Genomic DNA, 1,153,433 nt, shown 5'->3' with positions numbered 1-1,153,433 from the left:
GTGTCAAACATGAGGCTTGAAGGGACAAATCAGGCCCTCAGAGGGCTTCTCTCAGGCCCCCAAGCAACTGGCTGTCATCTGCTTCCTTCTCCCTCTCTCTTGCTTTCTTCTGCATAACAGCTTGCTTTGCAAGGCTTCCTCAATTGCACAGGAGCTACAGAGCAAAGTCTCTATTTTCTCCATTGGCTGAGGCGCCTCCCTTGGGGAAGAAGTGGGAAGGGAGGGCTTGCTTTGCCAGGTTCTTTCAATTGCACAGCAGGACTACTGAGCCAAGCCTCTCTTCCTTCTATTGGTTGAGGCTTCTTCCCTTCCTGATCCCCTGGGGAAGGAAGGAAAGAGCCAGAGTTTCCTTTGCCCGGTTCCCTGGATCCCATGGGAGAGATACAAGGAAAGCACCTTTAAGACCCAGTGCTAATGTTTTAATCAGGTTTTAAGTTTTTTTAAAAAATCATTAATTGTTTTTGTCTGTATTCTTTATAATGTTTATATCTCTGCTACCTAATCTTATACAGGTACACACAGGGCCTGGCCCAACATGGCCCGGCCCAACAAGGTCTTATTTTTGTCAGATCCCTTTCTCATAACAAATGAGTTCGACACCCCTGGTTTAGACCCCTTTTCCTGGTTTTCTGGATTACTTCAAAATGTTTGAAAAATACATTGGCAGTTCTTTTTGTTACCCTCCTCTAAGAATAAAGCTGAGTCACAGGCGATTTATTCATTTGTGCTACCTCAGGTAGATGGATAAAGGACAGAACGCTTAAGAAACAGAATTTCCGCCACTGTCTTCTTTGGAATATTCGTTCCAGAATTTTATGTGAAGATTCTGGAACACGAGCTGTTGATCACGAGCTGAACATGACTCAGCAGTGTGATGCAGCTGCAAAAATGGCTAATGCAATCTTAGACCGCAAATTAGGATTGCCAGCCTCCAGGTGGGGCCTGGAGATCTCCCACTTTTACAACTGATCTCCAGCTGGTAGAGATTAGCTCTCCTGGAGAAAATGGCTGTTTTGAAGGGTGGAGTCTATGCATTGTACCATGCTGAGGTCTCTTCCCTCCCCAAATCCCACCCTCTGCCAGATCCACCCCCAAAGTTTCCAGGTATTTTCCTGTTATATATTTGCTATGTTCACTGCTAGTAGGCTTGAGCTTCCATTCAGGGCTTTTTTGGTAGAAAAGCCCAGCAGGAGTTTATTTGCATATTAGGCCATACCCTCGATGCCTAGCCGGCTGGAACTGCATTCCTGTGCATTCCTGCTTTTTAAAAAAAGCGCTGCTTCCATTATTCTCCAGGATCCTGATGCCTAGATTCCTATTGGCCTTTCTCTTAGAACTGTTCTCTTAGAACTGGCCAATTGGGATGTGAGACATTTTTTTCAGGAAATGCAAATGAAGGATCCTGGAGAGACCAATAGGAGAGATTCCCGCCAACTAAAGGAGTGTATTTAACTCAGCCACAGTGTATATATTGAGTGGAATGGTCTGTGCTGTTTGTGACTTTCTTCTTGAATAAACTATTGCTGCTCACTTAAGAGCTGACTGAACTCACTTTACAACATTTCCAACGCAGACCTGGCAACCCTAGACTGCATTGAAATTTGTCACAAGAAGTAACTGATCCAGTTTCTTTCCCCTTACAAATATTGGTTTGGATCCTGTGCGAAATTTCCACTTGCAGTAGAGCTCTTGTGCAAGTGGAAATGCAAAAGAAAGACCACATAGCCACTTGGCTAAGTTGAATTTATTGCATCTCTACTTGTACTTCTGCTTACACAACTGTATAACCAGTGCATGCATACTATAATATATAGAGAGGAAAGCACTAGATGTTGAGCAAGAACATGCACCCGTGGAACTCTGTCAAGTCCATTTATATTCCCGCTTGCTCATCACTAGATCCACTGTAAAGAATTTTAATCATTTCTAGCAGTCCGTGCATTTGGATTTCAAGCAGTCTTTTTCTTTGCAGGGGAGGGGGGAGATTGTTCCTAAGTTCCTTTCTATTCCTTGAACTCTAACATGGTGCTAAGTTTATTGACTTGAAAGGGTGTCCTACTGAGATTTGTGGGATTTACTGCCTCAGCACTGAAGTTAGGATTGTAGCCTAATGGTAACATTTCCACAACAGTTAATGAAAACAACCATCTACAGAAACGGAACAACATGAAGCCAAATTGATTTCAAAAGGTGGGTTCAATCCATCGTGGTGGCATAGTGGGACCTCAACTTCTCTGCATCAATCATTCCCCCCTCCCAGTCTCATATGCCGTAGACGATATGGTGAGCTAATAACACCTATGGTGTCCTGCTGTTGATAATGACTCACATCCTGTACTTTTTTTGCACAAGACATTGAGTTCCAGCTATTTCTGGCAAAGACCATTAAAAATTCCTTTTCATGAAGAAAAATGCAATCGATTGTCTTTCAGAAGCTGATGTGGGAAGCCAGCTAGTATGTGGTAGAAATTATCAAGAGAAGAACGCAATAATCACATTAAAAGTCTTCGCTACTGGTGAGCGGCCATTTGTTTTGAGATTCCGAGGAAGCAGGAATGTAACTTTTCTTCAATATTTCACTTCTTAAAAGGTAACGTAACATGAAGAATGATGATAGAACATGAAAACTCATAACAGTGGGTCAACAGACTTCCAGTGAGGTTAAGGGCCTCACTGCACATTTACTATGTCCTTGTGTTGGTGGATGACACAAGGACTTTGTATCAGAACCATGGTGGGAGTTATGTGCTTTCCAAGTGCATGTCAGCCATCTTGTGCTCACAATCAATACTCCCCCTAAGCTGTGGAGTCTTGTGAGCAAAAATTCTACTTTGTGAGCTACTAGCATTAAGGTTGTGAGCTGCTTCATAAATTACTTTGCTCCGGAGTCATTTTTCCTGAGCTAAGACAAAAATGTGTGAGCTGGAGGTTAAAAAACTGTGAACTAGCTCACATTAACTCAGCTTAGAGGGAATACTGCTCACAACCACAGCACATGGGAAGACCCAAGTTTAAGCTGTCTTCCACACACTGTTCTTACATCCCCAAACCACCCTGTGAAGGTGTTTTTGGCACCAGTGCAAGAATTATGTGTAACCATGTAAACAACACGGATTTGTAATGGAATCACTAGTGGCTCCATGGGGCTGAAGATGCAAAAATGGCATGGGGAAAAAAGCCAAAGCTGCTTCTCCTTGCCTGCCATGGTTACAAGCAGCAAAGGACCAACGTGTGTCTTGGAGGCACAAAACTCCCACCTCACATCCAACACAACAACTCCCACCTCACATCCTTGTGTGCACTAACACACACAAGGATTCTGTAACATGTAGCCATAGGAAGCCTCAGCCCTCAGTTTGCAAGACCTGAGCCAGGCTGTTAAAAAAAACGATGTTCTGGAGGTCATTCGTTCATAGGGTCGCCATAAGTTGGACTTGACAGAACTTCACATTCCACAGGGGGTAAAGGATGCCTGGTTTGGCAAGCTCCAACCCACCAGCAGGGAGGAGGCTGTAGGGGGATCCCCACCCCCCTCCCAAAGAGTCCAATTGCTGCACGGTATGTGCGGTGCCCAGAAGTGATGTGTCACGAGCGGAGGCTCCAGGAACTCACAGGAAACTCTTTGGTTTTGCGTGGGAATGCGCTAGCAATTCGGGGAGAAACTCTGCATGCAAAAAAAGTCCCACAGAGTCCCACATCTCACAGAGGTGTGAGAGGAGCAGAGCAGCTCTGATAGCTGAGACAGCTGGAGAAATTGCTGAGAATTTCTGAGTTTTGAAGGACTTCATTCTGAGGTTTGTGGGGCTGCCTAAAATTCTGAGGTGTGATAGCTGGGGAACTGCTCTTTGTTTGGTTGACTGGGCTAAGGGTGAAAGAGATTGAGAGTGATTGCTGCTGATTGCTGAGGAGTGCTTCTGCTCCACCCTCCTTGCATTTTAAGCTGCGCCTTGCCAAAGGGCTCTTGGCCTGTGGCTCTTCGCCTAGGGGCTCTCTAAGGACCAGGAACCCAAATCCCTGATTTCCTTGTTCTCCAAATAAGGTAAGTTCCCAATAAGGAAAGTTAAGGTAAGGTAAGTTGACCCTCCAGAAGGGGAGCCACTTAAACAAACAGCATTTAAAGAGGACTGTATATTTATATAATGAAGATAGAAGGTTGGGGGCTTTCCAGTGTTTTGCACTGAGTGTCACATGTATGACTATCTGCCCAAAGGACAGAAGTCTTGGGTGTGTGCTCGATGCAAGGAGCTCCTGGTCCTCAGGGCACGAGTTCGTACCCTTGAGGCCGAGGTGACTGCCCTGGAGAAGCAGAGACGGTCAGTTAGGCACTTGGGGAAGACTCTCAGGGGTGTATTAGATGAGCCCCGCTCTGAATGTAGCAGCCCCATTGCTGCCAGAGAGCGTGAGGGTCAAGAGGGAACAGGGCACCGTGCTGAGGACAAGGGGAATGCGCCCTCAGAAGGGACCTCTTCTTCGGTTGGTGAGCGGGAATCCTTTCGCGCCAAGAAACCATCCCTGAGCAGGGGGAGAGGGGGGGGTTGGTAGTTGGTGATTCAATCCTTAGGCAAGTAGACAGCTGGGTGGCGAAACCGCGTACTGACCGTATGGTGACTTGCCTGCCTGGTGTGAAGGTAGTGGACATTACGCGTGTAGTAGATGGACTGATAGACAGTGCTGGGGAGGAGCCTGTGGTCATGGTGCATGTTGGCACCAACGATGTGGGGAAATGCAGTCGTGAGGTCCTGGAGGAAAAATTTAGGCTGCTAGGCGGGAGACTTAAGGCCAGGACCTCCAAGGTAGCCTTCTCAGAAGTGCTACCTGTTCCACGTGCAGGGCAGGAGAGACAGGCACAAATTAGAAGTCTCAATGTGTGGATCAGACGATGGTGTAAGGAGGAAGGGTTTAAGTTTGTTAGGCACTGGGATGCTTTCTGGAACAAGCGGGAGCTGTACAAAAGAAACGGTCTCCACTTGTCCCCAGATGGAACCAGGCTGCTGGCGCTTAAAATCAAAAAGGTGGCAGAGCAGTTTTTAAACTAAATCTTGAGGGAAAGCCGACAGGAGATGAAATGTCTCTGCTTCGGGAGGACTCGTCTCAAAGAGATGAAGGGTTAGCTGCTATTTTTCTACCGGGTAACGGACCAGAGTTGTCCACTGTGAAGGTGACAAGCAGTATGGACTGTCTGCCAGAGTCTCGAGGCGGCAGGAGGAAGGTTGCGGGCCTAGCTCGCCTGGGAAATTATAGATGTTTGTATGCAAATGCTAGAAGTGTTCGAAGTAAAATTGGTGAATTCGAATGTTTAGTGTTGGGAGAAGACATAGACATTGTGGGAATTTCAGAAACTTGGTGGAATGAGGAGAATCAGTGGGACATGGTGATTCCTGGATATAAGCTATATCGGAAGGATAGGGAGGGAAGGGTTGGAGGTGGGGTGGCTCTGTATATCAGAGAGGATATACGGTCCAGTAAGACTGAGGGCAGAGAATTAGATTCACTTTTAGAAATGCTTTGGGTTGAAATAGAGGGCCCAGAAGGAAATTTAACTATGGGAGTTTGTTATCACCCACCAAATCAAAAGAGAGAGGACAATAATAATATGATGGAAGGCTTAAAGATAGCGGCTAAACGTAAAACCTGTGTCGTAATAGGTGATTTTAACTACCCACAGATTGATTGGGTCAATATGTGTTCTGGTTGAGAGAAAGAGATTGAGTTTCTTGATGCTCTCAATGACTGTGCTATGGAGCAGATGGTCTCAGAACCTACCAGGGGTGGGGCGATCCTGGATTTGGTCCTAAGTAATGCCCAAGACTTGGTGAGAGATGTAAAAGTGATTGCGCCACTTGGGAGCAGTGACCATAATGTTATTGATTTCACCGTTTGTATAAATAGGGAGTTGTCCAAAAAGACCGCCACAACCACGTTTAACTTTAAAAGGGGTAAATACACTGAGATGAGGAGGCATGTGAGGAGGAAACTGAAAGGAAAGGTACATACGGTCAAAACCCTTGGGGAAGCTTGGACGCTATTTAAAACTATAATCCTAGAAGCTCAGATAAAATACATACCACAACTTAGGAAAGGCACAAACAGGCATAAGAAAAGGCCTGCGTGGTTAACAAACAAAGTAACGGAAGTTGCAAAAGGTAAGAAGGACTCCTTTAAGCGGTGGAAAACCAGTCCAAGTGAGATTAGTAAAAGGGAACACAGGCTGTGGCAAATCAAATGCAAGACTGTGATCAGGCAGGCAAAAAGGGACTATGAGGAGCATATTGCAAAAAACATAAAGACCAACAATAAAACTTTCTTCAAATATATTAGAAGTAGGAAACCAGCCAGGGAGGCAGTGGGGCCCTTGGATGACCATGGGGTAAAAGGATTACTGAAGGAGGATAGGGAAATGGCTGAGAAGCTAAATGAATTTTTTGCCTCCGTCTTCACTGTGGAAGACGAGAACTTTTTGCCCGCCCCAGAACCACGAATTTTGGAAGGGGTGTTGAAAGACCTGAGTCAGATTGTGACAAAAGAGGAGGTCCTACAACTGCTGGACAAATTAAAAACTAATAAGTCACGGGGTCCAGATGGCATACATCCAAGAGTTCTGAAAGAACTCAAAGTTGAACTTGTGGATCTTCTAAAAAAAATATGTAATCTTTCATTGAAATCTGCCTCCGTTCCTGAGGACTGGAAGGTAGCAAATGTCACCCCTATCCTTAAAAAAGGTTCCAGAGGAGATCCGGGAAATTACAGGCCAGTCAGTCTGACTTCAATACCGGGAAAGTTGGTAGAAACCATTATCAAGGATAGAATGAGTAGGCACATTGATGAACACGGGTTATTGAGGAAGACTCAGCATGGGTTCTGCAAGGGAAGATCTTGCCTCACTAACCTGTTACATTTCTTTGAGGGGGTGAACAAACTTGTGGACAAAGGAGACCCGATAGATGTTGATTACCTTGACTTCCAGAAAGCTTTTGATAAAGTTCCTCATCAAAGGCTCCTTAGAAAGCTTGAGAGTCATGGAGTAAAAGGACAGGTCCTCTTGTGGATCAAAAACTGGCTGAGTAATAGGAAGCAGAGAGTGAGTATAAATGGGCAGTCTTCGCAGTGGAGGACGGTAAGCAGTGGGGTGCCGCAGGGCTCGGTACTGGGTCCCATGCTCTTTAACTTGTTCATAAATGATTTAGAGTTGGGAGTGAGCAGTGAAGTGGCCAAGTTTGCGGATGACACTAAATTGTTCAGGGTGGTGAGAACCAGAGAGGATTGTGAGGAACTCCAAAGGGATCTGTTGAGGCTGGGTGAGTGGGCGTCAACGTGGCAGATGCGGTTCAATGTGGCCAAGTGCAAAGTAATGCACATTGGGACCAAGAATCCCAGCTACAAATACAAGTTGATGGGGTGTGAACTGGCAGAGACTGACCAAGAGAGAGATCTTGGGGTTGTGGTAGATAACTCACTGAAAATGTCAAGATAGTGTGCGTTTGCAATAAAAAAGGCCAACGCCATGCTGGGAATTATTAGAAAGGGAATTGAAAACAAATCAGCCAGTATCATAATGCCCCTGTATAAATCGATGGTGCGGTCTCATTTGGAGTACTGTGTGCAGTTCTGGTCGCCGCACCTCAAAAAGGATATTATAGCATTGGAGAAAGTCCAGAGAAGGGCAACTAGAATGATTAAAGGGCTGGAGCACTTTCCCTACGAAGAAAGGTTGAAACGCTTGGGACTCTTTAGCTTGGAGAAACGTCGACTGTGGGGTGACATGATAGAGGTTTACAAGATAATGCATGGGAGGGAGAAAGTAGAGAAAGAAGTACTTTTCTCCCTTTCTCACAATACAAGAACTCGTGGGCATTCGATGAAATTGCTGAGCAGACAGGTTAAAATGGATGAAAGGAAGTACTTCTTCACCCAAAGGGTGATTAACATGTGGAATTCACTGCCACAGGAGGTGGTGGCAGCCACAAGTATAGCCACCTTCAAGAGGGGTTTAGATAAAAATATGGAGCACAGGTCCATCAGTGGCTATTAGCCACAGTGTATGTGTGTATATAAAATTTTTTGCCACTGTGTGACACAGAGTGTTGGACTGGATGGGCCGTTGGCCTGATCCAACATGGCTTCTCTTATGTTCTTATGTTCTTATGTCCCCTGCCAGCAGCCACGGGGGACTTGGCAACCCTAACGGGGGGGGGGGGGTGCTAACAAATATCACTGAATGGGTAGACCATTTCTTATGCCCAGGCTGTGACATTTTACATCTGTTTTGGAGTTTGCTAACTCATCTGGTAGAGCCCCATGGCGCAGCCTTTCATCCTTCCAAGGTCAGTAAAATGCGTACCCAGCTTGCTGTGGGGGGGAAGTGTAGATGACTAGGGAAGGCAATGGCAAACCACCCCGTAAAAAGTCTGCTGTGAAAATGTCATGATGCGACTTCACCCCAGAGTCAGAAATGACTGGTACTTGCACAGGGGACTACCTTTTTAACTCAACTGGTACAGAACTTCTCAGGCAGAAGGATATCAGGGCTCCCCTTGGGGTTCTACTTACCTCATATGACAACTGTCTACTGGTTTGTTTCTGAGTTCAATCCAAACTGCTGCTATTGACCTTTAATTGGTCTTGGACTTAAGGAGGACTGGTTCACTGCACAAGTGACCCAAGCTGTTGCTTGGGGTGCCAAACTACTGCAGAGCAGAAACCTACCACCCCCAGACGGACGGACAGATGGAACATGTAAACAGTCTTCTAGAGCAGTACCTAAGGTGTTATATAAACTACCAGCAGTCCAACTGGGTGGAGCTGCTGCCATTTGCAGAGTACGGCTACAACAATAGCTTGCACAGTTCCACCAAAGCCTCGCAATTCCAGATAGTAAATGGCTATGAAGGCAAACCGTTCCCGTTGCTACCCAGTCCCAAGGGAACAGCACCACCTAGCTCTTGTCAACAATGGTGGGAGAAAGTAAAGAAGGGCTGGACAATCATTCAAGAAAATTTAGAAATGGCAAAAAGGGACTATAAAGCCTATTTTGACAAGAAGCGCTCCCCCGAGTGGGACTTCAAGGAAAAGGAGAGTGTGTTCTTGTCCACTAAAAACCTTCTGTTACCGCAGGCTTGCAAAAATTAGCGTATAAATTCCTAGGTCCATTTAAAATCAAAAGGGTGATAAACAGAGTGACCGTAGAACTGGACCTTCCTAAGATGTTTAGTAAGATTCACCCTGTTTTTCATTGCAGTCTTCTTCGCAAGGATCCTGGAGTTATGTCTTGGCATCCCCGCCCTCTAGAGCCCCCACCTATTCAAGTGAAGGGTCAGAGTCATCATGAAGTGCAGGAGATGCTGGACTCTAGGGTCCAAAGGGGAGTGTTGTACCATTTGGTTCGTTGGAAGTACTTCCCTACTAGTTGTGATGAATGGGTTAAATAAACTGATCTGAGAGCTCCCTCTCTGTTAAAGAAATTTTACCTACTGCACCCAGAGAAACCCTGAGCAAGAGCTTAGGGGGGGCAGTGTGTCAGACATTGGAGAGCATTACTGTGTTATTATGATGAATGTATTCTGTAACTTGTACCTTGACATGACTAACTCCATTTTTGAACTCTTGTTACTAACTATGAAGCAAAAGACTTTGCATATCAAACAGTCTTAGAAATGTTACTAACCCATGCTGTGAATTCCTCTGCATAACACTAACAAAGCAACAGCTCTTTGAAGATAGCAAGCCTCAAGGAGAGCCAAGAGGGCTCCTCCGTGAGAAAGGGAGCTGCAAGCGATAAGAAGTAGGGAAAGTGTTACATGTAGCACTAGAGTGTGAGAATGTAGGATTGTTTGGAAATGCTTAAAGGCCTTAAAACCCATGTATGTTTCAATACTTGCTATCAGTTCCAATAACTGCCTATTCATAACTTTGAGATATCAAATAAACACCACTACTTTTGCAACAAATGATGGTCCGTTTACTTTGAGCTCCAACGTCTGACACCCATCTCCTTGCGTATTGTCCACCTGAACCAGAATGTGATGTCCCTTCCAAATGTTTTTGAACTGCATCAGTGCCAACCTGATAGTACTCAGTTCCATAAAGTTTATGCTTTACTGCAACTCTGGAGGAGACCAGATCTCCTGAGTCATCTGACCTTGGAAATATGCTCCCCAACCCAATGGACTCATATCCATCATCACCACCAACCCCTGTGGACCCTCAGTGATTGTCACTCGAGGAACAACCTGATACCATCTTCCACTGGAGATCCAATCTGAATTTCACCAGAACATGAGATCTCAGCACCTTTTGTGTGAGATCTAGGGATCTATAAGGAAAGGAAGAACTGCTGAGGAGGGCAAGCACAAAAAAATCTGGTCCATTGAAGGCTCTCATATAGGGAACCTTCATGCCTAGGAGATGGGCCAGAAGCATCAGCTGTATGGGACTCATCCTCATTACCTGTGACAACCTGTGATTTTTTTGGTGTCTTTGTTGTGAGAAGACTCCATCCCAAACAATGTCAATCTGAACCCCTAGGTGAACAATCACCTGGGTTGGAATCAGTGCTCCTCTGCATGTTGATGATTAAGCAGTAATCTCTCACGACCTCCATAAGTCATCTGTAAGTACTTGAGAATCTGATCCTGGGAGATCACCTTGAATAGGACGTTGATGGCAAAGGGAAAACAGATCAGCTCCCTGCAGCCAAGGAAAGCTATTGTGGAAAATTAGAACCTTAGTGAAGAAAACCCCTAGAGGACTTCAGACCCAAAGCCAAAGCCCACTATAGAAAGTGAAGTCCATTACATGCAAATTGAAAAAAATCTACAATGGCCCAGATTTATAGGAATGTTGAAATATGCCTCAGGTAGATCAATGGAGGCTATGAAGTCCCCCTGCTGGAAAGCAGCCACAATGGACTTCAGGGTCTTCATTCTGAATTTCCCGGTGATTACCCTTTTTTTAATCCATGTTAAATCCAGGATGACCCTACCATCCCTGTGTCAAGTCCCTTAATTACTGTCTGTTATTTACTACTTGTGCCTGGTGTGTGTACCTGAAAAAATGTGTGGGTAGAATTGAAAGCTAAGCCGCTGTGCCTTCTCCAAGGTCAGGCCTCTGACCTGAGAATGTTCTTATCTATTGCTTGGGCTTCGTAGTAATGGTGAGTGGGAAACATGATTTGTAACCAATAATAGTTTGGATTGTTTGTAATGCTTGCACTCCCAAAATGAGGTGCGTGTTTAACTGCTTGTAGTGGACTATATAACCTTTGCCATTTTGAACCAAGTTAGTTTCAACACTGATCCAGTGTTGTGAGTACCTAGTATGACCCGTTAAAAGCTTATCTGAAACTATGGAGAGCATCTTTTTTTGAAGGAACCTAGGAACTTGACACCCTGTCCTTTTGTGGATTATGAAGAACACTGAATACACACCTTGTGATTGCTCCTGAAAAGATACTCTGAAGCTCCTATGTCCATCTGATATAGAAAGGCCAGCTGGAAAGGACTGTGTTTGTTCAGGAGATCAGTTCTTGGGAACTTCCAGGAAATTGATGGCAAGTACACTATACCCCCAGCAAGTTCATTGTACCAACCTTGAAAGGATGGAAGGCTGAATGAACCTTGAGCTAGCTACCTGAATCCAGCTTCCACTGGGATTGAACTCAGGTCATGAGAAGAGCTTGGACTGTAGTGCTGCAGCTTACCATTCTATGCTATCAAGTTCCTTTGCCAGTGACAGACCTGTGCCACTGGAATGCAAACCTCTGTAAATGACCCTCCAATTCTGATGCCATGTGGGTTTAAGGCATAAGAACATAAGAGAACCCACGTTAGATCAGACCAATGGCCCATCAGTGAGGCTAGGGCACTAGAAGCCCTCCCACTGTCATAATGAATTTGTTTCTTAGTTCCCTAGGAAGCCTGACCGTTTGCCAGAGAAGGAAGATGACCTATTCTCTCTTGATTGTGCTGCCACTTCTCTTTAAAGCATTTGTTGTAGCCTGGCCTGGGATCATGTCTGTCAAAAAAGAAACATCACAAAAAATGGTTAGCACAATTGAAAGAGACTGTTGCCACTTGTTGCTGGGATGGCATCCCAGTATCTGGTGCTGCTCACATTGGCCAGGTCAAAAGCCCAGGAGATGGCTCCTTTAACTGAAGGGAGAACTGAGACTCTACAGGGATTGTCCAAGGTCTCTCAGGGACCCTCTGAAGGACCTGTTCTGTTCTTTGGCATGCCATCTGTGCCCATGGGGGGCACTGAGAAGAATGCAAAACAACTGATAGGGTCATCCACTGCTGGAAGTCTGAATTTCTTGGAAGTTTCTGGTATGAGAGGATAAAACTTAAGCAAAAGGAAGATTTAGCTTTAGGTTTCACGGGGTGTTCCCATTCAACTTCATCACTGAGTAAAACCCCAGCTGATAGAGGAACCCAAGGTGGATTTATTCCCTGACTTCGGCAGTGATTTTATCAGAGCCCTTAGGAAATTCAGCATCCTCATCTATTATCCCATTTGGGGTATAAGGGTTGCTAAGACCTTCAATGAGAGTCTACTATAAAGCTCTTGGGGAAACAGCCTGGCTACTAGGCAGTAGGCAAAATCTCTTCCCCTTATTCATATAATTCAACCTCTTCTTTAACAGAATAGAAGGCTGAGGACTCAGAACCCCTTTTTGATCACTAAACAGGCCTGTGATCCCTGGGGGACCTATAATTTGTTTTGTTCAACTTTCTTTTCTTTTATTTAAATTAAAATGGGTTAAAGAATTTACCCACACCCTCATCTCTGCCCCATTTATTGAGCTTAAAAAAGACTGTCTCTGTCTTGGATAGGCTTCCCAATCCCCAGGTCCCAGCAGGGGATCCCCTGGTTTTACAGGCTTCCCCCCTCCCCCAGCCAGCTGGCCGGCGGGGGAAGCTCCACCCCCATAGCCATTATGCACCTCCAGGAACGATTCCCATAGGGAATGATGGGGAATTGATCCGCGGGTGTCAGGGGCTCTTGGGGGGGCTGTTTTTTGAGGTAGAGGTGCCAAATTTTCAGTATAGCATCTAGTGCCTCTCCCCAAAATACTTCCCAAGTTTCAAAAAGATTGGACCAGGGGGTCCAATTCTATGAGCCCCAAAAGAAGGTGCCCCTATCCTTCATTATTTTCTATGGAAGGAAGGCATTCTAAAAGGTGTGCTGTCCCTTTAAATATGATGGCCAGAACTCCCTTGGAGTTCAATTATGCTTGTCACACCCTTGCTCCTGGCTCCGCCCCCAGTGTCTCCTGGCTCCACCGCCAAAGTCTCCTGGCTCCACCCCCAAAGTCCCCAGATATTTCTTGAATTGGACTTGGCAACCCTAGTCTTGGAGACTTATTTCCAAAGGTCTCTACAATCCTTTCTGATTCAGCCTACAGCCATGAAGGGTTTGGCACCCTCCCCTGAAATATCTGTGGTTTGACTCTCAAACTGAGTGTCATTATTGGATGAAGGGGAATTTGGCAGTTAGAATTCACCTGCTGAGTCCTCCATGTTGAATCCCTGGGCTGCAACTGAAAGTGAAAGCGGTCCCTCAGTCTAAAGTAGTTAATCCCCCCAAGAACCAGGGGCTGATTCAGTATAAGGCAGCTCCTAAAATGGCTGCCTTTTCTGCCCATTTTTCTTCCTGAAAGGTGAACAAAGGGGCCTTATTGTCCAGGGGAAAACAAGCCTCCAGCTCCCAACCACACCAGAAGGAAGGGAGGGGAAAAATTTTCTTAGACGTTTGCCTACCAAGTTCCCTTTACAAATGAGTAAAACTGAGGCCACGGCAGAAGAAAAGGGAAAATGCTGGATCAGTGCCCAAGGAACAACCCTACCTTATTTGCCAACCTGGACCTCCACGGCTCTGAATAAATAGTCTATGCCAGGAGAGATGATGTCTCAGCCTTCTAGGTTAGCTCCTGGCTGATGAAACTCCAGAGACTGCTGCTGACTCTACTGCTCACTTATGTGTCCCCACAAGTGTAGAATCAGCCAGGAGGGATACTGGTGGCAAAAGTAGGAGTCAGTGAAGCTCCAAGATCACTGAGGAATCAGCCTGTGGTTTCAGTGTCAAAGGAACTGTTATGTTATAGTGCTATGCTAGTTCCTGGCGGGCTCCTTGGAGTCTTGAGGCCCGAGCTTGAGACACAGAGACAATGGTAAGCAGGATCCAAGTCCTCACTTCCTTGGACCAACTGCAAGTCCCCCTGCTGGTTCAAATGGTCCAATAGCACAGCAACTGGAACTGTATGTTGTTGGCCCAGATGGCCCAGTTCACATCCCTCTTCAGTCTCATTGTTTCAATGCTGTAATCATGAATAAAGAATACTGATCACTATGCCAAGCGTCTCGTCATGTATCGAACCCCGTATATAACAGGAACCATGCAGTTGGCTGCTGCAGCAAAGAACAGGATACCAGAGATGCTTGGGTGCCTAGGTACCTTCCTGTCTGGTTCCCTAGCTGCCTCAACGTCTTTCTTCTTATCAGGATTTTTGAGCTCAACAGAGCTCAAGCTGACACATCCTGCTTCAAGGGCAGGGCCAGTAAGACTGGAAAACCAGGAGATAAGCCCCTGCCCTCCAGGATCAAGTTTAAGCCAGCCCTGTCCTTGGAGAGGAGGAGCTAAATTCCCAGTAGTAAGGACTTGACCCACTTACCAGGTCCACCAGAGAACCTTCTTTAAAAAGACAAAACCCAAAACTTACCTGAAGATGTCTTCCTCAGACATCCATCAGCAGCAAGGCAGGCCAAGGCATTCAGAGGGAGCAGCAGCAGCTGAAGCCAGAGCCAGCAGCTACATAGGTCTCTCAGCCAAATAGCCAGCCAATGGAGTCCAGCCTAGCCAACAGGACTCTGCTTGTGCACAGAGCAGTTTCAAAAAGGAACATTGCCCTGTGATGGGCAGAGAACATTGCAGCTTGCAATTCTATTGGCAGAATTGGAAGTAAACAATGATGCTTAGCTGGGCTGCTATAGCCCAGCCAGCAGCAACAACTTTGCAAAGCTGCATGTATTTGCAGTTTGCAAATGTACAGCTTTGATTGGCTCCTGGGGCTCTCCACCCCATCCCACCCCATACCAGGGAGGCTTTGGAAAAGGCAAGAAAAGCCAGGAAACTGGGAAAGGTGTTAGGCAAATTGCCCTAAAAATATGGTTTGGGGGAATTTAGAGTGGTGGGCAATCAGCCTTTTAGTGAGATCTAAAAACCTGTTTATACAGAAGGCGTCTGCTTTGAGAGTTACCCTCCCAGTAACGAGGCAAGACGGTCTAATAATCAATGAGGTGTTTTATTTAAGGAATAAGGGCAAACATACAAGGGTATAAAATCATACAACATACATACAGGCCTAAGAAAACAGATATGAAATTGATAGAAGGGTAACACAAGGGTAAAAACATAGACAGGGTATATGACCATATCCTAGTGGCTTAGGGTCCAGTCACAACTAGAAGATATAGACATGCACTGTGATGTGCCATGCCTGATACTCCTTACTTAGAGGAGGGAGGCAGGAAGAATCTGGTTACATATTGCTCAGGCCGAGAGAGAGCATGGCTTTCTCTCTGGTTATATTATTTTTGGAAAGGGGCTGGCTTGTTGGTGGGCAGTATCTAGTCTATTCTGGGTTCCTGATTGGATACCCACCTCCAGCCAATGAGCAGACCTGACTCTGGTCACCTGAATGGATCTCCAGGTAACAATGGGACAAGGGGAGGTTCCAAAGTGGCAGTTTGGGCAAGGCATGGGTGGAGGTATTAAAACAAACTATACAAACTTATCTAAACGTGACAATAGAGGGCCGAATTGGTACCTAAGGTGACACCCGATCTATACAAAGAACTCTCACTCTAGTGAAGCTGGTCTTCCTCTTCTGCTCTTCTGGCTAGCACTGTCCATTGTCTAAAGTTGTTTTACAAAGACTTGGGTGGTGTGGCAGGACCCACGCCTAAGCTGAGCTTGATTGCCTTATGTAGATGTAACAGCTGTTTAAGTGAGCCTCTCGTTTCTCTATCATGGAGTCTGGCACTGCAGGAAGATGGTTGCTGATGATGTTAGCCTACCAACATGGCTTTCATGGTCAAGGCTGGAAACCGCTTGCTCACAAAGGAGGTGAGTAACTTCCCTTTAAAGTTTAACCCCCTGTTCCCACCATTATTCAGGAGCCCTGAATACCATCAAATCATTATTTGGCAGCCATATTTGGCCCTTCAATAACATTAGAGTTTTTGTTTCGGCTGTATTTGGGGCTGAATTACAGCTGAATCAGCAGCTATTCAGGGGTAAGTTCAATTTGGCTAAACCAAATGCACACCCCTACTCACTACACTTTCAGAAATTTCAAGGACTATAGTCCAACTGTGGTAACTCAACAAACAACACACAGACATGAAACCCAGCTGTACTTTGTTGATGAACCAAGTACCTCGGGTGATGCTGAACTGCCCTGGGGGGGGGGGTTGTCATGCACATTTCTAGGGAGGCCACTACTGCTAGGGGATGTGGCACTGTTCCTCAGGTGTGAGATAGGCAGCCAAAGCATCTCAAGGCACGCTTGCTGGAGATCAAGGTTGGCACATCACAGTCTAAAAAGCCTTATTCTCCTAGTGAATGAGGAACCCCACAATATAAGTTGCCTCTCAGCAGAATGAAAGTCATGGTAGGCAGCTGCCACCTTGCCTATGGGGGCACTGCCAGACACCTCCTCCCCTTGAGCACATTGACTTGTGCTCTCCCCAAGCCTGGCTTCCCTTGCAAGGGAAGCTGGTCTCAGAGGAGAATGTGCCCTGTGTGGCTGCTCTGGCCTTGAAGGCGAGAGCAGCTGGGTGGGGTGTTGGCACATTCTCCTCTAAGCCCAGCTTCCCTTGCAAGGGAAGTCAAACTCAGAGGAAAATGCACCCTGCCTGGCTGCTCTCACCTTGAAGGTGAAAGCAGTCAGGCAGGGCACATTCTCCTCCAAGGCCAGCTACCCTTGCAAGAGAAGCCAGGCTCGGAGGAGAATGTGCCCTGCATGGCTGCTCTTGCTTTAAAGGTGAGAGCAGCTGGGTGGGGTGTTGGCGTGGCTCGCCCGCAGCCCCTGCTCAGCCTTTTCAGGTCTCAGTGGTCTTAGAGTGCCTCCAAGAGTGCTCTGCGCAGGCACAGCTCACCCAGAGCCTTCCCAGACCTCTCCTGCCATGCCAACATGCCTGCCCTCCCTGTGGGCGGGGGTGCAGTGGTGGGGCAGCATGGGTGGGGGGCATGGGGCAGATTCTAGCCTGGGGCGCCTGATGCCCTAGTGCCCGGCCTGCTCATAACAAATGAGTTTGACACTCTTGGTCTAGATGTTATGAAATACTTAGTCTTCTTTTATGTATGACAACAAGGATAGCTTCCTTATAAGTGTACAGTGGATACATTAGAGCACTGATAATTTATTTACTTTACATGTATTTATTCACTTTATCCTGCCTTCATCCCTAATGGGGACTACAGTAACTTATGTTATTCTCCTCTCATCCATTTTATCCTCACAAAAAACCCTGTGACGCTGATTAGACTGGGAGTTATGTGACTGGCTCAGGGTCACCCAGCAATCCTTTAGGGCAGACTAGGGATTTCAACCTGCATCTCCCAGATCCTAATCTGTCAGTCTACCTACCAAGCCTAACTGTGGATTTCAGTATAGTGTCAGAATGTTATCATTGAGAATGGCTGGAACAACTTTAGTTTACAAAAATTAAAATCTTGTTACATGAGTTTCAGCAGCAAGCTTTGGATAATATGTATATCCTTAGCCCCTTATTATCAGTGCAGTCCTAAGAAGATGTATGGCTAGCTAAATCCATTGAAACCAGTGGGTTTAAATTGGTATATGTAAGTCTAGGATTGCACTGTGGATTAATGCAGACTACATTTTTGCCTGCTCTGCAAACCATCTCTTTTAATGACCTTAGAATAATGTCAGTCCACCTGCTTGAGATGATACATCTTTTCTTTTGCTATATACGAAACTCATCACTCCCAAATGCCTGTAACACATCCTTTCCCAGCACAGAATATCTACCTATGTTAATAATCTTAACTTGACCTGCTTAGTTAATATTTTAACCAACTCTCATTTCATCACCTCCACAGGAAATAATATAGTCACTCTAAAAGAATCTATCAATTTAGGTGCTTTGATCTCCACAAACCCTGATTATGAACCTGTTGGATTAAGCATTCAATTCAATGGAAGAGGACTCTGTGAAATTTGTTCATCACTGATAGCAAAGTATTGAATTTCACACTGTTATTGTTGGAGGGTGGTGGGTTTTACTTTTTACTTTTTGGCAAATTAACTGTGTGAAATTTCTGGAAAGATCTATGTCTTCAAATTTTCTGCCTTATGCAAAGCTTGTATGCTTGAATGCAGGACTTTTTTTGAGCAGGAATGCACAGGAACGCAGTTCCAGCTGGTTTTCTGTCAGAGTGTGGCCTAATATGCAAATAAGTTCCTACTGGGCTTTTTCTACAAAAAGCCCTATGCGAAACAATGGTGACATCATGGGATGTGGCCTGATATGCAAATGAGTTCCTGCTGGGCTTTTTCTACCAAAAAGGCCCTGCTGTCAGACCCAGAGGCAAGGAAAAGACAAGTAGAGTTCAGGATCTTTATTCCAGCTGTCAAGTGCCGATATTTCCCAATAAGAGAGTCCTTTTGTTTTGAATCAAAAGATAGGTTGATTGTAAGAAACTCAGGAGCTTTGAAAAGGACATAAGCCTTGGGAGTAATGGAGTACCAACAGTTACACAGTTGCTATATAGGCTATCATCAAAGGTTACATTACAGATGCATACTTGAGTCACGGGTTCAAAGGTTACTAAGCAACTATCTATTTTATTACTAAGGAATCTTAGGCTACTGAAAACATCAAAACCATCTCACACTTCTCTGTAAAGAGATAAGGGCTGTCTGTGTGAAACGGGGGGGGGGGCGGCTTTGAGGTACCAACGGCCATCCTATAGCATAAACATCCCAGGGCCAGATGTTTTTGCTACGTGCCCTCTGGGTTGTAAATAAGGGGGGAGAGCTGATGATGTGCTCTCTACATAATAAAATGTGGTCTAGAAATGAGCGTGCTTGACACCAGCATCATGGGCGTATATAAGACTTGTCAGAACTGGCTCTCCCACCAGTTCCCAGTGCTTATAAACCTTTGCCTTGACCGTAACAATTCAAGCTAAGCGCGCCAAGCTAAAGCGGGGGTTTGCGCAGGTTCCCTATTAAGCTCTTATCACCCCAGGTGGTGTTATCAGTTCTTTGGTTACATCTCCTTCAGCTCCCTGACCTTGGTTGCGTAGTAACTAGCCAGTTCCCAGACATGCCACCCTCCCTCTAGATAAGCAGCAAGCAGAAGGATGTGCTTCAAAGTCAGCATATGAAGCACAGAATTATATGAATTGGATACATATGGCAAGAGGAACAAAATGGAGTGACTCTTGACACCTGCTTGAATGATATGCCACACACCAGCCAAAGAAAGCTGTTGCTAATGGGCATCTTGTATTTTGCCTCTTGTTATATTCTGTATTTGAACTTGCATGTCCATCTCAGTAATTATAGTCATTCAGCCTCCACTTCAAAAATCATCTAATAACATTTGCTTTGAAACAGGGTGACAGAAGATGGTGCTCTTTGGCCTACTTCAAAGCAAAAGGCTTCAGCTGTGTCACTTCAGAGGGTCATTTAAAAACAACATACTTCTCATTTGTAATATGTCTGGGACAGAATGTATAACATATTCTACTTCTTGGCTCAGCAGAATGATATTTTATATTGTTGCACTCTAAAGATCATACTAGGTTTTAAGAAACGTGGCTAATTGCATCCTAAGCCATGTTCATCATTGACATAGGCCCCATATCTATTCCCATAACTTCAAATACAGCTCCTGTAGTTTCATAGTCATGTACTATTCACTACTAATCTCATAGTAACCAAGGAGTACAATAGAACAAGAGTCCCCAATGTGGCATCTGTGGGCACCATGGCACCCACCACGAACTTTCCTGGTACCCACCAAATGTTTAAGAAAGTGGGTGAGGCCAGGTGGAGTTTTTGTTCAGCAGAGCTTCAGGTGGGTCTTTGAAGACTGATGTGCTGCAAAGCTTTCAAAAGAGGTTGCTTCAGTAGCTGAACCATTGTCACTGTGTGACTGAGAGCCAAATTAGATGTTGCAGCAGCTATAAATCCAACCTGGGGCTGCTGATGCCATTTTCGTTATTTTAAAATGCTAGGAGAGCCTAATCCTGATCTTGTTTTGGCAATTGGAAAAGCTCGGGGGGGGGGGGATGGACAAGAATGCCCAGTCATGCTGCTATGTGTTCCTGTCACAGCATTTTAAAATGGCAAGATACTTCTCTAAAGTGGTTTTGATGGAAATGTGTAGTTTGGTCTTGAAGGCAAGCTGTTCATATTTAAGAACATTTTTGAACAATATGTTCATTTTAAAAGGCATCTTGTTAAACCAGTTTTCTGCCTGAAATATTGAAGTGTCACTATTAGAGTTAAGCATAACCTCACTCCCTAATGTTTGTAATTGGCTCCACTCCTGGGGCATTCATTTTGTGGCAGACCTCACCACCCTGTGTGACAATTCAAAAGTGGAATGGCCTGTCAAATCTATAATTCACACACACAACACACTTTAGAATTATTAATGCACCTGGCATTGCACAACAGCAGTGCTGAAGGGAGGTGCAAGTCCTAGCCCTCACACCCGCATATCTCAGGATGGGGTGAAGGTTGGAAGGGACCAAGTCTGATTGTATCTCCATCTCCTTGCATTCCTATACCTTCTTCCACCAGCAGTCCTAAACCTCCTTGCCCCAGCCCGCCTGGTCTGGTAAATTCTCTGGACCTCCAGTTAACCAGATAGGTTTTGCTTGGGCTCTGCTGATCCTCTAGACCCTGAAGCCCCTTGATGCATGTTAGAAATGCTCAGCAAAGCTGGAGAAAAGGTGGAGGATGCTGCTGCTGAGCTGGAAGATGCCACTGCTGAGCTAGTTTGAGGGCTTTTTTTATAGCTTATGTACCCACATCAAAGTCTGGAGATGCTGCAGCCGGGATTAAAAGCACTGTGACAAAGGTGGAAAGCACCACAAAGGAGCTGGGAAATGCTGCAGCAGCAAGGCCATTGTTTGGGCTGTTCTTCAGAGTTTATGGGGCAATATCCCACACTTTCTCTTTCAACTTGAAGTTGCATTTAGTCTCCTGGTATCTTACAGGTCTTCCTCCCAACGTCCCTCTGAGTCTCAAATAGTAAGCTTACTTGTTGCTGGCTGGACCAGTGTGTGTGGTTTTTGTTTGTTAATATTCACAGCAGACAGCTCCGCCTTATTGTTCCTTGCTGGCTGCCATCTTTATAGTCAGCAGTCCCCATAGGCTATAATGGAGAATCAAATCTGCCATAGTGACGTAGGGGGCATCATGGATAGCCAAACATGAGCCTTATGTCTGATGGAGTGGCCAAGCCATAAGTTTTATTGACAAGCAGTGTGATGCCCATGTGTGAAACCCAGAATGGGGACCTAGTCCTCCACCCGCTAATGAAAAATTGTGCTTGACGGTGGAGCATACCACCCGAGTACCAAGACTTAAAAGCCGTGTTTGAGGAAAAAGAAGCAGATGAACTGCCTCCCCCCCCCCCACTGGAATACTGACTGCCACTGAACTAATCCTAGGGCAGCCACTCCCTAGAGCTAAAGTGTAATTCATGGAGAGGGAGGAACATAAAGAGTTATGCAAATTCTTAGTCAAGACTCTAACCGGGGGGCGGGGGGTCATTAGGCCAGCTACCTCCCCCCATGCTGCCCTAGTACAATTCCAGAAAATAAAAGACAGGGGGGTTTGAGACTGTGTACTGATTATAGGGGTATCAATGCTGTGTCAATGACTAATGCCTATCCTTTGCCATTGATCAAGGACCTACTAAGCACAGTAGCACAAGGTTTTCACCAAACTGGACTTATGGGGTATGTACTTTAGACTGCACATTTGAGAGGGGGATGAATGGAAAACTGCGTTCAACACCCCCCTGGGACAGTTTGAATATCTAGTCATGCCTTTTGGTCTCCAGGGGGCCTCAGGGGTGTTTATAAATTTGATCAATGAGGTGAGAAAATATTTGTACAAATAGGTAGTGGTTTACCTTGATATTTTACTGTATTCTGATGATCTAGAGTCCCATGTCACATTGGTGCGAGAGGTGTTAAAAACTCTGTATGACCACAAATTGTTTGTGAAATTGTCCAAATGTGAGTTCCACAAAACTGAACTTAATTTCTTGGGGTTCCAAGTGTCAGGGGAAGGGCTAGCAATGGACCCCTCCAAGATATAAGCCGTCTTAGAGTCGGAGGCACCCAGAGCCCATAAACAGTTACAAAACTTCCTCGGATTCGCTAATTTCTACAGAAATTTTATCCCTAACTTTGCTTAGATAGCCCTGCCCTCACTGACCTGCTAAAAATGAAAGTGAAGGGGCCAGAGGTACAGAAACCAGGGGCCTGCCTAAACTGGACATTTGGTTGTCAAAAGGCATTTGATGAGCTAAAACAATTGTTCACCTCTGAGCCCATTTTGCTCCATCCCAATGAAGAAGAAAAAATTGTGGTCCAATGCAACCCCAGAGATGTGGCTATAGGCGGGGTCCTCCTCCAAGAGAATGATGAAGGGAGGTTACGTCTATGTGCTTACATCTCAAAAAAAAATTCACAACTACCAAGTATAATTGGTCAATATGGGACAAAGAGGTAGCAGCCATTAAGTCTGCATTGACCACCTGGCGGCAATGGTTGGAAGCAGCGCGAGTCCTGTTTGAAGTTTGGACAGATCCTGTGCGCTCAATGCAAACTGTCTGTTAAGCAAATCAGGTGGGCAGGATTTTTCTCAAAATTCAACTACATTACATTACATGCAATAGACTAGAATCAAAAGAGAGCCAGTTTGGTGTAGTGGTTAAGTGTGCAGACTCTTATCTGGGAGAACCGGGTTTGATTCCCCACTCCTCCACTTGCACCTGCTGGAATGGCCTTGGGTCAGCCATAGCTCTGGCAAAGGTTGTCCTTGAAAGGGCAGCTGCTGTGAGAACCCTCTCAGCCCCACCCATCTCACAGCATGTCTGTTGTGGGGGAGGAAGGTAAAGGAGATTGTGAGCCACTCTGAGACTCTTCAGAGTGGAGGGCGGGATATAAATCCAATATCTTCTTCTGTAAAAGTTTAACTTTGGCTGGTTCCAGTGTGATCTCTCTTTCCCCCCTTAGAACTGCACAATGCCATCCAACATCACAAAACATCACACACACAAAATGCCATGGAAGTGCTATTTGAAAAACACAAATAGAAAAACAATCATGGACATGTTTGTATAGTTCTTCAGCAACGGCTGTCACTAAATAGCTAAGTGGTTGAAGCATTCCTTGCTTAATGCATGATGCATTAAGCCATTATGCAGCTCTTCTATTGTGGGCTGAAAAAAAGGGGCCAAGAAGAAAACAAAGAGGAGGCTGAATCATCTCATCCATTTGTCTTGATTGTCTAAAATAAGTTGCAATTTTAACTCAAGTCAGCAGGCAGGAGTGCAGATGTAGCCATGAGGGCCCTTGAGGAAACATCCCCTCCTGATTCTTCAATGCCATTCAACAAATCTTCCCTGCCAGTTGTTTTGGGGGCCAACTAAGAGCCAACCACAAGTATTTTTCAAGCTGCATGATTCCAACTGTCCATCTCCCTTTTCCTCATTCTTCCTGTTGAGTGCCCAGGCAAGAGCTGACACTGCTTTGTCCCTGGACAGAGTCACTGCAGACTCCAGAATGCTTCCAGGGGGAAGTCATCTGTCTGTGCTGCTTCTGACATTGTGCCAGCAAAATGTACATGTGCAGCAAAATATACTCTCTTTCCTCATCTCCTCCACTCCCTGCTTGTGTTTTTAACCTGATCTGGAGAGGAGGGATTCCCTGGCAAAAAAATTAAAATGCATTGCACGATCCCTTTTTCCTTCAGTGCCCATGCCAGGGTGGCAGGGGAGGAGTTTGCTTGCTGCTGGTTTCACATGACACATGACATCTGCCTGCTTTCTCCAAGTGCCCATCATCAGGGCACTTCTGGGGGATGTCACAAGTGATGTTACCACATCGGGCACATGCTGCTAACCCAAAGCTTTCTGGCTCTGGGGCTGCAGGGGAGGGGAAGAAATTTACATGGATGTCTTATACTGCCTGATTTTTGGGGGTGAATGCAGAAAAACAAGTCCTTCCCATTAACAGGTTTATTTTCTAGCAACCTCAGCTTTGTAGATAAAATCCTGTTGGCTGTTAGCTACTCCAACTTCCCCTTCTCCATGAAAGAGAGGAGAAAGAGCAAGGACATGGTAGGCCCATTGCGAGGGCAGGAAAGTGAAATTGTAACAGGCAATGAAGAGTGGCCAGAACTGCTCAATTCCTACTTTTCCTCAGTCTTCTCTTCTGAGGGAAACGGTGCTCAACATGGCAAAAACAGAACATATAATGGGGAAATGGGTGGAATGTAAATTAACTAACAACAATAATAATATAATAAAAAAACTTGTTACTATATTTTCATATTCATTTTTTTTTTAGAAAGGAAGACTTGGTATGTTACACTAATAATTTGCTTAGCGTCTGAAAAATTGATTAAGGTCATCCTGTAATATAAATTTTTATAATTTGTTTAATAATTTATATATGCTGTACTGCTGTATGGAATAACATGTAGTTTTTTATTTATTTTTTCATAGCCACTGAAGAAAGATATTGAAACGGAGTAATAAATTACCCATGGTCTCCCTCTGGGACCATTTGGGCAGAACTACTGCAGTGTGGGACTTATTAACTAATAATAACTAGTAATTAATAATTAATTTGCCTAGTGTCCATTTTGTTTGTGTACTGTCTATATTTGGGCCAGGTAATGCAGCACTTTAAGAGGCAGTTTGGTGTAGTGGTTAAGTGTGCGGACTCTGATCTGGGAGAACCGGGTTTGATTCCCCACTCCTCCACTTGCACCTGCTGGAATGGCCTTGGGTCAGCCATAGCTCTGGCAGAGGTTGTCCTTGAAAGGGCAGCTGCTGTGAGAGCCCTCTCCAGCCCCACCCACCTCACAGGGTGTCTGTTGTGGGGGAGGAAGGGAAAGGAGATTGTGAGCCGCTCTGAGACTCTTCGGAGTGGAGGGCGGGATATAAATCCAATATCTTCTTCTTCTTAAGCACTTCCAAGACAAAACCATGTATTTTGGGAGAGCAGCAGAAGTTGTGAATCACTGCATTTCTGCCCTTAAAGAGAGAAGTAATGTAGACATGGACTTTGAATTGTTTTTGGCAAAATGTGTTGACATTTGTAAAGTGACTGGAATTGCTATCGAAAGTGAAGAAACAGAAGAAAACCATGGCAAATGAAAAAGGAGAAACATTTTGAGGGTTATATAGCTGAAGGAAGTGGTGGATCAAGCTACTCTGCCAGTGAGATGTCCCATCAAATGCTCTTAAAACAGGTATTCATCTAAGTCCTCAACTATTCAATTTCAGAAGTTGATGCCCAATTCTCTAAACATAATGTGGAATATTTATCCGCTTTGGACTCACTGACTCCAAGCTCAAAAACATTTTTTGATGTGAAATCAATACAATCTCTTATAGAATCATAGAGTTGGAAGGTACCTCCAGGGTCATCTAGTCCAAGCCCCTGCACAATGCAGAAAACTCACAAATACTTCCCCCTATAAAGTCACAAATAACTCCCCCTATAATTATAAAATTAATGTTAATCAGGATGCCTTTGCACAAGAGAGTCAGTTTGGTGTAGTGGTTAAGTGTGTGGACTCTTATCTGGGAGAATCAAGTTTTATTCCCCACTCCTCCAATTGCAGTTGCTGGAATGGCCTTGGGTCAGCCATAGCTATCACAGAGCTGTCTTTGAAAGGGCAGCTTCTGTGAGAGCTCTCTCAGCCCCACCTACCTCACAGGGTGTCTATTGTGGGGGGGAGGTAAAGGAGATAGTAAGCTGCACTGAGATTCAGAGTATAGAGTGGGGTATCAATCCAATATCATCATCATTTCTGAAAATGGGCCTTTTAACACCAACAAATCCACTTTTGAAACAAGAGGACAGTATCCACAATACTCTTTCAGTGCTGTTTCCACTAATAGGTAGATACTGTAATGTCTACAGAGTCTTTGCTGCTGCTGTAATTTTGGGGGCTTCCACAGCTACATGAGAGGCATCGTTCTCTGCCCTCATTCAAGTTTTGAAATCACAATGGCTGTCAATGTCCCATCAGCAGAAACACAATCTAGTACTGCTAGGTTGAGAAAGCACTCACAAACAACATTGATATGGATGCTTTCATAGAAAAATTTTTTGCCCAGTCACATAGACTTAAACTGTAATGGGCTGAGCTCTAGATAAGTTGTCAGTCTGTGCTGGAAAGCTGGGGTGAAATGCTCTTTCCAAAATTAAAACAAGACTAGATAGAAGTAGCAGACCAAGAACAGTAAGCATTTTGATTGGTTAAGAAATTCCCCACGCATCTCCCCAATGCCATTCTGAATCCACCTGCACCAAAATACCTCTACAGAACCCTAGCGGTAGCAGACAGTGCAGCACAGGGTGATGTTGAAGGTGGTTTGCACACAATATCATTCAACAAGAAGTCACCATGACCATCTCACCCCCAACCAAAATTGCATGCTGAAATTAAACAGCAGCCTCATCTTGATGGATGGGGCAGAGCAGAACAGTGAGATGCCAAACAGAAACCAGCAAAACCCACAAGAGCACCATAAATGATTCCAACTAAAACATTCTTCTTTGCAAGTGTCGGAGGTGGGAAAGGGAGAGCCTGTGAAGGGTAACTGCAGCACCTAGGCTAAGGCTCCTTCACTGAGGCAGTACTGGTTGCTGTGCACTGCTGCTGAGAGCGGAGGATCAGGGTGGACAGACACAACCCCTCCCTCTGACTTTCTGAGGCATTATCTGGGAAATGCAATGGTCTATTTCCAGAGCAGAAAAGGTACAGATTACTATCTTTCATTCCGGGGCTATTTACAGTTAAACAGAATAAATTCAGAAGGTGGGAAATGGAAATCTAGAAAGCTTGGAAGAAGAAGGAAGAGGTGAAATTTGGACTTTGTAAATTTAAAGGACAGAGCTAAAAAGGGAAAAGGAATTTATTGTTTGGTCTACTTGCGGTTTTGAAAAAAGAGCACCATCGTCACAGACCTGCAGCATATACAATCAACACAAAAAGTATGTCAAGTATCATGAGACCTCTTTACCAGTGAAAACGAGATTTGGTGGCAAGAAAGCAGGAAGTAGCTGACAAAAAGCCTTCTCTAGGATTATAATACCATTGAGAAACATCGGCGGCCATTGCAAGGAGGTCAAAATTAAAATAATATTTTTAAAGTGTTCGGGACATTAAAAATTGTTAGAAATAATTGAGATGATGATAAGAGGATAACTACTACTGGACATATTGTTTATAATGGACTTTAGAAACCTTTAAAAGGAAAACTTTTTTAGAGAGAAGCAAAAAGTCGCAACCACCATTTTTAAGGATTTAAAAACTTTAGAAATTAATATCTCGGTCTGGGAAGCTCTGAGGATGGCAAAATTAGGCTTGTTGTAAAAAGCAAGCTCTAATCTTTTGAACTTGATAGTCAAATTTCAAATTGGTGAGATCAAAATTTTCAGTGTTTTTAAAGCAAACCCGTACAAGCAAACCTTGTACAAGCAAACCCGTACAAGGGCTACTTCATTGGAGAAAATGCAGGATCAATTAGAGGCAATGGAGGCCAGAATGATGAAAGGCATGAGAGAAATGATAACTGCATCAAAAAAAGAAATTATAGAAGAGATTGAAAAAGATATGGAAGATCTCAGAAATGAGACAGAGGAAACATCTAAAAAAGTGCAGGAGGTAGAAGGGAGAATGAAAGTACATGACTCACTCAGATACGCCTAAGAGGATTACCTGAAAAGGAAGATGGTGACCTGGAAGAATATATAATAAAAATAATTGCAGAATTTTTGGAGGAAGATCCTGAAGAGACTAAAAATATGTATGATTATATGTATAGAGTGAACTCACTCTATGCCAAGAACAATAATTTACCAAGAGATGTTGTCATAAGATATATGACAAAAGAAATGGCGGGAAAGATTATGAACAAAAACTTTGAAAAGACATTTATAGTGGGAGGCAACAGAGTAAGAATTATGAAGGAGTTGCCAAGGCAAGTGATAAATGATAGAAGAACATATAAAAAACTGACAGAAAAATTACGGGACAATGAAATGAGGTTTAGATGGATAATACCTGAAGGTTTGAGCTTTGAACTTCAGGGGAAAAGAATCACAATTACAAATGTACAGGAACTGCGTAGATTTTATAAAGAACATTAAGAATTTGCACCATGGTGGATTACAAATTATTGTCTTGGAATGTAAACGGACTAAATTCACAACAAAAAGGAAGGGGAGGGACAGTGGCTCAGTGGTAGAGCATCTGCTTGGGAAGCAGAAGGTCCCAGGTTCAATTCCTGGCATCTCCAACTAAAAAAGGGTCCAGGCAAATAGGTGTGGAAAACCTCAGCTTGAGACCCTGGAGAGCCACTGCCAGTCTGAGAAGACAATACTGACTTTGATGGACCAAGGGTCGGATTCAGTATAAGGCAGCTTCATATGTTCATAAGGGCAACGTTTCATTGGATTAAAAAGCAAAATTGTAATATAGTTTGTTTACAATAAGTGCATATTAAACAAAAGGATTATAAATTTTTATGGAATAAACAATTGGGGTTAGAATTTTTTTCATTGGCTGAACAGAAGAAAAGGGGAGTGATTTTTTATATTAAACAAGAATTGCAGGCAAAATTAGTGTTTAAAGATAAAGATGGAAGATTTGTTGCAGTAGAAATAACATTAGAGAGCCGGTTTGGTGTAGTGGTTAAGTGTGTGGACTCTTATCTGGGAGAACCGGGTTTGATTCCCCACTCCTCCACTTGCACCTGCTAGCATGGCCTTGGGTCAGCCATAGCTCTGGCAGAGGTTGTCCTTGACAGGGCAGCTGCTGTGAGAGCCCTCTCCAGCCCCACCCACCTCACAGGGTGACTGTTGTGAGGGAGGAAGGTAAAGGAGATTGTGAGCCGCTCTGAGACTCTTCGGAGTGGAGGGCGGGATATAAATCCAATATCTTATTATTATTATTATTATTATTATTATTATTATTATTATTATTATTATTAAATGCAAAAAAAGTTGTTATTGGGACTGCATGCGCCTAATGGTGCAAAGAATGCTTTTTAAAAAGACATTATACAACAATTTGATGAACTGACTTATGACCAAGTTTTGATAATGGGAGACTTTAATGGAACAATTAAGAATTCACTGGATAGGTCGGGGGGGGGGGGATAATAACAAAGAAGGAAAATTGTCAAAGTCTTTTTTTTGAATTGGTCAAACAAGAAAATTAGGAGGACATATGGAGGAAATTTAACCCTGAAGTGCGGAACTATACCTTTTTTCAGCAAGGAATAAGAAAAAAGCAAAAAAAATGGGAAAAGTTCTGCTTGGAGACAATGAAAAATTAATTTCAAAAATATATAAATTACTTTTAAAATGGTCTACGGGGGATGAAGTAGTGAAATCTCAAATGATTAAATGGGCAATTAATGTAAATAAAGAAATACAGATGGAAACTTGGGAATACTTGTGGAAGAATTCTACGAAGCTTTCAACGTGTCATAGTATTAAAGAGAACTGTTTTAAAATGATGTATAGATGGTATATGACTCCTAAAAAATTGGCAAAGATGAACAATAAGATGCCAGACAGATGTTGGAAATGTAAAAAACATGAAGGTTCTTTCTACCATATGTGGTGGACTTGTGAAACAGCAAAAAAGTATTGGCAGATGATTCAGCAAGAAATTTCTAAGATCTTGGGATATGAATTTATGAAAGTTGCAGAGACTTTTCTGTTGGGATTACAAATGGAAATAATTCCAAAAGAAGATAGAACTGTACTTGCTTTCAGCTGCTAGGACATTATATGCGCAGTTGTGGAAGCAAGAAAAAATACCAGAGAAATGGGATTGGATGATAAAAGTTATGACATGGAGTGAAATGGACAAATTAACAAGAATATTAAGAGACTATGATTTAGAAGTTTTTAAGACGGAGTGGAAAAAGTTTAGAAGATATGTAGAAAAAGAGTGGAAAATAAAAGGACATTGGACAATTTTTGATAATGATTAAGTTTTAGAAAGAAGAATATAATTTTTTGTTTTAATAGTTAAGGGTACCTTTAAATATTAGCATTTTAAGTAAATAACACCGGCGGGGGTCAAGTAACGGGGAGGGGTGGGTAGAAAGTAATATATGGGATAGATAAAAGAAGTTATTAAAGATGTAAGAAATAGATTTATTACCATATGCTACCAATAAAAATTGTTTTAACTAAGAGAGGGTAGGAGGTCCAAGGACCTATGACATGGGGTCAGAAGGGTCATGATGCTGCATCACATGGTACATTACCACAGAAAAGGGGAGTTTGGGTGAGGCATGGGTTGAGGGGATTAAAACTAGCTATACAAACTTATCTAAAGTGACAATAGAGGGCCGAATTGATATCTAAGGTGACACTTAATGTACACAATAGCTCTGGCTCTGGATTAAGACTGATCTTCCTCTTCTTTCTCCTCTGGCTGGCACCGTCCTTTGTCTAATGTTCCATTTGACAAAAGCTTGGGCTGTCCGGCAGGATACACGGATAAGATAAGCTTGATGACCTTATGCAGGTGTTCGAAGCAGCTGTTGGATACGTGTGGCTCTCGCTTCTCTCTCATGGAGTCTGGAACTGCAGGAAGATGGTCGCTGGTGATGTTAGCCTTGGAAAATGGCTTTCATGGAAAAGAGCTGCAAATTGCTTGACTGGACAGCTCATGCCAGCGCGACTTCTTCCACTGCAACGGCTCCGATTGTGCATGCATGGAGAGGATGGGAGATTGTCTTGGTTCTGGCTAGCACTCATTCAGGGATAAAGAGTGCAGTTGTAAAGATGAGGCCTTTAGTATCCACACAAGTCTGTCAGAAAATTGCAGGTAAAACCCACGACTTAGAGCAGATTTGAGTTGCAACTCCAGGCACCCTGGCAACCAAACCAGTGATCATGATATCCGTATATGAGTAAAAATAGGGGGCTCTCGCTCACACCCTCTTGCTTGGGTTTCTTATGAGACTGTTTTGAAATCAGTCCTTGCAGTGCTACAGGCTTCTGCTGGGCATTCTGAACACTGAACAAGTTGTGCTGGACTCAAAAAAACTGCTATCCTTCAGTTTGTACTGCAATGATTCTCTGGTTTGACATTAGTCCTCTTTGCTTGCATAGGAACAGTGGCCTGGGCATTCTGTACACCGAATTGTGTACAGTTGTGCAAACCCCTCTTGCTTAGGTTGTAGTTGTGTGCTTCCAATTAATCCTGTTGAGGCGGCAGTACCATAATGGCACCAGGTTCTGCTGAGCACACTGTGGGGCTTGAAAAATGTCCCCCACCATCATCAGAGATTCCCTGGGACTTTGATTCTGTTCTGTTGGTTTCTATTGTTCTTACCTTTTTTGCTAGCTTTTCCTCTATTGGAAACAATGGAGGATGGAGGCACCTTATTTTGGGGCCCATAGAATTGGACTCCCTGGTCCAATCTTTTTGAAATTTGAGGGTTCTTCTGAGGAGAGGCACCAGCAGCTGTACTACAAATCTGGTGCCTCAACCTCAAAAAACAGCCTTCCTTGACCCTTGGATAACCCTGGATTGATTATCTGTTGAGTATAACCATCCCCTTAAGGTATAATGGAGATGGAAAAAAATTCAGGATTCAGTATTGGGATTCGGGAATATTGGGAAATACCTATTTTTGGGGGGTCTATTTTTTAAGGTCCAATATATACAAATTAGAAAAAATATTTATTTTTGCACACCCCTAGTTTACTCATCAAAGGAAAGACATATATATTTCTCTTAAAAGTAACAATGTAGTCATAAAGAATTATTACTGTTCAAAAAAGACAATTTATTGTAGAAAAGTGTAAAATCAGATTTTATCTCAGAATGTCTATTTATAACATATGCTCTGTAATTCGTACTGTAGCTATTCACATTCAGAAACACTGATGTCATTTAAAAAGGTAGAATTTGCCAGCAATTTCAGTTTTATATTTCATTCACAACTGCTAATAATGGTAAGAAAAGTAATTTCCAATCTCTCATGAAGATGAATTTTCTTACTGGATTTTTTTTTCTCCTGCCAGTGGACAGAACTTAAAGATATGTGCTATAGCAAATCAAACAAGTAATCAAATGAAACAAAGGTTGCCATGTTGTTTATGTGATAGGTGTAATGACTGACAGTTAATGATTTCCTTTTGTGAACTATTCACATGTACAAAGTTGGACAGGTTAATGACTGCCATTCATAACTAAGAATAGATATGATTATACTGATCAATATTTTTTCTGGACATAGAGGGAAAAAAAATCTAGTCAAGGTACTTACTGTATTCATCCAAATGTCACAGAATCATAAGAGTTGGGAGGGACCTCCAGGGTCATCTAGTCCAACCCCCTGCACAATGCAGGAAACTCACAAATACCTTCCCCTAAATTCACAGAATCCTCATTGCTGTCAGATGGCCATCTAGCTTCTGTTTAAAAAACTCCAAAGGAGAGCCCACCACCTCCTGAAGCCAGTTCCACTGAGGAACTGCTCCAACGGTCAGGAAGTTCTTCCTAATGTTGAGCTGGAAACTCTTATTAATTTCAAAATGGGTTGACATTATCTTTTCTCCACTAAGTGGAAGAGAGGAATGTATAAGTTTATATTGCCACTTCATTATGGGAAAGCATGGAAAGCTTGAACCCAAGTGGTTGAGGAATGTGACATTTTAAGAATGATAAATGGTAGGATTTATACATATTCATTCTTGGGTTCTAGCCTTGGAAGGCATGTCACCTTCATGTATTGAAGATTCTTTTACCATTAAGTACTAAATGTAATCTCAAATTCATAGTAGCACCAACATAGAAGTGGCCAACATGTTACACTAATTATACCAATTCAGTTCTACTGATTTCAGTGGGCTTAGACTGGAATAATTGTTCTGTCAGACTTTTCCCTAAGACCTTTGCCTCCTTCCTTACTTGATCTGTACTCTTTGTATGTACTAGTACTCACTGTCAACTGTATTAAAACATTCTGCACAGCATAGTACAGAAGCAACTGACCTTTTAAAAAAACCATACCGATGGTAACTATAGGAATCACGCCCTGAGAAGCTGCTTGGTTCTCAGGTCTCACAAAGACCACAGACAGGAGCGTGGGTGAGACCATGTGTCTGGCACACCAGCCTGGAGCTCCCATATTCCCCATTGTCTCTGAAGAGTCAAAAGGGCACAGGCATCACATCCTGTTCACCCACATTCTCACTCTTTATGCTGACCCTTGCAGTATTGACAAATTGATGACTGTATTGAATCCTGTAAACAGTACAGAAATGGTCTGCTTCCAGCTAACAGATGCATCCTGTTATTTGTTTAAGCACTATGTACTAGGGTAAATTTAGTTTCAAGACAGGATGTATAAATAAAATAAGGGTTGGCTGAAAAGTCAGACCTCTCTGCTTCCTAAAGATACGTGGTCCGATTGCTCATTCCTTCAAGTGGCTCCCAAAGCAGGGACAGCTCACTGAAGCAGGCACAGCTCAGCTCCCGGGACAAGGGAGAGCTCCTGCTTTCAGGTATCGTCTGGCACAGCCTAGCAGCTCAGCTCCTACTTATCAAACACCTGGCATAAGGCCCTGAAGTGCGCACTCTGTCGTTCCAAACAACCCCTTTCATTTGGTAAGTATGGGTGGATGGTTCTCTCAGGCTGAGCAGAAACATTTAGGTGAGTTAAAGTTTTTGATCCAAAAGTCTGGGTCCGTGACTTCTGGCCAACTTAAGACTCTGTTACAAGAGATCAATAAGCAGTGCCCCTGGAACCCAAAGGGAGGTTCTCTTAAACTTTGGGACTGGGAGAAGATAGGGAAGATTTTTCACACAGAGACCCGAGCTTCTATTAAACTGCTGCAAGTCTGGCATAAATGCAGGTATGCAGTAGAGAAATTTATGCCCATTTCTAACCCAAGCCAGCTCTCCAAAGATTGTCCCCTAAAAGTCACTGGTGTCCAACTTGTGCCCCCTGCCCCTCCTCTTCTTCCTCCTCCATCAACAGATCCACCCGTGGGCCCACCATCTAACACCCCGGGATGCATGATCTGTGAAGTTTTGGAGAAGGAACTTGATCAGGCTAAATTGGAAGATGTCCCAGAATTGGCAGAAATTTTGTCTATTTGCCCTGTACATTTGACAGGGGAAGAGTTGCCTGACCTTTTATCAGTATGCCCAATAACATATGCACAGAATGAGAATAGGCAGCAGGTTGTTAACTATACTGTGTGGCCCCACTCTATCTTGAGTGAACCTCAAAAGGCTATCAGAGATATCGGCATAAGGGGAACCGATGTGCAAAGACTTTTAGAAGGAATCTCTAATGGATACACTGTGATTCCTCAAGATTGGAAAAATATGATAAGGATGATGTTAACTCCTGAACAGTATGTGGTATGGGACAGTGAATATTGTAATTTGGCTGATGCTCAAGGGTGTGGCTCCAATGGGTCTTATACTGCTGAACAACTATATGGATCTGGACAGTTCAGCACTATTGAAGCTCAATCTGTGCTCCCTTTTGCAACCTATGCTATTGTGTCTAAATGTGCTTTACAGGCACATTTGTCAAGGTACCTACAGAAGGGAAACCAGCCCATAGTTTTGCAACTGTCTGTCAAAAGCTACAAGAGCCCTATTTAGTCCTTATCAATTGTCTTCAGGCAGCAATCAGAACACAGATTGATAATCCTGAGGCAGCAGGAAAATTGATGATGAAATTGGCCAAGGAAAATGCTAATTTGGATTCAAAAAGAGCCCTGTGGTGCAGAGTTTAAAGCTGCAGTACTGCAGTCTTGAGCTCTGCTTACGGCCTGAGTTTGATCCTGGTGGAAGCTGGATTCAGGTAGCAACCTCAGGGTTACTCAGCCCTCCACTCTTCTGAGGTTGGTCAAATGAGTACTCAATTTGCTGGGGGGGGGGGAATTGTAAAATACACACTTTTACTTTGTAGCAGTGCTCAGTGCAGCAGGCTGAAATTGTTACTATTCACACAGGCTTTCAACTTAATAAGACATCTTATATGCACTTAATTTGATTCATCAACTTCCTAGTGCATGTATCTCTCCAAACTGACCTTGACTTGATTGGCTATATTTTTAATCTTGCAGTTTTTAATTTTTTGTTGTGAGTTACCTATTTTCTGTTACTCATAGTGAAAGCAATTTTAATCTTCCTGGTGTGATTGCTCAGGATAATGCATTTGCTGATAAGATTTTGAAAGATGTTATTTCTCTATGCTGTTAACCTGTGTAGCTTGCAAACTAACATAAGAACATAAGAGAAGCTGTGTTGGATCAGGCCAACAGCCCATCCAGTCCACCACTCTGTGTCATACAGTGACCAATATATGTGTCAGTTTGGTGTAGTGATTAAGTGTGGACTCTTATCTGAAAAAGTCAGGTTTGATTCCCCACTCCTCCACTTACATCTGCTGGAACAGCCTTGGATTAGCCATAGCTCTGGCAAAGGTTGTCCTTGAAAGTGCAGCTGCTGTGAGAATCCTCTCAGCCCCACCCACCTCACATAGTATCTGTTGTGAGGGAGGGCAGAATATAGATCCAATGTCTTCTATGCATACACACATGCACATATATAGGTTTTTATTTACTGTGGCTAATAGCAACTGATGGACCTCTGCTCTATATTTTTATCTAGTCCACTCTTGGGACTGGCTATGCTTGTAGCTGCCACCATCTCCTGTAGCAGTGAATTCCACATGTTAATAACCCTTTGGGTGAAGAAGTACTTCCATTTATGTGTTTTAACCTGACTGCTCAGCAATTGCATTGAATGCTCACAAGTTTTTGTATTGTAAGAAATGGAGAAAAGTACTTCTTTCTCTGCTTTCTCCATCCCATGTATAATCTTGTAAACCTTTATCATGTCACCCTGCAGTCAATGTTTCTCCAAGCCAAAGAGCCTCAAGTGTTTTAATCTTTCCTCATGGGGAAAATGCTCCCTAAACAAATTTTGAAAAATGGATATTAACCATATAGTTTCCCTGAAACCCTGATACTGTGTCCATATTTGCATAGACATGTACTCTAAATATCTTTAGGCTACTGCTCACTGTGGAGCCACAAAACATGTCATGGGTCACCTTATTTCTGCCTTTGTGGTAGTGGGCCACTCCTCAAAGAGGGGAGTCTGCTACTCATGTAACTGCTCACTTAATTGCTGCCATCACTCTCCTGGGCAAACCTCAAAAACTCAGGTCAGACAATGGCCCTGCCTACTATTCTGTTGGTTTCCAAAGAATTTTGTATTCAATGAGACCTCTGTCTCAGTCCTGGTATTCCTTATAATTCCACAGATCAAGCTATTGTGGAACATGCTAATCAGACATTAAAAACCACTCTTCAAAAACAATTAAAAGGAGTGAAAATGGTGGTTCCTACACAAATGCAGGTTCAGGAACAATTGAATTTGGTCTTTGGGCTTATTAACTTGGCATGGTCCAGCTCCCCTTACCTGGGGTGCAGGCATGCTGCTGTGTTTTCTCTTGCAGGTCTTTTGTGGGTTCTGGCACGTTGTATTCACCCAGCTAAAGATGGCATGGCATCAGAGTCTTCCAAATCTGATTCCCAATTTCAATCTCAGCCTCAAACGCGGGAAGAGGCTGGGCAAGAGCCTTCTCCAGAGAATTTTGTGGCTGCTGTTTTTGCAACTCACAATGAAATCCATGACTAATCTCTATTGTTTGTATTTATGTATTTTGTCTCCTGTCAAGGCTATTAGTGTTACGTTTAACAGTTTTCTATATTACTTTGAACTTTCCCAATTTTTCATTCATTTAAATCTGAAAATTCCTTTTGTTGTTGGTACTGAATCCTTTTTTTTCTGAAAAGATCAGTGTTTTAAAATTCTACCTCACAAATTTTGGTTCTAACAAGACCTCTTTTTAGTTGAAATTATAGCATGTGTTATAGAAGAACATTTGTACCCTTCCTTGGATAAAACTACCCTCTGACTGTGCACCTTCTCTCTTAAGTCTTGGAAAACTCTGGGTCTTCATTAGAAATCTGGACTTTAATAATGTTCTGCATTCCTCAAATGTATATTTTCATTTGCTCTCTTAATGTCATTTATAGTTATGTTCCATCTATGAACTGTACATATCAATCTTCCTATTTAGCTATTTGGTAAACCTCTTACCTGTGGAAAGAGGCATCTACATGCTTATCTATTTTATTTTATGAAGTTTCAGCCTCTCCATTATTTCAACCTTCTTCATTAAGGTGCATGTTTTAGCACCCTGCTTTATGCATCAGTTTTGAATTATATCTTTGCACTGCCCCACACATCTCCTTGGCTGTGCAAGCTCCTTACTAGGTTTTCTCCTAAGTTTATATATATATTGCATGCTTATTATAAATAGATTTAAGAATTGTTTTGTGTGTTTGTCAAGGTGTATTAACCAGAATTTGCTTTTAGGATTTTGTTGTTAAAGTTTGTTGAAACCCACTCTCACACCTATGTGAGACCCACAGAACAAATTTTGGATGAACTGGCACAGACTAAAATGGTTTAAATTCTCTGATCCAGTTCCCTAATCATTTTGAGTCTGATTCCTCATATACATGTATGTTAAAGCTGGCAGTGTTCTATTGGGGCCTCAGTTTTGTTTTGTTTGTTTTTGAAATTTTTCTTATTTTTGACAATTTCGTATGTTCCAAAGCTATAGCAAAAGTTTTTCTTCTCTTTTTGTGACCATTTTCATAATACAGGGGTAATTCCAACTCTGGTAATATCTTTTTGGAGCTCCAATCTTGTGCACAATTTCGTGTTTTTTTTTTAAATTCATATCTGTTGCAATAAAGTAAAAAGCTTCTCATGAATCTCTAGGTGCATGCTTTCTATATAGATGTACACTAGCCTGAATCATGAAAAGTGATGCATAGTTTATATTGTGGATTTGTATTCTGCATAATGTATGGTGTATAAAATTTGCCCTTTAACACTGGAAGGATAGAGACCTTGTCAAACTAAGATTCCATATGAGGAGGAAGAAGTCTCTCGTCCAAAACAAGTGTGGTAATTTATCTAATGTGTAACCCTATCTCAACAGGGTTGAGCTCAAGTTATGGCAATTTGTGGACAGCCAAGAAAAGCTTTAAAAGGAAAAAAGCACCTATTATTGTTGTTTTGTTTGTTTCTCCAAGTATGTTTTCCAGGCTCTTCCATATCTACCCAGAGGTCCTGAAATTTGCGTGGTCATGCCTCATTGATGTTGGAAGGAAGGCCTCCCCCAAACCCCCATCCAAACTGAGTTATGGAGAAAACTTATTTCCAGGGAAATTCCTCTGCCTAGCAAAAGGCTGCTTGCCCCGGCTGATCACAATAGCAGCCTCACTGCCACTAAGGGAGGAAGGGAACATGGAATTAGTCAGCAAATGGTTTTTGTATTGTAATAATATAGCCAGTATGGACTGCCCATCTCTGGCCATGCTCTCACCTATGTCTGAATGTGTATATCTTAATCACCTAGGCTACAATAAGTTGCTTGCCATAAAGGCACATGAATTGATTCAGTCTATAGCATGTCACTTGCATATGTCCCTTGCATATCCAATTAGGGCTAGTCCTTTAAAGGGTCTTGAGGTTATAAAACAAATGATGTTATATCATAAATGCTTAGCTATGATCAGGCTGTAAAACGCCTTACTATATTATCACTTATCATCTATGGATAAAGTACTTGAGGTGAACACGAGTGTGCAGATAGCCTGAAAGAAAATAAAAAAGAGTGGCATGTAGGAATCATGCCCTGAGAAGCTGCTTGGTTCTCAGGTCTCACAAAGACCACAGACAGGGATGTGGGTGAGACCATGTGTCTGGCACACCAGCCTGGAGCTCCCATATTCCCCGTTGTGTCTGAAGAGTCAAAAGGGCACAGGCATCTCACATCCTGTTCACCCACATTCTCACTCTTTATGCTGACCCTTGCAGTATTGACAAATTGATGACTTTATTGAATCCTGTAAACAGTACAGAAATGGTCTGCTTCCAGCTAACAGATGCATCCTGTTATTTGTTTAAGCACTATGTACTAGGGTAAATTTAGCTTCAAGACAGGATGTATAAATAAAATAAGGGTTGACTGAAAAGTCAGAGCTCTCTGCTTCCTAAAGATGCATGTGTCGACTGATGATTCCTTCCTTCAGTAGCAATGCATTATTTTCATACAGATGCAATCTTGTTTATTACTGTGATTACACTGCAACACAGACCTTTAAGAATCATGACTATTTTGATTAAATAACATTCTGAGATACTCCACAAAAGCCCCCTTGCACTGCAATCTGCTTAAAAAAATTTCTTATTACAAGATAGCCTGAAAATGTAAAGGGCTTTGTTGGGGGTGAGAAGAGGAAATATGCATCAAAAGCTTTCCTGCACACAATGAACTGCATAAGCAAACCTCTGGGGTCAGAGCCAAAGCTAACACACCATGAAACCTGACTTAAAGTAAAAATCAAATAATGTGCCCATTTCTCCCCTTTGGCAAGCACGGAAACAGTGGATATGAAAGCTGATGGTGGGAATTTGGAACAGATAAATTGCGGACAAGAAATAGGTTAAAAGAACTCTCCTCCTTATTCTTTCACTTCTGATTTCATGTCCCCACAGCCAATTTCTTAAAAAGAATAAAGAGGCCAGAGAAACAATCATGGACCTGCTTCTCTTGTGCAACTTGGCTCACAGACCATACATTCCAGTGTAGAAGGTTTATTTCCTTCTCCAGCATTATCAATTGAACCCAACTAATTAAGTCTTTACAGTTTTGCATATGGAATAATTTGGCTCATTTTAAAAGGGTCTTGGTATCAAATGACTTTGAATTACGTTGAATCTAATGCATGTACCAACTTTGATGTTAACTTTTGTACAACATTTTAACTTTAAATTTAAACATTTTAACTTTATTAGGACCCATACATATTGACGCTCAAGGCACTCAAGCTTCTACAAGGGCACTCATGTTGACAGAAGAGTATATGTAATGTTGGAAAACCTTAATTTCTGTAACGAAGGTAGAGCAAGATATGTTAGTCTGTCTGTAGCAGCAGAAAAGAACTAGAGTCCAGTAGTACCTCAAAGACTAACAGCATCTAACAACATCTAGCAAAAAACAGGGTATGAGCTTTTGTGAGTTACTGCTTACTTCAGTGACTCATGAAAGCTCCCACCCTGCCACACATTTTATTAGTCTTTAAGGTGCCACTGGGCTCTTGCTTTTCTTCTGTAATGAAGGTATTAAAATAAGTAAAATGATTTCCTTCCTTTTCTATTATTCAAGATTATACATCAGAAAATGGTTACTCGTACCTGTTACAGGTTTCTGGTGTATTGTAGGTTCTTCTGTTTGAAAGCTTACAAAGACTATTAAAAGAATCCACAGACTATTAAAATAATCTAAAAAGTATTTCTAAAAATATTGTCCAGCATTTTAATATACAAAAGCGTAAAATAAAATCAACAGCATTCACTATCTTGATTATGTCAAGTAACGCCACTGAGTTTTCTTAAAAGGACTGGAATTCCCTGTACTACAGTCATTCTATAATAAAAATGACTTGAGATTGGAAATTAAGACAAGTTGGGAAGAACTCCTTTCCTTTCCTTTAATCTGATTCAAGAAGAATTGTATTTTTTAAAATTTTCACATGAACAGAAAAATTTAAAGATTCAGAAGAGGCACTGAAACATGATTCCATGGGCACTTTCTGGAAGATTGTCTCTTCACTGAGTTACCATTTCATCCTATACTATGAAAAAACAGACACACACAAAAAAGATTAGCAGTAGTACCAAATTACAATCTGCAGACTTGACTTTCTAACATACACATTCTAATCACATACTGAAGAATAATAAGAAAAGTTTTCAGGGCACGAACACATGGTAGCTTGATTAGAATTTTAATGCATTAAGGAAGAACAAAGAAAGATAACTAGAAAAGCCCCCCCCCCTCCCAGGAAACTCATGCATTAATATCTGAGAAAGCCTACCAGCCATCCAGGAATCACACCTGGAAGCAGTTATTAGCAAATATTTGTCTTTATAACTCAGATTACCACAATTCTTCTTGTTTTCATAATTAATAATGAAACTTTAAAAATGTTAAAAGGGAACTAAGTTGATTGAAGATAAGCCTGAAGTGGCTTTTCCTAAGCGCTGGACTTCAACATCTATAAACTAGATATCAAGTACAGACATTCAAAAGATAGAAATCATTATATTCAGATATCCCATTTTTAAATGTTATGTCTTTTTATGCACAAAAAAATGTCACTATTATACAAACCTGTTGCCTAAGAACAGCCATTGTCTCCATCTTCTTGAGAAATACTGTGCATTGCAATGAGACTTTCACATTGCTCACTTTCTTCTGGTGTTCTATAAAATTATAAAAAGTTGTGAAATTATTTTGTTTAATTTACACAGTAGAGCTACCTCAGGGGTCCCCAAGCTTATTCAGCCCATGGGCAACTTTGGAATTTTGATACAGTGTGGTGGGCATAGTGAATATAAACAAATAACCAGTGTTTGTAGAGAAAGAGTTAGGAAAGCTAAAGCTCAGTATGAGCTTAGGCTAGCGAGAGATACTAAAAACAACAAAAAAGGATTCTTTTCTTATGTACAAAGTAAGAAAAAGAAAAAGGACATGGTAGGTCCCTTTCAGGGACAGAAAACTGAAAATGTAACAGGTGAAAGGGCAGAACTGCTCAATTTCTACCTTTCCTCAGTTTTCTATTGTGACTGAAACAGTGCTCAACATGGCAAAAACATAAAACATGCTGAGGGAAGGGAATTGCAGCCTAGGATCAACCTAGGAATAAGTACATAAACACCTAGTTTCTTTAAATGAAACTAAGTCCTCAGAGCCAGATGAACTGCATCCAAAAAAAGAACTTGCAGACTTAATTTCTGAGTCTCTCTCCATTATTTTTGAGAATTCTTAGAGATAAGGTGAGATGCCAGAAGACTGCAGGACAAATGTCCCCATCTTCAAGAACAGAAAAAAGAAGGATTTGGATAACTACTAATCTGTCAGCTTAATGCCTATACCTGTGAAATTTTTAGAACAAATAATCAGTCAGTCAGTCCTGGAACATTTAAAAGAGATGGCTGTGATTACTAAGAGCCAGTCATGTCAAAGCTTTCCTTTTTTGAGAAAGTTACTACCTTGCTAGAATGATATAGACATAGTTTATCTTGATTTCAGTAAGGCTTTAGATAAGTCTTTGTTGACAAGTCGGTAAAATGTGGTTTGGATCCTGTTGCTATAGGTGGATCTCTTAACTGGTTGACAGACTCTACACAAAGAGTGCTTGTGAATGGTTCCTCATCCTCTTGGAGAGGAGTGACAAGTGGAGTGCCTCAAGGATCTGTCCTGGGACCTGTTTTGTTCAACATCTTCATAAATGATTTGGATGAAGGAATAGAGGGAATGCTTGTGAAATTTGCAGATGATACTAAATTGGGAGGGGTCACAAATACAGTAGAAGACAGAGACAGGATGATCTTGACACGCTGGAAAACTGGTCTAAAACAAATAAAATGAATTTTGACGGGGATAAATGTAAAGTTCTGCATTTAGGTAGGAAAAATGCAACGCCATCATTATAGGATGGGGGAGATTTGTCTTGGCAGCAGTATGTGCAGAAAGAATCTAGGGTATCTTAGTGGACCATACACTGAGTCAGCAGTGTGAAGGCAAATGCGATTTTGGGCGGTCTCAACAGAACGACCCTTGGCACTTACCGTGAGGGGTCCTTCTCCTAAGAGGACAGGAGGACATCTTGGGTGTTTCCCACCATCCAATCAGGGAGGCAGGAATCTAAAATTCTTCCTCTTCCTGTGGCTGTGGGAACCACCCCTCTCTCAGTTCGGGTGACTCCGAGCAGCAGTAAGAAGATAATTGCAACTAGAAAAATTTCTAATGTAAAAAACTAATAGACTGTCGGTAAGATCAGCATTAAACCTGGTAAACTGACAAAAAGGCAAAACCTAAGAAGGGAAAAAGATAACAAGCCAACAGGCAACAGATATCAGTATGAAAAGACTTCAGCTGAAGATTGGTAGACGAAATAGAGAAGTAGCTGCCCAAGGTAGGGCGATAGACAGAAGGGCAAGATGTCCTCCTGTCCTCTTAGGAGAAGGACCCCTCACGGTAAGTGCCAAGGGTCGTTCTCTTTAAGAGGCGGAGGACATCTTGGGTGCTCCCAGAGCAGTAAGTTACTCAGGGTGGGGTCGCCCTACTCAGGCAGAACGTGTTGTAGGATTCGTCTACCAAAGGCCGTGTCCGCCAACGCGTATGCATTCAGTTTGTAGTGTCGAACGAAGGTGGAGATTGATGACCACCTAGCTGCCTTGCACACCTCCTCGACAGAGGCGTTCCTGTTGAAAGCTGCATTGGTGGCCGCACTTCTGGTCAAATGTGCTGTGATCCCTGGTGGAACCTTGAGGTGTAATGCTTTGTATGCCTCTGATATACATTGCTTAATGGCATAACTAATGGCCGACATGGACATCTTCAGACCCATTCTGGGCGCTGTTACGCTGATGAACATGGAATCTGTCTTACGCAGGGGTTCTGTTCTAATCAGGTAAATCTTGATCGCCCAGGGTATGCCACGTGCACTCCTTAGGATGCTTGGGATCCGGGCAAAAGGATGGTAAGTTGATTTCTTGACTTTGGTGGAACCTAGACGATACCTTTGGCTGGAAGGTAGGGTCCGGATAAAGAACGACTTTGTCCTTGTGGAACACGCAAAGCTCATTCTTAACCGACAGGGCTCCGATTTCGGAAACCCTTCTAGCTGATATTATTGCCACCAGAAATATCATCTTCATGCGCATCATCTTTAATGGCACAGACATAAGTGGCTTGAAAGGCGGGCTTGTTAAAGCTGAAAGCATCGGGTTCAGCCTCCAAGTAGGAAAACGATGAGTTTGTGGAGGAGAAATCAAAGAAGCCCCTCTAAGAAACCGACGGATGTGCGGGTGTGATGACAGATTAACGCTGTCCACCTGTTGAAGTACTGAAGATAGTGCTGCGACCTGACGCCTGAGGGTAGCTGGCTTCAGGCCGGATTGAAGACCATCCTGAAGAAATTGAAGAACCCTAGGGACAGTAGGAAGTAATGGATCCACACCCTTCCTCCGGCACCACCTGTTCAAGGCTTTCCAAGACATGTTATAGATCCGCGTAGTGGATTCTTTTCTAGACGCTAGGATGGTATTAGCCACCTCACTAGTGTACCCTAGGTCTAACAACGATCTCCTCTCAACCTCCATGTGGTCAATCTCAGCCATTCTGGATGAGGGTGCCACACCGGCCCCTGCAATAGCATGTCCGGCCAGGTTGGTAGACAAAGTGGTTCCTCCATAGACATCTGTTGGATTGATGAAAACCAGGGATGTCGAGGCCACCAGGGTGCAACCAGGATAACCTCGGCCCCCAGCAGTCTGATCTTCCTGAGTAATCTCGGGATGACCGGGATTGGAGGGAAAGCATACAGAAGGTCTTGCAGCCACGGAGCTGTTAGTGTATCTGTGGCCTCCGCCTGACTGTGGTAGTACCTTGTGAAGAATCGAGGAAGTTGGTGGTTTTGATGAGACGCGAATAGGTCCAACGCTGGTGGTCCAAAATGATCCACTATCTTCAGAAATAGAGACCTGTTGAGAGACCACTCCCCCGCCTGGATGCTTTCCCGACTGAGCCAATCTGCCATGACATTGTATGCCTCCTTGATATGTTCCGCTCTTATTGACTTCAGGTGAAGCTCCGCCAATTTGAACAGCTTCCCGGCCTCCCTGTGGAGGGAGCTGGACCTGGACCCCCCCTTGATTGTTTAGGTAGGCTTTCGCTGCTATATTGTCCGTTCACACAAGAACATGTTGCCCCGAAACCTGGTCCTGGAAGTGAAGTAGAGCTAAGCGAATGGCCCGAAGTTCCAAAAGGTTGATTGGAAGGTTCGACTCCTTGGTCGTCCACTGACCCTGCATGGGAATCTCGTTGAGGGTCGCTCCCCAACCCGAGAGGCTGGCATCCGAAAACAGCTGTAACTCTTCCTTCGCGAAGAAGATTCTCCCCTGATGCAGGTTGGCGGTCTTGGTCCACCACATAAGGCTCTCCTTTACAGTCATGGGCACTGTCAATGAGACGGAACGCCTCACCATGATTTGGAGTTGATAGGGACGCAGGAACATCTGTAGCTGCCTGGTGTGATAACGACCCCACTGCAACGCTTTGAGATCTGAGATCAGAAGGCCTATGAGTCTTGCTAGAGTCTGAAGCATCGACGATGACCCCTGAATCACCTGTTGCACTAGTGTCACGGTCTTTAAAATCTTGTCTTCCGGGAGAAAGATGGAGCTCAAGTTCGTGTCAATTACCATGCCCAGGTGTTCCAGTCTCTGAGTCGGTCATAGGTGACTCTTGGCCAGATTGATAATGAAGCCGTCATTGGAGACAGCTGATGGTGCGCCGGACGTCCCTCTCTGCATTCCTCCTCGACGATGATCCTATCAACAGGTCATCAAAATACGGGTGTACGTGTACTCCCCTCTGTCTGAGATGCGCGATCAAATTCACCAATACCTTGGTGAACACCCGCGGAGCCGTTGCAAGTCGGAATGGGAGGGCTCTGAATTGGTAGTGAGAACCGTTCACACAGAAACGTAGGAATCTGTGATGTGCAGGCAGAATTGGAATATGTAGATAAGCCTCTGTAAGATCCAGCGATGACATGTAATCCATATGATTTAGAGCCTCTGTTATTGACTTGATGGACTCCATTCTGAAGTGACACAGCTTGATATTCCTGTTCAGAAATTTGAAGTCCAAAATTGCCCTCCAGTCCCCGTTCCTTTTGGTAACCATGAAAAAGATGGAATAAATACCTTCATATTTCTGCTTCGGAGGGACTTGTTCTATTGCAGCAATATCCAGTAGATGGTGTATTGCCTTGAGGGTGATGACCCTCCCCCCCGGGTTCGAGCGAAGGGGGGAAATAATGAAGCGATCTGGAGGTGTACGTTTGAACTCTATCGGGTAACCCTGAGATACAATTTCTAGAGTCCAAGAGTCCACCTGCAACTCGACCCAAGCTTGATGAAAATGTAGCAGGCGGCCCCCTACTGGGATGTGATCCCAGTCATGCCTTATTAGCCTTGGAGCCCTTCTCGAACTTGTCCGATCTATCAGGCTGGTTCCTCTGAAATCGGGGGCTGGAGAAGTTTTTCCGGAAATTTGGCTTGGATTGACTCCAGGAGCGTTTTCTATACTCTTGTTTTGGCTTGGAGGTGCTGGTGGAGGCCCGAAAGGAATTAGAACCGAACCCTCGTCTGTCGGAACGTCTCAGAAATTTGGGCATGGCCTTCTTCTTGTCGCGCGTCTCCACTAGGATCTTTTCAAGGGTGTCTCTGAACAGCTTCTCTCCTTGAAAAAGGTAGCCCGAAACAATCGACTTTGAGTGGATATCAGCCGACCAGGCCCTAAGCCACAGACCCCTTCTTGCTACGGTGTTGGATGCCATCGCTCTAGCGGAGAAGGTGAGAGCGTCCAGGGAAGCGTCCGCTGAGAATTCGGCCACCCGCAGGAGTCTGTTGGTGCCTTCCAGGATCCTTTTATCTGCATCTGGTAAAAGTTGTGTTAGACGCCTTATCCACACTATCGCTGCCCTGGACACTATAGAGTTAGTGGCAGTAGCCTTGATGGCCAGGGCCGTGGCTTCATGGCTTCTCTTCAAGGCTAGGTCAATCTTTCTGGCCCAGTTATCATAGACCAAACCTTGACCGTCTTCCGCTAGCAATCCATGGGACTGCAGTGCTGCCACTGGTGCATCCACCAGGGGCACTTGTAGCATGTCATTAGCAAAGGCAGGAAGCTCATACAACTTCCTAATGGAGTTGGGATCCTGTTTGTTGGCACTTGGTTTAGCCCATTCTGATCTTAGCTGACGCTCGAAGAATTCTGGGAAGGGAAAGACCTTGTCAGAGGATCGGTATCTTGGGAAGAACTCCGTGTTCCCCTTGGGTTTATTTTTGGGATTAGTCAGAGGGCTGGAAATCTCCTGCTCCTCAGGAGACACCTGGAGGTCCAGGCCAGGCAGTACCTTAGACAGAAGGGATTGAAACTCTTCTGCCTTGAAAAAACGCGAGGAGGGTTCTGGCACAGGCGTACCTTCTATTTCCTCATCCGATAAGAATTCGCCCTCCTCCCGCTCTCCCTCATACAACTCCTCCGACTGATCCCCATACTGAGATCTCTCACCCTCCAGGAAATCACTGACTAAAGAGTTCTTTGGGGCCCTAGAGTGGTGGCCCTGATCCCTGGATCTCTTGGGTGATGGTGACCTGGATGAAGAGCATGAGCTAGGGGACCTTGGTCTCTTATGGGTAGCTGCTTTAACTGCAGCACCCACAGTTTGTCTTATAGAATCTAAAAATTCTGAAAATAAAGAAGGTCCCATTATGGGTACGTTACCCAAGCTCTTCTGGGGCTGGCAGGTCTGTGCAGCTTCCTGCTGTGGTTGAACTTCGTAGAAATCTAAGTCTCCCGCCTGGATGTTGGCATCAGTGGGTCCCCGCCTCTGGAAGCTGCCAGGCTGCTTATCGTTGTCGTTTCGCACCCTTTTGCGCCTTTCAAGATGGCTGTCGGGTCCGGAATGGAGCCCTGAGGAGGACGCCTCCTCCGCTGCCGACGACGACCAGCGCCGCTTTCGCTCACTCCTCTTTGTCTCGCCCCTACAGGGCACGTTGCCAGCAGCCGTGGCAAGCCCCGTGGTCATGCCGGCTCTGGAAAGCAGCCTTTCGGCCCCGCGCAATGCACTAGGGGCCAAGTCATCTTCCAGGAAGGCGTCCTTCGCTCTCCGCGCCATCTGGCGCCTTTTCGCGCTGCGGCTTGTAATTTCGGCCCGAGGCCGCCACAGCGCTGCTCCTCGTCGGTGTGGGAGGAAAAGGCAGAGGATGGAAGAGTCAGAGCGAAAATTGGAACAGCAGAGAGCTGGAAGGATTAGAATTCAAGCTGAGGTGAAAGGACAGTTAAAGGTAGAAGAAGAAGGAAGATTTTTTTTTTTTTGTTAAAGATAGTAAACCAAAAGGGATAGGAACCTATCCTAAGCACTTGCTCTCCCTGTCGAGGCAGGAAAGAAACTGAGAGAGGGGTGGTTCCCACAGCCACAGGAAGAATTTTAGATTCCTGCCTCCCTGATTGGACGGTGGGAAACACCCAAGATGTCCTCCGCCTCTTAGAGAGAAGTATAGTATCCAGATCACATGAAGTGATGGTATTGCTTTATTCTGCTTTAGTTAGACCTCTCCTAGAATATTATGTTCAGTTTTGGACACTACAATTTACGAAGGATATAGTCAAGCTAGAATGTGTCCAGAAAAGGACAACAAAGATGGTAAGAGGTCTAGAGACTAGGTCCTATGAGGAAAGGCTGAAGGACCTGGGTATATTTAGTTTGGGGGGAAGATGATTGAGAGGTGATATGATCACCATCTTCAAGTCCTTGAAAGACTGTTATAATAGAGGATGATGTAGAATTGTTTTCTGTTGCCCCACAAGGTCAGACCAGAACCAATGAGTTGAAATTAAATCAGAAGAGTTTCCGGCTCAACATTAGGAAGAACTTCCTGACAGAGTGGTTCCTCAGTAGAATAGACTTCCTCGGGAAATGGTGGTTTCCGCTTCCTTGGTGACTAGAGGTGATTTGACAGCAATGCTGATTCTGTGAATTAGGCAGGTTAGGAGAAGGAGGGAAGGAAGAGCTGCATCATTTCTTAGTTCTTGTTGCCCTTTCTTACATGCCCAGTGAAATTTAGATTGACACTTGGGGGTCAGTCAGCAACTTTTCTCCAGGCCAGTTTGGCAAGGGATCCTGGGGTTTTTTTTGCCATCTTCTGAGCATGGAGCAGAGGTCACAGGGGATGTATGTGTGGGGGGAGGTATTTATGAAGCTCCTGCATTGTGCAGGGGGTTGGACTAGATGACCCTGGAGATCTCTTCCGATTCCTTGCTTCTTTGAAAAGACTGAGAAAATAAGAGAGTCAACCTTTTATCTAAGTGGGAAAATAAAGATGCAAGGAATTTTAAGATGTTTCAGACTACATGAAATCCTGTGTAAATCTTGAGCTACTTAAGTTATAAATTAAGATTATTGATTTCAAAGACGAAAATGTGGGGAAGCTGCAATGAGGTTATCCTACCTCTGAATATGATGCTTTCTGCAGAAAAACACAAAAACTTTTCTGATTCCCACCATCACAGGATCCCAGTTGTTGTAGTGACACAAAAGAGTTGCAATGAAAAATGAAAAAAATACAGGGATTGCCCCCACAAAAAATAACCAAGAAAATGTAACCTGAAATTAGAACAAGAATAATGTTTTAGTTAGAAGGAGATCATTGTATTGTTCCACCTGCAGCAAAAGCAGACAAGAGAAAGGGCAAACATATGTAGACTAGACAGAAAACTTACCGCATACCATCCAGGATAATCATCAATACTTTATCGCATCTATATACTAACAGAGAAGTCGGGAAATCTTTGGATACTCAAGTCTGATAAATGGATAACAGGTACGGCAGATCATTCTGCAAACCTTAAAAGGCCCAAGATTTGCAGAAAAATATGAAATCTTAAAACAAAACAAAACTGGAGGGCTTAAAAATGTGAAAATAATACAAGTGCCTGTAGCTTTAAGCAAGGATTTCCTTCAGTGGCTGTTCCTAGGCAAAAACAGTTTTCCAAGCTTGGTTTCAGTAAGTAAAAAGCATAGGGAGGGGTTGGGTCCTATTTTGGCATTTGAAGGACTTCTTGGAGCCACACGTCTAGAGTTGCTAGCTCTAGGTTGGAAAATTCCTGCAGATTTTGTGGTGGAGTCTCTGAGAAGGGTAGGATATGGGGAAGGGAGAAGCTTCAGCCGGATATAATGCCATAGAGTCCACCCTCCAAAGCACCCATTTTCTCCAGAGGGACAGATCTTGCATAATTATAAAATGGGGGAGACTTTATCAAGAATTCACAATCCAGGGGCTCCTTGGTGTGAAAGGCAGAGCTCAAAATTATACAACCAAACTTGGAGTTTGAGACCTCACAAATGAGGGAGGGCAGTCTGACACCACTCCATTAGAGCCTCCCTATGATCAAAAGCTGGTAGGCAAACTCCTGATCTTTCTGGGATTAAACCAGAACATCAAACTTGCAAGGTAGGACACTTGCAGAATGATTTTCTATGAACAAATTACCAGTATGTGGATACTTTGGTCAAAGACTCTGAACTTAATTTGCAACCTCTGAAGTACAGAATACCCAGTATAATCAAAAGATATTTATTAAAGAGTGCAGAATATTTTCAAAGGAACTTAGCAGTGAGACAGAAAATAAAAGAGTTACCAGTTATGTTTCTAACTATGCAGTTATATTCTCAGACACAGTTACCAAGTGATGCTTCTGGAGTAAATGCAGGTAATCATATTAAGTCTTCTTTGTAAGCCAGGCATAGCTTAACCCTTGGAATGGCTAACTCAGGCTTATTGAGAGCTGAATAAAACTGCTCAACTTACAACAGGACAACAAAAATGCTTAGCCCAGGGGTGTCAAATGCATGGTCTGCGGGCCTGATCTGGTACCAACAGAGCTTGTATGTGGCCTGCGAGCAACTCACTGTTGTCTGCTTCCTTCTCCCTCTCTCCTGCTTTCTTCTGCATCATAGCTTGCTTTGTCAGGCTCTCTCAATCGCACAACAGAACTACTGAGACAAGCCTCTCTGCCCTCCGTTAGCTGAGATTCCTTCCCCTCCTCATCCACTGGGGAGGAAAGGGGGTGGAGGGAGGTTTGCCCATTTTCCTCAATCACATGGGGAGAGATACAAAGAAAGTACCTTTAAGACTAACAAAGTTTTATTCAAGGTATAAGCTTTTTACCTTGATACAGAGACAGAATTTTGTTGGGCTATAATGCCAGGACTCTCTGGGGTGCAACTGGGTTCTCTTCCACTTTTTCCACTGTATTCATGCCCTCATGATCCAGTCTTTCTCATCAGGAAAGCAATGTGAACTATTTAATTGAGGAATAATGACAAACCAGTGAGTTGCATTAGGTTGAGAGTGTTTTATTTGTGTCCTTTGCGTTTGTCTGTGTCCTTTATAAAGTTTATATCTCAACTACCTGGGCATTACACTTTATGACATACATGGCCCAGACTGACAAGGTCTCATTTATGTCAGATCCAGCCCTCATAACAAATGAGTTCAACACCCCTGGCTTAGCCTCTTAAAGGTTTCAGATTTGCATCAGCTGGGGGCACTCCAGCTAACACAAAACTCAGACCTTTGAAGTTTTGTTAACCTGACCATGTCATAACAGAAGGCTCAGGGAAAGACTGTTTTATGAGGGATAGAGTGTTATTTAGGATCTCTTTTCCCCATCCCTGTATGTATAAATCACAGCATGAATTACAAGGGTGTTATGAAGAAGGAAGGCACTGGTGCCTCTAGTGCCATCTTGGTAAACAATTGATGTTTTGGTTCCTGAAATGTTTATCCAAGGGTACAAAGGTGACTTGCTAAGTTTCTTACGACAAACACCAGATGTTCCCTCTCCACCCATAATGCAGGCTTAAGCTTTAATAAAAAATTTAGAAGAGAGAAAAAGGGGAAAAGGGGAGAGAGGCTTTCGGGAAAGAGAAAATAGTGGGGGAGGGGGAAATGAGGTCTCCCAGGTCCTTGCAGGTTTCCACTTGTATCTTTCTATAAGCACTAAAAGACAGTTACAAACAGAAACCAAATTAGCACAAAGTTTATGCTCTCTTTTTCTTTAGTAGAGATTTGGAAATATAAATCTAAATTCCAAAGTCAAAAATTCAAGAATATTCTCAAACAATGGAGCAGCAAATAAGGTGTAACAATTCAGGCATTTTAAAAAAGACACACATACAGTCAAGTCACTAATACACTTTTATAGATTACCTACATCTATTGGATATTTTTCTCCAGACATTATATTCCAGATCTTCAGATCAGTGACTGCTAATCAGTGCAGAATTATTATCTGTGGTGTCCTGATAGGACTTGTACTTTCTTCCTTCATCATAATTCAGCTTTCAGATTTAAGTATGTCTCAACTGTATGCAATGTTAGCAGGGCAGTAGTTCCCAGCCTTTTCAAGCGTGAAGACTCCTTTTTAACACCAAAAATTTTGGACTGCCCCAAGCTACATGATGATTGTTGTACTTCAGTAACCATTGATCGAGAAAATACATAATGACAAGGCTCAGTGTGCATATGAACTCACAGGCTCATTACAATAATTCCATTGTCACATGTTAAGAACCACAGTAGCAGGATTTTACAATTTTTTTCTTACTACCCCTTTCCCAGTCTGCACAAAATAAAATTAAAAAATCTTACAGGAACTTTTAAAACCTTGTTAAAAGTTAATTGACAGGGTGGGGGATCACGGCTGCAAGCCTCTGAACAAAACCAGCAGGAGCAGCTGAAAGGGACTGCTGCTCAACATGGCGTGGCCAGACCAGGCAAGTGGTGGCAGCAAGTATGGGCTGATCAGAGGAGCAGTAGGACTGACAAAAGAAGTCCACCACTGGATGAGCCCAGGAGGAGGAGGAAAGGGAGGCAAAGTCAGAAACTGTGGAGAAAAGGGAAAGGACAGAGCTAGCAGGGACAGGCAGGCAAAGAGAAGAGTAGGAGTGGGGAGAGTAGGAGAAGCAAGATAAACAGATGGGTTTCTCCACTCCTGAGTCTCATGGGTCGTTACTTGGAAAAAATTAATTGGGAATAATCACACAACAAAAAACTGGAAGATTAACTAGTTCCTCCTTTTTAAAAAAAGTGATGTTGAGGAGTCAAACAATCTCAGAAAAGACCACTATTAACAAAAAATCAGGAACAATAAAAGGCAGAAGGTTTCATATTAATGAAACACACGTTTATAAAGACTGAATCTATGTAAATTTGTCAGAAACAGCAGCACTGTGGAAGAGTGACACAATTTCTGTCTTGCCATGGTCTTGCTAATGCTCTCTATTCAACAATAATCACCAAAAGTATTTAAAGCTATTTTGGCTTTACTTCATCTTGGCCAGGTATGTGTGACTCTCGCAATGAAACACACCCTTAATACTGCTTGTTTTTTGGTTCTTGGATCTCAAGGCTGGGGGCAGGGTGGATTAAATGCAAAGGGGAAAAAATCACACTATGGATCAGAAGTATTTCAGCCATGGATTCAAAGCAGAAAAGTGTACTACGAATAAGGCCTGCTGTGAAGGAAAGTACAATAGGCTGTAGAAAGAGGCTCTGGGCAAGTCCCCCCCCCCCCGCAGGTGTCTTTCCACCCCCAACTTCCCACCACCACTCCTGGTCCTAACACCAACCACCCCCGCACCCTTGGCACGCCACTACCCCCCACCTATGACATTCAATCACCCGCACCCTTGCTGTCTTCCCAGTTCCCTCTCCCATGACATTAATTCACACCCCCCCCCCCTTGCTGTCTCCCCCCCTCCAGCTGAAACAGATGCTGGCTTCCCCACTCCTGCATGTGGGGAAATAAAATTATTTAATTTTAGGGTCTGAATTGAGTCAGTTCCTTGGACATTAATTCAATGCCATTGTTATTGTTTAGACTGATAGCTGAACTGAATGCTAATTTAACACTATATCTGAAGCATCTCACTTCAGAATGGAAGTATCACAATGAAGACAAATTCCAACTGCATTAAAAATGAATATCAAGAAGTTTCTTTCACTGTGAGAGGTAAGATATATCTTATTGTGCATGGTGTCCTTAATATAATAAAGGCCTTCCTGTGGTGCCAAAATTGAGCTTTCTCATTGGTTGGGACTTTATTTATTTATTTAGGATTTATATCCCGCCCTTCCCACGGGTGGCTCAGGGCGGCTTCCAACAATAGATCCAACATAAAATTAAGTAATATTTAAACATATAAGAGAATAAACATTTAAAACAGCTAAAACAGATAAAACCATAAATATTAATAAATATTCGAAATGTATATAAAAAAACTCTGGCAAGTTGCATTAAATTCTCAAGCTAGGTATAGGCTAGCCGGAAGAGGGTCGTCTTACAGGCCCTGCGGAACTGAACAAGGTCCCGCAGGGCCCTCACCTCTTCCGGCAACTGATTACACCATGTAGGGGCCGTAACAGAGAAAGCCCTTTCTCTGGTGGATTTCAAGCGGGCTTCTTTCGGCCCAGGGACAGTAAGGAGATTTTGTGTTCCCGACTTCAGTACTCTCTGGGGAACATGCGGGGAAAGACGGTCCTTCAGGTAGACAGGCCCCAAGCCATATAGGGCTTTAAAGGTGATAACCAGCACCTTGTACCGGACTCGGTATATCACTGGAAGCCAGTGCAGGGTCCGGAGACCCGGCTGAATGTGTCCCCACTTTGGGAGACCCAGTAACAGCCGGGCCGCGGCATTCTGCACCAGCTGCAATTTCCGAGTTCATGACAGGGGCAGCCCCATGTAGAGGGCATTACAGTAGTCCAACCTCAAGGTGACCGTAGCATGGATCACTATTGCTAGGTCGTCGCGCTCCAGGAAGGGGGCCAACTGCCTTGCCCGCCTAAGGTGAAAAAACGCGGACTTGGCAGTGGCTGCTATCTGAGCCTCCATCTTTAAGGATGGCTCCAATAGCACCCCCAAGCTCCTGACCCTGTCCGCCGCTACCAGCGGCGCACCGTCAAAGGCTAATAGGGGGATTCCCCCTCCCGGGCCGCGGCGGCCCAAGCAAAGGACCTCTGTCTTCGCAGGATTAAGCTTCAGCCCGCTCAGCCTGAGCCACTCAGCCACGGCATGTAATGCCCGATCTAGATTTTCCAGGGCGCAGGTCGGCTGGCCGTCCATCAGTAGGTAGAGCTGGGTGTCATCAGCGTACTGGTGACACCCTAGCCCGTGCCTTCGGGCAATCTGGGCAAGAGGCCGCATATAGATGTTAAATAACATCGGGGAGAGGACCGCTCCCTGGGGTACACCACAATCGAGTGTGCACCTCTGGGACAGCTCCCCCCCCAACTGCGACCCTTTGTCCCCGACCTTCCAGGAAAGAGGAGAGCCACTGTAAGGCCAACCCCTGAATCCCTGCGTCGGCGAGGCGGCCCTTCAGTAGCCGATGGTCGACCGTGTCGAACGCTGCTGACAGGGAAGGACTGTGGGGTATCAGCCTCTGGCCTGTCAAACTATCAATCAAGAGTACCTGAGTGCCAATGGTTCAGTCTGCTCCTCTCTCCTGCCCAAGTGAATGTTGCTAGCCAGCAAAGCTGATTCTTAGTGAAATGCAACCAGCCTTAGTTTTGGCAGTTACTGGCTCTCCCTACTCTCCCACTGGCTGAGCCACCTGTCATACTGATTCACAGCTAGAGACAGAGGAGGAGGGAAACAGCCAGAGAGATACTTTCCTTCTGATTGGCTGAGGACTCCTTCCTATCCTCCTTTGGAAGAGGGGGGGGAATGTTATCAGAAGATAGTCTTGGTCTGAAAAGTATGGTATCATACAGGCCTCTGAGGGAGCACTCATTGGGGCCAGTCCTGACTACGGTTGCCAGTTCCAGGTTGGTGGACATTCTGTGGGGGAATCTGAGGAGGGCATAGGAATCAGGGCTTTAGAATGGGGTCCGCCACACACAAGTTCTTGCTGTGGAACCTGACTGGGTGATTTCAGACCAGTCACAGACTTCCAGCCTAACCCACGGCACAGGGTTGTGAGAGGAGAATGGTGTAAGCTGCTTTGGTTCCCACTCCCACTGGGGAGAAAAACTGTCTTTTTTCTGCATTCAGGCTGCAGGGAAGGGGAAGGCGATGATCAGCTGAAGTCAAAGGGGAAGATAAATGGAAGGAGATAGGGTTGCCAATTCCAGGTTAGGAAATTCCTGGAGATTTAACAGATGGAGCCTGGAGTGGGTGGAGTTTGAGGTGGGGTGGGAACTCAGACAGGTACAATGCCATTTCCTCATGGGGAACTACTGGTGCCAATCTCCAGGTGAGGGCTGAAGATCACTCAGAATTACAACTGCTCTCCAGATGGCAGAGATCAGTTCCCCTGGAGAAAATGGCTGCTTTGCAGGGTGGACTCTGTGTTATTATAACCTGTTGAGGCTGCTTCCCTCCTGCTTTGGTCTCCACTGTGAAGGACTGTCCTTTTCCTATATAAAGGCTGCAGGGAGAGGGGAGGGGATGGAAAGCTGAAGTCAGATCATTTCCCCTACAGAAAACAGCCACCTTGAGGTGCATACTCTATGGTATACCATAACACAACCAAGCCATGCAACCCCCCCCCCCCCAATAATGCCATAAGCTCACACTGATGCTAAACGCCACAAATTCTGAATATGACAAGGTTGCAAAAATTCACTGTAAACAAAAGGAATGCTGAGCTTCAGTGTCTGTGTGACTGTCATCATGTCCCCCCCCCCCCACATCCCATAACTATTCTTATCTCCATACTAGTCCTCTTTCAGGGCTTTGAGCCACCACAGACACAGGGACAAACACACACATGCGGGAGTGGGGAAGCCAGCATCTGTTTCAGCTGGAGAGGGGGAGACAGCAAGGGGGGGTGAATTAATGTCAAGGGTGAGGGAACTGAGAAGACAGCAAGGGTATGGGTGATTGAATGTCATGGGTGGGGGGTAGTGGCGTGCCAAGGGTGTGGGGATGGTTGGTATTAGAACCAGGAGTGGTGGTGGGAAGTTGGGGGTGGAAAGACACCTGGGGGGGCACTTGCCCAGAGCCTCTTTCTACAGCCCATTGTATTTTCCTTCACAGCAGTCCTTATTCCTAGTTCATCATATAATTTCAAAGACCTACACAGTAATTTAATTTACAAGACTACTTACACAGTGCTAGATCTCTGCATCTTTCTTGAAAAGAATGTAGCCTGTTTTATCTCCTATTCTGTTGCCACTTAAAAATAATCAGTATTACACAGCTTTCTACAAAACAGAAAGCCATTTTGGAGATTTTAGGTACTCAATAAACATTTTGGTGTTGTGGTTAAGTGCATGGACTCTGAGAGAACTGGGTTTGATTCCCCACTCCTCCATATAAAGCCATCTGGGTGATCTTGGGTCAGCCATAGTTCTTGCAGAGCTGTTCTCTCAGCCCCACCTACCTCACAGGGTGTCTTGTGCGAAAAGGAAGGGAAGGACATTGTAAATAGGGGTGTGAAGAAAATTGGAAAAAACAAATTTGGGGCAAAGACATTTGACCCCTGGGAGCCATGGATCTCTCATGCCTTTCTCCACTTCCCCCCTTCTTTCTCCTTCAGATTTTATGGTCCATAGGGTAGGCTGAGGGGCTCCCCTGGGCCTTCTACTGTGGGTTCCTACTGGGCCCATACCAGCAGTCCCCTGCCCCCGCTAGAGCCATTTTGGTCTTTTTCCTGCCTCATTGCATCTCTGGCACCACCTATGGCTGTAGCACCCCCTCTTTGGATGCCTGCTGCTCCAGGGGGTCTCCTACCCAGTCATCTCAGCTGTGGCCTTGCAGGGCCCCCCATTCCTCAGATATTACAAGGGGTTGGGGAAGCCTTGTGCACTGGAGTGCTGTTGTTGGGGCTGCTGGCCCTTTAACTCCTGATGTGATCTCTGCACCACCTGCCTAGAGCCGAGCAGTGTTCCCTCTGAGTTAGTGTGAGCTAGCTCAGTTTTTTAGCTTCCGGCTCACACATTTTTGTCTTAGCTCAGGAAAAATGGCCACAGAGCAAACTAATCTATGTAGTAGCCTCACAACCTTAATTCCAGTAGCTCACAAAGTAGAATTTTTGCTCATAAGATCCCACAGCTTAGAGGGAATACTGATGCTGTAGTGTATCAGCAACCAGACGCGACATGCGCAGAGGCGACTGGGCTGTCCCAGACACCTCCAGCGCGGGGCGCGAAATCCCCCGCCAATCACCAGCTGTGGCGGGAAGTTTAACAAGTCAGGATTGGCCTGACCTGTCCAGTAGGCTGTACCGGGGACTGTACATAAGCGGGACCCGGCCCGCGTGTTCTCTCTCTTGCAACGTGCTCCCAATAAAGAATGTTGCCCTACTTGCGTCTCCAGACTGAGTACGTTACACTGGCGACGAAGGTGGGATTCTAGCCTCACCGGCTACGTCAGAGACCAAGGGCACCACCGACCACGACCGCCGCCACAGCCACCATGGCCAACCAGGGCGGAACCACCGGTCATGTTGAGCCGTTCGACCCAGCGAATCCAGAGGCCTGGGAGTCCTACTTGGAAAGGGTCGAATGCTACCTGAGGGCCAACAAGGTCACGGAGGACAGCATGAAGAGGGACGTTCTCCTGAGCGTCTGCGGGGCGGCCACATTCGAGATCGCCAAGGGTCTCTCGGCCCCCGCCCGCCTCACGGAGAAGTCCTTCGCCGAGGTCAGCAGACTCCTCACCGGCCACTTCTTACCTCAGCCTTCACGGGTGGCCCGCCAGTTCCTGTTCCACAGAAGGGACCAGGCTGCCGGAGAATCGGCCGCCGACTACTTGGCGGCCCTCCGCAGGATCGCCGGGAACTGCAACTTCCCCCAGCTGGAAGACACCCTGGCCGATCACTTCACGTGGGGCCTCCGCGACGAGAGGCTCCAGCAGAAGCTCTTCGCCAAGGAAGAGCTCACCCTCCAGAGCGCTTTCAATGAAGCAGTGGCGTTCGAGAGGACCTCCAGGACCTTTCCCAAGGCCCGGACAGATGCCGTCCACCACGAGGAGCTGGACCACGACTGCCCGGAGGAGGGAGAAGCCTACCAGCTGCGCCGCCCTGCCGGGCCACCCAACAGAGCAGCCTAATGCCCCCGAGCGCCCGATCGACCACCAGCGTCGGAGAGGGTTCCCGCCACCAAGTGCGCCAGCTGCGGCGACCCCCACGACCGGAGGGACTGCCAGTACCGGACCTGGGACTGCCGGAGCTGCGGGAAGACCGGCCACATAGCCAGGGCTTGCCGAGCCAAGCCCAACCGCCGGAGGCCGACCACGCATCACAAGTCGGCGGAGTTCCACTCCACAGACTCCACGTCCCTTCAGGTACTGAACTTGCCCCTCGCCACCCCCGACAAAATTAAAATGGCGGTCCTCATCGAAGGGAACCCCTGCCAAATGGAGGTGGACTCAGGTTCCTCCATTTCCATTATAGCGGAGGAAACCCTGAGGAAGCTGTGCCCCCGCCAGTGGCTTCAACTAAGGCCGGCGGACTTCATACTCCGGGACTTTCAGAAGAACCTGGTGCAAATGGCGGGGTGGGCACGGGTGCAAGTCGAGCGGGGGTCCTTCTACGGCCCGCTGGACATCCTGGTGGTAAAGCGCCAGCTTACCACCCTGCTAGGACTGGCGTGGTTCAAACCCTTGGGGATCTGCTTGGAGGGGGTGGGACAAACCCTAACGCCCAGAGGGTTCGGGGAGATATGCCAAGAGTTCCCTGACGTATTCGATGGGTCCCTAGGGAGCTACAAAGGGCCGGCCATCTCCCTACCACTAGACCCCACGGTCAGGCCGATTCGGCTCAAGGCAAAGAGGGTCCCGTTCGCCTTGAAGCCAAAAATAGAGGCCGAATTAGACCACCTCACGGCCCAGGGAGTCCTGGAGCCAGTGGACTACGCCACCTGGGAGACCCCCATCGTAACCCCAATCAAGCCAAATGGGGAGGTGCGGATCTGTGCAGACTATAAATGCACGATAAACAGGGCACTGCAGGATAACCCCTACCCAGTGCCGGTGGTGAGCCACGTCCTGGCTGCCCTCACGGGGTCTAAAATCTTCGGGAAGCTGGATCTGGCACAGGCCTACCAACAGCTCCCGGTAGACAATAAGACAGCTGAGGCCCAGACGATTGTGACACACAGGGGGGCCTTCCGGGTGAGAAGGCTACAGTTCGGGGTAAGCGTCGCTCCGGGGATCTTCCAGAGTATAATGGACGCTCTCCTTAAAGGGATCCCCGGAGTCCAGCCATTCTTCGATGACGTTTTAGTCGCCGCCCCAGACCCCGAAGAGTTCGGCAACCGCTTACGGGAGGTCCTCCGCCGGTTCCAGGCAGCGGGGCTCAAGGTTAAGAGGGAGAAATGCTTGCTGGGGGTCCCACGGGTGGAGTTCCTGGGGTTCGCCGTAGACGCAGCAGGAATCCACTCAATGGAAGAAAAGACCCGAGCCATCGTGCAAGCCCCAGCCCCCACCTGCAAAGCGGAGCTACAAAGCTTCTTGGGGGTGCTTAACTTCTACCATTCATTCCTCCCCCACAAGGCAGCCCTTGCAGAGCCCCTTCACCGGCTGTTGGACAAAAAAGCCCCTTGGGTTTGGGGCAAACAACAAGCCGCCGCGTTTCAGGCGGTCAAGGACGTCCTGGTGTCCAATGCGGTGCTCCACCATTTTGACGAGGGCCTCCCCATTATCCTGGCCTGTGACGCATCGCCGTATGGGGTGGGAGCAGTCCTGGGGCACCAACTCCTGGACGGGAGGGAGGTACCGGTAGCGTACTATTCCCGCACACTAACTCCGGCCGAGCGCAATTCCGCACAGATAGATAAGGAGGCTCTGGCAATCGTGGCGGGGGTCCGCAAGTTCCATGAATACCTGTACGGCCGGAGGTTCACTATTGCTACGGACCACAAGCCCCTCCTAGGTCTGTTGGCCTCCGACCGGCAAACCCCCCAAATTCTATCACAGCGTGTGTTGAGGTGGAACCAATTCCTCAACTCATACACTTACACATTGGTCCACCGAGCCGGCAAAACTATGGGTCACGCGGACGCACTCAGCCAGCTGCCACTGCCGGAAGTAGGTCCAGACCCCGCCCCCGCACACCAGGTAATGCTAATGGAGAGCCTCCCGGAGCCGCCCCTCCACGCAGCGGAGGTAGCCAAGGCCACCCAGAAACACAAGACACTAGCACGGGTGCTCGACTGGGTGATGAGGGGCTGGCCAGAGGGGAACATGGGGGAAGAATTCAAGCCATATAAGGCCAGGAGGGAGGAACTAGCAGCATACAAGGGTTGCCTATTATGGGGAAGTAGGGTGGTGATCCCGCCCCCACTGCAGAAGCGTGTCCTAGAATCCCTACACGAGACCCATCCCGGCATAGTCCGAATGAAGGCCCTGGCCAGAAGCTACGTTTGGTGGCCGGGGATGGACGGGGAGATTGAGAGCTGGGTTCGCAGGTGCCAGACGTGCCAGGAGTCGCGGCCCGAGCTGCCCAGCGCCCCCGTCACAAGGTGGGAGTCCACCCGGAAGCCATGGTCGAGACTCCACCTCGACTTCGCGGGGCCATTCCAGGGGCAGACCTTCATGATAATAGTGGACTCCTACACCAAATGGTTGGAGGTCATTCCCGTAGGATCCACCTCGTCTGCAGCCGCGATCAGAGTGCTGCGCAGGGTCTTATGCACACACGGTATCCCGGACACCCTAGTCTCTGATAACGAGACCGCGTTCACCTCGGCCGACTTCCAGGCGTTCCTCCAGAGATATCTGATTAGACACATAAGGTCTGCCCCCTTCCATCCGGCCACCAACGGCCAGGCAGAGCGGATGGTCCGCACAACAAAGGAGGCCCTGAGCCGAATCGTGCAGGGCGACTGGGACCACAGGTTGGCCGCGTTCCTTTTCGATAATAGGATCACCCCCAACCCGGTCACAGGGGTTAGTCCGGCCGAGCTCCTCATGGGGCGCAAGCTCATAACCCGACTGGACAGACTACACCCCGACAGGGCTTCAGAGACCCGCGGAAGTCCCGAGGTCCGGGACGCGGCCAGGGGTTTCTTTGCGGGCGACCCAGTATACGCCCGGAACTATGCGAGGGGGCCTGAGTGGGTGGCCGGCCGAGTGCTACGAGTAACAGGGTCCCGCCACTACGATATATCAACCGAGGGGGGCCAGATATTACGGCGGCACATAGACCAGCTACGCCGCCGCATGCTACCGGAGGAACCTGCGGACACAGAAGGGGCGAGATCCGGGGAGGAGCCAACTGAGGGCCGACCAGAGGATGCGGCCCCAACACCGGCTACACCGCCGCACGAAGCGCCGGGACCGACAGAGCCCGAGAGACCGACGGAACCAGACCCGCAGCCTCCGGCCACGCCTCGGCCCACTGACGCACCAGCAGCGGAAGCCGCACCGCCTCCACCGGACCTCCCCAGAAGGTCCACCAGGGAGCGCCGACCTCCCGCGTACCTTAAGGACTATGTTCATTGACCAGGGGGGGAGGGGTGTAGTGTATCAGCAGCCAGACGCGACATGCGCAGAGGCGACTGGGCTGTCCCAGACGCCTCCAGCGCGGGGCGCGAAATCCCCCACCAATCACCAGTTGTGGCGGGAAGTTTAACAAGTCAGGATTGGCCTGACCTGTCCAGTAGGCTGTACCGGGGACTGTACATAAGCGGGACCCGGCCCGCGTGTTCTCTCTCTTGAAACGTGCTCCCAATAAAGAATGTTGCCCTACTCGCGTCTCCAGACTGAGTACGTTACAGATGCCAACTCACTGAACTGGCTGGCATAGCTCGGCAGCAACACCAGCCCTTGCAAAAGTGCTGTGATTGGCTCTTGGGGATCCCTCTCCATGTCCCCCTCCCAGCCTGACCCTAGGGAAGTGAAGGAAGAGGCAGGAAAAGCCCAGAAACGGTGGAAAAGGAGGTAAGAGGTAACTTTTAAACCTCCTTTCCTGCTGCTATTCTGGAGCCTTGAATATGGCTGAACACTTATTTGGTGGTATTCAGGCAGCTGTATTCAGCACCCAGATAACATCAGAGATTCTGATTCAGCTGTATTCACTGACAAATGGAGTCAAATCAGCTGGCATTCAGGGTTGTATTTTGTTTGGCTGGACTGAATGCACACCCCAATTGTAAACTGCTCTGAAACCTTGAGTAAAAGGCAGGATAAAAATCCAATCTATTCTTCTTCTCCTCTTCACCATAATTTCTGATATATACTGGCTCAACATCTATCAAATATAATCTTGCTAAATATATAAGTTGTCTTATTCAAGAAGCAACATATCTGTGCACTTGTTACATATATTACAAACACTGTACTCCTTGCCTAAATAGAGAAAGCAGGCTGAATGAGGAGGGGAGGTGCACACAGATCAACTAGGGACGATATGATGTATGTGTCTTTAAGTAGGAGGGTCCCCATCCCATTGTGATGTATTTAATTTTTGAGTGGGATGGTTCAGAAACTCTGGCTACATGGTGTTTGCTGTTGGTTCTCCTTTCCTGGTGTTTCATCTTTGCCAATAAAATTGTCTTCCAAACAACAAATGGGTGTTGTTGTTCGTCACTTCTGAGGTGTCCAGCTGACAAACATTACATGGTGTCAGAAGTGGGATTATTTTTGACCTCAACCTCCGCTTGTTTTGACTGGTAACCATACAGAAAATTGGAAGGTGTAGGAGCAGGCTTTTCATTTTTATTTGGTTCCTAGTGTGAACGGAAGATTGGAAGCTCTTACCGTGAAGCTTCCTTCTCGGTGGTCCTGGAGTGGGACGGTCCGAAACTGTTGGGAGTAGGCTCCTCCTCCGGAAACAGGGTCGTTGATCACTTGATCCGGCCTGGGGGAGGGGCCGCTCCGTTGGAAACTCTCCAGTCCATAGAAAAGCCATGCTCCCCCATCGGCATACATCTATAAAAGAAACTCTGCAGCACGGTAAAAAACCGCACAGAGACCATAAAGATGCAACGCCATTTTAATAACTGCAAACGGCATAAGTAACCGTAACCAAACAGACACTTCTGCTACCAGTGCCCCAGTACCTTCCACAACCAGCTCCCACAGCTATTCGCCTAGAGCAAAGTACAACACCGGGTGGGATGGACCGTCCCACTCCAGGACCACCGAGAAGGAAGCTTCACGGTAAGAGCTTCCAATCTTCCGTTCTCCGGTGGTCCCTGGTAGTGGGACGGTCCAAAACTGTTGGGACATACAAAAGCAATATGTACCCCGGGCGGGAACCACTACATTCAACGTATAACCTGTTGTAGCACCCTGCGGCCAAAAGCCGCTTCAGCAGAGGCCCACCTATCCACCTAATAATGCCTGGTGAAAGAATGAGGGGAACTCCAGGTGGCTGCCCTACAAATGCCTTCCAGGGATGAGAAGGACTTGTACACTGCAGACGTGGCCGCTCCTCGTAAAGAGTGAGCCATAATTCCTCCTGGGGGCTCCAACCCCGACGCTGAGAATTAAAGGAAACAAACAAGGACTCTGACCTTCTAAAGTCCTTGGTTCTATTTATATAAAAACTCAAGGCACGCTTAACATCTAACCGATGCCATTCTTCTCCTTCCTCATGCTTGGGATTAGGACAGAATGAGGGTAAAACCACGTCCTGAGACCGGTGAAAAACTGAATTCACTTTAGGGATAAAGGTCGGATCAGGTCTCAACACTATCCTGTCCTCATGAAAGATACAAAGGTCTTTATCCGTGGACAGGGCCTGCAACTCGGATACCCTGCGGGCAGAGGTAATCCCAACCAAAAACAGTGTCTTAAGGGTAAGAGCCTTCAGGCTACAAGTAGCCATGGGCTCGAAAGGTGCATGACACAACGCCTTCAGCACCACGTTTAACTTCCAGGTAGGAAACCTATGTGCAGTAGGGGGATTCAACAGGGACACCCCCCTCAAAAAACGCTTAACATACGGATGCAATGTCAAAGAGCCCCCTTTTTTAGCTCCCCGAACAGCAGAAATAGCTGCCACCTGCCTACAAAGGGTATTAGTAGCCAACCCCTTATCCAGGCCCTCTTGCAAGAACAGCAGCAGCTTCCGAACTGGTAACTTTAGGGGATCCCAACCCCTTTCTATGCACCACCTGGAAAGACCTGCCAAGTGTTATTATACACCCGCGTGGTAGAACATTTCCTGGATGCCAACCTGGTGTCAATCACAGATTTGTCAAAACCCAACTTAACTAACTGCGAACGCTCAACCTCCACGCAGTTAACTGCAACATGTCCGGCTGAGGATGGCAAACTGTCCCTTGTCTCAGCAATGCCCTGGATACTGGAAGACGCCAAGGCTTCTCTGTCGACAGCCGCATGAGGTCCTGAAACCACCCCCTTCTCGGCCAGAAGGGAGCAACCAGAACCAACTCCGCTGTCTGCTGTAGAATCTTGTGAACCAACCGGGGAATCAGTTGTAGTGGCGGGAAGGCGTACAGGAGATCGTCCGGCCAGTCGCAGTTGAGAGCGTCTACGCCCTCCGCCTGATTGTCTTTTTGTTTGGCAAAAAACCGCCGCACTTGACGATTGTCCGCGGTTGCAAACAGGTCCACAGCCACTCTGCCGTATCTGCGCTGAAGAGACTGGAACACCGCCTTGTCCAGTGACCATTCCGTCTGATCCAGCCGCTGTCTGCTGAGCCAGTCTGCCAGCCCGTTGTCCTTTCCGGTTACATGAACCGCCTTTATGGATAACAGATACTTCTCTGCCCACTCCAGTAAGCTGTTGGCCTCGCTGCACAGTTTCCTGACTCTGTTCCCGCCTTGACGGTTGACATAAGCTTTGGCCGTCACGTTGTCTGTTTTCACCAACACGTGACTCCCCTGCAACGCTGTCTGAAAACGTAACAACCCCAGACGAATCGCCCTCAGCTCCAGCAGGTTGATGCTCTGTTGGGACTCCATCTGGGACCACTGACCTTGAATCATCATCCCTGAGAATGCGCCCCCCAGCCCGAGAGGCTGGAGTCTGTAGTTACCACTATCCTCTGTGGCTCCTTCATAGTCACTCCTTGCTGAAAACGGGATGGTACCAGCCACCACTGAAGTTGCATCCGCAGCTCTGGTGGAAGGAACACTAGCCTGTGCAGCTTGCGAGCTATCACATGCTGATAAGGGATCAGGAAGCATTGTAGGGGCCGTAGATGGAAACGCGCCCAAGCCAGTACATCCTGGCAAGACACCAGAACCCCCAAAAGCTTTGCTAGAGTCATCACAGGAACCCAATTCAGAGACAGAACCTCCTCCAACAAGGATCTGAGGTTCACCTGTCGTGCTTCCGACAAAAACACTCTGTGCCTCCGAGTATCGATCAGAACACCCAGATGCACTATCTCTTGTGTCGGAGTAAGGTTGCTCTTTGTCCTGTTGACCACGAAACCATGGTCCTGCAGTATTTGAATAGTCCGATTGGTGTCCTCCAAGCTCTGCTGGAAGGAAGGGGCCCTGAGCAAGAGGTTGTCCAGATACAGATGAAGAGCCACGCCCCCCATCCGTAAATGAGCAACCAACGCCACCAGGATCTTTGTGAACACTCGTGGGGAAGACTTGAGCCCAAAAGGCCAGGCCCGGTACTGGAAGTGCCTCCCGTCGTACGCGAACCTGGGGAACCGTCTGTGGTTTGGTCGAATGGGGACGTGCAAATACGCCTCGGACAGATCGATGGACGTCAGGTATTCTTGTTCCTGAACCACCAATAGAATGGAACGCAACGTCTCCATCCGAAACTTTTTGGTTTTCACAAATCGATTCACCATTGGTCTGAAACCGTCACGCTCCACTGGTTTGCAAAAAAAAACTGAAGGCGCCCCCCGATAGGAAGTAGCTCCGGCCTTATGGCATAGTCATTGTGACCCTCCCTTTTTGGAGACACTTTAGCTTCCCTTGTCGCCTCGGTTAGAAAAGGGTTTAGCATCCCGACTGCGGGACTGCCACTTCCCTCGGAAAGGCTTAAAGGCTGAAGGCCGGGAGAATTTTTTGGAGTCCCGAAAGGGCTGGAAGGGCTTCTTAGACTTAAAATCCTTCCTCTTAGAAGGCAAGACTTTCTTCTTGTCCTTCCCCTCAATAAGGAGGCGTTCCAGTTCATCCCCAAAGAGGCTAACGCCTTTGAATGGTACAGCTGCCAGTCTAGCCTGTGCAGCTGCATCTGCATCCCAAGTCCGCAGCCAAACGTTCCTGCGCGCTGCCACACTGCAAGCCACTGCCCTTGCGGACAACTGCAGCGAGTCTAAGGTCGCATCTGCAATAAACGCTGTGCCCAAAGCTATTTTCTTGAACTCATCCTTGAACTCCTTTGGCGCATCACTATCTGCTGAGACCAAATTAGATGCCCAGGTATACACTGCGCGTGCAAACAGCGATCCTGCTGAAGACGCCCGAATGGACCAGGCCGAAGCCTCAAAGTTCTTTCGTAATGCCTGCTCTGTCCTCTATCGCAGGCATCCTTTGGTAGCCCAACCGCATACATGGGGAGCACAGATGTGGATAATAAACTAATTACAGGATCATCCACTACAGGCAATTTCAGCCGTTTAGTAGCCTCTGGACTCAACCCATACAGTTTGGAAAACAGATGTGGGTTAGATTTAGGCTTGGCCGGGTGTTCCCACTCCGCCTTAATAAGACTAAAAAAGGGAGCAGGCAAGGGCACCCTGGTCTGAGAAACCCCCACTTTGGGCATCATCTTCCCTGAGCCTGCAGGCAGGTCAGGGTCCAATTCTGCCTTTTCTCCGGGTGTGGCAGTAAAGTCCAGTTCCCTAAGGACCTTAGGAAGGAGTTTAGAATAGTATTCCACTGGAAAAACCCTTGACTGCACAGAAGGAGTAGCATCCTCCTCATCAGAGAGTTCCCCTTCCTCCTTTGCAGAGGAGTCTACTGAAGAGTCAGCCTCCTCTTCCTCCTGAGAACTATCACAAGGAGAGTCCAGGCTCATGCTCAATTTTGCTTTCTTAGGGTCTGTAGGAGCAGTGGCAATGTCTAGAACTGTGTGTCTCTTCCTTTTCTGGGAAGGGGCAGGCGCAGTAGAGCCTCGGGCAGGAGCAAACTCCTTGCTCAGTTCTCTTTTTTAACCAAGCAAGCAAGTTAAACTTGGCATCCTCTCCAGATAAATCCGGTTCAGAATCCTCTCGATCTTTTTCAGAAGCGGATCCAGAGTACTTTGGGATGGAGAAATCACTGGGTGAGCCTGTCTCACTAGTCTGTCCCCGTCCGTCAGCCATCTCAGCTACCACAGAAGGCTGAAACGAAAGTGAAAAGGGGAGAGGGAGAAGCCTCTGTTCCCAGGCTAAATGCCTGAAATGGCGACCCCCTGCTGCGCGGTAAAAAACCCCGCCCCCCAGACCACTAAAAAGCGCACCTGAAATGGAGAGACCTGCTACGACATAAGCCTTCCTGCACCCCATTCAGGGGGGAGGGGGGGGATCTAGGAAACTGCTGTAAGCTACCGGGTGGGCTTCCCACTTCCATCGGAGCCCGTCCCAAGTAAAAAACAGTCCGCGCGTTACAAAGAGCTTCCCGCTCTCTTTCCGGCAGCTTACCACCTCCTCTTGAGTAGACACGTTGTCTGAGGGAGCTGCTCTCAGCCGCGCTGGACCTCGGTCGTCTGCTCTACGCCTGACGGCGCTGTGTGAGACCGCAAGCCTGGACTTGCCGCTCTCCCCCCCCCCGCCTCAACAGGCTTCAGGAGGGGAGCCTCGCTCTCCGCGGCAGTCCCCGGCTGAACCGCCTTTGTTAGGTAAAAACCCAAAGCTGGCGGTAAACAGCTCTGCCCGCCGCCGCTGCAGCTGAAGAACTGAATGGCAGAGACTTTCTCACAAGGAGACCTCGTCTACGGATCAATGTGCTCCGCGCACAGCGAACACGTCCTGTCTCATAACAGGGCCGTTTTGGACTGGAGAGTTTCCAACGGAGCGGCCCCTCCCCCAGGCCGGATCAAGCGATCAACGACCCTGTTTCCGGAGGAGGAGCCTACTCCCAACAGTTTCGGACCGTCCCACTACCAGGGACCACCGGAGAATGATAATTCACCAGACAAGAGACAGATAGCTATAGCTCTTAAGAATGGTTGGCGAAGACACTTTGAGGATATATAACACATTTGTCTTTGAGGACACAGAGCCAAAGACATTAAATGAGGTTCTTGTAGAATTTAAGAAATACTGTACACCCTGAAAAAATGTTATCTTTGAGCGTTATTGCTTTTGAACTTCCTGTTGGGAACAGAGTGTGTCTGTGGAACAATCTGTAATTGAACTTAAATCAAAGGCTCTTAGCTGTGAATATAGCTCAGCCTCTAAGGAACTGATAAGTGATAAATTGGTTTTCAGTGATCCAGAAAGATTAAAAAAAAAAATCTGTTGAACTCTGCCAGGTTACAGAAGTTTAATTTAATTTAATTTTTCAATTTATACCCCACCCTATCCTGCAAGCCGGCTCAGGGTGGCTTACAACAATAAAACAATATTAAAATGAAAACTATATTGAATTAAACCACATGTTAAAACAGGTATTTTCAGATTAAAGACACAACAGTAAGCAATAGTGCAAACATTGGCAACAAACCAGTTCTGGCGTCCCAATAACAAACAACGACAAACTCCTCAAAACAGCTGTGTGAGGCGTCTGTATTAGGCAGGCAATTTAAGGAGATTCCTTTGCAAGCAGTGAGACAACAAAAGGCACATCCTGAAGATGGATATGGTGTCCTCAGAGAAAAAGACTGTTCATACTGGCACAATACACAGGTTTCAAAAACGCCCTTCCTTTGGCAAGATATGTTATAAGTGTGTGTGTGTGGGGGGGAATAATCTTGCTATGTTATGTAAAACATCTAGGGGCAGTGGATATCAAAACTTTCAAAGTTATGGTGTGTATCTCTCAGGAGTCACACACCTGAGAATCCTCTCCACTCTCTGAAAACTATTCCATTCTCCTGACACCTTCTTATCCTGTCCCTGTTGAACTCACCTTCCCTTTCTGTTGAGTGACTATCATGCCATACAGGAAGCTACGAAGCAAGATGAACATCTACAGTTGATAATAAATTTCATAAAGTTAGGTTGGCCACAATATTATAAGGATGTCTCTGCATCTATAAAATCTTTTTGGGCCATCAAGGATACATTGCATAATGAAGATAGGATTTTATATGTGGGTGAGAAATTATTTATTCCTATGTCCTTGAGACACAAAGCATACTAGCTCAACTTCATGAACCACATCAGGGGAATCAGAGAACCAAGGCCTGGGCAATGGGGCTAATGTATCAGCCTGGGAAGAGGCGACAAGAGAGGCATGATAGTCAAGTGACAGAAAGGGAAGGTGAGTTCAACAGGGAACAGGGACAGGTTAAGAAGGTGTCAGGAGAACGGAATAGTTTTCAGAGAGTGGAGAGGATCCCCAGATGTGTGACGTCTTATGGTAGGCGTGTATGCTCTCCTGAGAGATACACACCATAACTTTGAAACTAGTATTTTAATGTCACATTTTTGTACCTACTCACTGTATGTGTTATGTGAAGTTTTACCATAGAACGTTATATAAAGTATATGTTTTAATTGTCAATTGTTTGACTGTCAGTTCAAGTGTTCTTTGTATCTTGGAAGGAGAGATGTGACATATGTATGAGGGTTCCCATCCCATTGTGATGTATTTAATTTATTTGGAGTGGGATGGTTCAGGAACTCTCCAGCTACATGGTATTTGGTGTTGGCTCTCCTTTCCTGGTGTTTTGTCTTTGCTAATAAAACTTCAAACAACAACTAGGTATTATTGTTCACCGCTTCTGAGGTGTCCAGCTGTCAAACATTACAGATGATACTGCCATCATTTTCACTGGATTGTGGGGGAGTGCTCCTGAGAGGAAAAGTCTACATGCAGATATTGAGAAGGACGACTATGGACAGGACATTTTCTCTTCATTTTTTATGGCCCACACTGAGTTTTTCTGTCATGATCTTTCCCTTTTATATCATCATGAGGAATACGCAGTCTTTCACTGATAACAGGGGAAAGAAGCATTCAAGAAAACACCAATTTTCTATAATTAAATACAACTTGCCCTTTATCACAGCTATGATACTTTTTTTTTTCTTGTGATGCTGTCCATAATTATCTGTCAAGACACTAGTGGTGAGCACAATTGTTATCAATAAAGTGTACATTACCTTTTGCTTGCACATGTCAGCTATTATGGACAGAGGTATTGTAAGGCTCAGGGCAAGTGTGCCTATCAATGATGAGGTAAGAAAGCAGCCCCTAAAAATATTAAAATATAAATTTTAAAAGATAAGCATTAAAGCATTGTTAAGGTACATAATGGTATTTTCATGAGTGTCAGCAGTATTTGTGGGCTTGTGGTTTCTAAAGCTAAATAAAGCTATTTCTTAAATCTAAGGCAATTATGAAACTAAGATTTACTTTTTAGTTATTTAAAATATTCCTAGCATTACTTATGACCAAACATGATGTTAGGGATCCACAAATGGTCCATCAAAGTCAGTATTGTCTACTCAGACTGGCAGTGGCTCTCCAAGGTCAAGCTGAGGTTTGCCACGTCTACTTGCCTGGACCCTTTTTAGTTGGAGATGCCGGGGATTGAACCTGGGATCTTCTGCTTCCTAAGCAGATGCTCTACCATTGAGCCACCGTCCCTCCCCAACTGTACATGCAGGCGTGATATTGACAGCAGACATGTACATGCTTTCTGAGCAACAGCCATATGTCATAGCCTTAAGGAAGCATAGTGTTACAGTGGAAGGGGAGATCTCACATTTCACTCTTTGAGCTACAACAGGGGTAGCCAACGGTAGCTCTCCAGATGTTTTTTGCCTACAACTCCCATCAGCATGGCCAATGGCTGGGGCTGATGGGAGTTGTAGGCAAAAAACCTCTGGAGAGCTACCGTTGGCCACCCCTGAACTACAAGAGAGTTCTGGAGGAATAACCCCTCAACAACTGCTAATTTTAAACAAGCAAGGAACAAATAATATGGATGGCTTAATAAACCAACTAATAAATCAGCCCCCTGATAACATTATTCTCTTCAATAATTAAGTCTTGATGATAACAGTGATGAAGATATGCCAAGATAATTTTTGTAATGCTTGGAGCTATATAGTCTTATTTACTTAATCCATTAAATCAGAGGTGATTAAATCCAGGCCTCAGATTCAGTGGGAACTCACAGGAACACAGCTCCTGAACCTTTGAGAGTTCCTCCTCCTCCTTCTGAGAGTTCCACCTCCTTATCCATTGAATAGTAGGTGCAGCTGCATAACAATCCCTGGATGAGCTCCACCACCTATTTTTCTACAAAATGACCCCTGATTAAATCCATTAAATCAGAGGTGATTCTCACCTCTAATAGCTAACCACCTTTAAGAAGTCTAATATGGAAATCAGTTTTTTAAATGTACATACCATAACCAAAGAAATTCAGACAGAACAGTTCCAATAAGGCCATTGATAACAATGCACGTAAGTACAAGTTTGCTGGGAAATTCAAAGGCCTCAAATCCAGTATAATGAAGTAGGAAGAAACCTGGCCAGAGCAGCAGTAAATTAAACAAACCAACAAAACCTGCAGAAATTCATAACAGAAAATGTTACTAGAACAAAAGAGTTTACTGTTTATTTTTCTTAAACTGCACTATTTGATTTGGCATATTTGTAACTGTAAATCTTTGTAGAATTGGAAACTAGTTTCAGAAATGGGTCATAAAATGAATATATAGAGTTGGATCTCACTGACGCTTGCATTTTTATCTATGCCAAGGACCCCCTTCAACTGGCATAACATGCTCTTGTGGTAATGCAGATATGTCCTTCATCTGCAGAAGGGTCCTTCAATGGAACATCCACAGAATGAAATAGTTAATATTCACCCAAGATTTCTATAACCCGTGATTAGATAAAGACAATCTCTAATAATTAATTGAAGACTGACAAAAAAAATTAATGTTTTTCAATTGCGTATTTAAATAGATGCCTTGGCAGGGATTAGCTGTTTACAATGTTGCAATAACTCAAAAGAAAACAATGCAAGTGAATACAAATGATAATTAACATTGTAGCAAAAGCCAGGAAGTCTCTAGTGAATACAGGCATCTTTTTCTTTCGATACTATCATTGTTAATCTAGTCACCTTGTTAAAACAAGGCTTATGTTGTTTATTTACAGCCAAGCCATGTTTTAGCAGCAAGCCTAAACTGAATCTTAGTCTTTTTACAGCTTGTGGCAGAAAGGCACACTTCATATATATTAATTATCTGCAAATCTTCAAGCCTCAGTTGCAGCAACTTGTTCCCAAGACTTTTCCCCCCTTTAAATTTTGCTCTTACCAAAAAACATAGGTATATCAAGTTTGTCTTCTCTGTCTACTTTTCGCTTTATCATAACTATGTAGATTGCATAGAGCACAGCTCCTGTGAGAGACCACAGGGAACCTGTAGAAGGGGGGAAAACCAAGGAACTCTTGTTCCATTAAAGTATCATTGCTTTGTTATGAATAAGATTTTTGTGAACTTAAGTAATATTAAGCCATACTAGCAAAACTTGTAGGGTTCAAAATATTTTTCAGATTAATATTTACACTTGATTACATAAGTCATTATTATGCAAAGAAAGCTGTTTTCATGAAAGGTCAAGCCATTTGTAGCAGTTTCAAAATACTTCAAACTTCCAAAAATGTTACTGTAGTGTGACTATATTTCATTAAAGTTGCAATCTTATGCACACTTATCTGAGAGTAAATCCAACGGAATATAGTAAGACTTCTAAGTAAACAATCATAGCATTATACACTCTAAATATACGAATATAAAATATATATCGGTTTTGTTAGAATTGCTAAAGTTTATACAACATTATCTACCAAATATGTTCACAGTATTGGATTTTTGTAAGATATACCTATTCCAGCAGATTTATCAGATTCCGAAAGATTTACAAGAACAACTCCTCCAATGCTATTTGAGGGAAATAAAATAGGATTAGACAGAATTTCCACAGAGAAATAACTGGAAGCAGTTAATTATATAAAACTACACTCATATTTGGTATATATGTTAATTTGTTAATGAAGTGCCAAAAGGAAAACAAAACAGAAACCCTGTATATGTGCTTATTATCCAAGGCAAAAACAAACAATAATGTAAAGTAAACCAGGATAAATGAAGATGCCCTGAAGAGGCACTTAAATGTTAAACTCAGATGAAGAAAATTGATAATTATGATGCAAACATCAACACCCTATAGAAACATCTTCAAATCAAAAAAGAGGAAAATCTTTATACATTTTTTTTAAAAAAAATCTTTTTTTTGTCATTCAAGTATGCACAAAAGGGGGAGAAATAAAAACTAGCCACTACTGAGTGTATGGGGAGGGAAGAGAATCTTATCCATACAAGGTTGTTTATAAGCAATAAGATGCACAATGCTTGGCCAAGGTACCTTCTTGGTAAATTCTTCTGTATTTATGCCTAACTGAGAAACATATCAGTTCTTTTTGTTAAGAAGTACATATCTCACACACTAGCAGTTCAAGTCTTGCATCTTTAGCTGTGATGTATTAGAAGTGAAGCATACACAGAAAAAATAAGGCAAATATATCCTTTGGTCTCCATAGCTTTGATATATGGAGATTATAACAAGCTGCTTTGGTGCTCAGGTTTCAATATGTAGGGAGTGGAGTAGCTGACAATCCACAATTGCTCGGCTGATTTTTTTCCTTACAATTATAAGCTTCAATAAATTCACCTGGCACATTAACGCGAGTTCTTCAGAGTAGGGTTTTGTCACAAATCTAATCCTGGGGTGTTAGACTAGAGGAACAGTGGGCAGTGAAAGGCACAGCAGCTATCAAAACAGCAGTAACACTTGAACAGACTTCCTACAAATGTATTTTCCCTACAGTTACAAAACCTTCACTAAATTTAGCTACCTAAATTAATAGAAGACAAGCCTTGCCTGTGGTAGAGAAGAAAATTGGAGATTAAGGAGTCTGTATTCTTACCTTAAAATGACAGCTAACAATTTTGAAAGGGTAAACCTGTCCCCACTGTTACTTGGAAACACTGCAGCTAGGATTAATGTAAAAAGTCCTGAGAGAAGAAGAGGGAAAAGAGATTCTATTTTAATCTTGAATATGCAAGCAGAAACATATTAGCACATTATACGATGGGGGGGGGGGGAGTTATTATTCTAATCAACTGTAAGATCTAAAAAAAAGTACTTATTTACCTCTAATAATGAAATATAAAAACTTTAAAATCATTTTAAAAACCCAGGTAATTTAAGCAAGTATTTACATTATACATCTCAAACAGAATGTTCTCTCAACGTATTAGTTTTAAAATGAAGAACTCCTTTGTTTTAACACAGGATTCAATTCAAATCTCATTTGAGTGGAGGCATGGTGAGTGTTAGTTGATTACCCCTTCCCAATGTAGATTCTTCCACTGCACCCAAGTGCTGTTTTGGGGGGTAGTATTTTGACAGCGCAATCCTGAAGGGGGGTGGGCAGAGAGTGCTCCGGAAGCCAACCAACCCCAACGTTGGTGAAAGTCCCAGCTATGCCAGTGTAACTCCAGTTACATCTCACTGAACTAATATAATGAAAATTAGAAGCTTTCCATCTTGGATTTTTAATACGTATGGAAATGTTTTTATATATTTTATTTTTAATATGATGTTTGTAAATTGCTAATGTTTTTAAACTATTGTTAGCTGCCCTGAGCCTGTTGGGGGAGGGTGGGATATAAATCTGATAAATAAATAAAAAAACACACTGCCATAAATGGTATTTAGAATGGCACAGGGCTACCTCAGAGCCCCATCGCTCATGGTCACTGGCAGCAGGATGGAGGGGGTCTGCCCATTTGTGTGACTGAGGCGCAGACTCCCATGTTGGCATAGTTGGGGATGGTGTTGAGGGCATGACCAGAGTTAGCTTCCTGAGCCCTTTCAGCCTGGGAACACCCCCTGCGCGAGGTCTAAAGTTACAACAGCAAAAACATGGTGTGTTCCATTGGCGCCCATGGATCATGAAAATAAAATCTCTCCTCCTTGCTAAACCCCCACCCATTAGCTTCAGACATCTTCAGAGATTCAACTGCAGGCTCAACCCATCTCCTCCTTCCCTCTGCCCAGCACCCAATCATGGCTCCCCCATCCTATACAAACTTCCACTTAAGTCTTGCACAACACTTTAGAGCAGGGTGCACAGCATGGGATTCTGCCTTGGTGCTCCCTGCCACGTGGACTTAGAGTGAGGGGTGAGGTATTTTGGTGATGGGTGATGCACAGAGACAGGGCACTTAGCACAGGGCAAGCACTTTGACACCCAAGGAGGAGAGCGTAGTCTCTACTCTGTGGCTAACTTCTCCCATTTCAGAATCCCAACAGGTAACTGACCTTTGGAGGCTCAATGCACAAGGGCAGCCATGCATGGACAAGTAAGCATGGGCAAGCACCCCAAACTTGCCTCCTCCCTTCCCTCACTTGAGTTTGGGCAGCATGAAAGTGTCTCTAGCACTCAAGACTGCCACTGAGCTCAGGCATGGGGTGGCACAAGCCATGCCACTCATTGCCACAACCTCTACATGCCTTAAGAAACCCTCCCCAGACAGTTTTTTGCGGGATGGTCTATCCTTTAAATCATTCCTTTGCAGAAATACAGCTGTGAGCTGCAGTTGCTGCAGTTTATGGATTGCAAGCAATCCCGGAGCACTTTAATCCAAGTCAGGTGAGTATGAGTTAGCTGGTTTCATCATGTGCCTTGTGGGGGGCGGCAGTTGTGATAACAGCCCCCCCATAGGGCTACCTTTGCCAACCCTGCCAGGACAGGACATCTATGGCTACTGCAGGCAATGAATTCCTCCTTGGGTGTCATGGATCTGTTTCACTGTTTTGCAGGTGGAGATTCAACAGAGAGGTTTGCAGGTGTGATGAGTCACACCGCCCCACACTCTTTACTCAGACAGCCATTGCAGTGTCGGTGCAGACGCTAGCAGAGTGAGCGGTGTGATGAGCCCGACACTGAGCTCCAGGAAAGAAATCAGCCAGACACCTGCAACTAGTGCCAAAGTAGTGTATTTACAGTATATACAGTACGTGCTCTCTAGTGCAGTCCAATATATTGATCACAGGAACAAAACGCTCCGCCAGCAATTCAATTCTCAGAAAGAGACCTGTGCATTGCAGACACAGTTCATTTATAGTCCAGTCAGCCAATCCTGGCAGTGCATTGTCATGCTGACTCAGCAGGTTCCTTCACCTGTCCTCAGCCGGCTCAAACCAGCCTGCTGATAAGGTCACTGTGACCTAGCATGCCGGCTAGATCACCAGCTGTCATTGCAGAGCTGTCAAAGCTGGGTTAAGATAGATTCTTTCTCCAACACACCTCCTAATCTATCGAACCCAGAACACCCAACCACAGTGAATTTTAACATTGGATACAGTTTACATTTATACCTGGTAACTGTACATCACTCACAATGTTTTGCATTGTTATACACACATGCCTTCACATTGGTTCACAGACAGCAACATTACATTATCATACATATTTACAGATTTACAATTCCCAATCCAGGAATTCATTGTCACTGTCCTGGTCAGCCAGTTCCCTCTGGCGTTTGGCTTCAGCCTCCCTGTTCCGTGCCTCGCACTCTGCCACCCAGACCTTCCACGCCTCAGCCTTTTTCCTGAGCGTTTCCTGGAACCCTGGTGGGTCTGGTTTAACTACCAGTGTGACATAAGGCACCTTGTACCTGGCAGGAGGTATACCCTTTGTGGCCCTAGCAGATACTCGTGGCCCTGTGCTCGGACCGGGCTCGTCTCCTTCAAGCTGATCTGTTGCCACCTCCTGGCCTGGTTCCTCCTGTTGACTCAGAGGTTGCACCTCCTGACTTTGCACCTGAGGCTCTGTGCCAACTTTGAGCTCACCTTCCTCTGCTTGTCTGCTTACCAGTTCCCGGTCAGGAGATTGCTGTTCCTGCTTAATTACCCTTGGCAGGACTCCAGCACTGTTATCAGTGCTTGGCAGCAGTACAAGTTCTTTCTCAGTAGAGTGTAACCTCGGCCAGCTGGACTGCTCGTTAAATCCAGCGGATCTACTGAAGGTTAGCCTAGCCCTTTTATCACAAAAGCGATATGACTTGGTTTCTGGCTGGTAGCCCAGAAAAGTTAGGCTCACTGCCCGGCCACCTCCTTTCCTTCTATTTTTCAGTGGAATATTCACCCAGGCCTGTGTCCCAAAGATTCTCAGAAACTTTAAATCTGGACATCTATTGTACAGCCTTCTATAAGGCAAGTCATTCACAGCTTTGGACCAAATACGATTATACACAAAAACTGCAGAATGCATGGCCTCAGCCCAATAAGCAATTGGCAACTTTGCATCTTCTAACATGCAATACATCAAAGTTTGTAGTATGGCTCCGTGCCGCTCTGCTAACCCATTCTCTTGGGGCGTGGCCGGGTTCGTTAATCGATGGGCAATGCCCTTGTTCTCCAGCCAACGTTTTAATTCATTTGATAAGAATTCCCCCCCGCGGTCGGTCTGAATAGACAAGAGGGGTAAACCTAATTGCCTCTCAACCGCTTTGACCCATTTTGTGAATACCTTGTACACCTCGGATTTATGCACCATGGCAAACACCCAAGAGTACCTTGTGTGGTCGTCAGTGGCCACTAAGCAGTATCTCCTCCCCGACAGACTTTTTGGCAATGGGCCTATAACATCTAAATGAATGAATTCTAGGGCATGCTTGCTCTCTCTTTTGCTTTGCTTAGCAACAGCACAAGCCCTGCTCTTGGTCCTTTTGCAGACCTGGCAGTCTAGGTAACACTTACAGGGCTTCACTTTCAGACTTGGCACCAACTGCAGGGTCTTTTTCAACGCTCTAAACCCACAGTGCTCGAGTCTCCTGTGGAGCAGATGTATACACTGGTTGTGCACTGGCACATTTGACACCTGTGCCACCTGGGCACAACGACTCTGAACCACATATATATTTCCCTCTCTTTTCCCAGTTGCAAGCAGCTTCCCCCCACCTCCTAGGATTTTACAACAGGTTTTTTCAAACTTCACCTGATAACCTTGGTCAATTAACATGCTCACACTTAGCAAGTTCGACCTTAATGAGGGTACACACAGAACATGCTGCAAAGTGCAATTTAACACAGGAAATTCAATACTGCCTGAGCATATAACAGCTGCGGAGGTCCCGTCAGCTAATCTGACATGACTGTGCTCAGGAATGTCAACATTACTCAGCAACTCCTTGTCGCAGCAGAGATGGCTCGTTGCACCAGAGTCTAAAATCCAGGCAGACCCTGTGCTCTCTCCTGCAGACGTGACGAGCCAGGCTTCTTCCTCACACGGGCTGGTAGTCCTCTGCCCTCGCTGCCTCCGTCCACGCCACTTCCCCTTCTCTGGGCACATGCGTAGCAGGTGCAGGGACGATCTACAACCATAGCAATGTCGGACAGCCAGTGCAGTCGGCTCCTCTTCAGCCTTTGGTTGCCTGCCAGCAGCAGAAGCCGGCTCGCTCTTGGACACCTTCCCAGACGAGCCAATAGCCACACGCTCCTCAGCCGACACCCCCGGACAGCTCACTGCCGCAATCCTCTCTTGGAAATCAAGCAGGTGGGCACACACGTACTCCATTGTCAGAGTCGCCACATCAACCGTCTCCAGGGATGTTATCAGGGGAGTAAACTCGGGCGGCAACGACGACAGCAAAATATAAACTCTGTCGTCGGGAGCTACAGTTTTGCCCCTGCCCTCAAGCTCAACGAAGCAGTCCGTTAGCTTCTTGATGTGCTGCCTTACACACCCTCCGGCTGGCATTACAGTGCGGAACATCTTCCTGGTCAAGGCCATAAGGGAGCCAGCAGTGGTACTAACATAAACCCCACTGAGCGCGTCCCAGGCAGCCTTGGGAGTGTCCTTCCCACACACATATACTAGTTGGTCATCTCCTACTGCTAGCACGATGTTTGCCAGCGCCTTATCGGCTAACACAGTCTCGGCAGGAGATAACGCGGCAGGGGGATTACTTACAAACAGCCATTGCCCCTCACGCTTAAGGTAGTGTTCCATTCTCAGGCTCCACACCGCGTAGTTGGCTGAGTTAAGCTTCTCGACGGCCACTGCAAGCTGCTGCTGAACCATGATGCCGACTCCTCCACACAGCTGGCTGCCGTCCTCCCTCTGGCTCTCAAAATGAGATAGCTGGTGCTTCTTTGTCCTTCAACCGGCGTTCCTCGCCTCCGGCTCCTTCCGAACTCTCGGTCAGCTCAACTCTCATGGTGCTCCTCCGCGCAGCGGAACCGCTCTGGGCCCATAACCCTGTCGGTGCGGACGCTAGCAAAGTGAGCGGTGTGATGAGCCCGACACTGAGCTCCAGGAAAGAAATCAGCCAGACACCTGCAACTAGTGCCAAAGTAGTGTATTTACAGTATATACAGTACGTGCTCTCTAGTGCAGTCCAATATATTGATCACAGGAACAAAACGCTCCGCCAGCAATTCAATTCTCAGAAAGAGACCTGTGCATTGCAGACACAGTTCATTTATAGTCCAGTCAGCCAATCCTGGCAGTGCATTGTCATGCTGACTCAGCAGGTTCCTTCACCTGTCCTCAGCCGGCTCAAACCAGCCTGCTGATAAGGTCACTGTGACCTAGCATGCCGGCTAGATCACCAGCTGTCATTGCAGAGCTGTCAAAGCTGGGTTAAGATAGATTCTTTCTCCAACATGCAGCCCTCTTCATGGAGTAGAGCCTCACAACCAGCAACCCTGTTCCACCTGGGATGCTTTCCCAATTAGGCTCCCACCATGCCGGCAATCGTCAATCTCCACATTGGAGGCAGACAGCAGTGGCACCCTTTTCCATGGTTTCCAGCACAATAAAGTCTTCATTTTGGCATTTGTCTCTGCTGCTTGGTTTTTACTATGCCAGAGCACCAGACCCCCACGCGCCACTCCCCCGTGGGCTGCCTGAGCGAATGTCTAAGAGGGAGGGCTTGCTTCATAGCCATCTGTGTGTGTGGGGCGGAGGGCCTAGAAGTTGGTCTGGGCAAATGAGGCACCTTATTGGTCTGGCTGTAGTGTGAGACTAGACAGGGGAGTCTGAGGGTCTGTTTTCCATTTGCACTGTGGGAGCTGGGGGGGGGGGTGACTTTTGGCCAGATGCATTTCCTCAGCCTGGCCAACCTCCAGGGGTTGTACTCGCGGAATGGAGAAGAGGGGGATAATGCAACCAGGGGAGTCACTAATGGAATGAGTGCATGGCTGAGACTCTTATATCTGTATCTGTTCCAGGATGAGGCTCCTCTGGCACCCTGGGAGGCAGCACTGAGTCATGGGGGCAGCTGATGGGCCCCACAGCATTAGGGATCCTGGCAATGGCAGCAAAGCCATCCCTGATAGGCTGTAATTTCCCCTCTCCAGTGGGAAAGAATATATGCTCTTGCAGCTTCACAGCATGGCATCCAGGAAGGACACATCAGCCATGACACCCTGAAATGAGCTGGTTGCCAAGAACCTCAGGCCACGGATGGATGGCCGGGCTTTCAGAAATGGTCTCCAAGGCAGCAGCGCATCTGTCCAGTCTAGGTGCCATGGTAAAGGACTCACGGGAGTGGCAGGGTTGAGCAGCACCAACTTACAACCATAGAACAATCGCTTGCAGCTGGCCAGCACCAGGCCATGAACCTCCCCACCCCCAGGAGGTGGGGCAGGTGAAGCCTGTGAGCAGTTGGCACCGTGGATGCCCACCTGGGCAGAGAGAACACTTGAACAGATAGGAGCTGATGCGACCCCTATAAGGCGCTGAACATGGGCCGACATGCCACATCTGCTCTGAGCCAATACAAAGGTATTCCAGGGAGGTGGGAAGGGAACATCCCAATGGGACTCACCTCAGGGCAACTTTTGTTGGGATGCTGCATCATCTGGGCATACATGTTCTGCTGAACAGTGCAGGGGGACCTCAAAGGTGGGACGTGGCCTTAGAATCATAGAGCTGGAAGGGGCTTCCAGGGTCATCTAGTCCAACCCCCTGCACAATGCAGGAAACTCACAAATACCATCCCTCCCTAAATTCACAGGATCCGCATTGCTGTCAGATGGCCATCCAGCCTCTGTTTAAAAACCTCCAAAGAAGGAGAGCCCACCACTTCCCGAGGAGGAAGCCTGTTCCACTGAGGAACCGCTCTGTGGCAGAGACTTTTCTGCTGGGATTACAAATGGAAAAATTCCCAAAAGAAGATAGAACTTTAATATGGTACTTGCTCTCAGCTGCTAGGACATTGTATGCGCAGCTGTGGAAGCAAGAAAAAATGCCAGAGAAATGGGATTGGATTACAAAAGTTGTGTCATGGAGTGAAATGGACAAATTAACAAGAAAACTAAGAGACTATGATTTGGAACTTTTTAAGTTGGAGTGGAAGAAATTCAGAAGATACGTAGAAAAAGAGTGGAAAATAAAAGGACATTGGACAATCTTTGATGAGGATTAAGATTTTTAAAATAAGAATATAACTTTTGGGGGGGGGGGGTTTGTTTTTTCTTAATAGTTAAGGGTACCTTTAATACTTGCTTTTTAAAAGAAAATAACACTGGCGGGGGTCAAGTAACGGAGGGAGGGGTGGGGGAAAAGTAAGATATGGGGTAGAAAGATCTTTCTTTTATCTTAAGCTTTTTATAAGTTGTAGATATAGTTCTGCTACCATGTGTTACTAATAAAATTGTTTATACACTGAGGAACCGCTCTAACTCTCAGGAAGTTCTTCCTAATTTTGAGCTGGAAACTCTTTTGATTTAATTTCAACCCATTGGTTCTGGTCCTACCTTCTCCATCCTACCTTCACCATCCTCTATATGACAGCCCTTTAAGTACTTGAAGATGGTGATCATATCACCTCTCAGCTGCCTCCTCTCCAGGCTAAATATGCCCAGCTCATTCAACCTTTCCTCATAGGACTTGGTCTCCAGACCCCTCACCATCTTTGTTGCCCTTCTCTGCACTCGTTCCAGCATGTCTACCAGAGCAGAGCAAAGTGATACCATCACTTCTTGTGACCTGGACTACTTCTGTTGATACAGCACAAAATTGCATTTGTCTTTTTAGCCACCGCATCACACTGTTGACTCATGTTCAGCGTATGATCCACTAAGAGCCCTAAATCCTTTTCGTGAATACTACTGCCCAGACAAGTCTCCCCTATTCTATAACCATGCATAGGATTTTTCTTATCTAAATGCAGAACTTTACATTTGTCCCTGTTAAAATTTATTTTTTTGTTTCAGCCCTGTCAAGATCCTGGATCCTGTTTCTGTCTTCTACTGTATTTGCAACCCCTCTCAATTTAGTATCATCTGCAAATTTAATAAGCATTCCCTCTATTCCTTCATCCATATCACTCCTCTCCAAGAGGATGAGGAACCATTCACAAGCACTGGGTTGCTATGCCATGGCCCTCCTATTTGACATGCCTACAGGCTACGCCTGATGCCTGTGCTGAGGCATATTCCCAAAAAGCGTGGGCGGAAACACTGTGAGATGTGATTTGTGTTTTTCGCTCACTCATGCCCAAAATGGACTAGCACCACCTACTTGGACAGGTGCGGCGTAACTCAGAACTGCTCTGCCCAGGACACAATGAGCTGCAACAGGATGGGAAGTTTCACAGTACTTTGGATCCAATCTAATCTTTTAATGTTCAAGATGCTTTCTCTAGCAAATATTTTATTCGATATTGGTATTTGTGCAAGCTACATGTGATGTATTATTGCTGTTCTTTATTCTTATTCCTTGGTTACTATGAACAAAGCAGGAGTCAAGGAGGGAGATCCCCTCGTCTGATGAAGTGTGCTTAGAGGGCTCATGAAAGCTGACATTCTGAATAAAACTTGGTTGGTCTTAAAGGTGCACTTGACTCCTGCTTTGTTCAACTGCTTCAGACCAACACGGCTGCCCGCTTGGATCTCTCTCCTTGGTTACTATTATTTCACATTGCAAATTGTGCCAGCGCTGGCTCAGCGAAAAGTTCTGTTGATAGCATAATTAATATTCCATGGTATTTACCATTTTAAACAATAACACTAAGGTGAACTTTCGGAGATGCAGTAAGTATAGGGCATGACTCAATACAGCCTTAACAAGAGGGGGAGAGGGAGCACAATACAGGCAAAGGAGGACACAAATTTAGGTTTGGTATTCAATTTTTAATTTTTCTTAAAAGCAGGGATTTCCTTTACTGGTAACAATCTGCTGGTGATCCCTAGCTGTCCTTGACAAGGTCCAGGGCTTTTTTAGTCCTGGCCACTCTCTGCCAGACGACAGGACCTTTTGCAATTCCGCAGGGCAGAGGTGTTCCGCCAGACTTTTGATTGAGGACAGCGACAGAGGGCACCTTCCTCCTTTCCTTCTCTGTCCGCCCCCCCCCCCCCCGAGTCTTTCTTCTCCTCCCCTAGTTACTTTGTTTCAACCAAAGACTCGTTATTGAATTCAGCTGACTTGACACCCCCCCCCCCCGCACCCAGTATGCTCTGATGGTCTGGAAGAAGAACACAAGCAGCAGGATGCCACCAAGGTTCGATTTGTTTGTTTTGAAATTTATATTGTTTTAAACTAGATTGTTATGCTGTTTTTAACCTGTATGTTGTTTTTATTTGATGTATATTGCCCATAGCCCAGTCTGGGCCAGAATGAGGCGATTAAACAAATTAAAATAATAATGATAATGATAATAATAATAATACTTTCCCCATACAATTGTAGATATTGTCAGTACTTGCAATAGTAATAGATTTACATCACAACAAAACAAGGGTGAAAAAGAGGCTTAAGATGTTACTGCTTGCCCATTATCTGAAACCATTCTGCAGGATAATCTATTTAAGAAATCTCTGCTTAACAATCTTGGGCTGCCTGGACTTCCCCCATTTTAATCTGTTGGGCTTCCAAAGTACATTTATAATTGTTTTGTTAAAAATAATAAATAAGCAATAAAAATAAAATAAGCAACGGAAGAAATCAAAGTGCAGATCCTTGGTTATTAGCAATCTGACATGAACAAATGGTACCAATTCAATAAGAACTTTAAACTCAGTAAATTTAAAAATGCATAAACAAGTGATTAAAGTTCAAGAATATATCTTTGGGACAGAGTTTAAAAAGAAATTAAATGCTGAAACTATACGCTTCTTCCAATTATTCAATAGAATCTCCCCATTCCAAGATTTGGACTAAAAGACGGAGTTCTCACTCAGCAGAAGGAAATCCTGGGATACAATATGTAATTTTGGTGCATTCTGGATTTCTTATCATTTACCGACTGGCAATTGAAAACACGAACTGACTTCATCAACTACTTAAACAAGCAGCACTCGATGATACACAAGTTTCACATATTGTTATGCAACTGTTCCTTTTAAGAATTATGCTTCTTAAACATTAATTAAACAAGTAATTTAATCAACTGCAATAAGAAATTTAATTTTGTCAGTAGTCTGAATACTCCATTTATTCTTACCAGAAGTTGAAGACACGATGTTAACTATAGCCACTCGGGTGTCTGACAGTGCTTCTTGATAAGAGAAATTTGCCAGGAACCACTAGGAGATAGAACAACAACAGCGGGTATTTTTCATCCTGCAACGTTTCGTTTATATACTTTACACAGACACGCACACACAAACACACAGACCATAAAAGCAACATAGTAAAAAAATTCCATTTTCAGTTTATTCTAAGAGACAAGAAAAGAAAACCAGCATATAAAAAGAAAAGTGGGGAAAAACTTAATATACAAACATTTTGCTGCTGCTACCGAAGTTACACTGGAAATAGTAATTTTACATACATCTAGACTGGACAGTAATTTTGTTACTTTCTGAAACACCTTTTTAATGATTGCTGTATTCAAACTGGAAGCCACCAAATTATGAACAAGTTATTTGTACTTAAGTCCCACCAAAATGTACTATTTAGTCCCAAAGAAGTTGTGCCATTGATTTCAGTAAGTTTTATATATGACTAGTTTGCTCGATATAAAAGTCTCTATGATTCAAGATTATTTCTCTTTAGTTTGAAACCTACGATAGATTACTATACCATATAAACTGAGTAATACACTGGAATTGTTGGAAACTTGAGAATAATAGAAATAGGAGGGGGGAAGCAATGTTCTTCGTATCATATGCAATCTTATTGGTCATAGTAACCTTATTGCCACTATATAAGAAAGACTATAATGATTACTATAATTAGTGGATGCTACTAGATAAATTATCTGAATGAAACCTTTATGAATTTAGCAAACACACATGAGAAGAGTTAAGTGAAGGTTATTAGTTAAATCTGCAAACACACTCTCTAATCCTAAATGAAATTCATATACATGCAACATCCATTTAAGAATAACCCATACAAAAGTCCAATACAAGCACTACTCAATATTGGATCAAGACATATATATGTGCTTTCTGCTCCCTCCCTCTTTCCATGTATGTCTTGGTTGTAGTCACTTAACAGCCTTTCCTGTCTCCTTGCTCAGCCCCTGAAATGGTACAGAATGTGATAAAGAAGCTCACAGCAGAGGACTCCCTGAAATGGTACAGAATGTGATAAAGAAGCTCACAGGTTTAAGGATGAACAGAAGGACTTCCAGCCTGCACTAGCCATGGCAGTGTAGATACCAAAGGTAGAATTTTTTTTTAATGTTGTAAGTTGCCCAGAGCCTGCTTGTGGGATAGGGCAGGGTATAAATTGAAAAATTAAATTAAATTAAATTCATTTTGCTACTTTTGTGCTAATAGATAAACTGTACTCTTGTGTCTATGTCTTATGGCACACATAACATTCTAACAAGTTATTAAAAGATTTTTCCTTCGAACTATTATAAAGTGATTTTATTGAAGTGCAAATATGCTCACATCTCATTTATTAGCTCAAAAGACATGCTCATTTATTTAAACTTTAATCAATCTGTGGTCAAAGAACTCATTGGTGAACATCCCTAGAAGTTACCACTTTTTGACATAACTTTTGATCTTTTTAAAGAAAAAATTCACACACATCCCCAAAACATTTTCTGTTTAGACCGGGGTGTCAAACTCATTCGTTATGAGGGCCAGATCTGACATATATGAGATCTTGTCGAGCCAGGCCATGTTTGTCATAAAATGTAATGCCAGGAAGCAGAGATATAAACTCTATAAAGGACACAACCACAATTAAAGATTTTGTATCTCTCCTGTGTGAGAAGGCATTTGTCCCTTTAAATCACTTCTCCAAGCTAAGCCAGCTGGCAGCTTAGAGAATGCATTTAAAGTTGCTTTCTTTCCACCTCTCTCCCTCCTCCCCATCTTCCTTCCTTCCTTGTCTTGCAGCTCTCAAACATCTGTTTTCTTGTGGCTCTCAAACATTTGATGTTTACTCCATGTGGCTCTTACACTGAGCAAGTTTGGCCACCCCTGCACTGGCTCTTTCCTTCCCTCCCTCCCCAGGGGATGAGGAGGCAGAGCCTCAGCCAATAGAAGGAAGAGAGGCTTGGCTCAGTAGCTCTGCTGTGTGATTGAGAGAGCTCTCCCTCCTCCCCTAGGGAGGAGTCTCAGTCAATGGAGAAAATAGAGGCTTTGCTCTGTAGCTCCTGTGTGATTCAGCAAGCCTGGCAAAGCAAGCTGTGATGCAGAAGGAAGCAGAGAGAGGGAGAAGGAAGCAGACTTGCTTGCGTGCCTGACAGGAACCCTCGGGGGGCCTGATGTGGCCCCCAGACCACATGTTTGACACCCAATTTAAGAATGCTGGGCTAATACACTGAATATTTACAAAGAATATGAATAGAAATAAAACTTCAAAATTACTGGGTTTTCAATATTATTTATTAAAAAAAATTCAATAAAATAGGAGACGTACCACAAAGCAAAAGAAAAGGCTGATTTTGGCTACTTGACATGCAGTAAGCTTCCCTACAGCTTTTAATATAGACTCCTGATTCTTAACCGTTGGGTAAGACATACGAGACAGTTTTGCTTCCAATGCATGGCTTGATGGGAGTTGTCGAATCTCCATTATATTACTAAATCTTACACGAGGCTTTTTAGGAGCTTAGGAAGAGAAAAAAAAAGGAGTGATATGTTACATGTATTGAACTGGAAAAGAAGAAAATTTCTAAAGCTAGACTTCCATTGTTCAAATGACATTTTAAAGCATGTACCCATGTTTCACTAGTATACATCAGTATACAAGCATACATTAACATTAGCAAAAGTTTTCTAGTATCAGAAGCAAGGACATATGTTTGTTGCATGTTTCATTTTCTCCTCAAATTGCAATTTAAATATTTCCACAGTGAATTCATCCATTGTATTCAGGAAACACACCATACATCCTGGCCATAAGAGCAGTTGCTTCACTTCAATATATAGAATCATAAAGTTAGAAGGGATCTCCAGGGCCATCTAGTCAAACCTCCTGCACAATGCAGGAAACTCACAAACACCTCCCCTTAAATCCACAGGAACTTTATTGCTGTCAGATGGCCATCTAGCCACTGTTTAAAAACCTCCAAGGAAGGAGAGCCCACCACCTCCTGAGGAGGAAGCCTGTTCCACTGAGGAACCACTCTAGCTCTCAGGAAGTTCTTCCTAACGTTGAGCCGGAAACTCTTTTGATTTAATTACAACCCATTGATTCTGGTCCTACTTTCTGGAGCCACAGAAAACAATAACACACCATCCTCTATATGACAGCCCTTCAAGTACTTGAAGATGGTGATCATATCACCTCTCAGCCGCTTCCTCTCCAGGCTAAACATCCCCAGCTCATTCAACCTTTCCTCATAGGACTTGGTCTCCAGACCCCTCACCATCTTTGTTGCCCTCCTCTGGACTTGTTCCAGCTTGTCTATATCCTTCTTAAAATGTGGTGCCCAAAACTGAACACAATACTCCAAGTGAGGTCTTACCAGAGCAGAGTAAAGCAATACCATCACATCACATGATCTGGACACTATACTTCTGTTGATACAGCCCAAAATGGCATTTGCCTTTTTAGCTACCACATCACACTGTTGACTCATGTTCAGCGTATGATCCACCAAGACCCCTAGATCCTTTTTGCACATACTACTGATAAGACAAGCCTCCCCCATCCTATAACCATGCATTGGATTTTTCCTAACTAAATACAGAACTTTGCATTTATCCCTGTTAAAATTCATTTTATTGATTTTAGTCCAGTTTTCCAGCCTGTCATGGTCACCCTGTATCCTGTTTCTGTCTTCTACTCTATTTGCAACCCCTCCCAATTTAGTATCATCGGCAAATTTAATAAGCATTCCTCCTATTCCTCATCCATATCATTTATAAAGAAGTTGAACAAAATAGGTCCCAGGACAGATCCTTGAGGCACTCCAATTGTCACTCCTCTCCAAGAGGATGAGGAACCATTCACAAGCACACTTTGGGTGCGATCTGTCAACCAGTTACAGATCCACCTAATGGTAACAGGATCCAAACCACATTTTACCAACTTATCAACAAGGACAGTATGTGGAACCTTATCAAAAGCCTTACTGAAATCAAGATAAACGATGTCTGCAGCATTGCCCTGATACAGCAAGGTAGTCACTTTCTCAAAAAAAGAGATCAGGTTAGTCTGACATGACATATCTAGTAAGCTCTACTATAGCTCTGAGCTAACCTAGATATGGATACTACACCATCTTGTGGTTAAATCAACAGAAGGCTTAGGTAAGACAACAGGTAACAGTTTTTCACAGAGGTTTACAATTTGTTAATATTTTTAAGTTCAGGTGTTTGATCCCTAAATAACAGCAGCTAAAGCAATTAGGGCAAGAATGAGGGTGAGTCAAATGAAAATCTTAAAATGTTGATAAAGTTTAGAAACACCACATCATTGTCTATCAGTTGACAGGTTTTTTTTATCAATGACATAAGGAATGTCCTAAAGATGGAAGCAGAGTGCACAGTAGCAGTGTTTAAGGATGATTGCCCCACTTGAGACATGCACAAAAGTCTAGGCTTGACTTTGCAAACGAAGATTTAAGAAGGGTGCAGTAGTCCACGTCTGCTGCAGGCTCACTGGTGGCTGACAAGACCAATGCGGGACAGGCAGATCCGGCCACAGTGGCTGCAGAGAAAAGTCTGATTTGGGGTTGGTGCTGTAGCAGTGCGATTCTTCCTCAATCTCCTTTTGTCCTCAAGACCAGCTATGCGTGCGTTCTCAAAGGAAGAGACAGCCTGGTGGATGGTATGCCTCCATGCTTTGCGATCTGAGGCTAGGTCAGGCCACTGGTGATGGTTGATGCGACAGGTGCCAAGGGATTTCTTCAAGGAGTCCTTGTACCTCTTCTTTGGTGCCCCTCTATTTCGATGGCCGGTGGAAAGTTCGCCATACAGAGCATTCTTGAGAAGACGGTGGTTTCCCATCCTAGAAATATGCCCTGCCCAGCGCAGCTGCGTCTTCAACAGCAGTGCCTCGATGCTTGTAACCTCCGCCCTCTTGAGGACTTCAGTGTTGGTCACAAAGTCACTCCAGTGGATGTTGAGGATGGTGCGAAGGCAGCGCTGATGAAAGCGCTCAAGGAGTCGCAGGTGATGACGGTATAAAACCCACGATTCGGAGCCGTAGATGAGGGTTGTCATCACAACCGATTTGTAAACATTGATCTTTGTGCCTTTTTTCAGATGCTTGTTGCTCCACACTCTTTTGTGCAGTCGGCCAAATGCACGGTTTGCCTTTGCCAGCCTGTTGTCAATCTCCTTGTCGATCTTGGCATCTGAGGAGATGATGCACCCCAGGTAGCTGAACTGCTGGACTGTCTTCAGAACTGATTCACCCACAGTGATGCAGGAAGGGTGATAATCTTCCTGGGGTGCAGGCTGGTGGAGAACTTCTGTCTTCTTCAGACTAACTTCTAGGCCGAATAGCTTGGCAGCCTCTGCAAAGCAGGACGTCATATGCTGCAGAGCTGATACCGAGTGGGAGACGAGTGCAGCATCATCAGCAAACAGTAGCTCTCGGATAAGTTTTTCCATTGTCTTGGAGTGAGCCTTTAGTCGCCTCAGGTTGAGCAGGCTGCCATCGGTGCAATAGCGGATGTAGACACCATCGTCATCATCTAGATCTATTGCGGCTCTTTGAAGCATCATGCTAAAGAAGATCGTAAAGAGAGTTGGCGCGAGAACGCAGCCTTGCTTTACACCTGTGCCTATTGGGAAGGGCTCCGAGAGGTCGCTGCAGTGTCTGACTTGGCCTCGCTGGTCTTCATGTAGCTGGATGATCATGCTGAGGAACCTTGGGGGACATCCTAAACGTTCCAAGATTTGCCACAGGCCTTTCCTGCTAACGATATCGAAAGCTTTGGTAAGGTCGACAAACGTCACATATAGACCCTTGTTCTGTTCCCTGCATTTCTCTTGGAGCTGCCTGAGAACAAATACCATGTCGGTGGTGCTCCTATTAGCTCTGAAGCCGCACTGGCTCTCTGGGAGGAGTTCTTCTGCAATGGTGGGCACCAGTCTGTTCAGGAGTATTCTGGCAAGGATTTTGCCTGCAATGGAGAGCAGGGTTATCCCCCGGTAGTTGGAGCAGTCTGACTTTCCCCCTTTGTTCTTGTGTAGAGTGATGATGATTGCATCGCGAAAGTCCTGTGGTAATTTGCCTTGTTCCCAGCAGGTGACAAGTACTTTGTGAAGTGAGCTATGTAGTACTTTGCCCCCATGCTTCCAGATCTCTGGTGGGATTCCATCAACTCCCGCTGCCTTGCCACTTTTCAGTTGCTTGATGGCTTTAACAGTCTCTTCTAGGGTGGGGATCTCATCCAACTCTGTTTTCACTGATTGAAGTGGGGTGAGGTGGATTGCTGAATCTTGAACTACGCGGTTGGCACTGAAGAGAACCTGAAAATACTCCGACCACCGGTTCAGTATGGATGCCTTGTCTGTGAGGAGCACTTGGCCGTCTGCACTACGCAAGGGACTCTGAGCCTGATATGATGGACCATATACTGCCTTCAGGGCTTCATAGAACCCTCTTAAATCACCAGTGTCTGCACACAGCTGGGTTCTCTCTGCAAGCTTGGTCCACCACTCGTTCTGTGACTTCTGTAAAAAACACTTCCTGACTGGGTCAGGCACAGCAAGTTGTGATGCCAAAAACCACAGTAACAGTTGAAGGCTTAAGTGATGGAAAATCAGCGAGTGATGGTGATTGAAATAGTTGCAATTATGAAGATTAGTTATGGCTCAGACCACCACATAATCTGCTCCGATTTCACAAAGTATCTACAAGGTGGGTGCCATGGCATCTGTCCCCAGAACTGGTGTGCCTGACCCAGTTTTGAGCTTCCTACTCCAATTGTACACTTGCTGCAGTGACAAACATGCATTACCATATTGTGACTTCATTTGTTAATGAACTGCAATAAGTTTCACTCCTTCACTACTCAAAAAACAGATGACTGCTCTTCTTTGGTGCAAGTCTCATGTGGGGGCATCTTTATACACTTCTACTGTGTCCACGTGCTGCTTGTCTGCATTCTGCTTCCACCTGCAGGACATTCCTTATGTCACTGCCAAAAATACTGCAAACTTATAGACAATGGTACTGTGTTTCTAAATTTTATCACCATTTAAAGATTTTTATTTGACTCACCCTCATACACTACGATGTTTAATTTTTACTCCTTGAATGCAAATACTCGTACATAAAAGGAGTTCTACAGAATATACAAACGTTCAAGAATCTATATTGTAAAACACTCAAAAGTTTGTAGCAATAATAAAGCATGTGAGAGCAGCTAGATGAATTTCTGTCACAGAACATGAGTCCCCAACATGGTGCCCATGGGCACCACAGCACCCACTGGCACTTTTCTTGAAGCCCACCAAGTACGCGTATCCATGTGAGGCTACTGGCCATTGGGGATTTGACGAGCTCTGCAGTTTTTTCTTAAATGTTGCTTTGGCAGTAATTGCCACCATAGTCAATTTGTGGCTGGCTCCACCTCTTGAGGCAGCCATTTTGGCTGTGCTCACCATGCTGTGTCAGAATTCCAAAGGTGCCCATGGACTGAGAAATGTTGGGGAACCCTGTCATAGAACATTCACAGGGGAGAAAAACCTTAGAGGAGCAGGAAGAAACTCCTGTCGTATACGACAAAGCGACAAGGCAACTCTCAGTAACCACACACTGCATATGAGTAAAAGATTGTATTTCATTACTATCTTTCCATCATAAAATGTATTTCTGTAGTGTAAGCATTCTAATGATGTAATGTGCTTTATTCCTACAGAAATACACTGAGCTGATACAGATCAAAATAATGTGCTCTTTACTTCAATCGTCCAAAATTGGATGTCATTTTGAACTTTTATATTGGTACTAGAGATAAGGCCTGTTGTGAAGAAAAATAGAATGGGCTCTAGAAAGAGGCTCTGGGTGAGTGCCCCTCCATTCTTGCTGTCTTTCCACCTACCCAAGTGAAGGCATTCACTCCCCCCACCTCAAGGGGAGCTAATCTCTGCTATCTGGAGAGCAGTTGTATTTCTGAGTGATCTCCAGCTCTCACTTGGAGATTATAGCAACCAAAAACAGTAACATGGAAACTGGAGCAGGGGAAAAGTCCAAAGGCATCCACGTCAAGCCAGTCTCCAATATAGAAATGCAATATTTTATGTAGCAATTCATTTGTAAGAAAATACAATGTTATACAAAGTACACCCAAAGAAACGATTCATATACTTATAGTTGACAGTCTATTCTTTAAAACTGAGATCTCAGGAAGTGGTATGGTGAGCCGTGAAAGTAGAGTCCAATGCTCCAAATCTTCTTTTAGTCCATTGCCATTGTCTGTCTGTAGAATGATGGTCTCCCATATGAATTGTTTCAATTTGTTTTGAAGCTCATTGAAGCCTCGTGTGAAACAGGGCATTATGCACATTTCTGTTGCAATCTTGTGCCTTGCTGCTTCCAACCTTTACACTGGCTAAAAGAAGATTTGGAGCACTGGACTCTACTTTCACGGCTCACCATACCACTTCCCGAGATCTCAGTTTTAAAGAATAGACTGTCAACTATAAGTATATAGTTGTTCAGGTGTGGTTTACCTTTGCACTTCGTATAAAATTGTATTTTCTTACAAATGAATTGCTACATAAAATATTGAATTTCTATATTGGAGGCTGGCTTGATGTGGATGCCTTTGGGCTTTTCCCCTGCTCACCTGGAGATTGGCAACAGTGGTTCTCCAGGAGGAAATGGCTGGTTTGGAGGGTGGCATAGTACCTGTCTGAGGTCCCACCCCTCCTCAAACCTACTCTCTCCAGGCTCCACTCCTTAAATCTCCAGGAATTTCCTAACCTGGAGTTGACAACCCTGTCTCCCTTTGTCTGCCCCTCTGACTTCAGGTCTTCATCGCCTTCCCCTCCCTGTAGCCTCTATATAGGAAAAGGACAGTCTTTTTTCACTTTGGGCAGGGGGAAAAAGCTTACATCAATTCCCTCTTCCCCCCCCCCTCGTTGATCTGCACCACAACCCTGCAAGGTAGGTGAGGCTGGAAGCATGTGAAATCACCCACTCAGCTTCCACAGCAAGAACCTGGGTCCACAGCAAGAACCCCACTCTGAAGCCCTAACTCCTATGCCCTCCTCAAACTCCACCACAGAATCTCTAGGGATTTCCCACCAACCTGGAACTGGCAGCCCTAGTCAGGACTGGCCCCAATGAGTTCTCCCTCAGAGGCCTTTAGAGATAACTTTCAGAACTCTCTCTGATAATGTTGACTTCAATCTCTCTCTCTTGCTTTCCCTATCTGTCTCTGTGTCTGGCCTATTGCAACAGGACACCATTTCCCCCTGTCACTGGTTGTTTCCTTCCCAGAGAAAGATAGGGAGGAGTTCTCAGCCAACTGAGGGAGTCATCAGCCAATCGAGAGAAAGCCTTCTCCCTTCCTCCCTCTGTCAATTGTGCAAAGGCTTTCTCTATGGCTCTTTCTCTTCTCCTCCATCCCTCAGCCAGTTAAGGGAAGGCAATGATGTGACAGGCAGCTTAGCCAATGAGAGAGTAGGGAGAGGCAGCAACTACCAGAACCAAGGTTGGTTGCCTTTTGCTGACAGAATCAGTTTGGGTGGCTAGTCACAGCCACTGGGGTGGGAGAGAGAAGTGGAGTAAACCAATTAGTTTTCTCTCAAAGGCCAAAATAGGACTTGAAAAGGCCTCCCCTGCCAGCTTCTACTGAGAAAACCAAGCTTGGTTGCTTTTTACTAAGAGAAGCAAGATCAGTTGCCTAGCAGCAGTCACTGCCTAACAGTTTTCCCAGTGGGCCAATCCATATCTGTTCTGGGGCCACCAGTCGGTGAGGAGAGCAGAGTCAGCCAATGCAACGCAAGAGCAATTGATTGATGGTTTGACTGGCCAAAGGTTGATGCACTACAATCCCACCCAAAGAGGGAGCTCAGATTTGCCAACATGAAAGGGGAATTATATATAAAAGATTTCAGTTCTCTGGCTAGGAGTTATTACTTTATTTAAAACTTAGAATGTTTTACTTTGACATAAGCAGTATCATATTTTCAGACATAAGTAAAGGGACAAGAGTAAGTTATAGAGCACAACGAAAAGCTACCACTAGCGTGCTCTGCCATTTTCAGTATTAAACAAAATTTGTACATTGAAATTTTGAAGAAACTTACGTTTCTCAGTATCATCACTGGTGCTGCTGCTTTTTTCATTTGGCAAGTCATGAAACTTTACAGGAACATACAATGGTTCACTCTGAAAGGCAGCATAAAAAGCTCCCAGTAAAATTTACTAAACTTGCTATTTTATAAAACCATTAAGAAAAAAATTACATCACATAGTAATTAGCAATTGAAGTGATTTATCAGTTTCTTTCTTTTCATAGGAATATCATTCTATTTGAATCAAACATACTATTCTAAAGCTCATCTGCAAGCATGGAAATACATAGCTGTATTCAGCACTAGGATCTCCCAATGACTATATAAAGATCTTCTTGGCTTTCTGTTTCCCCCAGCAGTTATCTCCAGTCACAGGAAAGTCCCTGGGGTCACAGGAGGCATATGGAAGGAGCCAGAATGGGGCCAATTTGCCAGCCCCAGGAGGAGGATGTGACAATGGGTAACGGGGGACATACAGCATCTCTGCATCATGGAATAGGGGCGGAAATGACAGGGGAATTAAGTTCAGCTCTGCCCTCCACAGCATGCTTGGCTGCAAGAGAACCCTGGTTACAGGTGGGTTGGAGTAGGCTGTTTGTATAGGGCTGCAACCTCTGCAGAGCTGCCTCGGGGGGAGTGGTGCGAATGGCCTCCTCAGGTGCTTAGCAGTCGGTGGTTAAGCAGGGGGCAAGTCTAGGGTTGGCGCTACGTAGGAGGCAGAGACAAGTGAGGGATTAAGGCTGGCACCTTCAGGGGCCTTTTTGGCATAGGAAGTCTTGCCTTTCCTCCAAGCTGTTTTCATGACCAAAATAATGCTGTTATTTTCCCATTTCAACGTGAGTGGCAGACATGAGAATTAACTTTTGCCCTTTGCTGTTTTAGTCGAGAGTTCTTATGCTAACAACAATGGCCCTCAGAGGGCGATACTTTGTTTAAGGGATTCCCTGTGATGCTACTTACAATGAAGGACTAATGACAGAAGGTTTTTTCAGGGGGGAGGTTCCCCTCAAGGATATACAAGACTTAGTTCATTGCACAGTGACTGTATTATAGACTCAGAGAGGCTTCTCCCAATTGAGCATTTCCCTTGATGCAAAGGTTTTCCAGATACACTGCCTCTGGCCATGGAGGCTTTTTCAAAATCTATGCATTACATGGCTACTTTTTAAATTTCATAAAAAATTTTCAATACACTTTGGAGGGGAGCTGTCATCCCCCAGTGGGGAAAGAGTTAACTGGAAGCTTAATCAATATCCTGGAAGGGGCATTTTCCATTCAGCACATTTACCATGGGAGTGGAGTTTCGGGAACAAAGAAGACAAGATGGAGTGGATGGGCTAGACAAATGAGTTAGTTAGGCTGGTATTGTTTTTAAACTTTCCCATGCCAACCGTTTCCCCCTAATTTTGTTGAAGAAATGTGTACTTCAGCAGAGAAAAGAGGATTCCAACTGTGTGACACAATAGGGTTGTCGTCGTGTCTCTGCTGGCCACTGGGGAGAGGTGGAGGGGTAGGGTTGCCATATCCAGGCTGGAAGAAGCCTGGAGAAGACAGGGCTTGGGGAGATGACTCAGCAAGGACACGATAACAGGGAGTTCGCCCTCCACAGAAACTGAATTTAGTTGTGAGGCTTTGTTGATCTGAACAATTAGACTGCATACAATTTTATATTTTAAAAAGGTGAAATCTTTATCTCAATCATGCAACTATTATTAAAAGACTATTTCTTGGGTTGCAGCTGCATCGTGCTAGCAATTTATTTCTGTCTTCAGTGCTAGCTCTTTGGCATAAAAGGTTGTTGGAGAAAATGTGTGGCAAAGCAGCACTGTTCATAAATACTGCATTTAACTTTTTTTGAGATATTACAGAACTCCTGGCATGGATAACACTGGAAGGAGGGGAAGAGTGGGAAGCTCCTTCCAAAAGTTGCCTGTGCAGGGGTTTAATGAGTTTGGAATTTGTATAAGTTCATTTCGGAAAAGAATAATAGCAACACTAAGAGGCTGTAGGGTTTAACAGCCTAGGCTGATCCCAGTGGAACTAAGAGGATCTGGAAGGCAAGAATCTAGCAATAGGATGTAGCATCACACTAAGGATTCCAGGAGCGGAGGCAGATCACTTGAGTCAAGCTTCCCACCACAAGAGGCAATGTTGGAGAAAAGGCTGTCTGTCTGTGCCCCATTCCGGGCAACTATAAGGACAGCTTGTTCCCCAGCTTCTTTCACTTTCTCTATTATCTATGGGAGGAGGGATGTGTGCGGAGATAATGGACACTGATCTATAAAGAACAGGGAACAAATAGTTCCTGAAAGGTCCAAAAGAGTGATATAGAATTTGAAGTCACAGCCACCGACGACTGACTTGCACAAACAAGTGTTAATGATTGGGATCATGGGTTGTATCAGTTTTGAATTAGGATGTACTGTGCTGCAGGAAGGTCTGACATAGGCACAGCCCGAATAAAGAAACAACTGTGATATAGATGCTAAAGAATTAATAGCTAACGTTGCGATATATTTTCTAAATAAAATATTCTAAATGTGTATTACAATCATTATTTAAATGCATCAAAGCACAGTCTCAGAACAAAGGTTTAATTCATGAAAAAGTTTAACACTCTATACAATAGAGTTTACTGCAAAGAATTTACTAAGGAGCCCTTCCTGTGAACAATGAGTGGTCCTGATAATGGAGCCACTATAGTAAGAAATCTTCTTTAATCCCAAGGGACTCACTCAGAAATAATAATAAGGCAATGTGACCACTCAAGTCCACTCAATATTCAATGAGCAGTCCCGATAAAGGAATTGCTGTATTGAAAAAGCTTCACTGATCCCAAGAGACTTGTTCACAAGTAATCACAGAACAATCTGGTTTAAGTTCTAGAAGATCTGTTCCATATTATCTTCCATGACGCAGTTTCTGGATCATGCTGATGTTTTGTATTCTTCATTGGATTGTAAAGAACAAACAGCAGAAAACAATACAAGGTAAAACTATTACAACAAGTACATACTGTCAGACATCACCAGCATATACACTTACCCAATTCTCAAAGAGTATCAATTTTGAATAATCAAGGCATCAATCAAAATATTAAATGACTTAAGATAATCTTACAGTGTTGATCATTTTATGTGTTGATCTCTGAAATAAACTACAGTTGTTCACTAAGGTCTCTTCTAAGAGAATAAATTTAAAGGGGACCTCGCACTACCATAAACCAACAACTGCAACCAAACCTAAATCATCTACAAAAATGATTTTGAAAGAACCATTACCAAGAGATATTACTTAGGATGTAAATTCTATTATTTATTTATTATTTAAATTTATATTCCGCCCTCCCTGTGAGCGGGCTCATGGTGGATCGCAATTCTAACAATTGGTTAAGCCCATACGAGGCATAGGATTTTGAGGTGAATATCCAGTATGCCTCTTTTTGTAAAAGTAACTTATGAACATCAATCCTCACATATGGGTATGGTTCAAATTGCTCAAGGACAAGGAATCTAAAATCCTTCAGGGCATGAATGCCGTTTATCAAGAAAGTGTGGGACAAGAGAAGCTTCTCTAATCTTATTCCTTATAAAATTTGTGCTCTATTACACAGGTTCTTGCCGCATGTGTAGATGAACCCACATAGATCACAGAGCAAATACACTGAATTAAATTACTTGTTTGGATTACTATAGGTCCCCAAATCCCCTTCAAAATTAGGAACCACCAACTTGTTTCCCATGTTATTGGGCAGACAGAAAAATAACCATGCTTGTGGTGTCCTGTGATATTTAACATTTTCCTTATGGGCAGCAGAATATCAGCTCTTATCAACATATTTCTAAGACTTTAGTCTTCCTGAACCCTATAAAAGGGGATTCATTGCATCCAAGAAGATCTCAAATCAAAAAACAATACTTGTTCTCCTAATTGGATGTGCCATTGTGGAAAAATCAAAGGCACATTCAATATAGTTTCTCAATCCTCATGGTCTTTCCCTAAATAATTCTTTATAGTCCATCTGTTGGGTGCAATCCATGGCTCCCTCTATCACCCTCTGGGGATAGCCTCAATTGGTAAATTGTGAAGCTAACCTAGATGGCTGTGACTTAAAGTCAGCTTCATATGTAAGATTCCTTCTAATCTGGAGAAACCGACCATATGGCAAGTTAAGCTGAAGGCGTCTCAGATGGTAAAAACTGAAATGTAAGTAAGTACATTTGTTGGTCTCTTTAACAAATGGTTTTACAGTTGTTGAGAAGTTCCCATCTAAATTCCTCCATAATAGTTTACAGTTAACCCTCAGGTGTACCAAATGTCCTCCTATGTGTTGAAACAGGTCAAATAAGAATAGATGCTAGAATAGTGATATCCTCTGCATATCATTGGCTTAAGATCTATGTTAATCAAAAAGGCCTTTTCCCACTAATAATTCAAGATCCTCATTACCCAAGATGGATGCATAAGGTTAAGTTCAACTTAGAAAGAATGGGACTTTCGCCTGAGGATCTTTTGGCACAGAGCAGTGCCCCCCAAAAAGTACCATCAAGCGAAGGGTTCATGACATAGAGCTACTACAAGACCTAATACAAGCTCCCTCTTTCTTGGCTTCTATCGAGTCCAAACATACAATGAATATGGCCAAATATTTTACTTTTTTGGATGTTCCATCTTACAGCAGAGCTTTGGCTTGTTGTGTGGTTATTCCCTCGAGTCCTAGATGGGAAATATAGAAAGATTCCATATGAAGACAGAGATTGTTCATGTTTATTGGAGAAGCGGAATTGATGGTCCATATGTTCTTTCGGTGCCCATTTCATCAAGTTTATAGGGATAAGTTTATTTCCCCATTTCTGCACAGACCAATAATGGATGCAGACAGGACATGCCTGGAGAGACTTCTAATTAATGAAAATCTGACTATCACCAGGGAAGTAGCCAAATTCTGATTCCACTAGATAAAATTTCACAATATGAAGCATGAACATGAGCATGTATAGTTTTTGCTTGTATGACTCGAAATAATTTTATATGTATTAGATCAGGGGTTATGAGGGCCAGATCTGACATAAATGAGACCTTGGAGGGCCGGGCTGTGTGTGTTCCCATTAGGCAGCAGAGATAGAAACTTTATAAAGGATAGAGACAATCACAATTAAAGAAGAGGAGCCTCAGTCCCCCTGTATGTGGAAGAGTGATATTAATAAAAAGTGTGTCCGTCTTGTAAATAAGTTGTCTTTTTAATATAACATTTCAGCATTCTCCTGACATTGAGGGTATTCCATACCCTTTCCTGAGGACGAGTAAGGCATGGATAGAAGGAAGGTACATAAATCTCCTGTGATCTATGAAAAGAAGAGTTGACCTTTGGCTTGAAAGTTGGATCTGTGTGTAAAACTACTTTCTCCTTGTAGAAAATGCAAAGTTAAGCCTTTACTGATAGAGCAACCAACTCAGAGATTCCTTGGGCTGATGTTATGGCTACAAGAAAAAAAGTTTTAATTCTCAGGTGAACTAGAGAAATTTCAGTGATAGGTTCAAAAGGAGGCTTAATGCCAATCAGGTTAGAAATCTGTGGACTTGAGGCTGAGAGAAGGAAGCCCCTCAATGAAAACAAAGAATGTGAGGATGCTTGGCAATGTTCTGGCCCTTGAATAGAGGTAAGACAGATGCCAAGGCCATCACTTGCCCTACTTTCAAAGTAGCCATTTTTAAACCTGACGATAACCTGTCCTATGAAAAGGAAAGGATGGCTTTTACCTTCGACTTCTCGGGGTCCACGTGTTTCCTGCAATATCAATAGACAAAGGCCATCCATGTGATACTACATATTCTGATTGTAGAAGATTGTCTTGAGGCCAGAATAGTTTCAATGAGCTCAACTGAATAACCTAAGAGTAGCAGTTTATCCCTTTCAACTTCCACTCAGACAAATGGTGCCATTCTAGTCAAGAATGAAAGATCGGACAGTGTCTTCTGAAACTGTAAGAGTCAAAAGCTCTTCTACTGACATCTCCTGAAGAGAGGCAAACCAAGGATATCTTGGCCAATAAGGAGCCACACCTAGAAGAAGACGACTGTAGGTTTATATCCCGCTCTTCTCTCTGAATCAGAGTCTCAGAGTGGCTTACAATCTCCTTTATCTTCTTCCCCCACAACAGACACCCTGTGAGGTAGGTGGGGCTGAGAGAGCTCTCACAAAAGCTGCTCTTTCAAGGACAAACTCTTTGAGAGCTATGGCTAATCCAAGGCCATTCCAACAGCTGCAAGTGGAGGAGTGGGGAATCAAACCCGGTTCTCCCAAATAAGAGTCCGTGCACTTAACCACTACCAAACTGGCTCTCTTCCAGAACTTCCACACTGAACTCCCAAATTTGACTAATCAGCCTGGGGAGAAGACTCAACAGCCGAAAGGCGTTCCTTTCGATAAGGGGCAGTTAGAGCAACTGTAGCTTCTGCCTTCCGATAAAGGAACCTGGAAAAGAAGCGGTCCAGTTGATGATTCTCTGGGGAGGCAAACAGACTGTTGGCTGATTATCAGTTGGAAAGTCATTGATTATCATTTGGAATGTCTTGTTGAGGGACCACTCCCCCTTTGAATGGCTTGCCAGTTTAACCTGTCTGCCTAGATGTTCAGCATCCCCTTTATGTGTTCTGCCTTGATAGATGCTAGAAGACTCTTGGCCCATAGCAACAAACAGCATGCTTCCCTGCGAAGGGTGGAAGATCTGGATCCCCCCTGCTTGTTGATGTACACTTTGGCAGAAATACTGTCCATCCCTATGATCTCAGGGGCAAACTGTAAAAGGGCTAGCTTGATTGGTCTAAATTCCAGGACATTGATAGGAAATCTGCAATCCTCTTATGACCACTGTTCTTGGGCTAGCTGATTCTGGCTCCCTAGCCACTGAAGCTGGCATCTATGAAGATCTTGTGATAGTGATGGATCAAAAAATGTTTGCCGTTCAACATGTTGGATAATTTGGTTCACCACTGTTTTCCAGGAAATATGATTCTGATATGGTATAAGAAACGTCTGAAATTGTCTGCAGTAGAACCTCCCCACTAAATGGTGTTGATAGTTGAAATCAGGAGACCCTGAAGCTTGGCAGGCTGTTAAGGAGGATAACTTTTCCATGATGACTTGAGAAGCCAGTTCTCTGATCTTCTTAAGTGTTTTGGCATGACAAAGGTGTTAAAAAATTTTAAATCTAGAACAGCTCTCCAATCTCTTTAACACTGGAAAAAAAATTGAATACACCCCCAGGGGTCTCTCCACCTCCAGAACCACCTCTACGACCTTGATGTAGAAAATGTTGAATGACTGTTAATGTTTTGGCTCTTTTTTTTGTGGGTTCCCAGGAGATGGAGACTTGATTAAATGAGATGGGGAAAACTGGAGAAATTCTATCTTGTACCCATCAGGAATAATTTCTTTTGCCCAGGTGTCTGCTTGCAAGTTGTTCCAAGACGGTCTCCCAATAATCACACTTCGGTGGTTTTGGAGTATCTGGTAAAATGGTCAGACTTGTTACTGGTTGTAACAACTGGTTGTTGAAATCACCTTCCTGAAGCATATACCTTCTGTTGTCTTGGTGAAACCTGGAGAGTGTATGTTACATGTGAAAGAAGGAAGAATAAAAAGATCTCCTGTCAGAACATTGTATGGATTTGGGTAGTGCCTTCTTTTTATCTCTGGTCTCCACCAGAATTTTGTCCAGCAACTCCCTGAAAAGTTGTCCCTCATGGAAGGGATATGCTGTGACAATGGTCTTTCAGTGGTAGTCAGCAGACCAGGCCCTTAACCATAGTGTGCTTCTAGCCGCTACCGTTGTGATTATCCTAGAGGAAAAAACCATAGTGTCTGAGGTGGAAACTGTAAGAAAAGACACAGCTTTTAACACTCTATTTGCACCCTCTAGTAAATGCTGATTGTCATCAGGTAAGAGGCTAACAACCTTGTGCATCCAAACAACAGCAGCATATGCAATCATAGAGAAAACAGCTGATGCTCTTATAACCACAGAAGAGGCCTTGTGAGGGTGAACTCTTTAAAAATCTAAATTGTTCTTAACATTTCCATGGCCATCCTCTGATAGTAACCCATAAGACTGAATTGCTGTAATTGGTGCGTCAAGTAAAGGAACCTGGAGGAATTTCTTAGTAAAGGAGGACAAGGCATAAAATTTTCTAACAAACCCTGAATACTGTTTGTTTGCCAAGGATTTATTCCGCTCTGCCCACATCTGTCTCTCAAAAACTCTTTATTCCCCCATCTTCTATTCTTTGTTTAATTTAATCTCTTCATCCTCCACATCCAGATTCTCCTGCGGGCTCAAGGCAGGCAAGGGTTTTGCCAGCAAATACTGCTAGTCTTGACTTTTGAAGAACCGAAGGGAAGGTTCAGGCACCTCTATGTCAGTCTCTTCCTCATCAGACATAAATTTTCCCTCCTCCTTGTCACTCTGCTTGTCAGACTGACCATCCCCCTTTTGTGAGAAACCACTTATTTCTTGGCAGCTTTTGTGCACCAGTTAGCACTTTCATGAGAAAGAGATCTATGAGGGGAAGGAGAATGGCACTATGCATGTCAGGTTTTCTTTTCACCGCAAACTTTTAAAACCTGCTCCCTGATTGAATGTGCAAGAAAGGGGGGGGGGGGGGGGAGAACAGGAGGAAGAGACTGAAAGCTACAGCCACAATGGGTACTTCTCTGTCCTGAAGAATGCTGCATCTCTTTGAGATGTCTCCTAGCCATGGAGATTCATTCTAGCAGAGGAGAGTCCTTGTTGCTGGACTTCTGTACCTTCTTCATACGCCCAACCAGAGTGGTAAATGCATTGCTGGCTTGTGGTTGCCAGTTGCTGGCACCAGATCGCACTGTCGACTGAGAGAACAACTCCTGCAGTGCCAGGCTGAGTTCTGGCACCCTTTGCAAATTGCTGCCTGCTGGCTGGCTCATCAGGGAATCCGTAACAAGATGCCCTAGGGTCTTGTTGGCTCCACAACAGCAGTCAACAAATGAAGCCTCTTGCTCCCTGGCTGATAGGAATCCGTCATCCCTCAGTGCCATCTAAGTAGCCTCCAAAGGCTCTGGAGCCAAAGCCCCGTCAAAGCCTGAGTACTGATGAGTAAAGAAGATGGCAGCCACAAGGCAGGAAACCTGTGTTGAGGCAGCCAGAAGGAAAAGAGTAGAATCAGAAAGGCTCAGAAGGATTGAAAAAAATAAGATAAGAAATAAAGAACAGAAAAACCAGACAAGGTAGAACACACTCTCTCTCACACTCAGCAGAAAAGACTAAAAAGATAGGTATAAGCAAAGCCTAGCCTAGCCGCTCTCCCTACTGAGGCAAGAAAAGAATTGAAGATGAGGGTGACTCCCACCAGGAAGAGGAGTGGAGATTTTTGTTCTTGCCTCCCTGATCATAGGCTGAGAATCATCCACAAGATGCCTCAGAGGGAGAAACTCCTCTCATTAGCCAGTTCTGATAGGGTCTCATGTTCTTACTTAGTAAGATTAAATTTGGTTCTCCTCATCTCACTTCCGTACATATTAATGTCTCTAAGAACAAGCTTTTCAAAAGTCTGTATGGATGCATCATTACAATTAGGCGCAAATGGCAACTTTAGTTTAAATCTATTGTATTTGACCACTTGTGCATTTAAAAATATTTAATTTTGAAGCTGTGAACAACTTCACAAAGTTGTGAACAAAGCACTATAATGAGAGATGGGGACAAATCCCAAACCCAGACTAAGTAAGCAGTGTTCAGTTGGTGTGAGGGTTCTAGAAGATAAGTTTACAACCAAGTTTTCCTCCTGCCCCTTACTCTCCTCTTTGTTTCCCTCTCAAGAATGGGCTATATGCTGTACTCTCATCACCAGATGTGGTTGTGGAGTCTTCTTTGCTGGTAGTTTCAAAGTTTGAGTCTTTGCAGTAAACTCTGCTGTACAGAGTGTTATTTTTCCACAAAAATTTGTTCAGAGACCGTTCTTTGGTGCATCTGAATAATGACTGTAATGAACATTTTGAATACTTTATTTAGAAAACATATCACATTGTTTGTTATTAATTCTTTAGCATTAATATCACAGGTTTTTTTTTATTCTGATTAACTATTGTGAACTGTGGATCCTCATGTTGGATATTATATACATGTAGGCACAGCCTGGTAATATGTAAATTACAGATTATCTGTCTTCTTGAATCACATCAAATGGGCACTGGCCTTAATATCTGACTCCAAGACCCGAGACTGTCCCACAGGGCAAGCTGCTTTTCAAGGACATCTGCATTAAGAAGGCAGTATGAACACTGGCCTTAATTTCTGATCTTAAAACATGAGAGGGAATGCTGGCTGGTGGCAAGCCAAATGAATGACTCGCTCCAGGGGAAAGGTGGCTTCCCCGATATATGGGCAAGAGGGGGTCTGGAGCAACCCCTGGCCTTGGCCTATTCTGCATTTGAGGTTGTCCTTGCTGCAAAAATGTAAATAGTTATGAAAATGAAAATATTTCACACCCTTCCCAGGGCCGATATCCATTAGGCACAGAGCCTAGGGTCAATGATGCTTTTAGCGGCCCACAAAAATCATTTAATTTCCCTCAAAATCAGAAGGAAAAAATGAACTTTTAGAGTTGAAAAAAATGCTTTAACCTTTTCACATAAAAAAAATGAAATGTTTAGGGCCCACAATTTTTTAAAAAATTAATCTTTGCCTAAAACAGAAAAAAATAAAATGTTGAAGTATTTAAAGTTATATCAAGAACAATTTTAATATTGATATTATTACTGTAGGAGGCAAAAGTGCCTAGAGCCTACAAAAGTCATCAAGTAGCCCTGCCACTTCCTCCTCCCACTGCAGCCTCCTGATTTTTGTATTGGGATCCACATGAAGGAATAAACACAGGACTGGGAGGTCCGGGTGGGAAGTAGGGGTCAGGGATGCTGCTACAGGCTGATCCTGCATTGAGCAGGGGGTTGGACTACATGGCCTGTATGGTTCCTTCCAACTTGTTTTTCTATGAAATTTATGCCTTCTAACCAAAATGCAATGCTACTTTGCACTCAGTGTAACTGAATGTATGATTTCTTATTACTTGATCTTGTTTTAAGGAATGCTAGGTTGCAGGCTTATTTAATTCATATACAGAGTACATCATGCGGAATGCTGGCCTGGATGAAACACAAACCGGAATTAAGACTGCCGGGAAAAACATCAACAACCTCAGACATGCAGATGATACTACTCTAATGGTAGAAAGTGAAGAGGACCTAAAGAACCTCTTGTTGAGGGTGAAAGAGGAAAACGCAAAAGTAGGCTTGAAACTCAACATCAAAAAAACTAAGATCATGTCATCCAGCCCCATCACTCCTTGGCAAATAGAAGGGGAAGACATGGAAGTAGTAACAGACTTCACATTTCTGGGATCCAAGATCACTGCAGATGGTGACTGTAGCCATGAAATTAAAAGATGTTTGCTCTTTGGGAGGACAGCTATGGCGAACCTAGGAAGTATAATAAAAAGTAGAGACATCACCCTGCCAACAAAAGTCTGTATAGTCAAAGCTATGGTATTCCCAGTAGTAATGTATGGCTGTGAGAGTTGGACCATAAAGAAGGCTGAGCGCAGAAGAATAGATGCTTTCACGGTGTGGTGGTGGAGAAGAATCTTAAAGAGTCACTTGGGCTGCAAGAAGATCCAATCAGTCAGTCCTAAGGAAAATCAACCCTGACTGTTCCCTGGAAGGTCAGATGCTGAAGCTGAAGCTCAAATACTTTGGCCACCAAATGAGAAGGGAGCACTCCCTGGAGAAGATCCTGATGCTGGGAAAGACAGAAGGCAAAAGAAGGGGACAGCAAAAGATGAAATAGTTGGACAGCGTTATTGATGTAACTAACACAAATCTGAGCAAACTTCGGAGGATGGTGGAAGACAGGAGTGTCTGGCATGACTTGGTCCATGGGGTCGCATAGAGTCAGACTCGACTGTGAGACTGAACAACAGTAGCCAGAGGGTCTGGCTTCTGACGGAAGAACAACAACAACAAGGTTGCAGGCAGAAGGGAAGACAGCATGGTATGGACCAGGGGTGGCCAACGGTAACTTTCTAGATGTTTTTGGCCTACAACTTTCATCAGCCCCAGCCAGCATGGCCAATGGCTGGGGCTGATGGGAGTTGTAGGCAAAAAACATCTGGAGAGCTACCAATGGCCACCCCTGGTATAGACCAATTTCATCAGATCTTGGAAGCTAAGCAGGGTTGGTATGTGGATGGTAGACCACCAAGATTCTGTAGGGGAAGGCAATGGCAAATCACCTCTACTTCTCAAATGTCTTGAAAGTTCCTTTTCTGGGGTCACCATACATTAGTAGCAACTTGATGGTACTTATGTACATGCAAAGGCTGAAGACATAAATATTTGGGTGACAGAGTAATTGTGTCCACTATGAAGGCCATGAATATGAGTTACAACAAATAGATGAGTCTGCTATATTGTTTGCAATGAGCACAGATCACTAAAGCAGAAGATACTTTTCTGATCTGCAGAGAATTCAAAGGGCCATTTTGTGTATGACTGCTTCTCCCACCTCAGCCCTTCTACACTGGTATCTTGGCTATTGACCTAGGTAACCTCTGACCAAAATCCTGAAGACTTCCTAAGAACAGTCCACACAGAATTCAGAATCTGCTGACCACAACCTGCTCATTAGAGGGAAAGGATGTTTCACCAGGCTGTCCCAAACAGAAGGTGGTTTTCCCAAGAAAGCTGATGTCCAACTTATTTACACTTAAATGATTTCTTCCTCATTCCTAGAAAGGAGGGCACAAACCATGCAGGGCCTAAGACACAATGGAGTAAGAAACCAGGAAAGGGCAAGGAAGGGGCAGAAACTCTTTTATCAAATTGATACAAATTGTGTCCGCTCTGTCTAAAGCCAGCCTAGGTATGCATGGAGGCGTGTCTGAGTATGAGTGTATATGAGTGGAATACAGTGAGGGCAGGCTTGAATTTCCTTGGTACGAGCTTAATAAACATTACTTCTGTATTCACAAACTTATTGTCTGGCTTTTTCTATGTCTTCCACCCTCACATATTGGGAAAGAGTCCAGCTGGGTCAGAGTGGCTTCCAGAAAGCTTTTGATAAAGTTCCTCATCAAAGGCTCCTTAGAAAGCTTGAGAGTCATGGAGTAAAAGGACAGGTCCTCTTGTGGATCAAAAACTGGCTGAGTAATAGGAAGCAGAGAGTGAGTATAAATGGGCAGTCTTCGCAGTGGAGGACGGTAAGAAGTGGGGTGCCGTAGGGCTCGGTACTGGGTCCCATGCTCTTTAACTTGTTCATAAATGATTTAGAGTTGGGAGTGAGCAGTGAAGTGGCCAAGTTTGCAGATGACACTAAATTGTTCAGGGTGATGAGAACCAGAGAGGATTGTGAGGAACTCCAAAGGGATCTGTTGAGGCTGGGTGAGTGGGCGTCAACGTGGCAGATGTGGTTCAATGTGGCCAAGTGCAAAGTAATGCACATTGGGGCCAAGAATCCCAGCTGTTCACGGCTGTTCACAAGTGAGCCTGTGCTAAGTCACCCCAATGAGCTAAAACCTTTCATTGTGCAATGTGATGCCTCCAACGTAGCGGTAGGCGCCCTACTCATGCAAAGGGATGACGAGGGGTGCTTGAGACCCCGTGCCTATATTTCAAAAAAATTTTCTCGTGAGCGAAGAAACTGGTCGGTGTGGAACAAAGAGGCTTTTGCAGTCACCCATGCTCTAAAAACCTGGAGGTCCTGGCTAGAAGGTGCGAAATTGCCATTTGAAATTTGGACCGACCACAAAAATCTAGAGGCTCTCACCGGCCGCCGTAAGCTCACAGAAAAGCAAATTCGGTGGGCGGAATTTTTTTCGAAATTCGATTTCACTTTACGGCATATCCCTGGCATAAAAAAACTTTTTAGCAGCCACCCTATCGTGCTTTCCTCAACACAACAGTCAAAAGGAAGAAGTGGAAGACTCCTTGATATCCCCGACTCAGGTGGTCACCACAGTAACCACCCGCTCTAAATCAAAACAGAAATTTTTTACGGAGGAGGTGGGGGGGAAGCATCTGATCACTGAAACCGAGAACAAGGGGGAAGAGCGCCCAGATGAGGTGCAAAAAGGGGAGGATGGGCTTTGGTATAAGGACAATAAGCTGTGCGTCCCTAAAAACCTCCATGCGGAGGTCTTGCAGTTCTGCCATTCTAACAAATTAGCAGGGCACTTTGGATACGTGAAGACACTACATTTGGTTAATAGACAATTTTGGTGGCCCTCCATGAAAAGGGACATTTCTGAGTTTGTGGCCTCCTGCCCTATCTGTCTGATGGCTGAACTTGCTGCTTACCAGTCTGCTGTCAACTCAATACTAGGGCCGGCGGCGGGACCCAGTCCTCAATCCAAGGAACAGAGGAGGAGGAAAGCATCCGGGTAATCTGCCTTGTAGCATGCCAAAAACGGGGCAAAGGTGTCGGGCATTGCCAACAGTAGCGGCAGGCAAAATGTGCTGCTCTGCTTGCTGCCTGCTGCTGATTGGCACAGTGCACACAAAAAGAAGGACGCCAAGGAGGTGGGGCCAGGCAGCAACTCCTTGCGTGCACATACGGCAGTGCTGCCAGCCTCGCGTGCATTTTTTAGAGTTGCCCTGCACCTGGCTAGCCTGGTCAGAGGGAGGTGGCAGGTGTGGGGGCTGGCTGGTGCTGCAGTACATCTACATCTTGCGATGCCACTAGGGAGTGTTTGCAGTATCTCAGGGTACCATGGAATCCTGGTTAGGAATCACTGCTCTACACTATTACACAGAAGCAGGAGGAAAGAAGCAGGAGGAACTGGAAGCTCTAATGCAGGAAACATACTATGACATAATAGGCCTTACTTGGTGGGATGATGCTTACAATTAGAATATTAGGATTGAAGGGTACAATTTATTTAAAAAGGACAGACAAATAAGGAAGGGTAGAGGCATAGCATTATATGTGAAGGAGGTATATACTTGTGAGGAAATAAATGAATCTGAGCATGGCAGCTCAGTTAAGAGTCTCTGGGTAAAAATAAATGGAGTAAGAAATAACAGTGATATTATGGTGGGGATCTGCTATAGACCACCAAGCCAGGAAGAGGACTTGAATGAGATACTCCAACAAGAGATTGCAAAGTTCTCAAAGAGAAGGGACACAGTGGTTATGGGAGATTTCAAAAACCCATTGGAACCCATTCCAATTATCTGTTGGAAGTCCAACTTTGCTAAAAATGAAAGGTCAAATAAATTCCTGACTTGTCTTGCTGACAACTTCCGTTCCCAAAAAGTGGAGAAGGAAACAAGGGGATCTGGTACCTTAGACTTGATCCTCACCAACAAGAATGAACTGGTTGATGAGGTGGAAATAGTAGGTACCCTGGCAGTAGTGAACATCAGTCAGTCAAAAATGTATTGTATATAGCCACTGGCCATTACAAGACAAAACAGAACTTGAACAATAAAGTTTCAAATTAATACCTTAAAAGTTTCCCAGAAAGGCCAACCTCAAGAAGTTACAGCATTTGAAATTACTCTTGCTCGTATCTTCTTAGCTGCAAGGGCAAAAAGAGACTCTATAGGACACATGAGCATCATTGTCAGATAACAGAAATATAATATTTTCAGTTTCTGAACATGCTTTTAAGGAGGTTAGTACTCCAGACAGAAATTTAATTCTGGGGGCATTGTTGAGTGGACAGGATAGAATATAATGAGAGAGATTCTCTATCACAGATGAACCACAAATGCAAAAACATTGTTCTGTTGGGATGTGGGAATATCAACCAGTTAACAGAGTTGTTTGCATAGTCTGAAAGCGGAGAGCTGTGAAGGATGTTCTGATGTTGAATCTGGAGATATTAACCAGTTATGGGGATCTCAAATGATCAGATTTGATTAATCTGAACCAGGGGGCTACTTTAGATTTTAGGATTAGAGAATGATCTAGCAACGCATCTGAAAAAAAATCCAATCCCTAAATTGAGAATTGTCATTTTGGGCCCCTAGGAGATCAACAGGAATAGAATAACTCTGGATAATGTTGATGAGGTCTCTAGAACGCCTGTGATCTTTTGACACCATACAAAAGATGTGGTAGAACCTTGCTTTTAAATAATTTTAGTGCTGGATCTATCAAGCGTCCACCCTTTGTATGAAAAAAGTGGAGAATTGAACCAACAATCCTCAGTGCTAAGGATTTTACCGATGTCAGATGGACATTTCAATTCAGGGTCTCCTTAAAGGTTACCCCCAGGTATTTAAAGGAGATGCACTGGTTGATTGTATTGCCCGCTATACTCCAGCAGAAGATTTTGGGATTTTTTCTGAAGACCATGACTTTAGTCTTTGCATGGTTGATCTTAAGGGCTTCATCATTACAGTATGTTCCTAGATGTTGTAATAGCCTTCTCAGACCTATTTCGGTCAAGTATATTTTGGCCATATCATCTACGTAAAGCAAGATTGAACCTTTCTGCTGTCCTAAAGTTGGAGGAGTGAATAGACGCTTATCAATGTTGAATTTAGTGAGCTTAGACCATAAGCGGGACCTATCGATGGAATCAAATGCAGCAGCTAGGTCCACAAATGCTACAAATAGTGTCTTTGTGGGCCCATTTATGCCTGAATAGGTCAGCTAGGAGAGAGTTTTGCAGTGGGCGATAGTTCTGAGGCCTTTTCTAAATCTTGCTTGTGCGGGATGAAGGATTTGCTCCTCCGTCACCCAATCCTCCAGTTTTGATAGCAGATGTTTCCTATAAAGCTTTGCTGCAATATCAAGTAAGCTTATAGGTCTGTAATTTTGTGGATCTAGTTTATTGCCTTTTTTGTGAATGGACACCACAATACCCAGTGTCCAGCTAGGAGGAATTGCCCCTGTAGTGTTCATCTGGGAAAAGACTCTGGCCAGAATTGGGGCCCACCAGTTAGGAAAGGCTTTAGGGGGGTAGCATGTCCTCTCCTGGGGATTTTCTGGAGGCCAATGAGGCTATTAGCCCTCTTACCTCTGATTCAGAGACTGGTGGCCAAGTTGTTAAATCCTTATAATCTAAGGAGATCTCCAGTGAAGGATTATTATTGTCTCCCGTGAAGGAGGGATATGGCCCAAAAACCTTGCCAAAATGAGAAGACCAAACATAGCCAGGTATGTACGCATCCATCTGAGAACAGAAATTTCCTCTTTTATTTGAAACCAAGTCCCAAAAACAAGACTCATTTTTCTCTGAAACTGCTCGATCTAACTTGCTCCAAAGAAATTTGACATGCTCAAATTTCTTTTGTTTGAGTAGGTTTTTATACTTTGTCCTGAGTTGTAATAGGTTTGACATCTGCATCTCCTCTCCACGTCTCCTAACTTGTCTCATAGTATAATGCAGTTCTTTTTTAAGGTCTTTGCACTCACGGTCATACCAGCTGTTCTGGGCATGCCAAATCTTATTTGTATGCATGTAGTTAGTTAGTATGGGTTTAAGGAGGGTATTAATCTCATCAAATATTTTAAGTATGTCTGGTCTGTTCTGCAGAAGAGATGTCCTCAAGCTGTTCATATCTGGACTTGCCAAGGTATAAGATAGTGTGTTATGTATCTTCTCTGACCAGTTAAGTCTCTTACTACCAGGTATAACATCCTCTGCAAAGTCTTGGGCTGGTTTTAATAACACATTATCACTAGTGATCAGAAGCAAACGTAAAGGACAGCAGTCACTCAGAGTAAGATCTAAGACGGGTGGGGAACCTTTTTTCTGCCAAGGGCCATATGGATATTTATAACATCATTCATGGGCCATAAAAAAGTATCAACTTAAAAAACAGTGCTCCACCAAGGAAGAATGATTCAGGCCAGCAAAATTAATGCAAATAATTGTTTTTCTATTTGAAGTCTTGTGGAGAGAACCTAATCTGGCACGCACATACACACAAACGGCCCGCCGTCCTAGGCAAATTGTAGAAAAAGCCCAGCAGGAACTCAGTAGCATATTAGGCCACATCCCCTAATATTAGCATATTAGGTCACACACTCATTAGCATATTAGGCCTGGGAACTGTGACAGTAACTTTTCCAGGCCCTGCAGCAACTCGAGGGCCGCATATGGCCCTCAGGACAGAGGTTCCCCACCCCTGATCTAAGACCTCAAACCTAGTCACAAAATTCATTAGAGCTGGAGATACTGCAATATAATCTACAGTGGTAGCCCTACAAGTTGCCACATAGGTAAAGGTACCACCAATTAAATCAAATGTGGTGCCATGCAAAATATACAGGTTGGTCAATTAAAGAAGTTCCAGCAGTTTCAGACCAAACTTATTTACAGTTAGGTCCTTTGAAGAACAATCCAGGAGGTGAGCATGTGATCTATCTGCTTGTTTATACCATCCCTCGCCTCTAAGTTACCTGGCCCTGTTCTTGCATTAAAATCGCCACATAGAACGACACAGGCATTTGGGAAACGTACAATTAATGATTCCAATGTTTCCGTTAGTAAGTCCCATATGCTTCCACCTTGATGGAGGGGTAAGCCCTTGGGGCGAGAGTAATGAACATGTGATTTTGGAATTTAGTCTTGGGGAAGGGAAAAGCTATACATAGTCAGACGTGTAGGTTGGAGAAAGGCAAACTTCGACAAATGTAGAACTATGCTGGGTAAAATCCCATGGTCAGAAATACTTAGGAAGAAGGGGGTTCAAGAGGGGTGGCAGTTTCTTAAAAGCAAAGCATTGAAAGCCCAATTCTAGACAATTCCTATGAGAAGAAAAAATGGAAGAAGCCTAAAGAAGTTAAGGTGGCTCCGTAAACAGCATTTGAAAGACTTGAGAAATAAAAAAAGACTCATTTAGGAAATGGAAGGAGGGCTTTAGAACCAAGGATGAATATAAAGAAATAACCAGTGCTTGTGTAGAAAGAGGAAGCTAAAGCTCAGTATGAGCTCAGGCTAGCAAAAGATGCTAAAAATAACAAAAAAGAGGGGTTTTTTTCTTATGTTCAAAGAAAAAGAGCAAGGATGTGGTAGGTCCACTGCAGGGACAGGAAAGTAAAATTGTAATAAGTGATGAAGAGAGGACAGAACTGCTCAATTCCTACTTTTCCTCAGTTTTCTCTTCTGTGGGAACAGTGCTCAACATGGCAAAAACAGTACAATGAGAGACCTGCAACCTAGAATCAGCATTGGGGTTGTACATAAACACCTAGTTACTTTAAATGAAAAAAGTCCTCAGGGCCAGATGAACTGCATCCAACGGTACCAAAAGAATTTGCGGATGTAATTTCCAAGACTTTGGCCATTGTTTTTGAGAATTCTTGGAGAACAGGTGAGGTGTCGGAAGACTGGAGGAGGGGAAATGTTGTGCCCATCTTCAAGAAGATGAAAAAGGAGGATCTGGGTAACTACCGACCCATTAGCTTTATGTCTATACCTGGAAATGTTTTAGAATAAATCCTCAAACAGTCAGACCTGGAATATTAAGAAAGGCTGGCTGTGATTACTAAGAACTAGCATGGGTTTCTTAAGAACAACTCGTGTCAGACTAACCTTCACCCTTTTTTTGAGAAAGTGACTACACTTTGCTGGATCGAGGGAATTCTCTAGACATATTTTACCATTATTTCAGTAAAGCTTTTGATAAGGTTTCGCATACTATGCTTGTTGACAAGTTGGTAAAATGTGGTTTGCCACCCGTTACTGTTGGGTGGATCTGTAAGTAGCTGACAGATCACACCCAAACAGTGCTTGTGGATGGTTCCTCCATCCTCTTGGAGAGGAGTGACAGGTGGAGTGCCTCAAGGATTTGTCCTGGAGAAGAGGTGGCTGAGAGGTGATATGATCACCATCTTCAAGTACTTGAAGGGCTGTCATATAGAGGATGGTGCAGAATAATTTTCTGTTGCCCCAGAAGGTTGGATCAGAACCTATGGATTGAAATTAAATCAGAAGAGTTTCTGGCTCAACTTTAGGAAGAACTTCCTGATAGAGTGGTTCCTCAGCTGAACAGAAGTATAACATCCATATCACGAGAAGTGGATGGTATTGCTTTACTCTGCTATATTAGATCTTACTAGAGTATTGTGTTCGGTTTTGGGCACCAGAATTTAGGAATGGAGGAGCTGGGTATGTTTAGGCTGGAGAGGAGATGACTGAGAGGTGATATGATCACCATCTTCAAGTCCTTGAAGGGCAGTCATATAGGATGGTGTGGAGTTGTTTTCTGTGGCCCCAAAAGGTTGGACCAGAACCAACAGATTGAAATTAAATCAAAAGAGTTTCCAGGTAAACATTAGGAAGAACTTCCCGACAGTTAGAGTTGTTCCTCAGTGGAACAGGATTACTCAGGAGATGGTGGGCTCTCCTTCCTTGGATATTTTTAAAGAGAGTTGAGATGGCTACTGGATAGCAATCCTGATTCTGTGAACTTAGGGGAGGTGTTTGCGAATTTCTTGCATTGTGCAGGAGGTTGGACTGGATGACCCTGGATGTACCTTTGAACTCTATAATTCTACGAGTCTATCCCTCAGCATGGGTGAGTTGTGCAAATCATGTGACAGGGAGCTGCTTAGTGGCTACTGCCAGGCCTGGCCTTTTTTCATTCTTGTTGGAGTAGGGGGAAAGGCAATAGAGGTGACTTGAAAGTGCAGCAGAGCTCTGAGAAGGGCCCTGCCTCTTCCCCCGTCTTTTACAGACAGAAATCAAGGCTGGAAAGCTGGTAATAATGTTGTGGTTGCCTAGCAACAGCTACTGAGGAAATTCATTCATCATTGCTGTAGGCACTGCCTCCTTTATTGTGGTGGGTTGTAACCCAAAACTTTTTTAAAAACAAGTTTTCAGATTTTTCTGCAAACCTGGACCTTTTCTAAAATTTGTATAAAGTGCTGTCCTGCCTGTCCAAGGCCTTAATTTCTGTCTTTATCTCTCCACAGATGGGGCCATATTGACAATTAGATATATTAATGTTGATTAGATTAACCAACTATCATTTCTTAGCCTTTTATCTTCTTTCTTAATATGCATTCCAGCTAGCTTGTTTCTAGAACACACTTTAATAAAAAGGTGACAAATGTAGCATTTACACTGCTTTGCTATGCAAGTAAGACTACCATAAGAATGCAACACAGATATGCTGTCCAACTGAGCTTCATAGTACCTTCCACTGGTGATTCTAAATGTTTCATGCTACACAGAACACTGAAACCATGTCAAAGTTACCTTACCAAAGTACTATTTACAGCACTGTCAGTTGTACGCGCAGCAAAATAACCATCTGCATCTGCAAACTAATCAGAGATTTAATATTTGAAACTGAGCTATGACAATACAGCCTGCAGGCAGACTAAAAACTGAAAGCTGTTAATACTAGTGGAGATTTGTGAACAACTATCAGTATTCAGACCATGAGCAGTTTTTTGACTCAAGACTTGTATACCAACCTCCAGGACGACTGATATACTGACTAGTATTATACTGATATAATACTAGTCTGACCAAGCAGGGCTCTTCTTGCATTTCCCTGCTCCCATTTCTGACCACAGTTACACTTGATTCCAAAAAGAGGCGGGACAAACATTTAGGTACCTCAATCCACATATGACATGGAGCTTATGAAAGACTGACTGCCAATTATCCTTCTTCCTGGAATAAGCTGTATACCAGCCTTGAGTGAACAGCAGTCTCATGGACATCCAAATACAAATATACTTGTTCACCAAGTCAGGAGAGCCAGTTTGGTGTAGTGGTTAAGTGTGCGGACTCTTATCTGGGAGAACCAGGTTTGATTCCCCACTCCTCCACTTGCACCTGCTAGCATGGCCTTGAATCAGCCATAGCTCTGGCAGAGGTTGTCCTTGAAAGGGCAGCTGCTGTGAGAGCCCTCTCCAACCCCACCACAAGGGTGTCTGTTGTGGGGGAGGAAGGTAAAGGAGATTGTGAGTCGCTCTGAGACTCTTCGGAGTGGAGGGCAGGATATAAATCCAATATCATCTTCTTCTTCTGTAGCTGAATTTACAAACAAAATCCATAATTTCACTAATAAAAAATAACATGGAAGTAAAAGAATCTGTTACTGCCCATATAGGGAACTGTAGTTAGTTATGAACTATCCCAGTTTCATTTCCTAGTTAAAACATGAAAAACACAACACTGGGTTTGAGGAAGAATACAGCACGACTACATTTTAGCAGCAGACATTCTTTTAAACTACTGTAGAGCAGGAGTGGCCAAACTTTCTTAACGCAAGAGCCACATAAAATAAGCATCAGATGTTTGAGCCACAAGACAGGAAGGAAGGAAGGAAGGCAAATAGATGGGGGAGGAAGGAGGGAGGAAGGGAGAGGTAGAAAGAAAGCAACTTTACCTTTAAATGTATTATCCAAGCTGTCAACTGGCTTGGTTTGAGGAAGTGATTTAAAGAGACATATGACTTCTCCAAATTTGCCCACAGGGTGGTGGAGGCTTCGAGAGCCACAGAGTATGTGTGAAAGGGCCACATACGGCTCCCAAGCTGCAGTTTGGCCACCCCTGCTGTAGTGACTGAAGAAAAGCACTTTCAAAGAGACATCTACCAATACATCTTTTTAATAGGCCAATAAAAACATAGGAGGAAGAACGTAACAAAAAAAAAGATAAATCACATGTCCCAGTACTGATTCTAGGCACATTACATTTTACCATTTATTCCATTTCAATTCCACTAAGAATCATTAGCATTGCAATTACTACTTTTGTTTATGCAGTGATTTACTCTGAAATGTTACACTAATGAAAGCATTATTTCACTAACTGAACATACGGGGGTTAGCTTATGTTAGTCCATGCAAGCTTTCTCCCTCCAAACATACGCTTTGATTTTGTGTAATTTGCAGAAGCCATAATGCTGGGGAAATTATTAAACAGAAAAACACTTACAAAAGTTGCATGTCTGCCACGAAACCCACGTCTGCACTGCTGCCTCCATGGTTTCCAAACAATAAATCCCAAGAGGTAAAGAACAAACATGGATGTTTTTGCAAATGTACTGAAAAATGGCTTATTGTAGTTTTTAAAAACATACTGTGAAGAAAGTGGGGGAAGTAAGCATCACTGATGGAATTAAAGCATGTCCTATAACTAGCACGGCTTTGCTATTCGGCTCTTCAATAACAGAAAATGACAGCCAGCAGCTAATCATTCATAAACATACAGAACAAAACACTACAAAGAAGAGAAAGCTATTGATTTTACTGGTTGGGGAAAAGCACGCAGGTCTTGCATGCAATGGCATATTCTTGAATCAATAGCTTGCACCCACTCCAAATCCTTATAGACAAAGAGCAGAACACGACAGCTGCAAGTGAGTCAGAGCATGGTTCTAGTACCATACTTATGTTAGAAGATGTAACAGCTACTGGCCAGTGCAACTGATCCATTATGGATCCAAGAAGTGGGGTGCGGTTAACAGAAGCTGAGAACTTTCTGAGGTGCAGCGGAGCAGAGGTCAAACCCTTTAGTTGGAACACTTTTCTTCCCTGGCATAAGATTTAACCAATAATGTTCTACAGTATTGAGCATTGCTAATATCTACTGTATATAAAAAGGTAAAGGAAGTCCCCTGTACAAGCACCAGTCGTTTCCGACTCTGTGATGACGTTGCATCACGATGTTTTCATGGCAGACTTTTTACAGGGTGGCTTGCCATTGCCTCCCCCAGTCATCTACACTCCCCCCCCCCCCACAAGCTGGTTACTCATTTTACTGACCTCGGAAGGATGGAGGCTGAGTCAACCTTGTCTACCTGAACCCAGCATCTGCCGTGACTGAACTCCGGTTGTGAGCAGAGCTTTGGACTGCAGTACTGCAGCTTTACCACTCTGCACCACGGGGCTCCATAATATCTATATAGGACCACTGAACAAGATTGTCCAACGCTTCAAGCTCACTGATGACACCCAGGTACATATTTCATCACTAAGAACTGAGAAGCATTCACCATGGATCAAAGCTACTGACCTTTTGTTGTAGTTGAGACTGAAACCTAAATTTAAACTTAATCCAGACAGGATGAGGTTATGCCAATTGGCAAGGTTGATTGGAAAGCTGATATTATGCTACTTACCCTTGATAAGTCTATCTTTGTCAGAATTAGTGAAGAGCTCTGGTGTTGCTAAAGCCAGTTTTGCACTTTGAAAAATAGTCCTTCATCTTCACTTAGTATGGACGCTACCTTCTAAATCCTCTCTCAAACATTTAACCCAGCAAAGTCTGCCCAAGCAGAGACATGTTAACTCAAACCCACAATGTATTTATATTGTCAGAATCAAGCATGCTCTTCAACTCTACATAGCTTTCTGCAGTTTCACGCAGAAATCCTTAGAAGTTAATTTCTCTGTCTCCTTCCTCCAAGAAATTCTCCCCTAAAAAATGTAAGCTAACTAAACTGTCAAAATTTACTAGACTTTGCTATTTAAAAATTGTACTTTATTGCTGACATTATGAAACAGAATTGGAAAGACTAATTGTATTTAATTATAATTCACATCAATTCAGGAAACACCCCTAGGTGTCTAAGAAATGCGGGTTGTCATGTACAAACAACTATTTATCCAATATCAGCCCAATAGTTTCCAGCAAACAGGCTAAAGCACAAACATTCATTGATAGAACATCTTGTTACCCATTATCATGCAGTAATGCTATATTAAAGTCATGCTACTACCATATTACAAAATAATACTTACTGCTGTAAGTTCAGAAGATGCAACCCATATCACATCAACAAGAAGAAGAATGACAATTCCAAGAGCCATTCGTCTACGCTGTGTGTGAGAACTGCTTTGAGAGCTCATCTGGTTTAGGATAAAAACCCACACCATTTGTAACCTATTATACAACATCAGCACAATTTAGTTTTAGAATCACACTGTTTCTATAGGGCACAGCAGACATTCAAACATCAGAAAGTCACTAAATTTTAAACAAATAGCTAACCTGCACAACCTGAAAAGATCTTGCATTATTCAATAAAGATATTCAAAACTATGCCCTAACCCTAGCCCTATTTCTACAATATTCAAGTTAGCATTTACATTCATTATGTGTATCTGTGGTGAGTTAGGACAGTGGGCCTTGGTTACAGCATTGTCATTCCAACGGCAGATACCATGAAGAATGGCCATGTGTATAGTAAAATAATTGTCATTTAAAACATTTATTAGAATGATTTACAAAAGATATTAATTTAAATTAAATAAAAAACAAAAATTGATGTAATTGATCAATGAAATGACTAAGTTATTAGCTCACATATACTGGTAATCACTATTCATACAGCCCGTGTTCCTAATCTTTTCACCTTCTACTGCAGACCAAACCACCACCCCTTACTGCTGTTTATAGGGGACGGCTGAAGGCCTGCCATGGGAGGCAGAATATGGGGAAAATGTGTTCCCTCTTCCATTAGCACAATATTCTCTGGATCCAACCCACTGACAATAGTACAGTTTGGTCAGAAGTGTTTTGCATATCATTAAAGCAGAATACCAGTGCTGAAATCCTATACACAAGGCTGCTGAAACGCCATTAATGGGTTTAATTAACTGCAGTTTAATTATAAACAGGTCCACCGTTCAAACCACTTTTTGAGGGACTGCTCTTTCTAACAATGGCTGAACTAGACACCCAGACATTCTTTTTTAAATGCTCACATACAAAGTTTTAATGCAGCTCCAAGAAATCCAAATTATAAACTGAACTATAGGCATACCTGCTCTGTAAACTTTCTGATGTTAAATGTAAAAACTGGAGTTGGGTGAGCTTCATGCCATCATATTAAGGTGAAGACCATCTCCTGAAAAATAAAGAAAAAGGGTGATCAAATCTACATTGTTTCCAACTTTGCTGATAGCTTTAATGAATACATATCCATCCATTTTTAAAGCAAATTATTCACCATTTTCCAGAATTTCCAGCAAAGTTAGCAGCATATACATGAAGATCTAGCATGATAAAGAAATAATTATTGTGAGGCCACAAAGGTGCACAAAGACAGAACACCATAATACCATTAAAAATAAAACATGAGGAGAGGGTTGGACTAGATGGCTTGTATGGCCCCTTCCAACTCTGTGATTCTATAATCAAGATTTTTCAAAGAAATCTATTGAAGTGAATGCTTTTTTTTTTTGCTAAGAGGTACAATGCGGGGGGAATTAAACATGGCAAGACACCACCTCTTCAAAGATACTGAAGAGAGCAAGTTTGGTGTAGAGGTTAAGAGCAGCGGGCTCTAACCTGGAGAACTGGGTTTGATTCCCTACTCCTCCATTGCAGCTGCTGGGTGACCTTGGGTCAGTCAGTTATCTCAGAGCCTTCTTGGCCTCACCTATCCTCAGGGTGTCAAGGTAGCCTTTATTGGCATAAAAATATAGATATATATCTATATCAGAGCAAATTGGTTACAAAAGGTAAAATGGAATGATTGCACACATATACATTAGAGTAAGAATAAACAAAAACTATTTCTATGAGATCCTCTGACGTGCCTTTAAAACAGAGTAAAGAAGCATAGCCACCTTCTGAGTGACACTAGATGAAGAATCGTTCACAAGTCTATAGACTTTAAGTGCATCAGAACAACCAACCATGCTGTCAAGCATTGTAAATTCTCTATTTGCTATAATTGTCAGATCATAGAATTGTTACTAACCATGAATTAAACCCAGGCACATCAAAGTAGAAAACCCCCTCCATTGCTTTTTTCGCTTTTACTAACAAATGCAGGAATGTCCTCTTTGAAGATAAGACCTCCTGTGACTCGTTCCCAGGCCCAGCAAGGCCTGGACCCAGGATGCGCCAACCGCAATAGAGATAAGGAATGTAGTGTGTGAATTTCACTGTGAATGTAGAATTGTTTATAGAACCCTTTGATGTGCCATTTTAAAGCATGTACTCTGTTGTTACTGAGTATCCGTTCCAATACCTAGCTCGGCTGAGCCACATGGATTATCAATAAACCACACTTTGTTTCAAAATTCAAGGACAGGTTATTTTGAAATCTCATGCTTGACACATGCTAACTAAAAGAGGATGTAAATACTTGTGACGGAGATCTGTATACAAATTACAGTAAAAAAGAATGTGAGTAATGGACTCCACACATTTTTGTTTACAGAGGCAGTATCTGACTGAGTAGGCTGTCTTGTAAAATCTGCCATAAAGAATGGCAGAGGGCATGGCGTTGGATCTGGCAAGGGAAAAAGCTCTATGCTGCTGTGGACCTACAAGACGGATAGATATGAGGTCATTTTCCCAGTACTAAGAGGGATCTCAAAGCTCAGTGGGGAACAGGTTTTCTTAGCCAGACTGTATATGTCTTGGCACTCAATATCTAGCAACCTGTTTTTAATTTGTTGGACTGCGGCGGTGAAGGACAGCATGAACAGTAGTTCTAGAGTGGCGTTTCCCATTTACCGGGTCCTGATCCAGTACTGGGCCAAGGATGCTTCTTTGCCGGGCCATGGATGCCTCGCCACGCTGCCCTCCCTCCCATTGCTGCATCCCTCTCCCCCTCGGCCTTTGCCCCACCCCCGGGGCAGCCCTCCCCCTGCTATCCTTTTGTTCTGGCGAGTGCAGGCTGCTGGTGACGTCGGGGCTGCTGCTGCTTCAATCACTCGGCCTGGGTGTTGCTCCTCCCCCCTTTCATCATGGAGACCATTGGGGCTGGCAGCAGCTCTCCCAGCAGCGCCATCATTGGGCGCAGCCAAGCCTGGCCAGGGAGACTGCGCAGAAAGGACGTGTTGGGCGGGACTACTCTCGCAGCTGCTTCTCGTCGGGGCCCCACTGGGCTTGCCGCCAACAGTGAAGGACGGGGATGGTGTGTGCCCAGTGGGGCCCCAATGCCGCAACGAGGAGTAGCAGCAAGGGCAGTCCCGCCCAACATGTCCTTCTGGCGCAGCCTCCCTGGCCGGGCTTGGCTGCGCCTGATGATGGTGCCACTGGAAGAGCTGCTGCCAGTCTTGATGGTCTCCACGATGGTGGGGGGACACCCAGGAGCGACACCCAGGCCGAGCAGCTGAAGCAGTAGCAGCCCCGACGTTGCCAGCAGCCTGCACCCACTGGAGCAAAAGGATAGCAGGAGGAGGGCTGGCCCGGGGGTGGGGCAAAAGCCGAGGGGGAGAGGGATGCAGCAATGGGAGGGAGGGATGAGAGACAGGCAGAGGGGTGAATGGGAAAAGGAGAAGGCACATGGGACGGAGGTGTGGGGCAATAAAGGGGAAAAGATGCTGGCCAGAGGGAAGCTTTATTTCCCACTCCCCCTCTCTCTGTCAGTCAGTCTTTTCCCTTTCTTTCTTTCCTTCTCTTTCTTTCTTTCTCTCTCTCTCTGTCAGTCAGTCAGTCAGTCTTTTCCTGTCTTCTCTATCTGTCTCTCTCTCTCGGTCTGTCTGTCAGTCAGTCCCTTCCTTACCATTGCTGAGTAGACCTGGGGGGGAGGGGAGGAAAAGCTTCTTCCTGCCATTTCATGTTTTTCCAGGCTGAGAACATTATATATTTTGTTTTCTGCATGTGATCCTTGTACTTTTTCTTTATGTTTATTTTTAAGATGGCATTGCAAAATCCCACTATTCTCCTACCTTTCTTAAATAAAATATTGCAAGAGTTTTAAGCATGTTTGTACTTTCCTGTCTCCTGGCTCCAACCCCAAATTTTAGTGGGCCACAAAGAAGGGTAGAAATAACTGGGCCATGGGGTGGGGGGAAGTTTGGGAAATCCTGTTCTAGAGATAAACACATTCTCAATATGTGCTGACCAATTTGACAAGTTAAGTTCAGAGAGCATTTGATAGATATAGCTCCCTGGTTCAGAGTTACAGTGCAAGCGTGGCCAGAATTTGAAGCCATGCGCTAGTAGCCATTAAAGACATACCAGTTTCTAAGCAGATAACTGCATAAGGAACACATTGTGGCATGCCCAGAATTTTACGCAAGAATTTCAATAGCACATTCAAAAGATCCAATCCAGATTGGGATGCCATACAGACGTAAAATCACTTTGGCTTTGAATATTTCTATGGCAGCTGGCACAAATTTAAAAAAGCATACTATGGCAGATATAGCCATATGGCACTGATGTTAGCTGTCTTCACTGCATACTTGTGATGGGTAGACCAAATTGCATTATATTGAAAATAAACACCTAAGCATTTAAAATACTTGACTGACAAGGGAGACACCTTGATCACAGGGTGTCTGCTGTGGGAACAGGAAAGGAAGGAGACTGAAAGTCACTCTGAGATTCCGAGTGAAGGTGGAGTATAAATCTAATCTCTTCTTCCCTTCTTCCGCTAATGAGTGAAATATTAATTACATATTGTGATAAAATATAACATGCTACTGAAACGTAACAAAATAGAGTCATGTGATTATAGAAAGCTATAAACCTGGGAAAAGAGACATGGGAAAATGTGGCAAGAATAGGGTCTTGTCAACCGCTTCAGACCATCCAGTGCCCACAGAGCCAAGAAAAGCCTCTCTGTAGTAGACTGTATACAGTCAAAGGTAGTGAGCGGCATAAACCAGCTCATGAGTCAAAATTAATCATGAATTTGGCCTAATCCGCTGTCCCTAAACGTAAAATCATAGAGTTGGAAGGGACCTCCAGGGTCATCTAGTCCAACACTCTGCACAATGTAGGAAATTCACAATTGCCTCCCAACATACACACACACGGTGACATTCGTTCCATGCCCAGAAGATGGGGCGAGGGGGGGGACCCAACTACATCCAGTGGTCGACAGCACATTTCCCTTTTCTGAAGCCTGCTTGCTCAAGGTGAATAACATAGTTGGAAGCCTCCCAATCCTCCAACTTAAGCAGAAGTCATTTGTTATATAATTTGGCAGCTATGTCCAGCAAACATATTGGATGATAGCTCTGACAGTCCACTTTACTCCCCCTTTTGAACAACAGAACTTCAATACTCAATTTCCACCCCAAGGGGAAACACCTGTTAAATTTACCAGGGTAAATTTACCAACTAAGCTAAAATGGGTGCCCATCAATTGAGAAAGAGTTTGAACAACTCTGGGGGAATCAAATCCACACCAGAGGACTTATCAGAAGCAAGTTATATAACCAATCAATAATATTGCGTGGGCTGTAACAAAAATAATAGTTAAGTAGCTAAAAAATGCTTCATAATCAAGAAGCTCAGTAACCAAGAACACACAAAAATAACTACCACAATCAATCTTATTATGTTAAGGACTTACCAGCAAAAACTTGAAAAATGACAAAGAGACCAAAACACATGCAGTAACAACAGTTTCTCAAAAGATGGTATACTAGTCTGACTAGAGATCTAGTGGCATCTTTACTAAAAATTCTGATAGGCTCCATCAGATTTGAGCACTATGAAGAGGCAGAAAACGTGGAGTGCCATTTGCCAGCTTCTAGGCTCTAGCCTGGTCAATAGTAAATAAGTGAACAACGTGGTGAAAGGAGCTAATCTCATGCACCCCCGACATCTCTTAGCACCCTCGTAGGTAATCCTACTGTCTCAGGGGGTGGTACTGCCCACTTTGGAAACCACAGATTAAGCAATATGCTCTTTATAGACTCTTCTCACTAATTTTATTGTCAAGTTACATTTGTTTTGCTAGAACCTATGTTTCCTCGTATGTTGCTTAAGCAAGACCTACTTTTTAAAGGATGCCTACCTATCTTTTGGCTTACTTGAGTAGCTATAGCATAACTTGGCTCATTACCTATGCTGGCATTATCTTAATTTTTTTCCTGAAGATTACAAAGGTTAGCACCAAATCTGACCTACCTTTACCATGGATTTTAATCAGGATCTGTCTTTCTATACTTTTCCTTTCATCTGATTAATCCCTTCATTTTAGATGTATTTCCTCTGTTCAGTCAACTCTGGTTGTATTGGATTTCTTCGACAAGCTTCCTTTTATATAAAGGTAAATTTCAACAGGTTCCAATGTGAGTGAATAATAAAGTCAAAAAACACTGGAATAACAATAACACTTTTACACAATATAGTGTATATGCAAGCTACATTTATCAAAATACATGCATAGCAATAGTCATCATTAGTAACTTACAAACCAATCCTGATACAGAATTCACAAATGCTCATAATACAAACGCAGTTGGAAAAATAGTCTTTTCACTCCCCCACACTGTCTGCTGTATGAAGATAATAAGGTACAGTTACTCAGAGACAATTGCCTTCCTGCTGTTCTCCCTTATGTTCAGCAACTTGGGTGGAGTCCTCAAATCTCCAGCACAGCTTGTCTCCAAGAGAGCAAGGGACCGCAGCCCGGGATTCCTCACGGTTTTAGACCTTCGTCAGCCTTTTTCTCTCAGTGTTTTATCCTGGAGCCTCAGTACAACATTTAACAACTTGGATCAATGCATGTTAATTGCTTGGATCAGCGCATGTTAACTGCCAGAAACAGAAAGAGCAATCCACAAGATACAAAATATTGATGCTGGGAGAAGGAGTCAGCCTCCTAGTGCGTAAACAGACTTACTCTGTGTCTTGGCCACAGAAACCTGGTAAAGGAGAAGAAATTGCAGGGTGGGGAGAAAGGGACAAGCATGCTAATACTGTGTCTTTGGCAACATTATATAAGCTAATTTCTACATTTTGACAGATTTTTTAAAATAAATCCTTAATAAAGTATTGTACATAAAATACATATGCTTGGGGAAAGTTACGCCATAATACAGATATCTTTGGATTTCACAGATTTATCTAATGTCATAGACTTAACTAATGGAACATCTTTTAAAGTCAGTTTTGGCCATTTTCTGCAAAAAATTCAAAAATATATTGACCCTCAGGAACTGTGTTGCTTATAGGTGATCTCACAATGGTTTCATTTCAAGATTATTTTAGCCAATATACCAGCATTTAAGCAAGAAGCCACTGCTCACTGCACATAGAAGGCCCAGGGTCAATGTTAGGCACCTCCCATTGAAAGGATCAGGCGCTAGATAAAGTGCTAGACATCTGTCCAAGACCCCGGAGAAGCACTTACAAACATGTAGTCATGACTACTTCTATGAACCACACAGCATAAAAGATAGTTTCGTGTGTTCATGCTCAGAAATGTGGGAAAGTTTCAGTTATACAACCACGATTTGCACTTAGTCAAGGCTCCAGTCCAAAGTAGCAACAAGAACGTTTATGAGCTAATTAGGCACACAACTGGTGCTTTGCTCAACATTCATACTAGTGAAAAGACAGGGGGGTATTTTTCTTTCAAGCAGGTTGTCTCTTTGGATTATGGCTCAAATGAGCAAGGTGAATTCCATGCGCATGATGCCACCAACTTCTGTTTGTTTATCAGCCATTATACTGGGCTGGCCCGTCAATGCCTCCTGCAGCAAAGGCGAACGCTTCTTTCTCTGCCCAAAGGCACTCGGACTTCTGTCAAGGGGAAACAGCGGAATGAAACGCGCCCACTTACCGGCCGCCGCCGCAGCTCGCCGATGGTGCAGGGCCTGTTCGCAGCCGCGGCGAGAAGCAGGGAAGGGCGCGAGGCGCCGTGACGCTGGCGAGGGCGGAGCAGGACTTCCGAGAGGCCGGCCCTTTCCCGTGTCAGGCGCGGGCGGGCCCCGCAGGCCTCGGCGTCGCCGCCGCCTCCAGCCCAGTGGGCGAAAAATCCCGTATGCGGAAATCAGGAGGTGCAAGTAGGCTGTTCAGCAGCAGCAGCAATGCAAGGCGAGGGCAGGCAGCAGGGGAGGCGGTCGCGACCTCCTGCATTGCGCCGGTGGCTGGACTAGATGACCCTGCAGGACCCTTCCCAGCCTGGGAGTTTATAAAAAAGTAATCCATTGTCTCTTTCCTTCTCCTCTGCTGCTCCGTTGCCTATTATACATAAATGTCATTTAATTAAAAATATTTTTTATTCTCAGGATATACTAAAACGGAAAAGGGTAAAAGTCGGATCTACACGGATCTTCATGAATTCATATGATTTTTACAGTGAAATGAAATCAAACCACCATCACGCTGGAGATCCTGTATTAGACTATACGCAGCACCAGAAAAATCATGCCTCCACAAATCTGTGGCACCACAGCAGTGGAAAAACATGTTTCCAAACCACGGATCCTCATGATTTTTGCTTCGGATTCCCCCAAATTCACCATCAGTTCTTACATCATGTCCATGGGTACACTTTGCACCAGAGAAATCGTGGATCTATGGCTTAGTGGCAGCGCCAGGGACGAAAAACTTGATTTTGAACCACGAATCCTCAAGGATTCTCATGATTTTTGCTTTGGATACCCCCAAGTCCACCATCCAATCACATATCATATACATGGGCAGAGTTTGCACCACTGATATCATGAATCCATGGCTGTGTGGCAGCACCATGGACCAAAAACTTGGTTTTGAACCACGGATCCTCATGGATCCTCATGATTTTTGCCTTGAATCCCCCCAGCCTTACCATCTATTCTTATATCATGTCCATGGGCAGAGTTTGCACCACAGAAATCGTGGATCCACGGCTTCATGGCAGCACCAGGGACCAAAAACTTGATTTTGAACCTCGGATTCTCAATGATTCTCATGATTTTTGCTTTGGATACCCCCAAGTCCACCATCCAATCACATATCATATCCATGGGCAGAGTTTGCGCCACCTATATCATGAATCCATGGCTGCGTGGCAGCACCATGGACCAAAAACTTGGTTTTGGACCACAGATCCTCATGGATCCACATGATTTTTGCCTTGGATTCTCCCAAGCTCACCATCCAGTCACATATCATGTCCATGGGCAGGGTTTGCACCACAGAAATCGTGGATCCACGGCTTTGTGGCAGCTCCAGGGACCAAAACTTGGTTTTGGACCACAGATCCTCATGGATCCCATGATTTTTGCTTTGAATCCCCCCAGCCTTACCATCTATTCTTATATCATGTCCATGGGCAGAGTTTGCACCACAGAAATCGTGGATCCACGGCTTCATGGCAGCACCAGGGACCAAAATCTTGATTTTGAACCACGGATTCTCAAGGATTCTCATGATTTTTGCTTTGGATACCCCCAAGTCCACCATCCAATCACATATCATATCCATGGGCAGAGTTTGCACCACTGATATCATGAATCCACAGCTGCATGGCAGCACCATGGACCAAAAACTTGGTTTTGGACCACAGATCCTCACGGATCCCATGATTTTTGCTTTGAATCCCCCCAGCCTTACCATCTATTCTTATATCATGTCCATGGGCAGAATTTGCACCACAGATTGTGGATCCACAGCTAAGTGGCAGCGCCAGGGACCAAAAACTTGATTTTGAACCACGGATCCTCAAGGATTCTCATGATTTTTGCATTGGATACCTCCAAGTCCACCATCCAATCACATATCATATCCATGGGCAGAGTTTGCACCACAGATATCATGAATCCATGGCTTAGTGGCAGCGCCAGGGACCAAAAACTTGGTTTTGAACCACGGATCCTCTTGGATCCACATGATTTTTGCCTTGGATTCTCCCAAGCTCACCATCCAGTCACATATCATGTCCATAGGCAGGGTTTGCACCACAGAAATCGTGGATCCACGGCTTTGTGGCAGCTCCAGGGACCAAAACTTGGTTTTGGACCATGGATTCTCATGGATCCCATGATTTTTGCTTTGAATCCCCCCAGCCTTACCATCTATTCTTATATCATGTCCATGGGCAGAGTTTGCACCACAGAAATCGTCGATCCACGGCTTCGTGGCAGCGCCAGAGACCAAAAACTTGGTTTTGGACCACGGATCCTCTTGGATCCACATGATTTTTGCCTTGGATTCTCCCAAGCTCACCATCCAGTCACATATCATGTCCATGGGCAGGGTTTGCACCAAAGAAATCGTGGATCCACGGCTTCGTGGCAGCTCCAGGGACCAAAACTTGGTTTTGGACCACGGATTCTCATGGATCCACATGATTTTTGTTATGTATCCCCCCAGCCTCACCATCAGTTCTTATATCAAGTCCATGGGCAGAGTTTGCACCACAGAAATCATGAATCCACGGCTTCACAGCAGCGACAGGGACCAAAAACTTGGTTTTGGACCACGGATTCTCAAGGATTCTCATGATTTTTGCTTTGGATACCCCCAAGTCCACCATCCAATCACATATATCCATGGGTAGAGTTTGCACCACAGATATCATGAATCCACGGCTTAGTAGCAGCGCCAGGGACCAAAAACTTGGTTTTGAACTACGGATCCTCTTGGATCCACATGATTTTTGCCTTGGATTCTCCCAAGCTCACCATCCAGTCACATATAATGTTCATGGGCAAAGTTTGCACCCCAGAAATTGTGGATCCACGGCTTCGTGGCAGCACCAAGGACCAAAAACTTGGTTTTGAACCACGGATTCTCATGGATCCACATGATTCTTGCCTTGGATTCCCCCAGGTCACCATCCAGTCACATATCATGTTCTTATATCAGCCTCACCATCAGTTCTTATATCAAGTCCATGGGCAGAGTTTGCACCACAGAAATCATGAATCCACGGCTTAGTGGCAGCACCAGGGACCAAAAACTTGGTTTTGGACCACGGATCCTCCACATGATTTTTTGCCTTGGATTACCCCAACATCACCATTCAGTCACATATCATGGCCGTGGGCAGAGTTTGCATCACAGAAATGGTGGCTCCACAGCTTCATGGCAGCGCCAGGGACCAAAAACTTGGTTTTGAACCACGGATCCTCATGCATCCACGTGATTTCTGCTTTGGATCCCCCCAAGCCCTCCATCCAATCACATATAATGTTCCTGGGCAGAGTTTGCACCCCAGAAATCGTGGATCCACGCCTTCGTGGCAGCGCCAAGGACCAAAAACTTGGTTTTGGACCACAGATCATCTTGGATCCACAGGATTTTTGCCTTGGATTCCCACAAGATCACCATCCAGTCACATATCATGTCCATGGGCAGAGTTTGCACCACAGCAATCGTGGATTGCTTCGTGGCAGCGCCAGGGACCAAAAACTTGGTTTTGAACCACGGATCCTCATGGATCCACATGATTCTTGCCTTGGATTCCCCCAGGTCACCATCCAGTCACATATCATGTCCATGGGCAGAGTTTGCACCACATAAATCGCGGATCCATGGCTTTGTGGCAGCATCAGGGACCAAAAACATGGTTTTGGACCACGGATCCACATGATTTTTGCTTTGGATCCCCCCAGCCTCACCATCTATTCTTATATCATGTCCATGGGCAGAGTTTGCACCACAAGAATTGTGGATCCACGACTTCATGGCAGCACCATGGCCCAAAAAAATGGTTCCAGACCATGGATCCTAATGATTTTTGCTTTGAGCCACCACACAGCTTGCAGCACAGAAATCACAGATTGTGGCAATCACAGGCTTTGTGGCAACACCAGTGTGCCAAACCATGGTTTTGAATCATGTTTTCTCACGGATCCTCATGTTTTTTTGCTTTGCATCACCCCAAGCTCACCATCCAGTCACATATCATGTCCATGGGCAGGGTTTGCACCATAGAATTCATGGATCCACTGCTTCTTGTCAACATCATGGAGCCAAAATATGGTTTTGAAACATGGATTCCCATGGATCCTCTGGGGTTTTATTTGGAGTCACCACAGCATCACCATCAATTCTCGTATCATATCCTTGGCACAACTTGCACCACAGAAATCATACATCACACTTTCTTTGAGAAACCGTGCTGTAAAAACATGTTTTACCATGGATTCTCATTGATCTTTGGAGTTTTTGCATTGGATGACCCCAATACCCCCATCATATCACATATCATGATGATGGTCATGGTTTACATCAGAAATGTCTTGGATCCATGAGTTCATGATGACACCATTCTGTAAAAAGATGGTACTGAAGCACAGATCCTCTTGGATTCTCAAAGACTTTGCATTCAGTCACCCAAACATACCATAAAACACACCATAAGATACGATATCCATGGGCATAGCTTGTTCTACGGCTTAGCGACAACACCATGGAACAAATGCATGGTTCCAGACCATGAATCCTCATGGATCCTTATGATGTTTGCACTGGTTCAGAAGAAATACATCACTAAATCACAGAGTGGCCCCCCAAATTGTATTTTAATTCTGTGTAAGAGATAGCGAATTAATTAATTGAATACTATCACGTGCTGGGGCTGGGTCAGGCGAAGTCCAGGAGCAGTCCAAGGTCTGTAGCTGGGGAGCAACGAGGGTCCAATACGCCAAAACCGAATCACAGTCCAGGTATCGCAAGTCAAAGGTCCAGGAGCCGAAGTCAGGGGGGGGGGGGTCCAGAAGCCAAAGTCAGACACCAAAGTGGATGCTAGAACGTCAGGTAAGTGACTAGTTGCTTCCACAAAGCCTTCTCCCAAAGCCCACAGCTATATAGCCCTCTACTGTCTGTTGCCCATTTGGATTAATTGCTGACTCAGAGGGCGGCCAGGATCCTGCAGGGACTCAAGCATCCTCACTCCTAGAGGAGCCAGGATCCTTTTAAAACTCAGGGCTCAGGGAGCGTCTTGCTCGTGAGCGTGCCGCCCTCCTCCGGTCCCTGAGATCCTGACGCAGGCGGTCACGTACACGAGCCACCCGAGAGGGCGAGGCCGGGGAGCTTGGATCTTCTCCAGTAGGCAGCAGGGGCACGGGTGCAGGTGGCAGGGGTACAGTTTCTTCTGCAGGCTCAGCTTCTTCTGCAGGGTCCCCAGCACCCATGACAAATACCTCTTGATTACAGGGGAAAATTGTAATTCTGGTAGTAGTGGATACTTTTTCTAAGCAAGCTCACTTTATTCCTTGCACACAAATCCCCACAACTAAGAAATTAGTACAATTATTTTTCCAATACGTGGTGAAATTACACTCGTTCCCTGATAAGTTAATTAGTGACCGGGGCCCGCAGTTCATTGCCAACTTCTGGAGGGAGTTTTGCAAACTAACTGGAATTGAACAGGGATTGAGCTCCGCGTACCATCCCCAAACGGACAGACAGATGGAGAGAGTAAACGCCTTATTAGAACAAGACTTAAGGTGTTTTGTGAACTATCAACAGTCGAATTGGACAGATCTCCTTCTGTTTGCTGAGTACAGATACAATAATAGCATACATAGCTCCACAAAGGCTTTTCCTTTCCTCATAGTATATGGCTATGAGGGGAAACCTTTCCCTTTATTGCATGGTGGAGCGATTGTCACGGCTCGAGTCTCAGATAAGGAACGACGGCTGCCAACGTCCCGGCAGCTGGCCAGAACTCTTGCAGCCAGCTGAGGAGTAGCGCAGGGGGTATCGTAAACAGTCCAATTAGTCAACACCATAAATCAGTCCGGCCGAAGGATGAAACAGAGAGCGTAGTCACAGGAATGCAGAGGGTCGGAAGCCAGAGAAAGCAAAGCCGAATACAGTCAAAATACCTAAGCCAGTCCACAAAGCAGAGTCAGAGTCCAGAGTTCCAAGTCCAAGGTTCAAGCCGGGTCAGGAGTACACAGGTTCTCTCAGCAAGCAAGAGGGTGCAGAGCGTGGTCACGTCCCAGTAGGATCGTTCGTTGCCAGCACAGTTTGCCCTAGGGCCAAGATTACAGATATACTGTGCTGGCTTGTTAGCTCATTAGTATGCCGGGCTTAGATCTCTTCTCCCCCGCATGCGTGCCCCACTTCTTCTGCTTCGTATCTCCTGTCGTCTCCTTTCACGGAGCCGGCTAACAGGTGGTGGTGATTCCGGAGGGGATGAGCTGGGGCCCGGCGTGGCCTGATCAGTTCCAGGTGGCTCCTGCTGCCGGCTTGCTTCTTCGGGACTTACGTCCAGGGCTGTTAAAGGCGCCTGCTATGAGCTAGCAGGGGCTGGGTCAGGGGCAGGCATGACAGCAATACCGGAGATACTGTTCTCTTTTGAACGGTGGGGAAAACTGGGGAAAGCCTGGAAAAGTATCCAAGAGAGCCTGGAATGGCGAAGGAGACTTATAAAAAACATTATGACAAAAGTCATGCTCCTGCTTGGGATTTTAAAGTAGGAGAAACAGTATTCCTGTCAACCAAGAACTTACAATTACCACAACCTTCTAAAAAGCTGACCTGCAAGTTCTTGGGACCATTCTGTATTAAACATGTAATTAATAAAGTGACAGTAGAACTTGAACTGCCTAAAATGCTTTGTAAGATACACCCCGTCTTTCATTGCAGTTTACTTCAGAGGGACCCTGGAGCTACGCCTTGGCACCCTCAACCCCAAGTTCCACAACCTATTCCAATTGGGGATCAGAATCATCATGAAGTAAAGGACATTCTAGATGCAAAGCTGAAACAGGGTGCATTGTATTTTCTAATTAGATGGAAACATTTTTCTTTAGCACACGATGAGTGGATCGAAAGCTCAAATGTAAAAGCACCAGAATTAATTAAAAGATTCTATGCCAAACATCCTTCAAAACCTCGAAGAAGGGCAACTTCTGGGTTTTGGTCATGGCGAATTGAGCTGCTTCTCAGCCGTGGAGCAGACCAGATTGCAACACCTGCTGCCTACTTCTTCCAGGCAGGGAGAAGGCCAAGATATGCATATTAAGTTCTGAGGGGATTTACTTGGCTGACAAGGGATTCCAGTGGGGTTCCTTTTTGGCTTTGAAGAGTCCCCTGAGAAGGACTGCATTCAATCATCTACAGAGGATTTCTGAGGTCATTAAGTTGACTTAAATTCACCAAGATTCAAAGCTTCTTTGGGACTGGTTAACATCTATTTTCGAAAAGAGCAGTGAGCAGAAGGATATCGGCATTGAAGGTAAACTATCTATATCTACCACTCCACTAATTTAAAATAAAAACAAAGGTCTGGATTCAAATATACCATCTTAAATTAAGGAAGATAAAGGAGGGGGTAATATTGGGACTGGTGATATTGGAGGAATAAGATTAAAAGATGAAAAACAAATATTGTTTTGAATACCTGTGGTCAGGAACAGACAAACCCCCTCCGAGGAGAACTGCTGACTTGGTGAATACAACACAGGAAATGTCATCATAGAAATAACGCGAGACTTCTTAACCACTAAAAATGAGACTTCGTGGCAAGAAAGGAAGGAAGGAGCCATTAAGAGAAGGGTAAATAGTAAGCCTCCCAGCCCTCTCTAGGACCTCAAATCATAGAGAAGTACTGGTGGCCATTATAAGAAGGTCAAAATTTTAAAAATTAATTAAAAGAAAATGGGTCATTAAAAAATAGTGGAGCCGGCAGATATCATCATTAAAAGGTGAAACCTATTGGATTATATGTTTAGAATCAACTTTGGTGCAGTTTAGGAGAAAAAAGGAAAAAAACTTTTTAAAAGGACAGAAAAGCCGCGAATGCCATTTTGAAGGAATAAAATTTTAAAAAAATTAATATCTGGACTTAGGAGCATCAGGGAACGGCAATTTTGGGCTTATATAAAAGGGCATGGTCCAATCTATAAGACTGAGTACTTGAAAAGCGAATCTGAGAGGTCAACTTTAGAGCCTATTTAAGTAATGGGCAAACAGTGATGTCTGTGCAGAAATCAGTAACAAAGCAGATCCGAATGAGGGCTGGGTCACTTGAAGAAGAAAACATGACCAAATGGCAAGATGCAATGGATGCTATGGAAGCAAGATTGGTAAAAATAATAAAGGGATCAAATAAAGATATAAAGAAGGAATTTAAAAAAGGCATTGAGTCCAGTGCAGAAGAAGTTAAAAAAGAAATTAAAAAAGACATTGAAGATCTCAGAAAAGACTCTCAAGCAGCGTTAAAGAAAGTTCAAGAGGTGGAAGAAAAGATGAAAGACCAAGGAATAAGAATGGACACAGTGGATTCCAGTATTCAAAAAATGCAGGAGAAAGCATTGCTACTAGACTGTAAATTAATGGATAATCAGATTCGGTTAAGAATCTATTGAGACAGACTTAAGGACATATATTATAAAAATTATTGCTGAATTTTTAGATGAAGACCCAGATGAAACTAACCATTTCTATGACTACATCTATAGGGTAAATTCGGAATATGTCAGAAGAAACAAACTACCAAGAGATGTGGTAGTAAGATTTGTGACAAGAGATATGGTGGGAAAGATTCTGATTAAACAATCTGAGAGCACACTGGAGGTGGATGGCAGTAAAGTAAGAATCATGAAAGAATTGCCAAGGAAAATCTTCATTGACAGGAGACTTTATAAAAAGTTGACAGAAAAGCTGAGAGAAAAAGAAATGAGATACAGATGTGTACTCCCAGAGGGCTTATGTTTTGAATTTAAAGGACAGAGATTTACCATCACAAATACTCAGGAAATGACAAAGTTTTGGGAGGAGCATAAGGACTTTGGGGGAATAGATCAAGAATAAAAACCATTATGGATTACAAATTAATATCTTGGAATACAAATGGACTAAATTCACCACAAAAAAGAAGGGCAACTTTTCATTGGATTAGGAAACAAAAATGTAACATAATTTGCCTGCAAGAAGTACATATCAAACAAATGGATTATAAATTTTATGGAACAAACAACTTGGCATGGAATTTTGTTCATTGGCCAAGGAGAAAAAAAGGGGTGTAGTTTTTTACATCAAACAAGAATTAGACCCAAAATTAATTTTTAAAGACGATAATGGCAGATATATTGTGGTGGAAATGATGTTGAACTACAAAAGAACTTTGTTGCTGGGAAAATATGCCCCAAATGGAGCAAAAGACTCTTTTTTTAAGGTATTATGCAACAATTAGACCAAGTGGTTTATGAACAAATTATGATAATGGGAGATTTTAACGGAACAGTAAAAAAATACTTTGGACAGGTCTGGGGAAAAAAAGAATGAAGGAAAATTACCAAAGTCATTTTTTAAGCTGGTAAAACAAGAGAGTTTAGAAGACATTCGGAGGGAATTAAACCCCAAAGAACGTGACTATACTTATTTTTCAGCAAGGCATAATACTTTTTTGAGAATTGATATGATATGGACTACAAAAGATCTTGGACTATTAACGAAAAAAATAGAGATACTTCCTAAAATAAGGGCAGACCACAATCCAATAATGTGGTCTGCAAAATAAGGGGAAAAGACTCCAAGATGGCGGATAAATGAAAATTTGCTACAGAAGCAGGAGATAGCGGTATCTCTGGAGAAGGAAACTAAATGCTTCTTCCAAATAAATGAAAATGAGGACACTCAATTTCAAATTGTGTGGAATGCTTATAAAACGGTCATGAGGGGCATTTTAATTACATTGAATAATAAAGATAAAAGAGCCAAAAATAAGCAAATGATGGACATTCAGGAAGAAATTGGAAAAAAGGAGAAGGAGCTTAAAAAGCAACCTGGGAAAAAGAAAATTATAAGAGAGATTACGATATTACAAAGCCAATTTAGACATTTGCTGAATAAAGAGGTGGAATGGAATTTAAAAAGACTCCAACAGAAATCTTTTGAAGTAGCGAATAAACCTGGAAAATATCTGGCTTGGCAAATGAAAAAAAGAAGAGAATAAAGTAATTAACAAAATCGTGTCGGGAGGAAAGGACATTGTTGATCATGAAGGAATCAAAAGGGAATTTTATAAATATTACGCCAAGCTATTCAAAAGTTAAAGCGTGGATAGAAAAAAAATTGATGCGTATCTACAGAAAATTAAGGTAAATCTCTTAACAGAAAACATGGAGGAGGTGTTGAATAAACCAATTGAAAGAGGAGAAATAGAGGAGGCAATTAACTCAATGAAGTTAGGAAAAGCACCTGGCCCAGATGGCTTTATGGCAAAATTTTATAAAGTTCTAGCAGAGGCGCTATTACCAAAACTTCAGAAACTGATGAACATTATAAGAATAGACAGGAAAATTCCTAACACATGGAAAGAAGCAGTAATTTCGTTGATACCAAAAGAAGACAGAGACTCTACGAATGTAAAAAATTATAGACCAATTTCATTACTTAACAATGGCTATAAAATATATGCAAGAATTCTAGCAGAACGCCTTAAACAGCATTTGAAGAATTTTATTAAAGCATTTGAAGAATTTTATTAAATAAGAACAAGCAGGATTTCTTCCCAGGAGACAAATTAGAGATAATATCAGAACAGTTATAGACATTATTGAATATTATGAGAAACATGCTGAAAAAGAAGTAGCATTATTTTTTGCAGACAAAGAGAAAGCATTTGATAATGTGTATTGAGACTTTATGTTTGCAGTAATGGAGAAACTGAGACTGGGAGAAGATTTTATAAGAATGGTAAAGGTGATATATTTTGAACAACAAGCAAGGCTCTGTATTAATGCAGATTTAATGGAAAAAATGATAATAAGTAAAGGAACAAGATAAGGTTGCCCTCTATCTCCACTGATATTTATAATGACTTTAGAGGTTTTGCTAATGCAAATTCAAGAAGATAAAGAGATAGAGGGACTAAAAGTGAAAGGTTTTTTTTATAAGTACAGAGCATTTGCAGATGATGTAATGTTTATAAATGAAAATCCCACTCATGTAGCACCATTGTTGCTTCATAAGAAACAAGAATATGGAGAATTGGCAGGCTTTTACATAAACAAAGAAAAATCGAAAATTTTGTGCAAAAATATGTCAAAGAGCAAACAGGAAGAACTACAGAGGTTAACAGAGTGTGAAGTTACCTCCAACGTAAAATACTTAGGTGTGGAAATAACAAAAATATTGATTTGTACAAAAATAATTATGAGAAACTCTGGTGTAAGATTGATGGAGAATTGAAAAAATGAAATAAATTGAATTTGTCTATGCTGGGCAGAATTTCTGCAATTAAGATGAATGTCTCACCAAGAATTATGTTCCTGTTTCAAACAATTCCAATAGTGAAAGTCAACAAACAATAAATGGCAAAGGAAACTTTCAGAATTTGTATGGGCCGGGGAAAAACCAAGAATTAAAATAAAAATCCTGACAGATGCAAAAGAAAGGGGCGGATTTCAACTGCCTAATTTAAAGGTGTATCATGATGCAGTATGCCTGGTGTGGATTAAGGAATGGATGACATTACTAAATAGAAAATTACTAGCATTAGAAGGTCATGGAAATGTTTTTTGATGGCATGCCTACATGTACTATGGGAAAAATAAGATGGACGACTTCTTCTCACATCACTATATAAGAAGTAATCTATTAAATACTTGGTCTAAATATAAAAGATATGGAGATGAGAGGAAACCACTTTGGATTGTGCCAACTGAAGTAGTAAAATTGTACTCAGATATTAAAGAAGAGGTGGGTATCATATAAACAGCTTTTAAAAATTCAAGGGCAATGTGTCAACAGTGTGATGTGGTGGCTAAAAAGGCAAATGCAATTTTGGGCTGTATCAAGAGAAGTATAGTGTCCAGATCACATAAAGTGATGGTATTGCTTTCCTCTGCTCTGGTAAGACCTCACCTGGAGTATTGTGTTCAGTTTTGAGCACCACATTTTAAGAAGGATATAGACAAGCTGGAACAGGTCCAGAGGAGGGCAACAAAGATGGTGAGGGGTCTGGAGACCAAGTCCTATGAAGAAAGATTGAAGGAGCTGGGCATGTTTAGCCTGAAGCGGAGGCGGCTGAGAGGTGATATGATCACCATCTTCAAGTACTTGAAGGGCTGTCACATAGAGGATGGTGTGGAATTGTTTTCTGTGGCCCCAGAAGGTAGGACCAGAACCAATGGGTTGAAATTAAATCAGAAGAGTTTCTGGCTCAACATCAGGAAGAACTTCCTGACTGTTAAAGCGGTTCCTCCCTCAGTGAAACAGGCTTCCTCAGGAGGTGGTGGGCTCTCCTTCCTTGGAGGTTTTTAAACAGAGGCTAGATGGCCATCTGACAGAAATTAAGATCCTATGAATTTAGGGGGAGGTATTTTTGAGTTTCCTGCATTGTGCAGGAGATTGGACTGGATGACCCTGGAGGTCCCTTCCAACTCTATGATTCTATGATCCTTTCCTTCTTCCACTTTCTCATGCACCTGCCTCCTGTTACGACTATTGCCTGGCTCAGTAATGTGTACAAGAACTGCAACCTTGGGCTGTGACAACTGTCTAAGGAATGCTTGGGAAACTTCTGAGTAAAGGGTGGGGGTAGTTACCATGACTTGTTATGCTTTCCTGAAACCTATATTACCAGTGAATGTTCTGTATGGGGTAGATCTGACTCAGACAGCCTGTCCGGGTGCAGTTGCTTGGGATTCTAATAAATGGAACTTATCAAAGCAACTTAAGCCTATTTATTAAGTACTCAGGGAGGATCCTGACAACGCCAAAGGTTCAGAGGTATTGGAATGTAGTTGTGACTGCAGTTTATCAAGGTCTATTTAAACTTAGTAGTACTTGCCTTTGTTATTGCCTTGAAGTTTGAACAATAATGGCTCCAGGCAAGAGTCCAAGAGATGCAGAGAAGTCGTCTTCTATCCCTGCTAAGAAGCAGTCTAAGATTGGGGAATTTTTTAGCCTCCAATACGAAACAAAAAGCTTCTTCAACCCCTTTTGTTATTGAAACTACAAATAGCTTTTCTCCTTTGGAGTGTGAGAATGAGGAGGAGGCAATTAGCACTTTCACCCAGGAGGATGAGGCTGACTTGAAGCATTTAAAAACACAGCAGGCTCTTTCTGATAATGAGGATATTATTAATTCCTCATTTTGGTAAGCAGTTCTTGAACTTACTGCCAGAACAGTTAAAACCCTCTTTGAAAACATAAAAAGTATCGAATATAAGGTTTCAGACCTGGCATCTTATATAAAACTGTTAATTAATGCAACCAGGGAAATTCATCAATCTCAGACAACACAACTGTCCTCAAAAATTCCAATGCCTCAGGAAAAATTAGTCAAAGTCTAAAGTCTCTTCAGTATTCAACTCTGAGCTAAATGCAGTTGGTAAATATTGTAAAAAAACACATAAAATGATTTTTCAACAAAATAAGATGTTTAACAATCTGCAGAGGCAGGATTCCAAGCTAGAGGAACAGTCACCTAGTTAATCTCATATCTGTGAAGTTCTCCAGATTAATTATCAGATAATAGATTTGTTTAATATGGAATTTTTAAACCATACATTTCAGCCACAGAGAATTTTATTGACTTTTAAAACCCCTAATATTCCTATTGTAATTCAGAAGCAGAAAAAGTTCCTCTGGAGAAAGGGGATCTTTCCAGCTCGCTGTTTTGTAAAAGGAACAATGGCTGAACCACTGACTCCCTCTAAAATAAGGAGGTTTTCCAAGTCCCAAGAAAAGCCAACAATTCCAGAGGTACCACAGCTGGCTACACCCAACAGAAAGACCCTGATGAGTTTCAGTAGAAGAACTTCAAAGATTTCGGTGGACAAGGATGAACAATTGGAACAAAACGTTTTATCTCTCAACTGTGACCCATTGGGAAACTCAATTGATATTGATCTTCTACACTCTTTTGGAAAGCTACCAACTATGGAGCAACGCACAGTTATTGGGAGACTGGAACTTACTTATAAGAACATGAGAAGCCATGTTGGATCAGGCCAACGGCCCATCCAGTCCAACACTCTGTATCACACAGTGGCCAAAATACACACACACACACACTGTGGCCAATAGCCCCTGATGGACCTCTGCTCCATATTTTTATCCTAAAAACTGTTTCAAATCACTTATAGAGACAGCAACTTGCCCATTTATCTCTAAGGATAATCAAAATGAACATGAAAGTTTGATTATAGGAAACTCCCTTACTGAGACAAATTTAACTCGGCCTCCCAGCGAGAAGGCACAGGAACATTCAGAGCAACCAGGTTTTTTAAATGCCAAATCCTCACCCCGACCTTCTGTTTCTGACTTATTCAACATGGACACAATGACAGCCCAGCCTGAGACACAGTCCCTTGGATGCAATGGCTGTATCTTCAAAGATTTGCAGAAGTCATTGGATCAGATAACAAGGATAGAGTGACTAACAAATGAAACAGGGACTGGGAATTTACGATGTGTTTCTTGGAATATAAGAGCCCCATGGTGCAGAGTGTTAAAGCTGCAGTACTGCAGTCCTAAGCTCTGCTCACGACCTGAGTTCGATCCCTGGCAGAAGCTGGGTTTTCAGGTAGCTGGCTCGAGGTTGACCCAGCCTTCCATCCTTCCGAGGTCAGTAAAACGAGTACCCAGCATGCTGGGGGGAAAGTGTAGATGACTGCGGAAAGCAATGGCAAACCACCCCCTAAAAAGTCTGCCGTGAAAACGTTGTGAGAACGTCACCCCAGAGTCGGAAACGACTGGTGCTTGCACAGGGGACCTTTCCTTTCCTTCTTGGCATATAGCAGGCTGGAGAAACAAAATGTCTAATTTAGATTTTGTTAATTTCCTAAAATCTTTTGACTGTATCTTTTTACAGGAAACATGGTCTACAGAAATGTTAAACTTTGCGGATTTTAGAGTATTTAATCTTCCTGCTTACAGAATTCACTCGAAACGCTGATGTAAAGAGGGTCGAGCAATTTTGGTGAAATCCCATTTACAAGTCAAGGTATCTGCTTTTATTCCCTGCTCACCTGTAGCCCATGCATTGTTGTTGTCATTTACTGAACTTATTCTAATCATGGTTCTTAATTTCTTTTTCCACAAATAATAGCCCTGGGGATCAGATTCAGACAGCATAAAGCCTAAAGCATTTGCTAACCCTAACATTTCTCCACACACAGGTCGACCATTATTCTATAATCTTTGAAGATCAAGTCATGCCCTCTACCATTATAGACGCTTCTATATTTTCTGATCTTCCTGGTTGGCCTCCTGTTAAACCTTATGAAATTACTGAGTTAATAAAGGGTTTAAAAGTTGGCAAAGCACCAGGTCCTGATGGTCTTCCTGCTGAGATTTTTTTTAATGAATTAATATTCTATAACATAGCAAAATTATTATTTAATTATACTTGATAAAATCACAACACAAATTGTTGCATGTGAACATGACATATTTTAATCCTAAACTACAACATAAAATATAGGTAGTACCTGTTCATTCTCATGAATGGAGATGAATGTTTATCCACGATTATAAATATCTATGGCTTAAATAGTATTTTCCATGTGGGTTTCCTTCTGTGTGGGCTTCTTTCTGTGTGGGCTTTTTTCTGTGAGCTTTTTTCATGGAACCAAAAATAAAGTAGTACAGTTCCCCTGAATATAATCTTCATTTCCTCATCCTCCAGCAGCTAAACTTCTGCTAGATGAAAGTGAGCACATGCACTCTCACAAAGCAGTCAAAATAAACACAGTTAGCAAGAACACTTTTGTAATCTCATTGGGGCAATTTACTCACATTGTTGAATACAACCAACTTCTTCAGACCAACAAGAAAAGAAAGAGCATCCTAGGGGGTGGAGTTTTCCTCGAAACAAACAGGGGCTGAGAACAAGGTGGCTCTGTTGGCTTGCCCTGTCCCTTGCAGCTTTCCTGATGAGATTTAAAGGCACGCACACATTCAGAAACACACAGTTGCAAGCCCCTTCTAAACCTGCTGAAGAAGAGAAGAAATATGGTGGCTGTTGGGGCAGGGCTTCCCCTCACTGGCTAGCTGGGTGGTGGCAGGGAGGAGCCTGAAAAACCTGTCAGACATTGTAACTCAACCTTATTTCTATGGTAGATAGATATGCTTGCTTGACATGACTAACCCCATTTTGTAGACTGTTATATTCTGTGCCTTCTACTAACCCTGGGAACAGAGATACGCATTTCAAACCAAAGCAATTGCTAACTGCAAGGGAGGAATTTCTCACTTGGTACAAAGAACATCTGGGGCCTTTGAAGCTAGCAGGCCCCAAGGTAACCAGCAGGGTTCCTTCCCTGAGAAAGAGATAAGGGAGTATGGGAAGCGTCAACTGTCTCCAAGAGTGTGAGAATGGTTTTATTGTTATGCCTCTCTGTAAGGTACAAAAGCCCAAGGCTTAGCCTTGGAGAGTATCAAACTCAATCTGCTTCTATACCAGACCGCTTGTTCTCAAATAAATGGATTAATTTTGAAACAAAATGATTCGTTCTTGTTTGAAGTTTCAACGTCTGACAAAACCAGGGGGTCCCCTGCCCATATCTGGGAACTGGTAAACCTAGTTATTCCTGTTTGCATCTGTTAAAACATCTTCATTAATGTTATATGTTAATTTGCTGTTCAATCTCTGCCTCATATGTATGGATTGGTAAATTCCATTTCATTGCAACTGAGGAAGTGTGTGTGCACATGTAAGTTCATACCTTAAATAAAACTTCGCTGGTTTTAAAGGTGACACTGGATGCAGTTCTACTGCATCAGATTGAAATGGCTACCTTGTCAAGACCTCGAGTCAAGGAATAACACACTCCAATATTTCAGCAGTTTATTCCCTAAGCATCATAAGGCAGTACACCATCTTTGCTAAGACTAACGTCTTAGCCCAGTGACTTTCCTTTTAACCCCTCGCCCCTACCGTTACATGTCAAATGCAAGTGCGGCAAAGCAGAGCGGGAACCGGGGCTTTGGTGGGTCCCCCTCCCACCTCAAGTTTTAGAGTCCAGGTGTCTAATCTATGCTTCCTTAGCATCTGACCTTGAGGAGGCCAGTGAAAACAGCTTGACTTATACGTTCTCAGGATAAGCTTGCAGAGAGATGAGCTAGGCAGGAATGCACCCAGGCAAATTGGTTACAGTACAAAAAGCCTAGTAAGAGGAATACAGAGGAGATGACTCTTGACATTCTGCCCCCCACCCCAAGCTCCCCTCCCCCCGTCTTCTCCAGGTATTTCTGGTGAAAGTCTTTGATAAGTTTCAGACAATGAGTATCGGTTGCTCGGACCCATTCTGCTTGGCTGAGGGGAAAGTGGGTCCATTTGATGAGACAGTACAGTTCGTTTGATTTTTTGAGTCAAGGATTTCCTGCACCTCATGATGAATCTGACCACGAACCAGAATCGGAGCTGGAGGCTGTTGCTGGGGGTGCCAAGCCGAGGGTCCAGGATTGCATTTGAGATAGCTAGCATGAAAACAAAGATGAACATATTTTAGGTTCTTTGGTAACTCAAGTTCAACAGTCACATTGTTTAATGGGGAATGGCCCCAGACATTTCATGCCCAATTTTTTGCAGTTCTGGGAATTAGGAAGATGTTTTGTGTAAATGTACAGTGTCCCTCACTCCGAGGTCCCATAGCTTGGAGTGCTTTTTATCATAGTGTTTTTTGTACATTTCCTGAGCTCTAAGTAGCTCCTTCTGTATGGTTCCCTGTTCTTGTGAGATTCGAGTCCACCATTCTGTAAAATCCACTGGGGCAGTGGGGGGCAACGGGAGCTCCGGGAAAGGCTTTCTCTCATAGCCATTCACCACCAAAAAGGGGCTAGCATTAGTTACACTATGAATGCTGTTATTGTATGCATATTCTGTGAAAGGCAGAAGGGGCACCCAATTGTCCTGTTGGAATTAGGTGCAACACCTTAGGAACTGCTCGAGCACCGCACTCGTGCGTTCCGTCTGTCCGTCTGTCTGGGGGTGGTAGGCTGAACTAAGCCCTTGCTCTATCCCTGCCAGGTTGCACAGGTGCACCCAGAAGTTGGCAACGAATTGTGGGCCACGGTCGGAAATTATCTTACTCGGGAAAGCATGTAGCTGAAAGACATGCTGTATAAACAACTGAGCCAGCTTCTTTGCTGTAGGCAATTGTTTGCATGAGATAAAATGGGCTTGCTTTCAAAACGTGTCCACAACCACCCACACCGCCATCTTCTCATGGGAAAGGGGAAGATCAGTTATAAAATCCATGGAAATGCTTTTCCAGGGTCAAGAGGCCAAGGCTAGTGGCTGTAGCTGCCTCGGGGGAAACCACCCTCTTTTCTTTGCCATGATGCAGGTCAGGCAGCTGGTGACATATTGTGCTATGTCTTTTTGGGGTCCCGGCCAACAAAATTGCCTTTGTATTAGGTGCATGGTTTTTACAAACCCAAAATGCCACCCCCCTCAGTTTGGAATCGTGTGCTCGTTGCATTACTCCCTCTCGTAGCAGTCCAGGGACGAACAGTTTATTGTCTTTTTACCATAGCCCCTCAGGGGAGGGGTCGAGCTTTGTTCACCGTCAGGCGGTTCGGCCACCAAGGCTTCCTTAAGAGACGCCAGAAAGGAATCAGGTTGCTCCACCCCTTTACGTTCTTGCACGTGGATGGTAACCAAAGCGTTGATTTGGGGGGGGGGGTGATAACTGAGTCTATCACCGCCTCTCGTTTGCTTTCATGTTGAGGTAGGCGGGACAAGGCGTCGGCTAGAAAGTTCAACCTCCCTGGGATGTGTCCCAATGTGAATTTGAATTTGTGAAAAAAAACCCCACCCATCTTGCTTGGTAGTAAGCTTTCGGGTGGCGATTAATGACACAAGGTTTTTATGATCTGTTCATAGCTCAAATGATTCCCTGGCTCCTTCAAGATAATGCTGCTGTTTTTCTAAGGCCAATTTGATGGTGGAGGCTTCTTTGGCCCACACTGACCAATTATGCTCCATGGGGATGAATTTTTACCACAGGTAAGTGCACAGGTGGAGTTTCCCATTCTCCCCGCCCTTGGAGCAATACGGCTGCTCGGGCCACATTGCTTGCACCACACCGCACAACAAACTTTTTGTTCTCATCAGGGTGGATGAGACAGGGTTCTGAGATAAATTTGTTTTTCAGTTCCTCAGATGCCCGCTGGCACTATGGGGACCAATTCAGGTTGGTGGTTGCTTTCAAAGTGTGAGTGCCTTTGCCTTTGGTCTTTAACAAGTCAGTTAGGGGCAGAGTGACTTCTGCAAAATTGTTTATAAATCCTCTATAAAAATTTGCAAAACCGAGGCAACTCTAGATTTGTTTGTGTGTCCTGGGGACTTCCCACTCAACTACCACTTGCACCTTAGCGGGGTGCATCCCCAATCCTCCCGCTGAGACCCAGAACTTCAATAAGTTGAGTTCTGTCTTGTGAAATTCACATTTCGAAAGTTTGGCAAACAGTTTATTATCATAGAGGGTCTCCAACACTTGGTGCACTAACTGGACGTGTGAGGGGAGGTCTTATGAATAAATTAAAACATCATCCAGGTAACAGACCACGCCCTTGTAGAGGAACTTATGTAATACTTAATTGATTAAGTTCATGAAACCCCCCCGGAACCCCCTTCAAGCCGAAATGCATCACCAGGGACTCTAATTGGCCTAAGGAGGTGTTGAAGGCGGTTTTCCATTTGTCTCCCTCCCGGATGCAGACTCGGAAGTATGCATCTCTAAGATCTAATTTTGTAAAAATCTTTCGCTGTGAGACTTTGCTTAACAGGTCTCTTTTGAGGGGTAGGGGGTACACATTACTCATGGAGATGGCATTCAGGCCTCTAAAATCTGTGCACCGTTTCAAGCTGCCCTCTTTTTTCTTTCAAAAGAGAACCGGGGCTGCGTGTGGAGATTTGGCCAGTCGGATAAATCCCCGTTCTAGATTTATGTCCAAGAATTTCTTTAACTCCTCCCTCTCTGCCCTACTCATCGAATACAGCTTTGACTTGGGCAGGGGTTCCCTCTCCACCAACTCTATGGCACAGTTTGTGGGTCTGTGAGGGGAAAGTTTGCCCACTTCCCGCATGTCAAACACCCCTTGTAAGTCTCTGTATTCGGGGGGGATGGAGAAGACTTTTAAAACCATTAAGCACAGTTTCTTGACTTGGGGGGTGGTGGTTGGGGACCCCAGTCTGCATTCCAAGGGTGGTTATCACATCCCCTCTCCTGGAAATAGATTGCATGGCCGCTCCATTGTACAAAGGGGTCGTGGTCCGCCAGCCATTCCAGACTGAGGACTGCCTGGAACTTGGAAGAAGGTGCTATCACAAAAGTCCGGGGTTCCCAATGTTCCTCCACTCCCAGGGTGCGTATCTCTGTTCCCTCAGTGCATAGTTCCCCCCTCATTGGCTCCCCGTCTAGAGTAAGGGGTTTGGGAGTGGTTTTCTCTCAAGTCCTAATGCATCCACTAAACTTGGGGACAGTAGGTCCTTGGAGCACCTCAAGTCCAGGAAGGCCCGGATGCATGAGAACCTTTAAGTCACTGGGTTCACTAGCATGATGGGCACAAAACATAAAGTTCCTGAGATTCTCACCTGTAGTGTCTTGGCCGTCATGTTGACCTGCTGCTGAGCGCTCTTCACAGCGGGTCGTTGTCCTTTCCTGACAGCTGCTCCTCATTGTTTTCTTCCTCCAAAGCCTCAGTGGTTGGGTCCCAGCAATGCAGCACGGCAGTCTTCCCATTGCTGGGTGGGCCCCCGACAGGGCCTGATTTCTTCTTAGCCTCTCCCTTAGCTGGTGTGGCTGGTCTGGGTTCTCTCAGTTTGCAGTGACATTCACTGGCTATGTGATTTTCTCTGCCACACTTGAAACACAGCCTGGCCCTCGCCCGACGTTCTCTCTCTCCAGGGGTGAGCGAGGTTTCTTGGGGCCGTCTACTCGGGGTGGATTTCTGGACTTTCTCTTTTGAGTCTTGGGGCCCTCCTCCCTCTGCTTGCAGTGGAGGGCTATGATCTTGTGGCGGTCTTCAATCTTGCAAGCTAGCTGGATCCACTCCACCAGTGACTGGGGGTCCCCCATTTAGAGGGCTTCCCCAAAGACGCTGGAATGCAAGCCTCTTTTGAATTGCTCAATTCTGGCCCTATTATCCCAGTGGTGCACCTTTGCATTTAGGAGACGGAACTCACTGATATATTCCCGCACCAATTTCAAGCCCTGCCACAGATCTTGCAGGGCCGATATTGCATTAGTTTTTTGCAGGGGTTCTTCAAAGTGGTGTCAGAGGGCCCTGAGCAGCTCTCTAGCGGAAATCAGGGCAGGGGAACGGCCTTCGAATACGTTCACAAACCAGTCCGCCGCCGCTCCCTCTAAGCAGCCCCTGATGTACATCACCCTTGACTTCTTTGTCAGGAAGTTGCACACCCACACTCTGAGGTGGCCCCTCACCAGCACCATAAAGTATCCCAGCTTTGCTGGATCCCCATCGAATTTTGCTTCGTGGTGGGAACTAGTTACGGTCCCTCCAGTTTTGGTTCCTTCTCTACTGGTTTAGCTGGTTCTTCCTTAGCTTTGTCCTTCTCACCTCCCGACATCCTTGGGGATGGATAGGCAGCTAAGATATTTATTTATTTATTGATTTAATTTATATCCCGCCATCCCCGCTGAAGCAGGCTCAGGGCAGCTCACAACATAAAATCCCACAAACAATTAAATTAATGAGTATTAAAATTACACATTCAATAATAAAATAGATATACAATGATTAAAACAGTTAAAACAGAACTAAAACAGATAGCAGGTGAGTCTTAGCAATATGTCAAAACCTCAAGTCAAGGAATAGCACAGTCCAATATTTCAGCAGTTTATTCCATAAGTATCATAAGGCAGTACACCATCTTTGCTAAGACTGACATCTTAGTCCAGTGACTCTCCTTTTAACCCCTTGCCCCTACCATTACATTTCAAATGCAAGTGCGGCAAAGTAGAGCGGGAACCAGGGCTTTTGCGGGTCCCCCTCCTACCCCAAGTTTAAGAGTCCAAGTGTCTAATCTATGCTTCCTAGCATCTGACCTTGAAGAGGCTGGTGGAAACAGCTTGACTAATACATTCCTAAGATAAGCATGCAGGGAGATGAGCTAAGCAGGAATGCACCCAGGCAAATTGGTTACAGTACAAAAAACATGGCAAGAGGAATATAGAGGAGATGACTCTTGACATACCCACCTGAATCTGCCTTGCAAATTGACACACAAAATCTTTTGTATATCCACTGCAGGTGTACTTTCTCTCTACTTGGATGACCCTAAATAAAGGATGGCTTCCAAAGGGCAACTCACTGAAACATTCACATCCAGTTTTCTATTTTTTAAGAAATATGATGAAAATTTGTGAGCAGATTAGTATAGCATTCCTGTAACGGGGGTCCAGGAATCTCTGAAATCCATAAGGGTAGTCCTTAAACCCTGCAAGGAGAGAGGGTGTGCCCCTTTGTCATTTGGCTAAAGGAAAAACAGAGCCCTCTTAGTTTTCTAGGAATAAGAATAGAATCTGCATCCACCTCTTTGGAAGGATGGGAGCTCATAGAGCTACTACCCTCACAGTATCTAGCTTCCAGATAATCTCAGAACAACAGCAAAGAAAAAAATGGATTAGTCGCTAGGATTCAATAACTCAGTCCTAAAACAGTCATCATGGTTACTGTTTCCTAATAAACAGGATTTTGTACCACAGATACCACCAGGGGTGGAATTCTAGCAGGAGCTCCTTTGCATATTAGGCCGCACACCCCTGATTTAGCCAATCCTCCAAGAGCTTACAAGGGTATTTTTGTAAGCTCTTGGAGGATTGGCTACATCAGGGGTGTGTGGCCTTATATGCAAAGGAGCTCCTGCTAAAATTCCACCCCTGGATACTAAACTTTTGCATCTACAATTAACAACAGCCAATGGTGATATTCACTCAAATACTAGAAGCTCAGCTTTTGTATGACAGTGGTCTTTTCCCATTTTCTATAAGCAGTTCTGAAAGTTTTTTCCAGGTTCCTTCCCATTCTTGTTCAGCTTTTGTTTGAAGTTATTAGCCTCAAAGGAAGAGCAAAATTCAAGTTCAGCAGCACCTAAAAGTCCAGCAAGATTTTCAGGGTGTAAGCTTTTGAGAGTGAAAGCTGATCTGATGAACAGAGCTTTGACTTTGGATAGCTTATACCCTGGAAATCTTGTTGGTTTTTAAGGTATTTTCTCTTCAACATGGCCACTCTCCTGAGAAGAAGAAGAAGAAGAAGAAGAAGAAGAAGAAGAAGAAGAAGAAGAAGAAGAAGAAGAAGAAGAAGAAGAAGAAGTAGTTGTTTCTTGCTGCCTCTGTTGTAGTGTCCCTTGTAACGAAGGGTCAGGTCTTTTGAATTGCAGCCCCATAGAATCAGTTGTCTTTTGAGGTCCAGGCCATAGATCACGCACAGACAACACAAATGTTGTACCTAAACTTGCTTTATAGTGTAGATAATATGCTCACTGTATTGTTCTGAGGACACAAGAGGATGGAGGCCCCCAAGATACATGTCTAGCATGCTACACAATTGAAAGGGGGCTATCCGATGCACAGCATAACAAAATTATGGGAAGAGGGAAAGTTGCAGAGGGGATGCTGCTGTTCAGAAATCCAAATCAGAATGGAGGTGTCTCCAGGTTGTTAAAGTTTGAGAACCACTGAGCTAATGTATTCCATAATTGGTCCTGACACTTTAAGGCCTACTAGATTTTTTTTAGTGGGTCCCTTTGTCCTCATATATATTCTTGCAGGGACCCCCTAGTGCTGTTTTTGTGTCTCTGTGTGTGTGCCAAGCTCTTGTATCTTGACTGTCAGGTCCCTCCTAGCCGCCAGCGGGGGGGATGAAGGGGAGTTAGGATTGCCAAATCCAAATTGGGAAACTCTTGGAAATTTGGGGATGGAGCCTGGGGAGGATAGGGACTTCAGTGGGGTACAGTTAGGGTTGCCAATGCCCAGTTGGGACAAGCCAAACCTGGGAGGGATTGTGATACAGAAGTCAAACACAAAAAGCCAACAGGCTGTCACAATCACTATTCACTAAAACATAAATCTCCTCAAAAAGTATACAATGAAGTCTTTATGTGTCACCTTATTCAGTAACTAACATATGTAACTATTTACAACCTCGAATACGCTTATACAACCAGAGTACATATTGCTATATGTATACATCCAGAGTACCAGTTGCTATATATGCCATATATGGATTGAAGACCTCTATAATGATGTTTAAAGCCCAAAGTCTTTTAATAATAATCCAAGGGAACCAGGCAAGGATGTTCTATAGTCACCGCCAATGAACTCATCGACCCGTAGTCCGTTTCCCCAACGCTTTCCAGACGGGACTTGTTACCAATAGCCAGAGTTCCAGCCCTCACACATCGACTGAATACATTCACATCAAATGTCTTTCATTGTTCCAACAGTTGCTTTTTGCTACCAATAATCAATGATGCAGTCCTCACACACAACTCAAGAAATCTTTAGTGTTCAAACTGCAACATGTACTCTGGTTATATTCATGGTTGTAATAGTTATATATGTTAAACATTGTATAAGGTAACACATAAAGACTTTGTTATATACTTTTTGAGGAGATTTGTTTTAGTGAGTAGCGATTGTGACAGCCTGTTGGCTTTTTGTGTTTAGATATGAAAGATTTTTATTTTCAAATGGAAAAGGGGAAAGGGAAAGTGGGTATAGGAAAGTAATAAAACATCTGTTCAGAAAAACAGAATACATTCTGTATACTGCTGTTGTCAAGTCTGCAGATTCAATAACGAGTCAATGTAGATACAAAGAACTAGTTTATTGATACTGGTTACTTGCGGCCTTGGCCAGAGCTTGAAAAGACTGAAGACCGTATAATAGATACACCGTATAATAGATACACTTCAAAGGGATTCCTGCGGGCTGGGGAATCTAGCAAAGGGAACATTCACACATAGATGTTACTAATACATTCTCATGTTGATTAGAGGCCCACGGCCTTGGTACTCCCAGGCTTCCTGTCTCCCCGGAGCCTGAGCTGAGAAGGTTCAGATAAGACTTTTCACACATCACCATTTCAAAGCAGGGACATTCTCTACGGAAGGGAGGGGGGAACAGGGGAGAGCTAGCTAGCAGCATTTGGTTAAACTTTGGCTCTACCCAGCATGCTCTTTGAGTGAGCCAGAGTTAAAGCCAGACTTGACAGCTGTATCCTCAGATACAAGAAAATTCCATCATATTATTATTATTACACATTTAGCCTCTTATCACATTAGTCATATGAAATTATATTGTAAGTTCCGCTTTAAATTATCAATTTCGTGCACGTTTGGTTTATTTTCAAAAAGATTGGACCAGGGGGGTCCAATTCTATGAGCCAAAAGAAGGTGCCCCTATCCTTCATTGTTTCCAAATGGAGGGAAGGCATTTAAAAGCTGTGTGGTCCTTTCAAATGTGATTGCCAGAACTCCCTTCAGAGTTCAATTGTGCTTGTCACACCTTTGCTCCTGGCTCCGTCCCCAAAGTTCCCAGATATTTCTTGAGTTGTTCTTGGCAGCTCTAGGCAACAGTGCCACAGATGGCACCCTCCGGTGGAACGGATCTCTAGTCCGGAGATGAGCTGTAATCCGGAGGCTGTCATTCCATCCCTCCCAGCAAGTCAGCTGCTGAAGCTTCCCCTGCACGGTGAGGACACGGCCAGTGGCCGGCAGCTCATCGAGGCAGAGGAGCCAGGCTGGGCGGGACTTGCATGCCGAGAAGGTGCGCGGCCGCGTTCGAGGAAGCGAGCAGCGCGATGACATGAGAGCAGGTGGAATGGGAGGCCGCTCACGATTAGAGGGTGTTGAAACGGGGGGGATCTGGACCTGCTGCAGGGGACCGTCCTCTTAAACGACGTTCAACATTTGTAATATGAACAGAGGAAGCAGGCGGAAGAAAGAGCAGGAAACCCCTCCCGACAGCTCGCCCGCAGGACTTCTGCTCACCCGGACAGGACAGGCCAGAGCGCGTCACCGCACGCTTCGGGTTCACGCGCCCGCTCTCTCGCGCTTCCCTCCCCCCCGCGCAGGCGCGCAGGCAGGCAGGGAGGGGCGGGCGAGGCGGCCATCTTGGGCCTGGGCTTGCGCGCGGCGGGGCGGGGCGGGGCCTCCTTGCGGAAGTGGGCGGCTTCACTCCCCCGCAGCGGCAGGAACGGCTCGTCCGCCTCCCTTCGGCACCGTCGCTACTCGAGGAGGATGGCAGGGCGGCTCCCGGCCTGCGTGGTGGACTGCGGCACCGGGTGAGCGGAGGGGAGGGGAGCGGCGCCTTCGGGGGAGGCGAGGCGCAGATCAGCCCCCTTGCGCGCCTCGATCGCGGGGCAGCCCGGGGGAGGGGGGGGTCGCGCCCTTGCAGCCGCCTCAGGCGGGGTCTTTGGGGCGTCTCTTTCCACCATAAAGTAATCGAGGTCGAAACTGCCACAGTTTTATTCACTGCTTAATGGCTTCCATTTCGGCAGCATCTCTCTCCGGGCTTTCCTGCTCCGCTTTCCTCAGGAGATGCCCTCTCGGGGGCCGCGTTTTCCAAAGGACAGCCCCCCCTCCCCTTCATGAACAGCTGAACAGCAGGGTCAGGCTGCGCGCTGTATATGTATTTAAAATAATTAGGGTAGTTAATGTATTTTAAACTGGGTTGGTTTAGTCGGTGAAGCAGGGTGTTTCATAGTAGTGGTTTTCCTGTGTGGTGCCATGATTTTTCCATATGTTCCATTTATTCAGTGCTCCTTCTCTGTGTGGGAGCAAAACAGTCCGCCCTTGGTATTGAGCAAGCGCAGAGGAACTTCCTTAGTTTTGTCAAAGGCTCTTCCTCCTTTCATGTATTTATACCTTATAAGGCAGTTTTCAGAGTCAGACCTGAACCAAATCTTTTTAGAAACAGTTTTTCATATTTAGCAATTTTGCGTTGGTGATAAGAGAGAAAATAGTGATGCTTAAGGCTAAGTGTATGCTTATAGATTAGAGTTTTGCAGATTCTTCAGGGTGTTCATTGTACTCAAAGCTTTAAAGGTATAACTGTAAGGAAGCTAAGACTTCCTGCAGTGAATACTTGTCATAGAATCTTAGAATCACAAGTTGGAAGGGGCCATAGAGGCCATCTAGTTCAGCCCCCTGCTTGATGAAGGATCAGCCTAGAGCATCTCTGACAAGCCTAGCTAGCCAGATATTTTTTGCCTACAACTCCCATCAGCCCCAGCCAGCCTGGCCAAGCTGATTCATTTGTATTGAGCCGCCTCAGTGGGGAGGGTGGGATATAAATTGAATAAAATGAAAATGAAATGAAGTGAAATTGTTCATTTCAGTTCTCTAAGAGCTGGGTGCAAGGCAAATCCTTTCTTTAATTGACAGTGTCCATCCCACTTACCCAGATGATTTTTGGGATATTTTACGTATATTCACAGGTCATGTTACTGAACTTGTAACATTGTCTACAGGGTCATTTCATAGAAAAGTGCTGGAGCTCATTAGCACAACTCATTTGCATAATGCAATTGCATATGCCACACCCCCTTGACATCACTGGAGGGTGCACTAAATTATATCAGCTCAGCATCTACCTTAAAATGCTTCTTGGATTATAATTGTCAGAATAAAACCATCATACTTTTTCCTTTTTACATCATGACCACAGTGGCATGATGAAGATTTCTATCCATCTGCTTTATAGGTTTGGGTTATTTCTTATTTATTTATTTATTTATTTGAGATTTATATCCCGCCCTTCCCACGAATGGCTCAGGGCGGCTCCATTTCTCCATTTTTGGTGGGGAAAAATATTAGAAAGTTTGTCAGATCTTAAGAGTTCAACAAAATACTCACAGGGGGGTTGAACAATGGAGCCCAGAAGCAAGTGTTTGAGGCTGGGGGGTAAAAGAAAGAGCTCAATAAAATTTAGAGGTTCAGGAGCTCCACTTCTGTGAGCTCCTGCCCAAAATGAGGCCTAATTGTATACACTGTACAACTTTGATCTGTTAAACAAAAGTGTGTGTATAAAATATGATGTGTGAATGATGACCTTGCCTTTTAATTTTAAAATTAAAAGCATGCTTTTATAAGAAAAAATCATGACCTCAGGGTAGTTCATATGAATGAAACAGGAGTGTATAAAATTAGGTGGCTGTGGCGGGAGAGTTTATTTGGCACTTTTTAATAATAATAATAAGCTTTAATTTATATCCAAGGCAGGCTCAGGGCGACTCACAAGACATGGAATGTACCATGATTATAAAATACAATTATACAATAAGATACAATTAAAACACATTAAATAAATGTTAATTAAAATCACTACGAATTAAAAGGTGCTTTTTATTAATTACATTTTATATTTATTTTCTTCTGTTAAACTTACATGGGTATGTCCTGTCATGGTGAACCTAAAACAGTTGTGAACCTAAAACAGTTTTTGAAGCAAATATTTAGGTAATATCTAGGTCAGGTCCCCTGCTTTGAACATTTTGTTCCAGAGGCTTTGATATTGCCTGTGAGGCCATTTATTTCATTTTCAGTTGTAAAGTTAAACTTGTATGTGAGTGAGCATGTTTTATAGTTCACAATACCCTTCCCATGAGTTCTGGTTTGAGATTCTAGGGGTGAAGCACAAGAAATTCATCCCAAATTCTTCAACAGGGTCTGCCAGTCAGTGCCTGCATATTTTCTTCTTTGATCATAGCATCACTTAACCAGCGGCTGTGATTCTGAAATTATAAAATTATTTGTATTTTAACATCTTAAAATCTAGACTTCTAAAATCTAGCCCTGTGGTCAGGGATTGATTGTAGTATCAACACTTAGAACTGGTGCTGAAAGAGGGATGCCAGAAGTTTTAAAAAGAAGAGCTGATGTGATCTAAAAAGCATATTGCAAAAAATACTACTATTGCCCTGCAAATTTGGGGTCCAGCTGCAAAGATTTTGTGTACTGACAACTCCCACTTCTAATAAAGATGACTCATGTTTGCATTGATTTAGTCTTCATGCAGCAGTGCAGCTACACTAGGATTTGCTTCAGTCGATACCTAAAAATGCATTTCCAAGTATGCAGTGGACAGGAAGGTACAATATGGTGTGGTTCCCATGCATATCCTCTTTGAGTGTTCAGGGACACACCTGCCCTCCTTACATATTTATCACTGCAAACTTTAGTGCAGTGATAAATGCTAGGTCTGCAAGTTTCTTATAGAGTTATGGCATTAAGAAGTGGCACAGTAGCAATTAAAAGTAAAATTTAGAGTCCTTGGAGTTGGAACAGTTACCAAAACTGTAGTTTGTCAATTCAGTTACAATTTTAAACCATAGCTAGCATAATTCAAGGTTTCTAGTCTCACTTAGTAATCACAGTAGTTACCAGGAACATCTTTTTTCCCCTTCTTGAAGACATGGCATCTGATTTGCTGCCTGATTACAACCTGTGTTGTGTAATTTTAAATGTGATCTAAACTACATGTTAAACTAGAATGTTTGGAGAAGAGTAGGTTGAAGGAGGTTGGACTAGATGACCACGGAGGACCTTCCAAGTCTTTGATTCTATGATAGTTAATCTCTTTAAGTATTTGAAGGACTGTCACTTAGAGGAGGACAAGGAGCTGTTCCTGTTGGCAGCAGAGGAGAGGATTTGCAATAATGGGTTTAAATTGAGGGTGGAAAGGTACCATCTGGATATGAAGAAGTAAGAGTTGTTCAGCAGCAGAAACAGCTACCTTCTCTCACTGGCAGTCTTCAAGCAGGGATGCTCTAGGCCGGGGGTGTTGAACTAATTTGTTAGGAGGGCTGGCTCTGACTTTGTGGGGGCGGGCCATCTTTGTCATAAAATGTAATGTGAGGTAGCAGAGACATAACATTTATGAAGGCACAGAAAAACGCAATTAACGATATTATATTTTAACTTAAAATACAAACATGTTTAAAACCCTTGCCGTATTCTGTTTAAAATGGAAAGGTGGGGGAATAGTGTGATTTTGCAATGCAGTCTCTAAAAATAAAACATCAAGAAAAAGCACAAGGATCACAGCAGAAACTAAAAATATAAAATGCTCTGAACCTGGGAAAGCAATTAAATGGCATTTCAAGCTTCTCTCCCTCCCATTTACTCAGATTGGCAATGGCTCTCCAGTGTAATATCCCCCTTTGGCTGTGGGTTCCCAGGTTAAAGCTCACGTCTGTTCAGCAGAGACAAGCTGGCTCAAAGCATCAACCTTTTATTTGCAAGGACAAACTCCAGGAAGCATGAGCTTCAGCTGACTATAAGAACGCTAAAAGTGAAACTGATCTCCACTCCATTGAAACACAGCAAGTTGCAAGGAAAACGTGAAATGAATTTTCCATTAAGGTCTCTGGGCCCTATCTATCTGAACACAGAGATCTTAATGGAAAATCTATTTCACATTTTCTTTGCAGCTTTAATTCCTGCTACAGCCGGCAAAGACAAGGTAGAAATAACAGGGAACTTAAGCCTTGAGGCTTCAAAGGGTGAAAATGGGAGGGGGAGGAGGAGGGAGAAGAGAGCCCCATAGGCCTGATTAAAGCCTCGGGTGGGCTGGTTGTGGTCTGCAGGCCAAACATTTGACACCCCTGCTCTAGGCTGATCCTGTATGGAGCAGGGGGTTGACCTGCATGACCACTTCCAACTTTGTGATCTTAACAAATTTTCTAATTTTTCAACTTTCACAATTTTGTATTTGAATTGCCAGTATTTTAAATTATCGATAATCCTAACATTTGAGCAATAAAATCGCTAGATTTAGTCTATAAATAAGTATAAGGATGACCCTGGTTGTCATATCTTTGTTGTACTGCTAATACCTAATCCTAACCTCATTTCCTCCCAATTTTTTCAATAATCCCATTATTGGTTTTAAATCTCTACGTAATTGCATATTGGGGTATAGAAAGCAACTTGTTACGAAAAGAATTTATCCTGTTTTCTTAAATGATTTTACGTATAAATAAGCATTGACAGTAACATGCACATCCGTTTTTATGTCGTGCAACAGAGCAGTCTGATGCAAAATGTTAGATAAGTTTAGAGTTAGATCCAATCAGCTTTTTTCCTCTATCTTAGCTGATTCCCCTCTATTACAGTTACCATTCCACATGGCTTTGGTCCATAGAGGTCCCATGATCCTAGACGAATGGATCCTCCCCACCCCCCTTTCCAATACTGGAAAATGTGGTTGTACTTTGGCAAGAAATGCTATAATAAAATCATTGCTGAACATACTAGGTGCCACAGTGACATTTCTAGGTGCCATGGCAATTTTGGCACCTGAGATTTGTTGAGCCATGTATTAAACAGTAGTTTAAGCCTTCCTAGCCATGATTCAGTGCAGGGTTGTCAAACTCCTAGCCTGCAAGCCACATCTGACTCACCCAGGGCTGATGCAGTTCCATGGTTGGACCACTATGCCCTCAGGGCCTGTGTGAATATCCCACTCCTGCCCTGTTTATGCGACGAGCAGGTTTTAGCTCGCCCGCAAAGTCAGATGGACCCAGACCCTATGCGGTTTCAGATGGTCTTGCGGGATTCCTGGCCCTCGGGTGACTCGCTGGATGAGCTTGCGGAGACTTAGAATAGCCGACTCTCCACAGCTATCACCAAGATCACTCCCTGGCATTCTCTTCGTCCCCGTTCTCAATTGGCGCCATGGTATACCCCAGAGCTACGATGGATGAAACTGTGACTAAGACAACTAGAGAGGCAGTGGCGGCGTACACATGACGAAGCGGTGAGAACATCCTATAGGTCATTTATGTGAACCTATGAGATGGCAGTCCGGGCCACAAAGAAGGCTTACTTTGTGGCCCGGATTGTGTCTGCATCTCTGCAACTTCATGCCCGGCACAATTATTTAGTATAATTCGGTCACTAACAACCTTGTCACAAGGTAAACCAAATACTAGGGAATTGGAAATAGGCTGTGAGGCTTTTGCAAGATTTTTTTTGCAGATAAGGTCTCATCACTCCATGACCTCCCTGCCGCACTTGATACAGTTAGTGAACTCGAGGCATCAAGCACGTCTTCTGGTCCTTTTTTGGATTCCTTCACTCCACTCAGCCCAGAGGAAGTCTGAGTCACAGTGGCCCGGGAAAGGAGATTCCCTTGCTGGCTTTTGACAGGGTGCCACTAATACCGGTCCCTAAGTACAGAAGCCTGGGAGTACTCCTGGAGCCCTCTCTGGCTATGGAGGCCCAGGTAGCAGCCACTGCCAAGTCTGCCTTTTTCCATCTGTGGTGGGTACGGCAGTTGGCCCCTTTCCTGGAGCACCACGACTTAGCAATGGTGATCCATGCTATGGTCACTTCAAGGATAGACTACTGTAACACTCTCTACATGGGGCTACCTTTGACTCTGACTCAGCTAGTGCAGAATGTTGCAGCGTGGTTGTTAATGGGGCTCCCTTGGCGGGAGCACATGCAGCTTGTGCCAAAAGAGCTGCACTGGCTGCCTGTTGTGTACCAAATCCATTTCAAAATGTTGGTATTGACCTTTTATGCCCTATGTGGCTAAAGACCTATCTATCTAAGGGACCACCTTTCCCCATATATACCCCAGAGAGTACTGCGTTCAGAAGGTCAAAATCTGTTATCCATCCCTGCACCAAAGGAAGCCAGACTAAGCTGCTCTACGCGGGCTAGGGCCTTTTCAGTGGCAACACCGATGCTATGGAATGCTCTCCCAGAGGCCACAAGAGCCCTGCGGGACCTCTCCCAATTCTGCAAGGCCTGTAAAACCAAACTTTTTCAACAGGCCTACAACAACTAATGTGGGAGGAGGCTGCCACTGCTATGTTGCTGAACAGTATTATCTGTAAGACCACTAATAGAGTAACAAAGGAACAGAGAACTGAGATATTGATAGACTGCCTATGTTATAAAATCTTTCTTATAGCACCTAATATTTAGTTTTTTAAATTATTTTTATATTGACTGTTAGCTGCCCAGAGTCCACTTGCAGAGTGGGCGGCATAGAAATCTTAAGTAAATAAATAAATAAATAAATACATCAAAAGAGCTTGAATCTCAATAAGGCCCCATCTGCAGATATTTAAATTTGGAGACAGGAGCAATGAATAGACAAACCAGGTTTTGCTTAAAAGTCTTAAATCTACAAGCAGGGAACTGCAAGAATGTGCAGGGGGCATCACAATTCCGCCCCCTACTCTTTCCGTTCCCTGAAAGGCCCCATAGCCTTTCCACCTTCCCGACCACCCGTCAACCCACCCTTTGTCTTCATCTTTCCCTCCTCCAGTAACTTCTAACTGTAAAAACTGTGTCCAAGTTGCATGTTGCTGACTTGTTTGAGGGTAGGAGGAACAGATTCTGCAAAATTTGAGAATTCCACTCAGATGCTTGGAGGTAGGCAATGTCTTCCACACAGTGGAATTCAAGCCATTCTTTGATGGAGTTCAAATACCATATCCATAAATAATGCCTAGGGCCTTTTCTGTTGTTCATCCTTCAGAAAGAGATGCTGTCTTGCTTATATTTTGCACTATTTCAATTGCAGGCTCATAGCCCCAGGGGTCTGTGGGGGCACCAACTCCGTGGTGCAGCCTGCTTTTTTGCCTTTTGCCAGCAAAGCAGCAGCAGCAGCCAGAGCTGGGAGAGCTGAGCAGGGCACAGTGCAGTGCAGCAGCAAAAGCAGCAGGCAAGGAGGAAGGAGGCGGAAGGCACAGCCATGTGGAATGGGCGGTGGAGGGAGGGAACAGATGCAAAGTGCCAGGGTGGGTGAGAGGGAGGTGGAAGGAAACCCCCCTGCTTGCACACAAAGTTTCAGGGTTGGCTACCTTGACTTGGCAACATTCAGAGCCTCCAGATTTTGCCCCAACCCCTAAGAGCTTTTGAGAAGCGGCAAGCCCTGCAGTGGATGGGAAGGTGTGCCCCCTGACTTTTTAAAAAGCCCCCCCAAGTTTTAAAATCCTGACTATGGCCTGGTTTCAATATGAACTGCTAATTATTTTGAGATTAGTAGTTTCATCCTGTGGATGGCTGATGTATCAAATATAGTTCTTAAGAATTTTATGTAGCAACTCTTAAGTACTTCTGAACATTCTGTCAAACTGGGGAGAAGGAATGTGCAAATCACTCATGATTTCTGTTTTTACGCTAATCTGAAAGCGTTCTGTGTTGGAACCTTAGCATTTCTCCTTGTGCAGAGGTGGATAAGCTGTACAATCTAACTTTGCACATTTGTCTGAGGAAGATAGATAAGTTGCTTCCTTTCCCTGCTCCCATTTCTCTATAATGTGTGAAACCAATCTTAAACTCTTTCTTTTTGGTTTGGTTCTGTAGTTTTAGATTTAAAAAAATATTTTCAATTAACAATTTGATGGTAGCAGGAATGATAATTGCTTGCTATTGGAAGTGTTCTGAAGTTCTATAGATAGAGGTATTATTACAAAATGTGTGGGTGGTTACAGTTATGGTGAAGTTGGCAAGTCATATGAACTTGAAAAGGGAAATGAGAAAGTAACTCAGTGACACTGATAACTCTTTACAGAATTAGGGACATAAGAAAGAAAAAAAAATCATGATAAATAGGGATTTAGTCTTCATAAGATAGCTAGATTCAAGTCCAGCAGCACCTTTAGAAACCAGAAAGATTTTTTGGTATAAGCTTTTGTGAGTCAAAACTCCCTTTGTCAGATACCTTTGATTCTTGAAAATTTATACCCCAAAATCTTGTTGGTCTCTAAGGTGCTAAGAGAATTGAATCTAGCTTTTCTACTGCAGACCAACATGGCTACTCTCTGAAACTATAAGATAAAATGGAAGAGCGATATAACTCCTAGCTGTAATTCTTTATTTAAGACATTTACTTTACTCATTTTTTTTATGCCCCACCTTTCTCCACAGTTGGAACTAGGGGTGAGCAATTTAAAAAAAAAAGCAATATTTTTTAATTCACGTCTATTGGACCCGGGAAAAAATATTGGCATTTCTGAAAAATCCTGGATCCCAATATTGAGATCTGGGATTTTTCAGAAATCCCAAATTTTTTCAAGTCCAGTAGACTCGAGAAGAAAAATGTCAATAATAAAAAAGCCAGCCTGATCCTGAGGATGGCTTGGCTGGTCCTGCAGCATGGTTTAAACTGTGCTGTAGGAGAAGCTAGCCCCAGCATCTGCATACCACGGGGAGGCCTGTCCCTGCTGCACGTCGACCTGGCTGGGATGGATTATGCTGTGCAGTTTAAACCGTGTTGCAGGAGAAGCTAGCTCCAGGATCTGCATGCCTTAGGGAGGTCTCTCTGCAGCATGCAGCCCTAGCTGAGATGGTTTAAATTGGCCCCAGGATCAGAGTGCCATAGAGAGGTCTCTCCCTGCCACAATGGCCGGCCCTAGGGTACATGGCATCCCAGGCAGATTCACTGCCCGCTGCCCTGTGCCCCTGGGGACTCTATGCGCGTGCACACACACACCAGGCTAGGCCACTACAGCCGCCCTCTCTCCCTTCCCCCTGTTCAGTGGAGCCGCAGCACGGTGCTCTACTGCCCCCCTGGCATGCTCAGAAACGCTGCTAGCCTCAGCTCTTCCCACTTCAAAGTGGCCCGGACTGGGTCATTTGAGTGTTCTCTCTGAAGAAAACACTGGAGGAGGCCTCGCTTCCCCCTCCTTTCCGGAATCAGAAGGGAGGGATAGTGAAGGCTCCTCCAATGCTCTCTTCAGAGAGAATGCTCAGCTGCTCGGGTCGCACCGAAGTGGAGAGGCACTCCTCTGAGCGCACAGGGGGCAATGGAGTGCGGCACTGCTGAAGGGAGGGGGCAGGCGGCGGTGGGGGAAAGAAAAAATTAGGCATTTGTCTTGGGTACTGGGAGGGGGGGAGAGCCCCCAATTCTGCGCCCCCTCCCTAGACAAATGCCTAATTTGCGTAGTGAAAAGCAAGTGGCTACGCAGTGAAAAACAGCAAAAATATCAATACTGTGCACAAAAAATGAATATATAAGAAAAATTTATGGACTCTCTGTCAATTATTAGAACATTCTGAGATACCAAAGTACACAATAAAAAATCTCTTACATAAAGAATGGTTCAACTACAGAAAAGAGCAGTTCTTCTGTTCATACAGTCCACATTCAAAAAAAGTCTTAACACTTATCCAGATGTTCTGTGTGGAATCCAACACTCCTCCTGAATGATGAGGCTCCAAAGGAAAGTAGAACTTCTGAAGAAGAAGTATTCCTACGTGCCTGTTGACTTCAGACCACGTTTCGCATTAAAAATGCTTCTTCAAGAGCCTTACTGTTCTGTAATTTCTACAATTTGATGTCAAGTAGGAAAATCTTATTGCATTGTCTTGTGCCTAAAAATGTGTGTGTGTGTGAGAGAGAGAGAGTGAGTCAGAAGCAGACTTGTCTTTGTATCTCTTCTGCTTGAAGCAACCACGGAGTTCTCAGTGTGCCTGTGTGTGTGTGAGAGAGAGGGAGGGTCAAAGAGAGGCAAGAAACTGGAGCAAGGAAGTGAAGAAACACTGAGGGAGCTGGGACAGTAAGGCAGGCCTCAGATTCAGCAGGAGCTCACAGGAACGCAGCTCCTGAACCTCTCTGAGGGTTCCTCCTCTTCCTCCCCACCTACCTTGTCCATTGAATAGTAGATACAGCTGGAAGGGGTGTTGAAGGACCTGAGTCGGATTGAGGTAACGAGAGAGGAGGTCCTACAACTGATAGACAAATTAAAAACTAATGTCACTAGGCCCAGATGACATATATCCAAGAGTTCACTTAAAGGTGAACTTGTGGATCTCCTGACAAAAATATGTAATCTTTAGTTGAAATCTGCCTCTGTTCCTGAGGACTGGAAGGTAGCAAATGTCACCCCTATCTTTAAAAAGGGTTCCAGAGGAAATCCAGGAAATTACAGGCCAGTCAATCTGACTTCAATACCGGGAAAGTTGGTAGAAACCATTATCAAAGAGAGAATGAGTAGACCCATTGATGAACACAAGACTCAGCATGGGTTCTGTAAGGGAAGATCTTGTCTCACTAACCTGTTACAGTTCTTTGAGGGAGTGAACAAACATGTGGACAAAGGGGACCCAATGATGTTGTTTACCTTGACTTCCAGAAAGCTTTTGATAAAGTTCCTCATCAAAGGCTCCTTAGTAAGCTCAAGAATCGTGGAGTAAAAGGACAGGTCCTCTTGTGGATCAAAAGCTGGCTAATAGGAAGCAGAGAGTGAGTATAAATGGGCAGTTTTCGCAGTGAAAGATGGTAAGCAGTGGGGTGCTGCAGGGCTCAGTACTGGGTCCCATGCTCTTTAACTTGTTCAATAATGATTTAGAGTTGGGAGTAAGGAGTGAAGTGGCTAAGTTTGCAGATGACACTAAATTGTTTAGGGTGGTAAAAACCAGAGAGGATTGTGAGGCACTCCAAAGGGATCTGTTGAGGCTGTGTGAGTGGGCATCAAGGTGGCAGATGAGGTTCATTGTGGCCAAGTGCAAAGTAATGCACATTGGGGCCAAAAATCCTAGCTATAAATACAAGTTGATGGGGTGAACTGGCAGGGACTGACCAAGAGAGAGATCTTGGGGTTGTGATAGATTACTCATGGAAAATGTCAAGACCGTGTGCGATTGCAATAAAAAAAGGCCAACGTCATTCTGGGAATTATTAGGAAGGGAATTGAAAACAAATCAGCCAGTATCACAGTGCCCCTGTATAAATCAGTGGTGCGGCCTCATTTGGAGTACTGTGCACAATTCTGGTCATCACATCTCAAAAAGGATATTATAGCAGTGGAAAAAATGCAGAAAAGGGCAACTAGAATGATTACAGGTTTGGAACACTTTTCCTATGAAGAAAGGTTAAAACGCTTGGGGCTCTTTAGCTTGGAGAAATGTCGACTGCAGGGTGACATGATAGAGGTTTACAAGATTATGCATGGGATAGAGAAGTTAGAGAAAGAAGTCCTTTTCTCCCTTTCTCACAATACAAGAACTTGTGGGCATTCGATGAAATTGCTGAACAGTCAGGTTAGAACGGATTTTAAAAAGTACTTCTTCACCCAAAGGGTGATTAACATGTGCAATTCACTGCCACAGGAGGTGGTGGTGGCTACAACCATAGACAGCTTCAAGAGGGGAATGGATAAGCATATGGAGCAGAGGTCCATCAGTGGCTATTAGCCACAGCTTATTGTTGGAACTCTGTCTGGGGCAGTGATGCTCTGTATTCTTGTGCTTGGGGGGACACAGTGGAAGGGCTTCTGGCCCCACTCTTGATGGCACTTGGTTTTTTTGGCCCCTGAGTGACTCAGAGTGTTGGACTGGATGGGCCATTGGCCTGATCTGTCATGGCTTCTCTTATGTTCTTATGAGTTATGATAAGGAGCTCTGCCACCTATTTTTCTACAAAACAATCCCTACAGCAAGGTAAAGCATGACAGCAGCAGCAGCCCTGGAAAAGCAAGCAGGAGAAGGATGTTGCTTGGGGGTCGGATTTGAGCCCTGTGTGGACTGCACATTTGACACCCCTGATCTAGTGGCTCCTGTTGTTTATCCAAGCAGATCTGAATTGAAGATTGCCTGGAAATCCCATGTGTACTTTGTGAATTCCTTGGAGAAAATTAAGGTTGCAAATAAAACCTACATTGATGTGGTAAGAACCGCTGGGAGAAGGAGGGCCTTCATATTAGTGAAATTGGAAGATTGTTTTATAATCCTTTATGAGTTACTACTGATTATTCTAGAAACATATTTTAATTGGTCTTTTATATAAGGTTTATTCAGGATAACGAGATCACAATTTTACTGGCTAGGCTTCTTTATTTCATTGAACTTAATTAATATTGGGAGCATAATTTTCTAACAACAATAGATTATAGAACAAAGTAGGAGTCCAGTAGTACCTTTAAGACCAACGAAGTTTTATTCAGAATATAAGCTTTCTTCTGCATGCATCCTTCTTCAGACAAGGAATGAGGTACAGTGAGCAGAGCTACATAAAGCTGGTGGGCAGTGGTTTAGAATGCAAAGTGGTAAAAAGTTGTAATCCAATGGCAGAATAGTGAAATTACCAAATTGAGAGTACGTTTGGTCTGAATAGTATTTGTGAGGGAAACCAAGAAAACAGTAGCATGTGAGAATGTTGATTACTGTATTGCTAACAAGCCTGGACCAAAATGTAGCTCTGTGCACTGTACCTCATTCCTTGTCTATCAGCAACAGACTATGTGGAAGATATTCTTAATACAGTGACAATAGAAACAATAGCATTTCTCTAAGTTTTTTAAAATTGAAATCGTGATTCTTGGGACATACTAAAGCCAGCAGTCAGGGAAGGTTACTGTAGTTGTGAATGATCAGCTGGACGGTAATTCTTTGAGGTTTGCATTCTGGAACGCCAAAGGCAGCTTCCATTTTTCAAACTTTGCCTGAAGTAAAAGGCAGTTTTTATAGGAAGCTGAGCTAAGTGGAGATGCTTTCAGTTATAATGGGTGATAGAAAAACGTCAATATGCTGTTAGGTTTGCAGCTTGCCGCTGTTTAGCTAGCTATCATTGTGAACAAATGAAACCATACTGATTTTTTTTAAAGGGAAGCTTGCACTTAATACCATTCGTGGTTTCTTGGGATGCATGGCAATATTTGACTGTGTTTAAATTAGGGTTGGTATATTGACTGGCAATTGACTAGCCTGTTGGCTTCTAGTTACTTGAATGCAAATAGTTAAGTCCCTGACATTTTTTGAAAGAGATGTTAACATAACAATTTGTGGCTTGGGCAAAGTCCCATATATGTGCCATTAAATGGTATGTCCTGTTTTCATATTTGTGTCAGGTGCTATGCCATCCCACATATCCAGTTCAACGCAATATAATAGGAAATGCCTATTGTCCACCTTTCCATCTTCTCTGTATCTTTTGCTACTGTGAGGCAGAATTTGTATCTGTCTAGAGGTGGTGGAGGAAATGTACCTTGCACACTTTTTTGTAATTGGAATGTAGTGGGCTTCATGTATACTCATTTTTATCTTACTTTCTGTGACTATGACATAATAGGCCTTACTGAAACTTGGTGTGATTACACTCACAACTGGAATAGAATTCAAGGGCATACTTATTTAAGAGGGACAGAAAAATGAGAAAGGGTGGAGGTATAGCAGTATGTGTGAAGTAGGTATATACTTGTGAGGAAATCTGAGGATAGCAGCTCAGTTGAGAGTCTCTGGGTGAAAATAAAAGGAGTAAGAAATGACAGTGATATTTTGGTGGGGGTCTGCTATAGACCACCAAGCCAGGCAGAGGACTTGGATGAGATACTCCCATAACAGATTACAAAGAGAAGGGATTTCAGTTACCCGGACATCTGTTGGAAGTCCAACTCTGCTAAAAATGAAAGGACAAATAGATTCCTTTTTCCCCCCCAGTATAAACAATTTTATTGGTAACATATGGTAGCAAATCTATATCAATATCTTACAACTTAAAAAGAAAAATTTATCTACCCCATATCTTACTTTTCCCCCACCCCTCCCCCCATTATTTGACCCCCGCCAGTGTTATTTACTTAAAAAACCCCCACAAATATTAAAGGTACCCTTAACTATTAAGAAAACCAAATGTTATATTCTTCTTTTAAAACTTAATCATTATCAAAAATTGTCCAATGTCCTTTTATTTTCCACTCTTTTTCTACCTATCTTCTGAACTTCTTCCACTCCATCTTAAAAACTTCCAAATCATAGTCTCTTAATATTCTTGTTAATTTGTCCATTTCACTCCATGTGATAACTTTTATAATCCAGTCCCATTTCTCTGATATTTTTTCTTTCAACTGTGCATACAATGTCCTAGCAGCTGAGAGCAAGTACCAGATTAAATTCTATCTTCTTTTGGAGATGTTTCCATTTGTAGTCCCAACAGGAAAGTCTCTGCAACTTTGTTAAACTCATATCCCAAGATTTTAGAATTCATCTGCCAAAACATTTTAGCTCTTTCACAAGTCCACCATATATGGTAGAAAGAACCTTCATGCTTTTTACATTTCCAACATCTGTCTGGCATCTTATTATTCATCTTTGCCAATTTTTTAGGAGTTATATACCGTCTATACATCATCTTAAAACAATTTTCTTTAATACTTTGACATGTTGCAAGTTTCATAGAGTTCTTCCACAGATATTCCCAAGATTCCATCTTTATTTCTTTATTTCCATTAATTGCCCATTTAATCATTTGAGATTTCACTGCTTCATCTTCTGTAGACCATTGTAAAAGTAATTTGTATACTTTTGAAATTAGTTTGTCATTGTCTCCAAGCAGAACTTTTTCCATTTCTGTTTGCTCTTTCCTTATTCCTTCAGTTTTAATGTCATTCTCTACCAAGCTCTTTATTTGTTGCATTTGAAACCAATCATATTTGTGACTCAATTCTTCAGCAGTTTTCAGTTCTATTTTTCCACTTTGTATTTTTAACAATTGATTATATGACAGCCACTTTTCTTCACCTATCTCAGCCGTTATCTTTATTACTTTGGCTGGCACTATCCATAAAGGTCAAACAGATTCCTGACTTGTCTTGCTGACAACTTTCTTTTCCAGAAAGTGAAGAAGGAAACAAGGGGATCTGCTATCTTGGATTTGATTCTCAAGGAAGAATTGATTGAAGAAGAGGGAACAGTGGGCACCCTGGGCAATAGCGACCATGTGATTTTGGAATTCACACTTAGGGAAGGCGAAAGCTATACATAGTCAGACTTATAGGTTGGACTTCAGAAAGGCAAACTTCGACAAACATAGAACTATGCTGGGTTAAAATCCCATGGTCAGAAATACTTAGGAAGAAGGGGGTTCAAGAGGGGTGGGAGTTTCTTAAAAGCAAAATACTGAAAGCGCAACCACAGACTATTCCTATGAGAAGAAAAAATGGAAGAAGCCTAAAGAAGCAGAGTTGGCACCATAAAGAGCTCTCTAAAGACTTGAGAAATAAAAAAAACTCCTTTAGGAATTGGAAGGGAGGGCCTTAAAACCAAGGATAAATATGAACAAATCACCAGTGCTTGTAGAGAAAAAAGTTAGGAAAGTTAAGCTCAGTATGAGCTTAGGCTGGCCAAAGATGGTAAAAACAACAAAAAAGGGTTCTTGTCATGTTCAGAGTAAGAAAAAGAGCAAAGTCATGGTAGGCCCATTGCGAGGGCAGGAAAGTGAAATTGTAACGGGCAATGAAGAGAGGGCGGAACTGCTTAATTCCTACTTTTCCTCAGTCTTCTTTTCTGAGGGAAATGGTGCTCAATGTGGCAAAAACAGAACATATAAGGAGGGTATGAAGTTCCAACCTAGGCTCAGCATAGGGGTAGTACATAAACACCTAGTTTCTTTAAATGAAACTAAGTTGTCAGGGTCAGATGAACTGCATCCAAGGGTTCTAAAAGACCTTGCGGATGTAATTTCTGGGCCTCTGACAATTATTTTTGAGAATTCTTGGAGAACAGGAGAGGTGCTGGAAGATTGGAGGCAGGCTAATGTTGTCCCCATCTTCAAGAAGGGGAAAAAGGAGGATCCAGGTAACTACCGACCCATCAGCTTGACATCTATACCTGGAAAAGTTTTAGAACAAATCATCAAGCAGTCAGTCCTGGAACCTTTAGAAAGGATGGCTGTGATTACTAAGAGGCAGCAAGCGTTTCTCAAGAACAAATCACATCAAACTAACCTGATCTCTTTTTTTGAGGAAGTGATTGCCTTGCTGGATCAGGGGAATGCTGTAGACATCGTTTATCTTGATTTTAGTAAGGCTTTTGATAAATTTCCACATACTATCCTTGTTGACAAGCTGGTAAAATGTGGTTTGGATCCTGTTACCGTTAGGTGGATCTGTAACTGGCTGACTCTTCCATGAACTGTTTTCAGCACCTGATCCAGGCTTTCTGGGACATCGTCAGGTCAGCCATCCATCAGTAGATAGAACTGGGTGTCATCAGTGTACTGATTGCAACCCAGCCCATACCTCCGGACAATCTGGGCAAGGGGTCACATTTAGATGTTAAACAGCATTGGGGATAGAACCGCCTCCTGAGGCACACCACAGTTAAGCAGGTGTCTCCGGGATGACTCTCCCCCAATTGACACCCTTTGTCCCCGACCTCATAGGAAAGAGGAAAGCTACTGTAAGGCTAGCCCCTGAATCCCTGCGTTGGCGAGGCGGTGGGCTAGCAGCTGATGGTTGACCGTATCGAATGCAGCTGATAGGTCTAACAGCCCCAGTACCGCTGAGCCGCCTCAATCCAGATGCCTCTGGAGGTCATCCAGAAGGGCGACCAGAACTGTCTTCATCCCATGGCCTGGGTGGAAGCCGGACTGGTGGGAGTCTAGGATGGAAGCATCCTCCAGAAAACTGTGTAACTGTAGCGTTACTGCCTTCTCAATAATCTTCCCCAAAAAGGGTTATTTTGAGACTGGTCGGTAGTATGCCAATTCAGCCAGATCTAGGGTGGACTTTTTTAGGAGAGGGTGGATCACTGCCTCTTTAAGAGACGTTGGAAAAAGCCCTTCCGAGAGAGATCTATTTACGATATCCCATATAGGATATCGGAGTTCTCCCTAGCACACTTTAATCAGCCACGATGGGCACAGGTCCAGATCACATGTTGTTGGGTGTACAGCGGAGAGTATTCTGTCAACTTCCTGCAAACTGATCGTTTTAAAACGATCCAAAGCTGGTCCGGAAGACAGGCATGGAGCCTCAAGTTCACATACTGTTTCAACTGTAGCAGGAAGGTGGTGATGGAGCAGCAAGATCTTGTCTGTGAAAAAATTCACAAAAGCCTCGCAGCTGATGTCCAATTCCCTACAATTTGGCCTGCCTTGTGGCAGTACTGTAAGCGACGGAATTACCCTAAATAATTGTGCCGGGTGCAATGTCACAGACGCAATCTTGACCACAAAGAAAGCTTTCTTTGTGTCTTTGACTGCCATCTCTATAAAATGGAGCTGTTCCGCCAGGCTTTTAGCTGAGGCTGCAGGTGTCTATTTTTGATCTGGTTGGCCTCCCCAGCCAGCACTGTCATCTGTGCTAGGAAATGGAATAAAAACTGCCATCCCTATGAAATGTCATGATGTGCGATGGCTAGGATGGGCAATATGTGATGTCATGGTAATCTGAGTGCTGTTGAGTTGTTTGTTTATAAAATGTTTTTATTGTATTTTATTGTTTTATCATATGTTGTACTCCGCCCTGAGCCCTACAGGGAATGGGCAGAATAGAAATTTATTAAAATAGATAAATCTCATAGCACCTCATGAACTCTCTATAAGATGTTCTGGTTGCTTTGTCTTGAGTCCACCGCCACTGCCTCTAGCTGCTGAGCCCCCATTTCATCAGCCGCAGCTCCGGGGTATACCACGGTGCAAGCTTAGAACAGGGTGCAGAGGGTGCCGTGGTGCGATCTCGTCGATGTTCCTGGAGAGTCGATCATGCCACAACTCTACCAGGTCATCTAGAGAATCGCCAGGGACCCCGAAGAGCCATTTGGAACCGCTCAGGTCCATCAGACTCTGTGGGTGAGCTAAAATACACTTGCCACCTAAATGGGCTTGAGGTGGGACATCCACACGGGCCTTTACGGCATAGTGGTCCGACCATGGCACCGCTTCCACATCAACCTGGTCCACTACAACCCCCATCACAAAGATCAGATCCAGCACGTGCTCCGCCTGGTGAGTGGGTGTTGTAACAACTTGGGAGAGTCCCAGTGTTACCATTGATGACACTAGGTCCATTGCCTGAATGGAGGTTGGGTCATCAACATGGACATTGAAATCACCCAGGATCAAAAGTCTTGGGTGTTCCAACGCCCAGCCTGTCACAGCCTCCGTCAGGGATGGTAAGGCACTGGTGTCAAGTCTGCTGTATTGTTGTTAACATGTTATCCAACTCTGGTTCAGAAGCAAAGGATTCTGGACTCTTACTGAACACCGAATGCTGCTAGCTACCTCTCCTCCCCCCTCCCCTCTTAGCTATGTCTCTGTTGTGTAGCCTGCTTTGAAATGCTGATATGGTAACAAGATTTCGGAGCCTTCTCAAGCTGGGTGTCTGTGGGAGTGTTAAGCGCCAAGGCCTTTTGCTTGGGAACGAAGGAGTAACATCCTAGTGTGAAACTATACTGCATAGAGTGCCCCTCCCGTAGGAATCCTTTGATCTTTACCTTAAAATGCTTGGTTAATTTCTGTGTACCCCAGTCCTTCAATCTCTATCATGGTCTTCAGCTCTGTTTTCAATAAACTAGTAAACTTTGATACTAAAGACTCGTTATTGAATCCAGCCGACTTGACAACTGGTTGGTGCATTAGACTCTGTGGGCGAGCTAAAATACGCTTGCCGCCTAAATGGGCTTGAGGTGGGAAATTCACACGGGCCTTTAGGGCATAGTGGTCCGACCATGGCACCACTTCCACATGAACCCGGTCAACTACAAAGATCAGATCCAGCATGTGTTCCGCCTGGTGAGTGGGTGTTGTAACAACTTGGGAGAGTCCCAGTGTTGCCATGGATGACACTAGGTCCATCACCTGAATGGAAGTCGGGTCATCAGCATGGACATTGAAATCACCCAGGATCAAAAGCCTTGGGTGTTCCAATGCCCCGCCTGTCACAGCTTCCATCAGGGACGGTAAGGCACTGCCTGGTGCATTAGGCGGACGGTACACCAGTCAAACCACCAATCCCTCCCCAACATCCCACGCCAGGCTGACACATTCAGTGCTGGCAATCTTCGGCGATGGGAGCCCCCGAAAGGAGTAAGCTTCCCATATGAATAGAGCCACCCCTCCCCCCCACCCGCTAGTCCGTAATTGGTGAAAGACTGAGTATCCTGGGGGGGGGGGTGACCTGGGACAGAGTCACTGTCTCCCCGTCGCACACCCAGATCTCAGTCACGCAAGCCAGGTCCATATCTTGCTCAAGCAGAAAGTCATGAAGGACATAACACCAATGACAGAGGTGAGTAATTCGACCTGACCCTACTACCCGCTACCATTGGATTGGGACACAGACTAGAAGGAGGCTGAGCTTCTCCATATCTCCACCCCCTTCTTTTATTACTGTGTCTGTTCCCACCATCATATCTTCCGCTCCCCAAGAGTACCGGGATCCTCAAGCTGGTCATCCCCCAGTGATCTCTGCCAACAGCCTCAGATCAGTTCAGAAAGACACAGTCTACACCCTGTATTGTCTAAATAATACTATCCTCTACCTCCTAACTAATCGGTAATCACTCTCCCAAACCCCCATCCATATATTCCTGCTAATATAATTAAATCCAATAGTTAATTAATTTATAAGTTCTAGTCACTCCCTAAGCACTATATTAATCAGCTAACAATCAGTTCTAAAAGCACAATTAATTATGATCACCCACCTAACACAATTCATTACATCCAATTAATTTGCCACAAATCCTACAATCAATAGACAATCAATACCTAAAACCCTCCCATCTTAATTTAGTAAACTACCCAAATTAATTAACTAGCAATTTACAATTTAGCAGCTAATTTCAGTTCCTATAAAATTACAATTAGACAGCTGTTCCTTCACATTAAACAAGATAAAATGCAATTTACAATGATCTTTTAAAGGCACTACTGTCTCCATATGTTCTCAAGTCGAAGGGTATAGATGGTATAGATACCAGCAACAATCTAGTCAGCTACCAGATAGTGCTCATAGCTTAGCAACAGTAGTGGAAGCGGCAATAGTCCCAGACAATAGCAAGAACAGCGACAGTCAACCTGCTGGCCGCCAAAACAGCCTGCACAGCAGCAGTCCTCCCCTCCCAGAAAGTGACGGCGGCGAGGCAACCCAAAGGCAATGCAACAGGCCACCCACAAACAAACCGCTGTGCAGAAGGAACAGCGGCGGACCAACAACGGTCCAAGCGCTTGCCAAACTCAGCCCGGCCACCAGGCCGCAGAAGTACGTGATGGAGCAATAGCGTCTGGCCCAGTTTCACACCCGAATCATTGCCGGAGCCCCGTTCGTGGCTGGGGACTGATAGCTTGGGCCTTGTCACCACTGCAGACCAATCATTCCTGGCATCTCTCCTCCAAGGGGAGGTTTGACTGTTTTCTCCCGTTGGCCTTGCTTCTCACAGCCAGTCTCTGTTGCCGCCTTTCCTGGCGCTCCACGTACTCCTCGCTTATGGCTTGGAGCTTGGGTAACTTCACAACTCCACCCTGTGACTGCACTGGTCTTCCTCGGTGAAGCCAGGCCCACTTTTCCGGGGTTTTCTGCACCATAAGACAAGATTTTGATATATATAAAAGGGACTGCAGAGTTCTTATTGTGCCTTCTTGCAGTCGAAAAGGTGAAAAATTTAGTGACAAAACTGAGATTTAATGTGCAGAAGAGAATTGTAAATTATCAAATTCAAAGAGAAATTGCTGCTGAATAAGCATATAGTTACAAAAAGCCATTAAATGTGCACATAGCTAGTAAAATGGATTCTAAATATTGGCTTGTTGACTACATTGACCACTTATGCTTGAACATGTGACCATAATTTAATAGAATTTAAGCCCTTGACCTGACTGTTAATGTACATGTATTGACTTTAATCCAAATACATTGAACTTGGATGAGAGTTAATTTATGTTGGTTTGAGAATGTCAGTCAGTCTACCACAGTAAGGGGTTCCAGGAGGAGGAGAAGAGGAGATAGAATTTATACCCTGCTCTTCACTTGAAATCTCAGAGTGGTTTATAATCTCCTTTCCCTTCTCCTCCCAACAACAGTCACCTTGTGAGGTAGGTGGGTGAGAAAGATCTGAGAGAACTACTCTTGAGAGAAAGAGCAGTGAGAGAGTTATGACTGACCCAAGGACATACCAGCAGGTGCATGCATAAGAATGGGGAATCAAACTCGGTTCTCCCAGAATAGAGTTCACACACTTAACCACTACACTAAACTGGCTCTTGGAAGCATGCATCATGTAAATCTGAATGCATTCTGGAAACTATATTAAATGTAGCTTAAAATCAGAAGTCCTTTATGATTCTCTTAGCAATGATGTGTAGTGCATTCTGGAAACTATATTAAAATTTAGTTTAAAATCAAAAGTTCTTTATGATTTTCTCAGCAATGATGTGTAGTGCTGTTAAAACAATGGAGGAGTCTAAAGGTGGAGTTATAATCTTGAGATCCTTGATTTTGAAGTGATTAAATAGTAATACAGTGCTTCAGAGAAGAGAACATTTAATTCCTTAATTAACATATTAGGAACACAAAATCCCAGAGTGAGATGGTGAGAGAAAGTCAAATGTGTTGCATTTTTAAGCTTCTAACTGAACAGGCCCAGCTGGTTTTAAATGAAACAAATCTGGATATCTGTTGCTTTTTAATCTTTTCCAAGTGTTGGTCCTAAGTGAAATCTGTTCAGCCTGGTTATCAACTACAGTAAAAGTTTACAGAACTTCTGTGCATTTCTCTTCTCCCACCACTTTTGTTATTTAGTCAGCCTAGAACAATATTATTATGTGCTATGTGTGAATGATACAGATGTAGGATTGTTGTAACTGACTTGAAAGGTAATTTTTCTGATGCTGCATATCCTGAAGTTGGGCTAGTACTTAAGTGTTACAATTAATATTTTAATTTTTAAAATATTTTTCTGAAGCAATATTTATTTCTCTGTGGCATCTTTTATTACTGTTCTACTGTATCGCTGTTATGTAACCTGTATATATTGTTCTTTTACAGATATACCAAACTGGGATATGCTGGTAATACAGAGCCACAGTTTATCATTCCTTCATGTAAGTTTCACTTTCCTGCTCTCACAATGGGCCTACGATGTCCTTGCTCTTTTTCTTACTCTGAATATAAGAAAAGAACCCTACTCTCACTTTTCTCCCTTTCTCACAATACAAGAACTCGTGGACATTCAATGAAATTGCTGAGCTGTCAGGTTAGAAGTGGTAAAAGGAAGTACTTCTTCACCCAAAGGGTGATTAACATGTGAAATTTGCTGCCACAGGAGGTGGCGGTGGCTACAGCCTTAAACAGCTTCAAATGAATAAGCATATGGAGCAGAGGTCCATCATTGGCTATTAGCTACAGCTTATGTTGGAACTCTGTCTGGGGCAGTGATGCTCTGTATTCTTGTGCTTGGGGAGGGGGCACAGTGGCAGTGCTTCTAGTCCCTCTGCTGCACCTCTTGATGACAGTTGGTTTTTTGACCACTATGTGACACAGAGTATTGGATTGGATGGGCCATTGGCCTGATCCAACATGGCTTCTCTTATGTTCTTAGGTTCTTTTTTGTTGTCTTTAGCATCTTTGGCCAGCCTAAGCTCATACTGAGCTTTAGCTTTCCTTTTTCTCTACAAGCACTGGTGATTTGTTCATATTTATCCTTGGTTATAAGGGCCTCCTTCCAATTCCTAAAGGAGTCTTTTTTATTTTTCAAGTCTTTAGAGAGCTGTTTATGGAACCAACTCAGTTTCTTTCGGCTTTTTCCATTTTTTCTTCTCATAGGAATAGTCTGTGGTTGCGCTTTCAGTATTTCGCTTTTAAGAAACTCCCACCCCTCTTGAACCCCCTTCTTCCTAAGTATTTTTGACCATGGAATTTTACCCAGCATAGTTCTACGTTTGTTGAAGTTTGCCTTTCTGAATCCAACCTATAAGTCTATGTATAGCTTTTCCATTCCCTAAGACTGTAAATTCCAAAATCACATGGTCACTACTGCCCAGGGTGCCCACTGCTTACACTTCATCAATAAATTCTTCCTTGTTGGTGAGAATCAAGTCCAAGATAGCATATTCTCTTGTTTCCTATCTATTTTATAATCTGATGTATGCCAATAAAGGCTTTTGTTGTTGTTTTTAGTTCAATAGTGACTAATTACATAAAAAAGAAACAGTTTATAATCCCTTCTTTTTGAAAGCCTTCCAGGTCTTGATCTTCTTGATAAATAAGAAATATACAGAAATAACAAAAACAATCATATGCAGCTGTACATTAGACAATTGATCCTTGATTACCAAACTCAAGAATAAAGCAACCTTTTCAGTTATTTCAGATGACAATTCATTCAGAAGACGACAAACCTTTACAGCATCTGAGAAGCCTGTCATATTGGACAAAATTGGATCCAGAAACCTAAGGCGTATAATATCATATAGGGGACAATAAAGGAGAAAATGGGACAATGAGTCTTAATGAGAGTGGAATTTTTTTATATCTACCATAGGTAACTGCTGATGGAATAGTATTGCATCTGGCAAGGGTAAATGCTCTACGTCATTTTGGAACATGGAGAGTTGATAAATAAGAAAGCAAGTGGCCAATAGTTAGGGAAATTCCAAAATTTATAGGAGAGCAAGATTTATTCACAGCACTAAATAGTTTTTGCAATTGGATATCTAAAATTCTGCGTTTAATTAGATAATATGCATTTGTAAAAGGGAGCATATAGAGAGAGTCCATAGACAAACCTAAGGAGATAATTTTCCTCTCTGTGCAGGAAATCCATTTGGACGAGGAGGAGTCTGACAGCATTTGATATAAATAGCTCCCACAATAGTGCACATGTAACCAATATTTGTTTGAAATAAGCCATGCTCTAGTTTCTAACATATTGAGGCCTGTTTCTAGACAAAGAGTGGCATATGAGACACAGCATGGTGCACCCATGATTTTCTTAACACATTTGGACTGAACTCTTTCAATATCAGGCTCAAAGGCACTAATCCAAGTTGGAATACCATACAATAACTGCAGGATTACTTTGGCTTTTTAAAGCCACTGGAACAAACTGGTTGCTTCTATTAAAAAAAAAAACAACGGGAAATGGCTAATGCACTAATGGCTGCTAAGCTGACAGTTGATTTACGGTGACATGACCAGGAAATATTGTAACTAAAATGGAGACCTAGGTATTTAAAATGCCTGACCTGCTCTATTTCTTTCCCGTCAAATAGCCATTTGTGGATTTTACAAGACTTAGCAAAAACCAGTATCTTAGATTTTTCGTAGTTCAGATGCAGTTTGTTTTCTTGAAAGAAACTGAGACATCTATTCAACAGTTGTCTGAGCCCAACCCTCGTATGAGAAAGGAGTACTGTGTCATCTGCATATAACAAGATGGACGCATGCAGGGAGCCCAATTTTGGGGAATGGCAGTCTACTTCTGTTAATTCTGGAGCCAAACAATTGAGGAATAGATTGAATAAAAAAGGAGCAAGTATGCATCCTTGTTTAACTTCTTTATTGAAAGGAATTTTAGGCGTTAGTTCACCAATAGTTGAGGTTTTGATTTGGCAAGTGGTGGAGGAATGTAGAGTTATGATAAGTTAGACAAGTCTCTTATTAATGCCCAGTTGATGCAGTTTAATCCATAGTCGCTCTCTATCTACAGAATTGAATGCCCCTTTAAGGTCCAAAAAAGCTGCATAAAATTTGGAATTCCTAGGGATGGAATATTTGTTGGCCAGGTGCACTAGAGTGATGCAGTGATCTACAGTAGATTTACCTTTAGTGAACCCAATTTGTTCAGGACCTAAGATTCTTTGCTGAGACATCCAAGAGGTTAATTTAGTTAATAGATGCTTGGCGTATAGTTTGCCTATGATGGAAAGAAGGCTGATTGGCCTGTAATTAGAAGAAATTGTACAGTCACCTTTCTTATAGATTGGGACTATGATTGCATTCTGCCAGGCATCAGGAATAAGGCCTGTTTAATTGATCATGGTAAAAAGGGAAGCGAGGGGGACAGACCACTATTCTGAATCTAACTTTAGGAGCCCTGGGGGAATCAAATCAGGGCCAGGAGCTTTTCCAATTTTCAGTTGGTTGATTAACTCATATTTTTACAAGGTTATGGATAATTTTCTAAAAAACAATTCATGAGATAGATGAAATATTAAAAGCAAATGTAAGTTCCATATAAGTGTATGAATTATAATTAAAATGATAATAATTTATATGTTGTGCTTGTATGTGTGCACATTCGCAACCTGATTTTTTAAAATTAAAATTAAAATGTAGTCTGCTCACAGTTTTAAGCTAGCACCATTTTTGGTTTACAAATTAGAATATCTGCTCACGAGACTCCATACCTTACAGCAGGGCTGTCAAAGAAGGGTAGTGATTGGCTGAGCCTGTAAGGAGGGCTGGATCGGACACAAATGAGGCTTTGTGGGGCCAGGCCATGAGTGTCAAAAAAATATAATGCCAGGTAGTGGAGATATAAACTTTATAATGGACACAAACACAAAGATATTTTTAACTTAAATACAAACATGCTTAAAACTCTTCCAATAGTTTAAGTTGGAAAGGTAGGGGAATAGTGGAATTTGGCAGTGCAATGGTAAAAATAAAACATCAAGAAAAAGCACAAGGCTCTGATTTTGTGGAAACAGTGAAATGGCATTGTAAGCTTCTCCCCCCCCCCTCCCCCCGGTCTACTCAGATTATCGCCCATTCAGCAGAGATAAACTGGCTGAAAGTATGAACCCTTTGTTTGCAAGGACACAACTCCAGCATAAAGCATAAATTTGAGCTGGCTATAGGAACACTGAAAATGTAACCATCTCCACTCCATTTGAAACAATTGCAGAGCACAGACAAAGCTGCAAGAAAAACGTGGAATGGATTTGAAAGCCCACCCCATGTTTTCCTTGCAGCAGCCAGCAGAGAAAGGCAGGAAGAGTCGGGGAACTGAGACTCAGCCTCAGAGCTTCAAAGAACCTGGGAACTCTTAAGAGATTTAGCCTTGGAGCTTCAAAGGGTAAGAACAGGAGTGGGAGGAGAGGGGAGAAAAGAGTCCTGCAGGCCTGATAAAAACCCTGGGTGGGCTGATTCTGTCTTGCGGGACAGAGGTTTGACACCCCTGCCTTAGAGAGAACATTGCCATGGAGTATGAACTTTCCTCTCCTTCATGGGTTTTAGCACCAAGTGCTTGCCTTGTAGTGCTAAGTCCCCTCTGTGTTTTTCTCACCATCAAAAAAGTGCCTCACCACTTGTACTAAGTCTGCATGGCAAAGAGCTCTGTGACATTATTCCATGCTGTGCGCCATAACTACTGAGTTGTAAGATGGCCTGGCTGAAGCTTATTTAGGGTGGAGAGAGCCTTGGGTGGGTGCTGGAGAGGGGACTTGGCCACTGTGGGAAGGGCAGTGATTGGCTAAACCTGTAATTGTCATCCTGAGCTGCTCCAAGCCTAATGGATAATGCTGCGGTGGCCGAAGAATGACCTGGGTTTTCAGTGCCATTGGTGCCTATGGGATACACTTTTTTTTGGTGTAACTTTGCACCTCTGGCAGGTGGCATTCCCAGGCTGAAAGAGCTCAGGGAACTGACTAATTCTGGCCATGCCCCCCAAATTACCCACACCTGTGCAGGGGCCTAGACCTCAGTTACTCCATCAGGCAGCCACAGTGGTCCTCCATCAGCACAAAAGTGACTTGTCATAAATGGCCATTACATTGATGTATTTCAGACAAACCGACACAAGGATTCAGTTGGTTCCCTGAGCGCTTTCAGGATTGTTAGCACTTTAAAATTACATGCATGTTCACTCAAATTGGTTTGAGTGAAAAACATATTGGGGATCATGGTAAATTAATATTCTATCATTATTAATTGGTTTGGAACTTGCTATGTTAAAAATACTTAAATGAGATTAAATGAGAAAGTTGTTTTTGAAATGCATCCTAGAGATATTGCATGTTTCCTAGTCATAGGTATACTTACCTTCACCAGTATTAGTCCTGCATACAAGTACTTCTGTTATGTTGTCACAGAAGAAGAAGAAGGGTGAAGAACGGGGTTCAAGAGGGGTGGGAGTTTTTTAAAAACAAAATACTGAAAGCACAATCACAGGCAATTGAAAGGTAATGAAGAGAGGGCGGAACTGCTCAATTCCTACTTTTCCTCAGTCTTCTCTTCTGAGGGAAACAGTGCTCAACGTGGCAAAAACTGAACATATAATGAGGGTATGGAATTCCAACCTAGGATCAGCATGTGGTAGTAAATAAACACCTTGTTTCTTTAAATGAAACTAAGTCCTCGGGGCCAGATGAACTGCATCCAAGGGTTCTAAAAGAGCTTGCAGATGCAATTTCTGAGCCTCTGGCTATTATTTTTGAGAATTCTTGGAGAACAGGAGAGGTGCCGGAAGATTGGAGGTGGGCGAATGTTGTCCCCATCTTCAAGAAGGGGAAAAAGGAGGATCCGGTTAACTACAGACCCATCAGCTTGACGTCTATACCTGGAAAAGTTTTAGAATGAATCATCAAACAGTCAGTCCTGGAATATTTAGAAAGGATGGCTGTGATTACTACGAGCCAGCATGGGTTTCTCAAGAACAAGTCATGTCAGACTAACCTGATCTCTTTTTTTGATCAGGGGAATGCTGTAGACATTGTTTATCTTGATTTCAGTAAGGCTTTTGATAAGGTTTCACATACTATCCTTGTTTACAAGTTCGTAAAATGTGGTTTGGGTCCTGTTATTTTTAGGTGGATCTCTAACTGGTTGACAGATCGCACCCAAAGAGTGCTTGTGAATGGTTCCTCATCCTCTTGGAGAAGAGTGACAAGTGGAGTGCCTCAAGGATCTGTCCAGGGACCTGTTTTGTTCAACATCTTTATAAATCAGGGGTCCTCAAACTTTTTAAATAGGGGGCCAGTTCACTGTCCCTCAGACTATTGGAGGGCCGGACTGCCGTTACTGTACAAGGCCGCGGGCCGTCAGTTCTCCGTCTTCTGCATCTCTCTCCCTTCCCCACACCACACACCCCGGCCTGGGAACTCACCTCACCTCGGTATCACCTCACACTCTGTCTCCGCCGCCTCAGCCCAGTGCCGGAAGTGTGCGTTGCTAACGCGAGTTTAGGTCGAACATCACTTCCGGTCTGATTTTGCCATAACCCTGCGGGCCGCATAAACGTCCTCAGCGGGCCGCATCTGGCCCGCGGGCCGTAGTTTGAGGACCCCTGTTATAAATGATTTGGATGAAGGAATAGAGGGAATGCTTATTAAATTTGTTTATGATACTAAATTGGGAGGGGTTGCAAATAGAGTAGAATACAGAAACAGGATACAGGATGACCTGGATAGGCTGGAATACTGGGCTAAAATGAATTTTAACAGGGATAAATGTAAAGTTCTGCATTTAGGTAGGAAAAATCCCATGCATGGTTATAGGATGGGGGAGACTTGTCTTAGCAGTAGTATGTGTCAAAAGAATCTAGGGATCTTAGTGGAACATACACTGAACATGAGTCAACAGCGTAATGTGGTGGCTTAAAAGGGAAATGCTATTTTGGGCTGTATCAACAGAAGTATAGTGTCTAGATCATGTGTTCAGTTTTGGGCACCACATTTTAAGAAGGATATTGACAAGCTGGAACTGGTCCAGAGGAAGGCGATGAAGATGGTGAGGGTTCTGGAGACCGAGTCCTGTGAAGAAAGGTTAAAGGAACTGTCATCTAGAGGATGGTGTGGAATTGTTTTCTGTGGCTCCAGAAAGTAGGACCAGAACCAATGGGCTGAAATTAAATCAAAAGAGTTTCCAGCTCAACATTAGGAAGGACTTCCTGACTATTAGAGGGGTTCCTCAGTGGAACAGGCTTTCTTGGGAGGTGGTGGGCTCTCCTTCCTTGGAGGTTTTTAAACAGAGGCTAGATGGCCATCTGACGGCAATGAAAATCCTGTGAATTTAGGGAGAGGTGTTTGTGAGTTTTTTGCATTGTGCAGGGGATTGGACTAGATGACCCTGGAGGTCCCTTCCAACTCTATGATTCTGTGATGCTAAAGTGTCTCTGCAATTGAAACGTCTTTTCTTCATCACAGGTATTGCTATTAAGGAGTCAGCCAAAGTTGGTGATCAAGCACAAAGAAGGGTTATGAAAGGTGTGGATGATTTGGACTTCTTTATTGGAGACGAAGCAATAGAAAAGCCAACATACGCAACAAAGGTAAGTAAAATTGAAACAAATACCTCTAAATTCTTTGGCTTACTGATGAGTTCTTTGATGGCAGAGTTTGTCCCAGACAGTAATAGCAAGCATCTTTTTTGGGGTTGGTGTCTGTAAGACAATATGAATACAGTATATAACATTACATGTGCTGTAGAGGTGGTCTAAACAACATGGCTATTATTTCAGGTTGCTTTTAGTTGTATTTGTTTCACAGGACAGCTACACCAGGGGCTGTCATTCCACTTTGGGGCCTGTCATTTCCATCCAAAAGTAGTCTATCTGGGCCCAGAGAGATTAATGAAAACTCCAATCTGCATTTTCTTTGCAACTCTTCTCGTGCTGTAATGTATTTCAATTGAGGGCCATGCAAGTCAATTGGCATTCTTGGCTACCATTTCCAGTGGGCCTTCCAGCCTCTCCCATTGTTTCCAACGGGCAATCCTGTAATTCCTTTTAGTACATCCACTATAAGTAGCATCTGCTCCTATAGAGCAGAATAGCAGCTCCGTGATCTGCTCTCAGACCTGCCAATCAAGGTCAGTACAACTGCTGTGGGTGTTTCTACGATTCCAAGAAGTCCACCTCCAGTGGTGTCTGGAGATTGATTGCATCGGCACCAGGCTATCTGCAAAAACAAACCAATAACACAAACAAACCACCCCAAATCCCAGCTGTTTTGTTTTCCATTTCATTCACAGCGCCAGTTGACAATCAGATTCTGGATTTTGAAACCCAGCTTCCACCAAGATTGAACTTAGGTTGTGAGCAGAGAGCTCAGACTGCACTACTGCAGCTTTACCACTCTGCGCCATGGGGCTGCCTTAAGTTTAGATATAACAGAATGAAATGTGTCCTTCTATGTAATCCATGAGATTTATGAGCCAACATATATTCTTTCTTTTTTTTGTAAAAAATAATTGCAGTTCTCAGAAGGCTCAGATTATTAACCTTGCCAATTAGCATGGTAATAATGTATTTTTAAAAAGAGAGAAAGTATTGGCACTTTTATTTTTTTTCCTTGCTTCAGTGTTAATATTGGGGAGGTTGAAAAACACAATTGTTTTTTGTTTTGTATTCTTAGGTGAAGCTTCAGAGTATCTGTAGAAGCAAATTCCATAATAATATTGCAAAATTAATTCCATATGACAGACTTACTTAGCAGTTTTGCTGGCATAACTCCACAGCAACGTAGGTGGTAACCACATTCTAGAAGAAAGAAGAGTTTGAAAAGTCCCCACTCTTCTCATGCACAGGTTGTTACAACACTTCTTAAAATTAAGAAGCAGGCTTGGGCTGTAAATGGCAGATGAATACCCCTGATCTGGAGAAGTTCAAAGGGCATATTGATATATGTACCTTCAGTCAGTCACCTTGTTGGATCCTTCTCCAAGAGCTTTGTTTTATTGAGGATGTTTTGTGCCAAAACAAATAAGCTTTGTGCTAAACTGCTGCAAAGATTACATAGTGGGAAGTAGACATTCAGCACTGTAATTCAGGGGTGGAAAATGGTCAGTAAAAGTCAGTTTTTGCGCTCTGATCAGTAATTTGTCAGTTTTTAAAAAATTATTTTTATTCTCTTTATATTTTTATTGAATTTTAAACAATATACAAGTTAATATCAATATTAATAGTCATATACAATTAATTAAATATGGAATCAGGTTGTAAACATGCATAAATACTTACATGCATACAATAAAATATCAGGTAAGGATTTTAAGTTATAAAGATGCATCTAGATATGTAGACCATTTTCTATCCAAGGAGAGAAGTCAAGATGAAAACAAAATTAAGATTAAGACAATAATTCCTATATCAAAACACAGTTAATCTAATTGAACCCATATTATTATATTGGGGAGGGACAGAGGCTCAGTGGTAGAGCATCTGCTTGGTAAGCAGAAGGTCCCAGGTTCAATCCCTGGCATCTCCAAAAAAGGGTCCAGGCAAATAGTTATGAAAAACCTCAGCTTGAGACCCTGGAGAGCCGCTGCCAGTCTGAGTAGACAATACTGACTTTGATGGACCAAGGGTCTGATTCAGTATAAGGCCATATCATTAAACTATTATCATTAAACTATCATATGTCCGTATCATTAAACTATTAATTATGCATTTCTATGAATTCTTAACTGCCTAAATATTCTCTATGCAAACTATTACAGGTTATTCCAAAATTTACTATCTGGTAATTATAATTAGGTGCGATCCATGACTAGCACAGTAAAAAAAAGGAAGGTAGAAAAAAGAGAAGTAAAAAAAACATAACTGAAGGAAAATATTAAAAACTTATAAGTAGAGAAGATCAAGATATTCTGGTTTGTGTGGTTGAATGTCATGTGCTGTAATTAACTCAATAAAAGGATACCATTTCTCTGTGAATTTCGAGTTATCACTATCTGAGTTTGAATGTTGGATATGATCTGTAATTTTTTCTAGTATGAGAATGTCCCAAACCTTGGATAACCAGCTGGAGATTAATGGAACTTGAGGTGATTTCCATTTTGAAGCAATTAGGATTTTTGCTTCTATCAGCATGTTAGTTATCAGTGTTCGCCTAAATTGAGGTACTGTTGGATCTTGCCAGATGTCCAGGAAGATCAGTTGAGGAAGTAATGGAATTTCATATCCTGTTATAATTTTGATTTGTTGTAAAAACTGATGCCAGAATGAAGTAATATGAGGACACTTCCACCAGCAGTGGGCAAAATCACTGACTTCACCACAGTTTTTCCAGCATAATGGAGAGTAGTTAGATGATATTAAAGATAGTCTTTTAGGTGTAAGGTACCACTGTGTTATAATTTTGTAAGATATTAATTTTGAACTGATTAGTGCGAAACAAATCAGAGGACCAGATCTTTTCCCATTGGTCATCGCTGAGAGGTATCCCCCAATTATGTTGCCATTTTGACTGGCATGATAAACGCTGAACACTATCCAGAGAAATCAATATAGCATAAGTTTTAGAAATTATGCCTTTGTGATTATAGTCTGATTGTTTAAGAAGTAGTTCAAAATCAGAGTGAGGAGATGACATTACTTTTTTCAAGTTGAAAGTAGAAGAGGTATGTTGAAGCTGCAAATAAAAGTACCAACGAATCAGAATTATTAGCTATATCTACTAGTCTTGTTAGTCCCGCTTATCTCCAGATTTCTGCAACCCTTGTTTCATTGCCTGGAGGAAACCAGCTTTGGAATAAAAATGATGAGAATCTGGAAATAAATGGAAGTAATTTTTTCCTAAGAATGTCCCAAATTCCAAGTAAAGATTTTAAAAAGGTGCTATTCCTTACAGAGGGAGGACATGATTTTGCTGTTGACCAAATTATTTCTTTAATAGATGCTGGAGCTGTATACATTGACAACGAGGTAGTCCAATCTTCCTGCTCTGATTTCTGAAGAAGTTTAATTATCATTGCTATTATTGTAGCTTTGTAGTATGTAGCCAAGTCTGGAAAGTTTAAGCCTCCTCGAGAAGTCTGCCCTTTAAGAATTTTAAAACTGGTTCTTGGTTTTTTGTGTTGCCATAAATATTCATTTAGGGTTTTTTGCCATGATTTAAGTAGATTAGCAGGTAAATGTACTGGAAGTGTACGAAATAAGAAGAGCCATTTAGGAAAGAGGAATGATTTAATAAGTTGCAGTTTGTCATGAAAAGATTTATTAAGTTTGTTCCATTTGTTGTTTGTAGCTTGTTGGATTTCTTGAGAGATGGGTAGGTGGTTGAATTTTAGAATATTGTTGAGATGACAAGGAATCTGAACTCCTAGATAAGTAAGTGATTTTGATAACCATTGGTATCTATAGTGTTGACAAATATATAGTTCTGTATCTGAGGTAAGTTGTAGAGGAAGAATAGAATATTTGGCTTGATTAATACATAAACCCGAGATATTGCTAAAATGTTTGAGAGTAGTTTCAAGATTCTTCAGTGATGTCTTAAGATTTGTTAAATATAACAGCATATTGTCTGCAAATAAACTAATTTTGGATGTGTGGGAGCCAAGTTCTACTCCATGAATCTCAGAGTCATTATGTATTGCCGATGCCAACAGTTCCAAAGCCAGAGCGAAAAGGACTAGAGATAGTGGGCAGCCTTGTCTGGTTCCCCAATGCAGCTTAAATGTTTCTGATGTTAGGCCATTTATGCGGATTTGTGCTGAAGGTGCGGAATAAATAGTTTTGATAATTCTCAGGAAATTCTTACCAAAATTCATATGATGGAGAAGCTTCAAAAGAATCAAAGGCCTTCTCTACATCTAAGGACAATAGAAGTGCCTCCAAATGTTTGCGATTAGTATTAGAAATAATATTTATGGTTTTACGTATATTGGATGTTAAGTCCCTTCCGGGCATAAAACCTGCTTGGTTGGGATGAATATATTGCGTTACAAAAGAATTTAGCCTCTTGGTAATTACTGCTGTGAAAATCTTGTAGTCTTGATTTAAAAGGGAGATCAGTCTGTAGGAGGATGGGATGGTTAAGTCTTTGCCTTGTTTAGGTAGAACAATTATCGAGGCTGAGTTCCAGAGCGGTGGTAGTTTGCCATCAAAGAGTATTTCGTTGCAAGCTTTGGTGAGTGGTGGAGCTAGTAGATGTGCAGATTTTTTATAAAACTATGATGGAAAACCATCTGGTCCATCAGATTTGTTGTTTTTTAGATTTTTAATAGCAGCAGTGACTTCTTGAGGTTCAGTTGGTTGTTCCATAATTGAGTGATGTTGCTCCTCAATTTTCTTGATGTCAGGGTGTGAGTTCAGTTAATCAATGATGTCATCTGTCAAAGGATTTTTAGAGGAATAGAGGTTACAATAGTATTGAATAAAAATGTCATTGATTTTTCTGGAGTTGTGATGAAGAGTTCCCGTTTGGTCTCGAGCAGTTGTCACATATTTTGAAAATTTCCTTTCATTAACTTTCCAGGAGAGAAGTCTTAAAGTTTTTGGAGACTTTACCCAATATTTCTGTATGACAAAAAGGAGATTCTTTTTAATATGAGAACTTTCAATGGTTTCTAGAAGCTTCCGTTCAGAAATGAGTTCTTTGTACTTGAGCGGGCATCCAGAGTCTTTGTGCGATTTTTCAAGAGAGGAGATTCTCTTCTTCAACTCTAGGCAAAAGGCTTCTTTTTTACGTTTGAGTTGTATTGTCTGAGATATGATTTGTCCACAAAGGACTGCTTTAAGAGCATCCCAAATATTTGAAGCTGAAACATCTTCAGTACAATTTGTCTCCAAATATTTTTGATGTTTGTTTCAATTTGTGTAATACAATCATCATTGTACAGGATTGATTTATTTAGAGTCCAGTGAAATTGTGCATGACCATCAGAAGATGATGTTAAAGTGCAATTCACCCAGGAGTGGTCAGACCACAAGGCAGGGCCAATATCAGCAGAAGTCACTGAAGATGGCAAGGACTTGGATAAAAGAATAAAGTCAATTCTTGTATGAATGTTATGTTTTGGAGAAAAATATGTGTAATCTCTGTCAGAACTGGAAGAACTCCAAACGAGGCCCAAGACTTTGTTACAAAAGTATAGGCGTTTATTGAGAACTACAGAGCTGAAGGCACAGGATAACACTGATACCGAAAGTTAGCATTGGTTACATTCTGTGCGGTTATGGTGACAACAATAAAACGATCTTTCACACGGCTCGAGACAACTGTTTGTTTCTCAGGGTCTGTTATCAGTAGGGGAGGATGGAGTCCTGCTGAGAGAGCCTTACCGGCCCGGCTTCAAAGAGCCACCTGCAGATGTTGACCAGAGGCTATCTGTCACCCTTCAGTGATCACAGTTTGTTTGAAATGCACAGAAATGTTTGTTAGTTGCTGAAGCAAGGTTACATGGGTTAGTGCCTGGTTACAATATGGAGTCACATAGGCTAACAGCACATAGGAAAGTTACAAGTTCTGACAATCTCTTTCCTCACTATGAGTAGCTCTCCATACATCAATAAGTTGTGAGTCTTCGAATATTGAGGACAATCTAGTGGGGCCCTGTTTTTTCTTAGGTTTGGTAGGATTGTAGGATCGATCAAGGTCAGAGCTAGCAGTGTGGTTTAGGTCACCTCCTAGAATGACCTTGCCTTCTTGGAAGTTTCTCAGTGTGTGTAGTGTCTCCTCCAGAAATTACAGTTGGTTTTCATTGGGTGAGTATATAGAACCAATCGCAAGTAGCTCATCAAGTAGGCCTTTAATGAAGATATAATGGCCTTTGGGGTCAATTTTTGATGAATGATGTTGGAATCTGATGTTTCTAGATATTAATATCAAGACCCCCTCGTGACTTGGAATTTCCATTTGTGTGATACTGATGTTGGATCCAGAGAGATTTGAGAGTGCAGGAGAGTGTAGGTGGGTTTCTCGTAATAGAGCTATGTCTGTCTGAAGTTTTTTTAGGTTTGATAAGATTCGTTTCCTCTTAACAACATTGTTATGGCCTCGGACATTCAGAGAAATAATTTTCAAAATAGGAGGCATTGTAGCAGAGTGTGCACTGATGCAGAATAAAGTTATATAAATAAGTGAATATAAAGAGAGAGAGAGAAATAGAAGGGGAAAAATGAATAAGAAAAGCTAGTCATGGTCTTACCTTTCTTGTAGTTGCTGTTATTTTGTATTAGTACTAGAATGGCAGTGATAGTTGAGCAGCAACTTAAGAGAAGTGTTACTGTTATCTGTAAACAAAAAATAAAATGTTACTGCATAGTGAAAATTGTAATATAATATTATAGTCGAAGGTGAAGCTATTGGTGTCACTAAAGTTGATGTATTTAATATTACCAATACATATGGAGCGAATAAATAAATGAATTTGTTGAATTTAGGCTGTATTAAAATGCACACAATGAATAGGAGTAATTAATTCCAACAACAAATGCTAAAAGACAGTTAATCAGTGAATACAAATTGACACTTTAAAATAGTTAAAACTCCTTATATTGTGATATATAATTTATTTTATAAATATTCAGTAGTTAAACAGTAGTTAGACCACCCAAACCCTCTGTTTTTAACAAGTAATCAATAATATTGTGATTTAGTTATCAGAAAGAATGAAATTAAATAATAATAATAATTGATTCACTAAATAAGCAGTTATAAATGATATAGGAATTATGTTATTTTCATTTTAAAGTGAGCTTAATTAATGCAGAATATAATATAAGTGGTTAGCAACTGATTATAATATCCACCTCCCTCCCCCTTTAACACTTAAACAGGTAAAATAGCTTAATCTAGTATCTAAACAGTTAAACAGTCTCACTTAGCTGCAGCCTGGGAAACTGAATACAGTTAATGGAGAATTCTCCAATACTAAAATACTGTAAGCAAAAAAAAAAGGCTAAGAGAGATCTCCCTCCCCCCTCCCCCCCCAACTCATCAACCAAGCTTAAACAAAACATGTATTATTAGGCACAAACCAGCCTATATGAAATGCTATCTTTAAAATTTGAAACATATATGTCTATTGTAAAGTATCAGTCATAAGTATTAGATTAATGCATTTATTTAATGTTCAGTTTGGCTTCTTTCATTGGTGATGCTGGCATTTTCTGTTTGTGTGAAGTAGTGCATAACCAGCTTCTAAACTCTCAGCATACTACAGTCTGTCTTTAAAGGTGACTTGCATCTTGTTGTTGTGAAGCCATTTATAGCGAATTTTAGCTGCGCATAAGGCTTCTGTGATGGGTTTCATCTCGCGTCTCCAGTTCAATACGTCCTGTGGTAAGTCTAGGTATACATGAATAGAGTCATTTTTGAAGGAAGGCCACTCCGAGTCCTTGCTAACTCAAGTATTTTTTGTCTGACCCTCTGATCTGGAATGGTTGCTAATATGTCTCTTGGGCCTCTGATTGCTGCTCGTGAGGGGGAACCAAGGTGGTAGGCAGCAGAAATAGAAGGAGCGATATCGTCTTCCTGATCTAATACATTTGCTAGCCATTCTGCAGTAAAGCTTGGGAGATCCTGATTATTATTTAAGTCCTCTTTAAAACCCCTAAATTTAAAATTGGAATGCCGTGAAGATTATTCTAGTAAGAGTACTTTCTCTTTAAGAGTAATATTTTCAGCCTTCAGTGTTTTTACGTCTTCCTGTAAAGCCAGCCTGATTTCTCTTGCACTACCCACAGCTTTACTTACATTTTCAAGCACGATTTGAAATGAGGCAAACTGATCTGTCAGAGGTTTGATTATTGCTGACATGTTATCTGTTATTTTCTTTTCAAAATTGCTAAACATCATTTCTAGGGTCATCTCGTTAGGAACGGGGGCGGGCAAGAAAGCAGTTGTTCCCTCAGCCGCCATTTTGTCTTCGCTCCTCAGGTCCATGTTCTGAGTTGTCGCTGGAGTTTTTATTGTAAATAAGTCCTTGATCCCCTTATTATTTGCAGGGGTTGTTGTGGACTTTCAGGTTGATGTTTTACTCATGTTTAATAGAGGTGATATACTGGTTTCTGTGAGTTAGATGAGCTGAGGTAAAAGGGGGAATCAGAGCAAGTACTCTAGGTGTCCATCTTAGCAGGCTCTGACGCAACGCCACCATTGAAGTCAGTATTTCTTTGTTTTTGCGAATGCATTTTCTGGGTTTTTATTTTTGTTACTGTATTTTAGGGGAAAGAAGAGGGCAAGAAAAATGCTGGCAGATGCAGTGCAGAAAACTGTTGAGAAATGAAAGAGTTAATTAATAATGTCTTTTTTCAGCAAAAACAAAGATAAAGTAAAAGCAAAAACAATTCTTACCTTACAGTAATTATGTTTTGTTCTTATAATGATTACTTTATGTATAATTGCAAATATGTTTTATTTGTTAAATTTGATTTTTTACTGCCCATTTCCTGTAAACTGGGCTTTGGGGAGTGTACAACAATAAACAACATATTATATAGGTTAAAACATTACAATTGCAATAAAATACCAATCAAATTTGCCCAGATGGCAAATTTCCATTTATGCTGCCCAATGGATGCTGTTGCTGTCCTCAATTTATGCCTTACAAGCCCTGCAGAACTTCATCAAGGGAATGCTTATTAGATTTGCAGATGATACTAAATTGGGAGGGGTTGCAAATACAGTAGAAGACATCATTGGCCAGATTCAGTGCCCTTCTGTCAGCCATTTCATTTGGCAGATTCCAACAGACTCCCTATTCAAGTAGGTACTGTTCCTGTAAGGTGAATTGTGTTGAGACGGTTGCCCATGTTCTTCTCCAGTGTCCTCTCTATCTGGCGTCCTGCCAGGATCTCTTATACCCCATATTGGCCCAAATTTTAGAGACCTCTGATGATTTTAAGGTGCTTTCTTGCTTGATAATTCTGATCTGGAAATAACAGAATAATAGCAAAGATTTTTTATAGAGCTATGGTTAGTCGTCCTGATAAGTAGTACTATGTATTAGGTTTTACTATGTTGCTACTTTGTTTTTATTTTGTAATCCTAATTTTATTCTGTGTGGAGCAGAAGACAGAAACAGGATACAGGATGATCTTGACAGGCTGGAAAACTGGGCTAAAACCAATAAAATGAATTTTAACAAGGATAAATGTAAAGTTCTGCATTTAGGTAAGAAAAACCCCATGCATGGTTATAGAATACGGGAGACTTGTCTGGACAGTAGTATGTACAAAAAGGATCCAGGGGTCTTAGTGGAGCATAAGCTGAACATAAATCAAGAGTGTGATGCGGTGGCTAAAAAAGGCAAATGCAATATTGGGCTGTATTAACAGAAGTATAGTGAAGTGATGGTATCATGTGAAGTGATGGTATCGCTTTACTGTGCTCTGGTAAAACCTCACCTGGAGTATTGTGTTCAGTTTGGGGCACCACATTTTAAGAAGGATATAGACAAGCTGGAATGGGTCCTGAGGAGGACAACAAAGATGGCGAGGGGTCTGGAGACCAAGTCCTATGAGGAAAGGTTGAAGGAGCTGGGCATGTTTTTGCTGGAGAGGAGGCAGCTGAGAGGTGATATGATCACCAAGTACTTGAAGGGCTGTCATAGAGAGGATGGTGTGGAATTGTTTTCTGTGACCCCAGAAGGCAGGACCAGAACCAGCAGGTTGAAATTAAATCAAAAGAGTTTCCGGCTCAACATTAGGAAGAACTTCCTGACTGTTAAAGCAGTTCCTCAGTGGAACAGACTTCCTCGGGAGGTGGTTGGCTCTCCTTCTTTGGAGGTTTTTAAATGGAGGTTAGATGGCCATCTGACAGCAATGCGGATCGTGTGAATTTTTGAGTTTCCTGCATTGTGCAGGGGGTTGGTCTGTACTTTTTAAATTAAGTTCGTAATTTTTAGAGAGATTAGGACACTGCTCGGATGCCTTGAATGTCTGTAGGCTCCTGAGTGGTTTCTCCCTGAAAGACACTGAAATAGTAGCCAAGTTCATTTTTCTGGCCACCATGATAATCCAAAGGATTTTGTAACCATAGTTTTAACTAGTAACGATGTCTCTAAATTTTAACTGTATCTCTTGTATTTTATGGGTAATTTTTACTCTGCATGACTGATTTCTTTTATGCCCATAAAGGCAAAAAAAAAAAGTTTGTAAAGAGCTCATTGCAATCCAAACGGCATCACTAGATACTTGGACTGGCCCAAAAGTGTTGAATGCCATCTTCTACTCATCTCCCTCCTTAATGCACATCCTGTAGTAAATATCTCTCGAATCCAATTTAGTGAAAATTTGACCCTACGCTACTATGCCTATTAAGTCTTTTATATAAGTGGAATTGGGTAGGCATTTGACATAGAGACTGCATTGATTCCGTGGTAATCAGTACACAGTCTGAGTCCCCCATCCTCCTTTTTCTGGAACAACACTGGAGTTGCATGAGGTGAGTTTGCCAGGCGGATAAAACTTTGAGCCAAGTTTGTATCCAAAAATTTACATAATTCAGTTCATTCGTTCCAGCTCATAAGATACAATTTAGCTTTAGGTAGTGATTTCCCCGGGATTAGTTCTTTGGCACAGTCTGTACGATGATTGGGGGAGGGGATAACTCGTCCTTCTTGCTTTCCTCAAATACTCGTTTTAAGTCTCTGTATTCTTTGGGGATCCCTTCCACTTCTTGAGTGAGGCAAACGCCCTCAGAACCCAGGGGAGGTTTTGGGCCCCACTTCACATCCCAAATGTGGGACTGACAACTTTTGTCTACGAAAACCACAGACTGAGTACTCCATTGCATATATGGGTCATGGTCCTTGAGCCATGGTGCTCTCTCACTACTGAGAAACTTACTGAAGGGGATATGATGAAAGAATGGTCTTCCCAATGTTGCCCCATTCCTACAGCGACCATTTCTGTTTCATGAGTACATGGTTTGCCCTTCATGCGAGTGCTGCCCATCTGTTCAAACTGGATGGGGTTGACTAGGGGTACCATGTCTAACCCTAGCCCTTCTACTGTGGGGGAAGTAATTAAGTCTCTGGTGCATCCCAAGTCTAGTAAAGCCCTCACTTGCATGAACTTCTTTAATTTTTGTTTCATTAATATAATGGGAATGTAAAACAAAGTTCCAATGGTTATTACCCGCAGTGGTGCTGAGACTCTGTGGAGCTGCTGTTTTGCTCCTTCACATCAGGTCATTGGAATGCTTGCTGGCTGGTCATCGCTGCTCTCCCTGATGCATGTGGAAGCACCAGCTCAGTGCTGAATCTCCAGTTTGGGTTGTCTGGCAACCGTAGCTCCCTCCTTCCTTTTATGGGGTGTTCCTTCGGGGCACCTGCTCCTCCATTGTTTCTTTTTGTCTTCTTTCTCATTCTGACTGGTCAGGGGTTTTCTTTCCACCTGCCTTGTCCCCGGATCGAGACTCTTTACTGCTGTTAACCATTTGTTGATAGCGTTGGAATGACACCATTTGCTGATGGTTCTTGACTTCACAAGCCAGCTGGATCCACCCTAGCAGGCTTTAGGGCTGTGTCTAGCAGGTTGTCATTCAACCCTTTCCAGTACTGATCTACCTTCATCTACTCGTCCCATCCACAAACTTTTATAGCATGGGACTTGAACTCTGTGGAGTATTCATATACAGACTTGCTCCCTTGGCAGAGTCATTGCAATAGGGCACATCTTTTGGAGTAGGACTTACATGGGGGGGGGGGGAGGAAGGAACTATATAGTCTTGCATAATTCTGGGGCATGCACCTCGTGGAGGGTCATGTACCAATTCACAGCAGCTCCAGGCAACTTTGACTTCAGATAATTCACCTTACTGGCCTCTGACAGGAAGCGATATTCCCATTCTCTCATGTATCTCCGTGCTCGGACGAGGATAGCCCATATTGTCCAGATCTCCATCAAACTTTACCTCCAACCTCTTAGTCCCAGTTGGGTCTTGCTGCAATGGTGGGGCTGCAGGATGCAGTGCTGGTGGGGGCCCAGCCGGTGCAGGAGCAGGTCCCACCAGTCCTCCCATCCATGCTGGGTCTGCTGGAGCCATGGGTGGATGCACCTGGATGGGTTGCGGTAGAACCTGTTGCCCTTCAGGGAGATTCCCTTGGGCAGGTTGTACCGGAACCTGTTGCCCCATGGAGGCGAGCTTGTAGTTCCCTCAAGAAGAAGTCTCTCATTGTCATAATTTCTGCTCACAGCTGCTGCACCAACTCCTGTATCTCAGCTTGTACCTGGCCCATTCACAGGGAGCTGGCTTCTCCTTGCTTTGGTTGCGGTAATCCACCGACAGCGCCTTTCTCATCCTCTGAGTCACTGTCATCATGGATCGTGCAGCTTTGTGACTTCCGTCCCTCTCAATCACCCAAGGGTCAGGACCACCACTGCTTCAGCATCTCCTTTTGCCAGTTGTCCCAGTCACTGGCCATAGTTATTCTTCTCTTTTCCAACATATGCCAAGGCATAGATGGTTGGTCTTTTGGCTCTCCATCCTTTGGTTTAGGAGAGCTAGGGACCAGGTCATTTTGGGTTGCCTTCACATTGAGCTTTCCCTTACTCTGGTTTCTCTTCAGATTGCATAAATATTTCACTTTTTACTAAAGATTTCTATAGAGAGGAACATTTATGAGTGTTTTGTGAATTTTTTGAGACTCCGCTTTGAGAGAGCCAGTTTAGTGTAGTGGTTAAGTGTGCAGGCTCTTATTTGGGAGAACAAGGTTTGATTCCCCACTCCTCCACTTGCTGCTGGAATGACCTTGGGTCAGCCATAGCTCTCTCAGGGCTGTTCTTGAAAGGACAGCTTCTGTGAGAGTTCTCTCAGCCTCCCCTACCTCACAGGGTGACTGTTGTGGGGGAGGAAGGTAAAGGAGATTGTAAGCCGCTCTGAGATTCAGAGTGGAGGGTGAGGTATAAATCCAGAATTTTTTCTTGTTCTTCTACTCTCTTGGTCATGCATGGTGTTGGAGGTTTGGGAATAGGGTTCATGGCAGGTGGAGGTGAGTTATAACAGTCTGTCAGCTCCTGTGCAGTTGTAATCAACTGAGCCTCTTTGATTCATATCAAATAAGGTGTTTATTGAAAGAGATACATGTTCACAGTATGTTCACATGTTCACAGAGATACATGTTTTTGTTAGAACTGCCCACCCAAGGTAGGGTCAGGTACTTATACACTATACATGGCCATTAACATACTGTATGTAAGCACCTATAGGCATGCAAGAAAAAGTGGCAAAAGCATTTCAGACATATTCCCATAACCTTCCCCCCCTCCCTCCGTTGCTAGGTATCTTTCTACTAAAAGTGAAACTTTAAACTGATTCGATTTCAATTTAAAACCTTTAGTGGCATGATATAAGATACACGGAAGGATTTAAATGCACAGAATAAATCAGGATAAAAACCCCTTAGGTTAGACATAAAATCAAACATAACCAGAACTGTGTTGAAAAATAACAGCCAAGAATTTTGCTACAGCACAGGTAATTTCTGAATTTGAGTCATTCAGAAAAAACTGACAAAGGTTCAGATTGTTCTGATTGATGGCTGGTGGGGATAATCGGGAACACAAAACTGTTTCTCCAACAGTCCTAATAAATGTCTGGTCTTCAAGGTCAGAGAAAAGGGATGTGAAGCCTCTGCACACTGTGTTTCAGCCTTAAGGTTACTTGAGTTAAATACCTTCTTGCAAAGTCATGGCAACCCATATTATATATGCCAAGAATCAATATAAAGCCATTGCAACCAAATAACATAATATCATTGGCAAGAAATGTTTTCTTGACATATAGCCCTTCACGGCCTTGGAAGATCATACCTACAGGACCAACTCTCCCTACATGAGTCCAAAAGGCTTTATGCTCAGCCAGACAACACCTTCTGGTAGTTTCTGGACCAAAAGTCCGAAATTCCATGTATTTTATGTTCTGGCCATCCCCATAGCCAGGATTTTTTACCAGGGGGTGCTTATTAAATTTAAATGGACACCAGAGCCTCAGGCTTTACAAGCTAAAGAACAGTTACATGTGACCGTTCGCAGTGCAGGTTGTGCTGGGGCAACTGGCAAAATTGCAATTGGCTCCAAATGACTATTTCTCACTTTCTAGCACTCCCCTCCCCCAATTTATAACTAAAAGTCTAAATCCCCACAGTGAGACCCCATTCTGTTGGAGGAGAGGAGGAGCAAAGCGTTAAAACAAAACCCTTGGAGACTGAGCTTGTTTCCAAAGACTCCTTTGGGACTCCTTAAGTGGAGTTTTGTTACCTTCGTCAGGGAAGCCCGATGTGCTGCAGCCTCAGCCTCTGTTCCAGTACCATGGAAGCCTTGGCTTATTGGCAAAGTGCTTACTGTTCCTTTCCAGGTCTCCTGCTGGCTGGGCACACTTCCACCAGCTTGCTCGGTTAGCCTTGTTTTCCACCTGCCTTTCTCCCTCAGGTGCTGGTGTGGCAGTTGCCCGGCAGCATGAAGAACCCACAGCTGCAGCGCAATAAAAAGGTGGTGGTTGTGAGCTCTCAGTGGCTCTGCCTGCACTGATCCCACCCACAAGCCCTGAGTGGCTGCTGTGAGCAGAGGCTAAGGAGTGGGCGCATGTAGCTGGCTGGGAGCCAGGTCATGGAGAGCGAGCCATGGGGGCACAGCCAATTCAATAGGCCACTCGCTCCCCACTGCTAGCTGTGGGCCTGTTTGTGACCCGCCTTGAGCTCATTTGCAGGGGAGGGTGGGATATAAATAAAATAAACATTTGAAATGAATATGCTTAATTTACACAGTTCTTTCCTTAAAATGTCATGTTAAATGGCAAAATTGTCCTCCCATTTCTTTAATAATAATTAGTGTATAGCTGTATCTATAACTTACCATTTATATATATGTATCTATAGTTTACCATTTATAATGCATATTTTTTTTTAAAAAAATCCATATTTTGAACAGTGGCCCATCCGTCATGGAATAGTTGAAGACTGGGATCTGATGGAGAGATTTATGGAACAAGTTATCTTCAAATATTTAAGGGCAGAACCTGAAGACCATTATTTTCTACTGGTAAGTACAAATGATCTATTTTTGAAGTTTGGACCGTACAGATTATCCTTTCCCTATAGAATAAATTTTTGGCTTTACTATGCTCAAGACAAACTAATCGTAAGTGATTACTTGGGCAGGTGGGGTAGCCAATTACTAACTTAATGCTTGGATACGTTTGGAGTCTGGTAATCTTAGGTTTGAAGCTAGGGTTTGTATTTTATCCATCTATATGTGGCTGAAAGGTCGTTTTAACCCACAAGGCCTGCTTCCTTTGATTTTCCAGGATGATTTCCAGTCCATTTGGCTCAAGGCAGTGTACAGCCATATTCATAGAATTGGCTTTTCACCTCAGCTATTTGTACCCTCTTATGGACTTGAACAAGCTAAAGCACTAATTAAACATAGAATTGAGAATATAGAGTGACAGTCTGACATCTCCAGTGCATCAAAACTTGGGGTGTTGTTAAACATCAAAAGCACTATTGAGCCGGCATCATATCTGACCTCAGTGAAAAGAAGAAACTCTAGAAGGGCATTTGCCGTAGCTAGATGTTCTGCCCTTCCATCTGCAGTTATGCAAGGCAGGGGCAATAAAATCATCTACTCTGAAAGGCTTTGCTCATGCTCTTTAAATGAGGTTGAATCTGTTTTTCAGTTTCCCATACTATAGGGAGGCTCATTTTAGAATTATTACTCCATTAGTTATTAGGGTTTGTAGAATCTTTCGGGCTCAAGTGCCGTGTTCTACCGGAGAAAGTTTTTCTTCCAGACGTTTCGTTCTCGGCTGCGGAGAACATCCTCAGTGGCGTTGCAGCCGGAGCAGGCGCTCTGACCTTCTTGGCTGCTGTGCATTGAGCAAGGCCAGGGCTGCTGGAGAGCTGCTATTTCTAGGCTGGAGGGGGTGTGGTGAAAGGGCAATAGGTTTGTGGATGTGCCCATTGTTTGGTGGGGCTTCCTGGAAGGGTAGTGATAAGGAAATTGGCTGTTGAATGTGACCATTGTTCTGTGTTAATTGCTGGGAGGGTTGGAAGGGGTGTGAAGATAAGGAAGATGGTTGTTGACTGTGCTGATTGTTCTGTGGATTGTACTGGTTGTTCTGTGAATTTCTGCAATGTATTCTGCAATGGATGAGGCCCCGGTGAGACGCGAAGCCATCCTAACCCGGCATATGCGGAGAATGCAGATGGTGAACGCAGAAGGGCCCAATCCGGGACCCATAGAGCCAGAGGAGATCGACACCATTGTGGTGGCCCCGCTACACAAAGAGGGCCCGGAGCCAGACGAGGGAGAGCTGGGTGCACCCAAGCCCGACCTACCACGTTGGTTGGTTGGATCCAGTTAGCGGGTGAGGTTGAAACCAATATGAAGCGCGTCGCCATGCAACGCCAGCAACAGAGCGGGAAAGGGGGCCGAGACCCGAAAACAGCCCCGAAAGCAGAGGCGAAAAAACCGGCAGGGGGTTCCAGTGGGGGCAAGCCCACCGGGCCCCACAAGTGCTTTCGGTGTGGAGACCTTGGGCACCTAGCAAGCGGCTGCCCAAACCCGTTGCGAGCACCAAGTGCCCCAAAGCAGAGCACCCCTGTGCTGAAGAAGGCCCCCAGCCGCCCTGAGGATGCGGCGAAAGGAAGCGTGGTGACCATCGAGGAGGCAGAAGAGGACCCATTCCTGAGTGATGAGCTGAGCGAGCTGGGCTGGATGGAGGAGCTGTTGGGAAATGAGAACGACCTGCTCTTAAGGGTGCCCACAGCAGGTCGCAGAGGAGCCAGCACCAGTGAGAGTGACTGGATCACTATACTTTGTACCAGTGAGACTGTTGAACCCCAAACTCAAGAGATTCATGCAAGTGAGGGCTTTAATTGACTCAGGGTGCAACCAGGAATTAATAACGCCCCAAATAGTAGAGGCCTTAGGCCTGACTACCACCCCCCTCCCCTGCCCCATACAATTCGAGCAGATGGATGTGTCAGTGATGCGGGGGGAGCCCTGTGCTTCAGAGACTCAATTTCTGCTGATGGGGATCGAGGAACATTGGGAGCAGGAGTCTTTCGTAATCGCCCCCTCCTGCTCTTACCCAGTAGTGTTGGGGGTGGGGTGGCTGGCCAGGCACGAGCCAGACATTCGGTGGGAGAGGCAAACCATAAGGTTCATAGACCCGCTGTGCAAAGATCACCTATGGAACTCAGAGTGGGGGCCTAGCCCTCCACCTTCCACCGAGAGGGTGTGCCTGACACTGGAAGAAGTTCCGGAAATCCCCCGAGCATACCAGGACTTGATGGGGGTGTTCAGCGAGCAGGGCGCCAACGAGCTGCCGCCCCATAGGGACACGGACTGTGCCATCGAATTAATACCGGGGGAATCGCTCCCCAAAGCCAAACTGTACCCAATGGGATGGGCGGAGAAGGCGGAGCTGCGCAAATTTCTGGACAAGAACTTAAAAGGGGGGTTTATTAGGCTGGCCATGGCCCCCCACGCAGCCCCGGTCCTGTTCCGGAAAAAGAAAGATGGCTCGCTTAGACTTTGCACAGATTTTCATGGGATAAACGCGTTTATTTCATGGGATAAACGCGATTTCAACCTCCAATGCCTACCCCATCCCCCTCATTAAAGACTTATTGAGTACTGTATCGGAGGGGAAATTTTTTACAAAGTTGGATTTGAGAGATGCGTATTTCCAGGTGCGCATTAAGGAGGGGGATGAGTGGAAAACGGCGTTCAACACACCATTAGGGCAGTTTGAATACCTGGTGATGCCGTTTGGTCTGCAAGGGGCCCCCGGGGTGTTCATGAGTTTCATAAACAATGTATTGAGAAAGTTTTTGTTTAAGGGGGTGTTGGTGTACCTGGATGACATCATTATTTACTCTCAAGACGAGCGGTCTCGTGAAACTGGTGCGGGAGGTGTTGAGCACCCTGTTGAGTCATAAACTGTACGCTAAGCTATCCAAATGTGAATTTCACAAAACAGAGCTGGACTACTTGGGTTTCCGAATGTCTGCTAGGGGGCTGGCAATGGACCCGGCAAAAGTGCAGGCCGTGCTAGATTGGGCTCCCCTGAGGACACGTAGACAACTCCAATCCTTCCTCAGGTTCGCAAATTTCTATAGGACGTTTATACCGGGGTTCACCCAAATCATGATCCCCTTAACCGAGTTGTTGAAAACGAAGGGGGAGGGCCTGGAAGCCAAGCGACCGGGAGCCCGGTTAAATTGTACTTCAAACTGCCAGTCAGCGTTTGATAAATTGAAGCGGCTATTCACAAGTGAGCCGGTCCTGAGCCACCCCAACGAGCTCAAACCCTTCGTTGTGCAGTGCGACGCCTCCGATGTAGCCGTCGGGGCCATTCTCATGCAGAAGGATGAGGAAGGGAAACTGAGGTCGTGTGCTTACATATCAAAAAACTTCACGGCAGAGCAAAGAAATTGGTCAGTGTGGGATAAGGAGGCGTTTGCAGTAATGTTTGCATTAAAAACATGGTGGTCCTGGTTAGAAGGGGCGAAAGTGCCATTTGAAATATGGACCGACCACAAAAACCTCGAGGCCCTCACAGGGAAAAGGAAGCTGAGTGAAAAACAAATCAGATGGGCCTGTTTCTTCTCTAAATTCGATTTTGTGCTAAAGCACATCCCCGGCACGAAGAACTTTCTAGCAGACGCTTTGTCTTGCTTGCCCCAGCACAACAGCCAAAGGGAGGAGATAGTGGACTCGTTAGTTTCACCCACCCAAGTGGCCGCCGTTGTAACTACACAGTCACAAAAGAAATGCCAACTACAGGGGTGGGGAACGGAAAGAATGGCCGCAGAGACTGAAAAGGAGGGGGACGAGCGGCCAGAAAAGAGAGGATGGGCTATGGTACAGGGCATTTTGGGTACATCAAGACCCTACATCTGGTCAACAGGCAGTTTTGGTGGCCCTCCATGAAAAAGGACATATCTGAGTTCGTGTCTACATGCCCTATATGCATAATGGCTAAAAGAAGGGGAGGGAAACCCCCTGGGCTACTCAAACCGCTGGAGACCGCTTCTAGACCTTGGTCGATAGTCTCCATGGACTTCATTGTGGAACTATCACCCTCTCATGGCAAAACAGTGATATTGGTGGTAGTATATACTTTTTTTAAACAAGCCCACTTTATTCCTTGTGCCCAACTCCCCACCGCAAAAAAGCTGGCGTATTTATTTTTCAACCATGTAGCCAAGCTACACTCAATCCCCGATAAGGTGATCAGTGACTGCAGCCCGCAGTTCATTGCCAACTTCTGGCGGGAGTTCTGTAAACTGATGGGCATGGAGCAGGGGTTGAGTTCCGCCTACCACCCACAGACAGACGGACAGACGAGTGTGTGAACGGGCTTTTAGAGCAGTACCTAAGGTGCTATATAAACCACCAACAATCCAACTGGGTGGATCTATTGCCCTTTGCAGAGTACTGCTATAATAACAGTGTCCACAGCTCCACCAAAGCCTCCCCATTCCAAACCGTGAGTGGGTATGAGGGAAAACCCCTCCCCCTGTTACCAGGGGGGGACGTAAAGAGAGAGGCGAGCCCTTTTGATCAGTGGTGGGGCACACTGACTAAGAGTTGGAAGGAAATACAGGAAAACCTAGAAATAGCCAAAGAAGCTTACAAAAAGCAATATGACAAAAGCCATGTCCCTGCCTGGGATTTCAAAGTAGGAGATTCAGTGTTTGTGTCTACAAAGAACCTTCCACTCACTCAACCATCCAAAAAGCTGGCTTACAAATACCTGGGTCCTTTTAAGATCAAGAGGGTGATAAATAAAGTTACAGTAGAGCTGGAGTTGCCAAAGATGTTTAGTAAAGTACACCCTGTCTTTCATTGCAGTCTTCTTCGGAAAGACCCTGGTTGTTCCCCTTGGCATCCTCGGCCGGAAGCACCTCAACCTATCCAGATGGGGAGCCAGAGTCACCATGAGATCCAGGAAATCCTGGACTCAAAGCTTAAACATTGGAAGCTGTATTATCTGATCAGATGGAAACGTTTCCCTCCTAGTGAAAATGAGTGGGTAGCAGAGAAAGATGTGTCAGCCCCTGACCTTATCAAGAAATTTCTATCTAAACACCCTCAGAGGCCGAGAGGGTCAGCTTAAGGGGGGCAGTATGTCAAGATCGACTAATAACGACTTAAGACTGGGGGATCATGGCCTAGGCAATAGGCCCTGTTAAAATCATAATGGATCCACTGCTGCTAGTGTTTTACCTTAGTTACTTCCCTTCCCCCTTTTTCTTATTTTGATTTGCAACTGGTGTGAAGGAACTAGTCGGCGCCTTCTCAGGGCCTGAGGTGGGAGGAAGCCTTGCATAACAATTCAACAATTCAAGGGCATTTGCTGGATATCGCCTGAGAAAGTATCTAGTAGTTGTTTGTGAATGTTCCCTCCTGTAACACCCCCCCCCCCGTAGGAATGTTTTTGAAGTGTATCTTAAAACCCATGTATCAATCTATTGGTTTCATTCTTAGCAAGCTAGAGGTTTGCACCAGAGTACCGGTTATCAATAAATGGGAACTTAGTATCAACTTTGACTCATTCTTGAATCCGTTGACTTGACAGTAGGGACATCAGTCTCTAGCCTGTAGTGGGGGCATTCTACCGCAGCACAAACGCTACAAACCACAAATTAGTTCATTAAATGGAAAAGTTCATGATTCATTGACCCCAGGAACCTAAAAAAACCTGCCATTTTTCTGGTTCATGCCCGTCCCTGATTTTGACTTCTGATATCAAATTTTCAAGATGTGAATGGCTATCAGTTGGAGATGTAAAAAACATGTTTTGAGCACAACAGTTAAAAGCTTAAATGTATGTATTCTATTCAACTCAGTTTGCTGACAACTGTTCACAGCACTTGCCTAAGAAAGTCAGAGAACTGGGATCTATAAGGAATCAAAACTGTTGGATCAGCAGCACATTGTTTAGTAAACTGCATGCAGATATTCCCTTTGCGGTACTTGAATAAACTGAGGAAAACAAAGCTTCTCAGTCAACCTGAAATAACATAGCCACTCAGGTCACTCAGTTTCATAGTACTAACATCGCCTTAATTATTGACTGTGTTCATTTTATGTTATGTGCAAATTCAAATCCACTTCTGAAGTATTATTAATTTAAAATATGTCTTTTACAGCTTAAAGTCCGTGGTCAGTGTGTGTTTCAGAAGCCAGAAGGGAGCTTTTGGTGGTTTGAGCTTGAGTTTCACCAATCCAGAAATATTTCCAAAACATGGAAACATGCTTAATTTTATATTATTTTGGGCACTGTATTATCTTGTGCTTTGGGAATTTAAATCATAGAAATTTAGGATTTTCTTCATGATAAGGCTGTAGCTACATTTAGACATTGTAACAAGTTGCAGTTAAACTCTGCCATAAACACAGTGTTGGGTTTTTTTGTTATTTATACTTTATTAAGTTTTTCATAAAGCATATCACAGACATTCATTCCGTCGAACGAACAGAGACACTCATCCTACACCTTGTGCACCGCCACCATATATTCTCCTAATCTGAACTGCCTGAACTTAATCGAGTTAATTAGATGCCGGCATGCCAATTCCCCAGCCCAAGAGCCCCCGGGCAAACAAATCCCAGACTTCAAAATGCAGAGCTTTGAACATTAGATGCTTCTAGAAAAGCCGACCAAATCTCTTCAAATTGTTGTTGTTGACATTGCCGGCGATATGCTATCCTTTCTTGCACAGCCAAAGCATACATTCCCTCGAGCCAAGTAGTAATCATGCCGGTGAAGCCTTCACGCCACTGCAGCAGGATAAGCTGCTTTGCAATCATTATTGCACGTGCCGCCCATCTTCGCTGCCAACGAGTCAGTGACCAGGTTGTCGGGAAATAATGCAGTAATATCTGCATGGCAGAAATAGACTGGTCAGTGTTAAGTACCTTTTGCATCCATCGAGCAATCCCATTCCAGAAATTTTTTAACATCGGGCATTTCCACAGCATGTGAGCCAGACCCGCCTCTGAATGTAGACACCGCCAACAAGCCGAGGATTCAGCCAAATTGTGCTTATACAGGCAAAGAGTCCAATAAATCCTGAACAAAAGCTTTTGTTGAATTAAAATCAAACGAAGATCTTTTGAACAATGGCGGAGACCACTACAGATAGCTGCCCATTGAAAAGGGTAAATAGGGCAGTTAATTTATTCGCTCCATTGACATCGCAAGTCTTCCATAGAGTATTGCGCGTCTTTTTTCAGACATAAATATAAAACACGGACTGGTTTATTTTGTTCAATTGCATGTTCTAGGGTCTGCAGGAGAGGCGGAGCATCCGGAATGGCCAAGGCGTCTATGCCGAAAGAAGTAGACAATGAATGCTTCAGTTGCTGGAATTGCAGCCATTGGTTAGCTGGTAACCCAAAGACACTTTGTAGATCCTCAAAAGAGAGAAATGTGTCCTCGTTGCTATCTTTAAGCTGATTGAGATTTAAGAGACCCCTCTGCGCCCACGGCTTCCAAATCACCGGCCGTCCCCCTATCTTCACTTCAGGGTTGCCCCATAGGGTCATCCGACTATGTAATTGTCAAATCCGTAAATATCACCCAAATATTGCCATGTTTGTCTTGTCGCCCGAATCGATGGAAGAACCGACTCTCCCTGATAGTATGTTGATCCAAGCGCGTTCCATGTCGACAAAGGAGTAAGAACAGCAGTTTCCAAGTTCATCCAGGGAGACTCGACAAGATGATTAAGTGGAGCCCATCGCTGAATACCAGCCAGCAAATATGCCCAATGGTATAGGCATAAGTTTGGCAAGCCAAATCCACCTCGGTCAAATGGTAACTGTAAACGTGCCCACGACAGCCGAGGGGGTTTCCCCTCCCACAGGAAATTCGCTAATATTGAGTTGATTTTTCGAAACCACTTCCGCGGTATATATTGATGGATACCACGCAACACGTAAAAAAAACGGGGATAGATGATCATCTTCAGAGCATTTATTTTACCCCAAAGCGACAAGGGGATAGCGGACCATCGCTCTAGCTCCAGCTGTATTTTCCCTATTACTTTATTTAAATTTAACTATATTAGCATCTCAGGCTGTTTAGGAATAAGAATGCCAAAATACATAATAAAAGCCTCCTGAACTGAGAACTGCCCAATGTCTCCCGTCAGTGCCACTTCGCGCCCGATCTGTAAAATTTCTGATTTTTGCCAATTAATTTTATAACCGGACAACCTGCCGAAATAATCTGCCAGTTGAATAATCGCCTGTATCGATATTTCCGGCTGCGTAATGGTGAGCATGGTGTCGTCGGCATATAACAAAATCTTAAATGTCTGATTGGTGACACATGCCATGGATATTGTCATTTAATCGAACTGCCCTAGCAAATGGCTCCAAACAAAGATCAAAGAGAAGAGGGGATAGTGGGCACCCCTGTCTGGTGCCGCACCGCAGATTAATTGATGCCGAAAGGTGACCATTCACTCGCACCCTTGACATAGCAGACTTGTAGATCAGGCACGTCCAATGAAGGAAATCTTTTGGGAAACCCATATATTTCAATACCATCTGCAAGAAAGATCTGTCAACCCGATCGAAGGCCTTCTCTGCATCTAAGGAAATAAGGAGGGCGACATCATCTTTCTGAGCGTGGATCGCAGCCAAATCCGTGATGAGCCGAATATTATCTGCACCAGAACATCCTTGGATAAAACCAGTTTGGGAAGGGTCAACCACCGAGGCGATGACCCTTTGAAGACACTTAGCCAATATTGCCGTCAAGATCTTGTTGTCAATATTTAAAAGTTATATAGGGCGATAACTGGCGCAGAGATGTGGGTCTTTCCCAGGCTTAGGAATTAAAGTAATCCAGGCTTCATTAAAATAGCATGATGGCATACCCTGATCAAAAATCGCTTGGTATGTAGCCAACAACTTCGGAGCAAGTTTATCTGCAAACCGGATATACCACATCGGAGAAAACCCGTCAGGGCCCGGCGAAGAAATAGTTTTAAGTCCGTGGATCGCCTCCTTCACTTCCTCAAGTCTCAGTGGAGCCCCCAATAGTTCTTTTGCTTCCTCACACAACTGTGGAAGACCCAGGGAACACAAAAAAGATTCCTGAACTGACGGGTCCACCGAAGTATGTCCTTGATATAAGGTCTGGTAGAATTGACGGAAGCATTCAGCAATCCCGGCAGAAGAGACGTGAGGCTTATCATATTGATCCACAATTTGAGCGATCCATCTCTGCTCTTGCAGGGCTTTAAGCTTGGATGCCAAAACCCTACCTTGTCTCTCTCCGGATTCCCATTGCTGTTGTTTGACACGTGCATAAGCAAGTTCAACCTTGTTTGACCTGAGCATGTTGAGTTGAAAATTTATTTGTTGAATCTGCCTAAATTGCACCTCTGAAGGGCTTTGGAACTGTGCATCCCATAGGGCCCGGAGTCTGGACTCAAGATTCGCCTCAGTGCGGCGTTTTTCCTTTTGTTTTGCAGCAGAATAGGCAATGATTATTCCCCTTATCGTTGTTTTAAAAGCCTCCCATACAGTCAAATAATGTTGAACAGAACCCTCATTAGTGGTGAAAAAGTGTTGCATTTCTGTTTCCGTTTGTACACAAAAAGCCTCGTCGTTTACGAAAGAGTTATTAAAATACCACGATGGGGACTTATCTATGTGTAGCAAGTTGTCCACTTCCATGAGCACCATGTGATGGTCAGAAAGAGTGGAGGGACCGATTGCCGATGAACGCACACATCAGAGTATGGATTTAGACACCAATAAGTAATCTAATCTTGCGAGGGTCTGGTGGATGTGAGAGCAGAAGGTGTAGGCTTTCAAGTCTTTATGTTGCTCCCTCCATACATCCACCATCCCAAATTCCTTCATCAGGGCCAATACTGCCGACCATGATCTCAAGGATCGTTCAGTCGCACCCATGCGATCCATCTTGCCATCCAGAGTGGTATTGAAATCACCGCCTAAAATGATATTGTCATAGTCCAGGTTCTCAAGTATAGCAGCCACTTTATTAAAAGTATGAAAATTGTCATTATTCGAGCCATAGATATTAATCAGGGCCGTCCTCACCCCCTGGGCTTTCCCTAACAGCACAATGTAGCGACCTTGGGGGTCGGGGAACTCTGAGATCTTTGCCCACCTCAACTTGGCCTGAATAATTATGACTACGCCACGAGCATTTCGTTCAAAGCCCGCCAAAAACACCTGGTCACCACGATACTTTGCCAACCGACCAGCTTCGTCTTCGAGGATGTGGGTCTCTTGCAGCATGACAATATCAGCAACTCATATCTCGCGTGCACCAAGGATCATGGCTCTTTTTTGGGGGTCACGGAGGCCACGGACGTTGAATGTCAAAACCTTAAACGGCATTCTGCACCTTGGTCCGGGGGTTGACAGCCAGGCATCAAATAGTAAATAAGAACAGACATGTTACACCCTACAGTGAGACCCACCACAAAATACACTCCAAACCCCAAGGAGCATATAACCCCCACCCAAACTTCCTGGCTTCCAATTGGTCACAGAGAACTTAGCAGAGCCCGAGCGGCATAAGCCTGCACTTGCTACATTAGGTGCTAAATCCAAACACAGAGGGAAAAAAAAAAATTAAGGAAAACACACTGGAATCTATATAGCTATACGCATAAATTAGGGCCATGTCCAAAACCACTATGTTGCACCCTTGTATGCACATGCCTAATCAAACAATCAATCAATCGAGACCCTGTTCCCCAGCCCACCCAACAAAAGCATACCCCCCCACCCCCCCAGCCCACTCGTTAAAATAATGAAAATCAGACACCACACTAAGTACAGCTCAGCCTCAGTATAACCAATATACAGTGCATTGGTGAGTGAGTCTGTGTAGGTCAGTCCAAACAATAATGCATACATTAATAATAATTAATAATAATTTCTCCAGAGTAGCTGCAGTGATCCATTACGTGCCAATTATCTTAATGCAGTCAAAGTTTATTGGGCAAGGGGGTATAAAAGAAGGACAAAAAGACTCTCTCCAAAAAAACACACACAAATCTGCGTATTGAGTCAAGGCGGCACGGGGGAGGCCTCCCCAAAAAGAAAGCATTTATCTATAAGTAATAAATTAGAGGGCAAACAAACCCAGTTTCAAACAAACCCAGCCTCATAGAAAAGGTAGATTGCATTGGGGTGGAACAGTCTAAGAGGAAAAAGCCAGATCATCAGAAACCCCCTTGTAAACAAAAAAAGGGGGGGGGGGGAGAAAAAAAGGCTGAGCAAATAGTTGTAGATTAAGGCGACCACCTAGTGTATTCTCTTTCTTCCTCCCTTTCCTTTCTTTTGCAGCAGCAAATATCTATGGCCCAAATATGATTAAGTCTCCGTGGACCTTGCATTCCCTCTCTGTGGCCTTGATGAGTTCACAGCCGTTGGCAGGTGTAAAGTTCTCAGGAATTCTTCCGCACTCTGAGGGGAGTAAAATGCTTTACGTTTCCCTTGCTGAATCACGACCAAAATTTCAGGGAACAAGACAAAAACTTCTAAATCCAGCTGCTTAGCTAGGTCTTTTGCGGTTTTATATGCCCTTCTCCTCTGAATTAAAGATAGAGGGTAATCAGGATATAAAGCGAGACACGCTGCATTCCCTTGCCAAGTTATTCCGCTCCTCATTGAAATCTCCCGAAACAGTTTCAAAACAAAGTCTCGAGTAGTAGCACGGACAAAGGAAATCAAGAGAGTGATTCTTGTTAACCCCTGCTGTCCTGGTCTGGCCATGCGAAGAACATCAGCAATGTCTAGAGCAAAATCCTCAGGGAGTTGGAGTGTTTGCCGAAAAAGGCCAGCCACAAAGGAAATCAGCTCAGAAGGGGACTGAGCCGGCAAGTCTGTCAAGCCCACCAGCCGTAAGTTACGACGACGCGTTTCAGCCTCTAGGGTGTCTAATTTCTCTTGCAATGCCTGCACTTCTCCCCCTGTCTCTTTAAGAGCAGCAGCTTGCTGGGCCACTGATTGTTCAACTGAGGCAATTTTGCCTTCACAAAGCTGAATTCTATTTAAGGCTTCATTTGTGGCCTTTTGCATTTGTTGTAACTGCAAAGTCAGTTGCTGTAGCTGTTGGGTGAGTTGAGTAGGGAGACTCTCTAAAACTTGCAGCTTATCCATACGAGCCGACAGCTGATGCAAATTGCCTGTGAAGGCATCTATCTTTCCCTCTAGTTTCTCCATGGGGGGTCTTTCTGCCGACGAAGGCTCTTCCCCACTCAAGGAATCTTCCTCCTCCGCCCCCCTTCTCCCCCGCGTATCTTTCTTTCTTTTCTGCTGAGGTTTAGGAGACATAAATCTTCAGCTAAGCAATTAAGGAGGGGGAGGGAAGCAAAATAGAAACCTTCCACCTTCTTTAACCGGCAAAGTCAGACAGAGTGGAGCAGGACCTCACAGGCTTCCCCGAAAGCAGCTGCACTGTTTGACTGATGAAAAATAAAATAAAAGAAAAGCACTCTTATATCTGCTCATATAGCCAGAAGTTGCAACTGCCGCTCGGAGCTCGAGTTACACGCGTCTGCTCACAGCATCCCTCGCGACGGGAAGCGTCATAAACACAGTGTTGCTTTGCATGCTTTTCTTTTTTTCATCTCCTCTTGCATATAGAGGCTGGGTAATCCTGATTTGCTCAAGTTTCATTTAGCAAAGGCATCTGTCTTCTCACATCAGTGAATCACAGTTTGATCAAATTGGGGAAGCTTTACATCACACTCCATGCATGAAGATAAATGGGAAGCATAAGAGGCAGTTTTTGTGCCCAATCCAAGTTTAATGGCAACTTGTAATGATGCTTGAATGCAATCATTATATACTTGTCTTTTTGTCAGGCAGAAATCCCTGACAAGGATTTGTTTTAAAATTGTGGTCCAGAAACAGTCTATTGATTTTCCTAATAGTATTGTCATTGCTGATGAGTGATCAGTTATCCAAAGCATATTCATATATCCATAACTAGATTGTTTGATGTATTCATATATATATTTATATGCATGTATTCATGCCTGCTTTAATCTATGTATTATAATATCAGTATTTACTAACCTTCATATATATTCATTATACTCTTTTAGGGATTTATGTAAAGTAGCGTTGGTAACAAATGAGGCCACAGTAGAGGGTAGATCATTGTGGGAAGCTAAGACCTAATCTTGTCTCCTTGGTAACAGAACACAAGTACCAATGGAACATGTCTACAGAGCTGGAATGCTACCGGTCAGAAAAACAATACCGATGCCTGGGAATGAATTCAAAGACTTTTGGGTGGGAGATGTTTAGGCAAGAAAAACGATGAGCCATTAACTTGTAACCTGTCTGGACTGTAGTTTTCACTTATTGTCAGTCTGACAAGACAAGTAGTCTTGCTTGCACATGATACAAGTGTTTGCTACCTGATTCTTCATTAAAAGCTTCTTCTGCATTTACTCAAGAAGTCTTGTGACAGATTCTGGGCAAGCCTTTGCACTTTTAAAATAATAATGATCAGCAAACTCAAGAGAGGCAAAGCTCCAGGCCTGGATTTCATATCCCCAGATCTATTGAAAGATAATATTGACTGGTGGGCCTCTCTCTTGGCCCCATTGTTCACATATATTGATTTAACGGGATATTCCTGAGGCCTGGAGAGAGGCTATCATCATCCCTTTTTTCAAGTCCGAGCAGAAGGATGATCCAGCCAATTATAGGCCATTTAGCCTCCTGAGTATTTTGGGCAAATTATACGCTAGTCATCTCTTAGAGAAATTTAAGTGCTGGCTGATTCAGGAAATGTATTTGGTAGATGAGCAGGCTGGGTTTAGGGAAGGACGATCCACGTTGGGACATATTTGGATCCTATCCTATTTGATTGGCAAATATTCAAGCAGTAGAACGGTCTCTCTTTATGCAGCCTTTATCGACCTAAAATCTGCTTTTGACTCCATTCCCAGAGGGAAATTATGGGAGAAGTTAAGTGCCACCTCAATTGACAGGAGACTTTTATTCCTGATTCAGGCATTATATACCAACACGTCTATCAGGGTCAGATGTAATAAGCAAGGTCTCCTTACTGACCCTATCCCATCACTGAAAGGAGTCAAGCAAGGCTGCGTCCTGGCCCCTTCCCTTTTTGCCATCTTTATTAACGATATGATCAGCAACCTCCATCTAGTCGATACTCATCCCCCTTCCTTGGCCGATAGGCAAATGGTAGCCCTACTCTATGCAGATGATGCAATCTTGCTGTCTAGAACTCCAGTAGGCCTTAGAAGGGCATTAGTACAATTCGGTTGTTATTGTGACCATAACCTTCTAGAGATTAATTATCAGAAAACAAAAGTAATGGCTTTTGGTCCAAAACCCAAGCTAAGGAGAGGGAGTATAAATGGCCATAGTTTACAACAGGTAGCAATTTACAAATATCTGGGGGTCATGATTCAGAACTTAGGGTCAAAGAAGGCTCATCACGAATATGCTGCCAACTCTGGTCATAAATCAACCCAGGCCATCATTAGGTTTTTTCTTACTAAAGGGAAGCATTTTATACCTGTTGCATAAAAACTGTACTTGGCCAAAACAATACCTCAACTCACTTATGGAACCATGTCGGGTCCAACCTTATCAAGCTTCGACCCTCTTGAGAAAATTCAGTCCAAATTCTTGAGAGCCATTTTCCATTTTCCAACCTGTGTTTCCAATGCAGTACTACGCTTGGAAACCGGCTTGCTAAGGATAGAGGCTAGGGTGAGCCTACTTTCAACCACCACTTGGCTCAATCTCAGCCATTGCCCCACGAATATCACATCACTAATTTTAAAGGATAGATATTGTTCCTCTTGGGTTAGAGTCATTCATCAGAAATTGTCTACGCTTGGCTTTTCACCTGAATTTCTCCAGATAATGGCCCTGGACCAAGCCAGGGATATAGTCAAACAGAGATTACAAGACATTGAGAGACAGAATGATATTGTCAAGGTCTCAGATTATTTAGCTCCCCCCCAAAATAGATATGTGCTAGCTCCAGCCTCCTGTCTCTCAAATCTAACAATACCATTCCACAGAAGGGTCTTTTCCATGGCCCGTTGCAATATCTTTCCTTCAGCAGTCGTCGAGGGCCGCATTAAAAAGGTGCCTATGGCTGAGCAGGTCTGCCCTTGTGGTGCCGATAAAGTGGAAACGATTGACCATGTGTTGCTTGGGTGTGGCCTTTACCTAGGCATAAGCACCAGGTATATCTATTCTTTGTTTGAGGGATGCCTGCGGTTCTCTGATTATAAAATCAGAAATATTCTGATTCTAACCCCCAATTTACATCTAATTGTGCCAAATTCTTGGTGGCAGCTAAAAGAATTTGTGAGGATTATGTAACGAAGGGGTCTTGAAACTGTCTGTTTTTTTAATTATTTTTGAATATTCCCAAACTTGTATTTTACTTTGCCTTAATCCCTGAGTACTCTGTATACTACCATAAATGCTATTGAAATTGAAACAAACGTTAATCAGTGTATTTTAGTGAATATTTTACTGGAGCTGTATAATCTTTTAATTTTTTATATCATATGTTTTACCTTTTTAGGTCCCTCTAGATTTTTACAATTTTTCTGGGGGTGTTGTTGGTCTGCATTGTGCCGTGTATTTGGTCATGGACCGTAATAAAGCGAATTGAATTGAATTGAACACCTACATGTAGAATGTAATAAAATATATGTTCTTTTTCATCCCATTAGCCATCACCTAAATCATATTAACCATTTTCCATTATATTTGTGTTCCTACAGATTTGTTTGTGATGTATCATTTCGTAGCTTGGCTCCTCTTTGGAGTAAGAGATGGAAGGGATGGAAGTATGCATTGTATATTCTAATAGGCTTTTGGGGAGATGGGGAAGTAATATGAAAGCATACAATCTGATTGTGAAGTATTATGTTGGGATCACATGGGGATGTAGAAAGCTAGTAGTTCTTTCCAAAATACTATTCTTGCCGTATTATCAAGGATACCTGGGAAAGAGCTGGAATACCAGTTCTTGTTTAAGGTGTAACATGGAAACTTCTGTGGTCAAGTTTAACTGCTAAGTTAAAAGAAACTGAGTATTTGTTGGTATGTTTAGTTTCACAGAATATATGGCATGTTTTGTTTGACAGAATATTTGGTGTATTTAGTTTGAGGTGATTATAGATGTTTCTGTTTTACAGACTGAACCACCTCTCAATACTCCAGAAAACAGGGAATATACTGCTGAAATCATGTTTGAGTCTTTCAATGTTCCTGGACTTTACATTGCTGTTCAGGTAAGAAATCATTTAGTTTACGTTGGAGGGAGCATCTGAAGTAATACTCCTTAACAGTAGAGTTTGCAGAAAATATTTTCCTCATGTTGTTTTTATCATGGATTTACAGAGGGAGTGTGTGTGTTGTGTTTTTTGTCTGAGGCCAAACACAGCCTGACTCAGACCAACCACCCTATCCTTGATTGGGGTACAATCTGCCAAGCACCACAGCCTGTCTGGCAGTCTGTCACCACTCCTTTTACTGGTCTGGGGCCACAGGGGGAAAGGAGAAACCCTCCAGCCCTTTGCAAGATATTAGCAACCTACAGCCCTGCAAAGTAGTCCACCTGCAGTCTGCAGCCACACCCAGTGTATGGCAGAAAGGGTTATCAAGCACTTGAATCCTTGGAGAACTCTAATAAACCAACATACAGCCTGGTGCTAAAATATTAAGGCTTTTATTTTAAAAGCAAATGATAGTTACAGAATTGAGGCAAGTGAGCAAGAAAATAAAATCACTAAGAACAAAAAGCTAACTGAACATTTTGAACAGACAAAGTTACCATGCAGACTTGGCTTCTTGAATCTTCAGTTGGACAGCATTTCAGCTTCTGGTCTGAGTTGCACAGTGTAGCAAAAGGGCAGGCTGCCCTCTGCCACGCCACAGGCACCATTAGCACAAAGTTGTGGGTAATTAAATGTTTCAACCCTCAAGAGATTTGCCTAGTGGGGCTGCTCACCTATTACCTCATACCAGTTTAGATGGCTTGGCAAAATTAGTAATTAGTTGAGGCTGCTGCAGTCAGGCTCAACCATGAGGATCACATAATTGTAGTTGACAGGTGACAATGGAATAGGTAAGTCCATATTAGCCTACTAGCAATTAGCCTTATCTTAGCAGGTGTGAGAGCCCAAGGTTAGTTTACAATCCTTGCCCTCCCCTGCTGAACTAAACTTCCGCCAACAACACATAGGCTGATTTGGGGCTTTGGAAATCAAGAAAAGCAAGACCAGAAAAGACTTTTTCTTGCCAGTCCTTCACACAGCGTACAACAGTCCTTTATAACCTTTATGGAAACAGATAAGATCCATGTTTGCATTCTCACACCACAATTCCGGAAGCATCAAGAATGCCTCTCCCACTCCCAAAAAAGCAACACACCATAATAAAATGAGTGGTAAAAGTACCAGACTTGTTTACCGGAAATTATATTTTTTAAGCTCAGTGTGTTGTCACTGAAGGTTGCAGATCTGCTTTCCTGAATTCTGGTTTTTTAGATCAGAGAATTTCACTTGTGAATTTCACTATTCTTGCAATTAAATATTCATCCTTTTAATTAAAGCCAAAATACTTGTGGCCTGTTATTTTAGCCAAAACATCTCCTAATTGATATGATACAGTAACAGTTTAAAAATCTTACCAATGCAGGAGAACATCTCTTTAAGAGAAACCACCAGAGCTACAAACACTTAATCTTAATTGTTGCCCTTCTTACATTTTGTTTTCAAAAGTGAACGCTCTGCTTCCACTGGAAAACTGGACTAAACAAATGAAATGATAAATGTAAAGTTCTGCATTTAGGTAGGAAAAATCATATGCATCATTATAGGATGGGAGGAGACTTGTCTTGGCAGTATTATGTGCAGAAAGGATCTAGAGATCTTAGTGGACCATACACTGAACATGAGTAAGCAGATTGAAGCGGTAGTTAAAAAGGCCAATGTGATTTTGGGCTGTGAACAGAGTTATGTATAGTGTCCAGAACACAAGAAGTGATGGTATCACTTTACTCTGCTCTGGTTAGACCTTACCTAGAACATTGTGTTCAGTTTTGGGCACCACAGTTTAAGAAGGATATAGACACGCTGGAACATGTCCAGAGAAGGGCTGTGAAGATGGTGAGGGGTCTGGAGGCCCAGTCCTGTGAGGAAAGGCTGAGGAAGCTGGGTGTGTTTAGCTTGGAGAGAAGACTGTTGAGAGGTTATATGATCACCATTTTCAAGTCCTTGAAGGGCTGTCATATAGACGATGGTGTGAAGTTGATTTCTGTGGCCCAGACGGTCAGACCAGAACCAACAGGTTGAAATTAGATCAAAAGAGTTTCCAGCTAAACATGAGGAAGAATTGAGGCAGGTCATGAGAAGGAGGCAGGAAGGGTTACATCAGTGCTTAGTTCTTGTGGCCCTTTCTTACATGCCTTTACAATGCTAATCACCACTTTGGGGTCAGGCAGCAATTTTTCTCCAGGCCAATTTGGCCAGAGATACTGGAGGTTTTTGCCATCTTCTGATGTGTGTATGTGTGCGGGGAGGTATTTGTGAATTTCCTGCATTGTTAAGGGGTTGGACTAGATGACCCTGCAGGTCCCTTCCAGCTCTGATTCTGATTTCATAGCTGTATGTTGTCTAAATTACGTTTCATTACTCTACCTTGATTTGCTTAAAAAAAAGTGGTTACCGGTAGTTTAAAGCAGGGGTCTCTAACCTTTTCTTTAAGAACTACTTAAGACTAATGAAAAGAATTCTGATCAACCCCCCACCTAGCAATTTTTGTTCTGTCTTAAAAACAGAACATGGACTGGGAAGAGCAGCAAAAATGATGTGACAGAAAAGCAGCACAGAGAAAATCTTATTAAATAAAACTTTTTTAAAAGCCTAAAGCATATGTTTTCGTTATGTTTTTCTGGGTCATCTGCAGTAGTTGGCCAGCAGCTGAAAATACATGAGCTACCTGTTGGCTACCCCCGGTTTAGAGTGTAATCAAATTAAAACAATATTCCCCATAATCAAATGAGACACAATGTAATTCTTCTGTGCTGCTTGCTAACCCTTAATTCTCCACAGTATAAGGTACTTTCTGTTTGTTAGACAAAATATCACTGATGATTCATTCCCCATTATACCCTATGGACTATTGAAGTCATTGGCAACATAGCATATATTGGAAGCCGCCTGGAGGGGAGGGGGTTTGAGGGAGAGCCCCCACATTTTCAGGGAAGCTGCAGGGGAGTCTCCCCTACAGAATCCCCAAGACCCAAAAAGATTGGACCAGGGGTCCCATTCTAGGGGCACCCAAAGAGGGTGCCCCCCATTTCACCACTATACCCTATGGGCCATTGATCTAAATGGGAATATAGGGTATAATCAAAGGGTTGCAGTTTGGGCACTCAGTCTCTAAAAGATTCGCCATTACTAGACTAGGGGGTCCCTATCTGGGGGCTCCCCAAAAGGCCTATTACTCCCAATGCTGAGGGAAACTCAATTAGCTACTTCCCCCACTGTAATTGCCATGGGAAAAGTGAGCAGCAGGCCGTTTGGGGGAGAGCCCCCAAAACTGCAGGGCAGCTTCAGGAAACTCTCCCACATGCAGCCTCCAAGGCCCCAAAAGTCTGGGTCAGGTGGTCCCATTCCAAGGGGCACGCAAAGCCAAACCTAACTTCACATCAGAGAATCTCTATATCTATCAACTCCATGAGCCCTGCTGGCCTGGCACCAATAAACCAAGTTGCCAACCTCTCTGCCACATGAAACACAACATGATCAAGATCTGCAGACCTAGCTGCAGCAAACTCAGATGCCAACTCTCCAGCCCTGCCCCAAACAACAAAAGGAGAGTCAGCCAACCATATCAACCATGTCAGTTCTGGTTTCCTCACCCAGATGCCAACCTTCCTGCCATAGAACACACAATCTGATGATGCCAGCTCTCCAACCCTGTCACAAACAGCAAAAGGAGAGTTTCTCACCTAGATGCCAACTTCCCTACCACAGAACATACACTCTGATGATGCCAACTCTCCAACTCTGCCACAAATAACACAAGGAGAGTCAGCCAGCCATATCCACCATGTCAGTTCAAGATATTTCTCCTCCCTGGACACTTCATCAGAAAACCAAGAGGAGAACATTCAGCCTGCCAGGAGACACAAAGAAGATGCAATTACACTTACCTTGAGATGGATAGCTGGTCAGTCTAGCTCTTTGGCGTTACCCAGAGTGCACTACAAGAAGGCAAGCCAGAGTTCCACACCATATGAGGGAGATCTCTGGGAGGGCCTCAGACAGTGAGAGGGAGGTGCTCGAGTCACACGATGGCCTGTGGCAGAAGCAACCGAAGGCCCAAAGAAACCAGAGACCAGGAAGGAGCCAAATGCCCATTCCCCCACACACAAACACCACAATCAGGTGCTCAGGTCACACAAAGATGGCCTGTGGCAGATGCAACCAAAGGCCCAAAGAAACCAGAGACCATAGAATCATAGAGTTGGAAGGTACCTCCAGGGTCATCTAGTCCAACCCCCTGCACAATGCAGGAAACTCACAAACACCTCTCCCTAAATTCACAGGATCTTCGTTGCCGTCAGATGGTCATACAGCCTCTGTTTAAAAACCTCCAAGGAAGGAGAGGCCACCACCTCCTGAGGAAGCCTGTTCCACTGAGGATAGCTCTGTCAGGAAGTTCTTCCTAATGTTGAGCCAGAAACTCTTTTGATTTAATTTCAACCCATTGGTTCTGGTCCTAACTTCTGGGGCCACAGAAAACAACTCCACACCATCCTCTATATGACAGCTCTTCAAGTACTTGAAGATGGTAATCATATCAGTCGCCTCCTCTCCAGGCTAAACATCCCCAACTCCCTCAACCTTTCCTCATAGGACTTGCTCTCCAGACTCCTCACCATCTTCGTTGCCCTCCTCTGGACCCGTTCCAGCTTGTCTATATCCTTCTTAAAATGTGGTGCCCAAAACTGAACACAATATTCCAGGTGAGGTCTTACCAGAGCAGAGTAAAGTGATACCATCACATCACGTGATCTGGACACTATACTTCTGAGTAGGAAGGTGCCAAATGCCCAACCCCCCCCCCCCACACCACAATCAGGTGCTCAGGTTACACAAAGATGGCCTGAGACAGAAGCAAGCAACCAAAGGCCCAAACAAATCAGAGACCAGGAAGGAGCCAGATGCCCCCCCAAAAAAAACCCCACACACCACAACCAAGTGGGGAGGGACGGTGGCTCAGTGGTAGAGCATCTGCTTGGGAAGCAGAAGGTCCCAGGTTCAATCCCTGGCATCTCCAAAAAAGGGTCCAGACAAATAGGTGTGAAAAACCTCAGCTTGAGACCCTGGAGAGCCGCTGCCAGTCTGAGAAGACAATACTGACTTTGATGGATCAAAGGTCTGATTCGGTATAAGGCAGCTTCAGATGTTCTTCATATGTTCAAGTGCTCAGGTCACACGAAGATGGCCTATGGCAGAAGCAAGCAACCAAAGGCCCAAACAAAACAGTGACCAGGAAGGAGCCAGATGCCCCAAACCCCAGCAGAATCAGAGGGGAAGAAACAGTCTACCAGTGGCACAGGCATCAGCAATCACAAACAGTCTGGCCTAGGGAAAACAGAAAGCAATTCAGCAGCACACAAACACAACCAGGTCAATCAAAGAAGTTTAAAAGGCAGTTCCAAAAGACTTAATTAACTATAAAATATTATAAAATTTTTAAATGATTAAATTAAACACTCCAAGACAGGCAGAGCCACCTCCCAACCCTCCCCCCCAGCAACCCACCTCCCAACAGAAAACCAACCAGATACCTACATCCAAAAAGCAGGAGGAAAATTCAAGGTTTTCAAAAAGTTAAAAAAAAACCCTGTTTCTAGACATTCCCTAGTCCCCTAAGCACAAAAAAGGAGGGATCTCACCAGTCCAGGTCCAGGATTCAGGAACACCACCAACCAGGCCACAGAGAGCAGAACAGCAGAGCACTCCCAAAAGCAGCAGAAGCTCACACTCACAGTCTCTCTATGGCAATGGAGTAAAGGGGGCAAGATATGGTTAATAAAAACCCTCTCTCTGCCCATCGACAGAACAGAACAGTTTGAAAATAAATTGTTCAGTTCTCTGATTGGATTGAGGTGGAAAACATGCAATTCCATTGGAGAATAGCAGTTTCTCCCTTCCCCCCCTATCTTGCACAACAAAAACAGCCCTGCAGGGTCCTGCAAAGCCATACATTTTGCAATCTGCAAAAATAAAAGCAGTAAGAAAAAACAGTGATATTACTGTGGGGGTCTGCTATAGAACACCAAGACAGGCAGAGGACTTGGATGAGATACTTCTACAGCAGATTGCAAAGTTCTCCAAGAGAAGGGACACAGTGATCATGGGAGATTTCAATTACCCGAACATCTGTTGGAAGTCTGCTAAAAATGAAAGGTCAAATAGATTCCTGACTTGTCTTGCTGACAACTTCCTTTTCCAAAAAGTGAAGAAGGAAACAAGGGGATCTGCTATCTTGGACTTGATTCTCACCAACAAGGAAGAATTGATTGAAGAAGTGGAAACAGTGGGCACCCTGGGCAATAGTGACCATGTGATTTTGGAATTTACAATCTTAGGGAAGGGAAAAGCTATACATAGTCAGATTATATATTCAGAAAGGCAAACTTCAATAAACTTAGAACTATGCTAGGTAAAATCCCATGGTCAGAATGAAGGAGGTTCAAGAGGGGTGGGAGTTTCTTAAAAGGGAAATACTGAAAACACAATCACAGACAATTCCTATGAGAAGAAAGAATGGAAAAAGCCTAAAGAAGCCGAGTTGGCTCCATAAACAGCTCTCTAAAGACTTGAGATATAAAAAAAGACTCCTTTAGAAATTGGAAGGAGGGCCTTATAACCAAGGATGAATATAAACAAATCACCAGTGCTTGTAGAGAAAAAGTTAGGAAAGCTAAAGCTCAGTATGAACTTAGGCTGGCCAAAGATGCTAAAAACAACAAAAAAGGGTTCTTTTCTTATGTTCAGAGTAAGAAAAAGAGCAAGGACATGGTAGACCCATTGTGAGGACAAGAAAGTGAAATAGTAACAGGCAATGAAGAGAGGGCGGAACAGCTCAGTTCCTACTTTTCCTCAGTCTTCTCTTCTGAAGGAAACATTGCTCAACATGGCAAAAACAGAACATATTATGAGGGTATGAAGTTCCAACCTAGGATCAGCTTAGGAAAGGAAAGGAAAGGTCCCCTGTGCAAGCACCAGTCATTTAGACTCTGGGGTGACGTTGCTTTCACGGCAGACTTTTTACGGGGTGGTTTGCCATTTTCTTCCCCAGTCTTTTACACTTTCCCAACAGCAAGCTGGGTACTCATTTTACCGACCTCGGAAGGATGGAAGGCTAAGTCAACTTTGGGCCGGCTACCCGAATCCACCTTCCGCCGGAATCCAACTCAGGTGGTGAACAGAGACCACAGTACTGCAGTACTGCTACTTTACCACTCTGCGCCACGGGGCTGCTAGGATCAGCTTAGAGGTAGTACATAAACATCTAGTTGGTTTAAATGAAACTAAGTCCTCAGGGCCAGATGAATTGCATCCAAGATTCTAAAAGACCTTGCGGATGTAATTTCTGAGCCTCTGGCTATTATTTTTGAGAATGCTTGGAGAATAGGAGAGGTGCTGGAAGATTCGAGGCGGGTGAATGTTGTCCCCATCTTCAAGAAGGGGGAAAAGAAGGATCCAGGTAACTACCAACCCATCAGCTTGGCGTCTATACCTGGGAAAGTTTTAGAACAAATAATCAAACATTCAGTCCTGGAACATTTAGAAAGAATGACTGTGATTCCAAAGAGCCAGCATGGGTTTCTCAAGAGCAAGTCATGTCAGACTAACCTAATCTCTTTTTTTGATAGTGACTGCGTTGTTGGATCAGGGGAATTCTGTAGACATCGTTTATTTTGATTTCAGTAAGGCTTTTGATAAGGTTCCACATACAGGAATAAGGTTCCTTGTTGACAAGTTGGTAAAATGTGGTTTGGATTCTGTTACCGTTAGGTGGATCTTTAACTGGTTGACAGATTGCACCCAAAGAGTGCTTGTGAATGGTTCCTCATCCTCTTGAGAGGAGTGACAAGTGGAGTGCCTCAAGGATCTGTCTTGGGACCTGTTTTTGTTCAACATCTTTATAAATTATTTGGAGGAAGAAACAGAGTAAATGCTTATTAAATTTGCCGATGATACTAAATCGAGAGGGGTTGCAAATATAGTAGATGACAGAAACAGGATACAGGATGACCTTGAGAGGCTGGAAAACTGGGCTAAAACCAATAAAATGAATTTTAACAAGGATAGATGTAAAGTTCGGCATTTAGGTAGGAAAAATTCAATGCATGGTTATAGGATGGGGGAGACTTGTCTTAGCAGTAGTATATGCGAAAAGGATCTAGGGGTCTTAGTGGATCATACGCTGAACATGAGTCAACAGTGTGATGTGGTGGCTAAAAAGGCAAATGCAATTTTGGGCTATATCAATAGAAGTATAGTGTCCAGATCGCGTGAAGTGATGGTATTGCTTTACTCTGCTCTGGTAAGACCTCACCTGGAATATTGTGTTCAGTTTTGGGCACCACATTTTAAGAAGGATAGAGACAAGCTGAAACAGGTCCAGAGGAGGGCAACGAAGATGGTAAGGGGTCTGGAGACCAAGTCCTATGAAGAAAGGTTGAAGGAGCTTGGTATGTTTATCCTGGAGAGGAGGCAACTCAGAGATATGATCATCATCTTCAAGTACTTTTTTCCTGTACTTTGTATTACAAGGTTGCCTTTATTGGAATTGTCAAATTTAATAGACACTTTAACAAAAAGATTTATAACGTAAAATATCAAAATGTTGATGATGCATAGTTTAGAGACAATAATACGTAACAATTTATGTGTTTTAAGAAAGTATTGCAGATGTAGACCTATATTCTTTGAAAGTAATTTTTATAGGTGTGAAGTTATATCTCTTTTTTTCTTGTACTCTGTAACACAAAATTCCTTTTATTGAAATTGTCAAATTCAATAGACATTTTAACAAAAAGATTTATAACATAAAATATCAAAATGTTGATGATGCATAGTTTAGAGATAATAATATGTGACAATTTAAGTATTTTAAGAAAGTATTGCAGATGTAGACTTATATTCTTTGAAAGTGTTTCTTATGCAGAGTAAGACTACTACCCCCTATCCTTTCTTATTCCCTATCCCTAATTCCTTGAAATCAATAAAACTTTTAAAACAGTAAAGGACAAGGAAACAAAAACTGTAACCAAAAGCACAATATTACAATAAAAGATATACTAGAAAGAAAAAAAAAGAAAAAAGAAAGATATTAAATCAAAAGAGTTTCCGGCTCAACATTAGGAAGAACTTCCTGACCATTAGAGCGGTTCCTTAGTGGAGCAGGCTTCCTCGGGAGGTGGTGGGCTCTCCTTCCTTGGAGGTTTTTTAAACAGAGGCTAGATGGCCATCTGACAGCAATGAAGATCCTGTGAATTTAGGGGTAGGTATTTGTGAGTTTCCTGTATTGTGCAGGGGGTTGGACTAGATGACCCTGGAGGTCCCTGCCAACGCTATGATTCGATGATTTCTGAAATTTAGTTATTCGGAATTCCAGAAATAGGCTTAGATGCCTATCCGAAATTCCCTTATTCCGGATTTTACCAAAAAGGCTGGTATTCGGTAAATATTCAGTAAACCCTTTACGGAATGCACAGCCCTACCTTATACATAATTACACTATGGGAAAATACTAGTTTAGTGTATTGCTTTTAATGGAATTTGTGTCACTTTACTATACAGCTTCTGTTCTTTTCAATTTCATCTGTTGCACTGAGCAGTACGATTATGTTAAAAGCTTTTATTTCATAAGTCAGTGTTATTTCAAAGATTGTGATAGGATTGTGCTAAAACTCTAATGCTCAAATGGGGTTTTTTCCCGCAAGGCTGTCCTCGCCTTAGCTGCATCTTGGACATCAAGACAAGTAGGAGAGCGGACACTTACTGGAACTGTTATAGATAGTGGAGATGGTGTAACTCATGTCATTCCTGTGGTAAGTATATATTAATATGAGGTTGGTTTGTTAAGATGGAACTGTGCCATTTCAAAAACATAGCCACTATGAGAAGGATAGCCTAGTTGGTTATTTTTCAATCATTTCCTAGTGAGCAAAAAAACAATATTTGTAGGAATAGAAATTGCTAATGTGTAAATTACAGAGTGTTGATGATTTACCATTCTCTACTCTGCAAATACTGAGCTTTACGTGAAAAGAGAGTGTATTTTTTTCCTCTGAGGCGGAGGACATTTTGTTGGGTGACTTCCACTTTCCTTCCAGGGAGGCAGGAACTACTTTTTTGCCTCTTCCTGTTAGCAATGTAGGAGTCACCTGCATTCTTAATTCTGTTCCTGCCTCATCAGGGAGAACAGCTCTAGAGCAGGCTTTGCCTTCTCTTTTTTTTTTTACACAAAGCCTTTCTTGCTTCTTCTTTCCTTTATTTCTGTCTACTTCTTATCTATCTTATTCTCACTTTCTCGTCTTCAATTAGTTCCTTTCTCCTTCTCTCCGGTTTTGAACCTTAATGACTGTCAAATAGAAGGAGAAGTTGAAAATGGGCAGCAGCCATCTTTGGTACCCTACAGAAAGCAGACTGCTTTCAATAGCATCATTGCAGCTAGGGATCAATCAGTTCTCTCTCCAAGGGAAAGGTTCATGCTCTGTTCACAGCTGTCACTGTAGAGCAGGGCATCAGTGGACCCAGCATGTTCCTTAGCAGCTTGCTCATGCTTCTCCAATGACAGTACTGATGGCAGTGGCTCATAAGCATGTGAAGAAAGTGCTGCCCCCCGAAACCCGCTGCAGAAAATTTGCCACTCCTTCCTGCCCTGCAATTTCAAGTGGTGGCCAGCCTTCAGGAGCTATTGTGAGCTTCAGAGGTTCCTTTCAGAACTCCAGTTGCCTTCTCAAACCCAGGGAAACAGAGACCTATGTTTCTCCAATGGGGATGGATATGAGCCCAATATCTAAATTGAATGAAAGGCCCACTCTTCAGATTTATTTATTTATTTGGTCGATGGGTAACATACATGACTCTGGGTCCCTGTCCTCTCCGACTAGGTTTTTAGAGAGGTTAATGCAGAGGAAGGAAATATATATTGTGCATTAGTTCCATCAGGGCTCCCTTGGCTTTCTTCTCTTCCTTTCCCTCTCCCACAATGGCTCCCAATAGCTAATTGCAACCACAGAAAGTTCCCTCCAGCAGAATGTGAGATTGAAATTCCTGTTGAAAGGCGGGGGGGAGACCCTCTTTAGATAACAAGAGAAGAAGGGAATTTTTTTCTGGCAAGAGGAAGAAGAATTCAGTGTCCCAGATCAATCTATGATTCTTAAGGCAGAGGCTTATGAATATCTATAGGCCAAAACCTTATCAGTATTGGAATTACAGGAGTCTTCTACTGGAGAAGCAGCCTCATGGCTCAGAGTGGTAAAGCTGCAGTATTGCAGTTCAAGCTCTGCTCACAACCTGAGTTCGATCCCAGCAGGCTACCTGGGTTCAGGTAGCCAGCTCAAGGTTGACTCAGCCATCCATCCTTTTGAGGTGGGTAAAATGAGTACCCAGCTTGCTGGGGGGGAAGTGTAGATGACTGGGGAAGGCAATGGCAAACCGCCCCATTAAAAAGTCTTCCATGATCCATCTGGATCGAGGCGGCTCAGCGGTATTGCTGTTGTTAGACCTATCGGCTGCGTTCGATATGGTCGATCATCGGCTGCTGACCCGCTGCCTCGCCGACGCAGGAATTCGGGGGCTAGCCTTACAGTGGCTCTCCTCCTTCCTTGAGGGTCAGGGACAAAGGGTGGCGATTGTAAGTGTAAGTTAGTGGCCCTGCTGGAGGAGAAGATACAGGGACTGGAGACACAATTGCCGACGCTGCAGTGTATAAAGGAAGGTGAAGATTTTCTTGACAAAACGCGTGAGGCGCTCTTGAAAGGACAAGAGGAGGAAGAAGAAATGGTATCTCAGCAATTAACAGAAGTATAGTGTCCAGATCACGTGATGTGATGGTATCGCTTTACTCTGCTCTGGTAAGACCTGGAGAGGAGGCGGCTGAGAGGTGATATGATCACCATCTTCAAGTATTTGAAGGGCTGTCATATAGAGGATGGTGTAGAATTGTAGAATTGTTTTCTGTGGACAGAACCAACAAGTTGAAATTATATCAAAAGAGTTTCTGGCTGCATATTAGGAAGAACTTCCTGACAGAGCAATTCCTCAGTGGAAAAGGCTTCCTCAGGAGGTCATGGACTCTCTTTCCCTGGAGGTTTTTAAGAAAAGGCTAGATGGCCATCTGATTGCAATGTGGATCCTGTGAATTTAGGGGAAGGTATTTGTGAATTTCCTGCATTGTGCAGGTGGTTGGACTACATGACCCTGGAGGTCTCTTCCAACTCTATTATTCTATATAGCAACTTGCTTAATATTCACCGGGTATTTTTTCCTCAGGACGGAAACAGCAAATGCTCTGGCATTTTTTGGACTGAAGGGCTGACACTGTTCATTTCCACTGATTCCAGTCATTCCAAAAGCTATCAGAAAATTCTAGGCACAGGGGGCAGAGGTAATTATAGTGGCACTATTCAGGCCTCATCGTCCATTATTCTTAGCCCTTCAGAGAAAGGCAATTCCAACACCTCTGATAATTCTAATATCGTCAGGTATGCTCCAGGGACCAAGTCAACATTCACATCCAGAATGGCTGTGTTTACCACCTAGAGATTGAGTGGAGCAAATTCATACTGTTAGGGTACTCCCTGGGTGTTACAGACACTCCCTTAGTTCCCAGGACACAATTAGACTCTACAATTCCATCTGGAAAACTTGATTTGATGATGTAGAGGAAAGGGTATGGATTCTCTCTGTCTCCCAATAATCCCAGTCTTGACCTTTTTGCAAGATGGTTTGACCACAAGTCTCAAATCCTCCACACCAAGAATACACAGGGCAGTACTATCTACAGTTTTACCACAGTTCCAAGGATGCAAGCTATCTTCTCATCCGCATATACTTCAATTCTTTAAAGATATGGTGCGTAGAGTCCCATCACAGACTTATTCTGCCATGAAAGTTGCATACAGTTTGTTGCCACTCAGTAGGTTCCCATTTGAAATGTATAGATAAATACCTATGAAATGACTGAGGATAAAGATCCTCTTCCATACTGCAGTCACGTCAGGAGGAGTTTTGGAGCTGGACAATCTATCTGTCTAGCCAAAATGGTACATCTTCCACAGGGACAAGGTGGTACTGAGGATGGATACCACCCTCCATCCTAAAGTTAATTCATCCTTCATAGATACCATGCAAGTTATCTTCCATCACTTTGTGCAGATCTTAAGCATACAACAGAAAAATGGTGACATACACTGGATGTGAGAAGACCACTTAGAATCTTCACATGTAGAACTGAACAGATCAGGAAATCAGTCTTCCTTTGTAAACATTTCTTCTTTAAACATGGGAAGGAAAATCTCACAATCAGCTATTGGCATTACATTTGTATCACAGGGGCTTACAAGTTTCAGAATCTGTAGATTCCACTGAGGATTACAACCCACTTGGTGTGAAGTTCTACAAATACAGCATCTGTATGAGAGCCAGTTTGGTGTAGTGGTTAAGTGTGCAGACTCTTATCTGGGAGAACCAGATTTGATTCCCCACTCCTCCACTTGCAGCTGCTGGAATGGCCTTGGGTCAGCCATAGCTCTCACAGAGGTTGTTCTTGAAAGGGCAGCTGCTGTGAGAGCCCTCTCCAGCCCCACTCACCCCATGTTGATATATGTGACAGTATCCAGATTACTGCAGACAGCTGAAGTGACAGTAGATCATCTGGCTGGAGGGGGCAACGTGGCAGAGTGCCAGGTTGCATCAGCCAAGATAGAGTCAGCATGATTCAGCACTGGCCTGATTGGTCAGACAGACTTGTGGATTGTATAAATGTACAGAAGTACCTTCATATGTGTTGGGAGTTTGGATGGTGAAGGTGTGCGGAGCGTTTTGTCAGTCTGAGATATATTCTGTAAATAAATGTACATAGTTAGTTTAACAGCTACTGTGTGCTAGACTTAATCTCTTCATCTTCAGTCACTGCACTCACTACACACAGCGTGAGTATTAACACCCCACAGGGTGTCTGTTGTGAGGGAAGAAGATAAAGGAGATTATAAGCCGCTCTGAGACTCTGATTCAGAGAGAAGGGCAGGGTATAAATCTGCAGTATTATTATTATTATTATTATTATTATTATTATTACATTTAGGAGGCAATGTGGAAAATTTTAACTGTTTTATGGAGTTACCAGTATTGAGAAGGTGGGTGATTCCCATGTCACTAACAGGAAGAGGAAAAAATAGTTTCTGCCTCCCTGAAAGGATGGTGGAAATCACCCAACAAAATGTTCTCTTTTCCTTAGAGGAGGACCCTTCACAGGTGCCAATGGGCTGCTCTATGTACTAGGTTAGAGTGAGGTAAATATTGTGCCTGTACTAGTATTATACACTCTATGAATGCTCATATATTTCTTCATTCAGTGCGTGTTAGCTTTGGAGACCATGGTGTTTTTGTTGAAATATATGAAAGGCATTTTATTTTGCTTCCAGGCTGAAGGTTATGTAATTGGCAGCTGTATCAAACACATTCCAATTGCTGGACGAGATATAACTTACTTTATTCAGCAGTTACTAAGAGAACGAGAAGTAGGAATCCCTCCTGAGCAATCATTGGAAACTGCTAAAGCAGTGAAGGTAATGAGAAAAAAAAATTCAACTGATGTGTGTTTTTGTTTAAAGCAAAATGAGTATTTCAGTGAAAGATTGTTTTTACTTGTGGCATAATTTTAGATGAAATCATGCCACATAAAGCTAGTGTAAACATTGCAGTTTAGCTGACGTTGGTCATGTTTTACACATGGGAGACTAAGCTGTTAACTTTAGAAAAGAGCAAGAGTCCAATAGCACCTTAAATACAAAATTTGTGGCAAGGTATGAACTTTCAGTTCATGAGTCACTACTGACTTCTTCAGAATGAACAGCTAGAATGAAGGAAGTGACCAGTGACTAGGAATGTGCACTGGGGAAATCTGGCGCTATTTGTATGCGGGGTTACTCAGTTAAAAGTATTCAGGGTTGCCGTATGAATACCAGGTTTGGTAAAGCAAGCTGGTTCAGGAGGTGTTCAGGAATCCGGAATATATGACTCCATTATAATACCCCGTGAAAGATTGGACTTTCCCCCCCATCATATGAAATAATGGGGCCCATACTATTGCATAGGCTGAAACTTGGAATTGTATTTGGTTTGGCTGAACTGAATGCATGCCCTCTAGCAGTGACTCATGAAAACTCAGACCCACCACAAATTTTGTTACTCTTTAAGGTGCTAGGCTCTTGCTGTTTTCTACTGCTAGAGACAAACACAACTGCTCATCTTTAAAAAGGAACAAACTTCCAGTGTTTTTTTTTTTTTTCCCCTACAAGAAGTGAAAATATAAGAGAAGCCATGTTGGATCAGGCCAATGGCCCATCCAGTCCAACACTCTGTGTCACACAGTGGCAAAAAATTTATATATATATATATATACACACACACACACACACACACACACACACATATATACACACTGTGGCTAATAGCCACTGATGGACTTCGGCTCCATATTTTTATCTAACCCCCTCTTGAAGCTGTCTATGCTTGTAGCCGCTGCCACCTCCTGTGGCATGTTAATCACCCTTTGGGTGAAGAAGTACTTCCTTTTATCAGTTTTAACCCGAACGCTCAGCAATTTCATCGAATGCCCACGAGTTCTTGTATTGTGAGAAAGGGAGAAAAGTACTTCTTTCTCTACTTTCTCCATCCCATGCATTATCTTGTAAACCTCTATCATGTCACCCCGCAGTCGACGTTTCTGCAAGCTAAAAAGCCCCAAGCGTTTTAACATTTCTTCATAGGGAAAGTGTTCCAGCCCTTTACTCATTCTAGTTGCCCTTTTCTGGACTTTTTCCAATGCTATAATATCCTTTTTGAGGTGTGGTGACCAGAATTGCACACAGTATTCCAAATGAGACCGCACCATTGATTTATACAGGAGCATTATGATACTGGCTGATTAATTTTCAATTCCCTTCCTAATAATTCCCAGCATGGAGTTGGCCTTTTTTATTGCAATCGCACACTGTCTTGACATTTTCAGTGAGTTATCTACCACGACCCCAAGATCTCTCTCTTGGTCAGTCTCTGCCAGTTCACACCCCATGAGCTTGTATTTGTTGCTGGACTATAAGTACTATCAGTACTATAAGTACTATAAGAAGCAATTTAATAATCTAAAGGCATAATCTAAAACCATAACTATTTTGAGTTTTTGCATAATCTAAAACCCTAAGTACTTTGAGTGTGCATTTTTAGCAGCCTTACTTTCCCCTGAAGAATAAATATATTGCTACTCATAGATTCTAAATTCTGGAGGTATGTGTTAATAGATAAAGTATACAGGGTCCTGCCCCTATATAATAAAATGGGATCTTTGTTCAGATACTCTGGGAAGAACACCCTTCAGGGACAAAGACACCAGACTTAGGGTTCCGAAATATATATATATTGGAAATTTATTTAAATCTTAGATCTTCTTCGTGGTCTCTGTGCTTCACACCCATGGGATAGTGCGCCTGCACCGATCCCCGAATTGGTACCTGAAAAGCCCGGGATTTTTCCGTGCTCGGCGCCAGTGGGCATGCGCAAGCGTCCCAGTACGCATGCTCAGTGGTGCCAGCACGGGGATCCCGCCAGTTCCTTTCTGACCGCCGCGCGGAGAGGTTTCCTTTCTCGTGTATATAGCCCGTTTGTTGTTTTTGTTAGTGTAGTTAGTTAGATAGATAGTTAGTTAGATAGTTTAAAATAAACAAACAGTTTTTTCCGTGTGTGTTTGTCAGACTGCCCTTCGGGGCTTTCCCTTTGTCTGTTTCCCCCCAGTTTTTCCCCGCAGAGGACTCTGAGCGGGTTTTTTAGCGGCTATTGTCTATGGACAGTCGCTGGGGGTTTTTCAAGCGGTGCCGTTCCTGTGGGAAGAAGATTGCCCCCCCCCATTCTTTGTGTCTTCTCTGCTTGGGTGAAGCGCACCGTCTGGAGGCCTGCCCACACTGTCTCCGCTTCTCCAAGCAAACATGGAAGAACCGGGCGGCGCGGCTCTTGGCAGCCTTAACTGAGTCAGCACTCCGCCCTCAAGAGGTCTGCACCGGGCCAGTCGGTATCGATAATGGCAGACGCCCAGGCCCCGGCGGTCACATCGGCTGATGTGACCCCGATCACGACCGAAGTGCCGGTTGAGCGAGGCTCCTCCACCAAACGGTCCCATGATGGATCGGTGGATACGCCCGCCAAGAAGCGTCGAGATGACTCGGGGACCCGAGCATCTACATTGAAGAAGGCCAAGTCGAAGGAGAAGCGGAAGAGGCCCCGCACTCCATCGCCTTCATCGGACGCTTCGCCACCGACGACCTCCGAGTTGCCGAGGAAGATCCTGGCTTCCCCGCGCCGCAGTCCATCGGCACCGAGAGGTAGTGCTCTGCAGCCCCGTCTCTCGACGTCGGAGCCCGAGATCGATCTTACCCAGCGATCCTCGTCCTCAGGGTCACGACGGCGTAGTGGCAGCAAGTCGATCTCGGAGTTGGAGGCATCGGCTCCGATGGAACCGGATACACCAGTGAGACCTAGAGGCCAATGGGAGCCTGAGCCTCCATTCGAACCATGCCGGTTCCCACCACCACCACCATGGGAGCAGCGTCGATGCCAGCCCTATCCGTACCCCTATCCCCCGTACCAATGGTACCCACCGAGGGAGTTTCCGGAGTGGGAACAGCGGTCGGAGGTGTCCTGCATGTCCAGGGTCTCACATCACTCCCGAACGCCATCGGTGTCGATCCCTCCGGAGAGGCGCATCGTACCGGTTGAACCTCGACGGCAATCGACACCAATTCGGTCACCATTGCGGGAATCGACACCGATCCTGTTGGAGCACTCCGTTCATCAGGAGTCCTCCTTGTCGGAATCAGAGTGACGTCCAAGAGGGTGCCTTGGAGCCCTCGCTAGTTTCCCAGACGGCCGAAGGTCTTTCGATTTCACCGTTGGAGAATCTGAAATCTTATGGGGACCCAGTGAAGAGAATGGCTGCTTCCCTCTCTCTGCCGGTGACTCAAACACAACCTGTCGTGGACAACAACGTCTTCGGCATTATGCAGAGGGACACATCCACTGCTATCGCCTTACCAGTCACCAAAGTGATTTTGCAGGCAGTCAAGGAACGCTGGAAGAAGCCATCCACAACCCCGGTGTCTTCCAGAAGGCTGGACCACATGTACAGGGTCCAGGAGACGGGGGCTGAGTTCCTGTTTAACCATCTGAAACCGAACTCAGTTGTCGTCTCGTCCAAGGCTCACAAGGTCCACTCCTGCCCACCGGACAAGGAGGGGAAGAAGTTCGATGGCATGGGAAGGAAGGTTTATTCCACAGGGGCCCTCGGAGTAAAGGTATCTAAGTATGCAGCCTGCATGGCTAGATACCAATACTCTGTTTGGGAACAGCTCACCCCTTTCCTTTCCTCCCTGAGTGAGGATAAGAAGGCTGCCGCTAGAAAGTTGCAGAAGGAAGGCTTTGCTGTGGCCAAGCAACAACTGGCTGCGGCAAAGCACATGGTAGATGTGTCGGCTAAGGCCATCACATCTGCTGTGTGTATCCGCCGTCACTCCTGGCTGAGGTCGACTGCCCTGCAATAAGACACCAAGGCATTTTTTGAGGACTTGCCTTTTGAGGGAGATGGCCTCTTCAGCACAACTACTGACAGTGCTCTGCAGGAGTTTGACAAGAGCCTTAAGACCTCCAGAAACCTGGGTGCGCAGGCTTCCTCTAGAACACCCAGAACAAAGCAGTGGCACAAGCCTTGAGCCAAGAAGCCCTATCAGAAATTTTCGCCAGAACAACAATGGCGTCCCCGATCGACTCAGCCTGATAGACCATCCTACTCGGGCAATAACAGGAACCGCTATGGGTCCCAGCCTGCGGGCAAGTCCAAGGGTGCCCGCCCTCAGAAGCAGGGCCTTTGACTTTCCTGTGGCACGCGTCATCACCCCCACTGGTTCATCTATCCGCCTCCGCCCTTTCCTGCCTGCCTGGGAGTTGATCTCCTCAGACAGGTGGGCTCTGTCCATCATAAAAGAGGGCTACAAAATAGAGTTTGTTCGGATGCCGAACCAATCCGTGGTAATCACCACTCCCCCTTCCCCACCTCTGCTGGCGGAGGTGAGCAACCTCCTACAGAAACAAGCCATAGAGAAAGTTCCGTTGGAGGCCAGGACGGGAGGTTTTTACTCTCGCTACTTCCTGGTCCCCAAGAGGGACGGGGGCTTGAGACCAATCATGGATTTTTGGAATCTGAACAAATTTATTCTGTACCAGAAGTTCAGAATGTCCACGCTGCAAACAATCCTGCCCCTCATCAATCAAGGGGATTGGAATGGCAACTCTGGACCTCAAGGATGGCTACTTCCACGTCAGCATCCATCTGGCGTTCAGGCGTTTTCTCAAGTTTGCAGTGGGTGCCCAGCACTTCCAGTTCAAAGCCCTTCTGTTCGGCCTGTCTACTCACCTCAGGTGTTTACAAAGATGATGAGCGTTGTGGCTGCCCATCTTCATCTCCAGTGAGTTGTTGTCTTCCCATACATCGACGACTGGCTCCTTGTGGCGAAATCGAGGGAAAGTCTGTCAATGCACATTGTCATCACTCTGCGTCTTCTCGACACCCTGGGGCTGCAGGTCAATTTGGAGAAATCCCATCTCACTCCGTCAAGTTCATAGGGGCTTTGCTGGATACATAGGGGCTTTGCTGTTCATAGGGGCTTTGCTGGATACAAACCAACATCGTGCATTCCTGCCTTCGCAGAGGGCAAAGGACATTGTCGGTCTGGTACAACTACTTCGAAGGCGAAAGTGGGGCACTGCGCAGCAGCTTCAGCGGATGCTGGGGCTGATGGTGGCGACGACAAGCATGCTTCTGTTTGCGAAACTGAGAATGAGAGGCCTACAGTTGTGGTTTCTTCGCCAGTTTCGTCCGTTCAGAGATTCACCTCGGAAGAGGTTCACCATTCCATCCGAGACTCTCCAAACGCTACAGTGGTGGAAGTTGGCGAACAACATCTGCCAAGGGGCTCCTTTCCACCTTCCAACTCCTGCTGTGACCATCACCACAGATGCTTCTTTGTGGGGCTGGGGGGCCCACATGGAGGGTTTGTGTGTGTGGGGGGGCCAGCCTCTCTAGGAGATGGACTCCTACTTCCATGGGAGGGTCAGTTCCTCTACATGTTCTCGCCCCTGCCATTGTTGACGAAGGTGGTCAACAAAATTGCAAGGGAGAGGCCACGTTGCATCCTGGTGACTCCCTGGTGGCCCCGCCAGAACTGGTTCTCGATCCTGCTCCAACTGTCGGGGGGGGGGGGGTCTTCCACCAGTTTCCAGCAGAGCCGGATCTCCTGTCAGCTCAGGGGGGGTATGTTCTCCATTACAACGTACCGCACCTGAAGCTGACGGCGTGGTTCATCGACCAGTAGGGTTCTCTGACAGAGTCCAGCAGGTCCTTATGAACAGTAGAAAGCCGTCCACCCGTGCTTCCTATGACAGGAAGTGGCGGAAGTTTACTAAGTTTTAGTGGACCCTTTAGTCTCGCCTAGTAGGGCGGGATGGTCGGCCATTTTTGATTTTTTGTTGTCCCTAGTGGATGCAGGCCTGGTTTTCTCCTCCATCAAAGTTTATTTGATGGCAATATCTGCCTTCCATGAGCCGATGGAGGGGTACTCCGTCTTTGCACACCCTCAGTCCAAGAAATTTTTGAAGGGATTGTTTAGGCTGCACCCACCATCAAGATCGCCCCCACAGTTTTGGGACTTGACTTTGGTGCTGGACAAACTAACCCGTCGCCCCTTTGAGCCGATGGCCACGTGCTCTTTGCAGCTCTTGTCATGGAAGACTGCATTTTTGGTTGCCATCACATCAGCTCGCCGTGTTGGGGAGCTCACGGCGATGTGGTGTGATTACCCTTATCTTGTGTTTAGAGAGGCTGGGGTTTCCATGGCTCCGGACATTAGTTTTCTTCCAAAGGTGGTCTCTCAGTTCCACCTCAATTTAGAAGTTTGGTTGCCCACTTTTTACCCTAGCCCTTCCTCGGACGAGGAACGTAGGTTACATGCTCTGGACGTTAAGCGTGCTTTACTGTTTTATTTGAATCGTTCAAGGGTTTTTCGTAAGGACAAGCAGCTTTTTGTTTCATATGCTGCTCCCAAGTTAGGTTCCAGGATTTCGTCTCAGAGGCTCTCAAAATGGCTCACTGAGACGATTAAACTTTGTTATTTGTTGGTGAAGAAGCCTTTACCTGGGCCTGTTCGTGGACACTCCACAAGAGCGATGGCCACGTTGGTGGCATTCCTGAGATGTGTGCCTTTCTGATGTCTGCAAGGCTGCTACCTGGTCTTCTCCGCATGAAGCACTACTCGCTGGACGTGCATGCTCAGCAGAGGACTCGGTTGGGAACTGCGGTGTTGCAAGCTGTTTCTTCCGGTTGACTGTCTTCCCGCCTCCAGGTATGTCTTGCTTGCTAGTCTCCCATGGGTGTGAAGCACAGAGACCACAAAGAAGATAGACAGGTTGCTTGCCTGTAACTGTAGATCTTTGAGTGGTCATCTGTGCATTCACACTACCCGCCCTCCTTCCCCACTGCTGACGGTCTCCCTCTAGTAGGGGCTTCCAGCGGTCAGGAAGGAACTGGCGGGATCCCTGCGCTGGCGCCGGTGAGCATGCGTACTGGGACGCCTGCGCATGCCCACTGGCGCCGAGCGCAGAAAAATCCTGGGCTTTTCAGGTACCGATTCGGGGATCGGCGCAGGCGCACTATCCCATGGGTGTGAATGTACAGATGACCACTCGAAGATCTACAGTTACAGGTAAGCGACCTGTCTTTACTACAGCATTCTGACAAGATTACATGATTAAATGACTACATGGACTCATGGGTGTGTGTGGTTACATGACCCATGGTTACATAGCTTCTTAGTTACATGGTTATAGTCTTTCCTATGCTCAGGTTCCTTAGCCGATTACATTTAGTAAAAGCAAAGCCATTGTAAAGATAGCAAAAAGCATTTCATCCTCACCTCTCCTATGACTTCAGGTGGTTGTCTATGCAGAAATGTGGAGGGGTCTTGCTTCTCAGGAGGCTTCCCTTAAATTCACTGTTAATTAACTAACTGACTAACCAACTGCGCCCTCCTTGGTAAGCCCAATTATACCTTTTCCATAGCATCCACCCTTTCCCTTTCTGTCCAATCCGAATCCGGAAAGCCCCCTCTCCTTCTATCCAATCAGAATCCAGAGAGCACCCCTTTCCTTCTATCCATTCAAAATCCAGAAAGCCAGATTCTGTCATCTTTTGGCTGGAAAGCCCAAAAAAACCCCGTTATATAAGGAACCACTATTGTTGACAAATATTTCTGCTAATTAATACTAGATAGGCCACTGAACCCTAAAGGGCAAAAATCCCCATCTGGGACCAACAACTTTCCCATGAAAGCCTGAGAACCCCATCTGGGACAAAGATGTTCCCATGAAAGCCTGAGAACCCTATCTCACCCATTCTAATCAGTACCTTAATACACATATATTATAATAAAGCATACAATCACACATGAGATCAGAAATATTGCCCATATGTGAATATATATAAAAGGGAAAGGCTATATGTGTGTGTATATGCAGAGAGCTACATAAAGGCCACAAAGATTCTATATAGCCATATACTTGCCTTGTATGATTTCCTAACCATCAGATTCACTATAGTTCCCTAGCCTATTAGGAAAGTCTAATAAATCCATTTAATAAAAATCTCTCCTCTGTGTACCATGCCTGAATTCCTGAAAGGCTGATTCCCCATTTGGCAATCTCTCTCTCACCCCCTCCTTTCTCCATGGGATGATTGTTATAGAAACCCCTCTATAGAAGATCATTTCAGCCTCCTGTCAATCTCATCTCTTCCCAACAGGGTATAGACAAAATCCATAATATTATTCTATAGGATTCAGGCTGTTTAGCAATATTTCTTCACACTGGATGCATTGGAGCCCCATACAAGGGCATTGTCAAAGTCCTCTTCCGAAATGAGATTAATAGACTTGTTTTCCCAGATCCTCATTAGAACTCCATGCGTTGAGGACACCATTATCAAAGTTTACTTTACCATCTTCAGATGTTCTGGGAACCAAGTTATTTACAGCATTTTTGTGCAATTATGCAGTCATATAACAAGATATTGACTCCACACATATTTTTGCCGATAAGTTTATCCGGCCAGCCGCTAATTAGTATCAAATGTATTTTCCCAAATAAGTTAATCCATCGGCCAACCGTCCCTTTTTATTGGAGAAATACTTTGGGACCCTTCAATAAGAACAGTCATATAGAAACATCATATATATGTATAAGAAATCCAACATATGCAATTGCTCACATGTTACTATGGCAATGCTTGAGTATATTTAGGGATGTGTCTTCCACTGCGTCATCTTCTCCCAGCTGATAAATCAGAACAATTTAAACTGTCAAGATATTTAGATTTTTTTGTTTTATTGTACATAAAAATGCACATTTACTAGCAATGAGTGCTAATCTTAGCCGACGCCTGACTGTTTTACTGCTTTATTGTTGTTATGTTTATGGTTTTAATAATATTTTATTATATTTACGATATTGTGATATTTTAATGTTATCATTGTTATTATTGTTGGAAGCCGACCCAAGCTGTTTGCAGGAGGGACAAGGTATCAATTTACAGAAATAAATAAAATAATAAAAATGAATGTGGATTATCATTACTAGTGCGACAGTTTGGAAGGGGTTTCATTTGTACTTAACTCTTTTTGCTCAGAAAACCTTTATTCTACTTAAACTGAGATATAGTTTAAATCTTCAGACTTTATGTGTTCAGGGAACAGTTTTTCCCTAAATGTTTGTACTTAATTTACAGGAGCGTTTTAGTTACGTCTGCCCTGATTTAGTGAAAGAATTTAACAAATACGATATAGATGGCACCAAGTGGATTAAACAGTATACTGGAATCAACGCAATCTCCAAGAAAGAATTTACCATTGATGTTGGCTACGAGAGATTCCTGGGGCCAGAGATCTTCTTTCATCCTGAGGTAAACTCTGATGCAGAACTTGGTGAGGCATATTTAGGCAGCAGTGAAGGCAGTGAAACTTGCTTACAAATCTAGCCTCACATAATATTGGCCAGATAATCCTATGGCTTTGCATTTAAACAGTGCTTTTTTGATGGACAAAATTTCAATCATTTTTAAATTTTACATTGTATTGTCTAAATTTATTAGAGTGCGCACGGCTAAAGAATCTTTGCTTTTTATTGAATGACTTGCAAACCTTAAGGCATTTCCCTTAAGGTTTACTTGTATTTCATCCCTTCTTGGGGTTTTTTCCTAACTCTTTGTTTTCTGGGGTCATATAACGTTCTTTGCATAATTATTTCACCCAGCTTCAGAGTGGATACCTCTAACCTTAGTTTTTTTGTAGCAAGCTGAATAAGAATGAATATTTCTTCCCGTTGATAGCCATTTTACATACTGAATAAAGCTGCTTGATTCAGTGTTTAGTATCTGAAATGTGTGGGTGGCCACTGAACTGTTCAGTACAAGGCAGTAGGAGACCAGCTGGCAAGGGAAAGGAGCAATTAGATGATTTCATCACCTTAATTCCTGTTTTCAGTATCTATATAGCAAGAATAAGGTTTTTTAACCCCTTAGTTTTTTAAAGTCATCTTCTCTTTTGTTGCATTCATTCATTGTTTTTATTTCTTACTGGTTTAAATAGAAACACTTCTATAGCTGTGTAAGAACATAAGAGAAGCCATGTTAGATCAGGCCAATGGCCCATCCAGTCCAACACTCTGTGTCACACTGTGGCAAAAAATGTTTATATATATATTTATATATATATATATATATATATAAACATTTATATATACACACACACACACTGTGGCTAATAGCCACTGATGGACCTCTGCTCCATATTTTTATCTAAACCCCTCTTGAAGGTGGCTATGCTTGTGGCTGCCACCACCTCCTGTGGCAGTGAATTCCACATGTTAATCACCCTTTGGGTGAAGAAGTACTTCCTTTTATCTGTTTTAACCTGTCTGCTCAGCAATTTCATCGAATGCCCACGAGTTCTTGTATTGTGAGAAAGGGAGAAAAGTACTTATTTCTCTACTTTCTCCATCCCATGCATTATCTTGTAAACCTCTTATCATGTCACCCCGCAGTCGACGTTTCTCCAAGCTGAAGAGTCCCAAGCGTTTCAACCTTTCTTCATAGGGAAAGTGTTCCAGCCCTTTAATCATTCTAGTTGCCCTTTTCTGGACTTTCTCCAATGCTTTAATATCCTTTTTGAGGTGCGGTGACCAGAACTGCACACAGTACTCCAAATGAGACCGCACCATTGATTTATACAGGGACATTATGATACTGGCTGATTTGTTTTCAATTCCTAATAATTCCCAGCATGGCGTTGGCCTTTTTTATTGCAAACGCACACTGTCTTGACACTTTCAGTGAGTTATCTACCATGATCCCAAGATCTCTCTCTTGGTCAGTCTCTGCCAGTTCACACCCCATGAACTTGTATTTGTAGCTGGGATTCTTGGCCCCAATGTGCATTACTTGATCACCTCTTTTTGAAGTGAGGCCTCCAGAACTGTCAGGAGCAGCCTGACCAATGCAGTGTACAGTAGGAATATAACAACTTGGAATTTGGATGTTATGCACCCCAAGATGTCATTAGCTTTTTTTTTTGTCACTGGCTGTTCATATTTAACTTATGGTCCACCCGTACCCCAAGATCTTGTTCACACACACTGCTACCCAGAAGTGTATCCTCCATCCAGTATGTGTGTTCCTCATTTTTGTTACACAGATGTAGAACTTGGCACTTATCGTTGTTAAATGGCATCTTGTTCACATCTACCCACTTTTCCAGTGTGCTCAGACCTTATTGAATTCTATATATTCTGTTGTGTTTTCTGCTTCTCCCAATTTGGTGTCATCTGCAAATTTAATGAGTAGCCCCTCCATGCCTTCATCCAGATTTTCTGCCAGTTATTTCTCTAGCTTTATTGACTCCCCTTTGAATTCTGTTTCTGGAGAACTCTAGACTGTCATTTTACTTGGATCACAGGAAAGGCTGATGTTCTGTATTAGCTATGGATAATGCAAACCTTTAGTATTTTTGTAGCACTAATGCACTAAAATTAGTTGCAACTTAATCATTCTGTTTGTCTCTAGTTTGCTAACCCAGACTTCACTCAGCCCATCTCAGAAGTGGTAGATGAAGTTATTCAGAACTGTCCTATTGATGTTAGACGCCCACTATATAAGGTCAGTAAAGGTAGTGAAGTTACTGTATGTATACATACATTGTCATAGTTGCTTTATAACAAAGTGTGCTCTGAACTGCTGCCTTTAGGTTAGTTATACCTGCTTCTACTTGCTAAGGATTTTTTTTCATTGAAAGCACAACAGTTGGTTGGGGGTTTTTTGTTTCTGTCTTAAAGAACTAGTATAATATGCAGTTAAATTCAAAAAAATAAATTGTATTCTTTGCAAAAATTTATGCATAACTATAGAGAAGGTTACAGTTTTAGAAGTGTTAGGTTACTGAATGATGAGATGACGCTCAGTAGTCCAAAGGAAATTATTCAACATTTGGTTCACATCTATCTGTATATATGTTAGGCCAGGGCTTTTTCTTTTTTTAGAAACAGTCCAGCAGGAACTCATTTGCATATTAGGCCCTACCCCCTGACATCACCATTGTTACACACAGGGCTTTCTTGTAGAAAAAGCCCAGCAGGAACTATTAGGCCACACCCCCTAATGCTCCTGAAGTCAGCCAGAACTACGCTCCCGTGAGTTCCTGCTAAAGAAAACCCTGGCCGTTACAGTTTGTACATTTTAAAGCTTGACATTGACAATTAATTTTGTTCTGTGCTGTTTGTGGAGTACACTTCAGATCCTGAAATATTCGTGATAACTGGTAATGTGGCCTTGCTGAAATTAAAACATCAAAATATTAGGGTTGTTCATGTATTGGTCAGTTTCTTTCTAGTGACTACCCTATTTATTTAAAAGAAAGATGACACTTAAAATTATTGCTTAACGTAACTGTAACTTATATATGAAAGTAAGACAATGCCCTCTTCATTTTGATGGCACAATTAAATTTAACTAAATATGATATTTACTCAAATGCAAGACTAGATGCAAGACTCACGGGTATGCCATCAAAAAACTTGGAAGGATCATCTTACACTCACATATAAGTTACAAATCTTCTTTGTGGTCTCTGCTTCAGACCCATGGGATTACGGCACCTGCCAAGAAAGTCTGGGATTTTCACACTCCACACCCAGTGGGCATGCACAGAGCCCCTACCGCACATGCTCACTGGGCAGGGCACAGACATTTCGCCAGTTCTCTTCTGACCGCCATGCCGAACAGTCCATTCTTCTGCAGCTCCGATCGGTACTTACCTTAGTTATTTGCCCAATTTTCTTCCACCGTTTTTCCTCACCTATTATTCTTCTTCAGTTTCTAGTTTAAAAAAAAAAGTAGTAGTGACTTTCTTCAACCCTTCGGGGTATCCCCACCCCGTCCTTTGGCCTTCTACTTGAAAAGGCAATCTATGGACAAGCGTTGGGGGTTTTTCAAACGCTGTGTGCCTTGTGGCAGCAAGATCGCCCCTCCAGACAGTTGCTCGCTTTGTTTGCTGTACCTAGGAGACAGCCACCAAGTTGACTCCTGTCCTCCTTGTGCCAGGTTTTCCAAGCAGACCAGGGAAAACCGAACGGACCGTCTCTCAGCCGTGCTTCTTGAGACAATACAATAGTACAGGTACCGGTGTATTAAGCACAATATGTCCTTCAAAACCTCACCAGTTGAATTATCACTCTCACACAAAAAGTGTGTAACCAAACATTTAGTTCACAATTTATAATAAGTCCATACAGTAAAATAATAGAACAAACACCCACAGCTTTCCCAGTTTGGAATCTGGGTGGATGCAGGGACATCGTTCTGCACAACTTCTCACAAAGAGATCAAAAGACCATATTTCCTGTGGTTTCGTTGGTTTTACCCTTCGTCAGTCTTCTCTCAATGCTGTTTTAACTGGAGACACAGATTGAGTGAACTCAATCACAGATCAACGCATACATGCTCAAGTCTCTGCTACTGGCTCCCAGATCTTAGAGTGGTCATCTGTGTATTCACACCACCACCCCTCCCTCCCCACTGCTGTCACTTCTTGAAAGGAAAAAGAGAGAGGAAAAATTTCTCTTGGTCAGAAGAAACTGGCAGGATGTCCGTCCCCCACCCAGCAAGCATGCACAGTAGGGGCTCTGTGCATGTCCGCTGGGTGCAGAGCGTGAAAATCCTGGGCTTTCTAATGTGCCCATTGAGATCAGTGTAGGCACCCTAATCCCATGGATGTGAATGCACAGATAACCACTCTAAGATCATCAGTTACAGGTAAGCAACCTGTTTTTATGTCCAATAATAATTTTTTGTATGTAGTTTTCTTTAGAAGGTCATCTGACATTCAGAGTCATTTTCCTTTCAAGTAATAACAGTACTGATTACAGCTGGGTTTTTAAGTTTTTAATCTTCCATGCCACATAATTGATTATAACTTTGTGTGTGCAATTTCAATTCAGAATATTGTTCTCTCTGGAGGCTCAACTATGTTCAGGGATTTTGGCCGTCGTTTACAACGAGACTTGAAAAGGACTGTTGATGCCAGACTGAAACTCAGTGAGGAACTCAGTGGTGGCAGACTGAAGGTTTGTGCCCTTTGATAATACATTGCAGTGATGTGTGGGGTTCAGTTGTTTAGAATGGAGGTGGATGTCATTATAGGGTACTGGTGTTTTCTGTTATATCTCTGTGACTTTTGTTTGATGAAGGCTTCACTTTTATAGTTGCAGGAGCACACCTTCTGTTTGTTGGGGGTTACATTGACTGCAATTGTAGTAAGCAAGATCATGATCACACTCTAGGATACTACTGGAAATGCTGAACATCTTGAGAAAATTATAATGTTCTGTTTACCCCTCTATTTTCTTCTACTGCTGTCAAAGGCTCCTGGCCTTCTGTCTTTCAGCCATTCCCTTCAGTTTCCAACATGATGTAATGATTCGAGTATTGTACTGGGATCTAGAAGACCCTGGTATGAATAATTACTCTGCCATAAACGTTTTATGGATGACTGTGAGACATTAACACTTGGTATAACATACCTCACAGTGTGTTTCTAAAATGGAGAAGAAATGAATTATCTAAGCTGCTTTGAGTTCCCAATAGGTAGAAAGGCAGGGAATAAATGAGGTAAATAAAAAGATTCATTCATAGAATCATAGAGTTGGAAGGGACTTCCAGGGTCACCTAGTCCATTCCCCTACATAATGCAGGAAATTAACAAATACTTCCCCCTAAATTCACAGGATCTTCATTAGTGTCAGATGGCCATCTAGCCTCTGTTTAAAAACCTCCAGGGAAGGAGAGCCCACCACCTCCTGAGGAAGCCTTTTCCACTGAGGAACTGCTCTAACGGTCAAGACGTACTTCTGAACGTTGAGCCGGAAACATTTCTGATTTAATTTCAACCGATTGCTTCTGGTTCTGCCTTCTGGGGCCACAGAAAACAATTCCACACCATCCTGTATATGACAGCCCTTCAAGTAATTGAAGATGGTGATCATATCACCTCTCAGCCACCTCCTCTCCAGGCTAAACAGGCCCAGCTCCTTCATCCTTTCTTCACAGGGCTTGGTCTCCAGACCTGTCACCATCTTCGTCGCCCTCCTCTGGATCCGTTCCAGCTTGTCTATATCTTTCTTAAAATGTGGTGCCCAAAACTGAACACAATACTCCAGGTGAGGTCTTACCAGAGCAGAGTAAAGTGATACCATCCCTTCACATGATCTGGATACTATACTTCTGTTGATACAGCCCAAAACTGCATTTGCCTTTTTAGCCACCACATCACACTGTTGACTCATGTTCAGTATATGTTCCAGTAAGTCCCTAGATCCTTTTTGCACATACTACTGCTAAGACAAATCTCCCCCATCCTATAATCATGCATTGGATTTTTCCTACGTAAATGCAGAACTACATTTATCCCTGTTAAAATTCATTTTATTGATTTTAGCCCAGTTTTCCAGCCTGTCAAGATCATCCTATATCCTGTTTCTCTCTCCTACTATATTTGCAACCCCTCTCGATTTAGTATCATCAGCAAATTTAATAAGCATTCCCTCTATTCCTTCATCCAAATCATTTATAAAGATGTTGAACAAAACCGGTCCCAGGACAGATCCTTGAGGCACTCCACTTGTCACTCCTCTCCAAGAGGATGAGGAACCATTCACAAGCACTCTTTGGGTGCGATCTGTCAACCAGTTACAGATCCACCTAACGGTAACAGAATCCAAACCACATTTTACCAACTTGCCAACAAGGATAGTATGTGGAACCTTATCAAAAGCCTTACTGAAATTAAGATAAACAATGTCTACAGCATTCCCCTTATCCAGCAAGGTAGTCACTTCCTCAAAAAAAGAGATCAGGTTAGTCTGACATGACTTGTTCTAAAGAAAACCATGCTGGCTCTTAGTAATCACATCCATTCTTTCTAAATGTTCCAGGTCTGACTGACATGATTTGTTCTAAAACTTTTCCAGGCATAGACATCAAGCTGACAAGTTGGTAGTTACCTGGATCATCCTTTTTTCCCTTCTTGAAAATGGGGACAACATTCGCCGGCCTTCAATCTTCTGAATCTGAGCTCCTCGACTTCCCAACTCGTTGGGGCTCCCCCTGCCTCTAGCCCACCTCTCCATTAGTCCTCCCAGCCTAACAACATACCACAGCAACTAAGCCTTTAACTTTCTCTAAGTTTGGGTCCCCTTTTCCAGACCACCTTTTGGGAACATTTCTATCCTCCCCAATGATCCCTGTGTGTTAGATTGTCAGATGTGCAACCTCCAGGTGTAAGGGGCCTTGGACCCCCGCAACTTACATCCACGAATCTATAAAGTCACCACCCAAGTCTATTGCCTCTGTAGCAATGAGTGGCACCCAGCAGGGGGAAGAAGAAGTCTGCTCATAAGTAATAGGGGATGGGAGTCAATCCCAAGCAAAAAGACTCAAAGCAACAAGGGTTCGTTGTGTGGTAGTAGAATCTACAGAAGTTCATTCCCACAGTTATGTCGCTACACTATGTTACCCTGTGGCATTCCATCCCTTTGCAGAGGGCCCTTAGCTGGTAAGTCTTACCCTCCTTATACCATTCTGCAGCGGAAGTGGTCAAAGCCCAGATCTTCTTCGTGGTCTCTGTGCAGTCCCACACATGGGTTATCCGCCAGAATGGAACCCGACCTCAGAGAATTCAAAGCAATCTTTGAGCGTTAATTTTGGCACGCACTTCCGCTCGTCCCGGGGAGGGGGCATCCACCGTGCATGCCCAGACAAGAGGGAGGCGCTTCACCCACCCACTTCATCCCTCAGGGATGTGTCTTGAGTCCACTTCTTTTCACTATTTACACGTCTGATTGTGTTTCTAGCAGTCTGAGTAACAAAATCATTAAGTACGCAGATGATACAACGTTGGTAGGGCTCATCTCTGAGGATGATGAGTCTGCGTATAGGAGGGAAGTTCAACAGCTGTCCCTTTGGTGTAAAGTAAATAATCTTATTTTTAATATAAATAAGACGAAGGAAATTATAGTGGATTACAGGAAGAGTAGTTTGGACATCCAGCCGTTGTTTATTGATGGTGTTATGGTAGAACAGGTGACAGAATGGAAGTTTCTGGGAATTACCATGAAACAAGATCTAACATGGGGGGCAAATACTTTAGCTCTAGAGAAAAAGGCCCAGCAACGACTATACTACTTAAGACTCTTAAGATCACTACAACTGTCAGGGAGTCTGCTGGTTGCCTTTTATCGTAGTTCCATTGAGAGCATTTTATCTTATTGCCTCTGCGCGTGGTTTGGGAGCTGCACGGAAGCAGAGAGAAGGGTGCTCCAAAGAGTGACGAGAAGAGCACAAAAGATTTGCGGATGTTCTCTCCCCTCATTGGTGGATCTGTATAATATGAGATGTAAAAGGAAGATACAAATGATCCTAAGGGACCCTTCACATCTGGGCCATTTGCTATTTGAGATCTTACCGTCAGGTAGACGATATAGAGTGTTGAAGGCTAGGACAAACAGATTTAAGGACAGTTTCTATCCAAGTGCTGTGGTTAGGTTAAATGCAGGGTTATGAAGGATTATCTGTTTTAGATGTATTTAAAAGGTTTTAATGGTTTTATGAATGTTTATCTGTTTTAGATGTATTTAAATGGTTTTAATGGTTTAAATGGTTTTAGATGTATTTAAATGGTATGAATATGAATATGTGTGTTTGATGTGTTGGTATGTTTGTGGAAGAGCACCTCATTTCGTTGCTCTCTTTTTGTGGAGAACAATGACAATAAATTTATCTATCTATCTTTACCGCCACCCGGGATACACCTACCTCGTTGCGTCTCCTCTCTTCATAGCGATCTTCATCCTTTTCTTGCAATTCCTCACCGTTTTTCCTCACGTTCGTCTTCTCCTTCAACTCATTGGTATTGTAAAAAAAAAAAAAAATCTCTACCTCTCTTCTATTTTGGCTTTCTCCCACTCCTTCTCCTCCCCCCCTCCCCCCTGGGCGGATGGAAGGAAAAGACAAAATCACTTTTAAAAAGTGTGTTCGGTGTGTCTCTAAAACCCCATCTACCGACGGACATTCTTTATGCCTTTTCTGTCTGGGTGAGGCTCAACGTACCGACTCTTGCCTGCATTATAGCCAGTTTGGGAAGCAAGCAAGAAAAAACAGTGCGGCTAGACTCAGAAGTCACCTGTTAAGAGTCCTCACTGCGCCCTACGATGTCCCATCCTTTGGGATCCCAAACCTTACCATCTTCCCTATCTATTCAAAAGGGAGTGGCTCCACCAGCAGCTTCCATGGCCTCGGTTCCCAGTAAGCCTAAGTCTGGGAAACATTTGAAGAAGTCTGATGATTCTAGGAAGAGACATCGCACAGAATCGAAAGACCCTTCGACATCACCAAAAATTAAGCTAAAACCAGTCGTAGACCCTCGGAATTGAAGTCTCCAACAACAACTTCTGCATCACACCCGACTATCAACACCATGACCTCGGTACAAACAGCACCAACTCCATTGGAACCCTCGGCGCCCATCAATACCGTACCTCTTGAGGTCGTACATATTCTTTCACAGTCCCTTTCAGTTCATGGATCCTTACCAGACAAGATCCTCGACACCGAATCTCCAGACTCCAGCAGAAGTCAGCGCGCAAACATTCTCGGCACGCACTCATTCCGTGAGGTCTCGATTCCTACTAAACAACAGATTCGGACACCCACATCTCCACTCCTAAGGGAACCCTCGACACCAAGAGAGCCATCCACTCGAGTTCGAACCAAGAAATCTTGAAGTCACCATAGGGAACACTACTATTATTATAGCCTGTCAAGGTCCAGGTCACCATCTCACCGATACCGAAGATATTACAGATCCCCATCTTCGGATTCCCATCGATATTGGTACCGTGAAGACTCTCGGTACCGTGAGGTACTTTACCATCCCTCACATCAGAAACAGGCATATCAAGATGAATAACCCCGGTACCGTGAAACTTCTTCACATCCAGAGCAGGCATACTGTGAGGACCATCCTCAGTACCGTGGAAGTCCCTATCGCCACCCTAAACACTACTCTATGGTGTCGAAGCCACTGTCTCCAACCAAATCGACCTCGGTGTGTTCAGTCTCCCCTAAACAACTACAACAGCCTCCTCTGCTGACCAAACAAACTGCTACTGCTACTATAACCAAGCCTCTCGATCCCCCTAACAAGCCGAATTCTGGAAACGTAAGGCTCCTCCAGCAAAACATCCTTTTCAGCAGAGAGCACGTCCACAAACCTCAAAGTCAGCAACGACCCCAAAGCAGTCTCTTTGACTTCTTCCCTCCACCACTCGACCAGCCACAATACCATCCAGACACCACCACCAGACTACAACCATTCTCCCCCATGTGGGAATCCATAACATCGGATTCATGGGTCCTGGTGATCATCCACAGGGGTTACACCATAGAGTTTGATTCGACTCCAAAACGCCACAGGTTCATACCTACACCCCCCTCTCCTCCTCCGCAATCAGAAATAACCACCTTGCTGGAAAAGGGAGCTATAGAACCAGTTCCACTGCAGTTCCATCACACAGGATTCTACTCCCGTTATTTTCTGGTCCCAAAAAGAGACGGGGGGCTGCGCCCTATACTGGATCTTCGAACACTCAACCTTCATATCCGCTACAAGAAATTCCGCATGGTTACTCTGCAATCTATTCTACCACTGATCCCAGAGCAGGCCTGGATGGAGTCAGTGAAGCACTCCACTTGTCACTCCTCTCCAAGAGGATGAGGAACCATTCACAAGCACTCTTTGGGTGTGATCTGTCAACCAGTTACAGATCAACCTATTGGTTTCAGGATCCAAACCACATTTTACCAATTTGTCAACAAGGATAGTATGTGGAACCTTATCAAAAGCCTTACCGAAATCAAGATAAATGATGTCTATAGTATTCCCTCGATCCAGCAAGGTAGACACTTTCTCAAAAAAAGAGATCAGGTTAGTCTGACATGACTTGTTCCTGAGAAAACCATGCTGGCTCTTAGCAGTCACATCCATTCTTCCTAAATGTTCCAGGATCGACTGTTTGATTATTTGTTCTAAAACTTTTCCAGGTACACACGTCAAGCTAACGGGTCGGTAGTTACCCAAATCCTCTTTTTTTCCGTTCTTGAAGATGGGGACAACATTCGCCCGCCTCCAATCTTCCGGCACCTTTCCTGTTCTCCAAGAATTCTCAAAAATAATAGCCAGAGGCTCAGAAATTACATCCGCAAGCTCCTTTAGAACCCTTGGATGCAATTCATCTGGCCCTGAGGACTTAGTTTCATTTAAAGAAACTAGGTGTTTATGTACTACCTCTACGCTGATCCTAGGTTGGAACTTCATACCCTCCTTATATGTTTTGTTTTTGCCATGTTGAGCACCGTTCCCCTCAGAAGAGAAGACTGAGGAAAAGTAGGAATTGAACATTTCTACCCTCTCTTCATTACCTGTTACAATTTCACTTTCTTGCTCACGCAATGGGCCTACCATGTCCTTGCTCTTTTTCTTACTCTGAACATAAGAAGAGAACCTTTTTTTTGTTGTTTTTAGCATCTTTGGCCAGCCTAAGTTCATATTGAGCTTTAGCTTTCCTTACTTTTTTTCTACAAGCACTGGTGATTTGTTTATATTCATCCTTGGTTATAAGGCCCTCCTTCCAATTCCTAAATGAGTCTTTTTTTTATTTCTCAAGTCTTTAGAGAGCTGTTTATGGAGCCACCTTAGCTTATATAGGCTTCTTCCATTTTTTTTTCTCATAGGAATCGTCTGTGCTTGCACTTTCTGTATTTCGCTTTTAAGAAACTCCCACCCCTCTTGAACCCCCTTCATCCTAAGTATTTCTGACCATGGAATTTTACCCAGCATAGTTCTAAATTTATTGAAGTTTGCCTTTCTGAAGTCCAACCTATAAGTCTGGCTACATATAGCTTTTCCCTTCTCTAAGACTGTAAATTCCAAAATCACATGGTCACTACTGCCCAGGGTGCCCACTATTTCTACTTCTTCAATCAATTCTTCCTTGTTGATGAGAATCAAATCCAAGATTCAGTACCTGATCTGTTAGTATTTTTGTTTCTCTGGGAGCTACATTTGTCTAAACTAGTAAGCACTTTCACAAAGAATGTTTTGAGCAGTATCTCTAACCACTTCATCTGACAGTTGTCTAGGCATAAATAATAGAGGGTATTGCATTCTGTTATGAATAACTTAAAAAAAAGTATAGATTTCTACTCATTTGTTCCTGCAACTGTGAAATAAATAATCTGCTGTCAAACATTTGCTTTGTGACTTATCGTTTAAATTTAGAATTCAGTGGCATGAAGATAATAGCTCAAACAGGCTGTAACTTGCTTACATGGTGAGATAAAGATGTGATAAGAAAATCTCTTGAGCCATACATGAAGGAATAGAGGGAATGCTTTTTTTTTTTTTTTTAAATCAAATTTATTTCAAAATACAGATACACACTCCATGGGAATGTTTTTGGTTGGCATGCTTATATGTATTACGGGAAGGAGAAGATGGATGGATTTTTCTCACATCATTACATAAGAAATTTGTTGAATACTTGGAAAAAATATAATGAATATGATGATGAGAGAAAGCTGTTATGGATTGTGCCAACAGAAGTCATAAAGTTGTCTTCAGATCCACAGGAAGATAAATGGTTATCATATAAACAACTGCTCAAAATACAGGGAGGCAAGGTGGAACTAAAACCGGTGGAAGAATTGCAGGACAAACTTAATTGGTACCAACTGCAACAAATTAAAAGCTTGGTAGAGCAAGATATTAGAAATACAGAAATAAGACAAGAGCAAACAGAATTAGAAAAAGTGCTGTTGGGCAAGAATGAAAAATTGATTTCAAAGCTTTATACGTTACTATTGAAATGGTCTACAGAAGATGAAGTAGTGAAACCTCAAATGATAAAATGGGCGATAAACATGAACAAAGAAATACAAACGGAGACATGGGAACACCTATGGAAGAACTCTATGAAAATATCGATGTGTTACAGTATAAAAGAGAACTGTTTTAAAATGTTGTATAGATGGTATATGACACCTAAGAAATTAGCAAAAATGAATAATCAAATATAAGACAGGTGTTGGAAGTGTAAAAAATCTGAAGGTTCTTTCTACCATATGTGGTGGGCTTGTGATAAAGCGAAACAGTTTTGGCAAATGATTCAACAAGAGATCTCGAAAATTTTGGGTTATGAGATCAAGAGAGCACCAGATATCTTTCTGGTGGGATTACAAATGGAAAGATCTTCTTCGTGGTCTTTGTGCATCACACTGATGGGATATAGGCGCCCGCGCCAATCTCGATCAGTATTCTTGAAAGCTGCGGATTTCCGCGCCCAGGGCCCAGTGCGCATGCGCAGAAGCCCCATCGCGCATGCTCACAGGGACCGTAGCGGACATCCCGCCAGTTCTCTTCGGACCGCCGTTCGGATCAGTCGATCTTCACCACGGTCGGTAGAACCCTTTCTTGGAAGTTGCGTTATTACCATTTGGACTTTACTAGGACTTTATTCGGACTTTAGATACAATTTTCCAAAAAAATTGGGAGCGAGGGAAGCGGACCTTCTTGGAGGAAATTTTCCCTTCAGCCTTTTTTCCCCACCCTTTCCCCCCCTCCTCCCCCCCTCAGTGTCCACTCTCCCCGCATGGAAAAGCGGTGGGGATTTTTCAAAAGGTGTGCGAACTGCGGTAGCAAGATCGCCCCTCCTGACGGGCACACCCTTTGCCTCTTCTGTCTGGGAGAAACTCATATTCCTGACGCGTGTTCACACTGCGCGAAGTTTTCCCGCCAGACAAAGAAGAACCGAGCTGGTCGCTTAGCAGCAGCGCTAATGGAAAAGGCGCTATCGCCTAAGAAGATGTCAGCGGCGATACACAAGCCGTCGGCATCGGAGTCGGTCGCTACTGACAAAACCCTTTCCGACGCCGATCACCCCACAAGAACGGGGTCGGCATCCAAGTCGGACTCCTCCACTCCTGCAAAACGGCCAAGGGAGGAGAAGGGTCCTCAATCGGGAGCAAAGAAGAAGAAGTCCGACAAACACCGGTCGACCACAACTTCGCTCCCGACGTCACCACCGGAATCGGCAGCAAAGATACCCCCTTTGAAGCTCTTCGCTTCACCTCGCTGCCGACTAAGCCCTCCGGTGCTGGCTTCGATGTCCACACAAATCGCCATCTCTTCGGACTCCGATCGCGATTTGGACTTGACTCAACGATCGGGGACAGAAGATAGCCCCCCCGAGATACATATGGTGGAAGAATCCGCTCGGTCCCGTTCACCGATCTGAGACCCGTCGGTCAGTCCCAGACATCGACGAGCCCGCAGCCCGAACAGGGGTCGGTCTACCACACCTCGGCGCGGAAGCTTCAGACGAGACTATCCAGACAGCCCGCACAGAGACCACAACAGCCCTCGGCATCGACACCGATTCCGAAGAGAGATCCCTCCATAGAGATCACTCTCCTCTCCGAAAACCACTGCCACCGATGTCCTGGGACCAGAGACAGTGGCAATACCTATACGGGTCCTGCCCGATGCCCTCTATGTTCCCGTGGTTCCCCCCGAGACAGTTAGACCGGGACCAGCAATCTGAAGCTTCGGGTAAGTCCCGTAAGAAGAAGAAGAAGATGAAGATATTGGATTTATATCCCGCCCTCCACTCAGAAGAGTCTCAGAGCGGCTCACAATCTCCTTTACCTTCCTCCCCCACAACAGACACCCTGTGAGGTGGGTGGGGCTGGAGAGGGCTCTCCCAGCAGTTGCCCTTTCAAGGACAACCTCTGCCAGAGCTACGGCTGACCCAAGGCCATGCCAGCAGGTGCAAGCGGAGGAGTGGGGAATCCAACCCGGTTCTCCCAGATAAGAGTCCGCACACTTAACCACTACACCAAACTGGCTCTCCGTACCTCATACCGGACCCCACGACACGCGCCCTCGGCGTCGATGTCAAAACCGCCGACCACATCTCCCAAGAGAGAAAGGATCTCACCACGCTCACGGAGCTCGGAACGGCGTAAGACCCCAGAGTCACCGAAAGCCCTGGAGACTCCTAAGCATTCCTCTGAGCGCTCAAAGTCGAGAGAAGGTTCCCCTGGATCAGAAGAGGGTTCGCTTCAGGAGGATCAGGGCACCTCCTCCCCAGAGGAGCCATCTCCATCAAACAAAGTGGGTGAAGAACAACCTATATCTCCCTCTGAGGACCTGAAATCCTATGGGGACTTAGTCAAGAGGATGGCCCAAACTCTATCGCTACCGACGGTTCAACCGAAGCCGGTAGTAACCGGCAACGTGTTTGACGTAGTCCAACTAGACACCTCGATGGCTGTCGCCCTTCCCCTTACGACGGTTATGCTCCATACTGCGAAATCATCATGGGACAAACCGACGTCGACCCCGATAAGCTCCCGTAGACTGGACCACATGTATCGTGTCCAGGAGGCCACAGCAGAGTTTTTGTTTAACCATCCGAAACCAAACTCTATTGTGGTAGCTTCGTCCTCGAAAGCGAGAAAAACTCACGCTTCTCCCCCAGACAAAGAGGGGAAGAAGCTGGACAATCTGGGTAGAAGGTTTTACACTGCGGGCTCACTCGGAGTGAAGGTCGCAAATTATGGGGCATGCATGGGGCGATATCAGTATGCCCTATGGGAGCAACTGTCGAGTTTACCAGACCTCTCAGAGCAAACCAAACAGGCAATAAAAAAGATCCAGAGGGAAGGCATAACATTAGCTAAGCAGCAGATCAACTCAGCAAAACACGCAGGTGACATCTCAGCGAAGACACTTACCTCAGCGATCACTCTGCGTCGCCACTCATGGTTGCGATCGACAGCACTCCAGCCGGATACACAGTCTTATGTCGAGGATCTCCCTTTCAACGGGAATGGCTTATTCAGCTCCAATACCGACTCTGTATTGCAAGAGATGGATAAAAGTATCAGAACATCACGAAATCTCGGAGTCCCCATCTCAGCCAGATCCCAAGGTAAACGCACTTGGAGCAAGCCGTGGAGCAAGAAACCGTTTCCCAAACAATCCTCTGAACAGCAATGGAAACCAAAAGGTTCTGCAACCTATTCAAAATCAAAGTACTCCCCAACTTCAGCTCAGACATCTAGACAAAAGGGGAGCAGACCACCCAAACAGGGCCTTTGACTGCCTTTTCTCCTCTTCCCCCCCCCCTCCCCAGACGCCAGGACCATACCAGACTTCTCCCTTATTTCCAGGCATGGTCTTCAATTACTACAGACAGATGGGTTTTAGCGATAATCCGGCTGGGTTATCAAATCGAATTCCGAGAAAACCCTACAGTTCCTACCGTCATTCACACCACAGCATCGCCTACTCTACAAGCAGAAGTCCAATCTCTCCTTCAAAAAGATGCAATCGAAGTAGTTCCAACCAGCCAAGTGGGCCAAGGCTTCTACTCCCGATACTTTACCATCCCCAAAAGGGATGGGGGCCTTCGACCCATCATGGACCTCCGAGGCCTGAATTCTTTCATACCACACCAAAAATTCAGAATGATCTCCCTACCAAACATCCTGCCTCTACTCATCCGAGGGGATTGGATGGCCACCTTGGATCTGCAGGACGCCTGTTTTCATATAACCATACACCAGTCCCACAGGAAGTTCCTCAGGTTCTCCATAGGAAACGCCCACTACCAGTACAAGGCCTTACCTTTTGGCCTCTCTAAGGCACCGAGAGTTTTTACAAAGACTATGGTGGTGGTAGCAGCACATCTACGACTACAAGGGATTACCATTTTTCCCTATATAGACGACTGGCTGCTAGTGGCAAGCTCCAAACCTCTACTATTACGTCAAATAGAGGTCACCCTAGCCCTCCTACAGAACTTAGGCCTACAGGTCAACTTAAAGAAATCCGCACTGCAACCCTCCCAAAGGGTGCCGTTCATAGGGGCCATCCTGGACTCACAGGCCTGCAGGGCATTCCTTCCAGCACAGAGAGCGGAAGACATTGTATCGCTGATACAAGTATTTCTAACAAGCTCTACAGTCACCGCGTTCCAAGTCCAACGCCTCCTGGGCTTAATGGCAGCGACCACAGCAGTCCTACGGTTTGCCAGATTCCACATGCGAATACTACAGCTGTGGTTTCTACGAACTTTCAACTGTCAAACAGACCCTCCGTCTCGCAAACTGACTGTCCCAGGAACAGTACTCTGGACCCTGTCATGGTGGCAGGAGAAGGAGAACCTTCTCCAGGGAGCTCCGTTACACAAGAAAACCCCCACTCTGACCATAACAACAGATGCGTCCTTATGGGGCTGGGGAGCTCATATAAACGGCATGTGTGTGGGGGGCAGATGGCCTCAGGATCTTCTGCAGTACCACATAAACTTTCTGGAGCTATTGGCGATCCATCATGCCATTCTTTCGTTTCGGCCCTTGATCACAGAAAGGACAGTAGCGGTCTTGACAGACAACACCACTGCCCTAGCTTACGTGAACAGACAAGGGGGCACAGTCTCGAGAAAATTATGCCTCTTGGCATTGAGAATTTGGGAAATCTGCAGAGAATCGAACACGACTCTAGTAGCAACCCATCTGCCGGGCAATCTGAATGCCTGTGCAGATTACCTCAGTCGCGGAGGAGCTACTCTCCACGAGTGGGAACTCAATTGGGAGTTCCTTCAGCCGGTGTTTCAGGGGGCACGCCGGAAGTGGATGTCTTTGCTACGCGCAGCACCTCGAAATGCAAAAGGTTTTGCTGCAGGGGAGGCGCAGACCCACTGTCCCTGGGAGATGGACTACTGATCTCCTGGACTCACAGACGCGTGTACCTATTTCCACCAATCCCTCTAATAACGAGGGTAGTTCACAAAATTTACCGCGAACGCCCCAGAGGAATCCTCATCACACCGTGGTGGCCCAGACAACAATGGTTTGCCCCGGTGTTGAAGCTGTCTTGCGGAACGTTTCATCAGTTCCCGATGAGCCCAGACCTTCTGCTATCCCACGAAGGCCGAGTGATTCACCACGACGTGCCTCACTTGAAATTGACCGCTTGGAAGCTGGGGTGACGAGGTTGTCTGACAGAGCCCTACACGTCATGCTGAATAGTAGAAAGTCTTCCACAAGGAAGTCTTATGAGTACAAGTGGATGAGGTTTGCCCAGTTCGTGGCTGGAACGGGCAGAGAACCAAGAACAGCAGGTCTCCCGTTAATCATGGACTTTCTACTCTCATTGCTAGATAAAGGTCTGACTGTATCCTCAGTGAGGGTGTATTTAGCAGCGATAGCAGCTAACCACGAACAGCTGGAAGGCCACTCGGTGTTCTCACACCCTGACACCAAACGGTTCTTCAAGGGTCTTCTGAGGTTGTACCCAGCGGTACGGGACCCAGCCCCAGCCTGGGACCTTCCGGGTGTGTTACAGGCCCTAACAGGGAAACCCTTCGAACCTATGGCAACGTGTTCCCTGCAACTATTATCTTGGAAGACAGCCTTTCTAGTGGCTATTACTTCCGCTCGTAGGGTAGGCGAGTTGGCAGCGTTACATTGTGATGACCCGTATTTGAAGTTCAGTGCTGAAGGAGTGTGGTTGCGTCCTGACATGACCTTTCTCCCGAAAGTGACGTCCGCCTTCCACCTGAACTCGGAAATATGCCTACCCATATATTTTCCAAATCCAAGTACGGACCTGGAGCGAAAACTCCATACCCTGGACGTGAAGAGGGCACTCTCGTTCTACTTACATGGAGTAAGATCGGGACGTAAGGACTTTAGACTCTTTGTCTCGTATTCCCCAGCATCGCAAGGTGCTAGAGTTTCGTCACAGCGAATCTCTAAATGGATAACGGAGACTATAAGACTCTGCTACTTGCTGAATAAGAAACCCCTACCGAGGCAAATCAGAGCTCATTCTACTAGAGCCCTAGCGGCTTCGGCAGCCTTCATGAGCGGGGTTCTGTTAAGAGACATTTGCGACGCGGCTACATGGTCCTCCTCGCATACGTTTGTCAAACACTATGCATTGGACCTGAACTGGCGTCGGCGTTCATCGGTGGGCCGTGCTGTTCTTCAGGAGGCTTCTCGCTGATGGACCGTTGCACCCTCCTCCAGGTAGGACTCTGGCTTGCTAATCTCCCATCAGTGTGATGCACAGAGACCACGAAGAAGATAAACAGGTTTCCTAGCTGAAACTGATGATCTTCGAGTGGTCATCTGTGCAGTCGCACTACCCGCCCTCCTTCCTCTCTGCTGCCGGTCCATCTCTTGGGCTTATGCAGCGGTCAGAAGGAACTGGCGGGATGTCCGCTACGGTCCCTGTGAGCATGCACGGTGGGGCTTCTGCGCATGCGCACTGGGCCCTGGGCATGGAAATCTGCAGCTTTCAAGAATACCGATCGAGATCGGCGCGGGCGCCTATATCCCATCAGTGTGACTGCACAGATGACCACTCGAAGATCATCAGTTACAGGTAGGAAACCTGTTTTTTTCCGAAACAAGATAGTACATTGTTGTGGTACTTGCTTTCAGCTGCAAGGACATTATATGCGCAAATGTGGAAGCAAGATAAAATACCAGAGAAATGGGACTGGATCTTAAAAGTGTTACACTGGAGTGGAATGGATAAACTTACTAGAATCTTAAAAGACTCTAATTCAGAAAAATTCAAGGATGATTGGAAGAAATTTCAAAAGTATGTTGAACATCAATGGAAAGTCAAGAGACAGTGTAGATTCTATAAGCGTGAATTTTACCTTTCTTTTTCTTTTTAATTATTTTAAACACCGGCAGAGGTCAAGAAATAGAGGGCTGGGGGGAGGAGGAAATTTTGTAATGTATTGGTTAATATTTTGAAATTTATGTTTGATGACTATTTTTCAATATGTTGCAAAAAAATAATAAAATTGGTTTGGTTTAACACAAAAATACACATACACACAGAATCATATACAGAATTATACAGACAAGATCAAACCTACCCAGTCACCCCAAAAAACCCTTAAAAAAACAGATTATAAATATTGCTCATTTGAACCAAAATTTCCGTGTGAGAAATAACCCAGAAAAGGGGACCACTTTACTAAAATATTAGACCTCTGTTTTAAAGACCTCCTCTCATCCAAATTATAAGTGATTTTATCTAAAATAAAGTATTCCCAACATTTATTCAACCAAACTTCTATGGAAGAGCATGACTTTAATCTCCAATGCAAGGCTATAGCAAACTTAGCCACGTTAAGCAGGGAGAAATTCTTTAAAATAGGAATCTCAAAATCATCCCAAACATTTAAGAGACAAATTTTAGTGCATGATGAAATCCTGACATTTGTAATCTAATAAATCTACCTGATAACCTGTTTCAAAAATAAAGAAATTATTGGGCATGTCCACCATATATAGAAATATGTACACTTTTCCAAACAACCTCAGAAGAACTATAAACATTACAAGCTGAATGCACTAACTGCATAGGAGTAATGCACCACTTAGCCATGACTTTGTAAGCCTGAGCTCTAAGGTTAAGTGACTTTGTACTGAGGAAGACCAGTTTCCTCCATTCCCCACTAGTAAAAGTAATGTCCTGATCCCCCTATCCCAGGACCTTTGAAAAGGCAAAGATCTAGGAGGCCTAAGGGAGCAAATTAGCATACATAACTTAGAGAAAAGTCCCCAGTCCTGGTGTTGTAATTGCAAAGCAAGTATATAGACTGATCCCCTGTAGTTTGCTTGCTCTGAAGTCCATTTTTCATAAGTGTAAAATTCATCTAATACATTCTGTTCTATGAACAACATTGGGAACCTTAACATAGTTAGCTCAATATCATATCATCAGCAAACAAATGTCATCAGCATATCATTAGCAAACAAACTGACAATAACCCATGATCCATTAAGACTAATTCCAATCATATTGGGGTCGTCCCAAATTGCGGACGCTAAAGGTTCAACTGCTAAAGCGAAAAGCAGCAGCGAACATGGGCACCCCTGATGTGTTCCCCTCAATTGAGCCAGAGGCAGAGAGTTAAGACCATTGACCCTTAGAAACGCCTGTGACTGAGAATATAACGCCCTAACTACAGTCAGAATCTTAGATCCAAAGCCCATACTACTCAATAGTCTATGTAGATACCTCTGCTCTGCCGTGTCGAATGCCTTCTCCATATCCAGTGCCAGCAAACAAAAATTCCGAACACCATTCCCTTTGCAAAAGTGTAACACATCAATAAGCCTCCTGATATTATCCTTCATGTCCCATCTGATCAAACGTAGTGCCCAATAACAGTATTTAATCTTTGAGTAAAAATGTAAGTAAATGACTTATAGTTGGTATTCATAAGTGAGATAGGCCTATATGCTTTTGGGTCTTTCAAGTCCCTATCTTTCTTTGGGACCAAAATAATCCTAGCCCTTATGCAAGACTCTGGAATCGAACTGGTATCCAATGCACAATTAAAAACGGCCAACAAATGTGGAATCAGAAAAGAACAGAAGGTCTTCTAAAAAGCAGACAGAAAGCCATCAGTTCCTGGAGACATTGTTTTTTAAATTAGAAATTGCCATCTCCACTTCTGATTCATCAATTGGCTGATCAACGGACACTCTGTGTGCCTCTGAGAACGACCTCAGGGATCTGATGGAGCATAAGAACTCATAGATAGAATCTAACTATGGGTTTGTAGAGCCATAAAGAGCAATAATCCCTAAATGCGTCTGCGATAGAATGTAGAAGTTTGTAGATTTCCATGACAATCTCTAACACAAATGACACAGAATTCAACCTCTTTTTTTTTAACCTTCCAAGCCAGTAACCTAGAAAATTGGGGATGCTGGTACCAGTAAGCTTGCCTCAAATACAGCAAGTTGCTCTTAATTTTACCAATATCCAAAGCCTCCAGCTTACTCCTTCCAACAAGCACTCGTCTGTATATCCTATTGCTTCCCCATTTTTTATGTGCAATCGCTGAAAATCTTATGTTGTTAAGCAAATCAGATCTTAACCTGTCTTTCTTCCATTTTAGTGCTGTAGCCAAATATATTAATTTGCCCCTAATAACAGCCTTATGGGCATCCCACACTATAGGGAGGGCTACTTCTTTTAAGTTATCCTTTTTAAAAAGTTCTAAATATCAGCAGAAATTTCTGAGACAACCGACTCATCATCCAACAGGATAGTATTCAAACACCACAAAACAAAGTCTGCAAAATGCAAACAACAATGGCATGATCAGACTAGCACATGGGCTCTATGCTAGATGAAATTAGTTACCAAAAGAGCGGAACACTAAAATGTAATCAATTCTAGAAAAAAAGTTATGTTAGCTAAAAAATGAGTGTAGTCTCTAGCATTCTCATTTAAAACCCTCCAGACATGCACAAAATCAAAGTCATCCACAATCCTCTTTAGTGCAGTTTGGTGACATTGAATCATGTCAGATTTTAGTGAGGATGGTCCACTGAACTTCTTGTCTAAAAAAAGTCCATCAAGTAGTTCAAGTCCGCTCCCATGACCACAGGGCCCTTTTTGAAAAACTGCAACTTAAAAAAAACAACCCTGTGGATATATGATACTTTCCCAATATTAGATGCATAGATTGTTACACAAAGAGGTAGCATCCTTCTGGATCACATTCTTTAGCTTGGAGAAACGTCGACTGCGGGGTGACATGATAGAAGTTTACAAGATAATGCATGGGATGGAGAAAGTAGAGAAAGAGGTACTTTTCTCCCTTTCTCACAATGCAAGAACTCGTGGGCATTCGATGAAATTGCTGAGCAGACAGGTTAAAACGGATAAAAGGAAGTACTTCTTCACCCAAAGGGTGATTAACATGTGGAATTCACTGCCACAGGAGGTGGTGGCGGCCACAAGTATAGCCACCTTCAAGAAGGGTTTAGATAAAAATATGGAGCAGAGGTCCATCAGTGGCTATTAGCCACAGTGTAGGTGTGTATATAAAATTTTTTGCCACTGTGTGACACAGAGTGTTGGACTTGATGGGCCGTTGGCCTGATCCAACATGGCTTCTCTTATGTTCTTATGTTCTTATTCAACAGAGGTAGACATGAATCTGGTATGCCTAGTTAACAGAATTGCCACCCCTCACAATTTGGAGAACCCTGGAGCATTAAAAAAAATTGGGAACCATGCTGACTGGAGAGATAATTATCAGAATTCTTTAAATGTGTCTCCTGAAGAAATAAAACATCAGCCCTCTGACTTTTAAGATAAGCATGAATTCATTTTGCTTTAATAATATTATTGACCCCTATAAAGTTGAGCATCGAAATTCTTAAATGGGCCATAATTTTAGCGACCAAAGATTAAGAACCATAGTTGCAAAGCACATTTTTAAAGCATCTGTAGCCAGAAGGAGACGAAGAACAGAATGTATTAGATGAATTTTACACCTATGAAAAATGGACTTCAGAGCAAGCAGACTACAGGGGATCAGCCCATATACTTGCTTTGAGATCACAACACCAGGACTGGGGAGAAGTCATATAAGTGCTTGGGAACCTTAGCATAGTTAGCCAGTAACATAAATTAAGCCAGTCCTGATCCTGACTGCACTGAAAGCAGATGCAATAATACATGACAGTAGCCCAACAGAGCTGATTCCCACTTCAGGTTAATCCTCCAGACTGTAGAGACTATCAGAAGAGACACCAAGCTAAATCCAGGGCTTCTTGAGAACGCAGGAGGCAAGGTTGCAAAACACATGGACAGAAAGTTTAAAGGCAATGGAAACAATGCAGAACATGCACATGCTTCAAAAGCACCAGTATCAACTGAAGGCAACCAACAGAACCTGACATCTTTCCAAGCACGAGGAGGGTTACAGTGTAACTGTGGGTAGCAATAAGACTAAGAGAGAGCTCAGTCTCTGCACAATAAGAGAGGCCATAACTAACTTAGTGACTGAAATAAACAAACACCCAAGCCCTCCCTGCCTCCTCAAACAAAAACAAATGCTTCTTAAATTTGCAGATGATACTAAATTGGGAGGGAATGCAAATACAGTAGAAGACAGAAACAGGATACAGGATGATCTGGATAGGCTGGAAAACTGGGATGAAACCAATAAAATGAATTTTAACAGGGATAAATGTAAAGTTCTGCATTTAGGTAGGAAAAATCCAATACATGGTTATAGGATGGGGGAGACTTGTCTTAGCAGTAGTATGTGCAAAAAGAATCCAGGGGTCTTAGTGGACTGTACGCTGAACATGAGTCAACAGTATGATGTGATGGCTAAAAAGGCAAATGTAATCTTGGGCTGTATCAACAGAAGTATGGTGTCCAGATCACGTGAAGTGATGGTATCGCTTTACTCTGCTCTGGTAAGACCTCACCTGGAGTATTGTGTTTAGTTTTGGGCACCACATTTTAAGAAGGATATAGACAAGCTGGAACAGGTCCAGAGGAGGGCGACGAAGATGGTGACGGGTCTGGAGACCAAGTCCTATGAAGAAAGGTTGAAGGAGCTGGGCCTATTTTGCCTGGAGAGGCGGCGGCTGAGAGGTGATATGATCACCATCTTCAATTACTTGAAGGGCTGTCATATAGAGGATGGTGTGGAATTGTTTCTGTGGCCCCAGAAGGTAGGACCAGAACCAATTGAATCAGAAATGTTTCCGGCTCAGCATTAGAAAGAACTTCCTGACCATTAGAGCGGTTCCCCAGTGGAACAGGCTTTCTCAGGAGGTTGGTAGGCTCCTTCCTTGGAAGTTTTTAAACAGAGGCTAGATGGCAGCAATGCAAATCCTTTGAATTTAGGGGGAGGTATTTGTGAGTTTTCTGCATTGTGCAGGGGGTTGGACTTGATGACCCTGGAGGTCCCTTCCAACTCTATGATTCTATACTTTTAGTTGAAGACTTTTCTGTCTTTTGAATCATACTTCTTTTGTGATATTTGACTTCAAACCATACAGTCAATTCATTCCTTTATTACTGAATGTTTAATAGGCTCCACTTTTGCTTTTTTATTAACTGTTGTCTACAGAGCTTTGCTTTGATGTGTCCTCCAGCAGACTAGAGATGGGTTCAACTCACTGCCTTCTTCATCTTGGAAAGAACAAATCTAATCCAAGGGCTTCCCTAATTGCTAATCCTTCACTGTTCCCATGCTTCTCAACATCTAGAGTCCCCTCTCTCTGTTATAAAAACCTCTTCATTTTCCTTTAAGCACCTTTCTAGTATTAGTAATTTAGGGATGGGGAGCAGGGGATGAACAAATATTTGACTGTTCTTTGGAACTGAAAGTAAGTTTCCTTTGGGGAGGGGAGAAATCCCCTGGAAACTAATTTGCTCGGTCTTCAGAACACATTTTTGCAAGCTTATTCAAATTTGAGCATTATTAGAACTAGGTTACAAAATAGCCAATCTGAGCTTATTTTTATTTATTTAGTACATTCCTGCCCTTCCTCCTGGGAATTTAAGGAGGAATACATTATGCTTTGCTCTTTAATTTATCCTCACAAGATCCCTGTGATGTAGGCTAAGAGAATTACTGTCCCAAGGTCACCTAGCGAGTTCCATAGCAGAATGTGGTTCTCCCAGACCTTAGTGTGACTCATTTTGAGTTTTTACTTGGAATAACATCGTTGCCTATTTTATGCTAAATGAGTCATACCATGCTGCTTTCTAAAATATGCAGAAATTGGCTGATAAAATTAAAATGGCATCTTCTGGAGGAGAAGAAAAATTCATTGTTGAATGTAATGTAGTAGGTAATACAATAACATTTTATATATAGATTTTTAGATGTAGTTTTTAAATTGCAGCTCATAATTTTTCATATTGCGGGCCTATCATTTAATGCCTATTTGTACACTAGTTGCAAGATAGTAAAGTATGTATATGTCTTTAAAATATAGTAGAATATGTCTTAAAAGTAGAGCCATGTATACTGAGTGAAACTCATAACTATACTGATTTTTTTTTCTAATGTAGCCGAAACCTATTGATGTACAAGTTATTACACATCATATGCAGAGATATGCAGTTTGGTTTGGAGGATCAATGTTGGCTTCCACAGTAAGTTGACTAAAGGGAAAAGAAATCTGCAAGGAGCTATTCCACTTATACTCCCTGCTATTATTTACATAATTACATTAACATTTTTGGGATCCAGAATTTGGATCAAAATAAACCATTGAGAGTGCTGAAATATTCTCTAAAGCAAAGTAGTAGGAGGAGGAAGCAAATGTTTCCATTATTTGAGTGGGAAGTAGGATTTGTTAAAAAGGGAATGGGAATGTATCATATATATAATATGTTCCAGAAAAGACTTTGGGGCTTCATATTTAATGCAGGCATTAGGAGCACACTTTTCTTCAAGCCCAATGAATAAGAACTTCAGCAGCCTTTCTGTTTGCAATGTGGAATTTGTCTACATTCCTAATATGTGAGATAGGTGTATCCTAAGAAAAAAGTTATATCTTTGACTTTCCCTTTCGCTTTTTCCGCAGCCTGAGTTCTACCAAGTATGCCACACCAAAAAAGATTATGAAGAAATTGGTCCTAGCATCTGTCGTCACAACCCAGTGTTTGGAGTTATGTCTTAAATCTGACTTTTGAAGAGTTGGATCTAGGGAAGCAGGGAGATGGAGGATCTTTCTCAATACTTGTTTGTCTGGATGGCCGGTATTAAGATAACAAAACATGACTTGAAAATAAGAAAAAGACCAAATTCAGCTAAATAGGAATATTTTAATAAGTGTCTCAACATGCAGATGTAGTGGGAAGCCAAAATGATTCAAAGTGGGGGTTTTTAGATTGAATATTTGAACCTGTGTGTGATGAAACAAAAGAAGTGGGGTTTTGTTCTTTCTGTGGCCTGATATTTTGTATATTAATGGAGTATCCAAGATTTGATGGGATTTGATGGAGCTCTATAATTCTTTGGTTGTACTCTTACATGTGTACAATGCAAGAGCTTGTTTATATTTCATACTTTTTTATATGTTGAGAAAAATATCAATGAAAGAAATGTTATATCTGATTTAAAAAACCTACCAGTGACCAACTTGAGGCATATTTTAAAAAATGTTATGCCCACATGACTCTTGATCATGAGACTCTAGTAATTCCAAATTATGACCAATCTTAAATGTGGGCTCCACACAGTGCAACTTGGCAATTGCTTTTCAAACTAAGGAACTAGAATCTTGGATTAATCAACGCCTGCTGATGCTTTCTGATTACTCAGTGCATTTTCATTCTATTTCTCGCTTTTCTGGGGGAGGGAAGGGTAAAGACAAGACTGTTGGACCAGTATTGCAGTTCTGTAGTGTCATTTCTAATTAAACCAAATATTCCAATGATCAAAATTGGTGTATTTCACCATTCCAATAAAGGCACTAAAATTCTTTTTAATGTTTGTGTGAAACCTTTCAGTCTCCTTGCTTGATTGTGAAGGTCTCAAAGCTTCCTAATTCTTTTATTGCTAAGGGTTAAAAGTGTGATTCTAATATGCAGTGTGATTCTAATATGCAAATTATGCTTGTGTGTGTTCACCTGGATATTTATTTCGGTTACCTATTCATCTGCATACACTTATAATGAATACACTTTTTATAATGATACATTTCATTTAAAATACTTTCTCCTTGATACTAAAGTAAATAAAGCTTTTGAATAGTTGGTCTTGTGTCACAGATTTGCTTCTGTAAATTCAGAGTTTTACAATACCTGGTAAGATGATAAATGGCAGGAGATGTAGGGATAGTTTAAATCAGTGGTCCCCAACCTTCTTGGCACTGGGGACTGGCACCAAGGCCGGCCCACCCACCGTGAGCCCAGGGCCAGCAGGGTGCGGGCACCAAATTTGGCCCTGCCCCCCCGTGACGCTGCACAGCCTTGCTGCCCCCCTCGTTCCTCACTGTCCTCTCCCTTCATGGCATTGTGCAACCTCGACGCCTGCCTCCCCTCACAGTGCCTCCTCCACCCTCCGTTTTTTACAATTTTAAGGCCTGGAAATGGGCGGTGAAGCGTCACCCATTTCCAGGCCTTAAAATTGTAAAAATGGAGGGTGGAGGAGGCACTGTGAGGGGGGGCGGGCAGTGAGGCCAACACCCCTCCCCTCCCGATCAGCTGGGAAAACTGCTGCCACAGTTGCAGGCGACCCACTGAAGTGGCAGCCCACCAGAGTTTAGCTCCGTCACAAACCCCCGCGCGACAAGGCTTTAATCCCCCTCCCCGCTCCACCTTTCCTCACTCCCCGGTGCTGCAATGCAGTGTGGCGCTCCATCATCACTCTCCCTCAGATTGCACTAAGCAGTGCCGAAGGTGGGCCTTAGCAGCTTTGGTGTGGCCAGCGCACCATCTAACCCATGAGAGGTTTCTCCCCCTTCACTTCTGCTTCCAGGAAGGAGGGGAGAGAAGCCTCTTGCACGTACCTCAAAGTGTTAGATGATGCACCGGCAGCATCGAAGCTGGTAAGGCCGAGCTTTGGCTCAGCGTGATCTGAGGGAGGGAGGGAGGGCGACGATGGAGTGCCACACTGCATTGCAGCGCTGGGAAGGGGCGGCAGCGGGAGGGCGGTGAGGTGGAGGAGCTAAACTCCGTTGCAGTGCTGTGAGGGGCAGTGGGGGGTGGCCACGCTTCACGGCCTGGTTGCAAACAGGCCACAACCCCAGTAGCTGTCCGTGGCCCGGGGGTTGGGTGGTTTAAATAATCAAGAATTTATTTTGGATTTTTGGAGAGTAAATGTAGCTGCTGCCTATCCAGTTGCCATCAAATCACTGAAAAGGAGAAAAGGACTTGGGGCACTAAGACTTTCATTAATCAAGAATCATGTTTCAAAGGTAGATCAAAATAAAACATTTTTAGAAATCAGATATAATTATTTTTCTTAAATGAGGTGGGATAAAATCTGAGTATATACAAACATGTTAAACATTTTCTCATAGATCTGAATCATCATTCAATATGCTTGGCAGGTAAACAAAGACCACTTTTTGATCTAAAAGAATAAATTATTGATTTCTGAGGTAAAACATCTATAAATGACACTGATGTGATTACTGTGGATTTCCTGTTGAACTGATGACTAGCAAGGCTTAGCACTAACATCCAGGGAATAGCATCCTGTATCTCCAACTGCAAAGTAATGAATCTACATATTATGACACTAAATAACCATATATCATGGATATTTTTCTTTTTATGGTGGAACACAATTTTGTGCAGTAACTACCACTTCCTGCTTCTGGAAAGTTCTGGACATGCCATGATCCCATGGTTTTTTACTTGGAAGCCTGACTTCATTCAGTGACACTTGCTTCCAAATAAGTGTGTATATGATTGCAACTGTTAACCTTCAGATAAGTAAAAATTGCATTTTCTTCTATGTGTAGCCAAGCTTTAAAGAAGTGTGTTCCATCATCACAGAGAATTCTGCATTGCAGAAATCATGTGGATAATGGACAGACCCTCTCTGGTTTAAGAACATAAGAGAAGCCGTGTTGGATCAGGCCAATGGCCCATCCACTCCAACGCTCTTGTCACACAGTGGCCAAAAAAACGCAGGCACCATCAGGAGGTCCACTGGTGTGGCCAAAACACTAGAAGTCCTGCCACTGTTGCCACGCAAGTACCAGGAATACAGAACATCACTTGCCCCAGACAGAGAGTTCCATCTATACCCTGTGGCTAATAGTCACTGATGGACCTCTGCTCCAATTCCCTCTTGAAGCTGTCTATGCTTGTAGCTGCCACCACCTCGTGTGGCTGTGAATTCCATGTGTTAATCACCCTTTGGATGAAGAAGTACTTCCTTTTATCCATTCTAACCTGACTCATTGAATGTCCACAAGTTCTTGTATTGCGAGAAAGTACTTCTTTCTCTACCTTCCCTATCCCGTGCATAATCTTGTAAACCTCTATCATGTCACCCCTCAGTCAACATTTCTCCAAGAGCCCCAAGCACTTTAACCTTTCTTCATAGGGAAAGTGTTCCAAACCTTTAATCATTCTAGTTGCCCTTTCCTGGACTTTTTCCAGTACTATATCTTTTTTTAAGGTGTGGTAACCAGAATTGTATACAGTACTCCAAATGAAGCCACACCATCGATTTATACAGGAGCATTATTGTACTGGCTGATTGTCAAGAGTCATCCCCTCTGTATTTCTCTTGCCATGCATTCTGTAATGTAACTTTGCTATTTTCCCTGGGCGCATTCCTGCTTAGCTGTTCTCCCTGCACACATATCTGGGGAACTTATTATTCAAGTTGTTTCCACTGGCCTCAAGTTTAGACACTAGTGAAGTACAGATCAGACACCTGGACTCTAAGACTTGGGTTGGGAAGAGTCCCACCAAAAACTATTCCTGCTTTGCTTTGCCATGCTTCTGTGCTTGAAATGTAATGGTTGGGGCAAGGGGTTAAAAGGAGAGTCATTGGGCTGAGACATCAGTGTGTTGCCTTAAGATGCTTATGGAATAAACTGCTGAAATATTGGACTGTATTTCCTTGCCTCGAGGTCTTGACTTATTGCTAAAACTCACCTACTACCTTAGCTGCTTATCCATCCCTAAGGATGTCAGGAGACGAAAAGGACAAAGCTAAGGAAGAACCAGCTAAACCAATGGAGGAGGAACCGAAACCGGAGGGACCGAGACTAGTTCCCCCCTCCTTTACGTTCAGGAAAAAGGAGTGCAAGTCCAGGGGTCTCCAGGAGAATATTATTGGAGACACTTATGGGGGACCCCCCTCTCGACATAGGTCATCTGGCCTCTACAGAGCCTTCAGCACACAGGGGTCCGATGAGGAGGACGTGGTGCACTCCCACAGGAGCGGGATGAGCGAAGGCTCGGGTGACTGGATTCGCAAAGCGCTAGCATTACAAAGCCAGCAGCTGTGAGATGAGATGCTGGCGATGAATGAGTTCTTAGTGCAGGAGATGAGAGGCCTCGCCCGTCACCTACAAGATGTAGCTGTTCAGGTCGCTAGGACGCCTCCTGATCGAGAACCACTGGCCGCTCCGGGTGGAGGAGTGTCAGGGAGAGGGGTGCCAGCGGGCGGTGACCAGCCCTCCCTCCCCCATCACCAGGTGTGCCTGAGGAACTGGTCCGGGCGCCAGGGGGCTCAAGAGTCCATGAATCAAAATTCGATGGGGAGCCAGCAAAATTGGAATACTTTATGGTCTTAGTGAGGGGCCACCTCAAGGTGTGGTCGTGCAACTTCCCGACAGAAGAGTCAAAGGTGACCTACATTGGGGGCTGCTTGGAGGGAGTGGCGGCAGACTGGTTCATGACCCTGTTCAAAGTCCGCTCCCCCACCCTGAACTCTGCCAGAGAGCTGTTTCAGACCTTACGCAACCACTTTGAGGACACCCTGCAGGAAACTAACATGATATTGGCCCTGCAGGAACTACAACAAGTCGAAATCACTGAGGGAATATACCAGCGAATTCCGCCTCCTAAACACAAAGGTGTATCGCTGGGACAATGGGGCCCGAATCGAGCAGTTTAATGGCCTCAATTCTGGCATCTTTGGGGAAGCTCTTAAAACGGGGGACCCGCAGTCGTTAGTCGACTGAATCCAACTAGCTTGCGAGATTGAAGATCGCCAAAAGATCATAGCCCTCCACCATAAGCAACAAGGGGGAGGGGGACCCCGAGACTTGAAGGAGAAGCGTCAGAAGTCCACTACAATTGGACGATCCCAGGAACCTTCTTTCAACCCTGGAAAGAGGGAACATTGGGCAAGGGCCAGGCTGTATTTCAAGTGCAGCAGAAAGAATCATATAGCTAGCGAATGCTCCAGAAAGCTGAGAGAAGCAAGGCCGCCCACCCCAGCGAAGAGGGAGGCCAAGAAAAATCAGGCCCAACTGAGCCCCCACCCAGCAAAGGGAAGGCCGCCATGCTGTACTGCCAGGACCCTTTGGGGGAAGAAGACGAGGAACAGCTGCTGGGAAACAGCAACAACCTGCTGTGAAGAGCACGCAGCAGCAGGTCAACTATGGGTGAGAATCTCAGGAACTTTGTATTTTGCACCCATCACACTAGTAAACCCAGTGACAAAGAGGTTCTCATGCATCTAGGCCCTCCTGGACTTGGGGTGTTCAAAGGACCTACTGTCCCCAAATTTAGTGGATGCATTAGGACTTAAAAGAAAACCACTCCCAAACAGAAAAGCAGAGCCGCCAACATAGTAATGGTACAGCACCGTGAAATAGTTTTTAAATTTTAATTGTATTAATGTTTTATAGATTTTATTGACTTATTGTTTTAAATCATGTAAACGACTGTTGTAAGCTGCACTGAGTCTGCTTGTGGAGAGGGCAGGATAAAAGTCTAATGTAAATAAATAAACCCCCTACTATTTGAACAAATGGACGGGAAGCTAATGAGGGGAGAGCCATGTACTGAGGGAACAGAGATATGTACCTTGGGAGTGGGGGAACATTGGGAACCCCAAACTTTTGTGATAGCTCCCTCTGCCAAGTTCCAGACCGTCCTCAGTCTGGGGTGGTTGGCGAACCACGACCCCTTTGTACAATGGAGCAGGAACGCTCTTTCCAGGATAGGGGATGTGATAAACACCATTGGGATTCAGGCTGGAAGGATAGGGGATGTGATAAACACCATTGTGCCTAACGGTGCTGGAAGTCTCCTCCATCTCTCCCCCAAGTACCGAGACTTACAAGGGGTGTTCGACACCCTCGTAGCGGACAAACTCCTCACAAACACACAGACTATGCAATAGAACTAGAGGAGGGGGAGCCCCTGCCCAAAGCAAAGTTGTATTCAATGAGTAGGGCAGAGAGGGAGGAGCTTAAGAAATTTTTGGATGTAAATTTACAATGGGGATTTATCCAACCAGTCAAATCTCCACACGCAGCCCCTGTTCTCTTCTACAAGAAAAAAGATGGTAGTTTGAGACTGTGCACAGATTTTAGGGGCCTAAACACCATCTCCATGAATAATGCATACCCCCTCCCCCTTATAAGAGGGGCTACCCCCTGTTAAGTGAAGTCTCACAGGGAAAGATTTTTACAAAATCGAATCTCAGAGATGCGTACTTCCAGTTCCGTATCCAGGAGGGAGATGAATGGAAAACCACCTTCAACACCCCCCTAGGCCAATTCAAAAACCTAGTTATGCCTTTTGGCTTGAAAGGGGCTCCAGGGGTTTTCATGAACTTAATTTTCTCTACAATTTTGCAGAAGTCACCATGCCCTTAACTGATTTGCTAAAAACCAAAGGCAAAGGCACCCATGCTTCTAAAGCAAATGCCAAGCTGGATTGGTCCCCAGAGTGCCAGTGAGCATTCAAGAAGTTGAAACAAAAATTTATCTCAGAACCGTGTTTCATCCACCCTGATGAGAACAAAAAGTTTGTTGTGCAATGTGACGCAAGCAATGTGGCCCGAGCAGTTGTGTTGCTCCAGGAGGGGGAGATGGGAAACTCCACCCATGCACTTACCTGTCGCAAAAATTCACCCCCACGGAGTGAAACTGGTCAGTGTAGGACAAAGAAGCCTCCGCCATTAAATTGGCATCAGAAAAATGGCATTATCTTAAAGGCGCAAGAGAACCGTTTGAGCGATGGGCAGATCATAAAAACCTTTCCTCACTAATCGCCACTTGCAAACTTACTACCACGCAAATGAGGTGGGCAGGGTTTTTTCACAAGTTCAAATTCACATTGGGGCACATTCCAGGGAGGTTGAACTTCCCAGTTGATGCCTTGTCCCGCCTACTTCAACACGAAAGCAAACAAAAGGCGGTGATAGACTCACTGTTCACCCCCGCCCAACTCAGCACTCTGGTTACCACCCACATGCAGGAACGTAAAGGGGCGGAGCAACTCTATTCCTTTCTAGCATTCCTTAAGAAAGTGCTGATGGCTGAACTACCTGATAGCGGACTACAGCTCACCCCCTCCCCCAAGGGGTTGTTACAATAAAGTGTTCATCCCTGGAGTCTTGCAACAAGCACATAACTCCAAACTGGGGGGGGGGGCATTTTGGGTTTGTAAAGGCAATTTTTGTGGCTGGGGCTCTGAAAAGACATAGCACAATACATCACCAGTTGCCTGACCTGCAACGTGGCAAAAAGGGGGGGGGAGCTACCCCCAGGCAACTACAGCCGTTATCCCCGGCCTCCCGACCCTGGGAATGCATTTCTATGAATTTTATAACTGACCTTCCCCCTTCCCACGGGAAGACGGCAGTGTGGGTGCTAGTGGACACTTTCTCCCATGTAAACAGTTGCCCACAGCAAAAAGGTTGGCCCAACTGTTTATACAGCATGTCTTTCGGCTACTTGCTTTCCCCAGTAAGACAATTTTCAACCGCAGGCCACAGTTTGTTGCCAACTTCTGGGCGCACCTGTGCACCTTGGCAGGGATAGAGCAAGGGCTCAGTTCAGCCTACCACCCCCAAATAGACGGAACATATGAACGCGATGCTCGAGCAATTTTTAAGGTGTTACACATCAATTGGGTGGCTCTCCTGCCTTTCTCAGAATATACTTACAGTAACAGCATTCATAGTGCAACTAACGCTAGCCCATTCCTGGTGGTAAATGGCTATGAGGGAAAACCCTTTCCAGAGCTCCCATCAGCCCCTACTGCCCCAGTGGATTTTACTGAATGGTGGACTCGAATCTCATAAGACTGGGGAGCCATACAGAAGGAACTAATTAGAGCTAAAGAAATGTATAAAAAACATTATGACAAAAAACACTCCAAACTATGGGACCTCAAGGTGGGAGACACTGTCGTCGTTTTCGCACTTAGCTTTTGCTCCCCTTATTCCACGGCGCAATTATGTCCGGCTCATTTTCCTCATTTTCGCACATGGACTCATTTGCGGAGTCGCTTTCCATGAAGCCCCGGCTCAAATCGTTTTCCCACTGGCATCGACTTGAGTTTGATGCCCTGTCAATCATTTTTTTTTTAAGCGCAAGTCTGGTTGCGTAAGGACGTAATAACGTAACATCGAGCAGTCACAGCTGTTCCTTCCCCTTCTTTTCGTGGACAAACCGCATCACGTGTGCTGCTTCTGCTTATGGATTGGCTGCAGCTGTAGTATCCTCCACAGCCCTTTATGTATTAACAGAAGCATTCACAGTGGAGAATCCTAGCACTAGATTCCCCCCCCCAAATTCTGAAGTTGCGAAATATCGCAATAACGAAGAGAGAGAAATCGAGGGGTTTGTTTGTGTGTGGGGGGGGGGGCAGCTTCTTCCTTTCCCAGCCTCGCTCCCTCCCGGGTGGCGAAGCTGGGATTTCCTCCGCGCTCTTCCCCCTCCCCGGCTGGCGCTTGCAACGGGGACCTGACTGATTCCTGCCGCCAGAGCTCCCCCCCCCGCCCCATTCTCTCCTTCCCCTTCTGTGGCGCGTGTGAAGAGCGAGCTTGCGTCTATTTTCTAACCGAGCAGAATGTAGCCAGGGAGAAGAATGCAGGACTCCAACTTCCCATTTTATACATGGCGATTTTGTGCAGGTCCAGAAATCCTGGTGGCACAGCTGAGGGAGGCATTGCCTTTTTAAAACACACAGACATGAACGCTTTGGCCCGCGCCGGCACTAGATTCCCCCCCCCCAACAATGTATAATGTAGTTGCGAGATAACGCAACAACGAAATAACGCAACTAAAGTCAATAATAATAAAAATTCTAACGAAACCAATTGAAGTGGCAATTGAGGCTATTCCAGGAGGGGTTTTTTTTTCCTATTTGTTAATTTCGAAATATCGCTATTACGCAAGAAATACGAAGTTTTAAAAAAAATGGCCGTGCGGGCACTTTTGGGAAGCGCCGCGAACGGCTGATGATTGGCCAAGGGGGTGGATGGGGTGGGAGGACGGAAAGGGAGAGGGTGACGCCCACAAAGCAGTCGATCCGGCGTGGATGGATTTCCCACAGCAAACTCCGAGGAGTGGATCCGGTGTGGATCCGGAGGTTTTCAAAAACTCCGGAAGCATGTTGAAAAACATACTCCGGCGTGAAACCCCTGAAGCGCTGGAGCAAACCACAGCGCCGGAGCAACAGGTGCGAAAACCAGGAAAAGATTAATCTCTCCAATTCTCGGGTCCTTGGCGGGCAGGCCGGAGGATGAGCAGATTGCCTTCCTCCTGTCTGACACTCACTCTGATGTTTCAACTAAGATTGCCCGTTTCTGTTATGTTGCTCAGTTGGAAAGGAGGGAAATTGAGAACGTAAATCTTGGCTACGAGTTTTAACAATATGTGAAATAGTTGGCGTGAGGAACTCGGTGTAAGAGGTGATGGGTTTGTTTTTATGATTTTGTTTCTGTTTGTATTAAGCTGGTCGGATGACCGTGAATAAAAGTACTACTACTACCAGGAAAAGATCTGGAGGTAAATGGGGTGCTACGCCGGAGTAAACGCTAGTGCGAAAACGCTCTCTGTACATTTCCACAAAGCACCTCCCTAATTCACAAAACTGTAAAAAACTGGGAATGAAATATCTGGGGCCTTTTCCCATTAAATGAATTATAAACAATGTGACTATTGTACTTGAGTTAGCAAAGAACTTAAAACATCCATCCCTGTTTTCATGCTAGCTACCTGAAGTGCGATCCTGGCCCCTCTGCCTGGCACCCTCAACAACAGCCTCTAGCTTCAACTCTGGTTCATGGTCAGATTCATCATGAGGTTCAGGAAATTCTAGACTCAAAGACCAAATGAGGAGAATTGAACTATCTCATCAAATGGGCCCACTTTCCCCTCAGCCAAGCAGAATGGGTCCACACAAGCAATACCAATTGTCGGAAACTTATCAAAAACTTTCACCAGAAATACCTAGAGAAGCCAGGGGGAATGGGAGCCGGGCGGGGGCAAAATGTCATTAGTCTTCCCCTCTGTATTCCTCTTGCCAGGCATTCTCTAATGTAACTGCTGTTTTGCCTGGGTGCATTCCTGCTTAGCTGTTCTCCCTGCACACTTATCTGGGGAACTTATTCAAGCTGTTTCCACCGGCCTCAAGGTCAGACGCTAGTGAAGTACAGCTTAGACACCTGGACTCTAAGACTTGGGGTGGGAGGGGGTCCCACCAAAAGCTATTCCTGCTTTGCTGCACTTCTGTGCTTGAAATGTAATGGTTGGAGCGAGTGGTTAAAAGGAGAGTCATTGGGCTAAGACGTGAGTCTTAGCAAAGATGGTGTACTGCCTTAAGATGCTAATGGAATAAACTGCTGAAATATTGGACTGTATTATTCCTTGACTCAAGGTCTTGACACTGATTTGTTTTCAGTTCCTTTCCTAATAATCCCAAGCATGGTGTTGGCCTTTTTTTAATTGTGGTCTCACACTGTCTCAACATTTTCAGTGAGTTATCCACTATGTCTCCAAGATCTCTCTCTCGGTCAGTCTCCGCCAGTTTGGACCCCATGTATGGGAACTGTATTTAAATCAATTTAATGAATGAAATTAGGGCTAAGATTTTACTAACAATCATCAGTTAAGAAACTAGATTATTAGTGAATGTTTTCATGGGAAATTCAATATACTTAATAGATGTTGTGACAGAACAAGCCTATGTGACTTGCAGATGCTGCTCTGTCCCCCTCCCCTTGCCAACTCCTGATGGGAGCTACTTCTCTTCCTTCCTTTTGGCTTCCCTGGGACACATTGGAAGAAGAAGAATTCTCTTGGGCCACATATAAAATACATAAACACTTATAGCTGATGATGAGCTAAAAAAGGTCCATGCATAAATTTTGTGGTATCTGCCACCACATATAAGCAGAAAGTGGGGGGATCAGTAAAAAAAATAATTCCATCCCTCCCAGAAACACAGGGCCTTAATGTCCTTTCTGCTTCCACGTCCTGTTGCAGATGGCCCAGAGCTGAACCAGGCCAGGCAATGCACTAAGCCAGGAGTAAGACTGGGGAAGGTCTAGCCTGGGGTAGGCAGCACCCAGCAGCAGACCACCAGGCTACCCCAGTCACCCACCCCAACAATAAAAGAAAGAAAACATAACATCAGAAAACGTGCCAATATGGTGCCTACCAGAAGCAAACAAGAACCAGGCCAGTCTGCAGCAAGCCCCACCACAACCCCAGACAGTAAAAAAAACATAGTGACCTCCACAACATCTACCACAAGACCAACCTTCCCCCCAGCTTTCAGTCTCTTACCTGGAGTCCAGAGAGGCTTACTGCAGGCTGCACACAGAAGAATAGAAGCACTGAAAATGTGGAACAGGCTCTGCTGGCTAGTGAATAAGAGAGGCTCAACCAGGCAGCAATGCTCTCACTACTGCTAGTAGAATGTTTGTATCTGGCAGGCCCAGTGCTGGCCCTAGGGCGCATGGCACCCCAGGCAGGCTCCCTGCCTGGTACCCCCACCCAATGCCTCTTGCCCTCCCTCCACTATGCTGCATCATGTCCCCCCCACACACACACCGAAGCTCACCATGATGAGGCTGGGCTTTACCGACTTCAAGGCAGCCACATGTTTTTTGAAGCCAGCATGTGAGGAGGCTTCTCCCCCCCCATCCTTTCCAGAACTGGAAGTAAGGGGGAGTGAAGCCTCCTCCAGCACTGGCTTCAAAAAATACACGGCTGCCTCGAAGCCGGTAGGGCCCAGCCTCGTTGCAGCGTGGGGGGGAAGCATGGTGGAAGGGAGGGGAGCAGCAGCGGGGGGAGAGACAAACTAGGCAGTTGTCTTGGGCCCTGGGAGGGGGGAGCCCAATTTGGCGCCCCCCTCCTGGTGCTCTAGGCAACCGCCTAGTTTGCCTAGCAGGCGAGCCAGACCTGGAAAGGCCTTTATATCAGTGTTGTGTAGAGCCCACCTACTCTTAAAACTGCCCAATTGAGAGCCTGGTCCACTATGACAGCACTTTACACCACAAATGGGGATAGATCCAGGAGCAAAATGGGGGGGGGGGTCACCCACTCTGCCTTCCTCATCATGAGTGGTTGTTATAAGGAAGCCCTAACCTGAATCTTCCCCTACCAGCAAGCATAGCCCGCCTACTGTTCAAACTCCCCCCCCCCCCATTCTCAGGAAAATGCCTGGCTTTCTAATTCTTGTTTACTTTAAGAATGATCATTGAGAAATGGAGAGCAGAGCTGGGAGGGAACTTAAGTTTCAAGCACAACAAGCAAGTAACCTTTAAATGCCTTTTGCTTTCCAGAGAAAATAGGGTTTGTTTGGTTTCCTTTGCCTGATCCCAAATTCTGTAGCTGCATGCCTCTCTCTGCATTGTTTGTTTCTTTCAGGTAGGTGAGGGTGGGTTCCTTACACAAAGTACTTTGGTTAGCAGGAACAAAGGGAGGAGTAAACTGCCCAAATGAAGATATGAAGCTGTCTATGAGGGACTTAGTCTCCGCTCCTCCTTCCTGATTTGTCATCCTCCCTGCAGTCTGTCCCAGCCCAATTTAATCCAGCATTCAGTCTGCTTCACACCAACAGATGATACAAATGAGGAGTTCAGAGGGGGCTGGGGGAACTGAGGCTGCAGAGAGGGCCTATGAAAACTGCTGGGCAGGAGGCCCCTTGGTAGATGGAAGACACATTTGTTTTGCTCTGTTCCCAAACCATGCCTCTAAATTTCCAACAGAGGGAAATCATTGCTCCCTCTCCATGCCCTCTCTCAGAAGTTTGGAGGGGGGGAGGGAGTAGGCAGATTTTTTTTCTTTTTCACACCAGCCCGCTTCTCAACTGAAGCTCGCTTTTTGCTGACATACACAGGCTTGTTTTTAAAGCCGTCCTGAACACAGAAGACTCACTGTCAGGAGAAAAAAAAAAGGGGGGGGGTTCCCTTGATTTGTTTTTGAAGCAGGAGGACTGCTTTTTTTACATGCTTTTAGAAAAAACCTCTCCAGAGACTTTGTGGCAGGGGACCACCCCTTTTCTGTGTGTCTCTTTTCCAGTCCCAGCTATAGAGAAGAGTAAGCGGATTCTGGAATTCCCACAGTGAAGAGATGGAGGGGGAATGCAACAGAATCCACCTGAGGCAGTGGAGTATCTCCATTTTGGGGACAGCAAGCCCAACTCTGCAACACACACCACACCTCCAACCTTCACAGAGAGGGGCCAGCAGCCCCCTGACAGGGAAAACTCCCACACCACACCACAAGCCTGCCTAAGAGCTTGGGAGGCTGGCTCTGCTACTCCCCAACTTTCCCAGAGAGGGACCCACAGCCCCCCCCCCTTATCTCCAGAGCAGAGCTGAGGCTCTTTGTCCTGGATGAGAGATCCGGAGATGCCTCAGCAGGAAGAAAGAAGAGCTGGAGAGTGCCCAGGAGCAAAGGAAGAGCACTCACACACACATGCTCTGAGTCAGCTCTGGTGGTAAGGGGGAAAACAAGCAGGAGGAAAAAGCAACCAGATTTAGCCTCAGTCCCAGGATCTGCTCCCACTGCAGCACACAGTTCCAGGTGATGTTTTAAGAAAGTTTATGAATTTGTGTTGGGGCCACATTCAAAGCCATCCAAGGCCGCATGTAACCCTTGGGCCGCTGGTTGGACAAGCTTGCTGTAACCTGTTAGTGCCAAGGGTCTGCCAATTCAACTCAGTCTGGCAAGACCTGATCTTGCAATGCATGTCATTAGTGTGTACTTCAAACTTCGCCATTAAAAGCTCCTTTGGAACCAACCTAAAGAGCCTCATGATTGAACTTGGAAAAAACCTTACACCTCACCCCATCCCTAAACCGAAGTTGAATGTTGATTTCAAAAATTAGCAAAAACATAAAGCATCCAAGCATAGATAATGAGAGGGGCATGGTTGGACTGCAACTAAAACCAAAAGCACTCACAGAAATACTTGGAGTTTTGTTTTTTTTTGCGTGGGTGGGAAAAGGGAGGTGGGCCAATGATGACGGGCAGCTGGTGTGTTGCTGCAGAGGGAAGAGTATCATTCCCCTCCCTCTCAACTCTCTGAGGTCCTCCATGGGATCTTGATTTGGGGTGCAACTGTAGCTTGCCTCCTCATGGTGCACCCTGGGTAATGCCAAAGAGCTAGGCCTTCATCACAGGTATGTACACAGAATTCATTGCCACCTTTTAGATAGAAAGGGGTTTATTTAGTATTCAACCTGTCAGGTTCTGTGCAGCTTTCACGTCTCATTGAGAGCCAGTTTGGTGTGGTGGTTAAGTGTGCGGACTCTAATCTGGAAGAACCAGGTTTGTTTCCCCACTCCTCCACTTGCAGCTACTGGAATGACCTTGGGTCAGCCATAGCTCTCGTAGGAGTTGCCCTTGAAAGGGCAGCTGCTGTATGAGCCCTCTCAGCCCTACCTACCTCACGGGGTGTCTGTTGTGGAGAGAGGGGGGGAAGGTAAAGGAGATTGTGACCACTCAGATTCAGAGTATAGTGCGGGATATAAATCCAATATCTTCTTCATCTACTCAGTGCACTTTGTATAGCTGAGGTTGGAACGAGGAGGGGAGGATACAGCAGCATATACAAAACTAGAAATCTAGATGAGAGAGAATGACATTTAGAACTATACCAGTGGCACCTCAAGTCAAGCAAAGGTAACTGCTAGGTGCTAAAAGTGAGCCTAGAGCTCTGTAAAATTCAATTAAAAGGATGTCCCCTCATATTACATGTGGGTGGTGTCAAGCTGGACTATTCCTGTGTAAGATGGTTCAGCATAATACCCCAATATTGAATATCAGAAAATAAAATGTCAGGTGTTGGTTTGTCATTTGGTGAAAATTCCAAGAAGTTGCTTGAGGTCTATTTGGATTTTGAAAGGATGGCCAAATACATAATTATGAATGTTTTAAACTCTTTCCTCAGTAACTGATGCCTCTTTATCAATCTGAGCATAGTTCTTTTCAGTTAAGGACATTGTCGTAGAATAAAGAGCAATAGGTTGGACTACAGGAAAGCAAAGTTTTACAAAGTTATGCTGGGTAGAATACCATGGTAAGAAATACTTAAGGAGAAGAGAATTCAAGAGGGATAGGAATTTCTTAAAATTGAAATACTGAAGACATAATCACAATTGAGTCATATGAGAAGGAAAAATGGGAAATCATAGAATAATAGAGTTGAAAGATACCATAGGCTGTCAATTCCTCTAAGTTCTTCCGCATTAAACGACTTGAAAGATTGACATGACAGGCTAGATGTTGACAGGCTAGCATTGCTAAAACTGGCTTTGGCAGGCAAATGCCCCTCTACATATACCTTAAAGATAACTGTTATAACATTCAAACATTAGACACAGATAGCATCCCTCCCCCCAAAGTTATCTCCCAGACATCCCCTTGGATGCAGATGCAAGCAAATCTCTGTGAACTAGACTCCCTGACTTTGTCCAGCACAGGGCAATAGTGGGTGCATGATGGTTACAAGACAGAAAGCACAATAGATAGCAGGCATAGCTGGAAGGGAAAGGTTACTACAGGGCAAGACAGCTGTCCAACGAGCTATGGTTTATAATATGAAGGTTACAGGTTACTATTTAGGCCATGGCAAGAGCACCTCTTGACATTCTGCCCCCCCCCAAGACCCCCCTCAACCCCCTGGCTTGAGAGGGTAGTGCTTGTGGAAAGCTTTAATGAGTCTGAAAGCATTCATGTCAGAGGCTTGGACCCATTCTGCTTCACTGATGGGGAAATGGGTCCACTTCACCAGGTAGTAAAGGTGAAGGTGTCTGAGGCATTTCTTCTATCTCATGATGAATCTGACCTCATACCAGGATCAGGGGAGGGACTGTCGCTAGAGGTCACCTGGGCAAGGATCCAGGGTTGTGCTTTAAGAGGCTGCAATGAAAACAGGGGTGCAGGTTCTTTAGAGGTTTTGGTAATATCAATTCAACAGTCACATGGTTAATCACTTTCTTTACCAGGAGCGGCCTGAGGTATTTAAGTCCCAGTTTTTAGGAAGGTTGGCTATTCGGGAGGTTCTTTGTGGAAATATAGACTGTCTCCTGATTTAAAAGGATCCACCTTGCTGTGTTTTTTGTCATATTGTTCCTTGTAGATGGCTTTAGTTAGATTCTGCTGGATGGTTCCCAACCCTTTGCTAACTGCATCCACCAAACCGTAAACTCTGTTGGCTTGCTAACTGAGTCTCCCCTCTGGTAGTTCCGGAAAAGGTTTGCCTTGGTAGCCATCCACCACCTGCTGCAAAGGGAAGTAGGGGCACCCAGTTGTCTTGCTGGTGCAACACATAGCAGCGGAGGAACTGCTCAAGATACCCTGAACTGAGTCCTTGCTCTATGTCTGCCAACTTATGCAGCTCCCCCCCCCCCAGAACTTGGCAAAGAACTGAGACCCACAGTCGGACACCACCTTGGAGGGAAACTAGTGGATCCAAACAATGTGGCATAGTGTTGTTGTTTTTTGCAGTGGGTAGTTGGGCATATGGTCTGAAGTGGGCCTGTTTGGAAAACATGTCCACCGCCACCCAAATGGCTGTTTCCCCTTTTTTTTGGGGGGGGGGGAGATCTAATGAAGTCCATAAAAATACAGTCCCAGGTGTCAGGATCTCGAGTCAAGGAATAAGTCCAATAGTTCAGCAGTTTATTCCATGGATCATAATGCAGTACACCATCTTTGCTACAGTAAAGAAACTTTGTTACAGTAAAGAAACTATGGCAAGAGGGATACAGAGAGGATAACTCTTGACACCAGGAACAAGAAGCCGTCTCTAATGGTTGTAGCTCTCCCGACATTCCCCCACCCCCCCACCCCAGTTTTTTAGCCATGATGCACATCAGACACCCAGATACAAATTGTGACACATTTCAGCAGAGCCCAGGCCATCAAAATTGTCTTTCGACTAGGTGTAGCATTTTTACAAATCTAAAATGGCCCCTTAGTTTACTATCGTGGGAGCTTTCCAAAAACCTCCTTCCGTAAGGATGGGGGGATATATAATTTCCTGTCTCGATACCAGAGTCTGTATCCAAGTTGCACCATGAGGTCATCCCTCCTGGCAGTCTCGGGGGGGGGGGGAGCAGGCTAGCGCCTCCTTAAGTCATTGTAGCAAGTCTATGGCTGTGGGTGGTACTGCGGGAGGTCTTTGCACCTGCTGTTGAGTAACTACACTCCCTCCTAGTTGGGCAGGGGTAAACATGGAGTCCACTATCACCTCCGCCATGCTCTCATGTTGTGGGAGGTGGGACGAGTCAGCCAGGAAGTGCTGCCAACCTGGGATGTGTTCCAGAGTGAAATGAAATCTAGAAATGAAGCCTGCCCACCTGACCTGTTTGATTGACAGTTTGTGGGTGGCAGTTAGGGCTTCTAGATTCTTGTGATCGGTCCAGATTTCAAAGGGAACTTTCACACCTTCCAGAAAATGGCACCAGGTCTCCAAGGCCAGTTTAATAGCGGAGGCCTCTGTCAAGCATGCTATTTCTGTGTATTAGATCAATACAGTTATTGGAATTAAGAACATAAAGAACATAAGAGAAGCCATGTTGGATCAGGCCAACGGCCCATCCAGTCCAACACTCTGTATCACACAGTGGCAAAAAATGTTATATACACACATACACTGTGGCTAATAGCCACTGATGGACCTGTGCTCCATATTTTTATCTAAACCCCTCTTGAAGGTGGCTATACTTGTGGCCGCCACCACCTCCTGTGGCAGTGAATTCCACATGTTAATCACCCTTTGGGTGAAGAAGTACTTCCTTTTATCCGTTTTAACCTGTCTGCTCAGCAATTTCATCGAATGCCCACGAGTTCTTGTATTGTGAGAAAGGGAGAAAAGTACTTCTTTCTCTACTTTCTCCATTCCATGCATTATCTTGTAAACCTCTATCATGTCACCCCGCAGTCGACGTTTCTCCAAGCTAAAGAGTCCCAAGCGTTTCAACCTTTCTTCATAGGGAAAGTGCTCCAGCCCTTTAATCATTCTAGTTGCCCTTCTCTGCACCTTCTCTAAAGCTATAATATCCTTTTTGAGGTGCGGCGACCAGAACTGCACACAGTACTCCAAATGAGACCGCACCATCGATTTATACAGGGGCATTATGATACTGGCTGATTTGTTTTCAATTCCCTTCCTAATAATTCCCAGCATGGCGTTGGCCTTTTTTATTGCAAACGCACACTGTCTTGACACTTTCAGTGAGTTATCTTTCATGACCCCAAGATCTCTCTCTTGATCAGTCTCTGCCAGTTCACACCCCATCAACTTGTATTTGTAGCTGGGATTCTTAGCCCCAATGTGCATTACTTTGCACTTGGCCACATTGAACCGCATCTGCCACGTTGACGCCCACTCACCCAGCCTCAACAGATCCCTTTGGAGTTCCTCACAATCCTCTCTGGTTCTCACCACCCTGAACAATTTAGTGTCATCCGCAAACTTGGCCACTTCACTGCTCACTCCCAACTCTAAATCATTTATGAACAAGTTAAAGAGCATGGGACCCAGTACCGAGCCCTGTGGCACCCCACTGCTTACCGTCCTCCACTGCGAAGACTGCCCATTTATACTCACTCTCTGCTTCCTATTACTCAGCCAGTTTTTGATCCACAAGAGGACCTGTCCTTTTACTCCATGATTCTCAAGCTTTCTAAGGAGCCTTTGATGAGGAACTTTATCAAAAGCTTTCTGGAAGTCAAGGTAAACAACATCTATCGGGTCTCCTTTGTCCACATGTTTGTTCACCCCCTCAAAGAAATGCAACAGGTTAGTGAGGCAAGATCTTCCCTTGCAGAACCCATGCTGAGTCTTCCTCAATAACCCGTGTTCATCAATGTGCCTACTCATTCTGTCCTTGAAAGAGGAATTAAATTCCTCTTTCTCTGCTCTCAAATCTCTTCCTTCCCATAGTTGCATTTCAAAGCTTACTCCCCCCCTCCCTTTTCTCGCCTTTCTCTTCCTTTCTCACCTCTAGTTAGAAAATGTAGGAATGCAAGTAACTTTGATGATAGAAGGAAAGGAGGCGCCTCCCCCGAAGAGTTCCCATTCATACCTCTTATCAAGAGAAGCAGGAATGTCTGGGAAGCAGGGAAGTTATAACCACATGATAGTAACTGGTAGTATTTTTAAATATCTGTAGCAATTCACATCTGTATGTTATGACTTGAAGCTATCTTTACTATGTGGGTTGTGTGTGTGTGGTCAGGTAAGTCAAAGGCTGAGAGCCGCCTTTCTGGCGTTGGCTTCATGGTCAGGAACTCCATTGCCTCCAAACTCGAAAACCTTCCAACCGGTCACTCAGATCGCATCATGTCCATGCGCCTCCCACTTCAAAACAAGCAGCATGCAACACTCTTCAGTGTGTATGCCCCAACCCTTCAAGCAGATCCTGCAGAAAAGAACAAGTTCTATGCTGATCTACGCAACCTCGTACGGAAGACCCCTACAGAGGACAAGGTGATCATCCTTGGCGACTTCAATGCCAGAGTAGGTAAAGACTCGGAAGCCTGGAAAGGAGTACTTGGCAAACACGGCATTGGCAACTGCAATGACAACGGGCGCCTCCTGCTAGAATTCTGCATGGAGCACCAGCTCACCATCACCAACACTATCTTCCAGCAGAAGAACAGTCTGAAGACAACCTGGATGCACCCACGGTCCAAGCATTGGCACCTTATCGACTACATTCTGGTGCGCCAGAGAGACCTTCGAGATGTCTTACACACCCGAGTAATGCCCAGCGCAGAATGTCATACGGATCATCGTCTTGTACGCTGCAATCTCCGTCTTCACTTTAAACCCACACCCAGGAGAGGAGGTATCCCTCGGAGGAAGTTTCAGGTTGGCAGCCTTCAGTCAGCCGAAGTTAAAGCTGCCTTCCAGGCAAAACTCCAGTCAAGAATTGAGGACCTCAGTTGCCCCACAGACCCTTCTCCAGAAGCACTCTGGGAACACCTAAAAACTACCGTCCTGCAGATCTCTGAAGAAGTCCTCGGGTTCTCCACAAGGAAGAACAAGGACTGGTTTGATGAGAACAATCAAGAGATCCAAGAATTACTGGCAAAAAAGAGATCTGCCTACCAAGCACATCTTGCTCAGCCCTCCTGTCCTGGGAAAAAAGCAACCTTTCGCGCTGCATGTAGCAACCTCCAGCGCAAGCTTCGAGACATTCAGAACGAGTGGTGGACCAAGCTCGCAGAGAGAACCCAGCTGTGTGCAGACACTGGTGATTTAAGAGGGTTCTACGAAGCCCTGAAGGCAGTATATGGTCCATCATATCAGGCTCAGAGTCCCTTGCATAGTGCAGACGGCCAAGTGCTCCTCACAGACAAGGCATCCATACTGAACCGGTGGTCGGAGTATTTTCAGGTTCTCTTCAGTGCCAACCGCGTAGTTCAAGATTCAGCAATCCACCTCACCCCACTTCAACCGGTGAAAACAGAGTTGGATGAGATCCCCACCCTAGAAGAGACTGTTAAAGCCATCAAGCAACTGAAAAGTGGCAAGGCAGCAGGAGTTGATGGAATTCCACCAGAGATCTGGAAGCATGGGGGCACAGTACTACATAGCTCACTTCACAAAGTACTTGTCACCTGCTGGGAGCAAGGCAAATTACCACAGGACTTTCGCGATGCAATCATCATCACCCTATACAAGAACAAAGGGGAAAAGTCAGACTGCTCCAACTACCGGGGGATAACCCTGCTCTCCATCGCAGGCAAAATCCTTGCCAGAATACTCCTGAACAGACTGGTGCCCACCATTGCAGAAGAACTCCTCCCAGAGAGCCAGTGCGGCTTCAGAGCTAACAGGAGCACCACCGACATGGTATTTGTTCTCAGGCAGCTCCAAGAGAAATGCAGGGAACAGAACAAGGGTCTGTATGTGACTTTTGTCGACCTTACCAAAGCTTTCGATACCGTTAGCAGGAAAGGCCTGTGGCAAATCTTGGAACGTTTAGGATGTCCCCCAAGGTTCCTCAGCATGATCATCCAGCTACACGAAGACCAGCGAGGCCAAGTCAGACACTGCAACGACCTCTCGGAGCCCTTCCCAATAGGCACAGGTGTAAAGCAAGGCTGCGTTCTCGCGCCAACTCTCTTTACGATCTTCTTTAGCATGATGCTTCAAAGAGCCGCAGTAGATCTAGATGAGGACGATGGTGTCTACATCCGCTATCGCACCGATGGCAGCCTGTTCAACCTGAGGCGACTAAAGGCACACTCCAAGACAATGGAAAAACTCATCCGAGAGCTACTGTTTGCTGATGATGCTGCACTCGTCTCCCACTCGGTATCAGCTCTGCAGCATATGACGTCCTGCTTTGCAGAGGCTGCCAAGCTATTCGGCCTAGAAGTTAGTCTGAAGAAGACAGAAGTTCTCCACCAGCCTGCACCCCAGGAAGATTATCACCCTCCCTGCATCACTGTGGGTGAATCAGTTCTGAAGACAGTCCAGCAGTTCAGCTACCTGGGGTGCATCATCTCCTCAGATGCCAAGATCGACAAGGAGATTGACAACAGGCTGGCAAAGGCAAACCGTGCATTTGGCCGACTGCACAAAAGAGTGTGGAGCAACAAGCATCTGAAAAAAGGCACAAAGATCAATGTTTACAAAGCGGTTGTGATGACAACCCTCATCTATGGCTCCGAATCGTGGGTTTTATACCGTCATCACCTGCGACTCCTTGAGCGCTTTCATCAGCGCTGCCTTCGCACCATCCTCAACATCCACTGGAGTGACTTTGTGACCAACACTGAAGTCCTCAAGCGGGCAGAGGTTACCAGCATCGAGGCACTGCTGTTGAAGACGCAGCTGCGCTGGGCAGGGCATATTTCTAGGATGGAAAACCACCGCCTTCCCAAGATTGCCCTGTATGGCGAACTCTCCACCGGCCATCGAAATAGAGGGGCACCAAAGAAGAGGTACAAGGACTCCTTGAAGAAATCCCTTAGCACCTGTCACATCAACCATCACCAGTGGTCTGACCTAGCCTCAGATCGCAAAGCATGGAGGCACACCATCCACCAGGCTGTCTCTTCCTTTGAGAACGCACGCATAGCTGGTCTTGAGGACAAAAGGAGATTGAGGAAGAATCGCACTGCTACAGGACCAACCCTAAATCAGACTTTTCCCTGCAGCCGCTGTGGCCGGACCTGCCTGTCCCACATTGGTCTTGTCAGCCACCAGCGAGCCTGCAGCAAACGTGGACTATTGCACCCTTCTTAAATCTTCGTTCGCGAAGCCAAGCCGAGAGAGCGAGAGAGAGAGAGAGATCTTTACTATTGCTTTTGAAGTAGCTCTTAAGATACTATGCTGTGTAGAACTTTGTATCACTCTCAAGGTACCATATCTTGAGTCAACAACAGATTATCAATAAAAAGAGTCTTTGTATCAAACAACTGCTTGTTTATTCAAAATAGCGATGCTTGACAGCTTCCTTATCCCAGACAAAATAATTGTGCTTGGAAGCTGTGAATTTTTTTGACACATAAGTGCATGGGCATAGCTCCCCATCATCCCTCTCCTGGAGGAGAATGTTCCCTGTACCACATTGCTAGCATCGCATTGGACTACGAATGTTTTATTTTCATTGGGGTGCAACAGTATTGGTTTGGAGGTGAAAAGTTTTTTTAAGTTGATCAAATGCCCGCTGGCAGTCTGGTGTCCAGTTAAGGGGAGCCCCCAGTTCCTTGGCTTCTCCCAGGTTTTTTTCTCATAGGAATCATCTGTGATTGTGCTTTCAATATTTCATTTTTAAGAAACTTGTGAGCCCCCTTCTTCTTAAGTATTTCTGACCATGGGATTTTACCCAGCATAGTTTTAAGTTTAACAAAGTTTGCCTTTTTGAAATCCAACCTATACATCTGACTATACATACATCTTTTCCCTTCCCTAAGACTGTACATTCCAAAATCACATGATCACTACTGCTCAGAGTGCCAACAATTTCCACCTCAGGAAATTCAGGAACAATAGAGGCTTTCCCAGTGAATGGGTAAATATAGAGGCCTTGCCCCAGTGAATGGGTAAGTATTGTAATGTTTAATTTGGACTCCTATGTTTCAGTGCATATTCCCCAACATGACTGTTATCTAATTTCATTTGAGTTGTTTCTTGGTGCACATCAGAACATTACTCCATCATGTGCCAGCATCTTTTTTAGGACATGGTTTTGGTTTTGATGGCTTTTTTGGATAAAATTTCTCATTGGTCAATTAATGTGTTTTTAAATGAGGCCAGGATTGTTCATAGATGTGTAAATAGGATTGCAGTATCATTTTTATGCACATTAATATTTAAATGATACCTTCATTTTGCATGAGCCTTTTAAAGGTGTTGTTCAGTCGCACAGTGGAGTCCGACTCTTTGTGACCCCATGGACAAAGTCACGCCAGGCCCTCCTGTCTTCCACCATCCTCCAAAGTCTGCTCAAATTCGTGTTAATTACATCAGTAACGCTGTCCAGCCATCTCATCTTTTGCTGTCCCCTTCTTTTGCCTTCAGTGCAGTTCCCACAGCCCCAGCTGTATGTGCTCCCATCTAGGGAGCACCAATAACAACCTGGCTGCTGCATTCTGCACTAGCTGCAGTTTCCGGGTTCAGCACAGGGGCAACCCCATGCAGAGGGCATTACAGTAGTCCATCCTCAAAGTGACTGTCACATGGATCACTGTTGCTATGTTGCCGCACTCCAGGAAAGGGACCAACTGCTTCACCCGCCTAAGATGAAAAAAAGCGGATTTAGCAGTGGCTGCTATCTGGGTCTCCATTGTCAAGGCAGGCTCCAGCAGCATCCCCAAGCTCTTGACCTTACGCATCATTTGCAATGGCGCACCGTCAAATGCTGGTAGGGGGAGTTCCCTACCCAGACCGCTGCAACTCAGGCAATGGACCTCTGTCTTCGCTGGGTACAACTTCAACCTATTCAGCCTGAACCAACCTGCCACAGCTTGCAACGCCAGGTCTAGGTTTTTTGGGACACAGTCAGGCCGGCCGTTCATCAATAGAGAGAGTTGGGAGTTATCAGCATATTGGTGACAGCCCAACCCATACCTCCAGGCAATCTGGGCAAGGGGGCTCATGTGGTTGTTGAATAACATCAGGGAGAGAACCGCCCCACACAATTAAGCAGGTGCCTGAATTAAAAATATGTTTTATAGACTTTTACTTTTCCGCAAACTAACTAGTATAAAATATATTTCTCAAGATGTATTATTTAATCCACTGACTATGTAATAATGCTTTTTTTTAAAAAAGCAGGTATAGGAGATTAGTAACAATTCTATTATGGTCTTGAAATATTATCTTCCCGGATGGTTGTCTTATTAAATAACTTGCTTCCAATTTTTTCAGTCTTCTAATATTTTTTAGATTGATGTATAATTTACCATTTCAAAGCAATGAGTATGTGCTGGCAAACTTTCTTAGTAAGTGTTCATGGTAAGTTTTAATCATGTCTCAAGGATAAAAATTAATATATCAACATTCCTTCAGGGAGAAACAAGAGTTCAGATGACCAAGAGTTTGTATGTTCCTTGTAGCCACTCTAGCTAAGTTTACCCACTAAGTAAATTATAGTTATCAACAAATAAACCACTTTTACCTCTTGGACTTTTTGGAAAGCATTGAAGTGTTTGCATTAGAATCCTGCAAAGTGGCTTTTCCTATATCTCTTAGGGCGTTTTCGCACTCACGTTCAGCCGGCGCGACCCCCCTCTTCACCGCGCAGGATCTGCGCGGATTTCGCACTAAATGCCGCGGAGCAGCCGGAAGAGCCGGAAACTCCCGTCACAAAAGCCGCACAAACGGAAACTGCTTTTTGGCGGTTTACGTTTGAGTGGCTTTTGCGCCGGGAGTTTCCGGCGCAAAAGGCTGCTCTGCGGCATTTAGTGCAAAATCCGCGCAGATCCTGCGCGGTGAAGAGGGGGGTCGCGCCGGCTGAAGGTGAGTGCGAAAACGCCCTTAATGTACTTGTTTGGAGTTTGTCATGGATCAGTCAGGGCTGAGCACTAGTAAGGATGTCTCAGAAGAAGAGGACTTATCAGGAGAAGAGGAGCCTCATGTAGCCAGCCCTGAATTAACAGAAGCTGACCAGCAAGAAAATGAGATGCCAGCTGATCAGGATACACAGCCAACAGCTGGTATAGAGCCACTAACACCCTCAAGCCCCAATTTAGTTGGTGAACCTCAGTTAACCATTTCCAGCCCACTAGTATCTGCTGCACCCTTAGAGTGCAGTAGATGAAGAACAGGAGCAGAACTAAAAAAAGAAGACAGAGTGCACACCTCCTGGCCTGATGCCAGCTGCTCAGTGATGATAAAGTGGAGTAGTTGCAGGATTACTCCTGAGCAGCTGGCTGCAATCATGGCCTTTAGTTTTGAAGTTATAAAACCCAACCAAAAGAGGCTATTAGGCATGGATGCACTGTGTATGACAGATGCTAAGCCACTGATCCTACCATGCTTGAGTCTTGACTCCTGGAAAACTTTGACTTTGAACTGAAAGACCTTGCTTTCCCTGACTTCTGGAACAGTTAAATTTTGGATTGAATTACTTCTCCTTGCTTACCAACTGGAATTTGGTACTCAGCAAACCTGTGAGTTATTCTTTTTCTGTATTTGAACAGTGCAGATAATAGATCCAGATGGGCAGACATGTTGGTTTGAAGCAGTAGAACAAAGCAGGAGTCAAGTTGCACCTTTAAGACCTTTATGCTATAACTGCATTTGCTCCAACCCTACTGATAGGGATTCTCACCTGAGGGATCTACAAAAATCTTTTTGGAAGTAAAGTACCCGCATGATCAAGTCAGGAAACAGATTAACAAAACCAGAATGATACCTAGAGAAAACCTGTTACAAGACAGACCCCAAAAAGACAACAACAGAACACCACTAGTGGTCACACACAACTCTAAACTGAAAACAGTTCAACGTATCATCAACAACTTACAACCTCTATTGGATAGTGACAGCTCTTTCAAAAGCACTTGGGAGGGGGTAAACCTTTTCTTGCACACAGACAGCCCCCTAATCTCAAACAACTCCTCACATACAACAACACAACAACTCATTTGAGCATGGACACCGGTACCAGAGCTTGCAATAAACCCAAGTGCCAACTTTGCTGCCACATACACCCAGACAACACAATCAGCATTAACTACACCATCTCAGGCTCATTCACTTGTTCATCTTCCAACTTTATATATGCCATTAAATGCCAACAGTGCCCTTCAGTTTTCTACATAGGGCAAAAAGGGCAAACCATACAACAAAGTATAAATGGACACAAATCTGACATCAGGAATCACAAAACTGAGAAACCCATAGGAGAACATTTTAACCTTCCAGAACATGGATGACCTCAAAGTTGCTGTTTTGCTGCAAAGAAACTTCAAGAACAGAATGGAGAGAGAAATTGTTGAATTACAAATTATTATGAAACACCTCCCCAGGACTGAACAGGGATATTGGGTTTTTTTTATTTCATTACATATACTAAACCCACTTTCACCAAGTATAGCTATATATCCACAATATTCCAATGTATTTCTCTTTTAGAATAGTGTATCAGAATAATGTTTTTTTACATTGACATACTCAAATAAGAGATATTGGCCGCTTATCTCATTACATATGCTAACCCATTTTCCACTTTATTTTAATGTATTCTTTTTTTTCTAATGTCAAACTAGAATGATGTTTATACGTGTGTTACATGTTTAAATCAACCTCTGAGAAACCTATGCCCTCATTTTAAACCCAGAGCTAACATTACAACAGACTCTTATTTATTGCACTTCACACCTAATGACATAGATATCAATCTGCTATTCCAACTTTTATTGCCTTCTTGTTGTTGCAGCCTAGTCAGCACAAACTAACAAACACCAGGCCCCAGATTGTGATCCTTTTAATATGCTAAAAAACATCTCCATGATTTGCATACTAATTCACTGCCCACTTTCTCTATATTAAGGACTGTTTGCCATTCCATCCTATTGTCTGATGAAGTGTGCTTCTAGCACACAAAAGCTTACATTCTGAATAAAACTTTGTTGGTTTTAAAAGTGCAACTTGACTCCTGCTTTGTTCTAATGCAAATAATAGCGAGTTTATTCATTTAAAATCTTTTCCTTCCTCTTTACACACTACTCTTTAGCATTATACACCAATAGGTGGTGAGATAGACTTTTTTTTTAGGCAAGAGATGATTCAGAGGTGGTTTGCCATTGCCTGCTTCAAACCCAAATGTAAAATCCTTTAAACATATAAGAATCTGATATACAGCATAAAACCCTAATCAAATGGATAAAATACCCAATTAGAGTGTGTTGCAAGGATATATCCCTGGATATTCTGTAAAGACCCAAAGCACAGGGTGGTTGGCCAAAACAATCACAAATAAGACTAAATTTACACATTAAGTACCTTCCCCCATACTTAGGAGCTAATGTAACTGTCAGCAAGTCTGTTGCTAAGCATCTGACATACACCTGATGTACATAATAAAGCTCAGTCCTTTCTTTTTATCTCTTGGGGTCAGGGAGGACAAGAAAAGTCAGGGAAAGCTAGGGTGACTCAGAGAATCCAGAAAGCTATGTTCTGATACCCTATTTAGAATTTGATAGTATATAAACATTCCAAAAAGCAAAAAGTCATGTAAGGCAAGAGCATGTACAGTGTTATCTATACCAAAATGTTCTAAAGCCTCCTGGGAAACAGAACCAAAGTTTCAACTATAAAAGCTAATTACTACAGAAATGGAAATAGCAGAGGTTTCGAAGAGGACTGAGACTCAATCCAGCCCTAATTCCACAACAATGACACATTCCACATGCAAATACTTTTGAAAAAACTCCTGGAAACTCAAAGAGAAATTTGCAACTTTTTATAGTTGTTGATAAGAGCAGAAAGGTTTGGTCACATGACTTCAGTCTTGGTCCATCTCCCATCCCTGTGTTCTTCTGCCATCAGAAACTCAGAGAGCGGTGAAACGAGACACATGGAGACAGCATATGAAGCACAGCAGTCCATGAACAGTTTATTGAAAAGAGCAGTTTAGAAGAAAGTGTAACACTGGAATATAGGAACTTGTGACAAAACGAATTGTTCTGGCATTTGCCAAATATTGGCTATGTAGAATAGCTTGGTGTATCTGCAGAATTTGTGAAGTGATATTAATTTCAAATATTACTACCTTTTTTCTCCCTAGGTAGAGACTCAAGGTGGCTTATAAAATATGCAGCAAAGCACAAATAGGCTTATATCACTGACAATCTAACTAAGGTTTCCAAATATTAAAATATCAGAAATGAAAAAGCAGAGAAACAAAACATGTATTATCAATTTAACAAAATAAGTGCTGCAGTTTTCAATATATCCATCAGATGGTGCTTTACTACAAGAAATTTGGTTCTCACTAGGAAACAGTAAAAATATTCCATGCCACTTTTTTTCCCTTAATATTTTAGGAAACAAAATGTCTTTTAAAACTGAGAAGACTGTGTCTTTGGCTCTTCATTAATAAAATCACTTTGAGCGTAACATAGATGACATCTATAACTGACAAAAGCCTGTCCAGATTCCATTGGTAGATTCTATCAATAATGATTTTAATACCAAAATGATTGGCGTTAGTGCATTTGGATGCCTTCATGGTGTGTCTTATCAATAATCCAGCATAACGTTATGAACACTTGTATATGTTTTCAATAGATTTAGATGCACCTAAATGTGGACAGAGAAGATGCCACTGAGAAAGTTGTATTGAAAACCATTTTACACAGCACCAGAGCTTCTGTTTATAAATAGGATCCAGATGAAAAAAATTGGAAGCTGACAGTGATTTTGCATATATGAGCTTAGCACAAGATACAGTAGGATGTCAGCAAATGTAGTGCAATAGGATTCCTTTTGGGCATTTTGTAATTTACATGGATTCTCTCTTGCTCTAGAAAAGTTTCCAGTATTGTAGTGTTCATTTCAATATATTATAATATCCTGGAGCTTCAGTGGAATCATTTGCAGCTCTTGCTGTGAGAACCCTGGATCTTGGCTTCACCACTTACAAGAATAATCAGATGAACAAAGCAGGAGTCAAGGCGCACCTTTAAGACCAACAAAGTTTTATTGCACCTTGACTCCTGCTTTGCTCAACTGCTTCAGGCCAACACGGCTGCCCACCTGGATCTAATAATAATCAGATGTAACACCATATTACAGCTAGAGGTGTGCAAGAAAAAAATTGGGTTTTATTTGGATTTGGATATATTGGACCTGAAAAGTATCTGTATTTACCAGTATTTTTTAATACCAATACCAGTATGGGAATTCTGTAAATATTTGGGAATACCAAATATATCTGGGTCCATTACAGTCAGTGGCAAATCTCCTAGGGTGTATTCGGGGAGTGAGTTTGTGACAGACTGCAAGACTTTTAGCTGAGCAGCAAGGAATCAAAAGAGCTGCTAGGTCACATGACTAACAGCTGTGAAGTCAGGCTGCTTAGAATTTTCAGGAATTTTTTTTTGTGGGGGAGGCAGTTAGTTGAGATGGTCGCTCAGAGTGTTCAGTCCTAGAAAGCAGATATGTGAAGCAGCAGCCAGTTTGAGGGAAACTGTTGCGAGAGATTGAATTCTTCTGGTTACCTCTAGAGAGAGAGGAGCCTCAAACAGGAAAGCTCCTTGGTGTCAAAAGAGCCACACACACTTCACACACTGTCATGTCACAGAACCCCTGATGTGAGTCATATAGGTTTTAATGCATAGATAAGCATAGTGTGTTTTCTTCTTCTTGGATTACTTACAAATTTAAATTAATTGCAGATTAAAACAATTTAACAGCATTATCATACATAGCTGTATCTTCTGGAAACTAAATCCAGCTGCAGGCTATGACCTGATTGCTAAAAGGAATTTGGACCATATAATAGGTTATAGCAAAATACATTTTTAAGCTATGTGGGTGGGAAGACGTTCCACGTTTGGACAAATGTAAGATGAATCTTCCACTCCAGTTGCTCCAGCTTTCTTGTTACAGGTGTATTTTGAGCTTGTTCGGAGGTTCTAGCAGGACAGCGCAGCTGTTGTATACCCCTGAGCAAAGAACAGTATACTGCTTTTATCTGGGATGGCTGTCCTCTTCCACTGAGCACACAGCTTTGGGAGGGACACTCAGGGACACCTGCCTAGTCAGCCAGATCAGCCAAATTAACCCTGGTGATCAGTGGGGTGACAGATGTCACAGTCGGATCCCCCTCACATCTTATAGCAGTGGGACTTTCCCCCCATTTCTTTCAACAAGCCATCAATTTTTATTTCACCTATTGTGTTGGACAAATATGCTTCTAAATTATGAAAACATCATGGTTCATCAAACATCATGAGTCATGTCACAGAATCCCTGATGTGAGTCATACAGCTTTTAATGCATAGATAAGCATAGTGTATTTTTTTCTTCTTGGATTACTTACAAGTTTAAATTAATTGCAGATGAAAACAACTTAAAAGCATTATCATACATAGCTGTATTTTATTTTACTTTATTTTATTGCTGTTAATGACTGCTGGCCGCTGCTACTGCAGGCTGTACTTCTAGGGCTCCAGTCCAACTCTACTACATTGGACAGAATGAGCTTACCTGGCAGCTCCTCTTCAAACAGCCAGGAGTCTCCTAGCAGATGGTCTCCCACCAGAACTATTTACAAACAATCCTGACTGGTGGGCTTCTCCTCTGGCGACTCTCTTCACAGTGATTGATAAAACAGGAACCATGCCTGAATCATGGACAAATTCCATAGTGGTCCCAATTTACAAGAAGAGTGACCCACAAGCACCAGAGAACTACCACCCAATTAGTCTGCTTGACATAGCAGACAAATTATACATGAGACATCTCTTGGGAAAACTTACTTTATGGATGCAAGAGCAAAATCCCCAAGTAGGGAACAGATTGGATTTTGCTCCGGCAAGTCTACACTGGACCATTGCATAACTCTTAACCATCCGATAGAGAAATACAGTGGTACAAGGGGGAGAAAGCTGTTTGCGGCCTGCCTTGATGTAAAAGGGCTGTTTAACTCTATCCCTAGGGACCTTCTCTGGAATAAACTGGACATCACGGATCTGGACAAATGCCTTCTTTTTCTTATCCGTAAAATGTATTCCCTTAATAGCTGTCAAGTGTGGTATAACAGCCTAGGTTCGTTAATACCAAAGAATTTCCAATCGGGGAGTCAAACAGGGCTGTATTCTAGCCCCTTATCTGTTCAACTTATTCCTGAATGATCTGGTCTACTCCCTAAATGCTATTGCTGGTCACTCCCCCAAACTTGGGCCATATGTTATCCCTATATTGCTTTATGCTGAAGACACAGCTGTATTGTCACGCTCACAGAAGGGCTTCAGGCTTCTGCTACTCACCTATACTTCCCACTGTGAGACAAATTCCCTGTCTATAAACTATACAAAATACAAAATTATGGTATTTTCAAAGTCCTGGAAATCACAAAGCTGGTGCCTAAAGGGAAATAATATTGAACAGGTGAAATCTTTTAAATACTTGGGGGTTTTCTTCCAATACAATCATAACTGGACAGTACAACATAAGCAAGCGATCATTTCAGCAAGGTGTAGCTTGTCTGCAGTGGTTAGGGGGTTTTTTACAAAAAGGGCAACCAATTTGTCCTACCTGCATTCATGTTTTTAATGCCAAAACAGTTTCTCAGGATATATAGGATCCCCATTTAGGTTTGCGCCTTCAGTTCCCAACTTGAACAAATTCAGGCGTTTTTACGCCATATTTGGGGGGTCCCCAACTGTGTTAGCTATGCTGAAATGTGCCTAGAGACTGGAACCCATATGTTCGAGACCAGGGCATGGCTACTAACCATAAAGTTTTGGCTACGCCTACACTTTAGGGCAGACCCTGCTAGTTATAGCCATATGATGCTAGCAGATTTCTTTGTTTCTAATTGGTATAGTTGGATCCAGAAGAAAATACATTCTAAAGGTGTCTCCCTGGACAACCTCTGCATGCTAAGTGAAACTCAGGTATTTGGAATTCTGAAAAAGAGGATTTTAGATATTGAGAAACAGTCTCTTTGTTCCTCTGAACATAAAACTTGTTCCCCTTTAGCATTTGGTATCTTTCCAGATTATGGGCTGCCTGCTGCCTACCTTTCTCAGTTTACGTCACCCCAGTTACGCCACTCCTTTATATTAGCAAGACTCAATGTTTTACCCTCAATGGTACTGTCTTGGAGGTTTGCCAACATCCCTTATCAGGAAAGATTTTGCCCATGTAATGGAAGGCACCTCAAAACAGTTGCCCATGTCTTACTTCACTGTGATTTTTATGGGGAAGTACGGGACTGTATATTCAAACCTATCCTGTCTAACCTTTATGGATGATCTGAGGTGAAGTTAGTTTTCTTTCTTCTATCTGGCCGATGTTCGCATATCACAAGCCTAGTTGCAAAATATCTTTTGGCTGCCATAACAATCAGGAAGCAAAAGACTAGCTCCCCTTCTTGATGTTTGACTGGTTTTTATAACTGAAACTCTATGTGAATTTGCCACGCTGTACTTTTTATTTCTATGCCATTAAAGTTATTGGGATTGAATTGGATTGGTTTTATCAATTATGCTTTGGATGCAAGACCAGAGACAGTCAAGTCTTGCATACCCAAAGGTTTGTACTAGCATATCAAGACTTTCCCTTCATAAGCAGATCTCCTTGTTCCTCTCCTCAGTTTATGTCATAAACTAAGACAGCCAAGTTTTGCATACCCAAGGATACTAACATATCAGGACTTTCCCCTCATAAGCAGGTCTCCTTGCTCCTCTCCTCAGTTTATGTTATAAACTGCATTTGGAAATGTGAAAGTTTCAGATATGGTATACTATGTAGCAACTGTCTTTTCAACAAACAAGAAGCTTTACATATTATGGGTTAATCACTATGTGCACTACTGCAATTAATATTGATCCATTTTCAGTATGTTTGGAAAAGAAACTTTGAAAGCATCTGTCTCCTTTCTTTGTCATTGTTCGTGAAGGACGCGTCTTCTTTTCATGGCACCTCAATATTTCACTTGATGCAAGCAATATTCAAATTTCAGATGTTCAAAATAAAGTTTGAAATGTTTTCTACTAAGATTACACTTCTTTAAACAGTATGTCTGCATGTCCAAAAGGTTCATTTCTTACTGAACAAATTAAACAAAGAAAAATATTAATTAAAAAAGGTTAATGATAACAACACATTGGACAAAAAAGCACCATTAAATTCCACTGACAGCAGCAGGAAAACACTTAAGCTACCAGATTCCAAATCAAGATGATGATATTGGATTTATATCCCACCCTTCACTCAAAATCATAGGCTGTGATCACACACGCTAAATAATGCCGTTTCAATCCACTTTCAATGCACTTTCCAACTGGATTTTACTGTGTAAACTGATAAAACCTAGTTTGAAAGTGGATTTAAAGTGGGTTGAAACTGCATTATTTAGCATGTGTGATTGCAACCTCAGAGTCTCATAGTGGCCACAATCTCCTTTACCTTCTTCCCCCACAACAAACACCCCGTGAGGTAGGTGGGGCTGAGAGAGCTCTCGCAGAAGCTGCAATTTCAAGGACAACTTCTGCGAGAGCTATGGTTGACCCAAGGCCATTTCAGTAGCTGCAAGTGGAGAAGTGGAGAATCAAACCTGGTTCTCCCAGATAAAAGTTCTCACACTTATCCACTACACCAAACTGGCTCTCCATAAATCAGAAAGACTCAATGGCACATCACCACCACTTTTCCCTTAAAGCTGAATTAGTGCCAGTTTAATCAATGAAACTTAAAATGATTCACTTTGGCTAAAGAGAATGCACAAATTTTTTGCTTACAAGCAGGGTAAACTCTCTGTACAAGAAATGTGAATGCTGAATTTAATTGTTTTAATATTTGTGGGAGGGAATCCTATGGTTTCATTCAAACAAGAAAGTATTAATAAAAATGGTCAAGAGCAAAAATAATAAATAAATACATTTCTCTATCAGATGGACAACATTTGGCATATGTTCCTTGTAGCAGACTTAATGGGCCAAATGAAAACTGACAGACTCTTCCGTGATGTGCTGTCAGTAGACATCAGAATGGAATCTCAGTCTATCTGCAGAAGAAAAGGCAAGAACCGACTTCATGAAATGTTTCATCATTGTAAGAATAAATTATTACAAAATGGCATTACATTGTTAATAAAATTTCTTTGTCTGAAACTGTAACTTAATACCCATGTATCTAATTTACTTGTGATAAAGTAGCATATTCTAAAATTAGACTATAACCAGCAAACTATCAACTACTGTAAACAATACAAATGAAAAACATAATCCCAAACATTTCTTAGTAAACTAAAAGATACAACTTTGCAACATGGAATTACTGCTGTTCTTGATATTAAACATACAGTAGCTATAAGTATGGCTTGAGGGAAAAAACTCTTCAAGCACACACACATTTTCTGCTAAGGGAGTCTTGTGTATATACATAATGTCCAAGAGTGTACTACTAAAATTTTGCTTTACTGGTTTACAGTAGATGCAGGAATTATAGTGAATACTGAAATGGGATGGGGACAAAATACCAAAGTAATATGTATACTTGGTAGCTGATTCACCTGATTTTCCCGTGTAAACCATAACAAAAGCCATTTCTATTATTAACTCAATATTTTTATGCTTGACAGTGAAAGAATTGCACTTCTTATAAAGTTACAAGTGTTAGATTGCAGCTCTCCCATTTAAATATTAGTGGACTTAATCTTATGACAGGTTGTGTCCATTATGCCAAAGTCCAGGAGTGAGGCACATTTTAATTTTTTTAAAATGGAGCAGCTATATATATATTTTAAAAAAAAACAGTGAATCTTAACAGAATCAACATGCACTAACCCTACTCTTATGCAAAATTAATTTCTTTCAAGAAACTGCAATCCATAAAGGTTTTGTCCTTGGGAATGCGTTTGGACTTGTGTATTCTGAATTATTGTCTATGCATATCCCAGTTTATTAGCTCATTGTTACAAAATGTGCTGTTCCACTGGTATGTCCTTTAGCCATCTTTGGGCTTCTGTAGAATCTGTTCTCTTATAGTCACTCTTCTTTATGGTTTTAGTAAGCCTCAGTGTAAATCTCCTCAGTTCTGTACAAAAAAGTTTCCTTATTCATCTTCTTCTGGTTCCTGTGGTAAAATTGGTGCTTCCTCCTTTAAACAAGCACTAAAGAAGCGGATGATTGTGCTATAAAGATGATATTTACTCTTCTCTGATGTGATGTAATGATCTTCATCTGGATAGATCTAGGTGAAGAAATAAATAGACCTTAAAGATATGACAGAAGTTTGAATATTACATCAGAGATGATGAAGGTATTGATTAAAGTTATAATTCTTTTTAGTACTCAGTATTCTACCAACATGTAAGAATAAGACATAGAAATTGTTAAATGTTTAAGACAATATCTAGGCCAGGGGTGTCAAACCTGCAGCCCAGAGGTCAAATCAAGCCCCCAGAGGGCTCCTATCAGAGCCCTGAGCAACTGGCTATCATCTGCTTCCTTCTCCCTCTCTCTTGATTCCTTCTGCATCACAGCTTGCTTTGCAAGGCTTACTCAATTGCCCAGATGCTACAAAGCAAAACCTCTATTTTCTCCATTGGATGAGGCTCCTCCCTTGGGAGGAAGGGGTGGGAGGCAAAGCTTGCTTTGCCAGGCTCTCTCAGTCACATAGTTCAGCTACTGAGCCAAGCCTCTCTTTCTTCTATTGGCTGAGGCTCCTCCCCTTCTGGTTCCCTGGGGAAGGAAGGAAAGAGCCAGAGCTTTCTTTGCCCAGTTTCCTGGATCTCATGGGAGAAATATAAAGAAAACACCTTTAAGACCAACAAGTGCTAATGTTTTAAGCATGTTTTAATTTAAGAGTTTTTTAAAATCTTATTGTGTTTGTCTGTGTCCTTTATAAAGTTTGTATCTCTGCTATCTAATCTTAACTATGTACACTCATGGCCAGGCCTAACATGGCCCAGCCCAGTAAGGTTTCATTTATGTCATATCTGGCCTTCATGACAAATGAGTTCGACACTCCTGGGTCCCAGGCTCTTAGGATGGTTTCAACATGGCATTAAAATTGATCCAATTGTAAGAGATGTAACCTTTTGGTTGTTAATAGGATACTGCAACTAAGGAAGTTCTTGATTATTCTTGCAAAGAGAGAAATACTGTAATAATGTATTATTATCTGCTCTTACATTTGAAACTATTAAATTATTACAACAATATCTATTTATTATTATTATTATTATTATTATTATTATTATTATTATTATTATTATTATTTATTACATTTGATTTATATCCCGCCCTCTCCGCAAGCGGACTCAGGGCGGCTCACAGTATCTACACAATTAAACAAATAAAATATATAAAACCATAATTTACATTTCCAGTTTAAAAACGTATTACAATTCGAAATTATTAAAACCATTATATAGTGCTGAATACATTATAGCGGCATTAGAATTCCAAGCCGTGAACACCGGCGTTCTGTGTGATCTAGATTTTTCAAGATGGTTTAAATTTAGTACAATAATTTTTCTGACTGTAAAAGATTTTCAGTTTTTTATTGTCAATAGAATATTGTCAATAGAATACTGTCAATAGAATATTGCAACCAAGAAAATTTTTATCTATTCTTTTAAAGAGAGAACTCACTTCAAAATATTTGATGTTTTAATATCTGCTCTCACATGTGAATTGTATTTTTACAAAAAACAGTTGATTTTACTTGATTTTACCTATTGTATGTAACTATTCAAAAATTTGAAAATTATTTGTTTCCTCCTTTTTTCCTTCTGCACTCCCCTTTACTTTGAAAAAATCAAAAATCAAAACAGAAGATATGGCAAAAGAATTAATTTTGTATTAGACTTTTTAAAATTAATGCTTTTACATCAACATAAAATGAGAGCATCAGGCAACGCTAAAACTCATAAAATTAAAATCACATCTTAAACTTTGATTTTCAAACCAGTATAGTGCCCAAAAACTCCAGCTTCTTTTTGGGGAATTCAAACTTTGATAGCTTGGCAACAGTTCTAACTGAGTTAAAGTGAGCTAGCTCACAGTTTTTAGCCTCTGACGCACATTTTTGTCCTAGCTCACAAAAAATGACCCCAGAGCAAACTAATGTAAGCAGTAGCTCAGAACTTTTTGCATTTAAACAATTTTATTGATAGCATATGGTAACAGTATCCATTTAAATCAACTCTATCCCTAACCCATATGATATTTTCTAATCCCCCCTCCCTCCGTTTCTAGACTCCCGCTGAAGTTATATACTTAAAGTTCACTTATAAAGGTACCTTTAACTATAACAATCTAAATTCATATTCTACCTTTATCTATACTCATTGCTAAAAAATTGTCCAATGTCTTTTTACGTTCCATTCTTTCTCTACATAACCTCTAAATTTCTTCCACTCCCTTTTAAACACTTCCAAATCATAGTCTCTTAGAGTTCTTGTTAGTTTATCCATCTCACTCCATGATAAAACTTTCAGAATCCAATCCCATTTCTCTGGTATTTTTTCTTGCTTCCACAACTGCGCATACAAGGTCCTAGCAGCTGAGAGCAAGTATCAAATTAAAGTTCTATCTTCTTTTGGAAATTTTTCCATTTGTAATCCCAACAAAAAAGTCTCTGCTACTTTCTTGAAGTCATATCCCAGAATCTTAGATATTTCTTGTTGTATCATCTGCCAGAACTTTTTCACTCTTTCACATGTCCACCACATATGATGAAAAGAACCTTCATGTTTCTTACATTTCCAACATCTATCCGACATCTTTTTACTCATCTTTGCCAATTTTTAGGAATCATATACCATCATCTTGAAACAATTCTCTTTAATACTCTGACATGTTGATATTCCTATAGAGTTCTTCCAAAGATATTCCCATGTGTCCATCTCTATTTCCTTATTTACATTAATTGCCCATTTAATCATTTGAGATTTTACTACTTCTTCTTCTGTAGACCATTTCAACAATAACTTATATATTTTCGATATTAATTTTTCGTTATCTCCAAGCAGAACCTTTTCCATTTCTGTTTGTTCGTGTCTAATTCCTTCAGATTTAATGTCGGTATCCATCAAACTTTTTATTTGTTGCATTTGAAACCAGTCATACTTATTGTTCAGCTCTTCAGCAGATTTTAATTCAATTTTATCTCCTTGAATCTTTAGTAATTGGTTATATGATAACTCTCTCTCTTCATCAGATTCAACAGTTATTTTTACTTCTGCTGGAACTATCCATAATGGCTTTCTTTCATCACCATATTTCTTGTACTTTATCCATGTATTCAACAAATTATTTCTGATATAATGGTGAGAAAAAATAACATCCCCCCCCCCCATAATATATATGAGCATGCCAGCCAAATTTATTTCCATGAGCTTCTAGCATTAAAAGTTTTTTATTTAACAACATCACCCAATCCTTTATCCATGCCAAACAAACTGCATCATGATATAACCTTAAATCTGGAAGCTAAAATCCTCCTCTCTCTTTAGCATCTGTTAAAATTTTCATCTTGATCCTTGGTTTTTCCCCAGCCCATACAGATTCTGAGATCTTCCTTTGCCATTTATTAAATTGTTTACTGTCTTTCACAATCGGAATAGTTTGAAACAAATACATTATTCTTGGCAAAATGTTCATCTTGTGCTTTTTCTTCATATTTGTCCTTCATGCTTGTCCTTGTGCTTTTTCTTCATATTTTGTTTTTTAAATTTTATTTATTTATTTGTGATTTATATCCCGCCCTTTTCACCAGGTGGCTCAGGGTGGCTTACAACATATAAAATCTGACATAAAAATATAAAATTATGCATAAAAATTAGACATTCCACAATTTACATAATTAAAATTTACATAATTAAAATCTAAACATTCACATAGTTATGTACTTAAAACATTCGAGACATATGGTGGTCTTGCAACTACACTCAGTTTCAAGTTTCAGTGCTGGTTAGTTGTAAGCCAGCCGGAAGAGGGCTGTCTTACAGGCCCTGCGGAATTGAACAAGGTCCCGCAGGGCCAATTACATTGCCAAATCCCACTGTTCTCCCACATTCCATTTTAAACAAAACATTGCAAGAGTTTTAAGCATGTTTGTATTTTAAGTTGAAAATATATATATTTAATTGAGCTTGCCTGCATCCTTTATGAAGTTTATATATCTGCTACCTGGTATTGTATTTTATAACACACATGGCCTGGCCCCACAAAGTCCCATTTGTGTCAGATCTGGCCCTCTTAACAAATAAGTTTGACACTCCTGACCTCGATAAGCCTTTACCCAATAATTTTATCAAAATATAAAACCATTCCAAGGTTATGTTAAAGACCATTATTCTTATCAGTAGGTCAAATCTTGTTGGAAATACCTTGAAATAAACATAGCATTGAGTCTTCAAGATTTCATCAAACATAACTTTTCAGAGTTGAATAAAATAATTTCTGATACTGTAAAGAAATGGAATAACTAAGACTTTTATTCTTCCAGAAATGATTTCCCTTTTTAGAATACTCCCTATTTGTCTCAATTAGAACTACTTAAAAATTGACAACGCTCCTTGAATCAGTCTGTATGGCACAATGGTCATCTGAGAATTAACTTTAACACTCTTCATCATCCAGTCCATAAAGATGGCATTACCCTTTCTGATCATATCTTAATTGTATTGTTTTGGATGTGGGATAGATGCAAAAACTCATTTGCTCCTTTTCCATCTCAAATTTCCAACTTCTTAGAGCAAGCTGGTTTCCCTCAGGAAACAGTCCCATTCACTTCCTAGCATGGAGATAATCTGGCCTATCTAGATTCATTGGGCGATTTCCCACACAGCTTACCGTGGAGCGAAGTCCCTCCTCACCGTGCAGCGTCTGCTCGGATTTCCCACCAACTGCTCCGCGGATTCAGAAAGTGCCGCACCTTTTGCGTCTCAAATGGAAATCGCTAAAACCCTAGTTTACATTAGCAACGCAAAAGGTGCGGCACTTCCTGAATCCGTGGAGCAGTTGGTGGGAAATCTGAGCAAACGCTGCGTGGTGAGGAGGGACTTCACTCCTCGGTAAGCTGTGTGGGAAATCGCCCATTGACATTTTACACAATGGACCAATTTCTCCTTCAAAAAAGATGAAAGTTTGTCCACTTCAGTTGTTTCTAATGTTTTGTCAATTAGTTCTTGTTTTCTTGGAATAACTGAATGTTTCCAGCTTTTTGCTAATAAAAGTCTAGGTGCAGTGATAATATGCACCATCAAGTGTTTTATTTCTTTTGAATGCTCTTTTTGGAAAATATTCAAAAAATAGTTCTGATTTTAATTAAATCTGGGTCTTCAGTATGTTTTAACATTTCATGAACATTTAACATTTCCCAATATCTTTTCACCCATTCACAAAGCCACCACATATGGTAAAATGTGCCTTTATGGCTGTTACATTTCAACATTTGTTAGACATATTTCCATACATCTTAGACAATTTATCAGGGGTCAAATACCACTTATAAAACATTTTATACATATTTTCTTTAAAGGTAACAGATCTTGTCATTTTGATGTTATATTTCCATACATTTTTCCAGACATCCAAATCAATATTGTAACCCAGATTTTATACTCATTTAACCATACAATCCTTTACAATTTCATCTTGCATTTTCATTTGCATTAGTACAGAGTATTTTTTTAAAATCATTTTCTCATTAGGACCAAACATTATCTTGTCAAATATATTTTGTTCAAGAACAAAACCAATGCCCTTATCTCTGATACATTTAGATTCAATTTGTGCTCTTTGCCACCAGTTCAAAATGACCCCCTGGAATTCCAATTCCTCCTTAGATTTCAGGATAGCATTTTCTTTCAAAAGGTCATTGTATCTTCATGGTTTATCTTGAGACCATGTATATGGACTGGTGAAGGCTTCTATTGGTGAGACCCAAATAGGTATATTTTGAAATATTTGTGGTTTTAGTCATGCCTAAGCCATGTAAAGAGATTTTCTTATTAGATGATTCTTAAAATAACTATATCCTTCAATTTTCTGATACCACAAATATGCGTTCTGGCTCATAGTCAGGTCATGGCCTTTCAATATTAATAGTCTTTTGTCTTTAAGAAGAACCCAGTCTCTCACCCAGGTAAGTACACATGCTCTATAATACATTTGCCAATCTAGCAATGCTAATCCAGCCCTTTCTTTAGCATCTTGTAGAGCCTTCAGTTTTATTCTAGGCTTTTTGCCAGATAAATGATGTTGTTAATTTATTTAATTCTTGAAAAATGGTTTTGGTAACAATACTAGAATAGTTTAAAATAGAAAGAGCAATTTTGGTAAAAAATTCATTTTAAGAGTGGCAATTCTTCCCATTAAAGAAATATTTAATTATTTCCAAGTTTTAAGATCCTTTTTAATTTCTTTCAACAACTTTTCATAATTATCAACCCTCAGATTGCTGCATTTGTTCATTACATATTTGACCTTTTCAGAGAAGAAACCTGATTTTCTTTGTAAAAGTTCAATGTGGTATAGAAGTTGGTTTGCCCTCAATCACTTCTAGAGCCCACTTGATACTATTAAAATACTGTAAGAAGCTTAGTAGTATTCCAGACCTGGTAAAATACAGTTTTCAGTACTTCAGCAATATGAATGTGTGGTCCAAATTAGTTCCTCCCATTTTACAAATATACTCTTTACCCTCTTTAAAGTTGGTAATAGGCTGGGACCCAAGTAAACTGCAGGACTGGATTTTTGAAAAGGACACTCTTCTTGACATCAATCTGATACATCAAACTAAATTCTCTGTCTGGTATTCCCAGTTCAAGAAAAATAAATTCTTTTCCTGCTATCTTGCTGGCCTCTCAAATGCCCCTCTAAGAAAAACATTTACCCAAGCCCGTTTCCAATCCATGCCATCCTTGTACCTTCAGGGTAGATTTCAAAAAGTAACTGTAGACTAGTGTCTCTGTTCCTGTGGAACCAATCAGATAGAAGATATTGCTCATTGTATTCTATCCTGTCCATCCTATGGGCCCATTTGAAATAAACTGCTGAATCAATTTCTCAAAGTTTAAATCAGGAGAGAAATGTATTACATTTTTATTGGCTGATGCCATTCCAGATGTTACCCTTAAGGTGGCTACTTTCATCTTTTTAGCAACAAAAATAAGGAAGAAAATAACCAAAGCCACCCATACAAGAATTTTGGCCAAGTTATAGTCTCATTCAAGAGCCTTGTGGTGCAGAGTGGTAAAGCTGCAGTACTGCAGCCCTAAGCTCTGCTCATGACTTGAGTTCGATCCCAGCAGAAGCTGGGTTCAGATAGCCAGCTCGAGGTTGACTCAGCCTTCCATCCTTCCGAAGTCGGTAAAATGAGTACCTGGTTTTCTGGGGGGAAAGTGTAGATGACTGGGGAAGGCAATGGCAAGGAAAGGAAAAAGGAAAGGTCTCCTGTGCAAGCACCAGTCATTTCCAACTCTGGGGTGACGTTGCTTTCACAACATTTTCGTGGCAGACTTTTTACGGGGTGGTTTGCCATTGCCTTCCACAGTCATCTACACTTTCCCCCCAGCAAGATGGGTACTCATTTTACTGACCTCGGAAGGATGGAAGGCTGAGTCAACCTGGAGCCGGCTACCTGAAAACCCAGCTTTCACCGGGGGATCGAACTCAGGTTGTGAGCAGAGCTTAGGACTGCAATACTGCAGCTTTAACACTCTGCACCACAGGGCTCAGTAAACTGAGTACCCAGTTTGCTGGGGGGAAAGTGTAGATGACTGGGGAAGGCAATGACAAACCCCATTAAAAAGTCTGCCATGAAAACATCATGATGCCACATCACCCCGGAGTCGGAAATGACTGGTGCTTGCACAAGGGACTACCTTTTTTCTATAGTCTCATTCTGTCACATTATTATATTATTTATGTTTTAAATCTTGTTCATAGTTCTGTATTTTACTATGGTTTTTTAAAGTTTTAATTTTTATGGCTAAACTTAAACTGTATACTTTGGGAGGGTTGCTGGGTTGTTATGGCCTATGGCTACAACAGTAAAATACTTTGAACTTTTTTTGGTCTTTTGTCATATTTTTGTTATGAATTTTGGTTTTTTGATAATTGATTTTCAAGCCAGCCACTTCTCCAAATTTTCTAATTTTTCAATTAAAAATTCAATAGATTCTCTAGTATAAATACCAGGTCATCCACAAAAGCTCATAGTTTAAAACTTTCACCTTTAATCACCATTCTTGTAATAATTTCATCTTCTCTAATTTGGTTATTCAACATTTCCAAGGTGGGAATAAATAGAAGAGGAGACAAGGGGCAGCCTTGTCTTGTTCCTTTTTGGATCTCCAGTGAGTTAGTGAGGTAACCATTCATTATGATTTTAGCACTTTGGTAGGGATAGCTTGGATCATTCTCAAAAACTCATCTCCACAGTCCATTTTCTTCAACTGTGATGACATAAATTGCCAATTGACATTATCAAATGCTTTCTCTGTCGGCGTATTCACTGTTATGCTCTGGGTTCAAGAGGTTATATACACATGGCTATATATAAGCACCAATCAGCACACAGTGCTGAGTCATTCTGCTTAAGCACAAGTCCTCTGGACAGAACTGGTTTGCACCTGCTAAGGGAAGCTGTCAGGAACTGTCATAGATCAGGAACTGTCAGTTGCATTAGACTCCAGCCTGAAGTCTTACTAGCAAGCATATGCTGACACTCCCCCTAAGACTCAGGTGGTGAGTCCCAGCCTTTGTTTCACAGATACAAATCTGTCCACCTTCAAACACTTAGAGAACAGTACTGTTGAGATACTTCAATACCCTCATTGCAGTCATTGCTTCCATGCTCTGGCACCTGTTTTAAGCCATACAAGGCTTTGTTTAGTTTCCACACAAAGTTTTTTATTAGTACTTTCCAGCCTTGGGATTTGTTCCATGTAGAGCTGTTCATCAATTTAGATACAAAGTCGTGAAGTCAAAATGATGCACCTGCATCTTATCAATCCCAGCCTTGCACAATGCTGTTTTCAGCGTATCAGAGTTGACCATAGGGGCAAATACTTTGTCATAATCCTAACTTCCTATTTGGGAAAACCCCCTTGCTACTAGCCTGGCTTTTCTTTGTAGCCCACCGTCCGGTAAGGCTTTTAGTTTGTATACCCAGCGGCAACTGATTACATTTTTGTTAGCAGGCAAATCAGTTAGTGTAAACTTCATTTTCAGTAAGAGAATCATGTTCTTGCATGGCAGTCTGCCAAGCTTGCTTTTCTGACTCAGGTAAAGTTAACATTTCCTGGTAACTCTTTGGTTCTCTTATATAAACATGGTTTACAGTGGTGATATCATACCCAAACCTGCCTGGAGGTATACCTTTAGTACTTCTGGTAGACACTCTAGCTACTTTTTGCACACTCTGTTCACCCTCAGAGGCCTGTTGCCTAAGAGACACTATCTCTTGTTTTACACTTGGCGAAGTTTTCTCTGATAAGGGGAGTGTGACCTGTGAAGGCAATTCGTTAGCATGCACTTTGTGCCAATTCTGGTCTTCACAAAAATTGGCAGACTTGCTAAAGCTCAGTGTTTGATGCTCATTAGCAAACCTGTATACCTTCATTCCCGTCTGATAGCCTAAAAATATCAGTTTCTTAGAGCAAGCACCCCCTTTCCTTCTCTGGTTTAAAGGAACATTCACCCATGCTTTTGTGCCAAAAATTCTTAAATATCCCAAAGTGGGTTTTTTGTTGTATAACACCTTATAAGGAATGCTATCTATGGACTTGGTCCAAATTCTGTTGCATATATAGCATGCAGCTTTCAATGCTTCAACCCAGTAAGTGATTGATAAACCAGCATCGGTAAGCATAGACTGCATCATATTCTGCAGAACTCCCCCCTTTCTTTCAACCACACCATTCTTCTGCGGTGTTGACACATTTGCCAATCTATGAGTTATGCCTTGAGTTTGCAACCATTTGTGAAATTCAGAAGACATGAATTCACCTTCCATGTCTGTCTGCAAAGCACATATCTCACCCAATTGTTTCTGTACCTTGTGTGCCCAATATTTTATAGTTGTGAACACCTTAGACTTCTGTTTGAGAACAGAAGCAAACCTGTATACCTTCATTCCAGTCTGATAGCCATGAGAACCTGGAACAATCATCAACTGAAATTAGGGCAAACCTCTTATTAGAGTGGCTTTTGGGGAAAGGTCCTATCACATCTGCATGTACTAAGGCTAACGGTTTAGCAGACACTATCACTTTTCCTGGCAACTGGGAATGCTTTTGATTTTGTGCGTTTGCACACATCACGATCAAGGAATTCTTTACATTCTTTAACTCTCTCATGCCCCACAATAGCAAGTGTTTTGTTTATGGTGTTAAAACTGGCATGCCCCAGCCTTCAGTGGAGCAACTGCACACAATTGTTATGAGGTTTGTGGTTTGTTACCAATTGTGCCCTCACAGATGAGTTTTCTACAACATAAACATTGTTTTGCAACCTTCCCACAGCAAACACCTGGCTACCTTTCATTATTAGTTGCTGGCAAAAGTCTTGATAAAACCAGCTTTGTCCAAAGCCAGCACACTCAGTAAATTGTTTTCCAGAGAAGGAACACACAGCAACCTTTAAAGGTGCGTTGCAGTGCTGGGAATGTAACACTGCCCTGACACTGTACAGCAAAGTTCCTGCCATCAGCCAGACTCTCATGTTGTAATGGTGAGGAACGAATGTCTTGAAGCAAAAGTTCACCTCTGCAAAAGTTCTGAGATGCTCCAGAATCCAAAATCCATGTTCCATGTGCAGCAGCCACATCCGTGACCACCAATGTGGCCTTCTGGCCGTTTGAAGAGTTGTGAGTCGTGCCTCTCTTCTTCCATTCTGGGCACACTCGTCTCAGGTGCTTTGTAGAGCCACAGCAAAAACATTTACGTACTCTTAGAGCAATTTGAGATGCCTCTCCATGCTTTTTACACTTTGCTTTGCCAGTTTCACAGCTGGCCCCTGTTGCCTCCTCCACATTGGAAAGCAACTCCCTCTGCCTGTCTTCCTCTTCTTGCAGTCGTCCAGTAACGTAAGCCAAGGTTAGTTTGTTAGCTTCTGAAGATTCCAGTGATGTTATAAGCATATTGTAATCCACAGACAGGGAAAGAATGATAAACACTTTATCTTTTTCTGGAACAGTTTTTTCACGCTGCTCCAGCTGCTGAAAGCAATCAGCCAAAGAGTTTAAATGAGCCCTTAAATGAGCCCTCCCCCTGTCTCATTACAGTCCAATACATGTGATGGGTAATTGTTATCAGAGACCCAGCTGTGCTTTGCATATACACAGCCTTTAGACTGTCCCACACCTGTTTAGCCTTTGACTTGCCATATACATGCACAAGCTGATCATCTGCCACACTCAAAATGATGCTCACAAGAGCCTTTTCATCCTTGACATCATCTCCATCAGCTGAAGGGTCTGGGGGAGCATCGACATACATCCACAGACCTTCACGCCTCAGATAATGTTCCATGTGAAGAGCCCACACATTATAATTGGCATGAGCAGAGCAGTCAGAGCCTGAGCCATGCTGTCGTCTTCGTCTGGCAGTTGGTCCTCAGAATCACTCCTGTCCTCCATGCTGTTATCAGGAGCCTGGCTGAGCACGTCAACCTCCTCAGCTTCAGAAGCGGCAGCTGCAGACTTCCACTCAATCCCAGGTCACCTCAGCAGTTCAGTCTTCCTCAGAACCTCCAGAGCATGGCGCAGCGGAAGTGTGCTGGGCCCATAGCCCTGTTGGCGTATTCACTGGTATGCTCTGGGTTCAAGGGGCTTAAGAATATACAGCACACTGACTTGTGCTAATCTATATACATTTATTTACAGATGTACAAGTTATAGTTGTCCTGGTATACACTGGACCAAAGTGCTTCGCCAGATAATACATACAATAGCAGAGGATACACTATACAGACTCTCCTCAGTTATATACACATGGCTATATACAACCACCAATCAGCACACAGTGCTGAGTCATTCTGCTTAAGCACAAGTCCTATGGACAGAACCGGTTTGCACCTGCTAAGGGAAGCTGTCAGGAACTGTCAGTTGCATTAGACTCCAGCCTGAAGTCGTACTAGCAAGCATATGCTGACATTCACTGCATCCAAAAAGATTAATGCTAGTTTCTTCTCGGAATGGATCTCATAATATTCCAAAATGTCACAAATTGTTCTAACATTGTCTTTTAAATATCTTTCTGGTTAAAAGCTGGCCTGATCTTGAATAATAATAATAATAATAATAATAATAATAATAATAATAATAATAATAATAATAATAATAATAATAATAATAATAATAATACATTTATTCTTATATCCCGCCCTCCCCCGCCAAAGGCGGGCTCAGGGCGGCTCACAGGCATGGAATTCCATGGTTCAATAAAACAATACAATACAACAACAATTTTAAATAATCAATTACATAATAAATAAGTTAATTAAAATAGATAAAATAGGTGCTAAATTACTATGGGTCATAATATCCACAAGATGGCTGGATGGCCACACTTCAGTTTAGCCAGGTTCTGTTTCGAAGGCAAGCTGGAAAAGAAATGTTTTGCAAGCCCTGCGGAATTGATTCAAGTCCCGCAGGGCTCGTACCATCTCTGGTAGATGATTCCACCATCGAGGGGCCATTGCTGAGAAGGCTTGCTCCCTGGTTGTCTTCAATCGAGCCTCTCTTGGTCTAGTCTCGAGGTGACAGTTGCGTGGATCACAGTTGCTAGGTCGCTGCGCTCCAAGAAGGGAGCCAACTGCCTCACCCTCTTGAGGTGAAAGAAGGCAGATCTAGCAGTGGCAGCTATCTGGGCCTCCATTGACAAGGAGGATTCCAGTAGCACTCCCAGGCTCTTGACTTTGCGCACTGGTATCAGTGGCGCACCGTCAAAAGCAGGTAGCGTGATCTCCCCTCCCGGTCTGCCGCGGCCCACGCAAAGGACCTCAGTCTTCGCTGGATTCAACTTCAGCCCGCTCAGCCTGAGCCAGTCAGCCACGGCTTGCAACGCCCAGTCCAGGTTTATTGGGACATCGCCAGCCTGGCCGTCCATCAATAGATAGAGCTGGGTGTCATCTGCATACTGATGGCAACCCAGCCCATACCTCCGTACAATCTGGACAAGGGGGCGCATAAAGATGTTAAACAACATAGGGGAGAGAACTGCTCCCTGAGGCACCCCACAATGAAGTGGGTGTCTCTGAGACAGCTCCCCCCCAATTGCCACCCTTTGTCCCCGACCTTCCAGGAAGGAGGAGAGCCATTGTAGGGCTAGCCCCCGAATTCCTGCGTCGGCGAGGCGGCGGGTCAGCAGCCGATGGTCGACCATATCGAACGCAGCCGATAGGTCTAGCAGCAGCAATACTGCCGAGCTGCCTCGATCCAGTTGATCTCTGATAAGACTTTCTTAAGACGTTGAGCCAAGATTACTGCAAAGATTTTATAATCCACATTAAAAGTCTATAATTTCTTATTTCATTTAAGTCAACACCTTCTTTAGGGATCATAGAAATATTTGCTTCTTGCCAAGAGAGTGGAATCTGAGCTACTACACATATGTTGTCTAGAAGAAGTTTAAATGGAAGGGTTAAAGAAACTTCAAATGCCTTGCAAAATTCTGCTGTAAACCCACAGGGCCCGGTGTTTTTCCTTTCTTTTCCTTTCTTTTCCTTTCTTTTGAGCACTAATCGTCTCCATGATTCTTGCATTGTTATAGGATCATTCAGAATCTTCCTGCCGCTGAAAATGCTTTTAGTTACTGAATTCTACTGAAGATCTAATGTTTATAGCACCATAAATGTTAATTTTAATAATCTGTAATTTGTTTTAACCATGATTTTATAAGTATAACTTGATGTATAATGTATTTTATGTTGTGAGCCGCCCTGAGCCTGCCTTGGCGGGGAGGGCGGGATAGAAATAAAAAGTTATTATAAGTTATTATTCCTCTGCTCCACAGTAAAACTTTTCAAAGTATTCTGTTTAATACAGTTCTCTTGTGCGGATTTAAATGTCTTCAAATATTTAAACAGACCTTTATAAAATTGTTCAAACATATTTTTTATCTCATCTCTATTATTCTTTACTATGTTATCTTCTCCTTTCAACACTTTGATGGTCCTCTTGGCATTTCCTTTCCTTAATTCGTAGGCAAGCCAACTTCCAGATTTGTTGGCATTTTCAAAAAAGTTTTGTTTTGGCAAATTTCAATTTCCTTTCCATCACTTCCACCAAGATGAGGTTGACTTTATGTTGTAGAATCTTTATTTTATTTATTAATTCCAACTTAGTAGGGAACAGTTTAAGTTCATTTTCATTGGTCTTCAGTTGCCAAGTTAAGTCTTGAAACTTTTAAGATCTCTCTTTCTTTTGTTTTGTCATATCTCCAATTGCTAAGCCTCTAAAAAAAGCTTTACTTGCATCCCATACAATTTGTATCTTTACTTCCTGGGTTATGTTTTGCTTTTTGGCATTCTGAAGGAAATCTTTATCTTCCTTGGGGCTATCTTCAGCTTCAAAGTTAATGGGCTATGATCTGAGAGAACTCTTGGGTGAATTTCTATTTTGTCTAGTTCTTTCATTAGTCCAATAGACATCCAACACATGTCTATCCTTGACCATGATTGATGTCTGCAGGAATAAAATATAAAGTCTCTTGAAGTTGGAAATCTTGTTCTCAAGGCATATACCAAACCAAACTCTTCAGTTATTTTCAAGAAAGTAATACGTAAGACCAGACCTTTGGACTTAGTTTGGTTTGGAATTTTTCTATCCCTATCTTAATTCAGAACCGCATTAAAGTCTCCAATTAAACAATAATGCAAATAATCAAAGATTTCATGTTTCTTAAAGAAATTATCTTGATGTTCATTAAGTGCATAAATATTTGCTAGTAAAATTTTCTTCCCATCCACAGTAATTTATACAAACAGCATCCTTCCACCTCCTGCAGCAGAAAGCAGAAAGCATTTGTGGGTTTAGTTTGTCATTAATAATATTATTAAAATAATAATAATTATTATTAATAATAATAAAAAATTAATTTAAAAAAAAGAAATAAAAATTGCCAAACCTCTTTTCTTTTTGTAATGTGCTCAGAGACGAGACGTGCCGAAGGCAACATGCTTTATTGGATGGTACATCACAGAACGGGGCAACGCGGGCCGGGACCCGCTTTATATACACTCAGCCTGGAATGGCCCCCCAGCTGGCCCAGTCCAATTCTGGCCAGTCAAACTTCCCACCACAGATCTTGATTGGTGGAGTCCTTTAGCACGCTGCACCGAGTGACCGGGGGATTCCCCCTGGTCGCCCCTGCTGCATGGCCGCATGCTGCTTTACTAAAGCACAATACACTACACTCCTCCCCCCCTAGTTCAAGTCACATAATCCTGCAAGTAGGCTGGGGCCCGGCGTCCCCGGGTTGATCGCCTTGGGGTCGCTTGGGGCGTTGGGGTGGCCCCCGCAGAGGGGCTCTCCTCTTGGCGATTCTCTTCCGGCGGCTGGCAGGCCACCTCTGGTGGCGGTTCTGGGTCAGCCGGCCTCGGGGAATCATATGTTGGCAGGGTCGGCGCTGGCGGGGCCGCTTCAGGTGGTTCCGTTGCTGGCTCGTTCCCACTCGCTACTTCCCCAGCCCCTGTTGGCTCCTCCTGCACAGTGTGGCGGCGCAGCTGGTCTATGTGCCTCCTTAGGATCTGGCCCCCCTCTGTCAACACCTCGTACGATCGGGACCCCGTCACCCGCAGTGCCCGGCCTGCTACCCACTCTGAGCCGCTTGCAAAGTTCTTTGCATACACCGGGTCGCCTGGGAAGAACTGTTGGAACTCAGTCCTAAAATGGCTGTCTGACTCCATCTTAGTAATAGTAATGTTGCTTCTGCAATGTCATGCTGAGTCATGCTGCATCATGGCCCAGCTGTTACATGTTACTGAGGTAAGGTGAAATGACCTCACCTGAAATTAGGCTTTGTGCTGACTCACAGAGCTGATGCAACCTCTGGTGATCTTGCATGATTGATATGTGTATTTAGGGAAGCACAGTGAGCCTGCTCTGTCTGCCTGTAAGGATTGTGGGTACTGAGAGGCTCACTGTCTGGGTGGCAGCAAACACTGCTGGTGTTGGATCCTATGCTACTGTGCTTGGATCGTGCTGTGTATACTTACTGGTGTATACTGTTATCTACTGAAGTGTGTACTGATTACTGTGTATGACCTTGGCCTGGCAACGACTCTGAATATTGGATACTATCCTGGTAATATATTCTACCATTGAATACAGTTGTTTCTCTTGTCTATTAATTCCTGTGTTTGCCTGTCCCTCTTCTTCAGTGTCTTCTGCTGCGTGCAAAATTCTCTAACAAGAACCCCCTCGCTGCTTCCCTAACTTCGGGGGAATTGCGGACGTCTGTAGCCCGGTCTGGGTGCAGCCTGTCCAGCCTAGTTATCAGTTTCCTCCCCATGAGTAGTTCCGCGGGGCTCGACCCTGTTGCGGGGTTGGCGGTAATCCTGTTGTGGAACAGGAAGGCTGCCAGGCGGTAGTCCCAGTCCCCCTGCATGATTTTTATTTATTTATTTTATTTATATTAAGATTTATACCCCGCCCTTCTCACCTAAGTGTCTCAGGGCGGCTTACAACATAATAATAAAAACAACTTCAGTTTAAAACATTTAAAAATACAATTAAACCATAAATTAGTAAAAAACAAGATAGAATAAAACCGGCGGCCTATAGATACATTTTGTTCCATCCAAGATGTTTTACATTGTCAGCTAATGTCATAGGCCTGCCGGAAGAGGACTGTCTTGCAGGCCCTGCGGAATTGCCCTAGATCCCGCAGGGCCCGCACCTCTTCCGGCAGCTGGTTCCACCAATAAGGTGCCGTTATTGAGTAGGCCCGATCCCTGGTGGATTTTAGACGGGCCTCCTTTGGCCCGGGGACTACCAACAGGTTTTGTGAACCTGAGCGTAGTACTCTCTGGGGAACGTGTGGGGAGAGACGGTCCCTAAGGTAGGCAGGTCCTAGGCCATATAGGGCTTTAAAGGTAATAACCAACACCTTGTACCGGACTCGGAATATTACTGGCAGCCAGTGCAGACCCTGGAGCCCCGGCCGAATGTGCTCCCATCTTGGGAGCCCTAATAACAGCCGGGCAGCAGCGTTCTGCACTAACTGCAGTTTCCGGGTCCGGCACAAGGGTAGCCCCATGTAGAGGGCATTACAGTAGTCCAGCCTCGAGGTGACCGTAGCATGAATCACTGTTGCCAGGTCGTCACGTTCCAGGAAGGGGGCCAACTGCCTCGCCCGCCTAAGATGAAAAAAAGCGGACTTGGCAGTGGCTGCTATCTGAGCCTCCATCGTCAATGAAGGCTCCAACAGCACCCCCAGGCTCTTAACCCTGCCCGACGCTGTTAATGGAGCGCCGTCAAAAACTGGCAGGGGGAGTTCCCTTCCCGGGCCGCAGCGACCCAAGCAAAGGACCTCTGTCTTCGCTGGGTTCAGCTTCAGCCCACTCAGCCTAAGCCACCTAGCCACTGCCTGTAACGCCCGGTCCAGATTTTCTGGGGCGCAGGTGGGCCGGCCGTCCATAAGCAGATAGAGCTGGGTGTCATCAGCATATTGATGGCAGCCCAGCCCTTACCCTCGGGCCATCTGGGCAAGGGGGCGCATATAGTTGTTAAATAACATCGGGGAAAGCACCGCCCCTTGAGGCACCCCACAATCAAGCGTGTGTCTCCGGGACAGTTCCTCCCCGATCGCCACCCTTTGTCCCCGACCGTCAAGGAAAGAGGAAAGCCATTGCAAGGCCAACCCCTGAATCCCTGCGTCGGCAAGGTGCCACGCCAGAAGCCGATGGTCGACCATATCGAACGCTGCCGATAGGTCCAGCAACATCAGCACCGCCGAGCCGCCTTGATCCAGATGTCGCCGAAGGTCATCTACCAGGGCGACCAGCACCGCCTCCGTCCCGTGGCCCGGGCGGAAACCAGACTGGTAGGGGTCAAGGACAGAAGCATCCTCCAGGAAGCTCTGTAGCTGCAACGCCGCTGCCCTCTCTATGAGTTTGCCCAAAAAGGGCAAATTCGATACCGGCCGATAGTGTGCCAATTCGGTCGGATCTAACGTTGTTTTCTTCAAGAGGGGACGGACCACCGCCTCTTTAAGCGCTGATGGAAAATGTCCCTCCAATAGGGATCTATTTATGATATCCCATATAGGATATCTTAGCTCCCTCTGGCAGGTCTTAATAAGCCAGGAGGGGCATGGGTCCAATTTACAAGTTGTTGGGCGTGCAGATAGGAGGATCCTGTCAACTTCTTCCAGGCTGAGCGCGCCGAAGCCGTCCAGAACACAATCCGAAGACAGGCACGGAGCCTCAGGTTCACTAGCTGTATCTAATGTGGCAGGGAAGTCGGAACGGAGCGATGCGATTTTATCCGCAAAAAAATCTGCAAAAGCCTCACAGCCAATTTCCAATTCATTAAAATTTGGTCTGCCCTGTGGCAGCGTTGTAAGGGTCCGAATTGTGTTGAACAGTTGTGCCGGGCGCGAAATTGCGGACGCAATCTCTGCCGCAAAGTAAGTTTTCTTTGCGGCCTTGACTGCCATCTCATAGGACTTCATAACCTCTCTATAAGATGTTCGAGTCGCTTCATCTCGGGTACGCCGCCATTGCCTCTCTAGTCGTCTGAGTCCTCGTTTCAACCGCCGCAACCCCTGGTTATACCAGGGTGTCCGCCTTGAACGAGGGCGCAGAGGACGCCTAGGCGCGATCTCATCGATGGCCCCGGTGAGCCTACTATTCCAAGACTCCACCAGGTCATCGAGGGAATCGCCAGGGGGCCAGGGATCCCGCAGAGCCGTCAGGAACCGTTCCGGGTCCATCAGGCTCCGCGGGCGAGCTAAAATAAGCTCGCCGCCCAAACGGGGTTGGGGTGGGACGTCCACACGAGCCTTGAGGGCATAGTGATCCGACCATGGCACTGCTATGGAAGCAAGATCGTTCACTAAAACTCCCGACGCGAAGATCAAGTCTAACATGTGACCGGCCTGGTGAGTGGGTGTCGTAACTACTTGGGAGAGTCCTAGTGTCGCCATGGATGATGCGACCCAGGGCCTCTTTGGTGGTCCGCGCCATGCATTCTGCCTGGCTGTTGGTGGCCAGATGGAAGGGGGCGGATCTAATGTGCTGGATGAGGTACCAACTGATAAACTCCTGGAATTCCTGGGAGGTGAATACGGTCCCATTATCCCTGACCAGGGTATCGGGGATCCCGTGCGTACAAAAGACCCTCCTCAAAGCCCTGACGGCCACTGCCGTGGAGGTGGATGCAACCGGGATCACCTCCAGCCATTTAGTGTAAGCATCGACCAGGACGAAGAATATTTGGCCCGGCAAAGTCTAAATGCAGGCGGGACCATGGCCGCCGGTTGGACTCCCAGTGGTGGACGGGGGTGCTGGGCGGATTGGGCCAGGATTCTTGGCAGGGTTGGCACCTTCTCACCCACCCCTCAATCTCCTCATCCATGCCTAGCCACCATACGTAACTGCGGGCCAGGGCTTTCATTCTCACAATCCCTGGGTGCATCTCGTGTAGGGCGTCTAAAACTTGCTTGCGCATGGGGGGGGGACCACCACCCTGTTGCCCCAGAGTAAGCAACCCTTGTGAGTGGATAGTTCGTCTCTGCGTGACGCAAATGGCCTGAACTCACCGTCCACCTTGCCCGTAGGCCACCCCCTCCCCACCCAGTCCAGAACCCGTGTGAGAATGCGGTCCCTGCCTGTGGCCTGAGCCACCTCAGCGGCGTGGAGTGGCCGCTCGGGCAGAGACTCTATGAGCATCACCTGGTGGGCCGGGGCAGGATCTGGGTCCGTCGAGGGAAGCGGCAGGCGGCTGAGGACGTCCGCGTGCCCCATGGCTTTGCCCGGGCAGTGCACCAAGGTGTAGGAGTTCAGGAATTGGTTCCACCTCCGGACTCGCTGGGACATGATTTGTGGGGTCTGCCGGTCGGGAGCGAGGAGGCCCAGGAGCGGCTTATGGTCCTTGGCAATGGTGAAGCGCCTACCATATCGGTAGTCGTTGAACTTGTGCACCCCCGCCATGATTGCCAGAGCCTCCTTGTCGATCTGAGCGTAGTTGCGCTCCGCGGGGGCTAGGGTTCGCAAATAGTATGCCACTGGGACCTCTCTCCCGTCCGGGAGTTGGTGCCCCAGAACTGTACCCACCCCGTACGGGGAAGCGTCACAAGCCAGAATCAGCGGCAGGGCTTCGTTGATGTGGTGGAGCACAGCGTTGGAGACAAGGAGGTCTTTGACTGCCTGAAAAGCAGCAGCTTGGCGCTTTCCCCAAACCCACGGGGCTTGTTTATCGAGCAGCCGGTGGAGTGGCTCCGCTATGGCCACCTTGTGGAGCAAGAACGAATGATAAAAGTTCAACAACCCCAAGAAACTTTGCAGCTCCGCCTTGCATGTCGGGGCTGGGGCTTGGACTATAGCCTTGGTCTTGTCCTCCGTCGGGTGGATTTCCGCTGCGTCCACTGCAAACCCCAGGAACTCCGCCCACGGTACCCCAAGCAAGCATTTTTCTTTTTTGACTTTTAGCCCCGCCACTTGGAAGCGGCGGAGTACCTCTCTCAGGCAGCTGCTGAACTCCTCGGCGTCAGGGGCAGCGATTAGAACGTCATCAAAAAACAGCTGCACTCCGGGGATCCCTTTAAGAAGAGAGTCCATTATACTTTGAAAGATCCCCGGAGCTACGCTAACCCCAAATTGCAGCCTCCGCATCTTAAAGGCTCCCCGGTGAGTCACAATGGTCTGTACTTCGGCTGTCTTGGCGTCGACCGGTAGTTGCTGGTATGCTTGCGCCAAGTCCAGCTTCCCAAAAATTTTAGACCCTGCTAAAGCCGCCAGTATGTGGCTGACCACCAGGATGGGGTAGGGGTTGTCCTGGAGCGCCTTGTTGATCGTGCACTTGTAGTCAGCGCAGATCCTCACGTCCCCATTTGGCTTCACTGGCGTGACTATGGGGGTTTCCCAGGCAGCATAGGACACTGGTTCTAAGACTCGTTGGGCTGTGAGGCGTTCCAGTTCCGCCTCTATCTTTGGCTTTAAGGCGAATGGAACCCGCCTCGCCTTGAGTCGGATCGGTCTGACCGGGGGGTCGAGCAGCAGGGTGATGGGCGGCCCTTTGTAACTCCCCAGGGACCCATCAAAAACTGCTGGGAACTCCTGGCAGACGTTCTCAAAGCTACTCGCCTGTACTTGCTCTACCCCCACTAACTGGATCCCTAGTGGTTGGAACCAGGCCAGCCCCAGTAAGGTGGTGAGCTGGCGCTTGACCACCAGAATGTCCAGAGGTCCCCTGAATTTCCCTCTCTCCACCCGTACCCGGGCCCAGCCCACAATGTGTACCAGGTTTTTTTGGGAGTCCCTCAGAACAAAGTCAGCCGGCCTCAGTTGGAGGCGGCGGCGGAGGCACAGCTTCTTTAGGGTTTCCTCCGAAATTATGGAGATGGAGGAACCCAAGTCCACCTCCATGAGGCATGGGGCGCCCTCGATGAGGACCGTCATTTTGACCTTGTCGGGGGCGGAGAGGGGCAAGTTCAATATCTGCAGGCTGGTTGACGCTGTCGTGTGGGCCTCAGTGGAGTCGTGATGCGCTGTCGGTCACCGGCAGCTGTTCTTGGCCCAGCAAGCCCAAGCGATGTGGCCCATCTTTCCGCAACTTCGGCAGTCCATGTTGCGGTATGGGCAGTCCCTCCTCTCATGGGGGTTGCCACAGCTGGCGCATTTGATGGTGGAGGGTCTCTCCATCCCTTGCTGTCTCGTGGGGGCTTGTAGGTCCACTCCTTGTGGCCGCCGGAGCTGGAAAGCCTCTTCGTCCTCCCGGTCGCCTGGTGCCATCTCTTCATGGTGGACTGCCTCTCCACGTAGGTGGCTGTATGCTTTGGTGGCCCTCTCGAAGGCCGTCGCCTCGTTGAAGGCTTGTTGGAGGGTGAGCTCTTCCTTGGCGAAGAGCTTCTGCTGCAGCCTTTCGTCTCGGAGGCCCCAGACGAATCGGTCCCTCAAGGCCTCCTTCTGCTTGTCAAAACTGCAGTTCCCTGTGATCTGGCGGAGAGCGGCCAGGTAGACTGCAGCTGTTTCCCTGGGGCTTCTGATCCCTCTTGTGGAAGAGGAATCTGCGGGCGACGATGGACGGTTGGGGTGAGAAATGCCCTGTGAGGAGTCTGACGACCTCCCCGTATGTCCTCTCGGTGAGCTTCGCTGGGGCAGAGAGACCTCATGCAATCTCAAAGGTTGCCTCTCCACAGACGCTCAACAGGACGTCCCTCATTCGGTTGTCGTCCGTGATCATGTTGGCCCGCAGGTAGCATTCGACCCGTTCGGTATAGGTCTCCCACCTCTCGGGGTGGTCTGGGTTGAATTCAGCAAGATGGCCCGTCGTTACACTCGAGTACGCCATTGCGACGGCGGGCGTCACAGTTTCTTGCGGTCCTGCGCCTTCCTCGTCTCCAGCCAGGTCAGCTGTTTTCCACTTGCGAAAGCCTTCCTAGCCGGATCCCATCCTCGTCGCCAGTGTAATGTACTCAGAGACGAGACGTGCCGAAGGCAACATGCTTTATTGGATGGTACATCACAGAACGGGGCAACGCGGGCCGGGACCCGCTTTATATACACTCAGCCCGGAACGGCCCCCCAGCTGGCCCAGTCCAATCCTGGCCAGTCAAACTTCCCGCCACAGATCTTGATTGGCGGAGTCCTTTCGCGCGCTGCGCCGAGTGACCTGCTGCATGGCCGTGCGGTGCTTTACTAAAGCACAATACACTACACTTTTGATTTGCATCAGATGTAAAGAAAGAACATCCTAATTTTTTTATTTTTAATGAATTGTTGATATTTTGTAATTGTATGAGTTTCTTTCAGTAGTAGTAGTACTTTATTCACGGTCATCCGACCAGCTTAATACAAACAAAAACAAAATCATAAAAACAAACCCATCACCTCTTACACAAAATTCCTAACACCAACTATTGCACATATTGTTAAAACTCATAAGCAAGATTTACACTCTCAATTTCCCTCCTTTCCAACTGAGCAACATAACAGAAACGGGCAATCTTAAATGAAACATCAGAATGAGCATCAGACAGGAGGAAGGCAATCTGCTCATCCTCCGGCCTGCCCGCCAAGGACCCAAGAATTGGAGAGATTAATCTTGCCCTCAAGTCGTTGTAATTAGGGCACCGCAAAACGATGTGGAGAGTTGTTTCGACCTCATTGCAATTACAGGGGCACAATCTTTCCAGATATGGGTACCCAGCGTAACGTCCCAAAAGCACCGAAGAGAAAAGTGCGTTGAGTCGTGCTTTTGAGAAAGCTGTCTTTCAGACAAATTATGCCTGCTTTAAACTTAAGCAGGTATACAAAAAATTTCCTTTATTTACAGGGGAATTTAATCTGTTAACATTAAGTGAAAGAATTTTGATATGGTCTTTTGCCATTATGCAGATTTGTTGTTACTATCTTTTTTATCTTTCTTTGTGTCTGGTTCCTGGTTTTATATTTTCTAGGTTCATGACTCTGTTCCCCATCTGCAGATTCCCCTTTTGAGGAGGGTTCTTGTCCTTCTTCCGGGTCTTCAGCTTCTCACCATGTTTTGCTAGAAACTCCTCAGCTTTAAAAATTGAAGTAATACAAAATCTTTTGCCATCATACATGAAGGTGAGCCCTTCTGGGGTTAGCCAGATATAGGCAATCTCATTGTCTCTTAATAGGGATGTAAGAGTGAGATACTCTCTTCTCTTTTGTCTCATTGACCACTGTCCTTCTTTAAGAATTCTCACCTTGCTCCCTCTTATTGTTATAGGTTTATTTATGGTGAATTTAAGAACTGAGTCTCTCACCACCCTCTTAGCAAATCTTACATGAATTTTCCTTGGTAACGAGTTTCTGTGAGCAAAGGTCAAGGAGACTCTATGTGCTAGATTAATTTCCCGTTCCAATTCCAGTGGTTCAATCTGCATTATTTCTGCTAAGGCTTCGCTTATTATTTTAGGAAGGTTTTCAGTTTTATCCTCTAGTACATTCTGGAATCTTAGCATATATGCTGCCCTGTCCATTTCTAATTGCAATAGTCAGTCCTCAGAGTTTTTCTGTTTTGCTTCCATCTGTTCCACTTTATACACCTCCAAATTTGGTATCAAATTTTATGAGCAGTCCTTCCACCCCTTCATCCAGATCATTGATAAAAATGTTGAAAAGAACTGGACCCAAAACTGAGCCCTGCGGCACCCCACTGGACACCTCTCTCCAATCTGTTGACAACCACTTTTGGGGTATGGTCCTCTAACCATTTTCCTATCCATCGAACTGTCCTATAGTTCAGTCCACAGACTTCCAGTTTGCCCATCAGAATGTCATGGGGAACCTTATTAAAAGCTTTATTGAAATCCAGGTAAACCATATCAACAGCATTCCCACAATCCAGTAAATTTGTTAATCCAGTAAGTTTGTTAATTAAAGAAGGAAACCAGATTGGTCTGGCAAGACTTGTTGGAGACAAATCCATGCTGACCATCGAATCATCAAGCTATCCTTCAGATGCTCAAAGATCGTCCCCTTTAAAATCTGCTCAAATGTCTTTCCAGCAACAGAAGACAGGCCTGTACTTTCCTGGTTCATCCTTCTTCCCTTTTTTAAACATTGGGATAACATTGCTGCTTTCCAATCTTGTGGGACATCCCCAGTCCTCCAGGAAGTTTGAAGATGATGGACAAAGACTCTGCTAGTTCTTTAGAAAGTTCTTTGAGCACTCTCAGGTGCACACCATCCGGCCCAGGGGATTTGTACTCATCCAGTGTGGCAGGTGCCTCTCCACAATTTCTCTACCCATGTCAATGAGTCTCTCAGGCATTCTGTTAAGTCTGCCATAATCTCTAGATGGGCTGAATTCTTCTTCAGGGAGAAAAACAGAGGCAAAAAAGCTATTAAGCTTGTTGGCTTTTTCCCCTTCCTCTATCAGATTTTCTCCTTTTACTCCCAACAGTAGTCCAATTGCCTCCTTTACTTTGAGTTCCCTTCTCACATAACTGAAGAAATTTTTTAAAATAAGAAATTAATTTGAAAATAAAGTTATACAAATCATACAATACAGCATAGGAGGTATCACATAAAATGCAAGAGCAAATGATTCCGGCATATAAGTGGAACCTAAATATGTTAATTAAAATGTATGAAGTAATTTTTCTTGTCAAGTCTGAGTATAACTCTGGCTCAACCAGAGAGCATGCTGGATAGAACCAAAGTAGAACCAAATGCTGCTAGTGCCGCTCCACTGTTCCCCCTCCCTTTCCTTAGAAGCTCTCCCTGCTTTGAAATGGTGATGTGTGAAAAGTCTTATCTGAACCTTCTCAGCCTAGGCCTGTGGGAGTCGTAGGAGCCTAGTAAAACATCAAGGCCAATACGCCTAATCAACATGAGAATGTACTAGTAACATCTATGTGTGAATGTCCCCTGCACAATTTCCCTGCCCGTAGGAATGCTTTTGAAGTGATCTTTATATGCAATGTATTTACTGTATAGTTTTAGTTTCTTCAAAACCTGGCTCAGGCCACAAGTATCCAGTATCAATAAACTAGCTTCTTTGTATCTACATCGACTCGTTATTGAATCTGCAGACCTGACACTCCTAGCCAGACCCAGCTCATACTGAGCTTTGGCCTCTCTGATGGCCAATCTGCAGTACCTAGTAACCCTTATATAATCTTTAGAAGTCAGTCCTTCTCTCCATTTCCTGAATTTCCTTTTTTCTCCTTTAGATTATTCTCTGTTAATTCACATTGGTTTCTTGCATCCCTAACCATGTTTCCATTCTGCTGGAATAGTGAAGGCTTGAGCTTGAAAAAACTCATGTTTGAGAAGAGCCCACGCTTCACTTGCTCCTTTTCCTTCCAGCACCCTCTCCCATGGAACAACCCTCATCAAGCTTCAGAGCTCATAAAAGTTAACCATATAAAAATCTAACCTACAAGTCCCCCTCCACCTCCCAGCAAGAGGAATTCTAGGAGTACATGGTCACTTCCCCCTAAAGTCCCCACTAGGGGTGTGCATTCGCTTCAGCCAAACCAAATAACCCCCTGAAAAACAACTGATTTGGCAGTATTTAGGCTGTATAGAGCTGAATCAGATTCTCTGATCTGACTCAGGAGCCATATACTGCAGCCGTGAATTGCAACTGAAATTTGGCAGTCATTCGGCTCCATTGAAGTCAATGGCAAAATTGGGTATAATGAAGTGTGATTGGGGGCAGGCGGTTTGAGGTAGAGTCTCCAAAGATTTATGAAACAATATTTACCTACTCAAAAAGGATTAATCTCTAGAACTGTGGTCCCCAACCTTTTTGGCACTAGGGACTGGTTTTGTGGAAGACAATATTTCCAAGGAGAAGGGGGGGCGGTGAGGGTTTCAGGATGTTACAATTGTGCACTTTATTTCTATTATTACATTGTGATATATAATGAAATAATTATACAATTCACCAAAATGTAGAATCAGTGGGAGCCCTGAGCTTGTTTTCCTACTACTAGACGGTCCTATCTGGCGGTGATAGGAGACAGAGACACCTGAAGTGTGCTGCTTATGTCCAGTCTACTTCGTAATCTTGTTTGGTTGCTGTCACTGCAGAAAACCCTACTTCACAAAGATAGGATGTTTGAAATGGAAGCAGACTTTTCAGTGCTTTTGTGGCAATCTCAGAATATTCCACCTTGACTGTATGGAGATTTGAAGTTGTTGCAAACATACTTTTAAGGCCACCATCATTTGCGATCTCAAGCAGTTGATTCTCTTCTAGCATGGACAAAGTCAATTCACCTGGTTTATTCAGAAATGGGTCACAGATCCATTTTTTCCCAGTTCAGGGGTCTTTTGTGGTTGGAAAGTAATGCTCAAACTCTTTTGAAAGCTGAGATAGGTGATCATGCACCAGCTAGGAGAAAGAAGGCCCTGGCTCAGCCTCTTTCAAAGTCTCTGCTAATGTTTGAAACATGTCAAAACTCCCAATGTTCCCGTTTGACCTTGAATGCAGCCACTTTATCTGCCAACTTGAACGCAGTTGTCATTCTCCCCTGAAATGACAAACTGAGTTAATTGAGAAGTCTGAATATATTGCACAGGTAAGCAAGTTTTGCAATCCATTCTGTGTCACTGAAAAGAGCTGCCAGTGGTGACTGTTTTTCTAAAAGAAATCTCTGTAATGGCTCTTGTAGCTCAAAAACTCTGGCCAGTGATTTACATTTAGAAAGCCATCTGACTCCTGTATATAAGAGTAGACATGTGGGCTCTGCGTCCACCTCACAGAGCTGCATGAACACACGTGAGATAAGGGCATGTACTTTAAAGTGGTTGATAATTTTAATCACATTCCGCAAAACACTGTTTAGTTCAGCTGACATTTTTTGACTAGCCAGCATTTCTCTATGGATGACACAGTGGTTGACTCACATTCAGAAGCAACCTCTTTGACTTGAGTAATGAAACCAGAAAGTTGTCCAGTCGTGGCAGCCACTCTGTCCGTGCAGATACCAACACAAAATGACCAATTCAGTTTTCCTGACATGTTCAAGGACTTGAATAGTTTTCCTGACATATTCAAGGACTTGAATAGTTCTACATGTGTGGTGCTGGCAGGCAAAAAAAAGTGCACAAAAAGTAGAATCATAGAATCATAGAGTAAGAAGGGACCTCTAGGGTCATCTAGTCCAACCCCCTGCACAATGCAGGAAACTCACAAATACCTCCACCTAAATTTACAGAATCTTCATTGCTGTCAGATGGCCATCTAGCCTCTGTTTAAAAACCTCTGAGGAAGAAGAGCCCACCACCTCCTGAGGAAGCCTGTTCCACTGAGGAACCACTCAAACGGTCAGGAAGTTCTTCCTCATGTTCAACCAGAAACTATTTTGATTTAATTTCAACCTATTGGTTCTGGTCCTACCTTCTGGGGTCACAGAAAATAATTTCACACCATCCTCTATATGACAGCCCTTCAAGTACTTGAAGATGGTGATCATATCACCTCTCAGCCGCCTTCTCTCCAGGCTAAACATCCCCAGCTCCTTCAACCTTTCCTTATAGGACTTGGTCTCCAGACCCCTCACCATCTTCGTCGCCCTCCTCTGGACCTGTTCCAGTTTGTCTATATCCTTCTTAAAACGTGGTGCCAAAACTGAACACAGTAATCCAGGTGAGGTCTTACAAGAGCAGAATAAAGCGATACCATCACTTCATGTGATCTGGACACTATACTTCTGTTGATACAGCCCAAAATTGCTTTGGCCTTTTTAGCCACCACATCACACTGTTGACTCATGTTCAACATATGATCCACTAAGACCCCTAGATCCATTTCACACATATTACTTCTAAGACAAGTCCCTTCATCCTATAACCATGCATTGGATTTTTCCTACCTAAATGCAGAACTTTACATTTATCCCTGTTAAAATTCACTTTATTGGTTTTAGCCCAGTTTTCCAGCCTGTCAAGGTCATCCTGGATCCTGTTTCTGCCTTCTACTCTATTTGCAACCCCTCCCAATTTAGTATCATCGGCAAATTTAATACATTTTTTCTATTCCTTCATCCAAATTGTTTATAAACATGTTGAAAAAAAACAGGTCCCAGGACAGATCCTTGAGGCACTCCACTTGTCACTCCTCTCCAAGAGGATGAGGAACCATTCACAAGCACAACCAGTTACAGATCCACCTAACAGTAACAGGCTCCAAACCATATTTTACCAACTTGTCAACAAGGATAATAATAATAATAATAATAATACCACCTTTTATTTATATCCCGCCCTCCCCGCCGAGGCAGGCTCAGGGCGGCTCACAACATATAATGTTGGAGGAATGTGGAATAAAGGATGTGGAACCTTATCAAAAGCCTTACTGAAATCAAGATTAACGATATCTACACATTCCCCTGATCCAGCAAGGTAGTCACTTTCTCAAAAAAGAGATCAGGTTAGTCTGACACGACTTGTTCTTGAGAAACCCATGCTGGCTCGTAGTAATCACAGCCATCCTTTCTAAATGTTCCAGGACCGACTGTTTGATGATTTGTTCTAACACTTTTCCAGGTTTAGACATCAAGCTGACGGTCAGTAGTTACCCAGATACTTCTTTTTCCTCTTCTTGAAGATGGGAACAACATTCACCCGCCTCCAATCTTCCAGCACCTATCCTGTTCTCCAAGAATTCTGTAAAGTACTGGGGTTGGCGCAGTAAGAGACCAGAGTCGGAGAGTGATTTCAGCAAGCTTTACTTCAGGAACACACACACAGACTGAGCTCTATTTAAACTTCCCGCTCTTTTATACAATTCTTGCCCCCTTCTGATTGGTCCTTAACTATCTACATGGATTGGCTATTTACAGGACCCTAAGGGCCTATCAGGGTACAGTATGAGCCTAGATGTTGATTGGCTACTTATGTTTCAATCCTTCCCCTGATTGGGCACGCTTAGGCCTTCTCTGGAACCCTGGTGTGGAGTACAAGCTTTGGCTTGTTCAGCTTCCCTCCAAAAGTAACAGTTCTCCCATTTAAGCCTAGGACACAACAAATTCTCAAAAATAATAGCCAGAGGCTCAGAAATTACATCTGCAAGATCTTTTAGAACCCTTGGATGCAGTTCATCTGGCCCTGAGGACTAAGTTTCATTTAAAGAAACTAGGTGTTTATGTACTATCCCTATGCTGATCCAAGGCTGGAACTTCATACCCTCATTATATGTTCTGTTTTGGCCACGTTGAGCACTGTTTCCCTCAGAAGAGAAGACTGAGGAAAAGTAGGAATTGAGCAGTTCTGTCCTCTCTTCATTACTTGTTACAATTTCACTTTTTTGCCCTCGCAATGGGCCTACCATGTCCTTGCTCTTTTTCTTACTCTGAACATAAGAAAAGAACCCTTTTTTGTTGTTTTTACCATCTTTGGCCAGCCTAAGCTCATACTGAGCTTTAGCTTTCCTAACTTTTTCTCTACAAGCACTGGTGATTTGTTTATATTCATCCTTGGTTATAAGGCCCTTCTTCCAATTCCTAAAGAAGTATTTTTTTATTTCTTAAGTTTTTAGAGAGCTATTTATGGAGCCAACTTGGCTTCTGTCGGCTTCTTCCATTTTTTCTTCTCACAGGGATAGTCTGTGATTGCACTTTCAATATTTCGCTTTTAAGAAACTTCCACCCCTCCTGAACCTCCTTCTTCCTAAGTATTTCTGACCATGGGATTTTACCAGGATAGTTCTAAGTTTATCGAAGTTTGCCTTTCTGAAGTCCAATCTAGAAATCTGACTACGTATAGTGTTTCCCTTCCCTAAGACTGTAAATTCCAAAATCACATGGTCACTACTGCCCAGGGTGCCCACTATTTCCACTTCTTCATTCAATTCTTCCTTGTTGATGAGAATCAAATCCAAGATAGCAGATCCCCTTGTTTACTTCTTCACTTTCTGGAAAAGAAAGTTGTCAGCAAGACAAGTCAGGAATCTATTTGACTTTTCATTTTTAGCAGAGTTGGACTTCCAACAGATGTCTGGGTAATTGAAATCTCCCATGATCACTGTGTCCCTTCTCTTGGTATTTTCTTTTAAATGCAGCTTTCTATTTGTTGGCTGTCTTAGAGTCTTCTGCTGTTTCATCGCTGGGTAGGTCATCCAAGTCCTCTGCCTGGATTCTTGGTCTATAGCAGACACCCACCATAATATCACTGTTATTTCTTACTCCTTTTATTTTTACCCAGAGACTCTCAACTGAGCTGCCATGCTCAGATTCACATATTTCCTCACAAGTATAAACCTCCTTCACATATATTGCTATGTCTCCGCCATTTCTCATTTGCCTGTCCCTTTTAAATAAGTTGTACCCTTGAATCCTAATAGTTGTGAGTGTCATCCCACCAAGTTTCAGTAAGACCTATTATGTCATAGTCTCCTTCCTGTATTAGGACTTGTTTTGCATACTCTGTGCATTAGTGTAGAGACATCGGAATCCATGTTTTATGCCTCCCGAGGATTTAGTTTCCATACATACCTGCAAGTTAACATATCCTAGTGTAAGCATCACTCTGCAAATCTTTAGTGTTCTTATCCGCAGTTTCTGGTATCATACGAGGCTTTGAATTATTGTCTTGGTCCCCCATAGAATTTAGTTTAAAGCCCTCCTTATTAGGTTAGTAAGGCTGTTACCAAACACCCTTTTCCTTACTGCTGTAAAGTGCAAACCATCTCCTGATAGAAGACCACCATCTCGAAAGCGTAAGCTTTGGTCCAAAAATCCAAATCTTTCCTGATGACACCATCAACCTAGCCAGTCATTTATTTGAAGTATTATTCTTTCTCATCCTAAACCATGACCTTCAACAGGAAGAACTGACAAGAACACAACCTGTGCACCCAGCTCCTTCACCTTCTGACCCAGAGCCACACAGTCTTTTCTAATACGTTCAGGGCTATGATGGGCAGTATCATTCGTTCCCACATGGATCAGCAAGAAAGGATAGTAATCCGTGGACTTGATAAATCTTCCAATCCTTTCTGTCACATGCTGGATGCGTGCACCTGGCAGACAGCAGACCTCTTGGAATGACAAGTCTGTTCGGCACACTTTGGGCTCCACCCCTCTGAGCAAGGAGTCTCCAATCACCACCACCTTCCTCTCCCTATATTGGGGAGCAGAATCTCCAGGCTTCTTATCCATAGGATCCTGAAAAACTTTCTTCAAGCTTCACGGAGGCTGCAGAAGTAGCCCTTGTTCCAGTGGTTCAGAATTAGTTACTGTGGGGAGATCCTGGAACCTATTGATGAGCAGCAGAGGCTCAGATAATATTCTCATGTACATCTTTCTGAAAAATATATTGCACATAAACAAGCATTGTTGCCTTGTTGTCAACGTCCGTAGATTCATCAACCTGGATTGCATACCACTGTGACTCCTTAATCCTCTCTAAAAATTTTGCCTAAATTTCCTCTGCTATTTCATCAATTCATCTAGTTATGGTGCTAGCCGAAAGAGGAACATGTGCCACCTTTTAAACTGCAGCCTTTCCTAAAAGTTCACGACAAATGTCCTTAGCAGCAGGCAGGATCAACTCTTCACCAATAGTAAAGGGCTTCTTAGCTTTAGCAATGCGGTTAGCCACTAAGAATAATGCTTTCAGTGCAGACATATTTGATGAACTGGTGGCCTTCAATAATTGCTTCTGTTCTTCGTGTTCACGTTTTTTGTCTTGAAAAATTCCATAGGTTTGTCTTTTAATGCTTGGTCTCCATGTGGCGAAGCAGTTTTGAAGGTTTCATGGCTTCGTTGGATAGCCGTTGCCACATATTATACAAAGTAGGTTTAGAGAATGTGTATCACCTGTTGCAATGAACCCATAATTTAAGTAGGACTCTTGGTATTTTCTTTTAAATGCAGCTTTCTATTTGTTGGCTGTCCTAGACCGTTTTCACACACAGCTTACCTCACAGTCACAATCCTGTTCCCTCCGCAGCATCCGGTTGGATTTCCCACCAGCTGCGCCGAAGTTTCAGGAAGTGCTGCAGCTTTTGCGTAGCAAACATAAACTGCTAAAACCCAGTTTACGTTTGCTACGCAAAAGCCATGGCACTTCCTGTAACTCCAGCACAGATGGTGGGAAATCTGACCGGATGCTGCGGAGGGAACAGGATTGTGACTGCGAAGTAAGCTGTGTGTGAAAACGGTTTTAGAGTCTTCTGCTGTTTTATTGTTGGGTCTTTCCCCCTTTTCAAAGAAGCTCTTCAGTGACACTTGTTTTTTATTCATTTTGGTTAGGGTTAGCTTGTGATCTTGTCTTACCAAAACTGTGTTATCAGGGAAACTTGTTGGGTGACCTTAGGCCAGTCACACACTCTCAGCGACACAATTATAAACCACTTGAGTCCCTGTTGTGCAGAAAGTCTAAGCAAAAATGAATACAATTAAAAGATCAGATCTATTTAATGCAGATCTGACTTGAACCCACTCTTAATATATAACCAAGCAAACTTTCTATTGTCACTTCAGTGTCCATATGTAGACTTGAGAAAGCACCAACAGAAGACAATATATCAAAACTCTCAACAGTTTTAGAGAAATGTGTAGAAATTAATCAACAAGTGCCATGGCAACAATGGGTATCACTTTGGAGGGGTCACTGAGCCAAGTTATGAGCCTGCAGTTTAGTGTTGCCACTAAACTTTTAGGGGGTGGATGGTGCAAGTATCACCTTATTTTCTCCTCAAGTCCTTTTCCTGGTTCATAGTGCATCCCCTAGCTATAAGAAATAGCTAAGGAAAAAAACTGATGGGGGGGCAGTTGTATTTTGTTTCCTTCTTCCCCCTCTCCATTTTTCTAAAGCTTTGCCCTTCCTGGCTTCTCTCTTGCACCGGAAAGGCTTTCAGGACTCGATCGATGGGACCTGAGTTCAATCCCAGCAGAAGCTGGGTTCAGGTAGCCAGTTCAAGGTTGACTCATTCTCCCATCCTTGTGAGGTCAGTAAAATGAGTACCCAGCTTGCTGGGGGTAAAATGTAAATGACTGGGGAATGCAATGGCAAACCACCCCATGAAAACACTGTAAAAGCAACGTCACCTCGGGGTCAGAAACTACTGATCCTTGCTCAGGGGATTACTTTTACCTTTTAAAAACAACTAAAAGTTTCATGTAGAACCCCCCCCCCCCCCCGCAGTATAACTGATAGTATCTGAAATTGTCCCACTGAAATGAAAAGGATTCCCCTCTCTCTCCCTCAGATAACACAGTTAGGATCAGGATTAGGCATTTGTTGAATATATATTTGTATCTTAGGTAGCCACATGATGTCAACTCTGCTCCAGTACAGGAAAAGGGGCTCTAATCAAGCAGCTAGCAGAGGCTCATTAAGGCAATTTTGAATTTTCCACGCAGAAAAAAACCACTATTAATATTTTTAGATATATTAACTAGAACTAAGGTGCACTGGAAAGGTTTAAATAATAATGAATAAAATCACCACAGGAAATAAATGCCCTTTGTCACCAAAAGAAATCCTCCCACTAGGAAGAGACATGGGGGGATGAAACCACGCTATTTCGGTGGTGATGCAGCAGGGTCTGCAGGGTCAGAGACAGAAATGGAAATAATATTTTTAAAAACCAGAATGAAAAGGGATAGGATCACATGAAGAAATAAAAACATTTCAGAAAGTAAAACAAAAATATGTTCTTTTAAATAGAATATTCTTGCAGGCCACATCCGCTGCTGCTCTCACCACGAGGGGGGGAGGATGGGGGGAGGACCAGAGGGAAACCCATGACCCTCCAGCTGGCTCGATTAACCCTTGCGGCAAGAGCATGAGAGAGGAGGTTCATCAATCAAAATACAGCTTTGGAAAGGAGCATGGGGCAGGGAAAGAGGAAGAAAGCAGCAGGGACCGTGCCAGGGTAATCTTAGACCCCACTTGAAACAAAAACACAAGTCCAAGAGAAGACGGAGACAAATGCTTGCAATACACACAAACACACACGGAACACTCTTTGCCTCACTCCCAGAACTTCCCTTCCCCCCAAGAACACAGCACAATCCACCCCCAAGCCTGGCTCTTCTTTCCTAGCTCCCTTCTTCCCAACACTCACAGAGCAAAGTCTGCAAAAGAAGTCAGCCAGGCACCTGGAGAAAGCTCTTGCAGGCCGCATGTCAGACATTGTAACTGCTTTAAACTGTTTTTAGCTTCTTGACATGACTAACGCCATCTTTGTTGCTATTATTAACCCTGATCATAAAGCTGTGCATTTCAAACACAGAGGGAAGATTGTAAATCCCATGGGAGGAATTTCTCACTTGGCATTCCCAGGCGCCCCAAACCTTTGAAGATGGTATGCTTCAAGGTAACCAGCAGGGAGCCTTCCCGGGAAGGAGAGAAGGGAGTATGGGAACAGACAACTGTCTCTCAGAGTGTGAGAATGCTTTTATTGTTATGTTATTATCTTCTACAAAAACCCAGGGGCAACCTTGGAATGTATCAAACTCAATCTGCTTCTATCCCAGACCACAAGTTCTCGAATAAATGGATTAATTTTGCAACAAAATTATTCGTGCTTATTTCGAAGTTCAATGTCTGACACCGCAGCTTCTTGGGATAGGCAACAAGACTCCCCAGCCAGCAAGTCTCCTCCTCCTTGGCCAGGGGAGCCCACACTGCACAGTCAGCTGGCCAGACAGCAGCTCTCCTCCCCCCTTGCAGTTGCAGAGGTCTTCCCAACCCTGCCTCCTTCTGTTTGTTGGCACATCCAGGGCTTGTGGGGGGTGCAAAGCCTTCCCATCCTGACTGTGGGGCGCCACCACCATTTCCTGCCACTTGGCCATCATCCCCCAGCAGGGCCCAGTGCAGCCAGATGCTGGAAGGCAACCAACTTGCATGGGTGCCACTTTCAGGTGAGAGCCCTCCTTCTCCCCCTTGGACTTTGCAGCCAGCCTTTGTGCCATTTGCTCCATGCATGCACCTCCTCCCTTCCTTTCAGGGCTGCCCCTGTCACTGGAGTGGACTCGGGGCCTCACCCACTGAGCTCTCAACTTTTCTCACCAGATCTGCTCTGAATCCTCTCCTCCCCCAGCTCCAAGGCAGCCTCCTTGCACAATTTCCTTCCCCTCGCCAAATGAACCTGCTCGGTAATGCAGCGTCCTTTCTCAGCCCATGGTGCCATGTTGCTGGTGCTGCTTAGTGCTTACCTGTCCGTGTATCATTAAATAGGGCTGGGGGCAGCGGCAGGGGCATCCTCAGTTGACTCGATCGCACTATCAGATGGAGGCGGAGGAGGAAAAAGCAGTCAACAAGTGGCAATAGCAGGCACAGCAGCACATGCTGCTCTGCTCCTTGCTCGCTGCCAGCAGTCCTGACCCATGCTGTGCATGCACACAAAAGGAATCCTAGGGGATGGGGCAAATGACCAGAGAGCAGGCCTCTGACTGCAGCCTGGTCAGAGGAAGGAGCAGTGTGGGAGCCAAGTCAGGTGCAGCCCGGAAGTTAAGAGGCTGCGGCCCGGTGCTGGGCTGCAGCCCAGGGGTTTGGGACCCCTGCTCTACAATGTATGATTTCTATTGCAACATAGCTTAGGTCATAATTTACACTATCAAATAGTATGGAACAAAGATTGCAAGTTTACTATTAGTGATTCTCAATAGGAAAAAATATGACAAGCTCTTACATATCATTCCAAATCTTTTAAAATACAACTTCTTGCATATAAGATATTGACACGCTGGTATACAATTCCTTCCTGGCTTCAGTGTATAAACCCACATATCTTACCTAGATGTTGTGGAGAGGTGGAGGCACTAATACATTGTTGGTGGACTTGCAAATTTGTTCATAAATTCTGGGAAGATATTTTTAATCAAATCAAGCTCATTACTTGCTATCAGGTCCCTGAAAAACCGGAACTTATTTTTATTGATATACAGCACAATCCAGAGACTCCGAATATTTGACAGGGATTAAGAGTTTGTTTAGAGCAGCCAAATGGCTAATTGCATCCTACTGGAAAAAGGACTCCTTATCCTTTGTTGATGACTGGTATGCAAAGGTTGGGAAAATGTTCTTAATGGACAAGGTAGCTGATCTTAAAGTTAACTCAGAAACACATTCAGACTTCTCAAATATATTAGACAAATGGTTTCCATTTTTTTGAATATACAGCAGATAATATTGCCTACGAAATCTACTGGACTAATTCTCAATACTATGATATTAAGACTCTTCTGTGATTCAAAGTCTGCTATTCCAGCCTCCCAGTCAATAGGCTCATAGTGTCAGCGTAGTGTTCATTGAGATTCCAGAACAAAAGAACTCTTTCTTCAGAAATAAGTTTCTTTATTGGATACACAATGTTTCTACTGGAGAAGACCATTGAAAGTGATAACATACATTGGATGGGTGCTAGCATATATTGGGGTACATCAAAGGCAGGTCTCTTTAAATCATTCTTAAAACAAAAGTTGCTTTCTCCCTCAGAGATGTTTGATTCACACGCCTGCTATCTGTCTTTCCTGAGTCTACCCACACTCCCCCTCTCGCCTGGCGGCCTTGCCTGGCCTGGGAAACGGCGCGGTGTCTCTCTATGTGCTGCCAGCCGTTTATTGCCCCTGGCGCCCAAGGCCTCCCTCCCTTCCACTGCCTCCCTCTGACATACCTTGCATTCTACTAAAGGGCGAAGAGGTTAGTCCTGAACAAATAAACAGTATAGGCAATATGGTTAGTATCGATAGGAAGCGATTGAACACAAGCTGACACATAGTTCATGGTTATTCAAATTATTTCCATAAGGTATTGTTAGTGTCTATAACAGGGGTGTCAAACATACAGCCCAGGGGCAGGATCAGGTCTGCAGAGGGCTCCAATCAGGCCCTCCAACAACTGGCTGTCGTCTGCTTCATTTTCCCTTGCCTGCTTTTTTTCGGTCACCATTTTGTGTTTCTCCCCAGACAGGCCAGAGCAGCAAAGCAGCCTTTCCCTCTCCCCCCTCCCTTTTCCCAAAGGGAGGAGGAGGAAGGAGCAGCCTCAGCCAATGAGGGAGCTCGGCTCTATAGCTCTGCTGGGTGATTAAGTTTGCCAGGCTCAATTAATCACACTGCAGAGCTACTGAGACAAGCCTCTCTTCCTTTTAATGAATGGCTGAGGCTCCTCCACCTCCTCTTGCCCCAGGGAAGGAAAGAAAGAGCCAGAGCTTCCTTTGCTAGTCCCCACCATCAGGAGAGCTACATAGAGTGCTTTTAAGACTAGCAATGTTTTAGTGAAGGTATGAGCTTTTTGCCTTGCTACAGAGAGAGAGAGAGAGAGTGAGTTTTGTTGGGTTTGTTATGGGTGTAACTGGGTTTCCCTCTTTTTCACTGTACTCATGCCCTCCAGTCTTTCTCAATAGGAAAGAATGTGAACTACATAGAAAAGAAATATCAAAATTAGGCTGAGGTTTACCCAGCAAATTTTCCTTAATTTTTCTTTCACATTTTCCTTTGATTGGGGGTCTTGAATTTAGACTTCTCAGTTAGTAGGCTTACACTGACCACTGTACATGGCTGTCTCTCTGTTTTTGTAGTAGTTTTTTGAGGGGGAAGTTGTATTTTTCTTTTAAGCTGTAGTCATTTTTCTGGGGGAAATTATAGTTTTGTAGACAAGCACATAGTCCTCAGTCTGTGCCATGGTGCCTTCACATGTTCTTGACTAATGCATGAAGCAACTTATGTACAAAGCTCACAGTGTCCAGCTGCTTTATGTTCCTCTGGGTCTTAGGCTCAAAGTATTGACCATGAAATATCTGTAATGAATGTCAATGAATCAAAAGTAGTTTTGCAACTTACAGATGTGTACACCTGAACAGCACATATTCAAGACTAGTACAGCACAGACATTGTCTGCAGTTTTTGATGCAATAATTCATAGCAAGAGGTGACATTTATCAGAGACTGTAAAACAAAATATTGCAAGTGTGCTAATATTTTAAGCATGTTTTATTTTAAGCAACAAAATTTATCAGAGACTGTAAAACAAAATATTGCAAGCGTGCTAATATTTTAAGCATGTTTTATTTTAAGCAACAAAAAAAATCTTTAATTGTGTGTCTGTGCCCTTTATAAAGTTTATATGTCCACTCCCCGGCATTACATGTTATGATGCACATGGCTCGATCCTACAAGGTCTCATTTATGTCAAATCTGGCCCTCATAGCAAATGAGTTCAACACCCCTGGTCTATAAGATCCTATAGCATTCCTGGCTGATTATAAGGTTTTCTTGATTCAACAAGCATAAAGATCATTGAATAATTCTGCTATATTCTACATTGATGTGACTATTGGCTTATATATATTTAAGTTTGTATTTTAAATATTGTTATTTCAAAAAAATGTAATAAAAAGTGTTTTTTAAAAAACCAACTAATGAAATTAGGACTCAGCAATAGGTAGAACTAAGGCTGCTAGAGTTCATATTTCTAGTTTTTGTGCATGAAAAATGGGGATTGGTACAGATACTAGAGTGCCTGAATGCGAACGACTTTTTAAACACAGTTACTAAACTTACTATCAATATAAAAGAGGGTTAATAACCATTTAGCTTTAGATGATCAGACAAGCCGAAAAGGAATATTTCCAAAGCATCCCTGCTTGCCATCATTCCTAACTAGGGGTGTGCATTCGGTTCGGCTGAACTGAATCAGCCGCCGAATCACCACTGATTCAGCTGTATACGGAATCGCATACAGCCGATTCCAATTGGGGCCCATTATGGGGGAGCCGAGTATGGCTCCCCGTATACTTCCGTATATATATTCAAAAGTATATGGAAGTCAATACAAAAGGCAGGAAAGGGGCTTCTGCAGCTTCAGGGGAGCTGCTGCCTCCTTTCTCGCCTCTGGTAGCCTTTTCCCGCCTCTCCCATAGCCTCCCTGGGATCAAAGAGGGGGGGAGGGGGAAGAGGAGCCCCAGCAGCCAATCCAAAGCATGCATGCTTTGGAGGGCTGTTGTGTAGCTGATCACCCAGCCATCAGCAACATTGTTGTTCTTTTGTTCTTTTGCTTACTTGGGTATCCAAGTAAGCACTGTTGTATGGCCAATCACAAAGCAGTGCTATTTTTTTAAACTGCTCTCTGTAGGGCCAGAGAACCTTTTTAAGGAGTCTGCCTGGCTGGACTCCTCCGTTGCTGCTGTGTTGGTGTGTGTTGGAGAGATTGTGCTGTGCTGCTTCCTGGCCCTTGGCCTCAGCTGCTGCTGCTCTCTCACTCAGCGTTACCAGACTTCCCTGGAGTAGAGAAGAAAAGGTAAGACAGTCTTGGGGTTCTTGTTTTTATTTTAGTTGGTAAAAGGACTTTTAAAGACTCAGAGTCCCTTTACTTATCCAGATTTGGGTGGTGATGCTTATTTGGGGTTAGGGGGTTAGGGGTTTCTGCTTGGGGAGGGAGCCTGGGGTGGGGTGGGGGTTGCCATATCTTAATTTAGTGAGAGGACTTTTAAAAGTGCAGTGTCCTTTTACTTTTCCTGATTTGGGTGGCTTGGATTTCTTGGGGTTAGGGTGAAGGGTTTTTTTTGGGGGGGAGGGGTTGGTAAAGTTTCTGTACTGTTAAAAGTTAAGTTTTTTACTGTTTTAAAAGGATTCTGTGTTTGATTTGTTGCTGCTGTGTTGTGCTGCTGTTGTTCCTTTTTTCTTCTGGTTCTGGTTCTTGTGGGGAGGGGGTGCTGTTTGGCCTAATTTTCATTGTTTAAAAGGCCACTTTTTTAACAGTTGAGTTTGAGTTGGCCTTCTGTTTGGATCTATTCTCTATTGCTGCAGGTTTTGCATCCTCCTGTCCTGTTGTCCCTCTTTTCCTGGTTCTGGTTTTAGGGGGGGGGGGAGGTGTTGTTGACTGATTTGGCCTGAGGTTTCTTATTGGTGAAAAGGCCACTTTTTAAACAGTTGAGTTGCTTGGCCTTTTCTGATTGTGCTAGTTTTGTTTTAGTTTTTTTTAAATTACCTCTGGTTGGTGTGGGGGTTGGTGAGGGTGTGTGTGGGTTGTGTGGGCTGGGTCATTTTTATGTTTTTATAGTTATTTTTGGAATCTGAGTGTGTTTTCGGTTTGGCTAGGGCCACTAAATAGGCTGCCCCACTAATAAGGGTGTTGTTAGGGATTGTGTTTTTTGAAATTAAAAAAATAATCCAGTTTAGGGCTTTATCTCCTTTCAAAATTCAAGTAGGCCAGATAGGGGTGATTTAAAAAGATTTTAGGTTTCTCATAAAAGGCAGCATGACTACTAGGCCACATCAGGATCCCTTTTAAAGATATTAGGGTTGCAGTGCATCTTGCTTTCAGCCACTGAAAGCCGGTGCATCCTTAGATTTCCATAGGGTAAACCACAGCTTCTCTCAAGTTATTAGGGGACACCTGATTTCTAGTTTGCAAGGAAATCAGGTTTGTCCCAGGATCTAGTTAGGAGAAATTTAACTAGGAGGATATAACAAGGATTGCCTTCATCTCAAGGTAGCCTTTTAAAAACTGTAGCCAGGTAGAGGCAGGATCACCTAGTCTCCTAAACTTTACCAGACTACTACTACCCCAACCCAAAGAGGGACAGGTTAGGGACCAAAAAAACAAACAAACAAGTTTTGGTGGGAGGGTTCTTAAAAAGAAGACAGGGCACCTGTTGGTTCAGGGTACAGTGCATTGAGTTAGGTTTGTAAAAAAACCCACTGATTAGGTTTGTAAAAAACCCCACTCTCAGTTCAGGTTCTGTGAGACTGGCCAAGGGTGACATGAGTGACAGGCAGCAGAAGAGGGGCCCTGGGGGCAAGGCCAAGGAGAAGACTAGAGGGGTGGAGGGGAGGGGGAGGACTCAGGTCTCCCCCCCACCTGTGCGTGGGGCCACTCCACAGCCGCTTTCCAGCACTCCGACCTCTGGCCGGAGTGTGATGAAGAAGAAGGCCTGCCTTGGGCCCTTCATCGAGGCTGCTGCTAGGGCGCCCCCAGCAAAGGTGCCATTAGGTGCTGGCATTGAGCAGGGGTCTGCTGCTCGGGCAGTCTCTCCTCCAGCTGATGTCGCTTGGCCTCAGCAGCCAGAGGAGGGGCAGCAAGAGCAGCCTTCCTTGGAGATGAGCTTTGGGGACAGTTTTCTGTCCTAAACGATCACCCCAAGGAGGGTGCAGAGTGTCATGCAGGAGCTGGAGGAGAAGCTGGTTGAGGAGGACCAGCCTCCTTCTTCGGTTTCTTCAGGCAGCAGCAGTCCTTCAGGGGTGGAGGGGGAAGACATGGAGACACACAAGGTGCCTCCATCTCCAACCACTTCCCCCCAGCGGCAAGCCCCTCCTGCCACCCCGAGACACGATGTGTCTGCCCCGAGCTCCTCAAAGGAGGGGGCTCTGGACACCCAAGCTGCCAGTCAGTTTGGGCATCCGTTAACCTCTGAAGTCTGGAAGCATTTCCAACTTATGGAGGATCCATGCTATGCGCAGTGTCAGCTGTGCAGGGCCCGGATCAGTCGTGGGTGGGACCCTGCCCACCTGACTCCGGGGGGATGCGGAATCACCTGCAGAAGCACCACCTGGGGGTGCTTCTTAAGGGGGAGAAGCAAGCTGGTGCTGTGGTGCCCAAGTGGCCAACACCACCCAGCCAGGAGGTCTGTCCCATCACGACTACCTCCGCTCTCCAGGAGTGTTCCGTGGGAGTACAGGGACACCAGGCATCTCTGCCTGAGATGTTTGGTGCAAGACGCACCTGTGTGCCAAGAGGCATGGCAGGAGGGTGATTGCCTGGAAGCTCGCCAGGTCGATCACCCATGGGCTTTCATTTTCAGTGGTCAAGAATCCTGGGGTGCTAGGGTTGCTCGAGTACCTGGCGCCCTGGTACAAAGTTCCTGTGAGAACCACCATTAGCAGGACCATTGTGCCAGCTCTTTTCAGGGCGACCAGATTTGTGGTGAAGGAGCATTTGTCCTGTGCTGCCGGGGGGACTGTTCATTTCACCACAGATATCTGGAGCTCCCAACATGCGTTTGAGGGGTATCTCTCCCTGACTGTGCATTGGTGGCAACCCAGAGAGCTGGGGGCAGTGCAGTGTGGGGGTGGCAGCAGTAGTGGCAGGAAGGGTCAGGGCTGCTAGGCCGGCTATCGTTGGGCCTTGCTGCACGCCGAAGAAGTCAACGCGCCGCACACGGCGGACACTCTCAGAGCCATCCTCTCACGGAAGTTAGAGGGCTGGGTAGGCAGCGGGGACGTTGCCACGGGCTTCGTGGTGACTGATGGTGGCTCCAACATCAAGGCAGCTTTCCAGTGCCAGGGCCTAAAATGCCTTCCTTGCATGGCCCACCTTCTCCACCTCATGGTTAAGAACGCATTGGGCCAGACGAAAAACCAGGATTGTCGGTATCTAGCCGCGACCCATGAGTACTGACTTCTGCTCCAGAAGTGTCGGCACATCACGGGTCACTTCTCACGCAGCAATACGGACTCATATCGGCTGCATGAGAAACAGACACTGACAGGCGTGCCAGGGCTCCGCCTGATTGGTGACGTCAGCACATGCTGGAACTCCACCTGTGCCATGCTGGAGCACATGGTGGAGCAGAGAGCAGCCCTGGATACCTTTGTCTCTGAGACGAGGGTCTTTCGTGATGAGAACCGTCTCACCCAAGAGGATTGAGTGGTCATTTCTCAGAATGTGGAGGTTCTTGGGCCCTTCAAGACCTACTTAGAAATGCTCTCATCTGACACGGCGAGCATCGCACTGGTTGTCTCCATGGTCCAGATGGCCCATGAGAACCTGGCCTCATTTCTAGTGCCAGCTCAAGGCCGTGCAGACGTTCTTCCAGTGGTGCGCGCCCTGGTTGTTAGGCTGCAGGAAGGGCTTGAGATCTGCTCTCAGACTTTCACCCAGGATAAGGTCTACATGATGGCAACCATGTTAGACCCGCGCCTTAAGGGCACAGTCGCTGAGTGGGCCAACCAACTCGATCACTGGTGAGACGAGCTCTCCCAGAAGGTCAAGCGTTCCAGAGTCAGGGCGGGCCCAGTGCTGGTAGTTGAGGAGGAGGGGGGTGGAAGCAACTCATCTGCCACTTCCACTGCTGTTGTTCATCCCCAACCTCCCCAGCTAGGCAGTGTTTCCCACCAGACTCACACCACGAAGAATGCTGAGGTGACATTCATCGTGCGTGTTGTTGGCCCCTCTAGGAGCGATAGGGCACCAAGAGAGAAGACGGGTGCTGCGATGGTGAGGGACTATCTTTTGGAGCCCCTCAAGCCGCAGGAAGCATCTCCGTTGGACTACTGGGTCACGAAGGAGGAGGTCTGGCTGGCCCTCTCCTCCGTGGCCAAGGCGTTCCTCTCAGGCCCACCGACGAGCGTGCAGAGTGAGTGCGTCTTTTCGCATATGGGCGGCATTGTCTGCCCACATCGCAATCACCTGCAACCCTGGACAGTTGAGCAGTTGGTCTTCCTGAAGGTCAACTTGCCTCTGTTCGGCTCCCTGAAGGTAGACTTTGAGAGTGAATGAAGTGAGCACCTACTTGTGCCTGCATTCTCTCTTGGCCCGCGCTTGGAAGGTGGTTGTAAAATGCTCCTCCACTAAAAATAGACTAGGGTCCAAAGACAGCCCAAAAACTCACTCACAAATTGATTGGCAGTTCATCCCCCCACCCTCATCCCTCCCCAAACCAAAAGTGAATGCTGGTTTAAAAACTGCAAAGCGATCCAAATTTCCCCAGTCCCCCATCCACACATGCCTAATAATACTGAAAGGGACATTGCAGCCCCCAACTGTAACCGACAGCACCCACAGGCCCAGCCCAGTTAACCCAGGTTTTTTTTCAGGGGAAGGAGGAAGAAAGAGGGAGGTGCCAGTGATGATGACAGGCAGCCAGCAGCCATACCAATGCTGAGGTCCTTCTAATGGGACAGTGATGCTGGTGTGTTGCTGAGCTGAGAGAGAAGGAATGGTTGCCTTCCTCTCACACAATCTGAGGCCCTCCCAGGGATCTTATTATTTATTTATTTATTTATTTATTACATTCAATTTATATCCCGCCCTCTCTGCAAGCGGACTCAGGGCGGCTCACGACATTATACAATACAATCAGTCCAATAAAACATATAAAACCATAATTTACTTATTTCAGTTTTAAAACCATTCTATGGCGCTGCTTTGGTACAATATAAGCGGTATTGAATTCTCGACTGTGATCACCAGCATTCATTTGGGGTGCAATTCTGGCTTGCCTCATTGTGGTGCACCCTGGGTAACACAAAAGAGCCTGGACCAGCCAACCATCCATCACTCAAGGTAAGTCAAAATGCTTCTTGCTTTGTGTCAGATACAGAATGATGTGGAGCTAGGTGTGGTGGTCCACCACTTCTCTTGTTTGAGAGTTGTGTTGTTTGGGGCAGGGCTGGAGAGCTGGCATCTGTAAATTGTGTGTTCTGTGGCAGGGAAGCTGGCACCTGGGTGAGAGACCCAGAGCCAGCATGCTTGTTGTGCTTGGCCAGCTCTCCCCATGTTGTTTGGGGCAGGGCTGGAGAGCTGGCATCTGCAGATTGTGTGTTCTGTAGCAGGGAAGCTGGCACCTGGGTGAGAGACCCAGAGCCAGCATGGTTGTTGTGCTTGGCCAGCTCTCCCCGTGTTGTTTGGGGCAGGGCTGGAGAGCTGGCATCTGGGTTTGCTGCAGCCAGGTCTGCAGAGCAGATCTTGAGCAGATTGTGTTTTGTGTGGCGGTGATGTTGGCAACTGGGTTTATATTGGTTCCAGGCCAGCAGGGTTAATAGAGTAGATAGAGGGATGCAGTGCATTTGGGTCCTATAGAGATTCTTTGGTGTGAAGCTAGGTTTGGCTTTGGGTGCCCCAGGAATTAGATCCCCTGGTCCAATTTTTTTTTTGGCCTTTTGGGTTCTGTGTGAGACAGTGCCCTGAAGCTGCACAGCAGTTTGGGGGGCTCTCCTCAAAACCTCCTGCTCCCCAGAGCCACTTTTCCCACGACAATTACAGTGAGGAAGTGGCTGTAAATGGTTTTTTCTCACCATTGGGAGCAGTGTTCCTTTTGGGGTGCCCACAGATGAGTGCAGTCTTTTTGGACCAGGGGGGTTTCATGCTGGGGAGTCCCCTGAAGCTGCCCTGCAGTTTTGGGGCCTCTCCCTCAAGCCCACCTCTGGCCAGAGCCACTTTCCCCACAGCAATTATAGTGGAGGAAGTGGCTAATTGGGCTTTCCCCATCATTGTTGGCAATGGGCCTTTTGGGGAGCCCAAAGACAGGGACCCCCTGGCCCAATCTTTTTGGGACTTGGGGGTTTTGTAGGGGAGAGTCCCCTGCGGGTTTCCTGCAGTTTTTGGGGCTCTCCCTCAAACTCCCTGCCCCGTAGTAGCCTCTAATTATGCCCTATGTTGCCATTGATTTCAATGGCCCATAGGGTATAATGGTGGAATAGGGGCACCCTCTTTGGGTGCCCCTGGAATGGGATCCCCTGGCCCAATCATTTTGAGCCTTGGGGAGTTTGTAGTGGAGAGTCCCCTGCAGGTCCCCTGCAAATTTGGGGGCTCTCCCTCAAATCCCCTCCCCTCCAGGAGGCTTCAAATATACCCTATTTGCCATTGATTTCAATGGCCCATAGGGTATAATGGGGCCATATATTTGGAAATAGCCGCGCATCTACCGTATATGCGGCTATTCCGACTACAGAATTCAGAAATATATGGGATTCCGAATCCCCCCCCCCCATATACTTCTGAATCCATGTACTTCTGAATTTTTTTTTTGCACAACCCTATTCTTATCTTCTAATGTCTACTTCAGCAGTGCTTCACAGATTATCACAAAATCATTCAGCTAGCTAGCTATTTCTGATAGTCTTCTCTTACCTGCCAAGTGATTAACAGGTTAATGCAGAAACTGACTTTCAAGCAAGGAGAGGAACAATTTGCTTAGCAACTTTGTTGTGTCTTGCATTTGTCAGGCGATGGAGACTCAAGGCGGTATTCATTGAGACAATGTAATACTTTATTGGAAACTCATAGGTGGAAACAAAAGTTGAGACTAATACCTGGGAATGGGTGTCTCTTAGTCTTATGGAATGTACATCAAAGCGATATCTAAACAAAGACACTATTCTCAAAACAACAGGGAGTGAAGGTGCAAACTTTCACACGAGAGCTTCTGCTTATCTCTTTGCCTCTGGGAAGATGCTAGCCAGCAGTGGTATCTATTAACGGTCACATTCCTTTGCTCCCTTTACAACCTAAACAAAGTTAACACTTCAAACGTCCCCCTTTGATATGCATGCTAGCTACAATATAACAAAAGGCGGTGGGTTAGTATGGAGAGTCCATTTGGTTAGTATTCTATAATTTCAGTATGATAGAGTTACAGAGCCTGACAGCATTTAGGTCCTTGAAATTACAACACAGTGCAGCTATGCACGCTGCAATGACCAGTGAGAAACTGTGGATCACCTGACTGGAAGGGACAGATGCTAACCACCTATGAAGATCTGTGGCGGGAAGTATAACTGGTCAGCATTGTGTCAGGCGTGGGTTCATTGAAGCTCACAAGTAAGCAGACGGTATTTTGAAACAAAGTTGCATTTATTGGATACTTCAGAGTTACTCCAGCATGGCAGGCATTGGAACTGATGGAGATCAGCTCGAATCGTTAGCATTTAACCTTCTACATCAAAGCAATCATCTCTACCCCTTAATTCCCAAAACAAAAGGTTTCTTTTGCATGTGAGACTTTTCCCAATGCTCCCCCCCCTTATCTCTTCAGTTGGTGGTTACATTTCCCGGAGGCAATGTCCTTGGTGCCTCCGGAGAGGAGGTGAGAATCTGGCACATACTGTCTATTTCAAAGAGACCTTGGCAACCTTTGATATTCCTGGGAAATTGCTCTCTACTTTCCCCCCCTCCCTCCTTGCTACCCCGACTTCTATGTTAGTAGGCATTTCAATGCATTACTGAATATGGTTAGTAACAGCTTTCATTAATGAACAGAGCCTGACACATTGGACCTGACTGGTAAGTGGGTTGTTATGGGTGAATGTATATATTTGGGGACCTGCCCTCGCCATGTTGTCTTTGTGATGTACTAGCTAATAAAGTATGTTGACTGTTACTCGTGTCCGAACCCAGTACATTTCACTGGTGATGAGGATGGGATCCTGTTGAGCAACTAGCCTTTTGCCCAACCACACCACACGCTCTGCGTATCGAGCTCCAGTGCTCTCCTCAGTGCTCTAGCAACGCACTGTTGTTGAGGTCATGGCTGTGGCTCCAGGACAACCACTACCAGAATTCAACTCCACCTGGACCAATCTTTGGGAATCATGGGTGGACTGGCTCAGTTACTACATCGAGCTGCACAAGATGGAGGATGTGGTGGAAAAGAAGGCACTCCTCCTGAGTTTGTGTGGGTTGGAGACCATCCAGTTGATGAAGTGGCACATCACACTGACAACGCTTGCTGCCATCACCTATAAAGTCTTAATCAAGGTCATGACCGACCACTTGGCACTGCAGCCTACCCGCCTCGCACACAGACACGCATTATACATGAGGCAATAGCAACAGGCCGACTTCGCAGTCGACTATGTCTCCAAGCTCTGGGGTCTTGCCCTGCACTGTGAATTCACAGGGGACCTGGAAGAGATTTTGCTCAACCACTTCGCGGTAGGTGTCCAAGAGGAGAAAGTGCGCCAAAAACTGCTGGCCACCAATGACATCACACTTGCCAAGGCACTCAAACAAGCAACCACTTTTGAGCAGACCCACAGTGGCTGATCCATGACGAGCGCACATCAAGTCATCACCTCATCAGCTTCCAACAGCTACGACAGAGAAGAAGTGCACCAGCTCCACTGCCAGCCATACCGCAGATAGCGACTTTCAGTCCAACCACGGGCCACAGAGAAGCCAGCAAGTACAAAGTGCATCAGCTGTGGAGATCCACACAAGCACTGCGTCTGCCCCTACTGAAATGTGGATTGCAGAAACTGCGAGAAATTAGGCCACCGGAGGCACCAGTCCATGCAGCATGATGCTACTGAAGCATACACCACAGCTTTCACCAACATCCAGGTACTGAACTTGCCCCTAGACACCCCTGATAAAGTAAAAATGCTGGTTCATATCAAAGGGGTTCCATGCCTCATGGAACTGGACACAGGATCCTCCATCTCCATAATCTCGATAGAGACCCTTAAGAGACTATGCCCTCATGGCAGCCCACCTCTGCAGCCAGCAGGGTTCGTCTTGCGGGACTTCCAAAAGACCCTGTCCAGATAAAAGGGTGGGCTAGAGTTAGGGTGCAGTTTAAACACCACGAGAGATGTTGGACATACTTGTGGTGAAGTGCCAGCTCACCATTTTACTGGGACTGGCCTGGTTCAGACCACTGGGCACAGAAATAGCACAATTTCAAACATGTGTACCACAAATTCCTTGAGGTTTTTGATGGCGCTTTGGGGTGTTATAAAGGGCCACCCATTACACTGCAGCTCAACCCCCAGGTGAGCCCATTAGGATGAAGGCTCAGCAGGTCCTGTTTGCACTGAAACTGAAAATTGAAGCCAAACTGGACTGCCTAGTGGCCCAGGGGGTACTAGAGCCCATCTCCCATGCTGCATGGGAGACACTCATAGTCACTCCTGTAAAACCAAATGGGTACGTGCGAATATGTGCAGACTATAAATGCACGAAAAATAAAGCCTTACAAGACCACTCATACCCTGTCCCAGTAGTTAGCCATGTCCTTGCATCCTTGGCCGGCTCTAAGATTTTCGAAAAGCTGGACTTGGCTCAAGCCTGCCAGCAGCTTCTGGTGGATGCACAGACCACAGAGGTCCAGACCATACTTACACACCAGGGGGGGGGGGCTTTAAAGGTGTGGCAGTTGCAATTCGGAGTTAGCGTGGCTCCGGGAATTTTTCAAAGCATAATAGACTCTCTTCTGAAAGGGATTTGCAGAGTACAACCCTTTTTTAACAATGTTTTAATTGTGGCCCACAACATCAAAGTATTTAGTTGCTGCCTTTGAGAGGTGCTACGCCGTTTCCAGACTGCAGGACTTAAGGCGAAGTGGGAAAAATACTCGCTTGAGGTGCCGAGGGTGGAGTTCCTGGGGTTTGCAGTCGATGCTGGGGGAATCCACCCTACAGCCAACAAGACAAGGGCGATAGTCCAAGCTCTGGTCCCCACTTGCAAAGTAGATCTTCAAAGTTTCCTGGGGCTCCTGAACTTTTACCATTTCTTCTTGCCCCACAAATCCTTCCTTGCTGAATCCCTCCACAGACTCCTTGATTTAAAAAAAAAAAGCCCAGTGGGTCTGGGGGAAAAGACAGGCCGCTACCTTCCAGGCAGTCAAGGACATTTTGGTGTCCAATGAGGTACTACACCACTATGATGAGTCCCTCACAATGATTTTGGCCTGTGATGCTTCCCCGTATGGAGTAGGGGCGGTCTTGGGCCACCAGCTGCCAGATGGGATAGAGGTCCCCATGGCCTATTATTTCCACACCCTGATGCCAGTGGAGCGCAATTACGCACAAATGGGCGCTGGCAATAGTGGCAGAGGTGTAAAAGTTCAATGATTACCTGCATGGGTGGTGGTTTATGGTTGCCACAGACCACAAGCCGCTGTTGGGCCTCCTCGCCCCAGAATGTCTGACTCCCCAAATATTGTCCCAGCGCATCTGTCAAGCAATTAGATCTCAAAGAAATCAGTCCTTGATTTGAAACCAAATATGATTTATTGATAATCCAAGATGCTTCTATTGAGCTAGGTATTGGAACTGATACATAGTAACAGTGGAAGGCACACTTAAAGGTGGCACATCAAAGGTTTCCTAAACAAAGCTACATTCTCTAAACTGCTTTATTCACGTGTGAATCTTCACACGGCAACTTCTTATCTCCGCTGTGGTTTCTTTTCCTGGGACTAGGCCTGAGAACCTGTCCCTGGAGGTGCTTATATTCAAAGAGAAAATTCCTGCATTTGTTAGTGAAAGCGAGAGAGGCGAAAGAGGCGTGAACTACGCTCAAGCTATTTCCTGCTTTGATGTACTCAGCTTGGTTCATGGTTAGTAACATTCATGGAGTTTTATAGATACATTCAGTTAGCATTAGACTATTAGCATTGTATTATTAAAAGAAAGATTCACATTGCTTGACAGCATCCTGCATTGGAATGAATTCCTCAGTGCGCAGTCCTACAACCTAGTCTACTGCCCGGTCAAAGCGATGGATCATGCGGACACCCTCAGCCACCTTCCACTGCCATCACAGGGCCCCAATCTGGTGCCTGCCCACCACGTGTTGCTGATAGAGGCCCTGCCCAATAGGCCTCTCCATGCTACTGAGGTCACCCATTTCAGGCCCAGGTCAGGACTGTATCCTTGCATTTGTTATGGACTGGGTGGAGAAGGGTTGGCCCAAGGGCAAGGTAGATGCAGAGTTTAGGGTCTTTGCATCCCACCAGGATGAACTTTCAGCACACAAGGGTTGCCTCTATTGGGGTAGCTGGGTGGTGGTTCCTCCCATCTCCAGAAACAAGTCTTGCATGAGACGCACCCAGGTATAGTATGTATGAAGGCACTGGTAGCTACATATGGTGGCCGAGGATGGACGAAGAAATAGAGGGGTGGGTAAAAAGGTGTCAGTCCTGCCAAGAGTCCTGGACAGATCTGCCCAGGGCCCCCACTCACCACTGGGAATCCAACTGCACGCCATGTTTCCAGCTATACTTAGACTTCGCAGGGCCATACCAGGGTCAGATATTTTTTATCCTGGTTGAAGCCCACACTAACTGGCTGGAGGAGATTCCCGAAGCCTCAACCTACACTACGGCCACAGTCAGAGCCCTACAGAGAGCCTTTTGCACTCATGGGAACCCCGAGACCATTGTAATGGACAACGGTACTGCTTTTACCTCCTGGGAGTTCCTGGGTAGGTACATCATCCAGCAAATACGGTCTAATCCCTTCCACCAGGCCACTAACGGCCAAATGGGGTGCATGGTCTGCACGGCCAAAGAGGTTTTGGGTGCATTGTGCAAGGGGATTGGGATCACCGCCTGGCTGCCTTCCTTTTCAGGAACTGTACTACCGTGAACCCAGTTACCGGCCAGAGCCTGGCAGAACTGTTAATGGGCAGGTGGTTGATTATCCGGCTGGACAGACTGCATCTGGACTGAGCTCCAGACCGCCACAACTCTCCTGAGATCCAGGAAGTCACGAGGAGGTTCTTTCTGGGGGACCCCGTCTATGCTAAGAACTTTTCAACCGGCCTGGAGTGGATACCGGGCCGATTGCTGTGGGTCACCGGGTCCCGCTCATATGAGGTCTTGACTGAGGGGCGGGGAAATCCTCCATCGGCACATCGACCAGTTGTGTCGCAGCACCCTGCCGGATGAACTGGAGGAGCCTGAGGACAAGGAATTGTGAGAGAGCGGAGGAGAGCCACTTTGCCAGCCCGGTCATGCTGGTGGAGGAGCCACTCAGCCACCCAGTGACTTTAGGGATCTATCTCTGGTAGGAGAGCAGGCGGTGTCTTTGCCACCAATGCCGCCGTGTGGGTCCCTTCCTTCCTCCCCTCTCAGTGAGGGACCAGCGGCACTGCTGACGATCCCAGCAACCCCTATTCCCTCAACCTCGGCAATCACATAGGGAATGGCAGCCACTCGCATACCTAAGAGATTATGTACCTTGAACTAGGGGGAGAGGAGTGTTTTGTCTTGCATTTAGGTCCCTGAAATTAGAACACAGAGTGGCTATGTGCACTGTGGTGACCAGTGGGAAACCGCAGGTTACCTGACTGTAAGGGACACCTATGAAATCTGTGGTGGGAAGTTTAACTGGTCAGGATTGGACCTGACTGGGAAGTAGGTTGTTCCAGGTGAATGTATATATTCGGGGACCTGGCCCCGCCATGTTGTCTTTGTGATGTACTAGCTAATAAAGTATGTTGACTGTTACTCGTGTCCGAAACCAGTACACTACAAACTTATTAGTTAAACAGACAACAGAGGCAACAAAACTACTGCTTGGTTTGTAAACATAAAGCCATTGATATGAGGATGTTCTTATTGTATACAGAACTCTGAAGTGGGCCAGTAACAGCTATGGATGATAAGAGACTGTAGGAGAGTTGAAGCTATTTTGCTCCAGCTGTTCATTCTCAAGTTTTTAACCTCTGTGTTACTTCCCAAAGAATTGACACATAATGACAATAGTGCAACCTTTCGCGCTGCATGTAGCAACTTCCAGCGCAAGCTTCGAGACATTCAGAACGAGTGGTGGACCAAGCTTGCAGAGAGAACCCAGCTGTGTGCAGACACTGGTGATTTAAGAGGGTTCTACGAAGCCCTGAAGGCAGTATATGGTCCATCATATCAGGCTCAGAGTCCCTTGCATAGTGCAGACGGCCAAGTGCTCCTCACAGACAAGGCATCCATACTGAACCGGTGGTCGGAGTATTTTCAGGTTCTCTTCAGTGCCAACCGCGTTGTTCAAGATTCAGCAATCCACCTCACCCCACTTCAACCGGTGAAAACAGAGTTGGATGAGATCCCCACCCTAGAAGAGACTGTTAAAGCCATCAAGCAACTGAAAAGTGGCAAGGCAGCAGGAGTTGATGGAATTCCACCAGAGATCTGGAAGCATGGGGGCACAGTACTACATAGCTCACTTCACAAAGTACTTGTCACCTGCTGGGAACAAGGCAAATTACCACAGGACTTTCGCGATGCAATCATCATCACCCTATACAAGAACAAAGGGGAAAAGTCAGACTGCTCCAACTACCGGGGGATAACCCTGCTCTCCATCGCAGGCAAAATCCTTGCCAGAATACTCCTGAACAGACTGGTGCCCATCATTGCAGAAGAACTCCTCCCAGAGAGCCAGTGCGGCTTCAGAGCTAACAGGAGCACCACCGACATGGTATTTGTTCTCAGGCAGCTCCAAGAGAAATGCAGGGAACAGAACAAGGGTCTGTATGTGACTTTTGTCGACCTTACCAAAGCTTTCGATACCGTTAGCAGGAAAGGCCTGTGGCAAATCTTGGAACGTTTAGGATGTCCCCCAAGGTTCCTCAGCATGATCATCCAGCTACACGAAGACCAGCGAGGCCAAGTCAGACACTGCAACGACCTCTCGGAGTCCTTCCCAATAGGCACAGGTGTAAAGCAAGGCTGCGTTCTTGCGCCAACTCTCTTTACGATCTTCTTTAGCATGATGCTTCAAAGAGCCGCAGTAGATCTAGATGAGGACGATGGTGTCTACATCCGCTATCGCACCGATGGCAGCCTGTTCAACCTGAGGCGACTAAAGGCACACTCCAAGACAATGGAAAAACTCATCCGAGAGCTACTGTTTGCTGATGATGCTGCACTCATCTCCCACTCGGTATCAGCTCTGCAGCATATGACGTCCTGCTTTGCAGAGGCTGCCAAGCTATTCGGCCTAGAAGTTAGTCTGAAGAAGACAGAAGTTCTCCACCAGCCTGCACCCCAGGAAGATTATCACCCTCCCTGCATCACTGTGGGTGAATCAGTTCTGAAGACAGTCCAGCAGTTCAGCTACCTGGGGTGCATCATCTCCTCAGATGCCAAGATCGACAAGGAGATTGACAACAGGCTGGCAAAGGCAAACCGTGCATTTGGCCGACTGCACAAAAGAGTGTGGAGCAACAAGCATCTGAAAAAAGGCACAAAGATCAATGTTTACAAAGCGGTTGTGATGACAACCCTCATCTATGGCTCCGAATCGTGGGTTTTATACCGTCATCACCTGCGACTCCTTGAGCGCTTTCATCAGCGCTGCCTTCGCACCATCCTCAACATCCACTGGAGTGACTTTGTGACCAACACTGAAGTCCTCAAGCGGGCAGAGGTTACCAGCATCGAGGCACTGCTGTTGAAGACGCAGCTGCGCTGGGCAGGGCATATTTCTAGGATGGAAAACCACCGCCTTCCCAAGATTGCCCTGTATGGCGAACTCTCCACCGGCCATCGAAATAGAGGGGCACCAAAGAAGAGGTACAAGGACTCCTTGAAGAAATCCCTTAGCACCTGTCACATCAACCATCACCAGTGGTCTGACCTAGCCTCAGATCGCAAAGCATGGAGGCACACCATCCACCAGGCTGTCTCTTCCTTTGAGAACGCACGCATAGCTGGTCTTGAGGACAAAAGGAGATTGAGGAAGAATCGCACTGCTACAGCACCAACCCCAAATCAGACTTTTCCCTGCAGCTACTGTGGCCGGACCTGCCTGTCCCGCATTGGTCTTGTCAGCCACCAGCGAGCCTGCAGCAAACGTGGACTATTGCACCCTTCTTAAATCTTCGTTCGCGAAGCCAAGCCGAGAGAGAAAGTAAGTCAATGCAACCAGGTCAATAACAGACAAGAAACATGGAAGGCTTGACAATTACTTATAAGGGTAACTCTGGACCAGGAAAACCAGTGAGCCCTCTAAAGGACCCACTTATCTTTTCTCCCCCCCTCCCCAAGCAATGTCTATCCCAGCCCATTCAACAACATGTTCACTGCTATTTCAAACAATGATGTACATATTAAGGACTGAGTAGCATAAATCATGAAATTCATATTCAACAAACTGCTTGCCTTCTCTTCCTTTCCTCTCCTGGTTCCATTTCATTTCTTACTCAAAATCCTTCCAACCAAAATAGTGAGCACTTGAAATATTGTTGATGTACATACATCTGGTACTCAATAAGTAAAATGAAAGCTGTAAAGTCTCAGATTTGTACTGGACTCAACCTACTTATTATATGCAGTTGCAACTTACTTGAAATTTCCTTGCATATCATCTACAAGGTATACATGAAAAATACATGACTTGACACATTTTCTGTCCACTTCACCCAGCTTGTGAAAGACTTGGGGGGGGGGGATGGGGGGGGTTGGTTATTCCCTCTTCTTGCTACAGCTCACCATTTCACATAGCCTGTGGTTCTCAGGGTGTCCCAACTTTCAGCAGTAGTTTTTCAGAGGGACTTGAGGGACAGTGGAGGAAGAAGGCATGAAAGATTTTCCATGAACTTGGAAAATTCCATGAATTTTAACAACTACTGTATTTGTGAAAGGATCAAATACTTAAAGAAGTTAGATTGTGTATTTGAAAAGAATATATGCTTCTTTTGAGATGAATTCAAAGGTCATTTTCCACTACTGGAAGTAAGGGTAATTTTTGCCAGTGCCCAGCAATATTATTTCCCTTGCATGTACCCTGGAAGATGATTGAACTGCAGTGAGATGGGAGAAACAGAATAATTCCACTCCTCTGATTGAAGTTCTTTATGTCAGCAGAAAATGACCTTTAGATCTAATTCCTTGAAAGTCTTGGTACATTGGTACTACCTGTATTGAAGAGTGAATTCAGGTTTTGATTAATTTAATAGTTTAGCTGAAGATGATATGCCTTATGTGTTTCAAACACCCACAAGAAGAGGAAGATAATTGTAAAGCTACTGAAACTGTTTAAAATTAAAATATGTTGATGCACCAAGCTGAGGCAACACTTTAGGATTACATACCTGCATAGTATAATTCACTTCAGCTTTTATTAGATGTTTAATTAGTTCTGCTGAATGTTGGAAATGGACTTTAGCTATGGGAAAACAACATCTGAGTGTTAGTGATAAGCATTATTCATGTGAATCAGATCCTACAAATTAACTTAACACTGTAGAAATGCTCACCTCACATACCCCCCCCCCCCCGGGTCAATTTTTATTCTGAAATTCACACAGGCCACCAGACATGCTTGATAATATAAAATGTGTTTGCCTGGCAGTTTAGAGAATATCTTTCTTCTTTCCATGGCATATGGACGAGGGTAGATTGCTACTTCAAACTAATTCATTTCCAACTCATAAGGTAGTCTTGTATAAGACACTATTAGTGAAACCTAAATTACACCCACTGACTTCATTTGACTTAGAAAGGTGTAGTTCTGCTTAAGTTTGTGGTGTAAATTAGCTCCTGCTCCTCCAGGAGGAGAAAATCTCTAACTATCTTTTCAGGATAATGATACTGACCTACTTTCCAGGGTAGCTGTAAAGATTATTGAAATAGTATGTGAAGCATATTACTATCTAAAAATGATTATCGTTCTTTTAATATACTGTTTGAAAATATTTCAGAAAAATTCAAAGTACTTAGTATATTAATACAATATAAAGTTGGCTAATTTTGTAGATGGAAGAATGGCATAAGAACATAAGAGAAGCCATGTTGAATCAGGCCAACACTCTGTCACACAGTGGCAAAAAATTTTATATATACACACACACTGTGGCTAATAGCCACTGATGGACCTGTGCTCCATATTTTTATCTAAACCCCTCTTGAAGGTGGCTATACTTGTGGCTGCCACCACCTCACTGTGGCAGTGAATTCCACATGTTAATCACCCTTTGGGTGAAGAAGTACTTCCTTTTATCCATTTTAACCTGTCTGCTCAGCAATTTATCGAATGCCCAAGAGTTCTTGTATTGTGAGAAAGGGAGAAAAGTACTACTTTCTCTACTTTCTCCATCCCATGCATTATCTTGTAAACCTCTATCATGTCACCCCGCAGTCGACGTTTCTCCAAGCTAAAGAGTCCCAAGCGTTTCAACCTTTCTTCATAGGGAAAGTGCTCCAGCCCTTTAATCGTTCTAGTTGCCCTTTTCTGGACTTTCTCCAATGCTATAATATCCTTTTTGAGGTGCGGCGACCAGAACTGCACACGGTACTCCAAATGAGACCGTACCATTGATTTATACAGAGGCATTATGATACTGGCTGATTTGTTTTCAATTCCCTTCCTAATAATTCCCAGCATGGCGTTGGCCTTTTTTATTGCAAACGCACACTGTCTTGACATTTTCAGTGAGTTATCTACCATGACCCCAAGATCTCTCTCTTGGTCAGTCTCTGTCAGTTCACACCCCATCAACTTGTATTTGTAGCTGGGATTCTTAGCCCCAATGTGCATTACCTTGCACTTGGCCACATTGAACCGCTTCTGCCACGTTGGCATAGTTATCAAGCAAGTTATCCTGCACACATCATGTCCTTAGTCTTCTCCATCATCATCTGTCATGCTGTCTTAGAGACACAAGGACACCCTGATGCTATTATGATGCCAAGGAAATGGCTGAAGCAAAATTATAATAACTATATTTATTGAATGTATATTATTGAATGCCCCTGATCACTGATCAGTATCTTGATAAAAAAAAATTCAGTTGGGGTTCCCATCCTAAATGCACTTGTCTGTCAGCACACATAAACATATTAATTAAAGAAACATTTCTGCTGCCAACATATGCCTACATTCACAATGCCATTATCAATATTTGGTATATGCATTTGCATACATTAGGGGAAAATGGAAGTTTCTATCTTAGTTGTGATCTGAAAAGGTCTATGAAAGATAAAATAAGCTCATGTCATAGCATAATGATTTTCTGTGCCCTGTCATGTTCTCATCTCATTTGCATTTTCTGAAAGCTAATGAGAAGCCATATATCCTTGGGCCTCTTATTTTCTCATTCGCATAGCTGTATCTCACCTTTCTGAAAAAGTTGTTAGTGCTGTCTCAGCAACCCTTCCCTGTTTTCAGACCAAGCTGGAGCTATTAATTAGCATTTTAAAAGATACTTTGAAAGTTTCTAATCATGATTTCCAGCTTGTCCCTTAGACTACATAGGCTACCATTTAAAACTTATTAGAGAAATCCTTCTGATTAATTTTTTCAACAGTAATAAGGTTTATTTATAAAAAAGATTTGTTTGAATGTGTGACCTTGCTGAATCAAGCATTCACCATTTTTATTTTTTGAAAGAGCTTCACCCTTTATTTAAAAAGTCAGCAAGGGGTGGCCTATTATAAGCAAAGTTAGCCAAGCAGCTGAAGGGGAAGTCTGTAGGATTTTATTATTTCCCCAGGGATAGACATTCCGCTTCTCTATGAAACAAATGTTAGAATTCAGAATCAATCTTTTCTGCTTAGGGTTGCCAGATCCAATTCAAGACATATCTGGGGACTTTTGGGGGTGGAGCCAGGAGACTTTGAGGGTGGAGCCAGGAGACTTTGGGGGTGGAGCCAGGACCAAGGTTGTGACAAGCATGATTGAACTCCAAAAGGAGTTCTGGCCATCACATTTAAAGGGACTGCACTCCTTTTAAATGTCTTCCCTCTTTTGGAAATAATGGAGGATGAGGGCACCTTCATTGGAGCTCATAGAATTGGACCCCCTGCTCCAATCTTTTTGAAACTTGGAGGGTGTTTTGAGGAGAGGCATTGAATGCTATGCTGAATGTTTGGTGCTTCTACCTCAAAACACAGCCCCTGCCCCCAGAGCCCCAGATGCCCGCAGATCAATTCCCCATTACGCTTTATGGGAATCGGTCTCCATAGGGAGTAATGGAGTGCTCAACAGATATTTCCTTCCCTCCCCCCACTTTCTGATGACCCTTACATAGGGGGAGGGCCTTCAAACCAGGGGATCCCCTGCCCCCAACTGGGGATTGTGCAACCCAAGATAGAGAATCACAGCGCGATAGGTAAGGGAAACCAAGCAATTGCTGCTGCAATTACGAGCCTCAAAAAGAAATATTAACCAAAGAAAACAAATTAGAAAATACCATATCAAAATATTTATACTGATAAATAAACCTCACAGTCATTCAGTCTATAATTCATGCAAAAGACGTGTTCACCAGACACAAGTCCCAATCTTTTATAGCATTCCAGTGCTGATTTTCCTTTGGGATAATCCTGGTGAAGTGAGACTCTGTGAGTTAAAGTATATGGCATTTTTACCCTGTGTTTAAGACTGTTTTGGAAGAGCTGGAAAAAGCTAGAGCGAAACAAGGATATTAGTACGACCTTGTAGCTGTACTGAACTGCTGGCTGCTTTTTGTGAAGAGCTTATTGGACTTTTGTCTACTTTCCTTGAAGATTTCTGTACAAAGTAGATTTATTATACATTTTCACCAGGACTATTCCAAAGGAAAATCAGCACGGGAGTGCTATAAAAGATTGGGACTCGTGTCCGGTGAACACGTCTTTTGCATGAATTATAGGCTGAATGACTGTTAGATTTATTTATCAGTATAAATATTTTGATATGGTATTTTCTAATCTGTTTTCTTTGGTTAATATTTCTTTTTGTGGCTGGTTGCTTGGTTTCCCCTGCCCAGCTGGGGATTGGCAACCTGACTTCTGCTTCCTCCTGCAGCCATAAAGCTGCTGTAAAAGGTTGGGAGATCCTTGGTAATAGAGTATAATGAAGCAAGAAGTGGGAATCAGCAGAAATCCCTTCCATTCACCTGCATGAGCTCTTCTGAGTGGATGAAGGAAAAATGTTATTTCTACTGATTGCCTTTCAGGCTACAGAATGATGCATTGTATCCTATGCTGCTACTGATGATTCCCTAACCTTCAGGAGCAGTTTTTCATGGGGTACCAGACAAGCAAGATTCAGTTCATTAATATATTAATGTTTACTAACAGTAAACCCACAGTTTTAAAGTATTTATCATAATTAATAGTGTCTCAGCTGTGCTGGGGAAAGGAGCTGGGACAGAACTGCTGGTGAGGTGAGTGTTAATTTTGTCTTTCCTAAACTGCTGGGGAGCATTAACTGAGTTGCTGTGTGAGAGAACTGCGTGAGGGTTGCTGTATGAGACTGATGTGTGAGAGAACTGTGTGAGTGCTTGGTGCCTGCTGGAGAGAGGTTTTTGATTGCTTCTGCGTGTTTTTCTCTGATTTGTTGCTGAGAGAAGAGGGCATGTTTGCCTGGAAGTAGTTGCTGGTCCCACCCTCTACTTTTACCCTGGCTGTTGAGTCAGAGGTTAGCCTTTAAATTGTAAGGCTCCCCATCACCAAAGGCACAAGCTTTTGGTGTTAGCTGAAGGTTGAGAGTTAAAGAGCTCTTGCCCTGGTGATCACGCCTGGGGATCCCATAGATAGGACAGTTTGCATTGTTGTGCTTACTCTACTTGGGAAGTGATGATGAATGCTCATGGACCATTTCCAGTTACCTGCAGGGAGTGTGCCATGTTTGTCTTCCTCCCTGAGGACAAGATGGACTACACTTGTCAGAAGTGTAAGTTAATAGGACTCTTAGAGGAGGAGGTTTGGAGTCTGGAAGAAAAAATTACTACTCTCTATGAAATCAAAGAAGGGGAGGAGTTCATAAACAGAAGCCTTTATGTCCTTCATAGGGAAGGAGATAGGAGTCAAAGTGCAGTTGACTGTCTTTATGAGATTCCTTAAAGTGCTACAGCCCTACCCGCAAAAGCATCAAGTGAGACTGCACTCAGGAATCGATTCCAGGCCCTTGCAGTGGAGGCAGAGATGGAAACTTTGCCAGCAGAAATATTACAAACATATGGAAGACAGTGGGTGGAGAACTGGGAGATATGAAGAAATCGCAAGGGAAGGTTTTGGTCATAGATGATTCCCTGCTGAGGGGTATGGAATGTCATGTATCCAGGCCTGACCCCCTGGCCCAAGGGGTGTGCTGTCTGCCAGGGGTGAAAATTAAAGATATTACAGACAGGCTCCTGAAACTCATCAAACCTACTACCAATTTGTGATGGTCCAGTGTGAGAACCAACAACACAACTATTAACACTATCAAAAATATTAAGGCTTTAATATTATTGACACAGGTGGTGTTCTCTTTGATCCTTTCTGCTGTAGGAAGGGGATTACGATGGGAATAGATGATGATGGAGATGAATCACTGGCTGCATTGGTGATGTTGGCAGGAGCAATTTGGATTCTGGGACCATGGGTTAGGTTTTCTGGATGTTAACCTACTAGTAAATGATGGACTTCATCTGTCAAGGTCTGGGAAGAATGTGTTTGGCAGAAACCTGGAGAGATTTATCAAGAAGGCTTTGAAATGACAGCACATGGGGAAGGAGATGACCAATATAGGGATTTAAATGAAGGACGGTAAACAACGGAGGTCTGCCTGAGAGGGCAGGGGCTAATGTAGCCAAAGGTGCGAGGTTTCAGGTATCTTTGTACCAATGCCCAAATCTTGGGCAATAAGAAGGAAGAGCTTGACCTTCTAATGCAGTCAGAGGGATATGATTTAGTAGGCCTTACAGAGACTTAGTGGGATGATTCCCATGACTGGAATGTAGTAGTGGATGGATATGAGTTGTTCAAGAAAATCTGAAGGAGTCAAAGAGGAGGTGGAGTGGTGCTGCGTGTGAGGAGAGGGGTTGTTTGTCAGGAAATACTGGAGGAGGAGGGCGACAGTCCAGTGGAAAGTACCTGGGTGAGGATAAAGGAAGGAAGGACAAAAAGTATTGTAGTTGGAGTTTGCAACAAATCTCCTGACCAGGATGAGGAGGTGGATGCTGTTCCCCTTGAACAGCTTGACAGGGTATTCAAACAACGTGACCTGGCAGTTATGGGTGACTTCAACTTCCCTGATGTGTGCTGGGAGACAAACTCTGCAAAGTGTCCACAGTCACACACGTTCCTGACCTGTCTGGCTGACAATTTCCTTCATCAAATGTCCTGCTAGAATTCCTTTTGCTATGGGGGGCCAAGAAATTTTGTAGCCACATGTGTCTGTTGGATTTTAGTAGGGCAGACTTTTAAAGAACTCAGAAGCATAATGAGAATTATTCCATAGGCAAGACTGCTGGAAGGGAAAGGAGCAAGTGAGGGGTGGGCTCTCCTAAAACAAGAACTCTCACAAGCTCAAGCCATCACAGTTTCAACAAGAAGGAAACATGGAAGGAGATCCAAAAAAGTAATGTGGATGAACAGAGAACTCTAATATGTGCTAAAGGAGGAAAAGAAAATGTTCAAGAAATGGAGGTGGGAACATTCCTCTAATGAAGAGTATATGTGGGTTGCTAGGCACTGTAGGTCAGCCATCAGAGAGGCCAAAGCTCACAGTGAGTTAAAGCTGGCCAGGGAAGCTCACTATAACAAGAAAGTCCTCTTCAGATGTGTGAGGAGCAAATAGAAGAGGCTTAATGCCTATTTTGCCTCCAGTCCTTTTGCTATGGGGGGCCAAGAAATTTTGTAGCCACATGTGTCTGTTGGATTTTAGTAGGGCAGACAGGCTCATCTAGTGATGGTAGTAGGCAAAGTGTTGAGTGTTCAGCTGCTCGATGGCATGGACAGAGTGGTAGTTGAGAAACACTTGGCTGCATTGAATGAGTATAAATCCCCTGGACCAAATGATATGCACTCACAGGGGAGGGACGGTGGCTCAGTGGTAGAGCATCTGCTTGGGAAGCAGAAGGTCCCAGGTTCAATCCCTGGCATCTCCAAAAAAGGGTCCAGGCAAATAGGTGTGAAAAACCTCAGCTTGAGACCCTGGAGAGCCGCTGCCAGTCTGAGTAGACAATACTGACTTTGATGGACCAAGGGTCTGATTCAGTATAAGGCAGCTTCATATGTCCAAGAGTGCTCAAAGAACTTTCTAGAGAGCTTGGAGAGCCTTTGTCAATCATCTTACAGACCTCTCTTACGAGAGCCAGTTTGGAGTACTGGTTAAGTGTGTGGACTCTTATCTGGGAGAACCGGGTTTGATTCCCCACTCCTCCACTTGCAGCTGCTGGAATGGCCTTGGGTCAGCCATAGCTCTCGCAGAGGTTGTCCTTAAAAGGGCAGCTTCTGGGAGAGCTCTCTCAGCCCCACCCACCTCGCAGGGTGTCTGTTGTAGGGTAAGAAGATAAAGGAGATTGTAAGCTCCTCTGACACTCTGATTCAGAGGGAAGGGTGGGGTATAACTCTGTGGTCTTCTTCTCTTGGAGTATGGGAGAGGTGCTACAAGGCTGGAGGAGGGCAAATGTCATCCCAATGTTCAAAAAGGGAAGAGGAATGACTCAGGAAACTACAGGCCAGTCAGTCTGATCTCTGTCCCAGGGAACATACTGGAGCAGATTTTAAAGAGATCAGTCTGCAAGCACCTAAAGGACAACTAGGTTATCCAGGGGAGACAGCACAGATCCTGCCAACCAAACGGATCCCCAACAGGTCCTACCAACCAAACCTCATTTCCTTCTTTGATCAAGTGACAAGTTTACTGGATCAAGAGAATGTTGTTTATGTTGTTTACATTGATTTCAGTAAAGCTTTTGACAAGGTTCCCCATGATGTTCTGATGAGTAAACTGGAGGACTGTGGACAGGACTCTGGGATAGTTTGGTGGATAGGGAACTGGTAGAAGAACCGCACTCAGAGCAGTTGTCAATAGCATTTCATCTGAATGGAGGGAGGTGTCCAGTGGGATGCCACATGGCTCAGTTTTGGCCCTGTACTTTTCAATAGTCTTATCAATAATCTGGATAAGGGTGTGGAATGGCTGCTTATTAAATTTGCAGATGACACCAAATTAGGAGGAGCAGTGAATAGACTGGAGGATAGAGTTAGAATTCAACAAAATCTGAACATGCTTGAAAAGTGGGCAGAAGAGAACAAGATTCAATTTAACAAGGTAAGTGACAAATTCTACATCTTAGTAGCAAAAATGGGAAATTCGCATAGTGGATGGGGGATACACTTCTGGGTAGCAGTGTGTGTGAACAAGATCTTGGGGTTCAGGTGGACCGTCAGTTAAATATGAGCAGCCAGTATGATGCAGTGACGAAAAACGGTTAATGCCATCAGCAGAGGCATAACATCCAGATTGCAAGATGTCATAGTTCTGCTGTACATTGCATTGGTCAGACCACACCTCAGGTATTGTGTGCAGTTCTGGAGGCCTCACTTCAAGAAGGATGGAGACAGAATTGAGTGGGTGCAGAAAAGGATGAATGGTGCCTGGAGACTAAGCCCTATGAGTAAAGGTTGAGGGACTTGGGAATGTTGGTCTTAAGACCGGGACTATTTAAAGTTAAACAGAATAAATTCAGAAGGTCGGAAATGGAAATATAGAAAGCTGGAAGGAAGAAGGGATGAAGAGGTGAAATTTGGACTTTTTAAATTTAAAGGACAGCGCTAAAAAGTGAGAAGGAATTTATTGTTTGGTCTACTTGCGGTTTTGAAAAAAAGAGCACCATCATCACAGACCTGGAGCATATACAGTCAACACAGGAAGTACGTCAAGTATCGTGAGATCTCTCTACCAGTGAAAATGGGATTTGGTGACAAGTAAAGCAGGAAGTATCAGATGAAAAGCCTACTCTAGGATTATAATACCATAGAAAAACATCAGCGGCCATTACAAGGAGGTCAAATTAAAATAATATTTTTAAGGTGTTCGGGACATTAAAAATTATTGGAAAAAATAGAGGTGGTGATGAAAAGATAAATACTATTGGACATTATTGTTAACTATAGACGAAAAGCTTTTAAAGGAAGAAAGAATTTTTTTTAAATTTAAATGGCGACTGCCATTTTGAAAGAAATAAAAACTTTAAAAAATAATATCTCAGCCTAGGAGGCTCTGAGGACGGCGAAATTATGCTTGTTGGAAAAAGCAAGCTCTAATCTTTTGAACCTGATAGTTAAATTTTAAATTGGTAAGAACAAAATTTTCAGTGTTTTTAAATGTCAGAGCATAAGCAAAGCCATACAAGGGCTACTTCTCTGGAGAAAATGCAGGAACAATTAGAGCCCATGGAGGCTAGAATGATGAAAGGTATGAAAGAGATGATAACTGCCTCTAAGAAAGAAATTATAGAAAAGATTTAAAAAGATATTGAAGATCTCAGAAATGAGACTGAGGAAACATCTAAGAAAGTGCAGGAGGTAGAAGGCAGAATGAAAGTACATGATTCCACCTTGTTGAAAATACAAGAAAAAGTGGCAATCCATGACTGCAAATTGATGGAGACTCAGATACGTCTGAGAGGAGTACCTGAAAAGGAAGAAGGTGACCTGAAAGAATATATAATAAAGATAATTGCAGAATTTTTTGAGTAAGATCCTGAAGGGTCTAGAAATATGTATGACTATATGTATAGAGTGAATTCACTTTATGAAAAAAATTAATAATCTACCAAGAGATGTGGTCATAAGATATATGACAAAGGAAATGGTGGGAAAGATCATGAACAAACATTTTGAAAAGACATTGATAGTGGCAGGCAGCAGAGTAAGAATCATGAAGGAGTTACCAAGACAAGTGATAAATGACAGAAGAACATATAAAAAATTGACAGAGAAATTACAGGGCAATGAAATGAGGTATAGATGGATAATACCTGAAGGTTTGAGCTTTGAACTTCAGGGAAAAAGGATCACAATTACAAAGGAACAGGAACTGCATAGATTTTATGAAGAAAATAAAGAATTTGCACCATGATGGATTACAAATTATTATCTTGGAATGTAAATGGACTAAATTCACCACAAAAAAGGGCAACATTTCATTGGATTAAAAAGCAAAATTGTAATATAGTTTGTCTACAAGAAGTACATATCAAGCAAAAGGATTATAAATTTTTATGGAATAAACAATTGGGATTAGAATTTCATTCCTTGGCTGAGCAGAAGAAATGGGGAGTGATTTTTTATCCTAAACAGGAATTGGATCCGAAATTAGTATTTAAAGATAAAAATGGAAGATTTGTAGCAGTAGAAATAACATTGAATGGGAAAAAAACATTATTGGGACTATATGCACCAAATGGGGTGAAGGATGTATTTTTTAAAGATATTACACAACAACTTGATGAATTGACATATGATCAAGTTTTGATAATGGGGGACTTTAATGGAACAATTCAGAATGTATTGGACAGATCTGGACAAAAAAAGAATAATAAAGAAGGAAAATTTCCAAAATCTTTTTTTGAATTGGTTAAACAAGAAAATTTGGAAGATATATGGAGGAAATTTAATCCTGAAGTACGGGACTATACCTTTTTTTCAGCAAGACATAATTCTTTCTCTAGAATTGAGAGCCAGTTTGGTGTAGTGGTTAAGTGTGTGGACTCTTATCTGGGAGAACCGGGTTTGATTCCCCACTCCTCCACTTGCACCTGCTAGAATGGCCTTGGGTCAGCCATAGCTCTGGCAGAGGTTGTCCTTGAAAGGGCAGCTGCTGTGAGAGCCCTCTCCAGCCCCACCGACCTCACAGGGTGTCTGTTGTGGGGGAGGAAGGTAAAGGAGATTGTGAGCCGCTCTGAGACTCTTCGGAGTGGAGGGCGGGATATAAATCCAATATCTTCTTCTTCATCTTCATGTTGTGGGGCACTAAAGATTTGAGCCTCATAACAAAGAAAATTGAGATTTTGCCTAAAATAGGAGCTGATCATAACCCAATAATGTGGATTACAAATGTGTTTAAAAAATCAAGAAGATAGAGGTTAAACGAAGATTTATTACAGAATAAAGAAATAGTGACATCTCTAGAAAACGAGACCAAAGCTTTCTTCCAAGTAAACGACAGAGAAGATATTGAATTCCAGATGGTGTTGGATGCCTATAAGGCAGTAATGAGAGGAATACTGATATCATTGAATAATAAGAGGGCAAAAGATAAACAGATGTTGGACATTCAAAATGAAATAAAAAAAGAAAGCGAATTAAAGAAAAGGGCAGGAAAAAAGACATTTGTTAAATAAAAAACTGGAATGGAATTTCAAAAATTACAGCAAAAGTCTTTTGAGGGAGCAAATAAACCTGGAAAATACCTGGCCTGGCAATTGCAAAAAAAGAGAGAAAGCAAAATTATTAGTAAGATTGTGGCTGATGGAAGAGAAATGGTGGATCAAGAAGGAATAAAAAGATAATTTTTTAAATATTATGCTAAATTATTTAAAGGTGTTAAAATAAAGAAAGAAAAGATGGAACTGTATTTACAAAATATTAAAATAGCACCCTTAACAGAAAATATGAAAGAAGTTTTGAATGCACCAATTGAAAGAATAGAGATTGAAGCAGCGATCAATGCAATGAAAATTGGAAAGGCACCTGGGCCAGATGGCTATACAGTAAGTTTTTTAAAACCTTTAAAGAGGAATTAATACCGAAACTCCAAAAATTGATGAACATGATAAGATTGGAAGGTAAAATACGAAATACATGGAAGGAAGCAGTGATTTCGTTAATTCCAAAAGAAGATAGAGATGTCACGAATGTAAAAAAAAAAAATCATTATTGAATAATGATTATAAAATACACACAAGAATACTGGCAGAATGATTTAAGCAATATTTGATAAATTTTATAAAGGAAGATCAAGCGGGGTTTCTTCCCAAAAGACAGATAAGAGACAATATTAGGACTGTTGTAAATATTGTAGAGTATTATGAAAGACATCCAGAAAAGGAAGTAGCATTATTCTTTGCGGATGCAGAGAAAGCATTTGATAATCTAAATTGGGACTTTATGTTTGCAGTTATGGAGAAAATGGAGTTGAGAGAAGACTTTACAAGGATGATAAAAGCAATATATACTGAACAACGCGCAAAGCTATGTATAAATGCAGACCTTACAGAAGATATGATAATTAGTAAAGGTACAAGGCAAGGGTTTCCACTCTCTCCATTGTTGTTTATAATGACACCTGAAATCTTATTGATACAAATTCAAGAAGAAAAAGAAATAGAAGGATTAAAAATAAAAGGATTTACATATAAATATAGAGCATTTGCAGATGATATGTTTATAAATGAAAACCTCACTTAAGTAACACCTTTGCTGTTAGCTAAAATACAAGAATATGGAGAACTGGCGGGATTTTATATAGATAAAGAAAAATGAAAAATTTTATGTAAAAATATGCAAATAAGTAAACAAAAGGTGTTACAAAAACTAACAGGTTGTGAAGTTACTTCAAAGGTAAAATATTTGGGTGTGGAGATAACAATGAAGAATATTGATTTGTTTAAAAATAACTATGAGAAGTTATGGCGTAAAATCGATTAAGATATGATAAAATGGAATAAACTTTTTTATCATTGCTAGGAAGAATAGCTGCAATTAAAATGAATATTTTACCAAGAATAATGTATCTATTTCAAACTACTCTGATTGTGAAGGACAGCAAACAGTTTAACAGATGGCAAAGGAAGATTTCAGAATTTGTGTGGGCTGGGAAGAAACCAAGAATTAAAATGAAAATTTTAACAGATGCAAAAAAGAGAGGAGGATTTTAGTTACCAGATTTAAAACTATATCATGAAGCAGTCCGCTTAGTGTGGATAAAAGAGTGGGTGATGCTACTAAACAGAAAACTCTTGGCGTTCGAAGGTCATGGAAATAAATTCGGCTGGCACGCTTATATGTACTATGGAAAAAAAGATGGATGGTTTTTTCTCTCACCATTATATAAGAAACAATTTGTTGAATACGTGGATGAAATATAAGAAATATGGAGATGAGAGAAAACTGTTATGGATAGTGCCAGCAGAAGTGATAAAAATAACAGCTGAAGCGGGTGAAGAAAAGTGGTTGTCATATAATCAGCTATTAAAAATACAAGGAGGTAAAATAGAGCTGAAAACTGCAAAAGAGTTGAATAATAAATATGATTGGTTTCAAATGCAACAAATAAAGAGCTTGGTGGAAAAAGATATCAAAACTGAAGGAATAAGAAAAGAACAAACAGAAATGGAAATAGTTCTGCTTGGAGATAATGAAAAATTAATTTCAAAACTATATAAACTGCTTTTGAAATGGTCTACAGAAGATGAAGTAGTGAAATCCTAAATGATTAAGTGGGCAACTAATGTAAATAAAGAAATACAGATGGAAACTTGGGAATATCTTTGGAAGAATTCTATAAAGCTTTCAACATGTCATAGTATTAAAGAGAACTGTTTTAAAATGATGTATAGATGGTATATAACTCCTGAAAAGTTGGCAAAGATGAACAATAAGATGCCAGATAGATGTTGGAAGTGTAAAAAACAAGGTTTTTACCGTATGTGGTGGACGTGTGAAAGAGCAAAAAAATATTGGCAGACGATTCAACAAGAAATATCTAGGATCTTGGAATATGAAATCAAGAAAATTGCAGAGATTTTTCTGTTGGGATTATATATGGAAAAACTTCCAAAAGAAGATAGAACTATAATTTGGTACTTGCTCTCAGCTGCTAGGACATTGTATGCACAGTTTTGGGAGCAAGAGAGAATACCGGAAAAATGGGATTGGATCTTAAAAGTCATAACATGGAGTGAAATGGACAAATTGACAAGAATTTTAAAAGACTATGATTTAGAAACTTTTAGGTTGGAGTGGAAGAAGTTTAGAAGTTATATAGAAAAAGAGTGGAAAGTAAAAGGACATTGGACAAGTTTTGATAACGATTCAGTCTTAAAAGAAAGAAAAATAGAATTTTTTGTCTTATTAGTGGTACCTTTAAATATTAGTATTTTAAGTATATAACACTGGCGGGGGTCAAATAACGGGGGGAGGGGGGATTAGAAAAGTAATATATGTTATAGATAAAAAGAAGTAATTAATAATGTGAAGAATTGATTGTTACCATACGTTACTGAAATAAAACTGTTTTAACATTAAGAAGAAAGGGTTGAGGAGAGACATGATTGCTCTTTATAAGTATTTTCAGGGCTGTCACTTAGAAGAGGGTAAATGGGGAAATGGCTGAGAAGCTGAATGCATTTTTTCCCTCTGTCTTCACTCCAGAACCACTGTTTTTGGGAGAGGTGGTGAAAGACCTGAGTCAGATTGAGATGAAGAGAGAGGAGGGCCTACGACTGGTAGACAATTTAAAAACTGATAAGTCACCAGGCCTGGATGGTATACATCCAATAGATCTGAAAGAACTCAAAGGTGAACTTGATCTCCTGACAAAAATATGTAATCTTTCATTAAAATCTGCCTCCATTACTGAGGACTGCAAGGTAGCTAATGTCACACTCATCTTTAAAAAGGGATCCAGAGGAGATCCAGGAAATTACAGGCCAGTCAGTCTGACTTCAATACCAGGAAAGCTGGTGGAAACCATTATTAAAGAGAGAATTAGTAGGAACATTGATGAACAAAAGCTATTGAGGAAAGACTCAGCATGGGTTCTGTAAGGGAAGATCTTGTCTCACTAATCTGTTAGAGTTTTTTGAGGGAGTGAACAAACATGTAGACAAGGGAGACCCAATAGATGTTTATCTTGACTTCCAGAAAGCTTTTGATAAAGTTCCTCATCAAAAGCTCCTTAGTAAGCTCGAGAATTATGGGGTAAAAGGATAAATCATCTTATGGATCAAAAACTGGCTAATTAATAGGAAACAGAGAGTGAGTATAAAAGGTCAATGTTCACAGTGGAGGGTGGTAAGCAGTGGGGTGCTGCAGGGTTCAGTGTTGGGTCTGATGCTTTTTAACTTGTTCATTAATGATTTGGAGTTGGGGGTAAGCAGCACAGTGGCTATGTTTGCAGATGACACTAAATTGTTCAGGATGGTGAGAATCAGGGAGGATTGTGAGGCTCTCCAAAGGGATCTGTCGAGGGTGGGAGAGTGTGTGTCAACGTGGCAAATGAAGTTGAATGTGGCCAAGTGCAAAGCAATGCACATTGGGGCAAAAATCCTAACTATAAATACACGTTGATGCGGTCTGAACTGGTGGAGACTGACCAAGAGAGAGATCTTGGAGTCTTAGCAGATAACTCACTGAAAATGTCAAAACATTGTGCAACTGCAATAGAAAAGGCCAATGCCATGCTGGGAATTATTAGGAAGGAAATTGAAAACAAATCAGCCAGTATCATAATGCCCCTGTATAAATAGATGGTGCAGCCTCATTTGGAGTACTGTGTACAATTCTGGTCACAACACCTCAAAAAGGATATTATAGCATTGGGAAAAGTGCAGAAAAGAGCAACTAGAATGATTAAAGGGCTGGAACACTTTCCCTATGAAGAAAGGTTAAAGCACTTGGGAACCTTTAGCTTGGAGAAACATCGATTGAGGAGTAACATGATAGAGGTTTACAAGATTATGCATGGGATGGAGAAGGTAGAGAAAGAAGTACTTTCTCCCTTTCTCACAATACAAGTGGGCACTCAATGAAATTGCTGAGCAGTTGGATTAGAATAGATAAAAGGACGTACTTCTTCACCCAAAGGGTGAATAACGTGTGGAATTCACTGCCACAGGAGGTGGTGGCAGCTACATGCATAGACAGCTTCAAGAGGGGATTGGATAAACATATGGAGCAGAGGTCCATCAGTGGCTATTAGCCATAGGGTATAGATGGAACTCTCTAACTGGGGCAGTGATTATCTGTATTCTTGGTGGTGGGGGGCAAACAGTGGGAGGACTTCTAGTGTCCTGGCCCCACAGATGGACCTCCTGAAGGCACCTGGGTTTTTTTGGCTACTGTGTGACAGAGTTGGCCTGATCCAACATGGCTTCTCTTCAGTTCTTCTGTTCTAAGGACCTGCACCTGTTGACAGTAGAGGAGAGAACTTGTAATAATGGGTTTAAATGAAGAGTGGGAAGGTATCAACTGGATATTAGGAATAACTTTTACAGTATGAGTTGTTGAACAGTGGAATCAGCTACTGCGGGAGGTGATGACTCCCCCTCACAACAGCTGGATGAACACTTGTCAGGGATGGTGTAGGCTGATTCTGCATTTAGCAGGGGGTTGGACTAGGTGGCCTGTATGGCCCCTGTATGATTCTATTGCACCCAGTGCAGGTTCTTCTTGTCCTGCAAGAGATGTGCGTACAGCAGAAGCACATCATGAATAGGAACTCTATGGAGACGGGAAGAGATACTGCCTCTGACCTCTGTATGCCACCTTTCAAAGAGTCAAATATGTCAACCCTGAGACAGCTGTTGTAAGGAGCAGGAATGAATTGGCACCTAGGTTCCAAAATATGGCTACCCATGGTATGAAAGGGAATGGGACAGTACTGTACAATGGGAAGAAATCAATATGTGGCAGATGTTTATCTAGAGGTTGAAGGATAACCTAAGAAATATACCACATAATACTGATGGACATGGAACAAGGCTGTTATTTGGAGCCGTAAACTGACGATGCTATTGAATTTATTCTAACAGTTAATATTTTTATCCTCCTGTGGTTGCCTGTTGGACAGAATGAAGTTTACATGATTTATTTTTTTTCATCAAAAGCTGAATATTTGTGTTTTTATACTATTTTTCCCATGTATATGTATATATATCTGATTAAATTCACATTCAGCTTCTTCAGAGGAACACAAAATGCGATGAAGAAGGAAATAACTGTTCATCATTATAAAAGCACCAGAACTGTTAATGCACTGTAAGATGTAGTATGCTGGAGCTGTTGCTCACTTCTGTTTGCCAAGGGCAGAATCCTGATTAATTTAAATGCAGATTAAATATTGATGCCAATAGTGGAAGATTTGTTTTGCTTACCATGAATCTTCCTTTTTGGTGGTCCTCGGGTGGAGCAGTCTCTACTTCTGGAAGAAGCTCCTCCCTTCCTGACTGGCAGTCATTTAATTGTGCAATTCCTAGGGGGAGGGGCTTCCTGCTCTAAACCAGTCTGGTCCAGAAGCAGTAAAGTCCCTCTTAACCAAAATTATAGAACAAAATAAACAAGAAAGAAACCCAACTAATAGTTAGGAGGAAGAACTAACAACACAACTATATAGAAAAATCATCATGAGACCATTGTCTGAAGAGTACATCATACAGTGCTTCAGGGAGTGTGAGAATAACCAAATAAGTGTGTGGAGGCCCTATCTCCATAAAGTACACCTTCTCCACTTCAGGAGTTGAGACAGTAGTTCTTCCCTCAGGTGGAGAGAGAATACCCCACTCCTGGACCACCAAGAAGGAGATTTATGACCAGAGAAACAAATCTTCCATTCTCCAGTGGTCTAGGGTGGGGCAATCTCTACTTCTGGGACACAGAAAAGCAGTGTACCCAGGGAGGGAAGACTTGGCCAATACACTGAGTGGGCATGCTGCCTTCTACCAAAGGCAATCTTGGCTGAGGCTACTTTAGCAATCCTATAGTCCTGGAGAAGGAATGAATGGACCTCCAAGTTGCAGCCTTACAAGTAACATCGAAGGAAAGGAATGATCCATAGGCTGCAGATGTTGCCACTGTCCTGAGGGAATGTGCCCTGCAGCTTTGTATGCAAGGAGTATACAGCCTTGAACCTATCTAGTAATGGTAGAAGTGGATAGACTGCATCCCAGGAAAGCCTTCCTGAAAGATACAAACATACCATCCATCTTCCAAAAAGATTTAGTCCTGTCAGAGTAGAAATTTAGGGCCCTCTTAACATCCGAACACTGCTATTCCTTCTCCTGAATTAGGGCAGAAAAAGGGAAGGACTAATTCCTCTGACCTATGAAAAGCCAAATAAACTTTTGGAACAAAAGCCAAGTCTGGGTGGAGCACTAACCTATAATTATGCAAAAGCAAAGCTCTTTGTCTACTGAGAGAGTTTGAGCTCTGACACCTTTCTGGCCGATGTAATACCGACCAGAAAAAGGGTTCTGAAAATTGAAGGTGTGCTCCTTGAGAGGACATGTGGCCATGGGCTCAAATGGAGGCTTTAAAAAAGCCTTGAGTACCTTATTTAGGCTCAAAGTGGGGAAGCGATGTGCCTGAGGTGGGTTAAACAGGGTGATACCCTACAGGAACTTTGTGACATGGGGATGTTGTGACAATAACCTCCCTTTTTTGTTTCCTTTTTTGTGGCTGAAATAGCTGCCACATGCCTCTTCAGTGTTGTGGTACTAAGACCTTTGTCCAAACCCTCTTGTAGAAAGGAAAGTACATCCCCCACTTCGGCTGTAAGTGACGCAATCCCCTTGTTGGAATACCAGGACTGGAAAACTTGCCTTGAATAGTTACAAACCCTATGGGTGGAACATTTCCTAGAGGCTACCATAACCTTGTCCATGTAAACTACTTATCTGAATTGAGCCCACTCAGCCTCCAAGCTATGAAGCTTAGCAACCCTGACTGAGGGTGAACAATGTCTCCCTGTTGTAGAAGGTCCTTCATGATTGGGAGATGCCAGGGTTCCTGGACTGACAGTCTGAGAGGGTCCTGGAACCATGACCTCCTCAGTCAAAAAGGGGCCACCAGCTCTATTTCTCCCCTGAGATCTATGATTATCTGAGTCACCCATTAGATTAGCTGGCTTGGTGGAAATGTACACAGTAGCAGTTTTCCCAGTCACAGTACAGAGCATCTACCCCTATGGCATGTGGAGATCTTGTTCTTGAGATACACTGGGGCACTTGGAAGTTTTGTCCCATTACAACAGGTACACTTCCACCTTACCAAACTTGAGGCATATCTGTTGAAAGGTTTCCTTGTTCAGTATCCATTCCGCTTGATTTTGAGTCCTTCGACAGAGCCTGTCCACTAATATGTTGGTCTATCCTGCCACATGAACATCATTGATCAGCTTCAGATAAATCTCTGCCCACTGCATCATCTTCACATCTGCATGTAGCAATTTGGATTTGGTGCCCCCTTGTCAGTTGACAAAGAATTTGGCTCTCATATTGTCTGGATGAACAATTACATGCTGTTGCATCAGAAGATCTTGGAATGCCATTAACTGTAGCCCTGAGCTCTAGAAAATGTATGCTTCTTGACAACTCTTCCTGAATCCAGAGGCCCTGGGCTATTCTTCCCTGTGAATGAGCTCCCCAGCTAGAGAAACTTCTGTCTGAAGTCATCCTCCTCTTTGGTTCCCAAAGCAGTGTTCCCTCCAGGAACCTGGAAGGATTTATCGTAGTTCCTGTATTATATAATGGCGTAACTAAACTAGTTTGAACTGCTTGTTGGCTGATAAACTCTGGAAAGGTTAGAGGAACCTCTGCAGTGGACAAGCATGAAATTTGGACCACAGGATAATATCTTGACAGGATACCATCATCCCTAAAAATTATGCCAGGAACATCACCACTACACAGGATCGATTCATGAGCACCTGAATGGAAGAAATTCTCTTCTCCCATCTCTCCTGTGATAGGAAAACCCTGTTCTGAATGACTATTGAAGATAGATTGCTTTTTCCCAGCTGATGATGAATCTGTAGTTCTGGAGGCATACCATTGTTTGAAGTACATTCTCCAGCTCCTGCAGGTGAGATGGGAACCTGATTAAAATGTCATCCAAATATATGAATATTGGACAGTCTCTTGATTCTCAGGTGTGCTATCAGCAAGACCAAAATTTTGGTGAACACCCTTGGTGCCATTTTTAGACTGAAAGAAGGGCCTGATATGGAAAATGGAGACCATTGTATGAGAAGCAGAGAAGCCTCTGAATAGATTCCCAGATTGGGGCATGTAAATAGACCTCTGAAAGATTTATTAATGCTAGAAAATCTCCCTTTTGGATTGACAAAACAGTAGACTTGAGGGCTTCCATCCTGAACGTCTTTCTTATTCTCATATTGAGTCACAATGTCTAAGATGGCACTGATATCCCCATTTTTTGGGGGGGGGGGTCTCTAAAGAAGACTGAATAAACCCCCAAGGATTTTTGAGACTTTGGCACAGGTTTTATTGCACCTATATCTAATAGATGTTGAATGGCTTTGAGAAGAAGGTGTTTTTGTGGACAGCGATTTCTTGGCACCTGAAGAAATCTGTTGTGAGATACCCAGTAAAGTTCTAGAGAGTATCCATTTTACACTGTATCTATAACTCATTTGTCTCCAACTGTGACTCCGCATTGTGCTGTGAAAAAGTGAAGATGACCTATCTTCGGTGACTCTGAGTCCCTGAGATAATCACACCGAAGAGTTCTTTTTTGTGTTCTTTGGACTCTGACTTGGTGTTCTGGAGGAGGAGGAACTATGTGTTTAGGCTGCCATCTTCCCTTAAATTGTCTAGGTGTACAGACGTTTGAAGTATGCTTAAATTCATGAAAAGAGGAGATGTGCTTCTTGGTCTTATCGCATTTTTATGGGATGGTAGAGACTTCTTTTTGTCTTTATCCTTCACCAGATATCTATCCATGTCATCCCCAAATAGGTAGAATCCTTTAAAGGGGATGCACACCACTCTAGCCCTTGATGAAAGATTCGTTTTCCAGCTGTGAAGGTGGCATTTGAAGTTACATTTGAAGTTAGTGCCCTGGCTGACAGTTGAATGGCATTCGGTAAAGCATCTGTGGAGAAAACTGCAGCCAGAACAGTTTCCAGATTTCCATCCTTCAGATCCTTAGGATGTCACTGTCGGCTGTGAAAGATCTAAAGCCCTGAAACAAATAGCTCTAGAAAAGGGGGAACTTGCTGCAGATGTTCTAAGGGAGGTTGACAACACCTCAAAGCTTTTACGCAAGGCCTCCTCAATCCTCCTGTCAGAGGGGTCCCTGGACAGACTGTATGCATCTGCTGGTAAAATGAAACTGGATCATAGACTAGCTACTGCGTCATCCACCAAAGGAAGTTTGAATAATTCTGCCATATCTGGCAGTGTAAAACTTGGAAATGACAGGATGATTTGACTTGCGCCTAGCTGCTGAATCCCTCTCAGACTGAACCGCCTTGTCAAACACAGCCGGGAATGGGATCTCAATGGGGGAGGACTCTGCTTTTGGGAATGCTTTTGTTGAGCCCACCGCTTTTCTTGGGTCAGTTCTTTCACTTCTTTGCTATTAACCTGAATTAATTCCAGAATGCACACCACTTCTGGAAGAAACTTATGGAAAACTTCCTGTGGGAAAAGATGAGTCTGCATCGTGTTCATCACAGACTCTTCCTCATCTGATAACTCATCCTCTTCCTTATGGGAAGAAGAATCAGAGCAGTCAGACTCCTCATATTCATGCCCCAATACAGCTTTTATCTCTATGATGCCTAGCAGGGTGATCTAGCCTTCTTTTAGATTGGGAAGGAGAATGTGAACCTTTGCCTGCCCCTCTGCTGCTTGATGCAGTACTGGAGGAAAAACAGCAGCTAAATCTGTTAGGTGACTGTGAAATGGCTTTCCTAATTTCCTTTTGGATTTCCCGAATCCAGATCATGAGATTAGTCCAAGCATCTTCTCCTGATAGGTCCACATTGGGATTTCTGCCTGATCAAGCCCTCACTGGAAACCAAGTGCATGAGTCTGGGAAGGGGAGGGGGGAAGATTGAGGCTTGAAGCTAGGCCTTCCTGAGGCCCTGACATTGAGAGGCCCATCCTCACTGCCATTTCTTTCCTTTTTTTCCTAGGAAAAGGAACAGCTTGGAAACCAACCTGGTGAGCTTTAGAAAGGGACCCTTCTTACTGAGCTTCAGAAGTTTTGATGAGGCTAAAGAGGCAGGAAAAACTGAGTCTTGCTGCCTGCAGCCTGCTCTGTGAGCCCCTGAAAAACCATGTGGAGGGCCTGAGTACTCCTAGGCGACATCCACCGATGCAAGAGAATGGCGGGGGAAGCTCCTGGCCTGAGGGCTAGAGATCCCTGGCTGATAGATCTGGCTGACAAGGGAGTTAAGGAGGGGGAATCCCTGCCACTTTTAAAGATCTCCACCTGGCCTCTACTGCCAAGGACATCAGCCTGAAGGAGGGAGGGGGAGCAGGATCCTTTTCACTTCTGTAAGGTCTTTTCATTGGGGAAAGGAGAGAAGTAAATAAATAGTTTTAAAACTTTGAATTTAGTATCACAGTTCTCTGAATGGACTGCTGCCAGTGAAACCCGACTGCTCTGAGGAAGGGCCAAAGACTGGGTTCAGAAGAGAAACTCCCTCCCCCTATGAATTACACAATTTGGCAACCCTTCCTGTCAGGAGGGAGGAGCTTCTCCCAGAAGTAGAGACTGCTCCAACCTGGAGAATATTATTTTATGAGGTGTAAAAAACCTGCTACATGGCTACTGAGTTACAAATATTCAGTTTAAAGAAATGTCACCCGTTGATCTAAAACTGATCATTGAGTCTGACAACTGGATCTCTAGGGGTGGACAAAGCTTAGCATTATCAACATATACACACATTTGCTCCATGTCTATTTCTTGCTGAACTTCTTTGTGTAACATGCTCCAGTTGCATATTGAATGGCTTTTCTAAATACTTACTATCAGCTGTCCCATGGATGATTAGCAAATTTCCTTCCTTGAAGCCATGAATATTGTGTAGTACACTGGATGCCTTTAAGAAAGATACACACACAAGGATTCAGAAATATGTAACTGATGGAGTTCAAATGCCCTTGTCATCCCCATACATTCAAGGTCCTCACTGCACCTGACTTACCTGATATGCATTTTCTTCCTTAGATGGAAGACCCAGATATCTTTCTGAAAAAGCTGATGCTGCACATAGAAAGCAGAAAGAAATTTTATTTCGAACTGTCTTTTAACCAAGTCTGATAGAACAGTTTCATAGGTGAAGAGTTGACCCATCATGTAATATATAAATATAGAAGTGAAAACCCTACAGATCTTCCAGCCTTTGAACAAGTGGATACAAAAAACTCACCATATAATCTCATATCTGTAATTGGAGCAATCAGACTTCCACACTTGAAAAGTCTTTCATTGGACTTCAGAATCATTGATGCAATGTATCCTCCAAAACCCTACAAAACAAGCTACTGTGAGTTTAATTACTGCCAGCTGCAGCCTTAATGGAACCATAGTTTTATGTTAGTTGGCAAACTTACATACTGTTTTATTTCTTTTTAAAAAGCAGACCATCACAACAATAAAAACATAATGGGAGAAAGCAAAGGCTTGAACAAACCACAAGACTATCAGGGTACAAAATAAATAATTTAAAATAACAGAAAACTTTCACGAAGACCTTCATTAAGTTAAATTGCCAGCTATTAAAAATACAAAGTGGAAAAATAGAACTGAAAACTGCTGAAGAACTGAGTTACAAATATGACTGGTTTCAAATGCAACAAATAAAAAGTTTGGTGGAGAATGATATTAAAACCGAAGGAATAAGGAAAGAGCAAACAGAAATGGAAAGAGTTCTGCTCGGAGATAATGAGAAATTAATTTCAAAAGTATACAAATTACTTTTACAATGGTCTACAGAAGATGAAGTAGTGAAATCTCAAATGATAAAATGGGCAATTAATGTAAATAAAGAAATAAAGATGGAATCTTGGGAATATTTGTGGAAGAGCTCTATGAAACTTGCAACATGTCAACGTATTAAAGAAAACTGTTTTAAGATGATGTATAGATGGTATGTGACTCCAAAAAAATTAGCAAAGATGAACAACAAGATGCCAGACAGGTGTTGGAAATGTAAAAAGCATGAAGGTTCTTTCTACCATATGTGGTGGACTCGTGAAAGAGCTAAAATGTTTTGGCAGATGATTCAGCAAGAGATTTCTAAGATTTTGGGATATTAATTCAATAAAGTTACAGAGACTTTTCTGCTGGGATTACAAATGGAAAAATTTCCAAAAGAAGATAGAACTTTAATATGGTACTTGCTCTCAGCTGCTAGGACATTGTATGCACAGCTGTGGAAGCAAGAAAAAATACCAGAGAAATGGGACTGGATTATAAAAGTTATGTCATGGAGTGAAATGGACAAATTAACAAGAAAATTAAGAGACTATGATTTGGAACTTTTTAAGTTGGAGTGGAAGAAGTTCAGAAGATACATAGAAAAAGAGTGGAAAATAAAAGGACATTGGACAATCTTCGATAATGATTATTTTTTTAAATAAGAATATAGCTTTTGGGGTTTTTAATAGTTAAGGGTACCTTTAATATTTGTTTCTTTTAAGTAAATAACACTGGCAGGGGTCAAGTAACGGGGGGAGGGGTAGAAGATATGGGGTAGAAGGGGTAAGATATGGGGTAGAAGATATGGGAGGGGTAAGATATGGGGTAGAAGTAATTTTCTTTTTTTAAGTCTTTATAAGTTGTAGATATAGTTTTGCTACCATATGTTACTAATAAAATTGTTTATCACAAAAAAAATTGCCTGAGAAAGGAAGGAAGGAAGGAAGGAAGGAAGGAAGGAAGGAAGGAAGGAAGGAAGGAAGGAAGGAATCTAATGAAATTAAATAAATAGGCCTCTTTATGGAAAGAGTTCTACTAAATAGGACTCTTCATGGAAAGAGTTCTGTAGCCTGGGCATATTTGCTGAAAGTGCCCTGCTCTTAGTAGATGACAATCTAACATCTAATTGTGATGGAATCTGAAATAAGGTTCTAAGAAGATTTTGTGATACTGGAAAGGCAAACTGTCAGAAACCCCCTTGGGCTTCTGCCATTGAAGGCACTCTCTGCGGTGGCTTTTGAAGGTTAGCTGTTGAACTATTTGGTTTTCCCATTTGGATGTTCTTTTGTTTTTCCCTTCATTACTTTCCTCCCCTCCTCCTTGCTCAAACATTTGAAATCTGTCTCATGTCCTGGGAAAGTGATAACACTAACAGGACTTATGCTCCAATGTGAACAGAGGGAGCCCAGAACTATTCACCTACTCATGTGTTAGCTTCCCTTTAAGCTAGTGGTCAGGCCTGGACTTCCTTGCTAGCCCATATTTCTTTGATATGTATTCTCAGGCCTCGGATTCAGTGGGAGCTCACAGGAGCACAGCTCCTGAACCTTTCTGAGAGTTCCACCACCTATTTTTCTACAAAATGACATCTGTGTATTCTGTTGTAGCTAAAAATGAATGTAGAGTTTTATGACCATGATGGGGGGTGGGGGCAGGGAGTAGTTGAAGTATTTTAATGTGTCTTGTCTTCAGTCGGGCATTTCTGGCAGATGCCCTGATGGGGATCAGATTGCCTGTAATGAATCATAATAAAAGCTTCTTCTAAACCAGAGAACTTTGTGTGAGTATTACTTGCAAGTCTTACAAGTTGCCAAAAATCTTTGTTCCTGTCCTTGACCCGAGTACCTTCAGCACCCAGAGACCAGCACCATGCCTAGCCATGGTTTGGGGAGTGGAGAACTGGGTATAGATGAGCACCCAAAGAAGATTTCAGGGGCCTCGGCCAAGCCAGATGAGGCATCACCAAATGGGGTGAATGATCACACCCTGAGAGAACCCTGGGAGTCCCCAGGGAGAGAAGCTGCAACCTGCAATCTGGTTGCCATCTCCCACAGTCTGCAGTGGGATCTGAATCCCTTGAATTGGTATGGGCAAACTTCCAAGACTTGGGAGTCGCAGGTGACATCAGCATGAGGAGCGGGCTTTCCATGGCAGCCAGGTCTGAAGCCTTCCGAGTTTTGGCAAGGGAGGAAACTATGCTAGCAGTGCCCTGGGAGCAGCTGCCACCCCAGGGTGAGACCCCATGCTCTGCATTGAAGCTGAGGGACTCCTCCAAATGGGGATGACCTAGATGTGAGAAGAAATGGCAGCGTTTATGCACAGTGTGCAAGATCTAGTCACTGCCACCATCCAAGAGGCTCAAGAACAAGCTTGGCACTGGACCAGCTACGACAGGGGTTCCCAGCCCCTGGTCCATGGACCGGTACCAGTCCGTGGCCTGTTGGCAACTGGGCCATGAGTTGTATAATTATTTCATCATATAATACAATGTAGTAGTAGTAGTAATACAGCATTGGATTTATATCCTGCTCTCCACTCTGACTCTTGGAGTCTCAGAGCAGTTCACAATCTCCTTGACCTTCCTCCACCACAACAGAGAGAACTCTCCCCAGAAGCTGCCCTTTTAAGGACAATTCTGTGAGAGCTAGGCCATTCCAAGGCCATGCCAGCAGCTGCAAGTGGAGGAGTGGTGAATCAAACCTGGTTCTCCCAGATAAGAGTCCACACACTTAACCACCACATCAAACTAATAGAAATAAAGGGCACAATTGTATCATCCAGAAATCATCCCCCCTTCCCCTTCCAGTCCATGGAAAAATTGTCTTCCACAAAACCGGTCCCTGGTGCCAAAAAGGTTGGGGACCACTGAGCTACAAGATGCTCTAAGGGGAGAGCCCTAGGCCCAGATGGGCAATCTGCCAGACCCCCACCACCAGTGCTTCCTCCCCCCTACCTTCAGCTGCCCCTCCAACCCCGCTGAGCTTTAGCTGGAGTCGAACTGGAGTCGAAGTTCGATGAGAACTTGGAGAACTTGGGGTTCCTTCATGGTGCAAGTGGCCTAGTTTGCATGCTAGTGGGGCTCAACCTTCCCCAATACCACTGATGTGGTGAGTTACCTGGGGTCACTGTCAAGAAGAGGCTGCTTCCTAATGGTCTTATGGACTGGAGCTATCAGCATGCCTGAGAAAAGAAGGCTAAGTTTCACTTTTAAGAAAAGACACTTAATCAGAGTGGGGGGAGAATTTGAATAGGTAGATATTTTGAATGCTATTTGCCACTGTGAGTTGATTATGTCACTAAATGACATACATAAGGTATAAGTCTCTGGCCCTGCCCTGGGTCAGGAGTTCTAACAAAGAACGTCTGGCTGTACACATGCCTCTCTTCAATAAAATCCTTATTTGACTTAAATCAAAGAGGCTTAATTGATGAGAGCTACACAAAATCTGACAGATTCTTAGAACTCACCTCTACCTGCCATGGCCCTATTCCTGTACCTCCAGCACCATGAGTGACAGAGAAGAAGAAGATATTGGATTTATATCCCACCCACCACTCCGAAGAGTCTCAGAGCAGCTCACAATCACCTTTACCTTCCTCCCCCACAACAAACACCCTGTGAGGTGGGTGGGGCTGGAGAGGACTCTCAAGGACAACCTCTGCCAGAGCTATGGCTGACCCAAGGCCATGCTAGCAGGTGCAAGTGGAGGAGTGGGGAATCAAACCCAGTTCTCCCAGATAAGAGCCCACACACTTAACCACTACACCAAACTGGCTCCAAAAAGAGAAGGGCTCCCCAAACTGAGGAGGTGTCAGAAACCTCCTCAGTTTGAAACTCTGCTTCAAATGTGGGGGAGAAAACCACATCACCTCAGACTGCCATACCAGACCTAGAGTTTCCTTTATGGTCAGAAGAAAGAAGATGTCAGGAAGAAGAGAAAGAGTGGGGGCCTGGATGGAGCAGGGCAAAAAGGAAAAGATGGAATGGCCGTGACCTTCAACATTGAGCCATCAACTCCACGGCGAGCAGCCTCCCTATTGTCCAGTGGAGAAAGCAGTGGAGACCAGCCAGTGGGAAATGACAACGACCTGCTGTAACAGGCACGGGCCAACAGGTCTGAGGAGTTACTGTGGCACTAAGGGTGAGAACCACAGGAACCTTGTTCTTTATTCCATTAACATTAGTGAATCCCAAAGTACAGAGATTTATGCATATTAGGGCCTTACTAGACCCAGGGTGCACCAGAGACATAATAATCCCCCGGATAGTGGAGGAGCTAGGACTAATGACAAATGCTTTGCCCAAGCCCATACAATTCAAACAGATGGATGGCACCCCAATGAAAGGAGATCCTTGCACCCATGAGACTGAGTTAATCCCCATTGGGTTGAGGCCCCACTGAAAGGACCGTGCCTTTGTCATTGCCCCATCAGCCAGCTTTGAAGTAGTATTGGGGGTAAGGTGGCTGGGAGACCAAGACCCTTATGTGAAATGGAGCGGGCACTCTATAGTGTTCCCCAATGAATGCTGTAAAGATCATGTATGGGTTACTGGCCCACCTCCCACATATGAACGTATTGGTCTTACTCAAGAGGAGGTGAAAACAATCCTGAAGGAGTACAAGGATCTTAAACAGATGTTTGCAGAGCAGGAGGCAGGAGACCTCTCACCAAAATACAGATTGTGCCATGGAACTGATCCCAAGGGAGCTGTTGCAGAAAGCTAAACTATATTCCATGAGTAGAAATGAAAGAACTGAATTGCAGAAATTTCTGGATATGAACTTAGCTCAAGGGTTCATTCACCTGGCAAGCTCTCCTCATGCAGTCCTGGTACTATTTAGGAAAAAGAAAGATGGGGGCTGATTGTGTACTGACTACCGCAGCATTAATGCAGTCTTCATGTCGAACGCTTACCGAATCGCCCTCATAATTGACCTACTAGGAGTAGTTGCACAAGGTCAGATTTTCACAAAACTGGATTTAAGTGATGCTTATTACCAGGTGTGCCTTCAAGAGGGGGATGAGTGGAAAACAGCATTCCACACCCTGCTGGGCCAGTTCAAGTACTTAGTGATGCTGTTTGGACAACAAGGGGCCCAAATTTTTGTGCAAGGGGGGAGTAGTGTATCTGGATTGTATTCTGATTTATTCTCAAGATAAGATGTTCCATGTGAAGTTGGTGAAGGAAGTCGTTGCAACCTTGTTTCAGAACAAACTGTTTGCAAAATTGTCCAAATGTGAATTCCACAAAACTGAGCTAGATTTCTTAGGGTATTGAGTGTCGCAACAGGGGCTGGAAATGGACCCTGCCAAAATAAAGGCAGTGGTAGAATGGGAAACCCCCCCCCTCCCAAAGACGAGGCACCAGTTGCAAACTTCTAGAACTTTGCACAGGTGGCACTACCATTAACAAATTTGTTAAAAACTAAGGGAAGGGCCAGGAGTATAAAAAATCAGGGTAAGACTAAATTGGACTGCAGAGTGCCAAACTGCATTTGAGCACCTAAAAAAGCTCTTCACCTCTGAATCTGTGTGACAACACCCTGATGAGAACAAACAATTTGTGGTCCAATGTGAAGCCAGCAATGTGGAGGGGATGATCCTCCAAAAGGGAGAGAATGGTTACTTCACCTCTGCGCTTTTGTGTCAAGAAAATTTGATGAGACAGAGAGAAATTGGCTGGTGTGAGACAAAGAAGCTGATGCCATTAGGCTAGTTCTAAAAATTTTGTGCCAGTGGCTGGAATCTGAACTGATCATAAGAACCCGGAAGTGCTCAAAACCCTGTGCAAATTGGGCACCAAACAGATTCAATGGGCATAGTTTTTCTCAAAGTTCAAATTCACTCTTAAGCGTCTCCCAGGGAAAAACAATTTTTAAAAATGGCTTGGAATATAAGGTCCTTTCCCTTCGCCATAACTCCAGAAACAAGTTTACTAAGAGATGTTTCCAAAATGTCTGACTGCCCAAAATGCATGCAATGCCCACAGGGTGTTCATGCAGATACTGACCCCAATAACAGGCTAAGCTAAACCTCCCCCCAACCCCACACCCCACTTCAGGGTGGCCCCTTTGCTTAGGGGTCCTCAAGACTGCCCTCCCTGAGCACAAAAGGAGAGAAATAAATAAGAAGGGCTGAAAGCCAATTGCTTCAAATCATGTCCTCAAGTTGCAAGGAAGGAAAAAGTAGAGGTGTGCATTCAGCTTCCCTGAGTAAAAAAAAACACTGAATAAATGCCTTGCAGGCAATTTTCTGGTATCTCTGAGGCTGAAAGCACTTTAGAGAAGCTATTTGTGTAGCTGATTAGCAATTCCCCAAATCGATCAGGACATAATCCGGTTCTATTCAGGATTCTCTAACAGCATGTAATAGCAGCTATAAAGTTAAGGGCTACGCTTACCTAGTCTTATTTGATCTCTTTCCCATAGCAGCAAGGGGGAGAGGAAAGAGACATTTCTGCTGGGCCTTTGCCAAAAGCCCCCTGGGGGAACTTTGAGCCAATCATTGCAGTATTTTTGCTTTGGTCTGCAGACAGCATTTCCAGTTACTTGCTAATGTGTTTCCAGAGGCCACCTAATTGTCTTGCTGGATAAGAGTGGATTTTGGGATTTGAGAGACTGGCTGCCAGGCTGGCTTTTTGCTTCACTTTCTTTTCTCTGCCTTAGAATCTCCTGCCCTGTCAACTGGAGAAGCAGACAAGGAGGAAAGGTTCGGTTTACAGCATTTTTTAAAAAAAGTTTTCTTCTTACTGTTCCTTGTTCTTTGGGCCCTGTGAGTGGGTTGTGAGGTGTATGTGGGAGGCCTGCAGCCTAGGCTGTGGCCTCAGGCCAAATATCTGGTACTTTTTGGTTAGGATCTCTTATTCCTGATGTTTTGGGATGGTGGGCCAGGTGGATAAAGTATAAGAAATATGGTGATGAGAGGAGACCTTTGTGGATAGTGCCAGCTGAAGTGATAAAGATAACGGCTAAAACAGCCAAAGAAAAATGGCTATCATACAACCAGTTACTAAAAATACAAAGTGGAAAAATAGAACTGAAAACTGCAGAAGAACTGAGTTACAAATATGATTGGTTTCAAATGCAACAAATAAAAAGTTTGGTGGAGAATGATATTAAAACCGAAGGAATAAGGAAGGAGCAAACAGAAATGGAAAGAGTTCTGCTCGGAGATAGTGAGAAATTAATTTCAAAAGTATACAAATTACTTTTACAATGGTCTACAGAAGATGAAGTAGTGAAATCTCAAATGATAAAATGGGCAATTAATGTAAACAAAGAAATAAAGATGGAATCTTGGGAATATCTGTGGAAGAATTCTATGAAACTCGCAACATGTCATAGTATTAAAGAAAACTGTTTTAAGATGATGTATAGATGGTATATGACTCCAAAAAAATTAGCAAAGATGAACAATAAGATGCCAGATAGGTGTTGGAAATGTAAAAAGCACGAAGGTTCTTTCTACCATATGTGGTGGACTTGTGAAAGGGCTAAAATGTTTTGGCAGATGATTCAGCAAGAGATTTCTAAGATTTTGGGATATGAATTCAATAAAGTGGCAGAGACTTTTCTGCTGGCATTACAAATGGAAAAATTTCCAAAAGAAGATAGAACTTTAATATGGTACTTGCTCTCAGCTGCTAGGACATTGTATGCGCAGCTGTGGAAGCAAGAAAAAATACCAGAGAAATGGGATTGGATTACAAAAGTTATGTCATGGAGTGAAATGGACAAATTAACAAGAAAACTAAGAGACTATGATTTGGAACTTTTTAAGTTGGAGTGGAAGAAATTCAGAAGATACGTAGAAAAAGAGTGGAAAATAAAAGGACATTGGACAATCTTTGATAATGATTAAGGTTTTTAAAATAAGAATATAACTTTTTTTGGGGGGGGTTGTTTGTTTTTTAGTAGTTAAGGGTACCTTTAATATTTGCTTTCTTTAAGTAAATAACACTGGCGGGGGTCAAGTAACGGGGGGAGGGGTGGGGGAAAAGTAAGATATGGGGTAGAAAGGTTTCTTTTTTATTTTAAGCTTTTATAAGTTGTAGATATAGTTCTGCTACCATATGTTACTAATAAAAATTGTTTATACCTGGGATGGTGGGCCAGGTGACAGTCCAAAGGACACCCATCTGTTGTGTGAGAAGCAGACACTGACATGTGTGCCAGAGCACTGCCTGGTAAGTGACATTGTCTGTCACTGAAACTCCACCTGTGTCACGCTTGAGCATTTGGTGGAGCAGGACAGAGTGCTGACTGTTCTGATCTCTGAGACCGGGGTCATTTGGGAAGAAAGCTGGCTCACCCAGCAAGACTGCTTGTGTCAGGACCCCAACTCAAGGAACAACTCAGGTCAACAGTTCAGTAGTTTATTCCAGGTATCCTAAGGCAGTACACCAGATCCTTGCTAAGACTAACATCTTAGCCCAGTGCCTCTCTATTTAACCCCTCACCCTAACCGTTACAATTCAAGTACAAAGCACGGCAAAGCAAAAGCGACTTTGGGTGGTACCCACTCCCCCCAAGTTTTGGAGTCCAGGTGGTTATCTGTACTTCGCTAGTGGCTGACCTTGGTCGGTAGAAACAGCTTCAATAATAAGTTCCTCAGATAAGCATGCAAAATGCAAGATGAGCTAAGCAGGAATGCATTCAAGTCAAATAATACTGTTATAGCAAAACTATGGCAGAAGGGATACAGAGGGGATAACTCTTGACATTCTGCCCCCCCTAAGCTCCCCTCCCCCCCCGGTTTCCCCGGGTACTTCTAGTAAAAGTCTTTAATGAGCTTCCAACAGTTCGTATCGGCTGTGTGGACCCACTTGGTTGTTTTGGGAAATGAGTCCATTTGATGAGATAGAACAGTTCCCCATGTTTCATCTTGGCATCAAGGATCTCCTGCATATCATGATGAATTTGATCACGAATCAGAGTCGGAGCTGGAGATTGTTGCTGAAGGTGCCAGGCAAAAGGTTTAGGGTCATACTTGAGATAGCTAGCATGAAAACAAGGATGCACATGTTTTAAGTTCTTAGACAAGTTAAATCCAACAGTTACAGCATTTATGATTCGCTTTATGGGGATCAGTCCCAAATATTTCATGCCAAACTTCTTACAGTTCCGTGCGTTGGGAAGGTGCTTTGTGGAAATGTATACCATGTCCCCCACCTTGAGGTCCCATAACTTAGAATGCTTTTTATCATAATGTTTTTTGTATGATTCTTGGGCTCTGAACAACTGCTTTTGTATAGCTTCCCAGCCCTTGGAAGCGTCCACAAGTCTGTAAAGTCTACGGGGGCGGTGGGAGGTGACGGCAGCTCCGGGAAGGGCTTCCCCTCATAACTGTTTACCACCAGGAAAGGGCTAGCATTTGTCGTGCTGTGGATGCTGTTTTTATAAGCATACTCTGCAAAAGGCAGGAGGGACACCCAATTGTTTTGTTGGAAGGAGGTGTAACATTTTAAGAACTGTTTGAGGACCGCGATACTGCGTTCCATTTGTCCATCTGTCTGGAGGTGGTAGGTGGAACTAAGCCCCCACTCCATTCCTGTCAAGGTGCAGAGGTGCACCCAAAAGTTGTCAATGAACTGTGGGCCGCGGTCGGAAATTACCTTACATGGAAAAGCATGTAGTCGAAAGACATGCTGTATAAACAGTTGAGCTAACTTTTTTGCCGTCGGTAACTGTTTACACAGGACAAAGTTGGCTTGCTTTGAAAACGTGTCCACCACTACCCACACCACTGTCTTCCCATGTGATGGGGGAAGATCGGTTATAAAATCCATGGAAATACACTCCCAGGGTCGTGAGGCTGGGGCCAATGGCTGTAGGTGTCTGGGAGGTAGGCCCCCTCTTTTCTTAGACATGACGCAGGTCCGGCAACTAGAAACATATTGCGCTGTGTCTTTGCAGAGCCCCGGCCACCAAAATTGCAGTTGCACGAGGTGGATGGCTTTTACAAATCCAAAATGCTCCCCTAATTTTGAATCATGGGCTCGTTGCATGACCCCCACTCGTAGCAGCTTGGGAATGAACAGTTTATTGTTTTTGTACCATAGTCCCTCCAGGGAGAGCTTGAGTTGTAATCCAGCATCAGGCAGTTTGCCCGTAAGGGCTTCTTTAAGTGGTGTCAAAAATGAGTCATTTTGCTCTGCCCTCTTGCATTTTTGAGCACAGGTGGTAACCAGAACACTGAGTTGGGTGGGGATGAATAACGAGTCTATCAACGCTACCTATTTGCTTTCATGTTGGGGTAGGCAGGACAACGCATCAGCAAGGAAGTTCAACCTCCCCAAGATATGTCCCAGTGTGAATTTGAATCTGTAGAAAAACCCTGCCCATCTTACTTGTTTGTCAGTGGTAGTTAAGGACGCGAGTTTTTTGTGATCAGTCCATAGTTTGAATGGTTCTCTCTCCCCCTCGAGATAGTGCCGCCATTTTTCTAAAGCCAATTTAATGGAGGTGGCTTCTTTGTCCTACACTGACCAATTCCGCTTCGTGGGGGTGAATTTTTTTAACAGATAAGCACATGGGTGGAGTTTCCCTTCCCCCCTCTTGGAACAACATGGCTGCTCAGGCCACATTGCTTGCATCACATTGCATCACAAACCTTTTGTTCTCATCAGGATGGATAAAACAGAGTTCCGAAATAAATTTTTTTTTTAGTTCCTTGAATGCTTTTTGGCACTCCGGGCCCCAGTTCAAGCTGGTGCTTGCTTTTGCGGCTTGCATGCCTTTTCCCTTGGTTTTTAACAAGTCAGTTAGGAGTAGGGTGACTTCTGCAAAATTGTTTATAAATCCTCTGTAAAGTTCACAAAACAGAGGCAGCTTTGGAGTTGATTACGTGTCTTAATGGCTTCCCAGTCGACCACCGCTTGCACCTTAGCGAGGTCCATCCCCAACCCCACTGCCGAGACTCAATACCCTAGGAAGTTGAGCTCTGTTTTGTGGAACTCACATTTCGATAGTTTAGCAAACAGTTTATTGTCATAGAGAGCCTGTAGCACTCAGCGCACTAACTGAATGTGAAAGGGGAGATATTGCGAGTAAATTAAAACGTCATCCAGGTAACAAACCATGACCTTGTAAAGGAATTTGTGTAAAACCTCATTGATCAAGTTCATGAAAACCCCTTGAGCTCCCTTCAACCCAAATGGCATCACCAGGTATTTGAACTGACCGAGGGGAGTGTTGAAGGTGGTTTTCCATTCATCCCCCTCCCTGATGCGGACCCGGAAGTACGCATCCCTTAAGTCCAGCTTTGCAAAAATCTTCCGCTGTGAAACTTCGCTGAGGAGGTTTCTTATCAGCGGGAGAGGGTACGCATTACTTATTGAGATGGCATTCAGGCCCCTAAAGTCTGTGCACAGTCTCAAACTGCCATCCTTTTTCTTGCAAAAGAGGACTGGGGCCACGTGGGGTGATTTAGCTGGCCATAAAAATCCCCGCTGTAAATTCACGTCTAGGAACTTTTTCAGCTCCTCCCTCTGGTCCTGTCCCTGCTCATCGAATACAGCTTTGCTTTAGGCAAGGGCTCCTTCTCTACAAGCTTTATGGCACAGTCTGTGGGCCTGTGAGGGGGGAGTTCATTTGCTTCTCACGTGTCAAACACCCCCTGCAAGTCTCGGTACTCAGGGGGAATGGATGAGCCTTTGAGTACCGTTGAGCACAACTTTTCCACCTGAGGGGGTGGTTGGGGCCCCCAGTCCACCTACCAATGGTAGTTCTCACATTCCTGGCCCCGAGAGTAAATAGCATTCCCACTCAATTGCACAAAGGGGTCGTGGTCTGCTAGCCACTCCAAGCTGAGCACTGCCTGGAATTTGGCTGAGGGCGCTATTACGAAAGTCCGAGGCTCCCAGTGCTCCCCCACTCCCAGGGCATATATTTCTGTCCCCTCCGTACATGGCTTCCCCCTCATTGATTTCCCATCCATCTGCTCAAATAGTAAGGGGTTGGGGAGTGGTTTTCTCTTAAGCCCCAATGCTTCTACTAAGCTTGGGGACAGCAAATCTCTGAAGCATCCCGTGTCCAGGAGGGCTCGGATGCAAGTGAACGTCTTAGTCACGGGGTTCACTAGAGTGATGGGTACAAAATACAAAAAATTGAGGTAGATATTTGTGGGTTTCCTGCATTATGCAGAGGGTTGGACTGGATGACCCTGGAGGTCCCTTCCAACTCTATGATTCTATGATCCTAAAATACAAAGTTCCTGAGGTTCTCACCCGTAGTGGTGCGGCCATCACATTGACCTGCTGCTGCGCACTGTTCACAGCAAGTCATTGTCGTTTCCTGACAGCTGTTCCTCATTATCCTCTTCCGCTGAAGCCTCAGGTGTTGGTTCTTGGCACTGCAGGACGGCATCTTCCCCTTTGCCAGAGGGGGTCCCAATGGGGCCTGATTCTTTCTTGGTCTCTCCCTTTGAGGGTATAGCCAATTTGGGTTCTTTTGGCTTGCTGGGACATTCGCTTGCTATGTGATTCCCCTCCACACACACTTGAAACACAGCCTAGTCCTCACCCAATGCTCCCGCTCCCCAGGAGTGATTGAAAGCTCCTGGGGCTGTCTGGCCGAGGTGGGCTTCAGGGTCTTTTCCTTTGGGTCTTGGGACCCTCCTCCCCCTTGCTGCTTGCAGTGGAGGGCTATGATCTTGTGGTGGTCTTCAACTTCACAAGCTAACCGAATCCAATCCACTAGTGACTGAGGGTCTCCCGCTTTGAGGGCCTCTCCAAAGATGTTGGAGTTGAGGCCTCTCTTGAACTGTTCAATCTGGGCTCCATCGTCCCAACAGTGCATCTTCACATTTAAGAGGTGGAACTCTCTGGTGTATTCCCTCACAGACTTTGAGCTTTACCATAGGTCTTGCAGTGCCAATATCGCATTAGTTTCTTGCAGGGGATCTTTGAAGTGGCGTCGTAAAGCCCTGAGTAGCTCTCTAATGCAATTTAGAGCGGGGGAGCGGGTTTCGAATAAAGTCACAAACCAGTGTGCCGTTGCTCCCTCTAAGCAGCCCCCGATGTAGACCACTTTCGATGCTTACATCAGAAAGTTGTGTGCCCACACGCTGAGGTGGCCTCTCACCAACACCATGAAATACCCCAGCTTTGCAGGATCTCCATTGAATTTTGCTTCATGGACCCACAGCCCTCTGGGTACATGAACCAGTTCCTCCGGCACCTCAGGTGCAGGGGGGCAGCTCTCCACCTGCCGGCACCTCTCCCCCTGGCGCTCCTCTGCCCAGGATGACCGGCGGTTCTCGTGCAGGTGCCTCAGCAACTTGAACAGCTACTTCTCGTAGTTGATGGGTGAGGCCTTTCATCTCCTGCATCATGAACTCATTCATCGACAGCATCTCATCTCTCAGTTGCCGGCATTGCGACACTAGCACTTTGTGAACCCAGTCACCAGAGCTTTCACTCGCCCTGCTCCTACAGGGCTGCTCAGCGTCCTCATCACCAAACCCCCAGGATGGGTAGGCTCTGTAGAGACCCAAGGGCCTCAATCTGGAGGGGGGCTCCCCTTGGTGTCTCTGATAATACTCTCCCAGAGATCTTTGGAGCCTCACTCCTTTTCCCTGACTGTGATGGAGGTGGGAACTAACTTTAGCCCCTCTGCCTTTGGTTCTTCTCTCACCATTGTAATTAGTTCTTCCTTAGCACTGTCCTTCTCTTCTCCCAGCATCTTCGGGGATGGATAGGTGGCTAAGGTTGTAGGTGAGTCTTAGCAATATGTCAGGACCCCAACTCAAGGAACAACTCAAGTCAACAGTTCAGTAGTTTATTCCAGGTATCGTAAGGCAGTACGACAGATCCTTGCTAAGACTAACATCTTAGCCAATGCCTCTCTATTTAACCCCTCGCTGTAACCGTTATAATTCAAGTACAAAGCGCAGCAAAGCAACAGCGGCTTTTGGGGGTACCCACTCCCCCCAGGTCTTGGAGTCCAGGTGGTTATCTGTACTTTGTTAGCAGCTGACCTTGGTCAGTAGAAACAGCTTAAATAATAAGTTCCTCAGATAAATATGCAGAAAGCAAGATGAGCTAAGCAGGAATGCATTCAAGCCAAATAATACTGTTACAGCAAAACTATGGCAAGAGGAATACAGAGAGGATAACTCTTGACAGCTTGGCCATCTCTCAGACTGTGGAAGTTCTTAAGCCCTTTAAGAGCTACACACAGATGCTCGTCTGATATAGGAACCCTGGCCCTGGTCATCCCCAAGTACCACACAACTTGTGGGGACTTGACCAAATTTCTGGAGCCAGCTGCAGGATATGGAGACACATTTCCAGAAGTACACACACTGGTGAGAAAGCTTCAAGATGGCTTCTAGGAACGCTTTGAGCCTTTCTCCCAGCAGAAGGTCCACATGCTGGTGAGCATAAGTGAGCTATGCATCAAAGGCCAGATTGCCAAGCAGGCCGACAAGCTCATTTAATGGAAAGAGGAGCTCTCCAAGTGAGTTGAGTGCATGTGAGCCAAAGGGGAGCAAGTTTTATGTTCAGAAAAACAAAGGGACTGTTTCTCAATGTCTAAAACCCTATGTTTCAGAGTTCTGAATGCCTGCGTTTCACTTAACATAAAAAGGTTGTCCAGAGAGACACCTATAGAGTGCCTTTTCTTCTGGATCTGACTATACCAATTGGAAACAAAGGAATCAGCTAGCATCATATGGATATAACTAACAGGGTTTGCCCTAAAGTATAGGCACAGCCAAAACTTTATGGTTAATAGTCATGCCCTGGTCTCAATCAGATGGGTTCCAGTCTCTAGGCACATTGCAGCATAGCTGACACAGTTGGGAGGCCCTTGATGAGTCACAGGCCACCTGTCCACTTAACTACTGGGCTATGGAGGCATTCTGGCTGGACCTCTCTGCCATGACCACGAATCTCCTCTCATGTTTTCCAATGAATGTGGCGAGTGAGTGCATTGTTTTCCATGCAGGCAACCTTGTTTGCCCACATAGTTCATGCCTGCTCCCCTGGAGAGTTGATCTGTTGGTCTTCCTGAAGGGCAGCTTCCCACTCTTTGTTTGCCCAGCCCTGGACTTTCAGAGTTACTGAGGTGAGCACACACTTGTGCCTGCATCCTCCATCAGTCTGTGCTGGGAGGTGGGGAGAAACACTATTTCCAAAACTGAAATTAGAAGATGCAGGGCCATAAACATCTATCTATCTCCCATTCTGAAACCACTCATATCACCACCAAAATACCTCCACAGAACCCAGGTAGGAGGATGATGCTGAAGGGGTGGGTATGGGATGCATTGCTCATGGAATCACTCACCAAGGCACTCAACAGCCACCCCAAACCAAAATTCCATGCTGAAATTAAAACAGCACCACAAAAACTGTCATTCATCATGATTGAAATGAAAGGGGTAGAGTTAAAGTGTGTGAATTTGAGACTAGCAGAACCCACAGGAGTGCCACGAAGACTATTTGCTGTGCCACTGATAACAATTATGATACTAACGTTCTTCTTTGTGGGGAGTGAGAGAGGTGACAAAGGGAGAGCCAGCCTGTGATGGAGTGCAGCTGCAGCACCTAGGCTCCTCAAATGAGTCAGTAATGGTTGGCATCCTGCTTCTCCAGAGAGGGGAGGATCAGGGTGGACACACAATCCCCCCCCTCACTTTTTGAGGCCTTCTCTGGGGAAATGGTGTATAAGGTTTTCAGGGCTTTGGAAGAAAGCAAGCATCACCAGACTTCTGTGTATTGGGCTGGTGTTGCTTCATTTTTTAGATTATCTGGTTTGACCTTCTTCCACCTGTTGGGTATTGGCACTGTAAGAATAACGAAAAGCCAGTTGCAAAAAACATTATTTAGTGTAGTGTGAATGCACCCATAGAGTTCTAAGAACCTATTTAGCTTTTTCATGAAATGGGAAACAATTTGTCTGGTTCTTCTTTTTAATACCAGAGACAACAGCATGCAGCAGCTTAGACTATCCCATGATATTTTGAACAGATGGACAAAAAAGGAAGAAAGGATGGCACTCATAACACAGTAGGTTTGCATGTAAAATATGCATTTAAAGAGACACTGAATTTAGCAGGCAGCAATTTTACATTTCTGTAAGGAGTTCTTTGTACAAACAGTTCAAATCAAGTATCTTGCACTGTTACGTGGGTAACTGACATACAGGAAGTTATCGGTGACCTTTAAACATATGCTTAGTAACCTATTCAAGAAAGAAAGGAAGGAAGGAAGGAGAAGGAGAAGACAACTGCAGATTTATACCTTGCCCTTCTCTCTAAATCAGAGTCTCAGTGGCTTACAATCTCCTTTATCTTCTTCCCCCACGACAGACACCCTGTGAGATGGGTGGAGCTGAGAGAACTCTCACAGAAGCTGCTCTTTCAAGGACAACCTCTATGGGAGCTATGGCTGACCCAAGGCCATTCCAACAGCTGCAAGTGGAGGTGTGGGGAATCAAACCCAGTTCTCCCAGATAAGAGTTCACACACTACACCAAATTGGCTCCCAGTTCGGAAGGAAGGAAGGAAGGAAGGAAGGAAGGAAGGAAGGAAGGAAGGAAGGAAGGAAGGAAGGAAGGAAGGAAGGAAGGAAGGAAACTAGGCTGAAACCAATAAAATGAATTTTAACAGGGATAAATGTAAAGTTCTGCATTTAGGTAGGAAAAATCAAATGCATAGTTATAGGACGGGAAAGACTTGTCTTAGCAGTAGTACATGTGAAAAGGATCTAGGGGTCTTATTGGACCATACGCTGAACATGAGTCAACAGTGTGATGTGGTGGCTAAAAAGGCAAATGCAATTTTGGGATGTATCAACAGAAGTATAGTATCCAGATCATGTGAAGTGATGGTATCACTTTACTCTGCTCTGGTACAACCTCACCTGGAGTATTGTGTTCAGTTAGGGGCACCACATTTTAGGAAGAATATAGACAAGCTGGAACAGGACGTACTAAAACGAATGACAAGATGGTCCACAGGAAACAATAGCAGAGCCTGGCTGGTCCATAGGATATAATAGATGGTCCATTGACTTGCATGGGCTTCATTGAAATACACAGAAGCACAGAAACGGCTGCAACAAAAACCTGGAATGGATAATCTTCTCTCCCATTATATCCTATGGACCATCCAGGCTCCCATCTAGGCTCTGCTATTGTTTCCTATGAACAATCATCTGCCAACCTCCAGGACTGGATTGACAGGGGAAAAGGTAGTCTGCCAACCTCCAGGACCGGATTGATAGGGGAAAACATACCTTGCCAAACTCTAGGACTGGGTTCACAGGGGAAAATGTACCTTGCCAACCTCCAGGACTGGATTGACAGGGGAAAAGGTACTTTGCCAACTTCCAGGATTGGATTGACAGGGGAAGATGTACCTTGACAACCTCCAGGACTGGATTGACAGGGGAAAAGGTACTCTGCCAACCTCCAGGACTGGATTGACAGGGGAAAAGGTACTTTGCCAACTTCCAGGATTGGATTGACAGGGGAAAATGTACCTTGCCAACCTCCAGGACTGGATTGACAGGGGAAAAGGTACTCTGCCAACCTCCAGGACTGGATTGACAGGGGGAAACATACCTTGCCAAACTCTAGGACTGGGTTCACAGGGGAAAATGTACCTTGCCAACCTCCAGGACTGGATTGACAGGGGAAAAGGTACTTTGCCAACTTCCAGGATTGGATTGACAGGGGAAGATGTACCTTGACAACCTCCAGGTCTGGATTGACAGAGGAAAAGGTAGTCTGCCAGCCTCTAGGACTGGATTGTCAGATGAAATGGGAAGGTTGACAGCCTCTAAGATTGATTGTCAGGGGAAAGGGGAGGATGACAGCCTCTAGCACTAGATTGACAGGGGGAAAAGGGAGATTGGCAGCCTCTATGGTCAGATTGACAGGCATGAGGGGAGATTGGCAGCCTCTAGGGCCAAATTGTCAGGGGAAAGGGGAGGTTGACAGCCTCTAGCACTAGATTGACAGGGGGAAAGGCGAGATTGACAGTCTCTAGGGCCTGATTGACAGGGGAAAGGGGAGACTGACAGCCTCTAGGGCCAGATTGACAGGCAAGAGGGGAGATTGACTGCCTCTGAGGCCAAATCGACAGGGAGAAAGGGAGATTGACAGCCTCTAGGGCCAGATTGACAGGCAAGAGGGGAGATGGACAGCCTCTAGGGCCAGATTTTCAGGGGAAAGAGGAGGTTGACAGCCTCTAGGGCCAGATTGACAGGCAAGAGGGGAGACTGACAGCCTCTAGGGCCAGATTGACAGGCAAGAGGGGAGATTGACTGCCTCTGAGACCAAATCGACAGGGAGAAAGGGAGATTGACAGCCTCTAGGGCCAGACTGACAGGCAAGAGGGGAGATGGACAGCCTCTAGGGCCAGATTTTCAGGGGAAAGAGGAGGTTGACAGCCTCTAGGGCCAGATTGACAGGCAAGAGGGGAGACTGGCAGCCTCTAGGGCTAGATTGACAGGCAAGAGTGGAGATTGGCAGCCTCTAGGGCCAGATTGACAGGGGAAAGGGGAGGTTGACAGCCTCTAGGGCCATATTGACAGGCAAGAGGGGAGATTGGCAGCCTCTAGGGCCCGATTGACAGGAGAAAGGGGAGATGGAAAGCCTCTAGGGCCAGATTGACAGGGGGAAGGGAGATGGACAGACTCTAGGGCCAGATGGACAGGGGAAAGGGGAGGTTGACAGCCTCTAGGGCCAGATTGACAGGGGAAAGGGGAGATGGAAAGCCTCTTGGGCCAGATTGTCAGGGGAAAGGGAGGTTGACAGCCTCTAGGGCCAGATTGACAGGCAAGAGGGGAGACTGGCAGCCTCTAGGGCTAGATTGAAAGGCAAGAGGGGAGATTGGCAGCCTCTAGGGCCAGATGGACAGGGGAAAGGGGAGATGGACAGCCTCTAGGACCAGATCAACAGAGGGAAAGGGAGATTGACAGCCTCTAGGACAGGGGTGGAGAACCTCTGTCCTGAGGGCTGTATACGGCCCTTGAGGCCATTTAGTGTGGCCCTCAGAGATTGCTGGACTGGCTGGCCAGCGAGGATTGTGGGGCCCAGCTGCACTCTGCAGCAGTCTCCTCAGGGCCAGGCAGGGATCACAGGGCCCAGATGTACTATGCGGCAGCCTCCCTGGGGCCTGGCTGGCCGGCCAGAAGTGCTGCAGGGCCTGGAAAAGTTACTGTCACAGTTAAATTTGCACTTGATTATTCCAGATGGTGTGGCCTAATATGCTAATATTAGGGGATGTGGTCTAATATGCTACTGAGTTCCTGCTGGCCTTTTTCTACAAAAAAGCCCTGGACTTATGCATTTGCCTAGGGCAGCGGGCCAGGTGTGCGTGCCTAGGGCAGCGGGCCAGGTGTGCATGTGCGTGTGCCAGATTAGGCTCTCCCCACATGACTTCAAATAGAAAAACAATAATTTGCATTAATTTTACTGGCCTGAATCATTCTCCCTTAGCGGAGCACTGTTTTTTAAATTGATATTTTTTATGGCCCGCGAATGATGCTATAAATATCAATTTGGCCCTTGGCAGAAAGCAGGTTCCCCACCCCTGCTCTAGGACTAGATTGTCAGGGGGAAAGAGAGATTGACAGCCTCTAAAACTAGATTGTCAGGGGGAAAGGGAGATTGACAGCCTCTAGGACTAGATTGTCAGGGGGACAGGGAAACTGACAGCTTCCAGGACTACATTGTCAGGGGAGATGTTAGATTCACAGCTTCTGAGAGTGGATTGCCAGCAGAAAAGGGAGATTGCCTCGAGGTGCTCTGGCACCCAGAACCTGGTTATCATGGAAACCAAAGTCCTTTTTAGGGAGACACCTGGAGGATTGGCACCCTTGGGAACTGCATGCCTTTCCTTTTCCCAGGACTCCCTACAGTAGCATGATCAAATGCAGTTGGGGAATTATGTGTTACAAAGTTTTACTGCCAACCTTTCAAATAGCTAAAAGTTCATTTTTTAAAACTAGTGAAAAATTACAAACATAATCTTAGCACAGCACACGATAAACTGCCAGAAGATCAAGTAAAGGTTAGTTTGAAACACATTCTTCCTTGTCTGGTTTGAAGACTTGCCCTACCAGATGTTTAAGCAGAGCAGGCCCATTTATGCTTAGTTACATTTTGTAATGACACCTAATTGCTTCAGGCTTCCTGCATCCAGTCAGGGCAAGCCACATGGTCAAATATGGCTGCCGGCTACTGCTTGGAGAGCCACAGTCTATCTTCCAGTCCCAGCTGCAAGAGAGAGGCAGCCTTGTGCTCTTCAGAGTAAGCACTTTTGTTCATTCTCTGACTCAACCCACTTTACATCACTCTCAACCCACCTAGCTTTACGCTTCTTTTCCTGTTGTCCCCAGGAAGCCTCTTCTGTGGAAGGCATTCTGGGGAAAACCCAGGCGTTCCGGGAAACCTCCACCTGATTCCTGGGGCTGGTCTAGCCCAATGTCCTTTCCACTCTTTTTCCTGCATGGAGGAGAAGGTTGCCCATGGTCTCTTCCAGTAGTGCCATTAGTATCTCTCAAGAGACAGCCCAAATGCTAGGGGCTACATTCCCACCCCCTTCCTGCCAGTCTCTGAGCTCAGATACAGAAACTTTTAAAGCAGGCTTACCACTGCTCCAGGAGGCAAGGCATTTCTCCACATAGCCAATATAAGCTTGCCACAAAAATTTTATTTTTCATGTCCCTAACTTTGCCTGACGAACATTTGTCAATTTCCCTGATCACCATTCGAGTATAACCACAAGTTTAAAAATGAATAGGTCGTGTTGCATTAATGCAAGGCTTAATGAAATGTTCTACTCTACAAGTGCCTACTCTCAACTGCAACAATATCTGTCAGAGTAAAATTGTTACTATCAGCTTCTTTCAACATTAACTGCAAGTGCAACAAAATCTGTTTTGCAATTGCACCAGAAATTACACCAAGATACAAACTTCAAGTAAACTTTGAATGCTGACAAGTAGGAATTTTCCCAAAGCTGGGAAAGTTTCACTTTCATATTCTGGTTCCAGAAAGTGTAATGTGTCATGGGTGCTGGGGACCCTGCAGAGGAAGTTGAGTCTGACGAGGAAACTGTGCCCCTGCCACCTGCACCAGTGCCCCTGCCTCCTGCTGGAGAAGATCCCAGCCCCCCTGCCTCGCCCTCTCGGGTGGCTCGTGTGCGTGACCGCCTCCGGCAGGATCTCAGGGATCGGAGGAGGGCGGCACGCTCACAAGCAAGACGCTCCCTGAGCCCTGAGTTCTGAGAGGATTCTGGCCCTCCTAAGAGCAAGGATGCTTGAGTTATGACAGGATCCTGGCTGCCTCCCTGAGCCAGCAATTAGCCCAAACGGGCAACAGCCAGCAGAGGGCTATATAGCTGTGGGCTTTGGGAGGAGGCTTTGTGGAAGCAACTAGTCATCTCCCTGACATCCTAGCATCCACTCCGGCTTGACTTTGGTTCCTGACTCCCTGACTTTGGCTTTTGACTTCTGGACTCCCTGACCTCGGCTTCTGGACCTCGGACCTGCAATACTTGTACACTGATTTGGATTTGGCGCCTCAGACCCTCCTGCTTACTGGCTACAGACCTCGGACTGCCTCTGGACTTTGCCTGACCCGGCCCCAGCCGTGACAGATTGCTTCCACCCGACAAACACCCACTCCACAGGATGGATGCTGAAGCAAGTGAAACCACAGAACTACTGGCTGCGCTCCAAGCCCAGGTACAGCAGCTAACACAGGCAGTAGTGCACTTGCAGCAACAACCTGCGGCCAGTGCTCCAGCCAAGTGCCCAGTTTCCCCACCTGACAGATTTGGGGGTGCCGTGGAAGAATTTCCTGCCTTCCTAGCACAGTGTCGGCTGTACTTTGAACTGAGAGCACGGGACTTCCTCAATGACAAGACAAAGGTGTGTTTCATCATCAGTCTGTTAAAGGGGCAGGCGGCCAAATGGGCCACACCCTTGCTGGTCGCATCCTCTCCCCTACTAACTAATTACCAAGGGTTTGAGGCCCACCTGTCTGCTGCTTTCTCTAGCCCAGTCCAAGCAGCCACAGCCAACCGGAAGATCAGGGCACTGAAACAAGGCAAATCCTCGGTGGCTCAGTATGCCACCGAATTCAAGCTCCTGGGCCAAGACTTGGCGTGGAATGAAGCTGCCCAGATGGACCAGTTTACCGAGGGGTTGGCAGAGGAGGTCCTGGATGAACTGGCCAGGGTGGAGCCACCACCCACGCTTCAACAACTTATCACCCTCTGCCTCCGCATCGATGGCCGCCTGGAAAGTCGCCGCCAAGCCAAGACCAGAGGGCGCCAGCTCCCTGCGCCGTGCCACTTGGCTCCTCGCCCATCCTCAGCTCGTACCAGCGCCGAGGACGAGCCTATGCGGCTTGGAGCTGCTCGACCCTGCCTGACCCCAGAGGAAAAGGCCAGACGCCGCACACAGAATCTGTGCCTCTACTGCGGCACGGCAGGCCACTATGCCTCTGGCTGCCCTGCTAAGCATCAGATACCCGGGCCTTCACCGCCACCGCTGCCAAAAGGGCAGCCCCAGGCGTAAGTGGACCCCCCAGCCTGGGGCGACTAGCTGGGTCCTCCGAACAGCGGGCTGATACCCCGGGCCCGTTCCTGCTACCAGTCAAACTCCGTCTGCCTGACGAACGCTGGCTGTTCGTGTATGCCATGCTGGACTCGGGAGCAGCCCACTGTTTTATAGATGCCGCCTTTGTAAAACAGCACCAGATCCCGGTGCAGACAAAAGAGACTCCGTCGCTGGTGGAGGCTATTGACGGGCGCCTCCTCCGTTCTGGGCCTGTCACCCAGGAGACCTGTCCCATCACCTTCCACGTCCAGCAGCACCAAGAACAGCTGCAGTTTAATGTCGCCCGCATGCCTCGCTTCCCACTGATTCTGGGCCTTTCCTGGCTGAAGCTGCACAACCCCATCGTGGACTGGGCCCAGCAGGAACTACGTTTCCAAGACCCATGCCCCCATCTGACTCCTCCCACCACTCTGGCAGCTGGCATCCCGAGTGGTGGTCCTCAGCTCCCTCAGAAGTATGCGGATTTCGCCGATGTCTTCGAAGAGACGGGAGCGGATCAGCTTCCCCCTCACCGGCCCTATGACTGTGCCATTGACTTGGTACCTGGGGCACCACTCCCGGTGGGGCGTCTGTACCCAATGTCGGAGCCTGAGTTGGCCGCTCTGCGAGACTTCCTAGATAAGAACCTGAAACGCGGCTTCATCCGACCCTCAACCTCTCCCCTGTCTGCTCCAGTCCTCTTCGTGAAGAAGAAAAGTGGGGAGCTCCGGCTGTGCAATGATTACCGGGCCCTGAACAAGATCACCATCCGCGACCGGTACCCTCTACCACTGATCCCTGAACTCTTGGATCGCTTAAAGGGGGCCCAAATCTATACCAAGCTGGACCTCCGTGGAGCGTACAATTTGGTGCGCATACGACCTGGAGACGAATGGAAGACCGCATTTGGGACCCGGTACGGGCAGTACGAGCACCTGGTGATGCCCTTTGGATTGACCAACGCCCCCGCTGTCTTCCAGAGGTTCATGAACGACATATTCCGGGACCTGCTCGACCGCTTCGCAATCATATATCTAGATGACATTCTAATTTACTCCCGCAATCCTGCCCAGCACGCCGAGCACGTCCGCCAGGTCCTGCAGCGCCTACGAACCCATGGCCTCTACGCCAAGCTGGAGAAGTGCGACTTCGACCTGCGCTCTGTCGAGTTCCTCGGTCACATTGTGTCCCCGCAAGGGATCCTCATGGACCCGAAAAAAGTAGAAGCGGTCCTGACCTGGCAGGCTCCTCAGAATCGCAAAGACCTGCAGCGATTCCTTGGTTTTGCCAACTACTATCGGCAATTCATCCCGGCCTATGCCTCCCTGACAACACCCCTGACTCAACTACTCCGCCCCAAAGAACCCTTCTGCTGGTCCCCAGAGGCCGATAACGCCTTCTCCACCCTGAAGACCCGTTTTGCCACCGGGCCACTCCTGAGATACCCTGACCCCCAGCTTCCCTTTACGGTGGAAGCTGATGCCTCCAACGTGGCTCTGGGAGCAGTGCTGTCCCAGCGCGAGGAGCCGTCTCAGCCACTCCAGCCCTGCGCCTATTACTCGCGCCAGCTCACGGCTGCGGAAAGGAACTATACCATCTGGGAGAGGGAGTTGCTCGCGATCAAGGCGGCTTTTGAAGTTTGGAGGCACTACCTCGAAGGGGCTCGCCACCCTGTTCAAGTGCTCACTGACCACCGGAACCTAGAACACCTCCAGACCACCCGCCGTCTCAACCAGCGCCAGATCCGGTGGTCCCTATTCTTCTCTCGCTTTGACTTCCGGATCTCCTACATCCCCCATACCCAGAACCGGAAAGCAGACGCGCTGTCCCGGAAACCGGAATACGCCCCTGCTTCAACTGAGGCCGCGCCCGCTGCTCCCATCCTGCCGCCCTCAGTATTTGCAGCCACCTCCACTTCACCCACACTCGTGGAGGACATTCGTGCTAGCCAGGCCAACGATCCCTGGGTCCAGCAACACCTCCAGGTACTCCAAGATGACTCAGCAGGCGAGTTCACGACTCGAGGCGGTCTCTTGCTACACCGCGAACGCCTCTATGTGCTGCCCGGGCCCTTGCGGGCAGAAGTGCTACGCCTGACTCATGACTCGTTACCCGCCGGGCACTTTGGACAGCATAAGACCACCCACTTGCTGACGCGAGAATTCTGGTGGCCACGAGTGCGCTCCGATGTTGCCCGCTATGTCAGCTCCTGTGATGTCTGTCGGCGGGCCAAAGACGTCCCGGCCAAACCCTCGGGGTTGTTACAGCCCTTGCCCGCACCCTCAGGACCCTGGGACACCATCTCGATGGACTTCATTACAGAACTCCCACGATCCAAAGGTCAGACTTGCATCTTGGTGGTCGTCGACCTATTTACCAAGATGGCCCACTTCATTCCGTGTCCGAAACTTCCCACAGCTCAGGAGACAGCCCAGCTCTACCTGCAACACATCTTTCGTCTGCACGGACTCCCAGCCCACCTGATCTCAGACCGGGGCCCCCAGTTCTCCTCTCGGTTCTGGCAAGCCCTCCATTCCAGCCTGGGTACTCGAGTGCACCTGTCCTCAGCCTACCACCCACAGACTGACGGTCAGACAGAGCGCACCAATGCCACGCTAGAGCAATATCTCCGCTGTTACACCTGCTACCAGCAGGACGACTGGACCAGTCTGTTGCCTCTAGCGGAGTTTGCATACAACAACGCGGTCCACTCGTCCACCCAAATGACCCCGTTTGCTGCAACCTACGGGTACCACCCTCGGTTCTTCCCGGCGATCCTGCCACCCACGAATGTCCCCGCCGTCGAGGCCTACCTGCAAGAACTCCGCGCCAGCCAAGACTTGCTCCGGGAGCAGCTACAGCGGGCCAAGGAAGCCTATAAACTGGCTGCGGACCGGAAGAGGCAGGAAGGCCCCCCAATCCAGCCAGGGGATCAGGTGTGGCTCTCAACTCGCTACCTGCGCGGTTCATTGGACCCTACCCCGTCACGGACCAAATAAACCCCGTCGCCTTCAGGCTCCAGTTGCCACCCCACCTCCGCATTCACCCTGTGTTCCATCGCTCCCTCCTTGTTCCAGCTGCACCCCCTGACCCAGCTCGGCCTCCTTGCCCACCGCCGCCACCACCGGTGTTGGTGGATGACGAGGAAGAATATGAGGTGCGTCAGATCCTGGACTCCCGGTACCATCGTGGAGGCCTCCAATACCTGGTGGACTGGGAGGGATATGGCCCAGAAGACCGGTCTTGGGAGCCCGAGGACAATCTTCATGCCCTGGACTTGGTGCACCGGTTCCACAACGACCACCCCGACCTTCCAGGTCCCTCGACGGAGGGGGGCCCTGGGGGGGGGATAGTGTCATGGGTGCTGGGGACCCTGCAGAGGAAGTTGAGTCTGACAAGGAAACTGTGCCCCTGCCACCTGCACCAGTGCCCCTGCTGGAGAAGATCCCAGCCCCCCTGCCTCGCCCTCTCGGGTGGCTCGTGTGCGTGACCGCCTCCGGCAGGACCTCAGGGATCGGAGGAGGGCGGCACGCTCACAAGCAAGACGCTCCCTGAGCCCTGAGTTCTGAGAGGATTCTGGCCCTCCTAAGAGCAAGGATGCTTGAGTTATGACAGGATCCTGGCTGCCTCCCTGAGCCAGCAATTAGCCCAAACGGGCAACAGCCAGCAGAGGGCTATATAGCTGTGGGCTTTGGGAGGAGGCTTTGTGGAAGCAACTAGTCATCTCCCTGACATCCTAGCATCCACTCCGGCTTGACTTTGGTTCCTGACTCCCTGACTTTGGCTTTTGACTTCTGGACTCCCTGACCTCGGCTTCTGGACCTCGGACCTGCGATACTTGTACACTGATTTGGATTTGGCGCCTCAGACCCTCCTGCTTACTGGCTACAGACCTCGGACTGCCTCTGGACTTTGCCTGACCCGGCCCCAGCCGTGACATAATGAGCAGACCAGCAGCAAGGAAGTAGGTGGAGGCTCTGCAATCTGGAGAAGCACACGAAAAGGGTTATAGGGCTGGTACTCTGTAAACTCCAGTGGGAAAAAGCGATAACTTTTGCAAAATTTAGTTTGCATGGGGCAGAGTGGAGAGTGCTAGTTGTCTGTGAAATCCAACAGCAAAACTAATTTGCAACTCTGTACTGGGTTTCAGCAGGAGACAAATGTCCATTCCATTTTGAAGCACGACCCAAAAACACGTTTATTTTTATATGTAAGTGTGACGGAAAGCAATGGGTTAACCATAATCTGAAGACGCACAGGGCTGCGTCAGGTGACCTGAGGGTGGGGGCAAAGTGGTGAGAGCTCTCAGGGAGGGAAAAGTTAGTTGAAGGAGAGAAACTGCTGAGGCAGGAGTTCAGTCAGTTGATGTCTGACAGAGTGGAGGCCTGTCAGAGAAGTCTGTCAGTGGGGACCTGACAGAGACTGAGAGGGTCAGTTCGAGCCTGCCAGAAGGGCTGAGAGGGCAGCTGATCCTGTGAAGAAGCTGGAGACGGGGAAGTCTTCCAGAGACTGCCAGCTTGACAAAACCAGCCAAGAGGGCTGTGTGTGTGTGAGTCAGTTAAGACCGGAATGGTCACAGACACCTGGAAACTACTCTAAAGGTCTAGTGAGGAGGTTGAGGGAGTGGATGTGGGTCTGAGACACCAAGAAGGGCTGAGAGGAGAGACTCCAGTCGAGGGGTGAGACTAGACACATCAATCCCAAGAGGCCAGACCTTGGCTAGAGGTGGAGAGTGAGTTAATGGGAAACTGTGTAACTGTGAAAGACTCAAGAAAGTAAAAGTGAATGTAAAGCCTGAAACAACAGAACAAAGTATAAGCCTGTGTAAATATCTCCCATATCCCCAGTTTAAGACTTTTTGTTACAATAAATCTGTGGTTTAAGTTAAAGTTCTCGTGAGCCTATATTGTGTGGGAAGAATAAACAAAGCTGCTGTGGTCCCATCAAATAAACAAGTAAAAATACCCCGAAGAGACTAAAGTATAGAGATCCAGTGAGGCCGTGAGGCGGGCGCTGCAATAGTAAGTTGAATGCAGCACTAGCAGGTAGGGATGAAAACAGTTAGATATGTAAAGTTTGTATATTGATAAATGTTTAAACTAGCCTTGCTTTGCAAATGCTACAGGCAGACCTTGGAAAGCATGCAGGGGCAGAGCTCAACAAACACATTAGGCCGGTTGCTAGAGGCTGTGGGGTTGATAAAAAGGTGAAGCTGGGAAAGGGCATTGTATTCTGGAAGTTGTCAGCCTCCCCTTTCCCCTGACAATCTAGTCTTAGAGGCTGTCAGTCTCCCCTTTCCCCTGTCAATCAGGCCCTAGAGGCTGCCAATCTCCCTTTACACCTGTCAATCTATTCTTAGAAGCTGTCAATCTCCCTTTTCCCCTGTCAATCTAGTCCTAGAGGCTGTCAGTCTCCTCTTTCCCCTGACAATCTAGTCCTAGAGCCTGTCAGTCTCCCCTTTCCCCTGTGCAATCTGGCCCTAGAGGCTATCAACCTCCCTTTTGCCTGTCAATCTAGTGCTAGAGGCTGTCATCCTTCCCTTTCCCCTGACAATCCAGTCCTAGAGGCTAGAAGACTACCTTTCCCCCTGTCAATCCAATCCTGGAGATTGGCAAGGTACATCTTCCCCCGTCAATCCAATCCTGGAGGTTGGCAGACTACCTTTCCCCCTGTCAATCCAGTTCTGGAAGTTGGCAAAGTACATTTTCACCTGTCAATCCAGTCCTGGAGGCTGGCAGACTACCTTTCCCCTTGTCAATCCAATCCTGGAGGTTGGGAGAGTACATTTCCCCCTGTCAATCCAGTCCTGGAGGCGGGCAGAGCACATTTTCCCCTGTCAATTCAGTCCTTGAGGTTGGCAAAGCACCTTTTCCCCTGTCAATCCAGTCCTGGGGGTTGGCAAAGTACATTTTCGCCTGTCAGTCCTGTCCTGGAGGTTGGCAAAGCACCTTTCCCCCTGTCAATCCAGTCCTGGAGGTTGGCAAAGCACCTTTCCCCCTGTCAATCCAGTCCTGGGGGTTGGCAAAGTACATTTTCGCCTGTCAATCCAGTCCTGGAGGTTGGCAAAGCACCTTTCCCCCCGTCAATCCAGTCCTGGGGGTTGGCAAAGCACCTTTCCCCCCGTCAATCCAGTCCTGGGGGTTGGCAAAGCACTGTCAATCCAGTACTGGAGGTTGTTAGATGATTGTCCATAGGAAACAATAGCAGAGCCTGGATGAGAGCCTGGATGGTCCATAGGATATAATGGGAGAGAAGATTATCCATTCCAGGTTTTTGTTGCAGCCGTTTCTGTGCTTCTGTGTATTTCAATGAAGCCCATGCAAGTCAATGGACCATCTTCTCTCCCATTATATCCTATGGACCAGCCAGGCTCTGCTATTGTTTCCTATGGACCATCTTGTCATTTGTTTTAGTATGTCCCGCTGGAACGGGTCCAGAGGAGGGCGACAAAGATGGAGAGGGGTCTGGAGATCAGGTCCTATGAAGAAAGGAGCTGGGCATGTTTAGCCTGGAGAGGAGGCAGCTGAGAGGTGATATGATCACCATCTTTAAGTACTTGAAGGACTGTCATATAGAAGATGATGTGGAATTGTTTTCTGTGGCCCCGGAAGGTTGGACCAGAACCAATGAGTTGAAATTAAATCAAAAGAGTTTCTGGCTCAACATTGGGAAGAACTTCCTGACCGTTTGAGCGATTCCTCAGTGGAACAGGCTTCCTCAGGTGGTGGTGGCCTTTCTGTCCGTGGAGGTTTTTAAACAGAGGCTAGATGGCCATCTGACAGCAATGAAGATCCTGTGAATTTAGGGGGAGGTGTTTGTGAGTTTCCTGCATTGTGCAGGGGGCTGGACTAGATGACCCTGTAGGTACCTTCCAACTTTCTGATTCAAAGGAAGGAAGGAAGACTGTTCAGTGGAACTTTTCTTCATGGTAGAAAAATAAACTAAGTAATTATATCTAAATATATAACAAACAAGTTGAGCATTCATAACCTCTAAAATAAATTGGACTTAAAATATGGATTGAAATTTGTTGCAGACTACGGTCTGAGGGTATAGCTATGTATGTGTGAATTTTGGTCCTTTTAAGAGTTTAGTCTTCAAGTTAGTAGACTCTGATTGCTAACTTCATCTTAAATTATCTTAATTGTAACCTTTTTGGGAAAAAAAACCACAGAGAATTCAGAATGTACAAAATGGCGCCAACAAGAACGGCTGGTATTTTGGGTTCCTGAATTTTACCTTTCCAAATATGCTCAACCTGTTAGAATCAATGAATGGTTGTTTCAGCAATGATCTGTAATAAAGACAGTAATAGCATAGTATTAAAAAGACATATTTTGGCTTCGTTATTTGCTGAAAAAATGTTCATAGTCGTTTCTATTTCATTACAGAGATTTAAAAACAGAATATAAAATAAGCATTATTTTGCTTATGGCTTGCAAATGTCTTTTTATCCTTCTAATAATACCTGCTGGAAACTACAGTTTTTATCATGACAATAGTCACAATTATAAATTATCTTGCAGAAGAAATTCAGCAGCAATGTCAGTTGATAAAATATAAACAAGACTCTATGAACCCACAGCAAATTTGTTGCCCCTGCACAGGACGCTGAGAAAGAAAAGAGGATATTGGAATTACTCTTTACATCTTAATAATATAGGGTCAAAACATGACTTGACTTCTGGTGAGGATGATGGCAGACTGAGCGCCTTTGCATTTTGCGAAGGAATGCCACTGTCATGAAAACCAGTTTGGAGGACTTCTCCAGCTGTTGATTTACTTCTCTGGACTAAAGAGAAGGTTAAGAGATTACTTCATTTATTCTTGGAATGGTAGCTCCTTTGGGTTTCAGTCAAGAGGGGAAGTCTCTGTGATAGCCAAAGGGTAAAATGCTAGAGAAGGAGAAACATCGAGCTCACAGTCATATTGAAACCCCTCTGGGGGGGAATCCAGCCTGACCTAGCCTTAAACTTTAAGGTAATTATTTATACAATTGAGAAGGATTTATTTTCATCTATGACTGAAGGAGCCAAGGATGAGATGAACTTCTTTCTTACAAGGCTGTATAATTTAACAATATTTATGAAGCATTGACATTTTGAGACTTTCTTGTACAAAGAGCACAATATTAACAATCAAATAGGGGGAGTTATCCATTTTTTATTATTGATTAATTTGCATTTGGATGTTTGATAGCCATGGAGCTATGTGAGAAGGAACTTTAGGTTTTGTTTTTTTTAATGAGATTTCTAACTGGATGGGCATTTGTAAATATATGAATTAATTGCTGACATGTTATTACCATGGGGATCTAAATATGTAAACAAAGGAGATGGAGGTGGAACTGCATGGCACAGTGAATACTTTATGATGTTTCCAATTGGTGGGTATTTATACATTTATGACCTAACTAATGATGAGTCATTATCATAGGGATTGTAAGCAAAGGTATTATTTGAACTGAACTCTGTTCCTGTTTTGTCTAGCCTGCCGGGCTGGGGCTGTTTGGAGACTAGATTGTTCTTTTTAAATTTGTGTTGGATAATGTTTGTTTCTGGACCTTAAACCAGATTGTGGATTTTAGTTTACAATGGAGACTCCCAGGACAAGAGCTGATTCAACAGAATTAAAAAGGTAAAGGTAGTCCCCTGTGCAAGCACCAGTTGTTACTGACTCTGGGGTGACATCGCATCATGACATTTTCATGGCAGACTTTTTACGGAGTGGTTTGCCATTGCCTTCCCCAGTCATCTACACTTTACCCCCAGCAAGCTGGGTACTCATTTTACTGACCTCAGAAGGATGGAAGGATGAGTCAACCTTGAGCTGGTTACCTGAACCCGACTTCCGCCGGGATTGAACTCAGGTCATGAGCAGAGAGCTTCGATTGCAGTACTGCTGCTTTACCGCTCTGTGGCACAGGGCTACCTTTCAATAGAATTGCCACCTGAACTTCTGCATAAGCTGCTTCATCAAGTGTTTAATAGAAACAGTGGGAAAATATAGAAAATAAACTTGAAAAGATAGATAAGAAAATAATACAAGAGGTTAAAAATTAGAAAGTTCTTTAACACAGATTTCTGGACATGTAAAACAGATTTCTGATACAGCAGAAATTATGGAATGTAAATCACAGGTGCATGAGAAAGAATAAGAAAAATTCAAGACAGCTTGCCAGTTTAAAGTTAAGGGAGAAAAAGTATTCACTCAGGCTGAAATGTATTCTAGAGTGTACTGATGAAAATATAGAAAAAGATATAAAAGCCTTATCAAGCATGCTATTTCTGTGTATTAGATCAATACAATTACTGGAATTCAATTCCTCTCTCTCTGCTCTCAAATCTCTTCCTTCCCATAGTTGCATTTCAAAGCTTACTCCCCCCTCCCTTTTCTCGCCTTTCTCTTCCTTTCTCACCTCTGGTTAGAAAATGTAGGAATGCAAGTAACTTTGATGATAGAAGGAAAAGAGGTGCCTCCCCTGAAGAGTTCCCATTCATACCTCTTATCAAGAGAAGCAGGAATGTCTGGGAACCAGGGAAGTTATAACCACATGATAGTAACTGGTAGTACTTTTGAATATCTGTAGCCATTCACACCTGTATGTTATGACTTGAAGCTATCTGTCAAGATCGACTGATTATGACTAAAGACTGGGGGATCTTGGCCTAAGTATCAGGCCTGGTTAAAATCATAATGGATCCATTGCTGCTAATGTTCTACCCTTAGTTACTTCCCTTCCCCTCTTTTCTTATTTTGATTTGCAATTGTGTGAAAGAAATAGTCCGCGCCTTCTCAGGGCCTGAGGTGGGAGTAATCCTTGAATGATAATGCAAGGACAGGAGGCCAGCTATTGCCTGAGAAAGTATCTGGTAGTTATGTGTGAATGTTTCCTCCTGAACCCCCCCCCCCGTAGGAATGTTTTTGAAGTGTATCTTAAAACCCATGTAACAATGTATTGGTTTCATTCTTAGCAAGCTAGAGGCTTGCGCCAGAGTACCGGTTATCAATAAATGTAGTCTTAGTATCAACTTTGTTTGCTGATGATGTTTGCTGATGATGCTGCACTTGTCTCCCACTCGGTATCAGCTCTGCAGCATATGATGTCCTGCTTTGCAGAGGCTGCCAAGCTATTTGGCCTAGAAGTTAGTCTGAAGAAGACAGAAGTTCTCCACCAGCCTGCACCCCAGGAAGATTATCACCCTCCTTGCATCACTGTGGGTGAATCAGTTTTGAAGACAGTCCAGCAGTTCAGCTACCTGGGGTGCATCATCTCCTCAGACGCCAAAATCGACAAGGAGATTGACAATAGACTGGCAAAGGCAAACCGTGCATTTGGCCGACTGCATAAAAGGGTGTGGAGCAACAAGCATCTGAAAAAAGGCACAAAGATCAATGTTTACAAAGCGGTTGTGATGACAACCCTCATCTACAGCTCCGAATCGTGGGTTTTATACCATCATCACCTGTGACTCCTTGAGCGCTTTCATCAGTGCTGCCTTCGCACCATCCTCAACATCCACTGGAGTGACTTTGTGACCAACAGTGAAGTCCTCAAGCGGGTGGAGGTTACAAGCATCGAGGCATTGCTGTTGAAGACGCAGCTGTGCTGGGCAGGGCATATCTCCAGGATAGAAAACCACTGCCTTCCCAAGATTGCCCTGTATGGTGAACTTTCCACCGGCCATTGAAATAGAGGGGCACCAAAGAAGAGGTACAAGGACTCCTTGAAGAAATCCCTTGGTACCTGTTGCATTAACCATCACCAGTGGTCTGACCTAGCCTCAGATCGCAAAGCATGGAGGCACACCATCCACCAGGCTGTCTCTTCCTTTGAGAACGCACGCATAGCTGGTCTTGAGGACAAAAGGAGATTGAGGAAGAATCATACTGCTACAGCACCAACCCCAAATCAGACTTTTCCCTGCAGCCACTGTGGCCAGACCTGCCTGTCCCGCATTGGTCTTGTCAGCCACCAGTGAGCCTGCAGCAGACGTGGACTACTGCACCTTTCTTAAATCTTCGTTCGTGAAGTCAAGCCGAGAGAGAGTATCAACTTTGACTCATTCTTGAATCCGTCGACTTGACACTATCTTTACTATTGCCTTTGAAGTAGCCCTTAAAACACTATGCTGTGTAGAACTTTGTATCACTCTCAAGGTACCATACCTTGAGCCAACAACGGATTATCAATAAAATGAGTCTTTGAATCAAACAACTGCTTGTTTATTCGAAATACCGATGCTTGACAGTCTTGGCAGATTTTATGGAGATAAAAGAAGATTTAGGACCAGAAATTGATAAAATAAACACCAGATTTGCTACTATGAAAAAGATTCAAAGAGACACTTTGATACACTTCATTAGGAAGAAGACAAGAGACCAAATTCTGTACTGTATATAAAATAAATTTGGTACCGTATATAAAACAGCAATTATATCCAGAGTTGGCACTGTTTGATGAACTTGGTAGGTTTGTAGAAGTAGAAATAGACTTTTCGGAAGTTAAGACTATGATGCTGAGGATTTATGCAAATGTAGACAAATGGGTGCTTTATAAACAACGTATGGATATAATATAGTACCTGTCCTATGAGAATTGGTGCTTGATGGGAGATAGAGGAGATTGGATTTATACCCCACCCTTCACTTGGAGTCTCAGAGTGGCTTACAATCTCCTTTTCATTCCTCTTCCCACAACAGACACCCTGTGAGGTTGGTGGGGCTGAGAATGCTCTGGGAGACCTGCTCCTGAGAAAATTGTGAGAACTGTGACTGGCCTAAGGTCAGTCAACTGGCTGCATGTGGAAGTGTGGGAATCAAACCCTGTTGTCTCAGATTAGAGTCTGTGCACTTAGATTTCACCACAAACGGATAGATCTTCAAGGAAAAAATATGTATTAAAGAAGATCCAGCCTGCCGGTCTCACCTCTCTCCCCCCTCTCACTCAGCCAAGCAGGATGGGAGGGAAAGAAACACTGGGTCTTTGTGCTCTTGCACTCGGCTAGCTGCCAAGCAGGAAGATCTGGTCTGCCAGGCCCGCCTTTTTAGCTCAGAGTTTTTTTAAAAAATTCCAGTGCCCCCCCCCCCCATTTTTTAAAGCTCCCTGACCTTAAAAATCCTGGCTACAATCCTATACACAAGGCAAATTGCCAAAGACTTTCTTTGATTTGATGGACAATAGTTAATATACGAAGCCAACAAAATGATAACTCTAGATAATATACTTATTTTTCTGAGAGCCATAATTCTTTTTTCAAGAATAGATATGTTTTTTACTTTGGTTGATTTGGCTACTTAGATTTGTAAACTGATTTTACCAAAGACTTTTTCAAATCATAACCCTGTCAGTTTGGTTTGTAAAGAGAAATCTACTCCTCACAGATGGAGACTAAATGAAACATTGTTATAACCCTCCCCTCAAAAAAAATTGTTGAGGATTGTAAGAAGTTTAAAAAATACTTCGAACTCAAATAAAGTATGGATATGAAAATGGTATGGGGTGCAAGTAAAGCTTTCATTATAGGGCATTTAATATGGCATAATTCTCAGCTGAAGAAGAAGATGCAAGAGAAGAATAAAAGAATTCGGAAGATATTTTAAAAATGGAGGATGAGTTTTTGAAAGCACCTGGAGATTTTAAAAAATCTTCCCAAAATAAGAATTTTACAGCAGTAGTTTTCGATTTTAACAATAACATAAATGGAAATAAGTTAGTTCTGTTAGAGAATTTTTGAATTTGCAAATAAAGCAGGGGGATGGTTGACAACTGAGAAAAGAAAGAGAAAAACAAAATGATTTTAAAATTACAAGAAGGAACTTGTATTGAGAGATAATGTGGCTATTCAAAGTACATTTAATAAATATTACTCTACTCTATATAACACCCAGAATGTTCCATTGGGGAAAAAAAAGATGAATATCTTAGTAAACAGAATTTGCTTAAGATTTCAGAGACAAATCATGACAAGGCATAAAGACAAATCATGAAAGCACCTATAATGATAAGAGGAAACCATTAAAAAGAATAAACATGGAAAAGCACCAGGACCAGAATATAGTGAGTTAGCATAAGATCAATAACAAAAAAACAAATATTTTAATGAAAACTATAAACTTATAAAACTAAGTTTCTGGCACCCACAAAGATGGTTTATTGGCAACTCAACAATTGAGCAAACAAAAAAATTTAAATACTTGGGGATCACTTTTAATCACAAGTTAAGCTGGGTTTCACATCGTAACAACACCGTCAACTTGGCTAAATGTTCAGCTGCTCAAATTAAACAGGGTTTTTTTTGCAAGGGGCAACCAATTAGTTCTGGCAGCAATTAAGGTGTTCAAAGCTAAAACGCTAGCCCAAATTCTCTATGGTATCCCTATATGGATCTCAGCATTTACCAGGAAAGTGGAGGGCATTCAAGCCTCATTCTTTAGACAAATTCTTGGTATGCCAAAATGTATGTCCTACTTTGCTCTCTGCTCTGAAGTGGGTCAGTCTTTGGTGGAGACAAAAGCCTGGATTGCAGTGTTTAAATTTTGGCTCAAAATTCACTACAGAACAGATCTTAACAGCCTTCTTGATTGTATGAAAAGAGACCCATATATTTCATCCTGGTCAGCAGTTCTTATGTCCAAACTAAACCAGTTGGGGTTAGAGGTTGATGATTTTTTTACTTCTGATGAGTCATATATCTTCAGATGTATTAAACTGAGACTGTTGGAGTTGGAGGAAACAAAACGACGTCCAACAGACACTTATATTTGCTCCCCAGCTTCCTTAGGTCTTTATGCTTTCTGCGGCAAAATGCCCCATTATCTATCAGACTTAACCATTCCAAGTCATTGCAGGGCATTTATGTTGGCTAGACTAAATACCTTTCCCTCCAAAGTTTTACAAGGAAGATATCGAGTCCCTTTAGGCAACAGACTCTGTTCCTGAGGAGCGAATATTCCCAACTCAATTCAGCATATATTGCTTGATTGTTCCTTTTATCATAATCTCTGTAAAGATTTATTTTGCAAGCTTTCTTTCTCCCCAGATTTGTCTATTCTGCTACCTTGTTATTTATTGAACAATTCTGAAGGGGAGGTTAGCGAGGCTGTGGCAAATTTTTTGGCTGACATCCTTAAATTTAAATCTGACCATATATGAATGCATCTGTAAGCTCGGTTTCATTTTGATTTTATCTCCGATGTTTAAATTTTTATATTCTGTGTATTTTATTTGCAACTGTTATGCCATTAAATGTTTGGTATGGTAATTAGAACAAACTATAGAGAATTAAATATTTTGAATAGCTAAAGGGATATTTTATATTTTATTTTTAGAAGCTACATCCTCAGTGAACCTAGAAGTATTAAAAGTTACTTTTAAATTTACAGATTAGAAGTTAAGATCACAATTTGGAAGCATCTTTGTTTTGACATTTCTGAGTTGTATATAGTTGGCCCTGTGGGCCCAGTTAGCCAGTCTCAGAGTGCAGCCCTATACTATACTGCAGGGGTGCCAACAGTAGCTCTTCAGATGTTTTTTGCCTACAACTCCCATCAGCCCCAGCCATTGGCCATGCTGGCTGGGGCTGATGGGATTTGTAGGCAAAAAACATCTGGAGAGCTACCGTTGGCCACCCCTGCTATACTGTACTGCAATAAAGAGCTATGATCACTACCACCTCGCCTCTTCCTTGCGTTAAACCCACTATATTATAGTGGTGATGAAGGTGGAGTCCGGATGAGTGAAGCTCAGGACCAACCGGCATCGTCCAGCACACCAAGCTCCAGGGCCACCATGTAACTGGCCCGACCATGGCTGCCACTCCCAGACCACACGGATACATTCCAGAGTTCAACCCAGACCACCCCGAAGACTTGGGAGAAGCAGCTGAATTACTTCATCTGGTACTACAAGATCACCAATGAAAACCAGCAGAAGTCGCTCCTGCTCAGCATCTGTGGCATGGCAACCTTGCGGTTGACTGAGGGCCTCATCCCTCCCACCACGCTTGAGGAGGCCATGTACAAGGTGATCGTGGAGATGCTAACCAACCACTTCTCACCCAAGCCAACACGCATGACCAAACACATCAAATTCCACAAGTGGAAACAAAGGCCCAAGCAGACTGCCACCGTTTTCCTTACGGAGCTCTGTCACCTGGCCCTACATTGCACCTTCTTGAACCTTGAGGAAGCCCTCCTTGACCATTTCGTCACCGGCCTCCTTATAGAGGGTGCTCCATGCAAAATGGAGGTGGACTCAGGGACTGCCCATGCCATCATCCCAGCCCAGGGACTGCCCATGCCATCATCCCAGCCCAGACCTCTCCTGGTCATAGTTTGGGACTTCCAGAAATGGGAGGTTGCTGTACTAGGGGTTGGGGTTTTCTGGGTATATTATGGACAGTTCTCAGGAACTCTACCCTTGCTAGTGGTGGATGGGGACCTCTGTAGTTTATTAGGCCAGGCTTGGTTTGATCCCTTGGGAATCCAAGTGATGGGGATCCACCAGACCTCTGCAAGTATGGACTTTCAACAAATTTGTGAGGAGTTCCCATCTGTGTTTGACAGGACCCTGGGAACTTATACGGGTCCCCCAGTAGCATTACAGCTATCCTCAACGTGCAGCCTATACGGCTGAAGGTCCAGCACGTCCCTTTTGCCTTGAAACCCAAGATAGAGGATGAGTAAGACCACCTCCTGGCACAAGGGGTCCTAGAACCGGTCACCAATGCACATTGGGAGACACCCATCGTAACCCCTGTAAAGCCCAATGGCCGCATCTGCACAGACTACAAATGCACCATTAACAGGGCGTTACAAGACCACGCCTACCTGGTCCCAGTGGTCAGCCACGTTTTAGCATCACTGGCAGGGGCCAAAATCTTTGGCAAGTTGGACTTGGCCCAGGCATACCAGCAGCTCCCAGTAGATGCCACCACAGCTGAGGCCCAAACGATTGTAACGCACAGGGGCACTTTTAAAGTCAAGCACCTTCAGTTTGGGTCAATGTGGCCCCAAGGGTTTTCCAAAACTTAATGGACTCTCTTTTAAAAGGTATCCCAGGGTCCAACCATTTTCAGATGATGTGCTGATCGCTGCTGCCACAGAGGAAGAGTTTACCTTCGGCCTCTGCGCAGTGTTCCAGCATTTTGACTCAGTGGGCCTGAAGGTCAAATGGAAAAAATGTCTCCTGGGGGTCCCAAAAAGAGTCTTTCTGGGCTACTCAGGATCCACCCATCGCAGGAGAAGGTCAGGACTATCTGTGAAGCACTGGCCTCCACCAACAAGGCAGAGCTACAAGCCTTTCTTGGCCTCCTGAACTTTTACCACACTTTCCTTCACCACAAGGTAGCTGTGGAGGAGCCTCTCCCTAGGCTACTGGACAAGAGGGCTCTGTGGGTTTGGGGCTGCCGGCAATCTGCTGCCTTTCAGGCAGTAAAGGATCTCCTCACCTCCAACAGCTTGCTGGGTCATTTTGATGAGCGGCTGCCCATTGTTCCGGCCTGCGATGCCTCTCCATACGGGGTCGGGGTGGTCCTAGCGCACGTGCTGCCATGAGGTCCCAGTGGCTTACTATTCAAGGACACTACAGAAACTGGAGTGCAACTACATGCAGATTCATAAGGAGGTCTGGCCATTGTAGCGGGGGTTAAGAAGTTTCACGACTACCTTTATGGCCAGCCTCTCACCATCCTCACAGACCATAAACCTTTGCTGGGTCTCTGCCCCCGACCGCCAAACACCCCAAATGCTGTCACTATGGGTCTTGCAGTGGTCCTTATTTCTTGCAGGGTACCAATACCGCCCTGGGAAAGCAATGGGACAGGCAGATGCCTTAAGTTGCCTGCCTTTGCCTTCTGGGGACCCAGACCCTGCCCCAGCACACCAGACTCTGCTCCTTGAGACCCTCCTGGATCACCTGGTGCACGCGAAGGACATTGCCCGATGCTCCACCAGGGGGTTAAGAAGTTTCATGACGACCTTTATGTCCATTTGTTGGAGGTGAGGAGATCCTCTCCCGAGTTTTTGGACTGGGTGTGGAGGGAATGGCACACCAGTCAGGTGGGCCCGAATTTTACAGCATACATGTCCCGCCGGGATGAACTCTCGGTGCATAAGGGGTGTTTGTTGTGGGGGATAGGGTGGTGGTGCCCCTGGCCTTGCGGTGAAGAGTCCTCACCGCACTGCACAAAACCCATCTGGGGACCATGTACATGAAGGCCCCATCCCACAGTTATGTTTGGCAGCCCGGGATCGATGACACAATCCATTCCTGGGTCGCCCATTACCAACCATTCCAGGAGACCCAACCGGCACCATCCTGTGTACCAGCCCAGCAATGGGAGTCTACGCACAACCCCTGGTCCCACCTGCATCTGGACTTTGCAGGGTCCTTCCAGGAGCAAACTTTCTTCCTCATCGTGGACTCCTACTCGAAATGGCTCAAGATAATCCACGTGGCGTCCACCTGCTCCGGGATCACCATAGGTGCTCTCCGAAGGCTTGCCCGACACCCTCATCTCTGAAAATGGAACAACTTTCATGTTGGGTGCATTTCAGGACTTTTGCACCCGAAACTTGATTAGGCACATCAGGTCAGCCTTCTTCCACCCAACCACCAACGGGCAAGCAGAAAGGATGGTGTGGTCAACTAAAGAATTGCTCCACCACATCAGCCAAGGGGACTGGGAAACCTGCCTTGCTGAGTGCATACTGGCCCAGCATACTATCCCCTGCACAGCCAGCAGCCACAGCCCCACCAAGCTCCTTTTGGGCCGGCAGCTGTCAAAACTCCTAGACCAGTTGCACCCGGACCTAGACTTGCACAAGATGCTGGAGGCGATCCAGGTGCCCTGCAGGATTGATACAGGGGACTTAGTTTATGCAAAGAACTTTGGGGGTGGCCTTGAATGGATCCTGGCCCGGGTTACCCAAGTACTAGGGTTATGTACGAGGTCATCATGACAGGCGGGTCCACCATTAGGTAGCACATCGACCAGTTAAGGTCACACAAAGATCAAGGAGGACAGCCCCAATGACCTGCCAGCCATTCCAACTTCCCCTTCAACTGAAGAAGCCAAAGCAGAGGCCCCGGCGCCAGCCCTTCTGACTGAGCCAAAGGCCTCTGAGGTCTCTGAACCATCGGCCTAAACTCCAGCATTGGCGACCCCTCTGCTTGCCACGCCAGAAGCAGCGACCGCTCCTCCGCCTCCTCCGGTGCTCAGGTGGTCTGCGTGGGAGCACCACAAGGCTGCTTACCTGAGGGACTATGTTGAGGATTGCAAACTGTGGGGGAGGTATTTCATGTATGCGGACCAAAGTGAAGACTGATATGGGTGTTTCTGCCTGGCTCACTGGAGCCAGAAGGACTGAGCTTGGGGACTCGAGGACAAAGGGAAGCAGTATCCAAATCCCCACTGCCCTGCTCCAATCACGGGTCCCCTGCTGATTTGAATGATCCAATAAAGTGCTTGCACAGGAACCCTGAGTTGTATATAGTTGGCCCTGTAGGTCCAGTTAGCCAGTCTCAGAGTGCAGCCCTATACTATGCTGTACTGCAATAAAGAGCTATGATCACTACCACCTCGCCTCTTCCTTGTGTTGAACCCACTATATTATATTTATAGTCTGCATAAAAATTTCAAACACAAAGTCTGGGTGTGTGTGATTTTTTACTTTTGCCCCTCGCCCTCAAAAATACATAGATCCAGCCCTGGAGCCGAATGGTACTTGACCCAGGAAGTCGTCTTCAAGCCAGAAGCCAGTGGATTTCCCTTCCTTCCCACCAGGCCTTGAATTCAGTAGAAGCTCACAGGAGCACAGCTCCTGAACCTTTCTGATGGCCTCCCCTTTCTCCCCACCTACCTACCTTGTCCATTGAATAGTAGGTGCAGCTTCATAACAATCCCTCGATGAGTTTCCACCACCTATTTTTCACCTACATTTTTCTACTAGAGAGAGAAGAAGAAGAAAAAAGGCACAACTCATACCTTGAAGGACTTCCTGGGTCTTAAGTGCCATTGGGCTGCAACTTCCCCTTGCAAACAGAGACCGGGGGGGGGGGGGAGAAACAGATCTTAAGTACCATTGGGCTCCAACTTCCCCTTGAAAACAGAGACGGGGGGAGGGGAGGAAGAGAAACAGATCTTAAGTGCCATTGGGCTCCAACTTCCCCTTGCAAACAGAGATGGGGGGGAGGGGAAAGTGTTCCCCCAGTAGTGCATGAAGCTGGTGGCTTGGATGGTGAAGTACTCCACTTCCTCTGGGTCTCCATCATACTTTAGATCCAGTTCCCTGGCCTTCCCCGGTTCCGGGGGCGCTGGGCCCCCCGGAGGCGAAGAGGCAGGCGGCGCAGGTACCGGTGGTGCCGGACCAGCCGGAGGTTGATGAACGGGCGGGTCCAGTCCTCGGGGTCGCCGTTGTTCTATCTCCCACAGGGTCTGTAGGCGGTCGATTTGTCGCCCCACTTCCCTGGCTATTGCTTCGGTGTTGCTTTGGATCTTCCCATGAAGGTCCTTAGCCAACCCTTTCATCTGGGTTTTCACCTTCCCCAGGATTCTCTCTTCCAACCAGGCATTCTCACCCTCTTCCCCGGGGCCTTCACCACCCTCCTCCTCCTTCGAATCAGGCAAGCTTATGCGGAAGGCATCGATTTCTTCCCCTGCTGTCCCCGTCGCTGGTCGGGTGAGGAGGGTCTCGTGGCAGGCCGGGGCGGCATCCATCAGGGCCGTGGAGGTTCTCGGCTTCCACTGCTTGGGGCTGATGAATAGTGTCTGGACGTAGGAGGGGGACTCGAGTCCCGCAGCGCACCTTGGTCCAAGGATGTGCCACGGGGGAGTTTTCGGTTCCCCTAGAGGTTCTTCGTTCCCTGGAACTTTTTCAGCCATTCGACTTCAAAGTGGCCGGTTCAGATAAACCTTGTCTCAAAAAATGTCAGGCGATGGAATCTCAAGTCGGTATTCATTGAAACAATGTATACTTTATTGGAAACTCATAGCTGGATACAGAAGTTGAGACTAATGCCTGGAATCAGGTGGTTACTATTCTTAAAGAATCTACATCAAAAACTTTCTAAACAAAGTCCCCATTCCCATAACATCAAGGGGGTGAAGGTGCAAAGTTTCACACAAGGGCTTCAGCTTATTGTCTTGCCCTGGGAAGATGCCTAGCGGCCGTGTTATCTACCATTCTTTTGTTCTTTGGTAACATCAACAAAGTTTACACATCACTCGCTGTTCCTTTTGATATGCACACTAACTACAGCATAATAAAGAGCTTGGGATTAGTACAAAGAGTCCATATGGTTAGTATTCTACATTTGTAATATATTAGAGTTACAGAGCCTGACACCATTGGGCTCCAACTTCCCCTAGCAAACAGAGACGGTGGGGGGGGGGAGGAGGAAGAGAAACAGATCTTAAGCGCCATTGGGCTCCAACTTCCCCTTGCAAACAGTCACGGGGGGGAGGGGAGGAAGAGAAACAGATCTTAAGTGCCATTGGGCTCCAACTTCCCCTTGCAAACAGAGACGGGGGGGGGGGGGAGGAAGAGAAACTGATCTTAAGTGCCATTGGGCTCCAACTTCCCCTTGCAAACAGAGACGGGGGGGGGGGGGGAGGAAGAGAAACAGATCTTAAGGGCCATTGGGCTCCAACTTCCCCTTGCAAACAGAGACGGGGGGGGGGGAGGAAGAGAAACAGATCTTAAGTGCCATTGGGCTCCAACTTCCCCTTGCAAACAGAGACGGCAGGGGGAAGGGGAGGAAGAGAAACAGATCTTAAGGGCCATTGGGCTCCAACTTCCCCTTGCAAACAGAGACGGCAGGGGGAAGGGGAGGAAGAGAAACAGATCTTAAGGGCCATTGGGCTCCAACTCTCCAACTTTTTCCAACTCTCCAACTCTGTGAGAGAGAGAGCGTGTTTGTCCATACTCCAAACCAAGTTCACCCAGACTTGGAATTTTGAATTTAAGCCTTCCAAATAGTAGGTTCATACTGACCATTATACCTGGCTGTTTTTCTATTGTTGTACTGCCTCTTAGGAGTTGTAACTATTTTTCTGGGGAAGACTATAGTTTTGTAGACAAACACTCCAGTTTAGTTTTATAGACTCCCCTATTCCAGGCAGCATTGGGGTATCAGCAACAAAGTATTGCAAGAGTATTTGTGATTTTCCTAGAAATACTGCACAATTGTATCATCTTGAAACCATCCCCCCCCCCCTCCAGGTCCATGGAAAAACCATCTTCCACAAAGCCAGTCCCTGGTGCTCTAGACACTCTTTAATATGTGGGTTCCTCAGGGGGTGTTTCTCTCCCCAGTGTTCTTTAACATCTATATGCATCCCTTTCCCCAGCTGGTGTGGAGTTCCAGGCTTATGTGCCATCAGTACACTGATGACATCAGCTGTATCTGTTACTGGATGGTCATCTGGATAATCTGGCCATGGGTCTGGAGACCATGGTTGGATGGTTGAAGCAGAGTAGGTTGAAAATGAATACAACTAAGACAGAGGTTCTGTGGCTGGGGGGAGGGGATTTGGGATTGGGGCATAGGTTGCCTGCTCTTGAAGGGGTGCCACTAAATACCAAAGTAGTCTGTCAACACTCTGGAAGTGGTCTTGGATCCCTCCTTGAATATGGATGCCCAGGTCACACATATTGCCAGGCTGGCATTCTTTCATCTGCACCAAGCTTGGCACTTGGCCCTATTCCTGTTGTGTCCTAACCTAACTAAGGTAATTCATGCAACAATCACCTGCAGGCTAGACTACTGTAACTCACTCTATGCTGGCTTGCCTTTAAGACTGACCTGAAAACTCCAACTAGTCCAGAATGCAGTACTGACAGGAATGTCATGGACAGCACATATACATCTAGTGCTGTGCCAGCTACAGTGGCTCTCTGTGGCTGATTCCGCATTTGGCGTTTGCCCTCCTTTCTCTCCGGGGTTATTCCATGCGGGCCAGATTTCCCGATTCCACATTAGAGGATTTCCCCCGGATTCAATTCCCAATCTGTTCCATGTTTTCTGATTTCGCATTACCGCTGCTCCCGGAGTTCCCCCTCCCTCATACGTTTCCCCCTTTTTTTTTACACGCATGCATGTTTGCGTTACAACATAACATCTTTGTTTGCATTACAACGTAATGCCAGAGGCATAATACTGGCAAAGTCACGTGTTTTCCTTTCGCCCTGCCATTGGCAGGTTAAGCACCATGAAATCTGAGTCGGTGATCCACCGTTTTTATCCACACACGCTGAATGTTAAGCACACAGTTTTCCGTTAAAACCTATAACAAATTACAAACAGATGCGTGAAAGGGGGGGGGGAGAAATATGCAGAGGGGTTAAAGGAGAAAGTTTCCCCAACCTTTCAAAAATATAAAGCTGTAAACATAATCAAATTTCCACTCCCGTTTGAGGCCATAAGGGGGGGATTGATAAAGGTGGCAATCACGCATGTTTAAAGTAGTTCGTGCAACTACTTTTTATTCGCTTTTTATTTAGTTGCATTGCAACGATCTTTTTTGGAAAAAAATATAGCAGTCAGGATTGATTTTTTTCGGAGGGGGGAAGAACGTAATCACAATGCAATGGCACATCTGCCCCGGGGGAAACACAGCGTCGGAGCAAAGGCTAATGCAGAATCACCCAGTGGAATACTGAGTCAAATACAAGGTTTTGGCATTGACCTTTATGGTCCTGAGCAGTCTGGGGCCAACATATCTACAAGGCTGTATCCTCCTTATGTCCCTGGGAGAGCATTACACTCCTCAGACAGCACCTTACTGATGGTCCCTGGTCCCAAAGACATCCAGCTGTCCTCAACCAGGGCCAGGGCCTTCTCTGTCCTGGCCCCTACCTGGTGGAACTCTCTGCCGAGTACCATCAGACCCTGTGGAATCTATGAAATTCCACAGGGCCTGCAAGGCTGAGATGTTCTGCCAGGCTCTTTGTTGAGGACAGCGATGGTCTCCATCTTGGCTGGCACCCTCTCCTGTTCTCTACGTTTGTGTTAACCCTCCCTCTACGCACAAAGAAACTGGCAGTCTGAACAGGGGATTAATTTATTTGCCATTATTTTAAAATGTGCTTGCTTGTTACCATGATTTTATATGTGTATGTTTTTACTCATGTTGCATATTTACCAGAGTCCTGTAGTAGTGGGGACTGGGCAATTAATAAATCCAAATAATAACAACATTAACAATAAAAGAGCTTTTTTAATAAAATGGTGTATTGATGATATATAGATCCAGAAAAATTAGCTAAAATGTATAAAAATATTCTAGATACGTTTTGGAAATGAGGGGTATTTTCTTATTTATGGTGGATATGCTCTAAATCTGGAAAGGTCTGGATACAAATGCATTCTGTTATTTAGAAAATTTTAAAGATTAATATAAAACTGAAACCAGAAGCTTTTTTTGCTAATAGCCAACAGAGTCAACTAGAAAACTACACATGGAACTGTATTTATATGACAATGGTGGCAAGACTGTCATATGCTTAGAAATGGAAATACAATAGAAGAATGGATAGTGAAGCTGATGGAACTTACAGAAATGGCTAAACTTACCTCTTTGATTAGATAAAGAATATTAATTACATTTAAGTGGAAATCAATTACATTTAATTGGAAACCCCTTATTAGGGTTCCCAAATCCCCCACTAGGCCTGGAGACCCCCGATTTGGAGCCTCCTCCCCCCGCTGGCCATAAAAGGGAAAGCGGGGGGAGGGGAGGGGGAGAACGGCAGCCCTTCCCACCCAGCCCCGATCGCAGCAGCCAGAGCTCTTCCGTTTTCTCAGGCTGCTTCCCGCTCCCAGTCAGCTGGCCGGTGAAGGGAGGGGAGCCCAGCCACGCCCCCAAAGGACCATGTGCCTTTGCACCTCCGGAGGTGAGTGAGTTCTGCCAGCTTCCTATTCCATGCCATAAAGTGCCCAGCTGGTGTGCCTGTGTTGCTGTGAGAAGCTGGCAGCAACTCGTGAGTACAGAGTCCCCTGCATCAGATTTGCCAGAAACCGGGGGGGGGGGGGGGAGAGGGGTGGAGAGGGAAACGTCTTCTCATAGGGTATAATGGGGAATTGATCTGGAGGTTTCGGGGGCTCTGGGGGAGCTGGTTTTTGAGGTAGAGGCACCAAATTTTCAATATAGTATCTAGTGCCTCTCCCCAAAGTATCCCCCAAATTTCAAAACGATTGGACCAGGGGGTCCAATTCTATGAGCCCCAAAAGAAGGTGCCCTTATCCTTCATTATTTCCTATGGAAGGAAGACATTTAAAAAGGTGTGCTGTCCCTTTAAATGTGATGGCCAGAACTCTCTTGGAGTTCAATTATGCTTGTCACACTCTTGTTCCTGGCTCCGCCCCAATGTCTCCTGGCTCCACCCCCAAAGTCTCCTGGCTCCACCCCCAAAGTCCCCAGATATTTCTTGAATTGGACTTGGCAACCCTACCCCTTATGGACTTTTTGCATGAAACAGAAAGAAGTGAACTGATGGTTTATGGTTTTGAAAAATAAGAGGACGTTAAATGAATTATAGAAAAAGGGTTTTTATATATATATATATATATATATATATATATATATATTGACAGACTGAATAGAGAACTGGGTTGTGCCAGCCATAGATGAAAATCAATATATATTACTTCTTTCTTTTTTTCTTGTTCTTTTTATGGTTTTTCTTAATTCTAAATTTGTGTAGGATGGAAAGGATGAAAACATGACTCAAACATAGAACTTTGACCTTGGTAAAAAAATGGGACACATAACTAGCAAAAACTTTGAAGAACCCTAAGAATACATGATAATTTTTTTTGCATGAAGTTCTTTTCGAATTCACCTGATGTGGGTGAGAGCCCCATGGTGCAAAGAGGTAAGCTGTAGTCCAAGATCTGCTCATAACCTGAGTTTGATCCTGGTGGAAGCTGGGTTCAGATAGCTGGCTCAAGGTTGACTCAGCCTTCCATCCTTCTGAGATCAGTAAAATGAGTACCCAGCTTGCTGGAGATAAAGTGTAGATGACTGGGGAAGGCAATGTCAAACCACTCAAGAAAATGTTGTGATGTGATGTCACCCCATGGGTCAGTAATGACTTGGTGCTTTCACAGAGGCTAGTCAGTTCTAATCATTACACAGATGCCATCCTATCAGGCTTTCTATGAAAGCCTCCATCCCAACAATCAGATACTCAGACAAAACCCGTCAGCCACACAGAGATTAAGCAGAGCTATTTTAAATGTCCATAGTGAGTATAGAAAAATCCTAAGAGGAGAGGTAATGGGTACTATAGAATACAGTACAGTTCTATTGAAATCACATAGATGTGTATACTTAGTTTGTAAATAAAGTAACTGGAAAATAATTATCAATGGATCAAATGCACAAGCCATTATTAGTTTGGAGCTATCAGGTCTTGTGAATGACCTTTAGGTGCAATAGATTAATGCAGCGGCATATTATTCTAAAGCAGCAAGCTCTTCTAGAAAGCAAAACAAAGAGAACTGTATTTTTCAAACCTGAGGTAAGCTGTTATCATACATTTGAGGCACTTGTACAAAGCATCTGGAAAGCACTCTTGATTATGCCACATTTAAGTCAAGAAAAATATCAAAGGTTAAAAATAGCAATCAGACCATGCCCAAAAGCCTGCTTTATCAGCCAACATATTTATTCTTTGGGATATATTGATTTTTATTATATTTTTCTACCCATGTTCCAGTGCACACTTGATTTTTTTCTGTAATGCAGCACAGAACAAAACCTCTGACATGCTTTTCAGTCTGTTGTTTTAAACTAGGAATGTATCAAAATAGAAGAAATATTTGCACATACGTACTCTACAGCTGCTATCTGATCCTTCACTTCGACTGATCCTAAGGAACGGTGGACTTCCTGAAGAATCTTTAGGCCTTGGAATCCACTCCCTCTTCCATCAAACCGAGCTATGATGACATTATCAGAGTTGACAAGCACAGAATCCCAATCAATGTGAAACTTATCTGTAACCAGTTGGCTGCCTGGAGCTTCATCACTGTAAATACCAAAACACCAGACACAAATGAACTATTGACAATGTAATACACAGTGCATTCAATGTTTTATTTAATATGGATATCAGAGTTCTCTTAGAGTTATGCAATCCAGATGAATTATTGACAGTTTAATCTATAACAGCGCATTAACCACTCCTTATACAAACAGTAAGCAAAAAATAACTTTTTGAAGCTGTGCAGGAGTAACCCACTGTTCACTACTTTAGACCAAGAACTGAGAGGCCCTGTACCTGCTGCGTCGGGCGGGTGTGTTTGTGTGTAAAATAGAAATACTAGACAGGAGAGAGGCTATAAACTCATATGAAAATGAAGAAAAAAGACTAGATGACATTTTAATAATTAGAATTAAAATCAGAACCAAATTTTTTTTTCATGTTGACAAATGGCATTTTGTATAAGCTGAAAATTGTAGGCAGTGTATCTAAATTTTCGTAAGTCACTTCCTTTTAAATACCAGTGCTGGTAGAACAAGAGGAGAAGAAATAAATTCTTAGATTTTAAAACAATTAACAGAAATCTGCTTTCCAAGGCCATACTATCTGGGATGATATTTTTTTTCCACGCTCCTGTTCTCAGTTTTATATTTACAGTCCCGCTGGGCATGCAGCATAAAACCAGTTATAAGGATCTCACAGTGATGAATGCATGCTCTATCTATATATCTGGGGCTTTCCACAAAGGGGGATCCACCCTATTCCCCCCCCCCCCATATGGATATATTTGATACATTTGCTTAGCTCATCTTTTTCAGCACAGTGAAAGCTTGAGCATTTCCCCATGGAAATTGCATGTTTGCCTGTCATACAAGATCCCTTTTACACAACAGATAAGATATGTAAGTGCCACACAGCAGGGGTCCAGGAAGGGCCTTCTACTGGCTGCCACCACTCTGGTAAAGGTCTGTCTGGGAGGGCTCAGAGTACCCACCCAGCTCCTGTGTCTTCCTTAATACCTTTTAACCATGACCAAGGAGACGTGAGGACCCAGGCAGTTTAACAATAACAGATTTAATATAAGTGCTCAAACAATAACAGTTTAGTGCAACAGAGAATGGGGAAAAGCAGTAAAGGTTGGTACAAAACAAACAAGAAAAGCCCTAATGCAACTAGGGTTGCCAAGTCCAATTCAAGAAATATCTGGGGACTTTGGAGGTGGAGCCAGGAGACTTTGGGGGTGGAGCCAGGAGACATTGGGGCAGAGCCAGGAACAAGGGTGTGACAAGCATACTTGAACTCCAAGGGAGTTCTGGCCATCACATTTAAAGGGACAGCACACCTTTTTAAATGTCTTCCTTCCACAGGAAATAACGAAGGATAGGGGCACCTTCTTTTGGGGCTCATAAAATTGGACCCCCTGATCCAATCGTTTTGAAATTTGGGGGATACTTTGGGGAGAGGCACTAGATACTATATTGAAAATTTGGTGCCTCTACCTCAAAAAACAGCTCCCCCAGAGCCCCCGAAACCTCCAGATCAATTCCCCATTATACCCTATGAGAATCGATCCCCATTGTAATGTACTGAGTGACGAGACGGTTCGAAGGCAACATACTTTATTCGGTGGTACATTACAAGAGAGGGAACACGTGGGCCGGATCCCACTTATATACATTTCCCGGAACTGCCCCCCAGTCTGACCAGTCCAATCCTGGCCAGTCAAACTTCCTGCCACAGATCTTGATGGGCGGGGCAAATAGCGAGCTACATCCAGGGACCCGTGGGTTTTCCTGGGTCGCCTCTGTAGCAATCGCCATGCGGTACCTTAGCTTATGTTTCAAGACATAACACTCCTCCCCCCCTAGTTCAGGACACATAGTCCTGCAAGTAAGCGGGGGCCTTGTGTTCCCTGGTCGACTTCCTTGGAGTTGCTTGTGAAGTAGGAGTGGTCACCGGGGTGGCCGAGGTCCCGGCTGCTGTGGCAGACGGGGTGGCGGTTTCCCTGCGTGGGGGTAGCACTGGCCTATGGCTGTCCGCCACCTGTTGCCCTTCTGGTGCCCCTACTCCTGAGAGGTCGCCCCCGGCTTGGTGCTGCTCTTCCGCCCGATCGGTCGGAGCGGTCAGCAGGGGTGGGGTAGCTCTCAGTGTGGGTGCGGCTGTTGGTTCATCCTCATTGGTTCATCCTCATTCCGTACTACAGCCGGCTCTTCCGGCAAGGTGCGGCGGCGCATCTGATCTATTTCGCAAGAAAAAGAATGGCAGTCTGAGACTGTGCATGGATTTTAGAGGCTTGAATGCCATTTCTATGAGTAATGCTTACCCCCTCCCTCTGATAAGGGACCTACTCAGTGAAGTCTCACAGGGGAAGATTTTCACAAAGCTGGACCTACGCGATGCATACTTCCGGGTCCACATCAGAAAGGGGGATGAGTGGAAAACCACCTTCAATGGCCCTCTCAGCCAATTCGAGTACCTGGTGATGCTGTTTGGTTTGAAGGGAGCTCCAGGGGTTTTCATGAACTTAATCAATTAAGTGTTACACAAATTCCTTTACAAGGGCATGGTTTGTTACCTGGATGACTTTTTAATCTATTCGCAAGATCTCCCCTCCCACACGCAATTGGTGCGCCAAGTGTTTCAGGCTCTCTATGACAATAAACTGTTTGCTAAACTGTCAAAGTGTGAATTCTACAAGATAGAACTTGACTTCTTGGGATATTGAGTCTTGGCAGGGTGGTTGGGGATGGCCCCCGCTAAGGTGCAAGCGGTGGTCAACTGGTTAACAATTTTGCAGAAGTCACCCTACCCCTAACTGACTTGTTAAAAACCAAGGGCAGAAGCACCCACACTGCAAAAGCAAGCACCGACCTGAACTGGTCCCCGGAATGTCAAAGGGCATTCGAGGAACTAAAAAATAAATTCATTTTGAAACCCTGCCTCATCCACCCTGATGAAAACAAAAGGTTTGTTGTGTAATGTGACGCAAGCGATGTGGCCTGAGCAACCATGTTGCTCCAAGGGGGGGGGGGATGGGAAACTCCACCCGTGTGCTTACCTGTCAAAGAAATTCACCCCCACAGAGTGGAATTGGTCAGTGTGGGACAAAGAAGCCTTCGCCATTAAATTAGCTTTAGAAAAGTGGTGGCATTCTCTCGAGGGAGCTCGAGAACTATTTGAACTATGGACAGATCATAAAAACCTCACGTCACTAATCACCACTCGGAAACGTACTGACAAGCAAATAAGGTGGGCCAGGTTTTTCCACAGATTCAACTTCACACTGGGGCATATTCCGGGGAAATTGAATTTCCTGGCTGACGTGTTGTCCCACCTACCACAACACGAAAGCAAACAGGAGGCAGTAATAGACTTGTTATTCACCCCCACCCAACTCAGTGCGTTGGTTACTACCCGGATGCAAAAACGTAAAGGGGCAACTTGACTCGTTCCTGATGTCGCTTAAGAAGCACTTGCAGCTGAGCCGCCTGACACTAGATTACAACTCAAGCCCTCCCCGGAGGGGCTATGGTATAAAAACAACAAACTGTTCCTCCCTGAGCCGCTATGAGCGGGAGTTACACAATGAGCACATGACTCTAAAATGGGGGTGGGTTTGTAAAAACCATCCACCTCATACAGCAATTCTGGTGGCCGGGACTCTGCAAAGACATAGTGCAATATGTCTCTAGCTGCCCAACTTGCATCATGGCCAAGAAAAGAGGGGGCCTACCCCCCGGACATCTGCAGCCACTGGTCTTGGCCTCCCGACCTTGGGAATGCATTTCCATGGATTTCATAACTGATTCCCCCCCCCCCCCTCACGGGTGGTGTGGATGGTTGTGGACATGTTTTCAAACAAAACCCACTTTATCCTGTGTAAACAATTACCGACGGCGAAAATGTTAGCCCAGTTGTTATACAGCAAGTCTTTCAATTACATGATTTTCCATGTAAGGTAATTTCCGACCACGGCCCACAATTTGTTGCCAACTTTGGGGCACACCTATGCACCTATGCATCTATGCACCTTGACAGGAGCTGCTTCCTCAACCACAGATAGACTAAGCAATAAATCCCTTTCTGTCTTTTAAGTTTTACAAAGTTCAAACTTAGCCCCTTTTCTTCTCCTTTCAGGCTTTCAGTATTTCCAACTCCCACCTTTTACTTTTGTTTTATTTAACTTTAATTAGTCCCGGAATGAAGAGATACCAATCAGTGCCTTTTTTCTGTAGTTTAACCAAATCAACACCAGTCCTTTGTAGATCAGATGTTTAAAATTGTAAAAGAAGATTTGGATCCTGTCGAGCTTATGCCAAATTGATGACTCTGGAAACTTCTGCTGACGATGAATATGCAACTTCTCTCCAGAGATCCCTCAAAGCCTCAAAGGAGCACCCCCCCCCCCCCGGGACTCCCTTTCAGCCAAGGTAAGTCTCAAAGTATCTGTGCATATCTTGGACAATTCTCTAGCTGAGAAATGTAGGCAGAAGGCATTAATTTGCCTTTTACTACCCTGAACAGAAGTGCCAGCCTGCCCCCGTTAGGGAAAGCAACTCAGCTCGCCATTTTCCATATATAAACAATATATGAACTTGATTTGCCTAATAATTTAAAACATGTGCATCCTTGTTTCCACACCAGCTATCTCAAGCATGACCCTGGACCCTCTGCCTAGCACTCCCAGCAGCAGCCTCCAGCTCTGACTCTGATTCGTGGTCAGATTCATCATGAAGTGCAAGAGATCCTTGATGCCAAGACCAAGCGTGGGGAATTGTACTGTCTCATCAAGTGGACTCATTTTCCAATCTGCCAAGCTGAATGGGTCCGTGCAGCCTATACTAACTGTCAGAAGTTCATCACAGACTTTTATCGGAAATACCCGTGGAAGCCGGGGGGGGGGGGGGAAGGAAGCTTAGGGGGGAAGGCAGAATGTCAAGAGTTATCCCTGTTGCCATAACTTCTTTGCTGTAACATTATCATTTGGTTTGAATGCATTCCTGCTTAGCTAATCCTGCTCTCTGCATGCTTATCTGAGGAATTTATTATTGAAACTGTTTCTACCGACCAAGGTCAGTCGCTAACAAAGCACAGATAAACACCTGGACTCTAAGACTTGGAGGGGAGTGGGTCCCACCAAAAGTTACAGTTGCTTTGTATCACACACTGCTATGGTGACGCCAGCCTATCGCCTCCTGCCTCAGCGAGGGCAGCTAAATATACGCTAGTCTCTTCGGGGGTCTGATACGATATATGAGCAGGGGACCACTGCAGATTCGAAGTCTTTCCCAATCACACAGGCACCAGAGAACGTAACAGCAAACTATAGTTCTTTATTTACAAAATAGGCTTTAACTGGGGGATGGGATGTATATACAGAGGCTAGTTTGTATCTTGTAGGAATAACATTGTCTAACCTGTATGTCGGCTAGACCCTCCAGCAATGCTCTGAGGTATTTCAGGGTACACAGTTCTTCTTTTAATCCGCTCTCCTAAACTTAAATCAGGCTGGCCTCTTGGGCTTTGAGTGCCTGGTCCCTCGAGTCGTCTGGTTTGACAAGCCCCAGCTCTCCTGACTCCCTCAGACCCACGGCTCTCCCTCAGCCACCTTATAAACTCTTAGGAGCAGTGTATCATATGTCTGTGACCACTAAGGTCTTCTACTTAGACACTCTCTGCCACCTTCCTCTTCCTTAGAGGGCACTCGTGGCCAAGAGATATGCCTCATGCTCAGCCACCTGGCTGATTTCACAGAGTGTATATAGAGCTTCACTTCACACCAAGCCTCTCTCACACACTCTGAGTCCAACTCCCTCTTTCTGACCGTTTTTTTTCTGACCGTTAACCTCTGAGCTTCTCCATTAACCCTTTGATTCCGTCACACTTTGTCACGCTTTGCACTTGAATTATAACTGTTAGGGTGAAGGATTAAACAGAGAGTCACTGAGCTAAGTCTTCCGTTTTAGCAAAGATGGTGTACTGTCTTATGATACTTGGAATAAACTGCTGAATTATTGGACTGTGTTATTCCTTGACTCGAGGTCCTGACAACTACTAGGGATTGCGCCTTCTCAGTAGCAGCCCCCTACTGGTGGAATCAGCTGCTGGAAGAGGTTAGGGCCTTGCGGAACCACACTGATTGCCGCAAAGCCTGTAAGACCATACTCTTCCAGCTTGCTTTCAGCTGACCCTTGCAGAGGAATCCAGGAAATATTGATGCCAGGGTAACTGGATAATACCAAAATGTTATTAGCACCAACTGTTTTAAATTGTTTAATTAACTGGCTGATTTTATTACTAATGTGTTAATCTTTTATTGTTATTATGACCAATGTTGTAAGCCGCCCTGAGCCTAAATTAAAATAAACCTGCCCTCTGCAATCCTTCCTGTATTGTTGTTGTATGGCGATCCGAAGATTGTCTGGCAGCTAAAAGTTTTAGCTCTAGTGTTATGCACCACTAGGTGGTGAGCAAGACTTGTTTTTAAAGCAAAAAAAAAAAAAGTGATTCACAGCTGGTTTGCCATTGCCTGCCTCTGTGTCACAACCAAGGCTGACCCTGCTTAACTTCCAAGATCTAGCAAGATCAGGCTAGCCTAGGTTATCCAGGTCAGGGCAGTCCATCTTCTAATCATTCTTGCGGCTTTTTTTGTTCAAGGAAGAATGTATTCTGCACATTGAAAACAGCACAATTGGAAATAAATCTTGGCCTCAAACAAGAGACTATATGTCTCTTTCAGTGAACAATACTATTTGTCCCTTCATACATCATAAAATCTAGCTAAAACATTGGCTGATTTCTGCAGAACTCAAAGTAACGGTTCCAAAATCTTTAGTTTATAAACTACAGTACTTAAAAACTAAAGCTGGCACGTGGTTTCGTGATCCCTCAAAGAAAACCATCAAATAATAGCAAAGTAGTGAATGCATGATGCCAGCACTGGAAGGCCATGCCCTAACAAAACTATGTAAACTGGGAGAGCCAGTTTGGTGTAGTAAACAAAACTGGGAGAGCCAGTTTGGTGTAGTGGTTAAGTGTGCGGACTCTTATCTGGGAGAACCGGGTTTGATTCCCCACTCCTCCACTTGCACCTGCTAACATGGCCTTGGGTCAGCCATAGCTCTGGCAGAGGTTGTCCTTGAAAGGGCAGCTGCTGTGAGAGCCCTCTCCAGCCCCACCGACCTCACAGGGTGTCTGTTGTGGGGGAGGAAGGTAAAGGCGATTGTGAGCCGCTCTGAGACTCTTCAGAGTGGAGGGTGGGATATAAATCCAATATCTTCTTCTTCTAAACTTAAGTGCACATTTTTTAATCCAAAAAAGCATGAAAATAAACTATACAACCTCATAAATCAATTTAATTAATATTAATGATATCACATTCGTACTTACATTATTAACAGGAGTGGATACTTATTCCGCTTTGTGAAATCCTTTGGAAGGGACAACTGTAAAGGAAGATCTTTTAGGAAAAAAGAAAAAATATTAAAGGCTGGTAGTTTCAAAGATTAAAAAAAGAAAAGAAAAATATTTGGTTTATAATAATAACATATAGTTACATTTACCATAGTCATCAATGTGAAGTATTTTAATTTCTGTCTGGATTTTTTTTTTCTTTAAAAATGCTTCTTGTAATTCAGAATTATTTTCCAATATATAAAATTCTGCAAGAACAACATGACAGAAGAAGGAAGAAATATATATCAACATGAGAAACAGTGCTAGTACAAAATACATTTATGAAAGGACAAATGAAAATCTCTGGCATGGATCCTAAACCTTGACTCTGAGATGCCCTTTTGTACAGAGGTGGTGGCCCTCTGCTATGAAACACGTTCCTCAGGGATTACTGATTTTGTAAGGTCAGAATCTTTCAATTAGTTTTCAAAAACCTAGTACCAGAGGACTGCCCTCAGCAGTAGACAACAGCCTCCACAATGGGCAGGATGCAGCACAAGAAAAGCTTAGGATCCAAGCCTTCTATTTGTAAGTATTTTATTTGCTTTATTCATTGCCTGACTTTTTCACTAAGACTCAAGATTCAGAACATAAAGCAGTGCAATCAGACAGCATAAAACAACCAATGAACAGTGCAAAAGGACAAGGATTAGAGAAGTAGAGAACAAAGCAAACAAGAAATTAAGGAAAGGGTATGCTAAGGAAAGGGTATGCAGCACTGAAAGTGGATTTCAATATACTTTGGAAAGCAGTAAAAACAAGTTGTACTAAATCAACACCAAGTGCACCTTTAAAATTTTTCTACAATTTTTTTTTTTCACAGAAGGCAGTTTGGGGGAAAAACTGAGTTTAATTTATGAAGCATTAAGGAAATGTTAATGATTTCCACTCTTTTTTGAATATAATTTAAAATATATTCTGCTATTGGATGGAACAGAAACATCATCTGCTCTCTAGAAAACGTGAGCAGGAGTGCAACTCCACAAAAATCATGCACAAACTTTCATCTAGGGGTCCCATTTGCCAGCTAGCAGTGCTGGATTAAAACCTGTGGAGGCCCCTAGACAGTTGAAACATCGGGGGGCCCCTCACAAATTATTGTCAAGCACATTGATTTCAACTCTAAAATGTCTGAAGTATTGTCAAGGGAGGGCCCTGGTTACCCTCCATTCCGTACTTCCTTTTTCTCATGTCTCTATAGCCATCTGGCAGAGGATGTTTATCTAATGGAATTGACTTGCTTTGTCTCAGTGCCTATACTCCCCCCTAATATCTCAAGCCCTCCACAAACCTTATCTTGGTCATGGGTTGGTGTTAGAAGGCTATTGCTAGGTAAAGGAAAATTAATGTTTTCCCCTTGAACTCAAGATTCCAAATGTGTCTGTTTGTAGCTTAATGATGCTCTATATAGTATTCTGTAACCCCTGCTTGTCAAGTCGGTAGATTCAATAACGAGACTTTGTTGAAACAAAGTTGCTAGTTTATTGATATCATAGTTCTCGACTCCAAGGAGATTGAAAGACTAAAGATCATACAGTAGAATGCAATCATATAAGGTACACTTCAAAGGGATTCTTGAGGGAGGGGTACTATGCAGGGCACATTCACACATTGATATTACCATTTCGTTCTCAGGCCTGCTTTGGCCTTGAGCGTCTCCTCCTCCGATGCCCAGCCTGAGAAGGCTCTATAATCTCTTTCACATATTCCCATTTCAAAGCACAGCTACATAACAAAGGAAAGGAGGGGGGTGAGGAGAGTTCAAGCTAGCAGCATTGGCATACAGTATGGCTTTACCCAGGATGCTTCTCTCCTGAACCAAAGATTGAGTCCAGGCTTGACCAGAGTTAAAGCAGACTTGACACTGCTTTTTCAATCTTCTTAAAGACAGTGCCTCATCTGCAACTTGGAGTTAAAATAAAGAAGTACCTCTGATTGAAAACAAAGGACTCTATTATTGAACTACTCATGCTTGACATTATCTCCTAATATCTCCTGCAGGCACCATCTCAAAATCCCCTTTGACAAAGCTGTGGGGGAGAGGCAAAGAGAGGCACAGGGTGTCAAGCATTGTGAATTTTCTAGTTATAATTGTCAGATCATAGAATTGTTACTAACTATGAATTAGATTCAGGCACGTCAAAGTAGCAGACCCCCTCCATTGCTTCTTTTGCTTTTACTAACAAATGCAGGAATGTCCTCTTTGAAGATAAGACCTCCTGGAACTCATTCCCAGGCCCAGCGAGGCCTGGACCCAGGATGTGCCAACCGCAATAGAGATAAGGAAGATAGAGTGTGAATTTCACACGTGAATGTAGAATTGTTTATAGAACCTTTGATGTGCCATTTTAAAGCTTGTATTCTGTTGTTACTAAGTATCAGTTCCAATACCTAGCTCAACTGAGCCGCCCTGAGCCTGCTTTGGCGGGGGAGGGCGAGATACAAATAAAATTTTACTTACTTTTTACTTACTTACATGTATTATCAATAAACCAAACTTTGTTTCAAAACCCAAGGACTTGTTATTTTGAAATCTCATGCTTGACATTTTGGAACTGATCCTTTTTTAAGAGTTCATCTGATCTGGCAACTTTAAGCCGGATGGCTGAAAGAGTACCAGATAACAGAGAACCTATTGATCCACTCGAAGGAATCAAGGTGCAGACTCCCCCCTGGCACATCGTTGGGACTTGGAGAGTCGGGGGGTGCAGGTCCCCGTTGCACATACAACAGCTGTTCATCACCCCTAAGAAGTGGGCACCGTGTACCTCCACCACCCTGATGGATGAAGCACCAGCACACCATGAGGTCATCCTGTCGAGACCAGTGCGAGGGGGCAAAGGCAGTGGAAACCTCGGTGAGAGAGGGGACGACTGTCCCTTGGGGGACGAGGATGAATGGGGTGTACCTAGACCTGATGACGACTGTCCCGTGGGATCTGAGTCGGAGGAGGAAGGTGGGAGTTCCCCCAAAGAGACGGACATCCTTAAGACCATGAGAGGAGAGATGACTACCATGGTGAGGGAACTACGGGGCGAAATGCAAGCGAATGCCACCTTCATGGAGCGAGAGATGCAGAGGCAGATCGATTGGCTACTGCTGCGCGTCTTTGGGAGAGCTCCACCGGCACCACCGCCAGCACCGGCACCTCAAGTGTCCCCGGTGGTACCGGCCAACCGGGGCCCCCGTCACCACTGCTGGGACCCCTAGCCCCTCGAGACTATGAAAGGGGCTGAGAATTGGATGCCACCTTCGATGGCAATCCAGAGGAAGTGGAGTACTTCACCATCCAAGCCAATAGCTACATGCATTATTGCGGGAACATGTTCCCTGATGATTTTAGCCAACTGGACTACCTCGGGTCCAGCGAGACGGTGGTACGTGAGTCTGTATGAGACAAGGGGGCCCGAGCTCAACAGAGTGGCCAGGTTCCTGCAGGCATTGTTAACGCAATACGAAGATCCCCTCCAAGAGACCCGAGCCATCACGGCCTTACGCGATATGCAACAAGGGGCGAAGTTGGTGAGAGAGTACACAGCCGACTTCAGAGCCCAGTCAGCTAAGGTTCGAGGTTGGAGTGAGATGATGATCAAAGCGTACCAAAGAGGGCTGAATGCGAGCCTGCTAGACCAAACCATGCAGCAAGCCCATCCCACTACACTCATGTTCTGGGTACAACTGGCCGGCGAGGTAGAGACCCATATGAAACAGGTGGCCCTCCAATGCCAACTGCAGCAAGGAGGAAAGGGGGGACATGAGGCTCAATCGGGGGCCAAGACCGATGGGAAGAAAGGAGCGGCCCAGGTAGGAACTTCCAAAACTCCCCCTGTGCGTAAATGCTTCTGATGTGGGGACCCAAACCACTTGGCGGCCAATTGCCCTGAGAAACCTCGAGCCCCCCCTGACTCCGAAGCTAACTGCAGCGGGACCAAAGAAGACTTCAACCAAGGCCAAGGAATCGGTCCGAGGGAGCACCGCAACATCGATGGTGCTTGACGAGGATACTATAATTCTGGATGACTTAAGTGAGGAGTCGTGGGGAACGGAGCCAGCGGAAAATGACAATGACCTGCACTGAGAGGTGCCGGGAGGCAGGTCGTGAATCTAACGGCTCCGTTGCGGGTGAGAATAACTGGATCTTTGTTTTTTGTGCCATTGACATTGCTAAACCTAAAGCTTAAATGCTTTATCCATGTCCAAGGTCTAATTGACTCAGGGTGTACACGGGAAATTATTACCCCCAAGTTAGTAGACGCCTTGGGGTTAGCCCGGAAACCCCTACCCCACCCGATCCAATTGGAACAGATGGATGGATCAGTAATGAGGGGAGAACCCTGCTTGGAGGATACCCAGGGAGTACCGGTGGGGATAGAGGATCACTGGGACGTAGAGATGTTGGTAACTGCCCCCTCCTCCTCCTTCGACATAGTGTTGGGAGTCGGATGGTTAGCCAAGCACCAACTGGACATACAATGGGGGGACCAAACAATAGACCAAAGGTGCAAACACCACCACTTGTTAGGGGCTTGGGGGCCTAACCCTGCTCCCCGAAATGAAAAAAATGTGCGTGTTGGTGGAAGAGGTCCAAGCTATCCCTCGAGAGTAGAGACTTGTGTAAAGTATTCAGTGAGGAGGAGGTAAACGAGCTCCCTCCCCACCGAAGCACCGACTGCGCCATTGAGCTAATCCCCAGGCAGGAGCTGCCCAAAGCCAAACTATACTCCATGGGATGGGCTGAGAAGGCAGAACTAAGGAAGTTCATAGACAAGAACCTCAAAAGAGGCTTTATCAGGCCGGCTACTGCCCCGCATGCAGCGTCGGTACTAGGGTGGCCAGATCGTCCCGCCCACCCGGGAAAGCCGGGCCCCTGCCCCCAAATTCCCGCATCATGGGTTGGCTAACCGGGGACCAATCAAATCCTGGGTTCGCCAAAATCCAGCCGCGTGAATGAAGGACGCGGGAGAAAGCGGCTCCTTCGCGGCACTGTGGTTGCCTTTCCCGTCGCCTCTGCTCCTCCTCGGCCGCCACCCATCGGGATTGGATCTGGATTCATTCGGCAGGGAACTTCGCCTCGCCCGTCCTCCCGGCTGCAGCCACCCATGGAGGCGATGACGGCGCTGCTGCATCCCACGGATTGCAAATCTCCCAGCGGGTAAGCGAGCCATGGAGGGCCGGCTGCTGGGAAGGCGGGAATCGGAGGAGTTGCTTGGAGGGGGACCACCAGATGGCTGGCTGGTTCCCCTTTGGAGAGGACAGGTCCTCTTCTCGTGGTGTCCGTCCTTTTGGGGCCGCTTAAAATAATTTTAAAAAGGGCATGAAAATGCACTTGTGGAGGTTGGGAATAGTCCTGCTTAGTAGCTTCGGTAGTCAGGATATTGAATGTGAGATTTGCCAGGGGAAAAAAGGAGTGTGCCAAAATTGGAAATGAGATTTGCCATCTCTTGTTTGAAGTAGTAGTCAGTCGGGAAAGACGTTCTCCTTTTTTTGCTTTTCAGTATATAGTAACTATATAGTATTATAACTTTATATAGGTATAATCAATGTTCCCTCTAAACTGCAGACTCTTGTGAGCAAAAATTCTACTTTGTGAGCTGCTGGCATTAAAGTTGTGAGCTGCTGCATGAATTAGTGTGCTCTAGGGCCATATAAAGAAATAGCAACATCTCTAGAAAATGAAACCAAAGCGTACTTCCAAGTAAATGACAGAGAGGCTATAGAATTTCAGATGGTATGGGATGCCTACAAGGCAGTAATGAGAGGATTATTAATAACATTGGATAATAAAGACAAGAGAGCAAAAGATAAACAGATGTTGGACTGAGCTGAGACAAAAAGGTGTGAGCTGGAGGCTAAACAACTGTGAGCCACCTCATGCTAACTCAGCTTAGAGGGAACACTGGATGGGACCAGTGTTCCCTCTAAAATTGCGGGCTCTTGTGAGCAAAAAATCTATATTTTGTGAGCGACTTGGCATTAAAGTTGTGAGCTGCTGCATAAAATTAGTGTGCTCTTGGGATCATCCTTCCTGAGCTAAGACAAAAATGTGGGAGCTGCAGGCTAAAAAACTGTGAGCCACCTTATGCTAACTCAGCTTAGAGGGAACACTGGAGGGAACACTGGATGGAAACGATGTCACAGGAAGTGATGTCACTTCCTGTTTCCGGCGGTGGCATGACGTCACCGGAAGTGACGTCACCGGAAGTGATGTCACTTCCTGTTTGCGGCGGCGCGCAGTTCGCGTGCGCACACACACATTCATTCCCCCCTCCAGGTGTCCCTGGCTGGCCTGCAGATATTATGGCCACCCTAGCCAGTACTCTTCTGGAAGAAGAAAGACGGGAGCCTTAGACTTTGCCCAGATTTTTGCGGGATTATATCACATGGTGCCTCATTCTCACTTCTGGTTGGAATTTTAATTCAGAAAATTCACAAATATCTCCCCCAAACAAAATAACAAGACCTCAATCCTTAGGGAGTTCCTGCCTCGGCAGGACATGGACCTGGCTTGCATGACCGAGACCTGGGTGTGAGATGGGGAGGCGGGTGGGGAGATGGGGAGACGGCTCTCACCCAGATGAGCCTGATGGACCCAGAATGGTTCCAAATGGCTCTGTGGGATCCCTGGCCCCCTGGTGATTCCCTTGATGACCTGGTGGAGGCCTGGCAAAACCGGCTATCCAGGGCTATCAACGAGATCACACCTTGACACCCTCTGCGCCCTCGTGTGAGGCTGGCTCCATGGTACACCTCAGAGCTACGACAGCTGAAACAAGGGCTCAGACGGCTAGAGCGGCAGTGGTGGCATACTCATGACAAAGTGATGAGAACATCCTATAGAACATTTATGAAGTCTTATGAGATGGCAGTCAAGGCCGCAAAGAAAAGTTACTTTGCGGCTAGGATTGCGTCTGCCTCAAGGCAGACCAAACGTGAGAGAATTAGAGATAGGCTGTGAGGCTTTTGTGACATTTTTTGCAGATAAGATCATGTCGCTCCACCAGGACTTGCCTATCACATTGGATACAGTACATGAACTTGAGGCTCCGTGCCTGTCTTCTGATTTAGTTCTGGATCACTTTGACACACTCAGCCTGGAGGAAGTTGATGGAATTCTCTTGACTGCACGCCCAACAACTTTCTCTAGAATTGACATGTTTTGGGGTACTAAAGATTTGGGGCTTATAACAAAGAAAATAGAGATATTACCTAAAATAGGAGCTGATCATAACCCAATAATGTGGATTACAAAACTGTCAAAAAAGTCAAGAAGATGGAGATTAAATGAAGATTTACTACAAAATAAAGAAATAGTAACATCTCTAGAAAATGAAACCAAAGCGTACTTCCAAGTAAATGACAGAGAGGCTATAGAATTTCAGATGGTATGGGATGCCTACAAGGCAGTAATGAGAAGATTATTAATAACATTGGATAATAAAGACAAGAGAGCAAAAGATAAACAGATGTTGGACATTCAAAATGAAATTAAGAAATAAGAAACGTTTTCGCACACTGCTCACCTCAGAGTCACGTCCCTCTTCACTGCGCATCTGCTCGGATTTCCCACCATCTGCGCTGGAGGAGCAGGAAGAGCCGTGGCATCTGTGTCGCAAATGGAAACTGGGTTTTAGCGATTTCCGTTTGCGACGCAGAGGCTGCGACTCTTCCTGCTCCTCCGGCGCAGATGGTGGGAAATCCAAGCAGATACTGCGCAGTGAAGAGGGACGTGACTCCAAAGTGAGCAGTGTGCGAAAATGGTTAAGGTGAATTAAGGAAAAGGCCATGAAAAAAGAAAATTATAAGGGAGATTACAATATTGCAAGCACAAATGAGACATCTGTTAAATAAAGAATTGGAACGGAATTTGAAAAAATTAAAACAGAAATCTTTCAAGGGAGCGAATAAACCTGGAAAATATTTGGCCTGACAATTGAAGAAAAAGAGAGAAAGTAAAATTATTAATAAAATTGTGGCTGATGGAAGAGAGATGGTAGATCAAGAAGGAATATAGAGAGAATTTTTAAAATATTATGCTAAACTATTTAAAGGTGTTAAAGTAAAGGAAAAGATGGAAGCGTATTTGCAGAAGATTAAAATAGCACCCTTAACTGATTATATGGAAAAAGTTTTGAATGATCCAATTGAAAAAATAAAATTGAAGTAGCGATTAATGCAATGAAAATTGGAAAGGTTCTTGGACCAGATGGATTTACGGCAAATTTTTTAAAAACGTTTAAAGAAGAATTAATACCGAAACATCAAAAATTAATGATTGTGATAAGAATAAATGGGAAAATATCAAATACATGGAAGGACGCAGTTATTTCATTTATTCCAAAGGAAGATAGAGATGTCACTAATGTAAAGAACTATAGACCAATCTCATTATTAAACAATAATTATAAGATATACACAAGAATCTTAGCAGAACGGCTTAAACAATATCTAATACATTTTATAAAGGAAGACCAAGCGGGTTTTCTCCCTAAAAGGCAAATAAGAGACAATATTAGAACTGTTGTAAATATTGTAGAATACTATGAAAGACATCCAGAGAAGGAAGTTAAATTATTCTTTGCGGATGCAGAGAAAGCTTTTGATAATTTGAATTGGGACTTTATGTTTGCAGTAATGGAGAAAATAAAGTTGGGGGAAAACTTTATAAGAATGATAAAAGCAATTTATACTGGACAACGTGCAAGGTTATGTATAAATGCAGATCTTACAGAAGAAATAACAATCAGCAAAGGTATAAGGCAAGGTTGTCCACTTTCACCATTGTTGTTTATAATGACTCTTGAAATCTTATTGATGCAAATACAAGATGATGAAGAAATTGAAGGAATGAGAATTAAAGGATTTTCCTATAAATATAGAGTATTTGCAGATGATATAATGTTTATAAATGAAAACCCTATGCCAGCAACACCTTTGTTGTTAGCCAAAATACAAGATTTGGGAGAATTGGCGGGACTTTATGTTAATAAAGAAAAGTCAAAAATTTTGTGTAAAAATATGCAAGTAAACAAAAGGAATTGCAGAGATTAACGGGATGTGAAGTTACCCCTAAAGTAAAATATTTGGGCGTGGAAATAACAATGAAGATTGATCTGTTTAAAAACAATTATGAAAAGTTATGGCGTAAAATGGACGAAGATATGATAAAATGGAACAAGCTTAATTTGTCACTGCTTGGTAGAATAGCTGCAATTAAGATGAACATTTTGCCAAGAATAATGTATTTGTTTCAAACTATTCCGATTGTGAAAGACAGTAAACAATTTAATAAATGGCAAAGAAAGATTTCAGAATTTGTATGGGCCGGGGAAAAACCAAGGATTAAAATGAAAGTTTTAACAGATGCTAAAGAAAGAGGAGGATTTCAACTACCAGATTTAAGATTATATCATGAAGCAGTTTGTCTAGTGTGGATAAAAGATTGGGTGACGCTGTTGAATAAAAAACTTTTAACATTGGAAAGTCATGGAAATAAATTCAGCTGGCACGCTTATATATACTATGGAAAGAAAAAGTCGGATGGTTTTTTTTTCTCACCATTATATAAGAAATAATCTACTAAATGTTTGGATGAAGTATAATAAATATGGTGATGAGAGAAAACCACTATGGATAGTGCCAGCAGAAGTAATAAGAATAACAGCTGAGACAGGAGAGGAAAAAGGGATGTCATATAATCAATTATTAAAAATACAAAGCAGTAAAATAGAATTGAAAACTGCTGAAGAGTTGAATAATAAGTATGATTGGTTTCAGATGCAACAAATAAAAAGTTTGGTGGAAAGCGATGTTAAAACTGAAGGAATAAGACGAGAACAAACAGAAATGGGAAAAGTTCTACTTGGAGAGAATGAAAAATTACTTTCGAAAATCTATAAGTTACTTTTAAAATGGTCTACAGAAGATGAAGTAGTGAAATCTCAAATGATTAAGTGGGCAATTAATGTAAATAAAGAAATACATATGGACACATGGGAATATTTGTGGATGAACTCTATGAAACTCTCAACATGTCAGAGTATTAAAGAAAACTGTTTTAAGATGATGTACAGATGGTATATGACTCCTAAAAAGTTGGCAAAGATGAACAATAAGATGCCAGATAGATGTTGGAAATGTAAAAAACATGAAGGTTCTTTCTACCATATGTGGTGGATTTGTGAAAGAGCGAAAATGTATTGGCAGATGATTCAACAAGAGATTTCTAAGATCTTGGGATATGAATTTAACAAAGTTGCAGAGACTTTTCTGTTGGGATTACAAATGGAAAAATTTCCAAAAGAAGATAGAACTTTAATTTGGTACTTGCTCTCAGCTGCTACAAGATTGTATGCACAGTTGTGGAAGCAAGAAAAAATATCAGAGAAATGGGATTGGATTGTAAAAGTTATGACATGGAGTGAAATGGACAAGTAAACAAGGACCTTAAGAGACTATGATTTAGAAGTATTTAAGATGGAGTGGAAAAAGTTCAGAAAATACGTAGAAAAAGAGTGGAAAATAAAAGGACATTGGACAATTTTTGATAATGACTAAGTACAAGAGGGAGGAGGATATTAATTTTGGTTCTTATTAATTAAGGGTGTCAAGTCTGTCTATACCTCTGGCTCAAACACAGAGCATGCTGGGTAGAACCTGTCAGACTTGGAACTTCAAAGTAAACGGACCATAGTTTTGTAGCAGCTTATTCCATTTATTTGAGAACTAGTGGTCTTGGATAGAGGCAGATTGAGATTGATACATTTCGCAGCAGAACATGCTATTTTAACCTCTAACATCAAAAGCTAAACAATAAACTCATTCTCACACTTTGTAGAAGCAATAGCCGGTTCCCAGGCCCCCTTATCTCTTTCTCAAGGAAGGAACCCCGCTGGTTACCTTGAGGCTCACTATCTTCAAAGAGCTGTTACATTTGTTAGTGCTATGCTAGGCATTTCCCAAGGGAGTTAGTAACTGTTGCAAAGTGTTTGAAATGCAAGGCTTTATTCACATGGCCAGCAGAAGCATTCAAAATGGAGTTAGTCAAGGCAAGGGAACATGAATAGTCTAAAGCATATTAAAACAGGTAAGTTACAATGTCTGGCATACTGCCTCCTCCTAAGCTCTTGCTCTGGGTTTGTCTGGGTGCAGTAGGTAAAACTTCTTTAGTAACTGGGGGGCTCGTAGGTCGGTTGACTTGACCCACACGTCGCAGCTACTGGAAAAGTACTTCCAGCGAACTAAGTAGTACAATACCCCCCTCTGGACCCTGGAGTCCAGTATCTCTTGCACCTCATGGTGGCTCTGGCCCTTCACTTGAATAGGTGGTGGCTCTGGAGGGCGGGGGTGCCAAGATGTGGCTCCAGGATCCTTGCGAAGAAGGCTGCAATGAAACACAGGGTGTATCTTACTAAACATTTTAGGCAAGTCCAGTTTGACTGTCACCTTGTTAATCACTCTCTTGATTTTGAAGGGTCCCAGGAACTTATAAGCCAGTTTCTTGCATGCCTGTGGGAGAGGAAGGTTTTTGGTAGACAGGAATACACTCTCCCCTTCTTCGAACTCCCACTGTGGAGAGTGCTTTTTGTCAAAGTAAGTCTTATAGTCCTGTTTGGCTGTTTCTAAGTTTTCCTGGATCACCTCCCAGCCTTTCTGCATTCCCTCCCACCATTGCTGACAAGAGCACACTTGGCAAGGATGGGAACAGCTTGCCTTCATAGCCATTCACGATCTGGAAAGGGGAGGCTTTAGTAGAGCTGTGCACGCTATTGTTGTACCGATACTCAGTGAATGGCAGTAGCTCTACCCAGTTGGACTGCTGGTAGTTGATGTATCAGCAGAGGTACTGCTCTAGAAGGCCATTCACGCATTCCGTCTGTCCGTCCGTTTGGGGATGGTAGGCAGAACTTAAGCCCTGCTCTATCCCCGCCATTTTGCAAAACTCCCGCCAGAAGTTGACAACGAACTGCAAGACGCGGTCGCTAATGACCTTGTCGGGGAAGGAATGGAGCCTAACCACGTGATGGAAGAACAAGTGTGCCAGTTTTTTGGCCGTGGGGAGCTGCTTGCAGGGGATGAAGTGAGCCTGTTTGGAAAAAGTGTCCACCACCACCAGTATTACGGTTTTCCCTTGTGAGGCAGGGAGCTCTACGATAAAGTCCATGGACACTACTGACCATGGTCGGGAGGCGGTGGGCAGGGGCTGTAGCAAGCCGGGAGGCTTTCCCTTTCGCCTCTTGGCCATTATGCAAGTGGGGCATGACCCCACAAACTCTGAGATATCTTTTTTCATCTGGGGCCACCAGAACTGCCAGTTCACTAGGTGCAGGGTCTTCACATACCCAAAGTGGCCAGCTAGTTTGCTGCAGTAGCAGTGCTGCAGTATCTCGGCGCAGAGGGCTTTAGGTACATAAAACTTCCCCTCGAAGTACCAGAACCCCCCTTCCCCCTTTTCTATGCCTTCCGGTCTTTCCTCTCCTTCCTTTTCAGTCTCCTCTATCAGTCTGCTGCCCCCCCCCATGGCTCCGGTTGCCCGGTTTTCTTCCCAGATTTGGTCGTTACTCCCCCCCGCTATGGCGGAGGAGGGAATGATTGAGTCAACGACCTCCTCCCATTGGCTCTCGTGCTGAAGCAGCCGAGATAGTGCATCCTCCAGAAAGTTTTTTGAGCCGGGGATGTGTTTTAGCACAAAGTCAAATTTAGCAAAGAATCCCGCCCACCGGATTTGCTTGGACATTAGCTTCCGCTGGCCAGTTAGGGCCTTTAGGTTTTTATGGTCAGTCCAAATTTTGAATGGCACCCGGGCCCCCTCCAACCAGGACCTCCAGGTTTTTAAAGCAAAGGTTACTGCGAAAGCCTCTTTGTCCCAGACCGACCAGTTCCTCTGCTCATTCGAGAACTTTCTGGAAATGTAGGCACAGGGTTTGAGTCTCCCCTCCTTGTCTTTCTGCATGAGAATGGATCCGACGGCCACGTCGGAAGCGTTGCATTGAACCATGAAGGGTTTAAGTTCGTTAGGATGGGCTAACACGGGCTCGCTCATGAATAGTCTCTTTAGCTTCTCGAAAGCGGCTTGGCACTGGAGGGTCCAATGGAGGCTCGCCCCCGGCTTTTTGGCCTCAAGCCCCTTTTCCTTCGTTTTTAGTAGGTCGGTGAGGGGCAGCATTACTTGGGCGAACCCCTTAATTAACCCCCTATAGAAATTTGAAAACCCGAGGAAAGATTGTAGCTGCCGTCGGGTTCTTAGGGGTTCCCAATCCAATACAGCTTGTATTTGGGCTGGCTCCATCGCTAACCCTTCCTCGGAACCCCGGAACCCCAGATAGTCTAGTTCTGTTTGGTGGAACTCGCATTTTGACAACTTTGCATATAATTTGTGTTCATAAAGGGTCGTTAGGACTTTTTGGACCAATGGTACATGCGACTTAAGGTCTTTTGAATAAATAATGTTGTCATCCAGGTACACCACCACCCCTTTGTACAGGTATTCTCATAGCACATCATTTATAAAGTTCATGAACACCCCCGGCGCCCCCTGCAATCCAAACGGCATCACCAGATATTCGAATTGCCCCATCGGTGTATTGAAGGCTTTTTTCCACTCATCTCCCTCTTTAATCCTGACTCTGAAGTAAGCGTCCCTTAGGTCCAACTTGGTAAAAACCCGTCCCTCGGACACTGTGCTCAGTAAGTCTTTGATTAAGGGGATGGGGTAGGCATTGGACATGGAGATCCCGTTAATCCCGCGAAAGTCTGTGCAAAGTCTCAAACTCCCGTCCTTCTTCTTCCTGAAGAGGACCGGGGCGGCGTGGGGCGCTGTGGTGGGTCTTATAAACCCCCGCTTCAAATTTTTGTCTATGAATGTTCTCAGTTCATCATTCTCTGCCCACCCCATCGAGTACAGCTTAGCTCTGGGGAGCTCCTGCCCCGGAATCAGTTCAATGGCATAGTCCGTGTCTTGGTGGGGCGGCAGCTCATTGGCTTCCTCCTCACTGAACACACATCAGAGGTCCTGGTATTCTTTGGGTATTGACCGGATCTCCTCCACCGTTATGCACATCTTTTCCTTCACCGAAGGAGGTGTGGGGCCCCATTCCTCTTTCCAGTGGTGGTGGTTGCACCGCCAGTCCGTGAAGTCTATCATTTGGGCTTCCCACTGAATGTCTGGCTGGTGTCGAGCTAACCAGCCCACCCACACCATAACGTCGAAGGATGAGGATGGGGCCACTACAAAGATCTCTACCCCCCAGTGGTCTATGGTCCCTACAGGCACCTCTTGGGTCTCTTCCGTGCATGGCTCCCCCCTCATGGCTGTACCATCCAACTGCTCGAACTGGATGGGGTGGGGGAGTGGGACCTTGGGCAGTCCTAGAGCTTCTACCAACCGGGGGGTGATTATCTCCCGGGTGCAACCAGAGTCTATTAACGCTCGGGTGTGCATGAATCACTTTAGTTTGGAGTTCAGCAGTGTCACTGGCATAAACAGCAGGGCCCCCGTTATTCTCACCCGTAGTGGTGCCATCAGCTCCACAACCTGCCGCTCGGCACCTTTCAGTTCAGGTCGCTGTCGTTTCCCGCCGACTCTGGATCCCACGATTCTTCTCCTGAGTCGTCAACCATTATAATATCCTCGTCAATCGCCAGGGACGTGGCGGCGGTGCCCCAATTGGGCTCCTTCGGTTTGCTCCCTGCTTTCTTGGGACCCGCGGTCGGCGGCTTCGGGGTCTTCGGAGGGGCGCGCGGCTTCTCCGGGCAGTTGGCTGCTAAGTGCCCGGGGTCGCTGCAGCAGAAGCACCTCCGTCCGGGACTAGGGGCCGAGCTGCTTGCTGGGGCCACCGGCTTCTTCAATTCCGGCTTGGCAGCGGCCTTCGGGGTTCGGCCCCCTTTTCCCACCTGCTGTTGCTGGCGTCTTATCACGACGTGCTGCAAGTTGGTCTTGACGGTAGCAACGGTCCAGGATGCTTGCGTTGAGGCCATTCTGGAAAGCCTCTTACTTCATTCGCTCACTCCAACCCCTCACCTTGGCACAGTGGGTTCGGAACTCCGCGGCGTACTCCCGGATCGTTCTCAATCCCTGCTCCAGCCCCCGCAGTGCCGCGGGAGTCCCCGTACTGGCATAGTATGGCTTGTAGGAACCCCGCTACTGTTGCCATCTCGGGACCCTGAGTCTCGTATATGCTCACGAACCACTTTTTCGCGGCCCCCTTCAGCTTTGATGCCAGGTAGTCTACTCTGCTCACCTCAGTCGGGAAAGTTCCCCCCCAGTGCGTCATGAAGCTGTTGCACTGGATGGTGAAGTACTCCACCTCCTTCGGGTCCCTGTCAAAGGTTAACTGCAACTCTCTCCCCCTTCCCACATCCCATGGTCCTGGGATCTGGGGGGCGAACGGCCCGACTGGCCACCCGGGGGTCAGTGCTGGCATGGGTACGGGAGCTGGTGGCGCCGGCATAGGCCCAGGACCTGGTGGTGCGGGCACTGGGGCGAGCGCGGGGATCAGGCCCGCTGGTGGATCGGGAGGTGGTTCAACCGGTTCTTTTTGTGCATCTGCGGGAGGTGGATTCACTGGCGGACGGTCGCCCGAGCCCCTCAGCAGTTGCTCGCGGATCAGGTCCAGCTGCCTCTGTAATTATTTTTTTTATTTATTTTTATTTATCTGGGATTTATATCCCGCCCTTCCCATCGAGTGGCTCAGGGCGGCTTACAACATATGTAAAACTAACATAAAAATAAATTACACTATAAAATTAACATTTCATTAAATAATTAAAATCCAACGTTTGTTATAAATGTACATGTCGTTAAAATCAGACAGCGGTCATAAAGCTACACTCTATTCAAATTCGAATACTGATTCGGTATACCGTCTTCAACATTTCGATGTTCCATATTCGATATTCAGTAGTCGGTATACAGGTATACAAGGATACAAGGATACAAGGCCGGTTAGTTGTGCGCCAGCCGGAAGAGGGTTGTCTTACAGGCCCTGCGGAATTGAGTAAGATCCCGCAGGGCCCTTACCTCCTCCGGCAACTGGTTCCACCAAAATGGAGCCATTACAGAGAAGGCCCGGTCCCTTGTGATCTTCAAGCGGGCCTCCTTTGGCCCGGGGACGACCAAAAGATTTTGAGATCCCAATCGCAGTGCTCTCTGGGGAACATGCGGGGAGAAACGGTCCCTTAGGTAGGCAGGTCCTAGACCATATAGGGCTTTAAAGGTAATAACCAGCACCTTGTACCGAACTCGGTAGGATATTGGCAGCCAGTGCAGAGCCCGAAGTCCCGGCTGAATGTGCTCCCATCTTGGGAGCCCCAATAACAGCCGGGCGGCGGCGTTCTGCACCAGCTGCAATTTCCGGGTTCGACACAGGGGCAGCCCCATGTAGAGGGCATTGCAGTAGTCCAATCTCGAGGTGACCGTAGCATGGATCACCGTTGCTAGGTCGTCGCGTTCCAGGAAGGGAGCCAGCTGCCTTGCCCGCCTAAGGTGGAAGAATGCGGACTTGGCAGTGGCTGCTATCTGGGCCTCCATAGTTAAAGAAGGCTCCAGAAGTACCCCCAGGCTCTTGACCCTGTGCGCCGCCGTCAGTGGAGCACCGTCAAAAACCGGAAGGGGTATTTCCCCTCCCGGGCCACGACGGCCCAAGCAAAGGACCTCTGTCTTCGCTGGATTTAGCCTCAGCCCGCTCCGTTTGAGCCACCCAGCCACAGCCTGTAACGCCCGGTCCAGGTCTTGTGGGGCGGAGACCGGCCGGCCGCCCATGAGCAGATAGAGCTGGGTGTCATCAGCATACTGGTGACAACCCAGCCCATACCTTCGGGCAATCTGGGCGAGGGGACGCATATAGATGTTAAATAACATCGGGGAAAGAACCGCACCCTGAGGCACCCCGCAGTCAAGCGTGTGCCTCCGGGACAGCTCATCCCCAATCGCGACCCTCTGTCCCCGACCTTCAAGGAAAGAGGAAAGCCATTGCAAGGCCAACCCCTGGATCCCCGCGTCGGCGAGGCGGCGGGCAAGTAACCGATGGTCGACTGTATCGAACGCTGCCGATAGGTCCAACAACATCAGTACCGCCGAGCCGCCCCGGTCCAGATGCCGTTGCAGGTCATCTACTAGGGCGACCAGCACTGTCTCCGTCCCATGGCCCGGGCGGAAACCGGACTGAAGAGGATCAAGGACGGAAGCGTCATCCAGGAAGGTCTGTAGCTGCACCGCCACTGCCCTCTCGATAAGTTTGCCCAAATAGGGCAAATTCGAAACCGGCCGATAATGAGCCAATTGGGCCGGATCTAGAGATGCTTTTTTTAAGAGGGGGCGGACTACCGCTTCTTTGAGCTGTGTTGGAAATTGCCCTTCCGCGAGGGATCTATTTATGATATCCCGTACAGGATATCTAAGCTCCCTCTGGCAAGATTTAATAAGCCAGGAGGGGCATGGGTCCAATTTGCAAGTTGTTGGGCGTGCAGATAAGAGAATCCTGTCAACTTCCTCCAAACTGAGAGGGCTGAAACCATCCAGAACAAGATCCGAAGACAGGCCCGGAGCCTCGGTTTCACTAACTGCCTCCAATGTGGCAGGGAGGTCAAGGCGGAGCGACGCGACCTTATCCGCAAAAAAATTCGCAAAAGCCTCACAGCCAATCTCCAATTCCTTACAATGTAGTCTGCCCTGAGGCAGTGTTGTTAAGTTCCGAATTATACTAAATAATTGTGCCGGGCGCGATGTTGCGGACGCAATCTCAGCTGCAAAGTATGTTCTCTTTGCAGTTTTGATTGCCACCTCATAGGACTTCAAATTCTCTCTATAAGATGTTCGAGTCGCTTCATCTCGAGTACACAGCCATTGCCTCTCTAATCGTCTGAGTTCCCGTTTTAGTCGCCGCAACCCCTGGTTATACCAGGGAGTTGGCTTCAAACGGGGGCGCAGAGGATGCCTAGGTGCGATTTCTTCGATAGCTCTGGAGAGTCCGTCATTCCAGGACTCCACCAGACCATCCAAGGAATCGCCAGGGGGCCCTTGCGTGATGTGCATGTGGATGGCCTGGACCTCGTTCCAGATCTCTCTGGCCCACAGTAGCATTTCATTCCGCAGCAGGAGATCCTCTTTGCTTCCTCTTGGGATTTGCCCGTCTCCGTCCCCCGGGCTTCCACCCCTCTCTCCTCTGCTGGCCGCATCCTCTCCCTTGGCCTCCGCTCCGCTCCAGAGATCAGGGTAGTGAAAAGACCGGCGGCCTTGTCCATCATGGCTGATGATTTGCGCGGCTCCCACTTTCTTGGGGTGAGGAGCAGGGTGGAGAAGTGTATCGATGATCCCTCCTTCCTTCGGTTCACGGTCACCCCGCGTGGGATCACCGGCTCGTCTGTTAGTTCAGTGGGCTCTCCGTTATCCGGCACTTTGGCGGCCATCCAGCTAAAAGTTGCCAGTTTGGATAAGCTCCAAATGTGGGATCAAGCTCAAAATGTCAGACTTGGAACCTCAAAGTAAACGGACCATAGTTTTGTAGCAGCTTAATCCATTTATTTGAGAACTAGTGGTCTTGGATAGAGGCAGATTGAGATTGATACATTTCGCAGCAGAACATGCTATTTTAACCTCTAACATCAAAAGCTAAACAATAAACTCATTCTCATACTTTGTAGAAGCAATAGCCAGTTCCCAGGCCCCCTTATCTCTTTCTCAAGGAAGGAACCCCGTTGGTTACCTTGAGGCTCACTATCTTCAAAGAGCTGTTACATTTGTTAGTGCTATGCTAGGCATTTCCCAAGGGAGTTAGTAACTGTTGCAAAGTGTTTGAAATGCAAGGCTTTATTCACATGGCCAGCAGAAGCATTCAAAATGGAGTTAGTCAAGGCAAGGGAACATGAAGAGCCAGTTTGGTATAGTGGTTAAGTGTGCGGACTCTTATCTGGGAGAACCGGGTTTGATTCCCCACTCCTCTACTTGCACCTGCTGAAATGGCCTTGGTTCAGCCATAGCTCTGGCAGAGGTTGTCCTTGAAAGGGCAGCTGCTGTGAGAGCCCTCTGAGTCCCACCCACCTCACAGGGTCTGTTGTGGGGGAGGAAGGTAAAGGAGATTGTGAGCCGCTCTGAGACTCTTTGGAGTGGAGGGCGGTATATAAATCCAATATTTTTCTTCTTCTTCTTCTTCTTCTTCTTCTTCTTCTTCTTCTTCTTCTTCTTCTTCTTCTTCTTCTTCTTCTTCTTCTTCTTCTTCTTCTTCTTCTTCTTCTTCTTCTTCTTCAGCATATTAAAACAGGTAAGTTACAATGTCTGACAGAACCAAAGTATAACCAAATGCTGCTAGCTTACCCTCTCTTCCTTTCCCCCCTTTTTTAGAGATCTGGTATTGCTTTGAAATGGTAATGTGTGAAAAGTCTTATCTGTGCCTTCTCAGCCCAGGCTTGGGGGAGAGGAAGGAGCCTGGGAGCATCAAGGCCATGCAGGCCTCTAATCAACATGAGAATGTATTTGTAACATCTATGTGTGAATGTCCTCTGCACAATTCCCCCCCCCCCCCGTAGGAATCCTTTTGAAGTATACCTTATATGCAATGTATCTACTGTATGGACTTTAGTTTTTTCAAGACCTGGCTTAGGCTACAAGTAATAATATCAATAAAATAGAGTCTTTGTATCCACACTGACTCATCATTGAATCTGCAGACTTGACATTTTGAAAAGACTCCCCTTTGGAGCCCAGCCAACCTGGCAACTTTGTAACCTGATGGCCAAAAAGATTCCAGGAGACGGGGAGCTTCCCAACACGAAGGAAGAGCCGGCGGCACCTTGGCACATCCTAGACGCCAGGCAAGCCATGGTTTCCCTTCCTCAGTTCCAGCTCGTGGTCACCCCCCGGCAGTGGCAACCGAGGACCTCAACCACTACCATGGATGAGGTGCCTGCACGCAGGGATGTGATCCTGCCCTGCCACATGAGGAGGGTGCGGATGACCGAGACAGAGCCCACCAACATGGGCACCTTGGAGCCGGGCGAGGTCGACTCGATCCTTGTGGTCCAGGTACTAGAGGACGCCCCTGGGTTTGAGGAGAAGGGGGCCAAGGAGCCATTACCGAAGGACATGCACGAGGAAGACGCTCGCCTTTTCCGGGCCATGGTCCAAAAGGAAGTCGATGGGGCAGTCAAGGATCTGAAGGATGAGATGCAGGCGATGGCCGCCCAGATATCTCGAGCTCTGGAGATAGCTGGGCCACGGAGACCACCCCAACCTCTGCCGATCCGCCTACCCCCATCAGTGGCTATTAGCCACAGTATGTGTGTGTGTATATATATATATGTGTGTGTGCGCGTGTGTGTGTGTGTATGTATGTATATGTGTGTATATATGTGTGTATACATACACATACACATATATTGGCCACTGTGTGACACAGAGTGTTGGACTGGATGGGCCATTGGCCTGATCCAACATGGCTTCTCTTATGTTCTCTTGATACAGCCCAAAATTGCATTTGCTTTTTTAGCCACCGCATCACACTGTTGACTCATGTTCAGCATATGATCCACTAAGACCCCAAGATCCTTTTCGCACATACTACTGCTAAGACAAGTCTCCCCCATCCTATAACTATGCATAGGATTTTTCCTACCAAAATGCAGAACTTTACATTTATCCCAGTTAAAATTCATTTTATTGATTTAGCCCAGTTTTCCAGCCTGTCAAGGTCATCCCGTATCCTGTTTCTGTCTTTTACTATATTTGCAACCCCTCCTAATTTAGTATCATCGGCAAATTTAATAAGCATTCCCTCTGTTCCTTCATCCAAATCATTTATAAAGATGTTGAACAAAACACGTCCCAGGACAGATCCTTGAGGCATTCCACTTGTCACTCCTCTCCAAGAGGATGAGGAACCATTCATAAGCACTCTTTGGGTGCGATCTGGGATTTTACCCAGCATAGTTCTAAGTTTGCCTTTCTGAAGTCAGATCTATAACTCTATGTTTAGCTTTTCTTTTCCTGAAGACTGCAAATTCCAAAATCACATGGTCACCAGGATGCCCATTATTTCTACTTCTTCAATCAATTCTTCCTTGTTGGTGAGAATCGAGTCCAAGATAGCAGATCCGCTTGTTTCTTTCTTCACTTTCTGGAAAAGGAAGTTGTCAGCAAGACAAGTCAGGAATCTATTTGACCTTTCATTTTTAGCAGAGTTGGATTTCCAACAGATATCCAGGTAATTGAAATCTCCCATGATCACTGTGTCCCTTCTCTTGGAGAACCTTGCAATCTGTTGTAGGAGTATCTCATCCAAGTCCTCTGCCCGACTTGGTGGTCTATAGCAGACCCCCACTATAATATCACTGTTATTTCTTACTCCTTTTATTTTTACCCAGAGACTCTCAACTGAACTGCCATGCTCAGATTCACATATTTCCTCACAGGTATATACCTCCTTCACATATACTGGTATACCTCCGCCCTTTCTCATTTGCCTGTCTCTTTTAAATAAGTTGTACCCCTGAATCCTAATATTCCAGTTGTTTCATCCCATCAAGTTTCAGTAAGGCCTATTATGTCATAGTCTCCTTCCTGTATTAGGACTTCGAGTTCCTCCTGTTTGTTTCCCATACTCTGTAGAGACATCGGAATCCATGTTTTATGCATCCCAAGGATTTAGTTTTCGTACATACCTGCAAGTTAACATTACCTAGTGTATGCAGCATTCTCTGCAAATCTTTGGTATTTTGTTTTTTATATTTTTTATTGATTTTAGCTATAAAAAGAGAAAGCATATGCAAAGATACAGAAACAACAAGAGGGAGGGGTGGATACAGAATGGGAAACTAGAAAAAAAGAAAGCTGCGGATAGATCAATTACATTTCTACCTCAAAACAAAATACCCAGTTCTTTCTACCTGCAAGTATTGAATTTACCCCTTATATTCTACCGTCTTCATTTTCCATTATACTAATCTGTTGTTTAAGATATGAGTCTAAACTATTCTTCTTCAGCACATATAGATATAAAAAGTCAGAGAGGTCACAACACAAAACTAACTGGCTAAACTTCACCATATTAAAAGTACAAGTTGACTTGTTATTTTAGCAATGTCACCATTTGGATAAGCATAAAAAACAAATATCTCTTTATCCTTCTAACTTACTTATTTCAAAGGGAGAGAAAGAAAGCAAATTTAAAATAGCATAAAAAGTATAGAGATAAAAAAGTGGCAAACAAAAAGCATAATAGTTTATCTGTCTCAATATAAACAGTTTATCCAGTCAAACATATTAAGAGCAGATCTATCAGATTACAAAATAATTGTGTTGTTTGCCTTCTTAAAAACTGATCCAAGTGAATTGTTTATTTATGTAAAATTCTTTTTAAAGCTTTTGGATACTATAATTCCTATATCCATATTGCTCTGAGAGGCACAAACCTAATATAGCATAACAGCTACAACTCCCACACTTATTTATTTTTACCGAAAAAAACAAACAAACAAAGCATCTATTATCTCTATAACTCACTCTTTAATACATAGCCACACTTGTGGAAAAGGGGAATTCACCTCTTTCCCTTCCTTTGAACTGTCCCATTTGTTGTTATGTAAAACAACCCATTAGACGATGGTATTGAAGAGCAAACTTACTTGCGAAGTAGAATTGAAGTGCTTAAGGTAGAAAAGCAATGCATCAGAAGCTTTTTAGAAGAAGAAAGCAAGTGGCCGGGTGTTCACCTCTTTCTGCCGTAATGGTGACCATGATGACGGAGCACTGGAGTACATAAGAAGAACGGGAAACAGCCACCACTATTTTCTTTGTTCCATGCAAAGCCCACGCTATCAGTAAACCCCTCCAGGGTCTCCCTAGAGATGCCACAACTGTGGTACCTCTCCAACCGCCTGGTTCAGAGGGGTCACTAGAGACAAGCTCCAGGGACCCCCACTGAGCTTAAGGTGACGAAGCCCAGAAGTCCCAAATCTTTAGTTTTTCTTATCCCCAGTTTCTGGCATCATATGAGGCTTTGAATTATTGTCTTGCTCCCCCATGCAATTCAGTTTAAAGCCCTCCTTACTAGGTTAGCAAGGCTGTTACCAATCTCCCTTTTTCCTACTGTCATAAGGTGCAAACCATCTCCGATAGAATACCACCATCTTGAAAGCATAAGCCATGGTCCAGAAATCCGAATCATTCCTGATGACACCATTGACGTAGTCAGTCATTTATTTGAAGTATTCTTCTTTCTCATCCTAAGCCTCGGTCTTCAACAGGAAGAACTTACGAGAACACAACCTGTGCACCCAGCTTCTTCACCTTCTGACCCAGAGCCACATAGTCTTTTTAATACGTTCAGGGCTATGACAGGCAGTATCATTCATTCCCACATGGATCAGCAAGAAAGGATAATCCATGGGCTTGATAAATCTTCCAATCCTTTCTGTCACATGCTGGATCCGTGCACCTGACAGACAGCAGACCTCTCAGGATGACAAGTCCAGTTGGCACACTTTGGGGTCCACTCCTCTGAGCAAGGAGTTTCCAATCACCACAACCTTCCTCTTCCTATAATAGGGAGCAGAAGCTCCAGGCTTCTTATCCACAGGATCCCGAGAAACTTTCTTCAAGCTTCATAGAGGTTGGGGAAGTAGCCCTTGTTCCAATAGTTCAGAATCAGTTACTCTGGGGAGATCCCGGAACCTATTTCTGAGCAGCAGAGGCTCAGAACATCTCCTGATTTTCTTGCTCCTTTGGGTTACATTTTTCCATGAACCTTCCTCCTGCATTGGGTTCTCTTCTAATTGCTGAGATACTGTTTCCTCTTCCTCCTCTTGTCCTTTCAAGAGCACCTCATGGGTTCTGTCAAGAAAATCCTAACCTTCCTTTATACATGTCAGTGTGGACAATTGTGCCTTTAATCCCCATATCTTCTCCTCCAGCAGGGCTACTAACTTACACTTGCTGCAAATGCAATTGCCACTACTCTCAGGTAGAAATGGAAATGTCCCAGTCTTTACACATCACTGTCTCTGCTCCCTCACCAGCCATGCTGCTGCAATCCATTTCAAAATTCTCTTTATCTTGACTTCTTTGCAAATTCCACGACCGCCCCTTGAGACTATTCATGAGAAACTACCCACCTTCATACTGTCAAGCATGGCTGAATATTATTGTCAATTGATTGTTTAGGGTCCGCCTAAATCTGATCTGCGAATTGTCATGGAGGACCCAAATCTGTTTGTTTATTATTCTTTCCCCTCTTCATTTCCCATTTTATGGCTGTTAAGTTAGAGTAGTGTGAAGGGAACAAAGTAATCAGCACCTTCCCATATATTCTCCAGAGGGAGGATGAGACATCTGGCAGAAGCAAGGACAAAGTTCTGATAAACATCCTGGGAAAGTAGACAGTTTGATAGTTTAGGTGTGAACGCTCCCCGCAGCCCCCTCCCTTGGAATTCCTTTGAAGTATGCCTTAAAAGTATTGTATCAATGTATCAGTTTCATTACTCTCAAGAAATGGCTTCGGCTAAAGTATCGGTCTATCAATAAACGTAGTCTTTGTATCAACTTCGACTCGTCATTGAACCCACATGCTTGGCATTTTGAGAGTAATCTTTTGAGAAGTTTAACTGTCCTGGCAACTTTATAACTGAATGGCTGAAAAGATTCCAGTAAACGGTGAACTTCCAGAACCTGAAGAAGGGGTGAGTGCACCGACACCGCCGTGGCATGTGCTGGACGCCTGTAGAGGACCGAGTTCACCTCTCCACATCCAACAGCTCCTGGTCACCCCCCAACAGTGGCAACCACGTACCTCTACCACCATGATGGATGAGGCCCTGGCACGCAGAGAGGCCATATTAACCAGGCACATGCGCCGGGCGAAGATGGCCAACAAAGGAGGTGACAATCCGGGACCAGGAGAGGAGGAGATCGACACAATCATAGTTGTACCCCTGCAAGACTCCGACCCAACTGGAGGAGGTGGGGGGGGGGCGGACATGCCAGTCCCGAAAGAGGAGGAAGACGAAATGGGCTGCGAGTTTCAAGCGATGGTGAAAAAGGAAGTAGAAGTCGTGAAGGGGCTATGGGACGAGATGCAGGTGATGACCACCAGAATGGCCGCAGAAGTCGTGAAGCAAGCCTTGGGTCCACCAGTTGGAAAATTATCTCCAATTGGAAAATTGGAAAATAGCACTCTGAAATTGTCACATGTCACTGGGCATAACCATCACCAGCAGCTGGGAAAGAGAAAGAAAATGTTGGCCCCAGACTTGGCTTGGGATCGTCAGACTTGGCTGCAGGAGGAGGTGGTGCAAAACAAAGGTTGTTTATGGTGGGAAGGAAAGGGTTGCTGAGTGGGCAGCAGGCACAGGACACTTCTCCCCCCACCCAAGTGGGCTAGGAATAGAAGCAGCCCATGCAGAGCACCTTGGTTGTGAATCAGGCACTTGCTGGGCTGGTGCATCAGGGACAGGTCGCCCCAAGAACTTCTCAAGAGATTTTTCTTGCTTTTCTTTTAAAGTATTTATTACTCAGGATCCCCCTCCCCTGCTCATCTGAGCAGTTTAGCTTCATTTCTGAGGCACTTTCTAGTTTGGAGAGGTGGAAAGTCGGGGGGGGGGGGTGTCCATGTGTGTTGGCAACTGGAATTCTTTTCTAGGCAGTGGCTTCCGGTAGAGAAGAATTCCATGCCTGGTATTTCGGAGGGACGCTGAGTAGTCCCCTTAGTAAAGGCTTCTCCCTAGTTGGTAGACGACACGGGGAAGGTGGGATAAAGTAGGACTCCAATCCCCATGCGGACAGAGAAATCCAAAGCACAAGGCTTTCCATGAAAACCAGCCTCAGTACAACCCACAAACTCACCAAACAATTCTACGGATACCAAAGCATATATTAGTTCATGGTAGACCACGCAATTAGTCCTTAGCAAAATAGGGAACATGTTCACCAAGAATCAATCCAGTTTTTAAAGCAATCATTGTTCAGTTCATTCCAAGGAGTCCTGGTGAAATAGTTGTGCAATTGATCAATGTTTCTCAACATACGCAGCCAGCAATCCAAAAGGTTGAAATGAACAAGGTCGTACTGGAACCCTTGTTTCGCACAGGCTTCTTCGAGCTGCAATAATCCTAAATGCATGACAAGAAAGTCGGCGGGGGAGGGTGTCCATGTGTGTGGGCAGCTGGAATTCCTTTCTAGGCAGTGGCTTCCGGCAGAAAAGAATTCCATGCCTCGTATTTTGGAGGGAAGTTGAGAAATCCCCTTAGTAAAGGCTTCTCTCTAGTTGATAGATGACATGGGGAGGATGGGATAAAGTAGGGCTGCCAATCCCCCTGGTTTGGAGGCCCTCCCTCCACTTCAGAGTCATCAGAAAGTTGGGTGGGGGAGAGAGAAATGTTTGCTGGGCATTCCATTATTCCCTATGGAGACCGATTCCCATAGGGCAGTGGTGGCTAACCTATGGCATGTGTTCAGAGAGGGCACTCGGAGCCCTCTCTGTGGGCACGCATGCCATCGCCTCAGCACAGAGAGGGCGAGTCTGGATGCTTTTTTCTCTGCTGTGCTGCCAGCGAGTTTGGCCACTTTTTCCTCTGCTGTGCTGCCAGAGAGGGCACTGGCAAGGAGGAGAGGAGAGGGTGTGTGGCTAGGCTGAGCTCAGGAAAAGCCCTGTGGAAGGAAGCGCTTTCCACTAAGCCAGCCAGCCCGCATAGATTGAACTTCAGCTGAGCGTGTGCAATCGCTTTATTACCCATTACAGTCTCCCAACTGAGCCATGCACACACCCTTCCTTGAGCTGTTGGAGAGCCATCTGCCCTGCCAGATAAGGTAAATAACAGAAAAGCCCTGTCTCATTTACACTGTGGAAAGGAGGACCGGGGTGGTGTCGTTGGTCCAACTGGCTGGGGAGGGGAGCCCCATCTCACGTTTCACAACAAGGGCTTTTTGCCCCAGTGCCCACAGCGGCTGGCCTTGCCTTTCCCTCAACTCTTCACTGTTCCAGAAAAGCACTGCCCTATTTGCATTGTGGAAAGGACTGATGTGGCTGCAGTGGGAAGGGGAGCCCCTGGCTCAGGTTTCAAAGGCTGGTTCTTGCCCCCTCCGGCACCAGGCGCTGTGCAAATTCAAAGAAGCTGTGGAGATTGCTCCTCCTGGCCAGCCGCCAAGTCGCAGCCCTGCACCTGGAGTCCCTATGGACCTGAGGCCCTTGATGCTTGCCCTGGAGACTGGGTGGTGTGGGAGGGGGGGCACTTGCACTAAGGACTCCTTCCTTTGGAGGGACAACACTTCCTGGCAACCGAGGTTCAGGTTTGCGTCATCTTGAGGGATGGCTGTTTGCAGCTCAACTTAAGTAATCATCAGCCATTTGCAGAGGGAAAGCTGGCTTTGTGCATGTGTTTTGTGTTTTGAAGCAGTTGAAAGGATGCCCTTCCCTGATTCTGCTGCAGTGCTTGCAAAAACAAACAGGTAAAGGCTTTCCTAGACCCTCCCCTCTTAGCCCCACCTCTGTCTTTGGTGTCTGACTTGATCAATGGGGCTTCAGTTCAAACCCTCCCCCCTTTTCTGTTTCAATTATAAGCTGCCTGTTTTGCAAGGGAAATTCATCGTGTTTTGATGCTGGCTAGGAGACTTGCAAACAACTTCCTGCCATCAGCCTAGGCTGGGGTGGGTGAAGAGGGAGAGGCAGGGACAAATGAGCAACAATCGATCAACCACAACAAGGGCTTTTTGCCTGAACCACTGCAGCAGTCTGGGTTCCTGCCCATGGAGAAGGTGATCAGAGATTGCCTCCCACTCCTTGTTCTTGCATCTGATCACTCGGAAGCAGAGTTCCAGGGGGCTGTGGGAAGGTTTGCAGAAACGAGACTGGAAGTCAGCCTTCCTGTCATGTGGGCTGCAGAGCTATTTTGCACTGTGCAAGGCTGTATCTGGTTTCTTCTCTCTGCCCCAAGTAACTTAACATTGCAAAAGAGTTAGAAATAAATTTTATTCCTCTCCAGAAAGAGATGCTATTAGAGGTTGCTCTCAGCCTTCAACCGTCTATGGCTTCTCCTCTGCCTGGGCTTGTGCACACACGTCTTGTGCACTGCAGAGCATTCCCCTTCCTCCCTCATTCCCCCAAATAAATGCACATAATTGACAGCGGAGGGGGAATCTGAGAATGTTCCTTCTGAGATCTGAATATTTTGCTTACTTGCTGTGCTTGGTGGAGTTTTTCCCCCTGACTTTAAAGACACTTTCACTTCTTTTTGGGGGGAATGTGAGCGGTTTATTTTGTTGGGCTAATTAAATTGGGGGAGAGCGGTTGTGACTCAGTTGAAGATGCCTCTGCTCTGCATGCAGGGAATCTCAGGTTTTTTCCATGGCACCTCAAATTAAAAGGACCAGTCTGTGGCTTATGAGAAAGATTTCAACCTGAGACCCTGGAAAGCCACTGACACTCTGAGTAAACCTTGTGGGGCGGGAGTGGGGGAGAAGTTTGCAGTGTCCCAGCTCAGAGTATTGACCATGAGACCAGGGTGGGAAAAGAGTTTGCTCTCCAGTTCAAGCAGCACAGGGGCATCAGCCAGTAATGTAGTTATATCCAGGTGTAGTTATATTAGAAGTTGCTGTCCCTAATGTTTTAAATGTTTTAAATGTCTTATAATTTTAAATATTTTATAATTTTAAATGTATCAATTAATTTTAACTGTTTTATGCTTAAATGTTATTATGTGGAATTTTATGCTGTGAGCCGCCCTGAGCCACTTGTTGGGAAGGGCGGGATATAAATTAAATAATAATAATAATAATAATAATAATAATAATGCACTGCTGACTCTGCGTCCTTTATAAAGTTTTTATCTCTGGTATCTGGCATTACATTTTATGGCACACACCTGTTTTAAACAGCACCCTTGGAGCTAATTTTTTGGTTATTAATGTTTTTGCGTGCTTGTTTACTCATTCACATGCTGTCAGCTTGTGATTCATTGAAGCAACTGTATTGTATGATCATATATATCCCCTGCTTATTAACCCCTATCACTGATGGAACCCCACTTTACTAACCCTGTGCATTGCAAGAAAGGAAGGAGGGGTGGGAACTGAGGTTGCCAGAACTCCAAAGGCCAGTGAAACCTTTGAAATGCAGAGGGCCAAGCTAGCCTCTCTGGCGCCTCCTAAACGGAGCAAGGACATCACCAGGGGGGGAGAGCGCAGCCATCTCCAGGAAGAGATAACAGGCATGTGAAAGTATCGCTTGTAGGACTGACTGTGGTTTTATTATGAGAAATGATTTAAAGGGCCCTCCTTTGATGAGTACCCATATATGCCAATGTTTCAAGCTATTCTTTATCACTTTCAATGCCTACCAGTAGAGAGTAACATTGTTGTAATCAATAAATGAAACTTAGTTTTTAACAAAGACAAGTCTGATCATTTTGGAACTTCAATGAACCCTTTGCTGACACATGCTACCGTTCTCCCCTGTACTCTCCTGTATCTTATGCTCACAACAACTGTTGTGTCTTGCATTTCAGTCCTGAAATTACAACACAGCAGACGCTACAGAGGTTACAACACAGCGGATGCTACAGAAATTACAACACAGCGGATGCTACCAGTGGAAGTCCACTGGTCCCTGGATGTAGCTCCACAAATACGCTAGGCCAATCAAGATCTGTGGCAGGAAGTTTAACTGGCCAGGATTGGACCTGGCCAGACTGCGGGTGTCAGCGTAGGGGCATTGAAGTTCCAAGAATGAATAGACTTATTTTGGTTTAAAAATAAGTTTCCATTTATTGATTACAACAATGTTGCACAGCGCAGAGTCATTGATACTAATGACGAAAGGGGTTCAAGCATAAGCATTTATGGATACACATCAAAGCAAGGAGTTTAAATTGCTTCCCATAATAAAAGCTGGGTTGTCTCGTTGACAGTGAACATTTCCCTTATCTGTTATCTCCCCGGCATGGCCTGTCTCTCCTCCTTGCTGTGGCCTTGCCGGCCCGGTCTGAGAACCAGCTAGATGTTTAACACTTCAAAGCTCTCTGGCACCTGGACTGTCTCTCCCAGCTATTTTTCACATTTCGTTACAGTTTCAGGGTTAGTGAGGCAAGGCACTAGGGTGTTAGTTAGCATTAGATAAACATTTCAGGTAATAAAGGCAAGCTTCAATGCACATAGCTGACATACTGCCCCCCCTAAGCTCTTGCTTGGGGTTTGTCTGGGTGCAGTAGGTAAAATTGCTTTAGCAGTTGAGGTGCATTTAGGTCAGAGGATTTCACCCACTCATCGCAGCTAGGAGGGAAGTGGCGCCAGCGGATCAAGTAATGTAAGACACCTTGCTGCCACCTAGAATCTAAGATCTCCTTCACCTCGTGATGTTTCTGGCCCCTCACCAGAATAGGTTCCAGTTCGGGGCTCCGAGGATGCCACTTCGACCCACCCGGATCACGACAGATCAGACTGCAATGGAAAACAGGGTGTATTTTACTGAACAGTTTGGGCAGGTCTAATTCGACTGTCACCTTGTTAATCACCTTCTTTATTCGGAATGGTCCCAAGAAGCGATAAGCTAGTTTCCTGGAGGTCTGAGATAGTGGGAGGTTTTTAGTAGACAAGAATACTGTCTCCCCTACTTTAAAGTCCCACCCTGGGCTATGCTTTTTATCGAACTGAGCCTTGTAGTCTCTTTTCGCCTCCTCCAAGTTGTCCTGTATCACTTTCCAGGATTTCTCGAGGTTCCCCCACCACTGTTGACATTAGTTAGATAGTGGCGGGTCCATTCCTCCTGGGAGAGAAGGGAACGGCTTGCCCTCGTAGCCATTCACTGCTAAGAAGGGGGAGACCTTGATGGAGCTATGCAAGCTGTTGTTGTAACTATATTCTGCAAAGGGCAGTAAGTCCACCCAATTTAACTATTGGAAGTTTATTTAGCAGCGTAGATACTGCTCCAGAAGCCTATTAACTCTCTCGCTCTGGCCGTCCATTTGCGGGTGGTAGGCTGAGCTGAGCCCTTGTTCCATGCCTGTTAACTTGCAAAACTCCCGCCAGAAGTTGGCAATGAACTGCAGCCCACGGTCACGAGTGAACCCGGACCACGTGGAGGAAAAACAATTGGGCCAGTTCTTTTGCAGTGGGGACTTTGCGGCAAGGAATAAAAATGTGCTTGCTTCGAGAAAGTGTCCACCACCACTAATATTACTGTTCGGCCACGAGATGGCGGTAGTTCCACTATAAAGTCCATTGATACTACTGACCATGGTCGCTCCGCTGAGGGGAGGGGCTGCAGCAAACCTGGCACTTTGCCCCCCCCCCTCCGCTTTGCCATTAGGCAAGTTGGGCAAGTTTGGATGAATTCCGAAATGTCCTTCTTCATTTGGGGCCACCAGAATTGCCAGTGGACTAGGTGGAGGGTTTTCACGTAGCCAAAGTGCCCCGCCAGTTTGTTGGTGTGGCAGTATTACAAGACCTCTACCTGTAGAGATTTCGGAACGTAAAGTTTCCCCTCATGGTACCAGAACCCTCCTTCCCCCCTTTTCTATTCCTTCGGGGTGGTTTTCCCCCTCAGCCTCAGTTTCGGTTTTGAGCTTATTCCCCCCCCCACGGATCTGGACCTGTTTCTTGGCCGACTTTTTTCGACCTGGTTTGCACTGCACCCGCTACGGCTTCGGGGGGAATTAATGAGTCTATGACTTCTTCCGCTCACTCTCATGTTGGGGAAGTCTCGAGAGGGCATCGGCTAAGAAGTTTTTCGACCCCGGGATGTGCCGGAGCGTAAAGTCGAATTTAGCAAAAAATCCCGCCCACTGGATCTGCTTCCCCGTTAGTTTTCGGAGCCCCGTGAGAGCTTCCAAGTTTTTGTGGTCCGTCCAGATCTCAAAAGGGACCCGGGCGCCTTCTAGCCACGATCGCCAGGTTTTTAATGCGAACGTGACTGCATAGGCCTCCTTGTCCCACTCTGACCAGTTTCGTTGCTCGTTCGAGAATTTGCGGGAGATGTAGGCGCACGGCCATAAGTGCCCTTCCCTATCTTTCTGCATTAATACTGCCCCCATGGCCGTGTCGGGGGCGTTGCATTGGACCATGAAGGGTTCGAGCTCGTTCGGATGCACTAGCACCGGCTCGCTTGTGAACAGGCGTTTAAGGGTATCGAATGCCTGTTGGCATTGTTTGGTCCAAATTAGCTTAGCCCCGAGTTTTTTCGCTTCGGGCCCCTTCTCTTTGGTTTGCAGAAGGTCAGTCAGGGGGAGGACCACCTTAGCGAACCCCTGAGAGAACCCCCTGTAGAAATTTGCGAAGCCGAGGAACGATTGGAGCTGTCTACGTGTCCTCAGGGGTTCCCATTCCAGTACAGCTTGTATCTTCGCCGGGTCCATAGCTAATCCTTGACCGGACACCCTGAACCCCAAGTGGTCCAACTCCTTCTGGTGGAACTCGCATTTCGACAGTTTGGCATACAGCTTATTTTTATACAGAGTTTCTAAGACTTCCCTAACCAATTTCACATGCGAGGGGAGGTCCTTTGAATAAATAATGATGTCATCCAGGTACACCACCACCCCCTGGTACAAAAACTTTCTTAGTACATCATTAATAAAGTTCATGAACACTCCCGGGGCCCCCTGGAGTCCAAACGACATTACTAAGTATTCAAACTGTCCCATCGGGGTGTTGAACATGGTTTTCCACTCGTCCCCCTCCTTAATCCTTACTCTGAAGTAAGCATCTCGAAGGTCTAGCTTAGTGAAAATGGATCCCTTCGAGACCTCACTCAGTAGGTCTTTAATTAGTGGGAGGGGGTACGCGTTGGACATGGAAATCCCGTTAATCCCACAAAAATCAGTACAAAGTCTCAGACTCCCATCCTTTTTCTTCCGGAAAAGTACTGGAGCCGCATGGGGGGCCATGGCCGGCCGGATGAAGCCCCGCCGGAGGTTTTTGTCTAGAAATTTACGTAATTCTTCCTTTTCAGCCCACCCCATGGAGTAGAGTTTGGCTTTGGGTAGCGCCTGGCTCGGGATCAGTTCTATGGCACAATCCGTGCTCCTGCGCGGTGGTAACTCATTCGCCTCGATTTCGCTGAAAGCCCCCTTCAGATCCCGGTATTCCCGTGGGATGGACTTTACCTCCTCTATGGTTACACATAATCTCTCGTTCGTGGGGGGCGGTTTGGGACCCCACGCCTCTCTCCACAGGTGCGATGTGCACCGTCGGTCCTAACACTATATCAAAGGAGCACGATGGGGCAATCACGAATGCTTCTAGGTCCCAGTGGTCAATTATGCCCATAGGGACCTCTTGTGTCTGCTCAGTACAGGGTTTTCCCCTCATTCTAGTCCCGTCCATCTGCTTGAACTTTAGGGGCCGTGGTAGGAGCTCTGTCGTGAGCTCCAGCATTTCTACAAATCGGGGGGTTATAATTTCTCTGGCGCACCCTGAGTCGATGAGGGCTCGGGCGTGCACGAATCTCTTCAGTTTTACATTTAGTAAAGTCAAGGGGACAAACATTAGTTCTCCGGAAATTCTCACCCGTAGTGGTGCCGCTTTCGCCTCTAGTGCAGGTCGGCCCCGTTTCCCGCCGGCTCCGGCTCCCATGGGTCTTCCCCCAACTCCTCCAACATTATAGAATCCTCGTCAACCACCATTGACAAAGCGGTGCTGCTGCGGCTGGACTCCTTCGGTTTGGTCGGCTTCTTGGCCCCCCCCCCCGTGGGCCCCTTCGCAGCTGGGGTGGTGGTTCGGGCACGCTCCGGGCAGTTGGCGGCCAAGTGGTTTGGGTCTCCACACTGGTAGCACTTGGCCCGGGGAAGGGTTTGGTGGCCCCCCCAGGTGTCTTCTTAGCCTCCGCCTTTGGGGTTGATCGGTTCTCTCGGCTGGGCTTGCCCTGGTGCCTCTGGCGTTGGATGGCCACCTCCTTCATATTCGTTTCGACCTCTCTGGCTAGTTGGATCCATCCAACTAGGTCGGCTGGCCTCACCTGCTGGAGGACTCGATTCAAGATCCCGGCGTTCAGCCCTTTCTTGAAGGCCCTAATCTTCATGGCCTCGCTCCAGCCTCGGATTTTTCGGCAGTGGTTGTGAAACTCCAGGGCATACTCCCGGATCGACCTGCTTCCTTGCCGGATCTCGTCTATCATGGCGATGGCTCAGGTCTCCCGCAGCGAGTCCTCGAATTGGGATAGGAGGGCCTGCAGGAAACCCACGACCGTGGCCACTGCTGGCCCACGGATTTCGTGGAGGCTCACGTACCACAGCTGGGCATCCCCCATCATCCTCGACCTCAGGTAGGCCACTTGGCTGTGCTCGTCTGGGAAGGTATTCCCCCAGTAGTGCATGTAGCTGGTGGCTTGAAGGACGAAGTACTCCACTTTGTCGGGGGTGCCGTCGAAAGTGATGTCCAGCTCCCGGGTCTTCGCCCCTCCGGCACCCCCCGGTTGCACCGGTTGCGCGAGGATTGGTGGTGGCAGCCCACCAGTTGCTCCCTGGGCTCGGGGCAGGGCCAGCTCGATTTGCTTCTGCACCTCTCGCAGCATCAGGGAAAAGTTTGCCTTCATTTCTTGTCTCAGGTCGCACCCCAGGATCTCCATCTCTCTCCTCAGATCCTCGGTGGGGTCGCGCCTCAGGGAGGAGGCCCTCGAATTGCACCCATCCTCGCCCTCCGAATTGGGTCGGCGGTCGCCCAGCGGCATATGCTCTTGGGCTCCTCCCTCTCCAGCCGTGCCACTCCGCCGGTCCGGGCTCCCACAGTCCTCTGTCTCCCTGGGGGTGCGGAGGAGGTTGGCATGCCTCGCCGCTGCCTCGTCCATCAGGGTAGTAGAAGTTCGGGGTTTCCAGGAGGCCTTCGGGGTGATGAACAGCGCGTGGCTGCTCACCTTCTTCGCTTTCCACTCTGTGATGTAGCACGGCGGGGTCTCCGGCGTCTGTTTGAGTGTAAAAGGCGCTTGGTCATCAAGGACTTCTTCAGCCATTCGCTAATAAGTAACTCACGTCCGATAAGCCCCCTTTGAGATTAGTATCAAAATGTTAGCGTAGGGGCATTGAAGTCCCAAGAATGAATAGACTTATTTTGGTTTAAAAATAAGTTTCCATTTATTGATTACAACAATGTTGCACTGCGCAGAGTCATTGATACTAATGACGAAAGGGGTTCAAGCATAAGCATTTATGGATACACATCAAAGCAAGGAGTTTAAATTGCTTCCCATAATAAAAGCTGGGTTGTCTCGTTGACAGTGAACATTTCCCTTATCTGTTATCTCCCCGGCATGGCCTGTCTCTCCTCCTTGCTGTGGCCTTGCCGGCCCGGTCTGAGAACCAGCTAGATGTTTAACACTTCAAAGCTCTCTGGCACCTGGACTGTCTCTCCCAGCTATTTTTCACATTTCGTTACAGTTTCAGGGTTAGTGAGGCAAGGCACTAGGGTGTTAGTTAGCATTAGATAAACATTTCAGGTAATAAAGGCAAGCTTCAATGCACATAGCTGACAGCGGGTTGTTCCGGGGTATGTATATAATCGGGACCCGGCCTGCGTTGCCTTGCCTTGTGAAGCATGCTGCCTTCAACATGTCTTGTCACTCAGTACATTACAACAACCTTGTGAAGTATGTTAGTCTGAGAGCATCTGACTAGTCCAAAGCCACCCAGCAAGCTTCCATGGCAGAGTGGAAAAATTGGATTCTTGGTCTCTGAGATCCTAGTGTGATTCTATAATGTTAACTCCACATCAAAGTGGTTCTTGATTATTTATGCTGGATCTTCTGCTAGATAAAATTTGTTGTTTATATTACTACATTTTATTACCACTGATGAATTTTTAGTTGCTCTGCAATCTGGGAAGAGGGAGAACGGGTTGGTAAAATTATTAGGTCACAATGAAGGCATATTAAGTCTTAAATTATAACCTTTACCTGGGGGAGAAAAGAATATAACCAAATGGCCAAGATTTTGTGAAATTATTCAATCTCAGAGAGAGGACCAATACAAGACACAACTGATGTTTCTTGATGAATTTAGATTAATCTTCTCAGATGCCAGATTATTCAAAGTGATTTGTGTTCTAAAATTGTTTTCTGTTTGAGAAAAAAAATTGATTGTTCTATTACTTGTTCTCACAATAAAAAAATAAATGCAATCTTGCACAGTATTACTATTATTGACAGCATTTATATTTCACTTTTCTATCTGCTTCCTGTCCCTAAGGGGCTCACAATGTAAAATGAAGCAAAAGAACACCAGCAGACAACCACCAGAAAAGACACTGCTGGGGTGTGGAGGACCAGTTACTCTCCCCCTGCTCAATAAAAGAGGAACACCCACTTACCCAGCATGTAATTGCCCAGTGTGCACACAGTGAGCACAATTAACCAGCATGTAATTAACCTGTGGAACTCCTTGCCACAGGGAGTGGTGATGGCATCTAGCCTAGATGCCTTTAAGAGGAGATGGGACAAATTTCTGGAGGAAAAGTCCATCATGGGTTACTAGCCCTGATGGGTATGTGCTACCTCCTTATTATAGATGTAGGCCACTGTGAGATACAGGACCTGGACTAGATTGGCTATTGATCTGATCCAGCGGGCTCTTCTTATGTTCTAGCCATGCATACAGCCAGCCAGGACTCTACAGAGCACAGCACAGGCTGAAGGAAGCAGCACAGGAGGTGACATCAGTGAGGAAGAAGCTAATGCTCACTGATATAGCCTGGCTTACCAACCTCATGTTTTTTACAGATTTTACACTACAATGTACTGAACTACAAGGTGTAGGGAAAACAGCAGAAAGGATGTTTTGTGATATCAAAACATTTGAGAGAAAACTGCAGGTTTTTGAAAGAGAGCTTGAAAGTGGGCAGCTGAAATATTTTCTAAATCTAAAAATGCATTTAGAAAATTCTACAACATTTGCAGACAATCCTACAAGCCATCAGGAAATCTACAAGGAATTTTCTATCATTGTAGCAGCTGCAAAGGTGAATTTTAGTAACAGATTTTTACAGTTCCGTAAGATGGAGACAACCCTTTGTGTAAAATTTCCAAACTATCCCTAATAGTAGCTTCTGCACCAAGGGAACTGGGACAAGGGAAACATCAGTAAAGATAATAAAGACATATCCTGGCATGTTCTGGGTGAATGTGTGTGAACAAAAAATGCCTTCCTGACTGGCAGTGTTAACTTTATTCTGGGTCTTATATTAGGCATGTCAGATTTGTGCTGAAGAAATATATCCTAGGAGTACCTAATACATTTTCTGCAAGAGGCATCCAAAGAAGAAGAAAAAATAAGTACTAAAAACTGATCAATTTGAGTGCATCTACAACAGCCACTGCTGTGTACAGCTCAATAATAGAATCCCACAGATCAGCTATGAGGAACTGAGTGCCAAGATCGACTAATAACGACTTAAGACTGGGGGATCATGGCCTAAGCAATAGGCCCTGTTAAAATCTTAATGGACCCACTGCTGCTAATGTTCTACCTTAGTTGCTCCCCTTCCCCCCTTTTCTTATTTTGATTTGTAACTGGGGTGAAGGAACTAGCCGGCGCCTTCTCAGGGCCTGAGGTGGGAGGAGGCCTTGCATAACAATTCAAGAGCATTTGCTAGCTATCGTCTGAGGAAGTATCTAGTAGTTGTGTGTGAATGTTTCCTCCTGCAACCCACCCCCCCATAGGAATGTTTTGAAGTGTACCTTAAAACCCATGTATCACTGTATCGGTTTCATTCTTAGCAAGCTAGAGGCTTGCGCCAGAGTACCGGTTATCAATAAATGGGAACTTAGTATCAACTTTGACTCATTCTTGAATCTGTCGACTTGACACTGGGGTTGAAACTAAATCTAGCACCATTATTCCTCCTGAAGGGTGTACAGTAAAAGCTGAAGGCTCTACGTCTAAACTAATGCAGCCACCATGGGAAGATTTCTCTTTTCATGTGATGTATTTGTTCATTAATAGTAATTATTACATTCATTTGACATATTGAATTTATTCATTTGAAATAATTCTATGACACCTGTTCAGTATTCTGCTTGAGGTGGCTTACAATTAAAATAGTATAAAATAAAACAAGCCATTAAAAGCAGGTAATTGGAAATGAAAAGCACAGAACAGAACTCAGACACACACAAAAAAGATCATTTATAAAATTCTGCACAAAATGATTTGTGTTGGCCTGGCATGTAGAAGACAGTAAAATCAGGTGCCAGGGTAGCTGGCTACTTCAGAAATATACCTTAACAACAGTAATAATTTCATGTGACCTTTTTGACCTGCTGCAGCAAGAAGACTGGTTGTATCAGGGAATGAGGCTTTGGGCATTGGCTGGCAAAAAATGTTGTATTCCAAACCATCTGAGGGAATGGAAATTATCTACATGTCTTAATGGACCATACACTGAACATAAGTCAACAGTGTGATGTGGTGGCTAAAAAGACAAAATCAGTTTTGGGCTGAATCAGCAGAAGTAGTGTCCAGATCATGCAGTGATGTATCACTTTACTCCGCTCTGGTTAGACCTTACCTAAAGTATTGTGGCAGAATGCCAGCCTGGATTAATCACAAACCAGAATTAAGATTGCTGGGGAAAAACAACCTTATATATGCAGACAACACCGCTCTAATGGCAGAAAATGAGGAGGACCTAAAGAACCTCTTCTTGAAGGTGAAAGAGGAGAACGCAAAAGTAGGTTTGAAACTCAACATCCAAAAAACTAAGTTCATGGCATCCGGCTCCATCACTCCTTGGCAAATAGAATGGAAAGACGTGAAGTAGTGACAGACTTCACATTCCTGGGATCCCAGATCACTGCAGATGGTGACTGTAGCCATGAAATTAAAAGACGTTTGCTCCTTGGGAGGACAGCTATGGCAAACCGGGGCAGTATAATAAAAAGTAGAGACATCACCCTGCCAACAAAAGTACGCGTAGTCAAAGCGATGGTATTCCCAGTAGTAATGTATGGCTGTGAGAGTTGAACCATAAGGAAGGCTGAACACAGAAGAATAGATGCTTTTGAACTGTGGTGCTGGGGAAGACTCTTGAGAGTCTCTTGGATTGCAAGAAGATCAAATCAGTCAGTCCTAAGGGAAATCAATCCAGACTGCTCCCTGGAAGGTCAGATGCTGAAACTGAAGCTCAAATACTTTGACCACCAAATGAGAAGGAAACACTCACTGGAGAAGACCCTGATGCTGGGAAAGACAGAAGGCAAAAGAATAAGGGAACAGCAAAAGATGAGATGGCTGGACAGCATTACTGATGCAACTAACATGAATTTGAGCGGACTTCAGAGGATGTGTGATTGTGCGATTGAACAACAAAAAGTATTGTGTTCAGTTTTCAGCTCCACAATTTAAGAAGGATATAGACAAGCTGAAACATGTCCAGAGGAGGGCAACAAAAATGGTGAGGGGTCTGGAGACCAGGTTCTATGAGGAAAGATTGAAGAAGCTGGATATGTTTAGCCTGGAGAGGAAATGACTGAGACTTGATATGAGCACCATCTTCAAGTACTTGAAGGGCTATCATATAGAATTGTTTTCTGTTGCCCCAGAAGTTCAGACCAGAAACAACGGGCTGAAAATAAGTCAAAGGAGTTTTCAGCTCAACATTAGGAAAAACTTCCTAACAGAGCAGTTCCTCAGTGGCACAGGCTTCCTCAGGAGGTAGTGGGCTCTCCTTCCTTTAAGGTTTTTAAACTGCGGCTAGATGGCCACCAGAGCCCCCGTGATGCAGAGTGGTAAAGCTGCAGTACTGCAGTTTGAACTCTCTGCTCACGACCTGAGTTCAATCCCGGCGGAAGCTGGGTTCACGTAGCCAGCTCAAGGTTGACTCAGCCTTCCATCCTTCCGAGGTTGGTAAAATGAGTACCCAGCTTGCTGGGGGGAAAGTGTAGATGACTGGGGAAGTCAATGACAAAACACCTCATAAAAAGTCTGCCGGGAAAACATCATGATACGATGTCACCCCAGAGTCGGAAATGACTGGTGCTTGCACAGGAGACTACCTTTACCTTTTTAGATGGCCACCAGACAGCAGTGCTGATTCTGTGAATTAGGCAGATCATGAGAAGGAGGGCAGGAAGGGTTGCATCAATGCTTAATTCCCATGTCCCTTTCTTATATGCCTAGGGAAATGATGATTGCCACTTTGGGTTCAGTCCTCAATTTTTCCCCTGGCCAGTTTGACAAGGGTTCCTGCATCTTTTTGCCATCTTCTGGGCATATAGCAGGGGTCACTGAGGATGTGTAGGGGAGGAAGGCAGGCCTCTTTTTGGGCAGGAGCTCACAGAAGCGGAGCTCTGGAGCCTCTAAATTTTATTGTGCTTTCTTTCTTACCCCACACCCCCAAAAATACTTGCTTCTCATCTCCATTGTTCAAAACTCCTGTGAGAATTTTGCTGAACTCTAAGATTTGATAAAATTTCTAATATTTTCCTCACATATAAAGCACAGATGGAAATTTTTATCACACCACTGTTGTTATCTCTGGACCACCTCTCCCACCCTTATAGATTGTGATTCCCTGGCTGCTATGCCAGGCTCTCTATGGACATCCAGTTGCAATGGACTTTAATCATGTAGGTTGTTATGCCAACTGCACTATGGACACTCAGTCTCACTGGACTGTATGTCAGACTTGGAACTTCAAAGTAAAACGGACCATAGTTTCTATTTTCTATATCAATGAATCTAAACTATTATAATTATCCTATTATAATCCTGATCTAATTAATATATCTGTATGAAATAAATTTAACTAACTTTACACTGAAAAATAGTTTTTCACCTGTTTTTCCTCTATCCTAACCAATTTATGTTTAAAGTAAAAAACCCCACGAAACTTCCAGTCTTGGGATTAATTGAAAAGAGGGGCTAATAGATTTCTTTAAAAAGATTTTTAATAAGTTCCTCTAATTCCCAATACCAATCTTAAATGTTATAAAAAGGTAAATTAGTCATGCATAACTGTTTCAACAGCATAAAGTCTTATGTTGTTGGTTCTGGTGGAGAGAAAACTGGAATTTTACTGTTTTTTCCCTTAAGTGGTGTAGAAGTGTATTGGAGTTTTCTTTTAGATATCTTCTGGTTTATCTCAGGAGGCGTTTTGAGTCCCATTTTCTTCAGCAATTGTGTGCCATTCTCAATATCTGTTGCTTGCAGTCACAATCCATTGAAAATGACTTGGAGAGTTGCTGGGCTAGTCCATTTATATTTCTTGTTCACATTTTGAAGCTGTTGCACTATTGATTTCAGTTTCCTTCTTTTGTTGACAGCATCAGTGGTAAATCAAGAAAGGCATCAATTTCTGCGTGAGCATAAGTAAGAGAGCCTCTCAGTCTAGCTTTTTTCAAAATTTCTTGTTTTGTTCTATAGTTTAGAAAAGTCACAACAATATCTCTGGGTCATTTTCTCTTGGAGTTATATAGGGATTCCAGGCTTTAGTTATTGAGAGATCTGCTTCCACCTCTTGTTTCAGTTCTGATTTTAGCCAGAAAGTTTGTAGATCAGATTGCTCCGGCATATTCTCAGGAAATCCTCTAAATTTCAGGTTATTGTGGTGGATATCCATTTCACAGCCATCTGTTCATATTCTCTTTGTAAGGACTGATTTTCATCTTGCAGCATCTCTGCAAGTACCATAGCACACTCAGCCAGTTTTTGTGTTTCTACAAGTGCTGTTTTTATTTCAGTTAACTGGGTTTGCGTTGGGGTCAATAAAGCTGTAATTTGCTGGTTTTGTTCTAATTCTGTTAAATCAACTTTAGCTGCATCATCTGGCTTTGGGTTTCCATCTTGCCCAATTCACTCCCTGTCATGTTGGATTCGGCATCTGTCTTGCCCACTGCTTTTTTTAGTCAGAGTTTTTAAGTGGAAATAGTCACTTACCAGGCGAGATTTCACTGTTGGAAGTTTTAGAGAGTCTTCTTCTTCTTGGTTCTTATGGGAATTCCCCATTAGATTAGTGTCAAGGGCCCTGCCATGAAAGGGTTACTAGGTCTTAGGTGCCTTGCATGAAATGCTGTTATCTTCTGTTGTTCTGCATACCTCTTCCCTTTCCCATCATTTCTGCTCATGCACAGCTGCTAGTGGGCCAGGATGTTATGTAACACATTGTATCAAAAGTGCAACCTTGGTTGGATGGGAAATGAAACCAAACTTTCAAAGACATGCTTGGGAAAGTAAAAGGGGAGAAATGCTTATCATTGCTGCCCTATATTCTGCTGGTTTTATCCATGTATAGTAGATCTGACTCAGACCCTATCTGAGGCTATGCTTACCTGAAAATCTTAATAAATGGAAACTATTGAACCTACAAGGACTGTTTATGGAGTACTCAGGGGGGAAGCCTGACAGAGTCAGATCTCCCTGGGCAGACTCGCCCCTCGGCATGGATCCTCCACAAAAAAATGAATGAGGAAGGAGCAGCCACTGCCCCAACTGACCCTGGTGTGTCCAGAGACAGATGCCCCATTGATTTCAGAGCAATACCAAAGACAGTGAACGTATGAAAGTATGAGCAGGTCACGGGAGAGCGATAGGACGAACAGCTATTCATCACCCCCCACACCTGGCAGCTCTGGAGATCCGGACCAGGGCTCGAGTGCCAAGTCTGTTGGCTAAACCTGCTGGGAGAAGGCAACCCTCCAGATCCCAACCCCAAAACCCTCGAGGAGGACGAGTTGGAGCCATTGGATGGCCAAGGAAGGGATGGGAACCAGGCGAGAATGGCCAAACTACAACACTTCTGCTTTGAGATGAGGGATGTTTGGGGGCAACTTCAAGATGAAATTCACTTCATGAGCGATTTCTTCCTACACAAACTTCAGCTGCACCCACCTACTGTTCCTAGTGTCTGCTCCAACATCACCAGTGGGGTCGCTGACCAGACAACCTCCACTTGTGGCCCCCCCACTACAGCCACTGCCCCTGCCACCACTGCAGCTATCGACACCTCTGCCAACCCCAGCCATGCTGGAGCCACTGCCACAAGTGCCACCAGGGGTACCCCCTGCCTATGGTCCCACCAGGACTACTGGGAGCACCGCCCACTGTGGGAGGCCCTCCTCTGAGCATCTGAGGCCCTGCCACCTGCTTAAACGGCAACCCAGGGAAGCTAGAGTTCTTCATAATCCAAGCCCAGAGCTTTTTACGTCAATAGGGTGTCTTGTTCCCTTCAGAAAAACTGTGCATCGATGCTATCAGCACCTGATTGGAGGGCCCAGTGGGTGACTGGTTTGTCACTCTCTATGAGATCAGTGCACTGAAGTTATACTCAACCTAGGAGTTCCTGCACTCCCTTCTGCGGCAGTTCAAGGACCCCATGAAAGAGCCCAATGCTATTGCCCACTTGGAAGCTATCAAGCAAGGCAAGCACCCACCAGTGTGTAAATACACTTACGAGTTCCAAATGCACGAAGTCAAAGTGCGCAGCTGGGTTGAGCAAATGAAAGTAGCCGTGTATAAAAGAGGATTATCAGCTAACCTACTGCGGTGGGCCCTACTACAGGATAACCCAGACACTCCTATGAGATTGACACCTGACTGAGGCAGGTGCAGTTGTAGCAGTAGAGAGAATGGAGGCCCTGTGAGAATTACCCAGGGTCAAGTTCCCTGGGGAAACAACTCCTGGGAAGGGTGAATGGCTGTGTTTCTGGTGTAGATCACCTACACGCTAAACAGCCAACTGCTCTTGCGACCACGGTCCACTCCAAGAAACCGGTCCTGAGGAAAGGAAAGGGGGGAAAGTCCTCCCCCTCCCAGAAGAGCTGCGGGGCCATGAACATTGGATTTATCCCACTTCAGCAGTTCCTGAGGGAGGTGGAGGGAGCCTTGTCCCCATCAGATGATGACCGAGAAGGGCTGTCTGGCAGCAAAACAGTGGGCACGGTGTCAAGTCTGTCTATAACTCTGGCTCAAACACAGAGCATGCTGGGTAGAACCAAAGTAGAACCAAATGCTGCTAGCTTACCCTCTCTCCGTTTCCCCCCTCCTTTAAAGATCTGGTATTGCTTTGAAATGGTAATATGTGAAAGTCTTATCTGTGCCTTCTCAGCCCAGGCTTGGGGGAGAGGAAGGAGCCTGGGAGCATCAAGGCCATGCAGGCCTCTAATCAACATGAGAATGTATTTGTAACATGTGTGAATGTCCTCTGCACAATTCCCCCCCCCCCGTAGGAATCCTTTTGAAGTATACCTTATATGCAATGTATCTACTGTATGGACTTTAGTCTTTTCAAGACCTGGCTTAGGCCACAAGTAACCAGTATCAATAAAATAGAGTCTTTGTATCCACACCGACTCATCATTGAATCTGCAGTCTTGACACACGGTAAGGGTTAAAACTTCGGGAGAGTTATTGTATCTCCTTGTGACTCTGTTTAACCCGTTGCTGAAACGTTACACCCATGTGAGAACCCTACTGGACTCGGGATGTACAAGAGACTTGATTACGCCTCACATTGCCGAGACATTAAGGGCTCAAAACAAATGCTTAACCTCACCCAATGATTTTTGAACAGATGGGTGGATCCCTGATGAGAGGGGAGCCCTGCAACCAAGAAACTGTTCCCACTCCATTGGGGCTTGGGGATCATTGGGAAAAGAGACCTTTGTCATTGCCTCCACAGCAACTTTTGATATGGTGCTCAGTGCTGTGTGGCTGGGGGACCACAAACCCTATATCAGATGGAAAAGTGGAGGTGTGTATTTTATAGATGAGGGCTGCAATGTCCACAAGTGGGACTTGGACTGGGGGCCTTCCCCGTCCCCTATAGTGGAATGGCTGTGCCTCATCAGGGAGGAGGCGCACAGCATAGAGACTTACAAAAAGTATTCGAGGAGGGGAAGGCAGATGAACTACCGCCCCACAGACCCCACATTGACTGTGCAATTGAATTAAAGCCGGGGGTAAAACTACCTAAAGCAAAACTATACTCTATGAGTCGAGCTGAGAAAGAGGAGCTACAAAGATTCCTCAACACAAACCTAGCCCAGGGATTCATCTGCCCCACATTCTCCCCCCATGCTGCTCCAATGCTGTTTAGGAAAAAGAAAGATGGGACTTTAAGGCTATGTACGGATTATGACATAAACGCAGTATCGATGTCAAATGCGTGTCCCCTTCCATTGATCAAAGATCTATTAAACATTGCTTCCCAGGGGAAGATTTTCACCAAACTAGATCTGAGGGAGGCTTATTATTGAATACAAATCAAGAAGGGCAATGAATGGAAAACTGCATTTAACACGTCTATGGGACAGTTCAAGTACAGAGTCATGCCATTTGGATTACAAGGCGCCCCTGGGGTCTTTATGAACTTAATTAATGAAGTGCTGAGGAAACATTTATTTAAAGGGGTCCTGGTTCACCTGGATGATTGCCTTATTTATTCCCATGACCTCCCTTCCCATGTGAAGTTGGTTCGGGAGGTGCTACAGACCCCCTACAAAAATAAATAGTTTGTGAAACATTCTAAATGTGAGTTCCACAAGGAAGAACTAGACTTTTTAGGGTACAGGGTGTCACTCCAAGGGTTATCAACGGAACCGGCCAAAATCAAGGCGGTGGTTGACGCAACCCCCTCGAACCCGTAAGCAATTACCATAAGATTCTCCAATTTTCCTTCATGAAGAACTTTGCATAAGTGGCCCTACCCCTTACAGCCCTACTGAAAACTAAGGGGAAAGGGCCAGGGGCAGCCAGACCAGCGCCCCCCCCTTAATTGGACAAAGGAATGCCAGCGGGCATTGCACACTAGTAGAAAGCTGTCCCCTAAGCAGGTGCGCTGGGCTGGATTTTTCTCTCGGTTTGCCTTCACCCTTAAACATATTCCAGGGAAAAAGAATTTTTCGGCTGACACTTTCTCTCAGCTTCCCCAGCACGAAAGTAAATGGGAACCTGTAACTGATGCTATGTTCACTTCCACCCAGTTGGAGGGGGCTGTTCAGACATGCAGTCAGGCCAAGCAGGGAAAAGTTCCAACTGATCTCCAGAGTCAGATTAAGCTGGCAACCAGTGAGGAAGGGAGTACCAATCTGCCTCCACAAGTAGTGGGATTTCAGAATGACAAATTGTATTTCCTCAGATCATTGTGCAAAAAGGTTCTACAGTGGTGCCATGATAACAAACTTTTGGGACATTTTAGATTTATAAAGACCACACATTTAGTGAAAAGGCAGTTTTGGCCGGGAATAAAAAAAGGACATTTCAGACTATGTATCCTCATGCCCCACGTGCATAATGGCAAAAAAGAGGGGTGGGAAACCCCCAGGACTCCTGCAGCCTCTTGAGACAGCCACCACACCATGGTCAATTGTTTCAATGGATTTTATAACTGATCTCCCGGAGAGTGAGGGAAAAACTGTTATTTTCGTGGTGGCGGACACTTTCTCTTCAAAAGCTCATTTTATACCCTGTTCCAAACTTTCCTCAGCCAAGACATTGGCAAGGATATTCCTCAACCATATTGTTAAACTCCACAGCTTCCCAGACAAGGTGATATCCGATGGGGGGGGGGGCAATTCTGTGCCAAATTCTGGTGGGAATTTTGTCAGCTAACTAAGATGGAGTAAGGACTGAGCTCCAGTTATCACCCCCAGACTGATGGTCAAACGGAGCACACCCATGCGGCACTAGAACAATATCTGCAATGCTTTGTAAATTTCCAGCAGTCTAATTGGCGTGAACTACTCCCATTTGCTGAATATGCTTACAATAACTCTGTTCACAGTTCTTCTAATCATTCTCCATTCCAAATTGTGCAGGGGTATGAGGGAAAACCTTCACCCAGCCTCCCAGGAGGGAACAAAAGCAACTTTCCCCCAGCTTTTTCTGCCTTGTTTTTGTCTGCCTCTGGGAGTAGTCTATCTGAGTCCAGAGACAATGGAAAATACATTCAGTGTTTTCCTTGCAACTTTGTCTGTGCTGCAATGTATTTCAAAGGAGTGGAGTTCAAGTAATTTCACTTTCCAGCTTTTGTTTGGCCAGTTGAAGCTGTTGCTTGTGGAGTTGTCTACTTGCAAACAAAGGATTGATGCTCTGAGCAAGTGTGTCTCTGCTGAATGGACCTGGTGCCTAGTGAGTACTCTAACCTGGGGACCCACAGCCAAAGGGGGATATTACACCGGAGGGCCATTGTCAATCTGAGTAGACCCAGGCAGGGGTGGGGGGAGTTAAGCTTGCAATGCCCACTCATTTCATGTTTTCCTAGGCTCTGAGCATTTTGTATTTTTAGTTTCTGCTGTAATATTTGTGCTTTTTCTTGATGTTTTATTTTTAAAATTCCATTGCCAAATCCCACTGTTCCCCACCTTTCCATTTTAAACAAAATATCACAAGAGTTTTAAGCATGTTTATATTTTAAGTAAAAAAAAATTAATTGTGTTTATATCTCTGCTACATGGTATAACATTTTATGACACACATGGCCCAGCCCCACAAAGTCCCATTTATGTCAGATCCATCACTTGTAACAAATGAGTGAGACCCCTGTACTAGACTGCAGAAGCTTAAGAGAACAAGAATTTGGTTTATCACATACAGGATGAATTTGACAAACAGCACACTTAAGACAACAAAAAAACAAAACAAAACTCACACCAGAGTTGCTGTAATGGAAACTCAATTTGCATGGTGTGAAAGGTATCGTACTACTATACCATCTAATTAACACAGTATTAATATGAGATAAATATATATTTTAAAAAGTAAATTAGGTGGACAAGAACATCTTTAAGGAAAAAAAGTGTCCATAGTTTAACCCTACTTGCTAGCAATAACAGACAGCTTTCATTACCTTTTATTGGTTTCCCAGGCAAATGCTATCCAGACCAAATCTTCTTTCAATTTGTTAATTACACTTTTTTCCATTGGATCTTAAATTTGTACCATTTTGCATTCTAAACCACTGCCCACCAGCTATATGTAGCTCTGTTCACTGTACCTCATTCCTTGTCTGAAGAAGTACACAAGCATATGAAAGCTTACATTCTGAATAAAACTTTGTTGGTCTTAAATGTGCTACTGGACTCCTAATTTGTTCTATTGCTTCAGACTAACATGGCTGTTCACCTGGATTTATATATACATCTAGTATAATGACAACCATGGTATGTTATACTATCTTCATTTCTCTCAATTCAAAGAAAAGGGGAAAAAAGAAAAGAAGGGGAAAAGTAAAGGAAGAAGAAATTGGATTTATACCCTGCCCTTCACTACCCAAAGGAGTCTCAGAGCAGCTTACAATCTCCTTTCCTTTCCCTTCCCCTCTCCACAACAGATACCCTGTGAGGTAAGTGGAGCTGAGAGAGTTCTCCCAGAACTGCTCTTGAGTAGAACAGCTCTGTGAGAACATGTGACTGATTCAAGGTCACATCAGCAGGTACATGTGAAGGAGTGGGCAATCAAACCCAGTTCTCCCAGATAAGAGTCTATGCACTTAACCACTACAGTAAACTGGCTCTCAGGCATATTTACTGCTAGGTTGTAATTAAGATGGATTTATAGACATCAATTCTTTTTAAAAATCTAAAAAAAAGAGGAGAAAAGCTCAAAAATATTCCCAAAGGACCTACTTTCAGGATTAGTTGTATTGTGCACACTGACAACTGGAACATCAGGTCCTATAAGAGGAAGAAAGCACAATAGTTATTAAAGGTAAAATTTATTGATACAGTTTATTCAGCACTTCAGTAAAGAGCAAGACTCTCTGGATGTATATTAACGCCTCTGCCTTCAAATGCAAAACAATTAATGCATGTGGCTTTCATACTAAGCAATGAGTAGTCCCCGTAATGCTGAAACATCACTAGGACAGTCTCATGGGAAATGCCACAAGTCTTGGCATCATCACCATCATCTCAATTTTACAGTTGAGAAATTGACACACACAGAGATTAATATTCAGATTAATATTCGGATTATAATCCCCAAACCTGGAAAAAAGTCCAAAGAAAAAACCCATGGACATAAATGCTCACAGGAAAAAAGCCCCCATGGAAAAATGTCCACATGGAAAGAAGCCCACATGGGGAAAAGCCCATACTGAAAGAAGCCCACATGGAAAAAAGCCCCCATGGAAAAATACGTAAAGCACCAGAGATGTTTAGAATTGTGGACAACCATTAATAATATTTTGTTGTTATTTTAGGATTAAAATAAATCATATTCACATGCAACAAAAAGTGACCATTTTGTTATTTTTATATTGTTATTTTAGGATTAAAATATGTTATATTCACATGCAACAAGAAGTGACTATTTGTTATCAATGAACTTTATTAAGAAGGGAAAACAATAATAACAGAAATTAAACTCTACATAGAAATATATATTTAAATAAAATTAAAAACTTTAACTTTATTAATTTACAATATGTCAAACTTTTTAATGCTAATACATTCTGGTACACCCAGTGACCACAACAAAAGACTATGTAACCCTAATAGTAAAAGCAATTATTATTTAACAACAACATTAATAACTCAGATATAATTCTTCATTGCAAATTAGCCAATCTCTTTAATCAACTAAGAGCACAATCCAGAGGGGGGGGGAAGTCTTTTGGAAGCAGACAAGCCGATACGTGGGTGCAGGAAGGGTTTGCGCCAATGTATGACCGGCGCCGCCAGAGCAGAGGGAAGGTATGTGGGCGGGGGGCCGCCCGAGCTGTCAAGTAGATGGATTCAATGATGAGTCAGAGTTGCTACAAAGACTACATTTATTGATAGACCATTACTTTGGCTCAAGCCCTTAGCTTGAGAAGAATGAAACCAATACATTGATAGAGGAGTTTTAAGATTCACTTCAAAAGGATTCCTACGGGGAGGGGAGTAGGGGAGCATTCACACATAACTACAAAGATACATTCCAAGGGTGTTTATCAAGCCTTTTGGCCTTGCATTTTCTAGAGACTCTTCCTCCCTCACGAGGCTCTCTGGGAAAGTGCTGATTACGTTGTTCACAACAGTTACCAGTCATAAAGGAGAAAGGGGCCAATAAAGGGTAATAGACTAGCAGCATTTGGTTCATCATGATTTTACCCAGGCCTGCTTGTGACAGGCCAAGAACCCATCAGTCTTTGGTCAGAATCAGTCGAGCTTGACATACTGCCCCCCTCAAGCTGACCCCATCTGTCTTTGAGGGTGCTTTCTGTGAAACGTATTAATCAAATCAGAAGCTGATACATCTTTTTCTGCTACCCATTCATTTTCACTAGAGGGAAAGTGTTCCCATTTAATTAAGTAGTACAACGTTCCATGTTTGATGTTTGAGTCCAGGATCTCCTGGACCTCATGATGACTCTGATTCCCAATATGGATAGGTTGAGGAGCTGTTGGTCGAGGGTGCCAAAAAGAAGGGCCGGGGTCCCTTCGAAGAAGACTGCAATGAAAGACAGGGTGTACTTTACTAAACATTTTTGGCAGTTCTAGTTCTACAGTGACTTTGTTTATCACCCTCTTGATCTTAAAGGGTCCCAGATACCCATATGCCAACTTCTTTGAGGGGTGATTTAATGGTAGGTTCTTTGTTGAAACAAATACCGAATCCCCCACCTTGCAGTCCCAGGCTGGAATGTGGGACTTATCATATTGCTTTTTGTATGTCTCCTTGGCTGCCTCCAAATTCTCTTGGATCTCCTTCCAGCTCTTACTCAGGGTACCCCACCAGTGCTCAAAAGAGCTGGGTTCTTTGGTAGGATCTCCCCCAGGTAGTAAGGGGAGGCTTACCCGCATACCCGCTTACAGTTTGGAAAGGGGAGGCTTTGGTGGAGCTGTGCACACTGTTATTATAACCATACTCAGCAAAGGGGAATAGGTCAACCCAATTCATTTGCTGGTGATTTATGTAGCATCTTAGGTATGGGTCTAATAAGGCATTCACGCGTTCCATCTGTCTGTCAGTCTGAGGGTGATAAGCGGTACTCAAACCCTGCTCCATTCCCATTAATTTGCAAAACTCCCGCCAGAAGTTGGCAACGAACTGTGGGCCCCGGTCACTAATAACTTTGTCCGGGAACGAGTGCAGTTTAACCACATGGTTGAAAAACAAATAGGCTAATTTCTTCGCTGTGGGGAGTTGAGCGCAGGGAATGAAGTGGGCTTGTTTGGAGAATGTATCTACTACCACCAATATCACTGTCTTGCCATGAGAGGGTGGAAACTCTACAATCAAGTCCATTGAAACTACTGACCAAGGCCGAATAGTAGTTTCTATCGGTTTGAGCAGCCTGGGAGGTCCCCCCCCCTCCGTTTTGCTGTTATACAAATAAAACAAGAAGAGACAAATTCCGACACGTCGTTTTTCAGGGAGGGCCACCAGAACTGCCGACTGATCAGGTGGAGCGTCTTTACATACCCAAAGTGCCCGTCCAGTTTGTTTGAATGGCAAAACTACAACACCTCTGCCCTCATGCTCTTTGAGACGTATAGCTTCTCCCCCTTATACCACAACCCATCCTCCTTTTTCTGAACCTCCTCCGGTCGGTCATCCCCTTCCTTTTCGGTTTCTGCCACCATCTTTTCCGTTTCCCACCCTTCCAGCCTGCGTTTCGTTTGGGACCGAGTGGTTACGACTGCGGCCACCTGCGAGGGGGGAATTAGGGAGTCTATTACCTCCTCCCGTTGACTATTATGCTGAGGCAGACGAGATAGTGCGTCAGCCAAGAAATTTTTTGCTCCAGGGATGTGTTTTAACACAAAGTCAAATTTGGAGAAAAAGCCCACCCATCTGATTTGCTTATCACTTAATTTCCTTTTGCCAGTGAGAGCTGCAAAGTTTTTGTGGTCCGTCCAGATCTCAAATGGCACCTTAGCCCCCTCCAACCAGGACCGCCAAGTTTTTAGTGCAAAATTCACTGCAAAGGCTTCCTTATCCCACACCAAGCAGTTCCTTTGCTCCGCAGAGAACTTTTTAGAGATATAGGCACACGGTCTCAACCTCCCCTCCTCGTTTTTTTGCATGAGAATGGCTCCTACGGCCACATCGGAGGCGTCGCATTGCACAACGAAGGGCCGTAGTTCATTGGGGTGGCTCAAGACCTGGCTCACTTGTGAACAGCCGCTTCAGTTTGTCAAACGCTGCCTGACATTTTGGCGTCCAATTTAGTTTAGCTTCCAGTCCCTTCCCCTTTGTTTTTAACAACTCTGTAAGGGGGAGCATGATCTGGATGAACCCCCCTATGAAGGTTCTATAGAAATTTGCGAACCCAAGAAACAATTGGAGCTGTCTATGTGTCCTCGGGGGAGCCCAATCCATTACGGCTTGCACTTTTGCCGGGTCCATCGCCAACCCCTTCGCAGACACCCGAAATCCCAAGTAGTCTAGTTCCATCTTATGGAACTCACATTTTGACAGTTTAGCGTACAATTTGTGTCTCAACAGGGTGCTTAACACCTCTCGCACCAGCTTTATATGGGATTTCTCATCCTACAAATAAATAATGATGTCATCCAGGTATACCACCACCCCCTTGAACAAAAACTCCCTCAAGACATCATTTATAAAGTTCATAAAAACACCCGGGGGCCCCTGTAGCCCGAACGGCTTCACCAAGTACTCAAATTGTCCCAGGGGGGTGTTAAAAGCAGTCTTCCATTCATCCCCCTCTTTTATGCGCACTCTGAAGTATGCATCCCTCAAGTCCAGCTTGGTAAAAATCTTCCCTTCAGACACCGTGCTTAATAAGTCCTTGATGAGGGGGATGGGGTAGGCATTAGAGGTTGAAATCGCGTTTATCCCGCGAAAGTCTGTGCAAAGCCTAAGCGAGCCGTCCTTCTTTTTTCTAAACAGGACTGGGGTGGCGTGGGGAGCCGTTGCCGGCTTAATGAAGCCCCGTTTCAAGTTCTGGTCTAGAAATTTGCACAGTTCCATTTTTTCTGCCCATCCCATAGAATACAGTTTGGCTTTCGGTAGTGACTGCCCGGGTATTAATTCTTTAGCACAGTCAGTGTCTCTGTGAGGAGGCAGCTCGTCTGTGCCCTGTTCACTGAACACCCCCATTAAGTCCCGGTAGGCCCTCGGAATCGCAGGGACCTCTCCATCGTTAAGCACACCTTTTCCTTTGACGGCGGGGGTCGCGGCCCCCATTCTAAGGTCCATAGGTGGGTTTTGCATAACGGGTCCACAAACCTTATGGTTTGGTACCTCTACCGTATGCTGGGCTCGTGCCTGGCCACCCTACTCCCAGAACCACTGGGTAAAAGCAGGAGGGAGCGATCACGAATGACTCCTGGTCCCAATGCTCCACGTTCCCCACCGGCAGGAATTAGCTCTCTAGGGTGCAGGTTTCCCCCTGCATCACTGACCCATCCATTTGCTTGAACTGTATTGGGCAGGGGAGGGCCGTGGTGGTCAGCCCCAGAGCCTCCACCAGTTTAGGGGTAATTGGTTCTCGATTACACCCAGAGTCAACCAGGGCCCTCACTTGCATGAATCTTCTAAGTTTAGGGTTCAACAGTTTCACTGGCACAAAGTACAACGACCCAGTTACTCTCACCCTCAGCGGTGCCAGTTCCTCTGCGACCTGCTGGTTGGCACCCTTCAGAGCAGGTCGTTCTCGTATCCCAACGGCTTATCCATCCACACCAACTCGCTCAGTTCATCCCCCAGGAACGCGTCTTCTTCCAACTCCCCAATGGTCGCCACGCTGCCTTTCACCGCATCCTTAAGGTGGCCCGGTGTTTTCTTTGGGACAGGGGTGCTTTGCTTGGGTGCACTCGGTGGTGCCCATGGGGGGTTGGGGCAGCTGCTTGCCAGATGGCCCGGGTCTCCACACCGAAAGCACTTGTGGGGCCCCACCACCTTTCCTCTGCCGCTGCCCCCCGCAGGTTTCTTCACCTCCGCTTTGGGAGTTGTTTTCGGGTCCCAGCTCCCCTTCCCGCTCTGCTGCTGGCGCTGCATAGCCACGCGCTTCATATTGGTCTCCACCTCACCCGCTAGCTGGATCCAGCCCACCAACGTAGTAGGTCTGGCCTGGGTGAGGGCGCAATCCAATATGCCCGCGTTCAGGCCCCTAGTGCAGTGCTCTATTTTCATCAGCTCACTCCACCCTCTCACCTTTGCTGCATTGGCCCGAAAGTCTGCGGCGTACTCCCGGATTGATTTCGGCCCCTGCTGCATGTCCCTCAGGGCCGCCAATGCCCGGGTCTCCTGGAGAGGGTCCTCGTACAAAGCCTGGAGGAACGTTGCTACATAGTCCAGCTCCGGGTGCATGGCCTCGTACAGCCTCATGTACCACCTCTTGGCGGCCCCCTTCAGCTTCGACCCCAGATAGTCCACCCGACTGAATTCGTCTGGGAACGTGTTCCCCCAGTAGTGCATGTAGCTGTTCGTTTGGATCGTGAAGTATTCCACCTCCTCTGGGTCCCCATTGAAGGTGGCGTCCAGCTCTTGCCCCCGTTCTCTGTCTCTGGGTGCTGGGGGAGCCGCGGGTCTGGGGTCTGGGTGGACCGGTAGAGGTTGTTGGACCCTCCGGGGTCCTGGTAGTCCCAAGGACCGGGACATCTCTCGGGTGATCTCCCCCGCAATCCTGGTGCTCATAGTCTGCATCTCATCTCTCAGACCCTTGATCACACCCTCTACTTCTGTGCAGACCATCGCTCGGAACTCATGGGCCATCTCATCTTCCTCCTCCTTCGGGGCCAGTGCTTCTGGGTCCCTTTCCTCTGGATCAGGGCCTTCATTGGGCACCGGGACAACCACTATGGTGTTGATCTCCTCCGGCTCCATGGGTCCGGGGTTAGCAGGCTCCGTGTTGGCCATCTTCACCCGGCACATGTGACGTGTTAGGATGGCTTCCCTTCTGGCTGGTGCCTCATCCATCGTAGTGGTGGAAGTCCAGGGCTGCCACTGCCGAGAGGTGACTAGGAGGTGTTGGATCTGTGCAGGGGAGGTCACTGCTCTGAGGGCATCTAGGATGTGCCATGGCACAGATGGTCCTTCTTCAAAATCGGGAAGCTTACCGCCTCCTGGAATTTTTCCAGCCATTAGGTTACAAAGTAGCCAGGACGGTTAAGCTTCAAAAAGGATTCTTCTCAAAATATCAAGTAGACGGATTCAATGACGAGTCAGAGTTGCTACGAAGACTACATTTATTGATAGACTGTTACTTTGGCTCAAGCCCTTAGCTTGAGAAGAATGAAACCAATACATTGATACAGGAGTCTTAAGATACACTTCAAAAGGATTCCTACGGGGAAGGGGAGTAGGGGAGCATTCACACATAACTACAAAGATACATTCCCAGGGTATTAAGCCTTTTGGCCTTGTATTTTCTAGAGACTCTTCCTCTCTCATGAAGCTCTCTGGGAAGGTGCTGATTACATTGTTCACAACAGTTACCAGTCATAAAGGAGAAAGGGGCCAATAAAGGGTAATAGACTAGCAGCATTTGGTTCATCATGATTTTACCCAGGCCTGCTTGTGACAGGCCAAGAACCCATCAGTCTTTGGTCAGAATCAGTCGAGCTTGACAAGAGCAGCACCCCGCCCGAGGGCAGCGGCACCTGAGGGCTGCACCCGAGCCTGGGCGGAAGTGAGGCAGAGTGCGGCGTTCAGGCAAAGGAGGGGGTGGAGTTGGGGGTGCAGTCAGGCTTAGGCAGCTTCCTGAGCAGTTTGGCCCATGATACGCCCACCCGAGAGGTGCAACTTTATGCCCACAAAAATGGCAGCATGCCCCATAGGCACTCATTGAAATATAAAAACAAAGGTCGCCGCCACCACTGCGGAAGTTCGCAAACCCCTTAGGGAGCGGTGTGATTGCCTCGCCAATCCCCTTGTGCCTCGGGCTGACGAGCTCCCTTTCCATCACCCAATCACAGTCTCCCCCCTCCTAGAAATACTTTCGCTCTGGCCTTGCACAACTCAGTTGTTAGGGAAAGGAGTGCATGGCGGGAAGCTCGGCTGGCGAGCTCCCGGCCATACAGACTTAAGAGTGAGGGACAGGCAGGCATGTTGGTGACGGGTTTTGCACCTCGCAGTTGCTTTGACAGTATCTTTGACTTGCAAGCTAACTGCTCTTGTTTCCAGGTCTCCACAGGTTTCGGGCTCCAGGAGGCTCTGCATGTGAGAACTGTTGCCCCATGGCTGGGTAAGTTCCACTGTTCCCCCCTGCCTCCCTCTTCCTTTGCTCTCGGCTGCTCGGTGTGCGAGCGTCTCTGGCACTTGAAGCAGGTAGTAGGCTCCGGCAGGGGGCATTTGCTGACCGCGCTCTCCTGTGCTCCCCAGGGGGCATTTGCCGGCTCTGCCTGCTCCGTTCCCAACCCCTGGCAGGGCACGGGGCGTGTGTGTGTGGCAGCTGCCCTGTTGCGGGGAGGTGGGTCAGAGACTGTCCCTTTAAGAGAGCATCCAGCTGAAGTGCAGCCCATTATTCCAGCCACCGCCCTTGCAGGTGCTCTTGATCTCTGTCTCCGTTTTGCAGGTGGGGCTCCAACACAGAGGCTTCCACGTGTGCTGCTCCACCGAACCTCCACTCCCTCAGCTGCTTCTGCCTGTCACTCAGAGCCCTGCACAGCAAGACTGCCCAGAGCACACCAGGGAACCTGTCGCACTCTGTTCCTGAAAAATAAAGTCTGAGCTGTGCCCTTTGTTGTCTCTCCTGCTTGGCATATGCCACACTTTCCTGGGGCAATCCCCCCGTCAGTGGCCTCTCCGAGGGAGTGCCTGGGAGGGTGGGCAGACTTGGTTCTTGGGGGCAGGGACTGGGCTATGAGCCACCATACTGCCCCCACGCGGCTGGACAAGGGAGGGGGTGCCACCCCTCAGCCTCCATGGGCTGATGGCCTACCTGACTGCACAGGGCTGCTATGCACTGGGCACTTGGATGGGGGTTGCTGAAGTGGATGCATGCCCAGCGGCTTGCACTCTGAGTTCTGTGGCCCCCAGGGGAGGTGTTCCTTGCACATAGCGGGGGGCGGCAGCAAGTCAACACCGGGTGGGGGCTCTAGGTGGTGGTGGGGGTGTCTTTTGGACTTGGTCTGGCCACTCCCTGACCCACATTCCAGCCGCTGTCTAGGACAAGAAACTCCTGCACTTGGCACTTCCTGCTTTTTCGCGCATGCCCCTGGCCGCCAGCCTGCCATTGGCAGAGTCTCTGACAGCAGGAGGGAGTAGGGGGATTGACAGCCTCTCAGGCACAGGCTTTCCGCCCCCTCACCCAGTCACATGCAACGGGCTGGCCAATCCCGTGGTCCTGCATGAGCCTGCACCTTCCCAACACCTGCCTTGGCAGCAGGCCAATGGCGTGCGCCTGGCTGGAATCAAAATGGCAATGGGTTCTCTCTCGCTTGTCAGGCCCCTCTCCCAGCGTGGTGTACTGACTTTGGAAGACAACGAGCAGTGCCGTAGATCTACCCATGCCCGAGTGCCCACCCACCACATATGTCTGGATTGGGCTGTAAATTTATCTTCCACCTGCTCATATTGTTGCACAGAAGTGGCAACCATGTAATATATTGCCTCATATTTCCTCTTTTCTAGGTGACCTGCCTGTGCATTAGCCAATGTTAGTTTGTGACAAGACAGGTCCCTCTGCAGTCCATCCAATAGCAACCACACACTGGGATGACTGAAATGGAACAAGGAATTAAGAGCATTGTGCCTCCACAACAGTTTATCTGTAATAAATAACTTCATTATTTCAAAAATTCTATTATAGGTGTACAAGTTCTTTTTTTGAAGTAAAACGTAAATACATGGTGGATATGAATTACCCACCTTGGCATGCCATGTGTACAGTCGGTAAAACATATTTGGCACTTTATCAAAGGTGCCATCTCCATGTCAAGCATAGGTATTTCAAAAAACCAAGCAATTGTTTGATACAAAGACTTGCTTTATTCATAATCCATTGTTGCTCAAGGTGCAGTACCTTGAGAGTGATACAGAATTGTTCATAGCATAGTGTTTTAAGGACTACATCAAAGGGTATAGGAAAGATAGCCTCAAGACATAACAAGCATGTGTGAATTGTTACAGCTATGTAAAAATACTACTTGCAGTTGAAACTTCCCTCGATCTCATACATTCCTGCTTCTGTTGATAAGCAATGACTGGGAACTGTTTGGGGGAGGTGCCTCCTTTCTCTCTATCATCAAAGTTACAGCATTCCTACATTTTCTACCCAGAGGTGGCAAAGAGGAAAGAAAGGTGAGAAAAGTAAGAGATGAGGGGGTTGAGCTTTGATATACAGCTAAGGGAAAAAACAGTTGTCAGAGCTAAAGAGGAAGGAATTTAGGATCCAGTAAAGGTATTGATTTAATACACAGAAATAGCATGCTTGACATACTGCCCCCCTTAAGATTTCTTCCGGGGTTTATTTGGGTTCAGTTGGTAGAATTTCTTTATTAGTCTGGCAGCCTTTACATTTGAAGCCTCCACCCACTCATCGTGACTGGGTGGAAAGTGTTTCCATCTAATTAGAAAATACAGTACCCCTCTTTTAAATTTAGCATCTAGAATTTCCTGTACTTCATGGTGACTCTGATTCCCAACTTGGCTAGGTTGTGGAGCTGGTGGTCGAGAGTGCCAAGACGTAGCTCCAGGATCTTGGCATAATAGGCTGCAATGAAAGACAGGATGGATTTTACTAAACATTTTAGGTAGATCCAATTCCACAGTCACTTTATTGATGACTCTTTATTTTGAACGGACCCAGAAATTTGTACGCTAATTTCTTATATGGCTGAGGCATTGGCAAGTTCTTAGTTGATAAGAAAACTGTCTCTCCTACTTTGAAATCCCACACTGGAACATTATTCTTATCATAATGTTTTTTATAAGTGTCTTTGGCTGCCTCTAAATTTTCCTGTATTACTTTCCATTCTTTTCCTAAAGTTCCCCACCAATGTTCAAACGAGGAGGGCAATCCTGTGGTTCCCACCCGGGTAATAATGGGAAAAGTTTCCCTTCATAGCCATTCACTACTCTGAAAGTAGACATTTTGGTGGAACTGTGGACACTGTTGTTATATCCATATTCTGCAAAGGGTAGCAATTCCAACTAGTTGGATTGTTGGTGATTCACGTAGCACCGTAAATACTGTTCTAGGAGCGCATTTAGCCTTTCCGTCTATCCGTCTGCCTGGGGGTGGTACGCTGAACTCAAACCTTGCTCCATGCTGGTTAATTTGCAAAACTCCCGCCAGAAGTTGGCAACGAATTGTGGGCCCCTGTCGCTAATGACCTTATCAGGAAAGGAGTGTAATTTGACCACATGTTGGAAAAACAAATAGGCTAGCTTCTTCACATTGGGTAGTTGTGGGCATGGGATGAAGTGAGCTTGCTTTGAAAAAGTGTTCACTATTACCAGTATTACTGTTTTCCCTTGAGACATGGGAAGTTCTACAATAAAGTCCATTGAAACTACTGACCACGGCCTTCCTGCGGTTTCTAAGGGTTGTAGCAATCCAGGGGGTTTTCCTCCCCTTTTCTCAGCCATGATGTATACCAGGCAGGTTGACACATAACTCGAAATGTCCTTCTTCATATGTGGCCACCAAAATTGTTGATTGACCAAATGTAATGTTTTTGCATAGCCGAAGTTTCCTGAAAATTTACTATTATGGCAAAATTGAAGCACTTCTTTCCGGAGGCTTTCTGGTACATAGAGTTTCCCTTCATGGTACCAAAATCCTCCTTCCCTCTTTTTAACTCCTCTGGTTTGGTATCTCCCTCTTTCTCCACCTCCGTGATTAGTCGTTCTCCTCCCCATTTCTCCTCTATGTTACCTTTTCTTGTTTTGGACCTAGTAGTGACTACCCCAACTAGGTGATCAGGCGATATGATAGAGTCAATAACTTCCTCCCTTTGACTGTGGTGTTGAGGAAGTCGGGATAGAGTAGTCAGCTTGGTGGCTCCTCTCGCCGGAGTAGCCTTTTTCACTTCAGATTTTGTCCCCGACTGAGACTCACGTCCCCCCTTTCCCCCTTGCTGCTGTTGACGTTGTAGGTCCACTCTTTTCATGTTCGTCTCTACTTCACCTGATAATTGCACCCATCCCACCAGCTTGGTGGGATGAGCTTGTTGTAGAGCTCTATCTAACATGCTTGCATTCAGGCCCCTCTGGAACTGTTGTATCTTCATGAGTTCATTCCAGCCCCGAACCTTAGCGGTATTTGCTCTAAATTCGGCCGCATACTTACGCACCGATTTTGACCCCTGCTGCATGTCTCGGAGGGTGGTCAGCGCTCGAGTTTCCTGTAGCGGGTCTTCATACTGCGTGAGTAGAGCTTGCAGGAAGGCGGCTACTGTATCCAATTCGGGGCTCCTGGTCTCGTACAAACTCATCGTTTCACTGCCCCTTTCAGCTTCAACCCCAGGTAGTCCACCTGGCTGAATTCGTCAGGAAAGGTGTTTCCCCAATAGTGCATGTAACTATTGGCTTGGATGGAGAAGTACTCCACTTCTTCGGGGTCCCCATCAAATGTAGCATCTAGCTCCCTTCCTCAACCATAATGTCGATGGACTTGTAGTGGTGCCATTGGTTGTGGCATTGGGGCTGGTATCAGCGGCGCAGCTGGTTGTCTTCCCAGAGGGGGTATAGGTATTCCCCTCTGGTTGGCGGGTCTCAACACTCGGTCGAGTTGCCTTCTAATTTCTTGTGCCATGAAAGTGGCATTGGCTTGGATCTCATCCCTCAGGCCCCTTGCCATGTCAGCCATCTCATTTCTCACCATCTGGAGTATTCCTCACTCATCTGGTCCGACCTCTTCTTCCTCTTAGTCAGGGCCAGGTTGCCAGAATCGTGAACTATCAGTTACCTATGCTTTTCAGGAATGTCAAAATGTATGGTTTTGGAGTTAGGCAAATTACTGCCTGCTCTGTGATAGCTTCTCTTTCTTAAATAGCAGAAATAGTTAAGACCTCATAGATCTAAGAAGCTAAGCAGGACTGACTCTGGCAAGTATAAGGAAGGAAGAAATCAATAAACATAGTTGGAATTAATTAAAAAAATGGTATAATGGAGAATTAATCCACTGGTATCTCAGGCTCTGGGGGGGGGGGCTGTTTTTTGAGGTAGATGCACCAAATATGCAGCATAGCATCCAGTGCCTCTCTCCAAAATACCCTCCAAGGTTCAAAAGGATTGGACCAAGGGGTCCAATTCTATGAGCCCCAAAAGAAGGTGCCCCTATCCACTATTTTCTATAGAGGGAAGGCATTTAAAAGGAGCCTGATCCCTTTAGATGTGATGGACAAAACTCCCTTTGGAGTTCAATTGTGATTGTCACAACCTTTCTTCTGGCTCCACCCCCAAAGTTCCCAGATATTCCTTGAATTGAACTTGGCAACCCTATTCCCTTTTCCATGGCAACCCTGTTCCACAATTATACACATCTGTGGTGCTTTACATATTTTTTTATGGGAGCTTCTTTCTCTGTAGACATCTTTACATGTGGGCTTCTTTCAGTGTGGACTTTTTCCTTGTGGGCTTCTTTCCATGTGGGTTTATTTCCATGGGGGTATTTTTCCATGGGGGCATGTTTTCATGGGGGAATTTTTCCTGTGAGCATTTATGTCAGTGGGATTTTTTCTTTGGGCTTTTTTCCTAGAACCATAAAAAGTATAGCGTACCTGCAGTTTCTGTTAGACCAAAAGAAAATGGAGAGTATTCATCATTTTTCAAAGTCATTAGGAATATGTTTGAGAGTAATACAATACTGACCCATGCAGGAATAAACAGTGGACACAGCTTTGTTGATTGCAGCCACTAGAGCATGGGTGAGGTATCTATGTATTGGGAACACTCCTAGTCAGCTTGCTAGATGAAATTGCATGGGCTGGCAGATCTTGGGCACAAGCAACTGTCTGGTTCCCTGCCACCTAGGAGTGAAGCTGAATGACAGTCCCTGAGCTGGACACACCTACTTATGGTTATGCCCCAGGGCCCCTTAATGATATCCTCGAATTGAGGGTAGTCAGATACACAGGCACTGTGTGAGTGAGAACCCCCTATTTTTACTTATATACGGACATCATGATCACTGGTTTGGTTGCCAGGGTGCCTGGAGTTTCAACTCGCACACATCTGCGCTAAGACTTGGGCTCTAGCTTGCCATTTCTTAAGAGACTTATGTGAATGCTATAGGCCTCATTCTTACAGCAGCACTCTCTATCTCTGAATGGATGCTAGCCAGAAGTAAAGCAATCTCCCAGCTTCTCCATGCGTGCACAATCTTGGCCATTGCAGTGGAAGAAGTCGCACCTCCATGAGCTGTCCAGTCAAGTGGTTTTCAGCCCTTCTCAATGGGAGCCATTTCTAATGCTAACACCACTTGCGACCGTCTTCCTGCGTTTCCAGACTCCATGAGAGAGAAGCGGGAGCCTCACATATCCAGACGTTGCTTCAGACATCTGCATAAGGTCATCATGTTTATCTTAGGCGTGTATCCTGCCAGACTGCCCAAGCTTTTGTCAAATGGAACATTAGACAAAGGACGCTACCAGCCAGAAGAGGAAGACCAGCCTTAATCCAGAGCCAGAGCTATTGTGTAAATCTGGTATCACCTTAGACATCAATTTGGCCCTCTATTGTCATTATAGATAAGTCTGTGTAACTTGATTTAATCCTTTCAACCCATGCCTTCCCCAAATTGTCACTTCAGGGCCTCCCCTTCTCTGATGTCATGTACCACATGTCACAGTGTTATGTCCCACCTGACCCCATGTCACTGGTCCTATATTCCCTGAGACCCCGTGACAGTTCTCACTTAAAAACCAGAAATGAGATAAGGGATTTTGCCAGCTCCTCTAATTCAGGCCAAAGGAACTCATCATCTACTGGCGTACAAGCCATAGGCAAGCAACCTGTGAATGAGCATTCTGATATGAAAATGGAGACTGAGGGCCCTTTATCAGGATGGCCCACGGAGGACATCATCACTCTAACTAGCTTGGAAGGTCCGGAAACCTGTTGTGAAGAAGAAGGAAATGGCTGGCTCGAGAACGCAGAGGAAAAAACACTGCTCCAGAACTTTGCATTTCTCCCATAGAGGGATCAAACTGCCATACTCTCTAGACTGGGTAGGGTATATAAAAGGCTGGAAGAAGTCCACCAAGCGCACTGGGGGAAAGAGGAGCTGGACAGGCTTGAGCGCTCAAGGAACACATTATTGAAGAAGATATTGAAGAAGATATTGGATTTATATCCCACCCTCCACTCCAAAGAGTCTCAGAGCGGCTCACAATCTCCTTTACCTTCCTCCCCCACAACAGACACCCTGTGAGGTGGGTGGGGCTGGAGAGGGCTCTCCCAGCAGCTGCCCTTTCAAGGACAACCTCTGCCAGAGCTATGGCTGACCCAAGGCCATGCCAGCAGGTGCAAGTGGAGGAGTGGGGAATCAAACCCGGTTCTCCCAGATAAGAGTCCGCACACTTAACCACTACACCAAACTTTAGAAGAGCTTCTTCAGAAGCCTATACCTGTCCCCCCAATTGTTACAACGGCCGAAATGGAAGTAATGCCCCAAATGCAGCTAGAAGTAGGGCCTGGTAAACTATTAGAGGCCCTGCAGAATAGTGATTTGCTGGCTCGGGATGCTAATTATATTCCGCCCCAATCTCAAATTAAACCTGACCCTGTAATTGGGGAGCATTTTAACCATTTTTTAGAGGAGCATGAGATTGGCGAAATTGGCCTTCTCCTTGTTGGCCCAGCTGAGGGTTCCAACTTAGTTTCAGCTTATACACATAGGAATGGGTCAATATTAGCTGATGCAAAGGAACTGGATAAAATAGAGAAGTTAGACTGACAATTTGCAACCCAGAGTGAGTATTTTATAAAGTGTATTTCTTGGAATGTGACAGGTTGGTTTAATAAAACCCATGACCCCATGTTTTTGCAATATATAAGGGGGCATGATATAATTTTTATACAAGAGTCCTGGCTAACATCCAAACTGATGCTAAATGGGTTTATCTCCTACTCACTTAATGCTCTTTCTCCCCCGACTAAAGGCCGACCTAGTGGGGGTTTGGTTTGTTTGGTTTCAACTGCTTTGATTTGTGAGGTGATACCGCTGCCTTCATTGACCTCCATAGCCATGGCTTGCCTTTTCAAATTTAAGGAACGGATTATTTTGGCAGTCAATGTTTATATCCCACCCTATTCATCTCCTTACTGTGGTAAGAATTGTTGGACTGATTTGGAAAACTATATATGTGACCTTGAAGCCAATTATCCCAATGCACATAAATGCACAACTGATTTTACTAGGTGATTTTAATGCTCGAATAGGCATGGGGTCTAATGGTGAATTTTATAATGGTAGGAGGCACTCGAAAGCCTCTGTTGTAAACAGACATGGATAATAGGCCTCCGGATATTGAGATTACGACAAATATACACTTGAGATGGTGTCAGAACTTGTGTCTGCTATGTATGCTGAGCTTGATGCTCTTAGGTCCCTGCTCAATAGGTCCCTGATTGAAGGGATCTTTCCCACACCTCTTAAAGAGGCAGTGGTCCGTCCCCTCTTAAAAAAACCATCAGCAGACCCGGCCACATTGGCGAACTATCGGCCGGTGTCAAACCTTCCCTTCCTGGGTAAGGTCATAGAGCGGGCGGGTGGCGACTCAGCTGCAGGGATTCCTGGAGGACACTTCCGCACTGGATCCATTCCAGTCCGGCTTTCGGCCAGGTCACGGGACGGAGACAGTTCTGGTCGCCCTCATGGATGATCTTATGCGACATCTGGATCAGGGCGGTTCTGCAGTGCTGCTGTTACTAGATCTGTCAGCCGCTTTTGACACGGTTGACCATCAGCTACTGACTGACCGCCTCACCGATGTGGGGATACAGGGATCTGCCTTGCAGTGGCTGACTTCCTTTCTCCAAGATCGGGGACAAAGGGTGGTGATAGGGGAGGAAGCATCCCAGAGGCACCCCCTTAGTTGCGGGGTGCCGCAGGGAGCGGTCCTATCCCCGATGTTATTTAATATCTATATGCGCCCCCTTGCCCAGATAGTCAGGAGGTATGGACTGGGTTGCCATCAATATGCGGATGACACCCAGCTCTACCTAATGATGGGTGGCCAGTCTGACTGTACCCCGGAAAATCTAGACCTGGCATTACAAGCCGTGGCCTCCTGGCTCAGACTGAGTCGGCTGAAATTGAATCCGACGAAGACGGAGGTTCTCTACCTGGGTCGGGGCGGTCCGGGGAGAGAGATCCAGCTGCCGGCCCTTGACGGGGTGCCACTAATACCGGTCCCCAAGGTCAAGAGCTTAGGCGTGCTCCTCGAGTCCTCCCTTACAATGGAGGCTCAGGTGGCAGCCACTGTTAGATCTGCCTTTTTCCATCTTCGGCAAGCACGGCAGCTGGCCCCTTACCTGGACCGCAGCGACCTAGCGACGGTAATCCATGCTACGGTCACCTCAAGAATAGATCACTGTAATGCTCTCTACATGGGGCTAACCCGGAGACTACAACTAGTGCAGAACGCTGCGGCACGGCTGTTAATGGGGCTACCACGACGGGAGCACATTCGGCCAGTGCTGAGAGAGCTGCACTGGTTGCCTGTTGTGTTCCGAGTTCGCTTCAAGGTGTTGGTATTAACCTTTAAAGCCCTTTATGGTCAGGGACCTGCCTATCTACGGGACCGCCTTTCCCCATATATCCCCCAGAGAGCACTGCGATCAGGGACAAAAAATCTGCTGTCTACCCCTGGCCCAAAAGAAGCCAGGCTATCCGCAACAAGATCTAGGGCCTTCTCGGTGGCAGCACCAGAACTCTGGAACACCCTCCCAGAAGCTATAAGGGCCCTGCGGGACTTGTCGGCGTTCCGCAGGGCCTGTAAGACCGAACTGTTTAGGCAGGCTTTTCTGGTTGACTGAAAATGGGCTGCCACCGGACATCCTACAGAAGCTGGCGGTCATAGTCAGAACCCAATACCGCCAGACTAGATTGAGATAGCGTAATAGTTTTTAACCTGATAAATGTATTATGGTTTTATATGTTTTATGGAATTGATTGTTTTTATGATACTGTAAGCCGCCCTGAGTCCGCTTGCGGAGAGGGCGGGATATAAATGTAAAGTAATAAATAAATAAATAAATAAATTAGCCTAACCGACCCCATATTGTAACTGCCTACTAATCCTATGTCCTTGTAGTCAGGCCTACTAACCAAATGCTTTGCATTTCAAACAAACTGTAACCACTGAAGGGTGACAGATAGCCTCTGGAAAACATCTGCAGGTGTCCTTTGAAGCTAGCCTGCCAGAGCATCACAGCAGGGCTCCTTCCTCCTCCATGGAGATAAGGGACCCTGGGAACAGACAACTGTCTCCCAGAGTGTGAGAAATGGTTTTATTGTTTCTGTTACAACCGCATAAAGAATGTATCGATAGCTGAACCCGTTATCAGAGTCAACTTGTGCTTTCCCTGAACACAGTTCTCAATAAACGTCTTATACTTTTGCAACAAAGTAATGAGTTTTGTTTGAAGTTCTTCAAGTTCTGACAGATGGTCAGATGCACTCCAATATGAATTACATCAAGTGCTTTATAGCAACCCACTCCTGGAAACCAAAAGAAAAATCTTGGATTCAGAAGATTGTGAGGCTATCTTGTCACTTTATGAGGAATTAACTGAGTCCTTAAAACCCTTCTTAGTAAAGAAAGGCAAACCATCAGTTTGTAGGCAACATATTAACAATGGATGGTTTGATAGAGAATGCGCTGATATGAAAAAACAGCTTAGGTGTGCTGTCAGAATCCATAAGCAAAAGGAGGTAACTTTTTTCCCCAAAATCCTTCTTTGAGCTTCATAGTAGCTACAAGTCTCTAATCAGGGAAAAAAAATAAAATCAATAAGAGAATCTTGGCAAGAACTTGCCTTGGCTCTAAATCAGAGAGATACGTCAAAGTTTTGGAGACTTCTAGCATCTATAGAAGGGAGAGTTCAATGTGAGTCAGATTCTTATATCTCCAAATGCCAGTGGGAGTTCCACTTTTTTAATTTATTCAATGACCAACCCTATAAGAATATAGTAATAAATTATGTATCCTCCCTGACAACTAGTTTGCCTGAGTGGCCACCCGTAACTGTGAGTGAAATAAAATTTCTTATCTCCTCTATGAGGAGTAATAAAGCTCCAGGTAAAATTTTTATCCCACCAGATATGTTCAAGGCCTTTCAACCTTGGTGGTTGCCTGTATTAGCCACTCTTTTTACTGCTATTGACAGGACGGGAAGATTCCCTAGGGAATGGTCTTCTTCCATTGTGGTCCCAATTTATAAGAAGGATGACCGCTCTAACCCTGCTAATTATAGGCCAATAAGCTTGCTAGATGTTGTTGGAAAATTGTATGCTAGACATCTTCTATCTAAATTGGAATCGTGGGTCCTTGAGAATGAACTGTTAGCACCACACCAAGCAGGTTTTAGACAGGGTCACTCTATTCTAGACCACTGCCTATTACTTCATCATCTGGTCAATAAATATACAACCCGCCCTTTTAAAAAACTATTTGTGGCATTTGTTGACCTCAAAGCAGTGTTTGATTCGATCTCGAGACCCCATTTATGGGCAAAGTTAAGTAAACTGCACATTGACCCAAGGCTGCTTGCATGGCTAATAGGCCTCTATTCCGATACAAGTATGAAGATTCGTCTTGGCCCACACGGCCAATTGTCCAGCCCAGTTAAAACAACAAAAGGGGTTCGTCAAGGGTGTATTTTGGCTCCACTTCTTTTTAACTTATACCTGAATGATATAGTTGATTCTCTTGCAGGTCCCCACTTTTTCCCAGTCAAAGTTGGTGAGAAATTTATTTCTATCCTGTTATATGCTGATGACACCCTGTTAATTTCTCATACCCAAATTGGCCTGAGAAGACTGTTGAGACACTTTAGTCAATACTGCAAGGATAATCTATTGCATGTAAATTATGACAAAACTAAGATTATGGTATTTGCCCGCAGACCTAAATACTATAACTGGAGGATGGATGGGAAACCACTCGAACAGGTTCCCTTCTTTAAATACTTAGGTGTCATATTCCATCAGTCACGCTCTTGGGCCGCTCATATAGAGCATGCTAAGCATAATATTGAAAAAGCTGCAGTGGACTACTGTGATTTTATAGAAGAAGAGGTGGTTGCCTTATATGCCCAACTGTTGAAATTTACCAAAGAAAATTATTACCGCAGCTGCTCTATGGGGCGCCAGTATGGGCCTCTGGAAATCTCCACTCTCTAGAAGTCTCCCAGAATAAATTTACACGTAGGCTTCTTGCGGTTCCCCCTTCAACACCTTCGCCAATGACTAGACTGGAGCTATCCCTCCCTCATGTAAGAACTTTAGTCTATAAAATGGCTATCAACTTCTGGCTGAAGATTATTTTCCATATGGCATTGGAACTGTTAATTTTGGCATATGGGGAAATGAAGGATAGGTCGTGGCGCACTTTTATTTTGGAAATAGTGGCTAAGCTTGGGTTTTCAGTTGATTCCCTGGGCTCCCTTGGGTTTGATATGGCTAAATCCTTGGTTAAGCAAAGGCTGATAGATCAATCTATTCAAGCCGACAGGGGAATTATAGGTGAACTGAAAACATCTGTGATTTATAGCCAGCTGTCCATGTCGCCTCCGTTACCTTCTCCATATTTTGCAAATTTAACGAACTTTAAGCACCGGAAAGCTTTCACGAGGGCTCGCTTTGATTTACTGCCACTACTGGCCAACGAAGGCCGGTTTAGGCAGATTCCTTATCAGAAAAGAGTTTGCACTTGTGACCTAACATCCATTGAGGACCTCTATCATGCCATGTTTTATTGTCCTGATTTTAAGACTGAACGGAATAGGTTTCTGGGTTGTATTTTGCCTTCTCTTTTTGGTAAGTCAAATCAGGAGAAATTAGTCTTCTTGTTGTCTGACAGAGATAGACACATCACTCTTCAAGTTGCAAGATTCATGACTGGCATTATGGAAAATAAAATGAAGACTGTGCCACGCTAATTGCTTATTAGTATCACTCTGGGTTGTTTACTAGTGTAGTACTGGTTAATTTTTTTTCTGATGTTTTAAATTTTATATCTGGTTTTTAAAATTGGGTTTTAGTGTATCTTATTGTATTAAGGCACGAGGTATTCTATTTCCTTTTTCTCCTTGTTCCTTTTGTTTTATCGTTGAATCTGGTTGTTGGATGTTATGGCAGTATGTGCTAATGCAAATAAAGTTGACTGACCTTAGACATCAATTTGGCCCTCTATTGTCATTATAGATAAGTTTGTGTAACTTGATTTAATCCTTTCAACCCATGCCTTCCCCAAACTGTCACTTCAGAGCCTCCAATTCTCTGATGTCACAGTGTTATGTCCCACCTGACCCCATGTCACTGGTCCTTGGACCTCCTACCCCCTAAGGTAGCCCTTATAACCTCTGACCCTACGTCCCCCAGGTGTGCATCTGACAGCACCCCTACCCTGCTGTTTAGATACGCCCCCAATACCTGATCAGTTGAGGGCCCCTCCCCCATCTTCCTTTTTTGACACCATTGGAGCCTTCCTCAAAGACTACGATAGGTAATTATCACCCTGGTTGTCCATTCCTGAGCTGTCCTCTGTGCATTTTCATGCTGTTTTCTTAGGACTGTATGTGTGTCGTATGATTTTATTCCCTTGTATGATTGCCTTTATTTCATAATAAATACCCTTGATTATTAGACAACATCTCCTCATTATTGGGTGACTTCCAAAAGAGAGATCTTCTGTATATACAGATCTCCATCTCACTAGAGCCTAGTTGCCCACCAAACTAATTTCCCAAACCTATTTTTAGGGCAATTTGGCAAACAGAAATTGGTGGAGAAAGCTTGGCAGGATCCTGGTCATCAGAATACACAGGAGTCAACATATGTGTTTTCTGGCAACCAGACATGGGAGAACACTCCTTTGACAACTCACTCCATCAGGCTTTGGTGATTGTGAATGAGTGATTGAGATCTGAGTGACTGGCTCTAGAAGGTATTTTCTATCCCGTGGGTGAGCTGGCTCTAGACGGTATTTTCTATCCCTTTCCTCTGATTCTATGCAACTCCCTCAGCTGCAGCTACCCAGCCAGATACTGCCTGTTTGGGAACTGAGCCGCTGTGTAGAAAGCAAGGGGGGGGGGGGTTGTTGTGCTAAGCTCCTGGCTGTCTCTCATGGCTGTCTGAATGCGTTCTATCAAGGGTTGGGAAGAACAGGCTAGGTTGCTATTTAGAAATGGATAGGTTCCTCTCCCTGTTTTTCTTTCCCCCATTTCCTTTGCATTACACACACACACACACTTTAGGTACATTGCACTTAAATTTACCTCAAGAGAAAGCATGCCAAGCAGCAGGTCTCCCTAGGTGAAATCCTAAAATTGCTCCAGGATCAATACCAAAGGGCAACCCTGAGGTGAAGAATTAAAATTCTGCTGCTGTTTTTGAAGTTAAAGTCATTTTTTTTAAGTTGAATTTAATCTAGTCAGAAGAAAAACGCCAAACAGCAGAACTCCTTGAGTAAAAATATATCTTCAGGAGGACACATGCCAAATATTGGCCCTGATCTAAGATAAATATAAAAATTATTGTTGAAGTTGTATTTGTATTTGAGGTTGTAGTCACAGTTGTATTTGAAGTCGAAGTTGTTTTTGAAATTGAAGTTGAAGTTAATTTAGTAACTGCAGGAGGGAGCGCGCCCACCAAAGCTGCCCTCCAACACCTGGAAGTAAACTCTTCCATATGAAAAACGAGCTGTAGGGCATTGGAATTGGCCACTCTGCAACCCTACCATCTTCAGAGTCTTGCACAAATAAAAGCTGGTACAACGATCATCAACCATGCTAGCCCATAGAGAAGTCTCCAAGCTAGATAAGTGGGTGGCTAAGAAAGGAGAGAACCCCTGGGAACTGGGATCCTTTAAAAGACCAGATCCACTAGGAATAGTTAGAGATGCATATCAAATGATGTGTGAGAAAGATTGCCCAAATTCCACTACCAAGGAGAGATTTGTGGCATGGGGATTATATATGGCCTTGCAAGACATCCTTTCAGAAATCAACCAATTGCAGAGCACCCAAGAAAGCAATGAAAATGAATTGGAAAGGCTTAAAAGAGAATTAAAGGGAGCCCAAGAGGAAAATAGACACCTGAAAAATTAGCTAGAGACTGAAAGAGTGGGACACGCCATAGAAAAGCGGAAGCGGACAAGATCTACGCTGAGAAGCAAAAAGTGAAGGAGGCTGACCTAAGAGCTAATGCCACTGATGACCAATTCCAGGATGCACTCATCCATATTAACAAACTCCAAAATGCAGTGCAAGTCATCTCTGAAGGGAACCAAAAAAAGAGGCAGGCAGCCTCTTTATAAAGAACCTTAGGAGTAGGTTGAAAAACCAGGTCTCAGTAATATCTGCTTACATCCAGCAGCAGTCCTGGATTGTGCCACAGATGATGAAGAAGATGAAGATATTGGATTTATATCCCACCCTCTACTCCAAAGAGTCTCAGAGCGGATCACAATCTCCTTTACCTTCCTCCCCCACAACAGACACCCTGTAAGGTGGGTGGGGCTGGAGAGGGTTCTCACAGCAACTGCTCTTTCAAGGACAACCTCTGCCAGAGCTATGGCTGACCCAAGGCCATGCTAGCAGGTGCAAGTGGAGGAGTGGGGAATCAAACCTGGTTCTCCCAGATAAGAGTCCACACACTTAACCACTACACCAAACTGGTAGTAGAGGAAGAGGCGGACCAGGAAGGACAACCGTAGTGGAAACTATTCTAATGATGAGGATTTCTTCCCATTTGAGGAAGAACTCCAAGAAAATGCCCCCAGTCTAGGAACTCCCGTAGCGGCCCATCAACCTACAAACCCAGTTCAAATATCACCACCCTGTTCAAACCTACAAACCCGGTACAAATATCACCACCACTACTGCAGCTGGAAAGAAAACTAATGAGGTTATTAGTGAGAAACGGCCTTGGAAACCTGATGAGGCTTAAGCTTTAGCGGACAGATTAGATCCCCTTAACAAATGTAATGTGACCATATGGATCACAAAGGTTCAGTCCATTGATACCCCAGTTGATGGAGCAGATCTCACCCAACTGGCTAAATTGTGCACCACAGGCCCAGATTCAGCCAAAATAGAGTCTTGGATCTCTAATAGGAAACTAGATCAAAAGACAGCGGAGGAGTCGATGAAGATTATACTGACTAGCTTTTGCCCTAGCCAAAATATATATGATCAAGAGGCAGCAGACAGGGGAAGATCCAGCTGAATATCTCAGTAGGATGAAGTTGTTAGCCAACCTGGCAGATCAGTTGAATCATGATAATGATGATGAACCTAACTATGAGGATGATAACCTTAAGCTATTAGTGTTCCAAGGTCTTAATCCCCAGACAAAATATTTCTTTGGCAACTTTAGACCTGAGAAACTGTCATGGAAGGACTTTGAGGATAAAATTGTGCAGGCTTCAGAACTGATGGAGGATGACCTCCCTTTCAAAAGGCAGCAGAAAAAGGAAAAACAAGTTGAGCCTGTGCTGGCAGTAACATATGCTAACAATGGGCCACATTCCCAATATATTCTGAGAAATTCATTTGTTCCCCCTCCCCAGATGGACAGGGGAAGAGGACAGAGGGGCAGAGGAATGGCAGTAGAGGAAGAGGCGGACCAGGAAGGGCAACCGTAGTGGAAACTATATTAATTTTCAGTCAATGTTCCCATGGTCCCTTCTGCTCCCCTTTCCCCTCAACAGCCACCAACCAGATACAGATTCCTGCCCAGCTCGCAGCTGCACAATGTTATTTTTATGCCCCCGCAGACTCGGCTGAGCAGCAATAACAGACCGAGGCGTTTGTCCCAAGTCAACCCCCAATGCCCTTGCCGCCACTGCATACGGCCCCTCCTCCCACAGCAAACAATCCACCAAAACTTTACCCCAATCTCTTCCAGTTCCAAGCCAAAACAGAGCCACCACCCCCAGCTCTTGCTGGAAGCGGGACTACAGAGAACAGAGTGGGAGAGAGCCCATGCAATCAGTCATGGCAGTTTCTAAAATCATGTGGCAATGACTTGAATCAATTTCGTGGACTATCAACTAAGGCCATCCTCTATGCAGCCTCCCAAGCTTAACAGGATCTAGTGACAAATGAGCCTGCACCGCAGCCAGTTGCCATGCTACAGACACAATTGAGCCCTCAGAACCTGTTTGCAGAATCGTATGACCTTTGTTACGGGTGTCCGGAGTCCAAAGATTTCCTGACAGGAGTTGTGGCCAAATTAAAGCCAGATACCTGGGGGAGACTAAAGGTTAAGGCAGGCATCGGGACTCCAGGAAAAATCAAAACTGCCACCCTTCTGGTAGACACAGGAGCCTCTCTTAACGTGCTCCATCCCAAACTAGTTTCAGTAGGAACACAAACCATGTGGTCCACAGAACTGTCAGGTTATGCAGGAGGAAGTCATAATTCAAAGATCTGGGACAACATCCCCATTACTGTGGGAAAGCTAGTTACTGCCATCCAATCGCATGAAAACCAGGGAGAAGATGCCGGCATGCTCGGCATTCCATTCATAAAAGGCAACAAGCTAACAATAGATTTAGCAAATTGTGTATTCTGGCAAATATCAGGTAGCCCTGAACTCATCAATGCAGTTAATAGGTGTGCAGCCTTAAAGGTGCCATTTCCTTTAGCCCCAATTACCAATGATCCATGGGTGCAAGATTTCCCTGTGGTTTGGATTACAGACAAAGCAGAGTGTGGAGCTGTAAAGAATGCTTGTGTCCTCATTGAGGGCAAAGATCCCCCTTCCCAATGCCAGTATAAATACCCTGCAGAAGCTGAAGTGGGCACAGGGAAGACAATTGAAAGGCTTGTAAAATGGGATGTGCTTCTACCTATGCAATCTATATGTAATGCCCATTTGTGGCCAGTTTTGAAAGCGGACGGAGTTACTTGGAGAATGACAGTCGATTTCAGGGCTCGGAATTCAGTCACACCTCCAGTAGCTCTGGTCGGTGCAAAATACAATGAAACATTGGCCGCCATTGCGGCATGATCTAAGTTTTACAGTGTCATAGACTTAGCCAACATGTTTCACTCGATTAGGCTGAACGAGGCTTGCTGGTATAAGTTTGCCTTCACTTTTCGTGGCCAACAGTATGTGTTCAAAAGAACCCCACAGGGATTCCATTCTAGCCCGAGTATTTGTCATGCACATGTTGTGCAGATGTGGGACCGCCTTCAGCCCTCCTCTAGGGAACACATGCTCAGCTATGTAGATGATGTTTTGGTCCATGCAGACACTGATCAAAAGGCTCATGAGGTCACCCAGGAAGTGCTCAGACTAATTCAAGAAACTGGATTTAAAGCCAGCCGAGAGAAAGCACAATTGGTTAGAACAGAGGTGAAGTACTTAGGCTTGTCCCTAGGGGCAAAGGGAGAACTCCTGACTCCCAGCATGTAGAAGTGATAGCTAAACTCCCCGCCCCCATGGACACATATTTGTTGTGAGCCTTGCTTGGCACTTTTAATTTCTCCCGAGATTTCATTCTCTTTTCAGAAAAGGCGCACCCCTTGTATAAGTTGCTAAGGAAGGACAAGCCGTGGTGCTGGGGGCCCAAGCAGCAAAACGCATTTGCAGAACTCAAACTGAGGCTGGCAAAGGTGCCTGCTCTTGCACACCCAGACACAGCGCAGCCTTTCTACATCCAGCTAGTCATTGCCAAAAGTAGCATAGGAGTGACATTCATGCAAATGTTCAGTGAGTCATAGCTTATGCTTCCAGGAATCTCTCTCAAGTAGAAGCCAAATTCTCCCCTTGCGAGAAAGTCTGTCTCGCTCTCGTCTGTAGCCTTGCTCACTGGGAGTTCATAATAGGAGGTGCCAGAGTCATTGTTCAAACTATCCACTCATCCCTTAAGTTCATTCTGTCTGGAAAGATGAAGAATGGGCAGGTCTCTAATGTTAGATTGCTCAGTGGTCACTGACTCTTACTAACCAAGGCATTGACTTTCATAAGGAGCAGAACGATCCCACTGCCCCTTATGGGCTTATCGTTACCGGAGAAGATCATGAGTGTCCGTTGCCCATTGTGCAGCACACACCATGGCCAGTAACTGGGGGAATGACCCTAGTAGAAGCCAAGCAAAAGGGGTTCATGTGCTGGTTCTGTGATGGCTCAGCTCAGACCAGTTATGGAGCCATAAGGATACAGAATTCATTCGTTCTCAAAGGAACAGTCTGCCCTCACTCTAGCCAAGTGGCAGTAGTGGAAGCCTTGCTCATACTCAAATTTGAGCCCCTAGATGTCCCACTAGCAATCTACACTGAATCACATTGGACAGTACAGGCTGCCACAGTTTGGTTTCCCATACCATACCAAACCTTTAATGGCATAATAGATTCAGATAAAAATACACATAATATAAAAATTTAAACATTGGAGATAAAATCAAAATAAAACCGAGCTTACAGATGCATTCAAACATGGTCAGAATTAAATTTAAGGATGTCAGCCAGAAATTTTGCCACAGCCTCACTAACCACCCCCTCAGTATCACTCAATAAATAATAACAGGGTGGCAGAATAGACAAATCTGGAGAAAAAGAAAGCTTGCCAAATAAATCTTTACGGAGGTTATGGTATAAAGAACAATCAAGCAATATATGCTGGATTGAGTCAGGGGTATTTGCTCCACAGGAGCAAAGTCTGTCGGCTAAAGGGATTCGTTGATATCTCCCTTGTAAAACTTTGGAGGGAAACGCGTTTAGTCTAGCCAACATAAATGCCCTGCGATGACTTGGAGTGGTTAGGTCTGATAGATAATTGGGCATTTTGCCACAAAAAGCATAAAGACCTAAGGAAGCTGGAGAGCAAATATAAGGGTCAGTTGGCCGTAATTTCGTTTCCTCCGATTCCCATAGTCTCAGTTTAATACATCTGAAGATATATGACTCATCAGCGGTAGAAAAATCATCTACCTCTAACCCCAATTGATTGAGTTTAGACAGAAGCACTGCTGTCCAGGATGAAATATATGGATCTCTTTTCATACCATCGAGAAGGCTGTTGGGATCTGTTCTAAAATGAATTTTGAGCCAGAATTTAAACACTGCAATCCAGGCTTTTGTCTCCACCAAAGACTGACCCACTTCAGAGCAGAGAGCAAAGTAGGGCACACATTTTGGCAAACCAAGAATTTGTTTAAAGAATGAGGCTTGAATGCCCTCCACTTTCCTGGTAAAAGCTGAGATCCAAATAGGGATACCATAGAGGATTTGGGCAAGCGTTTTGGCTTTGAACACTTTAATAGCTGCTGGAACTAATTGGTTGCCCCTTGCAAAGAAAAACTGTTTAATTTGAGCAGCTGAACATTTAGCCAAGTTGACGGTGTTGTTACGATGTGAAACCCAGCTTAACTTGTGGTTAAAAGTGATCCCCAAGTATTTAATTTTTTTTGTTTGCTCGATTGTTGAATTGCCAATAAACCATCTCTGTGGGCGCCAGCAGTTTGAAAAGACAACTACTTTAGATTTGGTATAATTGATAGTAAGTGAATTACAATTACAGTAGTCATAAAAGGCATTCAAATACCTTTGCAGGCCCACTCTTGTACAAGAGAGGATGGTGTCAGAACTTGTAACTTTCTCTGCCTATTGTTAGCCAAACCGACTCCATGTTGTAACCTAACACTAACCCAAAGCATATAGCCTAAGCAATTAACCCAAGTGCCTTGCAGCTATTCCAAATATTCTATGCTCACTGAAGGGTGACAGATAGGCTCTGGTCAACATCCACAGGTGCCCTTTGAAGCCGGGCCGTTTGGCCTTCGCCACGGGAGAGCATCCTCCCTTCTGATAACAGAGCTTGGGAAAGAGACACTTTTCTGTACCCCGTGTGAATGATCGTTTTATTGTACTTTTTCTGAAGGCATAAAATGTAACCAAATGCCGAACTCGGCATTACTGTTATCTCGTAGCTCTAGCACTGCAGTTCTCTAATAAAGATCCTATACTTTGTAACAAGTCTTGGAATCGTCTGAAGTTCGTTCCAGTTCTGACATTATAACAGTAATCCTTTATTCTGGGACTTATCTGAACTGGCAACCTGGCTGAATGGCAGCAAAGGCTCTAGACAACGGAGAGCCCAGCCCTTCCCCAGAAGAAGAACCGTTAGACCCGAAGGTGATGGGGGTGAGGCGCAAACTCAAGGTCCCCGCACCCTTCTCTACCGACGCCTTCCCCTCGCGGAGTTGGAGCCCACGAAAGTCCACGGCTGCAATGGAGGCCGCGGAACTATGTTACCGGGTTCTCGCCACCGGCGCCGGGGGAGACGAGGAGGGCGAAGACGGAGAAGAGGGAACTGGCACCAGCTCCTCCACCTACGGAGGGGGGGACCCAATCCGAGCACTACGCAACGAACTGTTCGATTGGGTGAGGGACATCCACGACCAGGTCCATATGTCCCGGGTGCAGATGGCAGAAGAAATGCAGCAGAACCTGGGCACGATCCGTGACCAGATACGCGCCCTGCAGGGAGGTATACCCGCGGCCCCGACCCCGCCGCCGCCGGCCCCAGTGCCTGCCGGCCCAGGTGACGGGGGAGGAGGGGGCCCCGCTGGGCCACCACCGGCCGCTCCTCCGGCTCCACCGCCCGCGGGGCCGGCGCCCCCCGCGCCGCCGCCATCGCCGGCGGCCCCGGCAGTCCCAGCCGCACCCGCAGCACCAGCACCGCCAGCCCCCGCGGCTCCGAGGGCACCAGTTCCGGTGGCGCCCGGGGGACCAGTCGGAGCAGAAGGGGGGGGAACCCGAGAACTGAAGATCACGTTCGACGGGGATGGAGACGAGGTGGAATACTTCACCATCCAGTGCAACAATTTTTTCACGCACTGGGGAGCGAGTTCCCCCACGGAAGCAAGCCGAGTAGACCACATCGCCTCCAGGCTGAAGGGAGCGGCGCGAAAGTGGTACGTGGGGCTGTACACTGGGCGCAAGCCCGAGTTAGCCACAGTGGCCGACTTCCTCCAGGCGATGCTACGGCAGTACGGGGACCCCCTGCGGGAGGAGAAGGCTATCGAGGCCTTGCAAAGGATCGAGCAGGGGAACTGCACGACCCGCGAATATGCCACCGAGTTCATGGGGCACTGCGCGGCGGCGAGGGACTGGAACGAGGTGATGAAGTACACCGCGTTCAAGAACGGGCTGAACGCGAACATCCTCGATCGGTGCTACCACCAGGGACGACCTGACACCCTGGTGGGATGGATCCAGTTGGCGGGGGAGGTGGAAACCGACCTGCAACATGTCGGGATGCGCCGCCAACAGCAAGGCAAGAAAGGGGGAAAGCCGAGCCCCGCAACCAGGAAACCCGACAGGAGGCGGCCCCCCACAACATCCACCCCCGTGGCCGCCGCCCAGAAGTGCTTCAGATGCGGAGACCCCGGTCACCTGGCCACCAACTGCCCCGTGAAGCAGACGCCGACCCCCACCCCGTCCAAGCCACCCGCGACCGCGCAAAAGAAAGGAGGGGGCCGCTCCAAGGAGCGCAGTCGGGGCACCGTCGCCGCTTCCATGGCGATTGACGAGGAGGTTACCACCATTGAGGAATCGAGCAAGGAGTCGTGGGATCAAGAGTCGGCGGAAAACGACAACGACCTGCTTTAATCGGTGCCGCAAAGCAGGTCCGGGAGACGCCGGCACCAGTAATGGTGAGGACTACTGGGGGGCTCTTGTTCATGGCAGTGACCCTACTGAAACCCAACCTTAAACGGTTTATGCACACCCGAGCCCTAATAGACTCTGGGTGCACTCGGGACATTATCACCCCACGTTTGGTAGAGGCTCTGGGCTTAGCCAAGTCCCCCCTGCCCCACCCGATCCAATTCGAGCAGATGGACGGGTCCGTCATGAGAGGGGAACCCTGCACCCAGGAAACCCAAGCGACCCCCATGGGGACAGAAGAGCACTGGGGGATAGAGACTTTTGTAATAGCCCCCTCGTCCTCATTCGACGTGGTGGTGGGAGCAGGGTGGCTCGCGAGGCATCAACCAGACATACGCTGGGCGGAGCAGATCGTGCGCTTCCCCGATTGGCGATGCAAGCACCACCACTGGAGAACCGAATGGGGCCCCAAAGCCCCCCCCCAAAACGAGAGACTTTGCCTCACATTTGAGGAAATAGGGGCAATCCCAAAGGAGTACCGTGACTTAAAAAAGGCCTTTAGTGAGCGGGAGGCGGACGAACTACCCCCCCACCGCCCCACTGATTGCGCCATCGAACTGATACCAGGGCAGGAGCTGCCCAAAGCCAAACTCTACTCCATGGGTTGGGCTGAGAAAGAGGAACTGAGAAAATTCATTGACAAGAACCTGAAGCGGGGGTTCATCCGGCCCGCCACGGCCCCCCACGCTGCCCCCGTCCTGTTCCGCAAGAAAAAGGATGGAAGCCTGAGACTTTGCACACATTTTCGCGGGATAAACGGGATTTCTATGTCCAACGCCTACCCGATCCCGCTGATAAAAGACCTCCTGAGCACTGTAGCTGAAGGCAAAGTCTTTACCAAACTAGATCTCTGCGACGCGTATTTCCGCGTTCGGATCAAAGAAGGGGACGAATGGAAAACGGCGTTCAATACGCCAATGGGACAGTTCGAATACCTAGTCATGCCGTTCAGACTGCAAGGGGCACCAGGGGTGTTCATGAATTTTATAAATGAAGTGCTGCGGGAGTATTTGTACAAGGGGGTGGTGGTGTACCTTGATGACATCATTATTTATTCGAAAGATCTTGAATCACATGTTCCGCTAGTAAGAAAAGTCTTAACCACCCTGTATCAGAACAAATTGTATACCAAACTGTCCAAATGTGAGTTCCACAAAACGGAGCTAGACTACCTGGGGTTCCAAGTATCGGGGGAGGGACTAGCCATGGATCCAGCAAAAATCCAAGCCGTGCTGGATTGGGAGCCACCCCGAACCCGACGGCAGCTCCAATCTTTCATCGGGTTCACAAATTTTTATCGCGGATTCATAAAGGGGTTCGCACAGGTCATGCTCCCACTCACTGAGCTCCTTAAGACAAAGGGGAAAGGGGAGGAAGCAAAAAAGCCCGGGGCGCGCCTAACCTGGTCGCCCGAGTGCCATCAAGCTTTCAATGAGCTCAAACAGCTATTCACCTCCGAGCCGGTACTAGCCCACCCAAATGAACTGAAACCCTTCGTGGTGCAATGCGACGCCTCCGACGTCGCCGTGGGAGCCATATTAATGCAAAAAAATGATGAGGGGGAGCTCCGTCCCTGCGCATAAATCTCCCACAAATTTTCCAACGAGCAGAGAAATTGGTCAGTGTGGGACAAAGAAGCATTTGCGGTCACGTTTGCCTTGAAAACATGGCGGTCCTGGCTAGAAGGGGCCCGCGTCCCTTTCGAAATTTGGACTGATCATAAAAACCTCGAAGCCCTCACCGGCCGCCGCAAACTGACCGCAAAGCAAATCCGCTGGGCGGGGTTTTTTGCAAAATTCGACTTCGTGCTGAAACACATCCCCGGCACTAAAAACTTTTTGGCCGACGCGCTATCGCGCATGCCACAGCACGAAAGCCAAAGAGAGGAGGTAATTGACTCCCTCATTCCCCCCTTAGCCATTGCAGGCGGAGTAACTACCCGATCAGGAAAACAAACCGGAACCCCCGACCCTCAGCAAAAAGAGCGCTTCGCAGCCGAAGCAGAATCAGAGGGAAACAACCGGCCCGAAGGCCTCGAAAAAGAGGAGGGGGGACTCTGGTTCCACAATGGAAAAATTTACGTGCCCAAAACCCTGAGAAAAGACGTGCTGGAGCAATGCCACTCCAGTCGAATTGCGGGGCACTTCGGGTATGTGAAAACCCTCAATTTGGTCAACAGACAGTTCTGGTTGCCCAAGCTAAAGAGGGACGTGTCAGAATTTGTGATCGCCTGTCCAACATGTATCATGGCAAAACGCAGGGGGGGAAAACCACCGGGACACCTAGTCCCCCTTCCCACGGCAAGCTGCCCCTGGGCTGTCGTCTCCATGGACTTCATAGTTGAGCTCCCTCCCTCCCAGGGGAAGACAGTGATTCTGGTGGTAGTGGACACATTCTCGAAACAGGCCCATTTCATCCCCTGTAAAAAACTCCCCACCGCAAAGAAATTGGCACAACTGTTCTTTAACCACGTGGTCCGCCTCCACTCGTTCGCGGACAAGGTCATTAGCGACCGCGGGCCTCAGTTCGTTGCCAACTTCTGGCGGGAGTTCTGCAAAATTGCAGGCATTGAGCAGGGGCTTAGCTCCGCATACCACCCCCAGACGGACGGACAGACGGAGAGGGTGAACGGGCTTCTCGAGCAATACCTCAGGTGCTATATCAACTACCAACAGACAAATTGGGTTGAACTGCTTCCATTTGCGGAGTATGGCTACAACAACAGCCTCCACAGCTCCACTAAGACCTCCCCCTTCCAGATTGTCAACGGTTATGAAGGGAAACCCTTCCCAAATCTCCCTCTGCCGTCTGGAGCCCCCGAGCCCACTTCATGCCAACAGTGGTGAGAGGGAATGCGTGAGGGTTGGAAGGTAATTCAAGAAAATTTGGAGGAGGCGAAAGCGGAGTACAAACGGCACTTTGACAAAAAGCACGCCCCCCAATGGGAGCTAAAGGAGGGGGAAACAGTGTTCCTATCAACCAAAAACCTCCCTCTTCCTCAGGGGTGCCGCAAGCTAGCCTCCAAATACCTAGGGCCCTTCAAAATTAAAAAGGTTATCAATAAGGTGACCATGGAGCTAGAACTGCCCAAATTGCTGAGTAAGATCCACCCTGTGTTTCATTGCAGCCTTCTTCGCAAAGATCCTGGAGCTACATCCTATCACCCTCGCCCTCCAGAACCACCTCCTACTCGAGTGAGGGGCCAGAGCCACCATGAGGTGCAGGAGATCCTAGACTCCAAGATCCAGCGGGGGGTTTTGTACTACCTTATCAGGTGGAAGTACTTTCCCTCGAGCTGTGATGAATGGGTGAAAGCAAGTGATGTGGCCGCTCCGCAACTGCTTAAAAAATTCCACCTACTGTACCCACAGAAGCCCAAGGCGAAGAACTTAGGGGGGGCAGTATGTCAGAACTTGTAACTTTCTCTGCCTATTGTTAGCCAAACCGACTCCATGTTGTAACCTAACACTAACCCAAAGCATATAGCCTAAGCAATTAACCCAAGTGCCTTGCAGCTATTCCAAATATTCTGTGCTCACTGAAGGGTGACAGATAGGCTCTGGTCAACATCCACAGGTGCCCTTTGAAGCCGGGCCGTTTGGCCTTCGCCACGGGAGAGCATCCTCCCTTCTGATAACAGAGCTTGGGAAAGAGACACTTGTCTGTACCCCGTGTGAATGATCGTTTTATTGTACTTTTGCTGAAGGCATAAAATGTAACCAAATGCCGAACTCGGCATTACTGTTATCTCGTAGCTCTAGCACTGCAGTTCTCTAATAAAGATCCTATACTTTGTAACAAGTCTTGGAATCGTCTGAAGTTCGTTCCAGTTCTGACATCGGCATAAAGTAATAAGGGGACCGCTCGGCCTGCAAGTTTAGGCGGATGACCGTTGACAGGGTTCAAAAATTGTGCCAGGTCAGTTAAAAATAGATTAAAAAGATGCGGGGCTAGCACGCAACCTTGTTTAACCCCCTTTAACACTGGGATTTTACTAGTCAAGTCACCGCTAGAAGAAAATTTCACTTGGCAAAAGGTATTAGAATGAAGTTTCCTCAAGAGAAACAGCAGACGAGGGTCCATTCCCAGGTAACCTAGCTTGATCCATAGTTGGGCTCTATCTATTGAATCAAAAGCACCCTTCAAATCGATGAAGGCAGCGTATAATTTTTTTGACCCGGTATGCATATATTTTTCAGCAAGGAAGGCCAGAGTGCAGCAGTGATCCATAGCAGATTTGCCTTTGGAGAAACCAATCTGTTCAGGACCTATGATGTTGCCTAGGCGCATCCAGTCAGTTAATTGGAGTTCTAAGTGTTTTGCATACAGTTTGCCCACTATAGATAATAAACTAATGGGGCGGAAATTTTCTGGTAACTCCAACCCCCCCTTTTTGTATATTGGAATAATTATAGAGTCAAGCCAAGAGTCAGGGATGGAGCCATGCAGATCGATAAAGGAGAACAATTTTGCAAGGGGCAAGAGCCACCAATCGGCAAACTTTGTGAATACCTCAGCGGGAAGGCCATCAGGGCCAGGTGCTTTACCCGCTTTTAAATCCTCCAATAACTCACTGATTTCCTCTAGAGTTACTGGAGGCCAGACCGGCATATCAGCAACTGAGAGGTTTGCTAAGATAGGAGGGGATACACATGGAGCAGCAAAAATGTTAGAGAAGTAATCAACCCATGTTTGCTCAGAGATATTTGGGTCAGTAACAGAATTGTTTTTTAGATTACCTGAAATGATTCTCCAGAAAGCCTTATTATCGTTAGATTTTATCGAGTGGTAAAGTTGGTCCCATTTATTCTGAAAGAAAACTTTCTTTTTGGATGTAGTAAGCTCCAGGTAGGCTGTCTTGTAAGCAATGTAGGCCTTAATTTTTGATTGGTCTTTGGAGTGACAAGCCTCTTTAAAATGAGCTCTCAGTTCTTGTTTCCAAGCTAAACAATCTGTATCGAACCAGCTGGAGAAACTAGACCTAGACAAGATCACAGGTTTAGCTTTGGCACTACAATAATCAATTAATAATGAGAATCCAGAGAGGATTGAATCGTCTGAATTGGAATTTATGATTGAATCCCTTAATCTGCATAGCGCTTCAGAGTCAAAGAGGGAAGAAAACTCCCTTTCTAGGGCCGGGGACCACTTGATTTTTTTTAGAACATTCTCAGGGGCCTTCACGGATTGGGAAGGTGAAACCATATTAATCTCCAGATCCAATCTTAGGGATAGAGTTAGGGGCAGGTGGTCACTTTCTGTGCGCAGATCGATGTAAAAGTTATCGATAGATGACAGAAGGTTGGGTGAACCAACACAAAAATCTATCACACTGCAACCCCTTGTGGAAAAAAAAGGAAAGTCAGTTGCAGCAGGAAATTTGGAGAGACCATTAAATATTATAACATTGTGCGCTATGCAGAATTCAATTAATCTAAGACCCGCCTTGTTGGTTAAAGTATCTTTAGAACAACGGGGTAAACATAATTGTAGTGGAAGGGATTCAACCGCTTCAAAGCCAAAATGAGAGATCCATTTCTGATTGTTACTGCCTATCCGAGCATTAAAATCACCAAAAATCATGAGCTGAGCAGTATGGAATTTCCTAGACAAAGACATCACATAGTCAGAAAATTTCTCCCAGACAGCATCAAACTCCAGCTCACCATTAGAAGGGGCTAAATAAACATTAATCATGATTAGGGTCAGTGCTGGGGAGGACAGCAATAAAGCCTGGGCAATTGGCGGGCAAGGATCCAAGAGGATCACCTTAAATGGTAAGCTGGATTTTACCAAAGCAGCCAGGCCTGCTTTACTGCGACCTTTAGAGTGAGATCTATAAGCGGGGAGATTAAAAACTTTAAAATCCGTCAGTCTAAAACTGTCTTCTGCCCATGTTTCCTGAAGGAAGACACAATCAAAGGATTTAAAAAAGTCCAAAAAATCTGAGTCATTCACTTTACTCTTCCACCCAGCAATGTTCCAGGAGATGATGTGGATCTTCCTTGTGGCTTCCCTAGCTGGTAGTCAATCAATAATGGATATCCTTTCTAGCACTCTGGAGTCATCAGTGAAAATACAACCGTTATGTTGGGGTGCCCTTGAGCCAGTTAGAGAGAGTTCCATAGACAGATCAATTAAGTCAGCTGATGGAGGAGAAGGAGACAGGGGGTTGCCAGCAGGATCCAGGTTGATTGAAGAAACTGATTTCCCCGGCTCTAAAGACCTTTGCAGCTGCAGCTTAGTACCTTCAAGTCTTACGAGTATCGCCTGTTGATCTTTTGCTGGAAGACTCCCAAATGACTGCAAAAGGTCATCTTCTAATGAGACATTAAGGGGACTATGCGTCACATCCATAGAGGGCTGCACTGGTGACTCATTATGCAACTCGGGGTTTGCTTGGGACTGACGAGATCTGGATACCTTAAGACACATCGCGGCCTTATAGTTTGCCGCTGAAGATGATGCGTTCTTCAAGAGATGGGGATTACTTCGCGTACTGACCCCTGCGGACAGGTTAGGCAGCAGAGCATTAGTTTGAGAGTTCATAAAAGACCGTACGGGGAAAACCCCCTTTGACCATAAGTAATTCTTTCACCTCAAAATTAGTGAGGGAATGTTGGGGGATTGAAAGGTAAGCAGAATCCTCTGCATTTGAGACTGATCATTAAGAGATTCAATGGTAATCAAGTCAATTTTGTGATAGTTCAGATGAAGAAGTTCACAGAGATGGGATTTAGCTAAAAGTTTACTTCTCCAGCATGGGGTCTTCCTGCCATAAGGACAAACAGTGATGCATACCTTATTGGGCTGTAGAACCAATTGTTGCACATTCCTTTTAAGGCCCACGCTGACCTTAGACCAAAAGGAGCTCCGGGGATCAACCTCCTGAGTTGCAGACGGACATCGCTTTAAAGGGGCTAGAGCTCCAATAGAGGTATCATCTAGCTGGGCTAAGTAGACTTTATCCATTGACACTGATAGTCTCTTTAGTTCCAAAGAAAGGTCAAGAATTTGGTCTTCTAAACCCTTTAACTTTTTAAAGATACAATCCACTGTACTTGCAATCAGGGTAATTGGGGCAAGCTCGTCAGAAGACATGGATCTTTCTTCATTATCATGCTGACTCTGCTGCACCTTTAAAGCCCCCACCCCAGACAGGAGTTGATCTTCGTGGTCAGACTCATTAGTCAATTCATTAGTCGGTTCCTCCTTTTCAGCAGGCTCTACCTTGTCTTCTAGAGGGGAGAAACGATTCGATGTTTCAATAGCAAATGACGGCAGAGCAGATTTGGACTTATTGTTTAGGGTAAAAAAGTCCTCTATCCTGAACTGTTTGCAAAGTGGCAAAGAAGCAGATTCCTCCTCCACTTCTCTTGGCCGCTTGCCCGATGCTATTAAAAGGGTTCTATTGGGTGGCAATTAGCCCTGTCCTGATAAAAATGAATAAAAAAATAAAACAAATACCAAACAACTAATGTCTTAAAACTTACAGATAAAAGCCGCAACATCTGCTAAGAATATCGTAAAATATCTTTAAAAGCCAAATTTGTCAGAGCCAACTCTGTAGCCGACTGCACTCTGCCTTGTTGTTTTGCAGGAGTTGACTTAATTTCAACCTTCAGTTCAGATTAAAAGATTCTAAAAAAAAAAAAAAAAAAAAAACAAAACCCTGTCTTTGAGAGACAGGCTAAGACTATGTAAAACTTTATAAAACTTCAGCTGTAGGTCGTTAGCTGCAGCAGCTTCTGATTCAGAAAACGAAAGCAGAGGCTTATTGACTAATTAAACAGCCAGAGCTTGGGAAAGACAAAACAGAGGCACCAAATATTAAAAGTGAGGTGATAGGATAAGATTATTTAAAAACAATTCCTTCTATCAAGGCAAGATAAAAGTTAAAAGATTAAAACAACTTAGCGTTAGTAGGAGCGAAGAGACAAGCGGCTGCCTTCCTCCGAGTCTGCGCAGACCGACTCCCAGTTTGGTTTCCCATCTGGAAAAATCAGGACTGGAAAAATAATGAGGGCAAGCCACCAGCACATTTGCAGAAATGGTTCCAAGTAGCTGACCGCATAGAGGCCAGGACTAGTCCCACACGTCACACATGGCAAGGGGCATCCGAAAAATAATATTGAAGTCAATTACTGGAACAACCTAGCGGAAACTATTGCAAAAGAAGCCATGTTTGCGGATGCAAACCCCTTTTGGATGCCCCCAGCCTTCCCTCTACAGCCAGTAGTTACTAGGCAACAGAATAAAAAGCAGGAAGTATTAATGGATCTAGCTGAGATTCAAAAGAATGACCCCGAGATCCTTCAGCTTGCTCAATCCCAAAGGGACAGCACAGGAAGATATTGGATTGTGCAAAAGGAAGAAGTTTACTGGGCCATTGATAGCACGGGTGAGCAACACTGGATAGTGCCAGTGCAAGTGAGGGGCGATTTAATCAAGTTTGTACATGAGCAAGGGCACAGAGGTAGAGATCTAACTCTGCAAAAGGTGAGAGAAATGGGCTGGTGGCCAGGCATGCACCAAGAAGTAGCCCAATGGGTGGATAATTGCCTTGCATGCACTATGGTGAATGCTGACTCTTCCGGTCCCAAAGCTCCCATCCAACACAAGAAAATAGAAGGGCCCTGGACACGTATACAAATTTATTTTATCGGTCCCCTCCCCCGCACTGCTTGAGGAAACAAGTACTGCCTCACTATCATAGACTCTTTTAGCAAATGGGTGGAAGCATTTCCATGTAAGCGCAACACAGCTGCAACTACAGCTAAGATTCTTTTCACGTGTCTTAGATTCTGATTTAGGAAGTCATTTTGTTGGGGAACTAACCAAGGAACTCTGCAAAGCCTTAGGAGTAGAACAACGGTTTCATATTGCTGGACACCCACAAGCATCGGATGCCATTGAGCACACTAACAGAACAATTAAAGAAGCGCTGAGAAAAGTATTAAGTCATCAGGCAGGGACTGAGATGAGAAACTCTCGATCATCCTAATGGCCATTCGTGGTACTACAGCAGTTCATGCCTAAACGCCTCATATGGTCATGACGGGAAGACGAATGGCGCTTCCAGAAGCCTTCTGGATAAACACACAGCTTCCCTCTGATCTTGAGCCTGTAGTCATAAATGATACATGGGTGCAATTGCCGATAACTGGTTCATAAGGTCCACATGGAAGTTGCTAAACAATTAGGGAAGGTACAGCAAACAATGGATCAGAGATTGGGCTGGGTAAAGAACCCCCATCCTTGGGAGATGGGACAACTGGTGCTCTACAGGAAATTTTCCCAAAACGAGCACTCATTAGAAGCCAAGTGGCAAGGCCCAGTCCCAATCACACAGAGGGTAAGTCCAGCAGTGTACCAGGTTGCCATCTCCAGGCCTAATGGAGACACCTGGCACAAATACTTTCATTGTTCCCAACTGAAGGAGTGGAAAAGCAATGCAGTGGGTACGCAAAACCCACCAGCTTAAGTAAAGTGTGCACAAAAGGGGGACATTAAGAAAGTTCAAATCAAGCAAATCTCTCTCATGTCTCACCAGGAACGTCTTACTGTTCCCTTAAATGCTGCTAGAAGGCATCTAATTAATTTAAATCTCTAAGCTTTCTGGGAAACATGGAGCTTCTCAGAAACCTAGGGGGTGGGGTGTATAACTGAAAATAAAGAAGAAAAAGCACCCCAAAAATCAGATTCAAATATTAGTACCTTTTTTATTTTCTGTGTTATTCGTGTTGGTTTATTTTGTCTGTGTTCAGTTCCTTTTAGTGCCACATAGCATACATACATTCACACAGTCCTCATCCATGCATATTGATGCACAACATGACCATGCAAAGGTCAATAGCTCCAATTTCTCTTTATCCCTAGATGCATACAATGGGGAAGTATATCATGAAGGGAGAGGTGAGATTGTTCTGGTGGTTGTTCTATATGATGTTTCTGTCCACATTTCCACAGAGGTGCTTAGGTAACAAAACGGTGGTTCCCTTTTCCCATTGGAGATGTAAGAATAGCCTGAACCAACAGGAAATCATGTTATGTAAAGTCATTAAGTTAAATTACTATGGAGATGACCCTCTGCTTCCTAAAAGTAGCCACAATTTTCGTAGTTGTGATGAAGAGTGGATCCAACCCCCAGATCTAGCTTTACTCTGTGTTGGCACTAAGTCAGAAATACAGAAATTATACTGTTTTTCACATGCAGATGTTGTAACGCCTTTAGTGCCTGTACAGTGTACATATGTCCCAAAAGGTCCACGTAAAATGCCTCCAAAGGATTCTGGTAACTGGTCACCCCAACCGTCACTCCAGCCTCTGATAATTTTCTAGAGGACATGGGGCCATACTGTGATATAACTATTGTGTCAGCTGCAGTATGTAAGGCAGGGGATCCTTTCAAATTGATAATTACCATTGGCTCTAGAGAAATTCAAGAGGTAGCCATTTCTATAATTTCACCCAAAGGAATGGCATACCAATATAATGTTACAAAGTGGAAAAATCAGACCTGGGCAATTATGGAGAACAACCTCATGAAAAGAGGTCCACCAGCTTGGTTTTTGATGCTAAACAGTTCATGCTTCGAGGAATGATTTGTTGTTATGGAGTTCACAAAACTAGGATCCTTCAGCATAGAACTCCTCTTTGAGGAAGGTGACTACACATTGACTATAGGAACCTCCAGTCTCACCCAGCTCCAATTTAATCCGCTGATAGGCAGCAACGAGACTTTCCTAGAAAAAGGCTCCCACACAATTGAATCGCACGTTTTGAAAATGGATATAAGGGAACAGGTTTTAATTCAATCCCAAATGTTGCTAAAAGAGATCCATGTCAGCCTCACTAGACTGAACACAACCCAGTGCCTGCCCCAATGCTCTCCGTACTTGGAGCCCAGCAACAAGAGCTGAGAAGCTTGGCTTCAGCTTTGGGTGGGAAAAACCCACCGCCGGTCTAAAAGGTTGCGGGAGACTGGCTAGCACCAGTCGCTGGGGGGAGTAGCTGTATTAGATTCTATGAATATTGAAATTTTGGCCAATAAATTTGCTTATGCCACCTTGTACATGTCTCAGTTAGGAAAACCCATTAATAATTCTTTTCATACTATATCAGAAATCCAGCATTCTTTTGGTTCAATCCTGGTTAATTGGGAAGTCAAACTGAAAGAGATTTTGCTCTCTTGCAAAAAGGAACCCCATTGCTGCGGTAAACAATCTATACTCCAAAGCAGAGCAAGGTGTTTCTTTACAGTGACAGACAAGGCAACATAACTCAAAGATAAGCAAAAATATTTATTGAGCTGTCAGGCAGTTTCAGAATAGACTGGTGAATTAAAAAAAGTTATAAAATATAACTAACTAATACACTTACATCACATCATAATCACCAGCCGGTAAACAGGACGGCTCTTTGCCAAGAAAACAAAAGTAAAAAAGCAGTTTTGGGAAACAGTATAAATTAGCCTCAGCTGGCTAATGACAAACCAAAAATGGGCATCCCGGAAGAAACAATCAACCAATCAAAGATCAGTTACATTTTTAATCATCACCCGAATACACTCTAGAAAGGTCATCAGCAACCTTATTAACCTTTCCAGATAAATGGGTCACAACAAAATTAAAATCTTGTAAGGTTAAACTCCATCTAAGTAATTTTTGATTAGAATTTTTTATCCTATCCAACCAACATAAAGGTGAATGATCAGTTTGAATGTCAAACTTCTGCCCCCACAAATAACTACAAAGCTTTGTGAAAGACCACACAAGAGCTAAACATTCCTTCTCAATAGTAGACAAATGTCTCTCTCTTGGCAGAAGCTTCTTACTCAAAAACACTATAGGATGCAGCTCCCCATCAGCACCCCAATGCCACTATGAGAAGCATCCTTTAAATTCAAAACTTAAACCTCTGGGAGTACCCATCTGTATCTCATTTCTTTTTCTCTCAGCTTTTCTATCAACTTTTTATAAAGTCTCCTGTCGCTGATGACTTTCCTTGGCAATTCTTTCATGATTCTTACTCTACTGCCATCCACCTCCAGTGTGCTCTCAAATTGTTTACTCATAATCTTTCCCATCATATCTCTTGTCACAAATCTTACTACCACTTCTCTTGGTAGCTTGTTTCTTCTGGCGTATTCTGAATTTATCCTATAGATGTAGTCATAGAAATGGTTAGTTTCATCTGGGTCTCATCTAAAAATTCAGCAATAAATTTTATTATATATGTCCTTAAGTCAGTCTCAATAGATTCAGGCACCCCTCTTAACCGAATCTGATTTTCCATTAGTTTACAGTCTAGTAGTAATGCTTTCTCCTGCATTTTTTGAATACTGGAATCCACTGTGTCCATTCTTATACCTTGGTCTTTCACCTTTTCTTCCACCTCTTGAACTTTCTTTAACGCTGCTTGAGAGTCTTTTCTGAAATCTTCAATATCTTTTTAATTTTTTTTTTAACTTCTTCTGCACTGGACTCAATGTCTTTTTTTAAATTCTTTATTTCTTTATTTGACTCCTTTATTATCTTCACCAATCTTGCTTCCATAGCATCCATTGCATCTTGCCATTTGGCCATTTTTTCTTCTTCAAGTGACCCAGCCCTCATTTGGATCTACTTTGTTACTGATTTTTGCACAGACATCACTGTTTGCCCATTACTTAAATAGGCTCTAAAGTTGACCTCTCAGATTCGCTTTTCAAGTACTCAGTCTTATAGATTGGACCATGCTCTTTTATATAAACCCAAAATTGCTGTTCCCTGATGCTCCTGAGTCCAGATATTAATTTTTTTAAAAAATTATTTCTTCAAAATGGTGTCCCTGGCTTTTCTGTCCTTTTAAAAAGTTTTTTCCTTTTTTCTCCTAGACTGCACCAAAGTTGATTCTAAACATATAATCCAATAGATTTCACCTTTTAATGATAATATCATCTGGCTCCACTATTTTTTAATATTCCGTTTTCTCTTAATTAATTTTTAAATTTTTGACCTTCTTATAATGACCTCCAGTACTTCTGTATGATTTGAGGCCCTAGAGAGGGCTGGAAGGCTTGTTATTTTCCCTTCTCTTAATGGCTCCTTCCTTCCTTTCTTGTCACAAAGTCTCATTTTCAGTAGTTAAGAAGTCTCGCGTTATTTCTGTGACGACATTTCCTGTGTTATATTCACCAAGTCAGCAGTTCTCCTCGGAGGGGGTTGTCTGCTCCTGACCACAGGTATTCAAAACAATATTTGTTTTTCCTCTTATAATCTTATTTTTCCAATATCACCAGTCCCAATTTTTACCCCTCTTTTATCTTCCTTGATTTAAGATGGTACATTTGGATCCAGACCTTTGTTTTTATTTTAAATTAATCTTATATTAGTCCCGAAGTTATAGATATAGATCTTTTACCCTCAACGTCGATATCCTTCTGCACACTGCTCTTTTTGAAAATATATGTTAATCAGTCCCAAAGAAGCTTTGAATCTTGATGGATTTAAGTCAGCTTAATGACCTCAGAGATCCTCTGTAGATGGTTGAACGCAGTCCTTCTCGGGGGACTCTTCAAAGCCAAAAAGGAACCCCACTGGAGTCCCTCGTCAACCAAAGTAAATCCCCTCATAACTTGATATGCATATCTTGGCCCTCTCCCTGCCTGGAAGAGGTAGGCAGCAGGTGTTGCGATCACCTTCTCTGCCCAGAACAGAGGCTCTGGTCTGCTCCTCGGCTAAGAAGCAGCTCAATCCGCCATGACCCAAACCCGGAAGTCCAGAAGTTGTCTCCTCCTTTTGACTGCTAATGCAAAAAGGTTATTTTATGTACATTCCTTCAGATAGATGGGCTAGACCCACTGGAATGGGATGGGAAGCAGTGAACACTCAAGGTTGCATCCGCAGGGAGAATTTGGGTTTTATTTGTGAACAACAAACCCTAGCTGCACACCATCTTTGTGTGGTTCCCCAAAGGAACTCCCATCAAAAATGTCATTATACTCTGAGGCATGAAAATAGCTCTGCATTTATGTATTTGGGGAAGGAATGTGAATGTGTGAGGTCTTCTTGTGACTATGTACCTTCCAAATACAACCCAAGCTCCCAAGAGTAAATTGATGTTTTTGCAACTTGTCCTCCATCCAATTTCTCTAAGGATGTGACTTACGGTTCACAGTTCCCATATGGACTCAAGAGGAGGTCTTAATAGCCCCCACCTTGCATCAGACTGTCAAACCGGTTTTTCTAGAAACCCCCGATCCCTATTTGCATATCCACGCCTTAAGCAAACATTGCAAGAAATAAAGAGAGCTGGAGATACAGCCTCTATGGCAATAAAGCATAATGACACTTGCACTGAGGTAACTTTAATGGTGGCTAGATTTCTCCAACAGGCCATGGAAATACGACAGAGAATGGTTATTCTAGCTCTGCAAATCATTTTCTGCGTAGCTTTAGTCTTGGGTGTTGGATGAGAAAACAGATTAGAAAAGTCAAGACCTTCCAAACGATGCTGAGATACTGCCCTGCGCAGCCACCTAAGCAATAACCTCATAAATTGACCTTTGCATCCACATGAAATTTTTTCCCTCTCTCTTTGTCTCCTTGTCGTTTTGCTCCCCTTTTCCCAAAGAGTTCTTCTTTTCTTTTACTGCATAAGGTAGGGCTGAAGAGCCTAGTGTTTTAAAGTGGGTATGAACCAGATAGTGTCAGAGATTTGCTATTCCCAAACTCAATACCCTTAGAAGTAATGGAGCCAACTCACAACAAGCAGTCAGGGGCTTGGGACTTCCCAAATCCTAGTGACCCTCAAGTCACCAGAGGGGCAAAAATGCAGTTGGCACCTTAGCAGAAACTGTTCTGACCCACAAAACTGCCTGGATATGCAGCCCTTCATCGCATCACTGCAAAAGGGACCAGACTGGCTTGAAGCCAAACCAGGGAGCTGAGATCGGCAAAATTTTTGACCTTACCCTTTTCATGCCATCTGACTTCTAGGTTAGAGGCAGCACAGCCCCAATTTTGTTATTTTCACAATTCGGTATCCAAGTCCCTTTTGAAACCACTGGCCATTTTTTTTGGCTGGCACGCCACCAACACGAATGTTTTTGCTTTGTTTCACAGGTGACCAACGGTAGCTCTCCAGATGTTTTTTGCCTACAAAAACTTTCCCAATATGTAACAGCGCCCACGCACCAGGCTGGGCATACATTAGACCTGATCTTTGCAGTGGGAGTTGGAGTGGATCAGATTTCTGCCGAGGTGGTGCCATGGTCTGACCACTATGCCCTGAGGGCTCGTGTGAATATGCCACCTCTACCCAATCTAGGCAGTGAGCAAGTTTTAGCTCACCCACGTAACCAGATAGACCCTTTGTGGCTTCAAACGGCTATGTGGGATCCCTGGCCCTCTGGCGACTCGTTGGATGAACTGGTGGAGAACTGGAATAGCCAGCTCTCCATGGCCATCGACGAGATCGCTCCCCAACGTCCTCTTCATCCTCGTTCACGATCCGCTCCATGGTATACCCTGGAGCTGCAATCAATGAAATGGCGATTAAGACGACTAGACAATGGCAACATACTCGCGACGAAGCTATGAGAACATCCTATAGGTCATTTATGCGGACCTATGAGATGGCAGTCCAGGCCACAAAGAAAAATTACTTTGCGTCCTGGATTGCATCTGCGCACTCACGCCCAGCACAATTGTTTAGTATAATTCAGTCACTAACAATTTTACCATATGGTAAACAAAATATTAGAGAATTGGAAATAGGCTGTGAGGCTTTTGCGAGCTTTTTCGCAGATAAAGTCTCGTCGCTTCGACACGACCTTGCCGCCATACTTGATACAGTGAAAGAACTTGGGGCACCGAGCACGTCTTCTGGTCCAGCTCTGGATTCCTTCACTCCACTCAGCCTGGAGGAAGTTGACAGGATCCTTTTAGCTGTATGCCCTATGACTTGTAGGTCAGATCCATGCTCGTCCTGGCTTATAAAAGCTAGCCAGGCGATGCTCCGTGAACCACTGCAAGGTATCACCAATAGATCCCTGATAGAAGGGATCTTTCCCATGCCCATTAAAGAGGCTGTGGTCTGTCCACTCTTGAAAAAACCATCTGCAGATCCGACCGTATTGGCAAACTATCGGCCGGTTATAGAGTGGGCAGTGGCAATTCAGCTACAGGGATTCCTAGAGGACACTTCCGCACTGGATCCATTCCAGTCCAGCTTTCGACCAGGTCATGGGATGGAGATGGTTCTGGTTGCTCTCATGGATGACCTGCGACATCTGGATTGGGGCGGCTCAGCAGTGCTGCTATTATTGGACCTGTCAGCTGCTTTTGATACGGTTGATCATCAGCTACTGACTGGCTGCCTTGCCGACATGGGGATTCAGGGATCCACCTTACAGTGGTTGATCTCCTTTCTCCAAGATCGGGGACAAAGGGTGATGATAGGGGAGGAGTCATCCCAGAGGCAATCACTCACATGTGGTGTGCCTCAGGTTGCGTTTCTGTCCCCAATGTTATTTAGCATCTATATGCGCCCCCTTGCCCAGACTGTCAGGAGGTATGGACTGGGTTGTCACCAATACGCAGATGACACCCAGCTCTATCTATTGATGGGTGGCCAGTCTGACTGTACCCCGGAAAATCTGGACCTGGCTCTTCAAGCCGTAGCATCCTGGCTCAAGCTGAGTCGGCTGAAATTGAATCCGATAAAGACGGAGGTTCTCTATCTAAGCCGGGGTGGTCCAAGGGGAGGGGTCCAGCTGCCAGCTCTAGACAGGGTGCCATTGATACTGGCCCCTAAGGTCAAGAACTTGGGCATGTTCCTTAAGCCCTCCATTAAAAGGGAGGCCCAGGTAGCAGCCACTATTAGATCCGCCTTTTTTCATCTTCGGCGGGTGCGCCAGCTGGTTCCTTTTCTGGAGCACAATGACTGAGCAATGGTGATCCATGCTACAGTCACCTCAAGAATACATCACTGTAATGCTCTCTATATGGAGCTACCCTTGATGCTGACTCGGAAACTACAGTTAGTGCAGAATGCTACGGCACGGCTGTTAATGAGGCTCCCTCGATGGGAGCACATTCAGCCAGTGCTGAAAGAGCTGCACTGGCTACCTATTGTGTTCTGAATCCATTTCAAGGTGTTGGTATTGACCTTTAAAGCCCTTTATGGTCAGGGACCTGTTTATCTGCGGGACCGCCTTTCCCCATATATCCCCCAGAGAGCACTGCATTCAGGGACAAAAAATCTGCTGTCCACCCCTGGACCAAAGGACACCAGGTTGCGTTTGACACGAGCCAGGGCCTTCTCGGTGGCAGCACCAGAGTTATGGAATGTTCTCCCAAAGGCCATAAGGGCCCTGCGGGACCTTCTGCATTCCACAGGGCCTGTAAGACCGAATTGTTTCGACAGGCCTTCGATGCTTAAACTGAGAGAGAGCTGCCACCTGACATCAGCTAGAGTTCCTGGTGACCAACTGTCTGAAAAGCAGAACCGCCAACATAGTAATGGTACAGCACCGTGGAATAGTTTTTAAATTTTAATTGTATTAACGTTTTATAGATTTTATTGATTTATTGTTTTAAATTGTGTAAACGACTATTGTAAACCGCCTTGAGTCCGTTTGCGGAGAGGGCGGGATAAAAGTCTAATGTAAATAAATAAATACAACTCCCATCACCCCAGCCATTGGCCATGCTGGCTGCAGCTGATGGGAGTTGTAGGCAAAAAACATCTGAGAGCTACCGTTGGCCACCCCTGCTTTATTTGTTGCATGAGAATTGCTTCCAACAGGCCCCGGGTTCAGAGCATTTGCATTCCTGCACTCTGCACATGCCCTAGTCTGAGCCCTGGATGTAGAGAAACATGGGAAATGGAGTCCTTTCCCATCTTAGACCATGAGTGTATTGAGTCTGTCTTTTACTGAAAAGGTTGGGCCATACCAACGGCCCTATGGGTTAAAAGAGAGCAGCAAGTGACACCGTGACTCCAGCTAAAAAGTTTCCCCTTCCAGTGTCCCTGAGTGCCAGAACAGATCCTCCTCAGATGTCAATTCTACAGGCTATCCCAAGTTTGGACCGGGCACACGAGTCCCTGGAGGGAGAAGAATGGTTGGATCCACCCCGGCCCAACTTCCCCAAGCACAGAAAAATGCTTGTCAGTTACAGCAACTAGTACAAATGTATATTCCCTGATCCTTGGCCAAACTGTAACTGTAAAATATGTAATGTTTCTGTTAGCAGATTGTGTTTTCCTTGCCTGGTTGATACAAACAAAAGCCTGAATTACTAAAGGACAGTCCATATGCAAGGGGGGGAGGGAGCCAGCATATGCCATCAGTCACCTCCTCCCTCTCCACCAAGATGTGAAAACTTAACAGTATTAAAGAAGAGCCTCCTCCACCCCTGCGCAAGAAGCTTATCAAGGGGGGGAGGAAGAAGAAAGAGAAGACTCTATATTAGATATTAAACAAGAAATCAATGTATTAGATTAGCAGCAGGAATGTAATGTGTGTGCTAAAAATATAATCATGAATTTGCAGGTGTGTTCATGTATTCCTTGAATCGATTTCTGTATGATTTACGTGGTATGAATTATTGCAATGATTTTTATGAAATGTAATCACTCCCATGCAATGCTAAATGTGAAATTATACCTGTACCCTATATGAAATGTATTGAATAACGTGGCTAAGATTGATTGTCCCTACATCCTAGTCTTTGAGGAAGTAGCCTTTGGCCCATTGCATTCGGTTTTTTTAAATTTCAATTTTCGAGTATTTTAGTTTAGTGGCTCCAAGTTTTAGCTAGGAGGGACACCCCCGATTAACACTTTGCTCCCCACGGAAACTTTACCTGTCAAGACCTGCTATGGACTATAGTGCAGATCAAGACTCCGTCTCTAGGTGGCGATGGAGGTATTGAAGGGGGAAACTGTGAGCGAGAACCCCCTATTTTTACTTATATATGAACATCGTGATCACTGGTTTGGTTGCCAGGGTGCCTGGAGTTTCAACTCGCACACATCTGTGCTAAGACTTGGGCTCTAGCTTGCCATTTCTTAAGAGACTTATGTGAATGCTATAGGCCTCATTTTTACAGCAGCACTCTCTATCTCTGAATGGATGCTAGCCAGAAGTAAAGCAATCTCCCAGCTTCTCTGTGCGTGCACAATCTCAGCCATTGCAGCGGAAGAAGTTGCGCTGCCATGAGCAGTCCAGTCAAGTGGCTTTCAGCCCTTCACAATGGGAGGTATTTCCAAGGCTAACACCACTTGCGACCATCTTCCTGCGTTTTCAGACTCCATGAGAGAGAAGCGGGAGCCTCACATATCCAGACGTTGCTTCAGACATCTGCATAAGGTCATCATGCTTATCTTAGGCGTGTATCCTGCCAGACTGCCCAAGCTTTTGTCAAATGGAACATTAGACAAAAAACGCTACCAGCCAGAAGAGGAAGACCAGCCTTTATTTATTTATTTAATTTGTTTATTTATTTTATAATTTATATCCCGCCCTTCTCAGCAAGTGGCTCAGGGCGGCTTACAGCATAAAATCTCACATAAATAGGGTTTAAACATTTAAACAGTTAAAATAATTAAAACATTTAAACAGTTAAAGCATTTAAAACATTTAAAACATTAAGGACAGCAGAAGTCTAGTAAAACCACACTTAGTTTCTTGTGCCAGTTAGTCATATGCCAGCCGGAAGAGGGTTGTCTTACAGGCCCTGCGGAACTGAACTAGGTCCCGCAGGGCCCTCACCTCTTCTGGCAGCTGGTTCCACATAACAGCTGGGCCATAACAGAAAAGGCCCGGTCCCTGGTAGATTTTAAATGGGCTTCTTTTGGCCCGGGGATAACCAGGAGGTTCTGAGTTCCCAATCTCAGTACTCTCTGGGGAACATGTGGAGAGAGACGGTCCTTCAGGTAGGCAGGTCCTAGGCCATATAGGGCTTTAAAGGTAATAACCAGCACCTTGTACCAGACTCGGTAAGTTATTGGCAGCCAGTGCAGATCCCGGAGCCCCGGCCGGATGTGCTCCCTTCTTGGGAGCCCTAGCAGCAGCCGAGCCGTGGCATTCTGCACTAGCTGCAACTTTTGAGTTTGACACAAAGGCAGCCCCATGTAGAGAGCATTAATCCAGAGCCAGAGCTATTGTGTAAATCTGGTATCACCTTAGACATCAATTTGGCCCTCTATTGTCATTTTAGATAAGTTTGTGTAACTTGATTTAATCCCATGCCTTCCCCAAACTGTCACTTCAGAGCCTCCACTTCTCTGATGTCATGTACCACATGTCACGGTGTTATGTCCCACCTGACCCCATGTCACTGGTCCTTGGACCTCCTACCCCCTAAGGTAGCCCTTATAACCTCTGACCCTACGTCCCCCAGGTGTGCATCTGACAGCACCCCTACCCTGCTGTTTAGATACGCCCCCAATACCTGATCAGTTGAGGGCCCCTCCCCCATCTTCCTTTTTGTCACCATTGGAGCCTTCCTCAAAGACTACGATAGGTAATTATCACCCTGGTTGTCCATTCCTGAGCTGTCCTCTGTGCATTTTCATGCTGTTTTCTTAGGACTGTATGTGTGTCGTATGATTTTATTCCCTTGTATGATTGCCTTTATTTCATAATAAATACCCTTGATTATTAGACAACATCTCCTCGTTATTGGGTGACTTCCAAAGGAGACATCATCTGTATATACAGATCCTGATCTCACTAGAGCCTAGTTGCCCACCAAACTAATTCCCCAAACCTATTTTTAGGGCAATCTGGCTAACAATTGCCTCCCCACAAATGGATCCAGCTCCAATCTCAAACTGCCCACTATATAGTTGTGATTAAACAACCATGTAAAAAACCCCCAACCCTCAACACCCACAAATTAAGGGAGGGATGGAGGGAAGGGAGGATGAGACAACCAACTGCAGGTTCCACAGAGGGGCCTGGCTAAAAGTAGACCAAGAGAATCAGAGACAGAGAATTGTCCTTCTGATCAACCCAAGCAGTCTTGTCCCAAGCTTCCAGGTACCCCAAGGGTCATCTAGCCCAACCCCCTTAACAATGCAGGAAATTTACAGCTACCACCCCCCCTCCCACTCCCCAGTGACTTTTACTCTATGCCCAGAAAGATGGGGGGGGGGAAACCAGGATCCCTGGGCCAATCTGGTCTGGTGGGAAAATACCTTCCTGATCCCAAAGTGGCAACTGGCATTATGCTGGGTCAATGCTCCCTCTAAATCATGGAGTCTTTTGAGCAAAAATTCTACTTTGTGAGCTACTAGCATTAAAGTAAAATAAAGTAGTTTGCTCTGGGGCCATTTTCCCTAAGCTAAGACAAAATTTGAGCTAGCTCACATTAACTCAGCTTAGAGGGAACAGTGCCCTGGCTATATAAAAAGGGCCACAAGAGTAAAGCACTGGTTCACCCCTTCCTGCCCTCCCTCTTATGATCTGTCTAAATTCTCAGAATCGGCATTACTGTCATGTGGCCATCTAAAAAGGTAAAGGTGCAAGCACCAGTCATTTCCGGCTCTGGGGTGCTAGCCTCTGCTTAAATCCTCCAAAAAATAAGAGCCCACCACCTCCTACCGAGGAATCACTTTAACTGTCAGGAAATTCTTCCTAGTGTTAAACCAACAACTCTTTTGATTTACTTTCATCCTGTTTGTTCTGGTATGATCTTCTGGAGAACAGAACATACCTCCACTCCATTCTCTATATGGCATCCCTTCAAATGCTTGAAAATAGCCACCATATTATCTCTCAATCATCTCCTCTCCAGGCTAAACACACCCAGCTGCTTCAACCTTTCCTCATAGGAAAGTCTCCAGACCCCTCAATATCTTTGGCGGCTGCAGCTGGTGCAGAACGCGGCGGCTAGGCTGTTGCTGGGACTCCCAAGATGGGAGCACATACAGCCGGGGCTGCGCGGACTGCACTGGCTGCCAGTGGGATACCGAGTTCGTTACAAGGTGCTGGTTATCACCTTTAAAGCCCTATATGGCCGAGGACCTGCCTACCTGAAGGACCGTCTCTCCCCATATGAGCCCCAAAGAGCATTGCGGTCAGCTGGAAAAAACCAGCTGACCGTCCCTGGGCCAAGGGAGGCCAGATTGAAGGCCACCCGAGATAGGGCCTTCTCTATTGCTGCTCCACTGCTGTGGAATCAACTCCCGGAGGAGATGCGGGCCCTGCGGAGTTTGGAACAATTTCGCAGGGCCTGTAAGACCCACCTCTATAAACTAGCCTTCAACCAGTGATAAACTAGGAAATGCCTTTAAAAAATTGCTCTTGGTTACTGAATTTTATGGAATTATTGAAGATCGAATGTTTTAGCACTATATTGTACATTGTAAATTTTAACTTGTAATTTGTCTTAACTTGGATTTTATTTGCAATTTATGTTATTTGATGTATAATGTATTTTATGTTGTGAGCCGCCCTGAGCCTGCTTCGGCGGGGAGGGCGGGATAGAAATTAAAAGTTATTATTATTATTATCTTTGTAGCCTTCGTCTGGAAACTTCCAGCTTATCAATATTCTTTCAAAACTTTTAAAGCTGACCACAGTAATTCAAACAGACCAGATCCTATCACTTTGTGTTATCTGGATTCCATACTTCTGCTGATAGAGCTAAAAAATGCATTTGTCTTTTCAGCTGCCGCATCATGTTCAGCTCATGATCTATTAAGACCCCGAGATCCTTTTCACATCCTATCAAGATAAGACTTCTCCAGTATCCTGCCCTCCACCTCATGCCACCCAGGTAAGTTTGGGGAGCCTTGCTTTTAGAAACAAACATTGCTCATTAAAGTAGTAGAATGGGGATAGAACTGAAGTTTTAAAAACCATAGCCCACAAGAGATCCTGATCATGGGACTTTCAGTTTTATTTTATTAATAAGCAAGCAGCATGACAGCACCAACCAGTTGTGTGACAAGGTACAAGAGTGAAAACAGACTGTGTGTGTGTTTGGACTAGGTGTTCAGCTGCACTTTGAATAACTATGAATGTGTTGGTGAATTAGCTGCATAATCTCAAGTGGTGATCAGTGTGTGTACCAGAATGGCAATCTGCATCGTTTATTAGGGAACTTTCCTTTCTATTGTTCTATAACACTTGAAACAGAACACAAATGCAAATTATGATGTTTAAAAAATATCTGAACACTTTTAATGTTAAATTGAGGATTTTGACTTACCTTTACAGTGCAGAATGAAATATTTGTTTGTAGGGCTAAACTTTGCATTGAAATATGTGCAGTTGTCTTTCATAAAACTGCATGAAAGGCACTGACGATTCAATAGTTCAAATGTTGATGCACTGTAGTGGTGGGAAAAAAGCAAGTAACCATTAAGTAACTAACCGTTATGTTATAAATACATCATTATGCACTTGGATCACAAGCATACTTTCCAGAATTAAGAACAACATATCTTGTACCAGTGCCTGAAGTCAGTAATGAATAGGGATGTGCACAAACATAAAATATAGTAAAATATTCAGATATATTGGACACAAAAAAACTTCTATTCCAATTCCAGTATAGTATTTGCATTTTTATTTTATCAGAAATCTCAATTTTTTTCAGCTGCATTATACTCTATGGAACCATTATAGTCAAAGGAGAATCTATCTTGGGGTATCTCAGCATCGGGGGGGGGGGGCTATAGCTTCAGTGTAGCTTCTGGTGTCTCTCCTCAAAACCTCCCAAGTTTCAAAAATATTGGACCACGGGGTCCAATTCTATGTACTCCCCAAAGAAAGTTCCCCCTTCCTACATTCTTTCCAAATGGTGGGGAAAAAACAGCAACAAAACCAAACCAAGGAATGATGGCAAACCAGAGAGTCTCTGCAGTAGAAACTGAAGGTGGGATTTTTCCAAGCCCAGCAAAACCAACACATGTACAGAGTGCCCTGTAGAAACAGTGCAGGTACAGAGTGCCCAGAAGAACCTGTACCATTAACAATTAGGAACAGGCTAGCATTAGTTGTGCTGTGGACACTGTTGTTGTATACATATTCTGCAAAAGGGATGCCCAATTGTCCTGTTGGTAAGAAGTATAACACCTCAAGAAGTATTCTAGCACTACATTCGTCTGTCTGTCTGTCTGAGGGTGGTACACTGAGCTAAGCCCTTGTTCAATACCCACCAATTTGCAAAGGTGTGTCCAGAAGTTGGCAACAAACTGTGGCCCACGGTTGGAAATTATCTTGCTCAGAAAAGCGTGTAGCCAAAAGATGTGCTGTATAAATAATTGGGCCAACTTCTTGGCGATAGGTAGTTGCTTACACGGAACAAAGTGGGCTTGCTTGGAAAACATGTCCACCACCACCCACACCACTGTCTTCCCCTGGGAGGGGGGGGGATAAGTATGTAATAAAGTCCATGGAAATGCATTCCCAGGGCCGGGAAGCTGGAGCTAGGGGTTGCAAACTATGGGTTGCAACTCGCATTGGGGGAGCTTCCCTATTTTCTTTGCCATAATGCTAATTGGGCATCTAGAAATATATCGTGAAACATCCTTCCTTAACCCCAGCCACCAAAATTGCCATTGCACCTAATGGATAGTTTTGATGAAACCAAAATGTGCCCCCAGCTTAGAATAATGAGCACGCTGGATGACTTCCGCTCTCAGCGGAACAAGGATGAATAGTTTGTTGTCTTTATACCAAAGGCCCTTGGGAGGGAGTGAGATTGAAATCCATGTCAGGTGGTTGTGTACTTAGGGCTTCTTTCAGAGAAGTTAGGAACAAGTCCGAAGACCCTGCCCCCTTTTGTTCCTATACTCAGGTTGTGACCAGAGCGCTGAGTTGGGTGGGGGTGAACAGTGAGCCTATAACCACCTTCCTCTTGCTCTCGTAAGTGGGACAACGCGTCAGCTAGAAAGTTCAGCCTCCCTGGGAAATGCCCAAGTGTGAAATTGGATCTGTGGAAAAATTCCGCCCATTGAACTTGTTTGTGAGGTTGCAGGTCGCTATCAGGGCAGCGAGGTTTTTATGGTCTGTTCATAATTCAAATGGTTCCCTCGCACCCTCCAAATAGTTATGTCATTTCTAAAGCCGTCTGAGAGGATGGCAGAAGCCTCTTTATCCCATACAGATCAGTTCCATTCAGAGGGGGAGAATTTTTGAGACAAGTATGCACATGGGTGGAGTTTCCCATCCTCCCCCTCTTGGAGCAACATGGTGACTTGGGCCACATCGCTTGTGTCACACTGCACCACAATTTTTTTGTTTGGATGGGTGAGGCAACGTTCGGAAATGAAGCGTTGCTTGAAGTCCTCGATTGCCTGTTGGGATTCCGAGGACCACTCTAGTTTAGTACTGGCTTTTGTGGCCGCAGCACCCTTCCCCTTAGTTTTTAAAAAGTCTGTTAGGGGCATGATGATGGCAGCAAAATTGTTTATGAATCCTCTGTAAAAATTCATGAATTCGAGGAAGCTTTATAATTGCTTCTGGGTTTTGGGAGCCGCCCACTCTGCCACCACTTGTACTTTGGCAGGGTCCATCCCAAGTCCGGCCCCCAAGACTAGGTAGCCCAGGAAGTCAAGTTCCATTTTGTGAAATTCGCATTTTGATAGTTTGGCAAACAGTTTATTCTCATATAGGGTCTGCAGCACTTGCCAGACTAACTGCACATGTGAAGGGAGGTCCTGTGAATATATTAACACATCATCCAGATAACAGACCACCCCCTTGTAGAGGAACCTGTGTAAGACCACATTGATTAAGTTCATGAAGACCCCTGGGGCCCTCTTCAATCCGAATGGCATCACCAGATATTCAAACTGTCCCAAAGGGGGTTGAAGGTGATTTTCCATTCATCCTCTTCTCGGATATGAACCTGGAAGTATGCATCTCTATCCAACTTAGTAAAGATCTTTCCCTGGGAAACCTCACTGAGAAGGTCTCTAATAAGGGGAAGGGGATACGCATTATTCATAGAAATTATATGCAAGCCCTGAAAGTCTGTACAGAGTCTCAAACTATCGTCCTTTTTCTTTTGAAATAAGACCAAGGCTTCATGTGGGGACTTAGCTGGCCGGATAAAGCCCCATTGCAAGGTCACATCCAAGAAATTCTTCAACTCCTCCCTCTCGGTTCTACTCATGGAATACAGTTTCATTTTGGGGAGTGGTTCCCCCTCCACCAATTCAATTGCACAATCTGTGCAGCGGGGGAGGGAGCTCGTCTGCCGCTGTTGCATCAAACACCCCTTTCAACTCCCGGTACTCAGGAGGAATGGAGGAGACCTCTATCATCATTAGACATAGTTTTTCGACCTGGGGGGGAGGTTGGGGGCCCCACTTTATATTCCATCTGTGCTTGTCACACTCCCTGTCTTGGAACTAGATTGCACTTCCACTTCACTGGACAAAGGGGTCGTGGTTCGCCAGCCAATCCAAGCTAAGAATGGCCTGGAATTTAACAGAGGGGGCAATCATGAAAGTCCTGGGCTCACAGTGTTTCCTGACCCCCAGGGCACAGATGTCAAGCAGGCGGATTCAATGACGAGTCAAAGTTGATACAAAGACTACGTTTATTGATAGACCGCTACTTTGGCTCAAGCCTTGGCTTGAGAAGAATGAAACCAATACATTGATACACAAGTTTTAAGATACACTTCAAAGGGATTCCTACGGGGAGGGGAAGCAAGGGAACGTTCACACATAAAGTATCAAAACTACATACGTTCCCAGGGCGTTATCAGGCATTCGGCCTTGCATTGCCCAGATGGCGCTTCCTCCCGCAGGAGAATTCATGGGAAGGTGCTGATTGCTTTGGTCTCTGTAATTAACAGTCATAAAACAAAGAGGGGCCAGGAAAGGATAATAAACTAGCAGCATTTGGTTTTGTATGATCTTACCGAGGCCTGCTTGAGTCAGGCTAGAAACCCATCAGTTATTGATCAGAATTAGCCATGCTTGACATACTGCCCCCCTCAAGCTGAACCCCTCGGTCTTTGAGGAAACTTTCTGTGAAATTTACTGACCAAGTCTGGGGCCAATACACTTTTTGTGCCACTCATTCATTTTCACTAGAAGGAAAGTGTTTCTATTTGATTAAGTAATACAACATCCCCTGTTTGACTTTTGAGTCCAGAATCTCCTGGACCTCATGATGGCTCTGATTCCCAATCTGGATAGGTTGCGGAGCTGTCGGTCGAGGGTGCCAAAGAGAAGCACCAGGGTCTCTTCGGAGTAGACTGCAATGAAAGACAGGGTGTACTTTACTAAACATTTTTGGCAGTTCCAATTCTACAGTTACCTTATTTATCACCCGTTTGATCTTAAAGAGTCCCAAGTATCGATAAGCCAATTTATTGGAGGGTTGGTTTAAGGGCAAGTTCTTGGTTGAAACGAACACCGAATCCCCCACTTTGAAGACCCAGGCGGGCACATGGGACTTGTCATACTGTTTTTTGTACACCGCTTTAGCACCCTCCAAATTCTCTTGGATCCCCTTCCAGCCCTCACTCAGGGTTCCCCACCATTGCTCAAATGAGCTGGGCTCCTTTCTTTGCTCTCCCCCTGGCAGCATCGGAATTGGTTTGCCTTCGTACCCGCTTACGGTTTGGAAGGGGGAAGTTTTGGTGGAGCTGTGCACACTGTTGTTGTAACTAAATTCAGTGAAGGGGAGGAGATCCACCCAGTTCGATTGTTGGTGGTTTATATAGCGCCGCAGGTATTGCTCTAACAGGGCATTTATGCGTTCCGTCTGTCCGTCGGTCTGGGGGTGGTAGGCGGAACTCAGGCCTTGCTCCATCCCTAATAGCTTGCAAAACTCCCGCCAGAAGTTGGCAACGAACTGTGGGCCCCGGTCACTAATTACCTTATCCGGGAATGAATGGAGTTTAACAACATGGTTGAAAATAGATAGGCTAGCTTTTTAGCCGTGGGTAACTGGGCACACGGAATGAAATGGGCTTGCTTAGAAAAGGTGTCCATTACCACCAGAATTACTGTCTTGCCATATGATGGCAGTAGTTCCACAATGAAGTCCATTGAGACTACCGACCAGGGTCGAGTAGCTCTAGTGGTTTCAGCAGTCCAGGTGGCTTCCCCCCTCTCCTTTTCGCCATTATGCATATGGGGCAGGAGGATACAAACTTGGATACATCTTTCTTTAGGGAGGGCCACTAGAACTGCCTGCTAATTAGGTGGAGCGTCTTCACGTACCCAAAATGCCCTGCCAGCTTGTTTGAGTGGCAAAATTGTAGAACTTCCGCCCTCAGCGTTTTGGGGACGTACAGCTTCTCCCCCCTATACCACAACCCATCTTCTTTTTTCTGAATTTCCCCTGGTCGGTCGTCACCTTCCTTTTCTGTCTCCAAAGCCATCCTCTCAGTCCCCCACCCCTCCAGCTTACGTTTGGTCTGGGACTGGGTTGTTACAACAGCGGCCACTTGGGAGGGAGAGACTAGGGAATCTACGACTTCCTCCCTTTGACTGTTGTGTGGCGGCAGGCAGGAAAGAGCATCAGCCAAGAAATTCTTGGTGCTGGGAATATGCCTCAGCACAAAGTCAAATTTGGAGAAAAACCCCGCCCACCTGATCTGTTTCTCGCTCAGTTTCCTCCTGCCTGTGTGGGCCTCGAGGTTCTTATGGTCCGTCCATATCTCAAAAGGGATTTTGGCCCCCTCCAACCACGACCGCCAGTTTTTAAAGCATAAGTTACAGCAAACGCCTCTATCCCACACCGACCAGTTCCTTTGTTCAGCTGAGAACTTTTTGGAAATATATGCGCAAGGTCTCAGCCTTCCTTCCTCGTCTTTCTGCATGAGAATGGTTCCTACGGCCATGTCAGAGGCGTCGCATTGCAAAATGAAGGGCTACAACTCATTGGGGTGGCTCAGGACCGGCTCGCTAGTAAATAGCCGTTTGAGTTTGTCGAACGCCTCTTGGCATTTTGGTGTCCAATTTAGATGGGCCCCCGGCCGCTTTGCCTCGGGCCCCTTCCCCTTTGTTTTTAACAACTCTGTGAGGGGAGGCATGATCTGGGCGAACCCCGCTATGAAGTTTCTGTAGAAATTTGTGAACCTGAGGAAAGATTGTAATTGTCTACATGTCCTCGGGAGGGCCCAATCCAATACGGCCTGTACTTTGGCCGGGTCCATAGCCAGCCCTTGCGCGGACACCTGAAACCCCAGGTAATCTAGCTCGGTCTTATGGAACTCACACTTGGACAGTTTGGCGTATAATTTGCACTCCAACAGGATGCTTAATACCTCCCTCACCAATTTTACATGAGACTTTTCATCCTGGGAATAAATGATGTCATCCAGGTACACCACCACCCCCTTGAACAAAAATTTCCGCAACACATCATTGATAAAGTTCATGAACACCCCCCGGTGTGCCCTGTAGTCCAAACGGCATCACCAAATACTCAAATTGTCCCATGGGAGTATTAAAGGCCGTCTTCCATTCATCCCCCTCCTTTATGCGCACTCTAAAGTATGCATCCCTCAAGTCCAGTTTGGTGAAAATCTTCCCCTTGGACACCATGCTCAGCAAGTCTTTGATGAGGGGGATGGGATAGGCATTGGAGGTTGAAATCCCGTTAATCCCGCGCAAGTCCATACAAAGCCTAAACGAGCTGTCCTTCTCTTTCCTAAACAACACTGGGGCAGCGTGGGGGGCTGTCACCAGTCTGATGAAACCCCGTTTCAAGTTCCGATCTAGGAATTTGCGTAGCTCCACTTTTTCGGCCCACCCTATAGAGTATAGCTTAGCTTTAGGCAGTGACTGCCCAGGTATTAGTTCGATTGCGCAGTCAGTGCTCCTTTGAGGGGGAAGTTCGTCTGCTTCCTGCTCACTAAACACCCCCATTAAGTCCTGATATGATTTAGGAATGGCTGGGACCTCCTCCATTGTCAAACAGACTCTCTCCTTCGAGGGAGGAGGCTGTGGACCCCGGTCCAAACTCCAGAGATGGGTCTCACACAGCGGGTCCACAAACTTTATGGTCTGATCCCCCCATCAGATGCTTGGTTTGTGTTTTGCTAACCACCCCACTCCCAGGACTACATCATAAGAGCAGGAGGGAGTGATTGCAAATGACTCTTGGTCCCCATGCCCTTCAATCCCCACAGGTACCAACTGAGTCTCTAGCATGTAGGGCTCTCCCCGCATCATTGTCCTGTCCATCTGCTCGAATTGTATGGGAAAGGGTAGGGCCATGGTGGTCAGCCCCAAGGCGTCCACCAACTTAGGGGTGATTAAGTCCTGATTCCATCTGGAATCAATCAGGGCTCTCACCTGCATAAATCGTTTGAGTCTAGGGTTCAACAGTTTCACCGGTATAAAATATAACGACCCAGTTACTCTCACCCTGAGTGGTGCCGGTTCCTCCGCGACCTGCTGGTTGGCACTCTTTAGAGTAGGTCGTCCTCATTTCCCAACGGCTCCTCCATCCAGACCAGCTCACTCAGCTCATCCACTAGGAAGGTGTTGTCCTCTGGCTCCCCGGTGGTGGCCGCGCTGCCTTTCGCCACTTCCTTAGGGCGGCCCGGTGTTTTCTTCGGCACAGGGGTGCCCGGCATGGGTTCACTTGGTGGTGCCCACGGGGGGTTAGGGCAATTGCTGGCCAGGTGGTTGGGGTCTCCGTACTGAAAGCACTTGTGAGACCCCATAGCCTTCCTGCCGCCGCCTCCTCTCACAGGTTTCTTCACCTCCGGTTTGATCCCTGTCTTTGGATCTCGGCTCCCCTTTCCGCTCTGCTGCTGGGGTTGCATGGCCATTTGCTTCATGTTGGTCTTGACCTCACCCGCCAATTGGATCCACCCCACCAGCATGGTGGGTCTGGCTTGGGTGAGGGCCCGATCCAGTATGCCCACGTTCAGGCCCCTGGTGAAGTGCTCGATCTTCATCAACTCACTCCATCCCCTCACCTTCGCGGCGTTGGCCCAGAACTCGGCAGCGTACTCTCGAATTGACTTCAATCCCTGCTGCATGTCGCGCAGTGCCGCCAGCGCCCGGGTCTCTTGGAGAAGGTCTTCGTACTGGGCCATCAGAGCCTGGAGGAACGTAGCAACATAGTCCAGTTCTGGGCTCATGGCTTCATACAAGCTCACGTACCACCTCTTGGTGGCCCCCTTCAGTTTCGATCCCAAATAGTCCACTCGGCTAAATTCTTTGGGGAACGTGTTCCCCCAGTAGTGCATGTAGCTGTTAGCCTGGATCGTGAAGTATTCCACTTCCTCCGGGTCCCCGTCAAACGTGGCATCCAGCTCTCACCCACGGCCGCCGTCCCTTGGAGCCGGAGGCGCTGCTGGCCTAGGTGTCGGTCCCGCCAGTGGTAGGGCCACCGGTGCACCCAGGCTGCTGGCTGCCGGGCTGGAGGGGGTGGTTGAATTCTCTGGGATCCGGGCAGTCCCAGGGATCAGGAGATCTCTCTGGTGATTTTCCCCGCCATCCGAGTGGCCATTGTTTGCATCTCGTCCCTCCACCCCTTGGCCACGGCCTCCACCTCTTTGCGTACTTCTCAAAATGTCAAGCAGGCAGATTCAATGACAAGTCGAAGTTGATACAAAGACAACAGGTCTCCATTCCCTCAGTGCAAGGCTCCCCCCTCATTGGCTCTCCATCCATTTGCTCAAAGAGTAAGGGAACAGGGAGCAGTTTCCGCTTGAGCCCCAGTGCCACTACCAAGCTGGCGGATAGTAATTCTCTTGAGCATCCTGAATCTAGCAGGGCTCTAACACATGAAAACCGTTTAGTCTTTGGGTTAACTAAGGTGATAGGGACAAAATATAATGTTCCAGAGATTCTCACCTGTAGTGGTGCAACTGTCAGGTTGACCTGCTGTTGCCTACTTTTTATAGCAGGTCACTGTCATTTCCTGACAGCTCTTCATTCTCCTCTTCCCCAGAAGCCTTGGGTCAGATCCCTGTAGTGGAGTGACGCAGCTTTCCCCTTAGTGTGTGGGACCCCCTTAGCGTGCTGGTTGCTCACGTGGTCGGCTTGGGCACTCATTCTCCCCTCCACACCCAAAGCATAGTCTTGCCTTGGCCCGGCGATCCCTTTCGGCCAGGGTGAGGGGGATTCTTTGACTCTGTTTCATTGGAGTGGGTTTTGGCCCCTTCTCCTTCTGATCCCAGGTTCCGTCCCCACCCCCCGTGGCTTATGGTGGAGGGCTATGATCTTCTTCCAGTCCTCGATCTCACAGGCCAGCTGAATCCAATCAACTAATGACTGAGGGTTCCCCTCTTTGAGAGCTTTTCCGAAAATGTTGGAGTTGAGGCCTCTCTTAAACTGTTCAATTCGGGCCCCATCATTCCAGCGGTGCACCTTTGTGTTGAGTAGATGAAATTTGGCCATGTACTCCCTCATGGGCCCTTGTCGAAGCTCTTGCAGGGTGGAGATTGCGTCAGTTTCTTGCAGGGGGTCTTCTAATTGGGTGCTCAGAGCCCGAAGCAGCTCCCTGGCTGAATTAAGGGCAGGGGATCAGGCCTCATACAGTGTCATGAACCAGCCTGCCACTGCTCCTTCGAGGCATCTCCCAATATAAATCACTTTTGACTCTTCCATCAGGAAGTTGTGCGCGTAGGTGCCAGATGCGTAGGTGCCCCCTCACCAACACTAGGAAGTAACCAAGCTTTGCGGGGTCCCTGTTAAATCTTGCCTCTTAAACCTTTGAGCCCCCCGGAACCGGGTTGGGTTCAGCAGGGGCTTTTGGGGGTTCCAGTGGTTAAGGAGTGGGGGTTGATCACCTCATACTGGGCCTCCAGGCACCCCCCCCCACGGGGACTTCCCCATCTGGTACTACGGCTGCCACAGCCGACAGGTCTCAGGCAGGAGATGCCCCAGCAACCTGAGCAGCTACCTCCTGTAGCTGTCGGGCGAGACCTCTCATCTCCTGCACAAAGAAATCATTCATCGCCAACATCTCCTCTCTCAGCTGTCGGCTTTGCAGCATCCGTGCTTCTTGGACCCATCTGCTGGGTTCCTTGCTTGGTCCACTCTGGCAGGTGTGCTCGACATCCTCAGCCTCATCATTGGACCCCCAAGAGCAGAAGGCTTCGAATAGGCCTGATGATCAGGAGCAGGAAGGGGCCCCTTGGAGATTTCCGGTAATACTCTCCCGGAGACCTCTGGATTCCCGCCCCCCTCTTTTTTCCTGACCATCACCGAAGGGCCCCTCTGGTTTCGGTTCCACTGGGTTGAGTGGTTCTTCCTTAGCCTTGTCCTTCTCTTCTCCTGACATTCTCAGGGATGGATAGGCAGCTAAGCTTAATTGTGAATCTTAGCAATTTGTTAGGACTTGAGTCAAGGAACCACACAATCTGATAATTCAGCAGTTTATTCCATAAGCATCTTAAGGCAGGACACTATTTTTGCTAAGACTGATGTCTTAGCTCAATGACTCCCTTTTAACCTCTCACCCCAACCATTAATTTTCAAGCAAGTGTGGGGATGTGAAGCGCAGGAATATTTTGGCGGGTCCCCCACCCACCGAAAGTTTTGGAAGTCCAGGTGCATAATCTTCTCTTCTTTCAGTGTCTGACCTTGGAGGCTGGTAGAGGCGGCTTGGATAATAAGTTCTATAGATAAGCAATGAGCAAGAGGGGGAGAGGGAAAAAGCCAAGCAAGCAGGCAAGCACAGCAATTGTAACTACACAGAACTCATGGCAAGAGGAATACAGTTGTTAACTAGATATATGACTCTTGACATGAGGAGGTTGCAAGCCCAATACAGTCAGTACATGTACAGAAAGCATTTAAGGAAAGGCACTGGGTTTTGCTGTCCACTAGTAAATTGTACAGGTATAGCTAGGCACTCTGTACATGCACAGGCTATATTGGGCCTGGAGGAAAAAAGCCATGCTTGCATTTGTTGAGCTGGCATTGTCACAGTAGCATTGATTCTGCTGGGCACTCTATACATCCATTGGATGTGCTAGCCTTGTGACTCCCCCACTTGGATTTGTTGAGCTGGCATTGCCACAGTGGCATTGGTTCTGCAAAAATACCCCCTCTCTTCAATTTCTACTGCAAAAACTCTCTGGTTTGACATCAGTCCCTGCTTTTTTGTTGTAAATAATGGAGGATGAGGGTACCTTCTTTGGAGGCTCATCAAATTGGACACCCTGGTCTAAACTTTTTGAAACTTGGGGGGGGAGGGTCTTTGAGTGGAAGCACAAGAAGCTACACTTGAAATGTAGTGTCTCTATCTCAAAAAACAGCCCCCCAAGACCCTCACATACACTTGGATAGATATCCCATTTTAGTCTATGGTGTCATTACCTATAATGGTCCCCATAGACTATAACAGAGCAGAAAGCATTTAAAGGAGTCATGGTCCCTTTAAATGCATTAATGAAGCTGCAGCTTTATCCAGAACAGCATTTAAAGGAAACACATTCTCTTAAACAGTTAAACAGCGGCAATCTTGTTTTCCTGGAATTTAGGAGGGGATAATCCCAAACAGGATTATCAGGGATTGGCTCTACATCTGGCTGAAAGGATAGCCACTGAATGCCAAAAAGATAATTTTCAGCAATTTTTTGCCGCTTGGATAGAGCCAAATTCACACCCTAGTAATGAACCAAGTCAGCATAAATAATTTAAAATACTGTTGTTTGGGAATGTTCTTTAACACGAGGATAGTTCAGCCTGTGTTAGATAGAACTGCACTCTTCCTTTAACCTCAGACTCACAGACTATAAATACCTTTGGCTCCAATTCTGCACATGGATGTGCACTGCAGGTTGCAGAAGATGCCAGGAGCACATTTTATCATATAAACTAGTTCAACAGTTTTCTGTCTTGTATATTGTTGTACCCAAGAAGCTCAGGATGGTGTACACAGTTCCACCTTCACAAATTTATCATGAGGTTAGATGAACAGAGAGTGAATGGCACAAGGTGATTCAGAAAGGTTCATGGCACAGTTTAGACTTCAATACAGTTTCCGAGATTAATACTTTAACCATTAAACCACACTGGCTTTTTCTTAGGGAAGAACAAAGGGAAAGTAAAATGAACAATGAATGCAATCTTTTTCTCTTTTTTGTATAAAAAGTATTAGTCTTTGATAGTAAGTGATAAGCAAAGTACTTTTATAATTATCAGATTTCTGTTTCATTCATTTTTGCTGATTCTCTGTTGGCCTTCACATAAAGCCATTTTATCCAGCCCATACTATAACTTCTCTGTCCCAGTCATTTTTTAAATTACTAGTCAAGTATTTCTTCTTCTATCTAGAGCTTTCTCAGTAGGCATGAACCAGTTCATGAACCAAATTTCAGCACAAATTTAAAGATTATTTCAGTGAATATTAGAGGTCTAAATAATAATATTAAAGCCTCCAGATTTTCTTCTATAATTAAGAAGGAAAAGTCCCGCATCCTCTTCGTACAAGAGACTCATATTAAATACAAAACATAAAAACTTTTATGTCTCCACCAATATAATCAACAATTTATGGCCGCTGGTGCTTCTAAAGCCCGTGGAGTGGGAATAGCAATTTCTTCAGATTTCCAACAAATTGACCCAGAAAGGAGATATGTCTTAATAAAAAGCGAAATTGGTTTGCAGAAGCTAACGCTAGCTTCAATTTATGCACCTAATACAGCTCAGGTATCCTTCTTAGAACAAGTATTTGAGAAGCTATGGACATTTAGTGGGGGTCATTTAATTTTAGGGGGAGACCTAAATGTAATCTTGGATAAGAACTTGGATAAATCTACTATTAGACTTAGTGCAAAGAATAAGAAAGAGAGAAGCCCTACTGGTTTAGCACATCTGTTAGAGAAGTTTGATCTTTTTGATAGCTGGCATTATTTGTATCCCAAGACTAGGGACTATTCATTCTTTTCTATACCCCATAACCAACATACTAGAATTGACTATTTATTGGTTTTGAGACCTTTACTGAATAATTTAATTTCCATGGACTTAACTCCTAAACTTCTTACAGACCATTCTTGGATTTACAGTATATTGAAGGGTTTCAATCATTCCTCAACCTCTTTAAGGTGGTCTTGTTCTTGAAACTTGTAGGAACCCAGAAATTGTAGGAACTCAGAAATTGCAAAGAAAATAGAAAATGCCTTGCCTTTTTATTTTAAGGAAAATAGCACTTTGGAGACCTCTTCATTGATTGTGTGGGATGCTTGGAAAGCAGTAATTAAGGGGGGGCGTTAATTAGTTATCTAGCCATTTGAGGAAACAGAAAAATAAGACAAGAGATTCAGTTATGGAAAAAATTAAAAATTTAGAAAGACAACATAAGCAGACAGGATCTAAAAAGATATATAGCAAACTGCTGGCTGAACGTCGTCTTCTAGATGTGTTGGAATCAAATCAAATTCAGCAGAATTTGATTTATACTAAACAGTGATATTGGCAGAAATTGCAAAAGTCTCTTAAATTATTGTTCTGGAAAGTCAGTGAGAAAAAACATTCTAGAAGAATTAAACATATTAGGGATAAGTTGGGTCGCATGCTTTTCTCCTCGAAACAAATGGCAGGTGCTTTTTCAGAATATTACTCCACATTATATGCTACCACAAATCTGGACCCTAAAGAGATAACAAAATTTCTCCAAGACCAAGATTTAGTCCCAAAATTAAAGCCTTCGGATAGAGATTTATTGGATGGTTTAATCTCAGAGCAAGAGATTTATGATGCGACTGGATCTCTTAAAAATAACACTGCCCCTGGTTTAGACAGCTTTCCTGCCAAATTTTATAAAATATTCAGATCTATCTTAGTTAAACCTTTAACTCAAGTGTGTAATAATATCTTTATGAAAGACTTATTGCCTCCCTTGTGGGAATTGGCAGTGATTGTCCCAATTCTTAAATAAATGAAAGATGTTTCAACTCCAAGTAATTATAGACCTATTGCCCTTCTTAACTCTGATTATAAGATTTTTACCACTAAAAGATTGAAACAGATTGTCAATAATTTGATTCATCATGACCAGATTGGTTTTATCCCTGGGAGGAAGCAGTCTTAATTTCAATCAATATGGTTACAACTTTTGATTCTGTGGAGAAAGATTTTTTTATGACTGACTTCAAGAATACGGGTTGTGGTAAGAACTTTTTAAATGGTCTCCATGCTTTGTACAACAATCTCTCTGCTCAAATCAGAGTTAATTATTATTACTCTCAGTCCTGTAAATTTAAAAGAGGTACACGCCAAGGGTGTCCCTTTTCGCCATTAATTTTTGCTATCTCTATGGAACCCCTGGCAGAATGTATCTGAAGAAATCAAGATATTGAGGGTGTTTCAATAGGCTCTAAAACCTATAAACTAGTGCTCTTTGCTGCTGATGTATTATATACCTCTTCCCCAATAAAGTCAGTACAGGTTATCGATCAGATCTTACAACAATTTAGTCTTGTGTCTGGGTTAAAAATCAACCTGGAAAAAACAATTTTGCATCTGATTAATCTGCCAGTTATCAATAAAAAAGGCTAAGAACTCTAGTCCCTTATTATGTGTGGATAAGAAGTGATCATATTTAGGAATAAATATCCCAAAGGAAATTAAGGCTTTAATGGAATTAAACTATGATGAGTTGCTAAAGGAAGTTCAAGCATTATTAGTTAAAGAGTCATGAGTATCAAATGTGTTATTCTTCCTACATTTTTATTTTTTTTCTGGGCTATTCCAATAGAAATATCAGAAAAAACTTTAAATAAATTGCAACAAATCTTAAATTGTTTTATTTGGAATAATGCTAGGCCTAGGATAAAAATTTCAACAATGTGTAGACCCATCAAGAACGGGGCGGGGGGTGTCAAGCATGCTATTTCTAATTGTTGCTACATCTATACTCTTTCCTTCCCCCTTCCCCCCTCTCTTCCTCTTTTCTCTCTTTCAGTAGATGCATAATAAATCTACATGCCTCAGTAGATGCAAGTAATCTTGTATTAACAATGTAAAATGCCTCTCCCCCAGATTCTCACCAACATGTCTTATCAGCCAGTAGAGAATGTGTGAGAAACGGAGATGTCCACATTCCTTAGTAACCAAAGAGATAGTTGTTAGTGGCCTTTGAAACTTCAATGCAATTGGCATCTTTATGTTATTCTTTTGAAGTTATCTGTAACCCTGACTTTGAAGATACTCTGCCCTGTGACAATTTGTATTACTTCCAAGGTTTCAGTCCTTGGAACAAGTCATTGAGTTTCAATAAAACAAGTCTTTGATTTAAAACAAAAGCTTGATTATTTTGAAATATCGATGCTTGATTGGGGGGGGGGGGTCAATACCCAATCTAAGAATCTACTATTAGCAGCTAATCTTGCCCAAACAGTTAAAATGATTAGGACAAATCCAGTAGAAGCTTGGATCAGTAAGGCGCTTTGAGTCTCTGATTCAGAGAGAAGGGCGGAGTATAAATCTGCAATTATTCTTCTTCTCTTCTTCTTGAACAAGAGTATGTTTCCCCCTTCTCTTTGAGAGGAATTTTTTGGTCTAAACATCAGAAGAGATCACATTCTATACCAGCAAATCCCTTCCTGGAAAATTCATTAAGAATATGGGATAAGCTAAGGAAGTGGATTGCGCCGGGTATTTATCTAGTAGGTAGTTTTTTCAACCAAGATTTGTTCCCACAATTCATTAAGGTTAACTCCAGCCATCCATGGGGGATTAAGGGGTTGGATAGAATTGGGGAGTGGAATCAAGGGAACAATATTATTACTAAGGAACAAGCAGAAGAGAAATTAGGCACCTCTATCAATTGGTATCAAGACCTTCAAGTTCATAATATGGTATACTTTCTTCATAGGAAAGAAACTATTAGATATGAATTGATGCCATTTGAGGTCTTGCTTAAAGAGAAGGGCATCGGTAGATAAAGGTTTCCTTTCTAAAATATATAATTATTTAATTGACTCTCTTCATTCATATCCACCCTCTTATATTAAACGTTGGAATTTAATGCTGCCTCAAAGGCTAGAGGAAAGCGATTGGGAAAGCATCTGGAACGCCCCTTCCATTAAGGCTAAAAGCATTGTTATTCAACTTCAATTTTTAAAAATGTATTCACTTTGGTATTTAAACCCTGTCACGATGAGTAAAATCTCTTGGGTCTCAAGTCCATATTGTTGGAGGAATTGTAAAACTAAAAGCTCCCCGTATCATATGTGGTGGGAATGTCCAACAGTGTCAAACTTTTGGAATAAAGTGGTACAGCAAATAAAACTTATATTCGATCTAACCATTCCAGTAGATTTTTTTTTATTTTCAAATTTTTATTATAATACATCATTAATTTACAATAGTTTGAAAACATTTAGCTTTTTTGTCTACAAAGTCAGCAAAGTATTCTTCTAATACAAGTTGAGAAACAAAGTTAACCAATAAACATAACAGAAACTAATCTGCCAAGCATCATATATACCTCTATCTTGATTTACTTAACAATACTAATTAATAGTAAGCAAAATTTAAGTATTTTGGGGAAGTTTGCATAGAGTAGACTGGAGTTTTTGAACATAATCAAAGAAATGAAACCATTTTTCTACAAAATCATTGGAATCAACATTGGAATTCATCTGTTGCAGCTGAGAAGCAATTTTGACCATAGTAATTATATCCCAAATTTTCAAAACCACTGTCTTTTTGAAGGTATAGAGTCAGTTTTCCAATATTGCGAAATTAATATTTTTGCAGCCAATAAGAACATTGTAGTTAATTCAGCTTTATTCTTTGGTACCTCCTTAGATGACAATAGGTTTATGCAGCATATATTATCACTGGTAAGCCTTTAAGAGTAGGTTTGGATGCAGTTATAACTTTCTCTAATGGATTCAAAGATCTGTTTATCTGAGGTAGTGTAATAGATGATGTACTCGATAATATTGAAGCCAAGACACAGTAAGTTGATATTTTCTCTCTAAGTTTTTTTGTGTTCGCAGAGTTATTTAGATTTAAATGCATGAATCTGAAGACACCTTTTTGTCTCCAGTTATGGAAGTCCACAGGAAATCTACCAGCTGGAAACCAATCTTGCCCTAGGAAGACAGTTGCAGGAGATGGAGAGGGTACTAAAATCGATTTGTACTTATCCCATAGCTGTAAGGTAAGTGATAAGAATGGATTGGACTGAATATTAGTGCTACGATACTTGGGAAAGTTCCAAATAGTTTCATGAAGTAGATCCGGGAATAAAAAATGATTGTTCTATTTGAATCCATGCTTTTTCTCTTATAGGTGAAGCATACAAAATAATATATTTTAGTTGTGCTGCCAAGTAATATTTCTCAAGGTTTGGTAAGGTTAAACGCCCCAGTGACAGGGGTTTTGTCAATAGTGTTTGGGCCACTCTATGTTTTTTTTCCTGACCATAAGTAGTCCAACAAAAGAGTTTGCCATTTTTTAAAATCATTTGTCTTTATCAGCACAGGAAGATTCTGAAATAAAAATAAGAATCTAGGTAAAATAAATACTTTAACTTGTTCAATTTTCTCTAATAAAGTTAGGGAAAGTGTTTTCCAGTCCTTAAATTTGTTTACTACAGAATGAATTAAAGGATCAAAAATAGCTTTAAATAGATCTTGTAAGTTAGTAGGAATCATGATCCTAAGATGTCTCAATGAAAATGTAACCCACCTAAAGGGAAAAGATGTTTTTAAGCTATGATTCTCAATGTATATTTCGGATTTATTATAATTGATAGTAAAACCTGCTACCTGACTAAGCCTGTTAATTATGTCCTTAACAGTGCAATCCTAAGATCACTTTCCTGGGAGTAAGCCCCATTGAATAGACTTTAGTAGAATTCAGAGTAGACCTGCTTAGGATTGTTCTCTTAGTCTTGTAAGAGTAGTCATGGGATTAGTACAATAAAAAATGGTGTCATCAGCAAATAAACTGAGTTTGTAAGAATTTGAGCCTATAGTAACACCCAAAATTGTTGGATCAGTCCTAATAGCATGAGCTAGAGGCTTGAATGACAAAGCAAAGAGGATTGGGGAGAGGGGGCACCCCTGTCTTCAAGTCAAGTTAGCCTTTATTGGCATAAAATATATAAATATATATATCAGAGCAAATTGGTTAAAAAAAGATAAAATGGGATGATTGCGTACATATACATCAGGAAAAGCATAAACATAAACTGTTTCTATGAGATCCTCTGAAGTGCCTTTAAAACAGAATAAAGAAATTTAGCCACTTTCTCAGTGACACTAGATGAAGTCTCGTTCAAAAGACTATAGACCTTAAGTGCATCAGAACAATCAACCATGCTAACTAAAAGAGGATGTAAATACTTGTGACGAAGATCTGTATACAAATTACAATAAAGAAGAATATGAGGAACTGACTTGACACATTTTTGCTTACAGAGACAGTATCTGACTGAATAGGCTGTCTTGTTAAATCTGCCATAAAGAATGGCAGAGGGCATGGCGTTGCATCTTGCAAGGGAAAAAGCTCTATGCTGCTGTGGCACCTGCAAGATGGATAGATATGAGGCTATTTTCCCAGTACTAAGAGAGATCTTCAAATTCAGTGGGGAACAAGTTTTCTTAGCCAGACAGTATATGTCTTGGTGCTCAATATCTAGCAACCTGTTTTTAATTTGTTGGACTGCAGTGGTGAAGGACAGCATGGACAATAGTTATAGGGATAAACCCATTGCTTTTATTTTTCTCTCAATTTGTGCTGACCAATTTGACAATTTAAATTCAGAGAGCATTTGAGAGATATAGCTCCCCGGTTCAGAGTTGTAGTGCAAGCATAGCCAGAATTTGAAGGTCATGAGCCATGCACTAATAACCATTAAGGACATGCCAGTTTCTAAGCAGATATCTGCTTATGGGACACATTTTGGCATGCCCAGAATTTTGCACAAGAATTTGGTTGGACACGTTCGATAGCACCTTCATAAGATCCAATCCAGATTGGGATGCCATACAGAAGTTGCGAAATCACTTTGACTTTGAATAGTTTTATGGCAACTGGCACAAATTCATTACCTCTGCAATAAAAAAAAGCGAACCATGGCAGATGCACTGATGTTAGCTGTCTTCACTGCATACTTGCGATGGGTAGACCAAGTCACATTATATTGAAAATAAACACCTAAGTATTTAAAATACTTGACTTGCTCTATCTCTTTACCATCAATAACCCATTTGTAAAGTCTCCACTTTTTTGAGAAAACTAAGATTTTTGACTTCTCATAATTGAGCTGGAGCTTATTACTAGTAAAATACAGAACACAACGGGACAACAGACATCTTACGCCCACTCTAGAGCAGGACAACACCACTGTCTTAAGAAAGAACTTCCTGACCGTTAGAGCGATTCCTCAGTGGAATAGGCTTCCTTGGGAGGTGGTGGGCTCTCCTTCCTTGGAGGTTTTTAAACAGAGGCTAGATGGCCATCTGACAGCGATAATGATCCTATGAATTTAGGGGGAGGCATTGTGCAGGGGGTTGGACTAGATGACCCTGGAGGCCCCTTCCAACTCTATGATTCTATGATTCATAGAAGGCAATGAAGACCACATTCATTTCCTTATTTTTAAATTTAAATTTAAAAAATGTATTTCAGTTTATATCCACTAAAACAGCATCCATCAGCAGTCATACCTGAGTCACTTTTAAATTCATGCATACTGACAATCATATGAACATGCATTCAACCTTACAGTTCATTATATGATGACTATTATGAGCATAATTTCACAACAGGCACACTCACAAACAACCGCATTCATGTTCACTTCCAAATCATCATTCTTGTTTCTTCATATTCAAAAGTATTAAGACTGCATTTATATAACACGTAAGACAAAGCAACAATCTAGGCATATATCTCTTCATACATCCATTTCATACTTCATCCATCTCTATAAAGTCTCATTACCACAGTCATAAATATTCAATTCCATCTTATTTATTTATTTATTTATTTAATTTATATCCCGCCCTCCCCACCAAAGGCAGGCTCAGGGCGACTCACAAACCAAGGGTCAACACAAACACATTAGTGTGACCGATACAATAAACAACAATAAAACATAAAACCAATTTAAAACAATTGCATATGCTACTATCATAATTTCAGGCAGCGATTTAAATTCTGGTGGTTAGCTATACTCAGAGGTCTCAGGATTGCCATAGTGCAGTAAAGTAGGCCATTGGTGGTGTTCTTATGGGCCAGTTCATTGCTGCGGATGTTACCATTCATGTAAATGCCTGGCGGAAGAGTGCCGTTTTGCAGGCCCTGCGGAACTGCAAGAGCTCTTGCAGGGCCCTAACCTCCTCCGGCATCTCATTCCACCAGTTAGGGGCAGCAATGGAAAAGGCTCTGTGTCTCGTTGTTTTGAGCTTCGCTTCTCTGATGCTGGGATCTGTCAACAGGTTTTGAGACCCGGACCGAAGTGCTCGCTGGGGCATGTGCAGGGAAAGGCAGTCCCTAAGGTATGCAGGACCCTGGCCATATAGGACTGTAAAGGTAATAACCAGCACCTTGAAGCGAATCCAGTACATTATCGGTAGCCAGTGCAGTGCTTTCAGCACAGGCTGAATGTGTTCCTGTAAAGGAACTCCCATAAGCAGCCTGGCGGTGGCATTCTACACTAGCTGGAGTCATTGGATTTGGGACAAGGGTAGCTGCATGTAGAGAGCATTAAAGTAATCCCGTTTTGGGGTGACTGTAACATGGATCATTGTTGCCAAGTCGTCGCGTTTGAGAAAGAGGAGCAATTGCCTTGTCATCCACAGATGGTAAAAGGCTGACCTGGCAGTGGCAGCTACTTGGACCTCCATTGTTAAAGAAGGATCCAAGAGCACCCCTAGGCTTTTAACCTTGGGTGCCAGCGTAAGCTGCGCTCCATCAAGGGCCGGTAAACGGACCTCTGGTCTCGAACCACGGCTACTCAGATACAGGACCTCTATCTTCATCAGATTTAATTTCAGTCCACTCAGCCTGAGCCACCCCGCCGCAGCTTACAATGCTGCGGACAGATCTTCTAGGGTGGAGTCATACTGGCCGCTCATCAGCAGATAGAACTGGGTGTCATCTGCATACTGGTGACAACCCAGCCCATACCTCTGGGCAATCTGGGTGAGGGAGCACATGTAGATGTTGAATAACATCTGGGAAAGAACTGTTCCCTGCGGCACACTACAAATAAGTGGGTGTCATCTGGATAGTTTGTTTCCTAGCACTACCATCTGTCCCTAACCCTGGAGAAAAGAGGAGAGCCACTTCAAGGCCAACCCCTGGATACCTGCGTCGATGAAACAGAAGGTCAGTAGCTGATGGTTGACCATGTCGAACGCCGCCAACAGGTCTAACATCAGCACTGCTGAGCCACCTCTATCTAGATGCCTCTAGAGGTCATCTATGAGGGCAATCAGAACCGTCTCCATCCCATGACCCGTACGAAAACTGGATTGATGTGGGTTAAGCATGGAAGCACGGAAGCATCATCCAGAAAATTCGGAAGCTGCACTGCCACCACCCTTTCAATAATCTTGCCTAACAACGGCACGTTAGACACTGGCCGATAATTTGCCAATTCAGCCGGGTCTAGAGAAGGCTTTTTTAGGAGGGGGCAAACCACAGCCTCTTTAAGAGGCTGAGGGAAGGTTCCTTCAAGAAGGGACCTGCTGACAATTTCCCTTAGGGAACCTATAGCTCCTCTTGGCTGGCTTTTATTAGCCAAGAGGGGCATGGGTCCAACCTACAGGTGGTTAGGCGCACAGTGGAGAGAATTCTGTCAACTTCCTCCAGGCTGAGTGGAGTGAAAGAATCCAAAACTTGACTAGAAGACATGCACGGAGCCTCGAGTTCATTTACTGTTTCCAAAGTGGCAGGGAGGTCACAGCGGAGTGACAAGACTTTATCTGCGAAAAAAACTCACAAATACCTCACAGCCAATATTCAATTCTCTAGCATTTCTCTACCCTGTGGTAGGGTAGTTAAAGACCAAATTGTCCTAAATAATTGTGCTGGGCACAAGTTTGCAGATGCAATCATGGTCACAAGATATATTTTCTTAGAGGCCTTGACTACCGCCTCATAGGTTCTCATATATAACCTATAAGCTGTTCTTGTCACTTTGTCGCGGGCCCACTGCCACTGCCTGTCTAGCCGTCTGAGCCTCTGTTTCATATTTCCAGGGAGGGGAAATAGCTCTCCCAACCTTCGACGGCGCACTATTGGAACCAGTGCGCCAGGTAAAGAGTTTGGGTGTTTTACTGGAGCCTTCATTATCAATGGAGGCCCAGATAGCAGCCACTGCCAAGTCAGCATTCTTTCATCTGAAGCGGGCAAGGCAGTTGGCCCCCTTCCTGGAACGCCGCGACCTTGCAACAGTGATCCATGTAACGGTCACCTCAAGATTGGACTACTGTAATGCCCTCTACTTGGGGCTACCTCTGTGCCGGACTCGGAAGCTGCAGCTAGTGCAGAATGCGGCGGCCAGGCTGTTACTGGGGCTCCCGAAATGGGAGCACATACAGCCGGGGCTGCGCGGACTGCACTGGCTGCCAGTTATCTACCGAGTCCAGTACAAAGTGTTGGTTATTACCTTTAAAGCCCTATATGGCCGAGGACCTGCCTACCTAAGGGACCGTCTCTCCCCGTATGAACCCCAGAGGGCACTGAGGTCAGCAAGTAAAAACAAAATGACCATCCCTGGGCCGAGAGAGGCCAGGCTCCAAAGCACCAGGGTGCGAGCCTTTTCAGTTGCGGCACCTGCACTGTGGAACCAGCTCCCGGAGGAGGTGCGGGCCCTGCGGAACCTCGACCAGTTCCGCAGGGCCTGCAAGACTGCCCTTTTTAGATACGCCTATAATGATACGGACCGCTGAGTTGCAATGAACGAAGAACCGCCATCTTTAACACCATTTAAACTGGCAGAATCAGCGCCAGAACAGCTATTACTGCCAGATATATATATAATGTAATTGTAAATTAAGTATTTTAACTGAATTAACGGGTTTTTATATGTGTAATTTTAATTGCTAATCTAATGTTTTACTATTTATGTTAATACATTATTTACTGTTAGCCGCCCTGAGCCGCTTTGCGGGGAGGGCGGGGTAGAAATAAAATTTATTATTATTATTATTATTATTATTATTATTATTATTATTATTATTATTATTATTATTATTATTATTATTATTATTATTATTATTATTATTATTATTATTATTATCTGCCATAGTCCTGGCATATACCAGGGCACCAGCTTTGTACAGGGGCGCAGAGGACACCTGGGAGCGATCTCATCAAAGGCTGTGGTGAGCCTGTTATGCCAGGTCTCCACAAGCTCATCTAGAGAATCACCAAGGGGCCAAGGATCCCGAAGAGCCATCTGGAACTGCATAGTGTCCATTTGGCTCCATAGGCAGGCTAAAATACACCCACTGTCCAAACAGGGTTGGAGAGGGATATTCAAATGGGCCTTCAGGGAATAGTGGTCCGACCACGGCACTGCATCAGCAGTAATGCGGTCCACTGTCATTCCCGCCACAAAGATCAAATCCAAAATGTGACCAGCCTATGGGTGGGAGTTGTTACATATTGAGAGAGTCCCAGCGCTGCCATTAATGACACTAGGTCCAACGCCAACATGGAGTCCATGTCATCGGCATGGACATTGAAGTTATCCAAGACCAAAAGTCTAGGGTGCTCCAACGCCCAGCTTGCTATGGTCTCCACAAGGGCCAAAAGGGCATTGACCGGTGCAGCAGTCAGTCGGTACACCAGGCAAATAGCCAAACTCTCTTGCGCCTCAACCACCAGACCAGTACATTCAACACCGGTGATCCTTGGGGATGGGAGTGCCCGGAAGGAGTAAGCCTCCCAGATGAACATCACTACTCCTCCCCCCCATCTGCTAGTCCGTGATTGGTGAGAGCTACTTGGGAGAGAGCGACTGTCTTCCCATCTTGTACCCAGGTCTCAGTCACGCAGGCCAGATCCATATTCTATTCTAGCAAGAAATCTCGCAGGACAGAGGTCTTATTATTAATGGACCTGGCGTTGCACAACACCAATGTTGGAGGCAGATGTTTCAGCTTGGCCCCACTGCTTGTAACCATTGGGATGGGACACAGGCTGGAAGGGGGTCAAGCATTCTGGCATCTCGACCTGCTTCCCATATATGAACGCCTGTTCCCACTATAGTTTCCCCTCCCCAGGAGCACCAGATCCCAGCTCAGTCATCTCACACCAATGGTCTCCGTAGGAACCTCAGACCAGTTAGATGTAACACTGAGTAGCAACCACAGTACTAGGTCACCAGTCAATACCCATATGCTTCAACTTGACAGAAGAATAAACCACTAATCTTGCCTATCCTGTTCCTAAAAGCCTAACTAATAACATTAACTAACTCCTACCCACTAATTAACTAAACTAAAACCCTACCCATTGCTAATTAATCCCCTCCAACTAGTATTGTGCAAAATTTCATAATAAACTAGGAACTTAATTAATCAGCCCTTCAGTTATATTTCTAATACCCTCCCAGCAGCCAATTAATAAATAATTCAATCAGTACTAAAAAACCTCAATTAATTTAAATCATCTTAATAGTTAATCAGCAATACATATAATTAATTTTGTGGCCAATAGTCTTTCAAGTACTTGAAGATGGTGATCATATCATCTCTCAGCCACCTCCTCTCCAAGCTGAACATGCTCAGCTCCTTCAACCATTCTTCATAGGACTTGGTCTCCAGACTCCTCACCATCTTTGCCGCCGACCTCTGGACCTGTTCCAGTTTGTCTATATTCTTCTAAAAATGTGGTGCCCCAAACTGAACACAATACTCCAGGTGAGGTTTTACCAGAGCAGAGTAAAGCAATACCATCACTTCATGTGATCTGGACACTATACTTCTGTTGATACAGCCCAAAATTGCATTTGCCTTTTTAGCCACCACACCACACTGTTGACTCATGTTCAGTGTATGGTCCACTAAGACCCCTAGATCGTTTTCGCACATACTACTGCCAAGACAATCCCCCCCCCCATTGGATTTTTCCTACCTAAATGCAGAACTTTACATTTATCCCTGTCAAAAGTCATTTTATTGGTTTCAGCCCAGTTTTCCAGCCTGTCAAGATCATCCTCTATCCTGTTTCTGTCTTCTACTGTATTTGCAACCCTTCCCAATTTAGTATCATCTGCAGATTTAATAAGCATTGCTTCTATTCCTTCATCCAAATCATTGATAAAGATGTTGAACAAAACAGGTTTCAGCCCAGTTTTCCAGCCTGTCAAGATCATCCTCTATCCTGTTTCTGTCTTCTACTGTATTTGCAATCCTTCCCAATTTAGTATCATCTGCAGATTTAATAAGCATTGCCTCTATTCCTTCATCCAAATCATTGATAAAGATGTTGAACAAAACAGGTCCCAGGACAGATCCTTGAGGCACTCCACTTATCACTCCTCTCCAAGAGGATAAGGAACCATTCACAAGCACTCTTTGGGTGCCATCTGTCAGCCAGTTACAGATCCACCTAACGGTACCAGGATCCAAACCACATTTTATCAACTTATCAACAAGGATAGTATGTGGAAACTTATCTAAAGCCTTACTGAAATCAAGATAAACGAGGTCTACAGCATTCCCCTGATCCAGCAAGGTAGTCACTTTCTCAAAAAAAAAAAAAAAAATCAGGTTAGTCCGACATGAGTTGTTCTTGAGAAACCCATGCTGCCTCTTAGTAACTGCAGCCATCCTTTCTAAATGATTCAAGACTGCCTATTTGATGATTTGTTTAAAAAACTTTCCAGGTATGGACATTAAGCTGATGGGTTGGTAGTTACCCGGATCTTCCTTTTCCCCTTTCTTGAAGATGGGGACATTTGCCCACCTCCAATCTTCCAACACCTCACCTGTTCTCCAAGAATTATCAAAAATAATGGCCAGAGACTCAGAAATAAGGTCTGCAAGCTCTTTTAGTACCTTGGATGCAGTTCATTTGGCCCTGAGGACTTTGTTTCATTTAAAGAAACTAGGTGTTTGTACTACCCCTATGCTGATCCTAGATTGGGACTTCATACCCTAATTATATGTTCTATTTTTGTCATGTTGAGCACTGTCTCCTTCAGAAGAGAAGACTGAGGAAAATTAGGAATTCAGCTGTTCTGCCGTCTCTTCGTCACCTGATACAATTTCACATATCCGCCCTTGCAATGGGCCTACAATGGCCTTGATCTTTTTCTTACTCTGAACATAAGAAAAGAACCTCTTTTTTTGTTTTTAGCATCTTTGGTCAGCCTAAGTTCATATTAAGCTTTAGCTTTCCTAACTCTTTCTCTACAAGCACTGGTGATTTGTTTACATTTATCCTTGGTTATAAGGCCCTCCTTCCAATTCCTAAAAGGAGTCTTTTTTATTTCTCAAGTCTTTAAAGAGCTGTTTATGAAGCCAACTTAGCTTCTTTAGGCTTTTTCCATTTTTTCTTCTCATAGGAATCGTCTGTGATTGTGCTTTCTGTATTTTGCTTTTAAGAAACTCCCACCCCTCTTGAACCTTCTTCTTAAGTATTTCTGGCCATGGGATTTTGACCCAGCATAGTTCTAAATTTGTCAAAGTTTGCATTTCTGAAGTCCAACCTGTAAGTCTGACTATGTATAGCTTTCCCCTTCCGAAAGACTGTAAATTCCAAAATCCCATGGTCACTAATGTCCAGGGTGCCCACTATTTCAACCTCATCAACCAATTCTTCCTCGGTGAGAATCAAATCCAAGACAGCAGATCCCCTTGTTTTCTTCTCCACCTTTTGGAAAAGGAATTGTCAGCTAGGCAAGTCAGGAATTTATTTGACCTTTTGTTTTTAGCAGAGTTGGACTTCCAACAGATGTCTGGTAATTGAAATCTCCCATGATCACTGTGTCTCTTCTCTCTCTGGTTCTGGTCCAACCTTCTGGGACAACAGAAAACAACTCCACACCATCCTGTATATGACAGCCCTTCAAGTACCTGATGATGGTGATTGTATCACCTCTCAGTTATCTTCTCTCCATGCTAAATATACCCAGCTCCTTCAGCCTTTCCTCACAGGACTTGGTCTCCAGACCACTCACCATCTTTGTTGCCCTCCTCCTTTGTGCCCACCCTGTTTTCTAGGTCAGAATAAGATCTCTTTCTTTACATAGTTGTTTCTTCGAGCACCACCAGACCTCTTCTATCCTATCTGATGGAAAAATTCTAATCTCTCATCCAGGAGATTTCAATTAAATTTAGTCCAGAAGCAACGAAGAAACTCATTTGCTGTATTGGCTACCACTTGATCATCCACTCACAAGTAGACCATAGGCTAGCTAGAAAAAAACTTGTTCTGCAATCTGTTACCTTACAAAAAAGGCAATTTTAGGGGGTTTTTTTAGTGTTAATGTAATTAAACATTATCATCTAAAGCAGAATTTTTTTTAAAAAGTGTCTTAAAGCCAAAGTGTAATTTTCCCCATGCTGCTTACCTATGTAGCTGTCTTCCTCTTGGTGAATTCTCAGTACTTAAAAAATAGCTGGGAAAGAAAATAGAATACATTTAGACAAGATAATATTCATTAATTTTATTTAACTATAAACAAAAAGAACTTTCACATTTTATTTTAAAGACTGTACAATTGACTTGTAAGCAATATATTTAGCAATGCAGGACAAATTCACATCAATTTTAAGGCAGGCAGAGGAAAGAGAAATCTGCTCCTTTCCCCAGTCTTCATTCACTGCATCCATATTTCAATTAGTTAATATCCAAGTGCTCATTGTTACAAAAAAAAGCACTGAAATAATAGCAAGCAACTTAGGCCATAAGTTTTCTATGGTTTATTTATTATTCAAAACAGTTTTGTGCTGCCCTATTACCCCAATTGGTAGTCTCCTAATTAACTGGGGAAGTTTGCTTTACCGGAGACAAGTGAGAGGAGGGTAATTTGAGACCTCCACCTATGTATACTCCCTTAGAGAACTCTCAAAATAAACCAGTCAGATGTTCAACTGCAAATTGTTTCATTGAAAAATAAGAAAAGGGCAACCCCTTCCAATGGAACACACAATCACACAAATTAGCTTAGAAGAAATTTGGGAGGAATGGGGGTGGAGATATTTTGGTGATATTTACCAATCGAGAAGATTGAGGTCCACAGAAAGAGCTTCAAAATGGCCAGCATTTCACAGAGGAGAGGACTCACATGCAAGTGAGGGTGAGAGGTATGGCGCTGAGAACACACACACATTACCAGTGCTGCAGAGTACACATAATTTAAGGGCAAAATGATTCCTGAGTGTAGGCTGACATGCTTGCCACCCAAACAATAACTTGATGGTTTCCTCTCAGATAGAACAATGATCTTCAGAAATCCTGCTGGGATTTCTTGATGTAAACTAAAGGTTGTAATGTTTCTTTATGAACCTCAAGAATATGATGGGAGAAACTACTGGGTTGTATGAACAGCATTAAGTAATTAGTGTAACAGGAAGCATGATGGTGCAAACAAGGTTAATACAAGGTGAAATAGTGTTTTCTTGTGAGACTCATTTTTAATTTATGCATGTTTATATGGTGGGGAGGAGGGTTGTTAGCTGGTCAACTTCTATTATCCACCTACCAAAATATGTACCTGGACTACTACTACTACTACTACTATACTACTACTACTACTTATTATTATTATTAGTTTATTTATATTCCACCCATAGGCGCTCAGAGCGGAGTACAACATAAATAATAAAATCACAACAGCATGACAATAAAAACCGACTACAATGTTCAGTCCAACAGAACGGTTCAGCAGGACCATATAATAAGATGGTGTAGCAAGACAATACAGCGAATCAGCGCAGTAGGATAGTACAGTAGGGGAGGTCAACCGATCTAATGGATAGATGCCCTCTGCCTCACCCGAACACCTGGCAGAACAGTTCTGTTTTGCAGGCCCTATGAAAGGCTAACAAGCCTGGTAGGGCCTGGATCTCCATAGGGAGCTGATTCCACCAGGTTGGGGCCAGGACCGAGAAAGACCTGGCTCTGGTAGAGGCAGGCTGACATCCATTTTTTGTTTCATGTTGTTCTCATTTTTAGGTCAGGCAGCGCACTGCACATATGAGTTTGGTGTGATATTAAAGAGGGGTGTTTGTCTCTCTCTAAGCACTAAACTGACCATCTGCAGGTGGAGGGGTCTGACTGCTAACAGCCTTTCCACTCAATCAGGGTCCACAAGGCAGCAAACTTTAAAACATTAAAATATTTAAACAATTAAAATATAGTTAAAATTACAAAATTCAATTAGAGTCACATAAACACATGCTTGCATTTCTATATTTTTGTGAACCTACACTGAGAGAACTGTTTTAAAGAAAATCACCATATTGTATTTCTTTTCTTCTTACTCCTTTTTAAAAATCTTAGCATGTCCAAGTTCTTAATCCATTTTTCATAGAAACATAAAATCACAGAGTTGAAAGGGGCCAAACAAGTCATCTAGCACAACCTCCTTCTTAATGCAGGATCAGCCTAGAGCATCCCTGACAAGTGTTTGTCCTGCTGCTTAAAAACTGCCAGTGAGGGGGAGCTCACTACCTCCCTAGGTAACTGATTCCACTGTTGAATAACTCTTACTGTAAAAAAGGTTTTCCTAATTTCCATCCTGCCCTTAATTTAAACCCATTGTTGCAAGTCCTATTGTCAGCTCCTTACCCTCCTTTAAGTTACAGCCCTTCAAATATGTAAAGAGAGCAATCATGTCCCCCCTCAACCATCTCTTCTCCAGACTCAATATTCCCAGGTTTTTCAGCTTTTCCTCTTGGTCTTGGTCTCCAGTCCCTTGATCATCCTCATCACTCTCCTCTACACCCACTCCATTCTGCCCATATCCTTCTTGAAATGAGGCCTCCAGAACTTCACACACAACTTCAGGTGCAGCCTGGACAATGCAGTGTACAGTGGGACTATGACATCTTGTGGTTTGGGTGTTATGCCTCTGTTGATACACCCCAAGGTGGCGTTAGCCTTTTTTGTCACTGCATCACATTGGTTTAACTTACACATATTTAACTTATGGGCCACCTGAACCCCAAGATCTTGTTTGCACACAATGTTGCCCAGAAGTGTATCCCTCATTCAGTATGCATGTGTATCCAGATGTAGAACTCAGCACATATCCTTGTTAAATTGCATCTTATTCACTTCTGACCACTTTTTCAGTGTGTTCAGATCTTGTTGAATTCTGTTTCTATCTTCTGGTGTGTTTGCTGCTCCTCCCAATTTGGTGTCATCTGCAGAGTTGATGAGTAGCTCCTCCACACCCTCACCCAGATCATTGATTAAAAAAATATTGGAAAGTACTCATCCCAGAACCCAGCCCTGTGCCACCCCAAATGGACACCTCTCTCCATTTAGATGTAAAACTATTGACAATTACCCTTTGAGTGCAGTTCTGCAACCTCTTCCCCATCCACCTATCTATCATAGAGTCCAGTCCACAGTCCTCTAGTTTACCCATCAGAACATCATGGGGAGCCCTGTCAAAAGCTTTATTGAAATCCAGGTAAACCACATCAACAGCATTCCCTCAATACAGTAAGCTCAACACTCGATTGAAGAAGGAAATGAGGTTGATCTGTGTTGTGCATGTGGACTCAATAGAGGACTGAATTGGATGTTCCTGCCTGGCTCATTGTAGCCATACAAATGGAGCTTGGGGACTTGGAAACAATGTGCAGGAGGATCCAAATCCCCTACACCAATCACAAGTCCTTGCCAGTTTGAATGACCCAATAACGTGTTTGCGTGGGAACCCTGAGTTGTATATAGTTGGCCCGTGAGTGTGTCTTCTCCAACCTTGAAGAAGCCGTGCTTGACCGTTTTGTAACCGGCCTCCAAGATGAAAAAATGCAGGTTTTTGAGGTGAGAGAGGTGGATGAGCTGCCATCACATAGGGCCACTGACTGTGCTATCGAACTCATCCTTGGTGTGCCCCTGTCCAAAGCGAAGCTGTACTCCATGAACCGCACTGAATGGGCAGAGCTACAAAGTTCTAAACCTAAAACAGGGCTTCATTTGACTGGCGAACTCACCCCATGCCACTCCAGTCCTTTTCCAGAAAAAGAGGGACAGAGGTTTAAGATTGTATTCTGATTACTGGGGTATCAATGCAGTCTCAATGTCAAATGCTTACCTGATTCTATTGATCAATGACTTGTTATGTGTGGCGACTCAAAGGAAAGTCTTTTCTAAATTAGACTTCAGGGATGCATACTATTGGGTAAGCATCCAGGAGGGAGATGAGTGGAAAACTGCCTTCAATATCCTGCTGGGCAAATTTGAATACTTAGTCATGACATTTGTATTACAAGGGATTCCTGGGGTGTTTATGAACTTGATAAACAAAGTACTGAGGAAATAGCTATATAAGGGCATGGTCATTTGTCTTAATGATGTGCTTATCTATTCAGACAATCTTGACTTGCATGTAAAATTGGTGTGGAAAGTCTTGCAAGTCTTGTATAAACACAAACTGTTTGCCAAGCTGTCTAAATTTGAGTTCCATAATACAGATCTGGATCGCCTTGGCTACTGAGTCTCAGGGAAGGGCTTATAGATGGAACCTGAGAAGGTGTGGGTTGTGGTAGACTGCAAACCCCCAAACGAGGCAGTAACTACAATATTTCCTTGGTTTCACAAATTTCTATAGGGTGTTCATCAAAAACTTTGCCCAAGTGGCCCTTCCCTTAACAGACTCGTAGCTGGCTTTTGAACATTTGAAATGCTTGTTTGCTAACATGCCCATTTAAAAATAAAATAAAAAATAAAAATTATGATCCAATGCAATGCGAGCAATGTCGCTGGGTGTGTGTGTCTTGCTCCAAATGCGGTCAGATTGGAACCTCCATCCGTGCACATATGTGTCTAAAAAATTTGACTCCTCCGAGTATAACTGGTCTGTGTGGGAGGCTTCTGCCATGAAACTTGCCCTCACCATTTGGCGCCAATGGTTGGAGGGGGCGTGGGAGCCATTTAAAATTTGGAGCCACAAAAATGTGGAGGCACTCAAACTGTCCACTAAATAAACCTGATGGGTGAAGTTCTTCTCTAAGTTTCATTTCACCCTCAAGCACCTCCCAGGGAAACACACTTTTTTAACCAACGCCTTATCCCTCCTCCCACAACATGAAAGCAGGAGGGAGGAGCTCATTGCCACTATGTTTATGCCTGCTCAGCTGGGAGAGGCAGTAATGATGTGCAGGCACGCTAAGCAGGGACAGACTCCTCCTCCTCAGCCTCCTGCTACTTGGCTGGGACAACTCTGTCCTACCCCTCTTCCTCTGAATTGGCTAGAACTGCTCCAAAATATATGAGATAAGCTAGTGTGGGAGGGCATGGTGGAGTTTAAGGTGGAAATGGAAAAAAGAGAGGACAGGTGCTTATACAAAGATAGCAAACTGTATATCACTTCGGGGTTGCAAAAAACAATACTAATGCACTCGCACAACAGTAAATTGTCAGGGCATTTTGGCTTTATCAAGACCCTCCACCTCATCCAAAGGCAATTTTATTACTTGTTCACAATTGCCCACAGCAAGGAAACTAGTAGACTTTTTCTTGCACCACATAGTCTGCCTCCATTCATTCCCTAAGAAGATAATATCCAACAGGGCCCCCCAGTTCGCTGCAAAGTTTTGTAAGGCATTTTGTAAATGAACTAATATTGAACAAGGCATAAGCTCGGGCTATCATCCACAAACCAAGCAAGAGGGTGAACCAGATCCTTGAACACTTCTTAAGATGTTTTGTAAATTATCATAGTATCATAGAGTTGGAAGGGACCTCCCGGGTCATCTAGTCCAACCCCCTGCACAATGCAGGAAACTCACAAAAACTTTCCCCTAAAATCACAGGATCTTCATCGCTGTCAGATGGCCATCTAGCCTCTGCTTAAAAACCTCCAAGGAAGGAGAGCCCACCACCTCCCAAGGAAGCCTGGTCCACTGAGGAATTGGTCTGTCCTAATGTTGAGCTGGAAACTCTTCTGATTTAATTTCAACCCACAGGTTCTGTTCCTACCTTCTGGGGCCACAGAAAACAATTCCACACCATCCTCTATATGACAGCCCTTCAAGTACTTGAAGAGGACTTGAAGAGTTCCCCTCTTTAATCTGGAGTCGAGAATGTCTTCAATCTCGTCATGAGTCTGACCCCCAATCAGCATTGGAGGAAGGGCAGTTGTTCCCTAAGAAGATAATATCCAACAGGGCCCCCCAGTTTGCTGCAAAGTTCTGGAAGGCTTTTTGTAAATGAACTAATATTGAACAAGGCATAAGCTCAGGCTATCATCCCGAAACTGATGTCCAAAGCAAGAGGGTGAACCAGGACAACTGGGTAAGCCTCCTTCCCTTTGAAGAGCATGGTTATAATAACAGTGCACATAGGTCCACCCAGAACAGCCTATTAATGATTGTAAATGGCTACCAGGGTAAGCTGTTCCCAGAGCTGCTGGGAGGGGAGGAAGGAGGAGGCGAACTGGAGTTCAACTCATGGTGAGAGAAACTCGCCCACCAATGGAGTAGCATTCAAAAGAACTTGAACAAAGGTAAAGAAACTTACAAGGAACAGTTAGACAAAAGACTGCTTGGGACTGAAAAGTGGGGGGTAGTGTGTACATCTCTACTAAGCATTTGCCTACTAACCAACCATCAAAGAAATTGGGCTGGAAGTAGTTGGGACTTTTAAAGATAAAAATGTGACTGTTGAGGCTGATTTGTCTAAATCACTAAAAAAATCTCCATCCATCTTTCACTGCAGCCTTTTTTTTAAATTCAAAATTTATTAATTTTCACAGAAGATTACATATACAGGTAAGTTGATTAGCAAGTAACCATAATAATTAAACAACTACAGCATGTCAGAAAGAAATCAAGTTCTGATACATAGCATTCCTAGGCAATATATTAAGTTCAGTCACGTAAGCAACGACTGGGTACCCTTGCTCTATGAATTTTTTTTCATACAAATTCAGAGATATATCTTTGTTAGAATATGCCAGTTTACTAAGAATGACACTGCAGCCTTTTGAAGAAAGATCCTAGACCCACCTCCCTGTGCCCTCAGGTGACCGTCTCTCCTCCATTTCTGATTGGGGGTCAGACTCATGATGAGATTGAAGACATTCTCGACTCCAGAATAAAGAGGGGAACTTTATGCTTAGTCATATGGACACATTTCCCTCTTTCTGAATGTGAATGGGTAAATGGCTCTGATATGAATGTTAAGCGACTCATTAAACATTTTCATAAATGGTTTCTCAATAAACCTTGGAGAAGTGGGTAAATGTGTTTTCAGGGGGGCAGTATGTCAAGAATGTTTCTTCCCATGGGCACATCCATTTTGGATCCAGACTAATGTAATTATGATGCTTTGCTCTGTTCAACCTGCTTGCTTGCTAGTCTACTTGTGCTGTCTGTAACAATGTACAAGTATCTTTTCCACCCTAGGAATGGGGTACGAGTAGGAGGTGAAGGTCATATCACCCAGACCACTTGGATATAACTTGTGGCAATGAAAAAGATCAAGAAAATTTGCCTAGCTACTCTAATATACTAATCATGTGGTATAGCAGTTATATAGCACCCACTATTTGTTATTGTTTTTATAATGTTTCTATGTTTTAAATTGCTGTTGGGCCTGTGAACTACCCTGAGCCCACTTTGGCAGGGGAGGGCGGGATATAAACAAACAAACAAACAAACAAAAAAGTGAATCTACAAAACCAATTTGCAAAAAGTGGAAAAATATTAACAAAATATAATGTAAAGCAAAGCAGGGAGCATTAATTCACCCCTAATGATTACTGCTGGACTCAGATGACCAAGGGGATATGGAGTGGCCATCCTTAATCCAATCATGTATAGTCAGTTGAGCATGGGTAGCAGCTCAGAATATAGGTTTCCAGAATATATAACGCCATGGTGAACCGTTACACATAGAAGTTTGTAGTGTCGTGAAATAAACGGTATTTTGTGAGATAAGCATTGTGCACAAAAATGCTCTATATATGGAAAATTATGTCACAGTTGAGAGCATCTGATATATATTGTACAGAAAATACTTAAAGGACAACAGGCAGTTCCCCCCCCCAAAGGAAATCTTTCTTTCTTTCTTTCTTTCTTTCTTTCTTTCTTTCTTTCTTTCTTTCTTTCTTTCTTTCTTTCTTTCTTTCTTTCTTTCTTTCTTTCTTTCTTTCTTTCTTTCTTTCTTTCTTTCTTTCTTCCTTCCTTCCTTCCTTCCTTCCTTCCTTCCTTCCTTCCTTCCTTCCCCATGGGATAAAATCCTTGCTGCTTCAAATCCTATCTTTGCGATTCCATTTCTGAAAACTGCTATAATTAGAGATACTCTTATTCATTCTGCACTAAATCTTATGAAAATTCTCTAGAACTCTAATGGAAATGACAATGAATGATTATACACTGCACTATATCTAATAATTATTTTAACCCCCCCCCCCAATTGCTCCAATCTTAATTTCATAATCCTGAAATCTTTATTTAAAACCCTAGATGGTGCATCACTTGTGCCAGCTCAGAAGGTGAAGAACCTGGGAGTGATACTGGATGCCTCACTTTCCATGGAGGCCTAGGTCACAGCAGTTGCCCGATCTGCTTTTTACTATCTTCAGCAGATCAGACAGCTAGCACCCTACCTATCTCCCCAGGATTTAGCTACAGTGATCCACATGATGGTCACTTCCAGACTGGATTGCTGTAACTTGCTCTATGCAGGCTTGCCCTTAAGGCTGATCCAGAAACTCCAGCTGGTGCAAAATGCAGCGGCATGGCTGTTAACTGCATTGCCTTTGCGGGCAGGCATACGGCCAGCGCTACACCAACTGCACTGGCTATCAGTTGAGTACCGGATCTGCTTTAAGGTTCTGGTTCTGACATTTAAAGCCTTATGTGGCCTGGGACTGATATACCTGCAGGACTGCCTCTCCCCACACTTGTCCTGGAGATCACTACGATCTGCTTTACAACATCTTTTAACTGTCCTTGGCCCAAAGAATGTCCGTCTTGCCTCGACCAGGGTCTTTTTCAGCCTTGGCCCCAGCCTGGTGGAATCAGCTCCCCATAGAGATCCAGGCCCTATCCAACCAACTATAGTTTCATAGGGCTTGTAAGACAGAGCTATTCTGCCAGGCCTTTGGTTGAAGCAGCAGGCATCCATATTCTACCTATTTTGGCCTCCCTTGCTATGATGCTGTCTTTACTTCTCCCATCTTATTGTTGTATTCTTGGGCCTATAGCTTTATTGATATGTTGAATGTACCCAACTGGAATTGCCACCTATGTTGTATATTGTTGTCTTAATGGTTTTACTATATTGTTATTTATGATTTTAATCTGTAAGTAGTAATTGTTGTTTTAAATCATGTTGTTCTCTGCCCTGAGCCTACGCGCAGGAAAGGGCAGAATATAAGCCAAATAAATAAAATTAAAATAATAAAAATAAAGACTAGAATTGTGTCCATTATACATTTTTCTGCCTAATATGCTACAGCTCTTATTATCTGCCATATGCATAAAAACTTTGTGATATCTGGCTTTTACACTTGAAAATGATAATTGGCCTATGCACCCATTTGAAACTAAAACATTCAGGATGACTGCTGAAAAATTAATTTAAGCCACTTAAAAACCTTTAATAGAATTGTCATTTAAAATTGCAGGAACCTTTATTTTTTAATTTATTTTTAATTTAATTTTATTTCTATCCTGCCCTCCCCACCGAAGGCACTCTCAGAGCGGCTCCCAGGTTGGGGTCAAAGAATGACCGAACAAGATAAAACATCGATAAAACATAGGAACATAAAAACAATTATAAAATATCAATTATAAAACAACATATCAGTAGGTGCTAGTGCATTAATTCATGGAACAGTTAATTTCGATGGTAGCAGTATAACTGAATGGTCAGTATTAGATGTTCCAAAGGGACCCCAGATCACCATAGTGTAGTAGGAAGTCCAGAGTGGTGTTAAATTTCTGGTTTATGGGCCTAATTCATTGCTGTGGAAGTTGCCATTGTGGGAAAGCAAGGTGGAGGAGTGCCGTTTTACAGGCCCTGTGGGAGCTCTCACAGGGCCCTAATGTCCTCCGGCAACTCATTCCACCAGCTAGGTGCAGCAGCGGAAAAGGTCCTGGCTCTAGTTGACTGAAGCCTCACTTCCTTGACGCTGGGGATTACCAGCAGATTTTGCGATCCAGAACAAAGTGCTCGCTGGGCATATGCAGGGAAAGACGGTCCCTAAGGTATGCAGGACCCTGGCCACATAGGGCTTTAAAGGTTAAACCAGCACCTTGAAGCAAATCTGGTACATTATTGGTAGCCAGTGCAGCGCTTTCAGCACAGGCTGAATGTGTTCCCGTAAAAGAACTCCCATAAGCAGCCTGGCGGTGGCATTCTACACTAGCTGGAGTCGTTGGATTTGGGACAAGGGCAGCCCCATGTAGAGGGAATTACAGTAATCCAGCCTCGAGGTGACCATAGCATGGATCGCAGTTGCCAAGTCGTTGCATTTGAGAAAGGGGACCAACTGCCTCACCATCCGTAGATGGTAGAAAGCTGACTTGGCAGTGGCAGCTACTTGGGCCTCCATTGTTAGAGAGGGATCCAAGAGCACCCCTAAGTTTTTAACTTTGGGCAGCAGCATAAGCTGCACTCCATCAAGGGTCAGCAAACAGACCTCTGGTCCCGGATCACAATGGCTTAGATACAGGACCTCCATCTTCATCGGATTTAAGATGGTTCCTCCTCTTCATGGCAGGGAGCCGATTTCTATCGTTTTAAAACTTAAAGGAAATTCTCCTTTCCCTTCTGTAAAAGCATGAAGACCTTTAACAAACATACCAGAATAACCTAATGTATGAAATTAATACACAGAATATTTTAACCATTTTAATTAATATGTTTATTTATAAGCTTCCTAATGATGCATTCATTTTATTTCCTGAATTCAATTAGAATGCATTCAAGAAATTCATTTTCCTGATACAGCCATTAAATTACTTTTAATGCAATCAATGCAGTTGAAAGATATTACAATCTTGCCTTTTTCTTTAACTGAGAATAGTACTTGCAGTGTGTTGGCAGATTACATGAATTAAATTTTGTATTTATAGTAGCTAATTTTAGCACTTGAAAAGAGAATGGTATTAAATGTGCTATTTCCAGTAAAATGGATTCTGTCTTATTAACAAACAGGTATTTAACCTGCATAGATAAAGGAAAAAAATGCTCACATCTTTTGTGATTTTTCATCATATGCCAAAATTTTGATAACTTCCCAGTTTCCTGATGTCAGATGTCGCACACTCTTAGCCTACAAGAAAACCAAACATTACTTCATTTGCATCGTCTCCATGTGATTAGTTATTATAACATTATAATAACGATGATTAAAAATCTTTTTAAAAGACAGACATCTTCACTCTGTATACATAGTGCTGAAGGTGTCTACATAGCAACCTTCCCCCCCCCCACACACACACAATTTGACATCTTGCCTAGAAACTTCAGAGATGGAAAAATGGTGGAGGAGGTTGACAAGGAGGAACCCACATTTTGGAACAGCCTGCTAGATATTGTATGGAGCGTTCCTATACTTTCTCTTCCACAAAATTGCAAAGTGGAATTATTTCAATGCACCTTTAGTAATTATTGAATGTATCTGATTGACAGTGGTGCTTATGTTGGAGAAGTTGTAGATTTAATTTCCTCTTTGTTGCAATGAGCAAAATCTATACAGGTACTCATACAAGCTCATAGAATCAAAGAATCATAGAGTTGGAGGGGACCTTCAGGGTCATCGAGTCAAAAGAGAATGGAATTAAATGTGCTATTTCCAGTAAAATGGATTCTGTCTTGTTAACACAGAGATATTTAACCCGCATAGATGAAAAAATGCTAACATCTTTTGCATTTTTTCATCATATGCCAAAATTTTGATAACTTCCCAGTTTCCTGATGTCACAATGCAGGAAACTCACAAATACACCCCCCCCCCCTAAATTTACAGGATCTTCATTGCTGTCAGATGGTCATCTAGCTTCTGTTCATTAATCTCCAAGGTAGTAGAGCCCACCACTTCCGGAGGAAGCCTGTTCCACTGAGGAACCGCTCTAACGGTCAGGAAGTCTTTCCTAATGTTGAGCTGGAAGCTCTTTTGATTTAATTTCAAACCATTGGTTCTGGTCCTAACGTCTGGGGTCACAAAAAACAATTCCACACCATCCTTTATACGACAGCCCTTCAAGTACTTGAAGATGGTAATCGTATCACCTCTCAGCCTCCTCCTTCATGGACCTAGTGTCTTCCATGGCGACACTGGGAATCTCTCAATTTGTTACGACTCCTACGCATCAGGCAGGACACACATTGGACCTGATCTTTGCGTCCGGGATTCAAGTGAACGATATCGCAATGGAGGCGGTGCCATGGTCGGATCACTTAGCCCTCAAGGCTCGTATGGAGACGCCACTCCAACCCTGTAAGGGCGGAGAGCCTATTTTGGCTCGCCCACGGGGTCTGATGGACCCGGAATGGTTCCAGATAGCCCTTCGGGACCCCTGGCCCTCTGGCGATTCCCTTGATGCCTTAGTCGAGGCCTGGCAAGATCGGCTGTCTGGGGCAATCAACGAGATCGCACCTCGACATCCTCTGCGCCCTCGTTCGAAGCTGGCTCCATGGTATACCTTGGAGTTACGCCAGCTAAAGCAAGGGCTTAGACGACTAGAGAGGCAGTGGCGGCGCACTCATGACGAAGCAGCGAGAACATCCTACAGATCGTTTATGAGGTCTTATGAGATGGCACTCAAGGCTGCGAAAAAAGATTACTTCGCAGCCAAGATTGCGTCTGCAAATTCGCGCCCGGCTCAATTGTTTAGAATAATTGGAGACCTAACCACACTGCCTCAGGGCAGGCCAAACGTTAGAGAATTGGAGATAGGCTGTGAGGCTTTTGCAAAATTCTTTGCAGACAAAATCACGTCGCTCCGCCAGGACCTGCCCATCACATTGGATACAGTACATGAACTGGAGGCTCCGTGCCTGTCTTCTGGTTTAGTCTTGGATCATTTCGACCCGCTCAGCCTAGAGGAAGTCGACGGAATTCTCTCCTCTGCACGCCCAACAACTTGTGATTTGGACCCGTGCCCCTCTTGGCTGATTAAACCTTGCCTGAGGGAGCTTGGATGTCCTTTACGGGACATCATAAACAGATCCTTCTTGGAGGGGCTCTTTCCAACACCTCTAAAAGAGGCCCTGGTCCTTCCCCTCCTGAAAAAGACTACAGCAGACCCGGCCAAATTGGCGAACTACCGGCCGGTCTCGAATTTACCGTTTTTAGGTAAAATCATAGAGAGGGCAGTGGCGTTGCAGTTGCAGGGTTTTCTGGATGACGCTTCCATCCTGGACCCTTGCCAGTCTGGTTTTCGTCCAGGTCATGGGATGGAAACAGTGCTGGTCGCCTTGGCGGATGACCTTCAGCGGCATCTGGATCGAGGCAGTGTGGCGGTGCTGATGTAGTTAGACCTGTCAGCTGCGTTCGACACGGTCAACCACCGGCTACTGACCCGCCGCCTCGCCGATGTCGGGGTTCGGGGGTTGGCCTTACAATGGCTTTCCTCCTTCCTCGAAGATCGGGGACAAAGGGTGGCAATTGGGGGAGAGCTTTCCCAGAGACGCACACTACATTGTGGGGTGCCTCAGGGAGCAGTTCTATCGCCGATGCTATTTAATATCTATATGCGCCCCCTTGCCCAGATTGCCAGGAGGTATGGGCTTGGGTGTCACCAATATGCAGATGACACCCAGCTCTATCTGCTAATGGACAGCCGGCCTGGATGTGTCCCAGGGAATTTGGACCTGGCACTGCAGGCTGTGGCAACTTGGTTAAGACTGAGCGGGCTGAAACTGAATCCAGCGAAGACAGAGGTCCTTTGCTTGGGTCGGGGCGCTCTGGGAGGAGAATTATCTCTCCCAGTTTTTGATGGGGCGCCGCTGATGGCGGCGCGCCAGGTCAAGAGCCTGGGAGTTCTACTGGAGCCTTCACTATCAATGGAGGCCCAGATAGCAGCCACAGCCAAGTCAGCCTTTTTTCATCTGAGGTGGGCGAGGCAGTTGGCCCCCTTCCTAGAGCGTCGGGACCTGGCAACAGTGATCCATGCAACGGTCACCTCGAGATTGGATTACTGTAATGCCCTCTACATGGGGCTGCCTCTGTGCTGAACCCGGAAGCTGCAGCTAGTGCAGAACGCGGCCGCTAGGTTACTGCTGGGGCTCCCAAAGTGGGAGCACATATGGCCAGGATTGCGTGAACTGCACTGGCTGCCAGTTACTTACCGGATTCGTTACAAAGTGCTGGTCATTACCTTTAAAGCCCTATATGGCCGAGGACCTGCCTACCTTAGGGACCATCTCTCCCCACATGAACCCCAGAGAGCACTGAGGTCAGCAGGGAAGAACCTGCTGACTATCCCCAGGCCAAAAGAAGTAAAACTTCAAAGTACCCGTAACCGGGCTTTTTCTGTTATGGCCCCACAGCTGTGGAACCAACTTCCAGAAGAAAGACGAGCCCTGCGGGACCTTGAGCAATTCCGCAGGGCTTATAAGACTAGTTTGTTTCGAATGGCCTTCGCAGACTAGAACTGCTAATTAAGGTTGCCATCTGGACAATAGCACAATTCAATTTTACTGTTTTAGAATTTTAATAGTTTTAATTAATTATGGTTTAAAATGTTGTTTTGTATTATGTATATTTGAACTTTGTTGTTAGCCGCCCTGAGCCTGCTTCGGCGGGGAGGGCGGGATATAAATGAAAGGTATTATTATTATTATTATTATTATTAATCTCCAGGCTAAACATCCCCAGCTCCTTCAACCTTTCTTCATGGTCTCCACACTCCTCACCATCTTCACTGCCTCCTCTGGACCTGTTCCAGCTTGTCTATATCCTTCTTAAAATGTGCTGCCCAAAACTGAACACAATACTCAAGGTGAGATCTTACCAAAGCAGAGTAAAGCGATACCATCACTTCACGCGATCTGGACACTATACTTCTGTTGAAACAGCCCAAAATTGCATTTGCCTTTTTAGCCACCGCATCACACTGTTGACTCATGTTCAGCGTATGATCCACTAAGACCCCTAGATCCTTTTTGCATATATTACTGCTAAGACAAGTCTCCCCCATCCTATAACTATGCATGGGATTTTTCCTACCTAAATGCAGAACTTTACATTTATCCCTGTTAAAATTCATTTTATTGGTTTTAGCCCAATTTTCCAGCCTGTCAATGTCTACAGCATTCCCCTGATCTAGCAAGGTAGTCACTTTCTCAAAAAAAGAGATTAGGTTAGTCTGACATGACTTGTTCTTGAGAAACCCTTGCTGGCTCTTAGCAATCACAGCCATGCTTTCTAAATGTTCCAAGACTGACTGATGATTTGTTGTAAAACATTTCCAGGTATAGACATCAAGTTGACGGGTTGGTAGTTACCAGAATCCTCTTTTTTCTCCCTTTCTTGAAGATGGGGACAACATTCGCCAGCCTCCAATCTTCCGACACCTCTCCTGTTCTGCAAGAATTTTCAAAAATAATAGCCAGAGGCTCATTAATTACATCCGCAAGCTCTTTTAGAACCCTTGGATGCAATTCATCTGGCCCTGAGGACTTAGTTTCATTTAAAGAAACTAGGTGTTTATGTACTACCCCTATGCTGATCCAAGGCTGGAACTTCATACCCTCCTTATATGTTGTTTTTGCCATGTTGAGCACTGTTTCCCTCAGAAGAGAGGAAAAGTAGGAATTGAGCAGTTCCGCCCTCTCTCCATTACCCATTACAATTTCACTTTCCTGCCCTCGCAATGGGCCTACCATGTTCTTGCTTTTTTTCCTACTCTGAACATAAGAAAAGATCCCATTTTTGTTCTTTTTAGCATCTTTGGCCAGCCTAAGCTCATACTGAGCTTTAGCTTTCCTAACTTTTTCTCTACAAGCACTGGTGATTTGTTTATATTCATCCTTGGTTACAAGACCCTCCTTCCAATTCCGAAAGGAGTATTTTTTATATCTCAAGTATTTAGAAAGCTGTTTATGGAGCCAACTTGGCTTCTTTAGGCTTTTTCCATTTTTTCTTCTCATAGGAATCATCTGTGATTGTGCTTTCAGTATTTCGCTTTTAAGAAACTTCCACCCCTCTTGAACACCCTTCTTCTTAAGTATTTCTGGCCATGGGATTTTAGTCAGCATAGTTCTAAGTTTATTGAAGTTTGCCTTTCTGAAGTCCATCCTATAAATCTGACTATGTTTAGCTTTTCCCTTCCCTAGAGGTCCCTTCTAACTTTATGATTCTATGATTCCTGAAGATTTTAAATTCCAAAATCACATGGTCACTACTGCTCAGGGTGCCCACTATTTCCACTTCTTCAATCAATTCTTCTTTGTTGGTGAGAATCGAGTCCAAGATAGCAGATCCCTTTGTTTCCTTCTTCACTTTCTGGAAAAGGAAGTTGTCAGCAAGACAAGTCAGGAGTCTATTTGACCTTTCATTTTTAGCAGAGTTGGACTTCCAACAGATGTCCAGGTAACTGAAATCTCCCATGATCACACTGTGTACCTTCTCTTGGAGAACTTTGCAATCTGTTGTAGGAGTATCTCATCCAAGTCCTCTGCCTGGCTCGGTGGTCTGTAGCAAATCCCCACCATAATATCACTGTTATTTCTTACTCCTTTTATTTTTACCCAGAGACTCTCAACTGAGCTGCCATGCTCAGATTCACATATTTTCTCACAAGTATATACCTCCTTCACATATACTGCTATGCCTCCGCATTTCTCATTTACCTGTCTCTTTTAAATAAGTTGTAACACTGAATCCTAATATTCCAGTTGTGAGTATCATCCCATCAAGTTTCAGTAAGGCCTACTATGTCATAGTCTCCTTCCTGTATTAGGACTTCCAGTTCCTCCTGTTTGTTTCCCATACTCTGTGCATTAGTGTAGACACATCGGAATCTATGTTTTATGCATCCTGAGGGTTTAGTTTTCGTACATACCTGCAAGTTAACATTACCTAGTGTATGCACCACTCTGCAAATCTCTAGTGTTCTTATCCCCAGTTTCTGGCATCATATGAGGCTTTGAATTATTGTCTTGCTCCCCCATACAATTTAGTTTAAAGTACTCCTTATTAGGTTAGCAAGGCTGTTACCAAACACCATTTTCCCTACCGCCTTAAGGTGTAAACCATCTCCCAATAGAAAACCACCATCTTGAAAGCGTAAGCCATGGTCCAGAAGTCTGAATCTTTCCTGATGACACCATCGACATAGCCAGATTTATTTGAAGTATTCTTCTTTCTCATCCTAAACCACAGCCTTCAACAGGAAGAACTGATGAGAACACAACCTGTGTGCCCAGCTCCTACATCTTCAAATAAATTAGGGGGAGGTGTTTGTGAGTTTCCTGCATTGTGTAGGGGGTTGGACTAGATGACCCTGGAGGACCCTTCCAACTCTATGATTCTATGACCCAGAGCCACATAGTCTTTTCTAATACGTTCAGGGCTATGACGGGCAATATCATTCATTTCCACATGGATCAGCAAGAAAGGGTAGTAATCCGTGGACTTGATAAGTCTTCCAATCCTTTCCATCACATCCTGGATGTATGCACCCGGCAGACAGCAGACCTCTTGGAATGACAAGTCCAATCAGCAAACTTTGGGCTCCACCCCTCTGAGCAAGGAGTCTCCAATCACCACCACTTTCCTCTCCTTATATTGGGGAGCAGAAACTCCAGGCTTCTCATCCACAGGATCCTGAGACTTGACTTCCAACCTACATTGGCAATTCCTATGAACCACCCACTTTGTCACTTTAATACCTCAGAAGGCTCTACTGAATTCCTCCCTTCTCTGTACGTTCTCAGCCTTTCCCAGTGAGCTTGCCTTCCTCCCCTCCCATGTGTCTCCTAACATCTCTCTTTTTATCCCTGGGGTTCCACCCATGCTTCCAAGCTCAGTACTCCCCCTCCCTTCTCTGACCATTAACGCCTTCCTTGTCTTGGTTTACACCTTCTGAGTTTGCATATGGCCAGCTGGAGGCCCTTGGCCAAATAGGTGCAACTTCTTCTAGCCCCTGCTGCTGCTTCTGTGCTATAGTGGTCCATTAGAGATGTGTGTCTCAGGTCATGAAGGATTTTTAAGGTAACAACTAATCTCATGCATGGTGCCCAGAAGCAAATAGGTTACAAGTGAAACTGCTGAAGCATAGGTGTAATATGATCATACCAAAATAAACTGTGGTCTTTTTAGAGTTTTTCAATCTTTATTGTTTTATTTACATTGTAAACCACCTGAGTTCTACAAGGTAGAAAGGTGGCAAATAAACAAACAAACTGGTTAGTAACCCAGCTACAGCAGCCTTTTGCACCAACTCAAGTTTCCAGACAGTTTGCAAGGGCAGTCCCATAAAACTAATTAGAAAAATCTGTTCTCAAAGTTACAGTGCTATAGATCAGAGTAGATCTATGCCCCATGCCCTGGAGTGGGATGGAAGTTGATCTCTGCCCCCAACTCTGGCTAAGGTGGCAAAAAGGGACACCAGATGAGACAGGCAGCCCACATATAGATGAACCTGTCTTTCTGCTTTGGAGGGTAAAAGAGTTGAAGGTGGCAGCCCAGCAGAACAGCCAGAGGATCAATGACCAAGGACATAGGTTGTCTCCCAGAGGAGCAGCCATAGGGGGCAGATACATGTTCTGTCTCCTGTCATATTCCTCTTTGTATCATTACTTTGCTATGCTGAAGGTTATGCCTATGTGAAGGTTATTGGGTCTTCCCCAGAGCAGATGTTACTGACTGCCTGAGAATGCGAGAGCCTCCCTCAAACCATCTGGGCAGGAGGGCTGAGAATGCCTTTTGTTTCTCAAGAGGTAAGAGGTTGAGGGCTCTGTGAACTGTGTTGTAAAAAGTTAGAAAGCCCACACTTTTTTGGGTTACTTAACAGTGTCTGTGCTTTTCACTTTTATTCCTAGCAAAGCCTTCTTAAGTGAGAGGTCTGCACTTGCAACAAATCAATAAAGCTTTCCTAGGCCTTCATAGTCAAAGTCTATCTGAGTGTTACTTGGCAAAATCTCACATTTGGCCAGAAATCTTTTTCCTTCACACCTGATCTGACTGAAAGAACCAAGACTTCCAAGCGAATGCTTATTAAATTTGCAGATGATACTAAATTGGGAGGGGCTGCAAACACAGAAGAAGACAGAAACAGGATGACCTTGACAGGCTGGAAAACTGGGCTAAAACCAATAAAATGAATTTTAAAAGGAATAAATGTAAAGTTCTGCATTTAGGTAGGAAAAATCCAATGCATGGTTATAGGATGGGGGAGACTTGTCTAGCAGTAATATGTGCGAAAAGGATCTAGGGGTCTTAGTGGATCATATGCTGAACATGAGTCAACAGTGTAATGAGTCACGTGATGTGATCTGGACACTATGCTTCTGTTGATACAGCTCAAAATTGCATTTGCCATTTTAGCCACTACATCACACTGTTGATTTACAGTGGAGGACGGTAAGCAGTGGGGTGCCGCAGGGCTCGGTACTGGGTCCCATCCTCTTCCTTTAACTTGTTCATAAATGATTTAGAGTTGGGAGTGAGCAGTGAAGTGGCCAAATTTGCGGATGACACTAAATTGTTCAGGGTGGTGAGAACCAGAGAGGATTGTGAGGAACTCCAAAGGGATCTGTTGAGGCTGGGTGAGTGGGCGTCAACGTGGCAGATGCGGTTCAATGTGGCCAAGTGCAAAGTAATGCACATTGGGGCCAAGAATCCCAGCTACAAATACAAGTTGATGGGGTGTGAACTGGCAGAGACAGACCAAGAGAGAGATCTTGGGGTCATGGTAGATAATTCACTGAAAATGTCAAGACAGTGTGCGTTTGCAATAAAAAAGGCCAACGCCATGCTGGGAATTATTAGGAAGGGAATTGAAAACAAATCAGCCAGTATCATAATGCCTCTGTATAAATCGATGGTGCGGTGTCATTTGGAGTACTGTGTGCAGTTCTGGTCGCCGCACCTCAAAAAGGATATTATAGCATTGGAGAAAGTTCAGAAAAGGGCAACTAAAATGATTAAAGGGCTGGAACACCTTCCCTATGAAGAAAGGTTGAAACGCTTAGGGCTCTTTAGCTTGGAGAAACGTCGACTGAGGGGTGACATGATAGAAGTTTACAAGATAATGCATGGGATGGAGAAAGTAGAGAAAGAAGTACTTTTCTCCCTTTCTCACAATACAAGAACTCGTGGGCATTCGATGAAATTGCTGAGCAGACAGGTTAAAACGGATAAAAGGAAGTATTTCTTCACCCAAAGGGTGATTAACATGTGGAATTCACTGCCACAGGAGGTGGTGGCGTCCACAAGCATAGCCACCTTCAAGAAAAGGTTAGATAAAAATATGGAGCAGAGGTCCATCAGTGGCTATTAGCCACAGTGTGTGTGTGTGTGTGTATATATGTGTATATATGTGTGTGTGTGTGTGTGTGTGTGTATATATATATATATATATATATATATATATATATATATATATATACACACACACATATATATATATATATATATATATATATATATATATATATATATATTTGGCCGCTGTGTGACACAGAATGTTGGACTGGATGGGCCATTGGCCTGATCTAACATGGCTTCTCTTATGTTCTTATGTTCTTATGCTCTGGTAAGACCTCACCTGGAGTATTGTGTTCAGTTTTGGGTTCAACGTTTTAAGAAGGATATAGACAAGCTGGAACGGGTCCAGAGGAGGGTGACAAAGATGGTGAGAGGTCTGGAGACCAAGTCCTATGAAGAAAGGTTGAAGGAGCTGGGGATGTTTAGCCTGGAGAGGAGGTGGCTAAGAGGTGATATGATCATCATCTTCAAGTACTTGAAGGGCTGTCATATATAGGATGGTGTGAAATTGTTTTCTGTGGCTCCGGAAGGTAGGACCAGAACTAATGGGTTGAAATTAAATCAAAAGAGTTTCTGGCTCAACATTAGGAAGAACTTCCTGACCTGGCTATTAGCCACAGTGTGTGTATATATATCAATTTTTTTTGCCACTGTGTGACACAGAGTGTTGGACTGGATGGGCCATTGGCCTGATCTAACATGGCTTCTCTTATGTTCTTGTTAGAGTGATTCCTCAGTGGAACAGGCTTCCTTGGGAGGTGGTGAGTGCTTCTTCCTTGAAGGTTTTTAAACAGAGGCTAGATGGCCATCTGACAGCAATGAAGATCCTGTAAATTTAGGGGGAGGTGTTTGTGAGTTTCCTCATTGTGCAGGGGGCTGGGCTAGATGACCCTAGAAGTCCCTTCCAACTTTATGATTCTATGATTCTAAGACCCAAACAATGGCAGAAAACAGAAACCACTCGATAAGAGCAAGGTGATGACATCACAAAAGTCCCCGCAGACGAGTGTGGGCCCAATGAACCACAGCTGGAGAAAGTGGATACTGGGGCCAAATCTCATGTTCCTGAATGGAATATTGGTTCATTGGATTGATTTGTGAAGATCCCACTGGTGTGGGCATCTCAAGTATCATTGGGCAGGAGGGAATGGTGATGAGGTCGGATCTTCAGAGATAGCTTTTTCCTGGGAGGAGACATTCTCAATGAGGAGGAAGACCACACTGAGGGAAAGCCATCAGAAATGGCCCCCACTGGGTTGGTGCAAGTGTTCTGGGCAGAGATGGCAGAGTTGATGGAGGAGATGACGGATCTCATGGTGGTTGTCTATGACTTGCTGACAATACAAATTGTGCATCAACCAAGCCAGGCTCCACTGTCTGGGAACCCATTGCTGCCACCCCCCCCCCCCAGCAGAACAGCTGCCAACACTACCACCCAGCCCTCCAGTGCCAGCACCACTGCTCTTCCCCCCAGTGAGGCCAGCACCCAGAGTGCTGTTAGGCCAATGTAGGTTGGAAGTCAAGTTTGACAGGGACCCAGAAGAGCTGAGTTACTTTATTATGCAAAGAGTGGGGCCACACTTTCTGGATGATGCCAGCCGAGTAAGTTACCTGGATTCCAGGCTCGGGGGTGGTGGCAGTGGCAGCAAAGCAGTATGTCGCCAGGTATGAGTCCAGGACTACAGAGCTACAGGGTGTGAGAGACCTTATGTGTGCACTCCAAGGGGAGTTTGAGGATCCTCTTGAGGAGCAAAGGGCTCAAAACAAGCTGAGATGCATGTGACAGGGGAACAAGTTGGTGCAAGCATTTTCTGGGTGTATATGGCTAAGCTGAGAGACTGAACGGAGTTGGTGAAGATTGAATTCTACTGCACTGGCCTAAACCCTGATCTTGTGGCTAAGGTAATGGTCCAAGATAACATGTGGACTCTCCTGGGATGGATCCAACTAGCCTGTGAAATTGAGAATCATGAGCAAGTGGTAGAACTGCTCCAACTCCAGAACCAGAGAGAGAAGTGGAGAAAAGTGACAGCCAAAGCAGGGTATTTCCTCAGTGGATTGAAAGAAGCCCAAACAAAGGCATAGTCAAAAGTCAAGACAGGCAGAACCATTATGTGGGCAAGCAAGGAAACTGCAGCAGCTGGGAACCCTAGTGGTTCAGAGAACCAGGGATTGGGAAGTTCCTCCAGCTCTTGCCATGGCCATTGGGAAACAGCCAAGACCTGCTGTGAAGTGTGCTAGCTAGCAGGTCCAAGAGATCAGTGTGCCACCTCAGGTGAGGACTAAAGGAACTTTGTTCTATATCCCTATAACCCTAGTGAACCCAACGCAAGGAACTCATGTCTGGGTCCAAGCATTGCTGGACTCTGGATGTAGTAGGGCTTTAACTAAATGTGATGAAACTTAAGGAAGCCATCAGATTTTAACAGATGGATGGGACCACCATGTGAGGAGACCTCTGAACTCTTGAGATTGAGCTGATGCCGGTGGGGATGGGGGATCATTGGGAAAGGAAGGTCTTTGTTGTGTCACCCACTGCAAGATTCCCTGTGGTGTTGCAAATTTGTTGGTACAGTGATCACGACCCCTATGTCCAATGGAGCACTGGTTGGCTATGCTTTCCCAATGAGAGATGTAAAATGCATGGATGGGACCAGAATTGGGGCTCCACCACCCCCACTTCCACTGAAACTGTTTGCTTGATTCAAGAAGAGCTGGAGGAGATTCTGCCTGAGTACAGGGACTTGAATCAAGTATTTGAAAAGGGGGAGGCAGACAAGCTGCCACCCCATCGTGCCACAGATTGTGCCACTGAACTGATTCTGGGAGAGCTACTTCCCATAGGAAAATTGTATTCTAGGAGTCCAGCTGAGCTAAGCTGAAAGTTCATTGATACAAATTTGGCAAGAGGCTTCATATGCACACCCAGCTCTCCACAGGCCACCCTGGTGTTGTTTAGGAAAAAGAAGGATGAGGGTCTCTGATTATGCACTGATTATAGAGGAATAAATACAATATCCACATCTAGCGCATACCCCCTCCCCTGATAGAGATCTGATGGGGGTAGTTGCTAAAGGAAATTTTTTCACAAAGTTGGACTTGACAGATGCATATATTTGAGTCTGCAGTCAAGATGGGGATGACTGTAAAACTGCCTTTAACACCCCCTCGGAACAGTTTGAATACTTGGTGATACCATTCAGTCTCCAGGAGGCTCCAAGGCCGTTCATGAATTTGATGAACAAAGCTCTGCATAAATACCTGTATAAGGGGGTGGTAGTTTATCTAGATGACATGTTTAGGGGAGAGACAGTGGCTCAGTGATAGAGCATCTGCTTGGTAAGCAGAAGGTCCCAGGTTCAATCTCCGGCATCTCCAACTAAAAAGGGTCCAGGCAAATAGGTGTGAAAAACCTCAGCTTGAGACCCTGGAGAGCCGCTGTCAGTCTGAGTAGACAATACTGACTGTGATGGACTGAGAGTCTGATTCAGTATAAGGCAGCTTCATATGTTCATATGTACTTTATTCAGCGGTCTTACCAGCACATGTGAAATTGGTGAGAGAAGTCTTATGCACCCTCTATGAAAACAAACTGTATGCAAAACTGTCTAAATTGAATTTCACAAGAAAGAGTTGGACTTTCTGGGTTATAGTGTCCCACAAAGGACTAGGAATGGACCATGCCAAGGTCCAAGACATGTTGGGGTGGGAACCCCCCAAAACTAGACATCAACTTCAATCCTTTTTAGAATTTGCCAGTTTTTACTGACCTTTCATAAAAGACTTTGCTCAAAATGCATTGCCTTTGACTTACAATCAAAGGAAAAGGGCTGGAAGGATAGAGCCAGGAGTTAAACTAAACTAAACTAATGACTGTCAGCAAGACTTTGGTAATCTTAAAAGGCTATTTACCTCTGACCCAGTGCTCCACCTCCCCCCATGAAAACAAAAAAAATCATTATTCAGGTGGACACTAGCAACATTGCTATGGGTGGGGTAATTTTTCAAGAGGCCCCCAGGAAGGAATTACACCCTTGTGCATATGTCTCCCAGAAGTTTTCAGAGACCAAGAAGCACTGGCCCATATGGGATAAGGAGGATGCCACTGTAAAGTTAGCACTTTCCATGTGGTGTCACTAGCTAGAAGGCTCTAAAGTGCCATTTGAGGTGTGGACTGACCATAAGGAGGTGCTCTGCTTCCCTTCCCCCGCCTCAATGCTTGGGGACTAAGTAACTCAGATGGGCAGGTTTTTTTTTTCAAAATTCTAATTCACTCTTAAACACCTTCCAAGGAAATTAAATTTTTTAGTAGATGCCTTATCCTGCCTCCACCAACATGAAGGCTGGAGGCAGGAAGTTATAGACACAATGTTTACCCTGGCTCAGTTGGGAGGAGCAGTATTGACTTGCAGCAACGTACAAGAATCTCACCTGCCTCCCCCCCAATCCCTGGATTGAGAAAATCAAAACACATTAAGAGAGGAGGGAGAGTTAGACTTTAAAGAAGCCCTCACCATGGGTGGTGAGGGCTGCCTCTACAAAGACAAAAAGTTTTATGTGCTGGAGAGTTTGAGGGGGGATTACATGGCACTGTGATGACAGCAAGTTAGAAGGACATTTTGGATTTGTAAAGATGCTACATCTGACTAGGAGGCAATTCTGGCAGCCAAGTATGTGCAATGACATTTCTCAATATGTGACCACTTGCCAGACCTTTCTAATGGGAAAAAATGGTGGTGGTGGAAAGCCACCTGGCTTCTTGCAGCCCCTGGAAACCCCCTCCAGTCCCTGGTTGGTGATCTCAATGGACTTTATCACAGATTTGGCCCCCAGCTCCAAAGGAAAGACTGTGATATTAGTAATAGTTGAAGTGTTTTCTTAACAAGTTCATTTTGTGCTGTACACCCAACTCCCCACAGCCAAGAATCTAGCCCAACTATTCATACAGCATGTGACTTAATATGGGTTTCCTGAAGGAAAGTGATGTCTGGTTTAAATTTAAGAACATGAGAGAGGATTTTACGTTGCTTGATTGGGTTGTTGAGACTGTGTACATTTAGAGAGCGGATCTGGTAACTTTGCATTGTGTGGGAAAAAGCTTGGCTTGGCTAGAAACTATCAAGAACAAGAATAAAAAAAACTATAGTAACTGAAACGTATCAAAACTAACTAAACTTTAAAACAAAACACAATTTATCCCCATCACTTCATGGGTTGAGGTTGAATACCAACTATTGAAATTTACAAGGAACTGTGGAGACAAATGATCCCATACACTACACCCACCCCCTTCTCCCCCCCTCAAAAATAGTATGCCATAATAAGAAACGTTTTTATATTTTTAGCAGAACAGCCATCTAAGTCATGGCCAATGGCTGGGTCTGCTGGAAGTTGTAGGCAAAAAACATCTGGAGAGCTACCGTTGGCCACCCCTGATCTAAGAATACTGATGAGCAGTTAAACTTTTACTACCTGTAACAGTTCTACTATGCTTTAGAATATAACTTTCTATGCATGTCAACTAAGGTTTCCAATAAACGTTAACAAAGAACAGTATTTTAGCAAAAAAAAAACCTTTAAAAACATTAGGGGGAGATTCATACAACTGCTTGAAAGTGTGCTGCGTGTGCAAAAATTCACAATGTTATTTTTTAGAACAAATACTAATCATGTATTGAAATTGCCCAAGTGGGTGGCAAAAATAAGGGGAGATTTGTATAACCGCTTGGATAAGACAATTGTCAGGATTCGAAAAACATCAATGCTAGTAGATAGTCTGCAATATCTCACCACCTTGTTTTTTGGAGCAATAACTAAACAAATACAAATATTTCTAGTATGGCTGGTTAGGGTAGGGGGTGAGTCATATAACCACTTGGGTGGAAGCATTTAACAAGTTTCCAAAAGGCCTCTGTGAAAGTATAATGTATATCATAACTCACATCCTTGTTTTTTAGTACTATAACTGATCCAATATCAATATAGACAGTATATTACATTGGAATAGGGGGAGACTCATATAACCACTTGGACTTTGACAGACTTCATTTTACACCCGAGTTAGTAAGTAGTTTTTATACCCACACATTTGGGCTTAGACAGCCTGATGGATTTAGCATTCTTCTTAGGAGTGGATGCAGGTGAGAGTTTCCTTTTGTTGGACTTGCGATCTACATCCATTGAGTCCACGAGATGTAAGTTCATCAACGGGGCTTCTCCTGATTCTTTGTTGTCTACAGTGTAAGCTTTCCCTTGGTAAGCAACCATCAGCTTTCCTGTAGCCATCCATCTGTATTTAATCTTGTTTTCTTGCAAAGATGCGGTGATCGGCTTTAAGGTTTTTCAGATTTGGAGTGCAGCTGGCGGAAGGTCAGGAATGACCAGCACTTTAGAGTCTTTAAAGGGGAGAAAGCCTTTCTCTTTCACTAAGTTCAGGATCGACTTTCTTACCCTTGCATCCTGGAAGGTGACCACGGTATCCCTCGGTAGTTGATGTTTGCTGATGTTGGCTGGTCCTGCACAAAAAGCTTTGTGATCAGTGGGGCAATGCCATCTTCCAGAGTAAGTACGGATGCTTACATAAGAGGAAGCTTCACTGCCTTCTTTAGTCCCTAGAAATTTTAAGTTATTTTGTCTCACCGCTCCCTCCAGAATAATGGTGCATTCTTGAAGGTTCATTATGTCAGCTTGTGCTTGTTGCCCGGCCTCTTGGTTAAGTAAACTATTGTTGTATGCGGTTAAAAGAGACAGGCAAATGAGAAAGGGCGGAGGCATAGTAGCAGTATATGTGAAGGAGGTATATACTTGTGAGGAAATATGTGAATCTGAGCATGGCAGCTCAGTTGAGAGTCTCTGGGTAAAAATAAAAGGAGTAAGAAATAACAGTGATATTATGGTGGGGGTCTGCTACAGACCACCGAGCCAGGCAGAGGACTTGGATGAGATACTCCTACAACAGATTGCAAAGTTCTCCAAGAGAAGGGATACAGTGATCATGGGATATTTCAATTATCCCATGGAAGTCCAACTCTGCTAAAAATGAAAGGTCAAATAGACTCCTGACTTGTCTTGCTGACAACTTCCTTTTCCAGAAAGTGAAGAAGGAAACAAAGGGATCTGCTATCTTGGACTCGATTCTCACCAACAAAGAAGAATTGATTGAAGAAGTGGAAATAGTGGGCACCCTGAGCAGTAGTGACCATGTGTTTTTGGAATTTAAAATCTTCAGGAATCATAGAATCATAGAGTTAGAAGGGACATCTAGGGAAGTGCATTGAAGTAAGATGGAGCATGTCTCATGACTGCCTGTATTTGAAGTATTGGTATTGGATTGTGTAAAGCTTATTGAAGCTGGAGTGAAACGAAGATACAAGTATGGCCTCGTCGCTGAATATTATTGCCAAGCTGCATAGAATTCAAGAAATTTGCAACTGGAGCACTGGACTCTTTTAAGAATACTTACTTTGAGAAGTTTCCTCCCGATCCTCTCACTTGGAGAAATTGCTATGGTGGCATCTTAAAAGACTGTGGAGTGTTGTGGGGGGAGCAGATGTTCGTGTATATATGCATCAATATTTATGTGCCAGATATGAGAATATTTATTATTGATGTATAAAGTATTTATTTTGTGAAATTATTTTGAGGCTGGTTAACATGGAGGCGTGTGCCTTTTTTTCTACCCCCTGGGATATGGGCAGGACTTGAGTTCCTGGATTGTGGGGATGACTGGGCCATTACAGGGCAGCTGCCTATGGCATTGCTGGCTAGGGGAAAGACAGTTTCCATGACTTCCCAGGGCATGGATGCTCACCCCAGAGCAGGGCAAGGGGGCTGTTGGAGGGCTGACATCTGCCTTGCCTGAAGTCCTCAGCTTGTTTATGCCCTTGCCACTGTAACTGTAAATATTTAATAAAGTGGTCCTTAATTAAGGTAACTGGAAAAAATCCCACAGGAAAAAAGTCCACAGAAAAAAAAACCACGGTCATAAATGCTCACAGGAAAAAAGCCAACACAGGAAAATGTCCACATGGAAAAAAGCCCACACAGAAAGAAGCCCACATGGAAAAAAGCCCCCATGGGAAAATACCATGCAAAGCACCATAGATAACTTATAATTGTGGATAACCATTCACCTCCATTTATGAGAATGAACAGGTATATTTTATGCTGTTATTTCAGGATTAAAATACGTCATATTCACATGCAACAATTTGTGCTGTGATTTTACCAAGTACAATTAAATGATAATTTCACTATATTATTGGTATATTTGATGGATTGCAAAGGGACCTGGCTTTCCACAAACTAACACTGGCTAATGCACAGGCAGGTTGCCTGGAGGTAAAAAAGAGGAAATATGGAGCACTACATGACATGGTTCTCACTTCTGTGCAGCAATATGAGCATGGTCACCTCACCTATGGGGTGCCACTGGGGCCCTCTCCCCTACCCCATCGTTCTCGGTTGCATGGGATAGAGAAGGTAGAGAAAGAAGTACTTTTCTCCCTTTCTCACAATACAAGAACTCATGGGCATTCAATTAAATTGCTGAGTAGTCAGGTTAGAACTGATAAAAGGAAGTACTTCACACAAAGAGTGATTAATATGTGGAATTCACTGCCACAGGAGGTGGTGGAGGCTACAAGCATAGACAGCGTCAAGAGGGGAATGGATAAGCATATGGAGCAGAGGTCCATCAGTAGCTATTAGCCACAGCTTATTGTTGGAACTCTGTCTGGGGCAGTGATGCTCTGTATTCTTGTGCTGGAGGGGGCATAGTGGGAGGGCTTCTAGCCCCACTGGTGGACCTCGTGATGGCACTTGGTTTTTTTGGCCACTGTTTAACACAGAGTGTTGGACTGGATGAGTCATTGGCCTGATCCAACATGACTCCTCTTATGTTCTTAACTTATTTTGTTATCCCGGAGGGCAATGCGCACGCGCTAAAGACTCGGACGCCTCGTCCCCACTCTCCCTAAGAAAACAAAGATACAAGCTGTAAAAGAACGTAATTAAAAGCGGGAGACATTGAAGCTGACTGCGAGACGTCTAACATAAGGAGGAGCAGAGTGAAAAGATAAGTGGCTTAAAGATAAGCAAGCTTAAACAAGTAATAATATCAAAGAAAGGGAGGGGAGGTTTGAGGAAACTGAGATAACATGGCGGTCACTGTGAAAAGCCTCTCAGAGCAATTAGCACAGTTTCAGACTTTAATGCTTGAATCTCAAGCTAAAGTACATACAACGTTGGCTGATTTAACAACACAGATGCAGAGCTTAGGCACAGAACTTAAGACAGTAGCTGGCATAGCCAAAGATGCAATGGTTCTTTCACAGCAAAATAAAGGGGAAATTGACCTTTTGAAAAAACAATCCACAGAACTCTCAGACCGAAGCAGGAGGAAGAATGTTATCTTCTTTGGCATTTCAGAAGAAGTTAAGTTTTGCGATTTAGAGCAAACACTGGCGGAGTTCTTATTAGACCAGGGTCTGGAAGTACAATTAGAAGAAATAGAACGTGCTCATAGACTTCAAACAAGAAGGAAGGGAGGAGAGCCTCGTCCAGTTATAATGAAGCTAGCGAGAGAGAAACTGCAGCAAAGGGTCCTTAAAACACTTTAAAAAGCCAAAGACTTAACTTTTAAAGGTAGAAAAGTTTATGTGAAAGAAGACTTTTGTAAAGAAACATTACACCAAAGGTCTCAAATGAAACCCTTTGCACAGAAACTTAATCAAAGCGGCATTAAATTTAGCTGGGCATATCCAGCGTCTTTAGTTATCTACCAGGATGGAAGAAGACTTTGTGCACGGCACCCTCAAGAGGCACGGGAGTTATTAAAGACATTGGGAGCAGATGAGAGGAGCAGTGAACCAACGCCTATGGAGGAACCTCACCAACCCCAGTCACAGGAGCAGGATTCAGAAGAAGGACCATCCACCCGATTGGAGAAAAGGATAAGACTGTCTCGAGACTGAGACATATTAAGGGAAGTATCCAAATGAAAACAAAATGGTTAAATAAGTAGCAACATAACCCGGGAGGGGGGAGTGCGCTTGCTCAAGGTGTAGAGAAGGGATGAGTGATCATCCTCAGTTTATGGCTCTACACAAAGGGGGGGGGGGGGAGAGATGGGGAAGGGGAGGGAAGAGGTATTTGGGAATGGGAAGGGGTACAAAAGTAAACTAGGCATTCGGCCAGGGGTACAAAAAAGTGGTAGCTTTTAACTTAATTATGGATAAAACATTAAGGATGCTGACACTGAATGTCAATGGTTTGGGATCAGACTTAAAGAGATACAAGCTCTCTAGATTCCTTAAACAACAAAATATAGACATAGTTTGGCTCCAGGAAACTCATAAATCTAAAAGAGATAAAAGACCCTTGATTAGTGACCCAAGCTGGGAAATTTTGGCAGAGGCACGGATAAAACATTAAGGATGCTGACACTGAATGTCAATGGTTTGGGATCAGACTTAAAGAGATACAAGCTCTCTAGATTCCTTAAACAACAAAATATAGACATAGTTTGGCTCCAGGAAACTCATAAATCTAAAAGAGATAAAAGACCCTTGATTAGTGACCCAAGCTGGGAAATTTTGGCAGAGGCACGGGGATCAAATAAAGCAAGGGGGGTAGTGATCCTAACATAAAAGGTATGATATAAGAACAATAGAGGTGATAAGAGATGCTGAAGGGAGATTTGTCATGGTTAAGTGTTTGATTGAAAATAGGTTAACATCATTGTCCAAATACAGGACAGAAAACCTTTCTATTAAAAGTTCTTTAAAAAGCTAGTAAATTTATTGAAGGGGAGGTGATATTAGCAGGAGACTTTAATAAAGATGTTAATAAGGACAAAATAATAAATTGGAGACAATGGAACTTTATTGAAGTATATAAAGCTCTTAAACTGGCGCCTGAGCCCACATACTTCTCAGGGAGATATAAAACAACTTCATGTTTAGATTATGTATTAATTAATAGAACATGCAATTGGGAAATTAAAAAAGCTATTACCCACCCAATATGGATATCGGATCATGCCCCGATAAGTGTAGAATTCAAAACAACACATAAGCAATCCCAAAGAATATGGAGATACAATAATATGGTTATGGTTAAGGATAAGGATAAAAAACATACTATGGAACAAACGAAGCTATTCTTTCAAGAGAATAGAGGCACAGTGGGAACAAATATCTTATGGGACGCAGCTAAGGCGGTGATCAGAGGACAATGTATCATGAAAGAGAAGGAGATAAAGAAAAAATGGTATGCAGACAGAGAAGGCAGGCTTAAAGAACTAGGTAAACTGCAAAAAGACCAAGCTCAGAAGTTTTGCCCCATTAGACACAAGTTAATTAGGGATTTACAGAAAAAGCTAGATGATCTAGACTCTATGGCGTTATGGAGGAAACAGGTCATGGTAAAAAATGAATACCAGAGAAACACTCTTAACTCAGCTAAGAGACTAGCAAATTTCCTAAAAAATAAGAAACAAAGGCAAAGTGTGAGAAGTATCAGAGTGGATAAAAAGCTAACACAGAATTCAGAGGAAATAAAAGCAGCATTTGAGACTTTTTATAAAGATTTATATGGTGAAAAAGGAGTGAAAGATCTTGAAGAAGAGATAGGAGTAAGGTTGACAGATACAGAGCAGAGAGGATTAGAGGACAACATAACAAGACAAGAGATTGAAAAAGTGATAGATAGTTTAAAGATAGGGAAATCTCCTGGACTGGATGGATTTTCAGCAGAATTTTATAAGGAAATGAGAGAAATATTAGTTCCAGGATTGCAAGAAGTATTTAATAATATACTTAAAGGGGGCATAGCTCCAGACACGTGGAGAAAGGCAGAAATTACAGTGATTTTAAAACCCAAAAAGGATCCTCAAGAGGTAGGATCATACAGACCGATTAGCCTATTGAATCAGGATTATAAAATTTTTGCCAAAGTAATGGCCAATAGGCTTAAAAATATTATACAAAAAGTCATAAAAGAAGATCAATATGGTTTTGTAGAAGGTAGGAATATTGCACACCCAGTCCGAAATATAATAAATGTTTTGAGTCATAACAAGTCCGGGAAATTGGCATTATTGAAGTTAGATGTTTATAAAGCCTTTGATACATTGTCACATCATTTCTTGTGGACAGTTATGGATAAATATGGGATAAGTCAATCAACAATAAGGGTATTTAAGGAGATATATAGAGAAGGTACGGCTGCAGTTAGACTTAATGGAGAACACACGGCACAATCTGCAATCCAGAGGGGAGTTAGGCAGGGATGCCCGATCTCCCCCTTCTTCTTCATAATGGCAATGGAACAGTTAGCCCAACGTCTTAGAAATTCAGGGAGAATTGAAGGATGTCATCTAGGCAAGGAAGAAATTAAGTTGAATTTGTTTGCAGACGATCTGATTATAGTTATAGCTAACCCAAAAGAAGCAGTAAAGGAGATACAAATTATATTAGAGGAGTTTGAATCAAACTCGGGACTAAAAATTAATATGGCAAAATCAGAAATAATGTACATTAATGTAAAAAAAGAGGAAAGGAAAGAGATTCATGAGTGGACAGGGATAGGTCTAGGGGTCAAGAAAATCAGATATTTAGGAATAGATTTAGTCAAAAATGTTAAAAAGTTGGTAGAAAAGAATTATAACAGAATATGGAGTACGATAGTAAAAGATATGAAGAGATGGGGCAAGAAGATGTTAAACATAACAACTAAGATTAATATAGCGAAAATGTTTTGGACTTCGAAACTATTATACTTATTTCAAACGATACCTTTAGAAATTAAAAAACAAAAACTCGATAGTTGGAACGCGAAAATAAAAGAATGGATATTCGGTAGTAAAAAAAGTAGAGTTTCAAGGCATTTCATATATGCGCATAATACAAGCATGGGTTGGGGGGCCCCAGATCTGAGGAGTTATTATGAGGCATTTCAATTAAAAGCATTAATGGAAATAGGAGAGGAAAGGGAGAGGAAGTGGGTAAGAGTAGAGAATGAGGCAAATAATGGAATAGGGAATTTAGGGGTTTTCACTGGATGTAAGATCAAAGTTAACATATTAGAAATAGGACCGAGGAAAACAGCGCTAATGATTTGGAGAAAATGGCAATTAAAATGGTTAAAGGGAACATCTAAACAAACCCCATTAGAGGCCTTTGATGAGAAGAGTGAAGATAAGGGATGGTGGAGATTACTCAGTAAAAAAGGGTATAACAGGTTACAAGATATGTTAGGTGGGCAGACACTCAAACCATTGCAAACGTTATATGATGAAATAGGTAGGAAATATTGGCTGAAAATAACAGGGCTATATAACAGAAATAGGAAGACAATAGAAGACAGATTGGTGACTGAAGGAGAACCAATGGAGGAGTTATTAAAAGGGATGATAAAAACAAAGAAGGGGACAGTAGGAAGGATATATAGGAAAATGACGACGGATAAGGAGGAGATAAGAAATTTAGTTCAAAAAAAATGGAGCTCTGAAACTAACTTAACAGATAATGTATTTGACAGTCTCAAGAAAGGTATACATCAGCTTAAAATGCACAAATTTAGAGAACTGGAGTTAAAGTTCCTCATAAAATGGTACAGAATGCCAGCAACGTTAGCCAATATGTTCCAGGGTTTGAATTCTAAATGTTGGCACTGTGGAAAGAAAAAAGGATGGTATTCCCACATGTGGTGGGAATGCTCAGAAGTTAAATCCTTTTGGGAAAAGGTAATAGAGCATATCCATAACTTCTTTGCTATAAGACCAAAGATAGATCTAGATCTAATGTTTGGGAGCATATTAAACAAACATGGAGTCAATAAAGAAGGGCTGGATCTATTCAAAGCAATGGTGCTAGCTGGCAAGGCTGTAATAGCCTTTGGCTGGAAGGATAAAACCAAATGGACGGAGCAAAACTGGCATAATTATTTATTTGAATATGTTCAGTCGGACATTATAGCCATGATTAACCGAGATGAGCAATGGGGGTCAAAAACAAAAAGGAGAAAGGAGAAATGGTATCCATATTTAAAGTGGTCACTAGAAAGTCAACGGCGGGACATTCGGTGGAAGCTCCTTAATTTGTGCCCCTGGTTAGAAAGTTGAGTATACAAGGGAGGGAGGGAGGGATTAGGGAAGAAAAATAGATTGATGATCGTAATAGGAAACCAAATCCTATGTACTAAAACATTCTCATCCCTACCGTTAGGACAGGAAAAGCTCGGAAGTGACAAGAGTATGAAGGTGGAAAAGAAAATGGACTTAATAAGGCCTAGAAGGGGAAGAAGACTATAGAGCGACTGTACTACTTGAAAGCGAGAAGGCCTCAATATGGATTGATATAAGAACATTTAGACTCAAAGGACTGAGCAAGAATACTTTGTAAAGGGGGATAGAGATTTAGATGTATACTCTGTATAAGGAAAAGGATAAGCTCGATGTAAATGATGAAAACAATATATATATATATATATATATATATATATATATATATATATATATATATATATATATATATATATATATATATAAACTTATTTTGTTATCCTTTGGTTTTGTTTATTTTTTTATTTTGGTAAATTTATATTCTCAAGTGGGCTCAGAATGGATTACAGCCAGATAAAACCAGTCAAATACAATAAAATCAATAAAATGCAATTAAAACAATAACACAGCACAGTACTGTGCTGAGTACTGGAGCTGATTCCACCAGGTTGGGGCCAGGGCTGAAAAGGTCCTGGCCCTGGTCAAGGCAAGACAGACGTCTTTTGGGCCAGGGATGACCAGAAGATGTTGGTTGGCAGATCATAGCAACCTTCAGGGCTCATATGGGAAGAGGCAGTCCCGCAGGTATGTCGGTCTCAGGCCATGTAAGGCTTTGAATGTTGATACTAGAACCCTGAAGTGGATCTGGTACTCAACTGGTTACCAGTGCAATGTGTCAAGTTGACGGATTCAAGAATGAGTCAAAGTTGATACTAAGACCACATTTATTGATAACCGGTACTCTGGCGCAAGCCTCTAGCTTGCTAAGAATGAAACCAATAGATTGATACATGGGTTTTAAGATACACTTCAAAAACATTCCTACGGGGGGGGGTTACAGGAGGAAACATTCACACATAACTACTAGATACTTTCTCAGGCGATATCTCACAAATGCCCTTGAATTTTTATGCAAGGCTTCCTCCCACCTCAGGCCCTGAGAAGGTGCCGACTAGTTCCTTCACACCAGTTACAAATCAAAATAAGAAAAGGGGGGGAAGGGAAGTAACTAAGGTAAAACATTAGCAGCAGTGGATCCATTATGATTTTAGCAGGGCCTATTGCTTAGGCCATGATCCCCCAGTCTTATTAGTTGATCTTGACACAATGTGCACACCATCGGTCAACTGCTTTCCCGTACAGGCAATCCAAATAGGAGGCGTGCTGCCACATTTTGCACCAGTTGGAGTTTCCAGATCAGTCTCAAGGGCAAGCCTGCTTAGAACTAAAAAGGCTGTTTACGAGTGAACCAGTGCTGGCCCACCCTAACGAACTAAAACCCTTTGTGGTGCAATGTGACGCCTCTGATGTGGCCATCGGAGCCATATTAATGCAGAAAGACGAGGAGGGGAGGCTCAGGCCATGTGCGTACGTGTCCCGAAAGTTTTCAAACGAACAAAGGAACTGGTCGGTGTGGGACAAGGAGGCTTTCGCGGTGACGTATGCCCTAAAAACGTGGCGTTCTTGGTTGGAAGGGGCCCGAGTACCTTTCGAGATTTGGACCACAAAAACTTAGAAGCCCTAACCGGGTGGCGGAAACTAACAGCCAAACAGATCCGGTGGGCGGGATTTTTCGCTAAATTCAACTTTGTGCTCAAGCATATCCCGGGGTCAAAGAATTTCTTGGCTGACGCTCTCTAGCGCCTTCCCCAGCACGAGAGCCAGCAGGAGGAAGTCATTGATTCCCTCATCCCACCCTCTTCAGTAGCCGGGGGGGCTAACAACCCGGTCAGGAAAAAAAACCGGGACCGTAGAACCCTGGGACTTTCAGAGCATAACGATCTGACCATGAAATTGTATCAACAGCTATCAGATCAGATATAATCCCAGCCCCAAAACCAGATCCAACGTGTGACCAGACTGGTTAGTGGGGGTTGATATAATCTGGCTGAGTCCCAGTGTCTCCATGGAGGGCACTAGGTTCTGCACCTGCATGGATGCTGCATCATCAGTGTGGACATTGAAATCCCCCAGAATCAATAACCTGGAGAAGTCCAATGCCCAGACCGATACTGCATCCAGCAGGGCAGTCAGGCTCTCTGGGGGGGTGTTAGGCAGCCGGTACACCACCCAGATAGCCAAACTCTCCTCAGCCTCCCACACCAGACCAACACATTCAATGCCAGTTATGTTTGGAACAGGGAGTGCCCTGAAAAAAAAGAGTCATGAATGAGCACTGCAAACTCCCCCCCCCCACTCCGCCCAGTCATCCGGGATTGGTGGAGGACTGAGAACCCGGGTGGAGCAAGTTGGTTCAGAGCTACAGTTTCACCATCACACACCCAGGTCTCGGTCACATATGCCAGATCTATCTGTTGCTCTACGAAATAATCCCGTAGAGTGTAGGTCTTATTGTTGATAGATCTGGCATTAATCAACACCACTGTTGGAGCAAAGTAATTTGTCCTAGCCCCACAATCGACATGCCTTGGGATGGGATGCAGGTAGGAAGAGGTCCGAGCATTCCTACATCTCTGGCCTCTTCCAGAACACAAAGACCTGGACCCATCACCATATCTCCCCTGCTCCCAGAATCCCTGACCCAGCCATAGTCCTCTCCACACAATGTTATTGTGCCAAGATGGTCCAGCTAACATATACCCTGCACTAATCTAATCTATTTCTATTTTATTCACTCTACACATCCTCAACAGTTGATTCCTAAATCTACTAATTTAACTAAACCAAATTTCAACAATTAAATTGATCCCAACTACCGACTTATTACTCTAGCCATTAATTGAAAAATCTAATCAATTACCTTCCCCTAAAGACACAAATAACACCACCCTCCCCAAATTAATCACCCCAATTAATTAGGAAAAAACCAAGTTCAAATGCAGTAGCAATTAAATGGTTCAATTTAAATAAATCTAATGCCACTAATTAATTATAACCCTCCCCAATTCTAAATAAATAAACCATACAATCAAATATAATAAATTAGCGCTAAACAAATCTAGTGGCTCAGAAGGGCCAACTGGATAGATAGTAAGCTTCCTTTGAAGTGCAAAGTGCCAGGTGCTAGATGACTGAAGTATAGTCATAGTGCAGGATGGAATTGGTGTCATGTAAATAACATCAGCGGCTGGTGCTAAGCTCGTAGGGATTTGTCCGATGAATCTTGCCTTTGGGGTACAGACATCCCATGCTGCTACTATGTCCCATGAACCCCCTGTGCTGTCGCTGTGCCCCAGACAACCTGCACTCTACCTCCACCTCTGGACCCTTGTTGGCTCCTACCAGCAGCTGGAAAAACCCAGTAGAAACCAACACCAGTGTTCTCCAACAAAAAGGTCAGGTATGCTTTTATGGGGCACCGTGGTTGCATTGTTCCTCTGTGGTGCAACCAGGCTGGCCCAACAGCATCTCTCTGTGGCCGCCGGTGCTGGGCTCATCTGGGCTCAACCGGCAGATCTTGTTTCCAGGGCACAGCCACCCCGTGCTGCCACGATGTCCCCAAACACCTTGCCTTTCACCTCCAACTCCTCTTCAGCGCCCATCAATATCCAGCAGCACTCGGAAGAGGATGGTGTTCCCTGGGAGGAAGTTGGGTGAGTTTCAGCCCAATGCTGTGGCTGCCCAGGTCCTCTGTAGCACAGTCAGGCCACGATAGCAACAATTTTAGTTATCTTATGGTATTAATTTTTAATAACAAAATAAGTAAATAATATTAATTATTTGAAAAATTTTAAGCCATATAGTTGTTCAAAAGCTGTAAATGCTAGACAGAATTTTAGAAATTACTTCATACCAACATTAAAAAGATTGACAAAACGTAAATTAACAAAGTATTTGGTTTTATTTAAAAATATTTTGATGTAGAGCTTAATTTTGTTTATTATTGTTTTTTCCTTCTTAATAAAGTTCATTGATGACAAAATGGTCACTTTTATTTCCTGTATTTTTTCTTCCTAACTTTTATTCTCAAGAGCATTAAAGCCCTCTTCATACAGGCCAATTTTGTATAGTAATATTAATATATTAATAACAAGGCAGAATTATTATTTAATTATACTTGATAAAATCACAGCACAAATTGTTGCATGTGAATATGACATATTTTAATCCTAAAATAACAAATAAAATATAGGTAATATCTTTTCATTCTTGTAAATGGAGATGAATAGTTATCCACAATTATAAATATCTATGATGCTTTAAAAACCAGTTTGGTGTAGTGGTTAAATGTGTGGACTCTTATCTGGGAGAACCTGGTTTGATTCCCCATTCCTCCACTGGCAGCTGCTAGAATGGCCTTGGGTCAGCCAGAGTTGTCCTTGCAAGGGCAGCTTCTGTGTGAGCTCTCTCAGTCCCACCTACCTCATAGGGTGTCTTCAGGAAGGTAGATTGTGAGCTGAACTGATACTATGGGATTCAGAATGGAGGGCGGGATATAAATCCAGTATCTTTTTTCTTCTTTAAATGTTATTTTTCCATGTGGACTTCTTTCCGTGTGGGCTTTTTTCCATGTGGGCTTTTTTCTTGTGATTATTTATGACTGTGGGTTTTTTCCGTGAGCTTTTTTCCTGTGGTTTTTTTCCATGTGGGCTTTTTTCATGGAATCCTTAGTTAATCTCAACTTTTTTGTCTGCCTCTTTATTTCCAGTTTGGGGGGCAATCTTGCTTGCCTCTCTCTCTCCATGGTCTGCCTGTCCTCTCTCAGACTAATTTATCTCACAGGGTTAACATGAGATTATAATGAGGAAGGGAAAGCCATTTATGCCATCCTGAGATTTCTGGTGTACAGGTAGAATGAAAATACATTCTATGAAGAGATACAGTGCATTACCATAAGAAGCCTCATAATCTTTAAGGGGGAGGGGGAAACAAGGGGGAACTGTAATGAGTTGAGTAGACCTGAGGAAACCTGGGGTTCAAAACCGCAGTCAGCTATGAAATTCATTGGGAGACCTATGAAATTTATTCTTTCTCTTTCTCTCTCTGTCTCACCATGCATCTCCCCAACTCTCACTCTCTCCAACCTCTCAGGCCTGTTCTGAGAAACACACACACAATGGAAATCTCAGGAGATCTGACATCTCCCTTGAAGGAAAGGTAGGAGAAAATTAGCCCAGATTGATTCAAAGGCTGAATCTGTCTCCCCCACTTCCATTTGCAGAGAACTGACACCATTCTTCCCTCCCTCCACTCTGATGAACTGTAATGGTTACAGTAGCGTCTAAGGCTCCAGCCTTCCATTCCATTGGCTGCTCCATCCCTCCACAGTGTGTAGACGATGAAGGGTTTTGCCTGAAGTAATAGTCAAAGCATAGATACCATTATATGATTCTAGAAAGCGCAGGCTTTTCTGCTCCCCGCCCTTCAAAGGTTTCACTTTTACAGCATAGGTCACAGGTCATAAAGAACTCAGTCCCTTATCTCTTGAGAAATTAAAACTATTTACTGCCAGATGTTACCAGACAGGCCCCCACATTCTCATGCTTGCAGTAACAACTCCACAGGGGGAGGAAGACCAATATATCAGCATAACATTTTATAGCAAGAACCCCATGGCAGGCGACATAACATGGATCCTGACAGTTAAAGGGTTTAATTCAATGTGCTAGCTATCACCTACAAAGTCCATAAAGGCATTGGACTCACATATCTGCAGAATTGCCTCTCATGCCATGGTCTGCTGCAACAACTCAATAAATAAATATATATATTTATTTGTTTAGCCTATTTACATGATGCATTTCCACTTTAAGAAACATGCTGAAACAGATGATTATTTACCGTATTTTTCGGTCCATAAGGCGCTCTGGACCATAGGACACACCTTCCTCCTGGGGGGCGATCCGCTGCCTCCGCCTCCGATCCCAGCGCTTCCCCCGCGCCTGCCTGCCTGGCTCCAGCTCTGCTTCCAGCAAGTGCTGGGATTGCTCCACGCTGCCCCCACCGCAAACTCAGCGCTTTGCGAGCGCTGGCTGCGGAGGGGGCAGTGTGCTTCCTCTGTGCCTGTCTGCCTGGCTCCAGCTCTGGCGCTTACAGCAAGTGCCAGAATCACTCCCTCCGCCCTCTGATCCCGGCGCTTGCTTTAAGAATCAGAGCTGGAGCCAGGCAGACAGGCACGGAGGAAGCACGCTGCCCCCTCCACAGCCAGCGCTCGTGAAGCGCTGGGTTTGCGGTGGGGGCAGCATGGAGTGATCCCAGCGCTTGCTGGAAGCAGAGCTGGAGCCAGGGAGGCAGGCGCGGGGGAAGCGCCAGGATCGGAGGCGGAGACAGTGGATCGCCCCCCTCCCCGGAGGAAGGTACATCCTATCATCCCTTTGCTCCATAAGACGCACACACTTCCCCCCCACACTTTTTTTTTGGGGGGGGGAGTGCGTCTTATGGTCCGAAAAAATTTGGTATTTTGAAAGTTTGACCACCAAGCTGATAAACGGTAAAGGGTTAATTTTTCTGTAGAATGAAATGTCAGGAAAATAATAGCAGGATCCAAAGTATTTCACAATGTATTTTTAGAATATTATTTTTAGAATACAAGCATTTTAGAATATTAGACCATTTTAGACTTTTTATTTTTGAATAAATGTCAAAATATCTCTAAATTAAAAATTTTAAACTATAATCACAAACTGAGCACAAAGCAAAGAAAGATTTTGATACTTGATGTACACTGATCACATAAGAGAAAAAGAAGGGGACTTTGAGCCGGCTGCCTGAAACCAGCTTCCGCCAGGATCAAACACAGGTCATGAGCAGAGCTTGGACTGCAGTACTGCAGCTTACCACTCTGGTCCACGGAGCTCATCTATTCTCTAAAGACTCCTGGTCCTTTGCTTGGTTAGGCCATAACTAGCTTTGGCAGGAAGAGTGTGCATTACAGTATAGACAGGAATAAAGCTAGCCCATCATCAGTTTGTGGCCTTGTGAGCTGGGTTGTGCTGCATCAACTGAGCCTTTAGTTGCTGGAGCAGCACATGTGGGATGAGGCCTAACTTTTTTTTTTTTTTGCATTTGTGTATGTGTGTACATGCATGGGGCATGGAGGACATTCAGAGAAGTGGATTGATAGCCTGGCTCTGCCTCCTGACCCCCAATATTGTCTGGAGTTCTCTCTTCCAAATACTTGCCAGGGTCAGCCCTGCTTAGCTTATGAGATCTGACAGGAGAGCGGGCAGCCAGCTAGCCATCAGAAGTTTTGCCATGCTTCCCAGCAGCCCTCATTAGCCCCTTTCTCCACTTCTTATGGGCCACCACGTCAACCTTTCTCCACTTCTTATGAAATTTTTGGTGGCAGGGGGCTTGCTGGCCTTTTGACTCGGGGGGTGGGGCTGGCCCAGGAGAGCCTCAGGTGAACCAGGCCTCTTGGGCTGGCTGGATCTCTAGCTAGTCCAAGCAGGCCTTGCTCACCTGGGGCTCTCCTTTCTTGCATTGGGTTGCTTTTAGATGGGAGGGGGGTGGCATATGCTAATGAGTTATACTAATGAGCTCCACCACCTATCTTTCTACGAAATGACCCCTGCGCATCAGAATTTGGGCCCTCACCCAGATGGGCCAAGGTACCCTGATCTCATCAGATCTTGGAAACTAAGCAGGGTTGGCCTTGGTGGAAAACTTGGATGGAAAACCTGTCGGTAGAGCATGTGCAGAGTGCAGAAACAGGGAACAACCACCAGGTCGATGCGAGGAAAGAATATGAGCCACACACCAGCACCTTGTGTTAAATAGTGTATTTACAACTATATACAACAGACGTGGTGTGGTGAATACCATATACAATACTCAGGATCAAAGTGCTTCGCCAGGAACTCGTTCTCGCAAGAGAGAGATGTTGTCTGGCACTGCACTCTATATATACATTGGTCAGCCAATCATAGTAGTCCACAAATATGCTGACTTGCAGCAGGTGCACTATGGACTCATATACTGACAAAACCACCAAGGAAGTCAAGGGTTGTTGTGAAGAGGCATGGAATGCCAAACCACCTCTGCTTATCTCTTACCTTGAAAACCCTACAGGATCACTATAAATTCATAGAGTCATAGAATCATAAGAGTTGGAAGGGACCTCTAGGGTCATCTAGTCCAAACCCCTGTGTGGTTGTTTTTTGATACGTGCAAGCACCCAGAGGAAGCAACAGAGGTTTTGTTTTATTTTCGGGTCAACTGGAATAGGGAAAGTTTAGCTAGTTAGGATGGAGCGTGCTAAGAGACTGGAAATCCTGAAGATGACAAAGCCACAGCTCCAGGAAGAGTGCGCAAAGCAAAAGCTGGAGTGTGACAACATGACTGTAGTAGATATGAAAGACCTCCTGTTGGAGCATCTTAAGCATGCAGGGGCACCTGCAAAAGTGCCCCCTACCCAGTCAGAAGCAATTTTGCGGCTACAGTTGGAACTGAAGAGAATACGTATCGAGGCGGACCAAGAGCGCAGACGGGAGGAAGCTGCGATCCGCAGACAGGAGGAAAGAGAGAGGGAGGAAAGACAAGCAGAGAGGGAGCTGAGACAAGCTGAGATCCGCAGACAGGAGGAGAGAGAGAGAGCTGAGATCCGCAGACGGGAGCAGGAAGAGCAACGTCGCCATGAGCTTGAGGTGCTACGTCTGGAAGCTGAACAAAGCAAAAAGATCAAAGTCACCCCTAAAGACTTTGCAGTGTACCAAGAGGGAGAAGACCCCTCCATATACCTCTCCAACTTTGAGAGGGCAGCCAAACAGTGGGGGATTGCAGAGGAAGACTATATGTCTTACCTCTGTAGCAACCTGACTGGAGAGCTTTCAGCCAGCTATCACAGCATGCCTATGGAAGATGGGGGGATAACTTTTGCGGCCTATAAAGCCACTGTATGTAAAAGGTTTAAACTGGGGCCAAACCACTCCCGAAAGCAGTTCAGGGGTTTAGCTCCACAAGAATGTAAATCCTATTCTGAATGTGGGGTAATGAAGGAACAGACAGTTCCAGTGTTATTGGGCCGGGATTTGTTGGTGGGCCAGTACTCTATCAATGCTGTAACCCGCAGCTAAACCCTCAGAGGAAAGTGGGAGGAGGAAGGCAACTTTAGGGAAGCCACCTCACCACCAGCCAGGGAGGGGGAAATAGCCCAGGTTACTGAGGACGAAGAGAGGGCAGTCACCCAGGAGGGGGAGGACCAGCCTGTCTCAAGCCCTGGAGTAGGGTGTTCCCAAGGGGAAAAGGGGTGTAGCTTTCCCCAAGTGCAGCAAGAGGCTGTAGGTGTTCCTTGCGAGGAAAGGAACCTATCTAGCATAAAGGATGTGCATCCTGAAGAGACAGAGGTGGGGAGTGGAGATTTCACAGGAGGTTCTGAGAGCAGCAAGGCTAATGTGGGCTCAGAGGAGCACATAGCTGAAGGCTTGGGGGAACGGGAGTGGTTCCAGAAGGGGGTCCTGAGCGGCCTTAGGTTGGAACCGGTTCACCAAGTAGCTGTGGATCAGGAGGTGGGATCGTCCGAGACTCTCTCGAAACAGGTTGTCTTGAGGCAGGGCAGACAGGAGTCCTGGGAAGCTGTGGGACCTTCCAGGCAAGAGGGGGGTCAGTTTGGTAGTGTGGAAAAACCAACCGAGGGGACTGAGAACCCAAGCCAAACCCTCAGGGGAAGGTGGGGGGAGGAAGGCAACTTTAGGGAAGCCACCTCACCACCAACCAGGGAGGGGGAGGACCAGCCTGTCTCAAGCCCTTCAGGAGCGTGTGCCCAATGGGAAGAGGGGTGCCAATTTCCGCAAGGGCAGCAGGATGCTGTGGAACCTTCCAGGCTGGAAGGAGCTCAGTTGGCTGACACTGAAAAACCAACTGAGGGGCGGAGAACCCAGATCAAACTTTGGCTGAGTGTCCTGGAAACAGTGGGACTAGGGGTGGCTTGAAGGAACAGATGATAGGAAGTCTGGGGGAGCCAGAAATGTTCCTGTCTGAGGTTCAAAGTGACCCTAAGCTGGAACCACTGTGTGAGGTGGCAAGGGACCAGAAAATGGAGTTCGCAGAAGCTGAGACGGGGGATAGGGTGATGGTTTTCCTGCCCCTTCATACTGGTGAACGGAAAGTGGAATGGGAGGGACCCCATGTGATTGTGGATGACCTGGACAAGGCTACTTATGTGGTGGCTATGGAGAAGACGGGAAAGGCAGTTAAAGTGGGGCAGGTGAATATACCACAGCCATTCTCTGCGAGGTCCATGGTGTTGCATATAGGTAGGAAGGAAGGAGACAAAAAGAAGCTGGGACAGCAATTGTTTGGAGCCCCAGAGGTGGTTTTCTGGGAGGTCAGAGTGGACAGGGGGAACATTCCACCAATGAGGGATAAAGAAGAAGCAACTGTGTGGGAACTGGGCAGTTTCCAACCTCATATGTGGGGCCAGGAATTTCCTCCTTTGATGGACCACTCACCCCAGCAACAGCAGCAACTGAGGGAGAGCACCAAACTCCAGAGGTGGTCCTGGGAGATGGAGGAGTACATCTTAAAGACTGGACATTCCTTCCGAATGCAGCAATGCGACTTGTCCAGAAAGGACATGGACACCTAGGGTGTTGGACTTTGTGTATTGTTGGGAAAATTCCTAATCTTGGTGAATGTTCTGTTTGGGTTAATGGGTTTCTCCTTGTTTGGTTGGATTCTGCTACGGGGTCACCTCTGTAGGAGGCAACCCCTCCGGCTCAGAATTTAAGGAGGAGGACGTGTGGAGAAACGCCATTTTAGTCCATGTTGGTGCTTCATTGGGAGGGAAAACATGAAACTCCTAAGCAGGCTTGGGCCTAGCCTTCCCCTCACTCCCCCCCCTTCCTTCCAGAGCCAAACCAACAACTCTAGGGGGAAAGCCTCCTAGAGAGGCAGGAAGTTCTTTTGTTCTTGGCATGTGTTAGGCAGGAAGAGAAACCAGTTCTCAGCTGCAGCTCGAAGGAAGAGGTTGCCAGTGTGGGGGCTCCTGCCTGTGCATGCGGCCTAGTCAAGAGAAAAGGCCCCCAGGCAGTCAGACCAAGTAAGTAATCCAAAAGGCAGGGCGTGTTTAGACCAGGGACAGTAGGACGCGTTTAAAACCACATTTTGTTTGTCATGCTGTTTGCTGTACGGGTGTTGTGCTGTGTAACCTTTTACAAGCAACTGTTTTTGTTTTGTTCTTCTGTTCTTTTCTTTTTCTCTTTTAATTAAATATTTTTACTGTTTTAAATGCTGGCAGTCCATCTCTGTACCACATAGATCCCCAACCGCATAGGCCACGCTGTTTTAAGAAGGGGGCCCCGGGGAAGGGGGAAGGCATGCAGTTGGATAAGGTGCCAATCCTCCAGGGGTGCCCCAAAGAAGTGCTGAGGTCTCTGTGAAACCCAAGTACAGGGTGGCAGAGGACCTTGAGGCCTGGCCTCATAGCTGGAGAGGGGGATTGGGAGTCCTGTTCCTCTCAATCTGAACCCCTAGACTGAGCAGGTGGTGGCAGCGAGCCCAAGGGGCAGGAGGAGGAATAGCTCCCTCCAGGAGTTGGCGACTCAATAGGGAGCTGACGGGACCGGGTCTGAAGGCAGAATCGGGCCGGTTCCGCCACACCCTGCAAAATGCAGGAAACTCACAAACACTTCCTCCTAAATTCACAGGATTCTCATTGCTGTCAGATGGCCATCTAGCCTCTGTTTAAAAACCTCAAAGGAAGGAGAGCCCACCACCTCCTGAGGAAGCCTGTTCCACTGAGGAATCGCTCTAACGATCAGGAAGTTCTTCCAAATGTTGAGCCAGAAACTCTTTTGATTTAATTTCAACCCATTGGTTCTAGTCCTACCTTCTGGGGTCACAGAAAACAATTCCACACCATCCTCTATATGACAGTCCTTCAAGTACTTGAAGATGGTGATCATATAAACTCTCAGCCACCTCCTATCCAGGCTAAACATCCCCAGCTCCTTCAACCTTTCCTCTTAGGACTTGGTCTCCAGACTCCTTAAGCACCATCTTCGTTGCCTTCCTCTGGACCTGTTCCAGCTTGTCTATATTCTTCTTAAAATGTGGTGCCCAAAACTGAACACAATACTCCAGATGAGGTTTTACCAGAGCAGAGTAAAGCGATACCATCACATCGCGTGATCTGGACACTACACTTCTGTTGATACAGCCAAAAATTGCATTTGCCTTTTTAGCCACCGCATCACACTGTTGACTCATGTTCAGCGTATGATCCACTAAGACCCCTAGATCCTTTTCGCACATACTACTGCTAAGACAAGTCTCTCCCATCCTATAACTATGCATGGGATTTTTCCTACCGAATTGCAGAACTTTACGTTTATCCCTGTTAAAATTCATTTTATTGGTTTTAGCCCAGTTTTCCAGCCTATCAAGGTCATCCTGTATCCTGTTTCTGTCTTCTACTGTATTTGCAATCCCTCCCAATTTAGTATCATTGGCAAATTTAATAAGCATTCCCTCTATTCCTTCATCCAAATAGTTTATAAAGATGCTGAACAAAACAGGTCCCAGGACAGATCCTTGAGGCACTCCACTTGCTCCTTGAGGCACTCCACTTGTCTGTGACTTGATGGCACTTTCCACCACCTTCACAATTTGGAATTTTACATTATTACCAATACTGTTCATAATGTGGTAATGTCTCTTCAAAGTATTCAACATTCTCAAATAGAAATGCACATTTTGGAGGTGCACACTGCAAAAACTATCGTGACAGGTTGCTAGCTAGCAGCTGGTGGGGGAATCATTGGTCCTCTTCCAGAGCTTCTCCAATCCATATGCTTCCCATCCACCACTCAGATGTGGTAGTGGTGGTGGTGATGATGATAATGAATTCTATTTAATTGATTGCCCCATCCCAGTGTCTCTGAGCGATTTACATCAGTTAATATAAAAACCATACTTAGATTAAAGCCAATATAACAGTTTAAATTAAAAACATTTTACGTCATTTTGCAGTGCTGACAGCCTTTCTTCTCTTGCTCTTTTGTCTTTATTATTCAATGTAATTAATATACCCCTCATTACTGCTTTATAAGTGTCCCATACTGTTTGAAATTCCATATCCTCCGTTTCATTTATTTGGAAGAACGCTGCAGTCTCCTTTTCTAAGAATGACACAATGTCTTTATTTTGTAGTAAATCCTCATTAATTCTCCATCTTCTTGATTTCCTTTGCAATTTTGTAGACCAGCATATTGGATTATGGTCCGCCCAAACCTTTGGAAGAATCTCAATTTTTTTTGTTATGAGGCCCAAGCCTTGGAAACCCCATAACATGTCAATTCTGGAAAAAGAATTATGCCTTGCTGAGAAAAATGTATAGTCTCTTACATCAGGGTTGAACTTTCTCCAAATGTCTTCTAGATTTTCCTGTTTAATCAACTCAAAGAAAGAATTGGGCAGCTTCCCTTCTTTATCATTCTTCTTTGAACTTGATCTGTCAAGATTATTTTGTATTGTCCCATTGAAATCGCCCATCATCAATACCTGATCATACGTCTCTTCATCCATTTGTCGATTTATGTCTTTAAAAAATTTGTCTTTCACTCCATTGGGTGCATAAAGTCCTAGTAGTAATGTTTTTTTTCGCCTCTATCGTCACCTCAACAGCAATATATCTTCCTTCTTTATCTTTAAAGATTAATTTTGGCTCAAGTTGTTTTTTGATGTAAAAGACCACCCCTCTTTTCTTTTGCTCTGCTAGTGAAAAAAATTCCAACCTCAAATTTCTATTCCACAAAAATTTACTGTCTTTGCGTTGTATATGAACTTCCTGTAAACAAATTATATTACATTTTTGCTTTTTAATCCAATGAAATGTTCTCCTTTTCTGTGGTGAATTTAGTCCGTTTATATTCCAAGATAGTAATTTGTACTCCATTATGATGTTGGTTCTTTCTTCAAAAAAGCTATGCATCTCTTGTTCACTTCTTATTGTAATCCTCTTGCCATTTTGTTCAAATCCAAGACCCTCCGGTATTATCCATCTATATCTTGTGCTCTCTGCACGTAGCTGGTCAGTTAGCCTCTTGTATTTTTTCCTATCACTGATCACTTGTCTTGGTAGCTCTTTCATTATTTTAACTCTGCTCCCTTCTATTGCCCAGGCTTTTTGGTACCCTTTGCTCAAAATCTTCTCTGCCACCTCTTTTGATCTTAGTCTTATGACAATGTCTCTTGGCAGGCCTTTATTTTTCGCATAAACTGAGTTGACTCTATAGGCACCCTCCAACATACTCTTAAATTTGTCAGGGTCTTCTTCTATGTACTCAGTGATGATATTCACCATATAGCCTTTTAAATCTGCCTCTTCCTTTTCAGGTACCCCTCTCAGACGAACTTGTGATTCCATCAACTTACAATCGTGTATTATGACCTTTTCTTGAAGTTTTAGCAAGGCAGAGGCCTGTGTATCCACTTTCATCTCTACCTCCTTCACTTTATTTTGAGTCTCTTCCTTAAAACCCTCTATCTCTTTCCTAAGATCTCCAACTTCTTTTTTAAAATCTTTTTTCATTGCCAAATGCAATTTGTCCATTGCTTTTAACATTTTTGCCTCCAGAGCATCAAATTGGGACTGCTTCTTATCAAATGATTGGGCTCTTGCACGTGTTATTCTTTCTACTGACATATAAAAAAATCACCAAACCTTTAAAAAATCCCCACATAAAGTTTAGCATCCAGTCCAATAGCTTAGAGCCAGTTCTTTCAGATGAGACTAATTTCGTTTTCCTCCCTTCTTCCTGAGCAAAGATATTGAATTTTAACAATTTTGACAGTTTTTCTCCCTTTTAAAATGGCAATCGTTATTTCTCTATGGTACAGTTCCAGTCCAGAGAGGTCTTTCTTGGTCTTGGACTCAATTCCTTCCTGGTTCAAAGGTCGGATGTCACAGCTTTTGTAATCCGTATAGGCTCTGAATTATTGTCCAGCCCCTTTTAGTTTCACTTCCTGTTACAGCTTGGTCTAATCTCGTGTCTAAGTCTCGCAGTTTTTTGAGCTACATGAAGAAACCGTAACCACAAAAACCCAAAACAATATGTCTTTTCTCCAAATATCTTTGAATATCTTTCTCCAAATATCTTTATTTTTGCAGCATTCAATTTTCACAGGCTGAATTCTTTTCCTACTATGCCCCCACTCAGCTCAGTTCATTCAAAGTTCCACAGTTTATGGGCATATATACACGGCAAATCTCTTTTCTTTCTTCTGTGTCACCAGCCTCGGACTGCCAACTTTCACTCTTATCTTAAAGTTCTTTTGCTGTTGTTCACTTCCAAAGCCACAGATCTAAGCTTAACAAGGTAAAAGTTTTTTTTTCCATTCAATTATGCTTTGCCTTCGTCTGTTTATAATCCACTCAGTGTTTAAACTATATTCAAAGTCCCTCAGAGTGAAGATAAAAATGATGAATGTACCTTTTAGATGTTCTCAACTCCCCCGGCTCACGTTTTCTTGCAATTAAAGTCAGTCCGTCTAGAATGTTTGGATTCCGACAGGCTTGAGTCAAATTAATGACTTTAGAATCACTGCAGATAATGGTTGACAAGTCCCGTATCGCCGGACATCAAGAACTGAAGGAGACAGTTCCCTGACCCCTCCAGTTCGATATCAACAGCTAAAGGGAAAAATAAAACGTCGTCTTGGATTAACCCTTGCCTAGGGTTAATGGGCATAGACCTTTTCAGGGGTCTTTTATACCCTGAACAGTGACAATAAAATCCCCCTCTGTTAGGGAGCTGCAGCCTGTCTTCCAGCCAAACAGGAAGTCCAAATTAAAAACATTTTACAAACCCCAACAGCACCCTACTAATTTTGTTCTTCTTCCAGACTACTGAGCATCATGCTGGAAATGAGCAGGCTAAGAGGGGTGGGAAATGAAAGTGTCAGTTAGGCAACTGTCGTTGTCTCAATCAAAAGCCTGGCAGAACATCTCTGCCTTACAGGCCCTGCAGAATTGCATAGGGTTCCACAGGACCCTGGCATTATCTGACAGAGAGTACCACCAGATTGGGGCCAGGACTGAAAAAGTCCTTGCCCTTGATGAGGACATCCAGACCTCTTTAGGGCTGGGGATCACCAGCAAGCTAATACCAATAGAGAGTAATAATAATAATAATAATAATAATAATAATAATAATAATAATAATAATAATAATAATAATAATAATAATAAATTTTATTTATATCCCGCCCTCCCTGCCAAAGCAGGCTCAGTAACACTCTTCTAGGAACATAATGGAGGAGACAGGCCCACAGAAACATCAGCCCCGGACTGCTCAAAGTTTTAAAGGTCATAACAAAAAACCTTGAATATGACTCGGTACTCAATCAGAAGCCAGTGTAGCTGGCACAGCATAGGTTGAATGTGTGCCATCTTGGTGTTCCTGTCAAGATTCATGTCACCACATTCTGGACCCACTGGATCAGTCTAAAGGGTAGGCCAGCATAGACTGAGTTATAGTAGTCTAATCTGGAGGTGATCATCACATAGATTTCTGTGGCTAGGTCAGAATGGGACAGGAGGGGGGCAAGCTGCCAAGTTTGGCAAAGGTGGAAGAACACCACAATATACATTACCTGGGCCTCCATTGAAAGGGAGGTGTCCAGACCCAAGCTCTTGACCGATGGTGCCAGAGTTAGTGGTACCCCATCAACAGTGAGTAATCTGTTGACTCTGACTCCATCCCCATTCCACCGATCCATATAACCTCCATCTTTGATGGGTTCAGCTTCAACCTGCTCTTTCATAGCCAGCACACCACAGCCTCCAGGCCGCCTCCTCCAGCTAGATTCTGTGGGACAGTGAGTGACCCAAAAACAGATACAACTAGGTGTCATCTGCATAGTGATGACACTCAAGCTCGAAACTCCTTGCCAGCTGGACAACAGAGTACATACAGACGTTAAACATCAGAGAACGTAGTGCTCCTTGAGGAACCCCACATAACAGTGGCGTGCCTAGTGGACACATCACCCTATACCACAGTCTGTCCAGTGGGGGAAAGCCACTGAAGGGTCACCCCATGTATTCCCACATCAGTGAGGTAGTGAGTCATAAGATTGTAATTGTCTATATTGAACTCTGCTGTGAGATTGAGCAACAACTGCTGTGCAGACCCACCTTGATCCAGCTGTCTATGAAGATTGTCTGTTAGGGCAACCAGTAAAGTCTCTGTCCCATGGCCAGGGTGGAAGCTAGACTGGGACATGTCTAGTGCCGATGTGTCCTCCAGGAAGCCCTCCTCTTAATTGCCTTGCCCGGTTTGAAACTGGGTGGTAATTGGCTGCATCTAAAGGATACAGAGATGGCTTTTCCAGGAGCAGTACAACCACTGCTTCATTGAAACCCTCTCGAAATACCCCTGCCTCCAAGGACATGTTGATAATCTCCTTCATAGGGCCCCAGATCATCACCAGCCTTAACCAGCCAAGAGGGACACAGGCCAAGTGGTCCGCCTAACAGCACTCAGGACCCCATCAACATTGGAAGAGGAGAGCGGGCTGAAAGAGTAACAAACTGAGCTCAAAGATGGCCAAGGGGCCTCCTTCACTAACTGTATCAAAGTTGGCAGATAGGTTGTGGTAGAATGACAAAACTTTATTTACAAAGAAGCTTATAAATGCCTCTGAACTAATAGCTGAATTCCTATGTCTATTTGAGTTCGTCATTGTGAGGAATGTTAATGGCCAAATCATCCTAAACAATTGCACTTGGCATGAACTAGTGGATGTGATGGAGGCTGAGTAGAATTCCTTCTTCTATCAGGATTTCATAAATGTCCTATGAGATCTCCATGCTGCTTCATTGCAAGTATACTGCCAAACTTGCTGCAGTTGTTGAAGCTCCTGCTTCATTCCCCAGAGTTCTTTTGTATACCAGGGAGATTATTTTACATGACAGAGTAGAGGACTCATTAATGGCTTCAGTGAGACAAGAGTTCCAATCTCCTATCAGCTCACCTAATGACGCACTGGAAGGCTGTGGATCCTGCAGACTCTCTGCGGGCAAGCGTAAATCAACTCACCATCAAGACAGGGAGGAGCAGAAATGTCCAGCTGGGCTTTTGAAACCAAGTGGTCTGACCATGGCACCTCTTCTGAGGTCAGATCCACATTGACCCCCGTGCCAAAGATCAAATCCAGGGTGCAGCCTGGTTGATGTGTGGGGCCTGAAGCACTTTGGTAGAGTCCACGTGCTGCCATGGAAGACACCAGGTCTGAGCAAAGGTGGCAAGTTTATCTGCATGGATGTTGACTAATAAGACTAATAATCATGGGAACTTCAAGGCCCACCTGGCATCACCTTCAGAAGGCTCAGAAGGTCGTCTGCTGGTGTGCTAGGCAGTCGGTGCACCAGGCAGACAGCCAAATTCACCTCATTCTTCCACACTTGGCCAATACAATCAATCCCAGAGATCTTCGGGATGGGGAGTGGTTTGAAGAAGAAAGCCTCCCAGATGAACAAAGCCACTCCACCACCCCATCCTAGTTTTGAGACTGATGGAGGATCAAGGTCTCGGTCACGCAAGCCAGGTTGAACGACTGAGCTGCAAGATAGTCTTGTAGTATCCTGGTCTTATAATGTATGGACCTAGCATTGCACAACATCAGTGCTGAAGGGAAGCCAGCAATCCAAGACTTCTCACTGACATTTTGTGGGGTGTCATCATGTTGCTGCCCTCAGAGGAAACACTCTAGTTTTTGAGCAAAACTCTTTGGTTTGTAGCCAATTTTGTCATGAGTTTTGCCCCAAAACTAGAGTGTCACCATGCGACTTCAGCAACATGATGATGTTACTGCTGGATGTCATCATGTTGGCTTTAGGGTTAGTTGGGGGCAGGATTTCTCTCCACTGGCCAGCTAGCTGTCCGTAATTTATCAGGGGTTCCCCCACCCTCAGTAGGGGTCTGGTAACCCTAGTTCATGAGATGTTTAGGGTACAGTAGGTTAGATCTAGACTTCCATTAACAGAAGGAATTTCACACCTTTCATACTTTTCTCTCCCTTCAGAATCTCCATTCACATTCCTAAAAGGCTGTCCTAGGGCTGAAATACCCTCCAGACTCATTTGGCATGTGGCACAGGGCAACTCCAGCTAGGGAGGACACGACAAAATCAACCTTTGCACAATTCATAGAATATGCTCTCCCCATACAGTAAGAGGACTTAATTTAATATCTTCCCATCTTCTTGCTGCAGACTACTGAATCTTATGGCATATTATTTAAGAGGAACCCACTTTCACAGAAACAGTTTATTTATTGAGTAGAGATGGGGAAGGTAATTTCTGCTCTCTCTCTCTCTCTCTCTCTCCCCAATTCATACATACTGGCTGCAATTACAGTCATGATTTTAAACCTGAAAAAAAAACTTGGAGGGGAAAAAAACCTTACCTGGATATTAAACATGGCAATATGATGGAATTCTCCACGACCACCTTGCTTAACAGGAACTATCATAAAAAATTCACTGCCATTTTTGGAGAAAACTGGCTCCTCATTCTACAATAATAAAACAGAACATTACAACTGAACTTTTCTGTTAAACTTGACTTGCATAAAATAGCATTGCTACAACAGTGAAATGTAGAAATGAACAAAAATAAACAATATTTTGTTGGGGAAATGGTAAAATTATTAAATATATCCATGACAGAATTCTCCTACCATAAATCTTTCCCCAAGCAGCTGCAATGCATACTTAAAAAGAAGCATTGAGACTTACTTTTAAAATATTTAAAAAGCAGTTTCTAACATTTTCATTTTTCATTAAGACTGGAAGTACCAAAAGCAGTTAATGTATTGAGCCAACTATTGAAGATTCTAGTCTGCTTGTATTTTGTTGGAAACGCTGCAGCCAGAACTTTCTTCATCATATCATGCCTTACTTCTGAGCCTCATTTAAACCTGCTGTGAATTTAGTTCAGTTTTATAGAGAATGTTAGCTTGTACTAAACTGCCAATTACAATCTTATTTTTGTATAACCTATAGCTACAGCTATATTGTATTAAACTATCATGGTTTTTAATATATCAAACACTGGCTGCTTATGTACGTAATGACTGCAATATAATAGCTGGTGACTGTGAATTACCAGTTCTCCCATGGAATTAATTCTGGGTTTTCTTGTGGTAGGAGCATATTTTGCCCTACTTTAGTTGGCCAATACAGTCTGGAATAGAAACATTTAACAGCAAAAGACTGAATTCTGTGAACCATGAGATTCTCTTGCCATTTCCTTCTGCCAGCAGTATTTGTGACCTTCAAAAAAGAAGATACAATCAAAAGAAATCACAACTACCACCCTTATCTGCCAATATACCTGCTGGCATAAAAGAATCCACAGGTAGAAAAGAGGCAGGGGTGCTTTTGCCTGATTCCTTCTATTTAATGCAGCCCCACACCCAGTAACATTTCATTCATTCATGACTAAGCATTGGCTTTTTGGTGGTTACAGTGGTCTGCTGAAGAACGGAGAAGGCAGGGAAGACCCACATCTGCAGGGTATTTTTCTCATGGCTCAAATGATCAAAATATTCACATTTCCCTTCTTACCTCCTTCTGCAAGCCTCACCCCATGAAAGATGTGGTTGAGTTTTATGGTGGCTGCTACCACTGGGCTGGGCCAAGGCATGTGGCGGCCATCAGTGAGCTGGGCCCAGTTGCATGGTCTTTGTGAGGCCAGGCCCTGTTACATGGGCCTGACACCACCAGGCCAGGCCGCCCTTCACAGTGACTACCACAGCCAGGATGGACCCAGTTGCATGGTGGGTGTGATCACTGGACCCATCCTGGTTAGGTGGGTACTGAGCTTGGGTGGATACTGAGACTTATTCCCAGAGCATTTTTCCTTAATGTTAAGGATATTGTTTCTATTATTTTGGGTAGTTTTAACCTTTCTCTCTCTCTCTCTCTCTCTCTCTCTCTCTTTGTGTGTGTGAGTGAGTGTGAATGCGTGTGTGTGTGTGCGAATTTCAGATTTTTCTGCAAACCTGGGACTTCCTTCAAGTTCATAAAGAAATCCTCTTTATCTGCCTCACCTCCATTTTGTGGGTCTATGGATCCCAACTCTATGGCCCTATTTAGAATTAGATATATGATGTGTAAGAGTATTACTATGATAATAAGGCTACTTTATCTTTCAGTATTTCAGTCAGTCAGTCAATCAGTCAATACTAGGGTTGCCAATTCCCAGGTGGGGGCAGGGGATCCTCTGGTTTGGAGGCCCTCCCCCTGCTTCAAAGTCATCAGAAAGCAGGGGTGGGGGAAAGGGAAATGTCTGCTGGGCACTCTATTATACTCTATGGAGACTGATTCCCATAGGGTATAATGGAGAATTGATCCCTGGGTATATGGGGCTCTGGAGGGGCTGTTTTTTGAGGTAAGGCACCAAGTTTTCAGCATAGCATCCAGTGCCTCTCCTCAAAACACCTTCCAAATTTCAAAATGATTGAGCCCTAAAAGGTGCCCCTATCCTTCATTATTTCCAAATGGAGGGAAAGCATTTAAAAGGCATGCAGTTCCTTTAAATGTGATTGCCAGAGCCCCCTTCAGATTTCAATCATGCTTGTCACACCCTTGCTCCTGGCTCCACCACCAAAATCTCCTGGCTCCACCCCCAAAGTCCCCAGATATTTCTTGAATTGGACTTAGCAACCCTAGTCAATTCTCCAGATCTCCAGGGTGCGGTCACACGTCACATTAAAAGCGGGTGTGTAGTGCTCAAATTTGAACCGCTGAATATTGATTTGATGCAGGGTCGTTCAGACGAGCATCCAAGGATGCTACTCATTCTGTTGTTGAGCGATCAGACATCCAATACTATCACGCTCTTTTCTTGGAGCATGCGTGATCAGATGGTGATTTCTGGGAGGGGGGGTCCATTGAACATGCGCCCAACTGTTTGAAGGTGGGAAATCAAACATTGCTTCAGAGGCAGGGGGAAGGGGGAAAGTTTCCGGAATTAACATTGCCGATTCAAACCAAGGAACTGCCAGGAATTACTTTCCTAGAAATTCGCAGTGACAATGATATCTGAAAATCCTCCACATTGAAAAAAATATATATTTTTTCCCTGTTCTGAATAGTGGGATAATGCCCCCCCCCCACCCCGATCCTGTGTTGATTGGAGAAGCAGAAGCATCACCTCAGACTCCCGGATGATCTGGCAAAGCGCATGTCTGCTGAGACTTTTTTAAAAAAAAAGGTGGGAGGGGCGGTAAACATTCCAAGGGGCAGTATTGCGCATGAGCTGTCCAAACAGGAAAAAGTCGATCTTGTGCTGCTTTTTTGAAAAATGGCCGGACTTTCTGCGCTGTCAAATTAATGCGGCACTGATCCGCAGCAAGTCGGAATGACCCTGGATGACGCTCGATTGCCAGATGTGGATGTGTGGATGAACATATTTAATCTGTCAGTGAGATGGAGCTGTGTCGCCACTAATGGTACATCTGAACACACCCCCAGTGAGGCAGATAAAGAGGATTGAATTTTATGGTGTGCAGTTGGCATAAAGTTTTTAATATATGAAACATTTAAACAGTGGGGCTCCTACTGTCTGTGGCAGCCAAAAGTAAGTGCAAGCAACGGCCAACTGGCTGGCCCCAGAAGAGATGACAAGGAAAGTACAGCACCACTGTATCATGGCAGAGGGGAAGAGCTGGCAGGGGTTGAAGTCTGGCTGCATACTCTGCCTTTTCTATTTTGCCACATGCTCAGGTCAGAGAAGGACATGACAGTGGATTGGTGTGTGGGCCATGCCATGCCCCCCAGTGCTCAGGCAACAATGGCAGTGATCAGGTGGCAGTGGAGTGGCAGTCCTCTCAGTGCAATTCAGGCCAGGGGCCATCAGGGTCCATCATCTGCCTAGTAGGGGGAGGCTGGCTGTAGGAGCCAGGCAGAAGGTCTCATCAGGGCCTGCTTTCGCTTACGGAGCAGAGCCAACAGATTTAAGTAGTGTGCCACAGGGCTCAGTTTTGGGCCAAGTACTTTTCAATATTTTTTATCAATGCTCTGGATGAGGGTGTGGAGGGACTACTCATTAAATTTGCAGATGACACCATATTGGGAAGTACAGCAAACACACCAGAAGATAAGGGTTAGAATTCAATGAGATCTGAACATGCTGGAAAAGTTGGCAGAAATGAGCAAAATGCAATTGAACAAGGGTAAATGCTGAGTTCTATATCTCAGTAACAAAAACAAGAAACACACATACTAGATGGAAAATACACTTCTGGGTAGCAATGTGTGTGAACAAGATCTTGGGATACCAGTGGCTCATAAGTTAAATATGAGCAACCAGTGTGATGCAGAGACAAAAAAGGCTAATGCCATCTTTGGGAGTATCAGCAGAGGCATAACATCCAAATCACAATATGTCATAGTTCCTCTATACACTAAGTTGGTCAGGACACATCTGGAATATTGTGTGCAGTTCTGGAGGCCTCACTTCAAGAAGGATGAGGACAGAATGGAGTGGGTGCAGAGTACAGTGACAAGCATGATCAAGGGCCTGGAGACCAAGCCCTTTGAGGAAAGGCTGAGGGACTTGGGAAAGTTCAGTCTGGAGAAGAGGAGGTTGAGAAGGAAACATGATTGCTCTCTATAAGTATTTGAAGGGCTGTCACTCAGAGGAGATCAGAGAGTTGTTCCTGTTGGCAGCAGAGGAGAGGACTCGTAATAATGGGTTTAAATTAAAGGTGGGAAGATGTTGACTGCATATTAGGAAAAACTTTTTTACAATAAGAGCAGTTCAATAGTGGAATCAGCTACCAAGAGGAGTGGTCAGCTCCCCCTGTCTGGCAGTCTTTAAGCAGCAGTTGGACAAACACTTGTCAGGGATGTTGTAGGCTGATCCTGCATGAGCAGCAGATTGGACTAGACAACCTGTATGGCCCCCTTCCAACTATATGATTCTATGATTCTGTAAGCAGATACAGCTGGGCTAACATGGCCTGAGACCCAAGCTTGGGCAGTGGGGCCTGGGTTGGGTCCCTGGGGAACACCCATTGGTGGCTGAGTGTCTGCTGGAGGGGCTGCCAGCGAAGGTTCATTGAAGTTTCCAAAATTAGCAGACTTAGTTATTTGAAACAAAGTTACGTTTATTGTATTCTCCAAAGTTACTTCAGCATGAAAGACATTGGAACTGATGGCTAGCAGTTCGAGTCATTGGTATTTAACATTATACATCGAAGCGTTCACATCTACCCCAATTCCCAAAACAAAGGCTGTCTTTGCATGTGAGACATTTCACACGGCTCCCCCTTATCTTCTACAGTTGGTGGTTACATTTCCCGGCGGCAATGTCCTTGCTGCCTCTAGGGGGGAGGTGAGAATCTGCCAAGCACTTTCTACTTCAAAGACTGGCTAACAACCTTTGATATTCCTGGGAAGCTACTCTTGGGCTAGCCCCTACTTGGCCCCCCCTCTACTACTCTACTAATATGGGTTAGTAAGCATATATCTTTATTAATCAATATGGTTAGTGATCAGTATTCAGGAAGAGTATCAATGAACAGAGTCTGACAATGGCCTGGTACAGCCTGGCTTCCAGTGTCCTACATTCAGGCCAGAAGGAGACAGTTCAGGGGGCAATAGGCTATATAGCCCAGCGGGGAGGTTCATCAGCCAATGTGTGCCTGAGTAAGAGCCCGTGGACCAGATGGGCTTTGCTGGCCTGCAGGTGAGAAGGGAGCAAGTCAGTGGGGGGCAGAACAGGGATACTCAGACTTCGCAGGCCCAGCATGGGTCCACTATGACAAGGAGTTTGACATGTTGGTGGCCATGAATCCCTCTCTACGTTGGGGCCAGATTAATCCACTATTGTGAATGCCGGGGGGGGGGGGATCGATATGACAGCAACCACATTGTGCACGGTTTCCCTGGTAGTCTGGATACCTGCCCCCAGGTTCAACAGTGCCTATTTTGCTGGGAGTTCACCTCCCAAGGGATGTGTGGTCAGATATTCTGCAAGTATTGACACAAGTGCTACCTGTATGCAGGCCCCAATGCAGTAATGGCATGTCACAGGACAAGATCCAGATCAGGAGCAATAAGGAGGTATGCGACTGGATTGGTAAAAGGTCCCAGTCAATTAAGCTGGAGGATCTGGCACACTAGTTGTGGTGTTATCCTAGATGGGGGAATAGATAGATAGATAGATAGATAGATAGATAGATAGATAGATAGATAGATAGATAGATAGATAGATAGATAGATAGATAGATAGATAGATAGATAGATAGATAGATAGATAGATAGATAGATAGATAGATAGATAGATAGATGGATGGATGGATGGATGGATGGATGGATGGATGGATGGATGGATGGATGGATGGATGGATGGAGGGAGGGAGGGAGGGAGGGAGGGAGGGAGATGAAGCCCAGGTTGATAATTTGTGTGGTCAGGATGCTGCTGCAGGCAGGGCTAAGATTGAGAAGGAGTACAGGGAGAGGTGACTTTTGGGGCACTTCCCTGCACCTCTAATGCCTAATTTATGGGTGTCCCCACTTGGGGTAGTGCCAAAGAAGGTGCCAGGGGAGTATCACCTAGGTGTGAGACAATGAATGATGGAATATCAGAGCACATGTGCTCAATCCACTACACATCCTTTGATTGTATGTGTTGTGCAGCACTGTGGCTTGGGAGCAGACCTAGCTAAGTGTGATATTAAATCTGCCTTTCAACGCTTGCATGTTCACTCTTCTGATTTTGAGCTGTTGTGTTTTACCTTTGAAAGGCAGTTTTATATGGATAGGGCCGTTCTTATGGGATGTTCTGTTTACTGTGCTGCATTTGAGTGTTTCAGTTTGTTTTTGAAACAGACCCTATATTATAAAATGGGCTTAGTGAACATGGGCCATTATCTGGATGACTTTATGTTTGCAGGTCCACAGGGCACTGAGAAATGTGTACAGTAGCTAAGTAGTTTTGTTCACCAATAGCAGCTGAGCTCAGGGTTCCAATGGCCCAGGAAAAAACTAGTATGGCCTAGTATGGCCCTGACTTTCCTAGATGTGGAGCTGGATACAGTGAGACAGTTGTCTTGGCTTCCTGAGGAGGGTAGAAAACCAGCAGGTTAGGATATCAGAATTTAAGGGGAAGAGGAAGATTACTTTGATGGATCTCCAGCAGCTAATGGCCACCTTAACTTTGCCTGTAAGGTCATGGCACCAGGCAGGGCATTTCTGAGATTTTGTGAAGCCATGAGGGGGTTATGGCTTTCATGTCACAGGGCTCGAGTCACTAGTAGCATGAAGGCTGATTTGGAAGTTTGGGAGGAGTCTTTGACATGTTCAATGACATTTCTTTTTGGAGGGACAACATACAAACAAAGGCTGAGCTGCAGACAATGTCTGATGCAATAGGATCCCTTGGATTTGGGGTTTACTTCCACAGCCATTGGTGCAGTATTGTGTGAGATTTAAGAGCCAGGGCTTGGCGATTCTATCCATTAAGGGTAGGTTATTGGCCTTGGCTTTCCTTAGGAAAGCTCATGGCTTCCAAGAGTTTATGGGGAATTTCCACATTCAGAAATTGTTGGAAAGCTGGTCTTGGGAGGGTGGCCCTCAGGTTGATAGGAGGGAACCCATTTCATTCACAGTCCTAAGGGGGCTATAGAGGGGTCTGGGGTAATGTTTGCACCTCTGATTTTGAGGTCTTGCTTTACCATGCAGTGGCATTGTTGGCCTTTTCCAGGGTGCTACAGGTGATTAAAATGGTGGTAGTATCACTGAATGATAGGTCAGGCATTGCAATTGAGGGATGCTTGTTTTTTGGGGAGCAGCATCAATATTTACATTAGGCAGTCCAAGACTGCTCAATGTCAGATGGGAACTGCAGAGTCTTATGAGCAAAAATTCTACTTTGTGAGCTACTGGCATTAAAATTGTGAACTACTGCATATTATTGTACTCTGGGGTCATCCTTCCTGAACTAAGACAAAAATGTGTGAGCTGGAGACTAAAAATCTGTGAGCTAGCTCATGCTAACTCAGCTTAGAGAGAACATTGGCGGAGACTGAAACTGGACCTTGTTTAGAAGGGATCTCTGCCCAGTTGTCACCCTCCAACAATATTTGGAGGTGAAGGGCTTGGAAGAAAGCATGCTTTCCTGCCATTGCGATGCTAGGCCTTTGACCAAGTTTCAGTTTTGGACATTACTAAGCAAGCCTTGAATAGGTTGGGTTTGAGTCAGTTTCAGTTCAGGACCCACTTTTTCCAAATTGACGTGACCTTCCAGCATTAGCCATGAGCTATGCCTCTCCAGCTATTCAGCAGTTGTGGTGTTGGAGGTTGGGGTGTTAAAAATCCTATGTTTGCATGCTTAATACTTTTAAGTTATGGCTGTTCTGTGGTTAACAGTGTTCCCCCCTAGGTGTAAACAGCCATCAGGAACAGCCTTCAGACTTTGTGGCCCAAGGCAAGGAATGAGGACTGTCTTTGGGGAACACCGTGGCTAGGATCCTCCCTTTAAGTTGTGCAGCCGGGGGGGGGGGGACTTTGGGGTGGCATCCTGTTTGCTATGCCTGCCATTGGTGAGCCAAAGGGATAGCTCATTCCTGGAGAAAAAGTGGCTCACCCAATATATGGCAAGGAGGGTCTGGGGTGACCCCTGGTCTTGGTCTATTACACACTTGGGGTTGCCCTTGCCACAAAAGTATAAATAGTTAATAGAGTGGCCCTTTGTAAAACCCAATCTGATGTCTGTCTCTTTATTCTGACTGGGGGACGATGACAATAAATTATTCCTTCAGTCCCCCCAAAAGTGGTGATTTTATGAGATTCAAAGATGTGATTTTCAAATCAAGCCAGAAAATAAAGAGAAAAGCATTGAGCATTATAAAAACAATGAAGACTTGTGAAATCTTACACATTAACAAACAATACTCCATAGACAATAGTTGACTTTCCTAGATACAATTTTGCCTACTATCAATATCTGTTTTTAGTCCTTCATCACTGACGGTAGATGTCTTCAGTCTTTTTGGCTGCATTTAGAATGAAACCATTTGGTGGTGTCTTATTCTTTATCACTGTATATGTGAAAACCTCATATACAGTCTTGCATTAAGAGCTATTTGGAACATACAATTGAATACATATAGAAAACAGTTGAACACATGATCTATTCCAGAATACCTGTCTAAAATGCCAGTTCAGATCCAGTGCAGCATCAAGTTTTGTGGTTTTAGTTGTCTTACATTACTCCAATGTGTTAAAAAGAAATGTTTCCTATCTCCAGATTTAAACTAAATTCTTAAATAGATTAATTTATTAGTTTCCTATAAATATATGAAGCTCTGACCCCATTCTGCTAAGAAAAACAATCAAAAAATTAAGGTACCTGCTTTGAAAGCCATATTTCAGATGTAATGTCATATTTCTAAAAAAAAAAAAAATCCAGTTATGAAATGCATACAAATGTAATGCTCACCTAAAATCACATAATTCCATTATTTCCTGTTACTGACACAAGAAAACAGATTACCTACTGAAACCCTTAGCAAACAGGCCACGTAACACCTTTTACTAGCTATAATATAATCCAGAAATTAGCTTTAAAAACAGTGTTTCGTCGTGTGTTATCTAGAAATTACACATGTTTAGGTCATTCAGTGCTATCTGGCCAGCATTATTAGGACTATTAAGACCCCTTTAAAATGCAACATTTGTTGCTAACTTTTTTTTAATTGTTAGTTTTTTAATGTCAGTACGGTGAAAGCAAACAAATACTGGAGAATGTATCCTTAATTACAGAATTGTCAATTTATCTATTTAAAATGTGTTGAATCATTAGCACAATCTGTGGCACAGCAAAAGACCCTGCTACTGTTCTGTTCACTGAAAAGGATACTGGATGTTCCTTAAGAAAAGTGGATGTATGCAGTGAAACAAACCAGCAGCATCTCACAGTGTTTTTGTCTGTTTAGCTTAAGTAGTGAATTTGGGTAGGGCATTGCACTGACTAATACAACAACTTCCATTTCTGACGTTACTGCTCAAAGTTTTTCTTTATATTGCATCTGAATATTCAGTATCACCTTCACTAAAAAATATTTTGAAGTCCCAGTTTAGGGAGATATCACTTTTACCTACTACATGGGTAATTTATATGGGAGATTCCTAATTTACTCTTAACCAAATAGTTTAAAAGGAAACAATTTATTATAAAGAAAAAAACATAGTGTATTCAAACTTACATTATTAGAAAAATCTGCTTTCAAAAGTTAACATGTATGCTTCGTACATATTTCTCTTCCAGCTAAATAAACAATGGTCCATTCTGTATACACAGCTTACTTTTGATTTTCACTGAAGTCAAGTCGGTTGGGGTTTACTTCGAATGCTGTGCTTGCATTCTGCATCTTTCTCTTTCTTTCTGATTTCTATTGAGAATTGCGGTGTATATATTCTACATACCAATGAGAAAAGTTGGGTAGCATTCTGGGGTTGGTTTCTCCTGATTGGTTAGTTTCACACTGGGCAAGTCTTTTGAAATAGGAGACTCTTCCCGCTGAATTTTCTGTGGGGTTGCTATTAGTGTCCCCCCCATCAGTAGTCAAGGAGTTTGCTGGAGGGAAAAAAACCCCACTGCCAGGCACTGCTTTAAAAATTTAGTGAAAGTTAATGCTGACCACTTGGCTGGAGAGGAGGGGGGCAGAAGGGCCAGGCTGCTCTGTTTAACTCCCCCCCTTCCCTCTGTAGGACCCCTCCATTGGAACTGCAGTCTAGGAATTCAACATGCTTTCCTTCTGAGCAGGGAGAAACGGACAGCAGAGCAATCTCCAGGCTGAGTGAAGGTGGCGAAGCCGAGTTAAAGCGGGGGGGGGGGGAGAGAAAGTGAGAGAGCAAGCAAGCAAGAGAGAGAAAGCAATATTGCAGGAGGAAGCAGGAGACAGATGGACAGTGAGAGAGGGGGGAGAGAGAGAGCGACAACATGGTGGGGAGAGCAAGAGAGTAATGGGGGAAGCGAGAGAAAGATGGACAGTGAGAGAGTGAGCAACCACACGAGAGAGAAAGCTGGGTGGGCTGGGGAAGCCAGGGAAGTTGAGGAAGGGTGAGCCTGAGTGGTGTGACAAGGCTCTGAGGGGGCAGCTTCTTCCCTGTCAGCATTCCCCCCACCCCACGGTTGGACTCTGTGGCCTGCTGCAGGCTGCTTGGGCAGGCAGGGACTTTCTTGCGAGTAGCAGGGGAAAGTGACCATCGCCTGGGGATGGGCAGAGGTTGAAAGCAGAATCGGGAAGCAGCTGCCAAGCCCCATGGTCCCCCCACCATTTTTTTTTCCCCTGGGCCCCTCCACCCAAACTTTTCTGGCTACAGGCCTGCAAGATGTCAGTGCTTTGCAGCCTGAGTTTCCCCCCAATTTTTATTTAGAAATGAGAAGACAAAAGGAGATGGACAAGACCTTTTTTAAAAGACTGCTGCTGCCACAAAGTAGGTTTCACAGCATTATTCTCACGTTTGAAATGTTTGTGGTCAGAGTCAATTTAAAGGAAAACCTTTTTTCCCCAAATACAAAATGAGTCAAACAAAGGCAATTACTTTCCTAATCTCCTATTTCAAAAGACATGCATAGTATGAAACTGAGCAATAAGAACAACCCAATTAGCCTGCCAGGGGAGGGGGAAAGTCTGAAGAAATCTTTCTGCTTTTAAAGTCTTGGAAGTGAATTAAGAGGAGGAGGGGGAAATACTTCTCTGAAAAATCACTCTTGGAAACTACGGATATACAGTGGAGTGGCAGCAGAATGCTGGGGAAATGATGTCGAAGGAATTTAAAAAATCCAATGGGAGAGTGAGGTGAGTGCACAGGTGAATATGAAAGCAGGTTTTTAAAGTGACGAAGGTGGGAGGTGAGGGTTGAAGTAATAACAAAAGCAGAAAGGGTCTGTATAATCCTTTGTGGGGGGAGTGCATAGGAAGCTAAACAGCTGCTACTCCAGCATATTCCAGTGATACATCAGTGTGCAGCCCAGAGATATATTGGCATAGCACCCCAGCTCCACTACCAAGTGGCAGCGCAGCAATGGCACAGCCCCAACAGAGCCCACCCAGCAGTACTACCAACTCCCAGATGCCTGAGACTCCCTCCCCAGGGGAAGATGTCCATCCTAGATGGGGAGTCCAATGGCCCCACAGTCACCTATCCTCCTCATTTCTCCAGTCCCTGACTCTCCCCAACCCTCCCAGTACTCACACTGTTCCAGCCTGCAGGCGCCTCCCTGCTTGGGATATGGACAGCTATATAATACTTTCAGGTGCACTAGGTCCTGTGGCTGGATGCACCTCCCCATGGTCACACCAATGTGGGTGTGTTCCTTCCTCAGGCAGGACCTATTATTCCATCTGTCCACTTGCTGATGAACAGCTGACCTCTGGAATCATCTATGGTAATTGTCAGTCCAGCACCCCCCACCCAAACCCTGGGCATTTGAGCCCAGGGTGTGGTATTGCCCCTTCTAATGAATCAAAGGAATATACAAGCATGATCAAACAATAAACTTTACTGGAATGCTTGAACTCGTTTCCAAAGGGAAACAAAGCGGGGGTGGGAATCTCAAGAGAACAATGGCCAGGTGTTAGGGACACTCTTGTGGGAATGCCAGCAATCATTCTCTGTGGGGCCTGTATACCAATGGTTCTCCTAGGTGGTCTGAAAGTCTGCCCATGGCCCTGGCTAACTGGGACAGATGGCCTCAAATGCCATCAAGGTCCATGGGCTAGCAATCACAGGGCAGGACCACAACAGCTATTACACAGGGCAATTCTTTTCATGCCTATTGTGTTAACTTGTGAAAGTTCAGGAGTTGGCACTACTCAACGCAGTATCAACACCCGTCTCACCGAACACAAGAGACACTGTCACTTGTTTCAGCCAGAAAAATCAGCTGTAGCTGAACATGCACGTCAAGAAGGAGACCACGTCATCCACTTTGAAAGAACTGAAGTCCTTTCTACGGTCTCACATTATCATACCCGCCTGAACAGAGAAGCTATTGAGATTTACAAACACCAGCACAATTTTAACAGAAAGGAAGAAGGCATTTTCATCCACCAATCTTGGTACTCAGCTCTGCAAAACACCCTACAGACTATAAATTGCAGAAAGTCTCAGAACAACCAGCAAATTCCACAGAACAATCAGCACAGTCAACAACCATCTTCCTTATCTTCAAACCCCTTCCAACCTTCCCAGCAATTAACACACAACAATGGTCACATTCAACAGCCAGTTTCCTTATCACTACCCTTCCAGGAAGCCCCACCAAACAATGGGCACATCCACAAACCAATTGCCCTTTCATCACACCCCCTCCAGCCTACAAATAGCAGCTCTCCAGCAGCCCTGGCCTCACTCAATGCACAGCAGCCAAGAAGGTCTGAGCGCCTGCTCCGGCTGCAACGCCACTGAGGATGTTCTCCGTAGCTGAGAACGAAATGTCTGGAAGGAAAACTTTCTCCAGTAGAACACGGCACTTGATCCCGAAAGATTCTACAAACCCTAATTCAGGAGTATTGTGTGCAAATTTTGGTTTAAGAATTTTTTTTCTAATTGTGTACTGCACCTGAATAATATCTATTTGATGTTGTATACATGTACTTTGCATTGTACCATATTTTAAAATCATTTTTCAACAACATATATTTATCCTTGTTTTTATATGTATTCTTATACATATAAAAACAAAAGGTTAGACAAAATGTGTAGTATAACAGAATAACATTATTATATCCCCATTGCACCATTTTTTGTTGTTCTTAGGCTTACAACAGCTGCTAGTAGCCTACAGATTTGCTGCTCCACATCCCACATGAGTACTTCCACAATGGGCATCTCCCTCTTCAAACCACTGCTGGATGGTCACCACCTGGTCCAACTGGACCCCAACACAGTGTGGGACTGCCAGAATGGCCATAAGCAATGTGCATGTGTGAAGGAACAGGGGCATGCTTGGGAATGAAACTACTGGCCATTCCTTTGTACCTTGCCCAGACAGCAGACTATGACTACCTGAGTGATGGGTGGGTGCATCCATAAGCCTGCCCATGGGGCAATTGTCAGCCTGGAAAGGCTCTCCATCCCGATCTAGCACTCATGAAAGGGAACACCAACCCTGGGTGGAATGGAGTGGTGGTGTGGGCCAGTCAGGTCTCCTTGGGTGGTAGAGCCCTCAAGCATAGATAGTGATGTTTCTTCTGTTTGATGAGTGGTCATGACTATTCTACAGATAATTCACATTAGCATTTTATCACTGTTTAACAGGTGGATTTTGGCTTGCCTAGAAATCATTCTAGTCCAGCACTTGTTAATTTTCCATATACTGCCATGTGATCATCCAGTCCAATTTTTGAAACAGGATGAAAACATGATAGCTCAGCATCTGTGTGGGTGTTTTAGTCACATTGACCCTCATCACAAACTGGTTTCCAATAACTGTCACTTGAAAAACAGTTAGATGGATTGGATCCAAAATACAACTCCAAGCCATGCTTTCAGTATATACGGAAAGTAATGTTTGTTTCCCTGGAGAATTTTAAAAAGAAATTGCATACCATGCTACAAGCACCCGTTGTCGTCTCACACACTGTCAGGATGGATAGATTCTGAGGTCTATTCAACCACCGCACAACTGTCTTAGTATTGCTGACCCATTTCACCATCATAATATAATATTCTCTGTGAAACAGATGCATTAAAACACGATATATCATTCACCTGTAAGCTGTGAAATCACCTTCCCAAAACTGTAGGAGAGAACATTTTCCATTTTTCTATTATGCATCATATTGGTGATTTTCAGAATCCTGAAACCACATTCATCAGGCAAAATTGATGAAGAAAAATTATTTAATTATCATATTCAAAACGAACATGAGAGTCATTCCTTGTGTTGATGTTACCTTGCTACATTTCACCAGGCTAAGGAAAGTTGGAAACAACTGGAAATATACCAAGTCTTCCCAGTGCTATAGGGATGCCAGAGAGAATTTAAAATGATAAAGATAAGAAGCAATAGAACAAAGTAGGAGTCCAGGAGCACCTTTAAGAACAACAAAGTTTTATTCAGAATGTAAACTTTCATGTGCATGCACACTTCTTCAGACAAGGAATTAGGTACAGTGAGCAGAGCTAAATGTAGTTGGTGGGCAATGGTTTAGAATGCCAAGTGGTACAAAGTTAAAATTCAATGACAGAATAGTAAAATTAACAAATTGAGAAAACCTTTGATCTGGGTAGCATTAGCATCGGAAACCAATAAAACAGTAACATGTCAGAATGTGAGAATGTCTATTATTTATTCTATTGCAAGTAAGCCTGGGCCAAAATGAGGGCATTTCTTTCTCAGAAGTTTTTCCTGACCAACTAATTTACCTTTTAACATCATTCTAGCTTGCCATTAGAAAAAAAATTACATTAAAATATAGTGGAACATGGGTTTAGTACATGTATTGAGATAAACAGCCAATATCCCTTATTTGAGTATGTCAATACAAAAAACATTATTCTGATACACTATTCTAAAAGAGAAATACATTTGGAATACTGTGGATATATAGCCATACTTAGTGAAAGTGGGTTTAACATATGTAATGAGATAAAAAAACCAATATCCCTGTTCAGTCCTGGGGAGATGTTTATTCCAAGTCTCATAATAATTTGTAATTCAGCAATTTCCTTCTCCATTCTGTTCTTGAAGTTCCTTTGCATTAAAACAGCAACTCTGAGGTCACCCATTCTGGAAGGTTAAAGTGTTCTTCCACAGGTTTCTCACTTTTTAAATTCCTGATGTCAGATTTGTGTCCATTTATCCTTTGTTGAAGGGTTTTTCCCGTTTGCCCTATGTAGAGAACTGAAGGGCATTGTTGGCATTTAATGGCATATATAATGTTGGAGGATGAACAAGTGAATGAGCCTAAGATGCTGTAGTTAATGATGTTAGGTCCATTGATTGTGTTCTCTGGGTGTAAGTGGCAGCAAAGTTGGCACTTGGGTTTATTGCTAGTTCTGATACTGGTGTCCATGCTCAAATGAGATATTGTATAGTTGTGGGTGGGGAGTTGTTTGAGATTAGGGAGCTGTCTGTGTGCCACAAATGGTTACCCCCCCCCCCAGTACTTTTGAAAAAGAGCTGTCACTGTTCAATAGAGGTTGTAAGTTGTTGATGATATGTTGAACTGTTTTCAGTTGAGAGTTGTGTGTGATCATCCTTACTAGCAATAGAATAATTAACAGACATTCTCACATTCTGATATGTTACTGTTTTATTGTTTTCCCACGCTAATGCTACCCAGATCAAAGGTTTTCTCAATTTGTTAATTTTACTGTTCTGCCATTGGATTTTGGCTCAGTAGCTCTGCTGTGCAATTGAGGGAGTCTGGCAAAGCAATCTCTGCTTCCCTCCCTTCCTCTCCAAGGGAGGAGACTTAGCCAATGGAGAAAATAGAAGTTTTGCTCTGTATCTTCTGTACTGTTGAGAAAGCCTGGCAAAGCAAGCTGTGATGAGAAGGGAGCAAAAGAGAGATAGAAGGAAGCAGATGACAGCCAGTTGATCGAGGGCCTAATAGGAGCCCTATGGGGGCCTGATTTGGCCCCCGGGCCGCATGTTTGACACCCCTGCCTTAACCCCTTCAATGGCACTGCTTTGGATTACATAGCTTAAGGAGTGCAGCTTTGATCTCATTTTAACATCATTTTAGCAACTGTTAAGTTAGACATGAATGCAGACCTGATGAAAAAACATATTTACTTACATATGTATCATAATTAATATATAGGGATGTTTTTCAGTTGTATGTGTATGCATACCTGTGCCATTGAATGAAATCTGGAACAGCATATTTGAATTTTCCCTTACCTATGTCTCATTTTGAAATATTTTACTAACTGTCCCATCTTTTTAACTTTTAACTTCTACACTGTTAACAGCAACCTTTAAAAAACACTTTGATAAGCCCTGCCCTGGATAGCCCAGGCAAGCCCAGTCTCATCAGATCTTGAAAGCTAAGCAGGGAGGCTCCTTCTTGGAATACCAGGAGTGGGAGGCAGAGGCAAGTTATACCAAGCCTCTTCTCTGAGTGTCCTCTATGCCCCAGTAGGGATCACCAGAAATTGCCATGACTTCCAGGCATGCACACACAATTTTTTTTTAAAAAAGGACTACTATATTTTAACCAATTCAGCTACAACAAATTAAACATCAGGATGCTCCAGATAACTTACCTTGATTTAAAGCTATCAGGTGGCATCAGTTCCAATGTATGTGTTGGTCCATATAGATTTACTACGTATAGCTTTACGGTTGGATTCATTTGACCTGCCTTTGACAAGAAGAAAAGACTACTATGTTCATATGTAAAAATACAGAAGCAGCATGGCAGCTATGTGGATCAGTCTTTCAATGTCACATAAGTATCGAGTCCTTTTGTAGATAACAAAAATCACAGACAAATTTTTCAAGATAGTTTTCTGTTTTATGGAAGGATGCATTGTGCCTTAGAATATCACAGGCTTGCTTGTTAATTGAAGGACAATTAAATCCTCAAACCAGTCCAGAAGGGAAGGAGACAATATTTGGTAAGAGATGGGCTGGAAATAGAATAGACTCATGTTCTGCTATTTGGCTAAGCTTTCAAAGGAGTCAAGTTGCAATTTTCCATACTGGTGCCCTGAAATCCTTATCCAAACTTTTGAGAGCTGATAGCACACTGGGAGGGGAACTTTAAACCTGCAAAGGCAACATTTGATTGGGTTTGCAAAGGTACTCCCATGGTGTGGGAGAATCAATAAAACTGTCAGCCTGGAATTAGAGTCTGTACTCAAGACCAAGAAGTCCTATCTATATCATAATTGGGAGAGGCAAGATTTTGTCCAGGCTTGAAGCCAGAAGATTTCCAACTTCCAGCTGAAGAATTGTCTCCTTCTGTATGTCCCTGTGTGCCAACTACAGTAGCCAGGCAGCCATGTTGCCTACCCATATTAACGTAGCCCACCTGACACTGACCAGAACCCAGATCTTTTCTAACATGGCTCTGTCTCTGTGGAATGGGCTCCTTGAAGGAGTGAGGGGTCCCTGCCTTGGAGATCTTTGGGAGGAGCTGCAAGGCCTGCCTGTTCGTTCGGGCTTTTGATGGTGTTTGAACACAGGAATCCTTGAAGTGGTGAGAATTTTTTGAACACAGGAATCCTTGAAGTGGTTTACTATTGTATTTTTGTTTTAATTGAAAATGTTTAAAATTATTTATGTAAGGTGCCTTGAACCACAAGGAGAGGTGCAATATATATGTTTAAGTAAATAATAAATAAAATAACTCTTACACTGATTCCAGGGAAAGAAACATAGAGATTTCTATCTGCAAGTATCTAGCGTCACATCTTCTCATTCATTTGTCTGATATGTTGGCTTTAGTGATCTGTCTTCGGAATGTTCTCTGTTACTTGTGTTTTATGTTTAATATTTATGCTTAATTATTAAAGATCTCCTCTGTTAGTGATTTTGAGTGTAAACTGACTACCTGGAATCTCACTCATGTAGCCCGGCCTTTTTTCCATGCAAACAAGATTCAATCAGGTGCACCAGCTGAGTGAAACAGGACAGCAACAGAAAGAAGGGCGGTAAAACAGCCCACATACCTTCATCTTCATTATGCATATTACCTCCCCCCCCCCCAGTAATCCTGGTGTCCAATAGAGCTAGTGAGGGGAGAAAGAGACATGGGATTTTTTTGTGTGTGGGGGCAGATTCTAGCCAAAGATTAAGAGGTTAGAATACTTTTCTAATCCTCTTCCCTCCCTCACATGTAGGATTTTCCCTTCTGTCTACTTTCTTGCTGAGCAACCCCTTTATCTATTTTCTTCTTATTTGTCTATGGGTGACCCACCCAGTATAGATACATAAACAGATAGATATAGAGAGATAAATAGATAAGGAGGGAAAGAGAGAAAAAGATGCTGGCCCAACTCAGGGAACTGAGAGAAAAGACAAAATCACTTTTTTATATTCTGCTTTTGAAATGGTGCATGAGAGGCTTTTGAAAGTTCAAAATAAAATGTTTTCTTTAACTTGGAGGGGAAAAGGTCAGGTGGAATCAGGATGCATGAGATGAACAGATAATAAAACAGAGGTAACTTTATTCACACAAACAGCCGATAATTCACTGCCACAGGAGGTGGTAGCAGCTACAAGCATAGCCAGCTTCAAGAGGGGGTTAGATAAAAATATGGAGCAGAGGTCCATCAGTGGCTATTAGCCACAGTGTGTGTGTGTGTGTATTTTGGCCACTGTGTGACACAAAGTGTTGGACTGGATGGGCCATTGGCCTGATCCAACATGGCTTCTCTTATGTTCTTACATTCTTATGTTAAGTGTGTTCCTCTGAGGAACCACTCTGTCAGAAAATTCTTCCTAATGTTTAGCCGGAAACTCTTTTGACTTAATTTCAACCCGTTGCTTCTGGGCCAACCTTCTGGGCCAACAGAAAACAATTCTTCACCATCCTATATATGACAGTCCTTCAAGGACTTGAGGATGGTGATCATATCACCTCTCAGTCATCTCCTCTCCAAGCTAAACATACACAGCTCCTTAAGCCTTTTCTCATAGGACTTCATCTTTGTTAACCTTCTCTGGAAACTGTCAAGTCGGCAGATTCAATAACGAGTCGATGTAGATACAAAGAAGCTAGTTTATTGATACTGGTTACTTGCGGCCTTGGCCAGAACTTGAAAAGACTGGAGACTGTATATTAGATACATTGCATATAAGGAGCACTTCAAAGGGATTCCTACGGGCCAGGGGATCTTGCAAGGGGAACATTCACACATAGATGTTACCAATACATTCTCATGTTGATTAGAGGACCGTGGCCTTGGTACTCTCAGGCTTCCTGTCTCCCCCGGGCCTGAGCTGAGAAGGTTCAGATAAGACTTTTCACACATCACCATTTCAAAGCAGGGACATTCTCTACGGTAGGGAGGGGGGAACAGGAGAGAGTTAGCTAGCAGCATTTGGTTACACTATGGTTCTACCCAGCATGCTCTTTGAGTGAGCCAGAGTTAAAGCCAGACTTGACAGAAACATTCCAGCTTGTCTATAACCTTCTTAAACTGTGATGCCCAAAACTGAAAACAATACTCCAGGTGAGGTCTAATCAGATTAAATTGATAACATTACTTTGCTTGATCTGGACCCCCCAAAATTGAATTTGCCTTTTTAGCCACTGCATCACACTCCTAACTCAAGTTCAGTATATGGTCCACTGAGACTCCTAGATCCTTTTCACACATATTACTGCCAAACCCCGTGGTGCAGAGTGATAAAGCTGCAGTACTGCAGTCACTGCTCATGACCTGAATTTGATCGCAGTGGAAGCTGGTTCAGGTAGCCGGCTCCAGGTTGACTCAGCCTTCTATCCTTCCGAGGTCGGTAAAATGAGTACCCAGCTTGCTGGGGGGAAGTGTAGATGACTGGGGAAGGCAATGGCCACCACGTAAAAAGAATGCCGTGAAAATATTGTGAAAGCAATGTCACCCCAGAGTTGAAAATGACTGGTGCTTGCAAAGGGGACTACCTTTTTTTTTTTTTTACTGCCAAGACCAGTTTCCCCCATCCTCTAATTGTACATTTGATTTTTCCTACCTAAATGCAGAACTTTATATTTATCCCCATTAAAATTAATATTGTTTCAGGGAAGTTTCCAGCCTGACAAGATCATCCTGTATCCTTCCTGTTGAAGGCCGTGACTTAGGACGAGAAAGAAGAATACTTCAAATAAATGACTGGCTACGTCAATGGTGTCGTCAAGAAAGATTTGGATTTCTGGACCATGGCTTATGCTTTAGAGGTGGTGGTTTTCTAATGGGAGATGGTTTGCACCTTATGGTGGAAGGGAAAAGGGTGTTTGGTAACAGCCTTGCTAACCCAATAAGGAGGGCTTTAAACTAAATTGTATGGGGGAGTGAGACAATAATTCAAAGCCTCGTGTGATGCCAGAAACTGGGGATAAGAACATTAAAGATTTGCAAAGAGTGGTGCACAAGCTAGGTAATGTTAACTTGCAGACTTGTAAGGAAACTGAACCCTCGGAATGCATAAAACATGGATTCTGATGTCTCTACACTAATGCACAGAGGATGCAAAACAAACAGGAGGAATTGGAAGTCCTAATACATGAAGGAGCCTATGATATAAAATAATTTCCTTACTGAAACTTGGTGGGATGACACTCAAAACTGGAATAATAAGATTCAGGGGTACAACTTATTTAAAAGGGACAGGCAAATGAGAAAGGGCGAAGGCATAGCAGTATATGTGAAGGAGGCATATACTTGTGAGGAAATATGTGAATCTGAGCATGGCAGTGCTGTTAAGAGTCTCTGGGTAAAAATAAAAGGAGTAAGAAATAACAGTGATATTATTGTGGGGGTCTGCTATAGACCACCAAGCCAGGCTGAGGACTTGGATGAGATACTCCTACAACAGACTGCAAAGTTCTCCAAGAGAAGGGACACAGTGATCATGGGAGATTTCAATTACCCGGGCATCTGTTGGAAATCCAACTCTTCTAAAAATGAAAAGTCAAATAGATTCCTGACTTGTCTTGCTGACAACTTCCTTTTCCAGAAAGTGAAGAAGGAAACAAGGGGATCTGCTATCTTGGATGTGATTCTGACCAAAAAGGAGGAATTAATTGAAGAAGTGGAAATAGTGGGCACCCTGAGCAGTAGTGACCATGTGATTTTGAAATTTATAGTCTTAGGGAAGGGGAAAGCTATGCATAGTCAGACTTATAGGTTGGACTTCAGAAAGGGAAACTTTGATAAACTTAGAACTATGCTGAGTAAAATCCCATGGACAGAAATGCTTAAGAAGAAGGGGGTTCAAGAGGGATGGGAGTTTCTTAAAAGCGAAATATTGAAAGTGCAATCACAGACGATTCCTATGAGAAGAAAAAATGCAAGAAGCCTAAAGAAGCCGAATGTCAGACAATGGAACTTCAAATTAGGCAGACTTCCTGTCAGACGAGGAACTTCAAACAAAGACGGATCATATTGTTGCAAAATTAATCCATTTATTTGAGAACAATCAGTCTAGTAGAGATGCAAGTTGAGTTTGATAACTCCCAAGGCCATGCCTTGCCTTTTTGTACATTTCAAAGGAAGGAAACAATATAGCATTTTCACACTCTCAGAGACAGTCAGTGCTTCCCATACCTCCCTTATCTTGCTCCCAGGAAGCTACCCACTGGTTGCCTTGGGCATGCTAACTTCAAAGGCCCAGATGGTTTCTAGGCTGGGTGTGAAATTCCTCTCCTTGCGGTTTGGAATTGCTTTGGGGAAGACTACAGGTTGCTGTTCTCATGGTTAGTAAAAAGCAGGGTCATAGCAGAGTACAATATGGTGTTAGTCATGTCAAGCAGTACATTACATACATCATAATACTACAACTAAGTTACACGTCTGACATACTGCCCCCCCTAAGCTCTTGCTCGGGGTTTGTCTGGGTGCGGTAGGTAAAATCTCTTTAGCAGTTGTGGCGCCTGCAAATCAGTTGACTTCACCTACTCATCACAGCTTGGGGGAAAGTGTTTCCAGCGGTCCAAATAGTACAATATCCCCCTCTGGACTCTAGAGTCCAAGATTTCCTGCACCTCGTGGTGGCTCTGGCCCTTCACTTGAATAGGAGGTGGCTCTGGAGGGCGGGGGTGCCAGGATGTGGCTCCAGGGTCCTTGCGAAGAAGACTGCAATGAAAAACAGGGTGGATCTTACTAAACATCTTTGGCAACTCTAGCTCTACAGTGACTGGATTTATCACTCTCTTTATTTTGAAAGGTCCGAGGAATTTGTATGCCAGTTTGCAACAGAGGTAGGTTTTTTGTTGACAGAAAGACCCTCTCCCCCACTTTGAATTCCCACTGTGGAGAATGTTTCTTGTCAAAGTAGTCCTTGTAAGTCCATTTTGCCACCTCCAAGCTGTCCTGAATGACCTCCCACCCCTTTCTGATGCCCTCCCACCATTGCTGACAAGAACTGGGGATTGAGGGCCCGCTGGTGACTGGTAGGGATGGGAAAGGTCTCCCCTCGTACCCGTTAACTATCTGAAAAGGGGAGGCCTTGGTGGAACTATGCACACTGTTATTGTAGCCATACTCAGCGAAGGACAGGAGCTCGACCCAATTGGATTGCTGGTAGTTGATGTAGCATCTTAAGTACTGCTCCAGAAGCCCGTTCACTCTCTCCGTCTGTCCGTCGGTCTGGGGGTGATAGGCCGAACTCAGCCCCTGTTCCATCCCTGTTATTTTGCAAAACTCCTGCCAGAAGTTGGCAACGAACTGTGGCCCGCGGTCGCTAATGATCTTCTCCGGGAATGAGTGGAGCCGGACCACGTGGTGGAAAAATAAGTATGCCAATTTCTTAGCTGTCGGGAGCTGCTTGCATGGGATGAAGTGTGCTTGCTTAGAAAAAGTGTCCACTACTACCAGCACTACTGTCTTCCCCTGGGAAAGGGGAAGTTCTACTATGAAATCTAGGGACACCACTGCCCAGGGTCGGAAAGCCATGGGTAGGGGTTGGAGGAGCCCCGGCGGCTTTCCGCCTCTCTTCTTTGCCATGATACAGGTGGGGCAGGAGCCCACAAACTCTGAAATATCTCGTTTCATCTGGGGCCACCAGAATTGCCTGCTCACCAAGTGAAGCATCTTTACATAGCCAAAGTGCCCCGCCAGTTTGTTGCAGTGGCAATGTTGTAGTACCTCTTGACATAAGCTCTTGGGCACGTAAAGTTTCCCCTGGTAGTACCAGAAGCCTCCCTCCCCCTTCTCTACTCCGTCGGGGAGGCTCTTGCCCTCTTTCCCTGCCTCCTCTTTCCGTTTTTCCCCTCCCCACGGTCCTTCTGGATCCGTTCTCTTTCCTGATCGAGTCGTCACCCCCCCCCCCCCCGCTACGGCTGAGGGGGGAATTAGGGAGTCCACCACCTCCTCTCGCTGACTCTCATGTTGCGGGAGCCGCAAGAGCGCGTCGGCTAGGAAATTCCGTGAGCCCGGGATGTGCTTGTGCACAAAATCAAATTGGGCGAAAAATCCCGCCCACCGGATTTGTTTGGCCGTTAGTTTCCTTCTCCCCGTTAGGGCTTCTAGGTTCTTGTGGTCTGTCCAGATTTCAAAAGGCACTCAGGCCCCTTCTAACCATGACCGCCAGGTTTTTAAAGCATAGGTCACGGCGAATGCCTCTTTGTCCCACACTGACCAGTTCCGCTGCTCATTTGAGAATTTTCTGGACACATAGGCGCAAGGTCTTAGCCTTCCTTCATCATCTTTCTGCATTAATATTGCCCCTACGGCGACGTCGGAGGCGTCTCATTGCACCACGAAGGGTTTTAGCTCATTAGGATGGGCAAGCACTGGCTCACTGATGAAAAGCCTCTTCAGCTTTTCAAAAGCGGCTTGGCATTCCGGTGTCCAGTGCAAGCTCGCCCCCGGCCGTTTTGCTTCCGTCCCCTTCCCTTTTGTTTTTAACAACTCGGTTAGCGGCAGTATTACCTGGGCGAACCCTTTTATGAACCCTCTGTAAAAATTTGCGAACCCGAGAAAAGATTGTAGCTGCCGTCGGGTTCGGGGTGCTTCCCAATCGAGCACTGCCTGTATTTTAGCGGAGTCCATTGCCAACCCGTCCCCCGAGACCCGGAACCCCAGGTAATCTAGTTCCGTCTGATGGAACTCACATTTCGACAATTTAGCATACAATTTGTGTTGGTACAGAGTGCTTAATACTTTTTGGACCAGCGGTACATGCAATTTCAGATCTTTTGAATAAATAATGATGTCATCAAGGTACACCACCACCCCCTTACAGGTATTCCCTCAGTACTTCATTTATAAAGTTCATAAACACTCCCGGCGCCCCTTGTAGTCCGAAAGGCATGACTAGGTATTCGAACTGCCCCTTGGGCGTATTGAACGCCGTCTTCCACTCATCCCCTTCCTTGATTCTAACTCGGAAATATGCGTCCCGGAGGTCGAGTTTGGTAAACACCTTCCCTTCCGACACCGTGCTCAGAAGGCCTTTAATCAAGGGAATCGGGTACGCATTAGTCATGGAAATCCCGTTAATCCCACGAAAATCTGTGCAAAATCTCAGGCTCCCGTCCTTCTTTTTCCTGAACAGGACCAGAGCCACGTGGGGTACTGTGGCTGGTCTGATGAACCCCCGCTTCAGGTTCTTATCAATAACCTTCCTAAGTTCTTCCTTCTCCGCCCACCCCATTGAGTACAGTTTGGCCCGGGGGAGTTCTTGCCCCGGGATCAGTTCGATGGCGCAGTCCATGGTTCTATGGGGTGGTAGCTCATTGGCCTCCTCCTCACTGAATACTCATTTTAGGTCTCTGTATTCCCTGGGGATCGACTTTATCTCTTCCACCATCACGCAGATTTTTTCGCTCTGCGGCGGCGGGTTCAAGCCCCATTCCTCCCTCCAGTGGTGATGGGTGCACCGCCAATTGGTAAAGTCTATGGTGTGGGCATCCCACTGGATGTCGGGTTGGTGCCTGGCTAGCCAGCCCACCCCCACCACCACGTCAAACAAAGAGGAAGGGGCTATTACGAAGATTTCGATCCCCCAGTGCTCGCGAGTCCCCATTGGCAACGCCTGGGTTTTTTCGGTGCAAGGCTCGCCCTGCATGACTGTCCCGTCCATCTGTTCGAACTGGATGGGCTGCGGGAGCGGGGTTCTAGCTAGCCCTAGGGCCTCCACCAACCGGGGGGGTGATTATTTCCCGCGTACAGCCTGAGTCGATAAGGGCCCGGGTGTGCATGAACCTTTTTAGATTGGGGTTCAGCAACATCACCTGCATGAACATTAGTTCCCCCGTTACTCTCACCGTAATTGGTGCCGGCGGCTTCACGACCTGCGTCTTGGCACCCATCAGTGCAGGTCGCTGTCGTTTTCCGCTGGCTCAGGGTCCCACAACTCTTCGCTGGAGTCCTCGATGGTCATAATATCCTCATCTATCACCACCGACGTGGCTGCGCTACCCCGACTGGGCTCCTTTGGCTTCCCACTCGCTTTCTTTGGGGTTCCTGCCAGCGCCTTCACCGCCGATTGTGGGGCACGTGGTTTCTCAGGGCAGCTTACCATCAGGTGTCCCGGATCCCCGCACCTGAAGCATCTCCGCCCTGCGCTGGGGGTCGAGCTGGCCACTGGGATGGGGGTCTTCTTCGCCTCCAACTTGGTTGGGGTTTTGGTGGTTCACCCCCCCTTCCCCGCCACTTGTTGTTGGCAGCGGAGTATCACATGCTGGAGGTTCGTCTCCACCTCACCTGCCAGCTGGATTCACCCCACTAAGGTTTCTGGCTGACCCTGGGCGTGACAGCGGTCGAGGATGCTTGCGTTGAGGCCGTTCTGGAATGCCTCATACTTCATGCGCTCGCTCCAACCTCTCACTTTAAAGCACAACAACTGGAATTTGGCTGCATACTCCCGAATCGTTCTTGACCCCTGCTCTATTCCCCTCAGGGCAGCAAGGGCCTTCATCTCTTGGAGCGGGTCCCCGTACTGGCGCAGCATCGCCTGCAGGAATTCGGACATGGACCTTAGCGCCGGGCCGCGGGCTGCATAAAGGCTGACGAACCACTTACGGGCTGCCCCTTTCAGCTTAGAGGCTAGGTAGTCCCCCCGACTGGCCTCAGTCGGGAAGGTTACCCCCCAGTGGGTCATGAAGCTGTTGCACTGGATCGTGAAGTACTCCACCTCCTCTGGGACCCCATCGAAGGTGATCTGCAGCTCCCGGCCCCTTGTGCCGTCCCATGGAGCTGGTGCAGGTGGTAGCGCAGGTCCTCTCGGCCAACCCAGTGGTTGCCCTGGCCCCGGTCCCGGGGCGGGAATCGGGCCCCTTGGTTGCGCTGGCGCTTCGCATGGCGGTTCTTCCATCTCTTCCCCCTCCCAGTGGCTCCTCTGGTTCATCTCTCAGGCCGTCGGCTGGCGTGTCCCCCGGGGGATCCCGTGGGCCCTCTCTGGGCAGGTTCCTGATCTGCTCCCGGATTGCATTCAGCTGTCTTTGTAGCTCTCGGGTGATCTGGATGTGACTCGCCTGGACTTCGTTGTGAATCTCTCTTGCCCAGACGAACATCTCATCCCATAGTATCCGTGCCTCCTCGCTCCTCCGAGGGTAGTGGCCATCTCCTTCCTCCGCGCCTTTCCCCGCCCCGGCATCCTCGCCTTCGGCTCTGGTCCCGGTCAGCAGCGCAGTGTACTGCCCCGCGGCCTCGTCCATTAACACTGTAGAGGTCCGCGGCTTCCACTGCTTCGGGACGCCGTCTCCCCCATTACCCGATCTGGCGAACATGTTTCCATATCGTCCCGCTGCCTCATCCATGAGCGCTGTCAAGGTGCGGGGCTTCCACTTCTGCGGGGTGACGAGAAGGGTCGTGAAGTGTAGCGGGGACCCCCCTTTCCGTCTGTCGATGCTGACTCCCGGAGGGGTCTTCGGCTCCTCCACCGGTTTGGTGGGTTCTCCGTTATCCGGAAATTTGGCAGCCATTTAGCTTAAAAGTTGCCGGTTCAGATAAACCTGTATTGGATCAGTTCCAAAATGTCAGACAATGGAACTTCAAATTAAGCAGACTTCCATTTGTTACAATGTTAAGACTTTATTTGATAGTTCATGGTTTCTGAGCATGGATACATTGGAACTGATACTCTCTCCTAGAGCATAGATGTTTTAACTAGAGGCACATCAAAGGGTTTCTAAACAAATCTACATTCCCACACTATAGTGATACATTTCACACATTTGCTTTCCCTTATCTTGTTGTGGTTCCCATTCTCACAGAAACAGCTCTGATAGCTGTCCCTGAGACATTTTATCTTCAAAGGGTTGTTGCCTTTGTTAGTATCAAGGACAGGAATTCACAGTAGGGTTAGTAACAGTTTCACTTCTACTTTGATATGCAAGGTTTCTTTTTGGGGTTAGTAGCAAATGTTAGAAAATGGAGTCAGTTAGGTCAACTAACACATTGCAGTTTGAACACAGCATCACATCATAACATGAATGCTTTCCAGTGTCTGACACCAAGTTGGCTCCACAAACAGCTCTCTTGAGAAAAATAAAAAAACTCCTTTAGGAATTGGAAGGAGGGCCTTATAACCAAGGATAAATATAACAAATTACCAATGCTTGTAGAGAAAAAGTTAGGAAAGCTAAAGCTCAGTATAAGCTTAGGCTGGCCAAAGATGCTAAAAACAACAAAAAAGGAGTTCTTTTCTTATGTTCAGAGTAAGAAAAAGTCCAAGGACATGGCAGGCCTGTTGCAAGGGCAGGAAAGTGAAATTGTAATAGGTAATGAGGAGAGGGTGGAACTGCTCAATTCCTACTTTTTCCAGTCTTCTCTTCTGAGGGAAACGGTGCTCAACATGGCAAAAACAGAACATATAAGGAGGGTATGAAGTTCCAATCTAGAATCAGCATAGGGGTAATACATAAACACCTAGTTTCTTTAAATGAAACCAAGTCCTCAGGGCCAGATAAACTGCATCCAAGGGTTCAAAAAGAGTTTGCGGATGTAATTTCTGAGCCTCTGGATATTATTTTTGAGAATTCTTGGAGAACAGGAGAAGTGCCGGAAGACTGGAGGCGGGCAAATGTTGTCCCCATCTTCAAGAAGGGAAAAAAGGAGGATCCCGGTAACTACCGACCTGTCAGCTTGTTGTCTATATCTGGAAAAGTTTTGTCTACAGCTCCCATTAGCACCAGCCAATGGCCATGCTGGCTGGGGCTGATGGGAGTTGTAGGCAAAAAACATCTGGAGAGCTACCGTTGGCCACCCCTGCTGTAGACATTATTTATCTTGATTTCAGTAACGCTTTTGATAAAGTTCTACACACTATCCTTGTTGACAAGTTGGTAAAATGTGGTTTGGATCCTGTTACCATTAGGTGGATCTGTAACTGATTGACAGATCACACCCAAAGAGTGCTTCCTCATCCTCTTGGCAAGGAGTGACAAGTGGAGTGCCTCAAGGATCTGCCCTAGGACCTGTTTTGTTCAACATCTTTATCAATGATTTGGATGAAGGAATAGAGGGAATGCTTATTAACTTCGCTGATGATACTAAATTGGGTGGAGTTGCAAATACAGTAGAAGACAGAAACAGAATACAGGAAGACCCTGACAGGCTGAAAAACTGGGCTAAAACCAATAAAATAAATTTTAACAGGGATAAATGTAAAGTTCGGCATTTAGGTAGAAAAAATCCCATGCATGGTTATAGGATGGGGGAGACTTGCCTTAGCAGTAGTATGTGCGAAAAGGATCTAGGGGTCGTAGTGGACTATACGCTGAACATGAGTCAACAGTGTGATGAGGTTGCTAAAAAGGCAAATGCAATTTTGGGCTGTATCAACAAAAGTATAGTGTCCAGATCACGTGATGTGAAGGTATTGATTTACTGTGCTCTGGTAAAACCTCACCTGGAGTATTGTGTTCAGTTTTGGGCACCACATTTTAATAAGAATATAGACAAGTTGGAACGGGTCCAGAGGAGGGCGATGAAGAAGGTGCTTAAGGGGTCTGGAGACCGTCCTATGAGGAAAGGTTGAAGGAGCTGGAGATGTTTAGCCTGGAGAGGAGGCGGCTGAGAGGTGATATGATCACCATCTTTAAGTACTTGAAGGGCTATCATCTAGAGGATAGTGTGGAATTGTTTTCTGTGGCCCCAGAAGGTAGGACTAGAACCAATGGGTAGGACTAGGGTAGGACTAGAACAAATGGGTAGGAAGGTAGGACTAGAACCAATGGGTTGAAATTAAATCAAAAGAGTTTCCTGCTCAACATTAGGAAGAATTTCCTGACCGTCAGTAGAACAGACTTCCTCGGAAGGTGGTCGCCTCTCCTTCCTTGGAGGTTTTTAAATAGAGGCTAGATGGCCATCTGACAGCAATGAGGATCCTGTGAATTTAGTGGGAAGTATTTGTCAGTTTTCTGCATTTTGCAGGGGGTTGGACTAGATGACCTTGGAGGTCCCTTCCAACTCTATGATTCTATGATTCTATCCTGTTTCTGTTTTCTGCTCTATTTGCAACCCCTTTTAATTTAGTATCATTTGCAAATTTAATAAGTATTGTCTCTATTCCTTCATCCAAATCATTTATAACACATGAATGAGTCCAAATCCAACTGCATATCAGACACTAAGCTTTCAAAATCTAAAAAAATAGCACTCAGCATTCAAAAGTAGAGAGCAAAGTCTCAAACATCAATTTTCTGGAGAAAAGTTTCTCAATGAGACTAGGCACATTGTAACATTATATGCAAACAATCAATAACACCTGTGCTAGTTCGTAAAGTCATATTTTACAATATATAAGTGAGGACATGAGCACATAAAATATAACCAATTTTATAAAATTTATAAATTTTATAGGTAACAAACATAATCAATGGTGGAATTCAATCCTGCAGTTTCCATGAAGTTAAGTTTAAAAATCCAGAAGCTGTCCTTCTGAAGTAACACTTTCATAGAATCATGGGCTGTGTCAACAGAAGTATAGTGTCCAGATCACATGAAGGGATAGTGTCGCTTTACTTTTCTCTGGTAAGACCTCACCTTTATCTACATCCTGGTTGGTATTAGGAACATTCTGATATTTATATATTGCACAAAACTTCATGTCATCTGTAGAGTGCTTTTGAGACAGCAAATGTTCTGTAAGGGGGAGGGGGCTTCCAGAACCTTGTTCCTAATGTGAGACTCATGTTCCAAAATCCTAATCTTAATGGGCTGGGTGGTACTGCCCATGTAGACACTGTTACACTCACATATCTCCACATACACACACAAACATGTGTTACAATATTGAAGAATTGTAAAGGAATCTTAACACTATCATTAGGATGGACATATACCTTGGTCTTAAGAGCAAAGGGACATACAGCACATTTCCCACATGGGTGGTTACCTACAACTACATCCCCATATTCACAGTTATAACAAAAGGAGTTAGAACAATGATGACATTTTAAAGCTGAAAAGTCCATTTCCACATGCTCTCTAACAATGACAGAATGGAATCCAAACTGTCATTTCAGAGATGTATGATTAACCACTCAGTTTTTATATTCACAATGTAGGCTGTCATTGTTTTTCACCATCTTCTTTACAAAAGGCCAAGGATGTGTGATACCAACTACACATTACATGCCAGCACATTCTTAGTTGGCATGGCTTAGGAAGTCTAGCAGCAGTAATGGTTTCAAGATTGTGGTTTGAAGCAACTCCCCCCACTTTTTAAAAACCCAGTGTCAAGCTTCTGCATATATCTTTCTTTTAGAAGCTGAATTGTGGTATTTACTACTTAATAGCAAGGGCCATCTGGCTAGGGGATGTTTAGATTCTCATGAAACACTGTTATGTCTCACGAGTGTGAGAATGAATGCTCTAGTAACTTCAAATGTCCTTATCTCTTTGATACGCAGTTCTTCCTCTTTTGTTGTTTATTGTAGTAACATTTAACCCTTAAGGTAGAAGTGCCCGCCAAATAGTAAAGGCTGTGAACCCCCATTATATATCTCTGTATGTGCTTTGGTTCTTTCAGTTCTATCAGTTACCTGTCTTGCAAGCATCTCTAGGTCTTAATAAATGAATCTATTTGAAATAAACAAAGGATATCGTTATTGGGACTATCAGAGCTTGAAATTCTGAAAGAACTCTCACTTTGGAACTGAACCAGATCTGGTAACTTTTAACACTATGGTGGAAGAAGCACCAGACAACCGTCAAATCCCAGATCGACCAGCTTCTCCAGAAACCAGAGGCTGGGAACCAGGAGCCATCCCAAAGCAACCCCCATGGCACATAATGGACATGAGGAGAAAGGCTGGGAGCGCTTCTCCCCTGCACATCCAGCGACTATTCATCACCCCAAAAGGACTGGGGGCCATGCAGATCCACCAGCTTAATGGATGCTGGCCCGGCCAGATGAGATGCAATCCTGGAACTATCCCCTCTCCAACTACAAGGGGAAGCAGAGGATGACCAAAACCAGCTAGGAGCAAGAGGGGGTGATGGAAGGGAAGAGAAGGTGACAAGCCCGATCCCTGATGACAAAGGGGGGAGAAGACGGAGCGGATCTGAGAGACTTCCTCCAATTGATGAGGTTCAAGATTGTGGAGATAGCACACAACCTGAGGGAAGCAATACGGGCGAACAACGCACGCCTTACACAAGAGGTTGGTCAGCAGATCAACCAAGCATTGGCCCTACAGCGACCGACTGCCCTGCAAGATAGGCTGCCACCACCCCAGCTGCCACTGGCCCCACAGCCGCTGCTGCAGCCATAGGGGCCACTGGCACAGCTGCAACCCCAGTGCCTCCAGCACAACTGCTCCCTCCTTCCCAAGATTACAGGAGAGGGTGAGAGCTGGCAGCTACTTTTGACGGGGATCTTGAAGAAGTAGAATACTTCACCATACAAGCTAACAGCTTCATGTACTATTGGGGGCACATTTTCCCCGATGAGTTTAGCCAGGTGAACTATTTGGGGTCAAAACTACAAGGAGCAGCCAAGAGATGATACATAAGCCTCTATGAGACCCGCAGTCCTGAACCGGACACCATAGAACTGTTTCTATGAGCCATCCTAACCCAGTATGAAGACCTGCTACAGGAGACTTGGGCCCTAGCCACACTGTGTGACATGCAGCAATGGACCTGATCTGTGAAAGAATATGCTGTGGACTTCTAGGCCAACGCAGCATCGCCATGGCTGCCCCACAACATGAGGATGTTATAGTAGTATTGGAGTCCAGTGAAGAATCCTGGTAAGAAGGGCCATCGGGAAATGGGAGCAACCTGCACTGAGCGGCACCGAGCTAGTTAGTGACTGTGGAGTTCAGTTCGTTGCCAACTTCTGGCAGGAGTTCTGCAAATTGACTAACATTGAGTAGGGGTTAAGTTCAGCTTACCATCCCCAGACAGATGGTCAGACGGAATGAACGAATGTGCTACTAGAGCAATATTTATGGGGTTTTGTAAACCATCAGCAATCAAATTGGAAAGAACTGCTGCCATTTGCTGAGTATGGATACAACAACAGTATGCACAGCTCTACAAAACCCACCTCTTTCCGTGTGGTGAATGGTTATGAAGGGAAACCGTTACCTCTCCTGCCGGGGGGAGAACAGGAGGATCCTCCCTCCACTTTTGAACAGTGATGGGCCAAACAGAGCGAAGTCTGAGCAACAATGCAGAAGAACCTAGATGCCGCCAAAGAGACTTATAAAAAACACTATGACAAAGATCATTCTCCCACCTGGGATTTTAAAGTGGGTGATACCGTGTTTCTGTCCGCAAAGAACTTATTATTGCATCAACCTTTCAGGAAACTGGCTTACAAATACGTGGGGCCTTTTAAAATCAAAAGGGTGATAAACAAAGTGACTGTGGAATTAAACCTGCCTAAAATGTTTAGTAAAGTTCACCCCGTTTTCCATTCCAGTTTACTTCGTTAGGACCCTGGGGGGACAAAATGGCACCCCGACCCGAGGCGCCGGAACCAATCCCAGTGGGGGATCAGAACCATCACGAAGTGGGAGAGATCCTGGACGCTAAGCTGAAGCAGGGGGTGCTGTATTATTTGGTTAGATGGAAATAATTCCCACCCTCACATGATGCATGGATAGTTGAAATGGACGTAAAAGCTCCGCTGTTAATCAAACAATTTTACAAACAATTTCCCCCAAAACCCTGAAGGCCCGCCTGAGGGGGGCAGTATGTCAAACTCTTGCATATATCTTTCCCTTAGAAGTTGAATTGCAGTATTTACTACTTAATAGCCAGGGCCATCTGGCTAGGGGATGTTTAGATTCTCATGAAACGCTGTTATGTCTCACGAGTGTGAGAATGAATGCTCTAGTAACTTCAAACGTCCTTATCTCTTTGATATGCAGTTCTTCCTCTTTTGTTGTTTATTGTAGTAACATTTAACCCTTAAGGTAGAAGTGCCCATCAAATAGTAACGGCTGTGAACCCCCATTATACATCTCTGTATGTGCTTTGGTTCTTCAGTTCTTTCAGTTACCTGTCTTGTCTCTAGGTCTTAATAAATGAATCTATTTGAAATAAACAAAGGATATCGTTATTGGGACGATTGGAGCTTGACACCCAGCCTGAGGAAGAGCTCTGAAGAACTCAATGGCTTACATACTGTTTGTATCATTTAGACTGGTCTTAACAAAAAATATTAAATGGATTTTTATTTTTTCCTTGGAACAACATGGCTACTTGGAACTTCTGTTTACTTTGAAAATTAAGCATGTAGTCATCTTTTCCATTTAAATGAATATTATCAAGGTATTTAAATTGATGTTAGACTGTGTCAAAGCATTTTTCCTTACTTTTAAATTTTCTTTTCAAAAAGGCCTATGCATCATGTGCAACACATGAAGCTACCTTATATTGAGCCAGACTACTGGTCTATCAAAGTCAGTGTTGTTTACTCTTACTTGGCGGTGGCTATATAGGGTCTCAGGAAGTAGTCTTTCAAATCACTTACTCTATAACATTTTGTTTTTTAGCTGGAATCCTGGGGATTGAACTTGGAACTTTCTGCATGCCAAGCAGATGCTGTACAACTGAGCCGCAAACCTTGCCTGGAAGCATGAAAAGCCACTTTGCCAAATACAATTAAAATGTTTTTTGTATGTGACAGGTTGAGGACTACTGCCCACAACATTTCCCTACCATACCAATAAGGACATCTAATGAAACAGGCCAAATAAATGTTAATTTACTGGTCTGCCAGTAGTTGCCACTATTTACAGCTAGCCTTGAGAGAAATCATGATGGTGTTCCTTAGGTATCTTCTTCCCTGCCTTTATAAAACCTGGTTGTAACCTTTTCATAATCTTTTCATCCTTAATACAAAGAAGAAGAACAGAGATTGAACACACCAAAAGAAAGATTTATTATACAGAAGAAGAAGATATTGGATTTATATCCCACCCACTCTGAATCTCAGAGTCTCAGAGCAGTCACAACCTCCTTTACTTCCCCCCCACAACAGACACACTGTGAGGCAGGGGGAGCTGAGAGAGCTCTTACAGCAGCTGTCCTTTCAAGGACAACTCCTATGAGAGCTATGGCTGACCCAAGGCCATTCCAGCAGCTGCAAGTGAAGGAATGGGGAATTAAACCCAGTTCTCCCAGATAAGAGTCCGCGCACTTAACCATTACACTAAACTGGCTACAGTAAGGGGAATGTAAACTGTGAATGTTCAGGACCAACTTATTGAGCTATAGAGATACAATTTCTTAATAATAATAATATACACACAGAGATCTATCTATCTTAATAATAATAATATACACACAGAGATCTATCTATCTATCTATCTATCTATCTATCTATCTATCTATCTATCTATCTATCTATCTATCTATCTATCTATCTATCTATCTATCTATCTATCTATCGTCAGAGTAGAGGGAATGCCAGTAACTGCCAGATTACTTTGGCTGTTACTTAAAAAGCTGTTACTGTCTTCTAAAGGTAAAGGTAGTCCCCTGAACAAGCACCAGTCCTTTCCAACTCTGGGGTGACGTTGCATCACAATGTTTTTACTGCAGACTTTTTACAGGGTGGTTTGCCATTGCCTTCCCCAGTCATCTACACTTTACACTTCCAGCAAGCTGGGTACTCATTTTACCGACCTCAGAAGGATGGAAGGCTGAGTCAACCTTGAGCCACTTGCCTGAACCCAGCTTCCACCGGGATTGAACTCAGGTCATGAGCAGAGAGCTTGGATTGCAGTACTGCAGTTTACCACTCTGCGCCACAGGGCTGCAAACTGTCTTCTACAGGTTTCCTAATCTTTGAGATTCTTCACTAGAGTCTTTTTAAAACCACAGATCTCTGCCACCCTATCATTTCCAAATAACCCTGAAAGACTCTATATGAGAACCATAATCCAGTGCATGCAACACCAGGCCACCATATTAAATAGCTCACTTCCACCTGAAGTGACTGGAGACAGAGCAAAATCCTTAACCTGTCTAAGGTACCTCTAAGTCTTATCTGGCTCAAACAATTCAACAACTGTTGTTTGTTCTTCTCCTCTGCCTCTCCTTTTTCTTTTCAAAGGTTTTGGAGGGCCCTGATTGGCCATTGTTGGTTTTCTCTCCAAACCACAAGTGTATAAAGTGGAATGGCAGGTATGGAAAAGGGGATAAATTTGGGTTTGTCTGTCACACTATCCCACAACCACTACACAACTATTTGAGAGAACCAGATTTCTAAACATAAATTTCTGTAGAAGTGATGCCAAAAAAATGTTAAAAACTAGTTTGGGTTACATTGAATATAAACAACTGGTTCACTAATCCACATGCAAATAGTGAAAATTGTATTTAATGATTCCTTACCTTTGGATATGGATACTGCTTCACTTTTGGATACAGACTCCCAGTAAACCAAGGAATAATCATGTTTGGTACCAATGTGTCATTTATCATTAGAAAGGCGAGTCTTTCTCCATCAGGTGACCACCAATGAGCAATATGAGAATGAAGCAGCTCCTCTGGGGGGGAAAAATGCTCTTAAAACACAAGAAACCAGAATTTTCTCTCTCTCTCTCAGAAACAAAAGCTGTGGCATTTCTTTAGACCTTTCACAGTGAGTCCTGCTTAAGGTCACTTGGTATAGATATATAGTAGTGCTAAAAGTAAAGTGAAATAAAGCACCACCAAGCCTACTTCATGTAATACTTCAGGGTGCTCTGCGGGATCCGCTTCCCCCTGGCACCTCATTAGAAGCCATCATCTGAAGCCATCAATAAGATTGTTTCCTGGAGCCCTCTCTGCCCTCATGCCAAACTAGCTCTGTGGTATACCCTGGAGCTATGGAGGATGAAACAAGAGCTGAGCAGGCTATAGCGAAGGTGGTGGCAGCTGTTGAAGCAGCAGGTACATCATTATATAAAAGCCTATGGGATGGCAGTGAAGACTGCAAAGAAAGCTTTCTATGTGGCCTCCATTGCCTCTGTGAGCTCACACCTGGCCCAGTCATTTAGAACTATTTGATCATTGATCACATTACCACAAGGCAAACAAAATAGTAGGGAATTGGCTATTGGCTGTGAGGCATTTGTGAGCTATTTCAGTTAAAGTCCTCCCAGCCACAGTTGAAACAGTAAAAGAACTGGAAGCCCCTTGTCCATCTTCTGGTCCTTGTTTTGACCATTTCAGCCAACTGTCCTTGGGGGATGTTGACAGAATCCTGGTAGCTGCAAGGCCTACCACTTGCCTCCTGGACACATGCCCATCCAGGTTGGTCAAGGCCTGCTGGGATGGTGTTCAGGCTCCCATGAAAGAGATTGTCAAGTCCCTCTTGTCAGGGACCTTTCCAGTGGGGTTGAAGGAGGCTGTGGTACATCTACGCTTAAAGAAAACATCTTTGGACTCTGTGGTCCTATCCAGCTACCACCCAGTATCAAACTTACTTTTTCTGGGTAAGGTTGTAGAGAGGGTGGAAGCCAAGCAATGCCAGGCTTTCCTGGGTGAAGCATCTATCCTAGATCCAATCCAGTTTCTGTCCCAGTCATGGGATGGATATGGTGCTGGTCGCCTTCACGGATAATCTCTAAGGACATCTGGATTTGGGCGGGTCAATGCTGCTGTTGCTTTTAGATCTGACATCAGCATTCTACACACTGCATTATGATCTTTTGACGCACCACCTTGCCAACATAGGGGTTGGGGGGTTGCCTTCCAATGGTTTTCCTCCTTTCTTTATGGTTGGGGACAGAGAGTGACTCTTGGTGAGGTGATCTCCCAGCTATACCCACTAGAATGTCGAGTACCGCAAGGGGCAATCCTCTCACCAGTGTTTAACATCTACATGCACCCCCTCGTTAGGTTTGTATGGAAGTATGTATGAAGGAATGGGTTGGGTTGTCACCAATATGCTGATGACATCCAGATTTATCTGTTGATGTATGGCTGCCTGGACTTCACCACAGAAAATCTGGGCTGAGCCTTGGAGGCTGTGGGTGGGCAGTTGCAACTGAGCCAGTTGGAGCTTAATCCATTAAAGATGGAGGTCCTGTCTCTGAGCTGCGATGGGGGTAGTTAGGGAATTAAACTCCCAAATCTTGGTGGGGCATTGTTGATACCAGAGCTGAGCAGTAGGAGCCTTGGGGTGATCCTGGATGCCTCATTGTCTATGGTAGGCCAGGCCACCAGAGTTGCCAGGTATGCCTTTTATCATCTATGGCAGGTTAGGCAATTAGACCCCTACCTTTCCACCCAGGATCTGGCCACAGTGATCCATGCAATGGTCTCTTCCAGGTGAGATTACTGTAACTCACTCTTTGTGGGTTTACCCTTGAACCTGACCCAGAAACTCCAGCTGGTGTAAAATGCAGTAGCACACCTGCTGACTATGGTGCCCATGTGGGCACATATGGCTGCCAATTGAGTACCAGATACATTTCAAGGTGATAGTATTGACCTTTAAAGTCCTGAGTGGTCTGTGACCAGCATATCTAAGGGGCTCTCTCTCTCTCTCTCTCTCCATATTCTCCCCTCCCTGAGAACTCTGGACTCCACTGATCAACACCTACTGGTTATCTTTGGTCCAAAGGATGTCCATTACCTGAGGGAACATGCTCCTGCCTGAAAAAAAGATTCAGCGGAGCCTGTTGCAGTTCTGCAGGGCCTGGTTTAGGCGGTGGACACTCAGTTATCTGGCCTCCCTGCGGAAACCAGCCATCCATCTGCCCATACAGAGCATTGATACTGAATATATTTTATTTGACTCCACTCCATCTGTTCAGCTCATGGGGGTTTATATTATAATTGTTATTTAGGCTTCATCAGCTTTTAGTTTGTTTTAAATTTTATAACTGTTTTTAGGGTTATATGTAGCCTGTTTTTTAATGTTTCTTTATTGTTGTTACCTGCCCTTAGCCTGCTTGTGGGGAGGGTGGGATAGAAATCTAAAATAATAAAATAAATAGTAATAAATCAATAAATAGATATAAATAAAATAAAATAAATACCACAGCCATAAGACTGGTAGAAAATTGAAAGTTTACTTCACCCAGTGCCTTTATATATTCAATTATCAATATTAAAAGATTTGGAAGAAACCAGATTGTGTGTGTGTGTATTGGTGGCATCAGTTTACTGGGCATGGCTATTTCTCCTTTCATATGCTCAGAGAGTAAGTGGTGAGAAACGGCATAAAATAATGGAACAAGGCGGCCAGGGTGCTCTCCATTGCCCTATATAAATCTGTTTGGGGGAACAAACTGACAGACCACTAGCAGCATTAATGGCCTTCTGGATTTGTACCTCTAATTTTTATGTCCAGGATAACTGTTACATGTAGTATTCTATTAAAAATAATATTGGTGGCATTTTTGTAAGGAACGTATATTAATGTTTTATTGCACATAAATGACTGAAAAATGGATGGAAATACCTCTCCTGCAGGCTCCTTATATTGGCAAAAGGCTTCTTGCATTTACTTAGTGCTATGTACAGTCATGCCTTTCTTACAAATGCAGAGAATTTTGCAAAGAAAAACATAAAACAATCATCAGCCACATTGTTCTGGAATAAACAGATTTCTCTTGGAGATTTTATACAAGGGTATGTTCTCTGTGTTCATAATGAAGTTGTGTCAGTACAGCTTACCTTCATATAACCAGTCTGCAATTCCATTAAAAACAATTCCTTCTTTTCCAGAGGATGTCAATCGCAATGAACTGCTTTTTACATCAGGCTGGTAGTAGATGTTATTTTCAAATATATAAATCTAAATTAGGTAAGAGGGATAAAGGTATGAGCAGATATCAATGAATATTTTCATGTCACTGCCAGAAATACAATCCCTGCAATTAAATAATAATGTAAAGGCTCAATTTTCATAGCTTTTCACTGAGCATTTCCATGCCTGACCTGATTTCTATTTATGATGCACATTTTTTATCTCACAATAAATGGAAAGTGATAAAGTCAGAATGCACACAAGAACACATGGAACTGCCTTATATTAAATTGGACTGTTGGTCCAGCAAGGTCAGACTGGCAGAGGGTCTCCAGTCTCAGGCGGGGGTCTTTCACATCACCTGCCTGATTCTATTAACTGAAGACACCAGGGACTGAATATGGAATCTTCTGCCCTGTCACTAAGGCATGAGCCTTGTCATGAGGCATACATATTTGCCAGGCTTCCAGTAAACACTTTAATAGTTTCAATGTAATTTCTCCATAGAGCAAATGCTAGTGTTATATACTTGCATTTTCCTAGTGTTCAGAAAATAAACTGTCAGTTGTGCCAGATCTTGCACTTTTTCCTGTGCTGTATCCCAAACTGTGTAATATAGATGCTAAACAGCATTTCTGCATCTGGGACTCACCTCTCATTCTGGCATGTCATAGAATGTTGGAACTGAATAACTGATTCTGCAGTAGTTCTTTTTGCCATGTCTTGCTCCACTTACTGAGTTCTGCAGTTCATTGTTAGTGAGGTTTCTTGTCTTGTTTCACATATTGAGTTCAGCAGTTCTGTGGTTAGCAAGGTTTCTTGCCACTCCCCCTTTGTATCATTCCCTTAGTCCCTCCCCAAAGACTCAGAAAAAAAATTAATGCATGCGTGTTTGAACTAGAAAAGTTCCTTTGGCAGAGCAGAACGTTGTTGTAAAAACAATTTGTGAAGCTAGAAGATGCACTACGCAGATTTCTGGTGAAGGAGCAGAGGTGGTGACATGCACAGTCTGCGGCATGTTTATATTCTTACCTGAGGGTAAGAGCAATTACACTTGCAACAAGTGTAAACTATTAGACCTGCTGCAGGAGAAGATATAGGAACTTGAGCCACATTTGTCTGCACTCCAGTTAATAAGGGAAGGTGAAGATTTTATGAACAGACCCCATGAAGTGTTCTTGAAAGAGCGACAGGAGGAGGAAAAGGTACCTCAGCGAATGGAGGAGCAACCAACTCAGGATGAAGAGGCATGGAAAAAGGTAACCCACAGAAGCAGAATAATCAGGAGATGTTCTGAGCCTCTGTTGCTAAGCAATCGGTCCCAGGATCTCCCCATCAATATTGATTCTGGACTACTGGAATGAGGGCTGCTTCCCCAGCCTCCAGAAAGCTTGAAGGAAATTTCTCAGACCCCCTGAGAATGAGACAACTTCAGCTTCTGCTTCCCGGTATAAAAGAAGGTGTGTGCTACCAGTTGGGGATTCCCTACTGAAAAAGATAGATGCTGAAGTGTGCCAACCAGACTTGTTATCTCAAGAGGTATGTTGTCTACTGGGTGCACACATCCAGAATGTTACTGAAAGAATAGGAACACTCTTCAGGTCCACAAATTACTTTCCTTCTGATCATGTGGGAACAAATGATACTGCTCAGCACATCCCAAAATGTATTCAAAGAGACTATGTGGCTCTGGGTAAGAAGATGAAGGACCTGGGAGCACAGATTGTGCTTTCGTCAGTTCTTCCTGTCAAAGATCATAGCTTAGGAAGGGAAAGAACACTACTGCAAATGACATAGATGGTGTCATCAGGAAAGGTTTGAAGTTTTGGACCATGGTTTATGCTGTCAAGATGAAGCTCTTCTATCGGAAGATGGTTCGCACCTCACAAAGGTAGAGGGACATGTATTTGGTAAGAGCCTTGCAAAACTAATAAGGAGGGCTTTAAACTAAATCATACGGGTGTCAGACAATGGGATCTCAAATCAACCAGACCTTGATTTGATACAAAGTTAGGCTTTATTTGATAATCCATAGGCATCAGAACGAAGAAATTGGGATTGATACTATGTAGCAGTGCAGAGCATACTTTAAGGGGAATACATCAAAGGGTGTCACACAAAGCCACAATTCTAAACATTGCTGAGCTGAGGTGTGAAGATTCACACGGTCCCTCTCCCTTATCTTATTGTTACAGTTTGTCTTCCTGGGATGGCCAAGTGGCTGTCCCTGGAGGCGCTTTATCTTTCTCATGGTTAGTAACAGTGGTTCAAGATGGCAGCAGTTCAGCTAAGCATTTTAATTCAGGAAAAAGTTGTCTGACAATGGGGGAGAGAGACAAAAATACAAAACTTAGTACGATCTCCATAACTAGGGATAAGAAGGCTAAAGTTTTGCATGAAGTTGAACACAGGTAACATTAACATGCAGCTAAGTACATAGATTAAAATCTGAGGGAGCATAAAACATGGATTCTGATGTCTCTACACTAATGCACAGAGAATGGGAAACAAGCAGGAGGAACTGGAAATTGCAATACAGAAAGGGAACTATGACCTAATAGGCATCACTGAAACCTGGTGGGTTGACACTCACAATTGGAATATTAGGAATGAAGGATACAAATCATTTAAAAGAGACAGAAAATATGGAAGGGTGGAGGAGGGGGAGCTTTCGTCCTTGCACATCAACACCAGCCAAAAAATGAGAATGATTGGGACAAGATTGATAACCTCACCTACAGAAAAATGGAACAAGGTTTAACAAGCCATACTCCCAGACTGAAGCAGAAGTTTAAAAAATTCCAGAATAAAAAACAGACAAACCCAATACTCAACAACGCACACATTGCCATCAATCAACTCTCACTGAAAAAAATTCCATCTTAGCCAAGGGAGGTAACTTTGCAGTCACCCCCACAGAAATTCTTGTGGAAGTTGCTATTCGTCATCTACCTGGAGAAGAAGCTGAAGAGATAAGAGGGTAGGGTGGCCAGACCGTCCCAGGCACCCGGGAATGTCCCGGTTCTGGCCCCCTATTCCCGCCTCCCGGGCTGGCTATACCGGGACCATTAGAGGTCCCGGTTTAGCCAGCCCCGGAGGCGGTGGGCCGCGCGCGCTGGCGGGGAAGGCGGCGAGTGAGGGAGGGAGTGTCCCTGCGCGTGAAAGAGGGGGTGCAGGGCTATCAGAAACAGCCAGCGGAGGGAGTCGGGAGGCGACCCCACTGGGGGATCCACACCCCGAAAGTGATGAAGGTGGCGCAGATAGAGCCAACAGAGCAAACAGGACAAAATAAATAGGCTGCATTATGCAGCACAGTCTCACTGGAATCTCACTGGAATCTGACTGGCTTCTCAGCATGGAACCCGTTCTCTCTAGTCTTCTCACTTTACTTCCCCCTTTCCCTCTCTATAAATAATCTTGGTGTTTCCGGCGGTGATATTTGGGGGATTTTTGGGGACGTCACAGGAAGTGCTGTGAAGGCACTTCCTGTTTTCGGCAGTGGCATTTGAGGGAAATGATGTCATTTGGGGGAAATGATGTCACAGGAAGTGATGTCACTTCCCGCTTCCGGCAGGTGGCACGGGGAAAATGATGTCACAGGAAGTGATGTCACTTCCTGTTTCTGGCAGGTGGCGTGGGAGAAATGATGTCACAGGAAGTGATGTCACTTCCTGTTTCCGGTGGTGGCATGATGTCACCGGAAGTGACGTCACTTCCTGTTTCCGGTAGCGTGCGTGCGCACCCCTACCTTCCCCCCCCCAAAGGTGTCCCTGGCTGGCCTTCAGACATTATGGCCACCCTATAAGAGGGGAAACAACAAGGATTCTATGAAAAGCAAAGCTACCTACCAGCAATATAACACGTAAAGAGAAAAGCCATCAAGACCCTCAATGCAGTTCCAGACATCATTATTCTACCAACTGAGAAAGGCAATGCCATAGTGATAATGAAAACGGAAGATTAAAAAAGAAAGATTAGAGAACTTCTGGATCCCACTACATACAGAAAGCTAAAATGAGATCCAACCAGCAAAATCACCAGACAAATGAGCTCACTGATCAGGAATTCCTCACTTCATTCTGACATGCAAAAAAACTCCTATGCAAGACACTATGCACAGCCACCATGACTATATGGACTCCCTAAAATTCATAAGGACTCAGTCCCACTCCGACCCATAGTAGGTTACCCTACATATGAATTAGCTAAATATCTGCCCAGTCTTTTACAGAACCACTTCAGAAAAACCACAACATATATCAAAGATTCAGTACATTTCATCAACAAAATCAGTCTTCTGAAATTCAACCCACAGGACATACTCGTCAGTTTTGTTGTGGTATCTCTGTTTACCATGCTTCCGGTAAAAGACACACTTGCACTTGTTAATCAATTTTTCCAAAGGACATAGTAGCCTTATTCCACCACTGTTTGACAACCAGTTACTTCCAATGGGATAACGAATTCTATGAACAAATGGATGCTGTTGCCATGGGAAGCCCTCTCAGCTCAGTTATAGCAAATTTCTACATGGAACATTTTGGAAAAAGATTTAGAATCTGCACCCCAAAAACCTACAGTCTGGTTTCGGTTCGTAGACAATGCTTTTATTATTTGGAGCCATGGTGAAGTAGAATTGATGGAGTTTTTAGACCACCTTATAATATCCATCCAAACATACAATTCACCATGAAAAAAGAAATTGAGGGTAAACTCCCATTTCTAGATGTCATGGTCATCGAGAAAGCTAACCTTCAATTAGGTCACAAGGTCTACAGAAAACCAACTTACACAGATCGTTATTTATACAAAAATGCCAATCACCACCCTCCACAAAAAGGAGGCATAATCAAAACATTAGTAGACCGTGCAAGGCGGATACGTGAACCACATGTTCTCAATGATGAACTAAATCACCTAAACCAGGTACTTCAAGCAAATGGCTACTCCAAGAATGAAATCAGAAAAGTGATTAAACCAAGGATTAAACAAACATTGAAGAGAAGCAATCTCCCACAAAAAAAGGTGTTTTTGCTATAAGAAACACAACCTACAAACAGTATTCAGACACACCAAAAAATATAACAGATGCTACGATCAGCAAAAGGCAGAAGAGACCCCCTCTCTTCTGCAGGAGTGTACCACGCATCCTGCAGTTGTGGACAGGTTTACATAGGGACCACACAATAGGGACACACGCATCCAGACAAGAATAAAAGACATTCGATGAAATTGCTGAGCAGACAGGTTAAAACGGATAAAAGGAAGTACTTCTTCACCCAAAGGGTGATTAACATGTGGAATTCACTGCCACAGGAGGTGGTGGCGTCCACAAGCATAGCCACCTTCAAGAAGGGGTTAGATAAAAATATGGGGCAGAGGTCCATCAGTGGCTATTAGCCACAGTGTGTGTGTGTGTGTGTATATATATATATTTGGCCGCTGTGTGACACAGAATGTTGGACTGGATGGGCCATTGGCCTGATCTAACATGGCTTCTCTTATGTTCTTATGTTCTTACACTGCAGACTTGGCCAACCTGAAAAATCAGCAGTGGCTGAACATAGCCTAATTCAAACAGGACACAGTATTATTCCAAGACACTGTAATGCTGGAAAACACATCCAATTACCATGCTAGATTACACAGGGAAGCTATTGAAATCCATAAACATAAACACAATTTTAACAGGAAGGAAGGAAGTTTAAAAATGAATAGGGCATGGCTTCCAGTCCTGAAAAACACAAAATGCTCTACATCTTACAACAGCACTACAGATAAGATTAGAATCTAAATAGCCAATCCATATACAAAAGAACCTCCTCAGGAAAGCTTCTCCATTAGCATGTCACATGGGAAGCTCCTACAAAATAATCTCAGCCCTACTCCACCTTCCTGAGTAGATATAAATTACCTGCCTACCATCTTCTTCTCACTTTGACCCAGAGAGAACTCCAGTTTTCTTGGTTATACCTCTGAGGATGCCAGTTACAGTTGCTGGCAAAACATCAGGTCTCACAATGCCACACAGCACGGAAAATCTACAACAACAAATAAGTGGATATCTGTTGAAAGTCCAACTCTGCTAAAACTGAAAGGTCAAATAAATTCCTGACTCGTCTTGCTGACAGATTCATTTTTCAGAAAGTGGAGATGAGTAGGCATGTGAAGAGGAAACTGAAAAGAAAGGTCAAAATCTTTGGGGAAGCTTGGAGACTATTTAAAACTACAATCCTAGAAGATCAGATAAAATATATACCATAAGTCAGGAAAGGCACAAATATGTATAGAAGAAGGCCTGCATGGTTAACAAACAAAGTAATGGAAGCTGTAAAAGGTAAGAAGGATTCCTTTAAGGGATGGAAAGCTAGTCCAAGTGAGGTTAATAAAAGGGAACACAGGCTGTGGCAAATAAAATGCAAGTCTGTGATCAGGCAGGCAAAAAGGGACTATGAGGAGCATATTGCAAAAAACATAAAGATCAACAAAATTTTCTTCAAATACATTAGAAGCAGGAAACCAGCCAGGGAGGCAGTGGGGCCCTTGGATGATCAAGGGTAAAAGGATTATTGAAGGAGGATAGGGAAATGGCTGGGAAACTGAATACATTTTTTACCTCCATCTTCACTGTGGAAGATGAGAAGTGTTTGCCCACTCCAGAAATGCTGATTTTGGGAGAGGTGTTGAAAGACCTGAGTCAGATTGAGGTGACGAGAGAGGAGGTCCTATGACTGATAGACAATTTAAAAACTGATGTCACCAGGCCTGGATGGCATACATCCAAGAGTTCAGAAAGAACTCAAAAGTGAACTTGTGGATCTCCTGACAAAAATATGTAATCTTTCATTAAAAATTTGCCTCCATTCCTGAGGACTGGAAGATAGCTAATGTCACCCCCATCATTAAAAAGGGTTCCAGAGGAGATCTGGAAAATTACAGGCCACTCAGTCTGATTTAAATAGCGGGAAAGTTGGTGGAAACCGTTATTAAAGAATTAGTAGGCACACTGATGAACAAAAGTTATTAAGGAAGACTCAGCATGGGTGCTGTAAGGGAAGATCTTGTCTTACTAACCTGTTAGAGTTCTTTGAAGGGATGAACAAGCATGTGGGCAAAGAGGACCCAATAGATGTTGTTTGCCTTGACTTCCAGAAAGCTTTTGATAAAGTTCCTCATCAAAGTTCCTAAGCTCAATAGTCACGCGGAAAAGGACCTCGTGCGGATAAGAAAACCCTGACTAATTAATAAGAAACAGAGAGTGAGTATAAATGGGCAATTTTCGCAGTGGAGGGTGGTAAGCAGTGGGGTGCCACAGGGCTCAGTACTGGGTCCAATACTTTTTAACTTGTTCATTAATGATTTGGAGTTGGGAGTAAACAGTGAAGTGACTACATTTGTGGATGACACTAAATTGTTCAGGGTGGTGAGAACCAGAGAGGATTGTGAGGCACTCCAAAGAGATCTGCTGAGGCTGGGCAAGTGAGCATTGTGGCAAATAAGGTTCAATGTGGCCAAGTGCAAAGTAATGCACATTGGGGCCATGATGGGGATAATATGCCTTCAGGCATTATATCATTACATACTCTTACTAGGTATTGTGGGAAAACATGAAAATAGGATTTATAAAATTCTCCAGGAAATCCTGTCATTTCCTGGGGCTTTATGATTTTTTTAGTCTTTTTATTATGTCTGAAACTTACTGTTCCATTATCGGGACATCTAGTAGCTTTCCATGATCTTGTATGAAATGTAAATTATTAATTGATTGTAAATATCATAAAATTGAATAATGTTTAGTTTGAGTTGATTGATCTAACAAATCATAATAATTGAAAAAATGATTCAAAATTTGTGAGCTTTTTGTATATATCTTTCCTTGTGCATCTTTCATAACTTTTGTTAGTTGATTCTATGTTAAATTTCAAAGAGATTTTTGATCCAGTATGTTTGTTTTAATTGTAAGACTCTTTTTCTGAGTTGGGGAAGCTCGAAAGCATTCCCTAAGTTATATACTAGGGGTGGCCAAACTTGCTTAATGTAAAAGCTACATAAAATAAATGCCAGATGTCTGAGAGCCACAAGACATGATGTTTTGTTACATTCAGATACCATTTTTTTTTTCATAATATTAGGCGTTTTTGTGTTCTTTATAAGGTCTGTATTTTTATTACAAGTTCTGATCTCAATTTTTCTTTTTCTTTTTTGAAGAAAGATGTCAATGCAATAATTTGGTCCCTTAAAACTGTCTTCATGGCATCCCAAAGTATCGCATCAGAAACTTTGCCATTATCATTGTCTTTAAAATATTGTTCCAAATAATTTTCTCTTTCTTTTCTCATCTGATCAGGTAATAAAATTGCAGAGTTGAGCACCCAGTGTTTCTGTTTCTTTTGTGTTTTATATCATGCATGTTTTATATTATGTATTTTTGCATTCATCCAAGCATGGTCTGTGTATAACAGGGGTGGCCAACTGTGGCTCGGGAGCCACATGTGGCTCTTTTGCACATATTGTGTGGCTCTCAAAGCCCTATCTCCATCAGGATGAGACAATTCAAAGGCTGTTATTGTCAGAAGGCAACCTGACTTGGACCAAAACTGTAGAACTGGTGACAGCCATGGAGATAGCATGGAAAAAATTTAAGGATTCACACCTGAACCCCATAAATAAAATACAAAGCCAAAAGCTACCCCCTCAAGCCCTAGAGGGATGTTCCCAGTGTGGAGGAAATCACTCAGCCTTGGTATGTAGACACAAAGGATCTCAGTGCCATAAATGTTTAAAAGTGGAACATCTAGCCAGAAAATGTAGAGATAGTTCTCAGAGAGTGCAACACAGCCCAGAGAGAGACACAAATCCTCCAAAAGGCAAAGGCAAAGCAAAGCAGCTGGAAACTTCCTATATGGAAGAGGCAGAAGGGGAAGAAGGCCTTGTCCACACAATGCATTCTCAAAAGGCAAAAAAGTATAATCCTATATAGTCTCCATGGAACTGAATAACAAACGTGTACACATGGAGATAGATACGGGGGCTTCCGTGTTTAATGAAAAGACATATCAATAGAGTAAAGTAGGGCTCAGAGGCCTGGGAAATGTGAATGTAAAACTGCAGACATGAACTGGGGAAAATATTCCTGTAGTAGGGTCAGTGTGGATCCCTGTGAATTATAAAGGGCAACAGCAAAATTTACAGGTCATAGCAACAAAGGGTGAGAGATCCAATTTACTAAGCAGGAATGGGTTGAAAGAACTGAGATTAGACTGAGGAAAAACTATGTAAACTGAAGGGAATGCCAGCAGTACAAAAACCCCTGAACACTCATCCTGCAATGTTATAATTGCCCTGAGCCTGCTTTGGGGGGGGAGGGCAGGATATAAATAAAAATTATGATGATGATGATGATGATGATGATGATGATGATGATGATGATGATGCCTGGGGACCTTAAAGGGTGTTAAAACAAGAATATATATTAAAAGGGAAATCAGTCAAGGCGTTTTAAACCCAGTCCTGTTCCATATAGAATTATAGAGTTGGAAGGGACTCCAGGGTCATCTAGCCCAACCCCCAGCACAATGCAGGAAACTCACAAATACCTCCCCCCCACACACACACACCCAATGACACCTGTTCCATACCCAAAAGACAAAAACGATACAAAACACTCTCGATGATCCCTCAAAAAACTGGCCTGGAGAAAAATTGCTACCTGAACCCTAAGTGGCTAACAGCATTCCCTGGGTATGTAAATAAAGGGCCATGAGAACTAAGCACTGTTGCAACGCTTCCTGTCTTCCTTCTCATGATCTGCCTAAGTTCACAGAATCAGCAATGCTGTCAGATGACCATCTAGCCTCTGTTTAAAAACCTCCAAACAAAGAGAGCCTACCACCTCCCAAGCAAGCCTGTTCCACTGAAGAACCATTGTCAGGAAGTTCTTCCTAATGTTGAGCTGGAAACTCTTTTGATTTAATTTCATCTGTTGTTTCTGGTCCAACCTTCTGGGGCAACAGAAAACAACTGCACACTATTCTCTATATGACAGCCCTTCAAGTACTTGAAGATGGTGAACACCTCTCAATTGTCTCCTCTGCAGGCTAAACATACCCAGCTCCTTCAATCCTTCCTTATGGGACGTGGTCTCCAGGCACCATCTTTGTTGCCCTCCTCTGGACATGTTCCAGCTTGTCTATATTCTTCTTAAATTGTGGTGCCCAAAACTGAACACAATTCTCTAGGTGAGGTCTAATCTGAGCAGAGCTCCATACCCACTGGGATCTGGGATCTGGACACTATACTTTTGTTGATACAGTCCAAGGCCTCGGCCTTTTTAGCTACTGCATCACACTGCTGACTCATGTTCAGTATACAGTCCAATACAGGCAAACCACCCCATAAAAAGTCTGCCGTGAAAATGTTGTAAAAGCAATGTCACCCCAGAGTCGGAAACGACTGGTGCTTGCATAGGGGACTACCTTTACCTTTTTAATCTTAAGGCATCTCACCTGTTCTCCAGAATTCTCAGAAAATAATGGCCAGAGGCTTGGGAATTATGTCTGCAAGTTCTTTTAGTACCCTTGGATGCAGTTCATCTGGCTCTCCAAGACAAGATTATGACTGAACTGGATAGGCTGGAGAAGGAAGGCATAATCTGTCCTGTGCAGTTTTCAGAATGGACAACTCCCATAGTTCTGGTAACCAAACCTGATAAAACCATCCACATTTGTGGAGACTATAACGTTTTGGTAAATCAAGCCTCTGCATTAGAGAATTACCCAATTCCATTTACAGAAGACCTATTGGCTGTGCTAGGAGGAAGTCTTTTATTTATTTATTTATTATATTTATATTCCGCACTCCCCACCAAAGGTTGGACATGTCTGAAGCCTATCAATAGATAGAACTGGAAGAAGATTACAAGAAATTAACCTCAATAAATACTCATAAAGGTTTGTACTGATACAATTGACTCCCCTATTGCATTTCTTCAACCACAGGCATATTTCAGAGACCTATGGAACACCTGGTGAAGGAGATTCCTGGAGTAGTGGTTAGCATTGATGAGATTCTGATCACTGGCAAAGATAATAAACACCACCTTTCAACACCTGAGTGAGTACTTCAAAGTTTAGAGAAATCTGGCCAGCACTTAAGACAGAACAAGTGCTTTTCAGGAAGCCTGCAGTATAGTATTTGGGATATGAAAACAACAAATAAGGGGTGCAACTTTTAACTTATAAAGTTAGGGCTATTGAAAAGACTTTGGCATCCCAAAATATGACATAATTGTGAGCCTATTTGGGGATGCTTATCATCAATTTCTTCCGAATCACTCAGCCCATTGGAACCTTACATTTCCTCTTGAGGAAAGAGACTGTCTGATGCTGGGGGCAGAGGCAAGAAGAAGCCATTCAAAAATCTAAGACACTTCTGAAATCCTCAAATCTACTGGTCCATTTTGACCCTCAAAAGACTACATCCTGTCTTGTGATGCTTCATCTTATGGTAGGGGGCTGTATTGTCACACAACATAGGAAGTCAAGAAGAACAGCCTTTAGCAGATGCTTTGAGGTCACTCAATAAAGCAGAATGAGGTTATTCACAAGTGGAGAAAGAGGGTCTAGTCGTTATCTTTAGTGTAAAAAAATTCATCAGTATCTGTATGGGAAACAGTTCATGGTTGTCACAAACCATAAACCATTGATTGGACCTTTTATTGCATGTAAGGCTGTGACCACCCTGGTGGCAGCCCAATTGCAATATTGGGCCTTAACGCTAGCAACATACTGATATGAGACAATTTTGAAAGCTGGTAATCAACATGAAAATGCAGATGTCCTGAGCAGATTACCAATACCAGAAGCACCTGGGACTAAACAGGTCCCTGAGGAAGTTGTACTGTTGATGGAGCATCTTAATTGAAAACCAGTACAAGCTTCTCAAATCAGAGTCAGGACCAGGCAGGATCAAATTCTGTCTCAAGTATCACAGTTCATTTTGCATGGCTAGCCCACACAGAATCCAGGAGAAGCAATTTGTCTCTATTGGAGCAGGAGGGCTGAATTAAGTGGGAAAATTGGTGCATATTGTGGGCTATCTGTCAAGCGTCGATATTTCTCAATAAGCAGTCTTTTGTTTTAAATCAAAGTTGTTTTATTGTTAGAAACTCAGAAGCTGTACCAAGGACACAAGCCTTGGGAGTAATGACATATACAGGGTTACACAGTTGCTATATAGGATATCTTCAAAGGTTACCATACCGATGCATACTTGAGTCACGGATTCAAAGGTTACTAAACACTATCTCTTTTATTACTAAGGAATTTAGGTTATTAAAAACATCTCCCATTCTCACACTTCTCTAGCAGAAGATAAGAGTTGTCTGTGTGAACCAGTGGGAGAGGCAACTTGAAAGTGGTACCAGCCAGGCTGTATCATAAACATCCTTGGGCCAGATGGATTTATTACTTGCCCAATGGTTGTAAATAAGGGGGGAGCAATAGAGAGCTGGTGACCTGCTCTTTGTCTAAGAAACAATTATGTTACAGAAATAAGCGCGCTTGACACTATCGTGGTTGTGATCCCTCCAAAGAAAGACAGCAGGTTCTACATTATCTGCACAAAGCTGTCAAGAAACTTGCCATGATAGAGTAAATTCTTCTGTAAATGCCTTGCAAAGTATTTTAGAACTGTTTCTCAGTCTGCTGTACTGTTCTCTTTCCTCCCTCTTCTCCCTTGTTCCCATAGTATGTTTCCATGTACACTTGCTTGTGTTATGTCTAGTGTGCTTTTAGTAACAGGATGTATCTAAGTTTGCAACCCTGGACTGGAAAAGACCATCCAAAGAATGCTTGGGGAAATAAGGGGTTGTATTTGGTGTAAGGGGGGGGGCAATTGCTTGGTAGTTTCACTCCTATATTATTGTGGGTCCCTCTGTGTAACCCCAGATCTGACTCAGAGCAAATGCCTGAGTGCACCTACCTGGATTCTAAAATAAATGGAACTTTATAAAAAAAATCAAAGATGGTTTATTGAGTACTAGGGAGGGCCTGACAGAAGCCCACCCTGGAATCTCTTGCATGAAGGCTCACAGCTATATCTAGTGGCCATATTTGGATAAAGATTTACAACAGGAGTGCAAACAACGTGTCCAATATCAACAACACTAACAGGCACCAGCACTGGAACCCTTACATTCATGGGAGTGGCCCAGAAAACATTAGGTTTGGATTCATCTAGATTTTTCAGTACATCTCCAGACCCAGGGATAATGAAGCAGTGGAAGTCCACTGCTGTCCAGTGAGAGCAAGAAGACTTCTTCCTTATTTGAAAGACTATATTTGAGTGATTACTAAACGAGGGGTGGGAAAACCTAGGACTCATGTTGCTGCTACTACACCTGTTGAATCACTCTTCAAAGAGGAACAGCTGGACCATCTGCGTCTCTCAACAGAAATGCAAGAAGACAGCAGATTTTCATTCCTGGCAACATTTAAAGTTTGAGTTTCAATTATGGACAGTTTATTTGCTTTGAAGGACATTTAGAATTACAGTTACAAAGTGATTGAGTAAAAGAGTGCTTTGCACTTATATTGCAACATTTGGTACGCAGTGTTTTTCTTGCTTTGCCTAAACTCCACACCGCAAATTTCCTTATTTATCTTAGTCCTTGATTCAGCGGCAGTGACTCTTTGGTGTGGTGGGGACTCCAGAACACAGGTACCTTTGGAGACAGGCAGCCCTACTTGCCTCAGAGACTGGGGCAAGATTGTTTCTTCACCAAGCTTCCTCTCTTGCATCACAGACCCAGGGTTGGTGGCCAGGGAGGATACTTTTTCTAATCTTTCTGGGTTAGACCAACTGTGGTCCTTCACCTTCCCCATGAGTTCTGTGTGAATCTTCCTTGGGTAGGCATACCTGACTTTTATTGATACTTGGTGTCCCTTCCCCACTCCCCCAAGGATTTCAACTGCCTCCCCCCATTCACGTGCTTGGTGGCCATGGAAGGAATGGTCACAGCCAGGGCACATCTTATGTTCTGGCTCTTCCTTGACGAGCTCAGTGTGAGGAAATGCGGAGGCCAGCTTTTCCTCCTTTGCTTGTGGCTCTTCCTCATTGGAAAGCTTCAGCCAAAGGGGGATTGCCAATTCTCAGTTCTCCCCCCAGTGCTCTCTTGTTGCAGTCGAGCTCCTGGTGTTAGCTGTTGGGACAGATGTGTTGGTCTCCTGCTGGATCTCGAAGTCCAGGCTTGTGAAGACGAGCAATGGAAAGTTACATTTAGCCACTCATTTGAGTACAGCGATAATTCCTTAATCACTATGATATCATAAAAGCCCAAAAGAACAAATGTTAAACAATTAACCATTAAAAACATTTCTTTTATGCTTTATTACAGTTTTATCAGTATTACAGACTGGTGGATAAATTAAAAAGGGAAAGTGCTGTTCTTACCAGTTGCTGCCCTTGTACACCCCATGCTGCATACTGTAAAACTGAGTTCTCAACTTCTGGAGGATTTAACTCCCAAACTTCCCTTGAAAAAAGTAAAAATTTACTTGAACATATGCACAGCATTATTTGCCATAAAACAAGATATATAATGTTGTCTTACCTTGTATGTATGTTGTATATCACATATGAAGCCATATAAGAATAATGAAAAACCTGTAAAACAAGGAAGAAGAAACAAATAGCATGGTTATGGATACAGACAGAAGGCAGGGAATATGGCCACAATTAGAAGGCAATTTTATTTACTACTCAGTATATTACATTAACAAAAGTGGCATATATGAATTACAGGAAATTGGATACCCCCAGAAACAGTAGTAGAAGTGATGGTGGTGGGTTAGAGAATCAGAGGTTTGCAGGAAGGTGAGGGGAATTAGTTGAAATCACACCCACCCACCCCTTTGGAGAAAAGCTCAGTTGGATTTAAACCAGGGGGTTCACACGAGTGCTCTTTTTGACAATGAGTAAAATTGTGTCGGGTTCATACACTCATTACTTTAATATCAAAGACCTAGCATGTGTGAATGAGCCAATGAATACCACAGATACCAGCTTGTGTTTTCTAGTGCATTCACCTTTAAGAAATCAGGACTTCAATAAAGTAAAGCATACTTATGTGACTATGTCTCTAGATGAAAAATCTTAGGATACAGCCAAAAAAGGAGAATCTAAATGCACATTCATATATGTACAATATTATAGCCCTAGGGTTTCTAAAACTATGATTTTGTCATGTTTAAACCACAGTAATAGCTATTCATCCTGACTTAAAATTACAGTAAAAATAAATATCTACACTTGAAAAGTCAAGTCTTTGGTCTCTTGTCTAAGAATAATTATTTTATCCAAATTGTAGGGTGAAAAAATTGGTCGTGCTGATTGCTTACTATATAAATGATTCTTATATAATAATTCAAATGTCAATTTAGATAGGCAACTATAACCAAAGTTTTTAAAAATATCATAAAATGATTTTTTGACAAAATACTAAAAACAATTTCTTTCTGAGCAGTGCATAAACCTGTGGGGACACTGTAAATACATTAGTTTCAGGAATGCATCAGAATATGCTTATTTTCCATAATATTGGTTTGCAAACAATCCTAATATAAAGAATTAAACTATCATGGACTTAATACAAGCAGATTTCACATATGTAAGATTGATTATTCATCATTATTAAGCCAAAGGAGAAGATATGTAGAATCAAATCTTGGCTAAAAATATAGGTATCAAAATAGATTTAATGGTAAAGTGATGGTATCACTTTACTCTGCTCTGGTTAGACCTCACCTAGAGTATTGTGTTCAGTTTGTAGCACCTCAATTTAAGAAGGATATAGACAAGCTGGAACTTGTCCAGAGGAAGGCAACAAAGATGCTGAGGGGTCTGGAGACCACGTCTTATGAGGAAAGACTGAAGGAGCTGGATATATATAGCTTGGAGAGGAGATGACTGAGAAGTGATATGATCACTATCCTCAAGTCCTTGAAGGATAGTTGTTTTCTGTTACCCCAGATTTCAACAGGTTGAAATTAAAGGTTCAATCAACAGGTTGAAATTAAAGGTTCAATCAACAGGTTGAAATTAAAAGAGTTTCTGGCTAAACATTAGGATGAACTTCCTGACAGTTAGAGCGATTCCTCAGTGAAACATGCTTCCTTAGAAGGTGGTGGGCTCTCTTTCTTTGCAAGTTTTTAAACAGAGGCTAGATGGCCATTTGACAGCAATGCTGATTCTGTGAACTTAGGCAGATTATGAGAAGGAGGGCAGGAAGGGTTGCAATAGTGCTTAGTTCTCATGGTCCTTTTTTACATCTCCAGGGAAATACTGTTAGCCACTTTGGGATCAGTCAGAAATTTTTCTTCAGGTCAGCTTGGCCAAAGAACTTGGAAGGTTTTTTTGGTTATCTTCTGGGTGTGGAGCAGGTGGCAAAAGAGGCAAAAGAAGAAGCGCTTCATGTATGTCCTCAATGCAGGTGTATGTGGGGAGGTATTTGTGAATTTCCTGCATTGTGTGGGGTGTTGGGCTAGATGACCCTGGAAATTCCTTACAACTCTATAATTCTATGAAAATAGATGTATATAGGGGAGACCTGCAAGGACTTGCAGGAGGCACCTCATTTGCCCCTCCCTCACTACATCCTCTTTTTCTTTCCTCTCCCCTTTTTCTTCTTCCTTCTTCCCTTTCCACCCACCAGGTAGACCTACCTTTATCTGCGCTCCTGTATTCATCTTTCCTTCCTTCTCTCCCTCTGGCAGCCTCTCTCCAGGAAAACTACAGCTTATTTATGCAGTACTAGGGAGGCTGGGCAGGGCCCTTAGCTATGTCCCCCCCCCACGGGTCCCAGCCCCTCCAATTAACCTGCCATGAAATGTTTCAGGCCCCACCAATCAATCCCTTGTTGCTCCTATCAAGCAGCAGCACTGCTGTGGTGTTCTGCTTCTGGTAGAAACTCCACCACTGCTGCCCTCCCCTGCAGGGATGACACCAGGCCAGCAGCATGCACGCAGGATCCTTGCCAGGAAGGCAACTGGTATCACCCTGGCACTGCTGCCTTCCTGACCCAACCAGCCCAGTGTGCCACAAACCGTACTGGATTAGGAAGCCCCAAAAAGCGGCAGACAATTACAATCCTTTATCAGCTTCGCAAAGTTTTATCATAATTTTATCCAGGGTTTCGCCCATACTATGTTGCCCTTCATGGACTTACTCAAAACAAAGGGGAAGGGGCCAGAAGTGAAAAGACCTGGAGCAAAACTAGAATGGATGGAGGAGTGCCAGAGGGCCTTTGATAAACTTAAAAGACTATTCTTCGGTGAACCTATATTAATTCACCCCAATGAATTAAAGCCGTTCGTAGTTCAATGTGACGCAAGTGACTTGGCCATAGGGGGAATATTAATGCAACCCAATGAGGAAGGAGATTTACGGCCATGTGCTTACATCTCAAAAAAATTCTCCGCTGAACCACGAAATTGGTTGGTTTGGGATACGGAGGAACTTGCTGTAAAATTTGCCCTGGAAACCTGGCAGTCCTGATAAGAGGGGGCCCGAGTAGGGGTGTGCATTCGGTTCGGCCGAACCGTATTAGCCGCCGAATCATCACTGATTCGGCTGTATATGGAATTGGCTGCAGCCGATTCCAATTGGGGCCCATTGTGTGGCAGCTGAGTACGGCTCCCCGTATACTTCCGTATATATATTCGGAAGTATACAGATGTCAACGCAAAAGGCGGGAAAGTGGCTTCTGCAGCCTCAGGGGAGCTACTTGCCTACTTTCCCGCCTTTGGTAGCCTTTTCCCAGCTCTCCCATAGCCTCCCTGGGATCAGGGAGGGGGGGGAGAAGAGCTCCAGCAGCCAATCCAAAGCATGCATTTGCAAAATGCATTGCAAATGCATGCTTTGCAGGGCTGTTGTGTAGCTGATGGCCCAGCAATCAGCAACATTGTTGTTCTTTTCATCTTTTGCTTACTTGGGTATCCAAGTAAGCATTGTTGTCTGGCCAATCAGAGAGCAGTGCTATTTTTTGAAACTGCTCTCTGTAGGGCCAGAGAACCTTTTTAAGGAGTCTTCCTGGCTGGACTCCTCCATTGCTGCTGTGTTGGTGTGTGTTGGTTGGTGTGAGAGATTATGCTGCTGCTGGCTGGCCCTTGGCTTCAGCTGCTGCCTGATGCTCTCTCACTCAGCCTTACCAGACTTCCCTGGAGTACTAGAGAGGACAAGGTAAGACAGTCTTGGGGTTCTTGTTTTTATTTCTGTTGGTAAAAGGACTTTTAAAGACTCAGAGTCCCTTTACTTATCCAGATTTGGGTGGTGGTGGGGTAGCTTATTTGGGGTTAGGGGTTTCTGCTTGGGGAGGGGGCCTGGGGTGGGGGGTTTGCCAATTTGCCCATATCTTAATTTAGTGAGAGGACTTTTAAAAGTGCAGTGTCCTTTTACTTTTCCTGATTTGGGTGGTTTGGATTTCTTGGGGTTAGTGTGGAGGGTTTTTTTTGGGGGGGGAGGGGTTGGCAAAGTTCCTGTATTGTTAAAAGTTAAGTTTTTTACTGTTTTAAAAGTATTCAGTGTTTGATTTGTTGCTGCTGTGTTGTGCTGCTGCTGTTACTTTTCTCTTCTGGTTCTTGGGGGGGGGCTGTTTCGCCTAATTTTTATTGTTTAAAAGGCAACTTTTGTCCCCCTTTTCCTGGTTCTGGTTTTAGGGGGGGGGTGTTGTTGACTGATTTGGCCTGAGCTTTCTTATTGGTGAAAAGGCCACTTTTTTAACACTTGAGTTGCTTGGCCTTATGTGATTCTGCTGGTTTTGTTTTGTTTTTTTTAAATTACCTCTGGTTGGTGTGGGGGTTGGCGAGGGTGTGTGTGGGCTGGGTCACTTTCTTGTTTTTATAGAGTGATTTTTGGAATCTGAGTGTGCTCTCGGTTTGGCTAGGGCCACTAAATAGGCTGCCCCACTAATAAGGGTGTTTTTAGGGATTGTTTTTCTTTGAAATTTTAAAAAAAATTAATCCAGTTTAGGGCTTTATCTCCTTTCAAAATTCAAGTAGGCCAGATAGGGATGATTTTAAAAGATTTTAGGTTTCTCATAAAAGGCAGCATGACTACTAGGCCACATCAGGCTCCCTTTTAAAGAGACGAGGGTTGCAGCAGTGCATCTGGCTTTCAGCCACTGAAAGCCGGTGCATCCTTAGATTTCCATAGGGTAAACCACAGCTTCTCTCAAGTTATAGGGGACACCTGATTTCTAGTTTGCAAGGAAATCAGGTTTGTCCCAGAATTTAGTTAGGAGACGTTTAAGTAAGAGGATTTAAACAAGGATTGGCTTCATCTCAAGGTAGCTTTTTAAAAACTGTAGCCAGGTAGAGGCAGGGTCACCTAGTCTCCTAAACTTTACCAGACTACTACTACCCCAACCCAAAGAGGGACAGGTTAGGGTAGGGACCAAAAAAACAAACAAACAAGTTTTGGTGGGAGGGTTCTTAAAAAGAAGTCAGGGCACCTGTTAGTTCAGAGTACAGTGTAGTGAGTTAGGTTTGTAAAAAACCCCACTCTCAGTTCAGGTTCTGTGAGACCGGCCAAGGGTGACATGAGTGACAGGCAGCAGAAGAGGGGCCCTGGGGGCAAGGCCAAGGAGAAGACTAGAGGAGTGGAGGGGAGGGGAAAGACCCAAGGCTCCCCCCCACCTGTGCGTGGGGCCACTCCACAGCCACCTACCAGCACTCCGACCTCTGGCCAGAGGAGTGTGATGAAGAAGAAGGGGCCCGCCTTGGGCCCTTCATCAAGGCTGCTGCTGGGGCGCCCCCAGCAGAGGTGCCATTAGGTGCTGGCACTGCGCAGGGGTCTACTGCTCAAGCAGTCTCTCCTCCAGCTGATGTCGCTCAGACTCAGCATCTGGAGGAGGTGCAGCAAGAGCAGCCCTCCTTGGAGATAAGCTTTGGGGACAGTTTTCTGTCCAAAACGATCACCCCAAGGAGGGTACAGAGTGTCATGCAGGAGCTGGAGGAGAAGCTGGTTGAGGAGAACCAGCCCCCTTCTTCGGTTCCTTCGGGCACCAGCAGTCCTTCAGGGGATGGCAAGGAGGGGAGGCCGCATGGGGTGGAGGGGGAAGAGATGGAGACACACGAGGTGCCTCCATCTCCACTCACTTCCCCCCCGACGGCCAGCCCCTCCTAACACCCTGAGACACGATGTGTCTGCCCCAAGCACCTCAAAGGAGGTGGCCCCAGACACCCAACCTGCCAGTCAGTTCACCTCCGAAGTATGGAAGCATTTCCAACTTACGGAGGATCCACGCTATGCGCAGTGCAAGCTGTGCAGGGCCCGGATCAGTCGTGGGCGGGACTCTGCCCACCTGACTCCAGGGGGGGGTATGGAATCACCTGCGGAAGCACCACCCAGGGGTGCTTCCTAAGGGGGAGAAGCAGGCTGGTGCTGTGTTGCCCAAGCAGCCAACAACACCACCCAGCCAGGAGGTCCGTCCCATCGCGACTACCTCCGCTCTCCAGGAGCGTTCCATGGGAGAACAGGGATGCCAGGCATCTCTGCCTGAGATGTTTGGTAGGGTTGGCACCTAGAACCTTGCCAGGTCGATCACCCATGGGCTTCCATTTTCAGTGGTTGAGAATCCTGGGGTGCTAGGGTTCCTCGAGTACCTGGCGTCCTGGTACAAAGTTCCTGCTAGAACCACCCTTAGCAGGACCAGCTGTTTTCAGGGCGACCAGATCTGTGGTGAAGGAGCATTTGTCCCGTGCTGCTGGGGGGACTGTTCATTTCACCTCAGATATCTGGAGCTCCCAACATGCTTTTGAGGGCCTAAACCTTTTGAGCGTCAGGGCCTAAACCGCCTTCCTTGCGTGGCCCACCTTCTCCACCTTGTGGTTAAGGACGCATTGGGACAGACAAAAAACCAGGATTGTCTGTATCTAGTTGCGACCCATGAGTACCGACTTCTGCTCCAGAAATGTCGGCACATTACGGGTCACTTCTCACGCAGCAATACGGACTCATATCAGCTGCGTGAGAAACAGACACTGACAGGCGTGCCAGGGCACCGCCTGATCGGTGACGTCAGCACATGCTGGAACTCCACCTGTGCCATGCTGGAGCGCATGGTGGAGCAGAGAGCAGCCCTGGATGCCTTTGTCTATGAGACGAGGGTCTTTCGGGATGAGAACCATCTCACCCAAGAGGATTGGGTGGTCATTTCTCAGACTGCGAAGGTTCTTGGGCCCTTCAAGACCTACACAGAACTGCTCTCGTCTGACACGGCGAGCATTGCACTGGTCCTCCCCATGGTCCAGATGGCCCGTGAGGACCTAGCCTCGTTTCTAGTGCCAGCTCAAGGCCATGCAGACATTCTTCCAGTGGTGCGCGCCCTGGTTGTTAGGCTGCAGGAAGGGCTTGAGTCCCGCTTTCAGACTTTCACCCAGGATAAGGTCTACATGATGGCGAGCATGTTAGACCCATGCCTTAAGGGCACAGTCGCCGAGCGGGCCAACAAGCTCGATCGCTGGGGAGACGAGCTCTCCCAGAAGGTCGAGCGTTCCAGAGTCAGGGCGGGCCCAGTGCCGGTAGTTGAGGAGGTGGAAGCAGCTCATCTGCCACTTCCACTGCTGTTGTTCATCCCCAACCTCCCCAGCTAGGCAGTGTTTCCCACCAGACTCACGCCACGAAGAGTGCTGAGGTGACATTAATCGGGCGGGTCGTTGGCCCCTCTAGGAGTAGTAGGGCACCGAGAGCGAAGATGGGTGCAGCGATGGTGAGGGACTATCTTTTTGAGCCTCTCGAGCTGCAGGAAGCGTCTCCTTTGGACTACTGGGTGACGAAGGAGGGGGTTTGGTCGGCCCTCTCCTCCGTGGCCAAGGCGTTCTTCTCAGGCCCACCGATGAGCATGCAGAGCGAGCGCGACTTTTCACATATGGGCGACATTGTCTGCCCACATCGCAATCGCCTGCAACCCTGGACAGTTGAGCAGTTGGTCTTCCTGAAGGTCAACTTGCCTCTGTTCGGCTCCCCGAAGGTAGACTTTGAGAGTGAATGAAGTGAGCACCTACTTGTGCCTACATCCTCTCTTGGCCCGCGCTTGGAAGGTGGTTGTAAAACGCTCCTCCATTAAAAATTGATTAGAGTCCAAAGACAGCCCAAAAACTCACTCACAAATTGATTGGCAGTGCATCCCCCCCCCCCATCCCTCCCCAAACCAAAAGTGAATGCTGGTTTAAAAACTGCAAAGCGATCCAAATTTCTCCAGTCCTCCATCCACACATGCCTAATAATACTGAAAGGGCCATTGCAGCCCCCAACTGTAACTGACAGCACCCACAGGCTCAGCTAGGATAATCCAGGTTTTTTTTCAGGGGCAGGAGGAAGAAAGAGGGAGGTGCCAGTGATGATGACAGGCAGCCAGCAGACATACCAATGCTGAGGTCCCTCTAATGGGACAGTGATGCTGGTGTGTTACTGCTGAGCTGAGAGAGAAGGAATGGTTCCCTTCCTCTCACACAATCTGAGGCCCTCCCAGTGATCTTCCTCATTTGGGGTGCAATTCTGGCTTGCCTCCTCGTGGTGCACCCTGGGTAACGCAAAAAAGCCTGGACCAGCCAACCATCCATCACTCAAGGTCAGTCAAAATGCTTCCTGCTTTGTGTCAGATACAGAATGATGTAGAGCTAGGTGTGGTGGTCCACCATTTCTTTTGTTTGAGAGTTGTGTTGTTTGGGGCAGGGCTGGAGAGCTGGCATCTGTATATTGTGTGTTCTGTGGCAGGGAAGCTGCCACCTGGATGAGAGACCCAGAGCCAGCATGCTTGTTGTGGTTGGCCAGCTCTCCCCGTGTTGTTTGGGGCAGGGCTGGAGAGCTGGCATCTGGGTTTGCTGCAGCCAGGTCTGCAGAGCAGACCTTGAGCAGATTATGTTTTGTTTGGCGGTGATGTTGGCAACTGGGTTTATATTGGTTCCAGGCCTGCACTGCAGGGTTCATAGAGTAGAAGGATGTAGTGCATTTGGGTCCTATAGAGATTCCCTGGTGTGAAGTTAGGTTCGGCTTTGGGTGCCCCAGGAATTGGACCCCCTTGTCCAATTTTTGGGGGGCCTTGTGGGTTTTGTGTGGGACAGTGCCCTGAAGCTGCACAGCAGTTTGGGGGGCTCTCCTCAAAACCTCCTGCTCCCCAGAGCCACTTTTCTCATGACAATTACAGTGAGGAAGTGGCTCTAATTGTTTTTTTCTCACCATCGGGAGCAGTGTTCCTTTTGGGGTGCCCACAGATGGGTGCAGTCTTTTTGGGCCAGGGGGGTTTCATGCTGGGGAGACCCCTGAAGCTGCCCTGCAGTTTTGGGGCCTCTCCCTCAAACCCCCCTATGGCCAGAGCCACTTTCCCCATAGCAATTGTAGTGGAGGAAGTGGCTAATTGGGCTTTCCCCATCATTGTTGGCAATGGGCCTTTTGGGGAGCCCAAAGACAGGGACTTCCTGGTCCAATCTTTTTGGGACTTGGGGGTTTTGTAGGGGAGAGTCCCCTGCGGGTTCCCTGCAATTTTTGGGGCTCTCCCTCAACCCCCTGCCCCCCAATAGCCTCTAATTATGCCCTACGTTGCCATTGATTTTAATGGCCCATAGGGTATAATGGTGGAATAGGGGCACCCTCTTTGGGTAGAAGGATATAGTGCGTTTGGGTCCTATAGAGATTTCCTGGTGGAAATAGCCATGCGTCTACCATATATGCGGATATTCCGAGTGCGGTATTCAGCAGTATACGGGATTCCAATTTTTTTTTCCCGTATACTTCCGAATCCGTGTAATTCTGATTTTTTTTTTTTTTTTGCACATCCCTAGGCCCGAGTACCATTTGAAATCTGGACTGATCATAATAATCTAGAAGCCCTCATGGGCTGTAGAAAGCTGACTGATAAACAGATCCACTGGGCAGGGTTTTTTGCCAAATATGGGATAAATGTAAATAGATGTAACAGGGATAAATGTAAAGTTCTGCATTTAGGTAGGAAAAATCCAATGTATGGTTATAGGATGGGAGAGACTTGTCGTAGCAGTAGTATGTGCAAAAAGGATCTAGGGGTCTAAGTGGATAATACGCTGAACATGAGTCAACAGTGTGATGCAGTGGCTAAAAAGGCAAATGAAATTTTGGGCTGTATCAACAGAAGGATAGTGTCCAGATCATGTGATGTGATGGTAATGCTTTACTCTGCTCTGGTAAGACCTCACCTGGAGTACTGTGAGGGGTCTGGAGACCAAGTCCTATGAGGAAAGGTTGAAGGAGCTGGGGATGTTTAACCTGGAGAGGAGGCGGCTGAGAGGTGATATGGTCACCATCTTCAAGTACTTGAAGGGCTGTCATATAAAGGATGGTGTGGAATTGTTTTCTATGGCCCCAGAAGGTAGGATCAGAACCAATGGGTTGAAATAACATCAAAAGTGTTTCCGGCTCAACATTAGTAAGAACTTCCTGACAGTTAAGAGTGGTTCCTCAATGTAACATGCTTCCTCGAGAGGTGGTGTGTCAAGTAGACGGATTCAATGATGAGTCAAAGTTGCTACAAAGACTACGTTTATTGATAGACCGTTACTCTGGCTCAAGCCTTAGCTTGAGAAGAATGAAACCAATACATTGATACATAAGTTTTAAGGTACACTTCAAAGGGATTCCTACGGGGAGGGGGAGCAGGGGAGCATTCACACATAGCCACAAAGATACATTCCCAGAGTGTTTTAAACTCAATTTTTTTTTATTTTTCAATAAACAACACTTTTCAATACAAATACAGCTTAAATTCAAACACTGACACAATGTATAGGGAGAAAAGAAAGGGGGGAAAAAAACCCCTTGTACTACTGCTCCAAACTCCACAGCCAAGCTCAGAGAACCCATCAAAGAGTCTTTAAATTAAAATAAGACAAAGTTTAAATATTTCTTAGGCATTTCATTTTTTTTGGATGAGTTAGCATTTGTATAATCAAAAAAAATAAACCATTTTTCGATGAAATTCTCCCCTGCTTTGGGATTATCATTAAAAATAAGTTGCGACGCAATTTTATCCTGAATAACTATTTCCCACACTTTCTGAAACCAAAGGGTAATTGAAGGAATTCTTGTAGTTTTCCAATATTTTGCTAACAGAGCTTTCCCAGCCAAAATTAAAAGAGAAATAAGTTCTGTTTTTTGTTTGGTGTAATTATTATTCGGCCAGTAATTGAGTAGTATTGACTCAGGAGTGCAAGGAATGTGTTCATTAGTGATGGCTTCAATTTTGTTTAGCAAGACTTTCCAATAGGCCTGTACTTTCGGACAGAACCACCAACAGTGGGAGAAAGATCCAATCTCGCCACATCCCTTCCAACACAGGGGAGTGAGGCCTGATCTAGCATGACTCAATGATAAGGGAGTTAAGTACCACCGTGAAGTGAGTTTGTACTGTTGAAGCTTAAAGTTGGTGCATCTGGATTTGCATATTGAAGAAGACCAGATGTTGGAGCATTGTTCTGCGGACAAGTCAAGGAAGCAGTCCTTGTTCCACCTCTTCTGCTGATTTGACTCTTGTGACCAGTTTTTAAAATTTAATAAATTATAAATTTTTGAAAGCACACCTCTCATATTTGAGTTTTCATTTAACACTAGTTTTTCAAAAGAATTCAGATGGTCTGTAGATAACGTGTTTATCAGACATTTTGGCCTTGTATTCACCAGATGGTTCTTCCTCCCTCACAAGGCTCTCTGGGAAGGTGCTGATTACTTTGCTCTCAGTAATTGCCAGTCATAAAGCAGAGAGGAGCCAGGAAAGGGTAATAAACTAGCAGCATTTGGTTCATTATGACTTTACCCAGGCCTGCTTGTGACAGGCCAGGAACCCATCAGTCTTTGGTCAGAATCGGTTGAGCTTGACATGGTGGGCTCTCCTTCCTTGGAGATTTTTAAACAGAGGATAGGTGGCCATCTGACAGCAATGATGATCCTGTGAATTTAGGGGGAGGTGTTTGTGAGTTTCCTACATTGTGCAGCGGGATAGACTAGATGACCCTAGAGGTACCTTCCAACTCTATGATTCTATGATTCTTGGATCCTTGGTTCTATCTATGACACTTCAGCAGCTTGCTTGGTAGGAAATTCAGTTATAACAAAAAAGCACTGACAGGTGGTAGGGTGGAAGCTAATGGTTTAACACTGAGATTGGCTAACATGTATTAAGCTTGCTTTCATGTTTGCAGCCTTTTGTTTCAATTTTATTTAAACCACCTAGTGAGTTACAGTTCAGCTCATCACTTCCAAATGTGTCCTCTAGCGGGGACTGATTTAGAACTATACTTTTGTTTTATTTCTTCATGCTTCTGCACAGTTTGTTCACACATATATTCCATGTTATTTGCCACAGCTGTATGCATCTTTCTGATGGCTTTATGTCCATGTATTTTTTTTATCTATCATACATCTGATTCAGTTTGCAGTTTGCTTTTGCAGTATATTGAGCAGTAGTACCTTCCAATAAACCTAGGCTTGCCAGTCCCCAGGTCCTAGCATAGGATTCCCCAGTGTTGCAGTCTCCTCCCCACTGCCAGCCAGCTGGCCAGCAGGGGAAAGCCCTGTCGGTGCGGGTGTGTGCAGAGTGAGCGGTGTGATATATACAACAGTGAGCCCCAGTAAAGAAATGAGCCAGACACCTGCAGCTAGTGCTAAAACAGTGTATTTACAGAATATATACAACGTGTTCACTAGTGCAGTAATATACATCAACCTTAGGATCAAAGTGCTCCGCCAGCATGTGACTCCTCAAAGAGAGACCTGTGCACTGGTAGTGCAGTCCATATATAGTTCCATCAGCCAATCCTGGCAGTCCATAGTCATGCTGACTCAGCAGGTACTTTCCACCTGTCCTTTACCGGCTAGAACCGGCTTGTAGATAAGGTCACTGTGACCTAGCCTGCCAGCTAGATCACTTGCTGTCATGTTATAGCTGTCAAACTGTGTAAAGGCAGACTTAATACTAACACACCTCCTAGTCTAACATACACAGTTTACATAGACACTTGACAACTTCACACCATACACAATGTTATGCAATGTTCACTCACATGCCTGTACATTGTTTCCTGGAATAGCAGTATCACAGCATCATACATTTGCACTTTGTCATTTACAGTTTACCATTTCTGTAATGTACTGGGAGACGAGACGTGGTAAAGGCATTGGTCTTTAATCGCTGGTACATTACAGAACTGGGGAACACGCGGCCGGGTCCGCTAATATATACATGCACCCCGGATCAACCCCCCTGCTGGCCAGCCCAATCCTGGCCAGTTAAACTTCCCGCGCTTGGTCTTGATTGGCGGTGACTTTTCCCGCGCTGCGCCAGGTAACCCGAGGACGTCCCGGCTTGCGCGGCGCGGGTGCAGAGTCCGATACTCAACACTCCTCCCCCCTTAGTTTAAACCACATAGTCCCGGAGGTACTCCGGTGCTCTCCGTTCCCGTGTCGATCTCCTCGGGGTCGCTCTTGGTGCGGAGGCTGGTTCCGTTGTGGGCGATGCTGCTTCTGGCTGCGGGATGTTGGGGTCTGTTTCAGGCTCCGGCTCTGGTTCGGTGTCTCTGGGGGCGTCATAAGTGGGTAGTTCCTGTATTGGCGAGCGCCCTTCCGGACCTTCGGTTGCCCGCGGTTCCCTATTCCCTACCTCCTCTGTTTCTTCGGGTAGGGTGCGGCGGCGCAGCTGATCTATGTGCCGCCTTAGTACCTGGCCCCCCTCGGTGGTCACCTCGTATGACCTGGAACCTGTCACCCTAAGGACTCTCCCCGCGACCCACTCGGGGCCGCTTGCGAAGTTCTTCGCGTATACCGGGTCACCCGGAAAGAACCCCCGCACCGCCTCCCGGACCTCTGGGGACCCGCGGACCTCGGGGGCCCGGTCGGGGTGCAGCCTGTCTAGGCGTGTTGTCAGTTTCCTCCCCATAAGCAGTTCTGCGGGGCTGGCTCCCGTTATAGGGTTTGGGGTGATCCTGTTGTGGAACAGGAAGGCTGAGAGGCGGTGGTCCCAATCCCCTTGTACTATTCTCCCCAGTGCTTCCTTGGTGGTCCGCACCATCCGCTCTGCCTGGCCGTTGGTGGCTGGATGGAAGGGTGCGGATCTTATGTGTCGTATGAGGTACCTCTCCGTGAACTCCCGGAATTCCCGGGAGGTGAATGCAGTACCGTTATCCGTCACCAGGGTGTCTGGGATCCCGTGCGTGCATAGGACCCTCCTGAGTGCCCGGACGGCTGCTGCTGTGGAGGTCGAGGCTACTGGAATCACCTCCAGCCATTTTGTGTAGGCATCCACAAGTATAAAAAAGATTTGGCCCTGATACGGGCCTGCAAAATCTAAGTGGAGGCGGGACCATGGTCGCCTGTTAGACTCCCATCTGTGGACCGGGGCTGATGGGGGATCGGGCCGGGATTCTTGGCAGGGTTGGCACCTCCTCACCCACCCCTCTATCTCCTCATCCATGCCCGGCCACCACACATAACTACGGGCCAGGGCTTTCATCCTCACGATGCCCGGGTGGGTCTCGTGGAGGTCTTCCAGCACCTGCTTGCGCAAGGGGGGGGGAACCACCACCCGGCTGCCCCAAAGCACACACCCCTTGTGGGTTGATAGCTCGTCCTTCCTGGACGTGAATGGCCTGAACGCGTCTTCGACTTTGCCTGATGGCCACCCCCTCCCCACCCAGTCCCTGACCCGTGCCAGGATGCGGTCCCTCCCTGTTGCCCGAGCCACCTCCGCCGCGTGCAGGGGGCGCTCGGGGAGCGATTCAATGAGCATTACCCCATGTGCAGGGGCGGGATCCGGTTCTGTCATGGGGAGCGGCAGGCGGCTGAGGGCATCGGCGTGTCCCATGGCTTTACCCGGGCGGTGGACCAGTTCATACGTGTAGGAGTTCAGGAACTGGTTCCACCTCAGGACCCTCTGGGATAGGATTTGGGGGGTCTGACGGTCTGGAGCTAGGAGGCCCAGGAGCGGCTTGTGGTCCGTGGCGATGGTGAAACGCCTACCGTAGAGGTAGTCGTTGAACTTGTGCACCCCCGCCACGATCGCCAAGGCCTCCTTGTCAATTTGAGCGTAGTTCCGCTCCGCCGGAGATAGAGTCCGTGAATAGTACGCGACTGGCACTTCCCTCCCGTCCGGGAGTTGGTGCCCCAAAACCGCTCCTACTCCGTAGGGGGAGGCGTCGCAAGCTAGGATCAGGGGTAGGTTTTCGTCGTAGTGGTGAAGTACCGCGTTAGAGACCAAGAGGTCCTTCACTGCTTGGAACGCCGCGGCTTGGCGTTGGCCCCAGACCCACGGGGCCTGTTTATCCAGCAAACGGTGCAACGGTTCCGCTACGGCGGCTTTGTGCGGTAGGAACGTGTGATAAAAGTTCAACAATCCTAAAAAACTCTGTAGTTCTGCCTTGCATTTGGGCGCAGGAGCCTGGACTATGGCCCTGGTCTTGTCCGCCGTCGGGTGTATCCCCGCCGCGTCCACGGCGAACCCCAGGAACTCCACTCGCGGGACCCCTAACAAACATTTCTCCTTTTTGACTCTCAGCCCCGCCGCTTGGAACCGCCTGAGGACCTCGCGCAGGCGGCAGCAGAACTCTCCTTCATTGGGGGCGGCGATTAAAACGTCGTCAAAGAAGGGTTGAACTCCGGGGATCCCTTTCAGGAGAGAGTCCATTATGCTCTGGAATATCCCCGGAGCCACACTGACCCCGAACTGCAGCCGTTTAACCCTGAACGCGCCCCTGTGGGTCACGATCGTCTGCGCCTCCGCTGTCTTAGCGTCGACCGGCAGTTGCTGGTATGCTTGTGCTAAGTCCAGCTTCCCAAAAACCTTCGCCCCGGCTAGCGCTGCTAGGACGTGGCTGACCACCGGGACTGGGTAGGGGTTGTCTTGTAGCGCCTTATTGATCGTGCACTTGTAGTCAGCGCAGATCCTCACCTCCCCATTGGGTTTGACGGGCGTTACTATGGGGGTTTCCCATTCCGCGTATGTTACCGGTTCTAGGACGCCCTGGGCCGTTAGGCGGTCCAGTTCTGCCTCTATTTTCGGCTTAAGGGCGAACGGGACGCGCCTCGCTTTAAGCCTTATGGGCCTGACCATTGGGTCAATCGGTAGGGTGATGGGCGGACCCTTATAGCTCCCCAAAGACCCATCAAAGACCTCGGGGAACTCTCGGCAGACCCCGTCGAAATTGCTTGCCTGCAAGTGGTCCACCCCCACCAGCTGGATCCCCAGGGGATTGAACCAAGCCAACCCTAGAAGTGTGGTCAGTTGGCGCTTGACCACTAGGATGTCCAGGGGCCCTCTGAAACCCCTTCTTTCCACATGCACCCGGGCCCACCCCACGATGTGTACTGGGTTCTTCTGAAAGTCCCTCAGTACGAAGTCCGCTGGCCTCGTTTGAAGGCGGCGGTGGGGGCATAGTTTCTTGAGGGTTTCCTCCGAAATGATGGAGATGGAGGAACCCGAGTCCACTTCCATGGTGCAGGGGGCGCCCTCGATTAGGACCGACATTTTGACCTTGTCTGGGGCCGATAGGGGCAAGTTCAATACCTGCAGAGTGGTGGATGCCGTCGTGTGGGTGTCCAGGGAGTCGTGATGCGCTGATGGTTGTCGGCGGCTGTTCTTGGCCCGGCAAGCCCGAGCGATGTGGCCCGTCTTTCCGCAGCTGCGGCAGTCCAGGTTGCGGTACGGGCAGTCACGGCGCTCGTGGGGGTCGCCGCAGCTGGCGCACCTGGGACCGGTGGTGGCGGTGGCCCTCTCCGTCGCTCGCTGTCTAGTGGGGGCCCTTGTGTCCGTTCTTTGGGGCCGCCGGAGTTGAAACGCTTCTCCCTCTGTTCGGTCTTCTGGCTCCGTTTCCCCTTGGTGGACTGCTTCACCTCGTGGCTGGCCGAACGCCTTGGTGGCCCTCTCGAAGGCCGTTGCCTCGTTGAAGGCTTGTTGTAGCGTTAGCTCCTCCTTCGCGAAGAGCTTCTGCTGCAATCGCTCGTCGCGGAGGCCCCAGACGAAACGGTCCCGCAGGGCTTCGTCCCTTTTGTCAAAGTTGCAATTTCCGGCGATCTGCCGAAGGGCCGCCAGGTAGACCGCCGCTGTCTCCCCCGACTTTTGGTCCCTCTTGTGGAAGAGGAATCGGCGGGCGACGATGGACGGTTGGGGTGAAAAGTGGCCCGTGAGGAGCCTCACGACATCCCGGTAGGTCCTCTCCGTCAGCTTAGCTGGAGCGGAGAGACCTCGTGCGATCTCGAAGGTCTCTTCGCCACAGACGCTCAGCAGGACGTCTCTCTTTCTCTCGTCATCGTCGATCAGGTTCGCCCGCAGGTAGCACTCGACCCTTTCGGTGTAGGTCTCCCATCTCTCGGGGTGCTCCGGGTTGAATTCCGCAAGATGGCCCGTCGTTACGCTCGAGTTCGCCATGGTGGCGGCGGGCTGCCCGATCCTGCGGTCTCTCGCCTTCCTCGTCTCCGGCCGGACCTATCTAGATCCCACCTTCGTCGCCAGTGTAATGTACTGGGAGACGAGACGTGGTAAAGGCATTGGTCTTTAATCGCTGGTACATTACAGAACTGGGGAACACGCGGCCGGGTCCGCTAATATATACATGCACCCCGGATCAACCCCCCTGCTGGCCAGCCCAATCCTGGCCAGTTAAACTTCCCGCGCTTGGTCTTGATTGGCGGTGACTTTTCCCGCGCTGCGCCAGGTAACCCGAGGACGTCCCGGCTTGCGCGGCGCGGGTGCAGAGTCCGATACTCAACAATTTCCAATCCAGGCACTCATCATCACTGTCCTGGTCAGCCATTTCCCTCTGGCGTTTGGCCTCAGCCTCCTTGTTATGTGCCTCACACTCTGCAACCCAGACCTTCCATGCTTCAGCCTTTTTCTTTAGCATTTCTTGAAACCCTGGTGGTTCTGGTTCAATAATCAGTGTTACATAAGGTACTTTGTACCTAGCAGGAGGGATACCCTTAGTAGCTCTGGAAGATACTCTAAGCCCTACACTTGCACTGGGCTCGTCTTCTCCAGGCTGACTGCTTGCCACCTCCTGACTTGACACTTGAGGCTCTGTACTAGCACTGGGCTCACCTTCTTCAGCCCCCTTTGGTGCTAACTCTTGGCCGGGAGATTTTGGCTCCTGCTTAATCTCCCTGGGCATGGCTCCAGCACTGTTATCAGTACTTGGCAGCAAAACGACTTCACTATGCAACTTAGGTCAGCTGGTATGCTCGTTAAAATTAGCTGATCGACTGAAAGTCAGCTTGGCCTTCTTATCGCAAAAATCGATAACACTTAGTTTCTGGCTTGTAGCCCAGAAAAGTTAGGCGTACTGCCCGGCCAGCTCCCTCCCTCCTGTTCTCCGAGGGAATATTAACCCATGCCTGCGTCCCGAAGACTTTTAAAAATCTTAATTCAGGCACTCTACCATATAACCTTCTGTAAGGTATATCATACACAGCTTTACTCCAAATTCTGATATACAGGTACACCGCGGAGCCAATGGCCTCAGCCCAATATGCAATTGGTAAGTTGGCATCCTCTAACATAGAATACATCAAATTCTGTAGGATTGATCCATGCCATTCTGCTAGCCCATTTTCTTGGGGTGTGGCTGGGTTTGCTAACCTGTGAGCAATGTCTTTGCTCTCCAGCCAACGTTTAAACTCATTAGAAGTAAATTCTCCTCTGCGGTCGCTCTGGATTGACTTGATATGCAAGTCCAACTCCCTTTCAACCGCTTTTGCCCATTTGGTAAACAATTTGTACACCTCGGACTTGTGCTCAATGGCAAACACCCAGGAATACCTTGTATAGTTGTCAGTAACCACTAGGCAGTACCGCCTCCCCGACAGACTTTTGGGAAATGGGCCAATTACATCGAGATGTATTAGCTCTAAAGCACGCTTGCTCTCCCTGGTGCTTTTTCTAGCCACAGCACAAGCCCTGCTCTTGGTCTTTTTACAGACCTGGCAGTCTAGGTAACACTTGCAGGGCTTCACCTTCAAACCTGGCATCATCTGTAGGGTTTTTTTCAGTGCATAAAACCCACAATGCTCAAGTCTTCTATGTAACAGATGGATACATTGGTCGTGCACTGGCACATTGGACACTTGTGCAGCCTGGGCACAATCACTTTTGACCACATATACATTTCCATCCCTTTTGCCAGTAGCAAGCAGCTTCCCCCACCTCCTAAGATCTTACAACAGGATTTCTTAAACACCACCTCATAGCCGTCATCAATTAACATGCTGACGCTTAGCAAATTAGATCTTAGCGAGGGGACATATAATACATGCTGGAATGTGCAATTCAATACAGGAAAAGTTATACTCCCAGTACATGTTACAGCCACAGAAGAACCGTCGGCTAATCTCACATGGGAGAGTTCAGGAATGTCAACATCTCTCAGCAGCCTCTCATCGCAGCAGAGATGGCTTGTTGCACCAGAGTCTAATATCCACAAAGACCCGGCACTCTCTCCTGAAGAAGTGACCAGCTGGGCTTCTTCCTCACATCTGCTGGTGGTCCTCAACCCCCGCTGCCTCCGTTCACGCCGCTTCCCTTTCTCAGGGCAAACACGTAAAAGGTGCGAGGATGAGCCGCAACCAAAGCAATGCCTGACCGACAGTGCTGTCGGCTCCTCTTCAGCCTTTGGTTGTCTGCCAGCAGCACAAGCCGGCTCCTGCTTGGACGTCTTCCCAGACGCTCCAATAGCCACATGTTCTCCAGCCAATACTCCCGGATGGGTCACAGCTTCAATCCGCTCCTGGAAATCATGCAGGTGGGCACACACGTACTCCATAGTCAGAGTAGCCACATCAACCGTTTCCAGGGAGGGAATTAGCGGTGTAAACTCCGGCGGCAACAATGACAACAAGATATACACTCTGTCATCAGGAGCAACAGTTTTGCCCCGGGCTTCAAGCTCTACGAAGCAGTCTGTAAGCTTCTTGATGTGTTGCCTCACACACCCTCCAGCCGGCATCAAAGTGCGGAACATTTTTCTGGTCAAGGCCATTAGGGAGCCTGCAGTGGCACTCACGTATACCCCACTGAGCGCGTCCCAGGCAGCCTTGGCAGTGTCCTTCCCACGCACATATACCAATTGGTCATCTCCCACTGCCAGCACAATATTTGCCAGCGCCTTCTCGGCCAACACAGTCTCGGCAGGAGATAACACGGCAGGGGGATTACTCACAAACAGCCATTGACCCTCACGCTTCAGATAGTGTTCCATTCGTAGGCTCCATACTGCGTAGTTGGCTGAATTGAGCTTCTCTACGGCCACTCCAAGCTGCTGCTGAGCCATCTCGCAGACTCCTCCAAACAGCTGGCTGCCGTCCTCCCCCTCGCTCTCGGACTGAGATAGCTGGTAGTCTTCGACCTCCACGGCGTTCCTCGCCTCCAGCTCCTCTACAACTCTCGGTCAGCTCAACACTCACGTCGCTCCTCCGCGCAGCGGAAGCGTGCTGGGCCCATAACCCTGTCGGTGCGGGTGTGTGCAGAGTGAGCGGTGTGATATATACAACAGTGAGCCCCAGTAAAGAAGTGAGCCAGACACCTGCAGCTAGTGCTAAAACAGTGTATTTACAGAATATATACAACGTGTTCACTAGTGCAGTAATATACATCAACCTTAGGATCAAAGTGCTCCGCCAGCATGTGACTCCTCAAAGAGAGACCTGTGCACTGGTAGTGCAGTCCATATATAGTTCCATCAGCCAATCCTGGCAGTCCATAGTCATGCTGACTCAGCAGGTACTTTCCACCTGTCCTTTACCGGCTAGAACCGGCTTGTAGATAAGGTCACTGTGACCTAGCCTGCCAGCTAGATCACTTGCTGTCATGTTATAGCTGTCAAACTGTGTAAAGGCAGACTTAATACTAACAAGCCCTGCCCCAGCAGCCATTATATTCCTTTAAATCTGGACTGGTTTAGAAGAAGCTTACACTGCTTGTGTTTTGGAATGTGTGCGTGCCTTTAAATATCAACAGAAGGAAAGCTGCAGGGTGAGTAGAAGGACATATTTCTTCCTGGTGAGTATGTGAAACGTGAGAAAGCAGACAGCACAGTCCCTCTGTTTTGCATTCACTTCAGAAGTCATTTGTATAGGATAGTAAACACTTAACTAGAACCTGATTATGGGAGGGAGGAAAACTCCCCTTTCTATGATGTTCTTTTTTCATTTTCCTGTGTTAGTCTGAAGAAGCTGGTTGAAATACAGCAGATTGTTACATTCAGCAACTACATGAGTAAATTGATTTATAACATTGCCTCAGTGAGATCACAAAAGTGTGGGCTTGCAAAATGTGCTTATTTTGGCAGCTCTGTGTGTGTGTGTGTATGTGTCCCTTAATAAAGCCATGCTTGAAAATGCTTCCAAAACCTAATAAGGGACTTGTGGGTGTATGACAAATTTCACTTTCATTAAGTGGAAGTGCAGCTGTCAGGGTGGGCAAAAAAAGAGAACGAGGAAATGAAGATTGTATTCAGGGGAACTGCACTGCCTGCCTGTATGTATGTATCTGTGTACCTATGTATGTATTTATTTATTTTAGTATATTTCTATTCCGCCCATTCCCCGCAGGGCTCAGGGCAGAGTACAACATATGATAAAACAATAAAATACAATAAAAACATTTTAAAAACAGGCAACTCAACAGCACTTAGAAAAGTTTACCGTATCATCACATATTGCCCAGCCTGGCCATCTCACATCATGATATCTCATAGAGATGGCAGATGATGATCCATTTTGTAGCACAGGTGACAGTACTGATAGGGGAAGCCAACCAGATCAAGGATAGATGCCTGCAGCCTCAACAAAAAGCCTGGCAGAATAGCTCCATTTTACAGGCCCTATGGAGGGCTAATAAGCCAGGTAGGACCTGGATCTTTGTAAGGAGCTGATTCCACCAGGTCGGGGCCAGAACTGAAAAAGCCCTGGCCCTAGTTAAGGCAAGGCAGGAGTCTCTTGGGCCGGGGATGGCCAACAGATGTTGGGAGGCCGAACATAACGACCTCCTTGGCATATATGGAAGGTGATGGTCCCGCAGGTATGTTGGTCCTAGGCCATGTAAGGCTTTAAATGCTAGAACTAAAATCTTGAAGCAGATCCGGTACTCAATGGGCAGCTACTGCAGACTGCAGAGCACCGGTTGATTGCCCACCTGTAAAGGTGTTTGAATCAACAGGCGAGCCACCACATTCTGCACCCGCTGCAGTTTCTGGATCAATCTCAAGAGTAAGTCAGCGTAGAGCGAATTACAGTAGTCTAGTCTGGAAGTGACCATTGCATGGATCACTGTAGTCAGGTCCTGGGGGGATAGATATGGTGCTAGCTGCCTGATCTGCCAAAGATAAGAAAAGGCAGACCTGGCAACCATTGTGATCTGGGCCTCCATGGAAAGGGAGGCATCCAAGGTCATTCCCAAGCTCTTCACCTGTTGGGCTGGCACCAATGAGGCACCGTCCAAAGCTGGGAGCTGGATGCCCATACCCACCCACCCTGACTCAGGTACAGGACCTTTGTCTTAGCTGGATTCAGCTTCAGCCAGCTCTGTTGTAACCACCCAGCCATGACTCCCAATGCCTCGGACAACTGTCAGGGATGGCGACAGGCTAGCCACTCATCAACAGATAGGACTGGGTGTCATCAGCATACTGGTGGAATTACGATCTTATGACCCACCATCTCACCATCACCAGAGTTTTGGGGATGGCCTTACAATTGTTTTCCTCCTTTCTCCAGGGACGGGGACAAAGGGTGGTGCTTGGTGAGCAGACTTCCTTGCGGCATCCACTTATATGTGGAATGCCCCAGGGAGCCATTCTCTCGCCAATATTATTTAACATCTATATGCACCCCCTTGCCCAGATTGCCCAAGGTCTGCACTGGCTGCCCACTGAGTACCACATCTGCTCCAAGGTTTTAGTTCTAACATTTAAAGCCTTATGCAGCCTGGAACCAACATACCTGCGGGACCATCTCCTTCCATATATGCCCAGGAGGTTGTTATGTTCAGCCTCGCAACATCTGTTGGCCATCCCTGGTCCAAGAGATGCCCACCTTGCTTCAACTAGGGCCAGGGCTTTTTCAGTCCTGGCCCCAACCTGGTGAAGAGTCAGAATTTTATCTGCTAAATATGTTGCAAAGGCCTCAGAGCCAACATCCAATTCTCTACCATTTTGATTGCCCGATGGCAAATGACCAAATTACTCTAAATAGTTGGGCTAGGCGCAACTTCGCAGACTCTATGGAGACCGCATAGAACTTTTTCTTAGCAGACTTCATAGCCCCTTCATAAACGTTCTATAAGAGATTCTTGACACTTCCTCACGAGCACATCACCACACTCGCTCTAGCCATCTAAGTTGCGGTTTCATCCTCAGCAGCTCCACGGTATCTATGTATGTATCTATGTATATGTATCTATATCTATGTATTTATTTATTTAGGGAATGGGAAAGCCTCCTCCCCCAAAGTCTCCAGATATTTCCTAAGAATTGGCAACCCTAAATAAAATACTTAATTTTTATCAGTAACACTTTGGAATCTGCATCTTCCTACTAACAGTTGTGCCCCCACCAAGGTGATAAGAACCTCTAGGAATAGTGGCCTCCTGCTTAAGGAGACTGAACTAACAGTATGTTATGATCCAGCTCCTGATTGGAAACTTACTGCGGATTTGGGGATGGATGCCAGGGAAAGCAGAAATTAGGTTGAGGAAGGACCTCAGTGGGATATAATGTCATAGGGTCCAAAGAAGCCATATTATTCAGCAGAACTGATCTCTGTAGTCATGTAATCCTGGGTGATTTCCAGTCCCATATGAAGGTTGACAATCTAGGTCCATGGAATTATGTAGAATCTGGCATGGTGTAAGTGATTTCTAACTAAAATTAACAGGACTTGGTTAAAGTTTCTGTTCTGAATTTAAATCACTAGAACAAGTATACAAATGAAGACTATAAATACATTCTTATGAAGTAAGGATTATCACCTCAAGGTAATTCCAAATCCAAATTCCATCTACTCCAAATAACAGGATGGAATAAGTATCTTATGTGAAAAAGCTCATATTATGTTCATAAATTATGACTGGTATTATATATAATGTTGCTCTACTTCCTCAATATGTCAACTAATGCTGGGCTTAGAATAAAAGGGCAGAAAAGAAACCCTCTGCTGTTCTTTAGGAAGCCATATAGCAGATATAGGGATGTGGAATGGTACAGTATAGCCCACTCTTGTCAGATCTTGGAGGCTAAGCAGGGTCAATACTTAGATGGGAGACCACTAAGGAAGACTCTGCAGAGGAAAGAAATGGCAATTCCCCTCTGCTTCTCACTTTTCTTGTAAGCCCCTTACTGGGATCAACACAAGTTAGCTGCACTTCACACACACACAGAGGGGAGGGGTATAAAATGTCCATTTCTTCTTTAAGAATTGATTGGTCCGTACCATTCATACCAGAAAGCAATATTATTTACTTACTCAGCTTTATTTACTTAACTTACAGATATGTGAAATTGGTAAGATTGCAGTATAAAGAAAATAGAATCAGTACTTAATTTACCCAGAGAATTTTCAAGCAGCAATAAAAATGACTTATTCCTTTATATATTCTGTGTGAAGAAGAAATGTAATTTTCCTGTAACTAAAACACTGGGTGTAGTTAATTAACCAAAATTTACAGCAGCATGTCTGTTGCTTGTGGCAATGTAGAATTGATGGATGGTAAGAAGAAATTATTCAATCTTTTTCACAGAGTATGTACTAAATAAATTAGAAGGACCACCAATAATAGCTCTGAAGTTAAATTTCATCTTATGTTGAAGCACCATTTTCATTATAAACTACAGAAATGAAAACAAATCAGCCATAATGTCCCTGTGTAAATCATGGTCTGGCCTCATTTGGAGTACTGTGTAAAATTCTGGTCACCACGCCTCAAAAAAGATATTACAGCATTGGAAAAAGTGCAGAAAAGGATAACTAGAATGATTTAAGAGTTGGAACACTTTCCCTATGAAGAAAGGTTAAAACACTTGGGGCTCTTTAGCTTGGAGAAACATTGACTGAGGGGGTGACATGAAAGAGTTTTACAAGATTACGCATGGGATAGAGAAGGTAGAGAAAGAAGTACTCCCCCCCCCCACTTTCTCACAATACAATAACTAATGGGCACTCAATGAAATTGCTGAGCAGTTGGATTAGAACAGATAAAAGGAAATACTTCTTCACCCAAAGAGTGATTAATACATGCAATTCACTGCAACAGGGGATAGGGGCACCTACAAACATAGACAGCTTCAAGAGGGGATTGGATAAACATATGGAGCAGAGGTTCATTAGTGGCTATTTGCCACAAGGTATAGATGGAACTCTCTGTCTGGGGCATGTGATGCTCTTGGTGCTTGGAGGGCAGCAGTGGGATGACCTCTAGTGTCCTGGCCCTACTAATGGCTCTCCTGATGGCACTTTTCTTTTGGCCACTGTGTAATAGAGTGTTGGACTGAATGAGCCACTGGCCTGATCCAATATGGCTTCTCTTATGTTCTTATGTAGATCTTTGACAGGTCAGCTATACAATAGCCCTATGGATACCAAATTCCAGAGGAAGATCCTGGTCATGCATATCAGCTATTGGTAACCTTGGAGAGGTGGGGCATTGTATGAAAATCATGAACACCTGGAACCAGAGTTCTCAGGCTTGACCTCCAAATAAGCTAGGTTTTTAGAGACAAAGCCAGCTGCTCAATAAAGAGAGGAACTGGGAAAGCAGGTGCAGGTATAAAAGCCTTGCAGTAACAACCCACCTCCCATGAAGTCTTATTTCCCACACAGAGAGAGCAGGAATAATATGAGCCCCAAAGCAGGAGTGGGAATTAAAATACGCTGGGAGTTCTATAGAAACAGAAGGCAATGCATCCCTTAGAAGAACATCTTCTAGAACTGGTGGAAATTTCAGAAAATAAGACTGCAGAAAGGCTGAGAAAGCTGATGGATCCTATAACCAATGCAACTTTTTAAAAAATAAAAGAATCCTTATAACCAATGGCTTAAACTGCAGGCACAAAAATAGAGCTGGGTTTAACACTTCAAAAGAAAATAAGGTTATTGCAGTCCAATGAAATATGGATGAAAGAAAAGCTGTCAGATTTGGAGGACAGATTCAGACAGAATAATCTGAAATTTAGAGGCTTTGAAGAATTGGTGGAAGACTTCACTGACCTGGTAGTTTTCATGGCAGGAGAACTGGTTATGTAGATGATGTCATCAGGAAAGGTTTGGATTTTTAGACCATGGATTATGCTTTTGAGATGCAGGAAAAAAGGTGTCTGGTAAGAGCCTTGCAAACCCAATAAGGACAGCTTTAAACTAAATCATAAGGGGGAGCAAGACAAAAATTCAAAGCCTAGTGCAATCCAATAACTTGGGATAAGAAGGCTAAAGTTTTGCAAGGAGTGGTAGATATGCTGGGTAACGTTAACTTGCAGGTAAGTACAGAAACAGAAATTTCAGGGAGCATAAAATATGAATTCCAGTGTCTCTAAACTAATGCACAGTATGGGAAATAAGCAGGAGGAACTGAAAGTCCTAATACAGGGAGGTGATTATGACCTCATAGGCATCACTGAAACTTGGTGGGATGAAACTCACAACTGGAATATCAGGACTGAGGGATGCAATTTATTTAAAAGGGATAGAAAAATGAGGAAGGGCGGAGGAGTCACATTATATGTAAAGGAAGTATATACTTGTGAGGAAATATGTGAGTCTGAGCATGGAAGGTCAGTTGAGAGTCTCTGGGTAAAAATAGGAGTAAAAAATAATAGTGACATTATGGTGGGAGTCTGCTGTAGACCTCCAAGCCAGGAAGAGGACTTAGACTAGTGCTTCTAGAATAGATTACAAAGTCGTCAAAGAGACAAGACATGGTGGTCATGGGAAATTTCAGTTATACAATTATCTGTTGGAAGTCCAACTCTGCTAAAAATGAAAGGTCAAACAAACTCCTAACTTGCCTTGCTGACAACTTCATTTTCTAGAAAGTGGAAAGGGGATATGCTACCTGGGACTTGATTCTCACCAACAGAGAAGAACTGGTTGACAAGGTGAAAGTAGTGGGCACTCTGGGCAGTAGAGACCATATAATTTTGGAATTTAGAGACTTGGAGAAGGGGAAAGCTGTGTGTAGTTAGAAATATAGTTTGGAGTTCAGAAAAACAATTTTTTTTTTGGGGGGAACCTTATGCTAAGTAGAATCCCATGATCAGAAATACTTAAGAAGAAGGGAATTCAAGAGGGGTGGGAGTTTCTTAAAAGCAAAATATTGGGGGCACAATCACAAACTTCCAATAAGAAGGAAAAATGGGAAAAGTCTAAAGAAGCAAAGGTGACTCCATAAACAGCTTTCTGAGGACTTAAGAAATAAAAAAAGATTCTTAGGGTTTGTAGAATCTTTCGGGCTCAAGTGCCGTGTTCTACTGGAGAAAGTTTTCCTTCCAGACGTTTCGTTCTCAGCTGCGGAGAATAGCTGAGAACGAAACGTCTGGAAGGAAAACTTTCTCCAGTAGAACACGGCACTTGAGCCCGAAAGATTCTACAAACCCTAATGATGTTACCAGCCGTGAAAACCTGAAATCTTTGATAAAAAAGATTCATTTAAGAAATGGAATGAGGGTCTTGTAATCAAGGATGACTATAAACACATAACCAGTGCTTGTAGAGAGAAAGTTAGGAAAGCTAAAGGTCAGTATAAACAGGCTAGCAAAACATGCTAAAAACAACAAAAAAAGAGTATTTTCTTATTGTTCAAAGTAAGAAAAAAACAAGGACATGGTAGGCCCACTGCAGGGACAGGAAAGTGAAATTGTAACAGGTGATGAAGAGAGGGCAGAACTGCTCAATTCCTACTTTCCCTCAGTCTTCTCTTGTGAGGAAAAAGCTGCTCAACATAGAAAAATAAAACACATTATGAGGGAAGGAAGTTACAGCCTAGGATCAGCATAAGGATAGCAAATAAACACTTAGTTTCTTTAAATGAAACGAAGATCTTGGGGCCAGAGGAACTGCATCCAAGAGTATTAAAAGAAATTGCAGACCTAATATTTGAGCCTCTAGCCATTATTTTTGAGAATTATTGGAGAACATGTTAGCTATCGCCTTGCTCTGGTAAGACCTCACCAAGAGTATTGTGTTCAGATTTGGGCACCACATTTTAAGAAGGATATAGACAAGCTGGAATGGGTCCAGAGGAGGGCAATGAAGATGGTGAGAGGTCTGGAGACCAAATCCTATGAGGAAAGGTTGAAAGAGCTGGGGATGTTTAGCCTAGAGAGGAGGTGGCTGAGAGGTGATACGATCACCATCTTCAAGTACTTGAAGGGCTGCCATATAGAGGATGGTGTGGAATCGTTCTGTGGCCCAGAAGGTAGGACCAGAACCAATGGGTTGAAATTAAATCAAAAGAGTTTCCGGCTCAACATTAGGAAGAACTTTCTGACCGTTAGAGCGATTCCTTAGTGGAACAGGCTTCCTCGGGAGGTGGTGGGCTCTCCTTCCTTGGAAGTTTTTAAACAGAGGCTAGGCCATTTGACAGCAATAAAGATCCTGTGAATTTAGGGGGAGGTGCTTGTGAGTTTCCTGCATTGCTCAGGAGGCTGGACTAGGAGTTTGTGAGTTTCCTGTATTGTGCAGGAGGTCCCTTCCAACTCTATGATTCTAGGTGCCAGAAGACTGAGGTTGGCAAATGCTGTTCCCATCTTCAAGAAGGGGGAAAAGGAGGATCTGGATAACTATTGACACTTCAGCTTGATGTCCTTCCCTGGAAAAGGTTTTAGAACAAATCATCAGTCAGTCAGTCCTGGAACATCTTCGTCACCCTCCTCTGGACCTGTTCCAGCTTGTCTATATTCTTCTTAAAATGTGGTGCCCAAAACTGAACACAATACTACAGGTGAGGTCTTACCAGAGCAGTGTAAAGCGATACCATCACTTCACTTGATCTGGACACTATACTTCTCTTGATACAGCCCAAAATTGCATTTATCTTTAAACCTACCACATCACACTGTTGACTCATGTTCAGCGTATGATCCACTAAAACCCCTAAATCCTTTCCACACATACTACTGCTAAGACAAGTCTCCCCCATGCATTGGATTTTACCTACCAAAATGCAGAATTTTACATTTATCCCTGTTAAGATCAATTTTATTGGTTTCAGCCCAGTTTTCCAGCCTGTCAAGATCATCCTTTATCCTGTTTCTGTCATCTACTGCATTTGCAACCCCTCCCAAATTAGTATCATTAGCAAATTTAATAAGCATTGCCTTTATTCCTTCATCCAAATCATTTATAAAGATGTTAAACAAAACAGGTCCCAGCACAGATCCTTGAGGCACTCCATTTGTTACTCCTCTCCAAGAGGATGAGGAACCATCCACAAGCACACTTTGGGTACAATCTGTCAACCGGTTACAGAAGAAGAAGAAGATATTGGATTTATATCCCGCCCTCCACTCTGAAGAGTCTCAGAGTGGTTCACAATTTCCTTTACCTTCCTCCCCCACAACAGACACCCTGTGAGGTGGGTGGGGCTGGAGAGGGCTCTCACAGCAGCTGCCCTTTCAAGGACAACCTCTGCCAGAGCTATGGCTGACCCAAGGCCATGCTAGCAGGTGCAAGTGGAGGAGTGAGGAATCAAACCCGGTTCTCCCAAATAAGATACACTTAACCACTACACCAAACTGGCTCTCCACCTAACAGTAACAGGATCCAAACCACATTTTACCAACTTGTCAACAAGGATAGTATGTGGAACCTTATCAAAATCCATCAAAATCAAGATAAACAATGTCCAGCAAGGTAGTCACTTTCTCAAAAAAAGAGATCAGGTTAGTCTGACATGACTTGGTCTTGAGAAAACCATGCTGGCTCTTAGTAATCACAGCCATCCTTTCTAAATGTTCCAGGACTAACTGTTTGATGATTTGTTCTAAAACTTTCCCGGGTATAGATGTCAAGCTGACGGGTCAGTAGTTGCCTGGATCCTCCTTTTTCCCCTTCTTGAAGATGGGGACAACATTCGCCCGCCTCCAATCTTCCGGCACCTCTCCTGTTCTCCAAGAATTCTCAAAAATAATAGCCAGAGGCTCAGAAATTACATCCACAAGCTGAAGACTTCTGGGGTTGGAAAGATGGGGAACTGACGCATCTTCCTTTTGTGGAGTGGACCGTTGCCTTTGTTCTGGATATAAAAGGTGTTTTTATCACCTGCTGCTTACCCTCCCAGTTATGGCAAGAGTCCAAGACATGCTTGCAAGATTTTGAGGAGTTTAACTTTGGCTGGCGAGGAGTCCTGCTGGGGCTCCTTCTTGGCTTTGAAGAATCTCCTGTGAAAAATTGCATAACAACGTCTACAAAGACTTTCTGGAGTCATTAAGTTAACATAAATGCACCCAACCCCAACTTTCTATGGATTATAGACCACTGAAGATTGGAACGATCAGTGTAAGGAAGTTTTAGACACTTGATAAGGTACAATTCTTATCTTTCATTCTGGGACTAAAAGAACATTTTTAAATTAAAGAAACAAAGATTTGGAACTATTTGCAAAGAAGTAAAGCTATGTTACAGAGGCTGGGGGTGAAATTGTGGCTTTGGGACTTTAATAGGCGCTGTAAAATTCAAAAAAACCAAGATTTGTTTACCTTTGTGAATTCTGCAAAAAAAAAAATCCCTCGTCATAACAAAGCCTCGGCGTTCAACGGAATAACAGGGAGTGACATTCGTACTATTGTGAGAGTGGAAACCATTGAGAACAGGACTTCATTTCCAGAGAGTCAGGAAACAGCGCTGGGAGAAGAAGGACTCATGCTAGACCTCCAGGCCTAATCTAGCCTAAAAAATCATAGAATAGGGGCCTGAAAAAGTTGCGGCCACCATTTTGAATTTTTATAAAACTTTAAATATTAATATCTTGGCCCAGGAAGCTCTGAGGACGGCGATTTTGGGCTTGCTGAAGAGGGCATGCTCTAATCTACTGAGCCCTGTTATCGGTTTGTAGTTTGGTGAGGTAAACTTGGGGGCCCAATATATGCTATGGGAAGACTGACATCTAAGAACATAAGAGAAGCCATGTTGGATCAGGCCAATGGCCCATCTAGTCCAACACTCTGTGTCACACAGTGGCCAAAAATTTTTATACACACACACACACACACACACACTGTGGCTAATAGCCACTGATGGACCTTTGCTCCATATTTTTATCTAAAAACCTCTTGAAGGTGGCCATGCTTGTGGCCGCCACCACCTCCTGTGGCAGTGAATTCCACATGTTAATCACCCTTTGGGTGAAGAAGTACTTCCTTTTATCCGTTTTAACCTGTCTGCTCAGCAATTTCATCGAATGCCCACGAGTTCTTGTATTGTGAGAAAGGGAGAAAAGTACCTCTTTCTCAACTTTCTCCATCCCATGCATTATCTTGTAAACCTCTATCATGTCACCCCGCAGTCGACGTTTCTCCAAGCTAAAGAGTCCCAAGCGTTTCAACCTTTCTTCATAGGGAAAGTGTTCCAGCCCTTTAATCATTCTAGTTGCCCTTTTCTGGACTTTCTACAATGCTATAATATCCTTTTTGAGGTGTGGCGACCAGAACTGCACACAGTACTCCAAATGAGACCGCACCATCGATTTATACAGGGGCATTATGATACTGGCTGATTTGTTTTCAATTCCCTTCCTAATAATTCCCAGCATGGCGTTGGCCTTTTTTATTGCAAACGCACACTGTCTTGACATTTTCAGTGAGTTATCTACCACGACCCCAAGATCTCTCTCTTGGTCAGTCTCTGCCAGTTCACACCCCATCAACTTGTATTTGTAGCTGGGATTCTTGGCCCCAATGTGCATTACTTTGAAATTGGCCACACTGAACTGCATCTGCCACGTTGACGCCCACTCACACAGCCTCAACAGGTCCCTTTAGAGTTCTTCACAATCCTCTCTGGTTCTCACTACCCTGAACAATTTAGTGTCATCCGCAAACTTGGCCACTTCACTGCTCACTCCCAACTCTAAATCATTTATGAACAAGTTAAAGAGCATGGGACCCAATACCGAGCCCTGCGGCACCCCACTGCTTACCGTCCTCCACTGCGAAGACTGCCCATTTATACTCACTCTCTGCTTCCTATTACTCAGCCAGTTTTTGATCCACAAGAGGACCTGTCCTTTTACTCCATGACTCTCAAGCTTTCTAAGGAGCCTTTGATGAGGAACTTTATCAAAAGCTTTCTGGAAGTCAAGGTAAACAACATTTATCGGGTCTCCTTTGTCCACATGTTTGTTCACCCCCTCAAAGAAATGTAACAGGTTAGTGAGGCAAGATCTTCCCTTACAGAACCCATGCTGAGTCTTCCTCAATAACCCATGTTCATCAATGTGCCTACTCATTCTGTCCTTGATAATGCTTTCTACCAACTTTCCCGGTATTGAAGTCAGACTGACTGGCCTGTAATTTCCTGGATCTCCTCTGGAACCCTTTTTAAAGATGGGGGTGACATTTGCTATCTTCTAGTCCTCAGGAACGGAGGCAGATTTCAATGAAAGATTACAGATTTTTGTCAGAAGATCCACAAGTTCAACTTTGAGTTCTTTCAGAACTCTCGGATGTATGCCATCCGGACCCGGTGACTTATTAGTTTTTAATTTGTCTATCAGTTGTAGGACCTCCTCTTTGTCACCTCAATCTGACTCAGGTCTTTCAACACCCCTTCCAAAATTAGTGGTTCTGGGGGGGGGGGGCAAAAAGTTCTCATCTTCCACAGTGAAGATGGAGGCAAAAAATGCATTCAGCTTCTCAGCCATTTCCCCATCCTCCTTCAGTAATCCTTTTACCCCATGGTCATCCAAGGGCCCCACTGCCTCCCTGGCTGGTTTCCTACTTCTAATATATTTGAAGAAAGTTTTATTGTTGGTCTTTATGTTTTTTGCAATATGCTCCTCATAGTCCCTTTTTGCCTGCCTGATCACAGTCTTGCATTTAATTTGCCACAGCCTGTGTTCCCTTTTACTAATCTCACTTGGACTGGTTTTCCACCGCTTAAAGGAGTCCTTCTTACCTTTTACAGCTTCCATTACTTTGTTTGTTAACCATGCAGGCCTTTTCTTATGCCTGTTTGTGCCTTTCCTAACTTGTGGTATGTATTTTATCTGAGCTTCTAGGATTATAGTTTTAAATAGTGTCCAAGCTTCCCCAAGGGTTTTGACCGTATGTACCTTTCCTTTCAGTTTCCTCCTCACATGCCTCCTCACCTCAGTGTATTTATCCCTTTTAAAGTTAAACATGGTTGTGGCGGTCTTTTTGGGCAACTCCCTATTTATACAAACGGTGAAATCAATAACATTATGGTCACTGCTCCCAAGTGGCGCAATTACTTTTACATCTCTCACCAAGTCTTGGGCATTACTTAGGACCAAATCCAGGATCGCCCCACCCCTGGTAGGTTCTGAGACCATCTGCTCCATAGCACAGTCATTGAGAGCATCAAGAAACTCAATCTCTTTCTCTCGACCAGAACACATATTGACCCAATCAATCTGTGGGTAGTTAAAATCACCTATTACGACACAGTTTTTACATTTAGCCACTATCTTTAATCCTTCCATCATATTATAATCCTCTTTCTTTTGATTTGGTGGGTGATAACAAACTCCCATAGTTAAATTTCTTTTTAGGCCCTCTATTTCAACCCAAAGCATTTCTAAAAGGGAATCTAATTCTCTGACCTCAGTCTTACTGGATTGTATATCCTCTCTGACATACAGAGCCACCCCACCTCCAACCCTTCCCTCCCTATCCTTCTGATATAACTTATATCCAGGAATCACCGTGTCCCCCTGATTCTCCTCATTCCACCAAGTTTCTGAAATTCCCACAATGTCTATGTTTTCTTCCAACACTAAGCATTCCAATTCACCAATTTTACTTTGAACACTTCTAGCATTTGCATACAAACATCTATAATTTCCCAGGTAAGCTAGGCTCGCCACCTTCCTCCTGTCGCCTTGAGACTCTGGCAGACAGTCCATACTGCTTGTCGCCATCACAGTGGACAACTCTGATCCGTTACCCGGTAGAAAAATAGCAGCCAATCCTTCATCTCTTTGAGACGAGTCCTCCTGAACCAGAGACATTTCATCTCCTGTCGGCTTTCCCCCAAGATTTAGTTTAAAAACTGCTCTGCCACCTTTTTGAATTTAAACGCCAGCAGCCTGGTTCCATCCGGGGACAAGTGGAGACCGTCTCTTTTGTACAGCTCCCGCTTGTTCCAGAAAGCATCCCAGTGCCTAAAAAACTTAAACCCTTCCTCCTTACCCCATCATCTCATCCACACATTCAGACGTCTAATTTGTGCCTGTCTCTCCTGCCCTGCACTTGGAACAGGTAGGACTTCTGAGAAGGCTACCTTGGAGGTCCTGGCCTGAAGTCTCCCGCCTAGCAGCCTAAATTTTTCCTCCAGGACCTCACGACTGCATTTCCCCACATCGTTGGTGCCAACATGCACCACGACCACAGGCTCCTCCCCAGCACTGTATATCAGACTATCTACTACACGCGTAATGTCTGCTACCTTCGCACCAGACAGGCAAGTCACCATACGGTCAGTACGCGGTTTCGCCACCCAGCTGTCTACTTCCCTAAGGATCGAATCACCAACTACCAACCCCCCCCCTCTCCCCCTGCTCAGGGATGGTTCCTTGGTGCGAAAGGATTCCTGCTCACCAACCGAAGAAGAGATTCCTTCTGAGGGCGCATTCCCCTTATCCTCAGCACGGTGCCCTGTTCCCTCTCGACCCTCACGCTCTCTGGCAGCAACGGGGTTGCTACGTTCAGAGCGGGGCTCATCTAATACGCCCCCGAGAGTCTTCCCCAAGTGCTTAACTGACCATCTCTGCTTCCCCGGGGCAGTCACCTCGGCCTCAAGGGTACGAACTCGTTTCCTGAGGACCAGGAGCTCCTTGCATCGAGCACACACCCAAGACTTCTGTCCTTTGGGCAGACAGTCGTACATGTGACACTCAGTGCAAAACACTGGAAAGCCCCCACCCCCCTGCTGGCATTTTATCTTATATATATAAAATATACAGTCCTCTTTAAATGCTGTTTAAGTGGCTCCCCTTCTAGAAGGTCAACTTACCTTATTGGGAGAACAAGGAAATCAGGGATCTGGGTTTCTGGTCCTTAGAGAGCCCCTAGGTGAAGAGCCACAGGCCAAGAGCCCTTTGGCAAGGCGCAGCTTAAAATGCAAAGAGGGTGGAGCAGAGGCACTCCTAAGCAATCAGCAGCAATCACTCTCAATCTCTCTCACCTTTAGTCCACTCAACCAAACAAAGAGCAGTTCCCCAGCTATCACAATTCAGAATTTTAGGCAGTCCCACAAACCTCAGAATGAAGTCTTTCAAAACTCAAATTCTCAGCAACTTCTCCAGCTGTCTCAGCTATGAGAGCTGCTCTGCTCTGTTCTGCTCCTCTCAGACCTCTGTGAGATGTGCTCAGCCTTTGACAAGGCGCAGCTTAAAATCTGATGTTTGATCCAAAATATGAACTAAGAACGTGTGGAAGGGCTGGCTCAGTGGAGGGCAAAATGTCTAAGATTGCCGAAGAACAGCTGGATGCTATGGAGGCCAGATTAACAAAGGCAATGAAATATTTGATAACTACAAGTGAGGAAAAGTTGATTAAAGAGACTAAAGAAATAACAAAAGAGATAACTAAGGAACTAACAAAAGAAATAAATTCCAGTGCTGAAGTTGTAAAGAAAAAGATCAAGAAAGAAATTGAAGATCTGAGGAAGGAGTCATAAGCAACAACACAGAAGATGGAAGAGGTGGAAAACAGAGTTACAAATCAAGATGTTACAATAAAGAAGAGACAAGAAAAAGTTCTACTACAAGACTTTAAGCATTGTACGTCTGAGGGGGGTGCCAGAAAACAATCAAGAGGACTTAAAGAAATATATTATGACTATTATTGCTGAATATCTGGGTGAAGATCCAGAGAAGACTGAAGATCAATGTGATTATGTGTATAGGGTCAATTCAGAGTTTTTCAGAAGGCGTAAATTGCCAAGAGACACAGTAATTAAATTTACCACTAGAGATATACTGAGAAGGATCTTGAGCCAACAATTTGAAAAAGTGTTGGTGGTGGAGGAGAGTAGAGTCAGAATAATGAAGGAACTACCAAGGAAGGTCATCAGTGAAAGAAGACAATTTAAACTTTTGACGGATAAATTAAGGGCAAAAGTTACAAGATATAGATGGATTTTACCAGCCGGACTGACTTTTAAGCATAAAGGGCTGAAGTATTCCATAATAGACATTCAAGGCATAGAAGGGTTTTTGGTGGACAATAAGGATTTTGGGAACACAGCTTAACTGAAGAATCATTATGGATTACAAATTAGTTTCTTGGAATGTTAATGGCCTAAACTCACCGCAGAAACAAAGAGCGACAGTTCATTGGATTACAAAACAAAAATGTAACATAATTTGTTTACAAGAAGTACATATTAGACAATCGGATTACAAATTTTTATGTAATAAATCTTTAGGGGAAGAATTTGGTTCACTGGCTAAAGAAAAAAAAGGGGAGTGATTTTTTATATAAAGAAGGAGCTGGAGCCAAAACTGATTTTTAAAGATAACTAAGGTAGATATTTGGCAGTAGAAGTTGTGATGTTGGCAAAAAGACTCTGTTGTTGGGACTTTATGCTCCTAATGGGGCTAAGAGTGACTTTTTAAAATGATATTATGAAACAATTGGATCAAGTAACATACGATCAGATAATGCTTATGGGAGACTTTAATGGAATTAGCCAGAACTCCTTAGATAGATCTGGGGGGGGGGGGGGGGGGAATGCAGATGGAAAACTACCTAAAGCATTTTTTGAATTAATCAAACAAGGGAGCTTAGAAGATGTGTGGAGAAAATTCAACCCCAGGGTACGAGACTATACTTTCTTTTCAGCCAGAGATAATACCTTTTCTAGGATTGATATGTTATGGGCTACAAAAGAGCTGGGGTTGATCACAAAAAAAAGTAGAGATTCTTCTGAAAATAGGTGCAGACCATAATCCGTTGATGTGGTTGGCTAATGGGAGGAAAAAAGAGAGGAGGTGGAGGATAAATGATGACTTATTACAGAAAGTGGAAGTAGTGGCATCTCTAGAAAAAGAAACTAAAGCTTTTTTCCAAATAAATGACAACCAAGAGGTACAATTTCAAACGGTTTGGGATGCCTATAAGGCTGTGATGAGAGAAACATTAATTACATTGAATAATAAGGATAGAAGGGCAAATAAAAAGCAGTTGTTGGACTTACAAAAGGAAATAAGTAAAAAAGAAATTGAATTAAGAAAGAGACCGGGGGAAAAGAAAATTTTGTGAGAAATTACAATTTTACAGAGACAGTTAAGTCATTTACTGAATAAAGAGGTGGAGTGGAATTTGAAAAGACTCCAACAAAAATCTTTTGAAGGGGCAAATAAATCTGGAAAGTATTTGGTGTGGCAAATGAAGAAAAGAAGGGAAAATAAATACATAAACAAGATTAAAACCAGTGGCAAAGAAATTGTAGATCAGGAGGGCATTAAAAGAGAATTCTACAAGTACTATGCTAACATTTAAAGGCCAGCGAGTTGACAAAGAATAGAAGCTTATTTACAAAATGTGAAGGTAAATCCAACAAAAGAAATTATGAAAGAAACATTGAATGATCCAATTGAAAAAGGTGAAATAGAAACTGCAATCAGTTCAATGAAAATAGGGAAAGCACCGGGACCGAATGGCTTTTCAATAAAATTTTATAAAGCTCTTATACCAGTTCCAAAGCTCCCAAAATTGATGAATAATATCCGTTTGGATGGGCAAGTGCCAAATACTTGGAAAGAAGCAGTTATTTCATTGTTACCAAAAGAAGACAGAGACGCTACAAATGTGAAAAATTATAGACCGATTTCATTGCTTAACAATGACTATAAAATCTTTGCAAAAATTTTGGCGGAAAGGCTAAAACAATACCTGCACCGGTTTATCTGTGAGGAGCAAGCAGGTTTTCTCCCAAAGAGACAAATTAGAGAAAATATCAGAACAGTGGTGGACATTGTTGAGTATTATGAAAAACATCCGGAAAAAGAGGTGGCACTCTTTTTTGCTGATGAGGAGAAAGCCTTTGACAATCTTAATTGGAATTTTTTGTTTGCAGTGATGGAAAAAGTAGAGTTGGAAAAAGACTTTATAAGAATGGTGAAGGCCTACCTGTTGGAAATGTGAAGTGAGGGTAGGAACTTATTACCACCTATGGTGGACCTGTAGTGTGTCTAAAAAGTATTGGAAGGAGATCCATAAAATATTGGTAGATATACTTAAAGTTAATTTCTCTCTCAAACCAGAGTGTATGTTACTTTCGTTAGTTAGAGAGATGGTCCCACGTGAAGATGAGTTCATCACAGTATATATTATAACTGCGGCGAGAATTTTATTTGCCCAAAACTGGAAATCTAAAGCGCTCCCAAAGAGGAAAGAAATAATTCAAAAAATTATACAAGTGGCTGAAATGGATATACTAGCAAATGTGATAAAAGGAAATCTTAAGGAGGATGCAAAAAAAAGATGGGAAAAAGTATATTTATGGTTGGAAGGAAATTAAAAATTTATTCTGATAATATTATTATCAATTTATTATTTTTCTATTACCATTACTATTAATTTAAACGGTTACTTTATACCTGGAAGAAAGGAAAATTACATATTTTAGATTTGAGATTCTAAGACCACAGTACTATCTCACACTGTATGTAAGAAGTAGTTATAGGATGATGCTAATCCTATTTTGGGTCTGTATATTGGGATATCATGACGGCGATGTGATGTCTATTTGCTTCTGACAATGTTTGGTATCATTCTGTTTGTTTGTATGATTTGATCGATCCAATAAAAACACTATAAAATTGAAAAAAAGATGGTGAAGGCGATATATACTGAACAGCGAGCTAAACTATGTGTTAATACAGATTTAACGGAGCAAATGGTTATCAGCAAAGGTACAAGACCAGGTTGCCCTCTATCTCCGTTGCTATTTATAGTGACTTTAGAGATTTTGTTGTTACAAATAACAGAAGATAAGGAAATAGAGGGGCTAAAATTGAAAGGATTTACTTATAAATAAAGAGCCTTTGCAGATGATGTGTTCTTTATTACTGAAAATCCAATACAAGTATTACCATTGTTATTGGAAAAAATTAGAGAATATGGTGACCTTGCTGGGTTTTACATAAATAAAGAAAAATCACAAATTTTAAGTAAAAATTTATCATTGCGCAAACAGAAAGAACTTCAAAGTGCAACTGGATGTGAAGTCACCTTGAAAGCAAGATATTTGGGTGTAGAGATCACAATGAAAAATATAGATTTGTTTAAAAATAACTATGAGAAACTTTGGTGTAAAATTGAAGCTGATTTGTTGAAATGGAATAAGCTGAACTTGTCTCTTTTGGGTAGGATAGCTGCCATGAAAATTTATACACACAAGGGCATTGCTAGACTCAGATTGCACCAGAGACATAATTACTCCAAAAGTAGTGGAAGCTTTGGGACTCCCTATGAGCCCATTGTACCACCCCATCCAGTTTGAACAGATGGATGGGACTATAATGAAAGCGGAGCCGTGCATGGAACAAACGCAAGGAGTGCTAGTCGGGATAGATGACCACTGGGACACAGAGATCTTTGTAATAGCTCCCTCCTCTTCTTTTGACATAGTTTTAGGGGTAGGATGGCTGGCCAAACACGAACCCAACATCAGATGGAGAGACCAAATTATAGATTTCAAGGATCCCGTGTGTAAGAATTACACATGGAGGAAGGGTTACATGGAGGAGGCCCAGAACCACCCACCCCCGAACGAAAAGTTGTACCTTACCATAGAGGAGGTGAGATCAATCCCCTGCAAATACAGAGATCTAAAGGGGGTGTTCAGCGAGGAAGAAGCCAATGAGCTCCCCCCCCCACAGAGACTGATTGAGTGATAGAGCTGATACCTGGTCAAAGCCTACCCAAGGCAAAAATTTACTCAATGGGGTGGGCAGAAAAAACTGAACTATGCAAGTTTCTAGACAAAAACTTAGCGTGTGGATTTATCCTCCCGGCTACCGCCCTCCATGCTGCACCAGTGCTATTCCACAAGAAAAAGGACAGGGGGCTGAGACTTTGCACAGACTTCCGAGGGATGTTATTTCAGCGTCAAACGCATACCCGATTCCCCTCATAAAAGATCTGAGCACGGTGTCCCATGGGAAAATATTTATGAAATTGGACCTGAGGGATGTGTACTTTAGAGTCCGCATAAGAGAATGGGACGAGTGGAAAACGGCATTCAACACACCAATGGGACAATTCATAAACTTAGTAATGCTGTTTGGATTACAAGGAGCTCCGGGATATTCATGAACTTTATAAACGAGATACCCAGAAAGTACCTGTACAAAGGAAGGGGGGTGTACACTGATGACATCATCATATACTCGGAGGACCTTTCTTCACACATAAAGTTGGTGAGAGAGGTGTTAAGAACCTTGTATGAACACAAACTGATTGCTAAGCTGTCAAAATGCGAGTTTCACAAAATGGAACTCGACTAGCTGGGATATAGAGTGTTGGGGAAGCAATGGACCCAGCCAAAATATAAGACGTACTGTACTGGTAACCCCCCAAAACATGTAAACAGTTACAATCTTTCATCTGATTTTTGAATTTTTACCATAGTTTTATCCAGGGGTTCACCTGCATTATGTTTCCTCTGACTGATCTACTGAAAACGAAAGGGAAGGGACCAGAAGCAAAAAGGCCCCGTGCAAAGATAGCATGGACAGATAAACACCAGGAGGCTTTCAACAGCCTAAAAAGACTGTTCACTAATGAACCTATACTAATCCACCCAAATGAATTAAAACCGTTTGTGGTTCAATGTGACGCAAGCAACGTCACTGTGGGGGGAATTTTAATGCAGCCCAACGAGGGGGGGAACACTCAGACTGTGTGCTTACATTTCCAAAAAATTCTCCCTGGAACAGCGGAATTGGTCTGTGTGGGACAAGGAGGCATTTGCTGTCAAATTCACCCTAGAGACTTGGGGGTCTTGGTTAGAGGTGGTTCAGGACCTGTTCAATATCTGGACAGACCACAAAAACCTGGAAGTGCTGGCAGGTCGCCAAAAATGGAGAAGCAAATCTGGTGGGCAGGGTTCTTCGCAAAATTTGATTTCAAATTAAAACACATCCCCGGTTCACGGAACTTTTTAGCAGATGCTCTATCCCAGCTCCCTCAGCACAATAGTCAAAAGAAAGAAGTAACAGACTCATTGATCTCACACTCATATTTTGGGGGAGGCAGTAACCACCCGTTCACAAAAGCTCCACCAGGCAACCGAAGAGCAGTGGAGGGGGCAAGCCTTAAAACTAAGGTGGAGAAGGAGGTAGATGTCAAACCGGAGGGGGTTAAGAAAGAGGAGGGGGGCTTTTGGTACAAAGAGAAAAAACTGTATGTGCCAGAAAGTTTGTGAAAAGAAGTGTTACAAGGCTGCCATGACAACAAGTTGGCTGGGCATTTTGGTTATGTAAAAATGCTGTATTTGGTAAACCGACAGTTCTGGTGGCCATTCATGAAAAGGGACATTTCTGAGTATGTGGTCTCCTGTCCAGTTTGCAAAACAGCAGGGGCGGGGGGGGGGGGACCCCAGGACTTCTGCAACCATTGGGGTCGGTCACATGACCCTGGTCAATAGTATCGTTAGACTTCATTGTAGAACTATCCCCCTCTCAGGGAAAAAACGTAATTCTAGTAGTAGTGGACACCTTCTCAAAGCAAGCACACTTCATCCCCTGCTCTAAAATACCAATGGCCAAGAAACTGGCACATTTATTTTCCAACATGTGGTGAAACTATATTTATTTCTCGATAAGTTAATAAGTGACAGAGGGTCTCAATTCATTGCCAACTTCTAGAAACTAGCTCACATAGAGCAGGGGCTTAGTTCAGCCTACCACCCCCAGATGGACGGACAGACAGAATGGGCAAACACGGTGCTAGAACAATATTCATGGTGTTTTGTGAATCATCAGCAATCAAACTGGGTAGAGTTGCTCCCGTTTGCGGATTATGGATAAAACAATAGTGTGCACAGCTCCAGAAAAACTACTCCGTTCTTAGTGGTAAATGGGTATGAGGGAAAACCGTTTCCTCTATTGCTGGGAGGGGAGTCCAAATCCAAATCCAAATACCCTTATTGGCATAGAAATAAAAAGTACACCATAGCAAATTTACATGGAGTTTCAGCTATAAAAATCAGTCAAACATCAAGAAGGGGAGCTAGTCTTTTGCTCCCTGATTGCTATGGCAGCCAAAATGTATTTTGCAACCAGGCTTGTGATATGGGAACATTGGTCAGATAGTAGAGAAAAAAAACCTAACTTTGTTTCAAGTAATCCATAAAAATTAGACAGAATAGGTTTGATTATGCGGTCCCGCACTTCCCCATAAAAATCACAATAAAGTAAGACATGGGCGACCATTTCAAGGTGCCTTCCATTACATGGGCAGACTCTATCCTGATAAGGGCTGTTGGCAAACCTCTCAGACAATACTGCTGAGGGTAGAACATTGAGTCTTGCTAACATAAAAGAGTGGTGTAACTAGGGTGAAGTAATCTGGGAAAGGTAGGCAGCAGGCAGCCCATGATCTGGAAAGATACCAAATGCTAAAGGGGAACAAGTTTTATGTTCAGAAGAACAAAGGGACTGTTTCTCAATATCTAAGATCCTCTGTTTCAGGATTCTGAATGCCTGCATTTCACTTAGCATACAGAGGTTGTCCAAGGGTACACCTATGGAATGTATTTTCTTCTGGATCTGACTATACCGGAGGCACCCTCCTCCTTTGAACAATGGTGGACTAATTTTGGGCAGGCCTGGAATAACATTCAGGAAAATCTGGACGCTGCCAAGGAATCCTATTAAAAACATTATGATAAAACCCAATCCCCCACTTGGGACTTTAAAGTGGGGAAAACAGTATTTTTGTCTACTAAGAATCATCCACAGCCATCTAAGAAGCTGGCGTACAAGTTTTTGGGACCTTTTCGTATAAAACAGATTATAAATAAAGTGACTGTACAATTAGATTTGCCTAAGATGTTTAGTAAAGTTCCCCCTGTCTTCCATTTCAGTTTACTCTGAAGGGACCCTGGTGCAATGCATTGGCACCCTCAACCTCCAATGCTGGACCCGATCCCAGTTGGGAATCAAAATCATCACGAAGTAGAGAAAATTTTAGATGCTAAAGTGAAACGGGTGGTGTTGTACTTTTTGATTTGATGGAAACATTTTCCAAAATCACACGATGAATGGGTGGCTAGAACAAACTTAGAAGCTCTGTTACTAGTAAAAAAGTTCTATGCCAAACATCCACACAAACCCTGGGGGCCAGCCTAAGAGAGGGCAGTATGTCAAGCCCAGTTATTTTAATATAAGATGGTTGAACCAATGTCAGGTTAAGAATCTGGTCCTTCCCCATTACTTACAACCTAGCAACCACGTAATCCTCGCCATCTGGCAAAAGAATGTTTACGTTACTGGAGAAGGCATGCTATGTCTAAAGGATGCACTTCCTAAAATTCACAGGCTCCTTATCAGTTTGCTCTGTAGTGTAAGAATGCTTTTGTAGTGAAAATGATAGTTACTGCTGTACCCTTTGAACCTTAGATTTGAATGAAGCGCCTTTTGTAACGGTCTATGATACCCTATAGTAACCATGTAACCTCTGGTATCTCAGTATTTTCAAGGACCATGTTCTTTGGAACACCTTTGAATTCCTAAATAAACCAGTCGATTTGAAACAAAACAAAGGACTTCATTATGGAGGTTCAGGTTGAGTCCTGGAACGATGGAGGTTCTGGAAGTTCTGGTTGAGTCCTGGAACGATGGACTCTCCAGGGCTATCGAGGAGATCGTGCCTAGGCGTCCTCTGCGCCCCCGCCTCAAACCGTCTCCCTGGTTCAATCAGGAATTACGGCAATTGAAGCGGGACCTCAGACGACTAGAGAGGCTATGGCGGCGTACTCGAGACGAAGTGACCCGAACATCTTATAGAGAGAGTTTGAAGACCTATGAGATGGCAATCAAATCCTCAAAGAAGACATATTTTGCGGCTAAGATTGCGTCCGCAACTTCGCGCCCGGCACAATTGTTTGAGATAATTCGAGATCTGACTACCCTGCCCCAGGGGCAGACCAAATTCTAGCGAATTGGAGATAGGCTGTGAGGCTTTTGCAAACTATTTTGCGGACAAGATTGCATCACTCCGCCTCGACCTCCCCGTCAACTTTGAGACAGTTAACGCAACCGAGGCCCCGAGCATGTCTTCGGATTATATCCTGGATGGTTTCAGCCCCCTCAGCCTGGAGGAAGTCGACAGGATCCTCTCATCTGCCCGCCCAACAACTTGTAAATTGGACCCATGTGTCAGAACTTGTAACTTTCTTGTATGCTGTTAGCCTAACTAACTCCATGTTGGAACCAGATACTAACCCAGCGTGCCTTATGCCAGGCCACTAACAAAAATAGTCTGCATTCCAAGCAGCCTGTGATCACTGGAGGATGGCAGATAGCCTCTGGTCAACATCTGCAGGTGGCCTTTGAAGCCAGCCGCTCAGGACAGCTCAGCAGGGCTCCATCCTGTCAGAACTTGTAACTTTCCTATATGCTGTTAGCCTAACCGACTCCATATTGAAAACAAATACTAACCACAGCAGCTTGCCCAAAATACTAACCAGTCCCCATGTTGTGTGTGCCTGTGCATTTCAAACAAACTGTGATCACTGAAGTGTAACAGATAGCCCAGGGTCAACATCTGCAGATGGCCTTTGAAGCCAGGCCGGCCCGCACTTTCCCAGCGGGATTCCATCCTCCCTGCCTGATAACAAACCCTGAGAAACAGACTGTTGTCTCCACCCGTGTGAACGATCGTTTTATTGTTGTCAACAGAATCACATAAAGTGTATCAAATACTAGCTGTTGTTATCAGTGTTATTCTGCACCTCAAGCTCTGGAGTTCTCTAATAAATGCCTATACTTGCAACTAAGTCTTGGGCTTTTCTTGAAGTTCTGCCAGTTCTGACACATCCTCCCTAGCTGATAACAGACCCTGAGAAACAGACAGTTGTCTCTGACCGTGTGAAAGATTGTTTTATTGTTGCTGCTACAACCGCATAAAATGTAACCAATGCTAGCTTCGTTATCAGTGTCATCCTGTACCTTCAGCACTATAGTTCTCAATAAACGCCTATACTTTTGCAACAAAGTCTTGGGCCTCGCTTGAAGTTCTTCCAGTTCTGACACCATGCCCTTCCTGGCTTATTAAATCTTGCCAGGGGGATCTCAGATATCCTATACGGGATATCATAAACAGATCCCTAACAGAAGGGCTTTTTCCAGCGCCACTTAAAGAGGCTGTGGTCCGTCCCCTCCTAAAAAAACCATCTCTAGACCCGGCCCAATTGGCACACTATAGGCCGGTCTCAAACCTGCCCTTTTGGGGCAAACTTATTGAGAGGGCAGTGGCGAGGCAGCTACAGACTTTCCTGGAGGACGCTTCCATCCTTGACCCACTTCAGTCCGGCTTTCGCTCAGGTCACGGGACAGAGACGGTGTTGGTTGCCCTGGTAGATGACCTTCAACGGCATCTGGATCGGGGTGGCTCGGCAGTACTGATGCTGTTGGACCTATCGGCGGCGTTCGATACGGTCGACCATCAGTTGCTGACTTGCCGCCTCGCCGACGCCGGGATTCAGGGGCTGGCCTTGCAGCGGCTTTCCTCTTTCCTTGAAGGTCGGGGACAAAGGGTCGCGATTGGGGGGGAACTATCCCAGAGGCGCTCACTTAACTGTGGGGTGCCCCAGGGAGCGGTTCTCTCCCCGATGTTATTTAACATCTATATGCGACCTCTTGCCTAGATTGCCCGAAGGTATGGGCTGGGGTGCCACCAGTATGCTGATGACACCCAGCTCTATCTACTTATGGATGGCCGACCGGTCTGCGCCCTAGATAACCTAGATCGGGCATTACAGGCCGTGGCTGAGTGGCTCAGACTGAGTGGACTGACACTGAATCCTGCGAAGACAGAGGTCCTTTGTTTGGGCCGTCGGGGGCCGGGGGGGAAATCCCCCTGCCAGCTTTTGGCAATGTTCCGCTGAGGCCAGCGGACAGGGTCAAGAGCTTGGGGGTGCTACTGGAGCCGTCCCTAAATATGGAGGCTCAGATAGCGACCACTGCCAAGTCCGCGTTTTTTCATCTTAGACGGGCAAGGCAGTTGGCCCCCTTCCTGGACCCTGACGACCTAGCAACAGTGATCCATGCTACGGTCACCTCGAGGTTGGATTACTGCAATGCCCTCTACATGGGGCTGCCCCTGTGCCGGACCCGTAAATTGCAGCTGGTGCAGAATGCCGCGGCCCGGCTGTTATTGGGCCTCCCAAGATGGGGGCACATCCATCCGGGTCTTCGGGCTCTGCACTGGCTTCCAATAATATACCGAGTCCGGTACAAGGTGCTGGTCATTACCTTTAAAGCCCTATATGGTCTGGGACCTGCCTACCTGAGGGACCGTCTCTCCCCACACGTTCCCCAGAGAGTACTGAGGTCTGGGACTCAAAATCTTCTCACCATCCCCGGGCCCAAGGAAGTGTGTCTCAAAACAACTAGAGACAGGGCCTTTTCCACAATGGCCCCTATGTGGTGGAACCAGCTACCGGAAGAGGTGAGGGCCCTGCGGGATCTTACTCAGTTCCGCAGGGCCTGTAAGAAGACCCTCTTCCGGTTAGCCTACGCCTGACTGGACAAATGTAGCTTTCTAGATTGTTGTGATTATACTGTATAGCTTCAATGTAAAAATTTTAAGGTTTTTAGGTTTTTAAATGCTTGATTTTAAATGTAATAACTTTGTTCCGATTTTATTGTTTTATTGTTTGTTGTAAGCCACCCTGAGCCACTTGTGGGAAGGGCGGGATATAAGTTACGAAATAAATAAATAAATAAATAAATAAATAAATAAATAAATAAATAAATAAATAAATTATTGGGAATCTCGGGGCTTGACACCTCCCCCTTCAAAATAAAGAGGAAAAAAACCCATAAGTTTATGAACTGACTGGGGAATTTCAGCTTGCCCTTGAGATGACAGAGAATTTTCAGAGGTAAGCTCGCTGAGGGAGGGACATGTCATGGGATAGCCCAGGCAAGTCTGATTTCCTCAGATCTCAGAAGCTAAGCAGGGCTGGCCCTGGCAAGTACTTGGATGAGAAACCCCCAAAGAATACCAGGGCTGGGACACAGAGTCAGGGAAGCAAGCCATCTCGCTGAAATATCCAAACCCCACTAGAGGTCAACAGAAGTCAATCATGACTTCCAAACTCTCTCTCTCTCTCTTTCTCACACACACACATATACTCATCACAAAAAATATTTTGTATCTTATTCACTAATGGTTGCAGAATAAATATAAATATTAAGTAATCAAATTAATCAGTAGAATCAATTGAAGAAATTAAACTGCAAGTGATGTAGAATATATTCAAATATTGGAACTTTTAAAAAACTTTAATACTGGAAATTTCCTTGGAAATGAGTAATGTCATTACAATTTGCAAAGCCAGTGTTGAACCAAACAATCATTTCTGATCCTCCTCACACCACCTGGGAAATTTGTTCGCTTCAGTTTGTTGATTTGATTAGCTCAAGAAATCATTGAGGAGTTCATTTTTACTGTAGTTTGGAAGTCACAAAATTATTTCTAGGAATAGCACCCCAAAGTTGTAATCTACAGTTGCCAGCCTCATGGTAGGGGTGGGGGATACCCTACCCCCAGTGCCTCTTTCTTGTTGTGGTGGGAGAATTTTTTTTTTTTTGGGGGGGGGGAAGGATGTTGGGCTGATTGTGTGATAGCACTTCTGGGGACAACTTGTAAGTGACATAATTCCTCTCTAGGAATTACCAGTGATATCACTTTTGCGATACAGTGATCACTTTTGCGAAAAACCCAGAAACGATGTCAATCCTCATTAGGAATCACTGAAAATACAATAGTTTCACCACTCCAATAATTCCTAGAGATGTGTGATGTCTCATGGTTTTTTCCTGATGTCACACTGTTGCCACTGGAAGTGGTGTTGCCACTGTTGCCTCCCCACACACACAATTTCACCACCTCTCTCAGTCTCTCACTGGTTGCTAGGCTTGGGCTAACAACTCTAGTGCAATCCTATTCAGAGTTACTCTAGTCTAGACTTCCTGAAATAAGTAGATTTTGAAGGATTTGGATTGTACAGTGAGCCATTCAAGTTAATTATCCTTTATCTTTAAAAAAGTAAAGGTAGCCCCCTGTTTAAATTAAGATAAATTAAATAAATAAAAGGCTACAATTAAAATGGTGGAAAGGAAAGGGAATATTTGTCTTTTCCTACAAACTCTGTTATGTTCATTAATGTGCAAACTAACAAACGTTTTTAGCCTATTAGTTATATGAAAGAAGTTATCAAAGCTGTATTGTGCTTCTTAATTCTGTGGCAATTGGCTCCAAAAAAGAGTTAATACTGAACTGTCACAATGAAATTAAATGACAAGGTCATAACTTCCTAAAGTATCCTATTTATTTTGTTCAATCAACTTAAATTACTTCCCATGACTGATAGCAACCTTTGCATATCATTGGGCAGAATATACAGATAATATTAACACTTTTGACTGTGAAATATTACCATCATATATGCCCCCAAGACAAAATAAATATAAGAGAGAGAGAGATTTAGACATCTAATTCATCAAACAAGAAAAAAGGCTGTCAACCAAGACTAAACAAGAATGTGCATCTAGAAAATCTGCCTGGACTTATGTTGCTCTACTTATCATTTTTCACTAAGATTAATTATCTCATGAAAAAGTCTTCTACTGCGGAATGTTAATTAATTCACAATCAATTAAATTCAATGTAGCAAAGCAAGAGTTCAAAGGTGATGCATACTGCAGTTGAGTATAATAGTGCAAAAATTCTGCTTGCTATTTTCTTAACAGCACTGAGATTCCCAGTCATATTGGGATGCATATTTCAATAATTTCTCTTTTAGTATCTAGCCATTTAAGATGAGTGAGTTACTAAAAAAAATCCCATTAGTATATTTGAAAGCTTTGTATCTCAGTATCATCAGAAATTCTTTATTATATTATCTTGTGAAACAGGCCTCTTTGGAGTCCTGCTGTAGGAAAAATAAAATCTACTGTATATTTTGGAACAGATTCCAATAATCAGGAACTGATTTCAATAATCAGGCCAGAGAACACAACTAATGGTCACAAGTCTTGTTCACAAATTATTTTCTAGTTTCCCCTTGGCATTGCTGTGTTTGGTGAAAAGAACCAAGATCCTCCAACTAGAATCACTAGTTTTCCACAACTTTCTCATTTGCTTTTTCTGCAGATGAACAGGAAGCAATTCATACCTGGAGGGAAATAGATGTTTTTGTGCACCTTGGAAAAAGGGGGACCCCAGTTTCAGTTAGTATTATCAGGCATACAGGTTAGACCCATGAAGTGTTCTTCAAGGTATGAGCTTTCATGTGCCTTGCAGTATGTTCTTTTGGGGAGATTTCCCTGGGAGGCCTGGGCAGCAAAGAAGGTTATGTGTGTTTTTTTTCAGCCAGGAGGGGCGGGGAGTGGACATTCCAGTAGCTTTTTTTTTTTTTTTGCAAAACAACTCCTGGGCAGGGCTGGGGTCATCTGATGGTGAGGAAGGCTTTTTTCCCCCTTTGCCCCCCCATTCTTTATTTCTTTCCCTGCAAGTGATGCTCTGTCTGTATTCTTGGTGCTGGGAGGGGGGGGGAGCAACAGTGGGAGGGCTTCTAGTGCCCTGGCCCCAGTGGTGGACATTCTAGTGCTTTTTGGGCATCGTATGAGGGAATTTTGGACTGGATAGTCCACTGGCCTGATCCAACATGGCTCCTCTTATGTTCTTTCTTTCCATGTCTTTCTTTTCCTTTCCTGCCATTTAATTCTTTCCCTTTCTCTTTCTTTCCTTCCATTTTTACTGGATGAAACTTTTCTGTTCATTGGACTGTTGTTGCAGACATAAGAGTTTTGCCAATGAAAAGTTGGCACCCCCAGTTGCAGCCAGTTCTATGTGATTTCTGTGTGAGTGGGTGAGAGTGAGAGGTGTGGGGCAGAAAGAGATTATTGGAGATTACTGCTATATAGTTCAACACCACTGGAAGTGATGGTACTATGAACTTGGCACCATTTTACTGGTCCTGCTTTTAACAGCTGTCTGACACCAAAATTAAACTCCTCCTGTAGATATTAAAAAGCTTGTATGAACTTCATATAACTTGGAATTAATTAATTAATTGCAGTACAATTCTCTGCTACCTTTCACAACAATTTCCCAGTTTTTCAACCAAAGAAAACTATGAAAAATAGCTGTTGAAAGATTTTCTTGAAACCAAGCAAGCTTGGTTGTAGCTTGAGGCAGGGTTCCAGTAGTAGCAGCTGAAGGAAGGGCCTACTAAATGTGTCAACATATTTTGAGTTAGAGCAGCTGCCAGGGCCCAGTGTGGGTGGTACACAGTGCCGGCATTCCTGATGGCAATAGCAAAAGCACTCCCAACTGCATACACTGGCCAGTGCTGTTGAGGAAGGGATGTGTAGGTGGTGCAGGCAATTGAACATGGGCATTAGGAGTGCTTGAAAGCTGGAGAAGAACACACAAACAGATAGGTACATGCAGGTTTGGGGGTAAAAAGAGAGGACTGCCTACTTTCCACCCAGCATGAGTTTCAGAGAGATTTTTCTGAAAATGAAATTACTTCAGAAGAAGAGGCAGGTTTGGGGGAGTGCCCTGGAAGTGATATCACAAGAAAAGGCTGCTCGCTCATAGGCTGTGGCTTCATTGAAACCCATCTGGAGGGTCAGCCCTTCCTTTGTGAAGAGCTTCTGTTGTAGTTTCTCCTCTCAGATGCCCCAGACAAACTGATCTCTCAGGTCGTTTTCGCACTCACCTTAATCAGCAGCGACGACCCTCTTCACCGCGCAGGATCTGCGCGGATTTTGCACTAATTGCCGCGGAGCACCCAGAAGAGCCGGAAAGTCCCGGCGCTTTTGCGGCACAAACGGAAACTGGTTTTTGGCGGTTTCCGTTTGCGCCGCAAAAGCGCCGGGACTTTCCGGCTCTTTTGGGTGCTCCGCGGCAATTAGTGCGAAATCCGCGCAGATCCTGCGCGGTGAAGAGGGTTGTCGCTGCTGATTAAGGTGAGTGCGAAAACGACCTCAGTGTTTCCTTCAGTTTGTCAAACTCACAGTTGCCGGCAATTTGGTGGAGTGTGGCCAAGTAAATGGCGGCTGTCTCCCTGGCTTCTTGGGCTCTCTTGTGAAACTGGAAGCTGTGTGCAGTGATGGGCAGCTTGGGCGAGAAATGCCCATTGAGGAATGAGATGACCTCCCAGTTGGTCTTTGTGGTGAACTTTGCTGGTGCAGTGAGGCCCTTGGCAATCTCAAACATAGCATTACCACAGAAACTGAGAAGCACATCTCGCTTTCCGCTGTCGTCTGTGATTTCATTTGCCCATAAGTAGCAGTCTATGTGCTCTGCGTAAGTCTCCCAACCCAATTGCCCTGCTGAAATTTAATAAAGCAACACAGGTATTATTCTAGAAGATGATTAAGGTGTTTCGACTGCCAGTACATTTGGGGGTGGTAGCCTGAACTGACCCCCCATTCAGTTTGCAAAACGTCTTCCAAAAGGCATCAATAATTGCAGCCCCCGGTCCATGATTACCTTGTCCAGAAAAGAATGGAGCTGGACTACATGTTGGAGGAACAGCTGGGTCAACCATTTGGCTGAGGGGAGCTGGGAAATTGGGACAAAAGAGGCTTGCTTTGAAAATGTGTCCACTATCATTCCCTTTCAGTTGATGATACATTGTAAATGAATACAGCTTAATCACATTATAGATATATAATGTTAGAGGGGGTCTGTAACAAAATGTTGCATAGTGTATTGTGTTTCAGTTTACAAACATACACAAACCTCTTCCATTCCTGCAATCAGAGACTAAATTCAACAATAAGGGACAGCTCCCAGTTTCAAAAGTTAGTTCTGAAACTTCCCACCACAGTTGCATATCTAGCTTCTGAAACATATACCATGTTCTATGCCCTGAAGAGAAAGAAAGAAAGAAAGAAAGAAAGAAAGAAAGAAAGAAAGAAAGAAAGAAAGAAAGAAAGAAAGAAAGAAAGAAAGAAAGAAAGAAAGAAAGAAAGAAAGAAAGAAAGAAAGAAAGAAAGAAAGAAAGAAAGAAGGAAAGAAATGGAAAGAAGGAAAGAAATGGAAAGAAGGAAAGAAATGGAAAGAAGGAAAGAAATGGGAAGAGGAAGGAAGGAGGGGGAGGGAGGGAGGAGGAGGAGAAAAAGAAGAAGAGGATGATGATGATGATACTGGATTTATACCCTGCCCTCCACTCTGAATCTCAGAGTCTCAAAGCAGCTTACAATCTCCTTTATCCTCCTCCCCTCAACAGACACCCTGTGAGGTAGGCGGGGCTGAGAGAGTTCTCCCAGAAGCTGCTCTTTCAATGACAACTCTGCGAGAGCTATGACTGACCCAAGACCATTCCAGCAGCTGCAAGAGGAGGAGTGGGGAATCAAACCCGGTTCTCCCTGATAAGAGTCCACACTTAACCACCACATCAAACTGGCTCTCAGGAAGGAAGGAAGGTAGGTAGGTACGTAGGTAGGTTTTTGAATTTTGTACCTGTCCTGCATGTCTTTGCAATGATCTACATTCCAGTCATTACAAGGTTAAAATGTTTACCTGTTCTCTATTATCTGCCTGACCTAGGAAGAGGAACTTGGCTGTCTGCCAATGAAGAAAAAGCCCACAAAAGAACTGTTTGTTTATGCTATTGGTCAATTAGTCAGGTGATTTCCTTTGTCCAGGTAGAGAGAGGTCAAGAAGGAGGAGAAGAATCTCAATTAGCAATGTGTCTTTCTTAGTGATAAGATGTAGCTGATTGTATTTCTCATTTTCTTCCCAGTTCCCCATCCCTATAGAAATAAACTTATTTTTTGTTTTACATTAAAGAGCTCTCAATCTCATTTTGATCCAGCTATCCATTGAACTGTTTGGGATATAGAAATTGATTTTCCAAACAAAATATTTCTAACAGAAGGAAGGAATGGAAAGAAGAGGGAAAGCAATAGATGGGGGAAAGTAAGGGATGATTAAGGGATCCGGACCTCCCTGATCTTCCAGCAAGCAGCCCCCCCCCCCCCATTGGATCCTGCATGCATCCTGGGCAACCCCTGGCCTCACCTCTGCTGCTGCCCACCCTGGACCTCCCCAATTCCCCTTCTGACCCAGGCCAGTCAGTAGCCTCTCCCCACTCCTGCACATGGCTCAGGCAATGTCCAGCCCCTGTGAGGCTTTGCCAGGTCAGTAACTCAAAGCATCCAAGCATATATTAATATGGTCAAGGTTTAATGGCAATCAGAAGGCCATTGATGAGAGTGGTTTGAATACAGACTATGGTGATTATTATAGGAAACGAAAAATGCACACAATAGTTATCGGTGTCCGATACAGTTCCTAAGCTTTGGAGTAAACTCGAGACATCTTCCCTGGGTCTTCATTCCCTCTGTTGTTGTTCTAAGTCATTGCCATAACTACCAGGTAGCCACTCTCCTGTAGAGCTTGCGAAATTATAGTTGCAAGCAAACACAGAAAATAGATACGATTGGATAAATTTGTCAATACATGAAAAGTACAACATATTGTCAGGGAAGCTGACAGCCCCACTGCTGCTTCTATCTGGCCTTAGACCTCTCTGATCCTTTCCTTCCCACCCAGGCCAGTCCACAATCCTTCGTGGCAATGATGGTGCTGCAGTGGCCCTCCTGCATTCCCCACTGAGTGGCACTGCCAGGACTGCCCAGCAGGCAAGAAGGCCGGACTCCATCCTTCCACCCCAGTCCAGTAGCAGAGGGAGCCAGTTCTCTGTGCATGTGCAGACAAGCAGTTTTGTAGGGATTTAAATATCTCCTGTATAATTTTTAAATATGTAAGATTTTTCTACACACATGGGGAGTACCCCAAGTGTGCAGGAAAATCTCTCTAGACAGGTTCTTCCCTTCATGTTCTAGTCTCACGTATATGTGTGTGTGTGTGTGTGTGTTTGTATATCTGTGAATTTCCTGCATTGTGCAGGGGGTTGGACTAGATGACCCTGGAGGTATCTTCCAACGCTCTGGTTCTATCATTCTATTCCATCAATATAGATTCTTATTTATATTTATAGGTCTAAATCAAGTTTAATTGGATTTGTGACTTTAGTTAGTAGTCACAAACCTAGGGTCAAAGTGCAAATTAATTGGTTGTCTGTGACTGGATCCCTTTTAGTTTTATAAGGTTAAAATTCAGCTAGATGAAGGAAACAAACTGGAATAGGGCTAAAGCAGTATTAAACTTCCCACACATATCATTTCCCCTATAGAAAGTCTCTCTCCCCCTACAACACAACTTTAATAGTAACAATATGTAGTGAGGATTGTACTTTTTTGCATGAGAGCTAACAGGAATTTTGGAGGGGCATTTTAATCTGGGAATAGTTAAACTCCTCTTTCAACACTGTTGAACCCAATGTAGTCTATCCACTCCCACCCACCCTGCATCTGTTTTTTAGTATTAAAGAAACTCTTGAGAGTTGATGGAGTTTGGTTCTCATCAATTAAGTTAGAACAAAGTTTGAGTCCAGTGGCATCTTTAAGACGAACAAAGTTTTATTCAAGGTATTTGCTGGTCTTAAAGGTGCCACTGGACTCCAACTTTGTTATTCTGCTTCAGACCAATACCCTTTTTGAATCAATTAAGCCAAATATTCTAATAGAAAGCAGATAATTGTGTTCTGATATTGCCACACTACGTATATTAATATATATTTTTTTCTTTTACAAAATTTATATTCTGCCTTTCTGCCCTCACAAAGGCCACTGCAGTAGTTAACAAATTAGAGCATTAATAATAAAGTCATTTTTTAAACCATTAAAACCAACAAAAAAGAACAATAACACATAATAAAAACAATCAAAACCAGAACTACAATTCATCCAAAGGCATAAGAACAGCAATTAAAGCATTGTGCAGGAAGGTGGGATCTTTTCTCGTTTTATAACAATAACATTTACAGTACACTCCTAAGCAGAGCTACAGTGCAATTTTGCGAAGAGCCCAGTGATATCAATGAGTTCAAAATGGGACATAGGATTGGACCTTTGATGGCTCATTTACATGTGCAAGGATATCAGCTTGCTAAAGCCAGTTGAACAAAAAGGTCTGCTTCACACAAAATAGAAGATTTCCAACAGAACAGCTTTAAATGTATCTTAGCCAAATAAATGAGTTCTTTAAAACATTTGCATAATGTCTGAGTTTTTTGCACAGAATTATATTACTGTAAGAACATCAGTTATTCAAATACAATAAAGGAAGGCAATTCAGAATTATAACTGTTAGTAGTTTAGATTAGTTTCAAATCAACCTCAATGAAAAAAAGCCAGTGGGTCCAAAATTGAATCCCATGTAATTAAAACTTATCGCCAACATTAATGTCATAAAAAGCCAGTTGCACTTTAAGTTTTTTTTTTCCCTCACAGAGATTAATATAATTTTCAACATATACCATTTTTTTCATAATGACTAGCTTACCTGTTGGATGTCATATGTAAGAAGGACATATTTTAGGTCTGGAGACACTGAATACTTCGACGCTTTGAAAGTTACCTGAGAAGAGGAAACAGTGACTGTGTTACCCAAAGTTATTTTTGTCTTAGGCATCTGGAAATATACAATTGTCTTAGCATACTGAAAAAAGCAAACAAATTAACCAAAACTAAAAACATCAAGGAAGTTTCAAAAGTACTTAAACTTGCCCTAGCGTTTTTTTTTTTTTTTTTAGATCCCTGCCTACGCTTGAAAGTTTTATAACAGACATGGTATCCAGCAATTATGGTTAAAAATTTAAATAGCAGCCACATATTTCAGTATGTTCATATCCAGTTCTTTCCTTAAAGAAAATATTGTTCCAAACAATTTCTGGGGGAGACGTAGATACTTCAAACCAACACAGCATGTTCTAACATTTTCTGATCCCAAACATTTCACAGAGGACCTTGCATTAAAAAAAAAAGATTTAAAATCCTCAGTGGTCAGGCAAATATAGTAGAAGTGAACAAAGCATGGTCAAACTAATAATACTTTATGTCTAGATAAGAATGCATGACACTCAGTTAAATTCACAGCTATAATATCATCAAGAGGTAATGGTGATGTCAGAAAGAACTTAATGGCTCTGATGTACAGGAAGGATCAGTGTGTACTTGAAGAATCAGAACCACTGAAGGGAATTATTTTATATGAATCTGAAGATATATCTAAAGAACAAAGAGGTCAACAAAGGGGTCATATGTAAGGGACACCTGGGAAAGTTGTAAAGAGTAGTTGAATGGAGAGCATTAGAGCTATAAAGAAAAACACACAAAAGTCATTTGCAAAAATGTGCTAATATCTTTTCCTTTTTTGCTCCACATGAGTAGGAAATTTGGAATATGTAACAGGATCTGTCTTTTGCTTTCACGTTAATTTCATAATTTCTTTTCCGCTACCAGTTTAATTCTTCCATATTGTACTCTCTCTTGCACTTGTCCTATCTATCTTTACTAGACCCCAAGCACAATCCCATAACCATATAAGGATACCGTGCTGAACAGCAAGAAGACCATGTCATGCAAGCCTAAGGGGGAAGTAGTGCACAATGAGCCAATTAGGCAGTATTTTGGCATATCCCCAAGATACACCAATGCAAGCTGAAATTGCACTGGCACAGTGCCCCAATGCTGCTACACCAGCCATGGCTATCAATGGGCAACCAACATAGACTGCTGAGCCAGTGTAGGAAGGGGTGGGTCTAAGGACATGGTTGTAGTCAGTCTGCTCCCTAAACTGCTTCAGTCTGGGAATACCTCCTAACAGTGAAGGAAACTTAACCAGCAAGAAACACAGCATAGCTCTTAAGTGCCTACACAATAAAAAAGGATATCTTTACCCTTGCCCACAAGACCCAGTGGAGCACAAGATGACAACTACAACCACAACCAGTCACCCACTGTGCTCTATGAATTAGCTGGCCAAACAGCCTTGGGACCCATTGCCTTGCAGGATTGGAGCCCATGCAGTAAAAGTGGGACTGGATCAGCAGAGTAAGGTTCCTCACAGGTTCAGTAAGTGTTATTAGGATGGCAACAGCATGACTCTCAGTGGGATCTCCTGGCAAATGGCCATAGAGATAGGACTCTTGACCCTTCTGGGGTGTCACAGACATGACTGTGGCCAGCAAGGCATCTGTGCTGTTCACCTCCGTCTGGCTTCTGTGCAGGCAGCGAGTCAACAAGGAGATAGGGCAGCATGACCACTGCCATTCCTGCCACTCTTCCCAGCTGCCAATTCCAGCCCACCTCCTGGAGAATCCTGCCTTGGGCACCTTCCTGATCAGGAAAACCACCTGACTCAGATGCATGCTGTGCTTAGGACGCCTCTGCCCATCTCCCAAGAGGCCCTGGAATAGCCTGCAAAGGCACAGGTGCCTATATTATTATACTCTGCCCATTCCCCCACGGGGGCTCAGGGCAGAGTACATCAAATAGGCAATGAAAAAACAATCAAAACAGCTAAAATAATAATAATAATAATAATAATAATAATAATAATAATAATAATAATAATAATAATAATAATAATAATAAAAATAAAATCAGTTACAGCATTGAGCTTGAAATCCAATGAGCACTCTATATACCATATATTATGAAGTTACATAACCCACTGGCCCCCGTCAGTAACAAACCGTCCGAATAATGAATGAAATAGCAATGCTATGCTAATAGCGTAATTTTTCCGGCACTGATGGTCGTATGACATGATGGTTCAGCAGGGGAGGCCAACTGATCTAACAAATGGATGTCTGCTGCCTCATCCAAAAGCCTGGCGGAACACCTCCATCCTACGAAAGGCTAACAAGTCCCAAAATGACAATTCTCAACTTAGGGATTGGATATATTTTTCAGATGTTCTCTAATCCTATATCGTTCTCTAATCCTAAAATCCGAAGTAGTCCCCTGGTTCAGATTAATTAACTCTGATCATCTGAGATCCCCTCCCTGCTTAATATCTCCAGATTTAACATCAGAACATCCTTCACAGTTCTCCGCTTTCAGACTATGCAAACAACTCTGTCGATATTCCCACATCCCAACAGAACAATGTTTTTGCATTCGTGGTTCACCTATGATAGAGAATCTCTCTCATTATATTCTATCCTGTCCACTCTACAATGCCCCCAGAATTAGATTTCTGCCTGGAGTCCTAGCCTCCTTAAAAGCACGTTCATGTTCCTGTTATCTGACAGTGATGCTCATGCGTCCTATAGAGACTCTTTGTTTTCCCAGATAAGAGCCAGAGTAATTCCAAATGCTGCAACTTCTTGAGGTCGGCCTTTCTGGGGAACTTTTAAGGTGTTAATTTGAAAATTTGTTGTTCAGGTTCTGTTTTGTTTTGTAATGGCCAATGACTATATACAATAATTTTTTGACTGACTGGCTGGCTAACAAGCCAGGTAGGGCCCAGATCTCCATAGGGAGCTAATTCCACCAGGTCGGGGCCAGGACTGAAAAAGCCCTGGCCCTGGTAGAGGCAAGACAGGCATCCCTTGGGCAAGGGATGGTCAAAAGATCTTGGGAGACCGAACAAAGTGACCTCTGGGGCATATATGGGGAGAGACGATCCTGCAGGTATGTTGGTCCCAGGCTGCACAAGGCTTTAAAAGTCAAAACGAAGACCTTGAAACAGACCTGGTACTCTATAGGCCGCCAGTGCAGACTGCGGAGCCTCGGCCGTATGCTCACCCATACAGGTAATGCAGTCAGCAGGCAAGCTGCTGCACTCTGCACCTGCTGCAGTTTCCGGATCAGCCTCAAGGGCAAGCCAGCATAGAGCGAGTTATAGTAGTCCAGCCTGGAAGGGACCATTGCATGGATCACTGTAGCTAAGTCTTGGGGGGGATAGATATGGTGCTAGTTGCCTGATCTGCCATAGGTAGAAAAAGGCAGACCCGACAACCGCCGTGACCTGGGTCTCCATAGAAAGGGAGGCATCCAGAATCACTCCCAGGCTCTTCACCTGTTGGGCCGGCACCAAAGCAGCACCATCCAAGGCTGGGAGCTGGATGTATGAACCACCACCCCCTCGATTCAGGCACAGGACCTCCATCTTAGCTGGATTTAACTTCAGTCAGTTCTGCTGTAACCATCCAGCCATGGTTCCTAATGCCTCGGACAGATGATCAGGGCTGGAGGATGGTCTACCACTCATCAACAGGTAGAGCTGGGTGTCATCAGCATACTCCCCCCCACACACACACACACACTGCTGAGCCTTGGAGCCCAGCGGTGGCAGTGACTGGGAGCTGCTCCAAGTTCAGTGGGGAGAGACTGGCAGGGGGGAAGGAATGAGCCTGGCATCTTCTTCTGCTACTGCTCAGCCTGGCACAGCTACCGGCATATTCAACAGAGGGAACTGGCAACCCACATTTTCATAATTTGCAGTTCAATAAAATCTGGGCTGTTCTGCAACTCTGTCTGTCTGTTTGTAACTGGATGAGGCTAGCTCCTCACACCACCTCAACCCTGCTATCTGTGACTTCACTTTCAGGCTGCTTCATCACATGCCTAAGAGGGATTCAGGGATGCCAAGCTGGGATGGCTGTTTTTGGTCTTTCTGGTGCCATTGGACTTAGAATCATAAAATCACATGGGGCCTGAAACACTCATAAAAGGGATCCCACCTCCCCCCCACACACACACACACACAAACACTGCTGAGCCTGGGAACCCAGCAGCAGCAGTGACTGGGAGCTGCTCCAAGCTCAGTGGGGGGGAGACTGGCAGGGGAAGGAATTAGCCTGGCATCTTCCTTTGCTGCTACTCAGCCTGGCACAACAACCAGCATCCTCCTCTGCTGCAGCTGGGCCAGCACAGCTGCCTGGCATCCTCCATCCCCACAGTTGGGCTGCAGTAGCTGCCAGGAGTCCTCCTCTATTGCAGCCCCCAGGCATCCTCCTGCACCACAATCTGGCTGCAGTGACTCCCAGGCATCCTCAGCCACTGTGCTTGGCCTGGCTGTGTTGTCTGCAAGGGCACAGATGACACAAATGGGGAGGGACCCAAACTATGAGGGCTGATGCCTTCCCTCCCATTGAAAAGCAAGCTGTGCTGATCCTTTTCAATGGGAGGGAGGGAGGCAATCAATCCTGTTTTGTTTTTCCCAGCTCCAGAACTGGAGAAAGCAAAACCAAGGGGGTTTGAGGACTTCCCTCCCATTGAAAAGGATCACTACATGCTGTGCTGAACCTTTTCAATTGGAGGGAGGCAGTCTACCCCTGGGCTGCTAGCAAACGGGCAGTTTGGTGCTAATGGGAGGTGTTCCAAATGGGGCAGGCTCAAGAAAAAGCGTCCTTTCCCTTGGCGTGATTGGGCTTTCTTTTTTCCCCCATACATTTTTAGTGGTGAGCACCTAGAGTGCTTTGGCAGGTTCACAGCACCAGTCCACTTTGCTTGTGCGCTTCTGCATCCAGACACCAAAAAGGCAACTGGCACGTGGCTCAGAAATTTGCTACCACTTCGAAAGTGGTCGCTTTTTGAGCTGCTCTGAGGACACCGGAGGACGGGGTGAGTACAGGACGGGGGCAGGTGGCAAATGTGTGCATTTGGATGGGTTTTTCTAGTTGGCTTCTGAGGCATCTCTGGGTCACCTCAAACTGCCCATCTGTTAGCAGCCCTGGTTTTGCTTTTCCCAGCTCCAGAGCCAGGGGTTCTGGAAAGGCATCCATCCTGACTTCCAGCCATCACAAAAAGGTTTATGTTTAAACCCCTTCTCTGGAGCCATGCCACAGCTGCAACAAGATCTCTCCATTGGCCCCAAAGGGTACAATGGAGAGATCTTGTTGCAGCTGTGGCATGGCTCCAGAGAAGGGGTTTAAACATAAAACTTTTCCACTCAACTTGGTACAATGTTCCATAGGGAACAACAGAGAGATTGCTCTGTGGCACGTCTCCCAGGCATGGCTGGAGAAGGGAGGGGATGACATTTAAATGCTTTCCTCTTCCTCCCCCAGCCATGTTGCTGCTGCCTTCCCTTCCCCAGCCAGCTAGGTGCTTATGCCGCCTGTGCCTTAAAAGGGCGATGTGTTCTTGTTTTCCTCTGTAGAATATCCATAAGGAATGAACCAGCACTGCCACAATTGCACTGGTGGCCAACTGACTGTCAAGCCCCTCCATTTTCTCTTCAGCTATTGCTCAAGGTCTCCTGTTGCCTTCTGTTATTTACTGCTTAGCTGGGCTGGAAATCTGGCATGCTGTTGTTTATAACCCAAGATAATTCCTGTTGTGTCTGTTGTGAAATGCAACACGTCACCCTCCCTGGCTCCCAGAGTCCTTATCTATTCACAGGTCCCTGCTAGAATGCTTTGTAGTGGAAAGTTACAGTGTTTAGGTTAACCTAGTAACCTTTAGGTTTGAATGTTGCCGCCATTTGGTAACAGTTTATGTTATCCTATATAGTGAATGTGTAACCTGTACTGCCTCAGTCTTTTCACTGACAAGTGTCAGTAAACATCTCCTGTTATTCTAATAAATGCATCTATTTGAAAACCCAAAGGATCTCATTATTGGAATATCGGGGTTTGACATTGACTCTGCTTCAGTAGCCTTCAGGAGTGCAATCCCAGTGTAACAACAATCAGTTATTATACATACATGTCAAATTTATTTTCAGGCACCAAATCAAGCATCTCTTTGAAAAACCAAATATATACCCACTGTTATAATTAATACATTCTGAAACTAGTTTGCAAATATTAAACCATAACTAACACCTCCCAAATCCAAAACAATTAAAACATACTACAAAGAAAACAAGTTTCTGCAACACTACTTTCTTTGACAACTATATGACATATTATGTAACCTAAATAGTGCTTTTTTATTATTGAAATATCTATGAATTGTTAGCATATTTAAAGATTTGCGTTTTTCCCCCTGGAAAATTACCAAAGGTAAACAGTTGAAAATCTCAAGACATATGCTAAATAAAAAGACACAAAAACTGTAAGTTTTCTTCTGACAGCAAAACATTGTCACTGTAAAGACTAATTTTATTTATTTAGCTGGTTATTATATTTAAATCCCAGTTGGGCTCAGGGTGGGTAACATCTGTCAGAACTTGAAGAACTTCAAACGAGGCCCATTACTTTGTTGCAAAAGTATAAGGCATTTATTGAGAACTGCGTTCAGGGAAGGCACAAGTTGACTCTGATAACAGGCTCAGCGATTGATAAATTTTTTATGCAGTTGTTACCGAAACAATAAAACCATTTCTCACACTCTGGGAGACAGTTGTCTGTTCCCAGGGTCCCTTATCTCCAAAGGGAGGAAAGAGTCCTGCTGTGATGCTCTAGCAGGCTAGCTTCAAAGGACACCTGCAGATGTTTTCCAGAGGCTATCTGTCACCCTTCAGTAGTTACAGTTTGTTTGAAATGCAAAGCATTTAGTTAGTGGGTCTAGCTACAAGGACATGGGATTAGTATGCAGTTACAATATGGAGTCAGTCAGGCTAACATTACCAAGCTTAGCATACATAACAGATACAAGTTCTGACAACATCAGAGTATATAACATTAAAACCCAGTCTGTATATAATCAAAAACAGACTTAACAATAATAAATTCTTTCCTTAACTACAGAATATGGGCAGAGTTGAAAGTTTGCCCTTATCTGATACAAAAATATCAAAAATATTGTGCAAGACACACACTCTTGAATAGTTTATACAAAATTAAGTATATTGTATTGTGTCATATAATGAACAGCATACAAAAGTAGGCATACATTCATACAATCAGAAATTAAAGCCAAACAAGAGTCTCAAATACAGTATTTTAGGGAGAACCCCTCACGGTCTCTTAATTTTCCAAATAGAGTACTAAGACTCAATAATAAAGTTCCACAGGAGTCCCTCCGTTGCTTGTTGGCTTCTGAAGGAAAAATTCTTGCCTTCATTCAAACTCTGGCTTTGATTGCGTTCCGCTGCTCCTGCAGCTTCCTCATAAGCCAACTGAAAATTCCAGCCAAGTTCTCTCTCAAACGCCCATTTCGGTATCTTAATTTGAAGCCGCTAGTAGGTAAAATCTTTTGAATTTGGATATCTTGTTCTCCATACATCAACCAGATCCAGTTCTTATACTAGCTTCCAAAAGCTTATTGGTAGCTGAGGACTTTTGCTTTTAGTATATTTATGTATTTTTTTGTCTAATTGTCTATCAGAAACTGCATTAAAGTCTTCTACTATGCAATGTTCTACATATTCTAGATTTGATAACTTCAAATGTAAATCCTGAAAAAATTTCTCTTGATGATCATTTGGAGCATAAATATTTGCCAGTAGAATTTTTTTGTTGTCCATCGTGACTTCCACTAAAAGAATTCTTCCATCTTCCGAAGCGTACTGTAGTTGTGGGTTAAATTTATCCTTAACATTTATCCTACTCCCCTTTTCTTTTTTATTCATGTCTGTTGCTGTAAACCAACTGCCAGGTTTCTTATTTTTCACAAGGTGTTGATCTTTAGCTAAAATATGGGTTTCTTGTAACCAAATTATGTCCATTTCCAATTTTGTCAGGTATCTAAAAGTCTTCCTCCTTTTAACAGAAGAATTAAGTCCATTCACGTTAATAGAAATTATTGATGCCATAATGAATTTTTCTTATCACTATCTTTTTAATCTTTTTTAGTCTGTAATCTTGTCGGTATTTCCGTGGTTCATTTGGGTCCTCTTCACCAGAGCTTTCTTCTTCCTCTTCATCATCCTTCTTTTCCTTCCCCTCTTTTTCCTTTCCCTTGTCTAGAAAATTCTGAGCTTTGAAAATGGAATTTATCCTATACCTGTTCTCTTCATAAGTAAAAAGGAGGCCTTCCAGCATTAGCCATGTATAGGGTATCTCTCTTTCCCTCAGGAAGCTAGTCAAAGTTTGGTATTCTCTCTTCTTTTGTCTCACTAGCCATGGTACCTCTCTCAGGATTTTCACCATATTTCTTGCTATCATCATCGGTTTGTCTCTTGCCCTCTCAGCCCCACCCACCTCACAGGGTATCTGTTGTGAGGGGAGAAGATATAGGAGATTGTAAGCCTCTCTGAGTCTCTGATTCAGATAGAAAGGAAAGGAAAGGAAAGGAAAGGAAAGGAAAGGAAAGGAAAGGAAAGGAAAGGAAAGGAAAGGAAAGGAAAGGAAAGGAAAGGAAAGGAAAGGAAAGGAAAGGAAAGGAAAGGAAAGGAAAGGAAAGGAAAGGAAAGGAAAGGTCCCCTGTGCAAGCACCAGTCGTTTCTGACTCTGGGGTGACGTTGCTTTCACAATGTTTTCACGGCAGACTTTTTACAGCGTGGTTTGTCATTGCCTTCCCCAGTCTTTTACACTTCCCCCCCCAGCAAGCTGGGTACTTATTTTACCGACCTCAGAAGAATGGAAGGCTGAGCCAACCTTGGGCCGGTTACCTGAATCCAGCTTCCGCCGGAATCGAATTCAGGTCGTGAGCAGAGAGTTCAGATCACAGTATTGCAGTACTGCTGCTTTACCACTCTGCGCCACAAGGCCACTCAGATAGAAAGGCGGGGTATAAATCTGCAGTCTTCTTCTCTCACTCTCTCATCCTGCTTGGCTGATCCTGCGTGTGAGAGTACAAAGACCTGCTGCCTCTTGCTCTCCTCTCCTGCTCAGCTGATCCTGCCCTTGTGCTTCTGGGGGGCCTCCACAGGAAGTTGGAATGGGTCCCCATAATGATGGGTCTGCTTAGATGGTGAGTTCTTTGGATGAAAGTCTGCATTTCTATACCCTCCCAGGTGTTGGGTGTCAGGAGTGGTCTCGGGTCACCCAGTCTCTCTTCTCTCTGCTCCAAATGGTCATAACAGAAGGGAAGCCAACAGGGCCACCCAAAAGGGCAAGGGGGAGGGCTCAGGAAGCACTCACTCACCTTATTGGTGAGATGATTGCTGTGGATGGCAATCCTTCTCCCTCATGGAGCACACAGCCTTTTGCTGGATGCTACAACATCTGATTCCCTGGTATTTGTGGAGGACCATGACCATGAAGTCTTTCCCAATATGCTCCACTCAGCAGCAGTGGTGATGGTCAAAGCTGAGCTCTCCAAACTGCAAGTCCAACTGTCCACTTGACTGTGGACATCCGAAGCAGCTGACAGCACTTCCTCACTGCCTTAAAGCAAGGACCAGCGTCACTCCCTGCCTCCTCTCCCAGGACAGGCCCCCAGGTGGCCAGCACCCTTATTTGGGAGAAGTGTCCCTTCTTTAGAGGCCAGAGGACTCAGAATGGGTGGAAGCCAGGTTAACATTGCCCTGGTGGTCTCCTTCACCTGCCTGGAGTTGGCTCAGCCCTTCAATCTGGGCCCTACTTGCTTTCAGCACTCAGTCCTCCTCATCCTCCATACGTGGTCCCCTTTTATCCCTCCTTCCAATCACTGCCCCGCTTCCCATTAGCCCCTCTTCTTGGCCCTATTCCCTGTTTTAAGTCCAGATGCCCAGCCAAGGCCAGGGCACTGTTAGGGTGGACTGTGCCTCTGTGGTCTGGTGGGGAGACATCCCTGGGCCTGTCTGATCTTCCATCGCTGGATGCAATGGCAGAGGGATGGGCTCAATGTGGACAGGCTGGCTGGGCATCTCTGTAGCTGGGGGGTTGGGCTGGGCTTCAGCTGATGCCTTGGGGGCTCCCAGGGCCCCCTGCAGTCAGTGCTCACCATGAACCTGTGGCCAGCCTTGGGGCCTTGCTCTGCCACTTCCTGGGCCATGCCATGCCATGCCTTCCACTTCTCACCAGCCACTGCTGGCCTCCTCAGGTTCTCTGGTGCTGGCACTGCTGCTGGGACTGTGCTGTGGTGTTTCCTGGCTGCTCTGCTGGTTGCTGCCAGTGTCTTCGGGCTCTCGGCCATTTGGCCCAAAGCTGGGTGAGTGGGGCAATCCTCAGGAAGCCATGGGGGCTTCAGTGGGGGTACATTGTTGGGTGAATCAGGGGGGGCTGCACCCAAGTCCCAGCCAGGAGATGTTGGGACAACAAGTGAGGTCCTACAGATTCTATAGGGATTCATACCCTGGATGCATGTAATAATACAATGCATAGATTATGTGTGGACAGAACTTTGGAGCACTATCAGTTTTGCAGAATAGTTACAAGACAACATGAAGCAACACTACAACTGATACAACTGTTAAAGCCATCTTGCATAACTTACTACAGGAGGAGAAAAACTCTTTCCACATCAGTAACAAGGAAAGGGGGAAAGTGAGCATTTTATGAGAGGACATGAAAAAAATTAGCCAACCTACATATTATTAAACAAGACTTCCTCACATCTATTAATCCCACTCATTAATGCAAAAGAATGTTTGCAATTGGAACATTTACATTCCTCGAAAGAGTCAAATAGAGAGTGAGTGAGTGGATGGAAGATATCATCAGGGCCAGATCTAGGGGAGCAGAGGGGGCACTTGCCCATGTCCTGCTGTGGTCATGCTGAATTGGGCACCCCTCCCCCATGGTGGCCGGGTGGGGGGAGGCAGATCGCCTGCCCTTGCAGCCTCTCCACAAAGCAGAAAAGGCAGCCCTGCAGCTTCCCTCCCTATTTAAACACCCCACTGGGGTGCTTGGGGGGGGGGTAAGCAACCCCAGAGCTTCCCCTCTTGCATTTTTTGAGTGGGGGTGCCATTTTTTTGTTTTGCCCCCACTCAAAAAATATGTAGAGCTGGCCCTGGACGTCATCATTCTACAGTCAGAGAGAGCATGTTTGAACCTGCCCATGGTAAACCTATTTCATCTATGTGTTCTTCGGAAGCTTTCAAAAATTCTAAGTAGATAAAATAATCATTAAGTAGGAAACAGCAAAACTGTCACCTTAGTGGTCAACAGTACATGTTCTTTGGGATGTATGTACAAAACCTACACACGTACATTCTATGCACAGAAATTTTTTTTTGCATGATTGGGAACTCTGCTGTATGTGTGTGTGTGTGTGTGGTCTCCTTCTAATAACTGTGTTAAGAGCCCCATGGCACAGAGTGGTAAAGCTGCAGTACTGCAGTCCTAAGCTTTGCTCACGACCTGAGTTTGATCCTGGTGGAAGCTGGGTTCAGGTAGCCGGCTCATGGTTGACTCAGCCTTCTATCCTTCTGAGGTTGGTAAAATGAGTACCCAGCTTGCTGGGGTGGGGGGGGGAAGTGTAGATGACTGGGGAAGGCAATTGGCAAACCACCTCGTAAAAAAATTTGCCGCGAAAACATTGTGAAAGCAACATCACCCCAGAGTTGGAAATGACTGGTGCTTGCACAGGGGACTACCTTTACCTTTTTAATAACTGTGCACAAGTTGGGATGGAGTTTATCCTCACAATTTCACTTTTCCCTTACTCATATTTCATTCTCCCAATTTAAAATGTTTGAGAAGGGCTACTGTAGCTAATCTGGTCAGGAAAGAAGGATAATATGTTTCACAGGCTCTTACCTGGGTATCCTCATCTTTTCAGATCTCAGAAGCTAAGCAGCTATTATTTGGATGGGAGATCTCCAAAGAATACCAGGGTCATGATGTGGAGGCAACCAATGGCAATTAACTTCTGAATGTCTCTTGCCTTGAAAACCCTACAGGGCTGCCATATTTCAGCTGTGACTTGATGACACTTTCCACCACCATGTTTCACAAGCAGTGAGACCATTGCTCTCTGAAATTGTGCTTGAGGAGTTTTAGAGAGAGTTACTGGGGTAGGGGGAAGATCAAACCCTGCTACACATGTGGTTAGATTTGTGCTTTTCTAGATTGTAATAAAATCTTTAATATGCAGCAAACTTAAGCCCTTATTAGACATAAATTAATACTTACAAAAGTTGCATTTTCCAGCATTTTCCAGGAGATCTCCAAAGAATACCAGGGTCATGATGTGGAGGCAACCAATGGCAATTAACTTCTGAATGTCTCTTGCCTTGAAAACCCTACAGGGCTGCCATATTTCAGCTGTGACTTGATGACACTTTCCACCACCATGTTTCACAAGCAGTGAGACCATTGCTCTCTGAAATTGTGCTTGAGGAGTTTTAGAGAGAGTTACTGGGGTAGGGGGAAGATCAAACCCTGCTACACATGTGGTTAGATTTGTGCTTTTCTAGATTGTAATAAAATCTTTAATATGCAGCAAACTTAAGCCCTTATTAGACATAAATTAATACTTACAAAAGTTGCATTTTCCAGCAATAAGGTCGTTGAATTTGTTTCTACATTCAGTTTAACAACATGTCCATGCCTGTTTTTATAGACCACTTCTGTATCTGTTAATAGAAAAAATGCATTAAGAACTTGCAAAGGCAAAACATTTAATGCAATAGCTTCTTAGTTGCTAGACCCATTCAATAAAGAAAAGCCATCACTTACAAGCTAATACGTTAAAAATGGCTTAGATTGAAGTAACAACCTCATTAGCAGCATCTAATATTGTTCATTTATCCAGAAATAATAAGAAAGAAACTAAATGATTCCGATATTGCTGACCTCACTAACAGAAGTGGTTCCATATAGGGTTACTAACCTCCAACTAGTGGCTGGAGATCGCCTGGGATTACGATTGATCTCTAGTGACAGAGATGAGTTCACCTGGATAAAATGGTGACTTTGGAAGATGGAATCTATGGCATTAAACCATTGAAGTCCCTCCCTTTCCTAAACCCTATCCTCCTCAGACTCCAGTCTCAAACCTCCAGGTATTTCCCAACCAAGAGTTGGTAACCTTAGTTGAACATACAACCACTAAATGGTTGCAAAAGTCGACTGAAATTTAATCCAATGAAGATGGAAGTCCTATGCTTGGCTGGGGTGGAATTGGTTCAGAAATTAAGCTTCCATCCCTCGAGGGGGCATCTCTTGTCCTGATCACCTAGGAGTGATTCTGGATGCCTCTTTGTGTGGAGGCCCAGGTCACCACAGTGGCCAGATCTGCCTTTTATCATCTATGACAGGTCAGGCAGCTAGACTTGTACCTTTCTGCTCAGAACCTTGCCACAGTGTCCCATGCAGTGGTCTTTTCCAGACTGGATTTTATATATATAACTGGATTACTATAATTTGTTACAATATGATAACTAGGGATCAAATTGTGAACCTGAGATGTCACACAGCCACCCTGAGCCTGCCTCAGCGGGGAGGGCAGGGTATAAATAAATAAACTCTCTTTATGCAGGCTTACGCTTGAACCTAACCCAGAAACTCCACTTGGTGCAGAATGTGGCAACCTGCCTGCTGACTGCAGCACATATGCGAGTGCACATGCAGCTGGTGCTTTGCCGGCTGCACTGGCTACCAATTGAGTACAGGATCTAATTCAAGGTCTTGGTATTGATCTTTAAAGCCTTGAGTGGCCTGGAACCACCTCTCCCCACATACTCCCTGGAGAGCCTTGTGCTCCAGTGATCAATATCTAGTGGTTATCCCTGGCCCAAAAGAAGTCCACTTAGCCTCAGTCAGGGCCAGGGCTTTTTCTGTATTGGCCCCCACCTTGTGGAACAAGATCCCCATGCAGATCAGGGCCCTGTGGAGCCTGATGCAATTCTGCAGGGCCTGCGAAATGGAGCTGTTCAGCCAGGCTTTTGGCTGAGGCGATGGACAAAACATCATATGGCCTCCCTACTTTAGATGGCCCCATAAGATTACCAACATCTGACTGTTTTACCCCAGTTTAGGGCCACTTATAGAATATGATTTCATATCAACATTCTGGTATGTTAATTAATATTTTATCTGCTATTTTAACTCATATTTGATGTCATGATAATTTTTTATTGTAAATGCTCTCTGTTGTTACCCACCCTGAGCCCACTTTGGGGAGGGCAGGTTATAAACTTAAATAAATAAACAGATCAATCAATCAATCAATCACTGTAGTCCTTTCCTGTTCTTTTGTGTGAAGCAAGGCTAATTTCCCTGGGCAAAATCAGTAGATGTTTGGACATGAGATCTTAATCATGAAACCTCTGTTTTGTTCAAAAGCTGTTAATCAAGAATGAAGCACTTGTAAAGGAAAACTGTTACAGAAGAAAATCTTTGGGGGAAAGAAAAACTTTATCCATATATTTTAATCAAATCATTGTTCTACATTGTGTCTACAACCATAATACAGCCGATATAGTACAATTCAGAAGTACTTCCACATTTTCTAATGAGATTGTTCTGGACACTCCTTCTCCCAGCAATATGTAGCAGGAAATGAATTAATACAATCAGTTTGGTCTAGGGTTACCATCATCCTGGTGAGGCTTAGAGTTCTCTCAGAACTACAACTGATCACCACACTACAGAGGGCAGTTCCCCAAGGGGAACTTGCAGCCTTAACTCTATGGAATTACATTTCCTGACCCCCAGATCTCAGGGATTTCCCAAGATGGAGTTCACAGCTCTAGTTTGGTCCAGCCATATCACTAAAATAATAATAAGGAAAGAAAACTATTCCTGGGGGAATACTATAAAATAACTCCCTGAGAACAAATATATATATATATATTAAAATATTAATAGAAATAACTAGAGACCAGAAATGCCTTGTTTGGTCTGGGGTTCACAAACTAGGTAGCCCCAGACCAAACCCCAAACTGAACCCCCAAACAAAAAACTCACCCAAATTGAATTGATTCAGATGGCTCTGGGCCTTGCTCCAGCACACCTATGTTACCTGGAAGTGATGTAAGCATGTCAGCAACAGACTTGCATCACTTACAGATGATGTGGGCACATGGGGGCAGGGCCCAATACCACCTGGAAGTGGCTTACCAGTGAGCCTAACCAAGCCAGAAAGCTTGGTGAGAGTTTGGGGGAAGGTGCCTTCCACAAACCTCAGCTTGTGAACTCTGAACCAGGCAAAGTCTGGCCCAGATGCTGGCTCAGGTTTAGTTCTGTCCCCATCCCTATAAATAACTACAACTTTATCCAATGGTATATCCTACAGTATGCCACCAGATGGGATACTGAAAAAGTGGTATTATCTACTAAATGTATGGCAGATGGGGACCCAATGAACCATGAATAGAGTGAACTCACAGAAGATATGCCTTTGCCCAAAGCCCCTCCCCGCCCCCCGCCATAGCAACATTCAGGGACAGAATATAATGCAGTACAGGGATACTGCTTACCAGGAGAGAATTGTTTCTCCCTTCTGACCCAAGTTCTTCTGCAAATAGAACAAACACTTTTACAGAAAGTGTGGAGATGATTTCTTGAGACTCTTTGTTATTACGTAGTGCCACATGCCACAGTCTTTTTTTTTTAGTAGTTCATAGTTCATTGGATCCAATCCATTTTCCCTTCAATATACTATTGAAATGCTATTTATGGACCCTGCTCTAAAATATCTAAACAATGCGTTTTGAATTAAGAATGAATACCGAACATGAATTCTTAGGAAGTCTTTTGAGATCCTGAATAAAATGGCATGTGTTATGTATGTGAAGGTATGCCTGGAGCTTGTGGCGCAACACAACAGACTGAGAGGACCCAAAGATCTGCATCTCGATTGGCTGCATAATTCAAACTGGCCAATCAAGAGGCAGTATCAGAGGATCCCAGGATCTGCCAATGAGTATGCATATTCTAATGAAGGATCCAAAAAGGGCACAATGGCAAGATGTTTCCCCTGCCCCAACTGCATATGTTGCCACATGTTCTGGAGCTTAGCAGTAGTTTGGAGTCACTTAGTAGACATGCCGTATCACTGATAAGGCGCTTTAATCATGCATCCTCATGCATCAAACACAGCACTTAACAGTATGCATAAATAGTTACTATTTAAATGTTGAACATTAGTACAGTAATAATAATTAACCACTGTTCATTTCTGTTATAGTGTCAGTCTAATGAATGACATTTTATGTGATAAAGAACATTCTTAGATAGGATAATGAAGCATTTGATGCATGCTTGGTAAAATTTAAAAAAAAAGCAGAAAAAATTAGGATATTTTTACATGTTACCATTTAAATTATTCCAGAAAAAGAAGGGTAACACTGGGCCATTAGTCACTCACTGAGAATGGCCTTGTTCTGTACAGCCCCATCCTACTTCTACCTGTACTGTCAACAAGCAACCACTTCTAGCGATTGCAAGGACTCCTGCCACTCATTAATAGTGCAAGCTAGTGACCAATTTACTAAGAAGTATATAGAAATCAGTCCAAATGTCCAAAACATGTATATTCAAGTCCCAAAGTAGTGTGGTGACAAGCCAATCGATTAAGTACTTGTTTCTTTCCAGTCTTCATCAGACCTGGGACCACTAACAAAAGAAAATATTATACAAAAATAGCAGAAGGACATTCAGACACCACCAAACCTCTTCCAGTGAAAAAATATATCATACTTACATATTGATTCAATTTTTTGATTGAATATAGATTTAATATAAAATAGATTTAATTATATATATATATATATATATATATATATATATATATATATATATATATATATATATATATATATATATATATATATATATATATGTATGTATATATATATATATATATATATATATATATATATGTATGTATATATATATGGGTCAGTGTGGGATAAAGAGGCTTTTGCCATGACTTATGCTTTAAAAACCTGAAGGTCATGGCTGGAAGGTGCCAAATTGCCCTTCGAAATTTGGACCGATCACAAAAATCTGGAGGTGCTCACCGGTCGTCGTAAACTCAATGAAAAGCAAATTAGGTGGGCGGGGTTCTTTTCCAAATTTGATTTTGTGCTGAGGCACATTCCAGGGACAAAGAACTTTTTGGCTGATGCCCTTTCGCGCCTCCCTCAGCACAACAACCAAAAAGAGGAGGTGGTGGACTCTTTAATCTCCCCTTCCCAAGTAGCCGCCATGGTAACCACACGGTCCAATACTCGGTGGAATCTGCAAGCGGAAAAGTGGTGGGGAGAGCACCTGGCCAAGATCAATATCATGTGGTTTTACAGCTGCTGGCAGAATCTGTATGATGAAATCCTCTGTAAATTCATATCTGTAAAGTTTGTTGAAGGGCTGCCTGAAACCCTAAATGATGATCAACTGTTCCCCGCTAATAAAGTAAGTCTGATTATAGTGGATGATTTGATGGACTCTGCTTGTCAAAACCCTGAAATTGAGAGAGCCTTTACAAAATACATGCATCATCGGAATCTGAGCATTATATTTATTACTCAGAATATTTTCTTTCATGGAAAAAGCACCAGAACCATAAGTTTAAATATAAAATACCTGCTTCTGTTTAAAAACCCAGGGACAAATTACAGATTGCCACTCTGGCCCACCAAATGTACCCGGGGAAGTCCCAATTCTTTCTGAAGGCCTTTGAGGATGCAACACAAAAACCTTATGGGTATCTGGTGGTGGATTTAAATGCGTGCATGCCAGATTCATTGAGATTAAGAATGGGGCTTTTCCCGCCCCAATGGCCTGCTATATATGTCTTAAAAACAAAACGAGCCCCCAGTGGGCACAAAAGGAAACAGACGGTACAAACCTGGCAACAGTGATTCATACAACAGTCACCTCGAGGCTGGTCTACTGTAATGCCCTCAACATGGGGCTGCGCCTGTGCTGAACCTGGACGTTGCAGCTAGTGCAGAATGCTGCGGCCCGGCTGTTATTAGGGCTTCCCAGGCGGGAGCACATTCTGCCGGGACTGCGGGAACTGCACTTGCTGCCAATAGTATGCCGGGTTCATTACAAGGTGCTGGTTATCACCTTTAAAGCCCTATATGGCCTACGATCTATCTACCTTAGGGACTGTCTCTCCCCACATGTCCCCCAGAGAGTACTTAGATCTGGATCACAAAATCTGCTAGTAATCCCCGGGCCGAAGGAGGCCTGACTGAAATCGATCAGAGATAGGGCCTTTTCAATCACAGCCCCCTGCTGGTGGAACCAGTTACCGAATGAAGTGAGGGCCTTGTGGAACCTTGGGCAGTTTCGCAAGTCCTGCAAGACTGTCCTCTTACGGTTAGCATACAACTGACTGGCATTTAAGAACTTCGGAGGAAGCCCGTCACCATCAGATTAACACCAAATTAATAGACTGTCTCTGTTTCTTCTGTCTTAATTGTGTTAATTGTTTTAACTACTGTAAATTATTAAATATATATGCCCCTCCTAAGACTACTTATCAAGACTACCCCACAACAAAAGAAAGCTATTCTATGTTCAGATGATCTGGTCGCAGCTATCTCAGAAATTGCGCTCAATACTTTAAAAGGGAACATTCCTCTTTCACCACGTCAGGTGTGCGTGTTGAGGAAAAGGTGACATTTCATTAAAAAACTGAGTAACAAGCGAGTATCATTGAAAAAGAAGAAACAGCTGGTGAAAAAATCTGGCGGATTTATAAGGCCTCTGATAAGTTTTGCTATTCCTCTCTTAACTGGCCTTTTAACAAGCAAGTGATGGAATATGCAAAAAAAGTGTACTTGGTTCCTAGCCATCAGCTGGAACAATTAAGAAACCCCCCCTCCCTTTAAGGAGGAGAACATCAGAGCCAATGCATGCACTCCCTAGATACTGAAATGAAGGGTATTCTAAAAGGCAAGATTTAAGAGTTTCGAAAAGTAAGCCTATTTGAAACTCTGCTGCAAAACTTTTTAGCTCATGTGAAGCAGGGAGAAACTGAAAAATCTAAACTGAATCTGTTTCTGCCTCAGCCAGAGACAGCCTCTGGAGAAACCAATATGAGTTTTGATGTGGTCTTCCAAGAAATAATAGATAGCTTGCCTGACAGGTTTAAGAACCGTGCAAAGATGCTTTTAAACAAAATGAAACAGAACAAAATTATTTCTTCTTGGGATGGCAATAGAACCTTTGTATATCGAGGTGAAACTATAAAAGGATCTCATCTTATGGAACTGGTGAAGGCTGTCACTCAAACACATGATCTGCCTAGCCATCACAAGCCTAAAGGCTGGGATGTTTTCATGAAGGCTATGGCTGAACTAAATGTGTCATCTTCTGTTGTGGGCAACACAGCTAATCGCCATGCTTTGGAATGCCTAAAGAACCCCGCCTCCATTTCAGAGACGCCACAGCTGTCTCGCAGAGCATCTAAAAAACACAAAGCAGTCACACCCCCTGGCTGAATAACCTTGTAATCATGTAAATAAATGTTTTTTAAATAAAAGAAATTTGTTTGTTTAGTTTCTTTAAAAAATGAACAGACAAAAGGTCAGGTTTTAAGCCCACAAAGGTGTGCTTTATTGAAATACAATGTTGTTGTTGTGGAACTCACTGCAAGATGCACAGGCCTGGGGTTGCACAAAGAAGTTTAGCGCATGTCTGGGCATGCCCTTTTTCTTTTTTACAAATTGCTCCACCATTCCGTCATTCTGTGCTAAATCATCAAATTCTGTGCTGAATCATACAGCTCTTGAATCTGCTCAAAAGGAAGTCCTTTACTTAGGACTTACGGGGGCTGGAAAATGGAGAGCTGAACTGCCTCTCATAAAGGAGGCAGCTGGAACCTCTGTGTGGGGGGTAGAGAAGGCAATCTAATGCCTACTACCTACTTTTCTCATTCAGAGAATAGTCCAAGACACACTTGGGAAACTTGGAGGAGATGTACTTTGGTGGAAAGGGAGCTCCAGAGGGGGCTCCTTTGAAGCTTTGAAGGATCTCCAGCAACGAGTGCGTTATATCATCTGCAGAGGGTCTCGAGTGTCATTAAATTGACTTAAACTCACCAGGATCCAGCACCTCTATATTACAAATAACATCTGGATTACTATCAGGACGGTGTCTACTTGGATAGCTACTGCAGAAGGTAATGATTTTTATCTTTCACTCCGGGACTAAAATAAGGATTTACAAAAATAATTAAAAGGGGACAAAAAGACTATAACATGCTTATATAAAGAAGAGGAGGAGGGGTGAATTTGGAACTATTTAATATTAAAGAACAGAGTTTAAAAATGAAAAAAAACAATAATGTTTTGAATATTTGCAGTTTCTGAAAAACACCCCCATCGTCACAGTATTGCTGGTCAGTAGAATTCCACAGGAAGTGATGTTTTGTACTATCGCGTGATTTGACTACCAGTGAGAACGGGACTTGGAGGCAAGAAAAACAGGAAGCAACCATTGGAAGAAGGTCAAATTGCAAGTCAGCCAGCCTACTCTAGGACTGAAAAACCATAGAAAAACATCAGCAACCATTAAAAGAAGGGCAATTTTTTTTTTAAGTGCTTGGGACTTTGAAAATCGGTGGAATTGGCATATTTGGACATTATAAAGTTAATCCTACTGGACAGTACTGTTGAAAGCAACTACAGAGGACTAAAAAGGAAGAATTTTTTTTGAAAAAAGGGGTAAGAAAAGTCACAACCACCATTTTGGATTTTTAAAAAAATTGAAATATTAATATCTTGGCTTGGGGGGGCCCCTAGAGCGGCAATTTTAGGCTCATTGGAAATAGCAAGTCCTGCTCTTTTAAATCTGATACATAGTTTTCAATTTGTTGAGATCAAATTTTCGAGCATTTTTTTAATGTCAGATCACAAGCCAATATGTACAAGGGCCGTCTCAATGGAAAAGATGCAGGAGCAGTTAGAGGCTATGGAAGCAAGGCTGATGAAAGGAATGAAGGAGCTCAAGGAAGAAATTAAAAAGGACACTGAAGCTAGTACAGTAGCTCTAGAGAAAAAAATTGAAGACCTTAAAAATGAAACTGTAGTAACATCAAAAAAGTGGATGAGGTGGAGAAAAAAGTAAAATAATATGATTCCACCTTAAAAAGTGTGCAAGAAAAAGCTATATTGCAGGACTGTAAATTGATGGAAAACCTGGTATATCTGAGAGGGGTACCTGAAAATGAACATGATCTGAAGGACTATATAATAAAAATTATTGTGGGTTTTTTGGAAGATGATTTAGTAACATTAAAATACCAATATGACTATGTGTATAGAGTCAATTCCCTTTATGCCAAGAAGAATAAATTACTAGTAAAATTTGTGACACGGGACATGGTGAGAAGAATTATAGCCAAAAGCTTTGAAAAGAACTTTGTGGTGGAAGGCAGTGTAGTGAGGATTATGAGAGAGCTGCCAAAGAAAGTACTGTCTGATAGAAAGACTTATAAAAAATTAACAGGAAAACTACGGGACAATGATATAAGGTATAGATGGATTTTACCAGAAGTTTTGAGTTTTGAACTCCAAGGCAGAAGGATTACAATTACAAGTGTACAAGAACTGAGAAGATTTTTGGAAGACCATAAAGAATTTGGCAACACGGCTTAAAGAAAAAAAAATAATGGATTACAAATTATTATCTTGGAATGTAAACGGACTAAATTCACCTCAAAAAAGAAAAGCAACATGTCAGTGGGTTACAAAACAAAAATGCAACATAATTTGTCTTCAAGAAGTTCATATTAAACAAATGGACTATAAATTATTATGGAATAAGCAATTGGGTTTGGAATTTTATTCATTGGCTAAACAAAAAAAGAGAGGTGTACTTTTTTATATTAAGCAAGAATTGGAGCCAAAAGAAATTTTGAAAGACAATGATGGGAGATATTTAGCAGTGGAAGTAACATTAAATACAAAAAAACCCACTGCTGCTGGGACTATATGCACCAAATGGTGCGAAAGACTCTTTCTTTAAAGAAATAATGCAACAGCTTGATCAAGTGTCATATGAACAAATTATGATAATGGGAGATTTTAATAGTACAATTAAAAATACATTGGATAGATCGGGGAAGAAAAAAAAATAATAAGGAAGGGAAACTGCCAAAATCTTTCTTTGAATTAGTCAAACAAGAAAACTCGGAGGATTTATGGAGGAATTCAACTCTGAGGTACGGGATTATACCTTTTTCTCAGCAAGACATAACACTTTTTCAAGAATTGATATGATATGGTGTACAAAAGACTTAGGACTTATAACTAAAAAAATAGAGATTCTTCCTAAAGTAAGAGGAGACCACAACCCATTAATGTGGTCAACAAAGTCGAATAAAAAACCCAGAAGGTGGAGGTTAAATGAAGATCTACTACAAAACAAAGAAATAGTGACATCTCTAGAAAAAGAAACTAAAGCCTTTTTTCAAATAAATGAAACTGAGGACATGGACTTTCTAACGGTATGGGAAGCATATAAAGCAGTGATGAGAGGTATTTTAATTACATTGAATAATAAGGATAAAAAACAAAAGAAAAACAAATGTTAGACATTCAAATGTTAAACGTTAGACGTATATAAAACAAATGTTAAACGTTAGACGTATATAAAAATAATTATGAAAAGTTATGGCATAAGGTGGAAGAAGATATGTTAAAATGGAATAGACTCAATTTGTCATTATTGGGAAGAATAGCCGCAATAAAAATGAATATTTTACCGAGAATAATGTACTTGTTTCAAACTATTCAGATCGTGAAGGACAATAAACAATTTAGTAAATGGCAAAGGAAGATTTCGGAATTTGTGTGGGCTGGGAAGAAACCAATAATTAAAATGAAAGTGTTAACAGATGCTAAAGAAAGAGGTGGATTTCAACTACCAGATTTAAAACTATATCATGAGGCGGTGTGCTTGGCGTGGATAAAAGAATGGATAATGTTGTTAAATAAAAAACTTTTAGCATTAGAAGGACACGGAAACAAATTTGGGTGGCACGCATATATGTATTATGGTAAAAGTAAAATGGACGGCTTCTTCTCACACCATTAAATATGGAGAAATCTGTTAAATACGTGGGTAAAATATAAAAAATATGGAGATGAGAGAAAGCCGTTGTGAATAGTGCCAACGGAAGTAATAAAAATATATGCTGAAGGTGAAGGAAAATGGCTATCATGTGGTCAAATACTGAAAATCCAAGGTGGTAAAATAGAATTAAAGATGAAAGAATTAAGTAACAAATATGATTGATTTCAAATTCAACAGATTAAGAACTTGGTGGAAAGTGACATTAAAAGTGAAGGAATAAGAAGAATTAAATAAATAAATAAATAAATAAATAAATAAGAGCAAATCGAATTGGAAAAAGTTCTGCTTGGAGACAATGAAAAGTTGATTTCAAAACTATATAAGCTATTACTAAAATGATCTATTGAAGATGAAGTAGTAAAATCTCAAATGATAAATTGGGCAATTAATGTTAATAAAGAAATACAGATGGAAACATGGAAATATTTGTGGAAGAACTCTATGAAAATTTCGACATGTTATAGTATCAAAGAAAACTGTTATAAAATGATGTACAGGTGGTATATGACTCCTAAAAAGCTAGCAAAACTGAACAACAAGATACCAGATAGATGTTGGAAATGTAAAAAGCATGAAGGTTCTTTCTACCATATGTGGTGGACTTGTGAAAGAGCAAAACAGTTTTGGCAAATAATTCAACAAGAAATTTCTAGAATCTTGGGATATGAACTTAAGAGAACTCCAGAGACTTTCCTATTGGGATTACAAATGGAGAAATTTCCAAAAGAAGATAGAACTGTTACTTGGTACTTGCTTTCAGCTGCTAGGACATTATATGTGCAGTTATGGAAGCAAGATAAAATACCAGAAAAATGGGACTGGATTGTAAAAGTTATGTCATGGAGTGAAATGGACAAACTGACAAGAGTCTTGTGAGACTATGAGTTAGAGGGATTTAAAAGGGATTGGGATAAATTTAGAAAGTACATAGAAAAAGAATGGAAAATAAAAGGACACTGGGTGATTTTTGAGAATACCACAGGTTTTCAGAAGAAGAAAGAAGATGAATTATAACAACTGGGTGGGACTTTATAAAGAATAAGAAATGGTGTTTTTTAACTTCTTTGCAAAATGATATATATATATATATATATATATATATTCTTTTTATTTCCTATTATTAAGATTCTTTTAAAGTTAAAGATACCTTTTGATATTAGAAGCTTAGGTAACTGACACCGGCAGAAGTCAAGATTTGGGGGGAGGGGACGAGGGGAAAGTGTAATGTATGGGGAAGGTAGTAAGTGTTAATATTTTATTAGAACTGGATATAATTACCATATATTACCAAATAAAATTGTGTTTAAAATAAAAGGAAGTCCTTTACTGCGCAACTGTAGAAAAAATATGCAGTGATATCCACAGACCACAGAGTCAGATGCTTGTAGTTGCCTTGGTTGGAATGCAGTCTCATTGACATTTTTTCTCAAAAATCTCACAATGGATTTAGGAAATAAAACATTGCTAGGCGCATGTCCATGTGAATCAAAGAACTCGCCACAGCAATCCTCTGTCAAGTACATGGCAAGCCAAGGTTCTCCAGGGAGGTCATGTGGGTGAGTATTTACAACTAGCCCTGCTGGTCTTTGATTCACACTCTGTTTGGGGAGCCAGTCGCTTGGATACACTCCCAAGAAAGTCTTTTTGGTGTAAGGGTTAGTAGATAACATAGCTGTTAGCTGCAGGGTGTCCATGTTGCATATAGTCAAACAAAACATTTCGCCTGTGGTTTATCTCTATAACGTTGTCAAAAACACCATAGACAATCATGTTGACAGTGTGAGGCAATGCTCTAGCAAACCGCACTTCAGCCCGCAGGTTCCCAGTTTTAATCAAGGAATAGTGGTCTGTACATTCCTGATCTGGGGAAAAATGAAATGCAAATAGCGTGTAGCCCTGTGCAAACTCCTTGCGGTTTACTAACAAAGATCTGTCTTTCATATGTTTACCAGTGGCCTGAACCAGCTGCATGTATTCCCTCATGCAGTTTCCACCTTCAAAGTCCGGGTGCAGTGGTTTTGTGGGTACCTGTTCTCCATCCAAGTAGAGAGCAAAGAAATTGATGTCATAATGCTTAAAGTTAAATGGATTTTTATTATGGGCCCCGCTGAAGGACTCGTTATGCACCAGTCCAATAACCAGCAGCTTGGGTAATTGCCCCAAAAACAAATTATCTTGGTTGCTGACAGGGATGTTTAACAGGGATGCTAAACATTTTGATGCCCACGCAGTCCACAGGATATTTGGCATTAGCTGTGAAGAGCACCTCTGCATGGCCTAAACGGACATCACGGGCTACTCTGACTTTCTTGACGAAAAGGGAAGTAGACAATATGTTTAATTTGCAACCTCTTTAAATCATCTGCCATGAGGCAAAAAGCATCTTTACTGCGTGTCAGTTTAATTTTGACATCCACGCCATTTAAGAGCAGTTTTTCTTGGAAAAACAGGTCACTGTGAAGCTGACCTAGCAAATCTATTTTTCTGCTTTCAGCCACTAGGGCTGCTTTTTTAACAAACCCTTTGTTGTCTCCATCCAGGGCAGTTGAATCATGTTGAGCAGCTGTGTCTTTGTAAAACAGGCCTGCAGAGAACTGAGTGTTCAGAGTATCATTGCTGTAATTCAGTACAGCTTCTATAAACCCTCTGTATGGATATGCATTATGCGACTGCATGATGAGCCTGTCTCCCAGAGTCACATCCAGCTGGCTAAAGATGGATGCAATAGGGTAATTAACCAGACTCACCCTTGCATTTCTGTCAAGGTCTGTCCCATCTTCTTTCACAATTTTGCAGCACAGGTAAAGCAGGGTATTATTTAAATCCTTACAATCATCTCCATTTCCAGCAATGAAAAAGTCAAGTGGCACTGATTCTGACAAAGCAGCCAGGGGAGGAACTTCAATATATAGACATCTCTCAATGCTGGTTTGCGTAGGGGCTCTTTGGAATAGGTCCAGTTCAGATTTGGTGCATTCTTCTGACCCGCTGTGAATAAAAGCCATTGCTGTTTGAAATATATCTTGGGGGCTCAGGAGATGTCTTCCTGCCCTTCTCTTGGCCTTCTGATTCTGAGGGACCTTGTGCTTCACAGCTTTTCTTTTAAAGGGGCGTGGTGGGCCAATTAGTTGCGCCCGCGATGCCTTTCTTTTAACTCTACACTGTCTTTTAAGGTACATGAGGCCTGAGCCCTCTTGTGGCTTAGGGGGGACTCACTTTATTTAGAACAGCGCCAGAAACGTGACTTACTACATCTTTGACTATATTTCTGGTGGCAGTTTTCACATGGGGTTTCATGAGTTCAAATCCCCTTCTCAAAAGAGGAACAGCTTTTCTGAAAAGGCTCTGGAAAATTCCACCTACCCCAGCCCCATACATCACCGGGGCACCATGATAACCTGGAAGAGCATAGCAGCCTGGTTCTTGTAGTAATTCCTATAGAGGTCAGGATCCTCATAGCTTTTTAAGATGACCATCTTTGCGTGCTTAACAGACCAGGCCTTTCCGTGGATGAAAGTAAAGCTTCACAATCACCTTACCAAACTGGAATGGCACATTCTTGTTCTGGTTTGTCTTTATTTCAATAGTGATGGTGTCTATGTGGTGCTTATTCACAGGAATATAGTGTGGCTTGTCATAGATATTATTGATACAGTTGCCAGTCTCCCCTTGCACAGTGATACAACGCAGTAATAGAACATATGCATCACTCACAATTTGGTGATCCACAATGTCTGTGTAAATGTACAAAGTGTTGAACCCCCCTTTGATGTCTGCTGTAAAGTTTATATTTTGGATCACCTCATCTGGGGGTGCCCCTAAAAGGTGAGCCAATTCTTTAGAAGCTGAAAAGGTATAAGTAGGCAATGCTCTTAGACCAGGCTTCCTATACCGTGGGTCATAGTCCATGCTCAGTTCAGGTGGTGGTGGTGGTGGGGGGAATGTGACTGGTGTTGTTCAGTTTCACCACCAGGTCAGGAATGCTTTTATAATAGCCGCTACTGAAACTGTATTTCCACTGTTTCTCCTTGGTAACTATTACAATGGTGGAATCTTCGGTGAGGGTCTTCCAGCTATGAGGATACTGTATTTCCACAAGCTCAGCCTCCCAGGCCCCTGGAAGGTCCAATGACCATGCTAGATGGGTGGTAAAGGCCGCTGTAGTGTTCTGTGGAAAAACACTTGCGCATAAGTTGCTAGGAAGAGTGATAAAGAAGCCGCTGTCAGCCATTTTTTTTCTATATAGGATCACAGAGTTGAGAAGCAGGAACCCAGATGTTAAATTTATCAGGCCACCCTAACCACTTCACTAGATGTTGTTTTCTCTTCCCCCTGCCTCTGGAGGCTAAGATTTTCTCAATTTGATACACTCTGTCTGCTTTACTCTTAACTTTTTGTAGGATATCCTTTTTTCAGGATAGAATGAGCCTATGGCGGGGTCTCCGGCATAATCTTTGAGCAAGTACACAGGTGTCTTGCCTCTACAGATGACCTGTTCTACTATAAATAGTTCATCTGTGAAGCTCCGTTCATATCCTTTTACAAAAACTCCTTTGCTTTTATACACACGCACATGATCTCCTTTTCTAATGAAAGCCTTCTCCTTTACATTTGCCCCAACACAGTCTCCATAAAGCATTTTCCACACGGTATGAGCACTGGTGTGGAAAGGAGGGGGAGGAGAAGGAGGAGAGAGAGATGGGGGGAGAGAGCGAAAGAGAGACGAGAGAGGGAGAGAGATGGGGGAGAGAGAGAGAGAGATGGGGAGAGAGAGACGGGGAGAGAGAGATGGGGAGAGACGGGGAGAGGGAGAGAGATGGAAAGATGTGGAGAGACAGGGAGAAGGAGAGTGGCAGAGAGCAGGGAGAAGGAGAGAGGCTGAGAGACGGGGGGGGGGGAGAGAAACAGAGAGATGGGGAGAGAGACGGAGAGAGATGGAGAGAGAAAGACAGAGAAAGAGAGATGGAGAGAGAAACAGAGAGACAGTGAGAGAGAAAGAGACACAGAGAGAGAGACACAGAGGGAGAGACACAGAGAGAGACACAAAGAGAGAGACACACACACACAGAGACAGAGACAGAGGGACAGAGACAGAGGGACAGAGAGAGAGAGAGAGAGAGACACAGAGAGAGAGACAGACAGACAGAAAGAGACAGAGACAGAGAGAGACAGTGAGAGAGAGACACACAGAGGGAGAGACAGAGAAAGACAGAGAGAGACACACACAGATACAGAGACACAGACAGAGAGAGAGAGACAGAGAGAGAGGCAGAGAGAGACAGAGAGAGAGAAACAGACAGACAGACAGACACAGAGAAAGAGACAGAGAGAGACCAACCGACTGAGTGACCAACCAGTGACTGTACAGGGGATATTATGCTGGGCCAGCAGAAACACTGTGAGGCAGGACTCCCAGTCCTCCTGGATGATGTGGTGGAGTGACTCTTTGGTGGACTGCACCATCCTTTCTGCTTGGCCATTAGTGTGATGTGCCGGATCAAATTCCGACCACAGAAGTCCTGAAATTCCTCTGATGTGAAGGCCATCCCATTGTCAGAGACGAGGATGTCTGGCAGCCCATGGGTGGCAAAAACCCTGTGGAGGGCCGTGATGGTGGCTTGGGAGGAGGTAGACTACCTCGAGCCACTTTGAATAGTAGTCAACTATGAGGAAAAATATCTGACTTTGGAAGGGCCCGACAAAGTCCAGGTGCAGGCAGGACCAATGGTTATGGGTGGACTCCCACTGTTGGGCTGGGGCTCTGGGCGGTGCTGGCCGGGTCTCCTGGCAGGGTTGGCACCTCGCTACCCAAGACTCGATGGCATCGTCCATCCCGAGCCACCAAACATAGCTGCTGTCAAGTCTGCAGATTCAATGATGAGTTGGTGTGGGTCTCCCCTCATACCCATATACTGTCTGGAAGGGTGAGACCTTGGTGGAGCTGTACATGCTGTTATTGTACCCATACTCTGCGAAGGGGAGTAGATCTACCCAATCAGACTGTCGGTGGTTGATAAAGCAGCGTAAATATTGCTCTAGAACCCCATTTACGCGTTCCGTCTGTCCGTCCATCTGCGGGTGGTAGGCAGAATTCAGTCCATGCTCCATGCCTGTTAATTTACAGAACTCCCGCCAGAAGTGGGCAATGAACTGTGGTCCGCGGTCGCTAATAACCTTGTCTGGGTCCCTGTCAAAGGTGGCCTCCAGCTCACATCCTCTCCCTCCGTCCTGGGGGGTGCGCGGCACCACCAGTGGCGGTGCCTGTTCCGCTTGCTGGGGCATCGCTGGGGCTTGCGGTGGAGCTGGGGGTGGGGGTAGGCGGACTGGCGGAGGTTGGTGGGGTCTCCGCGGCCCGGCTATCCCCAGAGCCCGAGATATCTGGGCGGTCATCGCCTGCATCTCATCCTTCATATCCTTGACTGCCCCATCGACTTCCTTTCGGACCATGGCCCAAAAAAGGCGAGCGTCTTCCTCATGCATGTTTTTCGGTAATGGCTCCTCGGCCCCCTTCTCCTCACACCCGGGGGTGTCTTCCGGTACCTGGACCACAAGGATAGAGTCAACCTCGCCCGGCTCCAAGGTGCCCATGTTGGTGGGCTCCGTCTCGGTCATCCGCACCTTCCTCATGTGGTGGGTCAGGATCGCGTCCCTGCATGCAGGTGCCTCGTCCATGGTAGTGGTTGAGGTCCTCGGTTGTCACTGCCGGGGGGTGACCATGAGCTGGAACTGAGGAGGGGAAACTGCGGCTCGCCTGGCATCTAGGATGTGCCAAGGTGCCGCCGGTTCTTCCTCCGTGTTGGGAAGCTCCCCGTCTCCTGGAGTCTTTTCGGCCATCAGGTTACAAAGTTGCCAGGTCGGTTGAGCTCCAAAGGGGAGTCTTTTCAAAATGTCAAGTCTGCAGATTCAATGATGAGTTGGTGTGGATACAAAGGCTCTATTTTATTGAAAAAATCAAATCAAGTCAGCAGTCTTCTCCTGCCACCTGAAGACACAGTGTGTCTGGCCCAAGCTCCTCAAGCTGCTGGTCAACATGGGTCCCAATTCACCTTTGATGTCTGGAAGTACTTTCAGACATTGAAGGATCCAAGCTATGCACAGTACCAGCTATGTAGGGGCTCAATCAGCCATGGGAGGAACCCGCCCATCTCACACCAGCCAGGGTGAAGAACCACCAAAAGCACCACCAGGCAGAGCTTCTTCAGGGGACAGATTGGCAGCCTACCAGCCAGCCAGGAGATGAATTGTGCTATGACCACCTCCAGAACTGTCCTGAGAATTCCACAACAGGGAGGGGATGCCAGGCATCTCCGCCTGAGATGTTTGGTGATGATAGCACTAGGGTGCCAAGGATGGGAAAGACAACAAGCAGAGTGGCAACACAGTATATCACAGAGTGAAAAAACAGCAACTGTGTAACAAGACAATAAAGATTTTCAAAATTTTATAAACCTTCCAAAGTATTTGTTTGTTCTATAGTGATACCAATACACAGTACAGACAAAATTATTTTAAAAAAGGAGTAGGTCCCACTACAGAGTTATTTTGCATTCCAAGATCCAGAAAAACCTTTGCTGGAGGTTTTTAAACAGAGGCTAGATGGCCATCGGCAAGCAATGAAGATCCTGTGAATTTAGGGGGAGGTATCTGTGAGATTCCTGCATTGTGCAGGGGGTTGGACTAGATGACCCTGGAAGTCCCTTCCAACTCTATGATTCTATGATTTTATGATTCTATGAAATGTTCATGAAAGACATGCAGTCAATCATTCATATTCATAAGAGACACATAGTCATTCATTCATTCTTCCTTATGAATTTCTCTGCGTGGAATCCAACTTCCTTAGCAATTTTGGCTCTCAAGATTCCTTTTCCTTATGTGCCAGTCAACTAATGGACTACGTTTTGCAACAAATGCTTTTTCATACAGCTAATCTGTTATATAAAATGCCACACCTCAGATTAAGAATTCCATGCAAGAGATAGTACGGTAAAAAAATTAGTACAGTCAAAAAATTATACAACATACCTGTGATACAAACCAATTGACATCAATTAAGACTACTTCATACAATTCTCATTAGGTACAAGCTCATTACTCATCCTGTAACATTCCCCATTTTAAAGGAGACAATAGGTGTTACATATTTCCTTCTAAAAGGTATCTGACAGAACTCAAATCATTCATTACAATTGAATAGAAAATTATGTAGTACAGAGCTACTGACCAAGCCTCTCTTCCTTCTATTGGCTTCTCCCCCTTTTGGTCCCCTGGAGAAGGAAAGAAAGAGCAAGAGCTTCCTTTACCCAGTTCCCTACATCCCATGGGAGAGATACAAGGAAAGCACCTTTAAGACCAATGATTGCTAATGTTTTAAGCATGTTTTAAGTTTTGTTTTGTTTTTTAAAAACAATCCTTTAATTGTGTTTGCCTGTGTCCTTTATAAAATTTATATCTCTAGTATCTGGCATTACATTTTATGACACACATGGCTCAGCCCTCCTGGTCCCTATCAGCTAAAAACTTAGCTAAATAAAATCTGGTGTTCCTCCCCAGAAGCTGTCTACAGATCAGGGATATATGTCAGATCTAGCCCTCATAACAAATGAGCTTGACATCCCTGGTCTACATGTTGGTGACCATGTGTGACCTGCTCATTAAGGGCAAGATCTCTGGGGGGTGTGGTGACTGAGCTTCCCTCTTGTGCTTCTGCTATTCTTGCAGAAGATTAAAAACTACTCTCAGGAAACATAGCCCACCCCATGCCACACAGCTACTAGAGTTGTGTGGTGGTGTTCTGGGGCAGGTGGTCCAATTGAAAATGCCAGTAGAGGAATTGCTGGGGTGGTTTTCTGCCCATCGAACTAATTAATAGGTCTTGGGAGGGCACACCCACCACCTTTTTGCTAATCCATTGGCTTTAACAGTTCAATTTCCATTTTCCATTCCCATTTATCATATCTTTATTCTATCTTGTTCATGATACGCACCAGTATATATTACTATATATGAATGTATGTTTCAAGCCCCTCCATTTTCTCTATAACTGTTGTTCAGGGCCTCCTGTTATTTTCTGTTATTTACTGCTTAGCTGGCCTGGCAATCTGGCATGCTATTGTTTATGACCCAAGATAATTCCTGCTGTGTCTTTTGTGGAATGCAACATGTCACCCTCCCTAGTTCTTATCTATCCACCGGTCCCTGATAAAATGCTTTGTAGTGGAAAGTTACGGTGTTTATGTTAACCTGGTAACCTTTAGGTTTGAATATTGCCACCATTTAGTAATGGCTTATATATGTGAATGTGTAACCTGTATTGCCTCAGTCTTTTCACTGACAGTGTCAGTGAAGCATCTCCTGTTATTCTAAAAAATGCATCTATTTGAAATAACAAAGGATCTCATTCTTGGAATATCGGGGCTTGACATTGTGAAAAGACTCACTACTACGGGACTTAACTGAACTTAGAGACTTTTTAATGCTATGGTGAAAAAAGCCCCTGATAACGGACAAGACCCGGAAACCCTGGCATCACCAGGGTTAGAAGAACAAGGTACCGGAGCCATCCCAAAGCATCTCCCATGGCACATCATGGATGCGAAGAGGCCAGTGGGAAGGGGCTGTCAAGTCTGCTTCAACTCTGGTCAAATCTGTATTCTATCTCTGGTTCAGGGGAAAGCATTCTGGGAAAAAGCCACACTGTATACCAATGCTGCTAGATCAACCTCTCCTTTCCCCCCTCCCTTCCTTTGTTATGTAGCTTTGCTTTGAAATGGAATATGTGAAAGAGATTATAGTGCCTTCTCAGGCTGGGCACTGGGGGAGGTTTTCGCCCAAGGCCAACAGGCCTGAGAACGAATTTGTAACATCAATGTGTGAATGTGCCCTGCATAGTACCCCCTCCCTAAAGAATCCCTTTGAAGTATACCTTATATGATTACACTTTACTGTATGTGTCTTTCAATCTCTTAGCATTCGAGAACAATAAACTAGAAACTTTTTATCAAGAAGGTCTCGTTATTGAATCAGCCGACTTGACATTTTGAAAGACTCCCCTTCGAAGTTCAACCTTTCCGGCAACTTTAAAGCCTTATGGCTGAGCAGATTCTGGACAACGGAGAACTTCCCATCAACATGGACCTGGAAGGGGCAGAGGCGCCGTGGCACGTCCTCGACTCCAGGAGAGCCGTGGAGTCCCCCCCCCCCGCAGTTCCAGCTGGTGATCACACCCCGGCAGTATCAACCGCGGACCTCTACCACCATCATGGAACAGGCCCCAATCCGCCGGGAAGCCATCCTGACTCGCCACACCAAGCAAGTCCGGATCGCCGGAACAGAAGCCGCCAACCCGGGTCCCATCGAGTCGGGGGAGGCGGACAGCATCATTGTCGTCCAGGTCCCAGAGGATGAGAACGTGGGTGCTGAGTGCAGAGGGGCCGAGAGCGGAGAACCGAGGCCCAAAGACATGCACGATGAAGACTATCAGATGTTTCGCTCGATGGTCCGACGGGAGGTTGACGGAGCGATACGGGACCTGAAGGATGAGATGCACACCCTGATGGCTCAACTGGGGAGGGCGCTAGGGATGACCGGGTCCTGGCGGCAGCAACTCACCCAGCCGGCGACCCGAGGCCGCCCAAGCCAACCGGCCCAGGCGGCAGCCCCTGCAAGAGGCGAAGCTCCCAGATACCGGCGGCCCCCCAGACCCCGGCGGCTCCCCGCGACGCAGGCAGAGGGCGAGAGCTGGATGCGACCTTCGACGGGGACCCGGAGGAGGTGAACTACTTCGCCATTCAAGCGAACAGCTTTATGTACTATTGGGGGAACTCCTTCCCCGATGAGTTTAGCAGGGTGGACTACCTGGGCTCGAAGCTGAGAGGGGCGGCCAAGCGCTGGTATGTGAGCCTGTGCAAAACAATGAGTCCTGACCTGGACTATGTGCACACCTTCCTTCAAGCCTTATTAACCCAGTATGAAGACCCCCTGCAGGAGACCCGCGCGCTGGCAGCCCTCCGTAACATGCAACAAGGGTCCCGCTCCATCCGTGAGTATGCGGCGGATTTCCAGGCGAACGCAACCAGAGTCCGGGGCTGGAGCGAGCTAATGAAGATCGAGCATTTCTCTAATGGACTGAACGCCAGCATCTTGGATCAGGCCCTCACCCAAGCGAGCCCAGACACCCTGGTGGGGTGGATCCAGCTGGCGGGCGAAGTGGAGACTAACCTGAAGAGAGTGGCGATGCTACACCAACATCAGTCGGGGAAGAGCCAGACGAGGGGCATCCTGGGAAAAGCCGAACCCCCAAAACCCAAGAGGCCGCCCGCAGCGGTGCCCGTGGGGCCCCGCCGATGCTTCCGGTGCGGGGACCCGAACCACCTTGCCTCCAGCTGCCCGCAACCGGCCCCCGCCCAGGCCCCCCTGCTGACAGCAAAGCCAAGTGCCCCGGGGCCGAAGAAAGCAACCGGCCGCCCTAAGGATGAGGCGAAAAGCAGCGTGGTGGTGCCGGAAGAACCACTGGATGAGGAGGTGCTGCTCTCCGCGGAGCTGGCCGACCTAGCCTGGGCTGAGGAACCGGCAGGAAACGAGTCCGGCCTGCTCTGAACGGTGCCAACCAGCAGGTCGAGTGGAAAGAGGCACCACTAACGGTGAGAGTAACGGGACGATTGTATTTTGTCACAGTGAAACTTTTAAACCACAAACTGAGGAGGTTCCTGCAAATCCGAGCCCTAATAGATTCGGGGTGCAACCGAGAATTGATTTCCCCAAAAGTAGTGGAAGCCCTGGGGCTGGAGAGCTCGCAGCTACCTCACCCCATGCTGTTTGAGCAAATGGACGGCTCCATGATGTGCGGAGAGCCGTGCACCCAGGAAACGCAGGCCTGCCCCATGGGGATCGAGGAGCACTGGGACCACGAGATCTTTGTCATTACCCCCTCGTGCTCCTACCCGGTGGTATTGGGGGTGGGCTGGTTGAAAAAGCACGAGCCGCTAATCCGCTGGAGAGCCCAGACGATCAGGTTTCTGGACCCCCTGTGTAGAAACCACCTGTGGGACACGGCGTGGGGCCCGCGGGCTCCCGTGGCCAAGAAGAGGGCATGCGTGTCGGTAGAGGAGGCCCACCCCGTCCCAAGTGCCTACCGCGATCTGATGGGGGTGTTTAGCGAGCAAGAAGCCAACCAGTTGCCCCCCCATCGGAGCACAGACTGTGCCATAGAACTAATCCCAGGGGAGAGCTTACCAAAAGCCAAACTCTACCAGATGGGGTGGGCCGAGAAGAAGGAACTGCGCAAGTTCTTAGACCAAAACCTGGAGCGGGGATTCATTAGACCAGCCACGGCCCCTCACGCCGAACCTGTGCTGTTCCGCAAGAAGAAGGACGACTCGCTTAGACTTTGCACAGATTTTCACGGGATAAATGCGATCTCGATGTCCAACGCCTACCCCATCCCCCTCATCCGGGACTTATTGAACACAGTGTCCGGGGGGGGGGAATTTTTACCAAGTTGGACTTGAGAGACGCGTACTTCCGAGTGCGCATCAAGGAGGGGGATGAATGGAAAACGGCGTTTAACACCCCGATGGGCCAGTTCGAGTACCTAGTCATGCCGTTTGGGTTGCAGGGGGTGCCGGGGGTGTTCATGAATTTCATAAATGATGTGCTCCGAAAATTTCTGTATAAGGGGGTGGTGGTGTACCTGGATGACATCATTATTTATTCACAAGATGAACAGTCCCATGTGAAACTGGTGAGGGAGGTGCTTAGCACCTTGCTGGAGCACCAACTGTACGCTAAGCTATCCAAGTGTGAGTTTCACCGGACTGAGCTAGACTATTTGGGCTTCCGGGTGTCGGGTCAGGGGTTGGCTATGGATCCCGCTAAAGTACAGGCAGTGCTCGAGTGGGCCCCCCTGAGGACACGTAGACAGCTCCAATCTTTTCTCGGGTTCGCAAATTTCTACAGGGTGTTCATAGAGGGGTTCGCCCAGATCGCCCTGCCCCTGACCAAGCTCCTAAAGACGAAAGGAAAGGGGCCGGAAGCCAAGCGGCCGGGAGCCTGGTTAAACTGGACTCCTAAGTGTCAGGCGGCCTTTGACCAGCTAAAGTGCCTGTTCACTAGCGAACTGGTACTAAGCCACCCTGACGAGCAAAGGGCCTTCGTGGTTCAATGCGACGCCTCCAACGTGGCCTTAGGAGCCATTCTCATGCAGAGAAACGGGGAAGGGAAACTACAGCCATGTGCTTATATATCCCGAAAATTCTCAGATGACCAAAGAAACTAGTCAGTCTGGGACAAGGAGGCATTCACAGTCATGTTTGCCCTGAAAACCTGGAGGTCTTGGTTAGAGGGGGCCAAGGTGCCGTTAGAAGTATGGACAGACCACAAAAATCTAGAAGCCCTGACGGGGAAAAGAAGGCTGAGCGAGAAGCAGATCCGGTGGGCCGGCTTCTTTTCCAAATTCGATTTCACCCTGAGGCACATCCCGGGGACGCGGAACTTCTTGGCCGACGCCCTCTCCCGCCTCCCGCAGCACGAGAGTCAGCGGGAAGAGGTGGTAGACTCTCTAATCTCACCCTCCCAAGTAGCGGCCACCACCCGGTCTCAGAAAAGGAGGGAGCTGGAAGGGATCAGCCATGAGCGGATCGCCACGGAAACCGAGCGGGAGGGAAAAGACCGGCCGGAGGGGGTGCTGAAGGGGAAGGACGAGCTCTGGTATAAGGGGGAGAAGCTGTACATCCCGGAGGGGCTCCGGAGGAAGATACTGCAGCTCTGCCACTCCTCCAAACTGGCTGGGCACTTTGGTTATGTAAAAACCCTGCATTTAGTCAACCAGCAGTTCTGGTGGCCGTCCCTGCGGAAGGACGTGTCTGAATTTGTGACCGGCTGCCCTGTGTGCATCATGGCCAAACGGAGGGGGGGGGGGAACCGCCGGGGCTCCTACACCCAATAGAGATGGCTAAGTGACCCTGGTTGGTAGTGTCGATGGATTTCATAGTGGAGCTCCCCCCCTCACGGGGAAAAATGGTAATTCTAGTGGTGGTGGACACCTTCTCAAAGCAAGCCCACTTCATCCCGTGCGCTCAATTGCCCACAGCTAAAAAATTGGCAGCCCTCTTCTTCGATCACGTGGTAAAATTACACTCGTTCCCAGATAAGGTCATTAGCGACCGCGGGCCGCAGTTCATTGCCACCTTCTGGCGGGATTTTTGCAAATTGGTGGGCACGGAGCAGGGTCTGAGTTCAGCCTACCACCCCCAAGCGGACGGAGAGACGGAGAGGGTAAACGGGGTCCTAGAGCAATACTTGAGGTGTTTCATAAATCAACGCCAGTCCGATTGGGTGGACCTCCTCCCCTTTGCAGAATATTGTTACAACAACAGTGTGCACAGCTCCACCAAAGCCTCTCCCTTCGCCACAGTTTTTGGGTATGAGGGGAAACCAATCCCCCTCCTACCGGGGAAGGGAGTCAGAAGGTCCCCTCAGCCTTTGAATAGTGGTGGCAAGGCCCGAGCTGGAGTTGGCCATCCATCCAAGAGAACCTAGAGGCTGCCAAAGAGATCTATAAAAGACAGTATGACAAGTCTCGTGTCCCCGCTTGGGACTCTGTGTATCTATCAACCAAGAACCTACCTCTCTCTCAACCCTCCAGGAAACTGGCGTATAAGTTCCTAGGACCCTTTAAGATCAAAAGGGTCATTAACCCAGTGACTGTGGAATTAGATCTACCTAATTAGATACACCCTGTATTTCATTGCAGCCTGCGGCGTCGAGACCCTGGTTCTTCGGACTGGCATCCTCCACCACCAGGACCCCCTCCTATTCGGAAGGGGGAACAGGGCCTTTCGGGCCACGAGGTCCAGGACTCTAAAAACCATCCGCCTCTCCCGCAGCCACAAGCGGTGGCGGGGGCTTAGGGGGGGCAGTATGTCAAGTCTGCTTCAACTCTGGTCAAGTCTGTATTCTATCTTTGGTTCAGGGGAAAGCATTCTCGGAAAAAGCCACACTGTATACCAATGCTGCTAGCTCAACCTCTCCTTCCCCCCTCCCTTCCTTTGTTATGTAGCTTTGCTTTGAAATGGAATATGTGAAAGAGATTATAGTGCCCTCTCAGGCTGGGCACGAGGGGAGGTTTTCGCCCAAGGCCAACAGGCCTGAGAACGAATTTGTAACATCAATGTGTGAATGTGCCCTGCATAGTACCCCCTCCCTAAAGAATCCCTTTGAAATATACCTTATATGATTACACTTTACTGTATGATCTTCAGTCTTTCAATCTCTTAGCAGTCGAGAACAATGATATCAATAAACTAGAAACTTTTTATCAAGAAGGTCTCGTTATTGAATCAGCCGACTTGACAGGGGCTCCCCACTGCACATCCAGTGGCTGTTCATCACTCAAAAGACTGGGAACCCTGCAGATCTACAAGCCTCACAGACGCGAGCCCGGTGCAATGAGATGTGATCCTAGAGCTACCTCCCTCCGGATCCGGAACAAGGAAGAGGAAGAGCGGGATCAGTCGGAGACAAGTGGGGGTGAGGAGAGAGAGGAAAAGGGCACGGACCTGATTCCTGATGAGAGAGAGGAGTAAGAGCAAAATCCCAAACTGAGGGATTTCCTCCAAATTATGAGGTTCGAGATGGTGAAGATGGCGTGCAACCTGCGGGAGGAGATGAGGGTGAACAACATGTTCATGGCCCAAGAGGTGAGGCAGCAGCTCGACCGAGCTCTAATTCCACAGCCACCCCCCTGCCCAACTGGGAAGGCAACAGCCACTGGCCCAAGTACCGCCACCTCCGCCTCTGGGAACTAGCGGCCACCTTTGACAGAGACCCAGAAGAAGTGGAATACTTCACTATACAAGCTAACAGCTTTATGTATTACTGGGGGCACACCTTCCCCGATGAGTTTATCCGAGTGGACTACCTTGGGTCAAAACTGCAAGGAGCAGCTAAGAGATAGTACGTGAACCTTTATGATATCCACAGTCTTGAGCTAGACACAGTAGCAGCTTTCTTACGAGCCATACTGATCCAGTACGAAGACCCACTGCAAGAGACTCAGGCCCTCACCATCCTCCGCAACATGCAACAAGGGATCCGATTCATGAGGGACTACACAGCAGAGTTCCGAGCCAACGCCATGAAAGTTCGTGGGTGCAGCGAGCAGATGAAGTTAGAGCAGTTCCAGAGGAGCTGAACACCAGTGTCCTGGTTAGAACCCTGAATCAAGACCAACCAACTTCATTGGTGGGATGGATCCAGCTAGCAGGGGAAGTGGAAACCCACATGCAAACCCAGCAGCAGTGAGGGGGTAAGGGGGGATGTGAGTCTCGGTCTGGGGCAAAACCAGAAGGGAAGAAAACGGGTCCTGGGGGAGCACAGACAAAAACCCCAGGCCCCTGACGTAGCTTCCGATGCGGGGATGTGAATCATCTAGTAACTGATTGCCCAGAGAGACCTCGAGGCCCCCCCTTACTCTGAAGACCAGAGCACCCAAGCCAAAGAAAGCAGAGGGATGCCAAAAGGAACCAGCTTGAGGCAAGATCACAGTGGCTTCACCCCAAAATGAAGACATTGTACTGGTGGTGGAGTTGGGAGAGGAGTCCTGGGAAGAAGAGCCATCGGAAAATGGGAATGATCTGCACTGAGCGGCGCCGAGCAGCAGGTTGAGGAGCTAACAGCACCACTACGGGTGAGAATCACGTGGACTTTATTTTTATTCCATTGACTTTGATGAACCCTACCCTCAAATGCTTCATGCATGTGAGGGCCCTGTTGGATTCAGGGTGCACTAGGGACATAATCACCCAAATAATGGTGGATTAGCTACGAGCCCACTACACCATCCTATACAGAGCAAATGGATAGAATGATAATGAAGGGGGAGCCGTGCACTGAGCAGACCCAGCTGGTGCCAGTGGGGATACAGGACCACTGGGATACGGAGATTTTCATAATTGCCCCCTTTTCCCCCTTTGACTTAGACTTAGGAGTGGGGTGGCTAGCAAAGCACGAACTGCACATCTGGTGGGGGGATCAGATTATAGACTTCAAAGACCCAGTGTGCGATAATCATAAATGGAAAAGTGGCTGGGGCCCTGACCCTCCACCAGTCAATGAAAAATGCTTTTTAAATATGGAAGTGAGATCCATCCCAAAGGAGTATTGAGATCTCAAGGTGGTGTTTAGCGAGGAGGAGGCCAATGAGTTGCCCCCTCACAGGGACACGGATTGTGCTGTAGATCTGATCCGTTTCTTCTGGATTCTGGCTCTAAGGGACCAGATGCCTGCTGACTGAGCTCCGTTGAAGAGGAGTACTGCTGTTTGGTTTTATTTCAGTTTTAGCTTTTATACTCCCATAGTAATCTTATCTGCAACCTTTTATAATGGTTTCAGAGGTGGGGGAGGAATGCGGGCTTTTAATGAGCAAACAGTAATAAGACTGCTGTTCCTCACCTCCCACGGACTTTTAGACTGCTGGAGATTTTAGCCTTGAGATTTATACCTCAGCAGAAGGAAAACCTTTACTGAAAAAAGAACTACGGGCAAGGCTTTTTTTTTTTTAAAGAAAAATCTCAGCACCTTGTGTCTGGCTTTGCAGCTTTTAGAGTTCTTTCCTCTCCCCTTCTCAGCCTAGGTCTGAATCCTGGCTCTTCATTATGGGTGTCAGCAACAGAACTCATGACCTAGATTATTCTTTCTCTCAGCTGGCACGTAAACAAACTAAAATTAATTATTTCTATGCCTCAAGTCTACTCCCACCAACCTGTGATATTCCAACTTCCAACCGCTTTACACCCCTCCTAAATCTCGAGGAAGATACCAACTCTGCTGACAGGAGGGAAGATAAATCTCTCCTACTGCAAACAATTGACAAAGACTTCGAACTTGCTACAAGTGATCATATACAGCTAATTGCTAAAACTGTTGAATCTATTTTTGTGAGACTTAGACAAATTGAAAATAAAATTGACCACTTGTCTCAGAAATTCTTGCTAAATACCAAAGTTAAAACAACCCCTGGGAAATTAGCAAGTGAAGAGGTGAAGAGCCCGAAGAAGGACTTGATTCGGCAGCAGTGTGAGGATGGAGCCCAATTAGAAGACTGCAGAAGAAGACTGCAGATTTATACCCCGCCCTTCTCTCTGAATCAGAGACTCAGAGCGGCTTACAATCCCCTATATCTTCTCCCCCCACAACAGACACCCTGTGAGGTGGGTGGAGCTAAGAGGGCTCTCACAGCAGCTGCCCTTTCAAGGACAACCTCTGCCAGAGCTATGGCTAACTCAAGGCCATTCCAGCAGGTGCAGGTGGAGGAGTGGGGAATCAAACCCGGTTCTCCCAGATAAGAGTCCGCACACTTAACCACTACACCAAACTGTAGCCCTCTAAAGTGTGTTTAACTGTCTGCCTCTACAAAGGACAGAAGTTCTTATGGAACTCAATTCGATGGGCTACTTACCATCTAAAAGCCCTTCTAAGGGGGAAATTACCATCAATTGACTTAATTATGGTGGAACCTCTTACCAGTCCAAACCAGACTCAAAGAATCTTGCTCACTTTCAGCAGTTCTAGGATCCCCAGTTTGCTGCAGTCCCAGAAAGACTTCCTTCACACCAAAGGGATTTTTCCAGCTAGGGTCTTTGTCAATTCTCTTATAAACCCCTTGCTACCCCACCAGCAAAAAGAGGGCTCTTTGACAGAGGACATCAGTTTCAACGCAGGAGTGACAAAAGCTAGAGACCAGAGTGACTTGGCTCAGGGTCCTGATTCACCTTTCTACCTGAACCCAGCTTCAGAGCATCTCCTTTTTGAGTACTCCATAGAACAGGATCTAATTAACTCTTTCACAGCCCTCCCATCCAGTGGTGGGATTCAAATAAATTAACAACAGGTTCTATGTCCTAATGACCATTTTAACTATACCAAAAGATATACCGAAAGGTAGTTTAATAATTCACGCATTAAATGCTGCAATAAGAACAGTAAAAGAGGTAAAGACAACTAGATTATGTTTAAAGAAAGATTTATAACATTAAATACCTGACAGTTATTTCCATATTGCTGTTTGATTGGCATCCTCACTTGCAATTTTCTTTGCTTTTATCTGAGCATCATCAGCTGTGTGATTTACCCTTAACCATCTTTGCACTGTGGGAGTAGGATTCCATTCCTTTAGCGGTAGGCCGATTAGACTGATAATCATTATGTTTGATATATTGGAAACAGTTAGCCGACTTCTCTTCTCAGAACATATAATGTTCATCTTTGAAAAACCCCTTTCTGCTTCTGCTGAACTTACAGCAATTGTTCGGACAATATTTTTAGCTCTTTGAACACTTTCAGGAATTGAATAGTTCTGGTAGTTTTTTAAAACATTTTCCACAAAATCTCGATACTCATTAATATCAATTTGGTAATTGAAAAATGTATTAAATACATGCAATTGCTCTTCAGCTGCTTTCCATGGAACTATTACTTCTTCAATATTCCAGTAATCTGGCTCCAAAAAAGTGAGAAATTGTAATGTATTACTAACATCAAATTGGCTACAACTTGCTTTTAAATGTCCACGATCCATTAATCTTTTTTTTCAAATTCGTTACAATGCTTTCTAAAAGTGTTTCCCGAGGAAGGGCAACAAATCGATGATTTTCTACAAAATCTATATTTTTGTAGCTTTCTGAAGTAATTAATTCATTAACTTTTTTTTCATATGGACCCTTTTCTTTTTCAAGCATTTCAAATCCTTTAATAGATCGTATCACAAGTTTTTCAGCCTTTATTATGTCTGTATTTCTTGCTTGCAGTGCATTGGAAAGCAGAGAAATTTCGTTTAAAATATCAATCATCAATGCCAAATCAGTAAGAAAAAAAATATTTTTAAGATGGATAGCCATACCCAAGTACTTTGCATTTGAAAAAAAATAGTGATGTAGCGCAGGATAAGCGCGCCACACAGCTAGGGTTGACCTTAAACTACAGGCAGCCCATCTTGGTCCCAAAACTCTACCAATCTTTATAATTTCAATTCCAAGTTGTTCGGATATTTTGGTAAATTCGATCTGGTTCTTATTGGATTGATGAAAAATAGTATATATCTTATCAAGAAATATTTTGAAATGATTTACTTGCTTTATTTCCTTTATTGAGTCATCTAAACAAGTTGGAGGCGATGGTTTAAACAGTGCCATATTATTATGTTTGGAAAGTCTGTTGTTATCCTAGTGCTCACTCCAGATTTTCTCCCAAGCATAACACTTGCACCATCAGAGCAAAATCCTATTAAAAAATTTTTAAGTAGTTCTTAGTAAGCCCAACTTTATGTAAACTTTCCATAACTGAAGAACATATTGTCTCTGCATCTTGTTTTTCCAATTCAACTAGCTCAACAAAAATTGTTGGAAATGAAAGTGAGTCCTCAACTTTTAAGAAAAGTATAATAACTGGTATGCAAGATATCGTTGAAGCTTCGTCAATAATCAAACATATTTTCCTTATCATTTTAAGTAATTTAAGAAAATATTTCTTTTTTAATTTCCTTTGCAATAAAATCAACTATTTTCACAGCAGTTTTACGTGAATGCAATCCTATTCCCATATCTAATTCATTTTTCATTTGCAGTTCAATCTCATCTTTATGTCTGAAAATGGTTTACATCTTTTTGACAGGCTGTAAACTGTATTAAATACTCTACAAGTAGCACTGAAATATTTTTTATTCATTGTATCTACTACGTTTGTTATAGTATCCTGCTCACGTATTTTGAAGTTGTCTTTACAAATGTTATCAGCCTTTGATGAAAAATGATCTTTCATTTTTTTCCTTAGAGAAGCTTGTTGTACCACTCTGTTTTTCCCTGATGGCTCAATCTGAAAACCTTTCCACTCTTTTGACGCATGAACACTTTTCTCTTTTATGAAATCATATTTTGCACAATACTCAAAACCTAACTTTTTGTTAGAAATTCCCAGTCCTTCATATTTTTCTTTAAAATTTTTATATTGTTGCACTGACCAGATCAGGAAGACTACAATATTGGAGTTGTTGTTATTTTTTATTTCTATTGACGTGCTGCTTTCTTCAGACTGGATTGGTTGTGCTAGTGACTGTGTTGAACCTTCCAAGGCCAATTCTGATACAACAGAAGAATCTGGCTTTGTTTTCTTATTGAAAAAATCTGTCAAACTGTGTTGCCTTTTCATCCTTAGTTTCAAGGGCTACGTTAAAAAAAACTCTTTTAAAATATAATAATGGCATTTACTTACATGTTCATACTGCGCCATTTTGATGCCCCCCTCCCTCCTCCACCACTGCAGGCTAATTATGGCTCCTCTCTTCTCTGGCCAGCCCAGCAACCGAGTCCAGCAATACTGGCTCCTCTGAGTCATCTCTCAGTCTCTCCCCAACAGCTGCCTGGCAGCCCCTGAGCTACTCATCCTCGGCAAGCTAGCAGCAGCCTCCCTCCCCACATAACTGCGTTATTTTGATGCCCCTGGCGGGCCTGCCCGGCCCCTCACTTGCCACATTAAACACTGCAGTGACAGGCTCAGCACAGCAGCATAACTCACCCAGATGCCGACAGTCGGTAACCCAGTACTGTCCATACTCCCGTCACTGCTGCGTGATGGCTGATGGTGGCTCCGCGGCCTCTGCCTCTGAGTCCTCTCTCCTCTGCACAGATGTTCAGAACACGTGTGCAGGAGTAGCCAATCCTTGCCAACAACAAGGGAGGCAGGGTGGGGCTTACACAGGCTGACTGACAGTTGGCCAGCCCTGCAGAGCCCAGCATAGCAGAGCCAGGCAGGCAGGCAGCCATTATATTAATTTATAATCATTGTCCAGGCCAGGGCAAGCTGCGGTGGACAAAAAAAGTAATAAAAATTAGCAGCAGGCACCCGGCCAACAAACGGTTCTGCCAAACCGACAGCACATTAGATATCGGTTCGGCAGAACCAGTGCGAACCGGCTGAATCCCACCACTGCTCCCATCTATGGAACAACTTGCAATCACAACTAAACTCAAAGTGATGAGGAACAAACTTTTGAGAACAAAAAGTGATCACACGCAACGAGTATCTAATCTGCTCATGATGCCCAAACTCTTGAGAATGGTTCAGCTTTATCAACCCCTGTAACTCCTCTCATTTCTATGGAGGTAGACCAAAGGAGAACAGGAGTAAACCACTCACCCGCCCAACAAGTGAATCCTGAAGAGAAGGTATCAAACACTCCCCAGATTTTCAGCTTGGGTGTGCAGAATCTTCTCAATGAAGCCCCCTTACCTAAGAATAGCTTTGTCTTTCAGGATATAGATGGTGACCTGAATAAGATTACATCAGCCAACTGACAACTAAAGTTTCTTTCCTGGAACTTAGGGGGTTGGTACAATAAGCTCCATGATCCAGACTTTTCATCATTTTTATATGGGCGTGACATTCTCTGTTTACAGGAAACATAGATATGCAACTCTGATTTTCCTGGTTTACAGGGATATAGAGCCTATTCAGCTCCTCCAACTAGAATACATTCGAAGGGTTGAGGAAGTGGGGGTTTAGTAACTTTGGTTTCAGTAGACTTAAAAGTAGATATACAACTTCTGGAGAACAACTGTCCCAATAACTTTCAGGCTTTCCTTTTTAAAGGAACCCATTTTAGAAGTCTTTTATGTATAAATGTGTACATCCCCCCTAAGGACTTACCCCTCCATCAAGGTGGAAGCATATGGGACTTACTAATGGAAACATTGGAATCATTAATTGTATGTTTCCCAAATGCCTATGTCATTCTATGTGGCAATTTTAATGCAAGAACAGGGCCAGGTAACTTAGAGGCGAGGGATGGTATAAACAAGCAGATAGATCACATGCTCTCCTCCTGGATTGTTCTTCAAAGGACCTAACTGTAAATAAGTTTGGTCTGAAATTGCTGGAACTTCTTTCATTGACCAACCTGTATATTTTGCATGGCACCACATTTGATTTAACTGGTGGTACCTTTACCTATGTGGCAACTTGTAGGGCTACCACTGTAGATTATATTGCAGTATCTCCAGCTCTAATGAATTTTGTGACTAGGTTTGAGGTCTTAGATCTTACCCTGAGTGACCACTGTCCTTTACGTTTGCGTCTGATCACTAGTGATAATGTGTTATTAAAACCAGCCCAAGACTTTGCAGAGGATGTTATACCTGGTAGTAGGTGACTTAAGTGGTCAGAGAAGATACATAACACACTATCTTATATCTTGGCAAGTCCAGATATGAACAGCTTGAGGACATCTCTTCTGCAGAACAAACCAGACGTACTTAAAATATTTGATGAGATTAATACCCTCCTTAAACGCATACTAACAACAAGCATACAAATAAGATTTGGCATGCCCAGAACAGCTGGTATGACCGTGAGTGCAAAGACCTTAAAAAAGAACTGCATTATACTATGAGACAAGTTAGGAGACGTAGAGAGGAGATGCAGATGTCAAACCTATTACAACTCAGGACAAAGTATACTTAAAAGAAATTTGAGCATGCCAAATTTCTTTGGAGTGAGTTAGATCGGGCAGTTTCAGAGAAAAATGAGTCTTGTTTTTGGGACTTGGTTTCAAATAAAAGAGGAAATTCCTACTCTCAGATGGACGCGTACATACCTAGCCATGTTTGGTCTTCTCATTTTAGCAAGGTTTTTGGGCCACATCCCTCCTTAACAGGAGAGAATAATAATCCTTCACTGGAGATCTCCCTAGATTGTAAGGATTTACCAACTTGGCCACCAGTCTCTGAATCAGAGGTAAGAGGGCTAATAGTATCGGCCTCCAGAAAATCCCCAGGAGAGGACATGGTACCCCCTGAGTTATATAAGGCCTTTCCTAACTGGTGGGCCCCAATTCTGGCCAGAGCCTTTTCCCAGATTAACACTACAGGGGCAATTCCTCCGGGATGGAAACTGAGTATTGTAGTGTCCATTCACAAAAAAGGCAATAAACAAGATCCACAAAATTACAGACCTAAAGCTTACTTGATATTGCAGCTAAGCTTTATAGCAAACATCTGCTATCAAAACTGGAGGATTGGGTGACTGAGGAACAAATCCTTCATCCTGCAGAAACAGGATTTAGAAAAGGCCTCGGAACTATCTCCCACTGCAAAACTCTCTCCCAGCTGGCCTATTCAGGCATAAATGGGCCCACAAAGACACTATTTGTAGCATTTGTGGACCTAGCTGCTGCGTTTGAGTCCATCGATAGGTCCCCCCTTATGGTCTAAGCTCACTAAATTGAACATTGATAAGCCTCTATTATTCCTGCTCCATGAGCTTCACAGAAACACCTCTGCACAAATTAGGGTGGGCACTTCAGGTTCCCTGACTAACAAAATTCCTATATGTAAAGGAGTCAAGCAGGGATGCGTGATGGCCCCCTTACTATTTAATCTATATATAAATGACAGCACAGAGAGACTGTCAGGTCCCCAGTTCACTCCTCCAACTTTAGGACAGCAGAAAGTTTCAATCTTGCTTTACGCAGATGATATAGCCATAATATTCTTGACTGAAATAGGTCTGAGAAGGCTATTACAACGTCTAGGGACATACTGTAATGATGAAGCCCTTAAGATCAACCATGCAAAGACTAAAGTCATGGTCTTCAGAAAAAAGCCCAAAAACTTCTTCTGGAGTATAGCAGGCAATACAATCAACCAGTACATCTCCTTTAAATACCTGGGGGTAACCTTTAAGGAGACCCTGAATTGGAATGTCCACCTGGCATTGGTAAAATCCTTAGCACTGAGGATTGTTGGGTCAATTCTCCACTTTTTTCATACAAAGGGTGGATGCTTGATAGATCCAGCACTAAAATTATTTAAAAGCAAGATTCTACCACATCTTTTGTATGGTGTTGAAATATGGGGGTGGAATGAGAACGTTTTATCCAGTCTGAAGTTAATCCAGAATCCATTCCTAAAATGAATTCTTGCTCTTCCTAGGGGCTCTCCTGCTGCCTTGATGAGGGCTGAAACAGGATTCCCTTCCATAAAAGCACGGGTACACCTAATAAAACATTGCAGGGAAAGTAAATCCTCTCATCATACTTCCCTTAATTACCATTCATTTAATTTTCTACTATCACAGGCATTCTAGAGACCTCAACAACATTATCCAGAGTTATTCTATCCCTGATGATCTCCTAGGGGCCCAAAATGACAATTCTCAACTTAGGGATTGGATATTTTTTTTCAGATGCATTGCTAGATCATTCTCTAATCCTAAAATCAAAAGTAGCCCCCTGGTTCAGACGAATCAAATCTGATCATCTGAGATCCCCATACCTGGTTAATATCTCCAGATTCAACATAAGAACATCCTTCACAGCTCTCCGCTTTCAGACTATGCAAACAAAACTGGTTGATATTCCCACATCCCAACAGAACAATATTTTTGCATTTGTGGTTCACCTATGGTAGAGGACCTCCCCCATTATATTCTATCCTGTCCCCTCTACGTTGCCCCCAGGATTAAATTTCTGTCTGGAGTCCTAACCTCCTTAAAAGCACATTCAGAAACTGAAAAGATTATATTTCTGTTATCTGACAATGATGCTCATGTGTTCTATAGTCTCTCTATTTGCCCTTGCAGCTAAGATGATAAGAGCAAGAGTAATTTCAAATGCTGTAACTTCTTGAGGTTGGCCTTTCTAGGGAACTTTTAAGGTATTAATTTGAAACTTTATTGTTCAGGTTCTGTTTTGTCTTGTAACGGCCAGTGGCTATATACAATAAATTTTTGACTGACTGACTGACTATAGAGCTGATCCTGGGGCAAACTCTCACAAAAGCCAAACTTTACTCAATGGGATGGGCAGAGAAGGCGGAATTACATAAATTCCTGGATAAGAACCTAGCAAGAGGGTTCATCTGAGCAATCAGTCGCTAGATGATTCACATCCCCACCACGGTCTCTCATGCGGCACCCATGCTGTTCTGGAAAAAGAAGGACAGCGCGTTGTAGCTTTGCACGGATTTCAGGGGGATCAACATGATTTCAGCATCAAATGTGTACCCCCTCATAAAAGACACACTGAATAGTTTCCCAAGGAAAAATATTACTGAAACTAGATCTGAGAGCTGCCTACTTCGAAGTGCGAATCAAGGAAGGAGACAAGTGGAAAACAGTGGTTAGCACCCCACTCGGACAGTTTGAGTACATAGTCATGCCTTTAGGAACTGCAAGATGCCCCTGAGGTCTTCATGAACTTCATAAACAAAGTACTTAGGAAGTATTTGTACTAGGGAGTGGGGGTTTACCTTGATGACATCATTATTTATTCAAATGACTTACAATCCCACGTGAAATTGATGAGAGAAGTGTTAAAGACCCTTTATGAGCATAAACTGTACACTAAACCATCAAAATGGAAGTTCCATAAAATGGAACTGGATTACCTGGACTTCCAAGTTTTGGGGAAAGGTTTAGCAATGGACTCAGCTGTGCTGGACTGGGAACCCCCCAAAACTCATAAACAATTACAATCTTTTATCGGATTCGCAAGCTTTTATCATAATTTTATTCAGGGGTTTGCCCACACAATGCTTCCCCTAACAAACCTACTCAAAAAGAAGGGGAAAGGCCCAGAAGTGGAAAAACCCAGGGCAAGGCTAGAGTGGATGAGCAAATGCCAGCAAGCATTCGAAAAATTAAAAAGACTGTTCACTAGTGAACCTATACTAATCCACCCCTATGAACTGAAGCCCTTTGTGGTACAATGTGATGCAAGTGATGTGGCTGTGGGAGGAATTTTAATGCAACCAGATGAAGGGGGGAACCTGAGACCCTGCGCTTACATCTCCCGGAAATTCTCCCTGGAGCAGTGCAACTGGTCTGTGTGGGACAAAGAAGCGTTTGCCGTCAAATTTGCCCAAGATACTTGGAGGTCTTGGTTAGAAGGGGTCCGAGTACCATTTGAAATATGGGCAGATCACAAGAACCTGGAAGTGCTTACGGGCCATCAGAAATTAACTGGCAAACAGATTCGCTGGGCAGGATTCTTCTCCAAATTTGACTTCACTTTAAAACACATCCCGGGCTCTCACAACTTCTTGGCTGACACCCTCTCGTGCCTCCCGCAGCACTACAGCAAAGGGAGGAAGTAATAGACTCAATGATTCCCCCTTCCCAATTTGGGATGTCTGTAACCACTCAGTTGCAAAAAACTCCGCCAGCCGGCAGAAGAAATGTGGAGGGATAAACTTAAAGTAGAGGCTGAGAAGGAGGGTGAAAACTTCCCCAAGGAAGTAGAAAGGGGATTACAGTGGGTTTTGGTATAAAGACAATAAACTGTACTTTTCAGAATGTTTACGTAAAGAAATATTACAGCATGGTCATGATAGCAAAGTGGGAAGTCCCTTTGGCTATGTCAAAACATTGCATTTGGTGAACTGACAATTTTGGTGGCCATTGACAAAAAAGGACATTTCGGAAATAGCCTCCTGCCCTATCTGTTTCATAGCAAAAAGAAGGGGGGGAACCCCCAGGCCTGTTACAACCCCTAGAAACTACCAACCGACCCTGGTCGGTAGTGTCTATCAACTACCCCCTTCCTAGGGGAAAACAGTGATCCTAGTCGTGGTAGACATGTTTTCCAAACAAGCTCACTTCATTCCCTGTTCTAAAATACCCACCACTAAGAAATTAGCCCAACTATTCTTCCAACACGTGGTAAAACTCCACTCATTCTCATAAGATAATTAGTGATCACGGGGTACAATTCGTTGCCAACTTCTGGCGTGAATTCTGTAAACTAACCCAAATAGAGCAGGGGATTAGCTCAGCCTATTCCCCATAGACTGACGGACAGACAGAACGCACAAATGTGCTGCTAGAACAGTATTTATGGTGCTTTGTGAACTATCAACAATCTAACTGGGTAGAATTACTCCCGTTTGCTGAGTATGGATATAATAACAGTATGCACAGTTCTACAAAAGCCACTTCGCTTCGGGTGGTTAATGGATATGAGAGGAAGCCTTTTCCATTGCTGATGGAGGGGTACCAAGAGGAAACTCCCTCAACCTTTGAACAGTAGTGGTCTAAACTAAGCAACGCCTGGTCAGCAATACAAGACAATCTAGAGGTGGCCGAAGAGACATATAAAAAACACTATGATAAACATTATTCCCCCTCTTAGGACTTTAAAGCAGGGGACATGGTGTTCCTATCCATTAAATACTTACCGTTGCAACAACCATCCCAGAAATTGGCTTATACGTACTTGGGACCTTTTTGTATTAGGAGAGTAATAAACAAAGTGACTGTAGAACTGGAGCTATCCAAAATATTTAGTGAAGTCCACCCTGTATTTCATTCCAATTTGCTCTGCAAGGATCCTGTTGCAACGAGGTGGACCCCCGACTGGAGGTGCCAGACCCGATTCCAGTGGGGGATCAGAACTATCACAAAGTCAATGATTATAAAATGGGGGAGACTTGTCTTCGCAGTAGTATGTGCAAAAAGGATCTAGGGGTCTTAGTGGATCATATGCTAAACATGAGTCAACAGTGTGATGTGGTGGCTGAAAAGGCAAATGCAATTTTGGGTTGTATCAACAGAAGTATAGTGTCCAGATCATGTGATGTGATGGTATTGCTTTACTCTGCTCTGGTAAGACATCATCTGGAGTATTGTGTTCAGTTTTGGGCACCACATTTTAAGAAGGATATAGACAAGCTGGAATGGGTCCAGAGGAGGGCGATGAAGATGGTGAGGGGTCTAGAGACCAAGTCCTATGAGAAAAGGTTGAAGGAGCTGGGCATGTTTAGCCTGGAGAGGAGGCAGCTGAGAGGTGATATGATCGCCATCTTCAAGTACTTGAAGGGCTGTCATTTAGAGGATGGTGTGGAATTGTTTTCTGTGGCCCTGGAAGGTAGGACCAGAACCAATGGTTTGAAATTAAATCAAAAGAGTTTCCGGCTCAACATTAGGAAGAACCTCCTGATCGTTAGAGCAATTCCTCAGTGGAACAGGCTTTCTCAGGAGGTGGTAGGCTTTCCTTCTTTGGAGGTTTTTAAATAGAGGATAGATGGCCATCTGACAACAATGAAGATCCTATGAATTTAGGGGGGGGGGGTGTTTGTGAGTTTTCTGCATTGTGCAGGGGGTTGGACAAGATGACCCTAGAGGTCCCTTCCAACTCTGTGATTCTATGAGATTTTGGATGCTAAAATCAAATGGGGAGTTCTGTATTATCTAATCAGATGGAAACATTTTCCACCATCACAAGGTCAATGGGTGTCATTAGAGAACATAGAAGCTCCGTTATTAATCCAATAATTCTATAAGCAATATCCTGATAAACCCCAAGGGGCCTCTTAAGAGGGGCAGTATGTCAAGCCCCTCTATTTTCTCTATAATTGTTGCTCAGGGCCTCCTGTTATTTTCTGTTATTTACTGCTTAGCTGGCCTGGCAATCTGGCATGCTGTTGTTTATTACTCAAGATAGCTCCTGTTGTGTCTTCTGTGGAATGCAACATGTCACCCTCCCTGGTTCTTAGAATTCTTATCTATTCACAGGTCCCTGATAGAATGCTTTGTAGTGGAAATTTACGGTGTTTATGTTAACCTGGTAATCTTTAGGACTGAATATTGCCACAATTTAGTAATGGCTTATGTTATCCTATATAGAAGGGGTGGCCAACGGTAGCTCTCCAGATGTTTTTTGCCTACAACTCCCATCAGCCCCAGCCATTGGCCATGCTGGCTGAGGCTGATGGGAGTTGTAGACAAAAAACATCTGGAGAGCTACCATTGGCCACCCCTGCTATATAGTGAACGTGTAACCTGTATTGCCTCAGTCTTTTCACTGCAAGTATGAAAACCAGAAGAGGTCGCTGTTATAAATTACTGGCAACGTATTCAAATTATTAAGGTGTATAATTCAAAAAGTCTTAAAAATACAGTTAGCACAAAGCTGATAACATCAATTTGCACAAGTAAATTCCTATGACATCAAATTGACTCTGCAAAAACTCGCCAAACCGGGAAAGCTCAAATCATCAGTCCAAGAAATATCAAATTCCACCACAATCATTTCCACACTTTATGAGGCAATCATAACGCCATTTTTTTCAGAGATTGTCAGTGATGCAAGAGCTAAACCCCAATTCCATGAGCTGATCACGGGGCCGCACAATGGAGCCGTCTGTTTCACACTGAATGGCTTCGTCAGATGTTCAGAACGGGGTCTTGCAATATTTCATATCTAAACATAAACGACATTACAAACCATATGATTTTGGGCTTACATACAAATAGTGAATTCTTAAAAAATAACAAGACTTACATTATTAATCAATACATTCAACATTCCGAGTCAAGATTGCTGGCTCCTCTCAGGAAGTCCAGAAAGAACACCCGGGAGTCTCACATTCTAAAAGATCTTAATTGCGCACAGCTGCAACCAAGCTGCTACAGGTTTAAAGGTACAATAACACAGCACATATAAACAACAATGTATTACCATTACAAGAAGAGCAATTAGTTGGAAAACACCAAAATCATAAATTATAAATAACAAGAAAAATCCAAACTGACATTAAGACCATTGGAAGCCAGGGTGCCTAATTTAAATGACCAAAAAGTCTCCTCTTTAAACAACACCTTGCATACATCCTGTTGGAGACCAACCTCCCCCTCATATCTATACAAAATGAAAAATCGAAAATCCTCCGCCCCGTGGCCCATCTCGATGAAACAGCCCACACGAGGAGTATCAGACATGGATAAACGAACATGAGATTTGTGCTCAAGGACCCTAGTTCTCACTTGACGCGTGGTACTTCCCACGTACCATTTTGGACACGAGCAGGACATGCAGTACACCACCCATTGATTTTGATAGTTCCTCATCAAAGGTTCTTAAGTAAGCTCAATAGTCATGTGGTAAAAAGACATTTCCTCTCGTGGATCAAAAACTTGCTAACTAATAGGAAAGAGAGTGAGTATAAATGGGCAATTTTCTCAGTGGAGGGTGGTAAGCAGTGGGGTGCCGCAGGGCTCAGTACTGAGTCCGATGTTTTTTTAAAAAAAAACTTTAAATTTTTTATTAATTTTTCCAACCAAAACCAACAATCAAAATACACAGTCAACAACAAACAATTACAATGATATACGTACATTATAGTCATGGCATAATTATCATTCATGTTAAGCAGAGCGCCTCTAAACCCTTCTATCGTTTTCCACTGCTACATATTTCACCCATGTTTATAGTACATTATCACTCAATAAATAACCTATAATTTGTAATTTAAAAGAATCTTCAATAATACGAAAAATTAATATACTTTTTTGAAATATATTTTTCAAAATCTTCTTCTAAATTTATATAATTAAAGAAAGGGAACCATTTCTCAATAAAGTTATTGTTCTTCTGTTGTATGTCTAATACTCTTATTTGTATATAGGGTGGCCAGACCGTCCCGGTCTCCCAGGACTTTCCCGGTTCTGGCCACCAATTCCCGGCTCCCGGGCTGCCTATACCGGGACCATTACAAAGTCCCGGTATAGCCAGCGGGGAGCCGGCGGGCTGCGCGCGCCGGCCGGGAAGGCGGGGAGTGAGGCAGCCAGCGTCCCTGCGCGTGCGCACAGCGGTGTGCGCACGCGCAGGGACGCTGGCTGCCTCACTCCCCGCCTTCCCCGCCCGCGCGCGGGGTCCGGAGAGGCCGGCGCTGGTCCCTGGAGGCCTCCAGAGGCCAGCGGAGGCTTCGTGGAGAGGCCGGCGCTGGTCCCTGGAGGCCTCCAGAGGCCAGCGCCGGCAGCGTGGAGACGCCTCCGCTGGTCCCTGGAGGCCTCCAGAGGCCAGCGCCGGCAGCGTGGAGACGCCTCCGCTGGTCCCTGGAGGCCTCCAGAGGCCAGCGGAGGCTCCGTGGAGAGGCCTGCGCTGGTCCCTGGAGGCCTCCAGAGGCCAGCGGAGGCTCCGTGGAGAGGCCTGCGCAGGTCCCTGGAGGCCTCCAGAGGCCAGCGGAGGCTCCGTGGAGAGGCCTGCGCTGGTCCCTGGAGGCCTCCAGAGGCCAGCGGAGGCATCGTGGAGAGGCCTGCGCTGGTCCCTGGAGGCCTCCAGAGGCCTGCGCAGGCTCCGTGGAGAGGCCTGCGCTGGTCCCTGGAGGCCTCCAGAGGCCAGCGGAGGCTCCGTGGAGAGGCCTGCGCTGGTCCCTGGAGGCCTCCAGAGGCCAGCGGAGGCTCCGTGGAGAGGCCTGCGCTGGTCCCTGGAGGCCTCCAGAGGCCAGCGGAGGCATCGTGGAGAGGCCTGCGCTAGTCCCTGGAGGCCTCCAGAGACCAGCGGAGGCAGCGTGGAGAGGCCAGCGCTGGTCCCTGGAGGCCACCAGAGACCAGCGCCGGCCTCTCCGGCCTCCGCAGCCGCCGCCAGCCCTGCCAGCAGCCCGGAGGAGAGGCCGCCACCGCCCTGGATCCAGGTAAGCCAAAAGCGGGGGGGGGCGGCTGGCGGGGGGGGGCGGCTGGCGGGGGGGGCGGCTGGCGGGGGGGCGGCTGGCCTTCCTTCTTTCCTTCCCTCCCTCCCTCCTTCCTCCCTCCTTCCTTTCTTCCTTCCTTCCCTCCCTCCTCCCTTCCTTCCTTCCCTCCCTCCTCCCTTCCTTCCCTCCCTCCTCCCTTCCTTCCTTCCCTCCCTCCCTCCCTTCCTTCCTTCCCTCCCTCCCTTCCCTCCCTCCTCCCTTCCTTTCTTCCTTCCTTCCTTCCCTCCCTTCCTTCCCTCCCTCCCTCCTCCCTTCCTGACTGAATGGGCCACTGGCCTGATCCAACAGGGCTTCTCTTATGTTCTTATGTGACACAGTGTGTTGGACTGGATGGGCCACTGGCCTGATCCAACAGGGCTTCTCTTATGTTCTTATGTGACACAGTGTGTTGGACTGGATGGGCCACTGGCCTGATCCAACAGGGCTTCTCTTATGTTCTTATGTGACGCAGAGTGTTGGACTGGATGGGCCACTGGCCTGATCCAACAGGGCTTCTCTTATGTTCTTATGTGACAATACTGTCTTTGGTGGACCCAAGCACTGATTCAGTGTAAGGGAGCTTTGTGTTTGTGACTGGAGTGGACAATACTGACTTTGGTGGACCCAAGCACTGATTCAGTGTAAGGGAGCTTTGTGTTTGTGACTGGAGTGGACAATACTGACTTTGGTGGACCCAAGCACTGATTCAGTGTAAGGGAGCTTTGTGTTTGTGACTGGAGTGGACAATACTGACTTTGGTGGACCCAAGCACTGATTCAGTGTAAGGGAGCTTTGTGTTTGTGACTGGAGTGGACAATACTGACTTTGGTGGACCCAAGCACTGATTCAGTGTAAGGGAGCTTTGTGTTTGTGACTGGAGTGGACAATACTGACTTTGGTGGACCCAAGCACTGATTCAGTGTAAGGGAGCTTTGTGTTTGTGACTGGAGTGGACAATACTGACTTTGGTGGACCCAAGCACTGATTCAGTGTAAGGGAGCTTTGTGTTTGTGTCTTCTGGTGCAATTTTGTTCTCAGATCCTGTATTTACTTCATCAGTATATGGGATAAGGCACTTTCTCAACTGTGCTGCATAATGCAGCCTATTTATTTTGTCCTGTTTGCTCTGTTGGCTCTATCTGCGCCACCTTCATCACTTTCGGGGTGTGGATCCCCCAGTGGGGTGGTCTCGTGACTCCCTCCGCCGGCTGTTTCTGATAGCCCTGCGCCCCCTCTTTCATTTGATATGTGTCCCGTGCGGATGCCACCCTCCCGCCGGGAGATGCCGCAAAATGAGCCCCCTTGAGGCTTATGGCGGCAGGGCTCGGGGGAAGCGAGCTAGACTGCTGTTCTTTTGAGGGGTCATAGAGTGTTTCGAGCCCGTCCCTGTGGCATCGGTCCCATCGTTGTGGGGCCCAGGGGGCCGGCGCAGCGGCACGCTGAAGCAGCCTGTCGGTCACTTCCGGGTTCCTGTCCTGCATCTCGACCTGTGACAGGCTGCTTCGGCGTGCTGCTGCGCCGGCCCCCTGGGTCCCACAACGATGGGACCGATGCCACAGGGACGGGCTCGAAACACTCTATAACCCCTCAAAAGAACAGCAGTCTAGCTCGCTTCCCCCGAGCCCTGCCGCCATAAGCCTCAAGGGGGCTCATTTTGCGGCATCTCCTGGCGGGAGGGTGGCACCCGCACGGGACACATATCAAATGAAAGAGGGGGCTCAGGGCTATCAGAAACAGCCGGCGGAGGGAGTCGCGAGACCACCCCACTGGGGGATACACACACCGAAAGTGATGAAGGTGGCGCAGATAGAGCCAACAGAGCAAACAGGACAAAATAAATAGGCTGCATTATGCAGCACAGTTGAGAAAGTGCCTTATCCCATATACTGATGAAGTATATACGGGATTTGAGAACAAAATTGTTTCCGGCGGTGATATTTGGGGGATTTTTGGGGACGTCACAGGAAGTGCTGTGAAGTCACTTCCTGTTTCCGGCAGTGGCATTTGGGGGAAATGATGTCATTTGGGGGAAGTGATGTCACAGGAAGTGATGTCACTTCCCGTTTCCGGCAGGTGACGCAGGGAAATGATGTCACAGGAAGTGGTGTCACTTCCTGTTTCCGGCGGTGGCATGACGTCACTGGAAGTGACATCACCGGAAGTGACGTCACTTCCTGTTTCCGGCGGAGCGCGCGCGCACCCCTACCTTCCACCCCCCCCCAGGTGTCCCTGGCTGGCCTTCAGACATTATGGTCACCCTATTTGTATAGCTAATTTATCTAGAGCTGCTACTTCCCACACTTTGGTCAACCATTGCTGTTTGTTAGGGGACACATCTCATTTCCAATATTGGGCAATCAAGAGCTTTGCTGCCATCAACAAAAGAGTTGCTAATTCTTTCTTCAACTGAGAAAGTTTTATATTAGGCCAGTAATTTAAAAGAAAGGATTCTGGTGTAAAGGGAATGTCTCCCTCTATGATGTTGTCTACTATGGGTTTAATTTCCCCCCCAAATTTATTGATTTCCGGGCACAGCCACCAACAATGCAGAAATGACCCTTCCTGCTTACAGTTCTTCCAGCATTCAGGAGTAGGCTTTATATGTGCTAAAAAAAGCTTTTTAGGTGTCAAATACCACCTTGAAAAAAGTTTATAGTTTTGGAGTTTTAAATTTAATGAGTATGTGGTATAAAGTGGGGATTCCCAAATGGTCTGCCATTGTTCTAAAGTAAATAAAGTACCACAGTCTTTCTCCCAGGCCTTCTGCTGACTTGTGGTTCCAGACCAATCCTTAACATTAAGCAAGTTATAAATAGTTGATGTTAGCGTTTTAGCTTGTTTTGGGTTCTTTCTCAACAGGTTTTCGAAAATTGTTTATGGCCTATCGATTATTTCCACAATTCTGGGGTTATGTAAAATAAAGTGTAGCTGTTGATATTGGAACCATGGGATTAATATTTTATGCTGAGCTTCCAATTGTGTTTTTGTCAGCATTTGTTTATTCTTGATGATGTCTTGAAATTGGTATATACCAGCATCTCTCCAGACTCTAAAGTCCCTAGTTTCACGGCCTGGTTTAAACCATGCTAGCCTAGGAAGCTTGCCATCGGTGAGATGGATGGTATTAGAGTTTTTTTTTGTTTATCCCAGATTTTCAAAGTCAGGGATAAATATGGATTATCATCAGCAATAAAGCGTCTATCTTTTGGTGTATTCCAGATAGCTTCCTATAAGTGGTCTCCTAGTACATAGGATGCCTCAATTTTTACCCAGTCTTTGTCGCAGTCTTTCACTGCGTACCACAATATATTTTTTTAAATTTGCAGCTAAGTAGTAGGCCTCCAAATATGGCAAACTTAAACCCCCCTGTTTTGTTGGACTCGTCATTAACTTAAACTGAAATCTTGGTCTTTTATGCGACCATAAGAATTTAGAAATGAGATTTTGTCTATCTCTAAATTCTTTGGGTGAAATACCACAAGGTAAATTATAAAATAAAAATAAATATTTAGGCAAAACAAAAGTTTTAATCATGTCAATTTTTTCTAACAAGGTTAAATTAAATTTATTCCATTGTTCTAAGTGTGTCTTAATAGTGCTATCTAGTAATTTATAGTGAACTGTGTGAAGGTCCTGTAGATTCAATGGTATTTGTATACCCAGATGTTGAATAGATTTTTGGACCCATTTGAAAGGGAACGCATTTAATAATTCTGATTTAGAAATTGGGGACAGACAAATAGGGTAAAGTTCAGATTTTGTATAGTTGATATTAAAACCCGATACCATGCTAAATTTTTGTATATGGTGAAGTAATGAAGTAATCGATTGAAGTGGATTAGTAAAATAAAATACTGCATCGTCTGCAAACAAACTTAATTTATATCCCTCTTTTCCTATTGGGATACCTCTTATTGATGCCTCATTCCGTACAGCAAAAGCCAATGGTTCTATAGAAAGAGCAAATAAAATGGGAGACAATGGGCACCCTTGCCTTGTACCCCTATGTAAATCTAAATCCTTTGATCTATAATTATTCACATAAATTTGTGCTTTTGGATTAGCATATAGTGCTTCAATGGAGGCTAGAAATTTTGGGCCAAAGCCCATATGCTGTAATAAAGTAAGTAAATAAGGGACCTCCACCCTATCAAAGGCCTTCTCTGCATCAATGGCCAAAAGAACTGATTCCACCTTTTTTTGCTTTCCAAAAAAAATTAAATCTAATGTTTTTCGGATATTGTCTGTTAGAGTTCTTGTGGGAATGAACCCCGACTGGTCACTATGTATATAATTTGCAATGAATTTGTTCAGTCTGTTGGCCATTAAAGCTGAGAAGATATTGAAATCATTATTTAAAACAGATATCGGTCTAAAAGATGCAGGGTTTTGTTTGTCTTTTCCAGGATTGGGAATTACCGTAATTCTGGCTTCTGACCATGTGGTAGGCATAACACCCTTGAGCATAACTGAGTTACAGGTCTGCACCAAGGGGGCTATTAATGCAGGTTCAAATGTCTTATAAAATTCAATGGGAATACCATCCCTACCTGGGGCTTTGTTGTTTTTAATGTGTTTTAGGGTTTCCGATAATTCGACTTGTGTTATTTCCTGTTCCAGGTAGGATATATGTTCAGAAGATATTTTTATATTGTAATTTATAGAAGTGAGATATTCTTTAATTTTATTGCGGTCTGGATTCTCTGACTTATAGAGCTATTGGTAGAAATTCTGAAATATTTGAATTATCTCGCTAGATTTAGTAACCAGGGACCCCTGCTGATTTCGCATGTTATGGATAAGGTGGGATACCTTTCTTTGTGTAGTCCTTTGCTTAAGCAACTTTATTGATTTTGGCGTTTTAGTGAAATATTTTTGACTGAGTATCATTAGATTTTTTTGTATTTGGGAGGTTTCTATCAAATCTAGCTTTTTACGTTCCTGTTCTAATGTTCTTAACAGTCTTTTCCCTCCCTTTTTAGCATATTGTAGTTCTAGATGTTTAATTCTACTTGTGATTTCTAGTAGTAATGATTGCCTTTCCCTTTTATATGTGGATTCCATTGCAATCAACTGCCCTCTTATGACTGCTTTAAAAGCGTCCCACAACGTTTCCTGTGATACATCTTTAGTAGTGTTAAATTTAAAGTACTCTTGTATTGCTGCTGTTATTTTTTTACATATCGATTCATCCTGTAATAATAGTTTGTTTAATTTCCTGTAATAATAGTTTGTTTAATTTCCAATGGTATCCTTGGGTATCCTCATTTTGAGTAGAAAGTATCTCTGTGACCCACGAATGGTCTGAGACCACCTGTGGGCCTATATTCGCTTCTTGCATCTGATTGGCTAACTTTTTACTTACTAAGAGATAGTCAATTCTTGTGTGAATTTGGTGTACTGTAGAATAATAGGTGTATTGTTTTACTCCCGGATTTAGTGAACGCCAAATATCCACCAGATTAAATGAATCTAATATATTCGATAAACCTGTTGATTTTGCTACCTTTTCCCCTGGTTTGTGCGTCTTGTCTAGTTTGGGGTCACTTATGTAATTTAGATCTGCACCAATTACAGTTTCTCCTACCTGGAATTAAGTTAGTAGTTGAAGCGTTGTTCTAATAAAGTCTTTCTGATTAACATTTGGGGCATATAAAGATGCTATTGTTAATGGCTGGCCGTCCAATTCTCCTCTAACAAAAATATAATGGCCTCTAGGGTCTGCTTTTATTTTTTGAGACTGAAACAGAACCGATTTTGAAAACAAAATTGCCACTCCCCTAGATTTTGATGTCCCTGCCGCCAAATAACTCTGATTAAACCAATTTGAAGACAGTAATTTTCCATTTGTATTCTTTAGATGTGTCTCCTGTAGACAAACTATATTTGCTCTATCTCTCTGCATAGTGTTGAGAAGTCTTTTATGTTTTACAATGTTGTTGAGGCCTCTACAATTCCAACTAAGGAGCTTATATGCACGTACCATCTTTTAAGTTAATTAAAAAAAAAGGGAAAAAAATCAATGCTGTCACAACACAACACCACTTAACAAACTACAACAAGGACAAGAAATCCTAAACATAATTCCCCTAATTAGGGAAGCTTTTCAGAGACTCCTCCCCTTATACTAAACAAGAATAGGGTGAGAAGACAATAAACAAAAAAAGAAAGCTATTACAATGCTTTCTTGTCTGAAAAGACTAACCTTCTCTCTCCCTAAACATTCACAGCCACTGGGGGGCGTTGTTCAAATCTTCACTTATACAGAATCACAAAACTCTTTTTCTTAAATATGTAAACGTTTTCCTAGGAAAATCATAAGAACTAAATATCTTTCAATCAACACTAAAGTACAAAATAGACCCTTCCTTCCTTCCCTCTCTGAAAAATTTTTTAGCAGGCTAGTTTATATACCATTTTACAAAAAGAAAAGAAAAGAAAGGTGACTGTTAACTTTCAGTCACATAAAGTTTCCAACCTAATCAATCCTACCTCATAAAGAAATTTGAATTCTATCTAAAATTTAATAAATAATATAAATTTAATCTTAAATTAGACATTGAAACAATTTTCTCCAAGTAAATCAAGATTTTCCTCAATCTCAAAATAAATTCTTTAAACGCACTATTTCAAACTCATAAATCATAAAATATTTCTAAATACTCAACCAAATTTCATTATACATTACTTAACATAACACAAGTACACTTTTGCGTACATAAGGTTTCCTTTAGCTGTAGTTCCCTTATTAACCATTCTAAATATTTTATAAAAGAATTTTTTCATAACTACCACTAACTATTTGTACCTCTACAATATCTAAATATAACAGTTTTTTATTATCATCAAAAATGAACTTATAACCAGCAATATTTAAAACTCATTAATTTTGTAATCAGTGTTCCAATAAATTAGTCTTGTCTCATATCAGTTGTATTATTTGTGTAGATTTCAAAAATATAAATAAATTTCCATTAATTTATAACTCCTAAATATCATCAGCAGTCAAATTCATTAGTTTTATATCTATTAAATACTAAATTAATTTTACCTCTTATATCAATCAAGACCTCTATTAAAATTGAGAAAAAACCAATAATCACTATTCATTAACTATATGACATAAGGGCTTCAGTATGTCTGTTCATATTAACTTCATTCAAATCAGTCAAGATGTTGCTGCCCTCTTGTGGTTTTGTGTGCCATTACATTGAGTCAAGTTACAGTTCGTGTTTGCTGTAGTTTTAACACACAAAATATACTCAGGATTCGCACAAAACACTAATAATACTCATTCTAAATCACTCTCTAAAAACTTTTTAAACTACCTATAATACCTCAAGGTATATAAAAATTGCAATGTTCTATCCATAAGGAACCTGGGAACGAAACAATGCCATTTTCTTGCTTTTTAACCCATCGTTAGTTTAAGATGCAGCAGGTGTTTGTTGTTCTTCTGGTCTGGGAAAAAGGGCGCGCAACTCTTCCTCTTCCCTTTTGGACAGCTTAATGCTCAAGTTGCTTAGAAGTAATTTTCCTGTTTCTAGGTCCGATGCTTTGAAAAGTGCACCTCCTTTGTAGACTAAGATATCGGAGATAGGGCTCCACCGGAATCGTATGTTCTCATTATACAGCTTAGCTGCAAAGAATTTTAAACTTCTCCTTTTTTTCTAATGCCTCTGCTGGCAGATCTAATAGCACTAGCACTTTTTGACCCTCGTAGTTTAAGGCACCTTTTTTTCTGGCTTCCTGGAGTATTTTGGCTCTGATTGAAGGGTTCACAAATTGGACCAGCACATCTCTTGGCTTTCCATTCCGCGCCGAGGCCAACGGTCCTAGACGTATGGCTCTTGCAATAGCTGGGGCTGCGCCATTTTCTTGAGGTACTACCCCTGTCAGCCATTTAACGATGAGATTTGCAATGCCCGTTTTTTCTTCCGCCCCCTCCTTAATCCCTCTAAATTTCAGGTTGAGGGCTCTCCAACGGTTTTCCAAAGTTATAATTCTAGTAGTGAGCAGAGACTCTTTAACTTTTATTTGTTTTATTTCGGATTGGATAGCTAGCGAGGCTTCTGCGGTGTGCTCCGCCATTTTGGTGGTTACTTCCAGCTCGCTTGCTATTTCCTCTACTTTTTTGTTAACTGGGGTCAGAAGACTCTCTACAGTTTCTTTAAAATAGACATGAATATCTTCTTTTAATTGTAAAAGGTCTTTTCTGCATAAAGGGGCTTCTTCATTATTTAGCTGGTCATTTACGGGTGAGTTTTGCCCTGGTGCCATATTAAGCTCCATCAGCACAGACTGATCTTCTTGGCCCGGAGAGGGATTTGGGGAAAAGAAATTTCTTACCGACGGCGATGTCTCTGAAGCTGCCTTCGCTTTTATTTTTGGAGTTTCTTTAGCCTTCACTTTTGTTTTTAAGGATTTTCCCACCTGGGACCGAATTCAGAGCCTGCGACTTGGCTATAGGGCCCAGATTTCGTTGGGAAGGTGGAGGAGCTGTTCTAAAACGCGTCCACCATTGCTCAGCGACGCTCCGCCCCGAGTCCGATGCTTTTTAACTTGTTCATTAATGATTTGGAGTTGGGAGTAAGCAGAGAAGTAGCTAAGTTGGTGGATGACACTAAATTGTTCAGGGTGGTGAATACCACAAGGGATTATGAGCAAAGGGATCTGTCAAGGCTGGGCAAGTGGGCATCAATGTGGCAAATGAGGCTCAATGTGGCCAAGTGCAAAGCAATGCACATTGGAACCAAAAATCCAAACTATAAATAAAAGTTGATGGGATGTGAACTGGAGGAGACTAACCAAGAGAGAGATCTGGTCACCACACCTCAAAAAAAGACATTATAGCATTGGAAAAGGTGCAGAAAAGGGAAACTAAAATGATTAAAGTGTTGGAACACTTTCCCTATGAAGAAAGGTTAAAATGCTTGGAGCTTTTTAGCCTGGAAAAACGTTAACTGAGGGGTGACAGAGGTTTACAAGATTATGCATGGGATAGAGAAGGTAGAGAAAGAAGTACTTTTCTCCCTTTCTCACAATACAAGATGGCCAACATTGGAGTTCAGAGTGGTTTTCCTCCTTTCTTTGTGGTCGGGGACAAAGGGTGGAACTCGGCAAACAGACCTCCCTGCGGCACCCACTTGAATGTGGTGTCCCGCAGGGAGCTATTTTTTCACCAATGATGTTTAACATATATATGCGCCCCCTTGCCCAGATTGCCCAAGGTTTTGGGCTGGGCTGCCACCAATATGCAGATGACATCCAGCTCTATGTGTTGATGGACAGCCATCCAGACTCCAGACAATGTCATCTGACCTTGGCTTCAGAAGCTGTGGCTGGATGATTACAGAAAAGTCACCTGAAGCTTAAGCCAGCTAAGATAGAGGTCCTGTACATGGGCCGGGGAGAGGGGCTAGGATTGGGCATCCGGCTCCCAACCCTGGATGGTGCAGCTCTCATGTGCTGGCCCATAAGGTGAAGAGCCTGGGAATGACACTGGATGCCTTACTTTCAATGGAGGCACAGGCAGGGTCGGCATGTGAGAGTAGGCAAACCAGGCAAATGTCTAGGGCACCAGCTCCCAGCAGGGGCAGGGGGCGGATGCCCCCTCCCAGTTTGCATTGTCCCTGAGCCTCAGACTCACTTCCCGTCTACAGCGCCCACCAAACTCGGCAAGTGCTGTGAAGAAGAAGTGCAGAGTGTTTTTTCTTGGCTTTAAGGGGTCAGCGGAGCTCCCCCGACCCCTTAAAGCAAAAAAAAAGGGGGGGTTTCCTCTGCAGCACCTGCCAAACTCGGCGAGTGCTGCAGTGAAACTGAAAAATGTTTATTCTTGGCTTTAAGGGGTCTCTTGGTGACATCATCATGCTGCATGCGTGTGCAAAAAATCTACTGGGGGGCGGGCGTTTGGGTTCTACCTCGGACGACAGAACTCCACGTGCCAGGCTGGGCACATATCACAATGGTTGCCCAGTCTGCCTTTTATCATCTCCAGCAGGCTAGGCAGCTAGCCCCCTACCTGTCCTCCCAAGACCTGGCTACAGTGATTCATGCAACAATCACCTCCAGATTAGATTATTGTAATTTGCTCTATTCAGGTTTACCTTTGAGACTAATCCGGAAACTCCAACGGGTGCAGAATGCAGCGGTTCATCCGTTGATAACAGTATCTAACTGGGCACACCTCCAGCCAGCTTTGCGGAAACTGCACTAGCTGCCAGTTGAGCACTGGATCTGCTTCAAGGTCTTAGTTTTGACATTTAAAGCCTTATGTGACCTAGGACCAACATATTTACAGGATCACCTCTCCGCACATGTGCCCTGAAGGCCATTAAGATCTAGTACAAAACACCTACTGACATCTACTGAGGCAGCAGGCGTCCTATTCCATCGACTGACCTCTATGCAATGACATCATATCTGCTATGTTACCATCATTTATTTTAATTATAGTCACAGACCTTAGCATGTTGTAAATGTATTTACCCATGCCACCATCCACAATGTAGTATATATATTTTTATCTGTTTTAAGTGTATTATCTTTTTTAACTGTATAATCTGAATTGTTCTTTAATATTATGTTATCTGCCCTAAATCCATTCTGAGAAAGGGTGGAATACAAATAATCTAAATAAAATAAAAATAAAATAAAAACTCATGGACATTCAATTAAATTGCTGAGCAGTCGGGTTAGAACAGATAAAAGGAAGTACTTTTTCACTCAAAGGGTGATTAACATGTGGAATTCACTGCCACAGGAGGCGGTGGCAGCTACAAACATGGACAGCTTCAAGAGGGGGTTGGATAAACATATGGAGCAGAGGTTCATCAGTGGCTATAAGCCACAGGGTATTGATGGAACTCTCTGTCTGGTGCAGTGATGCTCTGTATTCTTGGTGCTTGTGGGGGGGGGGCAACAGTGGGAGGGCTTCTAGTGTCCTGACCCCACTGATGGATCTCCTGATGGTACCTGGATTTTTTTGGCCACTGTGTGACACAAAGTGTTGGACTTGATGGGCCATTGGTCTGATCCAACATGGCTTCTCTAATGTTCTTATGACCTGAATACTCTGCTCAGCTAGATTCAACTGACCTGTGAGATCAAAAACCAGGAGCAAGTGGTGGAACTGCTCTAACTCCAACACCAGGCAGGTCAGGGGAAAAGAGGTCTGGACTACCAGAGTGGGGAGAGGCCACAATTGAAGCAAGGTCCTTCCACAGCCAAAAAAGAGTGGAGAATGAAGAAGATTGTGCAAAAAATGTGGGATAGATAATGATTTTGTGATGGACTGCCCCAAGGTGCAGAAGACCCCAACCAGAAACCAAGTTGAATGACCCCGAGCAGAAAATCCTACCACTACCAAAGCTCTGCCAGGCAGTGGTGAAGGTGAGAAAAGAAGCCACCCTGGCAGACCGTTCACAGCAACAGAGAGTTCAGCCAACAAGAAGTCAGGATTGAAGCTGTTGGGAAACAGGCAGTATCTGCGGTAAAGGGTGCCTGCTGGCAGGTCCATGACATCAGTGCACTGCCTTGAAATCAAAAGGGACTGTTTTATATTCCTATCACTTTAATGAATCCCCCAACAAGGAACTCACATTCAAGTCCAGCCTTTGCTAGACTCAGGGTGTAGAGACCTAATTAGCCCAGCCCTAGTTACTGGGCTATGGCTGGAGTTAGTTGAGCTCCAAGAATCCATAAGGTTTGAGCAAATGGACAGGATGCCTATGAGAGGGGACCTGTGCTCCTTTGATAACCACTTTAACACCACATCATTCAGCACAGCACTGTACTTTAAGCAAATTACAGCAATTTCCTCCCATTTATACTATGGCACATCTCCATACATCTCTTTAAATGTGCCCTCAATCTTAAACATTTTGTATCATTCATTGGCAGCATTTCAAATTTTCACTTTTTATTATATGTTAAAAATCAATATTACTAAAAGTAGATGCACTCTCATTTAACATCTTCAATGACCTGACAGATACGTTAGATGTCTTTTCAGAACCACATTAGAGAACAGTTGCTGATCTGATGGAATTTACTTATAGCATAAAAGATACAGGCCACAATCCAAGGAGCCCATTTACATGTTCTCTAGGGATTGCGCGTGCAGACTGCAAACTGCTTGTAATGAATTGCTGAAATTTGTTTTTGTTGCGGTACAGGAATTCAGAGGAGGATGTATATTGTACAGAGATTAATAAGAGAATCCGAATCTGATAAGAGAATCCAAATCTGAATCTGAGGTTTGCTGCACTCATACTTTCAGCTGCAGCAATTTGTCACTAGAACAATAAACTACAATAAGATTTTTATTCAGAAGATTTACAGCACAATTTGGGGGGGGGGGGCTGAAAGTCCTTGGGAAACAAACTACGGGTCACACCCGCAGAAGTTACACTTACCATGGCACAAGTCCACTTACGTTGAAGTGGAGGCAACTTACATGGGCAGCTGCCTGCAGGAGTGGGCCCTGCGCCCAAGGGCAGCAGCACCTCAGCCTTGCGCCCGAGCCACAGTATAAGTTTGGCAGAAAGGACCACGCTGGCATGAGGGGGGTGGAGTTAGGGCATGCCCAGGTGTAGTCAGCTCCCTATGAACTTCGGGCACTTACACCCCCCCCAAGAGGCTCAAATTTACACCTAGCAAAATGCTGGTGCATCCCATAGGCACCTGTTGATCCCAAAAGCACATTTCCCCCCTTAGGGACCTGTGTAATTGCTTCACTAATCCCCTCATGCCCTGGGCTTGACGTGTCCCCACCCAGACACCCAATCACCGCTCCCCCCCCCCAGATAAACTTCCACTCTTGCCTTGTACACTTCCTTAGGTAGGGCGCATGGCACGGGACTCTGTCTTGGAGCTCCCTTCCATGCGGACTAGAGCGAGGGTGAGGCACTAGTGGTGGGTGCTGCACAAAGAGGGCACTTAGATCAGGGGTGGGGAACCTTTTTTTCTGCCAAGGGCCATTTGGATATTTATGACATCATTCACTGGCCATACAAAATTATCAGTTTAAAAAACAGTGCTCCGCTGAGGGAGAACGATTCAGGCCGGCAAAATTAATGCAAATAATTGTTTTTCTATTTGAAGTCATGTGGGGAGAGCCTAATTCAGCAAACACACACACACACCAGCCTGCCACCCTTGGCGAACGCCTAGGTCCAGACATATTAGACCACATCCCCTAATATTAGCATATTAGGTCACACCATCTGGAATAATCATATGCAAATTGAACTGGTGGTAGCTGGTTCCCGCCCCCCACCCCTGCCTGCCCTCCCTCCCTCCTTTCAGCTGTTCCCAGCAGACCTTTAAAGGCACCCACATACCCCAGCAGCACTCCTTCACAATGCCTATGAAAGAGGGGGGGGGGACTAGGCCCAGCAATCCCAGAGGACCAGACAAAGTGATCTCAAGGTCTGCAAGCGGCCCTTGGGCCTGATGTTCCCCACTTGACTTAGATAGTACAGAGCAGGTTCTTTAACATGCAAGGTGGAGAATGAAGTCTCTACTTTGTGGCTAACCTCTCCCATTTCTAAGTCCTAACAGGTACCTGACCTCCGGAGGCTCAGCACACAAGGCTGGTCGCACAAAGACAGGTATTTTTTTTTTTATCAGCAAGCGCACACCCCAACCTTGCCTCCCCTCTCCCCTTGCTTGAGGCTGGGTGGAGGGCCATGCTGTGCGTTGCCACAGCCCTTGCATGCCGGTGGAGGCCAGCCCCAGTATCCAGGGAGATGGTCTTTCATTTGCCTTGTGTGTGTGTGTGTGGGGGGGGTCTGGCAGCTGCTCCAATGCCCGTGGGGAGGCATGTCAGTGACTGTCCCTTTAAGACAATCCCTGGCCAAAACGCCGCCTTGTCCTGCTGTGGCTGATGAGGGGAGGGGGTGTTTTGTCAAACTTTCCCTTCCCCGCTTCTGCCGACCCTGGTTGCGGGTGGCTTGGCAGTCCTCCCCAGGTGCTCTGGACCTTTTTCTTTGTTTTGCAGGTGGGGATTCGACTGAGAGGCTTCCAGTTATGACAAGTCCATATGAACATATGAACATATGAACATATGAAGCTGCCTTATACTGAATCAGACCCTTGGTCCATCAAAGTCAGTATTGTCTTCTCAGACCGGCAGCGGCTCTCCAGGGTCTCAAGCTGAGGTTTTTCACCCCTTTGCCTGGACCCTTTTTTGGAGATGCCAGGGATTGAACCTGGGACCTTCCGCTTCCCAAGCAGATGCTCTACCACTGAGCCACCATCCCTTCCAAACCACCACACCCCTGTACTCATTCAGGTGTTCCTGCCCTCCTCCCAGAGTGGAGCCTCGTGCCCTGCAAGACTTTCCAACTTCCACCTGGGATGTCGTCCCACTTGGTTCCAGCACAATAAAAACCTTAAATGTGTCTCTACTTTGTCTCTCTTGCCTGGCTTCTGCTTCACACTCCTATCTGCCCCTGTCAACTGCCACTTTGTCTGTGGGCTCCCCAGGGAATATCTGAGAGGATGAGCTCGCTTGCTTGGGGGGGGGGGGGGGCGGAGGGTGGTGGGGACCAATGAGCCACCTCGATGTGAGGCTGGACAGTGGAGGCTGAGGGTCATTTCCCCATTCACGTCATGGGAGGGAGAGTGGTCCTGGGCCAGATGGTTCACCTCAGCCTGCCCCACCCCTCAGCTGCCCGACCCCAGGGGGCTGTTGTGTGCATGGCACAGAGAAGAGGGGGATGTGGGGGGGGTCACTGCTGGAATGGGTGCTTGGCTAGTGCCTCACACTCTGTGTTCTGCTGCTACCGGGGGAGGGGTTCCACACAAGTAGCTCAGGGAAGTTTCCCTGTGGGACTTGGTGGCATGCCAGGACTGTCTGCTTGTTCTGGTACACACATTTTGCTTGGCTTCTCTGTGTGCTGACTCCTACAGTGTGTTTCCTGTTTGTTTATGGCTAGCTGGGATGGCACATGACTCCGCTCATCTAACTGCCATTGGCACAAGTCTCGAATAGTGGGTGGGCGCAGCCTCGGGGCTGGCCAATCCTGCACTTCCCCTTCCCTCCCCCACCTCAGCAGTGAGGCAATAGTGGCCGCTCAGGTGGATTCACCATGGTGACACCTTCTCTCTCTCGCACGCACATGCCCAGACACACTCCTTTCCCCTCCCCACATCAATGGAACTTCTCCCCTTTGGAAGCTGACTACTGCCGCCTACATTAGTTCTACACTCAGGCAGGCCTCTGCAGTGGAACTTAGAATTGGTCTGCCCATTTTCTTATCACTGTTAACTCAAAAGAGAGATTTTGTAATTGTGTTATATATTAAAGTCTCCCCAGTCTCAGCACTATAAAGCTTCATTGCATTTTCCAGCCAATTTTTAAGAAACACATGACTATCCATACTTCTTCCCACATGTGTTGCCTTGTATGTGAAAGTTCAATTGTAACAAGTTCCTATATTATTGGTATCCTTCCAATACATGGAAAACTACATGCATTTGAAGGTGGATCCAGGTAGGTAGCCATGTTGGTTGGAAGCAGTAGAACAAAGTTTGAGTCCAGTGGTACCTTTAAGACCAACAAAGTGTTATTCAAGGTAACAGGTAGGATAACCATATGGAGCAGAGGTCCATCAGTGGCTATTAGCCACAAGGTATTGATGGAACTCTCTGTCTGGGGCAGTGATGCTCTGCATTCTTGGTGCTTGGGGGGCAACAGTGGGAGGGTTTCTAGTGTCCTGGCCCCATTGGCCCCTCTAGTGTCCTGGCCCCTCCTGATGGCACCTGGGTTTTTTTACCACTGTGTGACACAGAGTGTTGGACTGGATGGGCCATTGGTCTGATCCAACATGGCTTCTCTTATGTTCTTCTTTGTCTATAGGAATTATGTATGATCTTATATACACTGTACAATATGTGGATCATTTATATTCTTTGTTAAGATTACATATGATTGAGATAATAGTTTAATGAGATAACCTGTCTAAGATGTTTAGTGATCAATTTGAACAAGAAATTCTGATATGAACAGTTTATAAATATTTCAGTTTGTTAATGAGATCGTTTGTTAATTCCCATCACAATGGTCTATTGCTCTTTTCCTTATTATCCCAATGGATGAAGGAGATTCCCCACCCCCATTCGCATTTTCCACCTCTAGTCCTGAGGCCAACAAGAAAAAAATAATATTTTTTAAAAATCACCTTTGAGTAATGGCAAGACATCACTTTTAGGGAAAACCCAGAAGTTATGTCAGTAAGCTGTAAGAATCACTGGGAACTCTATATTACTACCACAGTTTCCAGCAACTCCCAGAGAGATCTATGTCCCTTCCAGATTATCCCTGGAAGTGAAATTACCATCACTTGATGATGTCCATATGTTTCCCTCTAAACTCCCTCCAACCCCTCACATAAATATTAGCTTCTCTTGCTAATACAGAAATTAAAATCACTGTAAACCCACCAGTAACAAATATATACTATATTAATTCCTGACAAATCCTAGGAAAAATACTATTCTCCCTTCTTCATAAAAGTGAGGCTTCAAAATTGTTTAGTTTCCTGAGCCACTGAACATTACGTGCCACCACACTGATGCTACCATACACGATCTGCTCCACAAATCAGCAGCAAAGCATCACTTTCACAAGCACAACATATAGTTTGTGTGTGAATCTCAAGAGTGAATCCAAATGTGATGATGACAATTGTCGCATTACAACTCAGGGATCTGAATTGTCATTACACATTGTCTTACCATTCATCTTTACAGAATTTAAGATGAGTTCGCAATTGAGAAGAGGTTCTCACATTGAGCAATGATCAACAAATTAGTGTTTAGGTTTAAAAAGTTGTAATTAAATAAATATAAACTATGTTTATAAAAATGTTCTAGATTTCAGAACTTTCCTGTTCAAAGTATCAAGAATAATGTACCATTAATCCATTTGGCTTCTGGATTGTGAATTGCAAACTCTTTTCTGAAGAGATCTTCCAGAGACAATCTGGTTTCTGATGAATTTGACAGTTCATCTAAAGCAAAACAAAAGTTGAAAATTCAGTCATTTATCATTGTAACAAAAAAAGAACTACACATTTCTATTGGAATCAATAACTTTTAAAATACATTCCATGTATAGAATATCTGCCCACATTTGCAACATAATTATTATATATCTAATAGCAACATGTGGCCCCCATCTGTGGACATCTAAAACTGTGGATTGGGGCCAAATGGACAATAAAAAGACTTTCCTACAAACTTGGGAGAACCCCCCAGGTTTGCAAAAATCAAATTTAAAAAAATATTGCAGGGTTTACATTCCCAGGAAACTAAATAACTGTTGTCTAAGCACATGCCAACAAAGCACTTATAATAATGGAATCATAGAGTTGGAAGGTACCTCTGTGGTCAGGAAATTCACAAATACCTCCCCTACACACACACACACACACACACACACACAGTGACCACTTACTCCATGCCCAGAAGGTGGCAAAAGACCTCCAGGATGCCTGGCCTAATTTGCCAGGAGAAAATTGCTTCCTGCCCCAGAAGTGGTGATCAGCATTTCCGTGGGTGTGTAAGAAGAGGCCACAAGAACTTTCTGCCTCTCTATCATGATCTGCCAAATTTCACAGAATCAGCATTACTGTCAACTGCCACCTAGCCTCTGTTTAAAAACCTCCAAAGGAGAACCCACTACCTCCTGAGGAAGCCTGTTTCACTGAGGAAGTGTTCTGTTAGGAGGTTCTTCTGACAGAACAGTTTGGTGTAGTGGTTAAGTGTGCGGACTCTTATCTGGGAGAACCGGGTTTGATTCCCCACTCCTCCACTTACAGCTGCTGGAATGGCCTTGGGTTAGCCATAACTATCACAGGAGTTGTCCTTGAAAGGGCAGCTGCTGTGAGAGCCTTCTCAGCCCCACCCACCTCACAGGGTGTCTGTTGTGGGGGGAGAAGATATAGGAGATTGTAAGCCACTGAGTCTCTGATTCAGAGAGAAGGGCGGGGTATAAATCTGCAGTCTTCGTCTTCTTCCTAATGCTTAGCCAAAAGCTCTTTTGATTTAATTTCAGCCCATTGGTTCTTGTCCAGCCTTCTGGGGGCAACAGAAAACAACTCCGCAGCATCCTCTATATGACTGCCCAAGTAATTGAAGATGGTTATCATATTACCTCTCAGCCATCTCCTCTCTAGGCTAAACAAGACTCAGTTCCTTCAACCTTTCCTCATAGGATTTGGTTTCCAGACCCCTCACCATCTTTATGCTCTCCTCTGGACACATTCCAGTTTGTCTATATCCTTCTTAAATTGTGGTGCCTAAAACTGACCCCAATATTCTAGGTAATGTCTAACCCAGGGGATCAAACCTAGGGCCTGCAGGATGGAACTGATTTTCCCAAGGCTTTAATCCATCCCACCACTCATTTCTCCCCCCTCTCCTCCTCTCCCCCACATGTCCTCACCCAGCAGCGTCACTAGGGCAGGGCCAAGGGGGCCATCGGCCCTCCCCCAGAGCATTCTCATTGGCCCCAGGAAGGGGCTGGCCCTGGACAACGGAGCCTCCAGCAGCCCGCCGCATCGTGGCGTGGCTGCTGGGGAGATTTCCCCCCCCTCCGGAGGAGAGAGCGGGCAAACTAGCGCGCTTTTGGCAGGCGGTGGGGCTTCTGTGTGCCTTTGGAAGCCTCCGCTGGATATCCGTCCTGAGGCCCGGCGCACCCCCGCCAGCGCGGCCCGGCCTAGAGGTGTGAATGCTGGGAAGCCGGCCGTGCCTCTCGGGCTGCAGCTGCATTTCCGGTCAGTATATCCTCTGATTGTGTGCGGCACGCCCTGCTGGGCCAAACAGGAACCCCGGGAGCCGAGAGGGGTTGTGTGCGGAGGGGGTGACGCAGCCCTCCAAAAAGGGTGATGCCCAATGGAGGGGGGTTACTTGAATTAGTTACACCCCAGGGTGCAACCCACCCTAGTGACGCCTCTGTCCTCACCCTTCTATGCTCAAGGCTGCTGAATTTCCCAGCTCCTTCTGCCTTTTCATTGCCTGCTTCAGCAGGAAGCTCTTCTGGGCTTGCAAAGTTCCAAAGTAAGTACAGTATGGATTTTTCCTTAATGTCTCTGGGCCCAGACAGACTACTCTTGGATTGTTCCTAGCTGGAATGACAGCCCCCGGAGTGGAATGATAGTCCCTCACAATAGAATCTGTGTTCTGGGATAGAAATGACAGAGCACAGAGTGGAATGACAGCCCCTGGGAATAGCAGCAACGCTCTGTAAATGGAATTCCATTCTGGCAGCCATCATTCCATTCCCAGAATTCTTCTGCTACTCATAGGGACCATCATTCCACTCTGGGGGCTGTCACTCCATTTCCAGAGTAGGCTAGCTAAGGCCATAAACCTTAATGAAAAATCCATTTTGCAATTTCTTTGCAACTTTGTCTGTGCTGCAATGTATTTCAATGGAGTGGAGCTCAAGTAGTTTCAGTTTCCAGTTTTGTAAGCTGCTGAAGCTGTTGGGTTTTTTTAGTTTTCTCAAAACTGAAGCTGTTGTTTCTTGGACTTTCTAAAAAAAAATACATAAGGTTATCCTGATATGACTTGATCTTGAGAAACCCATACAGGCTCTTAGTAATCACAGTTGTCCTTCCTAAATACTCAACGACTGATTGATGATTTGTTCTAAAACTAGGGCTTTTTTGTAGCAGGAACTCCTTTGCATATTAGCCCATGCACCCCTGATGTAGCCAATCCTCCAAGAACTTACAGTAGGCCCTGTAATAAGAGCTGTGTAAGCTCATGAAGGATTGGCTATATCAGGGGTGTGTGATCTAATATGTAAAGGAATTCCTGCTACAAGAAAGCCCTGTCTAAAACCTTTCCAGGTATAGACATCAAGCTGGTATGTCAGAAGTTACCCAGATCCTCCTTTTCTCCCTTCTTGAAGATGGAGGCATTTGTCCATCTCCAGTCTTTCAGAACCTCAGGTGTTGGAAACTAGGTGTTTATGTACTACTCCTGTGCTGATCTTAGGCTGCAACTCCCATCCCTCATCACGGGGAGCATTTTTTCCTCACAAAAGAAAATTAGGGGGGAGGGGAGTAGGAATTGAGTAGTTCCGCCCTCTCTTCATCACCTGTTACAATTTCACTTTCCTGGCCCCGCAATGGGCCTACCATGTCCTTGCTCTTTTTCTTACTTTGAACATAAGAGAAGAGCCCTTTTTTTGTTGTTTTTAGCATCTCTTGTTAGTCTAAGCTCATACTGAACTTACCTTGTTTCCACAGAGCTGGTGGCTGCAGCCTCTGGAAGTTGCTTTGGATCCAGCCACAGTGGCAGATGCAGTCACTTTAGGCCAAGCCATGGTTGCAGATTCCGGGAGCTGTTTCAGCCCCAGACAAAACTGCCACAAATAGTGCCTGAGGTATGCTTGGGAATACCTCAGTGACAGGGAAGCTGCTCCAGGCCTGAAGCAGCTCCCAGGCACCACAGCTACTTCAGCTGGGCCTGGAAGTGGCTGCAAAGGCATGGGGTCCTGCCAGGTTCAGTGATGGAAGGGGAAGGACAGGACCCCCCTCCAAGTCTTGGTAAGGAGAGAAGAATTGGATGAGTTGGGGGGGGAGAGAAGTAAGCAGAGGGGAAGAAAATAGAGTTGCCAATCCCCAAGTGGGGGCAGGGGTTCCCCTGGTTTGGAGGCCCTCCCCCCACTTCAGGGTCATCAGAAAGCGGGAGGAGGGGAGGGAAATGTCTTTTGGGAACTCTATTATTCCCTATGGAGACTTATTTCCATAGGAAATAATGAAGAACTGATCCACGGATATCTGGGGCTCTGGGGGTCCTTTTGTTTGAGTTAGAGGCACCAAATTTGCAGCATAGCATTCCGTGCCTCTCCCCAAAATACCCTCCAAATTTCAAAAGGATTGGACCAGGGGGTCCAATTCTATGAGCCCCAAAAGAAGGTGCCTCTATCCTTCATTCTTTCCAATGGAGGGAAGGCATTTAAAAGGTGTGCCTTCCCTTTAAATGTGATGGCCAGAACTCCCTTTGGAGTTCAGTCATGCTTGTCACAGCCTTGCTCCTGGCTCCACCCCCAAAGTCTCCAGATATTTCTTGAATTGGACTTGGCAACCCTAGAAGAAAATGGGGATTTTCAGTGAAGAAGAAGAGGATAGAAGGGGAAATACTAACAGAGTAGGGCAGGGAGAAAGGCTAAGAAAGGGGAGGGGTAAGAAAGAGGTGGAAGATGGTTAGAGAAGGGGAGAGGGAAGGAAGCAAAGGGGAACGGGATGCACCCTGTTCACAATTTTCCTGCAGGTCCCTATTTGCATATTCTAAAAGTGAAGTCGACCAGATCTGAGGATATTTAAATCTGGTGACTGGAACCGGGAGCAGGGAAGACAAGTCTTTCTAAAAATCTGGAAAACACCCCAAGTTAGCAGAAAAATGTGAAATCTAAAAATAAATAAAATTTGGAAGTTTTTTAAAAAAACCCAAAACCTCAAAATGGTTGCTAGGCAACCGCTGCATTCCAGGCTTGGTTTCTGTGACTAAAAGGATCAAAGGCGGGGGAGAGGTCAGGGCCTTTCAGGGCAGTTTTGGCCTTTGAGGCATTCACCCAGCAGCAGTCACTGGATGACTAGATACTACTCAATTTGCATCACTCAACTAAGCCTTGATACTTTTGTACTTAGTACAGTAGCAAGGAATGACAGTTAAACAACTACTGTGATATGTTGGCTAACAAAGTTAGTAAAACCATTAAAAAACCTTCATATAGTAACAGAGGTCCTATTCTAACATTCCCATAAATACAAAAAAAAGTCCTATGAGCACCCGGACGTAGGCTCATTTCATCAATAAACTTCCTCGGAAGTAATCCTTTCTATATTTCTTCTTACAACATACAACTTACCACTCAAAGTTTGCTGGTCTATTAATACAATTCTAAGTTGTAGTTGTATGACCTGAGAACTGGAATTGCTTTTTCCTCCACTGTATTTGGGTACATGTAGAAACAAAAGCTATCGTATGTTTAAGGAGCACTGTGAGCTGTCTTTTAGTCTCATGATTTTTAGCTGCTGAGAAAAACATTTGATGTGAGAATTCCTGTAAGTCTTTTGACTGGTTAGAGTTGGGGAGTTTCTATAATTTAAAGGTAATAGAAAAAATTATTCCAAAAGTGCCAAAAGGCTACCCTTCGTGAAAAAGAAATACAGAAGCTAGTGTTTAGGGTTGCCACTGGCAGGGAATGGGGGAGTGGGGTTGCAAATGCCACATTCAGATGGGAAACTTGTGGAGATTTGGGAACATAGCCTGGAGGGGGAAGGCACCCCAGCAGGGCCAGCTCACCCACTAGGGCCTAGGCAAACTAGGCATTTGCTTAGAGCACCGGCAGGGCAGGGGATGCCAAATTGGCCCTCCCCCCCCACCATGCCCTAGACAAATCCCTAATTTGCCTCTTCCTCTACACACCTGCCCCTTCCCCCCCCCCAGTAACTCACCCACTGGCCCTTCCTCTCCTCAGTAGCTCGCCAGCCATCCTCTTCCACTGCCCATCTGGCCCTTCTCCTCAGTAGCCTGCCCACCCCTTCCCCCCCCTCACCCGCCATTTTCTTCCTCTGCCTGGCCTTTCTCCTCCTTAACTCGTCCACCCTGCCTCCTCCCTGTGAGCTTCCCAGAGGCCACCTCCCCCACCACCAGCGTTCTCACAGGAGCGACACCAGCCTCCTGCTCACTCGCTTCGGCAGGCAACATAGTACAGTGTTCTCTTAATAGCGAGCAGGAAGAGGCCTCTTTGTGCTCGCTATTAAGAGAACGCTGTACTATGATGCTTGCTGAAGCAGGTAAGCAGGAGGCTGGTGTCACTTCTGTGAGCATGCCAGGGGGGCAGCAGAGTGTGGCACCGCATTGTTGCGGCGCAGAGAAGAGGGGAGGGGAGCAGCCTGGGGTGCCCATACAGAGGGGAGCGGTGTCTGTCCCATTCTAAAGCGTCCAACTCCCCAGGGGCTATAGTGCGGCCACCACAGAGTTGGGGGGGCAACGGTGGCGGGTGCCCACATGGAGGGAGGACGGCCTCAGGTGCATAGGTGGCCACAAAACAGGGCAGGAGGCTTGTTGTTTGGGAGAAAAATGGCAGGGTCCTGAAGCCTCAAGCACCAGTTTTGCTGCACCCTGACCTCAAATCCACAGGCCCAGCATAATGAGGCAGAGGGTTAGCTTGCTAAGCCACACTGCCTCTTCCACATGGCGAGGCGCTTACAGTTGATGCATGCAGGGGGTGGGGTGTAAAAGGGATAAGTGCATTAACATGTGGAATTCACTGTTATAGGAGGTGATGGCAGCTACAAGCATAGCCTGCTTCAAGAGGGGATTGGATAAAAATATGGATCAGAGGTCCATCAGTGGCTATTAACCACTGTGTGTGTGCGTGTGTTTGTGTGTGTGTGTGTATTTTGGCCACTGTGTGATACAGAGTGTTGGGCTGCCTGATCCAACATGGCTTCCCTTATGTTCTCTTATGTTCTTATGTAGGATCATTAGGCTCCACCCAGTGGCACTCGGAGCAGCTTCGGTGGGGTCAAGCAGGGGTCAAGAGCCTGAGCCTCAGGGGGAGCTGCATGGGCTTGTGGGTATGCAAATTAGTTAAACCTGTGGACTTCAAAGTGCAGTCGCTTGGCCCCCAAGGCATGTCAGGAGAAGCAGTCAGCAGCCCCCATTCCCGTAGACTACTGCCTTCCGTGGGGTGGTCTTCACTGAGAATGGAGTCTGCAGTCACTCACACATTACAGCTGTTGTGTTGCGGTGACCTGCCTGCGTTCCTGGTGGCCATGGCATGCAGAAACTCTGCCGAGGGCATGTCTAGCATTGCAGTGGGGTTCCCACCCCCACCCCTTTTTCTTCCTTCTCTATTTGTATCTCCCCCTAGGATTTCAATTCTGCCTGCCATTTCATCTTCTTTCTCCATGCCTTCTCCAACAAGTGCATGAATTTTTGGAGGGACCCCTAGAATGGTCCCTACAATTCTGGTCTAACAATATAGTGGTGGCAAAGAAGCATGAGCACACATGGGCACATGCAGTCCCCCAGGTTTGCGGCACGGGGGTCCAGGGATGGATGTGTGGGCGAGGATGGGCAGGCGGGACCTGGAATGTGGTGGCAGCAGCCAATACCCCCAAGACCGTGAAAGAGGGAAAATGGAAGGCATCTGCTGGCCATGGAGACCGGGGCCAGATGGTGTCTGCGGGACAGTTGCTCAAAGCATGCCCTACCCTTTGGCATCCCTGCCCGCACAGCACCCACCCCAGATGTAACCCCACAGCCGCTCCCTGTGCAAATGCCTGCCAAGGTCCTGTTGGGGAGCTGCACATGCCCCCGTGTCCTCCCCCTCCTCTGGTCCCAAGCCTGCATCTGCCAGGGGCAGGTCCTGGGGGGCCAGCAGCCATTGCCAGGTGGCGATGTTGTGCAGCATGATGCACACAGCAACCAGCTTGGCAACAGGCAGGGGCTGCATAGTGTCACCTGTGTGGTGCAGGCAATGGAACCACATCTTCAGCTGTCTGAAGGCACACTCGATGGCCATGTGAGTGGCCCGGTGCACCTGGTTGTATGCTGCCCGGTCATCAAGCATGTCCTCTGGGTATGGCGTCAGCAGGTATGGCAGCAGCAGGTACCCACAGTCACATGCAGGAGTGGGGAAGGTGAAGGCGCTGGCTGCGAGGGAGGCCCCTCCATGCCACATAGTGGCCTTACCACCCCTTGCCATCCGGCCAGGTGGCCAGAAGGCGATTGAGCCCCAAGGATGTGAAGATCTGGACATCATGCACACTCCCTGGGAACTTCACCACTAGATCCAAGAAGAGTCCCTGGTGGTCGCCTGCACATTGAGGCTGTAGAAGTGATGCCTGTTTCGGTACACCATGGGTTCCTCCCACGGGGCCACCAGGGTGACATGGGTGCAGTCCATAGCCCCCATGACATTAGGAACCCAGCAAATGTGGTGAAGCCAGCTCTGACACCTCACAACTCCATCTTGCCTGTCGGGAACCACACATGCTGCTGGAGGTGCTGCAGCATGGCATCCAGGAAGGAGTGCAGACAGCAGCTTGCCGTTGACTGGGAGACCTCCAGGACTTTGGCCACAACACCCTGAAGGGAGCCCATTGCCAGGAACTGCAGGGAGATAGGAACCTTTTATAAGACCATTAGGGTTTGTAGAATCTTTTGGGCTCAAGTGCCGTGTTCTACTGGAGAAAGTTTTTCTTCCAGACGTTTCGTTCTCGGCTGCGGAGAACATCCTCAGTGGCGTTGCAGCCGGAGCAGGCGCTCTGACCTTCTTGGCTGCTGTGCATTGAGTGAGGCCAGGGCTGCTGGAGATCTTGTGGACCACGGCCAGCTCAGAGAATCCCCATCACCTTGTCCTCCATGTGGGCAACCATCAAAAGGGAGTGCCTGGATGGCTGCGGCCCAACGGTGGATGGCAGGGATGGAGGAGACAATCTCCATGGCCACTGCCCAGCTCTCCAGTCTCCTGGCCACAGCGAGGCAATCACAGGAGTGGGGTGGGAGGACTGAGCAGCTCCTCACTAATATCAACCAATCCATGTTGGGTGGCCAACAGGCTCCTCCTCCTAATGCCAAGCCAGCCCCCCCCCCCCCCGAGGGGCAGCCAGGCAGAATCCACACTCAGATGCTGTTGGGGACACCATCGGAGATGCCGAGGCTGCCCTTGACTGGTGAAGGGGAGCCGTGCTCAACATACATGTCCCTAGGGCCACTGCCTTGCCCTCTCTGGTTCAATACACATGTCTGTGGGGGCAATGGCCAGTAGCCCCTCTGTAGTCTATCACTTTAATAAATCTTTTTCATGCAAGATGCACAGAGTCATTATTCCTCTTGGGGGGCATTGATCTGGAGGTGCTGTGCTGCGGGGAGGAGGAGCCGATAGGAATGAATAAATCCCACTGGCCTCGTGCCTCTCGTTGAATTGCTGTGCACAGCAGGCGGAGATGAGCAACTGCCACCCCTGTGAGATGCGGCAACACCTGTGATGCATGGGTGCCTAGAGCAGGCAGCCTGATATGTCCTGGCAGGGGGCCCCCATAGCATTGGGGGAACAGCGTCCTGGCATGCAGTCCAAGAAGGGGAAACTGCCAGGGGCCAACCTCGACTCTTTTTCTGGGGAGGCAGTTCCATGGGTTCCCCAGGTGCTTCCCCAAGGACTGCAGGGGCATGCCATTGGGCTCAGCAGTGGGGCATGCAAGCAGCCTATCTGCAGGGGCTACTAACTCCGCCCCTGGGTGTCATGTGTGGTGGCATCCATGCCGGTGCTGGCCAATCCATTGCATCCGTGCCACATTGCCCTCCTGCCGTTCCCGCCTTCATGCTACGCTTGGTGTCCACACTGCAGCGTAGTTGCTGGGGCAACATGTGGACTGAGAGCCTTCCCCATGGCTGTGCTCGGGCATCCCAAAGGCCTTAGGAAGTCAACTAACAGCGCCAGAGTTATGCCCATGCCTGAGTTGCCAGCCACCGCATATGTTTTGATTGGGTTGCCTGTCTTGAAATTTTTTGGATCTTTCTTTCTTTTGCTTTACCATATATCCAATTGCTAGACCTCTAAAGAAAGATCTGCTTACATCCCATACAGTTTGCATTTTCACCTCTTGGGATATGTTTTGCTTTAAAAAGTCATCTAGTTCTTTTTTGGCATTTTGAAGAAAATCAATCTTTAAAAATTTGTGTATTTAAACGCCATCTTATTTTCCTTGGAGTTTCCTTCAAGGGCTGTGATTTGAAAGAACTCTTGGATGTATTTCTATTTCATCTAATTCTTTAATTAATCCAATAGGCACCAAACACATGTCTGTTCTTGAACATGATTGATGTCTGGAGGAATAAAATGTAAAGTCTCTTGATGTTTGATATATTGTTCTCCAGGCGTCCACCAAATTCAGCTCATCAGCTATTTTCAGCAAGTTGATGGGTAACACCAGACCTTTACACTTGCTCTGTTTTGAAATTTTTCTGTCCATATTTTTATTCAAAACAGCATTGAAGTCCCCAAGTAAACAATGCTCTGAATAATCAAAGGTGATCAGATTGTTATGAAGTTTCTTAAAGAAGTTATCTTGATGTTCATTAGGTGCATAAATATTTGCTAATAATTTTTTTCCCATCCACAATGATTTCTACAAACAACATTCTTCCATCTTCTGAGGCAAAAGGCATTTGTAGGTTTAATTTGTCATTAATATAAATTGCCAAACCTCTTTTCTTTTGATTCACATCTGATGCAAAGAAGGAACAACCTATTTTTTTATTTTTAATTAGTTGTAGATGTTTTGTAGTTATGTGGGTTACTTGCAAGCAAATTATGTCTGCTTTGAACAGATGTGCAAAAATTTCCCTTCTTTTATTTAGGGGAATTTAAACCATTAACATTAAGTGAAAGAATTTTCACCATTATACAGATTTATTGTTACTATATTTTTATATCTTTCTTTGCCTGGTTCCTGGTTTTATATTTCTTGGATTCATGATCCTGTTCCCCATCTGTAGAGTCCCTTTGTGATGAGGCCCTTCTCCCTCTTCTGGGCCTTCCTTATCCTTCTTCAATTTCTCACTATATTTTGCCAGAAACTCCTCACCTTTGAATATTGAAGTAATGCGGAATCTTTTGCCATCATGCATAAAGTGAGCCCTTCCGGAGTCAGCCAAGCATAAGCAATATCATTTTCTCTTAACATAGATGTAAGAGTGAGATATTCTCTTCTTTTTTGTCTCATTGGCCATGGTGCTTCTTTAAGAATTCTCACCTTGTTCCCTCTTACTATTATAGAAAACATAAGAAATTAGTTGAAAAGATCAGTATGGAGTTCTGAGTCCCTAACAGGGACTCCATGGCTGGGTACAGACTGGCAGCTTCGGGCACACTAGAGGCACCCCAAACTGAGGGAGTAGTGCCCCTCTTACCAGTCAGGTGATCATTTTGGTGGGAAAGTGCCTGAGGGAGGAGGGGCACTTCTAGTCTATTAGAGAGTTTGAAAATCTTTTCCATGGTGGACCTGTCCTCAGGCACCCCCCATGTGGGACTGCAAAGAAGCCAGGAAGATGAACAAGCAATGTGACTACATATAGCGATTTAAACTGATTTTGCCTTCACGTTACAGACTCCCCTCCCACACACATGAACACTCTGCATGGCACATTGTTCTGGTGGGTAGGCCTTCCAACCTTCAGGGTACACATGGAGCAGCTAAGGAGAAAACAGGATGGTGGTATGAAAAATCCACATTGGTAACCTCATTACTTTTACAAGAATTTGGAACCAACTAATAATGTAAGTATACCTGTGCAATATGTAAAAACAATAGTAATCCTACCTGGAGTTAAAAGAATTACGGACATTGTGATGAGAGAGCATACAACTAGAATCACCAGCAGTGCAATAGCTATTCCCTTCCAATTCCTCTGTGGTGGAGTGTTGCTTCCAAGTTCCTAGAGGGATTTAAAACAAATGAAATATGCATTCATGTTACTATTCAACTAGCGATATCCTGTACATAACATTAGAATTTTAACTAAAGAGTCAGTTATCACATCTACTGTCTTAGTTGTTGATTACAATTGTGCAGTTTTGATATTTTATATCAAATATATTGATATATTATGTATCAAATATATATCAATCTATATATTGAGAAGACAGAGAACATAAGAGGTATCCTTCTGGACAGAACCGCTGGTCCATCTAGTTCAGCATTTTCTTCTATACACTGACCAACCAGTTGCCCTGGAAGGCCAGCCAACAATGGATAGAAGCAAAGGCCTTCCCCAATATTGTCGCTGAGCACTGATTTCAAAGATTTACTACTTCTAGTTTTTAGTGATCATGGAAGAGAGAAAGAATGACACTGTGCTTATGTAAATTGTTGGAGAGATTACTGGTACTAGCATATTTCAAAGATAGACGTCAGGATAATATTCAGTTGTTACATTGAAAAGATAATTAGGGAAACAAAACATAATATTTCAAGGCAATTCTACCCGAAGTGACTCAGACAAGAAAGGATTAAAATATATACCTTAACATGCAATGTTAGACTTCCTGCTCAGAAGCAAAAACATTTAGAAAACTGCTTGTTGTTCCATATAAGAATAAAAGAAAAGTCCTGCTGGATCAGACTACTATACAGCCGAACATTCTGTTTGCACAGTGTCCTGGAAAGCCAATGAACAGTAGGGGTGTGCAAAAAACCCAAATCTGATTCAGGGCTAAAAAATTTGGGAGGCTGTATATTTCCTAATAGCAGATTAGGTAGCCAAATCTGATTCCAGTGATCTTCAGCTATTCCCAAATATTCGGCCCCATTATACTCTATGGGCCATTGAAATCAATGGCAAAATAGGGTATAATGAAAGGCAGCTGGAGAAGAGGGGGTTTGAGGTAGAGGCTCCAAATTTGCAGGGATGCTGCAGGAGCCTCTCCCCTACAGACCCCCATGGCCCAAAAAGATTGGACCAGGGGATCAAATTCTGTGGCCATCCAAAGAGGGTGCCCCCATCTCTCCATTATATCCTATGGGCCTTTGAAGTCAAGGGCAAAATAGGGAATAATAAAAGGCAGCTGGTGGGGAGGGGGTTTGAGGTAGAGGCCCCACATTTGCAGGACAGTTGCAAGGGCCTCTCCCCTACAGAATCCCCAAATCTCAAAAATATTGGACCAGGGGTTCCCATTCTAGAGGCACCCAAAAAGGCCCATTTCTCCCAATGGTGGGGAAAAAGCCATCAGTCAGTTTTCCCACTGTAATAATAGTGGGGAAACTGATTCTAGGGAGAAGAGGGCTTGAGGGAGAGCCCCCAAATCTGCAGGGCAGCTGCAGAGGCCTCTCGCCCACAGGCAGTGCCATGTCCCCAAGCAGAACCAGTGCCACCATGCTGCTGCCATTGGAACAAACGGTACATTAGATCAAACTAGAGAATCTCTCTTTCAAAAATTGGGGTGGTGGCTCTAAGCAAGGACTGCTGCACAGAACCAGTGCATTGAATGCACTACTGCCATGCAGCAGAGATGAAGCATGGACTTCCTGCATATCAAGCATCTGCCCACTGAACCACAGACCCACAGAAGTAATACCTGTGCGGAATCCCTCAACACTTCACTTGTTGTTTGTCGCTGAAAGAAAATCTTGGAAACTAGGGCACTTGGGGTTTAAAAGAAGCTAATGAAAAATCAAGGCTGCTCAAGGGGAACCTTGACTGACATGCCAAGTGGCATGCAAATATCACCTTTGCTCTTTTAAAAGCAACCTGTCATACTTATTCTGCATCTTGGTTCTGGCATGGCACATTCCCAAAGAGAGAAGCATTCTTTTTCTATCACAACAAAGCTGAGAGACCAGTCATCATAAAAAACAGTAAACAAGTAAACACAATGGAACCCCCAGGACATAACAGAGATAGTGGCTTCCTATCTCAGTAAACATGATAATTAATCACTAAATTGTTTAGTTCTCAGCTTTTCACAAAAAAACAGATTATGTTGATCTTAAAGGTGCCACTGCAGTCAAACCTAGTTCTCAGGCATGTTATTAACCCCATTAGTACCTGTTCTGCATCCAAAATTGCAGCTTTTTTGCTCTTGTTTAATATGTTTATCCACTTCTAGCTGCAGTTACCACTCCATCATTTTGGCACCTAAATCTAGATTTTGGCATCTAATGGTGCTTCCTGGCAACAAATCCAAAAGAAAACACGCCCAAGCAGGCACTTCATCCTAAACAGGGGCACTTTATAAAACCAGTTGCTCTTTTAAAACCAAAAGAGTCTGAATTCTGAGGGAAATGAAGAGCTGAGTAAATTATTATGTCCACTGAGATAGGTAGCCAATATCTCTATGAAGTCCTGGAAGTTCCTGGGCCTTGAGTATTTTTGCAGTGACTGGTCTCTCAGCTTTGTTAGATAGCTAGGAATGCTTCTTTCTTCAGGTGTGTGCCATGTCAAAATCAAGAACTAGAATAAGTGCAGTGACAGGTTTTAAAAGAAGATTAGAGGTGATATCCATGCAACTTATTGCCACATAAGTTAAGGTTCCCCTTGAGTAGCCTTGACTTCACAGAAGCTTCTTTTAAAACCCAAGTGTCCTGTCCTAGTTTCCAAAATTTTCTTTCTTATAGTGTAGTGTGACAGGATCCCCCACAGGTAGGGCTATGGTTCAGCATGCAACTCCTTTGCATGTGGAAAGTCCATGCCCCATCTCTGCTGCTTGGCACTTGTGCATTCAATGCACTGATTCTGTGCAGCAGTCCCTACAGAAAGCCCCCATCCCAATTTATAAATCTGAGGGATTTTCTAATTTGAACTAAGATCCTGTGCATTGCACTACCATTGCCACAGTAGCACTTGTTCTGCTGGGCAACTGTGTCCCTTGCAAGCTAGCACCCTCAGCACAGTTGACTTGACTGCAGAGATTCTCTAGGAGCATCTGACTGCTGCCTGGGGTAGGTTTTCCCATCATAGATGGTGCCCCTAGAGTTTAACCCCCTGGTCCAATCCTTTTCGAAGTTGAGGGTTCTGTGGGAGAGAGGTACCAGAAGCAGCCCTGCAAATTTGGCGCCTCTCACTCAAACCCCCACTCCCCCAGAGGCACTTTTCCTACTGTAATTACAGTGGGGAAAGTGACTGTTTATTTCCCAACATAGGGGGAAAAGGGCACTATTTGGGTGCCCCTAGAATTGGATCCCCTGGCCCAATCTTTTTGAAGCCTGGGGAATCTTTGGAGGAGAGGCTCCTGCAGCAGCCCTGCAAATTTGGAGTCTCTACCTCAAACTCCCTGCCCCCCAGTTGTACTTCATTATACCCTATTTTGCCATTGATTTCAATAGGGTATAATGGAGGGATAGGGGTATCTTCTTTGGGTGCCCCTAGAATTGGACCCCTTGGTCCAATCTTTTGAAACTTGGGGGGTTCTGTGGGGGAGAGGCTTCTGAAGCTTCCCTGGACATTTGAAGCCTCTACCTCAAACCCCCTGCCCCCCAGCCGCACATCATTATACTCTATTTTGCCATTGACTTCAATGGCCCATAAGGTATAATGGGGCCGCATGGCCACTGAATTTCGGCAGCAATTTGTGGCTGCAGTATATGGCTCCTGAATCAGATCTGAGAGTCTGATTCAGCTCTATACGGCCTGAATACTGCCGAATCAGCTGTTTTTCGGGGGGGGGGGGTGTTTGGTTTGACCGAACCGAACGTGCATCCCTAGTGAACAGGCCACAGAGACCAAGATTTTCCAATGATATTGCTTTTTGGCACTATTATACAGAGCATTTTAAACTGCACAGCATTTTCTCTTTTTATACTCGGATGTATTCCCTTATTACCCTTAAAATTAAGGTAATATGACAGCAGTGTTAAACACATCTTCTAGAATTGCCAGCATATTGGGACCATATATCCTGCCTTGAAACATATAATCTGCACAACATTCCTATCTTCAGAAGGCAAATGAGTATTTAATTTTTCAGCAGAAAAAAATGCAACTATTATCTAAAGCATAAATGTGCAGCACAATCCAGGGAGGGGGCTCTGACGAGGCCACAGCTAGGGCTGCCAGGTCCCCTCGTCATGCTGGGGCATTCCAGAAGCGGGCAGGGATGTCTCTGATGCAATGACATCACACAGAAGTGACATCAATGCATCAGAAATGTTGCCCAGTGACACTCTACCTTTGGGACAAACTCTATGGTAAAATTGAGCTCAACCCATAGAGTTTTGCCCCCAAAACAGAGCAGTCATGCAACACCACCAGCATGATGTTACTTCTGTGTGCTGCCGTTGCACTGGGGATATTGCGTGGGGATGTGACTGTTCGGGATGGGGTTTCCCCTGCTGGCTAGCTGGCCAACTGTGGGAGAAGCCCCAGAAACTGAGGGGTCCCCTGCCTGGACCTGGGGACTGGCATCCCCAGGCTCTACACTGGTGTCTCTCCAGAGTAGGCTGAAGAAGGCTTTGCATTCTCTCCCCCTCCCCAAGAATGCTGTTTCCGTCTTCCTCTAAATACCTCCTCCTTCTTTGTACATTATACTTTGATATTCCCATACAGATGGCTGCACGCTTTCTTGTTTTATGTAAATTAGTTTGTTTTGATCTATGCTGGCCATGGGCCATAATAATCATAAACTGAAACTGAGCATGCTGGAGTGGACATCTGCCAAACACTAGTGTGGTGCCACCAAGCCCTGCCCCATGCAAGCAATACCAGCACAACTCCTTGCACTGAGGGGGTCTGGGGCAGGCCCACATTCATGACAAGACTTAGTCAGCTCCCTAAGCTGCTCTAGCCTGGGAATGCCCCCTGGCAAGGGCACAGAGTTACACCTGCAAAACCCATCTTGTAGCCCATGGAGGCTTCATTCCCAGATGGGACCCTTCCTGTAATTGTTTTACATGCTACACTGCAGCTGGAATAATGAACCAGCCAAAGTAGCAGCAGGAGTGAGACAGGGGACTCATAGCTCCTCCCCAAATCCCAGGTCAACAGCTCTGTCACATGTGCCCAGGAGGTCACATGGGGCATTCTCTGGGACCAGCCTCAGTACCATGGCTGTGATGCTGGAAAATACCACTGCCAGTGACTACTGGGCATCCACAGTCAGCCCTGTGTTCCTTTTGCTCTCCCCATGTCATTTTCCTGGGCATCATCCCCATTGCCCAACAGCGGGCTTACTTCTGGGTGAACCTGCATAGACTGCTCCCAGTTTACAGGGTGGTGGAGTTCTCCCCCCCCCCCCCATTTATGCTGTTGTTTCTATTCTGTTTAGTGGAGGCCTGAGCCTTTAAGCGGTGGCGTGTGTGGCCTCACTGTGATTGGTCCATCCCTCCCTTCCCCTCTGCTTTTGTGCCTCCAGAGCCAGGTTCCTATGGCAGACACCCTATGGTGGGTTTGTTCCCTCCTGTCCATTATGGCTATACTGCTGGCATGGCCTTGGGTCAGCCATAGCTCTGACAGAGGTCCTTGAAAGGGCAGCTGCTGTGAGAGCCCTCTCAGCCCCACCCACCTCACAGGAGATTGTGAGCCACTCTGAGATTTGGAGTGGAGGGCGGGCTATAAATCCATCATCATCATCATCACCCCTGTGACATCATGTGAGCATGGCAAAACAGCTGCTGGGGATTGTGGCACGCTCATGGCCTGTGCAGCCCTGCTACAGGGACATCTGCCCATTCCCCAGCCTGTGCTGCTCTGCCTCAACACCCCAAAGGACTGCTCTGTAAGTTTACAGGAAGAAGAGAAAATAAGTAAGTCCATGCTAGAATTTAATTATCACAGCATATTGGCATATATTGAGGAAAATAAAACATGATCATTTCCTAAAGTAAACAAGCATAATAACTGTACATACTTTATGAACTGGCACTCCCCAATAAGCAGGGCCATTAAAGAACAGAATGAAAATTGGAATGGCTGTTTATTTAAATACTAGAAATAATGCAGTTGTGAAGAAAACTACAATGGGCTCTAGAAAGAGGCTCTGGGTGAGTGCCCCTCCCTTGCTGTCTTCCCACCCACACAAGTGAAGGCATTCACTCCCCCCCACACACACCTCAAGGTCTCTGCCATTTGGAGAGCAGCTGTGATTCTGAGTGATCTCCAGCCCTCACCTGGAGATTAGCAAGAGAGATTCACAGGATAAATGATGCACTATCCAAACAGAAACCATGAATATACTTAACTAAAGCAGTATGTACGGTATATTTTTAAATGCCAATATTAAAAAGATACATATAAAAATTCCTTCTAGAGATAATAAAGTGCAATGTGTACAGTAAATGCAACATATGTAACACTCCAATATCTTACAAAATATTCTAATCAACTGTATTCCAAAGTTCACATTCCTCAATTGCTGTATTCCAATATCTAACGCTAATCCTCTGAAGTTCAAAATAAAAGTATTTCAAAATTTCAATTAATGCCTGTATTTCTTATTTCTTGTAATTTATTCAATGTGTTAGTATCACTGAATTCTGGATAAGTGGACACATGTAAGCCTCAGGCAGCCCAATCCTTACTTCCATGACAGCTGGCCATGGCGTAAGCACAGTGCCGCTCGTCCACTTCCTAAGGGCTTAGTTCCACTCGGGCGGGGGGAGAGAAGAAGCGTAGCGCACCACAAGGGAGACTGCCACCATGGCAACTCTGCTGTAGTGTGGATGCACTGCTGAGGCATTGACGGAAGCAGTAGGAGGGGAGAGGCCTCCCTGGCCCTCCAGATTGGCCAGTCCTGGCGCAGGCGCCATGACACATGACTGTTGGGGGTGGGGAGACACAGCCCTGGAGAGGCTGATCGTCTGTCCCTCCCTGCCCCGACAGAGAACTGTGCCAATAACAGGCAAACGGGCACAGTCAAAAGAGGGAAGTCCCACTGACATGGGGAGGGAAAAGGAGTGAGGCTGGGCATATGCAAGAGAGAGAAGCGTGGTTCACTGTCGAGGTGGGGGTGGGAAGGGGAAGTGCGGAGTAGTAGGATTGGCCAGTCCCACAGCTGAGCCCACACACTGTCATAGACTGGTGCCAATAGCAGGCAAATGAGCGGAGGCATGTGACCTCCCAGCCAATCATAAACAAACAGGAAAGACATAGTGCAGAAATCTGCACACAGAGACCCCAGGCAAAATGTGTGCATTGGAACAAGTGGACAGAGTCCTGGCATGCCACCAAGTCCCACAGGGAAGTCCTTCCCAGCACAGACTCCGAGTCCCTCTGGGATGCCGCTACTTGTGGGGAACTCCCCCACCCACCCAGGGGCAGCAGAAGACAGAGTGTGGGGCACCGGCCGTGCATCCACTCCATTCCCCCCCCCCCGCCCACTGAGGATTGTGCCATGGGCACAGCAGCCCTGTGGGGTTGGGCAGGCTGCCGGATCAGCCATGCTGAGGTGTGACCCCCGGCCCCCTCCCTCTCATGGGATGAGTGGGGCAAAGATCCCCCTCCCCCATCCAGCCTTGCAGCAGCAAGGTGGCTAATAGCCCCCTCCCCAAGAAACAAGCGAGCCTGCCCTCCAAGACAGTCCTCGGGGAGCCCACTGACAGAGTGGCAGAGGGGAGGGGGAGGGGTACAGGGAAAGGGCAGCAGACGCCAAGCAGGAGAGACAAAGTAGGGCACATCTGAGACTTTATTGTGCTGGAACTAAGTGCAAAAGTATCCCAGGTACAAGACTTGCAGGGAGCAGGGCTCCACTCAGAGAGGAAGGCAGGAACAGCTGCCTGAGTAGGGGGGGGGGGTTGAATTTCCACACACGGAAGCCTCTCTGTTGATTTCCCACCTGCAAAACAGAGACAGAGATCAAAAGCACCCGAAGGGGCAGGAGCTGTAGCATGAGGCCGTGTTTGGGCCAGGGCCTCTCTTAAAGGGGCAGTCTCTGACCCACCTCCCCACAGGCATGGGGGCAGCTCCCAGTCCTCCCCCACAGATGGTGCCTTGCCATGGGGGGAGAGGCAGAGGACAGACCAAGCGGGGCCGCAGCAACCCCCCATCTGAGCTCGCTGCCCAGATCAAGTGCTGGAGATGCTGTCACACCACCCTCGACCCTGCTCTCCTCCTCAAAAGTCAAAGAGCTCACCCTGTACTGCCAAAGCACCCTCACTGTGCACTGTCCAACATCAAAGTGCCCCGGTCCTAGTTCTGAGTCCGCAGCAGAGTCCTGTGCCGTGTGCCCTACCCAACCTAAAGAGTTGTGGGGGGCTGGAGTGGGAGGCTTTGTAGAAGTGGGGGGCTGTGATTGGGTGCTGGAGAGGGGGCTTGTCCCATCCAGGGCATGCGAGGATTGGTGCGTCGTTTAGTCAGCTCCCTAAGGGGTTTTGCGGCTGTGCCAGGAGCGGCATCCAACTTTGTTTTCGGGATACATGGGTCTCTATGGGATATGGCAGCATTTACCTTGTCATAACTCTGCGCCTCTTGCAGGGGGCATTCCTGGGCTGGAAGGTCTTTGGGAGCTGACTAATGCAGACCACACCCCTCAGGCTGCCTCCTCCTGTGCTGGGATGGCTCTCTCTACCACAGTTGTGCCACAGGCAGGGTAAGGCACTGCTCCACCTGCACCCATGGGTGGGTGTACGTTGAGGCACCCAGAGACTGGCACAAGTCCTGTTTGCAGCAGCAGGGAGGGAGTTAGAATGGTGCAACTGGCATTTTCGCCAACGTAGCAGTTAGTTTGCTCCCAAAGCACTTTCACACACACCCCTTAGGATTGCACTGCAACAAGAACTACTGACCTGTGACATTATTTCCAAGTGAATCTTCATCTGAGAGGCAAATAGTCCAACCAGATCTATAATGATATACAAGGAAGTCCATGTCCAGGACATTTTAAATATTAAAATACTTCAGTAGTAAACAGCAAGTTTACTAGCACCAGTTTTCTGGAGAATGATTTCTCAGTAGAACTAGTCACATTGCCAGTTATATCCAGACAATCACAGAAACAGGTTTTTCTTAAAGGAATGTGAACTCACGTAAGCAAGATGTAGCGAGAGCAAGGCCTGACAATCAACAATGGCAAGAGACTCTCTTGACACACTGCCTCCTTAAAGGTCCCCCCAGCCCCCGGAGTTTGTCAGGGTAGCATTGGTGGAAAGACTTTATAAGGTGAGCAGCACTCATGTCTCTTTTTCACATGCTGCCTCACTGATGGGGGAGTGAGTCCGTTTAAGGGAGTAGAGCTCTCCCCATTTTACTTGAGAATCAAGGATGCCTTATACTTTGTGGTGAATTTGGCCTTGAACCAGAATTGTGGGCTTCCATTTGAGGTCTCCACTGTGAGGGTCCAGGGTCATGTTTCAACAAACTGCTTTGGGGGATTCCAGTTCCACAGTTACTTTATTGATCATTCTTTTGATGGGGAATGGCCCCAAGTATTTTAGTCCCAGTTGTTTAGAGGGCTGACTGATCGGTAAGTTCTTGGTAGAAATGTACACCTTGTTACCAGGTTTAAAGTCCCACACTTAAGTGTGTTTCTTATCAAACTGTTCCTTATAGGATTGCTTTGCTTTTTCCAGTGGGCTCTTAAGGGTGATCCACCCCTTCTCTAGTTTTCCACCACTCCACGAATTCGGGGTGGCTAGAGTTCATTGTTCACCCTGGAAGTTCAGGGAACATTTTCCCATGAGAACCATTAGTCACCATGAAGGGGCTGGCTCTGCTGGAGCTATGCACACTATTGTTATAAGCATATTCAGTAAAAGGGAGGAGTGATACTTAATTATCTTGCTGGTGTGACACAAAACACCTTAGGAACTGTTCCAGGATGGCATTCTGCCCATCTGTTTGGGGATGGTAAGCAGAATTTAGCCCCTGTTCTATTCCCATCAGTTTTCGCAGTTCCCCCCAGAACATCAGCACGAATTGGGCGCCGCGATCAGAAATCACCTGGGAAGGGAATGAGTGTAGATGGATCACATGCAAGAGAAAGAGCTCTGCCAGTTTCTTGGCCATGGGTAATTTCTTACAGGGAATGAAGTGTGCTTACTTTGAAAAGGTGTCCACCACTACTCAAATGACAGTCATGCCTTGCGAGGGGGTGGGGAGGTCTGTGATAAAGTCCATGGTAATGCAATTCCACGGTCTCTCACCCGTTTCTAAAGGTTGTAGCTCTCCCGGGACTTTCCCTCCCCTTTTCTTAGCCATTACACACATTGGTCATCTCAAAACATATTGCGAAATGTCACACCTTAGTCCTGGCCACCAAAATTGCCGCTGCACTCAGTGCAGGATTTTCAGAAAGCTGAAGTGACCTCCCAGTTTGCTGTCATGAGAGCACTTAAGCACCTCCTTCCTGAGGTGGGGGGTGTACAATTTGCCCACCTTGTACCAGAATCCACCCCCCTTGTGCTAGAAGTCCCCTCCCCTCGTCCATCAGGTTGGGACCAGTTTCCTTGAGTTCATCCCTGAGCCTAAGCAAGAAATCCACCTCTTGGGCGGTCATTATAGGCCCTCCCTCAGTCCAGTCCCTTGTGATGACACTCGCTCCCAATTGCACCTGCGTGAACATTGAGTCAATAATCTCCTCCCTCTTGCTTTTGTGTTGAGAGAGGTGGGAGAGGATGTCCGCTTGATTTTAACCAAGACGATACCCTTCCACCCATTTTCTTCTATCCAAGATACTCCAAGGATAGCCTTCTAAATTCAGCAGGCATCTGTCTTACCAAATTCTGTATGCAATACAACAGAATTTGGTTAAACAGTTTGATTGGCTACCCAAATTCAGGAGAATTCACCTTTGTCTCCCCGAGGGGCTATAGCGTAATTGATTAAATTTTAATCTCTCCTTTATTGAAACCTTATGTCAAAGATTTTACATTGGGGGATTTTATTATTAGTGACCATTTCCCCCTCATTTTGACTCTTCAAATTGGTCCTCACATTTATCTCTCCTGTAACTTGTCCTTGCAACCTTACAATATTGACTTATTGCCCAGAATTCCATGGAATGATCGCACAGTTTGGAAAACCCAACAGCTCTTCAGATCTGGTCCTGCTGTAGAATACAGATCCTCTTTAATATGTGCATCTGACCCTAATGTATCTGTATCAACTTACAATTCTTTAACATCTTATATCTCTGAATCACCGAGTGTCAGTTCAGGGTGCCCAAGCAGAGATGCAACTATTCTAGTAAATTCTACACACCGATGGTTCGACAGAGAATGTAAAGAAACAAAAACTCTTCTGTGTAAAGTTTACAACTAATACCGCAATTCAAAGGCCCTGACCTTGCCATCACAATACTTTGTGCTTAAGACTCAGTTGCACCACTTTATCACAAAAAAGATGCACAATTATATTAAAACTCAATGGGAAGAGCTATACCATGCTACTACCTTTAAAAATTCTAATAAGTTCTGGGCCATAGTCTCGGGTGCATTCCGGGCCGATGACCCATCTATGTCTGCCATTTCCTCTTATGTTTGGTTTCAGCATTTCTCAGCTCTGTTCCATCAAGATCTAACTTGTGCTGAACAATCTGATTTTCCTCTAGCCGATTTACCTGACTGGCCTCCTGTCCCTCCGGAGGAAATAAAAGAATTAATTACACAACTGAAATTAGGAAAGGCACCCGACCCGGATGCCATTTCCTCCGAAATCTTAAAATTAGACCCAGACTGGTGGGCTTCTCCCCTTGCATCTCTGTTTACAATTGTACATTGAACTGGCATAATTCCCTTGGCATGGTTGAATGCAATAGTGATCCCGCTATACAAAAAAGGTGATCACACTAACCTTGCCAATTACAGGCCGATTAGCCTACTCTCCATCATTGGCAGGCTTTACTCCAAACATCTATTAGTCAAACTCAATCTCTGGATGTTGCAGGAAAATGTTCTAGGCCCTTAACAGTTGGGCTTCTGTGAAGGGAAGACCACTTTAGACCACTATCCCATCTAGTCAACAAGTACACTATGCATAATAACCAGAAATTATTTGTTGCTTTTTTAGGTTTAAAAGGCGCATTTGATTCAGTTGACAGGGACCTCCTCTGGATTAAGCTAGATGAACTAAACATGGATAAAAGACTCCTTATGCTTATTAAGAGATTACACACTTCTACCACCTGCCAGATCAAATGCTCATTAGCAGGCAACCTAACATCGATCGTCTCTAAAAAATATTGTGTGACTGCTCCAGTGGATGATGGGATTATGGTCAGCTAGCCACTTCCTCTCTTGTCAAGCACCACCTCTCAAAGGAGGGGGGGGTTCTGGACCCCACTCCTTTTGCCAAATGTGGGAAACATACCTTGTCTCTAAAAATATTGTGTGACTGTTCCAGTGGATGATGGGATTATGGTTGGCCACCGAAGACCTAACACCACCTGGAAGCTGGTGAAGGGGGCTATCACAAAGGGTCACCTCTCCCAATGGGGGCCAGCCCCCAACGCACATGATTCTGTCTCTTGGGTGCATGGGCCCCCTTTCATTGGTTCCCCATTCATCTGTTTAAACAGTAGGAGCTCGGGGAGTTCTCGCTTTCCCAGTCCCAACGCCTCGACAATTCCTGGGGTCATTAGGTCCCTTGTGCACCCTGAGTCTATGAGGGCCCTGACATGTGTAAACCTCTTGGCGATGGGGTTTACTGATGTTAAGGGTAAAAAGTATAATGTTCTGGTGACTTTCACTCATAGTGGTGCGGTGACGTCCGGAACCTGCTGGGTTGCATCAATCACAGCAAGTCATCAGAGTTTCCTGCCAGCTGGTCCTCTACACTCTCCTCACAAGAGGATGCTCCTCTTGCCAGCCATTCCCCCCTTGTGAGGAAGTGGAGGAGGGCAGTACTACCCTTCTCCTTTTTAGGGGGCCTGGGGCTTTTTGCCTCCTTCTTTGGGGCAGAAGTGGGGGTGGACTTCATTCCACCTGGGCACTTGCTGGCGATGTGTTTCTCTCCCCCCGGCACTTGGAGCTAAGACGATGCTTCAGATGCCCCTCTTTTTCCTCTGCCGGGGTAGAGGTCTTCTTCATGGTCAACTTTTGCTCCCCCTTAGCCCACTTCTGGAAACCGGTCTCCTGCTAGTGGTGGTGCAGGGTCACCATTCTCTGGTGGTTCTCCACCTCACACACCAGTTGGATCCATCCCACTAGGATAGGAGGGTCATCAGTCGTGAGAGCCTGAGCGAAGAGAATGTTCAGACTCTTTTTGTACTGCTCAATCTTCATCCGCTCATCCCATCCATGCACCTTGCTCACCTGCACCCTGAATTCTGTGGTATACTCCTGGACTGACTTGGAACCTTGTTTAAGATTGTGGAGCACAGTTCTTGCTTCCATCTATTGGAGGGGGTCCTCAAACTGCTCCTTCAGGGCTTGCAATAGGTCCCAGCAGTTCTGACAATGGTGGGAATACATCCCTTCATATACCTTAGGTTGACCATTACATTTCAAAGCTAAAGGCACCAAGCAGCTTAACCCTCCCTCGAATTTCTATTCCCATTCCCTCTTTCAGGTGCAGACTTAATTCCTGGAAATCAGACAGTGACTTTGGCTGCAGAACAGATAATGTTAGCCAGCAAGGCAGGGATGTAGTGAGAGCAAGGCCTGAGGTTACTACAATGCATTTAGCAAAACAATCAACAATGGCAAGAGACCCTCTTGACAGGTGGGAGTTTCTTAAAAGTGAAATATTGAAGGCACTATCACAAATTATTCCTATGAGAAGGGAAAATGGGATGAACCTAAAGAAGCCAAGGTAGCTTCATAAACAACTTTCTAAGGACTTGAGAAATAGAAAAGAGGAAAGAGGGCTTTATAACTAAGGATGAATACAAATGAATAATCAGTGCCTTTAGAGAGAAAGTTGGGAAAGCTAATGCTCAGAATGAGGTTAGGCTAGTAAGAGATGTTAAAAACTACAAAAAGGGTTATTTTCTTATGCACAAAGTATGAAAAAGCACAAGGACATGGCAGGCCCCTTGTTGGGACAGAGAAGTGAACATGTAAGAGGTGATGGAGGGGAGAACTACTCAATTTTTGCTTTTCCTCAGTCTTCTCTTGTGATGGAAAAGGTGCTCAAGATGGCAAAAACAGAACACATGATGAGGGAAGAGAGTTGCATCCTAGGAGTGGCACAGCATAGTGCATAAACACATAGTTTCTTCAAATGAGACTAAGTCCTGGGGGGGGGGGGGCAGCTGAACTGCATCCAAGGGCACTGTAATTTCTGAGCCACTGGCCACTGATTTATTTGAGAATTCTTGTAGAACAGCTGAGGAGCCAGAAGATTAGAGGTGAACAAGACTTGTTCCTATCTTGAAGGAAGAGGAGAAGGAAGATCCAGGTAACTACCAACCCGTCAGTTTGATGTCTATACCTGAAAAAAGTTTTAGAACAAATCATCAGCCAGTCCTGGAACATTTAGAAAGGATGGCTGTGATTCCCAAGAGCTGCCACGGGTTTCTCAAGAACAGGTCAAGTCAGACTAACCTTATCTCTTTTTTAAAAAATTACATCCTTGTTGGATCAAGGGAATGCTGTAGACATAGTTTATCTTAATTTCAGTATGGTTTTTTATAATCTTCCGCATAATATTCTTGTTGACAAGTTGGGAAAATATGCTTTGGATCCTATTCCTGTTAGGTGGATCTGTAACTGATTGACAGATTGTGCCCAAAAGAGTGCTTGCTATTGGTTCCTCATCCTCTTGGAGAGAAGTGACAAGCAGAGTGCCTCAAGGATATGCCCTGGGACCTGTTCTTTTTTTAAATATATCTTTATAAATTATTTGGATGAAGGAATAGAAAAAATGCTTATAAAATTTGTGTCAATCCTACCCCTGTTTGCTCATTAAACAGTCCATTGGGTTCAAAAATGGTTCAGTTTATTAAAGCATCAGGAAAGATGGTGGATTGAATCAAGACTGAAGCTAACATCTCAAACATAGACTTATAGATTGCAAAAAGCCTGCAAAAGCTCTCTTGTCACACCCACACACAGCCTCTGTTCTCACAGTCCCAGGGAGGTACAATGTCACTGATAACACAAAGCTAAGCACTTCAGTTCTCAAGGTACCTCTCTTTTGACTAGACTAAACATGCCTGCAAGCATGTAAACAGGCAGCGCTAAGCTAAACAATAGGTGGGAAAATATGGCGAGACAGTAGCAATTATGTTAACCCAAGATGGCAAGAGTACTTGACAATTTGAAGATAATAGTAAATTGGGAGGGGTAGTGAATACAATAGAATGCAGAGACAGGATACAGGATGATCTTGACAGGCTGGGAAACTACTCTAAAACAAATGAAATGAATTTTAATGGTGTCAAATTCCCTGACAATTGGATTTCAGAGTCAGGTTGTTGTACTACATTAAGTTGTTAATTTATTTATTTATTTTATTTGTATCCCGCCCTCCCTGCCGAAGCAGGCTCAGGGCGGCTCTGGCATTTACACTCAGTCAATTAGAAGAAGACGATGACTATAGATTTATACCCCTCCCTTCTCTCTGAATCATAGTCTCAGGATGGCTTACAATCTCCTATATCTTCTCCCCCCACAACAGACACCCTGTGAGATGGGTGGAGCTGAGAGGGCTCTCACAGCAGCTGCCCTTTCAAGGAAAACTCCTGTGAGAGCTATGGCTGACCCAAGGCCATTCCAGCAGGTGCAAGCGGAGGAGTGGGGAATCAAACCCGGTTCTCCCAGATAAGAGTCAACACACTTAGCCATTACACCAAACTAACTCTTTATATCCATTCACACTGTATTATATAATCCTATAGCCCTGACTGTATATTCATTCTCTCCTTTGCTAAACGTATATCCATTTGCTAACTGTGTGTCTGATTGTATTAGCTCTGGCATTCTGCTTCTTGGCAACTTTTCACAAGATGTGCAGGAGGAAAGAAATTAACCGTGGAGCCATTATCTGGTAACTGTAGTGATGCGTGGCTCTGGCCAGATGTCCTTGGACACCCAGGGAAGACTTCTTACATTGTACACCTAAGCCTAGGAAACTTAATAGACAATGGGGACTGGCTTTAGCTTGCACACTTTTTCTGCCTGATATATTATTGGTTCTGTTTGTAAGCTACTCTGTTCTCAGCAATGACTTCTCAGCAAGAAGGTCATTGCTTTGTATTGATCTCCAATAAACCTTGACCATTGCCATATGCACTTATTTGACTGGGGTCAGTAACTGGCAAAACCTCACAATGGGGATACATTTCTGTTGTTAGGGAAAAATCAAATGCACAACTATATGCGAAGACTTATCTTCGCAGTAGTATGTGTGAAAAGGATCTAGGAGTTTTAGTGGACCATACACTGCACATGAGTCAGCAGTATGATATGGTAGCTAAAAAGGCAATTGATTTTGGACTGTATCAACAGAAGTATAGTGTTCAGATCACAGAAAGTGACACCTTCTGGGTCCTGCTAGAGTTTCATACACATCATACACAGACATGTTACATTGGGGAGGCACTGTCAAGCATGCGGGTTCAATGACGAGTCGAAGTTGATACAAAGACTACGTTTATTGATAGACCAATACTTTGGCCGAAGCCATTCCTTGAGAAGAATGAAACTGATACATTGATACAAAACTCTTATGGCTTACTTCAAAGGGATTCCAAAGGTGGGGTTACGCGGGAGAGCGTTCACACATAAAATATCAAAACTACCTACATTCCCAGGGCGTTATCAGACATTCGTCCTTGCTATGCCCAGATGGCTCATCCTCCCGGAGGAGAATTCATGGGAAGGTGCTGATTGCTTCGTTCCCTTCACACTACTTCTGATTTAACAGCCATAAAGCGGGATGAAAGCCAGGAAGAAATAATAAACTAACAACATTTGGTTCTCGGGGACATTTCCCAGACCTGCCTCTGGCAAGGCCCTAAAACAATTAGTTATTGATCAGAATTAGCCATGCTTGACATACTGCCCCCCCTAAATTCAACCCCGTGGTCTCTGAGTGTCCCGCCCAGCCCGGGTGAGGACTGGGCGAGGGGGACCCCCCCGATGCCTGACAGCTGCTCCCGCCCCCCGTCGCCACCCCAAGAGCCTCCCACACCTTCCCAAGCCCCCGCGGCGGCCCTACCGCTCACCTGGGCTGATAGAGTGCTGACAACTGCCCGAGCAACGCCCCACAGCCAACATGCTCGTCTCCGGGTCCGAGGAGCCTGGCTGGAGCGAGACATGGGGGAGCAGAAGGGAGAAGCCAAGCCCAGCACCAGGCAAAGAGGAGGAGAGCCGCCTGACCCGTGGCGGCAAGAGATGCCACACCCCAGCACGCTGCAGAGGTCTAGGATGCCCGAGGCACGCCCAGGCAGCCCAGCCCCGGCACGCCTCTACTGGGTGTCTGGGGCTTTGAAGGAGGGAGGAGCCAGGGAGGGGCAGAACACAGGAAAGGGGAAGACTGGGACGGGAGGATAAAAGGGAGGGGGGCAGGAGGTCAGGGAGGAAGCTGGCCGGTGCTTATTGAGGCTGCCTCGCGCGAGAGAGTAACAGGAGCCGCTGCACAGCCAGGAGGGGAACGGGGGCCTGTGGTGAAGTAACCTGGCTCCCACCCCTGTTTCTGAGACCTCCGGGGAACGCCCACAGAGTGCCCGAAGGGGGTCGCCCAGGATAGAGGGGCGATGGCAGCACCGGGAGACCGAGAGGGGCGCCCGGGCTGCGACAGCATGGTGGAGGATGCGGGCCCTCTCCCGAGCCTAGGACGGCCCGCGCCCCCACATTCCGGCCCCGCCCGGGTGGCACTCGGGTCGAGCAGCGACCCCACCTATCGCGCCGGAGTCCAGCGACTTGCCGACGGACGAAACGAGTGAGGACTTCGTGACAAACGTGGAACTGAGGTCCGCTATGGACACCAACCCCGCCCCCATGGATTTGGCCCAATTCGGGCAGTGGCTCGCAGACCACCAGGCGCAGCTCCTACGGGAGGTCAAACAGCAACAGACGGCGGCTCAAGCCACTCTCGTGCGGGACCTCCACCAGGCGTTTCTGGCCCGCCCGGAGCCGGCGGGGCCAACACCATTTGGCGCCAGCAGGAGCCCCTGGAAGCCGACCCACCTCAGTGAGGTCCAGGAGCTGTGGGAAAACTTTCAGGCCGCCGACCACCATAGCCTGCCCCCCCGCACGGAGGGCGGTAAGCCAGGGAAGGGCCTTCCCCAGCCCGGCGGACGGGCCACCCCAGGAGCGACACTGGGAAAGGTGCCTGGGACCGGAGACTGTGGAGGCCGAGCGCGACTGCCGCCCGCGCCACGCCCAGGTGTTGGGGGCCCAGAGGATGCCCGGCATTACCCAGACCGAGTCTACGCCCCGGAAGCCGCGAAGGGAAGGACGCCCGCTGCTGGAGGCCCACCACCCCGCGGGGGACATAGGGCCTTGCTTCACCTGTGGCAGTGGGGCCATCTCAAGCAAGAGTGCCCCCTGATGGAGTGCGACATGAGCTGGGAAGAGTCCTGACAAACTGCCGAGGTGGCAGCTCGCCCCCCGCCTGTACGATTCCGGTGTCCTTGGGAGGGCAGCAACTGCAGGCCATGGTCGACAGCGGCAGCTCACTGTCCATGATACGGGCTCACCTGGTGACTGCCCCGCTGCCCATCATCTGCACCACCGCCATCAAGTGCGTCCATGGGCATGTCGAAAGGAGCCCAGTGGTGTCCATCCCGCTGAAGTACTTGGGCCACTACTGGAGCGTACCGGTTGCCAAGGTTACCAGACTGCCCTGCCCAGTACTACTTGGGCGGGATGCCCCGTGTTTTGGGGACATGGTAGAGGCAGCGAACCCTGGCCAGCCCACTGGGGCCGGCTATGACGCCGCCGCTCCCGCTGGGGAGACAGAGGATACCGACCCCAGGGAGGGCCCATCCACCGCAGAACATCCCACGATGGGCGGCTGAGAGACGTGGCCGGCAGACCCGCAGGTCGTGGAAGCTCAGGCCGAGGACGAAGAGTTGGAGGCGTTGCGGCGGCACGAAGCAGTCTGGGACGGGGAGGTCGTAGATGAGCTCCGGAGCCGGCGCCTGCCTTGGATCATCAGGGAAGAAGGCGTTTGGTTTAGAGAGGTAAAAGGGCGGTTGGGCCCTGGGAAACAGCTGTTGGTCCCCCACCAGTATAGGCCCGAAGTCCTAAAAGGCGCCCACGACTACCAATGGGTGGGCCACCAGGGGGTGAAGAGTACTCTGACCCGGGTGTTAGTCAACTTCTTCTGGCCTTCCGTGGCTTGGGAGGTCCAGGCCTAGTGTCGTTCCTGCGACATCTGCCAACGCCTAACGTCTAGGGCAGAGCCGGAAGCCCCCCTAGCCCCCTTGCTGGTAGTGGGGGTCCCGTTCGAACAAGTGGCCATGGACTTTGTGGGGCCCCTACCCCGCACCCCTCTGGGGGCCCGCTACATCCTGGTCCCAATGGACTACGCCACCCGATATCCTGAGGCTATCCCCCTGCCCACCATGAAGAGTGCAGGCGTGGCCAGGGCCTTGATGCACTACTTTGCACATGTAGGGCTGCCTTGGGAGATACTCACAGACCGGAGCACGCCCTTCACGGCGAGCCTCATGCGACAGGTGTGCCAGACGCTGCACATCAAGCAGCTCTTCACCTCCGTCCACCACCCCCAAACTGACGGGCTGGTGGAGCAGATGAACCAGACCTTGAAGGCCATGCTGAGGAAAACAGCATATGACCACCCCACAGCCTGGGATCTCTATGTGGACCCGCTGGTCTTCGCCATCCGAGAAACGCCCCAAGCGTCGCTGGGGTATTCCCCGTTCGAGCTGCTGTATGGGAGGCAACCCCGGGGGATCCTAGGCCTGCTCGGAGAACAGTGGGTACAAGGCAGGGGAGGGCCAGAGGAGACCCCAGAGGAGTATGTCAGGCAGCTTCAGGAGCGCCTGGAAGATGTGAGGCAGGAGGCCCGGGAGAACCTCACACAGGCCCAGGCAGCCCAGAAGAGGCGTTATGACAAGGGCACTAAGGCCCGTGGGTTCCAGGTGGGAGACGACGTCCTGGTCCACAGGGGAGCAATGGGCCAGAACCAAGGGGACCCATGGCGGGGACCCTGCCGAGTCACCCGAGTCCTAGGCCCCCTGACTTACGAAGTCCAATGTGGGCCCCGTGCCTGTCAAAGGAAGACCCTCCACGTGAACAGCCTAAAGGCCTGGGTGCAGCGGGAGGTGGGGACTGAGCAGGGGCTCTTGGCCGAAGACCCGAGCCAGCTCCAGGATGGAACCCTGCCCTGGATGATCGCGGAAGGTGCCGGGGGAGGCCCGGTATTGGACGCAGCTCTCACCCCCAGCCAGCGGCAGGACTTGCAGAAGGTCCTGGCCGAGTGCCCGACAGTGTTCTCCGATCAGCCGGGCTTAACCACCCTGGTCAAGCATCGAGTGGTAACCCCCACAGGCCAGGTGGCTCGAGCCCGTTGGAGGCCAGTGCCACAGAAGCGCTGGGACGTCATTGCCCAGGAGGTGGAGGAGATGTTGCGCCTCGATGTCATTGAACCATCACAGAGCGAGTGGCGCAGTCCAGTAGTCCTGGTGCCAAAGCCCGATGGCAGCGTGCGCTTCTGTGTGGACTATTGGGAGGTGAACAAACTGGCCAAATTCGATGCCTACCCGATGGCATGGGCGGATATCCTGATTGACCAACTGGGGGAGTCCCAGTATCTCTCTGCCTTGGACCTCACCAAGGGCTATTGGCAGGTACCCATGCACCCGGCTGACAGGGAAAAGACCGCCTTTGCCACCCTTCAAGGTTTATTCTAATTCAAGCGCATGCCCTTTTGCTTGAATGGGGCGGCGGCCACGTTCCAACGGCTGGTGGACAAGGCCCTGGCCACGCCAACCTGCGAAACCTGGCCACGCCAACCTGCGAAAGAGCCGGCTCGGCTTCCAGGAGTTAAAATATTTAGGTTTCCTAGTGGAGAAGGGCCAACTCCAACCCCTGCCGGAGAAGGTCGTCATTTTGGACCAACAGCCCTGCCCGCGCACCAAGAAGCAGTTACGGCGCTTCTTGGGGTTCGCAGGTTACTACAGTAAATTCATCCCCAACTTCGTGGCGGTGGCCACCCTGTTAACGGACGGCCTGCGGAAGACGTGCCCGAACGTTATCCAGTGGGGACCAGCCCAGGACGCAGCATTTGAGACGCTGCACACCAGCCTCTCCTGCGACCCTGTGCTGCGCAACCCAGACTTCTCCCAGCTTTTTGTGTTGCGCACCGATGCTTCGGGGACCGGTGTTGGGGCGGCCCTGCTTCAGGGGAGCCCCGGGGACGAACACCCGGTGCTATTCATCAGCCGCAAGCTCCTGCCCGCCGAGCGGGCGTACTCCACGGTAGAGAAGGAGGCCCTGGCAGTCAAGTGGGCCGTCGGGGTGTTGAAGTTCTACCTCACCAACAACCCCTTCCAGTTGGTGGTAGACCATGCCCCCCTGCTGTGGAGGTCGAGAATGAAGGACTCCAATGACCGTGTCCTCCGCTGGTATATGTCTCTTCTCCCCTTTTCCTTCACAGTGCACCATCAAGCTGGGGCGGACCACCGCGTGGCAGATTACCTCTCCCGGATCTTCGAGGAGGAGGCCGAGAAGCAAGAGACACGGTGTGGGGGGGGGGTGTCCCGCCCAGCCCGGGCAAGGACTGCGTGAGGGGAACCCCCAGATGCCTGCCAGCCGCTCCCATCCCCCATCGCCGCCCCAAGAGCCTCCCACACCTTCCCAAGCTCCCGCGGCGACCCTACCGCCAAGAAGCCAAGCCCAGCACCAGGCAAAGAGGAGGAGAGCCGCCTGACCCGTGGCGGCGAGAGAAGCCACACCCCAGCACGCTGCAGAGGTCTAGAACGCCCGAGGCACACCCAGGCAGCCCAGCCCCGGCACGCCTCTCCTGGGCGTCTGGGGCTTTGAAGAGGGGAGGAGCCAGGGAGGGGCGGAACACAGGAAAGGGGAAGACTGGGACAGGAGGATAAAAGGGAGGGGGCAGGAGGTCAGGGAGGAAGCTGGCCGGTGCTTATTGAGGCTGCCTCATGAGAGAGAGTAACAGGAGCCGCTGCACAGCCAGGAGGGGAACGGGGGCCTGTGGTGAAGTAACCTGGCTCCCACCCCTGTTTTTGAGACCTCCAGGGAACGCCCACAGAGTGCCCGAAGGGGGTCGCCCAGGATAGAGGGGTGACGGCAGCACCGGGAGACCGAGAGGGGCGCCCGGGGTGTGACACTGAGGAAACTTTCAATGAAATTTATTAACCAAATCGGGAGCCAACACATCCTTTTGGGCTACACATTCATTTTCACTAGGAGGGAAATGTTTCCATTTGATCAAATAATACAGTGTCCCATGTTTCATTTTGGAGTCTAGAATTTCCTGCACCTCATGGTGACTCTGATTCCCAATCTGGATAGGATGCGGAGCTGTCGATCGAGGGTGCCAAAGAGACGCACCGGGGTCTCTTCGCAGCAGACTGCAATGAAAGACAGGATGCACTTTACTAAACATTTTTGGTAGTTCCAGTTCTACAGTCACCTTGTTTATTACCTGTTTGATTTTAAAGGGGCCCAGGAACCGATAAGCCAATTTCTTGGAAGGTTGATTCAAGGGGAGATTTTTTGTTGACACAAATACGGAGTCTCCCACCTTGAAGTCCCACGCGGGCACATGGGACTTGTCGTACTGTTTTTTGTACGCTTCTTTCACGGACTCCAAGTTCTCCTGAATCCCCTTCCATCCATCACTCAATTTCCCCACCATTGTTCAAACGAGCTGGGTTCACTTGTTGGTTCCCCCCCTGGCAGTAATGGGACGAGTTTCCCTTCGTACCCATTGACAATTTAAAACGGGGAAGCTTTGGTTGAGCTATGCACGCTATTGTTGTAACCATACTCAGCAAAGGGGAGTAAGTCCACCCAATTCGATTGCTGGTGATTCACATAACATCATAAGTATTGTTCCAACAAGGCGTTCACGCGTTCCATCTGCCCATCTGTCTGGGGATGATAGGTGGAACTCAACCCCTGTTCTATTCCTAACAATTTGCAAAACTCCCGCCAGAAGTTGGCAATGAATTGTGGCCCCCTGTCGCTAATTACCTTGTCAGGAAACGAGTGAAGTTTCACAATATGATGGAAAAATAGATAGACCAGCTTTTTTGCTGTTGGCAGTTGTGCGCAGGGGATGAAGTGTGCCTGCTTGTTGGGCAATAATGAAAAGTTGATTTCAAGAATTTATACATTATTATTGAAGTGGTCTACAGAAGATGAAGTAGTTAAATCTCAAATGATAAAATGGCCAATCAATTTTAACAAAGAAATGCAAATGGAATCATGGGAGTATTTATGGAAGAACTCTATGAAGATATCGACATGTTACAACATTAAAGAACATTGCTTTAAAATGCTATATAGATGGTATATGACACCTAAGAAACTGGGAAGAATGAATAATCAGGTGTTTAATAATAATAATAATAATAATAATAATACCTTTTATTTATATCCCGCCCTCCCCGCCGATGCAGGCTCAGGGCGGCTAACAACATTAATCAATATAACAAATGATACAATACCTTAACAGTAGATAAAAGTTAATTAAAATTCTAAAAGTAGTAAAACAATACAATTAACATCTTGGTGCTATTCTGACCGATAACAAAATCATTTAAGCAGTCTCTCAGTGTTTAGTCGGTGAAGGCTTCACTAAAGAGGAAGGTCTTGCAGGCTCTGCGGGAACGGTCAAAGTCCCGCAGCGCCCGCACTTCCTCTGGGAGCTGGTTCCACAGGTGTGGGGCCACAGCAGAGAAGGCCCGAGTGCGGGTACTCTGCAGTCTTGCATCCTTCGGCCCTGGGATAGTCAACAGGTCTTTACCTGCTGACCTCAGTGCTCTCTGCGGTTCGTATGGGGAAAGATGGTCCCTCAGATGTTGGAAATGCAAAAAGCATGAAGGATCTTTCTATCATATGTGGTGGACTTGTGAAAAGGCGAGACAATTTTGGCAAATGATTCAGAAAGAAACGTCAAAAATTTTAGGTTATGACATTAAGAGGTCTCCAGACTTTTTTCTGTTGGGATTACAAATGGAAAGTTTTCCGAAACAAGATAGAACAATGGTGTGGTATCTGCTCTCAGCTGCAAGGACACTACATGCGTAGTTATGGAAGCAAGATAAAATACCAGAAAAATGGCATTGTATTTTAAAAGTTATGTCTTGGAGTGAAATGGACAAACTTACAAGAATCTTAAAAGATTACGACTTGGAGAAGTTTAGAAAGGAATGGGAGAAATTTCAAAAATATGTTGAAAAATATTGGAAGGTAAAGGGACATTTAGCGATTTTTGACAATAGCTGAAGCTTTGTGGAACAATGGACTAAATCCTATTAAGAAATAATTTCCTTTTGTTTTTGTTTTTTTATAAATGTGAAAGGATAAGAATGAAGATGGACATATAGGGTATGACTTCTCTTATACTCATTCTTTTTTTTCTTTTTTATTGTGATAAGGCTTTAATATGGAAATTCTTGGTTTGATAAAATTATCTTGTATTTTTACCAATTTAAGTAAACACCAGCGGGGGTCATAAAAAGAGGGGAGGGGGAAAGTATAATGTATTGGTATAAATTTGTATTGATTCTCTTATTTCTTCAAGAATATTATAACAATATATTGCAAATTAATAAAATTGTTTTACACACACACACACACACAAAGCTTTCTTATGTATTCACAGCTGAAGTCTATCTTTGTGTTACTTGACAAAACCTTACAGTCAGCCCTGCCCAGCTATCACATTGCCCACAGGTGGAGGGTGGATTGGCCTAGGAAGGCACAGCAAATTGCAGCTGTAGGGGTCATAAATCTGGATTTCATCATCCAGCAATAAGGGGACAACTTTAATGGCTACAGATTATTTAAAAGATACAAAAAAAAATCTTAGTATATATCTTAGTATCCAGCAATAAGGGGACAACTTTAATGGCTACAGATTATTTAAAAGATACAAAAAAAAATCTTAGTATATATCTTAGTATAACACATTCTTTTGTAAGAAATCCATACTTGCTAAGTATGCATATCAGCAATAGAAAATAATAGTAAATCCTTATCTTTTCAGAGAAGATTAAACGAAATGCCTAATTTTTTTTCCATTTTTGGCTTCATGCATAGCGGAAGGAAGGAGGAAGGGAAGAAGAAAAACATTCATTGTGACAATTTGTTAAACCAAAATTGAGTTCTAAGGGATTACTCCGTCTGGATAGAAGGATGCTTGCACTTTCTTCATCCTGATTATATAAAATATTAAATTATACAGCATTGCTAAGTGTACTGTGTATTTTGCATCAAAATTAAGTCATGGAATTTTTGGCTTACTGAAAATGGATGCAGTTACATAAGCAAGTCCACAATTGTCACTTGGATTTAGTCATACATAACTAGACACAGATTTGCTGCCAATGCTGCACTTTAATGGTATTTTAATTTTGTTCTCCACAATAATTAACACACATTTAACATATGCTAAATATCTCATAGTTTTAAGGGAAAAACTGAAAATACATACTAATAATTGCAACTACCATTTTTTTTCAGGGTACATTTGTGGTCTCCCCAAAAATAATTTAAGTTGTAGCATGAATGGGTTCATTTTACACATACAAAAAGAAGAGCTGAACCAAGAGATTGTTTACCAGTCACATCCAGTGTGGTGGCATGCAGCAAAACAAACCACCTTTCTCCATACAGATATTGGTTCTACCGATCATCTGCTCCATTAAATGCATCACCGATTTATCTATTAAAAAGTTTCAAGATGGTATAATGTTTCCTTTTTTTCCTCTGTATTTTCTGAAATATTAGGTGTCATGCTGCAGGCATCTTAGTATAACACATTCTTTTGTAAGAAATCCATACTTGCTAAGTATGCATATCAGCAATAGAAAATAATAGTAAATCTTTATATGCAAATACGGCTTGCTATGAATCAAAGTGAAAGATGATGGAAAGCACTGTATTTTATTTGGCTTCTAGCCCTCCCTCCCTTGCAAACAGGTTCAGGGCAGGTTATATCAATATATATCTAACATAATATCAACAATTAAAACAGAAGTGGCTTGGCTGCATTAGAGGAAGGTGCTTGGAGCTGGGACAGAACTGCTGCTGTTGCTGAGAGAGAAGAGCCTGTTTGCCTGGGAGTGGTTGATGCTCTACTCTCTACTGTTGCTCTGGCTGTTGAATCAGAAGCGCGTGGGGGCTTGAGCATTTACATTGCAAGGCTCCTCCTTGCCAGAGGCAGAAGTGGCTCAGCTGCATTAGAGGAAGGTGCTTGGAGCTGGGACAGAACTGCTGGTTAAATCAAGATAAAGAGAATTTTGAAATGGATTGCAGCTCCATGGCTGGTGAGGGAGCAGAGGCAGTGACATGTAATGACTGTGGGATGCTTGTATTTCTACCTGAGAGTAGCAGCAATTACACTTGCAGCAAGTGTAAGTTAGTAGCCCTGCTGAAGGAGATGATACAGGGACTGGAGGCACAATTGTCCACACTGCAGTGTATAAAGGAAGGTGAGGATTTTCTTGACATAACCCATGAGGCGCTCTTAAAAGGACAAGAGGAGGAAAAGGAAGTGGTATCTCAGCAATTGGAAGGGAACCCAAAACAGAAAGAGGGTTTGTGGAAAAATGTAACCCGAAGAAACAGGAAAATCAGGAGATGTTCTGAGCCTCTGCTGCTCCGCAATAGGTTCCAGGATCTCCCCACAGAAACTGATTCTGAACCATTGGAAGAAAAGCTACTTCCCCAGCCTCCATGAAGCTTGAAGAAAGTTTCTCAGGATCCTGTGGATGAGAAGCCTGGAGCTTCTGCTCCTTAATGTAGGAAGAGGAGGGTGGTGGTAATTGGAGGCTCCTTATTCAGAGGGGTGGAGCCCAAAGTGTGCCGACTGGGCTTGTTGTCCTGAATGGTCTGCTGTCTACCAGGTGCATACATCCAGGATGTGCAACACAACAAAAGTCACATGGACAAAAGATTGGAAAGTAAGCAATAGCTCCATGTATAGAACACCTCTTGTAATGCAAAATATTCACAATAATGTCCAATGTCCAATAAAGATTTTTTTTACAATTGTTGCAGAAAATTGATTTCTTTATTAAAATTTAAAAAATTAAATTTATAGAAGTTCATTAAGCCAGGCTTTCAATAAAGTTCACAATTATTCCAGATTTGCACAATGTATGCAGGAAGTATTGAAAAAAAATCAATCAATAATCATAACCAGTTTACAGGCACAACCAGTCTATAAAACTCCTGTTTCTCATTATTGCTTTATCCAAGCTAATTTTCTTATTTATAAAAAGAAATTAACACATTAGAATAATGGTACATCGTACTTCATCCATTTCCTATAATACATCCGTGAATAAGAACCAACCACTCACCTACTCATACGCTTCACTCATCACATTAGAAATAATTTTTACATCATTTTCTCAGCGTTTGCTGTCATCTTTCCCCTTTCGCCTACGTAGGTGTGTGATATACTCATTCACAGGTGCCATCGTTTAGAGATTACAGCAATCCATTAAAGGGGGTGCAACACATATACAGTCTATACTGAAATCACTCTATAAAAAACATGAAAGGTCCCACTCATTGTTTAATCCTAAAGGTTGTAAAGTTTTTAAATAATAAATCCATCTCATTTCTTTCTGTGCAATTAATTTTTCAACACCTACAGAATTCAGCTGTGAACCTTGTATTTTTCCTAATACAAAGAACCTAAGTGAGTCAGGATCATGCCCTTTATTTGAAAAATGTTCCACAAGCAGAGCTTCACTCACTTTGTGTTTAATCTAGATCGGTTTTCAAGTACACGTGTCTTTACCATTCTCATTGTATTCCCCACATAGGTACGTGTACATGGACATAAAATTGCATACACAGCTTTTGGTTGAACATGAGGTGTGCTGTTTTAAAACTACTTTTTTTCCTGTCTGAGGATGTTCAAACTCCCTGACTTGAAGACAAAACTGACATGCCAAGCATGGTCTGCATTTAAAGTTTCCCGGTAAGATGTTAGTTTCCTTTTCCTGCTTGACAAAACTGACCAAATCAACGTATCACATAGATTTTTAGTGCGTTTAAATCCTATAAGAGGAGGTTGTTGACATCCAGAAAGGATTGGAAGACTTATCAAGCCCACAGATTATTATCCTTTCTTGCTGATCCACGTGGGAACACTTGATACTGTCCATCACAGCCCTCAATGTATTAGTGGCTCTGGGTTAGTAGGTGAAGAAGATGGGAGCACAAATTGCGTTCTCCTCAGTTCTTCCTGTTGAAGGCTGTGGCTTAGAACAAGGAAGAATACTTCAAATAAACTACTGGATACGTTGATGGTGTCCTCAGGAAAGATTTGGATTTCTAGACCATGGCTTACGCTTTTGAGATGGTGGTCTTCTATCAGGAGATGGTTTGCACCTTACAAAGGTAGGAGAATGGGTGTTTGGTAACAGCTTTGTTAACCTAATAAGGAAGGTGTCAAGTCCACAAGTCTTCCACTAAAGCAACTCTTTGTAATTCAAATAAGTACTTTATTATAAAGAAACATGGTATCTCTCAAACACAATCTGTGTGAAAACTGATTGGGCAAAACATGGTCAAGAATATATAGATGGTTGCTGACCATTAATAGCATGCATAGGTATTTCAAACTATCAAAAGGTTACAGGTTACAATAACACTACTATAAGGTATGCCGGAATAGATAAGGAGGAAGAAAAGGAGAGATGGGAAAAGGGTGACCTTGCAGCCTCTGGAGTTCTTGCCTCACATTCTTCAGAAGACACAACACAGGCCTAGGCAATAATGGAGCAGATGGTCTCAGAACCTACCAGGGGTGGGGCGATCCTGGATTTGGTCCTAAGTAATGCCCAAGACTTGGTGAGAGATGTAAAAGTGATTGCGCCGCTTGGGAGCAGTGACCATAATGTTATTGATTTCACCGTTTGTATAAATAGGGAGTTATCCAAAAAAACCGCCACAACCACGTTTAACTTTAAAAGGGGTAAATACACTGAGATGAGGAGGCATGTGAGGAGGAAACTGAAAGGAAAGGTACATACGGTCAAAACCCTTGGGGAAGCTTGGACACTATTTAAAACTATAATCCTAGAAGCTCAGATAAAATACATACCACAAGTTAGGAAAGGCACAAACAGGCATAGGAAAAGGCCTGCATGGTTAACAAACAAAGTAATGGAAGCTGTAAAAGGTAAGAAGGACTCCTTTAAGCGGTGGAAAACCAGTCCAAGTGAGATTAGTAAAAGGGAACACAGGCAAATCAAATGCAAGACTGTGATCAGGCAGGCAAAAAGGGACTATGAGGAGCATATTGCAAAAAACATAAAGACCAACAATAAAAATGTCTTCAAATATATTAGAAGTAGGAAACCAGCCAGGGAGGCAGTGGGGCCCTTGGATGACCATGGGGTAAAAGGATTACTGAAGGAGGATAGGGAAATGGCTGAGAAGCTAAATGAATTTTTTGCCTCCGTCTTCACTGTGGAAGACGAGAACTTTTTGCCCGCCCCAGAACCACTAATTTTGGAAGGGGTGTTGAAAGACCTGAGTCAGATTGAGGTGACAAAAGAGGAGGTCCTACAACTGATAGACAAATTAAAAATTAATAAGTCACCGGGTCCGGATGGCATTCAGCCGAGAGCTCTGAAAGAACTCAAAGTTGAACTTGTGGATCTTCTAACAAAAATCTGTAATCTTTCATTGAAATCTGCCTCCGTTCCTGAGGACTGGAAGGTAGCAAATGTCATCCCCATCTTTAAAAAGGGTTCCAGAGGAGACCCGGGAAATTACAGGCCAGTCAGTCTGACTTCCATACCGGGAAAGTTGGTAGAAAGCATTATCAAGGACAGAATGAGTAGGCACATTGATGAACACGGGTTATTGAGGAAGACTCAGCATGGGTTCTGCAAGGGAAGATCTTGCCTCACCAACCTGTTACATTTCTTTGAGGGGGTGAACAAACACGTGGACAAAGGAGACCCGATAGATATTGTTTACCTTGACTTCCAGAAAGCTTTTGATAAAGTTCCTCATCAAAGGCTCCTTAGAAAGCTTGAGAGTCACAGAGTAAAAGGATGGGTCCTCTTGCGGATCAAAAACTGGCTGAGTAATAGGAAGCAGAGAGTGAGTATAAATGGGCAGTCTTCGCAGTGGAGGACGGTAAGCAGTGGGGTGCCGCAGGGCTCGGTACTGGGTCCCATGCTCTTTAACTTGTTCATAAATGATTTAGAGTTGGGAGTGAGCAGTGAAGTGGCCAAGTTTGCGGATTACACTAAATTGTTCAGGGTGGTGAGAACCAGAGAGGATTGTGAGGAACTCCAAAGGGATCTGTTGAGGCTGGGTGAGTGGGCGTCAACGTGGCAGATGTGGTTCAATGTGGCCAAGTGCAAAGTAATGCACATTGGGGCCAAGAATCCCAGCTACAAATACAAGTTGATGGGGTGTGAACTGGCAGAGACTGACCAAGAGAGAGATCTTGGGGTCGTGGTAGATAACTCACTGAAAATGTCAAGACAGTGTGCGTTTGCAATAAAAAAGGCCAACGCCATGCTGGGAATTATTAGGAAGGGAATTGAAAACAAATCAGCCAGTATCATAATGCCTCTGTATAAATCCATGGTGCGGTCTCATTTGGAGTACTGTGTGCAGTTCTGGTCGCCACACCTCAAAAAGGATATTATAGCATTGGAGAAAGTCCAGAGAAGGGCAACTAGAATGATTAAAGGGCTGGAGCACTTTCCCTATGAAGAAAGGTTGAAACGCTTGGGACTCCTTAGTTTGGAGAAACGTCGACTGCGGGGTGACATGATAGAGGTTTACAAGATAATGCATGGGATGGAGAAAGTAGAGGAAGAGGTACTTTTCTCCCTTTCTCACAATACAAGAACTCGTGGGCATTCGATGAAATTGCTGAGCAATAAAGCAATAAAGATCCATTATAAACAAAGGACTTTTAACTAAATTGCAAGGGGGAGTGAGATAATAATTCAAAGCCTCATATGACCCCAGAAACTGGAGATAAGTACACTAAAGCTTTGCAGAAAATGGTGCATAAACTAGGTAATGTTAACTTGCAGGTATGTACAGAAATTAAACCCTCAAGATGCATAAAACATGGATTCCGATGTCTCTACACTAATGCACAGAGTATGGGAAACATAAAGAGGGAACTGGGTTTTTCTGGGCTTCATCGCCTCAAGCTCGGTGGGGGTTTGTGGAGCTCGTCTCTAGCGACCCCCCCGAACCGGGCGGTTGGAGAGGTGCCGCAGGCTCAGGGTGGCTATATGTGCTGAAGAATAATAATTTAGACTCATATCTTAAGCAACAGATTAGTAAAAAGTGTATAATGAAAAATGAAGACTTTAGAATATAGTGGTTATATAAGGGGAAAATTCAATACTCGCAGGTAGAAAGAATTGGGTATTTGTTTTGAGGTAGAAATGTAACTGATATATTTGCTGCTTTCTTTGTTTCTGATTACCCATTCTGTATCCCCCCTCCCTCTTATTGTTGTTTCTGTGCCTATGCATATGCTTTCTCTTTTTATATCTAAAATCAATAAAAAATTAAAAGAAAAACAAACAGGGGGAAATGGAAGTCCTAATACAGGAAGGAGACTATGACATAACAGGCCTTACTGAAACTTGGTGGGATGACATTCACAGTTGGAATATTAGGATTCAGGAGTACAACTTATTTAAAAGGGACAGGCAAATGAGAAAGAGTGGAGATGTAGCAGTATATGTAAAGGAGATATATACGTGAGGAAATATGTGAATCTGAGCATGGCAGCTCAGTTGACAGTCTCTGGGTAAAAATAAAAGGAGAAAGAAAAAACAGTGATATTATTGTGGGGGTCTGCTATAGACCACCAAGCCAGGCAGAGGACTTGGATGAGATACTTCTACAGCAGATTGCAAAGATCTTCAAGAGAAGGGACACAGTGATTATGGGAGATTTAAATTACCCAGACATCTGTTGGAAGTCCAAATCTGCTAAAAACGAAAGGTCAAATAGATTCCTGACTTCTGTTGCTGAAAACTTTCTTTTTCCAGAAAGTGAGGAAGGAAACAAGGGGATCTGCTATCTTGGACTTGATTCTCACCAACAAGGAAGAATTGATTGAAGAAGTCGAAATTGTGGGCACCTTGGAAAATTATGACCATGTGATTTTGGAATTTACAGTCTTAGGGAAGGGGAAAGCTATACATAATCAGACTTATAGATTGGACTTCAGAAAGGCAAACTTTGACAAACTGTGAACTATGCTGGATAAAATCCCATGGTCAGAAATACTTAGGGAAAAGGGGGTTCAAGAGGGGTGGGAGTTTCTTAAAAGTGAAATACAGAAAGTGAAAAAAATGGAAGAAGCCTAAAGAAGCCAAAGTGGCTCCATAAACAACTCTCTAAAGACTTGAGAAATAAAAAAGACTCCTTTAGGAATTGGAAGGAGGGCCTTATAACCAAAAATAAACATAAACAAATCATCAGTGTTGGTAGAGAAAAAGTCAGGAAAGCTAAAGCTCAGTATGAACTTACAGTGCATCCCTATACTATGCTGTACAGAATAAAAGAGCTATGATCACTACCATCTCGCCTCTTCCTCGCATTGAACCCACTATATTATAGTGGCGACAAGGATGGATGAGTGAAGTTCAGGATCAACCAGCACCGCCCAGCGCGCCGAGCTCCAGCGCCAATGCGCAACGGACACCGCCACCTGGCCCTACCATGGCTGTCGCTCCTGGACCATGCAGGTACATCCCAGAATTTGACCCAACTCACTCAGACACAGAGGATACCTGGGAGAAGCGGCTGAACTACCTCATCCGGTACCATAAGATCACCAACGAGGACCAGCAGAAGTCTCTCCTGCTCAGCATCTGCGACATGCCCACTTTGCGGTCAGCCGAGGACCTCATCTCACCCGTCATGCTTGAGGACGTAACATACAAAATACTGATATAGAAGCTATCCAACCACTTCTTGCCCCCAGTCAACTCACATGACCCGCTGACTCAACTTCCACAAGTGGAATCAGAGGCCAAGGGAAACTGCAGCTAACTTCATTGCTGAGCTCCGCCAAATGGCCCTAAATTGTGTGTTCTCAACACTCGAGGAAGCCCTACTCGATTACTTCATGACTGGCCTCCAGAACAAAAAGATGCAAAATAAGCTGGTGAGCCACGAAGTCCTCACACTAACAAAGGCACTCAGCAAGGCCACCGCTTATGAGAGATCCTGAAAGGAGCGACCCATTACTGGAGTGCATCAGGCTGCTGCCACATCTGCATCCGAGGACTCAACACCCTCAAACTTCACCAAGCACCCCAAAGCGCCCGCCACTAGGGATGTGCAAAAAAAAAAAAAAATTGGAATTACACGGATTCGGAAGTACACGGGGAAAAAAATTCGGATTCCCCATGTACTACTGAATACCGTATTCGGAATAGCCGCATATACGTTAATGCGCGGCTATTTCCGCATATACGGCCCTATTATACCCTATGGGCCATTGAAATCAATGGCAAATAGGGTATATTTGAAGCCACCTGGAGGGGGGGTTGAGGGAGAGCCCCCAAATTTGCAGGGGACCTGCAGGGGACTCTCCCCTCCAACCCCCCCCAAGTCCCAAAAAGATTGGGCCAAGGGATCCCATTCCAGGGGCACCCAAAGAGGGTGCCCCTATTCCATCATTATACCCTAGGGGCCATTGAAATCAATGGCAAATAGGGTATAATTGAAGCCGCCTGGAGGGGAGGGGGTTTGAGGGAGAGCCCCCAAATTTGCAGGGGACCTGCAGGGGACTCTCCCCTCCAACCCCCCCAAGTCCCAAAAAGATTGGGCCAGGGGATCCCATTCCAGGGCCACCCAAAGAGGGTGCCCCTATTCCATCATTACACCCTAAGGGCCATTGAAATCAATGGCAACATAGGGCATAATTAGAGGCTACTGGGGGGCAGGGGGTTTGAGGGAGAGCCCCCAAATTTGCAGAGTACCTGCAGGGGACTCTCCCCTCCAACCCCCCCAAGTCCCAAAAAGATTGGGCCGGGGGGTCCCTGTCTTTGGGCTCCCCAAAAGGCCCATTGCCAACAATGATGGGGAAAGCCCAATTAACCACTTCCTCCACTACAATTGCTGTGGGGAAAGTGGCTCTGGCCAGAGGGGGGTTTGAGGGAGAGGCCCCAAAACTGCAGGGCAGCTTCAGGGGACTCCCCAGCATGCAACCCCCCTGGCCCCAAAAGACAGCACCCATCTGTCAGCACCCCAAAAGGAACACTGCTCCCAATGGTGAGAAAAAACCAATTAGAGCCACTTCCTCACTGCAATTGTCGTGGGAAAAGTGGCTCTGGGGAGCAGGAGGTTTTGAGGAGAGCCCCCCAAACTGCTGTATAGCTTCAGGGCACTGTCCCACACAAAACCCACAAGCCCAAAAAAAAATTGGACCAGGGGGTCCAATTCCTGGGGCACCCAAAGCCAAACCTAACTTCACACCAGAGAATCTCTATAGGCCCCAAATGCACTACATCCCTCTATCTAATCTATGAACCCTGCAGGCCTGGCACCAATATAAACCCAGTTGCCAACGTCACTGCCACACAAAACACAATCTGCTAAAGGTCTGCTCTGCAGACCTGGCGGCAGCAAACCCAGATGCCAGCTCTCCAGCCCTGCCCCAAACAACACGGGGAGAGCTGGCCAACCACAAAAAGCCTGCTGGTTCCGGGTCTCTCACCCAGGTGCCAGCTTCCCTGCCACAGAACACACAATCTACAGATGCCAGCTCTCCAGCCCTGCCCCAAACAACATGGGGAGAGCTGGCCAACCACAACAAGCCTGCTGGTTCTGGGTCTCTCACCCAGGTGCCAGCTTCCCTGCCACAGAACACACAATCTACAGATGCCAGCTCTCCAGCCCTGCCCCAAACAACACAGGGAGAGCTGGCCAACCACAAAAAGCCTGCTGCCTCTGGGTCTCTTACCCAGGTGCCAGCTTCCCTGTCCCAAACAACACAACTCTAGTGTCCCCTATAACGTGAGAGAAGCTGTGGTTTACCCTGTGGAAATCTAAGGATGCACCAGCTTTCAGTGGCTGAAAGCCAGATGCACCGCTGCTGCAACCCTAGTCTCTTTAAAAGGGAGCCTGATGTGGCCTAGTAGTCACGCTGCCTTTTATGAGAAACCTAAAAACTTTTTAAAGCACCCCTATCTGGCCTACTTGAATTGTGAAAGGAGATAAAGCCCTAAACTGGATTAATTTTGTTTTAAATTTCAAAAAAACACAATCCCTAAAAACACCCTTATTAGTGGGGCAGCCTATTTAGTGGCCCTAGCCAAACCAAGAGCACACTCAGATTCCAAAAATCACTCTATAACAACAAGAAAGTGACCCAGCCCACACACACCCTCACCAACCCCCACACCAACCAGAGGTAATTTTAAAAAACCAAAACAAAACCAGAGAATCACAAGAGGCCAAGCAAAGCAACTCAATTTTAAAAAACCAAAACAAAACCAGAGAATCACAAGAGGCCAAGCAAAGCAACAAGATTTTAAAAAGTGGCCTTTCACCAATAAGAAAACTCAGGCCAAATCAGTCAACAACAACACACCCACCCCTAAAACCAGAACCAGAAAAGGGGGACAAAAGTGGCCTTTTAAACAATGAAAATTAGGCCAAGCAGCACCCCCCCCAATAACCTGAAGATAAAAGTAACACAGCAGCAACACAACACAGCAGCAACAAATCAAACAATGAAACAGTAAAAAACTCAACTTTTAATAATACAGGAACTCCCCCCCCCCCAAAAAAAAACCCCTTCACCATAACCCCAAGAAATCCAAGCCACCCAAATCAGGAGAAGTAAAAGGACACTGCACTTTAAAAAGTCCTCTCACTAAATTAAGATATGGGCAAATTAGCAAAAAAAAACCCACCCCAGGCCCCCCCACCCCCAGCAGAACCTAACCTCAACCCCAAATAGGCTACCCTACCCACCCAGCACTCACCCACCCAAATCTGAACAAGTAAAGGGACTCTAGTCCTTTTAACAACAAAAACTAAAACAAGAACCCCAAAACTGTCTTACCTTGTCTTCTCTGAGTCCAGGGAGGTCTCTGGTAAGGCAGTGAGAGAGCAGCAGGCAGGAGCTGAAGCCAAGGGCCAGCCACCAGCAGCAGCACAATCTCTCTCACACCAACCCACATACACCAACACAGCAATGGAGGAGTCCAGCAGGAAGACTCCTTAAAAAGGTTCTCTGGCCCTACAGAGAGCAATTTCAAAAAATAGCACTGCTCTCTCTGATTGGCCAGAGAACATTGCTTACTTGGATACCCAAGTAAGCAAAAGATCAAAATAACAATGTAGCTGATGGCTGGGCCATCAGCTACACAGTACACAACAACAGCCCTGCAAAGCATGCATTTGCAATGCATTTTGCAAATGCATGCTTTGGATTGGCTGGCTGCTGGGGCTCCTCTTCCCCCTCCCCCCCTCCCTGATCCCAGGGAGGATATGGGAAAGGCGGGAAGAGGCCACTAAAGGCAGGAAACCAGGCAAAGCAGCTCCTTTGAGGCTGCAGAGGCTGCTTTTCCCGCCTTTTGACAGCTGACAGCTGATAGCCGCATACTTCCGAAAGGCTATTCGGAAGTATGCGGCGAGCCGCGTTCGGGAGCCGCATAATGGGCGGCAATGGCATTCGGCTGCGGGTAATTCCGAATACAGCCGAATCAGCGTTGATTCGGCTGTATATGCGGCTCAGCCGAGCCGAATGCACATCCCTACCCGCCACCCCGAGAGCTGTTTATAGAGCCACCTTGGCTTCTTTAGGCTTCTTCCATTTTTTCTTCTGTGATTGAACTTTCTTTATTTCACTTTTAAGAAACTCCCACCCCTTTTGAACTCCCTTCCTAAGTATTTCTGACCATGGGATTTTATCCAGCATAGTTCGAAGTTTGTCTTTCTGAAGTCCAATCTATAAGTCTGACTATGTATAACTTTCCCCTTCCCTAAGACTGTAAATTCCTAATAAACTTCAATGTGCCCTTAAGCCTAAGATAGAGGAGGAGTTAGACTACCTCGTGGCACAAGGGGTCTTAGAGCCAGTCGCCAGTGCATATTGGGAGACCCTCATCGTAACCCCAGTGAAGCCCAATGGCAGCATCCACATCTGCACAGACTACAAATACACTATTAACAGGGCACTACAGGACCACACCTACCCACTTCCAGTGGTCAGCCATGTTCTAGCCTCACTGGCAGGGGCTAAAAGATTCAGCAAGTTGGACCTGGCCCAGGCTTACCAACAGCTTCTGGTAGACGCTGCCATGGCCGAGGCCCAAATGATCATATGTGAAACTGAGCATGGCAGCTCAGTTGAGAGTCTCTGGATAAAAATAACAGTGATATTATGGTGGGGGTCTGCTATAGACCACCAACCCAGGCAGAGGACTTAGATGAGATACTTCTTCAACAGATTGCAAAGTTCTCCAAGAGAAGGGACACAATGATCATGGCAGATTTCAATTACCCGGACATCTGTTGGAAGTCCATCTCTGCTAAAAATGAAAGTTCAAATAAATTTCTGACTTTTCTTGATGACAACTTCCATTTCCAGAAAGTGGTCGAAGGAAACAAGGGGATCAACTATTTTGGATTTGATTCTCACCAACAAGGAAGAACTGGTTGATGAGGTGGAAATAGTGGGCACCCTGGGCAATAGTGATCATGTTATTTTGGAACTTACCGTCTTAGGGAAAGGAAAAGCTGTATGTAGCATAACATATAGGTTGGACTTCAGAAAGGCAAACTTTGACAAACTTAATAACACCCAAATCAGACCTTAAAATGTACACAGAACAAAAATAGTAAGAATAGGAACATCTCAAAGTGTTTAACCCATATAGAGAGCCAGTTTGGTGTAGTAGTTAAGTGCACGAACTCTTATCTGGGAGAACCAAGTTTGATTCCCCTCCACTTGCAGCTGCTGGAATGGACTTGGGTCAGCCATAGTTTCGTAGGAGTTGTTTTTGAACTCCCTCAGCCCCACCATCCTCACAGTGTGTCTGGTGGGAGGGAGAAAGGAGTTTGTGACCTCTCTGGGATTCAGAGCATAGGGCGGGATATAAATCCAATATCTTCTTCTTCTATAGTGCTCGAAGTGTGCATTATAATTGTTGGAAGCCAGGACGAAGCTCGCTGCAAAAATGAGGTTCCTGGCATCTGGAGACTCATTTGCTTTTCCAGCTGTGGCTGCCTTATCTTTGAGAAGCTGCTCCGGCCTTCTTTTGGACTAATATATTGAATGGCGTGTGTGGAGAAATGCCTTGCCTCCTGGGGAGGTGGCAAGCCAACTTTAGAAGGTTGTCTCTGAGCTCAGAGACAAGCAGGAAGGATGGGGGAATTTAGCCTCTGGCATTGCAGCAGCATCTGGGCTACCTCTTAAGAGATGCTAATAAGAGCCACTTGAAGAGGCAATGGGCATCCTTTTCCTCCAGGCAGGGAACAGAGTATTGGGCTAGACCAGCCCCAGAGACTATCTCCAGGAAAGAGCTGGAGATTTCCCAGAATGCATGGGGGTTTCCCAGAATGCCTCCCTGAAAAGAGGCTTCTTGGGGACAACAGGAAAAGAAGCCTAGACCTGGGTGGACCAGGTAACAAGAGGTGAAGAGTGATTTAAAGTGGGTGGAGTCACAGGATTAACAAAAGTGCTTGCTCTGAAGAGCAAAGGGTCACTTCTCTCTGGGAGCTGGGACTGGAAGACAACAGACTGCTACTCTCCAGCCAGTAGCCAGCAGCCATATTTGACCATGTAATTAGTAATGATAAACACAACTGGAACCGGTGTACTCAATGGATAATAAAAGGGAATCACCGGAAACAATGTAACTTTCACAAAACAGTACACAAATATATTTAGTACAAACTGAATTGAACAAAAAGAACAGAACACTGAGTATACAGTATGAATAATGTCCCCACAAAGTCTTTCCACAGCCTAAAAGTCGGCTTCTTCTAATAGACACAGGGGTGGGCAAAATCCTTTGAACTCAGCGTTCAACTCCAAATGGCGCAGAGGAGGTAAGGAGGAACCGCTTATTGCAGGACTCCTCGCGATTTCGACAGAATATACTTCATCAGCCACCTTCTCTCGACATTATGCAGAGCTGTTAATAACACAACATAAATAAACAATGTGGGAAATAACAAAACATTCTTTCTTACAAGTGGGCTGATGATGCAAACTCACCCTTAACTAAATGTTCTTTACACATGGATTAATGCACGCTCTTCTACAGGTGCTACCGACTCTCGCCGTTCACATTCTGAATCACTCATTAAATTGCCAAGAGACGTGTGTGCTTAAAGAGGCCCAGTTCCAATTAGGAATGATAAATAAAACTGGTTTTACAAATGTCTCTGTTATCTCTGAGTTCTTTCAACCCAATGGTATGTATCATTCACAAACTGTCATGTACATTTACTGGACATAGCCTGCTCAATCTTTCAAAATGCTACAGGAATGCATAGATATAAATACAGATAAAAAGATGTTTAGAAAAAAACTCATTACAGTCCGCATTTTTCAAATATTCGGATGCTCAAAAGATATATAGATGATTTATTCATATTATATGATAATCATAATTCGACAGCTGATGTATTTTTAAGATGGCTTAATGATTTGCACCCCAATATAAAGTTTGAGGGGGGGGGTGGCATAAAACAACTATTCATTTTTTAGACACTACTGTAATGATTGACAAAAGTCAAACATAGTATGTTAAATTATATAACAAATCTACTGATAAAAATAGGTACTTGCATTTTCATTCATATCATCCCAAGCATGTCCGTATGAATTTGCCCTATGGGCAATTTTTACAAATTAAGAAAAACTCATCTTCTGTTGAAGATTATTGCAGAGAAGCAGAGAAGTTAACTGAACAATTTGTTTCTCGTAAGTACCCTAAACAGGTGGTACTTAGAGGCAGAACAAGAGCAAACAGAATGGACAGAAGAGACTTACTTAAAGATAGACCAAAGGAGGAGTCAGTGGGAATTACTTGTGGCTTTCTAAATTCTCCTTTGATGTATAAGATCAGTAGAACTATTAAGAATTTATGGCACATAGTTGCACATTTACTGGGCTGTCGGACACCTCCCAAAATAGGTTGTAATCCTGCTAGTTTGAGGTCCAAATTGGTCTCAGCCAACCTCAAATTACAACAGGGAATGAAGGAGGTGGTTAATGCAATTTTGCTTGTTCTGCTTGTTGTATGATGTTGACAATTAAGGATTTTATTAATCCGGTAGATAGACAAAGTATATTTTCCAATTTTTATGTCAATAGCAATTCCAAACAATTGGTCTAGCAGTCATATGCAAATGTGGAATTTATCATGTAGACAAAACAACTAGGGCTTTTAAAGTTAGAATTTTAGAACATAGGGCACACCTTGAAAGGAAAGTGCCAGAAATGCCAATGTTTTTGCATCTCTCTGAAAGTGGGCATCTGGCTAGAGATTTGAAGTTTTTTGCTTTATTTAAATACCACCCCAAACCCTTTGTTAAGGAGAACGTTGAGAAGGTATTATTGCAACAAGAGAGCCTGTGGATATATAGGTTGCAGTCCATGGCACCTAGAGGCATGAATTTAGCAATTGACTTTTCACCGTTTCTATAAATGACAGCCAGCAAATAGACAAGTCTAATGTTATGGAAGGACTGTGATGAGGTTTTTTCTAAACATCTGTATTTATATCTATGTATTCCTGTAGCATTTTGAAAGGTTGGGTGGGCTATGTCCAGTAAATGTACATGGCAGTTTGTGAATGATACATACCATTGGGTTGAAAGAACTCAGACATTTGTAAAACCAGTTTTATTTATCGTTTCCGACTCTGGGATGTCGTTGCTTTCACAACGTTTTCACGGCAGACTTTTTACGGGGTGATTTGCCATTGCCTTCCCCAGTCATCTACACTTCCCCCCAGCAAACTGGGTACTCATTTTACCGACTTCGGAAGGATGGAAGGCTAAGTCAACCTGGAGCCGGCTACCTGAAAACCTGAAAACCCAGCTTCCACCAGGGATTGAACTCAGGTCTTGAGCAGAGCTTAGGACTGCAATACTTCAGCTTTAACACTCTGTGCCACGAGGCTCTATAAATTTCAAATAACTGCAGAAGCTCCTTTCCCACCTTTTCCATGGACTTCCGTATACTTCCGAATATCTATAATGGCTTCAAAATGGATTCAGAAGTATACGGCGCCATATACTTCCGAATCAGGGGTGTTTCAGGGGTTTCTTTGATTCGGCCGAACCGAATGCACACCCCTAGTCAGCACTTCAGAGCAGGGTCTGCTAGACCCAGGTTCTTGCAGTGGAAGAAGGGTGTGGGGGAGTGAATGTCTTCACTTGAGTGGGTCGGAAGACAGCAAGGGGGAGCACTTGGCCAAAGCCTCTTTCTAGTTTGTCCATTTCACTCCAATGCATAAATTTCAGAGTCCAATCCCATACTTCTGGTATTTTGTCTTGTTTCCACATTTGCGCATATAATGTCCGTGCAGCTGAAAGCATATACCAAATTATTGTTCTATCTTGCTTTTGAAATTTTTCCATTTGTAATCCCAGCAGGAAGATATCTGGTGCTTTCTTAATATTATATCCCAAAACTTTCGAGATCTCCTGCTGAATCATTTGCCAGAATTGCTTCGCCTTTTCACAAGTCCACCACATATGGTAAAAAGATCCTTCATGTCATTTACATTTCCAGCATCTATCCGACAACTGATTGTTCATTTTTGCCAGTTTCTTAGGTGTCATGTACCATCTGTATAATATTTTGAAGCAATTCTCTTTAATGTTATAACATGTAGAAATTTTCCTAGAGTTCTTCCATAGGTGTTCCCACGACTCCATCTGTATTTCCTTATTTATATTTATCGCCCATTTTATCATTTGTGGTTTAACTACTTCATCTTCTGTAAACCATTTAAATAATAGTTTATATGTCCTTGAAATCAGCTTTTCACTTTCTCCAAATAGCATTCTCTCCTGTTTGTTCTTGTCTTATTCCATAGTTCTTAATATCCTGTTCAAGCAAGCTCTTTATTTGTTGCCATTGAAACCAATTAAATGTATATTGTATTTCTTCAGCTGTTTTTAATTCCACCTTTTTTCCTTGGATCTTTAAAAGTTGTTTATATGTTAGCCATTTCTCTTCTTTAATATCTGAATACAATTTTATTACTTCTGTTGGTACGATCCAAAGCGGTTTCCTCTCGTCACCATACCTTTTATATTTTGACCAGGTATTTAACAGATTGTTTCTGATATAGTGATGTGAGAAGAAACCATCCATCTTATTTTTCCATAGTACATATAGGCATGCCATCCAAAGACATTTCCATGCCCTAATGTCAATAATTTTCTATTTGATAATGTCATCCATTCCTTAATCCATACCAGACAAACTGCATCATGATAGAGCTTTAAGTTAGGCAGTTGGAATCCACCTCTTTCTTTCGCATCAATCAGAATTTTCATTTTAATTCTTGGTTTTTTCCCAGCCCATACAAATTCTGAAAGTTTCCTTTGCCATCTATCAAATTGTTTATTGTTTTTCACTATTGGGATTGTTTGAAACAGGAACATAATTCTCAGTAAAACAGTCATCTTAATTGCAGAGATTTTGCCCAGCATAGATAGGTTCAATTTGTTCCATTTAATCATATCTCCATCAATCTTGCATCAAAGTTTTTCATAATTGTTTTTATACAAATCAATATTTTTCATTGTTATTTCCACACCTAAATATTTTTCTTTTGAAGTAATTTCACACTCTGTTAATCGCTGTAGTTCTTCCTGTTTGCTCTTTATCATATTTTTACACATTTTTTTTATTTTTCTTTATTTATATAAAAACTGCCAACTCTCCATATTCTTGTATCTTACAAAGCAGCATGGTGTTACATGAGTGGGATTTTCATTTATAAACATCATGTCATCTGCAAATGCTCTGTATTTGTAAGAAAAACCTTTCATTTTTAGCCCCTCTATCTCTTTATCTTCTTGGATTTGAATTAACAAAACCTCTAAAGTCATTATAAATATCAGTGGAGTTAGAGGGCAGCCTTGTCTTGTTCCTTTATTTATCATCATTTTTTTTCTGTTCAGTCTGCATTAATGCAGAGCCTTACTGATTGTTCAGAATATATCGCCTTTACTATTCTAATGAAATTTTCTCCCAATCTCATTTTCTCCATCACTGCAAACATAAAGTCCCAATGCACATTATCAATTGCTTTCTCTGCGTCTGCAAAAAATAATGCTACTTCTTTTTCAGGGTGTTTCTCATAATATTCAATAATATCTATAACAGTCCTTATGTTGTCTCTGATTTGTCTCTTGGGAAGAAATCCTACTTGTTCTTTTTTAATAGAACTGTTCAAATGCTGTTTAAGGCGTTCTGCTAAGATCCTTGCGTATATTTTATAGTCGTTGTTTAGTAATGAAATTGGTCTGTAATGTTTCACATTTGTGGTGTCTCTTTTGGTATCAAAGAAATTACTGCTTCTTTCCATGTACTAAGAACTTTCTCATCTAATCTTATAGTGTTCATCAATGTCTGAAGTTTTGGTAATAGCGTTTCAGCAAGAACTTTATAAAATTTTGCCTTGAAGCCATCTGGACCAGGTGCTTTTCCTAATTTCATTAAGTTGATTGCCTCTTCTATTTCTCCTCTCTCAATTGGTTTATTCAACAAATTCTCCATGTTTTTTGTTAATGAGTTGACCTTAATATTCTGTAGATACTCATCAATTCTTTTTCTGTCAACATTTTGGCTTTTAAACAGCTTGGCATAATATTTGTAAAATTCCCTTTTAATGCCTTCATGGTCAGTAATGCCTTTTTTTCCAGATACAATTTTGTTAATTACTTTATTCTCCCTTCTTTTTTTTCATTTGCCATGCAAGATATTTTCCGGGTTTATTCGCACCTTCAAAAGATTTTTGCTGTAGTCTTTTTAAATTCCATTCCAATTCTTTATTCAGCAAATGGCTCAGTTGGCATTGTAGTATTGTAATTTCTCTTATCTTCTTTTTCCCAGGTCATTTTTTAAGCTCTTTCTCGCCAATTTCTTACTGAATGTCCATCATTTGTTTATTTTTGGATCTTTTATCCTTGTTGTTCAGTGTAATCCAAATTCCCCTCATTACTGCTTTATATGCATCCCACACAATTCGAAACTGGGTATCTTCTTTTTCATTTATTTGGAAAAAGCATTTAGTTTCCTTTTCCAGAGAAACCACTATTTCCTGTTTCTGTAGCAAATCCTCATTTATCTGCCATCAGAGTCTTTTCCCCTGATTTTGCAGATCACAATATTGGATTATGGTCTGCTCTTATTTTAGAAAGTATCTCTATTTTCTTCGTTAAAAGTCCAAGATCTTTTGTGGTCCAGATCATGTCAATTCTCGAAAAAGAGTTGTGCCTTGCCGAGAAGTAAGTATAATCACGTTCTTTGGGGTTTAATTCCCTCCATAGATCCTCTAAACTCTCTTGTTTTACCAGTTCAAAGAATGATTTCGGTAGTTTCTCTTTGTTATTTTTTCCCCCAGTTCTGTCCAGAGTATTTTTCACTGTTCTATTAAACTCCAGTTATCATAATTTGATTGTGCACAACTTGGTCCAATTGTTGCATTATATCTTTAAAAAAAGAGTCTTTTGCTCCATTTGGAGCATATACTCCCAGCAACAAAGTTCTTTTATAATTCAGTATCACTTCTACCGCAATATATCTGCCATCATCATCTTTAAAAATTAATTTCAGGTCAAGTTCTTGTTTGATATAAAATACTACACCTCTTTTTTTCTCCTTAGCCAATGAAAAAAATTCCACACCAAGTTGTTTATTCCACAAAAATTTGTAATCCATTTGTTTGATGTGTACTTCTTGTAAACAGATTATGTTACATTTTGTTTCCCAATCCAGTGAAAAGTTGCCCTTCTTTTTTGTGGTGAGTTAAGTCCATTTATATTCCAAGATATTAATTTGTAATCCATAATGGTTTTTATTCTTGATCTGATTCGCCGAAGTCTTTATGCTCACTCAAAAAGTTTGCCATTTGATGACTGGTTGTGATGGTAAATCTCCATCCTTTGAATTCAAAACTCAAACCCTCTGGAAGTTCCCATCTGTATCTTATTTCTTTTTCTCTCAGCTTTTCTGTCAGCCTTTTGTAGTGTCTCCTGTCACTGATGACTTTCCTTGGCAGTTCTTTCATGATTCTTACTTTGCTGCCATCCACCTCCAGTGGGCTCTTAAATTGTTTACTAAGAATTCTTCCCACCATATCTCTTGTCACAAATCTTACCACCACATCTCTTGGTAGTTTCTTTTTTTTTGCATATTCCAAATTTTCTATGTAGATATAATCATAGTAATGATCAGTTTCTTCTGGGTCCTCTCCTAAAAATTCAGCAATAATTTTAATTATATATGTCCTTAGATCAGTAGTAGTAGACTCAGGCACACCTCTTAGCTGTAGTTGGTTCGCCATAAATTTACAGTCAACTAGTAATGCTTTCTCCTGCAGTTTTTGCATAGTGGAATCTGCATGGCCCATTCTCATATCTAGGTCTTTCACCTTTTCTTCTACTTTTTGCACTTTTTGCAAAGCTGCTTGTGAATCTTTTCTAAGATCTTCAATATCCTTTTTCAAATCTTTTTTCACATCTTCTGCACTTATCTCAATATCTCTTTTTAGCTCTATTTTTGTTTCTCTAATTATACTTGCCAATCTTGCTTCCATAGTATTCATTGCTACTTGCCATTCTGCTTCATCTATCTTGTCTAGTTTAGATTTAGCCATTCCCTCTCCTTCAAGTGATCCAGCCCTCATATGTTGGTGCTTTACTGCTGATCTCAGCTCCATCATAGCTGCTTGGCTGTTGCTTTAAATAGATTCAAAAGTTGACCTCTCAAATTCAAATTTTGAGCACACAGTCTTATAGATTAGATCATGCCCTGTTAAATAAGCCCCAAACCGCCATTCTCCAATGCTCCTAAGTCATGATATTAATTTTAAAAAAAAATTGCACAAAATGGCAGCCGCAGTTTTTCTGTCGTTTTAAAAACTTTTTTCCTTTTTACTCCAAAACAGCACCAAAATTAGTTTTAAGTATATAGTCCAATCATTTTTACCTTTTAATGATGATATCTGCCGGCTCTGCTATTTTTCAGTGTCCAAAATTCTTTTTATTAACTTTTAAAATTTTGACCTTCTTTTAATGGCGTCTGATACTTCTCTGTGGTTTTGGGTCCCAGAGAGGGCTGGAGGACTTGTTATTTTTCCCTTCTCTTAATGGCGCCGTCCTTTACCTTCCTTCCTTTCTTAACACGAGTCTCATTTTCTATGGTTATGAAGTCTCACGTTGTTTCAATGACAAAACTTCCTGTACTGTAGTCACCAGCTCAGCTGATCTTCTGGGAGGAGCTTTCTGTTCACACCGCAGGTATACCAAACAACTATTTTCCCTCTTTTAAGCTTGTTTTTCACAATTTTAAAGTCCCAATTTCAGCCCCTCCTTTACACTCCTAGATATATTATTACTTTTCTAGCTCCAGACCTTTGCTTTTAGTTTTATTTAGTCTTTTATTCTTCCCGGAGTGAAGATATTAATCTATTGCATTCAGTTCTTTTATCCTTCTTCACACTATTCCATAAGTTCTCAGATGTTAATCAGTCTCACAGAAGCTTTGTATCTTGGTGGATTTAAGCCAGTTAATAGCCTCAGAGATCCTCTGTAGATGATGGAATGCAATCCTTCTTGAGGGACTCTTCAAAGCCAAAAAGAAACCCCACTGGAGTTCCTCGTCAGCCAAAGTATATCCCCTCAGAACTTCACATGCATTTCTTGGCCCCCTCCCTACCTGGAAGGAGTAGGCAGCAGGTGTTGAAGTCACCTTCTCTGCCCAGAACAGAGGTTCTGATCTGCCCATCTGCCGAAGAGCAGCTCAATCATCCATGACCAAAACCGGAAGCCTACACAGATCAATTCTCCATGATAACCTATGGAAATCGGTCTCCATAGGGCATAATGGAATGCCCAGCAGACATTTTCCTCTCCCCCCCCCCCTTTCTGATAATCCTGAAACAAGGAGAGGGCCTCCAAACCAGGGGATTGGCAACACAAGTGAGAAACATGGAAGGAAGTGAGAGAATCAAGGCTGAGTCTTCATGTGATGAAAAAAAGAGGAAAAAATACAAAAACCATATAATCATAGAATTGGAAGGGACCTCCAGGGTCATCTAGTCCAACCTCTTGCACAATGCAGGAAATTCACAATACTGCCACCTCCCTTAAATTGACAGGATCTTCATTGCTATCAGATGGCCATCCAGCCTCTGTTTAAAACCTCCAAAGAAGGAGAACCCACCACCTCCCAAAGAAACCTGTTCCACTGAGGAACAGGAAATTCTTCCTAATGTTGAACCAGAAAATCTTTTGATTTAATTTCAACCCGTTGGTTCTGGTCCAACCTTTTGGGGCCACAGAAAACAATTATGCACTATCCTCTATATGACAGCCCTTCAAGTATTATAGAATTATAGAGTTGGAAGGGATCTCCAGGGTCATACAGTCCAACCCCCTGCACAATGCAGGAAACTCACAAATGCCTCCCCTTAAATTCAAAGGATCTTCATTGCCGGCAGATAGCCATCTAGTCTGTTTAAAAAACACCAGGGAAAGAGAGCCCACCAACTCCCGAGGAAGCCTGTTCCATTGAGGAACTGCTCTAATGGTCAGGAACTTCTTCCTAATGTTGAGCCGGAAACTCCTTTGATTTAATTTCAACCCATTGGTTCTGGTCCCATCTTCTGGGGACACAGAAAACAATTCCACACCATCCTCTATACAAGTACTTGAAGATGGTGATCATATCAACTCTCAGCCACCTCCTCTCCAGACTAAACATCCCCAGCTCCTTCAACCTTTCTTCATAGGACTTGGTCTCCAGACCCTTCACTATCTTCGTTGCCCTCCTCTGGACCCATTCCAGCTTGTCTATATCCTTCTTAAAATGTGGTGCCCAAAACTGAACACAATACTCTAGTTGAGGTCTTACCAGAGCAAAGCAATACCATCACTTCATGTCATCTGGACAATATACTTCTGTTTATACAGCCCAAAACTGCATTTGCCTTTTTAGCCACCACATCACACTGTTGACTCATGTCCAGCGTATGGTCCACTAAGACCCTGAGATCCTTTTCACACATACTGCTGCTAAGACAAGTCTCCGCCATCCTATAACCATGAATTGGATATTTCCTACCTAAATGCATAACTTTACATTTATCCTGTTAAAATTCATTTTATTGTTTTTCCAGTTTTCCAGCCTGCCAAGATCATCCTATTGCTGTCTTCTACTGTATTTAAACCCCTCCCAATTTAGTATCATCAGCAAATTTAATAAGCATTCCCTCTATTCCTTCATCCAAATCATTTATAAAGATGTTGAACGAAACAGGCCCCAGGACAGATTCTTGAGGCACTCCACTTGTCACTCCTCTCCAAGAGGATGAGATCAGGTTAGACTTGTTCTTGAGAAACCCATGCTGGCTCTTAGTAATCACAGCTATCCTTTCTAAATGTTTCAGGACTGTTTGATGCTTTGTTCTAAAACTTTTCCAGACCCTCCTTACATGTTCTGTTTTTGCCATGTTCAGCACTGTTTCCCAAAGAAGAGAAGTCTGAGAAAAAGTAGGAATTGAGCAGTTCTGGCCACTCTTCATTGCCTGTTACAATTTCACTTTCCTGTCCTCGCAATGGGCCTACCATGTCCTTGCTCTTTTTTCTTACTCTGAACATAAGAAAAGAACCCTTTTTTGTTGTTTTTACCATCTTTGGCCAGCCTAAGCTCATACTGAAGATCCTTCCATTTCCTAAATCAGTCTTTTTTATTTCTCAAGTCTTTAGAGAGCTGTTTATGGAGCCACCTTGGCCTTATGTAAGTTTATCTCATTCAACAACCATCACACTTAATAACATCCAAGTCAGACCTTAAAATGTACACGGAACAAAAATAGTAAGAAAAGGAACATTCCAAAGTGTTTCACCCATATAGTTCAAAATAGTGTTGCAGTCACAACAAATTTCACCATTACCAAAATTTCATAGCCAGGGGGTATTCTCTGTTCCAGAATGCTGGAATCACACCATTCAATATATTAGTCCAGAAGAAGGCCGGAGCAACTTCCCAAAGATTAGGCAGCCATGGCTGGAAAAGCAAATGAGTCTTCAGATGCCAGTAACCTCATTTTTATGGCAAGCTTCATTTTTATGGCGATGATGATTATGATGATATTGGATTTATATCCTGACCCATACTCTGAATCTCAGAGCGGTCACAATCTCCTTTACCTTCCCCCCCCTCCACCCTGTGAGGTAGATGGGGCTGACAGAGTTCTTACAACAGTTGCCCTTTCAAAGAAAACTCCTATGAAAGCTATGGCTGACCCAAGGCCATTCCAGCAGCTGCAAGTGGAGGCGTGGGGAATCAAACTCTGTTCTCCCAGATAAGAGTCCACACACTTAACCACTACACCAAATTGGCTCTCTATATGGGTGAAACACTTCGAGATGTTCTTTGGCCCTTTCCTGGCTGAGCCGCCATCAGCGGCTAAAGGCCGGGGGCCGCTGTTGCCGACCCAGAAGGATCGGCAGGCTGGCATGCCTTCCTGACCATTCAGGGAACTGCCAGTGGGCGGGGTGTTGGGGCTATAAGAGCCCTGGCCCCACCCTTAACTGCGCAGTTCCTTTTGGCTTTTGGCAAGGAGAGACGCACATCAGGCATTCTCCTGTGGGCTGAAAGTGGGAGCACGGGGGGCTGCGAGGCTGTGCAGCATAAGGGGCCAGGACGAGGAGGCTTGAGTGGCAGGGGAGTGCAGCTTTTGGTGGCGACAAGTGTTGGCGGCACTTCACTTGGTCGGAGCATGGCGGCAAGGCCCGGGGGCTATCAGCGGTCATTTTAGGTGGCTATAGGCTCGCAGCAGTGCGGTGCTGGGGCTGAGAAGCCCAGCCTTTTTTCCCAGTAGTGAGGGTGACTGCTTTGGGGATACAGAACCAAAGGTCTGTATAGCAGGTGACTTTGATACCTCCACCCTGCCCCCCCCCCGGGGTGGGTGTCCACTGGTCAAGCCAGCTGGGTCTGATTAGGCCTGGGTTTTCACCAAGTCAGCCCCCCTTCCCCCCCCAGTGGTGCCCATAGAGGGGGTGTATCGTGCAGGGTGGCCTTGGAGGGGGTAGATAGCAATTGTGTGGGGGAGCCATGGGGCCAAAGAAGGGTGAAGGCCCATTGAAGGGAAAGCAGCCTGCCAGGAAGCAGGGTCAGCAACCCAGCCCTCCTGAGGATTCAGGGTACGAGGCTCATGTTTGACAGGCCATTATAGGCCAACTCAAGGCCTTAGAGCAGCAGAGGGGCACGACAGGGGCCCCTAACTGGGAGGGGCACCACAGAGTGTCTGGTAGGTCCTCTAAGCTAAAGTTTAAAAGGGAGGTACTGACTCGCCTTTCTGCATTACAGGGTGGGGTTGAGATAGCTGATGATGGATTGGGACCAAACCAGGACAGCAGAATTGGTGAAGCTGGGGTGCCATGTGAGGAGCCAGAGGCCCGGGGAGTTTCAGGGGACTTTGAAGCACCAGGCCAAGCAGTGGCAGTGAAGGTAAGTCCCCTTTACCACAGCAGGCCTAGGTCTGGCCATGGGGCCCCTGGAGCAAATCACACTCAGGAGCACCTGTAGGTGCAGTAAGCATGGCTATGCCAATGTCGGGGCATTGGGCACATGGGGGCCAGCCAGGGCCATCATGGGCTTTGGTGGCACCTCTTACACAGATGCAGGGCCAGAGTTATTTCGGTTGATCTGGCCTTTGCTTCTTCAGCTGCCGTGGCTTCTTCACACAGTGCTTCTGCTTCTCTGGCAGCTCCTGGCGTTCTGCCTCGAGGAGGGCAGCAACAGATTGCACAGCAGGGAGGGTGGCTTGGTCCTCAGTGGGGTATTTGGGGCTACCCCCTGAATCCCTATGGCAGGGGTGGCCAACAGTAGCTCTCCAGATGTTTGTTGCCTACAACTCCCATTAGCCCCAGCCAGCATAGCCAATGGCTGGGGTGGAGGGGAGTTGTAGGCAAAAAAACATCTGGAGAGCTACCATTGGCCACCCCTGCCCTATGGGATGGTACCTTTTCAGGCCCTCCCATATCATGTTCCTCTCTTATGTGCCCAGCCCTCCAACATCTTCTTTATCCTGAAATCACACATTACTTCAGAAAGCCCTGGGCTTTACTGATGAAAGCTAGTGCTGCCAATTGACCCCGGATGGATTTGATCCCCAACCCCCCGTCCCTCTGGTGTACGCAAAACTGCATCAGGTGAGCCACCAGGACTGGCCAGATATCCTGTAGACCTGCAGAACCTCTAAAAACCCGGAATTGCAAATCTGCCCTTTCATAAGCTCTTCTAGTGCTTGGAGTCAAAGCTAATTGGATCACCCTAGTGGCTTCGGCCCTCCAAGCTGCCACAGGTCCTGGGGCATTTGCACCGCCTGGGGATCAGCTTCCGGGGCAAGCTGATGGAAACGCTCAATCTGTTGGTGAGACAGAGCGTCTGCCACCCAACTGCACACTCCTGGTACATGTCTTGCCAGGAATAGCAGGATCAGACATAGTGGAGTGTAAAGGCCCTGGATGGATCTTTCTAGACAGATTGATGCCTCCCTAGGGGATGGTGGAGTTTTGGGCCTGGCTGGCCCAGCACCAGCCATAACATTTGGGCTCATGCCAGGGGTAAGGTGGCTTGCCCATTCCAGGACAAGGTGGGGTCAAGGGCTGCCCCCAGGGCTTGTCCTGTCATTTCCTTCCTGTTGCCATTCTAGGTGAGTTCAATTATGTTTAATAAAGCGGCCCCGTTTTACCCAACATATTGTGTCAGCCTCTTATTCCGACTGGGGAGGCAACTGTTCTTACTGTTTTTGTTCTGTGTCTGAGGGTTGCCAAGTCCAATTCAAGAAATATCTGGGGACTTTGGGGGTGGAGCCAGGAGATATTAGGGGTGGAGCCAAGATCAAGGCTGTGACAAGCATAATTGAACTCCAAAGGGAGTTCTGGCCATCACATTTAAAGGGACGGCACACCTTTTCAATTCCTTCCTTCCATAGGAAATCATGAAGGATAGGGGCACCTTCTTTTGGGGCTCATAGAATTGGACCCCCTGGTCCAATCTTTTTGAAACTTGGGGAGTATTTTGGGGAGAGGCACTAGATGCTATCATGAAAATTTGGTGCCTCTATAAAAAAACCCAGCCCCCCCAGAGCCCCAGATACCCACGGATCAATTCTCCATGATTTTCTATGGGAATAAATCTCTATAGGGAATAACAGAGTTCCCAGCAGACATTTCCCTCCACTCCCCCCGCTTTCTGACGACCCTGAAGCGGGGGGAGGGCCTTCAAACCGGGGGATCCCCTGCCCTCACCTGGGGATTGGCAGCCCTAGGTCTGACTTGGATGTTATTAAGTGTGATGGTTGTTGAATGAGATACTTGCATAAGGTTTTTGCATTTTTTCCTTTTTTTTTTCTTCACATGAAGGCTCAGCCTTGATTCTCTCCCCACCTGGGGATTAGTGGGGAACATCAAATCAGTTGCACTATTGTTTACTTATTTGCACCAACCTTTACTGTTTCTTTATTCACTTTAAAAGTCTTTACTGCCCAATTATTGTTTGAGTACTATAAATAAATTGTTGTTATTGTTAAGCTGCCTGGGTTCTTACATCTCCTTGGTCATGGTTAAAAGGTATATGTTAATAAGGAAGACACAGGTGTTGGGTGGGTGCTGGGCTGGATGGAAGAGCTGTCAGGACACCTAAATTAAAATGGTTGCTCACTAGCTGAGTTCGAAAACCCTGTGATTCTGGTTGAAAGTTTTGAGCTATTTGAGTTATTTAGTCACTTTTTTGAAGAATACAGTGTTTGAAATGTCTAATAAATCACCTAGGAAAGGAGTTTGACTGACAGTTTATCTACACAGCATTTTTTCTCTGCCTCCCATTTGAAACTGATTTAGAAGTCTATGGAATCATTATTGTTGAGAGCTTTGGAGGAGCCGACTGGAGGACTTTACGATTGCATATATTTTGCTTTCCTGTGCGTAGCAGTTCCTATTTGGTTACCTGTAAGCAGTGCTAATTGTATTGTTATAGGTTTAAAATACACATCAGCACTTTTGTAAGCTATAAATGGTTAGTGATGCTCTGTTATAATTTCAGCTTTGAAACTGTGTATTGAGAATTAGTATGATCTCTTTGGCTTGTGACCACCAAATCAATTTTGTTATAGTTTGCACAAAGTAATAAGTATTATTTAAATAGCATAAGAAGAGTCTGATTAGTATTTTTAAATATTTAATGCTTTTTCCCTCTGTGGTGTTTGCAAATACACTAGCTGAGTTGAGGACATGTCTCCTGGCCTGTGGAATGGAATAATGGCCAATATAACAATGCAAGGGTAGCAGTCACTGTGATGAGAACTTTAAATTTAAAGATATTTTGTGAACCTGAAAATATGTTGCAAACCTGACAAAGGACAAATTAGCAGCATTATTCAGTACAGAGAGTTCTGTAAAACCTTTAAAAAGCCATTGTCATTGACTTGCTATAATTTTTAATCTCTTCTCCACAGACAAATTAAGTACTGATTGCAATAACCCAATCTCTCAAACAACTTTAATTAATGTATTGATTTTACTCAGAACACTGAATGACTTCTCACAACAAAGCATAAAACTTACTAATTAAGTTCAGTGTTGCAGAAAAGAATACTACATCATTGCAGATAGAGGCCATGCTTTAGAATCTGGCACACAATTTCTCTGATTAATTCAGCAATGAAACTAAAATATCAGAGTTTTACATACAGAGTGTTCTAATGAGACAACTGGAATAGCCTCACAATAAATGTGCAAAGAAGTCACATATCATTTTTGCAAAATCTTTTAGCTGGGTAATAAAGGAGGGTGGATAATTTAAACTGGCAATATCTCTGAAGTCTATTTTCAAATGGCTTGAATATGAAATGTCTTTTGCAGGCAACTCTGAGTAAAGCCATCATCAGCTATGCACAGATAAAACCAGAGGTACCTATCCTCACACTGAAATTGTTCTGCTCTGCTGAGCTCCTCCTCTTCCTCTCTAGCTCTGCAAAGCCAGTCTAGGGAGATGGTACTATAGGTTAATGATAAATGTTTCTTGCATGATTCTCAGGACAATGATCTGCTAATTAATCAGTTTCTTTTTGTTGATGAGTGACTGTGAGATACAGCTGCTTCTTGTATTGCAGTCTAAGTTTTGTGCATGTCTGTGTGGCTGTTGAAAGAAAAAGAAAAAAAAATATCCCCAGCTTTGCAGATCAAAAGAGAATATTTTGTCCTTAAAAATGGCACCAGACTTTTAAACACACCAAGTCATTCTATTTTTTAATATAATATAATATAAACATGGCTATGGAAAAGGAAGAAAAGGCTTGATGTGTGTATTGATCTGAAATACAGCTTTGACAGAAAAATTCTGCTTTTTAAAGCAAATAGATTGTGCCCACTAGCATGTGAATTGATACAAGCAAAACTTCAAGGGATCATTCATACAAGAAGCTGAAGCTGGAGAGGTACTACATCTTTCTAGTTGCCAGTTGTCTGGTCTCCCTTCACTCCTCCCGAGTTTCCTCCATTGTTTTCCTCCCTGCTCCTAGCAATACCGTAAATTAGAAGGAAAGAGGGTTTCATTGCTTCCTTGTGTGGATGCTGAGGGCACAGCACCCTCTCTGGCTATACCAGCCTGTTCCTCTCTTTAGAATGCCAGCGTTAACAGTGACCCTGTTGCTGACAGCCTCTACTTAGGGCCATTAATTATTGTAAACATGACACAGCCTTTTCCATTTGTTGGTTTGGTTTAGTACAATTCCCAAAGGGGAAAAACCCACCCAAACGCCAAGAGGGAGAGCTGGGGTGGGGGGAGAAAAGAATCCCAGAAGGATCCCACCCCCAGCCATTTCCTCCTCCTCCACATTTCCGCATAGCCATTTAATATTACACACACAGCTTCATCCAAGAACCTTTGAAAGAGCGAAATCCACAGCAGCATTCTTGGAGGCATGACCATTCTTCCTCGGCTTTTCTGCCTTCTAGCCTGCCCTTCATCCTCACGCCTCCCCCATTCCCTGGACAGGGGGTGTCATTAGCGGCGTCCCCGAAACAGCAGGGCTCCCCCGAGCGCTTTGCTTGCCGATGTGGCCGATCAAGTCATGCCCCCCCCGCTTTTGATCAGACCACTCTCCCCTCCCCCCCCCCGCCCCGCCGCCTTCCCCTCCAGGCACCTCCACCCCCCCCCCCCCGCCCCGCATCCCCTCCCGAGGCGAGCTGCAGCTGCACGCCCAAAGCCTCGGCCCAGCCTCCGGCCCCTGTCTCTGCACACCGCCCGGAGTGGGCTCGGCAGCTCCGCAAGGCGGCCGGCACCCCACCCTACCTGCTCTTGGCTTCCCCTGCCGCCGGGGTTGGCCTGCGCCTGCTGCTGCTGCTGCTGCTGCTCCTTCATGGCCGTCATTGTCCGGAGCGGCGCTGCCTTTCACGGGCTCGGCAGCTCGACCCCCCTCTTCCCGGGCGCCGCGGGCATGACCCGCGCTCCCCCTCCTCTTCCTCGCGCGGCGGCAGTCCGAGGCCCGGGCCAGGCGAAGCGCAGCCTGCCGCAAGCCCCCTCCGCCGCTGCCAAGTGAGGAGCCAAGTGAGGAGCCTGGCGTGCAGCGGGCGGGGGCAGCTAGCGAGCGCGAGGCGGCAGAGGCAGCCCGCAGTTGCCAGCCTCCTGGGACTTGGCTTGGCTCCCCGGGCAGAGGCGGGAAGGCATCACTGCAGCCCTGCCCTGGGCAGACACGAGCGAAGACCCGGCGGCCGCTTCCTTGCGCCCGACTCCCAACGTGGCCCCGCCGGCTCCAGCGCCAGAGCCGAGGGAGGGAGGGCGAGCACGCCGCGCCAGTTCTTAGGCAGCAGCTTCGCTTTCCCTCCTCAGCAGGAAGGGAAGGGACCCTTGGGAAGCCCAGGCGCGCTGTCGCTGCTGGTGGCGGAGGCTGGAGCGCCCCCTCCCCTGCAGTCTGCAGGCCTCGATGGACTCTTCATGGGGGGGAGGGAAGGAGACTGTAACTGGGGTCCCAGGGGCGCTATTTGCCTTGCAGCTGGGGAGTGTCAAGTTCTTAATGCGCTCAAAGCACGTGTCTGCATAAAACTGGCCTGATAAGATCAGCTCTGAATTAAAGGTTAGGAGGGTGGGACACTAAATGAACAAGCCTAGAGGTTTAAAAGGAATGGATACTGTGTGCAGTTCTGGTCGCCGCACCTCAGAAAGGATATTATAGCATTGGAGAAAGTCCAGAAAAGGGCAACTAGAATGATTAAAGGGCTGGAACACTTTCCCTACAAAGAAAGGTTGAAACACCTGGGGCTCTTTAGCTTGGAGAAACGTCGACTGCAGGGTGACATGATAGAGGTTTACAAGATTATGCATGGGATGGAGAAAGAGGTACTTTTCTCCCTTTCCCGCAATACAAGAACTCGTGGGCATTCAATGACATTGCTGAGGAGACAGGTTAAAACGGATAAAAGGAAGTACTTCTTCACCCAAAGGGTGATTAACATGTAGAATTCACTGCCACAGGTGGCAGCCACAAGCATAGCCACCTTCAAGAGGGGTTTAGATAAAAATATGGAGCAGAGGTCCATCAGTGGCTATTAGCCACAGTGTATATATAACATTTTTGGGCCACTGTGTGACACAGAGTGTTGGACTGGATGGGCCATTGGCCTGATCTAACATGGCTTCTCTTATGTTCTTAAATACCCGAATAAACTTCTGGTTCTCAGGGAACAAGTTTGCACCACTGAAGCCATGGTGGCTGATCTGGAGAAGCAGAGAGAATCAGTTAGGCACATGGAGAAGATTCCCGGGAACTTGTTAGGTGTGTCCCATTCTGAAAGTCAGGAAGCATAAGGGTTAAGAGGCAACAGGGCTCTGTGTTGACAATAAGGGGGATGTATCCTCAGAAGGGATCTCTTCTTCAGTTGGTGAACAGGTATCCTTTCACACCAAGGAACCATCCCTGGGCGGGAAGGGAGGAGGGCTCTTGGTGGTTGGTGATTCAGTCCCTAGGCAGGTAGACAGCTGGGTGGCAAACCCGCATACTGAGCGTATAGTGACTTTCCTGCCTGGTGCGAAGGTAGCGGACATTATGCATGTTCTAGATATGCTGGTAGACAGTTCTGGAGAGGAGCCAGTGGTTGTGGTACATATTGGCACCAACAATATGGGGAAATGCAGCCCTGAGGTCCTGGAGGGAAAAATTTAGGCTGCTCAGCAGGAAACTCAAGGTCAGGACCTCCAAGGTAGCCTTCTCTTCTTATCCTGGCAATGGGCAAGTCTTGATAAACCTATTCAGTGGTTTAAAGATAAAGCAGTGTTAACTAAGGAAGAGGTGGAATCAAAATTACACAAGCCGGTTCATTGGTTTCAGTATCTTCAAATTTGTAATATCATGCTAGAAATTAACCCCAGGAAACTCACCCTTAAACCTTTGACTGGTTTTGAGACCATTATGAATAATTATGGTTCCAAAACAAGAGGTCTCCTTTCTTGCATCTATAAAGCTATTTTCGACCCTTACAGTACCTGTCATCTCCATCATATGCAACTAAATGGGCAAAAATCCTCCAAGCGGAATTGTCTTTAGATGACTGGGAAGAGATATGGCAGGCTCCGTCTAATTTATCTTCAGTCTTTAGTAATAAAGTCCAATTTTTTAAACTTATAGCAAATTGGTATATGACACCCAGCTGCCTTTATCAGATTGATACAAACCATTCCCCTTATTGTTGGAAAAAATGTGGTCAGTTGGGAACGTACTTCCATCTGTGATGAGAGTGTCAAGAGGTGGCGTCTTTTTGGTCAAAATTCAGGATTCGAATTGTAGATTGGACAGGAGTGAACATCCCTTTCAGTCCTGAATTTCTGCTTTTAGATCACTGGCCAGATATCTCGATGCTAAAATCCAAGAGAGATTTTATTTCCCAGCTCCTAGCAGCTTCCAGACATACCATTGCCTCCTGCTGAAAAGATTCAGCTAAACTTACACTCAAAACATGGTACAATAGAATTTGGGAAACTTTCATTATGTCTCAAATTACTCAAAATGTATTCTTTTTGCTATCAAAAACTAACTATATGCAATACTATTGGGATCCTGTTATTGGTTATGTTAAATCCAACAATGTTCTACCAAATCGATCAGATTATAATATATGGTTGCTTACATAAATAAGTTTATTCTGTTCCTTATCAGTATTATATAAATGTGTTTATTCTAGCTTTTATCTGCAGTTTATATACTGATATTAGACTAAGGATCATTAGCTTTTCTTTTATTATTTAGGAAACCTAAAATGTAAATTTGATAAAGATGGAATCATCAATATATTAATACGTAACTTCCCTTGTAACTTTGTTTGAATGTTGGCTTATGGATACATATGTTGATCTCTAACACTAATTGTTTGTAATGCTTGGAATGAAACCCCTTATTTTTGCTATGTTTATGTCAGTTAAGTTCAAAAAATTCAATAAAATTTAAATTGGAAAAAAAGAAGTGTTGCTTGTTCCATGCGCAGGGCTGGAGAGAGGTACAAATTGGGAGTCTCAATGTGTGGATGAGAGGATGGTGTAGTGAGGAAGGGTTCAAGTTTGTTAGACACTGGGATGCTTTTTGGAACAAGCAGGAGTTGTACAAAAGAGACAGTCTCCACTTGTCCTGAGAAGGCTGCTGGTGTTTAAAATCAAAAAGGTGGAAGAGCAGTTTTTAAACTGAATCTTGGGTAAAAAATCTCTGGTTTGGGATGGCTCATCTCAAAGCGATGAAGGGTTAGCTGTTACTTTTCTACAGGGCAATGGATTAGAGTTGTTCACTGAGACAGTGACAAACAATAGGGACTGCCTAGCAAGGTCTCAAGGCAGCAGGAGGAAAGTTGTGGGCCTAACATGCCTCAGAAATTATAGATGTTTATATACAAATGCTAGAAGTGTCCAAGGTAAAATGGGGGAGTTGGAATGCTTAGTGCTGGTGGCGGGGGGGACATAGACATTGTGGGCATTTCGGAAACTTGGTGGGATGACGAAAATCAGTGGGACACAGTAATTCCTGGTTTTAAATTATATCAAAAGGATAGGGAGGGAAGGGTTGGAGATGGGGTAGCTCTATGTGTCAGAGAGGGTATATGGTCCAGTAAGACTGAGAAGGCAAGATGCTGTTCTGGAAATGCTGCAGGTCAAAATAGTGGGCCCAAAAAGAAGCTTAACTCTGGGAGTTTCTTATTGCCCACCAGATCAAAAGTTAGAGGATTATTATAAAATGATGAAATAATTATAGTGTCTAGACAAAATAACTGTGTTGTAATAGGTGATTTTTAACTACCCATACATTGATTGGGTCAATATGTGTTCAAGCTGGGAGAAAAAGATTGAGTTTCTAGACACTCTCAATGACTATGCTATGGAGCAGATGGTCACAGAACCTACCAGAGGAGAAATGATCCTGGACTTGGTCCTAAGAAATGCCCAAGACCTGGTGAGAGATGTAAAAGTGATTGCACCACTTGGGAGCCGTGACCATAATGTTATTGAGTTCAACATTTGTATAAATAAGGAGCTGCCCAAAAAAGACCAACACAACCACTTTTAACTTAAAAAGGGGTAATTTATCTGAGATTAGGAAGCATGTGATGAGGAAACCGAAAGGAAAGGTAAAAAGAGTCAAAACCCTTAGGGAAGCTTGCAGGCTATTTAAAACTACAATCCTAGAAGTTCAGATAAATATATATACCACAGATTAGGAAAGGCGCAAATAGATATAGAAAAAGACCTGCATGGTTAACAAACAAAGTAATGGAAGCTGTAAAAGGTAAGAAGGATTCCTTTAAGTGGTGGAAAACTAGTCAGAGTGAGGTTAATATAAGGGAACACAGGCTGTGGCAAATATAATGCAAATCTGTGATCAGGCAGGCAAAAAGGGAATACAAGGAGCATACTGCAAAAAACATAAAAACCATCAATAAAAATTTATCCAAATACATTAGAAGCAGGAAACCAGTCAGGGAGGCAGTGGGGCCGTTAGATAACCAAGGGGTAAAATGATTACTGAAAGATGATAGGGAAATGGCTGAGAAGCTGAATGCATTTTTTACCTCTGTCTTCACTATGGAAGATAAGTGCTTGCCCACTCCAGAAACACTGATTTGGGAGGGGTGTTGAAAGACCTGAGTCAGATTGAGGTGATGAGAGAGAGGAAGTCCTACGACTGATTGACAGTTTAAAAACTGATAAATCGCTAGGGCCGGATGGCCTACATCCAAGAGTTCAGAAAGAACTCAAATGTGAACTTGTGGATCTTCTGACAAAAACAAAAAGTAATCTATCATTAAAATCTGCCTCCATTCCTGAGGACTGGAAAGCAGTTAATGTCACCACCATCTTTAAAAAGGGTCCCAGAGGAGATCCAGGAAATTACAATCCAGTCAATACCGGATAAGTTGGTGGAAACCATTATTAAAGAGAGCATTAGTAGGCACATTGATGAACAAAAGCTATTGAGGAAGACTGTCAAGGGGTCTTGCCATGTTTGCTGAGGCCTTGGGTCTTTCTGTTCTCTGTAACTCTGATGGGAATGTTGGGGGAGTTTGCACAGGGTTCCTTTTGCCTGCTTGTTTTCTCTTTTATCAGCAACACATGAAGTATTCACTCCACCCGGGTAGGGAGGCTCATGTCTGGGATTCAAGGACAAGATATTTCCTAGCAGAGACTGTCTTGGCACCTGGTAGCATGCAGTGGGGGGCTGGGTGAGAAACTGTTACTTTTGCTTTGTGCGAGCTTTTGCTCTAAAGTTTGGTGGGCTTCTAATGACCCGGAAGAGGATATATAGATCTGACTCAGTGGATAATAGCCAGATCTGACACACCTTTTCTGAATCTCTGCAAGAGGTCTGATTATTGAGGACTGTTCAGGAGCTGACAAAGACTCAGCATGGGTCATGTCTCACTAACCTGTTAGTGTTCTTTGAGGGGGTGAACAAACATGTGGACAAAGGGAACCCAGTAGATGTTGTTGCTTTGACTTCCAGAAAACGTTTGATAAAGTTCCTCATCAAAGGCTCCTAAGTAAGCTCAAAAGTCATGGGGTAAAAGGACAAGTCCTCTTGTGGATCAAAAACTGGCTAGTTAATAGGAAACAGAGAGTATAGATGGGTAATTTTCACAGCGGTTGATCATCAGCTACTGACTGGCTGCCTTGCCGACGTGGGGATTCAGGGGTCCGCCTTACAGTGGTTGACCTCCTTTCTCCAAGATCGGGGACAAAGGGTGGTGATAGGGGAGGAGTCATCCCAGAGGCACTCACTCATATGTGGTGTGCCTCCGGGTGCAGTTCTGTCCCCGATGTTATTTAACATCTATATGCGCCCCCTTGCCCAGATTGTCAGGAGGTATGGACTGGGTTGTCACCAATATGCAGACAATACCCAGCTCTATCTACTGATGGGTGGCCAGTCCAACTGTACCCCGGAAAATCTGGACCTGGCTCTTCAAGCCGTAGCATCCTGGCTCAGGCTGAGTCGGCTGAAATTGCATCCGACAAAGACAGAGGTTCTCTATCTAAGCCGGGGTGGTCCAAGGGGAGGGGTCCAGCTGCCGGCTCTAGATGGGGTGCCATTGATACCGGCCCCTAAGGTCAAGAGCTTGGGTGTGCTCCTTGAGTCCTCCCTTACAATGGAGGCCCAGGTAGCAGCCACTATTAGATCCGCCTTTTTTCATCTTCGGCGGGTGCGGCAGCTGGCTCCTTTTCAGGAGCACAATGACTTAGCAAAAGTGATCCATGCTACGGTCACCTCAAGAATAGATCACTGTAATGCTCTCTACATGGGGCTACCCTTGACACTGACTCGGAAACTACAGTTAGTGCAGAACGCTGTGGCACGGCTGTTAATATGGCTCCCTCGATGGGAGCACATTAAGCCAGTGCTGAAAGAGCTGCACTGGCTACCTATCGTGTTCCGAATCCATTCCAAAGTGTTGGTATTGACCTTTAAAGCCCTTTATGGTCAGGGACCTGTTTATCTGCGGGACCGCCTTTCCCCATATATCCCCCAAAGAGCACTGCATTTAGGGACAAAAAATCTGCTGTCCACCCCTGGACCAAAGGAGGCCAGGTTGCATTTGACACGAGCCAGGGCCTTCTCGGTGGCAGCACCAGAGTTATGGAATGCTCTCCCGGAGGCCATAAGGGCCCTGCGGGACCTTCTGCATTCCACAGGGCCTGTAAGACCGAATTGTTTCAACAGGCCTTCAATGCTTAAACTGAGAGAGAGCTGCCACCTGACACCAGCTAGAGTTCCCAGTACAGCACCGTGGAATAGTTTTTAAATTTTAATTGTATTAATGTTTTATAGATTTTATTGACTTATTGTTTTAAATCGTGTAAATGACTGTTGTAAGCCGCCCTGAGTCTGCTTGCGGAGAGGGCAGGATAAATGTCTAATGTAAATAAATAAATAAAATAATAAATAAACAGCAGAGGGTGATAAGTAGTGGGGTACCACTGGGCTCAGTACTGGGTACAATGCTTTTTAACTTGTTCATTAATTATTTGGAGTTGGGAGTAAGCAGTGAAATGGTGCTGATGCTGGGAAAGACAGAAGGCAAAAGAAGAAGGGGATGGCAAAAGATGAGATTTCTGGACAGTGTTACTGATGTAACTAACACAAATTTGAGCAGACTTCAGAGGATGGTGGAAGACAGGAGGACCTGGTGTGACTTTGTCCATGGGGTCGCAAAGAGTCGGACTCAGCTGTGTGACTGAACAACAACAAAAGTGAAATGGCTACGTTTGCAGATTACACTAAATTGTTCAGGTTGGTGAGAACCAGGGAAGATTGTGAGGCACTCCAAAGGGATCTGTCAAGGAAGAACGAGTGGGCGTCAACATGGCAAATGGGGTTCTACGTGGCCAAGTGCAAAGTAATGCACATTGGGGCCAAAAATCTTAACTATAAATACAAGTTGATGGGGTGTGAATTGGCAGAGACTGACCAAGAGAGAGATCTTGGAGTCGTGGTAGATAACTCACTGAAAATGCCAGGAAAGTGTGCAACTGCAATTAAAAAGGCCAATGCTATGATGGGGATTATTAGGAAGGCAATTGAAAACAAATCAACCCATATCATTATGCCCCTGTATAAATTTGAAATACAGTTCAGGTCACCACACCTCAAAAAAAGTATAGCACTTGAAAAAGTGCAGAAAAGGACAACTAGAATTATTAAAGGGTTGGGACACTTTTCCTATGAAGAAAGGTTAAAGCGCTTGAGGCTCCTTAGTTTGGAGAAATGATGACTGAGAGGTGACATGCTAGAGCTTTACAAGATTGTGCATGGGATAGAGAAGGTAGAGAAAGAAGTACTTTTCTCCCTTTCTCACAATACAACACATGAGCACTCAATGAAAATGCTGAGCTGCTGGGTACTTATTCATCCAAAGGAACTACTTCATCCAAAGAGTGATTAACATATGGAATTCACTGCCACAGGAGGTGGCAGCTACAAGCATGGTTGGCTTCAAGAGTGGATTGGATAAACATATGGAGTAGAGGTCCATCAGTGGCCATTAGCCACAAGGTAGAGATGGAAATTTTTTGTCTGGGGCAACAGTGGGAGGGCTTCTAGTGTCCTGGCTCCACTGGTGGATTTCCTGATGACACTTTAGGTTTTTTGGCCACTGTGTGACAGAGTGTTGGATGGGCCATTGGCTTGATCCAACTTGACAGCTCTTATGTTCTTATGTTAAGCAAATAAATCTGCATAAACTCCCATTCACATGAATATCACATTGTTGACAACAGATACTTTAAAACTTTTTCTATATTCAACATGTGTGAAGCTCAGTCCAACAGTCTCTCTTTTCAAGAGCTCACAGAATGTTTAGTACTCAGAACTAAACTAATCTACAGACATTTTTTTTACTAAGAAGAGACAGAGGGTGCATTCGCACTGCACTAAATAATGTGTTTTGAAATTGGATTTTTACTGTGTAAGAATAGCAAAAATACAGTTGCAAAACACATTATTTAGTGTAGTGTGAATGCACCCAGAATGTAGTCCGTTCCCAAGTCAACATCCCAAGCACATCTAGAATAATGACACACAAGCCAAAGGGCCAGCGCTCTTGCCCTGTGGCTCTTAGCCTTGGGTCTGGTCTGCAGGCATGTGATGACATGCAAAGTCTGTGGCATGTTTGTATTCTTACCTGAGGGTAACAGCATTTGCACTTGCAGCAAGTGTAAGTTGGTAGCTGGAGGAGAAGATACAGGGACTTGAGGAACATTTGTTCACACTCCAGTTTATAAAGGAAGGTGAAAATTTTACTGATAGAACACATGAAGTCCTCATTGAGACAGCAGCAGCAAGAGGAGGAAAAGGTACCTCAGCAAATGCAGTAGCATCCAACATAAGAGGAGGGCATACAGGAAAAGGTAACCCACAGAAGCAGGCCAGTCAGGAGATATTCTGATCCTCTGTTGCTAAGCAATAAGTTCCAGGATATTCCCATAGAAATTGATTTTGGACCACTGGAACAAAAGTGACTTCCCCAGCCTCCATGAAGCATGAAGGAAATTTCTCAGGACCCCTGGATGAAAGGACTCCAGCTTCTGCTCCCCAGTATAGGAGAAGACATGTGGTGGTAACTGAGGGCTCCCTATTGAGAGGGGTAGAGGCTAAAGTATACCGACCAGACTTGTCCTGAGAGGTATGCTGTCTACTGGATGCATGCATCCAGGACATGACTGAAATGGTAGGAAGACTCATCAAGTCAATGGATTATTATCCTTTCTTGCTGATCCATATGGGAACAAATGATACTACTCGGCACAGTCCAGAACATATTGAAAGACACTTTGTGGCTGTGGGTATGAAGGTTGAGGACCTGGGAGCACAGGTTGTTTTTTCATCAGCTCTTCCTGTCAAAGGCTGTGTGTTAACCTTTGTTTTTAAGTGTTTTAGCCCAAATTTGAGAGAGGGTATCATTAACTAAGCCTCTGGGAACACCCCTTAGAGACAGAGAAACAACAGACTCAAGAGTTCTTAAATATGGCCATTTATTCAGAAGTACTTGCTAATACATAGTTCTAAGATCAGAATCCAATTACAATTAAAAGAATTTCATGAATCAGTTACAATGAATACATAGGTATCAGTCTAAGGTCCCATAATGTCTTGCCTATTGTCTTCAGCATAGCAAAGCTTAAGCAAAGTTTATTTAGTTCATTTCTTGCAAAGCATGGTAGCATCTCACCTTCTGATGTCTGTCTTCAAAGGATGAGGTGGGGAATCAAGACCTCAGTCAAGCTTGTTCTGAATTACTGGTCTGCTTCTCCTTCCTTTTACCTAAATCTCTGAGTGGTCGGATCACCCAGTTCAGCCAATCTCATGTAAGGGGTCAACTCTTTGCTTCTGACATCCATTACTCATCCCACCAAAAGTCCCTTCCACATCAAAACTAGATAATAAATGTCATCTTGACTTTCCCTTCCAAATGTCATCATAACTTTAGGGGGTAATGTCCACAATCTTTCCCCATCCTTACTTTGGCCCTACTCCATATTGCTAGCGAATAGGGGTGTGCAAAAAAAAAAAATCGGAATTAATCGGATTCAGAAATATACGGGGCAAAAAAATTTGGAATACCATATATTTCCGAATACAGGTACACAGAATAGCCGTGTATACAGTAGATGCGCGGCTATTTCCGAATATATGGCCCCATTATAACCTATGGCCATTGAAATCAATGGCAAAATAGGATATATTGGAAGCCGCCTGGAGGGGAGGGGGTTTAGGGGAGAGCCCCCAAATTTGCAGGGGACCTGCAGGGGACTCTCCCCTACAAACCCCCAGGTCCCAAAAAGATTGAGCCAGGGGGTCCCATTCCAGGGGCACCCAAAGAGGGTGCCCCATCCCTCCATTATACCCTATGGGCCATTGAAATCAATGGCAACATAGGGCATAATTAGAGGCTACTGGGGGGCAGGGGGTTTGAGGGAGAGCCCCCAAAACTGCAGGGGACCCACAGGGGACTCTCCCCTGCAAACCCCCCAAGTCCCAAAAAGATTGGCCCAGGGGGTCCAATTCCTGGGGCACCCAAAGCCAAACCTAACTTCACATCAGAGAATCTCTATAGGACCCAAATGCACTACATCCATCTATCTACTCTATGAACCCTGCTGGCCTGGAACCAATATAAACCCAGTTGCCAATGCAAACATCACTGCCACACAAAACACAACCTGCTCAAGGTCTGCTCTGCAGACCTGGCTGCAGCAAACCCAGATGCCAGCTCTCCAGCCCTGCCCCAAACAACACGGGGAGAGCTGGCCAAGCACAACAAGCATGCTGGTTTTGGGTCTCTCACCCAGGTTCCAGCTTCCCTGCCACAGAACACACAATCTACAGATGCCAGGTCTCCAGCCCTGTGTCAAGTCTGCTTTAACTCTGGTCAAGTCTATGTTTCATCTTTGGTTCAAGGGGAAGCATTCTGGGTAAAAGCCACACTGTATACCAATGTGTCACGAGCTGGGGCCAGGCCAGGCGAAGTCCAGGGGCAGTCCAAGGTCTGTAACCGGTGAGCAAGAGTGTCCAAGGTGCCAAAGCCAAATCGTTGTCCAGGTATCATAGGTCAGAGGTTCAGAAGCCGTAGTCAGGGGGTCCAGAAGTCAAGCCAAGGTCAGGAGGTCCAAAGTCAAAAGCCGAAGTGGATGCTAGGACGTCAGGTAGATGACTAGTTGCTTCCACAAAGCCTCCTCCCAAAGCCTACAGCTATATAGCCCTCTGCTGGCTGTTGCCCATTTGGGCTAATTGCTGGCTCAGAGAGGCAGCCAGGATCCTGTTGCAACTCAAGCATCCTTGCTCTTAGAAGGGCCAGAATCCTCTCAAAACTCAGGGCTCAGGGAGCGTCTTGCTTGTGAGCGTGCCGCCCTCCTCCGATCCCTGAGGTCCTGACGGAGGCGGTCACGCACACGCGCCACCCGAGAGGGCGAGGCAGGGGGGCTGGGATCTTCTCCAGCAGGAGGCAGGGGCACTGGTGCAGGTGGCAGGGGCACAGTTTCTGCTGCAGGCTCAACTTCCTCTACAGGGTCCCCAGCACCCATGACACTATCCCCCCCCCAGGGCCCCCCTCCGTCGAGGGGCCTGGGAGGTCGGGGTGGTCGTTGTGGAACCGTTGCACCAAGTCTGGGGCATGAAGATTGTCCACGGGCTCCCAAGACCAGTCTTCTGGGCCGTATCCCTCCCAGTCCACAAGGTACTGGAGGCCTCCACGATGGTACCGGGAGTCCAGGATCTGGCGCACCTCGTATTCTTCTTCATCATCCACCAACACTGGTGGTGGTGGCGGTGGAGAAGGAGGCCGAGCTGGGTCAGGGCGTGCAGCTGGAACAAGGAGGGAGCGATGGAACACGGGGTGAATGCGGAGGTGGGGTGGCAACTGGAGCCTGAAGGCGACGGGGTTTATTTGTTCTAAGACAGGGTAGGGTCCAATGAACCGCGCATCCAGCTTGTGAGACCGACCAGGCCGGCGCAGGTAGCGAGTTGAGAGCCACACCTGATCCCCCGGCTGGATTGGGGGGCCTTCCTGCCTCTTCCGGTCCGCAGCAAGTTTATAGGCTTCCTTGGCCCGCTGTAGCTGCTCTCGGAGCAAGTCTTGGCTGGCGCGGAGTTCTTGCAGGTAGGCCTCAACGGCGGGGACATTCGTGCTTGGCAGGATCGCCGGGAAGAACCGAGGGTGGTACCTGTAGGTTGCAGCAAACGGGGTCATTTGGGTGGAGGAATGGACCGCGTTGTTGTATGCAAATTCCGCTAGAGGCAACAGAGTGGTCCAGTCATCCTGCTGGTAGCAGGTGTAACAGCGGAGATATTGCTCTAGCGTGGCATTGGTGCGCTCTGTCTGACCATCTGTCTGTGGGTGGTAAGCTGAGGACAGGTGCACTCGAGTCCCCAGGCTGGAATGGAGGGCTTGCCAGAACCGAGAGGAGAACTGGGGCCCCCGGTCTGAGATCAGGTGGGCTGGGAGTCCGTGCAGACGAAAGATGTGTTGCAGGTAGAGCTGGGCTGTCTCCTGAGCTGTGGGAAGTTTCGGGCACGGAATGAAGTGGGCCATCTTGGTAAATAGGTCGACGACCACCAAGATGCACGTCTGACCCTTGGATCGTGGAAGTTCCGTGATGAAGTCCATCGAGATGGTATCCCAGGGTCCTGAGGGTGTGGGCAAGGGCTGTAACAACCCCGAGGGTTTGGCTGGGACGTCTTTGGCCCGTCGGCAGACGTCACAGGAGCTGACATAACGGGCAACATCGGAGCGAACTCGTGGCCACCAGAATTCCCATGTCAGCAAGTGGGTGGTCTTATGTTGTCCAAAGTGCCCAGCGGGTAACACGTCGTGGGTCATGCGTAGTACTTCTGCCCGCAAGGGCCCGGGCGGCACATAGAGGCGTTCGTGGTGTAGCAAGAGGCCACCTCGAGTCGTGAACTCGCCTGTTGAGCCATCTTGGAGTGCCTGGAGGTTTTGCTGGACCCAGGGATCATTGGCCTGGCTAGCACGAATGTCCTCCACGAGTGCTGGCGAAGTGGAGGTGGCTGCAAACACTGAGGGTGGCAGGATGGGAGCAGCAGGCACGGTCTCAGTCGAAGCAGGAGCGTATTCCGGTTTCCGCGAGAGCGCATCGGCTTTCCGGTTCTGGGTATGGGGGATGTAGGTGATCTTGAAGTCAAAGCGGGAGAAGAATAGGGACCACCGGATCTGGCGCTGGTTGAGACGGCGGGTGGTCTGGAGATGCTCCAAGTTCCGGTGGTCGGTGAGCACTTGGACAGGGTGGCGAGCCCCTTCAAGGTAATGTCTCCAAACCTCAAAAGCCACCTTGATCGCGAGCAACTCCCTCTCCCAGATGGTGTAGTTCCTCTCTGCCGCAGTGAGCTGGCGTGAGTAATAGGCGCAGGGCTGGAGTGGCTGGGACGGCTCCTCGCGCTGGGACAGCACTGCTCCCAGGGCCACGTTGGAGGCATCAGCTTCCACCGTAAAGGGAAGCTGGGGGTCGGGGTATCTCAGGAGTGGCCCGGTGGCGAAGCGGGTCTTCAGGGTGGAGAAAGCGTTATCGGCCTCTGGGGACCAGTGGAAAGGTTCTTTGGGGCGGAGTAGTTGAGTCAGGGGTGTTGTCAGAGATGCATAGGCTGGGATGAATTGCCGATAGTAGTTGGCAAAACCAAGGAACCGCTGCAGGTCTTTGCGATTCTGAGGGGCCTGCCAGGTCAGGACCGCTTCCACCTTTTTCGGGTCCATGAGGATTCCCTGTGGTGACACAATGTGACCAAGGAACTCGACGGAGCGCAGGTCAAAGTCGCACTTCTCCAGCTTGGCGTAGAGGCCATGGGCTCGTAGGCGCTGTAGGACCTGGCGGACGTGCTCGGCATGCTGGGCAGGATTGCGGGAGTAAATTAGAATGTCATCCAGGTATATGATCGCGAAGCGGTCGAGCAGGTCCCGGAATACATCATTCATGAACCTCTGGAAGACAGCAGGGGCGTTGGTCAATCCGAAGGGCATCACCAGGTGCTCGTACTGCCCGTATCGGGTCCCAAACGCGGTCTTCCATTCGTCTCCGGGCCGTATGCGCACCAAATTGTACGCTCCGCGGAGGTCCAGCTTGGTGTAGATTTGGGCCCCCTTTAAACGATCCAAGAGTTCAGGGATCAGTGGTAGAGGGTACCGGTCGCGGATGGTGATCTTGTTCAGGGCCCGGTAGTCATTGCACAGCCGGAGCTCCCCGCTTTTCTTCTTCACGAAGAGGACTGGAGCAGACAGGGGAGAAGTTGAGGGTCGGATGAATCCGCGCTTCAGGTTCTTGTCCAGGTAGTCTCGCAAAGCTGCCAACTCAGGCTCCGACATTGGGTACAGACGCCCCACCGGGAGTGGTGCCCCAGGTACCAAATCAATGGCACAGTCATAGGGTCGGTGAGGGGGAAGCTGATCTGCTCCTGTCTCTTCAAAGACATCGGCGAAATCTGCATACTTCTGAGGGAGCTGAGGACCACCACTCGGGATGCCGGCTGCTAGAGTGGTGGGAGGAGTCAGATGGGGGCATGGGTCTCGGAAGCGTAGTTCTTGCTGAGCCCAGTCCACGATGGGGTTGTGCAGCTTCAGCCAGGAAAGGCCTAGAATCAGCGGGAAGCGAGGCATGCGGGCGACATCAAACTGCAGCTGTTCTTGGTGCTGCTGGACGTGGAAGGTGATGGGACAGGTCTCCTGGGTGACGGGGCCAGAACGGAGGAGGCGCCCGTCAATAGCCTCCACCAGCGTCGGAATCTCTTTTGGCTGCACTGGGATCTGGTGCTGCTTTACAAAGGCGGCATCTACGAAACAGTGGGCCGCTCCCGAGTCCAGCATGGCATACACGAACAGCCAGCGTCCATCGGGCAGATGGAGTTTGACTGGTAGCAGGAACGGGCCCGGGGTATCAGCCTGTTGTTCGGAGGACCCAGCTAGTCGCCCCAGGCTGGAGGGTCCACTTACGCCTGGGGCTGGCCTTTTGGCGGCGGTGGCAATGTAGGTCTGGGTATTCAATGTTTAGCAAGGCAGCCAGAGGCATAGTGGCCTGCCGTGCCGCAGTAGAGGCACAGGTTCTGCGTGCGGCGTCTGGCCTTTTCTTCTGGAGTCAGGCGGGGTCGAGCAGCTCCAAGCTGCATAGGCTCACCCTCGTCTCTGGTACTAGCTGGGGATGGGAGAGGAGCCAAGTGGCATGGCGCAGGGAGCTGGCGCCCTCGGGTCTTGGCTTGGCGGCGACTTTCCAGGCGGCCATCGATGCGGAGGCAGAGGGTGATAAGTTCCTGGAGCGTGGGGGGCCGCTCCACCCTGGCCAGTTTGTCCAGGACTTCCTCTGCCAACCCCTCGGTAAACTGGTCCATCTGAGCAGCCTCATTCCACGCCAAGTCTTGGGCCAGGAGCTTGAATTCGGTGGCATACTGAGCCACCGAGGACTGGCCTTGTTTCAGGGCCCTGATTTTCCGGTTGGCTGTGGCTGCTTGGACTGGGTTGGAGAAGGCAGCAGACAGGTGGGCCTCAAACCCCTGGTAATCAGTCAGTAGGGGAGAGGACCCAACCAGTAGGGGTGTGGCCCACTTGGCCGCCTTCCCTTTTAACAGACTAATGATAAAACACACCTTCGTCTTGTCATTGGGGAAGTCCCGTGCTCTTAGTTCAAAGTACAGCTGACACTGTGCCAGGAACGCAGGAAATTCTTCCACAGCACCCCCAAATCTGTCAGGTGGGGGAACTGGGCACTTGGCTGGAGCACTGGCTGCAGGCTGTTGCTGTAAGTGCACTACTGCCTGTGTCAGCTGCTGTACCTGGGCTTGGAGGGCAGCCAGTAGTCCTGCGGTTCCACTTGCTTCAGCATCCATCCTGTGGAATGGGTGTTTGTGTGGGTGGAAGCAATCTGTCACGAGCTGGGGCCAGGCCAGGCGAAGTCCAGGGGCAGTCCAAGGTCTGTAACCGGTGAGCAAGAGTGTCCAAGGTGCCAAAGCCAAATCGTTGTCCAGGTATCGTAGGTCAGAGGTTCAGAAGCCATAGTCAGGGGGTCCAGAAGTCAAGCCAAGGTCAGGAGGTCCAAAGTCAAAAGCCGAAGTGGATGCTAGGACGTCAGGTAGATGACTAGTTGCTTCCACAAAGCCTCCTCCCAAAGCCTACAGCTATATAGCCCTCTGCTGGCTGTTGCCCATTTGGGCTAATTGCTGGCTCAGAGAGGCAGCCAGGATCCTGTTGCAACTCAAGCATCCTTGCTCTTAGAAGGGCCAGAATCCTCTCAAAACTCAGGGCTCAGGGAGCGTCTTGCTTGTGAGCGTGCCGCCCTCCTCCGATCCCTGAGGTCCTGACGGAGGCGGTCACGCACACGCGCCACCCGAGAGGGCGAGGCAGGGGGGCTGGGATCTTCTCCAGCAGGAGGCAGGGGCACTGGTGCAGGTGGCAGGGGCACAGTTTCTGCTGCAGGCTCAACTTCCTCTACAGGGTCCCCAGCACCTATGACACAATGCTGCTAGCTCGAACTCTCCTCTCCCCCCTCCCTTCCTTTGTTATGTAGTTTTGCTTTGAAATGGGAATATGTGAAAGAGATTATGGTGCCTTCTCAGGCCGGGCACCGGGGGAGGATCCGCCCAAGGCCACAACAGGCCTGAGAACGAATTTGTAACATCAATGTGTGAATGTGCCCTGCATAGTACCCCCTCCCTAAAGAATCCCTTTGAAGTATACCTTATATGATTACACTTTTCTGTATGATCCTCAGTCTTTCAATCTCCTTGTAGTTGAGAACAATGATATCAATAAACTAGAAACTTTGTATCAACAAGGCCTCGTTATTGAATCAGCCGACTTGACACCCTGCCCCAAAGAACACAACTCTCAAACAAGAGAAGCAGTTGACCACACCTAGCTCCACATCATTCTGTATCTGAAACAGAACAAAAATAATAATAATAATAATAATAATAATAATAATAATAATAATAATAATAATAATAATAATAATAATAATAATAATAATAATAATAAATTTTATTTTTATCCCACCCTCCCCGCCTAGGCGGCTCAGGGCGGCTGACAACATTTCATACATTTACATAGATAGGTAAAACTTTAAATTTAACAATTAAAAAATTAAACATATAAAAACCAGTCAATAGAATTAAAATACATAATTTAAGAAGCATTTAGACTTACCTTGAGTGATGGATGGTTGGCTGGTGCAGGCTCTTTTGCGTTACCCAGGGTGCACCACAAGAAGGTGAGCCAGAGTTGCACCCCAAATGAGGAAGATCACTGGGAGGGCCTCAGATTGTGTGAGAGGAAGGGAACCATTCCTTCTCTCTCAGCTCAGCAGCAGCACACCAGCTATCACTGTCCCATTAGAGGGACCTCAGCATTGGTATGGCTGCTGGCTGCCTGTCATCATCACTGGCACCTCCCTCTTTCTTCCTCCTGCCCCTGAAAAAAAAATGGGTTATCCTGGCTGGGCCTGTGTGTGCTGTTGGTTACAGTTGAGGGCTGCAATGTCCCTTTCAGTATTATTAGGCATGTGTGGATGGGGACTGGGGAAATTTGGATTGGTTTGCAGATTTCAAACCAGCATTCACTTTTGGTTTGGGGATGGATGAGGGGTGGGGGATGCACTGCCAATCAATTTGTGAGTGAGTTTTTGGGGCTGTCTTTGGACTCTAGTCTATTTTTAGTGGGAGAGCGTTTTACAACTACCTTCCAAGCGCAGGCCAAGAGATGATGCAGGCACAAGTAGGTGCTCACTTTATTCACTCTCAAAGTCCATGTTCGGGGAGCCAAACATTTGCAAGTTGACCTTCAGGAAGTCCAACTGCTCAACTGTCCAGGGTTGCAGGTGATTGCGATGTGGGCAGATAATGTCGCCCATATGTGAAAAGATGCGCTCGCTCTGCATGCTCGGTGGGCATGAGAGGAACGCCTTGGCCACGGAGGAGAGGGCCGGCCAGACCCCCTCCTTCGTGACCCAATAGTCCAAAGGAGAAGTTTCCTGCGACTCATTGGGCTCTGAAAGATAGTCCCTCACCATCGCAGCACTCGTCTCTGCTCTCAGGGGCCTACTGCTCCCAGAAGAGCCAACGAGCTGCCCGATGAGTGTCATCTCAGGACTCTTCGTGGCATGAGTCTGGTGGGAAACACTGCCTAGCCCGGGAGGTTGGGGATGAACAGCAGTGGAAATGGCAGATGAGCTGCTTCTACTCCCCTCCTCCTCAGCTACCGGCACTGGGCCCACCCTAACTCTGCAACGCTCGACTTTCTGGGAGAGCTCATCTCGCCAGCGATCGAGCTCATTGGCCCGCTTGGCGACTGTGCCCTTAAGGCGCGGGTCTAACATTGTCGCCATCATGTAGACCTTATCCTGGGTGAAAGTCTGAAAGCGGGCCTCAAGCTCTTCCTGCAGCCTAACAACCAGGGTGAGCACCACTGGAAGAATGTCTGCACGGCCTTGAGCTGGCACTAGAAATGAGGCCAGGTCCTCACGGGCCATGTGGACCATGGGGACAACCAGTGCAATGCTCATCGTGTCAGACGAGAGCATTTCTGTGTGGGTCTTGAAGGGCCCAAGAACCTTCGCAGTCTGAGAAATGACCACCCAATCCTCTTGGGTGAAACGGTTCTCATTCTGAAAGACCCTCATCTCAGAGACAAAGGCATCCAGGGCTGCTCTCTGCTCCACCATGCGCTCCAGCATGGTACAGGTGGAGTTCCAGCATATGCTGACGTCACCGATCAAGCTCTCACGCCTGTCAGTGTCTGTTTCTCACGCAGCAGATACGAGTCCATATTGCTGCGTGAGAAGTGACCCGTGATGTGCCGACACTTCTGGAGCATGGGTCGCGGCTAGATACCGACAATCCTGGCTTTTCATCTGGCCCAATGCATCTTTAACCACGAGGTGGAGAAGGTGGGCCATGCAAGGAAGGCATTGTAGGCCCAGGCGCTGGACAGTCGCCTTGATGTTGGAACCACCTCTGTCACCACAAAGCCCATGGCAATGTTGCTGCTGCCTACACAGCCCTCTAACTGCCATGAGAGGATGGCTCTGAGAGTGTCCCCCGTGTGCGGCACATTGACTGCTTCGGCGTACAGCAAGGTCCTGCGATAGTCAGCCTGGCGGCCCTGACCCTACCTGCTGCTACTGCCAGTGCCACCCCCACCATGCAGCTCTCTGGGTTGCCACCAATGCGCAGTCAGGGAGAGATACCCCTCAAATGCATGTTGGGAGCTCCAGATATCTGAGGTGAAATGAACAGTCCCCCCAGCAGCATGGGACAAATGCGCCTTCACCACAGATCTGGACGCTCTGAAAACAGCTGGCACAATGGTCCTGCTAATGGTGGTTCTAGCAGGAACTTTGCACCAGGGCGCCAGGTACTTGAACAACCCTAGCACCAAGTGGCCAACACCACCCAGCCAGGAGGTCTGTCCCATCGCGACTACCTTTAGAGCTCTCCAGGAGAGTTCCGTGGCAGTGCAGGGATGCCAGGCATCTCTGCCTGAGATGTTTGGTGGGGGTGGCACCTGTGTGCCAAGAGGGGGAATCATTTGCAATGCATTTTGCAAATGCATGCTTTGGATTAGCTGCTGGGGCTCCTCTCCCCCTCCCTCCCTGATCCCAGGGAGGCTATGGGAGAGGCGGGAAAAGGTTTCCAAAGGCAGGAAAGGAGGCAAGCAGTTCCCCTGAGGCTGCAGAAGCTCCTTTCCCACCTTTTCCATGGACTTCCATATATTTCTGAATATCTATCTATTCGGAAGTATATGGGGAGCCATATATGGCTCCTGTATAATGGGTCCCAATTGGATTCAGAAGTATATGGTGCCGTACACTTCTGAATCAGGGGTAATTCGGTGGCTTCTTTGATTCGGCCAAACTGAATGCACACCCCTACTAGCGAACTCCATTTTGTATCAAATAATCCATTTTGAACATGACAATTCTAGCCTTTTTCTAGGCCTAAAGCACATTCATCTACCAGAATACAACTTCACCCGAATGAGCAAGCTGTTCTCATTCCTATTAAAAACTCAAGATCCCTTTCCTGACTTAAACTAATAAGGTGGGATAGAAAACATGATTTAAGTACCCAAAATAGTGAACCAATGTTATAAATCTATGCCCATATAGTGAATATGTATGTACTCTTCTTACTAACTACCACTGGAATGTATTGAATCTAAAAGTTCTTAAAAATTTTATCCTCAGTGCTTTGACATCACTCCCAGTCCTTCTAATCCCCTCCTGATCAGTCATATCATTCTATGGAACATCTCCATAATGATTTCCTTAATAATGAACATCCTTGTATGATTAAAACAACTTTTATATTAATTCTAATATTGTTCAATGTACTTTGTATTGAATCTCTGTATAAAACATGCTGTGTGTGTTTTCAACAAGAACCATGCTGTGACCTTTGTCCATGCAGGCTGCTTCTAGCAAACTCCTCTTGCCCCCTCCCACCCAGAAAGGGACTTTTTGACCCCAGCTAATTTTGGCTTACTGCCCTTCCTCTAGTTTCTTCTCAATGTATATTCAAGTTAAAGAGTTTCAATGTGGCATATTTCTTTTCCAGTCTTCCCTGACCTCACAATCAGCAGCACTATTGGGGCATCTAATTAAGAGTCTTGAGACCCTTAAAAGAAACGTTAATTCCTTTTACTCCCATCTTCATCAGACAAGCCATTTCTTTCCACCCCCTCCTGTCTTCATAAAACGAGTTTATAAAACGCTCTGGCATTCATTCCAACCATGAATCAATAATTTTGCATGTTTACTTTTAGTCTTCTGTTGACTGAAAGCCTTGATTACATTTTAACAGAATTCTGCTGACCTGATAGAAATTTCTGTTTCTTGCTGAAATCAGGTTTGAACTGAAACAACAGCTTGGAGCATGCAGGTTGAAGTATAGGCCATGAAAATAACTTTGGGAATCCATACATCTTGTTCCAGCAATATAGGCATGAGTAACATGTGGTTTAGGAAGGGAAAGAATACTGCAAATAAGTGACTGGCTATGTAGATGGTGTCATCAGGTCTGGATTTTTGAACCATGGATTACACTTTTGAGATTAAGCATTTTGATCTGGAAATGGTTTGCATCTCATGAGGGTTGGGAGAAATGTGTTTGGTAAGAGCCTTGCTAACCTAATAAGGGGGGCTTTGAACTAAATCCTATGGAGGAGTGAGACAAAAATTCAAAGCCCAGCCAAGTCTTTAATCAGAAAATCAGAAAATGGTTAATGTCATAGGAACATTAACACAGGTAAATAAACAAATGGAAACCTCGTGGAGCATAAAACATGGATTCTGATGTCTCTACACTAATGTGCATGGTATGGGAAATAAACAGGAGGAACTGGAATTTCTAATACAAGAAGGCATTACTGAAACTTGGTGGGATGACACTCACAATTGGAATATTAGGACTGAGGGATACAGCTTATTTAAAAGAAACAGACAAATAAGGAAGTGCAGAGGGATTGTGTTATATGTAAAAGAGATATATAATTGTGAGGAAATAAGTGAATCAGCATGGAAATTCAGTTGAGAGTCTGTGGGTAAAAATAAAAGGAGAAAGAAACAATAGTGATATTATGGCGGAGGTCTGCTTATAGATCACCAAGCCAGGCAGACTGTCAAGCCAAATCTTGGTGGTAGTAGTTACTTTTTCCAAACAAACACATTTCATACCTTGCTCAAAAATCCCCACAGCCAAGAAACTAGCTCAACTATTTTTCCAACATGTGACACTGTTCACAGGAAGTCTCTCTCATTTCCCGCCGGCTGGAAATGGTCCCTCACACACATTTTAGGCACTGCTTCATCCTGCATTCTCTTTCCACTGCAGGGAAGCCCTTCCTTGACTATGTCCTTTCCCCCCCTCTTGAGCCTCTTTACTACTCTGACTGTGAGTTGTCTGCTGCTGCTGGCATATAAATTACACCATCTGTTCATGGTTCTCTACCTCACATGCCAGCTGTACCCAACCCAGGTATATGTGTGGGCTGTCCAATATCAGTGCTCTGATCACCAAGTCTGCATTCAAGCCAGCTGTGCTGAATTCGACTTTTCTATTTTCATTCCAGTCTCTCATCCTAATGGCATAGGAGCGGAACTCTTACCAACTTTGACCCTCAGTTGAGTCTTTTTAGCATTGAACTGGCCTGCTCTTCTTCTAGTGGGTCTTGAAATTGTTCTCATAATGCTTAGACGAATGGCCCATAGTGCATAGGTCTGGTGACCAGGCTTCATACGTCATCACATACCATACAAGTGCCTTCTAGTTTTGAACTGAGATGGTTGACATGGCTTGCTTCTGTTGGGAAGATATCCCCCCCACACCTGTAGAAACTCCCTCACCTATATCAGGAAATAGCCGAGCTTCTTGGGGTTGCCATCAAACTTCGCGTCCAACTTCCGCATACCTTTTTGTAATTCTACATCTCCCCAAATGGGGGCCCTCTTGGTTGTGAAGGCTGGGGTTCTCAAGGTTGCCCCAGCTGGTCTCCCCCTCCTGCACTGGATCATCCATCTAGGTGCTCCCCTCTCACAAGACCACCTGTCTAAGCCTGTTCTGCTTGCACAGATTGGTCTCCTGGCTGAGCTGCAAAAATGGCTTAGAGAGTTCTCACATAGTCCCCCAGGGCAGCAATCTCCTGATGAAGTTCATCTCCCAAGGTGTGCATCTCAGCTCATAGGTGGACACTGTCGCTCCCCCCTGTGTCTCATGTCTGGACTGGTCCAGCTATTCCAGCTGCTTCATGGGACCCCAATTTGTCCAAGCCGCTCTCTCTCCAGCACCTATTGCTTCATCCTGGCACCTTCCCCTCTCTCTGGTTTCTTGCATCTCTAGAGAGAATTGTGGCTGCCACTGCCTTGGGGTCCTCCCAGGCCACTTGGCTGAGTCATCCTCCCAGTTACTTCTTTGGGATTCCCATCTCTGATCTGAGATGTGTTTAAGAGGTAGGAGTTGCACCACCATGGCCTTCTCTTCTAGCTTGCTGAGATCAGGACCCTTCAAAAGCCCTATGTCATCAAACTTGCTCTCTTAGCTGCTGGCAGCCTCATTTCCATTGTCTCCAGCTTCACTCATGGTGCTGGGTGGTTGCAGGGATCAGGACCATTCACAGCTACAATGGAGTTCTGGCAATATGTAAAGTTTTGCTCTGGGTATCACTCAAGTGGACTTCTCAGGTGAACATAGAAGCATTTATTGAGATAAATCAGCAAGGCAAATAATTATATCAAGGAAGCCTTTCTTTGCCAGAATTAAAGTAAAATGAAACTCAGTTTGCTGACTGAGTTTATATTTAACAGAAGACATGTTTTTCTCAAACACATTCTGCAACATAAGCCAGTCTATACTAGGGCATAGTTCATCTTCCACTTGTTTTTCCAATTTGTGCTGAAAAATCAGGCCCACACATAAAAATATATATTTTGAAGACATAATAATGGCTAACAATGGGGATAAGAACAAACTGTAGAACCCCATGGGGCAAAACAGGAATTCTCCACCACCACTTTCTGAGACCTTTACCCCAGATAGGACTCAAACTTGTATCACCTTAGTTTCAGCACTAAGAGGCAGTTTAGTAATGTACTATGATCGATAGCATCAAGGGCAGCTGAGGAATCCTAAGCATGTAAACTTTGAACTAAACTCTACCAAGAACCATGGAATGAACCTGGGAACTCAGCATGCCAAGTAGGCTCTACCACTGAGCCACAACTCCTCCCCTACTGCTTTGAAAGGTATTTAGCTTGCTTAGCCCAGTTCTGAATTAAGCAAAGTTTTCCCTTTCTAATCAGAACCTATTTATTATGCCTTTGCAATTTATAATTTTAAGGGTCCATTTTAAAATCCCTTTCATCTGCTTATTTTTTCCATAGCTTCTTCTGTTGCAAAAACCATGGCGATCCATGTGGTTCCATGGTGCAGGACCATATTTATCTCCATGGTGTCACCACAAAACTGTGGATCCATGGTAATGGGATATAAGTTGTGGCCATTGACATATATATTACTTGAGGGGGAGCTTGGGATGATATGAAGCAAGAACAGAAAAATCTGTTAGGATCCATGGTGCAGGACCAGTTTTTGCTCCAAGGTGACACAAAAAACTGTGGATCCATGGTTTTAGGATATACATTGTGGCCATTGACAAAATATATGACTCCAGAGGGAGCTTGGGGTGATCCAAAGCAAGAACAGAAAGATCGATTAAGATAGGGAAATGGCTGAGAAGCTAAATGAATTTTTTGCCTCCGTCTTCACTGTGGAAGACGAGAACTTTTTGCCCGCCCCAGAACCACTAATTTTGGAAGGGGTGTTGAAAGACCTGAGTCAGATTGAGGTGACAAAAGAGGCGGTACTACAACTGATAGACAAATTAAAAACTAATAAGTCACCGGGTCCAGACAGCATACATCCGAGAGTTCTGAAAGAACTCAAAGTTGAACTTGTGGATCTTCTGACAAAAATCTGTAATCTTTCATTGAAATCTGCCTCCGTTCCTGAGGACTGGAAGGTAGCAAATGTCACCCCCATCTTTAAAAAGGGTTCCAGAGGAGATCCAGAAAATTACAGGCCAGTCAGTCTGACTTCAATACCGGGAAAGTTGGTAGAAACCATTATCAAGGACAGAATGAGTAGGCAGATTGATGAACACAGGTTATTGAGGAAGACTCAGCATGGGTTCTGCAAGGGAAGATCTTGCCTCACTAACCTGTTACATTTCTTTGAGGGGGTGAACAAACATGTGGACAAAGGAGACCTGATAGATGTTGTGTACCTTGACTTTCAGAAAGCTTTTGATAAAGTTCCTCATCAAAGGCTCCTTAGAAAGCTTGAGAGTCATGGAGTAAAAGGACAGGTCCTCTTGTGGATCAAAAACTGGCTGAGTAATAGGAAGCAGAGAGTGAGTATAAATGGGCAGTCTTCGCAGTGGAGGACGGTAAGCAGTGGGGTGCCGCAGGGCTCGGTACTGGGTCCCATGTTCTTTAACTTGTTCATAAATGATTGTCAGCGCAGGGTTCATCGAATCCTCAAAATAATAGAAGTCTTTCTTTTGAAATAAGTTTCTTTTTATTGAGTATACAATGTTACTACTGCAGAAGGTCTTTGAGAGTGATAACATACATTGAAAAGGCACTAGCATATATGGGGGCACATCAAAGACAGGGGCCTCTAAATCATTCTCAAAACAAAGTTATTTTCACTTTCTAAGGTGTTTGATTCACACGCTGGCTATCTCCCTTCCTGGGCTATCCATCCTCCCCCTTTCGGCCGATGTCCTTGCAGCGGCTGGGAAGCGGCGGCGCCTCCCTCTGGTCTTCCCGTCGTTTATGGCCTCTGGCGCCCTGCTCTTCCTTCCCCCCGTTTGGCATACCTAGCATTCTATCAAAGGGCCCTAGGGTTAGTTCTAAGCAAATAAACAGTATAGGCAATGTGGTTAGGATCAATAGGATGCAATTGAACACAAGCTGACAATGACTTGGAGTTGGGAGTGAGCAGTGAAGTGGCCAAGTTTGTGGATGACACTAAATTGTTCAGGGTGCTGAGAACAAGAGAGGATTGTGAAGAACTCCAAAGGGATCTGTTGAGGCTGGGTGAGTGGGCGTCAACGTGGCAGATGCAGTTCAATGTGGCCAAGTGCAAAGTAATGCACATTGGGGCCAAGAATCCCAGCTACAAATACAAGTTGATGGGGTGTGAACTGGCAGAGACTGACCAAGTGTCAGCGCAGGGTTCATTGATTCTTCAAAATAATAGAACTCTTTCTTTGAAATAAGTTTCTTTATTGAATATACAATGTTACTGCTGCAGAAGGTCTTTGAGAGTGATAACATACATTGAAAAGGCACTAGCATTTATGGGGGCACATCAAAGGCAGGGGCCTCTAAATCATTCTCAAAACAAAGTTATTTTCCCTCTCTAAGGTGTTTGATTCACATGCTGGCTATCTCCCTTCCTGGGCCATCCAGCCTCCCCCTTTCGGCCGATGTCCTTGCAGTGGCTGGGAAGCGGCGGCGCCTCCCTCTGGTCTTCCCGCCGTTTATGGCCTCTGGCGCCCTGCTCTTCCCTCCCCCCGGTTGGCATACCTAGCATTCTATCAAAGGGCCCTAGGGTTAGTTCTAAGCAAATAAACAATATAGGCAATGTGGTTAGGATCAATAGGATGCAATTGAACACAAGCTGACACCAAGAGAGAGATCTTGGGGTCGTGGTAGATAACTCACTGAAAATGTTAAGACAGTGTGCGTTTGCAATAAAAAAGGCCAACGCCATGCTGGGAATTATTAGGAAGGGAATTGAAAACAAATCAGCCAGTATCATAATGCCTCTGTATAAATCCATGGTGCGGTCTCATTTGGAGTACTGTGTGCAGTTCTGGTCGCCGCACCTCAAAAAGGATATTATAGCATTGGAGAAAGTCTGTCACGGCTGGGGCCGGGTCAGGCAAAGTCCAGAGGCAGTCCGAGGTCTGTAGCCAGTAAGCAGGAGGGTCCGAGGCGCCAAATCCGAATCACTGTAGAAGTATCGCAGGTCTGAGGTCCAGAAGCCGAGGTCAGGGAGTCCAGAAGTCCAAAGCCAAAGTCAGGGAGTCAGGAACCAAAGTCAAGCCGGAGTGGATGCTAGAATGTCAGGGAGATGACTAGTTGCTTCCACAAAGCTTCCTCCCAAAGCCCACAGCTATATAGCCCTCTGCTGGCTGTTGCCCGTTTGGGCTAATTGCTGGCTCAGGGAGGCAGCCAGGATCCTGTTACCACTCAAGCATCCTTGCTCTTAGAAGGGCCAGAATCCTCTCAGAACTTAGGGCTCAGGGAGCGTCTTGCTTGTGAGCGTGCCGCCCTCCTCCGATCCCTGAGGTCCTGCCGGAGGCGGTCACGCACACGAGCCACCCGAGAGGGCGAGGCAGGGGGGCTGGGATCTTCTCCAGCAGGAGGCAGGGGCACTGGTGCAGGTGGCAGGGGCACAGTTTCCTCATCAGACTCAACTTCCTCTGAAGGGTCCCCAGCACCCATGACACTATCCCCCCCCCCAGGGCCCCCCTCCGTCGAAGGACCTGGAAGGTCGGGGTGGTCGTTGTGGAACTGGTGCACCAAGTCCGGGGCATGAAGATTGTCCTCGGGCTCCCAAGACCGGTCTTCTGGGCCGTATCCCTCCCAGTCCACCAGGTACTGGAGGCCTCCACGATGGTACCGGGAGTCCAGGATCTGGCGCACCTCATATTCTTCCTCGTCATCCACCAACACTGGTGGTGGCGGCGGTGGGGAAGGAGTCCGAGCTGGGTCAGGGGGTGCAGCCGGAACAAGGAGGGAGCGATGAAACACGGGGTGAATGCGGAGGTGGGGTGGCAACTGGAGCCTGAAGGCGACGGGGTTTATTTGTTCAACGACGGGGTAGGGTCCAATGAACCGTGCATCCAGCTTGTGAGACCGACCAGGCCGGCGCAGGTAGCGAGTTGAGAGCCACACCTGATCCCCCGGCTGCACTGGAGGGCCTTCTTGCCTCTTTCGGTCCGCAGCCCGTTTATATGCCTCCTTGGCTTGCTGTAGCTGCTCTCGGAGCAAGTCTTGGCTGGCACGGAGTTCTTGCAGGTAGGCATCGACGGCGGGGACATTCGTGGGTGGTAGGATCGCTGGGAAGAACCGAGGGTGGTACCCGTAGGTTGCAGCAAACGGGGTCATTTGGGTGGATGAATGGACCGCGTTGTTGTATGCAAACTCCGCTAGGGGCAATAGAGTGGTCCAGTCATCCTGCTGGTAACAGGTGTAACAGCGGAGATATTGCTCTAGCGTGGCATTGGTGCGCTCTGTCTGGCCATCTGTCTGTGGGTGGTAGGCCGAGGACAGGTGCACTCGAGTACCCAGGCTGGAATGGAGGGCTTGCCAGAACCGAGAGGAGAACTGAGGGCCCCGATCGGAGATCAGATGGGCTGGGAGTCCATGCAGACGAAAGATGTGTTGCAGGTAAAGCTGGGCCGTCTCCTGAGCTGTGGGGAGTTTCGGGCACGGAACAAAGTGGGCCATCTTGGTAAATAGGTCGACGACCACCCAGATACAAGTCTGACCCTTGGAGCGTGGAAGTTCCGTGATGAAGTCCATCGAGATGGTATCCCAGGGTCCTGAAGATGTGGGCAAGGGCTGCAGCAACCCTGAGGGTTTGGCTGGGATGTCTTTGGCCCGTCGGCAGACGTCACAGGAGCTGACATAGCGGGCAACATCAGCGCGAACTCGTGGCCACCAGAATTCCCTTGTCAGCAAGTGGGTGGTCTTATGCTGTCCAAAGTGCCCGGCGGGTAACGAGTCGTGGGTCAGGCGTAGCACTTCTGCCCGCAAGGGCCCGGGCAGCACATAGAGGCGTTCGCGGTGTAGCAAGAGGCCGCCTCGAGTCGTGAACTCCCCTGTTGGGTCATCTTGGAGAGCCTGGAGGTGTTGCTGGACCCAGGGATCATTGGCCTGGCTAGCCCGAATGTCCTCCACGAGTGCTGGTGAAGTGGAGGTGGCTGCAAATACTGAGGGCGGCAGGATTGGAGCAGCGGGCGCGGTCTCAGTTGAGGCAGGGGCGTATTCCGGTTTCCGGGAGAGCGCGTCTGCTTTCCGGTTCTGGGTATGGGGGATGTAGGAGATCCGGAAGTCGAAGCGAGAGAAGAATAGGGACCACCGGATCTGGCGCTGGTTGAGACGGCGGGTGGTCTGGAGGTGTTCCAAGTTCCGGTGATCGGTGAGCACTTGAACAGGGTGGCGAGCCCCTTCGAGGTAATGTCGCCAAACCTCAAACGCCGCCTTGATCGCGAGCAACTCCCTCTCCCAGATGGTATAGTTCCTCTCTGCAGCAGTGAGCTGCCGCGAGTAATAGGCGCAGGGCTGTAGTGGCTGGGACGGCTCCTCGCGCTGGGACAGCACTGCTCCCAGGGCCACGTTGGGGGCATCAGCTTCCACCGTAAAGGGAAGCTGGGGGTCGGGGTATCTCAGGAGTGGCCCGGTGGCAAAGCGAGTCTTCAGGGTGGAGAAGGCGTTATCGGCCTCTGGGGACCAGTGGAAGGGTTCTTTGGGGCGGAGTAGTTGAGTCAGGGGTGTGGTCAGGGATGCGTAGGCCGGGATGAATTGCCGATAGTAGTTGGCAAAACCGAGGAACCTCTGCAGGTCTTTGCGATTCTGAGGAGCCTGCCAGGTCAGGACCGCTTCTACTTTTTTCGGGTCCATGAGGATCCCCTGCGGTGACACGATGTGCCCAAGGAACTCGACGGAGCGCAGGTCGAAGTCGCACTTCTCCAGCTTGGCGTAGAGACCATGGGCTCGTAGGCGCTGCAGGACCTGGCGGACGTGCTCGGCGTGTTGGGCAGGATTGCGGGAGTAAATTAGAATGTCATCCAGGTATATGATCGCGAAGTGGTCGAGCAGGTCCCGGAATATGTCATTCATGAACCTCTGGAAGACAGCGGGGGCATTGGTCAGTCCGAAGGGCATTACCAGGTGCTCGTACTGCCCGTATCGGGTCCCAAACGCGGTCTTCCATTCGTCTCCGGGCCGTATGCGCACCAAATTGTACGCTCCACGGAGGTCCAGCTTGGTGTAGATTTGGGCCCCCTTTAGGCGATCCAAGAGTTCAGGGATCAGTGGTAGAGGGTACCGGTCGCGGATGGTGATCTTGTTCAGGGCCCGGTAGTCATTGCACAGCCGGAGCTCCCCACTTTTCTTCTTCACGAAGAGCACTGGAGCAGATAGGGGAGAGGTTGAGGGTCGGATGAATCCGCGTTTCAGGTTCTTGTCCAGGAAGTCTCGCAGAGCTGCCAACTCCGGCTCCGACATTGGGTACAGACGCCCCACCGGGAGTGGTGCCCCAGGTACCAAATCAATGGCACAGTCGTAGGGCCGGTGAGGGGGAAGCTGATCAGCTCCTGTCTCTTCGAAGACATCAGCAAAGTCCACATACTTCTGAGGGAGCTGAGGACCACCACTCGGGATGCCAGCTGCTAGAGTGGTGGGAGGAGTCAGATGGGGGCATGGGTCTCGGAAGCGTAGTTCCTGCTGGGCCCAGTCCACGATGGGGTTGTGCAGCTTCAGCCAGGAAAGGCCTAGAATCAGCGGGAAGCGAGGCATGCGGGCGACATCAAACCGCAGCTGTTCTTGGTGCTGCTGGACGTGGAAGGTGATGGGACAGGTCTCCTGGGTGACGGGGCCAGAACGGAGGAGCCGCCCGTCAATAGCCTCCACCAGCGACGGAATCCCTTTTGTCTGCACAGGGATCTGGTGCTGCTTCACAAAGGCGGCATCTATAAAACAGTGGGCCGCTCCCGAGTCCAGCATGGCATACACGAACAGCCAGCGTTTGTCAGGCAGACGGAGTTTGACTGGTAGCAGGAATGGCCCTGGGGTATCAGCCCGCTGTTCGGAGGACCCAGCTAGTCGCCCCAGGCTGGGGGGTCCACTTACGCCTGGGGCTGCCCTTTTGGCGGCGGTGGCAGCGAAGGTCCAGGTATCCGATGCTTAGCAGGGCAGCCAGAGGCATAGTGGCCTGCCGTGCCGCAGTAGAGGCACAGATTCTGCGTGCGGCGTCTGGTCTTTTCCTCTGGGGTCAGGCGGGGTCGAGCAGCTCCAAGCTGCATAGGCTCATCCTTGGTGCTGGTACTAGCTGGGGACGGGCGAGGAGCCAGGTAGCACGGCGCAGGGAGCTGGCGCCCTCTGGTCTTGGCTTGGCGGCGACTTTCCAGGCGGCCATCGATGCGGAGGCAGAGGGTGATAAGTTCTTGGAGCGTGGGTGGCTGCTCCACCCTGGCCAGTTCATCCAGGACCTCCTCTGCCAACCCCTCAGTAAACTGGTCCATCTGGGCAGCCTCATTCCACGCCAAGTCCTGGGTCAGGAGCTTGAATTCAGTGGCATATTGAGCCACCGAGGAGTTGCCTTGTTTCAGTGCCCTGATCTTCCGGTTGGCTGTGGCTGCTTGGACTGGGTTTGAGAAAGCAGCAGACAGGTGGGCCTCAAACCCCTGGTAATCAGTCAGTAGGGGAGAGGACGCGACCAGTAAGGGTGTGGCCCATTTGGCCGCCTGCCCCTTTAACAGACTGATGACGAAACACACCTTGGTTTTGTCATTGAGGAAGTCCCGTGCTCTCAGTTCAAAGTACAGCCGACACTGTGCTAGGAAGGCAGGAAATTCTTCCACAGCACCCCCAAATCTGTCAGGTGGGGGAACTGGGCACTTGGCTGGAGCACTGGCCGCAGGTTGTTGCTGCAAGTGCACTACTGCCTGTGTTAGCTGCTGTACCTGGGCTTGGAGCGCAGCCAGTAGTTCTGTGGTTTCACTTGCTTCAGCATCCATCCTGTGGAGTGGGTGTTTGGGTGTGGAAGCAATCTGTCACGGCTGGGGCCGGGTCAGGCAAAGTCCAGAGGCAGTCCGAGGTCTGTAGCCAGTAAGCAGGAGGGTCCGAGGCGCCAAATCCGAATCACTGTAGAAGTATCGCAGGTCTGAGGTCCAGAAGCCGAGGTCAGGGAGTCCAGAAGTCCAAAGCCAAAGTCAGGGAGTCAGGAACCAAAGTCAAGCCGGAGTGGATGCTAGAATGTCAGGGAGATGACTAGTTGCTTCCACAAAGCTTCCTCCCAAAGCCCACAGCTATATAGCCCTCTGCTGGCTGTTGCCCGTTTGGGCTAATTGCTGGCTCAGGGAGGCAGCCAGGATCCTGTTACCACTCAAGCATCCTTGCTCTTAGAAGGGCCAGAATCCTCTCAGAACTCAGGGCTCAGGGAGCGTCTTGCTTGTGAGCGTGCCGCCCTCCTCCGATCCCTGAGGTCCTGCCGGAGGCGGTCACGCACACGAGCCACCCGAGAGGGCGAGGCAGGGGGGCTGGGATCTTCTCCAGCAGGAGGCAGGGGCACTGGTGCAGGTGGCAGGGGCACAGTTTCCTCATCAGACTCAACTTCCTCTGAAGGGTCCCCAGCACCCATGACAAAGTCCAGAAAAGGGCAACTAGAATGATTAAAGGGCTGGAGCACTTTCCCTATGAAGAAAGGTTGAAACGCTTGGGACTCTTTAGCTTGGAGAAACGTCGACTGCGGGGTGACATGATAGAGGTTTACAAGATAATGCATGGGATGGAGAAAGTAGAGAAAGAAGTACTTTTCTCCCTTTCCCACAATACAAGAACTCGCGGGCATTCGATGAAATTGCTGAGCAGACAGGTTAAAAAGGATAAAAGGAAGTACTTCTTCACCCAAAGGGTGATTAACATGTGGAATTCACTGCCACAGGAGGTGGTAGCGGCACAAGTATAGCCACCTTCAAGAGGGGTTTAGATAAAAATATGGAGCACAGGTCCATCAGTGGCTATTAGCCACAGTGTGTGTGTATATATATAAAAAAATTTTGCCACTGTGTGACACAGAGTGTTGGACTGGATGGGCCGTTGGCCTGATCCAACATGGCTTCTCTTATGTTCTCTTATCCGTGGTATGAAACCAGGTTTTTGGTCCTAGCGCTGCCATGAAGCTGTGGATCCATGATTTCTGTGATGCAAACTCTGCCCACGGACATGATATGTGACTGGATGGAGGGCTTGGGGGGATCCAAAGCATAAATCATGTGGATTCATGAGGATCCATGGTTCAAAACCAAGTTTTTGGTCCCTGGCACTGTCATGAAGCCATGGAGCCACGATTTCTGTGGTGCAAATTCTGCCCATGGACATGATATGTGATTGGATGGTGAGCTTGGGGGGATTCAAAGCAGAAATCACATGGATCCATGAGGCTCCATGGTTCAAAAAAGGTTTTTGGTCCCTGGAGCTGCCATGAAGCCGTGGATCCACGATTTCTGTGGTGCAAACTTTGCCCCTGGACATTAGAATAGATGCTGAGGCTGGGGGGATCCAAAGCAAAAATCATGTGGATCCATGAGGATCCATGGTCCAAAACCAAGTTTTTGGTCCATGGTGCTGCCACGCAGCCATGGATTCATGATATCTGTGGTGCAAACTCTGTCCATGGATATGATATGTGATTGGATGGTGGGCTTGGGGGTACCCAAAGCAAAAATCATGGGATCCATGAAGATCCATGGTTCAAAACCAAGTTTTTGGTCCATGGTGCTGCCATGCAGCCATGGATTCATGATATCTGTGGTGCAAACTCTGCCCATGGATATGATATGTGATTGGATGGTGGGCTTGGGGGTACCCAAAGCAAAAATAATGAGGATCTTTGAGGATCTATGGTTCAAAACCAAGTTTTTGGTCCATGGTGCTGCCACTAAGCCGGGGATCTATGATTTCTCTGGCGCAAACTCTGCCCATGGACATGATATAAGAACTGATGGTGAGTTTGGGGGGATCTGAAGCAAAAATCATGAGGATCCATGGTTTGGAAACATGTTTTTCATAAGAACATAAGAGAAGCCATGTTGGATCAGGCCAACGGCCCATTAAGTCCAACACTCTGTGTCAGACAGTGGCAAAAAATGTTATATACACACATACACTGTGGCTAATAGCCACTGATGGACCTCTGCTCCATATTTTTATCTAAACCCCTCTTGAAGGTGGCTATACTTGTGGCCGCCACCACCTCCTGTGGCAGTGAATTCCACATGTTAATCACCCTTTGGGTGAAGAAGTACTTCCCTTTATCCGTTTTAACCTGTCTGCTCAGCAATTTCATCGAATGCCCACGAGTTCTTGTATTGTGAGAAAGGGAGAAAAGTACTTCTTTCTCTACTTTCTCCATTCCATGCATTATCTTGTAGACCTCTATCATGTCACCCCGCAGTCGACGTTTCTCCAAGCTAAAGAGTCCCAAGCGTTTCAACCTTTCTTCATAGGGAAAGTGCTCCAGCCCTTTAATCATTCTAGTTGCCCTTCTCTGCACCTTCTCTAAAGCTATAATATCCTTTTTGAGGTGCGGCGACCAGAACTGCACACAGTACTCCAAATGAGACCGCACCATCGATTTATACAGGGGCATTATGATACTGGCTGATTTGTTTTCAATTCCCTTCCTAATAATTCCCAGCATGGCATTGGCCTTTTTTATTGCAAACGCACACTGTCTTGACACTTTCAGTGAGTTATCTATCATGACCCCAAGATCTCTCTCTTGATCAGTCTCTGCCAGTTCACACCCCATCAACTTGTATTTGTAGCTGGGATTCTTAGCCCCAATGTGCATTACTTTGCACTTGGCCACATTGAACCGCATCTGCCACGTTGACGCCCACTCACCCAGCCTCAACAGATCCCTTTGGAGTTCCTCACAATCCTCTCTGGTTCTCACCACCCTGAACAATTTAGTGTCATCCGCAAACTTGGCCACTTCACTGCTCACTCCCAACTCTAAATCATTTATGAACAAGTTAAAGAGCATGGGACCCAGTACCGAGCCCTGTGGCACCCCACTGCTTACCGTCCTCCACTGCGAAGACTGCCCATTTATACTCACTCTCTGCTTCCTATTACTCAGCCAGTTTTTGATCCACAAGAGGACCTGTCCTTTTACTCCATGATTCTCAAGCTTTCTAAGGAGCCTTTGATGAGGAACTTTATCAAAAGCTTTCTGGAAGTCAAGGTAAACAACATCTATCGGGTCTCCTTTGTCCACATGTTTGTTCACCCACTCAAAGAAATGCAACAGGTTAGTGAGGCAAGATCTTCCCTTACAGAACCCATGCTGAGTCTTCCTCAATAACCCGTGTTCATCAATGTGCCTACTCATTCTGTCCTTGATAATGGTTTCTACCAACTTTCCCGGTATTGAAGTCAGACTGACTGGCCTGTAATTTCCCGGATCTCCTCTGGAACCTTTTTTAAAGATGGGGGTGACATTTGCTACCTTCCAGTCCTCAGGAATGGAGGCAGATTTCAATGAAAGATTACAGATTTTTGTTAGAAGATCCACAAGTTCAACTTTGAGTTCCTTCAGAACTCTCGGATGTATGCCATCCGGACCCGGTGACTTATTAGTTTTTAATTTGTCTATCAGTTGTAGGACCTCCTCATTTGTCACCTCAATCTGACTCAGGTCTTTCAACACCCCTTCCAAAATTAGTGGTTCTGGGGCAGGCAAAAAGTTCTCGTCTTCTACAGTGAAGACGGAGGCAAAAAATTCATTTAGCTTCTCAGCCATTTCCCTATCCTCCTTCAGTAATCCTTTTACCCCATGGTCATCCAAGGGCCCCACTGCCTCCCTGGCTGGTTTCCTACTTCTAATATATTTGAAGAAATTTTTATTGTTGGTCTTTATGTTTTTTGCAATATGCTCTTCATAGTCCCTTTTTGCCTGCCTGATCACAGTCTTGCATTTGATTTGCCACAGCCTGTGTTCCCTTTTACTAATCTCACTTGGACTGGTTTTCCACCGCTTAAAGGAGTCCTTCTTACCTTTTACAGCTTCCATTACTTTGTTTGTTAACCACGCAGGCCTTTTCTTATGCCTGTTTGTGCCTTTCCTAACTTGTGGTATGTATTTTATCTGTGGATAAAAAAGATGTGGACAAATTCCTCTGATCAAGTTCGTCTGACTTTTTTTAGTTTAACCCTTCAGTTTAATAGTTTAACTGATTTAGGGGAACACACCCAGTATGTCTGTCTAATGTGTGATAATTTTTTTTGTTATTTGAATAGTTTCCAGGGCTTCTGATAATTTTCTCTGACTAACCAATTGCTTAATTTTTTTTACTGCCTATTGCTTTGTGTTTTGCTTCCAGTTCTTTAATTTTATTCCTAAAATCCCTCATCTGTACTGTCTTCTCTTTTTTTCAGTGACCGCGAATTACAGATTTGAAAGCATCCCATAATCATCCTGCTGTGTTTTGAAGACTGCCGGTACTTTTCTGCTTGTAATTTGAGTCAATATCCTCGGCTCCCAAATGGAACAGCTTCTTGCCCTTCGCTAAATGACAGCCTTTCAAATATTTAAAGAGAGCAATCATGTCCCCCCTCAATCTCCTTTTCTCCAAACTGAAAATCCCCAAGACCCTCAGCCTTTCCTCATCAGGTTCTTCCTCCAGGCCCTTGATCACACTCATTGCTTTCTTCTACACCCACTCAATTTTGTCCACATCTTTTTTGAAGTGAGGCCTCCAGAACTGCACACCGTATTCCAAGTTTGGCCTGTGTAATGTACTGAGAACCGAGATGGTTTGAAGGCAACATAGTTTATTCAGTAGCACATTACAAGAGAGGGAACATGCGGGCCAGGCCCCACTTATATACAGTACCTGGAACAACCCCCCTCCTCCGACCAGGCCAATCCTGGTAAGTCAAACTTCCCGCCACAGATCTTGAGGGGCGGGGCGAATGGCGAGCTCCATCCAGGGACCCAGGGGGTCACCTTTAGTAGCAATCGCCATGCGGCCAGGTAACTTATGTTCCATACATAACACTCCTCCCCCCTAGCTCAGGACACATAGTCCCGCAAGTATGCGGGGGCCGTGAGCTCCCGGGTAGACCACCTTGGGATGACTGGTGGAGTCGAGGCGGTCGCTGGAGCTGCCGGGGCCGTGGCCTCTGTTGCAGCCGGGGCGACGGTTTCCCCTCCTGAGAGCACCGCCGGTCCGGGCTTGTCTGTGCCTTGCAACGTGTCTGGTGGCCCCATTCCCTGGGAGTCGCCCTCGCTGCAGTTGGGCTCTACCTCCCAATTGGGTGGAGCGGTCTGCGGTGTTGGGGTAAACCTCTGTGGGGGTGCGGCTGTGAGCCCCTCTTCGCTCCGTATTGCGGCCGGGTCTTTCGGCAATGTGCGGCGACGTATTTGGTCAATATGCCTCCGCAATACATGGCCTCCCACGGTGGACACCTCGTAATGGCAGGACCCTATTACTCTCAGCACCTGGTCTTCTACCCATTCGAGGCTGCACCCATAGTTCCTGGCGTATACAGGATCCCCTGGGAAAAATCCTCGGGCTGCTTCTCTGATTTCCGGGGAATTTCGGATGTTGATGGCTCGGTCGGGGCGCAGCCTGTCTAATCTCGTGATTAGCTTTCGTTCCATCAAAAGCTCGGCTGGGCTAACCCCCGTGACTGGGTTGGGAGTTATCCTATTATCGAATAGGAAGGTGGCTAGGCCGCTTGGCTTGGCCATTGGTGACCAGATGGAAGGGGGCAGACCTGATGTGTTGTATCAGGTATCTCTGCATGAACTCCCGGAATTCCTGGGAGGTGAAGGCGGTCCCGTTGTCCGAGACTATGGTGTCCGGAATGCCGTGTGTGCTCAGGGCCCTTTGAAGTGCCCGAATGGCCGCCGCCGTCGAGGTTGAAGCGACCAGGATGACATCTAGCCATTTGGTGTAGGCGTCCACCAAGATGAAGAATATTTGGCCCTGGAAGGGTCCAGCAAAGTCTATGTGCAGTCTCGACCACAGTTTCCTATGTGTTTCCCAGCGTTGCGCGGGGGCGCTGGGCGGTTCGGGTCTGGATTCCTGGCACGTTTTGCACCTCCAGACCCACCCCTCTATTTCCTCGTCCATCCCCGGCCACCATACATAACTGCGGGCTAAGGCCTTCATTCGTACAATTCCAGGATGTGTTCCATGAAGGGACCCCAGCACTTGTTTCCGCAGTGGGGGGGCACCACCACCCTGCTCCCCATAACAGACATCCCTTGTGTGCTGATAGTTCTTCCTTGCATGTGGTGTATGCCCTGAACTCATCGCCCTGTTTTCCCTCTGGCCAGCCCCTCATTACCCAGTCGAGGACCCATGCGAGTACTTTGTCCCGCCCCGTGGTTTTCTCTACCTCTGCTGCATGTAGGGGTCTCTCCGGTAGCGTTTCGATGAGCATCACATGGTGGGCTGGGGCCAGGTTGGGGTCTGTGGAGGGCAGCGGTAGGCAACTGAGAGCATCTGCGTGTCCCATTGCCTTGCCCGGCCAGTGGACCAGGGCATACGTGTAGGAATTGAGGAACTGGTTCCACCGCAAAACACGTTGGGAAAGGATCTGTGGCATTTGGCAATCCGGGGCGAGGAGGCCTAGGAGCAGTTTGTGGTCTGTGGCTATGGTGAAATGTCTCCCATACAGGTAATTGTTAAACTTATGCACCCCTGCCACGATTGCTAGGGCCTCCTTGTCTATTTGGGCATAATTCCGCTCCGCCGGGGTCAGGGTCCTCGAGTAGTAGGCTACCGGAACCTCCCTCCCATCCGGGAGTTGGTGACCCAGGACTCCCTCCTGTCCGGGAGTTGGTGACGCATCACATGCCAAGATCACCGGTAGGCTCTCATCAAATGGTGGAGCACACTGTTGGATACGAGCAGCCCTTTGACTGCTTGGAATGCTGCATCCTGTTTCTTTCCCCAGGCCCACGGGGCATTTTTGTCTAGGGGTCTGTGGAAGGGTTCAGCTAGGGCGGCTTTGTGGGGAAAGAACAAATGATAGCAATTTAATAACCCCAAGAAACTTTGTAGCTCCGCCTTGCTCTTGGGGGTGGGGGCTTCCACTATGGCCCGGGTTTTGTCCGGCGACGGGTGGATTCCTGCAGCGTCCACTGCGAACCCCAAAAACTCCACACTCAGGGAACACTTTTCACGCTTGACTTTCAGACCGGCCTCTTGGAAACGGCGGAGGACTTCTCGCAGCCGGTTGCTAAATTCCTCTGCGTCTGGTGCGGCGATCAAAACATCGTTGAAAAACGGTTGCACCCCTGAAATGTCAGCAATATATTTCCCAATGACACTTAAGGCAGAGGAGGGAGGATGTTCTGGCACCATCTATAGCCATGCACCTCTGTGATTTATCTCATTGCCAAGGAAGCAGTCAGCCCAGGCCTGGGAAGATGTCTCTGCTTGCATCTCTGGCCTGAAGAGTTTCAGTTGACAAAAATGTAGTGTCTTCTATTGAAACACACTGGGTTGTGTGAATAACTAGTGGGAGGGAGAAGGCTTGAATTGTCTGCATTTTTCCCTATATGAATTGTTTCTACAACCATTAACCTTTATTCCTGGCAACCTCACCCCAAGGCAAGTTGGCTGTGTATACAAACTTTACTTATGCTTTCATAAGAGAGAGTTTGGTTGGTTGGTACCTTGCTGAACCTTACCCCTAGCACCATCCAGTTGGAATCAATTTGTTTCTTTAAACACCCTCAAACTATGAGCATTTCATGCCCCCTCCCCCCCCCAAAAAAAATTTTGGACTAGCTTATTATGGCTGTAGCTAAATTTTCATGTATGACATTTTAAGGTGTGTCAATTTTATACTATATATATAATTTTTAATTTTTTTTATTACCTATTTATAACCTATTTCAAATACGGGACCCCAATTATATAAATAACAAATGAGCAAGTCATAGCTGAAAGATTCAATGTTGTAATTTGGTCTTTTTGAAAATATGACTAGTAGGTTGGGAAACAGCTAATATGAATAACAAGACTACAATCGCAGTTCTGATTACAAAGGATGGAGGGGTTTCTGTAAATGGCTTCAAAGCCTGATTTGATTAACATGACTCTTGAATTCAGACTAACGTAACAGCAATAATAGGTTATGTTTTGTATTCCTTTTTTGTGCTATTAGCCTTCAAGATGTCATTTAAAACAATCTAAGAATTCAGGATATTAAAAACGAATTCTTCTAGCAAGATAATACAAGGATCTGGCAGCTACAAAGAATTATTTCTTTGGGGTATTGTGGGCATACTCTATCGCTAAACCTCTTGTAAATGTTAATTAGCACCAAGTAAAAAACAATGGGAAAATGTCTGCATTCTTCCTTGGAGACTAAGATTTGGGACAAGTCATTTTGCACATGACTGGAATATGTAAGATTTAAACAAATTTAATGGGTTTCATCCCACTGGGAGAGGCACTTTTGATTATCTATGACCTCTACCAATTATCTTGATTCTCCCCATAGGCCAACCATAATTGTAATAACTCATCAAACTAAGCCTGAAGGTTCTCCAAAATGCCAGGTATGTACTTGAAGTTCCTTTTTTTTTTTTTGCTAGTTACAGGGCTTGTATTTGCTACCTGACCTTTTCTCTTTCCTTTAAAAAAATTAGTTATTCTCAGCTCATTAAAGCATTTTACTTTTCAACAAGTATTTCTCATAAAGTAGAAAAAGAGGTAGCAGAGCTCATTAGCATAATTCATTTGCATATGCCACGCACCCCTGACATCACCAGAAGTGCGTCAGAAGGCAACCAGGGTGTGTGAAAGCAAGCTAGTCTTTCCCCCAGATATGTAATCAAAGAAATAGACATCATCTTAAAATTGCCTACAAGCTACAGTTGCATCCAAAATCTCTTTTGTGTAGGACATTGGGTGGGTGTGGGTGTGGGAGTATGTGTGTCTTACATTCAGAGTTGCCTTTCTTTCAAGTAAAAACACAGGCATGTGCCTATTGAGGAAAGTGAAACTAATCATGTTTAGTTGCAGTGGTAATAAAACCAAGAACATGAATAAAAGCTATGTATTTATTTTAAATATTTATATGCTCTCCTTTCTCCTTTGCATCTCAGGACTAGGGCTGTCAACAACAAAAAAAAATTCGGTAATATCCAGATCTGGAAAAATTCAGGAATAATTTTTTCAGTATTCCAGATATTACCGAATAGTGATATTTGGATATATATCCAAATATATAGAGATATTTGGATACATCTGGATATTCGGCTCCATTATACCCTCTGGGCCATTGAAGTCAATGGCAACATAGGGTATATTGGAAGCCGCCTGGAGGGGAGGGGATTTGGGGGAGAGCCTTCAAAACTACAGGACAGCTTCAGGGAACCTCAAGGAACCCCCAAATCCCAAAAAGTTTGGACAAGGGGGTCCAAAGAGGGTGCCCCATCCCACCATTATACCCTGTGGGCCACTGAACTCAATGGAAACATAGGGTATAATCAAAGGCTGCTGGGGGCCAGGGGATTTGAGGGAGAGCCCCCAAAACTGCAGGGCAACTTCAGGGGACTCTCCCCCAAGGAACCCCCCAGGGCCTAAAAAAGATTGGGCCAAGGGGTCCCATTCCAGGGGCATCCAAAGAGTTTGGATGAATGTAGTACATTTGGATCCTATAGAGATTCTCTGATGTGAAGTAAGGTTTGGCTTTGGGTGTCCCTGGAACTGGACCCCCAGTCCAATTTTTTTTTGGCTTTGTAGGGTTTGTGTGGGACAGTCCCCTGAAGCTGCACAGCAGTTTTGGGACTCTCCCCCAAGCCCCCTGCTCCCCAGAGCCACTTTTCCCACAATAATTATAGTGGGGGAAGTGGCTAATTGTTTTATTTCTCACCATTGGGAACAGTGTTTCTTTTGGGGTGCCCACAGATAGGTCCTGTCTTTTTGGGCCATGGGGGTTGCATGTGGGGGAGTCCCCTGAAGCTGTCCTGCAGTTTTAGGGGCTCTCCCTCAAACCCCCTTCTGGCCAGAGCCACTTTTCCCACAGCAATTATAGTGGGGGAAATGGCTAATTGGGCTTTCCCCAGCATTGGTAGCAATGGGCCTTTTGGGAAGCCTACAGATAGGGACCCCCTGGTTCAATCTTTTTTAGGCCCTGGGGGTTCCTTGGGGGAGAGTCCCCTGAAGCTGCTCTACAGTTTTGGGGGTTTTCCCTCAACCCCCCTGTCCACCAGCAGCCCTTGAGTGTACCCTATGTTGCCATTGAGTTCAATGGCCCATAGCAGAGTTTCCCAAACTTTCCTCCTGTGGCCCAGTTATTTTTACACTTCTCCTTCATGGCCCCTAAAATTCAGGGGTGGAGCCAGGAGACTTTGGGGGTGGAGCTGGGAGATAGGAAATGATGTCATTTCCTGTTGTGTCACTTCCAGGTCAAGGGGCAAGTGATTTCACTTCTGGGGAACACTGAACCAAAACTCCACCTCTTCCTGTGATGTCACTCCCAGGGAACTCCCCCAAACTTGCCTCTTGCCTGAAGTAATGTTGTTTTCAGAAAAATCTCTCTGAAACTCATGCTGAGCCAAAATGGGGGTGGAAAGTGGGCGCTCTGCAACTTTTTCATACATTCCCAGGGTCCTCCCTTTCCACCCCCACACCTGCATGCACCTATCTGTTTGTGTGGCCTTCTCCAGCTTGCAAGCACTTCTAATGCCCATGTTCAATTGCCAAAAGAGGAAGCCGTGTACAAGTGGAAATAGAAAAAGCACTAGGCTCATGGCCAAATTACTGCAAAAAATAAAACGAATTTATACACAATAAGCATGAATAAACAACATGAATTCATATGCACAAATGTTGCAATTTAACACTATTAACTTGAACCAAAAGAAATTGATCGTGCCGTTCCACTGCCAGCAGCGAATGTCTGTATTTAAAGAGCAATCGCTCTATTCCTTCATTTCTTTACTTGCATAGACTTGGTGTACAGTTCCTTATAGCAGATGGTATTTTCCAATAGTTCCATGCAGAACAAGTAAAAGAAGGGATACAGTGAGAAGGGATACAGTGATCATGGGAGATTTCAATTACCCAGATATCTGTTGGAAGTCCAACTCTGCTAAAAATGAAAAGTCAAATAGATTCCTGACTTGTCTTGCTGACAACTTCCTTTTTCAGAAAGTGAAGAAGGAAACAAGGGGATCTGCTATCTTGGATTTGATTCTCACCAACAAGGAAGAATTGATTGAAGAAGTGGAAATAGTGGGCACCCTAGGCAGTAGTGACCATGTGATTTTGGAATTTACAGTTTTAGGGAAGGGAAAAGCTATACATAGTCAGACATAGGTTGAACTTCAGAAAGGCAAACTTTGATAAAATTAGAACTATGCTGGGTAAAATCTCATGGTCAGAAATATTTAGGAGGAAGGGGGTTTAGGAGGGGTGGGAGTTTCTTAAAAGTGAAATACTGAAAGTATAAGCTTAGGCTGGCCAAAGATGGTAAAAACAACAAAAAAGGGTTCTTTTCTTATGTTCAGAGTAAGAAAAAGAGCAAGGAAGTGGTAGGCCCATTGCGAGGGCAAGAAAGTGAAATGGTAAACAGGTAATGAAGAGAGGGCAGAACTGCTCAATCCCTACTTTTCCTCAGTCTTCTCTTCTGAGGGAAACGGTGCTCAACATGGAAAAAACAGAACATATAAAGAGGGTATGAAGTTCCAACCTAGGATCAACATAGGAGAAGTACATAAACACCTAGTTTCTTTAAATGAAACTAAGTCCTCAGGGCCAGATGAATTGCATCCAAGGATTCTAAAAGAGCTTGCAGATGTAATTTCTAAGTCTCTGGCTATTATTTTTGAGAATTCTTGGAGAACAGGAGAGGTGCCGGAAGATTGGAGGCGGGTGAATGTTGTCCCCATCTTCAAGAAGGGGAAAAAAGACGATTCGGGTAACTACCAACCCGTCAGCTTGACATCTATACCTGGAAAAGTTTTAGAACAAATCATCAAACAGTCGGTCCTGGAACATTTAGAATGGATGTGATTACTAAGAGCCAGCATGGTTTTCTCAAGAACAAGTCATGTCAGACTAACCAGATCTCTTTTTTTGAGAAAATGACTACCTTGCTGGATCAGGGGAATGCTGTAAACATCATATATCTTGATTTCAATAAGGCTTTTGATAAGGTTCCACATACTATCCTTGTTGACAAGTTGGTAAATTGTGGTTTGGATCCTGTTACCATTAGGTGGACTTGTAATTGGTTGACAGATCTCACCCAAAGAGTGCTTGTGAATGGTTCCTTATCCTCTTGGAGAGGAGTGACGAGTGGAGTGCCTCAAGGATCTGTCCTGGGACCTGTTTTGTTCAACATCTTTAGAAATGATTTGGATGAAGGAATAGAGGGAATGCTTTTTAAATTTGCCGATGATACTAAATTGGGAGGGGTTGCAAACACAGAAGAAGACAGAAACAGGATATAGGATGACCTTGACAGGCTGGAAAACTGGTGTGTAAAGGGCGGGGTATAAATTCCAATATAAATAAATAAAATAAATAAATAAATTAATGTTAACAGGGATAAATATAGTTCTGCATTTAGATAGGAAAAATTCAATGCATGGTTATAGGATGGGGGAGACTTGTGTTAGCAGTAGTATGTGCGAAAAGGATCTAGGGGTCTTAGTGGATCATACGCTGAACATGAGTCAACAGTGTGATGTGGTGGCTAAAAAGGCAAATGCAATTTTGAGCTGTATCAACAGAAGTATAGTGTCCAGATCATGTGATGTGATGGTATTGCTTTACTCTGCTCTGCTAAGACCTCACCTGGAATATTGTGTTCAGTTTTGGGCACCACATTTTAAGAAGGATATAGACAATCTGGAACGGGTTCAGAGAAGGGCAATGAAGATGGTGAGGGGTCTGAGGACCAAGTTCTATGAGAAAAGGTTGAAGGAGCTGGGCATGTTTAGCCTGAAGAGGAGGCAGCTGAGAAGTGATATGATCACCATCTTGAAGAACTTGAAGGGCTGTCATCTAGAGGATGGTGTGGAATTGTTTTCTGTGGCCCCAGAAGGTAGGACCAGAACCAATGGTTTGAAATTAAATCAAAAGAGTTTTCGGCTCAACATTGGGAAGAACTTCCTGACCGTTAGAGCGATTCCTCATTGGAACCGGCTTCCTTGGGAGGTGGTGGGCTCTCCTTCCTTAGAGGCTAGATGGCCATCTGACAGCAATGAAGATCCTGTGAATTTAGGGGGAGGGGTTTGTGAGTTTAGAGCGGTTCCTCAGTGGAACAGGCTTCCTCCTGGGGAGGTGGTGAGCTCTCCTTCCTTAGAGGTTTTTAAACAGAGGCTAGATGGCCATCTGACAGCAATGAAGATTCTGTGAATTTAGGGGGAGGTGTTTGTGAGTTTCCTGCATTGTGCAGGGGTTGGAGTAGATGACCCTAGAGGTCCTTTCCAACTCTATGATTCTATGATTCTATGAAATGTTGCAAAGGAGCATGGCTGTGCATGAGGCCATCACCAGGTGGCTTCTGAGATGCAGAAGACGTTGAGGTGGTGGCATGGGGGTGAGTATACACACACGATGATGTGGCCAGCCAGGATACCCATGGCCCACTCCCTGACCCCCAAATAGTATTATTCTTATTTATTTATTTATTTATTTATTTATTTATTTATTTATTTATTTATTTATTACTTTACATTTATATCCCGCCCTCTCCGCAAGCGGACTCAGGGCGGCTTACAACATCATAAAAACAATCAATTCAATAAAACATATAAAACCATAATTTACTTATCAATTTTAAAACTATTAGCGCTGTTTCTGGCTGAGTCCCACTGAAAAGAGATAAAGAGTTGTCCGGATGAAGTGTATCATGTTCTGTACATTCCTAGGCATGCCCATAGCAGCCATGGGCAGGAGTGGAAGTGGGTTCTGGCCACACCTTGTTGAATTGGCAGGTGTGACACATTCTGAAGGCCAGGAGGTACCCCACCCAAACACCCTGCATGAGTCAACACACCTGGGTGGTGACTAAGGGTGCAGGGGCTATGGGTGGACATAGCAGGTGGTGCTGGAGGGGGCCATGTTGCCACAGGCAGAGTAGGATGCCAGTCCACCAGGGAGCAGACCCACCCAGATACCTGGTGAAGGAGTGTGGAGTGATCAACTGACCAACAGGCAGTGGTCATGGGGTCCAGCATACGATGGTCTGCCACTAACAACTGGTGACCATGGCAATACTGGCCCAGCTCACCCAAAGCAAGTGGGGAGTGTGAAGCTATGAAGCTTCATGCCAATACAGACAGCACCTGTGCTCTCCAATGTGCATCACCCAGTCCTTGGTTTCACTGTCCAGGTTTGGAGGGGGCACAGGGGGATCCCCCAACCCACTCCGTGGCTGGACTGCGGACCAGGCATCTTGATCAATGGGCATGCTGCAGAGTGTATGCCATCCCAGAGCACTCCTGCCACCTCCAGGGATTGCCATTCCACTGTTGGGGCTGTCATTCCACTCTGGGTCCTTTCTTCCCATTATCCCCTGTGGCAAGCATGTACTCCTAAGGGCAGGCCTGCTGTCCATCATTCCCAATGAGCAATCATGCATTCCTAAGGGCAAGCCTGATGTCCATTATTCCCTCTGGGCAATCATGCATTCTCTGCTGGCAATCATGTATTGTCTAAGGGCAATCGCTGTCCCGAGTTTTAGTATGTCCCCATATAGACAGTGGCAGGATTACTTTCTGTTGGCCCAGAAGGTTGGACAAGACCCAACATGCTGCAATCCAATCAAAAGAACTCCTCAGGAGCTGGTGGGCTCTGCTTCCTGGGAGATTTCTCAACAGAGGCTGGATTTTCCGTTTACAGGAAAAGGCAGAATATAAGCCTACTAAATAAAAATAAATATAAAAATAGATGGCCATCTGACAGCACTGCTGATGCTGTGAACTTAGTATGTGTGCTGTTCAAGAATTGTGCAGGGGGTTGGAGTAGATGACCCTGGAGGTCCCCCCCAGTTCTATGAGTCTGTGATTCTAAGAAACCATGCATAGTCCATTCTGCGCTGGCAAATATGTACAGTCTCTGGGCACTTGCTGTTCGTGGTTTCAGAATCTCCGGTGGAGGGGTTGATGCTGCTTTGAGCCTTGCAGACTCCCAGCAGCTACCCACAACAGAGATAAGGATGAAGGTCAGGCCAGTTGGAGAGCAAGCATAGACAGAAATTGGGTGGAGGTGGGGTGGTGGTGGAATCAGACATAAAGGAGACTCAGGGAGGGGTGGGATCCAGGGCTCCCAGAACATCTCAGCGTAGCAGGGGAGAAGGGAGACAGAGGGCAGGTTGGCATGGCAGGAAAGTGCTGGGCCTCACCGTGGAGGCAGAGGCTTGCAATAGGTGACGTTTGGTGTGCTGCGGCATTTCAAATACCCCTTATCAGTGCCTGTGTAGTTTTCTCAGGCAGCGTGGATGCATATATGCAAAATCGTAACTGAGCTGAAGTGCTCATGCAACTAGCCCAGGCACGATGATGGTGGAGGACAGAATGCACATCAAGTAGCAGAAGGGGGAGGCTGAGCTCATGCTCACTCGACTGCATGCAAGAGAGGAAGATCCCAGGGTAATGCAGAACATGCCCTGGAGACAATCTCCATCTTTCAGGGAGTGGCCAAGGACCTCACCATGGCTCACTTTCCCTGCACTGCCTCCCAATGCAGGGCCAAATTCAAGAGGGAGAAAGGGGAGTTTTATGACACCCTGGCCGGGCACCACCCACTCACCTGGGTGAGGCCATCACGTTTCGACCTGCTGCTGGACCTAGGGGAGAAGACTGCCTGGGAAGAGAGACAAGGTCCAAGTGAGTAGCTGGCAAGTCCTCTGCATGGGATATGTGTGTAGTACATGTAGTTGGTTGCCAGGATCCAGGTGGGCCAAGAGGACCCCCAGCCTTCAAACACCATCTGCAGCTGGCTCCTCCAACCCACCCTGGGAACAGTGGCAGTGGGGATCACCATGAAAGGCTGCACTCAGTGCTTTGCCCCCCCCGCCACACCCTGTTGTGGTTCCCCCATCACTGCACACGCCCTGACACCAAGACCAGGCACCTGAAGATATGTTTATGACCCACCAAAGGAACATTGGATGTCATGGGGGCCTCCAGGGAATGGAATGTGAGTGGTGTTGGCCCCATAGTACTCCAGGGCTATTTAGGAACAGTGCAACAAGAGATGGAGTGCTGGGACGTATGCTGGAGGTCCCCAGAGGGCCCATAGTGGTGGTGGGGGATGATAGCTGAGCGAGGGCCAAGAGGACCCCTAGCTCTGGCAGCTCTCCAGTGCTGGCTGACCCTTGGCCAGGATGGATGTGCTTTGGGATGGATGTGTCTCTGGGATGGATGTGCTCTAGGTCTGCTGGTCTACCAGCACCCATCCCCTGAAACCCTACCCTGTCCCCTGGACATCTGCTTGCCAACACTTGACAACACTGGGTGCTGTAGATTCCTTTGATGGCTGTTCATGCTTTCCAGAGAAACCCCATGCTGTCAGAAGAGGCCACGGTTCACTGCAAAGGCACAAGTCCTTGTCTTCATCCCCTGGAGAGGCAGCTGATGTTCCCCCTGGTGAGGAGGCGGAAGATCCGCAAGATGAGGCCACATGGTCATCTTGGTGCCCACATTGCCTGGAGCAGTCCCCTAACATACCCAATGGTGTCGGTGGCCTCCCATAAATGCTGTCTATGGGGACACAGCCATCAACTCCCATACAGTGGGGTGATCAGCCAACTGTGGCGTGGTGTGGGCCTTGGGAAGTGGAGTCCCTTGTTAGGGCTCAACAGGGTCAGGATTGCCACAACTGCATGTGTGGATGGGCCTGCAACAGCACTGGTCCCCCTTAGGGATGGAGGGTGCAAGCAATGTAGCACCCAGGGATGATCCAATGACTGTGCTCTTTTACCCCCACAGCTGGAGCCTGCTGCTGCACTGACTGTTTGCTGAGGTGGTCCCCAATCCTTTCAAGGGCCAACACTTCTTCCTGGTCTGGATGACAGCAATGCATGTGGCGAGTGACAGGTTATCCAGGATCTCACTTGGTGGCACATCTGTGTATTGCAAGTGGGATATCAGGGGGAGGGGGGGTCAGTTGTCATGACAGTGGTTGATGTCACATGTTCCAGTCAGTGTTGCTCAGTGGCCTGGACACCACAACCGCTATTGGGCCTGAGACTCCCAAATCAGCACTGGTACTCAATTGGTGATGGCCACAGGGTGCATTGGAAACCCACTGGCCCAGAATGACTCTAGCCCCCAAAAGGGGTGTCACCCATGCCATAGACATGGTCAGGCACACTCACCGTTTGAGTTCCTGGGTCCTCTCTATGGTGTTTGCAAGCCAGAATCCTCCGGCACCTAAGGGGCTCCTATGGAAATACAAAGGGGATACCTCATGGTTAGGATTCCCGGGGACTCCTGTTGAGGGTTGTCCACAGGACCATGGGCTTCAAGATGGGCAACCTGGCAGGTGGGGTGGGTCATTATGGCCTACACTGCACTGTGCCCATACCTGGGGCATGGCAGGCTGAGGGAGGATGGTTGCTCTCCTGCCTTGCAGCTCCACTGCCAGGTGTCAAGATCCCTTGCCATTTTATTTTTATTTTTTATTTATTTATTTGGTTGATTTATATTGCGCCCTTTCCCATACGGGCTCAGGGCGGAGCACAGTCGTAATAAAACAATTAAAACACAGTAATAATAATATACCAATAAAATCTCTCTCGGCTTGACTTCGCGAACGAAGATTTAAGAAAGGTGCAGTAGTCCATGTCTGCTGCAGGCTCGCTGGTAGCTGACAAGACCAATGCGGGACAGGAAGGTCCGGCCACAGTGGCTGCAGGGAAAAGTCTGATTTGGGGGTTGGTGCTGTAGCAGTACAATTCTTCCTCAATCTCCTTTTGTCCTCAAGACCAGCTATGCGTGCGTTCTCGAAGGAAGAGACAGCCTGGTGGATGGTGTGCCTCCATGCTTTGCGATCTGAGGCTAGGTCAGACCACTGGTGATGGTTAATGCAACAGGTACCAAGGGATTTCTTCAAGGAGTCCTTGTACCTCTTCTTTGGTGCCCCTCTATTTCAATGGCCGGTGGAAAGTTCACCATACAGGGCAATCTTGGGAAGGCGGTGGTTTTCCATCCTGGAGATATGCCCTGCCCAGCACAGCTGCGTCTTCAACAACAATGCCTCGATGCTTGTAACCTCCGCCCGCTTGAGGACTTCAGTGTTGGTCACAAAGTCACTCCAGTGGATGTTGAGGATGGTGCGAAGGCAGCGCTGATGAAAGCGCTCAAGGAGTCTCAGGTGATGACGGTATAATACCCACGATTCGGAGCCGTAGATGAGGGTTGTCACAACCGCTTTGTAAACATTGATCTTTGTGCCTTTTTTCAGATGCTTGTTGCTCCACACTCTTTTATGCAGTCGGCCAAATGCACGGTTTGCCTTTGCCAGTCTATTGTCTATCTTGGTGTCTGAGGAGATGATGCACCCCAGGTAGCTGAACTGCTGGACTGTCTTCAAAACTGATTCACCCACAGTGATGCAAGGAGGGTACCAATAAAATACAACTACAAAAAATATACATAGGTGGACAGGCACATATTTCAGATAAAACAGATATTCTGACTCATTATTTTATAGCCCATTGTGGGGGAGGGTAACAGATGGTATAAGCAGTAGAATGAAGGGACATCCGCCTGCCTCAACCAAAGGCCTGGCGAAACAGCTCCGTCTTGCAGGCCCTACGAAACAGAAGTAAATCCGGTAGGGCCCGGATCTCCACAGGGAGCTGATTCCACCAGGCTGAAAAAGCCCTGGCCCTGGTTGAGGCAAACCAGATGTCTCTTGGGCTGGGGACAGCCAGAAAGTATTGATTGCTGATCACAACAGTCTTCAGGGCTCATATGGGGAGAGGTGGTCCCGCAAGTATGTTGGTCCCAGGCCGTGTAAGGCTTTAAAGGTCAATACCAAAACCTTGAAGTGGATTTTGCCTGCCTGATCACAGTCTTGCATTTGATTTGCAATTGGTAACCTGTGCAATGTGCACAGCATTGGCCAACTGCCTGCCCGTAAAGGCAATCTAGTTACTAGCTGTGCAGCCACATTTTGCACCAGTTGGAGTTTCCAAATCAGCCTCAGGGGCAAGCCTGCATAAAGCGAGTTACAGTAGTCCAATCTGGAAGTGACCATTGCATGGATTGCTGTAGCTAAGTCATGGGGGGGTCAGATAGGATGCTAGCTGTTTGACCTGCCGAAGATGATGAAATGCAGATCGCGCAGCAGCTGTGACCTCGGCCTCCATGGAAAGGGAGACATCCAGTGTCACACCCAGACTCCTCACTTTCTGGGATGGCACAAAAGGAGCACCATCCAGGGTGGGGAGACGGATGTCTGATCTTAGCCCCCCTCAGCTCAGGTACAGGACCTCCGTCTTAGCTGGATTAAGCTTCAGCTGGCTTAACTGCAACCATCCAGTCACAGTTTCTAGTGCCCTGGTCAGATGTTCTGGGGTGGCATCTGCATGGCCATCCATCAGCAGATAGAGCTGGGTATCATCTGCATACTGGTGACAACCCAGCCCAAAACCCTGGGCAATTTGGGCAAGGGGGTGCATATAGATGTTAAACATCATTGGTGAGAGAATAGCTCCCTGTAGCACACCACATTCGAGTGAGTGCTGCAGGGAGATCTGCTCGCCAATTGCCACCCTTTGTCCTCGATCACGGAGAAAAGAGGAGAACCTCTGTAAGGCTTCCCCCTGAACTCCTATATCGGCAAGGCAGTGAGTCATTAGATCGTAATCGACCATGTCAAACGCTGCCGAAAGGTCTAACAGTAATAGCAGCGCTGATCCGCCTTGATCCAGATGCCTTCTAAGGTCATCAGTGAGGGTAACCAAAGCAGTCTTCATCCCATGGCCAGGCTGAAAGCCGGACTGGAAGGGATCAAGGGTAGATCTGTTTCTACTGGTCTGTTCTGTTCTAAAACACCTATAAATTACCAACATCATAGAGACTAGCGTACGTATTTTTCCAACACGTGGTTCAACTCCATTTGTTTCCCGATAAGGTGATTAGTGACTGTGGACCCCAGTTCGTAGCCGCCTTTTAGAAAGCTTTTTGTAAACTAACCCAAATGGAACAGGGGCTCAGCTCTGCCTACCATCCCCAAGCTGATGGTCAAATGGAGAGAGTGCGCTCCATCATTGAACGGTACTTGTGATGCTTTATTTCCCACCAGCAATCCGACTGGGTAGACTTACTCCCTTTCGCAGAATATGATACAACAAGAACACTCACAGCTCTACACAGTCCTCCCCTTTTATTGATTGTAGGGAAACCATTCCCACACTCGCCGGGGGGGGGGGGGGGGGCGACACCAAAATCTCCCAAAAGACTTTGCACAATGGTGGTCTAAACTAAGTGAATCCTGGACTGCTATTCAACAAAACTTGGACATTACAAAGGAAAAGTATAAAAAGCACTATGATAAATGCCACTCCTCCTTATGGGACCAAAGTTGGGTAATCCGAACAAAAAACCTTCCCTTTTCACAATGATCTAGAAAACTAGTTTACAAATACATTGGATCTTTTAAAATTAAATGAGTAATCAATGAGGTGACTGTTGAACTAGACCTACCCAAAATGTTAAATAAAATTCACATTGTCTTCCATTTCAGCTTACGCAAGAGAGACCCCGGTGGATCCATGGATCCCCAAGTGCCAGCCTCCATCCTTGTGGAAGACCAGAACCATCATAAGGTGGAGAAAATCTTGGACGTTCATCTTAAAAAAGGGGACACAGTATTTTCTAATTAAATGGTTACACTTCCCCCCTTCTCACAATGAATGGGTTGCCAAACAACACGTACTAGCCCCTGAGCTTGTTCGGGAATTTTATAAAGCCTTCTCGAATAATTCCAGGGGCTAGCTTAAGGGGGGGCAGTAGGTCAAGATCCCTTGCCGTTTTACTGTTCTGTTCTAAAACACCTGCAATGCTTTGCTGGCAAAACGCAAGTTTTTAGGCCCTCTAACACTGTCTGACCGTCAAGGTCATCACTATCTTTCAGAGTGTTTTGCCAACAACTATTGCAGTGTGAGAATGTCTGCCTTGTAACAATTTAGTGTTTTGAACTTAAGAACATAAGAGAAGCCATGTTGGATCAGGCCAATGGCCTATCCAGTCCAACACTCTGTGCCAAACAGTGGCCATAAAAATTATATATATATATATATATATATATATATATATATATATATATATATATATATATATATATACACACACACACACACACACACACACACACACTGTGGCTAATAGCCACTGATGGACCTCTGCTCCATATTTTTATCTAACCCCCTCTTGAAGCTGTCTATGCTTGTAGCCGCCACCACCTCCTGTGGCAGTGAATTCCACATGTTAATCACCTTTTGGGTGAAGAAGTACTTCCTTTTATCTGTTTTAACCTGACTGCTCAGCAATTTCATCGAATGCCCACGAGTTCTTGTACTGTGAGAAAGGGAGAAAAGGACTTCTTTCTCTACTTTCTCCATCCCATGCATTATCTTGTAAACCTCTATCATGTCACCCCCGCAGTCGACGTTTCTCCAAGCTAAAGAGCCCCAAGTGTTTTAACCTTTTTTCATAGGGAAAGTGTTCCAACCCTTTAATCATTCTAGTGGCCCTTTTCTGGACTTTTTCCAATGCTATAATATCCTTTTTGAGGTGCGGTGACCAGAATTGCACACAGTATTCCAAATGAGACCGCACCACCGATTTATACAGGGGCATTATGATACTGGCTGATTTGTTTTCAATTCCCTTCCTAATAATTCCCTGCATGGCGTTGGCCTTTTTTATTGCAATCGCACACTGTCTTGACATTTTCAGTGAGTTATCTACCACGACCCCAAGATCTCTCTCTTGGTCCGTCTCTGCCAGTTCACACCCCATCAACTTGTATTTGTAGCTGGGATTCATGGCCCCAATGTGCATTACTTCACACTTGGCCACATTAAATCTCATCTGCCACGTTGACGCCCACTCACACAGCCTCAACAGATCCCTTTGGAGTGCCTCACAATCCTCTCTGGTTCTCACCACCCTGAACAATTTAGTGTCATCTGCAAACTTGGCCACTTCACTGCTCACTCCCAACTCCAAATCATTTATGAACAAGTTAAAGAGCATGGGATCCAGTACTGAGCCCTGCAGCACTCCACTGCTTACCGTCCTCCACTGCGAAGACTGCCGATTTATACTCACTTTCTGCTTCCTATTAATTAGCCAGTTTTTGATCCACAAGAGGACTCTCGAGCTTTCTAAGGAGCCTTTGATGAGGAACTTTATCAAAAGCTGTCTGGAAGTCAAGGTAAACAACATCTATCGGGTCTCCTTTGTCCACATGTTTGTTCACCCCCTCAAAGAAATGTAACAGGTTAGTGAGGCAAGATCTTCCATTACAGAACCCATGCTGAGTCTTCCTCAATAACCCGTGTTCATCAATGTGCCTACTCATTCTGTCCTTGATAATGCTTTCTACCAACTTTCCCGGTATTGAAGTCAGACTGACTGGCCTGTAATTTCCCAGATCTCCTCTGGAACCCTTTTTAAAGGTGGGGGTGACATTTGCTACCTTCGAGTCCTCAGGAACGGTGGCAGATTTCAATGAAAGATTACATATTTTTGTCAGGAGATCCACAAGTTCAACTTTGAGTTCTTTCAGAACTCTCGGATGTATGCAATCCGGACCTGGTGACTTATTAGTTTTTAATTCATCTATCAGTTGTAGGACCTCCTCTCTTGTCACCTCAATCTGACTCAGGTCTTTCAACACCCCTTCCAAAATTAGTGGTTTTGGAGCGGGCAAACACTTCTCGTCTTCCACAGTGAAGACGGAGGCAAAAAATGCATTCAGCTTCTCAGCCATTTCCCTATCCTCCTTCAGTAATCCTTTGACCCCTTGGTCATCCAAGGGCCCCACTGCCTCCCTGGCTGGTTTCCTGCTTCTAATATATTTGAAGAAATTTTTATTGTTGGTCTTTATGTTTTTTGCAATATGCTCCTCATAGTCCCTTTTTGCCTGCCTGATTACAGTCTTGCATTTGATTTGCCATAGCCTGTGTTCCCTTTTATTAATCTCACTTGGACTAGCTTTCCACCGTTTAAAGGAGTCCTTCTTAGCTTTTACAGCTTCCATTACTTTGTTTGTTAACCATGCATGCCTTTTCCTATACCTGTTTGTGCCTTTCCTAACTTGTGGTATATATTTTATCTGAGCTCTAGGATTGTAGTTTTAAATAGCCTCCAAGCTTCCCCAAGGGTTTGGACTGTATTGACCTTTCCTTTCAGTTTCCTCTTCACATGCTTCCTCATCTCAGATAATTTACCCCTTTTAAAGTTAAATGTGGTCGTGCTGGTCTTTTGGGGCAACTCTCTATTTATACAAATGGTGAAATCAATAACATTATGGTCACTGCTCCCAAGCGGTGCAATCACTTTAACATCTCTCACCAAGTCTTGTGCATTACTTAGGACCAAATCCAGGATCACCCCATCCCTGGTAGGTTCTGAGACCATCTGCTCCATAGCACAGTCATTGAGAGCATCTAGAAACTCAATCTCTTTCTCTTGACCAGAACACATATTGACCCAATTAATCTTCAGGTAGTTAAAATCACCTATTATGACACGCCAGAAAGTTAGGCACGCATGTAAAGGCTAACTGCTTCTATAAATATTCACTTACCTGCAAACCACCTTAATTTTGCCACTGGCCTTCCCAGTGGTACTATCCTGCCTTACAATAAACACTAATCTTGATGAAATTGAGAGTTGTTATTATTGAAGATAGTCATAGACCTGATACCAGGTGGCATGCTGCTGACCTGCTAGAATGACATGCATGGGCAGGGTCCTCAACACCTGTCTCGCATCTGTGTGCCCTGGACACATGTTGTGTTGTCCTCAGCACATCTTACCTGGTCTATCATTGAGGTCATCTGCACTGTCATCATCATCCGTGTGGCGGGAGTCTCCCCTCTCATGTTCCGGGGCTGCTATGTCTGCAGGGTAATGAGAAGAGCAGAAAACAGCATTGCTCTTGAACACCGTGGGTGGACAGCATCCCAGTGAGGTGTTCATCCCTGAAGCTGTGCATGAAGTCCAGTGGCCATGTTCTCATGGGAACCAACCCAGCAGAGGGAAACAGTGACCCATTTCCTGCCAAAGGTACATATGTGGACAGCAGCAGATGGTGCCATGGTCTGCATTCTGCACACCACACTTAGCATATGCTACCTTGCACTTGTCATGGGGGGGGGGGCTCCCACAAGGACTATTTACAAACAACAGGTAAAAACCAATTTAAAATATATAAAATCTAAAATTACATAGTAACAGTAGGGACTAAAATGGCAAATTCTGCCTCACAACCATGGTCTATTGTCCAGGTCCAGCAGGTCCTACAGCACTGGGATGGAATTTAGGGGGGAGGCCAGTATGTGGCTGGCATGTGGCTTTGAGCTTCTTGGGGCCAGTGGTTGGGCAGTGGGCATTACTAGCTGTCCCTGTGTTTCCATGGGATCTTGGGGTGGGTGGCCCATGTACCCCTGTCACCACCAGTCTTGCCAGGTGCCTTATGGTGAACAAACCTGACTGAGGAATGGTGGGCTGCTTAGGGACTGGATGGCGGGGTCATGCCCCTTCAGACTTGGATGTTCATTGTGTCACCCCTGGAGACCCATGCCATCATCCACCTGATGTGCCTTTCCCAATGCTCTCAGGTGTCCATGGCTCTTCAGTCACCTCCAATGATGCTGTTTGGGAATCCTTGGAGTCTTTCTGGGAGGTAAGGGATTTGGCTGCGAAGTGCTGACCAATGCACAAGGCTTTATGAGGTAGCTACGGTATTTGCTGCTCTCATAGGCTTGACACTGGCATCTCCCTACAGGATCCTGTGGAGCTCCTGATAGTACGGGCAGGTGACCTCATTGCCAGAGGTGCTGTTGTGCAGCAGGACCTGATGGTGCTCAGAGCGCAGGTTCTTTGTTTTGGAGCAGGGCTGTTCGCCTGTGGCCCATAGCAGCCATGGCTCTCGCTACCTCTTCATAGGCGTCCCGGTTCCTGTGATTCTCCCAAACTAACTCCTGCACTCTCTGCTCCCCTCATATAGCCAGGAGATCCAGCACCTCCTCTCTTCTCCATGTGGGTCCCCTGCTGGCTGCCATCCCTGTACCTTGCTGTGAAGGCTCCCTGCCAGAAGGCATGACCTACACTGGGAGTGGAAATGCCATTGAGATACCAAGCACCCGTGGCATCCACTTTCCCATGCTCTTATGACACAGGGCTGAGGATGTGATCGTGTGTTTATATGCAGAAACACCTCAGGGTGTGCTCAAGCACACACCACTGTGTTATGACCGTGCTGGAAGCAGCTTGGCATGATCACACTGTTCTTCCATTTAGGAGTCATGCCAGGGTGATCAGATAGGCAACCTAAATGCAATTCAGCAGGAAACTACATGGAAGATCCAGGTGGCTTTTTAATCCAGATAGGAGGCATCTGGAGATGGGGTGAGAATGGGTACAGCTTGGAGGGCAGATGAGCTTGTGTAACTGTGCACATTTAGTCCAAATGGAAGGCATGGCTAGGTCGGGCCAAATCTCTTGCATGATAGCACCCTTAGAAAAGATGGCTGTGATGACAACATGGTTTTCTCAAGAACAAGTCATGACAGGCTAGCCTTATCTCTTTTTTTCAAAAAGTTACTATTTTGCTGGATCAGGGGAATGCTGTAGACATAATTTATCTTGATTTCAATAAGGTTTTTTATAAGGTTCCACAACATATTCTTATTGATCCCATTACTGTTAGGTGGATCTGTAGCTGTTTGACAGATCACACCAAAGAGTGCTTATGAGTAATTCCTCATCCTCTTTTAGAGAAGTGTCAAGTGGAGCCTCAAGGACCTGTTTTGTTCAACATCTTAATGAATGATTTGGCTGAAGGAATAAAGGGATGCTATGACGGACCCCTGTTAATTCCCTCTATTCAAAAAGCATTTCCCCGTCACTATTCCCAGGAATAGCAGAAATGGCACTGGAGATGTTAGTTAGAAATTCAAATTAAAAAACCCAAAATTTATTGGGCATAACCGGGTGGGAATAAACAGACACTTTTAGGACCTTGGATCACATAAAGGATATTGTGTTTCTGCACCACACTCACTCTCTTTGGCACTCTTTTTTCTGAGACACCTCCCAAGTGTCTCTCTCCCAGGAATAGTTCTTTTTTTGTCCCCCAACCACCACAACTATCAAAACTCAACTGCCCCTTTGGAATTCTGTGGGCTTGTTCTGACCAATGGGAGAGCTAGGAAAAGAGTTGTCAGTCATAGCCACTCTCCCCTCTCTGCCCCTGTCAAATCCCCACCCCTGGTTCCCCAATAATAAAAAGTCTTTCATTCTTTGGGGGCAGCCTCTACTTCTTCCTCTAGTTCCGGTTTCTCTAGCATCCTGACTGGAGGGTCTGTGCTGAGGGGGAGCGCTGCCCAGGGAGATATGACTCTATGTTAAATCCCCCCCTGGTTCCCCAATAATAAAAAGTCTTTCATTCTTTATAAAGTTAAGAACATAAGAACATAAGAGAAGCCATGTTAGATCAGGCCAAAGGCCCATCCAGTCCAACATTCTGTGTCACACAGCGGCCAAATATATACACACACACACACACACACACACACACACTGTGGCTAATAGCCACTGATGGACCTCTGCTCCATATTTTTATCTAACCCCCTCTTGAAGGTGGCTATGCTTGTGGCCGCCGCCACCTCCTGTGGCAGTGAATTCCACATGTTAATCACCCTTTGGGTGAAGAAGTACTTCCTTTTATCCGTTTTAACCTGTCCTTTTATTGTAAGATCCAGGGTACTAGGTACAGACATCCTGTCTGAGTCAGATCTGGGGTGACCCAGACAGTCTCTCAGTATTATAGGGTGAACTACTAAGCAATCCCCCCCCCCTTCCCAGCATATATGAGATACATCAACTTATTTTCCCAAGCATTCTTTGAGTAGAACTTTCCACTCAAGGTTGCAACTTCAGATACATAGTAGTTACTGCCGTGATAAAAGACTAAACAACAGGTGTGTTGCCATGGGAATTGAGAGGACTAGTGGGAAAGGAAGACACAGGAAGGGGGAAAGGAGATAAGGCTTGTGAGACCAAGACTGAATTTCTAGAGTAAGCAGTTTTAACCCTTCATGGCAAATGCATTTGATATTCTGCCCCCTTAAGATTCCTCCTCAGGTCCTGGGTATTGTCGATGGAATTTTTTTATTAGTTTGGGAGCCCGGACATGTCCTGCTCTTACCCATTCGATTTGGGAAACAGGAAAATGTAGCCATTTAATTAAGTAATAAAGAATCCCCTGTTTGAGCTTAGAGTCCAGAATGGATTCAGTCTCGTGGTGAGGCAATTCTGGATCATCTTTGGAGGTAGAGCTGGTATCTGGGGAAATATTGCCAAATATTGTCCTTGGGGGTGCGTTTTAACCAGCTGCAGTGAAAAACAGGGTGAAAATTACGATAAGTTTTAGGTAAATCAAGTTCTACAGACACTTTGTTAATCAGTTTTTTTACTTGAAAATGTCCAATGTATTATGGTCCCAATTTTCGTGATGGTTGCAAGTTAGGGAGATTTTGGGTTGATAGATAAACCCAGTCCCCACCCTGTACATCACAAAACGGTTGCCTTTTCTTGTCATATGCTTGTTTTTAAGTCTTTTTTGCTTTGTCTAACTGACGTTGAGCAACCTGCCATGTGATCTCCAAGTTTGACCACCATGTTTCCTTGCGTAAGGATTTGGGCACATACAATTTCCCAGTCCATCAGTATTTACTACCACCAATGGGAGTAAGTTATTATGCCTTTCTTCCTCAGTGGCTTTCTTGATTTTTGTTTGTAAATCCACAGGAAGCTTTTCCCTTTTAGCTTGGCTGTGGGTTTGCACTACCCCCCCCCCCCAAACTGCACCAAAGTGAGCACTGAGTCTATAGTCGGTTCCTTTTTGCTCTCATGTTGGGCAATCGAGAGAGAGCATCAGCCAAAAAGTTCTTTTTCCCTGGAACATGTTTCAACTTAAATTCAAAACGTGAGAAAAACCCACCCCAGTGCACTTGTTTTGGGGATAGTTTCTTACTGGAGCGCAGTGCTTCTAGGCTCTTGTGATCAGCCCATACATCAAAAGGGATCCTGGCATCTTCTCACCGGTGCCTCCAGACTTCCAATGCATGTTTGATTGCAAAAGCTTCCTTGTTCCACACAGACTATTGTCTCTCTGTCTTATTAAATTTTCAGGAAATATATGTGCAGGGGCGTAAATGGCCCTCCTTATCTTGTTGGAGGAGGACACATCCAATGGCTACATCTGATGCATCGCATTGAATCCAGAACTTTGTTTCATCTAGGAGAATTAATATAGGTTCAGAAGTAAATAAATGTTTTAATTTATCAAAGGCCTCCTGGCATTTCTTAGTCCAATTTAAGGGAGCTCCCAGCCTGGTTGCTCCTGGTCCCTTCCCTTTTGTTTTTAAAAGGTCCATTATTGGTAACGCTACTTGTGCAAAGTCAGGGATAAAGGTGCTATAAAAGTTACAGAATCCTATAAGCTGTTGTAATTGCCCCCGGGTGCAGAGTGCCTGCCAGTCTACCACAACCTTTACTTTTGCTGTGTCCATTGCTAGTCCTGCTAGGGTACTCTGTACCCTAAAAAGTCCAATTGTTCTTTATGAAACTCACACTTGGATGAAGAGTTTTTTTGTATAAAGTTTTTAGCACCTCTCGGACCAACTTTATATGCAATGGGAGGTCCTTTGAATAAATCAAGACATCATCCAGATAAATCAAAACTCCCTTGAATAGTTATTTTCTTAGTACTTCATTTATTAAGTTCATGCAAACCCCTGAGGCTCCCTGTAATCCAAACATCAAACATCTGCAGCAACGATCTCAAGAATTCTTGTGTGGAGTGTAGCTTGGGCACATTGGTTCTGTATAACTCCACAAACCAGTCAGCCGCTGGGCCCTCTAGATGTGCACCGATAGCAACTACACGTAACTGTTCTGAAGGAAATGAGGCGCCCCACTGGGGTAAGAAACTTCAGGCCTGGATGATGAAGAACGTCCCTGGGTCTCCATTGAAATGAGCCGTGGGACCACACACGTAGGGTGGCAGGCCCGGTGGTGCTGGCTGCGGCGCCCCTGGCAGTATCCCTGGTGGTGGGGCTGGCTGAGCCATGCAGCAGCACTGGTTGAGCTGGTGGGGCAGCCGGCAGAGGTGGGGCTGGCTGAGCGGGCTGTGGCACTTATGGTGGTGGTGGCAGGGGTGGCCCCTGTGACAGCAGGGGTTGCCCCGCTGGTGGAGTGGGTCTCACTGGCGACCCTGCTGGCGAGGCTAGGGCGGCATGGGGAGCTCGAGGCAGTACCAGGGGGCACAACTGTAACTCTTGCAGAAAGAAGTCACTCATGAAGTGTATCTCATCTCATATTTGCCCCACCGCATCTCTCAACTTGAACTGGATGCGTTGCACTTCGGCCGCTCTCACCCAGTTGCCAACCCCTCCTGGCCCGTCCAGTGACTCTGGTTCTTCCCCTTCAACTTTTTCAAGGTCAAGGTTGAGTGGGTCGCCCTCTCCCAATGGATTGAGTTGCCGGGCTTGTCGTTCTTGGCCAGTTGCGGACCTCTGAGGTTGCCATGCTCGAGCAGTAATGAAAAAACTCTCCTCTCTCCACTTGTCTGGTCCTGGCTCATGTTCTTGGACAGCTACCATTTTTGGGATTGCTCCAAGGCCCCCCGGCTGACTGTCGCTGGTTATTGGGGGCAGCCTCTACTTCTTCCTCCGGTTCCGGTTTCTCTAGCATCCTGAGTGGAGGGTCTGTGCCGAGGGGGAGCGCTGCCCAGGGAGATATGACTCTATGTTAAATCCCCCCCCTGGTTCCCCAATAATAAAAAGTCTTTCATTCTTTATAAAGTTCCTTTTATTGTAAGATCCAGGGTACTAGGTACAGACATCCTGTCTGAGTCAGATCTGGGGTGACCCAGACAGTCTCTCAGTATTATAGGGTGAACTACTAAGCAATCTCCCCCCCCCCCCTTCCCAGCATATATGAGATACATCAACCTATTTTCCCAAGCATTCTTTGAGTAGAACTTTCCACTCAAGGTTGTAACTTCAGATACATAGTAGTTACTGCCGCGATAGAAGACTAAACAACAGGTGTGTTGCCATGGGAATTGAGAGGACTAGTGGAAAAGGAAGACACAGGAAGGGGAAAAGGAGATAAGGCTTGTGAGACCAAGACTGAATTTCCAGAGTAAGCAGTTTTAACCCTTCATGGCAAATGCATTTGACAGCCCCTCTTTAAACAATTCTGCAGTTTTGCAAAATCACCTTTTTGTTCTAGTCCATCACAGATGCTTATTCAATTTGCAGATGATGGTAAATTGGGAGGATTCGCCAATACAGAATAAAACAGAGTCAGGATATAGGGCAATTTTGAGAACTAACAAACAAAATGAATTTTAATAAGGATGCACATGAAGTTCTGCATTTAGGTAGGAAAAATCCAATTATAGGATGGGGGAGACTTGTCTTGGCAGTAATGTAAAAAGGATGTAGGGGTCTTGGTGGACCATACACTGAACATGAGTTAGCAGTGTGATGCAGTGGCTAAAAGGCAAATTCAGTATATATCAACAGAAATATAGTGTCCAGGTCACATGAAGAGATATCACTTTACTCTGCTCTGGTTAGACCTGTGTTTTGGGCACCATAATTTAAAATGGATATAGACAAGCTGGAACATATCCAGAGAAAGGAACCAAAGAAGTTGAAGGGTCTGGAGACCAAATCCTATGAGGAAAGACTAAAGGAGCTGGGTATGTTTAATCTGGAGAGTAGATGACTGAGAGTCGATATGATCATCATCTTCAAGGGCTGTCATATGGGGGATGGTGTGAAGTTGTTTTCTGTTGCCCCAGAAGTTTGGACAAGAACCAACTTTTTAATTTTTTGGCTAAACATTAGGAACAACGTCCTGACAGTTTGAAGAAGAAGATATTGGATTTATATCCCGCCCTCCACTCCAAAGAGTCTCAGAGCGGCTCACAATTTCCTTTACCTTCCTCCCTTGCGCAGTTCCTTAGTAGAACAGGCTTCCTTAGAAGGTGATGGGTTCTCCTTCTCTGAAGGTTTTTAAACAGAGGCTAGATGGCCATCTGACAACAATGCTGGTTGTTACTTTGGGGTCAAGCAGCACTTTTTCTCCAGGCCAATATAGACATACATCCTGCAGTCTTTTCTTTTCTTTTCTTCTTTTGCCAATTTCTGGGCTTTGATCAGGGCTGTGGGGGGGAGGGAGGTACTTCCTTTAGTATTCTTTACTCAATATGAAAGAACTGGAGATCCAGGAAAAGGTGTGTCCTGTTTGAAGTTATTTACATCAATTATTTTTAAGATTATCAAAGTGAATACTTTCATTTTCCTTGCCAATGTTTTAAAACAAAAAACCTATTGTGATCTTATTTTGTTCAGTTGGAGGTGCTTTGAACTTAAGAAGAAGACTGCAGTTTTATACCCTGCCCTTCTCTCTGGATCAGAGCAGCTTACAATCTCTTATATCTTCTCCCCCCACAACAGATACCCTGTGAGGTGGGTGGGGCTGAGAAGACTCTCACGGCAGCTGCCCTTTCAAGGACAACTCCTGCGATAGCTATGGCTAACCCAAGTCAATTCCAGCAGCTGTTAGGTTAATTTTGAACCTTATTTCCTTCCAATTTAAATGATTGCTTTGAGGTTTCTTTTATTACTGTGTTTTTCATGCCACAGAAATAATAGTTGAAATACATGTCATCTCAGCAAATGAAGTCATTGTTTTAGTATCAGAAATGCCATGTTACAAGTACTTTATATCTGTATTTCATGTAAATGCCTTTACCACTGTCTCAGTCACTCAATGTGGATAGCCTCCTGGTTGCCCATCAATTTGATATACCCATTTTTAACCTTGTCTCTCTTCCATGTGGCTGTGAGTGGGGGAGGAAGATGGAGAGGCAGCCCAGCTCCTCTTTGCACAACTCAGAGATGGGGGAAGGAAGGAAGCCAAATGGAGCTCAGGCTTTGCACCCTGTGTCAGTCTTCAAGCCTAGTTTTTCTCTGCACAACACAGAGACGGGGGAAAGAAGGAAGCCAAACAGAGCTCAGGCTTTGCAGCCTGTGTCAATCTTCAAGCCTAGCTTTTCTCTGCCCAACAGAGAGACAGGGGAAGGAAGGAAGCAGAGCAGAGCTCAAGCTTTGCTGGGGGCAGGGCTAGCTTTGGCTTTTCTTGTGACCCAGTATTGGGGCTTCCATGGCCCGGTGCCAGGTCATGACCCTGCGAATGGGAAATGCCACTATAAAAATGCCACTATATAAAGCCAACATGTCAAATATCAATACAAAATTTAACTCTGGTAACAGAGTTAATAATCTAAAGATGCTCTTCAAGTATGGAAGACCAGGTTACTAGATGAAAAGCTAAATAATTACCACAGGATAAAGGTTGGGAAACTGTACTCAGATTATTTATCTATTTGTCTGATGAAAATATCAAGGATTCCTTGAGTACAGTATAAGAACATAAGAGAAGCCATGTTGGATCAGGCCAATGGCCCTAGGCCAACACTTTGTGTAACAGTGGCAAAAAACCCCCAGGTGCCATCAGGAGGTCCATCAATGGTGCCGGTGTAGTGTATTGAGATAACGATACAACGCAATAATGCAATGACATAAAACCAGCCAGCGCGACCCTGCGCGCAGCGACCGGGCTGTCCCTGGGCGGCTCAGCGCAGGGCGCGAACACCCAGCCAATCACCAGCTGTGGCGGGAAGTTCAGCAGGCCAGGATTGGACTGGCCTGTCTGGAAGGAGGTTCCCGGAGTTGTATATAAGTGGGACCCGGCCCGCGTGTTCTCTCTCTTGTAACGTGCCTCTATTAAAGCATGTTGCCCTACCCACGTCTCCTGTCTCAGTACGTTACAGTGGCAACGAGGATGGGATCCTAGCCACGTCAGCTACATCGGAGACAGGGCAACCCACGGGCCATGACCGCCGCCATCGCCACCATGGCAACCCAGAGCGGTACCACCGGTCACATCGAGCTGTTCAACCCCGCGAATCCTGAGGGCTGGGAGTCCTACGCAGAATGGGTTGAATGCTACTTGAGGGCCAATCAAATCACAGAGGTCAGCATGAAGAGGGACGTTCTCCTGAGCGTCTGCGGGGCGGCCACGTTCAAGATTGCCAAGGGTCTCTCGGCCCCCGCAAAACAAACCGAGAAGTCCTTCGAGGAGATCATCAGGCTCCTCACTGGCCACTTCCTGCCCCAACCATCTCAGGTGGCCCGCCGGTTCCTTTCCCACCGGCGGGACCAATCAGCAGGAGAATCGGCCGCCGACTCTCTGGCGGCCCTACGCCAGATTGCAGGAAACTGCAACTTTCCTCGGCTGGAAGAGACCCTGGCCAATCGGTTCACGTGGGGCCTCCACAACGAGAGGCTCCAACAGAGGCTCTTCGCGAAGGAAGAGCTCACCCTGCAGAGCGCCTTCAGCGAAGCCGTGGCGTTCGAGAGAACCGCGAGGACCTTCCCCAAGGCGAGGGCCAACGCGGTCCACCACGAGGAGCTGGACCCCAACCGTCTGGACGAGGGAGAAGCGTTCCAGCTGCGCCACCCAGCAGGGGCAACCAACCGCGCGCCACAATGACCCCGAGCAGCCAAACGATCCCCAGCAACGGAGAGACCGCTGGCCACCAAGTGCACCAGCTGCGGCGACCCCCACGACAGAAGGGACTGCCCGTACCGGACCTGGGACTGCCAGAGCTGCAGAAAGACCGGCCACATTGCAAGGGCTTGCCAAGCCAAGCCCAACCGCCAGAAGCCAACCACTCACCACGAGTCGGCGGTGTTCCACTCCACGGCTTCCACAACCCTACAGGTACTGAACTTGCCCCTCGCTACCTCCGACAAGATCAAAATGGCGGTCCTCATCGAAGGCAACCCCTGCCAAATGGAGGTGGACTCAGGTTCCTCCATTTCCATTATAGCAGAGGAGACCCTGAGGAAACTGTGCCCCCGCCAGCGGCTTCAACTAAGGCCGGTGGACTTCATACTGCGGGACTTTCAAAAGAACCCGGTGCAAATTGTGGGGTGGGCCCGGGTGCAAGTCGAGCTGGTTGATCTTTGCACGAACCCAAACTACGGTCATTAAAAGGAAGGGTACAGCTTGAACAATGATGATCACAGTAATAGGGTAAGTTATCAATTTAATAAAGCCTGCTGCTGTTGGACTGGGGTTATGGAAAAAGAATGAAAAACACCTAATGTTTCTATATTTTCTCCAAAATTTTCTGGTTATTATGCTGCACATTTTCTGCATTTCTGGATGACTTATCAATTCCCCTAACAAATCCATGTTCTTTCCTAAAATTACTGGTTTGACATGGTCAAATAATTGGAGTTTTCTTTTCATGAATTCACTGAGAAGCATGATATTCAAAATGACAACCACTAACTTGCTTAACCTGACAATAGCATCTATTGATTTGTGTTGGTATATAGAACAATTTAACATTATCTACGTTTCATATTTAACACATCCATCCATATTAATAGTCTCCCATTTATTCTGTTTCTAATATGCCCAAGAATGGTGATCAATGGCATGCATCACCAAACCTTTTAACATTTGCATTCCTAAAGGTACAATTGGATACATATCACAGTGTAAAGTTAGAGATACAGTAAGCACAAATGCAGTTATACTGGACTCATCTACATAATGTGAAAAATCCAATAATTTCCACTATTTTGCAAGTAATTTCTCTTCTTGAGTTACAATTTTCCAAATCAAATATTTAATCTCTAAAGGTAAATTTCTCCAATAATCTTTGAATAATTTGCATCACAATTTCTAGCTGAAGTCCTGGGCTCAATTACAAGCTAGGCTAACAAACTGCTAACTTGTACTGTAGCTTTTCCCTCTTACTATAGTCTCTTCATCCTTAAATTCAGTTTCTTGCCAGAAAGGCAAGATACTAGCCATTATCTTTTGCCCAACTCCCAATTTTGCAAAGGATGAAGAAATTTGGGGTTCCCATCTTCCAAATGTTGGAAATCTTGTAATTAATCATCAGTCAGTTGTAGTACCTCCTCTCTTGTCACCTCAATCTGACTCAGGTCTTTCAACACCCCTTCCAAAATTAGTGGTTCTGGAGCGAGCAAACACTTCTCATCTTCCACAGTGAAGATGGAGGCAACAAATGCATTCAGCTTCTCAGCCATTTCCCTATCCTCCTTCAGTAATCCTTTGACCCCTTGGTCATCCAAGGGCCCCACTGCCTCCCTGGCTGGTTTCCTGCTTCTAATATATTTGAAGAAATTTTTATTGTTGGTCTTTATGTTTTTTGCAATATGCTCCTCATAGTCCCTTTTTGCCTGCCTAATCACAGCCTGTGTTCCCTTTTATTAATCTCACTTGGTCTGGCTTTCCACCGCTTAAAGGAGTCTTTCTTACCTTTTACAGCTTCCATTACTTTGTTAACCATGCAAGCCTTTTCTTGTACCTGTTTGTGCCTTTCCTAACTTGTGGTATATATTTTATCTGAGCTTCTAGGATTGTAGTTTTAAATAGCCTCCAAGCTTCCCCAAGGGTTTTGACTATATTTACCTTTCCTTTCAGTTTTCTCTTCACATGCCTCCTCATCTCAGAGAATTTACCCCTTTTAAAGTTAAAGGTGGTTGTGTTGGTCTTTTTGGGCAACTCCCTATTTATACGAATGGTGAAATCAATAACGTTATGGTCACTGCTCCCAAGCAGTGCAATCACTTTTACATTTCTCACCAAGTCTTGTGCATTACTTAGGACCAAATTCAGGATCACCCCACTTCTGGTACGTTCTGTGACCATCTGCTCCATAGCACAGTCATTGAGAGCGTCCAAAAACTCAATCTCTTTCTCTCGACCAGAAGACATATTGACCCAATCAATCTGCAGGTAGTTAAAATCACCTATTACGACACAGTTTTTATGTTTAATATATTTAATTCACCCTTTCAACTCCCTTTTTCTCCCTCTAGCTACCACCTTCTTTTCTTTCTTCTTTCTTCTTCTTTTCTTCCAGCAGTTCGTTCTGTTATTCTAAATCTGTTTATGATCTCTAGTCACTCAAATTATTCCATTGTCTCTAAGCCCATCTTCGGTGAGGAGACAGCCGCAATGAAGTCACTGCTAAAAACTATCTCCTCACCCTTTACAAAATATGTATCTCCAGAGCTCTGTTCCTTTTCTTCTGACTTCTATGTTTCTTTTAAGCACTGTTTATGTCTAAATCTTTCTCAAACCCAGCCAGTTAGGTTTATTCAGTCCTCCCCCTACTCGGTCTGCACAATCTTCTCACTGTATGGAATCGCCATTTTTCCTTCTATCTTCTACTTTCACTTTCAAAGACACCCACGCCGCCATTAATCCACATCTCCAGTAACACTTTCCACTGCTCGCCACTTCCTTCTTTCTTTTATCCCCTCATTTTCTTTCATTCAAAAAGTTATTATATTGTGTTTCTCCTGTTCCCCGTCTCTCCGCCTCCCGTCACTCCAACTCCCTGTTCGCTCACCGTTCGCTCACTAGCTCTGTCCGACCTCGTGTTCCAGCTGCCGCCACCACCGCAACCGCCGCAGCCTCTGTCTACCGTCCGCTTCGGCTTCCCCCACCGACCTCGCCTCATTCAGTCTCGGACAGCCTCTCTGCGTCTCTTGGCCTCTTTCCTCTTTGTCTTCCACCACCCGACTCCCGTTCGCTCACCCAGTCAGCACGTCCTCGCCACCGCAACCACTGTCCACCATCTACTTTTCTCTCAAGCACACTCCGCCTCCACTTCCCCCATCTCCGTTTTATGGCTAAATATTGTTCCTCCTGCCTTCTCTCATCGTTGAATGTCCATCTCTCCCCTCTCGTCCGCACACCAACAACACAAACACTCGAAGTTCAGCCGCCGCTGCTGCCATCCATGGCCCACTTCGCCCCGCTTTCCTCCGCTTTCCTCCGCTTCACCTGCTCCAAACGCTCACCCGCGGGCTGCGCCTGGTCACCGTCTCCGTGTCCTCTTTTACAGACCGTCTTTTTCTTTTTTGTCAATAAGCTCCAGATGGGATCAGATTTGTAACTCTTCAGCTCTTAATGGTACCTCTTTATTGGAATTCAGACGCTATCTCCGTCAGCTCCCTTGTCCGGTGGCCCGGTTGGTCACCGAAGTGTTGCTGGGCACCGGCTGCAGGGACAGACTGGGACTGGATAGAGAGCCTCCGCTCCCCCTCCACTCCCCAAAAGCTCCCCAAACTGCGAAGTGTCCTCTGGCACTTCTTTAAGAGGTGCTTCCCATCCGGAAAGCCCTCTCAAATGCCCAGCAAAACAGAGCTTCTCCCGGAGCTCGGGAAAGTCACTCTGCCTCACCACGCCGTTACACCGGAAGTCCCCACAGTTTTTATGTTTAGCCATTATCTTTAATCCTTCCATCATATTATAATCGTCCTCTGTCTTTTGATTTGGTGGGCGATAACAAACTCCCAAAGTTAAATTTCCTTTTGGAACCTCTATTTCGAACCAAAGCATTTCTAGAAAGGAATCTAATTCTCTGACTTCAGTCTTACTGGACTGTATAACCTCTCTGACATACAGAGCCACCCCACCTCCAACCCTTCCCTCCCTATCCTTCCGATTTAACTTATATCCAGGAATCACCGTGTCCCACTGATTCTCCTCATTCCACCAAGTTTCTGAAATTCCCACAATGTCTATGTTTTCCCCCAACACTAAACATTCCAACTCACCAATTTTACTTTGAACACTTTTAGCATTTGTATACAAACATCTATAATTTCCCAGGTAAGTTAGGCCCGTATCCTTCCTCCTGCTGCCTCAAGACTTTGGAAGACACTCCATACTGTTTGTCACCATCTCAGTGGACAACTCTGATCCATTACCCGGTAGAAAAGTAACAGCTAACCCTTCATCTCTTTGCGATGAGTCCTTCCGAACCAGAGACATCTCATCTCCTGTTGGCTCTCCCCCAAAATTCCTGAGCAACTTCCCCATTCATATTGAATTTAAAGTATTCTTCTATACTTGTTTTTATTTCTGTGTTGATTGTGTCATCTTGCAATAAAAATAATTTCTCTTTTTAACTATTGGATGTTTTTAAATTCACTTGGTCACTTGACAACTCAGAGAATAAAATAAAAAATCCACCCCAAGTCACAACCTACACAATTGGAATATGACACAGAATGCAATATTTATTGCATTTTTATACCGCTTTTCCATCTCATGGTTCTTCCCCTCCCCAATTTATCCTCAAAACAACCCTGTGGGGTAGTTTAGGTTTTGAAAAGGGGATGGACATAAACAGAATCCTTGTGGGACTTTATACTTTTAAAAAGTTCTAGCATCAATGTTCTAGTTGTCTGCTGTTGGTAGGTATAATATAGTGGATTCGATGAAGAGGTGAAGTAGGTAAACATCAGCTCTTTATTAGGTACAGCATTAGGTAGGCTGCATTTCAAGACTGAGGAATGGGGCCAACAGGGCCAATGATATACAACTCAGGGTTCCCGTGCCAGCATATTATTGGGTCATTCAAACCAGCAGGGGCCCGTGATTGGTGCAGGGCAGCAGGGATTTGGATCCTGCTACCCATTATTCCCAAGTGTCAAGCCCCGATATTTCCAATAATGAAGTCCTTTGTTATTTTTAAATGAACTTGTTTATTCAGGAATTCAAAGGTGCTCCATTAACAGTCAGTGGAATTACTGAGATACAAAAGGTTACATGCTTGCTATATAGTGTATCATAAAATGTTACTAAAGGCACTTCATTTGAATCTTAGGTTCAGAGGTTAAAGCAACAACTATCTTTCCTACTACAAAAGTATTCTCACACTATACTGTAAAAAGATAAGCGAGCCTGTGAATTTGGGGAGTACATCCTTGAGACACAGCAGGCTCTTTCAGTATCATAAACATTCTGCTGCCAGATGATAATGCCTGCGTGTCTCCTAAGTTGTAAATAATGGAGATTGGTAAGGGCCTTGGGCAACTATCCAGCCTGCAAAATAACAGGACTTGACATACTGCCCCCCCCCCTCAGGCTGGGCCCCGAGGTTTATGTGGATGTTGTTTGTAAAACTGCTTGATTAATAATGGAGCTTTTACATCTGTTTCAGCTACCCTCTCGTCATGTGACGGTAGAAAATGTTTCCATCTGATCAAGAAATGCGAAGTTCCCCTTTTCAATTTAGCCTCTAAGACATCTCCCACTTTGTGATGATTCTGGTTCCCAACAGGGATCGGGTCTGGTGCTGATGGTTGGAGGTGCCAATGCGTAGTAAACTAGAATGGAAAATAGGGTGAATTTTACTAAATATCTTAGGTAATGCTAATTCTACAGTCACTTTATTTATAATTTGTTTTATATGAAAAGGTCCCAAGTACTTGCATGCCATATTTTTGGATGGTTGCAGGAGTAGTAAGTTCTTTGCAGACAAAAATACTGTGTCCCCTGCTTTAAAATCCGAAGTTGGAAAATGGTTTTTGTCATAATGTTTTTTGTACGCCTCCTTGGTGGCCTCCAAGTTTTCCTGTATGTTGGTCCAAGCCCACCCTAATTTAGTCCACCATTGTTCAAAAGAAGAGGGGGTTTCCCTTGGTTCCCCTCCAGGCAGTAATGCGAATGGTTTTCTCTCATACCTGTTAACCACTAGGAAAGGGGTGGCTTTTGTAGAGCTGTGCACACTGTTATTGTATCCATACTCTGCAAACGGGAGCAATTCTGCCCAATTAGACTGCTGATGATTCACAAAACATTGTAAGTATTGCTCTAACACCACATTCGTCTGTTCCATCTGCCCGTCCACCTGCGGGTGGTACACAGAGCTAAGTCCCTGCTCTATGTGGGTTAGTTTGCAGAATTCCCACCAGAAGTTGGCAACGAACTGCACTTCTCTGTCACTAATTAATTTGTCCAGGAATGAATGGAGCTTCACAATGTGTTGGAAAAACAAATGCGCCAGTTTTTTGGCGGTAGGTATTTTAGAGCAAGGTATTTTAGAGCAATGTGCTTGTTTCGAGAAGGTGTCTACCACCACCAGGATTACTGTTTTCCCTTGGAAGGGGGGTAGTTCCACGATGAAATCCAATGATACCACCGACCATGGTCGAGTAGGGGTCTCTAGTGGTTGACCATGGTTGAGTAGGGGTCTCTAGCAGGGATCCCCTCCCCCCGTCGTTTGGCCATGATGTAAACCAGGCATGAAGACACATATTCAGAAACATTCCTTTTCATAAACAGCCACCAGAATTGTCTGTTCACCAAATACAATGTCTTTACATAACTAAAATGCCCTGTTTGGTGAGCCAGTTTGGTGTAGGGAGAGCCAGTTTGGTGAAGTGGTTAAGTGTGCGGTCTCTTATCTGGGAGAACTGGGTTTGATTCCCCACTCCTCCACTTGCACCTGCTGGCATGGCCTTGGGTCAGCCATAGCTCTGGCAGAGGTTGTCCTTGAAAGGGCAGCTGCTGTGAGAGCCCTCTCAGCCCCACCCACCTCACAGGGTGTCTGTTGTGGGGGAGGAAGGTAAAGGAGATTGTGAGCCGCTCTGAGACTCTTCAGAGTGGAGGGCGGGATATAAATCCAATATCTTCTTCTTCTTGTCATGGCAATACTGCAGTACTTCTTTCCATAAACTTTCAGGCACACAGAGTTTATTTTCCTTATACCGCTCTTAACTCCTTCTGGCCTGGTGTCTCCCTCTTTCTCCACCTCCGCTTACAGTCTTCATTTGAGTCCACATACACAACATCCCTCCTTCCCTAGTTCGCAAGCCTTAGCAGATATAGTCTCTCAAGTAGGCAGGCTTGGGGTGCTCCCGCTTTGACCACCTGAGTGGGCAGTGGAGTGGTTGCAGTTTTAGGTGCGGCGAGCAGAGAGGCTGGTGATGCTGGGCTTTTGGCCAGCAGTTCCGAGTCCACAGAGGCCTCTGGCTCAGATGGCAGAATGAGAGCCAGGGTCTTGGGTTCCACCGATTCAATGGCCGTGGGGGTCGAAGTGGCAGGAGGGTTGCTTGGGCTGTCCTCATTGATCTCATCCCCTGGCACCTCCCATGACTGTAGCTAGTCTATATGATGCTTCAACATGAACCTGCCCTCTGTGGTGACCTCATACATGACTAACCCCAACACTCGAGCAACCCGTGCTGGTATCCATGCTGGACCACCCCCAAATTTTTTGGCAAACATCAAGTCCCCTGTATTAAACCCTCGGGTTGCCCAGACCACCTCCGGCACCTCCTGCAGGCTTGGAGCTCGGTCTGGGTGCATTTGGTCCAGGAGTGTCGACAACCACTGGCCTATTAGGAGTTCAACAGGGCTGCGGCTGGGGGCTGTGCAGGGAATTGTATGTTGCACCAGTAGATACTCAGCAAGGCGGGCCTCCCAGTTCTCTTGGATGATGCAGCGGAGCGATTCCTTAGTAGACCACACCATCCTTTCGGTCTGGCTGTTGGTAGCCGAGTGGGACTGACCTTCCGGGTGGAAGGGGACTGCTTCCTCCCTACTTCCCTCCCATGCGATCCAGAGAGGGAAGTAGGGAGGAAGCAGCGGAGGTGGCGGGCACTCTTGCAGGGCTTGCTGGTGCTTCCTTTTGCTGCAGCCTCAGTGCTAAAGCTCCAGAGAGCGCTGGAGGGCTGGCAGAGGAGCACTGGTTTCCCTGCATGGCTTTTCCCATGATCGGTGTGGGGGGGGGCTGCAAAGAACCCCAGGAGGAGCTGGCACTTCACAGGGTGAGAGGGAGGGGGAGGCGCTGCACGGAGGGGGGTGGGGTCTGCCAGAGAAGCAGCACAAGAGAGCGGGGGCTGCAAGATGGGGGGCCTCTCCAAAATTTTATTCTGTGAGCCCTCCCTCTCACAGCCCTCGTGTCCCATTATTGAATACAAGGGTGTCGTGCAAGCTGAGAGTTGTGAAAATTCTGCGGAGAGCATCAATGGCAGCCCAGGAAGAAGTGGATGCCATGGGGACTACCTCAAGCCACTTAGAGTAGGAGTCCACAATGAGGAAAAATAGCTGCTCCTGGAAGGCCCTGCAAAGTCCAGGTGCAGATAGGACTGGGGGTTGTGCGGGGACTCCTATTGTTGGGCTGGTGCTCAGGGTGGAGCCGGATGGGTCTCCTGGCATGGTTGGCTTTGGGCGACCGAAGACTGAATAATGTCATCGATCTTGGGCCACCAAATATAACTGCAGGGAAGAGCCTTCATGCACATGATCCCCGGGTGGGTTTTGTGCAGCATGGTGAGGACTCTCTGCCAAAGGGCCGGGGGCACCACCACCCTGCTCTCCCATCACCCTACTCCCCCTTGTGTACCGAGAGCTCATCTCAGCGGGACGCATAAGCTGTAAAATCCAGGCTCACCTGGCTAGTGGGCCACCCCCTCCACACCCAGTCCAGAACTCGGGAAAGGGTCTTGTCCTTGGTGGATAATCTGGCAATGTTCCTGGCGTGAACTGGGAGGTCTGGGACTCTATGAGCAGGATCTGGTGGGCTGGTGCCAGATCCAGGTCCCCGGATGGCAGCAGCAAGCAGTTTAAGGCATCCATGTAGCTCATCGCCTTCCTGGGGTGGTGCTGGAGAGTGTATTGATAACCCACTAGGAGGATAGACCAACGCAAAACCCGTGGAGACATTTGGGGTGTCTGGTGGTCCGGAGCAAAAAGGCCTAACAGGGGCTTATGGTTGGTCAGAATGGTGAAGGGTCGGCAATAGAGGTGGAAATTTCTTGACTCCCACTACTATGGCTAGACCCTCATCAATTTGCACGTAGTTGCATTCCGGTTTCTGAAGGGTTCCAGAACAATAAGCCACTGGGACCTCATGGCCATCTGGCAGCACGTGCATTAGAACCGCCCCCACCCTGTAGAGAGATGGATCGCAGGCCAAAATGATGGGCAGCCGCTCTTCAAAATGGGCCAACAAACTATTGGAGGTGAGGAGGTCTTTGACTGCCTGGAAGGCAGTGGCTTGCCTGCGGTTCCAGACCCATGGAACCCTCTTGTCCAGTAACCTGTGGAGAGGCTCAGCCACAGCCACCTTGTGTGGAAGGAAGGTGTGGTAAAAGTTCAAGAGGCCGAGGAAAGCTTGTAGCTCTGCTTTGTTTGAAGAGGCCGGTGCATCGCAGATAGTCCAGGCCTTCTCTTGGGAGGGAGGGATTCCGCTATCATCCACCAAATACTCCAGGACCCCCAGGAGGCACTTTTCCCTTCTGACCTTCAGGCCCACTGACTCAAAGTGCTGGAGCACTACTCTGAGGCAGAAAGCAGACTCATTCTCAGTGGCGGTGGCAGCAATTAGCAAATCGTCAAAAAACAGCTGGACCCTGGGAATACCTTTCAAAAGAGAGTCCATTAAGTTCTTGATAATCTCCAGGGCCACATTGACCCCAAACTTAAGAAATGGCAAGCCAAAACACAAGTCTTAGCACAGATGTGTTCCAGCTGAAACTCCAGGCACCCTGGCAACCAAACCAGTGATCATAATGTCCGTATATACACAAAATAGGGGGTTCTCACACATAGCTGCTTCAGCAGTTTTTTGAATGTCAGTTAAGACTTTTTAAATATCAAACAGTTGCCCCTGCATTGGGTCTAGCATAGCTTTTATTTGTGCCAGAAAGGCATTTTGCATAGCACTTAAATCAGCCTTACTTACAGACATGGTTTGTTCCTGCATCTCCATTTGTTCCTACGCCATTGTTTTTTCAGTGCTAATTAGTCCCTCAGGTGATGATGGGAGTCACCCAGCATGCGTTGGCGACCAGCTCTAGGACCCCTTGCTCCACAAGGCGGTCTAACTCCTTATCTATCTTGAGTTTCAGGGCAAAGGAGATGCACCGGGCCTTCAGCCCTATGGGCTGTACGGTGGGGCTTAGTTGAAATGTATAAGTTCTGTATAAGTTCCTAGTGTGCCGTCAAACACAGATGGAAACTCCCCGGAAACTTGCTGAAAGTCCATGTTTGCAGGGCTCTGGTGGATGCCCGTCACCTTGATCTCCAAGGGATCGAACCATGTCCGACCTAACAAGCTACAGAGGTCCCCATCCACCACCAGCAAGGGTAGAATTCCTGAGAACTGTCAGTAATTCACCCAGAAAACCCCTACCCCTAAAACAGCGACCTCCTATTTCTGGAAGTCCCAAATGATGACTGGGGATGGGTGTAGCTGGGCCCCACCCCTCGGGCACAGTTGTCTGAGGGTCCGGGCTAAGAGGATGATATGGGCTGGGTGGCGGTGTCTATTGCATGGTGGCGCTGGAGCTCGGTGCACTAGACAAAACCGGTTGGTCCTGGGCTTCGCTTATCCAGATCCCATCCTCGTAATATAGTGGGTTCAATGCATTGAAGAGGCAAAGCTCTTTATTAGGTACAGCATTAGGTAGGCTGCACTTCAAGACTGAGGAAAACTCAGGGTTCCCATGCCAGCATGCTATTGGGTCATTCAAACCAGCAGAGGGCCCGAGGGGCAGAGCGTCATGGAGTGGAATGGACATCTCTGTCAGAACTTGTAATTGTTGAACCTTATGACTGTAATGCCTGCTTAGCTTAGCTGAATCCATATTGTAACTGTTAGAAAATAGCTAGCTCTGTATCTAACACTGTGCACAAATGCTTCGCATTCCAAGCAAACTGGAGGGTGACGGGGAGTCCTTGGGAAACATCTGCCAGTAACCTTTGAAGCTCTGTCTCCCCCTCTCCTCTCCCAATGATAGGAAGCCTTGGAAACCCAACAGGGCCTCTTGAAGGGTGGGAACCAGTTTGTTATTGTAACTGGAATAGCTTAAAGAATGTAACCACTGCTGAGCTCGTCATCAGAATCAACTCGTCTTCTACCTGTACAGTTCTCAAATAAACGCTTAGACTTTAACCAGAGTTATGAGCCTCGTTTGAAGTTCTTCAAGTTCTGACATTTTGATTCTGATCCTTATTGGAGCTTATCCGAACTGGGAACCTTGGCTAGATGGCTAAAAGGGCACCAGATAACGGAGAGCCCACCAACAAACCCATGGAAGAAGGAGGACAGCCCCGACCAAGTGACGGGACGAGACCGGGGCCGGGCAAGGAGGATCTCTGGGCCTTGATGGAGGAGATCCAGGCCAGCCATGTCCAGATCACCCGAGAAATCCGGGAACAGCTGGACGCGATCCGGAGGCAGACCGGAGCCCAGCAGGGGGACCCCCGAGGGGGACCGCGGGGCGCGCTGGCCCCGCTATCCCCGCCGGTGCCGCCACCGCCCGCCGCCCCCGCAGCACCGGGACCGCCCACGGTGCCAGCCGCCCCGGCAGCCCCAGCCCCCGCGGGACCGCCACCAGCAGCGCCGCCCGCCCCGGCGGGAGCGGGAAGGGGGGGGCCGAGAATTGAAGATCACGTTCGATGGGGACGGAGACGAAGTGGAATACTTCACCATCCAGTGCAACAATTTCTTTACGCACTGGGGAGCAGGCTACCCCACGGAGGCGAGTCGGGTGGACCACATCGCTTCCAGATTGAAGGGGGCCGCGCGGAAATGGTATGTGGGGTTGTACGCTGGGCGCAAACCCGAGTTAGCCACGGTGGCCGCCTTCCTCCTAGCGATGCTGCGCCGTACGGGGACCCCCTACGAGAGGAGAAAGCCGCCGAGGCCCTGCAGAGAATCAAGCAAGGGAACCGCACGACCCGCGAATACGCCACCGAGTTCATGGGGCACTGCGCGGCAGCGAGGGGATGGAGCGAGGTGATGAAGTACACAGCGTTCAAGAATGGGCTGAACGCGAACATCCTCGACCGGTGCTACAGACAAGGGCGACCCAACACCTTGGTGGGATGGATCCAGCTGGCGGGAGAAGTGGAGACCAACTTGCAGCATGTCGGGAGGCGCCGCCAACAACAGCTGAGCAAGAAAGGGGAGAAATTGGGCCTCGCCGCCGGCAAGACCGAAGGGAAGACCGAAAGGAAGCGGTCCCCCACGACCTCCATCCCCGTTGCAGCCAGCAGGAAGTGCTTCGGGTGCGGCGACCCCGGGCATCTGGCCGCCAACTGCCCGGTGAAGCAGACACCGACCCCCACCCTGCCCAAGCCGTCCACGAGCACCCCGAAGAAAAGGGGGGGCCGAGCCAAGGAGCCCAGTCGGGGCACCGTCGCCACTTCCATGGCGATTGACGAGGATGTTACCACCATTGAGGAGCCGAGCGAGGAGTCCTGGGACCCAGAGCCAGCGGAAAACGACAACGACCTGCTTTAATCGGTGCCGCAAAGCAGGTCCGGGAGACCTACCGGGGGGCTATTGTTCATGGCGGTGACTTTATTGAACCCCAGCCTCAAACGCTTCATGCACACCCGCGCCCTGATAGACTCCGGGTGCACGCGGGACATTATCACCCCGCGCCTTGTTGAAGCGCTGGGCCTGAAACGATCCCCCCTGCCCCACCCGATCCAATTCGAGCAGATGGACGGGTCGGTGATGAAAGGGGAACCATGCACCCAAGAGACCCAAGCGACCCCTATGGGGACGGAGGACCACTGGGGGATAGAGACTTTTGTAATAGCACCCTCATCTTCTTTCGACGTGGTGGTGGGGGCGGGGTGGCTAGCAAGGCATCAGCCGGACATACGGTGGGAAGAACAAATCGTGCGCTTCCCTGACTGGCGATGCGAACACCACCACTGGAGGACCGACTGGGGCCCCAAAGCCCCCCCCCCCCCAAAACGAAAGACTGTGCCTCACTATGGAGGAGGTGGGGGCGATCCCTATGGAATACCGAGACCTGAAAAAGGCCTTTAGCGAATGGGAGGCGGACGAGCTACCCCCCCACCGCCCTACCGACTGCGCCATCGAGCTGATACCAGGGCAGGAACTGCCAAAAGCTAAACTCTACTCGATGGGCTGGGCGGAGAAGGAGGAACTGAAAAAGTTTATTGACAAAAACTTAAAGCGGGGGTTCATCAGGCCGGCCACGGCCCCCCACGCTGCCCCAGTCCTATTCCGCAAGAAAAAGGATGGCAGTTTGAGACTTTGCACAGATTTTCGCGGGATAAACGGGATTTCTATGTCCAACGCCTATCCAATCCCCCTGATAAAGGACCTGTTGAGCACCGTGGCCGAGGGCAAGGTGTTTACCAAACTCGACCTCCGCGACGCGTACTTCCGCGTGCGGATCAAGAAGGGGGATGAATGGAAAACGGCGTTCAACACGCCCATGGGACAGTTTGAGTACTTAGTAATGCCTTTCGGACTGCAGGGGGCGCCGCGGGTGTTTATGAATTTTATACATGAAGTGTTAAGAGAATACCTGTACAAGGGGGTGGTGGTGTACCTGGATGACATCATTATTTACTCGAAAGACCTTGAATCGCATGTACCGTTAGTGAGGAAAGTGTTGACCACCCTGTACCAAAACAAACTGTATGCTAAACTGTCCAAATGTGAGTTCCACAAAATGGAACTGGATTACCTGGGATTCAGGGTGTCAGGGGAGGGACTGGCCATGGACCCCGCAAAGATCCAAGCGGTGTTGGACTGGGAGCCGCCCCGAACCCGACGGCAGCTCCAATCTTTTATCGGGTTCGCAAATTTCTACCGCGGGTTCATTAAGGGGTTCGCTCAAGTCATACTCCCACTCACCGAGCTTCTCAAGACAAAAGGGAGGGGGGAGGAGGCAAAGAAACCTGGTGCACGCTTAACTTGGTCACCCGAGTGCCAACGAGCTTTCAACGAGCTCAAGAGGTTATTTACATCCGAACCCGTTCTAGCCCACCCCAATGAGTTGAAACCCTTCGTGGTGCAATGCGACGCCTCCGACGTCGCGGTGGGGGCCATATTGATGCAGAAAGACGATGCGGGGGGGGGGCTCCGACCGTGCGCTTACATCTCGCACAAATTTTCAAATGAACAGAGAAATTGGTCAGTGTGGGACAAGGAGGCATTTGCAGTCATGTTTGCCCTAAAAACATGGCGGTCGTGGCTAGAGGGAGCCCGCGTCCCTTTCGAAATCTGGACCGACCACAAAAACCTAGAAGCCCTGACCGGCCGCCGCAAACTAACTGCAAAGCAAATTCGCTGGGCGGGCTTTTTCGCAAAATTCGACTTCGTGCTGAAACACATCCCCGGCACCAAAAATTTTCTCGCAGACGCACTCTCGCGCATGCCCCAGCACAATAGTCAAAGAGAGGAGGTGATAGATTCCCTGATCCCCCCAGACCACGTAGCGGGGGGAGTCACCACCCGATCAGGGAGAACGACCGGAGCCCCGGAACCGAAAGACAGAAACCGTTTCGTGGCCGAGACGGAAGCGGAGGGAGGGGATCGGCCCGAAGGAGTAGAAAAGGGGGAAGGGGGGCTTTGGTATCACAATGGAAAGATCTACGTGCCCAGAGCCCTGCGCAAAGAAGTACTGGAAAGCTGCCACTCAGGCAGACTAGCAGGGCACTTTGGCTACGTGAAAACCCTGAACCTAGTCACGAGACAGTTCTGGTGGCCCCAATTGAAAAAAGATGTGTCAGAATTCGTGAGTTCATGCCCCACCTGCATCATGGCGAAACGGAGGGGGGGGAAACCACCCGGCCACCTGATTCCCCTGCCGACAGCCACTCGGCCATGGGCGGTGGTCTCGATGGACTTCATAGTCGAGCTACCCCCCTCCCAAGGGAAGACAGTAATTCTGGTGGTGGTAGATACCTTCTCCAAGCAAGCCCACTTCATCCCATGCAAGCAGCTCCCCACAGCTAAGAAACTGGCGCACCTTTTCTTTAACCACGTGGTCCGCCTCCACTCATTCCCAGATAAGGTAATTAGTGACCGCGGGCCTCAGTTCGTTGCCAACTTCTGGCAGGAGTTTTGCAAATTCACAGGTATAGAGCAGGGGCTAAGCTCTGCCTACCACCCCCAGACGAACGGACAGACGGAGAGGGTGAACGGCCTGCTAGAACAGTACCTCAGGTGCTACATCAACTACCAACAAACCAATTGGGTGGAACTACTGCCCTTTGCCGAGTACGGGTACAACAACAGCTTACATAGCTCCACCAAAACTTGCCCCTTCCAGGTCGTCCACGGCTACGAAGGAAAGCCCTTCCCTCTCCTTCCCCCAACTAGAGACGCTCCTGAGCCCACCTCTTGTCAACAATGGTGGGAGGGGATCCAGAAGGGCTGGAAAATAATACAGGAGAACTTGGAGAGTGCTAAAGAAGACTATAAAAGGCATTTCGACCGGAAGCACTCCCCCCAGTGGGCGTTCAAGGAGGGGGACTCAGTATTTCTCTCAACCAAGAACCTTCCCCTTCCCCAAATGTGTCGGAAACTGACTTACAAATACTTGGGCCTCTTCAGAATAAAGCGTGTGATCAATGAGGTCACCGTGGAACTGGATCTGCCCAAAATGTTTAGTAAGATTCACCCGGTGTTTCATTGTAGCCTTCTTCGTAAAGACCCCGGGGCCACGTCCTGGCACCCGCGCCCTCCAGAACCGCCCCCTACCCGCGTGAAGGGCCAGAGCCATCATGAGGTGCAGGAAATCCTGGACTCCAGGGTCCAACGTGGAGTGTTGTACTATCTGATACGGTGGAAACACTTCCCCCCGAGCTGCGATGAATGGGTCAAAGCCAGTGATGTGTCTGCCCCACAACTGCTTAAGAGATTCCACCAACTGTACCCACATAAGCCCCGGGTGGGGGCCTAGAGGGGGCAGCATGTCAGAACTTGTAATTGTTGAACCTTATGACTGTAATGCCTGCTTAGCTTAGCTGAATCCATATTGTAACTGTTAGAAAATAGCTAGCTCTGTATCTAACACTGTGCACAAATGCTTCGCATTCCAAGCAAACTGGAGGGTGACGGGGAGTCCTTGGGAAACATCTGCCAGTAACTTTTGAAGCTCTGCCTCCCCCTCTCCTCTCCCAACGATAGGAAGCCTTGGAAACCCAACAGGGCCTCTTGAAGGGTGGGAACCAGTTTGTTATTGTAACTGGAATAGCTTAAAGAATGTAACCACTGCTGAGCTCGTCATCAGAATCAACTCGTCTTCTACCTGTACAGTTCTCAAATAAACGCTTAGACTTTAACCAGAGTTATGAGCCTCGTTTGAAGTTCTTCAAGTTCTGACATTTTGATTCTGATCCTTATTGGAGCTTATCCGAACTGGGAACCTTGGCTAGATGGCTAAAAGGGCACCAGATAACGGAGAGCCCACCAACAAACCCATGGAAGAAGGAGGACAGCCCCGACCAAGTGACGGGACGAGACCGGGGCCGGGCAAGGAGGATCTCTGGGCCTTGATGGAGGAGATCCAGGCCAGCCATGTCCAGATCACCCGAGAAATCCGGGAACAGCTGGACGCGATCCGGAGGCAGACCGGAGCCCAGCAGGGGGACCCCCGAGGGGGACCGCGGGGCGCGCTGGCCCCGCTATCCCCGCCGGTGCCGCCACCGCCCGCCGCCCCCGCAGCACCGGGACCGCCCACGGTGCCAGCCGCCCCGGCAGCCCCAGCCCCCGCGGGACCGCCACCAGCAGCGCCGCCCGCCCCGGCGGGAGCGGGAAGGGGGGGGCCGAGAATTGAAGATCACGTTCGATGGGGACGGAGACGAAGTGGAATACTTCACCATCCAGTGCAACAATTTCTTTACGCACTGGGGAGCAGGCTACCCCACGGAGGCGAGTCGGGTGGACCACATCGCTTCCAGATTGAAGGGGGCCGCGCGGAAATGGTATGTGGGGTTGTACGCTGGGCGCAAACCAGAGTTAGCCACGGTGGCCGCCTTCCTCCTAGCGATGCTGCGCCGTACGGGGACCCCCTACGAGAGGAGAAAGCCGCCGAGGCCCTGCAGAGAATCAAGCAAGGGAACCGCACGACCCGCGAATACGCCACCGAGTTCATGGGGCACTGCGCGGCAGCGAGGGGATGGAGCGAGGTGATGAAGTACACAGCGTTCAAGAATGGGCTGAACGCGAACATCCTCGACCGGTGCTACAGACAAGGGCGACCCAACACCTTGGTGGGATGGATCCAGCTGGCGGGAGAAGTGGAGACCAACTTGCAGCATGTCGGGAGGCGCCGCCAACAACAGCTGAGCAAGAAAGGGGAGAAATTGGGCCTCGCCGCCGGCAAGACCGAAGGGAAGACCGAAAGGAAGCGGTCCCCCACGACCTCCATCCCCGTTGCAGCCAGCAGGAAGTGCTTCGGGTGCGGCGACCCCGGGCATCTGGCCGCCAACTGCCCGGTGAAGCAGACACCGACCCCCACCCTGCCCAAGCCGTCCACGAGCACCCCGAAGAAAAGGGGGGGCCGAGCCAAGGAGCCCAGTCGGGGCACCGTCGCCACTTCCATGGCGATTGACGTGGATGTTACCACCATTGAGGAGCCGAGCGAGGAGTCCTGGGACCCAGAGCCAGCGGAAAACGACAACGACCTGCTTTAATCGGTGCCGCAAAGCAGGTCCGGGAGACCTACCGGGGGGCTATTGTTCATGGCGGTGACTTTATTGAACCCCAGCCTCAAACGCTTCATGCACACCCGCGCCCTGATAGACTCCGGGTGCACGCGGGACATTATCACCCCGCGCCTTGTTGAAGCGCTGGGCCTGAAACGATCCCCCCTGCCCCACCCGATCCAATTCGAGCAGATGGACGGGTCGGTGATGAAAGGGGAACCATGCACCCAAGAGACCCAAGCGACCCCTATGGGGACGGAGGACCACTGGGGGATAGAGACTTTTGTAATAGCACCCTCATCTTCTTTCGACGTGGTGGTGGGGGCGGGGTGGCTAGCAAGGCATCAGCCGGACATACGGTGGGAAGAACAAATCGTGCGCTTCCCTGACTGGCGATGCGAACACCACCACTGGAGGACCGACTGGGGCCCCAAAGCCCCCCCCCCCCCAAAACGAAAGACTGTGCCTCACTATGGAGGAGGTGGGGGCGATCCCTATGGAATACCGAGACCTGAAAAAGGCCTTTAGCGAATGGGAGGCGGACGAGCTACCCCCCCACCGCCCTACCGACTGCGCCATCGAGCTGATACCAGGGCAGGAACTGCCAAAAGCTAAACTCTACTCGATGGGCTGGGCGGAGAAGGAGGAACTGAAAAAGTTTATTGACAAAAACTTAAAGCGGGGGTTCATCAGGCCGGCCACGGCCCCCCACGCTGCCCCAGTCCTATTCCGCAAGAAAAAGGATGGCAGTTTGAGACTTTGCACAGATTTTCGCGGGATAAACGGGATTTCTATGTCCAACGCCTATCCAATCCCCCTGATAAAGGACCTGTTGAGCACCGTGGCCGAGGGCAAGGTGTTTACCAAACTCGACCTCCGCGACGCGTACTTCCGCGTGCGGATCAAGAAGGGGGATGAATGGAAAACGGCGTTCAACACGCCCATGGGACAGTTTGAGTACTTAGTAATGCCTTTCGGACTGCAGGGGGCGCCGCGGGTGTTTATGAATTTTATACATGAAGTGTTAAGAGAATACCTGTACAAGGGGGTGGTGGTGTACCTGGATGACATCATTATTTACTCGAAAGACCTTGAATCGCATGTACCGTTAGTGAGGAAAGTGTTGACCACCCTGTACCAAAACAAACTGTATGCTAAACTGTCCAAATGTGAGTTCCACAAAATGGAACTGGATTACCTGGGATTCAGGGTGTCAGGGGAGGGACTGGCCATGGACCCCGCAAAGATCCAAGCGGTGTTGGACTGGGAGCCGCCCCGAACCCGACGGCAGCTCCAATCTTTTATCGGGTTCGCAAATTTCTACCGCGGGTTCATTAAGGGGTTCGCTCAAGTCATACTCCCACTCACCGAGCTTCTCAAGACAAAAGGGAGGGGGGAGGAGGCAAAGAAACCTGGTGCACGCTTAACTTGGTCACCCGAGTGCCAACGAGCTTTCAACGAGCTCAAGAGGTTATTTACATCCGAACCCGTTCTAGCCCACCCCAATGAGTTGAAACCCTTCGTGGTGCAATGCGACGCCTCCGACGTCGCGGTGGGGGCCATATTGATGCAGAAAGACGATGCGGGGGGGGGGCTCCGACCGTGCGCTTACATCTCGCACAAATTTTCAAATGAACAGAGAAATTGGTCAGTGTGGGACAAGGAGGCATTTGCAGTCATGTTTGCCCTAAAAACATGGCGGTCGTGGCTAGAGGGAGCCCGCGTCCCTTTCGAAATCTGGACCGACCACAAAAACCTAGAAGCCCTGACCGGCCGCCGCAAACTAACTGCAAAGCAAATTCGCTGGGCGGGCTTTTTCGCAAAATTCGACTTCGTGCTGAAACACATCCCCGGCACCAAAAATTTTCTCGCAGACGCACTCTCGCGCATGCCCCAGCACAATAGTCAAAGAGAGGAGGTGATAGATTCCCTGATCCCCCCAGACCACATAGCGGGGGGAGTCACCACCCGATCAGGGAGAACGACCGGAGCCCCGGAACCGAAAGACAGAAACCGTTTCGTGGCCGAGACGGAAGCGGAGGGAGGGGATCGGCCCGAAGGAGTAGAAAAGGGGGAAGGGGGGCTTTGGTATCACAATGGAAAGATCTACGTGCCCAGAGCCCTGCGCAAAGAAGTACTGGAAAGCTGCCACTCAGGCAGACTAGCAGGGCACTTTGGCTACGTGAAAACCCTGAACCTAGTCACGAGACAGTTCTGGTGGCCCCAATTGAAAAAAGATGTGTCAGAATTCGTGAGTTCATGCCCCACCTGCATCATGGCGAAACGGAGGGGGGGGAAACCACCCGGCCACCTGATTCCCCTGCCGACAGCCACTCGGCCATGGGCGGTGGTCTCGATGGACTTCATAGTCGAGCTACCCCCCTCCCAAGGGAAGACAGTAATTCTGGTGGTGGTAGATACCTTCTCCAAGCAAGCCCACTTCATCCCATGCAAGCAGCTCCCCACAGCTAAGAAACTGGCGCACCTTTTCTTTAACCACGTGGTCCGCCTCCACTCATTCCCAGATAAGGTAATTAGTGACCGCGGGCCTCAGTTCGTTGCCAACTTCTGGCAGGAGTTTTGCAAATTCACAGGTATAGAGCAGGGGCTAAGCTCTGCCTACCACCCCCAGACGAACGGACAGACGGAGAGGGTGAACGGCCTGCTAGAACAGTACCTCAGGTGCTACATCAACTACCAACAAACCAATTGGGTGGAACTACTGCCCTTTGCCGAGTACGGGTACAACAACAGCTTACATAGCTCCACCAAAACTTGCCCCTTCCAGGTCGTCCACGGCTACGAAGGAAAGCCCTTCCCTCTCCTTCCCCCAACTAGAGACGCTCCTGAGCCCACCTCTTGTCAACAATGGTGGGAGGGGATCCAGAAGGGCTGGAAAATAATACAGGAGAACTTGGAGAGTGCTAAAGAAGACTATAAAAGGCATTTCGACCGGAAGCACTCCCCCCAGTGGGCGTTCAAGGAGGGGGACTCAGTATTTCTCTCAACCAAGAACCTTCCCCTTCCCCAAATGTGTCGGAAACTGACTTACAAATACTTGGGCCTCTTCAGAATAAAGCGTGTGATCAATGAGGTCACCGTGGAACTGGATCTGCCCAAAATGTTTAGTAAGATTCACCCGGTGTTTCATTGTAGCCTTCTTTGTAAAGACCCCGGGGCCACGTCCTGGCACCCGCGCCCTCCAGAACCGCCCCCTACCCGCGTGAAGGGCCAGAGCCATCATGAGGTGCAGGAAATCCTGGACTCCAGGGTCCAACGTGGAGTGTTGTACTATCTGATACGGTGGAAACACTTCCCCCCGAGCTGCGATGAATGGGTCAAAGCCAGTGATGTGTCTGCCCCACAACTGCTTAAGAGATTCCACCAACTGTACCCACATAAGCCCCGGGTGGGGGCCTAGAGGGGGCAGCATGTCAGAACTTGTAATTGTTGAACCTTATGACTGTAATGCCTGCTTAGCTTAGCTGAATCCATATTGTAACTGTTAGAAAATAGCTAGCTCTGTATCTAACACTGTGCACAAATGCTTCGCATTCCAAGCAAACTGGAGGGTGACGGGGAGTCCTTGGGAAACATCTGCCAGTAACTTTTGAAGCTCTGCCTCCCCCTCTCCTCTCCCAACGATAGGAAGCCTTGGAAACCCAACAGGGCCTCTTGAAGGGTGGGAACCAGTTTGTTATTGTAACTGGAATAGCTTAAAGAATGTAACCACTGCTGAGCTCGTCATCAGAATCAACTCGTCTTCTACCTGTACAGTTCTCAAATAAACGCTTAGACTTTAACCAGAGTTATGAGCCTCGTTTGAAGTTCTTCAAGTTCTGACAATCTCCAGCCTCATGTCCATCAGTGTGGTTGACAAGCACGGGCCCCAATCTTTTGGAGAGATGAATAAACACTGTATGTGCAGTGGGGAGCCTCTCCCGACCTGCCTCCTGGAGTCTAGGATGTGCAACGGAGGAGGCCTGGATCTTGCTCTGGAATCCGGATCTCCACCTGCCGGAGTGCCTGGGTCTGCGGGAGCTTCTCCATTATCTGGAACTTCTTCTGCCATGGCTTATAAAGGTTCCAAATTTGGTTAAAACCCCACAAAAGGGGAGTCTTCTCAAAATGTCAAGCACGGGTAGTTCAATGATAAAGTCCTTTGTTTTCAATCAAAGTTACTTCTTTATTTAAACTCCACGTTGCAGATAAGACACTGTCTTTCAGAAGACTGAAGAACCAGGGGTTACAGCATACTATATAGATACAAATAGACACGTTTGGAATCTTGCGTTCGAAGGGCAAAGCAGAATTTTCTTCTACCTAGCAATAGCCTTCTAACACCAACCCGTGACCAAGATAAGACCTATAGAGGCCTGGGATATTAGGGGGGGAGTGTAGGCACTCAAACAAAGCAAGTCAATTCCATTAGATAAACATCCTTTGCCAGATGGCTACAGAAACGTGAGAAAAGGGGGTTTGGAAATGGATGGAACCCAGAACCCTTATTTGACAATACTTCAGCCATTTTATATATGAAACCATACTGCTTGACACTTATTACTATATGCAGCTAGATCAACAAAAGCCAGTACATGGAAAATTGACAAAACTCCATCCTTAAAAACCTGGTACAATAAACTCTGGAATTTATATATACTAGCCAGGGCTTTTTTGGTAGAAAAAGTCCAGCAGGAATTCATTTGCATATTAGGCCACACCTCCTGATGTCACCATTGTTTCACATAGGGCTTTTCTGCAGAAAAGTCCCAGAGGGAATTCATTTGCATATTAGGCCACACCCCTTGACACAAAGCCAGCCGGGACTGCGTTCCTGCTTTAAAAAAAAAAAAAAAAAGCCCTGATCCTAGCAAAGCTTAACGACAAGTCAAAACCATTAAGGGGCTCCTATTCTGATATAGCGACTGTCTGGTTTCCAGTTTTAGAATTCCTACAAGAAAGATCTGAGACACCTACTGTTATAGAAGCTCTTTATTTATGGTAAATGTCTGTAGTTATTTACTTGTAAAAATAAATCTGACAACAGTGATATGAGAAAGTATTTATTTGTTAATACTGTTAAACAATACATGTCTGTATTGCTACATAACAAAACGACCAATAAAAATTATTGGGGGGGGGGGGGGAATCCAGCAGGGGGCCCGTGATCGGTCCATTGTTCCAGAGTCCCTAGATCTGTTGGTCCCGGAGTCCCCAGCAGGAACACCCATTACAGTCTTGAATTGAGTTCGCTTGCACAACAGTATGGATAAGAAATCAAATCCCGCATTAAATGTACAAAGAAAGGAGATGATAGTGGTGGAGCAAAATGCTTATGCTAGAATAAGGTTGTAAGGAACCCTTCTGTTTAATTTTACTGGCACAAACTAACAGGTCGACTCAGGTGGAATTATTGTCGGGGATGCGTGAGTTTGAACCCTGGTATACCTAGCCTTAATCCATAACTCTAACCCGCGCACCACACTGGCTCTTGTCATGTCTACCCGTGCTAACCGAAGACCCGTCGCGAATTCCCCGTGCTTTCCAGTCCGCGGCCTCAAGCGCGCAGGCGCAGGGAGGGGGGAGAAGAGGCGGCAGAGGGCGCTGCTCCTTCCCGGGCCCAGTCGCTAGAGGGCGCTGCAAATTGGCCGCGGCAGGAGGAGGGAAAACGAGAGCCGGGTCGTGTGTTTCTTACGGCCGCTTCCGCTTCCGCTCGCTTTTCCGCACACGTGTTCGGCCCTTTCCGGGAGAGACGCGCAGGATGGCGGAGAGCGGCGGGCACCTTCCCATGCGGCTGCTGCGCAAGAAGATCCATAAGCGCAACCTCAAGCTTCGTCGGCGCAATTTGGCTCTGCAAGCAGCAGGCGAGCGAGAGGTCTCCGGGGGAGGGGGGGAGGGAGGCGGGCGGCCAGGGGTCGCTCCAGATCTGGGCGAGGCTGCCCTGCTTCACGTGGCGCTTGGAAATGAGCGCGGGTTCTTGAGCATCCGCCAGCTCTGCGTAATCCTTGTTGCAAAAGCCTGGTCCTCTCAGGGCCGTTCTCCAGGATGTCGGGGAAAGGGGCGAAGGGTAATAAGCGGGATGCATTTCTTCAAATTCTCGTTCTTAGAATGGAGAAAATTAAACCCCACGCTTTGCGCGTTAATAAAAGAGACGCGAGCAAGCAGCCAGCTGTGGCCCTGTCCGTGCATTCCGAGTTGCGGTAGATGCCTGGTCCTGTTCATAAACGACCTTTCGAAACCCTTAGCTTGCCAGCATCCTTAATGCTTTCTAATTCTTCTACCCTGCCTGGTAGTACCTGGCATGCCTTATGAATAGTCCGAGGAAAGAAAGGCTGATAAGCAGCTGTTTTTAGTTCTGGAAGAATATGCTTCAGTTATAAAAATATGTTTGAAAGTAGATAAGTTAGTGCAGAAAGGTATGTTGGAGTGAAGAAGACTATAGAATGTGAGAGTAGGGCAGGTTGAATCTTGTGAATTAGGGATTATTGAACAGTAGAGATGCTATAGTGAGGTGCATGGCTGCAAAGGAGACAAGGTGGACACTGGGACCTCGCTTGTGTAAGTAGAAAAGTATAGTTCCGGAATCACTGCTTTAGCACTTGCAGTGGTTACTTAGCATGTGTTAGGCCTGCTTCAGATTTTTTTTTCCTTAGAGATACTCATAGTACTGTTTTTTTAAATACAATGTCATTCATCCTTGACTTTGTTCATGTCAGGCTACAGGATAGAAAAGAGTTGAGGTTGCATCATGGAGATCTATTTGAAATCAAGGGGGTATTTGAAATCTTAGTGCATGTACTTTAAACTACAACTTGATGTTGCACTTTACATTAGAAGTTTCACAGTGTGGGAAAAAAACCCAGAAAACCCATCCCTTGTTGCTTACATCAGTATAAGCCGCATTTTTTCATATAGGGAAGTAGCTGTATTTTCATGTATTTTATGGTGACTTATGAAATCAGTAAAGGAAAGTGGCATGGATAAAATGTTCCAAATGCAATGCTTAATCAATGTGCAAACATGGATCATTTGAGGTGATAGATTGGGTTGTGCCAAGGATTTCTGGATATATGTATCATTGGATAAGCATTAAGCCCTGTCAGTGTTTCACAAAAAAGCAGTGTAAGAGAATACAATGCTATATGTGTTGCACAGTGTTCAGTGTACATGTTCAGTTTAAGGGTAATCCTGTACGCATGGCAGGCACACTGGTGCCCTAGGAGCCTGTGTATAGTGGTTAGAGTGCTGGATTAGGATCTAGGAGGTCATGGAAGCTTGTTTGGGTGACCTTGGGTCAGTCACACTCAATGTAAACTACTTCACAGGATTGTTGTGAAGATAAAATGGAGTAGAGGAGAACAATATAAGCTGCTTTGTGTTCCCATTAGGAGAAAAATGGGATATAAATGAAGTAAATAAAAACTACATATATAGAAAGGACTGTATATGATCTGGTCCTTTGAATCTATGCTTTTTCCACCTTATGGATTTGTCATTATCTGATTTATTAGGAGCAGCAACAGTGAACATCTCAGAAGATGGTTCCCCTATCCCCAAACCAGCAGTGGAAGAACATAAAATGAAGGATGTGGAACAGGTTGATACAGTACTCCATGCTGAAGAAGCCAGAGACACAAAGCCTCCTGGATTGAAGAAGAAAAAAAGGAAAATTAAAATTGTGAATGATACAAAACCTGGTAATAAGCATTTTTTCCTGGTTTTGAAAGGGTAATTCGTTCACATTGCATGATCCTGCTGCTGCATTGGTTTTTGAAAAGATTGGGATATGTGCAATAGGATGGTTGATTTTGATGAACATCTGAACATGTAGTAAAATAAATAAACAGTGTAGTAGAATAAATGTTCATGAGCTAGATTAGGTGAGCATTTGAACGTGTTTCAGCAGAGCAAACTGAAATTACTGGCATCATCCCATTCCTCTGTAGGGGCTATAGTTGTCCACATGTTTAAAATATTTACTGTATGGGAACCAGGTATAGGATATTGTTTCACTTGAATGTAGCAACAGTGGTGGTTAATATGCAGAAACCTCAGATGATTGATATGTTGCTTATCTAATATTATTAATTTCTTTTGCTGTGTGCTATATATGCAGAAATTAAAAAAGCAAAAATGGAAGAGGGTGCTGAAGTAGAAAACAGGGTCTTAAGTGGATTGCCCGAAGAAGAAAACATGGATTGTCTGGATGAGAAGGAAGTGGCTGAGGATGCTGATGGATCTGCCTTACCTTTAGGGCTAACAGGCACGCTTTTTCTTATATCTTTAGATTACACTTTTTCCTTTTAAAACAGGTGAATTTTGATTATTTTGTTTTTTAGCATATACCTGAATAAATCACACGGAACTTGGTGAGGATTTCTTTCCAGATATACACATATAAGGTTGGACTGTAGGACTCTTATTGGGAATTTTTAACTTGGCTTATCTTGGAGAACAAACTCCGTTTTTTCAGATACAGTAATATGCACATGATGATTTACAGCATGGTAACAGCTGTCAGTTGTTAACAGTGCTTTTATTTCTCTAGTTTAAGAGTGAGTAGAAAGTGAGGATCTGTAACTCTTTTCATTAAAAAACCTTATATGTGGTGTCTAGAGAATGAAGTTTCAGTGACTAATTTTGGAGCTGGTTTATGTATTCTGCTGGCTGCTTAGGAGCCATTCATCTATGAGCAGGTTCCACTTAGCTATGAGAATGTTCATGTGTCTTTTCCATGGAAGTGGCACTACTTGGGCCAATAGGTACTGACATGTAAATTCTGAGCATCTGTGACAATTTGTGGCATAAGAACATAAGAACATAAGAGAAGCCATGTTAGATCAGGCCAATGGCCCATCCAGTCCAACATTCTGTGTCACACAGCGGCCAAATATATATATATACACACACACACATACACTGTGGCTAATAGCCACTGATGGACCTCTGCTCCATATTTTTATCTAACCCCCTCTTGAAGGTGGCCATGCTTGTAGCCGCCACCACCTCCTGTGGCAGTGAATTCCACATGTTAATCACCCTTTGGGTGAAGAAGTACTTCCTTTTATCCGTTTTAACCTGTCTGCTCAGCAATTTCATCGAATGCCCACGAGTTCTTGTATTGTGAGAAAGGGAGAAAAGTACTTCTTTCTCTACTTTCTCCATCCCATGCATTATCTTGTAAACTTCTATCATGTCACCCCTCAGTCGACGTTTCTCCAAGCTAAAGAGCCCTAAGCGTTTCAACCTTTCTTCATAGGGAAGGTGTTCCAGCCCTTTAATCATTTTAGTTGCCCTTTTCTGAACTTTCTCCAATGCTATAATAATAATTACTGGTTAAGATCCGTCTTCCCTTACATGGTCTGACTTGTCAACTTTGGTGTAAAAGATCAGATTGTCTGGATTCAGGCATTTAAATTCCTTTCTACTTCAATAAAATCAAATTGATTTAACTATGTAGCCCTTGAACAAAAGTTTGAGTCCACAAAAGCTTATACTGTGATTAAAACTTTGCTGGTCTTAAAGGTGCCACTGGACTCAAACTTGGTTCTGCTGCTTCAGACCAACATGGCTAACCCATCTGAATCTACTGTATGTAGCCCCTGATTTTGGTAGACCCTTTTTAAAGAAAACCTACTGTAATGGTTTCTCTTCAGGTGCTTTTGAGGATACATCATTTGCTTCTCTTGCTGGGCTTGTTAGTGAGAACACTTTGAAAGGAGTAGCTGACATGGCCTTCACACACATGACGGAAATTCAGCATAAGAGCATTAAAGCGCTTTTGGAGGGCAGGTAAGAAATGACCTTTCAGACAGCATGTGCTCTTTAAGCTCTTAGCTTTCCTAGGACAAACTTTATATTTATTTATAAATGGATTTTGTAGGCTGCCCTTCCCTGTGAGCAGGGCTCAGGGTGGCTAAAAAGAAAACCAGAACAATAAATAAATACAAGTTAAAATCAGCAATTCAATAGCAATAATATACAAAAAATAAAACAATGCATGTTCCAAGATTGTGAGCCGCCCTGAGCCATTTTATGGGAAGGGCGGGATATAAGTAATTAAATAAATAAATAAATAAATAAGATTGTGGAAAAATTTAATATCCGGAAGCTGCCTGGTGAGGTTTCATGGGGAGAGTGCCAGTCTTATACTGTTCCATTGCTGTCCTCAACCAAATGCCTAGCAGAACGTCTCTGCCTTATATGCCCTGCAGAAAGGCAATGATTTCCCCAGGGCATGGATGTTCTCTGGCAGAGAGTTCCACCAGGCAGGAGCCAGGGCCTAAAAAAGTCCTGGCCCATATCAAGTACAGCCAGATGTTTCTTGGACTGGAGCCCACCAGAAGTTTCTTAATCCCAGAGCATGAAGCTCTTCTGGGGGCATATTGAGAGAGGCAGTCCTGAAGGTATGTGGGTCCCTTTGGAGTTATTGTACATATATGGTCTGTGCAGTATATGTATATTTAATAAAACATGTAGCTGGCTGTGCTTCCCCTTCTCCCCTTAGTGCTTTGTCTTGTTAGAGTGTATGTTTCTATTTTATGGAGCTGCTTCTGCCTTGGCTCTCCCAGTTGCAACTTCTTCCACCTCCCTTTTGCCTCCAACACCCTTTGCCTTGCTACGGTAGGTAGGTGTTCCTATTTGAGGGGGAGTCTGGGCTTCTTCTGCCTTTGCTTTCCTGAGTGCAGCTGGCTCCACCTTCTCCTTGCCTCCTCCATGCTTTGCCTTGCTACAGTGGTTGTGTTTTTTCCCCCCTTTTGGCCAGGTTCTTCTGCCTTGACACTCCCAGGTGCAACTTGCTCCTCAGTTCTTTGCCTTGCTACAGTGGGGGTGTTTTTTGCTGGGCTTCTGCCTTGGTTCCCCCACATGCGACTTGCTTCCCCTTCCCTCCTCCATGCGTTGCCTTGCTACAGTGGGTTGTGTGTTTATTTTTCTTTTTTTGCTGGGTTTCTTCTGCCTTGACTTTTCTGGGTGCAACTGGCCGCACCTCCCTACAATCTCCTTCATGCTTTGCCTTGTGTCAGAACTTAAGAACTTCAAACGGATCCCATACTTGGTTACAAAGCTAGGATTTTATTAGAGAGAACTAAGTACTGGAAGAGACGAGATAACAGTGATGGCGAGGGCCAGCACCAGCGCAGTTTTATACACTAAAGCAAACACATCACAAAGCCACAATTCACACCGTTACAAGCACATCTGTCTTCCCACCATCCACTATCAGCGGGGAGGTTGCCTCCTCGCTCTGAAGGCCACACGGCTTGGCTTCAAAGGGCACCAGTGTGAGAATGTACAGAGACACATCATAATTCAGTCTACAGCCCTAAATATTTTGGATACCAGTAGGGCAAGGTTAATTGCTACATAGGTACTTGGGGTTATTAGGAGGTTACAACATGGAGTCAGTTTGGTTCAGTTACAATCCATACATGAGCAATACTGAGATCAGAGTACAAGCACTGGTTACAAGGCAATGAAGCATCAGCAATAGTTACAAGTTCTGACACCTTGCTACAGTGGGGGTGTATATGTTTCTTTTTCTTTTGTTGGCCTCATTGACTCTCCCAGATGCAATTTGCTCTGCCTTCCCCTTTCCTCTTCAGTATTTTGCTTTGTTACAGTGTGTGTGTGTGTTTCTATACTATTGGTGGAGGGGGGGGGCTGAGCTTCTGCCTTGGCTCTCCTGAGTGTAACTGGCTCTGCCTTCCCCTTGCCTTCTTCATACTTCCCCTTGCTACACTGGGGAGTGTGTGTCTCTTTCTCTTTTTTTGCCGGGCTCATTCATGTTGACTTTAGATTGGGGGGAGGGGGTTGTGGCTCAGCTGAAGAGCCTCTTCTTGGCATGCAGAGTGTCCCCGTTGTTATCCCTGGTACCTCCAGTTAAAAGGACCAGGCTGTGGTTTATAAGCAGGCCTTGAATTCAGTAGGAGCACAGCTCCTGAACCTTTCTGATGGTCCCCTCCTCCTCCCCACCTACCTACCTTGTCCTTTGAATAGTAGATGCAGCTGCATAACAATCCCTGGATTAGGAGAGCTGGCAGCCAGCCAGCCCCTAGGAGCTTTACCACACCCCCAGCAGCCCTCATTAACCCCTGGAGAAGCCCAGGCCACCTTTTCTCCACTTCTTATGTGATTTTGGGTGGTGGGTGGCTTGTTGGCCTTTTGACTGGAGGGAGGGTGGCCAAGGAAAGCCCGGGGGGGGGGGGAGTGGAGCGACCACAGAAGATGGCAGCCACAAATCTGTAGCTCTCCACACCCAGCCTTCCCGCCAAAAAGTACAGCGATTTTACTCACATCAAAATTGCATCCAACTCCATGAAAAATACAGGTGGGGCAAAATGGGGGACAGAAAACCAGATGGTAAGTTTTCTCCCTGGCCCCAAACTGCAGCGAAAAAAGATTGGGTGAAATTTCCCCTAAAAAACAAAAGCAAAGCTGCCGAAGCAGGAAGAGATTGAAATGGAGGCTTCCTCCATTCAGAACTTGCAGGACTCTTTACAAAGCTCTTGGAAGGCTTAAAAGGAGAACTACTAAATATAATGTCTGAAAAAATAGTGCTGTTATTACAGAGCAACTAAAGGAGATGGCAGATACCTTAAATAAAACAACAAAGGTTGCAGACTCAGCAATGTGTCTTGGACAAAAATTAAAGGAAGAAAGCAAGCACATCCAAGAAGAGGTTAAACAACTGAAAGAAAGACTTTTAATAGCAGAGACAAACTTGAAACAAAACCACCTGAAATTTCGTGGGATGGCTGAAAAAATCAAAGAAAAGGCAGACCTTACATCATTTATGAGTCAGTGGCTCAACAGAGATGAAACTACAAGAAGATTTCTCTTTAAGAAATAAAGTGCTTATAGAGTTGGTTTCCAACAAAAATCTGGAAGAATATATCCACGTTATAGTTGTTTTTTTAGATCTGAGAGAGAGAAATATGGTTTTGAAAAAAGCAAGAGAACTTGGACATCTAACCTGTAATGAAGAGAAAATAATTGTGCTCCCAGACATCCCATCGGAAGCATTACAACTGCGTAAGACTTCAGAGTTTATAACTGTGAAATTACAAGAAGCAGATATTAGGTATTGTTGGTCTGTGACTGGAAAAGGACACAAAGGAAAAAATCTGCAAGCATTTGACTCTGATTCCGGAATAGTCCTTTTGAAAGTACTTAAACTGGACACATCAAAGGAGACTCTGGCAAAGCACCAGAGGGGAGAAAAGCTTTCAGTGCCCAGCCATTTCATGTTTTCTCATGAGTCCTAGTCTGGCTCAGAGTATTGACCGTGAGACCTGGTTTGGAAAAGGGTTTGCTCCCCACTCCAGGCAGCATGGGGGCATCAGCTCAGTGCTGCTCTTCTGGCTTTCCAGTTTGCCTGTGGATTTTCCACTACACCTGGTGTGGTGGGACACACCAACTTGATGCTTACCAGGAACACACCAACTTCATGCCTACCCAGAAACTGGTAAAATATCTTTAATTGTGTGTGCGTGTCGGTTCTTTATACTGCAGTACTGCTGCTTACCACTCTGTGCCACAGGGCAGCGCTGCAGTCCAAACTCTGCTTATGACCTGAGTTCAATCCCAGCGGAACCTGGGTTCAGGTAGCTGGCTCAAGGTTGACTCAGTCTTCCATCCCTCTGGGGTCGGTAAAATGAGTACCCAGCTTGCTGTGGGTAAAGTGTAGATGACTGAGGAAGGAAATGGCACCTTGTAAAAAGTCTGCCAAGAAAACGTGCTGCGATGTTACCCCAGAGTTGAAAACAAATGGTGCTTGAACAGGGGGACTGACTTTAAGCTAGTTCTACTTGTAAATTGTCCCAGCTACCTTCTTCCTCTCTAATTCCATTTTCCTATTGCAGAGATATTCTGGCAGCTGCAAAAACTGGCAGTGGAAAAACCCTTGCATTTCTTATTCCAGCAATAGAACTCATCCACAAGTTAAAATTCATGCCTAGAAACGGTAAGGGTTTCTTGGGGGGTTTGCCTGAAATTTTGAAAAGGGTATGGAGTAATCATTTGGTTTTGCTTTTAATGCATGTGTTTCTTCCCCTCCCTACCTCTCAGGAACCGGAGTCATCATCCTTTCGCCTACCCGTGAGCTTGCCATGCAAACTTACGGTGTTCTCAAAGAACTGATGACGTACCATGTTCACACCTATGGCTTGGTAATGGGAGGCAGTAACAGATCAGCAGAAGCACAGAAACTTGCAAATGGCATAAACATAATTGTGGCAACACCAGGCAGACTTCTGGACCACATGCAGGTAGAAAGAATAATGCTGAATGGAACATATCGCTTTATTTTGTGCATGGAACATATAGCTTTATTTTGTGCGTGTTTTAGTAACTGGTAGCACTTTTCTCTGTTTTAACATCTTGCAGAATACGCCAGGATTTCTATATAAGAACTTGCAGTGTCTGGTAATTGATGAGGCTGATAGAATTTTAGAGGTTGGATTTGAGGAAGAAATAAAACAGATCATAAAACTTCTACCAAGTAAGTCATCTTTTCTAGTTATTTTTATTCAGTCATACTTCAGGTAGTATAGGGAGCTGCAGGGTCCAGTGTACTTCAGCAATTCTAACTCCTACTCACAGTTTGCATTGCGTGTCATTTATGTGAAGGGCAATGGGCATACTTCTAGTCCAGTGGACTATTTTATATATATAACTCAATTACGTTGAGCTGGATAAGAGCATGTATTCAATCTGATCTGAATTTGACTGTTAATTGCAAAAAAATGGAGTATTGGTCTTTTCATTTGTTTAAATATTTGTATCCCACTGTCTCCTAAGAGACTCATATTGTCAAAAAATAAATTCAGTATAAACCAACCAACAAAAATAAAACAACAGACTGGAGTTCATGGCTGAATATAATTTGAAGATGCTGGCAGTGAACTACAGGCTCGGAGCCCAAGGTGACCTTTGATTCCTGCTTGCTGGCCATACGCACGCTTACAGTTGCAAGCAGGAAGGAGACAAAACCACAGCTGAGATACCTTTAGGCACATGGTACTTCTGAAAAGAGTCGCTTGTGAATTCATGGTTTGATTCTCTGACTCCATTCTGCTAATGATGGTATACTCCTGTCTGTCAGTGCAAGCGCCTGTTGTGCCAGTGGGAAGTCTTTTGCTCTGAAGCTATGCACTGCTGCTTGCAGAATAAAATTATATGGTCTTAACAATTCTCGGGTGTTTTTGAAGAAAGCTTTTTCATATTTGCAAGTGGACCTTCATTCAGTTGAAGTATAACTATGTCTCTCTCAGAACGTAGGCAGACTATGCTGTTCTCTGCCACACAAACCCGGAAAGTTGAAGACCTGGCAAAGATCTCTCTTAAGAAGGAGCCATTGTATGTTGGAGTTGATGATAATAAAGAGGTGGCCACTGTAGATGGTCTTGAGCAGGTAACTATTCAGTAGAAAAGCAGTCACATCTTAGTTCAGGTCATGTTAACACCTCTTTCAGACCATTTTGTTCCTCTTCGGGTTCCATTTCTCACCTTCCTGTTTTTTTCATATGTATTTCACAGGTATGTATTTTTCATTATGCTCATCTTTTCCATTTGGATTGTTGCTTTCAAATATTCATGAATCCTTTACCAGAAATAACAGTAGCACTGTCTCTGTCCTGATTCCACATGAATTGCACTGATTTGATTGTTGCTAAAAATTGCTTTGTTACGGCAAAGGCTTAATGTTTCTGTGTAAACGCATGAATTGTTTAGTATCTCCTTTGCACTCACCACATGGAAGATTCCCATGACAAATACAGGAGGTTTTTCATGTCAAAATCAGATATTTCCATTAGATACTTTTTTAAAAATTAAAACTGTAAATGCTTTTTATAATCCTAGCTGTGTACTTTGTATTGTACAGAATGTTACGGCACTTTTACTAACCCAACCTGTAAATTGCAGCATTCACTAAATCTTCATATAGTTTGGTATTTTCTGGATGAAGCTTTAAGAGGCATAATATAGGTATTTATCTGAGCTTTTAAAAATATTGATAACAGTTATTCCTTAATTGACTTGATTAATTCAGAGCCTTTTTTTAGGTCTTAGTGAAAATTGTAGAGTGTTTCAAGTAAAAAATAAGTTTCCAGTAGCCAGTTCTTTTTCTTAATTTAATTGAATGTTTTAATCTAAAAATAAAAGTGCACAGGAATTTATGTGAATAACTATTTTCAAACTATGTTTAGGGTTACGTAATGTGTCCTTCAGAAAAGAGGTTTCTCCTGCTGTTCACATTTCTCAAGAAGAATCGGAAAAAGAAGCTGATGGTTTTCTTTTCTTCATGTATGTCTGTAAAGTACCACTATGAGCTTCTGAACTACATTGACCTGCCAGTTTTGGCCATTCATGTAAGTGTTTGGTTCGTGCTAATAGCCTGTGTCACAACTCCTCTCTTTTAATCTTGTGGTTAGATATGGTGGGTATTTAACTTCCTTGTTATTGCTCTCTCTCTGGATATGTAATGCTGCCACCAGGAATTTAATTCCAATCTGATTAATTAACCTTTCCTGTAGTATTGTGCTATAGTTCTATAGTGCTATAGTTCAAAGGCTCCTTTGTTGGACTGTGTCGGCATTTCCCAATTGCAGGGTTGCAATCTGGCACCAGGCCACGCAGGCCTCAATCCCAGGTTGCGAAACCTCCTGACGACATCCCCCCTGAGTCAAAAGAAAGAGAAAGGAAATAGGAAGGAAGGAAAAGGGAGGGAAGCAGTGAAAGAAAGGAGGGACAAAAGGAAGAAAGGCCTAGTTTGCCCCCCCCCCCACACAGCATCGTGCCCGCCCCCGTGCTGCCTCCACCCTCCCTTCCCCACTCCAGGTCAATTTCAGGCTGTGTAAAGCCACCTGTCTCCCTCCCGCCGCCGACCACCTTGTCGGTGGGGAAAACAGTGCGTGCCGAGCGCTGACTCGTCTCTCAGGCAGGCCAGTGGCAGGAACAGCCGTGGCGCCCTTTTCAGACGCCGTCCTTTCGATCTGCTGCTGGTCTGCCTGAGAGATGAGTCAGCTGGTCAGTGCACACCATTTTCCCCACCGACGAGGTGGTCTGCGGCGGGAGAAAGACAGACGGCTTTACACAGCCTGAAATTGACCTGGGGTGGGGAAGGGAGGGAGGAGGTGGCACGGGGGCGGGCACAATGCCGTGGAGGGCAAACTAGGTTTGACTTCCCCCTGGCCAGTGGAGCAGACAGTCAGCAGTTTAAAAGGTAGGTTGCTATCCCGTTTTTCTTTTCCTTTCTTCCTTTTGTCCCTCCTTTCTTTCACTCCTTCCCTCCCTTTTCCTTCCTTCCTATTTCCTTTCTTTTTTCTCTTTTTCTCTCTTTCAGTTTCGAACTCTCTCCCCCTCCCTCCCTCCCATTCATTCATTCATTCATTCATTCATTCATTCATTCATTCTTTCTGTCAGTCTTTCCCCCCCCCTATTTGCTTTGTTTCCCATTCCCCTTCCTCTTTCTCTCAGTCAGTCTTTTCCCCTGTTGCCTTCCTTCCTTCCTTCCTTCCTTCCTTCCTTCCTTCCTTCCTTCCTTCCTTCCTTCCTTCCTTCCTTCCTTCCTTCCTTCCTTCCTTCCTTCCTTCCTTCCTTCCTTCCTTGCCATTGCTAATCTGAGTGTGTGGGGGGAAAGAAGCTTGAAATGTCCTGCTATTTCATGCTTCCCCAGCACTTCCATTTCCTTCCTTCCTTCCTTCCTTCCTTCCTTCCTTCCTTCCTTCCTTCCTTCCTTCCTTCCTTCCTTCCTTCCTTCCTTCCTTCCTTCCTTCCTTCCTTCCTTCCTTCCTTCCTTCCTTCCTTCCTTCCTCCCTCCCTCCCTCCCTCCCTCCCTCCCTCCCTCCCTTTCCTGGGGGGCGGGGAGAGAAGCTTCGAATGCCCTGCCAATTCATGTTTTCCCAGACTGAGAGCATTTTATATTTTTAGTTTTCTGCTGTGGGATCCTTGTGCTTTTTCTTGATGTTTTATTTTTAAAATTGCATTGCAAAATCCCACTCTTCTCCTACCTTCTGTGAGAGTACATTAATGAGGTGCTGGTGGATCTCACTGGCCCCCTCCCAACTCCAGAGATCCTTCCTTAAAGGAGCTGGGAAGAGGACTCAGCAGCATCTCTCTGTGCATGTAGAAGTGCTGTCTGCTCAGGCATGGAGTTTGTGAGATCCAGTTTCATAGTTGTTTTTTCAAGTTCAAACGTCTTTGAATAACTCAAATATAATAATTTTGGATAACTGGATAACTCAAATGTAAATCTTTCTGTGATCTGAAGTAGCTCAGCTTCTTTTGTCTAAGGCAGAGGTGGCCAACGGTAGCTCTCCAGATGTTTTTGCCTACAACTCCCATCAGTCCCAGCCATTGGCGATGCTGGCTGGGGCTAATGGTAGTTGTAGGCAAAAAACATCTGGAGAGCTACCGTTGGCCACCCCTGGTCTCAGGGATTTAAGTCATTCACAGTGTGCCTCATCACTGTCATAGTAAGCATTAATCACTTTGTCCAGTCAGTTTAGCAATTATATTTTCATTAGCCAAGCACCCAAACTTACATAAGGATTAATGCTCAGCTTCTGGAATCCCAAGGCCAGTGTTGATCTAGTGTAAAGAGATCCTCTTTTTGCCAGGTAGTGATTGGCAGAATGATTATCAAGAGACTAATTTTTTGAAAATGCAGCCAGGTATTGAGTTGACTTTGAATCTTGAAGAATGCCTGCTGCTTTGAAGTATTTTGCAGATTGCAGGTGTCCCTTTATGGAGGCTGGGGGTGCATAACAAGAATGTCAGCATCTAAGCAAGATTTCAGCAGTGGAGTCATAAATAAACCTTTAAATGCCATCCTTAAATCTGTCTTCAGAATGCTTATCTGAGGAACAAGGTTGAAGTTGTTTGTTAGAATGAAGTTTTCTGCCATTTTAGCTGTATCTGGGTTGGTGCACTAAAGCTGTTTTCTCGATTTCCATAATGAACAAAAGATGGACTCTCCTTTGCTTTTGCATATATTAACATGAAAAGCATTACAACTCAGAATTTGTAAGCAAACTGAAAAGAGGGGAAGACATTTAAACAAGCTGAAAAGAGGTGAAGGAGACTATGACATAATAGGCCTTTCTGAAACTTGGTGGGATGACACTCACAACTGGAATATTAGGATTCAGGGGTACAACTTATTTAAAAGGGACAGGCAAATGAAAAAGGGCGGAGGCGTAGCAGTATGTATGAAGGAGGTATATACTTGTGAAGAAATATGTGAATCTGAGCATGGCAGCTCAGTTGAGTCTCTGGGTAAAAATAAAAGGAGTTGTCAAGTCGGCTGAATTCAATAACGAGTCTCTTGATAAAGTAGCAAGTTTATTGTAATCAGAACTGTGGACCATGGCAGAGATTGAAGGACTGAAACACGTATGCACTAATCCAGTATTTAAAGTATGAATCTAAAGGATTCCTACGGGGGGCAATCTATGCAACACATCTTCACACTAGGATGCTACTTCTTTCGTTCCCAGACCGAAGTCTTGACACCCCATACTCCCCACAGAGAACAAGGCTGGGAAGGCGCCACTATCTTGTTCACAGGTTAGCATTTCAAAGCAGGTTACACAACAAAGGCATTTCTAGAGAGGGGGCAGGAGAGTGAGCTAGCAGCCCCCGGTGTACACTGTAAAGTACCCAGACTCCTTCACTTCAGAACCAACCTTAATACAGATATTGAGTAACCCATAGCAGACTTGACATACTGCCCCCCCTAGGATCCCCCTCCTGCCGGGCGGCCTTGCAAGGAGGGCGAGTCACATTTATGGCTCCGGAACTCGGGCCCCGAGAGGCTCCGGCACTCCCCCTTCGAGGGGAGGGTTGGTGAATCTTGTGAATGCCATTTGGACGGCCCCGGAGATCTGCGCAGTAGGCTGCAATGAAAAACAGGGTGGACTTTACCAAGAGCAGGGGGGAGGTCTAACTCTACTGTCACCGGGTTGATTACCCGCTTGATTTTGAATGGCCCTAAGAACTTAAAAGCCAATTTCCTAGACGGTTGTGCCAGAGGCAGGTTTTTTGTTGACAGGTACACGGAGTCCCCCACCTTCAAGTCCCAGACTGGCACATGGCTTTTATCGTACTGTTTCTTATACGCCTCCTTGGCCAGCTTCAGGTTTTCTTGAATGGCTGGCCAACATTGGCTGGGACCTTGCCACCATTGCTCGAAACTTGAGCCCGTCAATCCCTCCCCCCCTGGCAGCATGGGAATCGGCTTTCCCTCATACCCGAACACTGTTGCAAAGGGAGATGCTTTTGTGGAACTGTGAGCGCTGTTGTTGTAAGCGTATTCAGCGAAGGGGAGGAGGTCCACCCAGTCCGACTGGCGTAGGCTCACAAAGCACCGTAGGTACTGCTCTAGCACCCCGTTCACTCTCTCAGTCTGTCCGTCCGTCTGGGGGTGATAGGCAGAACTTAGCCCCTGTTCCATCCCTAGTAACTTACAAAACTCCCGCCAGAAGGTGGCAACGAACTGAGGCCCCCTGTCACTTATGACCTTGTCAGGGATGGAGTGATGTTTGGCCACGTGGTCGAAAAATAAAGTCGCTAGTTTCTTGGCCGTGGGTAATTGGCTGCAGGGGATGAAGTGGGCTTGTTTTGAAAACGTGTCCACCACCACCAGTATGACTGTTTTCCCCCGGGAGGGGGGTAGCTCGACTATGAAGTCCATGGACACCATGGCCCATGGCCGTTTTGCTGTTTCCAGAGGCTGTAGGAGTCCCGGGGGTTTCCCCCCCCTCCTTTTTGCCATCACACACACCGGGCAACCAGCTACAAAGTCCGACACATCCTTCTTTAGGGACGGCCACCAGAACTGCCGGTGCACCAAGTGCAAGGTTTTTACATAGCCGAAGTGCCCAGCTAATTTGGAGCAGTGACATAGTTGGAGAATTTCTTTCCTTAATATTTCCGGGATGTACAGTTTCTCCCCCTTGTACCAAAGAGCGTCTTTTCTTTTCTGCAACCCCTCCGGCCGCCCACCTCCCTCCCGTTCGGCCTCTAGGGTGATTCGTTCTTTGCTTAGCCCGCTCAATTCCTTTTTCCTCTGCGAGCGGGTAGTGACCATAGCCGCCACTTGTGTGGGGGGGATCAGGGAATCTACCACTTCCTCTCTCTGGCTCTCATGCTGTGGGAGCCTGGACAGGGCGTCTGCTAGGAAATTGCGGGTCCCCGGGATGTGTTTCAGGGTGAAGTCGAATCTGGAGAAGAAGCCCGCCCACCTGATTTGCTTTTCACTCAATTTTCTTTTCCCTGTTAGTGCCTCTAGATTTTTGTGGTCCGTCCATATCTCAAAGGGCACCCTGGCTCCCTCCAACCAGGACCTCCAAGTTTTCAGTGCAAACATGACAGCGAAAGCCTCTTTGTCCCACACTGACCAGTTCCTCTGCTCCTCCGAGAACTTTCGCGAAATGTAAGCGCAGGGTCTCAGCTTCCCCTCCTCATCCCTCTGCATGAGAATGGCTCCTACGGCGACGTCGGAGGCGTCGCATTGGACCACAAACCCCTTCCGCTCATCTGGGTGGCTTAAGACCGGCTCGCTTGTGAACAGTTGTTTAAGCCGGTCGAAAGCCGCCTGACAAGTCGGTGTCCAATTCAGCCTGGCCCCTGGTCGCTTTGCCTCCTCTCCCTTCCCCTTCGTCTTCAGGAGGTCTGTTAGGGGCAGAGCGATCTGGGCGAACCCCTCAATGAATGTCCTATAGAAATTGGAGAATCCGAGGAAACTTTGGAGCTGTCTACGTGTCCTCGGGGGGGCCCACTCTAGAACTGCCTGAACTTTGGCTGGATCCATGGCCAGCCCGTCCCCAGACACCCGGAAGCCCAAATAGTCTAGTTCCGTGCGGTGGAACTCGCATTTAGACAGCTTGGCGTAGAGCTGGTGCTTCAGCAGGGTGGCCAGCACTTCCCTCACTAGTTTCACATGGGATTGTTCGTCTTGCGAATAAATAATGATGTCATCAAGGTACACCACCACCCCCTTGTACAGAAATTCCCGCAATACATCATTTATGAAATTCATGAACACCCCCGGTGCCCCTTGCAATCCAAACGGCATGACTAAATATTCAAATTGCCCCATCGGGGTGTTGAACGCCGTTTTCCACTCATCCCCCTCCTTGATGCGCACTCGGAAGTACGCGTCCCGCAGGTCAAGCTTTGTGAAAATCTTCCCCCCCGCCACCGTGCTTAGCAAATCTTTGATGAGGGGGATGGGGTAGGCGTTTGACATGGAAATCGCGTTAATCCCACGAAAATCCGTGCAAAGCCTAAGACTGTGGTCCTTTTTCTTTCTAAACAACACGGGGGCCGCGTGGGGGGCCGTCGCGGGTCTGATGAACCCCCTTTTCAAGTTCAAGTCTAGGAATTTTCGCAGCTCCTTCTTCTCAGCCCACCCCATTTGGTAGAGCTTGGCCCTGGGAAGGCTTTCCCCGGGGATTAGTTCTATCGCACAGTCTGTGCTCCTGTGGGGGGGTAGCTGGTTGGCCTCCCGCTCACTAAATACCTCCATCAGGTCGCGGTAGGCGTCCGGGACATGGTGCACCTCTTCCACCAGGACGCACGCCCTCTCCCAAGCGGCTGGCGCTCGTGGCCCCCATGCTGCCTGCCAAAGGTGCTGGTTGCAACTTGGGTCGGGAAATCTGATGGTCTGGGCTCTCCAGCGGATGAGGGGCTCGTGCTTTTCCAACCACCCCACTCCCAGGACCACGGGGTAGCCGCAGGCGGGCGCGATCACAAACGTCTCTGAGTCCCAGTGATCCTCAATCCCCAGGGGGCACGGCTCAGTCTCTTGCGTGCAGGGTTCCCCCCCCATTACTGACTCATCCATCTGTTCAAAGTGCATGGGGTGGGGCAGTTGTAAGCGTTTCAATCCCAGAGCCTCCACCACCTTGGGGGAAATCAGCTCTCTATTACAGCCCGAGTCTATGAGGGCCCGGATCTGTAGGAACCTTTTTAGCTTTGGGTTCAACAATTTGACCACTATAAAGTACAACCTTCCCGTGGGTCTCACCGTGAGCGGTGCCTCCTCTCGGTCGACCTGCTGGTTGGCACCATTCAAAGCAGGTCGGCGTCGTTTCCCGCCGGCTCCTCTTCCCACGCCAGCTCGGCCAGCTCCTCTGACAGACGCACCTCCTCCTCTTGTAGGTCGTCTTGCACCAGGAGCGCGCTGCTCTTCGCCGCGTCCTTAGGGCGGCCGGTGGTTTTCTTGGGGCCGGGGGTGCCCGGGCGGGTGGCTCCCTGCGGTGGGGCGGCCCCGGTGGCTGATTGGGGGCAGCCGGAGGCTAGATGGTTGGGGTCCCCACACCGAAAACAACGTCGGGGCCCCCCCGGGGCAGCCACCGCCTGCTTCTTGACTTTAGGTGGCTCAGCCTTCCCGGGGCTTGCTTTCGGCGTTCCCCTGCCGGCGGCCAGTGCTTGGCGCAGCATCGCCACTCGTTTCAGGTTGGTCTCCACCTCCCCCGCCAGCTGAATCCACCCCACCAGGGTATCGGGGCGGGCTTGCGTGAGCGCTCTATCCAGGATGCTCGGGTTCAGCCCATTGGTGAAGTGCTCGATCTTCATCACCTCGTTCCAGTTCCGAGCCCGGGCGGCGTTGGCCTGGAAGTCGGCCGCGTACTCCCGGATGGATCGGGCCCCTTGCTTCATGTTCCGCAGCGCCGCCAGCGCTCGGGTTTCTTGCAGGGGGTCCTCGTACTGGGTCAGCAGGGCCTGCACGAAAGTGTTTACGAAATGGAGGACCGGGCTGTTGGTTTCGCATAGGCTCACATACCACTTCTTCGCTGCGCCCCGTAGCTTCGACCCGAGGTAGTCCACGCGGCTCATCTCATCGGGAAATGAGTCCCCCCAGTAGTGCATGTAGCTGTTTGCTTGGATCGCGAAGTAGTTCACTTCCTCCGGGTCCCCGTCGAACGTGGCGTCCAGCTCCCGGCCCCCCCCAGGTCTCTTTGTCTGACCGGGGCAGGGGGGGGCGCCGCTGGGGCTTGCGGGGCCGCTCCGGGTGGAGGAGCGGCGGGGCCCTGTCGAGCCGGGGGTCCCCGCGGACCCGCCGGGGCTGGCTGTTGCTGGCGAGCCCCGGTCACCCCCAGCGCTCTGCCCAGCTGCGCGGTCAGGGTCTGCATCTGGTCCTTTAGGTCTCTCACCGCCCCGTCGATCTCCCTGCGGACCATCGCGCGAAACGTCTCGTACTCCTCATCGGTCTGGTCCTTGGGGCTCGCCCCTCCGTCCTCCGCTCCGCACTCGGCCCCTTCGCTTCCACTCTCGAGGTCCTGCGCCCCCGCGGCGCTGGCGCCTTCGCTCGCCTCGCCCGGGTGGACGGCGGCGGCCTCGGCCAGTTGGACCCGCTTGGTGTGGCGGGTCATGATCGCCTCCCGACGGACCGGGGCTTGATCCATCAGCGTAGTGGAGGTTCTTGGCTGGTATTGCCGTGGGGTCGCCACCAGCTGAAACTGTGGAGGGGAGGCTGCGGTCCTTCTGGCAGTATGGGTGTGCCAGGGTGTCTCGGCCCCCTCCACTCTGGTTGGGAATCCTCCATTCTCCGGAGACTGTTCGGACATCGCCTTTTCAGTTGCCGGAAAGGTTGAACTCCAAGATAGGGAGTCCTTCAAAATGTCAAGTCGGCTGAATTCAATAACGAGTCTCTTGATAAAGTAGCAAGTTTATTGTAATCAGAACTGTGGACCATGGCAGAGATTGAAGGACTGAAACACATATGCACTAATCCAGTATTTAAAGTATGAATCTAAAGGATTCCTACGGGGGGCAATCTATGCAACACATCTTCACACTAGGATGCTACTTCTTTCGTTCCCAGACCGAAGTCTTGACACCCCATACTCCCCACAGAGAACAAGGCTGGGAAGGCGCCACTATCTTGTTCACAGGTTAGCATTTCAAAGCAGGTTACACAACAAAGGCATTTCTAGAGAGGGGGCAGGAGAGTGAGCTAGCAGCCCCCGGTGTACACTGTAAAGTACCCAGACTCCTTCACTTCAGAACCAACCTTAATACAGATATTGAGTAACCCATAGCAGACTTGACAGGAGTAAGAAATAACATTGATATTATGGTGGGGGTCTGCTATAGACCACCAAGTCGGGCAGAGGACTCCTACTGCAGATTGCAAAGTTCTCCAAGAGAAGGGACACAGTGATCATGGGAGATTTCAGTTACCCGTACATCTGTTGGAAGTCCAACTCTGCTAAAAATGAAAAGTCAAATAGATTCCTGACTTGTCTTGCTGACAACTTCCTTTTCCAGAAAGTGAATAAGGAAACAAGGAGATTTGCTATCTTGGATTTAATTCTCACCCACAAGGAAGAATTGATTGAAGAAGTGGAAATAGTGGGCACCCTGGGCAGTAGTGACCATGTGATTTTGGAATTTACAATCTTAGGGAAGGGAAAAGCTGTATTTGGTCAGACCTATAGCTTGGCCTTCAGAAAGGCAAACTTAGAACTATGCTGGGTAAAATTCCATGGTCAGAAATACTTAGGAGGAAGGGGGTTCAGGAGGGGTGGAAGTTTCTTAAAAGCGAAATACTGAAAGCGCAATCGCAGATGATTCCTATGAGAAGAAAAAATGGAAATAGCCTAAAGAAGCTAAAGTGGCTCCATAAACAGCTCTCTAAAGACTTGAAAAATAAAAAAGACTCCTTTAGGAATTGGAAGGAGGGCCTTATAACCAAGGATGAATATAAACAAATCACCAGTGCTTGTAGAGAAAAAGTAAGAAAAGCCAAATCTCAGTATGAGCTTAGGCTGGCCAAAGATGCTAAAAACAACAAAAAAATGGTTCTTTTTTATGTTCAGAGTAAGAAAAAGAGCAAGAAAGTGAAATTGTAAAGGGTAATGAAGAGAGGGCGGAACTGCTCAATTCCTACTTTCCTCAGTCTTCTCTTCTGAGGGAAACGGTGCTCAACATGGCAGAAACAGAACATATAAGGAGGGTATGAAGTTCCAACCTAGGATCAGCATAGGGGTAGTACATAAACACCTAGTTTCTTTAAATGACACCAAGTCCTCAGGGCCGGATGAATTGCATTCAAGGCTTCTAAAAGAGCTTGTGGATGTAATTTCTGAGCCTCTGGCTATTATTTTTGAGAATTCTTGGAGAACAGGAGAAGTGCTGGAAGATTGGAGGCAGGCAAATGTTGTCCCCATCTTCAAGAAGGGGAAAAAAGACAATCCGGGTAACTACCGACCCGTCAACTTGACGTCTATACCTGGAAAAGTTTTAGAACAAATCATCAAACAGTCAGTGCTGGAACATTTAGAAAGAATGGATGTGATTACTAAGAGCGAACATGGGTTTCTCAAGAACAAGTCATGTCAGACTAACCTAATCTCTCTTTTTTTGAGAAAGTGACTGCCTTGCTGGATCAGGGGAATGCTGTAAATGTCGTTTAGCTTGATTTCAGTAAGGCTTTTGATAAGGTTCCACATCCTATCCTTGTTGACAAGTTGATAAAATGTGGTTTGGATCCTGTTACCGTTAGGTGGACTTGTAACTGGTTGACAGATCGCACCCAAAGAGTGCTTGTGAATGGTTCCTCATCCTCCTGGAGAGGACTGACGAGTGGAGTGCCTCAAGGATCTGTCCTGGGACCTGTTTTGTTCAACATCTTTAGAAATGATTTGGATGAAGGAATAGAGGGAATGCTTATTAAATTTGCAGATGATACAAAATTGGGAGGGGTTGCAAACATAGAAGAAGACAGAAACAGGATACAGGATGACCTTGACAGGCTGGAAAACTGGGCTAAAATCAATTAAATGGATTTTAACAGGGAGAAATGTAAAGTTCTGCATTTATGTAGGAAAAATTCAATGCATGGTTATGAAATGGGGGGATTTGTCTTAGCAGCAGTATGTGTGAAAAGGATCTAGGGGTCTTAGTGGATCATACGCTGAACATGAGTCAACAGTGTGCTGTGGTGGCTAAAAAGGCAAATGCAGTTTTGGGCTGTATCTACAGAAGTATAGTGTCCAGATCACGTGATGTGATGATATCCCTTTACTCTGCTCTGGTAAGACCTCACCTGGAGTATTGTGTTCAGTTTTGGGCACCACATTTTTAAGAAAGATATAGATAAGCTGGAACGAGTCCAGAGGAGAAGACGAAGATGGTGAGGGGTCTGGAGACCAAGTCCTATGAGGAAAGGTTGAAGGAGCTCGGGATGTTTAGCCTGAAGAGGTGGCTGAGAGGTGATATGATCACCAACTTCAAGTACTTGAAGGGCTGTCATCTAGAGGATGGTGTGGAATAGTTTTCTGTGGCCCCGGAAGGTTGGACCAGAACCAGTGGGTTGAAATTAAATCAAAAGTGTTTCCGGCTCAACATTAGGAAGAACTTCCTGACCGTTAGAGTGATTCCTCAGTGGAACAGGCTTCCTTGGGAGGTGGTGGGCTTCCTTGGAGGTTTTTAAACAGGCTAGATGGCCATCTGACAGCAATGAAGATCCTGTGAATTTAGGGGGAGGTGTTTCTGAGTTTCCTGCATTATGCATGGGGTTAGACTAGGTGACTCTGGAGATTCCTTCCAACTCTGTGATTCTAGTGTTTTCTGTAGTTTATATTTTGAGTACTTTTGTAGTGTAAGAAGGGAGTGAGCCATGAGATTCCTGACTGAACTCCCGCTTCAACCATTAGAATAATCATAAACAGATCTACTCAGAATACCAGTCAGGACTATTCAAGGATGTTTACTCCTGCAAAAGTGTTCTTAGGTTGTATGTGGAAGTAGCCTGAGGTAAACTGTTGTTCCTCAGACCATGTGTAGCTTACTTTGATCAAATTTATAATAAGAGACACAAGAAGTATTTTAGAGTGCTAACTAACATTATGGGGGGGGGCGGGTAGCCATCTTTGTCTGAAGCAGCAGAACAAAGTTTGAGTCCAGGGGCATCTTTAAGATCAACAAAGATTTATTCAAAGTATAAGCTTTCATAAGCAAGCACACTTTTAAAGATACAAACAATGGAATAGAATCTCCTCAAGTCCTACTTACAGGAAAAGAGAGGGTGAGGCAGCCATTAGGAAAGGGCAAGATGCATAAGTTGAGCTGACATAGGATCAGGTGGACAGTAATATCAACGAATGTCAGCAAATTAGCACATAAATGCAAGAGCTGACAGAGATGTGAGAACGAAGCTAGAGTCCAGCAGCACCCTAAGAGAAACCAAGTTCAACCCTGGGTTCAAGGGAGAACAGAGACTCAGCATATGCACACTTGAGAGCCAGTTTGGTGTAGTGGTTAAGTGCATGGACTCTTATCTGGGAGAACCGGATATGATTCCCCACTCCTCCACTTGCACCTGTTGGAATGGCCTTGGGTCAGCCATAGCTCTCATGGGATTTGTCCTTGAACAGGCAGCTGCTGTGAGAGCCCTCTCAGCTCCACCTACCTCACAAGGTGTCTGTTGTGGGGCTGAGAGGTATAGAAGATACCTCTTCTGACTGAACTCCTGCTTCAACCATTAGAATCATCTAATGGTTAGAGAAGATATAGGAGATTGTAAGCAGCTCTGAGTCTCTGATTCAGAGAGAAGGGCGGGGTATAAATCTGCAATTCCTCTTCTTCACATACACTGAAATAGATTTTCTCAAATATTACATGCAGGTTAGTTGTCAGGAAGAGCTAATTGGAGTCAAGATGCATAAGTAACTGAGCAATAAATACAGTTAAGATTGGAATAACAATATGGTAGGACATGTAAATAGCAGCGAATTGGCATACAGATAATAAAGGAGAACAACAGAAGTGAGAACCAGTGGCCCCATTAAGATCAACAAAGTTTAATTTATGGATATAAGTAAGAACTGAGTGACTTAGCATGTCTATTGAGATAAGCAGCCAGTATCCCTGGGGGTTCCATTGTCCTGTGTGTTTTAAGAGCTCAGCAATCTCCTGCTCCACTCTGCTTCTGAACATCCTTTGCAATAAAACAGCTGCTTTGAGGTCTCCCATTGAGTGCCCTGGGAGGTTGAAATGTTCTCCTACAGGCTTCTCAGTTTTGTAATTTTTGATGTCAGATTTGTGTCCATTTATCCTTTGGCATAGGGTTTGAAGGGCACTGCTGGCATTTAATGGCATATGCAGTGTTAGAAAATGAGCAAGTACTGTAGTTCAGAGGTGGCTAAATTTGCTTAGCATCAGAGCCACATAGAATAAATATTTTTAAAAGCCTCGCCGTGTTGTACTGATGTGGTGGCACACCTCCAGGAGATGGCCATGAACCATCACAAAAACCATGGCAGTTAATGGGTGGATGAACCACGAATTGGCCTGGTTCATGACAAAATGTGTTTTGGAATTCAGTTCAGGCCCATCCCTAGTCCATGGTTTCTCCAGTTGAAGTATCTTTGGTGGAAGATGCTGGAAAATGCTTTTCTTTGCCTGAAGCCCCAAAGAGCTGCTGACAGCAGAAAATACTGACCTTGGTGGATTATAATGTACCATTTGTTTATACAGTAGCTTGATATAATCATGTATGAGATTGCTTTAGCTTTAGAGTTCTATGAACAGAATCCCCGCTGTCATCAGTTACCTGAAGCATGCACATTTGTTTCTCTTAGGGCAAGCAGAAACAGACAAAGCGCACAACCACTTTTTTCCAGTTCTGCAATGCAGACTCTGGGATCCTGTTGTGCACAGATGTTGCTGCCCGTGGACTGGATATTCCTGAGGTTGACTGGATAGTTCAGTATGACCCACCAGATGACCCAAAGGTAATTATGTTTTCTGGAATTCTGCAAGGTTTCAGACAGTAGATACTTGAGACCGTCATTGTTTTAAAAGTACAGTTGCTGCAAAACCTGATTTAATCATTAGCTTTTGCATGGAATTGTGTCATGTCTTTTGTCCAGGTTGTTCAAAGTGGTGTGTGTGGGCTTTCCAGGCCTGAGCAAAGTTGTACTCTCTCTATGTGTATACACACGTACATACATATACACACACCTCTAGTCAGCAAGCTTCCATGGGTCCTGGATCTCCCAGATCCTACTCTGACAGTGTTAATGACAAAACCACACTCATGCTTACTACGAGCTTGTAGAATGGCTGGTAGTAGCATTGTAACAGCATGCCACATGGGGCACGGCTACCTTAGAAGCTTCCTGCCTCTTGGAAGGTCTGTGGTAGCTAGAATGCTGTCAGTGTGCCATGTAAGTAGGGAATGGAACAGCCCTTGGGGTTTCTGAGGTCTCTTTGCTGTTTGAAGTTTTTTGTTAACATTTGGATTGCCAAAAATTTAAACTCATTCTTTGTGCAACATTTCTGTTTGGGGACCAAGAGGCTTTAAGTGAGCGTGTTTGTGTGCATGTATGCAATATATAATGAGCCCTGTGGCACAGAGTGGTCATCTGCAGTATTGCAGACAAGCTCTGCTCATGACCTGAGTTCGGTCCTGGCAGAAGCTGGGTTCAAGTAGCCGACTCAAGGTTGACTCAGCCTTCCATTCTTCTGAGGTCGGTAAAATGAGTCCCCAGCTTCCTGGGGGTAAAGTGTAGATGACTGGGGAAGGCAATGGCAAACCACCCTGTAAAAAGTCTGCCAAGAAAACGTTGTGAAAGCAACGTCAGTCCAGAGTCGGAAATGACTGGCGCATGCACATTTACCTTTATGCAATACATGCATTTGAATCTATTTGCAGTGTTACTATTTTCACTTTAAAAATACCAACTTTCATGAACTTATTAGTTGCTCTCCGATTGTTTCTTTCCAAAGGAATACATTCATCGTGTTGGTAGAACTGCCCGTGGGATCAATGGGAGAGGGCATGCCCTGCTTATTTTACGGCCTGAAGAACTGGGTTTCCTGCGTTACCTAAAGCAAGCCAGGGTATGTTGGTGTGGAGTGCTCCATCTAAGCTGCCAGTAGTTGTAATGATTAATCAACTGTTTTGGGGTTCCACTTATCTGATTCCCAGAGAATATTTAATGAAACCAACTTAGTAGCAATGCAAAGCAGCTGCCATAAATGAAATCGCATAAATGGGATGTGCTTTCAGCCATTGGAATGTAAAGCCTCAAGGAATGTAGTGAATGAAACACAATATGCTCCCTTGCTACTGAGGGAGGTGGTGAGCTCCCCCTCACTGGCAATCTTTAAGCAGTGGCTGGACAGACACTGGTCAGGGATGCTCTAGGCTGATCCGGCATTGATCAGGGGGTTGGACTAGATTGCCTGTATGGCCCCTTCCAACTCTATGATTCTATGAACATGCATTGGTGGTGATCTTGGTTCTAATTTAGATGTGCTGGATTGAGATCCACCATATTTATAATAGTACTGGAGCTATTAGGTTTTTGCTCCCCCAGTTTATGAAATGGTCATAAACTTTCACTTTGTGTGTTATGCAGTTGTTAGGAGAGAAGGGAAATAAAAGTGGTAATGGCACAATGGAGATCTTTAGCAGTACTGCTGCACATGTTGGGAGTGGGGCATTTATACAAGCTGCTTCCTTATACAAGCCAGTTTGGTGTAGTGGTTAAGTGTGCAGACTCTTATCTGGGAGAACTGGGTTTAATTCCCCACTCTTTCACTTGCAACTGCTTGAATGGCCTTGGGTTAGCCATAGCTCTGGCAGAGGTTGTCCTTAAAAGGGCAGCTGCTGTGAGAGTCCTCTCAGCCCCACCCACATCACAGGGTGTCTGTTGCGGGGGGAGAAGATATAGAAGATTGTAAGCCGCTCTGAGTCTCTGATTCAGAGAGAAGGGCGGGGTATAAATCTGCAGTCATCGTCTTCTTCTCTCCTAACTTAAGAACATAAGAGCATAAGAGAAGCCATGTTGGATCAGGCCAGTGGCCCATCCAGTCCAACACAGTGGCCAAAAAGCCCCATGTGCCATCAGGAGGTCCACCAGTGGGGCCAGGACACTAGAAGCCCTCCCATTGTGCCCCCCCAAGCACCAAGAATACAGAGCATCACTGCCCCAGACAGAGAGTTCCAACGATAAGCTGTGGCTAATAGCTACTGATGGACCTCTCTGCTCCATATGGTTATCTAATCCCCTCTTGAAGCTGTTTATGATTGTAGCTGCCACTACCTCATGTAGCAATGAATTCCATGTGTTAATCACCCTTTGGGTGAAGAAGTGTATTTCCTTTTATCCATTCTAACCCGACTGCTCAGCAATTTCATTGAATGTCCACGAGTTCTCATTTTGTGAGAAAGGGAGAAAAGTACTTCCTTCTCTGCCTTCTCCATCCCATGCATAATCTTGTAAACCTCTATCATGTCACTCCTCAGTCAATTTTTCTCCAAGCTAAACAGCCCCAAGCATTTTAACCTTTCTTCATAGGGAAAGTGTTCCAACCCTTTAATCATTCTAGTTGCCCTTTTCTGGACTTTTCCCGATGCTATAAGGTGCGGTGATCAGAATTGTATTCCAAATGAGGCCGCACCATCTGTTTATACAGGGATATTATGATACTGGCTGATTTGTTTTCAGTTCCCTTCCTAATAATTCCCAGCATGGCATTGGCCTATTTTATTGCAATAGCATACTGTCTTGACATTTTCAGTGAATTATCTACCACGACCCCAAGATCTCTCTTTTGGTCAGTCTCCGCCAGCTCACACCCCATCAACTTGTATTTATAGTTAGGATTTTTGGCCCCAAGTTTGCATTTGGCCATGTTGACCCTCATTTGCCATGTTGACGCCCACTCACCCAGCCTCAACAGATCCCTTTGGAGTGCCTCACAATCCTCTCTGGTTCTCAGCAACCTGAACAATTTAGTGTCATCTGCAAACTTAGCCACTTCACTGCTTATTCCCAACTCCAAATCATTAATGAACAAGTTAAAAAGCATCGGATCCATACTGAGCCCTGCGGCACCCCACTGATTATCATCCTCCAATGAGAAAATTGCCCATTTCTACTCACTGTTTCCTATTAATTAGCCAGTTTTTGATCCACAAGAGGACTTGTCCTTTAACCCCAGTGTCTCTGACACAAATTGTTTGTGGGAATGGTGCAAAGTTGGAAAGTTGTGTGATGCATGTGGACAGAAATCCATCACAGTAATAGTCCTATGACAGACTTAATGTGTAATGTCCTTCCTTACTTGAAGGTGCTTCAAAAAAGCCTGTGTTGTATGTCTGAAAATGCCATTAACTTTCTGACACAGGATTTAGTCCAAGGTGGCTTTGGCTTCCAAGCTAAATTGTGAAGATGAAGTTAACTTGGAATTATGGGTTTGAGGGAATAATTCAATTCCAGAGAAGATATGAAATTGGGCATAGGTGTGGTCAGGGCTTTCTTTGTAGCAGGAACCCCTTTGCATATTAGGCCACACACCCCTGATGTAGCCAAGCCCTGTAAGTATAGGGCTTGCAATAGGCCCTGTACTAAGAGCCCTGTAAGCTCTTGGGTGTGTGGCCTAATTAGGGAAGTGTGGCCTAATATGCAAAGGGGTTCCTGCTACAAAAAAGCCCTGGGTGTGGTTCTGGCTCATGACTACTTTTTTTGTTTCTTCCCATCTCACTACACAAATTGCATCACACCAAAGTCAACTAAAGGAGAATCTGACAGAGGTTTATAACATGTTTCTCCTCAAAGACTAAAACTTGGAGTACCCAGTGAACTTGATGGCCATTGGATTGAGAACAAACAGAAGAAAGTTATCATCTACACAGTGCTGTTAACTTGTGGAACTCACCCCTCTGGTAGTGGTGATTGCTCAGGCCTAGTTAATGAGGCAACAGAGCGCTGAGGCAGTAGAATAATCTATTTTGCTTCAGACAGTAGATGGGAGGATTATACTTACCAAAGTTTTCTCACATTAGTAGTTTCCTGTAAGTAAAATCAAGCATTGCATAAGGAGCTCGTTTAGAATGTCTCTCCTGTGGATTAAAAAAAGTCAGCATATAAGGAAGTTTTTAAATGGGGGCATTCAAATGTGAAAAATTTCTGTGTAGCACAGCCCATTCTCCTGCCTGTGCAGAGCAGGCCTTGGATGGCTTTAGAGAGAAATTAGAAAATTTCATGGAGGGGAGATTCATCAGTGATTACACATATTATCAGTATTCAGAGGTAGTATACATCTGAAAATAGTTGCTAAGGGACAGCTAAGGCTTTGGCCTTCGTTCTCTGCTTGTAAGGTTCCTGGAACCTTCTGTTGGACCCCTGTGGGAAGTGGCTTGTTGAGCTGGGTCTGCTCCAGCATGGGGACTCTGATGTTATTGAATGTTTTTGAACAATTACGGTCTGTCGGTAGTTTCTGCAAATAAAGTGACTCCCCTCTTCTGTTTCTAAAAACAATTCTTTCAGGTGCCATTAAATGAATTTGAATTTTCTTGGTCCAAAATTTCAGATATCCAGTCTCAGGTAAAATTAGATTTTGTACTGCTATATGTTTTATCTGTCTTGGCGATCATACGCCTTCATACCCCTAAGAGCTGGTCTCAAAGGCTTGCCTGTCTTTTCAGGATGCTTCCATCACAGCTAGGGGAGCAGAAAAGCCATCGTGAGAAAACAGTAGCAGCAGTGTGCTACTCTTGATCTGAGCTGTGGTCTCTTACCCTATGCATTCCACCTCATCCTGGCTTTAGCTCTAGGCTTCAACTCCTAGGTTGGGTGCCTGCAGAATGTCCAGCTCTGGGAGAGAAGGGGAGGTTGGATTTTAAAACTCCTACATTGTCTTATTTGCAGACCATCTAGTGAGCATTCTGGAGAACTTGGGGGTGGGCCTGTGCTGTGTCTTAACACACTGTTTTGCAGTCAGGAAGATAATTGTTTGTTGCCCAAAGCTTGGGGGAGATAGTTTTTTATACTTTTTTATGCTAATGAAAAAGTATCAAATAATCCAATCTTATAACTTGTCAAATACATTTTGAGAAGTGTACATGCCTTTACAGTCAAATTGCTTTATGGACAAAAAAGGAAGAAAAGGTGCCAGAAGCTGCTGTCTATAATCAAAAGCTTGGCAGAACATCTCTGCCTTACAGGCCCTGCAGAATTGCATAAGATCTTCATCGTGGTCTCTGTGCAGTCCCACACATGGGTTTTCCTGCTGGAACAAACCCGACATCGGAGAATTTAAAGCTAGCCTAGGCGTTTATTTTGGCGCGCATTCCCTCCTGCTCTGGGGAGCAGGCATCCACCATGCATGCCTGGAGCGAGGGGAAGGTGCTCCACCCACCCAGTTTTCTTCCTAACCACTGCCCAGGATAGTCCTTCCTTGTTGCGTCTCCTCAACTTGCTAGCCTTCTTACCTTTTACCATTGTCCTTCCTCAACCTTCGTCTTACTCTTCGTTCTTCTATTGGTATCGTAATTTTTTGTTTTTTTAAAAAATATATCTTACCCGCTTTACTATCGCTTCACCTTCTTTCCCTCTACCCCCCCCCCCGGGCGTATGGAAGGAAAGGATCCAAAAATCACTTTTAAAAAGTGTACTCGCTGCAGGACGAAAATCCCCTCGACAGAGGGTCACTCTCAGTGCCTGTTTTGCTTGGGGGAGGCCCACAGAACCGACGCCTGTATCCATTGCAGCCAGTTCAGAAAACAGGCAAGAAAAACCGCGCTGCAAGGCTGAAGAGTCATCTTCTAGAATCTTCACTGCGGCCTGTGATGTCCCATGCTTCTGGGTCCCAAACTTCGCCGCCTTCCCTGACCCCCGCAAAGGGACGTGGCGAAACCGGCAGCTTCAGTGGCATCAGTTCCCAGTAAGCTTAAGTTTGGCAAGCACACTTAAGAAGTCGGACGACTCCAAGAAGAAACATCACTTGGAACCGTTGTCAAAAAGACAGCAGGAGTCGAAAACATCGAAGTCAACTTTGAGGACCCAGTGGGATCCTACAACTTTTGACACCATCACTACTACATCGGTACTGAAAACCTCGGTATCGAAATCTATGGCACCAATTGTTCCACCAGAACTTTCGATGCCCACTGATGTGATTGCTGACGATGATTGGATTCGATCCTAGTCACCATCCATCCACGAGTCCCTGCCTGAAGACATCTTAGCCACGGAGTCCATGGAACCATCACCTTGACTCCAACAAAGAGCCAACCTTCTCGAGGTGCATTAATTCCGTGAGGTGTCAGCGCCAAGAGCATTTAAGGATTCTGCTGTCTCTCCACTCCATCGGGAATCTCCGGCCCGTCGGTACCGAGAAAGGACTCCGAGTCGACGTAGAGATCGATACTACTATTACAGCCAGTCCAGATCTCGGTCGCCATCTCCGTGCCGGCGTCACCACTACAGGTCGTCTAGATCTCCATCCATTGAATATCGATATACGTACCGTGACCATCCTCGGTACCGTGAGGGTGACCGAGACCAACCTCAGTACCGTGAGGAAGACCAACCTCGATACCGTGAGGAATCTTATCAACCTCACCATCGAAAAGAAGCCCATCGTTACAAGCACGTTGCAGACCCTCATCACGGGTACCAGGATGAAGCCTACTATCGGCACTGACAGGAACTGAAACAGACGTTACCGGCTCCATCGACATCCAAACATACCATACATTCAGACCAAGCTACCGCGGTGACAAAACCTCTATCTGTGATAACACCGGTACTTGACAGACCCGCGACTCCAGTAGAAGTCCAAGAGGACTCCGAAGCTGAAAACTCTAAGTCATCACATTCAGTCTCATCCCCATCATCACCGGCACCTGACATTACAAAACCAGCTGACCTATCTCCATCTGAGGGATCAAAGGCATATCTGAATCTACTCACGAATATGGCAAACACACTCAACATAAAATTAACCACAGACTTGCCAAGGGTATCAGACGTGGTCCATGACCTGGTCCACGCTGACTTGCCTGCAGGATCCTTCTTACCAATGCTACCTGTCCATTTAGAAACATTGAAGGAAGCTTGGGATAAGCCGGCATCAGTTCCTCCAACGTCCAAATGTATTGAATCCTTATACAAGATACATGCACCAAATTCAAAATTTTTGTTTAGTCACCCTGCTCCAAATTCACCCGTGTGTGGGACTGCACAGAGACCACGATGAAGATAAACAGGTTGCTTACCTGTAACTGATGATCTTCGAGTGTTCATCTGTGCAGTCACACATGCCCGCCCAGCCTTCTCCGCTGCTGGTTTTTCTGCTACGTTTTACATTTAAGATTCCTCTATGCAGCGGCTAGAAGAAACTGGGTGGGTGGAGCACCTTCCCCTCGCTCCAGGCATGCGCAGTGGATGCCTGCTCCCCAGAGCAGGAGGGAATGCGTGCCAAAATAAACGCTTAGGCTAGCTTTAAATTCTCCGAGGTCGGGTTCGTTCCGGCGGGAAAACCCATGTGTGTAACTGCACAGATGACCACTCGAAGATCATCAGTTACAGGTAAGCAACCTGTTTGTCCCACAGGGCCTGCATGTCATCTGCAGAGAGTTCCACCAGATTGGGGCCCTTGTCAAGGACAGCTAGGCCTCCTTAGGGCTGGGGATCAGCAGAAAATTACTACTAGAAGAGCATAATGCTTAACCAGGGACTGGTAATGTCAGTTAGCTAATGTCAGTTACCTAAAAAAAAAGATTCCTTCATTGAGTATACCTAAATGCATCTCATGAATTTTTTGCAGCTGGAGAAGTTGATAGAGAAAAACTACTTCCTTAATAAGTCTGCTCAAGAAGCATACAAAGCCTATGTTAGAGCATATGATTCCCACTCACTCAAGCAGATCTACAGTGTCAATAATTTGGATCTGAACAAGGTTGCCTTGTCTTTTGGCTTCAAAGTCCCACCATTTGTAGATCTCAGTATCCTTTTATTGCAAGGTATTAACACTCACCCCTTCTTATAACAAATAGGTAAGAGTGAATCGCTTGTTAACTGGTAGTCTTTTTTTTGGTAGGATGAAGAAATATCTTCCTCTTGTTGTCAAATGGCACATGGCTGAAAATTCAGCATCTCTAGTCCCAAAATGGTTCATCAGCCAATATGTAGCTGGAAAGGAAGTAAACAGTTTATACTGACCATGACATGATGCCACTACTGCATGATGGTGATGCCAGACCAAATATTTAGGATTTCATGTATTTTTCTGTCAGTGTGTAGAACTGGAAATGCTGTTTCTACATTCTCATGTGCAAATATTCTATGTACTTTAAATGGAATGGCTATATTGGCCTTTGGAACCAGCCATTAGTTACAATCTAAAATAGCAGCGATCTTACTCGATACCTAAATTTAACACTGTAAGAAAACGTATAGAATGTTCAGAACAGTGATGACCATGAGGCAGATATTTAGAGAAGCGTTCTTCATCTTTGCCAAAGTTACAGATTTATTCTGAGAAGTGTTTTGTGTGTTGTAACTTTTTTTAATCTCTGAACTGTACCCCATCCTTAACATTCTAGCTCGTAAGGTAGCAAAGGTTTATGAATGTGCATTCCTTAACTTACCATTTTTAGATGTCAACAGCAGTCATGGGAGAAGACTACAGAAAAGAGGCGGTGGTGGAGGGTTTGGCTATCAGAAGTCAAAGAATGTTCAGAAATGCAGAATCTTCAAGCAGATTAACAGGAAAAAAACAGACAATAGACAGTTTTGTCGCTGACATACTCAGTATTCTTCAAAATGGCTTTCAGAAGAGAACTTCATGACAAAGAATTAATTCAGTATAGAATTAAGTTGTACTATCCTGCTTTAGGCCTAAAGAAGAGTAGGAAGAGGAATTCTTGCATTTGAATTGTATCTTCTTCTAAGAATTTGTAATTTAAGCTAGTGATCTTTGCTGCATCTTTGGAAATTTGAACACATTCAACTGTGCAAACATTGCACACATTATAGTTCTTTTTAGTAGAAGCTGCTGTAAAAGTATTTTCCTTGTTTCTTTTATATACTGAAACTTTCTATTTATACTTGTCTTTACTGTGTGTGTGCCTTCAGAGTTTTTTGAAAAACTTTTTGAAGAACATAAGACATTTGAAGTAGAAAGGATATTGATCTGAGGCCTATGTAAGGTAATACTTAGAGAATTTTGAAATAATTTTGGAGATGTTACTTTATGAAATGGGCAAAATGTCAGACGATGGAATCTCAAATTGACCAGACCTTGAAATGTTGCAAAGTTAGGCTTTATTTGATAATCCATAAGCATCGGAACGAAGGAAAATGGAGACTGATACATTGTAGCATTAGAGGGCAGGCTATATTGGGGTACATCAAAGGGAACTATACAAAGCCACAATTCTAAACATTGCTGAGGTGAGGTGCAAAGATTCACACGGTCTCTCTCTCTCATCTTATTGTTAGTCTTCCGGGGATGGCCAGGTGGCTGTCCCTGGAGGCGCTTTATCTTCAAAGGGGGGGATTTCTGCCTTTGTTAGTATCAAGGGGAAGAAATGTTCACATCAGGCATTGGCAACATCTGCACTTTCTACTTTGATATCCAAGGTCCTTTCTCATGGTTAGTAACAGCATTTAAAGATGGCATCAGTTCAGCTAAGCATTTTATTCAGTAAAGTTACATTGGCTGACATACTGCCCCCCCCAAGCTCGTGCTTGGGGTTTGTCTGGGTGCAGTAGGTAAAATCTTTTTAGTAGGAGGGGGGCCCTTAGGTCTGATGACTTGACCCATTCATCGCAGCTAGGTGGAAAGTATTTCCAACGCACCAAATAATACAAGACCCCCCTCTTCAGCTTGGCGTCTTAACACCTCCCGCACCTCATGATGACTTTGACCCCTCACTTGAATAGGTTGGGGCTCTGGAGGGCGGGGGTGCCATGACGTAATTCCAGGATCTCTCCAAAGAAGACTGCAATGGAAAACAGGGTGAATTTTACTAAACAGTTTAGGCAACCCCAGTTCTACTGTCACCTTGTTTATCACTCGTTTTATCTTGAATGGACCCAGGTATTCGTATGCCAGTTTCCTACAAGTTTGTGGCAGAGGCAAATTCTTAGTAGACAGGAAAACTGTTTCTCCCACTTTAAACTCCCACTCTGGTGAATGTTTTTTGTCGAAGTGGGTCTTATAGTCTCCTTTGGCTGACTCTAAGTTTTCCTGTATGATAGCCCAGCCTTTTCTGATCTCCCCCCACCACTGCTGACAGGAGGTGGGAGGCGAGGTTTCTTGGCTGCTGGGGAGCAGGGGAAAAGGCTTTCCGTCATAGCCATTCACAATTTGAAATGGAAAGGCTTTGGTAGAGCTGTGCAAACTGTTATTGTATCCATACTCAGCAAAGGGAAGCAGCTCAACCCAGTTCATTTGTTGGTAATTCACATAACACCTCAAGTATTGCTGCAGAAGAGCGTTTACGCGTTCCTTCTCTCCGTCCATCTGTGGGTGGTAGGCGGAACTCAGCCCCTGCTCCATGCAGCTCCATGTAGTTCAGATTCAAATATCAAATTAAATGGTCACATTATGAAGCAACAGGAGTGAGTCCTTTTAGAGCAGTCATTTTCCAGTGTGGTGCCTATTTCTTCAACGAAGCAAAGAATATTTATTTATTTTTTATTTACAGCCTTCCCTTTCCTCAGTGGGCTCTGGTCAGGGAACAACAGTAAATATACAGAATTAAAAATTAATTCGTACTATATAACAATCTTAAAAACAAGTCAAATTCTGCAGATGGCGATATCAAACTGCAGCCACTTGTCCCATACATCCCCCAGCTGCTATAAGACAGCTGCCATAGCCTTAATGTAGTGGGTCAATTCAATAAATCCTAGCTTTTCTGTATTTCACTAGATTAGGAGGTTCTTCAGAATAGCCTCAGGAACATCATTCACAAATGGCTTCCTCCTCCACCCTAGGAGGATGCTTGGCTGGGCACCTTCCTACATTTTTGAAACCTTCCAGTGTTCTGTGAATGACCTCACCTGCATAGAGCAGCTATTTTGGCATGATCTCCCCTCTAAGGACTTTTTTTAAAATCAAGTTGATTGCTTTTCTTATTTTCTCCCATAAACAAAGTGACATTTGAGTTTCTTCTGTTTTGTTCTTCAGCCTCTATTCATTTTAATATGACCTTTCTGCAAAATAAGCTGTACATTCTGGAATGAGATATAAGCCCCTTCTATGTAATGTGGATAAAGAAGATAAGCACCCACAGGTTCAACAAGGTAAAGATTTGGAGCTCTACCTGGAGAGCCACCTCTTATGGCATCATATGTCTATCTAACATACGATTTCCCCTGTCCGCCTTTCAAAAGCTTCAAAGCCTACTGTAATTGCAAATCAGTCTGGATATACATCTAGTTGGCACAGTTGCTTGTATGAATTTCCCCTTTGGCACTTCAATGGCCTCACCAGAAGCACTGGCACCAGGTGATTGAGCTATAATATTCAGTGGCAGACTTTCTGCTAATGAGATGCTTATACACAAAGTCAAGTACTGTGGGAACAAGAAAGGAGAGCTTGAAAGTTGTCCTAATTGCAAATTCTGTACGCTTATTTGGCAATCATTTTGTACAAGGTCAGATAAGGGAAGAGGAAGAGTATTGGACTGTATGTGTGCACCCAGGTAACTATTAGGAAGAAGGCAGTAATTTCTCTGAATTAAATACTGCAGATGCATCCAAAGAAATTGGTAATCTCTTGAGATTTGTAATATATTTGCCTGCTGAAGGCTGAAAAAACAGACTTTGCTACTTAATATTAGGAACTAACTGGTACAGAGTAATTGGTGGAAAATGCAAAGCTGGGCACAAATCAAGTGTGAAAAAAAGTATTGAAATGCTTAAGCAAAGGGAGACAGCCATAATGCTACAGGCAGAGATAAACAGGTTTCCTACCTGTAACTGATGATCTTCGAGTGGTCATCTGTGCAGTCACACTGATGGGATAAGGTGCCAGCTCCGATCTCGATCGGTAAACTTGAAAGCTGCAGATTTCCGCACCGACGTCCCAGTGCATATGCCCAGAAGCCCCACTGCGCATGCCCACTGAGACGGGAGCGGACATCCCGCCAGTTCCTTCTGACCGCTGCGTCAGCCCACAGATGGACCGGCCACAGAGGCGAAGGAGGGCGGGGAGTGTGACTGCACAGATGACCACTCGAAGATCATCAGTTACAGGTAGGAAACCTGTTTATCTTCTTCTTGGTCTCTGTGCATCACACTGATGGGAGATTAACAAGCCAAGGTCCTACCTGGGGGAGGGTGCAACGGTCCATCAGCAGGAAATAGATTGTAGCACCACACGGCCCACCAAAGACTCCCAGTGTCCATGCAAGTCCAGTGCATAGTGATGCATGAAGGTATGCTCGGAGGACCAGGTGACAGCCCTGCAGATGTCCTGGAGCGGAACACCCTTCATAAACACTGCCGAAGTCGCCATGGCTCGGGTGGAGTGAGCTTGAATGGGTCCTGGAAGAGGCTTTTTACTCAGTAGATAACAAAGTCTAATGGTTTCTGTTATCCACTTCGACAGTCTTTGAGATGAAATCCTCTGCCCTAGAGAAGACTGGGCATAGGAAACAAAAAGTCTGGAATCCCTCCGAGAGGGATGCATGCGATGGAGATAGAACGCCAGAGCCTGCTTAGCGTCCAAAGCATGCAACCTGCGCTCATTGTCAGTAGCCGGGTTAGGGAAGAACACCGGCAAGCAAATCTCCATGTTCAAATGAAACGACGAGACCACCTTGGGAAGAAAGGTGATATCAGGCCGAAGAATCACACCTTCATTGGTGAAACACAAATAGGGATCGACACATCGAAGAATTGCTAGCTCCCCCACCCGTCTTGCAGACGTAATAGCTTCTAGAAAGGCCGTCTTCCAAGTCAACAATTGGAGAAAGCCAGTAGCCATCGGCTCAAAGGGCCTCCCCGACAGAGCCCGAAGAACCAAAGACAAGTCCCAAGCTGGGGTAGGTTGTCGAACCGCTGGGTACAATCTAGTAATACCCTTAAGGAACCGCTTGGTATCAGGATGAGCAAACACGGAATGTCCATCAAGCTGTGAATGGTAAGCTGAGATGGCCGCCAAATAAACTTGCAACGATGAAACTGTTAACTCTTTATCCAAAAGGGAAAGCAGAAAATCAAAAATTGTAGGAAAGCCTGCCACAACTGGATCCCTGGAACAACCAGAGGAAAAATGAACGAATTTTGCCCACTTATAGGAGTAGGCTTTCCGTGTAGAGGGTTTCCTGCTGTCCAGCAGGACAAATTTAACCCTGTCCGAAAGAGGAGTCACCAGGCACCAGGCAGTCAGCTTTAGATGTAGGACATTGTGATGTACCACCTGACCTCCGTGCGAAAGAAGGAGATCTGGGGCCTGGGGAAAGTGGTGAAACACTCCGTTGGCGAGATGAAGGACTAGTGGGAACCCATGTTGTCTGGGCCACCATGGTGTCATGAGGATGCCCACCAGTCCTTCCCATAGGATCTTCTGAACCACCTTGGTGATTAAGGGGATAGGAGGAAACAAGTACACTCGGTGATGATTCCACAGAATGAGGAGACCGTCCCCGAGGGACAAGGGATCCGCCCCTCCCCGGCAGCAGAAGAGTGTGCACTTTCTGTTGTTGCGGGTGGCAAACACGTCTAGCACGGGCGTCCCCCAGCGATGGAAGATGGGTTGCAGGAACTCCCAGTTGAGTTCCCATTTGTGCATCGAGGCTCCCCCCCGACTGAGGAAGTCTGCGCAGACGTTCAGATCTCCCGGAAGGTGAGTAGCCACCAACGACACCCCCATCGAGATGCACATCTCCAATATGGTCAGGGCAAGCATGCAGAGTCTGCGGGAGACCGTACCTCCCTGTCTGTTCATGTATGCCATTGCTGTAGTGTTGTCTGTCATGACAGCCACTGTCTTGCCCTTGAGAAACTTGTGGAACGACTGGATTGCATGAAAAATTGCTAGAAGTTCTAAGAAATTTATATGGTGGTGCGCATCTGTCTCCCACGCATAGGCCGTTCATATGCGTACCCCAGCCCCACAGAGAGGCATCCGAGGTTATTGTAACTGACAAGGACTCTCTGTGAAAGGGTGCGCCTTCCGTCAGGTGACGCTTCTGTGCCCACCAGGTGAGGGACGACGGGATCTCTGGTGGAATGGTCAGTAGATGTAAGGGAGGGTCTCGACCGCATCTGAAGTGCATTGGAAACCAAAGCTGCAGGGTTCTCATACGCATCCTTGCAAAGACCAAGGCGGAGGTGGTGGCAGCCATAAGACCCAGCAGCCGCTGGATTTGATGGGCTGTGCCCGTTGGGTTGCGCTGGAGCGAGCGGACTAGATGTATTATATCGTCTGCCTGGTTCAGTGGGAGGAAAGCCCTGCAAGCAAGGAAGTCCAGAGTAACACCGATGAACTGAACCCTCTGAGAGGGCTGCAGATGCGATTTCTTCTGATTCACCTGCAGGCCCAGTTCCCACAGAAGAGAGAGAGTGGTGGTGATGTGCTGCAACAGAGTGTCACTTGACCCTGCCACCAGGAGCCAGTCGTCTATGTACGGAAACAGGGTTATACCCTGTAAACGTAAATGGGCTGCAATCACCACCATAGTCTTGGTGAAGACCCTGGGGGCCGTGGAGAGGCCAAAGGGCAGTGCACGGTACTGAAAATGGTCTGTTCCAATTGTGAAGCGCAAAAACTTCCTGTGGAGAGGGTGGTTGGAAATATGGAAATACGTGTCCTTTAGGTCCAGCATAGCCATCCAGTCCCCGTGATTTAGAAGAGGGAGAATGTTTGGCAAGGAGGTCATTCTGAACTTGTGGTAGGTGATAAATTCAGAGCCTGAAGGTCCATGAGGGACGGAGACCCCCATCCCGTTTTGGAACTGCGAAGTAACAGGAATAGAAGCTGAGACCTCTTTGATGTGGGGGAACCTGTTCGATGGCGTTCTTTTGAAGAAGGGATTGGATTTCTTCTTTAAAGGTGTCTGTGGGGCTGGTGGAGACGAAGGTGGGAGTGGGTGGATTCTGGAAGAACTCTATTACATAACCCCGTTTGATTATGCCCAAAACCCACTGGTCTGAGGTGATCTCAGACCAAGCCCGGAAAAATGGGGAAAGGCGGGTATGGCCCATAGTGGAAGGCTGGCACGGGAGCAGGGCCAAAGGGCAGTCAAAGTCCCTGTTTAGACTGTTTCAGCCTTTTCTGTCGGGATGACTGGGTTGAGGACGGAGAGTATTTTGCCTTGGCCGCATACGGCGGCTTGGAGAAAGGTGACGTAGGCTTTGGATGCCATGGTTGATCTGGCGATTTGGAATATGGTTTCCTATTCCATGGTTTTGGCCACTGTCGCTTAGTTTGGGAGTGAGGTGTAGAGACTCCCAGATTTCTGGACGTCTTGATGCTCTTGTCCATCTCCTGCAATACAGTATCCGTCGTTGAGCTCAACAGACCTGTGCTATCAAATGGGAAGTCCTTGATGTAGGCCTGCGTATCTGGTTGGAGGGCAGTGGAACGCAACCAGGAATGGCATCTTAAGGCGATGGCTGTAGTCAAGGTCTTTGCACATGTGTCTCCCGAATGTTTGGATGAATTCAACTGCTGCTTGGCCAGGGTCATTCCCTCCTTTTGGAGCTTCTTAAGAGCATTTCTGCTCTGTTCCGGAAGGCTAGGTAGGAGCTTCGAGACCTGATCCCAAAGGGCATATTGGTATCGGCCCATACAGGCTGCATAGTTGGCAATTTTGACTCCCAGCGACCCAGCTGAATACAGTCTCCTGCCCATGTTGTCCAACTTCTTCCCCTCCTTATCTTGGGGAGTAGAGTGAGTCTTCTTTGCCTTGGAGGATGAAGATACTATGACAGAGGATGGTTGTACAGAAACTCCGCGCCGGCTTCCTGAATGCAGTACATGTGGTCCAGCTGACGAGACGATACGGGTGTGGAAATCGGCTTATCCCATGAGGATTTTGCAGTGTGCAGCATGACATTGGTAAGCGGCAAAGCTACTGTGGTGGACGTGTCCATCTGGACAATGTCGAAGACATTATCTGTGATGACTGGTTGTGGTTGAATGGTGGTTAGGGACAACGACTGGGCCATTCACTTAATGAGGTCTCCATAGGATTTTAAGTCCTCAGAAGGCGATATAGGCTGCTCCTCCGTGGTCTTCTGTGATGGGGAGGGTTCCCCGGGTGAGGATGTCTCTTGCTCCTCTAAAGAAGACCCTTCGAGGAATCTAGGAGATGCGTCCGGTGAGTCGGACTGCTCAGACAGGTGTGGAGCTGGGCCCACAGAGCCAGCCTTCACCCTTTCTGAAGGGACCCGTTGTTTTTTTTCGATCTCGGGCGGTTTCGACACCGAAGCCGATGGAGCTCGTCTTGGTGGTTGGTACGATGTTCGGGACTGATAGGACACTTCAGAGGACTGCTCCCAGTCGATCTGATGCGGAGGAAGCCAGGGAAAGGAAGGTTGCATGGGGTACGCTCCATACAAATACTGCCACTGCCTCTGATCCCAGGGAATCTGAGTAGGAGGGCTCGAAAGATCGACCTCTCGATGTCGGGGAGAGCAGCTTCTGGAGGATCGATCCCGAGGTTCCTTCCCTCGATCCCAAGGAAGTGGGCTTCGGGATCGGAAGCTTCTGGCTCGATCCAGAGGGCTCCTGTCGGTACTGGATCGTTGCGCTAGTTCAATCTCCTGGTCTGATTCCAAGGAGATGATGAGCTCCGTCAACATCGAAGCGATTGGTGGGCTTGCCCGCCGACCCGGCGAAGCGAATAACTTCAGTGGTGGGATGATCAGTGCCGTCGGGTCCGATGGGGAGGTTGGAGAGGCTGAGGAGACGGATTTGCTGTGTTTAGGTTTATCCAGTCTTTTAGCCTTCCTTTTCTTCTCCCCATGTGATCCCTTATCCTCCTTATGCCGTTTAGCAGGAGTGGAGGATTCCAACATAACAGCCGAGCCCGGACGCTTGTTAGGGCGATCGGTGTCAGAAGGGAGACAATCGATATCGACCGCTGTCGCTGTCGATGGTTCAGCAGTAGCGATGGGCTGCTCGGCCCGTTCTGCGATTGTCCTCCGGGGGGAAAGCGTCTGCTCCATGAGGGCTGCCGTGAGACTTGCTGCTCTATTCTTCTTGGTCTGCTTCGAGAACTTGGTGCAATGCGTGCAGGAGTCTGTTCTCTGAGGCACAGCAGACACATCGAATGCCCGTCTGGTGGGGCTATTTTACTCCCACACTTGGAGCACCTTCTGAAAAATCCCCACCGTCTTTCCATATGCAGACAGAGGAAAGGACAGGTTGGGGCAGAAGGGATTGGGTTTTTTTTTTTGGAAAACGGAAAGTTTTTTCAGGGCCCGCTCTCCCCAACGAACAATATTAATAAACTATGCTAACTAACTTACTACTAACTAACTATACTAACTATAATTCTAACAGATTTATGAATAAGAAAGTTCACCAACCAAAGCAAGGAAAGATCGACTGATCAGCGCGGCAGTCAGAAAAGAACTGGCGGGATGTCCGCTCCTGTCTCAGTGGGCATGCACAGTGGGGCTTCTGGGCATGTGCACTGAAACGTCGGTGCGGAAATCCGCAGCTTTCAAGTTTACCGATCGAGATCGGCGCTGGCGCCTTATCCCATCAGTGTGATGCACAGAGACCACGAAGAAGATCTAGAGAATTCTTTGGACTCTTACAGGAGATTATGGTTAATCTCAGTATGCAATGCATGCTTTCGGATACATTCAGAGGAAAGCTTCACTAGCAGAATGAGTATTTTTCCACCACCTATTCTTCTTGCAGCCTCCTGGGTCCCCTAATAAGCTGCTCCTGAGAAGGTGGAAAGCACTCACTAATCATAGAATCATAGAGTTGGAAGATACCGCCAGGATCATCTAGTTCAACCCCCTGCACAATGCAAAAAATTCACAAATACTTCCCCCCTACACACATACATCCCCTGCTCCCTGCCCAGAAGATGGCAAAAACCTTCAGGATCCCTTGCCAAACTGGCCTGGAGAAAAATTGCTGACTAATCCCAAAGAGACAATCAGCGTTTCCCTGGGTGTGTAAGAAAGGACCAAGAGAACTAAGCACTGATGCAACCTTTCCTGCTCTCTTCCTCGTGATCTGCCCAATTTATAGAATCAGCATAGCTGTCAGATGGCCAGCTAGCCTCTGTTTAAAAACCTCTGAAGAAGAAGAGTCTACCACCTCCCAATGATACTTGTTCTACTGAGGCACCGTTCTGTCACAAAGTTCTTCCTAATGTTTAGCTGGAAACTCTTGATTTAATTTCAACCCATTGATTCTGATCCGACCTTCTGGGACAACAGAAAACAACCCTGCACCATCCTCTATATGACAGCCGTTCAACTACTTGAAAATGGATATCATATCTCAGTCATCTTCTCTCCAACCTAAACATACTCAGCTCCTTCAACCTTTTCTCCTAGGACTTCGTCTCCAGATCCTTCACTATTTTCATTGCCCTTCTCTGGACACATTCCAGCTTGTCTATATTCTTCTTAAATTGTGGTGCCCAAAACTGAATACAATATTCTAGGTGAAATCTAACCAGAGCAGAATAAAGTGATAACATCACTTTGTGTGATGAGGACACTATACTCTTGAAGATACAGCCCAAAATCGCATTTGCCTTTTTAGCTAACACATCACATTGCTGACTCATGTTCAGTATATAGTCCACTAAGACAAGTCTCCCCCATTCTATAATAATGCTTTGAATTTTTCCTACCTAAATGCAGAACATTGTTTATTCCTGTTAAAATTCTTTTTTTGTTGTTTCAGCCCAGTTTTCCAGCCTGTCAAGGTCATCCTGTATCCTGTTTCTGTCTTCTATTGTATTTGCAACCCCTTCCAATTTAGTATCATCTGCAAATTTAATAAGTATTTTCTCTATTCCTTCAGCCAAATCATTTATGAAGATGTTGAACAAAACAGGTCTCTGGAGAGATCCTTGAGTCACTCCACTTGTCACTCCTCTCACAAGTAATCTTTGGGTGCGTTCTGTCAATCAGTTACAGTTCCACCTAATGGTAATACGATCCAAACCACATTTTACCAACTTGTAAAGAATAATATTTGGAACCTTATCAAAAGCCTTACTGAAATCAAGATAAATGCTATCTACAGCATTCCCTTGATCCAGCAAGGTAGTAACTATCTCAAACAAAGAGGTAAGGTTGGTCTGACATAATTTGTTCTTGAGAAACCCTTAGTAATTACAGGAAATGAAAACACTGTGTGGCACAATGGTGCAAATATTCTATTACTAAATATACAATATAGTGCAGAATTACATACAAACAAATCGAACCAAACAATCGAATCTGGATCGGGCTTTACAGGCTGTAGCGACGTGGCTCAGGTTGAGTGGGCTGAAGTTGAATCCAGCGAAGACAGAGGTCCTTTGCGTGGATCGCGGCGCTCTAGGAGGGGAAATAGCTCTCCCAACCTTCGACGGCGCGCTATTGAAACCCGCGCGCCAGGTAAAGAGTTTGGGCATTTTACTGGAGCCTTCATTGTCAATGGAGGCCCAGATAGCAGCCACTGCCAAGTCAGCATTCTTCCATCTGAAGCGGGCAAGGCAGTTGGCCCCCTTCCTGGAGCGTCGCGACCTCGCAACAGTGATCCATGCAACGGTCACCTCAAGACTGGACTACTGTAATGCCCTCTACTTGGGGCTACCTCTGTGCCGGACTCGGAAGCTGCAGCTGGTGCAGAACGCGTCGGCCAGGCTATTATTGGGGCTCCCAAAATGGGAGCACATACGGCCGGGACTGCGCGAACTGCACTGGCTGCCAATTACCTACCGAGTCCAGTACAAAGTGTTGGTTATTACCTTTAAAGCCCTATATGGCCGAGGACCAGCCTACCTAAGGGACCGTCTCTCCCCATATGAACCCCAGAGGGCACTGAGGTCGATGGGCAAAAATAAATTGACTATCCCTGGGCCGAGAGAGGTCAAACTTCAAAATATCAGAACTCGGGCCTTCTCAGCCGCGGCTCCTGTACTGTGGAATCAGCTCCCGGAGGAAGTGCGGGCCCTGCGGAACCTTGACCAGTTCCGCGGGGCCTGCAAGACCGCTCTTTTTAGGCAAGCCTATGCTGATATCTGCTGAGTTGCTAAGAATAAGGAGCCGCCATCTACTATACGATTATGGAACCATCTAAACTGGCAGAACCAGCGCCAAACAAGTTTACTGCTGCCAGATTTATTCTATGTAATGAATTATGTATTTTAAATATTTTAACTTAATTAACTGGTTTTTATGTTTAATTTCTTTAATTGTTAAATTTTAAAGTTTTATCCTTTGTTAAATATGTGAAATGTTGTTAGCCGCCCTGAGCCGCCTAGGCGGGGAGGGCGGGATATAAATGTAAATATATAAATAAATAAATAAGTGTCATATAAATGCTCATAGCACAAAAGTCTATGTTTCCTTTACAGGCATTTGCAGTCTATATTCACAATGTAGTCTTCTTTCTTCTGTCCGTAGGAAGCCAAGTGGCAAGCCAATAGTCTGTGGGGGACCGGTTTCGGTATTGCACACCTCCATCACCCAAGGACTTTCCCGCAGCTTTTAATGTATTAGCAGCTTCACCTATTAATATAACATAAGTCTAGCCAATAACTCATTGAACACACCAAAAACCTACTAAATAATTGAGAGATCAAAATGTACATACTCATTTGCAAAATTACAAGACCAAAACATTACTTAACCACCAGAACACCTGTCCGTCAATTTTGTCTGTCAGTTTTATGAATGTTTATCAAATGAAATTGATGGACCGGTGTTCCGGTTGGCCCTCCTTCCATTTCCTAAATGAATATTTTTAAATTCTCAAGTCTTTAGAGAGGTGTTTATTGAGCCACCGTGGTTTCTTTAGACTCCTCCCATTTTTCCTTCTCATAGGAATCGTTTGTGATTATACCATTATTTTGTTTTTAGGAAACACCCACCCCTCTTGAACTCCTTTCTTAAGTATCTCTGACCGTGGGATTTTACCAAGCATAACGCTAAGTTTGTCAAAATTTGGTTTCATGAAGTCCAGCTTATATGTCTGGCTACATACAGCTTTTGCCTTTTCAAGATAAATTATATTTACTGTAAATGGCTTAATATGTTCAGTACACCTGCCTTATTTGTTCTGCGAATAAACTGGTGATCAACACAAGGTTCTTTTGGGGTCTCCATGGGCAAGACATCAGGGGATGTATGGAAGTAAATAATCAAATTGTGTTTCTTCCAGATTGTAAAACAGACTCTGAAGGAAAGATGACACAAAGATTACTGCGTCCTTGTGCATGCAGTCCTATCCAGTTACTCACTGTTAACCTGTTTTAGTTAGCCAGGATGTAAAGAATTGTGAAATCAGTTCTCTGAGCACAAGAGGTTTTTAAACACTTCTTCCCCACCCTTGAAAAGGAGGTCTTCTTAGCTTCATCCCAAAGTGCTCCTGAAATGGGAGGTGGCAAAGCAGGTTTTTTTAATATAGTATGTATTAAGGGGGAACCAGTCCTCTGGGCTAGCCTAGGACTCATGGGCTGAAGCAATTACTTGGAGTTCAGCTATTATGTACAGTAGTTTACAAGTTGCATAGTGGCTTAGCCTTCCTGGCATCTGTATTACAGGAAGCTGTAAAAAAGACTTACAAGAATGAACTGGAAACCCTGAGCACTTTTCCTGTGATCAATCTTTCAGACGTTTAATAGATCTCGGCCATCGCACACTCAAGGCTTGTCTCATAAAGATGACTGATGGTTTAGGGACTAATACTGCATTTCTTGAGAAATTGCCTCCCACTCAGAGAACCTTGATGAGGAAATTGGACTTTGTAAGCTAGTTAAAGAGGATTGTGTGGGGAGATGTTAAAAAACAATCTCAATATAGACCCATAAAAGAGAACACAGTTGCTTTGCTGCCACTCCTAACAGTAACAATAAGCTGGGCAGGGTTCTGGCATGTCTTTGAAGAATGTTCTAGTGCCATGCTGCGTTGCACAAGGGTAACTTCAGCTTGTGGGTTCTGTGGGACGGAACTTGGAATGGATCTTTCAATAAAGTGAATAAAACATTTTTACTTTTCACTTAACATCGTATAATGGAACAAAAACATAGGTCTTAGTAACACAATAGAAGTGATCTTTTAAAGTCCAATCCATTTCTCCCTCCTTCACAGCCTGCCACCCCCGAAGTCCATCTTTTTTCTCTTGTTGGTGGGTCAAGAAGTCTATAGCTGAACTCTCTGTGCACCAGCTTCCAAAATGAGGGTCCCAAATGAACTCCCCAGTAGATAATACAGCACTTAAACAAGGTGTTAAGAGATTCATGTTCAAACTCCCCAAGATAGGAGTCTTGCTTCCCTCTTCTGTTTTCCACACATTCTGCACCCTTCTGCATCTAGAGGCTCCATCCCTTCCTGGCTCGTTCCTTTCTTAGCAAGGGGTTACACTAGAATGAGGTAAAACAGTAACACGTTATCAAAGGCTATCAGGACAAAGTGGTCTAGCAAATAGGAACTGGAGGAATTATTGTCAGTGGAGAAGCCTTCCTCTGCTTTCTCATAATACAAACTGGGAAGGGGGGAAGAAATAACTATATTGTTTCAGGTTGATAAGGATCTACATTTCTTGACAAGTTGGTAAAATGTGGTTTGGGACCTTTTACTGTTAGGTCAATTGATTCATAATGGCTTCACAGAATGATTAGAGCAGGGGTGTCGAACATGCAGCTTGGGGGCCATATCAGGCCCCTGAGCAACTGGTTGTCATCTGCTTCCTTCTCCCTATCTCTTGCTTCCTTCTGCATAACAGCTTGCTTTGCAAGGCTTGCTCAATTACACAGGAAAACCTCTGTTTTCTCAATTGGCTGAGGCTCCCCCCTTGGGGAGGAAGGGGGAAAGGCAGAGCTTGTTTTTCCAGACTCTCTCAGTTGCACAGCAGAACTGCTGAGCCAAGTCTCCCTTCTATTGGCTGAGGCTCCTCCCCCCCCAGTCCCCAGGGAAAGGAAGGAAAGAGCCACAGCTTCCTTTGCCCCATTCCCTGGATCCAATGGGAAAAATAGAAAGCACCTTTCAAGACTGTGTGCTAAAGTTTTAAGCATGTTTTATTTTTTAAAATATATATATATATATTGTGTTTGTGTCCTTTATAAAGTTTATATCTCTGCTACTAATCTTAAATAGGTATACACATGGCTTGGCCCGGCCCAACCAGGTCTCATTTATGTCAGATCCAGCCCTCATAACAAATGAGTGACATCCCTGGATTAGAGAGTGGCACAAACTGGTTCACAGACTAAAGTTCATGATGAATTTTGGCCAGTTCATGGAGTGACGTTCATGGCAGGGCAACCAGCATGAACTTGGAAATGCCAATAGGGGCCTTTCAAAGCTTAACAGGCACTGTTAACTGCCAATAATATTGTTCCATTCTGCTCTATGGGATCAGAATGCTATATATAGCTCAGCTGTGCAGCCTCTCCTCTGTTGACAGAGAGGCAGAGAACTTGTTAAAAGCAGAGCCCATTTATTTATTCCTGATTGTGAACAGCTCTCTGCTGGGGCTTGGGTGTTAGATGGACTCAAGAGCTCTCTGAGCCACCCTGTCTCTCTGTTCATGCCAAGCAGTGGGGCTTAGCTACTAGGCACCTCAACTGAGGACTCACATTTATACCCTCCTGTCACTCAGCAGGGGACCAGGAAGGGGCTTCTAGTGGCTGCCACCACTCTGTTAAGGATCTTTTTGGGAGGGCCTGAAGCATCAAAACATTACTTAACAACTGGAACACCAGTCTGCAGGGCCGGATCTAGGAGGTGGGGGGGGGGCAGAAGGGATTTTTGCCCCTGGCGCTGCCAGAGGAGGGGCACCAAACTGGTCCATGAGATCAGTGCTTTAGAATCCTGTTTTTGCACTGGTGAGGCACCACGAATCCATGGAAGCATGATTTGTGTGGTCCTGCCTATAGTGTAAGACAGGATCTACAGAATAATTGTGGTTTGATTTAATTTCAATGTAAAAATCATATGAATTCATGAAGATCCGACTTTTACCCAGACCCAGTTTTGAGAGTATCCAGTTGCAAACACTTTGCATTTTCACTTACTTGTCCCTTGCAATCCTTAGCTCTTCCCCCTTTCTCCCTCTGCTAAAATGCAAGCTGTTACCTCCTCCGTTGGGGCAGAGACTTGCCTTATGTTAGTCTGTACAGCACCCTATACAGGAACAAAACTATGAATATTATTACCAGTTCTCCCTTTTCAAGGTGAAAAGCTCTCTGAATTTTATACTGGCTTGTAAGAAAGTCCCACTGACTTAATGAGACTAGAGAGGGGACCTAAAATTGCAGCTGAGAGTCCTGAACCTTTACTCAGAAGTAAGTTCCTCATAGCTCAGCATTTAGTATCAAGTATGTATGCTTGGGACTGTGGCCTTCTTTGCTGCAGATCCCAAACAGTTTATGTACTTAAAGAAATGCAAACAGTTGTCAGATCCCTGGAAAGAAATGCATGCCATATTGAGAAGGGAAAACGAACCTGGGTTTTTCTCTTCCTGTTCAGGTGAAGCCCCTGTGAATTTAGGGGGAGATATTTGTGAGTTTCCTGCATTTTACAGGGAATTGGACTAGACCCTGGAGGTCCCTTCCAGCTCTAGGATTCTATGATTCGAGGTTCCTATCCTTTCGCTACTGCTGCACAACTCTAGAGAAGGGAATTTAAACTTTAAACCCCTTCTCTGGCTTGGTGCTGCAGAGGGGCGCACAAAGTTAGTTTTGGCTAGGGCTCAAAACGCTCTAGGGCCAGCCCTGCTGAGGCTTCCCCTCCCCATAAAACACCCAATGGGGTGTTTAAATGGAGTGTGTGTGTCAGATTGCCCATGGGCCCCTTCATTTTTTGAGTGGGGGCACCATTTTTTGGTTTCCCCCCCCCCGAAAAAAACACGTAGATCTGGCCCTGCCAGTCTGTCAATTTCATCTGTCAATTGTAGGAACTTCGCCAAATGTTACTAGAGTATCCTTCACCACTATGTGAAGCATGTGCCAGGCAGACGACGCCCTTGAGGCACACAGCCTCCACTGCTGTCAGCATGTTGGTGCCAGCTGTTACGAGAAATGCTTGGGGTTGCCTCTTTTTATGGGGAATTTAGCAAGAGCTAATTGGAGGGGAGATCTTTTCCACCTATGATACAGAGGTCCGGTTTTAGAAGAACTCCACAGTAAATATATTTTATGTTTACTGGAAAAATATGTAAAAAGATACAATCACACATACAAACAATACACACATTCAAGAGCTAGGAAAGATGGAGGTGATTGATAGGAATTTTTAGGGATCATTGAAGAGGGCAATATTACCTGATCCTGAAGTGCAGATGTCTGCGCAGCAAGAAAAAATGGAGAGGAGAGCATGTACAACCAGCATGACACACCCAATTACAGAGATTAATGGGGGGGGGGGGCATATACTGTATAATGGCGCTTTAAAGAATGGGCAACATAATGTGATTTGGACCTAGTTTATATAGGGTTTTGAGGGGTGGAGGCCTCCTGTAACTATGGAGACCTTGATGGGCTTTTCCTGGGCACCTGACTGGATTCCCAGGTTAAAACAGGTGAGGCTGACACAGTAATGTTTGCTTGGATAGGTCATGATGAGTTTTATGAGTTTAATCCAATTTAGCTTGGATACTCTGAAGAGGAGTAAGTGTAGAAGACAAAGGATTTGTGCAAGTGGCAGAACTGACCATGGGGTAAACAAAAGACACCTTGAGTTGTAGCAAGAGGCCAGGAAGATGGGCCATTAATCAGTGGTCAAGGATTAAAGCATGAGCCATACTTTACCTGTGAACCCTTTTCTTATATAGAGTCCCATGGGAGGGGGAGAGAGACCAGACCAGGGGGATGCCTGTGTTGTAATCAGAACAAGCCAAGTATATTTCTCTGTCATGCAGACAGTGGTTTCCCTTGATCTGTTTCTGATAAGCAGCATCCATTTTGTTTCCATAGCTGGAAGCCCCATTATTCCTGTGGGGTACACCTATAGAGGCAGGCAGCGTCTCCTAGCCACACAGTATCCATGACAATGTTGCCACCACCAACCCATTCCCTCAGGCTACTTTGTATCTCAGTGACAGTATTTTGTGCTATGTGGTTTGCATCCATCCCCTGCGAATATGGTATTCTGGGAACTGCTGGGTAATCTTTTGCTTCTGTGGAGAGCCCCAGGAATAGAGCTGAGGAAGGACACTGAGACCCCTGGTGATACCCTGCTAGGTCCAGGCGCTAGTGTGCTGGGGGATGGGTTTGGTGCCTGTGGTATGCAGAGGGTGGAGGATTTCTTTCCCTCATGATGAGCAAGCACTCTTTGCATTCACTTTCACCCTCATGGCACACAGAGGTGTTCATATCCAGGAGGGAGCTCAGTGACAGTCCCCAGAAGAAAAGGAGCTCTATGTAGCCCAGATTTAGTAGAACCCAACCAGCAGGATAGTGAAGAGCAGATATGTCAAGACTTGCAGGAATAATCTGATGCAAAAGAATCTCAGTTCTCCAGTTCACCTCTGCCTCAGCAGGTGAAAGTCAGTTGTCCCTAGGCCTCCAAGATCACCTGTACTTTTGGAACAATGCAAGCAAAGTTTGAGGAAGGAGTTACAAGCTAAAAGGTGAAGCGCATGTCTCCTGGCTTGTTGCTTGCTGAAGAGGAAGAAAAGTCTTTCCACGATGAGGACAGAAAACTGGAACATAAGAGAAGCCATGTTGGATCAGGCCAATGGCCCATCCAGTCCAACACTCTGTCAGCCAATATGTGTGTGTGTGTATACAGGTACAAGGTGTCTTAATTCTTACCTGAGTCTGCTTGCGGAGAGGGAAACATCCAGCTGGGCGATAACGTTGGTCTCCTTCATGGGGTCCTCGAACTGCCACGACGATCGCAGTAACTCCTGCGTTGAATACAGTTCAGGTGCATTCGTCTCGTATAGGGTTACAAACCAGTAAGCTGTTGGACTTTCCAGCTGTGCGCCGATGGCTTCCATGCACAGCTGCTCCTAAGGGAACGAGGTGCCCCACTGCAGTGAGAAACTCCGGGCTTGGATAATGAAAAACTCCAACTTCCCCAGGTCTCCGTTCAATCGCGCAGTGGGGCCACGAATGCTCTGTGGCAGCCCTCTTGGCCTGGGCAGTGCCCCCGGAAGTGCTGGTGGGGGCGCCAGCGGTGGCTCCCCTGGCGGTGGCTGTAGCAGTACCGGAGGAGTGGGCACCAGCAAAACTGGTGCTGGCGCCACCAGTGGTTGCTGGGGTGGCGGGGCCAGCTGTGGCGACTGCCCTCCCTGGAGAGGGGGGTTCGCTGGCGGCCCCACTGGTGAGACAGGTACTAAGTAGGGGTGTGCAAAAAAAAATATGGATTTACACGGATTCGGAAATACATGGGGCCAAAAAATTAGGAATACCGTGTATTTCCAAATACGGTATATGTGTGGCTATTACCGAATATATGGCCCCATTATACCCTAGGCCATTGAAATCAATGGCAAAATAGGGTATATTGGAAGCCATCTGGAGGGGAGGAGGTTTGAGGGAGAGCCCCCAAATTTGCAGGGGACCTGCAGGGGACTCTCCCCTACAACCCCCCCCCCCAAGTCCCAAAAAGATTGGGCCAGGGGGTCCCATAACAGGGGCACCCAAAGAGGGTGCCCCTATCCCACCATTATACCCTATGGGCCATTGAAATCAAAGGCAACATAGGGCATATGGCTCCGTTAACAGCGTCGGGCAGGGTCAAGAGCCTGGGGGTGCTGTTGGAGCCTTCACTGACAATGGAGGCCCAGATAGCAGCCACTGCCAAATCCGCTTTTTTTCATCTTAGGCGGGCGAGGCAGTTGGCCCCCTTCCTGGAACGTGACGACCTGGCAACAGTGATTCATGCTACGGTCACCTCGAGGCTGGACTACTGTAATGCCCTCTACATGGGGCTACCCTTGTGCCGGACCCGGAAACTGCAGTTGGTGCAGAACGCTGCTGCCCGGCTGTTATTAGGGCTCCCAAGATGGGAGCACATTCGGCCGGGGCTCCAGGGTCTGCACTGGCTGCCAGTAATATTCCGAGTCCGGTACAAGGTGTTGGTCATTACCTTTAAAGCCCTATATGGCCTAGGACCTGCCTACCTTAGGGACCGTCTCTCCCCACACGTTCCCCAGAGAGTACTACGCTCAGGTTCACAAAACCTGTTGGTAGTCCCCGGGCCAAAGGAGGCCCGCCTAAAATCCACCAGGGACAGGGCCTTCTCAACAACGGCACCTTATTGGTGGAACCAGCTGCCGGAAGAGGTGCGGGCCCTGCGGGATCTAGGGCAATTCCGCAGGGCCTGTAAGACAGTCCTCTTCCGGCAGGCCTATGACATCAACTGACAATGGAACATCTTGGATGGAACAAAATGTATTTATAGGCCGCCGGTTCTATTTTATCTTATTTTATCTTGTCTTTATTAATTTATGGTTTGATTGTATTTTTAAATGTTTTAAGCTGAAGTTGTTGAACTATCATGTTGTAAGCCGCCCTGAGACACTCAGGTGAGAAGGGCGGGGTATAAATCTTAATATAAAATAAATAAATAATTAGAGGCTACTGGGGGGCAGGGGATTTGAGGGAGAGCCCCTAAAACTGCAAGGAACCCGCAGGGGACTCTCCCCTACAAAACCCCCAAGTCCGAAAAAAGATTGGGCCAGGGGGTCCCATTCCTGGGGCACTCAAAGCCAAACCTAACTTCAAACCACAGAATCTCTATAGGATCCAAATGCACTACATCCATCTATCTACTATATAGATAGAGCCAAGTGGGCAGCCATGTTGGTCTGAAGCAGTAGAACAAAGCAGGAGTCAAGTGCACCTTTAAGACCAACAAAGTTTTATTCAGAAGGTAAGCTTTCGTGTGCTCCAAGCACACTTCATCAGATGAGGAATCGGGTACAGTGAGCAGGGCTATATATAGCTGGTAGGCAGTGGTTTAGAATGCAAAATGGTACAAATTTAAGGTCCAATGACAAAATAGTAAAATTAACAAATTGAGCAAACCTTTGATCTGGGTAGCATGAGTATAAGAAAGCAATAAAACAGTAATATGTCAAAATGTGGGAATGTCTGTTAATCATTCTAATTGTTATAAGCCTGGGCCAAAAAGAGAGCATTTCTTTTTCAGAAGTTTTCCCCATCCAACCAATTTACCTTTTAACATGTAACATATAGTTTGCTATTAAAAGAAAAGTACATAAAATATAGTGGAAGATGGGTTTAGTATACGCAATGAGATAAACAGCCAATATCCCTATTTGAGTGTGTCAATACAGCTAAAAGAGAAATAGTGATGTTCTTGTCCACCTGATTTACTATTTAACATGTAAACATGATTCTAGTTTGCTATTAGAAAAAAATAAAAATACAATAAAATATAGTGAAAAAGGTTTAAATATATGTAATGAGATAAACAGCCAATATCCCTATTTTGAGTATGTCAGTTCCAAAAATTATTCTGATACACTATTTTAAAAGAGAATACATTGGAATACTGTGGATGTATAACTATACTCAGTGAGAGTGGATTTAGCAACACACTGTTTACAGCTTGTCATGCGACTGTCACTTTCCAGACAGATGGAGAAACATGGAGGGAACAGAAAGAGAAGAAGGCAGCTATGATGCTTGGCACTGATGCTTGGCATTTTAATAGGTGTGTTTATACTTTGTTGGATTCCCTTCTTTGTCATAGAACTAATAAGCCCCCTCTGTTCATGCATCATTGCACCTGTCTGGAAAAGCATTTTTCTCTGGCTTGGCTACTCTAATTCTTTCTTCAATCCTTTTATGTATATAGCATTTAACAAAAATTACAACAATGCATTCAAGAACCTTTTTGTAAGACCAAGATAAAACACTCTCAGAAAGGAGAACATTCACATTTTGTATTGTACTATCCTGCTCTAGCACAGGCATTTTGCATTGAGTGAATTGCACAAGAGAACATAACCCATGTTTTAAAGTTAATCAATAATACTGAAGACTATGGAGGCAGCGCAAAAATGCAGCTCATTAGAATCTTCCACTGCCAAGCAGAGACAGGAATGTGGACCTAGACATCATTCTCCAGTATTTGCATAAGTATTGTGTAAAGGTGAATGTGAAGAACTGATCAGAGTCAGCTATGGAAGGTGACCACTAAGAATTTTTCCAATCAACTTCCCCCCAGTACCCCAGGCACACACATAACAGAAATCCTGTCAGAAAATATAAAGACTAGGCACCAGACAATTTTAAAACCACAGAATATTTATTGGTTCACAAAAGGCGAGGAAGAGGGATAAAATAATATTAATTAGCTGTTAATAAAACAAATCATTTGGCAGGCAGAAAGTTACTAACTGATCAATCTCGAAACACAGAGATTGGGAAGTTGAATTAATATAAGTATATATAACACTGGCAGGCTTTAGAACTATTCAAAAACTTTGGACAGGCAGGCAGTGCCTATTTGGCACTAGGAACACTATGCAGAGATGTTGGTATGCTCAAGCTTCACAAATCATAAAAATAATAAATCATCACTCACTCTTTGCCACTCACACTGAGGACTCCTGATTTGTGCCAGATAAATTTTCCCTCAGACATACACACTAGCATACAGGACTCACACCTTTTTAGAGCTAAAAAACCAGCCATTCACTCCTGGTGTGCCCCGCCCAGCTAGATTCCTAGTCTGAATCTTGGGATTCCTTTCTAGCCACCAGAATCCAGTCCTCCTTCCAGAGTGTTTGAGTGTTCTCAGTTTTACTAGGAGTCTGTCCTGTTGTGCTGACATATCCCCATATAGAGTTTCTCCTCACAGAAGGTGCCTGGTTTTGTCCCCCTTCTGACTAAAAACTCTCTCACAGCCCGAAGCTTAGCCAAGTGTCAAATCCTGCCCCTGGTTCCCCAAAATTAAAAGTCTTTATTCTTTATAAAGTTCCTTTTATTATAAGATTCAGGGTAATAGGTACAGACATCCTGTCTGAGTCAGATCTTGGGTGTCCCAGATCTTCCTCCAGTATTATAGGATAAACTACTAAGCAGTCACGCCCCCTTTCCCCAGCATAAAAAGATACATGAGCATATTTTCCCAAGCATTCTTTGAGTAGCGAACAAACCACTCAGGGCTACCATGTTAGATACATAGTTGTTACTTTTGCGACAGAAAACTAAACAACAGGTGGGTTACCATGGAATCTAAAAGGGTGGGAAGTGAAAGGGGAAGGAAGACACAGAAAGGACGAAAAGAGATAACAGTGTGAGACCAACACTGTATGTTTTCAGAGTAAGCAATGTTTTAACTCTTCATGGCACATTTATTTGACATGGCACATTTATTCCTTGAGTTCTGTCCACTCAAGGAACTCAGCCCCACTGGCTGTTCTCAGCTCCTTCCAGGTGCTTCACAACAACTGATTAGCTTCAGTACCCAGACTTCACTGGTCAGTACTCAAGCTCCAACTCCAACTAACTGAAAACTAAAACTAAAACTCTTCCCTCCAAGCCTCTCTCAATTTGCTACATTTTCATTACTATGGCTGTGGCCCAGCCAATCATTGCAAGCTGTTCCCAGCTTCCAGGCTAAGTTCATTACAGTGAGAAACAGAATTTTAGAGTCCAAATAAGTCACATGTAAAAGTCTCTGAAATAATATGCACATGTTAGCAAACTGTGGACTGTACTAGCAGATTTGCCATTTTTGGCAAATGCTTAATTTGCTAGGAGTGCAATTATGGTGGTAGGAATTTTGTTTTCAGTACATCTGAAGTACTGCAGAACACCAAACATCCTAAGGCAAGTAAGATAGCCATATATAAATAAAAGTATGTTTTAAAAAATAAAAACAGATTTCTTGCTTTATGCTGGCAGATTATTGTTCAGATAAAAGTATTTGTCATGTTGTTTGCAAGTGTTGAGCTATATAAAATATCTGGTTTGGAACAATCTGATGAATTTGTGGTTTCACCAGTGGAATGTTCAGGGTTGCTTGTCCCCTTTTCACATGTCACAGTGCTGCATCTACCTGCATACACCTGTTTGTAAGAAATATCCAACATGTCTTCACTTTGCAAATGAAACCAAGGACCAGAACCGGGATAAGTGTGGGGTTTAATTAATACGTTCAGCTGTATATGCACTAAACATAAATATAACAATAATTTTGCACTTAAAAAAACACATATAACTTCCTATCTGTCCCCAGGCAAGTCTTTGTAGGTTGTCCAGCTTTTTGCCCAGTTTGATCACTATCTAGAATGAAAATCATATTATTGTTTGGATCCAGAGACCCCTTTCCATGTTCTTAAATGTGTTACAGTGGGGAGGGAGTTAATATTCTGCTAATTTTGCCTTGTTCCTGATCTTGGCTCAATGCCAACTGCTGCTCTGGAAGGTTCTTCAACAGAAAAGAGGGTACTATAAATGGAGTGTACTAAAAAAGCTCTAGTGTGGAGATGTCTAGGGTAAACAGTAAGGCAAGTATCAGCTGCCTCTCTTCCAAAAATTGTGGAAAATGTCATAACAAGAAAACAAAACAAAAGGAAATGGCTGATAGCAAAGCAAAGATGTTTAACGGGGCAGGATCAGGCACAAACCAGACGTTGTTGGGCTGAGCCATGCTATTTAAGATTAGATAGAAGAGATACAAACTTTATAAAGGAAACAGACAAGCACAATTAATTCTTTTTTTAAAAAAAGTTAAAACATGCTTAAAACATTAGCACTCATTGGTCTTAAAGGTGCTTTAAGACCCCCATGAGATCCAGGGAACTGGGCAAAGGAAGTGCTGGCTCTTTTCTTCCTTTCCCAGGGTACCAAGGATGTGGAGGAACTTCAGCCAATAGAAGGAAGAGAGGCTTGGCTCAGTAGCTCTGCTGTGTGATCGAGAGAGCCTGGCAAAACAAGCTCTACATCCTCCCCAAGGTAGGAGCCTTAGCCAATGGAGAAAATAGAAGTTCTGCTCTGTAGCGCCTGTGTGACTGAGCAAGCCTTGCAAAGCAAACTATTAAGCAGAAGGAAGCAGACAACAGCCAGTTGCTCGGGGGGGGTGATAGGAGCCCTCTGGGGGGCTGATTCAATCCCCTGGCCACATTTGACCCCCCTGCATAGAAGTTACAATGAACATAGCTCACTCTTGGCCACTGAACCAACTTTTCTAAAATCCATTGATAATCATTTTAGTCTGTATACAACTTGCACAGTGAAAAAACCTGGGTGACTAGTTACCTCTTGTTCTTTTTAAACCAGTCTGTAAAGCACAGCATAAATTCTGTGGCATTGTAAACAGAGGTTTACAGGGTTGCCATAAATCAGCTGTGACTTGATGACACTTTCCACCACCATGTATTTGGGAGATCAGAGTTCTAAAATACCTGTTAATATCAGTGTTTATCTCTTAACCACGTATCTGTCCAAAATGCACTGGGTGAGAATTTCTGTTGGGAAACCAGAAAAGGGGTTGGGAAACCAGAGTAATTGTGGTCACAGATTTCAGGTTACTTAACACCCCAGTCCTCCCCCTGCAGAGATGGACAGGAAAATTCAGGTTTAGCCAGACAGAAGATAAACATTTACATAGGTATCAGTCTGAAAGGACCACACCTATAATGGTGCTTAGCTCCTTCCCACTATGCTGACCTGAAAAAGCTCCTTTTTATGTGATGTAGTATGCACAAGTGAGGTAGCATGCATGGCTGGAGCATACATCAGGGAGAAGATTAATACTCCTTGAACTCCTGGAAGGCACCTAAAAAGCATTATTTTATTTGGAATATGATCATTTTCTTTCCTTAATGAACTAGTGGGTGAATGCTGATTATTGCTGCTTATACACAGTACAGCAGTCATATTGTATCCCCACTGCTAACTTCTCTAGCAAAGGTGTATGGACTCAGCCACAGCATTTGCATTTCTTGAATCTATTACTGCAGACATCTAGAGCGCACAAATTTGAATTTCCTTTCAGGCCTGCAGTCACAAATGAGTTATTTCCAAAGCAAATGGAGAAATAATTTACATTCTGAAGAAATACCTGATCGTGCAGTCTGTGCTGTAGTAGATTCTGTGCAGATTTACAGGCTCCTGACCTATAAAACTCTACTGGAAATTCAGCAAGTCGCCATTCCTGTTTTAATCACAGCTAGCCACTAGCATCAAATTTTATCATCAAAAATGTTTACAGCAATATGCTTAGCTTGTTATAAAATAAAGAAAAAACTGTTCTTCATCAAGCTAATGCTAGTCACACAAATTCAGTATTCTGGGTACATCTGTTTATTCTTCCTTGTTTAAAACAGTATACAATTTTGTAATGTGCATAGATTTTTCTTGAAATGCTGACTAGCACAAAGGCAGATCAAAATAGGAAAGAATGCCATTCTTAAGTAATTGGAATCTTTCTGCACAAGAAACAAACAAGGCAAGATTCCCTTTTTGTTCTTTTGTATTACATCTTTACAGGTTAACTGTATAATTTTAGTCACTTGGATAGATCAAAAAGACAAAACCACTCATCGTACAAATGACACAAATATCACTGGCAGAAGTTCTTCAAGGCTTTCAGTTTGGACAAAAGCATTTCGTTTTTGCGGCATTCCTGTTGATACAAACAGATGGGAAATTTTCATCATTAAACAAGGAGATGTCTAGGGTAAATAGTAAAGCAAGTATCAGCTGCCTCTCTCTCAGAAATTGTGGAAAATGTCATAACAAGAAAACAAAACAAAAGGAAATGGCTGATAGGCAATATAGGCTGCCCAGTTCACTGGGCATATGTTGGAAGTTAGGTGGAAGACCTTGCCTTAAAAATTAAGTGAATATCTGAGAAGGAACCCTATCTATTTCTTCTTCAACTGGTTAGCCTTCAGTTACAACAGTTCAGTCTATTTCAATTCAACAACACATAACAATTAAAATTCCACCCAAGCCAATGGGGGAATTGGCTACATGTTATTGTGCATGACAAATCACTGCAGTAATTTATTCAACAACCCTGTAAAGTGCAACAATATTATTATCCACATTCTGCAAATGAGGACTGCAGACGAGACAGGATGGCCTATCTAAAACTCACCAAGTCTGTGGCTGAGTTGAACCAATATCCTGTCAGATTATAGCTCACTTTCTCAGTCCTGCTACTCAGAACCACTCAGATTTTCTACATAAGCTTTACCACTACTATAGTCATACTCTCTTTTACCTCTTTAAATTCTTTCACTGTTTTGAAGTAAAGTCTCTGTTTCTCTAGCAGCTCCAGGTATTCATCATTTAATTGATCTCTTCTCATTTTGTTTTCTTGTTTCTTTTTCTCCATCTGTTGAAAATGTGGTAAAGGACTAAGGTACCATGTAATGCATGACATCTAAGCAAGGTCTTCCAGTAGACACTATTTTTTTTTAAATGGCTGTCTCATATTGCTACAGATCCCTACTCCTTCAGATAGGAGAAATATGGTGGTACCTAAACATTAGGACAGCAAACAAGAACAGAAACAAAGGAAGCACCAGCTTCTACCATGTTAAGGGATAGTGCTGTGTATAAAGCTAGCTTGTTCTTCAAATTTAAGCACTCCTGCCCCAATGATTCTTTTGGCCAAGATATGCCAGAATGATTTTCAAATTGAACATTCTTCAATGTAGCATGCACAAGAGACAGCAAGAATAGATCTGTAGGAGTATTTGCAGACACTTCAAGGTAGCAAGCTTCTCTCTTATTTCTTTTCATTTAATATACTGCCAACTGAAGAACCAATTAATTAAAGCTCAAGATTTACTTTAAGCAAGAGGCAAATCTGTGTTTGGATACAAGATGCTCTGGGTTGCTGCCATGCTAGCAGTTAAATTTGAGAAAGACTTTGTGGAGAATCCAAATGACACTGCCAATCCACCACATTTATCCCTACTGTCCACTCATGTGTTTCCAAATTATTTGTTTTTAGCAATTTTTAACAGAATTGCGGAGCCAATCTGTCCAATTGCACTACTGGAATTCTTAAGACAACTGTTCCTTTAAATATTGTTACAAGACATAGAATGGAACTATATACCTAGCACTCCATTAATTTGTACCACCTAACTACTACTTAAGTTTCCAAAAAATGCCAAAATTCTGAAAAAGAAAAATAATCTGACCTTTATTCGATTCTGCTTAATTCCCTCTACAATCTGTTCCATCTGCCGCAAAAACTGCTCTCGGGCACTGGAAGAAGACATGGCTCTGAAAGACAAATGGGCAGTAACAGGAAAGAAGTTAGGCAGCCCTCCATGGTTTAGGATACAAGGATAATTTTCAAAATGTATCTTGCAAACAAGGCTGGACCTTCATAGAGTACACCAAGTAGTCATATTGTGCTACAGACAAGTGAGAACTTAAGAGCATTTTTTCTGGCAGGAAAAGACAGACTACTTACAGTTGGAAATTGTCATGAATTGAATTCAGCAAGTTAACCTGGTGAAGACAAAATGATTAAAAGCTTTCATGTCAAAAATTTCCTTAAAATATATTCTAGGAAATGCAAGCAATAGAATTGGATTAGCAGCTGTTATCTATTTGTTTACACAAGAATGTATAATTTTCCCTCACTGGATTGTTTAGCAGTTGATAACTGGCTGCTGGAAAGCAAGTTCTGTTTCAGATCATACTGGGTAATGGGAAACCTTCACTGATTTATCACTGGCATTAAGAGAGAATGTTGATGTGCGACTAAGCCATCGAGTATCACAAAACCAGTACCGATTTCTTACTTAGCACTGCTCCACCCCCAGGGCAAGCAATAGATTTCCCACCAGTTGCTCTGTGGGTGCATTTTGAGGCATGGCTCCCTCCAGCTCCCCTTGCGTTTTCGTTGATTTCAAACAATTTTATTAGTAACATATGGTAATAAATTTCAATTTCTTACATCATTAATAATTACTTTTTTAAATCTATCTGTAAAGATAATTTTCAACTAGATAGATTCACAAAGTAGTCATATCTTCTCAAGAAAAAGTCATGCATATTCAACCATACTCAATTACAAGAATAATAGTCCTCTCATCAAAGAATATTCTTAAGTTCACATCTGGTGTTGCTCTCATCTCATGTAGAAAGAGAGAGTCATAATTAAACCTGCAAAAATCATGTGTAGAGAGAAAGAAACCATATGGTCTCCATGCTAAATTTTCATGTAAATAATTTATGGCACTTGACTCTAAAAAGAGTTTCATTCTGCAAAGACCTTGCAAAATGATGGCAGCTTAATGTTTTAAATAAAGCTTAGTTTCCCCAAACGTGATTCTCAGTCAGGGCCTGCAACAGCATACCCTGAGATAAGGCAGCTACTGGGGCCCAGGACCTCTAGTGGGCCCACTGCTGCTGACACCCACATTAATGTCCTTCCCCCTGCCTCCTTGGATATGTAGCACTGCTAGAGAAGGGAATGTAGATGGACCATACAGCTAGGTGCTCCAGGTGGCAACAGCACTACCAGCTGGACCTACTGCCCAGTGCCACTGGTGAAAGGCCACACAGCAGTGGGAGAGCTTGTGAGTGGCCAGGGAAGGACACACAGTCATGTGGAGAACGTAGGTAGATAAGCAAGAAGAGGGTGTAGTACTGGGTACTGGAGGGGTCTTGTATACTTTCTGCCCAGGGCCCCCACACCTGGATCCAACCCTTTCCGCAGATCTTTAAATACCAAACACTTAAGCATAAATAGCTTAAATATTTTATTTTGTGTGTGTTGCTACTGCTCAGAATGTATGGACCACCAATAGTATACCAGACTCGGTAGAACAGAAGTAACACCTCCTTCTGGTCTCCCAGTGATCTCTCCACCATTGCTACGACCCCATAATGCTGGCTTCAAAAACAGAAAACGCACTTCAAATCTGTTTTCACAGGCTTGGGTCCTCATTCATCTGAGCCCCCTCCACTGCAGAGCACATACCCTGCTTGCACTGGACACTTCTACTGATGCCAAGACCAGTATTTTTTCATCAGCTGAGAAGTGTCTAGCACGACCCACTCACCAATGAAGGAGCACAAATGGAAAGAAGATATAGGATTCAAGCTATAGTCATAAGAGCTAAAGCCTATGTTAAAAAACCATGCTACAAAGCTAGTACTAAAAATCCCACAGATTCTCAACTTACTATGCTTTTATAACCAGGAAACCAGGACTGGCATGGGCATGGGCTGAAAAAATGGAGGTCTGTGGAGATTCTTTGTTTGTGGGGTTTATGAACCACAAACCTTCATGGATTTTCCCATTTAACAGAACAGGTCATGGTTTATTGGGTTCATGAATGGAAGGCATTCAAAATGCCTTCCCTTCACTTACTAAGGTGCAGTTCTAGGAGTGAAGGGAAGGGAATGATTGCCTTCCCCTTCTGTCCTGGAAGTGTGCCACCACTGCAGTGTGATTGAGGAAGGGAAGGAGACGTAATTAAATATGGCCCCCCTTTCACTCTCTAAACTTGTGCTGCAGCAGTAGCATGCTTCCACAAGTGAAGGGAAGGCAATTTGTGCCTCAGCAAGGGAAGGCAAGGCAATCCTCGGCACCAGTGTGTCTGGTTCATTAACTGCTCCCATGGACCACAGAAAACACTGTGGGAAACATGGTAGTTTATGGGTGGCTTGGGACTGGTGTGACCGCATGGACCAGGTCCTGGTCCTTGACAAAATTTGGTCTGTGAGCCAGTCTGTGCCTATTCCTAACCAAGTAAAGTAAGTTATATAAGATACACATTTTGATCAGTCAAAACCAGCAACTTACCTCTTTTTCTAAATATACCTTCTTATCATCCAGCGTGTTGTACAGAGTGAAGAACTGCTTAGTTTCTTTATGAGTTGCTGATACTGCAAACAAAAAGTCTAATAAAACTACAGCAGAACAAATAAAGATAATGAGTGCCTAAAATATCCCCCCCAAATTAGAATACTTTGAACATGATTAATGAAAGCCTCTTTATTGCACTGAATAGTGAATGATTGAATAAAGCAGATTTTGTCACAAGTCTATCTAAATTTAAAATATAGGGTAATCTAAGTGATAGATCTCACTATAAGCAAGGTTTGGCTGGCCCTGCCACTTTGTCACTCAAATGTACAGTCAAGCATAGTATCTTCTTTTAACACAAAGTTCTGTAAAGTTTGAGGGCCCCTTTGGATCCCTAGCCAGTGCAGGAGAAATTTTTGCCAAGATTTTGTATACTATTAACATGGTTTTAAGAGAGGAAATGAGAAAAACGTATTTTTTTTAATTATTACTCAAAAATAATAAACTATCTACCTACTCAAAACTTATTGCTGTCCAAAGAAATAAAACATATAGAGGTCTATTACAGATAACACATCTTATAGAAATAAGGATAAGAAGGGAATATTTTTGCAGCAGAAAAATATTCAACAATAGGAGACCACAATATAATAAATTTATTTTGTCTACCAAATTCAATAGGAATTGATGCAGTACTAATTTTTCCCATTATAAAAACGTCCCATAATTTATTGATTCATTGTTCAATTGTAGGTATTGAAGAGTCTTTCCACTTTGCTGCAAGTAAAAATTTAGCAGCTGATAACAATATCACCAACCTTTCAGAATCTGTTTTATCTAGAATCACAGAGTTGGAAGGGACCTCCAGAGTCATCTAGTCTAACCCCTGCACAATCTAGGGGTCTTGGTGGACCATATGCTGAACATGAGTCAACAGTGTGATGCGGTGGCTAAAAAGGCAAATGCAATTTTGGGCTATATCAACAGAAGTATAGTGTCCAGATCTCATGAAGTGATGGTATTGCTTTACTCTGCTCTGGTAAGGCCTCACCTGAAGTATTGTGTTCAGTTTTGGGCACCACCTTTTAAGAAGGATATTAACAAGCTGGAATGGGCCGAAAGGAGGGCAATAAAGATGGTGTACAAAGGAAACGAAGAGATGGCGGAACTGCTTAGTAATCACAGCAATCCTTTCTAAATGTTCCAAGACTGACTGTTTGATGATTTGTTCTAAAACTTTTCCAGGGATAGACATTAAGTTGATGGGCCAGATCGTCCTTTTCCCCCTTCTTGAAGATGGAGACAACATTTGCCCACCTCCAATCTTCTCTCACCTCTCATGTTCTCCAAGAATTCTCAAAAATAATAGCCAGAGGCTCAGAAATTACATCTGCAAGCTCTTTTAGAACCCTTGGATGCAGTTCATCCGGCCCTGAGGATTTAAGTTTCATTTAAAGAAACTAGGTGTGTATGTATTACCCCTATGCTGATCCTAGTTTGGAACTTCATACCCTCCTTTTATGTTCTGTTTTTGCCATGTTGAGCACTGTTTCCCTCAGAAGACTAAGGAAAAGGAGGAACTGAGCAGTTCCGCCATCTCTTCGTTTCCTGTTACAATTTCACTTTCATGCCCTCGCAATGGATCTACTATGTCCTTATTCTTTTTCTTACTCTGAATATAAGAAAAGAATCCTTTTTTGTTGTTTTTAGCATCCTTGGCCAGCCTAAAGATGCTAAAAACTAGTTGTAGGGCAGGCCAATATTCTAAAAGAACTATTTCAGATATATTCTCTAGATGGACCCTGTAATCTGTTCTATTTGAGAAAGAATTAGGTCCCCAAAAGCATACATTTTAGAACACACCCACCAATGATGCAGAAAGTCAGAAGAACATCCACATAACTTCCAGTATTTATCAGAACTAGATTTATATATTTTCTGAAGATGGCATGGTGATAAGTACCATCTATGAGCCAATTTAAAATATTGATAATGAATGGAGAAAATATGGGATAAATTACTATTATTTATCTGCTGATGGATGACCGGCCTGCCTCCGCCCCAGAAAAACTGGCCCCAGCGTTACAAGCCGTGGCGGAGTGGCTCAGGCTGAGTCATCTGAAGCTGAATCCAAGGAAGACAGAAGTCCTTCATCTGAGTCACGGTGGCCTGGGAAGGGAAATCCCTCTACTAGTCTTTGATGGGGAGCCACTGATATCGGCGCCTAAAGTCAAGAGCTTGGGGGTGCTACTGGAACCCACATTGGCTATGGAGGCCCAGATAGCAGTTACTGCGAGATCCGCCTTTTTCCATCTTAGGCAGGCACGACAGTTGGCACCCTTCCTAGAGCACAGCGACTTAGCAACAGTGATTCATGCAACGGTCACCTCGATACTGGACTACTGTAATGCCCTCTACATGGGGCTGCCCAAGTCTTGAATCTGGAAGCTGCAGCTGGTGCAGAATGCTGCAGCCAGGCTGTTACTGGGTCTCTCTATTCGGGATCATGTACAGCCAGGGCTGCGGATGCTGCATTGGCTGCCAATAGTGTTCCGGATTCGCTACAAGGTGCTGGTTATTACCTTTAAAGCCCTATATGGCCGAGGACCTGTCTACCTTAGGGACCGTCTCTCCCCATACATTCCCCAAAGGGTACTTAGATCTGGATCACGAAACCTATTAGAAATCCCCGGGCTGAGAGAGGTGAGATTGAAGGCTACCAGAGAACGAGCCTTCTCTATTGCGGCCCCCCACTGGTGGAACCAACTCCCAGATGATGTTAGAGCCTTGTGGGACCTTGCCCAATTCCGCAAGGCCTGCAAAACAACATTATTTCGAATGGCCTTCAACTAAAGCACAGAACTGCTCAACATCATGGTATGGAACTTAGCACCAAAACTGTTGTTTTATAATTGTTTAGTATTTTAAATTGCAACTGTTTAATTTTAACTGATATTATTGTAATTGTTTTTATACTGCTTTATGGTTTTACTGTTCAATATATTCAATGTTGTTAGCCGCCCTGAGCCTGCTTCAGTGAAAAATTATATGAAAAATAAATAAATAATAAAAAAATAAATAGAAGCCCTCCAAATACTAGGCCAAATACTAAGCATATTTTCCATTATTGGAGTCAAGTAATGAAATGATGATCTACTATGTTTAGAATTCCAGCAAAAATCAGTTGGAGTGAGAGGATAAGTTAATGACACCTCAATCTGCAGCCATCCAAATGAACAGTCTTCTGAAAACATACGTATAAGGTTTGTTAAAACAGCTGCATAATAATAATGTAGGAGGTTCAGAAGTGCTAAACCACCTTCTCTAGGGTCTTTGTATAAAATAGTAGCAGAGATCCTAGAGGTTTTGTGAGCCCAAAAACATTATTTAGTGATGCTTGTCAGAAATTTTGGCAAAATAAATGATTTCAATAAATGCAAACCATCAGCTAATGTTAATTTTAATGTATGCCAAGTTGGTTTACGCAGGTCGCTTAAGATGCTTTCCCTCTTTTGTCTGGACACAGATCTAGTCGTTAACAGGGACAAGTCTAAAATTATAGTCTTCACCAAAAGATTTAGAGAAATGAATTGGCGTTTTAATGATGAAAAACTGAAACAAGTCAAAACATACAAATATCTGGGGGTTGTTTTTCATCACACAGGATCTTACCAAGGGCACATTGAAAACGTACACTGTAACGCCCAACGCACGGCGCTCGCTCTGCAGGAGTTTTACACCTCCAAGGGCGCTTATAACGCCTTAGCGGCGATTAAGGTTTATAACGCTAAGGTTATACCCCAATTAATGTACGGAGCTGAGATTTTCCTGTATAACAAAATAACCAAATTGGAGATGGTTCAATCGAAGTTTGTACGATGTATCCTTCAGGTGCCAAAATATGCCTCATCTATTGCAAACAGGCTGGAAACGGGGCTTCCAAGCCTCTCCACAGTAATGTGGAATAGAGGTTTGAGTCTCCTTTTAAGAGTGCTGGCCAATCCGGATGACATTGTACACCAAATCTTCTACGACTCATTTGTCAGCAATTGGTTGAGGAAATTAAATTCCAAATTAGAGGAATGTGATCTGAATATTGATTCCCTAGCCCTCATGTTCAAGAACGGGGCAAAAGAAATTATCAGAGACCGATTACTGGAATTGGAGTTAAAACAATCTCTGGCCAAAGTTGGGGGGATGTATATCCCAACCTTTTTTACAAGTGACCTTAAATGTGCCAGGTATCTAGAAAAGATACAGCCAATTAAGATCAGGCGGATGCTGTCCTTGGCACGCCTGAACATTCTGGACACAGCAGTACTGAGGGGCCGTTTCCACAAGATCCCGTTAGAAGACAGGATCTGTCCGTGCGGCCTGGAGGAGGTCGATACGGTTTCCCACCTTATTCTGAACTGTCTTTTCCATACAGAGGCAAGGTACAGACTTTTGCGGAACCATCTAATGCTAGCTGAATCTTTAAATCAGGCCCAAACCATTTACTTCCTCTTAGGGGATGGGAGTGATCAACTTTCTTTGGATCTTGCTAAGTTTCTATATGTTACCGACCTTGACAGGAAGAAATTTAATGCTGTCTGTATTTGAAAGAAGATGCTTTTAGTTAAGTGTTGCCTATGTCAGCTAATTTTATTACCACTTTGATGGATGTACAAGTTTTATATTGTTATGTTATACTTCAACTTGGTGTTGTGTTGTACTGTTATTGATGAGTTGTGTTGTTGCTGTCGATTGGCCTAGAGCCGCAATAAACTGACTGACTGACTGTATGCCACTGATTTAAAACTGACTGAATTTCTTTATAAATTTTCTTATAGTTGAATTCATATAAATCAGTTAGTTTAAGGGGAATGTTAACACCTAGATATTTTCATGAAGTTTTAATCTAATTGTACAAAAAGGATTGCTGTAATAATGCAGTTTGACTACTAGTTAAAGTTAGATATAATAGATATCTGATTTAGAAACATTTACAGTTAAACCTGAGAGTAAACCAAAATTTGTGAGAAGGGGTTGAAGAGCCGCAAGAGTTTTATCTGGATCGATGATATATATGACCGTATCATCTGCATAGAAGCAAACCTTATGCTGAAAGGAGCCAGTAATTCCTCGAATAGCGGAGTCCTGACAAATAGCTTCATTCAGTAGCTCCATGGCTAAAGCAAAAAGAAGGGGTGACGGGACAACCCAGTGGAGATGTAAATGGGAGCTGAAGTGCTCCCATTTATATAAAGTTTTGCAGATGGATATATAAGATGTTTAAGGTCTCATGGATATTATGTTATATATCTGCCTGGGATAAAGCAATATAGGGGCAATATAATCAGTAATGACTGACTGAAGACGGTTTGCCATAATTTTAGTAAAAAGTTTTGAATCACAATTCAACAGGATAGTTGGTCTGTATGAAGCTGGATCTGAAGTATCTTTTCCAGGTTTCGTAATAGTAGTAATATGTGCCTCATTCCATGAGGAAGGGCAATGTTGAATCTGAATAATATGATTACACAAAATTGTTAATGGAGTTGTCAGTTCTAATTTAAAACATTTATAAAATTCAATTTTGAATCCATCTGGGCCTGGAGTTGTGACGGATTTCATTTGAGAGATCGCTTGAGTAATCTCTGTAAAGGTGATTGGTTCATCTAAGATCTTTTTACGTTGCATAGTAAGTTTTTTTTGTTAAAATTGTGATCCTTTAAAATTTATTTATATCATTTACAGATGATGTATTTGAAGAATAAAGCTTTTAATAAAAATCAGCCATCAGTGAAAGAATTTCTAGAGACTGATAGGTTCTAGCACCATCTTTGCGAGCTTTGCGAGCCTTTTGTTGTTGGACTCTCCATTTTAAAGGTCTTGGGAGTACAATGCTAAAATTTCCCTTTTAAATATAATAAATTAGCCTCTATCTGATTTGTCTCGAGTGATTCAAAGCTTTTTCTTTCTTGTAGCAATTTTTTGTAAATTTTTCTAGAGCATGGTTTTTTGTGTTGTAATTCAAGTGTTTTAATGCAGTCTAATATATCATTAATATGGAGTGGTTTTTTTTCCTTTTTCAATGCACTAGAAATTGAAATTAAAGAACCCCTCAAAAGTAGCTTTAAAGGCATCCCATGTAACCTTCAATCAGTCTGGATTTAATATCTTCCCTTAATAAAACTGATGTATTTAGGACCCAATTATGTGATCGTTTGGCCTGATCTGTATTACAGAATATTAAATGTAAGAGAGTATGATCAGTCCATATAACTAGACCAATATCTATTGATTTAACATTTTCAATTAGTGAAACTAAAATGTAATCTATCCTAATATAAGCTTGATGTTTCCCCAAATAAAAAGTATAATATCTTTCAAAACCATGGAGATACCTCCATATATCACACAGATTGAATTTGTTAAGCAACCCATCAAGTTTGGTAGGTCTCCTAGTTATATTTTTGGTTTTGGATTTGAGGGGTTTAGATCTAAGTACAACTCTAGAACAGTATTAAATTTCCCTCCAAGAATAATCCGTCCCTCATAAAAAGATGCAAGACTGAGAAAGACTTTTTTTTAAAAAAGAAATCTGTGTAGTATTAGAAGCATACAAGATTAGAAGAGTAAAAACAGGTTGCTTACCTGTAACTGATGATCTTCGAGTCGTCATCTGTGCAGTCACACACATGGGGTTTTCCACCTGGAAACGAACCTGACCTCGGAGAAATCAAAGCTAGCCTAGGCATTTATTTTGGCGCGCATTCCCTCTCAATCTGGGGAGCAGGCATCTACTGCGCATGCCTGGAGCGAAGGGAAGGCACTCCACCCACCCAGTTTCTTCTAGCTGCTGTATAGAGAAAAATTATTAGTAGAAAGAATAAACCAGCAGCGGGGAAGGCTGGGCGGGTGTGTGTGACTGCACACATGCCACTCGAAGATCACCAGTTACAGGTAAGCAACCTGTTTATCTTCATCGTGGTCTCTGTGCAGTCCCACACATGGGTGACTGGTAAGCTGGAGTGCACGGAGGTGGGTGCTGGTTCTGTAATAAAAGAACACATGTTAAACATGCATATAAATGATAAGAAATATTGTACTTACAGGGCATGGGGCTGGAGGCATCAGTCAAAAATGGAGTGAAGCACAGCCTGCCCGAAGGATACGTCACGCCAAGAATGAAACTACTTTTGGCAGTAAAGTAGGGTCAGGGCGTAACACCACTCTGTCATGGTGGAAGACAGTGTATGGGGGATCCGTCCGAAAGGCACAAACGTCACTGGCTCTCCTGCCAGATGTGAGTGCCACCAGCAACGCCATCTTCCATGACAAGAGATGCAGTGGAATGGATGCCATCGGCTCTAAGGGGAGTTTCATCAACTGGCTTAGAACAAGAGATAAACTCCATATGGGTTGCAGTTGGCGAACTGGAGGATGAAGATGCAGACTGCCCTTTAAGAAGGCTTTTGTTGTGGAATGAGAGAAGACAGTGTGTCCTTCAATGTGTGGATGAAGGGCTGAAATAGCAGCAAAGTGAAACTTTAGAGAGGAGTAGGCCAGACCTGAGTTTGACAGAAACAAGGTGTACGTCAGAATTTGAGCTATAGATGATGATTCAGGAAGAAAGTTGTGTTGAGCAGCATACGCTGAAAAGCACTTCCACTTTTGTGAGTAGGATTTTCTAGTGGCAGGCTTTCTGGCGTTGAGAAGGACATGGTGGACTTCTGTGGGAAAATCCAGAAACTGACTTTAGTCAGTTGCAGAAGTCCTGGGTCGGGGTGTAGGACTTTGCCGTCTTGTTGAGAGATTAAGTCCCAAACTTGGGGAAAGCGATGAAACACATTGTTTGACAGAAGGAGGGTGGTGAACCATGGTTGGCGAGGCCACCAGGGAGTGATGAGGATACAGTTGGTCCGATCCAGTCTGATTTTCTGAACCGTTCTCGTTATCAGTGGGTTTGGAGGGAATAGGTAGTGGAGTGGTCCCGACCACGAGTGGAGGAAGGCATCTCCTGCGGATTGCGTGGATGGAGGGGCCCGAGTGTAAAAACATGGGCATTGAGCGTTGTCCAGAGAGGCAAAGATGTCTATGGCTGGAACCCCGAATGTCCTGAAGACTGTCAGAAGATAAATGCGGTTGAGGGTCCATTCGTGGTCGTTCACAAGGTGACGAGTTAGTGCATCCACTTGAACATTCTGGATTCCCAGCAGGTGTACAGCTTTTAGGAATATGTTGTGAACAATGCTCCAATGCCAGTGGGATAAGGACCACCTGCAAAGGCAAACAGAAGCAGTGCCCCCCTGACGATTGATATAAAACACAGTTGCCACGTTGTCTGAAGTGACCTGGATGTGCAGACCGTGAAGGAACGGCAGAAATGACTTGAGTGCTCTGTGGACCGCCAAGAGTTCTAGGCAGTTGATATGTAGAGATTTCTCATAGGCTGTCCACTGCCCTTGTACCGTTAGGGTCCCGAAGTGGGCTCCCCAACCCCATCTTGAGGCATCGGTTGTGACAATGGCCGATGGGGATGATCTTATGAACGGCATTCCTGCCAGAAGATGATGTTTCATTTTCCACCATTCGAGAGATGGAAGAATGTGGTGCGGAACGGTGAGTAGAGTCATTTGGTGTTGGCAATGAGTGTCAAGTCTGCTATGAATTACTCAATACCTGTATTAAGTTTGGTTCTGAAGTGAAGGAGTCTGGGTACTTTACAGTGTACACCGATTGCTGCTAGCTCACTTTCCTGCCCCCTCACTAGAGAGGCCTTTGTTGTGTAGTCTGCTTTGAAATGCTAACATGTGAAAAAGATAAGGGCGCCTTCCCAGCCTTGCTCTCTGTGGGAGAGACTTCGGCCTGGGAACGAAGGGAGTAGCATCCTAGTGCGAAAATGTGTTGCATAGATTACCCCCACCGTAGGAATTCCTTTCATCTATACCTTAAATGCTGGTTTAGTGCCTATGTATTTTAGTCCTTCAATCTCTGCCATGGTCTCTAGTTCTGTTTACAATAAACTTGTTACTCTGTTTCACCAAGAGACTCGTTATTGAATTCAGCCGACTTGACATTTTGAAGGACTACCCTATCTTGGAGTTCAACCTTTCCGGCAACTGAAAAGGCGATGTCCGAACAGTCTCCGGAGAACGGAGAACTCCCAACCAGAGTGGAGGGGGCCGAGACACCCTGGCACATCCATACTGCCAGAAGGACCGCGGCCTCCCCTCCCCAGTTTCAGCTGGTGGTGACCCCACGGCAATACCAGCCAAGGACCTCCACCACGCTGATGGATCAAGCCCCGATCTGACGGGAGGCGATCATGACCCGCCACACCAAGCGGGTCCAACTGGCCGAGGCCGCCGCCGCCAACCCGGGCGAGACGAGCGAAGGCGCCGGAGCTGCGGGGACTCAAGACCCCGGGAGTGGAGGCGAAGGAGCCGAGTGCGGAGCGGATGACGGAGGGGCGAGACCCAAGGACCAGACCGATGAGGATTACGAAACGTTTCGGGCGATGGTCCGCAGGGAGATTGACGGGGCGGTGAGAGACCTCAAGGACCAGATGCAGACCCTGACCGCGCAGCTGGGCAGAGCGCTGGGGGTGACCGGGGCTCGCCAGCAGCAGCCAGCCCCGGCGGGTCCGCGGGGACCCCCGGCTCAACCAGGCCCTGCCGCCCCTCCACCCGGAGCGGCCCCGCAAGCCCCAGCGGCGCCCCCTCCTGCCCCGGTCAAACAAAGAGACCTGGGGGGAGGCCGGGAGCTGGACGCCACGTTTGACGGAGACCCGGAGGAAGTGAACTACTTCGCGATCCAGGCGAACAGCTACATGTACTACTGGGGGGACCTATTCCCCGATGAGATGAGCCGCGTGGACTACCTCGGGTCGAAGCTGCGGGGCGCAGCGAAGAAGTGGTATGTGAGCCTATGCGAAACAAACAGCCCGGTCCTCCACTTCGTAAACACCTTCGTGCAAGCCCTACTGACCCAATACGAGGACCCCCTGCAAGAAGCCCGAGCGCTGGCGGCGCTGCGGAACATGAAGCAAGGGGCCCGATCCATCCGAGAGTACGCGGCCGACTTCCAGGCCAACGCCGCCCGGGCTCGGAATTGGAACGAGGTGATGAAGATCGAGCACTTCACCAATGGGCTGAACCCGAGCATCCTGGATAGGGCGCTCACGCAAGCCAGCCCCGATACCCTGGTGGGGTAGATTCAGCTGGCGGGGGAGGTGGAGACCAACCTGAAACGAGTGGCAATGCTGCGCCAAGCACTAGCCGCCGGCAGGGGAACGCCGAAAGCAGCCCCCGGGAAGGCTGAGCCACCTAAAGTCAAGAAGCCGGCGGCGGCTGCTCCGGGGGGGCCCCGACGTTGTTTCCGGTGTGGGGACCCCAACCATCTGGCCTCCGGCTGCCCCCAACCAGCCACCGGGGCTGCCCCACCGCAGGGAGCCACCCGCCCGGGCACCCCCGGCCCCAAAAAGACCACCGGCCGCCCTAAGGATGCGGCGAAGGGCAGCGCGCTCCTGGTGCAAGAGGACCTGCAGGAGGAGGAGGTGCGTCTGTCCGAGGAGCTGGCCGAGCTGGCGTGGGAAGAGGAGCCGGCGGGAAACGACGCCGACCTGCTTTGAACGGTGCCAACCAGCAGGTCGACCGGGAGGAGGCACCACTAACGGTGAGACCCATGGGAAGGTTGTACTTTATAGTGGTCAAATTGTTGAACCCAAAGCTAAAAAGGTTCCTACAGATCCGGGCCCTCATAGACTCGGGCTGTAATAGAGAGCTGATTTCCCCCAAGGTGGTGGAGGCTCTGGGGTTGGAATGCTTTCAACTGCCCCACCCCATGCACTTTGAACAGATGGATGAGTCAGTAATGGGGGGGGGAACCCTGCATGCAAGAGACTGAGCCGTGCCCCCTGGGGATTGAGGACCACTGGGACTCAGAGACGTTTGTGATCGCGCCCGCCTGCGGCTACCCCGTGGTCCTGGGAGTGGGGTGGTTGGAGAAGCACGAGCCTCTCATCCGCTGGAGAGCCCAGACCATCAGATTTCCCGACCCAAGTTGCAGCCAGCACCTTTGGCAAGCGGCATGGGGGCCACGAGCGCCAACCGCTCGGGAGAGGGCGTGCGTCCTGGTGGAAGAGGTGCACCATGTCCCGGACGCCTACCGCGACCTAATGGAAGTGTTTAGTGAACGGGAGGCCAACCAGCTACCCCCCCACAGGAGCACAGACTGTGCGATAGAACTGATCCCCGGGGAAAGCCTTCCCAGGGCCAAACTCTACCAAATGGGGTGGGCTGAGAAGAAGGAGTTGCGTAAATTTCTAGACTTGAACTTGAAAAGGGGGTTCATCAGACCCGCGACGGCCCCCCACGCGGCCCCCGTGTTGTTTAGAAAGAAAAAGGACAACAGCCTTAGGCTTTGCACTGACTTTCGCGGGATTAACGCGATTTCCATGTCAAACGCCTACCCCATCCCCCTCATCAAAGACCTGCTAAGCACGGTGGCGGGGGGGGGAAATTTTCACAAAGCTTGACCTGCGGGACGCGTACTTCCGAGTGCGCATCAAAGAGGGGGATGAGTGGAAGACGGCGTTCAACACACCGATGGGACAATTTGAATACTTGGTCATGCCGTTTGGATTGCAAGGGGCACCTGGGGTGTTCATGAATTTCATAAATGATGTATTGCGGAAATTTCTGTACAAGGGGGTGGTGGTGTACCTTGATGACATCATTATTTATTCTCAAGATGAACAGTCCCATGTGAAACTAGTGAGGGAGGTGTTGGCCACGCTGCTGAAGCACCAGCTCTACGCCAAGTTGTCCAAATGCGAGTTTCACCGCACGGAACTAGATTATTTGGGCTTCCGGGTGTCTGGGGACGGGCTGGCCATGGATCCAGCCAAAGTTCAGGCAGTTTTAGAGTGGGCCCCCCCGAGGACACGTAGACAGCGCCAAAGTTTCCTCGGTTTCTCCAATTTCTATAGGGGATTCATTGAGGGGTTTGCCCAAATCGCTCTGCCCCTAACAGACCTCCTGAAGACGAAGGGGAGGGGGGAAGAGGCAAAGCGACCAGGGGCCAGGCTGAATTGGACACCGACTTGTCAGGCGGCTTTCGACCGGCTTAAACAACTGTTCACAAGCGAGCCGGTCTTAAGCCACCCAGATGAGCGGAAGGGGTTCGTGGTCCAATGCGACGCCTCCGATGTCGCCGTAGGAGCCATTCTCATGCAAAGGGATGAGGAGGGGAAGCTGAGACCCTGCGCTTACATTTCGCGAAAGTTCTCAGAGGAGCAGAGGAACTGGTTGGTGTGGGACAAAGAGGCCTTCGCTGTCATGTTTGCACTAAAAACTTGGAGGTCCTGGTTGGAGGGAGCCAGGGTGCCCTTTGAGATATGGACGGACCACAAAAATTTAGAGGCCCTAACAGGGAAAAGAAAATTGAGTGAAAAACAAATCAGGTGGGCGGGCTTCTTCTCCAAATTCGATTTCACCCTGAAGCACATCCCGGGGACCCGCAATTTTCTAGCGGACGCCCTGTCCAGGCTCCCACAGCATGAGAGCCAGAGGGAGGAGGTGGTAGACTCCCTGATCCCCCCCACGCAAGTGGCGGCTATGGTTACCACCCGCTCACAGAGAAAAAAGGAATTGAGTGGGCTAAGCAAAGAACGAATCGCCCTAGAGGCCGAACGGGAGGGAGGTGGGCGGCCAGAGGGGTTGCAGAAAAGAAAAGACGGTCTTTGGTACAAGGGAGAGAAACTGTACGTCCCGGAAACCTTAAGGAAAGAAATTCTCCAACTGTGTCACTGCTCCAAGCTAGCTGGGCACTTCGGCTATGTCAAAACCTTGCACTTAGTGCACCGGCAGTTCTGGTGGCCGTCTCTAAAGAAAGATGTGTCGGACTTTGTGGCTGGTTGCCCGGTGTGTGTGATGGCGAAAAAGAGGGGGGGGGGAAACCCCAGGGCTCCTACAGCCGTTAGAAACAGCGAAACGGCCATGGGCCGTGGTGTCCATGGACTTCATAGTCGAGCTGCCACCCTCCCGGGGGAAAACAGTCATACTGGTGGTAGTGGACACGTTTTCAAAACAAGCCCACTTCATCCCCTGCAGCCAGTTACCCACAGCCAAGAAACTAGCAGCTTTATTTTTCGACCACGTGGCCAAACATCACTCCATCCCTGACAAGGTCATAAGTGACAGGGGCCCTCAGTTCGTTGCCACCTTCTGGCGGGAGTTTTGTAAATTATTAGGGATGGAACAGGGGCTAAGCTCTGCCTATCACCCCCAGACGGACGGACAGACAGAGAGAGTGAACGGGGTGCTAGAGCAGTACCTACGGTGCTTTGTAAGCCTACGCCAATCAGACTGGGTGGACCTCCTCCCCTTCGCAGAATACGCTTACAACAACAGCGCTCACAGTTCCACCAAAGCATCTCCCTTTGCAACAGTGTTTGGGTATGAGGGGAAGCCGATCCCCATGTTGCCAGGGGGGGAGGGATTGACGGGCTCAAGTTTCGAGCAATGGTGGCAAGGTCCCAGCCAATGTTGGCCAGCCATACAAGAAAACCTGAAGCTGGCCAAAGAGACGTATAAAAGACAGTACGATAAAAGCCATGTGCCAGTCTGGGACTTGAAGGTGGGGGACTCTGTATTTCTGTCAACAAAAAACCTGCCTCTGGCACAACCGTCTAGGAAGTTGGCTTTTAAGTTCCTAGGGCCATTTAAGATCAAGCGGGTAATCAACCCGGTGACAGTAGAGCTAGACCTTCCCCCTGCTCTTGGTAAAGTCCACCCTGTTTTTCATTGCAGCCTACTGCGCCGATCTCCGGGGCCGTCCAAGTGGCACTCACAAGATTCACCAACCCTCCCCTCGAAGGGGGAGTGCCGGAGCCTCTCGGGGCCCGAGTTGCTGAGCCATAAATGTGAACCGCCCTCCTCGCAAGGCCGCCCGGCAGGGGAGGGGGCCTAGGGGGGGCAGTATGTCAAGTCTGCTATGAATTACTCAATACCTGTATTAAGTTTGGTTCTGAAGTGAAGGAGTCTGGGTACTTTACAGTGTACACCGATTGCTGCTAGCTCACTTTCCTGCCCCCTCACTAGAGAGGCCTTTGTTGTGTAGTCTGCTTTGAAATGCTAACATGTGAAAAAGATAAGGGCGCCTTCCCAGCCTTGCTCTCTGTGGGAGAGACTTCGGCCTGGGAACGAAGGGAGTAGCATCCTAGTGCGAAAATGTGTTGCATAGATTACCCCCACCGTAGGAATTCCTTTCATCTATACCTTAAATGCTGGTTTAGTGCCTATGTACTTTAGTCCTTCAATCTCTGCCATGGTCTCTAGTTCTGTTTACAATAAACTTGTTACTCTGTTTCACCAAGAGACTCGTTATTGAATTCAGCCGACTTGACATTGAGGGCAGAACAACCATACAAACCATAATTGCAGAGGTCTCATGTGAAGTCTCGCAAAGCGCAGGACAGAGGTTGTGGCAGCCATAAGTCCCAGCATGCGCTGAAAAATGAAGGCTGTTTGGGTCAAGTGCAATATGATGGTAGCGGCCAGAGACTGAATGCGGTGGGCCCTGTCTGCAGGGAGGTAGGCCTTGTGGGATACCGTGGATAGGCGTGCACCTATGAATTGAATTTCCTGTGTTGGGATCAGGTTGGACTTTGTCAAGTTGACTTGAAGACCCAATGAAGACAGGAGAGACAGAGTGGTTGAGATGTCTTTCTGAAGTTGCTCTTTGGATTGGGCCACAATGAGCCAGTTGTCTATATAAGGATATATGGAATTTTTTTCTTGGTGAAGCGTCGTCCCCACCACCGCCATACACTTTGTGAAGACTCTTGATGCAGTCGATAGACCGAAGGGAAGGGAGCGGAACTGGTAATGTTGGTCCCCGATGGCAAACCTCAAGAATCTTCTGTGGTGATGGTTGATGGTAAGGTGGAAGTAGACGTCTTGAAGGTCTATTAACGCCATCCAAGCCATCTTTTGAAATCAAAGGGAGAACATACTGCAGGGTAGTCATGCAGAATTTTTTGTACTGTACATGGCCATTGAGTTTGCGAAGGTCCAGTATTGGACATTGTCCTCCATCTCTCTTTGGAACCAGGAAGTATCGGGAATAGAACCCTGTGTGATGGAACTGCGGTGGAACTGGTTCTATGTCTGTCTTGTCCAGCAAGGCGGAGATCTCCTTTTGAAGTGGGAGGGATGGAGGAGTATGTATGAATCGATGGAGCCTTGGGGGCGAATCGCACTCTATGGTGTAGCCCTTGTGGATTATTGCCAGGACCCAGGAATCTGATGTCATGGATTCCCACATGGGGTAAAAAGGAAGCAGTCTTGTGATGCTGGATAGATGTTGTGGTTGAAGAGGAGATGGCATTAGGAAGTCAAAGAGACTGTTTTGAAGCGGGAGTCGCCTTCTTTGTGGTCTGTGTACGAGGCTGTTGATGGAAGGGTTGTTTAGCTGGTGGAGGTTTGCGCTTCCAATAGTCAGCCTGTTTTGGTGAGCGGGGACATTAATAATAGGACGGTTTCCAGACTCTGCGATTAGGTTGAGACTGTTGTTGACTGACTCCCAATCTCCTAGCTCTTTTTCTACTGTCAGACAGTGGTCAGGATGTCATCAGTTGTAGCATTAAAAAGGCCCTGACCGTCAAAGGGCAGGTCTTCAATTTTAAATTTGATGTCTGGTTGCAATGAGGAGGATCGAAGCCAGGCATGGCGGTGCAAGGCGATGGATGCGGCCATGGTTCTGGATGAGCAAGCCACAGCATGACGAACCGAGTTAATTTGTTATTTGCTAACTCGGGAAAGCTCTTGCAGGATTTGTGATGCTTGTTTCTGTGCAGAGTCAGGCAGAGACGGAACCAGTGTAGTAAGTTGGGACATCAAATTAAAGGTGTAGGCCGAAAAATATGCCAAATAATTATGAATTTTAGAGTTGGCAGTAGACAGGGAGTAAATTTTTCTCCCTAAGGTGTCAAGCTTCTTTCCTTCCTTCTCAGGGACTGGATGACGTGTTTGTTTGGACTTTGATGAGAAGTGCACAATCATGGAGTTGGGTGCAGGGTGATTGAATAAGAATTTAGAATCCGGTGCGTGGATTTTATGTAAGGATTTGATCCTTTTAGATATAGGTGGAACCGGCGCGGGCTTATCCCAAGCCTCTTTTAGGCCTTCAAGGTGAACAGGGAGCATTGGAAGGAAGGAGCCCGCAAGTAAGTCCACATGGACTAGATCATGGACCACATCGAATACTCTCGGTAAATCAGTAGTGAGCCTTATACTGAGAGAATTTGCCATGTTGGTAAGCAGGTCTAAGTACGTCTTGGTTCCCTCCTTGGATCGGCTGGTTTGGTAATGTCGGAAACAGGTGATGCTGGTGCGGATGCTGCAGATTGAGACGAATCTGAGTGTTCAGCTTCGGAATCCTCAGGACCATCCATGGGAGTCGTAGGGCAGTTGTGTAAGGGCTTGGTCGGTAGCAATATAGCCTTACTTGGAAGGATAGGTTGGTCAGGTTGATCTATCTGCTGTTTCGATGGAACCGAGAGAGCAGACATTGAGAGCGCCGGTGATAGTGGTTTCGAATCCTGACTGTAATGTCGGGGTCGATGAGGAGATGAACCTTCATGGTATCGGGGGTGTGACGGTAAGGCATGGGTTAAACAGAAAACTGAAGACGCACAGAGCCTGCGTCAGGTGACCTGAGGGTGGGGGCCAGAGTGCTCAGAACTCTCAGTGTGGAGTGAGTTTGTCAGCTAATGGCTGAGGAGAGTCTGTTAGTGCCTGACAGAGTCTGAGTGAGTTAGTGCCTGACAGAGGTTGAAGAGAGTTAGTGCCTGTCAGAGCCGGAGAGAGTTAGTTGTCTGACAGAGGCTGAAGTTAGTTAGTGCCTGACAGAGCTGGAGTGAGTTGGTGCCTGTGAGAATCTGAGAGAGTTGGTACTTTGAGAGAGCTGAGACAGCGGCTGAGGAGAGAAGAAAAGCTGACTGCTAGCTCTATAAACACAGCAAGGGGCTATGTGTGACTAAAAGGAAGAGTCACCGTGAAGACCTGAACGGTCACAGACACTTACATACATCTTTTAAGATCTAGAGAGGTGGTTGAGGGAACAGATGTGGGTCTAAGAGTCTGAAGAGCTGGGAGTAGAGGCTCCAGTCGACTAGAGAGACTTGGCACATCATACCCAAGAGGCCAGCCTATACTAGTAGTGGAGAGTGTATTATTTAGGAACTGTGAACCTGAGAGACCTAAGAAAGAAGAAAAGATATTATAAAGCCTGAAGTTACTGAGCAACTTGTTAACAGCTTGAGACATAATCTAGCCCGTGTATATATCTCCCATATCCACAGTTTAAGTCTTTGTGTTTAAATAAATATCTGTGGTTTACGTTAAAGTTCTCTGGAGCCTATATTTTGAGAAAACTATCCAAGCTGCTGTGGTCCCCTACAAATTGAACTATACATCCATCTGAAGGCAAAACCCCCGAAGAGACTAAGACAGAGAAATCCATATCTTACCCACCCCTTGAGTTATATGTTTCCTGAGGTAAAAGTTTTAAAAGGAATAACTGAGAAGACAGAGGGGCTGGGGTAGCCATAAACAGCACATAGAAGCGATCCAGTGGGACCGTGAGGCGGGTGCTGTGATAAACTTCCTCATGGTACCAAGGTTGGTATGTGTCTTCGTGGTACCGAGGTTCACGGTACCTAGGTTGGTAGACTTCCTCACGGTACCGAAGCTGGTGGGATTCCTCATAGTACCGGGGTCAATGGAGCTCGTGGGATGGCAATCTAGAAAACCTATAGTGCTTCCGGTACCGACGTGGGGACAGAGGTGATCTGGACCGTGATGAACTGTAGTAGTAATAACGATCCCTGCGTCGGCTTGGAGACCGTGGGTCAGTATAGACTTGTGTAGATAGATCTTTGTGTGTTGGTGGGCCATGTAGTGGAGATCTAGAATGACGACTATCATGGGCCTGAGCTGAAGACTCTCGATATAGCGGAGAGACAGCCGAATCCTTGAAGGTGCGAGGCATGGAATGAGTGGACACCAAGGAGATTAGCTCGCTGACCTCGAAGTCGAAGTGATGATTCCAAGGATTCAGTAGCAAGAATGTCTTCTGGTAGAGATTCGTGGACAGAGGGAGACCGCGATTGGATGTGGATGACCTCGTCAGTTATGACATTGGTGGGAGTCGAGAGTTCCGCTGGAACAGTTAGTGCTGCCGATATTGTAGCCGAGGTAGATGCAGCCGCCAAGTGCGAGGTTGATGCCATGGTATGGTTGGAGGGTCTCGAGTCCGAGGACTTACGGTTAGTTTTCGCCGTGGATTTCGAAGGTATTGAATCCGAGTGACATTTAGAAGACAATTCCAATGGGTGTTTTTTCTTGGAGTTGTCAGATTTCTTGGTATGTTTTCCGGACTTATGCTTACTGGGAGCTGATGCCACGGAAGCTGCAGATCGAACCACAGCCCTTTGCGGAGTTAGGGAAGGTGGCGAAGTATGAGACCCAGAATCGTGGGGCATTACAGGCCGCAGCGAAGATTCCAGAAGGTGGCTTTTGAGTCGAGTAGCACAATTCTTTCTGGCCTGTTTTCCAAACTGGCTACAATGAGCACAGGTGTCGATCCTGTGGGTCTTCCCCAAACAAAATAAGCACAAAGAGTGTCCGTCGGTCAAGGGAATTTTGGTCCCACACTGGATGCACTTTTTAAAAGTTGTTTTGGGGTCCTTCCCTTCCATACGCCTGGAGGGGGGTGGGAGGGGGGAAGGAAGAGGTAATAGTAAAGAAAATAAAGTCCTTTTTTTTAAAATAACGATACCAGTTGAAGAATGAAGAAGAGGAGGTCATTAGAGTGGAACTGAAGAAAAAAACCTTAGATTTTGTATTCCAGGAAGGTATATATCCATTATAACAGCCAATATTTAAACAGATTTTATGAGGTTGTAAAACTAGATGGTGAAAGTCCCCAGGTTTTCGAGGGGAGCAGGATTCTACCTGGCCTCTTAGTCTTTCTCCCTTAAGTGGGTGAGTAGGCTGAATGGGGTGTCTCATAGTTATTTTTTTAGCAAGTTTTTGCTTTGTAGAGGTTTTATTAGTCAAGATGGAGATTTGCTGAGTTAGAAGTTCAAGCTTTAACAAGCTTTAACAGCATAACTTTAAATAAACTTTAAATGTTGAAATATATTGCAGATAATATAGAAAGCTCTCTCAGCATGTTGTTTGTATTACTGTTATCTTTCCCTTCTTCCTGTAGTAAAGAACTTAGTTCTTCATTTTGTTCCACTTGCAAGGCTTTATGTTGACAGTTCTCTGGTATATTAATTAGTGCTTCAAACCTATTTGAGTTAGAAACATTATACAAAGGAGTATTTACAGGGGCAAAATAGTCCCCAATTTTACTTTGCTTGGACACTGGAGGGGAACTTAGGTCTTCTGATTCACAAGAGTGTTTACAGGCAGCCATATCTTTCTATGTTTTATCTCCTCCTTCTGTCCTTCAGATAGATAAATTCTACAGCTCGTCAGTCTTCCACTAGTTTCACTTTTCAAGGTTGTTAAATATAAATATAAAACAAACTGGAATTTGTCTTCTTTTAAGTTGAAGACGCCGACTACAAAAACGTATATGAGCTGCTGCCTTATCCCACTGATCCATTTCACTCAACACTATCTATTCCAGCAGGTCTCCAGAGTATCAAAAAGAAAAAGTCCTTCCCAGCACCAAAAAACACAAGCTTTGAATTCTCCGAGGTTGGGTTCATTTCCAGGTGGAAAACCCCATGCGTAGGACTGCACAGAGACCTCTCCCTCCCCCCAAGTAAAAACTCTTGTATCTGATCGATAACTCAATGCAATGGGACAACTGTGAGAGCTGCAAATGGCCCATCCCTGGAACAGAAGGCAATATGGAAAATTGAAGTGGATGGAAGCCACATGAGGAACTAGAGGTTAATTGTATAATCCTTAACAAGAATTACACACATCCTTCTGTGGAAGATGATATATTGAGAAGGGTGCAACATTGTTTATGATGACAGTATAAGAAGTCTATGTGAGATAAGCATCAAATCTCCAGCCCCAAGGGAATTTTTAAAGATTTTTTTAAAATCTTAACAAGCAGGTGCACATAATGCAAATGTTAAAAAGCCATCGATACAGCATTTGCAAGGCGCTGGTTCTTCTCCATGGGTTTATAGCATGAGCACTTATTTCCATTGCTTAGCTGTGAGGAATATACTTCCACTTGATATACATACCCTGACCATAAAGTTCAATAAATCTCTTCTGGTATTGGGTTAACTCAGCTCTGCTGGGTACTTCATCAATTTTGCGTTGTAAAATGGCGATTTCCCTATTTCGTCGGGCCTGAGGGAAATTTTTAAAAAAGAAAACTAGATTTCTTTCAATAGACTGACATTCAGGAACAACCTGATAGTAGACTCGACATTTCTTTACCAACCTCCCATACAAGTTATCAGCTCTCAACTGCAGAACGTAATATCTTCATATGATTACATGGAAAATGACATTTAAACTTCAAATTGTTCATCACAAATAATGTTTGCATATCAAAATCCAATTGACAGAAAAGGTAAACATTTAGAACACACATTTCCAAACAGTTATATTTGGAAAACTTACCAAAAGAAGTCTAATCTTCTGCAGCTTTTCTCTCTCCGCTTTGTATTGCTGGCCTATAATTTTAGTAGGCTCCTAACAGAAGAAAGAAAAACAAATTGTAATGCCTCTCAAACAAAAATAAATTAATATGATAATCAGAAATCAAATCCTGATTAATGCATGTTGATTAAAATATTTACTACATAGCTCTATGCAGGGGTCATCTAATAGAAAAAGAGGTAAAGGAGTTCATTAGGACAACTCATTTGCATAACTCATTTGCATATGCCACACACCCGTGACATCACTGGAAGGTATACAAAATTATATCAGCTCAGCATCTACCTAAAATGCTTCTTGAGTTATAATTATCATAATAAAACCTCACTCCCATTATACACAGTGGAATGAGGAAGATTTCCATCTGTCTCTTTTATACGTTTTGGTTATTTTCCCATTTTTGTGGTGAAAAATATTAGGAAGTTTGGCAAATCTTAAGAGTTCAACAACATTCTCACAGGGAAAGAATGGAGCCCAGAAGCAAGTAAGCAATGAAGCCCAGAAGCAAGTAAGAAAGAAAGAGCACAATAAAATTTAGAGATTCCAGAGCTCCTGCCTGAAATGAGGCCTGGCTCTTTGTATTTGCTTACAGTGGTAGCATGCTAATGGAAGGAAATTAAGTTAAAACGGTATAATCAAGCAAATGTCATTCAATGGAACATGTCAATGTTAATATGAGAAGCCACCAAAGATGAATAATGGGAGATACCACAGTGTTTGCTTGGTGCCTAAAAGAAGATACCATAAAAGCAAGGAGAATCTGAGTGGAGTGGGGGTTCCATAACTAGGAGACAATTATAAGACCCTCTCCCTCTCTCCGGTACTACATCCACCTAATCTCTGAAGAACATGGAAGTGGACATCATTAGATTATTTTAACAAGGGCAAACTCATAGTGGAAGTAAGCCATGCTTAAGATATCTTGGTTCCAGGCCATCTAGGGCTTTAGTATTAAGAAACTGGGGACCAGATGAAGGTCTTCACAATTAAGGACATGCATTCCCAACATCTACCCTCATTCTTCCAGCTATGTTCTGGCCCAACTGAAGCTTTTAACAGTTTTTAAGCACTTCTTAAATAATGTATTAGCATGATTAAGGATGGGGGAAACGGCACCATGGATAAAGGAGCAGAAAGATTACTGCTTTCTCCCAAAGGGATGCAGCAGCCCAAGCTAGTCAAAATCATGTTTACTGCCCAGGTAATCTCAATCTTCCAAAGAATTTTCACTTTCTATGCAATGATGTGTTTACCTCAGAGCATTACCTCAGCCAAAAAGAACTTGTTTCTACATAGAATCACAGATTCATAAAGTTGGAAGGGAGTTCCAGTGTCTTAGTCCAACCCCTGCACAGTGCAGGAAATTCTTTTGCTTCTTAGGCCATACTCCCTGGCCCCAAGCCAGCCGGAACTGTGTTCCTGCTCAAAAAACGCTCTTGTTCTCATGGTCCCTTTGTATATGTCCTGGGAAATGCTGTTCACCACTTTGGGGTCAGGGAGCAATTTTTTTTAGGCCAGTTTTGCCAGGGATCCTGGAGAGGCTTTCCCCCTTTTTTGCCACCTTTTGGGCTTGGAGCAAGGGTCACTGGGTGTGTGTGGGGGGGAGAGGTACTTGTAAATTTCCTGCATTGTGCAGGCTGTTGGACGAAATGACACTGGAATTCCCTTCATCTCTATGATTTGAACAACAGCTTCCGACAGAGGCTCTTTTCAGCAAACTAGATAGCAATAAGGAAAAGTTTAAATTAGCAGGACACTCTGAAATGAAGCGAGGGGAGAATGTATATTTTAAAATTCTAACTACTAAGAGAAGAAAGATTTCACTATCCTGCTTGATCCAAGTGCTCAAATCTCAGCCGTGTACCTTCTCCTCTCCATTTTCAGCTGTTTCTGCTTTCAAACTTTCAATGTTTTGCTGGAGGCGTGCCATCTCTTCCTTTAAAGAACAGGAAGATAATTTTTTTTTAAAAAGTTGCTTTTTATCAGCAAGTCTTGTTGCTCTTCACAGAAACAGAAGCCACAAACATATCCCTTTCACAAATCATGCATTAGAAAGAAGCCCGAGGAAGGAAAAAAAGCAGCAAAGGAAAAGAATCCCCAATAATGAATTGTGGCATTCTGTGCTTAGGGCACCAGAAGCGAAGGAGGTTCTTCATTATGCTATGTAGCATGCTATACTTGTCAAGTCTGAGTTATGTTTTACTAGCATAGATTTTCAACTCTGGTTCAAACTTTGGTTCAGGAAATGACTCCTGGGTAAAAGCCATACTGTATTCAAGTGCTGCTAGCTCAACCTCTCCTTCCCCCCCTCCTTCCCTTTGTTATGTAGCCAAGCTTTGCAACTAGCTATGAGAAAAAGATTACTGTGCCTTCTCAAAGATAATGGGTACCAAGGAAGTGCCCAAGGCCAGCCAGGCCTGAGAACGATAAAGTAACAACGATGTGTGAATGTGCTCGCTTAGGAGGCCCCCCCCGTAGGAATTCCTCTGATCTGCACCTTAAATGTTTGCCCTCTGTATATGCTCGCCAGTTCTCTCAATCTCTGTCGACCAGTCTTGCAATATGTTACAATAAACTTGCTACTTTTATCAACAAGGACTTGTTATTGAAACATCAGACTTGACATTTTGAGAGAACTCCCTTTTGGGGGGTTTCGACTGTGCCAGCAACTTGAAAAGCCAAATGGCTGACCAGATTCCAGGCAACGGAGAACTCCCACTCGAAGCGGGCTTGGAAGGGGCTACCCCGTGGCACGTACTGGACCCCAGGAGAGCCGCGGAGTCTCCGCCCGAGTTCCAACTAGTGCTGTCCCCGAGGCAGTATCAGCCGTGGACCTCGACCACCATCATGGGCCAGGCCCCGCTGCGCAGAGACGCCATCCTAAACCGCCACGTTAGGCAGATCCAGATGGCTGAGGGTGAGGCTGCCAACCCGGGCTCCGGAGAGACGGGAGAAGCGGACAGCATCATCGTCGTCCACGTGGGCGAAAGTGGGGACGATGGAGCTGGGGCCAGGAAGGCCGAATGTGAAGAACCCCGACTCAAGGGGCAAGGCGAGGAGGATTATCAATTGTTCCGCTCGATGGTCCGGAGGGAGATCGATGGCGCCCTCGGGGGGCTGCGGGACGAGGTCCGGGACCTGACGATCCAGCTCGGAAGACCTCCAGATGCCCGGCGGGGCCAGCTGCCCCGGCCAGAGGCCGCCCCAGCCAACCGGCGGCAGCGGCCACCCCTCCCCCGGCGAGAGTCGGGGCACCCCAGGCACCGGTGCCCGCGCCCCCAGCCGCTGGGGCCCCGGTGGGTCTCCGGCACGTGGGGAGAGAACTAGATGCCACCTTCGATGGGGACCCGGAGGAGGTGAACTACTTCGCAATACAAGCGAACCGCTTCATGCACTACTGGGGGAACTCCTTCCCGGATGAGTTTAGCCGAGTCGACTACCTGGGGTCGAAGCTGAGGGGGTCGGCCAAGAGATGGTATGTGGGCCTGTGTGAGACCAAGAGCTCGATCCTGGACGACGTGCACACTTTCCTGCAAGCCTTGCTGACCCAATATGAGGACCCACTGCAAGAGACCCGGGCGCTGGCGGCTTTACGAGACATGCAGCAGGGGCCCCGACCCATTCGCGAATACGCTGCCGACTTCCAAGCCAACGTGGCCAGAGTCCGGGGCTGGAACGAAGTAATGAAGATCGAGCAGTTCACAAATGGACTGAACGCGAGCATCCTAGACCGGGCCCTCACCCAAGCCCGTCCGGCCACCCTGGTGGGGTGGATCCAGTTAGCGGGAGAGGTGGAGAACAGCCTCAAGAGAGTGGCTATGCTTCGGCAGCACCAGTCCGGGAAGACCCAGACGAAAGGGGGGACCCCGAAAGTGGAGCCGCCAAAGGGGAAGAAACCGGCGGTGGCGGTGCCGGTGGGGCCACGCAGGTGCTTCCGCTGCGGCGACCCCAATCACTTGGCCTCCAGCTGTCCGCACCCCCCCCACCGCCGAGGGCCGCCCCGACCCCGCCGAAGGCCGTCGCCCAAACCCCGAAGAAGCCGCCCGGCCGCCCTAAGGATGCGGCGAGGAGCAGCGCAGCGTCGGTGCAAGAGGAGCTACAGAAGGAGGAGATAATCCTCTCCGCCGAGCTCGCGGACCTGGCTTGGATCGAAGAACCGGCGGGAAACGACGCCGACCTGCTGCCCTGAAGGCTGCCCAACAGCAGGTCGATCGTGACGGGGAGCCGCTGACGGTGAGCGTGACGGGGAAACTGTACTTTGTGACTGTGAAATTGCTGAACCCCAAGCTACGGAGGTTCATGCAGATCAGGGCCCTAATAGACTCGGGGTGTAACAGGGAACTGATGTCCCCCAGGGTGGTGGAGGCCTTGGGACTAGAAAGCTCACTCCTACCCCACCCGATGCTATTCGAACAGATGGATGGGTCGGTGATGTGCGGAGAGCCTTGCACGCGCGAGATGCAACCGTGCCCGGTAGGGATCGAGGAGCATTGGGACCAAGAGCTCTTTGTGATCGCTCCCTCGTGCTCATACCCGATAGTGCTAGGGGTGGGATGGCTGGAAAAGCATGAACCCTTAATCAGGTGGAGGGCCAAAACCATCAGATTCCCGGACCCGGGGTGCGAATCCCATCGGTGGGACCAGGCGTGGGGGCCAAAAGCTCCCGCTGCCAAGGAAAGGGTGTGTGTGACCGTGGAGGAAGTACACTCGGTCCCCGCGCCCTACCGGGACCTCATGGAAGTCTTTAGTGAGAAGGAGGCCAACCAACTGCCCCCCCACCGAAGCACGGACTGTGCCATAGAACTGATCCCGGGGGAAACCTTACCCAAGGCAAAACTCTATCAGATGGGGTGGGCAGAAAAGAAAGAGCTACGCAAGTTCCTAGATCAGAACTTAGCAAGGGGGTTCATCCGGCCGGCCGCAGCCCCAGTCCTATTCAGGAAGAAGAAGGACAACTCGTTGAGACTGTGCACTGATTTTCGTGGGATAAACGCGATTTCCACGTCCAATGCTTACCCCATCCCCCTCATCCGGGACTTGTTGAGCACGGTTGAGGGGGGGAAAATATTCACCAAACTGGACTTACGAGACGCCTACTTTCGAGTGCGCATTAAAGAGGGGGACGAGTGGAAGACGGCCTTTAATACCCCCATGGGACAGTTTGAATACTTAGTGATGCCGTTCGGACTGCAGGGGGCCCCGGGGGTGTTCATGAACTTTATCAATGATGTGCTGCGGGATTACCTGTACAAGGGGGTGGTGGTGTACCTTGATGACATCATCATTTACTCGCAAGACGAGAAATCGCATGTGAAATTGGTCCGAGAGGTGCTCAGCACCCTGCTGAAAAATCAACTGTATGCTAAATTGTCTAAATGCGAGTTCCATCGGACGGAACTAGACTACCTAGGCTTCCGAGTGTCAGAACGCGGATTGGCCATGGACCCGGCGAAGGTCCAGGCAGTATTGGAATGGGCCCCCCCGAGGACACGTAGACAGCTCCAATCGTTCCTCGGGTTCGCAAATTTTTACAGACAATTCATTGAGGGGTTCGCCCAGATAGCCCTGCCCCTGACTGATCTCCTAAAGACCAAGGGCAAGGGCCCCGAGGCCAAGCGGCCCGGAGCTAGGCTAAATTGGACGGAAGAGTGCCAATCCGCGTTCGAGCACCTGAAGCGCCTGTTCACGAGTGAACCGGTCCTAAGCCACCCGGACGAGCAAAAGGCCTTCGTGGTCCAATGCGACGCCTCCGACGTGGCCGTAGGAGCCATTCTCATGCAGAAGGACGGGGAGGGGAAGCTAAGACCATGCGCCTACATATCCCGAAAGTTTTCAGTCGACCAGCGTAACTGGTCCGTTTGGGACAAGGAGGTGTTCGCAGTGATGTTTGTCCTGAAAACGTGGAGGTCTTGGCTGGAAGGGGCGAGACTCCCCTTTGAAATATGGACCGATCATAAGAACTTAGAGGCTCTAACGGGTAAAAGAAAGCTGAGTGAAAAACAAATCCGGTGGGCAAGGTTTTTCTCGAAATTTGACTTCACTCTGAGGCACATCCCGGGGGCAAAGAACTTTCTGGCGAACGCCCTCTCGCGGCTCCCGCAGCACGAGAGCCAGAGGGAAGAGGTAGTGGACTCACTGATTTCTCCCTCCCAGATAGCCGCCATGGTCACTACCCGCTCCCAGAAAAGGAAGAGGGATTTGGGAGGAATCAACCCTGAGCTCATTGCCCTGGAGACGGAGAGGGAGGGAAACGAGAGGCCAGGGGGGGTGCAGAAAGCCAAAGACGGACTATGGTACAAAGGGGAAAAACTATATGTGCCCAAGCCCCTGAGAAGGGAAGTCTTACAGCTTTGCCACTCTTCCAAACTGGCTGGGCACTTTGGCTATGTCAAGACGCTACACCTGGTTAACAGGCAATTCTGGTGGCCCTCCCTCCGCAAAGACGTATCTGACTTTGTCACCAGCTGCCCCATTTGTATAATGGCCAAAAAGAGGGGGGGGGACCGCCGGGCTTGCTACAACCACTTGAGACCGCCAAGCGGCCATGGTCAATAGTGTCCATGGACTTCATAGTGGAGCTCCCCCCCTCACGGGTAAAGACTGTCATTTTGGTGGTGGTGGACACTTTTTCTAAGCAAGCGCACTTCATCCCCTGCACACAACTGCCCACCGCGAAGAAACTGGCGGCCCTGTTCTTCGATCACGTGATAAAACTACACTCATTCCCCGATAAGGTCATTAGTGACCGCAGGCCGCAGTTCGTTGCCACCTTCTGGCGGGAGTTCTGTAAATTAGTAGGAATGGAACAGGGGTTGAGCTCCGCCTACCACCCACAGACGGACGGACAGACGGAGAGGGTTAACGGGGTGCTTGAACAATACCTAAGGTGCTTCGTTAATCAAAGACAATCAGACTGGGTAGAATTACTCCCCTTCGCTGAATACTGCTACAACAACACCATGCAGAGTTCCACCAAAGCCTCCCCCTTTTTCACAGTGTTTGGCTACGAGGGGAAGCCACTTCCGCTGTTGCAAGGAGGGGTAACAGATACGCCCACCTCCTTCGAGCAGTGGTGGAAGGGGCCGAGCAACAGTTGGCCAATCATTAAAGAGAATCTGGAGGCGGCCAAGGAGTCCTACAAAAAGCAGTATGACAAATCCCATGTCCCGGCGGGAGAGTTTAAAGTAGGGGACTCGGTGTTTGTATCAACCAAAAACTTTCCTTTAACCCAGCCCTCTAAGAAGCTAGCTTACAAGTTCCTGGGGCCCTTCAAGGTGAAAAGAGCGATTAATGCAGTGACTGTGGAACTGGACTTGCCACCTGCCCTGGGTAAAATCCACCCTGTGTTTCATTGCTGCTTGATCCGGCGAGATCCGGGGCCGTCCAGCTGGCATCCTCTCCCCTCGCGGCTCCTCTCCACCCTGGCGGACCGCTGCCTCACCACTACCGAACCCCTGGAACACTTGCCCCAGACTAGGACCCCTCTCCTCGCCGTGGAGGGGGCTTAGGGGGGGCAGTATGTCAAGTCTGAATTATGTTTTACTAGCATAGATTTTCAACTCTGGTTCAAACTTTGGTTCAGGAAATGACTCCTGGGTAAAAGCCATACTGTATTCAAGTTAGGGTGGCCAGACCGTCCCGGGAGCCCGGGAATGTCCCGGTTCTGGCCCCCTATTCCCGCCTCCCGGGCTGGCTATACCGGGACCATTTAGAGGTCCCGGTTTAGCCAGCCCCGGAGGCGGAGGCCTCTCCGCGGCCTCCGCTGGTCGCTGGAAGCCCTCCAGAGTCTCTGGAGGGCCTCCAGGGACCAGCGGAGGCCGCGGAGCGGCCGGCGCTGGTCCCGGAAGGCCTTCCAGAGCCTCTGGAAGGCCTTCCGGGAACAGCGCCCGACCAGCGAAGGCCGCTGCGTGGCCTCCGCTGGTCCCTGGAGGACCTCCAGAGTCTCTGGTGGGCCTCCAGGGACCAGCGGAGGCCGCGGAGCGGCCGGCGCTGGTCCCGAAAGGCCTTCCAGAGGCTCTGGAAGGCCTTCCGGGACCACCGCCCGACCAGCGAAGGCCGCGGAGCGGCCGGCGCTGGTCCCGGCCTTCCAGAGGCTCTGGAAGGCCTTCCGGGACCACCGCCCGACCAGCGAAGGCCGCGGAGCGGCCGGCGCTGATCCCGGCCTTCCAGAGGCTCTGGAAGGCCTTCCGGGACCACCGCCCGACCAGCGAAGGCCGCGGAGCGGCCGGCGCTGGTCCCGGAAGGCCTTCCAGAGGCTCTGGAAGGCCTTCCGGGACCACCGCCCGACCAGCGGAGGCTGCGGAGCGGCCGGCGCTGGTCCCGGAAGGCCTTCCAGAGCCTCTGGAAGGCCTTCCGGGACCACCGCCCGACCAGCGAAGGCCGCTGCGCGGCCTCCGCTGGTCCCTGGAGGCCCTCCAGAGTCTCTGGAGGGCCTCCAGGGACCAGCGGAGGCCGTGGACCGGCCGGCGCCGGTCCCGGAAGGCCTTCCAGAGCTTCTGGAAGGCCTTCCGGGACCACCGCCCGACCAGCGAAGGCCGCTGCGCGGCCTCTGCTGGTCCCTGGAGGCCCTCCAGAGTCTCTGGAGGGCCTCCAGGGACCAGCGGAGGCCGTGGAGCGGCCGCGGAGCAGCCGGCGCTGGTCCCTGGAGGCCTCCAGAGGCCAGTGCCGGCAGCTCCCTCCCTGCCTTCGCCGCCTTCGCCGCCGCTGGACTCTCCGGCTCCGCCGCTCTGGAAACAGGTAAGGGGGCCGAAAGCGGGGGGGGGGGGGCGGGGGGCGTCCTTCCTTTCTTCCCTCCCTCCCTCCTTCCTTCCTTCCCTCACTCCCTTTCCTTCCTTCCCTCCCTCCTCCCTTCCTTCCTTCCTTCCCTCCCTCCCTTCCCTTCCTTTCCCTTCTGTTCTTATGTGACCAGAGTGGTGGGCTGGATGAGCCATTGGTCTGATGCAACAGGGCTTCTCTTATGTTCTTATGTGACCAGAGTGGTGGGCTGGATGAGCCATTGGTCTGATGCAACAGGGCTTCTCTTATGTTCTTATGTGACCAGAGTGGTGGGCTGGATGAGCCATTGGTCTGATGCAACAGGGCTTCTCTTATGTTCTTATGTGACCAGAGTGGTGGGCTGGATGAGCCATTGGTCTGATGCAACAGGGCTTCTCTTATGTTCTTATGTGACCAGAGTGGTGGGCTGGATGAGCCATTGGTCTGATGCAACAGGGCTTCTCTTATGTTCTTATGTGACCAGAGTGGTGGGCTGGATGAGCCATTGGTCTGATGCAACAGGGCTTCTCTTATGTTCTTATGTGACCAGAGTGGTGGACTGGATGAGCCATTGGTCTGATGCAACAGGGCTTCTCTTATGTTCTTATGTGACAAGAGTGGTGGGCTGGATGGGCCATTGGTCTGATGCAACAGGGCTTCTCTTATGTTCTTATGTGACGCAGAGTGTTGGACTGGATGGGCCACTGGCCTGATCCAACAGGGCTTCTTATGTGACAATACTGACTTTGGTGGACCCAAGCACTGATTCAGTGTAAGGGAGCTTTGTGTTTGTGACTGGAGTAGATAATACTGACTTTGGTGGACCCAAGCACTGATTCAGTGTAAGGGAGCTTTGTGTTTGTGTCTTCTGGTGCAATTTTGTTCTCAGATCCTGTATTTACTTCATCAGTATATGGGATAAGGCACTTTCTCAACTGTGCTGCATAATGCAGCCTATTTATTTTGTCCTGTTGGCTCTGTTGGCTCTGTCTGCGCCACCTTCATCACTTTCGGGGTGTGGATCCCCCAGTGGGGTGGTCTCGTGACTCCCTCCGCCGGCTGTTTCTGATAGCCCTGCGCCCCCTCTTTCATTTGATATGTGTCCCGTGCGGGTGCCACCCTCCCCCCGGGAGATGCCGCAAAATGAGCCCCCTTGAGGCTTATGGCGGCAGGGCTCGGGGGAAGCGAGCTAGACTGCTGTTCTTTTGAGGGGTTATAGAGTGTTTCGAGCCCGTCCCTGTGGCATCGGCCCCATCGTTGTAGGGCCCAGGGGGCCGGCGCAGCGGCATGCTGAAGCAGCCTGTCGGTCACTTCCGGGTTTCTGTCCTGCATCTCGACCTGTGTTATTAGTGACAGGCTGCTTCGGCGTGCCGCTGCGCCGGCCCCCTGGGCCCCACAACGATGGGACCGATGCCACAGGGACGGGCTCGAAACACTCTATAACCCCTCAAAAGAACAGCAGTCTAGCTCGCTTCCCCCGAGCCCTGCCGCCATAAGCCTCAAGGGGGCTCATTTTGCGGCATCTCCCGGCGGGAGGGTGGCACCCGCACGGGACACATATCAAATGAAAGAGGGGGCGCAGGGCTATCAGAAACAGCCAGCGGAGGGAGTCGGGAGAGCACCCCACTGGGGGATCCACACCCCGAAAGTGATGAAGGTGGCGCAGATAGAGCCAACAGAGCAAACAGGACAAAATAAATAGGTTGCATTATGCAGCACAGTTGAGAAAGTGCCTTATCCCATATACTGATGAAGTATATACAGGATTTCAGAACAAAATTGTTTCCGGCGGTGATATTTGGGGGATTTTTGGGGATGTCACAGGAAGTGCTGTGAAGTCACTTCCTGTTTCCGGCAGTGGCATTTGGGGGAAATGATGTCATTTGGGGGAAATGATGTCACAGGAAGTGATGTCACTTCCCATTTCCGGCAGGTGACGCGGGGAAATGATGTCACAGGAAGTGATGTCACTTCCTGTTTCCTGTGGTGGCATGCCGTCACCGGAAGTGACGTCACTTCCTGTTTCCGGCGACGCGCGCGGGGCGCGCGCACACCCCTCCCTCCCCCCCCCATGTGTCCCTGGCTGGCCTTCAGACATTATGGTCACCCTAATTCAAGTGCTGCTAGCTGAACCTCCCCTTCCCCCCCTCCTTCCCTTTGTTATGTAGCCAAGCTCTGCAACTAGCTATGAGAAAAAGATTACTGTGCCTTCTCAAAGATAATGGGTACCAAGGAAGTGCCCAACGCCAGCCAGGCCTGAGAACGATAAAGTAACAACGATGTGTGAATGTGCTCGCTTAGGAGGCCCCCCCCCCCGTAGGAATTCCTTTGATCTGCACCTTAAATGTTTGCCCTCTGTATATGCTCGCCAGTTCTCTCAATCTCTGTCGACCAGTCTTGCAATATGTTACAATAAACTTGCTACTTTTATCAACAAGGACTCGTTATTGAAACATCAGACTTGACAATACTGTCAATGGTCTCATTCTGGGGGGCCTCATTCTGTGGGGGAGGGGAGCAGAATAGTCTATTTCTTATGCAAATGAATGTGGAACAGAGGCCCAGAGAAGAGCATAAAGCTCTGAAATGGCAGGAAAATGACACCGACTGCAACATACCAGTTCTACTATAATTATCAGTAACAGTGTAGCTTAGAAGTTACTGCATCTTAGATCATCTACTGTCAAAGTGATGAGGTCATGTGACTGTGATCACAGGACTGGCTGATGCAATGCCCAGTAATTGCCTGTAGTCACAGTGAGTCAGCATATTTGCTGATAGGTGGGCTGAGCTATAAAAGTGCTAACTAGCAAGGTTACTTTCTCTCTCTGTATTGATGATTGTCTGGCGTAGCACTTTGGAGCTCTGGATTGTAATTATACTGCACTTATCTGTAAATATTGTAAATACACTGATAGTTTTAGTAGAACCAGTGTGAAGACTCTTCTTATCTGCGTTACCATTTTTATCAGCCTAATAGCACGCTGCTCTGCTAACACGCACTGTCCGTCAATAATTACAGCAGCCAAAAGTCAAATGCCACTTTTGCACAACCTTCAGTTCATTCCATAAGATGTTTTGGGGGGAGTAATGCTCGAAGTTTAGAATAAAAACGAATTTCCAACAATATACAGTAGTCCCCCAGCCCCCAAGTGTTAATAGCAGGGGTTGAACATTCTTTGTGTATTTTCTTGTCTCTTCAAACTCCCCCACAGTGAGACATTTCATGTTTCTCCTCCTGCCTCTTACTAATGTCCTTTCAGAAGATAATTATCATATTTGATATTCATCACATTTTCAAGGTGCCTAGCATGCTATCTGAACAACAGGAACCCACTAATTAAGATTTAAGCCTGATGCATATGTTAACTAAGTGTTTGGGACACCAGACTGCACTGATGACAGAGTACATTGTTAACAGCCTCCTACATCACTGCTCCACCTCAGGCTACTGCTATGGGAACTAACCATGTGATGCAGACAACTAATGTACATTCTAATATTATTTATATCCCACTGTATGACTACCATGTTCTTGAAGTGCATTTGCTACTGTATCATAGTTATGTGAAAACATATTTTTTCCTCCAGCTACCCTGTTACTGTGATCTGTTTATATCTATGTATGTACTTGTCAACTCTATATGAAATGACTATAGCTCTTGGCTTTCAGGAAAAAGGTCTTACATAGGTACTAGGAGTTAAACTTGAAACTTTTTGCACAGAAAACAGATGCCCTACCACTGAGTCATGACCCTTTCCTAAGGAACTTGGGGCTGGATCCAGTGCAGGATTTCCATAGGTGGAAGGGCCTTCCACCTACAGAGTTTGACTTTCTTGGCTTTCACTCCTATGACAGCCTACAAGGCCATCCTGTTCTCTGTAGGTACCAGCAGGACCTGAGAAAGTCACAATCCTTGAGTGGAAGTCCTTGGCCTGTGGAAATTATTTTCTGGATCCAACTCATGGTCTTCCCTAGGCTAGTAAAGAGTGACATGTCCAAGACTGTTCAGTGAGCTTCAGGGCCAAGTGGGAATTATATGCTAGGTCCCCCAGTCCCTGGGCTAATACTCAAACCACAATGGCACACTATGGGCTGCATCCCATCTAAATTCCATGCATGGAAGCACAAATTTCCTTGCCTTTCTTATCCCAAAACAGCCCCAAATGGCCCCCAACATGCTGTTCCTGGAGGACAGGAGATCTCTGGGAGTATCAAGGGGTGGAGTCTGAAGAGATGGGAATTGTGCCCTCTCTTGCTCATGCAGATCTTTTGAACAGAATGCAAAATATCCTACTATGTTTTGGAACAGATGTTAACACGAGATCCTGCACTATGTACTAGTAAACACAGGCAACTATGTGGCTAGAGAGAAGCCCTGTGTGCCCCACCACAGGAATAACGTTCAGACACTTACCCTACAATGTAATCGGAATTCTTGTTCTTGGCTTTTGAGATTCTCATTCATTGCCACCAATGCTCGAAGCTTCTGCAGTACACTAATAAAGGTATTATTTACTGTTATGGACTTATTTATTTTTTATTTATTTGTTTAGAATTTATATCCCGCCCTTCCCACAAGTGGCTCAGGGCGGCTTCCAACAATTGATCCGACATAAAAATTAAGCAATATTTAAACATGTAAACAATTAAACATTTAAAACAGATAAAATCTTAAAAATTAATAAATATTCCAAATATATATAAGAAGAAATCTGGCAAGCTACATTGAGTTCTCATCTTAGCTAGGTGTAAACTAGCCGGAAGAGGGTCGTCTTACAGGCCCTGCGGAACTGAACAAGGTCCCGCAGGGCCCTCACCTCCTCCGGCAGCTGATTCCACCATGTAGGGGCTATAACAGAGAAGGCCCTTTCTCTGGTGCTTTTCAAGCGGGCTTCTTTTGGCCCAGGGATAGTAAGGAGATTTTGTGTTCCCGACCTCAGTACTCTCTGGGGAACATGTGGGGAAAGACGGACCTTCAGGTAGACAGGTCCCAGGCCATATAGGGCTTTAAAGGTAATAACCAGCACCTTGTACTGGACTCGGTATATCACTGGAAGCCAGTGCAGGGTCCGAAGACCCGGCTGAATGTGTCCCCACTTTGGGAGACCCAGTAACAGCCGGGCCACGGCATTCTGCACCAGCTGCAATTTCTGAGTTCGGGACAGGGGCAGCCCCATGTAGAGGGCATTACAGTAGTCCAACCTCGAGGTGACCGTAGCATGGATCACTGTTGCTAGGTCATCACGCTCCAGGAAGGGGGCCAACTGCCTTGCCCGCCTAAGGTGAAAAAACGCGGACTTGGCAGCGGCTGCTATCTGAGCCTCCATCTTTAAGGAAGGCTCCAATAGCACCCCCAAGCTCCTGACCCTGTCCGCCGCTGTCAGCGGCGCACCGTCAAAAACTGGTAGGGGGATTCCCCTTCCTGGGCCGCGGCGACCCAGGCAAAGGACCTTTGTCTTCGCAGGATTAAGCTTCAGCCCGCTCAGTCTGAGCCACTCAGCCACTTAGACACTCTAATTCTAAGAGGAAAAAACAACTTTTGGAAAACTAGCATTTATTTTAAACAAACTACCTAGAAGCTGAACTCAAATCATAAAATGGCAACTAGGCTGTATTACATGTGAATTTATGTGAACACGTTACTTTGCTTGGCCAGATAGCACCCAGTATATTTTTTAAAGGACAGTAGCAAAGAAATATATGTGAACTAGCTTGATATCACAATAAACTTGTATAATTGTACTGAGTCAAAAGTAAATGTGAAAACACAGTCTGTATTTTCTTTTTGCCCAAGAATTTAAGTTTCCCTCTAACTTCGTCATCTCATAAGCACTATGCACAAGAACACAGATGAACTAAATACGTTATCAAAAACTTTACTGAAAAACTCAGTTTATACAAAATGGGATGGAGGAACATATACTTAGAATCTGCTTGGGACTCCACTGTTTCCAAGTCTGCTACCTCCTTGCCCAGTTTTTCAGTATAATTCTTAACCTAAAAAGGAGGAATTAACAGTACTGTGTAAAGAGACTGGCTGAATTTCTCTCTTTCAGTAAAGATGATAAAACAAACTGAAAATAAGCTCCCTCAGATCTGTCACGCTCAGATTTCTTGGACCTAACTCATCGGCAAGTGGAATAATTTTGAAGAAGGAATCTCTGTCACCTTTCCCCAGCCTCTGGGTGTGTGTGTTTGGGGGGGGGGGGGATTCTCCCTTTTTGCTTCAAGATAGAAACCTACCCAGCAGCCATTTAACTAGGAATTTTTCGGGAGGGGGGCACTGATGGGGCATGACATCACAAAAATAAAATCTAAAATCACTCACCAGCAGAGCAGCTCTCCAGAACAACTCTGAGAATTCCCTCTGAATCCTCCAAAAGGATGGGGTGGGAATGGGGTGGGATGCTGGAGCTATTCTATGACACCCCCCCCAATCCTCCTGACTCCTGTTTTCCCCAGTCCTCAAACATTCTGACCCCCTGCCTGTCCCCCCACGGGCTCAGCTGGTGTCTTTTCTGCCTGCTGTAACCCAGCAGAAGCCCCCAGCACAGTGTCTGCTGCTTTTCTTGCCTGTCTCTCACATCCTGCAGTGCAAAGCCCTCTGCAAGGCCTGCCTGCCTCTAGTCTGGCAAGGGGGTGGGGGCCCTGGGGTTGCAACGTGAGCCTCGACGGGTGTGTGTGGGGGGGGTTGGCACCAGAGGCCAGCTTCTTCCAGCCTCCTTGCCAAGCCTCCTTCCCTCTTCCTCTTGGCATGTGCTGTCTCCTAATCTGCAGCAAAAAGAAAGAGAAATTCCATGTGAACTGCAAGGCACTCATGAGGGCAAGTAAAGGCGGAGATACGGATGTGGAGGCAGCAAAATTATAGGGGCATCACCTGCTCTGCCCCCACACTGGCTACCCACTCTTGTAGGAACTGGGTACACTGAAGTCTTGAAAGCAAAACATTTGACTCAAACAGAATCAGAAAACAGCTACAGTTTAAAATGATGTCTCACATGCTAAATTAGTAAAAGAACTGTGAGAGTCCCTTTCCTTCAGAAACAGAAGATTTGTTCACTTACCGTGAAGCTTCCTTCTCGGTGGACTGGCAGTGGGTCGGTCCGCACTTCTGGGGTATAGACTCCTCCTCCGCATCACAGGGTCGGTTCTTCCAATCGATCCGGGGGGGGGGGGTATTCCTCACGAGCTCTCCAGTAATTTCCAAGCCGCAACTCCCCTTATAGGAAATAAACTCCCACCTCCTCCCTGTTACACATACACCACCATCGAGTGTACAGAGAGAAAGAACTTTATTACTTTCAACTTTACCATACAGAAATGGCTAATTGAACAGTAGCCTTACAGATCACAGAACAGCAAACATACCCCACATGAAGGAGTAGGCTCCAGAATCCAACTCCAAAACTCAGGAAGCCACTCAGCCACCTATGGGCGGGCCGGACTGACCAACTGCCAGTCCACCGAGAAGGAAGCTTCACAGAAAGTGATACAAATCTTCCGTTCTCTGGTGCCCTGGTCAGTGGGTCAGTCCACACTTCTGGGACATACCAAAGCTATATGCCCCGGGGCAGGAACGGCTTCCCTGTTTAGAGTGCATGCTGAAGCACACACCTCCCAAAGGCTGCTTCTGTTGATGCCCACTTATCCAACTTATACTGTTTAGTGAAAGTATGCACCAATTTCCATGTCGCTGCTTTACACACAGCATCCAAAGAAGGAAAAGGCCTACACACTGCTGACGTGGCAGCTCCTCTTAAAGAGTGTGCCTTAATCCCGGGCGGAGGAATCCGGCCTTGAGAGTTATAAGCTCCCTCAACCACCTACTCAGAGAGGAAGTGGAAACCTGTTGCCCTGGAGATGCTTTACTGAAGGAGACAAACAACGCATCAGATTTCCTCCACTCCTTAGTATGTTCAGTACAGAAACTAAGTACCCTCTTAACATCTAGGCAGTGCAACTTCCTTTCTCTAGGTGACCTGGGGTTAGGACAAAAATTAGGAAGCACTAGCTCCTGAGATCTATGAAAAAGAGTTGACCTTCAGAATGAAAGCTGGGTCCGGTCTAAGCACCACTTTGTTGTTATGGAAAGTACAGAGCTCCTTATTGACTGAAAGGGCTCGCAACTCTAAAACTCTGCGTGCTGTAGTGATCCCTACCAGAAAGAGAGATTTTAGTGTCAGTTCTTTAAGCCCACACAAGGCCATGGGCTCAAAGGGCCATCTGCACAAGGCACTCAACACCACATTTAATTTCCATGAAGGAAACCTACGTACTGGGGGTGGTTTAAGGTACCCCTCAGAAACCTTCTAATATGGGGGTATAAGGACAGAGACTTACGTCTTTGAACCCCTGAATGGCTGAAATGGCTGCCACTTGATGCCTCAAGGCGCTGGTAGACAAACCCTTATCAGCTCCCTCCTGCAAAAAACTTAACATGCCTTGAACATTCACTTTCAACGGCTCCCACCCCTTCTGGATAGACCAAGAGGCAAACACCTTCCAAGTTATACACTCTATTGGTGGAATTTTTACGAGATGCTAGCATTGTGTCCACTACCTTTCTGGAATAATCTAGACCTTCTAGCTGAGACCGCTCAACTTCCAAGCTGTTAATTTTAACAGTTCCGGCTGCAGATGCGACATACTGCCCCGAGTTAACAGAGCATCCCTCCTCAGCAGCCGCCCAGGAGGCAGCACCTCATCAGCTCTTGGAACCAAGCTCAAATCGGCCAGAAGGGAGCAATTAAGACTATCTCCACCCTCAGGTCCATCGCCCTTTGAAGCACCCTGGGCAGTAACAGCACTCCTTACGCATGGTGGGCGAGAAGGCATACAGAAGCCCTGAGGGCCACTCGCCGCTGAGAGCATCGGTCCCTTCTGCCTCTGCGTCCCTGCTTTTGGGAAAGAACCTTTCCATTTGTCGATTCTCTGCTGTGGCAAACAGGTACACTGTTACTGAACCGTATTTGTCCACTATCTGCCTGAAGATCTCCCTGTGAAGCATCCATTCCGTCTGGTCCAGGAAGCATCTGCTGAGCCAATCCGCTAGCGCAGGAGTGGCCAACAGTAGCTCTCCAGATGTTTTTTTGCCTACAACTCCCATCAGCCCCAGCCATTCACCATACTGGCTGGGGCTGATGGGAGTTGTAGGCAAAAAAACATCTGGAGAGCTACCGTTGGCCATCCCTGCGCTAGCGTATTGTCCTTCCCCGGCACATGAATCACTTTGATTGACTGCAGGTTGGTTTTCGCCCATTCGAATAGCAGCTTTGCCTCGGCATGCAGTGACTTCACCCGAGTCCCCCCTTGGCGATTCACATACGCTTTGGCTGTCAAGTTGTCTGTCTTGACCAGTACATGACAACCTATCAAAACATTCTGTGGACCTACCAGCCCCAGGCAAATTGCTCTGAACTCCAGGAAACTGATGCTGCGCCACACTTCACAGGGGCTCCATTGACCCTGAATCATGTGCCCCTGCGAATGAGCTGGCATCCGTGGTCATGCACACCCTCTGCAGCTCACGGAGAGGATGCCCCTGCAAGAATCGGAGAGTCTCTGACCACCACTGTAATTGCTTTACAAGCTCCAGTGGAAGAGTCACCAATTTGTGCAGCTTGTTCCCTATAACCTCCTGGAAAGGTCTGAGGAGCAGCTGGAGGGGCCGAGTGTGAAACCTGGCCCAAAACATCAGATCCTGACACAAGACCATCATCCCCAGCAACTTTGCCAGGGATATTACCTGTACCCTGCGCTGTTGAGTCATATCTCTCAACAAAGAACAGAGCTTCACCTCTCTACTATTAAGAAGACTCTGTCTATGATCGTGCCTATCTGCACCCCCAGATGCACCAACCTCTGTGTGGGAACCAGGGTGCTCTTCTCCACATTTATTACAACGCCATGACATGTTTCGGTGAGTGTCTTCCAGACACTGCTGGTATGACCCCGCCTTCACCAGGATGTAGTCGAGGTATGGAAACAGTGCCACACCCTGCAGTCTCAGCTCTGCCACCAGTGTCACCAGAACCTTTGTGAAGACCTGAGGTGAGGATTTTAGACCGAATGGCAGAGCTTGATATTGGAAGTGCTTTCCCCCATAGGAGAAGCGTAGAAACTTTCTGCGGGATTCCCGAATGGGGATATGCAAATAAGCCTTGGATAAATCCAAGGATGCTAGAAAGTCCTGTGGTTGAATGGCTATAGTAACATCAACCACAAGGACTCCATCTTGAAATGTCTTGTCTGCACAAACTTGTTGAGCTATTTCAGATCCAAAATGGTTCTGAAGTCTCCATTTTTCTTTGGTACTAAGAAGATCACAGAGTATTATTTATTTATTATTTATTTATTAATTTCATTTATATCCCGCCCTCCCCCACCTTGGCAGGCTCAGGGCGGCTAACAGCAATCCATAAAAACACACCATAATAAATAAAACATTAGAATTACATTATAGAACAATAAAACATTAAAACATTAAATTAAAAACCAGTCTAGTAGATACAATTATACTGCGGTATAGATCTTTGGACCGCATTGGCGGATCTTTAATTACCATTTTTCTTAGCAGTCCGAATATGCTGATTTAAAAAGGATGGTCTTGCAGGCCCTGCGGAACTGTTCAAGGCTCCGCAGGGCCCGCACCTCCTCGGGGAGTCGGTTCCATAGGGTAGGGGCCGCGATCGAAAAGGCCCGTATTCTGGTGCTCTGATATTTAACTTCCTTCGGCCCAGGGATAGTCATTAAGTTTTTCCCCGTTGACCTCAGTGCTCTCTGGGGTTCATATGGGGAAAGACGGTCCCTCAGGAGTAAACCCCCAGACCCTTTTGAGAGGTCGGGACCGATTCCACCGCACCAATGTTGAATGGCAGCCAGCATTGCTTTGTGAGAGGTCACATCCCGCTTCTGTGGAACCCAACGAAAATGACCGGAAGGAAGGGAAAGGAACTCGATGGCATAACCCTTGCTCACCGTCTCCAACACCCATAGGTCTTGTATGGACCGAGCCAGGAGTCTGCGAACTGAGCGAGTTGCCCCCCCCCCCCGATTCTCTCTGGGTTGTTGGCGTAGTCATTGTGACCCTCCTTTTTTGGGAGGGTTCTTGGCACCTTGGTCCGACTTTCCTAAATAGAAGGGTTTGGAATCCTGTCCCTTCTGCTGCCACTTCCCTCTGAAGGAGCGAAAAGACCCTGGTCTAGTGGATTTCTTGGACTCTTGGGAGGAAGAGAAAGACTTCTTCTGCTTTACATCCTTACCCTTAGCACGAAGGACCTTCTTTTTGTCTCTATTCTCAATGAGATACCTATCTAGGCCCTCCCCAAACAACAAAGAGCCCTTAAATGGAACCGCCACCACTCGTGCCTGAGCTGCGGCATCCAGGTCCCAATTACGAAGCAAAATGTTGCGCCTAGCTGCCACCCCACAAGCCATGGCTCTAGCCACCTGTTGCATAGTATCTAGGGAACCATCTGCCACGAAGGTAGCAGATAGGACAATCTTTTTAAACTCATCCTTAAACTCTTTAGGAGCTCCACTATCTGCTGATGCCAAATTATTGGCTCAGGTACACATTGCTCTAGCGAATAAGGAGGTCGTCGTGGAGGCCTTAATGGTCCAGGCTGACGCCTCAAATTCCTTATGCAGGGCCTGCTCTATTCTTCTATCACATGGGTCCTTAGGTAGACCATCTTTGTCCATAGGTAGGTCCAAATTGGAAATCAGACTAGCTACAGAATCATCTGCCACTGGCAGTTTTAATCTCTTGGTGGCCTGAGAGATTAAAAAATAGAGCTTACAGAACACCTGCTGAATGGATCTGGGATAGGCCGGGCGTTCCCATTCTGCTTTAACCATGGCAAAAAAGGCTTGCTGGCAACGTATCTCCTGAACCTGTAGGGAGATAAGGATCTAAGTCTTCCTGTTCTTTTAGGGGTGGCCACAAAGTTAAGGGCTCTTAGCACTTTAGGAAGCAATTTTGAATAGTATTCAAGGGGAAAGAGCCTGGACTCAATTGTAGCAGCCCGCTCTTCCTCCTCCTCTGAAAGTTCCCCATCCTCCTTATCAGAGGATTGTTCAGAAAGCTCAGACTCCTCTCCAGAACTAGGCATGGGGGAATCTAATCCCAGGTTAGGCCGCTTAGGCTGCCGCTCATAGGAGCCACTGGGACTGGGGTCCCTGCCCCTCTTTCTCTTCTCCTGTTTCTTCTTCAAGGCAGAAGCTACAGAGGAACCTAACTGCTGTACAAGGTCCTGTACCAGTTCTTTTAACATTTCTTGCATGAGCCAATGAAGCAGATTTGCCTTGGCATTGTCTCCAGAAAGATCAGGGTTTTTGGGGTCTTGTGCCTTTAGAGAGGCTAAGGAACCCAACAGAAGAGGTAACTCAAATTCACTGGGAGGGTTGCTCTTGGAGCTGGACGCCATTTTGTTGCCTCAATGTCGCATTAAAACAAAAGTGAAAGTAGAGGCAACATTCAGAAAGGTGGGGAAAAACCAACAGGGAAGGCAAACTAAGAGAAGGCCTTCACCAAGGCCCCAGCTAACCACTAGGGCACTTTGGCGCCCTTCTTTCCTTCCCGCAGTTGTCCTGAAACCTCCTGTCTACCCCTTCCCTGAAGAGGCTCCCAGGACTCCTAACCACCAGGGCCCCTTCCCACTGTGGAGCAGCTTCAGGATTGATTTGGTGCCTAGTGTCGTGATAGCGAGGGAGCAGATCGCAACAGGGCTTTGCCGTCTTCCGTCCGAACGGGTCTACTCGTGAGTAGGCCACAGCGCGCCCCCCTCGTGCCAGTGTTGTTGGGGCAGACCCTGACGCTCCCGGCTAAAGTGCTTCGTTCTGAGCAATCCACTCAAGATCTCTACACTTTCTTGAAGTGAAGGAAGAAAGCCATCCTGCTGCTTGCAGGGCCGGAACGAACTGGAGAGCTCGTGAGGGACTAGCCATTTCCCCCCGGATCGATTGGAAGAACCGACCCTGTGATGATGAGGAGCCTATACCCCGGAAGTGCGGACCGACCCAGTGACCAGGCCACAGGAGAATAAATATTTCCTCTAGTTTAAATGCAGCATTGACTGGAAATTAAAAAAAAACTAATTCCAAAAATAAACACAGATTAACAACAATTTTATGCAGTTACTCTATTACTTACACTGAAATCAATGTGACTTCAGAATAAACATGGTCAGGACAGAGCTGTCTGCCACATTTAATGGGAGGTAGGAGAAAAGGATCTGAACCTGGACATTAGGATTATGAAGTAAACTTTTAAAATGGAAAATGTGTCAAATTTGAGATTCTCAGTTAACTGTCATACTGGCCACACTAGGCAAATCAAGGAATAATCTGCTAGGAGAGGCACAGATTATTAAGAAGACATATGGGAAAGTAATGAAGCCGTTGAGGTTCTACAACCTTGTGGAATTATTAAAAGAACAAACTTGTCTTCTGAGTTGGTCTTAATAAAGGGTGTTACACAACTTTTGTTTTTTGAACTATAAGAAGTGTATATCTAGAAGCTGGACAAAATTACTTTTCCTAGTCATGTACATGGCAGGCATCCACAAATGTCCACAACATTTTAAAAATTGGCCAAATTTATTTTCCAAAGTGACAGAAGGTAGTTTAAGACAGATTACCTTATTCAGGGTCTTCTTTGCCTCATTACAGTTTGCTTGCAGGTCAACACATTTAGCTTGCAACTGTTGACAATGAGACAGAAAAAATCAGGTTCGATTTTTACATATATAGTTGGATCTTCTATCAAAATATGGGAATGGTTCTGGTTAATAGCAATTATAAACATAAGAAATCACACACAGCAACCTAATCCAACTACATATTCCAACTACATATTCTGGTTAATAGCAATTATAAACATAAGAAATCACACACAGCAACCTAATCCAACTACATATTCCAACGGCTGAAGGGCACAGGTTTCCTTAGAAGGGTGTGACAAGGGTGGCAAGATGCTGTCAGACTGAGAGGACTACTTCATGATGTGCTCTCCTGCTTTCTCTCCACCAAGGGATTAAAAGCCAAGAAAACAAACAAAAAAATTAAACAAATGAAGACAAAGCAAAAAGAATTTGAAAGAAACAAGACAAAATTGAAACTACAACATCAAGAAAAAGAACATCAAGGAGGCAAGGGCTGGGATTCAGCATTGCAGGTCATGGGCAAGGCTGCAGAGAGTAACCAAAGTCCAGTACAAAAGTCAGTGGTTCTAGAGCAGGGGTGTCAAATATGAGGCCCAGGGGCCAAATCAGGCCCCCAGAGGGCTCCTATCAGGCCCTTGAGCAACTCGCTATCATCTGCTTCCTACTCCATATCTCTTGCTTTCTTCTGCATACCAGTTTGCTTTGCAAGGCTTGCTCAATTGCACAGCAGTTACAGAGCAAAACCTCTTTTTCTCCATTGGCTGAGGAAAGCAGAGCTTGTTTTTCCATCCCCTGGGGAGGAAGGGAGGAAGGCAGAGCTTGTTTTTCCAGGCTCTCTCAATTGCAAAGCAGAGCTACTGAGCCAAGTCTCTCTTCCTTCAATTGGCTGAGGCTTCTCCCCCTCCTGGAGAAGAAAAGAGCCAGAGCTTCCTTTGCCCAGTTCCCTGGATCTCATGGGAGAAATACAAAGAAAGCATCTTTAAGACCAACAAGTACTAATGTGTTTAAGTTTTTTTTAAAACAGAAAATATTTAATTGTGCTTGTCTGTGTCCTTTATAAAGCTTATATCTCTGCTATCTAATCTTAAATAGGTACATGTATGGCCTGGCTCGACATGTCCCGGCCCAACTTGTCATGGCCTGAACCCACAAGGTCTCGTTTACATCAGATCCGGCCTTCATAACAAATGAGCTCGACACCCATGTTCTAGAGAGTAGGTCTGCCAAGCTCAGTCTAGAATCAAGGGATCCAAGAAAAAAGTCCGTCAAGGGTTCCAGAAAAGCTGATAGTCAGATCTAGCCCAAGGGTCAAGGTTCTAGTGGTCTGGTAGTGGCAAGGTCAGTGGTACAGTAGCAACGTGTACTTGTTGTGTCCACAAACTGAATAGCAAAGTCTTAACAAGCTACACTCTCAGCCAGTTGCTTGGCAGTCCTGAAACTATTCATCCGTCTCTTCAATTGACAGCTGACAACAGGCCATAAGTCTCACACTCCTTTTCCTTTCCTGCAATTTTGTGTGTCTCTGACAGTGCTGGCGCCACAGCGGTGTGGGTGAACTAGGTGGGCTGGGAGTGGCTTCTGAAGACTTGTTTACTGCTTCAGAGCTGCAAGATGTTGGCTCAGTTTCAGCTGTAGGCTGTGACTTCTGATCAGCCAGTAACCTGATCTCTTGTTCTCCTGGTTTAGAGTCAGCTGCAGCTAGTTGTTCAATTACTGGCTGAGGGCTAGCTGCATCAGCTCTTCATCTGAGAAATCGGAGCTGTTACTGAGCATAGACTGACTTACAATACAAAGAACTGAATTTTAGAAACAAAACTTGGAAGCAATAATGTATGTTTTTGCGGTATCCCAAAATCCCTTTGCGACTAAGATTAGAGAATGGATTCCAAAAACTAATACAAGATTATCTGAAGGTACAAGGTGATTTCCCAGAAATGAACAAATACTTAGATTCAATTTAAGATATGCAAGTCGAAATAACTTACCAATAGATATATTGGTCTGTATCATTTATTTAAAAAAAATCAAAAGTTAAGATTTTATTGCAACACGGGAAAAAAACCATTTAAAATTGAAGGGCAAGAAATAGGAATATTTCAAGACTTTCTGCCAAATACAATTAAGAAAAGTAAAGAACTTAGAAATCTGACACAAGTGCTTTAATAGAAAAAAAAAAGTTATCTTTGGAAAATGCCCAGTGTTTTAGTCAAAAAGTAGGACAATAACAACACCAGAACAGACCCCTTCCAACTGATTCTGTGCCCATAAACTTCTTTGTAGACAGGCTGGATTTAGAAAGAGGGTCCACATTCCAGTGTTTAAATCACAAATATCTGCACACCATTATATTAGCTGCCTCTATTCTCACACTAAATTGGATAGAGAAGCGTACGTGTCAAGTACTGCACAATATCCATCAATGATTAATCCTATGATGGTGTCAAGCCCCTTGCTATTTTGTATCTAGAAACCTGTCAGGTATCTCAAGGTCCTCACTCCCTCTCCATTATTTACCGCCTAGTCAACACATAGGCACAGACATCTGGCAGGGAGTTGTTTATGGTACTCAATAGGCCTGTTGTATGTGAAAGCCATACTCCCTAATTTCCAAACCCCTTATCTCGTAGCATTCCTATGAGAAACCTTTTGTAGTAGAAGCATTAGAGTATTTCTTTAACCTATGACCTCTGGGACCTCCTGTTTATTAGTTGTTTATGATACTCTATATAATATGCATGTAACCATCTATATCTCAGTTTTTCCACTGACAGTCGACAGTGGAGCACCTCAAATTCGAATGCTTCTATTTGAATTAACAAGGAAATCATTATTTGGAATATCGGGACTTGACATTGTGGAAAAACTCACACTTTGGGATTTAACTGAATTCGGAGACTTTTAATGCAATGGTGGAAAAGGTTTCAGATAACAGAGAAGTCCCCAAAACACCACCGTTGCAGGAGGGTGAAGGCCGGGTTGCCAGAGTGGTGCCAAGGCAGCCACCGTGGCACATCCTAGACACATGGAGACAGGCTGCAAGAGGCGCCCCGCTGCACATACAGCGACTATTCATCACCCCAAAGGATTGAGGCCCATGCAGATCCACAAGCCTGATGGATGCGGGCCTGAACCGAAGGGAAGTGATCCTAGAACCACCTCCTCTGAGGACCAGAATTGAGGAGGAAGACCAGGGACAATCGGAGACGAGTGGTGGTGATGGACGGGAAGACCAGGTCAGTACCTGGTCCTGGAGGAAGAAGACACGGACCAAGATCCTGACCCAAGAGACTTCCTCCAGTTAATGAGGTTCAAAATGGTGGAGATGGCCCGCAATCTACGAGAAGAGATGCGATCAAATAACACTTTCATAGTGCAAGAGGTTGGAAGGCAAACAGACAGAGTCCTGAACCCTCTGCAACAACCACAGGCGCCTCCATCTCCTCCACCCCTCCCAGCCCCAGCAGATTATGGGCGAGGTTGCGAGTTGGCGGCCACCTTCAATGAGGACCCGGAGGAGGTGAAGTACTTCACAATGCAGGTTAATAGCTTCATGTACTACTGGGGCCACACTTTCCCTGATGAGTTCAGCCAGGTGGATTACCTGGGGTCAAAACTACAAGGGGCTGCAAAGAGACGGTACGTGAGCCTACACGAGACCTGCAGCCCCGAGTTAGACATGGTAGCGGTGTTTCTACGGGTTGTCCTGACTCAGTACAAGGACCCACTCCAAGAGACTCGAGCCCTCACCATCCTCCATGACCCAGAACAACAAACCTGATAGGTGAGACATTATGCCACGGAATTCCGGGCCAATGCCGTGAAGATGCGTGGATGGAGTGAGCAGTTAAGATGGAACAGTTCCAGAGAGGGCTAAACACTAGCGTCCTGGTGGGGTGGATCCAACTTGCCAGAGAAATGGAGACTAATATGAGACATGTGGTCCTGCAGCATCAACATTAGAAAGGGGGAACACAAGTCTCGGTCTGGGGCACAGCCAGAAGGGGAAAAGGCAGCAAGTGGAAAGGGATCAACCAAAACCCCACCACCTCGCCGCTGCTTTCAATGTGGAGACGTGAATCACCTAGCAACCGATTGCCTGGTGAGACCTCGAGGCCCCTGACTACGAAACCCAGTGCTCCCAAGTCCAAGAAACCCGAAGGGCACCAAAAGGAGCCGGCCCAAGGCAGCAGTGCATCCGCCACCCCTCAGGACAAGGGAATTATTTTGGTGACAGAATCGGGAGAAGAATCATGGGAGGAAGAGCCGACGGGAAACGGGAGCGAGCTGAGTGGCGCCAGGCAGCAGGTTGTGAAACTAACTGCGGGTGAGAATTACTGGAACTTTGTTTTTTATTCCGTTAACTTTGATGAATCACAACCTCAAATGCTTCATTCATGTGAGAGCATTGTTGGACTCAGGATGTCCCTGGGACATAATCACCCCAAAACTAGTAGAAGTGCTAGGGTTGGCTAAAAGCTCACTACAGCACCCCATCCAGTTGTGAGCTGCCCTGAGCCTGCTTCGGCGGGGAGGGTGGGATATAAATAAAAGTTTATTATTTATAATTATTATTATTATTATTATAGATGGATGGCACAGTGATGAAGGGGGAGCCCTGCATGGAGCAAACCCAAGGAGTACCGGTGGGGATAGACAACCACTGGGACTTGGAATTTTTTGTAATTGCCCCTCCTCTTCATTTGATGTGGTGCTAGGAGTGGGATGGTTAGTGAAACACGAACCAAACATCCAATGGGGGAACAAATCATAGACTTTAAAGATTCAGCGTGTGACAATCACAAGTGGAAGGCTGGCTGGGGACCGGAACTCCCACCACTAAACAAGAAGTTATGTGTAACTATAGAGGAAGTAAGGTCCATCCCAAGGGAATATTGAGACCTCAAAGTCATGTTTAGCGAAGAGGAGACAAATGAGCTACGCCCCCAGGGAAATAGACTGTGCAATAAAGCTTATACCTTGCTAAAGCTTAAAACCTTGCTAAAGCCAAAATATACTTGATGGGGTGGGCAGAAAAGGCCAAGCTATGCAAATTCCTAGATAAGAATTTTGCTAGGGGCTTCATTCACCCCATGGCAGCTCCCCATGCCGCCCTAGTACTATTCCGCAAGAAAAAAGATGGGGGGCTAAGACTGTGTACAGATTTCTGGGGGATTAATGCAATCTCGGCCTCAAACGCATACCACATTCTCCTCATCGGAGATCTTGCCCAGAATGGAACGCTCGCACAGTTTGGAAAACCCAACAGCTCTTCAGATCTGGTCCTGCTGTAGAATACAGATCCTCTTTAATATGTGCACCTGGCCCTAATGTATCTGTATCAACTTACAATTCATTAACATCTTATATCTCTGAACCACTGAGTGTCAGTTCAGGGTGCCCAAGCAGAGGTGCTAATAATCTAGTAAACTCTACACACCGATGGTTTGACAGAGAATGCAAAAGAAAGAAAAACTTTACTGCGTAAAGTTTACAACCAATACCGCAATTCAAAGGCCCTGACCTTGCCATCAGAATACTTTGAACTTAAGACTCAGTTGCACCATATTATCACAAAAAAGAGGCACAATTATACTAAAACTCAATGGGAAGAGCTATACCATGCTACTACCTTAAACATTTCTAATAAGTTCTGGGCCATAGTCTCGGGTGCATTCCGGGCCGATGACCCATCTATGTCTGTCATTTCCTCTTATGTTTGATTTCAGCACTTCTCAGTTCTGTTCTATCAAGATCTAACTTGTGCTGAACCATCTGATTTTCCCCTAGCCGATTTACCTGACTGGCCTCCCGTCCCTCCAGAGGAAATAAAAGAATTAATTACACAACTGAAATTAAGAAAGGCTCCCGGCCCAGATGCCATTTCCTCTGAAATCTTAACATTAAGACTGGTGGGCTTCTCCCCTTGCATCTCTGTTTACAATTGTAGATCGAACTGGCATAATTCCCTTGGCATGGTTGAATGCAATAGTGATCCCGCTATACAAAAAAGGTGATCACACTAACCCTGCCAATTACAGGCCGATTAGCCTACTTCCATCGTTGGCAGTCTTTACTCCAAACATCTATTAGTCAAACTCAATCTCTGGATGTTGCAGGAAAATATTCTAGGCCCTGAACAGCTGGGCTTCTGCAAAGGGAAGACCACTTTAGACCACGGCATTACCCTATCCCATCTAGTCAACAAGTATACTGTGCAAAATAACCAGAAATTATTGCTTTTTTAGATTTAAAAGGTGCATTTGATTCAGTTGACAGGGACCTCCTCTGGATTAAGCTAGATCAACTAAACATGGATAAAAGACTCCTTATGCTTATTAAGGGATTACACACTTCTACCGCCTGCCAGATCAAATGCTCATTAGCAGGAAATCTAACATTGAAGATTGCTGCCAATAAGGGTGTCAAACAGGGTTGCATTCTGGCTCCCTTTTTATTCAATCTCTTCCTTAATGACCTGGCTATTCAGCTGTCTGGTCCTGACTGCCGTAGTCCAAAACTCGGTGCATTACATGTACCCTTGTTACTTTATGCTGACGATACGGTGCTGTTGTCCTGCTCTAGAGTGGGCTTAAGATGTCTTTTGTCCCGTTGTGTTCTGTATTTTACTAGTAATAAGCTCCAGCTCAATTATGAGAAGTCCAAAATCCTAGTTTTCTCAAAAAAGTGGAGACTTTACAAATGGATTACTGATGGTAAAGAGATAGAGCAAGGAAAGTATTTTAAATACTTAGATGCTTATTTTCAATATAATTATATTTTCAATATAATCTGGAGAGCTACTGTTGGCCACCCCTGTGATACAGCATCTGTTAAATAAACCAGAACTAACTGAATTATAAATTATATGCAACAATGACATGTTTATACAGCATTATGTCTGCAGAAAACATAAACCAAGTCAATCTGCTACTCAAAACAGACCCCCTCCCCCCATCCCCACCCCCAACTTTCCAAGAGCAACAAGGAAGAATATCCAAAAGGGTAACATATTGAAGACATCTACTCTAGGTCTGTGCAATCTGTGCTTTACTAAGCTACAAAGCAGGCCACCAGATCCTCCCCAAGGCCAAGGCAGGCTGCAAGAGAAGGAAGGAAGCCTAGTCCTAGCGGGCTACTCTCATAGTTGATGGGTTGTCTCTGGATTTGTGGATCTGGTCTTTGTAGGCAATGCCAACATAGTCTTATAAAGCCAGTCTGATAACACACAAGTGCAGACAAGACCATAACATTTATTAGATCTTTAGCCAGTATAAACTGGACTGGTTAGAAAATACAATTTCCTAAAATGGGCTCTAGAAACCATTTTGCTTGCTTTTCCTGATCACTCACAGAGGTCTGAGAGAGAGCAGAACAGAGCAAAGCAGCTCTGATAGCTGAGACAGCTGGAGAAGTTGCTGAGAATTTCTGAGTTTTGAAAGACTTCATTCTGAGGTTTGTGTGACTGCTTAAAATTCTGAGTTGTGATAGCTGGGGAACTGCTGCTTGTTTGGTTGAGTGGGCTAAAGGTGAAAGTGATTGAGAGTGATTGCTACTGATTGCTTAGGAGTGGCTGTGCTCCACCCTCTTTGCATTTTAAGCTGCGCCTTGCCAAAGGCGCAAGCTGAAGGGCGAGAGCTAAAGGGCTCTTGGCCTGTGGCTCTTCGCCTAGGGGCTCTCTAAGGACCAGGAACCCAGATCCCAAATTTCCTTGTTCTCCCAATACGGTAAGTTGAGCCTCCAGAAGGGGAGCCACTTAAACAAACAACATTTAAAGAAGACTGTATATTTTAATATATATATATATATATATATATATTATATATAAATATATATATATATATAGATCATGAAGATAGAATGCCAGCAGTGGGGTGGGGGCTTTCCAGTGTTTTGCACTGAGTGTCACATGTATGACTATCTGCCCAAAGGACAGAAGTCTTGGGTGTGTGCTCGATGCAAGGAGCTCCTGGTCCTCAGGGAACGAGTTCGTACCCTTGAGGCCTAGGTGACTGCCCTGGAGAAGCAGAGATGGTCAGTTAGACACTTGGGGAAGACTCTCGGGGCGTATTAGATGAGCCCCGCTCTGAACGTAGCAGCCCCGTTGCTGCCAGAGAGCGTGAGGGTCAAGAGGGAACTGTCAGAACTTGAACTTTCCTATGTGCTGTTAGCCTATGTGACTCCCTATTGTAACCAGGCACTAACCTATGCAACCTTGCTTCAGCAACTAACCAGCATTCTTGTGCATTTCAAAAAAACTGTGATCACTGAAGGGTGACAGATAGCCTCTGGTCAACATCTGCAGGTGCCCCTTTGAAGCCGGGCCAGTCGGGCTTTCTCAGCAGGACTCCATTTTCCCTTACTGATAACAGACCCTGAGAAACAGACAGTTGTCTCTAGCCGTGTGAAAGATCGTTTTATTGTTGTCACCATAACCGCATAAAATGTAACCAATGCTAACTTTCGGTATCAGTGTTATCCTGTGCCTTCAGCTCTGTAGTTCTCAATAAACGCCTATACTTTTGTAACAAAGTCTTGGGCCTCGTTTGGAGTTCTTCCAGTTCTGACAGGAACAGGGCACCGTGCTGAGGATAAGGGGAATGCGCCCTCAGAAGGGACCTCTTCTTCAGTTGGTGAGCAGGAATCCTTTCGCGCCAAGGAACCATCCCTGGGCAGGGGGAGAGGGGGGGTTTTGGTAGTTGGTGATTCGATCCTTAGGCAAGTAGACAGCTGCGTGGCGAAACCGCGTACTGACTGTATGGTGACTTGCCTGCCTGGTGCGAAGGTAGCGGACATTACGTGTGTAGTAGATAGGCTGATAAGACAGTGCTGGGGAGAAGCTGTCAAGTCTGCTTTAACTCTGGTCAGGCCTGCACTCAATCTTTGGTTCAAGAGCGAAGCATCCTGGGTAAAGCCATACTGTATGCCAATGCTGTTAGCTTGAACTCTCCTCACCCCCCTCCTTTCCTTTGTTATGTAGTTGTGCTTTGAAATGGGAATATGTGAAAGAGATTATCAGGCCTTCTCAGGCTGGGCATCGGGGGCGGTTGGAGCCGAAGAGACGCTCAAGGCCAAAGCAGGCCTGAGAACAAAATTATAACATCAATGTGTGAATGTGCCCTGCATAGTACCCCTCCCTCAAGAATCCCTTTGAAGTGTACCTTATATGATTGCATTCTACTGTATGATCTTTAGTCTTTCAATCTCCTTGTAGTCGAGAACCATGATATCAATAAACTAGCTACTTTGTTATCAACAAAGACTCGTTATTGAATCTGCCGACTTGACAGGAGCCTGTGGTCGTGGTGCATGTTGGCACCAACGATGTGGGGAAAATGCAGTCGTGAGGTCCTGGAGGAAAAATTTAGGCTGCTAGGCGGGAGACTTAAGGCCAGGACCTCCAAGGTGGCCTTCTCAGAAGTGCTACCTGTTCCACGTGCAGGGCAGGAGAGACAGGCACAAATTAGAAGTCTCAATGTGTGGATGAGACGATGGTGTAAGGAGGAAGGGTTTAAGTTTGTTATAGGCACTGGGATGCTTTCTGGAACAAGCGGGAGCTGTACAAAAGAGATGGTCTTCACTTGTCCCCGGATGGAACCAGGCTGCTGGCGCTTAAAATCAAAAAGGTGGCAGAGCAGTTTTTAAACTAAATCTTGGGGGAAAGCTGACAGGAGATGAAATGTCTCTGGTTCGGGAGGACTAGTCTCAAAGAGATGAAGGGTTGGCTGCTATTTTTCTACCGGGTAACAGATCAGAGTGTGTGTGTGTGTATACACACACATATTGGCCACTATTTGACACAGAGTGTTGGACTGGATGGGCCATTGGCCTGATCTAACATGGCTTCTCTTATGTTCTTACTCCCTCTTAGAAGAAGCCTACCAGGCCTATCTGAATCACTTTTACAGCTGCATCTGCTCTTTTCAACTCACAGAGAGCCAAGGAGAGAGGAAATGTGATTCTCTCTCACACACACAAGCAGAGAGCTGTGTGTTCAAATTACATCTTCAAATTACATGCACAGAAAGCCTTTGAGTGCTTCTTTTCTTGCCACATCTTTCCCCATTTCTTTTGTGTCTAAAACTTTTCCATAAATTCAGAGAGGCAAATTGTTTAAGATACAGTTAACTAAAAGAGATGCAAAGTTCAAAAGCATACCTCTTCCAATAGTTTTCTTTTCTGCAGTATCAGCTTGTTTAGTGAGGCCAGCTTCCTTCTGTGCTGCTGAACAGCTCCAAGTCTTTCTGGACGTTCCTCTGTGGAAAGCCCTAATTGCTGGGGGGGGGGGTGGGGTGGGGACAGCAAAAAAGCACAAGAGAAATGGATTATTGCTCAAAACCTTATTTAATTCATAAAGGCATAAACTAGTTTAATCTTTGTATAGGGCTGTCTTTGACAACACCAGAAAAAATGAACAATGGGTTGGATCCAGTATCCCTGTGACATTAAGCGAGGGAAATGGGAGAGAATAATTGGATCCAGCCAAAACGAAGAACAACAACACAGGTTAAACAATGCTGCATCAGATTCTATTGTGACAGAAAGCAGAGTTTGCAGGCAGAGGCAGGCAGGAAGTGGAACTAGTCAAATTCCGTTCTGACCTGCAAAACTGATTCAGAACCATCTTGCCACCACCTCCAAGTCATGAAAGATAAAACTGATTACAACACAACAACAATTAAAACAAATGAAGAAGTTTCTAAAGGGAGTATAAACTATTTGAATCCCAATGTTACATCTTTAAGGAACAAACGCTCTGATAATGAAGAAGAGGAGGAGGAGGTGATGTTAGTTGACTTACACCCATCATCCTATCCTCATGGAGCCATGGAGACCTCTAAGGAAGTTAGGGAACCCTCAGCAGCTATTAATCCTCTTGAGGAGTCATCACCATTAGAAGAAAGAAAAGATTTGGCACTGAACGAACTGGCTTTCAATAAAGTTGAGGAAGACCTTTCCCCCCTCATTTAGCACCCTCCCTGAAGAAGAGCAAAATAATCTAATTCAGAGGTTCCAGTTTCTTCAACAGCAACATGTTGCCATCCAGCAAAGAAACAGAACTGAAGTTGGCACAGCTGAGGAAGTATTTTATACCCCTAGACCCTCTAGTTTAGTCTCATTCCAAAGACTCCGCCCAACTGCCACTTCCTTCCCTGTACCCCTTGAACCAGAAGTGGTTGTGGTAAATTGACACAGTCCGGTTACAAAAAAAGACTTTTTAACCATCTGACACATTACGGATCAAACCAACCAGGATTGACCTGAACTTTATAAACTGCATATTTTAACTTGGAATGTAGTGGGATGGGCCTCGAAAAGAATTTTTCCAGAGCTTACGCAATTATTTTGTAATGCAGGCATCATCCTTTTCCAGGAAACTTTGCTGACTGGTGAAATTTCCCTTCCTGATTTCACTGGTTTCATAGTTAGAGCCCAACATACCCCAAGGGAGGCCGACCTGAGGGATGCCTCGCATGTTTGATCTCAGGCTTAAGGTTGGTAGTGCAATTGCATGCCTCATCCCTAGCTTTGCCAGCCATGATATCTGTGGAAGGTGCTATTCTGATAATGTCACTGTTTACCTACCACCTCTCATAGTAGATGGTGAATTGAGATCCATGTGGAACTCATTCTCTGAGCAACTGAGTGATCTTTCTATGTATCCTGAAGCCTCTTTAATTTTGGCTAGAGATTTTAATGCTCATTGGTTTTCAGCCGCTAGAAGGCTTCCAGATGACTATGCTGATGAATATCAATTTTTTCTAAGTGATAGATCTACTAGGGATTGCAAAATAAATAAGGCTGGTCTGCTTATATTACCTTTTACTTTAGAAAATGATTTGGTTGTTCTGAATGGCAGGAGAGGAATAGATCCTTGTGGTGATTAGACTTTCAATTTTCAAAATGGATGCAGTCTAATAGACTATTTTTTAGTTTCATCTAATCTAGTTTCAATGGTTATGGGTTTACATGTTGAACCCTTCTATTTAGGTGATCATCTTCCACTTTCGCTAATGTTGCTAACCTTTTATCATCATTTTTATGCTAACCTTCTATCATCCATTGATAACTTTTACATTGATTTCGCACACAGAAAAGGACCACTTGCCCCTGGATCTGGAGGTTAATATGGTATCATCTTCCCATCTGTGAAGGCCTCTGAGAATGTTCTAAAAAAAAATCAAGTGGTCCCCGGCCCTAGAAAGGGAGTTTTCTTCCCTCTTTGGCTCTGAGGCACTGTGCAGATTAAGGGATTCAATCATAAATGCCAATTCAGATGATACAATCCTTTCAGGTTTCTCATTATTAATTGATTATTGTAGTGCTAAAGCTAAACCTGTGATTTTGTCTAGGTCCAGTTTCTCTAGCTGGTTCGATACAGACTGTTTAGCTCAGAAACAAGAACTGAGAGCACTATTTAAAGAGGCCTGTCACTCCAAAGACCCAACAAAAATTAAGGCCTGTATTGCTTGTAAGACAGCCTACCTGGAGCTTATTACATCCAAAAAGAAAGTTTTCTTTCAGAATAAATGGGACCAACTTTACCACTCGATAAAATCAAATGATAATAAGACTTTCTGGAGAATCATTTCGGGTAATCTAAAAAGCAATTCTGTTACTGACCCAAATATTTCTGCGCAAACATGGGTTGATTACTTCTCTAACATTTTTGCTGCTCCATGTGTACCCCCTCCTATATTAGCAAACCCCAAAGTTATTGATATGCCGGTCTGGCCTCCAGTAACTCTAGAGGAAATCAGTGATTTATTGAAGAATTTAAAAGTGGGTAAAGCACCAGGCCCTGATGGCCTTCCCGCTGAGGTATTCACAAAGTTTGCCGATTGGTGGCTCTTGCCCTTCGCAAAATTGTTCTCTTTCATTGATTTACATGGCTCCATCCCAGACTCTTCTATAATTATCCCAATTTACAAAAAGAGGGGGTTGGAGTTACCAGAAAATTTCTGCCCCATTAGTTTATTATCTATAGTGGGCAAACATTTAGAACTCCAATTAACTGACTGGATGCACCTAGGCAACATCATAGGTCCTGAACAAATTGGCTTCTCCAAAGGCAAATCTGCTATGGACCATTGCTGCACTCTGGCCTTCCTTGCTGAAAAATATATGCATACCGGAACTTGAAGGGCGCATTTGATTCAATAGATAGAGCCCAACGATGGATTAAGCTAGGTTACCTGGGAATGGACCCTCGTTTGCTGCTTCTCTTGAGGAAACTTCATTCTAATACTTTTTGCCAAGTGAAATTTTCTTCTAGTGGTGACCTGACTAGCAAAATCCCAGTGTTAAAGGGGGTTAAACAAGGTTGTGTGCTGGCCCCGCATCTTTTAAATTTATTTTTAACTGACCTGGTACAATTTTTGAACCCTATTAATGGTCATCCACCTAAACAAGCAAGTCGAGTGGTCCCCTTATTACTTTATGCCAATGATACTACCATCCTCTCTTGCACAAGAGTGGGCCTGCAAAGGTATTTGAATGCCTTCTATGACTACTGTAATTGTAATTCACTCTCTATCAATTATGCCAAATCTAAAGTAGTTGTCTTTTCAAATTGCTGGCGCCCACAGAGATGGTTTATTGACAACTCAACAACTGAGCAAACAAATTTTTTTAAATACTTGGGGATCACTTTTAACCACAAGTTAAGCTGGGTTTCACAGCATAACAACACTGTCAACTTGGCTAAATGTTCAGTTGCTCAAATTAAACAATTTTTCTTTACAGGCGGCAACCAATTAGTTCCGGCAGCAATTAAGGTATTCAAAGCTAAAACGCTAGCCCAAATTCTCTATAGTATCCCTATATGGCTCTCAGCATTTACCAAGAAAGTGGAGGAGTTTCAAGCCTCATTTTTTAGACAAATTCTTGGTATGCCAAAATGTGTGTCCTACTTTGCTCTCTGCTCTGAAGTGGGTTAGTCTTTGGTAGAGACAAACGCCTGGATTGCAATGTTTAAATTCTGGCTCAAAATTCACTTTAGAACAGATCTTAACAGTCTTCTTGATTGTATGAAAAGAGACCCATATATTTCATCCCGGTCAGAAGTTCTTATGTCCAAACTTAACCAGTTGAGGATAGAGGTTGATGATTTTTTTACTTCTGATGAGTCATATATCTTCAGATGTATTAAACTGAGATTACTGGAGTTGGAGGAAACGAAACTACGTCCAACAGACCCTTATATTCGCTCCCCTACTTCCTTAGGTCTTAATGCTTTCTGCGGCAAAATGCCCCATTATCTATCAGACTTAACCATTCCAAGTAATTGCAAGGCATTTATGTTGGTTAGACTAAATGCATTTCCCTCCAAGGTTTTACAAGGGAGACATCATCGAGTCCCTTTAAGCGACAGACTCTGTTCCTGTGGAGCGAATATTCCAGACTCAATTCAGCATATATTGCTTGATTGTTCTTTTTATCATAATCTCCGTGAAGATTTATTTTGCAAGCTTTCTTTCTCCCCAGATTTGTCTGTTCTGCCTCCCTGTTATTATTTAGTGAACGATACTGAGGGGGAGGTTAGTGAGGTTGCGGCAAAATTTTTGACTGACATCCTTAAATTTAAATCTGACCATGTATGAATGTATCTGTAAGCTCGGTTTCGTTTTGATTTTATCTCCAATGTTTAAATTTTTATATTCTGTGTATTTTTATTCGCAACTGTTATGCCATTAAAGGTTTGGTATGGTATGTCCTGGAGTCAGATTTAATTAATTAGATCCTTCCAGCATTAGAGAAAAAGTCAATTACTGACAGTCTTGAGCACTTGAGGAATAGATTATTGGAATTAGATGATCATCCTCAGAAGCTTGTACCACTTTCTCCAACTGTTATTCCAGCTCATTTAGAAGTATCATATCAGATGCAATTAGAAGCAGAATTTGACAAATCAGTGGGTGCTCCCTTTAAGTCTGACCCTTTGATTGGAGAACATTTTATTTAAAGGAGCATGAGATTGGCACAACTGGCCCTCTTCCTGTTGGCCCTGTAGAGGCTTCTAAACTAGTATCAGCTCAATGGGTCAGTTTTAGTGGATTCAAAGAAATTGGATAAAATAGAGAAATTAGATTGACAATTTGAAACCCAGAGTGAAGATTATTTAAAGTGTATTTCATAGAATGTGTCAGACTGGTTTAACAAAATTCAGGACCCTATGTATAAGAGGGTGTGATATAATCTTTCTCCAAGAGTCCTGGTTAACATCAAAACTGATGCTAAATGGGTTTCTTACCCTGCTCACTTAATGCCACACCTCCAGTTGCTAAAGGTCGCCCTAGTGATGGTTTGGTATGTTTGATTTCAACTTCACTGAATTGTGATATGACATTTCTCCCTTCTTCTCACCTCTAGCAATGGCTTGCCTTTTGAAATTACAGTCTTTTTTGACAGTAAATGTTTATATTCCTCCTTATTCTTCACTTTACTGCTATGAGAACTTCTCGCTAGACTTGGAAAATAATATATGTGACCTTGAAAATACTTATCCTAAGGCACAACTAATTTTATTTAGGAGATTTTAATGTCTGTATTGGCAATAGCTTTGATGGTGAATTTTATAATGGTAGGAGGAAGACAAAAGACCTTGTTGTCAACAAACATGGATGTAATTTCATCTGTTTGATTGATAAATTAGGCCTTATCATATCAAATGGTAACTTTGAAGGGGACAAATATGGAGAATTTACTTATTTAGCTGTAAGGGAGCTATTGTGATTATCTATTAATTCCCCTATCTTTTTGCAGCAAAATGTTACATTTTGAAGTTGGGTCACTCCCCGAGAGTGATCATCAACCTCTTATATTTTATATTTCGGCTTGGGATCCATATGTGCCTGCAAGGCAAAGTTCCCTCAAATTGAAATTATAACTAATATTTGATTGAGATGGAATTAATTACAGCAGGTGCTTTATAGTATTTTATAGTGACTCACTTTTAAATAAAAGAAAAATTATTGGCAACAAAGGATCCTGAGATTATTTTGTCATTCTATGGAAAACTAATTGAATTGTTAAAACCTTTCTTGGTCAAGAGTGGTAAATTATCAAGTGGGAGGCAGCAAATTAACAATAGATGGTTTGATAGTATATTGACATGAAAAAACAGCTTAGGCGTTCTGTTAGGGCATATAAACAAAAGGAAGTGAATTTTATATCTAAATTTTTTTTGATCATCATAATAATTATAAGCGTTTAATTAAGAGAAAAAATTAACTTCAATAAGAGAATCTTGGCAAGAACTTGCATTGGCTTTAAATCAGAGGGATATGTCAAAGTTTTGGAGAATTCTTGCAGCCTCGGAAGGGAGTGTTTGGTTTGAATCAGATTCTTATATTTTCAAACAACAATTGGAAGAACGCTTTAAAGTTATTCAATGATCAACCTTATGACAGCATTGCAATTAATTATCCACCCACTTCCTTACTGACTAGTTTGCCTGGATGAAATTATAACTAATTTCTGTAACTGTGAAATAAAATCCCTCATTTCCTCAATGAGAGTAATAAAGCCCCAGGTGAAAATCTTATACCACCAAATATGCTTAAGACCTTTCAAAACTGGTGGGCACCTATTTTAGCCACTCTCTTCACTAATACTGATAGGACTGGCAGATTTCCTCAGCCGCCCTGAGCCTGCCCCGGCGGGGAGGGCGGAATATCAATAAAAAGTATTATTATTATATTATTATAAAGAATGGACCTCCTCTATTGTGCTCCCAATTTATAAGAAAGGTGATCATACCAACCCTGCAAACTATAGGCTAATAAGCTTGCTAGATGTAGTCGAGAAACAGTATGCTAGACATCTTTTATATAAATTGGAAATATGGGTATCAGAGAATAATTTGATAGTACCACATCAGACAGGGTCACTCCACTTTTGACCACTGTTTATTACTGCATCATCTTATTAGTAACTATACAACTCGAACTTTCAAAAGCTTGTTATGTGGTATTTGTGGATCTTAAAGCTGCACTTGATTCGATCTCAAGAAACCACCTATGGACAAAACTGAGTAATATGAATATTGACCATAGGTTGCTTGAATGTATAAAAGGTATGAAGATTCAATACGTATGAAGATTCAACTTGGCCTTCATGGTTAATTGTCCAACCCAGTTAAAGCAACAAAAGGAGTCTGACAAGGGTGCATTTTGGCCCCACTTCTTTTTAACTTATACCTGAATGATATCGTAGACTATCTAGCAAGTCCCCAGTTTTTCCCAGTTAAAGTAGGAGAGAAATTTATTTCTACCCTACTTTATGCAGATGACACCTTGTTAATTTCTCATACCCAAATTGGCCTTAGAAGATTATTGAGACATTTTAGCCAATATTGCAAAGACAATCTATTGTATGTAAACTATGATAAAACCAAGATTATGGTCTTTGCTAGAAGACCCCATTATTATATATGGTCTTTGCTAGAAGACCACATTATTATAAGTGGGAAATGGATGAGAAACTACTAAAACAGGTTCCCTTTTTCAAGTATTTAGGTGTGCTGTTCCATCAATTAGGCTCTTGGGCCTCTCATATTGACTACGCTAGGTGTAATCTTGAAAAAGCTGCTGTGGGGCTATTGCGATTTTATAGGAGAAGTGGTGGATGCTACAAAATAGTTATTACCCCAACTTCTGTATGGAGCGCCAGTATGGGCTTCTGGAAATCTTCATACTTTAGGAATTTCCCAAAATAAATTTACATGCAGGCTTCTTGCTGTCCTGCCTTCAACACCTTCTGTAATGACTAGAATAGAATTATCTTTATCTCAGATAACAACCTTAGTTCATAAAATAACTATCAATTTTGGGTTGAAGATTATTTTTCATAAGGCTTCCAAATTACTTACTTTAGCATATGGGAAAATGAAGGATAGGTCTTGGTGCAGTTTTGTTTTGAGAACAGTGGCCAAGCTTGGCTTCTCAGTTGATTATCTGAGATCCTTTGAATTTTACAATGCCAAATCTCTTGTCAAGCAAATATTGTTGGATCAGTGTATTCAAGATATGTGATCTAATTTGGCATTAGGCAAATTGAGAATTTCTGTGATTTATAGTGTTATCTCCCTCACCTCTGGTATCTTCTCCATATTTTGTTAATCTAATTAATTTCAAGAATCCAAAAGCTTTTACTAGGCTCGTTTTGATATCTTGCCATTACTGGCCAATGAAGCTCATTTTAAGCGGATACCTTATGAGAAAAGAATTTGCCCCTGTGATCAAATGTCTATTGAAGACCTATCTCATGTCATATTTTATTGTGTAAAATATGAGGCAGAACGAAATAGGTTTTTGTGTACCATTTTATCTCACCTTCTTGGAAGGTTGGACCAAGAGAAATTAGTATTCCTATTGTCAGATAGAGATAAATATATTCGTTTCCAAGTGGCAAGGTTTGTGACTGCCATTATAGATAAAAAAAGAGTAATGAGATATCTTAACTACTCTCCTTTTTACCATTGTGGGTTGTTTTCTTAGGATGTCATTGGATAAATTTTATGGATAATTCAGCCTAAATTTTATAATGATTAATATAATGCTATTATTTTATTAAGTTTTTTTATTGTTGTGTCTGGTTGTTGGTTGCTATGGCATTTTGTTGCTAATGCAATAGACTGATTGATTGATTGAACTCTACAGCACACATTTCCTCAGCAATTCTAACTTTAGTGGCTCATTTAGCCTTTCCACCACTTATATTCAGCTTCTCATTCTGAAAAAAAAAACAAGCTAAAGAACTAAATACTGTTCAGCCTCTGTAATTTACTCCCCTGACTGATAGCTGCACATTTGTCAGCCAGAAAAAAAGTTGCTAACACTGAGTGAACAACCAGACTGCATCCTTTCTAAAGGGCAGAAAACTCAATGGTGGTTTTTTGCATTTATATATAAAGACATTTTTTAGACTGCTGGTGCAAAGCTTGCTTCTAGATTTGAATGACTAAAAAGCCTTGTAATGAACTGAGTTTCCATTGTCAATCCTGCAGCGAAACTACATGCAACACTGGCAAACCCATTGGTAGAAGTCTGACCTGGATAGCCCAGCCTAGCCCAATATCATCACATCCTGGAAGCTAAGTAGGGTCTGTTCCAATCATGCTGGAGACAGGTGGATGGCAATCTAAAGTGTAAAAGGTGTATGCAGGCCAGGTGTCTGTCAAATCCTTGTTCCACCCACTGCTTTTTGCCTTGTGGCTATAACTCCAGGTGTTTTCCCCCTTTCAAGCTGAGCTGACTTCTAGTATCAGAATCCAGTGAGGAGAAAATAGAATGTGAGAAGCTATTAGGAGTAGGAAAAACTGAGCACTTCCCTGTCCCATGAGCACGGTTATCACCTCCCACCCAACTTTGTACACAAATGGAGCAAACACGTGTATAAAGGCATCAGCATAGTTATATCATCATATACGTGCTTTCAAATGGCCATACAAGAAGCTGAATTCGCATATTTGTTTATTGTGATCCCTCTGAACAGGCTGGGAATTCAATACCACTCTTTATGATGTCAGGTACAGCTATCTCCTTAACATTACATACAGGCACAACTCCAGCCAACTCCCAAGAATGCCTTCAAGAAGTTGTTTGCAAGAAATGAGACCACATTGACAGCACTGTTCCTGTGGAACACAGGTGTTTTTAAAAAATAGAACAAAGGAACTCAGAGTCTTGAAAGACTGGGGGCAGAGGGGGTTGAAGGCCAACAGCTCAATTATCATTTACTACAACAACCAGATCAATAACTTACCTTTTCAGCATATTCTGACACAATCTGCTTGATCTCATCAGACTGGAGGCCAACAATCTGGCCTACAGTACTTGTAGTCAGTCGGCTCTGCAAGAACAATATATGTCTCATGAAGGCATCAGCAACTGCAAGCAGACAACCTTTTGAAACTCAAGGCAACCTGTTTCAAACAAGTTTCAATTGACAGCACTGCTTGGCTTTTTGAAAGCAGTGTGGCTACAAAGAGGCACAAGCCTTTGGCGTGAGCTGAAGAGCCCTTGGCCTGCGGCCAACGGGCTCTTGGCCTGGGGGTTCTGTAGGAAGGTGAATAGTTCCTCACAAGTAGTCTCAAGTGGCAGTTGGTAGTGGAATTTAGAGGGAAGTCAAGATAAAGAGAAAGAATTTTGAAATGGATTTGCAGCAGCATAGCTGGTGAGGGAGCTGAAGCAGTGATGTGTAAACTCTGTGGGATCTTTGTATTTCTTCTTGAGAGTTGCAACACTTACACTTGCAGCAAGTGTAAGTTAGCAACCCTGCTGGAAGAGAAGATATGGGGACTGGAGACATGATTGTCCACACTACAATGTATAAAGGAAGGTGAAGATTCTCTGGACAGAACCCATGAAGCAATTTTGAAAGGACAACAGGAGGCAGGGTATCTCAGCAATTAGAAGAGAACTCACACAGGAGGAGGGTTCATGGAAAAATGTAACCCGAAGGAGCAGGAAAACCAGATGTTCTGAGCCTCTACTGCTCAGCAATCGGATCAAGGATCTCCCCACAGAAACTGATTCTGAACCACTGGAACAAGGGCTACTACCCCAGCCTCCACAAAGTTTGAAGAAAGTTTCTCAGGATCCTGTGGATAAGAAGCCTGGAGCTTCTGCTCCCCAATATAGGAAGAGAAGGGTGATGGTAATTGAAGACTCCTTGCTCAGAGGGATGCAGCCCAAAGTGTGTCGACCAGCTTGTCATCCCAAGCAGTCTGCTGTCTGCCAGGTGCACACGTGAAAGGATAGGAAGACTTATCAAGCCCACAGATTATTATCTTTTTTTGCTGATCCATGTGGGAGCAAATGATAACTACCAGTCACAGCCCTGAATGTATTAAAAGAGACTATGTGTCTCTGGCTCAGAAGGTGAAGGAGCAGGTTGTGTTTTCATCAGTTCTTCCTGTCAAAGGCCATGGCTTACAATGAGAAAGAAAAATACTTCAAATAAACAACTGGCTACGTTGATGGTGTCATAAGGAAAGATTTGGATTTCTGGACCACGGCTCATGCTTTCAAGATGGTGATCTTCTATCAGGAGATGGTTTGCACCTTACAAAGGCAGGAAAAAGGGTATTTGGTAACAGCCTTGCTAACCTAATAAGGAGGGTTTTAAACTGAATTGTATGGGGGAGCGAGACAATAATTCAAAGCCTTTTATAATGCCAGTAACTGGGGATAAGAACACTAAAGCTTTCCAAAGAGTGGGCATACACTCGGTAACATTAACTTGCAGGATGCATAAAACATGGATTCCGATGTCTCTAAACTAATCCACAGATTATGAGAAACAAGCAGGAGGAACTGGAAGTCCTAATACAGAAAGGAGACTATGACCTAATAGGCCTTACTGAAACTTGGTGGCATGACACTCACAATTGGAATATTAGGATTGAGGGGTGTACAACTTATTTAAAAGGGACAGACAAATAAGAAAGAGCAGAGGCTTTCTGCATTATGTGAGGGAGGTACATACTTATGAAGAAATGCATGAATCTGACCAAGGCAGCTCAATTCAGAGTCTCTGGGTAAAAATAAAAGGAGTAAGAAATAACAGTGATATTATGGTGGGAGTCTGCTATAGCCCACCAAGCCAGGCAGAGGACTTGGATGAGATACTCCTACAATATACTGCAAAGTTCTCCAAGAGAAGGAACATAGTGATCATGGGAGATTTCAACTACCCAGACATCTTCTGGATGTCCAACTCTGCTAAAAATGAAAGGTCAAATAAATTCCTGACTTGTCTTGCTGACAACTTCCTTTTCCAGAAAGTGGAGAAGGAAACAAGGGGATCTGCTGTTTTGGACTTGATTCTCACCAACAGGGAAGCGTTGGTTGATGCGGTGGAAATTGTGGACACCCTGGGAGGTAGAAACCATGCGATTTTGGAATTTACAATCTTAGGGAAGGAAAAAGCTGTATTTGGTCAGACCTATAGCTTGGACTTCAGAAAGGCAAACTTCAACAAACTTAGAACTATGCTGGGTAAAATCCCATGGTCAGAAATACTTAAGGAGAAGGGGGTTCAAAAGGGGTGGAAGTTTCTTAAAAACGAAATATTGAAAGCACAATCACAGACGATTCCTATGAGAAGAAAAAATGGAAGAAGCCTAACAAAGCCGAGGTAGCTCCATAAACAGCTCTCTAAAGACTTGAGAAATAAAAAAGACTCAATTAGGAAATGGAAGGAGGGCCTTAGAACCAAGGGTGAATATAAACAAATCACCAGTGCTTGTAGAGAAAAAGTTAGAAAAGCTGTAATGAAGGGATAGAATCTTTAGTACATGTCCTATATGACAGCAAGGTGTGCAACATTCACCATGAAATCCTTCCTTTTCCTGCAATCTTGCCTACCACTCTTAATCCAAAAACGCAACAACTGAAAGATCTTTTGAATGATAGGAACCCTATGGTTATACTCAAATTAGCTAAATTTGGCTGGCTTGCCACCAGAACTAGAAAGTCACTCATGGCTCAGAAGGGTAATAGCTAGGCATTTTCTTTCTCTCTCTTAGTTGGTAGCTTTTAAAATGTTTAATCCCATTATTAACTGTATGTATGTTTTATAATTGATTGTAGCAATTCTACGTCTGTTCTCTCAGCATAATTTATATGGGTTACTGTAACCAGCACTGGTTTTATCTGTATTGTTTCTGCTGGCTTCTGCTGTGAATAAACTTGAACTTGAAAAGCTAAATCTCAGTATGAGCTTAGGCTATCCAAAGATGCCAAAATCAACAAAAAGGGTTCGTATGTTCAGGGTAAGAAAAAGACCAAGGACATGGTAGGCCTGTTTTGAGGGCAAGAAAGTGAAATTGTAACAGGTGATGAAGAGAGGGCAGAACTGCTCAATTCCTACTTTTCCTCAGTTTTCTCTTCTGAGGGAAGCAGTGCTCAACATGGCAAAAACAGAACATATAATGAGGGAAGGGAGTTGCAACCTAAGATTAGCATAAACACCTAGTTTTTTTAAATGAAACAAAGTACTCAGGGCCTGATGAACTTCATCCAAGGGTACTAAAAGAGTTTGTGGGTGTAATTTCTGAGCCTCTGGTGATTATTTTTAAAAATTTCTTGAGAGAATAGGTGAAATACTGGAAGACTGGAGGCAAGCAAATGTTGTCCCCATCCGCAAGAAGGGGGAAAAGGAGGATCCGGGTAACTACCGACCTGTCAGCTTGATGTCTATACCTGGAAAAGTTTTAGAACATATTATCAGTCTCCTGGAACACTTAGAAAGGATGGCTGTGATTACTAAAGCCAGCATGGGTTTCTCAAGAACAAGTCATGTCAAACTAATCTTATCTTTTTTTTTTGAGGTTACTACCCTGCTGGATCAGGTGAATGCTGTAGACATAAGGCTTTTCCATTTACTATCCTTGTTGACAAGTCGGTAAAATGTGGTTTGGATTCTGTTACCATTAGGTGGATTTATAACTGGCCGACAGATCACACCCAAAGAGTGCTTGTGAATGGTTCCTCATCCTCTTGGAGTGGAGTGACAAGTGGAGTGCCTCAAGAATCTGTCCTGGGGCCTGTTTTGTTCATCATCTTTATAAAAAAATTGAATGAAGGAGGGGTTGCAAATACAGCAGAAGACAGAAAAAAGATACAGGATGAAAAACCGGGCTGTAACTAATAAAATTAATTTTAACAGGAATGAATTTAAAGTGCTGCATTTAGATAGGAAAAATCCAATGCATGGTTATAGGATGGGGGAGACTGGTCTTGGCAGTAGTATGTGCAAAAAGGATCTAGGGGTCTTAGTGGATCATATGCTGAACATGAGTCAACAGTGTGATGTGTTAGCTAAAAAGACAAATGCAATTTTGGTCTATATCAATGGAAGTATAGTGTCCAGATCACGGAAGTGATGGTGTCACTTTGCTCTGCTCTGGTAAGACCTGACTTCAAATATTGTGTTCAGTTTTGGGCACCACATTTTAAGAAGGATACAGACAAGCTGGAATGGGTCCAGAGGAGGGCAACAAAGATGATGATGGGGCTGGAGACCAAGTCCTATGAAGAATAGTTGAAGGAGCTGGGCATGTTTAGCCTGGAGAGGAGGCAGCTAAGATCACCATCTTCAAGTTCTTGAAGGTCTGTCATATAGAGAATGGTGCAGAATTGTTTTCTGTGGCCCCAGAAGGTAGGACCAGAACCAATGGGTTGAAATTACATCAAAAGAGTTTCTGGCTCAACATTGGAAAGAAATTTTTGACAGTCAGAGCAGTTCCTCAATGGAACAGGCTTCCTCGGGAGGTGGTGGGCTCTCTTTCCTTGGAGGTTTTTAAACAGAAGCTAGATGGCCATATGACAGCAATGCAGATCCTGTGAATTTAGGGGGAGATATTGTGCAGGGGGTTGGACTAGATGACCCTGGAGGTCCCTTCCAGCTCTATGATTCTATGATAGTCAATCCTTTGACCAAGCAACAACTGGAATGAACAACTTTTGCTATGCACTGCCTTTACAATGCATACAGGGAAATAGTTCAATTATATTATGACAATGAGAAAATTCTGCTTCACTTCACAGGCTTATTAAAAGGAATACATACCAGATACTGAATATTTGTGAAACTTGTTACCCAGCAAATGGGAGGATGGCACATGCAAATAAATGAGTGAAGGTTATAAATGGGAGGATGGAATATGAAGGTCAGAGGCATTCCGGCTTCGTGCTTATATGGGAAGAATATATATTTGCAAACTTGGCACTGTTGAGGAATTTATGAGTTGGGGAAGCTCCTGGATTGTTTGGTATCCTTCCGAGTTTGGTATAATGCAGGGGTGGCCAATGGTAGCTCTCCAGATTTTTTTTGCCTACAACTCCCATCAGCCCCAGCCATTGGTCATGATGGCTGGGGCTGATGGGAGTTGTAGGCAAAAACATATGGAGAGGTACCGTTGGCCACCCCTGGTATAATGAGTACCCAGCTTGCTGGGGGAAAAATGTAGATGACTGGGGAAGGCAATGGCAAACCACCCCGTTAAAAAGTCTGCCGTGAAAATGTTGTGATGCAATGTCACCCCAGAGTTGGAAATGACTGGTGCTTGCACTACCTTTACCTTTTAGCAGTTACACCCTTTCAAGTCTATAGACATCAACGGATTTAGAAGGGTGTAACTCTTCTTAGAATTTCACATACACAAGTACCTTTATAATCATAACAAAAGCCCTTCTGATAAGACCAGTGGGCCATCTAATCCATCAACCTGTGTGAAACAGTGGTCAACAAGTTGCCCTGGAGTGCCACCAAGGCCTAGAAGCCAAGCTCTCGCCCTGATGTTGCCTCCTAACATTGGGTCGTATGTGAACAAGCAGCTTCATATAAACAATAGTAGACCTTTTTAAAGACCCAAAGGATAATTCAGAGCTCCAAGCCTAGTCTTTTTGCTTGCATTATTTTACACTGCTGTCTAATGCTTGAGTAGTCCATTCCAGTTAACTCTAATTTGGCTGTGACATTTTTCAAGTCAATTTGTGGTTGCTATACGCAGCACTATTAACCTAGTTTAATAATGCAAACCCTGAAAAGTCCCTGACAAATATTTGTTTTAAATTTGTGGTCCAGAAACAGTCTATTGATTTTCCCAATAGCACTGTCATTGCTGATGAGTGGTCAAATTATCCATTGCATATTCATATATCCATAAAAACAGGTTGCTTACCTGTAACTGTAGATCTTCGAGTGGTCATCTGTGCATTCACTCTCATGGGATAGAGCGCCTGCACTGATCCCCGAATCTACCTAAAAAGCCCGGGATTTTTTTGCACTCAGCACCAACGGGCATGCGCAGGCGTCCCAGTGCACATGCTCGCTGGTGCCAGCACGAGGATCCTGTCAGTTCCTTCCTAACCCCTGGAAGCCCCTACTGGAGGGAGACTGTCAGCAGTGGGGAAGGAGGGCGGGTAGTGTGAATGCACAGATGACCATTCGAAGATCTACAGTTACAGGTAAGCAACCTGTCTATCTTCTTCGTGGTCTGTGTGCTTCACACTCATAGGAGATTAGCAAGCAAGACATACCTGGAGGCGGGAAGATGGTCAACCAGAAGAAACAGCTTGCAGCACTGCAGCTCCCAGACGAGTCCTCTGTTGAGCATGCACGTCCAGCGCGTAGTGCTTCATAAAGGCATGCAGAGAGGACCAGCTGGCAGCCTTGCAAATATCCGTCAGGGAAACGCCTTTCAGGAACGCCACCGACGTCACCATCATTCTTGTAGAGTGTCCGCGAATAGGCCCAGGTAATGGCTTCTTAGACAACAAATAACACAGTTTAATAGTCTCAGTGAGCCATTTCGAAAGCCGCTGAGACGAGATCCTGGAACCTAACTTAGGAGCAGCATAAGAAACAAAAAGCTGCTGGTCCTTACGAAAACTCTTGGAGCGACTTAAATAAAACAATAAATCACGCTTCATATCTAGAGCATGCAACCTACGTTCCTCATCTGAGGAAGGTGTAGGATGAAAAGTGGGCAATCAAACTTCTAAGTGGAGGTGGAACTGAGAAACCACCTTTGGGAGAAAAGAAATATCAGGAACTAACGACACTCCAGCCTCCTGAAAAACTAGATATGGGTATTCTTCCAAGATAGAAGCTGTAATGAACATGTGGCCATCGGCTCAAAAGGACGTCGAGTCAGCCTGTCCAACATTAAAGTCAAATCCCACAACTGTGGGGGTGATCTCGATAGAGGATGAAGCCTATGCAAACCCTTCAAAAACCTCTTAGAATGAGGGTGTGCAAAAACAGAGTGCCCCTCAACTGGTTCATGGAACGCAGAAATTGCTGCCAAATAAACCTTGATGGAAGAAAAAACAAGGCCAGCATCCACCAGAGATAATAAAAACTCAAAAATTACCGACAATCCCACCCTTTGGGGGGAGACTGAGGGATCAACTAGGAACTGTAGAAACCTCTGCCACTTCCTGTCATAGGAAGCGCAGGTAGAAAGTTTCCTGCTGTTCAAGAAAACATGATGGACTCTGCTAGAGAACCCACAGGGTTGATGAACCACGCTGTCAGCTTCAGGTGGGGCACGTTGTGATGGAGTACATGACTGTCCTGAGCTGACAGAAGGTCCAGTTCTGCCGGAAACTGGTAGAAGACCCCCCTCGTCAGTTGGAGCAGGATCGGGAACCAGTTCTGATGAGGCCACCAGGTAGTCACCAGGATACAGCATAGTCTCTCTCTTGCGATCTTGTTGACCACCCTTGTCAGTAGTGGCAGAGGTGGGAACAGATAAAGGAACCAACCTTCCCACGGGAACAGCAGACCGTCTCCCAACGACTCTGGATCCGAGCCCCCTCTGGAGCAAAACAGAGGACACTTCCAATTTTCGGCTGTGGCAAAGACATCCACCTGAGGATACCCCCAGAGCTGAAACACGGGTTGAAGGAAGCGCCACTGTAACTCCCACTCGTGCGGGGAAGCCGCACCCCTGCTGAGGGAGTCTGCTTACAAGTTGAGGACCCCTGGGAGATGCACTGCCTTCACAAAGATGTTGTGGTCCAGGCACTCCGACCACAGATCCAGCGCCAGCGTACAAAGCCATCGAGAGACTGTCCCTCCCTGCCTGTTGATGTAACACAGGGCAGTGGTATTGTCTGTTAGCAGAGCAACTATCTTCCCCGCCACCATGGGGCGGAAAGACCGAAGAGCAAAGTGAACTGCCAGCAGTTCCAAGTAATTTATGTGGCAGTGAGTCAATTTCAAAGGCCAAGGACTCCCCACACACAGATTGTCCATGTGGGCCCCCCAACCCCATAAAGACGTATCTGTTGTGATAGTTAAAGTTGGTGCAGGTAGATGGAAGGGAGCTCCCTGACAAATGTTGTCCTTTGACTTCCACCCCTGCAGTGTTTGAAGTGTCCCAGGTGGAATTACAAACCTCTTTCGAGTGAGTCCCGTAACGGGCGAAACTGATGAAGAAACCAAAGCTGTAGGCCTCTCATCCTCAGTTTCGCAAAGAGCAGCATGCTTGTAGTCGCCGCCATCAGCCCCAGCATCCACTGCAGCTGCTGCGCCGTGCCCCACTTTCGACTCTGCAGAAGTTCGACAAGGTTGATAATGTCCATCGCTCTCTGCTGAGGCAGAAACGCACAATGAAGGTTCGTATCCAGCAAAGCCCCTATGAACTGAACTGTCTTTGATGGAGTAAGGTGTGATTTCTCCAAATTGACCTGCAGACCCAAGGTGTCGAGAAGATGAAGAGTGATGGCAATGTGGGATGACAAACTCTCTTTCGACTCCGCCACAAGGAGCCAGTCGTCAATGTATGGAAAGACAACTATCCCTTGAAGCCGGAGATGGGCGGCCACAGCGCTCATCATCTTCGTGATCACCCGAGGTGCGGTGGACAGACCGAACCGAAGAGCCTTGAACTGGAAGTGCTGAGAACCTACTGCAAACCGAAGGAAATGTCTGAATGCAGGATGGATGCTGATGTGGAAGTATGCATCCTTGAGGTCCAGCGTTGCCATCCAATCCCCTTGGTTGATGAGGGGCAGAATTGTTTGCAGACTGGACATTCTGAACTTCTGGTACAAAATAAATTTGTTCAGATTCCGAAGATCCATGATTCGTCTTAGACCCCCGTCCCGCTTGGGAACCAGGAAGTAACGAGAGTAGAAGCCTCCCGTCCTGGCCTCCATAGAGATCCTCTCCATGTCTTGTTTCTGTAAGAGGTTGCTCACCTCCGCCAGCAGAGGTGGGGAAGGGGGAGTGGTAATTACCACAGATTGGTTCAGATCTGAGCAAAATCTATTTTGTAGCCTTCCGCCCACCTGTCCATAGTGATGGACTTACAGGCTGAAAGGAATGGGCGGAGGTGGATAGACGAAGTGGAAGAGTGGACGGTGACGCGTGCTGCCAGAAAGTCAAAGGCCCTGCTTTTGAGGGCGAGTGCCCTTGGACTTGCCGGTGGTCTGTGAACCATAACGGTCCCTGTATGGGGACCTACTCTCAGGTTGAGCAGAGCGAGGTCTCCACTACTGTTCCAGGGAGATTTTTTGGTACGGCTTCTTTGCCCAAGGCTTGTGCCACTGTTTCTGTCTCACAGCTCTGGAAGATGCCGGTACGCCCAGGTTTCTGGAAGTGTTTATACTTCATTTCCTGGAGTGCATTGTCGGTGGTAGAGCTGAACAGGCCTTCACCCTCGAAGGGCAGATCTTCAACGAAGGCCCTGGTGTCCTGCTGGAGAGCCGTAGATCTGAGCAAGGAGTGGCGACGGAGGCAGACGGCAGAAGTGATGGTCCTTGCTGAGACGTCGACCATGTGCTTTGCTGCAGCCAGTTGTTGTTTGGCTACAGCAAAGCCTTCCTTCTGCAACTTCTTTGCAGCCGACCTCGTCTCCTCACTCAGGGAAGACAGGAGGGGGGTTAGTTGTTCCCACACTGAGTATTGGTATCTAGCCATGCACGTGGCATAGTTAGATACCTTTACTCCCAGCGCCCCAGCAGAGTAGAACTTCCTCCCAACGTTATCCAGCTTCTTTCCCTCCTTGTCAGGTGGAGAGGAGTGCGTCTTGCGGGCCTTCGACGAAGAGGAAACGACCACCGAATTTGGCTTTGAGTGTGTAAAAAGTAACTCAGCCCCGGACTCTTGGACACGGTACATATGGTCCAACCGTCTCAATGACATGGGTGTAGAAGCAGGCTTCGCCCAGGGCTCCTTCACAGACTGTAGGATGACCTTCGTCACTGGCAGGGCCACCGCTGTAGATGTATCCCGTTGCATGATGTTGAACACATTATTGTCTACAACGGGTTGCGACTGTGTCACTGGAAGCGAGAGGGAGAGTGTCATCCTCTTCACTAGGTCCCATACGACTTCAGATCCTCTGAGATGGGAGATGGGAAGATCCTCAGCCGTATGAGACACTGGGGAAGGTTCCAAAGCCCGGTCTGAATCATCGGTACCGACCTCGGAGTCCGACGATGAAGACTCTCTGTGTAGAGAACGCTCTGAGAGCACCGGAGTAGACTCTCTGATGGGTGACCGGATCGACACCGACAACCGAGGTTGGATTTCCTCCACCACCACACCACATCTGTCAGGCGAGACAGAGATCGATGCCGAAGGATGCCGTCTAGAATGTTGAGACAGCCTGGACTTGTGGGATGCCTCGGACTGATGATCCCAGTCTGCGAACTCGCAAGGAGGGTACCATTGGTACAGTGGGTAGGGATAAGCATAAGGAGGCCATTGGCGCTGCTCCCATGGTGGAAGCGGTGGGAAGCGACAAGCTACTGTAGTCGGTTCCAGCTCTCTCCGGCCTCTCGTCTGATCCATCGGTGCCGAAGGCTCCATTGGCGCCGACACCTCCATCTCCGAGACTGAGTCGCTCTCACTGTGACACCTGGACCCTGAAGAGTGGGAGCGCTGAATCAGGTCGATCTTGTGCTCTGATGCCGATAGGCGCAGCTGCGAAGCACTGCCTCTCGACACCGAAGGGCTATGACATGGGGACGCCAAGATCTTCCTCGGTGGAGCTGTCGATGTCGAAGCGTCATGCGAAGGCGTGTGGGATGCTCTCTTCTTCCGCTTCTCCTTCGATTTCACCTTCTTCGGCATGGATGATTGGGTCCCTGAGTCATCCTGACGCCTCTTAGCTAGGGTGTCCACTGACCCTTCTGAACGCCGTTTCGTGGAATGCCCGTGCTTGACCGGCATCTCGGTCCTGATTGGCGAAGGCTCAGCCAATGTGACCGTCGGGGCCGCGGCCTCACCCATCGGTACCGACAGGCCCGATGCCATCTTTTGAGGACGAAGTGCCGACTCGACCAAAGCTGCCAAAAGCCTCGCCGCTCAATTCTTACGAGTTTGTTTGGAGAAACTCAGACAGTGTGCACAAGAATCGACGCGATGTCCCTCGCCGAGACAGAGGGAATGGCCATGGGGGGGGGGGGACAATCTTCTTCCCACAGAAGTGGCACCTCTTAAAAAACCCGCAACATCTTTCCATAGATGCCCAGGAAAAAACCCCACCCAGGAAAGTCTCTGAGGGAGAAAACACGGGGGGGGGGGGGGGGGGGGGAGAAACCGAGCCCTGAAGGGCAAGTCCAACACATTTTTTTTTAAAACAACACTAACTATCTAACAACTAACTAACTAACTACACTAAGAAAATAACAAATGGGCTATATACAACAGGCAAAAAAAGCAATCCAAGATTACTTTACCGACCGGGGACACGAAAGGAGATCCTCTCATTGCAGCGGTCAGAAAGGAACTGGCGGGATCCTTGCACTGGCACTGGTGAGCATGTGCACTGGGACGCCTGCGCATGCCCGTTGGTGCCGAGCGCGAAAAAATCCCAGGCTTTTTAGGTACCGATTCGGGGATTCACACAGGTGCTCTATCCCTTGAGTGTGAAGCACAGAGACCACGAAGAAGATCTATATTGTTCTATGTGGATTTATATACATGTATTCATGTCTTTATTAATTTATGTATTATAATATTAATATTTACTAACCTTCATATATATTTCTCATATTCTTTTATGGATTTATGTAGAATAGTGTTGGTAACAAATGAGATCACAGTAGAGGGTAGATCATTGTGGGAAGCTAAGGCCTAATTTTGTCTCCCTGATAACAGAAGACAGGTACCAATGGAAGATGTCTACAAAGCTGGAGAACAACGACACCAGGGGCTGGGAACTAAGTCAAAGACTTTTGGGCAGGAGACGTTTAGGCAGGAGAAATGAGGAGCCATTAACCTGTAACCTATACTTGGACTGTACCTTTTATTGTCAGTCTGGCAAGACAAGTATTTGCTACCTGATTCTTCATTAAAAGCTTCTTCTGCATTTACTCAATAAGTCTTGTGACAGATTCTGGGCAAAATCTTACACTAGACTAATGTTATTGCAGGTACAAGGACTTCTGCCTGCACAGCATGATTTTCCTACCCTCTTCCTGCTGTAGCAGCCAAAAATGCCTCACAAATTCTTGTTCCCAGGATGGGAAACATTAGCGCACATCCAATCCACTGAGAACAACTGGACAATGATATTCACTATTTTTACTTCTGAATAATGTGACAGAGATTGCCCATATTCTAAGCCTCCTCAAAGAGGAATCTTTCTGATATCAGACGTCTGCATGAGTCATGCTACCCTTTAGAAAGCACCATGAAATGTGGTGTATTGTAGAAAAATCAAAAGAAAACTATGACTACTTAATCAAGGCCACTTACCTCTTCTGTTCCCATTGCAGTCATTTCGGTCATCAATGTTTTAATACGAAGCTGGTGAAAAATGACAAACTTTTAAAAATTGCTCTTTAATAAGACAGCCCCAGTATCACATGTGCAGACTAGCAAAGTAAAAACTGGCTAAGTACATTTACATCAGACTATCAATCCAAAGCAAGACAGAAGTTTTGCATTAAACTGAATTCAAATCTGAATTGTCCAAGCAATCTTTAACTAGGTATGATATATCATTTACTTACTCAGGACCCCTTTAGTCAGCAAAGCTCCTTCCTGGCCAACTCTGGTAATGAGAGAACTCCTGGACCACAGGAGAGATGCTTCTACTGCAGTTCATACCATGCCACAGTGACCCTTCCCAGGAACTGAGGCAGCAGTGGCATTTGAAAGAGCTGCAAAATGGGCTTCTTCCTCAGGGGACCCAGGTCTATTCATGAGATTCCAGCAGGAAAGGGTGTGCATATACACAAGGTATCAGAGGTTGCTGCCTTCAAGCAGCTATGACCCAAGGCAGTCCCCAATGAGCTGCCTCAGATTGTTCCTCTCCTTTGGAAAGTAGGCTAAAATTCACATTAGCCACCATGCTGTACATTTTCTTCCTCCCTTTCCATTGGGGATGAGAGGGCAGTCTGGGCCAATGCTAGCCTCTGCTTCTTGCCAGTCCTTCCTGAGCATATAAGCAAAATTGCCCACAAACTACTGCCCAGAGGGCGAGCTCATCACAGAAAAGAAACAGCAAATTATTACACTTCAGTGCACCTCTTCGGCAGCTTGAAGATCATCTTCACTGTAGGCATCATTCTTCCCTGTTGATGCAAGTCCTGTAGGAAGTATAATTTTCTTGTCTTCAACCTATTTAATAAACATGCACACCAGAATACTATCAGGTTTAGATGAAAAATGGAAGAAAAGAATTGGTATAGGTCATCAACACAACTGTTCTCAACATAAGCTTCATCTAGTTATCTTCTGAGAATAACATCTATCAAATCAGTTGTGGCTTTAAAAGGGTATTCTTTTGGCTTGCATAAAACACCTCAGGAACGCAACCGCTACATTCTAATATCCACACCATAGCTCTGAGAGCCTGACTGGCACTATGATAACAACATCGGAGCAGTAATAATGTCAGCAACATGTAAGCGCCAACGTAACAATAGCAGTCTTGGATGACTAGCCTATAGTTCTGTAAGTTGCTGTTTTATTATATTGTCTTGTTTTTAAGTTGAATTGTTGATTTTAAAATGTTGTTCGCCGTCCTGAGCCCACTCAGTGGCACCAATCTGGGTAAGATGGGGGTTCGCTGGCTTGGGTGGGTGGGGGGAGCCAAGGTTGGACTGCCAACTCTCAGCCCTTGATGGTGTGTCCCTATCACCAGTTCCAACCATCAGGAGTCTGGGTGTGATCCTGTATGCCACCTGTCACAGAGTAGGGGGCCAGGAAGGGTCTTCTACTGGCTGCCACCACCCTGGGAGGGCCTAGAGCACCCAACTACCCCTGTATCTTCCTTTTTAGAAAACCCTTTTAACCATGTCTGAAGAGATGTGAGGACCAAAGCAGTTTAACAATAATAACAAGAAATTTATTATAAGTGCTCAAAACAATAAGTGGGTTGTAAACCTTTTAAGTGTAACAGTGAATAAAGAAACAGTAAAGGTTGGTACTAATAAATAAAGAGCCTTAATGCAACTGCCTGTTAGTTTCCTTCCTCTACTGTCAAAACTCACCACCTCCTGCTGCAACTTTTCAAGTCACCACTCCTCTGTCTGCAGTCTCTCCAGAGAGAGAACAGCTTCCCTTTCTAGCTGGGCCTTTTATGCTTTCTTCCCAGGTCCTTTTATGCTTTCCTCCCTCTGGGCTAGTTTCCCCTCCAAAACTCTGTTGCCCAATCAGAGGGACAGAAGGAATCCTAGACAAATGCACCTTTAAGACCAACTAAGTTTTATTCAGAATGTAAGCTTTCGTATGCTCTTAAGCAGACTTCATCAGACAAATGGGAATGGAAGAAGCAATTTGTAATATAAGTGGGCAGTGTGGAATCATGGGAATGTTTTTAGCAGATTAAAAGAATCACAAATAGGGATCTGCGTTTGTTAGTGTTAGGACAAAACGGCTGAAAGAACACTGGAGGGTGACAAAAAGCAGACTGCTGTTGTAGGGGTGCCATAAATCTAGGCAACATTCTGGCTTTGTTAGTTCAAACAGAGGGCATGGTTACTCAAGAGATTATAACATCCATATAGTTTGCCATAGGATGGGTTGGTATATGCAATAAGACAAACCCATCCTATGGCAAATGGTCAGCTCCAGGATAGACTACTGTAATTCAATCTATGAAGGACCACTGTGAGAAAATGACCCCTCTGTCACACACATGGTTGCCAGGGCACCTGGAGAAGTGAGCTTGCACCCACCTGGCCAGCGAGTGCGAGTAGAACTATCCAGGAACTACATAGGACTCATGTGTACCAACTACTAATTATACCAGTGCTTGAGACAGGCACAGAGTGTCTGCAGACGCACACAGACGTTTCCCCGCTACCGCGTGGAGTCTGCCATGGCGAGGAGGCTACGCCGCCACGGAGCTGTCCTGGCGAACGGTGTTGAAGCGCTAAGCATGGAAGCCACTGTGTTTCGCTAACACCACATGTAGCCATCTTCCTGCCTGGTTGGGCTTCATTCCTTCTTAGTGGGAACCTCACGTACGCACCTTGAGTCATTCCTAGCCCGCAAGCAACCTATCTAGTTTATGAATGGATTAATGGCTCCACTATTGATCCTGATTGCTAAGTAATATCCTGAACAACAGTCCTCACCCAGGAGACGATGAGAAAAAGGAAGGATCTCTCCTGATACCTCCAAGCCCTTTTGTCTACACCGGGATACCTAGGTCCATATCTGATTTCCTATTGTCACCTTCTCAGTTAATCCCATCTCATCCCAATCACCCATCCATTTCCATACTGATATCAGTGGAGCCGCCCCAGGCCCTGTCGCAACTTGGAAGTTTCCAGGATGCCCAGGATGAAGGTGATGTTCATTGGTTGAAGCATACACCCAATCAGGTGTCGCCATGGACTCGCCATTGGTCCAGCCGATGTCCAGCCTTCTTGGTCATCAGCGGAACCTCCCATTACCACTCCCAGTCACCTCCCATCCCCTCCGGACTGAGGTGACCCTATATAACCTGTGGACTAGCTACCCACAGGTGTGCTCTCTATTCAGCAACCCCCTTATCCCGCTGTATAGATCCATCCCCGATTCCTGATCAGTTTCGGGTCCATTCCCCCATTCCCTCATTCGTCGCCATCGGAGTCTTCCTTGGAGTCTGCGAGAGGTAGTATCACCCTGTATGTCCATCCTTTTATGTTCCCCTATCGATCTCTCTATATTTCTTTAGACCTGTGTGAATGTGTGATTGTTTTTGTACCTTGTGTGAAAGAACTATTGTTTCAAATAAATTACAATTGATTTTACTAAATTAGAGTCCAGTTTATTGAGCATTGACTATCTGAATGGTTGAGCCTGGTATACACAGATAACAAAGATTCCTATTGGGCCAGCTGTCTCTCAATCTAATTCCCCAATCTCATTTTGAGAGCAGTTTCCCTAACACCACACTTGTGCCTGACCCGGAAGCTCCAACTGATCTAGAATGCAGTTGTGCGGATTCTTCCAGGGACTCCTGGACTGTGCATATTCACTGTGCTGTGCAATCTGCACTGGAGCACTGGATCTAGTTAGGGTTGCCAATCCCCAGGTGGGGGCAGGGGATCCCCCGGTTTGGAGGCCCTTCCCCCGCTTCAGGGTCATCAGAAAGCGGGGGTGGGGGAGGGGAGGGAAATGTCTGCTGGGAACTCTGTTATTCCCTATAGAGATTTATTCCCATAGAAAATAATGGAGAATTGATCTGCGGGTATCTGGGGCTCTTGGGGGGGCTGTTTTTTGAGGTAGAGGCACCAAATTTTCAGTACAGCATCTTGTGCCTCTCCCTAAAATATACCCCAAGTTTCAAAACGATTGGACCAGGGGGTCCAATTCTATGAGCCCCAAAAGAAGGTGCCCCTATCCATTATTTCCTATGGAAGGAAGGCATTGAAAAGGTGTGCCATCCCTTTAAATGTGATGGCCAGAACTCCCTTTGGAGTTCAATTATGCTTGATCTTGACTCCACCCCTAATGTCCCCTGGCTCCACCCCCAAAGTCCCCAGATATTTCTTAAATTGGACTTGGCAACCCTAGATCTAGTTCAAGGTCTTGGTTTTAACATTAGCAGTCAGGGACCCATATACTTTTGGAACCATCTCCCTTAGTATGTCCCTGATGTCAGGAGATTACTGAAAAATAAGTTTATTGGAGATCAATGCAGAGCAATGCACCTTTGCATTATGAAGCCATTGCCGAGAACAGGGTAACTTACACAGAGCACTAATAATATACCAAGCAAAAAGGTGAGCAAGCTAAAGCCAGCCCTTGTCTGTTAAGGTTCCCAGGGTTAGATGTATAACATAGAAAGTCTTCTTTGGGTGCTCAAGGTTGTCTGGTCAGAGCTGACATTGCCACGGCTACCAGATAACTGTTCCACTGCTAAAGTCTTCCTTCTCCTGTGCATCTTGTGAAAAGTTACCAGCAAGCACAGTTGGATACATGTTTGAGCAAAAGAGAAAATGAATATACCAGAGGCTTCAAACTCATTTGTTACGAGGGCCAGATCTGACATAAATGAGACCTTGTGTCAAGCAACGATATTTCCCAATAATCAGTCTTTTGTTGTTGAATCAAAAGGATCCCCCTGTGGATGCCGCTGGGTGTGATTACCGTGATTCAACTGATCGCACTGTCGATGCCTGAGACTACTCCAGGCTCCCACTTCTGCAACAAGTTTGCAGGTCCAGAGTCCAGGGTCTGAGAGAGCTCTGGGACTCCCTGCTCCACTGCTGCTGTTCCCTGCTGCTGCCGACTCAACTGCTTCCCTCCAAATCCCTGGGGCAGGGAGAGGTGACTTTGGGAAGGTGCAGGAGTTGGCTTCCAGCTGGGAGTGAGCCAGGACTGCGTGGAGCACAGAAGGAACCACCACTTCACAGAGTTCCCCCCTCTTTTAGTCAAGCGGCCATCGTGCTGACAGGGAAGGCTTGGGTGCAGGAGTACCTTCCTCCCCGAATGTTGTGGTCTTCGTTTGGCTTTTGTCATCCTCCAGGAGTGGAGTTCAGTAGGAGCTTGGTTGGATCACCCTGCTCATGAGGCAGGGCCAGGCAGACTGTGAAACCAGGGAGCAAGCCCCTCTCCTCCGGGATCCAAGTTCTGCTGGTCTTGCCTCTGGAGAGGAGGGACTATTTCGCAGGAGTAGGCCTGACCTACTCCTGTGGCCACTGGAGAACATCCGCACCCTATGGGATTTATTATCTTCCCATAGGGCGTGCAAGGCAGAGATATTCCGGCAGTTGTTCAGTTGAGGACAGCAATGGCCTGGCACTCTCATACCTCCCTACTTCCCCCCCTTACTCCTCCACATACCCCCACCCAAGGGGCTGACCAGTACTGAAATTTTTCTACCTGGATATTATATGATTCTAGTGCTGATGTTTTAGTATTTTAATGTTGTTTTAATTTATTATCTCTTGTATTTATCTTCAATGTGAGCTGCCCTGATACCTGTCCCCAGGGAAGGGCGGTCAATAAATCAAATCAATAATCCTCTGAATCTCAGACCGGAAGGCAACATCAGGCCTTGGCCTTTATGCCCTGTTGTTGAACCTCCAGAGAAACTGTGTGAGACAAGGGGCTAGCCTAGATGGCCTGATCCAGCAGACCTCTTATTATTTTCCTCACATATAATAGCAGGAAAATCTGGTTTTGTCATCATTTACCATCTTGTACTTGTTTAAGATTATTGATTCTATTAAAATATTTGTAACTCGTCTTTCCTCTTGGCTCAAGGCAGCTTTTCTACCAGTCTGAACAGTACATTGCTTGATCTACCTTTTCAACTATAGCACTTCTGCTGTTTGTGCTGTATTGAAATGCACTGCTTCACACTGCCAGCAAATAAATAAAACTCTTCGCCAGTAAAATATTCTATATATAATTAAAAATAAATGTTTGAGTTAATAACTCAGTCACAAGGAAGTTTTAGATGTTAAGAAAGCAGGCAGCAGCACTCATTTATGGATCCAATTAGTAGATATGGACCTTAGTAAGTGGCACAGGTATAGACAGTTGTTTTCTGAAAGCGTAAGGTATTTCAGAAAGTTCAGACACAGTGGCTGTATAAGATATGAGTCCCCCATCAAGAGGATATGACCATATAAAGGTGTATTCAAGGGGCATTTGTTATGTCTTAAAAGAGTATTTCTATAGAATGACACGAGTTCTTTCCACAAATATCACAACACCTGTTCATTCCATATATGTCGCCTATAAAAGATAATGACCATCTTAATTTTTTCTGGGCAGGGTAAAATGAAAGAATAAAATCAATTGACAAATATATTAACTTCAGTTACTAAACCTTTGAAAGGTACAGTGCTCTTTATTCTTGGGTGCTAATTTAACTGACAACTGCAGTTCGTTTCTTCAAACAGAATAACTCACAGCATAAAGGAGAGAACCAACTGCTGCAGTTGAAATTGTATACTTATGCTGTACACTGATACCTATTTTTAACTTATATTACTTGAGTCTAAATAAGTAAATACAAAAATAAAAATTCAAATACTAAATTGGTTCTGAATTGAGAGCCTTCTGATCTCAAGGGATCTCTCCTAAATGTTACAGGGTATGAGTGAGTATAGCAATACTTCTCCATTCCACAGCACATCCAATCCAGATGTATGGGAGCTCAGAAAAGCTCTCCTTTGTGATAATTATAATAATGCCAGAAATTGTGGTGATCTGCAAAAACCAATAAAACAATAGAGATCCGTAGTACGATAAAAAGAATCCCTTGCATTACATTCCCCCAGCACTGTTTATTTACATTGTTTATATCCTGCCTTTCTCACTTGAACTCTCCCCAGAAGATATTGTTTCTTGATCAAGACTCTCACCTTCTCAATTTTTCCTTGTCTGCTGAATTCATACCTCCTAAAAGAGAAGAAGAAAAAATAAAGATTATGCAGCTGATTTCACTCCAACTTCACAAACATGCTTAGTACATGCACGAGTCACAGCAACTGTTAGAAGAAACAAGCGGAAAAAGAAATACACAGGTTAACTAGATACTCAAAATAAGCATGTTTTTGGAAATGACTGGATTCCATTGTCTGTAGCATGCCTTTTAACACCAGCTTTTCACAGTGGTTTCCATACCTTTGCAGTGCAGCTAGGCACCAAGAAGCCAGCAAGGCGTTACTGTTTCTGTAATGCAAAACAGGGCCCTGATTAAGTCTCTGCAAATCTTGAACTCCACCCACTAAGAGGGTGTGTTTTTTTGATGTGACCCTGTTGCCAGACTGCAAATGAGCTGCATTTTCATTCCAGGAGCGTTTAACTTTTGTCTGCTGAAGCATTACCATCTCCTCTACTTCCTTATTTGCTCTTTCTGTACTTCCCCTTTCCACTGAAGTGTTTAAACATTTCTTTTTGCTGCTGGTTTATTCTATTTTTTCACCAGAGACTGGCTCCTCTGGCTTTGAACAGTCAAGACTCAATATGCTATAAAGATTACCCAAACAAGGTTGATTTTCTATAGCAACGTTACCACAAGATGCAAATCTGTCTCATATTTTTAGAGCAAATGTTTTACGTTGTTCCATCATTGCTCTGTGCCTTATTTTGCACTACGCAGCAAAGAACATTGATAGAATGATAGGGGTTGAGAAGCGATCAAAGTTGACACTGGCAGAGATCATTACTGAGCATAGCTCACCCTACAGATGGAAAGGAGCTAGTGCTGGTTAGCAGTAGTCTTTTGCTTCTGCCACTACAGCTTATCAGCCTGCTGTCTGGCCAGAAAGCACAAGAAACAATATGAGAAGCTGTAGCCAATGTTCCCTCTAAGCTGCAGAGTCTCATGAGCAACAATTCTAACTGTGTGAGCTACTGGCATTAAAGTGTATTTCTTCTATTTTTTATTTATTTTATTCCATTTATATCCTGCCCTCCCTGCCGAGGTGGGCTCAGGGTGGCTTACATAGACATGTGTATGCGTGAGTAGACAGAGTAATGTGACGTTAAAACCATAAAAACATAAAATAGTACAAAAACATAAAAATACATTTCGGTGCTATGATCTTAAATTTCAGATTTATAATTCCCTGTGAAGCAGATCTTAAATTGTCATCTCCACTGCTGCTGTACAGCAGATTGCAAGGGGTGGTTCATATGTTGCCTAAAAGTTGCAGCGACCAGCAGACTAGTTTACAAATGCCTGGTGGAAGAGTGCCGTCTTACAGGCCCTACAGAACTGTATGAGGTCTTGCAGGGCCCTGACCTATTCCGGCAATTCATTCCACCAGCGTGGAGCCACTACAGAGAAGGCTCTGGCTCTAGTTGTCATGAGCCTGGCCTCCTTAGGGCCAAGGATTGTAATTAGATTTTGTGATCCAGACTGAAGTGCTCTCCAGGAAACATGTGGGGAAAGGTGGTAGTTTGGGGACTTTTTGGAATTTAAGAAGCAAAGTTAAAAGACGAAAAACAATTATTGTTTGGAACACTTGTGGTTTCTGCAAAAAAACCCCATCGTCACTGAGTTGCTGAACTGGAAGACGTCACACAAAGTGGCGTCACAAAGCTATTGCGAGATCTCTCAACCATCGAAAACGTGAGTTCATGGCAAGAAAAGCAGGAAGGAGCCATTGGAGGAAGGGAATTTTTAAACCTCCTGGTGTCAGAACTTGTAACTTTGCATGCTTTGCTTGACTGAACTGACTCCATATTATAACTTAGAGTGCCTGACAGCGGTCATTGACCCGGGCCCTTCTGCTATGCAAAGTATTTAGGGCAGCAAGACAGGCGGCAGAAAGTCTCTGCTTAACATCCACAGGTGCCCTTTGAAGCCAGGCCGTTTGGCCTTCGCAATAGGGGGGCATCCTCCTTCACTGATAACGAAGGCTGGGAAGAAGAGACAATCGCTTGAGCCCGTGTGAATTATTGTTTTATTATGCTTTGCTGTGGGCATAAAATGTAACCAAATGCCCAGACTCGCCATTACTGTTATTTCGTTACTATAGTACTGTTGTTCTTCAATAAAGATCCTAACTTGCAACAAGTATTGGACTCATCTGAAGTTCATCCAAGTTCTGACAGTATAACAGTAATCCTTTTGTTTGGACTTATCTGTACTGGCAACCTGGCCGGTGGCGGCACTGGCCCCAGACAACGGAGAGCCCAACCTCCCACCCGATGAAGCACCACTCGACCCGAAGGTAACAGGGGCGAGGAGGAAGATTAAAATCCCCGCGCCGTTCTCCGTTGACGCTTTTCCTCAGCGAACCTATAGTCCGAGGAAGTCTACGGTAGCCATGAAGGCCGCGGAACAGCGCTACCGCGTCCTCGCCACGGGCGCGGGAGAAGGGGACGAGGACGAGCCCAGAGAAGAGGGGCTCGGTACCTATGGCGGAGGGGACCCGATCCGAATACTACGCAACGAATTGTTCGATTGGGTGAGAGAGATCCACGATGAGGTCCATGCATCCCGAACCCTGATGGCCGAGGAGATGCAGCAGAACATAGGAGCAATCCGAGACCAGATCCGCACGCTCCAGGGAATCGTGGCCGCCGGACAAGTCCCAGGGGGAGGACCGGTGGGCCCTCCCAGCGGCGCACCGGCTGGCCCGCCGGCAGGCCCTCCAGCCGGTCCTCCGGCGGGGCCCCCGGCCGGCCCTCCGGTGGGGCCGCCGGCTGGGCCACCGGCGGGGCCCCCCGCCGGCCCCCCAGCAGGGGCCCCGGTCCCGCCGGCAGGGGGGCCGGTCGCTCCGGTGATCCCAGCCCCGGCAGTCCCAGTCGGAGGAGACAGAGGGGGGCACCGGGAACTGAAAATCACTTTCGATGGAGACGGGGACGCAGTGGAGTACTTCACCATCCAGTGCAACACGTTTTTCACGCACTGGGGAGCGGGCTACCCCACAGAGGCCAGCCGTGTGGCCCACATCGCCTCCAGATTGAAAGGACCGGCTCAGAAATGGTACGTGGGGCTCTACACTGGTCGGAAGCCTGAGCTGGCTACGGTGGCCGATTTCCTGCAGGCGATGCTCCGCCAGTACGGAGACCCCCTGCGCGAGGAGAAAGCCGTGGCGGCCCTCCAAAGGATAGAACAAGGCAACCGTACTACGCATGAGTACGCTACCGAATTCATGGGTTACTGCGCAGCGGCCCGAGGCTGGAATGAAGTAATGAACGCCTGAACGCGAACATCTTGGATCGATGTTACCACCAGGGAAGACCAGACACCCTGGTGGGGTGGATTCAGCTAGCGGGGGAAGTGGAGACTGACCTCCAGCACGTGAGGATGCGACGCCAACAACAAGGCAAGAAAGGAGTCAAGTCGAGCCCCTCTCCGAGCAAAGGGGAAGGCAAACGCGGTCCCACAACATCGACCCCCTCAACCACCACACGGAAGTGCTTTAGGTGCGGGGATCCGAATCACCTGGCTGCAAACTGCCCGGTGAAACCGCCACCAACTCCGACGCCCACCAAACAAGCGCCCACCGCGCCGAAGAAGAAAGGCGGACGCGCAAAGGAGCCCAGTCGGGGCACCGTCGCCACTTCCCTGGCGATTGACGAGGAAGTTACCACCGTGGAAGAGTCCAGCGAGGAGTCCTGGGACCAAGAGTCGGCGGGAAACGACAGCGACCTGCTTTAATCAGTGCCGCGAGGCAGGTCGACAAAACGCCGGCACTACTAACGGTGAGAGTTACCGGGGGGCTTTTGTTCATGGCGGTCACCCTTTTGAACCCCAATCTAAAGAGATTTATGCACGCCCGGGCCCTGATTGACTCTGGGTGCACAAGGGACATTATCACTCCACGCTTGGTGGAAGCACTTGGGTTAGCCACGTCCCCCCTGCCTCACCCCATTCAATTCGAACAGATGGACGGGTCAACCATGAGGGGGGAACCATGTACCCTAGAGACCCAGGCAATCCCCGTAGGAACCGAAGAGCACTGGGGCATAGAAACTTTCGTCATAGCCCCCTCATGCTCTTTTGATGTGGTGGTGGGGTCGGGATGGTTGGCTAAACACCAACCGGACATCCGCTGGGCTGAGCAGATTGTGCGGTTCCCAGACTGGTGGTGTGAGCACCACCACTGGAGGTCTGAATGGGGCCCGAAAGCACCCCCCCAGAATGAGAGACTCTGCCTCACGCTCGAGGAGGTAGGATCGATCCCCAAAGAATACAGGGACTTGAAAAAGGCGTTTAGTGAGCGGGAAGCGGACGAACTCCCCCCGCATCGCCCTACGGACTGTGCCATCGAACTAATCCCCGGGCAGACACTACCAAAGGCAAAACTGTATTCGATGGGATGGGCAGAGAAAGCAGAACTGAGAAAATTCATTGACAAAAATTTGAAACGAGGTTTCATTCGGCCAGCTACGGCCCCCCACGCAGCCCCTGTGCTCTTTCGTAAGAAAAAGGATGGGGGGCTTAGGCTTTGCACAGATTTTCGCGGGATAAACGGGATTTCTATGTCAAATGCTTACCCGATCCCGTTGATAAGAGACCTATTGAACACGGTGGCCGAGGGCAAAATCTTCACTAAACTCGACCTCCAAGACGCGTACTTCCGCGTAAGGATTAAGGAGGGAGACGAGTGGAAGACGGCGTTCAACACACCCATGGGACAGTTTGAATATCTAGTGATGCCGTTCGGACTCCAGGGCGCGCCGGGGGTCTTTATGAACTTTATCAATGAAGTGTTAAGAGAATTTCTGTTCAAGGGGGTGGTGGTGTACCTTGATGACATCATTATTTACTCGAAAGACCTTGAATCTCATGTACCCCTAGTGAGAAAAGTGTTAGCTATGTTGTGTAAGAACAAATTGTATGCCAAACTATCCAAGTGTGAGTTCCATAAGACGGAACTAGACTACCTGGGGTTCCGAGTGTCGGGGGAGGGACTGGCGATGGATCCCGCCAAAATCCAAGCAGTTCTAGATTGGGAACCACCCCGAACCCGACGGCAGCTACAATCTTTTCTCGGGTTCGCGAACTTTTATCGCGGATTCATTAAGGGGTTCGCCCGGGTGATGCTCCCCCTCACCGAACTGCTAAAGACAAAGGGGAAGGGGGAGGCAGCGAAAAAGCCCGGGGCGCGCTTAGTCTGGACGCCAGAATGCCACAGAGCCTTCCAAGAACTCAAACAGCTCTTCACCTCTGAACCAATATTGGCTCACCCCAATGAATTAAAACCATTCGTGGTCCAATGCGACGCCTCCGACGTCGCCGTGGGAGCCATATTGATGCAGAGGAACGAAGAGGGGGAACTGCGTCCCTGCACTTACATTTCCCACAAATTCTCAAATGAACAAAGAAACTGGTCAGTATGGGACAAAGAGGCTTTCGCTGTAATGTTTGCACTGAAAACTTGGAGATCCTGGTTAGAGGGAGCCCGAGTCCCTTTTGAGATCTGGACCGACCACAAGAACTTAGAAGCACTCACGGGCCGCCGCAAATTGACTGCCAAACAAATCCGGTGGGCGGGGTTCTTCGCTAAATTCGACTTTGTGCTAAAACACATCCCGGGCACCAAGAACTTTTTGGCTGACGCGCTATCACGCATGCCCCAGCATGATAGTCAGCGGGAGGAAGTAATTGATTCCCTCATTCCCCCCTCAGCCGTTGCAGGGGGGGTCACCACTCGTTCAGGGAAAAAGACAGAGACCCCGGGTTCACCCCCAAAAGAACGCTTAGCATCAGAGGCTGACTTAGAAGGAGCGGAGCGTCCCGAAGGGTTAGAGCAAGGGGAGGGGGGACTGTGGTTCCATAAGGGGAAGATTTACGTGCCCAAATCCATGAGGAAAGAAGTCCTAGAACAAAGTCACTCCAGCCGCCTAGCAGGACACTTCGGGTACGTAAAAACCCTCAACTTAATTACCTGACAATTCTGGTGGCCAAAGCTAAAACGAGACGTCTCAGAATTCGTGCTAGCGTGCCCCACATGTATCATGTCCAAACGCAGGGGGGGGGAAGCCGCCCAGCCACCTAGTCCCCCTCCCTACCGCTAGCCGCCCGTGGGCCGTGGTATCTATGGACTTCATAGTAGAGCTCCCCCCCGTCCCAAGGGAAAACGGTGATTCTGGTGGTAGTGGACACCTTCTCAAAGCAAGCCCACTTCATCCCTTGCAAGAAATTGCCCACGGCCCGGAAACTAGCCCAACTTTTCTTTAATCACGTGGTTCGCCTACACTCATTCCCTGAGAAGGTCATTAGTGACCGCGGGCCACAGTTCGTTGCCAACTTCTGGCGGGAGTTTTGCAAGCTAGCTGGCATCGAACAAGGTCTTAGCTCCGCTTACCACCCGCAAACAGACTGAGAGGGTGAACGGGCTTCTAGAGCAGTACTTAAGATGTTACATTAACTACCAACAAACGAACTGGGTGGATCTCTTGCCTTTCGCCGAATACGGCTACAACAACAGCCTCCACAGTTCCACTAAAACCTCCCCCTTCCAGATAGTGAACGGTTACGAGGGGAAGCCCTTCCCAAACCTTCCCCTCCCCGCGGGACCTGCCGAACCCACTTCGTGTCAGCAATGGTGGGAGGGGATAAAGGCCGGGTGGAAAGTGATACAGGAAAACCTGGAGGAGGCGAAAAGGGAGTACAAAAGACACTTTGACAAAAAACACGCCCCCCAATGGGAACTGAAGGAGGGTGAAACCGTATTTCTGTCCACTAAGAACCTGCCCCTGCCCCAAGGGTGTCGAAAACTCGCTCTGAAATACCTGGGCCCATTCAAAATAAAAAAGGTAATCAACAAAGTGACTGTGGAGTTAGAGCTACCCAAATCCTTGAGTAAGATCCACCCTGTTTTTCATTGCAGCCTTCTTCGCAAGGATCCTGGAGCTACGCAATTCCATCCTCGTCCCCCGGAGCCGCCTCCGACTATAGTGAAGGGTCAGAGTCACCATGAGGTGTTAGAGATCCTGGACTCTAAGGTCCAAAGGGGGACGCTGTACTACCTGATAAGATGGAAATACTTTCCCCCCAGTTGTGATGAATGGGTGAAGGCTAGTGATGTATCTGCACCGCAATTGCTAAAGAAATTTCACCTACTGTACCCACACAAGCCCAAGGCGAAGAGCTTAGGGGGGGCAGTATGTCAGAACTTGTAACTTTGCATGCTTTGCTTGACTGAACTGACTCCATATTATAACTTAGAGTGCCTGACAGCGGTCATTGACCCGGGCCCTTCTGCTATGCAAAATATTTAGGGCAGCAAGACAGGCGGCAGAAAGTCTCTGCTTAACATCCACAGGTGCCCTTTGAAGCCAGGCCGTTTGGCCTTCGCAATAGGGGGGCATCCTCCTTCACTGATAACGAAGGCTGGGAAGAAGAGACAATCGCTTGAGCCCGTGTGAATTATTGTTTTATTATGCTTTGCTGTGGGCATAAAATGTAACCAAATGCCCAGACTCGCCATTACTGTTATTTCGTTACTATAGTACTGTTGTTCTTCAATAAAGATCCTAACTTGCAACAAGTATTGGACTCATCTGAAGTTCATCCAAGTTCGGACACCTGGCCTTCTCTAGGATTTTAAAACCATAGGAAAATTGCGGCAGCCATTAAAGGAAGGTTAAAAAAAAATTAAGTTTTAGAAAGAAGAACGGGACTGCAAAAATCACTGGAGCCAGCAGATATTACAATTACAGAGTGAAACATTTTGGATTATATAACGGGAACTAATTTTGGTGGTCTTTTGGAGAAAAAGGAAAAATTCAAAAGGGTTAGAAAAATCATGGATGCAAAGGAAGATCTCAGAATTTGTATGGGCCAGGAAAAAAACAAGAATTAAAATGAAAATTTTAACTGATGCAAAAGAAAGAGGAGGTTTTCAATTGCCGAATTTAAAATTGTATCATGATGCAGTATGTTTGGTGTGGATCAAAGAATGGATAACATTATTAAACAAGAAATTATTGGTTCTAGGTGGTTATGGAAATGTTTTTGGTTGGCATGCTTATATGTATTATGGGAAAAATAAGATGGATAGTTTTTTTCACATCACTATATAAGAAACTTGTTAAATATTTGGTCAAAATATAAAAAATATGGAGATGAGAGAAAACCATTATGGATTGTGCCAACGGAAGTAATAAAGCTATCATTAGATTCTGCAGATGAGATGTGGTTAACATTTAAACAATTATTAAAAATAAATGGAGGAAAAGTAGAACTAAAATCGGCTGAAGAACTACAGTATAAATATAACTGGTTTCAACTGCAACAAATTAAGAGTTTGGTGGAACAGGACATCAAAAATGAGGGTATAAGACAGGAGCAAACAGAATTGGAAAGAATGCTGTTGGGTGATAATGAAAAGTTGATTTTAAGGATTTATAAATTATTATTGAAATGGTCTACAGAAAACGAAGTAGTGAAATCTCAAATGATAAAATGGGCAATCAATTTTAATAAAGAAATAAAGAAGGAATCATGGGAGTACCTATGGAAGAACTCTGAGAATATCAACATGTAACAATATTAAAGAAAATTGCTTTAAAATGCTATATAGGTGGTATATGACACCTAAGAAACTGGCAAAAATGAATAATCAGGTGTCAGACAGATGTTGAAAATGTAAAAAATATGAAAGTTCTTTCTACCATATGTGGTGGACCTGTGAAAAGGCAAGACAATTTTCGCAAATGATTCAGAAATAAATGTCAATAATTTTAGGGTATGACGTTCAGAAATCCCAAGATATCTTTTTGTTAGGATTACAAATGGAAAATTTTCCAAAAAATGACAGAACGATTGTGTGGTTCCTGCTTTCAGCTGCAAGGACATTATATGTGCAGTTACGGAAGCAAAATAAAATACCAGAAAAATGGGACTGGATTTTGAAAGTTTTGTCTTGGAGTGAAATGGACAAAATTACAAGAATATTAAAAGACTATGATTTGGAGAAATTTAAAAGTGAATGGAAGAAATTCCAAAAATATGTGGAAAAATACTGGAAAGTAAAGGAACATTTAGTGATTTTTGACAGCAGTTGAAATCCTGTGGACTAACGGACAAAAAATACAAAGGAATAATTTTCTTTGGGTTTTTTCCTTTTTACTGTGTGATTTGTATTTTTTTTAGCCTGCCTAGACGGGGAGGGCGGGATATAAATAAAATTTATTATTATTGTTTATTATTATCTTTTTTGATAAGGGTTAAAATATAGAGTAAAGATGGACTATAATGAATCTACAGGGGGTTTTTTCTTTAGTTTTAATTTTTTTTATGCTTGTTATAAGGTTTTTTTAATATGAAGATTCTAGGATTAGAATTACCTTGGTTTTTTTAGTAAATTTAGTAAACACTGGCGGGGGTCTGGAAAGGATGGGAGGAGAGGAGGGAAAGGAAAAGAAATGTATTGGTGTTAACTTCATATTAATTTTTAAGAGTATAATAACAATATATTGCAAAAATAAAATTGATCTACACAAAGCTGCAACGAAAAAACAGAATGGATTTTCCGTTAAGGTCTCTGCACTGAGATAGACTACAACCCAGAGGCCTTAATGGAAAACCCAATCTGCATTTTTCTTGCAACTCTGTGCTGCAATGTATTTCAATAGAGTGGAGCTCAATTAGTTTCACTTTCCAGTGTTTGTATTGCCAGTTGAAGCTGTTGCTTGCTGGAGTTGTCTCTTTGAAAACAAAGGCTTTGAGCCAGCTTGTCTCTGCTGAATGGACCTGAGAATTGGTGCCTAGTGAGTACTCTAACCTGGGAACCCACAGCCAAAGGGGGATGTTACACTGGAGAGCCATTGCCAATCTGAGTAGACCAGGTGAGAGGGGGAAGCTTTCAATGCACAGTCATTTTATTTTCCTAGGCTCAGAGCATTTTAGATTTTTGGTTTATAATTTTTCGCTTCTGCTGTGATCCTTTTGTATTGCCAAATCCCACTATTCCCCCACCTTTCCATTTTAAACAAAATATTGCAAGAGTTAAGCATATTTGTATTTTAAGTAAAAAAAATCTTTGTGTTTGCCATTTTTCTCTTTCTGTACTGTGTTATACATGCTTGGATGTTATTTTCTTCTGCTCTGGGAATCTTGGGGGAGTGTGGCTGAACCTGCTTTGCCATCTTTCAGTAACCTCATAAGTAACTGTTCTTCCCTGTGGTGTACAATGGTGCCCGTTTCTCAAGGCCGTGTTATCTCCTTGCAGAGGCTGCTTGAACTGTCTATTGTTTTGCTATTGGGGGCTGGGTGAGAAACGTTTTCTACTGCTTTTTGCAGGCTTTGAGCTAGTACTTTTCGCAGGCTATGTAATGGCCCCAAAGGGGTATAAAGATCTGGTCTCCCCCAGGTAAGCCAGATCTGATACAAACTCTCACGCTTTTGTTACCTGTCTATCAATAAAGTTAACTTTTCCTATAAAGAGAGAAGTCTGCTGTGTTGAAGGTGGTCCCAGAGCTGACACCTATATCCTTTATAAAGCTTATATCTCTGCCACCTGGCATTACATTTTACATTACATGGCTCGGCCCCACAATCTGACCCTCATAACAAATGAGTTCAACGCCCCTGCATGGGTCTCTGTGCAGCAGCTCTTGTCCTCCTTGGTGGTCTCCCATCCAAGTACTAACAGTTGCCAACCCTGCTTAGCTTCCAAACTCTCACAAGTTCAGGCTAATCAGGGTTATTCAGGACCCACCCAATATCAACTGCAAATTATACCAAGCACTCCTAATATGTTTTTCGTGAGATAGCTGGCCTTATTTCTGAGTACCTGGATCTGGTTGTTAAGTCATTCTTTAAAAAATTTTTAAAAAGTGCTTCTCTAAAGTGCTTCTCAGGCAAAAGCCAAATTTTGTAAGAACCTGTGTTCCCTCCAGGTCTCCTTCTACCATTAAAATTGCCCCAACTGCTCCCGACTGGGACTTGCATGCTCCCACCCTCCGAGCCAGGCAACCCTGATGCCCTGACAGGGCCAGTGGGGAACATACTCACTGGCAACAACAACCAGTCAGTGAAAGAGGAGCTGCAGCCCCATTAGGGCCAAAGCCCAGAGCCACCCCAGAAAGCCTCGGAGCCATCCTGAGAGCCAACAGGCGAGGCCCGTTTGCTGCACTGTGGAGGAAGGAAGGAGTGGCGTGGCTTCAGGAGAGCCCAGCCAACCCCTGGAAGCAGGTGATGGCCAAGGAGAGAGGAAGGCCTCAATGAGGATGGGCCAGCCCAATGGGTGTGGCTGTGCCCTGAGTTCTGCCTGAGCATCCAAGCTTAGAATGAGGGGCAAGGCCAGGTGGGACAACCAATGGGGTGAAGGCTGGGAGGAACATAAAAGGGCAGCCATGGAGGAGGTCGAGGAGGAGACGAACTGGAAACTGGCACAGCACAGAGAGAGAAGGGCAGTTGGTCAGAATCCAGACGGCAAGGGAATTCCTAGGGTGAATTAATCCAGCCTCCCACCCATTCTTTGGCTGTACCCCAGGGATGGGGAGTCACAAGGGAGGGCAATGGCCACCAGAGGAGGGGGCCCAGCGGACACGGTGGGGCGTGACAAAAATCTAATCTACGGCTCCATTTAATATTGTTTGTAAGCAATCATAAAAATACAAAACAATTCATCTTTGCAAGAAAAAAAGCTATGAAAGGAAACATGGAAATTGAACAGAATTTTAAAAATGGAAATTAATTATAACAGAGTTGTAAATGTGTCCACAGATATACACAGAGGCACAGCTAAGTAACAAGATTTTTTTAAATACTGCAATTCATTTGGGGACAAATACTGCATTAGCAAGCACAGGGATGGCCTAAGAAGTGGTCATATTTAGGGATAAATATCCCAAAGGAAATTGAGGCTCTAATGAAATTCAACTATGATGAGTTGCTAAAGGAAGTTCAAGAATTATTAGTTAAATGGAACAAAATCAACATTTCTTGGCATGAAAGAATCATGAGTATCAAATGTGTTATTCTTCCTAAATTTTTATATTTTTTCTGGGCTATTCCAATAGAAATATCAGAAAAAACTTTGAATAAATGGCAACAAATCTTAAATTGTTTTATTTGGAATAACACTAGGCCTAGGATAAAATTTTCAACAATGTGTAGACCCATCAAGAAGGGGGGGGGGGGTGTTCAATACCCAATCTAAGAATCTCTTATGCAGCTAATCTTGCCCAAACAGTTAAAATGATTAGGACAAATCCAGTAGAAGCTTGGATCATCCATTAAGGCTAAAAGCATTGCTATTCATTTCCGATTTTTAAAAATGTATTCACATTGGTATTTAAACCCTGTCTCGACGAGTAAAATTTCTAGGGTCTCAAGTCCAGATTGTTGGAGGAATTGTAAAACTAAAGGCTCCCCGTATCATATGTGGTGGGAATGTCCAACAGTGTCAAACTTTTGGAATAAAGCAGCAGAGCAAATAAAACTTATATTCGATCTAACCATTCCAGTAGATTTTAAACTTCTTTTCTTTGATATCTGGCCTGATAAATTGGTGAGTAAAGATCAGAAATCTTTAATCTCGACAATGTTGACGATAGCTCGTATGACGATTGCTAAAAATTGGAAAGCCCTACATACTCCCATGATTGAAATGTGGTATGATAAGTTATGGGACCAGTATGTAATGGGTAAGACGATAACCCTTTCTTTGAAAATGATACTGATTTAGCTACAGATTATGATTTGCTTTGGGTCCCAGTTTTGGAATTCTTTGGGAATATTTCCTTTTTTTGCCTATAGAATGAATTGTAGGCTTTTTCTCAATACCTAGCATATTATGTATTGTTTTTGTAAATTGTTTGTTATATGCATCCAGTTATCTAAATTGGATTCTTGTTATGTTAGATTTATATTTCTGTTATTTATTTCCCCTATGTTCTCTATTTTTGCTATGTTCCCCTTGTATTGGATTAGATTCAATAAAATAAGACCTATTAATTATTATTTTTTTTAAAAAAAGCAAGCACGGGGTGGCCCAGCTGCAGCTTAGAAGCCACATGTGGTTCTTTCACACATATTGTGTGGCTCTCAAAGTCCCCACCGCACATTTGGCCAGCTTGGAGAAGGCATTTCTCTCTTTAAATTAGTGGTCCCCAACCTTTTTGGCACCAGGGACCTGTTTTGTGGAAAACAATTTTTCCATGAACCAGGGGGGGTGGGGAGCACAATGGCTTTGGGATGATACAATTGTGGACTTTATTTTTATTAGTTTGGTGTAGTGGTTAAGTGTGTGGACTCTTATCTGGGAGAACCGGGTTTGATCTTCCAGCTGGGACAAACAAAGATGGAATTTGTCAGAACTCAGCACAAATGAACTGCAATTGGCTGCCTTTTTATCTTGGATAAATCATAAAGCATTCATCCACACCTACTGCCTACCATCCCAAAGTACATCTATCATTTTGAACAAAGATATTATTATCACTGCACATGATGCTTTGAAACATGTACATCTGTGCAATTTCATAAATATGCCTCAACCACTCAGCTGATGAGAGGATTCGTGCCCTTACTACATAACGAAGATATGTCTAAGTGGCCATGTTTAGTTGGCCTCTGTGTATCTGAATAGTCCTTTGTAGATTGTTTCAAGGCATCATTTGTGCTTTCAAACACAAAGGGTTGCACGGTAAACCTACATTCTTGTCTAATCACCATAACTGATGAGAAATGAACAGAAATGATGGGATGCTAACCTGCTGACAAATAAACTGGGAAGGGGCTGTGTGGGGGTTATGCTGAGGGTTGCTGTGGAAAAGTCCCATTGCTCTTCTTGCCATGGCAACAGTAATGTCAAAGAGCACTTTGTTGGGGTGGGGGCTCAGAATGAAGTAGTACGTGCTTACATTTCCCAAGAACCATCTGCTGTTTTTACTTGGACCATGTAAACTTCTCAGTTAATAACATTTTTTTTTAAAGGAAGGTTTCCACATTAAAGCAGGACGTCAGATTAAACAACCTTCAGGGGGCCCTTTCCATGCTGACTTGTCTGCTGAGGTTAATCCTAAGGGAAGGGGAAGGGGGAGGGGGAGGGGGAGGGGGAGGGGGAGGGGGAGGGGGAGGGGGAGGGGGAGGGGGAGGGGAGGGAAGGGGAAGGGGAAAGGAAAGGGGAAGGGGAAAGGAAAGGAAAGGAAAAGAAAGGAAAGGAAAGGAAAGGGGAAGGTCCCCTGTGATTCTTTTTATCAGCTAAAAACGTTCCCATGATTCCACACTGCAAACTTATACTAAGAACTGCTGCATCCATTCCCATGTCTGATAAAGTCTGCTTAAGAGCATACGAAAGCTTACATTCTGAATAAAACTTAGCTGGTCTGAAAGGTGCACTTGTCTACTGCTTTGTTCTATTGCTTCAGACCTACACGGCTGCCTCCTGGGATCTATTCCCAAGTCCCTCAGCCTTTCCGCATAGGGCTTGGTCTCCAGGCCCCCAATCATCTTCGTTGCTCTCTTCTGCACATGCTCCATTCTGTCCACATCCTTCTTGAAAGTGAGGCTTCCAGAACTGCCCACAATACGCCAGGTGTGGTCTGACCAATGCAGTGTACAGTAAGACTGTGACATCTTGCTATTTGGATGTTGATACACTGCAAGCATTAGCCTTTTATGTTGCTGCATCACACTGGCTTTAACTTACAGTCCACTCATGCCCCAAGATCTTATTCACACACTGCTACCCAGAAGTGTATTCCCCATCAGTTTCATGGGGGCACCTCTTTTGGGAGGCCGTAACTCAGCTCCCCCCCCCCCCACCAATCCTCATCAAACCTGGAAGGCAGATAGAGGAAAGTCAGTGGAGACTCATGAGTTTAGAGTTTCTAACATGTGGGCAGGGGGGCATTCTACCACATCCCAAAGTCATGAACCACACAAACCACTCTGTTAAACAAAAAGGTCAGTGAACCATTAACCTATACAAACCTGCACCCACATTCTGACTCATGTCACACATATCCTCTGACACAGACTGAAAGTCCTTGTCCTGACAAAATTCATTTATACCTGCCAAATTCCAGAAGTGTGGCATGTACTTTGGACTCCTCATCTAGTAACTTTTCCGCAGCTAATTGTCGCTTGTATTTCCTTTGTGGCTTGTACACTGCCTGCAAGAGAACAATTGAGCAATGTTTTACATCTGGAATTGTTAAAGTATTTGACTTAAACACAATCCAGTAATGGATTCTTCCACTAAAATTTGCTATTTTTGAAGGGGTTAGGGGCTCATTACAATTGACCCCAAGGTTTCCCCAGATGCTGGCAACAAAGACACTAAGAAAACTCAATAGCAATGCATAAGAACACGTTTAGGGTGCCAGTTGATTCTAACCCATCACCACCTGAGTAGTCGGGACACTGATCTATACTGTTTAACAAACACATTTCCCCATTTAAAACATGACTGCATGGGAATTCATTACTACTATTATTATTATTTTAAATTTATGAATCACCTCATCCCAGCAAATGCTGGGCTCTAGGCGATGTATAACAAAAATACACATAAAATCAGTAAAATCGATGAATCAAAAGCAATTGCAACCCAATGGAGATTTTTATAATGTGCTGTAACTCTGCTTTCCAGGCACTGGGAGCAGTCCCCCCCTTTAAGGAGGAGGATGGCAGCCCATCAACTGTCACTGTCCTCAAGCAAAAGCCTGGTGGAATATCTCTGTTTCACAGGCCCTGCAGAATTGTAAAAGATCCCGCAGGGCCCTAGTGTCCTCTGGCAGAGAGTTCCACCAGGTTGGGGCAAGGACTGAGAAAGTCCTGGCCCTTGTTGAGGACAGCCGGACCTCTTTGGGGTCGGGGATCACCAGTAGATTTCGACCAGTAGTGTCATGCTCTTCCAAGGACATAGTGGAGGAGGCGGTCCCATAGATATGTCAATCCCAGACCGCTCAAGGTCTTAAAGGTCATAACCAAAACCATGAATCTAACTCGGTACTCAATCGGAAGCCAGTGTAGATGGCACAGCACAGGTAGAATGTGTGCTATTCGTGGTGTTCCCGTCAGGACTCGAGCCGCCACTTTCTGGATCTGTTTGGAGTTTCCGAGTTAAAGTCAAGGGTAGGCCAGCATAGAGCGAGTTACAGTAATCGAGCCTGGAGGTGACCGTCGCATGGATTACCGTGGCTGGGTCCAACCGAGGCAGGAGGGGAGCCAGTTGTCTGGCTTGGCATAGATGAAAGAATGCCGTTTTAGCAATATGTATGACCTGGGCCTCCACTGAAATAGAGGCATCCACGGTCACTCCCAAGCTCTTGACTATTGGTGCCGGTGTTAAAGGCTGTCAAGAGTAGGCAATCTATGCTCCAGCTCCAACCCTGGTCCCCCCAGTCACAGAACCTCCGTCTTTCAGGGGTTCAGTTTCAGCCTACTGTTTCAGCCAGCCCACTATGGCCTCCAAACCCACAGTCAAAGATGACAGGATCGAGGCTGATCGGTCGCCCAGCTTGAACATATCCGAAAGGCATCTAAAGACACCGAGGAAGATAATGCTAATAATTTTTAAAACCCTGCATAAGATAAGATGTAATTTCAAGGCACTGAAGCTAAGAATTCATTAATTCTACTCTAGCTTTTTATTGAATCATTATGCTTAATCACTATTCACATAGTTAGGGCTCCTTTAGCCTGCCATATTAAAAGAGAGAGAAAGGAAAATGAATTTCATCATAATTACAGGAAGGGGTGAGGAAGGAGAAAAAGTGTTTCAAGCATATTTTTTAGCAATCAGAAACAACAGCCCTTGTGTGCTTAAGAAGTGACATCGGAGCAGCTACCTGGATTGTGCAGAGCTCGTTCCAGATTTTGATGGGCCCTGGACAAAGAGACCCCTATTCACATCTCACTTCCTCCTCCCAACACACACCTCCCACCTGCCTATGCATCCTTCCATGCCTGTTCATGATCACAACCAACCGCATGTCCTGCGTGTAGCGAAAGGTCTGCCATCCCCATCGTCACATTCCTCCCTGGAAGTTCTGGGCAGTCCAGGTAGGGAGGAAAGCAGGAGGTGGAATGCTTGCAAGCAAGCTGGTGATTGAAGGGATGCAGGCAAGTTGCATAGAGGTGTCTGGATGGAGAGAACCCTGGGCCCTGGCAGATGCTCCATCCCAGAGTATGCTGACACCAGACCTTGCACAACTCTTTAGCTAGCGTATACCCCCAGAAGTAAAGTAGATTCCTATTGATAGTGAATGGGCAAAAAAGTCTGGACTCTGTTCAGTTTTCCAGATGAGAGGCCTATTCATGATTGGCACAAGCCTAGGCCAGCAGTACCATGCAGATTCCCCCCCCCCCCCCCCGGTGGATATGAATTAGCATGGAGCCTACAAGAGATGCCACCTGCCTGGACTCCTCTTGGAAAACCCACATTCTTCCAAGGACTGGCTTAAAGTAAATGACATGCCCTGATCAGACAAACATCTTCCCAAAGGTACTACTATTCCTTTTTACTGCAGGAGAGGCTGGTTTCAACAGCAGAACCAAGGGTCATAAATAGTTTGAGGCAAAGTATGGGGGAAATAGGCAGAGGCTATTCCAAAACCGGAACAACTGACAAGTTTGGCCTTGAAGAAAATGAAGTCGGGCAAAGAGTTTTGTCAAGAGAACATGCTGGTCATAGCAAACACCCTCTTCCAACAACCTAAAAGGCGACTCTACACATGGACATCACCTGATGGGCAACACAGAAATCAGACTGAATATATACTCTGGAGAGCCAGTTTGGTGTAGTGGTGAAGTGTGTGGACTCTTATCTGGGAGAACCGGGTTTGATTCCCCACTCCTCCACTTGCACCTGCTGGAATGGCCTTGGGTTAGCCATAGCCCTGGCAGAGGTTGTCCTTGAAAGGGCAGCTGCTGTGAGAGCCCTCTCAGCCCCACCCACCTCACAGGGTGTCTGTTGTGGGGGAGGGAGGTAAAGGAGATTGTGAGCCGCTCTGAGACTCTTTGGAGTGGAGGGCGGGATATAAATCCAATATCTTCATCTACCTCACAGGGTGTCTGTTGTGGGGGAGGAAGGTAAAGGAGATTGTGAGCCGCTCTGAGACTCTTCGGAGTGGAGGGCGGCATATAAATCCAATATCTTCTATCTTCTTCTATCTTCTACTCTGCAGTCAAAGATGGAGAAGCTCCTTACAGTCAGTAAAAATCTCAGGCTCAGATTATGAGCTACTCATTGCAAAATTCAGGCTTAAACTGAAGAAGCCATTATGCTATTCAGGTTTGACCTTGATCACCTCCCTTATGAATATATAGTGGAGGTGAAGAATAGGTTTAAGGAACTAGAGTTGTTTTTTCTAAACTAAAACCCCAGTAGTCAGGTTAAATTGCCATGTTGGCACTTTAAATAAAGATAAATAAGTGGGTTTGGGGTTGCAGTTTGGGCACTCGGTCTCTAAAAGGGTCGCCATCACTGGCCTAAAGCATCTCCAACAAATAATCATCCAGTTGTGTTCTGAAGACTTCCAATGAAGGGCAGGCTCACCACCATCCGAGGCAGCTGGCTCCACCTCTGAACTACTCTGACTGTAAAAATTTTTTCCCTAATATCCAGCCAGTACCTTTCTGCTTGTAATTTGAGCCCATTGCTTTGGGTCCTAATCAGTGTTCCCTCTAAGCTGAGTTAGTGTGAGTTAGTGTGAGTTAGCTCACAGTTTTTTAGCCTCCGGCTCACACATTTTTATCTTCGCTCAGGAAAAATGGTCCCAGAACAAACTAATTTATGCAGTAGCTCAAAACTTTAATGCCAGTAGCTCATGATGCAGAATTTTTGCTTACAAGACTCCACAGCTTAGAGGGAATATTGGTCCTATCCTTGGCTGCCAAGTGGAACAGCTCCTTGCTCTCCTCTAAATGACAGCCTTTCAAATATTTCAAGAGAGCAGTCATGTCCCCCCTCAATCTCTTCTTCTCCAGACTGAACATTCTCAAGGCCCTCAGCCCTCAGCCTTTCCTCAGAGGGTTCTTCCTCCAGGCCCTTGATCATCCTCATTGCCCTCTTCTGCATCTGCTTGATTTTCTCCACATCTTGTTTGAAGTGAGGTCTCCAGACCTGCACACAGTATTCCAGGTGTGGCCTGGCCAAGGAAGTGTACAACGGACCTGTGACCTCCTGTGATTTTTATTCTTTAGCCCTTTTGATACAACCCTGATTGAATTTGCCTTTTTTGCCATGGCATCTGTCATGAGCCCTGACGAGGAGGAGCTGGAAGGGTTAACAGACCTGGAAGTGTTGCCAGCCAGTTCCTCATCTGAACAAACAGCAGCTGGCCCATCAATCACTCTCCAGGCTTCAGTGTCAATCTCCTTCAAGCTCTCCTCCTCCCATCTCAAAAGTTCAAAGCAGGCTCTGGAAAGAACTTTCAGAGTGAAGACATGAGGCACACCGATGCTTCAGATCTCTCAGCCCTGAGTTCTAGCAGAGACACTACCACCCAAGGAGCAGACTGATTGAGACTCCCATATAGCTCCCACCAAGGACCTGGTAACCTTGTGGAAGCAACAAGTCTATTCTCTCGCTTGCATCTACGCTCCTTCCTGATTCCTGGTCCTGACCTGCTTGATTTCCTTGGCACCCAGACCTTTTGGCTTTTGGACATTGACTTCTGATTCCGGTTTGTGATTCTGCATTGATGACTTGGCTCCTGCTTGACTTCCTGGACTTTGACCTTGGACTGGCTTTGGATTCCTGCCTGCCTGCACCCAGAGAACGTGACAGCATCACACTTACTGCTCATATTAAGTTTACAGTCCTCTAGTACCCCAAGATCTCTTTCGCACACTTCCCAAAGGTGCATCCCCCATCCAGTATTTGTGCTTCACATTTTTGTGGCCCAGATGTAAGACTTTGTACTTATCTTTGCAGAACTGCATCTTGCTCGCAACTGCCCACTTCTCCAGATTATTCAGATCTTGCTGAATTTTAACGCTATCCTCCTGGGTGTTTGGTACTCCTCCCAATTTGTTATCCATCAGCAAATTTTATGAGCAGCCTTTCCACCCCTTCATCCAGATCACTGATAAAAATGTTGAAAAGAATTGGGCCCAAAACAGAGTCCTGCAGCACCCCACTGGACACCTCTCTCCAATGTGACAAAACTCCATTGACAACCACTCTGGGTGCAGTCCTCTAACCATATTCCTATCCACCAAACCACCCTATAGTCCAGTCCACAGTCTTCCAGTTTGCCCATCAGCATGTCATGGGGAACCTTATCAAAAGCTTTACTGAAATCCAAGTACACCACATTAACAGAGTTCCCACTTCAAGACTCACTTTGGTTGAAGCCTTTCTCTCGACCCTTCCTGATGTCTACCACCCACGTCACATTTTTCTTCATTTCATTATCAACCATGGTTGTGTCCAAATAACAGCACCATTCATCTGAAAGTTCTGAAGACAGTGAATGTCACTTGTCTTGTGGGTATTTCATGAATATGCCCAAATCCGATTTAGATCATAAACTTGGTTGATCAATACCTTGGTTTTTCTCTTCCAATTAAATAATACAATGTCCTGATCAACCTTTCTAAAATTTTGAAAACTCCGTTAACATCCTTTGAAAAACTGTTACTCTTTTGTTGCGCGCGCTAAAGGTCTCATATCTGCCGTTTATGACATTGTGATTAATCTAGATAGTAATACTCAACCTACATCTCAAAAACAATGGAACCGTGACTGTAACTAACGTTACTGATCTTTCTGAAGATCAGTGGTCGACCATATACTCTTCCTCTCTGTTTAATTCTCCAGTGACTGTGACTAGACTACAATCCTTTAAAATCCTTCACAGGTCACCCCACAAAGACAAGCTACTTTCTCAAAAGGTAAATCCCCACTTTGTTGGAAGAAATGTGGGCAGATAGGATCATATGCCCACTGTTGGTGGGAATGTCCAGTGCTACAATGCTTTTGGAAAGATGTTGTGGAACAAATTAAAGCTATTACCACCTATACTATACCTTTTTCACCTGAGCTGCTCTTGTTAAACTCCTGGACAGGTTCGGTTATACCAAAAGTCAGACAAGAACTAATTATTAGCCTGTTGACAGCTGCAAAGTCCTCAATTGCATCTTACTGGAAATCGTCTCAAGCTCCTACTAGAACGAATTGGCTAAAACATGTGTTGGACCATTTTCTTATGGAGAAGATCAACGTTCTGAAATTCTTCCAAAAGTTACTAACTTTACTGCAAAATGGTTTCCCTTCATTAATTTCATCTCAACGCAAGATAGCTCTTTACATAACCCACTACACTTAAAAATGCTCTACTCATGATACATGACTCTCACTACACCAAACTTCATACTTTTCTAATGTGTAACTGCAATTTAGCCATGACACAAGTCAACTGTTATAATTTATTTGAATTTATTTTTTCTTTCTTCCTTTTAGTTTACCAACTTATAGTATACATTGCTTTATACGTTTTCATCTAATTATTCAAACTCCTACCCTTTTCTTATTTCATTGACCACTGTCTTTATGAGCATAATTCATGCATCCAATTCAAATAATTATTTTAACATTATTTTAGTTGTTATTGTCCCATCTGGCTCGGTAAGTACTAGAATCTATTAGATTGACTACTCAACTAAATGTTTAATAGCCTATCTATTTGTAAGAAACTTGAGCAACTGTTATTCATACTAGCTACTCTGTGTAATAATCTGAATCTTTTAACATGCTTTTTCATTGATGTATGTACCCAAACTTCAATAAACTGGGTTTTTTTGTTTTTTAAAATAAAGGAGTTCCCACAATCTAGTAAACTCGTTACTTGAAATCAGGCTGGTCTGGCAAGACCCATTGGGAGACAAATCCATGCTGACTTCCTTGAATCACAATCCTTCAGATGCTCACAGATCAACCCCTTTAAAATCTGCTCAAATATCTTTCCAGCAACAGAAGTCAGACTAACTGGCCTGTAGTTTCCCAGTTCATCCTTCTTCCCTTTTTTAAAGATTGGGATAACATTTGCTCTCTTCCAATCTTGTGGGACATCCCCAGTTCTCCAGGATGTCTCCACAATTTCTCTACCCATGTCAAGGAGCCTCTCAGGTGTTCTGTTAAGTCTTCCACCAACTCTAGATGGGCTCATATTCTTCTTCAGGGAGAAAACTGAGGCATAAAGCCAGACTGCTTTTTCCCTGTCCTCTGTCAAGAGTTTCTCCTTTTACTCCCAAGAACGGACCAATTGCCTCCTTTACTTTGCCTCTCACATATCTGAAGAAATTTTTCTTGTTGTAGTGAGCTACTGAGCTTTGGCCTCTCTGATGAGTGATCTGCAGTACCTAGTAACTCTCATATAATCTTCTTTAGAGAACAGTCCTTCTCTCCATTTTTTGAACATTTCCTTTTTCTCCCCTAGCTTATTCTGGAGCTTTCTGTTCATCCACATCGGTTTCTTGGATCCCTTACCATGTTTCCGTTTTACTGGAATAGTGAGGGCTTGAGCTTGCAAAAGCTCATGTTTGAGAAGAGCCCATGCTTCACTCGCTCCTTTCCCTTCCAGCATCTTCTCCCACGGTATGACCCTCATCAAACCTTGGAGTTCATCAGAGTTAGTCCTTGTCTGACATTCTAATCACTAAAGTACAATGACTCTTGGCAATCAGTGATGTTGCAAGTTTGAGACTCCTGTATTTCTAATATATAATATTTGAGACATCCGCCTCAAAATTTATTTATTTATTTTTATTTATTTATTCTATAACTTATATCCCGCCCTTCCCACAAAATGGCTCAGGGCGGCTCACAACAAACGATAAAACAATAAAACAAAGTGCAGAGTTATTACATTTAAAAATCAAAGCATTTAAAAGCCTAAAAACATTAAAATCTTAACATTAAAACTATACAGTATAATTCACAGAGTCTAATAAGCTACATTTATCCAGTCAGGCGTAGGCTAACCGGAAGAGGGTTGTCTTACAGGCCCTGCGGAACTGGGTAAGATCCCGCAGGGCCCTCACCTCTTCCGGTAGCTGATTCCACCATGTAGGGGCCATTGTAGAAAAGGCCCTGTCTCTGGTTGTCTTGAGATGGACTTCCTTAGGCCCGGAGATGGTGAGAAGGTTTTGAGTCCCAGACCTCAGTACTCTCTGGGGAACATGTGGGGAGATACGGTCCCTCAGGTAGGCAGGTCCCAGGCCATATAGGGCTTTAAAGGTAATGACCAGCACCTTGTACCGGACTCGGTATGTTATTGGGAGCCAGTGCAAAGCCCGAAGACCCGGCCGAATGTGCCCCCACCTTGGGAGGCCCAATAACAGCCGGGCCGCGGCATTCTGTACCAGATGCAATTTCCGGGTCCGGCACAGGGGCAGCCCCATGTAGAGGGCATTACAGTAATCCAACCTCGAGGTGACCGTAGCGTGGATCACTGTTGCTAGGTCGTCGCGGTCCAGGAAGGGGGCCAACTGCCTTGCCCGTCTAAGATGAGAAAACGCGGACTTGGCAGTGGTCGCTATCTGAGCCTCCATCTTTAGGGACGGCTCTAGTAGCACCCCCAGGCTCTTGACCCTGTCCGCCGCCGTCAGCGGCGCACCGTCAAAAGCTGGCAGGGGGATTTCCCCCCCGGTCCTCGACGGCCCAAGCAAAGGACCTCTGTCTTCACAGGATTCAGTCTCAGTCCACTCAGTCTGAGCCACTCAGCCATGGCCTGTAGTGCCCGATCTAGATTTTCTGGGGCGCAGACCGGTCGGCCGTCCATAAGTAGATAGAGCTGGGTGTCATCAGCATACTGGTGACACCCCAGCCCATACCTTTGGGCAATCTGGGCAAGAGGTCGCATATAGATGTTAAATAACATCGGGGAAAGAACCGCTCCCTGGGGCACTCCACAATTAAGTGTGCGCCTCCGGGATAGTTCCCCCCCAATCGTGACCCTTTGTCCCCGACCTTCAAGGAAGGAGGAAAGCCACTGCAAGGCCAGCCCCTGAATCCCCGCGTCGGCGAGGCGGCAAGTCAGTAACCGATGGTCGACCGTATCGAACGCCGCCGATAGGTCCAACAACATCAGCACTGCCGAGCCACCCCGATCCAGATGCCGTTGAAGGTCATCTATAAGATACACCACACAATAACAGACACCCCACCTTATTCTAACCAAGGTGAAGCGACACTCTGTGTAAGATTTCTGCATTTCTATTACAAAGGTGATTCAGTTTTCTAACGTTCTATAGAATTCCTCGCAAACTTCCAATTAGAATGTGACACTTACAGATATCTCACCAACTGCTTTGATAGTCTTCTCTTTTCTTTGCATAAAGTCATCATCCTGAAAAGCAATTCATTGAGATGAAATTTTAAAAACTCAAAAAGATTCAACAGATGCTGCTAATAAAGTTGGGTCTGCTGCTTGAAGGGCACTTGGTGTAATTAGTCAACTGAACAAAGCCACCAAGTATTACACTGTCTTTCAGTTTGCAAAAATATATAAGCATTGTGTACAACACATAATAGACATTACCATAATGACAGAGGCCGGCGGTGCCAGGGCTTTTTAAAGAAAACCCCAAGGGGCCAAAAAACCCCGTCTCCAAATGAAAAGATATAAGTCCAAACTTGGAAATTAAATTGAAGAAAGAATTGAAATGTCATCAAAATCTAGAGAGACGTCTTTTCAAGAAAGGAGCACCCACTTTGTGAATTTCAGTTGGACTATTTCCAAGTCTGGACTTCTATTTTTTCATTTGGAGATGCGGGTTTTTTGGTCCCTCGAGATTTTCTGTTACTTTAAAAGGCCCTGGCACCGCCGGCCTCTATCATTATTGTATTGTTTATTATGTGTTGTACACAATCCTTATGATATATTTTTGCAAACTGAAGATGGTGTAATACTTGGTGGCTTTGATCAGTTGAATAAAGTTGAGTCAGCTGTCAAATGGTCATCAACTATTATTCAAATGGACAAAGGCTGTTATCCTATAGCCACATTCAATCTTTGTTTACAAGACAGAATGTACATAATAAATATCAGAAGTAATTTGATCCAGCAGTAAAAAAGAATTTGACTATTGCATCATACTGTCATCTGAAGTCTGAACTATCATTTGAAGCAGGAAGGAATCTGTGGTAGAGCATCTGCTTTGCCTACTGAAGGTTCCCAGTTCAATCCCTGTGATTTCCAGTTGAAAGAATGAGGTAGCAGGTAACATAGAAGACCTCTTCCTGAGACCCTGAAGAGCTACTCTAAGTCTGAATAGACAATACTGACCCTGATGGAGTAAGGCTCTGACTTAATATAAAGTGGCTTCATGTGAATTATTACTAGGGATGAAGTGATCCATCTGTCCTGCTTAGAATTCTATCCCTCTTCCCATCCCAAGATTTACCACAAAGATGTTCTGTCAAAATTCACCCCAGGAGAAGGAAGGAAAAAGCCACCTTCTTCTTTCTGTGTCTAACACCAGAAAGATGGCCCCACCCCACTCCTAAGAACATTTGTGTGATCATGAGTCTTCTGGAAAGGGCATGCTCTACCCCAGACTTCCATAAAATTTCACTTTAGGGACCCAGAATCTGTAAGGTGGGCCTGCAATAAGGTCTAGTCTAGTAAAATATCATCCAGTAGATGTCAGCAAACAAAACCTTCATTATCACAACTAGGCAAAGAATACTAAGGTGGCTCTTGCTGAAGATCATGGACATGGTGTGGACACAGGTGAAAAATAAGAAGCAATATAAGAGTCATGCTCCCTATCCTCACTTAAAGAGGACAAGAGAGCAAGGCTCCCTATCCTCGCTCTGCTCTGGTGACAGCTTTCTGTGAAGTAGATGTGTACAACTGTCTATCCAAGAAAAAATAATTTCAAAACATGTTTAGTTTAGTCACAAGGGCGTTCATTTCTGCATTCCAGCAACCTCAAGCCAGGTTTCATAGAATAGAATAATAGAACTGGAAGGTGCAATACACCCATCTAGTCCAACGCCCTGCTTAATGCAAGATCATCCTAAAGCATCCCTACAAATGTTTGTCCAATTGCTGCTTGAAGACTGCCAGGTCACTTTCATCCGAGCACTTAGCTTAAATGTGAAGTCCGCTTTTACAGTCTGAATGATTGGGTGTATGCACATGACATTCTTGCAAACAAGGCATTACAGAGAGATAGTTAAATCACCTTTTAATTACAATTATATACAGGCTTCCCTGCCAGGTATACAGCTACCAGAAAACAGTGCAAAATATTTTTAAGAATGAGAGATGGTTGATGTTTCCATAAATTTCACATGAGTTTATGTGATGCCACTGCACATGCATAAAAGAAGCTGAAGTCGTGATAATAATATCTCTTGTGAAAAGAAGTCTTATAGGCAAGAAAATGTCTTGCATCTAAGTCAGTATACTAAATAAGAGTATATACTAAATAAGTGCCTTAAAGCACCTTCAGTAATACTGCCTCAAATCATCCCATGAATCACCTAGATGCATGGTAAACTCATCCTCCCTTCTGATATGCAGAACTGGACATTTAATACTTATGGAGTTGCACTGAGTTACTCCATAAGAGCCCCGTGGTGCAGAGTGGTAAAGATGCCGAACGACCCGAGTTTGATCCCAGCAGAAGCTGGGTTCAGGTAGCCGGCTCGAGGTTGACTCAGCCTTCCATCCTTCCGAGGTCAGTAAAAGGAGTACCCAGCTTGCTGGGGGGAAAGTCAATGGCAAGCCACCCCGTAAAAAGTCTGCCGTGAAAACATTGTGAAACGACTGGTGCTTGCACAGGGGACTACCAGTTTTTTAAATTGAGTTACTCCACTATAATTTTCTGCTTTGATACCACCCCATAAAATGTTATCCATATGCTCATATCTGAAAACCTATGAGCCAAATCAGCTGATGCAAACCTGCATCAATCCAATTCCATTTAAGGAAGGTTAAGATGATTAGTCTTCTCTGGAGCTTTGAATTACAGAAGATGCAGTTTGATGTTTACCTCCGGAAGACTGTGTGTCTTTTCAAACTGCGATATGGAAAATGAGCGAATGTAATCTCCCATTTCTTCCCGTGTCTCTATTGCACGTTTCACCAGCCACTGGGAACCACCGGGGCGGGGGGAGAGGGAGAGAGAAATATTGACATTAAAATAGCTATTTGGCTTTCAACACAAGCATACACAGGAAATAGATATGTCAACGAAAAATGCAATTTCAAACAAGGCACATAAGCAATCTGTATAAAAATGCACTATAAAGGAAAAGCAATCCCATTCTGAGCTATGGCTATCACTGGGTATGTGAATTCCATCACATCAAGGACACTGAGGTGTAAGGACCAAAGATTTCTCTTTTTTTAACATATTCTAATTAATATTCATTTTTTACAATATACATTATTGGGTTACATTTTGAATCAAAATAGTGGTTACAGATCACTTCAGAAGAATTTGTACTTTTTATACTACAAAGGTTGTTTAATGAAATTACCGAAGATGCATTGCATTAACAATATCAGGAACTTCTCCTTGAGAGCCCAAATGATCTAAAATAGGAAGCCATATGGGGGTAAAGCTGGAGTATATATCATCTGAGCTATTTATGTTTTATATTATCTGATATTTTGGCCATATTCCATATGGAATACATATCCCAAAGTTTTTTATGCCATAGTTCTATGGAGGGGTTTTGTTCAGATTTCCATTATAGTTCAATTGTTGCTTTAGCTGCATATAATAATAATGCTATTGTTTTGTTGATTATGGTTGGGATTGAATTTCCTGTTCTTAAGTTTAGTAATAAGGATTCTGCATTAGTTTTGGAGACCAAAGATTTCTGACCAGCCATAAAGCTCAATGGATGACATCTGACCAGACACACTCAATTTTAACCTGCTTCACAGAGCTGCTGTGGGGAATAAAATCCTGAGCTCCTTGAAAGAAGGGCTAAATACCATTATAAATCTGATTGAGGTGTCACCTTTGTTTTATTAGATATATTCTTTCCCCTACACACACACTCAGAATGGCACTTCCTGAATTTTTCTCTTTAGTTTCTCATGTTAGTTCCTCCAGTTCCCCAACTTGCTTTCCCTCAGCAACTCTGCTTGGTAGAAAGCTTACATGAAATCAGCTTCTGCCTCCCTGTTCCCTCGCCTGTTAGTAAAGCAATTCATCCTTGAAATCTTATTACCTGAAGTGTAAGAGCATGCTGCAGTTTTATCCTGCTGCATGAACTCCAAGGAACTAAAACCTTTCTTCAGCCCCTGCAGGGGGCCTGTGAGGCACAACATGAAGAGTCATATCCGTAAGGTTGCTCAGGGCCTACCAAGCCTTGTCACAGTCAATTACCACCTTCCCTGCTGACTGTAATAGAGCCTTTGCTTCGAATTCCTGAGAGCACCTCTAATTTGACTGGATTCTCTATCCCAGGGGTGGCCAAACTTGCTTAACATAAGAGCCACATAGGATCAATGTCAGTTGTTTGAGAACCACAAGACATGAATATTAGATATGGGAGGGAGAGAAGGAAGGAAGGAAGCAAGGAAGGTAGATAGATAGATGGTGGGAGGAAGAGGTGGAAAGAAAGCAACTTAAACTTTAAATGCATTCTCAAGCAGCTGGCTGGCTTAGCTTGAAGAAGTGGTTTAAAGAGACCAATGCCTTCTCTGGTGGGGCTTCAAGAGCCACACAATATGTGTGAAAGAGCCACAGTTTGGCCAACCCTGCTCTACCATTCCCTCCAGTCCCTTGACCTGTGCCAGACTGTCTGTCTGTCTCATGTTCAGTCGTGGCTTCATGGCAGGTGTTTGCCTCTAAGAATCACGTCCCTTTGGGAATCAGTCACAAAGCTATTCAAGTCATTAGTGTCTGTCCTCCCCTCTATGCAGAGAACACAGAGTTTTCCTGCATTCCACTATGCTCCTGCAGCTTCTCCCGACCACTCAAAAGATCTTTCCTAGAGCTGAAAAATCCTCATGGAAGAACAGCCATGAATGAGGAGTACAATCACATCTCCTTCCTCTTTCACGATCACATCACCACTGTGGAAAAGGGTCAGTTTCATCCCATTGTCCTTTTTCACTGTAGCCTACTGACCTTTGCAGCTGTTCCTCCACAACCCCAGATATGATCTTTTTGCTGGTCAGAAGGGGCACAAACATAAGAAAACATTCATGCATGCATGGCTGGATACACATCTCTGCTAGTATTTTATTCTTTTCGTATTTATGCTGCACCAGCAAGATCTCTTAGGTGCTACTTATTCAAAATTAATGTTCTTTAAGAATAAACTAAGTTGGCTGCATCTAAAGGCCAAACAAGATGATAGTGTTCCTCTGAGTTTACAAAGTTTTACTTTTCAAAACACCATGAGGGCCTGATCCTGCACTGGACTGTAGCATGGAGGGGGGATGGGAGGAACGCCTACCTTCCTCCCACCTTTTTAAAGATCAAAAAAATCTGGGGAGCAGACAGGCAGGCATCTCCCTCACCCCTGCTGCAGCTGGTGAAGCAAAAAGATAACACAGCACTTCTCTTCTGGGCTCCTGTGGCAAACTCAGGGATGCAGTACTGACTGGTTTGGCCCCAAGGTTTCATCTGTAAATGAATCCTGGAACTATCATGAGCGGCTCTTTTCTTTCCCATGATTTAACTGGCATATGTAATAATTCCCTAAATAGCTTTCCTGAGAAAAATGTCTTCCTTCCCTGAAAGTATTTTGCCTTAGAATAAAACAGGAGCATCTGCTTTCAGAACCTCCCACCCCAAAGCAAGCACATGAAAAGAAATTATGAATTTGAAAAACAGGATGCGTATTCTGCAGCAACACTCATTTGAAAGTTTATACCTGAACAACAGGAAAGATGTGAATGAAATCCAGTCCCTGTATTTGATGAGGCTCCAAGCGATGAGGACACTTCATTTTGGGCAAGGCAGAGACAATTTTCTCAGTTAAGGCACTGGAAAAGTAGAAGTGTGAAACAGCAAAAAAGGGAAGAGGTTCTCCAATATTTAGCAGCCTGAAAGTGCCCTCTACTGGCTTACATCAAATACTAAAATTAGAAAAAGCAGAGGGGGAAAGGAGCTCTTCATAAGCCATCCTGACTCTCCCAGGTAGTGTTATAAACAAAGCGATGGAACCTACTCCCTAGTTAGTAAGCTTGGGATTGGTCTACCTTTCTCCCCTAAACCATGCAGATTTCAGTGGGGATCTTAGGCTTCTGAACTTCCTTCCCTTCAAAGGCTTAGTGCCAAGTCTATATTCCTTTAGACACTAAGAGAAGGAAGGGGAGAGAGAGAGAAAGAGAGAGAGAGGGAGAGAGAGAAAGGAAGGAAGGAAGAGAGAGAGAGAGAAAGAGAGAGAGAGAGAAAGGAAGGAAGGAAAGGAGAGAGAGAAAGAGAGAGAGAAAGGAAGGAAGGAAGGAAGAGAGAGAGAGAAAGGAAGGAAAGGAGAGAGAGAAAGAGAGAGAGAGAGAGAAAGGAAGAAAGGAAGAGAGAGAAAGAGAGAGAGAGAGAAAGGAAGGAAAGGAGAGAAAGAGAGAGAGAGAGAAAGGAAGAAAGGAAGAGAGAGAAAGAGAGAGAGAGAAAGGAAGGAAGGAAGAGAGAGAGAAAGGAAGGAAAGGAGAGAGAGAGAGAGAAAAAGGAAGGAAGGAAGAGAGAGAGAGAAAAAGAGAGAGAGAGAAAGGAAGAAAAGGAGAGAGAGAGAGAGAAAGAGAGAGAGAAAGAGAGAAAGGAAGGAAAAGAGAGAGAGGGAGAGAACGAGAGAGAGGGAGAGAACGAGAGAGAGAACAAGAGAGAGAGAGAGAGAGAGAACGAGAGAGAGAAAAAGAGAGAAAGAGAGAGAGAGAGAAAGAGAGAGAAATAGAGAAAGAGAGAGAGAAAGAGAGAAGGAAAGAAAGAAAGAAAGAAAGAAAGAAAGAAAGAAAGAAAGAAAGAAAGAAAGAAAAAGAAAGAAAGAAAGGAAGGAAGAAAGGAAGAAAGAAAGGAAGAAAGGAAGAAAGAAAGAAAGGTAGGTGACTCTCAAGCCTTTTAGACCACTTTTTGTTATCCAGCTAAGCTTTTTTTTTAAGTTCTGTGATATTGTTGGATGCTCTTCTAATGTTTTAGTGTATTTAGTATATTAGTATATAATCTGTAGTATATTTAGTATATTAGTATATAATATTTAATATTAGGTATATTTAAGATCTTATTCCATTTTTATTTGATGTGTTGTATTGTGTTAATTGTAGCCAATTGTCCCTGCTTTTGTCTTTTACCTGTTTGCTTTTTTGTTTCTTATGTGCCTTACTGTTCATCTTATTGCTTTGCTGTTTCAGTACTTTAAGAAGCCTCGGTTAGTAAAAGGCAAACGAACAAGAAGACTATAATGGAAAGAGCTGGTAATTGCTGGGGTATTTCTTAGCATATGCAAGAACCTGGTATGTGTGCATGTTATAGCAAAGTCTTCACCTTATTTCAAAGGTTAAGTTTAAGTTTAAGGTGAAAATAGCTTTGTAGAGTGTCTATATTGGGAGAGTGAATAAGAGGCATTCAGAAGACAGACAGTGAATCTTAAACAGTTACATCCTAAGTCCATTGAAGACAATAGCCTTAGAAGGGTGTAACTCAGCATAGCATGATGTTGCAAGAACACTTTGAGGCAGAAAATGAAACTTAATAGCTCTTGAAAGAGAATTCTTAAAGCATGAGGTTTCTAGAACTCAAGGTGTACAAGCTTCACTTACAAACATGAGCTGTGCTGAACATGCCATGCAGTTTGTGGGAGGGGGAACTTGACTGGTTATCAGTTGCCAACTTACATTTTTTGACCAATAGTTGAGTTTTCCTGGAACAATAAGTCAACATCAATGTCAAAGTTGCATGTTGTGATACACCACGTCATGCCACCTACCACCTGAAACAACGTCCAAGGGTATGTAATCACTGCCAGATGCTTCAAGAAATAATTTACAAATAACACAGAAGTCTTTTAAAGCAGACTGGATTTTCATTTTCACAGTCTATTTCTTCCTGGAATACGACCATTATAATATCATGGGGGGCATACAGAACAAATTATACCTCCAGCTACTTTTATACTTGAATTGGTACATTAAAAAGGGAAAGCGATTTTTGTCACTAAAAAACAAAAACCCCTCTTTCTAGTCACCCTTCTGCATCCCAAAGCAACTCCCTTCTCTGTGAGTACTTGTTAGTCTAATCTTCCCTCATTTTCTCTCGCCACTACATAACAACCTCTTCCATCTGCACCTGTAATATACAAACACACCACTCACCCTCCCATCTGGTCCCCGATTGCTGTCACTCTGGCTTTCTGTTTTCCCCAACTAAAGATCTTTCGCAATTTCATTTATAACAATTCTGTACTTTTGCCTCTCGTCAGATTACTCTGCATCTTCAATTCTTTTTCTTCTTCAGTCATCTTTGCTCCCTCCCACCCTTACCGTTAAACTTGGTGAGAAGGAGCAGAGGTAACAATACACATAGCTTTCAACCTCTCAGCAACTGATATACACTAAGGGTATCTTAGACACAGGCAGGCCACAGTTTTGTGTCAGTTTTTTACCACCTGTTCCACATTTCTAAATCCAAACAGAGCAAGCAAAGGCAATGCAAAATATTGTAGGCATTCTCCCAATTCCACTCACTTTCTGCATGGGGTTGAGGAGATTAGAGGTGCCACAAGAGGATTTTGACCTCACCCAAGGTGAGGTGATAGTCAGGGAGGTAAATCGTGTTCTAACATAACACAAGTATACAATTTTAAATGCCCATGTTTAAGGGGAAAGTTAAGGCATTTGCAATACCATTTGTGCTCAAAAAACACACGGAAACTTAAGTTCTGCCACCTTAAGTTCTGTGAGCAACACAGACATTATACATTCTGACATTTCCTTTGCTTCTTTTTTCTTGCTCATCCCCCCCCCCCCCCCAATAAAAGGGCTGGCACTGTGGTTATATCCAGTCCTCTAAATGGGCATTCCAGGTCATTACTTTTGACAAGGAACTAAAACATTTATGCATCTCTAACCCCATATTCAATGTTGTACTTGTGACCTGCAGAGGAAGATAATGGCATCAAAAGAGCAGGGAAGAGTGCAACTGCCTGAGATCTAAGTTGGAAATGAGCAGGAAATGTCACATCATTTGCTCACATGATGCAGATGTTAAAACTGCACCTTTAACTTACTGTTTCTTTGGCTTTTAGGGGAGAGCATACACATATATCAACATACTGCCTGATCATCCCTACTACAGGCATTCTTTCCTACAAAGGAAAGGCAAGCTCACATATATAAACCCATCCCCAATTAATTGTGCAGCATCAGTGTACATATAAACAAATCATGACTGTTTATTACCACTAAGAGCACTCTGGTACCTCCAAAAGGACACTGGGTCACACTCTTTTTAGCTAATTGTGTGAAATGTCCTACTTTATAAATGAACAGATAAGGAGCCAGCAAAAGTTATGCCTCCCCCTCCAAGGCTGGGGTCAGACCAGCAATCATTCCATACAACATTCTTTAAAATCACCCAGTCAAGACTGATTTCCCAGGCTATTTCTCAACTATTTCCCATGTTATTTCTCTTCCATTTCCTAATATTCTAAGGAACAACTTTAGTTAAGAATCATGAAAAACAACAACAGAAGCTATATACTATCTGATTACAGCCACTATATGCAATGTTAAAGTGCAGCTAAAGCAAACAAAAAAAGGTGGAGAATGGTTTCCAGGGTTAGCCAGCAGCCTGCACCTGCAACATATACCTGACAAGGAAGAAGAGATGGTCTTCTATCAAAAATGAGGGCTGTAATGCTGATGCATAATATTATGAGAACGGAACAGAACTGATTCATGTGGAATGATACCATATTGGGCATGTGCATTCAGATTTACCCAAGCCATAAATGTACCTAAAATGCCTTGTGAACACATTTTGGCATCCCAAAGATATCTGGGATTTTTGGGGGGAAACCAAAAAATATATATATTTGGGGAAGATCCAAAAAACAGTGGAGAGGTTGGAGCGCATTGCTCCTACCACTCAGATGTTTGTCAGGATTTCTACTGCAGTCCCTTTAAAGTTTATAGGGATTGCAACAGAATGAAGCTGCAGAGGAAGCCAGCCAGAAGTGGCAGCTGAACTGGCAGGAAACAGAATGCTCCCTGCCTGATCAGCTTTGGGCTGGCTCCTCTTGCAGCCTCCATTAAACAGGTCAGCTTATTGTCAGGCTGTCTTCTTCAGTCCCTTTAAATGCCCCATTTAAAGGGAATGTAGGTGCTCAACATGGCAAAAACAGAGCATATAAGGAGGGTATGAAGTTCCAACTTAGGATCAGCATAGGGGTAGTACATAAACACCTAGTTTCTTTAAATGAAACTAAGTCCTCAGGGCCAGATGAATTGCATCCATGGGTTCTAAAAGAACTTGTGGATGTAATTTTGGAGCCTCTGGCTATTATTTTTGAGAATTCTTGGAGAACAGGAGAGGTGCCGGAAGATTGGAGGCGGGCGAACATTGTCCCCATCTTCAAGAAGGGGAAAAAGGAGGCTCTGAGTAACTACCGACCCATTAGCTTGACGTCTATACCTGGAAAAGTTTTAGAATAAATCATCAGTCAGTCCTGGATCATTTAGAAAGGATGACTGTGATTACTAAGAGCCAGCATGGGTTTCTCAGGAACAAGTCATGTCAGACTAACCTGATCTCTTTTTTTGAGAAAGTGACTACCTTGCTGGATCAGGGGAATGCTGTAGACATCATTTATCTTCATTTCAGTAAGCCTTTTGATAAGGTTCCACATACTATCCTTGCTGACAAGTTAGTAAAATGTGATTACCGTTAGGTGGATCTGTAACTGGTTGACAGATCACACCCAAAGAGTGCTTGTGAATGGTTCCTCATCCTCTTGGAGAGGAGTGACAACTGGAGTGCCTCAAGGATCTGTCCTGGGACCTGTTTTGTTTAACATCTTTAGAAATGATTTGTATGAAGGAATAGAGGGAATACATTAAATTTGCCTATGATACTAAATTGCGAGGGGTTGCAAATACAGTAGAAGACAGAATCAGGATACAGGATGACCTTGACAGGCTGGAAAACTGGGCTAAAACCAATAAAATGAATTTTAACAGGGAGAAATGTAAAGTTCTGCATTTAGGTAGGAAAAGTCCAATGCATGGTTACAGGATGGGGGAGACTTGTCTTAGCAGTAGTATGTGCAAAAAGGATCTGGGGTCTTAGTGGATCATATGCTGCACATGAGTCAACTATGCAATTTTGAATTGTATTAACAGAAGTATAGTGTCCAGATCACATGAAGTGATGGTATCGCTTTACTCTGCTCTGGTAAGACCTCACTTGGAGTATTGTGTTCAGTTTTGGGCACCACATTTTAAGGATATAGACAAGCTGGAACGGGTCCAGAGAAGGGCGACGAAGATGGTGAGGGGTCTGAAGACCAAGACCTATGAAGAAAGACTGAAGGAGATGGGGATGTTTAGCCTAGAGAGGAGGTGGCTGAGAGGTGATATGACCACCATCTTCAAGTACTTGAAGGGCTGTCATAGAGAGGATGGTGTGGAATTGTTTTCTGTAGCCCCAAAAGGAAGGACCAGAACCAATGGGTTGCAATTAAATCAAAAGAGTTTCTGGCTAAACATTAGGAAGAACTTCCTGACTGTTAGAGTGTTTCCTCAGTGGAACAGGCTTCCTCGGGAGGTGGTGGGCTCTCCTTCCTTGGAGGTTTTTCAACAGAGGCTAGATGGCCATCTGACAGCAATGAAGATCCTGTGAATTGAGGGGGAGGTGTTTGTGAGTTTCCAAACTGCACTGCCAGTCAGCTAGGGTTTTTTCCCAGCTTTGATGCTACTTAAAAAAAAAAACCCTCATTTTTTTCTTCTTTGGTCTATTGGACTCCCCCCCTCCCCCCGCACTGACAGAATTTCTGGATTGGAATACAATACTGGTATTGGGATCTGAGATTTTTCAGAAATCCTTAATTTTTATTGGATCCAATATAACTGAAAAATACGAGGGGAGAAAAACTGCACACTCCTATACCACGCAGCAGGAGCACCGTGGCACAGAGCAGTAAGCTGCAGTCCAAGCTCTGCTCACAACCTGAGTTCAATCCTGGCAGAAGCAGGGTTCAGCTAGCTGACTCAAGGTTGACTCAGCCTTCCATCCTTCCGAGGTCGGTAAAATGAGTCCCCAGCTTGCTGGGGATAAAGTGTAGATGACTGTGGACGGCAAACTACCCAGTAAAGTCTACCATGAAAATGTCGTGATGCGATGTCACCCCAGAGTTGGAAACAACTGGTGCTTGCACAGGGGACTACCTTTACCTTTATATCACATGGCAGTTCTCTCACAGTGGTCTTGTTCACAAAACTATCAATATTTAGTTTAGCAACTGCATATTATACCTGTCAATCACAACATTTCCAACTGACCACTGATCTTTTAACTAATTGTTTGGATTAAACAGATGTTTGTATTACTGCTCCTTTTCTGAAGTGCCCTTTTGGAGTTTTTACAACTTATAATAAAAATGACCTTCTTAACTTCGCATGTTTAATTTTTATTTCCAAAGATGGTCATTTTTGGCAACTGACACAGAACATCCAAATGATCTCATATGGTAAGTAAAACTATAATAACAGACATTAATAATTTTGCTGCCTTTTTATCGTACCCCATAATTTGCTACACAAGACAGTCTGTCAAACTGCCCAGAGTAGGAGCCAGCCATGCCCATTCTGCATTACAGTAACAGAATAGTAGAACCCCAGAGTTGGAAGGGACCTCCAGGGTCAGCTAGTCCAACCCCCTGCACGATACAGGGAATTCACAAATACCTGTCCCCCACACACCCCAGTGACAGGTGCTCCATGCCCAAAAGATAGCAAAAAACCCAAAAAAACAAACAATCCCCCCCTCCCCCCAAAAAACCCTCTAGGATTCATGGACAAACTGGCCTGGAGAAAAACTGACCAGAGTGGTGAACAGAATTCCGTGGGTGTGTAAGAAAGGGCCACAAGAGCTAAGCACTGACACAACCCTTCCTGCCCTCCTCATGATCTGCCTTAGTTCACAGAATCAGCCTCTAGCCTCTGTTTAAAACCTCCAAAAGAAGAAGAGTCCACCACCTCCTGAGGATGCCTGTTCCACTGAGCAACTGCTCTGTCAAGTTGTTCTTAATGTTTAGCCGAAAACTCTTTTGATATAACTTCAACCTGAGGATTCTGGTCTGACTTTCTAGGGCAAAATAAAACAACTCTGCACCATCCTCTATATGACAGCCCTTCAAGGACTCAAAGATGGTGATCATATCACCTCTCAGACATCGCCTCTCCAGGTTAAACATACCCAGCTCCTTCAGCCTTTCCTGGTAGGACTTGGTCTCCAGACCCTCAAGGTCTTTGTTGCCCTCCTCTGGACACATTCCAGCTTGGCTATATCCTTCTTAAATTGTGGTGCCCAAAACTGAACATAATATTCTAAGTGAGATCTAATTAAGGCAGAGTAAAGCAATACCATCACTAAGCATGATCTGGACATTATACTTTTGTTGATACATCAAAAAAAATCACATTTGCCTTTTAAGCTACCATATTACACTGCTGACGAATGTTTGGAGGTTGGTCCACTAAAACCACACTCATGTTCAATGCATACTCCACTAAGACCCCTAGATCTTTTCCCCACATACTACTGCAAAGACATGTCTCCCCCATCCTAGAATGATGCATGGGATTTTTCCCACCAAAATGCAGAACTTTACATTTATCCCTGTTAAAATGCATTCCATTTGTTTTAGCCCAGTTTTCCAACCTGTCAAGATTATCCTGTCTCTGACTCTACTGTATCTTCTGTATTTGCTACCGCTCCCAATTCAGTATCATCTGCACATTCCCATCTAAGCATTCCCTCTATTCCTTCATCCAAATCATTTATGAAGATGTTGAACAAAACAGGTCTCCCAGGAAAGATCCTTTACACACCCCACTTGCCACTCCTCTCCAAGAGGATGAGGAACCATTCACAAGCATTCTTTGGGTGTGATCTGTCAAGCAGTTACAGATCAGCCTAATGCTAATAGAACTCAAACCACATTTTACCAACTTGTCAACAAGAAAATATGTGGAACCTTATCAAAAAGTGGGTCCCATTGAGGTTTTATGATTTTACATAAGATAGAGGCTTATGATGGACTCTTAAATGGTTTTAACTTTCAACAATAAATATATGTATGTTGATTTATGATTTTTTTACACTTTGTTTTTAATGTTCGACCCTTTAATTGCATATTAACCTTTTAGGTTTCTTACTCCAGTTTTTGGGTTAAGTTTCTTTCCCTTTTCAGTAATCGCAGCCATGTTTTCTACTGAAAGCCCAGCTATTTCAGTATAATATGGTCATAGTAATGTCAAGCATAACCTCTGGTTTTCCTCCATTCCCTGCACCCCCCTCTCCACGTACACTCTGCCATCTGGCCAAGGATGTTTACATAACAGTAACTGACCTACTATGTCTAAAGCACAAACTCCTCTGCATTCACAGGCCCTTCACAAGTCCTTATCAGTTCTCGGGTTGGTGATAGAATGTTTTTGTAGAATAAAGGAAATTTACTGCTGTACTCTTTGAACCCTAGATTTGAATACAGCGCTTCTTTGTAACAGTTTATGATACCCTATATAGCATCTCGTAACCTTTGATATCTCAGTCTTCTCAAGGACCATGTCCAGTGAGCACCTTGGAGTTTTTAAATAAAGCAGTTCATTTGAAATAAAACAAAGGACTTCATTATTGAAAATATCAGGGCTTGACAATGCTCAAGGACTGACTATTTGTTCTAAAACTTTTTCCAGTATAAACATCAAGCAGATGGGTCAGTTGTTACCTAGATCCCCCTTTCCTCCCTTCTTGAAGATGGGGGAATCAGTCTTCAGGCATCTCATCTGTTCTCCAAGAATCCTCAAAAATAATGGCCAGAGGCTCAGAAGTTATGTCCACGCATTCTTCTAGTACCTTAGATGCAGTTCATTTGGCCCCAAGGACTGTTTCATTTAAAGAAACTAAGTGTTTATGCACTACCTCAATGCTGATCCTTGGATGCAACTCCCTTCCCTCATCATGTTTTCTGTTTTTGATATGTTGAGCACTTTTTTCCTCACAAGAGAAGACTGAGAAAAAGTAGGAATTGAGAGTTCTGCCCTCTCTTCATCACCTGTTACAATTTAATTTTCATGTCCCTGAAAAATCAGGCCTACCTAGTTATAATTTGTTGACTTGGATGATAGTTGACCTTTCCCCTTCTGATGAACAAGCTTCAGATGACCCATCTGAAGACAAAAGCCTGAATCTCACTGAACATTAATGATAACAAATGTAGGCTCTTACCTTATCAAAGGGTGACAGCCCCTTAATTCTTGCTCTGAAGTATCCAGCTGCCACTAATAGTTCCAAAATTTCACTTAACTTAATATTTTGCTCTTCATCCTCTCTTGTTTCAACCTACAAAATATAATACTATCATTCTATACCTTCCCTACTAAGCATATCCAATAGGAATATTACAGAATTTTTTTTCTCATGGCATTCATACAAACTACATGACAGGCAACACCTTTCATTCTTTTAATTGCACGCTTAGCAAAAGCAATGTGAGAACAAAGCTTATTATCTCAGTATATTAGGAACTATTCAAGCCTGATGCACTGATCTCTCTGCATTTTCTGCAGAATGGAAGATGAAGAAAACAACTGTTTTTCTTTACTGGAGGAGTAGTACGTACAGAAAATTCTTCAATTATTAAAAAGAAATAGAACCTAATCCCCCAATGTTTGTTACTAATGCCTCCAAAACGTTTCTCAATTTAGTTTTACCCTTGATATTCCAAAATCTATTGTGACAGAAGCAGTAATGTACCTTTTAGTTAGCCAACAACAAATTATTCAGATTTCAGGCTTTTTAAATAAAATCTTTATCTAGGCATCTTTCCAGTTTGGTGTAGTGGTTAAGTGTGCAGACTCTTATCTGGGAGAACCGTGTTTGATTCCCCACTCCTCCACTTGCACCTGCTAGCATGGCTTTGGGTCAGCCATAGCTCTAGCAGAGGTTGTCCTTGAAAGGGCAGCTGCTGTGAGAGCCCTCTCCAGCCCCACCCATCTCACAGGGTGTCTGTTGTGGGGGAGGAAGGGAAAGGAGATTGTGAGCCGCTCTGAGACTCTTTGGAGTGGAGGGCAGGATATAAATCCAATATCTTCTTCTTCTTCTTCTTCCTAAGATCTTGGTACCAGATCTTTAGCTGCTCTGGAAACATACAGCTGTAAAACAATATGCTTCTGCTTCGATTTTATACATTTATTTTTTATTTCAAAAGTCACGTATTTTTCCAGTATTCAATTCCCCATTCTCTACTCTGTTCTCATGATCTACTTCACATATCTCAAAACAATGTACACAGCTCGTAATATGGAAAATGGAAACTTGTATCTTTAAGTCCTCCCCCCAGTTGTAAATATGCTCCATAGAGAGTTCCCACACCATATACATGTGGTGTACACACAGCCAAAAGGCATACCACTTTCTGGTCCACAGAGAAACAAATATGCACCTACCAGTTTTGTATTAACATTTTTAAAAAGAAAATTGGGACCAGTAAGCAAAGTGCTGACTTGCAGTAAAGAGATCTGGATCCAATTCTTCCTTTTGCATTTATTTCCTTCATTTATACTTTCTTTCCAATGGAGAACCAAAATAGCTTGGGTTGTTTTCCTCACCTTCATGCCTGTGAGGTAAGCTAGGTTTAATAAAGTGTGTGACTGGTCCAAAGTCACCTAGTAAGCTTCCATGGCAGAGTGGGGATTTGAATCTGCCTCTCCCAGACCCAGCATCTAGACCATGATGGCTGTGCTGAACCATGGATTCAGGTGGGATTCAGGAACTCCATTTCCAGTCTCTGAAATGGGAACTATTGTGCTCTGTCTCAAAGGCTTAGAATAGTTGAAAGTAGCCAAGAACAGTAATTTTACTCATTGACCAAAGATTTTCTCATCAATTTAACAGTTTTTTAGCATGCATATACATTACAATGTAATCCTACAATTAGTTAAACCCTTCTAAATTCAATGCAACTCTACTGCACTTCAATACTGCTATCTTGCGAAGACCGACTGAATATAAAACTGCTGCTTAACTAATTACAGCCAAGCCATTGAAAAAAAATATATACACAATGCACATTATAAGGTGATTTTTCTTCACATGGAAAAAGAGAACAAAGCAAACCTGGAATGTACTAAAATTTATATCTGTTGCACATGTGCACTAGCATACTTGGAACATGTAATAATGATGTGTGTACATTTCCAAGGGTTAGCTGTTTTGCTTTATTTACATTGTGTTGTTATGCATTTTCTAGGAGCAATATTCAGTCATTTATAGAAATACAAAATATATAATGGAAATAAACCACTAAAGAAGGTGGTTTAATGGTTTTCCTCACCTTCCTCAACTGGATTCTTCATTGCCTCCCCCTCACAATATGATAGCCTTTGGCAAAACAGCAAAGGGCAACTCAAGAGCACTAGAAATACATCAGTTTCTGCCTTCAATATCCCTAAGTATGCTACAGCATAACAGACTTTGCCTTGTGCTGTTCTCAGACACGCATAGTTTTAGATTCAGGTGGGTAAGCCATGTTGGTCTGAAGCAGCAGAACAAAGTCTGAGTTCAGTGGCACCTTTAAGACCAAGAGTTTTATTCAGAGTTTTTATTTATGCAAGCATTGCTTTTGCATGCAAGCACACTTCTTCAGATACAATTAAATAGAAATTATCATCCACCTAAGGTGTGATCTCGAAGTATTATCGCAAAGGAACTTCAGGAACAGACTAGAAGGGAAGATTACTGAGCTGCAAGTTATTACAACACTCAGAACAATGGAATCCCCAGGACTTAATAGTGATATTGGTTTCTTATTTTACTACATATATTAATCTCATTCAGTCTTTACATATGTATTCTCACCAATCCCCCAAAGGGCCCTATGTCCTATTTATTTTATTTCTTATTTGGAATAACAGAATAGTAGATTTCAATGTAATATGGAATGGTAGATAGGAATGTATTTCTCTGGTCTGGAGACAGGGAGATAACACTACACAGCTAATGGTCCTACTTCAAAGATGATGCTATAAGGTTGCCTCCATGCTTCAGAGGAGGAGATGGATGGAACATAATGGCAGGCTCTCAGTTAATTACTCTCAGCGTTCCACAATTGTTTTACGTAAAATGTTCACCTGAATAACATATCTTTCTATAACAGGGTGCTATAAGGTTGCCTCCATGCTTCAGAGGAGGAGATGGATGGAACATAATGGCAGGCTCTCAGTTAATTACTCTCAGCATTCCACAATTGTTTTACATAAAATGTTCACCTGAATAACATATCTTTCTCTAACAGGGTTGGCCAAACTGCAGCTTGGGAGCCACATGGGGCTCTTTCACATATACTGTGTAGCTCTTGAAGCCCCCACTGCCCTGTTGGCTGACTTGTAGAAGGCATTTCTCTCTTTAAATCATTGCATTTAAAGTTTCTTTCCACTTCGCCATCCCTTCCCTCTCCCTATCCATTTTCCTTCCTTCCTTGCAGCTCTCAAGCATCTGACATTCATGTTTTGAGGCTCTCAGATATCTGAGGTTTATTCTGCGCGGCTTTTATGTTAAGTAAGTCTGGTCACCCCTGTTCTAATCTTTGCAAGAACTGAGACACCCCCCCCCCCCCATGTAGAACTCTAAACATAAAACATGGTGTCAGTGTATAATTACTGTTGGTAATATGGCATGAAGGAGAGACGGCATCTACTAACTCTCTAAGAAGCGAAAGATCGTGTAGAGTAGAAGGAGCCAAAATTTAACCTAGGTTCAGCTCAGGTGTGCCCACTGTATATTTGAGGCCAGCCCAAGCAAACGGAAGGAATGTCCTGAGCACAGATACAGCTAGGCAGCCATCTTGGTCTGAAGCAGTAAACTCCCATTGGTCTCAAAGGTGCCAATGGACCCAAATTTGCCGAGAATGTGCAGAGCGACCATTTCCCCAGCATGCACGATCTAGCTGGACGAAGGGGGAAGGAAGCGCCCACAGTTCTCCTTTTCAGACGGCGGAGGGCTGCTTAGGAGGCAAGCCTCTCAGCAGCTCCCCGGGAACCACACTGCCCCCGGCTCCTCTCCCAAGCAAACCTCGGGAAAGAAGGACGCCCGCGCAGCCAGCACGAAAGGGAAACGCCCACGTGCAAAGCCGCTGCCCGCCCCTTACCTCCTGGGGAGGCTGCTGCTCCGCTCCCTTGGGGGCTCCCATGCCTCTCAGCAATGCAGTCGTGAGAGGGGGAGGACACGCTCAAGGCAGGAGAGGCTCCCCAGCGGCACGGCCTCCTTCCGCAAAAGCGACTCTCTTCAGCTCATTGGTTTCTCCCCGCTGAGCGCAGCGCGGCCGGCGCCACTCTCTCGGGCAGGGGAGGGGAGGGGAGGGGCATGCCGCTCATGTGACTGCGCAGCGGGCTGGGGCGGCGGGGCTTTTCGGGAAAGGGGCGAAGCTTAGCAACTCCGGGGGGTCCTTTAAAAAATGTGAAAAGGGCAGCCCATAAATGGCTTTCCTGAGCGTGCATAAACAAGAAAAAGCTTCGCATCCTGCAGAGGTTGTCTTTATGCTCTATTGTACCATTAGTTGAGGACCAATCACAGATCTGTGTAGGAACCCGCTACCACTCCTCGCCTCCCAAAATCTTGCTGCGTAACTGCTGCTGCTAACGGGGGGGGGAGGAGGAGGAATTGGCTCTTATTCATGAGGACTTATGCTCCCACATAAACCTTAATAATATTTTAAAAGATATTTTCTAATAATAATATATTTTTGAAATGTTCTTTGCAAACTGATAACAGCTTACGACTCTGAAGGCTACTTTTACTCTGAAGTAAACCCCACTCTATCCAGTAGGTCGCCTAAAAACGACAGTTCATCTAGAGACTGCAATCCTAGGCATGCTTACTTGAAAGTGAAGCACACTGAATATGCTGTGACCAACATCCCCGCTAAGCTGTGGAATCTTGGGAGCAAAAATTCTACGTTGTGAGCTACCGCATACAGCAGTTTGCTCCGGGGCCATTTTTTCTGAGCTAAGACAAAAATGTGTGAGCTGGAGACTAAAAAACTGTGAGCTAGCTCACACTAATTCATTCATTCATTCAGTTTCTACCTGCCCTCCTCTGTACAGCAGGCTCAGGGCGGGTTACCATTGTGGATAACAAATAAATCGAGAAATTAAAATGGGATGTACTAAAACTAGGGACAGAGATTGCCCGCAGACTGTACATGATTGCCAATAGAAGTAACTGCCAATAGAGAATCCATGCTTGCCCATAGGGAATAATTAGGCTTGCCCTAAGGGCAGTGATTGCCCCTGGACTAGGCATGTCAAACTCATTTGTTATGAGGGCCGAATCTGACATAAATGAGACCTTGCTGGGCTGGGCCATGTGTGTGCCTATTTAAGATTAGGTAGCAGAGATATAAACTTTATAAAGGACACAGACAAACACAAAGATTTTTTTAAAAGAAAACCTTAAAATAAAGCATGTTTTAAACATTAGTACTCGGTCTTAAAAGTACTTTCTTTGCAGGGAACTGGGCAAAGGCAGCTCTTGCTCTTTCCTTCCACAGGGGACGAGGAAGGGGAGGAGCCTCAGCCAATAGAAGGAAGCGAGGCTTGGCTCAGTAGCTCTGCTGTGCAATTGTGAGAGCCTGGAAAAGCAAGTTCTGCCTCCCTCCCTTCCTCCCCAAGGGAGGAGTCTCAGCCAATGGAGAAAATAGAGGCTTTGTTCTGTAGCAGCTCTTGTGCGATTGAGCAAGCCTTGCAAAGCAAGCTGTTGTTATGCAGAATGCAGGGCTTTTTTGTAGCAGGAACTCCTTTGCATACTAGGCCACACACCCCTGATGTAGCCAATCCTCCATACAGGGACTACTGTAAATTCCAGGAGGACTGGCTATATCAGGGGTGTGTGGCCTAATATGCAAAGGAGGTCCTGCTACAAAAAAAGCCCTGCACACAGAAGGAAGCTAGAGAGAGGGAGGAAGAAGTAGATAACAGCCAGTTGCTTAGAGGCCTGGTAGGAGCCCTCCAGTGGCCTAATTCAGCCCCTGGTCCGCATGTCTGACATTCCTGCCCTATACTATACATGATTGCCAGTGGAGAATCCACACTTGCCCATGGAGAATCCACACTTGCCCAAAGGGAATAATGGAAATTAAGCTTGACCTGAGGGCAGCAATAGCCCTTAAACTATGATTGCCAATAGAGAATCCATGCTTGCCCATAGGGAATAATGGAAATTAGGCTTGACCTGAGGACAGCAATCATCCATAGACTATACATGATTGCCGATAGAGAATCCATGCTTGCCCATAGGGAATAATGGAAATTAGGCTTGACCTGAGGACAGCAATAGCCCATAGACTATACATGATTGCCGATAGAGGATCCATGCTTGCCCATCAGACATAATGGAAATTAGGCTTGATCTAAGAACAGCAATTGCCCATAGACTATACATGATTGTCAATAGAGAATCCACACGTGCCCATAGGGAATAATGGAGACCACGCTTGCACATAGGGACAGAGATTGCCTGTATTTGATTGCCACTAGAGAAGCCACACTTGCCCATAGGGAATGATGGAAATTAGGCTTGCCCTAAGGATAGCAATTGCTCATAGACTATACATGATAGCCAGTAGAGAATCCACGCTTGTCCATAGGGAATAATGGAGGCCACACTTGCCCATAGTTATGTAAGGTTTATAAAATGGAGATGTTCCACCATGTCTGTGGTTGAGGCAGTGATAGCCCACCTGAAATGGCCTCCCTTGCCTTGTTCCTCTTTACTTATTTTGTTTAGAGACTCTGCTTGCCCATAGGGAATAATGGAGACCACACTTGCCCATAGGGAATAATGGAGAGCAGGCTTGCCCTAAGGACAGTGATTATCCATAGACTATACATGATTGCCCAAAGGGAAAAATGGAGATCATGCTTGCCCAAAGAGAATAATAGAAATTAGGCTTTACCTAAGGATAGCAATTGTCCATAATTGCCAATAGCGAATTTATGCTTGCCCATAAGGAATAATAGAGAACACACTTGCCCTAAGAACAGTGATTGCCCCTAGACTATACATGATTGTCAATAAAGAATGCATGATTGCCCAGAGGGCATAATGGAGACCACATTTGCCCTCAGGGAATAGTAGAGTCTCCACTTGTGAGCGCAGTGATTGCCCATAGATTGTCAACAGAGAGTGAAGCACATGATCACCAACATAGAATGAAGGTGGGGAACCTTTTTTCTGGAAGTGTTTAAGAGACAAGAGAAGGATTTTAAGAAAATGGGAAATGCTGTTTTATGTTGCGCACTTTGATGATTCTAAACATTTATTTTGTAAAATCTGTAAAATCTATATTATTGATAATTTTTCTATTTCATCGCCATTTGCTTATGACCAAATGGTTTGTGAGCAATAAATATATATATGATATATTATATGAAATTTCTAACATCATTCGTGGGCCAGCAGGAACTTGTTAGCATATTAGGCCGCCACCCTCCTAATATTAGCATATTAGGCCACACCATCTGGGATAATCAAGTGCAAATTGAACTGGTGGTAGCAACTCCCACCCCCACCCCTGCGACTCCTCTCTCCCTCCCTTCATGCAGAAACTGCAGCTGCTCCCACCAGACCCAAGGCACCCACATCCCCCACCAGCCATCCTTCACAACACCCACCACTCCAGTGAGAGAGAGCGATAAAGAAATGTGAGGAAGAAAGGGAAACAAAAAAAGGGGGGGGGGAGAAATAGGGAAATAAAGAAATGAGAGGGAAACTCACTTGAATTGCCACAGTGACTGGGAGGCAGCTGCACAGCACAGCTGGGCCCCATGACCCCTGCCAGCAGCGTTGTCCAGCCCAGCGACCCCCGCTGGCCACTCGGCCCTGGGCAGGCTGTCACACAGCCCAGCCCAGCCCAGTGATATCCATCAGACAGCCCTGGGGAAGCCCCCACATGGCCCAGCCTAGTGATCCCCACCGGCCAACTGGGCCTGGGGAGGCTGCCATGCAGTGTGACCCGGCCCATCGATCCCTGACGGCCAGCCAGCCCTGGAGAGGCCACCATGCAGCATGGCCCGTCCTGTCAATCCCTGCGGCCAGCCGGCCCTGGGGAGGTTACCGTGCAGCATGGCTTGGCCTATCGATCCGCGCCGGCCAGCTGGCTCTGGGGAACTGGGCAAAGGAAGCTCTGACTCTTTCCCTCCCTCCCCTGGGGAGGCTGCTGCGCAGCAGGGCATGGCCCATCGATCCCTGCAGGCCAACCGGCTCTAGGGAGGCCACCACGCAGCAGGGCACAGCCCATTGATCTCTGCCGGCCAGCTGGCCCTGGGGAGGCTGGACCAAGCGATCTCGCAGGTCGGAGGTTCCCCCCCCCCCCCCGGTCTGTAAGGAATTATGGAGACCTCGCTTGTCCCAAGGACAGCAATTGCCCCTACACAACACATTATTGTCAATACAGAATGCATGATTGCCCATATGGAATAATGAAAACTAGGCTTATCCTAAGGACAGCGATTGCCCATAGAGTATACATGATTGCCAATAGAGAATCCACACTTGCCCATAGGCAATGATAATATGTTCATAGGGAATAACGGAGAAAAGGCTTGCGCTAAAGACAGCAATTGCCCATAGATTGCCCATAGAGAATTCATGTTTGCCCATTGGAAATAATAGAGACCACACTTTCCCTTTGGACAGCAATTGCCCGTAGAATGTACATGATTGCCAGTAGAAAATCCACGCTTGCTCATTGGGAATAATGGTGAGCAGGCTTGCCTGAAGGACAATTCCCCTAGATTATATGTGGTTGCCGATGGAGAATGCATGATTGCCCATAGGGAAAAATGGTGTCCACACTTACTTGTAAGCAGAGCCCTTAGAAAAATGCATGATTGCCAATAGAGATTGCTCATAGGGAATAATGGAAAGCAGATTTGCCCTAAGAACAGCTGCTATGTATATGAATCTGTGTGTATCAAATGGTGTGCCTGCCTGGCTCATTGGAGCCTGATGAAATGACCCAATAAGAGTCAGTGCAGGGAACCCAGTATTGTGCATAGTTGGCCCAACATGCCCCGTTCTCCAGTTCAGTTAGTGCAGCCACCCACCATGCTGTACTCAATAGAAAGCTTGTTATCACAACTGCCTTGCCTCTTCAATGCCTAAGAACCCATTATATTATAGTGGCGATGAGGATGGGATCCTAGTAGGCGATCCAGCAACCAGCACTGCACCGTGCCTCACAGCAGCTGCTTCCAGCTCCACACATCGCACTGCCATTGCTGAGGAAGGTTGCCAAGCCAGGACCAGAGATGAGCGAAGACCAAGCATCCAGCACCTCCAGCGCCTCCACGCCGCCAGCTGTTGACCTCCCACTGGTAGGCTACCACATGGCCGGCCAGCCCGGGCCGCAGGGGTTCATCCGTGAGTTCAGCCCCGAGCATGCAGAAGAAGAAGAAGATATTGGATTTATATCCCGCCCTCCACTCCGAAGAGTCTCAGAGCGGCTCACAATCTCCTTTCCCTTCCTCCCCCACAACAGACACCCTGTGAGGTGGGTGGGGCTGGAGAGGGCTCTCACAGCAGCTGCCCTTTCAAGGACAACCTCTGCCAGAGCTATGGCTGACCCAAGGCCATGCTAGCAGGTGCAAGTGGAGGAGTGGGGAATCAAACCTGGTTCTCCCAGATAAGAGTCCGCACACTTAACCACTACACCAAACTGGCTCGCCAGAGCAATGAGATAGATGGGGAAAGCGACTGAACTTCTTCACCTTATACCACAAAATCACAGATGAAGAACAGCAGAAGCATCTACTGCTCAGCTGTTATGGGGATGACCGGCATAACTGGCGGAGAATTTGCTATCACCATTGACACTGTGCGAGGCCACCTACAAGGCCATCATTGAGAAGCTGACCAACTACTCATCCCAGCCAACCTGCATGACCCGGCGCATTGAGTTCCACAAGCGGAACTAGAAGGCAGGAGAAGAATTCATGCTTGCATTCTCCGTCGGCTTTGCCGCCTTACTCGTGAGTGCACATTTGTAAGTCTTGATGAGGCCTTGTTAGACCACTTCATAACTGGCCTCCATGAGGAACAAATGCAGGCGAAGCTGGCAGTGAAGAAGATCCTGACCTTAGAAGATGCCTTGAGTGAAGCTGCCACCTAAGAGAAGTCGCACAAGGAGCAGCATCAATGGGAGCATACCAGGTCGCCAGCAACTCCAACCCCAAGGACTCTAAGGATGATGATGCCTTCAAAGTGCACCAGGCTCAACCAAAGTGGCCGCCACCACATGCAACAGAGACAGCAATGATCTGAGGCTGCGCAGCTGCAGAAACACCCACGAAAGACGCTCCTGCAAATACCATGACGCTGTTCGCCACACATGCGGCTGGACCGGCCATCTGGCACAGGTTTGCTGCTCAAAGCCATCGCACCAGGGCCAGGGGGGCTCCACGCAACAGAAAAATGGCTATTGCCATGAAGTCATGTTTGTGGAGGACATTCACGCACTCATCACAGCGGGGAACCAGGTATGCCAGCTTCCCATGCCTTCTCCTGATAAGTTCAAGGTGACTGTACTTAGTGAAGGCAAGCCCCGTGTCCCACCCAGCCCGGGCGATGACTGCGCGAGGGGGACCCCCCGATGCCTGCCAGCCGCTCCCGCCCCCCATCGCTGCCCCGAGAGCCTCCCACACCTTCCCAAGCCCCACCTCTCACCTGGGCTGACGGAGCGCCGACAGCCGCTCGAGCAACGCCCCACAGCCAACGTGCTCGTCTCCGGGTCCAAGGAGCCTGGCCGGAGCGAGACGTCAGGGAGCAGAAGGGAGAAGCCAAGCCCAGCGCCAGGCAAAGAGGAG

General features: G+C 45.1%; 5 protein-coding genes and 1 non-coding gene across 8 annotated transcripts; 3 read left to right on the top strand and 3 right to left on the bottom strand.

Moving 5' to 3' along the window:
• Nucleotides 1-40,746: 40,746 nt before the first annotated feature.
• On the bottom strand, nucleotides 40,747-141,409 carry SLC35F5 (solute carrier family 35 member F5). 2 transcript variants are annotated; one of them, XM_060262061.1, is made up of 17 exons: nucleotides 141,179-141,409; nucleotides 126,623-126,747; nucleotides 121,560-121,643; nucleotides 120,535-120,676; nucleotides 118,727-118,870; nucleotides 117,037-117,099; nucleotides 95,798-95,879; nucleotides 87,996-88,186; nucleotides 85,612-85,693; nucleotides 75,078-75,165; nucleotides 73,976-74,031; nucleotides 73,405-73,509; nucleotides 72,485-72,644; nucleotides 71,230-71,320; nucleotides 49,535-49,689; nucleotides 41,619-41,710; nucleotides 40,747-41,079 (listed from the first exon to the last, which is right to left on the bottom strand). In XM_060262061.1, exons 3-16 carry the CDS (start codon nucleotides 121,613-121,615, stop codon nucleotides 41,626-41,628), a joined length of 1,500 nt encoding a protein of 499 aa, XP_060118044.1. In that variant the 5' UTR covers nucleotides 121,616-121,643; nucleotides 126,623-126,747; nucleotides 141,179-141,409; the 3' UTR covers nucleotides 40,747-41,079; nucleotides 41,619-41,625. The 2 variants fall into 2 exon arrangements, with proteins under 2 accessions (XP_060118044.1, XP_060118043.1); XM_060262060.1 differs by lacking the exon at nucleotides 141,179-141,409 and adding an exon at nucleotides 128,283-128,412 and having other exon boundaries at nucleotides 126,623-126,751.
• Nucleotides 141,410-154,457: 13,048 nt separating this feature from the next.
• On the top strand, nucleotides 154,458-267,189 carry ACTR3 (actin related protein 3). Its single transcript, XM_060261065.1, has 12 exons — nucleotides 154,458-154,654; nucleotides 177,098-177,153; nucleotides 184,198-184,322; nucleotides 199,653-199,763; nucleotides 215,948-216,043; nucleotides 225,787-225,894; nucleotides 230,497-230,640; nucleotides 239,952-240,125; nucleotides 242,283-242,375; nucleotides 244,712-244,837; nucleotides 265,765-265,848; nucleotides 266,283-267,189. Exons 1-12 carry the CDS (start codon nucleotides 154,611-154,613, stop codon nucleotides 266,376-266,378), a joined length of 1,257 nt encoding a protein of 418 aa, XP_060117048.1. The 5' UTR covers nucleotides 154,458-154,610; the 3' UTR covers nucleotides 266,379-267,189.
• On the top strand, nucleotides 197,274-197,389 carry LOC132590332 (U5 spliceosomal RNA). The gene has a single exon (XR_009556677.1). It is a non-coding gene; the product is annotated as a U5 spliceosomal RNA (small nuclear RNA).
• Nucleotides 267,190-301,329: 34,140 nt separating the features above from the next.
• DPP10 (dipeptidyl peptidase like 10) lies at nucleotides 301,330-813,483 on the bottom strand. Of its 2 annotated transcripts, XM_060262084.1 has the most exons (25): nucleotides 813,363-813,483; nucleotides 801,924-802,019; nucleotides 741,950-742,044; nucleotides 729,265-729,339; nucleotides 673,977-674,029; nucleotides 673,817-673,898; nucleotides 659,293-659,413; nucleotides 656,017-656,171; nucleotides 636,829-636,926; nucleotides 634,161-634,284; nucleotides 628,952-628,990; nucleotides 619,995-620,102; nucleotides 577,156-577,235; nucleotides 566,340-566,387; nucleotides 539,107-539,228; nucleotides 485,773-485,820; nucleotides 437,362-437,460; nucleotides 437,189-437,258; nucleotides 429,650-429,844; nucleotides 411,047-411,101; nucleotides 380,693-380,792; nucleotides 380,468-380,526; nucleotides 380,290-380,362; nucleotides 357,900-357,973; nucleotides 301,330-301,995 (listed from the first exon to the last, which is right to left on the bottom strand). In XM_060262084.1, the coding sequence occupies exons 1-25, from the start codon at nucleotides 813,385-813,387 to the stop codon at nucleotides 301,858-301,860; spliced, it is 2,232 nt and encodes a 743-aa protein (XP_060118067.1). In that variant the 5' UTR covers nucleotides 813,388-813,483; the 3' UTR covers nucleotides 301,330-301,857. The 2 variants fall into 2 exon arrangements, with proteins under 2 accessions (XP_060118067.1, XP_060118068.1); XM_060262085.1 differs by lacking the exons at nucleotides 741,950-742,044; nucleotides 801,924-802,019; nucleotides 813,363-813,483 and adding an exon at nucleotides 741,602-741,615.
• A 144,389-nt stretch (nucleotides 813,484-957,872) lies between these two features.
• DDX18 (DEAD-box helicase 18) lies at nucleotides 957,873-991,149 on the top strand. Its single transcript, XM_060261211.1, has 14 exons — nucleotides 957,873-958,155; nucleotides 959,803-959,988; nucleotides 960,408-960,554; nucleotides 961,948-962,083; nucleotides 966,154-966,254; nucleotides 966,359-966,558; nucleotides 966,677-966,791; nucleotides 967,564-967,703; nucleotides 968,500-968,661; nucleotides 981,886-982,038; nucleotides 983,036-983,149; nucleotides 986,587-986,643; nucleotides 989,870-990,047; nucleotides 990,702-991,149. The coding sequence occupies exons 1-14, from the start codon at nucleotides 958,053-958,055 to the stop codon at nucleotides 990,845-990,847; spliced, it is 1,938 nt and encodes a 645-aa protein (XP_060117194.1). The 5' UTR covers nucleotides 957,873-958,052; the 3' UTR covers nucleotides 990,848-991,149.
• Nucleotides 991,150-1,016,470: 25,321 nt separating this feature from the next.
• Nucleotides 1,016,471-1,146,760, bottom strand: CCDC93 (coiled-coil domain containing 93). Its single transcript, XM_060262457.1, is given in 23 exon segments — nucleotides 1,016,471-1,016,808; nucleotides 1,017,412-1,017,525; nucleotides 1,018,343-1,018,427; nucleotides 1,018,621-1,018,658; nucleotides 1,020,967-1,021,049; nucleotides 1,041,239-1,041,347; nucleotides 1,041,624-1,041,695; nucleotides 1,043,527-1,043,598; nucleotides 1,054,835-1,054,916; nucleotides 1,056,344-1,056,417; nucleotides 1,064,061-1,064,123; nucleotides 1,074,240-1,074,356; nucleotides 1,083,849-1,083,935; nucleotides 1,096,311-1,096,361; nucleotides 1,097,085-1,097,177; nucleotides 1,103,372-1,103,408; nucleotides 1,118,443-1,118,543; nucleotides 1,127,673-1,127,729; nucleotides 1,130,386-1,130,484; nucleotides 1,133,234-1,133,345; nucleotides 1,135,188-1,135,282; nucleotides 1,142,800-1,142,928; nucleotides 1,146,719-1,146,760. Coding segments are annotated over 23 exon segments (1,875 nt in total). The 3' UTR covers nucleotides 1,016,471-1,016,745.
• Nucleotides 1,146,761-1,153,433: the final 6,673 nt, after the last annotated feature.

Source organism: Heteronotia binoei, chromosome 21 (assembly GCF_032191835.1).
Source record: "Heteronotia binoei isolate CCM8104 ecotype False Entrance Well chromosome 21, APGP_CSIRO_Hbin_v1, whole genome shotgun sequence".
Classification (NCBI taxonomy): domain Eukaryota; kingdom Metazoa; phylum Chordata; class Lepidosauria; order Squamata; family Gekkonidae; genus Heteronotia; species Heteronotia binoei.
Note: the sequence above shows the minus strand (reverse complement) of the source record. Positions and strands in the feature narration are given on the sequence as shown.

What these genes read in the sequence shown, in the direction of transcription:
- SLC35F5 (XM_060262061.1), bottom strand. Translation starts at nt 121,615, where the DNA reads ATGAAGCTCACCCAACTCCAGTTTTTACATTTAACATCAGAAAGTTTA. An exon ending in CATCTTCTGAACTTACAGCA is followed by an intron (nt 118,871 to 120,534) that starts GTAAGTATTATT and finishes CTTTCTTCACAG; the next exon opens with TATGTTTTTAAAAACTACAA. An exon ending in TGATAAATCTGCTGGAATAG is followed by an intron (nt 73,510 to 73,975) that starts GTATATCTTACA and finishes CCCCTTCTACAG; the next exon opens with GTTCCCTGTGGTCTCTCACA.
- ACTR3 (XM_060261065.1), top strand. Translation starts at nt 154,611, where the DNA reads ATGGCAGGGCGGCTCCCGGCCTGCGTGGTGGACTGCGGCACCGG. An exon ending in AGCCAACATACGCAACAAAG is followed by an intron (nt 184,323 to 199,652) that starts GTAAGTAAAATT and finishes TATTTTGAACAG; the next exon opens with TGGCCCATCCGTCATGGAAT. An exon ending in AAGACCATTATTTTCTACTG is followed by an intron (nt 199,764 to 215,947) that starts GTAAGTACAAAT and finishes TCTGTTTTACAG; the next exon opens with ACTGAACCACCTCTCAATAC.
- DPP10 (XM_060262084.1), bottom strand. Translation starts at nt 813,387, where the DNA reads ATGTCCGTAATTCTTTTAACTCCAG. An exon ending in AGCAGTATCCATATCCAAAG is followed by an intron (nt 636,927 to 656,016) that starts GTAAGGAATCAT and finishes TTCTTGTCAAAG; the next exon opens with GCAGGTCAAATGAATCCAAC. An exon ending in AGAGGAAGACAGCTACATAG is followed by an intron (nt 539,229 to 566,339) that starts GTAAGCAGCATG and finishes CCACCACTACAG; the next exon opens with TGCATCAACATTTGAACTAT.
- DDX18 (XM_060261211.1), top strand. Translation starts at nt 958,053, where the DNA reads ATGGCGGAGAGCGGCGGGCACCTTCCCATGCGGCTGCTGCGCAAGAAG. An exon ending in AAAATTCATGCCTAGAAACG is followed by an intron (nt 966,255 to 966,358) that starts GTAAGGGTTTCT and finishes CCTACCTCTCAG; the next exon opens with GAACCGGAGTCATCATCCTT. An exon ending in ACCCACCAGATGACCCAAAG is followed by an intron (nt 982,039 to 983,035) that starts GTAATTATGTTT and finishes TTCTTTCCAAAG; the next exon opens with GAATACATTCATCGTGTTGG.